This window comes from Paroedura picta, chromosome 13, assembly GCF_049243985.1.
Source record: "Paroedura picta isolate Pp20150507F chromosome 13, Ppicta_v3.0, whole genome shotgun sequence".
NCBI classification, from domain to species: Eukaryota; Metazoa; Chordata; class Lepidosauria; order Squamata; family Gekkonidae; genus Paroedura; species Paroedura picta.
In genome coordinates, this window is record NC_135381.1 from 6703538 (window position 1) to 7848674 (window position 1145137).

Here is a 1145137-nt window from a genome sequence, read left to right on the forward strand (position 1 = left end):
GGCTGATCCTGCGTAGAGCAGGGGGTTGGACTAGATGGCCTGTATGGACCCTTCCAACTCTATGATTCTATGATTCCATGACTCACAGCTGGACTCTTAACCAGGGGTAGTCAAACTGCGGCCCTCCAGATGTCCATGGACTACAATTCTCAGGAGCCCCTGCCAGCAAATGCTGGCAGGGGCTCCTGGGAAATGTAGTCCATGGACATCTGGAGGGCCGCAGTTTGACTACCCCGGCCTGCTGTTCCAATTCTCGACACATTTCTTGTGCATGCCAGCCTATTCTGCACACATTGGATAATGCAATTTCAATGCAATTTGGAAGTAGTTGTTCCTGTTTCGCACAGGGAAATCCAGCCTCCAAAGCACATTGAAAGGATATTATCCAACAGGTGCGGAATGTGTTGGAAATAGCTTCAGAGTGGGCCTGGAGGCAGGAAACTGCAATGCTACCAGCTCTTCAAGGAATTCTGGGTCAAGGGTCAAGGACTGTGTTTGGGCTGCTTCATGACCCACACCACCACGTAGCCCAAAGGTAGCTGCTCAAGGGTAGGGTGATGACAGCACCCAGGTGCAGATTAAATTCCAGACAGGTGCAGCCTAGGTGTGAAGCCTCGTCTCACCTATCCAAACTCATTGGATCATCAACTCTTCAGCAATTAATGTACCGCTGCAGAGGCCCGAACTCCCATTCTGGGCTAACGCCTGGCCTTTTTCTTACAGTGGCACTTTTATCCGCCTAGATAAATTCAGGATTCAAATTCCATTTTGAAGCATCTCAGACTTCATAAGGACGGAAGGAGGGCACAGATTTATGCCTGCCTTCAGAGGTTTTTAGTGTGCAGCTCAGAACCAATGGGCCTTAATAAAACAGTGACTTATGGAGTCGATGGCTTCGAGCAACGGCAAAGACTTAGCGGCAATCACTGAGCCAGATCCTACACCAGGACACACGCGCACACACAACCCTCTCCTACAGCCTGTGCACATAGCGAGGCAAGCCCAGTTCTCCCTGGATAACGGCAACGGAGGGATTATTGCAACCTGCCATTCTGAACAGGAACTTGGAACTGCTGACCCAAAAGGATCCAAACCACAATGGAACTTCCGGACATACTTGCATACTTGAGGACAGAGCCCACAGACATGGGTTTTAACTACGTGTAGAATGGGACCTGCTAGATATCTAGAGGGAAGGTTTTTTTCCACTCAGAGTAGTTTAAGAGTAGAGTCGGGGGCCTAAGGAAGTGGTGAGCTCTCCCTCACTGAAAGTCTTCAAGCATCTGCTGGACAGATTCTTATCCTGTGGATGCTTTACGCGGATCCTGCACTGAGCAGGGGGTTGGACTTGATGGCCTGGATGGCCCCTTCCATCTGTATGAGTCTGTGACTCCATTTAACATGATTAGTTTGTGCTGGAGATGCAGACATAGGAAGCATCGACCAACCAGGGAGCATGTCGCTGGGAACATCAGCATGTTCAAGGCTGGCTGACAAGGGGGAGATCCCAGGAATTAAAACAGAGACCTGCATGGCCCTTCCAAATGATTAAAATGGCCACCGCCTTTGGAGAACCCTAGGAAAGCTCTGCCCAGCATCCGACAGCCATATCGGCATGAGTCCAGGACAAAAGCCAAGGTGTCCCATCCAAAGCTACCCTGAACAGATGTCTACTCCAGTGACCAAATGAAGTTTTCCCAGTCCAGAAGCAAGACGTTTTGATACAAGTGCAAGAGCGGATGATGATCGATATGCCGTCAATGACGTTCCTCCAAGGAAACAAAAGGCAGCTCCTCTCACAAAACACACACATACGCATGCCCACTTCCACAAACTCCAGCACGGTCTCTCCCACCACTTTTCTCTAGCCTGATCATGTTTATTACAGGAAAACAAACGATGTAGAATTGCTGAGCTCCAGCTATTCCTTAGTGAGAACTTGGTAGAGTGTTTATTTATTTACTAGGAGAAAAGCCTGTTTTCAAAACAGGCTGTAGAATGGCGGAGGGAGGGAGGAAAGGTTCCCACAGAGAAGGGCAGGCCAGCCAATAAAGTGGGCCACTTGGGCCGGCAGGACAGAGCACAGTAGGGCATGATGGAATACCCTACTCTCCTGGCAACCAGGAATCCAGGAAGTGCGGTGCTCCCAGATGGCCTCTTCTGCTCTTCCAGCTTACCACCGGCCAGCACTTCCTCCTTGTACCAAGTGCTGGAAAGTAGCACAGGAGAAGAGAAGGAGAGGGGTGGGGAAGAGCCTCTGATTAGCCCTCAGTGGAGGAGTGCCCTTTCCCTATTGGGGGCATGTGCCCCCATGAGGGCCAATCAAAGGCTCAACATGTCACTTCCAATTATATAGATCAGCCTTTCTCAATTGTTTTACCATTGAGAAACCCCTGAAGCATTCCTCAGGCTTTGAGAAGCCCCAGAAGTGGTGTGATGGTGCAGCATATGGTTGGGAAGCAGAGCTGTGTACACACCCACCCAGGCCCCTCCCATTCCCATCCCCTCCAGTCCCATCATTGGCCATTTTGAGAGGGGAGAGGGTTGACATGACCACATATGGCTATATCACTCAAAAATCATTTAACAAATTTAAAAAAAATTAAAAATTAATTAACTCCCACCAGGAAACCCTTCGAGGGATGTCAAGAAACCCAAGGTTTTCACAAATCCCTGGCTGAGATCATCTGATGTAGAGAGGTAATTTAATTTGCCCCTGATAAAGCAGGCTCAAGGCAGTTCACAACCATTGTGAAAACACCAGCATTAAACTACAAAAAAATAAAATACAATAAAACACAATAAAGTTTAAATAACGTTTCACCTCCTGCTTACTGTAGCCATCCAGTAAACTACACACCAAGATCAGTCACATGATGTGGTTCTGAATGCTGGGAGGGGAAAAAACTCTATAAATGCTAATTATCATTATCATTCTGTGCCAGGCGACTTAGATCTTACAGTTTTTCATGTTTCTCAAGGGCTGCGAGAGAGAATCTTTACATGGCTCAGGGTGGTAGTTTCTTATTTGAACTACACAGTCATTAACTTCTCTCCCCATCTCTACCGCATTTTCTAAGCCCGCTGAAACCATCCAGATAGTTCGGCATTAGCAATATGCAAATGAATCCCCCCCCAAAAATCTAGTTCATTTAGTCTAGATAATATCTGGGGTGGGCTGCAGGGGGGGGGATACTGGGGGGAGGGGGAGCCTGACAGCAACAACCGTTCCCTTTCGTGTCAATCACGGCTCCTTGGCTTTGCTGCCATGGTTACCGCTTTGTTAATTTCGTCTCTATTTAAAAGAAAACAATAACAAAACACCTCTGAAATGTTTGAAGTGCTGAAATGTCATCTTGGCGGCATAAGAAGAGAAAGATGAATGCCTGTCTTCCTTGTGAAATAAAATTCCAGTCTAGGTAACTAAGTGGAAGTGGAGGGAGGGGAAGGATTTCTACTGACATATAATGTTGATGTCTGTTTGCCACTACCCGCCCCAGCCCCCCCACTTTCTAACACAAAATAATTCATAAGAAGGCACTGGGTCCAAAAAAATGCATGGAAGCTGATCGTAGGTCAATCCAAGTCGTGAAACTCCTCACTGCAGAAGCAGTCCCCCCCCCCCCGCTCCCCAAGATCATAAAGATGACAAATGGATGGATCTTCCAACACAAGAGCACTGTATGCTTTGTTACCAGGTGCTGGAGGGGAAATAAATTAATAATTCCCTTCACAAAACCCAGGTTTTATGGCCAGGCATCAGAACAAATGACAAGTCCTTGTATACATTGTAAAAAAAGGGTCAGACTTGGACCAAGGAAATTGTCATAAAAGCTCCTGATTGAGCATTATATTGTCGCTCGGCCGTTTCCACACTGGTGATTTCATTCAGATTGGCCTTTTTAAAGTGGTGACCTTTTTGTTTCCATGCTAAGATCCGTCTTTCTGGGCACGGACCCGAATTGCCCTCTCACTTACCCTATAGCAAGGAAACCCCTGGTTACAGTAAGTTCACCTTTGAAGGCAGAATCTAACTTGCAGCTGCCCACTGGGGCAATTCTTGCATTCAGGTTTTCCCCCCGCGGTTGCCATTTTGTGTCGCTTGTGCATGCCTCTGTGGTAATGTTTAAGATACGGCTCCCAACGAACATTGACTTGGGCCTACTCATGGTGTTGCATTTTGCTTTGTTGCCTGACCTTTTCACACTGCGTGCCCTCTTTGCTGTCTAGTCAAACACCACACAGACCACCTGTGCAATCTTTCACACAGGACTGTTAAGAAGATAAAATGGAATGATTTGGCACACCAGATCACCCTGTGCTCCTGGGAAGGCTTACGAGATGCAAAAGAAGAAGTCAAAGATGCCCCCGCCCCCCAAAAGCCTCGCTGTTGTAAAACAGTGCTTTCTAATAGCTGCAATTGGTTCACCAGCTTTCTTTCTCAGGTCACTTTCCAATGGGCTTCTTACCAGGGCTTAGCTGCCAAAGTGCGGTGTCGTCTCTGTTCCTTTCAAACATGTCCAACCCATTTTCCTTCTGTGCGTTCCCTGCTGTTTTTTCCCCCTGTGGTTTTCCAAATGACTTTTAGTCTGATGTTTCTGTTTGATGAGACTTATCTGTGGCGGACTGCCCAGATGGTTCCCTTACATGGCATTGACTCTGCAAATACGAGCTCACTTTGCAAGATGCAACTTTGCAAATCTCAGGTCACCGTGACAAATTAGCTGTGCGCAGGGGCCAGTTGGCCTCTACCAGCTAGACTAGGGCTTCATTGGCACATTCCTTTTAAGGGCTGGCTCAGCTGCTGGCTGTAGCGATCCATGCTTTTCTGAGTTTGGGGTTGGACTGCCATCTGTGTCGGGGTGCCCTTGAAAACCTGGGAGCCTGCATCTTGTTGAATGCAGCATCCTGAATCTTGGCAGGAGCAGGGCTATGACTGCTTCCGCACTAGCAATATCGTTCAGTTTGCATTTTAAAGGGTCTTCTGTTTCGTCACTGAAATCTTCTGGTGCAGACCTGAATTGACCCTCACTTGCCACACAGCAAAGGAATCCCTAGAAAAACTGGTTTCATCATTTCAAGTGGGGTCTAACAGGGTCTATTTGGGGGGAGTTCAGCTTGGAAATGCATGCAATTGGGTTTTTCACCATTTTGAGTTGTTTGGGCACACCCCTTCCCTCTTCGATATACTCTCTCCCTCCCTCCCCACTCCCTTCCTTCCCCCCCCAACCCTCGGTTCCAAAAAATCTGCCTTTTTTTTTTAAGGATGATCATGTTATAACGCCATTTCTAAGTTTTAAAAAAGAGGTCTTCCATGGCAGCATTATAACGTTATAACCCAAGGGTTTTGGGGGGGGGGAATTACATTCAGGACTCTTTGGGAGAAGACAGGAAGACAATCAAGGGTGCAGAATGGTGGGATTAAGAAGCACAATGAAAACAAAGGTGTAAGCAGGCACCATTTTGCAAAAAAAAAAAACACGTTTTTGAAAAGGGGAAGGGAGCACAGCATGATGGGAAGCTGCCTCCCTCAGACTCAAGGGCAGAACGCTTATCTCAGATTTCAGCCTGGGAAATGAAGGGGGAAAGCTCAAATGGGGAAAGGCTGGAGTCGACCTGAAGCATCCAAAATAAAGCTAAAAAAAGGTATGTCTCCTAATGCAGAAATAGTCTATGAGGATATATCTTAGAAAAGTTCCATTGGCTCATGAATTGGACTTGGTTCATTTCCAAGTCCAATTCAAGGAATTGGTTATGTCTTTTATATCCCTTCACAGCCTCCTCATATCTAAAGGTCCATCTGTTCCCGCGTGACCCCACACCCTGTATCAGCCATGGCCTTCCTCTTGCCACTGCCTGGCATCGACCAGAGCCCGTATCTCTTCTGGTGTAGCTCCCACACCATCTTCAGAAACCTTCAGGAAGTACTGCAAGGCCCTTTCATTGCTTTTAATGGAGTGTAGCTTGCAGGCATTTTGTTGGGTGGGGAGGGGTTATTTGGAGTTTTTATTTCATTGGACTTAAATTGCCGTGTTTTAACTGTTGTGCCTTGGAAGCCTGCCGAAACCTCAATGAAAGAAAAAAAGAATCTGTCCAATGGCTTAATCAAATAATATTCAAATTGTAAGAGTCTCTGTTATCTCATTATTATAATATGCACCTGGACTTGGCCAAAACGGTGTCTAGATGATTTTTTGGCTGAGTCCAGGTGGAAATTATAATAAAGAGATAACAGAGACTCTTACAATTTGAATATTATTTGATTAAGCCATTGGACAGATTCTTTCCCCCCCCCCCTTTTGTTGTGGTTTTGGGATCGTCCACTTTCTTCTTGCAGGAACCCAAATGAAGACAGGATATAAACGTTTTCAAAAAACAATATGAGAAAACGGATCAGGCTCATCACCGGGTTAAATCTAGCATAGGGAATGCATATCTCAAAAACTGTTTTGAGACACCCTTACAGCTGCTAGCAGCGTGTAACCGGAGACCCTTCACCATGAATATCAACCACCTGAAGTGTGGTTTGAGATTTTCTGTAGAATGCCTCCTTGACAGATAACCATGGCGTGATCCTTACAAGGCTTTTAAAAGACAAACCCTTTCAGAGGGTCTTTATGTGTTTTAGTATGTCTGCTGCTAAATTCCGGGGTTCCTGCTATGATGCTCACCCCCCACACACACTTTTTACTGGGCTAAGAGCACGTCAGTTTTTAAATTGCTGCTGTTGTTTTTTCGCTGCCGTTTTCAATGGTGATGGTTCTATATTGATTGGTTTATTCGGCCTTTATTGTACGCCGTGAGTTATATTGTTTTGAAAACATCACTCGGATGCAACAGGATGAAAACAACGGCTGAGAACCACCATGGGCCTCTAAAAATTCCTTCGGCTTCACCTGTTCGCTTGGAAAATATCTAGAGAGCCTAGGGAGGGTGACTCAATGGGAAAGGGCTCACCATGGAGTCTGGGCTCAAAACAGGGTTGACAAACCTCCAGGTGGGGTCTGGAGATTGGGATGCCAGCCTACAGGTGGGACCTGGAGATCCTCTGGAATGATAGCTCATCTTCAGGTGACAGATCAGTTCCCCTAGAGAAAATAGCTGCTTCGGAGGGTGGACTCCATAGCATCATCACACTCCACTGAGGCCTCTCCCTGCCCCAAATCCTGGCCACTCCAGCTCCACCCCTGAAAGTCTCCAGTTATTCCCCAGTCCTGAGCTGGCAACCCTGCCCAGAAATCTGGACAAGTGATCTCCAGACTACAGCCATCAGTTCCACTGGAGAAAACAACGGCTTTCGAGTATGTTCTCCACGGTATTGTACCTCACTCCCAAGTCTTCAGGGATTTCCCACCCCGTCCTCCAAACTTGCTGTTTCCTCCAGGGGAACTGATCTCTGTGGCCTGCAGATCATTTCGGGAAGGGCTCCAGCTTAAGGTCATCCTAGAGCAGCCTCTCTCAACTTTTTTACTATTGAGAAACTCCTGAAACGTTTCTCAGCCTTCGAGAAACCCCAGAAATGCTATGATCGTGCAGAATATGGTTGGGGAGCAGAGCTGGGGACACACCCATCCAGTGCCCCTCCCCTTCCCACCCCCTCCAGGCCCATCATTGGCCATAGGGGGGGCAGGTCGACATGACCATAAATAGTCCTATCACCCAATAAATGTTTTCAATTATATTGCAATATATATATATATTAAAAATTATCTCCCACCCATTTGCTGGCAGGGGCTCATGGGAATTGTAGGCCATGGACATCTGGAGATCTGGAGGACCACAAGTTGACTACCCCTGCGAGCTCCTAGGAAAGATGACACCTGCGATCAGTAGTCCTTGGAGGTTGGCGGACAGGCCTGGCGGAGTCAGCCTGACAGCCAGCAGAAACCTCCTAGTGCTTGTAAGGCTGAGTCAGGCGGAGAGTGTGGAACGAAGGGACCAGGTGTCATTTTAATATTTTGACAAGGGAGCCCGAATGCCTGAGGCCAGCCCCGGCTGATTGCACACGAGCATGCTTCACCAAAAAAGAAAAAAAGACAGCGAGAAAAGGAAAGGAAGCCAGCAGCACAAGCCCCCGGGGAAGTTGACATGATTCATTTTGTAATAGCGCCGTGGCGGTCCCTCAAAACAACAGGCTCCCTGGGTTTCGCAAGCCAAGAATTACAGGCCTGGGAGTGCTCCATGGCCGCCGAGCTGCAGGAATCTGCGTGAGGCCAGAGTGGGAGTCTCCACCCCAAAGAGGATGTTTTCGAGAGAAGCAAGAGGAAAGGCGAAGAGAAGTGCCCACAAGCGAGAACAGGAGCAGGCCGGGGGGGGGGGGGGGGGGCTGAAGTAGGAGAACCACTTGTCCCCAAATTGTTACTTACAGGCACCCCAGGAGTGGGGATATGGGCCCCCCTGCCACCTACGTGGCCCGGAACAGGCGTCACCCGCTGGGGCAGAGACCCGGCGAGAGCCCGAGGCCAAACTAATTATTGTGATTTGCTCATCTTTTGTAATTAATCGAGGGAAAGCTTAAGGCCGTTAGCCGCTTTCAAGAAAGTAAATCTGAAGGGCCAATTAATTAAAAACAGCAGTGTTTAATGAGGACCTTTCGCTCCTCTCGTGTTGATTGTTATATTTGTCGGGGAAAGTTACATTTCCCACCGTCTGTCAAGATCTCATCTGAGCTTATACAACAGAGCTCCCAAAAGCCAGGGCACTTTAACCGCTTGACGCGGGAACAAAAAGCGTTCTGTCGCACAGCAATTTGTGCGGATTATAACAGAATGAACGGTGCCCGCGTAACCCTGGTTCGACAATCTGTCAGAGGTGGCGGATGGGTTCGGGAGGGAAAGGATCGGATCAGAACGGCGATCCTGCTGGCAGAGATAACATCTCGTCGAACATGACCTCAGAGATGGAGGTTCAAGAACTTCACTGTGCCACCTTCCTCCGAGATGGAAGCATCTTGGAAACAATCACTCTCAAATAGGAGGTCATTCTGCTTCCCTGAGTCTAGGGCTGCTACCTCTGGTTTGAAAAATACCTGGGGATTTTTGGGGGGTTGGAGCTTGGAGTGGGTGAGATTTGGGGCAGGGAGAGACTTCATTGGAGTATAAGGCTGTGGAGTCCTCCCTCCAAAGCAGCCGTTTTCTCCAGGGGATCAGACCTTGGCTATAGGGCTACCAGTTTTGGGGTGGTAAATACCTGGAAACTTTGGGGGTAAATCTGAGAGTGGGTGGGATTTGGAGTGGGGAAGGACCTCAATGGAGTCGAATGCTATGATTTCCCCATAGAGTTTTGCCCAGATTCCTAGAGTGTTGCATTGACCTCACACCCACAACGTGACATCACTTCCAGTATTCACAGGAAGTTATGACACATGGCAAGCACGGTGCCAGTTTTCCACATCCAGCACACACAAACACAAATTCACAGCCTGCTGGTAGCCAGCCATCAGCTGGCAAACCTACTGGGAAGGCAAAAGAAATAGGTGAATTATTTTTACTTAATAAAAGTAGCATTTATTAGCCGTTGCTACAAACATACACATAAACCAAGTTCATTCCAAAGGCCTGGAAGCGGTCAGCACGTCTCAGAAGCATTCACAATATTTCAAGGATTAGACATGACACTGGGGAGAAAAACAGACGAGGTGCACAGCCCCTCGCTCCTTTGCCTGTCTCCATCCCTGCCACAGCAACAAAAAGAAACTTTCTCTTTGCAAAGGGCTCGTTAGACAGGGGAGAGGCCTCATGTGGGGCATCTCATTAACCGCAAAGACAGATCCCATAATCCTCCAGCATTATTTCCTGCCAGGGATTATGGAATTTGTCTTTGCCAGTTAATGAGAAACCCTGCAGGAGGCATCTAACAGGCCACTGGCTCTGCTCTCCCACCATGCTGCACACAGACAGACTCTGTGCAACGGTAAGGTTTTGCTTGGACCTAGCACGGGTACGCTGATGCACGGCAGGGGGTGGAAGCAAACCCCATTTTGAGAGTGACGGAAAAGGATGAGACTGCTGTTCAAAATGGGGTACGTTTTTTTAAACATGGGGGGAGTCATGTTATAAAACTAAGCTTGCTAGGTCCATCAGCACTGCTGGCGAAGGATGTGGGGCACCTTCCAGGAGCGGGGAGGAATGCCACAGTATGCTACCATCACCCGGAATTGACAATGGCACGTCAGGGATTGACACTCTGGCTCTGGGGCAAAGCTCTATGGTAGAATTGGCTTCTAAAACTATCTATAAGAACATAAGGAGAGCCCTGCTGGATCAGACCAGGGTCCACCTAGCCCAGCTGCCTCTCTCACACAATGGCCAACGAGTTCCTCTGGAGGTCCCACAACAGACCATAGAGGCTTTCCCTGATGTTGCCTCCTGGCCATGGGATTCAGAGGATTAGTACCTCTGAAGGTGGAGGTTTCCCTTTAGTCACCGAAGGGGGCAACTACCGATAGGCCAATCCTCTATTAATCTACCTAATCCTCTTTTAGAGCTGTCTACAGCTGTGGTCATCACTACATCCTCTAACAACAAATTCCACTTTTAAATTACTTGCTGTGTAAAGAAGTATTTCCTTTTGGATAACCCAGGTAAGTCCAATCCTGTCAGGTCCTGGCTAGTATTTGGATGGGAGACCTTCAAGGATTTGGGTGGCAAGGAACATTAGGGGGCATGGCACAGAGGCAGGAAATGACAAACCACCTCCAAACATCCCTGGCTAGTATTTGGATGGAAGACCTCCAAGGATTTAGGTGGCAGTTCCTCCAAGGAACACTAGGGGACATGACAGGGAGGCAAGGAACAGCAAACCACCTCTGAGTATCTCCTGCCTACCTGCAAGACACTCCTCAGATCTCCTGGCTAATAATCCTTTTGTCTGTCCTTTTGTGTGTTCCTAGTCCTCAAAGATGCGCATATGTACGTACAAGTTGATTAAACATATAACATTCTTGGAAGGTGGAGCTGCTGCAGCCATGGCTTCCCCCCATTCTTCCGTCCTTTTGGAATACACAGCAACGTGCTTTGCACGTACCTGGCTTCGTCTTCGTCTCCTAGCATCCCACAGTGGCCAGTCCCAAAGGGCTCCCTTTCTACCTGCCCTTTCCTGCTTTAATACAAGCAGTCGACATGTCAATCCTAACCCTCCATCTGTTCCTAACTTGGCCCAGATCTCACATGTTGAATTTTTAAAGAATAAAAATGAACATCACACAGCTCTAGGGAGCTCCATGTCCAACCTGCGCTCTCTGGTGGAGAGTAGATCTTAATTGCATGCCTAAACACACCCTTTTTTCTGCACCAGCAGTCCCTTGGTTGAGAGAGGATAAAGGCAGCTGTCAGAAGCCTCCATCTTTCTAATCCAGATTATCTAAAGCCTGCCCCATTCCAATTTGGAAGCGCAATGAATGATGCAATTTATTCATTCCTTCCAGGCAATAACATTAAAAAAAAAACCCAGCCCTGATGCAAAGTAGATAAACAGAGGTTTTCATCTCTCTCGTTATTAAACAATAAAACAGGCAGACCAGAGCTAAATAATAAAGCAGACCAAATCTCTCTCCTCCCTGCAAAGCTAACTTGAAAATCTGCTCTTGATTTTCGTTTTGTTTGGTTTTTTTCTTCTTCCAGTGGGGAAAGGGGAGGGAGCATGATATTATTTTCCAAGAAGTTTGGTTCATTAATCAAACATGAAGGCACCCGAGACAGCTTCCCAAAGCAAATGAGTTTGCAAATTTGTCTGCTCAGTTGGAAGCGGAAGAGGCAAGTCAGACTGACGGGGAGGGGGGGGAGTAAGGCAGGGTTGCCGATTCCCCCATACCCACTGCGTGCACACTCTCGTGACTTTTTTAAACTGAAGCCATGGCTCATTTTTTTAGAACAAAACTGTTAAGGAGTAATCGTCCGTCTCACAAGACAAGGTTTGTCACACAAACCGTGGGCCTTTAGCCGTCATGGCAGGAGAAAGTGAGAACGTACACAACGTGAACTTGTGTCACCAGCGATGGGTCCTAAATTGCTTTCACACTAATGAGATTAGAGGGGGAAACATCCGTGCCATGACACCGCAAGCCGTTTTCAGGGTGGCCTGCTCCTTAACGTTGTGGTTTTGGAGGGGTAAGGAATATGAGGACCGCTCAAGCACGCCCTCTAGAGCTGACCACAAAGCGTCAGGGAGAGAGCTCTAATAATAACTCTTCCCACATTTCAGCAAGATGCTCTGCTGAACACAGCCTTTGTCAACTCTTCTACCATTGAGAAACCCCATAAACATTCTTCAGGCTTTGAGAAATCCCAGAAGTGACATGATATGATTGGGAAGCAAAGCTGTGGACACACCCACCCGGGGCCCCTCCCCTTCCCACCCCCTCCACCCATTCAGGAAACCTTTCCAGGGCTCTCAAGAAACCCCAGCGTTTCACGAAACCCCAGCTGAAAAAGCCTGGTTTGATGGGATGCTTTTTAAAATCAATGTTATCGTTTAAAAACATTTTCTTGCATAGGCCAAGCTCCCTTACTCGCTTACACAGTGAAGATTGCTTTATTGAATTTTTATAAAAATTTCTACTACTGCTTTATTGTGCTTAAAGATGCTGCTGAAGTAATTTTCTTTGGAATCTGCACAGCCAATCAAAAGCCCTGGCACCAGGAAAGGTGGGGGTGGGCACCGTGGCTCCCACAGGCACCATTTGGGGACCCCTGATCTACACAATGCTGAGCATTCTGTTTTGTCTGCAATATATGTTTATGTCGCTACAGACATATCTCCCACTCGTGTCCCCAGGGTCTTAAAAGAGTCATGTGTTTTCCATGCCTCCCCATTCTTTTGTGAACCTATCAGAATCCTCCATCTCGACATACTGTGGCTCCCCCAAGCAGCCATGGACCTCTTCAAGTCCCAGTTCCCTTCCAGAATGGGCTCTGCATTGAATCCACATCTGTTCCTGCTCCTTCAGCCAGTGCCCAGTACGGGAGACCAGTGTGAGACCACACTCCCTACAGGATTTATGACAGCTGCTAGGGTCACCAGGTTGGTCTCCCCCTGACCACCGGGGGGGGGGAGGGATGGTGGGTCAGGTTGTAAGAACTGGAATAGGAAACTCCTGTAGGTTTGGGATTGGGGCCTGGGGAAAGCAGGGACCTCAGTGGGGTACGAGTTGTAGATTCTACCCTCCAAAGCATCCATTTTCTCCAGGGGAATGGATCTCTGCAGTCAGGAGATGACCTGCAATTCCGGGGGGATCCTCTGGCCCTACCTGAAGGCTCACATCCCTAAAGCCTACTACTCTGTGAGTAAAACGCACAGGCAGCAGTGGCCGTTGTCGCTTTTTAATTGTCTCGTAATGATCCCAAACGCTCCGTGCAGCATTATTGTCGACGGCTGGGTCTTTGATACCACAAGCACCCGACCGGGAGCTGCTCGACAGCACAGTCGCAGCCTCGTCCCCAGCAATTCCTTCAACTCTTTGCACATGAAGATAAGTGCCAGACGATGAGTGCCAGACTGAGCCATCATGCACGCTTGATATACAATGGAGAATACTTTGAGTAGTCGTCCCCGGGGCACTTCAGTCTTCACCGCGCGATGAAGCACAATGAGACATGTGAAAAGCCTTGGCAATCGTTTTATGTCTGATTGGTGCCTCCATGAATACCAGTTGTCAGTAATTCTTTCTGTATGTGGATGGCTGAGAAAACTCCGGCGACCCTTAATACATTCAAGAGGTTAACCCTTCATCTGCTCAGACATCTGGTGGTCTGTTCTGAGCAGACAGAGAAATTAGGAGGATCGTGGCAGCCCGGTCCTTCTCGGCTTTTGTCGAGGTCTACTCTGTTTTTAAAAGTCCACCGTCTGGTATAATCTAGTTAAGAGCCAGAGGTATACCTAGTTAAGAGCTTCTGTTTTGCGTGTATCCCAAATGTCAGTTCAGAAACTCCAGGCTGCTATAGAACTCTGAAACTTGGTTAGTGTCCACAGCTGGGTGGAGCAGGCTGTAAACATGCATGTTTTCTATGTTGTGGCTCCCGCCTTCTGGAACGGCCTGCCTGAGGGGTCAGAAAGGCTCCCACATTCCTGGCTCTTAATAAACTGTGCAGAATTAAATTATTCAAGCTAGATAGTTTCGGATGGGTAGCCATGCTGGTCTGGAGCAGCAGAATAAAGTTTGCATCCAGTGGAACCTTGAAGACTGACAAGAGTTCTATCCAATATAACAACTTTTGTGTGCATGCACACCTCTTCGGATATGATTTAAATTGTTCAAGAGTGATTCTCAAAAGGGATCGTGAGACCATAAATGGAATTCTGAGGATGTGCTCTGGGGGAAATAAAATTTAATTCAAATTTTCCTTATTTGGTAAATCATGAATCACCCAAATCACTGATTTAGTACATCGATTTGAGATTGGCCAAACTTGAACCGATTCGGCAGGATCAGCTGCTTGGCTGCTCTGGAGGTATTTAAAGGGGCCAAGATCCCTTTAAATGCCTCCAGGCGGCCCTTTCTGCACAGCCCAGGATGTATGGGATGGACAGCAGACAAGCTTGTGGTCTGATGAGCTGGCCCCAGCAGGGTCAGGGAGATTGGGCATGGGGCTGACACCCCCACTCCCCATCCCAGCCTGCAACCAGCCCCAGCAGTCATTTGGCACCTTTTTAAAATGGTGTCTAATGGGGAGAAAGACCCTGCCAAACAGCTGATCCTGAAGGTCAGCTGTTTGGTAGGGTCTTTCCAATAAGCCGAATCGAGCCCTAATGGCTTCCGGTATCTCTAATTTGGCCCATTAGAACAAATGGGGATTGTAATTTGGCTCAGATAAACACGAAAAACACCCCAGACAAGCATTGATTCGAGTTTTTTCAGGCTTATCCGAGCCAAATTACACATCGCTAATTCTGAGCATCTGCCCCGACTACAGTGGCGTGGGGTTTAGAATTTTCTGATGAGAACTATATAGACCCAAGTTCAAATTCTCCATTTTCCCATGCCAAGAACCGGAGCCATTCATCCTGTCTCAATCCAACTGAATTGGCAGAGTGGTTGTGCTTATAAAATGATTGAGCCAAACCTTAAGGCCTGCGGATAATAGAATTCCAGGGAAGGAGGCACCACTCCAGCCGTTCCAATTAATTCCTCAACTCCATCACCAGTGCCCATTTAATTAATCTGGTGTTTACATTTCAATATTATGAGAAGATCTGGAAGATTCATTAAAGGACAGGCACAAGGATAAAGATGAAGTGATATGTAACTCTGTCTTTCCACACGTCACTGTTCTTGGCTGAGGGAGAACAAGGGAGCTGCCAGGCTAAATTCCTGGATGGGTTCAGAAAGAGCTCATCAGAAATCAAGATGAGTTTTCCTAGCTGAATCTACAAGGTGTGAGGTTATTCCGAATTCTGCCTCTACTGGAGGACTTGGTTGAGAACGCATCAAGAAGCAAATGGCTGTTCGGGATTTGCAAGGGTGATCTTTCAAAAGGCCTTGCTTGAGTTTTTCATTCTTAAAAAAATGTTTTCTTAAAATGAATTGTTCTCTAGAAAGTCCGAAGTGACAGGGAAGTTGTCGAGTATGTGGTGAAGTGGAACTGCAGAACCGGAACTGCAATTCCAACAGCATAAATCTTTAAAGCTATTGCTTTGCATACAGGAACCATCCTGCCACTAGATTGTTTGAACGGTCCAATTAATTTCAACGTGGGGACTCGCCAACTTTTCAAACCAGTTCCTCTAGCTGCCCCTTTAATATCAGTCTGAATGAGCTGACTTGCTGGGAGGGTGGTATAAAAATCAAATAATTAATAGTAATAATAATAATGACTGCAGATACCAGGCAACGTTATTTACCTCCATGCCATGAAAAGTTACAGCTGTTTCCACAGTTTAGAACAGGTGTTCTTCTCCTGGTCAAGCAGTAAGAACCCTTCTGTGACTGTTTCCGCAATAGTGATATCACCTACATATGTATTTTTTTAAGGGTTGATGTTTTTGTGCGTTTCCAGACTAAAATTCTTCAGGCGCAGACCCAAATTTCCCCCCACTTGCCCCAATAGCAATGGAATCCTCAGAAAACCTGGTTACATCTTTAAAGTGGGGCCTAATTCAGGACAGGCCAATGAAAAAATGTGTGCAATTGAGGGGTTCCTCTGCGCCCATGTTTGAGAACACACCATTCCCCGTCCTCCCTCCCTCCTCCCTCTCTTCCCCTCCCTTCTTCTATTCCAAACATCTGCCTTAAAAAAAATTTTTTAAGGGTGATATGCATGCTCTGTTAGTAACAGAGCAAGCACTTCACCCATGGAGCATGCGTGCAGACCGCAAGCCGCATAAGTGAGAAGGTCCCCATAGATATTAGGGCACTGCACTTTTATGTCCTGTCAAGGTTCGAGTAACAAAGAGGATGATTGTGAGGACTACAACCCCACTTTCCTTCATCGGTGATGATTCCCCAAACAAAGGGAAGATTCTGTGTAATTGGGGCTGACTCATAGAATCATGGAATAATAGAGTTGGAAGGGACCTCATGGGTCATCTAGTCCAACCCGCTTTGTGCTTATCAGTATTATGTGATTTTTTTATAGTTGTATATAGTGAGCCACTGATGAACACTGTGTTAGTGCTATTGGGTTTCATGAACAGTGCAAGTAACAGTGCCAGTTGTGCTCTACTACGGCCCCCACAGATCCTTAAGCTGGCTCTGGTGCCATGGGCCTCACAAATCCTTAAACCAGGTTTGCCTTTGTCATGGCTTTAGGGCCCTGAACCGCTAATTGAGGCAGGACTTGAACTTGCTTTCCCCAATCTTTTGACAGATAGAACAAACTGTCATTTATTGCTTTCATTCTTGAGAATCTACATACAGACATGACTTCTAGCAAGGCCTGGCTGGCTCTCCAGGGCCCATCATAACTAACTCAATTGCAGATCTCTCTCTCTTTCTGTGTGTGTGTGTGTGTTTCTCAATCTTGCCCAGAACATTTGGAAATTATTACAGTCCACTTGCTCTGTAATTATAAAAACCTGAAATTACTTTGAAGCTTTGGCGACGCAAGAGGAATGCTGCAATTATAACGCCGATCCGTTTGCAACCTAATTATCTGTGGGTGTCATATGCTTCTATTTGTGCATAAATGGGATCCGTTTAAGGGCGAGACATGACCAAACGCATACCTACGGGCTTCGCTGTTAATATCCTGGCCTCTAAAAGCCATCTTTCATAAACTAAGAAAACAATAATCATATGTTACAAGCTGCTTTAACATTTACTTTCTAGAAAATCTCCTTTGAGCCAGCCCAAAGGGGAAGTCGCAGGGTGTGGGCAGGGTTTGTGGGGAGGGGTTCCTTTGCCCACAGCCAGTCTGGGGAGAGGGCAAAGATAACCTCTGCACCCCTCCCCCTTTAGCCCTTAGCTAGGCTTTTTGTCTATTCCCAACACTCCACTGAGGACTCTCCCTTCCCAAAATCCCACCCATTCCCAGCTCTACCCCCAAAGTCCCCAGGTATTTTTCCACCCAGAGCTGGCAACCCTACCCCTCATCCCTTTTCAAAACAGCCATGGGGGTGGGGGGCACAGAAAAGCAGTAGTCTAGTGCAAATTAGAGAATGGGATAAGACAAACACACATGCCTTCAAGTACCTTTATCGGCATGCTCAAAATAAAACTGCATAGTACATAATACCAATTATTGCCAAATACCATATATAAACAAGTATACAGGATAAAACTTAAGAAGTTTATCCAATTAAAATGTATAAGAGTGATATATAATCAATGTCTCAGTCAACATATCTGAATCTTTCTCCTGTAAACAGCAGCTAAGTATTTCGCAACATGCTGTGTTATTTTGGGGATCTTATCGGCTAATGAATACCGTGTCATATCTACAGTTACATCCCTTGGGCATGCAAAATGAGCCCAATTAGGTGTGATTGCCGTTTGAAGCATACCAGGCAAATTAATCACATATGGGTGATAATTTCTGGTTCACCAACATGGCAGGCACATATCCTTTGCCCTATGTTGTTTTGGTATCTCCCTTTAATCACAGTTGATGGGAAAACATTCATCCTGGCCTTCATGAATGCATGGCGATGAAGTTGGTCTAATAGATTTGAGAAATATTGGGCCATAGAGTTCTGAGTAAAAGACAGACCAAAGAAATGGAGAGAGCATACTCAATTCATCCCTAGGATAAGGCCTTTTTTGGCTGCTCTAAGCAATTGCCATGTTATAAGCTAGCTCAGACTGGTCTGGCAGGATTCCTATGAAATTACTGGATAAATGGGATATTATTAATAACAAGTAGGAAAGCCTGTTTTAAAAATGGGCCATAGAAAGGCAGAGGGAAGGTGGAAGGGTTTCCATAGAACAGGGCGGACCTGTTGGCGAGGTGGGCTGCCTGGGTCAGCATGGTGGAGTGTGGTTAGATCCCCCCCCCCAGCTCTCCTGGGGGCCAGGAGGCCAGGAAGTGTGGCACAGCTGCAGTAAAGTATTTCCAGCTCCCCAGCTTACCTCCTGCTGATTCTTCCTTCTTATGGTAAGTGCCAGAAGTGGCATGGTAGAGAAGGGCAGGGAAGAGTCTCCGACTGGCCCTCTGTGGGGGCTTACTGTCACCTTCCTGGTGAAAGGTTCCCAACTGAGGGCCAATCAGAGGCTCAGCACCTCATCTGAAGGACTGTGATGTCTTTATAGGTTATGATGATGCTGATTCCAGGGTGTAGTTGTTGCTTTGCAACTTTCATAGCTTTTCCAAATAATGCCTGCTCATACTGTGTATTTGTGATACATTATTACAGTACCATAAATAAGAATATTATGGAATTTTGTGGTGACACTGATAAAAATTCCAGTTTCTGGCATAACTTCTCCCTGAGAAAGCTTCAAGGCTTGAGCTACAGCAAATAAAATTTGTATCAAAAGCAATATATTTCTTCTGTAGTGTGCAGAACAATCTAATTAACAACGGAGGGCCTGAATACCAGGCTACATTAAGAGTCATCAAGAATAAGCTGTTATAATTTCCTGCATGGTTTCTCCCTGGCCAGTATGCAACTACACTTTCCATAATAGTGAAATTTGGCAGAAATATGAAAGGTAATATCAACACCGCTCTTTGTGACATAAAAATAGTGTGTAACATGTAATACGGCACATAAATTATGAACATTAAAATTAGGTAAAAATTGCATTTAAATGCATTAACAGAAACCGACTTTGAAAGCCATCGGGGAGTGGGGGGGGGGGCTCACAAGGGCTCCATACAAAAACAAGTGTATCAGAACATCCTCACATTGCTAATCTAGGTCCCACAAATAGGAGCTGCAGGGTGGTGGTGGTGGTGGTGGTGGTGGTGGTGGTGGTGGAACCCTTGAAAGTGTTGCATGCATCATGATATCCCTGAAAAACTTGAAAGTGACAATGTTCACTATGCAATGCTCTAAGACTTCTTCAAATCTATGGTAAAAGAAGGAAAGCAGCAAGACAGCCACAGCTCTGGCTTTTGGGCAAACCTCTATGGTAGAATTTGCTTCAAACCATAGAGTTGTGCCCCAAAACCAGAACATCATATTAACCTGACAACCCCAATATGCCAAAGTCACTGCTGGGTGATGTCAGGAGTGTTGCTTGTAAAAAAAGACATTCTTCCAGGTTCAGATGACCCAAGCTGCTATCCTGGCCTCAACCAAACGCCTGGTGGAAGAACTCCGTCTTACAGTCCCTGCAGAACTGAATCAGCTCCATCATGGCCCTGAGTTCCTTCAAGAGTTTATTCCAATAAGTGGGGGCCAGGACTGAAAAAGCCCTGGCCCTGGTCGAGGCCAGGCGGACTTCCCCCTCAGAGGACAGGAAGCAGAAAAGAATTTTTAAAACTTGCAGGAAACAAGTCAGGAACACCAGTTTGAATTAGCTATTGCTGTGATCCGCTCTGTTCTCTTTGAACCAGAGGCCGACTGTAAACAACCTTTAGCAAATCTGCTTCTCCGGTTACATTTGAATTCTTTGTGTTCCCCGAGAGAGACTTAGAAAATGGGTGTGCTGCATTTCTTTGACAATGTACACCACTTGAGAAAGAATAAAAGTTAGTAATTGTTCCCTGGATGATACTGTTCTTTTAAAAAAAACTTAATTAAAACCCTTTAGTTAAGTCCCCCCCCACCTCCTCCTCCCTGCCACCACCACCTCCCTCTCTTCCCCCATCTTTTCACTGCTCCCTGTAAAGAACATGTTCCTTTCAGAGTGGGAAGATTAAACACACTTTCATGTTATCCAGAACAAATTAAAAATTAAACAAAGCCATTTAGTTGCTTTTGAAATATGCCTTTTGTGTTTCCACACTTTCTGTTGCTTGTCATTTGAATTGGAAAGCAAACAGATGTCCCAGTGTGCTTGAAGGCACATTGTGGAAAGACTGTTAAAAATAGCTTCAAAATAATCCTCGGATCTAAACAATATTGTCGCAGGTAGCAAAGGAGCGGAACAGAAGAACAATCTGTCGGCCAGCTTTCAGCGGTCCCCCCCTCCTCCCTCCTCTCCCCCCCCCCAAGCACAATGTTGTTATGCAAAGTCAGAGATTACAACTAGTTTGCACAACTGTTTATCTTGGATAGCTCATTTCAAAAACGCCTGTTAGCGCTGACTTTGAACCAGAAAGGGATAAGAGCATCGCAGCAAATACAACCTAAGCTGCTAAGGATTAGGAAAGGCATACAGATAACACCGCAATAGCAGACTCCACGTTACCTGGCTGGTATTTTGCCATGCTACTGGGTTTCAGCAGTGCTCTGCGTCTGAATTGCTGGACTATGCAGGGCCTGTAAAATGTCTGATTCAAAAGGTTATGAAGGGGGCATCAGGGGAGATGTGTATACTGCCTGATATTTTTTTTTCGAATTCTCTTCTCATGTGTCCTGATTGGCTCGACTGGAGACTTCCTGCTCCTTTGAGAATACCTCATCCCTGCTTGCCTCGGAACGAACTGACAGAATGGTTGTGATAATTCTCTTGTGTCTATAAATTAGATCCACACGCAAGCAAGACAAGACACTACGTTTGTGGCGAAACAAGAAAGGTCGGCCTTTATTGCAGGAGGAAAGGCACTAGCCCAAATTTAAAAATGTAGTTGTGTTCTTTTATTCGCTGGATCACGGCCGCATCCCTATATATTCTTTCTCGGACTGCATTAAACGTACAACTGCATTGATCCTATGTAGCATTTGCGTTTCATTACACAGCAAGTAGGTATGTTAGATAATATTCATAAAGCGTTATAAATACCATGAAGCATGTGCTGTTTTCTATGTCTTAGTTATCTCTTCCAGTTTTAAAGCTAAATCTATAACGCTGGTTTCAACTAGTTCAAACAAAGCAACAGATATTCTGGAATCCTGATTGACTCCACTGGAAAGTGAAAGGAGTTGCAACTTGTCATCTATATTATTTTTCTATCAGGATGAAGAGAATAGATCAACTGTTAGGACTAAAAATCTCTCTCTCCTCTTTCTATGCAAAGTTGTTTCTCTTCATAATAAAGCTTTCATTCTCTTTAAGCAACCTAGTGTTCTAGATCTCTTTGCATATTTAAACTCTGCCAATGTGCAGAACTCTATTCAGTTCAACCAGAATTGGCACAAAGGGTGACATGGGAGGGCCAAGAGTCAGCAAAGGGACCCATGACTTCAAGGACATTTGATTCATCTACTCTCACCAGAAATAAGAGACCACCACAGAGACGTTAAAAGGGTTACAGACGCCTTGGGACATTTCGTGCTTTAAGAAGATATGCAAAATGTGGGGCATGAGTCTTTATTAGTGCCAACTGAAAGCCAGTGTGGTATAATGGTTACAGAACACCCATGGATGCCCAGGTTCAAATTCTTAAACTCGTCCCTGGCAGTTTTCTGGGTGCTCCTACAATAACAGTCCTAATCTGATGCTATTATGGTAGGAAGGAAGGAAGGAAGGAAGGAAGGAAGGAAGGAAGGAAGGAAGGAAGGAAGGAAGGAAGGAAGGAAGGAAGGGTTTTGCAGGCCATTTCTTATTTAAGGTATAAGCTTTCGTGTCCATGCACACTTCCTCAGATACGTGCTTGCATGCGAAAGCTTACACCTTAAATAAAACTTTGTTGGTCTTAAAGGTGTCCCTGGACTCAAACGTTGGCCTGCTGCTACAGACCTACACGACGACACACTTGAATCCATTTATTATTAGTTTGTCATTCAGTGCTCAGGGTTGTTGATTATGCTCTTGGGGATTTCCTTACACACACACATACACACACACACACGCCCCTTGACCTTCTCGAGAAAATAATAAGCAACCGTTTGACTCCTTTGACGGAGTGCCCAGCATGATAAACAAAGCATCAGGAGATAAAGATTTCAGCAGTGTTCTTTTTCCCAGTTGCTTGCTCAGAAAGGGGGAAAAACTGCCTATCAGCAGTCTCCAAGACGGAAGCTCTGATTGAAATAGCCAAGGCTCAGCAAGTTCCTGCAAGCAATACCCACAACAGTTGTTCCTCGCCACATATTTATTTTGGACACAACATTTCTCATCAAAAGGCTTTTCCCTCCCTCCTTGCCAGGAACAAAGTGTTAATGAAACAGAGCCAGGCTGCGCTCCCCTAGGCAATGCACATCCCAGGGAAGCCAAAAGTCCTCCTTAGCGCATGGGACCACAAGAGCCCTCCTATCTGGGGCTGGGAGGGGGGGGGGGGTCCACGAACCTTCAGTTACCCTTGAAAGTTGCAATATACTTCTCTGCAGGGTTTTCATTAGAGCTGCATGTATCCAACCACACAGTTTTGCATTTTCTGTTGTGAATGGGGGACGGTGGTGGTTGTGTTCTTAATGGTGGGCATCAAAGTAAAGAGGCAGCATGGCTTTGAACAAGAACAGAGTTTCGTAAGTCTAGTTCTTCCTCTGCCTGGAGTGACAGTGCGTACAGCTTCCTTTCTCCCTGTTCCCATCTCTACAGCAAACCCTGGAGTGGACTACAGAAGTCTGGAACACTAGTCTGGATCAAAGGAACAGAGCCACGTCGATTTTCACTGATTCCCCATTCAGTATCACGAAGGGGAGGAGGGTTCTTATATACCGCTTTTCTCTACTTGAAGAAGTCTGAAATCAGCTTACATTCACCTTCCCTTTCCTCTCCCCACAACAGATGCCCTGTGAGGGAGGTGAGGCTGAGAGAAGAAGAAGAAGAAGAAGAAGAAGAAGAAGAAGAAGAAGAAGAAGAAGAAGAAGAAGAAGAAGAAGAAGAAGAGTTGGTTCTTATATGCCACTTCTCTCTACCTGAAGGTGTCTCAAAGTGGCTTACATTCACCTTCCCTTTCCTCTCCCCACAACAGACCCCTGTGAGGGAGGGGAGGCTGACAGAGACCTGATATTACTGAAGAAGAAGAATTGGTTCTTATATGCCACTTTTCTATACCTGAAAGAGTCTCAAAGCGGCTTCCAATCTCCTTCCCTTCCTCTCCCCACAATAGACACCCTGCGAGGTGGGTGAGGCTGAGAGTCCTGATATCACTGCTCGGTCTGAACAATTTTATCAGTGCCATGGCAAGCCCAAGGTCACCAAACTGGCTGCAGAATCGAACCCGGCAAGCCAGATAAGAAGTCCGCAATCCTAACCACTGCACCAAGCTGACCCCAATATATATACACAAGCCACACAATAGATCTTATCACCACTGTGAACTATTGGTCACTATTTTACTTTAAACTGACTGGATCCAGCAGAAGGGATCTAGCTGCACATGAGCTAATTGCAGTGCAGTCTTAACGATTCTGCCTCAGACCTCAAGCTCAGTCCTCGAAAGCGCTGCAGACACAACCGAATTATACCCCACTGAGTACCCTCCCCTCCACAAACAGCACACTTTTCACGCTGCATCCACCAGGTAGGGAGTTAGCAACTCTACAACAAGAACTTCAGCATCATGCGCTGTTTGGCCCTTAATATGGAGCCTTAGACAAACAGATGAAGGAATAAGGTATGCATTGTTGTGTATTTCAGAATAGAGTGGGCAGAGAACACCCCTGCCTGTGACTTCATTGCCTTGAAGGCACACATAAACCTGATCCTCGGGATCAGTGTTCTTGAAAGGAAGGAGTGTTACTTGTTAGCTTGGAGCAGCAAAAATGCCTTTAGTCGGCCCTGTATCTCTCTTTGCAACAACACCAGAGGCTTAAGTGAAAGGAAAGTAAAAAATCCCTTCTGGGAAGGGGAGGCGAGGCTTCCCTCCCTTCCATACTCTCATCCCGGTAAGCAGAACCCACCAAGCCTTGTTCTTATTATGGATTTATACTAATCCACCTATTGAATTATTTATATAGGAAATCCTTGAAGCACCTGTATAGCCGCTATCTGATGAACCGAGCCTTTCAAGGGCTGACATCCATGTCAGTTTAATCAGTGGGAATACATTATTATCTCGGCTTGGCAAGGAGCAGAGGCCAACCGTGGGGAAAGGCAAATATATTACGCGACCACGCCGTTACAAATAGAAGAAAAGCAAATTCGGTGAACGCGAGGCCTGGAGTCAAAGGCTGGGCTTATTTCAAATCGATGAGCAAGGTTCAAAAACCGAATCTTTACGCCAACAGCCATGTTGCTCTCCTGCCTCCCGATTCCCCCAACCCTAATTTAAATTTAATCCTGCTACAAACAGCACAGGGTTGCATTTGTGGTTACTCCTGTCACAAACCTCCGGGTTTCTCACCCCCTCTCCATCACCCCTCTGTAATAGCTAGAAGCCATGGGAGAGCAAGAGAGAGTTCTGGAGAGACCTTGCCATGGTAGAATTCCTCACTTCTCCAGCACTCCTGCTGAGATCTCCCCCTGAGATTTGCTGGTAGAATCTGAATACATGAGAGAGCAGAGCAGCAGGCTGCTTAAAATAATTAAATCGTTTTATTGTGAAGAGAAACCAATGTTGTATAGGAAAGGAGGAGAGGGAGATCTAAGTCTAACTGTTCTAACTGTTGTCTGCAGTCATTTTGCTGCTCAACCGCTGTTCTACAGGCAAGCAGGGAGGAAGTATACTCAAAGGAGCCAGAAGTTTCCTGCTGGGTCAATCAGGAAACAGGAGGAAATAATTTGAAAATTATCAGGAAGATCCTGATCGCACCATATCTCCTCTGATGCCCTCTGCAGGATACCTTAAAGAAAACCTGATGGTCTAGACCAGGGGTAGTCAAACTGCGGCCCTCCAGATGTCCACGGACTACAATTCCCACGAGCCCCTGCCAGCGAATGCATTCGCTGGCAGGGGCTCATGGGAATTGTAGTCCGTGGACATCTGGAGGGCCGCAGTTTGACTACCCCTGGTCTAGACTCAGTCTGTTCTGATACCAAGTAAAACTTGATTCGCGAACTTCCCTTCTACAAACAGAAATCTGTCCATAAGAATAATGTTTGAGCCCAGAGTCTGGTACAAGTTCTCATGTGCATGCACACCTCATCAGATGTCTACAGGAGTCATTACAGCACCCCTGAACAGCTCTCCTCCCTCATTGGCTTTGCACCTGACCTCAGACATTTCATTTAACTCTTCCCTTTCCAGTTAGCTTCTCCCCAGAAGTTAGAATAGCCTATCCATCCTTGGGGGAAGAGGTTTTTTTCTGCAGCCCACCGAAACTCTGTTAGACAGCCCTGCAAGGTTGTATATCAGTGAGTTTAGTGCTCTAAGCAACGGATATGAAACCCCATCAATCTTGACTTCACGTGATATGCCAGATCACTGGCTCTGAGCTCTGACTGTTCCCAGCCATCAACAGCAGGGTTCACACAGATATATATGTTTCCCTAAGGGCTAGTGGTGGATTTTGTTTGCAACAACTCCTACCTCCATTTCATACTCACAGCCACCCTGTGAGATGAGGCAGAGTAGGAGACACTGACGAGCCCAAGGTCACCCAATGAGCATTGTGGCTGAGAGGGGAATTTACACCCCAATTTCCCAGCTCTAATCCAACACTAGAACCATTCCATCACACAAATGTGCCACACCATCCTCCAACTTATATCCCCGTTTGTCCCAGGACTGCGTGTGACTGGAATATCTGTAGCCCATTTCCCTTTATTATTTCAGCTCACTGCTTTATCGGGTTCTTTATCTCTTACTTTCCTTTCCACGTTTTTTTCATGATCCTTGCAACCTATTCTGTCTGACCGTGTCTCCTGGGTTCCCATCTCCAGCCACCCCACTCAGCCTCCCAGACCTCTACCTCTCTCCCTTATCAGCCCTCCCGGACCTCTCCTCATTAGCTCTCAAAAGCAGACATTTCAATCCTGATCCTGAGCTCTTTTGAACATTTTCTTCTCAGCAGCTGCACTGACCATTTATATCAGGGGTAGTCAAACTGCGGCCCTCCAGATGTCCATGGACTACAATTCCCAGGAGCCCCCTGCCAGCGTTCGCTGGCAGGGGGCTCCTGGGAATTGTAGTCCATGGACATCTGGAGGGCCGCAGTTTGACTACCCCTGATTTATATTATGCAGCTTACCCTTCTCCGTCCCCCCAAAGCAGGAATGCTTGTGAATTCTCCGTGACACCTCAATTAATGGCTCAGAAGGAATGGATCCAACAGATAAAAGCGCACACACAATTTCGAAAAGCTTATTGTTGTAACGGGCAACAATAATTCAATAACAACAAAATAATAATTGGACAAAGGTACAGGTGCTTCCTTACCGTGGTTTGGAGCATTTTCTTCTTCCCCTCCAGTTAATAAAAAATCACTTCTTGTCATACTTTTCTTCTACAGGTCTGGTTCCTTCCCCTGTTATAAAAGAATATCCTGTCACTCACTCATCCAACATTATATTTATTATTGATTGACCTTTACCCTGCATTTCCGCCATATACACCTCTCAAGATGACTTAGAATATCCATCCGAATGAAAAGAAGTGAGCGACACACAGTCAAAAGCTTCATCCGTACCTCTCCCCAGGCCCAAAGGTCTCCCTTCCGTTGTGGCGTTTGAGTTTTTCCCTCCTTCAAAGAGTGTTGACTACACATGGAAAACACATACCCTCTTTGCTGAAATAGGTTGCCAAGTTTATGCTCAGCAGGCAGGTGAGTCTCTTCTCTGTAGGAGCTTTGCACAGGCACAAAGGAGGGATGGCTGAGAAGAAGGAAATGCACAGTGACAATCCACTTTCAATCCACTTCAATGATAATTTGCAAGCTTACCTTGCCATTTCACACAGTTGCAAAATGAAAGAGGATTGAAAGTGCATTATTCAGCATTTGTGAAAGGCTGAAATATAAGCACCTACAGTTACTGTTTTTAAAGGCAGGAGACAAAGGTAGGGTTCCCAGTCTCCAGCTGAGGCCTAGGGATCCCAAGGTTTGGCACTATTCCCCCACTGCAGGGGTTTAAGAAATCAGGGGGAATCCTCCCTCGAAACAGACATAGAGCCTGAAAAAGGCAACTTTTTTACTTCACTTGGGACATTGGTGACCTTAGGGAACCAGTGGACACACTGGTCATTGGGCATAACTCTATGGTAAGAAGTTAATTCTATCATAGAGTTGTGCCCCAAAAGTAGAGTGTCTCTCCTGATGTCACCAATATCAGTTCCGGGTGACATAAAAACATATGTTTTAAAGGCATTAATATAAATTAATGCATCCGACAGATGGGGGAATTGAGCCTCCAGCTATGAGTAATAATGGGAAGGGGGTACCAGTGTTTAGTACAAAAACTTGGCATGTCAAAGCATGTCCCTGTTTTTGTTTGTGAAATAGAGAAGGATACAGTATGCCCAGCAAAGCTACAAAATTAGGGTTAGCGGATGTCCTCTTTTTCATGTCCATCCTCTTTCGGGCTCTTTTAAAACAAAAAACCCTGATGAGAATGTCTTGTGTTTGGCTTAGAAGGTTAGCAATATTCCTAGCTAGTGGCAATTATCACAGTTTAAATAGTAGAGGGATTTAAAATGAGATTGGGGGTACTGACCAATTGTTAGACGTAGTCAGTAAGGAAATACATCCTATTTCCTGCTTTTCAAAATACGGGAACCCTATGTAGAATAAAATCGGCCTGAGGAGGAACGGTGAGCCGTTCAGACAATCACATTCCAATTGGATCATCCTGAGGTAACCGTCAAAGTGTTACCTCAGGGTGAAACTTCCCAGTGCGCAGGCCACTAATTTCCATATTTCTACCTATGGAATATGAATAATGATATTAATGGAACGGCTACTGAAAGAAAGGGAACGGGCCAATTAAATCCTTATTATCTTCTTCCCGGGGCAATAATCTTCCGTTCTGAGCCGAGCATGGCAAACCACAAAAGGGGGAAGGGAGAGAAAATGGCTACCGATAAACGCTTTCCCGCCAACACAACAGTCGCATATGGCCATAAACCTGAGCATAATTTATTTTTATTTGGCCTGTGAAATACTTTGGAGAATGCGCGCCTCATAAATGCCTCATAAAGTCTGACAGGAACTAAGCCTCCCACTGCTTTTGTGACCAATATATAAACATAAGACCAGCTCTTTCAGCCCCCTTTTAATGTGTGTTTTATGAGAGGAGGAAGCCAGAGATTCAGAAGAAGACAGCCGGTTCCTGGACTGGCCGGCTAGCTGGCTGGCTGGGCTGAGGCCTATGTCAATTTTTGTGTGTGTGTTCCTTTCTGAGGTAAACTTTCTCAATAAACCTCTCCTTTCATCGCAAACTAATGCTGCCAACCGTCTGGGGGGGAACCCTGTCCTGTCCAAATACAGAAGCATTCGAGACTGCTCACCAGAGCACTAATTTCGATGAGATGGTAGCATTTCCTAGACTAGCACGGATCTGATCTCAAGGGTGAAAGAACATGACACAGTGTGTGAGTCTAAACCAGGGGTAGTCAAACTGCGGCCCTCCAGATGTCCATGGACTACAATTCCCAGGAGCCCCTGCCAGCATTTGCTGGCAGGGGCTCCTGGGAACTGTAGTCCATGGACATCTGGAGGGCCGCAGTTTGACTACCCCTGGTCTAAACCCCCCGCTTCAGTGCTTAATAAGTCTACGGGTTCAGTAGATACAGGCTCAAAGTTCTTTGAAAAGTCAGCTCTATTACTGTATCGAAACACCAACCAAAATACTGAACAACAACAAAGGGGAAACAAAGACTTATATACAATCCAGTGGGCCCACCAACAGCTCTGATTGGTCCTTAGTGTTGCCCTATGATTGGTCCATAGCATCCAGGATTTAGCGCCTGTGATTTTTACAAGCCTTCGTTTGCATGGAGATTTACATTGGCACAGAGTTACCAATGTCCAGTTGGGGCCTGGAGATCTCCAGGAATCACAACTGATCTCCAGATGACAGTACCCCTGGAGAAAAAATGGCCGCTTTGGAAGGCGGAGTTTGTGGTATTAAACCCCACTGAGGTCCCACTAGTTTCAAGCCCCTCCCTCCCCCAAATTCACTCCCCAATCTCCAGGAATTTTGGAATGCAGATTGGAAAAACTCGCCATGAAGAAGAAGAAGAAGAAGAAGAAGAAGAGTTGGTTCTTATATGCCACTTTTCTCTACCCGAAGGAGGCTCAAAGCGGCTTACATTTGCCTTCCCATTCCTCTCCCCACAACAGACACCCTGTGAGGTGGGTGAGGCTGAGAGAGCCCTGATATCACTGCTCGGTCAGAACAGTTTTATCAGTGCAGTGGCGAGCCCAAGGTCACCTGGCTACATGTGGGGGAGTGCAGAATCGAAACCGGCATGCCAGATTGGAAGTCCGCACTCCAAACCACTACACCAAACTGGCTCTCACACCAAACTGGCACAAGAGAGTTCAGTTCAGACGTTGCCCCACCTGGGGACGGTAGGCAGAGCTGCTAGCGTCTATGCAGCTGCCAGGGTTGCCAATTCCAGGTGGATCCCAGAGCCCACCCGGAATTAGGACTGATCTCTAAACTACATAGATCAGTCCCCCCTAATGGCTACTTTGTATGGGGAACTCTGGCATTATAATCCCTTGAGCTCTCTCCCCTCACTAACCCTCACTAACCCTCACTGACCTGTTGGTAATCCTAAATAACATGGAGCAGCAATAATGTGAGGGAGGGAGGACTAAGAGGTCAAATCGATCCTTTCCCCACCTCTCTCATCATTTTTTTGCTGCTTAGCCCTCAGCTGTTAGCGATGTCCTGTTTTCTGACTCTGTACACAGAACGCCTGAGGAATGAACTCTTGGGGAATGAAAGCCAAGACTATTTCATTTCAGTAATTTGGCCAATATACTAGAAGCAAAAGTGAGGTAATCAACCAACTGCCGGATCAGGAAGAGACTGAACGGCCCCTGTTAATTGGGCCACATCCTGTTTTCGGTCTGGACCGTGAACTAACTTAACCTTTGGAGGCTTTGGATCCCATTTTATGTACCAGGTGATGGTTGTCTGATAGACCGGATTTCCAGCAGACGAGAGCCATTCGGCAAGACCCAAAAGCACAGTCATGGGAACATTCAAGGTCAAAATGGACCAGGGAAGGGCAAGAGGGAGAGAAGCTGCAGAGGGGGGAACAAGGAGACCGTGGAGGGATTTCGGCATGAGATTTTCCATTTAAAAATCTATATACAGTAGCAAATATGGACCATACTGGATTGGCATTATATTCCATCAGTTTCCCCAGTGATGGTTGCCAACCACAAGGTGATGGCTGGAGATCTCTTGGCAGCAGAAGTCAGTTCACCTTGAGAAAATGGCTGCTCTGAAGATGGAGTCTATGTGGATGCCCATAGACTACAGTTCCCATGAACCTCTGCCAGCACATGTATTCTTCCATGGACATCTGGAAAGCCATAGTTTGTCCACATTATACCCCTTGGAGTCTAGGGCCTTATACCCCCACCATTATACCTCCTTGAAGTCCCTCCCTGACCCCAAATCTCCAGGTGATTCTCATCCTAGAGTTGGCCAGCCTACAAATTAACGGCCTCCAGAACATCTTATTGTCTATTGATGCCTTGCTCAGGGATTGCAAACTGAGGGCTTCCATTATGGAGCCAATCCATCTAAATTACCTGATCTTATTTGCAAAACAGCACTGGTGTTTCAGAGAACCATCTGTTTTTTAGTTCTGGGAGAAACAAAACTGAGGTGAGAAAAATCTGTAAAAAAAAAAAACCTGTAAAACCTGCAAAAAAATACAGCCCCTTTGTTTTTGTCTTAAGCAAAGGAATTTGTTCCTCTGGTGTTCATGAACCCACAGAATATTACAATATTAAACCCAGTGAATATTAGAGGAGTCATTCAGTAAAGCCAGGAGCAATGATGAGTGGATCCTGAGTGAACCAGCACATTTCTTAGTGGGAAGCAGGATTTATAGAGCTCAGGAGTCTCACTTCAGGTATTAAACTCAAAAATAGGGAAGAACCAACAGCTGCCCAGTTCTAATAAGGAAACATATCAGGGAGCCTTGCCCATTCAGCCAGCGTAGTGTAATGGCTAAGAGCGGCAGCTTCTAATCTGGTGAGCTGGATTTGATTGCCCGTTCTTCTCCATGCAGCCAGCAGGGTGACCTTGAGCTCAGTCACAGTCCTGATAGTGCTGTTCTCACAGAGCAGTCCTGTCAGAGTTGTCTCAGCCTCACCTTCCTCACAGGGTGTCAGCTGCTTTGAGACTCCTTCAGGCAGTGAAAAGCAAGGTATAAAAAACAACTTTTCTATCCTAAATGTGTAGCTGTATGCGGCGGCAGCTTGACAGTGAAGTGGGAACGCTCTGTCCATGGTCAGAAGTATTTTTCTTTATTATTGTTTCTCACATTCCATCTCTCAGCTGTGGAACAGAAAGCGGATTCCACAGCTGAGGCCTAACATTATTTAAGAAGCCAAAGGTAACAAAGCAATTTCAACGGGCAATGACTTTTGGCAGACCTGAGTGGCACTGGGTGTTGTTGTTTTTTTTTTTAATGCTCAGTGCCATTGGATTTCGACAATGTGAGAATATGAGAATGAAACAGATTTCTCCATCTGTCCTTTTCTAATATATATATATATATATATATAAGCCTGGTAGAAAACTTCCATCTGAATTTGTTTTGCATTGTAGTGACATTTCTCTCTGCAGTTCGCCTGGCACACATCCAAGAAAAGTTGATGGATTTATTTTTAGCTTCCCTTTAATCTTCGCTGAGCATGATGGCAGATTGCATCCCATCTTGGTTTTTCCTAAACCTGGTGGTAAGTTATGCTACTGGGGATATATATATATATATACACGATGCCTTTAGATTGATTGCCACACTGGAATAATATGGAGATGTTCTTAACAGCTAACCCACTCCAGCTATAGGAAATCTGATCATATGCATTTCATTCACAATGTCGCATGTAAGCGGGAGATGCATTTGTCACCGGGTAATACATTCAGAATTAACAAGAAGAACTTGTCAAGTTTTGGCTGCAACCACTAAAGCAAAAAGCCTGCAGCAAAATAAACTGTCAGATCTGACTCCGTTAAGAAGGATTAAACCTATTCTGGAAGGTGGAACAGTACAAAATAGCTTTTAAGCTTTCTCCTTAACACTGGAAAGGTTTTGAAACGAAAATTCAGACAATGGTGAATATCACAAAACCTCCCCACCACCACCTCCCTGCCCAAGTCAACTGTCCAATCTGGGCAAGTGGGACTGGCGGCACATTGGACTGTGCCAAAAGAAACCGCACAACACACACTACAAGAATGCAAAACATTCAGCAATCACAGGTCAGAGGTTTGGCAGTCAGTCAAGATAAGAAATTATGTGCGTGTAAAAACCGTGTATTCCCCAATCTTCCAGCAATCACAGAATATCAGATGATTGACAAATCACAGAATATCATGTGAAATTTAATCAAATATAAATCCACGATAAAAATAAATTAATAAAAACATATTAATTACTTCAAAAGAATTTTCGGTTAAACATCCGGAAGAAGTTCCTGACAGTTAGAGCAGTTCCTCAGTGGAACAGGCTTCCTCGGGAAGTGGTGGGATCTCCTTTTTTGGAAGTTTTTAAGCAGAGGCTAGAGAGTCACCTGACAGAAACACTAATTTTATGAACTTAGGCAGCTTGTGGGTGGGTGGGCAGGAAGGTATGTGCCCGTGTTTGTCTCTTGTGGTCCTTCCTGGCCTACACAGAGAATTGCTGATTGCCACTGGGGGGTGGTAGGTGAATCCCCTCCAGGCCAGGCTGGATTCTGGAGATTTCTGATGGTGGGGGGATCACTTGGGCATGAAATTGGGGTCAGTGTGGATGGGCAAGTAGTTATGAGTTCCTGCATTGTGCAGGGGGTTGGACTAGATTAATCTGGAGGTCCCCTTCCAACTCTGTGATTCTATTATATTAAAGCCAGAAAAGGGCACACACACTCAATAAAACTGCTGGGTGAGTAAACAGGACTTCATTTAATTCTTTTTTACCTCACTTTTCTCCTCAATGTGGACCCAAAGTGGGGTTGGCAGATTTTAATATGCAAAGAGGAGTAATTTTAAAAATCGTTAAACATTTATTGGCTTACATAATCATATGTGCTCATGACCCTATGTGGTCATGTCAGCGTCCCCCACAAAAGGCTAATGGGGGGAGGAGGAGAAGGAGAAGAAGAAAAGAAGAAGAAGAATTGGTTCTTATATGCCCGGTAGGGGCCCCGCATGAGCGTGTCCACAGCTCTGCTTCCCAACCATATTCTGCACAATCGCACCACTTCTGGGGTTTCTCATGCGAGAAACAGCCCTCCAGTATACTCTTTCCTTGTTTGCAAAAGAGACCATTATCCAGCCAAAATTATACATATTGGTTTTAATTTTCATTCTCTTGGTCGAAATCAATGGGACTTAAGCATTTGCAACGGTGGCCACATTGTGCTCGCAGTTCTTCCAACGCTGGGAACACGTTAACAACACATTCTGGACGAACCACTTAAAGCTGGCGAGGGATGAAGATTCATCATGTATTCAACCGCAACAAAAAGGAAAACGAGACAGACGAGAAGAAAGGCGTTCTGTTCTCAGCTTTTGCAATGAGCCGTGTTAGATCAACAATGGCACAAGAACAAAAGGATCCATTTTCTACAAGTTCCCGCTCCAATTAGGCATTTGAAGAAGCAGGGCTTGTGTCGTTTTTATCTTGCCCTTGTAACGTAATAATTGTATTTCGCATCTCGGTGAGAAAAAGAGGGGGAGGAAAGGAAAGGAAACCTGCCAGAGGACATTATCTGGCCCCGGGTCGTACATCAGAGGTGATAACATCATTCTTCATGTCAAGAGGGATGATCAAGGTCTTCCTGTTTTATCCGCAATTAGCCAGGGAAGAAAAGCCACAGCCCCGGCTGCCTTTGGCAGGTAGCCATCCCTTCTATGGGTACTGCTGTCCCTGTCATGGGAGAGAGAAAAGCAAGCATGACTCACCAAGGGGATATGGGACTGAGCTCTGCATGTGTACCCAAAAGGCTCCTGGCTTAGTTTTTCCCAAGGGCACTAAGCCCCTGACCGCGTGGTATGGCTTGCTAATCTCTGATGCTCTCCCTGCAGTATATACAAGTAACCCAAGAGGTATCCATAGTATAATGGGCTCTTCTGCAGCCAATCCAGAAATAAAGCCCCTGGAGCAAAAAGTATCCCATACTTCCTATAAGGATCTTGGAGCAGAACCCGCAGTTCTCCCATTGACATGACATGTGTCTCTTCTTCTGCCTTATGGAAAGGAGGGTCTTGGTGTCCAATGATCAAACCCAAGTTGTTGACTCTAAAGCAGCTTTCGTCCCTGTATTCGGTTTGGTGTAGTGGTTAGGAGTGCGGACTTCTAATCTGGCATGCCAGGTTCGATTCTGCGCTCCCCCACATGCAGCCAGCTGGGTGACCTTGGGCTCGCCACGGCACTGATAAAATTGTTCTGACCGAGCAGGAATATCAGGGCTCTCTCAGCCTCACCCACCCCACAGGGTGTCTGTTGTGGGGAGAGGAATGGGAAGGCGACTGTAAGTCGCTTTGAGCCTCCTTCGGGTAGGGGAAAGCAGCATATAAGAACCAACTCTTATTCTTCTTCTTCTTCTATTCCAGGTTCTCTCAACCAGGGTTTTCATGAATCTCTGGGGTTTCTTGACAGCCCTGAAAAGGTTTCCCAAATGGGTGGGAGTCAATTTTTGAAATATAATTTTTGAATTTGTGAAACATTTATTGCATGCTATGACCATAGTTGGTCATCCGAACCCACCCACCCCTCCCAGAATGGCCAATGAAGGGCCTGGAGGAGGTGGGGAGGGGAGGGGTCCCAGTTGGGTGTGTCTACAGCTCTGCTTCCCAACCATATTCAGCATGATCGTGACACCTCTAGGGTTTCTCAAAGCTTGAAGAATAATTCATGGGTTCCTCAATGATTTAAAAAAAATACACGATATCCGATAGCCACCTGCATCACCCCAGTCTGAGACCACTGTCTTCAATGGAGTAATTCTACATAGAATTATACAGCTAATAAACCATCAAGAAAAATGTATACGGCAGGGATTCCAGAATGCAAACTCTCTAAGGACTCTGACCCAGATGACCTTGGCTGGCCTGATCTTGTCAAATCTCAGAAGTTAAGCAAGGTCAGCCATGGCTAGTAGTCAAATGAGAGACCACCAAGAAAGTCCAGGATCTCAACGCAGACAGAGAATGGCAAACTACCTCTGTTCACCTCTTGCCTTGGAAACCGCCCATGGTCACCATAACCCACCTGTGACTTGGGGCCACTTTCCGCCACAAGGACCCAACAGATCCAGCTCATCCTGCTAATTTGGGAGCAAAATCCTGCAAGCCAGGAGACGTTGAATGGATTCCCTCCAGTAGATTTTTGCCTCTCCCTTTCCCTTGCAGCCACAGCCTTGCTTCAGCTGCCGTGAAACGAATCTCTAATCATGACACATCACCCAAGGCAGCGGCTCAGGGTCACCGGGGAAAATCACAGCTCCCAAGAGAGGGGAAAAATACATTTCACTTGGCTCAGCGGGCATGACTCAGGGAATTTAATGATTAAACTAATCGTTGCCTTTGTGGTGGCAGGCCACACAAAGAAGCCGCCAAATGGTTCTAACATCCCTGACACATCAGAGCCTTTATGTGGGAGGCTGCAAGGTGCTCTCCTTCATCTACCAAAGATTTCTCACTCTTGTGGAGCTTCCAAAAATTGCATTTCTAACATTTCACCTAGGGCAAAGGTGAGTCAACGAGTCACCTTTACCCTTCTCCCATCACACGAGTCAAACGTTTGATCTGGGTTTTTTTCTGCAAAAGCAGATTTGGTCGGGAAAATAATTCTCCCGGGGTAAAAATAAACACACTGCTGGCGTTCCGGAACCCCAAATCTGATAAATGCTGCAGCGTGTGAAAATGACAGTCCCTGCTCTTTTATGGGGAACAGTCTGTGCTGCCAAACCCTCGATCCTTTCCTTGTGTTCTTACGGGGATGAGATCTGCAAGCCCCGAGAAGCAGAAGCAAATTATCCTATAGAGAAACAGCAGGCTATAAAAATCACATTCCAGTCTGAGCTCGCAATACCCAATTGTCTTGTTTCCTAAAGCAGATCCAGATGTTCTTCCACTTGCACAGCAGACTCCCCAGGGTCGTGACAAACACCCAGGGCTTGTATCCTGACCACGGTGGCGATCCCAGAGAGATATTTGCAGCACAGGGGTACTTCTCAGGGGATGGTTCATACCAAATGAGAGATAGCTAACTACTTTTAGCTTGGTGAAGTGGTTAAGAGTGGCGGCTTCTAATCCGGCAAGCCAAATTTGATTTCCTGCCTCTCCTCATGCAGCCAGTGGGATGACCTTGGGCTGGTCACAGTCCTGTTAGAGCTGTCCCCATAGACTAGAGCCATCCTGTTCGAGCTCTCTCAGCCACCCCTCCATTGCAGGGTTTCGTGGGGAGAGGAAGGGAAGGCAATTGTCAGCTGCTTTGAGTCTCTTATGGGTAGTGAAAAGTGGGGTGTAAACCCCAGCTGTTCTTCTTTTGGAGCGAGCTAAAAAGAGTGTCCCCAGAGATGAGTTAAAATTAGTCCAGAGCAACTTTTTGTGACTTGGATTGCCCAGGCTAACCTGATATCATCAGGTATTAGAAGCTAAGCAGGGTTGGCCCTGGTTGGTCCCTGCATGGGACACCACCAATGAAGTCCACTTTTGCTCCACAGAGGCAGACAACCGCAAAACCACCTCTGGACCTCTGTCTCCCATAGAATCATAGAGTTGTAAGGGACCTCATGGGTCATCTAGTCCAACCCCCTGCACTAAGGGGACACTCACATTCCTATCACTCATCCATTGTAACCTGCCACCCCCTTGAGCCTTCACAGAAGCTCCCCATGGGGTTTCCATAATTTGGTTATGGCTTGATGGCACTTTCTACCACCACCAGCCCTGGCAAAACCTGGGGATTTCTCTACTGCAGGATTTCTCAACCAGGGTTTTGTAAAGAACGGCTCATCTGGAGGCTCTCCTGGAATCACCGCCTGGTACAAAATGATTCTGAATTACACTTCTTTGGACCTTCTCTTGAAGTCCCTGAACACAGGAGCATCCCATGACTTCCCTTTCTAACCGCTTCTCAGCTGGCCACCTGGTATTTATTTAAAAGAAGCCTTCCTTGTTTATTTACTTAATCAAGGCAAAGGCAAGATGCAACATGATTGCAATGAACAATTAATTAAATACACTACAACACTCTAATAAAATCCTGCTTGTGTGCTGACGCATGTAGTGCCCAATTTTCTTATGGTCACATAACGCCTTCTTGATTGCAAATCCTCCTTGGACAGCAACCCTACCGCTCTCTGAATTACCAGCTTTCCCAGTTTCCCTTCACGAGCCATTCTGCTGGGGCTGCAGCCAGTGGAGTTTGCGCTGACAATCCGCACAGCATTAGCAAGCATAACTCTCCAGAGTTCAGAGTACAAACCCCAGGCAGCTGCTAAGCTTATTTTAAACAAAAGCTTAATAACTCTATCACCTTTTATTTAAAAACTTCACCTAGCTGCCTCGATTAATAAAGGCATTCTCCCCTCTCCTCCGTTAATGTTATTGATTACTTCTCTGTAATGAGAATGGATAGGATTTCAATTTTGGCATGTTAACCTGATTGCTGGAATAATTCAATGTGGATGAAAACATCACCCAGTGTCAATTATGTTACGGCTTGTTAAGAAATGTTGACTTTGAAAATGCTTCAAGGGAATAGGAAGCTCTAGCAGAGATGGTTTCAAAGGTATACTTGACTTTCTATCATTAGATTTTTTTTTACATTTAAGAATGGTGAAGCTGTTAAAATATTTATACACAAATATTGTGACATTCTTATCATCTGCCTCATGACAATGTCTTTATCACTATCCTCTCCAGTTTCTCTGTAGGAACTAACTCTTCCCCCTGACTTTCAGCTCCGCCCTGAGTCCCTGACTACACCTGTTCAAAGAGACCCTATTCCAAATTTTGGCTGGCTGCATAACCTTTATCCAGAATGTCACCAGTCTCTTAATTCTGCTCCAGCCAAGAAGCCAATTTGAAAGTCAATATTCCAATGGAGTCTTTTCATTCTTTTGAGAGAATTTGGCAAACGATATAGTCATAATTCCTATTTAATAACTGTAGCAAACTTTAGCCAAAAAAAAGGAACAGTGTGTGAAAAGCCCTATTATGTCAAGAGTGAAGAATGAGTCCCCTTTCTATGTTATTAAATTATTACCGGAGTTGGATCCTCTAAAATGTCATTAAACCATTTATTCCTACACCAAAGATCGCTGTATTATTGGGACGTCGTGATGTAGCCAATTCAATTATAAATCTACAATGGGAGAGTGAATAGGCTTGCCTTTTAAAACAACGTGGATTAAAATGCCTATGAAATCTGCAAAAGAAAAATGCACACAGGTCCAAATTCCATGTTCAGCTAATGTTTTCTAGGCATGCCTATAAAGAAATGGAATTAGCCAGAATTTTTTAAAAAATGAATAATTAATGCGTACTATTTCCCTTATGCCTTTGTTCATTTTCCTACTCCTTAAGGTTATGAGCACTTCCCGAAATGAAGAGGCCATGCCTAATACAGGCTTTGTCTCATTTTATTTTTAACGCACCTTGCTTATGATGGCAGATCGGTCATCTGGGGTCAGCGTGGTCGGGCGATGGTTGGGGCACTGTTTTCAAAGAGGGCCCACTACCGACCTCTAGTGGCTAGGGCAAGGAGTTCTAAAACCAGCCTCAGACAGAGGAGGACTTAGTAAAGCATAACATAGAGAGTTTCAGAGGTAAAAGGCCGAGGGGAGTCGCAGGGCATGTCCTCCAAAAGCCCAGCCACCATGCACCGGTAGAGTTCTACTGCTTTCTCTGCTGCAGGAACCACAGGAATGGACAGAACACAGGAGCAGCACGAACTTATATACAGTTATACTTATATACAGGAACTTATATGCCAGCCCACCAAGAGCCCTGATTGGTCCTTAATGGTTCCCATTGGTCCATAAACCTTCAGCCAAGTCAGCCTCTGGTAGGATGAATTATAGTCCTTCATTTGCATGAGTCCCTGTAGCACCATACTGATTATAGACATAAGAATAATGATAACAATCATAAAGAAGTAGTAGTAGTAGTAGTAGTAGTAGTAGTAGTAGTAGTAGTAGTAGTAGTAGTAGTAGTAGTAGTAGTAGTAGTAGTAGTAGTAGTATTGTATGCAGCCCTTATGGTTAGAGTGGATGAGTGATAGGGTTGTGAATGTCCTGCATAGTGCAAGGGGTTATAGAATCATAGAATCATAGAGTTGGAAGGGGTCATACAGGCCATCTAGTCCAACCCCCTGCTCAACGCAGGATCAGCTCAAACTAGATTGGACTAGGGTTGGACTAGATGGCCCATGAGGTCCCTTCCAACTCTATTATTCTATGATTCTGTTTTAAATCCCACAGGGCCCTCATCGCATTAGGTAGAGCATTCCACCATGCCAGGCCCAGGGCCAAAAACGTTCTGATCCTGGTGGAATGTCCTACTTCCAGACAGCACCTGGTGATTTCCCAAAATTACAACCGATCTCCGTATTCCGTAGAAAATGGCTCCTTTGGCGGGTGAACTGTATGGTATTACACCCCACTGACGTCCCTCCCCTCTTCAGGCTCTGATGCCAAATCTCCAGGAATTCCCCAACCTGGAGCTGGCAACTGTAGTCAATTCAGCAGTGAAGTCATTAAGGTCAGCAGAGGTCAGGGGTGTTTCAAATCACTGTCGGAGAGGTTTGTGCCTGCCTCTTTTCCCTGATTCGCCACCAGTACCATACGCAGTGGGTTAACGTTGTTTACCTCCTGCTTAACATTCTCCTCTTCACCCCCCTACCCCCCCCCACAAACACACAATATTCCATCTCCTTTTCTTTTTGAAACCCTCCTAAAAGTCATCTTGTTTTGCTGCTGCCGTTGCACGAGATTTTAAATGTATGACCTGTAAGGAGAGGGAAATTTATTTGGGAAACGGTGCGGCAGATCCGACAAGGAGTTTGTGATATACGGGACTTTGATAAATGAGGCGTGTGTTGTTGTTGGTTTTTTTCCCCCACGGTGAAAAAATATCTTTAGCAATTTATTGCGTGAGCCTGTCGTTCGATCGAGATGGCCCAGAAACTTCACATGTACTTTATTCAAGAGTCCTTCAGAGGTGAGTAAAGGACGGGTTTTGAGATAAAGTCGGAGCGCTACTTATTTCATCAGTTGGCGTCTTTGGGCATTATCGGCTCTCCTTTTCCAAAGGGCAGGGCACAGAACCTTCCGAGTCAAATTGGGGGGGGGAGAAGGTATTTGCCCTGGACAGGTCTTCACCTCCCATTCTTCCCATCCCACTTGCTGTGTAATGAGGAGATGAGCAGCAAGAGGAGAAGAAGGCCAGCTCAGGTATCCTCCATCCTTTACGTTCACATTCATCATACGTACATAAGTGCCGTGAAGCTCCAAATTATCTACGGCAACCACAAAAAGGGGGGCTTCCAAGGCAAGGTTGAAGCTAGGGTTGCAATCTCTGGGTTAGGAAAGGCCTGGAGGCTTTGGGGGAGGAGCTGGGAGTGGGCAATATAAGGCCTCAGAGGACTATAATGTTATGGCATTCACCCTCCAAAGCAGCCATTTTCTCCAGGGGAACTGCTCTCTGTCCACCAGAGACGAGCTATAATTTCAAGGGATTCCCCAGAGCCTCTCAAGGAGATACAAAAGTGGTTGGCCATGGCCTTCCTCTGCAGAACCTTATTTGGTGGCCTCCCATCCAAGTAACGACCCTCCTTAAGCTTCCAAGATCTGGTGAGAATAGGCTGTACCGCATTGCCTTCCCTCCCCACATCCATTATACCAGGCGTAGTCAAACTGCGTCCCTCCAGATGTCCATGGACTACAATTCCCATGAGCCCCTGCCAGCAAGTGCTCTTCCGCCAGGCGTTTGTCTGAGGCCAGGAGGTGGCCCTGGGGATTAAGACTGGCCTGACTCGACAGGCCCCCAGTGACATCACCCCAATTTTCCATCAGCCGTCTTTCGTCCACCCACCGGGCTCGTGCTGGATATAAATTTAAATTGTGTATCGCCATAAATTGCCGAGTTTTAGAATGTTATTTTAATGGGATCTTATTGGGGGGGGGGGTTATTGTACGGATTGCATATTGCAACTGTAAACTGCCCACGAGCCAGCCAGTAATACAAATCCAATTATGAATGAATGAATGAATGAATGAATGAATGAATGAATGAATGAATGAATGAATGAATGAATGAATGAATGAATGACAAAAGAGTACCGCCAACAGCCCAGGCAGGGGTTCTCCATATTGACAGAACTTCTCTCGATATGCACAAATTGTTACTTCCTACATTGAAACAGAAACATCTGAGGAGAAAGGGTGTAGAAAGGCTGAGTGTGCCATTTGCCCTTCAGGGAGCACGAGGGAAGGAAAAAAAAAACAAGACTGGAAAATTGGCTTCTTCAAGACCCTAAGAGTTTAGCATGTTTAAGAAGGAGGGATTGGGCTGAGCGGGGGAAATCTCAAGTTGTTTATCCCCACACCCTCGAACCTGTAAATATTTAAGCTGCCGCTCATACGACGTAATCCTTCCCGCTGCAAATCTAAGGTAAGGCAGAGGAGACGGCTTGGGGAGTTAAATCAAAATGTCTCAGCAGTGCTGCTAAATCATAAGCAATTTCGGCTCCCCCCCCTGTTCCTTGCATGTCGGAGCTTTTTGGATCTGTTCCATAACCATGCAGAGGCTCGCAACAAAATCAGCGGTAATCTTCAACAGAGCACATGGTCACCCAAATCTCCTCCGTGGCCGTGCAGTAGGGTGGCGAATGAAGTATTTTTAAACTGTCTAGACGTCAAATTGAAGAGGAGGAGAGGCTGAGCGAGCATTTGTAGCTCTTTTAAGCACGGATGTCTAGTTGATTTTACGCTTCTCGGTGCCTGGCAGAGGAGAGCGCTGGATGTTACAGGGAAAGGTCTGTCAGATGATTCTTTCTCAAGCTGCGTTGTTCACTAGCAGGCTTTAGCTGGGAAATCGGCACATTTGAGTGCCCGGGACCACTTAAAACCACTCCAGCGTCCTAAGTGCCAATTCCAGAGCATGGGCATGACTGAACTGAAGCCCTCTTCTACATTTCGCATTTGGTGGGGAAGTTCTCAAGAAGATCTCCCTCAGGCCAGGAGCCTCCCCTTGCGTCTACAGGGCAAGATGCAGATTAGCAAAATAAATAAATAAATAAGGATACAAACTTGTTTCCGGCACAATAGGGCTCCTATCTCATTCCTCTTGGAGCTATCTTCTACCCCAACAGAACTGCCGGCATCAGCCTGAATATTATTCATTGGGCAGCTGGCTTGATTGGAAGCCACTTTGAGACACATGAGGCCTGCCAGATGACCTTGGGCCAGTCCCATGATTTCTCTCAGATCTCTCTCTAAGCCCCACCTACCTCACAGGATGTCAATTGTGAGAAGAGGAAGGGAAGGCAATTGGAAGCCACTCTGAGACTCCTCTGGAAAGTACAAAGCAGGGTACAAAAACAGCCAGCTCTTTTTCGTCTCTCCGAACCTCGCCCTGCCCAGGCTCTGCTATCGACTCCAAGAATTTCCCAAGCCAGAACAACACCAATGAGGCAAAAAGGCAGGCCGTGAACTTTGTAAACAGAATAATAAAACCCAGAGCGGTGAATTCCCCAAGCTCCTGGAGTGTGGATTTCTCCTTCCCCGTTTGAAATTTCGCTCACATGCGCCACTGCAAGGACCGGGCTATCTCCTTGCTAAATCTTGTTATACAAGCTCCCCCCCCCTCCATTTTTCCCCCTTGCTGTAATATTATTGTTGCAGATCTATGCGTCGAGCGGCCCCCCCACTCTCCCCGGTGGGCGTGAATGAAGAATGTATTCATTACTATTCAATACAAACGCGAAGCAACGGAGGAAGCAAGAGGGAGACCCCAAGGGTCACAAGGAAATCATTTGCTTGGCTGCTACTCACCCTCCAGCCCTTTATTACATTTGCAGGCATTGTGGGGGGGGGTCTTCTTTTCCCCCTCTCTAAGCGCTAAGTCCCTTTCCTCCCACACAGCTTGGTTTTGGCTTCAGATTGCCTCGGCTATAGGCTGCGGAACTGGTGTGAATGGAACAACTCCTGTAATAGTAGGGGGAGGAAGAAGGTGAACGGAGCCGGTAGGGGGGGGGGGGGAATGCCATAATGTCATTGATTTGAGCTGAGGATTTCAATAAGGAAGGCAGCGAGTGCTCAGAGCGGGAGCTTATCTACAACTCTGGAGTCCACTGAGGTCTTGCGTTGCCATTTCGCTGCAGCTGCAGCTTGCAAAGGGACTGTGATGGCTTTTAGTTGGAAAATACCTGGACACTTTGGGGAAGGAGCTGGGAGTGGGTGAGATTTGGGGAGGGGAGGGTCCTCAGTGGAGTAGAATACTATGGAGTCCACCCTGCAAATGGCAGCCATTTTCTCCAGGGGAACTGATCTCTGTTGCCTGGAGATGAGCTATAATTCCAGAGGAGCACCAGGGCCCATCTGTCAAGGTTACCAGGCCTGGGCTGGCAAGTGGCCGGAGGCTTCCCAGGAATATGGAGAGGCTCCAAAGGGGATAAAGAGGCAGAAATGGGATGACACAACACTGCAGCATCGTTTCTGGCCAAAAATGGGAAGTGACATCACAACATAATTTCCGCTTTGGGGCCATCATGGTGCATGCAGCCAGGGATCCCATTCCTGCCCCCTACTTCCCTTCCACTGCTCACCATTGCTCTGAGTGGCAGCAGGAGAAAAGGGGCCACAACACTTCCCATTCAAAAAAGGAAATGACATGGGGCAGCTGCTCTAGTAATTATTGAAAGCTCTATGGTTTAACCACAGAGTTTCTGATGGTTCCTATAGCTACTTTAAGGGGGGGGGGCACTGTTATGTATGTGGTTCTGTTAACAATTCTACTGAGGACCGAGCCTGAGGTTCGAGGTAGGATCAATGCAGGCAATGTAACTGACCAATGTGCTTCTAGATCCCCATTCCAAGATCCAATCAGTTTAAAGAGAGACTGACCAATGGCACACACTAGCGAGAAGATCCATTATTCATGAGTGTATATAAGCTGGGGTTTCTGAAGGGTTTATTGGTTCAATTGTGCCTCTTGGGACGCCATGCTGAGATCCTAATACAGAGCCGATTGAACTCCCACAGTGCCTGGCTTCCTTCAAACTGATTTAACAGCCACTTCCAATAAAAAAGGAAATGACATGAGGCAGCTATAGGAATTTCTGGAAACTCTATGGTTTTACCATAGAGTTTCCAGAAATTCTTAGAGCTGCCTCATGTCACTTCCTTTTTTTATGGTTTCACCATAAAGTTTCTGATAGTTCCTATAGCTACCTTTATCAATTACATTGTTGGTGGGGGTGTTAACCAGAAGTGACATGGCCTCACAGGCATGCGATCTGCCTTCCCAACTTGAATCTGCATTACAGGCAGCCATTTTAGGTAGTCAAGTGAGACTGCCTAGCATTGATTGGAGCTCACACTTTTTTCCATAACAGCTCCCATCTTATACAGCAGGCTCCTTTAGGATTTGTTGGGAGGGCACTATCTTAATGGGGTGTGGGGTACTTGCAAGTTCAAAGGGAGTGGAGGGTCATTTGAGGACTTAATTATATATTGCACATTTTAGAGTTGCATTTGTACGCTTCCCTGGGCCTGGGCAGATGGAGTAGAGTATCTTAATTCATAAATAATAAAGAGGCATTAGTGTACTCCGGGAGCTCCTGGGCCAATTGTAAAAGAGGCTAAAGAACACAGTCTTTGTGTGGCCTGTATACTATTTGGTCACTCACAGAGAAACAGGGAGCCCATCCCATGGATCCTTTCCGTGGTAGGCTCTGCCACAGCATGGTCCACGGCCATTGCCCAGCGATGCCCTGATGCCACCCATGGCTTTGTGGGAATGGAGTCACGGGAAACAACAATCGATTGGAACAGTAGGTGTGAAAATCATCTGGTCCGGCAGCTGGCACGGGAACATCCAAATCGATCCGTTAGAACTAATAAGTCAAATGTCACCCAACCCGGCAAGTCAGAAACAGATGAGGAGGGGAGGGGGGTGTAGGGAGGGAGAGAAAGAAAGAAAGAGAGAAGGAAGGGGAGCGAATGGAAACCCAGGAATTGTTGCTAACAAATAACTCTTCCTGTACTATCTTTAAATCAAAGCGGCAGGGACCACTTACGCTTTCTTCTTAATGAAATAGCTGCCATCTATTACGCCAAGGAGGGAATTTGTCAATGCAGCTTACCAAATTACAACCCCATAATTCTGGAAACATTAAGCACCTAGGCGCAAGACGCAATGATTTAGCATGGAAACTCTGGCTCCAAAGAAGCCAATCGGAGCCCTGCCAGGAATTTCAATGAATTCTTTCTTTTTTAACCTCCTTGATTGCTCAAGGCTCTGCTGCCAGCTGCGGGGCCCGCCAGCTCTTTAAATTTAGCACGACCCTCATTGTATTCGAGGCTTTTCTTAAGGCCTTCGCTTCTAAAATCAAACCGACACAGTTCTCTCCGAGAAGAATGCCTTTGGCTTCTTTCTCCCACCGGACTTCGGTACAGACCGGACTCTAGTTTGCACCCAGAGCTGCCTGATCCAATTAAGCCTGCAACATGTCCTGTCTTCAAGACTATGGCCAGCTGCACATTTAGGGTCTTTCTGCCATGACCTGAACAATCCTCTCTCTCTCTCTGTTATGTATGTGGACAGATGGGTGCTAATATGAACCACCATGCAAATGAAGGCTTATAAGGGAACCAATCACAGAGTCTAAAGCATGGACTCTATGGACCAATCAGATGGCTATGTTAAGGGCCAATCAGTGCTATGAAGGTTCGAGGGGGTGGCAGGTTACAGTGGAGGAGCGATAGGGTTGTGAGTGTCCTGCATAGTGCAGGGGGTTGGACTAGATGACCCAGGAGGTCCCTTCCAGTTCTATGATTCTTGGTGGGCCACTGTATTGTATGTAATTTTATGCTTTTCCCTTTGTTCATGTTCCCAAACAACTCAAAATGGCAAATGCAGGAAAAAACCTGACTGAACGCATTTCTGCATTTGGCAGCCCCAAAATAGACTCCATTAGTCCTCACTTTAAAAACTGAAAGCCGGTTTTCGGGGGATTCCTTGGCCACAGGGGAATTTGGGTTTGTGCCCAAAGAGGTGAATTTCAGTGCGGAAATGAACAAAAAATCTCGACCCCTTAAAAATGCCAATCCGAATGATCTCCCTAGTGCGGAGACAGTCCAAGAGGATAAATACTTCTGGCTCTCCCAACCCAGTGGCACGGATGTTTACTTTCCATATCACTGGGAAACGCTATTTTGCCCAGGAAATACCAGCCCTCCTTATGGAAAGTTCTGAATGCTTAAAAAGCCAGATCGGATGCATGTTTATTCAGAGCAAAGTGCTGGAGGAAGGAGCCTGAAAGACCCCATGGATGCACACTGGGATCCTGATGTTTATTTTAATTCCTATTTTTTAAAAAAAATACAATTCTGGATCTCTCTCTCTCCAAACCAATTTTGCTCAAGGCAGCGTTCCAAAATTTTAAAAAGCAGTGCAGCAAAAGCTAGCAGCACAGTCTAGCCTAAAACGTCAGCGACACAGCAGTGCAAGGAAGGATAAGGACTTCAGAGGGGTACTGGGCCATCGAGTCCACCCTCCAAGGCAGGGGTAGTCAAACCGCAGCCCTCCAGATGTCCGTGGACTACAATTCCCAGGAGCCCCTGCCAGCATTCGCTGGCAGGGGCTCCTGGGAATTGTAGTCCACGGACATCTGGAGGGCCGCAGTTTGACTACCCCTGCTCCAAGCGATCCAATTCTTCCAGCGGGACTGGTCCCACCCGGAAGTTGGCGTCCCTAATCAGAAGCGAACAGACCTGGTAAGGCGGGTTGCCTGAGGTCAGCAGCAAATAGCAACCTTGCTGCCATCTGGGGGAGTTTCCAACCCATCTCCAAAGGCACCCCCACATCTTGCAAAGAAAAGAACGGTCCTTTGGAACGCAGACACATGGGAGGGGTAGCGTCGAAGACTGATTGGCTGGAGGCCGCCCAATGACAGTGGGACTTGCAGCCAGATCTAAATCAATCCATCCCTTTCTGTCTTTCATACTCATACAGGCAGATTGGAAGGTGTCACCCAGACACCCTCTCTCCACCACCACCACTGCAGGTCTCTGAGGGTCCCTGCGGAGAGGAAGAAGATCTGGCTTTTGTCAGTCGTCTCCAGCATGGGATGGTGGTGTGGTTAAGAGCGATAAACTCTGATCTGGTGAACCGGGTTTGATTCGCCGCTCCTCCTCCATATGAACCTGCTGGGTGACCTTGGGCCAGGCACGGTTCTGTCAGGACTTGCTCAAACCCACCGGCCTCCCAAGGTGCCTGTTGTGGGGAGAGGAAGGGAAGGAGATTGGAAGCCGCTTTGAGGCACATGAGGCCTTGCTGGGTGACTAGTCCCAGTTCTCTCAGAGCTCTCAGCCTCACCTGTCTCACAGGATGTCTGTTGTGAGGAGAGGAAGGGAAGGTGATTGTAAGGTACTCTGAGGCACATGAGGCCTGCTGGGTGACCTTGAGCCAGTCCCAGTTCTGTCAGAGCTCTCTCAGCCCCACCTGCCTCCCAAGGTGACTGTTATGGGGAGGGGAAGGCAATATGGCTATAAACCACTTTGTGCCTCCTTAGGGTAGGGGAAAGTGGGGTATAAAAACCAACTCTTTTTCTTCTACTGCTGCTATGCTTTTAACATCCACCTAAGAAATTATTAGAGAGACATTCCCCTCTCCCCCACTCCTGGCAAAGAGATTAAAAAACGATTGGGCAGGTTTGGCCTCCCTAACTTCTTCGTGTCGGATATGATCTTAAAGGCACAAGAGCAGAGTCTGGAACAAAACATTGGCAATATGGCCGAGAGGTTGAATTGGATGACCCGCTGGCTCTGATCCAATTATTTGAGACAGAGAAAAATGATGAGACGCCATACAAGGAGCAGTCCTCTTAGAGCCCCTCTTCCCGAAATTTGCACACTGATCTGCAGACCATCAGCTGACCACGTTGCCTCTTTAGGAGACGGCAGGAAGCTATTAAAGTTTAAAATGCAATCAAGTCTACGGCAGAGAGGTCATTTCCCTCTCTCCAACTCGACCGAAGCCCTGGATTAAAACCCCAAAAACAGGGCAGGGGCGGGGGGAGGGAACTATACTGCTACCTTAAGAAACATCCAATCGTTTGCCGGATAATTACCGCTGGAACCAGAAGGAGAGTGAATGAATGAAACACACAAAGCGTCCTCTTCCAAACGCCGGGCATTCTGACATTCTTTCGACCGCCGATCAGATGACCGCAGATTTGGACGCGGTCCTTGTTTTTTCTGAACTCCAGCCCGTCCAGCACAGAAGTTAGGGAAATGCAGGGCATCGTCAAAAGTCGTGCTGTTTGGGGGTCGAGTGTTTTAGTTGGCCCCGGCTCACCCTCCTCCAGCAAGTTCCTCCAACTGCAGAGGGCCGTAATGCCAAATAAATAAATAAATAGATTGCCGTTTGAAAGAAAGGCCCTATTTACGGAGACTGCGGCCGCCATTCCAATCCAAACAGGCTAATTGAATTTGAGGAGATGTATGCCCTAATAAGCGTTTCTAAATTCGGCACCGCTTCGCTCCGGACTTGGCTGGACTCTGCCGGCGAACAGTGTGAGCTGGCTGATGTTTACACTCCGGCTTCCCCAGGCCTCATGCAGCTGCCTCTCGCTTTCCCCGTATCAATGCCCTTGAGAGGAGGCTCCAGCAAGTACTAAAAAAGTATGGGAATGTTCCAGATGGCTCGTCGCTCTCTTCCTCAGAGAGTATAGTCTTTGGACCCCGCCTCCCGAGGGCCTGACCTGCTGAACCCCTGGACCAGTCCTCAGCTGCTCATGAGGTTTTAAACCTTAATCCTGTATTCAGGAGGGGAGGTTTTATAAGTCCAAAGATGGACGCACAGTTGTACGGACAGATGATGGATGGATGGATGGATGGATGGATGGATGGATGGATGGATGGATGGATGGATGGATGGATGGATGGATGGATGGATAGATGGATGGATAGATGGATAGATGGATAGATAGGTAGAAAATGCTTCTAACGTGACCACATAGGTCATCTAGGTAGGGTTTCATTAAACCCTGGGGTTTCATGAAAGCCCTGGAAGGGTTTCCCAAATGGGTGGGAGTTCATTAATTAATTTCCCCCCCCCCAAATTTGTTAAACGGTTATTCTGATATGACCATATATGGTCATGTCAATCCACCCATTCCCTCCCAAAATGGCCAATGACGGGCCTGGAGGGGGTAGGAAGAGGAGGGGCCCTGTGTGGGCGTGTCCACAGCTCTGCTTCCCAACCATATTCAACACGATCGTGCCCCTTCTCGGGTTTCTTAAAGCCTGAAGAATGTTTCAGGGGATTCTCAACAGTTAAAAAATTGAGAAAGGCTGAAGTAGGCCAATGGAACCCAATCTCCACAACAGAACCCTGAACAACATGGCTCCTAACTGAACCAGAGCTAAATACCACATGTCATTGGGAGAAGCAATTTGCTTTTTCTTGACCGGAAACAGGCAAAGCCAGAACAGTGACTCACACGCTCGTGCCTACAAACACAAGTGATTTTTTTGCCCTCTGCATCTCTGAATTGATCATGAATGAATGATCCAATAACATCCAATCCAGGAACGCTACAGAATTATCCTCCGTCTCCAGTGGTTTCTAATTGGAAAGAAGTGAGATCACAGCAGGATATTGTTCCAAGACGCAGCAGGAAGGTTCATCTGTCCCACCAAAGAGTCTTCTCCTTGAAAACGAGTCAAATACGTGATCTCGTTTTCGCTTTCACATCTAGAATAAAGAATATTCTTTGTTTGCATGTTTCGGGAGCTTCATCTGCTTAGCCTGGAGAGGAGACGACTGAAAAGGGATCTGATCGCCATCTTCAAGTATTTAAAAGGCTGCCATGGAGAGGATGGAGCAGAGTTGTTCTCTCTTGCCCCAGAGGGACGGACCAGAACCAATGGGATTAAATGAATTCAAAAGAAATTCCAACTAAACATCCGGAAGAAGCTCCTGACAGTTAGACCAGTTCCTCAGTGGAACAGGCTTCCTCGGGAGGTGGTGGGTTCGCCATCTTTGGAATTTTTTAAGCAGAGGCTGGATAGCCATCTGACAGAGAGGCTGATTCTGTGAAGGCTCAAGGGGGTGGCAGGTGACAATGGATGAGCAATAGGGTTGTGAGTGTCCTGCACAGTGCAGGGGGTTGGACTAGATGAGCCAGGAGGTCCCTTCCAACTCTGTCATTCTATGATTCTACGTAACTGTTTCGTTAGCTTTCTTCTCATTTGTGACAATCACAGTATTTGATCCTTGATCATGAAAACATTACAAAACCCCCGGTGGATCAGGCCAGTGCTCCGTTGAGCCCGGCATGGAAACATGAATAGAAGGCCGGTTCTCTGGATATTTGATCCAAGGAGATGAAGATCCAACAGGCAGCCCAAAAAATTACAGCGCTCTCCTGAAAAATCAGGCTGGGTACATTCATTCCTAGGAAAGAGCTCTTCTGCATAGCTGGTGGTCTTATAACTAAAAAATTTTTCCCCAAACTCACTGGATCTTTGTTCTGGTTTTGATGTCTGCAAAACAGAGATGACAGTCAAGAAACTTATCCCTTGGCAACTGAACCACGCACCCGAAATGCAAAGCCGGTTGGGGAAGGGGAGGGGACCGGTTAGCGACCAGTTCAAACCCCCGACTCCTTATTTAGTATATATTTCTTCTTTCAAGTCATGCACCAGACCCCGGCCAAGACCTTCCGCTCGCCTCCACAAAAGCAGGGAAGAAGCAAAAGCGAATCAAAGCCGGAAGCACACGGGCGTTTGGTGCGCCAAAGTGGGTCAAGCGCATGCCGCACCTCGGCTCCGAGCAGTATTAAGCCGATAAATTCCAACGAGCAAGAGCTCTTGTAGATTTTTTAAATCTTCCAAAAAAAAAGAGAGGAAAAGCTCCTCTACCTCGCCTCTCTTGTACAAGAGAGAGCTTATTAGAACTGGGTCACCTTCCAGTGCAGAAAACAGCAGATTGCAAATTGGCCAGTCGTTGAATTCTTTCAAAAAAAGGGCATTTGCTTGAGACCGTTTGGAGGAAAAAAGCTCATTCTCTCGCGCTCTGGTGTGCCTTCTCTTCCCGGCATGGTGGTCGAAAGAGTCAAAGCCTCGAGAGCTGCAAAACAAACTGGAGAAGGGGGGGGGAATGTTGTTGCAGACGTCTAACCTCATGCATAATAATGCAAATCCTTGGCATTTACAGAGCACATTCAAGTGCTTCGAGGGCTTCGCATCCATTATTTTCAATCGTCCTTCTGCAAGGGTGACCGGGGTAATATCTCCCCGTTGCATCCGGGCAGCGGAAGGGCAAACCGCATGGCCTGGCATCTCTCTGATGGCTTCGTTCGGCGTGAACTTCGACCTGGAAAAGCAGGCCCAAGGGAAGCCCTGATGCAGCAGAAAGGGGTCGCTTGAACCCTGTCCCCCGGGGCCATCTCTTCAATGGGAATCACAGGCACTGGCCGCAAATCTGTTTGTGATTCCCGCAGGGAAAAGAGACAAGATCTGCGTAACCTGGAGATCAGGCAGAGTTGTCGGAGAAGCCCACCTCCCAGCCCCGGCCCAAGGGGAGGTTGAATCAAATAAAAGGAGTCAATCAGTGCTAGGACCCAGCGTCCTCAAAAGTCGAGATAAAACGGTTTTTAAACTCAACTTCTTGCTGTGCTGAATATCATATTTTAGACAATGGTGTCAGTTAAACAGAAGGTTTACTGATTGGGCTACGGCAGTCATTCTCAACCTGGGGGTGGTCGAACGACCCTTTCACAGGGGTCGCGGCAGGGCAAGCCGCTTGGCCAGGGGAGCGCCATGGCTGAGCCGCAGAAGAAAAGTTGGGTTATATGCCCTGCCTTTCACTACCAGAAGGAGTCTCAAAGAGGCTTCCAATCACCTTCCCTTCCTCTCCTCACAACAGGCACCCTGGGAGGCAGGTGAGGCTGAGAGAGCTCTGAGAGAACTGCACCTGGCCCAAGGTCACCCAGCTGCCTGCGTGCAGAGGAGCGGGGAACCAAACCGGGTTCTCCAGATCAGAGGTTGCCACTCTTAACCATGACGCCACCCTGGCTTCTAGGCGGTTTAGATTTTGCACGGGGGGTAGGGGTAGGGGTAGAGGGTGGGTGGGCTCTTACTTTAGAGAAGAGCCAGGAGTCGCTTAGCAAGGCCTCCGGTGCAGGAACTCTGGTCCTGCCGCTTTCCTTCCCTCTGCTTTTCTGTGCCTTGCACCCACCCACTCACACACACACACCCTGCCTTGTACGGGAGGGGGAAAGGGAAAGAAAGGCATGGGGGAGGTGCTGCCGGGTAGGCGGGTGGGAGGAAGGCCTGCTCCGCAGACGGTGAACAGACAGAACCTGGCAGCTGGCAGTGGCACCCGGCGGGGGGTCCGGTGTCTGACAACATCTGAGGGGAAGGTGCCTGACAGGCCCCGACAGAAGCCAGATTAGTTATGCAGGCCCCAGCGCCTCTGAGCCATTGTCTGGGCGAGGGGAGGGGAGGGAAAGGCCGAGGGGAAGGACAGTTCAAAGGTGAAAGGCGCAGCAGGCCGCGGGCTTTGTGAGCGGCGGGCTCAGAATAGCAGCAGAGCAGGGGACCGGGGACAGAATTCATTCAAAGGCAGGATTCATTCAAAGGCAGCCAAGCCTTTTCAGAAAGAGGCAATGGAAGGAGACTTGTCGGCAGGAGACGCTTTCGAGCACCCCTTCCAAATCACCGGCGAGGCCTGGCAGCAAGGACGGCGGGAGGGTGGCCAGCTCTGGATTGGGAAAATGCAGGGAGGCTTTGGGGGTGGAGCCAAGAGTGGGCGGGGCTTGGGCGGGGAGGGACCTCAGTGGACAATAACGTTATGGAGTCCTCCCGCCAGAGCAGCCATTTTCCACAGGGGAACTGATCTCTTTAGTCTGGAGATTATATTTATATAGTATATTTATATGAGAGATGATTCCAGGAGATCCCCATTCCTTCCCGTGGACTGGCACCCCTAGGTGGCTGACATCCCTCTCCCAGTTATTCGCCCACCCACCCAAACTGTCAATGCTTAGTTTGCAAGTGCCGGGGGTGAGGGGGGCAGAGACCTCACTTTTGGGCCAGTATCATTCCAGTAGGAGCTGCTGGGTGGATTATTCACCAGCCCAGTGTAGTGGTTAAGGGCGCGGACTTCTAATCTGGCAAGCCGGGTTTGATTCCCTGCTCCTCCACATGCAGCCAACTGGGTGACCTTGGGCTCAACACAGCCCTGATAAAGATGTTCTGACCGAGCAGGAATATCAGCGCTCTCTCAGCCTTATCCACCCCACAGGGTGTCTGTTGTGGGGAGAGGAAAGGGAAGGAGATTGTAAGATGCTTTGAGACTCCTTCTGGTAGAGAAAAGCAGCATAGAAGAACCAACCATAAAAGGAGTTTTAAAAGGGATATTCCTGGGTGTTCCTCCCCTGCCCCTTCCTGGAAGTCTAGTGGGAATTGCCCCTCCTCACTCCGGCATGCATAGAAACTCCGGTTGTCCTTGCATGCTTTGCGAATCCCCTGCGAATCCGGGGAGGCCTGTCAGCGCACAGCCCGTACCCAGGAACGGAGAGACTGGTAAGGGCTGATGTCTAGCAGGGAAATGCATTATACATCCGCTGCCATGGGGAATCCACTGAGAAGGCTGCAAAACGCCGGCGGTGGGAAGCTGTTAAAGAATATATTGCAACGATTACTATTATTATCGGGGAGTAGCTAGGCATTGAGATACCCGGTGGGGGCGGAGGGGGAGGGAAACGATGGCACTTAAGGATAATAGAGCCTTTGCCAGGAGCCGGTTCTCGAGGACAGCTGGAGCCGGATGACGGGCATCAGCAGTTCTCGCTTGGTTTATTCAGAAACAAAGCCTTGGTTGGCTGGAGCAGAAGCCATTGCCTCACTGTTTTGCAATTTGATCAGCAAATGGTCCCAGACCCACTCTAGCCGCTTCTTCCACTATGGCCCGCAAAGGATGCTATGACCTGGCGAACAAAACGTGCTTAGGATCCCCAAGCCCAAAGAGGTTAAACTGGCCTCCACTGAGACCAAGGCCTTTTCAGCTCTGGCCCCGGCCTCACGGAACATTCTCCCTTGATAGGCTAGGACCCCGCAGGACCTTGAACAGTTCCACAGGGCTTGCAAGACACAACTGTCCTAACAGGACTATGGTCAAGGCCTAGAAATTACATCAGCCACCTGCTGGGCCCCCTGGGATTCTCAATATAGTTCATTCGTTCATTCATTCATTCATTCATTCATTCCTTAGCATTACAACATATAAGGTACAGTAGGTTAGTCTGAGAGGGAGACTGGCCCAAGGTCAACCAGTGGGTTTCCCTGTGTAGCCCGAAGTCCTGTGCCTAGGCAATGTTGCAACAGACAGAATCTCTAAGCCAGGGGTAGTCAAACTGCGGCCCTCCAGATGTCCATGGACTACAATTCCCAGGAGCCCCCTGCCAGCATTCGCTGGCAGGGGGCTCCTGGGAATTGTAGTCCATGGACATCTGGAGGGCCGCAGTTTGACTACCCCTGCTCTAAGCGATCCTGTTTTGTGTCGACAAGTAGCTTCAACATGAGAGAAACATGACCTTTCAAAACAGCTGACCCACAGAGTGCCTGGAGTACAATAAAGACCGCCTTTTACGGGAAATCAGGACAACTCGCAGCACTGACAGCCATAAAGCTGTGGTAAGGAGGGTTCGCAGGAGGTGGAGGCCCCATCCGATTCCCACCGATATCCGCCAAAAGTTTCCCGTCAACTTAAACGAGCCTTGGACAGCACCCAAAGCACACTTCCTAGTCTCCCATCCCCGTCAACACACAGAGAAGCAGCAAGACAGAGTTGTTAATTCATGGGTGATGATCACATTCTTCTTTCAATGCGTCCATGCACATTTGGAAACGGTCTTTAGTGTGCCTCTGTGCTTTCCATTGACCTGCAGTTGCCGATATCCAGGACCGATTTTGCGCTTACTTTGTTTATTCCGTTGTGGATCCTGCTGAATTCATATCAATTAGAACTCGGGTCTTCCTCTATCTGCCCCCTCCCCATTGATCGGGGATGCTCAGAATGGGGGGGGGGACCAAGTGCAGCAGGAGCCTTTTTCTTTCTTTTCTTGAAGGGTGGGGGGAGAGGATTGGAGACAGCAGAGGAAGGGGAACAAATCCAGGAGGCAAATCTCTGCCGAGAGAAGTTAGGGCTTCCCCTTTATGGAAGCCTTTGAACTGATGCCCTGGCCAATCAGGTCTTTTCTACAGCTCAGCAGCAAGTTGGAGGCTCAGCGGCAAGTTAGGATTGGTGGTTGGACATCCAATTAATTGTGCAGGTCAAAATGATGATGATTCAGAAGACATGATTACCACAGCATTGGTTTTATTACCTCTGTCTCCTCTTCCATAGAATCATAGAGTTGGAAGGGGACTCCTGGGTCATCTAGTCCAACCCCCTGCACTATGCAGGAGACTCCCAACCCTCTCGCTCATCCACTGTCACCTGCCACCCCCTTGAACCTTCACAGAATCAGCCTCTCTGTCCGATGGCTCTCCAGCCTCTGCTTAAAAATCTCCAAAGATGGAGAACCCACCACCTCCTGAGGAAGCCTGTTCCACTGAGAAACCGCTCTAACTGTCAGGAACTTGTTCTGGAGGTTTAGACAGAATTTCCTTTGCATTAATTGCATCCCACTGGTTCTGGTCCGTCCGTCTGGGGCAAGAGAGAATTTTTAAAGAAAACACCCACCCTTCTCTTGGGCACATCCTCTGCATATTTATGGAGCTGCTTCCTGCCGCAGCCATTTCGTGGCTGCACCCAGCACTCGGTGTCAGGAATGTAAAGGTGAGCTCAGGGTCCAGATGGATGGGGACCCCTGCAGAGAAAACTATCATGTCTGAGAGACGGATTCTAGACCAGCGTACTTCCTGAGTCGCTTGTTTTCTGAGTGAGAGAATCAAGCGGGCTCCCCCACCCACAGCCTCAGGCCGAAGGGCCCAGCAGTCACAGGTTCCCCACTTCCATGAGCGCTAGGCTCAGGACAAGAGATTCTTTTTCTCTCTTAAAAGCACTCACCCGTCTAATGCTGTCGGCTGTGACATGTGTTTTTAAAGTGGCGGCTTATGAAGAAACCGCAACGCCCAGCCCCTTTGCTGTCATTTATAGAAGCAGAACCGAGTCCGTCTTGAAGTCATAAGGGGGAGAGGGGGAAATCCCTGGGCTGCAAAGACATTTCCCAGCCTCGACACTTTGTGAAAACTAAGCAGACATCCTATGAAAACAGCTGTCATTTGCATCACACGCAGAGGAATGGGCAATAAAAAGGAAATTATGGAGTGAGAACACAGCACTCCTCCGCCCCGAAAGCACAAGAAAGGTTTTTTGGGGGTCAAGCATCTCCTCCTGATTCACATCCTCAACCCACTCCAGACCTAGGCCATGGGAGTATATTGGCACACCACTACAATGCATCAACCTCTCCATGACAGGATGGAAATCATCACACAGCTCCAGTATTTAAATAAACAAATCTCAAGATTCCAGACATGCTGCCTTGCTCTATTTTGCCTGCAGGTCTCCAAACGGCCTGCTTTCCAGAAATCTGTTATCTGGATTGTGGATACAGAATTACCTTGGTGTCGCCCTCCTCCATGAAAACTTCCCTGCAAGTAAAAAGGTAGCATCTCAGGGCAAAATTATCATCCTGGCTTGCTCCTTACCATGCTAGTTTTCCGCTTGCAGAGAGATTTATATACAGGGGAACCTAAAAAAATGTGAACCACCAACAAGATCCTACTATATCATATGGTTGCCTTCTCTAGCTCCATTTCTGCAGTATATGCTTCCTTTTTTTTACCCGCGAGTCGAATCCCCAAGCGATTCTTCGAGTCTGCGCCACTCATTCCACTGTACGGCTGCCCCACGCTTTCCACATTTGCTTCAAAATGGAGGCAGCCTTCTGCCATGCTCTTTGCCACTTACATTTTTGTCTTTTGCTCAGGCACAGTGAACGCAGGGAGGAGAATAGGCTCTCTGGCCCATAGGAGCATTCGAGCAAGCCATGAACTGCTCTATCCCGTCCGTGGAGCAGAAACCCCCCTGGCTCCCCTAAGGCCTGTCCTCTCGTGGAAAGGGCCCATGAGGCTGTTCTCTGTTTTTCAAGCTGGGGGGGAGGGGCTTTCGGGGAGCTCCGTTGCTGTTTGCTATGCAAATGTTGGAGTTAATTGCGCCAAAATGAGAAACATATTACTTAAATCAGGGTGCTCTTCAGATGGGTACCGGTGCACGCGCGTGTGAGAGACTTCGCCAGATGTTGCTTTATGACTGCCGTTTAATACCTAACCATCTGCTTCCTTCCTTATTCCGTCATGGTATTTGTATTCTCACTGGGATATTTTTTTTTCTTTAATGATGCGCTGCCTTTTATCTCTCTTAGCCCTTAATGTGTTGGAAAAGCAAAAGTATAAGCCGGAAGAGAGGGGAGGAGCGGCGATCTTCCAAGCGTTGCTACCCATTTGTCTGGAGACGAGGAACGAGAGTCGCTCGTGAAGAAAACAAATCAGCAAAGACACCCCGCCGGTAAGGCAATCCAGATTACAGAGATCGGTTCCCCTGGAAAAGATGGCTGCTTCGGAGGGTGGACCCGATGGCCTCATGCCAAACTGAGGTCCCTGTCCTCCCCAAAACTCACCTTACCCAAATCCTAGGAAGGCCAGCCTCCAGGTGGAACCTGAAGGGCCCTCAGAGTTACAACTCGTCTCCAGACTATAGACATCATTTCCCTAGGAGAAAAGGACTGCTCCGGAAGATGGATTCTCTGGCTTTGTACCCCTGCTTGGTGCAGTGGTTAGGAGTGTGGACTTCTCATCTGGCAAGCTGGGCTTGATTCCCCGCTCCTCCTCCACATGCAACCAGCTGGGTGAACTTGGTCTTGCCATGGCACTGATCAAGCTGCACTGATGGAGCAGGAATATCAGAGCTCTCTCAACCTCACCTCCCTCACAGGGTGTTTGTTGTGGGGAGAGGAAGGGGAAGGCAAATGTAAGATGCTTTGAGACTCCTAGTAGAGAAAGGGGTGGTGGTGGTGGTGGTTCTTCTTCTCCTATTGTTATTATTATTATTATTATTATTATTATTATTATTATTATTATTGAGGTCCTGTCTTCTTCTCCTATTATTATTATTATTATTATTATTATTATTATTATTATTATTATTATTATTATTGAGGTCCTCATCCTCTCCAGCCTCCATCCAGAAGTTTCCTAACCTGGATCTAACAAGCCCTACCCCCCCATCCCCACCAATGACTGCCAGCCCTACCTGGGAGTTCCCTACTCAATACTTCATTCCCAGATGCGTTCAAACCCAATTTGTATGGGGACTGCGGCATGCAAGAAGAGGGTGGGGACTTGAAACCTAAACATGCCCCATGAATTGCCTGCATATTTGTACCCTAGGTTTTGGTAACCCATCAGGACATGCCCTTTTCCAAAAGATCCCAGAATCTAACAGGATAAAAGTTCTTGGATCTTGGATCCTGGAGAGACGTGTCAATTTTGATCCTTAAGCACAGAGGTCTGGGTGTTCCCCCTTGTTCTTCCCAACCGCGATTGGCCAAGCCTGCCTGGGATCTGATGGCCCAGAAGGGGGAGATTTGAAGCCGGTCTCGCCGAGATCCAAGACCTTCCTGCTTACCCACCAGCTTCCGTGCCGTGATCGGCACAGAAAACGGCATCTGCTTCCGCTTAGCGTTAATTCACTTAGTTTGCTTGCCTAACTAAGTTGAACTGCTCCTTTGATTAGTTCCATTTCAAAGCAAACTTTAATCAAACAGCCGAAGTAAACAGAATCAAATTGAACTAATTGAGGCAAATGGAGTCAAATTAGGCCCTCGTTAAACGAGTTTGGGCGAGTAAGGATTGGGCGCGACGGTTGGCAACGGGTCCAACTTCGGCACTGAACGCTAGAAAGGAACGGGCCCAGTAGAATCCAACCTTCATGCTGCACTTGGAGGTCACCAAGTGGAGTTTTGTCTGGGATGGGCATAGCGTGGTCAACTCTGGGTTGGGGGGAAAAACCTGGAGACCTGAGGGGTGGAGCCTGCAGGGGGCGGGGTTTGGGGAGGGGAGGGGCATCTACCCCATCCCGTTTGTTCAACCGTCTAAACATGCCTCCCAAAGCCCAACGTTCCAACAGATGTTTACCTCTGGGGGAAATATCCAGGCAGTATATTGCAACCTGCCAAGTTTCCCCTACTGGGAGGTACCTGAGCTCAGCAATACACAGAGTTGGAAGAGACCACCAAGGGCCATCCAGTCCAGCCCTCCACCATCTCAGGGACTTAAAAACCACACGCTCATGACAGGTGCTCTTCTAATCCCCTCCTAAAAACGTCCAATGAAAGAGACTCCAGGTTGAGCATATTCCATCAACACAGCCCTTGCTGACTCTGCTTTCAGAAAATGCTTTCTAGAAACCTCCTTTTGCATAATTTGAACCCAGTGCTCCTGGGCCTCGTCTCTAAAGCTGAAGTAAACAAGTTGGCCCCCTCTTCAACATGTCTCCCTTTTACGTAGTTAATTGCAGTGATTCCATCACCCCTTTCCACCTCTCATCATAAGGCACGAATTCCAGCCATCCCAGTCGCCCTTCCCTGAGCATGCTCCCACTTGTCAAAATCCTTCTCGAACTGCGGCACCCAAAACTGAAGCCGATATTCCAAATGTGGTTTCACCAGTGCGGAATAGAGTGGTGTCCAAACTTCCCTTGCTCCAGGTGCCACCTGGGAGTTAAGGTAACAAAAGAAGCAGGAATATACAATGTAGAAAGCTCATATAAAGAAGGAATTGTACTGAATTAATGACAATAAAAAGCAAGGCAAAATATTGTTAAGTACTTTTCTTGGTTGCTTGTAGAATATATATTGGGAATAAAACTGGGGGCGGGGGGAACCTTCCTCAGTTCAAATCAAGCAAATCTATCCATAAACAAAATTAACATATTTATATGTGCATAAAACCTGGTGTTTCTTTCACAAGAGGACTCACCATTAGATCTTCTTTATGGTTCTAAAGTGAAGAGGAACTAAAGAGCCTGTTGATGCGGGTGAAGGAGGAGAGTGCAAAAGTTGGCTTGAAACTCAACATCAAGAAAACGAAGATCATGGCAGCCGGCCCTCTCAATTCCTGGCAAATAGATGGGGAAGAAATGGAGATAGTGACAGATTTTATTTTCCTCGGCTCCAAGATCACTGCAGATGGGGACTGCAGCAGAGAAATTAAAAGACGCTTGCTCCTAGGGAGGAAAGCTATGGCAAATCTAGACAGCATCCTAAAAAGCAGAGACATCACCCTACCAACAAAAGTGCGTTTAGTCAAGGCTATGGTATTCCCAGTTGCAATGTATGGCTGCGAAAGTTGGACCATAAGGAAGGCCGAGCGTCAAAGAATTGAGGCTTTTGAACTCTGGTGCTGGAGAAGACTCTTGCGAGTCCCTTGGACTGCAAGGCGAACAAACCGGTCAGTCCTAGAGGAGATCAGCCCTGACTGCTCTTTAGAAGGCCAGATCCTGAAGATGAAACTCAAATACTTTGGCCACCTCATGAGAAGGAAGGACTCCCTGGAGAAGAACCTAATGCTGGGAGTGATCGAGGGCAAAAGAAGAAGGGGACGACAGAGAATGAGGTGGATGGATGGAGTCACTGAAGCAGTAGGTCCAAACTTAAAAGGACTCCAGGGAATGGTAGAGGACAGGAAGGCCTGGAGGATGGGGTCCATGGGGTCGCGATGGGTCGGACACGACTTCGCACATAACAACAACATGGTTCTTTATTGGTGAGCATGTTCTTACTTCTGCAGTTTATTTCTTATTTTTATATCTTAAATTTCCTACGTATATATAATGTAATGCAACGCATTGCATATGTTAATTTTGGTTACTGCTAGAATTGTTTGACTTGAATTGAGGACGTTTTGTTTTTCCAAAAATGTATTTGATATATTCTACACGCCATTTCATCTTGGAACATAAATACTTCATTGGCCCCGAAAAACGTTTAGCCCACAATTGTTGGCCTTACTATGGATTGTACTTTACACAGTAAAGTACTTTACACAAGTTGACAAGCCAAACATGTCCCGCACAGATTTCCCACCACCACCACCACCCCGGCGCAGCTGGCATCTTTCCTTCAGTTTGGCTTCTCATCACTGGCGAGTTGAAAGAAACAAATTAACTTCCCATTGATTAGAAACCTGCCTGGCAAGGAATCCTCCAGAACGGCCACTGAAGTGAAAGAGCGGCTTCTCTCTCTACAGCCTTTCCAAGCTGACTTAGGAGCTTTTAGCCCAGGCAACCCCCCTTATCGAGCGTGTTAATTACAGAAATCAACAGCCAAGAAAAAAAAAATCTATTAATTAATTGCCTCCGTACCTGCTACAAGGCACCTGGCAGGAAACAAGAGAGAATGGTTACCGTGTGAGTAGCAACTTCTAGCTTCGAGGGCTTTATTTTTTAAAAGGGGGATTAGACACAGCTCTCCCGGTGGCTACCAGTCATGAAAGGCAGATGAAACCTCCACGTTCGGAGACAATGCACCTCCGGTTGCCAGATGCTGGGCGAGGGTTGCCAGCTTTGGGGTGGGAAAGGTCTGGAGAACTGGGGGCGGAGCCTGAAGATTGCAGGGGCGGGACCGCAGCAGGATAGAGTCCGATCTGCAAATGAGCTGTTTTCTCTAAGGAAACAGCTTTCTTTTGTCTGAAGGCCGATTGTAATTCTGAGAGCTCTCCAGTGATTAACTGGAGAGGTTGGCCACCCTATGGCAGGGGTAGTCAACCTGTGGTCCTCCAGATGTCCATGGACTACAATTCCCATGAGCCCCTGCCAGCAAATGCTGGCAGGGGCTCATGGCAATTGTAGTCCATGAACATCTGGAGGACCACAGGTTGACCACCCCTGCTTGGACCATTTAGAATTTTTCTGTCTCTTTTAGGGAAAGGAGGATGCTCCCCACCCCAAGCTTTAGCAACCTGCTGAAGTGCATGAAAACTCTCATCCCCGAGTCTCGCTTATTGTAAATATTACAGCCACTCCATTGTAAACAGCAGCAAGAGCTGGTGGGAACCCATTCATCAAAATAAGCCACGGGGGAGAGGGGGGGGAGGTCCTCGGCTGGGCTTGTTTAACTAGTGCGGCGGCTTCTCCCCACGTAGCCCGTTTCCAAATCACACAATTTATTGCCTCGCCTGGATTTGCAAAGGCCCGCGCCCCGTTCCTCTGGGGCTGCTTGAGCGTCCCGTTAATCAAAGCACAATACCAGCCCGGATCATATTTACAGCCTGGCAGGCAATTAGTCAATAATAAATTTTTTTAAGGCATCAGGGAAGACAAATTGGTCATGTTGGCCTCTGAATCAGTGGGGCTCATAGACTCCCCCCCCCCAAAAAAAAAGATGTATCAGTAACCAGTGGAGAGGATAAATATTTATAAACGGGACGTGTCGTCCGTAACATGATAAAGCGTCTTCCGTCGCCGTGTAAAGAAAATGTTTTTTTAAGTTGGCTCGTGGTATTCACCATCTAATTGATGCTGGAGGGGGGGGTGGCGTTGGTCTCCAAGAAGGGTTTTTGCCACTAGATTAGCCGTGCTGAGATGTCGGGAGAACTTTAAGTTCTGATAGATCTTGGAAAGAGTGCAGGTAATCGATGGCAAAAATAATCCTCTGGGAGCCCAAAATAATTATGAAGAGGGTCTCCTCTAGGACGGTCTTCTCCAACCTTTCTACCATTAAGAGACCGCCTGGAACATACTTCAGGTTTCAAGAAACCCCGGAAGTGATGACAGCAGGCCACACCTCCCTGTCACGTCCCAGGAAGTCACATGTCACCACAGTGTCTCACAGTGGCCAAGACCCAGGTGCTTTCAGAAGGTCTAGTGGGGCCAGAACTAGAGGAGCCCTCCCTCAGCTGCTCCCCAAACACCAAGAAGACAAACAAAAGATGTCAGAGGGGCCACGTCGGGTCAGGCCAATGGCCCATCCAGTCCAACATTCTGTGTCGCACAACAGACAAAGCCCAGGTGCCTTCAGGAGGTCCACCAGTGGGGTCAGGTCTCCGGAACCCCTCCCACTGCTACCTCCAAGCACCAAGAGAGAGCATCACTGCCCCAGAGATAAAAACGTAAGGGAAGCCATGTTGGATCAGGCCAATGGCTCATCCAATCCAGCACTCTGCCACACAATGGATTTGAACAGTGTGACCCAAGGCAGGCAATTTGGGAAACTGCTTTCAGCTAATCTTTTTCAGGATCCTGACCGTAGGCAGTTTAACTTGGTTTCGCCCAGACATGGAGCACAACCCAGCTTAAAACTCTGGAACATTCTGAGTCTCAGGGATCGAGCCTGAGAACGTCTACCCAGATGCACTCACATAAAAAAAAAAACACACACAGCGAGTCACACAGCACTGAAAAGGAAGCCTTCTTATTCGAAAAGGTTATTAGGGCGCTTGGGAAACAGCTGAAGGCCCAGATGTAGAAATGATTGTTCCATTAAAGATTTCTCAGCAGAAGATAGCTGTTGAATAAACCAATCCTGAGATTCAGAAGGGCATCTGAAGGAGCCGAATTCCTCAAGGCAAGGCATGCAACAGCCAAAGTTTTATTTGTAGTAGCAGAACAAAATTGCAAACAGCTGGTGGATCGCTGGAAGATTCTTTTGTTTTTATTTTTTTGTTTCTGATGGAATGATATTGCCTTTTTAAAAAACCAGAGAGAGAGAGAGAGAGAAGCTCTCTTCAAGTATCTGAAAGGCTGTCACTTGGAGGAGGGCTGTGAACAGTTCCTGTTGGCAGCAGAGAGGACCCGCAGTAAGGGGTTTAAACTACGTGCAGAATAATATTGGCTAGATAACAGGGGGGAAATTCACAGTCAGAGTAGTTCAGCAGTGGAAGGGGCTGCCTAAGGAGGTGGGGAGCTCCCCCTCACTGGCAGTCTTCAAGAATCAGCTGGACAGATCCTTATCCTGGATGCTTGAGGCTGATCCTACAATGAGCAAGGGGTTGGACCAGATAGCCTGTCTGGCCCTTTCTGACTCTATGATTCCATGTCTGTCATCTAGAAATGAGCTGTAATTCCAGAAATTCTCAAGGTCCCACCTAGGGAAACTAGCATTTCAGGGGCAATAGTTTTCTCCGTGGAGTTCCGGTTTCCCATGGGCAGGCAGACAAATTTAAACAAATCACCATTTCTCCCCCACCCGATGGGTGATGTTCTGTTGGATTGCTTTACAGTGGAGTTTCTAGGTTTAGGTATTGGGTGGAGATATCTTTGAGTTACAACTGACTTTCTGACAATAGAGAGCAGTTCCCCGGGAGAAAATAGGGACTTTGGAAGGGGGACAGTATGACATCACTCCCTGAGGCCGTCCCTTTCCTCCCAGGTGGAATGAGCTCCGGGAAGAGCTAAGGGCCCTTCTGGAATGAATGCCGTTCCACAGGGCCTGCAAGATGGAGCTTTTCCGCCAGGCTTTTGTCTTGAGGCCAGGCTAAAGGGAGATCTCGGGTCCCTCCTTTCTTACTCTCCGATTACATCCCTACACATCCTCTTGGGTCACTGAAAACGACATCATATGCACGATACAAGGCTAGACCTAGAGCATTTTGACCCCTCGGAGGTCTCAATCTGAACGCACATGTAATAAAGCAAAGAATATCTTCGATACCAGCAACATTGTGCAGCGATTTGAATGTTGGCAACTCAAGTGACTGTAAATAAACTTAAGGTATATAAATGTTTTCTGCCCTAACAGTGTCAGAATTGTGCACCTCTAACACAATCCCCTCGCTGGAATACAAATCCTAGCCTTCTCTTTAGATGGATCTAAACATTTCATCATATCCCACCAGCACCGCCATGCTATGGCTACAAATTTCCCACCAACAGCCCTCTGTTCCTGCTGCCCCTCAGAGAGGCAGAGAGAGGATAATAACCCCCCCCCCAAAAAAAACACTGATGTGCCAATAGCAGCAAGACATTATTTCTGGAAGAAACCAGGAAATTATGTCAGTCCGCTCTAGGAACCACCGCATATGGTTTTACCATAGAGTTTTCAGCCATTCCTAGAGAGGCATGACGACACTTCAAGAGAAAACCAGGTGCCCCGCCCACCTACCCCAGACTCCCAGATTGCCAGGCCTTGCCTAAAACCCGTACCTGACTATAATGAGCCAACATGCTAATTTCCCAACCGGCTTTTGTGTCGTCTTTAAACTCCATCTGTAAGGATTCGGGGAAGACTGTTTCTTGTTTCAAGCCGACTGGCAAAAGCGATCTGCGTGGAACAGATGGAAGCAAATCAAAAAAGCTTATCGGGATGCAGGAAAGGGAAAAGGCAACGCTTAATACATTTGCAAAATGCCAGAGATACGTTACCAGGCAGCTTGCCTGCAGTATTTGCAAAGCAGAGCTAGGTCAGTAATTTCCTTTTGTTAGGAGCAAGCCAACGTGGTTTGCTGCCAATATTTCCTTTCTCCGGTTTCGTCTTTCACGAGCCAGACTACACAGGCCCACAGAACAAGGTCCTTTATTGAGTTGAGCAAGGGCTAATGGACGTAGGCCCCAATCCTGTGCTGGCGGTGGATAGTGCCAGAACATCCACACCCACCGATACACACACACACACAAACACACACGAGATGCCCTGTCCCCCAGCCACCAATCAGCTGGGCGGTGCAGGGAGGGAGACTTCCCAGTAGAAAAAAGAAAGCTCAGGCATCACACAAGAAGTGACATCATCATACCAGCAGCTTCCAGGCGACACTCTAGTATTTGAGCAAAAACTCCATGGTAGAAGCTAGTTTCACCAGAGAGTTTTCGCTCAAATATTAGAACAGCCTTTTCAACCTTTTGATCATGGAGGAGCCCCTGAAATAATTTATCAGAGTACAAGAAGCCCCGGAAGTGGTGTCAACAGGCCACGCCCTTCAGAAGTGACATCACTACCTGCGTCCTTAGCCCTCCTTTCGCTCCCCCCACCACCACCTTTACTACTACTATGGTGGCTCTACCTCATATAGACCGGAAAGTAGAGTAGAGAAGACAGCTCAGACTGCCCAATACCATGCCACTTCAGAGCTCCCACAGACCCCCAGGGATCTACGGAATCCTGTTTGGGAATCCCTGTATAAGAACATCACCTGGAAGTTGCTGGTGTGATGATGTCACTTCCTGTATGACATCAGCAGTATGGCCTGGGCCTTTCACTGTCTCCTACTGTCCCCTGCTGGTGGAGGAACCTGGCAACACAAAGCATGGAGTCACCTGCACCTTGGAGGTAGTTATGCATCCTATTGGCTAAGGTGGGGGGTCATGACTCGTGACATTCCCACCTCCAAGTACACATCCGTAATGCATGCAGATGGTGACTTCCGAATGCAGATCTCTCTTGCCAGATCCTGCCTGCTGATGCATCGGTTTGACAACTTGCAGCACCAAGATGTTTTCACTCTCTACATAAACAGGTGCAGAAAATATATTTAAAAAAAAAGATGCAGCTTCCTGGATTGTGTGGGCGTTTTGAATGGACAATCAAAGCCAAAAGGAACCTAGCAAAAGTAAAAAAGAAAAGAAAACCCACACAGACACCCAAATCCTCTTTGGTCGCTCTGTTGAACAGGGCATCTGGAGGTTGGCAAACCTAAGGGTTGCCAGTGAAAGGCCCCTGGGCCACTTAAAACAGGGAAACTCCTCTTTTTTGTCTGCCAAACACTGCCCTGTACCCGGTTGCTGGCTCACACCATTTATTTATTTACGTCAGTGGCTCTCAACCTGGGGGTCGAACGACCCTTCCACAGGGGTCGCGGCAGGGCAAGCAGCTTGGGGGGGATGCTGCCATGGTTGCCACTCCTCCTGAAGTCACCTGCTAATTTATATATAATTATAACCAATTTATATACAATCATGAGCAATGGATCTTCACGCCATTGGCCAGTTTCAGTTTAATGTCTGTGAAAGAACCCTTGCATAATTTTATGGTTGGAGGTCACCACAACAGGAGGAACGGTATTAAAGGATCGCGGCATTAGGAGGGTGGAGAACCACTGATTTACATCCTTCATTTACACTTCATTTTTCTCCCCAAGGGGGACTCGAAGTACTTCACAACATTCTCCATTTGATTTTCCCAGCATCCCCGCAGGGTTAGTTTGGCGCAGAGCGCGTCTGCTGTGAAGTCAGCCAGCGAGTTTCCATGGCAAAGTGGGGCTTTGAACTTTCATTGATCTTCAGGTGACAGATTTCAGTTCCCCTGGCGAAAACGGTAGCCTTGAAAGGTGAAGTCTGTGACCCTAACAGCCCCTCCCTTCCCTCCCCAAACCCTATTCTTTTCTGTGTTATGTATGTGGAGTGAACAGCACTACGGCTGCCGCCTGGTATGCAAATGAGGGAATTGGAAAGCCACCAATCACTGACGGTACTTTAACCAAACTTACAGACCAATGGGAAGCCTGGGTTTCTGACCAATCAGGCACTTTGAGCAATGTGTACATGTCAATTTCAATCGATAACGTTATCGGCACATAACCAAAGTGTGTAGAAGTTGAGGTTGTTCAGGGATTCACTCGTTGGTATTGTTCGTGTGTTGGCTGTTAGTTCAAATAGAGGGAGCTGGTTTCGAAGGACGACTGAATCTGTATTCCCCGAACTTGCAGACTCAACACTCAACCTCCACCCCCTCCCCGAAATCTAAAGGTATTTCCAAACCTGGAGGGGACACCGCAACTGCAGGGAGAGGACTAGTGAATTAACTCACAGAGGGGATTGGAACTGGGAGTCCCCGATTCCCGGACCTCTACTATCAGCTCGGAACACTTTATCATCTGTTCAGAGCTCCTTTCAACGTTGGCTTGACGTTAACTATGGATCTTGTCTGGCCATTGCTGTTCCCTTCCACACGCCTCCTCCAAATGCAAGAGAACACAGGCGGCAGCCCAGCCGCCAACACACAGCTGCCGTGTTTGTCTCTGAAAAGCAAACCGAATAGTCCCCGCCGCTACGTTCGATCTCTGTCTCCAAGTTATTAGGGAGCTTAATTAAAACGAATGGACTTTTTCGGTATTCAGGGCTCATGGCGCATTAATTCAGAGGCACGCGGAAGAGAGGAGAAGGGAGAGGAGGAAGGGAAAGCCAAGGACGGTGCTGCTGTGATGTTCTTTGGGTGGGGGAGGTCCCTTGCCTCCTCTGTGTTCCATAAAGGACAAGGCTGGTTCTTGGCCTACTGGGATGCATTTGTAAAGATTAAAAGAGGCACTCTCTTTCCTTGCCTTCGTGTAGCTCCAGGTTATTATCCCACGACTTAACACCAGAGGGAGAGGGGAGGCTAAGTTAAATCAGGGCCACAATGGAGCTCTCCCCCCAAGGCAGGAGGCCCTGATGAATTTCCACAGCCCACTCCAAAGGATATAAGCAGGCTCCCAGTAGCCCAAAGGAGGTTAATTGTGAGGAGAGCTGGTCTTTATACCTGGTTTTTCACTACCTGAAGGAGTCTCAAAGTGGCTTACAACCCACAATAGACGTCCTGTTAGGTAGGTGAGGCTGAGAGAGCTCTGAGAAAGTCTGCTCTGTGAGAACAGCTTGAACAGGACTCTGACTAGCCCAAGGTCACCCAGCTGGCTGCATGTGGAGGAGCAGGGAATCAACCCGGTTTGCCCGATTAGAAGCCACCACTCCCAACCGCTACACCAAGCTGGCCAAGATTCTACAGTTTTGAGCAGAGTATTCAGTTTTGAATGCTGAGGAAATTCTATGTCCCTTCCACTCTGGCCTGCAGCTCACCCATTTCCATCTTTGGTTCTTTCTCTCTAGCCTTCTGGATTCTACATAGCTACTCTCACCCCCACAACCTGGTAGTTTCAAACTGTATTGCACTAGGCCATAGGCCATTGCAAAATCGGACAACAATAAAATTGTTCAAAACAAACAGAGATCTGTCACAGTTATCACCTAACCAGAATAAAAAAATTACACTTAACCCATACATTCTGCTCAGTAGCTCCTTAGAAAGCCCACAGCATTTGACACAAGGCCAGATCGAATTTTTCTTGCGGCCAAAGCAAAGGTGGCAACAAATGGGTCTGTATCTGAAAGCAAATACCTTAATTTATCATGAGCTGAAGAAAATGCCCCTGGAATAATTTTATTTAGAAATTTCCTCCTTGGATCTGTGTAAAGTGGACATTCCAATAGATAGTGTGGCAGATCTCCAACTGCTGGGTTCTCACAGATACAGAGATGTTGTAAAAGAGGAATTTGAGCATATCTCCCAGTCAGAACAGACTGGTCATTTCTCCAGGGTACACCACTTAGATCTGCAATGGCTCCCAAGACCTTCCCTTGCTCGGAACAGCCAGGATTGAGGATTGGCCCATGTCCACCCTTAGCCCAGAGGTCCATTCAAAAGAACCCTTTGGACCGGTTTAGAACCCTGTCTGGAGTTCAGGGTGGCCTCCATGACCACAGAAATTGGCCTCCCCGTGTGTAGGCACACGAGAACACACAAAACCTCTTAAGCTCTTTCCTACCACCCGAGTAGCCAAGCTTGTTTGGCCCTCCCCATAAACAAAGGGATCGGCAATAAAGGACCATGAAAAATGGGGTTAATTATGGAAATGCTGACCCTTATATGCAGGCAGCTCACCCGTGGGCTGCTCCAATACATCACAAAATTAAGAGGGCTCCGATTTAGTGACACGCCGCAGCAAATAATAAATAATAAATAAAAAATCCATCAAGCTAAATTGCGTCGACCGTAATGTGCTCCTGACATAACGGAGATTAATTTGGCTAATCCATCATGGGCTGGCTGCGCATTCCCCGGACAACGCGCAGTAAATCGGTAAGCCCTGTGTCATTGAGGGGGACGACTCTTAAAAGAATGGCCAAATGTAAGGCCCAAATGCACATGGCTTCCCCAGCTGCCTAATGTACATAACATAAATTGGATTTGAAAGCACCGTTCTGTGGCAGATATGGCGGCCATTAGTCATTGGCCACGCTTATATTTGAAAGCACCTGACAGGAGGTCTGACCTGAGACTTTGTTGAAGGACTCATGGGGAAAGCTCTGTTGAGGGTCGAGTCTGAGGAGTACAAGGTTTCGGAGGGGAGGTACTCCAATGGCATAGAGTCCATCTTCCAAAATGGCCGTCTTCTCTGAGTGAACTGATCTCTGCTCCATGGAGATCAGTTGTGTTCCCAGAAGATCTCCAGCCCCCACCTGGAGGTTAAACAAGAAGGAAGGCACGCAGTCTGAAAAATAGCAAATACAAAAACAGAATGCAACACCATGTAGGCAAATTTGTTTATGTTAAGAGCTGTAAAACACCACAAATATACATTGAGTAGTGATGTGTAACATTTTCCAAACTACACTAGACATAGTTAATATAAAACCAATTGACTTCTCCTTACAAAAATAGGTGCTGCAATTGTAGATACGGAATAGTGCCCAAAATATAAAAGGGCAAAGACCGAATTCCGGAAAAAGTCCATTTTGATTACTCTTCTTCAGTTTGCCTTGCCGTTATCATCTTAAAGTGAAGTAGTTCTTCTTCTTCTTCATGTTTTATTGTTATTAATATGAATTAATTTTAAATTGTATACAGGGATTGCATGCCTACCATCAAAATACAATCCCTCCCAAGTTCCCAAAGATAGGGCAGATTCAAAATCCCAGAATTAATAAAGAAATCAAGCCCTTCGCCCTTCTCCATCCACAATGTGTTTTGGGGCCTGGGGAATGCAGCACAGCAAGGCATGCTCTTTCTCTCCCCCCCCTCCCTTTTTCTGTGTGTGGCTTTGCCATCCACGGTGGGGTGGGGGGGTGGGGAGGTTGTTTAAATAGCTGTGAAAAGCCGCGGTGTGTGTTTTGCTCAGAGATATATTACACTTGATTAGGCAATGCGCTGGAGCGCGAATGCTACAACGGGAGACCGGCCGACGTGCTTAACTAGCAGTTTCAGCCAGCTCGGCGGTATCAGGAGGTCAAGGGAAAGATTAACTGTATCTGACTGCCATGTCAAAACACTCAATTGGAGCATTTATAAAGGCTCCCAAACTAGTTGCCGCAGACAAGCGTGGTGGATTTATGTCCCCCTAAACGCGGCTCCCAAAAAAGAGAGAGCAAGGAGGAAGCCGTGGCGGCTGGCCTGACCTCGTTTGCTTGATGCCCGGCCCAAAAGGCAAAGAGGGGAGGTTTTTCCTGTCCGCCTTCAGCAGCAAATTGGAGGCAGAAAGAGAGAGGGAGAGAGAAAAAGAAGTTGGTTTTATACCCCACTTTCCGCTGCCAGAAGGAGTCCCAAAGCGGCTTCCAATCGCCTTCCCTTCCTCTCCCCACAACAGGCACGCTGGGAGGGAGGTGGGGCTGAGAGAGGCCTGATATTACTGCTTCATGCGTTCACATCCATGCACCCTGGCAGCTGATCATTCAAACACATGATAGAATCATAGAATCATAGAGTTGGAAGGGGCCATACAGGCCATCTAGTCCAACCCCCTGCTCAACGCAGGATCAGCCCCAAGCATCCTAAAGCATCCACGAAAAGTGTGTATCCAACCTTTGCTTGAAGACTGACAGTGAGGGGGAGCTCACCACCTCCTTAGGCAGCCTATTCCACTGCTGAACTACTCTGACTGTGAATTTTTTTCCTGATATCTAGCCTATATCGTTGTAGTTTAATCCCATTACTGCGTGTCCTTTCCTCTGCAGCCCACGGAAACAGCATCCTGCCCTCCTCCAAGTGACAACCTTTCAAATACTTAAAGAGGGCTATCATGTCCCCTCTCAACCTCCTTTTCTCCAGGCTGAACATTCCCAAGACCCTCAACCTATCCTCATAGGGCTTGGTCCCTTGGCCCCAGATCATCCTCGTCGCTCTCCTCTGTACCCTTTCAAGTTTATCTGCGTCCTTCTGTAGGGGTTTGCAGCCCACCCGAGGGTCCTCAAACCCTGGACCGAAGAGCACTGAACTAGCACAACATTAACTATTCTAGCCAGCAGCTGCAGTCTGGGCTATTGGACAAAGAAAGATCTTTGTTGACATCTGCTGCCTACAGTCCTTTAATTGGAACTGCCAGAAAGGGACCCAGGGACCCTTTTGTACAAGACCTGTGCTCTGCAATTGAGCTTGAGAAGTCAGGGAGATTCCCAAGTGAGGAAATGCCAAAAATAACAGCTCTGGATGGACGCCGGAATCAAACTGGTCAAGTGACACAAGGTCATAAGGCTGCCTGCTGTGAAGCCTTAGAACAGGAAAGCAGATTGGAAGTGGGCTCTGTCCAGGGTGGTAGTCTAGCAGGTGAAGGATGAGGAGGAGCAGCATGGAAGGAGTTCACAGCATGAATCTGGGCAACCAACGACACCAGGGGTGGCCAAAACTGTGGCTCTCCAGATGTCCGTGGACTACAGTCACCATGATAACTGGAGAGCCACAGTTTGGCCACCCCTGGTCTAAACAATCTGAGCTTCCAGGCCAGAGCTAAAGACCTTATGGGATCAAGAAGAAGTAGGTGGTTTCCTTGAAATAAAGGTCTTGTGGCGCAGAGTGGTAAGGCAGTTGTCTGAAAGCTCTGCCCATGAGGCTGGGAGTTCAATCCCAGCAGCCGGCTCATGGTTGACTCAGCCTTCCATCCTTCCGAGGTGGGTAAAATGAGTACCCAGCTTGCTGGGGGGTAAATGGTAATGACTGGGGAAGGCACTGGCAAACCACCCCATATTGAGTCTGCCATGAAAACGCTAGAGGGCGTGACCCCAAGGGTCAGAAATGACCCGGTGCTTGCACAGGGAATACCTTTACCTTTTTATGGCTTTCTTATAGCCTCTACGAGTGACTGGAGTTCCCAAAGATGGTCTCCTATCTCAATAGTTTTTCTAAAAGTAGCTCCCGATTCTGTTAGTAACCCGATTCTGCCAATCAGAAAAACAGCAGGACCAAGCCACCTCCAGAAATTAGGGGACTGTGCAAATGTGGGGAGACTCCCAGGTATGCAGGGGGAAAAAATATAACTTTGCAAAACAAAAAAAAGAGATATAGTTCTCTAAAAGGGCCTGATAAGGACTAAATATTCCCCCAAGAGTCATGGAATATTGAGAGTCAACGATAAGGGGAAGAAAAGGGAGAGATTATTTGCCCTACCCAAGCCATGGGAGAATTTACAGAATATTATGGACAGAGATAATTCAGGGAGTATGATTTTCACAGTTTTCTTCTTCTCTCTCACACACACACACATGCACATACACACACTTCAGTTCTTCATGGGGCATTAAGTATTACTATTTATTCCATGTACATAAAGGGTTCTAATCTCACACCAAAGCGTAAAAAGACTCACATTTCCCTCCCCCACAATAGTTATTCTAGATCTGACGAAGCCTGACTCACCATCCTGAACAGACCTATATAATTATGTCATGAAGAGTCCTTTAGGGAACAGACACTTCTGCACAGGAACCAGATACTTTACAGGATAGAACAATACAGGCTCCGGGGAGGTGACTTCCAAAGATACGTGTGTTTTAAAAACAGCATTTAGTCCCCTTCTAACTTTCCGGTTTCCTTTTCAAAAGGTAATTGCGATGCATTCAGGGTGCCAAACCATTCCGGTGAAATCTCTGACTTGTGCAGCCTAGGGATGATGATGCCAAAGCAACCAACAGCTGAAATCCAATTACAGCTGAATATTCTGAACCCCATTTCCATTGGTAATTTGTTAGTCTTTTTAAACATGCAAAGTGATCGCTCTCTCTGTCTCTGTCTGTCTGTCTGTCTGTCTGTCTGTCTCGTGCAGGCTCCAAGCTCACGGTGGACAATTTTGAATTAAAATTCTACAGAGAATAAACTCCTGTGGTTCTTTTAATTCACTGGAAACAGAGCATTCCAGTTCCAATCAGAGAATCTCTCTCTCTCTCTCAGACACACACCCCCAACCCCCTGCAAGGCTTGTCATTCTCCGGCTGCATCTGTAATTCTCACAAACAATAACCAATCAACTGGAGATCCCTCCCTTGTCACTCAAAACTCTCATTATTGCACAAGCCGGCCGCTTGACATAAGCTGCAAAGACATCCGAAGCCTAAAAACGCTCCCAGTCTCTCTCGGAATCCTTGTTATTGATTGAACAAAAAATGTAATAGAGACATACCCTCCTCGCAGAGACAGTCAGCTAATGTAACGCCTCACAAGGCTGTCGTTCAGAATGGCTTTGACGGAAGGTCACAATGATGAGGAGAGCAGAGTGTATAGCAGTTTGGGTTCTTTGTTCCGGGGAGGGTTTAAAGCCCAGATCCCTAGCCGTCGAGCACTTGCCGTGGCAAAATGTTTCAGGCTGTCATGCTAGGGTGCATGGACATGGGCAAAATGTGCACATAGACACACCTGGCTGATAACTTGGGCAAGCAGAAATTAAGCCATGTGGCAGTGCGTACAGCTGGTGAGCAGAGGCGGAGGTGAAGAAGAAGAAGAAGAAGAAGAAGAAGAAGAAGAAGAAGAAGAAGAAGAAGAAGAAGAAGAAGAAGAAGAAGAAGAAGAAGAAGAAGAAGAAGAAGAAGAAGAAGAAGAAGAAGAAGAAGAAGAAGAAGAAGAAGATTTTTCACTACCCAAAGGAGTTTCAACATGACTTGCAATCGCCTTCCCTTTCCTCTCCCCACAACAGACACTCTGTGAGGTAAGTGAGGCTGAGAAAGCTCTGTGACCAGCCCAAGGTCACCCAGCTGGCTGTATGTGGAAGAGAGGAGAATCAGGCCCAGTTATCCAGATTAGAGGCTGACGCTCTCAACCACTGCACCAAGCTGGCTCTCAAGAGACATCTATGTAAAAATGGTTGAAATATGACAGAATCCTCTAATTTCTCCTCTCCTCTCCACCCCGCCCCCCCCCACCAATCAGTCAAGAGTTTGGTTATCAATGACAATACTAGGAAAGCTCGAAAGCTCACACCTTGAATAAATCTTTGTTGGGCTGAAAAGTGCTAGTAGACTCCATTTTTGTTGTGCTACTTCAGACCAACAGAGCTCCCCACTTGAATCTATCATACTAGGACATTAGTCTAGTGCCACCTGATTTCTGAAACTAAGAAGGGTTTGCCCTGCCTAGGACTTGGATGGGAGACCACCAATGAATACCAAGATCACAACCCAGAGGCAGACAGTGGCAAACAACCCTCAACGTCTCTTATCTTGAAAACCCTACAGCCCTTGATGGTCCTGGATGGGTTTCCTGAATGAGTGGAAGTGAATTTTTAAATATAGTTCTCAATATTTGTTAAACATTTAAAGGGTGATGTAATCAGGTATGGTCACGTCAACCTGCTCCCAAAATGGCCAATGATGGGCCTGGAGGGGTGGGAAAGAGAGGGGCATGTATACAGAAATGTTTCCCATTCATATTGGCAGTCTTCAAGCAAAGGTTGGATACACACTTTTCGTGGATGCGTTAGGATGCTTAGGGCTGATCCTGCATTGAGCAGGGGGTTGGACTAGATGGCCTGTATGGCCCCTTCCAACTCTATGATTCTATGATTCATATTCTGCATGACTGCACCACATCTGGGGTTTTGGGAGGTTCTCAATGGTAAAAATGTCGAGAAAGGCTGCCCTACAGGGTCATTGTAAGGCAGTTCCTCCCCAAAAAGCCCTCCAAACATTACGTCTACCTTCATTGCAAGCCCAAATCAATCAGTAGAGCTTCTAGGATGGCCAGCTAATGGCAAAGGAACAACAGAACTCCCGGCCTTCTGGGCCCGCAGAACCCTGGTCAAGATCTACCGGAACAAGAGAGGCAGCGGGAGGGGGAGAAAGCCATGACGAGAAATGAGAACGTTTTGGAATTACAGTCAACGTTGATAAACTCTCTGCCAATTGCACTAATTTAAAGCAAATTGGAAACAGCTGAGATCTGAGAGCGGCAGCTTTTAAAACCATGGATTCCTAACAGCAGGCAATCATTCTCAAGGTAAAATTCGCTGTCTCCGAGAGGACAGGAACGGAGGCCTCCTTTTTCCGCAGCCCCCTTATGTTCCCCACCCCTAGGGCTCCATCCGGACGGAATGCCAGGGATCTGGCCCTTTGTAATGGGGTAGCCGACCACTCTCCCCTTCTAAGAATAGGGGAATGTTCTCCCCTTTCATAACGAGGCCAACGGGATGCTGCCGGGGACAGTGAAAACACAAGCTGCTCTCCAGTAGAGCACGGGGAGAGGGGGAGCGAGAACGAGCAGCGGGGCCACGGTTCGCTTCCCAATGTAATCACTCAAGTTCAAACACACAGCTGCGATGAATGGCAAACGTCCAAGTCGTAATGCAGGAGAAAGCGGAACCCGTATTTGAAGAGGCTGTCCCCTGGAGGAAGAGGGTAACGGAGTGCGGGAGGGGAGCGGAAAAGCGTGAAGTCAGCAGCCTTCAGGCAGCGTGGGGATGGCGGAAAGAAAAGGCACCGGAGACGCGGAACAGCCAAATCTACCTCTTTGTCTCGGAGGGCAAGCACGCCCTTATGCCGCGGAAGGGCTGCAAAAGGATTCGTTGCAGGGTGCGGGATTCAGTTCCCCAGGCTTGCTTGGAGTTTAATAGACATAAGATCCTAGTCCTTATGACCATGAAAGCATATTTAGAGTGTTTTTGTCCTGCCCTTCCTACAAGCAGGTTGGGGTGGCATCGATTGTTCTCCGTTTCATCTTTGCAGCATCTCTAAGAACTGAGTTAGGTGGAAGCGGAGTGCCGGGCCCAGGGCCAGCCAGCATGATTTGTTTGCAGAGGGAAGATCTGAACCCAGGCCTCCCAGATTTTACCCCAACATACTCATCGTTATACCATGCTAGCTCTTAAAGGGTGGATGCAATCCCGGCTGTTTCAATGTCTCAGTTTGCTCCTGCCTGTATCTCTACTTGAAATAAATCTTCATTTCCATCAATCCATTCCATAATAATATAAGCCTAACGTATCGTAAAGGATTAGTGCCCACCAACAGAGCACATCATAGGCAATACTTTTGCGCTGTTTCAAATTTCTGCAATCGTAGTCCAAGGACATTGCTTGTTGGATGTTTCGTCCTATAGACAACATTGATTTACACTGCATAGTCCACTGAGAGTCCTATTGGGCCTTGCAAGTGTCATCCCTTCTGTGAGAGGCCAGTTAGGTGCAGAGTAGACTCTTTCCAACAAAGAAGGGGAGATTTTATTCCTAATGATGATGAGATCTTAATGCTGATTATTGGCTAATCAATATATTGGAGAGGGGACATGCTTTGTCCTTAGGGGTAAGGGTGTGAAAGGGCAGAGTAGGTCAGAGGTAGAGAGATGAGCTAGTTCTGTTACCTAAAACAGGTTTGTCTCCAGAATTTTGGATGAGGGAATTAACGAATTCTAAGAGACCTAAGCGAGAGGAGTAACAAGTGGAATCTCCGCCAATATTTATTGGTGGGTACTGGCCAGAAAATTCAGAGATCAAATCTGAAATAAAGTTAAACGATCCTTATTGAAAAATAAATTAAAAAACATAACGCACTTTCACTGAGTTTAAACTAACACAAGCATCCAAGAAGAAAGGATGGGGTTGAGATGGTGTGACAGGGAATATAAGGATTTGCGTCAAAGAAGAAGTAATGGTTATATTCCACAATGGGAAGAAGTCCAAAAGAGAGACAACCAGATATCCTGCATGCTGTTGGGTGTTTGATTTGGATTCAAGAATGACACACAGATAACGCTATGGCCAAGTGTGTTTGCTTAAACGCCCAATTTCATGCCTGGAGGCTAAGCCCAGCAAGCTAGCCTCTAAACCAAACGGGTTTATGTGTTTGCCAGGGTGTAACAAAGAAATGGAGGCCAGATGATGGTTCTGCAAAGTCCTGCTAAGTTCATGCTTTGAAAACCGGAACCCTTCAGAAGCCCCTGTTCTCCTCCACTCAGTCCCTGAGAAAGATGCTCAGCAAAGTCACATGTGGATATTTCAGAGTTCCTGGCGCCGCTTCCGACAATGTAAATAGACAGAAGCGCCCAAGAGAAGAAGCAAAGCAGACTTTGCTCCCGCAGTGTTCAAACAAACAGTTCAGCATTTAAGGGCATACACACTCCTTTGTAAAGACGAATCTGTTATTGTGTAAAGAGCTAAACAGCGTGAAGGGCCGCTGTTGAAGCATGCTGTTGGGGAGAACGGGATAGAGCCGAGAGGCTGGATGAAAGCTCTCCTGGACTCTTCCTGGAGCTCAGATCTACATAACCATTAAGCTCCGTCAAGTCACGGCTGATGCAGAATCACTGAACCATAGAGTTGGAAAGGGCCACACAGTCCACCTAGACCAACCCCCTGCTCAATACAGGATCAGCCTCAAGCATCCATAGAATCACTGAACCATAGAGTTGGAAAGGGTCACACAGTCCACCTAGTCCAATCCCCTGCTCAGTGTCGGATCAGCCTCAAGCATCACCAACAAGCATTCAGCCAGCCACTGCTTGAACACTGCCAGTGAGCCTCAGAGGTCCCTGCTAGATTAGACAAAGCTCCATGGGTCCCCATCTCCAGAACCCCATGTTGGTGATGGTACTCATTGGTACTAAGATCTAGCTCCTTTTAGGGGACTCTCCCAAGTCCTGAACCTCATGCACCCTCCCTGGTCAGCCAGAGAAAGAGAGAGAGGCTGATCCTGCACTGCACAGGGGTCTGGACTAGATGGTCTGTAGCCCCTTCTAACTCTATGGTTCATACTCCCCAAATCAGAGTTTATATCCCCCCAATCACTCAACAGCTCACACCCTGAAACCCTTCTTGCCCCAAAACCCCCCGATCACAGACTAGACCAGCTCCCCTCTGAACCAGGGATTCCCAACCAGGAGTCCGTGGACTCCTGGGGTTCCACAGGAGCTCTGAAGTGGCATGGTATGGGGGAGCCCAGGCTGTCTTCTCAGCTCCTATTCTTCTTTCCAGACTACACGAGCCAGAGCCACCATACCAGTAGTAAAGGCATGGGGAGAGAGCAAAAAGAGAGCCAAGGGTGTGTGAGTAGTGACATCACTTCTGGGGGTGTGGCCAGCTGACATCACTTCTGAGGCTCCTCAGAAGCCTGAAAAATGATTTCAGGAGCTCCTCCAAGGTCAAAAGGTTGAAAAAGGCTGCTCTGAACTATCATCATCCCATGGGCTTAGAATGCCAGACTGTCTTCCTCCAGAGGACGTTTCGACTTTGACGTGCTTCCTGGCACAAGAGCATCAGCGTTGAGCAGAGCATCTAATTCGACAGTCTCATCCTCACTGGAGGGGGCGGATTCCCTGTGCCTTTTCTACAAGGCTTTCATCTTCCATGGCATTTTTTTTCCCGGGGCCCAACTTGACAATCTCGTTTTCAATAGCTATAAATATTTTAATCAAAAACGCCGGCAAGATTTTGGCTCCTGCCCTCCTCCGCAGCAAGGAGCAGAGCGCCCAAAATCTCGGAAGCGAGGAGGCTAAAACGCCGCCCCTGCACATGCGCGCGCACTCACTCACAACATGTTTGGACACAAGGAGCATCGCTTCCACTCTCTGATAGACTTGTGAAATCTGATTCCCTTGAGGCAAACCTTCGTTTTGACAGACAAGTGGGGGGAGAGAATTATACTCCACTCTGCAGATCGTATTACGGGGGGAAAAATATTTTAAAGCTATCAGCCGAAGACATGCCTTCCTTTATACTGAACACACAGCAAACATCAGCCCGAAAGACAGAGACATAAAAGGCATATCAAAAACAACTTTTCAGAATTTTGGCAGCTGCTCCAGATAAACCTGGCCACGAGTCCCTGGAACAGCAGTCACGAAGTACGAGTAGGATTAACTCTGATGCTCAGGATCCTGCACAGGAAGGCTCTGGGGAAACTGAGTCAGCCGACATTTCCCAGAATGCCTTGCTTGTAATCGGCCTACACAATTCGGTCAGGCATGGTGGTGAGGGGTGGATGATGTAAGCTGGAGAGCCAGTAAGGTCTCATGATGTCAGACCACACCTGGGCAGGCCTGGAGTCAAAGGTGAGGATGAAATGGAGTCTGGGGAAAGGGAGGGGCTGCCGCTTCATGGAAGCGCATCTGCCTTACGTGCTGCAGGTCCCAGGTTCGAACCCCAGTCTCTCCCTTGTACAAGATCAGAGAGGAGTTGACATGGAAGTCCTCTACACTACAGGAAGTCACAGAAAGCTAGAACTGGTTTACCACTAACCTTGACTCTGTAGAAGGAAACTTCATGGGTTTATGGGTTTTCAGAGGAGTTGTCAAAATCCAGGTGGGGTTGGGGATCTCCCAGAATTACAGCTGATCTTAGGGATGCCAGTACCCAGGTAGGATCTGGGGATCCCCCAGTTTTACAACTCATCTCTAGGCAGCAGAGATCAGTTCCCCTCGAGAAAATTGCTAGTTTGGTGGGTGGGCACCACTGACGTCCCTCCTCCCCCTAAATACCACCCACTCCTGACTCCACCTCCAAAGTCTCCAGGTATTTCCAGACCCAGAACTGGCAACCCTAGCTGATCTCCAGATGACGGAGAACAGTTTCATTGGAGAAAAAGAATGGTTCAGAAGGGGTGCCTCCCTTCCCCAAATTACCATTTCCCAGGCCCCAATCCCAAATCTCCATGAGTTTTCCAACTTGGAGATGGCGAGTCTAGTTTTCAAACACATACACCATCCTGAACTGTGCACATACACCATCCTGAACTGTGCACATACACCATCCTGAACACATACACCATCCTGAACTTTTGCCCTTCCTGAATGCCAGTTTTGCATCTCTGAATGACAGTGCTCTGAATCACATCTCAACTTGAACCTCTTAAGATACTGGAGAGAAAGCTATGGCTCTCCAGATATCCACGGACTACAATTCCCATGAACCCAGCATGGCAGAGACTCATGGGAATTGTAGTTGCTATATATGTGGACAGTTTTGTGCAAGCATGAACCAATATGCAAATGAAAGTTGCTAAAAGGAACGAATCAGAGACTCTTAATCTCAGACATTATGGGCTAATTAGAGAAATAACTGGACCAATTAGGGAGCTACGTCAAGGGCCAGTCAGGGCTCTTGGTGGGCTCTTCAAACTGTATATAAGCCCTGGTATGCATGCATGCAAAGGAAACCCCATTCTCCTATAAAGGTTGAAGAAGAAGACTTGGTTCTTATATGCCGCTTTTCTCTCCCCAAAGAAGTCTCAAAGCAGCTTACATTCGCCTTCCCTTTGCTCTCCCCACAACAGACACCCTGTGAGGTGGGTGAGGCTGAGAGAGCCCTGATATGCCTGCTCGGACGGAACACTTTTATCAGGGCTGTGACAAGTCCAAGGTCACCCAGCTGGCTGCATGTGGGGGAGTGCAGAATCAAAGCCAGCTCGCCAGATAAGAAGTCTGCACTCCTAACCATTACACCAAACTGGCTCTGTAAACCTGTTGGCAGCCTTACGTTCAACACATTTGGAGCAGGTTCCTGGAGGATCCACACTTGAATTTCCTCTTGCTCTGTTGGAGGAGACTGTTCAACCCCCCCCCCCACACACACACACACACACGCACACACACAGAGGAAGGGTATTAAACGGCATCCAAAGAGTTTCATTGTGAAAGCCCATTAGGAACCATTGATCAGCTGCTCGGCGGAACAAGCCCAGTGACAATAGGGAAGCGGGGCAGCATTGTTAGGCTAATGGAATAAATAGTTTGGCACTTCTCCCCCAGCTCGAGAGGCCCAGCTCCGCACTGGGGAATAGATAGAAAGCTCTGAGCAGCATAGATCCATAATTGATGCTCGCTGCCATAATAAATACAATTTAATGGCTAAGCTTCAGATGGTTTGGAATAACAGCGCGCTACGCTAAATCCCGTCGAGAGGCAATGAAGAAGCACTTGATCTCGGGTACCGCAACAGAGAACGGGGGGAAGTATCCTCTTGTCCCTGAGAGGTGGAACCGTTGGAGGACTGGGAGAAGAACTTCTAACGTGCCCATTGCTCTTAGGAGTGTCCCTTGATCATTTTCAGGAGGGAGCACTGTAGACGAGAGCTCTCCTTAGGGCACGGGTAGGCAAACTGTGGCCCTCCGGATGTCCATGGACATCTGGAGGGCCACAGTTTGCGCACCCCTGCCTTAGGGGGTGGGTGGAAGGTGCCATCAAGTCATAACTGACTTATAGCGACCCCTGGTGGGGATTTCAAGGCAAGGGCCATTCAGAGATGGTTTGTCCTTGCCTGCCTCCACCTCACAACACTGGTAGTCTTTGGTGGTCTCCCATCCAACCCTGCTTGGCTTCTGAGATCTGGAAGAATCAGGTGAACCTGGGCTATCTCTTGGGGAGAATACGGGGCAGTCCTGGTTGCCCTCTCTATGTCACAGAGCCAGACAAGGACAGTCAAAAATATCAAGAGAACTGGAGGACCTTCCCTGAGAGGCCCTCCAAATTTAGAGATGGTAGGATCTGAATCTGGGACTCTTGACACTGAACTAGAGCAACAGCTTAAAGATATTGTGCAAAAACGAGGCCATTCCAATATCCCAGCCTTTTTTTGACCATCAAGAAACCCCTGAAACGTTCTTCAGGCTTTGAGAAACCCCAGAAGTGGCTCGATCATGCGGAATACGGTTGGGAAGCAGAGCTGTGGACATGCCCACCTAGAGCCCCTTCCCACCCGCTCCAAGCCCATCACTGGCTATTGGAGGAGGGGCAGGTCAACATGACCATATATCATCCAATAAAAGTTTAACAAGTTTAAGACATATATTAAAAATTAATGAACTCCCACCCATTCTGGAAACCCTTCCAGGACCATCAAGAAACCCCTGGGTTTTATGAAACCCCGCTTGAGAAAGCCTGCAATAGCCCCTTGGAAGAACTGTTATTTACCCTTTCTCCCTAATACAGACCAAAGAAGCTACGTTGTTCTCCTCTCACCAGAGAGCCACCACTGTATCATAGTTTAAGAGCAGTAGACTCTAATCCAGAAAAAGGAGCTTGATTCCCCACTCTGTGGCAGAGTCCATGAAAGCTCACACCTTGAGTAAAACATGTGTAAAACACCTTGAGTAAAACTTGAGTAACACACCTTGAGTAAATCTTGAGTAAAACACCTTGAGTAAATCTTGAGTAAAAAACCTTGAGTAAAACTTTGTTGGTCTTAAAAGTGCCACTGGACTCAAACTTTGTTTTAATAAGACCACGGTTTTTGTTGTTGTTTTGTAGCTTTGCTTTATTGTGGGGAGGGATGATTTGCCATTATTTTCATTGCATACAATTGAGGCTCGACTGTGTATTCAGGTGATGAGAAATCATTTCCTATAACTCTGGCATTTGTCCTGCGAGTTATGCCAAAGTGCTCTAGGGACCTTCCCCTCTTGAATAAAACCCTTTGTTTTGTCACAACATCGACATGGCCACGTTTAGCGACCAAGAGTTTCCAAGACCGACTGTTGGCCTGGCTGAGTGGCACTCCGACGCATATCTCTGGCTGAACATGCATGTGTGTGCACGCAAGAGTGAGAGAAAGGAAAGACATCTCGGGAGGTGAATGGAGGACTGACTGTATAGTATCGTATTGCAACATGAAACTCCCAGACTGTCCTTGGAGACAGGCTATAAATCTGTTCACAAAGAAGGAACTGAAAGAGAGAGTCTTTGTTACAAAGGAAATAAGGTTTTCAGCTTTCATAAAAGATAACTCTGTGGGCTTCATCCGGCCACATCCACCAAATGTGAAGTCCATCAGGGAGCCCACAAGAAGCACATTGTTTAAAATCAGGATGGAAAGACCTCTGAGTCTTTGGAGGCGGGTGGGTTGACTTAAAAATAAATGAGTTTACAGGAGGTATCTGTACAGTGTACATGAATGCATTCAAAGCAAAGTACATGCATATGTTTCATTATGGCAAGCCAAAGAAAAAGGAGAGGAGGAGGAAGACGAGTTGAGTCTTATACACCGCTTTTCTCTCTTGAAGGAGTCTCAAAGCTGCTTACATTCATCTTCCCTTTCTTCTCCCCACAACAGACACCCCGTGAGGTGAGGCTCAGAGAGCCCTGATATTCCTGCTCGATCGGAACAGCTTTATCAGTGCCATGGCGAGCCCAAGGTCACCCAGCTGGCTACTTGTGGAGGAGCGCAGAATCAAACCCAGCTCGCCACATTAGAAGTCCAAACTCCTAACCACTACACCAAGCTGAAATGCCTTCGGTTGTGAAAAGCGGGGTACAAAAACCAACTCTTATTCTGCTTCTAATCCACCTTGAGTTTGTAGGTCTTATTCTATGGCAATGGGAATGAACACCTGGTTTACCTTTTGATCTTGAACCTGTTTAGGAGAACCTGTTTTGGGCTGGCTCTGCCCCCTGATTCATAGAACTTAAAAAAAAATACATCAATTTGGTTGTGCTAATGTAACGAATCTGCCAAAGCCACCTAAATCCATGCCCATGATGCAACTCTCTTTTTTTGTTGGCTTAGCATGGAATGCCCCAGAAAGCACATAGTTGATCATGCTGAGGGATTATCATGAGCAAACAGGGAATGTCACAGCCTACAGCTGCCTGGCCTAGAGATCGTTTCCCATGGATTAGGAAGTGAGCAGCAGAGAACGACAAAACGCACCGCTGGGAAAAGGGGAAGCGGACAGGAAATGAGACGACAAACACGGTCTGACCCGGGCGTCCGCTGCTTGCTAAGAGGCAAGTGTTTCGAAGTGCGCTGCGCCAAACACCGGATCAGGAACACTAAGCATGTGATGGCGATTATCACCAGCATGCAGAGCTGATTAGGCATGAAAGCCCGCATGCGTGTTGCTTGGGAACGTCCAACAAGATCCACATCAGGAAGGAAGGACAGGGAGAGGAAGATCCCTGAGTTGATCTCTCTACATCGTAGCATTGGAGAGCTTCTCCACCCGCCAGCAGACAAACAAAAAGGCAAGCCAGTAATGATATTGAAGGACACAAGAGCCTCCGGGGAGGAGGGCGGCATATGAATGAATGAATGAATGAATGAATGAATGAATGAATGAATGAATGAATGAATGAATGAATGAATGAATGAATGAATGAAGGCTATCCAGGGAGAACCAGGGGAAGGGTCAGTCCAAGAGGGCTTAATTTGAAATTAAGTCATTTGTATCTTTAGCTCAGATGAAGCTATTAGGGGAGAAGGTGGCAGGGAAAGTCTTGTTGGGTAAATTTAAAGCAGCAGCTAAATCCCTCCCCAGTTAGGCCTGCCAACTCCAAATCCAAAAAAATAGCTGGAGATTTGAGAGTAGAGCTTGGGTGAGTGAGATGTAGGGAGGGGAGGGTCCGTTTCTCAGCATGTTCCCACTTGTCCCTACCTCTCTTGAACTGCAGTGCCCAGAAAAGAGGGAAGCCTAGCTCCCTCTTTTGACTTTCCCAGAGGGTCGCCAGCTCCAGGTTGGAAATAGCTAGAGATGTTGGGATGGCACCTAAGAGGGGTGGGGGGGGGGGTTGATGTTATGATCCTGCACCCAATGGCATAATTTACTTGTGGAACTCCCAGCCACAGGCTGCAGCAATAGACGCCCCCCTCTTATGGCTTGAAAAGGAGATTCAAAGAAGTCTGAAGTCTACCAGTTCTCAAAAGGCTGTGTGGACGTAAAGGGCAGTTCCTGGGAGCAGCAGAATATTCGGGAGGCCTGACATCCATCCATGTCCCCTCTTGGGTGGCCCTCTTGCTGGAGGCATCTCGCTGGCCTCGCCAAGAAACTAGCCACAAGCTGCTTCCCCAAATGGATTACGGGTTAGATCCCGCAGGACTCTGCAAAGGCTGCCTCTGAAAATTCCCGCGGAAGCGGGTTTTCGCGCACGAAATCTCATTTCAAAATTTTCACAAGCCCGATTCCCTTCTAATCATCACTCTTCCCCCCAGCTCAAGCTGCTGGCTGAACCAGGCGTAGGCCAGACTGTGCTCCCCCGCCCCCGTCGGTTAGCAAACCTACAAATCCAACAGAGTTATTGCAAAGGGGAAAAATTAATTCGTCAGCTCTCCCGGGTCCCTCCCCGGAGCTAGCCATTCAAATCTCCCCTTAAGGCATCTGAGGATGTGAACAACCAGACCATAATGCCCGTGGATTTGGAGGAAAGCGCCACAAGCTCCGTCTCCCGTGGAAAACAAAAAGAGAGGGGGGGAAAGGAATCGGAAGCAAACCCCTTCGAATTGCGATTTCAAACGGCCCCGAGTTTACACACACTCCATCCTCTCAATCTGCTCTTTCATCCTAGCTTGATACAAGTTAAATACACTTAAGTCCTTTCTGCTTTTCCCGCCGCCAAGCTCTTAGCACAGAGTTCAATTACTCGGCTGGCATTTGAAGCCTGCAGCTAAGGAGAAGAGAGGAGCAGAAAAAGAGAGAGGAAGAAAGGGAAGGGAAAACCCAATCGCTTTTGCAATCAGGGCTTTGCCCTTCCCGGGCCTCCTTTCCCTGTAGCGCTGAATCACATTAAGGCAGCTTTCATAGATTACAAGGAAATCAACAAGGACAGGCAGGTACGTCAGCCTTAGCGATGGGGGAGGCTTGCAAGCGATCGCTCATCGGAGATCTCCCCCGGGCTGCAGTTTCAGGGTGGATTTCTATTTGTTCCAGCCCTTTCTTAGACAGCCAGCATGGGATAATGGTGAAGAGCAGGGGGCTCTAATATAGAGAACTGGGTTTGATTTCCCACGCCTCCCCATGCAGCAAGCAGGGTGACCTTGGGCTAGGCACAGTTCCTCTCAGAGCTCTCTCAGCCTCACCTACCACTTTTGCAGGGGGACGCAGGGAAAGCAATGCCAAACCAATCAGAGCCCCTTTGAGGCACATGAGGCCTACTGGGTGACCTTGGGCCAGTCACAGTTCTCTTGCAGCTCTCTCAGCCTTACCAAGGTGTCTGTTGTGGAGAGAGGAAGGGAAGGTGATTGTAAGGCACTTTAAAACTCCTTCAGGTAGTAAAAAGCAGAGTGCAAAAACCAGCTGTTGTTCAAAAGGGAGAGTCATCTGAGTCAGGGGTAGTCAACCTGTGGTCCTCCAGATGTCCAGGGACTACAATCCCCATGAGCCCCTGCCAGCATTTGCTGGCAGGGACTCATGGGAATTGTAGTCCATGGACATCTGGAGGACCACAGGTTGACTACCCCTGATCTGGGTCATGGATCTTAACAACTGTCAATACCGCAGTGGGCCTTTTGTCTAGATGCCTGTCGGGCCTAAAAGAGTAATCTCTCTTTTTTTCTCCAGATCGCTGGTTGGGAATCCCGGGTGTAAAGCCATAAAGCACACCCTGTGGAGCAATTTTTCTCTTGGCCACCTGAGACCAACCGTCATTCCAGGAGATCTTCAGGCCCCACCTGGAAAGTAGCAACTAGCAACCCTCAACGGCATTGAGGAGGGGGGACTGGCAGATGCAAGATGCTTTAAGGGCCTTCCCCTCCTCTCAACCCTTTCCTAAAAGCCGCACCCCTTCTGCCCCTGCAGTCCCGTTACCTCTTTATACACAGGACTGGGACCAGGTGTGCTGCCAGCTCTTCTCTCCAGCAACTGCGGTTTTTAGGGCTTTAAATAAAAAAACTCAACCACCTTCCAAAAAGCACAAAGAAAGAGAGATGATATTTATCTCGTTTTAACAAGTGCCCTTGAACATCCACCCCTTTAATTTAGAAGGGAGGTAAGCAGGACGTGTTGGGGTGGGGGCTGTCAGACCCATAAATTCTCCCTGACTCCTCCTTTGAAGCAAACAGTTCTCTGCATTGGGCGGGGGCGCTGGATGACAACTGGAGGGCTTTTATCCGAAAGAAAGGCGTTTACTGATGGGAGACTTTCTTCTTGAACGCCTCAAGGGGAAGGGGAAACAGCCACTCCGTACCGAAAAAAGGCAGGACGACATTGCCTGGGGAAATACTCAGAAAACTATATGAGCATAATCATCATAAATAATAATAATTATTATTATTTTAATACACGGCTCCCGGAACGCAGCCGTTCCCAACATTCAACCACAATATCACCGCTGATGAAAGACGCAGTTGTCGGGCTGATGTGTTCATTATGGTTCCCACCCCACCTCCGTAGAAAGACAAGAAACGGCATAAGACAAAATTTGACACCCACTTATCTTGTGTTACAGAACATTTACCGAAAAGATGTCTTGGCGGAAAACCTGTTCTGTTACAAGCAGGCCCAAATGTTTATCATAATGACAGACTGGGGATTCGGGAAGAGAGACGGCACGGTGAAGCATCTGTGCCACCTAAGGATGCCAACTTTGGATGGGGAAATTCCGGGAGATTTGGGGAGGGGGGAGTTCTAGGTGCCAGCAGAGTTTAAAGACGCAAAGGAGTAAAGTTTGAGCAGCTGAAAGGAAAGAAAGAGTTTTATCGAGAAGAGGAACGGACTTCGTAAGAGAAGAGAGAGGGAGCGAATCCTAACTGTCTAACTGACTAACTGTTCTTCCAGAGGAATTGGGGAGGAAGTGTGCTCACAGGAGCAGGAAGTCTCCAAGTGAGCCAATCAGCACACAGAAGGCGATTATTTGAAAGCATCAGGAAGTTCCTGATCTAAATATGCCCAATACACCTCTCCACCGATGCCCCCTCTAGGATGTCCTTTATATACTGTTGAATCAGGCACCCTACAGGTCATGCATATCCCAGCCCTAAGAAAGGAGGACGCTCAGTGAGGGGCTGGATTCCACATTGCTCACCCTCCAAAGCTGCCATTCCCTACAGGGGACCCAATCTCCGTAGAACACTGGCAAACACTGGCAGGGGCTCATGGGAATTGTAGTCCATCAACATCTGGAGAGCCACAGTTTGACTACCCCTGCTTTGGGGGGTAGACTGCCTGGCAATGTACCCCAATAAGGTCCCTGCCCTCCCCAGGATCCAGATCCAAATCTGTACTAGTTTTCCAACCTGGAACAGGCCACCCTATCCCCCCCATTCCCTGCTGGTGGCCAGGGGGACCCCCGAGTGAGTTACTTCGCCTCGCCTGAAAGAAAGGCCAGCCCCTGATAAGGAGGACGTGGGGGCAAGCCCAGCAGACTCACCTATCCTCCTCAAGTTGCACGAACGCTAAGAGCCGAGCAAACAAACCCCCGGCATCCGTGACAACAGATAATGCAATTATGCGCGTCTCGCCTTTGTTTCTCCCCTTCTATTGTCAGGAGGATGTCCTCCACGAGCCAACCTCTCAATCACAGCACCGACTTAGGAGAGATCAAAACTATCAGCCAGCTACCAGCTGCATCTTTATTACCGCTGTTAAGGCAAACAATTGCAAAAACGGAGCAGCCAGAGTGCTTGGGAAAAATGATTGAAAAGCAGCATTTTCCTCTGACGTGATTATCTTCCGCGTCTTCTATCCAGGGGTTATTTTGCACACACAAAACACTCCGCCCCCTCCAGCACCAACACGACGCAAATGCATCATCCATTGCCTGGCGTACAAGATCTGGGATGGATCTTACATCTTTCGCAACAGCTGGGATGTTTTAGGACAGAATAGCCTAGCTTTAGAATCCTAGAATCATAGAGTTGGAAAGGACCTCATGGGTCATCTAGTCCCACCCCCTGCACCATGCAGGGCACTCACAACCCTATCACTCATCCACTGTCACCTGCCACCCCCTTGAACCTTCACAGAATCAGCCTCTCCGTCAGTGGCTGTTTAAAAATCTCCAAAGATGGAGAACCCACCACCTCCCGAGGAAGCCTGTTCCACTGAGAAACCGCTCTCACTGTCAGGAACTTCTTCCGGATGTTGAGACGGAATTTCTTTTGCATTAATTTCATCCCATTGGTTCTGGTATGTCCCTCCGGGGCAAGAGAGAACCACTCTGCTCCATCTTCTATAATGGCACCCTTTTAAATACTTTTAAATACTTTATACCAGCCTTGCCCAACTCAAGGTCAAAGGATCAAGGACATGGGTTCCTGGTCCTGCCAAATGGAAATGCCCTGGGAACAGCAAAGCTCCACAAATCCCCGGCAAACAAGTGAGCTTGCATTGCCTTCTGAAGGTCTCTAAGGAGTAGCGCGGCCAGCTCTGGTTTGGGGAACACCTGGAGACTTTGAGGGTGGAGCCGGGAGTGGGCGGGATTTGGGGCAAGGAGAGAATATAATGGTATGGAGTCCACCCTCCAAGATGGCCATTTTCTCCAGAGGAACTAATTTCTGTTGCCTGGACATAAGCTGTAATTCCAGGGGATCCCCAGGTCCCACCTGGAAGCTGGCATCCCTATCAGGAGCCCATTTCACAGTGGAAAAGGTCTGGGTTCTGGTGAATGTCACATGAGTCACCCTAAGTGCTGAGCTAGAAAAAGAAGAGCTGGTTTTTATACCTTGCTTTTCTCGTCCACAAGGAGTCTTAAAGCAGCTTACCATCACCTTCCTTCCTCTTCCCACAACAGCCACCCTGTGAGGTGGGGGAGGCTTACAGGGCCCTGAGAGAACTGTGACGGGCCCAAGGTCACAGAGCCAGCTGCATGTGGAGGAGAAGCGGGAATCAAATCTGGTTCTCCAAATTAGGATCTGCCGCTCTTCACCACTGCACTGAGATGGCTTTCCCAGGGACAAATGCCCTCCCAGCAAGACTACTGAACTGGTCCCCTCCTCTCTCTTCTTGGAGACACACGTGGAAGCATCAGCAGAGTCCTCCTTCTCTGGAGTCTACCTCAAAGGGAAAGGAGCAGAGAGCTGCACCTCCCCAGAAAGCCCAGTTAAAGAACTTTGACCCTGCCAGAGAAGCCAGATGTACAGACATTCTCAAAGCGGGGATTCTTGTGGCAGAAGGATGAATTTAGGGTATGTCATTGTGTTCTCAGAAGATTTGCTCTGCAAGATGAGATCTGGAGCCCAGAGTTTCCTGGTCTAAGCCCCAGACTTTATTCAGTAGAATAAATCCACCTTTCAACTTTTTTACCATTGAGAAACCCCTGAAACTTTGAGAACCCCCAGGCTTTGAGAACCAGGCTTTGAGAACCCCCAAAAGTGGCGCAATCCTGCAGAATATGACTGGGAAGCAGAGCTGTGGACACGCCCACCCATGGCCCCTCCCCTTCCCACCCCTCCAGGCCCATCATTAGCTAATTTGGGAGGGGCTCCCAAATTGACTCCCACCAATTCAGGACACCCTTCTAGGGCTTGCCAAGAAACCCCAGGATTTCATGGCTGAGGAAGCCTGTGTTAGAATCATGGGTGCTTTCAGTAGCACAGAATGCCCAAACCGAATTATGTAAATTCTTCATAAGCATTTCAAAGGGCCTGGAACACAATAGCAAAGAACAAAACCCCAACCGATTGTCTTGCGAGAAGGGTGGGAGCAGCCAAGAGCCGACATTTGAGAAGCGACAATAGCAAAGTAACAATGAAACCTGTCGTTTGTTTTGGCAGTTCTTAAACTGCAGGGTTGCTACCACAAGACTCAAACACCGGTTCTCTCTGCTGGTAAGCAAAGTTATGATAAGTCTGCACCTGGGCTGGGCCACGTCGGGTAGTAGTTAGGAACCTGACGGAATGCTTTGTGTGAAGATAGAAATCTAGCGTGTCAGGGAAAAAGTGGCTAGGCCTGCCTTCTCCCTGACATGCTAGTTTTCTATCTGCGGGGAGTCTGAATGGAGGAACATTCTAGAATGAGAGCCTTATTTTCCAGGCTGAAGTGGTATAGTGCACACAACAGGTTTACCCACCTGGTCTGCTTCAAAAACTATATATAAAATAAAGATGATTGCTTTAAAAAATGTAAATAATTTCTAGACAGTTAATTGCAGCTGCTATAACACCTGGCAAATTCTCTGTTGGAAGCAGGTAACAAGGAGGTGTTTTGTGAACTGTCCCATATTTTGTGAACATCCTGCTGAACCAACGTGAAAACAGGCCTTGAATGTTTTCGTGCGTTGGACAGGAATGCTTTCAAATGAGTGAGACATTTGGGGTCAATTGTGGGTCGGGCCAGACTAACGGCCACTATGTTTAAGAAGCCACGTTGGGGAACGAGAAGGAGAATCACTTCAGCGACCCAAAAGCAGAATAGCTTGTGCTTGTTCTGCCATTGGTGAAGAGCATTCCTGTCCAACACACGAAAGTATCCGGAGGTGGTTTGCCAGCATCCAACAGAATACTTGCATCATCTGAGGCTGAGATGGGAGGCAACCTGAAAAACAGCCTTCTCGGTAGTGGCCCCCCATGATCAGGGAAATCTGTCTGTCTCCCTCTGCTGCAGTCTTCCACCAGTGGTGAATGACTTGGTGTTCCCGCACTAACTCTTCTTAGCTCTCCTCTCTGTTTGGGTCATTTCGGTGCGTGTGCAATAATCCATTCTATTTGCTTTAGACGTTTTATATTTTTATTTATTTATTTCCACTTCTAACCCCGCCACTCCCGGCACATGCTAGCTCTTGATGGCTTACAATGCAAACCCCAAAAAGGAAACCGAAACCCAACCTGAATAGAAGTCAGGGTCAGGAATGCAAAAGCTGAGCTGCAAAACAGTATTTAAAAAATCTTTAAAAATATTTATTAAACAAAGTGCACCAATAATAGATTAAAAGCAAAGTAAAAACAACACGTATCTAACTGCACATGACAGAATAAGACCAAATGCATTTTGACCCCCAAGGGTCTTCTTGATAGCTTACAACATTTTAAAATGCAGATTACAGTATCAAACAGCCTTAAAACTACAAACCAACATAAATCATGAAAACAATGTATATGTATTTTTAACACTCGTGTTATAGCTGAAAACTTTGGGGCTTTGGAGATCCTGAGATGCGGGGAAAGGCAACAGTAAATAGAGAGCCAGGTTTGTGTAGGGGGTAAAAGTGGCAGACTATAATCTGGAGAGCTGGGCTGATTCCTCCTGTACTCAACATGTTGGGTGACCACAGGTTGGTCCCAGTTCTCTTAGAGCTCTCTCAGACCCACCTACCTTGCAGGGTGCTTGTTGTGGGGAGAGGGCCCTTTGAGACACATGTGGCCTAACTGGGGGACTTTGGGCTAGTCACAGTTCTCTCAGAGCTCCCCCAACCCCACCCATCTCACAGGGTGCCTGTTATAGGAAGAGAAAGGGAAGGTGATTGTGAGCCCTTTGAGACACATGTGGCCTAATGGACGACTTGGGCTAGTCACAGTTCTCTCAGAGCTCTCTCAGCAGCACCCCCCCCCCCACAGGGTGCCTGTTTTGGGGAGAGGAAGGGAAGGCGATTTTCAGCAGCTTTGAGACAGAACAGCCATTTTCTCCAGGGGAACTGATCTCTGTCGCCTGGAGATGAGCTATAATTCCAGGGGATCCCCAGGGCCCACCTGAGGCCTGGCATCCCTCCAAGAAGGCCCCGTTCAGAGTTCTTCTCTGCATAGTTGCATCTCAGGGGAGGAATGAAGCAGGCCCTGGGGGAAGATTCTTCTTTGCCCACAGCTCCTTGGCCCAGTTGTGGATTTTCAGAAGGAGCTGCAGCTTCCCCCCCCCCCCTTCCGCAGTGTAAAAAGGAGCCATACGCAATGACACCCCTTTTGCATGTCTGGTTCAGGATCCTCTTCCTACAGATGCCCCTTCAGCTGGAGAGGCTCTCTCTCCCCGCCCCCCCCCCCCACCATAACCACCACTGCTTAGCAAATCCACACAGTCATTTCCATACTGTTAAGGAAACGTTCCCTAACAAAGCAATGAATGGGTGGATGCAAATCCCGCCTCTGTTAGCAAAATCAGGCTATCCATAGGAAATGTGGCTGTTGTTATTTGTACCAGAGGGCCGCCTCCTCGCCACCAAACACACACACACACCCCTGTCAAGTTTTAACTATCGGGTTGTTTCCATAATTAAATATTTATCTTGCCTTTTTCTGGAGTGTCATGGAAACATTGGCTAACAATCCCCAGGAAATGCAGAACACCATGGATCACACACATACAAACACCCAACTTTTCTGTTTGGATTAAAGGCTGCTCTGGATCGGGAAGGAGAGGGAGATGCCCTCCCCTTGACACATCCTCAAACAAGCAGAAAGCAAAAAGAGAAGAAGATTTTGTGTGTACATATACATGCAACAGGACTGCAAATTGGAAACCAAGAAAAGAATTGCAAGTCTTGTTTATTATCCAGCCCAGGCTTTCTCAACCAAGGTTTCATGAGACCCGGGTGTTACTTGATGGCCCTGGATGGGTTTCCTGAACAGGTGGGAGTTAATTTTTAATATATTTTTTAAAATGTGTTAAATATTAATCAGGTGATATGACCATATATGATCATATCATAGAATCATAGAGTTGGAAGGGGCCAGACAGGCCATCTAGTCCAACCCCCTGCTCAACGCAGGATCAGCCCTAAGCTCGTCCCACCTCCCAAATGACCAGTGATGGGCCTGGAGGGGGTGGGAAAGGGAGGGACCTGGGTGGGCGTGTCCATAGCTCTGCTTCCCAACCATATTCTGCATGATCGACCCACTTCTGGGGTTTCTCAGAGCCTCAAGATTGTCTCAGGGGTTTCCCAATGGTAAAAAAAAAAAAGTTGAGAAAGGCTGATCCAATCCTTGGAAAACCGAAGGAAGAATTCTCAATAATGCCACCCAACAAAACAGCCACTTTATCTTTGGGGAACCGGTCTCTGACACCTAAAGAGAAACTGTAATTCCAGGAGATCCTCAGCTCATCCCTGGAGGTTGGACACCACAGCTTGAAGAGAAAATAATCACATTTTGAGCTAATGTTCTTCATCTCTGATTTCTTTTTTCTTCCAGAACTGGCTCCTAAAGCAACTCCTGGGAAGGAAGGAAGGAAGGAAGGAAGGAAGGAAGGAGTATCTGTATATATGTATAAGTATATACATGTGTATATGTATATGCATACGTATACATACATACACACACACACCCCCCATGAAAATTCAACACAAAATGTTTCCTGGAAAGGAGATATTCAGCTAAGCCTCTTCCAGGCATGCCTACAACATTCCCCCCCAGGTTCGGAAACCAGAAGCAGAAGAGACCTCTTTGCAAAACTGTGCTCCAGGTGCAATCAAAGTGTGACACCCCCCCCCCACACACACACACACACACAGAGATGGCAGATGGGATCATTACTAAGTCAGCACGGACTCGTTCCAGTTTTCTTTTACCGGAAAGATTTGTATGAGTCTTTACAAAAGATACGGAGTATTTACCGATCTCTTTTCACCCAGATGTCTGACACGGACGACTCTGTAACTCAAATCCCGACAAGGTACGAACATTTCCAGAAAGCTTCCTGGGCCGAGTGAACCAGTAAAAGGAAATCTCCCCTTAAAAACCAGACCGCCATTAGTTTAATATCTCTCATTCCTCATTTGCCTCAAAATTCCATTATCTCCAATATGGGGAAGCAATAGATGTGAAAGCAGGATAAAGCAGATAATGGCTTTTCCCTGTTTCGGGAACAAATCGATACCACAAGTGGAATAAATGATGCAAAGAACGAGACAACCTCATTGACGTATTGCGTGCTCTTTCTCCCGGTTTCTGAGATTTCACCCGTTTCAAGCCATGACGAGGGGTTTGGTGGGAAACCGACTTTTTTTGTTTTTAAAGCACCAAAACCAGCTTGGTGCAGTGAGACCTTTCTCAACTTTTTTACTGTGGAGAACCCGTGAAGCATTCTTCAGGTTTCGAGCAACCCCAGAAGTGGCACGATCGAGCAGGATACGGTTGGGAAACAGAGCTGAGGACACGCCCACCTGGGGCCCCTCCCCTTCCTGCCCCCTCATTGGCCATTTTGAGAGGAGGCAAGTCTGCATGACCATATAATCCCGGCTCTGTCTCACTTTAAGCCCTTGGGAAGTTATTTGGACCAGGCAGAGGGGCATCTTGTGACATTTTTACTGGAAGACAGGATTAAGTCCATTTCGAGCGCTGTAGCAAAATATTGCTTTTTAATCTATAAGAAAAAGGAAAGGTTTAGCTAATCATATTTGCCCATTTTAATAGCATGTTGTACTCTTGTGGCGCAGAGTGGTAAGGCAGCAAACATGCAGTCTGAAGCTCTGCCCATGAGGCTGGGAGTTCGATCCCAGCAGCCGGGTCAGGGTTGACTCAGCCTTCCATCCTTCCGAGGTCGGTAAAATGAGTACCCAGCTTGCTGGGGGGTAAACGGTCATGACTGGGGAAGGCACTGCCAAACCACCCCGTATTGAGTCTGCCATGAAAACGCTAGAGGGCGTCACCCCAAGGGTCAGACATGACTTGGTGCTTGCACAGGGGATACCTTTACTTTACTCATTTATGTCATCACTGTTTGTTCTGTATTTGGTGGTCAATTGTGTATGTGTGTGTATATATATATATCAGGCCCCACCCCCAAAGTCTCCAGGTTTTCCGCAACCCTGAGCTGGCAACCCCATGGAGGTTGGCATCTCTAAAAAAAAATCTTGGGTTTTAGGCTGCAAAAGCCTAAACAGACCATTTGGGGCAGGGGTAGTCAAACTGTGGCCCTCCAAATGTCCATGGACTACAATTCCCATGAGCCCCTGCCAGCTGGCAGTGGCTCATGGGAATTGTAGTCCATGGACATCTGGTGGGCTGCTGTTTGACTACCCCAGACTTGGGGTGAGACGGCAGCATTTCAGGTGAGATTCTTGTGTTTGTTTTAGCATGCACACAGACTGTCAGGTGTCTGCCCTGCCCTCTGGCTTGCTTGTGGGGCAATCCTGTTGATCCGGCTGAAGAGCCGCTGATAGGAACAGATTAACGGCAGCTTCTCTCAAGGGATCCTGTTGCTAACCTGATATTTCTTAACCAAATGACAAGGCGGCAGCAACGGGGCTGGCCAGCTCCAGCGGGAAGCTCAGCCGGGCTTTTCCTGACAACTGCATCGACGGACCGACAGGCCATCTGCTGAAGCCAGCTGAAATTGGACGGCAGGACGGCCTAGAAATGCAGGATGAGTCTTCAAATATTTAACCATCTTCAAGTATTTAAAAGGCTGCCATGTAGAGGATGGAGCAGAGTGGTTCTCTCTTGCCCCGGAGGGACGGACCAGAATGAATGGGATGAAATTAATTCAAGAGAAATTCCGTCTAAACATCCGGAAGAAGTTCCTGACAGTCAGAGCGGTTTCTCAGTGGAACAGGCTTCCTCGGGAGGTGGTGGGTTCTCCATCTTCGGAAATTTTTAGGCAGAGGCTAGATAGTCGTTTGACAGACAGGCTGATTTTATGAAATTAGGCAGATGGTGAGTGGGTGGACAGGAAGGGATGTGCCAGTCTTTGCCTCTTGTGGCCCTTTCCTTGCTCACCCAGGGAATTGCTGATCGCCACTGCGGGATGGTAGTTGAATTTGCTCCAGGCCAGGCTGGATTCTGGAGATTTTTTTGAGGGGAGATCATTTGGGAATGAAATTGGGGTCAAACTGCGTGGGCAGGTAGTTGTGAGTTCCTGCACTGTGCAGGGGGTTGGACTAGATGACCATGGAGGTCCCTTCCAACTCTTTGATTCCATAAAATAACCCCTCCTCACCACAAGACTTCCACTCGGCAACTAGACATTATTTGGGATCGTGTCAGTTTGCACAAGCAGGTGGCTTGAACGAGACAGACTGTTCACCCCACGCCAAAACTACCTAGGAATCAACTATGCACTAAACCTTAAATGTGGGGTTGAGCTGCGGGGCCTGGTGGCTGCCTCTCATCTCCAGTTCTCTCACACACCCTTTTCATGTCCTCCCATTTTTCCCCTCAGCCCGACTCGCACTGACCTGGTGAATGGGTTGGCAAGGATCTGGAGATTTTGACAGCGTATCCTAAGGAGACATCGCCTGGAGGTTGAAAGTCCTACTAAAAAGCATCTGGGTCAACAAAGGCCAACACCCAACCTGTCAAATTCAATGTTTTGGCCACAGATTTCCTCCATCGAATTGGGGATCGGACCAGATGGCTTGTACAGCTCTCTTCCGGCTTCAAGATCCTATCGCTACAAACGTGGCTGAGTTTGTCCTTGAGAATTAGGGACCAAGAGTAATTTTTCATTCAAATGAAGTACCTTCACTTCTTAGACGTGAGAATAATCACAGGATAATCCACAGAAACACCCGCAGAGGGATGTCATGGTTAAAAGGTCAGCCTGGGATGGGAGAAAAACGAGTTCAAATTCCCTACTCTGACATTTCTTTAGATAAACTGACCTCACAGGACAAAACAGCGGAGGGAGGGCAGATGTCATCCATCATGGAGCAAGAGAGAGTTATAAAAGCCACTTGTGATCAAACAGGAAGTCAAAATGTCTTTGGTTAGGGTCATCATGTTTACCGGCTTCCAAAAAGAAACCAACAGAAATGGCAAAAAGGGTTTTCCCTGGCTAAACAACCTTCAATACGAGATTTTCACCGCCAGGTCCCCAGCGACATGCACAGCCTAATAATACACCTCCTGTCTTCGAATAACCCCTAAGGCGATTTGTTTCCAGCAGAAAACCTATTGCCTCTTTTAAACAAAGATCCCAATGAATAAAAGAAGCCGGCTTTCCTAACCTCAAGGGCATTCTTGCATTTTTTATCAGCATTTCTCGCGTGAACGTGACGTTTAAACCGGAAGCAAAGAGAGGAAAATGAAAACCCGGAGGACGTTGAACCAAAGTCAAACCCCTTGTTTCCGCAAAACAGATCCCTCCCGTTACTGTTGCCACAAAGGAGATCTTGGCTGGGAAAAGGGCATGAACCAAAAAATGTAAAGAGGGAAATGTGGCTGGCGCATGCCTCCTGTGGGTAGGTCAGCAAAACAGATGATTGGTGGCACCTTTGGAATAAACTCTGCTTGTTGTTCACGAAGACATGAAAATGGCAGAGTTTAATTTCGACTCTTGCTGAATCTAATTGGTAGCTCTTTAATCCACATCCTGTTTGCACCTGTTCCTGTACTCAACACCTATCTCCTTTCTCCGATTTTCTCCTCGAAATCGTAGAATTTAACTGCATGCTCATAAGAAAAATTGGATAGCTGATATTCCCCGGTTTTTTGATGTGGAACATCTACTGGCGCGGTCCCTCCAATGGAAGTCAATGGACAGTTGAATTCCGAATTAAGTTTAAAGTTTAGGTAATCACCTTTAAGACCATATGCAGTCTGGGCCCAGTGTATCCGAGAGACCGCCTCCCTGCCTATATCCCCAAAAGAGCCTTATGCTCTGCCACCTCCAACTGGCTGCGGATCCCCGGCCCTGAAGAAGCACACTGGACCACAACAAGGGCCAGGGCCTTTTCGGTCCTGGCCCCCAGCTGGTGGAATGAGCTCCCTAAAGAGATCAGGGACCTACCCAAACTTCCACAATCCCGCAGGGCCTGCAAAAAGGAGCACTTCCACCAGGCATTCGTATGAGGCCGACTGACACAAAACATCTACGGTTCCCTCCCAGACTGAGAGGTCGAATATACCCAGGGATTATTGTTATCGTTCTGTTGAAATGCTGTTCTGGTTGGCATGTTATATCATGATTGTTATCCGTTATACTGTTATATGTTCTGTGTAAATGTTCTACAACAGGGGTCGTCAACCTGTGGTCCTCCAGATGTCCATGGATTACAATTCCCATGAGCCCCTGTCAGCATTTGCTGGCAGGGGCTCATGGGAATTGTAGTCCACGGTCATCTGGAGGACCACAGGTTGACGACCCCTGTTCTACAATGTCTTATGTAAACCATCAACAATTTGAGCACCGCCATCCCTGCAAGCCCCAAATCTGTTTGTGGACCGCTCATAGCTTTCATGCTGATCCTCCCATAGCTTTTATCTCTCCCCCCACCCCACCCCCCACACCATCCTTCTAATTTCCCGTGCCTTGGAGTATATTTGCTCTTATCACAAAGCTTAGAGTATCGTTTAGATTGCAATATTTGCCAGCTGCCACAAAGACAGACCACACACACACGCAAACACACTGATGTTTCCATAATGTTTTGAGATGCTGATGAGGATTTTAACATTAAGATTCACAGCAGCAGGTCATGGCTGTGCGGATCTAGACAGCCGGGGTGGAGTTTTCTGGAGGAAAAGAGGGGGCGGGGGAGGGGCTAGAATCATCATCAACAGGGATATAAATAGCTCCGTTTGCTTCTCCTTTGGCAGGATCCTTCTAATCACAGAAAAAAAGATTAAAGACACCAGAGCTGTGATCTGCCTTCACTCACGATCACATGCCCCAAATCTTTTAAAAAAAAACAAATTCAAAGAGGAAAATATTCACATCACTCCTTCGGAGTGGCCTAAATGTGCCGTCTTCTCTTCAACCTGTGCTGACGTTTAGATCAGCCTCTCTCAAGTCATTCAGTAACCTCTGATACATTTTTCAGGCTTGGAGAAACCCCAGAAGTGGCAGGATCTCGCTGAATATGGTCGTGAAGCAGAGCTGTGGACACGCCCAACTGGGCCCCTCCCCTTCCCACCCCCTCCAGGCCCATCACTGGCCGTTTTGGGAGGACTGGGCAGATCAACATGACCATCTGTGGTCATATCACCCAATAAACGTTTAAAATATATATTTTTTCAAATTTAGTTTTGCATTTCTTGCATTCTGCAAGGGGTTGGACTAGATGATCCTGGAGGTCCCCTTCCAACTCTGTGATTCTATGATTCTAACTCCCACCTATTCAGGAAACCCTTTGAGGGTCATCAAAAAACCCTGGTTGAGAAAGCCTAGTTCTGACCGAGCTGGAATATCAGGGCTCTCTCAGCCTCACCCACCTCACAGGGTTTCTGTTGTGGGGAGAGGAAAGGGAAGGCAACTCTAAGCCGCTTTGAGACTCCTTCTGGTAGAGAAAAGCGGCATATAAGGACCAACTCTTATTCTTCCAGATCAGTTCCCTTGGAAAAAATGACCGCTTTGGAGACAGGCCTTAATTGCATTCTACTCCTCTGAGGGAATACGATACTATAAAAGTCCTCCTTCTAAAGCAGCCATCTTCTCCAAGGGAGCTGATCCCTCTCATCTGAAGATCAGGATGTTGCAATCCCAGGAGATCTCCAGCCAACACCTGGTGGTTGGAAACCACAGAATAAGTTGGCAGCCCCTCCCCCACCCCCACGCCTCAAGCAAGGTCTCCGGGAGCCTCATTAGCTGTCCTAAAGGGTGTGCCACGCTGTGAGATACAAAGGGGCCATAAAGATCCAGCGTCCAGTCCCCTGGTTTTACCACAAGTGACATTTAAGCAACCACCTGGGTAAAATTCTCAATGGGAAAACTGACAAAGCTTACCATTTCAAAAAGGTCAGACCTCCTGTTTGCGGGCTGGATGGATGAGGCTGACCTTCAGATTTAAAAAAATGGAGCCGTTTCGACAGCCTCCGGGGTCCCAATAGCCTGTGAGTGCAGACAAGATTGCTGGCTTACGGTATGTGGATTCGGCAGAAGCACGAGGGATCGGCGCTTCACCAAATCTTCACGGCATCTTGGCTTTTCCTCCGTTAAATAAAATACACTTCCCTTCCTGGTTATTATTGCGTGTTTTCCGGACACTGCTTACATACCAAAGGTGGGAAGGAGATACCCGTAACCATGAAGTCAAGGCTGTTACCAGGTTTTAAGGGACCCCAGACAGACAGTCCTCAGGGGTCCCCTCTTCTGCCTGCCATGATGCCCTCCTTCCCCCCCACCGACACACCTTCCCCCTGCTTGTGTGGCCTTCCCTTGCCGACTCCCTAGCAGAGATGTCTGTCTCGAGTCCAAGTGAGCAAGGGAGACTATCATCATGCCCAATAAAATATGCACGGTACTTCCGATGACGTGCCAGCCTTCTGATTAGCCCTAGTAAATAATAGAAATGAAATTACATTTGTTTGCTCTCTAGCTCCTGGTCCCTTCCTCTCAGCCCCACAGAAAGAGAGATCTTGTCCCCAATTTTGACCAGCAGCACAGGTAAGGAAGAACACTTCCAAATTCCACCGAATTCTTCACACAGCTCCTCTGTCCCCCGAAGGGATGTTCATGACTGTCCCATTTCATGCTGGCATTAAGTTGGAGGGAGGGAGGGGAGGGAGGGAAGGAGGGAGGGAGGGGGTAACCAATCTCCCCGAAGAACGAACGCTAAAAGCAAAAAGCCATATCAACCGGGATGGAAGAATTACGGAGGCTCTTTGTCTTATCCTTGGAGGATCCCGAGTGCTCCGTTGCAAGCCCAGCGTAGCAATCAAGGAGAGGAGAGGGAGCCATTACCATAATGCACAATAGTATTGGAGAGAGCTTTTGAAGTTTCAACAGAGATGCCATAATTAAGGGGAAACAATCAAGGCTCGCTGCTTGCCATCTCAGGCGTAGACGAAGACATCCCTCGCCAGCTTCTTCCTAGCGGGGGAATGAACGCATGGAGCACTAGTCAAAACCCGGCTGCAGGATCCTTTTGGCTAGCCGGAGGGCGGGAGGAGGGGGACCACAACCAACATCAGCGATTCCCAAACTTTCCCATGCCCACCTTCTGAAGCTGAGGCTCAAGAGGGTGGCAGGTGACAGGGGATGAGCGATAGGGATGTGAGTGTCCTGCATAGTGCAGCGGGTTGGACTAGATGACCCAGGAGGTCCCGTCCAACTCTAGGATTCTATGATTCTTCTATGATCCTGAGCAGGGTTGTCCCTGGTCAGCGCTGGGATGGGAGACCACCAAGAAAGTCCAGGAGTTTTACTCCCCAGAGGTGGGCAATGGCAAGCCGCCTTGGAACGGCTCTTGCTAGGAAAATACAACCACAGCAGGAAGAGTCAGGCTGATCCCCCCCCCCCCACACACACACACACAAACAACGGTCCATGTAGCTGCCATTCAAACGGAGAACTTCCATGTCCAGTAAGAATTTTTTTTTAAGCAGGTTGGGTGTTCCCAGGGTACAGACTGGCTTATCTAAGGCCCACCAAGTGGGGACAATTATTTTTGTTTTTAAGCAGAGCCCTTTTTCCGAGATCATCACTCATCCTCTTAAGCACTAAGTGGTAGAGGAAAACTGCACTTAAAACCAGCAACAGCCGCCAGGACTGTTTCCCCGACAATCAGGAAATGCCATCTTGGGCTGTAGCAGCAGAAGCATCACAAGAAAATCACAAGTTGTCGCAGCCCCATTGTATAGCGCACTGGTCAGACCGCACCTGGAGTCCTCTGTGCAGTTCTGGAGGCCTCGGTTCAAAAAGGAAGGGGGCAAAAGGGAGAGGGGGCCGAGGAGAAGCCTATGCTTGTTTATTGTTCATTATTTTTATGTGGGGGGGTCCCCATCTTCCTGGCCACCCTGTTCAGTCACGTTAGATCAGGGATTCTCAACCTGGGGGCCAAACAACCCTTTCACAGGGGGTGCAGCAGGGCAAGTAGCTTGGCTGGGGGGGCGCCATCCACACAACAGCCTTGCAGGGTAGATCAAGATAGAGCGTTTGTCTGGAGCAGCAGAAAAGGGCAAGGTGGGACAAGAGGCAGAACTGAACTGAGAAACCCCAGGGGAAAACCCAATTTATATACCATCATGAACAATGGAACTTCATGACACTGGTCAGTTTCAGTTTCATATCTGAGAAAGAACCCTTGCATCATTTTAGGGTCACCACAACAGGAGGAACTGCATGAAATGATCGTTGGATGTGAGGGTGATCTGGCTGCGACATCTGTCACCCCACTGATCACCAGGGTTGATTCGGCTGATCTGGCTGGCTAGGTGGGTGTCCCCTCCCTGCCTCACCATGTGCGTCCCTCCTGAAGCTGCATGCTCGGTGGGAGAGGACGACCTATCCCAGATAGGAGCATTAAAGGGTCGCGGCATTAGGAAGCTTGAGAACCACTGCGTTAGATCCTGGGCATATTCAGAAGTGGTAACATCCTAGACCAGGAGTGTCCAAACGGTGGGTCTCCAGATGCCCACGGACTACAATTACCACCAGCCCCTGCCAGCACCACGCTCGTGGCAACTGTAGACCACGGACATCCGGAGAGCCACCGTTAGGCCACCCCTGTCCTAAGCGAACCGCGGCTTGCGGGGATTTCCGTGCTGTCTGGTTTTGCAGAGCTGGGTTTTCTTCCGCCTCCTTCAGCTTCAAAGGAAACACTGGAAGCCTTCCTTGGGTCAGAGGGATAACATCAATTATTTCCTCGCGAAATCCCGTTGTCTCTCCGCGTGAAGCAATCTGACAGTTACTACCATTAACACAAAGCGCACTTCCCCCGTAATAGCAGATGCCTTGTAACTGACAAAAGACATCATTTTCAGTTTAAGTGCAACGGAGCATTTGGGGGTGGGGGGGCGGCGGGCGGGACGGAAATGGGAAGAAAGAGATGCATCTAAGCATGGGAGAAAATGACGCTCTCCAGTTCTGCAGAGAGACGCAGCGTGTCGATTTGATCTTGTCGAGGCGGCAAACAACGGCGTTCGATAATCTAACGACGGCGGAAGCGACCGGTTGGGCAGGGAATTGTCCAGAGGGGATAAGGGCTGGCGACTCTGCACGGTGCTTGCAGCTAAATGCCGGATGCCCCAGAAAGGGGGGGGGGGAATCAAAATCTCCAACAGCGCAGGGATGAATTGGGAGGCTAAAGCAGGCCTGGAGGAAGCTGTGCCGGGTGGTTTCTTGGTTGCTGGAGGGATCGCTTAGCTGGGCCCTGGAGCTGAACAATGAATGGAAGCTAGCACGGCACTAGGGTGGCTAGATCTGGGTTGGGAAATAAGTGGATATTTTGGGGGCAGAGCCTGTGGAGGGCAGGCTTTGGGAAGGGGAAAGACCCCAATGGGGTACAATGCCATAGTGCACCGACTTCCAAAGCAGCCATGTTCTCCAGATGATCTCTGTGGAGCCGGCTTTCTCAACCACGGTTTTGTGAATGGGTGGGAGTTAATTTTATATAGTTTACATTTCTTAAACATTTATCGGGTGATATGGCCCTATACGGTCATGTCAACCCGCCCGGCTCCCCAAATGGCCAACGATGGGCTTGGAGGGGGTGGGAAGGGGAGGAGTTCCAGATGGGTGTCCACAGCTCTGCTTCTCAACCGTATTCTGCATGATCGAGCCACTTCTGGGGTTTCTCAAAGCTTGAAGAGGTTTCTCAATGGTAAAAAAGTCGAGACAGGCTGCTGTGAAGGAATTGGTTGGCCACTGTGGTTGACAGGATGCAGGACTATATGGATTATTGGCCTGACCCGGCAGGGCTCTTCTGGTGTTCTTAGGAAGGCCTCGCCCTCTACGCCCTGTTGTTCACCCTCCAGAGGAACCGCTTGGCCTCTGCGTGAGACAGGATATTGGCCTGATCCTGCAGGGTCCTTCTGATGTTCTTAAAAGGAAGTCAATTGCTCCTCTGTTTGCAAGGCCTGAGCAAGGCTGTTTGTGACAGGACCTCTGGGAAGCTGTTAATTCATTGTGTCACCATAAGTCAGAAGCAAATAGTCGACACATAAAGAACACATTCCAGCTGACCCCCCCCCCTCCCCCATGGCTTGCATGTCTCACTGCAACGTCTCATTACAGGCATTGCAAAAGTGCTTGACAAGCTCCAGATCTGTCTCCTTGCAAGGAAGCAGGCCCTGTAGGAGTGGAGCCCGGTATTTCCCTCAATTTGGGATGATGGGGAACAGAGACAGAAACAGAGACAGGTGCGCGGTCTGAGGACCTGTGCTTGCACACAAAAGCTCACACCTAGAATAAAACTTGGTTGGCCTAAAAGGTGCCATTGGACTCAAATTTTGTTCAGTCGCACAGCTAACGCTCCTTAAAAGCAACAACAGCTTGAACAGGGGTGGCCAAACTGGCTTTCCAGGTGTCCATGGACTACAATTACCATGTTCCCCCTGCTGGCATGCATCATGGTTACTGAAGTCCATGGATATCTGGAGAGGCCCAGTTTGGCCACCCCTGAACTAGAAAAGTCAGGAGAATTGAGGCGTGAGCAGATATAGATCCCTGGGAGAAACACACACAAAACGCACCTCACAGGCTGGCCAAAAGCTTCAAATTCGGAGATCTGATACTGTTTTAGCATGATCCACATTGGGCTCAGAGCAGAGAAGAATGCTCCCTTGGATCTGGTCCCAGATTTCTGAATACAAAGTCAGCGCCTTGAGGCAAGAGCTGTTCTGGTCTATCCACTACAAAGCTTTTGTTTTGACTGGCAGCCACAGAGAATGACATCATGTTGTCATTGTAGGGGAGCAGGAAAGGGAGAGAAGGGGGAGGATACAGGTTGGTTCAATTGGCCAGGGGAAGTCGGAGTGAGGTGGAGTGTTGTGTTGGGGCGGGGTGTGTGTGTGTGGAATCAATGCTAACTGCAATCGATTCACTTTCAAGTATTTCTCAATAGCTTTTTATTCAACCGAGAGCGCTTTGGAGAGAAATTCTCTAACTGAATTTTTAAAGACGCCTTAAATCTCTTGGCAGGAGGCTATATTTTTAATCGGCCTGCAGAACAAGGAAAGGGCCGGGCCAGGCAAACCCCAGAGGTCCAAAAAAACAAACAAAAAACCTTTAATGTGATACAGCTGGTGGTTTTGTAGAGCGTTTGGGCTTTCCTCGGGGATATATTTTAGCATTCTGTGCTAGTAAGTTAGTTGAGGAGAGCTGTTCCGACTTAGTGTAGTGGTTAGGAGCGCGGACTTCTAATCTGACATGCCAGGTTTGATTCTGCGCTCCACCACATGCAGCCAGCTGGGTGACCTTGGGCTCGCCACGGCACTGATAAAACTGTTCTGACCGAGCAAAAAACCCTGGTTGAGAAAGCCTAGTTCTGACCGAGCTGGAATATCAGGGCTCTCTCAGCCTCACCCACCCCACAGGGTGTCTGTTGTGGGGAGAGGAATGGGAAGGTGACTGTAAGCCGCTTTGAGCCTCCTTCAGGTAGAGAAAAGCGGCCTATAAGAACCAACTCCTCCTCTTCTTCTTTATTCTCAACATCGTGCTCTGGCCACAATGCAGGACACAGAAGTGGAAGACCAGGGGTTGAATCCCCACCCTACCAGATAGCTTCCCAGATGACCTTGGCCCAATCCCACTCTTTAACCTACCTCCCAAAGACAAAACGGGGAAGGAAGAATCCCACATGCTACCCTGAGCCTCTCGGAGGAAACGCAAGATTAAAAAAAATGGTCTCGATAGATTTTCAACACTTGCGACTAGAGCAACTTGAACTCAAGGATCTCCAACATGGTGCCCTCAGCTGCCACGGCACTCACCTTTCCTGGTGCCCCCACTTGCTTTTGGAAAGTAAATGGGGCATTTGCCCAGAAGGACTTCTGACTCGGCACATCAAAAGGCATCCCGTTACACCGAGCTTCAGCTTGAAATGTCAAAAAGTCGCTATTTGTTATATACAACCTCATTCAGTGACATTTTGTGGTTGGCTCAGTTTTCCGTGGCGGCCATTTTGTGACTGTGCCCATCGCCCAGTGTCAGAATTCCAAAGGTGCTCAACAGGGGTAATCAAACTGCGGCTCTCCAGATGTCCATGGACTACAATTCCCAGAAGCCCCTGCCAGCATTCGCTGGCAGGGGCTTCTGGGAATTGTAGTCCATGGACATCTGGAGGGCCGCAGTTTGATTACCCCTGAGCTAGAATCACCGACTTACAAAAGATCCTGCCACTGACCGGAGATTTTCTGCCTACCGGAAGTCACCTCAAGGACTAGCTTTTGTTTCCTGGTTTGGAGGCCATGAAGCAGCCAGTAACTCTAGCGGGTTACTCTCCCAAAGTTTGTTTCTCTTCATAACTAAAACTATCATATTCTTTTAAGCAGCTGGGAGCCCTGCCCTCTAGCATATTTAAACTCAGCCGACACAATCCTTGGCAGCACAAGTTGAAAAGATTTGGCGTAGGTGGTGTGAAAAACCTCCAACTGAGACGCTGGAAAGCCGCTGCCAGCCTGAGTAAACAATACTCACTTGGGCAGAACGATGGTCTGACTCAGTGTAAGGCGGTTTCCATATGCATGACCCCCCCAAACCTTGCCCCTGAGGGTCAGTGGTGTCCCAGAACCACCATGAGAGTTAAATCACAGGGGCTGCCGGGAGGGGAGGGGACAAAATTGCCTTCTTGGAAGTACCTCGTACAAGCAGGAAGAGAAACTTGTGCTGTGTATTAAAACAGGTGTAGCAACTTCGGGTGGTTACAACCCAGTTCAAATGAGAGATGCACAGGGAATCTGGTTGCCTTGCCAGCATCTTATTTAAATTCGGCCTGTTTATTCTTTTGTTTTTTGTGTGTTGCCATGACCCACCGTGAGCTCCAGAATTCAATAAGGGCTTCGAAACCATTTAAGAATTACTAAACGGACTGGAGAGAAAACCGCCGGTATCATAGCACCGTTACAGAAATCAACTGCGCGCCTCTACCGAGAATAACGTGTATGATTCCCATCTTCTCCCGCTCTCCAAAAAAAAATGATATTGTAGTGTTTGAGAAGGTACCAAAAAGGGCAAATACAACGTTGAAAGGGCCGGGAAGCATTCTTCCTGCGACAAAAGGTCTAAAAAGCTGAGGGGAAAGGGGGGCGGCCGACGAACAACCTGATAGAGATCTATGAAATCACAAACGGCGTGGAGGGAGCAAATAAGAGAAATTTTCGCTTTTCTGGCAACTCAAGGGCATTCAGCAAAATTGATTGGCAGCAGAAGGCTCGGGACGGACAAAGAGAAATCCTTGCTACACACAATGCATACTTAACGTATCGAATCCATTACCCTTAAGAGGCAACAAGCCCCCTTGGCTTAGATTGTGCCCAAAGGCGGAGGGGGGGGGATTAAGCAAAATCATGGCAGATCAGTCCCCATCAAGGGTTGAGTGCAGTCTCCATATTTAGGGGGGAATGCTTCTGATTGCTAAATCTCTGGAAACATCCTGTTGAGGGCAGCTATACCCCTGTGGTTATTTCTTGCATTTATGTCCCACTTTCCACCATGGGACTCATTGGGGCACACATGGGAGCCTAAGAATGCCAGTTCTTAGTTGGGAAATGCTTGGGAGATTTGGGGGATGGAGCCTGGGAGGGTACAGAGGAGAGCGAGGAAGATGATCTGGGGCCAAGGGACCAAGCCCTATGAAGATAGGTTGAGGGACTTGGGAATGTTCAGCCTGGAGAAAAGGAGGTTGAGAGGGGACATGATAGCCCTCTTTAAGTATTTGAAAGGTTGTCACTTGGAGGAGGGCAGGATGCTGTTCCCGTTGGCTGCAGAGGAAAGGACACGCAGTAATGGGTTTAAACTTCAAGTACAACGATACAGGCTAGATATCAGGAAAATAATTTTCACAGTCAGAGTAGTTCAGCAGTGGAATAGGCTGCCTAAGGAGGTGGTGAGCTCCCCCTCACTGGCAGTCTTCAAGCAAAGGTTGGATACACACTTTTCTTGGATGCTTTAGGATGCTTTGGGCTGATCCTGCGTTGAGCAGGGGGTTGGACTAGATGGCCTGTATGGCCCCTTCCAACCCTATGATTCTATGATTTCAATTGGCATAATGCCAAATCTTCCCAAGCAGCCATTTTCTCCAGCTGAACTGACTTCTGTCACCAGGAGCTCAGTCATAAGCCTGAGGGATCTCCAGCCACTACCTGGAGGTTGGCAGCCTTAGGGGGCCCAAGAAGGGCTCCTAGACTGAGAACCAACTTGGTGTCGCGGTTCAGAGCGGAGTCCTCTAATCTGGATTTGACTCACTGCTCCTCCTCCACGTGAAGCCAGCTGGGTGACCTTCAGACAGACTGGCTTAGGGCTGGTGTGGGCCACTCCTGTATGGGGTCGCCATATTGTGGGTCCCTTTAGAACAGGCTTTCTCACCCAGGGTTTTGTGAAATCTTGGGGGTTCTTGACGGCCCTGGAAAGGATTCTGAACGGGTGGGAGTTAATTCACTTTTTATATATGTCTTCGATTTGTTCAAACGTTTATCAGGTGATATGACCAACTATGGCCAGGTCAACCTGCCCCCCCCTCTCCCAAATCGGCCAATGATGGACCTGGGGTGGGTGGGAAGGGGCGGGGCCCAGGATGGGCGTGTCCACAGCTCTGCTTCTCAACCACATTCTGCATCATCACACCACTTCTGGAGTTTCTGGAAACCTGAAGAACATTTCAAGGGTTTCTCGATGGTAAAAAAAAAAGTAGAGAATGCCTGTTGTAGAGTTTTAGCTGCAAGGTCCCAGCAAGACACCTGACCCAAGCCCTATACACTTTCAGGGGGGCTCTGGGGGCTTTAGGAATACCATGGGATAAAGTACCCATTGAAATCACAGGACTCTCTGCTCCTCGGTATGACCCACGGATAGAATGAAGAGGACCGCACCCAGCGCAAGTCTTGGGGGGGGGGGGGGGCTCTGATTTACCATAAGCTGTTTCTCCTTTTCATACCCATGCCCTGCCGCCCCCATGAATTCTGTTGCGTACCAGCAAGCCGACAGTCACGCCGCAGAGTAAACTGCAGTTATCTCGCGAAATGATCCTTTAATGTTCTTTTATTTCCCCATTTCTTTCTTCTGCCGAAAGAAAATTGATTCCTTGGTTTTTATACACCGCGCTTTTCATTGGGCTGTGATTATGAACCAAACGGAATCCGGTCGCATTGATTCCCTCGGCTGGGCGGTTTATAATCTCCCCCTGTTTATGAGATATACGAAGTCCTCTAAAACGCTCGGTGTCAAATTAAAAGAGAGAGAGAGAGAAAAGACAGCCCACATTCTTTGGTTTCCCCAAACTCATTCGAAGCTGCCTTCTCTTGCTTGTATAAACCCATCCGGCGTCCAATCAGATTCATTATGTCTCGGGAAAGCTTTTTGTTTTATGGATGCAGAAAATTATCTTATCCAGCCCATTAAACTTTAGCAGTTGCTGATATCGGATGTTTTAATTCAAGGGAAGGCCTTTGCGGGAGTCTGCAAAGATGACAGATCCAACTAAGCCTTGTCTCAGCTGTCCTAGCCCTGGGTCCAGGATCGTAAATACCAGTTCCTCATGAGGAATGCACAAAAAAAGGGAGGGGCTGTTTTGGGTTTGAACTGCCCCCACCCCACCCTGACAAACACCTGATCTGCAGAGAGAATTCAAAGCAATAGTTAAAACAAGTCTACTGAGGACCAAGCTTGAGGTCCCAGCGTGGGCAATGCGCTGCTGGATGACCAACTCAGGATCCAGTCAGTTTAAAGCAAAACTGACCAATAGCACGCACCGGTGGGAAGATCTATTGCCCCTGTTTGTATCTATGCTGGGGCTCTTGAGGCCATTTCCCAATTCGGTTCTGCCTCTTGTCCCACCATGCTGAGATCCTATTAAAGAGCTAATTGAACGCCCAGTGTGCCTGGCTTCTGTGTGAACCCACAGATATAACAAAAACGATTAAGCTGTTTGTGATTCAGGGCCCATAACAAGATGGGGAGTCTTAGTCTGGGTAAAAACTAAGGGAGAAAAACCTGAATCAGTATTATTTTTTTGAGTTTTTAGAAGAACAGCTGGTGGTTTTTGTACCCTACATCTTACTACCTGAAGGAGTCTCAAAGAGGCTTATAATTACCTGCCCTTCCTCTCCCCGCAACAGACACCCTGAGAGATAGGTGGGGCTGAGAGAGCTCTAAGAGAACTGGCACTGGCCCAAGGCTGCCCAGCAGGCCTCATGTATCTTAGAGGGGCTTACAACTGCCTACCCCTCCTCTTCCTATCACAGACACTCTGTGAGGTAGATGGGACTAGAAAGCTCTGAGAGAACTGTAACGAGGAGAGCGTTTTTTTGTTTGCACACTGCTCTTTACTACCCAGCAGCTTGCAATCATCTTCCCTTTCTCTCCCCACAACAGACACCCTGGGAGGTAGGTGAGGCTGAGAGAGCTCTAAGAGAACTGGGACTGGCCCAAGGTCACCCAGCAGGCTGCACGCGGAGGAGCAGGGAATCGAACCCAATTCTCCAGATTAGAGTCCGCCACTATTAACCACTTCCCCAAGCTGAATTAAGGATCCCAATATTTCGATACCGAAGCCCTGACCCAAATATCCCCCCACCCACATCGACACAGTTTTAATCTTAAAACAATGGGAGAGTCAGTCATCGCCCCCGTGCATTTTCACAGCACCCAGAAACACCCCCTAATACTTCCGCTCTGCAGGTCACTCTACCGGCCAGTCAAACTACTTAGTGCCTGCCTTCAGGACAGCAAAGCCTTTACAGCTTTGAATATTTCTTACCACCAGCAAGCCACACAGAGTCCCCCCTTCCTGCTCTGCTTCCCTTGAAAACAACCGCTCTGAAGTTATAGAGTTCCGCTAGGTGACAGATCTGGTTCACGCTGATTACAAACAAGTTATATCGCTCCCATTTATTAAAAGCATTTATATCCTGCCTCCCCGGGCCCCCCGGAGGACGGGTGAAATAAAAACCGAACGGAATCTCTCGCGGGCCTCACCCCAAAGTTTTGCTAAGCCCTGTCAGGGACTTTTAAAAAGTCGTTTGGCGAAGATAAACTCCTTACACCCGAGCTCCTTCCGCCAGCCATTTATCTTGGCTGACTGCTATAATCTTCCGGCTGCTGCTATCTCGCCTTTGTTCAGATCCTTTTGCAAGGCAATTTTGCAATTCCAGGCCAAGCCGAGCAGAGTAATCCATTAACCTGAAGGGGAACCTTCTCCTTTGGAAGAGGCCTCTTCGTGGTCCAGCAAGGTTCCCAGGTTGCATTTTTATCCTGAAGCTGCTAACAGCAATGAAAAGGCTGTATAAACCGGAGCGGGGTCACCTTGGCAAGGTCAGGTGGGGGTGTGCAAGGGCCTCTAGGTGCTCCCCCCCCAGGGGTAGTCAACCTGTGGTCCTCCAGATGTCCATGGACTACAATTGTAGTCCATGGACATCTGGAGGACCACAGGTTGACTACCCCTGCTCCCCGCCCCCAGGAGTCTCAGTAATGGCAGAAGGAAATGGGGCGAAAGAGTTCAAGCAAACCTGGATCCAGGTGGTCTGCCTGTTCTCAACACCAAGAAGAAGAGTTGTCGGTAGCATCTGCTCAGACTGCCAGTGGCCCTCCAGGGTCCCAGGCAGAGACACTCACATTCCCTGTTACCTGGTCCTTTCCACCGGAGATGCTGGGGATAGAACCTGGGACCTTCTGCATGCCCTACCGTTGAACCACCGCCCCTCTCAGGCTTTCCCCCTCGGCGCGGTTTCCCAGCACGTAGGTTGCCAGCAGCTACTTCATGCAGTTACGGGGCTGTTCTACTTGCCATTTTGGCAGTGGGAGATTTTTGTTTCCTTTCCCCGTGGTAATGAATGCTCTGAGAAGCTAGAAGATTTGGGGGTATGGTTTTAGATGACAGAGAACCTAGCAGGAAGTCACGGGCGTTTGAAGCCCAGGTGGCAAAAACAAAATCTCTACTCCTGCCAGTAAGGCAGCAACGAAAGCACACAGCGTCTTGCATACCCGTTTATTCTGCAGGAGCGCTCCTCTTAGGAAGCCATCCCGGTGGCCTTACTCAGAAGTAAGCACCCCGTTACAAGGTAAGTGTCTGGGGGGATGCACACTTAAGTGTTTAAGGAAGAACCTGCTCTGGATAAGCCAGGGAAGCCCCATCCCACCAGATCTCAGTGGCTAAGCAGGGCTGATTCTGGGTAGCATTTAGATCAGGGGTAGTCAAACTGCGGCCCTCCAGATGTCCATGGACTACAATTCCCAGGAGCCCCTGCCAGCATTCGCTGGCAGGGGCTCCTGGGAATTGTAGTCCATGGACATCTGGAGGGCCGCAGTTTGACTACCCCCGATTTAGATGGTAGACGTCCATGGATTTGGGTGGCACTTCCTCCAAGGACCACTGTCATAAGGAGGCAGGCAATGGGAAACCAGAATTGTAGTCCATGGACATCTGGAGGACCACAGGTTGACTACCCCTGCGCTAAAGCACGAAGCTCGCAAGCCTACCTTGCAAGGTTGTCGTGACTAAATCGGAGGATCCAAACGTTCGTGGCCCTGTTCTCTTTTGGAGGAAGAGCAAGACACTCCGTGAAAGCACACATTGGCATGGTTACTTGGCAAGTTCCACGCTAAACCCCTTGGATAAATAACCATCACTCCAAAGCTAAAGTCTGCTGCCTGGAGGATTATGCTGTTCTTTCAAGAGAACAGAGGAAAGAGGCCGGGTTTTAAGTAACACCTTTATTTGTATAACACGGCTCTGGCTAGACCGCAGGGAACAAGCAGGCAGTCGAAGAAAGGCGGTTACAACCAGTACGGGATTGGCGACTGCAAAATGGAAGCCAAAATGGCAGTAAAGTCGCGGCAATCTACCCCCCCCCCACACACACACATACACACCCCCCCCAAAAAAAGATAAAAGGATCTGAGGAAGGACTGTTGAGAAGGTTAGACAATTGTGGGGGACAGTTTCATATGGCTACATGGCTGAGTTTATGAAAGGAAGAAGAAGGAGAGCTGGGTTTTTGTGCCCCTTTTTCCTAACTGAAGGAGTCTCAAAGCGGCTTAGGGTTGCCTCCCCTTCCCCTCCACAACCCTAACCTAGTGAGTAGGTGAAGCTGAGAAAGCTCTGAGAGAACTGTGACTGGCCCAAGGTCACTCAGCTGGCTGCACCTGGAGGAGGAGTGGGGACCTGCAGAGCATAAAGGTTGGGGAACTTGTATGAATATCTCAATGGTGCAAACTCTGCTTCCCCAGGATGGTTTTCAGTCGGGGAGGTAGCATGGCAGGCAACTTAACAACCTCTCTGATCCAAGTGGATGACCCTGCTTGGCCTGAAAATTAAGAACGACCGGGAGGACTGTCTGAAGAATTCAAAAAAAAGGCCCGTCTCCAAAGGACAACACTGTGAACATTACCAAAAGGAAATCAAAAGCCAGAAAACTTATGAATAGGATAGTGAACATCATGCAAAAAGCAATGAAAGCCCAATATTAAAAAAAGAACAGTAAAATACAATCGACCAATCTATGCACAGTGAACAGAATGGCCTTCAGAGAGATATATATATCCATCCTTCCGAGGTTGGTAAAATGAGTACCCAGCTTGCTTGCTGGGGGGTAAGCTGTAATGACTGGGGAAGGCACTGGCAAACCACCCCGTATTGAGTCTGCCAAGAAAACGCTAGAGGGCGTCACCCCAAGGGTCAGACAGGGGATACCTTTACCTTTACCTATACCTATACATGAAGACATACCACCTGCTTATTCTGCCATAACACTACAAAGCCCATTGCGTCTGCACTGTCCGGAGCCCCAAATCACTCCGGACCTAAACGAGGTAGGGGATATTCTCCCACAACCCGATTGGGCCCGGCAGCTTCAGAGGTAAAGACAACCACCACCTTGGGAACACGATTAATCAAAAGACGGCTCAGAGAGGCACTGAACAAATAAATAGCATTTTCTGGTGCATTTTGGAGCCTGGCGCCCTCCCTCCACCTGTCCTGAACAACGGCAGGTGTGGAAACAGGAGGTGGCAGATTTGTATCTCACCTGCACCGTCCCCTCCCGCCATCGCCTCCAGAATGCTTCCCTGCATCTCCGGCTGCCTCTTGGCAGGCAAATCCCCATCTTGCGGCCCTAACCCTCCGCCCTTTGAGTGCCAGGAAATTCTCTGCACCTGCCAGGGGACTAGCCCAGGGCTGACCTCTGCTTGAGTGTAACAAAGCACACTCGAGCTCCGCAGAGACAAGACGGAGTGCCATTTCACCTTGATTAATATGTGCATAATGCAGTGCAAAACACGATAAGAGCACTTAAAAACACACACAAATATTTGTTGAAGCTCTGATGCCTTAAAGGACAAACTACAATCTTCTCCCCATGCCGCACAGCGATGATAATAAGAAGGGACGGTAGTGGGAAGTGGTGTCCAATCAAACTTTCCCCCAGACTCAAGAGGGCTTGTTAGGGACCGCATGGGAATGTCGACAGATCTCTCCAGCAGAGAGAAGGCCTCGGACTTCCGACACCTTGCAAAAGCAGCGGCCGTGATTCTTTCTCCTGCTTGCCTCTGAGCGTTTTGGCCTCTGCTACGGGTTCTCCAGCCGTTGCTGTTTGTCAAACCATGTAGAACACCCTTAAATGCACCCCGGAGGGCAGCCCGGACAGCCTCCCCCCGAAAAAGCCCACAGGCTAAAAAGGCATCCTTCCCACTACACCCAAAATTAAACTGCAGCACAGAACGTCTACGGCAGTCACGAAACAGGATGGCTTGTCCTCTGCGGCGGTGGAGAACATCCAGGATTGTGGCAGAGAGATTGCCTGCCTGGCCCACCATCTGCCTTCTCTGCCGCTGATCTATCACTCACCCCGAATCATAATATGATGAACACCACAGCGTGCAAAAACGCTCGAGGCTGAGGGAAAGCAAGCGTGGCCAGCTCCACAGGCCCCGAGCACCAAAGCACCAAGAGCACGTGCCCTTTCAGGACCCTATTTATCAAGGTGCCAATCTCCAGGTGGTAGCTGGAGATCATCTGGGAGGCCACAGAGCTCCATTCCCCTGGGGAAAAGGGTCGTTTCAGAAGGTGGAGCCATTTTGGTGTGTGGTTAGGAGCACCGACTTCTAATTAGGTGAGCTGAGTTTGATTCCCCGCTCCACCACATGGAGCCAGCTGGGTGACCTTGGGCTCCTCATAGCCCTGATCAAGCTGTTCTGACCGAGCAGTGATATCAGGGCTCTCTCAGCCTCATTTCCCTCACAGGGTGTCTGTTGTGGGGAGAGAAAAGGGAAGGAGATTGGAAGCTGCTTTGAGACTCTTTCGGGTAGAGAAGAGCAGCATGTAAGAACCAACTCTTCTTATTGTACCAAAACCATCAGTTAACTCCCAACCTGGAGCTGGCAACTGTACATATTTTTATGAAAAGACAGCATATAAAAGGTTTAAATCAGGGTTTCTCAGTTCAGTTCTGTCTCTTGTCCCACCATGCCGATCTTGCTATTTTCCACTGCTCCAGACAGACGAACCCTCAATCTCTATCTACCCTGGAAGGCCAATTTGGTACCCCCTTGGAGAGAAGGGCCCTGCTGCGACCCCTTTGAAAGGGTCGTTCGACCCCCAGGTTGAGAAGCACTGGCTTAAATAAAATCCTAGAGTGGGAAGGGGCTACACAGCCCATCCAGTCCAACCCCCTGCTCAGTGCAGGATCAGCCTCAAGCATCCAGGGAAACTCTCTGCATAAAGTTAAAAGGCATCATTTAGATGTTAGATCTGCAGAAGTTCATATCTTGCAGTTCCCCCCCCTCCCCTAACAGGTTAGGCTGGCGGAATCCAGCGACACATGAGAGCTTTCAAAGAGAGATTTTTTAATTTATTTCCAAAAGCACCAAAGTGTCTTCCGACAGCGTAAAAATCAACATGTTTATTAAACTGGTTCCACTTGGTAGTATCACAAGACTTTATCTTGTTTACAGATTAGGTTTGCCCAGTATGGGTTGATAAATTTCTGAAGGGGGGGGGTCTGTAGCTTGGGGGTTGAGGGGTTAAGAAAAGGAACCTCAGCAGGGGTAATGCCATAACCCCCCCCCCCCAAAAAAAAAACATCAATTTTCTTCAGGGGATTTCACTCTGGAGATCAGCTTTAATACCAGGGGAACCTCCAAGCTTTATTTGGGGGCTGGGAACCCTGCTGTGGATGGCTATAGGGAGGCCAGCCTCCAGATGAGACCTGGGGATCCCCCAGAATTCAAAGAAAAGAGCTGGGGGTTTTGTACCCCACTTTCTACGATCCAAAAATCTCAAAGTGGCTTATAACCACCTACCCTGAGACAGATGAGGCTGAGAAAATCGGGACTGGCCCCAGGTCACCCAACTGGCTGCCTGTACCCCAAAACAGCTAATCGTCACCTTCCCTCCTTCTCCCCACAACAGACACCCTGTGAGGTGGGGGAGGCTGAGGGGTGCAGCAGGGAGGCGTGGCCAGCTGAAATCAATTCCGGGGTCCCTTAAAGTCTGCAAATATATTTCAGGGGCTCCTCCACGGCCCGAAGGCTGAAAGAGGCCTGTCAAAGCACATGGCAGAGCCGGAATTGCTGCGGGAGAAAGATTCACAGCACATTTCACAACGGAGAAGAAGAGAGCACTGCCTCATTCTTCCCAGTCAGGGAAGAAGCAGGGCCGGAGACTTGAGCAAGGAACCGGAGGCTCGGTTTTGAGACTCAAGACCTGCGAAGGGCAGAAAACCAGCATACACATCCAAGATTAGTTAACTGTGCTTGAGAGCACATCCCAGCCCCACCCCTGATGTAGGACCCTGAACAGGTTTATGGGCTGGGGGGGTCTCATAATCGCCACTCCAACGAAAACTAGTCTGCCCCTCCATAGCGATAACATGGTGAAACCGGCCCAATTATTGCTGGTCTGTATTCCAAACAGGTGCTGAACGTACAAAAGGCTTCTGCAAGGAGATTCTCCGGCCTCAAGACTTCGGCTCCAAGATCCGTTTCATCGCCCCCCTCCTCCTGTTCAGGACCTTTCCAGCTCAAGCCTTACAAATCTCGGGGTCTTTTGATTTTCTCTTTAAAGCTTTCAAGCCAAAGGACTTCAAAAGGCGCACACACATGCAAAAACCCTCCCGCTCATCAACGAGAGTCCAGCCAAGCCCATGAGCAGATAAAATGACCGGCCTCTCTGTAGCCTACAATTACCAAAGGAAGTGGTTAGAGTTTCAGCCGTCTCCCTGGTTTAATTGGGCCAGAAATGATTATAGGATTTGTAGCCGAGCGGAGGACACCCGCGCATGTGTGATTTTTTGGCTGGCCTCGCATCGAGGCCAACCTGCGCCGTGCCACTGAGAGGGCAGGACTTCGGATTTGAATTAAATTATGTCAACAGAAACAGGCACGCCCACCCCAAGGGTGGCTTCGAGGGGCAACGGAATTCGGGACGTAAGCTTTGAAATAGCTTCTCCTGGGTCCTCAGCTCCGTTTGGAGCGATAAAATTTCTTCTCCGGTGCAGAGGTTTAAGAAAAGGAACTGCACTGAGAGGACGATAGCTCAGTGGGAGGGACGGCAGGGTGGTATAGCCCAACCCCATAAGATCTCAGAGCCTTTAAAGCCCCCTGCTGGGATTCACAATAATTTGGAGGTGATTCAAGAGCACTTACATGTATCCAGACTTCAGCAGAGCTAGCTTCACACACCCCACTCCCAAGGGTAATCCTTGGTGTTTCCAGTTTGGCGCAGGGGTTAAGAGTGGCAGCTTCTGATCTGGAGAGCTGGGCTTTAATTCCCCACTCCTCCACATGCAGCCAGCTGGGTGACCTTGGGCTAGTCACAGTCCTGTTAGAGCTCACAGAGCAGTTCTGTCAGAGCTCTCTCAGGCCCACCTACCACACAGGTCGGTGTCTGCTGTGGGGAGAGGAAGGGAAGGTAATTGCAAGCCTCTTTGAAATTTGCTTGGATAGTGAGAAGCAGGGCATAAAAGCCAGCTTGTCTTGGGATCAAAGAGGGCTTAATAGCTAAGAAAGAGGTGTTGTAGCAGCTGAAGGCAATCTGGAAACCTCTATTCCACCAGGTGGATTCAATCCACTTAGAGCTCAGTTTAAGTAGATCCCCCTAGTTTAGTCAGTTCATTACTTTACTCCAATAAGCATCCAATTCTTTCTTTTTAAGTGTTCATTTCTCACATTTCAAGACCAGAGTCCCTTATTTCATTCTTGAATAACCTTTCTCTGATAAACCCCAAACATGTTACACAGACTTCATTCAGCCACAAAGCTTGTCCACCAAACACTCCAAAGTAACCCCATTTTGCTCCATGTAACTCAATAACACTCCATTTTATGGAAAACAATTTAACAGTCCAGTAGAATCACGCCAAACATCCACCAGCATTATACCTCTCATTGAGGCCAGCCAGATACTCTCCAAAAAAGCCACCAAATCAGGTTCAGAGACTACAACAACCACTTGCTATTAACCCCCACCAAATTAAAGATAGACTGCCTTTGAGCATGGAGGCTCATTTAGCCATGTCTCGTAAATCTTAATATTACAAAACAAGATGGTATAAAACCTGCACCACAGCCAAAAGGCCACTTACCTTGTTATCTAGCCCACCTACACCTCTAACTATGCCTCACTCAAGGTTGTACAGCTAATTGTAAAGCCCTGCCCCTTTTACCCAGCATCCCTTGTGTCCCACCCCCTAACAGATAAAAGGGCAGAAACCAGAGCTTGCTCCTTAACATTTCTCATTGGCTTGGAAGAGAGGAAGGGTGTAGCTCTGCGTTGGGAGCTGCTGTTCCCACTTGGTTTACCTGCAGAATGCTAAGGTTGGTCCTTCTCCCTTCACCAGCTCAATTTGTACTGTAAGTAAAGGATTCTCAGCCATGTCAGTAGTTATGGCCTCAGAACCAAGTTACTCAGTGCTGACCTGGAATGTGTGTCTTGGGAAATGCAGAATATGCAAGGACCCTGTTACAGGTTTATAACACAAAGATTTTGCAGATGGTTGTGTTTCTTTCTTTTCAGGGAGCTGGAAGTTCTCTTTCAGTGCAGTCTTTTTCTCCAGTTGTTACGCCCAAGATTGTAGCTTCAAGTTAGGGTGGTTGGCTCTAGGTCAGGAAATGCCTAGAGCAGGGGTAGTCAAACTGCGGCCCTCCAGATGTCCATGGACTACAATTCCCAGGAGCCCCCTGCCAGCGAATGCTGGCAGGGGCTCCTGGGAATTGTAGTCCATGGACATCTGGAGGGCCGCAGTTTGACTACCCCTGGCCTAGAGGCTTTGGAGGTCTCTTCCACAGTTGTTTTCTCAAGGGGGGTGGAAGGAAGAGGAACCCAGAGCAAGCAGGTACCATCTCTTTCCCCACCAAGTGTGAAGTGGTAGGGCCACCGATTGCCTCTAGGTGGTGGCTAGAGAATTACGTGGGACTTTAGCTGCTCTTCAGGTGACTCTGTTGGAGTAGAAAGGGATGAGGAAAAGCAGAGCCCCCCCCCAAAAAAAACATTCATTTGCTTAGAACCAATGTTGGGAGAGGTTCTCTGGTTGTGGAATTTATTGGATGACTTTGGGCCAACCATTCTTTCTTCTTAGAAAGCCCCGCCTTACAGGGCTGTTGTGAGAATTGGAGGAGGGAAGAACTCATGAGTCTGAGAGGGCTAATTGGATGCATCACACGAGTGATGGGGGTTGATAGAGGGTAGTCCTCCTTAAGCCCTGGAGACCAACTACTGATGCTCTTAGAGCCAGTTTGGTGTCGTGGTTAAGAGCGGGGGCCTCTAATCCAGAAATCCAGGTCTGATTCCCCCCTCCTCCATATGCGGCTTGATGGGTGAACCTTGGGCCAATCCCAGTTCTCCCAGAGCTCTCAGCCTCACCCACCTCATAAAGGGAGAAAAGATTATTGTAGGTTGCTTTGAGAGGCCTGAGGCCTGCTGGGTGACCTTTGGCTAATCACAGTTCTCCCAGAGCTCCCTCAGCCCCACCTATCTTACAGGGTGTCTGTTGTGGGGTGAGGGAGGGGAAGGTGATTGTAAACTGCACTGAGACACATGATGCTGAGGGACCTTAGGCTAATTGTTTCTCTCAGAGATCCCTCATCCTTCATATGAAGCTTGATGGGTGAACCTTGGGCCATTCTCAGTTCTCCCAGAGCTCTCAGCCTCACCCACCTCGTAAAGGGAGAAAAGATTATTGTAGGTTGCTTTGAGAGGCCTGGGGCCTGCTGGGTGACCTTCGGCTAATCACAGTTCTCCCAGCAGCTATCCCAGCCCCACCACCTTCACAGGGTGTCTGTTGTGGGGAGAGGGAGGGAAGGTCATGTTTGTTGGTTGACCTTAGGTTCTCTCAGAGATCTGTTGCACTAATCACAGTTCTCCCAGAGCTCTCTCACCACCACCTACCCCCCAGGACGACTGCTGCAGGGAGAGAAGGGTGTTTTGACGACTCCTTCTGGCCGTCCAAAGCAGGGCACGACCCCTCCAGCTTGGGGGGCAGAGTAGCTGGGGCTTCCCAGTGGGAAATGTTCCTGGCGAGGTCTCTGCCCCTGAAACTTCCAATTTGCCTTTGAACCGAGGGGGGAAACCCAGTGACGGCCGGAGCAGCTTGAGTGGAAGGGGGCAGGCGAGCCCCCCTCTTCGCCCCCTCCCCCCGTGCCCGGCAGAGGCGGCAGCAGGTGGTGGTGGGGGGAGGGCTGTATCCCCCCTCCCCCCCTCCCGCTTTGCAGCCCTCTTTCTTCCCCTCCCCTCCCTTTGTTGCAAAGGGAGCTGCCCTTCCCCCCGCCTGGCTGTGCAACCTGCCGGACGCGCGTCGGGAGCCCTTTGCAGACGACCGGGGTCAGGCGGGCGCGCGAGCTGGGAGGGAGGGGAGGGGAGGGGGGGGCGGTCGGCTCGGGGCCTGCGCCGGGGAATGACGCGCAGCTGGCAGCAGCCCTGCTCATGCGCGGCCGGCCGGGCGGTGCTAAAAGCCTGAGCGGCGAGTCCCGGCTCGGGAGCGCGAGCGAGCGCGAGCCGGAGAGGGAGGGAGGGAGCGAGCGAGCGAGAGAATGGGGCGGCAGCCGGGCAGGCGGGGCGGCCGCAGCAGCAGCAGAACCAGCAGCCGGAGCAGCAGCAGCAGCAGCGCCGCTTGAGCCGCCCCCATCGCCGGGCCCGGGGCCGCTGCTGGGGGGCGGGGGCGGGGGCGGCGGGCGGGGAAAGTTGGGCGCCGGCGGGCCCGGCAGCGGCGAGACGACGACGAGGAGGAGGAGAAGGAGGAGGACGACGCCGCCGCCGGAGGAGAGGAGCCCCGGAGCCGAAGGGGGGCGGCGGCGGCGCGCAGGGGCGAGCGAGCGAGCGATTCTCTGGCCTGCCCCCCGTCCTTCCCCCCGCCTGCCTGCCTTTGCAACAAAGTTGCCGCGTGGAATTCTCCGGGAAATCCGCCGCCTGCCCTCGCCGCTCGGCAGGATTCGAACCCGGGGCGGGGCGCTGCTTGCCCCGGGGCGGGAGGGGGGAGAGGAGGAGGAGGAGGAGGCGGCGGCGGGGGGGGGGGGAGGGCTCGTCGAAGAGAAGCAGCCGCCGCTGCCGCTGCCGCTTCGGTTTCTCCCCATCGGGGCTGCTGCTGGATTAAATTCGCCTCCTTTGCACGCTGGATTCGACTTCCCCTTGGATCTGTCTCTCCGGTTTTTAATTTTCTGGGGGGTTTTTTGCACGGAGGGGTGATTTTTTCAATTTGATTTTTCTCTTTCTGGCCTGGAGGGGTGTGGGTCGGTGTGTTTTTTGGGGGGCGGGCGGGGGCCGCTGGAGCTGTCGGGACCCGAACTCGTGATTTTTTTTGATCTTTTTTCTTTTTTTTGCTTTGGGGGGGCTTAAAATTTTTTTTTTTAATAATTATTTTTTTAAACATCTCGGCGTGCGACTCGGAAGGGAGGGGAAGCTTCGTCAAGGTCATTCCGTGGATTTGCCATTTCTTCTGGATCGCGTCTTCCCTCCCCCCCTCTCCCTTCCCCACCGGCCAGCTCTTTCTCTCTCCGTAGCCCTTGGATTATATTGAGCTTCATCTGGATCCGGCCTGTCTAGAGCAAGTGGTTTTTTTTTTCCCCCTCTTTTTCTTCTTTTTTCCCCCCAGAAGACACCCCCTTGAAACCTTTGGAAGGGGCGGATTCTTTGGGGGGGGAGGTGGGTTGGGGGGTGGGCAGAGAGGAGAGGAGAGGAGAGCTTGGTTTTTGGAAATGGATGGGAAAATCAGACAGAGCCGGAAATCCAGGTCCCAGAGGGACCGCGTCCGGAGAAGGGATCCCAATGGCAGAGACCGCCCCAATCAAAGTCCTTCTTCGGCCTCCGAACGGGAGCCCAGCCCGGGCAAGGAGAATACCAGCCAAAACTGCCCCCATCCCAAAAGCCAGGCGGTGGCGGCCAGGAATGCCAGACCTCCGCGGCGGCGCCGGAGAGAATCCAGCTCCCAAGAAGAGGATTTAATTGATGGGTTTGCCATCGCCAGCTTCAGCAGCATAGAAGCTTTGGAGGTAAGACCCCCCCCCCCAATGTGGGCTGGCGGGCTTGGCTGGGGGTGGGGGAGAGCAGACCTCCGGCTGGCATGAAGGAGGTCAGGGGAATCCGGCCCCCTCTCCCTGGCTTGTCAATGTCTGTTCACTTCTGGCACATGAGCCATGTGTGCCCAGCCTGGAGGAATGGGGGAAAAAAAGAAAAAAAGAAAGGGTGTGGGCGCATGTGTGTGTGCATGCATGCGCCCTCGCATGGGGCCAAAACCCTGACAGGCTCTGGAGTGGGCTTGTGAAGGCCGGGGGGGGGGGCACTGGGGAAGGGTTTTAAATCCCGTTCCTTTCCCTTTGGGGGGATCGAGCCCTCCCCCACCCCGTTCACATGGTTCGGGGCCAAGTTCCACAGTTTGTTTTTTTAGGGTTTCGGATTTTGTTGGCGAGTCTGCGAGGAAAGATGTCGAAGTTCTGGTTTTGTTTAAGGCTCCGTGCTCTATGTTGGAAGCACTGGGTGGGGGGGGGGAGAGTCCCTTTTGCATTGTTGCGGCGCTGTGGCCCACGAAGCTCTGGAGAAGAGCCCCTGTGGTGCTCTGCAGGGGGCGTGGATTGCTGGAGTGTTGTACTTTGGACAGCGTCTGGCTGGAGCTGATGCTTGGGCATTGGGTGATTGGGCCCAAGCCTTGCGGGAAAAGGGGGCTCCCCTCCCTCTGGTTTGTGAGTCGTCTCCCTTGTCCTGAAGAAGCACTTAGTCTGGGGTTGGCTATGCAAATGTTTTCGGTGTTAATAAGTTGGTCCAAAAATACACCCCCCTGGTCTGGTTTATTGAAAATGCTGTTTGCACTGCAAACACAACTTGTTTTGTCTGAGCGTAGCTGAGCAGGGCAGGAAATTTAATGTTTTCGGAGGGAGGCAATGACAAGCCAGGGGGATTTTGTGTGGCTTCTGAATTTTTGTTTTTGTGTGTGATATGATGGGAAAGTTTGAGGAGCAGATAAGGGACTTTCTGGTAAGTGTTTTCAATCTTGAGTTTCTTAGTCATGTCGCGCCTACTGTTGTGTGCTAATTTTGAAAAGGACCTGCGTTTACTTGCCTCCGTGCCTTTCTGGATTCTAGGTCTCGCAAGCCAAATGTATACTATTGGAGGTCATTCTGCCTCTTTAAAGTTTATGTAACTCTTGCCAGCGGTTAAAAAACACACACACACTGAAAGATGCAAGCTGATCTTTGCAACTGAAGGGGTTGAAGAGCCAGCTTGTTCATCTCCATTATGACTTCTGGTTTTCTGGCAGATCAGTTTCATAATGAACCATTTTTTGGAGAACCTTTTCTGCTATGACTTTCTGCAGAAGGTTATCTGTCCAGCGGAACTCCCTTCTCTGTTGTCTGTGGGCTTGCTTTGAAATGAGAAGTTGTTGAAACGTCTGTGAAAGAAGGAAATGTGAATTTGGCGTCTACTATGCCCGGGCTTGGCTGGGCAAAAGGTGCTTTCCAGAGGGATGTTAACTTCGATTGTACGTTGGTTGGTCAAGGCTTGGCCAGTGTCCCTGGAGAAAGACTTGGTGGTGCTGTGAAACCCTCAAGTTGACCGGTCTATGTTTTGGGGCCTTGCGGCCATTTCTGTGGCATCTGTGACTTTCTCCTGCTTGTGGTCTTTTAGCGTGGTTTGTTTGCCCTTTAATAGGAGGGTTATCCATGTATCTTGGGCAGGCACGGAAGAGCCAATTAGACCAATGAGCCTTCAGAATTGCCATGGGGGGGAGGGTAAGTCTGACATTGGGGGACATGATGCATCTGAGATGGTCAGTAACTCTCCTGAGTGCCCAGTCTCCCATGGGGGCAGCTCTGGAAACTTGTACAGCTGCGAGAGGCAGAAATAGGAAATGTGGTCGGTGCATGGATTGCCATTAAATCTAGCTGAAGCAGCTAGAGGATGGTATACAAACTAGCTGCAAGGGATTTCCTTGCTGGTGATTCCCTCTTGTTCCCTGAATTGCAGCAGGGTGCTCAGGTAACCCTGTTCTCTCCCCCTCCCCATCCCCATTCTGTCCTTGCTTGTGTGTATGGCAATGAAGTAGCTGTTCACCTGGGGAGAGCAGAATTTTTTTCCAGCTGATCAAGCTTTTGAAAACCTAGTCTTTGTGTCTGGTGTCTTCTCTCCAGGTGGCTTATGTGGACCACAAATGATTAAAATGCACAGGCAAGTGGGCTGGGTTCTCTTCTTAAAACCTCCAGGCCAGGTATTTTTTTCTGGCTAGAAATCTTTCAGGTGGCTGTGGTTGGGAGGCAAACAGAAGGAATCTTGTGGAAGTGGTGTAGATCAGGGGTAGTCAACCTGTGGTCCTGCAGATGTCAATGGACTACAATTCCCATGTGATCCTGCCAGCATTTGCTGGCACGGGCTCATGGGAATTGTAGTCTGTGGACATCTGCAGGACCTCAGGTTTGACTACTCCTGGTGTAGATCTTAATCACACATCCATTCTTGCATTCTTGAGAACGCTACTCGATCTGCTGTGTCGTTAAAAGGATGGTCAAAGCGGGAATGTTCCTACATGAGGAAGAGCTGTTTTTTTATACCCTGCTTTTCATCACCCTTGGGAGTCCCAGAGGGGAGCTTGCAAACACCTTTCCCTTCCTCTCCCATCACAGACACCCTATAAGGTAGTTGGGATGGGGAGAGCTTTAGGAGAACTGTGACTAGCCCAAGGACGCCCAACTGGCTGCACGTGGCGGAGGAGCGGGGAATCAAACCTGGCTGTCCAGATTAGAGGCAGCTGCTCTTAACCACCACACCACTCAACAACACACACACACTGACTTTTAATGATGTGAAAATAATTACAAAACGTAAAATAAGACAGATGAGAATACTCTTTGGGCTAAAGTCTTCAGCGATCTCCTGACTAAATGTAATGGTTATTCTCATAATTGCAATGTACACTTTCAGGACCCTGATATAATTGCTCCAGTGGCTAAATTTTGGCACATCACTCAGTTCTGCTGCCCTAGCCCACAGAAACTGAATGGTTCTGTTCTCCAAATTTCATGTCCTCACCATGTAGTGAAATCAAAACAGAAGGTCGGAAAGTGGAGTCAATACAACATAAAGAATAATGCTTTCTGGGAGAGCCCAGTACATTTTACGTGTTTTATCCTTGCAGCAGTTCTGAAAATAGGGGCCAGGTTATGCCCATTTTAGGAAGGGGGGAAGCAAGGAGGCTGAGATATCGTGGGTTACCTAAAACGACCTAGTTAAATGACCGATGGAGAGATGACAACCAAGGATTGAGCCAGTTCCTCTAATTTGGCTGCTTTCAGCTGCAATGTTGTTCAAACGTAGTTGTCTTCTGTGTCTACATCAGCCTTTTTCAACTATTTCACCACTGGGAAATCCCTGAAACATTCTTCAGGCTTTGGGAAACCCCAGAAATGACACGAGCGGAGAATACGGTTGGGAAGCAGATCTGTGGACACGCCCACCTGGAGCCCCTCCCCTTCCCATCTCCTCCAGGCCCATCATTGGCCACTTGGGGAGAAGGGGTGGCTAGACATGGCCATATATGGTCACATCACCCAATAAATGCTTAACAAACATAAACAATATTAACTCCCAACCATTTGGGAAACTCTTCCTGGGCCTTCATGAAACCCTGGCTGAGAAAGTCCGGTTTAGACGCATAATTGTTTGCTGCTATTCAAAGATGCGAGCATGATAGCTGTGTGCAGTAGAGTGCATACTTCTCAGCAATGTGCTAACGCAACCTGTGAGGCACGAAGCCCGGCACATCTTGCTCGACGTGAAGCCGGTCTCACCAGAGGCTGGATAAAGGAGCCAGTTTGGCATAGTGGTTAAGAGTGGTGACCTCCAAATGCAACAGCTGGGTTTGATTTCTCCATTCCTCCACGTGCCACCAGCTGGGTGACCTTGGGCCAGTCCCAGTTCTCTCAGAGCTCTCCCTGCCCCACCTACCTCCCCGGGTGCCTGTTGTGGGGAGAGGAAGGGAAGGCGATGGTCAGCTGCTTTGAGACTCCTTCAGGTAGTGAAATATGGGATATAAAAACCCACTCTACTTCTAAATCTCCCGTTTACCCGTTCGGCCTAGAATTGAGGGAAAGGAGCAGTCCGCAACCCTAGAATCCTCCCCTAGCATCCGCCACAACCGAATACAGTAACCGGCAGTGAGCTGTGCGTTGGGGAGTGGGCTCCGGCCCTCGGAAGCCACAGCAAGGTGTGTGTGGAGCCGCGGAGAAAAGACACGGAGGCCTGCAGTCTCTTTTATCAATATTCAGGAGAGCACGCTTGGCTCCAGCGTTCTCCACTCTAATTGGCTCATCAGAATAAACGGGATAAGCAGAATTCTCTTGTTCCCCTTTCATGCGCGCGGAGAGGTTCTGTTCTCCAAATTTGAGGGGATTTGGGGAGCCGTCGGAGGAGGTTTGTTTGTGTAGGTGTGCGTCTCGTGTGTGTGTGTGTTATTTCCCCCCCCCCCCTTTAAAGACCTGGAAACTACATGAGTTTGCCCTAACAAAGCCAGGCAAAAACACCATGTGTTTTTGTAGGGTTTTTCCTGTACAAAGGGAGAGGGGGGGGGCAGCTTTTGAGGCCTGGAATTGCCATTGAAACTCGGGAGGCTGCCATTAGCCAAGGGGATAACCAAGACTGTCAATTTATTTTAAAAAGAGGTACACATAAATTAGCTGCGCGACGCATATTGTGGCTTATAGTCATTAATAAATATGAAGGAGGCTGGGGAAAGCGTCCGTTTTTAATAGAGATACAGCTCCACAGGGGCTTCCTTGCCAAAGAAAAGGAGCATTTGGGTACAAAGAATAGTATGGGAGGAGCTAGTTTTTATACCCCACTTTTCTTAAGGTGGCTTACAATCCCCTTCTTCTTCCCTCAACAAGCACCTTCCGAGGAAGGTGGGGCTGAGAGAGCACTGAGGGAACTGACTGGCCCAAGGTCCCCCAGCAGACTTCATATGAAGTGGATAATCAAACCAGATTCTCCAGGTTAGAGGGGTACAGTTCCCCTCACCACCTCAGTAGAGTCTGGCCTGACGTGGTTAGGAGCATCAGTTTGATTCCCCACTCTTCCTCCACATGCAGCCAGCTGGGGTGACCTTGGGCTTGTCACAGCACTGATAAAGCTGTTCTGACCGAGCAGGAATATCAGAGCTCTCTCAGCCTCAACTCCCTCACAGAGTGTCTGTTGTTGGGGAGATAATAAAATCAGAGTCCAATTGCTCCTTTAAGATCAACAAAGATTTATTCAAGTCGTGAGTTTTCGAGTGCAAGCACTCAGGAAGGCAAATGTAAACCGCTTTGAGACTCCTTTGGGTAGAGAAAAGCAGCATATAAAACCAAACTCTTCTTCTTTTCCCCACCCCCTTCCCTAGCATGAGAACCTGTTTTCCCCCTGGACTTTGTAGATATTAAAAAGTGAACATATGTGTTGCACTCTGTTACAATCTGGTTGGTCTTGCCCTTGTTTTAAAGTTTGCTTTTATAAGTCATGATGATGATGGAGAAAGCAGAGTGGTTAAACTGTTGTGGAAGATTTTGCTTGAAAAACATCGGGGCCTGAAATTTGGGAGCAGTGCCCTATTTTCGCCGTTCTATTTTTTCTTTTTTTCTTTTTTTGAGTAACCACATCAACCTCAGTGTCCTTGTCAGTGCAGTGTTCCCTGTGTGCGTATTTTTCATGCAGTGTTAAAATTAGGGAATTTGGATTTCTGAAGAATCACACAGCTTTGTGAGCCTGCAGTACTTTGTAAAACAAGGCGAGTTTGCTTTAGTTTCAGTGGGGCTTTGTTCTGTGTCATGGAAAATTACTGGCAATTTAAGAGACTTTATATGCATAAGACAGGGGTAGTCAAACTGCGGCCCTCCAGATGTCCATGGACTACAATTCCCAGGAGCCCCTGCCAGCATTCGCTGGCAGGGACTCCTGGGAATTGTAGTCCGTGGACATCTGGAGGGCCACAGTGACTACCCCTACTATATACCCCAGAAAAAGTTGTAGAGGAGGCGGAGTGGTGCTGTATGTCCATCTTTAAGACCTCTTGGAGGACTGGAGATGTGCCAGAAGGCTGTAGGAGAGCAAATGTAATCCCAATCTTCAAAAAAGATAACCCAGAAGTTACAGGCCAGTGAGTCTGACCTCTGTCACGGGGAAGATAATGCAGCAGATTTTAAAGAGGGTGATCTGCAAACATTTGAAGGGCAATTTTTTGCTCCGCAGACATCAGCATGGATTTGTCTCCAGCAGGTTCTGCCAGACCAGCCTGGTTTCCTTCTTTGACTGAGTGATAGGCTTACTAGATTGTGGGAACTTAGTGGATTTCAGAAAGGCTTTTGACAAGGTTCCTCATGATGTTCGGATGGGTAAACTGGAGGACCTCTTTATGCTTCTGCTTCCAGTCCGTGTGAACTGACGCTCACAAAGATAAGCTGAATATTTTATTGAAACAATGTGTGTGATGTTTTCAAACCAGGGCACAGAAAGGCCTGATTCGGAGCGTATTCCTCCAACCAAATGGACACTGTGCTTTACACGCTCCCTCCAACTAGACGAGCTTGCATTTAAGGCAAAATAATCCGGGAGACAAACCTTTTCTTAGGCTACCGGAGCAGCGGGCTTGGCAGCCGTGTGGGAAAATCCGTCCCGCAGTGCCTCTGCGGTGCAACCACAACCTTCGCTGGCCGATGAACACAAATAGCCGAGGGTCGTCTTCTGGATCCTCACAACCAGCATGGCAACAGCGCTCATAACAAATTCTGGGCACAAGCTCTGCTTGCTTGTGGTGCGCTCCCCACCCCCCATGTGTAAAAATAGCACTAAAAGGAAGATTTGTCAGCATGGTAATTAATTGGCCGCAGGCGAAGAATAGTTGGTTGAGAGTTGGGGGGGGAGGAGTGAGTTTAGCATTATGCAGCGTTCCCTTTGGCTGTCGTCTCAGCACAATTTAGCAAAACTTGAGTTGGCCTCTGTTGCACAATTGCCGGTGTAGAAAGCTGCGGATCGAAAGCGGCGGAAGGCACAGTTGAGTCAAAACTGGTTTACGGTGGTCCCATAAGGGTCTTCCTGTTGAGAAACCTTTGAAACATTCTGCAGGTTAACAGAAGAAGAAGAAGAGTTGGTTCTTATATGCCGCTTTTCCCTACCCGAAGGAGGCTCAAAGCGGCTTAGAGTCGCCTTCCCTTTCCTCTCCCCACAGCAGACACCCTGTGAGGTGGGTGAGGCTGAGAGAGCGCTGATATCACTGCCCGGTCAGAACAGCTTTATCAGTGCTGTGACAAGCCCAAGGTCACCCAGCTGGCTGCTTGTTGGGGAGCGCAGAATCGAACCCGGCATGCCAGATTAGAAGTCCGCATTCCTAACCACTACACCAAACTGGCTCTCAGAACCCCCAGAAGTGGCACAGTGGTGCAGGGGCATAGCTGTGGACACACCCACCCGGGGCCCTTCCCCTTCCCCTCTCCAGGCCCATCATTGGCCACTTTGGGAGGGGTGGGTGGGTCAGCATGACCACGTATGGTCCTATCATCTGATAAACGTTTTAACACATTTAAAAGATATCTTAAAAACTTAACTCCCATTGATTTGTGAAACCCTTCCAGGGCCATATAGAGGAACCATTTCACAAAACCCTGGTTTGGAAAGCCCATTGTAGAGTTTTCAAGGCAAGAGGCGTTCATTGCCTGCCTCTTCATACAGTCCCTGAACTTCCTTGGTGGTCTTCCATCCAAGGACGAACAAGAGCTGACCCTGCTTTGCTTCCAAAGACCTGATGGAGTCAGGGTCTGGCCCTTGATGTTTCCAGGGTGCTTTGGTGCCAGGCGAGGTTTCTCACTTGGCGAAGTCTTTTCCTCTGCTCCCAGTGGCCACGTGAGCTGCAAATCCCCACTGCAGCCTGCAGGGCCTTGCAGATGTGGGTGCAACGCCTTGGGGAAGAGTCTGTACCAGAACACCGAGGGTGGTATTGCTGGTTCCTTGGGGCCCTGGGGGTTTGGCCTTTAAACAATTCTGTGGAAGCTCGTGGGAATTAATGCCGATTGGGAGCCGGTGAGTAAGAATCTGAAACATTGCACTGCAGCCTCGACTGCATGCAAGTCTTCCTGTTTTTTTTTTTTTTAAATAAGATTGGAGTCTGGATATTGTCATGGGAGGGTGGAGGAAGGGCAGGTGACCATGGAGTGGGTCTGCAATGTGATGCAGCAGCACTGGAGAGAGATTGACGTCTGCTCTGTAAGAACAGCACTATCAGGACTGTGACTGGCCCAAGGTCACCCGGCTTGGCTGCATGTCAGGGAGTGGGGAATCAAACCCGGCTCGCCAGATTAGAAGCCACCGCTCTTAACCACTGCATGATGCTGGCTTTCCAAAGAGGAACCCCTCTAAATAATTTTTCAGGCTTCAGGGAACCTGAGCTCTCATGGTGCGCATTTTTGGAAGTGATGTCAGCACCCTGCCACACCCCCAGGAAGTGACATGTTGCTAGAAGTGACATCATGACCCACATTAACGGGCATGCTCAAGGAGGGCTGGGAGGGAGTTCTAGGTGAGAGTAGGTGGGCAAGCTCTGTTCCCGCCCAGGCACAGAAACTGCAAGGGAACCCAATGGAACTGGCCAGTCCATTAATGCAGAAGGGGTAGGGGCTACGGGACCCTCTCTGGAGCTCCCATGGACCTCTGGCTTAGAATCCCTGTTCCGAGGTCTGCTAGCTGAGGCACACCTTCCTCTCCCCTTTTCTCTGGATTAAAATTAGAGGCACGCTTCCGAAAAGGTCCTCAATTTAGAGTCTGCCCGTCCTTTGTCCTCCTGCATGAGTCACCGATCTGGTCCTGCTTTCTGATTGGAAGCAGTCCAAAGCAGAGCAGGCCTTTGTGCCTAGATACAAGCGGCAGCTTTCTCTGGGTAATTGTGGCGCGGCAGTAGCTGAGCAAATCCAAATTGGAGTCTTGGAGCAGCAGCGAGATTTCAAGGCTATCAACTTTCAAAGTTTCCTTTGATTGCTGAGGGGAGCATTAACTGGGGCTCTCCAGATGTCCATGAACTACGATTCCCCGGAACCCCTGCCAGCATGCTGGCTCATGGGAGACCAACAGTTTGGCCACCCTTGCTCAAAAGCTTACCCCAAGGAAATCGGGTTGGTCTTTAAGGAGCTGCTGGGCTCAAGTTCATTTGTTTATTATTTATTTATATTTGTATACCGCCCTTTCCGGAGGCTCAGCGGAATACAAGAAACAATCCGTCACATAGAGATGACCATATATGTAAGCTGTAGCTCTTCCACTGCAAACAACCACTGCTATCTGCCTGGAACTGAACCTTCCAGTCATACTTTGTGTCGAGTTGCTTGCAGAAACGACCGGCCAGTCCGGAGCAGTGAGTCATTCAGAGCAGCGGCAAGCGGCCTCCTCTGTTGGGCACAACATCTCTGGCTCCCTGTTAAGCCCTTATTTATTGCTTGCTGTACGCTTGCCGTTCTCTCATGGTGCGCAGTTTTGGAATTACTGGGCTAAGCCCGTCTCCAAATAGCTTCATAAGCAAGCTGGGGGGTGGGGGGGTGGGGGGAGTGTGTTTGCTTGGTGAGCAGCTTTGGCGTGCATTGTGCAGATATGCACTTCGGCTCCAGCACTAAAGACAAGAGTCATCGCACCACTTAATCTAAGCGCTGTCTGTTTTTTCAAGCAGTGCTCAAGCAGCTGAGCGTGGAAACTCTGAGCAAACCTTCGCTAACTTTTAGAATAAAGGCCCCTTTCTCGTTCCTTAAACTTGGCTCGAACTAGGTGGCTTTGTGCTGTTTTGTCGTTGGGGGGCAGGGAATGGTTACAGGAAGCCTTTTTTTTTTAAAGGTGGTTCCGTTGAATATCCAGATTTTCCATTTGCCCGGTTTTAATGACAAACCCATCCGGCAAATACGCCCCCTCCGCTCTTGCAGTTTAATATATAATTCACTCAAGGTGACCTCTGTGGCAGAATGTGTTTTCTGTTCTCCTTGAACATTAGAAAGCCAATACACCACGCCCCCCCCCTCCACCTGCTTACTCTCTACATTCAATTTAAATTTCATTTATTTTCGGGACACTGCTTTCCCTATTTCCGGGGCTGAGGGTGGGCTGGGCTTGCTGATGTCTTAAGCCTGCCTTTCTCAACATTGAGAAACCCCTGAAGAGGCATGATTGTGCGGAATATGACTGGGAAGCAGAGCTGTGGACACGCCCACCTGGGACCCCGCCCCTTCCCACCCCCTCCAGGCCCATCATTGGCCATTTTGGGAGGGGAGGGTCGATATGACCATATATGACCACCTGGGAAGGGAAAGCTGTAAAAACAAAGTTGTATTATTATTATTAATCGGTCATATCGCCTGGTAAATGTTTAACAAATTTAAGCAATATATAAAAAAAGATTAATCCCCTCCCATTTGGGAAACCCTCCCAGGGCCATCAAGAAACCCTGGTTGAGAAAGGCTGGATTAAGCAGTAGAGATCTTGTGAGCTTATACAAGCCAGCTCATGCGCATAAGAGGCAGCATTCCGCACATATATTTTGCACCTTGCAATGCTCTTTAGTAGCGTCTCCATAACAGTTCAGAATCTGAAGGCATTTTTCTCTCGGTGGGTTTGTGTGTGTATATATGCATGTATAAAAAGTTCTGCGAAGCTGTAAGCTTAAGCCAAAGTAGGAGTCTCTTCCAGATGTCTCAGGACTCCGTGGCTTTTGGAGTAAGAGCGGGGGTTGGCATCTGGGTTAGACACCCTGTGGGTGGGCCCGCACTTCCGAGTACCGTATCTCCCCCTGCAAAGGTTGCAAACCTGAAGTGGGGGGCTGGAGGTCTCCCACCTTTACACGTGATTTGGAGACTAGAGACCCCTGGAGAAAACGGTGTCCTATTCCACTGAGCTTAGGCGAGCCAGGGAAATTTCTCTGCCCAGCATCCCTTAATCGGCATTTGCTCCATGCAAGGGAGGTGTTGGATATGATTACTCAGCCTTTACAAGGATGATCAGAGAAACCTTGAGGTAGTAGAGCTTGTTCGTCATCCCCTCTTCTACAGTCCCACTAAGGCTGATTTAACTCATTCTCATCTTGCAGAGGCAGTCAACCTGTTGTCCTCCAGATGTTCATGGACTACAATTCCCATGAGCCCCTGCCAGCAGGGGCTCATGGGAATTGTAGTCCATGAAGATCTGGAGGACCACAGGTTGACTACCCCTGATCAAGGGCATTCCTTTCATTGGGGATACTCTGTTTTATTTGGGTGGATAGTTTCATATGTGGCAGATGCCCAGCAAGGCCACGGTCGAAAGTTCAAATGTTGTGCCTGTGTGTGTGTGTTTTTTTTAGTGGATGGAAGCCCTCTTACCAGGGAAGATTTTAAGGATTCTGTTAACAGGCTGCAAAGTCTCTAGAAGGGCAGAGACCCCTTTTTTCAAATCCTTTTGTCAAATCGGTGGTAATCCTTCACTCCACAGCACTGCCAGGATTTGCGCATGTGCGCAGGGGATGCTTTTTTCCGTGCCTGGTCCAGCTCATCCTCTCCCTGCCCTTTTGGCTGCTGGGGTGGGGGATGGGGGGCAAGAGAGGTCTTGTGCATCTGTAATGCTGGCTGTCACATGCTAGAAGATGGAAGCAAGGCGACCAGACTGCCTTGCCTATAAGGGTGCTCCATATTCTGCAATGTGTATTTGTTATTTTTTATCCGGAGGATAAAATTTGTTATCTGGAGGGCCACAGGTTGACCACCCCTGCATTAGGGGCAGCAAGGGAAAGGTAGCGGCAGACCCCTTCTGGAGCTGCCACGGTCTGGAAACACGCAAGCAACTGATAATGGGCCTCATTCACAGACCCTCGCAGGGGTAGTCAAACCGCGGCCCTCCAGATGTCCATGGACTACAATTCCCAGGAGCCCTTGCCAGCATTCGCCAGCGAATGCTGGCAAGGGCTTCTGGGAATTGTAGTCCATGGACATCTGGAGGGCCGCAGTTTGTGACTACCCCTATCTTGAGAGATGGGCCAAGTCCTTCCCATCTATCTTGGGATCCTTTATCAAAACAACCCTCGGGCAGAACTAGTTGGTTTAACCGTCTTGGCAGTCTCCAGCCTTGCAGGGGGGTGGGGGAGCGAGGAGTAAGCTTAGCGCAAATCTAATTATACAGGAGTTGGTAATGAGTAAGGATCAAGGCTAGCGTTGCCTGTATTGGGAATCCATACCTCATCAGCAAGCCCCATTCCTGCAGTTGGAACGCAGCGAATATCAATGGACATTGTTCCGTGAGAGCAAGCCATTGAGCCGTTGTGATTTTTGCCCCGTAATGAAGTGTAGCAGTTCTGCGGGAAGAGTGGCGCTTGGTATAGATTGCATCGGTGGCGGGCAGCTGTCAGGGTGTGTGTTAATTACCACTGTGTAGGGGAAGGTGGCGGTGACCTGCGGATCCGTTTCCTTGCAATTCCCCGTTCCGCTGCAGGCCTGTCTCGGCTGCGTTAATGACTGCCAGGGGTTGGGCGGAAGTGGGTGAAAATGTGCATGAAGCTGCCTCCTGTGTAATCAGTCCCTTGGTCCAGCAAGATCAGTGTTGTCTGCTCATACTAGCAGCAGGTCTCCGGGGTCTTTCTCATCACCTCCTACCTGATATTTTCAACTGGAGATGCCGGGGATTGAACCGGGGACCTTCTGCGTGCCAAGGAAAGGGGCCCTAGCGTCCCTCTCCAGCCCCAAATCAAATAGACCAGAAAACCCTCTCCACCAGCTGATGTTTTTAAATGAGCGAGAATGAAACTGAAGCTGACAGACAAACCCAAAGGCGGGTCCCATCTTTGGAGGGGATGAGAATAAAGGGGAATCCAGTCTTAAAACAGTTTCAGGTGGTTAAAATCTAATTTAAATGGCAGTAGTTATGTATATAGCACATGATGCTTCTATACATTGCAGAACGTAGGGATACGATCTGAGATTGTTATTCCGTCCTTCCTCAAAAGAATTATGGCGATACCCGAGGCTGCTGCTTGAACGTTGTCAACATAACAACCCTGCAAGGTAGGCTCAGTGGAGCCTGATTGGCCTGCGGTCATCCAGTGCCATTTGTAGCGGAATGGGGAAGTTGGTCTTGGCTCTCTGCAGTCGTAGTCCAGCAATTTGTCCACTGCCCAAAGTCTCCTATACGTACTGATTCCTTACAATCTCCCGGACTCTTCAATTCTGTCACCCTTGAATGTGACTGAATAATAAAATCAGGGTGGGGGAGATACGTAGACTGGAGCACCCTTCCCTGTCGCGAGTGAGGGGAAGACCCACATCATGGGTGGCCCACTTCTCACAGGCATGGATCCCGGAGAAGGAGCTGCGCACGAACACACACAGCTGCATCGCATGATACCTGCACACCCCGCAGGCTTTTTGGCAAGGTGCAAGCCTTCCCACCCACACGGCCAAGCCTTCAAAATGACAGGCGTTTTGCCTGTTTTGTTTGCTTTCAATCAGGCCTAGCCATTCTCCCCATAGGTGGATTTCTGGGGAATCGACAAGGTGTCCTAGCGCATTACTAAAAAGTAGTAATGGAGGTAAAGGATGCCATGGAATGCTGTCAAACATTTTCAGGGAAGTGTATGGGAGAAGAGAAAGGTCATGTCAGGTCCTGGCTGGCCGGCTATCATAATGGAGTTGAGCATTTCTAATTGGCTGCTCCCATCCTGCCTCTTTGGCATAAGAGTTGGCCTTCAGTGGCGTTCCCCTGGCGAGGGTTGGCTTGGCTGTCCAGTTGGCTTTCTGTAGCTGGTCAAGGGCAAATGAAGATTTGGCCAGCCTGCTCTTGTAATGAGGTTTTGCAGAGGTGATGCACCCTGCCCCACATGAACTTAGCACTTTGCAAGCCAGCCAGGTGCCGGGGAGCCCCTTCAAGCTGCTTGTGGTTTTATCCTGCTTCATCCGAGAGCATTTTGGATTGCTTATTTCCAAGCGAAAACAGGCATCAGCCAGTGCATCCGGTAGGCACAGTGGCACGCACAGGTGCTGCATTGGGGGGATTGCTGCTTTAGACACAACGCATTCCGAGAAAGCATTGAGCCTCTGCATGGGATTAATTAGGAAAATTTCACAGTGGCTCTGTGCGGTTGTAAGGAGGAGGGATGCTTTTAGTCATAGTTAATAGGTCCTTGGCTGCACTGGGCTCCAGAAAAAAGGAGCAGTTTGGGAGGACGATAGAGCACGGCAAAGAGGGCGGCTTCATGATGTTGCGTTAGAATTGTGTGTTCAAAAGTCTGTTTTTTTAATGATTATTTTGGTGCTCAGGTGCCCAAGTACGAACCTATATCCATCCCATTAAGTCTGAAGGTTGCAAGGGTCTAGAATTAGACTCTCAAAAAGAAAATATTTCAGGGGCTGGGGGAAGATTTGGGAGAGTTTTGTGATGCCCAAAGCCACAGTATCTGCTGTGGTGGGAATGAGAGACTCAAGTTCAAATCCCCTGCTTGGTCTGGAAACTCATTTGGTGAATGCAGAGCATTTATTCTGTCTAGCCAGACTCACAAAATTGTTGAGAGGAAAAGGGAGGGAGGGAACCCTGACAGCTGTCTCCCAAACTGTTTGGAGGAATATGAAATGGAATAACGCTGGGTTCTATGTTCCACTTTTCACTACCTCTGGCTTTCTCATCCAGGGGCTTGTGAAACCCTGGGGTTTCTTGATGGCCCTGGAAGGGTTTCCCAAATAGGTGGGAGTGAATTAATTTTTAGTTTATTTTTAAAATTTGTTAAACCTTATTGGGTGATACGGCCATGTACGGTCATGTCGATCCACCACCCCTTCCCAAAATGGCCAATGACGGGCCTGTAGGTGGTGGGAAGGGGAGGGGCCCTGTGTGGGCATGTACCCAGTTCTGTTTCCCAACCATATTCTGCATGATCGACCCACTTCTGAGGTTTGTCTAAGCCAGAAGATAGTTTCAGGGGTTTCTCAATGGTAAAAAAGGTTGAGAATGGCTGTTCTACCTTCAGGTGTCTCAAAGCTGCTATTCCTTCCTCTCCCTGCAGCAGGGACCTTCATGGCACCGCCCGGAAACATTAGAGCTTGTAGGCTTACCCGAGGGCTAACATCTGAAGCAGACCCCTGGAATGGAATTGCCTCTGTCCCTTGGCTTCCTTTGCTACCAAACTCCTTTTAATAGGAAACAGATGACACGGCTTTTCCGCACAGCCCGTCGAAGGACACGGCCACGGTGACACTGCTTCTTTCGGCTTATAGAGCTGTCCGTTAAGCAGTGGGAGTTCTATCCTTGCTCTTTTTCCTATTTCTTCCCCCTTCCCTTAATGCTGAGCTAAAATAGGCCTCAATTTCTTCAGCTGTCAGTGCGCTTTAGTGTCCCTAAGTACTGGCTAATGTGTTATCTTGTGACTTAGGGCAGGGGTAGTCAACCTGTGGTCCTCCAGAGGTTCATGAACTACAATTCCCATGAGCTCCTGTTTGCTGACAGGGGCTCATGGGAATTGTAGCCCATGAACCTCTGGAGGACCACAGGTTGACTACCCCTGACTTAGGGAACCGGGGCTGATGTTTTCATGGGAGCATTTGTTGGGGAAGGCCAGTGTCCCGAAATAGCGCCCTTTGCTGGACCACATGCTCACCTTAGTCGCTGCAGGAAGGGGGAGTTGGAGAGATGCTCCAGAGTGAGCCGGAGGGAGGGCTTATGGGATCCGTCAAACCCCGGTATAAAATAATTATGGTGTTTTGACAGCTTGTTAATAACTTGCAGCCATTGGAAGGAAATATAATAGCAGCGTCGCGGATTTTTCTCGTCGGAAGCCTGGCGTTTCTGTCAGATTTGTAAAATTAAATAAAGGATGTGAAATCCATTAAAATGGGGGGTGGGTGGGGGATGCTGTGTCTCCGTCGTGATGGGCCACTTAATTAAAGAGAGAGAGAGAGAGGGCAAAATTGTTTGGTTTCGATTTAGGTTGGCGGAGTTTCGTTTTGGCACCGCTCTGGACGGGTTCCCGAAGCTGTTGAGCCTTTGGATTTAATCTTGGGGGTAACTCGGTAGGTTCTCTGGACCGCCTGGTGGAGACTCTACCATTTCTGTCCCCTGATGTACAGTATAGCTTGAATTGGCACCTATGTTATTTGTGGTGACTGTAGTCCATGGACATCTAGAGAGCAACGGGGGTAGTCCATGGACATCTACAGCAGAGGTAGTCAACCTGTGGTCCTCCAGATGTTCATGGACTACAATTCCCATGAGCCCCTGCTTGCTGGCAGGGGCTCATGGGAATTGTAGTCCATGAACATCTGGAGGACCACAGGTTTGACTACCCCTGCTCTACAGAAATGGGCTAATAACTCTCTTACAAGTTGTCTCGTGGCTGTGAAAGCCGTTGTTCGAGAACTTAACTAGAAGGGAGTTGACAGAAATCTTAGGAGACCTTACTTTGTACCCAGTTCATCCCCTGTCCTTGGCCAATGTGATTAGGCACCTGCCATGGGATAACAGGGGCGACGGAATGATGTTGCACAGGTTATCCTGCTGCAAGGCGCACGCGTCTCCCACGCTTCACCATTCATGTACGCAATGGCAGGTTTGCAGTGGCTAATTACAGCCGTTACTTTTCAGGGGAGTTAAAAGATTTTGTGACGGGTAGCAGCTGGAAGCCAAATACAACCATTCTTCTCCTAATAATTATTAGGAGCAAGGAGATGAGCTTGATTTCTTTCTTTTTTTTTCTTTCCCCCCCCCGAATGCTCTAATTGCTATTGAAGCTTTGAACTGGGTTGCAGCAGAGGGGAGTTCGATTTGAAGACGTCCTGTGTGCAGAGCATAGGATGCTAAACTGCGTTGTTCTAATAATCACCACCACCTGGAGGTTAGGGGAAATAGATTGGCCGCACAGTAGTGAAACTCGAGGAAATCCTGTGAGAGGCGAACAACAGGGTAGAATGTAGATTGTAGCAGGATTTATTCTGACCCAAAAGTCTTTACAGCAATACCTCAAGAAGAACAAGAGCTGGTTTTTGTACCCCGCTTTCCTCTACCAGGAGTCTCAAAGCAGCCCTGATATTACTGAAGAAGAAGAGTTGGTTCTTAGATGCTGCTTTTCTCTATCCAAAGAGGTCTCAAAGCGGCTTCCGTTCACCTTCCCTTCCTCTCCCCACAACAGGCACCCTGTGAGGTAGGTGGGGTTGAGAGAGCCCTGATAGTAATGCTCTACAAGAACAGCACCATCAGGGCTGTGACAAGCCCAAGGTCACCCAGCAGGCTGCATCTGGAGGAGCGGGGAATCGAACCTAGTTCTCAAGATTAGAAGCTGCCACTCTTAACCAAGTGGGATCAGACTGGTAAATCCTCCCAAAATAAGCCTTGAATCGCTACCAATTCAAGCTATTTTCCGGAAATATCCCTTTCTTCAGAAAACCTAGAAGTTATCAACTTCGCAACAGCTCAGCTTTTGGAACAAAGGCGTAGCCGTTGCTTCGGCTGTGCTCCAAACCCTGAAAAGTTCAAGGTGAAAGCCCCGTTCAGTTCGGTTTAATTTAGCGTGGCTTTTCGCTGGGATATCTCCGGCCTAGGTAGGCTTGTTGCGGGAAGCCTGATAAAGGTTCGCGCATGCTTTGGAAATCATTGTTAAAAGCACACGGCTTATCTTGCGTCCCCTAACCTTTTGAATCAGGGGAAGCAGAACTTGAAATCTCCCTGTCACAGGCGGCAAACCCCGGGGGGGGGGGAGAGGAAAGGTTTTCAAAGGCCTGATACTTCCGGGCCTTATCTCTGGGGCCAGAGCTTGACATGAGCCGGTGAAGAGACAAGAGGAGGAGGAAAGATTCTTGCGAATATCATAGGGATGTCTGTTAGGTGGCGCGAGCCAAGGTTTAAGCTTTACACGAGGCGCGGACGCCTCTCCGGACTTGCCGTGACGTAGTCTGAATTTAGCCAAACCCGGACGAAATTGCCCCACCCAGATATTAACCCCCCCGGCCTATCAAACCCAAATAAACTTTAAGAATTCATTCCGAGCCACCGGAAAGCTGCCCAGAGCTATTGTAATGGGTGGCGTACCGTGGTCCTGTTCCATTAATAGCGGAACATTCATCGGCTGCAGCGTGTTTCATGGCCCAGAAGGGAACGCTGCCATTAGCAGAACAGAAAAAGAAGATCTGAGTCTGGTTGCGTTCTGATTCCTTAAGCGCGCTGGAGCAGAAGGGCCCAGCGATCCTCCGCATGCAAATTCCGCCCTCTTTTAAGCACACCATCACAGACTCTGCTTAGCTTGAAGCTAGTTCCACATGGCCTGTAAGACAGAGTTCTTCAGCCAAGCCTTTGGTTGAGACAAGCGCAGCTCCTACAGGGAGCAGTTCTTACTGAGCTTTCCCCTACATGCTTATATTATGTGTATTCCTGTATGTATCCGATCCCCTCTATTTCCAGAACTGGGAATTCACCTCCTTTCCCCATACGCTCTCTAACTTATCCACTCTGGGACCATTGAAAGGGAGTCAATTGTTGATTTTATGGAGGAACGTATAGTCTTATCTATTTTACAAGTTTAGATTATTTTATTCCGCTTTGCAGGTTTTTTGTAAGCCCTTATCTTGCCAGCCGCCCCATGACTTCGTGAGCGGTGGGATGTAAATTAAATAATAAACAAGTGCAAGATTTGAAGTGAAGCTGCAACCCCAGGTTTGGCTAGCAAATAACCGTGGTGTGGGTATAGGTTGGATGCTAAAAGCAAACCGCAGTTTGTCCTTGGATGGATGATCTAGGCAGGAATATTCCTGAAGACTCAGGAGCTCAGTGGGGCGGAGTTCACCCTTGGATTCAACCATTTTTTCCCCAGGGGAACTGTATTCTGCAGATATCTGTAAATCTGAGACCTCTCCATTGCCTCGCCTGGAGATTGGCAAGCTAAGCCCTAGTTTGGAATACTTTAGATCTGAGGGGCACCGTAATAGTGCTGGAAAGTACCACTTCTGGCGACCCCCTAAGGTTTTCAAGGGAAGCAATGCTATGGGGTGGCCTGCTTCTATGTAATGACCCTGGCCTTCCTCGGAGGGCTCCTATCCCAATGGCAACCGGGGGCAACCCTGCTTAGCTTCCAAGATCGGACAAGGTTGGACTAGCCTGGGCTATCTAGGTTGGAGCCATTGGCATAACATCACACTGTAATGATGCTGAAAATCCGGTGGAGAAGAAAATACAGCCTTCCCTTAGATCAGGGGTGGCCAAACTGTGGCTCTCCAGATGTCCGTGGACTACAATTCCCACAATCCCTTGCCAGCGTTGGGAGGGGCTCATGGGAATTGTAGTCCACGGGCATCTAGAGAGCCACAGTTTGGCTACCCCTACCTTAGAGATTTGGGTAAGACTAGGGGAGGAGGGGTGTGTGATCCTGTAATATGACCTCAGTCCAAAGTGGCTCTGTGCAGAGACAGGTTTTAGAATATCCTCTGTTGCCAAACTCGTCCCCTTTCTTTTCTGTGCATTAGCAGATCCTTTGTCCCATCTTTGGCTCCTGAGAGATGCCTTGTTGGTTTAGACAGGGAGGGGAGGCAAGCGGCGAGGCAGATCCTGTCTGCCGGAGCTTGAAAGTTCCTGCACTCTCCATTTCTCTGCTCGGCAATTCCCCAGTCCCCCCTAATAGAGATGTAGACATTGTCAGCAGCGGGAGAGGAGGTGAAATCTTCCCCTCACAACTGCTTATTTGGGTCAACCACTGCTCATGTGCGGGTGTTTCTTCTGGCAGGTTCTCTCTTGCTCTGTCAAGAGCACTATAATTAACCCTCTGCAATCCCCGACGTGTTTTGTGCTAGATTTTTGGGAGGGTGGGGAGGGAATGTGGTAAAGGGGGGTGGGGGAAGAGCATTAAAACCATGTTTGTAAGGTGCTCGGAATTGTGTATCCACGGCAGTTTTGAAAGGCTTTTTCGAGCGGCTCCATTTTAACAAGATAGCGGGATAGATCCGTGCAAATTAAAAACAGTGTGTTCCTCTCCCCGCCCATTGTTGCATATTTCTGACTGGCTGTGTTTTGAGTATGCAGTTGACAGTATTATTGCCTTGTGGAAGAATTTTCTGATGCTTTTTATTCGAGTGGGAACTCCGCAACATTTCCAAGGCCATCTGCAGAAGACATTTGTCAAATCAGGCAGCCGAGGACAGCAGCGATAGCACCTTGCCCATGTTCTGGAGGAGGTTAGCAGAGCCCTTTATTTTGCCTCCGTGAAACCGTTCAGTTGCTCTGTGTGAGGTTTGCACCGTCCATGAGCAATTCCATGCTGGTAAAAACATCCTGGGAAAAGAAGAGTAGTGTTTTAGACCCCGCTTTTCATTGCCCAGAGGAGTCTCAAAGCAGCTTACAATCTCCTTCCCTTCCTCTCCCCACAACAGACACCCTGTGAGGTAGGTGGGGCTGAGAGAGCTCTGAGAGAACTGCCCTGTGAGAACACGATCAGGGCTGTGACCAGCCCAAGGTCACCCAGCTGGATACATGTGGAGGAGTGGAGAATCAAACCCGGCTCCGCCAGATTAGAAGCTGCTGCTTTTAGCCATGAGGCCCAACGTACCAGAGTGGTGTGCAAGGTACACAGAAGGAAAGGGAGCCACACAGTTGCATAGAAGATGCATGGCAGTTTCCAAGCAAGGATGCCTGGCAAAGCAGCCTCAGCTCCTCCTCTCAAGGGGTTAATATGCATTATGTCTAATTGGTTCCACCTCGCAGGTGTCCCAAGGCGAGCTTGGAAGGAGCAGGGCTCTTATCATCTTCAAGGCCTAAGCAAGGAAGGAGATAATTGGCTCTGTGTGAGAACCAGAGGGCCGCAGGGAGGGAGGGAGGGGGAGACTTAGAGCAGTGAGGCAATTTTCCAGTGGGCTCTTACTGGGATGGATTCTGTTTAGTGCAGGGTCGTCCTAAGTCTACAACTGGCCTACGAATTTGAAGACTGGAGGCTGGCTTGCATTTGGAGGGAATAAAGCTAGTCTATACCTTATCAGTTGCTCTCAGGAGAGCCAGCTTGCTGCGGTGGTTAAGAGTGGCGACTTCTAATCTGGCGAGCTGGGTTTGATTCCCTGCTTCTCCACATGCAACCTGCTGGGTGACCTTGGGCTAGTCACGATCCTGATAGTGCTTTTCTGACTGAGCTGCAATATCAGGGCTCTCTCAACATCACCTACCTTGCAGGGTGTCTGTTTTGGGGAGGGGAGGGGATTGTCAGCCACTTTGAGTCTTCTTCGGGCAGTGAGCAATCAGGTATAAAAACCAGCTCTTCTTCTTCACCCATCCATCCGGGTTGTAGAGGGGCCTGCAGTTGCGAGAAAAGCATGATTGTGCCATCTAACGCAACCTTCAAAGTAAGCTAGCTGTTACTATTTTCTGAGTCGCTTGGTTTTAGAATATTCTGCTGTGGCTAATAAATATATTGACAAATTGTCGTTTCTAAATGTCTTCCAATAAGCTATATTTTTACATGAGTTTATTTTCACACGCCTGCTCTGAGAACCCATGAAATTCATGCTACAAAGGAGGCTGAGGATGTGTAGAGCTGGCGGGCGCCAATCTAGCGCTCTTGATAAACAGGCGATTGTAGCAGCGTTTGCAGACGCGATACGTAGACAGTGATTTGGATTACAGATCCGAGCTCCTGGAAGTTTGATCCTTGCCCATGGTGGCGAGTCAGAGCTTTGTTTTAAATGCTGCATGTGCACTTTTGTGCACAGGTCCGGGGGGGGGGGGAGAGAAACCTGTTTTGCCGTGAATTCATCCCTTCTGCAGACAGCTGCTGACCTCATCAGCCTGTGCTGCTGGATGTGATGTGCAGTCAAATGGGCTGCCGCGAGAGATTACCACATCTGGGCAGAATGCATTTTTAATCCAAGTGTATCTGTGCCAAATCCCATCTCTGGAGAGGCAGCTGCATTCATTGGGGGTGACACCAACAAGGACACGAGGAAGCGGAGCAGCTGGGGAATGGCCAAGTTGAAGGGGGGCTTAGAAATGGCCAAGGGCTTTAATTCGACGGGAGGCTTTGCTCCAGAACCTTTTTATATGACTTGCCTGCCCTTTCCCAGGAAGCTGTGGACGAAGGTCTCTCGCACATTTGTACGCACCCCATTAGCGTCAACGAAGCTAACAGTCTCACTGCGTTGTATGCACATTTGGCAAAACGAGAGATGGAGTGTTGTTTAGGGGGATATGCGGAGTGCCTGAAACTTGGAGTAATCGTACCCATCCCCTAGTGCAGGGGTGGCCACGCTGTTCTTCGACAGATGTCCGTGGACTACAATTACCATGAGCCCCTGCCAACATATGCTGTTGTGGGGGGGGGTCCACTAGTACAAGACCTGGCTTTAACATCTGACAATGAGGCACTTCTCTTCAGCCGGGTCTCAGAGCAGCTGCTGAATGGAAACTGGTTTATCGTGCCTATTCAGAGCTCGCCTATTTAAATCTCGATGGCAAAAGCTCAAATTACAAGAGTACAGAACCTTCCCTGCTTCTAGCGATTCTGGAGGAGGGACTGATGTTTCTGAGAAGAATCCCCATTTCCTAGAACAGATTTTTCCCCCCAACAGTTTGACTACCCAGTAACTCCTGAACAATTTTGCAGGCTGAAAGGGAACCTTGAAGTGATGTCACTCTGAGCTGCACGCCCAAAGTCTCCCCAAGTGTTTCCCAATCCTATGCTGCCAATCCTATGCACAAATGATATTCATGTGGACCCATATCTTGATTGTAAAAAGCTGTATAGAATGCTATGATGATTTTGCCCATCCGCACAGGATTTCCCGAGATCTTCTTTCTGGCTTTCCCTTTTATTCTTTGTTTTCTCTCTGGTTGTCCCTTCCAGTTGCCTGAATGTATTTAGATATATGACAACACCGCCTGGGGAACTGAGGGGAAGGATTAAAATCCTTCCTTTATCTTGTTTTGAAAATGGCTGATGGAAGTTCCAAATAACCAACTCCTTATCTTTGAGGGCAAATGGGCAGGTTAGATCAGGTGTAAGTCATATGAGGTGAGCAGGCAACAGGAATGAAGTGGTTCGGTACAAAATAATTACCAGATAATTTGTCACAAATGTATGGAAGAGGGTAAGCAGAAGGTGCCAGGATTGTGGGTAGAATTATCGAACCATGACGATGGATTTTTGAAGGCTCCACTGACTTTTAAAATAAAACAGCACAAGAAAGGTTTGGACGTCAAGCTGAAACACTTCCAGTCATGAATATCACTTCAAGACTAGGAGAGGAGCAGGCAAGGGAGCAGGCAACAATATGGTTTCTGTAATACATCACACTGACTTTTCAGTGACCAGGGAAGTTAGCGATTTCACCAACTGGGAAAAGGCAGATCTAACGAGGATTATTGATTTACATATTGAGAGCAGATTTATGACTCGTATTGAGGCGAGGAACAAGAGGCAAGACTTGTATCCTTTTCCCCCAATAGCACAGATTAGAAATACAATATCGAAGATCCAAAGGGATTGTGACATATTGAGAGCTGACAGCGCATCAACATTTGTTAAACCTTAACAGCCTCTTTCATTTTTATTTTTTTTTAAATAATCGTAACCTTGATTGAGGCTTAGAGATGATAAATGTAAGGAAAGCTGGAGGTTGAGATTTGTTGAATTCTGTATCACTTGATTGATCAGCAGAGATAGAGCGGGGCCAACAATAGAAATAAAGGGAATTCTTACACTGCCGTCGGTAGGTATATGCTTGAAAGGATTAAAAAGGTAGGCTATTACGTCAGGGGATAAACGTTGAATGAATTTTTTTTAAATATATTAAAAAATTAACTCCCACCCCTCCAGGAAAACCCCTCCAGGGCCATCAAGAAGAAACCCCCGGGTTTCACAGAACCCTGCTTGAGAAAGCTAGTTAGAGGGTTTTCAAGGTTTACCGTTGTTCAGAGGTTGACCTTCACCTTTCTTTTGTGTTGCAGCGCCAGTAATTCCTTGGTCGTCTCCCATCCAAATGCTAACCAGGCCCACCCTGGTTAGTAGCTGAGATCTGATGAGATTTAGCTAGCCCTGGGCTCTTCAGCTCAGAGTAGGTATGGAGTACTGGGGAAAGGCTGCATTGCAGGAACAAAGTCATCTTTACCAAGTGTAGAATTCATCCTGAATTCTATTGCATGTCCAGTCATCACCTCTAGGACTTCAAGGTACGGATCGCAGGAGATCTGGCTTTCTAGCAGCGTCGTTTTCTGTGCCTCGGTTGCCGTGTCTTGCTCTATACCCAACATTCAACATGGACGTTGCAGGCCTTTCTGTTCGCATTCTTGGCTTCTTAGCTAATTCTCTGCTTCTCTTTTTGAGGGTTTCCTCTGAAGCTTCATCTTGGACATTTGCGCGGGGGATTAGAGCAGGGGTAGTCAACCTGTGGTCCTCTAGATGTTCATGGACTACAATTCTCATGAGCCCTGCCAGCATTTTCTGTCAGGGGCTCATGGGAATTGTAGTCCATGAACATCTGGAGGACCACAGGTTGACTACCCCTGGGTTAGAGTATCTCCTCTTTTTTGTTTTGTTCTTTACCTGTCAACTATATCTTGAGTCATTTGCAAAGTTTATGTTGATTTTTCTGCACCAACTGTGTGTAATCAACATTATGTAATGCGTTACATTGCAATAATACACTTCAGCGATACTTTTCTCACACTTTTCTCCCCCCCCCCCCGGCCGTTAACAAAGATGTGGATTTTCTTGCTCATTACGGCTGCTAAATAAATCCGGTCTCACCCCCGATTACAGGTGTTAAATAGCTTAGCATAAACAGTCTCGGTAGTCTTCTCGATGAGTTTTGCATTTTGCATGGTGTCACTTCACCTGGACAGCCGGACCCTGTTTTTTTCAGGGTGGTGGCTGTCAAAATGGGGCCTGATTGATGGTGGCCCCTCTCAAGGCAAGAGATGAACAGGGCATAGCAGCCCTGGACGTCTTTGGTGGTCTCCATCTAAGTACTTAGCAGGGCTGACCCTTTTTAGCTTCCAAAGTAACCACAATTCCATGCCTAGATGATGCCCCACTCCCCCCAAAACCCAGAGAATCCCTGGCTAGTCTGGCTGGCGTCAGACCCCCATTTTGACATAAAGCTCTCTGGGTGACTTGGAGGAGAAGAAGAAGCGAAAAAAGAGTTGGCTCTTATATGCCGCTTGTTCTGCCTTACCCTGTCCTACCTCGCAGTGGGGATAAAACGGGGGAGAGGGAACCAGGTGTGTGATCCCGAGCTCATTCAAAGGACAGGATTAAAGTCAAATGAACAATTGTCTTCTGAGCACCATTCATAGTACCATTAATTTTTGTTTTTTGCTTTGCAAAGCCATTAAGTTAAGAACAGGTGCGAGATTGGAGGGAGGAGGGTGCATATTCATGGGAAACCTCCCGCCCCCAGGTAAAAGCTGAATGGTACAACTCAGTGCTTAGATCTATTTCATCTTTGCTTCCTCCCCCCTAGGGAGAAACCGGGAGTTGTGCATAAATAAATCAGTTTGTTCCACATGAAGCATTCTCCAAGGCTTTTTGTCAAGCATCAGCACGGAAGGTGGAGATGGAATTTATTTGAAAGGTTTTGACCGTTCCGTCAAAGAAACTGCGCACAAGGGCAATTTAGGGCGGCTTATTAAGACACAAGAGCCACTTGTGGCGCAGAATGGTAAGGCAGCAGACATGCAGTCTGAAAGCTCTGCCCATGAGGCTGGGAGTTCGATCCCAGCAGCCGGCTCAAGGTTGACTCAGCCTTCCATCCTTCCGAGGTCAGTAAAATGAGTACCCAGCTTGCTGTTGGGGGGTAAACGGTAATGACTGGGGAAGGCAATGGCAAACCACCCCGTATTGAGTCTGCCATGAAAACGCTAGAGGGCGTCACCCTCTGCCATGAAAACGCTAGAGGAGTCTCAAAGCGTCTTAAAATTGCCTTCTCTTGCTCTCCCCCCATGACATCTGTGAGGTGTATGGGGCTGAGAGAGCCCTGAGAGAACTGGCACTGGCCCAAGGTCACCCAGTAGGCCTCACATGTCTCAAATCAGCTTACAACCACCTTCCCCTTCCTCTCCCCACAACAGACACCCTGTGAGGTGGGTGGGGCTGAGAGAGCCCTGAGAGAACTGGCACTGGCCCAAGGTCACCCAGTGGGCCTCACATGTCTCAAATCAGCTTACAACCACCTTCCCCTTCCTCTCCCCACAACAGACACCCTGTGAGGTGGGTGGGGCTGAGAGAGCCCTGAGAGAACTGTAATTTGTCCAAGGTCATGCAGCAGGGCTTCACTTGGAGGAGGCCACCGCACCAGGCCGGCTCATGATGCCCACCTACCCTTCAGGGCTGTCGTGAAGACAACCGTTCTTGCACATGCAGTGTTTTGAAAACACCGTGGAGGTGCCGAGTTACATTCTCAGCCCGCAGATCAGATTTGAACACAGTCCTGTCACTTGCTGTGATTTGAGTCCTCGCGACGCTCTCTGCGTACGCTTTACATTTTAAACGCAAACTCCGGCTGGGTTTTTTTTTTTGTCTGTACGTCATGCTGTGAACATTTGAGGAAGTGGAGATGTTAGCCTTAAGTAGGGGGGAATCGAGTTTGAAATATGCTCGCTAGCAGCTGGTCTTTTCCCTCCCTCCCTCCCTCCCCCTCCCCTTCTTCAGCTACTTCATGTGGTTAACCATGTAAACATATTTTCCTGGCGATGGGGCAGCATAAAACACGCTTTGTTTTGAGCAGCTCAGCTGCAGTTCGCTGGAAAAGAAGTCAGATAAAAGCAAGGATAAGCTGGAGCTAATATTACAGCGGCACAAAGAATGAAACATGCGGCTTGTTTTGAAGGGCTCACTTAAATGTGCGTTTGAACGAAAAGGGCAGAGTCGTGGCGTTTTTTCTCATCATTCCAGGGAATTCTTGCCTTAGTTCAGGTGTTATTTCTTATTTTTTATAATTACATTTATATACCACCGCTCTCAAATGTCTTGCGGCGGTTTACAATCAATAAAATACATTAAAAAACCCGCAAACCCCTTAAAGTAACACAACAATCAGCCACCTCACATTTCACCTCTACGAAGCAGGTAGATCAACCAAATTGAGTCCAACGGCAGCTTTAAGACCCACAATTTATTCATGGTGTGAGCTTTCGCGCGCATGCACACTAGTGTGCATGCACATGAAAGTTCACGCCGTGAATAAATCTTGGGTGTTCTTAAAGCTGTCATTGGACTCCAAATATGGTTGTGCTACTTTCAGACACGGCTATCCTCTTGAAAACACGTAGATGTTTGCTTGGCGGTGCTAAATCGAGTCATCCTTTCACAGGAAGATAAACAACGCCAGGTGGTGTATGCAAGTTCTTGCACGGGTATCTGTTGTTTCCTGTTGCAAAAACCACCCCTAACGGGAGCAAAGAATCTTAAGAGGAGATGGCAGCATCTGATTCCCAAGCTTTTGGAAATTAGGGAATTAGGTGGCCAAACTTCTGTTTACAGGCGTGCATTGGGAGATGATGGATCTGGCATTCATCGGGTCCCAACCTTGTTGGAACATGCAAGGCCTGTAGGGTGCAGGATTCAACAATATCCTACCGAGGGCATTGGAGATGCGTTTCTAGTGTGCTTAGATTAGGAACTTCTTAGTGTTTTTCGAGGAATCGACTCCTGTGTACACGCCCACCTGGGACCCCTCCCCTTCCCACACCCTCCAGGCCAATCACTGATCATTGAGAGGCGGGACCACATGACCATCTATGGTGATAGCGCCCAATAAACGTTGAACCAATTTTAAAAATGTATTAAAGATTCATTAACGTCTGCCCATCCGCGAAACCCTTCCAAGGCCATCAAGAAACCCCATGGTTTCACAAATCTCTAGTTGAAGAAGCCTGGGTTAAGGGAACAACAGGCCCAAGATCTCATCCAGCCAACTTCATGGCTGGCCCAAGATTTGGAATTGGGGAGACTGGAATTCAGTCTGTCACCCTAACCACTGCACTACCGTATCTTGATGCCGTCTCTCACTGCCCCGCAGTCTTCTTGACTCCTAGGCTGACTTTATTTTTGCAAACCAGGCACGCTCTGCAAACCTGCTTGCACAATCGAGGGCAGAGTATGGGCATTCAGGGTTGGCGCCATTCAGGCAGAAACCTGCAGGCTCCTGACAGCAAAAATATAAAAAATTTGCACACTCTGTCTGTCTCTCTCTCTCAGTGCCAAGATACTTTCCCCCAGCGAGTTCTCTGAAAGAGCCCTCCGGTCCCTGAGCACTGTTTTCCTGAAGTCATCCCATCCGGGCTCGTAGCCAGAGGCATTCACTGGCGGGGCCAGGGTGTTCAGCGTGGAGGGGAGAAGGGCAACGAAGGCCGACGTGAAGAGGCATGAAAATTACAGGCTGTTTTAGCGCGTTCAGTGGTTAAGGAGGTTTCATTTGCTGAAGAGCTGCTGGTCGGGTCAGCCCCGGTGCCTTTGCATTCATGGGTCAGGAGAGCAGCAAAGAGGAAAAGGGGTTCCTTTCCTTTAGTTTATTTCTATTTGAGTTATCGATGGTCCACCTTTCTCTCCGGGACTCAAGGCAGATTACGGAGAAGGAACCAAGGCAAGCAACAAGATTGCACAGGCAATAAAGGATTCTGTAGGGTTTGGGTTGCAGATCCAGCCAGAAGGCTATAGAAAACGCGAACTAAATTAAGCCTTGTGGTTAAAGAAAAGCTGCCGGAATAAGCCCGGGTGGCTCGATTTCATCAGAGTATGGGAGCTGAGAAGGGTCAATCCATGGTTGATAGTCGGATGGAAGAGCACCAAGGAAGTTGGTGTGCAAGGGAAGGCTGTGGCCAACCACCTCTGTTAGTGGCTGTGATCTCCCGGATTGTGCTGCCTGGTGGTGGTGGTGGTGGTGGGGGGGGGAGCTCTCATTAATTCTTCAGCAGTAGAGCAAAGATGGCAGAAGAACAGAGCTTGATGTTGACAACTTTCTCTTTTTCAACTTGTGTGTCTGGGGGATTTTGCTGATTCTAGGCAGTAAGGTCACGTGGACTTTTGTGCTGCACGGGAAGAAGGAGTGGGCTTGACTATTATTATTATTATTATTATTATTATTATTATTATTATTATTATTATTAAATTTATATCCTGCTTCCCCCTGGAGGCTCGAGGCGGGTCACATAAAACCAATCCCCTAAAAACAGCAATGAGAACAATAAAGCATAGTACATTAATCACAACAAGGCAAGACAAGAATGGCGGCCAGGTTCATGCAAACTAACTCAATTTCCATAACCCCACTAAAAGGAAGAAAAGGGGGGGCACACGCAAATGCCACATTTGTGACTAAACAGGATCCAAGTCCGTTCTATGATATTATTTCAGCAGCATATCAGAAATCTTTTTAGTTCCTCCTGGTCTTGAAGCTTGTTTTCCCCTGGAGCTTGTACTAGTCTCGGAAAGTCATGTTTTCAGGCCATATGTGTGTTGGGAAGAAGCACTTTGCATAGGCTCAGAGGCACACTGGAGCCTGAGATTTAGCAAGGGTTCTGCAACCTACAGGACTACAAAAAGGGGGGCAGCTCGTGGCCGTGAAAATTGGCCTATGTCTTAGGTACTGGATTCTCCGTTTTGATCATGACCCTGATATTTCTTGCCTTTCTTCCCCCTTCCCTCCCCTCCCCTTTCCTCGATCAATGTTCAAAGTAGCTCTCCATATCGTGGCATTCATCACGGTCGTCACGGCACAAGAGAGGCTCACACAAAGCGGCCTTTCTTGTCACATGAGATTTGAGCAGAAATGACAGCCGGGTAGGAGCCGTTCAGACAGCAGAGCGGGGAGGGAAGGTGGTATAGTTCTCACCCTGGTGCAGGGAGGGTTCGTGCAGCTCTGTGGGTCACGAAAACCCCTCCTGGGTGAAACCCAGACCTGACCTGTAGAAGCGCTAGTACAGGTCTAGGCCTTGCATAGAGAAAGCTTTGGACAAAAGGAGGGGGAATGGGGGCCGCTGGAAACCTGTGTGGTTCTTTTTGAACACCACAGCCCCCAGAGCAATCTTGTTCCATTGCTCCAAAATAAGGTGCCCCTGCCCTCCATGGTTTCCAACAGAGGGGAAAGGGGACATTTAAGCTTCAAAGGGAATGTGGTCCCTTTAAAATTTAAATGCCTTTTGATAGCCCTTGCGACAGCAGGAGTGAACGCCTAAGGCATTTAAAGAGCTCGCAGTCGCTTTAAATGCCTTCTCCGAGCTGAGACCTCACTGTGAAGGTTAAAATCCCACCCTGCCATGGAAGCTTGCAGGGGCCAGTCTCTGTGGTTCATTGTTTACGTTTTGATTTATCTCCCGCCTCCTCTCGGCCAGGTTGTCCTAACCTACCTTGCAGATCTGCTAAAACGTCAGAGGAGAGAACCGTGTTATAAGCTGGTTTGGGTGCCCGCGGGGGAGTGAAGCAGGATACACCTAGCTGAATAAATAAAAACGAAGGTGTGCGTGCTCTGTTTGCCATCTGGCCGTGCGGTCCAGATGGTAGCATTCATCCTGGGCTAGCCGGCTTGCCTGGGCAACGTGATACGGTGCGACGAGCTTTTCTAAAACAATGCCTTGGCAAGGATAAGTGTTTATCTGCCACTTTCAATGTACACTTCACGTACGATATCTTGTAATCTTTTCAACAGGCCTGTAAAGTCCGCTAATATTGTTTACCTATTGCAGGCGGGGAGGGCGGGGGGAGGGGGTGGATCGCCACACAGAGAATACCTGGCCGACCTGGGATGTTAAGCTGGAGATTTCCACGGAGGACGGCTTGGTCTCTGCATCTTTGTGCAGTTCCAGGTTCCAGTCTTGTATTAGAGTGATTTTTAAAATATATATATACCTTTTCATGCATCCTCCTCGGCCGTGACCCTTTAGCCCCTGTGGCTAGAGCATCAGGAGGAAAGAAAACCCGGGGGAGGGGGGAGAAGTGAGTTGCAAGAGGAGGAGGACTAGAGAAATGTTGCAACGTTCTAAGAACAATGGAATTACAAAATTAACACTGGGAGGGAGGACCTAGTAAAACTGGAGCAACAGTCCGAAAGATAAGGAACAAAAACAAATTTAAAACAGCATCAAGAAGGAACAAGCATAGCGGTGTTTTGTCGGTACTGAAAGAACAAACTGGACTCCAGTTGAAGGACGGTTGAAGAAGAGTTGTTTTTTAAACCCCACTCTTCACTACCCCAAGAAGTCCAAAAGCGGTTTACAACCACCTTCTGCTCCTCTCCCCACAAGACGACACCCAACAAGGTAGATGGGCCGGAGAGAGCCCTGAGAGAACTGCTCCACAAAAGCAGCTCTGATAGAACTATGGCCCAAAGTCACCCAGCTCACTGCCTGTGGAGGAGCGGGGAATCCCAACCCAGTTCTCCTGATTAGAGGCCGGCACCCTTGAGATAGGAAGGTGTCAGTCCTGGTTTTCTGTTCACTGCTTGCCCACCCTGGGCGTGTCAATTATTAACTAGTCTTCGTGACTGTGGCACGTTAAACGCGCCTGGGACGGCTCCTGTTTATAGAGAGAGACATGGGCGTGTATCCGTGCACAGATGGCCAGTGCTGTCCTCTAAAGGGTGCCCATAAATAATGAAGCCGGCCAGAGCAGGCTGGCGCTGGTTGAGTAGCGAGGCTTGCACGATCTGCCGCTCGAGTGGGTAACACTATCGGCCAGGCGTTCTGCGCCAGCTGACTCCAACAGGGCCTGCACTGTACTAATGGCTGCTTGCAGCAGGCCCAGAGAATGGGGGGCATTGTTCTCGCGGGCAGGAGGCAGCCTCGGCGTAGAGTCAGGTGGAGCTCTTCCGCAGGGGGGGTTGCATAAAGGCGTCCGGAATAGCCCTGCTGGACTGCTTTTTAAAAGTCTTCGGAGAAATCTTTTATCCGTTCCCCGCCTCTCTGTGTTTAACAAGCAAAGAAGGACAGTTGCAGCTCCAAGAACCGGGTCTTTCAGATCTGTCACCTGGAAATCTCAGGTGTCATAGAATCCTAGAGTTGGAAGGGGCCGGTCAGGCCATCTTGTCCCACCCCTTGCTCAATGCAGGATCAGCCTAAAGCAGCCAGGAGAAGGATCTGTCCAGCCACTGCTTACAGAATCATAGAATCCTAGAGCTGGAAGGGGCCAGACAGGCCATCTTGCCCCCCCCCCCGCTCAATGCAGGATCAGCCTATTGTTATTTAAGGTATAAGCTTTCGCGTGCATGCGTGTTGTATCTGAGGAAGTGTGCGTGCACATGAATAAAAATTGAATAAAAATTTGTTGGTCTTAAAGGTGCCCCTGGACGCTGTATTTGTTCTACATAAAAGGGGGACATATTGAAGTGGGACCCAACTTGCATGCTTCACCTTTAGAGACGAGGGTTTAGGAGCACTGGGTTCAAATGACGGGAAAGCAGGTTCCTCAGATGTTACATTTTCTGATGGTCTTACTGTTCATTGATACAACCTGCTGCATCGGAGGGTGGTGGAATGTCCTTTGTTGGAAGTTTTCAGGAGGAGATTAGGTGAGCACCTGTGATGTGATTTTTAAGGCCTCGAGAAGGTGGGGGGCTGGACTGGATGGCCCTTGGTCGTCTCTTCCAGCTCTTTGTGATTCCAGTTGCCAGCTGGGAGCATCCAAGGTGGAGGTTGCTTTTGTTTTAAAATGCAAACCAGCATAGCGTTTTAACATCCGGCAGTTTGGAATAAATTTCCCCACAGAGCTTAGGGGAGCATATCTTGAGGTCGCCTGTGGGTGACCTAGTTGCACCGCACTGGAGAGCTGGCTTTCGCCACATGTGTGTTTGGAGTTTGGGGGATGGGAGAAGGCAGCCGGGAGACCATCCACCGAATCGGCCTGAACATCTGTCCGTCCTTTTGTGGCTTATTCGGCATTTCGAGTTCTCCCCCGCAGCGTCAAAAACAGTCTCCCCGCCTTCTTTTTGCAAGGGGACCAATTGTAGGGGAGGAGAAGAGCAATAAGTCCACACATTTGCACCGTTAGAGATCGCAGGTTGGAAGACGAATCCATTAGAGCAGGGGTAGCCAACCTGTGGTCCTGCAGATGTCCATGGACTACAATTCCCATGAGCCCCTGCCAGCATTTGTAGTCCAGGGAATTGTAGTCCATGGACATCTGGGGGGCCACAGGTTGACTACCCCTGCATTAGAGTGATTGCTTCCTTGAGCTGGCTGGATATAGGTTCCCTTTAAAGAGGAGAAAATAAGCGAGGGCGGGCTCAGCTAATATTTCTGTCATCTGGCAGGGCGAGGCAGAGTGCGCTATGAATCTGCAGAATTGGCTGCAATGCCTGGAGGGGGCAGGAAGGAAACTGCAGGGACTCGGTCGTAGCCTTGCAGCCGCGTTGAGCCGATGATGAAAACTTCAAAAACCTGGCCATTAAAACCGGCTCCCCTGCCTTTCCTTGGTAACGGCTGTGCTTCTCTTCGAAGCGTGCATCTACACGAAAGATTATACCCAGCATACGCGGTCAGAGTCCTGCCTACTGCAGGGGACTGTCTGCTGGCCTATACTCCCGGAAGAGCAACACGCTCTGTCCGATCCAACAAACTGGAGGAACCCTGGCCCCAAAGAAATCTGCCTGGCTTCAACCAGAGCCTTTTCATCCGTGGCCCCAACCTGGTGGAATGGGCTCGCCAATGAGATCAAGGCCCTGTTGAGACTCAAAACAGTTCCGTAGGTCCTGCCAAACCACCCATACTAATTTTTGTCACTGTATCAGAGGGCCATGCATTCCATGAACTAAACCATTGCTTGCTCCATGATTCCACTGGATGCTCCCAGTATTACGGGGGACGTAGAAGAAGAGTTGGTTATTATACCTTGCTTTTCATGAGCTCTTGACGGAATTGCTCTGGGAGAACAGCGCTTAACAGGACTGTGACTAGCCCAAGGTCATCCCGCTGGCTGCCTGTGGAGGAGCGGGGAATCCAGCCCAGTTCTCCAGATTACGGGCCACCTCTCTCTTAACCACTGTACCATGCTGGCTTTGCATCATGATACATGATGCAAACCTTTCTGATTTGTTTTCTAAATTTTTTCCCCAAAGCCGAATGCTTCAGTTTTCACTTGTCAAGCCCCTTGTGTAGCGTTGATTGTCCTTTCCCACATCTTCCCGGCTCTCCCGTCCACCCCTTCCACGATGCATTCGAACCAGAATTTTTTCCAGTGAGAATTGCTGCTGCAGACCTTCCGGGGTGTCGACGCTCACGACGCTGTTTTCTGCCTTTCTCTTCTCGCGCTGACCGGTTTCTTGCCATTTCTTCTCCTCCTCCCCGCTTTATAAACTTGTTGTGATGCTACTTAACATGCATGGTTTATTTTTAGAGCCAACCATGTCAGGCAGATTTGTACTAATTGTTGCCAGTGACACGTTTTAGCTCCTCCGGCACCGTCAGGGAAAGACAATATCGGATGATTGTGGCTGTGCAGAGACTAAAGATGGTTTTAATTAAACAATCGCGGCGTTGCGTCCCGCACGGGCGAGGCCCTTCCCTTTGCCGTTTTCGCCTGCAGCCCACACCCCTCTCGGATCGCAGGTGTTCTGCGACAAATCGAATCGGCCGCTGTGCTGTCCTTTTTATTTATTGCCGCCGAACGCCTAAAAGAACGGGGCCGAAAACAATCTCAGCCGTCCTCATTAAAAGGAGACGACGACACGCTTCTAGCCCCGACGTTCTGATGAGTGTTCAGTCTCAATTTGTGTGGGTTCGGGGCATTTCCCGCCTCCCCCCCCCTTCCCGCTGTTGTTCGCTTCTTAAAAATTTGTTCCAGTTGGTTAGGCTGAATGGTTGTGTTGGTTGTACAAGAATTGCTTCCCTTTCCGTCCCCCCCTGCCCTCCCCAGTGCTTGGAGGCTTTGATTGACTCTGGAACAATAGGAACTGCAGCTTCGAAGGAGCCGGTCTACACGGGCGGATAGTGTCTGACAGGGACCCAAATTGCCACTCTGCAGTGACAGTGGCTCTGCTGCGCCCACATGCTAGCTCCGCTCTCACTCTGTTGCCCCTCTGCTTTGGCCCTTGTGCCTACCTCGTAGGGTGGTTGTGAAATGGAGATAAAGAAGTAGATGGAGCAAGCGGTTTTTGGAGAACGGCAGGATAAAAATGGGAAGGGAAGAATTGAGTGCCGCTGTCTCAAATGTTTTAATAATTGAGAAACCCCGGAGACATTCTTCAGGCATTGAGAAATCCCAGAAGTGGCACAATCGTGCAGACTGTGGTTGGGAAGCTGTGGACACGCCCCCCCCCCAGAGCCCCTCCCTTTCCCACCTCCTCCCGGCCCATCATTGGGCATTTGGGGAGGGGTGGGTGGGTCGGCACGACTGCAAATGTAAATGTGTTGTTTAGAACCATTGTTGTATTGTTATTGTTGTAGATCGACTATGTTGTATGTTGACTCATTCCATTTATACCCCTGTGATGTTGTATGTAAACCACCCTGAGCCATGTGGAAGGGCGGTATAGAAATCAATTAAATAAATAAAATAAATATCACCCGAGGAATGTTTGAAAAGGATATTAAAAATTAATTAACTCGCACCCACTCAGGAAACCCTTCCAGGGCTGGTTGAAAAAGCCTGCCTTAGGTAGAATAAGAAACCCAAAGATTCAGACTGAGCAGACTTCGAACCTGCAAAGATCTAGATAACCTGGAAGGCTGCAGTGCCTGTGGAAGGCTTTAAGGGAATGCAGCCTCCCTCCCTTAACCACTCTGTTTGCTGAAGTCGTCTTGGGTGATGAAATATCAGCCAGGCCTTACAGGTGCTGGAAACGCATCTTCTGCCTTTCTCAGAATCTTTGCACAGAGTTGCTGCGGATTGGACTTTGACTGGTTAAAGTGATTTTCTGAAACATGCGGCAAAACTGCAAATCCCAAATCCCGGCAGAGTAGCGGGTGGACTACCTGTAAGGATCTGCCTGGCTGCCAGCCACCTGCCATGATCAGGCTGATAATCAGCTGTTAATATCCCTTGTCGTTTTGTGTATGGTCGCCTGTCAGTGGGGAGCCGAGCTGGGAAAGATAAACTGATTGCAATGGTTTGTATTGCTTTGCATTGCTCCCTTGCTTGTGCCCGTTTTCTCTTGGGAGCATGGAACCGGGGGGGGGGGGGGGAAGGGACTTTGGATGTTATCTGTGAGGCTGGCTTGGAGCCCGCCTTGCAAGAATGATATCATGTGCATCTGGGCGCAGGACCAGTTTACACCCTTGCCCCCGGGAGCAGGGAGAACCCGCCAGTTGTCAGCATGGGGTAGGGGGTTGGGATTATATTGATCAGTGCATTGCCTGTCATGCTAGTTTCAGCAAGAATCAGGGGCTTAGTATGGTTAAACTGCTTTCACATGTTAGTGCCAAGTGTGCTTGTTGAGGAAGTCGATGGGGATCAGACACTATTCCTGGGTCTCTCTCGAGATGGACAGATTTAGGGCAGGCTGTAGGAAAAACCCTGTTTGCTTCTAGCTTGAACGTCTCAGTGCTGGAGCACGTAAAACTTAATACACCTGTCTCCCATCAAGCCATTTGCTGTGTTCTATCCAAGATGCACACTGTCTTGTTTGGGCTGCCCCTGAGCTTTGGCCATTTGTGAGCCTGCTTCAGACTGGAAATAATAATTTGCTACACTTGGATCCACACGTGATGTCTTTCCCTCATTGCTAACTTCTAATCAGGTTGCATTTAGTCCCAGCTCTCTCCACCAGGGTTTCTTGATGGGGCTGGCAGGGGCTCATGGGAATTGTAGTCCACGGACATCTGGAGAGCCGCAGTTTGGCCACCCCTGCCCTAGAGTCAGAGCTCATCTCCAGACTAAAGAGATCATTTCCCTGGAGAAAAGGGCTGCTTTGGAGGGTGGACTCCATGGCATTCTACCCCATTATAGAATCATAGAGTTGGAAGGAGCCATAGAGGCCATCGAGTCCAACCCCCTGCTCAACGCAGGATCAGCCCAAAGCATCCAAGAAAAGTGTGTATCCAACCTTTGCTTGAAGACTGCCAGTGAGATTATGGTCCCTCCCTGCCTGAAATCCCGCCCACTCCTGGCTCCACCCCCAACGTCTCTAGGTATTTTTGTGCCCTATTTCCTCCCCATCCTGCCACAGACTAGCCGTGTGTCATTCCTCGGGTTACCCCAGGAGAGAGAAGCATTTTGCGGGGATCAGTGGGCTCCTGTGGAAAGGGGGTGGAAGACTGTCCATTGCAGCACTGGAAAACTGAGTCTGCACCCAACCCATACAGTGGAAGGCTTGCTCTTGAACCCAGGTTTTTCTAGATCACAGCATCTCTTGCAATGGAATTTGTAGAGTCCACGTAGTTTGTCTTGCAATATTTCTATTCCCTTTGGGGAGCAGGGTCATGCATAGCTCAGCAGCAGAGCATCTGCTCGGGACGTAGAAGGTTCCCAGTTCAACCCCTGGCGTTGCCAATCAGAAGGATCCAGGAGTCAGCCACATGAAAGGCCTCTGCCTGAGACCCTGGAAAGCTGCTGCCAGCCTGAGTGGGCGATATCAACTGTGGGGTCTGATTCAGAATAAGGCAGCGGCATGGATACCCCTGGGCTGCCTTTTGAGTTTATTTCCTGCATTCTAGTCTTCTCCTTCCCCAGTTTGCTCCTCCTCCCTTCTGCACAAGCAAGTCAGAACAAAACAGCACATTGTGGATGAATAAATAGCAGCCCCATACTTTTTTATGTGAAGGTGCCTGCTTCTCTCCCCCTTTCTTTTCACATCTAACCTTTCGAACAGGCGGGGAGGCCCATTCAAACACAAGTCTCGCTTTTAAATTTGCGAGCCTCCACGGGATCCACAGAGCATTTGTATAGCAGCCGTGCTTGGGGAAACGGCGTGTTTCCGAAGAGCCAATGAGAGAAATTCGTGGGGGTATATTAAAATTGCCCTTTGTGGAAGAGCTGTGCTTTTGATTCCCTCTCACCTTTTTCTTTTTGTCTTTAGCTAGCTGGGAGAGATGTGTTTTGCTCGCAAGGTGCAGAGCAGAAGTGTTTGGATAGCCCAGTTTTACCTGGATTTTCCACGCTGAATAAATTAATCGCTGCGGGCAGGGGCTCATGGGAATTGTAGTCCACATTCATGTGGAGAGCCGCAGTCTGGCCACACCTCTGTTTTAGTCCAGCATTCCGGCCACGTTCTCTGGCACAGACAGATCTAGTTAGTTTTAGGCATTTATTAATGATTTTATTTGATTTAATACCACCCTGCTCAGCAGTAGCCATCTCGGGGCAAAATTATCTTGATCACAGTCTACTTCCCTTGTGACATTTGCAGCGTTGGGGACGACAAAGATCCCAGGGAACGCCTCCTTGCTTCCCCTGCCCTTTCTGCAGCGCCGCATACGGGAGCCGGGCCATGTTTTTTGGCCACACAGTCGCTTTGCGGCTCCAGTGTGGATCGAAAGGGCTTCCTTTCGATGAAGCCGAGGGAGCTGGCGTGGAGGAACGGGATGGCCGCCGACCGCACTTCGGCCCTGTGCAGATTGCAGCCAGAACCCTTGGAAGGAAGCAGTCAGACCAAAACAAAACAAGACGGCATCCGCCAGAAGCAGGAGGAGGATGACGAGAAGCCCCGACGTGCAGCCGGAGAAGCCGGCCGTGTTTGTGTTTTTGGCAGGAGGTGCCGAAAGGAAGCTGTTCCCAGTTAATGTTCTCAATAGCGGGACACAACCAGGCTCATGTTACAGCTCTGAGTCAATCACGGGGTGTGAATGGCTCCTCTTGACGCCCTTCTTTTCCCCCTGTCGACTTTTGGCAGCCTCGTCCTCGATGCTCAATCCAGGCCGGCCAACTCGCGATACGTGAAAGGACTGCTAAGAGCCCGGAGGAGAACGGGGATCCAAAGTGCGCTCTTTGTCCAACGCAAATTTTCGTCTCGCCGAGCGTCTGTTTGCGGCTTATATCTTTATACAGATTTCGCTGTGTTCATATTTGGCTAAGGGCTAAGTGGGCGGAGAGTAGGCGGGGCCAGTCCGGGTGAGGGGCCAATCGGAAGGCGCAAAGCCCCGAGACGGCCCGTCACCAGGACAGACAGCAGTTCTAGCCAATCGGGTGAGGGTACAATCTAGGCCCTCACCAGCACAGGCCAGAAAGGCTTCAAGGCCCTCACCAGGACAGGACAGCATTTGCCTTCCTTTGAACTTTCATATTTTGAACGTCTTTCTTTGTCTACAGTTTCAGCATTAAATTACTTAGCAGAAACACTGAGGGGCCTCATGTCCACCTCGAAAATGACTTTCAGTGCTTGAGAGGTGCTGTTAACATCCTCCTTAAATAGTAATTTATGAGAATTATCCAATGTGTTGTGCTTCTTTTAGTATGTATTGTTTCGGATACAGCTCTCAAGTTTGCCTTGCTTTTCCTTGTTGTCCGACGTTCCCAGTTTGCATCCATTTCATTGTCTGTTTTGGCGATATGGCTCGGCGATAGCCCTTGTGCTTTTCACACGAGACGTTGGCCATAAAGGGCCTTGCGCATAGAATCCGCCAAAGCAGGCCCCCGTGTTCTCTGCATCGGGCATAGACACGGAACCGTCTCTTCCCGGCTTGTGCCGTGCGCTGTGACCTCACGAGCGTTTCCTGCAGCCCGACTCCAGGATGTCTGTTCTGCTGTCGAAGGCAAGCCAACAAAATGGGAGCCCTATTAGATTACGTTTCTGCGTGCCCCGCTTATAATTTTATACGCGTGTCACAGCAGCCTGATAAATGTTAATTAACGTCCGCACTTAGCTGTTATGTTGAGCCCTCCCGTCACGTGGTCCCTCCGCAGTGGCCACGGCAGAGATGCCAAGCCGGCGGTTGGGCGGGGTTAATTGCTGAAGACAGCCTGGCCACGGCTGTATTCGGCACCGCTGGTTTCGTGGGCTGCCTTTAATTAAAAAGCAAAACAAGCTTTGGGATTCTTTCCTGATTGCGAGCCCCTTGTAAGAGATGGCTTCCCCGTTACTCTTCTGGGATTGACAGGCAAGGCTCGAGCAATAAGAGGGAGGGGATTCCTTATTTGGAAAAATCATGAATGCATACCCTGCTTTTGGGTGACCCTCAAAGCAGCTGTTCTGTCCCTAGCTTGGTGGGTAGGCTATGGGAGTCTCCAACAAGTGGCTATGAATAGCCAGGATAGGAATGTGAAAATACATAAAGCAGGTTTTATTCAGTAAGTTTTCACTAAACTGCTTAGTTCAGGAGGGGTCTGTGGGAACACTGAAGGGACTTCGCAGCCTTTCCCTCCTGCCTTAATGCAGTGGTCCCCAACCTTTTTGAGGCTGGGGACCGGCAGGGCAACTGCCCGCCCACACATTCTGAAGCTGCTGTTTTCATCAGGAAGTTGAGCAGGGTTGGCCCTGGAAGCTCAGGGATGGGAGACCACCAAGAAAGTCCAGAGGCAGGGAATGGGAAGCCACCTGGGAACATCTCCTGCTTGGAAAACACAGCCGTAAGATGCTGCCTCTCTACTGCCCCAACATTCCTTTAACGCTGGGACAGGCAGGCTCTACAATCTCCTTCCCTTCCTCTCCCCACAGCAGACACCCTGTGAGGTAGGCAAGGCTTAGAAAACGGTGCCTGGCCCTAGGCTACCCAGCCGGCTGCATGTGAAGGAGGAGTGAGGGAATCAAACCCCGCTCTCCAGATTAGAGTCCGCTGCTCTGAAGCGCCTCCCCCAGAAGAATGGCATTTGGTCCAAGAGAGCTTTTCCTCCCGTGTTGATCTGCAGGCTGCACTGGATGGGCCCCAAGCCTGTTTCGTGCCTCGGTGTCCCCTCCTTTAAACCCGCAGGCACAAAAACATCAGCCTCTGTTCCCGGAGGAGCCTCTGGATTGTAAACTGTGGCGCAGGGGCAGGCAATGCATTCAGCGCTAACCGCCTCTTGGGAAATCAGTCATGAGCTCGAGGACTGCAGTTAATTGCGCCTTACGCATGTCACCGCAATGTGCATTTCATTTTCCTTAACCTCGTGAGTGCCAGACTAAAGTGGAAGGAGGGAGGGAGAATTCTAAGAATTCTGCTCTAAGATATCTGGCCCCGTAATATTGTTAGCACTCAGTTACCCTTGGCGAAGAACAATGCATCTTGGCCCATGTCCCTGTATAGAATGAGAATTCCAAGAACAAATTTGGGCTTGTTTTGCATTCCTTCAGACTCTCTCTTGCCTGTTGCCCTGCGATGTTAAACACAGGCTGGCCCAAAGGTGTGCGTGGGCATGGCTTTTCTTGTGTGTTTTGGAGGCCCTGTGTCTTGTAGGGCCAATGACATCCACAAAGCAAGCTAGGTTGTGTTCAAGGGGCAGGGGCAGCATGCGAAGGCAGCACAATCTAGCCTCATCTTGTCAGGTCTCAGAAGCTAAGCTGGAAGGGAGACGACCAAGGAATTCTGTGATGGTTCAAGGGAGTGTCCTGCATAGTGCAGGGGGTTGGACTAGATGACCCATGATGTCCCTTCCAACTCTATGATTCTATGATTCTCCCTCTGCTTCTCCTTTGCCTTGAAAATCAGCTGACTGGGTGTCATCATTGATTGATTGACCATTGATTGATTGATTGATTGATTGTTTAATACGGTCATTGACCAGCATCGGGCGTCACCATAAATCAGCTGCAACTTGATTGTGCTTTATACAAACACACACACACACACACAAAAACACCTAACACATTTTCTCTCTCTCTTTCTCTCCCTCTCTGTTTCATCCTGTTTATTGCATTGATGTAATTTGTGTCATTTACATTGAGGCTCAGACCTGGATACATTTAGGTAGCTCAGTTTGATTGAGCCTGTTAAATACCCCTGTAAAGAACTGTGTACCCCTAAGGGGTTCAAGACTGAACCCTCAGAAAAATATCAAGAGGGGTATGACGGTTTGGAAGAATGACCACTTTGCCCCCCCCCCAAAGTTATAGGATTGTAATGGGTCATAGTGGGAGAGAACTATAAATAGTCAGCGCTTTAAAAAAAAATCTGTTAGTATTAATGAGGACTAGAAATTCCTTTTTTGTTTTGTTTTGAAAACAGAGATTCCTTTAGCAGGGCCTCTTACTTTCATTTATTTATTTACAATTTGATATACTGCCATTCTCAGAAATTCTGGCTCATGGCGGTTTACAACATGTATAATGAAACAGTAAAATCATCACAGTTCATAAAAACAGCAACCCAATAAAACATCCCAATATTGCACAAATCCCAAGATGGCGGCAACAAATTAATTCACCAAGACCTCTAATGAGAATGAGTCAGATGTTGGACCCCACCTGGAAACCCTTCTGAATGAGATTGTTCTTAGAGGTGATCTGTCTCTGGAGGCCAAGCCCTACACAGGTATGAATTTCCTTCTGCGTTTTGAAGGATCATGTCCTGGTAGGGCCATTTGACGCAAACAAAGCCAGCTTGGGAGTGATGCTTGTCACATTCAGAGGGCAGGCTTGAGACAAAACAAGCCACTGATACCTACCGGTGATGTCCTGTTAATTACCGCCTAATTACTTTTTATGCGCTTGGTGCTCTCGGCAAGTCTTGTAAGGAGATTATTGGAATTGATGTCCTGTTGGTTTTGCCTCTTCTCCCTGGTTAAAGGTTTCCATGGTGATTGGCAGAGCGGTGCTTCCAAACGCTACAGATGTCGGTGTGTGGCAGTCTAAGCAGTATTTGGGGGGCGAGGGAGAGGACACCGGAAACTTAATTAAGAAACGCAGGCACATTGTGGTTCTGCAGGTTTCCTCTTCAGATGCAATTAAGAAACCCCAAAACCCTGACATTCTTCTGTGCATGCACTTCAGGAGATAATCAGGAGAGTGTCTATCTCTGTCTTTCAAAGCAAAATCATAGATCAAACTGTGCATTTTGACCTTGGGAGCATTTGCATAGTGCAGGAGTGGCCAAACTGTGGCTCTCCCAGTGTCTATACACTACAATTCCCAACAGCCCCTGCAATTCCCATGTGGTGATGGGGCTCATGGTAATTGCAGTCCATGAATATCTGGAGAGCCATGCCAACCCCGTGAAAATAAATAAAACAGTAAGGGCTGGTGGGGAGGAGTTAGGGCAGGACCCGTCAGGAGCCGCGAAGCCCGGCTTGCCAGAGGACTCCCCGCGCCGAAGGACAAGCACCCTTACCACTCTGTGAGTCCTCATGGCCGCCTCCCCTCGCCCTCGCTCCTTTCCCGCCCCCCAAAAATGCTACACGCACACACACACACAGCCCTTCGGGACTACTCTCCCTCGCCCCCAAGGCCCCTTCCTGCGTACCACACAGACACACTCCCACCCACGCATCAAGCAATCAACCCCCCCTTGCTCCTCAGACCCCTCCCTGCCACGCCGCCACGCCACCAGACACGACCGACACATTACCCATCCCGCGCCGCGACCGTCCTCGCCCTTCCCATCCTCATCCCAACCCTCCCTTTACCCCTCCGATCACTGATCACCACTTACCCCGTGCCTCCTTACCTTTCCTCCACCACGCATGCGCGCCCTGCCTCTGTTTTCCCTCTCCCTGTCGCCCGCACCGCACCCCCAACACCCCCGGCCACCACAGCAGGTATGGATCCCCCCCGCAAACCCCAAGCGCCCGTACGCGCACACCTGCCCACTGCCGGACCGACCCGTCCCCACCCAGCACACTCCACCCACCCCTGCCTAGCGCTGCTGGACCCCCTCCCCGACCCTCTACTCCCTTGCCCATTTTTACAAATGGGCTTTATTTCTAGTTAATAATAATAATAATAATGTTGCATAAGTCAGACGTGACTTGACAGCTCATAATGCACACGTCACAAATACAGATGTGGCATTTTGATTCCCAGGAGTTGCTCTGGAACCCTTGTCTGGCTGAGAAATGGGGCAGAAATGTGTCAACATTTCAGTTCTCATCACGTGGCTCTGTTAACTTTCCAGCACTCCAATCTCTCCCCCTCTCCTGGGCCTTTTGAAGGCACGGTGTATCAGAATCTGCGCATGCCAGGTAGTCAGGCCTGCGTAACCCGCGCTGTGTGCCCCTGACAGCAACCCTGGAGCTGAGCTTGGCAGAGTACAGTGCCTGTTGAAGGTGCCAGCCAGGAATAATTCAGGCTTGGCCCGGCGCTGCCCTCCATGCCTTTGATTTATCCCCTGGCAGCCTCAGGTCTGTCTTTTGAGTGGCCGCTCTTGCTGAAAGCAGAAGGCTTAGAGAGGGCATTCGTCTGGGCATTCGTCAAAGAATGTCTGAGCCTGTTCCATTTTTCTTCCTTCTCCACCATGCCACCGGTTCTTTTCTTCTTTTTTTATGATCCTTTCCCCCAGAAGCCACCCGAGAGCTGGAAGTATGAAATATAACAACATTTACATTCTCCGCGAAAGCGCCAAATTGAGATACATCGGCCCTCCTGCTAGAGAGAGCCGGGTGGCATTTGTCTTGTTCCCACAGGTGAGGGGTGGGCGGCAAAGAGCCTGCCACGGCGCCAAAAATACATCGCTTCTCGTCAAAAGCAAAGTTTGGGAGACAAAAGGTGAAATGCATGCAAAGTTTGGAACAATGCTCATTAAGGAAAAGCAGAGGATTTGCACGGAGCGGGGAACAGTGTTGACGTTTTTCTCGTCTCGCGTACGCTAGGAACAACGGGCTGGTATCTGGTTTTAATTGTTTGTAACAAGAGCTGCGGCAGCTTCATGTGGAACTGCTCCTTTAGTAGTATTAATTCAAAACAGGGAAATGTGCGGCTTTCTGCATGAGCATTTTTCAACCGTTAAGACTTTGGTGGCGGCCGATTAGGAGCTAGCAGAGTACTTGGAATATGGATTAATATTTATCCTTCCCTCAACCCTAAGAGACTGATTTCTGTCAGAACGCCTGCTTGCCTTAGAATCATAGTCAGAAGAGGCTGTAGAGGCCATCTAGTCCAACCCTCCCACTCAGTGCGGAATCAATCAACTGTGTCTCTCCAGATGACCATGGACTACAATCCCTGCTGGGAGGGACGTGTGGCAATTGTAATTTGGCCATCCTTGACAATGGTTTGTCCAGCCGGTGCTTGAAGACCACCAGTGACGGAGGGGCTCACCCCTTCCTAAGGCGGGGAGTTCCACCGCTGAATGACTTTGACCAGGGGTAGTCAAACTGCAGCCCTCCAGATGTCCATGGACTACAATTCCCATGAGCCCCTGCCAGCAACGCTCGTGGGAATTGTAGTCCATGGACATCTGGAGGGCCGCAGTTTGACTACCCCTGACTTTGACTATAAATATATATACATATATATATATATATTAAATTCATATCTAGCTGGTATATTTCAGCTGTTATTATTTATTTCATTTATTTATTTTTAGATTTCTATACCGCTGTTCTGGAACAGTCTTGTGTCCGTTTCCAACATCAGTGAATACAATAAAACCCATAAAACATCCCATAAAAACAATTACAAATTATCACAGACATATGGAGAATCAGTCCTATAGGCACCCTAACCCTCTCTCAGCCCAAGGGCCAGTTCTCTTATAGTACAGTAGGAGCGAGGGCCAGATCTAATCAACATGGAGGGGGATCCTCGTATGGAAACACCCAGGTGCTGCCCTGGCCTCAACCATACACCTGGCAGAAGAGCTCCATCTTGCAGGCCCTGTGGAAAGCTGGCAATGCCGACAGGGCCCTCAGCTCTTCCGGGAGCTCATTCCACGCGTGGCATGTGTGTGTCACCTCGCCAGGAGATCCTAGGATTGTCTGGCTGCCAGTCAAGAGACTTTTGGAGGTGGGTTTGCCATTGCCTGCCTCCACGTCATGCCCTTCATGCTCCTTGGAGGTCTCCCATCCAAATACTAGTCAGAGTCAACCCTACTCAGCTTATGAGGTCTGACGAGATTGGACTGGCCTCAGCCATCTGGGTCAGGACCACAGCCAATTTGCGGTGACCTCTTATGGCGTCTTGAAAGCAAGAGATGTTCAGAGGTGACTGGCTATTGCCTGCCTCTGCGTCATGTTCCTAGTGTTCCCTGCAGGTTTCCCATCCAAGTACTAGCCAAGCCCAGCCTTACTTAGAACAGGCTTGCCTGGGAGATCAGGCAAGAGGTGAAGTGAAAGATGTCAGCGTAAAATCCTGGAGAGCTTCTTTGGAAATTTTTAAGCAGAGGCTTAAAAAGCAGGTTCAAGGGGGTGGCAGGTGACAGTGGATGAGCGAGAGGGTTGTGAGTGTCCTGCATTGTGCAGGGGGTTGGACTACATGACCCAGGAGGTCCCTTCCAATTTGATGACTCTATGATTCTGTCTGGGGAATGGTAGAGGACAGGAAGGCCTGGAGGATCATTGTCCATGGGGTCGCGATGGGTCGGACACGACTTCACACCTAACAGCAACAAATGATTCTGTCAGTCTGAGTAGACAGCACTGTTCTTGATGGACCAATGATTCGGAAAAAGTTAGCTTCGGGTACTTGTGTGTACCTTCCATGGAGGTAGAGCAAGATGGGACACTGGGTTAGTCTGTCTGTAGCCGTAGAAATGCGCCAGAGCCCAGCAGCACCAGAAAGACTAACCTAAGGAACTGCAGTAGTTGAATGCAGAATGCCAATAGACTAAGGCTCGGCTTTCCAACCAAGGTTCGTCGTTGCTGCTTTAACATAATTCAGGCTGGTTCTGAGTCCCTGCAGTGCCCAAATATGCTAACCATTGTTCGTTGGCAGCACCATCCTTTGTGGCCATCCAGCCTCTGGGCCGCTGCTGTAAAGGCAGTAACTTTCCGTTTGCATGCCAAAAAGGGGGGTGAGAAGCAAGACGTTTTGTGTGTTCTTGCATGCCCCACAAAAGCATCTCCTCGGCTTTCAAATTGCATTCTTTAAATCCTGCTTCTCACCAAGCAGCTTGGGGCAGGATTTCTTCTCCCCTTTCACCAGGCAAAGCACTCCTAATTCCCAGCAGAAACACAGATGTCTGGAAGCCAAGGAAGCCCTATAACCCCCTCCATCCCCAACCAACACGGCCAACAAATGCTCCGACAGCTACGCCTGGAACAAAAACATTACTTTAGCGGCCCATGGAATTCAAGATGGCTCCCCCCGGCTGAAGGATCGCTTTGCCAGAGGCCCACGCTGAGACGCAGTGGCCTGAAACAGAACACAGGCAGCTATTTTTCAAACGCTAGAGATAGAAGGAAGCTTTTAGCCACTCAGACCTACTAATCATTGCTGTTTCCCCCTGCTGCCACCACCTCCAAGTAGCGTCAATTGATGGGAGAGAGCCGGGTACCGTCAAGATTCACAGATTTATTTTTCGGCAGTTTCTTAGAAAGGACAGCAGATGGCTAATTTGGCATACTGATGGGGACCTGTGGCACCTCTCCAGTAGGCCCCTACTGAAGTTAGGCATGGCAACTCTCTCTTTCTCATTCATTCATTCATTCATTCATTCATTCATTCATTCATTCATTCATTCATTCATTCATTCATTCATTCATTCATTCATTCATTCATTCATTCATTCATTCATTGAATTTATAAGCCATCCCTCCTGAGCCTGTCATCTCGGGTTGGTGGACAAAATTGTGGAAAACACAACATATATCACAATTAACATCAAGGCCTTGTTAGGCTTGGAAAACCGGCAAGAGGTTACCTCTATATTCTTGGATTCTCTGTGCCTGCGAATGGCATGTTTTCCCATGATGGCTTCCTGTTCACCGGCTGATGCTCGAGATCATTAACCTGTTGATTTGTTAAACCAATAGCAGAGCTGTTAATATGTAGGAATTTTTGCGCCACAGGATAAGTAAGCGGGCTTGTTAATGTCTGAACATTCAACTGATCACTTCTGATCGTTTAAAAGATGGTTTTATTAGCCAGTCTGCAGCTCTTAATTGAGTGAATTTATAGGCTTCCTCTCCAGAGACCCTCCTCGGGGCCATTGGAAAGGTAAAAGTCAAACAATGCTAAAATCATAAAAATGATCAAAATGACGCCAAGGAATATGCAAGCATCATTAAAGCAACACCCCAATATTCGGTTGCATTTAAATAGTATTTCAGAAATAGCCCCTCTCCCATACAAGACATAGATCATAAAAGAAGTCTAGAGAAGCCAGCGTAGTGTCTGGGTTAAGAGCGGCAGCTTCTGATCTGGCGAGCTGGGTTTGATTCCCCGCTCCTCCACATGCAGCCAGCTGGGTGACCTTGGGCTCATCACAGTCCTGATAAGGGCTGTTCTCGCCGAGCAGTTTCTCTCAGAGCTTCTCCCAGTCCCACCTCCCTCACAGGGTGTCTGCTGTGGGGAGAGGAAGGGAAGGAGATTATCAGCCGCTTTGAGATTCCTTCAAGCAGTGAAAAGCGGGGTATAAGAACCAACTCTTGGGTTTGAGCCCAATAGCACCAACAAGATTTTGGGGGTGCAAGCTTCGGAGAGTCATGACAAAGGGAGATTCTGAAGATGACACCTTGAACATCTTGCCTCTGAGGTGCTAATGAAACGTGTCCAGGTGTGAAACGTTGGCTCCAGAAATGCCACTGTACCTCATGAGGACTGCTCTGGATCAGGTTGGAAAGCCTGTAGTAGAAATTTCCAGGAGTGCGTCGGTTATGCCCTGTGGTCACGCCACTGTCGTGTGCTCAGAGAGACCGCCTGCTTGCCCGTTGCTAGGGTCATCGAGTTCGGAGCGCTTTCAATGAAATCTCTGTCCCGAAAGCCCCTGAACTCATTCCAAAGCTCATTTCCGACTTCGTCAGGAAATAGCTTTGCCGCCTTACTGCAAAATAATCCGGAAGAAAGGCTGACGGAAGCATGGACGGAGCTGCCGGTGTGGAAGAAGGCATGGAGGGTTGGAGGCATCTCGTTATTCGGATATCCTTGCAGCTGGATTTCGGCAACTTATTTGATTTGGAAAGGCTGCTTTCTCCAGAATGGATAGGATAAGTCAGGGAGCACGTTCTCTGCCACAACAAACCTTTGGTGGTGCACACCATCGTGAGTTGTTCGCCATGCGTGACTTCATGCTTTAGAAAGGAGCGGCATTTGAGAATCTAGCCTCGATTGTGTCTTGCTACCTGGTCGTGGTCTAGTTCAGGGGTGCCCGTACGGTGGCTCTCTGGATGGCCGGGGACTGCAATTCCCATGAGCCCCTGCAGTTCGGCCACCCTTTTTCCAGTCAGTGCCTTTCACCTACACAGCTCCTGGCAGTCTAGGGATCCCTAAGGTCTTTCCGTTGCTTGTCCCCCTTTTTTAAAAAACGGAGCAACACATGCTGGATTTCACGCCACGCAGCAAAAATTATTCATTGCGCAAAGTGCTCTAATTATATTTATTCACACTTTTCGGATTTGCATATTATTTTCAGACTCCTGTAACATTGGAGCAAGCGATACATTCTTGCTTGGCAGAGGGGAAAAGAGGGAGAGGGTGGGGAGCGGGCAACGAAGGAACAGAACTAGAGCAGCACTGTGTGTGAACGTGATCGTGGGGTACTCGCGGGCCATGAGCTACGCATGAGCAATGCAGTGGGGGGGGGGAGGCGAACGCAGTCTTGGTTGTCACATCAAAATCACAAGATGTCCTAGTCTTGCTATAGACCGCATTGGTCAGACCCCACCTGGAGTGCTGTGTGCAGTTCTGGAGGCCTCACTTCAGAAAGGATGTGGACAAAAATGGAGAGGGGCAGAGGAGAGCGACGAGGATGATCCGGGGCCTGGAGACCAAGCCTTGTGAGGAAAGACTGAAGGACCTGGGAATGTTCATCCTGGAGAAGGGGAGGTTGAGAGAGGACAGGATGGCTCTCTTGAAGTATCTGAAAGGTGGTCACTTAGACCAGTGGTCCCCAACCTTTTTATCACCGGGGACCACTGAACGCTTGACAATTTTACTGAGGCCCAGTGGGGGGGGGGTAGTTTACTCCTCTACTCTCAACCACTGCCCTAACGCTCTCTGATCGCTATGGTAATGTCTAAACATCCCTTCAAAATAAGATACAGACTCGCCACAACAATGAACATAAGGAACATTTTATTTTCATGGAAATTTTAACTCATGACAATGACAAATCAATGGGAACCGTGAGCTTGTTTCTCTGCAACGAGATAGTCCCATCTGGGAGTGATGGGAGACAATGACACCCGAAGTGTGTTGTAAAGGGCTGGGGGGGATGAAGTAAAGGGCCAGTGGGAGGGGAGAAGGCATCCTTCGGGGCCCACCTCCAATTAGTCAACGGACCACTTGTGGTCCGCAGCCCACAGGTTGGGGATCGCTAACTTAGAGGAGGGCAAGGAAAGGTTCTTGTTGGCAGCAGAGGAGAGGACTCACAGTAATGGCCTTTAATTATATGTAGCGCGATATCGTCTGCATAGCAGGAAAAAGTTTCTTGGCAGCCCAAGTAGTTCAGCAGTGGAATAGGCTGCCCATGGAGGCGGTGATTTCCTCCTCACTGGCAGTCTTTAAGCAGTGGCTGCGTAGAAACATACTTGGATGCCTTAAGCCAGCCTTCTTCAACCTTTTGACCATGGAGGAACCCCTGAAATATTTTTTCAGGCTTTGGAGAATCCTGAAAGCGTTGACGTACCCCTTCAGAGAACTGGTGGAGCCAGAGATGCGGGAGCCAGTCAATAGATCAATCGATCATTAACAGTTTCTGTTGTAGAGAAAGATACTGTAGAGCAGGGATCCTCAACCTGTGGTCCTCCAGATGTTCATGGACTGCAATTCCCATGAGCCCCTGCCAGCAAATGCTGGCAGGGGCTCATGGGAATTGTAGTCCATGAACATCTGGAGGACCACAGGTTGAGGATTCCTGCTGTAGAGCAATGGGGGAGTGGGCTCCAGAGACGTCTACTAATGTCAGCGGCCCCCTGAATCTCTGGGAGAGGCTCCGTAACCCCTGGGGAGCTCTCACATAACCCCTGGGTTTCCTGGAGCCCTGGCTGGGAATTCCTGCTTTAGGCTGGCCCTGCCTTTAATGATGTGTTTATCGTCAAGCACGTTATAGCTTAGTTGCTGCCCGAACTATTTCTATGTAAACAAAAAAATCTTGAACTTATTTGGGTATATGTCTAGTTTACGAGTGTTTGTTTAATCCTCCCCAAAAGCCCTCGCACTTTTTTGAGTTTTGCGTTTGGAACGGAGCGGTTATTTTCACGAAAAAAAGAGGGAAAAAAATGCTTCTTATGAATAGCTTTTAGTAGCGCTACCCCCATTTTGGATGTGATAAACCTTCCCGTCAGGAGCATTTGCTTAATTCTAAAAGAGAGAACGTTTCCTAGGAATTCATGTTGTGTCTCTCCCACAAATGTTACCTTTTATTTTTCCCTGCTGGAAAAATGTGCCAGAGGCATCCTTGGAAGAAGACAGAAGAAACATTCCTATCCCCCCCCTCCTCCCTGAATTGTCACACCCCTGTCCAGAGATCAACAAACTGCAGCTGGGTGCAAACTGTGTTTACACCAGACACAAACCCCAGTTGACAATACAGGCTTCGTTACCACCAGGAAATCCCAGCTTGAGCCGTCTGCATCTCAGCTCTGCAACTAACAGGCTTTGGCAGGGCCATGTTTTATTTTGATGCTTGACTGCGTCGTAAAAAGCCTGGGCGAGGCAAGAGGAAAAGCAGGACAGGACGGAGGGAAGAGGCGAGGGCGTTGGCTGGGAGCAGGAGGGGTGCCGCAGCAGAGAATTGGAGGGGGAGGGAGAACCCCCCAGGAAAGACCATGACCTTTTGACAAGAGGAGCATGAGAAGGCCTTGAGAGTTAGCAACTCTGGCTTGTATCTGCCTTGACCTTAAACCAGGGAATGAATTATTCGGTGTGTCTTGGGGAAAGGAACACTTTCCACTCTCTTGCTTGTATTAGCCTGTTCTCTCTCTCTCTCCCCCCAACGCCCCACTTCAGCCTTCTAGTAGGAAGAGGTTTGCTTTTAGGAAGAGCCAAATTGCCGCTATCCAATTGTGTGTGCGCGCGTGTGTTGTGTATGTGTAAAGTGCCGTCAACTCGCAATTAGCCTCTCAAAAAACACTTTTTGATTACTGCTGTGTAGGAGGATTTATATTAAATCCTGCCTTGAGAATAAACACATGAGCTCTCTAATGGGAGGAGGGTAAACTTCTAGAGCAGGGGTAGTCAAACTGCGGCCCTCCAGATGTCCATGGACTCCAATTCTCAGGAGCCCCTGCCAGCATTCGCTGGCAGGGGCTCCTGGGAATTGTAGTCCACGGACATCTGGAGGGCCGCAGTTTGACTACCCCTGTTCTAGAGTAGGGGTGGACAAACAGTGGCTCTCCCAATGGCCATGGACTACATTTCCCATGAGCCCCTGCCAGTGCCTGGCTTGCCTCAGCACTGTTGCAGTATTTACTCTCAGCGAGTCGACAAAGTTGTTAAGTGTGGCTGCCTCTACAGGCCTACCTGGTGACGCCAGGGACCGAAACTGGGGTTGGAAGGATGAAAGTTCGTGCCCCACCCCTGAGCCCTGTGTATGCTAAGCGTCATGAAGTCGCTGCCAATTTGTGGCGATTCGATGAAGTAACGCCCTCCAAAATGCCCTATTGTTAATAGTCTTGCTCATGCAGACTGAGGGCTGTGGCTTCCTTGATTATAGAAGCATAGAGTTGGAAGGGACCTCGAGGGTCATCTAGTCCACCCCCTGCAAAATGCAGGAACTCACGACTACCTCTCTATGCACAGTGACCCCAATTTCATGCCTAAGTGATCACCTCCACCCAAAATCTCCAGAATCCAGCCTGGCCTGGAGGGAATTCACCCATCATCCTACAGTCCCGATCAGCGATTCCCTGGGTATGCAAGTTAGGACCACAAGAGGCAAACACTGGCACATCCCTTCCTGCCCACCCACCCACAACCGGGTTTGATTCCCCCCCCTCCTCCACATGAAACCAGCTGGGTGACCTTGGGCCAGTCACAGCCCTGATAGTGCTGTTCTCACCGAGCAGTCCTGGTCAAAGCTCTCTCACTCCCACCTCCCTCACAGGGTGACTGTTGTGGGGAGAGGAAGGCAAGGCGATTGTCAGCTGCTTGGAGGCTGATTCGGGCGGTGAAAAGCGGGGTTTAAAAGCCAACTCTTCTTCTTGATCTGATCTGGAACCTGACAATCCGTCCTCTTGGCAGCCCACAGCATCCATACACCTCTCTTCCAACTCCTCATTTCAAATAAATCGACTTTCTTCCTGACCGCTTCAAGCCCTATCCCTCCCTTTTCCTTAGAATATGAGCAGATTTTTTTCCCTTTCCCCCCCCGGAAGCGAATTCTTTTGTCCCTGCAGCCTTGAAACTGTTGTTCTTTCTCCCTCCTTTCCCACCGGCTCTGGCTTTGCTTCTTGGAACACTTTGATGCTTTCCCCTTTATTAATGGTAACAGCAGCCTGGGAGAGATTTCAGCAGGAAGGAAGGAATGCTTAGCTTATGTCAAGCGGCCGGGCCATTGCACGTTCTGTTTTCATTCGGGCTTTTCAAAGTAAACACGAGCTAAGTTTTTGGAGAGTAACCACAGAAACCGGGAGCTCCTCGCTGGGCTCTAATCTAATCTGTATTAGCTTCCCTGTGTTTGCCTTGTGGTCAGTGTAATTTTTCACATTTGCCTTGATCTGCTTCCTACAGTCTCGGGGACTTGAAAATGTCTCCCGTTTTCCCTTCGTTTTGCCAAGAGAGGAGGGCAAGAGGAGGGACGGGGCTAGACGTGGGGGTCACAGAGCGAAGAGTGTTCTTTCGCCCGACACCGTCATTGCCAAGCTGTTTGTGAAGGCAGGCCAAGCAGAGGCAGAAATAAGCCTGAGAACCTCTTCTGCATTTCCGTTTCAGGATGTTTTTCCCCTGTAGGGTTCCAAGTGGGGCTGTGGCTCAGTGGCAGAGCATTAGCCTTTGCATGCGGAAAGTCCCCGGTTCAATCCTGGGCGTCTCCAGCTTTTAAAGTATCAGGTAGAAAATGATACATCCTCTGAAGAGTGCTTTGGTCTAGTCCCGGGGTAGTCAAACTGCGGCCCTCCAGATGTCCATGGACTACAATTCCCATGAGCCCCTGCCAGCAGGGGCTCATGGGGATTGTAGTCCATGGACATCTGGAGGGCTGCAGTTTGACTATCCCTGCTCTAGTCATTCCAACCATCTTGGCGGTCCCTGGCCCCAAGGAGGGACGTGTGGCCTCAACTAGGGCCAGGGCATTTTCCATCCTGGCCCACTGCTGGTGGAATGCACTCCAGGCCCTGCTAGAAGTAGCACAGTTCCGCAAGGCCTGTAGGACAGAGCTCTTCCGCCAGGCTTTTAGTTGGGGTTATTGACATGACATGGAACTTCTACATTTCTCTGGCCCCACCCACTTACCATCGCTTATCATCAGTGATCGTCATTACAAGATGCCCCAAACCTTACCCTGGCCGGAGAGTATGCAGGAAACACCTGAATAGGTCACCTAGCTGGCTGCACATGGAGGAGCAGGGAATCAAACCCAGCTCACCGGATTAGAAACCCCTGAAACAATTCTTGAGGCTTCAACAGACCCCAGAAGTGCTACGATGATGTAGAATTTGGTTTGGAAGTAGAGCTGTGGACACGATCACCAGGGGCCCCTCCCCCTCCCTGGCCCATCACTGGCCATTTTGCAAGGGCAGGGGGAGGGAGGGGGTCAGCAGGACCATATATGGTCATATCACTTGGTAAATGTTTGAGAAATTTAAAAAATGTATTAAAATTTATTAACTCCCACCTATTCGGGAAACCCTTCCAGATTAAGAAAGCCTGGGGAGAGATCTTCAGCAAAAGAATTCTAATCGGTGCGTGTGTTAGCCACCACCTGCTTATGCAAGGTTAGGAAATTAGCCTCTGCTGCTTACTGCTATTAAGGCTCAGTTTTGATAACTTTTAAAAGCACAGCTATTAAAACTAATTGGCTGATCCACCACTCTGAATGCTGCTGCTGTTTTTAATAGGTTTTTCTTTTCACTCCTCCAGAAGGTCAGGTGGCCACTACGGAAAGCGCGTGAGCAGCTTGTAAAGAAAGACAAGTCCTTCGTTTTTATTAGTGGTTGCGTTTTTGTTGTCGGCGGTGGCCAGGCCAACACATCCACCTGCTGGGTGAAACTTAGGCAGATTGTGGGTGGGCGGGCTACAGAGAATGTGTTGATGGTTGGTTCTTGTGGCTCTTTCTCAGGGAAATACCTAGCCTCTCAAGGTAGATTTCTTCCTGGCCAAACTTGACAGAGATTTTGGTTTGGGGGGGGGGGCGACTGCTGCTTTGCGACTCTTTAGGGCAGTGAGAAGCGGGGTATAAAAACCAACTCTTCTTCTTCTCTCTCCTTAGAACTTTAAATCTCTCTGCCCCTGGGTACTGGTGCACCCAGAGGTGTTTCTTGGCACCCACTTCCTCCTTTCTCCAAGTAGGGAGGCCGTCCTGGCTGTTCCTCGTGAGGTCTTTCACAAGAGCTTTTCTGTCCGCAGGGAACCGCTGCGTGAAGCCAGCTGACTTAATTTGTTTTGTGCACAGCTTCTTAGCATGGTGTAGTGTAAACTTGCTCTTTTGCTGGCCTTTGAAAATCTTCTTTCAGGATGTAGGTAACTGCATCTGGCTGACTGTATTTCTCCCAGAGTTGACTCCTTCTTCTTGTTTGCAAATTCGCTAAGGATGGGGAAGTACAGTGATAGTGGAACTTTTCAGGCCTAGGAGGACTGGCTTAACCCTGGATCACCCACTTGGTGAGCAGGATCGAGTTTCCCATGCCTGTCCCGAGCGCAGGACGATGCTGAGCGAGTGACAGCATCGCTGACGTTCCTTTTCTTTCTTTTTCTACTTTAAACCGACAAGCATAACCTTCACGTCCGGGACTTTGCAGCGCAGTAAATGCTTTCCCTATCGACTCGGAGCCTTTCCGCATTTGCCTATGCCGTTCACGTCGTGCTTGCAACGGATCACTTACCGCGGTGCAGCGGCATTTACTGAAGCGAACAAAAAGAGAGCATCGCCGCGCTAAAAATAAAAATGCTTTTTGCTAAGTTCGACTGCAAGGAAAACAAACCCGACTCCGGCATGTTAAGTGGCTGCTTTTGCTTCTTGCCAAAATTAGAAACTCTTGGCTTTTTTTTTTGTTGGCTGGTGGGGGACGACGACGACAAGGTTTTCTTCCCACCTTCTGCCTTGTAAGCTCTTATTATTACAACCGTTTCATTTCTCAGTTCTCGAAGAGCCGTGTCTTCCACCTTGTCAGCCTCCAGCCGTAAGCTTGTCCCCAGGAGCTGAGAGACAGATAGGCTTGACGCAAGACAGGGAAGGGCTGTAATAGTCCTCCTCCAAAAACCGAGGTGTGAAAGAAACTGGGCTGATCACTCCTGCTTTACAGAGCCTAGATGGGACTGCTCCGTGTCACTCATTGGCCGGCTGGCTTTCTTCATTTGAAGATGCGATCCAAAGAGTCCTGATTGTGCCAAGTTCTAAGTACTCAAACAGCTTGATCTATATCAGGGGTGGCCAAGCTGTGAATCTCCAGATGTCTATGAAATACAGTTCCCATGAGCCCCTCCCATCACCAAGGACTACAATGTGCATGAGCCCCTGCCAGCATGCTCCTGGGTATTGTAGTTTTGAACTGGCTCGTGGGTCCCACCCTTGGACTCCATCGCTCAATTCAAGTTTCTGTGGCTGGGTTAGCCCCAGCTGTCTTCCTTCCCCAATCCCAACCTGGGTGGCTCAGGCTAACCTGATCTCATCAGATCTTGGAAGCAAAGCCAGGTGGACCCTGCCTAGTATTTGGATGGGAGTCCACCAAGAAACACCAGGGCCGTTTGCGCAGACGTGGGCCACGACAAGCCCTCCTTGTCTCTCCTCTTCCTTCAAAAGCCCGGCCGACTTGCTGGAAATTAGCAGCAAAAGAGAGTCTCTCTTGCCATAATTTTCACGGGGGAAGACGGAATGGGATCCTGAGCAGGCTTCTGACTAGCAGCAAAACATCACCGCCGAACGAAACAGAACGAGCGGGGTTTTAAAACAGCGTGGCGATGTTAATTCCCAGTTTGAACCTTTAATGCCTTCTTTGAACCTCTCCAAGGTGTCCCCCTCCCTCCGCACTCCTTCCCTATGGCTTTGAGTGGCTAAAGGAGGGTAATTATCGGAGGCAGCCCTTCCCGGTTATCGCAATAAAGTGCCTGCCTGCTCTTGTGCTAAAACACCTGCATTGTAGCTCTTCGGTGCCAGAATTACATATTTGGCAGGGCTCCCTGACCAGGGACTCTTCAAGATAGAGGCTGGTATCTTATTGCTGTCACGGGCTTCCCGCAGGGAAGAAATATAATCGTCGGGGGTTTCCCCCCCTTCACACACACACACACCTCTCTCTCTCTTCAGCCCAGAGAACAATAAAACAATCTCCATCTACCCCATAGGCTAAGACGAAAGCGGTTGACTTACCCTTAGGTAGCCAAGAGCCTTTCCTCTTGGTATGGAAAGGAACCAGGGTGGAATCAGATTGCAAAGAGAAGTGTGACTGTGCTTCTCCGGCCCTTTCTTCTCTCGATACACGAACCCTTCAGTAATTGATTTTTTAAAAACAAAGCAAACCTCTTTCCCCCCTCCTTGCTCTTATCCTGGTGCTCTGAAGCCACCAGAGGAAAGGACGGGGAGAGGCTAGAGTCATTATGGTCCCCCCCCTCATTTGTCCGCCCAAATCCGCTTGAAAATACGAAAATCTCAAAGGTACTGAAGATTTTGCTTCAACACCTGTTAAGCTACACGGGGTGGGGGGGTGTGGGGCAGAGAATCTGCATAAGGAAGTCCTCTTTCTCCCAACCAGATGATTAAGACGAAACATATGACAAAGTCAGGAATTTGACCGGCCACCCATTTATTTGCCTGCTTGATCTGTCAAAGTTGTGAACAGCCGATGAGGATGTCCGTGCTTGATAACCAGGGCTCACCAAATGGCTTTTAATGTAAGAAGGAGTGCCTGCTTAATTAACGTCACGTGGTCCAAAATTATATATAATAGGGTGTCTCCCCCTGTTTTTTTTTTTTTTTGTAAGAAAGCAAAGCTGTCTTGAAATCTGGACTTTGTTGTGTGTGTTAAAAATGCTTTTGTTTTAAAAAGGAAATATTTTGTGTTAGTAGCCAGGTTGCTGTGTTGGATGGGCAGGGGACTCCCAATAGAGGCAGTGTAAAACCTTTAATTAGAAGTTGCTTTTTATATCCCACTTTTCTCTACCCAAAAGCAGCTTACAATCGCCTTCCCTTCCTCTGCCCACAACCCTGTGAGATGGAGCGGGGAGCAAAGAGAGCAGATTAGAGGCCACCACTCTTAGCCTCTACACCAGGGGTAGTCAAACTGCGGCCCTCCAGATGTCCATGGACCACAATTCCCAGGAGCCCCTGCCAGCATTCGCTGGCAGGGGCTCCTGGGAATTGTAGTCCATGGACATCTGGAAGGCCGCAGTTTGACTACCCCTGCTGTACACCAAGCCGGCTCTCGAGGGCTGCTGTGAGGATAGATGGGCGATCGGAATTCCTTTGTGCCCTGGACAGCAGAAGGAAAACAGAAGTTCCAAGTTTTGCTTGCAGTACGCCCAGGGTTCTGGGAAGCCGAGGGAACCCAGGTAGAGCCTGGCTGCTCGAAATGCAAATATCCTCCTTGCGCTGACGAGTGTCCTGTCAGCGCCGCCCCGCTTATCAGCTGCAGCACATGTTCCAGCCGGGCCTTCCGTGCTTCACCTGGCGCTCTGTTATTTGAAACATTGTTCCACCAAAGGCAGGTGGGTCCTGCAGTGCTGTGGGCCTTTGGGGTTTTCTGGGGTGTAATATTCTCCCCGGCTAAGGCAGCAGCTTTGCAAGGTTATTGTGAGCTTCGTAGTGGGTCACAAAGCAAGTGTAGTTTTGGTCTCTCTGCTGGGATTTGTCTCACGCTCTGGACTCTGGGCTTCCAGATGCCTTGAAGTTACTAATTAACTGGAGCAGGGATTAGTCTCACAGGAGCCAAGGCAGCAATCAGTGCTGTGCTCAGTATATGGGCAGCTCCGGTGGAGTCCAGCTGGCTAAAGCCCCTTTTTGTTTAGATATATATATACATCCCCCAACTTGCCTCCCTAGTGGCTCCCCAAAGCCGCTTGCATCATTCTCCTCGCCTCCGTTTTATCCTCACAACACCCCTGTGAGGTGGGCTAGACTGAGAATAATACACGAAAGGCCTGAAGTTACCCGGTGCAGTGGAGGCTCGAGCCCAGGTCTCCCAGAAGCAGATCCAGCATTCTAACAACTGCATCATACTTATGTATGCTCAGCGGTGCCTGCATTTTGCACCTCTGCATGTAATTCAGTATGAGGCTGAGAGCAGCAGTTGCTGCAGCTGAAGAGCACGTTTCTGCTGCTCTCCTCGGATGCAGCCTCGTCATTCATGTCATTCATGTAAGAAGATCGTAGTCTGACGAAGGGTGCTTGCACTCGAAAGCTCGCGCCTTGAATAAATCTTTGTTGGTCTTAAAGGTGCTACTGGCCTCCGATTTTATTGTGCTAGTTCAGACCAGCACGGCTACTCATTTGAATCTGTCATTTTTTTATTGTCTTTCTTGACCGTAATTCCCTCACCGAATGCTTCAGCCAGGGCCAGATGGCAGCGGGGTTGATTATTTGCAAATGCATGACCTGAAACAAAGCCATGCAGCCCACTTAAGATTGCTGGGAGGTATCGAAAATTGCTTTCCCACAATGGTTTGTAGATGTTTGCTCGTATTGCTAATATGGAATGTTGTGTCATTTAGGTTCCTAGATCAATTCCCTTCTCTGTGGGAATCTGGAAGGGAGGAGTGTGGCATCAAAGGAGCATATAGTAATGATTATATTTTTATTTTTATATTCCGCCCTTCCCAGGTCAGCTCAGGGCGGGGCAGATCAGATTTAAATCAAGGGGACGCTCAGTCGCTGTAAGAGCAAACTGGTAGACTGGTGGTTCTCAACTTTCCTAATGCCGTGACTCTTTAATACAGCTCCTCATGTTGTGGTGACCCCCAACCATAACATTATGCAAGGGTTCTTTCCCAGAAATTAAACCGAAACTGGCCAATGGTGTGAAGATCCATGGTTCAGGATTGTATATAAATGTTTTTTTTTCCCATGTGTTTCGGCGTCTTCAGCTCTGCCTCTTGTCCCACCATGCCGATCTCGTCTCCAGACAGACGAACGCTCTTTCTCGATCTACCCCGCAAGGTTGTTGTGTGGATGGTGCTCCCCCCCCACCGGCCAAGCTGCTTGCCCTGCTGCAACCCCCGTGAAAGGGTCATTCAACCAAAAGGTTGAGAACCACTGTGGTAGACCGACGAGGGCCGCATCTAATGGGCCGCTCGGAAAAATGGTGAGCAGAAGTAAGTCGATAACTTCATGCGCCAAGCGGCTGGTGTAAGGACTAGTTGGGCCTGTGCCACTGACGAGCCCTCCTTAGCAATCCGGTTAAGAAGGATTCCTGTTTGCCAAGTTATAATTACTTTTATCGCTCCATGCTCGGTTTACTGCGGCACAGTTAGTCATTTTATTGGTACCGCATAGTAATAACGTTTAGTGAGCGATATAAAAAATTCTGCAGCGGTAGGCACCTTTACTCAAATGATTTAGCAGCAAGGGGGGGGGAGGGGGCTCGGATACTAGGCAAAAGTTTAGAGCGATTGGAATTCAGGCTTGGAGGTGCATCCTTAAATGCAGCTCTCTAGGAAAGCCGGAAAACAGCAACGGGGCATTCCAAACCTCCTGCCCCACCGTCACTTTTCAGCTACGGATTTGGAGGAGCAAATCGCTACAGCCAAGAGTATCCCGACTGGCCCCAGAACAGATGACGAAAATGGCAGTCAGGGGGTACCCGGAGAGGGAGGGGGAGCTTCCTAAGTATGCCCAGAAAGTAGCTTTGTAAATTAACCAGAAGGAGGGGGGGGGGAAATCCTTCAGGGCCTTTGCATGGAATGAAGATGCTCCAGGTAGGATGAAATGTCGAGAGCAATGAAAGGGGCAAAGGAAGGGCCATCTATGGAGGCCTTAGCCTGTTTGTGCTCCTCGAGCTTAGAACAGGGGGGAAGACGGATTTGGAAAGGTGGGGTGTCCGTGTGGCCCCCGATGCCACAATTCCATGGGGGGAGAGATTCTCCAGGCAGCGTGGGATACTGGTTGAGAGCAGGGGCTTCTGATCTGGAGAGCAAAGTTTGATCACCCCGCTTCTTCACAGGCAGCCAACAAATATTTCTTATTCCTCTCCTGGGTACTGGAGAATCCTGCAGGGTGCTTGTCTGCAAAAAGGTCCCAAATGAGAAGGCTGGTGGGGCTACCAGCTACAGCAGTATTTTAAAAGAGAGGTCTGGTTTTTACTCTGGTGCTGCAAGGTATTCCAGGGCAGGGGTAGTCAACCTGTGGTCCTCCAGATGTCCCTGGACTACAATTCCCACGAGCCCCTGCCAGCATTTGCTGGCAGGGGCTCCTGGGAATTGTAGTCCAGGGACATCTGGAGGACCACAGGTTGACTTACCCCTGTTCTAGGGGACCATGGGAGCTCTCCAACCTCCAGCCAGTGTGATTAAGTCACGCTGCTCATAATGCTTCAAGCCACCCCCCCTGCCTTGCAAGGAAAGGGGGGGGGGAAGGTACAGCTCCTTCCGGTTGCTGATGAATGTTTATGCAAAGGACACCCGGCTTCCTGCCGGCGGGGGGGGGGGGGGAGCTGACAGGCAGGAGAGGCAGACAAATTGGAACAAGGCATTTCAAACACGCCACTCCAGAGCTGTTTAAATCATCCTCGTTCGAACTGTGAATTTATTACAATGCACACCTCCTCGGGGGGACAGAGATCTGAAAGGGCTGTTTGTAAACATGGAAGACAATAAGCGTTCTCCCGCCGTGCCATGGTGATGGGAAATCTCCTGCACAAGCCGCACGCAAGCCCTGGCACACCTGTGGCCAGACAGCCGCCGTCCGGCCGGAGACTGGAGCGCTGAACAAAAATGAGCCCGTCCTCTGAAAAACAGGATGACGTCTTCCCTTTCTTCCCCCAGAGGACGGTTGCAGCAGTTCCGAAAGCCACAGCGTGCTTTGCTTTCCGTGCGAGGGCCTTAATTATTTAGGGAGCGTTTAAATAACAGCAAGCAAAACAGCAACAGACGTCGGTCAGCGGTAGGCGAGGTAATTGCGGCCTCTTAAAATACAGCTCGCGCCTGTGCTAAAGAACCCTTTGGAGAAGTGGGCATCTCTCCACTCAAGGTGCCGAGTCAAATCCAGGGGCTTTTCGGAGTCCTTATCGCACAGTAGTTAATCCCCCTCTGCCGTTGACCGGAGAAGGAGCCTGCGGCCTTCCAGGGAGAGGCTGCGTATCCCGTTACCCGGCCCTCCGGGGTCCCGTGTGAAATCCGAGAAGGGAACCGCACCGTGGCCATGGCCCAGCCGGGGCGCTGCCTCTGTTCCAGGGTCCGGGGCCAGCCTGCACCTGGCAGCACATTGAGATAAGCACGCTTGAGAGCTTTCCGAAATGGACGGCATCGATCGGAGGGAGAACGGTTCATATGAAATGGGAATCTAAACATAGTTCCGGAGGCCGGCTTGTCCTTAAAAGACTCCTAGCTCTTCTCTGCAAGCAGGGACTCCCGTAGTTCAGCCAGCTGTCCGCTTGAAAGGGTTAATGCGGAATTTGGGGCTCTAAAAAAAGAAGAGGGCCTCACTCGCAGGAAGCAGGAAGCAGGGAAACATCGGCTGGGGTTTGGGGGGGGGGGAATGGTGGTTTGAGGACTGGACGTCACCCCTGACGCCTCCTGCTGCTGAGGGGGCCTGGAGGCCATGTTGCCGCTGACAACAGGATGAGAAGCGATCCTGTCCCTTGGGGGATGGCCGTAAGCCCAAGTTGGCCGAGGACGCAAGTCTTCTGTGAAAGATGCGGACGAGAATATGAGATTTTAAATGGCTCTTGGGCAGGAATAGCAAGGCATAGCAAAGCAGAGGGAGGTGGAGATTCTGGGCTTAGAAGGAAGATGGATGGCCAATAAGGAAATAAATAGAACAGAGAGAGGCAGGGAAGAGGCTTTAAAGATACATGGGAGAGGCTTAGTCCATGGAAAGCTGTCACCAAGAATCATAAAGAGAAGCTAAGTGAGCCACTGATGGACAGCAGCAGCAGGAGGAAAGTTGGGTTTTATACCCTGCTTTTCACTGCCCGGAGGAGTCTCAATGCAGCTTACAATTGCCTTCCCTTCCTCTCCCCACAACAGGCACCCTGTGAGGTAGATGAGGTTGAGAGAGGTCTGACAGAACTGCTCGGTCAGAATAGAGCACTATCAGGGCTGTGATTGGCCCAAGGTCACCCATTTGGCTGCAGGTGGAGGAGCGGGGAATCAAACCCGGATCACCATATTAGAAGTCCACTCCTAACCACGACACCAAGATGGTCCCACTCGTTGCAGTCTATTTTAAAGCCTCACCTTAAAACAGGCTTTCTCAACCAGGGTTTCAAGAAACCCTGGGGTTTCTTGACAGCTCTGGAAGAGTTTCCCAATTGGGTGGGAGTTAATTGTGCACGATCGTGCCACTTCTGGGGTTCCTTGAAGCCTGAAGAATGTTTCAGGGGTTTCTCAGAGGTAGAAAAGGTGAGAAAAACAATCATGCCAGCTGTGTAGGCAAAACATTTAAGAGCATCTCAGGGTTTTTTTGGTGGTGGTGGGGTTTTATATAAGGGAGCCCAGATAGTGTTTAACCAAAGTTGTCCTGTTAGCTAGTGTGAAGCCTGATGAAGGGAGGAGGGACTTGATACCAATAGCCGGGCAAATAAGCAGACTTGACCCCCCCCCCCTCCAAAGCTATCTGGCAGGAGAGCGGTCCATTTGGATTCCCACATCACCCTTGGCAACTTTGGCCGTTTTGACAGGCATCATTCCAGCCAGGAAAACTTAATTATGGAGACTGAAGAGTGAGGCGCTGTAAAGTCAGGTATAAAAAGATACTGCGCGGACATAAAAAGATGTTATTTCAAATATAACATCGTGAAAGCTAAGAGAATGGGATCTGCATGAAACCCTGCCAAGATTTGCTGGGTAGGCAATAATTCACTCCTGTGTGTGTTTTACTTATGTTTCTTTAACCACCTCTTTAATATCCGTGTTTCTACAGCATCAGTAGCTACTGGGTGCCATTTTGACTAGCTGGGAGAAGACGGGGTATAAATGTAATAAATAAGACCAATAAAAATAGGGGGATTGGATGTGGAACACATCTTATGTCGCGCTCAGGGCTGGAGTGTTATGGAAGTTGTAAACAATATTATGTAGATCCATCCTGCTCCCTCCCCGAGCACAGCATAAGAGGCAGAGAGGTGTCGAACAGTGGTGGCAGAAGTGGAGGCCGCTGTGGAGGTGGTGGGCATGGCGAAGGAGGAGGCTGAGTGAGCAGGGCTCACCTCTGGGCCTGGTCAACCACCACCCTGCTCATCCCTCATCCACCCGCACTCCTGATGGGTGATGGAGGTGGCGGGGGAGGAAACAGTACTCAGCTCAACATTTGCCTTACCCAATATGCGTACAAACATCCTTTATCGGATGCCTACAATGCTGTCCCCAGTTGGGGTCCATGTGCAAAGAGAATACATGCACAGTTGTGAGAGCCGGGGGCCGGATTGCCCAAGACTCTCCAGAAGGAGCCACCGAAACTGTGACCCGAGACTCGCTACAGCTGAGTCTTAAAAGCTTCTCAGATCTTGAGGCTAGCTTCAAGGTGGAGGAGGCGGGAGAGGGCAAAGTGTTGTGTGTCCACATCTGCTCTCTGTTAGTTCTTTTGGTTTAATTTAAACTGCAGGCATGCTAATTGCTGCTTGGCCTATGAGAACAGCCTCCATCAAGCAAACCTTACAAATCACGGGACAGGAGGTTCCATGTAAATATTAGGAATATTAGAAATATTAGGACTTTTCTGCCGGCGAGGGGGGTTTGTCAAAAGCTGCCTCGAAAAGTGGTAGAGTCTCCTTTGTTAAGTGTTTCAGAGGAGACTGGATGAGCACCTGTCTGGAGGGTGTGATTTTGTGCTGACTCGGTTGCGTGGAATATTTTCCTGCCAAGATCAAACCTTACAAAGTGGCCGAGCGGGGACATTCCAAGCACTCTACGAGCGGAGTGGCTGTCGAGGGGAGGGTGTCATAAATTTCAAAATGGCAGCATGGACGCAGTGTCGGAGGTGTACGAGTCAGCTGTGCAGGGCTTCAAAAATGGTTGGGACTTGGTGCTTTTCTTGGAGACCCGGAAGACGAGCCCGTTGTTTTGGTGCTATCAATTTGCTGGCTCCTATTGGTCCCTTGGATCAACACCCTCTCTCTCCGACATGTGGGTTTATTGCCATCCCAGTCTGCATTGCAGTGCTGTGCCAGGAACATAAAAGATTGGTGTGACCCTGGGTGATGAATTTCTTCACTTCCCCCCCCCCACACACACACTTGAAACAATTGGACACTGTCTTGTTTCCCATTTCCCCCCCCCCTCTTTCCCCCAGCTGATAATGGGCTTTGTTTCGATGTTTGGATTCCTGTTTCGAAAGCACTTTTGGCCGATGAACGTGCCGTCCTGCTGTTTGGCAGCTCTGAAAACACTAACGTAATGTAGGGTACTCGTAAAAACTCTTTAGATGAAGAAGATAGAAATGCCGCTGCGTTCTTTCTAACCATGGTGGGCTGTAGGATAAAACGTGGGGAGGGAAAAAGGCCACCCTCCTGAACATTGCTTTAGTTAGGATGCTTTGGCTTGATCCTGCGTTGAACAGGGGGTTGGACTAGATGGCCTGTATGGACCCTTCCAACTCTATGATTCTAGGATTCTAACATGCCTGCCAAGATGCTCTCTGGGAATCAAGGCGTCCTTAGGTCAGTACCCCCGTCTCCAGTGGCTGGGCCACGCGGCCGAGGAGGCAGAGTAACCAGCCCAAATCCTTAAATTATCCAGGCACCCATTATAAATTGAAGTGCCTGCAGGGAAGTTATGCCGCTGCAGTCTATTAAACCCTGATGGTTGAGGGTTTTCTTTCCCCCTCCCCTCCCCTTCCTCCCCCTCTACCTCCCCCCTCCTCTTTTCCCCCCAAGAGAGAGAAACCTGTTAAACTAGAAACGGCTTGGCTTTCACCTCCCTGAATTCTTCGGCGTCTACCTCACAGTGTTTTTAAACAATGCCGAATGTGGCGAGAGACTGATGCTATTAACAGTGCGCGGGGATGCATTGGCAGATTGACAATCCCGATACCTCCTTCCTCTTCCCTTTCATTCTCTCTCCCCCTTTCTTTTTGGCCACCGTTGGACTCCGCCACTTCCCCCCATTCTTCATGAAAGGGCAAGGAAGGAGAAGCAGCATCTGCGAGTAACAATACACCATTCTGAGGGGTTTTTTTTTTCCTATTGTGCCAAGCGTTTCTGTGCGCTCCTTGTAAAAAAAAAAATGTTCCGCGGCCTTATTCGTTAGCCCCAGCCATTCCATTCCGAGGCGACATTGTTTTGCCAGGACCAGTTTTCTGGGTTTGTTGGACCCGTGGAATAGGAGGAAGCCTGGCACTCGTGACAACAAAGAATCCTACGATCACAGATTTGGAAGGGGCCACACAGGCCATCTAGTCCAACCCCCTGCTCAATGCAGGATCAGCCTCAAGCATCCATAGAATCCTAGAATCATAGAGTTGGAAGGGGCCACACAGGCCATCTAGTCCAACCCCCTGCTCAATGCAGGATCAGCCTCAAGCATCCATAGAATCCTAGAATCATAGAGTTGGAAGGGGCCACACAGGCCATCTAGTCCAACCCCCTGCTCAATGCAGGATCAGCCTCAAGCATCCATAGAATCCTAGAATCATAGAGTTCGAAGGGGCCACACAGGCCATCTAGTCCAACCCCCTGCTCAATGCAGGATCAGCCTCAAGCATCCCTAGAATCCTAGAATCATAGAGTTGGAAGGGCCACACAGGCCATCTAGTCCAACCCCCTGCTCAATGCAGGATCAGCCTCAAGCATCCATAGAATCCTAGAATCATAGAGTTGGAAGGGACCACACAGGCCATCTAGTCCAACCCCCTGCTCAATGCAGGATCAGCCTCAAGCATCCCTAGAATCCTAGAATCATAGAGTTGGAAGGGCCACACAGGCCATCTAGTCCAACCCCCTGCTCAATGCAGGATCAGCCTCAAGCATCCCTAGAATCCTAGAGTCATAGAGTTGGAAGGGGCCACACAGGCTATCTAGTCCAACCCCCTGCTCAATGCAGGCATAGCCTGGATCGTCCATAGAATCATAGAGTTGGAAGGGGCCAAACAAGCCATCTTGTCCAACCCCCTGCTCAATGCAGGATCAGCCTCAAGCATCCCTAGAATCCTAGAATCATAGAGTTGGAAGGGGCCACACAGGCCATCTAGTCCAACCCCCTGCTCAATGCAGGATCAGCCTCAAGCATCCATAGAATCCTAGAATCATAGAGTTGGAAGGGGCCACACAGGCCATCTAGTCCAACCCCCTGCTCAATGCAGGATCAGCCTCAAGCATCCATAGAATCCTAGAATCATAGAGTTGGAAGGGACCACACAGGCCATCTAGTCCAACCCCCTGCTCAATGCAGGATCAGCCTCAAGCATCCCTAGAATCCTAGAATCATAGAGTTGGAAGGGCCACACAGGCCATCTAGTCCAACCCCCTGCTCAATGCAGGATCAGCCTCAAGCATCCCTAGAATCCTAGAGTCATAGAGTTGGAAGGGGCCACACAGGCTATCTAGTCCAACCCCCTGCTCAATGCAGGCATAGCCTGGATCGTCCATAGAATCATAGAGTTGGAAGGGGCCAAACAAGCCATCTTGTCCAACCCCCTGCTCAATGCAGGATCAGCCTCAAGCATCCCTAGAATCCTAGATGTTGCCTCTGTTTCAAACAGAAGAAGGGAGAGGTTGTCTCTCCATTTTGCTAAGGCCGGAATGTATATAATGTCTCCACAGCAAAGCTGGAGGGAATGCCACTAGGTTAATGATGAATTGTCCCTCGGTCAAGCAGCCGTCATTCAATGCCTCCCCTTCAGTATCCCTTGCAGGTAGCATTTGGGTGCTGCGTGTATCGGTTTGGAGCCGAGCAACGTATCTTCTGCCTTCCTCCCTTTCCAACTCCCCCAACCCCCCCCCTCGTTTTGAGCACCCGCACATGATGTCGTGTCTGCCCACAAGTGCCCATCAAGAGCTCTTGCGGCAAACCACAGAACTTTTTAGTTTGTCGAGGGGCTTAACAACCAGGATTGATGTGTGAGAACGGAGCATGTTCAAGTATTTAGCGCTGCAACCAGAGACCGAGAGAGAGCCCTTGTGCCTCCTCGTCCAACAGAAACAGAGCGCGAGTCAAGAAAACAAACACCGCCGTACTTGGAGGTCATTGGAGCCTGGGTGGAGAGCTTGAAGTGTAGCCTGCTGGCGTTCCTGTTCACTCCACTCTTGACAGAACCGTTCTTTAGAGCGTCTTTAGAGCGTCGAATCCTCTGCAGGGACCGCAGGCCAATTGGCAGGTGATTTGGAGGTATTACCAGCGTGGAAGAGCCATTCCTTCGAGCTACTTGTTTTCCAAGGAGATTCTTTGCTGTGATCAAGCAGCTGGAACTGTGGTTATAAAAGCTGGCCATCTGGTTGGTGTATAACCACGGCCAGCCTGATCTCATCAGACCTTGGAAGCTAAGCAGGGTCGGGCCTGGTTAGTGTTTGGATGGGAGACCGATATGGACGTCCAAGGTTGCCGCATGGTGATAGGCCATGGCAATTCACCCCTGAATGCCTCCTGCCTTTGGACCACAACTCCCTTTAGTCCTAACGCTGTGACCCTTTAATGCATTTCCTCATGTTGTGGTGACCCCCAACCAGAAAGTGATGCAAGTGTTCTTTCACAGAAATTAAACTCAAACTTACCAATGACGTCAAGATTCATAGTTCATGATTGTATAAAAATTGGCTTTTTCCCCGGGGTTTCTCAGTTCAGTTCTGCCTCTTGTCCCACCATACCGATCTCCACTGCTCCAGACAGACAAATGCTGTCAGATCTACCCCACAAGGCTATTGTGTAGATCTATCCCGCAAGGCTGTTGTGTAAATTTAAAAAAATAGATTTAATATGCTCCCACCCATTCGGGAAACCTTTCCAGGGCAACCAAGAAACCCCAGGGTCTCATAAAACCCTGGATGAGTAAGCCTGACCCACACATACATACAAGCTTGGTGCTCATATCCTTTAAGAAAAAGCTGAGAAAGAGAGAGACAGACAATGGGGCTATAGAGCTACTCACTGGACAACCAGGCCCTACATCTTTTGCCCTTGCTAAATCTCTCACTGTTGCTTCCTTGTAACTTAATATTTGTGAAACAGCACAGAGTGGGAACCAATAAGATCCCAAGGTGACTTTTTTGCTAATGGCCCATTAAGCACTTAGGCCTCGGGTAAGACATTCAAGGAGAGGTCAGTGAGAGTCTCTCTCTCCCCCCCTCCCCCCCCTAACTGAGCTTGTCTCCGAAGGGCAAATGTCGCCTGTCCAGGCTGGAATTCTCTAAACAAACATAGGGAGGTATCCCAGGAGCAAGAGGAAGGGGGGTTGTTTTCCACTGCAAATACAGTCAGCAGCAGCATACGAATCCTGTGGCAAAGCGTGTAAATGGCCTCCTTCCTCATCCTTTACATGCATAGAGCACTCAGTGTCCTGTACTGATTTAGGGGGACATGGGTTCAAATCTCTACTGTGTCAAGAAGTCTACCGGGTGGTCTTGGAATAATCACTCTCTCTTAGTCCAACTGTCTTCTCAGGTGAGTTGTGAGAATAAAACAAGGAAGGATTATTGCAGGATCAACTTGACAGGTGAAGGGAGCCTATTCTTTTCCAGTATATGAAAATTTGACTTTGTGGTCATCCGGAGCTGATTCTCCTTTGCCACTGGGAGCTGGGCAACCAATTGTTCACATGCCTGGGCCAATTTGTCATTATCCCTGGCCTGCGTGAGGTATGCTTGACCTCGGCCAAGGCCTTTTCAGTCCTGGCTCCTACCTAGTGGAATGAGCTCCCGGAAGAGCTGTGGGCCCTGACAGAACTAACTCAGTTCCGCAGGGCCTGTAAGATACAGCTCTTCTGCTAGGCTTTTGGTTGAATTAGGGCCAAGAAGATCTTACTGGCCCTCTCCTCCAAGCACCTATCTTCAGGCATTAGGTCGGGATGGGCCCTGGAGCCAGAAATTTTGGAGGGTGGGTTGCCCTTAGATGTTTGTTTTGGACTGTTGCTTTAGTCCATTTCATCGTACTGTAAAGGTAAAGGTAAAGGTATCCCCTGTGCAAGCACCGAGTCATGTCTGACCCTTGGGGTGACGCCCTCTAGTGTTTTCTTGGCAGACTCAATACGGGGTGGTTTGCCAGTGCCTTCCCCAGTCATTACCGTTTACCCCCCAGCAAGCTGGGTACTCATTTTACCGACCTCGGAAGGATGGAAGGCTGAGTCAACTTTGAGCCGGCTGCTGGGATCGAACTCCCAGCCTCATGGGCAGAGCTTTCAGACTGCATGTCTGCTGCATTACCACTCTGCGTCACAAGAGGCTCTTCATCGTACTGTATTTTACTTCTAAACCGTCGCAAGTCGGCTGGCCCAAGACTAGCGGTTAATAAATGTAAGAAATGAAAAATAAATAATTTAATTTTTTTTTTGAAGAAACGGCAGAGAAGGCACTTCACAGGGCTGTTTGGTTGGCACCTCGGCTGGGAGATTAAGGGTGGCGCGCAGTGAAATCGCCCAACATTTTTCTCTTCTGCCATCCTACATTTCCAGCTGGGCAGAGCTTCCTTATTCGTAACAGCGATTTTTCCGATCCTTATTGCTCCCTATTCTTCCCTCGCCCTGCAAGGCGTGCTAGAAAAATGAGGATATTCTTTTGTGTCCCTTGGCAGAGAGGTGCTATTAAGGTAACTATACCCTTTCTTTGCTCCCAGCCTCAGTGGAATCCCTAATTAGCTCCCACTTCATAATAAGCTCCTCGTGGCGCTGATGACTCACAGGCACCATCTTTTTCTTGCCTTTGAACATCTCCCTGAGCCCAGGAGGGGAGCGGCAGTGTGAATGTCACAGGCTTTGCTCTGAAATGCCGCTGGCTGAGTGGCAGCGAGTCTCCTTTTGGGTCCCTTTCTAATGGAGCTTCTTTGTACACACTTGAGAATATGAACTCCCCACCCGCTCCACCTCAGTGTGGGCTGGAATTTCCGCCTGTCTAGAGATCCACCTTATAAACAATAATAACTATGTCCAGAAACCCTCAAGAGGTCACAGCGGAGTTGATGGTCATTCACTTCCTACAACTGTTAGGGAAATTTCTGAAGCTGACCGATTTCTTCTTTGTTTGGAGTTCATCATAGGCTTACTGCTTAAGCTGCTTTTTTATTATAGTAGAAGAAGAGAGAAGAGGGTTTTTTATATACCCCTCTTTTCACTACCTGAAGGAGTCTCAAAGCAGCTTACGATCACCTTCCCTTCCTGTCCCCAAAACAGGCACCCTGTGAGGTGGGTGAGGCTGAGAGAACTCAGAGAGAACTGTGGGTGGCCCAAGGTCAACCAGCAGGCCTCATGTACCTTAAAGTGCTTTCCAATTGCCTTCCTTTCCTCTCAATGTTTTTAACTTTTATTATAGGGACATAATTATAATTTTAAAAATTGGATTTTATTCTAAAAAGTTTTTTTTTTTTTTTGCAGCTCAACTTTTCGGTTCCTATCTACCCTTTCTCTCCCCACAACAGGAACCCTTTGGGGTAGACGAGGCTGAGTGAGTGAGACGGGCCCAAGTTCACCCAGCAGGCCCCATGCATCTCAAAGAGGCTTATAATCGCCTTCCCTTCCTCTCCCCACAGCAGATACCCTGAGAGAGCACTGAGAGAACTACGACTGGCTGCATGTGAAGGATCGGGCAATCGTACCCCGTTCTCCAGATTAGAGGCTGCCGCTTTTTAACCACTACACCAGGGGTAGTCAAACTGCGGCCCTCCAGATGTCCATGGACTACAATTCCCAGGAGCCCTTGCCAGCATTCGCCAGCGAATGCTGGCAAGGGCTCCTGGGAATTGTAGTCCATGGGCATCTGGAGGGCCGCAGTTTGACTACCCCTGCACTACACCAATCTGGCTCTCAATAAGTGATGTTCATAATCTGGAGATCACCCGTTATTCTGGCAGATTCTTTCCCCTTCCCCCCCCCCCCCTCCAAATCTGGTAACCCTCTTTCTAGAGTCAAAGCTCACTTCGTCAAACTCTCAAAAGCGTCTACCCCAAAAATCTCGTTGGTCTCTCAACGTGCTCGGGAGCTGGAATCTGAACTTTTTCACCGCAAACCAACACGGCAGCTCTCTGGAATTAAAAACAAAGCAGTATAAAACCGGATCCTAAAACCAGTGAAAATATTTTTGTAAAAATGCAGAGGCAGCCGTTAAAATAGAGGGCAGGGGGAGGGAAACGTTGAGGGAAAGCCAGCCGAAATGTTGCATTATGCACAGAAACCATTTCTTGCACATATAAATGGAGAGATCAGGCGTGCGCATATTTTTGTTTTCCAACTGGCTTCGCTCAGGCATCGTCTGCGAAGCCACAGCTTGCAAATATAGTTAGAAGCAGGTTTGCAACCTGTGGTTTGGGCGAGATGCGGTTAACCAAAAGAATGTCAAAGATGTCATGTTAGTTCTCAGACTGCAAGGCGAGAGGCCTGGGGCGGGGGGGGGGGGGGGATGTGTCTCAGAGCCAACCCGCAGATCTGGCTCGGTGGAGATAACATTCGAGTTGTTCTAAGGCCAGGGGAGGGGAGGGAGGGTTGGGTTTCAGCCAGAGAGACCTGGGGCTGAATCCAGACTCTGTTCTCAGCTCACATGAGGCACTTTTGTCAGAGGGGAAGAGCATTCTGGCCTTCCCGACTTCAGCACCGTGATCTCCCAAGGAAGAGGGACAAGGGAACTTTCGGAGTAACGTCATTTCAGGTGAGCAGTCATGTTGGTCAGCTCGAGTCCAGTAGCATAGGCGTAGTCAACCTGTGGTCCTCCAGATGTTCATGGACTACAATTCCCATGAGCCCCTGCCAGCATTTGCTGGCAGGGGCTCATGGGAATTGTAGTCCATGAACATCTGGAGGACCACAGGTTTGACTACCCCTGAAAGATAAAGAAGGGCATAAACTTTTGAGAGTCAACATTCCCTTTGTCAGAAGAGCATAAGAAGCAAATATGTGGTCAGCAGCAGTAGAAGAAGAACTCCTAGAATCCTAGAGTGGGATGGGGCCATCCAGGCCATCTAGTCCAACCCCTGCTCAATGCAAGATCAGCCTAAAAGCATCCAGGAGAAGGATCTGTCTAGCCGCTGCTTGAAGACGGCCAGGGAGGGGGAGCTCACCGCCTCCTGAGGCAGTCCATTCCACGTCTGAACTACTCTGACTGGGAACATTTTTTCCCCTGATGCCTAGCTGGCATCATTCTACACAGAGTTTAAACCCATTACTGCAGGCCCTCTCCTCTGCTGCCAGCAGGAACCTTTCCCTGCCCTCCTGCGAGTGGCAGCCTTTCAGATACTTCAGGGGAGCAATCTTGACCTCCCCTTCTCCAGGCTGAACATCCCCAAGTCCCCAGACCCCGGATCATCCTCACCGCTCTCCTCTGCCCCCTCTCCATTTTGTCCACATCCTTTTTGAAGTGAAGCCTCTAGAATTGCACACAGGATTCCAGATGCAGGCTCCTCAGCTGCAGGGAGGCTGTGCATGTATTAAGCATTGAAGAGAAGTGTGTGTTTCTCAGACAGCCAGTGTGCTTTCTGCAGACTTTCAGGAGCCAACGTGAGAAATTTGCATCTGGCAGTTCTGATTTTCCTGGCAAATCGGAATTGCCTTTTAAAGGAATACACATGACCCTTGCTGTTCATATATGCATAGAAATGTGCCAGAAAAAGTAAGATGGGAAGCATTTCATTTACGGGAGAGTTCCTTTTATTGTAAAAAGGAAGTTGATCATCGGTTATGCTAAGGAATTTCGGAAACCTCTTTCTTGAAACTGGCACAGAGTTTGCCTGCAGGCGTGACTCAACCTTTTGTCTGAGTTAAGTAAACTAGAAGCTGTCTTGGGCATTTTAAATTGTCCATCCATCCATCCATTTATATACCACCCTCCCTTGCAGCTCAGGGCGGTTTACCTAGAACATGGGAATAAGTACGACACAACACAGCAACGTCAAGTGAATACAACAATAGTGACAGTGATCTCACAACAGTTCGCACAACTTTTTCATACAGTCCCATAGGTTACTTGAGTTGGGTTCTGTTCACAGGGAGGGGAGTTTCTGGGGGTCCCAGTAGAAGATGGTTTTTCAGTCAACCTCAGCCAATTGCCTGGTGGAAGAGCTCCGTTTTGCAGGCCCTGCGGAACTGCGATAGATTTTCTTCTTCCTGCTTCCACCATTGAATCATAGCTGACTTCTGGACACCCTTTATGGGGGTTTTGAGGCAAGAGACATTCCATGGTGGTTGGCCATTGCCTGGCTCTGCACCGTGACCCTGGTATTCCTTGGTGTCTCCCATCCAGATAATATGTGGAATGGACCCCGCTTAGCTTCTAGGTTCTGACAGAGATCTATGCAGTACAAGGCTAAAAATCTTGAGTTGACCTCATGGGAGCATAGAAATGCTGGTGAGAAAAAGATCTGAAAAATCTAATTTTCTTCCTCTGCCTCTTTCATTTTGTACCATCCCACCTGGTTAAGAAAATCCGAAAGCTTGCACATGGTTTGCCTCATTTTGGTGGTTTCTAATCAAGCAAAACTACACAAACTAGGGTTTGCTTTTATCTGCATGCCTTAAATACATAACCTTAAAACCATCCTGAATTGCTTGCCATCCTAAGCTAGGCCTCCGTTTTAAGTTCTGCATTGTATTTTGTATTGATGATTTGTCTCAATTTGTTAAAAGCAGAGAATCATAACACGGGGATTGTGAACTTCGGACAAGCTGCTGTGTGTTTGGAACTGGGAAATGAGTGAGTGACCAGCAGTGACCCTTCACTGTCCCTCTGGTTCTTGAGGAAACCAGATTGACTTGCTTGACAGGACAGGACACACCACAATGTAGAGATTGTGCTGTGTCTCCTCCCCATTTCTGCTGCTATTTTTAGCCCTGGTGTGGAGTTACAGACCTGGGCTTACGGCTTTCTTGCATGTAACACCTGTGAAGGATTTCTCTCTTTTAATTCTCTAAAGACGGCTTTAATACAATACTTTCCCATGCTCATGCCGTCAGTTCCGTATCGCAGGCACAATTTTTCCCTTAGAGAAAGATGAAATTGCGGTTGTAAGAATAATATGCGGGGTGGGAAGCGAACGTCCAATTTTTGATGGTGCAAAACTGGAGACGCTGGAGATTATGATGTATGAAATGTCACAAGAGCTTCAAAGATATTGGACCGGAGTTGCTAATATGGGCAGGGGGCTTTCTTCTTGAAGGCTCCTTTTTTGTTGTTGTTGCTGTCAAGTTACCACTAACTGGGTTTCCAAGGCAGGAAACAAACAGAAACGGTTTGCTTTTGCTTGGCTCTGTGTCAAACACGGACGCCTTGTCTCCTTTCCAGACTAGGACGGACCTCGCTCAGCTTCAGAGCCAGCTCGGTGTAGTGGTTAAGAGTGGCGGCCCTTGATCTGGTTAGCCGAGTTTGATTCCCCGCCCCTCCTCCACATGCAGCCAGCTGGGTGACCTAGGGTTAGTCACAGTCCTGTTAGAGCTGTTCTCACAGAGCAGTCGCTCTCAGAGCACACACACAAAAAGAGAAGAATGGTTCCATTACCTCGCAATGGAGAGGAGGAGAGCAAAGGAGCATTGCGCCAGCTCAGGTGAGCTCAGATGAGCCACTGGGCCAGCTTTGCAACTGCTGGGTGGGATCTGCAGGAGCCCTTTAAAGCCGCCGTGCTCCCTGTTTGGTTGGCTCGCCATCCCGTTCCTCGCCTGTAATTGAGCAGATGTCTGTTAATCTCTGCGAGACGTTACCTTGCAGGGTTTATCAAGTACAAGGCAGAGGACAGATGTTTGATGAAAGCGTTGAAATATTTAACTAGGATGTTGCTGTGCATTTTCTTCCCCCGCCCCCTCCCCAGCCCCCCCCCCCCGCCCGGCTTCTCTCTCACCCACCCCCCTTCCTGCCTTCAGTCAAGATTGCTTGTGGTGCTTATTACCAGATTTGCATCTACTTAACACAGGCAGGTGGCTTCAGACGCAAATAAACTTGCTGTTTGACTTGCGAGGCTTGTTCACATGTGGGAAGGGTGCGGGAAGGAGGCTGAGGGGATGGAAAAAAACGAGAGGCCTTTGCAAATGAGGTTGGCACGGAGATCAGACGACCGTGGAAGTCGTTTAGCATATTGTTCCGTGGCGCTTCTTGAATACAGCTCACGGCAGAACGCCCCTGCCTGTGCTTTGAAAGATGTATGCTCCTCTGTGATGAGAACCGGCCCTTATGTGCTGGCGTCACACCCAGCTGCGGTACCTTAGAACAGGGGTGGGCAAACTGTGGCCCTCCAGATGTCCACGGACTACAATTCCCAGGAGCCCCTGCCAGCAGTTTGCCAACCCCTGCCTTAGAATATATGAGCATAGGAAGCTGCCTTCTACTGAATCAGACATGTGATCAATCAAGGCCAGTGTTGCCTACTCAGACGGCAGCTGCTCTCCAAGGTCTCAGGCAGCGGTCGTTCACATCATCTCCTGCAGGGGTAGTCAAACTGCGGCCCTCCAGATGTCCATGGACTACAATTCCCAGGAGACCCCTGCCAGCGAATGCTGGCAGGGGGCTCCTGGGAATTGTAGTCCATGGACATCTGGAGGGCCGCAGTTTGACTACCCCTGATCTACTGCCTGGTCCTTGTAACTGGAGATGCCGAGGATTGAACCTGGGACCTTCTGCATGTAAAGCAGATGCTCTGCCACTGAGCTACACCAGCTCCCCATGTCCCTCCAGTCTCTCTGTTTGCTCCAGAGGTACCTCTTAGGAAAGGATGGGCTAGTGGTGAGTTAATAGCTTTCCAGTGTTTGGTGTGGTTAAAGTAGGCACCGGTTTAGATGAAGCTGTTTGGTCCCCCCCCTTTGGGAGCCTGTGGGCAACTTTGGAATTCTGGCCCAGCCACAAAATGGCTGCCATGGGAGTCACAAAATGGCTGCCACAGCTTACCTTCAGTGAAGCTCCCTATTTTTTGTTGGCAGCTCCTTCTAAAGCATCATTTAAAAACAATCAGCTCAGCCAATAACATCTCCAAAGAATAAACAGAAACCTCGCAGGGCAAAAGACCTACTTGGCCCTGCCCCCCCCCTCTCTCCTAAAATTTCATGGTGGGTTCAGGAAATAAGAAGTTTGGGTTTTTATACCACTCTTTCCTCTACCCGAAGGAGAGCAGCTTGCAATCGCCTTCCCTTCCTCTCCCCACAAAAGACACCCTGTGGAGGTGGGGGCTGAGAGAGCTTTAAGAGAACGGCTCTGTGAGAACAGCACTATTAGGGCTGTGATGAGCCCAAGGTCACCCAGCTGGCTGCATGTGGATGAGCGGGGAATCAAACCCAGCTTGTCAGATTAGAAACCACCGCTCTTAACCACTATCCCACCAAGGTTTCAGCGATCCAGAGTTTACTTGTATTAACAGTGTCTTTCCATTGTCTTGGATAGAAAGATTTCTTCTCAACTCCTGTAATTGGCTGTGTCCGTCTAGCTGTGTGTTCTCCTCTCTGGCTGGGAGCAGCTCTCCAAGATCTTAGGAGGAGAAAGTTCTTTCTCAACACCTGCTATCTGAAATCATTTATCTGGAGATGCCAGGGAATAAACCCAGTATATCCTGCATGCAAAACAGGTGCTGTACCACAAAGCTACCACCACATCAGGAACAGGATTTTTAAAAAAGCCCAAACAATGACGTGTGGTTGAAAGACAACCTGCACCGCCTATTCCACAGGGGTGGCCAAACTGTGGCTCTCCAGAGGCCCATAAACTACAATTCCCATGAGCCCTTGCCAGTGCTGGCACGGGTTCAGGGGAATTGTAGTCTAAGGACCTCTGGAGAGCCACAAAGATTTATTCAAGGTGTGAACTTTCGAGGCAAGCACTTGAAAGCTCATGCCTTGAATAAATCTTTGTTGGTTTTAAAGGTGCTACTGGACTCTGATTTTTTTTATAATGCAAGCTGTACAATGTGTTAACGCATTGGAGGGGTTGTCCATTGGGTTTTCCCAATGGGGAGCCACCTCCTCTTATGAAAAGGCTCAGAGCTTGCTCTGATTGAGTGTTTTGAGGCTAGAAATTCTTGCCTTGAATCTCCCCCAACTCTGAAGATCCTATAAAATAAATGCCTCTTGGTGTGAAATGTTTCATGTTCTGCTGTGTGCACACAAAAAAAGTGTGTGTGGGGGAGAGAATGATTCCTAATTAATGCTTAATAAGGATTAATACCAGCAAAGTAATTAAAATGAGCTCTGAAAGCATTTCTGTCCCTTTGGTGGTGCCAACTTAATGGACCATTGTTTTCGGTCTGTTAGCTGTGCCCTTCAGCTGTGCTCCGTAAAATGCGCTAAAGCCATTAAAAAAAAAAATTGGGAATCCAGCTTTAGGATTAGTATTAAATATGTCGAGATTTAAATTCTTTGAAATTTCCACATCGCCTATTATTTGCCTGGCCCTCCCCGAGCACTGACTAGTAAAAAGTAATGTGGGGAATTATGGGAAATGGGGCAACTTCCTTTTCCATCTTGCTTGACAAGCAAAAGGATGAAACATTGTTCTCTCTCTCTATTTTCCTGCCTGGATATGTGCCCTTTTAGTAATGGGAACTTGCCCGCACTATTCTGCTAGAACACTTGAGTAATGGGGCAATTGATATGTCAGAGGGAACTACTTGTCTTGAGGCTGGGGCTTGAAAGGTAACATGTGTGCACATGCATCTTGGAAGTACTTGGAACACTGAACACGTTTCCACTGAACCAGATGTTCTTGTTTTTTTTTAATCCCCACTGCTCCCAAAACAGGGGCTGGTGTCTTATGTGCACTGGTAGAAAGAATGCCCGCCAGAGCCTTTAGCATTTGATTAGTGTTTTTGTTCTTTAAGACCGAAAAGAGCATGGCTGTTCTATAAATATGATTAGAGCATGGCCCTAAGCAGTTTGGTGTATGGGTTAGGAGCGCCAGCTTCTAATCTGGCAAGCCGGGTTTGATTCTCCGCTCTTCCACATGCAGCCAGCTGGGTGACCTTGGGCTCCCCACAGCACTGATAGAGCTGTTCTGACTGAGCAGTGATATCAGGGCTCTCTCAGCCTCACCCACCTCACAGGGTGTCTGTTGTGGGGACAGGAAAGGGAAGGCAAATGTAAGCCACTTTGAGACCCCTTCGGGTAGAGAAAAGCAGCATGTAACAACCAACTTTTCTTCTTCTTGAGTAATATCAAGGCGCTCTCAGCCTCACCTACCTCACAGGGTGTCTGTTGTGGGGAGAGGAAAGGGATGGTGATTGGAAGCTGCTTTGAGACTCCTTCGGGTAGAGAAAAGTGGCATATAAGAACCAACCCTCCTCCTTCTTCTTTCCCCTTTCTGCTACCCTTCAGAGGTGGCTATTCTGCAATCTGTTTTCTGCAACCAATTTGTACCAACCCCATCAAAGGGGTTCCCAAGGCAAGAGATGAGCAGAGATGGTCTCCCACCCTTGGTGGTCTTTCACCCAAATACTGGCCAAGGCTGGCCCTGCTAAGCCTCCCAGCGTTAGTGAGATCAGCTGGCCAGGGCCATCCCAATAACAGCTTCTAAATCTTCCAGTCCATCTGGTGTGTAGGAAGGTTCAAGCTATCCCAATTGTGACGCCTGGATGAGTTTCAGACGGAATCATCCTTGGAACAGTTTCTTAAATCTCCGGAGAACAACGTTTGAGTTCAGGAGCACCTTTAAGACCAACAAATCACAGGATAACTATACGGCTGCATTTAAATCAAGGACCAGATAATCATGTAAACTGCACAAATTAAGGAGACCTCAGAAGAACTTGCAAAGGAAATAAGGATGGCAGAAGAGGTGAGGAGGGAAGGCCAAGGTCGTCTATAATTGATTTTAAATTAGTCCCGCTGCTCTTCCCCGGGGAGATGTACGTACTGACCTCCTAGTCCTCATTTAGATTTATGTTTATGCAACAGTCCTGGTCCTGAAGAGTTTGTGCTTCGCTTGCAAGGACTCCCAACTGGGTTTCAGTGCTATGAAGCCCCTGTGGCTGCTCGACCTTGGAGGAGAAAGCTAAAGGAAAGAGCAGAACTCTTTACATTACGCTGGGCAACTGCTAACTAGGAGTAACATGCCAAATGTCAGGCATTACGGCTTGGGTTGCTTTAAACAATTTTTTAAAAAATGACACCTTTTTGCCTCTTGCATGGTTTGCAGATCTGTATCTTTCCCTGTGCATTTTTCTACCTGTAAATTGCTCTGGCGTTATTCATGCCCATTAAGTAGGATGCTGCACCCCTGATCTTCGGCCCCATAACTGGGGGACTGATTTTTATCCCATGAACCAGTGTGGTGTCATGATTAAGAGCAGCGGCTTCTAGTCTGGAGACCCGGGTTTGATTCCCCCACTCCCCCTCCACGTGCAGCCAGTTGGGTGACCTTGGGCCAGTCACAGTTCTGTTAGTGCTTCTCTCATAGAGCAGTTCTCTCAGAGCTCTCGCACCCCACATAACCATCACAGGTTGTCCGTTGTGGGAAGAGGAAGGGAAGGCGGTTGCAAGTCTGTGGACCCCTACAGGTCTGCAGGAGCTCTGTGGGATCCCCCCTTCCTTTATGAACTCAGCCACTTCCCTTGCTCCCCCTCCCAAGTAGGGGAGCAGAGCCTGCACAACTACCTCCCCACACCTTAAACTGTGGCCTATCTCCCCTCCCCCCTCTGACCTCCTTGAGCCTGTCTGTTAACATGGATGGTGATGTCACTTCTGGGGGTGTGGCCAGCTGACATCACTTCCGGGACTCCCCGAAACCTGAAAAATTATTTCAGGGGCTCCTCCATAGTCAGAAGTTTGGAAAGGCTGTGCTATACCACGCCACTTTCCCTCGTAGAAGGATGTGGCAGTCACCTTGAAACCACTAGCATTTTCAAAAGAGCTTGCATTCATCAGCATGCCCACTTGCTCACAGAGTTTACAAGGGCTAGTGAATCCTTGGTTGCTAAATTCAGGTTTTCAGGCTGCTACTTTTCTGCCGTGGGGCACATCTAAACCACAGCCGCTGGTAAAACAAAATGAGATTAGTTCAAACGTGTTGTCAAACCACAGTGAGGGAAACTACCATTGCAGGCAATCGTTGTGACTCTGGTTTGTCCAGTTGCACGTTATGTCCAACCATATTCAGCACTTACTCGAGGTTCACAAGCCCTTTTGGAAGCCACGGAGGGCAAGCCAGACCACAAACCACGGCTTCCAAGTGGTGTTATAAACCAGGGTTAGAGCTGCATATGGTTTTAACGTGATATTTGACTCGACAAACCGGAGTTACAACTCTTACCTGCCTCCAGCTTCGACAGGGATGCAGCAGAGCTGTCTAAACAGAAAACAATAGCTAACAAACAGAAACAAATCTGAGCCGTAGTTGCTCGTTTTGGGAGGTCAAACCGCGGCTTGCCTTCTGAAGTACACTGTGACATTCTGGCTTGTTTGAATTGAATCTTACTGCCTCATCTCTGCAAACACAAATATTTCCCTAGGCACCATTTGAAAGAGGGAATGCAACCTGAGAACAACTGCTGCAGTCGTCTCCCCCTCCCATTCCCCTCCCCCCAAATAAAAGCTCCGTTGTTTGCAATCTGGCTCCCTTCCCTGCTTTTGAATTCCCCAACTCTCTTTGAATGACCTCATGAGGTCAAGGAAGGACAGGGGAGTGGAATTAAAATGCCAACCGCTGAAAGGAACACTTGACGGAACGGCTGTTTTGCTTCTGTAAGCGGCTTCTGAGTCCACCTGGGAATGCGTAGCCTGTTAATGGGAAATCTGGCCCTTGCAGTTAAAGATGAGAGATGGGGGAGAGTATGCTGGAATCCTTTGCCAGGAGAAGCTTTGAGTATCCCAAATGTAACCCTTAGGAACCAGACAGATTGTCTATCAGCGAAAATATGCCGGCAGAATACTGAGGACAAAGAGATCAGAAGAGAAGCTAGGTTAGCGATGAATCCAAGAGTGACAAAGACATCTGTTCTCCGTCCTTTCCAAGTCTTGTCCTAATGATCCCCTTTCCCTACGGTTAACAGAAGGAACCTGGTATCGCACTAACTCAGAGAGTGAGATTGGGTATGCAGGCAGTTCCTCCATCTCAGCAGAACTGTCTTGCGTCAGTTGTCTCAAGGTGGCTGATTTTCTGCATTACTCGGAAAGAATTTGTAGGTGGTGAACCAGTGGGGTGAGATGCATGGACCTCAGAGATGCGGGTTTAAGTCTTGGCTGAGGTGTCCAGTTCACGGAGTGGATTTGTCCAATTATGTGTATGTGGGGTCTTGCAAACCGAGGGCCATGATTCCCTTGATTGAGTCAACCCATCTTTTGTTGGGCGTTTTTCTAGCATTATTGACTTTTCCAGAGAACCTTGTCTTCTCATAATGGGACCAAAGTACGATAAATAGACCAGGCTTCCTTGACCAGGGTTTTGCAAAAACCTGCGGTTTCTTGACAGCCCTGTAATAAAAGGGTTTCCTGAGTACGTGGAAGTGAATTAATTTTTTTAAACAGTTTTCAAATTTGTTCAAAGTTTATCGGGTGATATGACCCTATATGGCCATGTTGACCGACCCGCGTCTCCCAAAATGGCCAGTGATGGGCCTGGTGGGGTGAAAAGGGCAGGTGCTCTGGGTGGGCGTGTCCACAGCTCTGCTTCCCACGCATATTCAGCACAATCGTACCACTTCTGGGGTTTCTCGAAGCCTGAAGACTGTTCCAGGGGTTTCTCAATGGTTTAAAAAGTTGAGAAAGGCTAGTTTAGACATTAGCTCTGCTCAGGTCTATGGGCAGTTAAGCAGGATACCTTCACCCTGTCTTATTGAAAAGGGTTGGATGAAGAATTTAGCTGAACAACAACTGATTCCCTACATTTTCACCGTGTTGTGCTTTCCTTCGTTTTCACTGTGTGGGTGTTGTCCTGTTAAATACAGAAACTGTAAGAGTCACTTAAAGAAGGGAATAAATGGGGCTAAATTATATTCTTGATGTTCCATTCATCATTAAGGCTCCATTATTGCTTATTTCGCATTTCCACGTATCTTGGGTTTCTAGCCACTCGGGAAACCTAGCTTGGGTTTGCTTCCACCTTTATTGTTTGTTGGGGTTACCGTCAGTCTTGATTTGTTCCGGCTTTTTCTCGCGTGTGCTTCTCCGTTTGCACTTGCCTTTCCATCGTCTCTCTCTCGTTATTGTTATCGCTCATAAACCTCACCTCCCGCCTAGCCCTCGACACCTGGTATCTGATGCCGCAGTCTGTATCCCGTCATACCGAGAGCTAAAAGGATGTTGAAAAATCCAGGGGTGCCTTTTTATAACCATGTAATGGAATCTCAGCATATTTTAATTTCTGTGTGACTGGCACTGTAGGATGTACTGAGTCAGCTCAAAGGGTGGCGTCGTATCAACGGATGCGTGTCTTTTTTTAGAGAGGAAAAAAAAATCTCAACTTGCGTCCTCCCCGCTTCTTCCAAGACGCTTGTAATCGCTGCGGATCAGAGTGGTGTCTAGTCCCTTCAGGCAGTTTGATGTCAGAGACAAGGGAAAGCAAAAAAAAAAAAAAAAAAATTAAAAAGAATGCCTCGTGAGCACATGTAAGAGAAGTGGATGAATCATCCGAGGCATCGTCCTTTGAAGACTTTAAGCCTTAGTAATGTGGAGCTGGAGGAATAATTCGTGAGCCTGCGGAGTCTTAAGTCTCTCTCGCTGCTGTCTGAAACAGAGAGTCCTAATGGATGACGCATCGTTTCAAGTGGCCAAAATTGGCAGAACGTGAGGCCAGGTAGCAGGCCACCAGGACCTTTTCCAGTTTGAGCTCTAGAGAGGCCATTCGGGTAGCTGGTCATTTTGGCACCGGTTCAGTTTAACTGTTTTGGACACAGAAGTTGAATTTGTACTCCGCGTCTTGGGAATCAGGAGCCGGGCTTGCAAGCTGCTGGAATCCTGCTGGGTAATAGAGAGAGTACCGATTCATTTTGGGATGGAACGACAACAGAAATCGCTGCCTGTTGAACCAGCACACAAAACCCAGCACAGCAGGGAGAAAGGTGCTGTGCTGCGCTGATATTCTTGTTGGGGATTTTCTTTTTTAAAGAGAGCAAACAAAATACGATCCTGTCAAAGGGTCCAAACCTGAACTCCGTGGGTTCCCAGAGCTGGTATGCCCAAAAAAAGCACTCCTTGTGAAAACAGACAAAGTTTATTTGAATAATTTTCAGAAATAATTATGTCCCAAGGCAATGTACAACTCGAATATCGTACGGCAACGAAAACAAGAGAATCTAGCTGAAGAGAAGAGCTGTCTTCTTGTTCCCAGGTTTTTACTCATCAGAGGAGTTTCAGAGCAGCTGGCAATCTCCTCCCCTTCCTCTCCCTGCTACAGAGAACCTGTGAGCTAGGTGGGGCCGAGAGAGCTCTGAAAGAACTGTGACAGGCCCAAGGTCACCCAGCTGGCTTCATATGGAGGCTGCCAGTCTTCGCCACTATGCCCAGCAGCCTTTATCTAACAGCTGTAGCTCAAGCGTGCTCTACATTACAGTCCATTGCAAACTCAACATATCATCATCCAGGTCTTTGGTCCATCAGAATCAAAACTAGTTGGGTCCATCCCCAGCTCCAGACTTTTCGCTCAGTTATATCTGTGGCCAACCAGGTTATGGCAACCAACCAGGATGTATTCTCACCAGAACTTTCTGGAAGAATTACGCCATCATTCCCAATTCTCCCCCTCCCATGTGGGCTGCAGGTTCTCCTGAAGAGCTAATGACCCCATTCCTAACTCTTGCCTTGAAGAGGATAAGGGCCAAGTAGGCAGAGCGGCCTGGTTAACAACATCCTCAAGATAGAATAAGGCTGTTGCTATATTCATAAACTCTTGGGAGGAATTAGAATCATAGACTCATAGAGTTGGAGGGGACCTCCTGGGTCATCTAGTCCAACCCCCTGCACTATGCAGGACACTCACATCCCAATCGCTCACCCACTGTAACCTGCCACCCCCTTGAGCCTTCACAGAATCAGCCTCTCTGTCAGATGGCTATCCAGCCTCTGTTTAAAAATCTCCAAAGATGGAGAACCCACCACCTCCTGAGGAAGCCTGTGGTGTATTAGGAGGATTTTGCCTCGCAGGTCCCCACCTGAGCTTTGAATTGATACAAGCCAAGGGGTTGCTCACCTGTTTTTGAGCCTGCAAGTGTGTACATCTGATATTCTGACACAAATCTTACGGGTGCAACCTCAAAAATGCCTGCTAGTGAACTGGTGCCATGCGTTACCTAAAACAGAGCCAGAAAAAAATGGCGGTATAACTTTAGTCACACAGTGGTGTGATGGAAGCTGCTGCCAAAGCAACATTTCAGAAAATCTGCACAGCCAATCAGAAGCCTTGTCCGTAGACTCCATGTTGGGGACCATGGATAGAGGCTATCAACTTATTAATCAACATCCTCATTTTGCTGCCTGTCTCAGTAACAACATGGGGAAAGGAAAGATGGGGAAAGTGTAGCCCAGGTTGGTTGGCATAAGGAAGTCATTGACTTGCAAGCAGTTGGCTTTCAGGGTTTAATCTCCTGCAGCATGTAGAATTCTGGACCAGTCAAGGCGTGAGAAATCTACGATAAAACAAGGGGAAGATGAATCAACCAAGAACCTGCTAAAAACTTATGCCTCTGTTGGTCTTAAAGGTGACTCTGGACTCCATCTTTGACCTGCTGCTTCAGACCGACCAACATGGCTCCCCACCTGAATCTGTTAATAGTGATGTCCAAGTGCATGAAGCTGCACTCCTTTTATGGGAGTTTGTACATGAATTTGTACTTATGTGTTGGTGCTTGGCTGTTGTGGCCGTTTCTTGCAAGCCCAGGGAAATGGCGATCGCCACTTTGGGATTGGGAAGCAAATTTCTTCCAGGCCAGACTGGCCAGGGATTCTGGCTTTCTGCAGGAGGGCATCCTCTGGGTGTGGAATTGGGGTTACTGTGGGTGGGCAGGTAGTTGTGGATTTCTAGATGACCCTTCCAACTCTATGATTCTGTTATTGGAGGAATGCAGTGTGGCTGGTTTCCGCATATCTCGCCCCCAAAGAGAGAAAGATGTGAATCCATCCGATACCTGGATGTTAACATTCTCCAGCCACTTTCCCATCACGTTATGAGGAGTGACTCAGGCAGAATCTCCCGAGGCCCCCGACAATGTTGTTGCCCGGGAGCAACAAAGCAAAATATTAAAATTCCCCTCTGTATGTCGCTTGCACGCTCTCTTGTCTGTCCCTGGCCTCCCCCTTTCAAAATGAATTTCGTGGTTGCCCCTGGCAACCTCCAAGGCCTAGCCGCCTGGTTTCCACGCGGGCTGCGATGCTGAGTGCGGCTGGTTGGCCTTTCCCTCTCTCTCCTCTTTAGATCAACACCTCTTATCCTCTCCCGTTTGTGTGTGCATGCGCCTCTTCCTCCTGAACCGTGCAATTTTTCTTTCTTGGCGTGAAATACACAGTTGGCGTCTCTGCAGCATCTAAGCTCAGGCCGGGTCGAGAGAGGCTGGCTGTCAGTTCCAATTTGGAGCGAGAAGTCTTTTGATTTAGTTTGGTTACTACAGGCGCAAAGATTGGCCAGGCCTTGCCTGTAGCCGGCCCTCCTGCATACTTGCTGGGTTGTGTTTAGAGTTGTCGGAGCCGGCTTCAATATTAAACACAGCATCTGTGTTTTGTTGAACCTCTGGTTGCCAAGAAGGCTCGTAAACCGTCTTGCCAGCTAACCTAGGGAAATGGTCAGAGCTAATAATTACCTCTTTTTTTTTTTTTTTTTTTAAGACATAAAGCCCCTTTCTCTCTCTTTCTCTCTCCAGACAAGTGGCTATGGTTTAGGATGTTTATAGGGAATTTAAGCTCTGGTTTGGAGGGGGAACCCTTTTCTTTTCTTTACTGCAGCCAGTAATTTCATAATTAGCTCTTAAAATTATAGAGTAGTAAAAGTCTGAGCGTCATTAAAGATCAGAAAGACCAGAGCATCTGTCTTGCATTTTGACTGCTCAAAGTTCTTGTTCTTTCTGCCTCCCCTTTGGGGGGAAAAATTAAAAAGAGAGAAAGAGAGAGAGAGCAAAACAATGTGTTTTGAATTTATGAAATTCCCCCTCCCCAATATTTTTTCTCTGTCATGTTAATACGGCTACTAATCTAACCATAATTCTTTGTAAATCCTCTGGGGGGAAAGTTTATTTGGCTGAGTGTTATCCTACGGTGGATATTTTATCCTCTAAAGCAGGGGTAGTCAAACTGCGGCCCTCCAGATGTCCATGGACTACAATTCCCAGGAGCCCCCTGCCAGCATTCGCTGGCAGGGGGCTCCTGGGAATTATAGTCCATGGACATCTGGAGGGCCGCAGTTTGACTACCCCTGCTCTAAAGCATTGGTCCCCAACCCCTGGTCCGGGGACAGGTACCAGTCAGTGGATCAGTCAGTACCGGGCCACAGCTCTTCCTCGTCCTCCTCCCTGGCTGCTGCCTCGGGGGCTGCCCTGCCACTCTACCGCCGGCTCACCTTTGGTGTTCTCTGGCGGCCACCATGGCTGGGGCTCCCCCTCGGCATAGCACTGCACAGCTGCTGCTGGCAGCACCTCCCAGTGGGCAGCGGGAAGTCAGGGGTGCCGGCGGGAAAGCAAGTGGAGCAGGGGCTCAGCGACGTTCCTCGGCAAAAGACTACCCCCCCCCTCAGGGCCTCAGTAAAACTGTCAAGCGTTGACTGCTCCCCGGTGATAAAAAGGTTGGGGATCACTGCTCTAAAGATTAAAAAACAACTTTTGAGCACCTTTATATGCTCCAAACCATTTTAAAAAAGGGGTCTAGTTGTGCAGCTTCATGTGCAGCTACCAGTGATGGTATTTCACTGTTATTGTGCATCAAAAACCACATTGGGAGGCTCATTCTAGTCAAGACTTGCAGCCCGGATCAAGTTCAAGGTTTTGTTTTTGACCTTTAAATCCCACCATGGTCTGGGACCTACACTTCTGAGGGACTGCCTGTCGCCTTATGCCCTCCGCAGATCCGTGCTTGGTCCGTTTGATAAGTTTTGGGCTGAAAATTTGCATCACGTTGGGCTAGCTCAGTGGGTGCTAAAAGTCCATGTTTAGCTGGTAGCTCCCGTGCAATCCCCTTCCGGGTCTCTCCAGCTCTGCCACTCACAGCAATGTGCAGTGAAAGTTACGTAAGCAGGATTTTTGCTCCTGGCCATTGACTCTATTAAAACCTCGCAAATCCTTGACCTCTCTCTGAAATGTGGAGCACTTTTTCTGGCCTGCCTCTCTGAGAGGGGGTGGGGGGAGAGAGAGAGCGAGAGAGAGAGCATACAGAGACGTGCACCAGATGTTCTCCATCTTGTGCAGCTCGGTCTAGCGGGCCCCAAAAGCCAGGCAGAAACATATATTAGCGTTAATTATTAATGATTATAATCTCACCACGGTTATTAGTAGTATTTATTATTTACTTACAGCTGCTCTGCCCTTTCTCTCGCTCTCTCGCAAGCTATACCGATTTGGCTGGGGGCACTCTGCGAAAACTCAATGCAGTAATAAGCGTTATGAATGAAAGGAGCTCTGAGACGTAAATAAAAGGACGGCTCGCTCAGCGGAAGGACGCGTGCACACAAGAAGGGAGGGAATTCGAAAACCAGGCTAGGATTTTGTGCTTCTGACGCTGGCGACCGGTTCTGCCTTCCGGAGCGATTGTTCAGAGGGCCGCCGGGAGGTGGCTGATGTAATCATTCTAACAGATCCAAGATGGCGGCCACTATGGCTCTCCATCTTCCGCAGCGTAACGTGGTCTTCAGTATTGTATTCTGAAGTTTGGCTTTCATTGTGGGTGGAGGAGCAGTCCTGTTTAGATCCCTTATGGCTGAGCAAATGGGCTTGGGAGTATGGGGGCGATGGTTTGTGAAGTCTCTGAATGCAGGATTCTTGGTGATTGTGGCCTCTGTGTACCATGGCCAGCGAGAAAAGGCAGCAGTAAAAAGTATGTGGGTGCTACAGCCAAGTACAGTCAGGGAAACTGTCCTGACTCATCGGGTTACCAATCAGGAATCCTGACTGACGGAATATTGTTCTTCTGACCATCAGGATTTCCCGTAGGTAACCAGATGACAAAGACGTTTACATGGTTTGTTTTGCCTTCATTTTATCCTCACAACAACCCTGTAAGGTAGGTTAGGGAGAGAGAGTGTGGCTGACCCAAGGGTCCCCCAGCAAGCTTCTGTGGCAGAGTGGAACTCCCAGATCCTGGTTTGAAACACGACAGGAATCTGTGGACGAGCTGCTATCGAACAGTACAAGCAGCCTAGCGATGTCTACTGAGCAGCTGCTAAAAATATATTCATTTCTTAAAGGTACAGGTGCCACTTCTATTATTGTGTGTGTGTGTTTTAACTTCCAGCATTTTTAAAAAAGACTTGAGCTCCTTCTAAATGGGAGATGCCAGCAGCTGAAGCAGGGAGCGTCTGCATGCCAGGCACGTGCTGTTCCACCAAGCTGTGTCCCCGGTGAACCATCCGTATAACATGCAGTTTTGCAGAGTGAAATGAGCAGGGAGAAGCCAGGCCCCTGGTTTCAGAAAGCAAAGAATTTAAATAAGTGCCCTTTGGTGGTGTTAGACTTTCAATCAGGGTGAAGGAAAGCAGACTGACTTAGATGGCAGCAAAATTGTTCAGGTAGAGCAGGGATTCCCAACCAGGGCTCCGTGGACCCATAGGGGTCACACCATGAGAAGACACCTAGGAGAAGTTGAAGGCAGCCAGAAGAGGAGGAGACCCACCTTGAGATGGACTGACTCCGTCAAGGAAACTACGGTCCCCGGTTTGCAAGACCTGAGCAAGACCTAAGATGAGATATCTTAGGTAAAGGTAAAGGTATCCCCTGTGCAAGCACCAGGTCATGTCTGACCCTTGGGGTGACACCCTTTAGCGTTTTCATGGCAGACTCAATACGGGGTGGTTTGCCATTCCCTTCCCCAGTCATTACTGTTTACCCCCCAGCAAGCTGGGTACTCATTTTACCGACCTCGGAAGGATGGAAGGCTGAGTCGACCTTGAGCCGGCTGCTGGGATTGAACTCCCAGCCTCATGGGCAGACAGCTTCAGACAGCATTTCTGCTGCCTTACCACTCTGCGCCACAAGAGGCTCTTTTAAGAGATGAGATGTCTTTAAGGATGTTAATTCATAGGGTCTCTGTGAGTCCTTAATGACCTGACCGCACTTAACACACACACATATTTTTAACAGTTCATTCCTTGCTGGAGCCCAGGCAGTGAATGACTAAAAGAGACAGACTGTAGAGAGAGACCGGCTTACCGAGGAGTAATGGGTTACAGACATTGTGGTTTGTTTCCTCTCTGGCGTTGTCAGCTTCCTTCCCACCCTCTTGTGTGTGTCCTTCCCTCAGGCATCAGCTTTTCCCCTGGCCTGCTGTGATGTCTAGACATCAGGACTTCAAAGTCTCCGGCACTTCCCTACTTCAGAGCCAGCTGTAACATGTCCGTCCACTACAGCCTAGCTCTGGGAGGAAAAGCCGTGGTTGCATACAGGGAAGAGTCCTGTGCTCAGGCGCTGCATCTCTGGCAATGGATTGAAAGCTGGGGACGGAAATTCAGAATGGCCACACTGCCTGTGGTTTGTGTGTCATGGTTTCATGGCTTTATCTCACTGTTGTTGCAATCCAGTCATGGGTTTCCTTTTGGGAATGCAGATGTAACGGGGATCGCCGTATCAGAGCTTCTTGAAGGGTTACTGAATAATAATAATCTCTGAAGAAGTGAGTAGTGGCTCAGGAAAGCACATGCCCTGCCATAAATTTTAGATTCTGCTCGGTAGCCATGGTGGTCTGAAGTATCAGAACAAAATTTGAGTCCAGTGGCACCTTTAAGACCAACTAAGTTCTGTTCAATGTGTGAGTTTTTCATGTGCAATAAATCTTGTTAGTCTTCAAGGTGCTGGTGGACACTTTGCTCTTTGCTGCTGAATAATTTCTCATCAGTGTTTGAAAACATTCCCCCCCCCCTCATATTGATTGGAAGATGCAGGTTTCTCAATACCTTTGGATGTTTCTACAGTTGTGTCCATACGAGATTGACAAGGAACTAAATATAAGTAAATGTTTCACTGTTTGGCTTATTTGTTATTTTTAGTTGCCTAATATAGTGGTTAGAGCAGGGGTCCCCAGCTGGGGGCTCGTAAAAAAGTGGGCAGGACCATGTAGAGACTCTGCCCAGCAAGGTTTCTGATTCACTATTGGACATTCAATTAGCTGTCCAGATGTTTTAATCTTTATGGCAAAGACCCTAGAGCAGGGTTAGTCAAACTGCGGCCCTCCAGATGTCCATGAACTACAATTCCCAGAAGCCCCTGCCAGCATTCGCAGTTTGACTCCCCCTGCCCTAGAGAGAGGGATAAATTCATAGATCATCATTATGAAAGCCAGTTGCAGGCAATTTCCCCTCTGCTCCTCAATTTCTCAAAGGCTGAGGACTGAAGCCCAAGAGTGGAGCTTGGTCACTGCAAGCAGGAAAATGGAAAAATTGTGCCGGGAAGGTTTTATGCAACTCAACATCATGCATCCCTTCATGAATGCAAGTAAATGTTGCAGCTATTCTGTTCTGTTCCGAGTATGTTCTTTCCATTTCTGGCCTGAAAGTTTGGACACTGGATTTGTCCTTGTGTGGTCAGTTCCTACTGTTATGATGGTCAGTTCTTAGTCTGACGAAGAGTGCTTGCGCTCGAAAGCTCACGCCTTGAATAAATCTTTGTTGGTCTTAAAGGTGCTACTGGACTCTGATTTTATTCAGCTAAGCTGTCTGTGATCTTGAGAGATCCAGTCGGCGATCTCTAGAAATGAATTCAATTATTGAACTGTCCACCTGCTACATTATTTGAGACACAATCTCTGTATCACATCGTACATCACCTGGATTTCATTCAATTTCCCTCCAGTTTAACTACTGAATGAATGAAAATAAACAATCTGTAGCATAAGTATCCATTGAAAAGGTGAGGGCAAACTGCTCTTTCCTGTTTGATCCCTTTGTTTGTGAGTGCAGATTGTAGTTGAAACGTTTTACAAAGTCAATAATGAAGGCTGCCTTCTTTACTTAACTGGAAGCGGCAAAGTAAATTCTTACTGGAAATGATAAGGGGTAGCTCTAGGAATCCCCGGAAACACAGTAGTTTCACCATAGAGTTTCTGGCAATTCCTAGAGCTACCCTTTGATTTTTCTGGTAAAGGATGGATTAAAAAAAATATTTTCCCTTCATGTTGCCCCCCCCCCCCAGCGGTCCATCCCATTATAATTCCCATCATGGGATCTTGAGGACTGGCTTAGTGAGGATATCCCCCGTTAATGAACTGGAAGAGAAGGTTTCGGGGAAGCCATAAAAGAAACAGGAAAAGCTGTGCCACTGGGGAGGGGAGCATGCCAGCCCCCTGAGCTAGGATGTGAAATTATTTCCCTTCTGCAGCTGGCTGAAGGCTACAAGCCCTGCATTGTGGGCCTCTGGTTTCACCCATCAGCGGCTCTCTCGGCAGCTGTCATAATGTTATTCTATTCAACAGCCTCTTTTGTTTTGTTAGGAAATTATTTCAAACATTTCAGCTCTGATCCTTTGAGGAGGAATTAAAGTTTTGGCAGCTGGGCTGCGTTTCCCTTCTCCATCTCTCTCTCTCTCTCCTCCTCCTCCTCCTCCTCCCCCCCCCCCTAAATCCTCCACATTAGCTAGGCCTTAATTACTTTCTACATCCTGAGGCCTCCTCAGCCCCGGAGAGGAACAGGCCCGAGGCCTCCTCGCTTTCTCTCCCCGGCTGTTGAGTGATGTGCTAAGTAAATGGAAATGATAATGCTCTTTGACAAAGCAGCTGTAATAGACTTTCTGGGTGTGAGTGAAGGAGGTTTTAATTAGAACTGAAGGTCATTCCGGCTGAGGGAGATGGTTCAAAAGCCAATGCCGTTTGACGCGAAGCCCCAGTTCTGCAAAGCAGGGGGTTTGGGTCCAGATCCGGGAGATAATTGCTAATGAGGTGCACGCATGGGGGTGGGGGGAGGGTGGGAGATGTGATTTCAGCTTGCAGTGATTCAGTGGCGGGGCGGAAACCAGCAATTTAAACTGAGGGGATCGGAAGGAAGACGTCACTGCACGGCAGTTTCACCGCCTCCGTCCTGGGAGTCCTTCCCCTCGGCTGGAATTTAGCAGCGGGTTTAAGTGCTTTAGCCGTGCGTCGGGCAGAGATGGAAGCGTTCCACGTCCCCTGAAAGCCGTACGTTAGCTCACAAGCAGAGTGATGGTGGTGCGCTTGCCAAGGACAGCCCTTACAAATGGTCGCACCGCACCGCCACCCCCGGGGAAGATGCTGCCTTCCACCATCTTGCTTTTCAGGCTCCAGAATGGGAAGGGAGGGGTCCCGATGTTTCTGCATTTGCACTCTGAAACAATGCTCTCCAGCTTCCCTTTGTTACGATCCTGACATGCCTCCCTGGCCTATCTTTGATAGCCCCTCTTTTGTACGTCCCTTCCGTCTGCTGACCCCGCTCCTCCATTTCCTCCTTACTTTTTACTTCCACCTGCCAAATCTCTAAGCCTACCCCCCCTTCCCTGGCCCTGTCCTTGGGTTTCCCCTCATTGCAGGGTGGGGTGGGCCCACTCTGCTTTTCTGCTTCACGGTCCATGCCCCTGATCCCAGCTGCAGCCTGATGGGTCAGCCTCCCGCCATGGCTTTGTTGGGGCTGCTTCCGTGGCTGTCCCGTGCCTCCTCGTGTCACTCCCCAAAGCGGGTCGCTGCATGGCTCCTCAGCAGCTACTGGTCTTGTTGCAGTGTGGTTCCAACCATCAGACCTGCCACTTCCTCCAGACAGCTCCGTGCCGACCCTTGGAGGCCTGGGTAAGTCTACGAGCCCAGTGCTGTGGGTGGACCTGGTCAGGGGCTGTTGGGGTGGTGGTCGAGGTGTGGGTTGGGCCAAGTCTGGGGCCGTTGGGTTTGGTGGTCAAGGTGTGGGTTGGGTTGAGTCTGGGGTCATTGAGGATGGCAGTCAAGCTGTGGGATGGGCTAAGTCTGTGGCCGTTGGGGTTGGCAGTTGAGATGTGGGGTGGCAACCCCAGACATAGATAGTGCTTGCCCCCTGTGCTTTGAAGTTTTGTATGCAAAAATTAGATTATGCGTCATATATTTTGTGCCATTTTCGCCCCGCTATCTGCAATTTTTCGTTGTGTCCACAGGTATGTATACATTCGTGAGTGCTAAATGAGAAAGCACATCAAGTATCTGATGATCCCAGGAAAAAACTTATATCACAATAAATCTCACGGAAGTGTCCCACTTCCTTTTTTTTAATTTGCCTGTAATTTTTTCTCTCTCTGTTCATAGATCCTTATGCATAACTTCTGTTGTACTCCTCTTCTCCTTCTCCTCAAAATGCACTGCCCCTCCAAAGAGACTTCTGTGGTTGGCATCTTCAGTCTCTTGACCCTCCTCCCCAAAACAAGACATCTTGATCAATCTTTCACTTCTTTGTCAGACGAGCCCCATACCTATCAGACACCTGCCTATTTAGGTACACAAACTAGCATTCTGCTGTTGCTAACTGAAAGATGTTGTAATGGTAAATACTGGTAGCAAGAAATGAGCAAATACCGAGTACTTCTTTTCTGCGTCCAAGGGTAGAAAGCGATTTGTCTCTGGTTATTAACATCGTCCGCAGTTACGTGCAGTTAGTCATCATGGATATATTTGTCACAGGTGGTGTCTTTTTTTCCTTTTTGCTGAATTCGGTATCCTGCAGGTGCAGCCGCTGCTTTATCACTCCTTAAGAACTGCTAAGACATATCCTCCAACTGTACTGATTTAATTTAACGGGTGCAGTACCTATTTTTCTCACTTTGTGGACTAGGTGCTGATATGTCCTGAACGTCTCTGAAAAGTGTGGCATACGTGCTAGTCGGTGTCCATTTGGCTGGTATTACGTTAGCCGACCTGCTTTGAAACCGGCTGTCTCCGTTCTAGTGCCTGCTAATTTTAAGTTTCTGAAGATGCTGGTAATGCACAGGAGGTCTCGGAAGGCAAGCAGTAAACCTGCTGGAGTTGGTAAATATAGAAGTAGATTGAGGGGCTGGTTCACGTGGATGGCCGACTACATTTATTGCTGAAAGCCAGGATTTTTCGTGGAACCCTAGGGTTTCTTGATGGCCTTGGAAGGGTTTCCCAAATGGGTGAGAGTTAATTACATTTTTATATATTTTTAAAATTTCTTAAATATTTACCAGGCGATATGACCATATATGGTCATGTAAACTTGACCCCCCCCAAAATGGCCAATCATGGGGTGGGGAGGGGCCCCAGGTGGGCGTGTCCACAGCTATGCTTCTCGTCCATATTCTGCATGATCGCATCACTTCTGGGGTTTCTCAAAACCTGCAGAATGTTTCAGGGGTTTCTTAATGGTAAAGAAGTTGAGAAAGGCTGCTGTAAGCTGTAGTCTATTCATTGATATGCACGGAAGAAAATGTTTAGAATGTTTTAGAAACACAGAAGGTTTGCAAAGAAGGAGGAGAAGCTTGAAGTCTGATGCACATGGTCGGCCATCTGGAAACCAACCCATGGATTGCGAGGATAGCATAGATATGCATGTGGTGTGCATCAGGTGTGCATTTGATTTGTATCTGCAGAGGCCATACCAGCTTGCCTATGGATCTGAGAGTCTGGGTGCTGTAATGTTTAGAAAATTGGACCTCTACCTGGTTTCAAGTCTTTACTTGGCCACCAAGCTCACTGGATGACCTTGGTCCAGTCTTTCTTACCTCACAAGGCTGTTGTGAAGAGAAAAATAGAGAAGGTGATATACAGGGAGACCGCACTGAAATTCCTGGGAGAAAGATGGGTTAAAAATGTGAGATTACATATACTTTATTTATACATTTAATGGTTCTGTATTATCTTCAAGGCAAGCTGCCTTGAGTACATCTCCAGAGAGATGGCATGGAAATTTCCTAAACTCATCCTAATTCTATAAACTGATTTCTGTCCCTTCCTTTGAGGAGTCCTATATTGGAAAATAAGACCGGTTTTCATTCATATTGTCTCCTAACTCACCTCCAGGAGTGCAGAACTCCCACGAGAAAGATGCAACTCTTTTTTCTTTTTCTCTTTTTTGTGGGGGACAGACATAACTAATCCACAGAAATTTTTAATGCTGCTTGGGAGATCTCAGTTGTGTACGAAATGAGGCTATTGCCCTAAAACTGACTGGAGCTAAACCAAGCTGTAAGATGAGTAAACAGGGTTTTAAAATTGTCAGATGATGGAGAGGACAAGCATAGGACGTGCTTCTTAGGTCTGTAGGGAAATTATTATCCCCTCCATGATTCAATGATGAATCACTCAAACTACCAGGTTAGTATGTAAGAACTCCAGTCAACACATGACTAAGAGGTATCTGAATATAACCCAGCCTTTCTCAACATTTTTACTGATGAGAAACCCCTGAAACTTTCTTCAGGCTTCGAGAAACCCCAGAACTGGTAAGATTGGGTTGAATGTGATTTGGAAGCCTACCTGTGCCCACACCTACTCGGGGCCCCTTCCCATCCCCTCCAGGCCAATCATTGGCCATTTTGGGAGGGGGATGGTTCAACATGATGCTGTATATCTGTCATATCACTGCACAAATGTTTAACAAATTTTTAAAACATACTAAAAATTAATTCCAAGCCCTTCAGGAAACCCTTCCTGGGCTTTCAAGAAACCCCTGGTTGAGAAAGCCTGATATAACCCTTAGTGCACTTTTGAACATTTTGCCTGATTCCATTTCCTGAGCTACTTCAAAAAATGTTGATGGGTTCCTCACCTGTAGAAAACAGGACACTTTCTCTCCACCATTCCGGCTCGGCAGCCCTGCAGCCCTAAATATGTACACAGCACTTATTAGAGGTCCAATTTTAGAAGAAGAGTTGGTTCTAATATGTTGCTTTTCTCTACCTGAAGGATTCTCAAAGTGGCTGACAATCACCTTCCCTTTCCTCTCCCAACAACAGACCCCCTGAGAGGGAGGTGAGGCTGAGAGAGCCCTGATATTACTGAAGAAGAAGAAGAGTTGGTTCTTAGATGCTGCTTTTCTCTACCCGAAGGAGCCTCAAAGCGGCTTATAATCACCTTACCTTTCCTCTCCCCACAACAGACACCCTGTGAGGGAGGGGAGGCCGAGAGAGCCCTGAGATTACTGCTTAGTCAGAACAGCTTGATCAGTGCTGTGGGGAGCCCAAGGTCAGCCAGCTGGCTGCATGTGGGGCAGCACAAAATCAAACCTGGCTCGCCAGATTACAAGTCCACACTGCTAACCTTTACACCAAGTTTGCTCCTGCCAGAACAGCTTTTAAATGTCTGCTGGTAGGTATAAACCCTACTTGGGCACCCGAGTATAATCTCTGTAGGCTTGCCCTAATGTTTGGATGGCTCTTCATGGCCGGTGCTTAATTGCGTTTACCAACCTCAAAAAAACAAAACACACCTCTTGATGTACTGGGTAAAAAGAGAAATCCTGGCAGCTTGACAAAGTCATGAAACTATTTAATCCTTGCTTGGAGCTATAATAGGCAGCTAGGCAGCTATTTATTTAACACCATACCACTGTGACTACATCACTGGTGTTATTAATTTGTGGGACCAAAAGATCTCAGTGCGTACTCCCAACATCTGACCATAGTTCCATTGAGCTAGAATGCAAACCGGGAAAGTATGAAATTGAGGATGATGATGATGATGAAGCACCAATCCTGTCCCTGTCCTTTCAGAAATAAAAGACCTGAAGAGAGAACAAAAGAGAGGCAAGTTAGGACATATACCTTTATGGTAGATTAGTGGTATGGCCATTGGCACAGATGTCCTTAAAAGGGTATTAGACAGATTCATAGAGGATAGAGTGACAGCCTCTAATCTGGAGAACTGAGATTGATCTCCCCACTCCTTCACACAAAGCTTTTTGGGTGACCTTGGGCCAGTCACAGTTCTCTCAGAACTCACTCAGCCCCTACCAACTTCACAAAGTGCCTGTTGTGGGGAGAGGAAAGGAGGGTGATTGTAAGCTACTTTGAGACTCCTTTGGGTAGGGAAAAGTGGAGTCAGAACTCCTTTGTCCATCTGGCAGCCTCCATATTGCACCATTGCGGTCTATTATCAAAAAGCCTCTAGGCATTGTGCATGTGTGAATGGAATACACATTATTGTGTCAAGGCGTTACGGGGCCACCTGACTTGCTCTGCTCTCTAGAAGGAGGAGGTTGGAGGAGAAAGAATTAAACGCAGGTCTGAAGCAATGTTATAGATACCGTCTCTCCCCCTCCTTGGTCAGCAGAGAAAATGGAAAATTTGATCCATTTGGAAATAGAAAATATAGTCACAAGACATCAGTGGGCCCATAATTTCTTGGAAAGTGTGTGCGCGCATGTGGAAAAAGTTATTCTACTGGCAGAATTTGAATGGCTACTAATGCTGTCGAACTATCCATCTGCAGCCTGGAGGTCATTTCCCTTGAGTACGTAAGAAGAGCCAATCCTTATCAGACTGCCGCGGAGGGTGGGCAGAGAGACCCCGGTCTCCACTTGTGGTTACCTCTAGAAGTGAAGATTCTTCCCTTTAGTCCCCATGGGTCAGTCAACAACTATCCTGCATGGGTCTGTCTAGCCCCCTTTTAAAGCCATCCCTGCTAGCATCCCGTTGATTTACACTGGTTTCCCAATTTTTAACCTCAGTTGCATTCTGGTTGATTCAGAGTAGAAGAAGAGAAGAGAACGTGGAATCTGGCGGTTGTGTCTTCCCCCCCAGAGTAGAAGAAGAGAAGAGAACGTGGAATCTGGCGGTTGTGTCTTCCCCCCCAGACGGTTCCCTCTTTTCTTCTGTCAGTCTGTCTCGCTCCCTTTCCATCTCGGTGCTCTCTTTTGTTTCAAATTAGCGCTGCAATTAAAGTCTGGATCCTGCTGGCAGCTAACCAGTAATTACTGTACAATGAAAGGGAGAAACATCTGTCAAAGCTAGGATGAGATAACAGCTGTAATTGATTGCCACATCACGGAGCCTGACCACCAACAGATGGCCGGGGCCAGTTTTTTTAATAAGCCCATGCGGCAACAGTCGTGGGGTCCTCTCCGTGCCTCGTTGTAGGTGGCTGTGTGTGAATGACACCTGTTCCACAGTTGCCGCCTGAAGGCCAGGCCTGCACTTCCTTTATCTCATTCGGTCATTTCCTCTGCTCTCTCCCTCGAGTCCGATTGTGTGCATTGTGCCCTTTCAAGAAGGGCAGACAGGGTCTCAAAACGGGTCTCAGTGGGAATCGGTAACACAGAGCACGGTTGGTTGCTGGAGAGGAGAGGGCCTCCCAAGATGGATCTTCTCAACAGGCAAGGTCAAATTCATGGCTGGCAGGGGAAAGTGGCGTTGCCTTCCCAAAGAATTTTTGGGGTTGTAGTTGCAAGGAAATCTGTTTTCATAGTTTCAATGGCAGCACTTGCCTTTTCTGTTGTGGCCCCCACATTGTGGATCAGCCCACCTGAGGAGGTCAGGAAAGCTCCTACCCTTGTGGCTTTCCACGGAGGATGCAAGAGCCCGCTTGGTGTAGTGGTTAGGAGTGCAGACTTCTAATATGGCGAGCTGGATTTGATTCTGCGCTTCCCCACATGCAGCCGGCTGGGTGATCTTGGGCTTGCCACAGCACTGATAACGCTGTTATGATCGAGCAGTAATGTCAGAGCTCCCTCAGCCTCACGTACCTTACAAGGTGATTGTTGTGGGGAGAGGAAAGGGAAGGCGACTGTAAGCCGCTTTGAGCCTCCTTCGGGTAGAAAAAAGCGGCATACAAGGACCAACTCTTCTTCAATAATATCTTCCGCATAGGGTGTCAGTTGTGGGGAGAGGAAAGGGAAGGCGATTGTAAGCCTCTTTGAGACTCCTTCGGGTAAAGAAAAGCAGCATATAAGAACCATCTCTTCTTCTTCTGAAATCTGGGTCTTGGGTTTCCACCTGATTACCTGCATATTAACTGTTCTTGTCAGCCTCTTCCCTGGGTGGGTTCAGAACAATTTAACACTGTCTAGAATTGTACTGTAGGGCTCAGTTAGCCTGCAGAAAGTGGTGTTAGTTTCCAGTGGGGATTCTTTAATTGCCCCTTTGTGCAAGAGAGGGAGAAAGGAGCCAGATGGATAAGCCCAGCCACAAGCCATGTAGGTGCATACCTTAATAGATGGCTTATATTGCCATTAGAAAGAGCCTCTTGTGGCGCAGAGTGGTAAGGCAGCCGTCTGAAAGCTTTGCCCATAAGGCTGGGAGTTCAATCCCAGCAGCCGGCTCAAGGTTGACTCAGCCTTCCATCCTTCCGAGGTCAGTAAAATGAGTACCCAGCTTGCTGGGGGGTAAATGGTCATGACTGGGGAAGGCACTGGCAAACCACCCCGTATTGAGTCTGCCATGAAAACGCTAGAGGGCGTCACCCCAAGGGTCAGACATGACTCGGTGCTTGCACAGGGGATACCTTTATTGCCATTACAACATAATCATTGTGAAATGTCGGTCTTGATTCTAGGGGCCTGGTGAAAGGAGCTGAAGTATGGGGCTCATCCTAGCAAAATGCAAATAAGGCCATTGACCAAAAGCAAATTTAGGAACGGGCAGCTGAAAATTAGGACTGTCATGGATAAATTGGAGAGAGCTGGTACATGTGCAGTGCTATTGAAGAGTTCTGCGTGTTTTCCACAGAAGGTAACTGGTGCGCCCGTCTTGCCGCAGGGATTTTCTACCCGCTTAATCAGCCGTGGAGAGAACTTGTGTCGTTTTTAACTGCTGAGGAGCAAACAACAGTTTTGCAATTTGCTACAGTCGGGGGTTGTATCGTATTGTGTTCCTTTCCTGGCTGTGTTCTTGTCACTCTAAAAGAGTTACTCCCAAACTGTCGCAGGTCCTGATTTCGCTAGGGATGAACGGCAAAAGCCCTATCCCATTGACTTAAAACAGCAGGTGGAAAGCTAATGCCGTCTTACATTGATAATGGTACAGAACGATGACAAGATATGAAAGTCCCGTAAAGGTACTTCAAATGGATGTGGAATTGATCTTGCTTTCATGGTTGATATTGGTGCCGGTTTGAGTAGATTTGCAATCCCCGTTCCCTCCAAGTAGTTCAGGGTGGCATACAGTGCCCTCAACTCCATCTTGATCCTCTCGGTAACTGGGTTACCATAAGCTGAGGTCAAGGAAGTGGCCCAAGGTCACCTGGCCAATGACTGCATGCGAGACTGAACTTAAGTCTCTGAGATCCCCAGAAGTGACACGTGGCCCCTTTCTTTCCCTCTAATCTACCCACCCAGAGTAAAAAAAGAAAAGAGACACCCCGCCCAATCCTAGGAGGTCTCACCACATTGGACTCTAGCCGCCACCAACAGGTCAACCAAAATAAAGCACAGCTGGCAAAGGTTTGTATGGTCAGGCACGGTAGTCTACCTGTGGTCCTCCAGATGTCCATGGACTACAATTCCCATGAGCCCCTGCCAGTTTTTGCTGGCAGGGGCTCATGGGAATGGTTATCCATGAACATCTGGAGGACCACAGGTTGACTACCCCTGTGGTCAGGGACAATCTCCTTCCAGCCCTCTGTACGGCCATCATTGGCCATTTTGGGAGGGGTGAGGTCAATCTGCCCTAATAAGGTAAAAAACACCCCAGTTCCTTTTAGAGCTCTTTTAATTTTTTTAAATTAAATCCTCTTCAACCGGCGTGACTCCTCCAGGGCTCTGGCATAACCCTGAGATTATGAGTAAGCCTGGTTGGGAAACACTGATCTAGAGACCACCCCCCCCCCTTTTATTTTGTTTTCCTTAGCACAGTCAGCTCCGTGCCTTGACCCTATTGCAGGCAGCTCCCCTGGATCCCATGTAAAACAGCAGCCTACTCTCAAGCTGTGCGCAATCCGTCATTAATTTAGTTAATAAATCACAGCATAAGAACAAGAGTCTTGGAAGATTAACATCTACAATCAATTGGGAATTACAACAGCGGCTCTCATAGCACAAGTTGATCGTTAAGTCCTAGAAAATTTATTGCCTTACCCAAAAAGAAAAGGAGGGGGAAAAAAAAGGAAAGCTCATCAAAGATGGGGGGAGAGGAGAAAGGAAATCTGTTAACTTTATAGATTGTCGGCTTAGCATTATTGGATATCCAGACCTTTTGAGAAGAGGGTATTTTGGGGGGAGCAAGAGGTTAACTAATGTTAGTTATCATACTCTGAACTCGCTCTTTATTACCAGGCATGATGGATGTTTTCCTTTGGCGGGCTGTTATTTTTGCTTGTGAATCCTGTTAAGGAAATGCAGAGTTGCTCTGATTTCTTTCTTCCCCGTGACTTTCGAAATCCTTTTAGCCTGTCAACGGGGATGTTAAACTTGTCATACGGCTATACGGGAAAGACATATCCCTGCAGATAGAATAAATTGCCTTTGGCAGATAGGCTGTGCCAGAGATGCTCACGGGCTATTAATATGTATTGCCAAAAGGGCCGTCTGTACTTTCTGCTGTAGCGTGCTCAGGGGTTCAGCCCCTTCTCCATTTTCTAATCCTGAGGACAGAACTCGGCCACCATCGTGTGTTACTAATGGGCTGCAGGTAGAGGGGTCATAAGACGGAGGTAGAAGACATGGTCCATTTAGAATAGGAGTGACCAAACAGTGGCCCTCCAAATGTCCATGGACTACAATAGTAATTGTAGTTCATGGACATCTGGAGAGCCAGCTTGGCCAGCCCTTATTTAGAAGGCTCTCTGGTGGAGAGCTGGGAAAGCCATCTACCTGAGACCCTAAAGAAGAGATGCCAGTTGCTCTAGAAACAGGGGTAGTCAACCTGTGGTCCTCTAGATGTCCATGGACTACAATTCCCATGAGCCCCTGCAAACACTGGCAGGGGCTCATGAGAATTGTAGTCCATGAACATCTGGTGGACCACAGGTTGACTTCCCCTGCTCTAGAAGATACTAGACTGGGTAGACCAGTGCCCTTGATAGTCTATGGCAGCTTCATGCGGTGGTCAGGTCTTTTGACTCACATACAACCTTGAGAACATATTTTTTGATGGAAATGGTTCAGGTAGCTATTGAGAAAGACTCAGAAAAACTGCTGGTACTTGGGGCAGCCCATGCAAGGCTAGATGGATTGTTGTGCCATTGAGTCGTAGATGGTTTTAAGGTGACTGTGGGATTTTCCAAGGCTAGAGATGCTCGGTGGTTGACCATTGCCTGGATCAGGGCCTCTTCTCCTTTCCCCTTTCCTCTGTGAGGGGTCCCTCTGCCTCCAGTCTGGCTGCTCCCACCACGTCTCTCTTGGAACACACGAATCCTTAAACCACTCCTGGTCTTAGATGTAGGACTTCTTGTTATACATAGACACATCATGTCTCCACCCCCCCACCCCCCGTACAGTGTTGTTCTACTATTGCGGAGTGCTTCAGCACCAATTGTGGTGCAAATGACTCCCGAGGGAGCAAAAACAAACATCCAGAATCCAGGACTATTTGTCCTCCTTTCGCCTTTCATTGTTACTTGTGATTTCCACCTGGCCTTGGATGTTATTTTGTCCCTCTTCCTTTAAGGGAAGGCTCCCGCCACCTTCCCCTCCTTAGCAAGAGAATAAACAAGGTTTGGAAGGCTGCGAGCCAGGGGAGGGAGGCTGCAGATCGCAAATTAGAAGATTGCGCTTTTTTTAGCAGGGTCTGAATCCTGGCTCAGCGGAGGCTGAGGGCAAACACGGCGGGCGTGTTGGCATCTGGGGAGCGTGCCAGTTCTGTGCTATTCATCCCGCCTACCTGCCATGCAGCTTTTCAGGCAATTGGGGGTGGCGGGAGGAAAGTAATATCCAGTGGCAGAGAATGGTGCCCGTCTTGGAGATGCAAAATAGACGCTGTCAATCACCGACAAGCAATTTACGTTCCTCTGAATCGGGCGGCTTCAGTCACAATCGGGATTCTTATAGCTTCCCTTGGCAGCCAGATCTCCAGCGAGGTCCCTTCCAAGGAGGCAGTGAAGAGTGACAAGCCAAGCCACCAACTCCACCTCCTGCCAGGTGGTCCCTTGGCAAAGTGCATTCGACAAGGTCACAGCTCTCTCCGCTAACACACTCCGGCCACGGGGTGGGGGTGGGAGGACGCCTCTCTTGGCTCTTCCATGCTATCTACTAAAAAAGGGAAAGGAGAAGGATCTACCGGGCGGCTCTGTGTCCTCTTGCCGAGCAGAAGGAAAGGGGAAATGCAAGTGGGTTCTGAGGACGTGCAGCAGCCTCGGAGAAGGAAGGAAAGCCGAGAAGCTGGCTAAAACCAACAGCTTTCTTCACCTCTCTCCCGGGTTGACAGATCACATGTCATTTGGGCATGCATGTCCTGTTGCACGGGTTGGGAAGAGGGTGTCGCTGCTGTCACAACTTGGAGAGCCACAAAAGTCATGTAGTAGTTAGAAGCACCAGTTCCTATGTTTATGCCCAGCCAGGAATTCAGATTTAAGGGGTAGGGGTAGCCATGTTGGTCTGAAACAGCAGAACGAAGTTTGGGTCCAGGGGCTCCTTTAAGACCAACAAAGTTTATTCTGAGTATCAGCTGTTATTAGAAGCATAGGGTTGGAAGGTACCTCCAGGGTCATCCAGTCCAACCCCCTGCACAATGCAGGAACTCACAACTACCTGCCTTTCCACAGTAACCCCAATTTCATTCCCAAGTGATCCTTCCACCAAAAATCTCCAGAATCCAGCCTGGCCTGGAGGAAATTTGCCTGCCATCCCACAGTGATAAGAAGGGCCACAAGAGACAAACACTGGCACATGCCTTCCTGCCCATCCACGTACAATCTGCCTATGTCCACAGAATCAGCATTTCTGTGAGGTGACTATTTAGTCTCTGCTTAAAAACTTGCAAAGAAGGAGAACCCACCACCTTCCAAGGAAGCCTGTTCCACTGAAGAACCACTCTATCTGTCAGGAACTTCTTCCCGAAGTTTAGCTGAAAATTCTTTTGAATTAATTCCAATCCATTGGTTCTGGTCTGACCCTCTGGGGCAATAGAAAACAACTCTGCTCCATCTTCTATATGACAGCTTCTCAAGTATTTGAAGATGGTTATCCTATCACTTCTTGGTCATCTTCTCTCCGGGTTAAACAGACCAAGCTCCCTCAATGTTTCCTTACTTGTATGCTCATTTTCAGCTGTTCACAGATCTTACCAAATAACTTCCATCCATTCTTAGCTGGACTTATAAAAATTTCTATATGAGATCTTAAGGAAGAGCTGTAGAGATGGGCCACTGATCTTGACTGCCTACGACAACTTAATAAGCTCTCCTGGTGCATCTGAAGAAACGCTTATTGCTTGACCTAATTTTTTTTTGGGTTGCCCATTCCTTATGCTCTTTTTGATAGCCTTAATGTCAACTTGTATTGGTTTTTCCAGTGTTCCTTTCTGTCCATAAGCTCACTGCGTTTGAATGTGGATGTTCCGTCGAGCCACTGTGGCCACTGGTAAATTTAAGTGGCTCAGCAAAGTCTCATGCTGCCAGATATCTAAAGTTAAACAGGGCTAGTATTTGGATGGGAGACCTCCAAGGATTGGGGTGGTAGTTCCTCCATTGAACACTAGGGGTGATGGCGCAGAGGCCGGAAATGGCCAACCACCTCTGAACACATACATAAATAATGTGTGTGTGTTTATTTATTTATTTATTTATTTATTTGGTGGATTTATAGCCTGCCGCTCTTGAAACTGGCTTGCAGTGGGTAACAGCAACAATCCAACAATAAAACCCCATTAAAACCTCAATCGACATTATTACAAACCCAAACAGACGGCAAAACTCCATATGGGGCAAAACCTTACGAGGACGGTATAGGGAGAGACCAACCTGTGGCAAGATGTCCAACGCCAATATCAAGGGGGACCCATACCCCCTGCTCTAGCACGGGCCCCGACCATATCCGTATAGCGTGCCTCAAACAGTTTACAGAAAATACAATTAAAAACACAGAGTATATTAAAAAGAAAACCCTTACAAACTGTTCACCATCATATCAACAAAGCTCGTCAACATAGCACAAAACTGCAAATCCCGCAGGGAGCTAAAGCACACAACGGAGCGGCTTCAGCAATAAGACTAATTGACAGGGCTGTCTGCAAACACAACAGTGTTAGCAAAAGCATAAAGGTGTTAGCGGGGAGTAAATAAAATTTGTTTTCATTGGCTGTCTGCAGCTAAGAGGCCATCGACAAAGGCAGCCCTGGCTCTGATGAGCTTTGCAGGATGGGCCCACACGGAGCATAGCTTTAGAGACCTGTTCTTGCGGGAGGTTTGTGACTGGTTAGGCGATTGATCCTTGAAACATTGTGAGGGGCACCATTGGTGGCGAGGTAGGAAGCGCTATCATGTGGGAGGGAAGAAGTCCAAGAGAGACCTGCAAAGCCATTCCCACTTAGAATCCTAAAATTGGAAGGGATCTCCAGAGTCATCTAGTCCAGGGGTAGTCAACCTGTGGTCCTCCAGATGTTCATGGACTACAATTCCCATGAGCCCCCTGCCAGCACCGCTGGCAGGGGCTCATGGGAATTGTAGTCCATGAACATCTGGAGGACCACAGGTTGACTACCCCTGATCTAGTCCAACCCCCTGCAGAATGCAGGACATTCACAACTCCCTGCCCACCCACAGTGACGCCAATTCCATGCCCAGATGACACCCCGTCCCCCATTAGAATCCCTGGCGAGTCTCACCTGGAAGGAATTTGCTTCCTGATCCCAAAGTGGCGATTGGCATTTCCCTGGGCATACAAGAAAGGGCCACAAGAGCCAAGCACCAACACAATCCCTTCTGCCCACCCACTCACAATTCACAGAATCAGCATTTTTGTCAGGTGGCTATGTAGCCGGGCAGATGTTCTCTCCCAGGACTCAACTTTTGAGCAACACGCCGACCCACTTGGTTCTCTCCCAGGGTTAATGTCCCCGGTCCCTGGCATTTATATGCATGCCGGAGCCAGCACACTTGACATGGAGAGGGCCCTTTGTGCTCCCGGCTCCCATGTGAGGGGCAGGTCAGCAAGCGAGCGGGCCTTGAAAAAGCGGCCCTTGTTGTCTCCCGTCTCTCTGATCCCTCGAATAAAGCCGGCATGCGAGAGGCAGCAGGGCACAGCGAAAGCCTCTTAAATGTCACAGTAATGTCAGCAGCGCAGGGAGCCAAGTTGCTTCCGCCGAGCAGGAAGCTCTGGAATATTTATAGCAACTGAACTGGTTAAAAATACATTGGCCCGCGGGGCGGTTCGGCCTCTCAGAACCCTCCTCCGGCTTCTGAGTTCTCTCCTCCCCATCCATCCCTCCCCCCGCCTCCGTTGAGCTTCTTTAGAATTGGGGGTGGGGGAGGAAGGGAAAGAGGGAGGGATTCTTAGGGACCTATTTGGCCGAGATGAAAAGCCGCCTGCAAACCCTCCTCTCGGCAGCCTCCCGCTCAAATTGTACAATTTGATCTCCCGCTAAGTGCCGGAGAAAGAGAACGAATTGGAAATGAGAGACTTCAGGATGCCGTTGGTAATCTTGGGCTCGGTGGACGGCCGGCAAGCTGGTTTTGTTGTTGTTGTTGTCGAACGTAGGCAGCTGCGCGCAGAACCAGGCTGTCAGTCCGCCTTGCTTGTATCGCCGACTCTGACTGGCAGCAGCTTTCCTGGGGCTTGGGCTGAGAGAGACCTTTCCCCAATACCTGCTGCCCAAGGATCAAAGGCTTTCTGATCCCATCAGATCTATGAAGGAAAGTGGGTCAGCCTTGGCTAGCACTTGGAAGGTTGACCTCCAAGGAACACGCAGGGGGGCAGGCGATTTCAAACCACCTCCAGAGTCTCTTGCCTGGCTGCCAGACATTTTTAGGATTGCCTAAATGACACATGTGCCGTATGATAAATAACGACAACAACAATGATAATAACGTGCAGAGTTTTTCCAGTCTAAGTTTGGTGAGATCGGTGTCACAAACCGGGGGCCAGTCTGCTCAACCAGAAGAGACCCCCTCGTAGGAAACTGCTCCAGACACATATGATTGAGAGCCAGTTTGGTGTCGTGGTTAGGAGTGCGGACTTCTAATCTGGCATGCCAGGTTTGATTCTGCACTCCACCACATGCAGCCAGCTGGGTGACCTTGGGCTTGTCACAGCACTGATAAAGCTGTTCTGACTCAGCAGTGATATCAGGGCTCTCTCGGCCTCACCCACCTCACAGGGTGTCTGTTGTGGGGAGAGGAATGGGAAGGCAAATGTAAGCCACTTTGAGCCTCCTTCGGGTAGGGAAAAGCGGCATATAAGAACCAATTCTTCTTCTTCTTCTTGATGCTAAGAGATCAGTCTCTATTGAAGAGATCCATGGGGTGAAACAGGACAGAACATGTCAAATGCAGGAGATATTGACAGAGACAAGCATAGGTAGCCCCCATAGTGGTATGTATAGGGAGGCAGTTTAGGCAGGAAGAGGGTTTCCCATAGGAAAGACTATTGATCTAAAAAGGCCCAAACAACTAGAGACACCTGCCCTGCCCTGCCTGTTGTTCCCGGCAGTAAATTTCTATCCCCTACCAGACAGACTAAGTACACGGGTAGATAAGAGCGAGTTCTGGGGTGTGTGGGGGGGAGAGGGCCTTTCTGGGCCATAAAACCTGGCGAAAGAGGCAAGGGAGGTTTCAGAAAAATGTCAGGAATTCTGTCAGGGAAAGGGGGTTGATTCTCAGTAAAACTCTAGCTCACCTCTCCCATTCACAGCAGGAGGGTGGATATGACAGTCAGTCAGCTTAGACCAGGCTTTCTCAACCAGGGCTCCATAAAACCCTGGGATTTTTTTTGACAGCCCTGGAAGGATTTTCTGAAAATGTAGGAGGTAATTAATTTTTTAAAACTTGTTAAACATTTATCAGGCGATATGACCATATGAGGTCATGTTGACCCACCCCCCAATAGCCAATGATGGGCCAGAAGGGGAAGGGGAGGGGCCTCGGGTGGGCTCTGCTTCCCAACCATATTCTGCATGATCGGGCCGCTTCTGGGGGTTCTCGAAGCCTGAAGAATGTTTCAGGGGTTTCTCAACTGTACTAAAGTTGAGAAAGGCTGCCGTAGAGTCAGACAATTCAGCAGCGACCAGCAAAAACAGGAGCAGGCCAGAATGGTGTTAGATTCTACTCCGTAATCCCCGATCACTCTGCGTCCATGCCTTAATCCTGGGGAATCGCTGGTGTTCCACCGCTCTTTTTGATAGCTAAGGTTTCACCCATCCATAAGGGAGAGAATGTCAACACCCTGAACAGACTGACAGCTTTACCTGGCACAGACTCCATTGGCTTGAGCGGCAGCCTGAATTTCCCATCACTGTGTCATGACTGGAGCCAGAGTAGCTTGGCCTCTCCTGCTTCTGCATAAGCAAGGCCACCTTGCATGTTCATCTCTGTCCCAGCCCAATCTCGAGAGTGGAAGAGCTACTGTCAAGGCATCTTCCTTAGCATATGCACCAGCTATGACCATCAGGCGTAAGATGCCTCCCCCCCCTTCGGACCACCAAGAAGGAAGATTCACAGTAAATGAAACAAATCTTCTCTTTCCCCCCTCCCCAAGGGTTGCCAACCCACAGAAGGTGCAAAACTGAAGCAAGATAGGGCCTGACCCAGGACCCACCCACCAAGAGATGGGAGCCATAGATTTAAGGGTGTCCAAGGGCGCATAATGGCACTGAGGGATGAAATGGCAAACCTAGCAGAAAATACTAATTTCTGCAAGGTATACCTCTCTCTTCCCCTCTCTACTCAATAACTGGAAAAAAAACAGCCAAAGAGAGTCAGTGCTTATAGGGTCTGCTTTTGAAAAACACAGTAAATCCTCAACTGCAAATGAAAGAAAATTAGTTGCCAGCCTAGCACTGCAGAACTCTTAAAGGCACAGCGAATTCCTCTGCCTTAAAAGTCACTCAAGAATGAATAGCTAGCCTCTTTGCTATTCCATTATATGGAGCAGGGGCCTCATCTGGCGACTAGCCAGAACTTTTGCATGGGGGGGGGGGAGGGAAGCAAAATGGCTACTGGGAAACCATCCATCTCCCATCTTGTCCTCCCACCTGCTTAACCAGTGGAGCAACAGTGCAGGGAGCAATCTAGCCGCTGCTTTCTTCTGCTGCAAGGTTGCTCAAAGGCAGTGGTTCCCAACCCTTTAATGCAGTTCCTCCTGTTGTGGTGACCCCCAACCCTAAAATTCTGCAAGGGTTCTTTCACAGAAATTAAACCGAAACTGACCAATGGCATGAAGATCCATTGTTCATGACTGTATATAATTTGGCTTTTTTCTGGGGCTTCTCGGTTCAGTTCTGCCTCTTGTCCCACCATGCCGATCTCGCTCTTTCCACTGCTCCAGACTGATGAACGTTCTATCTCGATCTACCCCGCAAGGCTGTTGTGTGGATGACCCCCCCCCCAACCAAGCTGCTTGCTCTGCAGCAACTCCTGTGAAAGGGTCTTTTGACCCCCAAAGTGGTCCCGACCCCCAGCTTGAGAACCACTGCTCTAAAGAGATATTGTGAAGCCTGGGGCCCACCAGTCCCTTTATTGTTTTTTATATCATCATCATCATCATCCTTTGATTTATTGCCCAACATTCCCAGTGACTCATGGCGGGTTACATCAGTCTGAATAAAACCCCATTAAAACCCCAGACATAAAAACATCACAGTCCGATGAACATAATATAAAAACGGCAGAAAAAAATCCAAAAACCTATCCCTTCTCCCAAAGCTAACTCATAAGGGAGATGGGGAGAGGGGGCCGATGAAACCATAGCCGCCTCACACCCACTATCCTGGTGGGGGGCCAGCAGATCTTTCTCGCCGCGCCGGCCTCAACCATAGACCTGGTGGGTAATCCATGTCACCTCCCAAGAATTTTGTGTTGTGCCAAGTCATTTCAATTTCGTTCCTCGGTTTTAGAGTTTGGTTCCGGGACGGTAAGAAATGTTTCAGTCCCAGGGTGAAAGGTTTGGAGAAGGCTGTCAAAGAAGTTCGGGACAACTTGCAGGGATCCTAGCACCACCGTTTATTAAGGAGGGGGGCACTGCACTTGGTCCTACTTTTTTCTGGTTTTGCCATCAAATCACAGCTGATTTGTGATGATCCCGTGGCGTTCGGGGCAAGAGACATTCAGAGGTGGCTTCGCATTGCTTCCCTCTGCATAATTCCTTGGAGGTCTCCCATCCAAGTGCACATGAGGGTCAGCCCTGCTTAGCTTCTCGAATCTAGTGAGATCAGGGTAGCCTGGCCCAGCCAGGTCAGCGTTCTGCATTCCCACTCTACAGATAATGAAAAGCACGAACGGATCGTGTGCCGAACAGGACTTGATAGATTTTCGGTGGCTCTAAAAGCCAGTCCGGAATTTTAGGAGCCACACTCATATTTCAGCTGGCAGGGCTAAGTAGAACCTTTTTTAAAAAAATCACCAAAACAAACAAACAAAAAACACAGTGCAATTTCTAGGTGCCACGGTGACCTGGAGCTTGGGATTTGTCAAGCTCTGCTGTAACAGGCTTAACTATTCCAAGCGTCACTTAGGTGCATCCATGCGTCTTCCAAAATTTTAGGAACCAGACTCATGTTTTAGCCAACAGGGTTACGTAAGACCATTTTAAAAAATTGCAATGCATTCTCTAGGTGCCACGGCGACCAGGAGCCTGGGATTTGGCTAGCTGTGCTGCGATGGGCTTAACTATTCCAGGTATAGCTTGGGTTCATGCATGCATCCCCTGCAGGGACACGGGTGCTGAGCTAATTTTGCAAAGGCCCTCTGGGCTGAAAGCTCAGGCAAGGCAGCCTAGGAGGCAAGATCCTCCCAAAGCAGCAGCAGCAGTCGCAGCTGCCAAGACCCAAGCACGGCGGCCACTAAATCATTTAGAGCCGGGCCGCAGCCAAAGGCCGTTCCAGCTCGGCCTTTTGTTGCTGTCACTCAGCAGGCCTCTGGCTGGAAGCCAGGGCTGCAGGCAGCCATTGTGTGGGCTGAAATGCACATCTGCAGTGGAAGGCGAGCGCTCCTGTCAGCCGCCTGAATGAAACTTTTGTGGAGTGGGTGTTTGTGGGGTGTGCGGGTTTTTCCAATTTAAAAAGGGCCTTTGAAAGGGGGTGACGGGAGGACTGTGAGCTATTTTTGCACTGCAAACAGGAGACTTGGGTTTCAGTTCACGTTCTGCATCTTGATGGCTCTTGGATTTCATCCCCCCCCCCTCCCCACCAATGGATTTGGTAGCCTCCTTTCTTCAGAGATTAGGGAAGAGGGCGTTTGGAAGGGTTTGTGTAGCTGAGACGGAGTGTGCATTAGGAGTGTCATGGTGTGCTGTCCTTGGGGATCCCAGGCCTCCTGCTAGAGTGGGGAGGGGGCCTTGGACCCTGGCGGGGAGAATTGGGGCGGTGAAAAGGCGCTTCCATCACTTCCGATTTAAACCGGAAGCTATTTGGGACACGGTGGCATTCTGCAAAAAATGCGAAACCTGTGCTCTTTCTAGTCAAAAGAGCCAGCTGGTGTAATGGTTAAAGTTCTAATCTGGCAAGGTGGCTTTGATTTCCCTGCACCTCCACATGCAGCCAGCTGGGGGACCCTGGCCAAGTCACAGCCCTGATAAGGGCTGTTCTGACCAAGCAATCCTGTTTGCTGTGCTTTCACCATCCGAGATAAGAACGTTTTAGGAGAACGTATTTCTCAGGTTTGGGAGTTGCATAAGCAGCTGCTAAAGATTTCGTCTCAACTCAAAAACCTTGAGCTGTTCCTCGCCCCACCACCACTCCCAGTTTAATATATCATAGAATCATAGAGTTGGAAGGGGCCACACAGGCCATCTAGTCCAACAGTTTGTGTTTGGACTGAAGGCCACCAAGGAAGTTCAGAGTTGCTATGCAGAGGAAGGCAAGGGCAGGCTACCTCTATGAGTCTCTTGCCTTGACATCCCAATGGGGTGAGCCCTGAACTGGCTGCCAGTTTGAAGGCACTTTTCACACTGTATGTTGCCGTGAATATCTTAGAACAGAGGTCGCCAAACTGTGACTCTCCAGATGTCCATGAATGCTGGCAGGGGCTCATGGGAATTGCAGTCCACAGACACCTGGAGAACCCCAGAAATGGCACAATGTTGCAGAATATGTTTGGGAAGCAGAGCTGTGGTCAGACCCACCTGTACCCCTCCCCTTCCTATGCCCACCAGGCCCATCATTGGCCATTTTGGGAGGGGATGTTGGGTCGATAAGACCAATATGGTCATATCACCAGATAAATGTTCAACAAATGTACAAAATATATTTAAAAATTAATTAACTCACTCCCATTCAGGAAACCCTTCCAGGGCCGTCAAGAAACTCCAAGGTTTCACGAAACCCTGGTTGAAAAAGCTTGAACTCAGCTGAAGAATCTCTTCCACAAAGAATCTGCCTGTTTTGACCTTCAATGATCATTGCTGTTGATTGTGACCGCTATCTGCCGTTTTGAGAGTCAGTCTTCCGCTCCTGTTGTTAAGCTGCTTTTCGCTGCGTGCGGTGTAGAATGAAGAAAACCCAGATTCGGATCCTGACAGGGAGCTCACTGCGTGGCTTAGGGACGGACGCAAATGCTTTCGGCTTAATCTACCTGGCAGGGCAGTTGTGAGGGTAAAATGGAGGGAGAGACACATGCACTGCTCTGAGCTCCTTGCAAGAAGAGTGAGGCAAAAATGTGACTGATTAAAACAGTTTAAACAAATTTGGAATAATTAGTGGACAAATTACTTCAAATTTCTGTTAACGAGCCCCTGAGGTGTCCTTGCAGTGTAAATGCTTCAACAGCGGCCATAGTTTAAATTTTTCAACAGTTTGGGAATGGGAGACCCCCATCTCGGCATGGGTGTTGGTCACAGCCGACCTTTTCCTTCCCTACCTTAAATGGGATCAATTATCCAATTTAATCTCCCTTGAATAATGGCCTGCAGGCAGATTCCACCAATATTTGGTGCCTGGTTTCTCTAATATTAACTCATAAAATACTCTTGGTTCGCCACCTTCAATTACCTTGCATCTGGCATACATTCCACACTGCTTTTTAAAAATTATCCAGCTTGTCTTGCCCTGCAGTTTTTAAATCATACTTTTCATGACCCATACACTATTTCACATAAAATCTATTGCCTGTAACTCAGTTCCTTGTTTTTTATTGGATTCTGTCTCTTCTCTGAACCAGAAATGTTTAAGCTGAAGAAGAGGAGGAGGAGTTGGTTTTTAGATACTGCTTTTCTCTACCTGAAGGAGTCTCAAAGCTGCTTACAATCGCCTTCCCTTTCCTCTCCCTACAGCAGACACCCTGTGAGGTGGGTGAGGCTGAGAGAGCCCTGATATTACTGCTTGGTCAGAACAGCTTTATCAGTGCTGCAGTGAGCCCAAGGTCACCCAGCTGGCTGCAAGTGGGGGAGCGTGGAATCAAACCTGGCTGACCTGGGTGACCCACAGCACTGATAAAGCTGTTCTGACCCAGCAGTAATATCAGGGTTCTCTCAGCCTCACTCACCTCACAGGGTGTCTGTTGTGGAGAGAGGAATGGGAAGGTGAATGTAAGCCGCTTTGAGACTCCTCCGGGTAGAGAAAAGCGGCATATATGAATCAACACTTCTTCTTCTTCCTTCTCCTCCTCCTCCTCCTCCTCCTCCTCCACCACCACCACCACCACCACCACCACCACCTCTGGGTTTGCATTGGTCTGAAATGTCAGTTCGTATAGTCCTATTGTTCAGTTGAACCCACATGAGTCTGGCTCCACAAGATGTCAAGGAATTGCTGGCTTTTTTCCTCTTTTTTTCCAGGCTTTGGCATGTAAACAGAAGGGCTCCCTGTGCCCAAATTGCCATTGAGTGACTGCAAATAGACTGCAAATAGAATGAAGCTGCCTGTATAAAAGTGTTTAAAGATCACCCTGACCTTGTAAATCTTGTTTTTCCTCATCCTCCTGCAAGTGCAGATTTGGAGCAATGCAAGCAGAGAACAGCATTTAAAAAAAGATTTTTTTAAAAAAATAGCCCCTACACTAATTTGTGACTAGTAACTCCAGTAAGCCACGTCTGCGTGTGTGCAACTCTGATGCCGAATTTGATTTAGCCTGCATTACGGCACAAGATAGGCATTTAGCTGCCTTATCTTGCAGCATTATGAAGATGACATTAAGTAAAATATCTAAATGTCACGAGGGATCCCAGCAGCAGCCGCTACCGCCGCCATTTGCTTTACAGGATATTATGCACATTAAGGAGGCAAACCGTATTTTGGGAATTACCGCCGGTTGGAGGTGGAATAAATCTTTGCATCTGACGGATTGAATGTCAGGGATCGGCGTGCTGCAACAAGAACCCTGTGATGTTTCTTCAGGCTCACGTCAGCTTAAATGACAAAGATAAAGGTTTGCATTGGGAAACTCGAAAATTACAAGATTCCTCCCCCCCCCCCATTTTTTAACCTGGCACATTAAAAAGCAAAGGCAAAAAAAAGGGAGAGGTCCGCGGCTCAGTCATGCAGCTTCTACTTTGCAGTCAGAAGATCCGGCATCTCCGGTTAGAAGATGTGGCAGCTGGAAATGTTATAGAATCATCAAATCCTAGAGTCAGAAGGCGACGTAGAGGCCATCTAGTCCAACCACTTAGGATCAATCTAAAGCAGGGGTAGTCAAACTGCGGCCCTCCAGATGTCCATGGACTACAATTCCCAGAAGCCCCTGCCAGCGAATGCTGGCAGGGGCTTCTGGGAATTGTAGTCCATGGACATCTGGAGGGCCGCAGTTTGACTACCCCTGATCTTAAAGCATCCAGGAAAGGTATCTGTCCAGCTGCTGCTTGGTGTAGTGGTTCAGGGCAGTGGCTTCTAATCTGGTGAGCTGGCCCAGTGGTTTGCACCGGAAACCGAGCCACGTCCTCCAACCTCCTGCTTGCCCCCGTGGCAAGCCCTCATGGCCCGCCGCCACCCCTAGCAACACGCTGGCCCCGACACCACCATCCATGTACACCTGCGCCCACCCACCCACCACACCACCCCGCCCCACCACCTTTGTTGTATGGAGGTTGCCGCCAGGCCGAGAGACCTCTCCGCACCTCCAGTGGCCTGACTCTGCCCCTCTCCTCCCCCAGCACCCGCTGCATTTTCATTGCAGTGGGCTTGGATGCTAACGATAACAAGAAGAAGAACAACAAGAAGAAGAACAACAAGAAGAAGAATCTTGTCATCTGGAGATCAGTTGTAATTCTGGGAGAGCTCCAGGTACAACCCTACTTGCCTTCTTTAAAACAGCCAGTGGGGCAGCCTGTTTGGAAAGTTCTACCCCTCCTGCAGTTCTCCTGGCATCTTCACGGCTGGTATCTCAGTACCAGGCAAAGACTCTCTGGTTTGGTTGATTGTTCCGTCGATTTGGACCTGTTTTTGTCCCACTCTGTGATGCTTTTTTCTTTGTGTTCTGGCTTCTTCTTGGGTCGGATCTCCGGGCCTTCTGCCAACCAGATGCCATCCATCTTGTTTTTTATGGAGAGTTGTTAGCTGTCCTAAATTTTCCAGTGTGGGGAACTGGGCATTTGAAATGGCTTTAATAGCAGCGGCGGTATTCCATAAAGGAGCGACAGGTCAGAGAAGGGGAGTCCAGCCTAGGTCCTGAGAATCTTCCAGGGTGAATCCTGGCCAAGCCAGCCACTCTGCGAGATCCAGAGAAAAGCCAACGATGAAGAGGAGGCCACCGCCGAGATCTGGTTCTGTTCCCGACTTGTTGGCTTAGTGTCCGATATACCGCCAGGCGTGGAGTCCCTGTAACCTAGCCAGCTCCCACTTGATTAATGTGTTACATTGAACAGGCCTTTAAAGACCTCATAAAAATGGTAACAGAGAGCATGGACATCTCATCATTGTCCCTCTGATCCGAGCCAGAAACATGTGCTTTTCCCTTTCCTGTCCTTTCTTTCTCTTTCTTTTTCCCTTTTTTCTTTTTTAAAGACGACTCCATAACCCCAATCCCTTCGTTCCAAAGAATTATGTTGTTAATATTTCTTAACACTTTAGTTACTTGTGAACAAAAAATTATTACCAATTAAAAAGAGCTAACCATTTTATTTATTTATGTTGTAAACTGCCCTGAGACCTATTTGGAGAAGGGTGGTCTAAAAATTAAATAATAATAATAATAATAATAATAATAATAATAATAATAATAATAATAATAATAATAATAATAATAATTTATTGCCACCTCCGTTTCCTGTACGTTTTGTGTAATTCCAGTGGTTCCCAACCTTCCTAATGCTGTAACCCTTTAATACAATTCCTCATCTTGTGGTGACCCCCCAACCATAAAATTATGCAAGGGTTCTTTCACAGAAATTAAACCGAAACTGACCACTGGCGTGAAGATCCATTGTTCAGGATTGTATATAAATTGTTTTTTTTTCCCTGGGGTTTCTCAGTTCAGTTCTGCCTCTTGTCCCACCATGCCGATCTCGCTCTTTTCCGCTTTCCAGACAGACGAACGCTCTATCTCGATCTACCCCACAAGGCTGTTGTGTGGATGGCACTCTCCTCCCCGGCCAAGCTGCTTGCCTTGCCGCGACCCCAAAGGGGTCCTGGCCCCCAGGTTGAGAACCACTGCCTTAATAGATTATTTCCCCCCCTCTGTAGTGAATGAATAACAAGGCTATTTTTATAGGTCAATCTTGGCAATGCACATTGGGCGTTCATGCCTGTCGGTTCACTGCATCAAGGCACGGATACCGGTGCTGTGAAATTTGGGGTGGTGGGTAGCAAAATCTGAAGACCCAGAAGCCCTGATCCTGCAGCTGAAATTTCCTTGGTGGTACTGTGTCCTGTCCTGTCCTTCCCTTCCCTCTCCCCAGGTGCTGGTTCACATTGCAAAAAAAAACCCCTGCGCCCCATTGAGCAAGCTAGACAGCTTCCACTCAGACATAACGATTTCCACCCCCCTCCTTTAAGCGGAATGAAGGCTCTGTAATAATGAATTCGGGAGGAAGTCCAATGAAATCCACAGCCACAGGCACTTAGCGGGCCGTGCCTGGGCTCTCAGCGAGACGGAATTTACAAGTCACCCTGGGAACGAAAACAATGGAAGCGGCGTCCTTCGAAGATGCAGGGGGAAGATTATAAAAACGGGAGCCTTTGCCAAGGAAGAGGCAGGCGGGCGTCTTGCAAATGTACAAATGGCGCTTTTATTGGGACTAATTGCAAACCCTTTTGTCTGATACCTCCCGATCGGTGTCGAGTGCCTTCCTGTCTGCCGGCCGCTTGTTCCGGATATGGCTCTTGTCGTTTTATGTATCTTCCCCCCCCTCCCAATCTCTTTGTAGACAGGCCCAGCGATCTGTCCGCCCCTGCCGATTCTGAGGGGTGATATATAAAAATGCCAAGCGTCACAGCAGTTGTGGTGACTGGTGTGCATCGGAGGAAAAGGGGGTTCTAGGAGGGGTTCTAGCATCGGAGGAAAAGGGGGTTCTAGGAGGGGGTTCTAGCATCGGAGGAAAAGGGGGTTCTAGGAGGGGGTTCTAGCATCGGAGGAAAAGGGGGTTCTAGGAGGGGTTCTAGCATCGGAGGAAAAGGGGGTTCTAGGAGGGGGTTCTAGCATCGGAGGAAAAGGGGTTCTAGGAGGGGATTCTAGCATCGGAGGAAAAGGGGGTTCTAGCATGCTCAGTGCATGGAGGTACATGGCACCACCCTTCCTGGGGATAACTGTACCAGGGATGGCTGGGTCACATGAGTCAGTGGTCTTTGCTTTCTCTGCAGCAGGGTTGTGGGTCCCCCACTCTTGCTCATTTTGGCTTCCCATTTGCTGGGTACCATCATCTGGAATGTTGGCCGTCTCCCAGGTACCAGCGTCTGGAAGTCCGCAGCTCTCTCCTCCCCAAAATGGTATAGTCCAAGAGTGGCCAAACCGTGGCTCTCCCAATATCCATAGACTACAATTCCCATGAGCCCCAGCCAGCTGGGAAGTACAAGACCATCAAGAGAGCCAGTTCGGTGTATTAAGCTCCCTGGATCCAGAGTGTGCAGGGCCTTAGAAGCCTGAACGATCGTTTTAATTTAAGTCCGGAAATGAGTGAGTTCTTTTCACCACAGTTCTTTAAACCTTGGTCAAATGTGATCCATACAGCCAATGCCTGCTTTACTGGGATAATTATCGCTGCAGGGGATTCTTTTTTAACCCCCCCCCCCCCCGGCTGTTTTTCCTCCGAATAAGACGTTTGTGCACCCTAAAGCAGCAAGTTAGCAATATCCCCGAAAATGCCATTCACGCAACCCTGATAGCTCAAAGCCATCTTGACTGCATCAAAAGTTGGCCACAGAAGAAAGAGATGTGGCTTTCTGCTCTTACAGCAACACAGCCTGGGACCAGTTTCAGATGTCTCCCCCCCCCTCCCTATAATAACAATAATTCATATAAAATTCCCTTAAAAACGGACTGAAAACATCAAAGTGGAGCCAGAGCTGGCAGCCAAGGTACATCCAGAGATTTCACTTAAAACGTTCACAATCTAAATGCCATATATGTTTTTTTTTTGCTGTGAGGCAAAGATGGCTCCCCTACATATTTGTCCTCATCTCAGAGTAAGAGCACAAAATGAGGCTATCACGCAGTGTAGGGGCTAGAGAGGCAGACTCCAATCTGGAGAACTGTGATTGACTCCCCACTCCCTCCACATGAAGCCAGCGGGGTGGTTTTGGGCTAGTCACAGTTGCAGAGCTGTTCTCTGAGAGCTCTCTCTGCCCCACCTGCCTCACGGGTTGGCTGCTGTGGGAAGAGGAAGGGAAGGCAGTTGTGAGCCGCTTTGTGACTCCTTCATGTAGTGAAAAGCAGGGTTTAATACCCAGCTCTTTTTCTCTTTCCAGCAGCAGGCAGCTAGGTACTGGGAAAACCCACAAGTAGTAGCATGGGGGTCAAAGTCTGTGGTTACCGTCACTCCTGGCAACTAGAGTGCATTTATATTCTGCCTCTGAATGTGGCCGTTCCTTTTAGGTACTGCAACTCATAACCAAGGATTGGCTGGAGAACTACTCCCTTTTATATCAGCTCGTTGCCGTTCCATGCTTTATTGGCGGCGTGCTTATATCCTCTGAAGCAGGGGTAGTCAACCTGTGGTCCTCCAGATGTCCATGGACTACAATTCCCATGAGCCCCTGCCAGCAAATGCTGGCAGGGGCTCATGGGAATTGTAGTCCATGGACATCTGGAGGACCACAGGTTGACTACCCCTGCTCTGAAGAACCTGCTTCCACTGTCGGTCATCCAGCTAGTTCTAGGAGCCAGCGTGCTATAGTGGTTAAAAATGGCAGCTGCTAATCGGGCAAGCTTGGTTCGATTCCCCGCTCCTCCACATGCAGGCATCTGGGCAACCTTGGGCTTATCACAGTCTTGACAGTGCTGTTCTGACTGAGCAGTCCTGTCGGAGCTCTCCTCCCCCCTCAACTACCTTACAAGGTGTCTGTTGTGGAGAGAGGAAGGGAAGGCGATCGGCAGCCGCTTTGAGACTCCTTCGGGCAGGGAAAAGCGGCAGGGGCTCCTGGGAATTGTAGTCCATGGACATCTGGAGGGCCGCAATTTGACTACCCCTGGTCTAGGGTCATGTCGACCTACCCTCCCACCCCTCCCAAATTGGCCAATGATGGGCCTGGAGGGATCGGGAAGAGGAGGGGCTTTGCAACTATATTCTGCTTGATTGCGCCACTTCTGGGGCTTCTCAAAGCCTTGAGAATGTTTCAGAGGTTTCTCAACAGCCAAGAGGGCTGCCTTATGGCCAGATGGGGGGCACCGTGCTAGCATTAAAGGGTAGCTGTGTGCTGGACGGTGACCGGCCATCCGTAGCTTTGGGCTTCTTTGAAGAAAGAATCTGCATCTAATTTAAACCCAGCTGTCGACTAGGGTGGCTGCGGTGTTTGATTTTAACAAAGATAATGGCCTGCAGGACCCGCTATTGTTTAAGGGCGCGCGCGTGTGTTAAAGTTAAATAATATCCTCTGGTTTTATGAGGTTGTTACGTTAAGAACTTGCTTCTATTAAGCCCTGGACCTTCTATGAAACTGTTGGATGCGCTCCAAGCCTTTTAATATGAGACCTGCATTTGGGGGCAAATCAAAGCACGCATGCCGTTTGCTGAACGCACCGTTGCCTCCACACAAATAATGATAATCACCCAGATATTTTTTAATCAGAAAGGACTGGCCTCGGATACGTTATTGCATTCTTCAGAACAGGCCTGCTCACATCAATCGACAGGCTACCTACGAGAGCGATTAGGGTTTCCCTGGGCTGGCAAAGTGTAACCGAGTCCCTTTTCTTTCTGATTTAGCTGGGGCTGAAGCCCAAAGCCAGTGTGATGTGACTCAGCCTGGAGAAAGGGAGGTTGAGAGGGGACATGATAGCCCTCTTTAAGTATTTGAAAGGTTGTCATTTGGAGGAGGGCAGGATGCTGTTCCCGTTGGCTGCAGAGGAGAGGACACGCAGTAATGGGTTTAAACTACAAGTACAATGATATAGGCTAGATATCAGGCTGTGATGATTTGAGCCCACCAAAAAACAAGAGGATGGACCAAAATATTTCAAAATACCAACTAAGGACTAAGCAACCAATCTGTGTAGACGGACAGTGTAATACAGCTGATGCTTTTGATGAAAGCTCAAAGTCAGAATCTGGAGAATTATCAGAACTTGTCAGAATTTAGTGACATGAAAATAAAGTTGTGATGATTCGAACCCAGGACTCTTCTGGCCCTCTTGCCACTACCACAGATAGGCTGCCAAATTCATGACGAGCGCCTTTCCTGTGTGCTCTTGCATATGAACATACAAAGGCCTTTGCAGGACTGAGGCTTGTGGAGAAACGGTAACCTTCTAAGAACCATATTTTAGAGACATGTTGTGCACGCACGGGCCCCATAACCTCTGCGCAAGGCATCTACCCTTCCCCGCCGCACAGCTGATTGCCGCTGCTTTTCAGCATTTGCTGTCAAACGCCACTTTGCGGCTTCCATTATCGGCACTGCTTTCCCCAAGCAATTAGAATGATGAAAACACCTTGCCGATGAGCTAGCGCTAATTAAAGGCAGAGCAGAACACAGCCATTCTTTGCTAAATGCGATCAGCCATTCGGCGCGTCGGCGCTGATGTACAAGGCTGCCGTTCCTCCGAACAAGCGCCGTGCCACGATGTCGTGCTTTGAAGCAACGATGCTAGAAGCTTGGAACAAGTGTGCGTGGGGAGCTGGCAGGTGGGGGTGGGGTTGGGGGAGCGGAGCATAAACAGCCTTTTCAGGAATTAATGATCGTGAGACCCCCCAGACGAGGCCTCTGCTAATGACAAGGTATTACGGCACAGGTTAATGGAAACCAAATACCAATTTAACATTGTGAACCTTGAGCAAATTGAGTTCAGCACATCAGAAGCCCTTGAAGAGATACTCTGAACTAAGAGGATGGGTGTGTGTGTGTGCTGGAACCATTAATACAAGATGGCAGGAGAAAATAATGGCTTTTAATAAGTTCCTTGTGATCTGTTTGGAGGATATGAATGAATAGTTGTAAGGATTTCTACACACACACACCATTGATGCATGTCTTGGGGCGGGGGATGCGTTCCCTCCAAGAAATCCTTCACGATAGGAGGGAGCAGGGAATCGATTTTCAGCACATTACTGATGGAGCCTTGCTCCTCACTCTTGGTCCTTTGTATTTCAGATATTTATAAGCCGCTTCTTCTAAAAGAGGTCTCATGTGGCATTTACGGCATAAAAATGTAGCACGTATTTTTTTAAAGTGTAATTCAACATACATACCGTTAATCATGGCCACCTCATGAGAAGGAAGGACTCCCTGGAGAAGAGCCTAATGCTGGGAACGACTGAGGGCAAAAGAAGAAGGGGACGACAGAGAATGAGGTGGCTGGATGGAGTCCCTGAAGCAGTCGGTGTGAGCTTAAATGGACTCTGGGGAATGGTAGAGGACAGGAAGGCCTGGAGGATCACCGTCCATGGGGTCGTGATGGGTCGGACATGACTTCTCACCTAACAATGAAAACAACCGTTAAATGTGACTAAAGATTCAATAGGGTGTCCTAGAATGTGAGGGGAATTACCAGGAAAGAGAGGTAGGCCCAAGCAACGTGGAGATTTCACTTACGGTGCGCACAGGAAGTAACATAATCAAGCTGTGATTGCCTGGTGATGCTCTGGTATTTGGACAAAAACTCCATGATGAAAATGGCTTCTACCAGAGAGCTTTTCCCCCAGATACTACAGCACCACTTGGATATCCTCTGTGGGTTGACATCACTTCCTGTCATGCTGGAAATGATGTCATCATATCTCCAGCACCAGGGCTTTCCTTTATCTCCTGGTAAGTCCCTGTGCTGGTCAGCTGATTGGCATCGAGAGAGAGGAGCCTGGTGGCAGGGGACCCCAGCGTCCACCAAGGGAGCCAGCAACCCTAAAACCCTAGTGTGTTGGTTCCCAGCAAGCCTGAACTCAGGCAGCATAATAAGAATGTTAAGTACCAGAGAAACTGAGGATATTGAAAATACATTGTTTGGTCCAAGCTGCCAGAGCAAGCTCAGCTTGCAGTACACATTTGCAAAAGGTAATGCAGTGATTGGCTGGCTGAAGCAGGCTTTTATTCCAATTACCGTATATACCCACATATAAGCCGAGGAGGGCCTTTTCAGTGTGAAAAAATGTGCTGGCTTATACGCGAGTATATAGGGTAATTCGTTCCTCTCAAAATTTCGCTTGTCTGAGCATCAGGTTGGAATCTCCTTCTCCGGCATGTTTTGGACAAGGCTTGTCTGGCAAAAGCTTTGTTTGCTCAAGTGGATCCACTTTTCTCCATTCCTCCCGGAGATATCTCTTTCTCTCACACCGGAGAACATACTGGCACACAAATAAGCTGAATGGAACTTCAAACTTGAGGAGCGGCAAAGTCCTTTTAAAACAAGGGAGTTCTCTGTTTTGTTCTTCAAAATGGTGCTTAGGAAACAAAGGAAAGGGCCTGGGGGCGGGGCTCTGAATAAAGTCGGTTGTTGGTGTCCTCTCCATTTTCAGGGAATATAAAAGCATCTGTTACAAGGATGGGATGTTTTAGTTGGTGGAACAAAGGCAGCTTGAGTTCTTGCTTCCTTAGATCAAAACCTTGCCTGCTTAGGGATGGACCCTTTGTTTACCCTTTGACTAAGCAAACCCTTCTCCAGCTATAATCTAAAGGTGACCAAACTGTGGCTCTCCAGATGTCCATGGACTACAATTACCATGAGCCGCTGCCAGCGTGTAAGCAGGGAGGTAATGGGAATTGTAGTCCGGGGACATCTGGAGATCCAGTTTGGATACCCCTACAGAAATTCGATCATGATAACATCATCTGTTCAGTTGTGTCCGACCCTCGGCGATTCTACAGGAAAATCTCCGCCATGCACCCCTGTCTCTAACTGCTTCTTTTAGTTGGTTCATGGTCATCCCTGTATCAGCTTTGATCGATCTGTTTTATTATTTTATTTTGTGTATTAGTGTGTATTGGGGGGTTTATGGATTTTATTCTATGGTTTTATTGGGGGTTTTATGCTGTAACTCGCCTTGAGCCTCCGGGGAGAGGCAAGTAACAAGTCTAATAATAAAACCAGAGTCCAGTAGCACCTTTAAGACCAACAAAGATTTATTCAAGGCGTGAGCTTTCGAGTGCAAGCACTCTTGGCCAGACTGTGATCTTCTTACATGACAGGGAATATATAGCAAAAATCAATTCTGTTACATCAGTAGACTGTGTCACCACCAAATACAGCCAATCCCCTAGGGCAGGGGTAGTCAACCTGTGGTCCTCCAGATGTTCATGGACTATAATTCCCATGAGCCCCTGCCAGCGTTTGGAGGACCACATCTGGAGGACCACAGGTTGACTACCCCTGCCCTAGGGGATTAGAGATAAATACAGGTGGGGTCACCTCTCTCAATATGTCCCCCAGATGTAGATCTAGTGATCTTCTTCTTCTTCTTCTGCTGCTGCTTATAAGCACATGCTTATTTGCATTTGGGGAAATTCATCAATGAGATTTGCTCTGTGGTTATCGGTGTTTTGCACACTGTTGTTGAATGGTCTTGTGGTCTTTAGACTCGGTCAAAATGTCCGGGCTCAGCCTTCGACAAGATGACCAACTGTTTATTTGTTTATTATTTATTTTTGCAACTGCATCTGGCATGGTGCTCCAATGCTTTTAATTTCCACCTCCCTGGTGTGCAAGAAGAAAACAATTCACGCGGCAATGACAGGTGAGAGGCTCTGTGCATTTGACTGAGCGCAAAACTCGGTTACATAAATCTTCTGCTTTTTCCATTGACCTGGAAGTGTCCGTTGGTGTTCCCGCTAATTGAGGTAATTATGAAATAGAAAAGGGCTGGGAGTGGGAATGGAAATGCATCGCCCGGTACTCTTCGAGCCGTTTGCTTTGTCAAGGGGGAGAAGGAAAAAAAAGGATTGCTCATTTGCAACGTTAACTCAGCCAAATTAGCAGCAATTTAAGCTCTCTTAATTTTCTGGGAAATAATTTGCAGTAGGGGAAAAAAATGCGCGGCGCTCTTAATAATAAAAAATACTAAAAGACGACCATTACGGCATGCCTACCAAGAGAGTCACCCGCTCTGATCCAACTTTTCAGGCTTCATTAATCAGGAATGCAGAGATGACCTTGTCTGTCTGGCTATGTCTGTCCCTACTGTAGAGGTGCCAACCTCCAGGTAACACCTGGAGATCTTCCCCTATTACAAGGATGGCCAAACTATGGCTCCCCGGAGGGATATGGGCTACAGTTCCTATGAACTTATGCCAACTGGCCATGCTGGCAGGGGCCCGTGTTAATCATAGTCCATGGGTGTCTGGAGCAGGGGTAGTCAAACTGCGACCCTCCAGATGTCCATGGACTACAATTCCCAGGAGCCCTTGCCAGCATTCGCCAGCGAATGCTGGCAAGGGGTCCTGGGAATTGTAGTCCATGGACATCTGGAGGGCCGCAGTTTGACTACCCCTGGTCTGGAGAGTCACAATTGAGCCACCCGTGCCCTATTACAACCAGACCATGAAGATCAATTCCTTTAGAGAATATGGCTGCTCTGGAGGGTGGACTTGAGCAGGCAACCCTATCCAACTGCTCTTGTGTCTCAAGGGACAGTCCCTGTTGGCTAACTGCTCTTAAGTTTTGTTGCAGTGAGTTTGTAGAGATGGTAATGGGGGGCGGGGAGGGGGCGGGACTGAAGTGCGCCTTGACTTGTACTCCGGCTTACACAGGCTCCTGCGTTCGGACTATGGAGACAAGTCATGACTAGGGGCACAAGCTGTACACTTGGTAGCTACTCTTGTGCAAGACTGCGGCTGGGTCCAGTGCGCCATCTGACTCAGCATTGTCACTTCGGATATCTGTGATGAGTGTCTAAAGCAGCCTCTCTCAACTTTTTGACCATTGAGAACCCCCTGAAACATTCCTCAGGCTTTGAGAAACCCTGGAAGTGAAGTGATGGTGCAGAATATGGTTGGGAAGCCCCTCCCTCTCCCTATCATTGGCCCTTTTAGGAGGGGAGGGTGGGAACATGACCGTATATGGTCATTTCTCCTGGTAAACATTTAATAAAATTTAAATATATATTAAAATTTATTAACTTTCCGGGCCATCAAGAGAAAGCCTGTTCTAAAGGAAAATATGATGGACAGGAATTTAGCAGCTGATAAGGTTATATTCCGATCACTGTCGAGCACCATCAGGAATGTTTATTAGACAATAAACGCAATAAAACAGGTAAAATCTAGGTAAAAACCGTGAAAGGCCTCATAAATTGGTATGTCATTCTTGCGCAGGGGCCTTGCGAATTTTCCCTGCCCTTTTCCAATTTTAGTTATAGGTGCTGCCAAAGCAGCTGTAATACTCTTCCACGGACAGCATCCACACAGCCTGCTATCTAAATTATCGAGTGGCGAAGCAAAACACGGGGCGTGCAAAATTGCTGCCTTGAAATTGTGCTATGAATTCCCTTCCCTTTAGCCTCACTCATAATCATGCTGTCTTGGACTGGGGTAGCCCATTCAGCACGGCCCGTATCCTACACTGGAGGCGGGTCAGGCGCCATTGTTTAATCCTTTGCTTGGAGGTCCAAAGCGCCCGAAGGCTTGCTCCGTTCCAATCCGTGCAATGGTACGATTCTTGTTTTGCACCGTGCCGGAGACACGTCAGTAACAACTTGAGTCAAATCGCTGGCTCTGTTTCCAGATGATATCCCCATGCCCCTCCTGAGGGCTGGGTTACATAAAGCAGGGGTAGTCAACCTGTGGTCCTCCAGATGTCCATGGACTGCAATTCCCATGTGCCCCTGCCAGCAAATGCTGGCAGGGGCTCATGGGAATTGTAGTCCATGGACATCTGGAGGACCACAGGTTGACTACCCCTGGCATAAGGCACCTGGCCAGGAAGTGTCTTCCCCATTGCTCAGAAGTAACTGGCCCCTGTTAGTAGCCTTGATGTGTTCTTTACGGCAAATGCTGCATACCAGCTGCTCGGGAGCAGTTCTCTATCTGTACACTTGGCTTTTGAACAAGTACTGATTTTCTACGGGTCACCACATCCTTGGGGAGATAAAACTCCATTCTGGAATGAAAACAACGTCGAACATGTGTGACTGTGGAACATAAGTCTTGCGTAGGCGCCCACCGAATGTCACAGGTCTCTGGAGCTGGAGGTTAGTTTGAGGTCCGAATTAACCTTTAAGCCAGGGTTTCAAGAAAACCCTGGGGTTTCTTGATAGCTGTGGATGGGTTTCCTGAATGGGTGGGCGGTGTACATGCACAGTTTACCAGTGACAAGCAATTAAAACAGCAAATGAAACAGTAAACAGATAAGAGTTCAGAAAATGTAAAACCTATTAACAAATTAGCAGCATCTAACGCAGCCTTTTTCAGCCTTTTTACAGTTCTGCAATTCTTGAAACATTCTTCAAGCCCTGAGAAACTCCAGAAATTAGGTCAGCAGGCCACACTATCCTGACAAATACCGCCTCCCCGGAAGTCACAGGTCACCAGAAATGACATCACCCAGATACTCCCACCGGATGTGACATCACACTCCCCTCCCCTTCCAGCGCCAGTAACAGCCCAGCAGACTACTCTGGGCAGGGAACACAACTGGGGCAGGTGTGTGCCACTCAGTTGCCCCGTGATCCCCTCCAATGCGGTTAAGTTGAGGTACTTACCACTGTGGACTCCAGTTATTTCTACGTACAACGAGCCTCGGCCAGCAAGGACTTTATGACCGGGACCTCTCCTCTTTCAACCTCTTCCAGGCCCATCAGTGGCCATTTTGGGAGTGGGGGGGGGGATACATGTTGACATAATCATATTTGGTCATATCATCCAGTAATATTTTAAAAAATTATAAGCCCAAGGGGCTGGTTAACTGGGCAGGACTCCCCCCGTCCATGTCCCCCCTCCCCAAGACAGTGGTATGGGGCTGTGTGCACTGTGGTCGGGTATAGGTAGGGCGGGAAGGATGGTTTTAGATGGGGTTTTGCTGCAGTTATAGGGTTGTATATCTTTGCAATTGTATTTTATGTGGTTTTGTAAATTTTTGTAAACCTCCACAAGCTGGCAGGGTCCAAGAGTGGCGGTCAAGTAAATGCAACTATAAAAAATTTTTTAAATTAAAATATTGAAAATTAATTAAGTTTCACCTAATTGGGAAAACCCCAGAGTTGGACGGAACCTATGTTGAGAAGGCCTGCTCTGTACAGATGCCTGTGAATGCATGTACGCCAGTACTGAAGCACCATGTGCTCAGCTGTCTGCCATTGCAAAAAACCATATCTGCCAAGGTGTATTTTCAGCTCTTGATGAGATGAGTAGGGCTGTTGTGGGTTTTGTTTTTCTTTCTTTCTCCTAGCATATCTTGAACCGAAAGAGCAAACATCCTTGTTGCTGTTGAAGTGAGTCTCTTACAGGCTTGGTGAAGGAAATGTGCTTCATCAGATCCATTGGTCCTGTGCGACATCGCTGTGAATTGGGGCGCCGCTGAAAAGGTGGCCTTTCAGCCCACGCCGTGCCTTCCCAGTCGGAGGCAATTACCTTTGAAATAAAATTTCCGTCGAGTGTGGAGAGGGTGGGCCCATCCTTCCCTTTGCGGTGGCTCCCTTTGAACACACGTCATGCTAGTTAGACCATAATAATTGCTTCTCCCTTATCGGAAGGCGGAGGAGTAATAGCCGCGCTGCCCGGCAAAGGGAAATTTAGAATATCTGGCAGCAAACGGCACCAGCGTAGCCCCACATTGTGACGATACGGTACACTGACTGCGGTAGACTTCCTGTTCTTTTTCCGTGGTGGCTGTTCTCTTTGGGTGGGCTCCCTGCTAGGTCTGTAGGATTGCCAGCCTCCAGGTCCTCTCCTGGAACTGACTCCGATTGACCTGCATACCACACCAATTGCTTGCTTGTTTATTTAAAACAGTGATTCCTCTTCTCCTGGTGGGCTGCGTGCCATTATACCTGACTAAGGTCCCTAATCTCCATGAAACCCCTCTTTCTCAGGCTGTACTGTCAAATCTCCGGGTCTTTCAGGTTGAGACAAGTGCAACTACTAAATGCATTGCACAATATACACCTAATGGGCTGCTCCTACACCAGCTTTTTCCAAGCTTTTGACCTTGGAGGAGTCTAGTAATGGGCCTGGAGGGGTTGGAAGGGGAGGGGCCCCAGGTGGGCGTGTCTATAACTCTGCTTCCCAACCATATTCTGCATGAATGCATCACTTCTGGGGGGTTCCTCGAAGCCTGACGAATATTTCAGGGGGTTCTCAACTGTAAAAAAAGTTGAGAGAGGCTGTTTTAGAGGCATTGATTGATAGACTGCAGGCAGGATAGCCCATAATAATGAGGCATCATCACCAGCAAGTTAAAAACATTTTTGGGGAAGCGATATTGGAAATGTTGTTCCTCCTCCTCCTCCCCCAAACCAAGCAGCCTCTGGGGCAATGTCTGGACAAGAATTAGGATTCTGGTCACCTTCTGCATCTCTCTTCTTCTACCCCCTTGGCTTCTCCAGATTTAAAATGGAGTTCTAACACTTCTGTGTTTTTTTTTAAGTGTGTGTTAATTTCCTCTATTCTTTTAACGATGACAAAAGAGTCGTTCATGGGTGTCCAGAGATTTTGTTCTAAATGATGTATTATTTATTCAGTGGGTAATGGCTCCTTTGTCAATATGTCTTCTGAAGATTCCCCCCCTTCCTTGCACGTTTTCCTTTATAGTCACACACCACAACTATTTAGAATGTGCATTACAGAGTGCATGTGTATTTAGAGACTTGTGTATGTTTTTGTTAATGGGCAATTCATCTTTTTTTTTCCGCTGTGTATTTAGGGACACTTAAATCTGTGGATTACTCTGCTGTTGAACGTTTGCATTAGCTCTGAAAGCAATATAAAGATTTTATTATCTTTGAGGGCGGGTGGGGGAATGCGCTTGTGGCGTGGGGGGGGTGTTGTTGCTCAGGCTGCTTTGTATTGAGAACTCTGATCATCTTCCCGCTGCAGGGAGGCACAATCGGACCACTGAAATGTAGCCCCCCCCCAATCAGCCTGAGCTCATGACTTACTAATAGCAACATGCTTTTTAATGCTCGCTGCCTCTTAGTAAACAGGACGGAAGAGGCGGAAAGCAAAGAAAAAGCACATTGCTATTAGCAGGTCATGAGCTCAGGCTAATTGCTGGGGACACTGCGCAAGACGGCAAGATGAAACTCAGAAAAACCCAATTTGGTGTTTGCATCCAGGATAGGGCGCTCCTGCAGCTGTCCTTCCTTCCTTCCTTCCTTTCTTCCTTCCTTCCTTCCTTCCTTCCTTCAAAGAGTGGCTACAGTGGATCAAAACTGCATCATTTAGCAGGTGTGAAAGTGTCAGAGCAGTGTGTGCGTTATGTGCTATCAAGTAATTTCTGATTAATGGCAACCCTAGGAATTAATGATCTCCAAAACGTACTGCCGTTAACAGCCATGTTCTGGTCTTGCAGGCTGAAGGCTGTGGCTCCCTTTATTGAGTGTAGCCATCTAACATCGAGTCTTCCTCTTTTCCTGCTGCCTAGGCACATTAAAAGTTCCTGGTGAGGGTATTGGACAACTGTGGGGAGGGGGGGGGGGCGTTGAGATCCAGTGTGGCGTAGTGATTAGGAGCAGCAGACTCTAATCTGGATAACCGGGTTTGAGTCCTCCACTCTTTCACCCAGGCCTACTGGGTGTCCTTGGGTGAGTCCCAGTTCCCTCAGAGCTCTCTCAGCCCACCTGCCTCACAACAGGCCTGGGTGCCCCACCCGCTAACTGTGTGTGAGCCAGGTATGCCTGTGCTTGTATTTGAAGAGAGACCATTATCAGTGGCTATTCCTCTGGAACTAAATTTTTAGCTATCCAGCTGTGTCCATCAAACCAGGGAAAGCTTCCTTAGGCAGTGACAGTGCAAAATGAAAACGTAAGGAGCCTCAGGCATAGTTCTGTATTTTTTTTTTCCAGTGAAAGGAAAATCTTGAGAATGGGAACTCCCCATTACTCTGCAAACCCGGCATCCTCTTTTGCATTTCAGGTCCTTACCAGTATAAGAGGTGGCGGCTCCATTCTTGGTATGCAGCTGGGCTTGCCCGAGTAGAATGATAGCGTTTTTCGTCGTCAGAGCTGCTGTCATTTGAGAAGTGCTGGAAGATGTCAGCATCAGGACGTGCCAGTCTATTAAGACTTAATTTCCAGCCTTCTGTTTTAGTCAACCTTTGCTTGGAAACATCCCGATGTTGTACGCCTGCTCTGGGAAGCTTGTGTGTGTGTGTCAGGGCACACACAAGCATATTGTTCTGAGTGAGGTTGGATGATAGGCAGAATCAGAATCATACGGTGCTGGAAGAGACCACAGAAGGCCAGCCAGGCCAACCCCCCAGCACAGAGTCCTAGATTCATAGAGTTGGAAGGGGCCAGGCAGGCCATCTAGTCCAACCCCCTGCTCAACGCAGGATCCGCCTAAAGCATCTGTAGAATCCTAGAATCCTAGAGTTGGAAGGGGCCAGACAGGCCATCTAGTCCAACCCCCTGGTCCATGCAGGATCAGCCTAAAGCATCCAGGATAAGTATCTGTCCAGCCTACTTAAAAAAATCTGTCAAACGTTTATCAGATGATATGATAATCAACAGTCATGTCAACCTGCCCCCTCTCCCAAAATGGCCATTGATGGGCTGGGAGGGGGTGGGAAAGGGAGCAGCCCTGGGTAGGCACGTTCACAGCTATGCTTCTCAACATTACAAATTTAGAGTCCCGTGGCACCTTTAAGACCAGCAAAGTTTGATTCAAGGTCTGAGCTTTTGTGTGAATGTACACTTCCTCAGATACAACAACAACAACAAGTGATCCCAGCAATATTCTGCATGATTGCACAATTTCTGGGGCTTCTCTGAAGAATGTTTCAGAGGTTTCTCAAGGGTATAAAAGTTGAGGAAGGCTGCCCAAGGAGTAAAAACTGCAGGAAAAACGATGCACATTTACCACTGGGTCCTTCCAACTCTGCAGCTGCCTCCCTTGGTGCAATGTGGGAGCAGACAGTGACTACCGCAGACTGCTTAATAAATTGATAGTTTGGCCTGTTCAGAACCGACATGAATGACTGCTAAGTAATCTTAGCCAGAGGTAATTTGAGCAAGGGTGGGTGGGGGGGGGGGGAGAAGCAGCACCAAGTAGTAAAGGGAAATGGTAAACTGCCCCTTGGCTATGCTGTTCCAGCTACAAGAGCCCTGGTGTCCCTTGTTAGCAATTTGTACGGGGGGTGCGAAGCTTTCTCATCACTGTGTCCGGGGGAGGGCTTTGCTACGGTTTTCAATTATGGGCGCATGAGACCATTAGTGAGAAACTCCTCCAGCAGCAGGTAATGGCAATCAAAAATCCTGCACCCATGGCAGCTTCCAGGGTCAAGGCATTTGATAAATTTCCAGGGTCAAGGCATCTGATAAAGTATGATAAATAAATTTCTTGTAGAACTGTGATAAATAATTGGCTTCAGCAAAACAGGCTGAAAAACACTTCTTGCTCCCCTTAAATCCCGTGCTTTGTTTATTTTGCACAGGCAGTAAGGGTGGCTTTCAGAAATGCTGCGAGCCACCAGGTCAACAGTGTGATATCCCCTGCTGGATCAAGCCCCAAATTCTTCTAGTTCAGCCTTCTGCTTGCAGGTCCCAGGTTCAATCCCCCCCCCCGACACGCCCAGTTGAAAGGATCAGGTAGCAGGTGATGCAAGAGACCTTTGCCTAAGATTCTAGACCAGGCTTTCTCAACTTTTTTTTACCATTGAGAAACCCTTGAAACATTATTCAGGCTTCAAGAAACCCCAGAATTGGTGCAATTGTGCAGAGCAGGGGTAGTCAAACTGCGGCCCTCCAGATGTCCGTGGACTGCAATTCCCAGGAGCCCCTGCCAGCGTTCGCTGGCAGGGGCTCCTGGGAATTGTAGTCCACGGACATCTGGAGGGCCGCAGTTTGACTACCCCTGGTGCAGAGTATGGTTGGGAAGCAGAGCTGTGGACACACCCAGCCGAGGCCCCTCCCCGTTTTACAGGCCCTGCGGAATGCTGAAAGCTCCCGCAGGGCCCGTAGCTCTTCCAGGAGCTCATTCCACCAATGTATTTGTGCGCTCCGACTAAATGCTCCCGGGAAACTGAAAAGCCAGTTACGAAGGCCTGTTGCTCCCCCTCTCACGTCTGAAGTATGGTGATGCTATCTGCCTCAAGTACATTGCCTTCTGATGCCTCTGGAGCGGCATGCTCTGTCCACGTTTCCCTTCTTCCCGCTAGGAAGTTCTGCTGCCCCTGTTCAAAATGGCTGCCCGCTGGCCAAGAAGGGCAACACAGATCAGATCATTTGCATGGCATTTCCTTCCTTTCACTTAGAGGCCAGATGTGCTGGTCGGGGGCCTGGTACGAACACGGCCAGCTTCCTTTACCGATGGCTCTGTGTGTTGGCTTCGTTTCTTATCCTGACAGGCCTTTTGTGCTCCAGGGCATGTGTAAGAAGAATTAAATGCAACCTGTCAGAGTCCTCTGCAGGTTAAGGGACGAGAGATAGTGGAAAGGGATTAAGGATTAAAGGGTGACGGCTGGAGCAGCTACACATGCGCACGAGCGCACATGTACACAGGCATGCTTCTCTTCTGCAGGTCTCTTCTGCAGCGGGCTCCTGCCGGCTCATATTTATGAGGTGTTGCCTGGGATGATGGCAGAGGCTTTTTGAGATTTGTGTGTGTGTCTGAGCAGAGGCAGATGGTGAGGGCTGGGGAAACCAGAAGTCTTTGATTTGCCAGGTTCCAAAGAGAGTTTGTGCACAAGGAGTAGATGCAATTTGTTTCTCAAAGGTTCTCGCTAAAAGCACGGTTCCCATTTTGAGAGGTGATACTTTTCCGGTGTGTATGGCCTCTGGCTAGTTCGAGTCATATGCAGAGCTAGCAAAGTTGGTGAAGCGAAGGCACTCAGAACCAGATGGCTCGGAGGGAAGAGTGTTTGCTTGGCATGCAGAAGGTCCCCGGTTCAATCCCTGGCATTTCCGGGACCGGGTAGTCAGCGATGCAAAAGAGCTCTGCAGAGACAATGTTGACCTGGGCAGGCCAAGGGTCTGATTTGATATAAGGCAGCTTCGCGTGTGCTTTGAGCAGAAGGCTGGTCGCTCACTGAGAGCGTCTGGTTTATTGAAATCAGTAATCAGAGTTCTCTTTTTAAAATGAAAAGTTGAGAGAGGGGAGAGGGTGGGTCAGAGGGGATCAGCATCAGTTCTGGGAAAGCAGTTATATTCGAGCCTGGTAGCACTTGGGAGACCAATGTGAGTCTCAGGGTATAAGTTGGGCTGGGCAAACTGTGGCTCTCCAGATGGACAACAGTTCCCATGAGCCCCTGCCAGCATGGCCAACTGGCAGGGGCTCGTGGGAATTGTAGTCAGTGGACATCTGGAGAGCCGCAGGTTGGTTACCCCGGGATAAGCTTTTGAGAGTAAAATGTGGTTAAGAGGGGCGGCCTCCAATCTGGAGAACCTGGGTGCAAGCTGGGTGACCTTGGGACATTCACAGTTCACTTGCAGAGCAGTTCTCTCACAGCTCTCTCAGCCCCACCTACCTCAAAGGCTGTCCTTTGGGACTCCATAGGGTAGTCAAAAGTAGAGTCTTTTCCTCCTCCTTCTATAAAATAATAATTGTAATAGCGTAGGGAACAGAAAAAGGCTTTGTGTGTTTCTCCCTGCCTCCTGTCCAGATGTTGCTCCTGGCAAATTGGATGTATTTTCCTAAACCTGATTCCTTTATCCTCCCCAACTTTAATCTTTGCTTTGAAACCTGCTCCGTGTGTGTTTCGGAGAAAGTATTTGCCAAAATAATCAGGAGGTAGGAGGACTGGAGACACCTTCACACCTCACAGCAGCTGGACAGAGGCATGTGCGGTTGAGGCCCGAGGCTTGCCGCATTGGAGCTGTAATGAGTTCCTTCATTTCTTGTTTGAATGTGTCAAAAGTCACCTTCCCTTTCTGGCCATTTTCTCATCCTGTTGCAAAGTTTGCTGCTGTCCGAGAATCTCGGTTGGTAGGCACGTAACAAACCACAGTTTGCTCCCACCCTGAGTCAGGCAAACGGAAATACTCATGTGCACAGCGTATGATTAGAGTATGGAATTCACTGCCAGAAGATGTAGTAATGGCCACTGGCTTTAAAAGGGGGTTAGGCAGATTCATGGAGGATGGGTCTATCAGAGGCCACTAGCCATGGTGAGTTAAGGGAACCTGCCTGGAGAGAGGCAATCAACCTCTGAATCCCAGTGCCAGGAGGCAAGATCAGAAGAAGCCCTTGGCCTCCATGCCCTGTTGTTGGCCCTCCAGGAGAACTGGTTAGCCACGGTGTGAGACGGGATGCTGGACTAGATGGACCCCTGGTCTGATCCAGCAGGGCTCTTCTTATGTTCTTAGGAAGGTTTCAGCCTCTATGCCCTGTTGTTGGCCCTCCAGAGGAACTGGTTGGCCATTGTGTGAGACAGGATGCTGGACTAGATGGACCCCAGGCCTGATCCAGCAGGGCTCTTCTTATGTTCTTATGAAGGCTTCGGACTTTATGACCTGTTAATGGCCATCCAGATGAATTGGATGGCCACTCTGTGAGACAGGATGCTGGACTAGATGGACCACTAGTGTGATCCAGCAGGGCTTTCCCCCTGTTCTTTTGAAGACCTGAGCTTCTATTCCCTGTTCTCCAGAGGAACTGGATGGCCATTGTGTGAGACAGGATGCTGGACTAGATGGACCCCTGGTCTGACCCAGCAGGGCTCTTCTTATGTTCTTATGAAGGCTTCGGACTTTATGCCCTGTTAATGGCCATCCAGATGAATTGGATGGCCACTCTGTGAGACAGGATGCTGGACTAGATGGACCACTGGTCTGATCCAGCAGGGCTCTTTTTATGATTAAGCCTTCACCATCAAGTGGCTTCCTTCCTTCCTTCCTTCCTTCCTTCCTTCCTTCCTTCCTTCCTTCCTTCCTTCCTTCCTTCCTTCCTTCCTTCCTTCCTTCCTTCCTTCCTTCCTTCCTTCCTTCCTTCCTTCCTTCCTTCCTTCCTTCCTTCCTTCCTTCCTTCCTTCCTTCCTTGCCTGCCTGCCTGCCTGCCTGCCTGCCTAACCTTTGTCCTCGTTCTGGTTTTGCACACAAGGGAAGGCAAGAGAGCTCAAGGCCATGGACTTCCAGGCTGATCGTCACCATGATTAAACCAGACTTCTTGATGCAGTGTTAGAGCCTGTGAGCAGGAGCAGCCTTCCCCAGAGCTTGTGTGCCCAGGGGTGGGGTGGGGGAGCCCCACAGGCGGCTCCTGAATCGGAGCGCGAAGTAAACCCAGGCCCGCATTGGCAAGGTGCTGCTCTTTTCAAAGCGCCCTGGCTCGTTCTGCCACTTAATTTAGCAAGGGGAGCTGGTCTTGCCGAGCCACGCTTGGCGGGTAGGGGTGAGCTGCAAGGCTTTCTAGCAGAGCGGGATCAATACGGACAAAGGCTGATTAAGACTCTACAAGTAGCGGGGCCTGCCTGGCACATTCCTTCAACTCTCCCGCAGATCCCATTTGGGGCGCATTGTTCCCTTCTGCTCTTAGATTATCTTTAATGTTAAAGGAATCCAATTCCATCATGTTAAGATTAGGTTGTCCTGCTGGGCAGAGCGTGAGCGCCAGATGCCGACCGCTTCAAAGGCACGGGAACAATTCTGCCGGTTTGGTTTAGCTTTCCAGGGGCTTTATTAGAAAAGGCTGTGTGGTTCAATCAACGTAGGCCAGGCATGACTAATAGGTTTCTTTTTCTTTTCTTTTTTTAAAGCAGTGTAGTAGTGGATTGGATGGAGAGGCAGGCGGCAACTGGGAGGGTCCCGGGTTCAAATCCTCACGCTCTCAGCCTCTCCCTCTCCCGTAGCATTGCTGTGAGAATGAAACGGGTTGCGAGGAGAACCACAGCCTGCCTCTCCCTGGGCTCTCTCTGGAAGAAGGATGATTTCGTCTGCGCGGGTAACGGGCCTCATTGCATGAACTGGGCAACCTGATTAAAATGCGGCAAGCTTAACATGACTGGCTGGGCGGCCAAAGTGTGGCTCTCCGGATGCCCATGGACTTCAATTCCCATGAGCCCCTGCCAGCAGGGGCTCATGGGAATTGTAGTCCATGGAGAGCCACAATTTTCAGGTCAACTAGTGAGCTAACCCTAAGCAGGGTCGGTACTTTGGACTGGGGGGGGGGGAGAGGGACCAAGGAGGACTACTTCTCACTCGTGTTGAAAGCTGGGGCTGTGACTTGACAGCGCTGTATTACACACACACACACTCACTCACACACTCACAAACACACTTATTACTTGGCCGTGCATATGTCCAATAGAGTCGAATTGGGTTTCCTCTTTGCAGCCCCATCAGTATTTTCAAAAGGGTGCGTCACCGTGTTTTGCCCTGGCAGCTGTCTGTAAATGGGCCGTGTTCCCGTCCATCGGTCCTGCCCTCCTAAATGCACCGCCGTGAGCCTCTAGCTCCGTAGTAGAGCACTGCGTTTCAGACAGAAGGCCCTAGATTCAGGCAGGGGCTATGCCTGCCTGGAGAGAGCCTCTTCCCAAGCATTGCACGAGCCGTCGTAGCTGGTGTCGAGCGAGATGGCCCAGCGGTCACGGTGCTGCAGTGGTTTGAGGATCGCCAGGCAAAGTGTGATTAAAACATTATCCTAGTAGCAGGGAAATTCACATGTCCCACCAGCTGGACCTGTTGCAGCCTGAAACATCGCATGTACTTCCTGAATTATCCCATCAGACCTTCCCGGGGAAGGGAACCTCCGTCGCCAAAGGACACATCCGCTGCTCTTGATCAATGGGTACATCCAGCAGGTTGGGCCTGTCCACGGCTTTCCTGAATGAAGCCCTGCCTGCTTTCCCACTTGATCGGCAGAGGGTGGGATGTGACTTCCACTTTACACAGGCCAGTCACTAAGGTTGGAGCAAGGCACATTTGCGCCTGTGTGTAAAGAACCGGCAAGTCACAGGGAATTTATGGCGACCAGCACAGGGGTTTTGAGGCGAGAGATGTTCAGAAGTGATTTCCCCGTGGCTGCCTGAGCCCTCGAATTCCTTGGTGGTCTCTCCTCCAAATATTCAAAAGGGCCGACCCTGTTCGGCTTCCACGATCTGACGGGATTGGGCCGGCCGGAGCTGTCTAGGTCACGGCCCACAGGGCCTTTGGGTGGCTATTTTTATTGCATGCCCCCAAGAGCTCGCTGCGGTTGAAAATACTTTTTGGAAGATCCCTCTTCCCCTCCCCATTCTGTCACAGGCTGTGGAATTTCACAAGCCAGCCGTCTGTCGGCAAGGAGGGGGATTGTCACCATATGTGTTCCCTGCGATTTGTCACCACCAGCTCTGGGTTCGCTGGGGCTGTGACAGACAGGCTCATCAGTGACTGACGGGGACAGAGCGAATGAGCGAGCCCAGTGACGGCCTGGGAAACGTTGAATTCACATTGAGAAAGCTGGCTGCCTCTGCCTCTGCCTCCTTTTCTCAGCCTGCACAGGCCTCGCCGAAAGCTCTTCTCCCAGGGGCCGGGTCAGGAGACAAATCAGCGAGAGCAATGCTTTAATTTTTCAATTAAAACCGCAGCATATGGTCCAAGCATCCCTGTTTTATCAAGGGTAGGAACCAGGAAATGCAGGCTGTTCCTGACAAATCACTCGGTTTTGTCTCTTGTTGGTGGCTGTCACTAAAATTGGTTACCAGAAGAAGAGCCCTTTTGGATCGGGCCATTGGTCCATCTAGTCCAGCATCCTGTCTGACACAGTGGCCAGCCAGTTCTTCTGGAGGGCCAAAGTTGGGCATAGAGGCCGAAGTCTTCCTAAGAACATCAGAAGAGTCCTGCAGGATCTGACCCATAATCCGTCTAGTCCAGCATCTCACCACACACGGTGGCCAACCAGTTCTTCCAGAGGCCCAACAACAGGGCACAGAGGCCAAGGCCTTCCTCTGAAGTTGCCTCCTGGATCTGTGATTCAAGGTTGACTGCCTCTGAAAGTGGAGGTTCCCCTCAGTCACCATGGCTTGTTGCCATTGATAGACTTCTCTCCCATGCATCTATCTAATTCCCTTTTAAAGCTGTTTATTCCCGTGGCTATTGCTACATCCTCTAGCAGCAAATCCTGCATGTTGATCACTCTCTGTTCTTTTAAAACTCATGTTTCCACAAAGCACCTGAACACATAAAGCCGCCTTATACTGAATGGTCTATCAAAATCAGTATTGTCTGCTCTGACTAGCAGGGTCTCAGGAAAAAGTTTTCACATCACCTCCTGCCCGATCATTTAACTGGAGGTGCCGGGGATTGAACCTGGGACCTCGTGCACGCCAAGCAGATGGCCTTGCCACTGAGCCTCTGCCCCTCCCTAGCTTTATGTGAATAACGTATGTGGTCCTTTCTTAAGCTAACTCCCTCTCCTAAGGATTGTGCGTTGGTGTGAAAAGCCAGAGGCTACCAGACGAGCAAAAGAAAGTGTATAAAAATTACAGGATAGACATACAAACGTGGGTTATCATGCGGGCATTTTTAAGTGCAAAAGCACAAGATACAATGAAATAAAAATACGTTTAAAATAATTTGAGTATTAAGATTTTAGGGTATGTCGTCGGTGAAGCCCTGACCTGGTTGGCCCAATCTTGTAGGTCTCACGAGCTAAGCAGGGTCAGCACGGGTTAGGATTTGGATGGGAGACCACCAAGAAACTCCAAGAAATTTGCTAGGCTGAGGCAGACCACCTCCGGACCTCTTCCCGTGAAAACCCAATGGGTCACCGTAAGTCAGCTGCAACTTGATGGCACCTTCTAGCCATCATGGGAGAGAGTGAACCGTCCCTGTATATATCGGGGTGGGCAAACTGTGGCCCTCCAGAGGTCTATGGACTACAATTCCCATGAGTTCCCATGGGCTCATGGGAACTGTAGTCCATTGACCTCTGGAGGGCCACAGTTTGCCCACCCCTGCTGTATGTGGTACATGAAGAAGCAGAGATGACACTGTAGCTGTCGGATACAAGGCAGCTTTTTGATATGGTTAGCTCAAGATGGTGCAAAATGCGTCGTTCCGATTTTTGGTGCTACGTTCTAAACCCACCGATTTCCCTGGGTTTGGGCGGCAGTAACTCTAAATGAGATTGCATGGTTCGTAAGAGCAGAACACTCGTTCTCCCAGGTTCAGCTTTCTCCCCAGAGCCCTCTCAAAGGGAAATCTCAGGAGCGGGCAGGTACAGCATCTCTGGAGTCATTGCATATACATGAACTGGAAGGCGCCATGCAGGGCCCTGCCGCTTCGCATGCCACGGCCGCTGAGATATATTTCGAACTGTTGATAACCTATTGTCGGGCAATTATTTTTTACTGTCATATCTTTAACCAAACCGCCAAGGCTTTTAAATCTATAGATGGCAGGCAATTGCACGGTGAACGGATACAGAAAGTGGCCTGGAAGCTTTAGCACGGGGTAACAGTGTGCACGATTTTATCAGGCACTGCGCAGTGGTCCTGAGATTTCTGGGGTTACTGCCGAGTCCCTGGTTTTGTCTGTGAAACGCTGGAGGATGTACTCTTCAATATGCCCACCTGTGGCTCTTTCCCCTTGCCCCATGTTTCAGGAAAGAAGGCAAAGCTCTTGCCCAGCTGGATTTATGGTCCAGCCAGAGGAAGATGTAAGCTTTGAGCCTTTCTGAGAAGGAGGCCTCATAGCAGGGATGGATGGAAGTAAGCGTGGCTGTTTTGGTTGATCGTAATTGTGAATGTGGCTGTGAGCTGTGAACCGGATTCCACAGCCGTACCTCTGTATAGCAACCCTAGAATGCCTTGTTGGTTGCTTATCCAGGGTTGATATTGCATAGCTTTTGGGATCTCATGAGATTGGGATTGTCTGGGCTGAACTGCAGTGTCTTGTTTTGCTAGTGGGATGTTTCCCGAAATTTGCAAGAAGTTAACAATGCCATCTGAAGCACACTTTCTTGAAAGTAAGCAGATCCTAAGGATATCTGCTTAGGATTTTCCAGCAATGTAGGAAATTCCATGTGAGAAATCTGACATGGAAGTCTGCCACACAATGATCACATACAGGATTTGAATTTTCTGCAGAAGAAGTCTCCGGCAGCATGCACGTTAAGTAGACACGCACAAAGCCAGGTGTGGGGTTTGCACCTGTTCAGTTGTCGTGGCCTTTTCTCTGACCTCACCTGGATAGTCCAGGCTAGTCTGATCTTAGCAGATCTAGGAACCAAAGCCGACCCAGCCCTGGTTAGTATTTGGCTGGGAGACCACCAAGGAAGTCAGTTCTCTCAGAGCTCTCTCAGCCCCACCTCCCTCGCAGGGCGTTTATTGGGGGAAGAGGAAGGGAAGGCGATTGTAAGCTGCTTTGAGACTCCTTTGAAATCAGTAAAAAGCGGGGTACAAAAAAAAAACAGCACAAAATCCTGAAGTCTGCCCTTTAGCTTTCTCCAAATTGAGCCTTGAAGTCGGCGCAGAGCCGACTTCAAAATGCACCAGGAGATCCTGGAAGAGAAGAGCATGACAACGAGCATCTCCCTTTGACCACATAGACACGGGCAGTTCATTAGAAACCCAGCTCAGACCTGTTCAGAGCTCTCAGGTGGCTATAAGGCTGAAAGCGTCAAACAAACAGCAGGGTCGGTCCCTCTATCCCCGAGGCTTCTCTCAGTATAATGCCATCTCGGGCTCCTTTGTGAGGTTTCAGTTGTTTGCAAAGTGCTCATCCCCCTGACGGGAAAATCATGGCCTGTGTCAGATTGCTTTATTTCGATATTGCTTTTTCTTTGTAAAAACCCCCCCCCAAAACCAATAAAAAATCCAAGCCATGAACAATGCAGTCCAGTGCCACCGGAGAAATACCAGGCAGAGCCCTCACACTTGAAAAGAGAAGGCAATCCGCATTCCCAGCATGTCTCTTTTGGTTGCGTGAATTGATTCTTAGCTTTGCTTTGAGGAGTAAGGGAAGGAAATTTTAATTTTTCATGATGGATTCTTTTATTCTTTTACCAGGGGCCAAGCCCGTTGCATTGAGGAATGCAACGGACGCTAGATTATGGGGGTGGGCTGGAAGAACTCTGTGGATGGCTTCTCCCTCCCCCCAGGACCTGAGAAGGGTGCAGGTTGGAGGCCCCCAGGCAGGGAACTCACCAGCAGGGGCAGTCCACATGCAGCAGGGATCTGCAGGCGCTGAGCCTTGGAGGAAGGTGGAAGGAGGTGGTCAAGGGTTGGGGGCGGAAGGCTGGCTGCTGGACAGACAGGCAAACTGGCTGGAGGAAGAGGCACTCAGGGGTGGGTGTTAAGAGGAATGGGAAGGCGACTGTAAGCCACTTTGAGCCTCCTTCGGGTAGGGAAAAGCGGCATATAAGAACCAACTCTTCTTCTCTTCTTCTTCTTAAGCTCCTCTTCCTAGGCCTTAACAGAAATATTAAGTAGAACACATGGTGACTGTAAGCAGGTACAGTTATCATTGCACTGACTTGTGTTGGTTTGTCTATCTAGCGATCTGTGTGCATTTTCTCCCAGAAGTGTCTAACCGTGGGTTGAGCCCGAGCAATCTTGTCCCTTTAGCCTTTTTGGCAATGTGCTTTTAGTGCAGCATGCATACAAAGGCTGAGGCCTGCTCTTTACCTGCAGTCTGAGACAAGGACTGCTTCATCCAAAATTAATCTTGCCCTGGCTGAAGGTGAGGCTTGGAGCTCAAGACAGCATTGGAGAGAATTTGGAAAATTCATTGGTGACAAAAGATACCAGCATACCAAGCCATGGCCAGATTGCTGCCTGATGGATGGGCCATTTTCAAAAATTACAAGTCCGATTATCAGTTCTCCTCTGATGCAGTACTCTATTTGACTTAGTTTTCAAAATCATCTTAATCAATTTATAAAATTCTCCCTGGCTCTGTTTCTACAAATTGCCCCATTGTCTAAAACAGCCTCTTGTGAAGAGCCTCTTGTGGCGCAGAGTGGTAAGGCAGCCGCCTGAAAGCTTTGCTCATGAGGTTGGGAGTTCGATCCCAGCAGCCGGCTCAAGGTTGACTCAGCCTTCCATCCTTCCGAGGTCGGTAAAATGAGTACCCAGCTTGCTGGGGGGTAAACGGTCATGACTGGGGAAGGCACTGGCAAACCACCCCGTATTGAGTCTGCCATGAAAACGCTAGAGGGCGTCACCCCAAGGGTCAGACATGACTCGGTGCTTGCACAGGGGATACCTTTACCTTTACCTTTACCTAAAACAGCCTTTCTCGACTTTTTTACTGTGGAGAAACCCCTGAAACATTCTGCAGGCTTCGAGAAACCCCAGAAGTTGCTCGATGGTACAGAGTATGGTTGGGAAGCAGAGCTGGATACACACCCACCTGGGGTCTCTCCCCTTCCCACCCCCTCCAGACCCATCATTGGCCATTCTGGGACAGGGGGGCAGGTCAACATGACCATACATCTTCATATCTCTCAAAATATGTTGAACAAATATATATATATATATATATATATATATATATATATATATATATATATATATATATATATATATATATATATATATATATATATATATATATATATATATATATATATTAAATATATATATATATATATTAAAAATGAATTAACTCCCACTCATTTGGGAAACCCAGAGTTGTCAGGAAACCTTAGTTGAGAAAGCCTGGTCTAAAATAACAAATGGGGGGGGGATCCTGTCAAAAATGGCAGGGTGGGAGAAATTATCTCCTCCTTTCTATTAAGCCATCAGTCATCAGAATCAAATGCAGACAGGCTTAGCTGTCTCTTTCCCTCTTGACAACTAAGATCTGGTGGTTAATCTTTTCTGTGTATAAAGAAGCAATATTCACACTTGCCATTGCTTAGGCGGGTTTAATTTCTGAGTCCCACTCCCAGATTCCCTTCCTGTTTACTGGACACATCCAGATTACCAGCCTACAGTGGATGAGCGATACGGTTGTGAGTGTCCTGCTTAGTGCAGGGGGTTGGACTAGATGACCCAGGAGGTCCCTTCCAACTATATTATTCTATGATTCTGTGTCTTGTGCTGCTTTGAATAGGAGAGTGGAGCTAATGGGCTTTCTTGTAGGGGTGTATATTATAGGTCCACAGAATTTAACAGCAGAGGCTGGCTCAAGCTACGCCGCTTATTGCTAAGAGGACTCTCCCTGCCTTATCTGACTTTGTCATAACTGAAGGAGCTTGGATATCCGAGCTACCCTGCGGGGAAATGTCAGTGTCAAGACCTTCATGGGCAAATGACCAACATCAGAGAAGACTGTAATTCCTTTTTAGGAGACCCGTTGTTATCCTCCGCCCTGTTCTTCTTCCCTGCGGTACTTAATGCAGCTTATTATAAGTAGGTTCATGAGTGCCAGTTGGCAGGATGGGTGGTAGAGTTTGCCAGCTTTTCCTGTCAAAATACTAGCATCTTGAATGGAGGCAGGGAAGGAAGAGCCTGGGAGGTAAATGCCGAAGCGGAGTCAGAACAGAGGAAGTTTTGAGGGTTGGAATCCGGTGGGCAAAATCTTGACCCAATTTAGCAAGTCTGAGTGGGTTTCACTGGCCATTTCGGCCTTCGGCACTGACAAAACCAATCAAAACCTTGGCAAAACCTTTGTGTGAGTTGAGATCATCAACTTTTTAAAGTCCCTGTCTTTAGAAACAGGTATTTTGAGTTATTCCTTGACTGTGGGTTTTCCTCCCCAAGGTGACCTGATTTCACCTTGGAATACATGAAGCTGCCTTATACTGAATTATGTATTTATTTATTTAGATTTCTATACCGCCCTTCCCTACGGCTCTGGGTGGTTTACATTTAACGTTGTGGAATGCTTACATGGAATATTATAACTTTGCAATAAATAACAATCATAACATAAGGTGGCATAACATAATCATAACATAACATGACAACTGGAACTGTATTATTAACAGAACAACAATTACAAACCCTGGGCAGGTCAGATGGGTCAGTCATGGAAGGGCATCCTGGGGTGGGGGTGGGGGGACCAGCAGATGTTTGAGTCGGTCGGACTGAAGCAGACGCCTGGCGGAGGAGCTCCCTTTTGCAGGCCCTGCGGAATTGTGGAAGTTTGGCCAGGTCCCTGATCTCTTTAGGGAGCTCCTTCCACCAGGTGGGGGCCAGGACCGAGAAGTCTCGGGCCCTTGTTGAGATCCGATGTGCTACTTTGGGGCCAGGGATCTGCAGCCAGTTAGGAGGTGGCAGAGCATAAGGCTCTTTTGGGGGTATAGGCAGGGAGGCGGTCTCTCAGATACACTTACATTCAGATACGGCTTACATTCACCTTCCTTTTCCTCTCCCCACAACAGACACCCTGTGGGGTAGGTGAGGCTGAGAGAGCCCGGATATCACTGCCAGGTCAGAACAGTTTTATCAGTGCCGTGGCGAGCCCAAGGTCACCCAGCTGGCTGCCTGTGGGGGAGCGCAGAATCGAACCCGGCATGCCAGATTAGAACTCTGCACTCTTAACCACTACACCAAACTGGCTCTACCACTGAACCCCAACCCACTCCCTTGGTCATCTACTCGCTTGTACATCCAGTGCCTTATTTAATAATGATAACTTAATTTTTATAGCCTACCCCTGATCCTTCGGCTCGGGCCAGGCTCATGTTTTCATTATCTTCCGCATCATACCTGGTTTAGTCAGTAGTTGTTTTACTGTCTGATGTCCTTCTCATTGCTTTGGCTCGAGCCAAGCATTTTCTCTCCTGGCCTAATGCAATGATAAAAGCTTGCAGGTCTCTTACCATCATAGCAGGCCGTTAACGTGTTACTAGGGATTTGGGGGAGGGGGGGACAGGACTAAGTAGCAGGAAATGCCTTTTGATTTAGAATTTTATCACGTTGCCTCCAGCAGCTCCCCATTGTCTTCCTGTAAAAGGCCAGACTGACTTTTATTTCTAAAGTTGGCCTTGCTTTTTTTTTTTTTTTTTTTAAAAAGCCTTTTAAAAGCCTAGCTTTCGCTGCAGATAAAGAGGAGACTCTACTTTGAACTTCACAGCAGAGGGTACTATTTGTGCATGATCGCTCGATGTTTACATGGCCCTTGGCCAGTCGTTCAGAGAGACCCTCTGATTTTATCCCCTCCTCCTCTCTCTTTCTCTCTCTGCATTTCAAGCAACCCCTGTAAACTTCCCTTGTTCAAACAGATTCTTTAATCTCACTGCATTTGACCCTGACCCGGAGCCTCTTTCTTCCCCTCTCTTGTTTGCTTGCAAGAGTGTATTATTTTTATATTTATTTCATATATACATATAGTTTCGAGCGGAGCTCCCTTTCACAGGTTTACAATTGTAATAATCAAATGGCTGCTCCCGGGAGCCTGCTTGAAGTGGCCTGCTCCTTGTGTGTAAAGTGATTAAGATCCACAAAATTAGAAGCAGGGGGTCCTGTGGGGAACCTGCGCTTTGAAATACTCAACCCCGCTCCCCCCGCCAGTTAGGGAGGGGAGGGATGCATTTCCCAGATAAGGCCCACTTAGTTGCTTGGCAACAGGTTCAGCCGGAGATGGAGACGGGCCTTGCTGGGCCCACGTGTGGAGATTTGCCTCCGCCTGTCAGTCTGGAGAGGACTAAAGTTGGTGGAGTTTTTTTGTCTTTGGCAACTCCTGGAGATTTGAGGATGGAGCCTGGGGAGGGCAGGGACCTCAATGGGGCACAATGCCTTCGGGTCCAGCCTACAAAGCAGGGGTAGTCAAACTGCGGCATTCGCTGGCAGGGGCTTCTGGGAATTGTAGTCCATGGACATCTGGAGGGCTGCAATTTGACTACCCTTGCTCCAAAGCATCCATTTTCTCCAGAGGAACCTGACCCCTGTAGTCTGGAGACGTACTTTCTGTGTTCAGTTTTGGGCACCCCAGTTGAAGAGGGATGTAGACAAGCTGGAGCTTGTCCAGAGGAGGGCGACAAAGATGGTGAGGGGTTTGGAGACCAAGATGTAGGAGGAAAGGTTGGGGAGAGCTTGGTCTGCTTAGCCTGGAGAGGAGACGACTGAGAGGGATCTGATAGCCATCTTCAAGTATTTAAAAGGGTGCCATGGAGAGGATGGAGCAGAATTGTTCGCTCTTGCCCTGGAGGGACGGACGATATTTTAGCCATTGGCTCAGCCCAAAAGCCCACATCAACTTAAACAAATGTCCCTTGAGGTATTTTGAAATTTAAAATTAACAAAATAGTTTATTTAACAGAGGGGGAAAGTCAGGTGAAACCAGGGTTGAAATTTCACTAGGGATAAGTCTTAAGTAAAGAAAGTGCATGCACAAACTTCAATTCCGCTGTTTTTCTTAAGCTATTCAAAGTTACGTAAAATCTTCATGTTGTTCCCGAGTTCCCTGCAAACACTTCAGCACACTATACATGCCTAGGGTGGTTCAGTCGGGAAAGGGAAAGAAAAATGGAGGAAAAATCTTCCCTCTGAGGGAGGGAAGTGGATGGGGCCGTCGTACAATCGCTCCCATTATAGAAAGGAGGCACGGGACTTAGGATTTGATTGCACCTGCTTCCCTGCTGTCTTTCTCCACAGTCAGTTACTGCCCTGTCAGCTAAGCCTGCCCAAGCTTGTATTTCACGTTCTTGAGTAACTGAATCACATTCCGATTCAGCATATGTCTGAGTGTTTTGCTTAATTTAATCTCCTTTAGGCCTTTTACAGCCAAGCTGGAGAAAAAAAAGACTTTGCCTGTTGCTCCATCTGTAACAAAACAAAATGCCACACGCGCCAGTCCCGGCGGGAGTTTTCAAGAAAGAAACGGTTGGATGGGCGAGCTCTGGTTAGAGTTGCTGGACATGGCCTAGCAACCAAGTGGAAATTGGCAGTGGGGACAACTGTGACTCTCCAGATGTCCATGGACTACAGTTACCATGAACTCCTGCCAGCTGGCAGGGGCTTATGGTAATTGTAGCCTCTGGACAACTGAAGAGCCACAGATTGGCCATCCCTCCTCTAGGCAAATAAAGTGTATACTTTGTTTCCTCCCATCCAATACATTTCCAATAGCCTGTCCAAAATATCTCAGGGTGGTGGTGGTGGTTTTTGAGATAGAGATAAAGGGGGACAAGATTCCTAAGCGAAAATAGCACTAGGAATGGAGGGGCAATGAATGACTAGCCCGATATCATCCAATAAGGCTTCATGACTGAGCAGTGAATTTCTTTCTTTGACGGGCTCACCTCACCTCTAGTCTGATGCCAGAGTCCCTGGTCCCACCTGCTGAGGTGGCACCAGTGGCGGTCTTATACAGCAGGGTTCTGATTTACCAAAGAAGATTGTTTGATATGGCAGCTGTCAACAAATTGTTTTCCCTCCCCTCCCATTGGCAGCCATCACCAAAGTGTTTTATTTTCTTTCACACCTCTTTCCCAGTGTGTGGCCTTGCCTCTGGTGGCAGCCATTTTGCGCTTCGCCCCCACCTCTCGTGGCAGCCATTTTGTGACTGCGCCCGCCGTTCTGTGTCAGAATTCCAAAGGTGCCTACAAGGTCAAAAAGGCCGTGGACCCCTGCTCTAACTGCTGTATCATGCTGGTTTCCACCTAATTAAAGAGAGTAATTTTGAGCAGACTTCCCTGTCTATACGTTAAGCATTTATGAAGCACTTTGGCAAAATTGGGACTGAGAGCTGTACAGGGCGCCAGCTGGTGTGATGCTAATGAGACACAGTTGTCATCTTGAGAAGAGACTCTTGTAAATCATCAGTGATTCAGGGCGAAGGGGGGTGGAAAGATAAGAGCATCCATGCCAGAGCTTTGCTCATCAGGACGAATAACCTCCGCTTGTTTTCCTTGGAAATGGCGGGTCCCTGTTTAGGAAAGAGCGTTTTCCCCCTCTCCCTCCCTGGTGTGCGAATAAAGGGTGTTTAGGAGCAGCATAAGTGTAAATAGAACTTAATAGACGGTTTGGGTTACTGGGTGCAGGGGTGCCAGAGCTGTCTTGCACGGCACTGCAGTCTTAATGAGGGAGCATGACCCCGCTCTCTGCCCTTCTTTGGATGTGGAAATGACAGCTGGAAGCTGGAAGACAGACATGCGGTTTCAAATCATCTAGCGCCAAGTGCATGTCTGGAAGCAAATAGCTACGCGCTAGTGACCTGAGGTGTTTTCTTACTGAGCGGCCCTCCATTAGGGATGATACAGAATTCCTAATCTCTCCCGCACCTCCAATACCCAGTTGGGCCTTGTTCCTCCTCATACTCTTTATTTCTGCATCTTCTTTGGACTGGTGGTGGGGATGAAAGAGATTTATCAAAACGGGGTCAAAGAAAGTGTACACAGAACTTGTCTTGCTCTCCCATTGGGGACAGAAGAAGAAGAGTTGGTTCTTATATGCTGCTTTTCTCTACCCAAAGGACTCTCAAAGCAGCACACATTCACCTATCCTTTCCTCTCCCTACCACAGAGCCCCTGCAAGGGAGGTGAGGCTGAGAGAGCCCTGATATTACTGAAGAAGGAAAAGAAGAAGAAGAAGAGTTGGTTCTTATATGCTGCTTTTCCCTACCCGAAGGAGGCTCAAAGCAGTCGCCTTCCCATTCCTCCCCCCACAACAGACACCCTGTGGGGTGGGTGAGGCTGAGAGAGCACTGATATCACTGCCCGGTCAGAACAGTTTTATCAGTGCCGTGGCGAGCCCAAGGTCACCCAGCTGGTTGCATGTGGGGGAGCGCAGAATCGAACCTGGCATGCCAGATTACAAGTCCGCACTCCTAACCACTACACCAAACTGGCTCTCAAAAGAGTTGGTTCTTATATGTCGCTTTTCTCTACCCGAAGGAGTCTCAAAACAGCTTACATTTGCCTTCCCTTTCCTCTCCCCACAACAGACACCCTGTGAGGTGGGTGAGGCTGAGAGAGCCCTGATATTACTGAAGAAGGAAAAGAGTTGGTTCTTATATTTCACTTTTCTCTACCCGAAGGAGTCTCAAAACAGCTTACATTCACCTTCCCATCCTCTCCCCACAACAGACACCCTGTGAGGTGGGTGAGGCTGAGAGAGCCCTGATGTTCCTGCTCGGTCAGAACAGCTTTCTCAGTGCTGTGGTGAGCCCAAGGTCATCCAGCTGGTTGCATTTGGGGGAGAAGTGGGGAATCAAACCTGGCTCACCTGGTTAAAAGTCCACGCTCCTAGCCACTACACCAAGGCAGTGCTGCCTTAAAAAATTAAATAATGGAAGCCAGTAGTGGGGGATTAGGAAAATTCATGGAGGAAGAGTCTTATCTAAAGGTGGCTTCCGCACCCAGAGTCAGTAAACCTCTGAATACTAGTGCCAGGAAGGCAACCTCTGTGCCTTGTATGTTCATTCTCCAGGGGAGTGTGCAGGCTGCTCTGCAGAACTGGATTTAGATGAACTGCTGGTCTCATCCACCAGGGCACTTCTTCTGTTTACGTTCACTGTTTTCTGTTTCTTCACGCTGGGAAGACTGTTGGAGGGTGCCATGGTGCCGACGTGGCCCTTGGTCTATGGATAGCACCAGCTATGGGGCACGCAGTGGCAGCTGCCCCTAGATTGAGCATGAATACAGGCTGAGTGGGAAGGGGAAGGTATTGCCCTGGACCTTTTCCAATAGCAGTCATTACCAGGTGGCTCTGATATGTAGCAGCCTCCCCCCACATACACAGAACACATCAGTGCAGTGTTTTTGGCAGGTCTCCAACAATGCCAGCTCCTAACTCCAGGCCTGTGAGCCTGTAAATTCTTAAAGTGCAAGAGACTCGGTTGTTTCTGCCTCTCTTCTGTGATCTGGCTTTTTGTCTTGGCGTCCCCCATTTGTTTTCTCTCCACCGTCACTCAACCCATGGTTCCTGGTGGATAAATCAAGGACAGCATTGCCTGAGTGCTAGCGATGCTTCTCCCTCTCCCTCACCGTCATGCTAAACTGTGTGGCCCTTTCCGTCAAGGCACATGGTCTCTATTCTAGGCCAGGGAACAATCAGGGCAATGGAACAGCCTTCGTTCCGAGGAGGTTTTGACTCCATGCCCATACGCAATGTGTTCTTGGGGGAATGCTTGCATTTCGCAGTTGTGTTTTAAAAGCAAGAGGCTAAAGAGCAATGGAGTCAAGCCGGCCTCCTACAGGATAATAAGTTGTCCCAGCATTTATGCCTTTAAGTTGAGCAACGCCGAAGCTTATCGTTTTTAAGGGCATAATAAGGTATAGAATTCATAACTGAATAACTTGGTGTAATACGCATTTCAAGAAAAAGTGCCCACATTTAGTCCTGAATTGCTGGTTTATGGCCAAAGCAAGTGACTCGTTGGATACAACTCGTTGTGCGATGTCTCCTGGCTCTTGACTCTAACAGGAACTGTCTTCACCATAGAGTTAGTGAGACAGATAGGAACAATGACCACTCATCTTTTGATCTCACTGAACTGTCCCTAGAGGGTCATTTCCTGTTTCCTGAGTCTTCACTCTCTTCTCCTCTATTCCTGCAAGTCAGCATCTCTCACCATTCAGCCTCCCTAGTAAATAGTTTACAACCTTGGAGAATGTGCTTTTCTTTGCTTGTTGTTTTCTGACCACATGTACTCAGCACGCTTTGCATATCAGCCATAATTGGTATGCTGCTAACTTTCAGGATATTAAGGCTTTACCACGTCTTGTTGTTGTTGTTATGTGCGAAGTCGTGTCCGACCCATCACGACCCCATGGACAATCATCCTCCAGACCTTCCTGTCCTCTACCATTCCCCGGAGTCCATTTAAGTTTGCACCTACTGCTTCAGTGACTCCATCCATCCACCTCATTCTCTGTCACCCCCTTCTTCTTTTGCCCTCGATTGCTCCCAGCATTAGGCTCTTCTCCAGGGAGTCCTTCCTTCTCATGAGGTGGCCAAAGTATTTGAGTTTCATCTTCAGGATCTGGCCTTACCACGTCTACCAGAATTTAATATCCTTCATGACTGTTGTCCGTGGAATGACTCTCTTGAGCATACATGCTGTGGTGCACAGTGGGAGGTAGTTGCATGGAAATTGTTTGTATGGTGTTAACTCGTGGTGCTTCCAAACTCTGTTTTCTACTTAACCTGGTGATGGCAATATTTGGATTCTAGATCAAAGCTAGACTGAACTCTCCCTAGAAGCTAAAATGACTAAGCTGAGGCTATCATACTTTGGTCACATTATAAGAAGACAAGAGCTGCAGGAAAAGACCATAGAGCTAGGGAAAGTTGTAGGCAGGAGGGGAAAAAGGCCCAATATGAGATGGGTTGACTCAACCATTCCAAAGTATGATAGTCCTCCATTGGCAAAGCCTGAGCAAGGCTGCTAACAAGAGGATGGAGGTCATTAGAAATCAGAGGCTGTCTGAGACAAAGGTCTGCTTAGAGGGTCACTCGAGATGAACCTGGGACCTTATGCATGCAGCTAGGGTTCCCAACCTCTGATTGGTTCTTGGAAATCTGGGATTATAGCTCATCTCCAGTCCCCCAGGAGAAAATGTCTGCTTTAGAAGCTGGACTTCATGAGTGGTGGTGGAACTGGGAGAGAAAAGGTCACACACAGGACCTTTTGGTCTATTGTAGGGGTGGCCAAACTGTGGCTTGCCAGTTGTCCATGGATTACAATTCCCATGAGGCTCAGCCAGCACCTGCTAGCGGGGGCCCATGGGAATTGTAGCCCATGGACTCTGAAGAACCACAGTTTGTCCATCACTTGCTTCTTTTTTTCTTTCTGCCAATAGAAGAGCAAGCAAGATTCAAGTCCGACAACAACTTAGAGACCAACAAGACTCCCAGGCTATAACTTTCAAGAGTTGGTCCCTTCAGTAGCTTTGCCTCCCAAAGGCATGTACCCCGGAAATTGTTAAGGTGCTACTGGGCTTGAATTCTGCTCTTCTGCTGCAGGCCAAACATGGCCACCTCACCCAAAGCCATAGGCCTCCCTTTCTTCAATGTAGATTATAAGAAAGTGGTCAGCCTTGGGAATCAGCACTGGACTCTGATTTTGTTTTGTTGTGCTGCTTCAGACCAACACTCACGGGAATCTAGCCTTGGGAATGTTCAGCCAGGAGAAGAGGAGGTTGATAGGGGTGATGATTGCTGTCTTTAAGTATTTGAAAGGTTGTCATTTGGAGGAGGGTAGGGAGCAGTTCCTGTTGGCAGCAGAGCATAGGACCTGCAGCGGTGGGTTTAAACTAAAGGACCTGCAGCGGTGGGTTTAAACTAGAGAGCCAGTTTGGTGAGAGAGCCAGTTTGGTGTAGTGGTTAGGAGTGCGGACTTCTAATCTGGCATGCTGGGTTCGATTCTGCGCTCCCCCACATGCAACCAGCTGGGTGACCTTGGGCTCGCCATGGCACTGATAAAACTGTTCTGACCGGGCAGTGATATCAGGGCTCTCTCAGCCTCACCCACCCCACAGGGTGTCTGTTGTGGGGAGAGGAATGGGAAGGCGACTGTAAGCCGCTTTGAGCCTCCTTCGGGTAGGGAAAAGCGGCATATAAGAACCAACTCTTCTTCTTCTTCTTCTTCTACCTGAAGAAGGATATTGGCCAGATATCAGGAAAAAAAATTTCCACAGTCACAGTGGCTGAGCAGTGAAATCGACTGCCTAAGGAGGTGGTGAGCTCCCCCTCACTGGCAGCCTTCAAGCAGCAGCTGGACAGCTACTTCTCTTGGATGCTTTAGGCCTGGGGTAGTCAAACTGCGGCCCTGCAGATGTCCATGGACTACAATTCCCATGAGCCCCTGCCAGCGAACTCTGGCAGCGGCTCACGTGAATTGTAGTCCATGGACCTCTGGAGGACCGCAATTTGACTACCCCTGCATTGAGCAGATGGCCTAAGTGGCCCCTTCCAAAAATATTAATCCATAAGTGCATCATTTGGATGGGTTGTACGGCTCAAGTCGACTCTGGCCTTTCTTGCTTGGCAAAATGCCATTGTGATAATTGGGCTGAGTGAGGGTTTCGACACCCAAAATGTATTCACACCCTCTGTAACCTGGGCAGTCTGGTCTCTAAGCCCAGATGTAGTTCTCGACAAGAACTACATCCAAACCATCCTTTTAACCAGGGGTAGTCAAACTGCGGCCCTCCCGATGTCTATGGACTACAATTCCCAGAAGCCCCTGCCAGCGAATGCTGGCAGGGGCTCCTGGGAATTGTAGTCCATGGACATCGGGAGGGCCGCAGTTTGACTACCCCTGCTTTTAACTATCTGTTGTGTGCCTGTCTACCTACCCATCCATCTTGTCAAAGGATAAGCTGTCTCGGCCTTATGGTACCGGCTTGAATGAATTCCGTCTCCTCTTTTCTGCCTCCCCCCTCTCCTCCCACTGCAACATCCCTTGCAGACTGCAAAACCCGGTCCCAGGTTGGTCTGGCTGTACGCTTCATTTCACCTACCTGGAAACGGTGCCCCGGCTTCCCTTCAATCATTTCAGCTCCCTTGCCTCCTGACACGCTTTCCGCTGACAGTAATTCTGCGTGCGCTCGCTGGGCGTTTACTGCCATCACCAGAGGAAATACTGATGGCTTAAAGCAGGATCATTTCCTTTCTGACGGACAGCGAGCGCCGGTGGGAGTCTTAATAGCCGTGCGGGAGCGCCTGTCAGGGAGGCAGCGCAGGAGATGTGAGCGATCACCCTGCAGTGAAGCACTTGCAAGCAGAGAGCGCCTGGTGGGAGGCCGAGCAAGTGGGGAGAGGGGGGAGGAAAAGGAGGGGAGCAGCCGCCGATTCGCCTTACAAGAAATTCCTCCCTGGAGGAAACTGGGGAAATATACCTGGGGAATCATAAAATCATAGAATCATAGAGTTGGAAGGGACCTCCTGGGTCATCTAGTCCAACCCCCTGCACTATGCAGGACACTCACAACCCTCTCGCTCATCCACTGTAACCTGCCTCCCCCTTGAATCTTTACAGAATCAACCTCTCCATCAGATGGCTCTCCAGCCTTTGTTTAAAAATCTCCAAAGGTGCAGAACCCACCACCTCCCGAGGAAGCCTGTTCCACTGAGAAACCGCTCTAACTATCAGGAACCTCTTCCTGATGGCCGGGGTTGTACAGGCAGGGGAATGACACGGCAGAACCTGGAGACTTGGAGGGCAGAGTGTGGGGAGGGGCTTGAGGAGGGGAGGGTGTAATGTCGTAGAGCAGGGGTAGTCAACCTGTGGTCCTCCAGAAGTTCATGGACTACAATTCCTATGAGCCCCTGCCAGAAAACCCTGGCAAGGGTTCATGGGAATTGTAGTCCATGAACATCTGGAGGACCACAGGTTGACTACCCCTGCTGTAGAGGTCACTCTCCAGACGTTCTTAGCCACCTGTTCTCATTCTGGGGGATCTTCGGTCCCCATCTGGGGATCGGCAACCATCTCCAGATTCCTTCCCAGTGCTGAAAAACAGGGCCATGCAGCTGGAAAGCTAGGGTGTGGCAGACAGAGCCGAAACATTGCCTTTTTCATATCTGACCTCGTCCAGTAGCACTGCCTGTCCCTTCCAAGTTTGGGATTAACCCACTCCACACCCCCACCCAACACCCCCCCCGCCCCACACACAGAGAGATGTTTGCATTATTTCAGAATTGCAAGCGTCCAGCATCTTTAAACATCTTAACCCTCTCAAGGCCATCGACTTATCACGCTGCAGGTCATCTGATTCCTGAGCCAGACATTTGACAGGGTCAGAGCAAGTGTCAGGCAGTTCTGAAAAGCGAGCTGCTCTGGAATATGTCAGACCACTGCTTTGCAAACGTTAAGGCCAAGGCTGTGTGTTTTGAAAGGGGGGGGGGGACAAATGGCAGCGTCTGGGGATGGAATTGTTCAGGCCAAGGTTAAACCCCGGGAAGGCTTCTCTTGCAATTGGGCTGTAATTGATATTGATTACAGTAGCTCAAGTTTCGGGTCAGAGTTGGTGAGCTTTCTGACTGAGGGGGCTCTCTTTTTAGAAGTTTAATTGTTCCGTCTAGGAGTTTAATCAGGCTGAGCCATGATTAATTCCTGAAGCTGGGCTTAATTCTGCCTGAAAGATTTGCTCTTTTGAACTAGAGCAGGGATTCCCAACCCGGGGGACTGTGGACCCCTGGGAGACCTTGGGAGCTCTGAAGGGTGTTCATAGTAGCTCTGAAGTAGCGTGGTATCAGGAGTGGGGTGGGGGGTCCAGACTCTCTTCTTGGCTCCTGGTCTTTTTCTGGCCTATGCACGGGGAGAGCGCAAAAGGAAGGCTAAGGCTAAGTAGCGATGTCACTTCTGGGTATGTGGCACAGGGAGCGGCCAGCTGACATCACTTCTGGGGCTCCTCAAAGTCTGAGAAATTATTTCAAGGGCTCCTCTGTGGTCAAAAGGTTGAAAAAGGTTGATCTAGAGGCTGTCCCTCACCCCAGTCTCATGGCCAGTGTATATATGCATGATCAATAATCTGGAAAAGGCCGATGTAGGTACTCCACATCATCTGTCCATCTTGCCTTAATGGATTTGGGGCCACAATTTGGGCACTTAGGTTTTTTTTTTTAACTCTCTCACCAATTGCATTCCCCTGATTGCCAAGAAATGTTTATTTCAGCTGCTTTTAAAAATAATACGGCACTTTAAAAGAATAGGTACAGTTCTGGAGGTGACCCTATAAGCCAGTTCTCGGTACAAATCTCGCCGCACGGAGGCAGTACCTTGCACAGGGGACCAGTCCACTAATTAAAATTGGAAGAGGAAATAGCACAGAGCAGTCGTCAGGGCAATTGATCCTGGCTCACAGTTTTGTTTTGTTTTGTTTTTCTGCCTGGCCTTTTAGGTTTCCATGGGCTCGGCAGTAAACGAAAATGCTTTTTCTGAACTAACAGCAGACTCGAGACAAATGGCTTTCTGTGGCAGCCTCTCGTTTGCAGAACGACTTGAATAGAGATGTCGCTGCAGAAAGGCTAACTGATCATTTACTGCACTGCTGTCCACAGTGTCTGCATCATTTTACAATTCACATCATCTTTGCCCTCTTGATATCCCAGGAGAACGTCGCGGCTAATACCGTTACTCCCTTTTTGTGGATAGGAATTGTAGGCTGCATCTGCACATCTTTTTCGTTCCTGCCGCCGCCTTACGTTTGAAGAGAGTGCGTAGGCTGCGGTGTGGTGCTCTTGGAATGGGGTTTGTGTGTGTGTGCTGAGTTCGAATGCTCGCTCGGTCATGAAGCTCTCATTGGGCATCCACAGGTAAATCCCCATCTTAAAGCCTAAGTTTCTTTGCAAAAATAAAGACAGGATACAGTGCAAGAGCGGGATATCTGGGGGAACTTTCTTTCCCATATGAACCTGCCAACGTTGACTTAGGGGCAGGGTCTTCTCTGTACTGGCACCTTTGTCCATTTCAGAGATGTTCACTCGCCACCCAAGTTTGAGGTGGCATGTTCAAGCAGTTTTCTTTATTCGAGGGCCTAGGGATGGAAGGACAATAATGTCGCTTCTGTAACCAGCTTGGGCGATATTATAATCATCTTCTTTACCCAAAGAGACATTAACATGTGGAATTGACTGCCGCAGGAACTGGTGATGGCTCCAAGCATAGGCAGCTTCAAAAGGGGATTGGCTAGCCCAGGGGTAGTCAAACTGCGGCCCTCCAGATGTCCATGGACTACAATTCCCAGAAGCCCCTGCCAGCGAATGCTGGCAGGGGCTCCTGGGAATTGTAGTCCATGGACATCTGGAGGGCCGCAGTTTGACTACCCCTGGGCTAGACCCACGGAACAGGGGTCCATTGGCTAGACCACTGGGATAGTGCTCAGGGGTGGGGGATGGAAGGCAGTTGGATGGCTGCTGGACAGACAGGTAAGCCAGTTGGAGGAGGAGGCACTCAGGTGTGGGACAGCCAACCTGAGTGGGTGTTAACTTATGCCCTGAGACAGGCTCCTCCTCTAAGGCCTTGCCAGAAATATATGTGGAACAGATCTTATTATTTTATTATTGATCTAAGATAATTCTTTTAGCTCACCGGGGTATTGGCATATTGGCTGGGGGGAATGCTCTGACTTTGATGCAAGAGCTCTTAGCTTCTAACAATAGAGTTTTGCCCCCAAACAAGAGAGGCATCTGCTGACGTGCCAACTTCCAGGTGATGTCAGCATGTCATGTTAATCTGTAACGTTCTTCTGGTTTTCGGGGGTTGCAGCGGGGGAAAGAGGTGTGTCCTAAAACTGGGGGACCCCCAACCAGACCAAGGCATCTGGCAACCTTAGGAATACCTCTGAGACAGATGAAAATGTGATGCTGAATCCAGCCCACTGATCTTAGAGGCCATGGACTGAAGTAACTCCGCATAGGACTCACTTTGTTCTGCCACTTTGTTCTGCATAGGACTTCGTATCATCCACTTGTGAAGCTTGATAGCACGTTAGCTCACCTTGGTTTTGCCTGCATGGTGCGGTATGCCAGGCATGAGTCAGGGTGTGCTTGTGGTCAGTAGATAGGAAGCAGGTGTGGCTGCAGCCCAGGGGCAAAGAGTATGTCAGAGATCCTCAGTTCGAGCCTGGACATCCCCAGTCAAGGATCTTGGATAGCAGCTGTTAGGGAAGAGCTTTTTAATCCTGGGGGGCTCCTTCGACTCGGAAGAGACTGTACTGCATCAGGCTATTGCAATGCTAATTAAGTCGTGCATTCCGCTCTGGTCTCCTTTCTTCCCCAACTGCTTTGCTTTCCCTTGTTTTTTCTTAAATCTACGGTGGGAGCAGTGGTGCGTCACTGTGGCCGTGATGTTTCCGTTCATCTTTAATTATATTTCAGTGGCTAGTGGCAAAGTGTTAATTTTTCATAGGGTTTGTTATTTTGTCCTTGAAGGGCTGCTTGTTATCAGAATTTATGATGAAGAATTAAGGAAGTTAATAAGGGCTCGCAGATGACCTCGGGGGCGGTGGCAGTTCTCTGTTTCAGAAGCGGAAGTAATGACCGAGGGCCCGTCGTGGTCCGTTAAGAGCTACCATGGATCTTGCTAGCAAAGCAGGTTGAATGCTGAATTGCTACTGTCAGGGAATAGGAAACATTTTGGTGTTTGGCTTTATTATGCTCAAGCTGAAGCCAAGATCAGCCCCCCCCCCCCAAGAGTTGGGTGTTATATCCTGCTTTTCTCTCCCATAAGGAGTCTCAAAATCACCTTCCCTTCCTCTCCACCGTCACCTTCCCTTCCTCTCCACACAGAAGACACCCTGTGAGGGAGATGGGGCTGAGAGAGCCCTGTGAGAGCAGCACTATCAAGGCTGTGACTAGCCCAAGATCGCCCAACTGGCTGCATGTGGTGGAGCGGGGAATCAAACCCAGGCTCGCTAGATTAGAAGCCGCTGCTTTTAACCACTACACCACACTGGGACTAATATTGAACTTTGGGTTGCCAGCCTCCAGATCAAGAGAACTGTATATTTAAAATAGGAGCTATAAGCTGCTAACTGGGAATCACAGGCGCATGATGTAGCGCATCTTGGAAGAGCTGCAGCTAGCCCTGAATGGAGGGTTTATGGCTGCAGTTTTTTGCCTCCGTCGCAGAGTCTGCGAGATTTACTTTCCTTCACGGCAAGCAAATGGCACTAATCACATACAATGGAGAGAGTAAATGGGTGGCATTTTAAGACACTGCTTGCTTATGTGTGTGTGTGTGTGTGTGTGTGTATCTGTCCAGCAGCTGCTTGAAGACGGGGAACTAGAGCATTGTTTGTGTGTATGTGTGTGTGTAAGCTTACTGTTTTGATTCTGCACTTTTTAAAATAAGTTCTGGGTTTTTTTCCTCTTCTGATTTTTTTTCTTTCTTTCCCCACCGCAGAAGGACATGTCATTGAAGCCTCAGGAACGGAAGGAAAAATGGGAGAGACATCCAGGGAAGAAGCCTCGAGAATCGGAAAATTGCATGTCAGCTGCGCCCAGTGAAAATGGCCATAATAAGGATGCCGGGAGCTCAGGGAGAGAGACGGATCTAGGCAAGGAGAGGGTGAAGAAGAAAATCCTCCTGAAAGTCCACAAGCAGGTAGGGCCGAGACTTTCCTGCTGGTTTTGCTCTGGTCTCTATCAAGGTGTGTGTGGGTTTTTTTTGCTTCAGCTTGGATGAGTCAAAGAGCAATGATTTTTTTGATGCATCAAATTTGGAGAAGTTTGTGGCAGAGCCACTTTACTTTGAGTGATGGAACCAGTTTGGTCCTTACCGGCTGATCTTCCCTCTTTGAATTTTTTGTCCGTGTGTCAAAAGGTATTTGAAACTTGGTACGTCTTGATCGTCTTCAGTGGTTTGATGTTTCATGGGTGAGAAGGCAGGCATGTGGCTTTCTAATCCCTAAGTTCTCAGCATTCTGATAATGCTGAATCATTCTCCGTGGACCAGTCAGATGGTAGATCGTTACCAGGGCAACAAAGCAGATTCAAACCGAGGGATGGAGATCAGAAGAGCGGATAAGATCATAGAGTGAAAGGTCTAACAGAGGGTGCTGTGGTGCTAGAATTACCTGGGACTCCCCATGCTGTATAATGTGAGAAGCAGCCATGGAGGATCCAGTTGGCATGTATTCATTCTTGCGCCCAGACTAGCATTAGCCACAGATGTGTGTAGACAGAACTGGTTAGCTTGACTAGTGGGATTTGGTGTGCCTGTTAGGCTCCTTGGGTATGAAGAACACTGTGGATGGCTACAAGTTCAAAACAATCAATGAGACCATGGCTTCTAGTGGTAAGTGGGAGGACCCTTAAAACGCATAGAGGACTGCTACAACCAATGGTCTGATTGATACATGAAAGCTATAAGATAACGTGGAAAGATGCATTTTGAAATCATTACTCGGCGATTGCAAATAAGCATCGGGAGCCACTGAGGGACATGGTCCCCCCGAAAACCAGCGACAATCCGGCCCTTGTTCTGTCTCTCACTGCAATTTAATGACGAAGAACTTTTTGAACCGTCCGCCGCAGCTTCCTTCTCCTTCAATCCTGCCCGCGGCTGACGGGTCTTCTTGTCCTGCTTGAGGTCCCTTGGTTCTAGCAGGCTACCTTCAAAAGTTAGGTGCGCAGCAAGGGACCTCAGCTGCCAAAGACGCTGAAACAGTGCTCTTTTTCCTCACTCTGTACATGGCAAATTCTGCAATTAAGCACCCTCTGATCTGACTCTCCGTTTTGCCGCAGTTGACAATACAGAAGGATATCTAGCTCTAAGTGCTGGGAGCATGCGCGCTGGGCGAGCGAGTTGGCAAACCTAGCCTTAGTATGCTTTCCATGTTTCACCTCTTCCTGCATGTTGCCAGGTGGCGAATTTAGGACCCTGGCATGTGTGCAAGAGAGTGAGGGAGGGGCGGAGTGGGTTAGGAAATGCAAGAAGCATAAAGATCTGGGCTCCCCCCGCCCTGCACACAAACACTTCCTTTCTCTGGCAGCCTCCTCTAGCATGCAAAGCTTGACGAGGCATTAACAAACCCCAGCTACAGCTCCAGTCTGGCAGCCAAGCAGAATAGGGACAGCCCCCAGCCGGCTTCGCTTGAACTAACATGTTTGTTCAAAGCTAAGGAGGTGAAAAGGGAGAAGCATTGGAGGGGTGGGGGGGACAACGGCAGGCCATTTATCACTTACAGCTGCTCTTCTGGGATGTCAGGGGGGGGGGAAACGCTCTGCTCAGTCATCAGCTCGATGGCTCAGTGGTTGTAGCAGTGTTTGTCTAGCTATCAGCCAACACTTCCTCTCTCCACTGGTGCTGATGGAGAAACCGCTGTGAACCCGCAGCGAACGGGCTGGCATTAGGAATGAGCCAATGCTCAAGTGTTTTGCTGCTTCTGGGTATTCAGTTCTTTACTTTTCAGAGTTAGTTTGCGTTGTGCAGGGTTGGGTTTGGAAACCAATGAATCCAGAACATACTTATTCTGTTTGAGTCTGACAATTAAGGGATCTTTGACCGCTACTGGTGGTCTCAACTCTAAATGTTCTTCTGCAAACCAACTCGGGTCACCAGGTCTGAGTTAGGAAATCCCTGGAGACTTTGGGGACGGAGTTGGAAGTGGGTGGGTTGGGGGCAGAGAAGGACCTCAGTGGACCTCAGCTATAATCCCAGGGGATCTCCCAGGTCCCACCTGGGGACTGGCATCCCTGCTTCCTAGGACTGCCAGCTCTGGGTTGGGAAACACCTGATGACTTTGGAGATGGAGCTGAGAGTAGACGGGATTTGGGGCATGGAGGGGCCTCAGTGGAGTCTAATGCTATGGGGTCCACCCTCCAAAACAGCCATTTTCTCCAGGGGAACTGATCTCTGTTGCCTGGAGATGAGCTATACTCCTAGGGAATCCCCGGGTCCCACCTGGGAACTGGGATGCCTAAAACCCACACAGCTACCCTGTCTGTCTGTCTGTCTGTCTGTCTGTCTGTCTATCTATCTATCTAATCTATCTATTCTTTAAACTTATTACCCGCCACTCCTGAACCATTTCGTGATGGGTCACAATCTGTCCATATAAAAACCCAGTAAACCCCTATTAAAATAAATGTGGACACACATATGCATACAGTAAAGCCGCAAGGGAGTGGCGGGCTATAAATCTAATTATTAATAATAATAATAATAATAATAATAATAATAATAATAATAATAATAATAATAAAAACAGACTCCTAGAAAATCATGGCGGTCTTCAACCCCACTAAGCTTTCCCCCACCCCCAAATCTGTATTGTGAAGTGAGAAGAGGGAACATAGCACCAGTGGGCAGGGGGCGGTATCAGATCTTCCTCACCATGTAGGCCTCAACCATAAACCTGGTGGAAGAGCTCCGTTTTGAAGGCCCTGCAGAATGTCGGAAGCCCCCGCACGGCCCCAGCTCTTCCGGGAGCTCATTCCACCAGATGGGTGCCAGGACCAAAAAGACCCTGGCCCTGGTTGAGGTTAATTGTGCCATTTATGACACAATGCCCAAAAACTTAGCGAAAATGCAAATAAAAGCGCATACAGCTACACGGTTAAGTTGCCTGTACAATACCTACTGGATCTCACAATAAATTCCGTACCGTTCCATGAACATTTTGGGTCATTGGTTACAGGTAGGCCCTTCTTGGGTGCTGGGTCCTTGGCCACTGCTCACATGTGTTGACTCTAGAGGCCAGCTAGCGTGAGGCTTTGAAGTTTCCACTTATAAAAACGGGAAGGTCCTCGTCGTCCGTCTGTCCCCCCCCCCCCCACACACACACACCATTCTAAGAAGCTGGGCGGTTGAGCCTGGTAATTGCTTGGCCGGCATTGCCTGTTTGTTCACTCAAGCCAGGCTGCGGCTCTCTTCACTGTAATTTTCCAATAAGCCTTGGAATAATGCGGCTGAAATCTATTAGGAGCATTCTGTTCTTTCCATTCATAAATTCTCCATCCCTGCCGTCCATGCTGCGCGTGGTACCCAGACCCCAGAACTGTAAATAGAAGAGCTATTTGTAGAAATAGTAGAAATCCCCTATTGGTGGGATTCTAGTTTGAAAATAGATGCAGAAAGACTATCAGGATCTCGTAGTATTTATTAATCAGTAAACCCGATCCGAGACTCTTCTCGTGGTTAATTAGTTTTGCAAGTCAATATCTGGAAGATGCAGGGAAGTATTTGGAAGATCCCAGGATCTTGCGGCACACTTGAGATTCTGAGCGATCACCCAACACTGCCTGGGGGTTTGCAACCCTCTCTTTCCAACCTTCAGGACTAGAACCTTTATTTTTTTAATGCTGAAAGTTGAGATTTGAGGCAAATAAATTCTACACCTACAAACCGACTATGCTTTCTTTGTTCTGCAGCAGAATTGTGGCTTATAGGGTCCCATAAATAATTACCTTACCCACCCCTCCTCGCCCACTTACACACGTTCTTATGAATACAGAGTTGCTTTTCTGTAGGCTGCAGTTTATGTTCATCAGCTGCATCCTGCAAAAACAGAAGTCTGTATTTAAAAGAACTCCTGTACTGGTTTAAAAGACGCCAGCTGCTGAAGGTGAAAAACCGAGAGATCTCCCATTCTGTAGGTTGAGCTGTCGAATGTGAAGCCGATGCTTGCATTTTTCAGGACTAGGGTAATAAATAATGCAAAGCCTTGAGGCCATTTCAGGTACAATTCAGACCGAAGGAATGTGGTGGCTCTGGAACCTTCTCAAGCGACTTTAGAGTAGTCGTACACTCTCTGTCTAGCGTACCTCGCAGGGATGTTGTGAGGATAAAATGGAGGAAAGGAGAACCATGTAAGTTGCTTTGAGTAGCCTTAGGGGAGAAAGACTGGAGGCATAAATGAAACGATAGCAGCCAAATTTTGCTATGGCTTCATGTGCCAAGAGCTCTCTCTCTTTCTCTCTCTCTCTCTCACACACACGCACGCACGCGCACACACACACTCCTTTTTATATATAAAACATGAAGGGCACTTCCCACAATGTGCCTGCCCTTGGATTAGACCGGGGGGGGGTAAGCCCCTCCTCCTCAGCTCCCACAGCCAATTGGGGATGGCATGCTGCCGATGTCATGCCTGCCTCAGCCCCATCACTCACAGGGCCCTTCAGGCCTCTGCTGTGCACGGCAGGGCCCCCATCTGCACTCAGCCCCCCCCCACCACTAAGGGCAGGGCGGAAGTGTGACCACAGCCCCCGTGTTCCCACCCTGCCACAGACCGCTCCCTCAGCCCTGCCCACCTACTGCCACAACTCCAGGGGCCAGGAACTGCCATTCTGATTCCATTTTGCCCCCTTCTCACTGGCAGACTCCATTTTTGTTTACAAGTAGATACTCCTCACTCTACTTCCTTTCAATTGGGCGGGAGAACTCGTGTGTAATTGCCCGAGGTACCCCCTCCCCATCTCTCTGGTCTTGGGACAAATGAATTGCCTATATTTTTCTTTCCTATCGGTGGGTGGGATTTTTATTTTATTTTATTATTAATTTATTTATGATTGGATTTATAGGGCTGCTCTTTATTAGGGCTGCTCTCAGAAAACTGGCTCGCAGCGGTTTACAGTTTCGCAACACAGATCCATAACATAATGATCATTAAACATCCTCCACTAAAACCCCATTCAAACAATATTCTAAAATTCGTACACAATTGATGGCAATATATAATTTAGTAAAAAAAGGCATCCCACACGGGCCCACTGGGTGGTCCAAAAACGGGCAGATGTAATAGTTGGGGTGGTGTCCCAGGGGGAAAACATGGATCCTCTCCCCCTCTTCCCTCTCATCTTCAGAATTATCATCATTGTGGATTTCTCATCTCACTTGGCAGTGGGAAATTGGCCCTGAGATGTCTTTTTTTTTCGGGCAGCAGTTCGGTGTTTTCTCTTGGTCAGCCACAAAATGCCTTTCCCTCTTTCTCAGTCTCCCCGCTAATGGAAAGCTGACACAAGCAGGGTGTGTGCCTTTGTGAGTTCCGCCTTAAATTTGCCACTCAAATGCAGCCTAGAAGTTAGTTGTGGGTTGGATGAGTGAGGAATTCCGCCGTGTCTGTGCCAGTTTTGTTCTAGGATCTTGCCCTGTTTTTAATTGGGTTTTATTGGGGGTTTTATTGAACACCTTGTAACTCGCCATGAGCCGGTCTCAGGAGTGGCGGCAAATAAATGTAGTAGTAGTAGTAGTAGTAGTAGTAGTAGTAGTAGTAGTAGTAGTAGTAGTAGTAGTAGTAATAATATTATAATGTAACACCTACACACATAATAAAATCAGAGTCCAGTAGCACCTTTAAGACCAACAGAGATTAATTCAAGGCATGGGTTTTTGAGTGCAAGCACTCTTCCTCAGAGGCTCACTTGAAAGCTCACGCCTTGAATACATTTTTGTTGGTCTTAAAGGTGCTACTGGACTCTGATTTTATTATGTGTGCTACTTCAGACCAACATGGCTACCCCCTTGAATCTGCGTACACAAAGAGAGAGAGAGAGAGAGAGAGAGACATACCAGGTGCATTTTTTAAGGGTTGTCTTGTTTTTATCCTTTTATCGTAAACTGCTGCGAGTCTTTGAGACCAGCGGTATATAAATAAAATAAATAAATAAATCTGGGTTCTCTACACTGAGGCTTAACATCTAGACTAGGGGTAGTCAAACTCCAGATGTCCATGGACTACAATTCCCATGAGTGAACGCTGGCAGGGGCTCATGGGAATTTTAGTCCATAGACATCTGGAGGGCCGCAGTGACTACCCCTGATCTAAACCCTCTGGGGCAGGAGGAAAGCTGGAAGAAGAACAGCGGCGCACGCTGCAAGATTTCTGCTACACGTCCCCAGAAGTTGAAAAGAGGGATGGACAAGGGACAGTCATTTCCCAAGGACAGGCACCAGGCCGCCCGTGGTTAATGGGGACCGTTGGAGCACATATGGCTTCATTGTCAGTCTTGAGCCGAGCCCGGAAGCCGCCGTGCTCCTCAGTCACAGATGGCCGTCTCCTCTTCTCCCCTAGTAATCTGCAAGCAAAGAGATTTCACAGCTGCCTAAGAAACCACTGGGGAGCCCGGGCGCAAAGTGTCGAAATGGGCAATACAGTATTTAGTCATTAGGGCTGCTCATCTGAAGAACTAAAATAAGGCTCATTTCAATCAATAGCAATCTGTTTGCGCTGTCAGGAACTAATTTAAAAATCTGCTTTAAGTCCCGGTTAGGCATTTTGGTGCCGAAAGCTGAATGCAAAGCGCGGGGGAATCGGCAGGCGCGGCGCAGCCGTGGCGGCGGGGAAGGAGGGACAAAAAGCACCCCCTACGGGAGCCCTGCTAATTTAACAGAATCCGTCCTGATGTGTTAAAGCTTCTTAGATTCAGCCTGTCCTATGGCTCCACCGTACGCCCGCCCAGAAGGGCAGGGAAGGAAAGCAGAACCAGAGATATTTGGCCTGCTAATTAGTGAATCCTAAAGCAAGGCGTGGGACACCAAAGTGTTCCAGAACTGGTTGCCCCAGAGAGCAAGGGGGCTGTTCTTCTCCATGCCGATGCCCTTCCCTAGTGTTCATCAGGCCTTGTGCAATCCCCTTCCTTATGTCTGGGAGAAGGAAGAGCAGCACGGTTGCTAAGCAACCCCTTCATCGGGGCCTGCTGACGCCTGAGGTTAGAAGACTAAGTGGTGTTGTGCAGTCTCCAAAATTTCATAGGCGGGAACAGGAACGCTCTTGGAACCACCCCACCCCCTCTTCTCATGCCCCAAGTGTTACATCTTTACAAAGGTTTTGTTCCATTGTCGCTATGCTGTCTGTGTTTACTTGGCAACACCTGTCCTCCGCCAGGTTTAATAGCCAGGAGGGTGGTTGTCTAGGTAGCTTAGAGCAACCTTTCTCAGCGTTTTTGAGAAACCCCTGAAACGTTCTTCAGGTTTTGAGAAACCCCAAATCATGCAGAATATGCTTGGGAAGCAGAGGCCCCTCCCCTTCCCACCCCCTCCAGGCCCATCATTGGCCATTTTGGGAGGGAGGGGCAGATTGACATGACCATATATGGTCATATCATGTGATAATTTTAAATATATATATATTAAAAATTAATTAACTCTCAGCTGTTCAGGAAACATTTCCAGGGCCATCAAGAAACCCCAGGGTTTTGGAGGAGGTTATTGTAACTGAGAGCCAGCTTGGCATAGTGGTTAAGAGCAGCAGCCTACAGTCTGGAGAACCATGTTTGATTCCCCCACTCCTCCACATGCTACCAGCTGTGTGACTGGACCAGTAGCAGTTCTCCTAGAGCTCTCTCAGCCCCATCAACCTTAAAGGGTGCCTGTTGTGGGGAAAGGAAGGGAAGGTGACTGTAAGCCGCTTTGAGACATATGAGGCCTTCTGGATGACCTTGGGCTAGTCACAGTTCTCTCAGAGCTCTTTCAGTCCCACCCAGCTCGCAGGGTGTTTGTCCTGGGAAGGTGATTGACAGCTGCTTTGAGACTCTTTCATGTAGTTAAATGCGGGGTACCAAAAAGCAGCTCCTAATTGCAGATAAAGGCCAGGCCTGAGTATTGATTTCCCAGAGGCCTGGCCAGCCCAAGACAAGAAATCCAATTCCACATGGTATGCTTAGAAGTTAAAACTCTGCAAAAACGCTCAAAGCCCTTCTGCAGAACTGAGTTCCAGAAACCGCAGTTTCTGTGGCTTTCCGTTTTCTCCAGCTGGGAGCTGCTGATTCTTTTTTTCCTCTTGAAGTGAGAGAGATGGGACAATTTCACGCACCTGTGAAATGCAATTGCCTCCTGCAGCTGTTCCGCCGCAAAGACAACCCATCTGAAAATTGAGCTGTGTGTGGGGGGGGGAACTGTGTGTGTTGCTGAAGTAGAGAAGAAGAGGAGGGGGATGGAATGTTCCTTGTAAATCCGGGAAACAGCGTCAAGACCCAATGTGAAGAAATACGAACAGGGGTGGGGCAAGAGACATGCCCTTTGCTGTGCGTGAGTTGTACCGACTGCATCTGCATGCAAAGCCCAATGGGAAAGAGACAGTCTAGGAATATAATAATAATAATAATAATAATAATAATAATAATAATAATAATAATAATAATAATAATAATAAATGCTCTGACATTCAGCCTGCCAACAACATACTTGCAAGATAGGTAGGTTTCGGGTGAAACTGAGTGACTATCCAGAGGTGCTCTTGGTCCATGATGGTATGAGACGTATCTTTTTATGTTCCTCCCCACCCGCAAGCACAGATCAAGCCAGTATATGTGGGGGGCGTCCCTCCATCCTCACAGTCATCTTGTTTGGGTGGGCTGAGACATGGCCGGGGATGGGGGATGACTTCCACACGGTTCCCAGCAGGATTTGAACCCAGGTCTCCAGGTCCCTCTGTGCTATTTGCTTTCTCAGTTTGCCATTGAGCGCTAAGAAAATAAAGACCAGATTCAAAGGCAACGAAGCATCAGTCCATTTCTTTTCTCCGGTTCTTTTTGGAGGGAAGAGGAAAATAAGGTAGACTTGATTCGAACACAGTTTGTGGTTCAGCTTTCTCTCCAGCAGGGGCCCAAATTGGCTTCTGTCATTGTCCTCTCCTCAGTTTTTTAATTCTGTCGGGGGGCAGAATTGATGGAGTCTTCCTTGCTCTGGATCACGGGTGGCCAAGCTGTGGCTCCTCACATGTCCGTGGACTACAATTACCATGAGCCCCTGCCATGCAGGGGCTCATGGTAATTGTAGTTCACCGACATCTGGAGAGCTGCAGCTTGGCCCCTGTTGTTCTAGATCACGAAACATTTGAGAACAAACCTTTTAGATTACCAAATGAATTCTAGCCTTTGTGTTTGCGTGTACCAAACGTTCCCTTCGGCATTCAGTTCCCCGTTATCCCCCCTCCCTGCATACACACACCCATGTTCTTTTATGGTCCAGTTAAAAAGAAAAAAGAAAAGAATTCTTTACCCCAAATCCATCAAGATGGATTCAGGTGCGTAGCCATGTTGACCTGAAGTAGCGGAACAAAAGTTGATCCTCCATCAGCTTCATAAAAGGCAACATGATTTGCTGTGCCCCCCCCTTACACTGCATCTATTTAAAAGCCCAAGCTCCCTTTTAATAAACCTCCCCTGCAGAACACTGTTAACTCCTGCGTCTGCTCATTAACTGATCAATAAGTCTCAAACAGGCCACGGTTGGTTAAATACAGCCTCAGCCCTGGAGCAGATTGCGAGGGAACAAAGCCGGCCTCTCTTTCTCCCCCCCCCCCCCGCCCTCCTCCTTAGAGCAGCTCCCAGTCTTGGAGGGAACGGATCTCATTACGACGGCCGCTTTGAAATGAAGAGGCAGAAAATTTTGTTGCTAACAACTTTTATGGCATCAGGCTCCATAAAAAGGTTGTTGTTGGTCATTGCTTACATTGTTATAAAAGAAGAACTAAATGGTTTGTAATTTAGGGAAGCAGATTTAATTACATGAAGTAATTTACAGAAAGCCGTAATTGTATCCCTGTCTCTCTCCTTCTCTTGCGTTTAATTGGCAAGGCCAGTATGCATGTCCCTCTAGGCTTCCCCACCACCACTGTATTCAAATGCCTTGGGGGGGGGGGAGGACACAAACCAGCAACCCTACACAGTTCTGTTGTACAGATGTTGTGTCCCATGGCACCTTGAAGGGCAACACCTTGAAGGAGCCTGATTCTACCTTTCCAACTGGTTATATTCATCTATACTGAGGTTGATGCCTGGAGTATGCGGTAAGATCTTTTTAGGATGTTCAGCATACCGCCATTTTGTATTTTTAGGTGCTGGAGTTGTTCGAATGGGATATTTTAAACTGAGCTTGCTGTATTATTCTCATTTTGTGAACCACCTCGAGCCAGTTTCTGGCGGTATAAAAATGCAATAATTAATAAATAAATAAAACCAAGTTTTATTTGAAGTATGAGCTTTCGTGTTGTGTTCACTTTCATCTTGGATGTTAAGGAATTTAGAATAGGTTAACGGTTAATGCGGACTGGTTGGCTAGGAAGGTATTGGCGTTCTGTTATAATGGGCCTTTTCTCTGGAGAAAATGTAAACAAAGGAACCCGGCCACAATTGTGAGTTTCTGTTGCTGCTGCACACCATCCTGGGTAGGGTTTCTGTGGTTTTCTCAACTCTCACTAGGAGATAGAGAATCCTTTCTTGGCGTTTAGGAACAAGAAATGCAAAATATACTTAGTAATATATAGTTATAATAAAACAGTGTCACTCAGTTTTGTTCATAACATGGAATTAATTCTAAAAACATTACCTATAAACACCGCTATACAAGATGTTTGTGTAGGAGCAGAGCCATCAAGCGGTCTGTTAACAATTATTTCATCCAGTTTAGATTGAAAAGTGGACAATGCATCGTTAATCAAAAAGCGATATGTAGAGACTTTAGGACAGACCAAAATAATATGAGGAAGTAGGTCTGGCACCTTACACCCATGAAGATACAACTCATTGCTTATAGGGATTTGGTTAAACCTCCCTAAGAAAACATTAGAAGGAAATGAGTTTAGCTGAGCCAGTGTGAACGCTTTCCTTTCTAAATAAGATTCTATGGTGACGAGGGAGGGAGGTATATCTTTATACAGTGGGGTAATATTCCATGCAGAGCCTCTTGTGGCGCAGAGTGGTAAAGCAGCCGTCTGAAAGCTTTGCCCATGAGGCTGGGAGTTCAATCCCAGCAACCGGCTCATGGTTGACTCAGCCTTCCATCCTTCCGAGGTCGGTAAAATGAGTACCCAGCTTGCTGGGGGGTAAACGGTAATGACTGGGGAAGGCACTGGCAAACCACCCCGTATTGAGTCTGCCATGAAAACGCTAGACGGCGTCACCCCAAGGGTCAGACCTGACTCGGTGCTTGCACAGGGGATACCTTTACCTTTACCTTTAATATTCCATGCACATGGGGAACTTGATAAAAAGGAATTCTCTCTCTAGGAGCTGCCGACATGCAAGAGTTGATGGACTTGACATAGCTACATCCAGTCTCTGTCCTGAGAAGGGAAGGGATTGAGCAGGACTTCATACGTTATTTAACATCTATATGCGTCCCCTGGCTCAGCTGGTACGGAGTTATGGGCTTGGGTGTCACCAGTACGCTGATGATACCCAGCTCTATCTCTTGATGGATGGCCGGCCAGATCTCCCCCCAGAAAAATTCGCCAGTTGTTTGGAAGCAGTGGCTGGATGGATCAGGAAGAGCCGCCTGAGACTCAACCCCTCTAAGACGGAGGTCCTTTGGCTAGGCCGAAGGGAGCAGGAACAGGAAGCGCGTCTTCCCTGCCTGGACGGGGTACAATTGTCATCTGTGCCCCAAGCCAGGAATTTGGGAGTGATTCTGGATGCCTCACTTTCCATGGAGGCCCAGGTCACTAAGGTAGCCCGGACGGCGTTTCTCCATCTACGCCAAGCTCGGCTACTAGCGCCCTACCTGCCCCCGGAACACCTGGCCACTGTGATCCATGCAACGGTTACTTCTAGATTAGACTTCTGTAACTCGCTCTACGCGGGCCTACCCTTGTCTCTAACCCGGAAGTTACAGCTGGTACAGAATGCAGCTGCACGGGTCCTCACTAAATCATCTTGGAGGTCCCATGTTCAGCCTCTGCTGAAGCAGCTGCACTGGTTGCCAGTTTGTTTCCGGATCAGGTTCAAGGTTTTGGTACTAACCTTTAAGACTATACGCGGCTTGGGTCCTGCATACTTGAGGGACCGCCTATCTCCTTATGCCCCCCGCAGGGCACTTCGCTCTGCGGGTAAGAATCTGCTGATGATCCCAGGACCCCGGGAGGCACGCCTGGCCTCGACAAGGGCCAGGGCCTTTTCGGTCCTGGCCCCTACCTGGTGGAATGAGCTCCCTGAAGAGCTGCGGGCCCTGTCGGAGCTCTCTGAGTTCCGCAGAGCCTGCAAAACGGAGCTCTTCCGCCAGGCGTTTGTCTAAGGCCGGGTGATGGCCCGGGGCTAAGATCGGACCCCTCTCCCCGGAGGGGGGAGGCCAGTACTAAACTGACCTGGTTCCCCAGAGTGTTCCATCCTATGCCCAATTATCCTCCGTTCCCTTCTGCTCATCCAGTGGGCCTGTACGGGAATAGTTTTAATCGCCATCATTGTGACTTAGTCATTGTTTTAATGGGGTTTTAATGGGGAATTTTAATGGTTAATATATTGTATTGTATTAAAATGTTGTGAACCGCCGCGAGCCGGTTTCCGAGAGCGGCGGTCATACAAAAAAGAAAAAAAAAAAAAAAATTGGTGGAACAATGTGGATGTTAACGCAGGCTGATGAATAAGTCTTGTAAAACACAAAGCTCCACTGGGTGTATTCTGCAAAGGTATCCACCAAAAAACCATACATGCTGTGCAATCAGGCAAATTGAGTATGCTTGCATCCTGAATTGTTCGTGTAAGTGAGGGTGCTTTAGCGGTCCACAAATCCTGAAGACCAGACTGCATGCTGAAAAATCCTATTCCGTTTTGGAAGTTTTGCATACATTTGCTCCCGGTCTCTGAGACCGGTCTTCACAGCCATGAGGACTGGAAACTCACTGTAAAGAGCCCTGGGTTTCTCTCTGCCGAATTCTCTTTCCAGTCAAAATAATGTGACAGTTCTGCACAGATGCACATCGTCTTACCTATAAGACGCTGTTGCATGTGTAGGGGCTTAGTGGATCAGGCTTTGACGGAGCCAGATCAACCGCAAAGATTATGATGAAAGATAAAAGAGATTTCATCTTTCCAAGGGGGACTCACTGGTAATGGCACAAAAAAAGGTTGAAATGAACCAATGTAGCTTCTTCTTCGGTAAGCTGCCTGTATGATAGCTTCAGATGGTTTAGTCTATAGCAGTAGGATAAAACAGTGACAATTTAAAAACTATCAAAATGTATTCCAGCTTAAAGTTTTGTGTATTCCCCATTACCATGTATGGGCGGGAAAGTTGGACAATGGAGAAAGCTGGCAAGATGAAAGTTGATTCATTTGAAATGTGGTGTTACAGGAGAGTTACAGAGGCTGTGGAGAGCCCTGAGTTGGCTCTGCTGGGCGGGCAGTATAAAAAATATCAATCAAATAAATATATAAAAAGACAAATCAGTGGCTTGTAGACTGAATGAAGCCTGAATTCTCCCTACACACTAAAATGACTAAACTTGAGGTGTAATGGACAGTAAATGGTTAATGCTTTCACCTGGTTGAGGGACAGAGGATTCAAAGGGAGTCCTGTGACTTTAGAGCAGGGGTAGTCAAACTGCGGCCCTCCAGATGTCCATGGACTACAATTCCCAGGAGCCCCTGCCAGCATTCGCTGGCAGGGGCTCCTGGGAATTGTAGTCCATGGACATCTGGAGGGCCGCAGTTTGACTACCCCTGCTTTAGAGTGGCAGTTAGGAATGGCTGTTGACAGTGAAGGGGAGTTAAGCAGAGGGAGAGGATCAAGAGGGATCCTACATTAAGGAAGTGGGACAAATGGCCCTTTCCTGAGAGAAATAGCTCTGAGTAATGGGGTGTGATCCCTATTAAATCCGAGGGAAATAACTCCTATTGACTAGTTTTGATCCCTATCAAGTGGTTAAGAAGGAATATTTGAACTTGTGTGAATGCTTCTTCCTTCACCGATATCTTTGAGACGAAGAAGCTTATGCTTGTTTATTTAAGCAGAATGGCCAAGAAAGCCCTCTCTTCCATTTTAAAGACCTGTCTGTATAACTAGGCAGCTATTTTTTTGTGAAAAACCACTGTTTATATTTATACAAAGTTACCTCATTCCTTTTGCCTGTTCCCCTCTTAAGTCCTCAACCTGACACCTACCTAGCCTTTTCACCACACAAGTGAAATGAACAGTTAGTTTTGAATTACCATTACCTTCTCATGTACCATTATTAGACAAAGAAAAAAGAAGGATTTTGGTTATTCCCTCCGTTCCCTAGGCTGGGTCAGCATGTATCTTCATACATTTAAGCAAGTGGGACAGGCGGAGAAACAAAGAAGAAAGAAAAGGGGCCGCTCAGCCAAGAAGAGAAAATGAACGAAAGGGGGAATTGTAATATGCAACTATTGTACTTTGATCACCTTATCAGACAGAAGTGACTGGAAAAGACAAAAATGTTAGGAAAAGTGGAAGGCAGCAGGAAAAGATGAGATGGATTAAGTCAGCAGAGGAAGCCACTGCCTTCGGTTTGCAAGGCCTGAGCAAGGCTGTTAATGACAGGATGGACGTTAATTCTGAGGGCTACCATAAATCAGAAGCAACGATGACCCAACACACATGCATAGGTTTTTGTGATTCAAAGTTCACTTCATCGGAGACATAGGAGTGCACCATTCCACCAAGTTTATGCTTGTGTGTATCTGATGACGTGAGCTGTCATTTGCAAATGCTTAGGCTGGAATGAAGTTTGTTCCTCTTCGACCATTTATACACTGGAGGTTTCATGCCGGGCTGCAGGCTGGAGTTTTAGTCATGGCAGGTTGCCCCACCTCTTCCTGCACCCACCTGGGGGAGCATTTGGCCCGGTACACCTCATCCGCCCCTGATTTGTGTTCTTGCATGGAAACTGGGGCAGTGATGTTCCCAGTGCATAAAACGGTCTTCAGGGCACCACCGGACTTCCTTTTAGAATGTCTCAGGTGCAATTGAGTGACAGGACCCTCGTTTTGCATGCAGAAGGAGCAGGTCCAGTCTCTGGAACCCTCAATGAAGGCTCTGAAGTGTTGAGAAAGATCTTTTTCTGTCTGAAATGCTGGAAAGCTGCTGCAGAGTCAATGGAGACTGTATTCACCTACGTAGACCTGTGATCTGCCTCAGTTGTTAGGCAAGCGTCAAATGTTCACACAAACTCCTGCCTGGGAACTGAACTGAGCTCTTTGAAAGATCTCCGGGAGCATAAGCGCAATGGATAAATCGATATTAAATAGGGATTATTCTGTATTCTCTGCTCCCTGGCGAAGTTTAAAGAACTGCAGTTCCACAGGGTAGCTCAAGTTATGGAGCACAATCGCTGAATCGTCTCTTGAGGACGGGAAGCCATCGGGAGGACTATGCGCCGTTGCGGTATTAACCTCGGGCGTTCAGAAGCTTTATGTCAGCGACAACCACAAATTATGGGATAGGATTAAAAATAATGATAGTGCTCCGGGAGAAGAAAAAGAAGAGCCTGAGGTTTCTTTCTCCTCTTATCCTTCTGAGCCTTTTTCTGCTTGCACTCAGCTGTGCAGCAGCTACAAGAGAGTATTAGGAGCCAGAATTCTATAGCTGTTGAAATGCCACGCATCCATCCACCGCAGTCCTTAACGCAAGATGCTGTACAAACTGTTGTAGCTCATGTGGGATTGTGTACTTGGAGGAGGAAACATACGGCCTTTGTATTGTTGCCCCCTTCCTTCCTTGAGAATTGGCTTGGTGTAGTGGTTAAGAGTGACGGCCTTTGATCTGGAGAACTGGGTTTGATTCCCGGCTCTTCCTTGACATGCACCCAGCTGGGTGACCTTGAGCCAGGCACAGTTCTCTCAGAGCTCTCTCATCCCCACATGCCTCACAAGGTGCCCAGTCCATGCTTTCTTCCTCTTTTTGTTTGCAAAGAAGACAAGGGCCTGGAATCCAAGCAAAAGTCAGGAGGGCTTTGTGGTGTCGCTCTTCCGTATTTGTTCCGCAAGAGGGTCTCTGCAGAGGAGGAAGTCTGTAACTCAAGGCTAGAAAGGGGCCTGGAGAACAAATGTGAAATGTGTGTTTTTTCTGTATGCTAAAATTCTAAGAACCTCTTTCCTCCTCTTAGACTGTTTATGCCAGGGGTAGCCAAACTGCGGCCCTCGAGATGTCCACGGACTACAATTCCCAGAAGCCCCTGCCAGCGAATGCTGGCAGGGGCTTCTGGGAATTGTAGTTCGTGGACATCTGGAGGGCCGCAGTTTGACTATCCCTGGTTTACACACTGGAGGTTTCATGCCAGGCTGCAGGCTGGAATTTTAGTCGTGGCAGGTTGCCCCACCTCTTCCTGCACCCACATGGGAGAGCATTTGGACATGTGTACCTCATCCACCCCCAATTTGTGCTCCTGCATGGGAGCTGGGGCAGTGAAGTTCCCAGTGCGTAAACGGTCTTAGATAGGATGCATTGGGTTTTATTTTCAGTTCTAAAGAGGAACAACGGTTTTAGATAGGATGCATTGGGTTTTATTTTCAGTTCTAAAGAGGAACAAATAAGAGAAATTTGCTTCTATTATTTATAGGAGCAGTATTTGCTTCCACTTTTTAAGATTTAAGGAAGACATAAGGCTTTATTTGACAAGATTAATTTCTGTTGGCGGAATGCATTGCATAGGGAGGCTGTGAAAATTTAAAGGGCTTTTTTTTTTTAGTGTGGTGTTTAGTTTTCTTTTAAGACAAGTGACCCAAGGAAAATGGGTTACTTGATGCTGAGTATACAATACTTCTTATTAACAGCTCCTTGACAGGAACAATGCAGAATGGCTAATATCAACATATCCCATCTTTGGACTTGGGTCATGGGGACCCTTGCTTTGATCCAAGGTGACTAATGACAAAAATTGTTAACCCAAAGCTTTCCTTTGTCCTGTCAAGTCAAAGAAACAGCGTAATTAATGGAGACATTACATTAATTAGTTTACACCCAGGCCTGGCAGGTAAAGCTTCAAGTTACAGAAAATTCCTCTGGGGACAAAGCAATAAATTACATTTGTTATCTTTGGTAGTATAAATATAAAGCGTGAAGACCTGTCTGCATTCCCAGTGCCTTGTGGGTGACTGACGCTGTTTCTCATCAGTTAATATATTTTTCAAGGGCAAAAAAAGTGACTTTCTTTCTCATATGTCTTCAGGAACTTCAAAACGGAGAGTGTCAAAAGTCTGAGAACTGTCCAGTCATAATAAAACACAGGTTTTCATCTTAGCAGCACCTATTTCAAGGGTCCAGACATTATGTGCTGTCCCGACAGGATGATAAATTATCTGCACATAGCAAGTGCATACATGAGATGATTGGGGAGAAGGTAAATAGTACCTGTCCTTTAAGAGGGGGTTCTAGTTTGTAGAACTTGTAGGACATATGCGTGTCTTAGGGGACCGGCATAAGTAGTCTTCCTTCTGGGTTGTTCCTTCTGGGTTCTATCCATGTTTTTAGATAGAGGTTAGGCTAGGTGATTTTGATTGACCCCCAGCTCACCCAGCGAGCTTCAGGACTGGGTGGGTGACGAGTCAAACACAGGCCTCCCAATATTAGTCTGACCCGCTTGCCGATGTACCAGGCTGGTCCCAGTTATCATTTTGCTGTGGCTGCTTTGAAGTTTTCCTTCAGGGAGTGTTGACTTTCAATTCCAGGGTCAGGTGAGGGCCCTTAATAAAGGCTGGCAGCTTGTCTCTGCCACTACAGCAATAGGTGATTTATTTATTGTCTCTGGTTGTCAACTTTCCAAAATAATTGGCAGCTGATTCGGGGAGACCACTAGTTACCCTCCCTGGTCCCAAGCTAGCAGCCGTTCTCAGCCAAGGAAAGGGGTTGTCCTTGCTTGCCTTCTCCCTAGCATTTCGTTTTTCCACCCTACACTGTGTTCTCTCGCAAATAAACATCAAATATATTTTTATGCCAAATGCGTAATTCCACTGCATGCGTCGTACCTGCTCCCTGTTTACTCAAATCGTTCAAACGAGACCGAAGTACAGGTAATAGGGGCGGCGGGTGGGTGGGGAGAGACAGACAGCAAGGCAGACGCTTCCGACAGCTGATGTTCTCCAGTCAAGCACAGCGAATAAAAGATACTGTTCAGACACCGCCTGCCCGCCCAGCAACAACCGGGGACCTCTTTCAGATGGATCAAGGGACTCGTTCGACCTGAGGCTTGCCTGTAAGAGATCATTGTTATAGGCACATTGTGATGGCAAATGCAATAGCGCTTGCATTGTCCGGGAGAGAGACAGAGAAATAAAAGAATGAAAAAGTCACGTGCATCATTTTATGGTGGGAACTCAAATGACTGTCTGCTGACCTGGGGTCAGGTGGAATGACTTTCAAGCCCCAAAGCAAAGCCCCAAAGCAGAGGAGATTTGGGAGAGGCCGTACTGGAACCGTGGGCAGAATGATCTCCAGGAATTATTTGTTGAGAAGGGAGGCGGGGGACTCTGAAGATGTCCTAGCAAACTGTTATAGGGGCACAGAATCAAGCTAGGGTTTCCACAGCGCCCCTGGCCATCAGCATGGGATGGGAGGTAGCGTTGCCAGATGCAGGTTGTGAAATTCCTGGAGATTTTAGGAGTTCTGAGTGATGTCACCTATGGTGACATGTGACTTCCAGGGGCGTGGCAGGGAGATGTGAGCTGCTGACATCTTTTCTGAGGTTCCCTAAAGATTTCGGGGATTTTTCAATGGTAAAAAGGTCGAGAAAGGCCCTACCAGGTATTAAACCTGGTGCCTTCAGCGTGCAACTCGTGTGCTTTACCGTTCGGTTATCTGGGCAAGAAAGACGTGCACACGGTATGCGATCGACAAGGCATTTTTGAGATTTCAGTACGAAGTTGCATTACACCAAGCCAGCCCAAAGGTCATTGTAGCTCAGTGTGATCTGTGCTGACAGACTGTGGCTCTCCAGGGTCTTGGGCAGAGAGGGGTCATCCCCGACATTTGCTGCTAAGATCCTTTAACGGAAGACGGTGGGAACGAAAAGTCAGGTCATTCTTTCATCGGGCTGCCGCTTTACCCCGAGAGACAGCTTGATAACATCTGAAGCATGCCAAGGTCTGGGTTTTAAAAAAATCTAAAATGAAATACTCCTGGTTTTAGTTACTGCCTCTCCAAACGGGGAAACGTTTGGCGGGAAATATCCCAAGCATATAATTTGTGGTATTCCCTCTTTAGCAACTAGCTCTCCGGAAGCTGCAGGCCTATTTCTCCCCCCCCCCCCCTCTTGCCTCTAGTCACGGAAAAGCCCCGATTATCTCCCTGCTTTAGAAATAGCTTTGCATGGCCAGGCGGTTCAGATGTTCAAAATGAGGGCATAAAGCCGTTTTGCTATTAAGCGAGGGAAAGCTATTTTGATAAGGGACGTGCTTTTCGGTGGTTCTGCGCATTATGCTCCAGCCTGGCGGAGATTTGTGCTTTCTGGGAAGCCTTTAAAAACCAGTGGCTTTCTCATAATGTCCTCCCAAGAGAGGCACATAGAGATGCCAGGGCGGGGGAAGTGTTTCCATGATTCCTCCCTGTCAGTGCCTCCAGCCAGAAGGCAGGGTGCCAAGATATCAATAGACAATGCTGGACGAAAAAAATAGTCTTCTTACTAAGCGAGCACAAAAGAAGCAAGAACTGGGGGACCAAGGCCTATGAGGAGGCTGGAGAAGAGGGGGTTGAGAGGGGACAGGATGGCTCTCTTGAAGTATTCAAAAGGTTGTCAGAGGAGGGCAGGGAGCCTGGTTGAGGCCAGGCATGCTTCCCTGGGGCCAGGAACGACCAGTAAGTTGTCACCCATAGAGCATAAGGCCCAGTGGGGGGAATAGGGCGATAGGTGGTCCCTTAGGTATGTGGGTCGCAGACTACGCAGGGCCTTAAATATTAAAATCAGAAACTTGAACTGGAGGTGGGCTGGGACATAGACATGTTGCTGCACATTAGGTGGTTCTCCCTATTTGGGGGGTAAGTTCCCTCCCCCCCCCAAAAAAAATAAGTGGGGAGGTGTGGTCTGCCAGCAACGGACTCCTGCCTCCACCAGAAGGTCTCACAACCTTATTCCTGGCTCAGCCTCTGATATTTCTGGTTGAACCAGAAGCAGGAGACATGAAAGACCTTTACCTAGGACCGTGGAGAGCTGCCTCCCAGTCAGAGTAGACAATATGGAATTTGATAAGCTAATGGTATGGCTCAGTAGACAGTAGCTTCAGCTTTACAGATAGCAAAGAGGACAAGTCACAATGCTGTATGAGCCAAATGGATGCAGATGGTCTGCCACTGATGAGCTATGGGTGCTATGAGGATATCCAGGTGAAAAAGTTAACAAAAGTTAGCTTCTTCTCTTGCTGCCTCGCAGCCAGTTCAGCAAATACAGAGGCGTCAGCCGCATGCTTGTGAAGACTTCTCCACCAAACTTGAAATATCATAGAGGACCACAAATTAGCATCCCAGCCTGTCTGTCTAGGGCTGGGCTTCAGACACTCTATTATATGTCTGCGTAGTCAAATGTGGAGTTGTTGGGGGGGGGGCGGTTTGCCACTACAGACGAGAAGAACCAATCCCAACAGGCTGGACTGCATGTTGCTTTTGGTTTATTGCAGGCCTGTTGGTCTCGATCAAGCAAACAAGAAGAGATTTTGTGGTTTATGTGGATTGCTATTTAAATTTTAAATGCGTGCCAACCATCCAAGAGTGCCAGGTGGCAGGGTCAGGGTCCCAGGTTAGCTGTATATTAGACTGATAACAGCCAGCATTACCCCATAATTACTTACATGCCACAACCATGAAGGCTTAGATCAGCCATTCTCAACTTTTTTACCATTGAGAACCACCTGAAATATTCTCCAGGCTTCAGGAAACCCCAGAATTTGGTGCAGTCATGTAGAATATGGCTGGGAAGCAGAGCTGGGGACATGCTCACCCAGGACCCATCCCCTCCCCACCCCCCGCCATGCCCATTATTGCTCATTTTCGGACGGGGGGTGATCATATATGGTCATATCACCTGATAAATATTTAACATTTAATACACACACACACACATATTAAAATTCCCACTTAGGGCTGCCAAGGGAACTCCAGGGTTTCATGAAATCCTGGTTGAGAAAGCCCAGCTCAGGTTTAGCTAGAAAATGGGATAATTATAATGCAACCCCCTGAAAGCTCACTAATGAGTCTAGCTCTAAATTTTTTTAGTCTGGTTCCTAGAGCCAATGCAAATGTATCCGAGCCAACAAAAACGTACACACATGGATGCTGTTTTGTGAAAGCGTTTGGGGGGAGGGACATGTGTGTGTGTGTACTTCATTACCAAAGCAACCACGCAGAGCTCTGTGATATGTCATACGTCGGTGTGCCTGGGGCCATGCTTCTGAGCATCTGTTGGCATCAGTCAGATCCTGCTACGGGTGAGCGGGGCATACCCCTTCCTGCAAAGATGCAGAAGCAGCAATCCAGTGCCTCGTGATCAAATGCCAACGTTGCCCCCCCCCCTCCAGCCCCCCAGGTTCCTTTACAAGTATCATCGAGCTTTGACAGTAGCAATCGAATTGCTCGGCTGGGTTTCAAGCAGCCTCCCTGGCATTAGCCACCAAAAGCTTTCTCGGGCCTTTTTTTGCACGCGGTGTTTTCATGCCTGTCCGCCGTCACCTTGCGTGAACTGCCAATCCAGCCTACTCAGCCGTCCTGGAAATTCTGCAGAGAGCCGTTTAAAAAAAAAAAACCCAGCTCTTGCAAAATATCTAAGTAACCAATTCCCCGCTTCTCGTGTTCACGTTCTCCTGCGTCTTTGATGCCTTTCAAAGCTGGTTCTGTGCCACTGAATGATAAATGGCAATTACTGAGATGTCAGTTCATCATGTCCTAGCAATTGCCTAATTTGTAATGTTCTCATGGCAGCCCCTTTTCTAATGAGCTAATGCGTTTCCACTGCTGCACTCTGTCTTGTTGGATCCACATAATCTAGGCCCACAAAGATGTTAACCAGTAACTAAACGATCGTAACCCGCTGGCAAATGCCACCTACACTGAAGAAGAAGAAGAGTTGGTTTTTATACCCCACTTCTGACCCCCTAAAGGAGTCTCAAAGCGGCTTACCATTGCCTTCCCCTCCTCTCCCCACAACAGACGCCTTGTTGAGTTAATTGGGGCTGAGAGAGCTCTGACAAACCTGCTCTGTGAGAACAGTTCTAACAGGACTGTGACTAGCCCAAGGTCACTCAAGTGGCGGCATGTGGTAGAAAAGTTGAGAAAGCCCATTTTCCCAACTGAAAAAAATGCTGGTTGACATTTCTGATGATTGTCAGATTGATTGATGATAAGCCGGGAAGGTTTTCTTTACAGCCCGCACACTGGTAGTTAGGAGTCCTTTGTTAGAAAGTGATGCTCACCAGGTCCCACCATAAGCAATAAATATGCACAGGAGCACCCTGCTTTTGATTGTTTTAACACTCACTGGCATAAATGTATGCTTGGTTGACACTTGGATAACCGGCATATGATCATAGATGGTCATATTGACCCACCCACCCCTCCCCAAATGGCCACTGATATGCCTGGAGGGGGTGGGAAGGGGAAGGGCCCCAGGTGGGCGTGGCCACATCTCTGCTTCCCAACCATATTCTGCATGATCGGGCCAGTTCTGGGGCTTTCTCAAAGCCTGAAGAATGTTTCAGGGGTTTCTCCACACTAAAAAGGTTGAGAAAGTCTGGCCTAGATGAACTCTTCAATTTTAAGTGACGAACACTGAAACAGTCAGTCCGGACACCTGTGCCTGTGTAAAGGTATTCCTAGGCTTGCACCCCCTTTTTTTTGAACGAGAGTCTCTGTCTTAATAAGAGCCAAGTCCGGACGGGGAAAGAGACATGCAAACAGGATACTCTGTGCCAATAACAATAAAAACTCAGACTCTGTGGGTGGCTCCTGGAACAGCAGAAAATATGTCACCTCTATAAAATGTAAATCCACAAACCAGGAAGTTTTCTTTTAATTTGCGCCTGTGATGCAAAGGCATGGATCAGGCATGGCAAGCCACAGTTTGCTGTGACGTAAACAAAGCTTGAAGGAGATTTAGGCATGCTCTACCCTTTCCTGTTTCCTGAGAACCATCATGGTGTAGTGGTTAGGAGTGCGGACTTCTAATCTGGTGAGCTGGGTTGGATTTCTCGCTCCTCCACATGCAGCCAGCTGGGTGACCTTGGGCTGGCCACAGCCCTGATAGTGCTGTTCGAGCAATCCCGTCAGAGAAATTCCAAAAGAGAAAATATTTCACAGGGCCCTCCCCATGGGATCTCCCTAAGGAATCTACACAACTTCCATGAAAACAGCTTCAGAGTGCAACCATAGTTTCCAGTTTTTCTTTTGGAAAAACTTGTGTGTGTGTGGGGGGGGGGGGAATCCTGGGAGCAGAGTTTTTTCTCCAGTTCCCCTCCTCTGTTCTTTCTCTGGGTCTGTGAGCAGGGCTCTCTCCTCCCTGAAACACTTGGCTTTGTTTTCACACATTTCACTTTAGAAACATTTGGCCTCTTTCCCTTCTTGCTCCCTGACCCTGCTAAAAGCTTGAAAATAAAAACTGGTCGTTAAAGGTGAAAGTTTAAAATAAACTGGAGCTGTCCGGGGATATTGCTAATAAATTTTACATTAGAACATTTCAAGGTTTACGTTTCTGGCACAAGGTTTAAATAACCACATCACCATGGATAAGTTTTCCGAACCTCTTTCCCATCTCAACTGAGCCACTCTGAGCTTTATTTTCTCTCTCTCTTTTTTTGGCCAGAGGTGAACTCAAAAATGCATGCATTCTTCACTTGGCAACTCCTCTATCAAGTGATGATTTGTGCCTGAGACAGCTGCCCTAGATCCAGCGTCAGGCGGAGCATCCAAATCAACCTGTCCTGATCTCAGACGCTATTTTTCAGCAGAGGCAGCTGAAAAGCTGGGCTGTGAGTCATGCAGCGGACAAGGCCTGGCGTGATAAATGTGCTTCAGCCCCCAGGCTACCAGTTTCTGATCACGACTCAGGCTCTGCCACTTGGGAAGAGAGGACAAAGGAACTGGATGGGAGAGGGCTCTTTCCATCTTTAACAATTAGGCATATTGAGTAGTCATGCTTTAATTCCATGATTGCCGTCTTTAAGTATTTGAAAGGTTGTCCCTGAGAGGTGGGTGGGAGTGGTTCTTGTTGGCAGCAGAGGAGAAGACCTGCAGTAATGGCTGTGAACTATGTGGATATTGGATAGATATCAGGGGGTGAAATTTTGCCTAAGGAGGTGGTGAGCTCCCCCTCACTGGCAGTCTTCAAGCAGTGGTTGGACAGAGATTTATCCTTGATGCTTTTGGCTGATCCCGCATTGAGCAGGGGGTGGGACTAGATGGCCTGTCTGGCCCCCTCCAACTCTAGGACTCTATGAATCAGAGATTCTATAATCAATCTCTCTGTCCATCCATCCATATATCTCTATCTACCCACCCATCATCTACCTAAGGAGGTGGTGAGCTCCCCCTCATTGGCAGTCTTCAAGCAGCGGCTGGACAGATGTTTCTCCTGGATGCTTGAGGCTCATCCAGCATTGAGCAGGGGGTTGGACTAGATGGCCTGTATGGCCACTTCCAGCTCTATGGTTCCATGAGTCTTTGTTTCCATTTCAGAAGCCTGTGTGACAGTTCCATGAGCCACAAGAACTGTTCTGGCCCCCAGTTACTCCCCCCTCCCCCAATCCAAAGTACTTAGAAGAATGCCGATCTCCATAGGAAACGCCTCGCTTCTCTTAAGACCCTCAGGGAAGGCATACTTCCCATTATAGCCATTAGTCTTGCTAAATTAATAGAAATCCCATGTTCCAGAGGCAATGAAGCTGTGAAATTGCTCCTGGGGTCAACAGAGAAGGAGGGGCTTTGGGCCTTGCCGGTGGTCTGTAGGTGAACACGGTGGAAAGGAGGATGCTAGGATAGGTTTAAAAATAAGCTGCTGCTAGGATCTAAGCGCCTGTATTATCTGAAATTAGATTGGATATAGGACATAGGATAAAGCTTTCTGTTTTGGAGACGAAGAAGAGTTGGTTTTTATACCCAGCTTTCTCATTACCCAACAGAGTCTCACGGCGGATTACAGTCGCCTTCCCATCCTCTCCCCATAACAGATGCTGGCAGGGGCTCATGGGAATTGTAGTCCATGGACATCTGGAGGACCACAGGTTGACTACCTCTGCCATAGAGTTTGTAAAACAGAGCTCTTCCACCAGGTCTGTGGTTGAGGCCAGTAAACTATTCAACCTCAACATCAGATTGGCCTCCCTCCTGTATCTGACCCCACCCAGGGTTCTGGTTTCTACACCGATGGGTGGAATTTTTAGAACTAATTTTAGAATTGTTCAACAATGATTTTAATGTATTGTTGAATGTATCTTGTTCGTTCCCCTGAGTTTGCTTGAGCCGAGTGGGCGGTCTATAAATCTAAAGAAAGAAAGAAACTCAGTAGTTATTTAGGCAGGGGTATTGCATAATTCTGCCCTGACTTAGATCTCCCGGAATGTCCTGATCTCATCAGATCTCGAAAGCTGAGCAAGGTCAAGCCTTGTCAGTATTTCGACAGGAGACAGGTGAGGAAGTTATAGTTTTAATTCTGTTATAATTCTAGTGTTAATATTATTATTGTTATGAAAAACTAATTTCTGTGTACAGTTTTCTATGTCTTATTTAAACCGCCCTGAGCCTCAGGGGAGGGCGGTATATAAATATAAAAATAAATACATAAAATAAATAAATAAGACCAGGGTTGGTACACAGAGGCAGCCAAGGGCAAATCACCTGTGAACATCGCCTGCCTCAAAAACCGCACGAGGTTGCTCTACGTTCTTGCTACTTGGCAGTCCGAAAAAAGAGCTCATATTCTTGCAGTTGTTGTAACGTGCTTTGAATTCATGGTTTTGGAAGAGAAATTAGGGTGTCAGTTATACAAATTAGATGTGTCTTCAGAGCATGGCTGTCGATTCACTTGTGAATCGCAGGTGGTTAATGTCTGGGGAGTTTAAAATATTTTTTGTCATTTGCCAATTGTAGCAGCTCTACAAATATTTAGGATGGCCGGAAAATGGGAGCTGAAAGAGAGAGTTGACTTTTATAAGTGTCCCCGTGTTTTTCTGGGTAGCATCAGCACGCTCTTATCCTGCATTCTGCTCTCAGATGACCAATTTAAACTGGCAATATCACCTTGATCAGGGCCCTGAGGACAACACGGTGACATTCCCCCCACCCTTTTGGTCTTGTCATCATTTCCCTGTCCCTTCTGCACAAAACAATGTCACATGTATTGAATTTTCTTCTTGCATTGGTCTCTGAAACTTCCCTTGCATGAATTCATTCTTGCATTTGCGGCTCCCGATGACCTTGGTGGATCAATGAGCCTTAAGGGCAAAGCTGTCTTCGGTGCCTTCCAATTTGCAAGAATAACATATCTCCTAAAAGGTACAAGGGTGCGGAGGTCACACGGTAACCGAGGCCGTTTCTTGCGTTTTTACGACTGCACTGTCCCTCCCGTGTCAATATCGGAGCGCATGCCAACCTGCAGAGATTTCCCTGGGACAAGAGCAAACAACCCAGGCCTGCTTGGCCACGCTCCACGCCTCCCTTGCAATCGCTCTGTGTTATCTGCATTGGCTTAACTAAATATTTGTGGCACGGAAAGCAAGCCGGCAAAGGCCCGCGGAGCCACGAGAGCAGCAAAATGGAAGTGGGTGTTTGCGGAAAAGCAAGAAGCTCTACGACAGAAAGGAACACAACTGTGGGCCCTTGTTCGCCTGGAGGGATCTCACGGAAAGGAAAACCTAGCTAAGCTCCCCCAGGAGGGAGAAGCGTATGAAGAATAACTCCTGTGGGAAGGAAGCTCAAGGCAGAACACGTTCCTTTGAATAAAGCATCTTGCTCAGACATCTGAAGAGAAGTAATGCTTTTTTTTTTTAAGGCAACAGTAAATTTGTTTGGCAAAGGGCGAAGGAAGCATTTCAGCACAGCTGAATAGGAACTCAGCAAAGATGTCTGTGTATTGGATGCAGTCGGCTTTTCCACGGACAAAAACCGGAGGCGGGTTTGTGTCTCTGACCACCAGAACACCCATGCCGGAGATCACGTGGGAGAGGAGCTGCAGTAAGGAGGGGAATTAGGTGAGATTAGGTCGAAGAGTGGCTATACCCAACCAAATATGTTTTACTTGCCCAAGTGAAAAGGGGCCTCAGAGGGTAGGGTTTTCAGGCAGAGGCTGAAGGGTTGGGGACGGGAAAATGGGAACAAGAGCATGTGACATTGCTTGTGTCATTTCTGGGTACAACCCAGCGGGTAGTTCTAGGAACCATTAGAAACTCTATGGTTTTACCATAATGTTTCTGGAAACTCTTACAGCTTACTCGTCATCCGTTTCAGGTTGCACGTGTGACGGCTCTGTTAGAAGTTCCGGACAGAGCAGTACCTCAGTGGAACAGGCTTCCTCAAGAGGTGGTGCATCCTCCTTCTATGGAGGTTTTGAAGCAGAGGCAAGATAGCCATCTGACAGGAATGCCGATTCTGTGGACTTAGGCAGATTGTGAGTGGGTGAGCAGAAGGGATTGTGTTGGTGCTTGGCTCAGGTGGCCCTTTCTTGCATGCCCAGGGAAATGCCAATCACCCCTTTGGGGTCAGGAGGTACATTTCTTCCAGGCCAGACTGGCCAGGGATTCTGTTTTTGTGGAGGAGGGGGGCATCATCTGGGCATGGAATTTGGGTCACTATGGGTGGGCAGGTAATTGTGAATTTTCTGCATTTTGCAGGGGGTTGGACTGGATGACCCTGGAAGTCCCTTCCAACTCTGATTTTCTGATGATTCTACCCGGGAGAGATGTACCAGCACAGGGAATGCTAGTGGGCTTTTTTCAAAAACTGTCCTCTCAGCGGGAGGCCTATCAACCCTCTCACATAGTGATTTTGATAGTTCCGTTCCCGCAGGTTTTTCTGCGTTCCTAATACTACCATAAGTGGGGGGACAGGAGTCTTGTGATGCCTTTAAAGATAGATGCCTTTATCGTGGCATAAGCTCTCCTCGACTAGAGCGCATGCTATACAAACTGTGCTATGCAGAGGGGGAGAAAGGCAGCTATCCGTTGCAGTTAACAGGGTCAATAGGCCATGAAATGCAAGCAGCACTGGGTTTGATATTTCATGTAAAATTTAGATGTATTCAAGGAAAGCTCAGTGACCGTTCATGATAAGTGTCACTAGGGATAAGAACCTCCCTAGTTCGGCTCAGCCGATTAATACCTGTAGTAGATGAGAAATGCTTGGTCTTTACTCAAGCCTTGGGAAAAGCAGTCGTATTTCTTGATAAATGCTAATGCTCCGTCTCAGTCTCCCTTTGAAGTTATTATGCGGAAGAATAGCGACTTATAGGTCAGCCACAGTCCTGGGAGACCGAAACATTCTCTCACTGATTTCTCAACGCTGTCCTTTTGTAATGTCACATTTATGCCCATTTGTTCTTTCGCATGGAGGCTCGCCTGCAATTTGCTGGTAGTTCCCGTACTGTTGCAGGCCTGAAGCCATAGATATTTGAAGATGCATGCTTTACACATGAAAGCATATACCACGCTGTCTCAACCAGGGTTTCGTGAAACCCTGGGTTTTCTTGATGGCCCTGGAAGGATTTCCAGAATAGGTGGGAGTTAATTCATATATGTATGATGATGTCGTCAGTTCAGTCATGTCCGACCCTCTGCGATTCTATAAGAAAGTTTTCTCCATTCGTCTCTGTCAATGACTGGGTCCTTCAGTTGGTTCATGGTCATCCCTGTATCGGCTTTGATCGTGTCGTGGCGACCACGTTTCCTTTTGCCGCTGACCATGCTGAGCATTAATTATTTTTCTAACGAGTTTGATCACATGATATGTCCAAAGTAAGTGGGCTTTAGCTGTAATATCTTCCCTTCTAATGACATAGTTGGTTTGCTCCTCTCTAAAACTATCTTGTTGGTAACTATAACTGTCCATGGTATTCGCAGCATTCATCTCCAACACCATAATTCGAAAGCATCTATTCTCCTCCTGTTTTCCTTCTTCAGAGTCCAGCTTTCGCATCCATAGCTTGTTATGGGGAAGACAACAGTGTTGACTAGCTGGCACTTTGTATTCAGGCTGATATCCTTACTCTTTCTTATTTGTTTCATGCCTAACATTGCATTCCGGCCCAGTGTTATGGTCATGTCGACCTGCCCGTCCTCCCAAAATAGCCAATGATGGAGGTGGGAAGGGGAGGGGCTTTGGGTAGGCGTGTCCACAGTTGTGCTTCCCAACTTCATTCTGCCCAATTGCGCCACTTCTGGGGTTTCCCGAAGCCTGAGGAATGTTTCCGAGGTTTCTCAGTGGTAAAAAAGTTGAGAAAGGCCAGCTTATACCCAGAATTAAACCTCGTTGTCCTTCAAGGTGCCACTCAGAGTTTGTTCTGTTGCTGGAAAGGCCACTCTAGCTCAGTCAGGTTCTGTTTGGAACAAGACTTCTGCCAGGGAGCAGGCTCCACTATTGCGCTGCTGTTTTAAACGACAGATGTCTGTACAGGAGACTCTATTTAAGGTGTAATTACCCAGAACTTTTCCCTCCCTGGCAAGACAGCATTACCTCTGCTGTTTCATGCACAGGTCAACTTAAAAACAAACAAATCCTCCGCTGTTTAAAAAATAGCAGCTGTGTAGGGCTTCCCAGTTCATCCCTGGTGCATTAGCAGCCTTATCTTAAGGCAGCTGGAGGATGATGGAATTCCAGTTATGGAGCAGGGTCCCCAGAGAGGCTTGCCTGGAACATGTCTCTCCAGCTTTTGCTGCCAGGTCAGGACCTTTCTATTCTCCCAGGCCTTTAACTTTTAATTTTTAATGCTTAATGCAGGCCTGATTGCTGGAGGAAGGATACTTAGCTGTAGTAGCTGCTGTCCTGTGATGCTTATGTGATACTGAGCATGTTTCTACAGATAGAAATCTGTGTTGATCATCTCTAAATATAAAAGATAGAGATCTGTCCTCAAGGAGAAGAGTTGGTTTTTGTACCCTGTTTTTCATTCCCCGAAGGAGTCTCAAAACAACGTACAATCGCCATCTCTTCCTCTCCCCACAGTGAGGTAGGTGGGGCTGAGAGAGCTCTGACAGAACTGTTCTGTGAGAGCAGCTCTAACAGGGACTGTGATTAGCCCAGGGTCACTCAGATGGCGACATTTGGTGGAGGAGCGGGGAATCAAACCCAGCCCGCCAGGTTAGAGATCGTGGCTCTTAACCACTGCGCCACGCTGGCTCTGAGTACAACCAGTGGAAGTGACAGTGGATATTTCTGTAACAGGTCTGTAAAACTGAGTTGTTCTGCCAGGCCTATGGTTGACGCTAGGGCACCTTCCGTTGCTGGCCCCCTGGTCTACCCCACTACCCTAACACACATACCCCACTCCCAGCTGTCTTTCAATAGACTCCTTGGTTCTCTTTTAAATTTGGGATTTTTCTAGTTTTTAATAATTGTTTTGATTTGTTTGGTTTATTGTTGTTAGCTCCCCTGAGCCCATTGGAAAGTGGGATGGGCAGCCTATGAATCAAATTTATAAAAATAAATATAAATATAGGCACAGATCAATATAACTACTGTCTAGTTCAGCCTTTTTCAATCTTTTGACTGTGGGGGAATCATTATGGCTCTGGCCACTGTGTGACAGCAGGTTGGGCTGGGTGCGCCATTGGCCTGATCCAACATGGCTTCTCTTATGTTCTTAAAAGCAGAGGTCCACTTGTGGCTATTAGCCACAAGGTATTGATGGCACACTCTGTCTGGGGCAGTGGTGGTCTGTATTCTTGGTGCTTGGGGTGGGCAACAGTGAGAAGCTTCTGGATTCTGGCCCAGCTGGTGGATTTCCTAATAGCTCTGCCCACTGTGTGACAGAGGGTTAGGCTGGGTGGGCCATTGGCCTGATCCAACATGGCTTCTCTTATGCTCTTAATATCAGGAAAATGCACCATCTTTAGGTCCTGCCTGCTTTAAGGAGCAGAACTGACCACTCAGGTCGGCTTCTTTGGGCAATTCCAGGCCAGTTGCTGGTTTGGCCAAGGGGATCGCAATGCTGTAAGAACTGCCTTTCTTGTTTGGGCATAAGCTTTTATAGATAGCAGCCCGCTTCATCAGGTGGTAGGAACTGAACAGGGGGGAAAACGCTAAAAGAAAATGAGGAAACAGCAATGACGTGTGAGGTATGTGTAAATATATATGTACACCCACGGCTTAAGCAGAAAGGAAATTAATAAAGATGAGGCCTGAAGATAGCAAATAATGCATCTGGATTGTAAGGCCCAGGAAACTACGCATCCGTGTTTGCTAGAGCGTCAAAGCATGCAGCTGTATTGTGCAAAGACGTTTTGGGGTAGACGTGGCAATGATGAAACCTCGGGCTCCCACTGACTGAGCTGGTGTGGTTTGGAATGATCATGAAATTCTCTAACATTTTGGGAGAGAGTAAAAGTGAAAGGTCACTTTTGCCTTGGAGGGGGCAACCTCCCACTCTTAGTTGCTCTAAGAAGAAAAATTAAGGAGATTTTATAAATATTGGTCATCAAATCACAGAGTGTCCCACACTGTTGTTTTTAAATGGGGGGTTCTTCTTTTTAATTAAAGCAGATGAAATTCTCATTTGGTTGGTGCTTAATGCAGATTATGTTTTAGACCTGTTTATATCCACCTTGTTCCTCCACAAGTTATACTAAATCATAGTAAACCTCTTTCAATCCAGTGGGGTTTAACAAACTGGGTTAAAAGGGGGCTTTTTCAAATTTACTTTTAGTTCTGCATAGTTATCCTTCTTAGAATCCCCTCGGCTGCATTTTTAACCCCTTGTTTCTTTTAATTAGATAGAAATCAGATGTTTAATTATTGGAATTCAATGGGAACTTCTTTTACACAAATGCCAACTGAAACAGGGGGTACCTACCAACCTCTTTAAAAAATGAGTGTTACTTCTGTCTAGTTTATTGGAGGTATGCCATTGGAAATCTCCCGCTTCAAATTTTGCCCTCAATGTGAAGTACTCCATGGGTGAGCTACAGTAAGAGGTACGGCTATTCCCAGCCTTCATTCCTATTTTAAATATATAGTGAGTTGATAATTTTGGCTGCCTTTATATTGTTGCGGTTAGGATTGGCAGGACGCGAAGTGCTTTGAGTACCTGGGGAGGAAATGTATTGTGTAAATACAGAGGAGTGTTCATGATTATTATGGGAAAAAGGCTGTGGCTCTGTGCTTCGCTTGTGGGAAATGTAAGATTAGATTTCTGAGTGGGGGAAAACATTTCCTGGCTAGTGAATTTGGAGAGCCCGTACCAGTCAGAGTAGACACTGGCGAGCTAGACAGGACAAAGCTCTTACCTGTTCCACATAATATATTTCTGGAAAGGCCTTGGAGGAGGAGCGTGTCTCATGGCTTAAGTGCCACTCAGCACAACACTCACTCAGGGCAGGAGTCCCGCCCCTGAGTGCCTCCTCCTCCAACCGGCTTGCCTGTCTGTCCAGTGGCCAGCCAATCGCCTACCGTCCCTCACCCCTGACCACCCCTTCCTCTTCCACTTCCCTCCGAGGCTCGGCGGCTGCAGATCCCTGTCACGTGAGAGCTGCCCCTGATGGTGAGTTCCATAACAGCTGCCTGCAGCCTTTCCAGGTCCTGGGGAACGGGGAGGCCATCCGCAGAGTTCTTCCACTCCCCCCCAATCTAGCGCCTGTTGATTTCCTGAATGTAACAGGCTTGGCCCCTAGTATTCTAGATAAGTCTTATTCGGACTTATTCCAAACAGGAGTTCATAGGGATTGGGGGGAGGAACTGTGACACATGCTTTTACGTTCAAAATCTCCCAGGTTCAGTGTCTGGAATCTTTAGTTAAAGCATCTCAGGTCATGGATGTTATTTCTCTCCCCAAGGCTGCCTGCAAAGTGAAATTAGCAGCAAACATTTTGGCTGACCCCAGGGTCAAGGGAGATATCCTGGTTGGTATTTTACTGTGCTGTCCATTGGAATGAGTTGAGGTTACATCAGCTGGATAGGCCTACCTTTCATCGTCTGCTTCAGTCAACTGTGACATTATGGCCCTGAGATGTGTGTCCGCAGCCAGTGCAGACTCATTGATTAAAAGAAAAGAAAGCAGACTTTCAGGGTAGGATCCCGCCATTCTTTGTGTGGCCCTTAAATCAACTGGAAAACTAGGACATTTTTTCAATAGCAATTCTCAGAATTCTCAGAATTTGGGTGGCATTTCGGTTGCACCTTATTCATCAGAGCAGATGGTGTTTTGTTTGCATTGTGCTGAACAACTAGGGAGGGTAAGCATCTCATTTGCTACTGAAGCAACGCATGCGGCGTGTGTGTGTGTGTGAGTGTGTGTGTGTGTGTGAGAGAGAGCACAGGATATTGCTAGGTCAGCCATATTAAGACAGGCTGTATGTAAGCTACCAGAGATGCCCAGTTTGGCCAAGTCTCTCTGTGTGTAATGGAGCCTTTGCTTCAAAATGTATGTGGCCAAGAGTAGAGGTCATAAAATCATAGAGTTGGAAGGGAACTCCAGGGTCATCTAGTCCAATCCCCTACAGATTGCAGGAAATTCACAACTACTTGCCCACCCACAGTGACCCCAATTCCATGCCCAGATGAGTCCCCACCAAAAAAAAACCCAACAGAACCATTGGCCATTCTGGCCTGGAGGAAATTTGCCTCCTGACCACAAAGTGGCGATTGGCATTTCCCTCGGCATACAAGAAAGGGCCACAGGACTCTACCCCTTCTACCCACCCCCTTACAGTCTGCCAGAATTCCTGGAGTCAGCATTTCTGTGTGGTGGTTCTCTACCTTTTGCTTAAAAACTTCCAAGGAAGGAGAATCCACCACCTCCCGAGGAAGCCTGTTCCACTGAGGAACCGCCCTAACTGTCAGGAACTTCTTCCGGAGGTTTAGTCGAAAACCTGTACAACGTGCCACCTGTTTCCCTTGGGGCAGCATTTCTGATCCCTGAGTTAACCGCCATTTAGTAGTCTGAATCTGAGCGCTGGCTAGACAGGTCTTCGAATCCTGGCTTGAGCTCATACGCTTGCCCAAGTCCTGGCCCGTAGCATTGAACAGCCCACGACCTCTGCTTAGGTCCCCATTCCTCTTCCTAATGAAAAGATAGGGCCGCATAAGCAGCAAGGGGTCATCCCCTCAGAAGGCCGTCCCCCCCCCCCCCTTGTTATCCGGCAGGTGATTCCCCCGGGCCCGCAGAATTGCTCGGCGATTTCTCTGCCAAAGACGACTGATGAGTTTAATATGCAGGTGCGCGGCGGTCATGCCTTTTGCGGCGGGAGAAGACTTAGCACTTTAATCGCGGTTTGTTCTCTCTCAAGCTCTGCAGCCCAGCGTCTCTTTGTCGCCGGAATAGCTTCCCCGGTCCTTTGATGTTAGTCAAATGTTAACAAATCATTGAAGCTGGAAATAAGAAGGGAGAACCCAGAAGGTAAAGTGAGATACCACCCTGCCTTGCTTCCCGTTTTGCTTTGTGGGTTTCTTTTCTTTTTTTTCTTTTCCCCTTCTTCTCCTGAAAGCAACAAAAAATAAAAAAGGGGGAAAGAGTGACATCAACCCCACCGCAGGCATGAATTAAAGATGAGAACTTAATAAAACTCGGATAGGCAGGGAGGAGAACCGAAAGCCATAACGTCTTCATTCCTGAGTCGACAGCTCCACCTCTGTTTTGGTTAAGTTTTTCTCGCCGGTCTTAAATATATAAGAATAATGGTGTTGTCTGCGAATCAAAAGTGCCCTCTGCTGGGTAGCTCTGGCATGAAATGATATTCCCAGGAAGCGTTTCCAGTGGACGGCCGAAGCCGGAGGTGTCTCAATGAAAGAGGTTGTCCAAGGTCCTTCCAGCGGGTGGTCTTTGCCCCAGAGATGGATCCCTGCCCTCAGAACTGGTATAGCCAGAGCTCAGTAGAGAATTGATGCTGTTCAATTGATTCATTGGGGTTTTTTTGTTAAACTATTATACCCTGTACTCTCACAGCTGTGAAAGCCACTCCCCCCCCCCCAATTGCTCCCTTTTATTTCTTTTGCTCTTGTCTATCAGGCATCCCTGTCTGTGACCTTCCCTCTTCCAACTCCAGTGCCCTAGGGCAGGGGTAGTCAACCTGCGGTCCTCCAGATGGCCATGGACTACAATTCCCATGAGCCCCTGCCAGCGTTTGCTGGCAGGGGCTCATGGGAATTGTAGTCCATGGACATCTGGAGGGCTGCAGGTTGACTACCCCTGCCCTAGGCCCTCAAAAAGTCTCCTGCTCCCTGAAGTGAATCATTCATTACGTTTAAGCACAAAAATGAGTTGGCTGCTTTACTGCCCCCATCCCCCTAAGAATTTAAATCGGATTTGATCCTGACTCCAGCATCATAAATTAAGATGGGCATTTTCTAGGGCTAGATTTAATGCCACTGTTGCCTCAGTGGTTTTACAGGGTAGATTTCCCCGTACCGCCATGCTCCTGAGACATTGTCTCTGTTCGGATACTGTTGAGACAATCGCCTAATTATTATTCTACAGTAAATTTATCATCTCTCAAATAATTGTCATTAATAATCTATACCACATTGCTAGACTTTCTGCGTACTGTGGTATTTTCTCTGCTGGAATTCACTGGTCAGTGGACCACAAATAAATAAATCATTAGATAATTAACTACATTTTCATTCTGCGCTTCCTCAAAGGAGCTCAAGGCTCCTCCCACCTTCCTTTTTCTTCCTGCTTCAATTTTAGCCTCACAAGAACCTCGTGAGGTGAAGTGCAGGAGAAAGCATGTCCAGGTGTAACTTCTTCAGGGTGGCCTAGACACAACGAGCGAATTTGAACACTGGGTCTTCTAGTACTCAGTCTGACACAAATGCCCCCGTTTTTTCCACTCTGGATGCTCCCATTGCAAGGGTCCCGAAGATTTTTGAGCCTACAGACACCACTGGAATGCTGACACCAGGCAGTGGGCATGGTCACAAAATGGCTACCTCTGGAGACGGGGCCAGTCACAAAATGGTTGACACGGGAGGTGGAGCCAATCACAAAATGGTTGCCACGGAAGGCAGAGCCAACCTCAAAACATTAGGGAACAAGTTGACATGTCATGACAGCAGTAACTCTTTTATGTTTCAAATAGAAGCTCCATTTAACGGGTCGACTTGTAATCGGCACAGACAGTCAGAGGCTTTGCTGGGCCAAGGGACCCCCGGCCTTTCCCGCTTTCTAAAAGCACTTAGCAGGTGCCCTGATGCACCCTGCCCTAATGCATGGAACAGCCTTCCAGAATGCCTGCACAAGGCCACTTCTCCCAGTTCAGTTCCCTCTTCAAAATAATAAGAAAAAGAATTTGAAAAGCCACATGTCTGAGGAGGCTTCTGCCAAAAATCCCCTTTTCTTCCCCAAACAAACCTAAATGTTTACTCTTGCCCCATTCCCCTCCTTTTGCCTTGCTTCCTTTATGTAGATCTTTTGTTTGGTCACGTACATCTCCAGGTGAATTCAAGAAGCGTTGAGCCAAATGTTGAAGGGATTTCATTTTGTGAAATCCAACCAGATAATAGTCTTGAGAAACTCTTTCCAGACTACCATTAGGAGATAGTGGTCGGGAGAGGGACATGAAACAAAACCCATCTACCAAATGTCTGTACATTCCACATGTCACTGTGTTGGCCCTGTGATTTAGAATAAAAGAGCCCTGCTGGATAAGATCAATGGTTTCACAAGAAACATGGAACAGTGCCCAAGGAATCCAAAGGGGTCCCAGGTACTCAGGTGCTCAGACATTCAAGGGGTCATGACACAGTGGCAGGCAATGGCAACCTTTGTTCTGTTGCTTCAGACCAACATGGCTTCTGGCCTGTATGTACAGTGAGATAAGAACCCAATGTCTCTGTTAAACCCTGGAGTTTCCATGGTCCTGAATGTTGTAAGAACCAGTCTGTTTCTGAGCTTCTTGCCAGAGAACTCATTTGAAGCTGGATCTGCCCTCTCCTAGTTTGCCCCTTTGCCACTATGCTATACCACGCCGAATCTCCAAATTGTGAACCTTAACACACGCCATCTGGGTGATGATTGCATCTCTCACTTTAAAAAGGCCATGCCAAATATATATGCGCGTGTTTGTATGCAGCTTCTGCAAATATTAAGACAATGAAACCCGACCTATTTGGCTCTGCTATTACCGTGGAAGTCTTGCAGTCGCTGTGCAGGTTTGGGGCAGAGGTCAAACAAATTACAACTTCCTCTTTGCACTGCTGTCTGCTTTCTTGGCAACTTGTGTGCATATATCTTCTTTTTCCCCAAAAAAAACTTCAGCCAGTCCAAGCCTGATCAGAATGGTGCTCACCGGAAAGTTTTGAGATCACTGAAGAAGGCTGGAGAAATCTGCCCTCCCGTTTTGGGAGAGGGAGCCCACAAGAGAGGCGGTCTGGAATTGGCACCGCTCACTCGCTCATAGCTCGCCTGTTTTCTATTTTGCAAAATTGTTTGCCTTTTCCTCATGGAATCAAGTTTGCTTTAAAAAAAAATAATCAGCGCTAGAGTCTTTTTTTTATGGCTTGTTTTTGTTGAAAGAATGTAATTTTGTTGAAACATGCCTCGTTCTTTTCATCCCCAGAAAAGTTCCATGGGGAGGGGGGGGGGAGTTAGAGGATGCCAAATGAATGAAGCTTTTGTTTACATTCACTAGCACATTTCAGCTCCAACAAGAAAACACGTTGGCAGGAACAGGGAGGGAATGGAGGCATGACAAAAGAATGCCTGGCCCGTCTGAATGAATTAAGCTCAAGGGGACTTAATTAACTTGATCCAGGGTTCCAAAGTTGCTGTGCAACCAACTTGCAGAGTTCCCGCAACTCACTGGCTCATCGTATCCACCATTTGCACAGCAGTGGTTGTATTCAGAAGTCACAATCAAGGGAGGAAAAAGAAAGCACCGTTCATCGCTGAATGGAGCTGCAGCTGCTAGGGATTTTTTTTTTTTTTGGTCTATGCACTGTTCTTGGTGTGCAGAAGGCGAAGTTGGGTGGTATGGCTGAACAAACCAGGGCTTCTGCCTTCAAATGTTGCAACAGGCCACAGTTAACGCAAACTACAGTTAATAAAGCAGGTGTAAACCATGGTTTAAAATCACAGTTCAGCACACACCAACGAAACGTGAGCATCGTGCATTCAGATACAGTACTGAATAAGAGTTAAATCAGATGATAGTTTATCAGATGGTCAGACCACTATGCCTTGAAGGCCTGGCTCCTTTTGCCACCTGCTCCCTGTATAGGCAGAGGGAGCATTCTAAACCTGCCCGCGGAGACTAATGGATCTGGCTGGATTCCTGAATGCTCTGTGGGACCCAATGCCTCCCGGCATCCCATTTGCAGACTTGGTCAATGACTGGCAATTCGGGGTGGTCAGCCACCATCAATGAGATAGCTCAAATATCATTATAGAATCATAGAATGATGGAAAGGACCTCCTGGGTCATCTAGTCTAGCGATCCCCAACCTGTGGGCCGCAGACCACATGTGGTCCGTCGACTAATTGGAGGTGGGCCCCGAAAGACGCCTTCTCGCCCCCCCCCCCCCCGGCCCTTTACAACACACTTCGGGTGTCCTTGTCTCTCATCACTCCCAGATGGGACTATCTCATTGCAGAGAAACAAGCTCAGGGTTCCCACTGATTTGTCATTGTCATGAGTTAAAATTTCCATGAAAATAAAATGTTCCTTATGTTCATTGTTGTGGCGTGTCTGTATCTTATTTTGAAGGGATGTTTAAACATTACCATAGCGACCAGAGTCAGAGAGCGTTAGGGTAGTGGTTGAGAGTAGAGGAGTAAACTACCCCCCCACACACCGGGCCTCAGTAAAATTGTCAAGCGTTGAGAGGTCCCCGGTGATAAAAAGGTTGGGGACCACTGATCTAGTGCAACCCCCTGCACTATGCAGGACACTCACAATCCTATTGCTCATCCACTGTAACCTGCCACCCCCTTGAACCTTCACAGAATCAGCCTCTCTGTCAGAGAGATATAGAGGCAGCAATGGCAGCCTACCTCTGAACATCCCTGGCTCGTGTTTGGATGGGAGACCCCCAAGGATTTGGGTGGTAGTTCCTCCAAGGAACACCAGGGGTCATGACATGGAGGCAGGCAATGGCAGCTCAACTCTGAATGTCCCTGGGTAGTATTTGGGTGAGAGAGATCCAAGTATTTGGGTGGGAGTTCCTCCGAGGGACCCAAAAGGTCATGACATGGAGGCAGGCAATGGCCAACCCAACTCTGAACGTCCCTGGCTAGTGTTCGGGTGGGAGACCTCCAAGTATTTGGATGGTCGTTCCTCCAAGGAACACCAGGGGTCATGACACGGATGCAGGCAAAGGCGAACCACCTCTGAACGCCCCTTGCCTGGCTGCCAGACAATCCTCACATCTCCTGGCTACACTACACACATGTCATCATATGATAAATAAATGCAGTGCAGGAATGAGACTGAGGAGACTCAGCTACGAAGCTTACTGGATGGCTTCAGGTTGGTCGTTCTATTTCATCCTAGCTTACCTTTCAGGTTTCAAACGAGGATAAAGTCAAATCAGATGACGTACCTTGCCCTGAACTACTTAGATGACAAGAGAGATTCCAAAGTCAATGATAATTTACATCTTGCAGTTCTTAAACGGGAGCTGTCAAGGAGTACAAAACGAGCTGTAGGGAACGCCTAGCTTGATTGTAGTATCACTTTGGTCTACAAAATCTTGTTCTGCGGCACTTGCCCGCAAGTGTAATGAGGAGGAGATCCCAGGCAATGTAACATGCTCGAGATCAAAGAAGACAAAACTATTTCGGATCCAGAAACTTGAATAAGTACCTGTAAAACTAAGTCTTAATTGGAGTGCAGGCATGTCTACCCCGCCCCAATCCCCTGTAGAACAAAAACAGGGTTTAAACTTTAAAAGATGCCTGATCTGGACCCATTCCAGAAGTTAAATCGGCCTAGTCCTGGCCAAGATCTTGAATGTCTGAGCCAGATGTGAAGATTGTCTGTCAGCTGAGGCAAGGGGCGTTCAGAGGGGGTTGGCCAGGGTCTGCCTCCATTTCATGACCCCTGGTGGTCCTTGGAGGAACCCCACCAAAATCCTTGGAGATCTCCCATCCAAATACTCGCCAAGGGCGCCTGCCACTGTGTCATGACCCCTTGAATGTCTGAACACCTGCTCCATGTCCCTTGTGGAACAGGTAGAAGGCACATTTGGGAAATGAAGCAAACCTCTTATCTTTATGCGCTCAGGAATGCCTCCCTCCTCTCCCCATCCCCCTGCTCCAGTTCATGAACCGACTTAGCGCCGCTGAAGTTTCCTTGCTTTGATTCCAAAGTATCAGGAGAAACCCATATAATCAAGTGTCTAATCTCCTGCCGATTGAGCTGGCGGGGTTTGCTAATGTTCAAAGATTAACAGCCTTCGGATTTTGCAAAGTGCCTGTGCTCGAGGGTGCCGAAGCTTTTCTTCCCGGAGACCCGCAGCATGTTAGTGAAGTGTTTAAGCGCATCTTCAGAGGCAGGATTCTCCTTGTCAAGACTACTTAACGGGCAGTTAAAACAAGTCACTTAAACCCTTCTGCGGCGGCTGTTTGTGGAAGAGAGTCTGGCTTTCTGGCAAGCAAGCTATTAATATGCTAAGCCAGACCTGCGCTCTCCGACTTAATTCCGATGCAAATAACTTATTTTAAAATCAGCCCCGCGCCAAGGCATCGGAAGGGGATCATTCCTGAAGGAGATTCTCCTGCTGTTAGAATAACCTCATTTCGGATGCTGCCCCCACCCCCGCCCCCAGACACCAGCGGTTCGTGGTTCGTGCACTTCTGTTAATGGGCCTGGCTGCCAAGTGGATGCCCACTTGCAGTTTAATGAGCAGCTAAATGCAGGTGATGGGGCTTGAGAACCCTGGCTGGCATTTCTACCAGGATGCAATCCTTAGGCAGCCTTGGCTACTTGAGCAGAGCTTGCCGCTGTTCCTGCTGTCTTTACAAAACCCGCCTTTAAAAGAACCCTCAGGAGGCACGGTTAAAAACACCTAGGCCCTGCTCCCCTTAGGCACCGCCTCCCCCCTTCCGTGTTTCATTTGTGCATTCAGAGATGAACTTTGTGTACTTCTCGATTGGCCTCAAGGAAACCACCGCAAACAACTCCCTATTGTGAGCCCTTTTGGTAGCAGCTTGTGGAAGCACTTGAGCTTGTGTTTCAAATGGGCAGAAGAGTAAAGTATAGGGTCGGGAAATACCTGGAGATTTGCAGAGGCAGGGTTAGGGGAGGGGAAGGCCCCCAGCAGGGTATATTGCTTATAGACTAGCTTTTCTCAACTTTTTTACCGTCGAGAAACCCTGGAAACATTCTTCAGGCTTTGAGAAACCACAAAAGTGGCACAATCATGGAGAATATGGTTGGAAAGCATAGCTGTAGACACGCCCACCTGGGGCCCCTCCCTTTCCCACTCTTTCCATTGGGCATTTGGGAGGGGCGGGTCAACATGACCATATATGGTCATATCACCCGATAATTCTTTAACACATGTTGAAAATATATTAAAAAATTAGCTCCCACTCATTCTGGAACCCCATTCAGGGCCGTCAAGAAACCCCAGGGTTTCACGCCACTGTGGCTGAGAAAGTCTGCTATAGAAGAACATGCCTGTCAAAGCAGTTCCAAAGGAACTGATCTTAGTTGTCCAGAGATCAATTGTAATAGTTGGAGATTTCCAGGGGCCATTTTAAGACTGGCAGCCCTGATTATACCCCTTTGTTTCTTTGTTTTTTAAATTTTATTTCATAAATAACAGAACAATCAACATAAACGCCCCACCAAAAACAAAAATCACTCCAACACAACTCTGTAGCTTCATGAAAATTTTGAATCTAGTAAACAGTGTCCATTTCATCTATTACATTTCAACTGTTCATCATAATTCCAAGTCTCACATTACAACACTAGTTCACATACCTTACAGTCTGGAAATTTCCTTAAGTAATTTGCCAAATCAAGCCAAATTGTATTGAAATATTCAATCTTTTTCTCCCCTTGAATTACTGTAATGTTATTTGTTAACTTATCTAACATCATAAACTGCCTAATTTTCTTTCGCTAATTATCTAATGAGATTTTATCTGCATTTTTCCAGTTAGTGGCAATTATCATCCTGGCAGCTACAATCAGAAAGTTCACCAATATTTTCTGCTTACATCGAGCATTTTTATCGAGAAATAAATTGAGGAGAACCAACTGGACTGAAGGTTCCAACTTCACTTTTATAATTTTGCTAATTTCCCAAAAAAAATTCTCCCAGAATTTCATTATTTCTGGACATTCCCACCACATATGAATAAAAGTTCCCTCTTTTCCACAGCCTCCCCAACATTTTTTATCCCCAGATTTCTTCATCTGAGTATACCCCTTTGTAATCCACTCTGAGCCCATTTGGAGAATGGCGAGGTAAAAATCAAATGAATGAATGAGTGAGTGAGTGAGTGAGTGAGTGAGTGAGTGAGTGAGTGAGTGAATGAATGAATGAATGAATGAATGAATGAATCCGCTTCCAATGTACTTTGCTACTGTATTTTACTGGGTGGTAACTTGCAAACGGTCACTGAAGTAACTTCAGCTCTGTAAAGTCCAGATCCAGGGGGGCAGGAGTGGCCTTGCAGCTATGGATGATGGATCGATTCCTGAAGAATCCTTTCGGCCAAGACTGTGGCACAAAGTCTTCTGCCATTGATCTCTGAAACCGAGTCAGTCCAAACCTGGATTTCACTTAGATGGGCAGGGCAGAGGTGCTCCCACACACAGAAACCCAGGACCCTGCCATCAGCTGAACCATAACAGTGGTCTGTCAACATCCATGTGACTTACCTTGACTGGTAGCTGCTCCTGGGGTTTCTGCTATAGTCTTTCCTATGATATCCTCCCTGACCTTTTAGCGGTTGATATCAGAGATCGAACCTGCGCATGCATGTGCATACCACTCTTTCCTAGTAAAAGACGGGTGTTGGGAATGGTATTCGTTGGTAGGATTCGAGATCCATACGTTTGCACACGCTCATGCCACCCGGCCGTCTTGCGCTCTTTAAAATCAGGATGAAATCTGGCCATTAGCAGCTGGGAGTCAAAGCATTTGTTCACTTCAGCTGTTGGAGAGTAGCTCATCCATCTATTAATACCAGGGTGGGGGAGAGAAGAGACAAGCACAATTTTGGCCATCTGCTTCATGTATTGTCTTCTACCAAATGCTACTTACAAGCTATTACAATGTCTAACTAAGGGACAGGGAATTTCCCCCCCTCCCTTGTAAAAGCCAAATTCTCTCTCTCTCTCTCTCTCTCTCTCTCTCTCTCTCTCTCTCTCTCTCTCTCCCTTGCATTCTGTGGCTTTTTATTTTAATATGCTTTTAATTTAAACAAAAAGTAATGGCTTTCGGATTGGATCCAATTATGCGTGCTGTTTTTGAAAACAGACCAAATGAGATTATTTGTGTTCGGGCTTTGGGTTTTCAATATCTGCCGGATCATTTCCCTTCCTCTCGTCAGTCTCCGGATTTTCAAAAACAGCTAACGAACTTGCAGCAGGGGTAAAAAAAAAAAAAAGGTCTCGGAAATGGATTTCGCACTGAATGGTTAATCAATGAATAATTTATTCCTCAACAGCCAGCTTGTGTCTCAGGCAGCACAAATCTAAATGAAATTGGGAGCTGCGCTCGGCATAAGGATGCCAGCCAGGTGAGACCCAAGGATCCCTTGGAATTACAGCTCATCTCCAGGTAATGGAGAGCAGTTCTCCTGGACAGAAAGGCCACTTTGGAGTCTGTCGAACTGTACTCAAAAGCTAAGCAGGGTTGGTACACTAAGGAATCTGGGGTTGGTACACAGAGTCAGGTAATGTCCAACCTCCTCCTCCTCCTTGAAAACCCTACAGGGCTGCCGTAAGTTGCTTGAGATCTGTCCTCACCCACCACCACCACCACCACGGTTTCAAGATCAAGGAGAACTTGGTGATAATGAATGCAGAAATGTAACCAGAATTCCATTAGAATGACTTCTGAGTGCGGAAAAAAAGAAGAGAAGAGTTAAGGTTATTTTTTGGAGCTAGTGTGTTGGAGCACGTGGCTAAGCATAACAGATAAAGTTTGAAGGGGGAAAGGACTGCCTTTTCGGTCTGGATTTACTCTAGCTGATCAGTTCATCTGTGAGGGTTGGGAAATGATTATTGTATGGCATGTGTGTAATGCATCCAGGAGCTCCTGAGATCGGCAGCCAGTTAAGAAACATTGAAGGCAGCTTGCCATTGTCTGCCCCTGCGTCACGACCCTGATATTCCTTGGAGGTCGCCCTTCGAGGTATTAGCCAGGGCCGACCCTGCTTAGCCTTCGAGATCTGACGAGATCGGGCCAGGTTAGGCCCACAGCTGACTTACGACAACCTCTTTATAGGGTTTTCAAGGCAAGAGACGCTGGGAGGTGGTTTGCCCCTGCCTGCCCCTGCGTCAAGACCCTGGTATTCCTTGGAATCTGCCCTTCCAAGTGTTAGCCAGGACCGACCCTGCTTAGTTTCCGAGATTTGATGGGATCAGTGCTGCCTTGGGCTACCCAGGTCAGGTGGTAGCCAGAGATTTGTGCTCTCCGTTTAATCTGTGGCTCCAAAGTGGAGGAGCTGCTTTTCTTCCAAGGGGTAAGCCATCGTCATAAGATCTGCCATCAGGCCCTGTATGCAGTTTACGGTGATTGTACGGGCATGAGCAGGAGAAAGGAACAAGACCAGAAGTCTGTTATTCTCTCTCTATTCTCTCTGTAAACTGAGAAATGAGATGTTGGATATTTAGGGGCAGGTATATCCAGTCAATAGTACACTTGAGTCGCTTTATTCACCTCTCTGTGGGCATGTGCTTTTCTTCTTCAATCTGCACATTAATGCAAGAGAGGTCTAACAGATGTGGATCAGAGAGCCCTAGGTTCAAATCCTCATTCAGTAAGAAGGGACCCATCATGGTCTTTTGGCATAACCTGCTTCAGAGTGAAACACACCCTCTTATTTGTTTGTTTGTTTCTTTGTTTATTAGGTTTTTATACCACCCTCCCGTACGGCTCAGGGCGGTTCACAGAAAACACTGCAGGGGTAGTACATAGAACAGTCTGAATGCAAATGCAGTCGTAAATAACATGTCAACAATAAGCTAACAGAGGCTTCAAGCAGAAGGACAACTCAAACAGAACGACAACCCCCAGGGAGGTCAGGCTGCTTCGGGATATGGAGGGGGGTGTCTGGGACCAGCCGATGTTATTGGGTTTGTCAGACTCAAGCGAATGCCTGGTGGAGGAGCTCCCTTTTGCAGGGCCTGCGGAATTGTGGGAGTTCGGGCATTTAAAATGCTGCCATGAAGGAGGGCAGGACACAAATACGATAAGGACCCAACGTCAATACATCAGGTCTCTAGTATCGCTAGTTGGGTAAATCCAGAGGATAGGTTGTTTTTTTGTGTGTATGTGTGGGTTTTTGTTTGTTTGTTGTTTTTTGCAAGGGCGGTATCCCCCTGTCTATCTTCCCATGCCACCCTCTCAACATCTTAGCTCTTTTTTTTTTTTTTTTAAAGGAAGACCCGTTCTTCACCACTTGGCTCTTGCTGGAATGCCTTCTTTCCCGAGTTCAGTCAACTTAAATTAAATCTCCTTAATTCCTGAGATCTAACACAATCTAACATGATCCAATGTGTGGCTGCAGGCTTAGGATAGGAGGATTTATTTCGGCAATCCCCTTCTGTTATGCTTGAGCTCTTACCACCCACCATTTGACAGTAGTTGCAGGGGGTTTCTCCACACAAGCTGTAACAGTGATTAATAAAACCGCACATTAGCGGTTTGAATACGAGACACAGGTACCGGGTTAGGATCTCCCTCCTTCCCCGCTTTCCCTTTCAGTTGCCTCTTTTGTTAGCCCAGCTTTGGTACCTTTGGGTTTAATCCCACGGATGGGTGCAGCGTATTCACCTGTGGCGACACGTCCAAGCGATCAACGTGAAGACCTCAATTTTTGACTGCCTCGTGAAAAACACACAGCGATTATCCCGAGAGATGTCATAACTAAATCTTTCAAACGCAGGTTTTTAAAGTTCGGTGCCAAGATGACTAAAGACGGGTGCTGTTTGAACAGGAGGGTGTAGACATGCACAACATTTATCCTGAAAAGTGCACAAGAAATACGGTGGCAGGGAGAAGGGGGAGTTCCTAAAGAGATGCTAAACTGGGCTCTTCCACCAGGCTTTCGGTCGAGGCTAATGGGAAACCACACCCCCAACTTTGAGCCCCCAGGAGCCCCTCCCGCCACCAGCAAATTGCACCCAATCGGAAAACAGTATAGGGCGATTCCTGACCTGGCAACACACTCTCCGAAAATTCATACCACAGTTATGCATTTAATGGTTGTACAGTTAAAGTTATAAGGCTGAAATCTTAGAATTCTCTGTATTGTTCTATGAATTCATGGTAAACCACCCTGAGCTGCAAGGGAGGCGGTATAAAAAAGTAATAAAATATGAATGAATGAATGAATGAATGAATGAATGAATGAATGAATGAATGAATGATAGCATCTAGCTCCAAGGACTCCAGTGTGGCTCTCTGGTGTGCATTCGGATGCACATGTTGAGGGTCGTTTTATCATTATTTAGTGTATTAGTAGGAGGATATCCACCAGGAAGGAGAGCCAGCTTGGTGTAGTGGTTAGGAGCGCTGACTTCTTGGGTGAGCCTAGTGTGATTCTCCACTCCCCCACATGCAGCCAGCTGGGTGACCTTGGGCTCGCCACCACACTGATAAAACTGTTCCGATTGAGCAGTAATATCAGGGCTGTCTCAGCCTCACCTCCCTCACAGGGTGTCCATTGTGGGGAGAGAAAAGGGAAGGCAAATGTAAGCCGCTTTGAGACTCCTTCTGGTAGAGAAAAGCAGCATATAAAACCAACTCTTCTTCTTGTTGGTGGTGGTGCTAGAAAGCACTGTCAGGTCACAGCTGACTTAGGGTTTGCAAAACAAGAGGCTTTCAGAAGTCCTTTACCATTGCTTGCCTCTGTTAGCAACGCTGGAATTCCTTAGTGCCTCCCATCCAAATTATAACTGGGACCAATCCTACTTAGCTTCCGAGGTCTGCTGAGAGAAAGCTAGCCTGGGCCAACCAGGTCAGGGGCTGTACAAGTTCCCTATACAGAAATCAGTAGAAATGTATTTCTGATAAAGAAATGCCTTTTAGGGTGTTGATTCTCCAACATCTGAAGGAAACCATTGGATTGGCATGTCAATGTTTTTTGTTTTTTTTATCATTGTGATGTGAAGTTTTCCAGTTGTCAGACGGAGTCGATGGGCATGTATATGTTCTAGCATACATCCAGAAGACAGTAAATATTGAGGTTTTCCAGCCATTCATAAAATGTTAGGCTAAACAGGTAATGTTCAAAATGTTTCCGCCTTCCGTTTGATATTCAGCAAACGCTCTTGATTGACAGGTGGCTGAAATGAGGACATTTAGCTGACTTTGACATTTATATGTAGCATTTCCCTCTAGGCCTCCTGCAATCTTAAGAGTCGCCAGCAAATGTCAACGTTCGCCATCATCTTCTGTGGACCTCTAAAAACGTACACATCCACTGCCCGCGATATCAATAGCAGAGCCAATAAAGAATTCAATAAACCTTGTTTTATTTCTGAGCTCAGGAGACCAAAATTCTAAAAACGAATTCCAAAACGGACTTCTTCTCCTCTGACTTCTCTTGAAGAGTTGCTGATTCTGTGAAGGTTCAAGGGGGTGGCAGGTTACAGGGGCTGAGTGATAGGGTGGTGAGTGGCCTGCATAGTGCAGGGGGTTGGATTAGATGACCCAAGAGGTCGCTTCCAACTCTATGATCCTATGACTCTATGATCAAAAACAAGATTGTATTGTTAGCAGATATCACTGAACAAAGTTCTGAGCCTTGGGCGTTTCCTAATCAGACCAGTTTGCTGCCAAATTACAGTGGCTGGCATATTCTGAATCTGGCCGGTTAATGTTCCACCAGAGGTGATAAGATAAAGCCGTGGAAATGACCCTGAATTTTTACCTTTTTATCGCTTATCGGCCTCCTTGAGAGTTATGGCTTCGTGTTGACTAACCTGACGTATCATTAAATAATTTATGTTCTCACAAGCTATTCAGTATCACGGCAATTCTTGTTTGATAGACAGTTTGAGCTTTTCATAACAGGTCAGAAGGTGCATTTGTGGACATTATTTGTTGTATCTAGAAAGCCTAAAGACAATAATGGCTTCTCCTTTCCGATACTGAGGAGAATTGCCGCATTATAAAATACCGAAGTTATCTGCCCTTTGCATTGACTTATTTTTTTTCCCTTTCAATCATCGTACGTGCTGTGCTCCGGGTTCACTTTGATAACTAAGGTCGCCAGCTTCCAGCTGGCAGCTGAAGATCTCCTGGAATTGCAGCTGATCTCCTGGAAACAAATCAAGTCACCAGAAGAAAATGGCCACTTTGGAAGGTGGACTCCGTGGTATTATGCCCCATGGAAGTCCCTCCCCTTCCTAAATTCCACCCTCTTCAGGCTCCACCCCCAAAACGTCCAGTTTTTTTCAAACTCAGAGCTGACAACCTTGTTGATGACATGATCAGCCTATGTTTTTGAACATGGATCTTGTTTTTTTCATACACGTGTTCTTAAATATTTGATAGATTTCAGTTCCTTTCAAAATGTCTGCTTCAGCCCTCTGTCTTGTAAGGAAACCAGCATGTACCAAAATCAGGCTTTCTCATCCAGGGTTTTGTGAAACCCTGGGGTTTCCTGGTGGCCCTGGAAGGGTTTTCTGAATGGGTAATTAATTTTTTAAAAAAATTGTTAAATATTTATCAGGTGCTATGACCATATATGGTCATGTCGACTCACTCCTCCCTCCCCAAATGGCCAGTGATGGGCCAGGAGGGGGTGGGAAGGGGGTCCCCTGAGTGAGCATTTTATTTATGTATCATATTTATATACTGCCCTCCCCTGAGGCTCAGGGCGGTTTATATGGAGCTGGAGAAAAAAACGGTACAAATAACATGATTAATTGAACAAATGTGAAACAGTCCTGACAGGAGAACAGTAACATAATGGAACAAACGTGGTGAGAACATCCAATTTTAACTGTAAAATACTGACAGCCCTGTAGGATGGTCATATCAGTGGTGGTTCTCATGGGAAGGGGCCTCAGGGGCCAACGGGAAGTGATTGAATTCAGGTCGACCTCAACCAAAAGCCTGGCGGAAGAGCTCCGTTTTGCAGGCCCTGCAGAACTGTTTAAGCTCCGCTGGTTCCCAACCATATTCTGCATGATCGCACCATTTCTGAGGTTTCTTGAAGCCTGAAGAACGTTTCAGTGGTTTCCCAATGGTAAAAAAAAAAAGTAGAGAAAGGCTGCTATAAGGGAGTACATCCACTATGCAGTCTTGTCCACACCTAAAAGAGCAAGTGACATCTAAAAGAGCAAGCTGTTTTTAACTGTGTGAACCACTCCCTGGCTGTCCCCGGTTTATTGTGAGAAGCTTTAACAAACCCCAGCCCACAGTGCAGCACTAAGCAGAGGTACACCCTTCCAAGTAAGTTGAGGTCAATGAGCCTAGAGTGTTTAAACTGCTATAGATTCAACTTGCTATTGGGCAGGCCATTTATAGCAAAGGCATTGAACGGGTTAGCCAGGCTATCCCGAAGCCTGGCTTCGGTTGGGGAATTTGCATTTTCAGAACGCAAGCTGAGATCGCATGGTGGTTTCTGTGCATAAGAAGCTGGCCTGCGAGGGCAAAACCTAGACCAGGATACAGCCGACGCACTCTTTTCACGTGGTCAGGGAGGGGTATGTGGGTTTTTAACATGAGTAATATTCAGAATCTTTCATGCTCGGCATGGTCAGCGGCAAAAAGAAATGTGGTCGCCAAAGGATCCGCTGGCTCGACACGATCAAAGCCGATACAGGGATGACCATGAACCAACTGAAAGAAGCGGCCAGAGACAGAAACGTATGGCAAAAACTTTCCTATAGAATCGCCGGACACAACTGAAAGGATAATATCATCATCAATATTTAAATGCCCTGACCCAGATAGCTCAGGCTATCCTGATCTTGTCAGACCTTGGAAGCAAAGTTAGAATATCGAGAAATACTGATATTTTAGGGGTCCAATATAATCCAATATGCATTAACCCAATTTTTTCCCTTGCACATGTAGCAATATTGCCCCTCCCTTTGGGCATTGTTTCTGTATCTGTAAAAACACCAGTTGTGACCATTCCTGTCTCCCACGGGTGTTGTGACCAAAGCCACGTTAAAGATCATCACCTCAAATGTATTTCAGTAGCTCATTACTAGCACAATAAACCTGGGGTACCAAATCATTGGATAAGTTATTTTGGCCTCCGAATTTAAATGAACTAGTTAACATGCTAGTTCCCCAAGGAAAGATTAAGCTTCTTCTAAGATGCAGCTGCCGCTTGATCCCCTAGGAGTAAGATGCAAACGGCATTTCTAGATCTCTTGGGAATTGCACACTTAACTGACCAAGAAATCCTGCCTGTTGCCAAATATTACAACCAATGCGAGTCATTGGTTGGGCTGTAACGACAGAAGTGCCAAATCCATATCATGACGAATTTTAAGATTTTTGAAATGGGGCAAGCTGTGACCATGCTGTCTGCAGAGCAAGTCATTCTGTTGGAAAAGTATACTGATGTACTCTGCTACAGTGCCCAAGAAAAGGAGAGAACCCATGGCTCAGTGGAAGAACACTGATTTTGCTTGCAGAAGGTTCTGTGTTCCGTGTCTGGGTGGTTTTTATCGTGCAACTTGATTATTTATTTATTTGTTATTTATTTATTAATTATATATTTGTATGCCGCCGCTCCCGGCCTGCCGTCTCTCAGAGGCTAACAAAAATAAAACATACAATACAATCATATAAAAATACAGAAATACAATCTAGAAACCCTCAGAGTCCTAGCCCCCATCCCTTACCCAACCCCACCAGACAGTACCAGGTCCCAAACCCAAATCTCCCAGGAGTGATGTCACAGTGAGAATCCCAGAGAAGGGGCAATCGGACCTTTCATCAGCCTGACTTCAACCAAAGGCCTGGCAGAAGAGTTCTGTCTTGTAGGTCCTGCAGAACTGCATTAGTCCTGGCAAGGTCCTCAGCTCTTCTGGAACCTCATTCCACCAGGCAGGGGCCTGAGCCAAGAAGGCCCTGCCTCTGGCCCGGTGAACTTCTCATGGACCAGGGATCACCAACTGAAGACCCCAGCAGGGAGGGCGGGCATAGGTAGACAGACGGTCCCTCAAGTACATTGCATATGGCCTTAAAGCCTGGAACCAGCCCCTTGAACCTGATCTGGTACTCAACTGGGCACCAATTAAGCTGCCTCAGCACCAGTTGGATGTGGGCCTTCCACGGTGTTCTTCTGAGAGCCCATATTATACTGTTTTACTTAGCATGTCACTTCTAGCAAATCTCTGGAGAGATCGCATATAAATATTTATAATATAATAAAGAATAAAGCGCTTATTGATATCAGAGAAGAAGCCATCCCCAAACTAAGATATATGTAATAAAGTTGCATAGAATGTACAGTTTGCATCTCTAGTATTGGGTATATTCGTCATTTTGTTTGTAGAAAACCAAGACAGCTATACTTTTGAATTGTATGAATATATCTAGTCCTAGCATTTTATAGGCTGAATTATAAGAAATGCATTTTATGTTTTTAATTAAGCAGTAAATCAGGTTTAAATTTGGAAAGAATTGTATTCTCATTCCCCCCCCACCCCCCACCCCCCAAAAATGGTGACGGACAGGGATTTCCCCCCCCCCCTTATTTCTGGAAATTTTACCTGTTGAAATAGAAGCTCTTCTCATGATTTGTCCCTTTACTAGGAAAAGCCTGGCTCGGTAATTGCTAAATTTTTGCATGGCAGGTTGTTTCTTAGAGGGATCATCGTGTCTCCCTTTCCCGTCCTCCTAGGGTGGGGAAAACTCCATTTACCGCAGTAAAACCAGAATTAAGACAAAAACTCTATAGACTGTCAAAGCACGTTGTGTTTCCTTTGTGCCAATAAAAACCACATTTTTACGGCTTGATTATCATGCAAGGTTTGTGTTTATGGCTTTGCCGAGTTACAATCCTTTTTATTAAAGTTAAATTTAACTTGGCCAGATAGCAACAGCAAACAAAGTTATACTGTGCGCATAACGATGACACAGGTTTCTGTGCAAATATTTAGAGAGAGTCGAAACTACTAAAAAACATATGCTGCAAACCTCTCCGCTCTGGCAGAAGCGGGGTGGGTTTGAATCCATGCCAGCCAGCCAAGAAAAATATATCTTAGATTGGTTTCCTTCCACATTCAGATCCATTATGTACGGCGGCCGTCGCAATGGACACAGTCCGCCCTTTTGTACACGGTCCCCCCCCCCCGGATTTCAGCGTGTACCCATGCCAGCCAGGGTGGAAAGATTCCGCTGCATTTCTCCGGGGTGGCAGGGTGGGCGGTTACTTCCACAAGGGTGGGAATGCGTGACAATGCAAAACCACCTTTGTGGAAGGTTAAAAAAACACCCCATTTGGCTCCGCAGCACTGTGAAGCCAAACGGGACATTTTCTGTCCCTGCTGGGACACCGTAGGCACAGGCCTGGCCCTGCATGGCTGCCGATATTTTAATTTGCTAGCCACCGTGGGGGCCCTTCCAAGGGCAGAGAAGTATGCCTGCAGTGGTGTAAAAGAAGTAAATGAAAGAAATGAATGAGGCAGGCTAGTTCTGTCTGATATTCATATCTGCTTCCTTTGGTTCAGAGAGTCTAGCCAGGGTTTTGGAGAATAGGACCATAACATTATTGAGGTGGGCAACAGAACTCAGGATGGGATGAACACAAAAAGGCCCGTTTTCCGGAGTTCTGTGAAACAGCTCCCCTCCCTGATCGATTCCTTGGGCAAAAGTCCATCCTTATTTCCATTGCTGTCTCCTTATTTGGGGTTATCTTGGTGGCAGAGTAGTATCCCCTCGGCAGCCCCAAATGACATCCCTCGTGACCTTGTGGCAGGCCAAGGATTGTGGGTCTGCTAACAAAATGTGCTTTTGTTTGCATGCGCATGGTGCATTTAAAAATTAGTCACAAATAGCCAAAAAGGAACAAAAAGGAAGGTGACTTCACATACATATTTTGGGATGGGACACGCCCCTGAGCGATCTGAGGTTCAGAGGATCTTCCTCCAACCGGAAGGGAAGCAGGGGACGTGGCCGTAGTTAGCTGCGAAAACCCAGCTGGGAAACCTTTCAAGGCAGTCTCACTCGTGCCCTTAATTGAAGCCAAACAAGCCGCAGGTGGAGAAGGGGCGACAGAAGCTCGCGGCAAGGTGTGTGCACCGTTTTTATTCCTCCGTGCAGCGCTTTTGATGTGATAAGTGGTATTGCTCCATTGGTAGGTCTACAGGGGGCAATTGCCTCTGATAAATACGCGCTTGTGGCCTGCTATAAATGTGAACTGTGACAGTTCATGACAGGTAGATTGGGTGCTCTGAACGGCAAGTGCCTCCACTCAGGGTGGCTTCCAGCGAATGTGGCATGCTCTGCCTTTCTGTAATTGTGGTGGAGAGCAGTGCCTCAAAAGCACCAGACTGAAGTGTGCATCAGAGAGTTCTTTCCCTTTGGCGTGCGGCGTCCCAGTCTGAGGCGTGTTTGCACATGACCTGCCTCTGTCAACAGTCACTGTGTGTGAGCCTTCATTAGAGAAGGGAATTCATCCCCATTTTGTGATGTTCAGCCATGGCCTATTCAAGCGTGGAACATCTGACAATGCGCCGGATCGCAGCACCCTGTGGCATATTTTAATTAGGGGATTAGAGCCTTAGAAACTGGCATTGCTCAGCAAAATGAAAGAGCGAGGAAAAAACGAGGATGCCGGGGGCCCCCACAAAGGAGCCAGCATTTTGCTCCTGGGCCGAAAGTAAAGCGTTCCCTGCAACCAGCAAAATCCATCGTTGCATAAGCAGTCGTCCATTAGAACAGCGGTTCTCAACCTTCCTAACGCCGCAACCATTTAATACAGTTCCTCCTGTTGAGGTGACCCCCAAGCATAAAATTAGGCAAGGGTTCTTTCACAGAAATTAAACCGAAGCTGACCAATGGCCTGAAGATCCATTTTTCATGACTGTATATAAATCGTTTTTTCCCCCCCTGGGGTTTCTCGGTTCAATTCTGCCTCTTGTCCCACCATGCCGATCTCGCTCTTTTCTGCTGCTCCAGACAGACGAACGCTCTATCTCTGGCCAAGCTGCCCTGCCGCGACCCCTCTGAAAGGGTTGTTCAACCCCCAAAGGAGTCCCGACCCCCAGGTTGAGAACCACTGCATTAGAAGATCCATCTGTCCTTCACAAGGGTCCCACTTTGTTGGGGGTTTTGCAGCCATAGGCTATGTCAGGCTTCGTCAGCCAGGGTTTCATGAAACCTGACGTTTCTTAACAGCCCTGAAAGGGTGAGTATTAATTAATTTTTAATATATTTTAAAAATCTGCTAAACATTTATCAGGTGAGATGACCACATATGGTCATGTTGACCACCCCCTTCCCAAAATGACCAATGACAGGCCTGGAAGGGGGGTGGAAAGGGGAGGGGCCCTTGTTGGGCGGGTCCACAGCTCTGCTCCCCAACCATATTCCGCACAGCCTTCTCCAAGCCTGGAGAATGTTACAGGGGCTTGTCTACGGTAAAAAAAAAGTCGAGAAAGGCTGGGCTACACGATCACGAGGCCTTGCACTTCCCACAGCTGTAATTTGTTCCCCATCACTGTATAAAAAGAATCAATGCTTTGTATTAGTGGATGTTGACTTTATAGGAAAAGTACACAACAGTCATTAAAAGGAAACACAATGCTGTTCTGTGAGGTGGTGAAATCCATATCGGGAGAAAGAACCCAAGATGGGTTCAGATGTAAATTACACACACTCGTTGGGAAGGAAAAATGGAGATTGCTCAGCAGATGCTTATGGAACTTGCTTTGATGACTGAGTGTTTGCAAAACCCGGTATTTGAGCTCTGTAATCTTTCCTGAAATTCGAGATACATTTTTTGGTGATTAAAACCACGGAGACATCCTATTATTTTTTATAAGCACATTAACTCTTGTAATTTATACAGATTAGTTTGCATTTCCAGTGCCAGCCGCACACATCATGATTTATTAAGGGAAACAGTTTTCCACATCTGGTTCCGTTTCTTGATTCATTAAATTTTGATTGAAGCTAAAGAAGAAGAAGAAGAAAAGCCTTGCAGGAAAATCCCGTAACACTCTTGTCAGTTGAAGTGATTGCTTTTCTGTTGTTTGTGTCTGTTTGCAATTCTGCCCCTTTGTCTAAATTAAAAACCCTACCAATCGCATTCCATGAGTTCTCATTTTGAACTCAAGCTTTGGGTAGAAAAAAGTGGAATATAAGAACCAACTCTTCTTCTTCTTCTTCTTCTTCTTCTTCTTCTTCTTCAGTAATATCAGAGCTCTCTCAGCCTCACCTCCCTCACAGGGTGTCTGTTGTGGGGAGACAAAGAGAACGCGAATATAAGCCGCTTTGAAACTCCTTTGGGTGGAAAAAAGCGGCATATAAGAAACAACTTTTCCTCTTCTTACCAGTTAGTCAACCATGGGCAAGAGGGATCCATGGATTATAGTATAGAAATTCTGGCACAAGAATCAAAAGTCTGCCACATCTGTGCATTCCTGATTCTGGAGGGGGGCACGGGAGTTCTGTGATGTGAACAGTGTATGAAAACTAAGTACTATTGGCCCAAGTTGCAAAATGGTTCTCTGGCTACCCCAAGGGGGATGCTAACAAGCAGTGCCAAAGCAATTAATCTTCTTCATTGCGCTGTGCCGAGTTCCACCTCTGGTATTCAAGATGTCCTCTGTTGCTTCCCCCAAGATTTCAGATTGACTTTTATAGCCATAAACACGGCAGTTAACCAACAAACTAATATTCTCAAGATGCCAGCATAATTCCCTGATTCCTTGTTTGCAGAAATACGGAGTATATAACAGTAAGTGTACTTTCAAACTTAACAGAACAGAGTTCTCCTTCCTTCCTTGTAGATGGATTCAGGTGTTGGTCTGAAGCAACAGAAGAGAATTTCAGTCCAGGGACATCTTTAAGACCAGCACAATTTAATTCCGGGTATCAGCTTTTGGGTGTATGCACAATTCTTCAGAAACAGTGAAACGAGACTTCCTCAAGCACTGCATATAAGTAGGGTATACGTGTGTGTGTGGCAGGGGACAATTGCTAAGAAGGGCTAATACCACGAATTAAACATTCTTGGCCTTAAAGGTGCCACCGGACTCGAACTTTGTTCTCAACTCGCCCTGGGTCTGCCTGTCTTTCTGTCACTGGCTTCACCATTCCTGCCTGGTGTCTCTCCCCTTAAATCCCACTCAATTATGTGGTAGATCTGTTTAATTCCATTGGATCATCTCTCTCTGGTGCTAAAGCAGGGCGCCTGGATAAAGTAGTTCTCAATCAGGTGGCTTCAGGGATTCCATTTTAACCTGTATACCTTGAGACCCACCATCTGATTTGTACTCACCAAGGTGGAAAGTTTACTTGCCTCCCCGTGTTTTTATTTCCTGGGGTTTTTCTGATTTTGTTTTTGTTTTGCTGAAGGGGGATTTGAAGGATCTCTGGGCACATCCATGCCCTCAAGAGCTGCTTCTGACGATGACTCCAAAGTGACATTGGGGGGGGGACAAAGCTGCCGTTTGGGATTAAGGAAGGTAATCATGGCTTTATTGAGACTTCCAGGGAAGGAGCCCAAAAGACACCTGTTCATCAGCCCATTCTGCACACATAGGATAATGCGCTTTTAATGTCCTTTTGCAGCTGGATTTTCTTGTGCGGAACAGGAAAATCTACTTCTAAAGAGCATTGAAAGTATTTTATCTTACGTGTGCAGAACGGGCCCTGGTCTAAAAGACAGCTGGAAGTTCAGAGAGATTCTGGCAGTGATAGAAGGGGGCCAGTTGCATGTTTGCGAGGGGGAGAGGAAGGAGCAATGGGATTTTACAGTCCAAAGTGGAAAGAATGTTAACATATGTTCTCAGCATATAAAAATGCTTTCAGCATACTGGAGGTTTAATTGCTGAAATTACCTGGTCAGGAGTCCTTATCAGCTGCTCTTCTACCGATTGTTTGGGTAAGATAAGTGCTGAAGGGTGATAAATCCATGATAAGGTTCTGCCAAGTGCAGCAACTGTTTGAAAAGCTCTTCCACTTCCTGGGCGTTGACTCATTCCTGAAGGAGCCGAACCTTGGCTGGATCTCCCTTTTGTCTCTCTGTCCTGCTCGAATGCTTTGCCTCCTGCCCTTCATGTAAGTCTTGAGTCTTCTCGATTGACCTTCTTGGAATATACTTGTAGAATTTGCCCGGCGATACTTCCTCCTCGTTGAGGGTTCCCTGTTCATGAGAGTAATGCAAGACTGTGAAGTATGTTTAGATGACTTTGGTTAGTGATTGGGGTAGGGGAGGTGTAAAGCGAGGCTCTTCTGTTTCTCATTCCGTATGTGGCCAGTCCTGTCTCTCCCCCTCCCCAATTCTCCTCAAGCCTGCTTGCTAGCACTGGTGGTGATGTCACTTCCAGAGGGGCGTGGCAGGGAGGTGTGGCCAGCTGACATCAATTCCAGGGCTCCTTGAAGCCTGAAGAATTATTTCAAGGGCTCCCCCATGGTCAAAAGGCTGAAAAAGGCTTGCCCATGAGGCTGGGAGTTCAATCCCAGCAGCCGGCTCAAGGTTGACTCAGCCTTCCATCCTTCCGAGGTCGGTAAAATGAGTACCCAGCTTGCTGCTGGGGGGGGGGGGGGTAAACGGTAATGACTGGGGAAGGCACTGGCAAATTACCCCGTATTGAGTCTGCCATGAAAACGCTAGAGGGCCTCACCCCAAGGGTCAGACATGACCCGGTGCTTGCACAGGGGATACCTTTACCTTTATCTTTACCTTTACCTAAGGCATGAGTCTCAGGGAAAAGAGAGCATTCCTGCTTAGAGTTGCCTTCGCCATCCTCATAATGTCAGCAGATTATGGCACAATGACTGGAAGCTGGATTTGAGCTCAGACTGCAGACTGAATCCTTAGCAAGGAAAAGATTCCGCCTTCACATCCGGGACTGTCTGCCTCTCGAGAGTATTTATCCCCTTGCTGTGGTGTGTACATGATTGGGTTTGTATTTTGCAGTGAGCAAAGGCTTTCCTGTAGAAACGGTATTGCGCTAATACCTGTGAAGAGGCTCTTTTAAATAGGTCTTTGGGTTTTGTAGAACCCTCCAGCCTTCTAAATAATCACAGCCCTCAAAGACTTTGCACTTAAATAACACCTTTAATCCAGGGATCATTGAGAGCTTTACAGATGTTCAGGGTGGAATGTTTGCCAAGGGCAAAAAGAAACCCAACCAGAAAGGTGTAATGCCTCCCACGCACAAATACTCCCTTCCCTGCTTGGGCACCGAGAGCTAAGCATGCCTCATTTCGAAGGGCTCCCAAGTGAAGAAAGACCAGCCCGGACTGAACAGCGCTCCACTGGCCAGGATTCAAACTCTAGGCCGATATGTTTGGAGAGTGTTTTTAAGGCCAGCTCTCTGAGCCTGATACGGACTTGTCATGTTGTTTCTGGCACCTGTGATTCCAATTTGGGTTGCCAACCTCCAGGTTGGACGGGGAGGGGTCCCTTACCACTGATCCCCAGGTTGCAGTTTTTCTGGAGAAAGTGGCCGCTTTGGAGGGTGAACTCTTGGCATTATACCCTGCTGAGGTCCTTCCCTTCCCCAAAAAGAAGAGTTGGTTTTAATATGCTGCTGAATCTCAAAGCGGCTTACAATCTTCGTTTTCCTCTCCCCAGAATCTGCCTTTTCCTCTCCCCTGTGGGGTAGGTGAGGCTGAGAGAGCCCTAGTATTACTGCTCAGACAGAACAGCTTTAACGTGGCCATGACAGGCCATAGTCACCCAACCAGTTACATGTGGGGGAGCAGGGAATCAAACCCAGCTCGCCAGATTAGAAGCCTCCACTCTTAACCACTGCACCAAGCTGGCTCCACCCCCAAATCACCAGGAATTTCCCAACCAACAATTGACAACGCTATAATACAATCTCATTTTCTTGGATGCTTTAGGATGCTTTGGGCTGATCCTGTGTTGAGCAGGGGGTTGGACTAGATGGCCTGTATGTCCCCTTCCAACTCTATGATTCTATGATTCTATAATTGCCATGAAAGCAGTTTCTGTTGGAGGGGGGGAATACAACACTGTGCTTTCAACCCATGGCATGGGGTTGCATTCGGACATCTTGACATGGGGTTGCATTTAGACATCTTTACCCAAAACCCAGAGCGTCAACCCCCCTCCCCAATGTCCCAGCATATCAGCGTCACTTTTGGGTGATGGAAGCATGTTGAGGCATTCTTCCCAGTCCCGGTGCGGATGGTAGTGGGGAGTACGGGGCAGGAGGATTTTGCGGAGGATTTCACCCCACTTTCTGAAAGTCCCCCAGCCCCAGCGGGGGCCCGGCATCCCTACCTCAGGCCCGGCCCCACATAGTCCCAGGGATGTCAGAGGGAAAGCTGCATCTTTCCTTGTTGTTTCCAGCCAGCTTTCGGTGAAGCTCCATAACTTGGCCCCTCCTTGTGATCTCCGGGGATCGGAGCGGTCTTGGCCTCCGTAACAAAGGCCTGGCTCCCAGCATTGCAGACTCCGCGCAAGCCATGCCGGTTTGTTTAGATTGTGCCGAGGAGGAGCTGCTCCTTTGGTTTCCCTCTCCCCACCACCCGCCGCCCCCTTTCCACTAAGGAGACCAGGCTACCACACACAGCTGGTGTTTCTAATCAATCACAGATGTGTACTGGGATCTCTCCCATCTCCTGCAACATTTAAATGGAGATGAATGGGGCTTAATCAGCTATAAATAACAGCGCACCATGCCTGTGGATCACTAACCTTCTGCACAGCTCCCCCGGGACCAGGGTTAGGCTTAATTACTTCAGCTGACTGCAAACAACAAAATAATCAGCCGCTGGATATACGGTGCCAGAGGAGAAGAGGGGGACAGGGATAGGAAGCAAACCGACAACCAAAGAGAGCGATCCGGGCAAGCATCTGGGATCGAGGTTGCCCATCCCACCGCTGAATGGGGAGTTTTTCCAAAATCGGAAAGGCACCCTGTTAAGAGACTGGGACGAGGGTCAGCCACCCTTGCAGCCCCTCTGATGCTGCTTCCAGCTTCTCCTCTAGGGTTGGCGACCAGCGGGGGGAGAGGAGGACTTACCGGGAGCAGCATGGTGGCTCACCTGACATACAGCCACCTTTCTACCTCACTTGCCCCATGACCTGAAGTGACATCATCGCATTCAGGACGTCAGGGCAACACTTTGGCATTTGGGCAAAAAAAAAAAAATTGGCTTCTGCCTTAGAGTTTTGTCCAAATACCAGAGAGTTGCCCCAACATCCCATGTGTGATGATGTCACTTCTGGGTTACATGGGTACTGACATGGATGCATCACTGCGGGTTGGCTGCCTCTCTGTCTTTGGGAGGGGTAAGTTCCCCCTGCTGGCCAGCTGATGGGAGGCAGGGAGGTGGAGAGTGTTAGCAGAGGACTCCTGCCTCTACTGGGGGGTGTATGTGTCTGGCAGTCCTAGAATCATAGAGTTGGAAGGGACCTCCAGGGTCATCTAGTCCAACCCCCTGCAGAATACAGGAAACTTCTCATCTTCTTTTCCAGTAGGGCCTGGATTTGGGCCAGGCATTCTATTCTGTATGCTGGGTAAAGCCCACTTCTCATTTAACCACATTTATTTATTTATGTACTTGATGTTTATATGCTTCATGGCACGGAGCGGTGGCAAATCCCAGCCCCATGGCACATATGTCTGTATAATATATACATTCATGAATGCACATTTCTTCCATATATCATCACCATCATCATCCAATTTGGTTTCTGTACCGCCCTCCCAGCAAAGCTGGCTCAGAGCGGCCTACAGCAGGGGTAGTCAGCCTGTGGTCCTCCAGATGTTCATGGACTACAATTCCTCATGGGAATTGTAGTCCACGAACATCTGGAGGACCACAGGTTGACTAGCCCTGGCCTACAGCACTGAAATATCCAACAGGACAATTTAAATCGATGGGTTAGATTGAGATTAAATCAGAATAAAAAAAAAACACATGTTAAGTCAAAACAGTACAAAAACCAGCACCCGCAATACTTTTTTTTTTTCCAGTGGCACTTTTCAGACCGACAAAGTTTAATTATGGGTAGGAGCTTTTGTGTGTGTGCCTAGGAAAGCTTATACCCAGAATTAAACTGTGTTGATCTAAAAAGCTGATGCCTTGAATAAATCATTGTTGGTCTTAAAGGTGCTATCGGACTCAATTTTTGTTATAATGTTTTGCTTGTCTTTTTCCCCCAAACACCTCCGTTGCTTACGTAACCCCTGGTTTGCAAACTGGTTTGCCCTGCTGTAGAAAGGCCGGCACTGCCCTCTCATAGCCTGCAACCCGGGAGAAACATCTTCGGCCCACAAAGCTGCAGAAAGGGTAGGACTCTGTTGTTCGTTCTGGCAGTTTGATTGCTCGCCGGAGTCCATGGCCTCTGTCAGGAAGCATTTAACTCACACAATGCTCTGCCTGTTCTCTTTCACGCTAAGCCAGCCAGGCACAGACGGATACAAAATGCCCGTTCAGACTTCTTCCCCCCCACCTCTTTTTTCCCCTCCTCGCTGTGGTTTGTGGTGTGTTGGTGCCACTTAGTGGGTGGAGAACTGAACTGAAGTTTCCTTAAAGCCAAGCGAAGTTAGAACAGCATCTTCTGGCTGGTGTGGGCACCTCCTTTACGCTTGGCGATTGCTATTCACAAAATCCTCCACCACCACTCCCCCAAGGCACAATTCAGTGACATTTGGCAAGGGAGGTCACATTATTTACAGAGAGGCGCTGTGCTCTTGCTGACCCGGATGAGCAGAGCAGTCCAGCCCAAGTTCGAGATTAATGTCAACTCTCGTCTCACCGGTTGTCCACGGCCTGTGAGGAAAATAAGAATACGAACTTTGTTCATTAAACAAGCTGAAGCTGTTGTATTTTTCTTATTGACGAGCAACTGCCTTATTGCAACTGCATCTTATTTCAAGACATGGACAGAACTCCAAGGTCTGGAGGGCAAAGACTGTTAATCTTTTGAGAAGTCCTTTTTAATTTGCTAAGTATTGTTGACTGTCCAATGAAATGTTCCGAGAGAATTCCAGTGCTGTTTGGCCAGTTGGCTTGAATTGTGCATGCAAATGGAAAGCCGCCGTTCCAAGAAGCCAAGCGGGCTCAAACCCTGGCCAGGTCTTGAGAACTGACAGTCTTCCTCAGTTTTGAATTCCAGGAGGCTTTTCGGTCTTGTTACCCACAGACTTAAGTTTTCTCCAAGCCCCATTGACTCCCTTCCTAGTCTTGTGATTGGCCAAAAACTCTGTAAGCTTTTCCTAGGACAAAATAGCACCCGGATGGCAATGGTCTGGCTGCCTCCAAATAAGAATAGTCTTATGAGCCCACCTGCTTTTTGTTTGTTTGTCTTGCCCTCCTCATACAGAGGCAGGTGGGGAAATGACCACACAGCATAACAGTTTTCCCCATACTATTACTATGCTGCATAGCAGCCCTCATTGCAGGATCCAAGGAAGATGCAAAACGAGCAATTGATCTGTAGCCCCCTCACGTCTTGATGTGCATTTCTCATTATGTTTAGAGTCATATTGTGTATTTTCCCATTTATCCATTACAATGCTTGTTTATATTTTTCTTGGCCTGTTTGGTCCTGTTGCACGCATGTGCGCACACATGTACACACACGAACGCACTGCCCAATCTTTCTTCAATATAGAACCAACTCTGGGTGCATTCTTTTTGCTTACAAGAATAATAAGAAAAGTATTATAAATACAAAACATTAAGAAAAGTGAGAAATGAGTCCAAAAATCTGCTTTGAGCTCTGGAGACACAACAATACTCAATGGCGCCAAAGCCATTTCTCAATACAAAAGCAAACAAACAACACCCCCGCCCATAACAATATTAGTGAAACGGTTCTGCCATATAGTTTCTGCGGGTACCGTGGCATTCCAGTATCTCAGAAAGGATATCCATTCTTTTTTCTGGCTCGTACAGCGAATGTTGCCTGTGAAGTCGTTGTGAGGAATACTAATTTTGGTGGCTACCGCTATCTTGGAAATGCTTTGATGAAGGCGAAAGCTTCACAGGTTGTCACATGGACCTCTTCACTCTAGTTCTGGAGGCCTCACTTCAAGAAGGACGTCGATAAAATTGAAAAGGGTACAGAGGAGAGCGACGAAGATGATCTGGGGCCAAGGGACCAAGCCCTATGAAGATAGGTTGAGGGACTTGGGAATGTTCAGCCTGGAGAAAAGGAGGTTGAGAGGGGACATGATAGCCCTCTTTAAGTATTTGAAAGGTTGTCACTTGGAGGAGGGCAGGATGCTGTTTCTGCTGGCTGCAGAGGAGAGGACACACAGTAATGGGTTTAAACTTCAAGTACAACGATATAGGCTAGATATCAGGAAAAAGTTTCTCACAGTCAGAGAAGTTCAGCAGTGGAATAGGCTGCCTAGGGAGGTGGTGAGCTCCCCTTCACTGGAAGTCTTCAAGCAAAGGTTGGATACACACTTTTCTTGGATGCTTTAGGATGCTTAGGGCTAATCCTGCATTGAGCGGGGGGTTGGACTAGATGGCCTGTATGGCCCCTTCCAACTCTATGATTCTATGATTCTATTCGGCTCAGCGAAACGGTATAGGAGTCCGTGAAATTGTTGCAGAGGCATCGCACCGGTACGGAACTCAAGAGTTCTACAGCATGGGGAAACTGGCCAAGGATATTGGTGCAAAGTCAAGGAGGTGTGACTTCTTGGCCAAGCATATTGGAGCAGCATCTTGAAGGTAGCTTGGTAGAAGATGTTCATGGACTACAAGTTCCATGAGCACCATGCTGGCAGGGGAAAGTGTTATCAAGTCACAGCTAACTCATTATGACCCAGTAGAGTTTACAAAGCAATCAGTTGTTTGTCATTGCATACCAACTCTAGAATTTTTTGGTGGTCTCCCATTCAAGTACCAACCAGGCCAGATCTTCACTTCTGAGATCTGACAAGATCAGGCTAGCCTGGGCTATCCCAGTCAGGACAAATTTCCACCCAATTGCAGCTGAATTACAGAGACCCTGTACAGCCGGGTTGGCTGAAGTGTGACTCTCCAAGTGTTCATGGACAACAGTTCCCATGAGCCCCAGGGACTTATGGGAATTATAGTCCATGAACATCTGGGGTGCAACACTTTGACCACCCCTGCTGTAGAGTTTTCTAGACAGGTGATGGACAGAGGTGGTTTGTCCTTGCCTGCTTCTGGATACCAACCCTGGATCTCCTAGGTGGTCTCCCTTCCAAATCCTAACCAAGGCCAACCCTCCTTAGCTTCTGAGATCAGATGAGGTTGGGCTAGCCTGGGCCATCCACGTAAGGGCTTGAGAGATTACCTGTCACAGGTGTGAAAGCACATGCGAAATGGAGAAGAGCTACTTCCTGTGCTCTTCCGACACTTCTCCGGGGCCATATTTTCTGTGTGTTTTCAACACCACAGGGGCATTTTTTTAAGATGCCGCATTAGACTTGAGGATCACCCACACTGAGAAAGTGAGGATGTGTTGTTGCAGGAAGATGTGAGCAACCGTAAGGTTTCCCCCCCCCCCCAGCAGAGGTATGCGTAATCCATTGCTTGCGGCACACTGGTGTGAATTCTTCGGTAGGAAGATAAAATCCACACACAGCCTGCCTACACAGCTAGGGGAATCTGTAGCGAAAGCAGTCTTGAAGCCCCGTACCTTAAGCTTTAAAACCAATCGTCTTGGCCTATAAGCCCCACGCAGCTCTGCTTCGAACCCTCGCATCAGGTCCGGTCCTAAATCTTTACGATCCAGGGAGCACCCCCCCCCCACCCGTGCAGCATCCGCCTGCCATGAAGAGCTCTAGCTGGGTCGAGTGGAAAATGTGGTCCCACGCAGAGCCTTCGACAGTCCTGAGGGCTTGTTCTGTTTTCCACATCATCTTTGTCATCTGTTAGAGTCCTCAACAACAATGCGTCTCCATATTTTTGGGAACGGCAGAGCTGACAGGTCCTCTTTCCCCAGACATTTTCCAGCTCGCAAACATCATTTCCTTATAAAAGCTACGGGAGACCTTATTTCTTTTTCTTTCTTTAAAAAAAAAAATCCCACATGTTCCTGACTTGCGCTCACACCAGAGGGCACTGCATGGCATGTTGTAACATAATAAATAACCTCTTAACCTGCTTAGTGCTTTATGCTCAGTGGCGTGTTTTACAGCGTTACCTGGAGTCCTTGAACGCCGGTTCCCATGGCAACCCGATATAGCGTTTTTATTCTTTATTACTATCACTGTTTTATTGCTGCCTTGTTCAAATGTGCTGTCATCTTTATTTTGCTTCAGTGCTATCCTTTTGTGCCGGCGCGGGTGTGAGTGTGTGTCAGAGCGCGCGAGAGAGAACTACAAATCTGTTTCTAGAAATTATTTTAAAGGTAAGAAGGTGATCTGTCATCGCTGGATTAACTCTCGGTGGAAGCATTGGCATAAATTGGGGGCGGGGGGGAGGGAAAGGGAACCCCACACGCAGAACGAAACTGGCAGCCCAAATATGGATTAAGACAGGCGGTTAAATTACTGCTCAATGCTGCAAAGATCCAAAGGAGAATGAATGTGGGGAGTGAGCAATAGCTGATTTTATGGATGGAGGACAGGAAAAAGCCCACGCGCGCATGCACGCACACACACACACACACACACGGTCCCTTTCATATTTTGAGCTCAGAGCAGTGATCCAGGGGATTATTGTTACCGGTGTAAATTATATTTGGATCTAACTCTTAAATTCCAAGGAAAGCTGGGAAATCAATAACGGAGAGGATTAGGTTGTCGTTTGAATAAGCAGTGGGCAGAAAGCAATTCAATGCGCCGTTCAAACCGCCAATGTTTGCGCAAACATGGCAGACTTGGGCTCTTTCTGGCTGTGGTTGGGTGGTGGCGTTTGCATACATGAAAAGTCTGCAGCGTCCACCCTGGGAAGGAATTAGTGTGACCCCATGGGAACTGTTCTTCCAAAACTAAGTGGCTACATGTGTTAGAGCAGACATGTGTCAGATGCTGGCGGATAATTAGACTTCGGAATGTTCTGCGCCATTCCAGCGGTCTTGGCGACGTTAGCTTCCCCTCTAAGATATCCTCTGCCCTTCAGCGGTACATACTCCCGTTAGTTTTGTGTTTTCCCCTAACATAGCTTGCGAAAACTAGTTGCCCCAGATATGGGTTTATCGTTTACTTCCATGCGTTACATATTTGTTGCAGCAAACGTACATAGAATTATAGAATCCTAGAGTTGGAAGGGGCCGTCCAGGCCATCTAATCGAACCTCCTGCTCAATGCAGGATCAGCCTCAAGCATCCAAGAAGCATCTGTCCAGCCTCTGCTTGAAGCCCACCAGTGAGGGGGAGCTCACCACCTCCTTAGGCAGCCCATTCCACTGCTGAACTAGAATCATAGAATCCTAGAGTTGGAAGGGGTCATGCAGGCCATCTAGTCCCACCCCCTGCTCAATGCAGGATCAGCCTCAAGCATCCAGGAGAAGTACCTGTCCAGCCTCTGCTTGAAGACTGCCAGAAGCACGGCCCTTTTTTCGTCCCTGCAGGGAGGTAACTTTGACCCAGTTCAATGAAAAATACAGCCATACAGCTCATGATGGGGAAATAGCCTGTGTTCCAGGCAGGGTTGCTAGTACTCATCTAGCCAATGGCAAAGAATGGCTCAGAGTAGCCAAATCCAGCTTGGGAAACTCCTGGAGATTTAGGGATGGAGCCTTGGGAGGACAGGGACTCCAGTGGGTACAATGCCCTAGAGTCCACCCTCCAGAACATCCATTGTCTCCAGGGAAACTATCTCTGTTATCTGGAAATGAACTGTAATTTTGTGGAATCCCCAGGTACGGATACCAGTCCCCAAGTGGGACTGGAGGAATCCCCTGGTTTTACAGCTCATCTCCAGGCGACAGAGATGAGTTCCCCTGGAGAAAATGGCTGCTATGTAGGGTGGACACTATAACATTATACTCCATTGGGGTCCCTCCCTGCCCCAAATCCCACCCATTCCCAGCTCCACCCCCAAATTTTCCAGGTATTCCCCAACCCAGAGTTAGGAACACTGTTCATTCATTCATTCATTCATTCATTCATTCATTCATTCATTCATTCATTCATCGCCCTCCCCTAAGGCTCAGGGCAATTCACATGGAACGAAAACAAGAACAATACATCAAACTCAGCGACTATATCAAATGAAAGGCACCAGTAATGACACCAATAAACAGAGAAAATATCAGTCTAACAGAGTTAATAATCTAATAGACCCATGGTTAGTCAGTTCCGGCATCTGGTTTCAAGGGAAGGAGGTTCAGGGGCCCAGTAGGTGTTGTTTAGCTTCGATGGATCTCAACCAAATGCCTGACAGAGGAGCTCCCTTTTGCAGGCCCCCGCAGGCCCCTTGCGTTGGGCTTGGGCTTCTGCTACAGGGCAGCGTTTCCCTACCTGGGCAGGGTGGCATGAATAGCAATAGGAACCCTATAACGTTAGTGTCAGAAGGTCACTGTTTTGCTCTGTAATGGAGCAGCTAGATTCAAGAGCCGTCATGCCTTAGGGACCAGCAAGATTTTAGGGGTAGGCGATTTCTGGAGTCAAAGCTCTGACTGTCTGATTAGACACAGGGAGTTTTACTTCTCCAAAGCTGATATCCCTGTACTCCTGCACTCAAATCTAGCTGGTCTTCTCCCATTGGACCGGAAGTTTCCATTGCAAATCAACCATATAGGCATGACTCAGAACTGGAGACTGTAGAAGATGTGCTATTCAGATGTCCATTTCAAATGCCAGCTAGAGCTCGTCTTATCTCCCCTTTGCTCAGTAAAACTGGTGCTACTTCAGAAAAAGGGACACTTCAGCTCCGCCTGTCGCAAGGGAAAGAGCCCACTTTCCGTCAGGTTGCTAAATTTGGGGCCTTTGCATACAGAGCACGCCCAAAGATAGTTAGAGGTCAAAAATGGGATTCCATCCTTTACAACGGACTCCAATGTATCAATACGGTTTTCACCCTTTTAAAAATGTTTTTTTATTATTATTTTATTTTAAATAATCTCTGCATGTAAATTACGTTCTGGCTAAACGCTGCATTAAATAAATCCTGAAATTCAGCACCCAGGCCATTTGAGGCATCTTGGAAGAGGGCCTAAAACGGAAGGAGTGGTTTGTATGAAGGCTGATAGATGTGAAGGGGTGTGCTTTTTTGGGGGGGAGGGGGGACTGGAAATTCAGCCACCAAATATGTCATAGTAAGTGAAACAGATCAGGGTATACCTGCCCTTCAAGTGACAGTACACCATAGCATCTTAGGATGTCATATGACAACAGGCCCTCTGTATATCACAGCCTGACAGGTTGATACGAAACACAGGCCCACCCATGACTTGCTGTCAAGGGGAACAAAAAGTCAGACAGTGGGCTCACAGTCCTCTGTATTTCGGGACACGTGGGTCACGTTACCCAGGGGCACATGCCAAAGATTAGCATATGCAAACGAGACCAGATGGGGAGGGTTGGTTGCCTGCGTTTTTCCTTCTGGGAGAGCTGGCAGTTGTCGATTGGATTCTGCAGAAGCCGATGCGGGGGTAGGAAGAGAACCACCAATCTGAAGTTCACCATAATTAAAATGCTAGCTGCGAACTCGTTCCGAGGCAAGCCGCCGCGGGAAGGGGCTGCGTCGCCAGGTGTGTCGTTGAAAGATAACCGCTTGTTGTTGTTGTTGTCATTGTTGCTGCGGTTTCCCCCCCCCCCCCTCCTCATGACGGTGTGGCGCGATTTCCAGAATGAATGCTTTCCAAGTGCTGAGTGCTCCTGAGAACGACAGAGCAGAGCATTCACCAAAGGCGCTGTGATCTCGCGCTCGTGGAAGCTGGCTGGCAAGCCCCAGATAACACATATCTGTCGAGCCACATGTTAACACTAATATGGATTTCGGTGTGTCTCCTGGACTCATGCGCTCTCTGGTGTTTCCTGGATTCCGAGCGCCCCCGTGGCTGTCAAAATATTCCTTCCTTCTTGCGTCGTTGTCTCCCCTTCATCCCTCCCCGCCTGCTGACTGCTACTGTTCGCCAAAACACAGCAATAACATCTAAGTACCCCTTCATCAGAGGGAGGACTCGGGGGTCAAGGCTGCCTTCTTGAGGGTGATTCGTCATATCCAGGGGAACAGAGAGGCATCATCTGGAAAGGTATAAATCATCTAGGACAGCCGCATCGGATTTTTTACGGCCCGCTTTTAAAATCGTTCATTACATCTTGTGCCAGGGGCTAGGAGGGAAGCGGCAGCCTTCTTCCGAAGCAGCAAAGCAGATAATTCACTCAAATGTCTTGGTGGATAGTTGTGCCCTTGGAGCCAGGGCAGTGGTGGGTTGCTTGACTCCGTGCATGCTGCAATTCAGCAAGAAGACGTGCAGAGTTCTGCATCTGGGTCACAAAAACAAGAAGCATGCAGAGTGGATGGGAGATACACTCCCTGGATGCTTTAGGCTGATCTTGCATTGAGCAGGGGGTTGGACTACACGGCCCCTTCCAGCTCTATGGTTCTGTTATTCTAGGATTCTGGGTATCATTAGGCATGAGCGAGATTTTGGGGTGTTTGCGGACTGTAAGCGAAATATGAGCAGCAGTCAAAGTGATGCAGCAGTAAAGAAGGGGAATGCAGTCTTGAGCTGAATCAGCAGAGGCATCATATCAAGATGTCATAGTCCTGCGGGATAATGTTTTGATCGCGTCTACCCCCCACCTTCGTTGTTGGCCCGGTTTCCTTTCTCCGCTGACCGATCCTAGCATAATTGCTTTCTTCATTGAGTCGGGTCACATGATACGGCCAAAATGAGCGGGCTATTCTGCGCCGTGTCTGGCACTCGGACCAGTACACCAGACCGCTGTCCTTACGTTCTACCTAAGAAAAGCTGTGCTGGATCAGACCCATTTTCCATCCAGTCCTGCATTCCGTTTCACACGTCAGCCAAACCGACGTCACTGTTCACTCATTAGGGAGAAGTGTTGCAGTGCACAGTCTTCGACTAAATTCGTCCTGACAGGTTCTTTTTGCATATGCTACCCCCCCCCAAAAAAAAAGAGGTGTTTTCCAGCGAAGCATATGCAAATGAGTTGTGTCAAAACAGACATTTCGATAATTACTTTGGGACGCACATGTTTTATAAAAAAAATGTCCAGAGTAGCTATTGTATAGTGCAGGGGTAGTCAAACTGTGGCCCTCCAGATGTCCATGGACTTCAATTCCCAGGAGCCCCCTGCCAGCATTTGCTGGCAGGGGGCTCCTGGGAATTGTAGTCCATGGACATCTGGAGGGCCGCAGTTTGACTACCCCTGGTATAGTGAGTAGTGAGAATCTGGCTGTAAGAATAAAGCTTGAGCTGACAAGGAGTTTGCTCCATCTGTTGACGCCTGACTCCGCTTCTGTTGATGCTGCGCCCCAGACAGCCGAACCATCTGCAAGTTGCGATCTGGGAGAGACAACACAAACATTGAGAGGACCAGAACTGTGCCTACTGATCAGGGCTGGCGTCAAGGGCAGGGTCAGATGGGGCACTCACCAACCATGGAGAGCTGCTGTTGGGCCTCGTAATTAAGGCACACTGGGTCATCTTGACCAAGTCACCATATCTTTTTCTAACCCATATCTCAGGGTTCTTCTGTGATATTTAGATCCTGTCTGTCTTCCTTAGAGGCACTCCAAGTGGGAAAGGGGCCTGGTTATGCTCTCTTACCCAGGGCCTACAAAGATCTGGAACTGGCCCTGCCACCGGTTTATGCCCTTATGCGCTTTTGGTATAACTAGTCCCTGAAATTATCTCCATCACGTGGGGAATCCACTGGAATAGCGGGAGATCTCCAGCTGCCACCTGGAGCTTGGCAACTCTTCCTAGGCTGCTTACCCGATCTCCCTCGAGACCATCTGCAGAACTGCCAAGATGTCTCTATTCTGGAATGCTTGTTTTGTTTTGCTGATTGAATGCCGAGCAAGGCTTGATGCAATCTTGTACTTCGATCTTCTACATTTTTAAAATGCTAGTTTGCAGCCCTGGGTGGGATTTGGCCAGATTTGTTCTCCATCAAGTCGCAGCTGATGCCCAGTGACAGGGCTTTTGAGGCTATAGGCATTCAGAAGTGGTTTGCCATTCCCTGCCTCTATGTGGCAACCCTGGTCTTCTTTTGGTGGTCTCCCATCCAGGTATTAGCCAGGGCTCACCCTGTTTAGCTTAGCTGTCAAGGCAAGCGACATTCAGAAGTGGTTTGAACTCCCTTCCTCCACGGGGCACCCCTGGACTTCCTTGGTGGTCTCCCATATAAACATTAACCAGGGCTGACCCTGCTTAGCTTCTTAAATCTAACGAGATCAAGCTAGCCTGAACTATCCAGGTCAAGGCCTGTTCAGAATGGCATTTATAAAACAAGGAAGACTCCATGCATGGGTCTCTTGCCTTAAGCCTGGATTTGTCCTATATAATTTCATTAGCTTTTTGTCGTACTTAATGTTGATGGCTTTTCTTTTCTTCTGAATTTTCTATTCCTCAACCCCGCTGCTTGTTGTTGTTGTTTTATGGTTGCGTGGGGGATATCTTCTGCTTGTTGTTTGATAGTGCTGCTTTTTCGGATTGTTCTTTCAGGCACGTTAACGTTTTCAACACTTCTAGCCCTCGGTATTTTTCTTGTAATGTACTCGGCCTTGCTGAGTAATGTTATAATGGGCTGGTGAGACGCAGGCTTCCTAAAGAAATAAAATTTGATGACCCATGATGCAAAGTAAAGCCAAGGAGATTCTGGCCAAATATGCGCACATTGTGGAGGAAAGGAAGAAAGGAAGGGTTCCCAGATGAGCGTGCTTTGGGGCCAGGCTGCACATTCCCCAAGGAGCAGGCTGGCAATTAAACGAAGGACTCGTAACCAGATCAGGTTTGGTGGCAGAAACTACTGTCAGGGTATAGCTAACTTGTGGTTAATCTGTGGGGTTTTCAAAGCCAATGCCTGTCTCTGAATCATAACCTTGGTCTTCTTTGGAGGCCTTCCATCCAAATACTAGTCTGCTTAACTTCCAAGATGTGATGAGATTGGGTGAGCCTGGGCAATCCAGTTCTGGTCAGCTCAGGTTGAGCAGAATCTATCTTGCCTTAGGGCTCCATCTGAGAGCCAGCTTGGTTTAGTGGTTAGGACCGCCGACTTCTAATCTGGCGAGCTGGGTTAGATTCCCCACTCCTTCACATGCAGCCAGCTAAGTGACCTTGGGCCACCCACAGCACTGATAAAGCAGTAATATCAGGACTCTCTCAGCCGTACCTACCTCACAGGGTGCCTGTTGAGGGGAGAGGAAAGGGAAGGTGAATGTAAGCTACTTTGAGACTCCTTTGGGTAGAGAAAAGAGTCATATAAGAACCAATTCTTTCTTCTTCTTCTTCGTCTTCGTCTTCGTCGTCTTCTTCTTCTTCTTCTTCTTCTTCTTCTTCTTCTTCTTCTTCTTCTTCTTCTTCTTCAGGCTGCCTAAGGAGGTGGTGAGCTCCCCCTCACTGGCAGTCTTCAAGCAAAGGTTGGATACACACTTTTCTTGGATGCTTTAGGATGCTTTGGGCTGATCCTGCGTTGAGCAGGGGGTTGGACTAGATGGCCTGTATGGCCCCTTCCAACTCTATGATTCTATGATTCTTCTTCTTCTTCTTCTTCTTCTTCTTCTTCACAGTGTGCACTTCATGCCTTAGTCCTCTGCTCCATTTTCCTAGCTGTCTTAACCTTATGCAATAGTACTTTTCTCCAGCTTTGAAATGGACCTCCCAGTCCGGAAGGAGCATGTCATTAAGGTTGAGGTCTTGACGTTGGCTCCGTATTCCTGTAGCAGCCTGCTGCAGTCATTAGAGCCCCATCTGCCTATTTTATTCTGCTGCAGAATTTTCAGATCCTCACTTGCCTTCACCAAAGGCGTGCAGACTCTTCCTAATCTTCACAAAATGGATCCCAGATGGGACGGGTTTTTTAAAAAAAAAATAACTTCAAGGTATTTAGTCGAATCCATGCTGCTTTAAAATGACTTCATGCCTTTAAAAAAAAATGAGGACAGGGAGAAAGCAAGGGGAGGGAAGGCGGTTGGTGCTATCGTGAAATCACTGAGGAACTGGTGTCGCTGCTTCTCATGAAAAATTATTGGGATTGCTTTGGAATTCGCCATAGGGTTGCCGTTCTCCTTAGATCTTTCCTAGCTTTCATTTAGCTCTGGAGGGCTCTTGAGGGAGCTATCAAAGGAAGCAACAGGCAGACAATAAGAATCGAGTCCTTCAGAAAGGAGATTGCGGAGGAAAGGCAAGCAGCGTCTGCGGTGACATCATGCTTTTGGACCCTCCTCCAAGCGCGGATCACGCTTAAGACAAGAGATGAAATACTGTCCAGGAGGTTTTCGTGGCAGGAAGAGTCTTCAGACTTCAGAAGAATCTTTTAATTACAGACAGAGTGATTCGTTCAGGCCTCCACATCTGCATTTCATTAAAATATGAAATCCTTCGCCTATTGAAGGTATCTCTGCTTTCTGTCCTCTCTTGGCACGACCGGAGCCGTATTTCAGGGTCGGAGCGGCTGCGAGCCAACCTTCTGGGAGTCGTGGGCTGCTTGTTTAACCCTGCCTGCCCAGGTGTCACTTCTACTAGATACCTGTCTTTCCCCAGCAGTCATCTGGAAGCGCTTGTTAACAGACAGGGAGAAATCTCCTTCACTGTTCCATTGGCCAGCTGTACGTATAACCCTAACAGTTGAGAAGCTGCCTGGTCCTTGTGTAGAAGAAGACATATAGGACCTGCTTAACTACAACCCTATTCCATCCTGTCCTGGGGTGTGCCTATGTAAAACCCCTCACATTTTATCCTCCCCGCAAGGACAAGTTATAGGCCCATATACCCCAGTTTCTCCGCCCCCATTACAGCCACTTTCCCTCCAAATCTTGCTGGTTTTCTCTTCCCACGGTTTGTGGCTCCTTTCTTCCATTTGCAGCTGCTCCGCTGGGTGTCGGGATGCCAGTCTGTAGGTTGGACCTGAGGATCCCCTGGAATTACCACTCATCTCCAGGTAACAGGCTAAACAAAGTTGGGGACCCTTGTTTTAAATGGTCGCTTTATGAACAAACAAAATTGGCATATCAAGAATGGAGAGATTTATGACTCAAATGTCGTCTCAGCTAGAAAGGACACTTACTGGATGGCCTAAGCTAAGATGCTATAGGTTCATTCATGTGCAAAATGAGGAGTGAGCATGTTCAGGAAGGGAAAGCCATGTTGAGAGCAGTTGAGTGTCAAAGAGAAAGCGGGAGGGTGGAAATCTCTCTGCTCAAGCCCCTGAAAGAAGTCCATGGACCACAATTCCCATGAGCCTCTGCCAGCTCATGGGAATTGTAATCCATGGACATCTGGAGAGACACGGTTTGGCCATCCCTGCTTTGCAGAATGTGTGTGGGGGAATTTGGGATGATCTCCATATTGCCCAGGCCCTCTGGGGTCCCCAGTTTGATGATGATGGTGATGATAATTAATAAAAAGGATGAAAGGACCTAGCAGATCTAATCTCAGCAAGCCTCACCATGCTAAGTAGATGCAAATGCAGCTTAATGTCTGTAGCCCCGTAATGAGGAGGACGAGGAGTTTGTTTTCCCATGTTCTTTCCCTGTGGAAATTTTCTTGGTTGGATTTACTTTAGAAAGCGGAACGAAGCCTGCTACAAGGTCATAATTATGAGGAAATATCTTTAAAGAAAAAAAAAAACACAATCCTCATTATACCTTTAAACTTTTTTTTATTTTTAGAAAGAGAGCAAGCGGAATGTTAACAACAAATTAGAGCCAATTAGGTGTGTTCAGTTCTCATACATCAGTTATGATTAGCTCTGGGGCCTCTTCCGCTCACTGCCTCGTTCCAAGATGCATTAGGCCTGTCAGATGCAAATTGAGGCCATCCGAGAGCCCCGTCAGAGGGATAGTGGTACAAACCCCTGAGCCTTTTCCTCCCAGCGCTCCCCTGGCCAAAGGCTACTTGTTCCTCGGCCGGCTTTCACGGACCAGCAGCTGCGAGGTTAAATTCTTAATGTGTCAGCTGGCTTTTAAGGTTCGAAGAGATACCGTGGCCCAAACTAACACTGCTTCCAAGTTCTGCGTGAATTTTGATGTAGTAGCCCATTGGCAGAGCAATGCCTAGTCCCATCAGATCTTGGAAGCTATGCAGGGTCACCCCTGGCTGGTCAGTTTTTGGAAGGGAGACCATCAGAGAACTCCAGGGTCGTGTCGCAGAGGCAGGGAATGGCAAAGGACCTCTGAATGTCTCCTGACAACTCCACGGGAACACCGTTAGTCAGCTGCGACTTGATGGCCAAGCAAAAAACAAAAAGACGGCCGTGATAGAAGGAAGGTTGGATGGAGGTCTTGGTGTAGTTTCCAGATCCAAATCTGAGTGAGACTTTTGGTCATGGTTTGAGCAGTTCCTGAGTGAAACAGGTTTCCTCGGGAGGTGGGAGGTTCGCTTTCTTTGGAAGTTTAAAGCAGCGGCTAGAGAGCCATTTCCCTGTTCGATGCTTCCCATAATTTCGGCCACAAATCATGCCCATGGGGGGGGGGGTTACTTGAAGAGTGTGGAAACGATTCTCTTAATTTACGCAGCCTTCCTTCGGGTGCATGTATCTCGTCATCTGCCCCTAGAACAGGGGTAGTCAAATTGCAGCCCTCCAGACGTCCATGGACTATAATTCCCATGAGCCCCTGCCAGCAAACGCTGGCAGGGGCTCATGGGAATTGTAGTCCATGGACATCTGGAGGGCCGCAGTTTGACTACCCGTGCCCTTGAATCATATGAAAACAGCATTCTGAATCCGAATAAATGATAAGTACGAGGGAGGGGGTTGGCACAGGGCCCTGCCGCGAGCTTTTAAATCAGATCCAAGCGAAAGAGACTATATTAGCCAAAGGAAGCACAGACACACACAAAAAAAATCAATATCTCTCCCTGACCCACTTAAACTGATTTGAGCGCCCACAAAAGAGGTTGAGCTACTAATTGCGCCAATTTAGAAAACGATTTAGCAAAGTTAGTTATTAGATCAATTGTTTTCTGGGTCTGAATTAGCGTCTGTTGGGCCTCTGAAGGAGCCAGCCATCGGCTCCGAAGTCCTCTCCTCTGCCATCTGCCTACTGACACGAGTGAGGCTTCCGGAGAATCACTGAGAGATCTTCTAGCCTCACATCAGGTTTCTCCCGAAGGGATTTGTTTGTTTGTTTTAAACCTTTATTCCTTGCAGAGCTCTAGGTGGCTACTAGCATCGATAAAAGACGTAGGATAAAATAGAATCCTAGACTCCTAGAGTTGGAAGGGGCCATACAGGCCATCTAGTCCAACCCCCTGCTCAACGCAGGATCAGCCCAAAGCATCCTAAAGCATCCAAGAAAAGTGTGTATCCAGCCTTTGCTTGAAGACTGCCAGTGAAATACGCTAAAAACATAACCAAAATCTAAAACCACAACTCAGGACTGTTAATCAGTTGAACCAGATGCAGTCCTGATAAAACAATTTCCAGCCACCTCCTCGAAATTGAAAATGAGGGGGCCAGACACACCTCCCTGGGAAAGTTTCCATTGTCATGGGGCTGCCTAGAGTTGCCTGGAGATTTTGGAGGTGGATCCTTAGGAGGGCAGGATTTGAGGAGCCGAGGGACTTTAATGAGAGCCAGCTTGGTGTCGTGGTTAAGAGTGGCGGCTTCTAATCTGGCGAGCCGGGTTTGATTCCCGCTCTTCCACAACCTGGGTGACTTTGGGCTAATCAAAGATCTGTTAAGAACTGTTCTCACAGAGCAGATTCTCTCAGAACTCTCTCAGCCTCACCTACCTTACAGGGTGTGGGGAGAGAAAGGGAAGACAATTGGATGCCACTTTGAGACTCCTTCAGGCAGTGAAAAGCAGGGTATAAAAATCAATTCTTTTTGCTGATTTTACGAACTTAGATTGTGAGTGGGTGGGCAGGAAGGGATGTGCCAGGGTTTGTCTCTTGTGGCCTTTCCTTGCATACCCATGGAATTGCTGTGGGATGGTAGGAGAATTTCCTCCAGGCCAGGCTGGATTCTGGAGATTTTTAGTGGAGGGATCACTTGGGCATGAAAATGGGGTCACTATGCTTAGGCAGGTAGTTGTGAGTTCCTGCATTGTGCAGGGGGGTTGACTAGATGACCCTGGAGGTCTCTTCCAACTCTATGATTCTTTGATTCTTCTTCTTCGTCTTGCCATGCTTATAGGCTTCCCGTAATCTTCTGTTTGGCTCCCAGTGAGGTTCTTTTCAAGTCCTTAGGACAGGGGTAGTCAAACTGCGGCCCTCCAGATGTCCATGGACTACAATTCCCATGAGCCCCTACCCCTGCCTTAGCAGAGATACAATATTTTGCTTGTGAATGTGAGGCAGGGGCAGGCGGGTTCTTTGTCATGGCCTCTGGCACGACCTTAACCAAGTCAATTTAATTTCCCTCATCCATTAAGCGGGAGCCACATGCACTTCCTCCAGAGGGTGTTGCAAGGCCGTAATGCACCTAACAAATTCACCCTGCCTTACAAATCACCAGCTGCAGCAAAAACACACGGAGGGGACTTGAACCCCGAAGACAGCATCCCTGGCCAAAATCAATGCTTTGTTTATGAATGAACCAAGATATTTGTCAGACTGCCTGGCAGTTAGGTTTTCAAGAGCATGCACATTTCCCACTAAGGAAATAATATTTTTTTGTGTAAGGCTCCTATTCTCTGTGGGTTGCTAATATCCCTGGAGGGCTAAATGACCCCGTTCTCAGGCTCTTTCGGAGGCAATACATTTCTCTTGCTTTCTGCATCTGTGGGATTTTCCCTCCTTGCTCTGCAGTGCTAACTACGCTCCCCTAACTACAATTAAAATGTTGACACCTGGTTTAGCTGTGTAGATTAGGATTTGATTTTCTGTAATTATATGTTATCGCTCGCATTCAGCAGCAATTTTACCTTCTGTACAGTATGATAACACTTATTAATTCAATAAAAAGAAATCAATTCACAGGCAGTTTCAAAAATGTAACACCTTGGTAACTTAGCAGCTACCCAATTGGATTAAGCCTCCGACTCTGCGTCTTGTCATTTAATCAGTAATGGGTGATTACAAAAGAGGATACGCGTCAGATGTTAATTAAGAATAACACAGTACGGGACTAGAAGGTTAACAGTGCCTGTTTTGTTATGATGCCGTGCCGAATACAGCTAATATTTGACTTTGCACTTAAGGGTTATTTACAGTGAGACAGAACGATAAGGACATTTATTCTGTCTCTTTGTTCCAACCAGATGTACCGCATTCTCGTTTAATGCCATGGTACATATTGGCCGCTAATGGACCAGGAACACAATGCGAGGTTTTGTGATGTGGGGCGGAGGCTGACGTTTTATTTGGGAACTCAGGGCAGTTTATCACTCAAAATGTCACTGTGGATGAATTTCCCAGGGTTTCCCACCTCTTTACTCTGCCTCCTTGCCATTCCGAAGCACATTTTCTTTAGCACCTTGCATGAGCACGTCCAGCATTTAGAGCAGCCCTCCTCAACTTTTTTACTCTTGAGCAAACTCTGAAACATTTCACAGGCTTTGAGAAACCTCAGGAGTGACCCAATTGTGCTGAATAGGGTTGGGAAGCAGAGCTGTGGAAACGCCCACCAGAGGCCCCTCCCCTTCCCACCCCCTCCAGGCCCATCATTGGTCATTTGGAGAGGGGGGAATGGGACAACATGACCATATATGGTCATATCATCTGATAAATAGTTGACAAATTTAAAGCCTATATAATAATTAATTAACACCCAGGGCCATCAAGAAACCCCAGGGTTTCACGACACCCTACTTGAGAAAGCCCTATCTAAAACATCATGACCTGACTCATCAATCAGAAGCACTATAAAGTATTTGGGGCTTAACGAATCAGTTGTTCCATACCCTACCAAACAATCATTTTTCCCCCAAAAGAGTTTTTAGTCATTTCCAAAGGATACTCCCCTAGTGGATGGATAATGAGGAAGAAGAAGAAGAAGAAGAAGAAGAAGAAGAAGAAGAATTGGTTCTTATATGCCAGTTTTCTCTACACGAAGGAGGTTCAAAGCGGCTTACAGACGCCTTCCCTTCCTCTCCCCACAACAGACAACCTGTGAGGGAGGTGAGGCTGAGAGAGCCCTGATATCACTGCTCAGTCAGAACAGCTCTATCAGTGTTGTGGTGAGCCCAAGGTCATGCAGCTGGTTGCATGTGGAGAAAGAGTGACTCATCAGATTAGAAGACCACACTCCTAAGCACTACACCAAACTGGCTCTACCATGTTGGGGGCAATCACCAAAAAGAGTTTGGACCTGGTGGGCGTTTGTTTAGAATCTATCTGCTGTGAGTTCCAGAAAAGAGCCTCATTAGCAGACATCATAGAGCTCTAGGTATTGTACACAGTGGAGATCATCTGAGCCAAGGATTTAAAAGTCAAAACTAAGACCTTCTTCTCGGAAACGGATAGGTGCAATAGTTGAAGCTTTGGCATCTTATTCTTTCTTTTGCACTTCTCCATCTCATCCCCAATTTGTGTAGCACATGGCTCGAGCAGTGGGAACAACTCACTTGCATGTGCGATTTTCTCTCTTCAGGGGACCGTTGACTGCACATCTCTCCTTTCTTCCAGCTTCAAGCCTGCAGACATCCAACTGTGAAAACGGTTTACAATGTCAGGGGAGAAGCCGTGCATGTCGTTCTACCCTTAGTCCCCAGCGCCTCCATCCAGGGACATTGTAGTGGTTAAGGAACTCCCATTAGGATCTCTCAAAGATGTGGATTCAGAACCCCAAGTGGCCATAAAGTTCACAAGGGTGACTTTGAGCCACTGAGCCTAACATACTTCCTAGGATTGTTCTGAGCGTATAACAGGCAAGAGGAAACCACTGCTCTGAGAGCACTGGAGGAAAAGGGAAATTACAATGTGTTAGATAGCCTTGGGCAAACCATTCTAGCATGGCCTCAGGCCTACATCTGCAACAATAATTTACGGTTGCCTTACCGAGCTGTTACATGAGTCACTCAGAGAATACAGGGAAAGTTCTTGAGACACATAAATGTGCTGTAGAAACACCCTAAGTGATGTGAGGCACGGAAGGACCCAAACCAATCTGTCAAAGGGAAGGCTCTTTGAGAGCCTTCCCCTAATTCTGGACGTTCGGGGACTAGTTGTCTGCTCCAGAGAGCCTGAAAATTGTTCTCCCTTGCTATGATTTGACAGTAGTAATTCTGAAAGACAGTACAGGGACTTGGATCTCCCTGGGTGACCAAAGGGGATGGCGGCAGCCATCTTGTCAGTGTTGTTCTAACTGTGAAAAGAGGGGCAGAGGGAATAGCGGTCTGGGTAGCCATGATAGGTCACCCTCACTCACAGGAGTCAGCCAGCTGGCTGACTCCCTTCCTAAGGTTCAGGCTTCACAATAAAATCGGCACCTGCTTGGCAGGGAAAGGCTTCAAGAGAGCATGTGTTTGGGCAGGGTGGGCGCATAGGCTGAGGCATGAATGTCCTCTTGGAAAAAAAACTCCTGTAGGCAGCTGGGCTTTGCATTTCCAGAAGACGCATGAGATAGCAACGCAATGACACGTACTTGGAACGCACGCTGAGGTTCATTGCCACTTCTCTCCTCTCCCCCCCCCCCCTCCGGTAAGCGAAACTGTGAACATTTTTTTGTGAAGTCTGTGCCGTGATTAAAATTGAGCCGGGCCACCCAATAAAGCTGCTTTCAGGATCTCGCTCCAGCTGCTCGAAGGCTGCCAGTTGGCCATCCCTCTTGGCTTAGCATGCTCCAGGATAAGCCCTGGCCTTGGAATCAGGGTCCAGGAAGCCCACCCGAGGAGCCCTGGCTGAGATTAATGAGAGGAACGGAGAATTTGCTGAGCACTTGGCGTGGCCAAGAGAAAGCGCTGCAGGGACAGCAGACACGGCTGTAGACAAAGCTCATTACATTCATCGGCATCTCTCGAACGAAAGCCGCTGTCCATTTGAAAGGCTGAAAATAAAAGGGGAGACAGCTGCAAAGCCATTCCAGAGAGGCCGTAAACTTTGGTTAGGCAGTGCCTGCTCGGCTCCGCCAGCTCATTGGTCAGCCGGCTCATAACCGTTCGTCTCGGAAGCATCTAAACTCTTGCAAGCTTTAGGGCACAGTCTATTCATTTAACAGGACGCGTATTCATTAAATCGTATTAAACAGCCCCGCAGTTTGATGCGTGTGTCTCTTAGAGCTAGTGGATTTTGTTCAAATGAGGACAAATTTCAGCATCTAGATAATTTTCGTTTGTCACGCCGTTATCTTTTACGGCCGGCTCCAAATGGAGATGTATATCCAAGAGCGGCTCAAACATCTAGCCCTGGCATTTTGCTGTGCTGGCAGCAGGAGCAAAGCCAATCCGGTGTGCGGGGGTGTGCGGTTACAGTTGTGAAATTTCGGCAAGGAATAAGCTTTGGCTCGAAGAGGAGCAGTGGCGGGAGGGATGAGCAGGTAACAGGCGAGAGTTAAGGGGTAGATTCCTGTTTTTTTGTGTCCTGCCTTTCTCACAGGGACTTAAGACAGAAGGGAATGTATTTTTCCACATTCTTACTTTGACGGTGGAGGGGGATTGTGATTGTTCAAAGGTGGAATGGCTTGTGCTGTGCTTGTTCTCTGTGTACCTGTGAACGGCAGACAAATGATTTATCATGGTTTCTCTGCGTCCCTCCATTGGAACGGGCAGCACATTCAGTTTCCGGGGCACAAGTCCGTATCCCTGTGTACATACTCCTCTTTGAAAGAGGTCTTGTCACGTTTGGCCCCCACCTCTTGTGCATTCTGTGGCAGGGACTGTTAACCTAGGCTGAATCTGCATGGAGCTTTCATTCCAATCCCAGGTCGATCCAGTCCCTGCTGATTTAAATTTCCCCTCTGCAACAAGTATGTTTGATCCGGAGTGACCCTACCTTTCCCCCGCGATATCCTGGAGTGGATATAACACTCGATATTTGAAAAATTGGCATGAGTAAAGCTGCAGCTCTCTGCTTCCCCAGAACTAACTTGATGCCTGGAGCCTCCAACGCTGTAGAAAAGCCTTGATTGTCCAGGGCATCAGTTCAAATGCTTCCTCATTCCCAGGTTGCAAGGCTTCCCTTAAAGGGAAAGCCCTACCTTCTCTCTGCAGAAGCTCCAGAAGCAATTTCCCTCAGCAGAGATTTACTCCTTGAATGTATTCCTCCTCCTCTGCTGTCTCCAATCCTCCCCCTCTTCAAGAAAAGATAGATAAAGGTTCCTGCTGCACTTGCTCTCCCCCCCCCATTCTAAGCTTCCCTAATCATGTGCAAAACATTTTTCTGTTTTAATAAGGGGGGGGGGTGATAGAGGAAGACCCAAGTTCAAATTGATCTGAATTCATTAGGATCCACAATGGAAAAAACAAAGTAAGTGCAGAATCAGCCCTAGGGACCAATCTCATCTCAATGAAATGTTAAAGTCAATGTGAATTTCTTCTTTGGGAGAAGCATCTGATGTTCTTATGAAGGCCTCTGCCCTGTTGTTGGCCCAAGGAACTGGTTGACCACTGTGTGAGACAGGATGCTGAACTATATGGACCCCTTGCCTGACCCAGCAGGGCACTTCTGAGGTTCACATAAAGGCCTCAGCCTCTCTGCCCTGTTGTTGGCCCTCCAGAGGAACTGCTTGGCCACTGTGTGAGACCGAGGCTGGACTAGATGGACCTCTGGTCTGATCCAGCAGTCCTTATGAAGGCCTTGGCCTCTATGCCCTGTTGTTGGACATCCAGAGGAACAGGTTGGCCACCGTGTGAGACAGGATGCTGAACTAGATGGTCCTGTGGTCTGTTCCAGCAGGGCTCTTCTGATGGTCTTACGTTCCTAGGATCAGATCCCCCTGAATAGATGCACATTCCTGCCACATAGAATTGCATGAAACGCAGAGAAAAATTTTCCTAGATTCCTGCAGACCCCTAATGCTGACTCCCCACTCAAGGAAGGAAGTGCATTCATGTATCTGTGGATGCACACATGTGTCTGGAGCATGCACCAATCTGCAAGTGGGTAGATGTCCCCACTGTCATTGAATCAGAGACTCCCTACATCGCCTCCAATTCACTTTCCCAAGTCTGGCATCCGTCCAGGCTACCATTCTCTCCGCAGCGTGCATGCAACCACCAGATAAGGGAGATCTCTGTGTAGCAATAAATAACACATGGCCGCTGACATTAATTCAAGTAGACTGACTGTCAGGTTCATGATTTGTTATGTGGCGACTGGACTTTCTTTACATAAAATGACTGGTGACTGTATCTGTGAGAGGGTGCGTGTACGTGTTTGGTGGAACTCGGATAGCTCTTTCTGGGCCACAGCGTCCGATCGCGTTAGCAAGAAGCAGCAGTCCTTAGAAGCAGACCCGCCATAAACTCTCTGAAACCATAAGCATGTTTGCCTGGATTGAGGGGGATTAACGTGTTTGGGCTGTTCTGATCAGGTCAAGAACAATTTTTTTGTCATTGTTGGTAAAGCTATGCAGCTTTAAGCTGGCCTCTAGCAGAGGAGGAAAACCTATTAGCAAACTCTAGCTTATTGTGCATTTCTTTCCTGGGTGTCGTATCCTGCGGGAGATGGGTTATAAGCTCATAAAATAAATAAAATGCCTTCATAATATGAACCAACTGCTCAGGAATTTGGATAACTAGATGGTTAGCAGTGTGGTTCCATAGGGGTGTTTGGTTTGATCGGCAAGTTAAAAGACGGAGAAGGAGGGATTATGTTTAAATGTTTCTGTGGGGTGGGGGGAGTGTGTCGTTGCAGCTAATTACTCTGTCCCTTTTCTAATTGTTTTGTTCTTCCCACCCCCACCTCCATTCCAGATCTCTGGTAGGGTAATTTAGTCATCTCAGTATTCGACACCCTCCTGACCACTTCATTTTGTTGCACATCAAGACTAGACCTAATGTAGCCTAATAAGATCTTCTTCAGGTACCTCCTGTCTTCCGATGAGTTACATCCAGGCATGGACCACCCTGCTTATAGAACTCCTTTCCCAGTGACACTCAACTTGGTCCTTCTCCACTGGCCTCTTTCGACATGGGGTGCAAACTGGCTTAGCTGCCCCTCCTTCAAACTGATCGGTTTGTACATCATTCTCTGATCTTTATTTGAATTGTAATCAGACAGTATTAGTGTGTTCACCGTTAGAGGATTTTTTTTGAGTCAGTGGTAGGGATGCCAGCTTCAAGGTGGGACCCGGGGATCCCCTGGAATTGCAGCTCAGCTCTGGACTACAAGAGCAAAGTAGATGCTTTGGAGGCTGGATTCTACGGCATTGCACCATAGTGAGGTTCCTGCTTTCCCCGTACTCCACCCGCAAATCTCCAGGAGTTTCCTAATTTAGAGCTGGCCACCCTACCCCCCCTCCCCATTCCCCACTGGTGGTCAGGGGTGTCCTGGTAACCCTAGTTGGTGGTGAAGGTGAAGTTTGAAGCAGAGACTTCCAGTTAGCTACTGTATTGCACCAGCTCCTCTGTATGCTGTTGTTGTATCACTTTGGTTATTTGTACTTTGTAAATTGATTTAGTTGTTGTTTAGCCAGGCCCATCACAAACCAACTCTGGTTTGTGTTTGATGTCTGAATTGAGCCATTGCATTGCAGTCTCTCTTGCGGAGCCTTAGATGCTGCTTGACTGAGCTTGAGAGAGGATGTTTATGAACATTCCTAACTGCTCATGGAACAAAGCATCCAGAAAGGAAAACTTGCCACGTTGGTTGAGATTTAAATCCACAAACCGGCTCCAGGGTCAAGATTAGTTCTGATTACCACTATGGCACTTAGAGGGGTTTGGTTTTTTTTTCGGGGGGGGGGTGCAGTCCTCTTCTCTGGTCCCAGAAAATCAACAGGTGTTGACTGGATACTTTCGAGCACCTTTTTCTTTTAGGTGAAAGGGCTACACACTTGATTTTGAAAACATTACTAACATTCTCATGCATTTCTGTGCTTTTTCTACCCTTTGATGGGGTCATGACACACATACATATTGCTTGGTTCATGTGGGTATTGATCTGAAGCAGCAGAGCAAAGTTTAAGACCAACAGAGTCTTTGAAGACGTGTGCATGCATTCAAAAGCTTACACCTTGATTAAAACTTTTTTGGTCTTAAAGGTACCCCTGGACTCTTTGCTTGATTTCCTTAGATTCCGTTTTCGGAAAAGTCTATTTTCCTGCAGAGCGCCTAGAATATAACTGGTGCTTTTTGCTAACAAGCAGTGATACATGGTGAGCTATTGGATCCTTGATAACCATTCTAGATTTTGCTGTCCCAGAAGATTGATCAAGTTCCTGGCAGGCCTGACTGTGTCAATGAAACTCCTTGGGCTTAGTGAGCATGCTCAGTATCAAACTCTTTTAGCGAAACAAAAGAAATGATGGTGACAATGAACCATAAATTCAACTCTCCCTTTAACATATCTCCTCCAGCCATTCTTATATATATGAAGCTTAAAGCACATTTCCAAATCAGCTCAAAGGCACGTCCAAATTGTCACCCGCCATAAGCTACCCTCTCCTACAAATGACCTTTCGAGAGTCTCAGCATTCTCAAACAGATTTGGAAGGATACAATATAGATCTTAAAATGCACTGTTGATTTAGTTTAAGCTGCAATATTATTAATGACAGATAAAGCCAGAAACCGGCACTCCTGCTCCAAGGTCGTGAATTCTTTGCTCGAGGTCGTTTGTATATTCAGCAGCAAATCACGGATGCTGACGTGAGCTTGGTGCCTCTCCTTCATGCTACCAGCCTTTTGCTTGAGGTTGCATACGTGGTATGCCTACATGGGGCAGGGATTCTCAACCAGGGGTCTGTAGACCCTTGGGGGACCGCAGGAGCTCTTGAGGGGGTCCTTGGGAACTCCAGAGCGGATCTGTGGCCTTAGCCCTCCTGCCTTAATGGGCTTGATCTCAAGCCATTTCCATTGCTCCTCTGCCCCCAGCGGGAGTGAATTCTGTTGTGGTTTCTGCCCCTGGGAGTGGAATGGAGTTGGCATGCCTATTCCCTCTTTAAACCACTTCTGGCCATTAATTATTTTTAGTCTCTGCCTGCTCAGCCCTCCTCAAGCCTACCTGTTAGCATAAGTGGTAATATTTATTATTTATTTATTCATTTTTGTATTTATATACCGCCGCATTCCATTCGGACTCACAACGGTTCACAGTAAAATTATAAAAACCATTATGACCCCATTAAAATCCATTAAAATTAATATTAACATTAAGCATTAAAAGATGGCGATACAGAGTTCTAACCCGAAAATTTAAAACGGAAATCGCATTCTGTGTAGACGGCAGGGACTGAATCGATCTGGGGTTGGAATAAAAGCTCCGTGCAGTTTACACCCTGCCTTTTTGCATGTGGCTGCAAAACATTCTTTATTGTGTTTTTTCCCCCTTTTTCCCAAGTGTTTCTCTTTTTATGGTTTCTCAAAAGCAAAGAGGGCAAGAACGCAATGCGTATTTGAAAAGTGATCCTCGGTAAAGCGAGAATTTCCAAAGGTGGCATGTTTCTCTTCTAAACACAATTGAGCCTTGCACAGAACTGTGAAGGAGCAGAACGCTTTAATTATGGCCTAAATCCACTTCTTTAGCCATGGGGCTCACATGATTAGCAGTGGGGAGAAAGCAGGCATCTGGAGAGACAGTGCCGCATGGCGTTTTCCCATACGTGAAATCTCATACGATGCAAATTATTAAATGGCAAACCTCGGGAGGAAGATTGTAATGAAAAATTTAGCACTCCCTCATCAAGGCTGATGGTAATTTACCCTCTGACTATATATCTGAAAGGGAAAGAAAGGGCTTGCATGTGTAATCCCGGTTGAATTCAACAGTCGGAAGGAAGTGGTTATTGTTTCGTTCGCTTGAGGATGAGGAACAGCCTGGCTTTAATATTCGCCTAAGTCACCTTCTTAAAGCTGCCATTCTTGCTTTTCAAAATAACTAATTGTAAGGATGTTGTTGTTGTTGTTGTTTCCCGCCACTCCCAAAGCAGCTCGTGGCGGGTTACAGTAATCCTTCATAAACCCCATTAAAACCTTTCTCTGTTGGGTCAATACCACCTGTCAGTCATAACATGACCAGTCTCTAAGAGAAAAGGCAAAAGCTTTCCTGAACAGAAGACCTTTAATTTGATTCCTGAAAAACGACATGAGCCTCTTTAGGAGGGACCTCCACAGTTATGTGGCTCCTGTGGAAAAGGACCTTGCTCCAAGTGCTCCAAGTTGAATCTCAGGTGTTCAGAATGCTCCTCGGAGAGGTGATGGTGCTCTGCAAGGCACCGTTAGCTATTTTGCAGTGCTAATATTAGCTTGTGCTTAAAAAACAACAACAACTAACTAACTTGCTTTCCTCTGTCAGGCTTCTGCCATATTCCCTTACAAACCCTTCCACCTCCTCAGGTGCTGTGATTCGAAAGTATAACCCCGCAGATTTTCCTAGGGACATATTAACAGGGTAGGTCAACTAAAATGATACTTAAAGGTAGCCTGATGTGAATCGAGGCACTCACTGTATGATTATGCGTGATTAGCAAGGAGCTGCATTGTGCAGAGTGGTTATTATAATTAAATTTTTTTCAGTTCCACCAGAAACCTGTGAAATGGCAATTGTCATCATGGGAAAAGTAAACACTTTTGGTGTTTCGGAATAGCGTGTCAGAGGGCAGTCGCCACGTCCCCTCCCTCTGCCTCCTTGCCATTTCTTTCTCCGAGCAGAACGCCATCTCCACTCACCAATGTAAAATTGGCAGGATTTTCTCTCTCTCTCTCTCTCTTTTTTTGCAATCACGCCTCCATTTCTCTTGAGTCAGTTCTCAAATCCAGATTTAACAGCTGATGACATGTCGCACCAGCGCCGGCGCCGGCTGTGCAAAGATCTGATTAATAATTTGAGCTGCAAATCTTCTTACAAGCTCCACATGGAGCCTAAATCGTCCATCAGAGGCACCCTTTCTTCCTAGGCAATTCCAGCGTGGTTTCCACTGTACTGCTCCACATTTAATTTCCCAGCAAGCAGATAACTCTCTCTGTGTGTCGGTGGGGGGAAATTTGAAATGCACACCTGGAAGGCAGGACAGATGGTTGAATGCTAATTTTTGAATGGTAGGGACCGGAGGTGGGAAGGAATTCGACCTAATAAAAGGCACATGAGTTGCTCTGAGAGTTGCATTGTGTGCTGAGGGTCCCAGGTTTAGTCTGTGGTGTCTCCAGTTAAAAGCTCAGAAGCTACAGTTGTCAGGAAAAACAAAATTCTCTGCCTCAAACCTGGAGAGAACCAGTCAAGAGTAGGCAGAACTGAATTAGATGGACTGGTGGTCTGATCTGGTGTAATGTAAATTTGGTAATGTACTGGGGAAGGCACTGGCAAACCACCCTGTATTGAGTCTGCCATGAAAACGCTAGAGGGTGTCACCCCAAGGATCAGACATGACCCGGTGCTTGCACAGGGGATACCTTTACGTTTACATATGATGAATCTAACCAGGCCACAATCACTTACCAAACAGCACTTGTTTATCTGTAAAGTTATCTCTTGAAATGAGTTAGCTCACCAATGAGAAATGCCTGAAACATTCTTCGGGCTTCAAGAAACCCCAGAAGTGGTGCAATTGTGCAGAATACAATTGGGATACGGCCATCCAGGGCCCCTCCCCTTCCCACCCCCTCCAGGCCCATCATTGGCCATTTGTGGAGGGGGAGGCAGGTCGACATGACCATACGTGGTCCTATCACCCGATAAATGTTTAACAACTTAAAATAAATAAATTACAAATTGATTAACTCCTACCTATCCTGGAAACCCTTCCAGGGCCATCAGGAATGCCCAGGGTTTCACGAAATCCTGGTTGAGAAAACCTGGCTTAGATTAATGTAACTGTTTAGGATGGGGCCATAAAAGTCAAAAACAGTGTTTAGGAGTACTGTGTATGTAAAGTGTTATTAAGTCACAGCCAACTCATGGCGACCCCAGGAAGTGAACGTTCAAAGCAAGTGGAGATAGCTTGCCATTGCCTGGATCTGCAGACTTCTCCTTTGTGGCCTCCCTTCCAACTACCAACCCTGCTTAAACGTCAAAGATCCAGTGAGATCTGGCTCTACAATAACGTTTTCCTTCCCTCAGAAATATCTAAAGGTAAAGGTATCCCCTGTGCAAGCACCGAGTCATGTCTGACCCTTGGGGTGACGCCCTCTAGCGTTTTCATGGCAGACTCAATACGGGGTGGTTTGCCAGTGCCTTCCCCAGTCATGACCGTTTACCCCCCAGCAGCAACCCCCGACCTCGGAAGGATGGAAGGCTGAGTCAACCTTGAGCCGGCTGCTGGGATCGAACTCCCAACCTCATGAGCAAAGCTTTCAGGCGGCTGCCTTACCACTCTGCGCCACAAGAGGCTCTCAGAAATATCTAGGTATCCCATAAAGATTTGTGATGAGCGGGCAGTCGGGGTGTCCTGTTTTGAATCACTTTAAATGCCCATTGTTCCTCATAAGTAGCCTCTCGTGTAGCGTGTGGCAGTAAATCTTTACAAAGTATAAAATGTATTCGGTGCTTCAGAGTCCGTAGCAGTGGTTTTCTAGCTGCGTGGCCTGGGATTTTTTGAATATAAAAAGACCAGAAATAGTAGACAAGACTTACTCATCACTTGCCAATCTTCTTTAGCGTTTGACACGCACGGCTTGATGGTGGGTCTCAGTAGGCCTGGCTGGAAGTCCCTGTTCCCTAAACCAGGTCTCAGAATCTTGTGTAACACATGGATTTATTCCATGGCAGACACTCAAGGATTCTTTAGCAAGCAAGTCAGCATCCAAAGGGGTCCCTGAAGGCAGTGAATCTGAAAACCATTGGCTGGAGGGGAAGAAGGAAGTGGGCCTGTGAACAGAACAGAGAGGACTCATGGTGTGACCCAGCTGGAATGCTTTAGGAATAGGCATCTAGGCCAGCCTTTCTCTTTACCATCGAGAACCCCCCGAAACATTCTTCAGGCTTCAAGAAACCCCCACAAGTGGCGCAATCATGCGGAATATGGTTGGGACACAGAGCTGTGGACACGCCCACCCGGGGCCCCTCCCCTTCCATGACCCTACATGGTTATATCACCAGATAAATGTTTAACAGATTAAATAAACCTTGGTTGATCTTAAACTTTGTCGGATGCCAACTTTGTTCTGCTTCTCCAGACCAACTTTATTCTGCTTCTCCAGACCAAGGCAGCTACCCACCCGAATACGAATCTAGTCCGCCTGTCCTCCATGGTTTCAAAGGTGAAATGAATAGAAACAGGAAGATAAGGGCAATAATATATGGTTTCTCGAAGCTTTGCGATAATGTTTTCGTGTGTCTGATTTTTTTTTTGAGCTACTGCATTCCAAACTTCTGCAGAAGGCTTCAAGTAGTCAAAAGCTTTTAAATACAGATGGTGGGAGAATTCCCAGTGGAAAACAGGCTTCTATTTCAAACTTCAACTCACCCCCCCCCCCTTCCCTTTTCTAGTTCGTGGCAGGCTTTGACAGATCAGAAGAAATTTTCACAGCTTGAGGCAGCTGGATTCTTCTTTGGCATGAACGAAAACATCTGGCCCCCAAAACAGTGCCTTTTACCAAAGGGCCAAAAAACATGCGCACACATCTGTTGTGCTAACATATTTCCTTGTAAACTCAGATGTTAATTGCTTTGTTTTGCAGAAGTAACACAGTTTGCTCGCTGAGGCAGGCTGTTTCCCTTCGCCCCCGTACTAATAGGTTTCCTTTAGCACTGATATTGCTTTGATTTGCAAATTCGCAGGTATAATGTGGGAGTAGCTTAATATGTATTTAAAAAGTGTTAGCCGGGAAGTGAGTGTGTGATTCCATTACGCTTGCTAGCCATGCGCCCTCTATGTCTGGCACAGTAATATTCAGCTGAAGTTAAGCTGTGCGTAGCAGCATCAGAGCTGTGCACGAAAGCTGGGTTACCACCAGTGATTACGGCTGGCTTTCTCAACCAGGGTCTCTTGATAGCCCTGGAAGGGTTTCCCGAACGGGTGGGAGTGAATTAATTCAATTTTTAAAAATTGTTATACATGTATCGGGTGATATGACCAAATATGGTCATGTCGGCCCCTCCCCTAATAGCCAGTGATGGGCCTAGAGGGGGTGGGAAGGGGAGGGGCTTTGGGTGGGCTCTGCTTCCCAACCGTATTCTGCACAGTCATACCACTTCTGGGGTTTCTTGAAGCCTGAAGAATGTTTCAGGGGTTTCTCCATAGTAAAAAAAAAGTTGAGAAAGGCTGGCTTAAGGTAAAGCACGTGTCCATGTAAGTGACAAGCCCAAGGATGGCTCAGAACAGAAGGGGCAGTGAGAGCTGGGTCTCCCGAAGAACATAGTTTGCTATTTCTGCCCTGGTAGGGCTCTGAGACGGGAAGTAAATCCTGCGCAGAGGGGAAAAGCTGGGGAAGCTAGAAAACTAGACAGAAATCTAGTAGGAGGTTAAACTCCTCCGTCTGTCTGCTTATCCAGGGCTTATATGACTCCCTTTTCACTTCCTACTTCTATATTAAATTGGCACAACCTGACTTGGGTCTCACTATGTCAAGCCCCTAGCAGTCTGTTTGGTATGTCTGCCCTCACCCTCTGAATCCAAATTCTAGACAGTTTGTCCTGCTTTATTATTATTATTATAAATAAATTATTATAAATAAGGCATACTCTCTTTTTTGGCCTGCCTATCTCCGCTCATCCAGCACGGTTAACAACAGCTTCTAGGTTGTTATAGTTTTAGGTAACAACCAGCTTCTAGTGTTATAGTTTTTCTAGGGCAACACCTTCCCTTGATACATGAAAGCAAGCATTAAAATTAGGGCTCTCCAACATGGCAGGTGTGGGTACCAGCACGACTCGTGTTAGCATAGTCACCCTCCTCTGGGAGGGGCCTGGGAAAACCCCATGAAAGCAGGGCAACGTAAACTAGACTGGTATCCAACGTAGAACGTATACGGTTGTGCTTCCAACAAGCGTGACTAATGTCAGTGAACCAGAAATGAGCAATGGGTTTAAACTACATGTAGAACGATATCGACTAGCTATCAAGAAAGAATTTTCACAGTCAGAGTAGTTCAGCAGTGGAATCGACTGCCTAAGGAGGTGGTGAGCTCCCCCTCACTGGTGGCCTTCAAGCAGCGGCTGGACAGATAATTATCCTGGATGCTCGAGGCTGATCCTGCGTTGAGCAGGGGGTTGGACTAGATGGCCTGTATGACCCCTTCCAACTCTAGGATTCTATGATTCTGTGAGTGCATCTGCCAGAGAGAAATGTCCAGAATCTGTCGACCTCATCCTGCTTTGTGGATCGGTGTGAAGACAGGCAAGCTAAATTTTTTTTAAATGCATTGATTACTGAGAAGAGTTCCTGGGGTGCCTAACAATAAAACAGCAGCTGCCCTTTGCACCCTCTAATTTTTAAGATAGCTGGTGCAGCCGCATTAGCACTCTCCCAATGGCCCAGAGGTGCCCAGTGGCCTGTGTCACTGCAGCTATCTCACTCATGCTTGGAAGGGGAGGAATGGAAGTGGCTGGCTTCCTAACTTGTGGCCATTTAGGCTACAGACCCCCTCTGGATCTCCCACGGAACCCTTGGGGGTCTGTGGACCCCTGGTTGGGAATCCCCACAATAGAGCGACAGCTCCTAGTGTTATAGGTTTTTGGGTTGTTTTTTTTTAAGATTAGGACGAATTCATGGAGGTTGTGATTACCTGTGATGACTGAAATGAGTCGCCATGTTCAGAGGTGGTGTCTTTGAGGTCTCATTGTCTATAGCCCTTTCTCTGGGTTCCCCGTTTTTCTGATTGAGTGCTGAAAGAAAGCAGGGAGGGACAGACCATGAGAAGCTCCTCCCATCTTGACAGGCTATTTGTTGGGCACCATCTTCATCATGGGTGTATTCCTAAAATTTTCCTTCCGGAAAGGTCTTAGCAAAGAGGGGCACTTTTGCATAACGGCCTGATGAATATTCAACCTTGAATATTCAGTTTGGCAGGGCTGCGTGAACGGCGGAAGAGAAAAGCCTTCCCTTCTTCCACGTCTACCCCAGCATTGAACCTTCTCAGCTCTGTTTATTCCCCGACTCTGGGAGCGATTGCGCTGATCGTTTTTTCTGTATTAAGTGACAAACAACAATTCCGCAGGGCCCCATGTTTGTCCTTATCACAGCGCCGACTTCAGAAAAAAATGTGTTTCCTATTCCTTAGACATGATTGTTAATCACCAAGCAAAACACGGGGCGATAATTAACAGAAATAATTGTCACCCTTTTTAGCTATTCAGGGCAGAACATTATCAAGCGGCTTCACCTAAAATACTGGGGCCTTAATTATCCGTGTAGTTCGGAGGGCAGGGGGATAGGGATTTCTCCTTGGGATGCTGAAGAATAAACAGGATGGGGTTTCCGGAGAAATAGCCTTTGCTTCTTCCAAGTTTAGCCAGCTTATTGTGATAGCCCAAACACATGGATGGCAAAGGTGAAGGAGAATCTGTTGCCTTTCCCTTGAAATCAGAGGAATAACCACTCAAAGGACTGGGCCAGGTTTAGTGAGGTCATAGAATGTGGAGGCATTAGAATTAACTACACCACTGCCAGGTGGAGAATTACATTTTTGGAATGGTCACCCCAAGGATATAAACTCGAAAACTCTGACACCACTAGCCAAGAGAGGAGGGTGAAAGCTTACTACCTGGTGTGCATATGAAGGAACATTCAGAGCTGAAATCTACCTCTTGTCCTGTTCCCAGCATTGCATATGCAAATGGAGATTTAGGGGGTAGTCCTTGGGGAGGATGGAGTGTGGAATCACTTCTGGTGACGCAGTTGGAATTTCCCCTCATCTCTGTGGTGAAGACCATAGAGACTAGGGGAAATTCATAGAGTATCATTTGTGGAGGCTCTTTTTTTCTGGGGGGTGGGGGTGGTTGGGGAGTTCTCTGTAATGCTCCATTCTCACAATAGTGTAATTTTTAGTTCTTCCCTCTTTTATCATTAGATCAACCCACTTAATATGGTGATTCTCTTCTTTCCTGTCATGTCACACCTGACTTACGGTAACACAGTGAGGTTTCAAGGCTAGAGGTGTTCAGAGTTGGTTTGCTGTTGCCTACCTTCACTTCACAGCCCTGGCATTCCTTGGTGGTCCCCCATCCAAATACTAACCAGGATTGACCCTGCTTAGCTTCTGAGATCTGATGGGATCGGACTAGCCTAGGCCATCCAGATTAGAGCATTCCCTTTCTAGATGGGTTTAATTGATTTGTTGCCGTGGGTAGATACACAAGTGGCTTAGAAACATAAAGTACTTCTCTGTGGAATATTTATAGCCACAAAAAGAAGATTGGTGGTAACTCTGTGGCAGAGTACCTGCTTGTCAAGAGTCCTAGGTTCATCCTTGGCTTCTACTCTTTAGCCTTCTCCAGTAACAAAGATTAGGAAGGACTTTTCTCTGCACAAGACTAAGATGGTCCAGTGGTCTGATGAGGAAATACTGAAAAGGCTGAGCTCTTTGTGTTCATCACAGAGCCAATGTGCGTGTGTATTTAAAAACTTGACTATAATTTAACAAGGAAGTACAGAGTGTGTGCTGAGAATGGCATTTTATGGAGCCAGCCCGCTGGTAGAAGGGGAAACCTTTCGGCATTCACAGTTTCTTACAGCTAACATTGAATGGCAAGAGTAAGGCCGCAGAGGATGAAATGCTCTAAATTCCAAGTTCATTAGCATTTCTCGGTGCCACAGATACATAAATTATGCTAGAGAATGTTAGAGGGTGATGCGATAGAAGTGGTTGGCTAACCGCGCAGATGTAATTTTTGTTAAGGCATGATATAATTTAAAGCACTGTACAATTTATTGCACAATTCTATATATAAATGGCTCATCGGAAAATAGCACACGGGCCTGCTTTCGCTCATTGACGCATCGATTTCGAACTACCGCAAGTATACATTTAAGAAATGCCTCCGTGGTTTGTAATTCAGTGTCCTATTTTAGTCTGGTTTCCATCTAATTCTCTAAATGCACCTCTTAGTGGTTGCGCGGCCATTTTAGTCCCGAAGGTTTACAAAATGGGTAAGTTAGCCATGCATCAGGTCAAGCCTCTATGGCAGGGGTAGTCAAACTGCAGCCCTCCAGATGTCCATGGAATACAATTCCCAGGAGCCCCCTGCCAGCGAATGCTGGCAGGGGGCTCCTGGGAATTGTAGTCCATGGACATCTGGAGGGCCGCAGTTTGACTACCCCTGCTCTATGGAGTGTAGCCAATTTGCGCACCATAAATAAAGATGGGTGTCATAACCCAGAGGCGTGACAGTGATTCCTAAGACTTGGGGGTCTCTTAGACTCTCAACCTGGCAGATGCAAAGCTTGAGGGAAGAACCAATGAAAAGAGCAGAGGGCGCCATCTTTCAATGTCACCACAGTGAAGAACTCCAAAATATGGCTGTTGAGAAAGCATGCCCTAATGCCTCACCCACCCTAGCCGGAAATGTGCAACTGGCTTATACGCTGGAATGGCTGAACACGAAGCTAGGAAAGAATGAAAGATCTGACCGTTGTCCTCATGGAATAGAACCTGGGTCAATTAGCTGAGCTGCTCCAAATTCCTTTTTGGCTTTGGCGGAGGCCCGATTTATCATGTATTTCACCAAGCAGGGGAAGAGGAGAATAAGAGACTTTGCATTTGGCCATTTCCTTCCCTGCTCATCTCAGGCTTGCTAGACCTGGGCTAAGCTCAGTCTACCTAAATTGTCTCCAGCTGTGCTCTGCTCCGCTTGGTCCCTAGCCTCCCAGAAGCCCCACCGGAGGAAGTAAGAGCTGGCAACTTGAGCCCTTCAACCCGGTGTGTTTTCTGATCTGGCCAAGTCGTTTGCAAAGGCTCTGCGTAGACCCCTTTTTGTGAAGCCCCTCGTGTCCTCTCAACCTTGCAAACTACCCGTGACGCTTCTCGATAAACGTTAAAGATTCCAGATTTCCTTGGTAGAACTCTTTTCCAGATTCCCTCTCTCTTTCTCTCTGTGTGGTACCCTCACGTACGTGCTCTCTTGATTCATGACTACTAGCTTTTGATGAATGTCTATTCATTGCATCGAGGAAACACATCAGTAAATTGAAGGATCGCTTTTCGTGGTTGGGCTCTGTAACATTATGAGATATCTCATGCTGCATTTGGACAATTTAATATGTATATTAAATTTACTGTTGCTTTGAGGATCCCAGCTGTTTGATATTAGCCTTTAATAGATGGTATCTTTATGCGTAGATGACAGCAACATTAAAGCTGTCGGTTCTCATCTCTTCCCTCTGTGAAGTCGAAAAAGCCATTGTGTAAACATGGCCTAGCTTACTCTATTAGCCTAACACTTTTTGCCAAATTCAACTTTGGTCTATCAGTGATTGGAGTTTGATCCTCACCGCTTCCTTTTCGATACTTATTTTTTCGCCTTTTATGGAATTAGGGCTCTACATTGCCCTTGTAAAAATTGGGGAGATTTTTGCATAGATTCTGGAATTGTTGGTCCACATTTGTTTCCTAGAAGAGAGTTCTTAGGGTTGTAGTGGATAGGTCAGGTAAAAAATGTCCACACTCTGTGTGCAGCAGCAGTGAAAAAGGCAAAATCCTGTTCCAGAGTTTATTAAGAAAGAGACTGAAAGGAGAGCTGTGGTCCAGCCTCCTGAGCCAAATGCCTGGTGGAGGAGCTCCCTTTTGCAGGCCCTGCAGAACTGTTTTAATTCCATTAGGGCTTGATCTCTTCCAGGAGCTCATTCCACCAGGTGGGGGCCAGGACAGGGAAGGCTCTGGCCCTGGTTGAGGTCAAGCGAGCTTCCTTGGGGTCAGGGATCACTAGCCAGGTGATGGAACGTAATGCTCTTTGAGGAGCATAGGAGAAAAGGCAGTCCCTGTGAGGTCGGTGATGCTGAGAGAGCCCTGAAATAACTACTTGGTCAGAACAGTGCTGTGGCAAGCCCAAGGTCACCCAGCTGGCTGCATGCGGTGGAGGAGCAGGGAATCAGATCTGGCTCACCAGATTAGAAGTCCGTACTCATAACCAAGCTGGCTCTAAACAAAATTCTGCTGTACTCTGAGATGATGCTACTAGCCAGTATCTACGTGCAAACATTTCCTATAACCACCTGGAACGGACGTTTTGCAAGAACGTCTACTATGTCTCCCTTTTCCAGCTGAAAAAACCTTTACATATAGTCCCTGCTTAGAATTGCAGGCCCTGCCTTTTCAGTGAATGTTTTTTAAAAAAAAGAGAGTCCTCTATCCATCATAAAATCTTCAAACTGTAACGTTGCCGTTTCTTTTCTTTTTTAATGCCACATATCCTTATTGGGGCGGGTGGGGGGAACGCACCCTTAATTCAAAGGGAATGTTGCCCTGTGAGCCAGAACTCAATAAAACGTATGGGGGAGAACATTGTGGAAAAGGGCAAGCAAAGAAAATCAAATTGTAGTGTGTGAAACGATTTAAGGAGGGGCCTGGGGAATACATAATCTCCAAACTGCCAAGTTAGAGCACGTATAAAATACACAAACAAGCCCGAGATTTTTCCCAGCTGATCTCATTATGGGGTATGCTTGGGATAGATAAATTCTGTTAGAATGCATTAGGGCTGGATTCTCAAGGAAACAAGTCAGATGTAATACGTTTAGCTGATTCCATCTTGTTTTGATACATCGGCTCCCCCACCAGCACCCTGCCACCCTTCTCAAGACTCAAAGAAATGCATTTATAAAGCCAAATGGCTTGCTTAGCCTCAAGCTTTTTAAAAGTAGAGGGCCTCTCCCTGAGTTCTACCTGATTTGGGAAAGATCAGGTGCTTGTAATTTCTGAATGCTCTTGCTGGAGTCTGTGGCATTTGGCACCTCACCACCACTTGTCCAATAAGGCTCTGAATCAATTTCAGATACGGGACTGACAGCTTTACCTGCACAGTGTCGTTTCCCCTTCTGCACAGTGTCGTTTCCCCTTCGTTCCTAGAACTTTTAAATGAGTTTTGTCAGTTGTAATGATTTGATCCAGGGCCTGTTTGCGAGTGTTTTAAATCTCCTAATTGTAGAAAAGGAAGGAACCAGTAGCAGGGTGGTCTGGGAAGAAAAAGTGAATGAAATAAGCCCTGTCCTTGGAACTTTCCGTGACTGTATAAGAAAACTGTAATAAGTAGCCACATGAGTAGTTAAAGTTAGCCATGATAATTCACAATTTTGCCTAGAGATATCTGATTTGCCATTTGGAGAGTCAGCTTGGTGTAGGGCAGGGGTAGTCAAACTGTGGCCCTCCAGTTGTCTATAGACTACAATTCCCATGAGCCTCTGCTGGCAAATGCTGGCAGGGGCTCATTGGAATTGTAGTCCATGGACATCTGGAAGGCCGCAGTTTGACTACACCTGATGTAGAGGATAGGAGCACCATCTTCTAATCTGGCGAGCTGGGTTTGATTCCCTGCTCCTCTTCCACATGCAGCCAGCTGGGTGACCTTGGGCTCACCATGGCCACAATAAAGCTATTTTGACTGCGTAGTAATATCAGGGCTGTCTCAGCCTCACCTCCCTCATGGGGTGTCTGTTATGGAGAGAGGAAGGGAAGGCGATTGTAAGCTGCTTTGAGACTCATTCTGGTAGAGAAAAGTGGCATATAAGAACCAACTCCTTTTCTTCACTTGGTGCAAATTTGATAGTAGTCTAAATGTTTGGTATGATCCATTAGGGCTCTGTGTGTGTTCTTATGGATGCATTGTACCACATTTTAGGCCTATAGGAACATGCAAAGTAGTCTTGCATAAAGTCAGATGGTGCGGTCAGGTCTGCTTGGGTACTGCACACTAGGCAAACGATCCCGGAACGGCCAGACCAGGCCCTGGTTTATCAAGCCCTCACCTCTGATGCTAAGAGGTTTGGGACTTTTAGAAGGACAGCTTGAAATACAAGGCCATCAGCCTGTTCACTCTCTGAATTTGAATTTATTATTGAATAAATTCTGCCCAGGTTGCCCAATTATGCTGATGCTGGGACCAATAAAATGTGATCTTGGTATCTTATGGAGGAGCCGCTGATGTTGGTCTCAATTTTTAATGAGTACTTTATTGCCCAATGTCCAGGTTTTTATCGTAAATCTTATCATTGCTAGCTGTCCCGAGGCGTTGTGAGATGGAATATAAATTAAATAATAATAAAATATAAACAGATAAAATAAAGGTTATTATTATTAGCTGTTCTCTTACACTAGTCATGGTGGACCGTTCTATGCAACGGATCAACGGTAGATTGTTTTACACTCTGAAACGCCAATAATTTAGGGCAACGACTGTGGAGAAGACCCTCTGCTTTCCAACAACTGAATCTTCATGGAGTTCCAATTGGGAGACTTTTCTCTCTTGGGGAGTGAGGGCCAAGAACCAAACTCACAAAGATTTTTTGAAGAAACAAACAAAACCAGATGGCTGTTGCTTTTGAAAGAGCTTTCTTTAAACCATATATATGTGTGTGTGTGTGTGTTTGTGTGTGTGTGTGTTGGGGGGTTAAGGGGGGGGAATCCCACACAGCCTGCTGTAGCAGCTGTAGCTTCAGATCGCGTGGAAAATGAAGGCAGATGATTCAATTTGGCCTGTGCCCCGAGTACATTTCCAAATGCTTCTGTGTGCACGCAAGATAATGAACAAATATATTGAGATGGCACAAGATCAGTCCAAGTTTTGCCGCTGCGCAAGCTGCACAGTTCCCAGTAGGAACGGGCTAGCTTCGGTAGGTTAATGGGGGTGAGGGTCGCCAAGCCCAGCACCTTTCAAAACAACTTAAGAAAAGAATTTGTCTCCTTTTGCCCGGAGCTCCCCGTGGCAAGCAAAGGGAGCGTTTGATAAATCGAAGTGTATTTATTAATAATGTGCGTCAGGCGACGTGTCGGTGCTTTGGAATTGGGGGCAACCACATTTTTTTTTAAAAGCCAGCCTTGTGATGACATGGGGCCTGGGTTGGGTGGGGAGGGCCTTAAGTCAACAGAGTGGGTCCTCTATGATTAAATGTGCTGGGGAGCCTGGCTGGGGGAGGTTGTTGTATAGTGGACAAGGAGGTCTGGATATTTGGACAAAGACGCTTTTCCATCTCCCGGCATTTCCCGTCCCTTGCGATCTGTTCCTTTCCAAGACATAAAAGAAGCCAGGGAAAACAACAACAGAAAGCCATGGCTGAGAGAGCAAAGCGAAGCTGCATTCTGTAATGAAAGCCGAAGTTATTGCTGGAATGAGTTATGATATTTAATCACGTTCCATGATGTCCAACGGCGTGTGGTTCATAATTCTTGGCTGGGACCGTGCCTTGGGATTGCCCGTGAGCACCTGGAGCCTGTAAACTTGTTGGAGTCATTCATGCCTTGTTGGTTCTTCCCCCCACCCCCCCCCCACCCCGGTTTTCCTAGGAACTCTGCTCTGACTCTCTCCACTATGTTAGGCTCTGCGCAACAATTTAAAGCAATCAGGTTTGTGTGTTCTACATAAGGGTGTGTTCGCATGTTCAGAGAATGCGCATGTGTTGCTGCTCCAGTCAGGTTAACCGTAAGGCCTGGGGATCTTCTTGGTGTAGCGGTTAGGAGCGTCAGCTTCTATTCTGGAGAACCGGCTTTGATTCCCCGCTCCTCCACATGCAGCCAGCTGGGTGACCTCGGGCTAGTCACAGTCCTGTTACAGAGGTGAGCAGTTTTCTCAGAGCTCTCTCAGCCCCACCTACCTCACAGGGGGTCCATTGTGGGGAGAGGAAAGGAAGGTGATTGTAAGCCACTTTGGGACGCAGAGTATAAAAACCAGCTCTGCTTCTTCTTGCAAATAAGAGCCTATTGAGATAATCCAACGGCTTTTGTTCAGTTGGGTTTTTTTTTTTACATTCTACCCTCTCCTTTTCATAAGATCTGATCCGTGGTAATTTTTCTGATTTTTGAATGCAAATGCCAAATACCCTGTTGGAGGAAGCTGAGGCTGATGTAGTTGAAGGAAGCCCCCTTTTTTGAACTTGCTGCCCCAACCCCTTTTTTTTTTTTTTTGTTTCCGTCATTATATTTGGTTGAAATGTGATAAGTGAATTTTGTAAAACGTTTCAAATAAAAATGGGGGAAAAAAGAGCCTGCTGACTCTATCACTGTGATGCAAGCCATATTTAGAGGTCACAATGCCCGTATTTTAAAAGAAAGGTTATTTTGAGTTTATAATGTTCTAGCCATGCAACATTATATATTTGGGTTGAATAGTTCTTGAAGGATCGTAGCAACCTATATAGCTCAGTAGGTTATAAAAGCCAACAGTAACAAGCTCAGACCACACACATGGGAAGAAAGTAATTGGCCAATGCCACACAGGTATTACCACACATTTCTCCAATGAGAGATCAGTACTGTTGCCTTAGGCATACAATACTGGTATGACCAAGCAGCTGGGATTTTAGCAGTTGCCAGTTTCTTATTAGTTCCCTGGCATGCCCAGCCCTAAAGAACTTTCATCATAGGGCCAACTTTCCATTCTCTTCCATTTGACTACCCTGTTCAACTAGAACGTGAAATTATCTCTTATATCAAGATTATTGAAAGGTAGTTGGCATGGTATAGCATGATCTTGTCAGGTCTCGGAAGCTAGGCAGGGTCAGTAGTTGGAAGGGAGACCTCCAAGGAAGATTCTGCAGAGGAAGAAGAAGAGTTGGTTCTTATATGCCACTTTTCTCTACCCAAAGGAGTCTCCAAGTGGCTTACGGTCACCTTTCCTTTCCCTACAATGGACACCCTGTGGGTTAGGGGAGGCTGAGAGAACCCTGCTCGGTCAGAACAGCTTTATCAGTGCTGTGGCGAGCCCAAGGTCACCCAGCTGGCTGCATGTGGGGGAGCGGGGAATCAAACCCGGTTCGCCAGATTAGAAGTCCGCACTCCTAACCAGTACACCAAGGTGGCCATTGCAAAATACCATGGCTTCTCACTTGTCTTGAAAGCCCCCTGCTAGAGTCGCCATATATTGGCTGCCACTTGACGACGCCTTACATCACATAGTGCTTTACAGAACTAGACGGACAAAGAACAAGATGCCCTTGTCTCAAAATGTCTGTCTCTGTTTTGATAGTGGAGACCCCAGAGGCAGTAGAACCCTGTGGAAGGCAACTGGGGAGCAAATGCAGTTATGCATACGTCATTTCACTTGCTGGGAAGAAAGGAGGATTAAACCAACTTTGAGATGTGTGCGGGATGTGTGTGTGCAAGCAATAAAACATAATCACTCTTAATTCCTTCACCACATTGACTTCTACTGTGGTGCCATTGCAGTACCCCAAGTAGGGCTGCACATCTCCGCTTTATGTAGCTAGGTAAACACTAAGGTTCCCGCATGAAAAGTGGGAAGCGGCCCTTATTGCTTCCTTTGCCCTGTCATGTACTTGTACAGCATTTCTGAGCCTGGAACCCTTCTGACATTAAAATGATGGTCAGAGCAACCATTCTCCCTGAGGAACCGTATAGCCCCCAACATATTTGAAGGGGGCTACGGACTGAAAAATGTGAGAAGGGGAGCCCAAAGGGTTTATGGGGCCCTGGTAACTGAACTGCTGAAATGCCCGTTTTGTCACATATGATGTCATTAATTGCTAGAAAGTCTGGCTATTTTCAAGGGAAAGAAAAATAAATCATATCATCTGTTCCTTTGTGTGCGTGCTTAAATCAGTACATTCAAGAAAAGAAATGAACGCTCGTGCTTCTCTTGGTGGAATGTCTCAGAAATCTGTCTTGCGTATATCTAAGGCAAGGTATGTCGAGTACAATTCGCTCACTCTTAAGCTTAGGCCTTTTTGAGCCCAGCTCATTGCGCAAGTGGCCAGCCTGCTGACGGGAGCCCTAGAAGGGTGTGGCCTAAAAGGGTATGGCCAAAAAAGGTTGGGAATGGCTGGCCTAGAGCAACGAGTCGGATTTCGTTTCTCAGCAAGATCCATCGAGCAACGGGGCATCTCCGGGAAATGAGCTTCCCGGTTGGTGCAGATCAAACCAAGGATGCCCCTGAAACCAAAGCATCCCATTTAGCAAAACAACTTGTCCTCCTAGTTCAGTCCTGCATGTGTCTCATTAAGGTAATTACCAATGAATTAAGGCAGGTTGGCTCGGTGCTCTGGCAGCGGGGGTGTGGGCTCCCCCGCTGGCAGGCAGCAGGTGTAAATGAACAAGATCTGTCGAAAAGGCTGATGACCCTCTTAATTCACAGCAGCAAACAGGGGACAGAGGTACTGAAGCAAGTTTTAATAATTGATATTTACTCTGAAAGGTTAATGGCAGCAGTGATGCTTCTAATTTGCTTGCCCACGCAAGACCTTGTTAGGTCAGATCCTCTCCATTGGCTTTGCGGGGAAGGGGGAGCACATTTTACCTTTTTAAGAGGAAAACTTTGTGAAGAAAGGAAGATGCTCAGAATGTTTATCACTGCCCTGATGGCAGCACCCTTCCCGCACAAGTCTTTAAGTATCTGATTTAATAAAGCATGGTCCTGGGATATTGTTATTGTTAGATCGCATACAATGCTGCCAGTAACAGTAAGCTGGTCTTGGCCTGGTCAGTCCCTGGCTGGGAGATCTTCTAGGAACCGCAGGTACATCTCCATTGTGGAAGAAGGATGAAAAGCTAGGGATTTTAGGTTTCTGGAGAGCAAGACCACCATTTATCCTTTGAAACTCTAACCCAGTCTGGGATCCGGGTACTTCAAGGACCACCTTGCCTTGCATGAGTAGCTACTTACTCATACACTACTAAGGTCTAGTTTCAGGGAATCACCATTTCTCAGCCTCAGCTTGCAATATGGTGACAATACTTTTGGTTGCAAGCCTCCAGGCGAGGTCTCCTGGAATGATAGCATTATCTGGGCATGGAATTGGGGTTACCGGGGTGGGCAGGTAGTTGTGAATGTCCTGAATTCTGCGGGGGTTGGGCTAGATGACCCTGTAGGTCCCTTTCAAGTCTGTGATTCCATGATTCTATCTCTAGGTGATCAGTTTTCCTGGAGGAAATGGCAACTTTATGGCATTATACCCCATTGTGGTCCTGGCCTTAATTAAAGCTTTCCCAGCCTCCACCCACATCCCCCACCCCAAATCTCCAGGTATTTCACAGGGTGGGGAAGTGGAAATCTGGACCATGCCATTGTAGATGGGGATGAGATTTTATTAGCCAATAGAAAACTAGGCCTGCAGAGGAGCTGGTGACAAGTTGAACATATTTTGTTTGTTTTTAGATTTCTATACCGCCGGTCTCGTGGCGGGTTCCAACGTCAGTTAATATAATAAAACCCATAAAACATCCCATAAAAACAATTACAAGTTATACAGAAAGAGGTTCAGTTCCAGGGGTGCCATCATCCAGGATGGTCCTGGAGACCTCCCGGAATTGCAACTGGTCTTCAGATAACAGCTGGAGAAAATGCCTGCTTCAGAGGGTGGACACTACAGCATTGTACCCCATCGAAGCCCCTCCCTTCCCAAAACCCTGTTTCTCCTAAGTTCCCCCCCCCAAAAAAAATCTACAGGGTTTTCCGAATCCAGAGTTGGCAAGCCTGTGCAGCTACGCGGCGGTTTGAAGCATGCAGTCTCCTCCAAGTTATTCTGAGACAGTTTTTAGTCATGACTCCTGGAAGGAAAATGCAACCCACTCACCTGCTTTTTAATATATTTATTTTTTACTAATAGCAAAAAAAAAAAAAAATCTCAAAAAAACCCTTTCCCAAATAAAAGTGACGCCTCCCGTTCTCCGCAGATGAAGGCACCCCCGAACCGAAGCACCCGAAACAGCGAAGACGACAGCCTCCGAGAGGCCACGAGTTCCCAGCGGAGCAGCTCCAGGGACCGCCTCAGCGATGTGAGTACCGCCGAGGAGCCGGTGGCGTTTCGTAGCAGCAATTTCATAAATCTCGCTGAACAAATGTTGGCACCCAGAGGTCACCGTGTAATAACTTTTTTTTCCCCTCCCAATGTCATGATTGAGTGTTATGGCGTAAGTGGCAGAGCTCCCTCGCAAACACTATAATCACAGCGCAAATAATATGATAAGTGAAAGATCAGAGACGGAGACAACAAAATGGAATTGTTATTCCTGAGTGGGGGGGAAGGTGGCGCGAGGCGGTTTCTCGGAAGAGAAAAGTTATGAGGGGGTGTGTTGTGTGAGGTATTTCTGTGTGTGGGGGGGTGCCATTTTTTAAAAATTAGCCGCTGTGTCGTTAATACCAGATTGTGCGGACAGGCTCCCCTTTTTGAACGGCGCCTCCTCTGAGGAGAAATTGGCGGTGAGGAGGGAAGAGTGAGGAGAACGCCTTTCTCCCAGGAAAGCCGAGCGCTGATTTTTGAGTGAAATGTTATGATAAAACAAAAGCGAGCGTCCCTGTAGTGGGTAAACACACAAAATGGGCTTCTTTCTTTCATTTCTCCCCCCTCCTTGAATCGCCAAGAAATCAATGGAAGTGCTGAGATAATTTTATGTGAAGGCTTTTTTGTGTTAGCAATTAGCATTTCGCCTTCATTAAAACATGATTTTTTGCTAATTAGGACCTTTCCCGTTAGGAGAGATTTAAATGACGAACAATAATCAAACACTGGCACCAGGCATGTCTGAAATATTAAATTTAACATTTCAGTGGCGAGCCGCAGTTACGTCCCGGAGAGAGTGGGTATTCATGTTGAGTTCTATTAATGCGAAATATGCTTCATAACTAAAACCTGTCACAGGGAAAGAGGCTCACGCCAGCCAAATTCAATTGGACAGTTAATTTAGCTTTAAAATTGAAAACACTACCTCTGCTTCAGGATGCAAAAAAAGAAAAAAAAAAGGGGGGGGGGCTTTGATAAGCATAATGTATTTGCTATTAAAGCTTTCAGTGTTCATTCTCCCAAAGAAGAAGGAGGTGAGGGGAGGGAGGGAGGGGAGGGAGGGAGGGGAGGAAATAGCTCCCACAAATGTGTTTAAAAGCTGAAAGTATTTATTAAAAATGTCAGCAGAAAAGTGCTTTTGGCAGATTAAAGCGGGATTCGGCTTGACAGCTCTGACAGGGAAATGTGACTGTGGTGTGTGCGTGTGTGTCTTGTGGGGTGGGGGAGAATTGGCTCTACATGTTTTGAGTGTGACTGGGGCCGCTATAAACAGCCTGTGTGGTTGGAAGAAATGGGACGGGGGAATAGGCCATGTGCCAATGATCTGCTTTCAGGGTTTCCCTGCCCCTCTCCCCCCTCCAAAAAAAAAAAAAATCAATGCACCAGGAGAATCAAGCAGAGAATGGGAAGATGAAGTCCTTTGGGGTAAATATATTTTGGCTGTTTTTTGGGGGGAATAAAAAACAAACAAACCCTAGATGTTCCCCTGCATTTTAATCAGTATACTTTTCACTTCCTTCCTCTTGGTTCATCTTGCTCAGAGTTGCCCGATCGGGCAGAGACCTCTCCCTACACTGGCTGTCTGAGATCCTTTATAACTGTGGATGCCAGCCATTGAATCTGCCACTTCCTGAATGTCAGGCAGGAGCTCTACCACAGAGCCATAGTATTTGTAAAGTATGGGAAGGATCAAAGCGTCTTTCTATTGACTCCAATCATCCATCTGTCAAGCATTACGTTTTGTGCTCCGAACAGCAATGGATCTCCAGGGTATCAATCAGTCAAAGATCTTTCTCTCAACACTTGCTACCTGAAACTCTTTCAAAGAATCATAGAATCATAGAGTTGGAAGGGCCCTCCTGGGTCGTCTGGTCAAGTGGAGATGCCAAAATTGAGACCTTCTCCATGGTTAAAACATATGTCCTGTCATTGTAGATATGCTAAGGGAGGAAGACTTTCTTGGATAACTGATGGCCACTACCCATCTTGACACACTGGCATAACCAACAACAAACAGTTCCCCTTGCTCAGTGTTTCCCAGTCTGTCAGTCAGGATCCAGAAGTGGTTTGCGAGGCCTCTAAAAGTGGCACATGAGCCTTCCCTGCCCTTCCCCAGAGCTCTCTTCTGTATTTTGGAAACCCAGATCTGACCTTGGAAATAGTATGTTCTCTGTCATGCAGCATCTGCTGCTCTTTCTTCACTGTGTGTACAAGTTGACCAAGGAGAACGTGTCCTGATGGCTGCTAGAGTGAGTTTCTTAGACAGGAGGGATTAGAGGGAGTCATGTAGAAGGGGAGGATGGTCAGAGGCTGGGATGTAACCTCCATATGCAAAGATTGTGTCTGTTGGAATGCCACTTGCTTGGGGTTCATAGTGGTGACAGCTGGGCCCTTTGTGTGAGGTTTCTCAAACACAGCTGGTTAGCCCCTGAGGGAAATGGAATGCTAATCTATATGGCTCCCAAGGTCATAGTTTGCCTAGCACACCCAAAAAAAAAACAACCATGGGCCAGCTTTTGGGTGGGTCACCGCCCCAAGCAAATTTGAACTTGTGGGTCAATGTACCAAAATGAGAGCCAGTTTGGTGTAGTGGTTAGGAGTGCGGATTTATAATCTGGTGAGCCGGGTTTGATTCCCCGCTCCTCCACATGCAGCCAGATGGGTGACCTTGGGCTTGCCACAGCACTGAAAATGTTCTGACCGAGGAATAATATCAGGGCTCTCTCAGCCTCACCTCCCTCACAGGGCATCTGTTGTGGGTAGAGGAAAGGGAAGGCCAATGTAAGCCGCTTTGAGACTCCTTTGGGTAGAGAAAAGCTGCATATAAGAACCAACTCTTCTTCTTTTTCTTCTTCTTCTTCTTCTCCTTCTTCTCCTTTTTCTTCTTCTTCAAAAACATCAGGAACTACAGTGCTAGTTGGCTACCTTTTGTTATAGGGAATGGTCTCTGCTCCAGACAGACGAATGCTCTATCTCGATCTACCCCGCAAGGCTGTTGCGTATATGGCACCCTCGCGGCCAAGCTGCTTGCCCTGTCACAACCCCTGTGAAAGGGTCGTTCGACCCCCAAAGGCGTCCCGACCCCCAGGTTAAGAACCACTGCTCTAGCAGAAACGGAAATTTTCCACAAGGGCCGCTTTGGGTGTCCATTGGAAGGAATGGCGAGATATAAATGAAGCAAACAAGTAAATAAACTGTTTAGAATCATAGAATCATAGAGTTGAAAGGGACCTCCTGGGTCATCTAGTCCACCCCCCTGCACTATGCAGGACACTCACCACCCTATCGCTCATCCACTGTCACCTGCCACCCCCTTGAGCCTACAAAGGACAGATGTTTGCTGCAGTTAGGCTTAGGATGAGAATCTCTGCGTTGGTGTCTGGGTGTCAGGGTCGTTTTTGAAAAAGGCGCAGAAAGCATTTTGTGAGGACAGCCAGCTTATCTTTTGCTTGCAGTGTCCAAGCGAGATGCCGTTTTAAAAATTCATTACGAAGCTTGTACCCCTGACACATGCTGCCTGGCTATTGCAAAAAGCAGCAGCCACTTCTCCAAAATAAGCTCTCCCCCCACCCCGGTTACCCAGTTAGGCTTGGGTATTAAGAGTGAATTAAGAAGCAAACCAACCGTTCCTTTGCCTATCTGATCATTGTGATCAAAATGAAATAGGGGGAGGTTTGGGGGGTGGTCCCGAGAGGGAAACAGGGTGTTCTGTTTTGCCTTCCCCCCCCCACCCACCCCCATCACCACTCCTTGTTCCATAATTGTCCTAATCTTTTCTGATGTCCTGCACAGTGTAAAAAATCCACACAGAGCCTCATATAATGGCTTTTTAAAAAAGGGTTTATCTTTTTCTTGACCCGTCAGCTTAAGAACTGCCTGCGTTTTTTAATGGATTTTCCCCGTCACTAAATTGAATGGATCGTTCCTCATTATCATTTAAATAGGACCCTCATTCCCCACAAACACTGAACATTTGAATGTGGTGGTTGGAGCTCTGTTAATTTGAAATGTATGGAAGCGGGGGGGGGGGGAGAGTAGGGGGGGGCGGGGGCGGAGGGGGGGTTGAGCAGGAGAGGAAGGTGTCCGGGTGGAGTGCGGAATCGCTGGATGTAATTGTCATGGATTCTCAATTTTGTCGCCCCCAAGATGGGAAAATAGACTAATAATGGTCTCCCGGCTCCGGTAGAATAGCTGCCCTAGTTAGCTGAAGCTAACACTCTAATTGTCATGGGGGCATCTAGATGAATGAGGATGTATGCAGGGCACAGCAAGGGCTAAATTGAGTGATATACTAAGGCAAAGAGCAAATTGGCAATTATGGGCCCTGCCGAAAAAGGTTGGCAGGTGTGTGGCCGTTCTCCTGAGCCCTGAGGGGGGAATTGGAAATATAAAATATCAACCATAAATACCAGCTGATTAGGAAATATGTTGTGAAGAGGGGCTGGCCACTTCCGAGATTTTTTATTTTTAAGCGGTGGGGGTGGGTTGATTTAATGTCCAAAGAAATAATTACGTCAGCTTCTAGCGAGTCAATTTTAGGGCCTTTTCTCTCCCTTCATTCAGGCGCTCTTCCTGCTGGTTGAACAAAGTGGCTTTTAAAATGTTATCTGGGGGGAGGAAGAGGGGGGAAATCTTATCTGGAGGGGGCAGAAAGCGCAGGTGACAAAGGCCACTGGGAAGAAATATTAACGGATTAGTGTTCAGCCCGTTTTATGGCACAGATGGAAATCCTCTTTGGCAGTGCCTGGATACAAGAGAAGCATCCCTAAGTTACTCATGAGAAGACCACATCTGTAACTGCTGCTTTATCAGGCACCTGGCTGTCCTTTACTCATTATCCTGCTGTTGATACTCTGTTTGCAGGGGCGGACAAACTATGGCTGTTCAGATGTCCATGGACTACAATTCCCAGTGCTGGCAGGGGCTCATGGGAACTATAGTCCATGGACATCCAGAGAGCCGCAGTTTGACCATCCCTGCATCTATTGCTTGCTTCTAGAGCATGTCAAAGAAAGATGGATCGCTTGCACTTCACAGTGTAAGCACCAGCACCAGAAAGCTTTGGCTCGGGGAATTTCTAAAGGTTTGAGGGGAGAGCAGAGATCTGATTGCCATAGTGTCAGTCACCCAAAGCTACCATTTCCAGGAGAGCAGCTCATTGTAGTTTGGAGATCCACTTGGAAACTGGCCATTCTAACTGGGGTCACAGGATGGAACATGTCCCCGGTACCCAAAACCTAACTTCCTATGGAAATCTGAAGTGTCATAGCTTAGCTCCTTCTCAGTGTTCACCATAAGAACCCACCGAAATCTGCTGCATTACAGTAAGAATCCATCGAATCTGATATCCTGTTTCCAAAAGAGACTCACCATATCATCTAAGAAACCTATAATGAGAGCAACAAACATCTAACCTCCTTTGTCACATGCACACACAATCCAAATGAGGCTCACCTAACTTTTGTGGCACACTAATCTCTGGACAAGAGTGGGCAAATATTTCCAAGATGGCAGGACCAATAGGCTGGTCATCTACCGAAGGAGCTAGAGAATGATTATAGGAACAGCTACCTCTGCCTTGAGAAAAAAGCCAGCAGGAAAAGAGTTCTGGAAAATTCAAATATTGGATGTTTTGGATGATCTGTAGGGGTGAGGGAGTATTATATGGCTTTAGTTTCTGGGTCTGGCCCTGTTCTGATAATGCCAATCACAGCAGTGATTTATTTATTTATTTGGAGATTTAGATACCGCCCCACTCAGTAATACCATCTCGGGGCTGTTTACACAATATTAAATTCAATCAAACCAATACATTTAACATATATAAAATTAAGAGAATTGAAAACAGTTTAAAAACCACAACTGAAGGTTTAAGCAACCTGAAAAATTGCAGAGGCAAACATGGCCTTCCTAGATCTCAGTAGGGCGCCATTCATACCAATGGTTTATCATGTGGCGCTGCCTTCATGCTGGCACAGATGGCTGAGAGCCAAACAAAACCATTTGGGCACCTGAGACGGACAGTCCAAGCGGTGCTTTTTTCAGTGGAATAAATACTTGTTTCTCTTTAATGCTGCTCATGATTAGCTCCCTACACAGTTTTTTTTGGGGGGAGGGGGGAGGAGTTGCTGCCAGAATAATACTTCTGGATACTACCCGGCAGTGACAGTGGGCAACTCTAGGAATCTCTAGAAACTCGATGGCTTTACCATTGAGTTTCCAGCAATTCCCAGAGATTCCCATTGTGACTTCCAGATTGTACCTGGAAGTGATATTTCCAGTGTCACATGTCTCCCACGTGTCCCTGCCCTCAAGTCTGCTTATGAAAGCTATTCCTTAGCTTTCTTCTGGGTAGTCCTCTCTGAATCTGCCTCTACAATTGTCCCCCTGCATGCAGGTTCTGTCTCATGTTTCTTGCCGTTTTCTCGGTTTTGATCATTTTATTCCCAGCATCTGAGGTAAATGCCTCTGTGATTTGTTTCCCCTATCTCTATCTTCCTTTGAGTGTCATATTTGGAAGAAACAACACTGTCTGTTCCTCTTCGGTATTGTGTCTTTTGGTGGGTGGATGTTGATTTTTGTACATTGTTTTTGGAAAAAAAAACATTTATTGACTCTATTTCTTATTAGCCACCTCAGGGATTGTGTGACTGAAAGGCAAGGTACAAATTTCATAAATTGATGTGTTGTTTTCTTTTTCTTTTTAAAGGAAAGGCTTAGAGGAAGCTATTTCTTCCCCTAGAAGATTGTAGTTCAGACTTGAGTGAGGAACACGGAAGTAGGGGGAAAGATGTTCAAAGTGAGACTGTGAGGAAGAAACGGGTTGTGAGGGGAGACAGGAAAGAAAATTAAAATCAAGATCCCTTCTCACATGACCTTATTAGGCACAACCTAGCACGTTTCTATGAGATGTTGTGCTCTTTTAGAAGTATAAAAACACAAATGTGAAAATACATTTGCAGACAAGCTTATTGGCTCATTGGGAGCTGTAATTAGCTGAAAACATATGAGGCTCCCTTGGCTGTATCACTGGTCCAGCCAGCATAGTATTGTGTGGCTGGCAGTGACATTCCAAGTTCCTAGGCAGAATCAGGTCTTTCCTGACACTTGCTAGGAAAAGGTAACTGGAGATTAGAGTCATTGACTGAACCTTGTCTTTGCTTCATGCAAAGCAGATAACTGCTAGATCACAGCTCCTCCTCAAGGTCCTTGGGTTTTAGGATTGCCCGTTCTGAGCTGGGAAATACCTGGAGATCTGGGGAGTAGAACCTAATGAGAGTGGGGGGGTTTGCAGAAGGATTTTAATGCCATAGAGCAGGGATTCCCAACCAAGGTTCCACGGACCCCCAGTGGTCCATGGGGGCTCCAAATAGGATCCATAGCCTTTCCCTTCCTCCCTTAATGGACTCATAGAATCGTAGAGTTGGAAGGGACCTCCTGGGTCATCTAGTCCAACCCCCTGCACTGTGCAGGACACTCACAACCCTATCGCTCATCCACTATAACCTGCCACCCCCTTGATCCTTCACAGAATCAGCCTCTCCGTCAGATGGCTATCCAGCCTCTGTTTAAAAATTTCCAAAGTTGAAGAACCCACCACATCCCAAGGAAGCCTGTTCCACTGAGGAACCGCTCTAACTGTCAGGAACTGCTGGATGTTTAGACGGAATTTCTTTTGAGTTAATTTCATCCCACTGGTTCTGGTCCATCCCTCTGAGGCAAGAGAGAACAACTCTGCTCCATCCTCTACATGGCAGCCTTTTAAATACTTGAAGATGGTGATCAGATCTCCTCTCCAGGCTAAACAGACCAAGCTCCCCCAACCTTTCCTTATACATCTTGGTCTCAAAACCCCTCACCATCCTTGTTGCCCTCCTTTGGACGCGCTCCAATTTGTCTACAAGCGTGAGTGAGTTCTCTGATGGTTTCTGTGCCTGGGAGGTGATGAGCCTTCCTGCCTACTCCTGCCTTAAACCTCTTCCTGTCTCTCCCCCCCACTCAGTCCTCCTTGAGCCTGCCTGTTAACGTGGGTGATGATGTCACTAACAGTGACACGCCACTTCAGGGGGGTCATGCCATTAAGGTGTGCCTACCTGACATCACTTCCAGGGCTCCTTGAGGCCTGAAAAATTATTTCAGGGGCTTGTCGATGGTCAAACGGTTGAAAAGGACTGCCTTCCAAAGCAGCCATTTTATCCAGGTAAAGTGATTTCTGTTGCCTGGAAGTCAGTTGTCACAATGGGAGAACTTCAGCAATAACCGGGAGGCTGGCCACTCTGTTGGGGCTGCAGCTCTTGGTGGGATACACCCAGGGCATGCTGCCAATGTATATCTGAAAAGGCCTAGAGGTGAAAAGGCTTTAGAGGCAGCCATAAGAGGCAGACAGAGCAGGCAAAAGTGACTGATGGAAAGGAGACCCTTAGGAGTAAGCTGTTTTAGTGTCGCTTCTTAATCCCTACAAGCCTTGACTAGATGTCATCATGCTTGGAGGGCAGAGATGGAAGATAAATATACTTTGACATTAACTTTATGCTGAATGATGGGGTCGTCAGCAACTCGGTTTACAAGGGTATATTCACATGGGAGTCTACTTGCTCCTGGTTTCAGCTTTCTAGTTGTGTTCAGAAATGCAGTAAACTTGGACGTTCCACTGTCTTTTCTCCTCTTTTAATTTTTTCCTTGTTTTGAACGTTTAGCTTTTTGTCTTTACAATTTCAATAAAAATATAATTCTTTAAAAAAAATGCAGGAAGCAAGAATTCTCTCTACCCCAGCCCTAAGTCCACCGTGTTGTAGAGAGTTTTGACCGTTCCACATAATAGTAAAGTGGATTCTTTGCAAGGTAGCTTTCAGGTTTTCCATTTGGAAGGTGAATCGTTATGCTTGTAAAAAGCAACCCATGTTTCTCAGCATGGTTTCTGAGTGAGGGTGGGGGCATGACGTCTACCTTTAAAAAAATCCATAAGTAGTACATCCCCAGTTGGGGCCAGGAAATCCAGTTTTGAGCTTCTCCAGTACAGAAGGAAAGAATTAGGAAAATCCCAACGTCCTTGCATCACTCGGAAGTGATGTCAGGATGTGAGGGAGGTGGGATATTTTTTTCTTTCAAAACTCTATGTTAAGAAGCTAATTCTACAATAGAGTTTTGCCCACAAAGCAGAATGTCGCCCCCAACATCTGCTACTTGCTACGTCACTTCCCAGTGACACAGGGATATCATGTTTACTTCCTGGTTCTTTCCTCCCCACTCCCAGTGAGTTCCCCCCATTCCCCACCAGCTAGTCCTACAGGCCTGGTAACCCTAGTCTTATAAGACACTTTCTGTTGGGGATGCATGTGTTCCTGCTACCTTTGCTCCCCGAAATTATTCAAGCGAGCACCCAAAAGGCAGAACAACATGTTATATGAAACAAGTCTGCCACAGAAAATAGTAGCCCTGTTTCCAATTGTAAAATTCCTGCCATCTGTGATACAGCATATCTCACTCCCCTTTGATTGTCTGCCAGTCATGGGTACTGAAAAACACTCATCTCCATGACATCATGATACCATGAAAGCTGCACTGCACATTACAAATGCAGAGAATGTGACACGGGCCTGCCGTTTTTTGGCAGTAACCTTGTGTTTCTTAAAGCTTGCAATTTCCTTCTAAAGAGACCGCCCTAAAGAATTTACAGTTGATGACAATGGATAAAAGGGGCAGAAGTAATTTCCCCAAAGCTTCACAAGAGATCAGTGCTACAGATTGAACCTGAACGGGGGCCTGAAGATTTCTTCTGTCGGCCCCTCCTTTTACCTACCGGATCTGATCGCCCTCCTGCTTTTTTCTTTTGCTTTCTCTCTGGTGGCGGCATGCAAAAACACCTATTGCATCTTATTTCCAACGAAATAACTCGTGATAGTAGCTCATAAAACATCCACTTTGAAACCCCTGCAGTCCAAGTTGAGCTCTGCCAGCATGTTTTCCCCCCCTCCAAATTACAAGCAGAGAGAGTTTCTTTTAGGAATTGAGGAGAGATTAAAAAAAAATAAAACCAACAAAATTACAGACTGGAGGGATATCTCAAGGGCCTTAGTAATGGGATAATGAAGCCTTTTAACTTTTTACGTCAGTGGTTCAAATTCAGCCCAGGTTGGTAAAATTACCAAAAGGCATCTAATGGCCTGTCTGAATACCTACATGAAAAGAATTGTTGGTTCCTTTATGGAGAGATGTCTGTAGTACTGAAGGCGCCAGCCCATCACAGTCTGCGGTAATTGGTACCTTCCCTAGCAGGGAAGCCAAGAACCCTTTTGGTAATAGAGGCTGAAGCAGTGCTTTGCCCCTTAACTGTTTATTTTCCAAATCCTGGCAGATACGTCAATTCTGGGGCTTAAGGCTTTAGAACTATGGCTTGTGGGGTAAGAGGCAAATTCCAATTAGTCCTGAGACCCTTGTCTGAGTACCACGGCTGACTGGAATTTGCTAAAGATAAGAGGATTCTATCCTGACTTGGATAGTCCAGGCTAGCCTCATATTATCATAGAGAGAGAGAGAGAGAGCACAATCTCCTTTACAGTGTGATGGGAAGGATGGAAGACTTCATAAGCCGTTCACCAAACCATGATTGTGTCGGTTAAAAACAAGCCACTATTTGTCACTGCAAACGAAGCTAAATTGGCAGTATCACGACAGGCCCAGTGAGACCTAGGAATGCTTTCACCCACCTTGCAGGGTATCTGTTGCAGAGAGAGGAAAAAGAAGGGGATTGTACACTACTTTGAGTCTCCTGGTAGAGAAAAACGGTATATAAGAACCAACTCCTCCTCCTCCTCCTCCTTCTTCTGGGCAAGTGGGTAGTGGTGGTTTAATCGTGTACAGAAATGGCTCTCAGTCTTTTCGATAACCATTCTCAGATACTGGAGGTCTTGCCGGTAGCAATAAAATAATTGCTGTGGTCCAGAAAGGAATATGACCAGTGTTTTTGACAAGAGTGTCCAAGTCTCCGTTCATTCATTCCTGAAATGGCCTGCTTTTCTTGTATCCTAGTTACATGTTCCCCAGTAATGTTTGTAAGGAAGGGAGAGGCTGTGGCTCAACGGTAGATCCTCTGCTTTGCATGCAGGCAGTCCCCGGCTCAATCCCCGGCATCTCCACTTATTAAAGGATCAGGTAGTAGGTGATGGGAAAGATCTCTGTTTGAGACCCTGGAGTGCTTCTGCCAGTCAGACTTAGATGAAACTGATCAGGCCAGATTGATTTTCCGACTGGGCATGAGGCTGCTTCGTGCGGTCAGTCTAAAGAGGGACTGTGAGAGGGCTTGTACCTCCGTACTAAAGCACCTACTTGCGAAAGGGCCTCAGGTAGCAGGTGTCAGGAAAGGCCTTCCTTTGCCTGAAGAGGAGCTGCCAGTCAGAGGAGAGCCCTGAGCTAATGGCTAGACTCCCTGGAAGGCATATTCTGAAGTTCATACAACGTACCTGGAAGAAGGGCAGTGAAGCTCAGTAGAGGAGCTTTGAGCATGTAGAACCCCCAGTTTGATGTGGAGCATCTCTAGTGAAAGGTACTCCGGTTCTGGGAAAGACCTTTCTCCACCAGAGACCTCTGAGAGCAGCTACCAGCCAGAGCAGGCAATACTGAGCAAGATGGACATCCAAGTTCCTTAACACATCAAAGCATTGTAGCGCTAGCATGGGAAGAAACATTCCCTTTGAATAATTGGGACTTCTTTCCCAGTGTTGTGGACCCAGATCATAGATAAGGGTAGGGAAGGCAATAATTCAACATTGCAGCCTCGACCTCACACGAGGGCGGTCCCAGGTTCAATGCCCGGCATATGGAGTTAAAAGGGGCAAGTAGGAAGTGAGGGGGAAAATCTCAAGGAAAAATAGGAGAAAGAACTGAACCCCTCCTCTCCCCAGCTGAATCCAGGGCTGTGTGAAATAGGCTCACACATATTAAATAAAGTGACCCTTATGGGATCGCAATCCAACTGTTATAAAAAGGTACAGGTAAAGGTATCCCCTGTGCAAGCACCGAGTCATGTCTGACCCTTGGGGTGACGCCCTCTAGCGTTTTCATGGCAGACTCAATACGGGGTGGTTTGCCAGTGCCTTCCCCAGTCATTACCGTTTACCCCCCAGCAAGCCGGGTACTCATTTTACCGACCTCGGAAGGATGGAAGGCTGAGTCAACCTTGAGCCGGCTGCTGGGATCGAACCCCCAGCCTCATGGGCAAAGCTTTCAGATGGCTGCCTTACCACTCTGCGCCACAAGAGGCCCAACTGTTATACCGGGCAATAAATATAATAACCGATAAGAGCTCCCCCAAAACAATGTGAAGTGAAAATAACATTCATTCATTCATTCATTCATTCATTCATTCAATATACTGCCCTCCCCTGAGGCTTAGGACAGTTTACATAGTATGTAGAAACTATACAGGAAACAATCCATAACATATAAATAACCATAACATTAATACTATTAACTGATAATTGTAACAGTGGTAACAATACAACAGTACAAACAGGTCCAGGAGCAGAACGCATTGATGGATTTCTGGGAGGGAGGGAGTTGATCAAACTTTACTGCAGGGGTAGTCAAACTGCGGCCCTCCAGATGTCCATGGACTACAATTCCCATGAGCCCCTGCCAGCACACACTGGAAGGGGCTCCTGGGAATTGTAGTCCATGGACATGCCGCAGTTTGACTACCCCTGCTTTACTATGTCCTCATATTGTGTCTGCATTGTTAATCTGCTGTGTTTCTTTTTGTATCTCTCCAGTTTGTTTTTCATAGAAATTGTTATTCGGTCATTACTTTCACTTCACATTGTTTCAGGGGAGCTACGTCGGTTGCTATATTTACCGCCTGATGTAACCGTCATAGTGTGATCCCGTAAATATTTCTACCTATGGTCACATTACTTAATGCGCGTTACCCATTTTGCACAGCCCTTTTTGAAACCTTTCACATCACCTGGAGGTTGGCAACCCTAAATTGAGCTGACTTGGCTGGAACTTACTTTTGGGAATACGCATGAATTTCTGAAGCTCGGCTCACTGCTCCATCGGTCCCAGTACTGTCAGCCGGCTTTGACCGGCAAAGGTCCTTGGGGGGGTCCAGAACAGAAAAGGAATAAAAGGTATGGCTTAAAACCAAGCAAGGTTTGTGCCTGGAGACTTTATAAGCCCTTTTAAGCCACCTGAGTTCCTACACAGAGCAACTGTTCCTTTACTGTTCAGAGCAAGAGATATCACTGCAACAAAACTTTGAGTTTCCTTTTTGCTGCCGACAAGTCCTGCGATTGCTTCTGTTCTCATGCGGTGGGAAGTTGCGCTGGCTCTGCTTTGAAGAACACATTCAAGTTTGCACAAAGGCCCACGTGAAAATTGCTGCCCTTATTCATATAGGTTTTGTGTTTTGTGAGTGTTGGAATACCCACACCAGGAGGTGGGGTGGGGTGGGGTAGATACCTCCTGTCACCTTTGAGATTTTTTTTTTTTACCTTACTTGTGCCTCTCTCTTCCGGTTACTGATCTGTGTAGAAGGAATCACTCCACAAAACTGGAGAGCTCTCTTTCTTCTGCCCCGGGCAATGAATGGAAGGCAGCCATTTTCTGGAGATGGCTCCTTGTTTGTGCGATGGGCTAATGCCACAGCGAAGGTTTAACGGTTGTATCACAGCAGCATTACAGCAACCCCAATCTACAACTGACAGTTATAGACCTCCAGTTGGGCCCTGAGGATCCCCTGGAATTACATCTTATCTCCAGGCTAGAGAGAGCTGGTCTTCTGAAGACATTTGATGTTTTGGAGGGTGAACTCTGTGTCGTTCTACCCCACGGTTGTCTTGGTCCTTTTCAGGCCCCATCCCCAGATCTTGAACTAAGGTAGCCACTTTGTGGTGGCCACTTTGTGGCTGCATGAGAACCCCAAAGGTGGTCCCCGTTCTGGAACCATGGATGCAGGCTTGGTGTGGAGCTTCTAGGCCTTGAAATGTTGGAGGGTTTCCTGGGGAAGAATGATCACTGGAATTACTGATAGGCAGCCTGAGCAGAGATAACAGGATGTTTGTTTCATAGCTGATCTAGGTTTCCAAAATCCTCACGATACTTCTTAGGCCAGAGGAACATGTGCAGCACGCTGCTTTCCCCTTCCTTTGAATGTTATTTCTTCATGTACTTGGAGTCCAGCAGGTATCAGGGCCATACACTACCTACAATGCTCCGGTTCCACATGGTCAACATGTCATCTGAATTGGGCAACATGTGTTTCGCATGCACATACCTTTGCAGTACGTGTCAGTCAGAACCCTGAAAAATCCAGAGGGTTTTGCAGCATGTGTCGGAGCTGTTGTTGGCAGTTGTTGGCATCTTGGTATGTGCAGATGTGACACCTGAAAAAGGCTCGTGTTTCAGGCGCAGCCAATCTATTCAACCTGTGTTTCCAGGTTGAGTGGCAATCAAAAGACAATAAAGAGCTCCTTGCCTTAGCGGACTCCCTCTTTAATCTCACTGGCTTGTCCTCATCAACAAGCATCTATCATGTGCCAGAGAGATTGCAGTTCCTCTTCTTTGCATGACAGGAAACCATGTCCGTTCCAACAAGGTGAATATGACAAGATCAATAAACATTTGGATCGTTGCCACACTGTCAGGCAGACTCAGGACGGAGGCAGTGGGAAACATGCATTAATGGTTGATCTGTAAATAGCCCCAGAATGGACCTTGTATGGCCATATCTCGGAGCCAACCGTTTGCTTTAATAGCTTTAAAGGGGCCCAGCCAGCAATAAACCATGTTGACGTGGTATTTCTTTTGCCATCAGTTTCCTGCTCTCTGCTAATAGTTCTACACCATAAAGTGGATACAGTAAAGACAAACAAATAAAAAATGTCTGCTTCAGGGTACTAATCTTTATAAGGGTTAACATTTTCCGGATATCTCCATCTGCTAGACGAGAAGGGAGACAAAGCCTGGGGGATGCTGAAAGTTTGGGGCTGTGAGCACAGATGCAGTTCATCCACGTGCAGGGTTTGGGCATTGTCCTCACAGAACTGCTATTTACTTTGGGTTGCAAGCAGAGGTTCACATGATGGAACATAAGAACCGTCTGAGTCAAAACAGTGGTCCTCTGGCCCAGCTTTCATGTTACCATAGTATCCCATCAGATGTTCTTGGAAGAACATCTTGCAAATGAGCCCCCAGAAGCCAAAGCCTCCCCCGTTTCTGCCTCTGCCTCCTGGAACTGATACTAAGAAGTCAACCGCGTCAGAACAGTCTAATTCGCCTTGAGTCCCAGCGTGAAGCAAATAGATAACTGGGAGGGTCTTGTTAGCCAGCATGGTGTACACTCAGTACAGTTGGTCCTACAAGGATCATAATTTGGAAAGAGCTTCAACAAAGAGATGTGCATAACTGTAGAAGCAACTGGAATGGAGTGGCCAAAATGTGGCTCTCCAGAAGTCCAAGGATGTCTGTCAACATCTGGAGAGCCACAGTTTGGCCACCGCTGAGAAGATATCAGGTCCAGTTTCTGGCTTCTTTAGTTAAAGAATATCAGGTAGCAGAGCGACAAAAGACTTTGGAGAAGAACTGTCCATCAAGAGAGACAGTACTGGATTAGGAAGTGCCTTTCTGTATTAAAGTACTTATATCTTGCCTTTTGGGGGGGGCATAGGTATGACTGTGTTGCTTTTTATATTCTAATTAGCCAGAAAAATGGTTTTGCAGAGGGTGAGAGAAAATGTCCGTTTCTTTATTTGTAGCCTGCTGGAGACTCAAAGCAGTAAAAAAATCATTTTTTGAAATAACAGTTTAAAAAAGAGAGACATTTGGATAGCCAACTGGTCGAAGCCTTCTTTTTTTCTGGACTTTTAATTTGACTAGCTCTCTTTATCACCTGCTGGAGACTCTAGGCAGATTACGAAAAATATAAGAACAATGCCATAGAACAGGGATGGCGAAACTGTGACTCTCCAGATGTTCAGAGGTTCAGATTTAAAAATATATATTGCTTTGCTAGCAGCTGATACCACAGCACCAGGATATTTTGTGGCTGGCTCCACCTCCCATAGCAGCCATTTTGTGGCTGGCTCTGCCTCCCATAGCAGCCATTTTGTGGCTGTGCCCACCACTCTGTGTCAGAATTCTGTACCCACAGGCTCAAAAATGTTGGGGACCCCTGGCTACAACAGCTGCACATGACCTCTTGTGTTCAAGGGTTTATTTTATTGTGTCTATTTCTTTAGAAAATTGTATCCCCCCCCCCCCCCGTTCAGCCTGCCTATGTCTCCAAATCAGAGATGCACATTCAGTTATCCTCATTTGTTCCTAAAGGTGCCGTAGCAACGGCCAGCACCACTTTTGCATCTTGATAAGAATTATATGGGAAGCAGCACTTTTGCTATTGCATGTAAGAGGGAAACTTCACCTCTCTCCCCCCCCCCCCCACTCCCTTTGTGGCATTATGCACAAGTTCTTCTGTTACTTACTCCAACATCCCATTCCTTCCCACAGAGTTCTGCTCAGTCGCTTTCGGGAAAAGGCTATTCGGTAAGTCACCTTGCTGCTAATTCTTCTATTTCACTTCTGTTCCTGTTTCGATTGTGGAGGCATGTGCCGCCTGTTGCGTGTTCCCAGGCACCAAGGGGAATAGTGGCCGTGAAAAACAAGCTTGGGGGGAAAAGGCCATCTTTTACTCTTTTTGGAGCTTGTGAATCAAAGTCCGTAGTCGACCTTGGCTGAGTAAAATCGCATTATTCCTCCTTTGTGTCGTTTCATTGTTGCCGACATTCAGTATCTTTAAAAGTATTTGTAAACAAGTGTGTTTCGGCATAACATGTGTCCACCTCTGACTCGAAAAACAAAGTGTTAGTGAAGCCTGTTTATCTCTGTTTATTTCGATATCAGGCTGTGTGCTCCATTTGCTTCGTGTAAATATTGGGTAGGAACACTTTCTCTCTGTGTCAAAAAGACCCCAGCTATTTGCAGTCGACTGCTGCTCCAAAAAAGAGATGTCTTTCATTCTCCGTTGTAACACAAGGCTAGCTTAGATGCTCAGATCAAGTTGGAACGTTCACGTGTTTCAAGGCAATTTCTTTTTTCCAGAGGAAGAGAATCGAGCATAACTTAGCAAAGCAGTCCTAAGCTGCCTGCCATGTAGCGTTAGACAAGCCCTATCTTTTCTGCCTAGTCCCACTGAAGCTTTAAATTAACTTCCCCGCCAGACAGAAAAAGAAAGAGAACTCTTAATCCCTCTAGCATTTCCGATCGACAATAGTTACCGTCCTTGCAAATGTTATTGCCGGTGATGTTTTTGTATTTCTTGCAACGCGAGGCGCACATTTTGTCTCCTTCTTTAGGCTGTTTATCTCGAAACATTGCTTGGTCATAAACTTCATCTGCTAAGTTTGCTTTGAAAGGTTTTTGCAGGATTTTGGCCTCTGAGAGAGCTCGCTGATTTGCGTCTCATGGGAATTTTAATATATACGGTATGCCAGGTAAGCATTCGGGCTCATCTCCTGCGTTTGAAACATCCTATTTCTTTTGTTTGCACCAATTCCAAATGTCAGCCTGTATGCAAAGCAGGGCAATTGTAAATGGTTTAGCAGCATATATATGTCTGGGTGGCTGAATCTACCTACAGTGTTAAAACTCCTTGGGCCTCGTGGCAAGGTGGGCCGCTGGAAGAAAGCGCCTCTGTTTTGCATCCCACTTGTAAGGCACGATAAATGAAAACATGACAGATGTTTATACTACAGAACAGCATGAGTCACACTCTGTTATCTGGAAGCTCTGTTTGCAAATCACTTATTTGCTTCTAGATTCAATAGCTTAATGGAAAAAGGTTAAAGGCCTTGCCACGAGCCCGGTGCTAATTAATCACGGGCCAGGCATTTTTATCCCCCCCCCCTTTCTGAGATGTTCCTTTTGATCTGTGGAGCAAATGAGCATGTAGAAATACATGAAGGCTTATCTGGAAGCGGTTGGAGCTCCAATATTGTTCATTTCATCATCTGCAAACCTCACAGTGGCTGACAGATCGCTAATGCATCAGGGCGATGCTGATTTCTCAAGACGGCTGGAAGATACCCAGCCTCACGGTAACCAGTCAGATCTGGGCCTGGTCACTGACTGCCTGGGTGGAGACCTCCGTCGACCTCTCTGTAAGCCTTCTTGACTTCCGTAATGGAAAAAAGGCAGAAGGTCTGTGTTACAAATAAATATGTGGCTTCTGCAATATAGGGTCTACTCATCTTTGAGAGAGACTAGATCGCGTGGGAAATCAGAAACCAGGGCTGATTCTGCACTTACTTTGTTAATTCCATTGTGGATCCTGCTGAATTCAAATAAATTTGAACTTAGGTCCTTCCTCTATCCCCTCCCCCTCATTGAAACAGAAAGCATTTGATTGGGGAAGCACAGGAGGGGGAGGGGGAGACAGCAGGAGCTTCTTTTTTTCTTTTCTTGAACGGGGTTGGGGGAAGAGGATTGGAGACAGCAGAGGAGCAGGAATAAATCCAAGAGGATAATCTCTGCCGAGAGAAATTAGGGCTTCTGGAGCTGCTGCTGAGAGAAGTTGGGCTCCCCTTTAAGGGAAGCCTTGCAACCTGGGAACTGACACCCTGGCCAATCAGGGCTTTTCTACAGCGTTGGAGGCTCGGCAGCAAGTTGTTTTGGGGAAAACAGACAGCCGCACACTTATTCATGCCAAGTTTTCAAATATTGAGGGTTATATCCACTCCAGGATATCGCAGGGGAAAGGTAGGGTCATTCTGGATCAATCATGCTTGTTGCAGAGGGAAAATTTAAATCGCCCAAAATCAAACGAAATCACATTCAGTGTAGATGACAGGGATTGATTGGAATAAAAGCTCCGTGCAGATTCAGCCCAGGAGACCCCCCCCCCCCGCACAAGGAAAAGAGCCAGCTGGGTGACCTTGGATCACTCATAGTTCCCCCAGAGTTCTCTCAGCCCCACCTACCTCACAGGATGTCTGCTATGGAGAAGGGAAGGGTAGATGATTGTAGGCCACTTTGAGACTCAGCAGGGTAGTAAAAACTGGGGTACCAAAAAAAAAAAAAAGGCCAGCTTCTTCTTCTTCTGGAGAGGTAGCCAAACTGTGGCTCTCCAGATGTCCATGAACTACAATTACTGTCAACCCCTGCCAGCATAATGCTGCATAGTGCTGACAGGGGCTCATGGTAATTGTAGTCCATGGACATCTGGAGAGCCACAGTTTGGCCACCCCTGCATCTATTGGAAGGGACATTTGAGGAGCTCAATGCAACTCTACCTTCATCAAAGCTGATTGGGCTTAGAGGGTAGGAAAGTTGTGCTCTGTCTCCTGGGAGAGTCAGCACATGTGTGCCGAGAGGGGTGCAGGATTGGCTTGGAACAGTGTGGTCTCAGGAATTAAAGTGTCACTTCAGACTGTAAGTCTCGAAAACACCGCCTATTCACGAGCTTTGTGTGAACGGCAAAACGGACGAGCAATTATTTTGTGACCAGTTCACCACTCAGCTGTACAGCGGGGTCCATAGAAGTACACCTTTCGCTCTTAAGCAGTTCAGCAACCAATCCGTGCCTCTTTTCTGCATGAGAAGTGGAATGCCGGCACATCTGTAGAGGTTAAGAGCTCATTCTCTATTATTTTATTGAAGCACGTATGTGGGAAAACATTGTTAACAGCTTTTTGTCAACTGCCTTGTGCACCAAGAGGCGATCAGAGGCCTCTACCTCGATGTGTGAAAAAGGGGGGAGAAATTGACTTGCCTTGTAAACCCTTGAATTGCACTAGCCTTCGAAAGATAACAGAAAACAAACCACTAGGCATTAGAGTAGAACAACATTAATGGATTAATTACATCACTGATTACTTAATTATACATTAAGATGTAGATTCTAATTGGAGCTCTCAGTGCTGAGGGCACAGCTGTACACAAAGTTTTAATATCTTAAATGCAGAGCTGATGATCCGTGCTGTCTCTGGACATCCACAGGAACAAAAGCACGCTACATGATGGGGCACTTCTATTCTATTTGAGCCCAAAGCTGTATTTTTGCAAGCAATAGCAGGAATAATCAAATGAATCTGGACCAATCCAGCAATCGGTGCCTGTGAATTGCTTGTCATTGTAAAATGTCAACCTCAACTTGGCTTCTGAACGTTTCCTGCCTGCCCATCAGTACCAGAGGTCATATCTTTTTAATCTTGTGATTCAGACTTTGCTAGGGTTGTCAGCTCTGGGTTGGGAAATACCTGGAGATTTGTAGGGGTAGGGTGGGGTTTATGGAGGGGAGGAACTTCAGCAGGATATGATGTCATAGAGTCCACCCTCCAAAGCAGCCATTTTTCCAGAGGAAGATCTTGGTCATCTGGAGATAAGTTATAATAGTGGGAGATGTCCAGGTGCCACCTAGAGTTTGGCAACCCTGACATTGCACATTGAAATTTGTAGAAGGCTGGGGTGTTGAAACTTCAGAAGAGCCCTCTCGACTTCAGCAGAACTGCCCTCACGCTATGCGGACTGGGAGTTATGACTTTAGGGAAGTTTGGATCATAAGAAAGCAAAAGTTGGACAAATTTCACAAGCCCTCTTCCACAGGAGCATGATAATTTTAAAGGGTACATGATAATTTTAAAGGGACACAGTATAAAACAGATCAGACAACTGGAGATTTACTTTTGTAGTCCACTTTCCTTGCTAAGATGGATTATGAGCCTAAAGTGAGCCGATATTTGAAAAAAGGGAGTATCAGGAACCAGTATCAATTACATGATATTATGAAGTCAGCTAGGGGTTTTTTTGTTTTTGTTTAGAAGATGCAGAGTTTGAGAAACCTATACAGGTACTCTTCCACGGTTCTACCACACAAAGGAATATTAGCTGCCATTTCATAGAATCATAGAATCATAGAGTTGGAAGGGGCCATATAGGCCATCTAGTCCAACCCCCTGCTCAACGCAGGATCAGCGCAAAGCATCCTAAAGCATCCAAGAAAAGTCTGTATCCAACCTTTGCTTGAAGACTGCCACTGAGGGGGAGCTCACCACCTCCTTAGGCAGCCTATTCCACTGCTGAACTACTATGTTGTGAATTTTCCCCCCTGATATCTAGCCTATATCGTTGTATTTGGATGATCTCGTTTCTCGCCCATATGAATGACATCTTGAAAAAAATCAGGCATGTAGATCTGTGGAGAGGGGAAGGAAAGCTTCGGTGCCCTTCCATCTCTTTGATTTTTCCTATAACTATTATTCTCTGGCTCTTGCCCACCTAGAAGAAGAAGAAGAAGAGTTGGTTCTTATATGCCGCTTTTCCCTACCCGAAGGAGGCTCAAAGCGGCTTACAGTCGCCTTCCCATTCCTCTCCCCACAACAGACACCCTGTGGGGTGGGTGAGGCTGAGAGAGCCCTGATATCACTGCTCGGTCAGAACAATTTTATCAGTGCCGTGGCGAGCCCAAGGTCACCCAGCTGGATGCATGTGGGGGAGCGCAGAATCGAACCCGGCATGCCAGATTAGAAGTCCGCACTCCTAACCACTACACCAAACTGGCTCTCCTATAGCTAATTCCTGTTCCTTTCCAGGCTGTAGCGTCCCCAGTCCCTGGCAAAAGAGCTGCAGCTAGCTGAAAATCTGGGTCTTATTCGCAATGAAGCAAAGCAAGCTGTTGTATGCAAATGTCCTCCTCTGTGTGATTTATTTGTGTTGCAGAATGTGAATTTACTTGGCACGGAATTGATTTTGATTTTATTTTGGCAGTGCACAAAGTACACATAATGGTGCACAAAGTACACATCAAACTGTATTCACAAACAGAAATGGAGAACAAGGGCAGAATTGGAAACGAGCACACCCCACCATAACAGCACGGTTCACCGTCCGTAGTGATGACAAAGGCAGGATACAGAACACAAGTCAGTCTTTTTATTCCATTGGATTAGACCACAGTGGAATAAAATGGCCAAGAAAGAACCAGGTAAAGAATGGGGTGAGATTTGTCTCAGCCAGGGCATTTAGAAACCATTCTCTTCGTTGGATGCAAGTATTCCCTTGAACCTTGAGTGTGCGGGTGATTTCTTTGACGCTTTAATAAAGACAAGGAAAACCTTTATTCTCACCAATTGGCAAAGGTGAAAGAAGACAACCTGCAATTTTCTGCAGCAATTTTAGGGAGAAAATGCTTCTTTCAGAGCTAGTCTAGAGGGAGTCCACCGTTTCATTGTATTTCCTGTTTTTATTCTAGACAGCTTTCCCTTTAACATTCAGACAAATACCAATTCAGAAAGGCAGACTCAAAGAGATGCATTTAGCTGGAATATGGTACACAGGAAATACTACGATGAAGCTGCATTCTGCTAGGGGTATGCAATTGTGTGTTATCACATGGGTGAAGATAGCCAATATGGCTGCAGGGTTGCCAGGTTGGTCAAACTAGCCGTGGGGGGGCGGGAACTTACTGGGAGCTAGAAAGGAAGAACCAGGAAGTAAACGACATGCTCCTGCAACACCCGGAAGTGATATAGCACGTTGTAGATGTTGGGAACGACACGCTGGTTTGTGGGCAAAACCTCTATGGTAGAATTCGCTTCTTACCGTATGCCCAAAACCCAGATTGTCTCACACCAATGTCCCTGCATCACTTCTGGGTGATGCAGTGACATCATGTTTACTTCCTGGCTCTTCTCTCCCCATATCCGGTAAGTTTGCCCAGTTTTTTCAGAGTGGGAGAAGCTCCAAGATTCCCCAGGCCACAAATGGCTGCAACTGTGGGACATAATAGCTACATCATCAGCCCACACTACAGTTGGCTTTTGAACATTGTAAAAACTGGGTTGCCAATCCTGTGTTGGGAAATTGCTGGAGATATGGAGGGAGTATGTGTGGAGAATTTTGGGAGGTTAACAATTCAGTGGAGAAGTGATGCCCTAGCACCCAACCTCCGATGGCGCCATTTCCTTCCAGGGAACTAATCTCGAGCCCGGAGATCAGCTGTAACTCCAGGAGGACTCTAGACCCTACCTTGAGTTTGGTAACCTAGTCCCACCCAAGGGGCTCGTGTAGGATGTAAATTATATCATATTGTATCGCCATGACGTGTATGGAATTTTAGTATTTTGTTTTAATGGGGTTTTTTAAGGGATTTGATGGGGATAATACTATATATAATTTATATGACAATACTGTAAACCTCCGTGAGCCAGTCTTGGGAGTGGCGGTAATATAAATCTCATGACAGACAGACAGACAGACAGACAGACAGATGATGGCTAAGGGGCCTGCGTGTGTGCGCCGGCTGGCACGCCCCCGCCTCCCCTCCCCTCCCCCTCCCGCGCCACAGTGCTGTCTGCTTCGGACGCCAAAGCGCCCAACCCTACTCGGTAGTCTGTCTTATGTCCTTGCTTGACCATACTCGGTTCAAGCTTATCATTGCTGAGCGACCCACAGCAATCAGATGCTTTGTTTCCAGCCTCCTCTGCACCCAAACAACCAAGACCCTGCCCCACGTGGCCTCCTGCTCCTAGGAAGGCATCCGAAGGCGATGTTTGGCTTGTATTCTGTTAAGCACCAGTCATCCATTCTTTAGAGCTGAAAGGAAGCATGATTGCTCCGAAAGTATCAGAGTGGCTCAGGCGGATAAGGTCAACGGCCTTTATGTCAAAGCTAGCTTATTATGCAAGAGAAAACAAAAGCGTACAGGAGAGCAGGGTTACTGATCAATGGATCATCTTTATAGTGTGATGGAACATGTTTCAGGGTAATGTTTGTCCATATGCGCCTGTTTTTCTCCCATCGCTGTAAACTTGACTCGCACCTGCTATTGCTTTTTGTTTGGTTTACCTTGCTGAAAGCAAATGGATGGATGGATTTGGGGGGCTTCAGGGGATTAAAGAATCCGTTCTCGTGCTTCGCCATTGCGAGCCGGAGTCCAGAAATAAAATGTGCTGAAAGGTTCAAGCCTCTTCAAATGCAGCTGTGAGCCACGGTCCGTGGTCGGGTGTGGATTGTTTTTAAGTCGCTCTTCCCTCAGTTCTCCAAGGAATGAGGATTTCCATGGTCCATGCTTGGGGCAGCTTACTTTCTTTGGCAGAGACCTATGGAACTGTTGCGCAAATGTGCAAGTAGAGCAACGGCAGGAGGAAAGAGTGGTGCCCTTACAACAGGGGTAGTCAACCTGTGGTCCTCCAGATGTTCATGGCCTACAATTCCCAGGAGCCCCTGCCAGCAAATGCTGGCAGGGGCTCGTGGGAATTGTAGTCCATGAACATCTGGAGGACCACAGGTTGACTACCGCTGCCTTACAAGACTGGAGGTCACTAGATTATCCCGAAACAGCAGGGAGAGAGCCTGTGCTCTGAGGGGCTTCAGCCAACCCCCCTCCCAATGTGGCTTTTCATCTCTGCCCTTTCTGAACACAAACTGCTGTTTCGTCCCCAACACGAGGAACATGTGCTCCTTCCCTTTATTTGTTTGTCGGTTTCTTTGTTTATATACAGCCACATTCTATTCGGACACAGTAAAATGATAAAAACCAGTATGGCCCCATTAAAACCCCATTAAAATTAACATTAACACCAAGCATTAAAAGATGGCAATACCGAGTTTTAACCCCCCACCTTCTCCCTCTGTCCACTATAGGGGGCCAGAGCTGTTCCTCGTTGGGAGTGAAGGTCCAGATGTACCAATGCGGAGGGATCCACTGATGGAAACTGTGGGACTCACCGTGGCCTCAACCATATGCCTGGTGGAAGAGCTCCATCTCACAGGCCCTGCAGAAAGCAGATAATTCTGACAGGGCTCGTAGCTCATTCCACCAGGTTGAGGCCAGGCGAATGTCCCGGGCACCCAGGACAGCCTCAGCATGTCTGGGATGTCTTACCAGTGCCAGTCCCTCCCCCCAACACATACACAATTATTCACACTGAGAAAAGATGATGTTCTTGTCACAGACCTTTGCTCTAACCAGTCACATCCCTAAGGTCAGTTCCATAGTTACAGACTGGCCAGCCATTTCACGACAATCGTATGAACCCTGCTATTCTGTGCACCCAGAGTTTCTAAGTTCATATCCATTGCTACATCCCCTTCTATGCCACGGAAAGGATTTCCTAGGGTACCGGAACCCACGTGAGGAAATAGCTGCGTGGACTGTACAGGGGGCTGTATTGAGGACTCATTCCTCCTTTTTCCACAAGGGGAGCTTTGCTGAAGAAAGGGACTGATTTCATCCGCTTGTCCCTCCTCGCTACAGCCCACTGACCTGCACAGCTGTTCCTTCACTCCTGTCCTGTAGTTCCAGTAAGCTTCCCTGGGGTCAGAAGGAGACAGAGAGGAGAGAAACATGGGGAAACTTCCAAACATGGCTGTTTGGGTATACAGCACTATGTTTGTCTTGCACAAGTTTTATTTTTATAATCGTTTCAGACCGCAGTAAGCCCAGCTTAGCTTCCAAGGCTGGAGTAGTCTGGACTATTCAGGCCAGGGCTTCCCCCGAGCAAGAGAAACATACAAAACAAAGAGGTTCGGCATATTATATCCCAAACCTAGTGCCAGACTGGGCGTTTCCCACATTATGCAAGCAAGATGCGTGGAATCATAAAGCAACCATGCTAATGCATGTCTCACGGAACGTATTTCTAGTTTATTGTTCCAGTCTTCCTCCTTCCAAATAAAACATATTCTGCTTCCCATTAAATGGCGTTCTGCTTTTAATTATCATCAGATGTCCAATAAATTTTCACTCGTCCCCAAAGTCATAAATAAGTTGGAAGGGGGTGGGAATTAACTCCCCCCCCTCCTCAATCCGTGTGTCTACATTGGTCTCTGTATCTTGCAGCTTTAGCAAAGGGTAATAGATACACAGCAGCCCTCCCTCTTTGTATACACGGCCCGACATAATTGGATGGCGTTGATTTACATAAACCCGCAGGTTCGCATGCAAATGCAGCCTGTCGGACTTTGTAATTCTCCCGAAACACCCTCAAGGTATCGCCGGCATCTGACATGCATCAAAAAAATTTTTTAACCACATGATTTTAATAGGGTGGGGGGAGCTGGAGCTCCAAAGGAACCTCATCTGCATGCTCACATATGCGCTGTCCTTAGACCAGGGGTAGTCAAACTGCGGCCCTCCAGATGTCCATGGACTACAATTCCCACGAGCCCCTGCCAGCGAATGCTGGCAGGGGCTCCTGGGAATTGTAGTCCATGGACATCTGGAGGGCCGCAGTTTGACTACCCCTGCCTTAGACAAATGCACATTTGCTCTCCCAGACTGTGATGCTCAAGTTTGCTACAGATGGAAAGAGCCAAACTCATTTTGAACTATAGCAAGCTTGGAAAGATCTCCCTTGTTCTGCCAGAAAAGGAATGTGAAGGATTTGAAGCTTCATCCCTGGAACTTGAAAGGGGAGAAGATTTCCAAGAGCTGTACCTAGGATTACCAGCTTGGTCAGATCCAACAGTGCTGTCCTCAGACACACATCTCTGCTTAGGGCAGCCTTTCTCCCCCTTTTTTACCATTGGGAAGCCCCTGAAGCATTCTTCAGGCTTGGAGAAACCCCAGAAGTGCTGTGATCATGCAGAATACGGTCGGGAAACAGAGCTGTGGACACGCCCACCTGGGGCCCCTCCCCTTCCTGCCCTCCAGGCCCATCACTAGCCATTTGGGGGGGGGGCTGATGTGACTATATATGGTCATATCACCTGATAGATGTTTAGCACATTTTTAAAAATGTATTTAAAATTAATTAACGCTTCCTGGGCGGTTACGAAACCCCATGGTTTCTGGTTGAGAAAGGCTGGCTTAGGGAGAACCTTAGAAAAATGTGCCTTCTTCCGACAACTACAATCACCAGCGTCGGGTAGCAATGCTCATGCGGATTCCCGTACATCTGTTACTTCAGGCAAGACACGTTAACAGCTGCCTCCAACCCACGCTGACCCATGGTCAAGTAGTAATGCTCAGAGATGCTCTCCGAGACGCATCTCCTTTGGAGTGTCACTTGCTCTCTTTCCTCTCTCCTGAATCTTTCTTTCGCCCCCTTTTCTAAACAAAAGCCCTTTTTCTTATTCCTTCTAGACAAAGCAGAGAAGTGCCTCTTTGCTCAGCAAGCCAGACGTGGCTTTTGATGTTGCCTCTGCGGCAAGCTCGGGCGGGGTCAGTGTTTGCTTTGTGTGTCCCTTTCGTTTCCCACTGCCCCAAAGTCCATGTTGTCAACAGGAGCTACGGCCACCCAGGCAAAGGTTGTCAGTTCCCGGTTTCTTTCCTGCCGACGACACAAAAGCAGCTGTGGCTTGTTTGTTGCGCTCCATGCTGTGGCAGACTCATCACAGGAAATTAGCATGGCGGGAGGCAGGCATGCGTGCCTGGCTCTTGAGTCCTGGCTCACCCCTGCAACCGAATCTCCCCTCCTCGTTTCACTAAATCTGGCGAGGACAGCGGTGGCTGCAATAGTGACCTTTACCCGAACTGCTGGGGTAGAACAGAGAGGGTAAACGGCATGCTAGGTGGGTCTAATGAACCGTGGCCGTAAAAGCCGGAGCTCTCTGGGGCAGGGGCCAATGCAGGCAGGGGATTTTGCGTATTATTTTGTGCGCAGCAAAGAGTAAAAGAATAGGCTTTCAGGGGGCACGTGAGCAAAGAATGCCACTCACATCCATGGACAAAGCTGATTTCTCCCAAATTTCCCAGGTCTCCTGTAGGTGTCTTGGCCGTCACCTGAGCTATTGTGCCTCATGTGGAGGAGGAAGGGAGGAGAAGCCCTTTCCCTCATTCCAGGTACCCAAGGGTTCAGCACCGGTGGGGAGAGGTTGCTCTCCATATTCAGGGATACGCTGGCAATATATTTATATCAGTTCGGTGTGGTGTAGGTAGTACACAATGGCAACTTGACTCTTTGGGGTGATGTGATGGGGAAGGTAGGTCTCCCTGAGCCATCGAGTGAGTTGCCACTGTTCTTAAAGCAAAACATCCCCAGTTTTGTTTTTAAAGGTGCAGTTAAATATGAATCGGGCTGCAGGAAGAATTGCTACCCTTTCTGCGTAGAGTCTGGCAGTCTTTGCAACAATCGGGTGACCTTGGGCTGGCCACAGCACTGATAAAGCTGTTCTGGCTGAGCAGGAATATCAGGGCTCTCTCAGCCTCCCCTCCCTCACAGGGTGTCTGTTGTGGGGAGAGGAAGGGAAGGAGATTGTAAGTTGCTTTGACACTCCTTCGGGTAGAGAAAGATGGCATATAAGAACCAACTCTTCTTCTTCAATAATATTTGGGCTCTCTCAGCCTCCCCTCCCTCACAAGGTGTCTGTTGTGGGGAGAGGAAAGGGAAGGCGATTGTAAGCTGCTTTGAGACTCCTTTGGGTCTCAAAGAAAAATGCAGCATATAAGACCCAACTCTTCTTCTTCTTCTTCTTCTTCTTCTTCTTCTTCTTCTTCTTCTTCTTCTTCCTCCTCCTCCTCCTCCTCCTCCTCCTCCTTTAAAAAGCAAATGCAAACGTTGGGGTCTCCCACCCAACCTGCAAAAAAAGTTTACCATAATTTCTTTAGCAAGAAAAGAATTATGGTTTCCTACTGCACACTGCAGATGCGTTCCTGATAGCATCAACAAGGTTTAAGCATCGTGTTAGGTAAACTGCTAACAGAGACAGGCTTGGAAGTGGGAATGAATCAATATAATTCACAATACTAAGTGAAATCTGTTTGCAGTTTAGGAAGCTGTTTAAAACAGGCGGTGAGTTTACCACAAGAGGTTGCAAACTTTATGCGCAATACCAGATCATGTGATGCATGATGGCTGGTGAGTTGCTAAGTGGCAGCCGTGGGCCATCAGAGGCCCTGATTTGGGCCAGGGCAGGAAGGTGGCTGGGATGGCAGCGAGGTCTTGCACAAGTGAGAATTAGTCCCACTGCCCTGCCGCCGGCAGCCCGGCCTTCCTGCCTCGTGCATAATCGGTCCATGGATTGCCCATTTTCCTCACCCTTCCGCAAAGCAGTTGACAGCGTGCATGGAATTCTCCCCCTCTCCATTCCTTTCATGAGAAAACAAGTTGTGGCATAAGTTTAGCTGGCTCAGGGCTACCTAACAACCTTCATGGCAGAATGGGATGAACCCAAATCCCTGTTATTTCACGAAGCAGAGTTTCCTGGCGGTACTGAGTACCTTGTTTCCCAGGAGCGCCCCTAGCTGTTGTGTTCACAGGTTTCCCAGTCACATGCCCATCTTTGCAGCCCGTCTGTATGCTAGAGGCACTATTATTCATCTTCTTTTTTTTTTTAATCCTTTAGTCGGGATTCTTTCACAGCTTTTAGAAAGGCCCGGTTTCACAGCTCACCCCCTGGCATGACAACAAATGCCCCAAGCTGCTCTGAGCTGGCTGTACAACTTTTCTGGTTTGTGCAGGCTAACGAGTGCCGTTGCTCCTTTTGATGGACATGTACCCATGTGGCCTGCTGTGGGTGGGGTTTGCAACCCCGGGGTAATTATTTTTAAGTCCAGACTCTTTCTTCATTACCATTGTGTGGTTACATGAGAGACCAAGTGGAAGGGAAAGAAACCCGAGTGTGTGATTATCTTCAAAACCCAGCTCTGCAGAAGCCAAAATGTTCTCGAGGGAAGGGTGCTGCTGAGCTATTCATTCTTGCTTTCTTCACATCTCTCACTTGCTTTTTCTCCCCCCCTCCCTTTTTTTTTTAACTGATGTGCTGAATGCCGAAGCTTTCCAGACTTCTTATAGACAGAGAAATCTTCCAAAAAATCCTGCACACGGAACAATAGCCTGGCTGGAAATCCACACCGTGTGTCACATTATCATTTATCTCTGTTGGCAGTTTTCCCGAGAAAATAGTAATCTGATTTCATCACTGTTTTGTGTGTCTCTTTTTTAGTTGGGATTTAAAGTTCAGCAGAAGATAGAACAGTCAGGGTGTTTGTTTTCCTCTCTCTGTCTGTCTCTCTCTGTCTCTCTCTCCCTCTCAAATAAGCTGTTCAGGCATGAAACAAAGTGAGCAGTTAAGTCACAAGAGAGCTGATATTTGGTACAACTCATTTCCCCCATAATAAATCATCTACTTTCCTTCCTTCTGAGCTCCCGGGTATGGCTTGCTGTTCATCCTTTTGTGGCTTAGCCAAGAGTAACAGTGTTTTGCTGCACAACGTACATATTTAAAGATGAAGATAGATAGCCGCATCTTACAGAAATCACGGCAGATTCTTCTCATGGGGGTAAGCTCTTAATTTGCCTTATCTTCATCCTTAAATCTGTTTTAGTTGGCCACTGGATGGACCTGGCCTGCTCTGTTTTGCCTTAATCTGCTTTCGTAATTTTTTTTTTTTACAAAATTTAATATACAGACATTAAAATAATGCACTTGAGAATCATAGAGTTGGAAGGTACCTCCAGGATCCTCTAGTCCAACCCTCTGCACAATGCAGGAACTCACAGCTACCTGCCCACCCACAGTGACCCCAATTTCATGCCTCAGTGATCCCCCCACCAAAAATCTCCAGAATCCAGGCTGGTCTAGAGGAAATTCACCTTTCATCCCTATAATCCAGCCTGGCCTGGAGGAAATTCACCTACTTTCTTATAAATCTATAGTAGAAAAACACAGTAAGTAGTTGTAGCCAATATTGGATCAGTGCACTTGGATAGTTACCCGTACAATGAACCATCTTTTATTCATCTGTTAAAAAAATTGGTAAATTGCTTGATTTAGCCAAGTGTGTTAACTTAATCAGGCATATCAAACCCCCCACCCCCCGTTTCTCCATCCTTTTCTTTATTTGAGACAGGCTTTCTCAACCAGGGTTTCATGAATAGGTGGGAGTTAATAGGTGGGAGTTAACTCAGGTTTTATATTTTTTAAATTTGTTAAATATTTATTGATATGATCATATGTGGTCATGGTCATGGCAAACAAATTAAACTGTTGGGGCTCCCCCCTCCAGAAGACACTCCCTTCAGATTTTGGCTGGCCAAAGTCCATAGCCCAGGCGGGACATACCTGCACCGATCAACCCCAACCTCAGCGTGCAAACCTCTGCCATCCATCATCTCTGTTATCGCTGCTCATCTCTAGATTGTAATGATCAGCTCTGCAGCCAAAACTGGCTACTTTGGAGGGTAGACTCTGAGGCAGATGCCAAACCGGGCTGGGGATTGGATGGGAGGCTGTCTATTGATAGCACAGGCATTTTCCAGCAGATATCTATTATAGCTTTAAAAAGTACATCCTTTAGACCTGACCAAAAACCACGACATTAAAAGGGTGCTTCGAGGACACGCAAGATGCTAGCTCGGTGTAATGATTAAGAGCTGGGTTTAATTCCCTGCTTCCTTACATGCAGCCAGCTGGGTGACCTTGGCCGAGTCACATTCCTATTAGAGCTGTTCTCACAGAGTAGCCCTCTCAGAGCTCTCTCAGCCCCACCTCCCTCACAGGGTGCCTGTTGTGGGGAGAGGAAGGGAAGGAGTTTATAAGCCACTTTGAGACTCCTTAGGGTAGTGAAAAGCGGGGTATAAAAACCAACCTCCTCCTCCTCCTCCTCCTCACTTTCAACTTCCTCCATCATACATAAAACGTTACATCTACCTTCACAGGCTCGCTTAATGCAGATTAGTTACTCCTTAACACCTTTTAATCAACACGCTGGACTCATAATCAGGGTGGCTGAAGGGCAGATTTCCCCAACACTCAATCAGTTCACATTCATGGTTGATGTGGGCATTCTAATCAACGTCGGTGATTATAAGAGCCAAACAGAGGGGAGGGAGGGACTATTAGTCAACGCCTGGTGAATACGTGAGGAGTCCACCCATGTGACCTTTTCCACGGAGCCCTGCAGTATCTGCACTTCCAGGCCTATCACCCCATCTGCAGCAAAAAGTGTTTTCAAGTGGAAGGAGTTTCCAATGAGTTATTAATTTCTGTAGCACTTCTGTATTGTGCGCTTATTGAAAATTCTCATCTAATTTATTCTTACGTTCCACCGTGCGAGACTTTGATATCATTATTGCAAGAGAGGAGCCATGATAATTAACGGGGATGGTTTAAGTCCAGGCAATGTGTAGTTTAACCTCCAACAAATTGCAGCAGAAATATTTCGTACACCCAGATCCTCAGGAAGATATATGCTGTCACATCTAAAACGTCAGGACAGCTTGGTGTAGTGGTTAGGAGTGTGGACTTCTAATCTGGTGAACCGGGTTTGATTCCCCGCTCCCCCACAGTCAGCCAGCTGGGTGACCTTGGGCCAGTCACAGCACCAATAAAGCTGTTATGACCAAGCAGTAATCTCAGGGCTCTCTCAGCCTTACCCACCTCACAGGGTGTCTGTTGTGAGGAGAGGAAAGGGAAGGCTATTGGAAGCCGCTCTGAGACTCCTTTGGGTTGAGAAAAGCGGCATATAAGAACCAACTTTTCTTCTTCAGTAATATCAGGGTTCTCTCAGCCTCCCCTCCCTCACAGGGTGTCTGTTGTGGGGGAGAGGAAAGGGAAGGTGATTGTAAGCTGCATTGAGACTCCTTTGGGTAGAGAAAAGCGGCATATAAGAACCAACTCTTCTTTTTCATCTCCTGAAAGTCTTAAAGAATTTTTCAGGGCTTCAAGGAGCCCCAGAATTGAGAGAGCTAATGACCCACATGCTGAACGGGAGGGTGGGGTTTCAATCCCATGAACCATCCAATATTCGTCAAAGCTCAACTTTTTCTTTCTAGACTTAGGGGAAGGCTTATTATAGTACAGTTTCAGGATGCCCCCTCCGTCTTGTGGTGAGCATTCTGTTAAAAACGGACCCCAGGGATGTCCATCATGCTCAGCAAGGGCTTGTCTGGCCATTTAATGGAGTCTCTCTTCCTGCGAACGTTTCCCCTCTGAGGTTGCGTGTGACCGTGAGAGGACTGAAACAGGAAGTTGTAATTTTGAGCTCCTTTATTATCAGCATGCGATCTGCGGTCAATCCCCTGACACAGCTTGCGGCCAGTTTCTGGTTAGCAGAGCGACGGGTTTGTGCTGATCAAGCATCAGTTCCCACCTGTTAAATCAGTTAAGCCGTGCAGTTGAGTGCAGCATTTTTTGGTTGCGCTGTGGACATCCAGCAAGAGGAAGGAGAAGCACATCTGGGTGACTCTGGGAGGCGTACTTTGGTTACCCTGGAGAGTATATGAACTCTCTTCTCAGAAAGCACTGAACAGAGGGAGATATTGCTTTTAACTTATCAAAGGTTTTGCCGGCTAGGGGTGGGAGGCAAAGGGCTCCACCTTATTTTCAGAATGGTAACTTGGCTAACTCACTGCTTCAAAACCGGCTGAGAGTCCTGGAGGCACCATAAAATCGGGCATGTTTGTTGCAATATTAAAGCACCATAGATGTTGAGTTCCTGGTGGGTGAAATATGGCCTGGAAATTGTAATAGTGCAAATGGAAAGATGTTAACCGGTATAAAATTTAGGAGACCTGTTTTGGGATCCCAGCTCTGTTATGGATCATCAAGCTTTGCCAGCCAGATTTTTCCCTAATTGGCAGACGTCAGCTTTATCCTTCTACCCACATACAAACAATGTCTCAGTGTAGGCTCTCCAACCTCATGAATTCCTGGCACAGGAAAATCACAATTCTTGTTTTATCCCAGTTGAGCCTTCAGTTTCTTGAGTTGACGTTCCTCCACTGGTATCTCTAGAAGTTAAACCTCCAAGTGGTTGCATCTTATGTATGATGCTCTTCTGATGTATATGCTGAGTGGTCCCCCTGCCCAAGGAAGATCATTTTAAGGTTAAGACTCATAGTAAATAAAGTAGTGACACCCAGGCTCCCACAGGTACATGGCTCGGCCTCCTCTCACAATGACCCACACTGCCTCAGCTGTCTGTCTGCCGCGGCACCCCACAACTGCCCCAGCCTCTTCTGGCGCACTCACTGGGGCGGACATCATGGCGGTACCCATTTCTGTCCCAGTGGCGGGGCTACAAGCATAATGTCTGTACCCATTTCTGTCCCAGGACCCGCACCAGAAGATGTGTTCCACATCACAATCCTCCGCATATCTTTGCCTTCACTGGTCTTGCCCTTTCATCATTTACCTGTCGTTCCTGAGCAGACAAATCAGGGTACTTTATTGACATGGAGCTGGACAAACTTTTGGAACAAGGTGTCCTGGAGCCTGTTCCTAATGCACTATGGGAGACCTCCATCATCACCCCCTTTAAGCCCAATGGGGACGTCCGCATGTGCGTAGACTACATGTGCATGCTTAATAAGGTGCTGCAACAGCATTCATACCCAGTGCCTTTTACCAGCCACCTTTTAGCATCTCTAGCCGGGGGCAAGGTCTTCGCCAAGTTAGACCTCATCCAAGCTTACCAACAGCTGCTGGTAAACAATACAGCTGTTGAAGCCCAAACTATCGTCTACCAACATGGTGCATTTTAGGTCAATTGGCTGCAGCTGAGCACATAAGTTTCTCACCAGGGATCTTCCAGAACTTGATGGAAAATCTCCTTATGGGTTTCCTTTGAACCCCCGGATTTAACACCAAATGTCCACCCTCTGCCCATGATGGGAGACATTGGTGTTCAAACCCATCTCTTGAGCCTCCATCCGTAGACTTACCAGCACCCCTCGTTCTGCGGCATCTTTTACAAAGTGTTTACCGATAGACTCCTTTCCGTGGCACCGCTCGCGTCTGGGGTGCACAACATGTGTTAATTTAACAAAGCAGCGCTTTGATGCTGCTTTAATTTTTTAACAACAGCTCAGAGGCAACGATGTACAGATTATATAGTGTCAGTTTCCCAATTAAAGTTTTACAGGAAAATACTCTGTTTTTTTCTGTAAGCCAATTTTGAATGCTTCCTTCCGGCGCTTGGGCAAATGAAAAGCACGCCGTTGCAAAGCGCCCATTTGAAACCTTGAAATATTTATTGAAGCTTCCCTTGCATACTGAATTAGGATTCTTCCTGCAGGCTTGTTGATGCCTTTCATATGCATATATTTTGTAATTAAATGTCTGGAAGCTTCTCGTTCGTTTGTCGGTAGCGATGGCGAGCTCTTTCCTTTTTCTTTTTTTTTAAGTAGTAATAAGGTATTTAACGCGTTCATTGTAAAGCTCCCTTGGAATCTGGACTGTGTTTGAAGTGCCTCCTGGTAAATATAAAGGCTCCCATTAATTATTGTACAAAATTATGATGGGAGGAATAATATCCTGCCTCTTTCTGGGAGTGACGCTGGGTTTACAGACACTGCGGAGACTGTCGGTCCCAAAATGCAGAATAAGCTGAATAGTAAATGTTCAAACCCTCAGCCCTAGAGAAGTCTGGAAAAGCAATGGGTTCGTAAGGTAGGTGGTTGTGGGTTTTCTGGGCTATGTGGTTTGGAAGTTTCCATTCCTGATGTTTCGCCAGTAACACTGGCTGTCCTCTTCAGAGGTAGGACATGGCAAGAGAAGGATCTCCCTATGCCAAGCTTGGTGTAGTGGTTAGGAGCCCCAACTTCTAGTCTGGCAAGCTGGGTTTGATTCCCCACTCCTCCTCCATAGGCAGCCAGCTGGGTGACCTTGGGCTCGCCACAGCACTGATAAAGCTGTTCTGACCTAGGAGTTATGGGACAAAATGGAACTACACACGACAGAAGGCCCGTCGTTATGGGACACAGTAGATTTTTGGGGCCCTTGAGTCGAAGTGTTAACAACAGCTTGAGCTGGCATTGTAGAAAGGAGGGCGAATGAGAGGAGCCAAAGCACCATTCCTTTAAACTGGTGGAGATGAGCAAACAAATTAAATTGAAATTAGCAACTGCATGCCAGTGTTTTTATTGTGGGAGGGGAGCCGTGGCGGGAGCAGCGTCCTACCTCAAATGACCCAACCATTCTCCCTATACTTTCCCTTCCGTGTCCCTGGAAGTTTTCAATCTTTTCCCCACCGCTGGGTGTACCCGGCTCTCTTGAATCTCTCCTCCTTTACTAAATGGTTGTGGAAGCCAGATCTGCGTTCTCGGTACCTGCCAGCTGACATCGCAAATATTTTCCATTGCTGAAGTACTGAGAAGAGGCCATCTGTCTCTCTTCTAAACCTGAAGTATTGTTCTGTCCTGATAGCTGGTGTTCCTCTTGATTGGCTTCTGTCGGGCCTTCAGAAATCTGTGCCTCCCCGTCTGAAGCTTGTGGTGGTGTGTTTATGCGATTCTGCTGGCGCCCTTTGTGGGAGTCTGCTCCTTTTTGCGATCAAGCGACAACCGTTGTCAGCACCTTTTTCCCCCCTCAGATATTTTCCTTAAAGTATAATGCCCTCACTAGACATGACCAAGAACTGTTTCCTTCCGAACTAAAGAAGTCTTCCCTATTTACAGGAAAATTCAGGAGAAAAATGGGAGGGGGGGGGGAAGCAGCAGCTCCTCTTTGTTGTGTCAGTACATGGAGCCATTTTGAATTAAAAACAGGAAGTGATGTCATCACACCAGGGTGGCGCCAGAATGTCCTCACCTTGGTGAGATGCCATCATTTTTGTCTTTTCTCCAGAAATGGCTGGGCCAGGCTGAATTCTGGGTGCAGAAAAGGTCTTACGGAATGTCTGCTTTGCACGCAGAAGGTCCCAAGTCCTCAGCGTCTCCAGTTAACAGGATCGAGTAGCAGGAGATGTGAAAGACCTTTAGCCAGGATCCTGCCAGTCAGAGCAGACGTGATTGACCTTGACAGACTCCGTGATCTCCCTTTTAATAAGGCAGCTTCATGTATACCGAGTCCCTCACCTTGGAAGCAGCGGAATACGCAACAGCGTGTGTTTGGCAATAAAGAAATGCCTCCCATGGGCTTATAGAAAGGGTTAAGGAGGGAGACCGTATTCCATCAAAACCCTTCTTTGTAAGGAATGGAGTGGTGTGATCACAGAAGAGGTTGTGAGAGCAGGAAAATGTGGCTTACGGTTTTCTAAACATTGTAAAAGTCAGGATTATTTTTGGCATTCTATTGATCCCCTTATTACCATTTGTTTTTATTAAACAGACATCTGTGAGTACCACTGTACTGCAAGAGCTGTCAGTGACTCAATTATGCACCCATGCTTTATAGTTTGGCTGGGAGGGGGGGAATTGCTCTGGAGGGCAGCTCAGACTGAGAACAAACATTTTCTTTAGCCATTTTGAGTTAAAGAACGGACAGAACTTGTTATTTTTTTTTTTAACAGCATGTGCTTGAAATTATTTTGGTCATTTACGGAAAGCGAGAACTCAAAAGATATCCCTCCCCTACTCAAAGCCACAGTGCTGAGTGAGTTTTTTGTGTTAATAGGCAGGGCAAGGAAATGGAAGCAAGGTTGCTGAATTTGTGAATTACCGCAGTCCTGACTGAGGGAGGGGCTGTGGCTCAGGGGAAGAGCCCGTGCTTTGTCCATAGAAGGACCCAGGTTTAATCACCGGCACTTCCACTGAAAAGTACAAGGCAGTAGGTGATGTGGAAGACCTTTGCTTTGAGGCCCTGGAGAGTCATTGCCTTGTTGTACCAACAGTATAAGGCAGTTTCACGGTGTTCTGGTGCCAGTTATACCAGTTTAAGAGTTAACATTTCTTTTCTCGCCATTTCTACCAGTGAAAGCGTTTGATTATGTGGATCAGTTCCACTAACAATGACTTTTCCCACAGCCTTGTGGTGCAGGGTGGTAAGGCAGCAGAAATGTTGTCTGAAAGCTCTGCCCATGAGGAGTTCAATCCCAGCAGCCGGCTCAAGGTTGACTCAGCCTTCCATCCTTCCGAGGTGGGTAAAATGAGTACCCAGCTTGCTGGGGGGTAACGGTAATGACTGGGGAAGGCACTGGCAGACCACCCCGTATTGAGTCTGCCATGAAAACGCTGGAGGGTGTCACCCCAGGGGTCAGACATGACCCAGTGCTTGCACAGAGGATATCTTTACCTTTTTATCCCACAGGATAAAGGTGCCTGCTGTGATGGACTCTTATCTGCATGATCTAACCCGGGCTTTCTCAACCAGGGTTTCGTGAAATTCTGGGGTTTCTTGACGGTCCTGAATGAGTGAATAGTTAACTAGTTTTTAATATATGTTTAAAGTGTGTTAAACATTTATGGGGTGATATGACCATATATGGCCATGTCGACCTGCCCCCCCCCCCAGTGGCCGATGATGGGCTTGGAGGAGGTTGGAGGAGGAAGGGCCCCGGATGGGCGTGTCCACAGCTCTGCTTCCCAACCCTATTCTGCATGGTCGCATCACTTCTGAGGTTTCTCAAAGCCTGAATAATGTTTCAGGAGTTTCTCAACGATAAAATAAATGGAGAAAGGCTGAACTAACCAACTGGCAGCTGCCAGTGACCAGTAAAAATATCCAGCTACCTTGCAATATTCCACACATGTGCCATTGTGTTGCTTTCTCTCAACCTAATGCTACCTCACAGGATCGTTGTGAGGATGAAAATGGAGAAGAGGCGAACCGTGTAACCACCATGAGCCAGCGTAATGAAGTGATCCAGAGTGTCCTACTGGGACTGAGGGCACCTAGTTTAAAATCCCCGTTTACCGCTGAACTTCTCCTGATGACCTTGAGCCACTCACAATCTCTCAGATTAATTTATCTCCCGTGGTGGTTGTAAAGATAAGACAGAGATGAAAGAAGCTTGTACACCATGCTGTGCTTGTTGGAAGGCGGATGATATAGGAAAGGAGATAAAAGGAACCTTGCTGAGGTGTGTTCTTAAGCACTGGTACCTAGTTCGTTTTCTGTTTTGTTTTGTTTTTTAAAGATTTCCTAATCTTATTCAATAGTTTTCTTAGCCTATCTGAATGAAGTAAATCTTCATTTAGACTACATACCTTTAAGCTTCAAGAATGTATTTTTCCCTTGCTTGGTATATGAAGTTCCTTGTGTATTCTCACTTCAGATGCATAGTGAAAATATATTTTTACGTTTTTGGAGACACACATACTCTGACACCGAAATTCACGAAACTGGAGCATATAATCCACTAACCCACCCCCATGAAATTAGCATACCTGTAGCTTCCCCCCCGTGCCACAAGTTTCCTGCCGTCTTCTGTAATGTTGAACAAATGAACCATTATACATGTCTAACTAGCCTGGATTCAACTTCCCATATCATATTTTTCAGTTCTGTGAATGAGACCTAGCTATATCCTGCCTGCTTTTCACGTATGCAAGCAGACTCTTGAGTAAATCTACACGGAACCTTCTGCCAAATCTCATTTATTGGGGCTGCCAGGTTTGGGTTGGGTAGTATCTGGCAATTTGGGGAGTGGAGTTTGGGAAGGGGAAAGTCCACCCTCAAAGGCAGCCATTTTCTTCAGGGGAACGTATCTCTGGGGCTCACTTGTACAAGCCAAGCCCCACCCGGAAGCTATACTTGGACCCTATATACCAAATAACCTGTGGATTCAAAGGGGTGCAGACAGCAGTAGGTGCATCCGGAAGAAATGTCCTCGACCATTGGGCAAGAAAATCTGTTCTCCCACAGTCCCGAGCAATTCTAAGCATCCAGCAAATCCTCATATGAAGTTGATTAGAAATTTCCTCTGTGAAGTAGCTGAAGAGTTTTCATAATACTAGAGACATCTGAAAGTGCCTAATGCAGTCTCCTCGGTGTAAAATATATATATGGGGGAGAGAGAGAGAGAGAGAGAGAGAGAGAGAGAGAGAGAGCAGGAAACTGCCTGCTGACGTTTTGCTCCTCGACATTTTTGATCTTCAGCTGTATTTTAATATTGTTTCCAGGTGCGGAATTATGGAAGCAAAGAAAGTTAAGCAAGGAGATTGAGCTTTAATTTAGAAAATTCTGTCTTTAATAAACTGGGTATTTCAGCTCATGCGAGGCAGCCTCTTGCACTTGGAGGTGGGGGGGGAGAACCATGCAATCCCCTCCCCCCCTCCATCTTCCCTGAGTTAAGGTGGCCCCTCTTTCTTTCCCTGCCCTCTTTTTCTCCAATTCCAAAAACATTTTTTTCCCCTTGCTGCCTTCTCCCCCTTCCCCAGGTTTGCATTAGAGCCCTCGTCGCTAGTCCAGTCATCTTTTGATGGTTTAAAACTATAATAGCCTGTGTCGTCTGCCCTTGTAGATGGCGGGGTTATGCCTCATCTTTTCTTCCCTTCTCGCTCTCCCCTCCCGTGAAAACCCTTTCCCACAATGCAGCTGGGAGCCACTTGCAGGTGTTCCTGCCGCTCTGCCCTCTCGCATACACTGCAAATTAGTAACAGAAGCTAATGGCCCAGCATGGGGCCATCAAAGGACTGACAATTCCAGCTTTTCCAAAGGGCCCTTTATGTCAAAGCCCCCCATGAGACCTGTCCAGCTGAAAAGGCTATTTGTCTGCCCCTGTGTGAGGGCCGGCTGCTGCAGAGAGGACTACCGCCGGCCTCATGCAGAGGCCCTGGCTGTTGCCGCTAGCAACAGATAGACATCGCTGTTAACCACAGTGGCACCCCCCCCCCTCCAACGCATCAATCATGGAGCCCCCCAAATAAAGGCCCGAGGCCTTTGGCCCCTCCACTCGGGCTGTTTCTAAATAATTTCCAGTGGCTGAACATGCTATGGTGTAGGCTGGGTAATTCAGTCCAGAAAACTTAATTTTAATGGGTGGAGGGGAAGGGAAACGCTTTGATTCTTTTCTTTTTAAAAAAAAAGGGGGGGCTGTTTTTGTTCAAATAGATGCAAGTTTCAAAAGGAGGAGTTTAGCTGATGAAAGGGGTGCCGTGAAAAGTTCAGGGCAAGAATAATAAATTGAAAAGTTCAATGGTTAAATGCGGCATATGCCCCAGTGGGTCAGAGAAACGCCCCGAGCTTAGTATCTGCTGTTTTTGTGCCCCCCCATTAAAAAAAAAACACTATATAATCTCCGCCTCCTTTCTCAGAAACCTTAACCCTGCCTAAGGATTCTAGTTATTCCTGAATTTCTATTAATTTAAATAGAAATTAATCTCCCTAATATATAAAAATAACATCTCCACCCCATCTTTATTAAGAAGATTTACAACCAGATATTGAATTAGAATTTTTAATATTGGGTGCTTAATATGCGGTTCCATCACATCGTATTTGTAAATGAATAACTAAATAACTTTGACAGTAGCAAATTTTCTCCTTGGCACAGCTAATTTCTCATCCTGTCTTAATGTTCTGCAGCGTGGCCTTGAGAAATTGCAATACCCGGGGCCCTGGTGGTTGTGGATTTTGCTCTTCCAAGCCACTAATCCTTCAGAGGAGAGATGGCTGGATGCAATTCAGCTATATTGCAGATGGGAGCAGTATGGGAATGGCAGTATCTTTTGATCATTAACTCTTATCCTCTGAGTATCGTTATTTACAGACTGTGTACCCCGATCATGTTGCCAAAAAGCACAAATCCCATTCACTTCCACAAGAGAAATGCCCTGCCCAGTGACCAGGATGACCCTTCTCCTAGAAGAAGGGCTTATCTCTACATTAGGAGGGAAGCAAGTTGTATTGTCAACAGTAAACAGGAGCCAGTCACCATTCTGTGCATTTGAACACACATCTAGAGCCCAAGGAACGGTTAAATTACCTCTCGTGCCACTATTCCTGCTTGCCAAGGTGGCTTAGAATGGGATTCTGAAGCCTCTTCTCTCAGATCTACATCAGTGCATTTTGCACATGTAATTATGAATCACGTTGAGGTACTCTCAAGACGACTGAATAAATAAGCCTTTAGGTCACCTGGCTAGACCCACATTCCCTCGCCATCAGAAATCTGATGCACAGCTCCAGGGTTCAGAGCCTACTTGGTGGTGGCATCCGGAACGTGAAACACCCTCTTTTCCATGAGGCTCACTTGCCTGCCCTCCTCGTTTTCAGGAAGCAAATGCAGACAAGTTTATTCCATACAGCGTTGGGATTTCATTGGTTTGGCAGCTCAGGGGCAGTTTGTATGTTCGATTCGCCCCTCCTATAGTTGCAGGTATTATTGCGGTTCAGTTTTGTGATTTCATGCTGAAAATTTGTTTTATGGGGAAGAAATCCAGGCGCCTGCATTTGAATACCACCGAAGATTGAAATTTGATTTAGGGCCTCTGCCGCTGGAAAGCCTTCAATCATTCTCTCTGCACGAGAGAGAAGGGGAGAGCATGCCACCACAGCACTGCTGTCTTCTCATATTTTCATGAACAGCATCTGAAGCTCTCATTTGCAGTTGCCACTATCTTGTCTCATATGGTTTGGGAAAGAATTCTGCCAGGGCGCTTGTTACTGCCTACAATGGGACAAGGGGCTTGAAAAGCTCTTTGTTTCAGGCTCATGTGAAGGACCAAGTCAGTGGATTAGGCAGGGCTTTCAATGTTCACTGAATTCAAAATCTGGTCCTAGTTGAATATTAGTCGCTGCTCAAAAGTTGAGCCTAACTGTGCAGAAGGCATCTTGTATGAAATGCCATGCATTAAGTTTCTGACAGGAGGAATAGATCTCGTCCCTCCCCTTTTTTCGTTAGAAGGACAGACTGGAACTGGGTCATCTTTGGCCCAATGCTGAGTCTTCAGTCTGCTCCCCTATAAAACTGTGGTCTGTTTGTTGCCTTATAGAATCATAGAACCATAGAGTTGGAAGGGACGTCCTGGGTCATCTAGTCCAACCCCCTACGCTATGCAGGACACTTACATCCCAATCACTCATCCACTGTAACCTGCCACCCCCTTGAGCCTTCACAGAATCAGCCATCTGATGTATGGCTCTCCAGCCTCTGTTCGAAAATTTCCAAAGATGGAGAACCCACCACTTCCTAAGGAAACCTGTTCCACTGAGAAACTGCTCTGTTAGGAACTTCTGGATGTTTAGACGGAATTTCTTTTGAATTAATTTCATCCCATTGGTTTTGGTCCACCCCTCATATTCCTAATGACTCCAGTGGAGTAGCCATGTTAGTCTATTGCAGCCTTTCTCGACTTTTTTTACAATTGAGAAGCCCTTGAAACATTCTTCAGGCTTTGGGAAACCCTGGAAATGGCACCATTGTGCAGAATAGTGTTGGGAAGCAGAGCTGTGGACAGGCCCACCCGGGGCTCCTTCCCTCCCCAACCCCTCCAGGCCCATCATTGGCCATTTCAGGAGGGGGGGGGAGGAAACAGGTTGACATGACCATATATGGTCATATCACTCAATAAACGTTTAACAGATTTTAAAAATATATTAACTCCCACCCATTCAGGAAACCCATCCAGGGCCGTCAAGAAACCTCAGGGTTTCATGAAACCCTGGTTGAAAAACCCTGGTTATTTGAGCAAAGCAAGACAGAAATCCAGTGGCACCTTGAAGACTCACAGCATTTATTCTGGGATGAGATTTCCTGAGACAGAGCTCACTTCTTCAGATACAATAGGAGAAATAAACCCTTTCACTTCAGTTTTGCAGCAGGCTACAGAAAGCGAGGGGTTGAGCAGAGAGAGTCCTACTGTAATAATAAAGACAGATTTTCTAGGGGCGGACTTGAACAGCTTGGGTCGTTTAATGGACGATAGGAGAGGTCAAGGGTCTGGCCTCTGTGTCATGCAGTGAAGATAAACAAGAGTGCGGTCAAATAGGGCAGGGGTAGTCAACCTGTGGTCCTCCAGATGTTCATGGACTACAATTCCCATGAGCCCCTGCCAGCAACTGCTGGCAGGGGCTCATGGGAATTGTAGTCCATGAACATCTGGAGGACCATAGGTTGACTACCCCTGAAGTAGGGGAAGTAAACTCATTCCTGAGCCCCAGTGTACAGTGCTGCGTTTTGAATACTGTTAGGTGCGTTTCATACAACAAGATCATGGTTAGCTTGTACAAACCTCCAGTCTACGGTCTGGGATGATCGTGCAACACAAAGGTGCTCTTAGCTCTCCCTTCCTCTGCTTTCCCTGAAGCTTCACAAATCCCATAAGGAAATAATGCGGGAAATGACAGAGGAGGTTGAGTTAAATAACCCAGAGAGATCTCATCTTCTCTGGAACTAACTTTATATCCACATTCATTATGTGAATTGGCTAGCGAAACTGTTTCCCGTGATAAATTGGAAGACCGCATAGGTTGTACAGGATCAGTTCAATTTTCGGTAATGGTATACAATCATCGAGATGGTTATGTTCAGCGCATGGTGCGGTCCTTCATTTAGAGAAGTTTGAATGCATAAAGCCCTCCAAGAAGCATTCCCATAACAAATTTTCTTATTTTAGGCAGCACCACGGCGCATAAGATTACCCCCATTCCTTATCTTATCTTTTCTTTTTTTCCCCCCCTTTATGTTTTTAATAACTCTACTACACCTACCTTTCCACTAGCCTATTGCTTGATTGGGGTTGAAATGATAACGCAAGGAAGGGATTTACGAGAGATAGATGGTCACACTTGGTTTGGACCATTATCAATCAATGCTAAAAGAAAGAAAGAAAGTGAAATATTATTGTGTCATATTTACATGCAGGGATGAGTAGTTGCAACCAGAAACAGGGTTGAAGCCTACCTCAGTCCAAATAATTTCCCGATACTGGTGTTCCTGAATAATTAGCGTGGGTGTCCCAGGAACTCCAACCTCCAAGCAGAAGCCAGATTTTACTTAACAGGTGTAGTAGCATTGTTACACCTGTCGTTCCAATTCAAAATAGTGTTTGATTCATAGAGGTGATATGGCCAGTATCTGCTACATGATTTTGTTGGCTTGGCCACAGGGAAGTGATCACATAGTAGTCCCTGTGTAAAATCCGGTCTTCTGCAATCCGGAAATAATCATGCAAAATCATTCCCCATAAAGTCCAGCTCTCACATCCAAAGTTGTTTCTCTCTCTGTGTGTATTTCTATGTTCCCTAGGGGTCCGCAAGAAAGTTCACGCTTACTTTTAGTATCCACTATCCACATAATGGCGGGTAACTCCAGAGTACAAATCCCAGGAATTATATTACAGTCTTGTTATACAAGACGGGAAACTACGGCTCTTGTTTAGATTATGTCCTTGATCAGAAGATATGTTAAGCCACGATTAATGTGATTTCATGATATCAGGTATTCAAGTACCAGTGCTTCATTAGGGCCCATCAATGGAATTTGGAAGCATAGTTGGTTTATTAACCACTGCTAATTTTAAATGTGGTTTCATTCATTCATTCATTCATTCATTCATTCATTCATTCATTCATTCATTCATTCATTGACTTTGCTTCTCGCCGCTATCGGAAACCATCTCATGGTGGATTACAGTCATAAAACCCCCACATAAAAGTAAAACAATCTAAAAACCTACAATAACCGGCAATAAGCTAAAAACCCTGACCTCCAAGCCCACCCTCCACCCAGCATCTCAGGATTCTGGGTGCCTGCTGTGTGGATGTAGCTAAATATGGAGGAGCCCTTAGATCTTCCTTACTCTGGCATCAACCAAAGACCTTGCAGAATGTGTTAATGCAACATGTGATGTGTTAATTCAAATATCCTGGCTTGTTCCCAACACCGTCCTCCCGAGCAATGAAACCAGCATTTGTCAAAGCAAACTAGGGTTTGAGTGATCCATCCAGAAACTGAATCCTGGTTTCAAAAACGAACCATGGTTGAAATAAACCATAGTTTTACATTATGTCCGAACTGAGACATGGTGTCACATAGTGCTAGATATGAAATAGCGTGCAAGATCTGAGCAAAAGGATATATCCCTGCAGAAGGATGGGGGTGGGGGGGGGGGAGAGAGAATAAAGCTTTTCTGGTGTGTGCATATATATATATCTGGGATTTCCTGAAGCCTGAAGAATGTTTCAGGGGTATCTCAATGGTAAAAAATTTAAGACAGGCAGGTATATGCTATGTACAATTTCTTTCATTGAAGACTTCTTTCTACAAAACCAACCCACCTCTGTGCAACTTCACGAACCTGTTCTGTGCTAGAGTGAACTTGCTTTCCGTTCCCTCTACCACTTCCTGCCTTGCAGTCAGCTAGGTTTCTGAGAGTCTTCCAAGACGTTGTTCGTTGTAGCTAGCCCTTTACGAGAGGACACCATTGCAGATGCTTATCCGTCCGAGACAGTCACGTTAACCTTCAATTTAAAATGCAGCTTCTGTGACCAAAAACGGCTTTGAACTTCAGGTTGATCTGGCGGCATCGCATGTTAAAATTCAGGATAAATTGCAACATTTGGAAGCCACGGACCATTGATTAAAGAGTTGCTTCTCATAAAACCACTCGTTAATGTTCTGTGCTCTGTTCGCGGCTTGCCAAAAAGTTTGCCGCCGTTCGCCTCCTTCCCGCGCGCCCCGACCCCCTTGCTCTTCTTCTCCACCGTCAAAACTTGCCCGCAAGAAGGAGTGGGCAAAGGCAGCTCTCCTGGGGCCCCCTCAAACTTACCCAGCACTGGCTCATCTTTTGATCCCTCCTCATGACTTTATTTCATTATCCCTTAAGTATAAGGAGGAAAGTTAATGACATCATAAAACCCAGAACTCTATAAAAGATGTTTCTGCTGATTTACGGCCAATGTACTAGAAGCATGTCATATAACTGCCCATTAAAGATGGTGAGCTGCTCTCCTGCCTGCAGCTTTTCCTTATCACCAGCCTTTTATTTATGACCAGATTATAGGGGGTGGGTGTGCACCATAAATCATAGAGCTTATTTTTACAGGGCATATAATTAACCCTTTAATTATTGCATTAAGCCTAAGTGGTGTGACTTCTTTCTTTGGGTTCTCGAGGATTTCTTTTTTTGGTAACTATCTAAGGCTTCTTCTTTTTTTTTTGTCTCCCCTTACAAACTTTATTAATCCACCGTCTGCCCGTTATCGATCGTTACTAGTCGGAGAGCAGATACGCACTGCGGTGATTGAGGAAAGGAATGCATCGTTGTGGAAATAGCCAAAGCTAAATTGAAAGAAAGCAAATAGGTCATAAAATGGCCTTCCTGAAAGGGAGTGGTGGGAAATGAAGGGTGATGTGAGCCTGGTGGCAGAGGAAAAGCTCACTCAGCCTTTGAACTAGGATGGTTCAGCCTCTCAGTGGCCCCACCTAGGAAGTTTACAGGGACCCCACACAATCACAAATTTGAACTACCAATATTGCTGCTATTCTTCAGTGCCTTGGCCCCCGGAATTTCATCTCCCACCCAGCAGCCCTTCCAGACCAAGCTGGATTCTGGAGATTTTGGGTGGAGGGATCACTTGGGCATGAAATTGGGGTCCCTGTGGGTGAGCAGGTAGTTGTAAGTTCCTGCATTGTACAGGGGGTTGGACTAGATGGCCTTGGAGGTCCCTTCCAACTCCATGATTTTTCCAACTCTATGAAATTTCAGCAAAACTGTGACAAAGAGCTTATCCACCATGCTATGTGTGAAGAACAGAAACGTTTCATTTTGTGTCCTGAAAAGAAAAGATAAAACAATGCTAATGCTTTTCACCATTCTCTTGAATTTTGGATTATATATTTAAATTCCCACATCTGTAAGCTGCACTGTGCCTCCAACTAGAAAGCTCTTTCCTTTGGGTGATGCCAGCTGTGGAGTGGGACCATGAGGGAGTCAGCGTGTGGCAGAAATTGCCTGCACCCGTTCTGCTGCATTTAAATACAGATATCATTTGCAATGAAGAAGACATAATGTAAGGATGGAGAGGGGAAACGTTGCTTCTCCTCTGTGCTACCCTTGTACAGCAGGGCCGAAAGAAATGGGTGAAGAAGAATCTCATTTTCCCAGCCCAAAATGTGCTGGGAAAACATGACATCCCTGCACCAAAAATTACATTCTTGAGAAAAGACAGTCTAGGCTACAACTGATCATTTAGAATGCTAAAATGTCATTGTCTTCAGCTAGAGTATTCGGTAGTTCTGCAGAGGTCAGGAGTTGTGCAAAATTAAAATCACAACCAAAGCCGGTGTTCTCTCCACGGCCAATTTAACTGTCCTGCACAGTGATTTTACCTCTGGCATCGATTGCTTTCTCTGAGAGTAAAGAGAAGCATTTGATAGCGGGTTCAGTGTGTTATCCTCACCCATGAATTTTGAATTTCATCATGCAATATTGACAGCAAGCCATAGGAAAGCTATCACGGAACAAAAGTTGTCATAAATTGATAACAGATCATCTTGCTTTAATCCAGCCCAGGAAAAAGCGGCTCATGGATTCTCAAGGTTTCCCCCCTCCCTTCCCTCCCTCTTTTTCTTTCCTTGGCACATGGACAGACAAATATATATATATATATATATATGACCGAGACACGTCTGTAGCTGCTTTGGAGCTCTGTTTTCCCTTTGTGTATGATGAAACAGGAAAGGGTCCAAACAGGGAAGTTATAAAGAAAAATAATAGAGGAAGGAAGCTATGAATGAGCCTCCAGCTCTTTGCTGTTTGTCGTGATTTATGAAGCTCATGAAACTGTTCCTCTCCCCCCCCCTTGACAATAGCAGCTCTGGCATTGGGAGGAAGAGCACGGGGGGGGGGGGGAAGTGGCTTCACACGCAAAGTGGATCAGGATGGCTGGACTCCGCCCAATTGACCATAGCCAATTCCCTGAAGTTTGCAGATTACAAGAGAATGTGCAAGAGGTTGTATAACCAACAGGTATTTCAATGGGAGACCATCCAGGAAGACTAAGAGGAAAGCAATGTCAAATCACGTCTTCCAACTTCTGGCCTTGAAAAACCCCCTTGAGGGGGAACTTCACGGGGCCGAAATGAGTGAGTTGTGACTTGGCGGCACACTTTGTACCTTTCTCTGTGTTCTGTGTCTTTTCATCCCTGCAGATCCCCCAGCTCTCAGCATTTCCTTTTTGAGTTCAAAGGCATCTGACAAGAGCTCAGAAAGGATCCCCGTTCATGGGCACCTGCCTGCGACACTTCATAGAATCTATAAGACCAAACTGGTTAACTACTTCATACAGGGCAGATCAGGGGTAGTCAAACTGCGGCCCTCCAGATGTCCATGGACTACAATTCCCAGGAGCCCCCTGCCAGCCATGGAATTGTAGTCCATGGACATCTGGAGGGCCGCAGTTTGACTACCCCTGGGGCAGATGCACCCTGTGGGTCGTTGCTGGCCAGCCACTGCTGCCTGTCCCCCTGCCTCCCCAAATATAAGTTCCTGGAACAAGTTGTTATCCTTACTATCTATCTAAACAGCTGTTGGAAAACAGAGAGGATATGCCACTTTCTTCTAAGGCAGAAAGCAAAATGTAAATCTTAAACCTTGCAGACTGCAAACCTTTTAAAATTCCGTAAGAAAGGATGCAGTAATTCTGGCTTCCAAACCAAAGCTATCTGTGCATTTAATGTTAAGCTTTCGTGGCTGCAAGACATTTATCTAGCATGTGAAAATGGGGAAGAGAAGAAAAGAATGGGAGACAGTCTGCAATAATACAAGATTCTCTGTTTATAATGTAGGAATTTCCCAATTAATTCCATACCTGGAATAAAAGATGCCCTCCAGCCAACCATCTGCTCAAATTTAAACTGGAAGATAATAGATTTGGAAGAGAGGACTGTAATTATTTGCTAGGTAATTCAGATTAATTTACAAAGAAAAGTGTTAATACCAATCACATATTACCCCTTTGGGCCAAATGAAAATTGCATTACAGCAAAAAGGGATAACATGTAAATTATGGGTAGCACAACAGCTTATAAGCTGATTGGACATTCTAGTTGTCTTAAGACATTAATGAATTAATAAGATTACAGTGTCTTTTGGACAACTTGAATATAATTCTCCACTTTTCATTCTTAAAAAAAAATAGAATCATAGAGTTGGAAGGGGCCTCCAGAGTCAACAAGTCCAAACCTCTGCAGAATGCAGGAAATTCACAGCTACCTGCCCACCCACAGTGACCTCAGTTCCATGCCCAGATGATGCCCCCCCTCAAAAAAACCCCCTAGAATCACTGGCCAGTCCAGCCTGGAAGAAATTTGTCTTCTGATCCCAAAGTGTTTCCCTGGGCATGCAAGAAAGGGCCACAAGAGCAAACCATTGACACAATCCCTTTGCCCACCCACTCACAATCTGCCTAAATTGAACCAAACATATATAGATTAGCTAGATCTATCATATCTCTAATAGCCACTTATGACTGTGAAAGTTGGCCTGTCAACCTCCGTCTTACAGGCCCTGCGGAACTCAGAGAGCTCCATCAGGGCCCTCAGCTCCAGGGACATCCAGCCCCCCTGGTTGGGAATCTGCATTAGGAGACAACCCAGAATGCTCGTTTGGCCCAGAGAGGAAATAGTTGTCTTTCTAAACCGGGCAGACGCTCCTCCTTGAGAAGGATTAAAGCTTATCCTTGGAAGTGTTTGTACTAACAAATTATTCAGGAGTGAAGGCTATGAACTTCTCGCTCAGGGAGAGGTCATGTTTCTGTTTCCTCCTCCCAGTTCTGTCATTCATGGCCCCTCTGTGAGAAATGTACAGGAAGAGCTTGTCAGACCGGAGCCATCTCGAGCATGTTCTCCAGAGTGGTGGACACAACATATATTTCTAAATAAAATAACTTGCTTCGGTGTCCAGAGTATCAGACTCTCACGTTGCAGGGTTATAACATTTCCGTTGAGCGAAGCTATCCAAGGGACTTGGGAAAATGTGCAGTGTATGTTTCTGTGACACAATATGTCTGAACTCTTTCCCTTGCAGGATAAATTATGACCCAGTGTGATGACTTAGCCTTTGGCAAAATGTTGTTACAGACATTTATAACACTATCAGTGTATAAATGCCTTGACATGCGAGGTCCAGGACTAGCCTGATCTCATCAGATTTGGGAAGCCAAGCAGGGATGGGAGACCACCAGGGTCTAGGATGGTCTACACTGTTTGTGGTGGGGGGTACACAGAGACAGGCAATTGCAAACCAACTCTGGATGTGCCTTGCCATGAAAATCCTATGGGGGTCTCCATTAGTTAGCTGTCTCTTGATGACACACACACACACACAGACACACACACCAGTGTATATGCAGCACTTTAGTCAGCAGAGGAACAAGCTCCCTGTTCCAGGGATAGATTCCAGGATGGTGGTGGTGTCTACAATCCAAGAAGAAGAAGAAGAAGAAGAAGAAGAAGAGGAAGAGGAGCAGGAGGAGGAGGAGGAGCAGGAGGAGGAGGAGGAGGAGCAGCAGCAGCAGCAGCAGCAGCAGCAGCAGCAGCAGCAGCAGCAGCTCCTGGGAATTGTAGTCCATGAACATCTGGAGGGCCGCAGTTTGACTACCCCTGGGCTAGAGGGTATAGTTCAGGGGCATAACTGCATAAAATCTCCTGCACCCAAGATAATATAGAATCATGTGGCACCCTAAAACAGAAGCTTCCGTAGTCCACATGCATTGTACGGTCAGTGTTGCATGCCATGAGTGCTGGGCCAGGCTCTGAATGCAGGTGGCCCTGCTAGTCAGGTATCTCAGGTAGCTCGAATGCATTTTTTTAAACAAGGAAAGCTTTCATAATGCACCTAAGCAGTTTCCTGCAGTTCTCTTGCTAGCCACATCTTTCAGTACATTAACCTTCGCGGCTGTAAGTGGATACCTGAGTAGTTTACTTCGCCGATGGCACATACAGCAGGCGGGAGAGAATTTAATATTGGCACCAGTCAAATAACTCTGAGGTTCACCTTCATGTGGTTGATGACCCATTCCTCTCCCTCGGATTTTTACAAGGGCTAACGCCGTTTGCAGCCATCCGGTCGTTTCCCGAGCGTGTAGGTTGGCTGAACACCGGTCACCTGAACGTGGGTAAGAAGCTTCTAATCCCCTGCAAATGTCCCTTTTAATATAATAATGAAGACTTTCAAACTCGCAGTACGTTAAATCACAGCTGCTCGGTGCGGTGTACGCATCAGGTTTCGAAATTCCCCCCGTTAAAATCCGAATGGCTTTTTTGCATAGAGGATTATTACATTTCATTGCAACGCCTCCGCAATCTGCTTTTGGTAAATATCTGTCCTTGAATATTCAGCAGGAATGACATTACCGGGAGGTTCTGTAAAGCTTTTAGCAAATGTCTGTTTGAAAACATTTGCTAAAGATTAAAGTAAGTTAATGGTCGTTTACAAGGATATGCTTGAGTTTCTTCCATAAAGGTGATATGGCTTTGTATCATCCCGAGAAGCAGGGTAATATTAAGGTCAGTGACAGCCGTGACCAGAGATAATTTGGATGTGGATAGACGGATGGCTTTTCATCCCACATTACCTTTGTGTAGCTAGGTCTGAACAAATCCATTCCATGCTTATTCGCTGCATGCAATGACCCATTCAGTATTCTTCCGACAATGCAAAATGCATGTTTTAATGCACAATTCAGCATGGTTAAGAGCGGCATATTCTAATCTGGAGAACTGGGTTGAAAACGCTAGAGGGCCAGACATGACCCGGTGCTTGCACAGGGGGATACCTTTACCTTTGCCTTTATGACCATATATGGTCATGCCGACTCAGCTACCCTTTCCCAAAATGGCCAATGACGGGCCTGGAGGGGTGAGGAGGGGAGGGGTCTCAGGTGGGCGTGTCCACAGCTCTGCTTCCCAACCATACTCTGCACGATGGTGCCACTAATGGGGTTTCTCAAAAGTAAAAATGATGAGAAAGTCTGGTTTATAGCCTTGCTGAGGCTTAAGTCGATTTTAAAAAGGGAAATATACTGCTGAGTCGCAGCTGATTCATGGCATCCCCATGAAGTTCCAGCTCATGAGGTTTTTAAGGCAAGAGATGAGCAGACATGGTCTGGCATTGCCTTCGGCTGCATAGCAGCCCTTGTTGTCTTGGGTGGTCTCCCATTCAAGTATTAGCCAGGATTGACCCTGCTTGTATTCCAGCCTCTAATTAGATCAGGTTAGGCTGGGCTATTTCATTTTTCTAAAGTGGATTACAGAATAGAAGAACGCTAACAGTTCTAATTCCTTCCTGGGAAAGCCCTTCAGCAGGTTTCTTGTTTTGTACATTCTGGGGAGGGATCGGAGCCTGGGAGTCCTCCTGACCTCTTCAGGCAGCCTGTTCCACAAGATGGGAGAATGCCTGCGAACCTTTATAGCACAAATAACAAAGTAACATCAGCCATAACGGGCAGGTGAAGAAACGGAAGATGGGATCCACCCATTCTGTGCTCATTTGCTATTAATCTTTGGTCTTCAGCAGTGTTAGACACATATAAGAACCAACTCTTCTTCTTCTTCTTCTTCTTCTTCTTCTTCTTCTTCTTCTTCTTCTTCTTCATTGTGTCGCAGAAAAGAATAGGCATGATCTGACTTAAATCTGTGCTTAACTATTTACGAGAGAGACAGAAACAGAGAGAGAGGAAGAGAGAGGGAGGTCCTCCATGGATTACAATTACCATGAGCCCTTGGCTCATGGACATCAGGAGAGCCACGGTTTGACCACCCCTGACTTAGAATAACAGTGACATTGAAGTCCTGAACAGGTGCGTTTCTGCAAATAGGTATGCTCAGCAACTGCCCGTTACCATTTTGACGCGTGCTCAGGGATTAGATGATGGTAAAACAGCCAAGTTAGTTTCAAATGAGGGGCGGGAGGGAATGACTTCTGTGATGCTCTAGTTAAAAATCCAAAGATTTAATTGTTAGTGAGCAGACAATTGCCTAGACGTTGTTTAGATAACTTCCTTCGAAACTAATTAGACATATGTTCTTTGTCCCCATCGCGGCATCGCTGGCAACGTGACCATTGTTTCGTTTCCTTATTACTCCCCTTGTGTCGTCGGAAAGCAGTTCGAGAAAAGATGGGGAACAGACTCGACTGGGCGATGTGCAATCCAAGTACTGCATACCGTGATCCTTGATTAAATGTTCAGGTAGTCATTAGAGTGCATCTTGCAGCCTTCTGGAACGGCGTTATTCGGAGACAAAATGTAATTCCTTCCCCCCCCCCCCCCAGTTTGTATAGTTTTTCATTAAGAGGCCCATAGTTTCGTTGAGAGTTTATCCAGAAAGGTGTTGCTTGGTTTCTCTTTCATCAGCTCATTTTAATTACTCACACCGTCGGCTTAGTTAAGTCAAAGCATCCGTAACATTACTAGTGAAATTATCATTGAGGGAGGGGGGTGAATGTGAGCACCGTCCTTTTTTCGAAGCAGGGTTGGTTAACAAATGCAACTGTGTGTAGACAGGAGTGGTCAAATTGCAGCTCTCCAGATGCCCATGGACTACAATTACCATGAGCATGGTGCTGGCAGGGGCTCATGGTAATTGTAGTCTATGAACATATGGAGAGCTTCAGTGTGGTTTATATGCATTCCATTATGTTGCTGTTTAATCAGGCATCCGGGTCCCATGATCCAGTGTGAATTTGTGTGAGTCCACAGAAGAAAGGGGAGTGATAAACGTATTTTGTATTTTCAGAGAGTAGCTGGGTGTAGAATACAACATCTGGATTTGAAACCAGTAGCACCATACAGACCAATAAGATTTTCAGTGTATGAACTTTTTTGAGTCTAAGCTCCCAAAGTAGGAATGGAGATACCCAAACCCTCAGGAGATGCCTTCAGGGAGATACCTGAGCTTCCTGTCTTCTGATTTGTTGGCCTCCAAAGGGCTAAAGAACTTGTATCTAGCTATAGTACATATTCTGATTCATCTATAATTCCTAAAACATAACAGGTGTGTACCAAATCAACGGGAAAGGGACAAAAAGAATGCATGCACAGTTCCATTCTGCAACCCGGATCAGTACAACACAGAGAGAATTCTGAAGCTTCGGAAGTTGAAACCTCATTTGAAGCCAATGGTCAGATTCTTCTATCAATGGAAATTGGATACCCCTGGTTGTTGCATGCGGGAAAATGTAAAGCAGCATCCTTCCAACCATGGTCGAGAAAGCCTGATCTAAACCAACACATGCAAATATCTCACTTTATAAAGTCCTCTGCAAATGCTCCATTGTAGGAAGCACAAGTCCCACCTTCTTCCCCTCTATACAGACCATTGATCCTTGCAATTTCCTACTTATATTCTAGTGGAATGCTCTGTTGAAGGAGATCAGGGCCCTCCAGGACTTTAACCAGTTCCGGAGGGCCTGCAAAACAGAGTTGTTCTGCCAGGCCAATGTTGTGAGGTCAGATATAAACATCAAGATACTGGCCTTCCTGCTGGAGAACCCATTCACCAACATAAGGCCCCTCCAAGCTCTGACCAACATCAGAAAGGTGCCATTCAATGTTAGGAGGAGGAGAAGGTTTTGGCTGACTAGGTTACAAGGGAGAAAGGGGCAGAGGAGTACTGGGCCCCTCTTCTGTCCACCCTCAAACTTCTGTTAATTCCGTTGGTGCAAGCAATTGTACGGCAGTCGAAGGCTTCAGGGCACAACCCAGCCGAGATCAGCATTTTTATCTTCCGTCTCTTTCAGCAGAAAAGTAAAGAATGTGCTTAACTCTCCAGTTAAATGAGATTTCAAAGGAGTTGGCTTTGGCTAGATTGTGCCCTGAAGGTTTGACCCTTATGTGGATAGAATGAGCATAGACTTTAGTGGAGGCTCCAGGTTCCAGCCCCTGTTCAGCCATCAAGGTGACCTTGGGCCATTCTTCGCCTAACCCATCTTGCAAGGTGGCTAAGATAAAACAGGACCCCGCGTGCACCACTCTAAGCCTGACGGCAGAATAAATATTTAACAGAGAACTGGTATGTGGCTGTGCACTTAGAGCAAGACCAATTTCTTTTAGCCTTCCCAGGTGGCTCGGGGGAGATCTGGAAACACACTGAAATAATTTTCACAAGAGGAAAGGTCCCCTGTTCAGGCAACCAAGTGATCCAATATGAAACGGAGGCTTGTGGCCACTGACCTTCTTCTCTCTGTGCGTCATCACATCCATCTGGTCTGCTGTACAGAGCATACACACATGCAGGGTTTTTTGCACACAGAGACTTTCTTTTTGCAGTCTATACTCTTGCTATTTTCTGTGTTTGATCAGGTCCAAAAACAGATTTTATCTGCCTGCTTGCCTGCCTGCTTGCTATAATACTTTGGTCACATTATGAATAGAAAAGAGTCACTAGAAAAGACAATACAGCTAGGAAAAGCTGAATACTGCAGGAAAAGAGGAAGATCCAACCTGAGATGGACTCAATCAAGGAAACGATGACTTTCAGTTTGCAAGTCCTGAGCAAGGCTGTTAATGATAGGATGTTTTAGAGATCATTCATTCATAGGGTCACCATAAGTCAGAAGTGACTTGACAGCACTTAACACATCCATCTGTCCATCCATCCCATAGCCAGCTCGCGGTAGCTCACAACCCTAAAAACCAGTACAATCCATAAAAACGATTCCAATAAAACATAGATTTACAATAAACAACATGGCATCATTTGCTTATACTAAGAACTTAGTATAAGATCTTAGTCTCCAGCCTCGTATGTCCTTTTTTGTAACAGGGGGGTTGCCATTATATAGAGGAGGGGCTGTTGAATGGTAACTGCATCCTGGTCTCAACCGAATGCCTGGCGGAAGAGCTCCGTCTTGCAGGCCCTGTGGAACTGAGATGGTTCCGTCAGGGCCCTTAGCTCTTCCGGGAGCTCATTCCATCAGATAGGGGCCAGGACCGAAAAGGCGCTGGCTGTAGTTGAGGCCAGGTGGGCTTCCCTTAGTCCAGGGACCCCCAACCTGTCAGTATTTGATGAGTGAAGAGCTCTCTGGGTGGGAGGGGCATAGGCAGATGGGCATTCCCTCAGGTTAAGGTGAGTTAAGGCCCAGGTTAAGGGGAGCGCCTCCTAGCTCTGCAATTACAGCACATGATCTAATGGTAGAAGGTCCCAAGTTCATTCTCCAATGACTCTAGTCTGCCCAAGTCAGGGGGGGGGGACAACCTGAGATCCTCAAGCCTTGCCCGCTAGTCAGCGCTGGGAAAGGTGCCCCAGTCGTTCGACACAATGCAGGGCAGTGTCTTGAGGCATCCTCGTTGATCCGCTTCCCAAGCAGACTGGGAAAGGTCATCTTGGGGTGAGGAAAATAAGTGTGCGAATTATCCCTGAGGCGATAATCACAGGACTTGGACGTTGCCCACGTTATTTGTCTAAATGGTTTTGCATTAGTGTGTCCGATGCCAGGGAAATGGACTGCCTGACCTAATGCGCCACTGGAGGGGTTTACAGTGGGGATAGCTCTTCTCACCCTGGATCAGAAGTGTAGGCTGCTAATTGTGCATTTAGCGTTGTTCTTTTTTCTCCCCAGGAAAAAAAAAAGGAATATGTATGTAAACAGTGCTGAGAGTCTGTCCAAATCGTTCCCTGCAGCTTGTGTGTTTTGAACTTCTGAGTGTTTTCCTCCTTCCCAGACTGACAGTTAAAATGTTGCTGTTAAAGCAATAAACAGAATTTTCAGTTTGCTTGTCAAAACAAGAGAGCACTTTTGCCGGGAAGGAGTCGAAAGGCGTGCCTGACAACAGGAAGCACCTTTCAGAAGAACATCTTCATTATACAATCAGCTCCCAGCGTAATCACTTCGTCCAGGAACGGTGTGTATCATTTCCCCATAACACTTTATTGTAAGTGGACATTAAATGAATGCTAAACGGCGATGGGATCCCTGCAGGAATTACTTGTAAACTCCGAGATGAATGCCCCAAGTAGTCAGTGCGTTTTAACGCGAGGCAGACGGAGAGGAAAGCTGGAAGGAGAGACCGAATCACGGCTTGTAGGCTGCAGGCACGAACACCCAAAGGTGCGCATAACGAACGGGACCGTCAGTCCCGTCGAAATCAGAATTGTCGGCTCAGATTGGCTGCAGCTCTGCAGGGTCTCGGGCAAAGGTCTTTTCAGTTCTCCTGCAACCTGGTCCGTTCAATTGGGGACTGAACCCTTCCCCAAGCAGATGCCACTGAGCCATTGCCCCTCCACATTTTCTAGGGAGCTGCAAACTTGCAGTTAATAGCAAACCTCCCCTTGGTGGTGCGTGCTCTAGGGCAGGGATCCTCAACCTGTGGTCCTCCAGATGTTCATGGACTACAATTCCCATGAGCCCCTGCCTGCAAACGCTGGCAGGGGCTCATGGGAATTGTAGTCCATGAACATCTGGAGGACCACAGGTTGAGTACCCCTGCTCTAGGGGCCAGTGGAGACATGGTGTGATGCAGGGATTATAAGGGTCAGACTAGTAGCCCAGGGATCTTGTTTCAAATTCCCACGCATGCTGTAGAAGCTCACTGGGTGAACTTGGGCCGGTCACACTCTCAGCCTAACCTACCTCGCAGGATTGTTGTAAGGATGAAATGGAGGAGAGGAGAACGACGTGAGTCGCTTTCGGTCCCCACTGGGGAGAAAGACCATGTAGAAATGAATTAAATAGATAAACACAGTCATTGCCTTGGTTGTAAGGCACTGATGTGCTGAACTGTTTTGATTTGTGACTGCTAGTGGTGTTCAGTTATTTTTTAAATTTTATTTTATTATTAAACTTATACCCGAACTTCTCTACCCGAAGGAGTCTCAAAGCGGCTTACAGTCGCCTTCCTTTTCCTCTCCCCAAAACAGACACCCTGTGGGGTGGGTGAGGCTGAGAGAGCCTTGATATTCCTGCTCCGTCAGAACAGCTTTATCAGTGCCGTAAGCCCAAGGTCACCCAGCTGGCTGCATGTGTGGGAACGGGGACCCAAACCTGGCTCACCCGATTAGAAGTCAGCGCTCCTAACCACTACACCATGCTTTATTGGGGCTCTGATTCCACAGCTTCTTCCCGGTGAGCTTAAGAAAAAATATGGTGCCCTTCAGCAGCCCTTTGCCGGGGAAATCACACCCCCATAATTGGACGAGTCTTTGAGGTTGCCGCAGAGCTGTAATGGAGTTAACCACCTGGAACAAAATGGAAGAGGCTGTCAAGGCGGCAACATTGTCTGTGCAGGTGTGAGACGGGAGGCCTTTGTGCGAGAGACGGACAGCTTGGATGGAATTTGTCTTGTGTCTTCCACACAAGTCTGTGCAGAGGATTGATGGATGACTCTCTTCACCCTCCCCTTTTCTCTTCTCGCCTGGGCCGGGAGTCTTTCTGCATCTAGGCAAGATTCGAGCAGCCCCTGCATTCATGAATAAATTATGCAGAGATGCCTGTCACCCATGCATCACCAACTCTCCTCAGAAGACAATAGAAAGTCCCCACTTCTGTAGCGTGCGGTCAATGTGAGCATTAACCTAAGGAGCACGTAGTGTCAACATTCTTGCGTTGGGAGAAGGAAGCCGCTCCCTTAGCAGCCGCAAAGGGCAGCCAACTCTTCTTTGTGCTATTGAGATTTGCAGCTGTGAGATTTCTAAGTTCGACAGCGGTTTAATCGATTAGCGAAGGAACGCTTAAAATCACATTTCAACGGTACAAAACGGTGTGTGTGTGTGTGTGTGTGTGTGTATGTCAGGGTTTGGAATGACAACTTCAGAGCCCTGGCATCTTAGCAGCCTCACAATGTCCCTTTTGCTTCTTCTACTCTGGATCTAGATCACATTATGATTTTTATCTGCTTCTTAGTTGCATCCTCACATGCCCTTTTGTTTTGACAGCGGGAGGTAAATATTTAGTAAGTCGATAAGAGAAGGCAAGGCAAAAAAAAACAAAACATTCTTGGGATTCTGAAATGTGATTAACTGCCTGACAGTAATGTTCCACCTGATTTGTATGCCACATTTTGCTGAGTCCCCATGATGGTCAGAGGCTGTTGCAGGGTTTTTGCATCAGAGTTTCCTGGATTTTCTTCAGCTGTTCCATAGCTGAGCCCCATAGATCGATCGATCTATCTATCTATCTATCTATCTATCTATCTATCTATCTATCTATCTATCTATCTATCTATCTATCTATCTATCTATCTATCCATCTATCCATCCATCCATCCATCCATCCATCCATCCATCCATCCATCCATCCATCCATCCATCCATCCATCCATCCATCCATCCATCCATCCATCCATCCATCCATCCATCCGCCACAACTTTCACAAGCCACGCTGTTCCTACAAATTATATCTAGTTTTGCTTTCTAGGTAGAAGAAAGAACAGGCCCTTTGGACTGGTGTCTTTTCTAGTAATGCATAGGTACAACAGCAATCCAAAAACTTTCTACAGCTCTGAGAAGGATGCTACTCCACCTTCTTTGACAGGGAACTTGATACCACCACTACCACCTCCAGCACCAAACAAAAACTCCAGAAGCTTCTGTCCATTCTAGGCACAGCTTCAGCTTATCAAGAACGGTCTCTGCATTTGCTGGTGCGTTGCTGATGGGAACTGGAGCCATCCCCCCCCCCTCTTGATTCATACAGATGACAAAAAGAACCCAATTTGCCCCTCCATGGAAACCTCCAGTCCTCCCACTCCCCCCAAAAAAATAATAGAAACACACCCACATACTCCCAGGCCTGGAAGCACGACAAGGAAGAGACTCCCTTGCAGCTCAGGGCAATTTACATGGAACATGAAGTTATAAAAGTCATGAAAATTGGTACAATGAAGGTTCAGTAACCCCATCAATGGATAACTAATAACAGCAATAACAAGAGCATCACTAACAACTGATAATTGAACTGACTATAACTCAGCTGGTTGTGAATGCAGGTTGTCCCCCATGATGTTCCAGATGGGCATATCTGAGGAGGGGCTTGGGGGGCCCAGTAATTGTTGCTGTTGTCAATTCAATTGGCCTCTACCTGATGGCTGGTGGAAGAGCTCTCTCTTGCAGGCCCTGCGGAACTGTGCTAGCTCTGTCCGGGCCCTGGTTCCCTCTGGCGCTGGATTTAAGCTGTTGTCCTTTGGAATCCTGGAATTCCTTCTCCCTAGCTCTCTTGTTTGTTTATTTGGAGGGTATTTGAAAAAGGAAGCATTGACACTCAAAAGCTAAAACCTGTCCAGTTTCTAAGGTGCTGCTAGGTTGGAATCTTGTTGTACAAATGAGCATGGCTTCTACTGAGTCTGACCATTGGTCCACCTGTGACTAGAGGTGCCCTGGTACTGAACCTCGTCCTCAGAATTTAAAAAAAAAACATACTTAACACCAGGACCTTATGAATGCTACGCACACGCCCTGCCACTGAACTGTAGCCTCTCCACACCACACTCTGTATCACATGATATTTTGGAAGCATAACTTCAGGACATTCCTGTTCAACAGACAACATGACCATCTAGGAGCCAGACACCGTAGCTCCTAGGAACTCCCAGCGGATCGACAGCTGCTCGGACTTGCACAAAGGCCCACAGTTCTCCATCAATGAAAACTTCATTTCAGTTTATAGAAGGGTTGACGTGTGTCTCCCCCCCCCATAGCTTTCCCTAAACATCCTTCTTTCAGAGGATGGCTGCCTTTGGTTTTTACATTCCAGATGTTGAGTGGTCCATTCTTGACAAAGGTTGCCCAATTGTTAAAAGCAGGCAAGTTTTATGAGCCAGCCCCACTCCCCTTGGTGTCTTCTGCCATGGATTTCCTTTAATTTCTGCAAGCCTGAACCGTTATTAAGCCAACGGTGCCACCAGAAAATATATGCCTATAAGAGGCAGAGAGAGAAAATCCTTGAAAGGATTGGAATCAGCAGCAGGCTTTTTGGGTTGTCTTTTTTTTAAATGACGCGCTAATAAATGCAACTGGTTGCAAAACTGTCAACTAGTAGCAGTTAATGTGTCCCTTTGAGCAGATTGTATGCTCCTCTGGGCAGTGACCTGCCATCTTGTTCTCTGTTAATTGCCGTGCATGTTGATAAAATTTTGTGGAGATTTCCTGGAGAAACTTCTCATTCACCACCAGAGTAGACTGTCACACCAGTTAAGATTTCCGAGTTCGGTTGAGAAATCCAGGGGGGAAAAACATAACTTCCAAAATGCAGACAGTACTTTTCACTTCTCCTTAGAAACTGCAGATGAGACTATCTTCCTATTTGCCTCTTTATTTAAAACATTCCTACCCCTGAATGTTATGGCATTAATGAACAATGAGCCCTTATGGGTCCTTATGAGCAATGAGTCCTTATGGGACATCACCCCCTTTCTTAACCAGCCCCTACCGTGTTGTCAGATCTGTTTGCTTGCCAAGCAGCCAAAGGACCACCATGTTTAACAGGTCTGAAATTAGAATAATAGGCACAATATGCAACAACGTTCTCCCAATGAATTCCCCCTTTTATATTTCTGGTAAGGGCTTGGACAAGGAGCATGTCTCACGGCTTGTGCCACTCAGCGCTTAACACTCACCCACCCCTGAGCACCCCCTCCTCCAACTGGCTTGCCTGTCTGCCCAGCAGCCAACCAGTCACCTTCCATCCCCCACCCCTGACCACCCCCTCCTCTTTCTACTTCCCTCTGAGGTTCGGAGGCTGTACATCCCTGCCATATGAAAGCTGCCCATGCCGGTGAGTTCCTGCAGCCTTTCCAGGTCCTGGGGAGAGGGGGAGCCTGTCAGCAGAGTTCTTCCACCCCACCCCTTATCCTTGCACCCGTTGTATTCCTGAATGCAACAGTCTTGGCCCCTAGTTAATAATAATTTGCAGCGTGCTCTTTCAATACTCAGGGCAGGTAACATCCGTAAAAACAAAAGACAATATAAAAATTTTAAAACAGAACATACAGTCAGCCCCTCTCAAAATACCCAGGCAGAGGTCCTGTAGACAGGGGACCTCTAGATCAGTGGTCCCCAACCTTTTTATCACCGGGGACCACTCAACACTTGACAATTTTATTGAGGCCCGGTGGGGGGGGGAGGTAGTTTACTCCTCTACTCTCAACCACTGCCCTAACGCTCTCTGATCGCTATGGTAATGTCTAAACATCCCTTCAAAATAAGATACAGACACGCCACAACAATGAACATAAGGAACATTTTATTTTCATGGAAATTTTAACTCATGACAATTACAAATCAATGGGAACCCTGAGCTTGTTTCTCTGCAACGAGATAGTCCCATCTGGGAGTGATGGGAGACAAGGACACCCGAAGTGTGTTGTAAAGGGCCGGGGGGGGGGATGAAGAGGGCCATCTTGCAGGCCCTCCGGAACTGATTAAGGTCTCGCAGGACCCTGATCTCTTTCCAGAGCTTGTCCCACCAAGCTGCAACCCGGGCCAATTTCACCTCTCCTGGGCTGGGAACCCTGATCTGATCATAGCGCTCACGGGGGATTATAAAGGAATTTGGATGTTAAGGGATTTGGTAGGACTCGTTGCAAAGCATTGGATCTTCTATCTGCAGTCATAGTTTAAAGCTGAACCGCATCTATAACCCCTCCATCTGCAAATTGTCCTGTTTTTCCCCAGAGGTGCATTGAAATTTTGAATAACATTTCTTATAAAAAGTGACAACACTTGCGGCAGTCACCCTCCACCCACCCACCCCCCGCAGTTAATTCTGCTTGGAGCAGTTTTGTTTATACAAGAAGCCATCTCCCCCAGACCCCAAACGGTTTCACGTATTTGTCATTTCGACCTGTTTAGCAGTTTTGTTTTGTTTTTCAAAAGGCACATAACTTAAATGCGGTTTAATTCCCCCCCCCCCAAGATTTATTCACAGTCAATTTCCAATTATTACTTTGCTCTTTAACGGCTTCACCCGGAAAGCTGGAAGGTTTTTCCCCCCTAGTAGATCATCCAGTGTTCTCTGGCACTATAAAATGAATTTAAAAGTAATTTTCTTAATTTGGTTTCTCGCAACAAAATAAATGAAAGATCCATCTCTAGCCAATGCTTGGGGGACTTGGTTCCCTCCCCCCCCCCTTTATTAAAGAGAAATGATCATCCATAAAGTAAGAATGTGGCTGGGGACAAATATTAACGAGTAAAAAGACTTATCTGCCATAACATCGTCGAGATGCTTCAACAAGCACCGTTTCCCCACTGGCCTCCATTTCTGTGTTGTGCTTGTAGCTAGAGGCATGGAGGGTTCTCTTTTCTCGTTAGAGAAGAATTAAGCAAGGGATCAGCATGGCCAAGTTTACACATTTCAGCCAAGAGTTATCTAAGGCCATAGAATCCAGGGACTCTGTGCTTTCTCTTGGGCAGGTTGCTAGGTCTCGTTCGTAGGGAGCCACCCGCAGAACACCCTGGAAATTCAAGATTTAAGATTTTAAGTCATTGGCATGCAGTGTCAAGATCTTTTGGAGAGGGGAAGTCTGCGGTGTTTAGCACAGGTCTGAATGCTTCCCCCCCCCCCCTTCCTTGTGGATACTTCTTACGTATATCGAGAGCTTCAGTGAGAACTGATAATGGATTTCCCCACATTTTGTTTGGAGAGAAAGTGACTGGATGCTACTGGTCTCCTGTGTGTTTCACAGGTGTTTAGAAGAGAGAATTTTAGCTGGTTCAGTTTCTCTCTCCTATATAACAAGGAGTATTTTCTAGAACATCCTTTTCTGTGAAGCCCCCCAAATAATAAAGGTACATAGTCAGGGGCGGTTGATCCATGTAGCAAATAAATAAAATAGTAGATGTAGCACATGCACCAGGGGCCCTGTGCAGTACTTCCCCCCTCCATGGATCAAGGGCATAGCCTTTTTCCTTCCCCCTTTTCCCTCTTTAAGGACACTCGGAGTGACACCCCTTTCCAATGTGGAGGGCCTCTTTGCCCCCAATTCAGCTGCTCCCACTGCAATTGTACTCTGTTAGGGCCCTGCGAATATTTAAACGGGCTCTGGTGCTACGGGCCCCACAAATCCTTAAATCACCCCTGTACATTGTGTTTGTGTGTGTGTGCGCGCGTGTGCACGCACGAATGCTCGAGTGTGTATGTTTGTGTACATATCCACTTTCAGTTAGTCAGAAAGAGGACTGGGGTGATCTCTGAGACCATTTACTCACTGGATGTCTCATGCCGGGCTGCAGGGAGGTTCACCTGGCGTCAACCAGGACCAGGGCCTTTCCGGTCATGGCCACGACCTGGTGGAATGAGCTCCCAAGAGAGCTGAGGGCCCTAACGGACCTTTCTCAGATCCGCAGGGCCTGCAAAATGGAGCTCTTCCACCAGATCTTTAGTTGAGGGCAGGGCAACTAAAATCTGGGCCCCTCCCTGAGCCAGCCAGGTCATTAGGCTGCACCTGCTGTGGTCCCCCTGGGGCATTAGTTAAGAAGCCTGTTGAGCTAAGAGAGGGAGCTTTTTAAAATGCTGGCAAGGGAGAGTTTTATCTGATTTTGATTCTTTCACGGGTGTTTTCTTGTGGGGTATCGATGTTACCTGCCAGGAGCTGCTGTGTGGGAGTGGCAAGATACAAATCAAATCAAATAAATAAATGCCTCTCTGTGAAGGCAGTTTGAGTTTTTAGTTAAGTTGTGCATGGATGTATATACACACATACATACTCTCATGCTATTTAGGAAAGACCCAGAACCAGAATTTCTCCAATGGTAGATCCAGAATTCACAGCAGAGGTTTGGAGGTCCAGACCATTGAGCCTTCCACTCCATTCATCTTTGTTGCCATTCCCCTTCTGCCGGTCCGTCTACTGCCACTTTTCCTATCCTGTCCCCACCATAGGCATCATTTTTAATCCTTGGTGCAGGGGTAGTCAAACTGCGGCCCTCCAGATGTCCGTGGACTACAATTCCCAGGAGCCCCTGCCTTAGTGTGTGTACATACGACTGCAGAGGTGAAGGATTGAGTCTGTCCATATCAAAATGGGCTATGTACCACGTATTCGGGAGGGGGGGGGGAGTCAAGAGATTGGTGCAGCTGGTACATGGTGGGCTCTTTTTGCCTTGTGCCCCGTGAGCATCCTTATTGCCAACCTCCAATTTCACTCAATACGTTGTCTCTCTTTCCTCTTGCGTTTATTACTGTTGGGCTATATGGGCTATATATTTCTGTACTGGAGAAATACTTCTGAGAGCCAGTTTGGTGTAGTGGTTAGGAGTGCGGACTTCTAATCCGGCATGCCGGGTTCGATTCTGCGCTCCCCCACGTGCAGCCAGCTGGGTGACCTTGGGCTCGCCACGGCACTGATAAAGCTGTTCTGACAGAGCAGTGATATCAGGGCTCTCTCAGCCTCACCCACCCCACAGGGTGTCTGTTGTGGGGAGAGGAAAGGGAAGGCGACCGTAAGCCGCTTTGAGCCTCCTTCGGGTAGGGAAAAGCGGCATATAAGAACCAACTCTTCTTCTTCTTCTTCTTCTTCTTCTTCTTCTGCAGTGAGGTCCCATTTTGCCGTGAGACCTTGCCATGCCTTTGGTACAGGAATGGCCTACTTAGCTCAACACTGCCATTGGGCTGCTGTGTATTGCAACAGGGCCGGGTTCAAGACTGCCTTCTCAGTTCATTGGATGGAAGGCCACCACGCCACCGTCATGATGCTTGACCTTGACTGAAATTGAGGCCACATCCAGAACTGTTCTGCAAAGATTGTACTGCACGTGCTTCTTCTTTCCCCATCTCACTCTCCCGCCTACCCGCCAAGCACCTTGAGGCAGTTTCCGTTTTCTCTGGCATTTGTAAGATGATGTCACCAAGATGGCAGCCGGGGCATTCAGGCTGACTCCTCCTCCCACTTGGGCAAGGGTGTGATTTGTAAACAGCTAATAGGTTGGCATGGCCTAAATTAGCCGCAAATTGACAATTGAATTGTAAATCATACTCCCAAAAATGGCCCTAGTAATTAACAAGATATTTCCATAAAGACATAATTGCCATTTTTCCTCTGCACTGGGTTATGCTTCCCCTTTATCCTTCACAAAGCTCTACCCTTCCCCCGCTCCGCTTCCTCTTCTACCAGAGCAAATATTATTGTTTTTAATCTTTGTGATTTTTCAAGCTGCTCCGTGTTATAGATGGGGGGGGGAGTTGCGTGTGAAGGGGGAGAATGAATGATTGGATTCAGCCCCCTCCATTCCTCTCCTCCTGCCTGCCGTTTTCCTTTCCTACAAGGGGTCGAACAACCTTTTCCGTAGGGGAGCGTTTGGCTTCTTTTGTTTTTACTTAAAAGATAGCATCTTAACATCTCCGCTTTGTTCCCGCAGACCTCAAGGCCTTCCTGGATTTTTGTCACTTGCAATCAATGCCTTGTGCTTGGTTCTCTCCCCTCCCCCCCCCCCACGTCTCTCCAAGCTTTCTGATCTCTCCCTCCCCTTCCCCTCCAACCCGGTGAAATAATAGCACTGATGAGTCCTTATCTTTTTGTCAGACTCCTGCCAGCGTGGGAGACAAATTGATTTATGTCCGTAGCATCCTTTCCCTCGATAGTGTCATAATTTACCACTAAATATTGCTTTGACACAATAGTTTTGTAACAAATGCCTAATGCATATTGTGCTACTCCACCACCCCCCGCCACCCCCAACCTCAAATCGGTTTTTGAATTAATGGAGTGAGACTCCCTCAATTCCAAGGGATCTCGTGCCCGTCGCCTGTGCAGAGTGTTGCAGAATACCAATCTGCTCCTCCTCGCTTCCTTTGCTTAGTGTCACCTTGACGCCCAGAGGACTCCCTCTCCAACCCACTCTTGGAAAACGCATCCAAGGGTCTCTCCCTCTCCCCCCACAAAACACGTTCTCCCACGTCCTTCCCTGCGTTGTCAAATTAGACAATACTTCACTCTTCCACGAGAAGCCGATGCTTTTACTCACAAAGGCCCGACTTGATTTATTAGATAAAGAAAAGCGTCGTGCAAAATAATGGAAGGCAGTTAGTTATCTTTTTGTTCCTTTGGCTGTCCCTGCAACTGCTTTTTACTGGAAGGATGTAGTTGGCTCTTTCTTCATTATTATCCGATTGAGCTATAGGAAACGCGAAAATTCTTTATGGCATTTTATTTAATTTTTTAATCCTGATCAATATTTGCTTTTTTTAAAACCTGCAGTCGGGTAGATTTACAGTTTATTTTCCCACCACTCTTATCCCCTCCATTCCCTTCTTTGCTGTTTTGGGCTGAGAGCCTTCCTACATAGAAATAGTATAACAAACCATTCACTTAACAATCGTATCCACGGGGGTTTATGGCAGCGGAGTTGCAAAACTGTACTTTTTTCCACTTTATGCAGATATAGAGAAGCAGAAGTGAAAACATGGGAGAATTTCGGGGCCAGACTGCTTTGGGGACAAGTTTGTAGTACAAAAATGTTACTGTTTTGTGCCAATTTGGGGGCATCATGGCTTCTCCCAAAGAATCCTGGGATTGTAGCAGAACAAGGGTGCCGAAAATTCTGTAGTAGAGATTTCTTCTCCACTCCCAGCACACATATACACTCTCACCCCCCCCCCCCATATTGTGGGTGAGGAAGTATGCGCGTGCACAAAATCACATGCCTTGGATAAAAATTTGTTGGTCTTAAAACTTCCACTGGACTCTAAATTTGTTCAGCTGACTGACATGGCGACCCACCGGAATCACACCCCCATTGTCCTGGAACTGCAATCCCAGAGGTTCCTAGGGAAGAAGGAATGACAATTCAGCCCGTTTCAACTGCACAGATGTGCCATTTGAGATTTACAGTTTCTAAAGTAGATGGAAGCCTGGGATTGACGTTTATTTGAAAGCTGTGACAGAATTATCTGTGTCCCCCTATTTATATTGACAGTGGAGCGAACATCCCTTCGTTAAAATCGCAAATTTGCGAGGAGCTCATGAACCCGCAAAATAGGCGTCTTCTTTTTTGAATAACCCTCAAAGCCATCCTAAACTGTATCGCGGGCATGTTGCGTTGGTGCGCTGCTTTCCCATGGCTGTTGCCACCTACCCATACTTTGCCCCCCCAAAAGAAAAGGAGAAGCTTTCCTTGGTTACTTTAAGCCTGCTGGAGCTTTCAAATACTTTCAAATATTTCAAGAGGGCAATCAGGTCCCCTGTCAGCCTCCTCTTCTCCAGGCTGAACACCCCCAAGTCCCTCAGCCTTTCCTCACAGGGCTTGGTCCCCAGGCCCTATGAAGACAGTCCCCATCTCCTTAGAAGTTGCAAAACAAGCCACCGTAAGGCTGCCTCAACTCCTGCCAGATGGCTTCCTCTTGTGAGACTTCAGCGGCCATTTTGGTTGTCCTGACTACCGTCAACCAAGAAATGGCGGCGGCATTCTCATCAGAAGGAAGACTCTTACAAGAGCGCCAGAACTAGCGCGAAGAGTTTATGCCACTGTTTCTAAAGAGATCCAGGAGAGAAAGAAACATTATTTCTTCCAGCTCTTGAGCACCGGCAGCAGGCAGGATGGGAGGTTACCTCCTCCCAGTATCTCCACGTGAGACAACCACCTGAGGTCATCTCATTATCGAGCCGAGTCTCCTGTAACTGACAGTTTCACAAGATGTCTGAACTGGGCCTATTTCTTCCTTTCTCTCAGTATACTCATGTGTGGATTCTTTTGCACAGATAATTCTTTTTCTCGCCTTGGTCTATTTTGGAAGGGAAGGGAGGAGGTTGTCCTCCCAATATCTTGCCAAGTCTTCTGATCACAGCTTAGGGACTGGACGGAAATAATAAAAGGAACTGCAAAAACTAACAGAATGAAAAGCTGCCTGGAGTGTATTATGCAGCTTCTGTGCTCAAAGGGTTTTATTGTTACATTGTGCTCAGACTTGGGTGTCAATCAAAAAAAGAAGGGGGGGGGAAACCCTTTTTCTCCAGGGGAAAGATCCTCTGATTCAAATGCAGAAGCAGAAGGATGTCTCTTCAAAGTTACAAAGGGCTCTCGAAGAAGGGAACAGTGGGCAAATCCTTAACAAACCATCGCGATTTCCAGCCACAAAAATCTTTTGTCAGATCTCCAAATATTTGCAGACGCCAGGCGGAGGTGCTCCTTTTGCAGGACTAAATTAAAGATGAGCGACCTGTGGGTGAGTGGATGGAAAACACAAATCATTAGAACCACATTGATGTTCCTCAACCGGTAAGGGAGATTGACATAATGCGGAGTCGCCTCTGGATGCCTTGTGTTCAATGCAGCAGTACCTCAAACGGAAACGGATATCATTTATCTTTGAATTTGCTAACGCCAGAAGTCCTGGGATGGCGTCTCTGGAGCAACACTACAGAGGAGAGGGCTTTTCATCCTTGCAATGGCTTTCCTTCTTTCCCCCTTATCACCCCCCCACCAGAAAATAGTTTTCCCAGTACTAAATTAATAAGTAGAAAAACTGTGCAGATCTTCCACAGGGTTCCTCCGAAGGAAGAGGAACAGAGGCTAACGGCAAGATTCTTTTTTAAAAAGATGTCCAGTTTTGTGCAGTCGGAGTTGTCCTTTCAAAGTCTACAACAGGGGTAGTCAAACTGCGGCCCTCCAGATGTCCATGGACTACAATTCCCACGAGCCCCTGCCAGCATTCGCTGGCAGGGGCTCGTGGGAATTGTAGTCCATGGACATCTGGAGGGCCGCAGTTTGACTACCCCTGGTCTACAAGGTAACTGTGATACTTTGTTAAATGCAAGAAGGAATGGAATAAGTCTTTTTTTTTTTAATGCCTCAATGGGGAAGCTCTTGGAGGAGATGGAATAAGCACCTGAATCGTTTTGCAAGCGCCTCTCCAAGATGCTCAGACTTTGTCGTTGTCTCCAAAGGGAAAAGGTTCCACAATCTAGAAAACAGGGCCAGTATTTTTCTTCACGTTCAACAGACATATCAAAATACGTCTGAACATAGAAAGCCGACACTCCAGAGAAGAGACCAAAGCTGACATCTTTTCGAGGGGTCTGATTGGCTGATTTGACAGGGAGCTCTCATGTGGCTGTGTTTGGATGCTGTGACACAGTTTACTAATGTAACAAGATTAATTTTTGCTTATATATTCCTACTGTTATGATGGTCAGTTCTTAGTCTGACGAAGAGTGCTTGGACTCGGAAGCTCACGCCTTGAATAAACCTTTGTTGGTCTTAAAGGTGCCACTGGACTCTGATTTTAGCTTTTTGGCTTGAGAGGCTGCCTTTCTGTGTGCAGGAGGTTTTCGAATTCAAGGGCGGCATTCAGAAGCATAATTCCCTGCCTGATATCTAAATTGGCACGGGTCTATTCCACCCCCCACCCCACCCCGAAACAGTCTCTTAATGTATTTACATGAATCGTTGTCTCTCTCTCCCCGTCTTGCAAAAATCATAGAATCAATTTACTATAGATAGCGTTTAAGTAACGAGTATTGAGCCAACTTCTGCCACTGCTGTCTGTACTCTGAGAAATCCCTTCTTAAATTGGTTTAAAATTGCAGCATTTAGAGAGAGAGAGAAGGAGAGGGAGAGAGAAAAAGGGAGGAAAATAGCCCAAAGTTATCAGCATTATCTCTTCAATCTCGAGAATCCTAGTGTCTTATCACTCAGGGAGTTGTTGAGCGATTCGCCACTTTTTTTTTTTGTCTCACTACAAGGCGAAACAAAACAGCTGGGTGCCTTTGTGAGGAGCCTTCATTATAATGCCAAAGTAATTAAGAGGTGCTCTTAAATGATAACTTTGCTGTGCTTTTAGATGCTCCCTAGGTGGTGATGCCCGCTCAAGGAGGCATCTCTCTCTCTCTCTCTCTCAATGTTGTTGACGGCGTGGGCTAATTGCTACCCTACGAATCATGATGAGAAGAAAGCTAGAATGGAAACTGCCCAACAGATAAATGGGCATCTAGAGGCACCCATTAGTGGTATGACGGCACACGTTGTGGCTGACCCTGCGAGTTGTAGCAGGCTAGAATCTGGGAAGATGAACGGACTCCGGGGAATGGCAGAGGGCAGGAAGGCCTGGAGGATCATTGTCCATGGGGTCGCGATGGGTCGGACACGACTTCGCAACTAACAACAACAACAAGAAGAATCTGGGATAGCCAGGTTCTGATCCCCACTCTGCCATGAATAGAGCTGTCAACTCCAGGCTCGAAGATCCCTGAAGACTTGAGGGCACAGGTTTTGAGAGGGAGACAGGGGAGGGAGTTTAACAATGTACAATACTAGACAGTCCCGCTCCAAAGCAGACTTTTCCCCCATGAGGACTGGCCATGACCCAGTCATTCTTGCCCTACCTAACCTGGTGAAGATAAAATGGAGGGGAGGGGAGAGAATGATATATAACGCAGTGACCAAACTGTTGCTCGCCAATGTCCATGGACTACAATGACCATGAGCCCCAGCCATTGTTGGCAGAGGCTCATGGTCATTGTAGTCCATGGTTATCTGGAGAACCACATTTTGGGCACCCCTGAACTACATCTTCCCGAGCCCCTGTCAGACAAATGGAACAGAAAGCAACTGTTTGAATGATTCAAACATTGAGAATCAGTCAGGATTGTCAGAAGCTGTCCTGGGTGTTGAACTAGGATGGCTGCGTCTTATCACAGTTGGACCCCTGTTGTTTTGTTCCTATAAACTGTCTTTCCAGAACCTCCGGATCTGAAAATAAAAGTGTTGCATTCTCTTAACCAGGTTGTAGACATGTAGGGGGGCTCCTTTTCATCTTCTGAACATCTGCACATGGAGCTCTGTTTCAGTGGTCTACCATGCTTTTTCCAAAGTCAGCTAAAGGAAGGAATGCCTTGACCTGGACAGCCCAGGCTAGCCCAATCTCATCAGAGTGTGAGTGTCCTGCCTTGTGCAGGGGGTTGGACTAGATGACCCATGAGGTCCCTTCCAACTCTATGATTCTATCATTCCGTTCTATGATTCTATGATTCAATTCTCAGAAGCTAAGTAGAGTTGTCCTTGGATGGGAGACCTCCATGAAATAGCCGTGTTGTGACACAGAGGCGGGCAATGGCCAACCACCTCTGGATGTCTCATGCCTTGAAAACCTTAAGGGGTTGTCATAATTCAGTTGTGATTTTATGGCAGAAAGAAAAAAAGAATACATCAGCAGGGATATGCTTTTCCTTCTACCATTGAGCTCAAAGTTGACATAACTACATTATTTGCATTCTCTATTACCTTTATGGCATTTTTTTTGGTTTTCCCCATTTTGGTATTTAATATATTAACCTTCACAACAAAGGATATTTTTTTAAGTCTTCCGTTTAGTTATTTTTCTCCTCTGCCCCTCACTAAATAGTCCAAAGGAGGCCCCCGTCAGTGACCAGCCTCCACTTGCAGAGCACGCACAGAGACAAAAATCTTAAAATATTTATGCCGTGGACCTTGGACGCGTTAATATTTTCAGCGGAGAGACACTGACACTTGAAGTGTAATACAGCCAAGTGCACCATCTAATAAGGCTGTATAATTTTGATATAACAGCCCCGCTCTGTTGTACTATTAAAGCTTTAAAATATTAATGCTCGTTAATGGTGTCACTCAGCCATTTTATATGATTAGTTTTAAGCCTCTCTTGGGTAGGCAAGAAGGGGAATTTTTAATGAAATGTTCCCTGCTCATCTGACCTGCTGTATTACTGCATGAATGCCACTTTTATGAGTCAGGTTTATGACGTTCATTACTCTGCTCCTTGAGCCACTTCATGGCTGCTGTAATTTTTAAAGGAGAGATAAAAAAAAAAAATCAGTCAGTCCTTCTCCTTGCAGTCAGAGAAGCACTGCATTGCCTAGCTTTGACCTTTAAGCTGTCATGCATGGATTAATCACATTTCTGCTGGAAATTGTTTTAGACTTAATACTAGCCAGGGCCTGATTAGCTTACTTGCTTTACTGGCCAGGCCTTAACAAGGTTTGTCAGTGACTGGTCCCCAAGAAAGAAGTCTCCATTTCTGCTTTGTCAATATCTCTTTGTCTGTTTGTCTCTCTCTCTGAATCATAGAGTTGGAAGGGACATCCAGGGTCATCTAGTCTAGCCTGCTGCAGATTCCAGGAAATGCACATCTACCTGCCGACCCACAGTGTATATTTTAATGTTTATCACACCAAACACACTCCAACTATCACAGGCTTTCTCGACTAGGGTTTCAAAGAACCCTTGGCTTTCTTGAAGACTTTGGATGAGCTTCCTGAATGCATGGGAGAATTAATTTTTATGTGTATATATATTAAAAAATTGTTAAACTTTTATCAGGTGATATGGCCATGTATGGTCATGTTGACCCACCTACCCCTCCAAAAATGGCCAATGGTGGGCCTGGAGGGGGTGGGAAGAAGAGAGGCGTGTCTGCCGCTATGCTCCCCAACCATATTGAGCAAGATCGCCATTTCTAGGGCATTTCAGCAAAAGCAGTTTATGGATAAAGCACAACGGAGAGCATGATAATTCTTGCTGAAACTGATATGTTAGACGCATACAGATTGATATGTTTCCCAGTCGTCCCACCCTCAATGACACACGAAAACGTCTCGATTTGGAAAAGCCGGGTTGACCCGACCATATATGGTCAGATTTCCTGATAAATGTTTAACAATTTTTTTTTAAATGCATAAAGATTAATTAACTCAGTAAACCCTTCCAGAGCCATTAAGAAATCTTGGGGTTTCACGAAACCCTGATTGGGGAAGCTTGCGCCAAATAGATGCACAAGGCAATTTAGCACCAGAGCAATCTGTATCAACCATTGTGCGCTTGTCCTGTGCACGGCCATTTTGTCTTGGGTCTGTGTTTATGCTCCAGCACAGTTTTCCCTGTAAATCACTGTGGGTTCACGGAGTTCATGTGCTTGTCTATATTTACTCTTTCTTTTTTAAAAAAAAAAAATGCATAGAACCTTTTATCTAAAAGCACCTAAACGGAATATTTCCTTGCCCAGACTTCAGCGACCCAGTTCAAAGATTGTGAAGGAGCAGCTTTTAAAAGACAATATTTTTTTTTAAAACCTCCAATAAAGAACAAATGTCATGAATGGAAGTTATGGGACAGTCACAAGTGGTGCCATGCTTACTGAAACAAAGAAATAAAGAGAACTGAAGTGAACTTGGAAGGAAATGGAGTGAACTTGCTGTAGAAGCAATTGTGTGTCACTGAGACAGTAGAGGTTTCTTCCTCCAGAAGTTAGTTGGTTGTTTTTTTTAATTGCAAGAAGAATAGCATTTCCAAGTGGAGCAAGTGGTTGAACTGCAGTACATTGGTGCAATGTATCTCAACTGCACAACAGAGGAGACGATCTGTACAGAGCTCTCTTGTAATGGTGCTTTTATTAAGCTTTTGACCTTTTGATCAGTAACTCTCACGGGAATATTGCAGGTAGGTTAAACCTGCAGAGTTTGGCAGAGGTGGGATCTTTCTTGGTTTGGCCATCTCTTTTATTTTTCCCCCTTTAAGTACTTAGAGCAGAGGGCGAAATTGGTTTGGAGCAAACGGATAAGAGAGCAGAACACAAGAAACGCTTTCAAAGAAATGTGTCCATGTTCTTCCAAGTGTGCTTTGAACATGTGCATTTGGAGCAAGTTCACATTAAAAAGCCATGTCTACAGTTGTCACAAGAGCCTCTTGTGGCGCAGAGTGGTAAGGCAGCCGTCTGAAAGCTCTGCCCATGAGGCTGGGAGTTCGATCCCAGCAGCCGGCTCAAGGTTGACTCAGCCTTCCATCCTTCCGAGGTCGGTAAAATGAGTACCCAGCTGGCTGGGGGGTAAACGGTCATGACTGGGGAAGGCACTGGCAAACCACCCCGTATTGAGTCTGCCATGAAAACGCTGGAGGGCGTCACCCCAAGGGTCAGACATGACTCGGTGCTTGCACAGGGGACACCTTTACCTTTACCTTACAGTTGTCACATCTAGCTGGGGATGACTTTTAAAAAATGCATATGGTCTTATGAGCCTCAATGACTGCTATAAAAATTAACGCGGGCCTGTATACGAGACACATGCACCAAATCTCTTCCCCTGTTCTTCCGCTGAAAGAAATTCGGCACAATGCCCAAGGAAAAGGCTCCGTCAATGGGTTTCAAACATCAAATCCCCTTTGCATCGTCTTCCAAGGGCATTCTGGAGCTGTCTCTCAGCTTATGTGGACTGATGAGCAGTCCTGTTCAGTCTTGTGTTTTCCAAAGAGGGAACACAGATTAGGATATACCCAACAGCCCTCTTCGTCTGCACGTTCTGTAAAAGATTGGGAGTGGTTGTCAGGTTGCCTTTCACAGAACTTTGTTGCCACTGCTGATGTTCTCACCGAGGAACTCTTGGGAAGCTTCTGAGGAATGCTACCTTGGAATCTACTTTTCACGTCCCCGCGGACATCTCAATGAAACGGGCTTGGCATTTATGGATAAAGCACAACAGGGCTCATGATACTTCTCACTGAAGCTGATTTGTTAAGCGCATACAGATTGATATGTTTCCCAGTCGTCCCACCCCCAATGAAAACACAAAAACATCTCGATTTGGAAAAGGCGGGCTCACTGCATTCTCAGGAGGACAAACAGTCCTTTCGTTGCACCCAGGTGCAACTTTCGGCTCTTTTCCCAAGGCCGAGCCTGCAGAAAACACTCTATTTTCCTCTGTCTCCAGGCATCATCCTTTCATCAGAACTCTAGCCATTAGTCCATACATAAAGGTCAAAGGCAACACAGAATGTGAAGCAACACAGGTGAGCAAAAACAATATATCCTTCTGAGGCTAGAGAAGCCTTTTTCACCCGTTTGAATGTGGAGGAGCACCTGAAATAAATTTTCAGACTTAAAGGACCACGCCCACTGGAAGTGACATCATCACCTGCACCCTTCACCCTCCTTTCACTCCCTCCTCCTGCCTTTATTACTACTATAGCGGCTCTGCCTCATGTAGGCCAGAAAGAAGGGCAGGAGCTAAGAAGACAAGCCAGATCCTCCATACCATGCCCAACTAACTCCCCCCTTTAATATTTACACCCATGGCCTACCCACTAAGCCCTTCTAGTAGAGGCAGCCAGTTCCCTAGCATGTGGCCAAGTCCATTAAGGCAGGAGATGGAAGGCTTAGATCCCCTCCAAAGCTCCTGTGGACCCCAGTGGGTTTACAGTTCCCGGTTGGGAATCCCTAGACTAGAACACTGAACTGAACATCTCTAAAGTCTGGTAACTGACCACACTATGATATAGTTCTTTGGATTTTGTGGGTCGGGACAACTCTCCTTCCTGCCCTCCCTCCTTCCAGCAGGTCTACGTGGCATTCCCCAAAGAGACCGTAACTAACTAGGCAGCTCTACTCTTCCGTCTGCACTCATTAAGGGGATTACCTGTCCATTTCGGCAGACCATCCTGTGATGCCCGGATTAGGAAGAGTAATTGTAATGATCCGTAATTGGGGGCAGGGGGGAGCAAGTCCTTTCCTTTTCCAGATTTCATTTGAACAGTGTGACATTTTAGAAGGCACTTTTTAAAGAGATGGATGCGAGGCAGGAGTTAATTGAGAATTAGATTGATTTGTGTCGTAACTGGTCAGAGCCTCTGAGTCTCTGCACCGGTAAATGCTTGTTTAAGATGAGGAGATGGTAGTATTGTTGTTGTTAACCGTATTACATAGTGTGGTCAAAGTTAGTCCACATGCATTACTTTAGCACAGGCTGTCTCAACCAGGGTTTCGTGAAACCCTTGAGTTTTCTTTGTGGCCCCGGAAGGCTTTCCTCAACGGGTGGGAGTTAGTTAATTTTCTATCTACTTTTAAAATTTGTTAAATATTTATTCCATGATATGACTAGATATGGTCATGGTACCCCTCCCCAAATGGCCAGTGATGGGTCTGGAGGGGAAGGGGAGGGGCCCTGGGTGGGCGTGTCCACTGCTTCCCAGCCATATTCTGCATGATCGCAGCACTTCTAGGGTTTCTCGAAGCCTGACGAATGTTTCAGGGGTAAAGTACTTGAGAAAGGCTGCCCCGGCAACAGGTAGATCAGTACCGTTTCCTCGGATTACAAGCCATGGCGATGCCTGAACGTGGTCCAAGAGCCTTGCAGAGATTTGGCCCTCCCTTTTAATGAACCAATTTGGAAGTAATGGGTTGGACTTCCCAGGAAGATTTTAAATTAAATGTATTAACTGGACACCATCACAGTCCCTATTCCTTAGCGATTTGGCAGCCCTTCTATATCACAGCAGACCGTGAGCATGAGGTCAACGTGAAGTCCAGCATGGCCTGCTTCCTAGTGAGTTTATTGTATTTCAACAGGTGGTCTTTCTGTTGCAACGTGAATAGGTTTGGTCAAAATGAGGACAGTGGATGTCATTTGTGTTTGGAACACTATCTCTGAGAGCTGCCTGCCTGGTTTGGTTCTCCATCTCGAGATTATCCTCAGAGTTTTGGTCAAGGGAAGGGGCAAATGTATGTCTGACTATAATGCTTTCGGGGTACAGGATTCCCTCCCACATCGATTCCATGAAGTCTGCGGTTTTGTTTTGTTTTTTAACTTTTCCCCATCCACTGAACTGTGTTCCCACCTTGGCTTATAGAGTAGCCTACCCTCCACAGTGCCCTATCCCCCCCCCCTTTTTGATGCAAGATACTGGCACCCTGTGCTCTCCGTAAAAAAATATTTCCAAGTCTCCTATAAATGAGGTATGTATCTTACAGGTGCTCACGCTAATTTCTGTCCTGTATCTTTGTTCTCTCTCTTCGTGCCCCATGCACCAGTTTCCTCCATCTTGTCTTGGAGAGTCTTCCAGAAGTAGCCTTTCAACACTATGTTCCTTCCTAAAGATAAGGAAAAGCAAGCTTGGTGTAGTGGTTAGGAGTGAGGACTTCTAATCTGGCGAGCCGGGTTTGATTCCCTGCTCCCCCACATGCAGCCAGCTGGGTGACCTTGGGCTAGTCACAGCCCTGATAAAGCTGTTCTGACTGAGCAGTAATCTCAGGGCTCTCTCAGCCTCACCTCCCTCACAGAGTGTCTGTTGTGGGGAGAGGAAAAGGAATGTGAATATCAGCTGCTTTGTGACTCTAGGTAGAGAAAAGCAGCATATAAGGACCAAGTGTTCTTCTTCTTCTTCTTCTTCACCTACTTCAAGAGGTGTCTGTTTTGGGGAGAGGAAGATGATTCTAAGTTGCTTTGAGACTCCTTCGGGGAGAGAAAAGCGGCATATAAGCACTAACTGTTCTTCTTCTTTTTAGCGCAAGTGGTGCTATCACTCTGGGTTGTCTGAGAACAGTCTCTCGTAAAGAAGGCAGGGGCGAGAAAACAATCTAGAAACGCCGGTGCTCAGGCAGCAATCTGTGGGTAGGAACAGCCGTGCATATAAGCGTGCATAAGTGTTTCTATTTTAATGTCTGAGAGGCGGAAGAGTCTATATTTATTATATCGCAGCCTCGCATTCAACCGGGAGGCCACACTTACCTGTCACCCTCAGTTTGTGATGGCCCTATTGTAAGCTTATCAAGTCTCTCGATTTTCGAGGTTCGTCTCCTGGAAACCGACCTTTGTTGCACTCAGAAAGGTTCCTGCGGTGACTTCCTCTCCACTTCAACAGCTGCAGCTTTATCCTGACTTTACCTGCTGCCAAGGTAGCCCCGAAAGCCTCGTGGGTCGAAGGTCACCGAGGCTTGATCTGATTAGTGTGGCCTCACGGCACCTTTCTTTCACGTAGGGGAAGGAAGAAAAGCAGAGGCGAAGCAAGTTCAAATAGCACAGCACGCCTTTACTCATTCCGCTCAAGGCTTGTCGTTCGCCGTCTCTTTTCAGAAGGGAGGTCACATATGGTCATTTGTACGCGAAAACAAAACAGAATCCGATCTCAGTTTTAAGATACAAGCAGGGGTGGCATCCAACAGGTGAAATTGTACCTCTGTTGAAAAGGATTGGAAGGTCTCTGGCCCCCTGCAGTTTTAAGCACACCGAACAAAGGAGGCTCAGTTTACTAAGTGCGATGTCCCAACAGGAAGTGACTTGGGAGCCTAGCCAATGGGCTGCAACTTCCTGCTTGGCTGTGCTCATTTTTTAGATCCATACGCATGCAAGACCCAAAAAAGTTGCAACAGATTTATGGCAAGTGAGACCAAGAGATGGTTTGTCCTTGCAGGGTCGCCTATCCAAAGGCAAAGCTGTCTAGCTCCCAAGGATCTGATGAGATGGGGCTATACAAGGCTTTCTCAACCAGGTTTTTGTGAAACCCTGGGGTTTCCTGGCAGCCCTGGAAGGGTTTCCCAAAAGGGTGGTAGTTAAATGTTTAACAAATTTTAAAAATCTATTAAAAAGTTATTTATTCCCACCCCTTCAGGAAACCCTTCCAGGGCTATCAAGAAACCCCAGGGTTTCACTAAACCTTGGTTGAGAAAGCTTGTCATAGGCTTTTGTTTGGGCGTTTGTAGAACGGCCCTGCCAGCTCTTTCCCTCGTTTTTAGGGGCTTCTTCATAAGATTGAAGGTTGCACGTCCTTTTACATTTTACCATTAGCTTTGGAATCTCATAAGGCTGGCTGTGTCCTGTCCCTACATGATGGTTCAGATAGGAAAACGGTTTGATGCAAAGGGAATCAGATTCCCAACTTTTACAGGCAGGGTGGAGGAGAGGTTACCAAATGTTGCTTTTTGCTCAAGAGAAGGGTAAAGTTCAAAGGAAGCTGCTCAACAGATTTTTTTTTATGGTTAGTTTTAACTGGTAAATTATTCTCTGTCCAAGGCCTAGTTTTCCAAGGGCGTCCCTGAATGTGCAAGGTATCTCAAGGTCAAAAATGTAAGCATTCTACAACTTTTTTGTCTTTGTTTCCACCTCCATTAATCTATGTGCTGTTGCAGATAGTTGGACTTGCACCAGGGACGGCTGCGTTTGATCCCTAGTGGTCCATGAAACTCATGTGGGTGACTTTGGGGTATTTTGCTCTCTCTCTCTCTCGTTCTCTCTCTGCCCAGCCTACTGCAACAACATCCTTGTTGTTTCAAGGATGAATATAGGGTGACCCCAACACCATCTCCCATGAGCTTTTCGAAGAAGAGGAGGATACTAAGGTGATAAATAAACCTGCAGGCAGTAACCTAGAAATCTAATTGGAATGGTTTTCTGAGTGCTCACGATACCCTCTCAAGGAAACACTATACATTCCGGCACTTTTTATGTGCTTTGAGTTTCCCGGCTCTCTTCTATGTTTCATTGAAAACGACAACGCTAAATTACACCATCTGAATAGATCACCTTCTCTCTGCATACCTGTGACAAGAGCCTGCCCTTTATTTCCATGCTGCTCACTGCGCCTCGAAACATGCCCGAACCTTCGATGAAATTTCCCACTGTCAGAGACTTCCGATTACATTTCTGCTCCCACTCCACCCCAAAAGTCAAATGCGCTCATCAATAGTGAGTAGTCTCGTTTCCATGCAATTTGCCGTGGTTACTTCTGTTAAATATACATTGTGCATTATGGGACTTTGTAGGCAATGCTGCTCCACGCTTACTATGTGAGCCCCTTGGTGCGCTTTGGTACCCAGACGCTATGGTAGCGGGTCCCAATCAGCACGTTGCTGATTAACTCCAGAGATAGCATCAAAGTTTGTAATTATTTGGTTCAGAATACGGATTTATCCGGTACCTGACACTCAGGTGGATTACCAACTGAACATTGTTTCACTGAGGGTTATTCGTCGGCTTGGAATGCAAACTGAATATTCAGCTGGTTTGTCTCACAGAAACGGTGGTTGATTGCTGTGAAAGGCTGTATAAACCTAGTAGGCAACCAATTTATCGGCATTTGACCAAAATTCGGTATTATTGGATGCCTTACACTTGAAATTTACATGAAATACTCTTTAAAAGTTTTATTGACTGCCACGAACAAAGAGATTATCTGATTCGGGGACTCTGTGGGCCCAGTTCTTTATTTAAACCTAAACTTTTTTGTTATACTTTTTAATTTATTTAATATTTAATGTACAGTATTTGCTGGCGTATAAGACTACTTTCCCCCCCTGAAAAACATGCCTCCAAGTGGGGGGGTCGTCCTATACGCCGGGTGCACTTCAGTTGGGATAGACATAGCTGCTCATAGTGGCCCATAATACTGTAATGTAATGTAACAAACTCTATATTTTGAGTGGAAATGTTGGGGGGTCGTCTTATACGCCCAGCTGTCTTATACGCCGGCAAATATGGTATACCATGTATCCTCTTCCCACAGGGCACTTGGGGTGGCTTGCAACATTTAAAATGCAAAAAGTACAAATACAAATCCTGTGATAAGTATGGGACAATTAAATCAATTAAAATATCAACATGACATCTAACAACTCTAAAGAATTAGAGCAGCTAGCTTTCTCTCCAGTTCATAACACTAACCAAAAGATGCAAGAAACAAAGAATTACAGCAACAGGGTTTGCTGAAATTCTCAAAATCTGCTTGTGCCAGAACATATATTTTTGTGTGTTCCCTATTTTAGTCAATACTTGAAGAAAAATTGGGTTTTATATCCTGCATTCACTGCCCAAAGGAGTCTCAAAGTGGCTTATGATCGCCTTCCCTTCCTCTCCCCACAACAGGAATGCTGTGAGGTAGGTGAGGCTGAGAGAGCTCTGGCAGGTCTGCTTGGTCAGAACAGCACTGTCAGGACTGTAATGAGGCCAAGGTCATCCAGCTGGCTGCATGTGGAGGAGCAGGGAATCAAACCTGTCTCATCACAACACTGGCTCCCTTCTAGGTCTAAAACCCTCAGTTTGTCCTAAAAGTATTTATTATTTGAGTATAAGAGGAATGGTGAATTGACTATTGTGAGACATCACAGTTTGAAACCTTGAAAACTATAACATTTCAGTATGAGTATCCCATCTCAGGTTCTGTTTACACTGGTCATTTATCTAGGGATAAATAGGACTTCCATTCAGCCCTTGGAGAATCCCTGCTGTTACGATGGATTTCCAATCAACCAAGATCAGTTCCCTTGGAGAAACTGGCTGCTTTTGAGGGTGGACTTTGTGATATTGTCACCTTCTGAGGTCCCCATACTTCCCACCCACCCACCCACCCCAGCTCCCAACCCAGAGCCGGCAATCCTGTTTCAGGAAACACGGCCGAGAATCAGCGCTGTCCTTAGATACAGTTGCATAGCAGACGCTCACCATTCCCTGGTCCATGACACAATTGGACTCATTCATGGTCTATGGTCGGATCATACAGTAAAGTCTCCTGTCTGTTTTATTGCTACCCTGCCATTATTGTTACTGTTACAGCTCTGAAATGTTTTTGGAAACATTGTTGTCTCGCTACAGTTTTGGGAAACATTTGGCAGAGTCAAAGTCTAAATAAATGTGATAAGAGACTTTTTATCTTCTTATATTTAATTAAGCCACTGAACAGATTCTGTCTCTCCTTTGTCGCTACAGGGAGGCATCAGAGCCCTGCTTCCCTGGCACAAGCAGATCACTTCCGGTCATGTGACCCCTTTTGAGAAGCCTGCCCTGCTATACAGCAAAGGGGGGGGATCACAAAAGGTGTCAGGTGCCTTTGCAAGAAGACTGACTCCAGTTAGCTATGCGGAAGGGAAGCTTTGTTAAACCGAGCTCTTAGTACTTGAAAAGTGAAGATCAATATCAGGCATAATTGGTACAATCATCGCTGCTAGACCCCAGAAGGGTAATGAATGCACACCATTAAAAGCCTGTTTTGTCTAACTAAATGCAACATCCTGTCTATGGGGCTCTTTGAAGACTTGATCTATCTGCAGCTTCCTTTTCTTAAAAAAAGAAAGAAACCCAAAGAAGAAAAGAAACCTAGTTAGAAACTACACCTCAGTGATTAAGATGCATAGCTCAGTTTTAAAAACAAACCCTAACCCAGGACGGTTCAAAACGAGTTCTTCGTCTCCCGGTCATGTGATCAGAGCAGAACGGAATGAGGAGCAGCCAATCCCAGCCGCCTCCTTCCGTCCCCCCCCCCTTTTATTTCCAGTACAACAAGCTTTAGGACTTCCTCCCAAAGCACTTGTTTAATTACAGCTTCAGGAACATAAAGCCTGTTATTATTTTAATGGAAGGAGCTGGGAGTGAAATAAAAACCCGAGCTAGGCCCATGTCTTTTTCTGGCAACTTGTAATTTGGCGGATGGGGAATGGAAGGGGGGGGGAGGGAGAGAAACACCTGTTCAGTGGGGGATCCTTATCATTATGTTTTTTAGATTTCTCCATTAATTTATTTTACAATCTTCAGACAGAGAACCAGATGGGAAGTAGCGGCACTTGGGGCTTCTCTCCTCAGGAGGTAGAGTAAATATATAGATCTTTTACGGCAGAGAGATGTAAATGCGGCTATTTACCTCCTGGTATGCCATAAAGCGTGTCCATTCCAAGCCCAAAATGTCAACATCCAAAATGAGCCACATATGCGCTGGGAAATCTCCGAACATCCATGAAGGAAGTGTCTGCGATTCCCCCTTCTTCTTCTTCTTTTTTCTCCGGAGCTCTTTGCATCTCAAACCCCTAAAGCTCTCTGCCATATCCAGCATCGCTCGGTCTCCCGGGGAGAAGCTCAGAGTGCCAATATTTTCCATCTGGATGCCATTTTTTCTTATCGTTAAGCATCCATTTCCTGTGCCAGGCATATGCTTGGTATGTTTGCTAAGGCTACCGGTTACACTGTCTAGGTTTTGCTATGTTTGTGTGTACCGGGGGGGCGGGGCTGGACCCCAACTGCAGTAACTTAATTGCTTATTACATCTATTATTATTATTATTATTATTATTATTATTATTATTATTATTATTATTATTATTATTATTAAATTTATTCCCCACCACTCTCGAGGCCAGCTTGTGGCGGGTTACAAACGTCCAGTAAAAAAATCCCATTAAAACCCCCATTAAAATGAACACAAAATCACACTGAAACATGGCAAAATACCCCCCCCCCCATCCCAGCCTCTGGAGGGGAAGGAAGGAGGGTCAGATAACACAGGTTGCTGCTTACCACCAGGGGGGCCCCATCAATCTTCTTCCCCCCCCCCGCTTCAACCATAGACCTGGCGGAAGAGCTCTATTTTTCAGGCTCTACAGAATGCCGAGAGCGACACTTCTGTTCCTCTGTTGAGCTTAGGGCTGCATACATTTGGTTAGTGATCTGCTATTGCACACCAGGTTTGCAGCGTTATCATTACAATACTGGAAGCTGCAGTTGAAAAACCAGGGTGTAAACACGTTACCCTAGATAAGACAACTGTAGATCTCTGTAGTTAGACAGCAGGCAGATAGACACTATATGGTATATAGATATAGGTATAGATATATAGATATTCTAGTTATTATTTCTTAGCTGTCAAGTCACAGTAGGGTTATGGCAATCCTGTAGGATCTTTAAGGCAAGAATGGAGGACAGAGGGACTCAGCAGGAGAAAGAGAAAGCCTAGGTCTTGTCACAGGTGTTGCACTAGAAGTGACATCATCATGCTGCGACATTGCCGTGATCCTCTGATATATATTCTGTGACAAAATTGGGTTCTACCGTAGTGTTCCCCCCCAAATATCTGAACATTGCCCCTATGTCGCTGGCATGGTAGCATCACTTCATGTTTGATGAGGCACAGGGTCTGGCACCAGGTGACCCCCACCTCCACCAAGGGGTCTGACAACCCTAAGCAAGAGACATTCATAGAATCATAGAATCATAGAGTTGGAAGGGGCCTCATGGGTCATCTAGTCCTCATTCAGAGATGGTTTGCTATAACCAGCCTCTGAATACCAATCCCGGCCTTCCTTGGTGGTCTCTCATCCAAGTAACTAGGGCTGACCTTGCTCAGCTTCCCTGATCTCTGTGATATTCAAAAGTGTCCATTTTTATTTGAGCCTAATTATCCCTTCTCAGCAAGCCTTTCCTGTCTGTTGCTATTAAAGTTTTCCTTCTGTTTTCTTTCTAAAAGCACATTCTAGATTTAGGGACGGAAAGGCATTTTTGTTGTTTTTTGCCCACAAAGAGAGGGGGAGTGTTCCTGTTTTGCTGTGCAGGATTTGCCAAATACCTGAGGCCTTATCCTCATAGCAGGGAGAGCAGTACAAAAATTCCCTCTCCCAGCTGACCAGAAGCCAACGTGTGCGAAGATGGGGACTGCACAAAATCCCAAATGTCACCCTTTGGCCCTGACAGCTCTGAATGCTTTCTTAAATCTGTAGTTCTAGTTATTCAGCACTTCTTCAATGTGTCTACCCATCCATCTATTTATTGCATTTATATACTGCCCTCCCCTGAGGCTCAGGGCGGTTTACACAGAGCAATACAGAGAAATTAGTAGCCATGGTAATAGTAATAACAGTAATAACAATAGAACAAATTGTACAGTTGAACAATAGAACAGTAATTAAAACAGCAATTCACACTGAAGCATCCTGATGGACTCCTGGCTGGTCAGATTCTTGCAGAGATTCATGGGAGCGGGGCTCGAGGGCCAGTGGGAGGCGTTGGTTCAAGTTGGCCTCAATAAACGTTTGGTGGAAGAGCTCCCTGTAGAACTGCTCTAGTTCCTTTAGGGCCCTGCTCTCTTCTGGGAGCTCATTCCACCAGTTGGGGGCCAGGACGGAGAGGACTCTGACCCTGATTGAGGTCAAGCGAGCTTCCTTGGGGCCAGGGATCACTAGCCAGTTAGAGGTAATGGGAGCGTAAGGCTCTTTGAGGAGTGTAGGCAGAAACTTTGTGTGTAACCAAGTTACTTATGTCTGGTAGACAAACCAGGATTTGCTGCATAAACTGAGGTTCATTTTGATGGCCAAACATGGCCTTAAGCTGTCGTTTTAATCACAGTATAAAGAGAGGAAACCCCATTAGACAATGCAGAGATTTACTTCTAAGTAGCCGTGCCTAGGAGTGTTCCCTTAGAAGAGACTTCAAAAAGGTGACCCAGGACATGAGACATCAAATGCAGAACTTTCTGGCCCATGCCTGATATCTAATCCAAACTCCATATACCGACCATTCGTAGAGAACTCAGTAACTACTTGTGCCTGCACAAAACTTCAGAAGCAAGGGAGTTAAGCTTTTGGCAGGCGACAATATATGGCTAGTGAATCACACATTGTTCATAAACTGACATGGCTGCTGTGTTTTTTAGAAATTATAGTATTAATGGTTTTCATTATCCCATGCATTCAAGATTCTGGCTTTTCTTCACAACCTAAGTGAATAATGCAGTGAGGTTTATTAATATTTCCTAAATTGCATGAGAGGGGGGGGGGAACTGAGCTCCGGTAATGATATTTAAATGCTTCCCTCTCCTTCTTAAAAACCCTATTTTGGTTCCAGATGTCGGTGCTGTTTTTATTCAGCCTGCAAACAGTCCCCCTCAATCCTTCCACATTATAATGGAAAAACCTGATGTATATAGCTGAAGTAGTTTCCCAGAATACTTTGGTTTTGTCTGTGATACAGAGTAGATCAAAGGCATAGACTTTTGGTGAGACTCTTCACCAACTGATATTTATGCTCCAAGGTACTCTTGGACTCATGAAACTGGGGACAAAGAGAAACGTTTATGCTTATTAAATAAGTTGCATGGGGAGGACGGTGTCAGAAGTGACTTGTTTTAACATGCTTTAAACATGTTAAATGTACGTTTATAATCAGTGTTAATCCTGTTATCAATAAGTTACAAATTTAGACAGTAGTTTAGAAACTTGCCTTTTGCATTGTTTCTTTAATTTTGCATGGCTTATATGGATGTTTTTTGGGGAAAAGCAACTGTATAGCCTGAAGTTCAAGAATTCCTGAGCTAGCCGGGTCATCAGGCTGCCTTGGTGGTTGCCCTCCAGAGGTAATTTTTAAGAAGCCTGTCGAGCTGGGGCTGGAGTTTTTGTCACCTTCTGGGCTATGTTTTAATGAATTTTTAGGGCGTTGTTATGATTGGTGTATGGGATTTTATGATGAGGGACTATTGTCACCCATCACAAGCCACACTGTGGGAGTGGGTGGGTTACAAATTGCACTATGAATGAATGAACGAACGAAATTCAGTCATTTTTCTTGGATCACAAATGGATCACTTCTCTGGTTCCTACTTAATTCTCGAATGTTATTGGCCTTCAAAGAGCAGAGCAGCAGCTGCCTTTTATCCTATTAGAAGCCCCTTCCCAGAAAACTTTCTAGGATATCCTCAAGAATTTTCCTTGATTGGCTGATTCAAGGAATAGTGTCTTCTTGGTAGCTGCCCCTTCATTATGGAACCGAGTTCCTAGAGAGGCTGCCTGCACGTTGAGCTGTTGCAGTATGGGTAAGTCTGTTTTTAGGGAGTGTTTTCCCTATGTAGCATATCACTGAAATCTGTTTCTGTCTGTTTGGAGACAGCTGTATTTTATTTATTTCCCCATGTTATTTCATGACCCCCTGAGAACTCAACCTGTGTGACAATTAACATATGCTAAACGCATAAATATATAATCCCTAAAATCTATCCGAAAGCTTCAAATCCAAAACAATTCTCTCTTTTTTTAAAAATGGAGATCAGCAGTGAGGTCAACCACAAAACTAGCCATTTAAGCTTTTATGTATTATATTCAAAGCCCATCATAATTTTTCGGTAACATTTTAGTTGACAGCTGCTTTGGAAGCCTCTTGAAGACAACGATATGTGTTTTGAAAAAAATAAATTGAATAAGCATCAGCACACAATGCCGGAAGGACTGTTAATTGATCTTTTACTCAGCCTAAAACTGGACCCTGTTACTTAAGGATGCTGGTAATTTTGTCTTGCTTTTGCAATTTGTCATCCTATTAGGCCAAATTAGATTCAGGCCTTTTTTTATTCTCCCTTCCCCAAACATCTGGCTCTGTGGTCATGCAAGTCTCTGCGGGGGAAATTCCATTGAAGATAAGGCCAGCATAAGTCATCAGTGAATCACCCTTTGAAATCTGCTTTTGAAAAATCACACAGACTTCAGTTGACCACACGCGCAAAATAAATCCTCCTTCCCCCAGAAACGGAGAAATTAATTCAAACTTCTGTGTGATGGGGGGGGGGGGGAAGCTCCTCCTCAAAAATCAGCCAATCCCTCACATCCAGACCTGATTCAAATGGAGTGGCCATCAGGAGTCTGTTGGAACATATGCAAGCAGAGTCCTCATTTAATGTGGTCTTTTCCTTTTCTCCTGACACAAGATATTGAACAGCATTGTTTTTAAACTTGAGACACCCATCGGAGGCAAACAGGCGAGAGCTGTCCCTAGGCACTTTGCTTGTAATGAGTGTAAATTCAGTGTTTTCAGAATAGATATTTCTGTCAGGAGCCAGCTTGGTGTGGTGGTTAAGATCGGCGGCCGGGTTTGATTTCTCGCTCCCCCATATGCAGCCTGCTGGGTGACCTTGGGCTCGCCACAGCACTGATAAAACTGTTCTGACCGAGCAGGAATATCAGGGCTCTCTCAGCCCCACCTCCCTCACAGGGTGTCTGTTGTGGGGAGAGGAAAGGGAAGGTGAGTGTAAGCCGCTTTGAGACTCCTTCACGTAGAGAAAAGTGGCACACAAGAACCAACTCTTCATATATATATATATATTGAGAGAGAAAGAGAACACTGCATCACCCTAAATTGTTGTTAAAAACCAGCATCTTCTAAGCTTTCCTGCTGACCTAAGCGTCATTTATCCTTCAGAGAAGCTGCAAAGGGAGATTACAACAGGAGACAGCTAAACTAGCATTCATTAACAAGTTCAAGACAATGGACTGGTAACAGCAACCAGTGGAAGTAGGAGGATAAGTATGGACAGGGCAACACAGACCTAACTGATCAGACCTAACTGGTCTGCCCCCTCTCTCTGGCTCACCACTGGGGTGAGCGACGATCTAACGCAGGGGTAGTCAACCTGTGGTCCTCCAGATGTCCATGGACTACAATTCCCATGAACCCCTGCCAGCAAATGCTGGCAGGGGCTCATGGGAAATGTAGTCCATGGACATCTGGAGGACCACAGGTTGACTACCCCTGATGTAACGGACATGAGGCAGACCCTGCTTCGACCCTAAACCATTGGACCATTCCCAGACAGAGCATCCAGATCAAAAGTTGCTCCAGAAGGAAATCACAGATCAGTCGTTCCCTTATTGTCCTGCGGAGTCCGCTTCAGCGGAGAGGCCGTCTATCAATTCAACGAAATAAGCAAATTTTAAAAATTCTAAATATAGTAATACGTGTCGGCTCAGTGATTCCCTGGTTCCCCCATTCTTCTCCATTCAGTGGCCAGTGAAGAAGCTGTAGGTTTCGCTGATTCAGGGGCTTGGGGGACTGAATGATTCCTCCTGACAACACGGCTGTCCGACACATTCCCAAGCCCAGAGGCATTTCCCTCTGAGAACACGCCGTCATCTACGTGAAAGTAGTGCAGATCAGGACACAGCCTGAGATCATGTAATTAGAAAAGTTAAAGGACTGATTTCAGAGGTTTATTTCTAAACCAAATGTTTTCAGCCCTGTCACTTCCACTTACACCTATGAAAGATTACACAGCACAGCCCAGTTAATCCTGAGAGAGCAAACCTTCCTTTTAAGTTGAGAAAGAACAATTAGAAAAGGAAGGCATTGTGGTGTGGTTTTTTTCTTTTTGTTTGTTTTGTTTTATTTAAACGGGGAAATGTTGGCTTTTCCCCGCAGGCCATAATTCCATAATGGCTTGCTCAGTTTCCTTTGCGTTTTAACATTGTGCAACGTTGCAGGCAGGGTTGTCCGCTTGTTTCGGATTTTGCGCCGGCAACAAACGGAGCAGGTCAGCAGAACTGGGCCGGCAACACCCGCCTTTGCCAGGCTGGTTCTGAGTCACTTGGGTCGCACAAAGCCCTCGCTGGCTCAGGGGGTGGGTGGGAAGGGCATTCCCAGAAAGAACCACCCAAAAAGCCACTGCAATCACCATAGAGATAGCAACATGGAGGGAACTTTGCTCTCTTAATTATGTTGTATAGCAAGCAGGGAGAAGGGGATTGCAACTGATCTGGTAATGCTAGCAGGATGTATTCAGACCTGCTTGAAGAAGGTGGCTGTCTAGCTGTGTGTGTGTGTCAAGTACCATCAAGTCGCACCTAACTGATGGTGACTCCATAGGATTTTCAAGGCCATAGATCAGAATACTCCTGTATAAACCAACGGTGCAGCCTCACTTGGAATACTGTACACAGTTCTGGTCATTATGCCTCCAAAGAAATGGAAGAAGAAGAAGAGTTGGTTCTTATATGCTGCTTTTCCCTACCCGAAGGAGGCTCAAAGTGGCTTACAGTCGCCTTCCCATTTCTGTCCCCACAACAGACACCCCGTGGGGTGGGTGAGGCTGAGAGAGCCCTGATATTCCTGCTCGGTCAGAACAGTTTTATCAGTGCCGTGGCGAGCCCAAAGTCACCCATCTGGTTGCATGTGGGGGACCACAGAATTGAACCCAGCATGCCAGATTAGAAGTCCGCACTCCTAACCACTACACCAAACTGGCTCTCAGATCCCAAAAAAGATCCCATAGAGAAAAGTGCAGAAAGGGACAACTTAAATGATTAGGATCTCTGGCCCAAAAGAGGTGAGATTGGCCTCAACCAGTATTTTTTTTACCACTGTGTGATAGAGTAGACGGGCTCCCTCCTCTGCTAGTTTTATCGTTCGGATGAAAGCTCTCTTTTCCTGTCTGAAACAGTACAGCAAAGCCACGTCTTCATGCCATGGTAATACGTGCCTAATCTAAGCATTGCAAAACTATGCCTTCTTAGGAGTTAAGCCCCAGCGAACTCGGTGGAATTTGTGAGTATAGGGTTAAGTCACGTAAGTGTTGGAACAGATTCTTACAAACCGACTGCAGCTTCTCTGATTCTGGTTCAAACCAGGCCAGTGTTCCTGGGTGTTTTGCCACTGCGCTGTTCTGTATACGACGTAGTTCTCTAGCTTGATGGAGGACTTAGTAAATCAAAGTGAATGTATGATAGTTTCTGTAATGGTAAATCATGCTGGCTGGGTTGTTACCTAAGTGGCATAAAGCACAGTGATTTGTATGGGGTTGTCAGCTCTGCTTTTGGATCGAGCGTTTATGACTCTCTGTATAGTATATGTAGGTAAATAGGCATGCTGCCTCATCTGGTCAGCTTGGGGTCCCAGAGGCATAGATTGCGACCGAAAGTTGCAAACATAAAGCTTCAACAGTAACTTTCTTCTGAGGTTTTTTTTTTAATGGCTTCAAAGATAGCATTTATTTACTGTTTACACCAAGTTACAAGAGACTCCTGCTACACTTGGCTCCCCTCCCCACGCTGAGCTTTCCCTATCGAGTACAGAACACTTTCTGTACTCGAACACTTTCTGTACTCAATTGGGGGGGGATAGAGGAAGACTTGAGTTCCAATCGATCTGAATTCAGCAGGATCCACAACGGAAAAAACAAAGTAAGTGCAGAATCAGCCCTGGTTTGACCTGCCCCTTAGGACAACAAAACCTGGTCCTTCACTCTGTCTCCCTACCCAGCTCACAGTCAGTGTGTGCACTAGAATTTTCCATCATGTTGCAGGGGATTGTGGGATGCACTCTTCTCATGCGCTAGCCTGGGAGGTAGGAAGTATAACCAAGGAGGGGCATCAATCAGCGACTGCCTCTGAATTTGTGGATTGGCCCTTGATCCCCAGCAAGCAGAAGGATCCTGTTCTCATCAACCACCAGCTATCCCCTCTCTTCTCTTGGCCCATCAGGTAGCAGAAAGGAGCTTGTGTATAGCCCCCGCCCTCCCCTCCCCGTGCTTCCAGATACAAAATCTGGATGTGTTGCATACTTCTCCAAATAAGAAAAAAAAAATTGTGTGTGTGTGTGTGGGGGGGGGGGCACAGAACTGTATTCTCAGTCTTGAAATCACCGTTCCTTTGTAATGCCGACACAGAATGTCTCCCAAGGTAGTTGTTACTGAAGACCCCTGCCGAGATCTGATTAGAGCCAGATGAAGCCGCAGCCCCCCAAACACAGTCCCTTTGTTAGAGAAAACAAAGGCTTTGGTAATTGGATTCACATTGAGGGAGGCACTTAAAAACAGCAAAGTAACAAGAAAAATCTGCCAGGTTATGTCATAACTGCCCGGGTGGGTGTTTTGTTGATCTAAAAGAGCATGACCAAAGCAGGCCTTTCTCTTTTTCTTTCTGCCTTTTTATTATTATTATTATTAGCTTGGTCTGATATATTGAAATGGGAAATCTCACAGACACCCACCAAAACAACTTTCCAGTTGTATAATATATTATACATCCTGCAGGGCGTGTGTTAGACATTAAAGATAATGAGATAGCGAAGAGGTCACGGTGACTTTGAAAGAGCAATAAACTCAAAAGCTGGGGTTTTGTATCTGTTTGAGAAATGGAAGCTACATACCATCTTATTGTTCCTGTTTCATGTTCCCTTCCCCTGGTTAACCACCATTCCCGTTTTGTCCCGGTTTTTGCATTTGGGAAGAAATGCCTGGTGAAAATGAGATATGCTCAACTCTCCCTTGAGCATTCTTTCTCAACTAGGGTTTCATGAAACCCTAGAGTTTCTTGATGGCCATGAAAGGGTTTCTCGAATGGGTGGGAGTTAATACATTTTATAATATATTTTTAAAATTCGTTAATCGTTATTTATCAGGTGATACAACCGTATACGGTCATATCAGACTCCACCCACCCCAAATGGCCAATGATGGGCCAGGAGGGGGCAGGAAGGGGAGGGGCCCCAGGTTGGCGTGTCCACAGCTCTGCTTCCCAACCATATTCTGTCTCTTTCTCTCTCTCTCTCTCTCTCTGAATCATAGAAACATAGAGTCAGAAGGGATCTCCAGGGTCATCTTGTCCAACCTCCTGCAGACTTCAGGAAATGCACAGCTACCTGCCCACTACAGTGTATATTTTTATATTCATCACACCAAACACACTCCAACTATCGCAGGCTTTCTCAACTAGGGTTTCATGAAACCTCGGGCTTTCTTGAAGGCCTTGGATGAGCTTCCTGAATGCGTGGGGGTTAATGTGTGTGTGTGTGTGTGTGTGTGTGTGTGTGTGTGTGTGTGTGGGTGTGTGTATCAGGTGATATGGGCATATATGATGATGTTGACCCATTTACCCCTCCAAAAATGGTCAGTGGTGTGCCTGGAGGAGGTGGGAAGATGAGCGGTGTGTCTACCACTATGCTCCCCAACCATAGTGAGCACGATCGCACCATTTCTAGGGTTTCTCGAGGCCTGAGGAATGTTTCAGGGGTTTCTCAGTGGTTAAAAAGTTGAGTAAGGCTGCTCTAGAACATATAAAGTGAATAAAGTACAGCATGAGTCCTGAGTAGGATTGCAAAACAGGTTCTCACCTTCAGATTGTAGCTGGGGAGCTCTTGCTATTATAACTGCTCTCCAGGCAAAAACGAACAGTTCTCTTGAAGAAAATGACTTCTTTGGAAAGTGGATAATTTGAGATTATACTGTATAAAAGCCCGTCCCCAAACCCTGCCCTTCTCCAGCTCCGCCCCAAAATATCCAGGTATTTCCCAACCCAGAGCAGGCAACCCTAGTTGTCACCTCCGGGTTGGGAAATGTTTGGCAGATGGTAGTGTTGTTACCTTTCAAACGAGATATTGGGAGGCGCCTTTGTCCAGCTGGGCGTGGGCAGCCGGTTTGCATTGTCCTGCCAGCATTTCAGTGGAAACGCTCCCTTCTGTTAAGATAAACATGAAGATCAAAAGAGAGCTGGAACTTTTCGCCCTTAAGCATTGGGATAGGGCGGGCTGGGGCGGCTTGCCATTTCTCCTGCTCAGCGGATTCCAAAGCCCACGAGAGGTTGTTTGTGCTAGCACAGGGAACGGGGAAAGGTGTGTCATAAAGGGGGGCTGGTGGCAAGGCAGTTGAGCATGACACACGGAAATGTTAGAGGCCTATTACGTGTAGGCCAGGTCAAGCTAAGGAGCCATGCTTTGAGAAAGAATCACAAACTTGAAGCTGTCTTGTACTGAATGAGAACAGCAAATATATTTATACTTATACTTATACTTATACTTATACTTATACTTATATGCTCATTCTTCTTCTTAACCAGTGTGATGTAGTGGCTAAGAGCAGCGGCTTCTAATCTGTCGTGCTTGGTTTGATTCCCCGCTCCTCCACATGTAGCCAGCTGGGGGATCCTGGCCTCATCACCACCCCATAGTGCTGTTCTGACCGAGCCATTCTGTCTGAGTTCTCTCGGCCTCGCCTAACTCACAGGGAAGCCTGGATTTTAAGCTGCCTTGAGACTCCTTTGGCCAGTGTAAAAAGTGGGTATAAAAAACCAACTCTGCTTCTTTCGTAATAATAAGGAATGTTGCTTGCTTGTGAAAAGAGTACTTCCGCCAGCAGAAAGGTGCTCTGGATCCCATCCGGTCCAGTTGTATGTTGATTGCAAAGGTGAGGTGTGTGATTTCAGGTGGCAGAACTGGGGCTGCTGGTGTTCTCCAGAGCTGCCAGGTTTGGACATCAGAAACTCCTGTCCCTTGTGGCAGAGCCCAGCGGCTTCTCAGTAGGTCCCAGGAACAGCCCACCCCAAAATGAAGTACAACAGGGGACACCAGTGGCCTTGTCCCTTGTTTACTTGACCACGGGCCAGAAAGCAAACAAATGCCAGCCCCCTCCAACCAGTTTGCAACCCTGCTGGCAGAATAGACAAATCCCTGATTAAAATGTTTTAGAGTCTGTGTTTCTCTCTTTTTTTTGTGGCATTTTTTCCTCGTCAGCCTTTGGAACAATAGCCATGGAACCGCTTCCCGGTGCAGCGATCAGACCATTCACCTAGGCATTGTTCCCTACGCGGGAGAGCCGCGGCGCTTCGCGGCTGCCTCGCAACCAGCTTCCCGCGTTGGCGACTCTGGGGCACCGTCCAAAGGCGCCAGATGTGCAAAAAGCCGGCAGCCGCTCCTCCCGCTGCCCACGGGCGAGCCCGGGCTTACGACAACAGGCGCACCATGCTTTGATTGCTTGTCTAAAACTAAAATTCAATTATTCAGTGCAGGCAGGCTTTGCCTGTGACACAGAGGGTTAGGAATTAATGTTAACACTGTTTCTGGTTAAGACTTTTTGTGTTGATAAATAATTCATGAGGCAGTTAGCTCTTTTGAGTCCGACAACACAAGAATATATTAATACAGTAGACTCAGCTAAAGGTCAGCCCTGAACAGGGAAGCATTGGAGCCATCTTTTATTCATTTCCTGACACAGGCTCATTAATTATTACCGCATCTGAAGGTCTGCAACGGGGAACGCGCTAATGAGAAAAAGGATATCGGGTTTGATATCTGACACCCACTCTTTCGAAATGACTTTAGGAAACGGGAGGGGCGAGGGAGAATGCGGACTGGCTAGGCCAGGGAGAGCACAGAGCAGCGTGGAACCAATGGGAAGAGGGAAGGGCGGACGTTGGTAGAAAGAGGTATCAGAGAAGGGTGGGAGTGGTGTCGTAGCTGATGGCCTGTAGCTTAAACCCGGGGTTAGGCTTGGAATGGGAAGGGTTCGAATCCCTGCTTAAGGCAGCTGGGCTTCCTGATTGAGGTAGACCCAAGGGTGACCAAACTGCAGCTCTCCAGATGCCCACGGACTACAATTCCCATGTGCCCCTGTCATATGTACTCTGTGGGCATCTGAAGAGCCACAGGTTGGCCATCCTGATGTAGATCCAGCAGAGAATGCTCAATCTCCAGGCTCCACTCTGTAAGAAACAAGGAAAGAGGAGCGGGGAAATGGCCTCCACAGGGACACTCTAGGAATTTCCCCCAGCCCAGTGGTCTTTCTCATAGAGGTCAGGGGAATTTGCTAGAAGTGACATCACCTTTCATCCAAACTCCACCCTTTCCAGGTACCCCCCTATGCCTAGCCGACTTCTTTGGTTTGTTGTGAGCCTAAAGTTGGTTAACGGCCCCTACCCTGTGCCAGTAGGGGCTCATGGGTACGGTAGTCCATGGACATCTGGAGAGCCACAGTTCGACCAGCCAATTCTTCCATGTTAGATTTGATTCCTGTTTGCTGTGTATCAGCTTTTTAAGGCGTGGAGAAGAATAGTGGGTGTTTTCACCCTTGGAGCTAGGGTGAGCCATCTTCCTTTTGCCACTGTCTTCCTTTTGCCGCCAGAAGCTGTGAGCGGTGGGGAAAAGGGCTGCCCCAAACCCTCACCCCTCAGGATTTGTAGCTCAGCCGCCATGTGGCATTACCGATCTCCAGGTGGGACAGGAGGTGTCATGGAATCACAAGCACTCTCCAGGCTACAGAGATCAGTTCCTGCAGAGGAAATGGCAGCTTTACGGGGTGGACTCTTATGGTGCCACATCCCCACTAAGTTCCCACCAGTCCCCAGTCTCCACCCTTCCCAGGGACCATCCCTTTAATCCCCAGGAAGTTCCCAAGACATTCGCAACCCCTACCCCCCAGGGTGGGGAGGTTGTACGGTCCTCATCACAAAACAGATCTAATCTGCCCATCAATTCCGTCTCATAAAGCTGAAGTTAATTAAACAGTTCAACTGACTTTTCAGATCCCTTTAAGCGAAGGACAGCCTGTGGTGGTGATTCACCTCCGTGTACAGAAGTCGGCGTGTGTTTTCACTGATATGTTTTCTTTGGTTCATCTTTTGTAATCCTTCCCTGCCCCTAGCTAAAATCCCCAGATTCCTTTTCCATTGTGTCTGAATTTGACACATGGTTTTTGTAAAAAGGGAGAAAGAGCAAGAGAGAGAAGAAGAAAAACTCATGTTTATGAGATACGGTTTTGGCCATTTTGTCACTTGGTTGGGTCGCCTGGGGGTGGGGCGAGGGGATTCATAATTTGTAAGGTCACATTCCATTTACCTTGTCAGACTTGGAATACAGATGTGAAGAAGGATTACAGATGACTCTAAATGGGGACAGGTCTAGCTCTGTATTACTATTATCTGTCTCTCTGCCTTCCTCCCATCCCCAACCCCAAAGAAAAAACTGCATTTTTTGCAGAAGCATTGTGGTATATTCATCTGGAAAAAAAACCCGAATAGTTAAAAAGAAAGGCTTCTATTCTGCTGTCAAAGAATGTAGAAGTGACTCGGTTTTATTTACTTGTTAATTTGATTTACAATCCGTAACATCATTGAATGGTCTAGGGAGAATTATGTTCACTACTGAAACATGCAATTAAGGTTGTTTTTAAAGCTGAATAACCTAAACTCTTATCAGATATGCACACAAAACCTGTGCTTAAAAAGAATCCATCGCTTTTTACACCTAAACTTCCCAAAAGTTGTGCTATTGTAATAATTCAATGGCCTTGGTGCTCCTCCCTGAACCACTGGTAGTATGAATTTTGGACAGTACATATAGCTCCTCCTGCATCGGCCCTGCCTGTTATACCTGAAACTAGGGGGTGGTGGGGGATTCTGTCAAGTTAAAACTCATTTCTGCATTGTGGATTCATTTTGATAGGACCTGCAGTAATAGGGTCCTTCTTAGTTGTCACTTAGTAGAGGGCAGGGAAAGATTCCTGTTGGCAGCAGAGGAGAAGACCCGCAGTAAACGACATGGAGAATGATATCAACTAGGTATCGGGGGGGGGGGGGGGGAGAAATTTCCCAGTCAAAGCAGTTCAGCAGTGTAATGGGAGGTGGGGAAGTCCCCTTCATTGATGGTCTTCAAGCAGTGGACAGATGCTTGAGGCTGATCCTGCCTTGAGCAGGGGTTGGACTAGATGGCCTGGATGGTCCCTTTCCACTCTAGGATTCTTTTACTTTCTCAATTGGGCTAAATCTGCCAGTAGGCCTGTATTTAGTTCATTCATGCCCCATCTTTCTCTTCAAAGGGGACGCGGCTTACACTGTTCTCCTTTCCTCCATTTTATCTTGGCAACATCCCTGTGGCATAGTTTAGCCTGAGAGTTTGCAGCTGGACCAAGGCCCCCCAATGAGCTTCCGTGGCAGAGTGGTGGTTCAAACCTGGATTTCCAAAAATGCACTCTAGCTCTCTAACCACTGCACCATGTTGGCTTTAAACCCTGGACCATTCTGATGATATCTTCTATGCCAGGGGTAGTCAAACTGTGGCCCTCCAGATGTCCATGAACTACAATTCCCATGAGCCCCCTGCCAGCATTCGCTGGCAGGGGGCTCCTGGGAATTGTACTCCATGGATATCTGGAGGGCCGCAATTTGACTACCCCTGTTCTATGCCTTTCAGAGCCTCACCAAACCAAACAGGCTCCAGCATAGCAACCCTTGCATCTGGCATCCATCGAAGAAGCTTTTGCCCACAAAAAATTAAAAATTAATCCTCGCCGTTGTATAGCTTTTGGTCTTTCCCCCTCCCATGTCTTACTATCGTAGTAAAACTGCAGGGTACTCCCAGGGACCAAGGCCTAGGAGGAAAGGCTGAGTGACTTGGAAATGTTCAGCCTGAGAAGAGGAGGCTGAGAGGGGACATGGTTGCTGTCTTAAGTATTTGTAAGGTTGTCACTTGGAGGAGTGCAGGGAGCGGTTCCTGTTGGCAGGATACGGCCTGCAGTAATGGCTTTCAGCAACATGCAGAACAGTACGGACTAGATATCGGGGGAGAGGGAGATAATTTCATAGTCACATTAGTTTAGCGGTGGAATCGGCTGTCTAAGGAGATGGTCAGATCCTTCTCACTTGCAGTTTTTAGGCTGATACTGCACTGAGCAAGAGGATGGACTAGATGGCCTGTGTGGCCCCTTCCAATGATTCTAGGATTCTACAGATGCTTTAGGCTGATCCTGCATTGAGCAGGGGGTTGGACTAGATGGCCTGTGTGGCCCCTTCCAACTCTATGATTCTAGGATTCTACAGATGCTTTAGGCTGATCCTGCATTGAGCAGGGGGTTGGACTAGATGGCCTGTGTAGCCCCTTCCAACTCTATGATTCTAGGAATCTACAGATGCTTTAGGCTGATCCTGCATTGAGCAGGGGGTTGGACTAGATGGCCTGTCTGGCCCCTTCCAACTCTATGATTCTAGGATTCTACAGATGCTTTGGGCTGATCCTGCGTAGAGCAGGGGGTTGGACTAGATGGCCTGTGTAGGCCTTTCCAACTCTATGATTCTAGGATTCTACAGATGCTTTGGGCTGATCCTGCATTGAGCAGGGGGGTTGGACTAGATGGCCTGTGTGGCCCTTTCCAACTCTGTGATTCTATGAGTCATGCTGTTTTGTGAATCAGCTCTCTTTGGAGCCACGTGGTCCACCATTCCTATTCTTCTCATCAAGATAACCCTAAGACCGGCCTTAAGCTTGCTGATCAGAGAGACTGGCAATAAACATCAGGGGGCTTCTCCAGAGTCCAAATGATGGACAATGCTGGTGCCTGGCCTCTATATTTGGTTCCCTCAGAGGGACCCGAAGTGAAATGGGGGGTCCATTGACACTCTGGGCCCGGCTGGGAATTAGGATGCTAGCAGCAAGCAGGAGCAGATGGTCCAAATGAGACATTTCAAGGATTAATGACAGTCTGCCATTCTCCAGAGCATGCGAACCTCTGTGCAGCTCTTTATTTTTTCCAGGGAATGATGAATGTTGTACAGCTGCATTAAAACAGCTGGATATTTCAACAGGCCATCCAATATGCCCTCTTTTGGGGGCCTACCATCCTTCCTCTTGATGGTCATTCAGATGCAGGAAAAACTAGGTGACTTATCTGACTTTGGCTTCCTTAAATTAATCGATCTCTTTAAAAGCAGGCGCCGAGGTTTGGGATGATGGAGGGGGCGGCTGCGAAAATATTAGCATGTAGCCGAACATCTCTGGAAATGTAGTGTTTGCTACAGCTGTGTATAAATTTGTTTAATGGGTCTCTTAACTCTCCATCAGACTCATAAAGGCAGCCACTGTACAGGCTATTAGGCTGCAGTAACTTAATTGCTCGTTAATTGGGTAATTAGTGCTTTGTTTTGCTTTAAAGCCTAAACACTCATAAAAAGTGAATTAGCTGAGTAAACAAGAATGGAATTTTCATGATATGCAGTCCAGGTTATTGCACATAATTAATCAACCTTTTATTATAATTTCTTTTTTCCCCCTCCTCTCTCTACCCTCCCCCCCCCCTTAGTAGCTGCATCAGGTAGGTAGGTAGGTTGGAGAGGAGCGATACAAATTGAAATAAACCTGAACAGACCTCCGGAGAATACTAAGTGTTTACTTATGCTCGAACATTTCAAAATAAGTAAACTCATTTTGCAGTCTTTGCCCAATCCTCAGCCCCTCTAGACCAGCAAATGAGTTCGGGTGATGGGCTTGTTGCCGCAGAAGCCCTTGCATTGCACAGGTGTTGCAAGGCATTTTGGGTAACTGGCCCAGCAGAGAGACAGGGGTTGCTTGGCTGGGTGGGGTCTGGAGTTGTCTTGGAATTTCAACCCATCTCCAGACATCAAAAATCTACTCCTCTAGAGCAGGGTTGGCCAAACTGTGGCTCTTCAGATGTCCATGGGCTACAATTCTCATGAGCCCCTGGGCAGGGACTCATGGGAAGTGCAGTCCATGGACATCTGGAGAGCCACCGTTTGGTCACCCCTGCCCTGCAGTGGAAAAGAAGACTGGGGTTCCTGTGCAGAGCAAGGCAACGCCAAGCCACTTTTGCTAGCCTCTTGCCCAGGACGCCCTGTGGATGAGGTTGCCATGAGTCCATTTATCACCTTCTTCCTCCTTGTGCTCCTCGATGGCTATTTCCAGCTTCAGACTGGATTCAGCACTAGCAGGCTGATTCTCATTTATCTAATAAATTGATTGCTATCCTACTTTGGTCTCCAATGCAATTTACTACAGAGCCCATATCCAGCCAGTACTGAGGTAGTTGCGCTGGTTGCCAGTTGCATTCCGGATCCACTTCAGAGTTCTGGGGTTTGACCTTTAAGGTTGTCTGCGGTCTGGGTCCAGAGCATCTGGGGGTCCATTTGTCTGCCTATGCCCCTCAAAGAGCACCTGAGAGAGTTTGCTCTTCAAACACCCATAGGTTGGTGTTCCCTAGCCCAAAGGAAGTCCACCTGGCCTCTTGCACGGAGGTGAGCGTGGATACGTGAGGCTTTTCCCTAGAAAGTAGAAAGAATGGGAAGGGGTGGGGAAATCACCAAATACTTCTCCTGGAGAATTTTGGAAAATAGGGGAAAGCTTGGTCTTTCAGTACTGCCAACGCCCAGCCCTTCCCAAGTAAAATAATTTCTGGATGAAGAATGTTAGTTATGACTCCAGCTCTTCTGCTTATATATGATATAAATATTTTGATTTTATACATCTAATGGTGGCTTTCTCAACCTGAGTTTTGTGAAACCCTGGGGTTTCTTGACAGCCCTAGGCGGGTTTCCTGAATCAGTGGGAGCTAATTCATTTTTAATATATTTTTCTAATTTGTTCAACATTTATCAGGTGATATGACCTTCTATGGTCATGTTGAATGCCCACCCCCCTCAAATGACCAATTATTGGCCTGGAGGGGATGGGAAGGGGAGGGGCCCCAGGTGGGCGTGTACACAGCTATGCTTCCAGCCATGTTCTGCCTGATTGTGCCATTTCTGGGGGGGATTTTAAGACTGAAGAATATTTCAGGGGGTCTTCAATAGTAAAAAAGTCGAGAAAGGCTGGTCTAATGAGTGAAAATAGTTTCCTACTCAGGGATAATTTTAAAAAACCTAAAACAAATGTGCAAGAAAAGCTCTTGAGGGTGAACTCGATGAAACTGCTTGAGCTTGGACCAGCAAATTTTGACCTCCGGCCAGTGACCTTTTCCTGTCCTTCATCCAATATGAATTTTTTAAAAAGAGAAAGAAATTCAGCAGCAAACATCCTCAACTCTGTTTGAGTAGCTCTAATTTACATAACTTAGGTAGGCGTAAAAGATGAGGAATGACCTTTTCAACATGACTTCAGATATTAAAACGATCTTACAATCTTATTATCATGAGAACATTTCGCAGAGTATTAAGCTCAATAAATTACCTTTTCCCCAAGCTGATAGCCCTCGATCCCTCAGGGCCGGCTGCAGCGACGATGTTGGTTCACGGCCTTCTTATTTTAGCTGAATTGCTTAATTGGTATGTGTTCTACATCCCAGATTGAGTATTTGGAGCACAAATGAAGGTTGGAACCTTTGTGCTAGTTATCGACGGAAGGGAAATTGATTCATGCTTAGGAGCACGGTTGGGAGACAGTTCGCGGTTCTCCTTCGCAAGGCAAGATCCTTCCAGGGATGGAGTGCCCCCTCTGAATTTCTTCTAAAAGACTATTCTGATTGTGCAGCTTTTTCTTCCGTTTAGATGGTCAGTCCTCCTATCCTTCAGCTAATGAGATGAAAATTAACCTCCTGGTGACCTCTGTGCTGCATTCCCCCACCCCAGGCTGAAGTGCAAGCAAAGAAGCTCTCTAGATCCCTTCTGCCATCATTGAGTCCAATAGTTGGATTAACCGAGACTTGAAGAATTCCAGGGAGGGAAGGCAGCATCGTACAGCCTGATCACATGAGATCTTTGAAGTTAAACGGATGAGTGATCGCCAAGGAAGGCTCTGCAGAAGAAGGCAGTGGCAAACCACCTTGCCTTGAAAGTCCCTTACTGAGGTTGTTGCAAGCAGGTTTGGTTCTTGGCAGGGATACCACCAAGGAAGGTTCTCCAGAGGAAGCCCGTGGGGAAACACCTCTGATTCTCACTTGCCTTGAAAGCCCCTTGCTAGGGTTGCAGTAAGCAGGGTCGGTTCTTAGCAGAGAGACCACCAAGGAAGGCTCTGCAGAGGTAGACCAAGGCAAACCACCTCTGCTTTTTGGTTGCCTTGAAAACCCCTTGTTGGAGTCACCATAAACCTGTTGTGACTTGACTTCCAAACACCAGCGCCATTTTAAAGAATTTCCTCTGCTAGCTGCAGACAATCAATTAGTTGGCGGGTGCCAGCAGGAGGCTAGGCTGCATCTGCTCCTGCTTCATGTCTAAGGGTGACCCTTCAGCATGCGATCTTTGTGAACCAGCTCTGGGCTTGGAGGAGGCACTAAAGGCCATTTGAAACCAAATAGCAGCATGATAATAATAAGCCAGACAACTTAGGCAGGTACATGAAGGGAAATAGGAGCAAGGACCAAGGAAGAAGGTGCCGCATTTCAGCGGGAAGCTTCAGCACTCAAGCATGGGACGTGCTGGTTGCCCTGCAGGAGCCCATTGTCTACCTTGGGAGTAGGCCTATTAGGTCGGTGGGCTTACTCAGACACAGGCACTTCAGTGCCGAGCAACAAAGCAATTCATTGAACATGAAGCCGTAGGCAGAACTGCTAGGCCTTAAATGCTTGCTTAAGCCACATCCCAAGACACACCATTGGCTGTTAATGCACGCTTGCAATTCGTTCATAACAACCCTCAAATGATTGGTTACTTTGATCATATCGGCAAATCACAACAGAGGGCCTAGAATCCAGGCCGATGCCTCAAGCTCACATCCTTATAACACCCAAGGACTGTCCCCAGATGTAACTAGGCCCATCCGAAATAACCATGTCTGGGATGCCAGTATCTCTACTGGACCTCATTTACAACCAAGAGCGAGCCAGTGTGGTGTAGCAGGTAGGGGTTGGCACTGGGAAACCCAGTTTTCAAATCCCTGCTGAGCCATGGGACATGCTGGATGACCTTGAGTGCCCCCCCACACACACACATACAGGCACTCATACACAGATGCACACACACAGATGGATGGCAACCTCAAAGGGTTGTTGTAAGGATAAAACAGAGGTGGAAAGAATGAGGTGGACTGCCCTCACTGCCTGGCTTAGAGGAAGGACAAACATTCTGAAAATTACGGAACTCTGAAAGCTCCGTAAAGCCTGAAAAACTCCCAACAGTTCTGGAGAGCCGTCATTCCTCCAGGCTTTCAGATGAGACCGATGACGGGAGACCCCCAACAGCTGGTCCCCCACCAGGCAACCTAATACTCAGCATGTCCCTGACCATTACTGTTATCTCTTCTCAACTGTTTGTGACTACCCAAATGTTGTCTTTGCTATTTCTTTTCCCTCGTTCATACCATTCCCAAGACTTCAATTTATCTTCCCACTCCCCACGGGTGCTCGGTACACCGCCCTGGGGCATCACAGTGAGTGGCGGTACATAAATCGCATGAATCCTCCATATCAATCAATACAAATATGCAAAATAACTGGAACGTGAACCGGTCTTATCATGTTGCCTCCTGATTCCGACCTTTCTTCCTGCCCGGGTCTCTGTCCCCCTCTCTATCCCGTCCCCTTCCCAGTTCCTGCTCTGATCTTCTCAACCCATTCCCAGTCGAACAAGCAGACCCTGGGCCCTTTGAACTGGCGTCGTCCTGGGCTCCTCGGTTGCCTCCCCTAATCTCCGAGAAGGACTGATTCCATTAGCTGCCTTTTTGGGACCTATTAATGTTAACCCCAGCTGCCTTTTCCAGCTGGCAATCTGGCTGGTTTGATGTGTCTCCAGCCACACGTCTGCAGCCAGCCGGCTCAGGAGCCAAAGCGAGGCACATTGAAATAATGGTGTGGCTGACGTTTGCCACCTGGAAAAGTTAACTGGGATTGACTTCAGCAGTTACCTAAGAAAGCCTAAGGTGGCTGTGTTAATTGGTCTTAAGTAAATAAAACGGAGAGGGGGTTTTGTTTTGTTTTTTTGTCTTTCCGTCAGTCTTGGAAGTCGCTAAGAGCTCTGCAGGTGGAAACAGGATGGAAATGCAGGATTTACACCCAAGGCGACTTCTCCCTCCCATAAAAGCTGTCAGCCAGGCCTCAGAGGTGGGGGAGGGTGACGCAGCCTTGTAGTAAGCGTTTCCCCGTATGGAAAATATAACGGTAAAGAGCCGAGGAAGAAAGAAATGTGAACAGTGCCCTCGGGCAGGAGGAAAGCGCTGATTCTAGGCCATGAGCTCGTCTTCTTAGGGTAGCACTGTTTTAATAGAAGCCGTGCGGAGCTACTAAAGGGAAGGCATGCACCGGCTTGCAAAATAAAACAGCAAATTCTGTTAGCTGGGCCGAGGATGTTAATTGTTTGCCACAATGTTTGGGGAACCTTACACTTGCCTTTAGGTCAGTGGGGCATAGAGGTGGTGCTTTCCAGGGGTAGTCAAACTGCGGCCCTCCAGATGTCCATGGACTATAATTCCCAGGAGCCCCCTGCCAGCAAATGCTGGCAGGGGGCTCCTGGGAATTGTAGTCCATGGACATCTGGAGGGCCGCAGTTTGACTACCCCAAGGCTAGAGGCAAAAGAACAAGCACTACAATGCCACTTTTAGAATTTGCATATTGTCTTCATTAGGACACCACCCCTACACACAGCCCATTTCTTTTAAATTTCAGCATCCCAGATGTGGGCTGTTAATTTCCTAAACAAAAAAATAATGTTTTGTTTTTTTTTAAAAGCATTGCAAATTGTGGGGAAGTCTAGTGAGCTCTTAAGAGATCGCTGGGAAATTTGCGTGTGGTGGAAATCTCTGATCCGGTGCGATCCGTCAGCCTTGTCTAGACTAGGAATTATTGGTGCGCTATTGGATCTTATTATCTCGGGATGAAGCAATTATGCAGAGGCATATGGTGGCATTACTTTTATTAAACGCCCAACACGCTTTTGGCTGTGTATATCTAACAGAAGACAATATGCAGCCCCCAGATCATGCAGCGCTGGTTCACTACTACAAGCAAGTAGGAGCAGCCCTGCTCATCCAAAGTCTTACTTCCAGCACCGGCTCAATAGATACGCCTGGGAAGTGTAAAAACAGAACAAAGAAGCTAAAACCTTGCAGAGCTGTTGTGCCCAGCTAGCAGTCAGTGTTTACAGACACATTGTTCCTAAACACAGAGGTTCTACTGTAGGTATGGTGGCATCACGGTTCTTTCAGGGTATGGCTCTGCACACATGGGGGAGAAAAAGCTACTCAGTCCTCTGGTCTCCGCATTGAGCCACCTCATGGCCTTTAAAAGAGCTTCTCCTCTTAACAGGCTAGTGCAGGGGTAGTCAAACTGCGGCCCTCCAGATGTCCATGGACTACAATTCCCAGGAGCCCCTGCTGGCAGGGTCTCATGGGTGTTGTAGTCCATGGACACCTGGTGGGCCGCAGTTTGACTGCCCCTGCAATACAATCAGCCTAGTGGTCCCTGGCTCCAGAGAAATCTGGCTAGCCTCCTGTCTGGCAGAATGGGCTCCCAGAAAACATGAGGGCACACGCCAGCAGGGGCTCATGGGTATTGTAGTCCAGTGAGATCTGGAGAGCCACAGTTTGGCCACCCAAATGATGACATGTGTTTCTTTCCCGTTTCAAAGTACATTTCTGCCACCATGAGAAGTAGAAAATTACTTTTTGGAAAAAAAAACAAAAATTGAATTTCTTATCGCGGGATGTTTTAAAAAAATGCTAGAGTCTGGTTGCGTGCTATGAACAAACTACGGCGTCCCTGGCCTAGTTCGGGTGATGCGACAGGGCATAAATCCAACAGGAAACTGACAGTCAGTAAACTGAATGTGTCATTGTGTTCTTGTGGATTTCTGTGTGCTTTTCGTTGAAGCGAGTGAATAAGAACAGCCCACAGCCCTGCACTTGTTGCATCTGGCATAACCGTTCTGTGTGCAGGAGGGCCGTTGCTGTTGTGTTTGCTAATACCGCTGGTTTTAAAGCCATCAAACCTAATCAAAACAAAAACTGACATTTGTCAGACAGCTTGTTCTTTTAAAAAGGTGGAAGGATAAGGAATTAAGCTGGGGGGGGGGAAGGGGCCTTAACTATCAAGAGACGGGCCTGTACTCGTTTTTGGCAGCTCTGCAAACCGAAGCATTGGGTTTTGGCCTCTGCGTCACCCTGAAGTCAAAAATTCAGAAAAGGCATACAATATATGTGTAAAAGAAAAAAAGAGTGCATTGCTTGGGATTTCTTCTTTTTTCCCAGTTTTCTTCTTTCTTTTTTTTTTTTAACCACCATCTGAGATACAAATTTGTGGAGAGGGAACACAGTTTGGCCTTTCCTTCCGACTGAAATATAATATATCCATGTAGTCAAAATTATGCTGTCGCTCCCTCAAAAATCAATGGCCTTATCATAATGCAACTGAGCATGTAATTTGCCCTTTGGATATGAAAACTGACATAAAAGACAACTGGATGTGGCACGAAAAGGTCAGTGACTGACAAGTTGTCTAGGAATCATGTCTTCATTCAACAGTGAAATATGCATCTGTCCTTCAGCTCTTTTCCATAGTTCCCCTGCTGTAGCCAAGGATCCCTGAATGCTTAGGGTGGTGGTTTATAGCCGGCCTTCTGATCAGTTGTTCTCCAAGACAGCCTGCGATAGACAATATACTTCTATGTGCTCTTGGGCCTCTAGCGGGTGGTTGAGGCCAGCATGGTTCTCCTCTTGCTCTGTGTGATTGGCCGTTGAGATACTTCCTGCCTGGAAGAGGGAGTACCAAGTGGCCTGCACTTTCTCATTCTCTGACAGATGACAGGGTCAAAAATGGTGTTCCCTGGCAGCGATTGAGGGCAAAAGAAGAAGGCATGTAAAATAGTCTTATTTCAAAGGGTATTTGGTAGAGCAGGGGTAGTCAAACTGCGGCCCTCCAGATGTCCATGGACCACAATTCTCAGAAGCCCCTGCCAGCGAATGCTGGCAGGAGCTTCTGGGAATTGTAGTCCATGGACATCTGGAGGGCCACAGTTTGATTACCCCTGTGGTAGAGGGTAAATTGGCTTGGAAGAGACCAGGCTGGGTTGTGATTGCCTTGTTGATCACTGACTACATTGTACACATTTGCAACTTGGCACTCGTTGCCCTAGACTCAAAGGGGGAAATAAATATTTTTAGAAAGTCCTTCTCCTGCCCTGACACCGCACCCCCCAGCGCAGGAGTACCTGCGGCATCTTCTTAAGGTTAAAGGCCGAGAGACCCCAATCAGAGTCATCCACTGTACTATAGTCGTTTGGCCTCTGTGGGTCCCTTTAAGTTGTTTGGAGAAAAATGCAAGTCGTTAACGCTTTCCTAAAATAAATCGGGCAAGAAGAACACTTCTTCCTCGCTGAAAGTTCAAGATGCCAAAATCCTAAAAGCCACTCGAGAGCATCAAAAGCAAATGCATTACACTGCCAGGCTATTACTTCCTATTTAATTAATAGAGATCCCCTAACGTAGAAGACGCGTCCTGTAGCGAAGAAGAATAAGGAACTAGGATTCGGCGTAACTCAGTTCAGTTACGTCGGTGCCATTAAGACACTGTTAGAGCTGCTTAGCCCAGCTCCCTGTGGCTCATTTTATCCTTCCTGTCAAAGAAGAAAAGATCAAGGTTTTATCCCATGCGTGTTGCCACAGAGCTGGCCTTCAATTGACACCTCAGAACGGACCTGAGATTTGGCCATGGACGATTCCAAGGGCAATCCAATTTGTTATCAAGGCGTTCGGCGTGGTCATGTTCGCGGGAAAAGGAGGAGAACCCCCTAATGAGAAGATTGTCCGGCTTCTATCTTCAAGAGGCTTTGTTTTCACGTTGAAGCAAAGGGAAATTAAATCGAGAAAATATCAGAAATGTATGTCTGGCAGTTTTCTTTCATGGGTTATTATTGTTTTCTTGAAAGGGACCGTCTGAGCGTCACGCTACTGAGAAAGATCACGATTGGGTGCCTCATAACAGACTTGCACGAATTTCCAGAAATAGATATGCGCCGATCTTTTGGACCTATACTGACAACCTCATTCCAAGTGGCTGTTAACTGCAGGGAGTATCTGTGCTGCAGTCTGGTATTCATAACCGAGAACGACGAGAACCCACTCTGTTCCTTTCGCCATGGTAAAAGCATCATATCATATCGATTCCAGTTAAAGATACGCTCTCTAAACATCCACCATGATTTTGAATATGATAGTTTACAGTTGTAGCAAAAGGATCTTATGTTTTGCAGCCTTCAAATTGAACAAGCGACTTCACAAAGGAAGAAAGATCCAGGGCCAGAGGCTAATTATTTGATAAGGGCAGGGGTAGTCAAACTGCGGCCCTCCAGATGTCCGTGGACTACAATTCCCAGGAGCCCCTGCCAGCATTCGCTGGCAGGGGCTCCTGGGAATTGTAGTCCACGGACATCTGGAGGGCCGCAGTTTGACTACCCCTGGATAAGGGCATATAAGAGAGAAGGGAAGAACAGGAAGTGGATGTTGCGGGAAAGGAATCAGTAGCTTACAAAGCAGATTAATGGAGTTTACTTTGGGTGGAGGTGCTGTCAAGTGACAGCCGACTCATGGCAATCCCATGGGGTTTTCAAGGCCAGGGACCTTCAGAGGTAGTTCGCCTGCCCCCACGTTACAATCCTGCTATCCCTTGGCAGTCTGCTACCCAAATAATCTGCTTCTGGTATTTGACCAGGTCAGAGTAACATTTGTGAATGCCTTTTAATCTCAAAGAATAATGAACTCTCACCCACTCAGGAATTCCTTCCAGGGCCGTCACAAAACTCTGGTGGAGAAAGCCTGACCTAACTACTCAACTGGGTTTTTAATGACTACTCTGGTCACAGCAGCCTGAAACTTTGCCTGAGTTGTACTTCCAAGTCAGCTGAGCCATCTGCATGCTTTAATTGCATCAATATGTTGGCTGTTTAGGAGACCTTTAATCAGTAGGTTCTCTGATAGAGAGCTAGTTTGGTGTAGTGGTTAGGAGCGTGGACTTCTAATCTGGCATGCCGGGTTTGATTCTGCACTCCGCAACATGCAACCAGCTGGGTGACCTTGGGCTCACTACGGCACTGATAAAGCTGTTCTGATCGAGCAGTGATATCAGGGCTCTCTCAGCCTCACCCACCCCACAGGGTGTCTGTTGTGGGGAGAGGAATAGGAAGGCGACTGTAAGCCGCTTTGAGCCTCCTTCGGTTGGGAAAAGCAGCATATAATAACCAACTCTTCTTCTTCTTCATAGTTCCACTGCTAGAAGGGTTTTCCTATTTCTTCCTTTCTTTTGCTCTGAAGTTATGGGAAAGAAGTAACACTTTGTTGCATTTTTAGACTCTCGAAGAAGCTTGGATTTTACAAAAGGCTAGAAGAAATGAATTGAAATTTGGAGTATATGTATACACATTACTTCCTGGCATTTTTTTTTCCTTACGGAAGCGGCTCCAAATGTAGGCTTGTGACCTAGGAAGCACGGCAACTGGAAATCAAAAGATTAGTGTTAATGCAGTTTGGAAAGGATCAAAAGATTAGTTTTAATGCAGTTTGGAAATCCCAAGAACATTGTTCTAAGTTGCAAGTCTTTTGATCAATGGAAAGTAAGAACTGCTATTTTTTTTTAAAAAAAATACACTAGCTTGAGCAGGGAAAGGCGGCTCATCTTCTTTATGTGAAAATTCTCCATGGGCCTTTATTTGCTGGTTAAGATCAGACCTAGATAGGGCAGGGGTAGACCTGTCACAGAAGAAGAAGAAGATAGGGTTGCCCGATCCAAGTAGGGAAACTCTTGTCGATTTGAGGATGGATCCTGGGAAGGAAAGGTCCTCAGAGGGATATGAGGCCATAGAGTTCATCCTCCAAAGCATCCATTTTCTCCAGAGTAACTGATCTCTGGACTGTGGATATAAGCTGTAATTCCAGGGGGTCCCCAGGCACCACCTGGAGGCTGGCAACCCTAGCTACCAGCCAGCAACCCTGGGGCATCTCGCGCTGTTTCCCTGGTCTGCTGTTTTTTCTCAAACCATCTGCTCCTGCAAACACTGCTCTTCAAGCTGAGATGAGTAGGGAGTGTGATAATTGCTGTAGCCTTTCTCAACTTTTTTACCATTGAGAAACCCCTGAAACATACTTCAGCCTTCAAGAAACCCCAGAAGTGACATGATCGTGCACAGTATGGTTGGGCATCATAGCTGTGCACACACCCACCCAGGGCCCCTCCCCTTCCCGCTCCCTCCAGGCCCATCATTGGCCAGTTTGGGAAGAGTGGGTGGGTCAACATGACCATCTATGGCAGGGGTAGTCAAACTGCGGCCCTCCAGATGTCCATGGACTACAATTCCCAGGAGCCCCCTGCCAGCATTCGCTGGCAGGGGGCTCCTGGGAATTGTAGTCCATGGACATCTGGAGGGCCGCAGTTTGACTACCCCTGATCTATGGTCATGTCACCTAAACAATGTTTAATTTAAAAATATATATATATATTACAAGGGCCTCTTGTGGCGCAGAGTGGTAAGGCAGCCGTCTGAAAGCTTTGCCCATGAGGCTGGGAGTTCAATCCCAGCAGCTGGCTCAAGGTTGACTCAGCCTTCCATCCTTCCGAGGTCGGTAAAATGAGTACCCAGCTTGCTGGGGGGTAAATGATCATGACTGGGGAAGGCACTGGCAAACCACCCCGTATTGAGTCTGCCATGAAAACGCTGGAGGGCGTCACCCCAAGGGTCGGACATGACTCGGTGCTTGCACAGGGGATACCTTTACCTTTACCTTTATATATTACAAATTAAGTAACTCCCACCCATTTGGGAAACCCTTCCAAAGCTGTAAAGAAACCCAGGGTTTCCCCACACCTGGTTACAAAAGCCCGATTTACTGCTTTCTTCCAGTAGTTTTTCAGCAACCTGGATTGGCAGCTCGAGACATGGGCTGCAGTTCAGTGGAAAGAGTGCCTGCTTCCTATTTCGAAGGTCCCTGGTTCAATCCACAGTCACTGCTAGTTCAAAGGTCCATGATGCGCACAACTTATGAGCCCAGTAAAATCGTCCCCTCTTTATATATGCCTTTGGGAAAATATAAGCGACCTATAAATAAAAATTATCACTGGTGATAATTACAGCTCCACACAGGTAGAATTTGGTTATTTATATCTATGGAGCCTAGTTTAATCATTCAGACCTTTCTCTGTGATTTCCTTTGGAAAAAAATCAGAGACTCCTTTTTAAAAAAGGAAATCACATCTTATTTGTTTACGAGGCATTTGCATGCTATCAATTTGATTAATCAACATCGAAGAGCCTTTGATGAGGCCCCATGTATAATTTAAAGGCTCTGCTTTAACGCTGAGCCTACCTTTTAAGAATCTTGTTTACCTAATTCCAGCCCTTAATCCCTATGCATCGATCACATGGAATTTTCCAGCCTAAAATCTTCTTTGCATTTGCTTTTCACCTTCAAATTGTGGTTCCCCAAGGTCCTTTGTAGAGAACTATAAATTGCAGATAGACCTTCTTTTTCTTCTTTTTTTTTAATTCGCGCTTAATATCTTGCGCAGTTAGTGAACCCTCAGGAATTGGTGTGTGCCCCCTCCCCATTATAACCAGGGCGGTAATAAAGTGGGGGATTTGCAGAAACCCTATAAATGTGTGTGCAAGGGTAAATTCTATTTAGGCTACTACTGGGGAGAGGAGCATGAATGTACAATTATGAGAAGGATGTCCCTGAAGAGAGATTTCAATCCATTGCTATAGTCTAAATCCTCTATCTTCTGCTGCACAAGGTAATTCAGGCAAAGAGGAGAGATTTTTTTTTTCCTAAAGAGATTATATTACCCGTCTCCTCTGTTGATGGATTTTATTGCTCAGGTTCACTGAGAGTTTTATTATTGCATTACTTAATCTGTTTTTGAGGTTTCTGAAACATTTTAAATATAATAATGAGCTGAGCTCTGTGCCGTCTGTTCGGGTCCTTTCTAGCTGTTATAAACATAGAGTCTGTGACACTCTTAAACCTGCCCCCAGTGTGAGAAAAAATGTCACGGCTCTAGAGCTTATATCTGTTTAGTGTGTTTTTATCCCACCCTTCCTTCAGGACATACATACAGTGGCCAACCTAGATCTCCCTTTCTCTGTTTAGATCCTCACAACAATCTTCTGAGGTAGGCTACACTAAGAGGGAATGACTGTTGAGTTATTCCAGTTATATGTATAGCTCGTTGGAGGAATTTGAACCTAAGCTTCCCAGATCTTCGTCCCGCACTCAGTATGCCAGGGGTCCCCAGACTTTTTGAGCCAGTGGGCACTTTTGGAATTTAATAAGTTTAATATACAAAGAGATGTGAAGTACCAGCTACTTAAAGAATACATAGCTTTATTGAGGATTGAAGCAGCTTTGTGAAGAGAGAGAGGAGAGAAAGAGACCTAGCAGCCAGCTCCGCAGCCTCTAATGTGGAGAACTTTGCACATGCAGCCAGTTGGGTGATGTCCCCAAACTTGGAACAATTGTACTTATTTACCTCTGTGCCATGATGGAAAGTAGGATGATATGGATATTGGGGAGGTTTGGCAAACATATATTGATGGCAGGCTTTCTCAACCAGGGTTTTGTAAGACCCTGGGGTTACCTGACAGCCCTGGAAGTGTTTCCTGAATGGGTGGGAGTGAATTAATTTAAATATATATTTATTCAATTTGTGAAACATTTATCAGGTGATAGGACCCTAAATGGTCATGTTGACCCACCCCTACCCAAAATGGCCAACAAGGGACTGAGAGAGTGGGAAGGAGAGGAACCCCAGGTGGGCGTGTCCACAGCTCTGCTTCCCAACCATATTCTGCGCAATCACACCACTTCCGGTGTTTTTCAAAGCCTGAAGAACACGTCAGGGGTTTCTCAATGATAAAAATGTTGCGAAAGGCTGATCTATGGGGGGCAAAACAAGGACTGGGTGATGGACACTGGGCGGGTTTGACCTCCTACGCAGTTTCCCTGCCTGTTGTCTCTAAGACCAAATAACCAGCCGGGTTCTAGCACCCAGCTGCAATCTGCTCTGCTGTTTCCAGTCACTCCCTTCATGCGGCGAGCGAGTAGGAAGCTGGATCTCGGTTCTCATGATAGCGAAAGCGCCGGGCCACATCACAGGTGCAGGTGCTCAGCATATCCTCTCCCCTCAACCAGTTTGGTGTAGTGGTTAGGAGTGCAGACATCTAATCTGGCATGCCGGGTTCGATTCTGCGCTCCCCCACATGCAGCCAGCTGGGTGACCTTGGGCTCGCCACGGCACTGATAAAGCTGTTCTGACCAAGCAGGAACATCAGGGCTCTCTCAGCCTCACCCACCTCACTGGGTGTCTGTTGTGGGGAGAGGAAAGGGAAGGCGAATGGAAGCTGCTTTGAGACTACGGGTAGAGAAAAGCTGCATATAAGATCCAACTCTTCTCCTCCTCCTCCTCCTCCTCCTCCTCCTCCTCCTCTCTTCTTCTTCTTCTTCTTCTCCTCCTCCTCCTCCTCCTCTCTTCTTCTTCTTCTTCTTCTCCTCCTCCTCCTCCTCCTCTCTTCTTCTTCTTCTTCTTCTTCTTCTTCTTCTTCTTCTTCTTCTTCTTCTTCTTCTTCTTCTTCTTCTTCTCCTCCTCCTCCTCCTCTCTTCTTCTTCTTCTTCTTCTTCTTCTTCTTCTTCTTCTTCTTCTTCTTCTTCTTCTTCTTCTCCTCCTCCTCCTCTCTTCTTCTCCTCCTCCTCTCTTCTTCTTCTTCTTCTCCTCCTCCTCCTCCTTCTCCTCCTCCTCTTCCTCCTCCTCCTCTCTTCTCCTCCTCCTCCTCCTCCTCCTCTTCTTCTTCTTCTTCCTTGTGACAGGCAACAAATGCCAACCATGCCAAGTTGCGCAACATCTGTGAAATTCGGATGGGCACCATTTATAGAGCATCCGGATCACTAGGTGGACTCTCCTCCCCTTCTGTTGTAACCAAACTGAGACGTAAAAAAAACTCTATGTGTGTGTTTAGATATTAAGGCAATTTAAACCTATTTGTGCTAAACGAGTGATTCATCATATTAAGTATGTCCCTAACCTTTAAATAAATGCTCTTTAACCTTTTCCCCTTCTGTCTTCAGCCTTACGGTTTTCTAAGGCTCCGTGCTCCAGTGCGGTCTGCTCTTTAATCGGTTCTTAGCCAGATTGTTCAACGTGGGACTGTTGTGCTGAGAATTCATGGCTTCTTCCACGCACCGTTTTCTTGTAAACAGTTTGTTTTTAATCACCGTGCCAACAAGAGGAGGCTACACAGAAGGCCTCATGTTACCTGTTTGGAAAGGGAATAAGCAGTGGAAACAAAGGCTTTTGAGGGACAGAATTAAATACGATTTAATATGGCACAATGGCAGTTTTTCGAATCAGAATACCTTTACTGGCATAATGAATCGGTGGAGCAAAAAGCATCAACATTAACATTTTTATGCAGTTACAGAGCTCTTGGAATAACCAACAGGATCAAGGCAACTGTCATGATAGATGTAGGATCTGTCTGTCTAACACAATCTTTATCGGATATTTCCCAACTACTCAATGACTACTACTTAGTTTCTTCAAATGGTCAGCTAGCAAGAGTCGATAACAGACGAATTTGAGGCATACTAATAATATGTGGGTTGGTGTATCTGGGGCTTTGCACCCAGTTCTTAATTTTTTTTAATTTTTCTGACAACCAGCTGGTGTTCCACAAAATTTGAAAGTGCCATTTTTAAATCAACCCTTGTAAGCACTAGACTTGTGCAAAGCAGTACAGCAAGAGAAGAACTGCTATCACTAAACCAGACGGAGAGGTGGCTTATAGTGTGGGGAGGGGAAATATTATTAAAGTGAGCATTGATCAATAATAAAGAGGGGGGGGGGAAGCACCAGCAAGACAAACGGTTGTAATGTAAGTAGGGTCCTGTAATGGGACACTGTGGTGGTGGTATGATTTGGAAAGAGTTGTCCTTGTGGATCAGGGATTAATAACTTCCCGGGCCGTGGCTCAATCATAGGCCATCTGCTTTGCATGCAGAAGGTCACAAGTTCAATCCCCGGCCTCTTCCTTTGAAAGGATCAGATTGCAGGTGTTGTAGAGAGCTTCCACCTGAGACCCTGGAGACCTGCTGTTGCCAGTAAACTAAGGCAGCGTTGACCCCGATCAACCAGTGGCTTCATCTTGGAAGGAAAATTTGCTTCTGCTCGTTTTTCGGCTCACCACATCTGCTGCATTTATTTATTCACAATATTTACGAGCCCCCTTTCAGTGTTTGCGGGCCTGTGGTAGCATATGCATGGTTTTGTCCCCAATGATAAGGTCCTAGGTGCTGGTGTGCCACTTGGATAGTAATGGTGATTTGCTCTTTGTGTGCATGTGGTTGTGTGTGTAAGTAAGGGAATTCCCAGTTTACCCTCAAAGTAGCTCTCTGTACAGCAGGGGTAGTCAAACTGCGGCCCTCCAGATGTCCATGGACTACAATTCCCAGGAGCCCCCTGCCAGCATTCGCTGGCAGGGGGCTCCTGGGAATTGTAGTCCATGAACATCTGGAGGGCCGCAGTTTGACTACCCCTGCTGTACAGTATGTATGGGCATACAAGCCCGTCATTCCCCTTCTGTAACAACCCTGTTACGATCGCTGTTTCTACAGGTATGCAAAACGACACACACACACACCTTGTTTCAAGCCAAGTTTTTCATTCACAGTTGGCTCAGATGGAGTTTATTTCTGGCCCTTTTGCTCCCTCTCCAAACACTTAAGCCAACTGCCTCACTCGTTAGGAAGCCGGCCAAGCTACGGGAACGCAAATGGCTTCCATTTTGCCCGCCCGCATCACAAGGAGCTTATGATATTGTCCGTCGTCACCAGCTTGCAGCTGAGGTCACTCTGTATGGAGTCCCCACTGGGGAAGGCGAGCAGAAGGGCATTTCCATACCTTTTTTGAATGGATAAGCGTGGACATCCAGGGCAGCCGGCGCGGAAGATTCTAGCTTGTTGAAAGATGAGTGTGAGGAAGATCTGGTTGAGAAGGGCGTGCTTCAGCTCTGAACAGGCTGCCTCAGTAGTGCGAGAACCGAAAGCGTGTGGTTAGCTGAGAGCATCTCGGTGGTTACAGCTGCAGAAAATAGCTTGATTTGCGCACTGAAGAGAAACATGTTGAGGTTAACTGCACTTGCTTTTACCTTGTCATTAACCCCAAGATAAGGAGTTAGTGAAACCAGTCAGACTGTGCACTTTTCTCTTAGCTTTCTTCCCACCTCCATCTCTCGCTTGAGCACATGGGCTCCTGAACTAAGCAAGGACACTTCAGAATCAAAGGCTAGATTTGGTGGGCCTGATGTGAGAAGCGTGTGCACATGGAGGGGAGGGGGGTCAGGTTCTTTTAAGCTTATGTGTAATGTGCAAAAATCCACAAGTAGTTTATGTTGGCTGGGTTTTTCAAATTAACCAAGTGCCACCGTCACTTAATGTTGAGCATAAAAATAAGTCACAGCTAGCGAATGCGCCCCCCAGGGGTTAGAATTCTGGCAAGGACTGAGAAGTTGCCGGAAATGCCAATAATTGAGCTCCTGCCTCAATAAATGTCCTTTTTCATCAGCCACAAAATGCCATTGGCCCTGCTTCACAACCACTCCCGTATCTTCCTGTCCCCGGCCCCTCCTGCCCTTGTTTTATTTATTGATTTTATTTATTTACTGGATTTTTCCACCCGCCACTATCGAAAGTTGTCTCGCGGCCAGTAACAATTAGAAGATAAAAACCCACAATATATTAAACATTAAAAAACATTAATCATTAGTTAAAATCGCATACTCTGGTCGCAAGAACATTTTTTTAAAAGCCAGCCCCTCAGATCTTCCCACGTCCATCCCCCCTCACCCAGCTCCTCATGGCTCAGACTCCCAGGGGTGCCGATTGACCTTAAATATCATTCTGGACGTAATTCTTAGTTGTTAATTGTGGAAGGGCCCCCTCAGTCTCCCGCACTCTGGCCTGAACCAAAGACCTGGCGGAAGACCTCCGTTTTGCAGGCCCTGCAGAACCACGAAAGTTCCTCGGGTCTCTCAGCTCTTCCGGGAGCTCATTCCACCAGGTCGGGGCCAGGACTGATGAGCTGTAATTCCAGGGGATCCTCAGGTCCCACCTGGAGGTTGGCCTCCCTATTCAGAGGGTTGCCATGCTGGTCTGCTGTAGAACAGGTAGATCCGAGTCCAGCCCCACCTTAAAAAACCAACACGATTTCGGTCGGGGGTGTCAGCTACTGAGAGTCAAAGCTGCCTTCATCCGATACGAGCGAGAATGGAGATCAGTGCATCTTTACATCCCAGTCAGAAGACGGGAGGGGGCGTTTTAAAGAAGGAACTCAGGATGCAAATGCAGCTTGTGCATCATAGAATCATAGCGTTGGAAGGGGCCATACAGGCCATCTATCAAGAAGCCAATGTCCTAGAGAGGGTTACATCACCCATTTGGGGAGTGCCCTCTAAAATCTGTGGAGGGTGCTTTTGGAGACCCCCTACTGCAAACGGAGCAACAGGCTGGTGCCGTAGCCAAGTGCACCTCCCGACCGCTACATCTGGCTGAAAGACTTGGCCCTCATCTTTGGACTCGGCTTCCCTGGCCCCCACGGTCCTTCTCTTGCCAAGGCTTGCATGCTCGGTCCAAATTGTGTGCACCTACCACCGATGTTTAAGGCTAAACACTGGGAGACCGCTATTAAAGCTAATGTGTAGTCTGGATATTGCTTGGGGGAAAAAACCGTGATTGATTTAGGAAATAAACTTCATAAGAAGAACGTTTCTTCCTTTCTGTCGTCGGTAATCTGGCCTCTTTGCTCTGTTAAGCTTTGTAGTCCAGAGAATGCTTTGGGTAGGAAATGTGATGGGGGCATAGAGGGGGGGTCCCCAGAGGGCTCTGAAATGGCCCCCGGGCATCGCGTTTGACAGCTCTCTTGCTCACCTATCGTGGGGGATCACCTCAGCCGGGCCTCACTGTGCACGTGAGGAGAATGCCTATTATAAGGGCACCCGAATTCTCACCTCCTCTTCCAAGATGGGCTCGGACCAACCCACCTCGCAGGCAAAGGAGCTCCTGCCAGGACTGGAGCTGCAGGCGATTTGCAGGGGGTGACAAAACCAGGACTGAGATCCCCGTCCAGCTGAGGCCTACAGAATGCCCATGGCTTCTCCCACCGCCTTGACAGGCATCTTTTGGGAACAAACGTTGCTCTGTAACCTTCCTCTGGACCTCCGGAGCTTGAAATCTTTGACAAGAAAAAAAACAAAACCCGAAGTGCAGCACCGGGGGTCTCTCCCCTGCTCATGAATTTTTCATTTCTTTGTTTGAAAAATGCTCCACTTAAAAAAAAAAGGCCCTCTTGTTATCTCTCCTGTAAAGCACAGTAATTAACATTCATATTGTTTGAGAGAAAGGGGGGGGGACCCTGTCTTGTTTTTGTCGAAGCTTAATTGCTTTGTTGATTTTTATCTAGTGGATTTGCGTGCGTGTGTGAGTGTGCCTGTGTGCATGTCCCCTCACCTCTGTGTTTGTGAGCTCCACCTCCAAGCACTCTTCTCTCCCCTCTCTCACTTTTCTCCTGGGTGATTTAAGTGTCTGATTTAAGGAGGGCAGCAGCTGAGGGGGAACAAAATTCACTGGTGAGATTTTGCTGGCACGTAGCAGCTTCTGGAAACCCGCCTGGTCCTAGGGATGCCAACCTCCAGGGGCGGCTGGAATTCTCCTGGCATCACAGCTCATCTCCAGTTGACATAGAATTTAGGGATGGCCAAACTGTGACTCCTCGGGTGTTCATGGACTACAATTCCCATGGACCCCTGTGCCCATTGGCCATGCTGCTAGAGGCTCATGGGAATAGTAGTCCATGAACATCTGGGGGGGTCACAGCTGGGCCATCCCCGACAATAAATCGTGTACTGTGGAGAGCAGATTCTTTGCACTGTGGATCTCCAAGCTCATTTTTTGAAGAAATAGTGATGTCTCTTAAAATATGGCACATCACAGGAAAGGGCTGAATTATTTACTAGGCTCTATTATATGTATGGCGCCTAGTTAAGTAATTCAGACCTTTTCTGTGATTTCCTGTATTTTACCAAATTCTACCTATGTGAAGTTGTAATTATCACCAGTGCTAATTTTTATTTACTTCTATTTTCTTAAAGGCATAACTTAAAGGGGGAAATGTTTTACTATAGAAGAAGAAGAGCTGAGTTTTTCTGTATCCCGTTTTTACTACCCGAAGGAATTTCAAAGCAGCTTCCAATCATCTGCTATTTCTCTCCCCACAACAAACAGCCTGTGAGGTAGGTGAGGCTGAGAGAGCTCTGAGAGAACTGCTCGGCAAGAACAGCTCTGACAGGATTGGGACTAGCCCTAGATCTCCCAGCTGATTGCATGTGGTGGAGTGGGGACCCCTCCCCCCAATACCACACCTCTTCAGAGCTCACTAACCCTAACCCTTCAAACCTTCCACAGACCCCCCCCCCACACACACACAGGGGTCTACGGACCCCTGGTTGGGAATCCCTGCAGTACAGGATTCAAAAATTCTGACAAGGAAATAGTTTGATGGCCATCTCCCCCCCCCCCATTATTTTTTTAATCTTAGTAAACTTTTCCGCAGCTCTAATAATTAGTTGATTCATCAAAGAATATCAGAGCAGACATCTTTAATAGCATGCCTTGAACCTACTTCTTGGTGGAAATGAATATGCTGATTATCTTCATCATGTTCGTCTCTCCAGCAATCCACGGAGGAGGGAAACAATTGGAATTCTGACAAGTCGCTATTCATTTGCTTTAACAAAAAGTGAGTGAGTGAGAGGGAGAGAGAGAGAGAGAGAGGGAGAGAGAGAGGGAGAAATGCTCATCAACACTAATGTTAAAGATTTGGAAAGGGAAAATATTAATAGAATATTTTGGTTTTGTGTAGAATGGGCATTAGGGGAAAGAAATGCGGATCCCTGCAAAGGAACTGCCCTAATCTTTAAAGCAGGATTTTAGTGTGTGTTTTTTTAACTATCAAGAGAACAAAGAATAACTTTCACATGTATTTACTTGAAATACACATTTTACATTGATAGGGAATGTTCGGAAAGACCTGGGCTAATCTTCTTTTTAAATAAAATGAACTCAGAAGAAAAAGAAGAAATGTACATATTGCTAAGATTTGTCACTTAGACAGGGGTAGTCAACCTGTGGTCCTCCAGATGTCCATGGACTACAATTCCCATGAGCCCCTGCCAGCCTTTGCTGGCAGGGGCTCATGGGAATTGTAGTCCATGGACATCTGGAGGACCACAGGTTGATTACCCCTGACTTAGAGGAAGGCAGAGAAACGTTCCTGTTGGCTGCGGAAGACAGGACTCCCCCCACCCCACTTGAGGCATGTGTGCTCAATGCAGCAACAGAGGTATGAGCAGCACTCCTACCTTTGCTGGGAGATGTTACTGCCCACATGTGCTATTTGCCAACCTGGGACTTGTGGCCAAGTTCACCACCACTGCCATTCCTGTAGCTGCAGTGAAGGCCAATGTCGTGGACCTAGAAAATCTGGCTTGCATGCCACAATGGTGACTTCGGCCGTAGGTTGGTCTGTCACTGCCCCTGCCATTAGGAATAGGAATATTAATAACTTCCCATCACAGCACTGAGGAACACTGACACAAATGTTATATATTGCTTTTGTACCGCGGTGCCAGCTTGATGTAGCAGTTAAGCGTGGTGGCTTCTAATCTGGCGAGCCGGGTTTGATTCCCCGCTCCTCCTCCACACACAGCCAGCTGGGTGACCTTGGGCTCACCACAGCCCTGATGAAGCTGTTCTCACTGAGCAGTAATCTCAGGGCTCTCTCAGCCTCACCCACCTCACAGAGTGTCTGTTGTGGGGAGAGGAAAGGGAAAGCGAATGTAAGCCGCTTTGAGACTTCGGGTAGAGAAAAGCAGCACATAAGAACCAACTCTTCTTCTTCTTCTTCTTCTTCTTCTTCTTCTTCTTCTTCTTCTTCTTCTTCTTCTTCTTCTTCAGTAGTATTAGGGCTCTCTCAGCCCCACCTGCCTCGCAGGGTGTCTGTTGTAGGGAGAGGAAGGGAAGGAGATTGTCAGCCTCTTTGAGATTCCTTTGGGCAGTGGAAAACGGGGCATAAAAACTAACTCTTCTTCTATAGAACATTTTGATAATGAATGCCTTCCTGGATATTTGGTTCATCGTGGTGCACATTGGCAGTGGGCATGCTCTTCCGCCTCCATCCTGTGCTCATGAGACAAGACCCCTGAGATGCAGGGTTTCATTCCCTTTCAGTCACAAGGCAATTCAGATTTTGACGCCTCCCGTTTGTCACCCCGTGTAGAGTTTCCCCCACTGGGGTGGCATCAAGCCTGTCAAGCTGGTACGCCGTTCTTGTTGATTGACAGCGTCATTCTGAAGGTCGTTTCGCTCAACATATTCAAACCAAGACAGATGTGGCTCTTCTCTTCTCCCCCCCCCCATCCCGTCCTTAGTCTGATTAATTGCCTCATTCAATTTCAACTCTATTGCAGTTAAACATTAATTCAGTAGGACTTAATAATGTATTCATTTATGATCTTGCTTGTGCATTAATGACAATGATTTGCTATTTTTTTTAATTATACAGATTCATGCAGTGCGTATTTTACATCCACTTACTTGGGGGAGGGGAGGGCACCACGCACTCTGTTTTTTCTATGCCAGATAAAATAATACTCCAAGAGATGCTTGAAAGGCTTAGCAAAAAAATATTTCCTGCTAAATATTTGAATAGAAGCTTGCAGAGCTATGGATATTTCGATCTGAGAAGAAAGCTGTAGGTAAAAGGTTTTGTCAAATCTGCCTTCCTGTCCTGAGATGGTTCTGCCCTTGTCCTCTTTTCAAAGGTCCAATACGGGGGGAAGGGGGAGGAATTGCTCCCTACTACGGAAGTATCTGTTTATTTTTAGTGTTAATAATTAGATTGCTTATTTTATTTTAGCTGTCTTCTTCTTAATTTCCTTGCCGTTGATCTGGCGTTATAGGCCGTGTGGATCTCATGCCCCATTTTTTCGGCCCTCTGATTTAACCCCTGTGAAGTTTGCAGGGACAAATTGTTCAGGGCTTCCATAAAACCACAAGGAAAGGGGGAGCAACAGCGCCGGGGCAAAATGCATGCTTTCAGGATCCAGAAGATCCCAGGTTCAAATCTCAGGGACCCCAGTTAAAAGGGTGCATGCTAACGCCCTCAACATTGCTGACTGAACTAGGAGATGTTGGTAAACCGGAGTTTGTCTGTTCATAGCAAATTTAAGTCATGTTCTGCAGATATTGCAGCACTGCAATCGTTGGATGATATCAGGGGGGATGTATGGCTGAGAGAAGATGCATTTGGCTTCTCGGGCGTGCCTTCGTGAATCATTTTTGCAAAAGCTTCGTGCGCATCCTGTGCAGGTCTCCTGCCTATCTGAATTGCAGAAAAGCCAAAGGAAGTGGTTGTGGAGCGAACGTAGCACATTAGCAGACCCACCCAGAGGAGGCAAGTCAGGGTGAGATTTCCCCTGTGCTATATTACCCCTGTGTAGAAAGCAGCCTAATGCCCCAGCCTAGCCTGATCTCATCAGCTCTTGGAAACTATTCAACAGGCCTACCGTATTTTACCAAACAAAAAAGAGGACATGTTTCCCGATGGTTCAAAGTCAGGGCCGCCCACCCTTGCAACGCTGCCCCCCCCCCCCAACACTTCAAATCCTCTCGAGGAAAGAGATTTTGGCAGATGCAGCTTTTCAAACCCCAACAGCCCCATGACCCAAAAAAACGGCACAATCCAAATTCCCATCTATCTGCAAGCATTAAAAGCGCAGGGGCTCTTGGCCATGAAAGGGTGGCTGGCCCTTGGATTTGCACAGCTCTTGGGCTCACAGCAACAAGGTCTGCACCCAGAAATTGCCTCCTTGCCTATGTTTCCTCGCCTGGGCAGGTCTGCAACAGGGAGCCGGCACGTTTATGGTTGTCCTGTGTTGCCGTTAATACCGCACACGGGTTCCTGCTAGCATAATTACTTAGTGTAGCTTGAAAGGTCTGATCACCTACAGCTAAAATGACACTTTAATGGGGATTACAGTTTTCCAGCTCAAGTGTTCGGCGGCTTTAATTAAGCAGGGAAAGGCCAGATTGGTAGCAGAGACAACGTCTCTCTGCTGGAGAGCATTTTGGTTCTGTCTTGAACTGTCTGTCTGTCTGTCAGGATTGATGCACTGAATCTTTACAGCTGGCTTCTTTCACAAGATGCAAGTTGCCTTTATGTATTGTTTGCACCAGCTTCTCTCTGCCTCTGTCTCTGTCTGTCTCACTCTCTCTCTCTCTCCATCTTCTCCTTTTCCTTTGTTTGCCCTCTGTTCCTGCCCCGGCAGCGTTTTTCCCCTTTAGATCTTTAAATTAGGGCCAGCCCCCAATTAGAGAAATCATAGTCACTTAATCACAAGGTATTTGACTGATTAATTGATTTGTATACATTTATGTATGAATCAAAGTTGAGGGGAAAGGTGCGCTTTATTTTTGGACTGTGGATGGGCGTTTTCTAGCAGGAACTATCTTGGAAGAGGTGTTTCAACCTAAGGGAGACATGGCTCAGACATAAGGTTGGCAGATCTAGGTTGGGGAATACCTGGAGATCTGGGGGTGGAGCCTGAAGAGGAGGGACTTCAGTGGGGTATGATGCTGTGGGGGGTGGAGCCTGAAGAGGAGGGACTTCAGTGGGGTATGACGCTGTGGGGGGTGGAGCCTGAAGAGGAGGGACTTCAATGGGGTATGACGCTGTAGGATCCACCTTCCAAAGTGGCCATTTTCTCCAGGTGGATTCATCTCCGTCTTCTGGAGATCAGTTGTATTAGTGGGAGATCTCCAGTCACCAGTTTAAGATTGACAACCCTATTCAGACATAATGGCAAACTACGGTTTCACTGCTACATGAGCAAACCTGGACGGCGATTGGGGCTTACATGATCCTTCCTCCCCTTAGGTAAGGTGATCGGATTACTTTTTGGGAGGGAATGTATTTGGAAGAGAAGACCCTGTAGAGGAAAGCCACCAACCACCTCTGCTTCTTACTTGCCTCAAAAGCCCCTCATCCTGCAACATGATGGCCCTTGATGCGTACACAATTAAGGTGTTTTGTTTCTCTTCTGTAACGAGGAATGATTTGCTTCCAAATTGAACCACAGACATATGGAATGTGCTTCCCATTAAGAGAAACATGATTTCGACCATTACATATGCTTGATTTGCAATCCTGGTTTGCATTGCAATACAAACCGTAGTTGCCAGCTCAGATGTATTAGCAAACTTTGGCTTGCCAACAACCAAGTATTGACTAACTAGCTCACAATATGTAAGCAGAGGAGGGGAAATGGGGGCTTGAAGTTATGTCACCTAGTGCCACATTCTCTTGACATTATGCCACAACCATGTTTATGACAGAATGGGCCTCTTCGGAGACAGCACTTGCTGTTTTCAGAAAATTTATAAAATAACATTTTTGAACAGTGTTCCCCAGCTGCTCTGGAGAATTCTTCTAATAGATTAAAAGGGTTTTTTTTAATTGATTGGTACAGCTCATTAATCAAAATTTACAGCCAGCTTCTCCTTGCTCTTTCCCTTCCCCAGTGGCTCAGATGCTGTTTTGACAGCATCTGATGTATATTCTGGGAAATGTAGCCCCAGGGAATCTTATATCCTAATGCTAGCAGCATCAGCTATCCCAATCATAAATTATGGGGTCGGGGTTGTCGACTCTGGCTCGGGAAGTTCCTAAAGATTTGAAGGTGGAGCCTGGGATGAGTAAGGTTTAGGAAGGGAAGGGAGCTCAAGGAGGATGTGGCACCATAGAGTCCACTCTCCAGAACGGCCATTTCCTCTGGATCTCTGTAGGCCAGAGATCAGTTGTAATCCTGAGAGGACTCCAGGCCCCACATTGTGATCGGTAGTCCTGTGTGGGTTCAGGAGGGAGCTTTTGGAGAATCATGGAGAAGTCCCAGGGATTATGTTTGATTCCCTTCCCTCTCCCCAAGAATTTTCCAGTGTTGCTCATAACTGGCTAGGCCCTTTCTGATTCCAGCCATGGATTTAGCCCATAGCTAGTTGTAGAAAACACCTTGAATTACATGAATGCACCAGGAGAAGAACTTTCTATATTGACCCATCTGATGTCAGAGAAGTGTGTTGGGCCTTGACCAGGGCTAGGGCCTATTCGGGCCCCGCTCCAGCCTGGTGGAATGAGTTGCCATCAGAGATATGGGCCCTTATTGAGCTTCCAAACGGCCTGTAAGTCAACACTCTTCCACCAGGGGTTTGGTTGAGGCCCAGGGTTGCACTTTTATAATCTAGAGCCCCCTCGCTGCCTGAACCCTGCCCCCCCCCCCCCGGCTTCTGCCTGAGTTGCTTCTCTGCCATCCTTAACCAAGACAATTATTTTAACTTTATTATCAATTTAATATCTGGCCTGGACAATAGTTTATATGTTGAGGTGATTTGCAGAGTTTTCAATAGAAAATTTAAGGTATTAATGTTTTTATGGTCAAAGTTTTCTGTGTCGTAAGCCACCCTGAGGCCTTTTGGGAGAGCGGCGGCCGAGAAATATGAATGAATGAATGAATGAATGAATGAATGAATGAATGAATGAATGAATGAATGCAATGCAATGCAATGCAATGCAATGCAATGCAATGCAATGTTACTGTTTTCATCTCCTTGGGTTTTCCCAACTACTTTTTAACTCCGGTTTTTCCTTAATTTTTATTTATCCTCTTTAAAATTAAAGAGTTTCTCATTGCCTCTTGGGTGCCCTAATCTACGGGCAGCGTGCTTAAGTCTTGGCACATTTTTATTTACTGATTTGGATTGCGTTGGGGCACAAACCGAACTAATCTAGAAATTCTAATTAGTACTTTACATCTTCAAAGCTCTGTACAAACACTAGCTAATCTTATATTAATCACACTGAATTTTATACCGACTTGCATACTCTCTGTTGTGCGCCATGCATTACAACCTTTCACATTCAAGACCAAAGCTCTTGAAACACTGCGATAGTCCTTTGAAAATGAAAAGATCAATAAGATATCCTTGTCCTCTCTCTCTTTCGCAGTTGTTTTGTTTCCCCAAGTTCTTTAACCGACTGTGGCTCTAAAGTGGTGCTTTTCTTCTTGCTTTCTGTTCTCCTGGCTCTTTCTGCCAGTGAAGCTTACTTCTGAATGTTCTGGCCTCCACACTGGGGCATGTCAGGGATGCCTCCCCAGCAACTGGACATGCTTCTTTACAAGGGCTCTTTCAGAATCTGAAGTTGCCCACTGATTGTAAAAGAAGCTGATTTCAAACTTTCTACATTGGTGGAACTCTTTCCATATCAATTTACCTTCTCGGGGGGGAGAGGAACCCTGTATGTTTTCCTTGTGACCCCCACACATGGCAAAAGTTTCTGAGCATATCCAAAAGTCTTAAGTCGGTCTTCCTGCTCAACAGTTTCTAGGCCGCCTGGCTGCCAGTGTACCCAGAATTTATTCACTTATGGGTTTTCTAGGCGGCCCCTGTCTACAAGCAGGCTCAGAGTGGCCCACATCATATATTTCACAGGCAACACATTATAGAATCACAGTTAAAACAATAATAAAACTTTACAACGGTCCCTTTCTTGCCTATTTATTACTCAACCCACATTTCATCTTGAGTATTCAGTTTCGTGGTGGGAATAACCCAGAGGTGAATGGAGGGATGCTCATAGATTTTATTGGCTATATTGGCAGGTAGCTTGTCCTGGCCTCAACCAAACCCTTAGTACTCTGCAGGCCCTGCGGAACTTGGGTAGTTCCATCAAGGCTTGGGTCTCAACTGGCAGCTCATTCCACCAGGTTGGGGCCACGGCCGAAAAGACCCCGGGCCCTGGTTAAGGCCAGGTGCACTATAGACCATGTAGACATATAAGTCTCACAGTGCTCACTATGTATTGTTGAGTCCAAAGACCGGATGACAAGGACCTGAAGACAGCTCGGCAGAGATTGTTCTGCAAGGTTCAGGTAGGTAGCAATGTTGGTCTGAAGCAGCAGAACCAAATTTGAGCGCAAAGGCACGTTTAAGACCAACAAGGTTTTATTCAATGGGGAGCTTTCGTGTCCATGCACCTTTGGACTCACATTTGCTCCTGTGATGTGGACACTGCACCAGCCATAAAATTAGGCTCATTGCCTCCTTGTATCCCTTGGAGGATGGATGTGCCATCAGACGTTAACATCACGGCCTGGAGAACCTGCTTTACTGACCTATCTTTGAAAGTTTCTTTGACCATCCAACCTGATTAAGAGCTCTGGTGAGCTTGGAAGCTTGTACAATGTTTTGTGTCTGTTTGGTTGGTCCTCATAAAAAGAGTTTCCTGGATTTCGTTCTTGTAATGGGATCGTGCTAGCTACACCTTGCTTTGGGGGCAGGGGGACGGAAAGGGGCTGTCGCTCGGTCTGTGAGCCTAGAGTTTGGCCCCAACAGGACTCTTGTGCGGGAGGGGGGGTATACATAGTCTATAATAATGCTCTCCAGATTTATCCTATTTTTCAGACTTGACTTGGGAAATGTTCACCCAAAATGTTGACCACCAGCGTTCTAAATGGTCTGAAATGAAGCCTCAAGTGAATCTTGTCCAATTATACCCGTACTTCAAAGAAAGCTTATTACATCCAATGCTTTGTGAGACATATGTCACAGTATGGCTGAACTATATGGAATTTCTTTTCCTTTTTGTGCCTTTGCCCTGGAGGCACTTTTGCAGTTGGCACATGTTATGACAAGCCCTCCAACTACTCTTTCAAATTCAGGGGAATTTAAAATTGCGTTTGCAGGCTCAAGTGCGGGGGGGATCACCGTTGGACAGGAACATCATAGCCGTAACAGTGGGCTCTTGATTCCAGATGACGTCCCATAGCATACAAGTAATACCGTGCACAGGTGCCGAATCCTTGCTCTGTAGATCCCTAGCAAATTACCTGGAATGCACTGGAAGCTAATCGGATTGCATTGTTCCCCCAACTTCAGGCCTGTTATCAATTCACTTGTGTGGTCCCTTACTACCGAGGTATCTGTCACTGCAGGGTTTAACTTGGGAAATTGCAGCAAGCCTGTTCTGAGATGCTTTATGCAAGGGAGACTTTGTGCGGCTCCCGGTTGCTGGAAGAGTTTGACGCAGGATCGCCTTGTTTTCCCTTCAGGCGGCTGTAACTGTATTCATCTGGGATTTTCTTCTCGCCTCTGCCGCCGATATATCGGACGGGCTTTCATTTCAACTGACAAGGCAAAAGGAATATCTGGTCCCTTTCCCTGCTTTCATAATGTAGTCTCCTTTTCTAATAACATCAAACACTCTGATTTCACCGTTAAAGGCAAATTAAGTTCTCCTGTATATCAAATTAGCTCTCTGAGGGTGGCATCGGCTGAGTTTCTTTTATGTTTAAGTCCTAGTTCTCTAATCTGTTTCTAATTCATTCTGTTCAGCAATTTTGCATTTCTGTTTTAGTGGGAGCAATGCTGATTAATTCCTTCTCATGACATCTATAGCGGCATCCTAGATTAAACCTGCTCTGATACAGAGCCTATCATTAAGCATTAAATATTCTTGCAAGGCTACTTTAATTTGATTTAACATCAGTGGATCATTTAATACAGACTCATTAATTCTCCATCTTGCGGCAAGGCCACATTCTGGCGACGCTTTTAATCACAAGATTATTACGGCACGATTCGGGAGGGATACGTTGCCTATATCTTGTGCCGTTGGAAACATTACCGAAGGTCAAGTTGCCAAGGAAACAAGATGGAGAAAATACGACTAATTCCCGACAATATTACATATTGCTTACGTTATAATGCTCATGTTTTTCTCCTCTGGAGAGGATCCCCGTTTATAGGAAGGCTTGTCGAAATGACCCTTAAAATGTTTTCAGAAACCACTTGTCCCTTTCGTCATCCGTTGCCTATGCTCACAGTAAATCTCTTATTCTCCCCTTAATCATTCATTTAGTAGAAAGAATGGGTTCCTCAGAGAGGCGTACCATGGAAGCCTTGATTCTTCTGTTCCTGTCTCCTTCCACCCCAAACCCCTATCAGCAGCATAAAGGTGCTTCTGAAAGATCATAATGGAGAATTGAAGGGACCATTTTTCATGCCTCAGCCAACCACTTTAAAAGGCTGAGGTTTTCCCTAGCATGTAAATCTTGATTTCTTCACTGTAACAGCCCCTTTCAGCTGTTACGTTTTGTGCTCCTATCTCATGCGCTTGGTGAGCATCTTACCTGCCACCTTCCTAGTATGGATGATCACCATTATGTGAAAATAAATGCCCAGGTACATACCAGCAAGAAACCTGGTATGTGATGGCATGCGCTGAAGCTAGAAAATATGTGCATGGCTCTATAAATGGGAAAGGAGTGATTGTACCCCTCAAAAGACCTGCACACTTTCCTCATATATGTGCTGTGGTGGGAAGTGCTGTCAGGTTACAGCCCGTAGGGCAGGGTGGCCAAAGTGTGGTTCTCCAGATGTCCATGGACTGCAATTCCCAGGAGCATGTTGGTTGCAGTGGCTCATGGGAATTGTAGTCCTTGGACATCTGGAGAGCCACACTTTGCCCATAGGATTTTCAAGGCAAAAGATGAACAGAGGTAGTTTGCCCTTGCCTGCCTCTTTGTAGTGACTCTGGCTCGATCCCATCTCTGGATACTGTTTGGATAGGGATGGGAATTCCTCCAAGTAACACTAGGGGTCAAGACACAGAGGCAGGCAATGGCAAGTCATAGCCTAGGAATTTAAAGGCAAGAGACAAACATCCATGGTTTCCCATTGCTTGCTTCTGCGTAGCCACTCTGGATTTCCTTCGTGTTCTCCCAAGTACTTGGCCCTGCTTAGTTTATGAAATCTCATGTCAGACTAGCCTGGGTCATCCAGGTCAGGGACAGACTGGGCCTTAATAACTGCATAACAACTTTGCTACCAGCCATAAAAAAGAAACTCAACTCTCCCTGCTTGTAAAGTGTGGTCTAGGCATTTGTACTGGGTGAATAACTAAATAAATCTTGTTGCTGTTGTTAAGGCTGGGGCCCTTTGCGATTGTGCTTGGAAAAAGGTTTAGCACAGGCTGAAACTGAGAGTCTACAGAGCATCAGATGGGAATTTCTCCTCTGTTGACTGGGCCAAGGACAAAACTCCCGTCTCCTGGTATGCATGACTTGACTTGCCAGGTATTCTCTGAAGCTGGGCTCCATTTGGAGATCCCAACTCCTAGCCATCCATTCCCCGGTAATGATGAGCCATGCTGAAATTATAAGTATACCCACCTTAGTAGAAGTATATAAGATAGCTGTCCTTCTTCAAGAATCGCCCACACTCATCCTACCACTCTAAACAGAAATGTTAAGGATTTGACGTTGAGGGGAAAGCTGCTTGTAAACAACAACAACAACAACATAATCTACTATATGAAAGGCAAGCTGTATTGGTGATGACTCACTTCTTAAAGCAGTTAGCTGCCAGGAGCAGGCACAAGACATGGTGTTCTCCAATGCGCCAGTGTCTTTTCTATATGAAATTAGCAGGTTGGAGGACACTGCTCCTCATGCCCACTCCCCTCACTTGGACACTCCCCAACTTTTCTAGAGATGCTACACCAGGGGTAGTCAAACTGTGGCCCTCTAGATGTCAGTGGACTACAATTCCCATGAGCCCCTGCCAGCATTCGCTGTCAGGGGCTCATGGGAGTTGTAGTCCATGGACATCTGGAGGGCCGCAGTTTGACTACCCCTGTGCTACGCCTTGTGCCTGCTCCCTCCCTCCTTTTTCACACATGCCAAACCCCCTTTGTGTGTGAGACGCCAAATGTCACCTGCTCAAGCCAAAGCTCTCCCCGCTTCACGACAGTCCATGACGCCTGCTCACCTCACCTTTTCTAGAGCCCATTGTGTTTTTCCCCACTACAGGTTTTATTATTAGTTTGCAATAAGAAAACAGGAAAGATGAGAGAGCAAAAGGAGAAGAGGTGTGTTTTCAGCTGCAGTGTAAACAATTTGCAAGAAAGCAGGGGGGCAGATAGGAGAAAATGAGTTTGAAATTCTTTTGTTGGTGGCTGTTGGGATTCGGCGACATTAAAGTCAGGACTGGGTTGCGTCTAAGCTATGTCGAGTCTCAAATTAGCACAAAACTGCAAATACAGAGGGATATGGGGTCGCACGTGCATGTTCCACTTGACGTCGGCAGCTTCAAAAGGTTGTTTGCATTTCTGAAATGAGCCTTCACAGATCAAAGGCCCTGTAGAGAACTCTCCTCTCCCATCACTTCATAACTCCTCTAGGTGAGTAGGGAGAATTATTTAGATTTATACCCTGGTCTGTTTCCTGGGTTGGCAGCACTCTCCACCCACCCAAATGCAAACTTTTCAGTTGGTTTCTCGAGTGTAGTAAGTAGTTTGAAGAATAAAAGAGACTCCAATGAAGTAAAAATGACACATGGCAGGCATGCCATCCAAAACCACAGTTGGGGGTGGTGTTTCGGGAGTTATATTGATCAGTGTATTGCCTATCAACTCAGTTTCAGCAAGAATAATCATGAGCTTCGTATTGGTACCTCAATAAACTGCTTTAGCTGCTAAGGCCAATGTGTTCCATGAGAAAGTAGACAGGGGTCTGACACTTGCACCATTTTCCTCTCCTCCGTTTTATCCTCACAACAGCCCTGTTGTTCGGCTGTGAGTGTTTGAGTGACCCAACATCACCCAGCAAGCTCTCTTGGCATGAGTGGGGATTTGAACCTGGATTTTCCAGATTGTAGTCCAACACTTTAACTGCTACATCATGCTGGCTCTCTTATGAAGGAGGGAAGCTTCTACACCAGCAATTTCTTGGACCCCTCAGCCCATTCTGCACATATTAGATAACGCACTGTCAATATACTTTTGCAGCTGGATTTTCCTGTGCAGAACAAGAAAATCTACTTCTAAAGTGCATTGAAAGTGCACTATCTTGCGCATGCAGAACGGGCCCCAGTGTCTTTTACCCCATCGACTGTACACAAGGGAGTCAGGTGGGATGGCGACTGTATAACTTTGTGCCTGATGTTGATGGCCTCACACTGGTAACCTTAGCACCTTGCTTTCATGTCCCATATAATGAATACAACCCTGCCAATCAAGACACTCTGTTTTATATCACTTATTACTAAATTGAAAATGGTGTTTTACTACAGCAATAAAGGACTGGTGCGGCACGAGGTACATTTTTATACAACTCTATGAACTTTGTCATTGAAAACATTATAGCCTTGAATTTGAGAGCACAGTGGAAGGCTATATAATTTGATTACCTATATTAATCAACTAGAGTACAACATATAAAACCAGTAATGCATAAGTCTGACTGGAGCCAGATAACCCTCTTGTGCATCTTAGAAAGATTTATTTTCGGTAATATAATTCATTTGACATGAAAGTATCATAATTGCTGTTGCTAGGATAGGTTTTTCTTTTTTTTTTCTCTTTTGGTTAGGAAAAAGAATGGTCATGGTTTCGAGAGCAGCTTGTTCTTTTAAGTCTCCGAGAATGAAAAATGGCGGTGGAAGGGATGGGGAAATGGACTTGTTGTTGTAATTGTGACAGTTTTTCATTAAGCATCTGAGCTAACAAATTGGTCCACCTTGAATTATATTTCTGCTGCATGAGCCCAAAATATCGGCTCATGTTGGAGGGGGGAGGGAAAAAAAAATTGTAAAAGGCATTGGGATTTAATAGATGGATTTACTTCACAGTTATTACCCCGGAACCATTAAGGCCGAATAACAACCATGCCTGCAAACAGGAGTAGGTGTGGGTTTTCCTATTGCGTGGTAGCTTCTGCTTCCCGCAGCTTTACTTCTCAAAAGGCAGACATTATAGCCTCTGAACCAAAGGCTGACTATCCTTTCCTCTTTGTCCTTTTCTGATGTCATGCTGTCTGGTTTATAGAATTCCACCCACCATCCTCCTCTAGCAAGTTTACTCACTTACATCGATTATGCACGGGGTGGAAAGGCTGGGCTGGTGGCGACATGGCAGCGGGGTAATCCCGGCTTATGCATGACATGGCCATCTTATCATCCTCAACCCGCTTTAGGGCCTCCGCTGGCCCTTTTTTGCTGTGGCTGCCATTGGAGGTTAGGCCAGTGCATACAGGAAGAGGCAGGACTTCCAGGCCCGGCTCCTCCCTTGCTATGGTGACTGGGTGGGACCAAATATGCCCCATTCGGCTCTGTGGTGGGACACATTTCACCACGAAGCTGATCTGTTGTACTACCACTAGCATGCATAATCAGCCTTAGACATGCATTTGACACTCTGAAAAGACAACTGGGGTAAAAAAAAACCCTGGTAGGTAAGTGGAAGGAAGGGAGGAAGGAAGGAAGGAAGGAAGGAAGGAAGGAAGGAAGGAAGGAAGGAAGGAAGGAAGGGAGGGAGGGAGGGAGGGAGGGAGGGAGATGGATGGATGGATGGATGGATGGATGGATGGATGGAAGGAAGAGGAAGGAAGGAAGGAAGGAAGGAAGGAAGGAAGGAAGGAAGGAAGGAAGGAAGGAAGGAAGGAAGGAAGGAAGGAAGGAAGGAAGGAATATGTGGCAGGCTGAATGACTAGCGATGGGTAGGAAGTTTTCCATAATGGAACTTCCTACAGTATATTTCATACATACCACATTACTGTAATTGAGATATGTTTATGGGGAGAGAATTCTATGTTTTCTGGAAAGGAGAGGAGAGCCAGTTTTAATAATAAGGATAATATTAAATGCATTCCAAAGCACTTTTAATTGCAGAGACTTCCAGTTTCCTGTCGGAAAATGATGGCTCTGTGTCGAGGAAAGACAGCCATGCATGTTCAGCGCTGCATCAATATGTTAATTAAGTCCCCAAAGAGGGCCACCTGATATGGCCCTACAAAACGCTTAAATGGATTCTGGGCAGAGCAGTACCGGCACAAAACCCTTGTTGCCTCTTAGCATTCATGGGTTTTAAGCGGCTGTGACGCAGCTCTCACATTCGCCCCTCACACTGACTTGATGAGAATCGAGTTAAACAGAGACACGAAAATTGATATTGACCACAAATTGGACGTTCCTTAGCAGGCAGCTGAATTTCAGGCTCCGGGACAAAGCGGGACAATCAGGGAGAGCCGAAAACAATTTCACACCTGGGACGGGAAATCTAAATGAGTTGCCATTATTCACTTAGTGCTCCTCTGACTGGTAGACCATTTGGGACTGGTGTGGATCCTTGAAAGATGTCAGCGTTGGCCAAGGGAGCCATAACTCTCATAATTAAAAAAAAACCCACCTTCCTGGGAATTCCATGCTAAGGAATGTTAGAACATGGTAGGCCGGTCCCCTGTATTGACTCAGTGTGTCTCTTGGGGGAATGGGGGCAAGAGAATAAGAGGAAAATGGCCAAGTGTTCACTGGTGCCCCCAACTTCATACTAAGGATTTGCTTCATTTCATTCTACATTTTAGTCATTGACTTAAATTTCCCAGGAGCAGTGCATGGCTCATGAACCACAGTCTGACCATCTCTCTCTCACACACTCCCTCTCTTTCCCTTTGTTCACTCATCCGTCTATCCATTATTTAGTCTGCAGACTTGGAGGAAGGAGGGTTGGCAAAACCCACCTTCCTTTAGTGTTGCGTGAGCCTTAGATTTTCAGTGTTTTTTCAGTATGGCCCCCCCCCTTTCCTTCCACACTTCATTTTTACCAATATTCTTCTGTTAAAAACTCCCGAGGGTACAGGAACATCCACCTGCATGCCCTATAATAAATCAAAAGCTGGCACTGATCTTGTCAAGAAGAAATGGCCTTCCTGGGGGTGGGGTGGGGAGAGATGACTCTGCATAGAGAAGTTGGACGGGTGGCTTTTATATCTCCTTCATGGAGAGATGCATCCCATGGGACAGACCACATGAAATGTCTGAGGAATGGCAGCTCTCTGGATCTGTGCTAAGCTTTTATACACACACACACACACACACACACACAACGTTCCATATTATATCTTGGCCTACCCAAGGATTCCATACATGCATGCCCCCTTTTTTCTGAAACGTGGATTATTCCATTCCTCTGTATATGCATCAGTGAGAAAAAATTGCAGGGCCTTTTTGCTGGGGTGGATTTGGAGGTTACTGTGACTGTTGCAGATTTTTTTCCCCATACATTATAGAGCAAGGGTAGTCAAACTGCGGCCCTCCAGATGTCCATGGACTACAATTCCCAGGAGCCCCTGCCAGCGAATGCAGTCCATGGACATCTGGAGGGCCGCAGTTTGACTAGCCGTTATAGAGAGTGGGACATGATTTAAAAATCATAATTGTACCTGGTTTATGCACATTCTAATCTAGCACGACTCAAGACGGATAGGTTAAATGAGTAGTGGCAGTTGTGTGTGCGTGTGCATGCATGTGTGCGCACACATATATTCTTTGGAATGAATATAAATATATATATTTATATATATTTATATATTCCAAAGACACCTTTAAAAACACACACACACAGAGAAGATCTGCTTGTCAAATTGCGGCAATGATTTTCCAATGGCTGGCTTCCTTCCTTTCTCTCTTCATCTCCCCGCCCTGGTCTCCCTCCCTCCCCCCCTCCCTCCCCCAAGTCGTTCAGCCTCCTAATATTTCTGCCTGAACTCTTTCGCGACAGAAGCAAATGAAAATTACACCGTGGTTTTTAGGTTTCTGTTCCCCGATTTCTCCTTGTCATGTCACGAACTTCTCTGGAGCAGTGAAATGGCAGCCCGTCTCCCAGAGAGATCCAGACAGATTTCCAAAGTTGTCTTGTTAACAGCTTGTCAGGAACCTACATATCAGTCTCGCTGAGTTCATATCATGCAAAGAGAGAGAGAAGTTGCAGGAAATTATGATTTTTACAGGTTCTGACATTTTTCTAAGGAAATGGAATGCTCAAGGCTGTTCTTTCTCAACCACTCACACACACACACACACACACACACACACACACACACACACACACCTCACTCCCGCCTGCCTCCCTTAGCAGGCTGTGCTGTTTGGGGGTAATAGTCTGCCTTTGCAGCAACCGAACATCAGAGTAACATTCAGTTTTTCTCCCTTTAAACATGTTCTTTGAATTATTTAAGGTGTTTTGATGTAGGCTAGAATTTGTAACAAAATCCTCCAGCTTTTATCCTAACAAAAAAAAAATCAAAAAGGTTGGATTCTGCCCCCCCTCCCAGTTGCTTTTCTCTTCTTCCCTCTCTCCCCCCCCTGCCCCAAGCTCCTTTCCCCCCTCTCATTTTTCTCCCTCCTCTTTCTACTTTTAATAGATCCTAGGTTGGGGCGTCGAGGGACTTCCTTTTATGTTGTACGGCATGAAATGACTTAGTCAGGGCCTTCCTGATTAATTTATGAAGACTAAGGAAGAGAGGAGTAAGGGGGGGACGGTGGGGGGGGGCTGGGGGAATCAAGGAGCCCCGGGGGAATTGACCCTAAGCTGTAGCAAATGAACTCGGTTTTGTGGAATGAAAAGATACTTTTAAATAGTATTTTTAAAGTATTGGCTCCTTGACCCACTGAGGTAACTTAGCCTAACAGGAGGCAGCAGCTGGGAGTGGGGGGTGGACAGGGGGGGGGTATCCAGCATGGCAAATCTGGCCAAAGAGGGAAATTGTGGGCCTTTTTTAATGTTTAAAAAAAACAAAACAATGCAGAAAGGAGAATTAATGTGCTCCGTGTGGGGCAGGGAGCTCTAACGCCTTTCTTCCTCGCCCTCTCCGATGTACACAAAAACACTAGCTTCTCTCTGCTTTCGCATGACAGCTGTTGGTCACTTAACAAAATGTCCTCCTCAACAGGGGCTCCCCTCAGACCACGCCGGCCCGCGCCAATCTGACGACGCATCATTGCCTCTCCAAATTAGTTATAGCGCTCTGGGCGATCGGTTGCCACCGCTAATGCTCTTGCTCTGTGCTCCTCTCCCCCTCTCCCCGCCACACACAATCTCCCACGCAGAGTGAGCAGGGCGGTGTGGTATAACCTGCCTTTCTCAGCCAAATGCCGAGCAGAAGAGGCAAGGGGGCTTGGGAGAAACGAGGGGAGAGAAATTTCTGCCCTGGGGCTCAGTCTGTTTCTTACAGCTTTACGCTCCCCTCCCTGCCCCACTCCCCGCTTAGCATTTGGAAGCCTGAGCTGGTCTAGCCGTGGGGAGGCCCCTGGATTCATTTCATCAAGCTGTCCAAGAGCTAGTGGAGCTAAGAGGACTCTCTCCTGCCTGGGGCAAGTTCAAGTCAACATTCGATTTCCTCTTTTCTTCCTTTGTGTCTCTCCCTTCCCTCCTCCTCCCCGCCCCCCGCTGCCCACCTCTTGGCCCGTTTCCGTGCTGCTCCCCGAGCAGTGGCGGCTCCACGGTTTCTCGCCAGCAGGAAAACGGCTTCAGGGACCTTATAAAGGACACGGTGGCAAAATTGCTGCAATAAATCAGTTACCCCCATCGACACTTGGCGGCTTCTTAATGTTTTGGCAGTTTCTGTCTTGTGTAAGCCTCCAGCCCCATTAGCGGCCTTTCTGTCAACTTGGCTCATGATGAAGCGCCCTCCTTCCATCTTCTTAAGCGACCCTGCTGTGGTGCCAGAGGAGGGAAGGAAGGGGCGCATCCCGCCCAAATAACAACGCTTATACCTTTTGTGTTTATTTGAGGGTGTTATCGAAAGGGTAGGCCGAGCCGACTCTCTTGTCCTTAGTTCGGTAGTGTCTCCTGAACGGAACGAGATTTATGTATTTCCTTTATGAGCTGCTGAAGGTAACAGACAGAGGGACAGCCGGCATCAGTCCGCTTATGGCAGAAATAAACAGGAATCAAGCCGAATTTTACAGTCTCACAAAACTTTATTCCAGTCCAAGCTTTCATGGAATAGATCCTGCTTCTGCAGAGGAGAAAGCATGTGCTGAAATAATAGTCTGCCCTCTAACTATCTCTTCCTGGCATTTAACCCCCCCCCCCCCAAATATGTAGTGGTCGAGGAAATTCTGTTTTACTGTATCCGAAGAAGTGTGTTTTACAGGAAAAGGTAAAGGTATCCCCTGTGCAAGCACCGAGTCATGTCTGACCCTTGGGGTGACGCCCTCTAGCGTTTTCTTGGCAGACTCAATACGGGGTGGTTTGCCAGTGCCTTCCCCAGTCATGACCGTTTACCCCCCAGCAAGCTGGGTACTCATTTTACCAACCTCGGAAGGATGGAAGGCTGAGTCAACCTTGAGCCGGCTGCTGGGATTGAACTCCCAGCCTCATGGGCAAAGCTGTCAGACGGCTGCCTTACCACTCTGCGCCACAAGAGGCTCATTGTTTTACAGGAAACATACACCTAAAACTTGTCCGATCTTAAAGGTATCTCTGGACTTCAGCTTTGTTCTGCTGCTTCAGACCAACAGGACTTGCCCACCTAAATCTATCTTCTTGTTAGAACAAAGCCTGTGATCCCCAGGAGCTCTCCCAGGTCCTGTAAATCCAGTTTTCTGCTTCCATAATATCCATTAGCTGTTGCTTCCTACTACACGGCCCCAGGGAAGCGCGGCTGGCCTCAACAAGGGCTGGGGCCTTTTCAGTCCTGGCCCCGACCTGGTGGAATAAGCTCCCAGGTGAGCTGTGGGCCCTGCGGGAACTTTTGGCATTCCGCAAGGCCTGCAAAATGGAGCTCTTCTGCCAGGTCTATGGTTGAGGCTGGGGTCGGTGAGGAAGACTGATGTGAGTGTGAGTAGTAAATTGGTGTGAGTAGTAAATTAAATCATCTTTATCTCCTTCCTCGCCCCTCCAGTAGTAGGGATGGGTAGGGGGGATTTCTGCCATGTTCTGTGATTTTATGTCTTTTAATGGGTTTTATCGGACATTGTAACCCACCACAAGCCGGCTTCGGAAATGGCGGGAAATGAGGAAGCCATACTTTTGCTTGAAGGGAGCAGCAATTTATAGCCAGGGTAAGTGTCGGTCAACCCTGAGTCTTGGCATTTCTAGATTTAAGCATTACACACTAGGTCTGATAGTGTGTGCATATATGAACACGTGCGTGTGTTGACCATTTTAGGTAAACAAATCATGTACCTTATTGACCCTCCCTTCCATTTACCGGTTTTGTCTTCTCTCATGTTCCGCCTGATTAACCTATAGGCTTTCTTTTATCAGTTTAACCAAACCTGCCTTATTAATCAAACCTGCTGCAGCTGTTGCAAAACTACACCATACCCGGTCAGGTAAAGGCAAACCACCTCTGTACGCCTCTCCCCTTGAAATCCCTGTGGGGTCTCCATAAGTCAGCTGTGACTTGACAGCCCTTCATGCTCACGCCTTGCAAAACAGCCGGTCGTTGCATCACCCCTGTTATCGGTATGGCAAACAGGCGATCAGTTTTCTGCGAACCTGACCAAAGTTCATGACCTTTAAGAAGAGGAGGGAGACATATTTACCGGGAGGCTCTTGAGTTGCAGGGAAACAAAATGAATAATGAAGCAAATCCTTGGGTTGTGACCTATGACCCATGGACTTGTGCTGCTGCAGTGCACCAGGCTGGACAACTTGGTCCATCTTGCTTAGTAGTGAATGACCAGCCATGCCTCTCCAGGATCTCAGCAGAGAAAGGTGTTTACCAACACTTGTAAACTATGGCCCAAGGACATTCTCTGCCACTGAGGCACAATCCTCCTCCAACACTTAAAACAATTTGAGTATAATTTAATTTCTGGGTCCTGAAGACGGGGTACACTTACTTCCCTGTTGTTCCATAACCATAAGGCTGCCACAGAAAGGGCCCTTTCTTGTATCCCCACGGAAATAATCTCTTGCATTGGTGGGATGGTCAGGACGGCATCTCCCTGGCATCTTAATTAGGACAAGATGGGCCTTCAGATATCCTGGTCCCAAGCAATGTAGTGCTTTAAACCAGGGGTAGTCAACCTGTGGTCCTCCAGAGGTCCATGGACTACAATTCCCATGAGCCCCTGCCAGCATTTGCTGGCAGGGGTTCATGGGAATTGTAGTCCATGGACCTCTGGAGGACCACAGGTTGACTACCCCTGATTTAAATGACCAAAACACACACACACACACCTTGAATTGGGCAAAAGAGCAGAGCAATAACTAGTTTAATTGCTGTAGTACTGGGGACATATGCTACTAGCAGCCGGCCATGATCAGGAGTCTAGCCTCCGCATTCTACACTAGCTGCAGCTTCCAAACACTCTTCAAAGGTATCCGGAGAATCTCTGTCTTGTCAGAAATAAGTTTCAGCTGGCTCACTCTCATCCAGCGCATTACTGACTCCTATTACCAGTTCAGAACACCAACAGTGTCCTCAGAATCAGGCGGAAAAGAAGGGAAGGGTTGGGTATTGTCCACATATTGATGACATTGCAGCCCAGCCTCCTGATGACTTCTCCCATTGGCTTCAAATAGACGTTCAATAGCATAGGGGGGATAAGATGGAGCCTTTAGGGTGACCAGGTCTCCCCTGAACACCTACCGGCAGGGGGATGCGGGGTTAGGATTGCTAGATCCAGGCTGGGAAAGTCATGAAGATTTGGGGATGGAGCCTGGGATAACAGGAACCTCAGTGGGGTACAGGGCCACAGTGTCTCCCTAGCATTCATTTTCTTCAGGGGAGCTGATCTCTGTAGACTGAAGATGTGCTGAAATTCCAGGAGATCCCCAGCTTTGACCCGGAGGCTGGCGTCCTTACATCCCTTTAAACGCAGTTGCCTGTATATCTCATAGGTCAGATCAATATGGTTTTAAAAATTAGAGACATCGAATTATTAGAAAAAGCACAGTGAGAAAAGCCACCACATTTTATTAAGTTCAAACCTGGCAGTGTTTTCCTGTTTAGCCTTTTCGATTCGATTTCTTACGCTGGTCACTTTTTGAACATTTTCCCTTCAGAGACTTATTTTCATTGAATTAAATATTTTTGCCAGTCTATAGCACAACTCTCGGAGGTTAAAATTCATACATACCCAAACAGAACAAGGGAACCTGAAAGGCACTTCTGGCCCATTTAACCGTGTTCTTTAACCCAGTTAAGGTCCACAGTTGGGTATGCTATGGATCTCTATCTCCTAGCAGGATTAGGCGTGTTTTCCTTAGAAAGCAATGCAGATGAAACCAAATCCACAAAGTTTTGTTTGCTTGGGATTTTTCTCCCCCCACCCCCCCAAACTTGCATTCCCCTAGCAAGATTCAGGCTTAAACCTGTCACTGCCCCCAAACTGTTTTACAAAAAACAAACAAAAAACCCAAGCAACCCAAAAAGTGGGGCAATTAGAGTTTGCTTTGCAAACATTCTTGGTGGAATTAAGAAGCAATTGGCACAACTGTAGCCAGTAATCCCTTTACAAGGCTTTATGAACACAACACAATAGGCTGTTTACAGATTTACTTATAGACCAGGAGTGTTAACAGGCCTGTAGGAAAATTCAGGTAATTGAGGCTTTTGTCTTTCAATGAGCCCCCATAGCTGTCAACGGGTTGCCATTCCTGGCATTTCTTTAGCTGTGTATTTTGACAAGGGCTTTTGTCCCATTGACAACAGCTGCGTGGGAGGTGAAGATGTGGAGAGCTTTTTAAAAAAAAATCTCTTCCCCCCCTCTTTAAATTCCTCCATGGCTGACATTCTGTAGGGAAAGGCTGTGTGTGCTAACTTGTTGTATGGCTTAAGCCTCAGCCTGTGGCCTTTTTCTTGTACTTAAAAAAAACCCACACATTTTTGATGATATTCCTTCTGTGCTTTTAGGCTTGCATTTAGACCTAGGCATATTCCTTCTCTCCTTTAGAGAAAAGAGTATTTATGTGTTCATAATTTCTCCAGTTTGGGATGAAAGTTTCTATGCCATTAGATTGAAAATTACCTGCTTCACACAATGAAAATCCACGAAGGCTGCATTGGTAGGCCGCCATAAAACCAAAGGGTAGCTTGATCAGACTGAGTGAGTTAGGATGCTTGAATACAGCAGGTCCAGGAAACCAAGGTTTGCTATTTGATACCAAACTAGCCTCTTGTGGCGCAGAGCGGTAAGGCAGCAGAGATGCAGTCTGAAAGCTCTGCCCATGAGGCTGGGAGTTCAATCCTAGCAGACGGCTCAAGGTTGACTCAGCCTTCCATCCTTCCGAGGTCGGTAAAATGAGTACCCAGCTTGCTGGGGGGTAAACGGTAATGACTGGGGAAGGGAATGGCAAACCACCCCGTATTGAGTCTGCCATGAAAACGCTAGAGGGCGTCACCCCAAGGGTCAGACATGACCCGGTACTTGCATAGGGGATTACCTTTACCTTAGGGGTCCAAACCAAGGATTATAGCTGACTCGCTAACCAGAGTTAGTACTAATCGTGGTTTCTTGTGAGGTCTGAGTTCACAGTGGTAGTTGTCAGGCTGTTTGTATTCCCAGTTCTCTGAAAGCCCAAAAAAAAGGTACGGATCGGTACCTACTGCAAGGGAGCAACAGGCCTGTGATATCTGATGACAATCCATTGAATTTTACAACTTGTACACGGACTGTGTCTTTACACATTATGGTTTGTCTAATTAAAACTTGGGTGTTTAATTCTCCTCCTATATAAATCAGAACAGTGCTGAAAAAAGCCCATGCTCCTGAAGAATTCACAGGAGTCCTATTTAAATAGGCTGATCCTGCATCGAGCAGGTGGTTGGACTAGATGGTCTGGGCGGCCCTTTCTAACTCTGTGATTCTACAATTCAATAAAAGTTAGAAAGAACATTTATGGCACCCTCAAAATGTCTGCAAGCTGGTTTGTCCATTGTAAATGTCTATGAAAGCAGAGAACGATCTGTTAACATTCCCTTAATCAGGAATTCATAACCGGAATGGTATGGAAGGGGGATCTCGAAAGGATTATGGGCTTCCCTGATTTCAGTGGGGCTGGAAAGAAAACCAGAGGAAATCCAGGGTTAATTGCTTCATTTTTCTCGTATGATGCAAACAACGCAGGAATGCGCTACTTAATCCAGGACTGGGTTTGGTACTAGTTTGAGATATAATAAATGCACTTAGAGAGCGCTGCATTTCCACCTTCTTTTAACCCTGCCTAATTTTGTCTGTATTTAGGGGTCCATGCAATGTAATCCTGACTAGTGTCTTAATATTTATTCAGGTTCAAGGGGTGAGCTGGTTGGGCTGAAGCAGCAGAACAATGACCCACAAAATGTATTCAAGGTATAAGCTTTCACATGCGAGAATGCTTGCAAAACAAAGTCTATACCAGGGGCAGTCAACCTGTGGTCCTCCAGATGTCCATGGACTACAATTCCCATGAGCCCCTGCCAGCGTTTGCTGGCAGGGGGCTCATGGGAATTGTAGTCCATGGACATCTGGAGGACCACAGGTTGACTACCCCTGGTCTACACCTTGAATAATACTTGGTGGGTCTTAAAGGTGCAACTGGACTCAAACTTTGTCCTTAATATTTATTAGTGCATTTACTTGTACATTTACATAATAATATTTTTACAGTGCCTTGCTACTAACAGTATAACTAAAAAGGCTTCTTTTTATGCGTATGCCTGTAACATTATTAACTTTACACTGTGTGAAAAGTAGATTTCAGTAATCCTTTAGTGTCAGGTGGGTAAGGCGTGTTGGTCTGCAGTAACTTCCAGTAGAATCTTTAAAGACGAATATCCCGAGTATAAACTCAAATCATGTTCCAGTAATCCTTTTGTAGATTTCCACTTACTTCTAACCATTACTTAGAACAGGCTTCTCAACCAGGGTTTCATGAAACCCTGGGGTTTCTTGATGGCACTGGAAGGGTTTCCTGAATCGGTGGGAATTAATTATTTTTTTTAAATGTGTTAAACATTTATTGAGTGATATGACCATTTATGGTCATGTTGACCAGCCCCACCCTCCCAAAATGGCCAATGATGGGCCTGGAGGGGGAGGGGAGGGGCCCCGGGTGGGTGTGTCCACAGCTCTGCTTCCCAACCATATTCTGCACAATCACACCTGGAGCTTCTCAAAGCCTGAAGAATATTTCATGGGTTTCTCAATGGTAAAAAAATTGAGAAAGGCTGGCTTTTTTGGGGGGGGGGAGGTGGTATTTGTTTAATTTTTTTGCCTAGAAGTAAATGTAACATGGTGATTTAAGGAGCCTCCTAGAGCAAAAGGTAAATAATGTGTTTCATCTTGACACTACTTGACATTCCTTTGCACATTCAACAATTAAACCCATTTTTTTTTCAAATGCAGCATGCCATCCATTGCACATGTTTGGATTTCAGAGCTTAATGGATTGGCACTGAAGACCCAATATCTACGGAATTGTGTGTTTGTGTGTGTGTGTGTGGGGGGGGTGGATCAAAGCACATGGAAGAACCAGATATAGATGCAGATACATCATCACGTTATAAAAATATAAGAAAACTCCACCCAGTCCTTGTGAAACCCAGAGCTGACAAACACACCCATTGACTGTTTATAACCAGCACGGTGAACAGTCAAGGTGGTTTACAGTCTCCTCCTAAGCAGAGTTACACCCTGTTAATCTCTGCAACTTTAGTAAACTTAGACGGGTGTAACTGTATTTCAAAGTGAGTTGTCATGAACTGCTTGTTTTACACGAATAATCCTTTGTCTTTTAATTGAGCCATACCAGTTGAGAACAGTTACTAAATAATTATGTTGCATAATAATCGTTTGCAACTACTGATGAAAAGGAGCAAATGAAGAGGCTTTAAAAATACCCCCCCAAAAATCTGTCATAAAATAATTTAGGGCTAATATATAGATATATCATGAGCTGGCAGAGCTTTAGTTAATTTTGTATACCTCTTTAAGCAACAGAGCACCTAGTCTGCAGCCCGATTTTATTATTTATGCAAAAATGGTCTCGGTAAAGTTGTACCTGTTAGACATCTTGGTGTACTAGTTAGGAGTGCGAGCCGGATTTGATTCTGTGCTGCCCCACATGCAGCCAGCTGGGTGACCTTGGGCTCGTCAGAGCACTGATAAAACTGTTCTGGCCAAGCAGGAATATCAGGGCTCTCTCAGCCTCCCCTCCCTCGCAGGGTGTCTGTTGTGGGGAGAGGAAAGGGATGGCGGCTGTAAGCTGCTTTGAGACTCCTTCGGGTAGAGAAAAGCGTCATATAAGAACAAACTCTTCTTCCTCAGTAATGTCAGGGCTCTCTCAGCCTCACCTCCCTCGCAGGGTGTCTTTTCTGGGGAGAGGAAAGGGAAGGCGAATGTAAGCCGCTTTGAGACTCCTTCGGGTAGAGAAAAGCGGCATATAAGAACCAACTCTTCTTCTTAACGGATTTGTACACTTACTGTATGGCTGTAGTTCTGGGAGGCCAAACTTATTCACATGCTTTGGGCTTTTTAATATATTTACTGCTATATATTTAAATAATGGCAGCACTTTTAAGAATTTGGCATCAATGCCCCATTTCTGTCACCCTCTAATGGAGCAGCAAAACAGAATGTCAGCACCCAGAACCAAAGGAAAGAAATCACACTGGCGTAGCTGCCCTGCCTACCCGTGATTCATTTTTCCAATCGGTTTCAGTTACATTTCATGAAGGAAGATTAGATAACTGTACATTGAAATAGATGGGAAAGGAATTCACATAAACATACTCTTTATTGGCAGGCTTTCTCAACCAGGGCATCAGGTTTTTGATGGTCTTGGTAGGGTTTCCTAAATGGGTGGGAGTTAATTAATTTTTAAATATATTTTTAAAATGTGTTAAACATTTATCCGATGATATGACCATATATGGTCATGGTGACCTGCCCCCCCCACCTCAGATGGCCAATGATGGGCCTGGAAGGGGAAGGGGAGGGGCCCCAGGTGGGCGTGTCCACAGCTCTGCTTCCCAATCATATTCTGCAACATCATGCCACTTCTGGGGGTTTCTTGAAGGCTCAAGAATATTTCAGGGGTTTCTAAAGGGTAAAACAGTAGAGAACGGCTGTTTTAGGCCCTCAGTCTTGCATCGCAACTCAGGAGTAATAACATTTACCTATTGCTTTGAACCCTTGAAAACTCTGTGTAAATGCTGCTATTATTGGGGAAAATGAGTGGTCTTTGAGTTCATGTAGGTTAAAAGGGACGTTTGAAATAGTCTTTGAGGCAAGAATCAATGTAGATGTCAAAGATCTGTTCCTGGTCCCAGCGGTTGATGGCACAATCCAAAGTTAGCTAATGCATATCTTCTGTCTAAAATAATGCAGCTAGAGGAGAAGCTGTCAGTGGGCAACTGACACAATCTGCTGTAATATATACCATGGAGAAGATAAGATTCTCTGTTTAATGCAGAGCCTCCTGCTGTTTGGAGGTCATTTTCAGCCCATGCAGAATGGCCCTGATAGTCTCTTTTCTTTTCTTTTCACGTTTTGCAATGGTAATGCTTTCTTATCTCCAACTGGTGAGGTCCATGCATCCCTAAACAATCCAAGGTGTCATTATCCTGCCGTATGCTCAGCAGAAAACAGAACCGCTTCATTTTCAGAGTCAGCAAGCGTGTTCATTGTAATGCTACTTAAGTGCATGTATTTTTCTCTTCTCTTCCTCCATGGTCATGATCATTTCCCCGCAAAAACCTTATCACAGTTTGGTGATGTAAGATTTTTAACCATGTGAGAGCAACTGAATCTACAAATTAAAAGATCTGTAGCTCTTTCCCAAAGAAGAGTTGTTTTTATACCCCGCTTTTGATTGTCTGTCTCAAAGCGGCTTACAATCACGTTCCCTTCCTCTCCCCACAACAGACATCCTGTGAGGTAGGTGAGGCTGAGGGAGCTCTGACAGGACTCCTCAATCAGAACAGCACTGTCAGGGCTGTGACAAGCCCAAGGTCACCCAGCTGGCTGCATGTGGAGGAGCGGGGAATCAAACCCGGTTCGCCAGATTAGAAGCGACTGCTCTAAATGGTAAACATGATGTTTCTTACCTGTTGATGTGTGCCACACACAATATGCATATTGCCCATCAACACAGACTTGAGATAAGATAGGTTGCTTTCCCTTCGTTTCTTTACAGCAGCTTTCCATATGTTTCCTTTTACAGAAGCCCTGCTGATTGTTCTTCAGAGAGGCTTGTTCTTCAGTGTGCCGGAGTGCTGAGTGAGGTTTTGAGATATATAAATAGGGCCGTATTTTTCCAGCTTTTTTCACGCCCCCGTTTCTCTTTTTTGTCTCCCATCTGCAGTGCGACAGCGAGAGTGAAATTGACGATAAGGTAAGAGCAAATATCCCTTTTGTTGTTCTCGTTTTAATCTTCTGGCCTCCCAGAATCTTGGACATGCCTTTAACCTGCAAAGTAAGAAAACATCCAAGAAAAAAATATCCTTAGTAATTTGTATGTGCTTTTGTGTCCAGTTTTATACATATATCATTAATATCTCTAACCAAAATGCCTTGGATCAGCTACTCAAGAGGTCTTTCCCCATGGGCATACACACACACACAAACACACACACAACAGGGCTTGCTGCTGCTGGCACAAAGCCCTTTCTTCATTAATATGCTCTGATCCAAGGAGTTCTCAAGTTCTATATTAGCACCACTATCATCTTGTTTTGGCGAGAGACTTCCTTCAGGAGCTGCTTGAAAGCCAATATTTTATTTATAATGACTTTTGAACATGTCAGTTCTGTAATGGGTTTAGAAGATGGACAACCAGGAACTTGTCTTTGCGGATGATGCTGTTACTGTCAGGGTAGATTTTGGCTTTGCACATACATATTTATCACACAGCAATGATTTTCCTGACCTTTTTGCGTGATACCTACATTAGTCATTGAGAGATTACAGTCAAGAGGTTTCTAAGGGAAAAAGAGAGATGTATGGGTGAGCATTCTTGTTTTAACCCAGTGACCCCCCCCCCACACTGACCTTGCAAACCCTTTACCTATGGAATAGGCAAGCTTAATTAACACCACTTAACTGAGCTCCCACTGCTGGGAACGGGACCTCTGAATATTATGTCTCAAGGTGGTGCCTCTTAGCTTATGCATAACCTCAGAGTTCCACAGCGATCTCTCTGCGGCTGTACCTACTCCTGAAGTCGTCTTCTTGGGCTGGCGGACCATGGGCCACATTTTTTAAAAGAGAAACATAAGACAACCCAGGGTCACCACTGCCTCAGGCTTGGTACTAATCCCAGTACGTTATTTTTCCCAGTAGCTTTCCCCTTCAATATCAAGAAAACCATGTGACTTGTTAGTGCAAGAGAATTGCAGCTAGGGGTGCCAGACCCCCGCTGGGGCTGAGGGAATCCCGGTTGTGGTGTTACTCGCCCTGCTTTGGGGGTTTCAGAAAGCAGGGGGATATCTCCCCTAAAACTTGCTGCTTTCATGGTGATCCTCACCCCCCCCCCCGATCTCCCCTCCTCACTTCCTGGGGCCAGGAATAAACCTAACGTCACCTGGAATGCTGGGGTCATTGGGGGGGGGGGTGACACTCGGGGTTTGGGGCAAAACCCTGTGGTTTGAGGCCAATTTTTACCATAGAGTTTCCCCAAAAGCCAGAGCCTGATGTCTCTGACAAGCCAACGTCACTCTGAAATGCCAACATGGGTGACAACAGAATCCCGGACGCTCTTCTTGGTTTGGGTAGGTGCAGAGGGGAGCTCCCGGAGAGTGTCTCCTCCCCTTCCGACTGCACAGTGGCATATGGCAGCCCCAGTTGCAACTGATCATGTACTCAACACAGATTGTGAGGGGCTCGTGATGAGCTTGTACACAACCAGTAATTTCTACTGTGCTGGCAACAGCAAAGCAGGATCTGGACAAAACCTGAGGCTCCCCCAGGGGAGTAAACAGACCCAGAGCAATTCAAGCCCACGGCCTTTCCAATTGAGGTTAGCCTCCTTTGTCTTCCCTGGATTCAGCTATCCCTTTTCCTGCATGGGTTAGAAAGTGTAAAAGAATAGAATTGAGACTCATCAATGTATGAATTATGTGATCCTCCTACCAGATCCATGATCTCTCCCAATGGCAGTGTGGAAAGCACAATAGGGGCAAGCTGGAAGCTTGCAAAGTTCAGGGGACAATTTCGGGGGGAAGGGACGGGAGGCAGAACACTGTGTGGCATCTGGCATTTCCCCACCAGGCAGCAGCCACAGCATCCCCGCTGTCTTTCATAGAATCATAGAATCATAGAATCATAGAGTTGGAAAGGACCTCCTGGGTCATCAACCCTCTGTACTATGCAGGACACTCACATCCCTATTACTCATCCTCTGTCACCTGCCTCCCCCTTGAACCTTCACAAAACCAGCCTCTCCGTCAGATGGCTATCCAGCCTCTGTTTAAACATCTCCAAAGATGGAGAGCCCACCACCACCACCTTTCCTCGGAGGTCATCCAGAAGGGTTTGATTGTTGATTCAATCGCCATCTCCCAAGCAGTCCATATTCTCTTTTCCCTTTAATTTTTGGAAACATTTTATGTAGATCTTCGTGGGCAACCAGGAGCCCGGAGTTCTCCAGGCTCCCAAGATTCTTTGAGACTTTATGTTTTGATTGGGTGTAAATCCCAATGAAATAACTATTAAGTGAAATAACTATTAAAAACTGTTTATTTCAGGGGAGAGGCTTATGCCCAGTGGCCTCTGACTATGGCTCCCTGTATTTCTAGCCGCTGGCATTGCAGAGGCAATTTAGAATAACGCAACGGCCAAAGGTCTGCAAAGGCCCGTGGTGCCAAACAGATTTTTCCGCCGCAACGTTTGCTCATGTTAAACAGTCCTGAATGTCTAGCCAAATATTGATGTCTCAGGGTTGTGAAATAGCAGTAATAAGAGGCCGTGGAACGTTTACGCATGTCCAAATTTAGATATGGGTCATCCTTTGGCTTTGAGATTTATAAAAGCAATTTTGCTTGATCTGTGCTGAAACCACAGGAGGTAAAAATACCACAAACATAGGAAAGTACCCAGAAAGCCTACCCTAATAAAACAGATTTTTTTCTCCCCCACATCTGTTCAAAATCAGAAAAATATGCTTTGCCTTTCATCCTTTCTATGTCCTTTCTCAAAAGGCTTATTAAATGTTGAAACACGTCCCAAAGGAAACCACCAATGTGTTTTGATGCACAAGCTACGAGCCAGAGCAGTGGATTAAGTAACGGTATTCTGTGGAGTGGTGCGTGCTGATATTTGCTTGGCCTCCATGACCAGCGGGGTTGGGGGGTGGTAAGGATTGCAACTTTTGTTGGCTGAAGCAAGAAAAGGAGGAGGAGCTGGGATTTACCTGGCTGCAAGCAAGGCCACTCTGCCCTCATCAAGACCTCTAGCAGCTTGTGCCAGTGCAAATCCGTGGCATTGTTTCTTTAGCGATCTTGCCAAAATCTGCTTTTCCGGTTGCCGAAAATTTGGGTTACTTGCCTAGCCTTGTAATGCTTGGGTGTGGTACAAATTATTCTTCTGGGACATTCTCCTGTAGCTCAGAATGTAAAATTAAATAACAACAACAACAACCATGATAAAATGAGATTATTCTCATGTGCATAATATACTTTCATTTAAACTTAGTTATTGCGTGAGTCATGGGCACAGTGGCCCACTCATATGGATCTGGGCAAATATCTAAGAGTGATTTTTTAAGACCTGTGGGCAAGAACTGAGAATATTTAAGATGCACAAACCTCCTTGCCATTACTGGGAAATTTCTCAGACCAGACTTTTTTTTTAGGGGGGGGGGGAAGGGGGAAAGCTAATTAATGTCTGTCATTTCCCCCCTTCTACAGTTTATTTTTTTAACTTTTTGTCTTGTTGTGATGAGGGAACAAATGCTTCTCCCACAGGCCTCAGTCTCATGCAGGGGTAGTCAAACTGCGGCCCTCCAGATGTCCATGGACTACAATTCCCAGGAGCCCCCTGCCAGCGAACGCTGGCAGGGGGGCTCCTGGGAATTGTAGTCCATGGACATCTGGAGGGCCGCAGTTTGACTACCCCTGGTCTAATGCGTTTTCACCCATCTCAGTTATCGGCAAATCCCCTTATGGTCTCCCAAGCCAGTGTGCCTAAAGGTAAAGGTAAAGGTATCCCCTGTGCAAGCACCAAGTCATGTCTGACCCTTGGGGTGACGCCCTCTAGCGTTTTCATGGCAGACTCAATACGGGGTGGTTTGCCAGTGCCTTCCCCAGTCATTACCGTTTACCCCCCAGCAAGCTGGGTACTCATTTTACCGACCTCGGAAGGATGGAAGGCTGAGTCGACCTTGAGCCGGCTGCTGGGATTGAACTCCCAGCCTCATGGGCAAAGCTTTCAGATGGCTGCCTTACCACTCTGCACCACAAGAGGCTCCAGTGTGCCTACTAAACCCCATCAAGCCACTTACAACTTTGGCCAATAAAAATTGAGTCCAATAGCACCTTTAAGACTATTGGACTATTGGACTCAATTTTTGTTGTGCTACTTCGGACCAGCAAGGCTACCCACTTGAATCTATCTTTGGGCAATGTAGTGCTATTTAGAATCGAACCCTCTGTTCTCAGGATCGGATAACAAACTCAGCGTGCCTTGTCACTTGTGGGGATGCCCCCACCCCCCATTGGGTAGAGATGGATGGGGCTCACAACAAGTCGCTTTTAATTACTTCTTTCCACAACTGGGGAAGTGTCTGCCATTAATCACTAACCTTGACATTTTTATTGCCCCGATGTTTTCGTGAACGACAATTGAACCCAAAGGACTGATTTGCTTTTCTAGCGAAGAGTTATCCTACTGCATATTTGGACTTATGATGCTTGTTTACTAATTTGCGACTAATTTACTTTCTCTTCGTATCTGTACTCTTACGATCCCTGTTCTATCGTCTGAGGAAGGGTGCCTGCCCACGAAAGTTCACACCTTGAATAAATTTTTGTATGGCTTAAAGTTGCCTTTGGGCTCAAATTTTGTTGAACTTGGGGCAACGCTCTGAATTGGTGATCTCCACAACTGCCTATGGTTGACAGCCTTCCTCAGGTCTTGCAGATTGAGAGCCCTATGAAGATAGGTTGAGGGACTTGGGAATGTTCAGCCTGGAGAAAAGGAGGTTGAGAGGGGACATGATAGCCCTCTTTAAGTATTTGAAAGGTTGTCACTTGGAGGAGGGCAGGATGCTGTTTCTGCTGGCTGCAGAGGAAAGGACACGCAGTAATGGGTTTAAACTTCAAGTACAACGATATAGGCTAGATATCAGGAAAAAGTTTTTCACAGTCAGAGTAGTTCAGCAGTGGAATAGGCTGCCTAAGGAGGTGGTGAACGCCCCCTCACTGGAAATCTTCAAGCAAAGGTTGGATACACACTTTTCTTGGATGCATTGAGCAGGGGGTTGGACTAGATGGCCTGTATGGCCCCTTCCAACTCTATGATTCTATGATTCTATGATTCTATGATTCTGTCATTGCTTTATCAAGTCACCCAATCCGATGCATGAACTCTTTCCTCTTAGTTGCTGCTTGGCCTTCGTGGCCCCAAAAAGCAGCTTTTGCTGCCTTGCGTGGGTGGCCGACCTCCAGCATGATTAAAGTGGTTCAGCGAAACGTTTTTTCTTTTTCTTTCACGTCTCTATATGCAGTTCCATGCAGTGTATGTTTCAGGTTCCTACCTGGCCCAATCTAAATTCACGATAACTGAACATTGTGATCCGCGGCGAACAAGGTAGAACTCAATTCCCCCATATTATTTCTGACACGGAATCACAGTATTTTCTAGCACTTGCCCAATCAAAGGAGGCAAAAAAAGCAATCATTTAGAAAAAAAACTACTTAAAAGATCTGCCAGTCAGTGCTCAGATGAAGTTGTAAGTGACATGTAGTTTTAGTATACAGCCGTGCTATTAATGATTATCTTAAATTACAGCGGGTAGACCCAGCTAGCTGCGACTGACATTTGTTAGATTAGGTTTGACTTCACCTTGTAGTGAAGAAATTGAAATCTGAACAACATTGATTAGCTTTCAGAATGTAGGATCTGAGGTTACCTTCAGAGGAGGCATTTGGTTGGGTAACCTGACTGTCCTTCTCAGGGAAAGAAAAGATATGCTATCATTCTGCACAGATTATACAAATATTGAAGGCAGCAGAGGCGCTGCGGTGCTTCATTTCAGCTTACCAAGACCCAAAAAGCATTTGCAGTGACCACGTGAGCCGAAACAGTTTTAATCAAGAAACGACAAAGATATTTTTCCAGAACGACAATGTTTACAACTGGTTGCAAAGTAATTGGCTTAAAATAAAATACTTATTAATGATTAAAAAATAAGCCACCGTTTTTGAGCTTGTTTTCTGCTGGAAGCCTTCCTCCAAGAATCCTTTCGACGTAACAGAACCAGGGTCTTTTCTGCACACAATAGATAATGCACTTTCAATGCACTTTAGAAATAGACTTTCCTGTTCTCCACAGGAAAATCCAGCTGCCAAAGCACGTTGAACATGCATTATGCTACGTGTGCGGAATAGGCCCAGGCTGGATCTCAAACTGGCTGCAAAAGGCTCAAGTAGGTCTCCCAAGTATAACAAGGCAACCAGGAAGGTTGTTAGTTCATTCCTGCTTCTTCTAGTCACCTTTTTAAATCGGTGTGTCATTGATCCCCAAGCAAGTGTCATTTTTAGGTGCCATATTTCTCTCAAACTTTGTTTCTGTGGTTGTGGAGAAAGACGACTGCCAGGTGTTTCAAAGCACAGAGAATGCAGAAAAGGAGCGTTTGAATACTGCCAGAGTCCTCGCACCGTTTGGTACCCTCCCGACTGTGTTGGGATGGGGATTTTGTTGCTTACTTTTTTTGCATGGAGAAGGGGAGGAAGATGAGGTCAACAGACTTATGGTGACGTTAGGCCGTCGTTCATGCTGCACAGCTACGGCGGTGGTGTAACTCTGACGGCCCATAAACATTGCCACTGAAAATATATACTTCTTTTACTAGCTACAACAGCATTAACAGATAGCAATTACCCTTCATTTTCAGGAACTATAAAGTCTCCATTAATTCAAGATTTATGTAGTTATAGCATTTAGCACAGGAATAACACCACAGAGAATTGGTTTATACACATGTAATGAGAGAGCTTATGGCATACTTTAGTGAACATTAACATAATAGAGTAATATAAACCATCAACAGTTCCTCTTATTGTCTCTTACCTGCTTTAGCGTTCCGATGAAAAGTAGCGAGCAGCTTGGTAATGCGGCTCGTTAAATGGCATTCCGCAAAAAAAGCCAAGAGTCAAGTTGCGTAAAATGAGGGAATGAGTAATTCCTCCTTGTTGTTATTCCAAAATGTTGCTCAGAGTACTTTTTGGCTAATAACAATGTTAGGAACCATATTAACTATAAAACGCGGGGTGGGGGTGGGGATACACGGATTACCTTCTTTCACTGTAATTCCAATGTTCATGTTCTTTCATTCTTGGGCTCCCAACTGCTGCGAGTGAAATTATGGGTTGTCAGTTTAATTGTATGGACTTCGAGCCTAACCGAGCTCTACAAATCAAGGGTTAGATATCAGGCGTTTCTTCATTTGCTAAATAAGACATGCAGAAGGGGAGGGGAGGGGTGCAAATGACATTGCATTTCTAAGTTAATTAAATGTTTGCTGCGTATTTATGCTGTGTGGTTTAAGTTTGTGCTCTAAAAATGGCAGAAGAAAGCAGAAGAGAAGTTACACTGGGTTTTTCACAGGGCCTTTCCTCACAGTCTTTTGGTCGAGAACACATGTTGAGTTAGACCAGGCTTTCTCCACGAGTGTTTTGTGAAACCCTGGGGTTTCTTGACGGCCCCGGAAGGGTTTCTTGAATGGATGGGAGTTAATTAATTTTGAGTACATTTTTTAAATTTATTAAACATTATCAGGTGATATGACCATATATGGTCATGTTGTGCCGCCCACCCACCCTTGACTCAAAATGGCCAACGATGGACCTGGAGTGAGTAGGAAGTAGAGGGGCCCCAGGTGGGCATGTCTACAGCTCTGCTTCCCAACCATACTCTGTACCATCACATCACTTCTGGAGTTCCCCAAAGCCTGAAGAATGTTTCAGGAGTTCCTTAACAGTAGAAAAGTTGAGAAAGGCTGAGTTAGACACTGGAGATCTGATCTCCCAATGTTTGAGTCTTGAAAGCAACAAGAGTCATGGTGTTATAGGACAGGGGGGGCTAGTCCTTTTTCCTCATGAGATACCCTAACAGAAATTGTCATTGTCCCTATACCTCACTCTGTGGGGAAAAAGGTGGAAATTCATTTTCAACAGTGGCATGGTATATAATATCTATATCGGCACAATCCCCCCCCCAAGGAGCTCTGAACCATATGAATATTTATTACCTTATCAAATTAATATTTAATTTAATTAATTAATATTAAATTATTAAATTATTATTGTTATTATTTTGTTCTCTCAGCCACGCTGTGAGGTAAATTAGGAAAAGAGAGAGGGAGACTGACAGACAAACTATCCATTACCTGTTAGATCCCCATCAACTCTCCCACTGAACACACTTGGCATAGCAGCAAAAGAGGTTCATTGAGATAACAATGCGAAGCTCATGATTATTCTTGCTGAAACTAATTTGAGAGGCAGTACATGGATTATTATAGCCCCAAGTTCCCATCCCCAGCTAGCATAAACCCTCACCAAATGCAGTAGGTAGAACTCCCCTTTTTCTCAAGGAAAAGGCTGCCTCAGCTGGTCCCACGGAAAGCTCATGGAGTACTCAGGAGCACATAACATCATTCATACCTCAGCAAGCTCAAAGTCTAAACTCAGCCCTCAAATCCCTTTCCCACCAGATCTCCAGGAAGAAATTCAATAATTACATTACACAATCTGTGCAAACAAAGCAAAGCAGATAAAGGCTTACAAGTAGACACAATTTCAACCTCCCATAGGTGGTTACATCCTCCTCCCCCCCTCTTCCACTAACAGGGGATGGTTGAGGATATGTTGACTCTTCATTGACAGCATTCATTGACAGTTGATCATGATAGGGCACTGACGGACATCCATATCCTGACATTATCAAGAGGCAGTGTTTATCTGAATATCAGTTGCTGAGACAAGAACTTAAGAAGGCCAAAGCCCTGCTTTGTAGGCCTTTTTTAGGCATCAAGTAGGCCACCGTGGGAAACAGGAGTTTGGACTAGACGTACCTTTGGTCTAATCTGGGACGGCTCATCTTACAGGTATGTGTTTTTATGATCAGATGGCGTTCCAGTTATTCTAGCTCAGACTGAAGTAGGCACTTTGTGGGCCTCTGCTTCTTCCAAGCACTTGGATGGTCTCTCTCACTTCTGCTCAAATGTGTGTTTTGGTTTTAGCGCCTTTATGGCCACACAAAAGGGAGAAATTGCACACGGTTAAGGTATGTGATCCTCCTGAATGCAGCAGACTTGCTGTCTCCTCAAGCTTAGAAAGCTGAGAATCCGGAGATGTGAGCTGAAGGAAGGAACAACAAGACACAACAAAAGTTAGAAAAGCTGACAACTCTTTAATGCCTGGATAAAGGTGGTTCGTTTAACAGAGGGAGGCCTTGGTTTGACAAAGGCGGCCATGTAACATCATTGAAAACAGATCTGCTTTCTGGAGTGCATGTTCACAATAATAATGTTTAGAATAGCATCAGAGGCCAAAACCTTTTTTTTAAAAAAAAGACTGTAAACAAGATGAACCATGTTACCATAATTTCTGGGAATTGATCATTTGCGATCTGGAGATGGGCTGGCTTGGGCAGTGTGCGGCCGGGGGGGGGGCAAACGCCAACACAACCACGGTGGTCTCCTTTGAAGTCAAGCTGCACTTCCAGGGCAGAGCATATGTTTGGCACCTCTGAGCCCTCCATTCCTTGGCATCTCCTGTTAACGGCTCTAGGGAAAGGGAAGCCGAGAAAGGATCGGGCAGGAAATTTGGTCTGACTTGTTCTGTGAGGCAGCCACGTTCTTTTTTTAATTATTTCTGCAGTGTGAGTCGAAACTGGCTCGCAGTGGTGGCCTTTCGTGGGCCAAAGTTTCCCGCAGTGTGTCCAGCTGTATCGATTTTAAGACATGTCTATATATGGGTCTAAGGAAGCATCTCTCCAGAAATGAGGACAAACGAGCTCTTCAATTATGGACAAGATTGCTTTTTCCCTCCCACCCTCTCCTTCCCTCCATCTCTCCCTCCCACTCCCACACAGTAACTTATGAAAGATGTAGTATCATTATGTTTGGGATTGGGAGAGGCCATGGCTCAGGAGGAGAGCCTTTGCTTTGAACACAGAATCTCCCAGGTTCTATCCTGGGCATCTCCAGTTCAAAAATGCCCAGGTAGTGGGTGAGGTAGAAGACCTCTGCCAGAAACCCTGGGGATCTGCTACTAGTCTACCAGCTTCTCTCAACTTCTCTCCCTATACCCCCAGAAGAGCTCTACTTCCAACTGGCTGCAGATCCCTGGCCCTCAGGAGGCACGTCGGATCTCAACAAGGGCCAGGGCCTTTTCAGTCCTGGCCCTTACCTGGTGGAATGAGCTCCCCGAAGAGATGAGGGCCCTGATGGAACTTCCACAATTCCGCAGGGCCTGCAAAAAGGAGCTCTTCCACCAGGCATTTGCTTGAGGCCGACTGACCCATAACATCTATAGGTCCTCCCCCCCCCCCCCAGACTGAGAGGTCAAACCTACCAAGGGAGTATCAAAGTTATTGTTGTTGAAATACAGTTCTAGTTGGTATGTTATTGTTGCTATAGTGTTATATTGTTATATTGATACTGATACTGCTCCATGTAAATGTTCCAGAAGGTTTTCTGTAAACTACCCAGAAACGTAGGGAAGGGCGGTATGGAAATCTAAACAAACAAACAAACAAATAAATAAAACTTTTATACCACTGAAAAGCCCCTGAAACATTCTTCAGGCTTCACGAAACCCCAGAAGTGGTGCGATCGTGCAGAATATGGGTGGGAAGCAGAGCTATGGACACGCCCACTTGGGACCCCTCACCTAAGGTTTCATAGCCAGTAACGTAATGTCTATGTCAACAAGGCCAACATCTGCAGCCAAGCTCGGTGGGGTGGTTAAGAATGGTGGCTTCTAATCTGGCGAGTCAGGTTTGATTCCCCGCTCCTCCACATGTAGCCAGCTGGATGACCTTGGGCCAGTTACAGCCCTGATAGAGCAGTAATATCGCACAGAGCAATAATATCAGGGCTCTCTCAGTCCCACCTCCCTCACAGGGTGTCTGTTGAGGGGAGAGGAAAGCGATGGCGAATATAAGCCGCTTTGAGACTCCTTTGGGCAGTGAAAAGGGGGGTATAAAAATCCGTTCTTCCTCATCTTCAAAAAGGAATGAAGCAGCATTAGGTTTAAGTGCCTTCATTTTAATTTGGAATTAAGTTGGATCTTGGGAATTAAATAATAGACCGCCTGCCGATGTCCCCAGTAAGAGGTTGGCAGGGGAATGAAACATTACAGTGGTGTACATGTGTTTGGTTTTTACCGGAACAATTCACCACGTAGCCGTTCTCTGTTACCTACGTGTCACTATTATTTCGCTATGGCCAGAAGAGGACCCATTGCATCAGCCGTCAGATCAATAACCCATCATTGTTTCTGTTTTAATGCCTCTAAATACACATGCACATGATGAAGAGGAGCTTGCCCTTGGATCAATAAAAGGATTTGGACCGAGGATGGTGGAGGAGGAGGAAGCCGATGTTTATGCGGCAGGCCCAAGTTACCATAATCTCCCCTGTCAGTCCTTGTGCCCACTACCAGATGCAGCGATACACACGCATAATGTGTGGGGGCCATCAGAGGCCCCCAGGCCAGGCCAGGTCCAGGCAGGCCTCCCCCCTCCCATTGTTGGTATCCCTGTAGGGACACAAAATGTCCCAATGCCCTGTTCGGCTTCGCAGCACTGTGGAGCCAAACAGGGTGTTTCTACACCCCCTCGCTGTACAAAGGCAGAATTTGCAGGAAGCCCTGTGCATGCAACTTTGCTGCTAAATCCCACCCAACTACACTGTTCAAACTTCACACATTGCAGAAATGGCCTCTTTCCTTCCTGAACGAAGTTAAGCAAAGGGAGGACTCAAACTCTCAGTTCTCCCATCAACAAAATTGGGGTCCACGGGCACCTTTAAGACCACCAAGGCGTGAGCTGTCATGTGCATGCACACTCCCTCAGACAATGGAACAGGGATCATAAGAGTACAGATATAAGGGGAAAGTGAGTAGCAGATTAGTAAACAGCATCGCGTCGACATCCACAAATATGCAGCATGGCAGTTCCTTGCTAGGAAAGCAAAATAGGCCTTTGGGTTCAGTTGTTGTTCACAAAAACATCGGGGGAATAAAACTGTTAAAGTTAACTTTTCCCAGTTGTGAAAAGAAGTAATTAAAAGAGTCTTGTTGCTAAAAAAAGAATTACCATGCTGCATATTTGTGGATTTCGACATGATGCCGTTTACTAATTTGCGATTCATTTACTCTCTTTTTATCTGTACTCTTAAGATCCCTGTTCTATCGTCTGAGGAAGGGTGCCTGCACACGAAAGCTCACACCTTGAATAAATCTTTGTTCATCTTAAAGTTACCGCTGGACTCAGATTTTGTCCTGCTGCTTCAAACAAACACAGCGACCCACCCAACTCTATCTTTCCATAAACATTTAAGCTTTGCATGCTTAAACAGAGCCACCATGCTCATTCAGAGGTGACCACGATTATTTCTGCCATTTAACAGGCTGTGCGGGCAAATGCCGAGTCTTCCGGGCTGATTTTTGAAGGGAAAAGGGGGTCTTTTTAGCTTTCCTCCAGCATCCGCTGACTGCTTTAAAAGTTCATCTCCCTGGGCTTCCACTATACCTGTGTCAAAACGAGTTGGAGGCCTTTTGCCTAAATCTCTGGCAGCAGCTGACTTAATTTGTGGCTTACTGCTCCTGACAGTTTATTGGGGAAGCAAAAGCGTGCCTTCATCTCCAATAATAAACAGCCCACCCACAGATACTTTGACAGAGTTAATGGTTTTTATACAAAAATGGACAGACTTAATGTTTCGGCTGTAGCAATCATCAGTTCTGATCTCCTTAATGAAATTAGATTAAGTGCACCTGGGAAAATGCTGAGACGGCACATTGCCTTCATCACCTCCTTTAATTTAAAACCAATTTGCGGGGAAAATATTCTCTGAAGCCGAGGGATGCAGCAGGAGAGAAAGGGAGAGGGGGGAAAGGGGGGGAGGGTTAAAAATCTATCTGGATAGCTGTTGGCACTTTTAATTCGTTTCCCTACTGACAATGTGAAATATTAGCAGCCTTAAGAACAGAGTCTCAAGAACAGAGAGTTTAAAGACTTACTCACTAACCCTTCCGCCTTTTGTAAGAAGGAACAAAATGCCTTTAAATACACAACCAAGGACGCGGCCCTTCTGTCTGTGTACTATTTTCTCATAGCAACTTACAAAGGGTATCCATCAATGTTAATTTCCCTGGGCCATTTCCCTCTTTCCTGGCTGGTTTTAGAGCCACTCTGCTAGGGCAGGCATCGGAGATGGAGGACGTATATCCCTTGGATGCTCATGACCCTTCTGCAAGCTCATTCTGGGTACTTTCCCTTCTCCCTTTCACTTTAACATGGTGTGAGGACTGAAAACTTCCTCATCTGACCTAAACCACAGTGAGAATTGGACAAAACAACAAACTGTGGTTTGGTTCTGGCCTACAAGGTGGGATTCTAAGCCAATACCGAAGTGATTTTGATCTATGTGTCTGTCTGTCTCTCTGAGACAACACTGTATGGTTAGTGTGAAGCTGGAAAGTCTCTGATCTATGCCCTAGGTGAGGAAAGGAGGGAAGAGTGAAGCCTGCAAGGCTAAAGACTCTTTGTTATCACAAATTGGGTTTGAGCGTGTTTAGTAATCTTTGAGCGCAGTTGCACACTACCAAGCTTGTATTCTAAGGCCCTCCGGCCCCATTGGTAGATTCTGAAATTCCATTTTGGAAACCCATCATTTCCTTTGCTAAGATGAAGACATGTTGATGGTCATTTCTTCAGGTTATCCAAAGTAAAGGGTCATAGCAGCACCATACAAACTATAACATCACATTTTGCCTTCGCTTTGACACTTTAGAAATAGGGAAGGGTCCAGATTGCATCTCACGGGTGGCAGTAGTTGTAGCATCACGTCTGTGTCTCCACTTCTGTGGCTCCCTTTTTTTTATCACCATCTTGATTATGAGTTCTGCTGGCCAACGTGGGCCTCTCCACTCTCGTGTAATGTTTGTTAATTAGTTCATAAACATCAAGGATGTAAGAATGAGCTGCCCTGAAGCTTCATTTATTGACCTCCTATTTCCTTTTTGAGTAGCAGTTGGCATCAATACTCCTTTCCTTTATGGCCCAGAATAATGGCTGTGTAATTAGCACAGTGGTAATGCAAGTCATAGTGTAAGTGGAAGAAGTCAATGGCATTCTATTGAAGCTGTAACTTGGACACAGAGAGGGAGCGCTTATAAAAGTGTGTTAGCTCTCCCAGCCAAAGCACTTGTGTTTTTGTTACCATTTACAAGCATTCGTAGAATCATAGAGTTGGAAGGGGTCTGCAGGGTCATCTAGTCCAACCCCCTGCTTAATGCAGGTATTCATTACCTGCCCACCCACAGGGGTTTGAGCTCGGAGAGGGAGGGTCTGGGAAGGACGGATCGCCACATGGTTCAGTACCATAGAAGCCACCCAAAGTACCCATTTTCTCCAGGTCAGCTGTTTTCTATAGTGGGTTGGGAACCTAACCATAGCATTCACAACAAATTAGGGACACTGAATAGGGCCTGCTTTTAGTATATGACGCAAAAAGAGAAGTTTGTAGAGGGATCAAATGTGTACTGCTAGCTTTCCTAGAAGACTGTCTGGTACAGACTAAAATGCTTTCAGTCGTGCATTTCTGGTGCCGTTAGGAGAAGCCTTAGATTCATACGTAGGGATTTGCTGGTCCACTACAGATGAAGGGCCCAGAACAACCTTTCTAAACTTTTTTACAGTTTTGCAAAACTGTAGATTGGTTTGACTATTGCTTAATCTTTAAGAAAGAGTCTGATATCAACGCTGTTATTGAGTTAATTCCTGTTCTAGATGAGTTTGGGGTATATTATGGGGCAACACTGAGAATCAGCTGGTGGAATCAGATCAGAGTCCAGTCGCACTTCAGAGCAACACGGCTACCCATTTGAATCAATCAGCAGGTCCGTCAAGCAAAATGAATGAAATGAATGCATGCCTTAAAAGTAAATCTTTGAATACTCCACACAAGCCTTTCTTATTTTATTTTTACCGTTGAGAAACCCCCGAAACCTTCTTCAAGCTTTGAAAAACCCCAAAAGTGACTCCATTGTGCAGAATATGGTTGGGAAGCAGAGCTGTGGACACGCCCACCCAGGGTCTCTCCCCTCACCACCCCCTACATTGGTCATTTTGATCCTATCTGGTCTTATCTCCTGATAAATGTTTAACAAATCTTGAATATATAAAAACAAATAATTAACTCCCACCTATTTTGGAAACCCTCCCAGCATCGGCAAGAGACCCCAGGGTTTCACGAAACCCTGGTTGAGAAAGCCTGGCCCAGAAGTCCTGGTATATTTGATTTTTTACTCTCCCAGTGCTCAGCTATCCCATTTCCATCTGCGTGCCCAGCGAGTCAGACAATCTTTGAATGTGGCCATTCTTACATTCCCGGGTAAGTAACAGGAATTCTCTGTATTTAGTATTTTTCAGCATTTAAGCAAAGCTTGTCTTTTTTTTTTTTTTAACGGGGGAAATGTAAAAAAAAAACACACAGTTCGTTGCAAAAGAATCTTATGTCAAAGCAGGTCAGCTCTGAGGTCTACTTAAGTTGACAGTATCCTTTTAGAAAAAAGTGTTTGCATTACCTTTTCACAATCAAGCTATCCAAAAATCCCCCTTAAGAATAACAAGTTTGACTGAATTTACTGGGCTGCATAACGTCCGCGGTTCTCCATGAGTTATGCCGTGCTGCCCAGACCCTAGAGAAAGCCAAGTAAAATGCTGGGTTGCTTTCAGAGTGAGTTTTGCTTGGACTCTTCAGGCTGACATGTTGTTCTACAGAAAATCACACACAGAGACCTTGTATGTAGCAAGTTTAAAAAAACACACACACACACACCCCAGCAAACAAGTCATCCAGGCTGCGGAGCATCAGAAATACTTGCCGGTCCCACATCCTGATTTATTTGACAGGCCCAGTAATAAAATAACTGTTTGTCTAACTCTTCCTGATTAGTCTGAAGCATTCTGCCAAGACTAAGAGGGCTGACTAGTCAGGAAACCGCTGCTATTTTGGCTTTTTGAAGCCCCCGTGATATTTGAAAACTTTAGAAAAAAATATTATTAAGTTTGGCATTTCAGGAATAATTCACCACTGTGATGTGGACATTTTCCACACCACCAACAAAGTCTATTACAGACAGATATATACTCCCCCCCCAAAAAAAAAGTCGGGGTGGGGAAATAAAGACAAGTAGGGGGGAGGGAAATATGCTCCATATTGCTTGCAGATGTATCCTGTAAAAATAATTGTTTTTCACTGGATTTTAATGTTTCTTCAACTTTGTAAACATAATGCCTAAGTGGTTTTATTCAATAAACGTGACCCGTGCCGTAATTGCTTGCATATTGGCAGCCTTTCTTAAATGAGGAGCAGATTTGGACTCAGCCTCTTCCTAGCGCTGAAGTCGCTTCGGTTACAGCCTTTGGGGTAAGCAGGGGATTGCAAAAGGAGCTCACGTCTTTCAAACGGAGAAGAGATCGCATTGGGGCTCCAGAAACGAGGACAAATGATATCTTCAATTACGGACAAGATTGCTTTTTCTCTCCCACCCTCTCCTTCCCTCCATCCCTCCCTTCCCACACCTACACAGTCACCCCCACACAGCAACTTACAAAAGATTTAGTGTCATCATGCTTATCATCATGGCTCAGTAGGAGAGCCTCTGTTCTGAACGCAGAATCTCTTAGGTTCTATCCCGGGCATCTCCAGTTCAAAAATGACCAGGTAGTGGGTGTGGTAGAAGACCTCTGCCAGAAACCCTGGGGACCTGCTACTAGTCTGAGTAGACCAGCTTCTCTCAACTTTGTTACCACTGAGAAACCCCTGAAACATTCTTCAGGCTTCACGAAACTGCAGAAGTGGTGCAATCGTACAAAATATGGTTGGGAAGAATAGTGGAGGACATGCCCACTTGGTGGCCCTTCCTCTTCCCACCCCCTCCAGGCCCATTACTGGCCAATTGGGGGTGGGCGACAAGTTGACATGACCATATATGGTCATAGATAAAGGTAAAGGTATCCCCTGTGCAAGCACCAAGAGAGAGAGAGGGGGAAGGAAGGAAGGAAGGAAGGAAGGAAGGAAGGAAGGAAGAAAGAAAGAAAGAAAGAAAGAAAGAAAGAAAGAAAGAAAGAAAGAAAGAAAGAAAGAAAGAAAGAAAGAAAGAAAGAAAGAAAGAAAGAAAGAAAGAAAGAAAGAAAGAAACTGAGGCCTTAAAGCTCAGTTGGAACATCACATGAGGAAAAACAAAGGCCAGAGGACTGGCAACCTAACCCTTATTAGATATTGCACGCTGAGCAAAAGATGACTTGCAAAGCAGGGTGGAGGGGATGGTTTAGAGCAAGGGAAAAGAAAAAAAAGAGGTCCTATAAAATTGAAGTTCAAAAACAAACAAACAGAAAACACATGGATGCTCATTCCTGCACGGGATGCATTCGGTGCGGCTCTCAGTAGACGGATTAAACCTAAACGTATTACAGATTGCCTTGGCGAGCGCTCAGGAGTGCTGTGGGAGGGCAGGTTGCCCGCCATTTTCTTTGCCCTCTTTGTTCATCAGAGCTGGATTGTGAAATGTCGGAAGCCCTCAGGAACAGCTGGAATTGGAGGCCCTTGGCTGCACTCCCAAAAACCAGTCTGGTGAGCTGGGCAGCACTGTTCTTTTACAACCAGGAGAGCCAGCATGGCAATGTGGTAAAGAGCGGTGGCCTCTAGTCTGGACAGCCAGGCTTGATTCCCCAGTCCTCCACATGCAGCCAGCTGTATGACCTTGGGCTAGTCACAGTTCTCTTAGAATTGTTCTCACAGAGCAGTTCTGTCAGAGCTCTCTCAGGCCTCCCTACCTCACAGGGTGTCTGTGGTGGAGAGAGGAAGGGAAAGCTGATTGTAAGCCACTCCGGGACTCCTTCAGAGAGTGAAAAGTGCGATATATATATATATATAAAAAAACAGCTCTAGGGCAGGGGTGGCCAAACTGGGACTCTCCAGACATCCCTGGACTACAGTTCCCAGTATGCTGGCAGAGGCTCATGGGAATTGTAGTCCAGGGACCTCTGGAGAGCCACAGTTTGGCCAACCCTGCACATAGGGCAGATGCTCTTGGGGTGGGCATCTGCCTCAGTGGTAGAGCAACTGCTGGGTATGCAGAAAACCCAAGGTTCACCCCCTATCGTTTTCAGTTGGATTTGAGCCCAGTAGCACTGTAGAGACCAATAAGATTTTCAAGGCTCTGAGAGTCTAGGTTCCCTTCCTCAGACGTAATGAAGGAAGCAATGGCTCTTGGAAGTCTATAGCCCAGTCTTGTTGGCCCTTGCAATGCTGTGGACCCAAATCTAACTCTTCTCTTGCCAACCAACACGGTTGAAACGACCTGGTTAAAAGGCCTGAGACCCTAGCTACCCGTTAGAGTAGACCAGCCTTTCTCAACTCTTTTACCATTGAGAAACCCTTGAAGCATTCTTCAGAATTTGAGAAACTCCAGAACTTACACGGCTGGGAAGCATAGCTGTGTACATGCCCACTCGGGCGCATCATTGGCCATTTTGAGGGGGGGGGGTGACAGGACCACACGTGGTCCTATCACCCGATAAATGTTTTACAAACTTTAAACATGTATTAAAATTAAATTAACTCCCATCCATTCAGGAAACCCTTCCAGGGCCATCAAGAAACTCCAGGGCTTCACAAAGGCCCCGTTGAGAACGTCTGATCTAGGCTGTAAGCATTCTGGGGCAGAAATGAACCTTTTCGACAACGTGGCAGAGCCCCCTCTATTACTAACAACAGGTCAAGCGAAAAGCACCAGAGCAGAAGCAGGGCAGGATGGGCCAGAGCCAGCGTTCCAACAACGTAATTAAACGTTAAGGAATTGAAGCTAGAAAAGAGCAGATGACGTTTTGGGACTTGACCTCCGCTTGACTGTCCATCCTGCAGATTCATCTATGGCTGAACCGTGATTCGAGCCCTGGGATTTGGAGCCCGAAGCCACGCCTGTGAGATCGAGCATGAAAGGATTGCGGCTGGGAGCTTTAACGCTGGTGTCGTTGCACCGCTGGGTTATAAGTCCCTTGGATATTATTCCCTGACCTACCATTAAGACTCACCAGCCAGCCCAAACCAAGTTTTGCAGCTGTTTTCACACATCATTTAAAACATCCACAGAAACGCACGCCTGGTGACCTTTATTACACACACGGGGGTTGCCAAACTCATTGAACTGATTGGATGCTGGAGATTCCTGGCCCCATCGGCTGCCTTTGTTTTAGTTTAACGGCTACTGCGGGGATTAATTTGAGCCAGGGCTGAGTCCCTCCTAGAACCTGTTCTTCATGCCAGGAACAGCCGCAGGGCAAGCATATACAAGCATTCTTTTAAGCGGAAGACTCCTTCTTGAATATGAGATAAAATCTCGATTCTGCTGGTAACTCTCTCTCTCCCTCTCCCCCTCCCTCCCTCCCTCTTTCCCTTTCTCTTTCTTCCTCCCTCTCTCCCCCTCCCTCCCTCTCTCTCTCCCTCTCTCACTCCCTATCCCTCCTTCTCCCTCCCTCTCCTCCTCCCTCCCTCTCTCCCCCTCCCTCCCTCCCTCCCTCCCTCCCTCCCTCCTTCCCGCTCTCTCTCTCCATCTCTCTCCCTCCCTCCCTCCCTCCCTCCCTCTAATCCTCTTGGGCACTGTGGCTCTTGCTGCTTGAAACCTAAACTGAAATATTACACTGGAACCATAGAATGACTTGGTAAGGATAAATCCTCCTTTCCCTTCAGGTCAGCCTGGACCAAGGGAACGTAACAAATCGCCCAGCTATATTTACGCATAGCAGAAATCCTTTTGCTTTGGCTTACAGCAGCCCTTTTCAACCTTTTGACAGTGGAAGAGCCCTTGAAATAAATGTTCATGCTTCGAGGACCCCCGGAAGTGATGTTAGCCAGCCTCGCCTCCCTGTCACACACCCTGGAAGTGACATCACTGTCCGTACCCTTCGCCCTCCTTTTGCTCCCCCTCACCTTGACTACTACTATGGCAATTCTGCCTCATGCCAGCTTGAAAGAATGCCATGAGCTGAGAGGACATCCCAGCCCCTCCCCGACTCTCAACTGACTCTTCCCCCCCCCCTTTGATTTTTACTCCCACAGCCTGCCCACCGAGCCCTCTTAAGTGGAGGCAGCCAATTCCCTAGTTCGTGGCAGGTCCAGCAAAGTAGGAGGGGAAAGGCCACAGAGACCCTCCAGTGCACACAAGGACAGAGGGGGGGAACAGGCGGAGATGCCATAAACTTTGTGTTTAGATCTTCCATGTGTGCTAGGCTCATCCGTAAGCCTAGTGGAAGAGCTCCGTCTTGCAGACTCTGCGGAAGTGTACTAGTTCCATCAGTGCACTGATGTTCTCCAGGAGCTCGTTCCACCATGCAGGTCTAGTGCCGAAAAGGCCCTGGCCTTCATCACGGCCAGCCACACTTCTTTCTTGTGCACAAGCCAAACGATAAATAAACAAATAAAATCAGACAGGCATCCCAACAGCTTTGCAAACCCCATGCATCAAGGAAGGGATTTGCAGATGCCAGAATGTCAGAATAACAGTTTAATCACCTCTGCTGTACTCTACCACTGCCCTGGGGCAGGAGGCTAGAAGAGCGTTGCTCCGAGGAGAGGGCCCATCCAGCTTTATGACCAGCCTTGGAAAGTACCGCTTTCTTCCAAAGCTGAACATTTACATAAGCAGAGCTTTTAAATCCCAGGTAGAGCTCTTGTCACAACCAAGCTTATGCCTTTGATCCTACGGGCCTGGAACTGCCAATCCGTAGAAGGAAATCCCTACAGAGCCCAGATGCTTAGATTCTCTTTATTACCATAATACACGAGGACATCAATATCATGAATACGTTGATCCTCACAACCTCCTTGGAAATTGGGACGAGCAAAGTACGGCAAGGTGCCTAGAGAACTTGAAATGTGAGATCTCCGAAATTCTGAAAGCGTAGCTCTCCGCCAATACAGTCCAAGCATCCAAGTAAGCTAGTGCAGGAGTAGTCAACCTGTGGTCCTCCAGATGTTCATGGACTACCATTCCCATGAGCCCCTGCCAGCAAACGCTGGCAGGGGCTCATGGGAATGGTAGTCCATGAACATCTGGAGGACCACAGGTTGACTACCCCTGAGCTAGTGGAACCCAACTTAGTGGGACAGAGCTGATGAGGCTCAATGGTATTTCTCAGGAACCTCTCAGCTTGTCAACTGGGAAGGGCCTCTGCTTCGCTCCTTGACTCAAAGTCCCAGGGCAGGTTTGGCAGGCAAAGTGCCTTTGATCCTCATCACCTCCGCTTTGATTCTCATCACCTCCGGTCAAAGAACAGCCACTGCTAGAAAGGTCTTCCACACACACACACACACCTGAGAACCTAGAATACCACTGGCAGGCAAGCAGATAATAATAAACCAATTATTTTGCTTGGTATCAGGGAACACAATGTGTTGGTATTATGTTTCTTCAATCAATGTGTGAGGCTGGGGTATAGATTGCCTCAGATGTTCATCAATGGTTGAGTTTAACAACTCTACACAGTTGCGCGTAAACGGTAATGACTGGGGAAGGCACTGGCAAACCACCCCGTATTGAGTCGGCCATGAAAACGCTGGAGGGCATCACCCCAAGGGTCAGACATGACTCGGTGCTTGCACAGGGGATACCTTTACCTTTTACCTATATATACCTATATAACGCCTATGTCAGCCTTTCTCAACTTTTTTATTGTTGAGAGATCCCTGAAACATTCCTGAGGCTTTGAGGAACCCCAGAAGTGGTATGATCGTGCAGAAAGTGGTTGGGAAACAGTGCTGTGGACACGCCCAGCCGGGGCCCCTCCCTTTTCCGCCCTCTCCAGGCCCATCATTGGTCACTTTGGGAGGGGTGGGTGGATCAACATGACCATATGTGGCCATATCACCTGACAAATGTTTAGCAAATTTTTAAATGCTTAAATTACAGAGTCGTATGGAAGGGCGGTATAAAAATCGAAATAAATAAACAAACATATAAAAATTAATTAACTCCCATCGATTCAGGAAACCGTGAAATGAAGGACTAACCCCCCCAACACACACACACACACACACACACACACTATTATCTCATGTTTTAAAAAAGGCCGTCTTATATTCACATTCAAAAAACAGGTTAAGTAATATTTTTTGGTGTGTGTAATTTTTTTTAAGGGAACCTGCTAGGTCATCTTCAGGGTTGTCTTCCTTTCGTATTGCTACAATAGTCAATTTAGAGGTTGTGATTTGCAGTAATCTCTGTACACAAGTACAGGGCTAGAAATTATAGGAAGGAGTTTTGTGTGTGTGTGGAGAGAAAGAGAGACTGAGGGGGGGTGATAGCTGTCTCCCCATTTGGGAGCAGGGGCAGATGCACAGAATAAAGTCAAACTACTAATTGGTTTACTTAACAACAACAACAACAACAACATAATAATGATGATGATGATGATAATAAAATATCTGGGTGGAGAGGTAACACTGAGTGAAGACTTTTGAGAGTATAGGTTCCCTTCTTCAGGTGTGACAAGCTAGCCTGATGTCATCAAATCCAGAAGAAGAGTTGGTTTATTTTACCCCGTTTTTCACTATCCAAAGGGGTCACAAAGCAGCTTACAATCTCCTTCCCTTACTTTTCCCACAATAGACACCCTATGAGGTGGGTGAGGCTGAGAGAGCCATGAGATTACTGAGGAAGAAGAAGAGTTGGTTCTTATATGCCGCTTTCCTCTACCAAAAGGAGTCCCAAAGCAGCTTCCAATCGCCTTCCCTTTCCTCTCCCCGTAGCAGACACCCTGTGAGGTGGGTGAGGCTGAGAGAGCTTCTGACAGAACTGCTTGGTCAGAACAGCACAATCAGGGCTGTGACTAGCCCAAGGTCACCCAGCTGGCTGCCTGTGGAGGAGTGGTGAGTCAAACCCAGCTTGCCAACTTAGAGGCTGCTGCTCTTATCCACGACGCCAAGATGGCTCTTGGAAGTTAAGCTGGGTTGGCCATGGTTAGCTTTGGACAGGAGACCACTAAGAAGTGCAGGATCAGGACACAGGGAGCGACAAAGCACTTCTGAAAGCCCCGTGCCTTGAAAACCTGACAGGGGCACCAAAAATTGGCTGCAACTTGATGGCAAAACACACACGCACACACACACACACACACACACTCCAATAAATATGGGCAAGGAAAGAAATCCCTTTAAGACACAATGCTAAAATAGGGCTTTTCAAAGTAGGTCCTTTGTGCGGGAAGCTCCCCCCTCCCCAGTACACACAGTCATTCTCTGACAAGTGTGCCATAAATTATTCACGATCAAACTTGTAAACCACTTGAGGTTTGGGGGGGGGGAAATCCGGCAAGGTGTTAGTAAGCGGAAACCACAGTGCAGGGATGCTATAAAATGTGCGGCCAAAGAGTTGGGGCGGGATGCTTTTGCTCACAAGCCCCAGATCTTTTTTTCAGGGACGAAAAGTGTGAACGTTCATAAACGAACGCCACCGCCTTTAGGATCGACTGCACAGGTTTCGCCAAAGGGCCCTCACACTCACACACACACACCTGTGCAAGAGTTATCACAAAAAGCCTTTCATGGAACAAGGTTAATTCCCCACCCCCTTCAAAAGCCCTGCTTCGATTTCAAAATAAGTAAAAACAAATGTTCTGTCACAAAAAAGCTCCCCTGATGGATACGGCCACTCTCCTTGCAGCGCTGGTTCCAGCTTTCGAAGACAAAGGTCAGGATCGGCCAGTGAGGTCACTGTGCTCCGTTTGAAATTTGGCATGCAAGTGGACATGGCATCCGCAAGACAGAGGCTAAAGGGGCCAAATCAGACGGATCACGTTCTTTGTTTCTACGGCATCACACTCCAACCCTGTTGTAAGCGGGTAGGATGGCACCAACCAAATGTGTATGGAAGAGGAAGTTCTGTCCAGATCTATATATCTGTTAAGAGACGCTGAGCTCATTTCAGCCATCCAGGCCATCTAGTCCAGCTCTCTGCTCAACGCAAGACCAGCCTAAAGCATCCAGGAGGTATCTGTCCCACTGCTGCTTGAAGATGGCTAATGAGGGGGAGCTCCCCACCTCCTTGGGAAGCCCATTCCACTGCTGAACTGGACTCCTAGAATCCTAGAGGGGGAAGGAGCCATCCCGGCCATCTAGTCCAACCCCCTGTTCAATGTAGGATCAGCCTCAAGCATCCGGGGAAATTATCTGTCCATCTGCTCCTTGAAGATGGCCAGTGAGGGAGAGCTCCCCACCTCCTTAGGTGGCTGGACTACCCTAACTGTGGACATTTCCCCCCTGATATCTAGCCAATATCATTCTGCACATAGTTAAAAGCCATTACTGCAGGTCCTTTCCTCTGCTGCCAACAGGAACCTTTCCCTGCCTTCCCCCAAGTGACAACCTTTCAAATACTTCAAGCTAGCCATCATGTTCCCTCTCAGCCTCTTCTTCTCCAGACTGAATGGCTGGGAACTGAGTTTCTAGTGGGAAGGTCACAAGCACATGTGAATCTCACCATGGGCCCTTGGGTGCCTCAAGGAAAGGTGTGATTTATGTAGGCTCTTAGCCTTGGCCCCTCAATAGCTGTTGACTTAGTAGATTTGGAAGAGCGTCACTCTGTTTAAGAGTGCACTATAGGGGAGTTAAGATCAGTCTCTGTCTTCCCCCAGAACAGTTCTGCTGTAGCGAACATAAAACAAAAATGTATAGGCCCACATGTGCAACTCTGTGCTCCTTGGGCGAAAATATAGCCTGTATCGAGGATAAGACCTGAGCCACTGTAGCTTAAAAAAAATAATAATAATTTCATCACGTATATCATTTCTCACTCTTGCATGACCCACACACACTCCGCCCCCCCTCCAAAAAAAAAACCTTCTGCACAATAACATAGGGATCCCTTTCTCCCTCACTTCTGATCTCCCATTTCCCACTCTCTGGGACAACAAGCATCTTCCCCCCCCCCACACACACACACACACCCCAAACTTCAAAGCGATGACGGTAACATAGCAAGGCTCTCCTGACATACATTTTCATTCGTCCGTGAGCGGCACGCTAACAAAATCCTTCGTACTGAAGTCTCCTTTTCAGAGGGGTAGGCTAAGTAATGAAAATCGTATTTCAAGCCCACTTCTTGTATGACAGCGGTGTCATAGACTGGGTTTTCCTGCAAGGTGTTCGCATAAAGATACGTCTCCCAACATGGAATGATTAGTGACGGGGGGGAATGACATAAAGAAGACCTGGCACCTCTTGTTCACGGAATCTTCGGGACCGAGCCTCCTTTGAAAGGTACTTGAAAAGAGGAGGTGAGAGAGAGAAATCTATTGCCCCCACCTGTCTTTGAGATAGCAGGTAAATCTGTCTAAAGCTGAGTTTCACACGTTTAATTGAAAACAGAAGGGGAGAGGCCACGGGGGAAGATTAGTCAATTGATCGATCGATTATTTATGACCAGGTAGGCGTCCTGTTGGTATCCTGTTTTATTTTGGATGCCTGTTGAGTGACTGTGGTAGCCATATCTGTGTGTGTTTTTAAGTCTATTGGGTAGCCATGTTAGTCTGAAGCAATAGAGCAATAGGGTTGTGAGTGTCCTGCATAATGCAAGGGGGTTGGACTAGATGACCCAGGAGGTCCCTTCCAACTCTAGGATTCTATGATTCCACCTTCCCCTGACCCCAAGTATTTCATATCCTCACAATAGTGACATGTCTAAAGTGTAGCAGGAAAAGGATTAGTCACTTTAAAGCTGTGTGTTCTAGCGCAAGAAATTTTACCTTGGAGCAAAAAAGAAAAGAAAAGAAAAGAAAGAAAAAAAGATTTACAATCCAGCCATAAACCATTTAGAATAACAGTGAGGGGCTAAGGATCCCTTGTAGACCCATAACAAAATTGCACTAATGTTAGCCACTACCGTACCTGGGTAATCCATAAAGGTAACACAGCAGTTACAAAGCCCGACTGTGCTAACCAATAAAAATGAAATAATCTGAAACCCGGGAGAAACTCTGGGACTTTTATAACGTGAAGCTCGGGGACTCTCACAGCCAGGTGTGTCTGTTTCTATAACGCGTTTGTTTCTTGGCGGTGCCGTTGAGCGTTGCAAGAACAGGCGCCTATTGTCCGAGGCTGTAATTTCTGTCACGTCACTTCGAAATTCCTCCTTCACGTGGTTGCGCCCGAGTTGCCGCATGGGGCAGATGTACTGGAAGGAAAAGCTGCCTCTTGGCCTGGCTCCAGGCGTGAAACTCTTTTACGTCTTGAAAAGCTCCCAAGCTGCAAAACTGGGGCCTACGGTCATAAAGAAAAAGAGTCTATAAAAAGAGAAAGCTGTTTTGTGGTCGTTGGGCAATGCCACCTCCTAGCAAGCGGGAGGCCGGATGAATTCTCCAAAGAAAGGCTGATACACAGGATGAAAAATGGATCATGTTCAAGTGGATGAGCATCACCACCATAGAATCCTAGAGCTGGAAGGGACCTCCAGGGTCATCTAGTCCAACCCCCTGCAAAGTGTAGGAAACTCGCAACTACCTGGCCACCCACAGTGACCCCATTCCCATGCCCAGATGATGCCCCCCGCCCAAACCGGAATCCCTGGCCAGTCTGGCCTGGAGGAAATTCATCTCCCAACCCCAAAGTGGGGATCAGCATTACCCTGGGCTAAAAGAACGAGAACTTTTAAAAATGTTTATTGTATTTTGAAACATAGAGTGAGAAAAATAGTTGATCATGCAATGTATCTCTCAGGGGTAGTCAAACTGCGGCCCTCCAGATGTCCATTCGCTGGCAGGAGCTCCTGGGAATTGTAGTCCATGGACATCTGGAGGGCCACAGTTTGACTACCCCACATCCTCACACAAAAAAGGGGGAAAGATGGAATGAAAGAAAGGATGCTTTAGGATGCTTAGGGCTGATCCTGCGTAAAGCAGGGGGTTGGACTAGATGGCCTGAATGGCCCCTTCCCACTCTATGATTCTATGATTCTATGAAAGATGAACGAGAAAGGAAAATAGATCAGCATTAAAACTACTCATTCAGATATTCTTAATAACAGTTCCAACAGCCATAAAATTCCTGAGGTCTTCTATTCGCCAAGTTAGCCATTCTCCAATCTTACCCAGCCCTATGTCCGCTTTGAGTATGTCTTGCTGCTTCCATCTTTTGCCACTCAAAATCTTGCTGCTGCGGTAGCATCCAAAAAGAATTCCCTTGCACGTACAGGTAGATTAGCAGGGAAGTGGCTTGACAACATATATTTTGAATACAGGAGAAACTTCATGCTTGATGTTTTTCCCCCCGTGAATTAGAACTTTCAAAGTGGCGATTTGCCTGTGGATATCTCAAAATGAAGAGCCTCTTGTGGCGCAGAGTGGTAAGGCAGCCGTCTGAAAGCTTTGCCCATGAGGCTGGGAGTTCGATCCCAGCAGCTGGCTCAAGGTTGACTCAGCCTTCCATCCTTCCGAGGTCGGTAAAATGAGTACCCAGCTTGCTGCTGGGGGGTAAACGGTAATGACTGGGGAAGGCACTGGCAAACCACCCCGTATTGAGTCTGCCATGAAAACGCTAGAGGGCGTCACCCCAAGGGTCAGACATGACTCGGTGCTTGCACAGGGGATACCTTTACCTTTATCTCAAAATGGCCGAAGGCAGGCCTGGCTTGAAATGATTCAAGTGGGTCGCCGTGTTGGTCTGAAGTAGCCCAACAAAAGCAGAGTCCAAAAGCACCTTTAAGACCAACAAAGATTGATTCAAGGCGTGAGCTTTCGAGTGCAGGCCCTTTTCCTAAAACAAATGAACTACCATAATAGCAGTGGAAATATAAAGCAAAAGCAAATTCAGTTAAATTAGTAAACTCTGTCACGACCTCCAAATTCAGCCGTATGATAATTCTTTGCCAAAACATGAAACATCAGACTCCAACCTCGGTAAGCTTCTTGGCTGCAGGATACATTTCCATGTCCTGGTCTCCTAGCAGGCGCACTTTACAGGAGGAAGACAGAGACAGTTCTGGCTGCTGTGGGGGTTTGCTGGCCACTTGTTTATTAGCCACCCTGCTGTGCAAAAGGATGGAAGAAACGGACGTTCCAACCCCAAGCTTGATTGTTACCAGCTTTAGCAATGGGCCTGTTAGTTCGTTTTGTCCTGAAGTATCAGGAAACAAATTTTCACAGTCAGAGTAGTTCAGCAGTGGAATAGGCTGCCTAAGGAGGTGGTGAGCTCCCCCTCCCTGGCCGTCTTCAAGCAAAGGTTGGATACACACTTTTCTTGGATGCTTTAGGATGCTTAGGGCTGATCCTGCGTTGAGCAGGGGGTTGGACTAGATGGCCTGTATGGCCCCTTCCAACTCTATGATTCTATGAAGTAATGGAACATTGTTAAAATGTTTATAAGGGGGGGGAAGAGTAAAAGTCAAGAAGATTTGGCACACATGCAAGCATTTTTAAAAGTTATATCTCTTTTTTAAAAACATGCCCTTTTTTAGAGCCTTGTGTGCGGACAATTTTAGATGCATAATTTGTTTTTCTGTTGGCAATGCAGACGCTTCTGTTACTCCCCATCCCTGCAAAGAGGAATCCTATGTGAAAGCAGGACTTTCTCTGCCACCTACCAAGCCAAGATACTAAATGACAGTTTGGTACAAGAAGATTGGCCATTGATGACCAAGAGGATTAAACAATAGAGGACAACAGATCTCTGAGGGGACAGTAGCCCTGATAGGTAGATGGAGTGCCCATATTCAGAGGCAGTCTGTCTGTGGCTTTTGTGAGGGTCTGTGCCTGAAACATCATGTCTGATCTCTGTTGGAACCAATGTGGTGAATCGAATGAACCGCTGGACAAACCCAGTAGGTCTTCTCTTCGGTTCTTAACTACTGTTTGGGAGCAAACAACAAAACGAGATTCCAGCTTCTAGGGAATCATTTTTTGTTCTTTCAGTTGGTTGGGGATTTTTTGCACATGTAACTGATGGCCAACATGTCCTTCCAAAAAGGTCCTGGCCCAGGCTGAGGCCAGATGAATGTTCTGGGGGCCCAGGACCACCAGTAAATTCATACCCGCAGAGTGAAGAGCCCTGTGAGGGGGCATAAGCTTAATGGCTGTTCCACGGGGGGGTGGAGGGAGAACACCCTTCAATTCAAACGGTTGTTAAAAAGGGAGCTTGAAAATTCTGCAGAACTAGTGTTACTAGACCTCCCTTTCTGAGCTGGCGTCTAGTGGCTGCAGAGTTCAGCTTCTGTGATGCACGTCTTGATGCACATTCTGTTAGAACTGTGCTGTTCTGTCGCTGTGATTTCTGACTATTCAGATCCAGCCAACGTGCTTGGCACAGAATTGCAAACAGATGAGCAAAGATCTAAACTCGAATTCTTTCCCGTGCCTTGTTATGGGCCTGTCTGTCCTACCTCCCGCCCGCCATCTGAACTGCAGACCAGACTTCCGCGAGCGCGTTTGGACCCGTTTCCATGGCCCCTTTAAATGCTAATCTTCCCCTTTTGCTGGGGCTTGCCCAGATCCTGCCAGTGGGTTCCCATCTTTGCAATTAGCTCACTTAAAGTGACGCCACTAGTGTGCTAAAGACACTTAAAATTAGACCCAGAAGTTAGGCAGTTAATCTGTAAAGCTCAATAAAGTCCCTTGTTTCATCCAAGGGTTGTCAGAAAATTCGTTCCACATCTGTACAGAGAAAGAGGGGGGGGAGTGAAGTGAGGTGTAAACTGCCAAAAACCATTTTAATGATGGCTGGAGAAAAAAGCAGCCAGATGGCAGGCTCTGCCGTGGCTGCGGTTGGTATTTAACTGCTTTTTTATTGGAAAAATATGGGGTGAAAAATTGTGTGGGACTCATTAGGCAGCCTGCTGCGATTCTGATCAGCTTGCCAATCTGTTCTGCGTGGCAGAGATCCAAACATCCATAAATTTCGAGCAGCAGCTTATAATCTAGGACTTGGAGCTTGTTAAATCTTCCCTTTCTCTTCCCATTTTGGAACACCGTTTGGGGTTTTTTTTGTGTGTCCCCGGTTTTGTTGTAAATTTGGTAGATGTGCTTTAAAAAAAAAAAAAAAACCCTCCCGAACTCAAGCTGGGTTGCAGACAAAAAAAAAAAACCCAGACGCTAGAGATAGAAAGCAAGTAAACAGGAAAGACAAGATACTGAAGACCCCACTGAGATCCATGTGTCTCTCCATCTCCGGCAAAGATGCTTTCCATAGCATATGTGATAGTGTTTGATTTTTTTGCATATTAAAAGCCAATTTCTACATTGATGTGTTTGTGTGTCCCCCTCCCAGATAGCTTTTGGGAATATTCCCGTAGATCCGCACGCATAAAGAGCTATTTGCCAGCATGGGTCATACCCTCAATTTGTTCAAGGATGATCCTTCTGCGAGATGGATGCTGGATTTTCTACGATTCAGCTCGCGAGATCCGTTTTAGAGCAGGTTGCATGGATGACACATTCCAGTCGAATGTGTTCACATTTTCTGTATCCCTGGGAATTGTTCCAGGAGCCGTTGGAGAGATTGGAGAGGGGGGGGGGGATGTTATATCAGAAACAGCCTCGCTGGAAGTTAAAGTGGGAACCTTCTGAAAGGCAGCGCTGTTATCTTTTGCTCGAGCAGTAGAAACCCACCGCCAGCCACCTCTTCATCTTCGGCAACAGCCAGAGCGAGGTTGTAAGACAAGAGGGTTATTTTAAAAGGCCCCACACTGTTTACCTTTTTCTGCTGAAACAATCCCGGAGCGAATGAGATGCAGATTTCTGAATATCATTGCTGGGAGCGAAGTGTTATGATCACAGAGTGACGGGTGCTCCAGGGAGCCCGCAAACTGCAGGCAGAGTTTTAATTTTCCATCCTAATCGCAACATATCCTAAGAGGAAACGTAAAGCTTCCTTTCTCTTAATATTTGCATATTAAAGAAATCAGTTTCAGACAAGGGCGGGGGGGGGATTTAAAGAAGCCACGTTGACATGTTTCCAAGAAACACAGACAGAAAGCTAGTGGTCGGCCTCCTCCTTTAAAAAAAAAAGAAGAAGAAGATGGAAAATATGCTGTCCAGATTTCTCTTGTGAGAGAATAAGCATTGGTTTTGAAAGCTTTATGGAAACCAGAGGCCTGCTTTAGACTATACACTTTCATTTTCCGTCTTGTGATGCAGACCCACGTTGGAACTGCGTAAGTGCAGGCCAGCCTCGGAAGACGTTCAAAGCTAAACTCCTAAAGTGGTGCTCTTGCCCCTCTGAACCACGCATGCACCTGGTTTCCCACCAAGCACACCATGCATCCTGCGGGCAGAGCACCCCCACCCTCAGTTCCTTTTTCACCACCGTGACAGGAAGGCGTGTTCCACTGATGCGACAAGAAAATCGACTTTCCCTTCTTTCTGTAGAGACTGTACATGGCTTCTAAGGCCATTTTTAAGAAGTGCTCACATGGTGTTAAAATGCCACATGTTGATGAACATGAAAAGTGCCTCCTTTGCTTGGGTGAGGCCCACAATGAGGGCCTTCCCTTTTGCCAGAAATTCATACTGTAGTCTAGTTTGGACCGTTCTTCCTGTCTTAAGGCAGTATTGTGGGGAAAGGCTTTATCAGTGGGACTGCCTAAGCCTGCCTCTGAGGCAGCTCCGTCAGTATAGGGATGCATCCCAATGTGACGTGACACTAATTATCCCAGTTCTTCTCGGTCTGGTTCCATATCACTAAGGACAAGTGGGTCCATTCCATAGCACCAGGTTACCAGTTGGCATTTCGCTTTATCCAAGATTGTCGTTTCAGTTCAGAGGCTCTGCACAATGATTTCCCAGAGTTAGTTGAGGGTGGGTTCCACCTGTTTTTTTTTCTCTCTCGATTCTTATTCATTCAAAACTGGGATAAAGGATCCTGGCCAATCTTAGAAGTTTGAATAGATGTTTATTTGTTTCTAAATTCCGTGTGGTATCTTTGCCCTCCGTGATTGAGTTTGTCACTAAAAGGGGATTGGTTTGCAGTTCTAGATCTTAAGAATGCATATTTCCACATTCCAATTAACCCCCAGGATGGAAGGTACCTTTGGTTCCATCATGGTTCTCGTATCTTTCAATATTCAGTACAACCCTTTGGCCTGGCCACAGGACAAGGTGCTGCCATCTCTTAAGTGCTGCCATCTCTTCCCTCCCAGGGGGTATATCCAGTTTTCATCTCAACATACCCTCCTGCCCATCCTTTCCCCCTTTTCCTATAAATTATGTTAAAAGGAACTTGTGCTGGAGAGAATGAGCCTTTAACGTCGACCTCACTGCCTTGTTCGGGTTGCATGCCTGCCTCTTTATATCAGACACCGGTAGCCACAAGGGGCAACCTGTATCTTCACAAAAGCTTAGCTTGCTGGATTTCACACACTATTGAACGCTGGTACCAGCCGGTACATAATCTACAAATTCCTCAGCTGAGAGCACACTCCACCAGGTCTTTCACTGACCCACATGCCTTCGCCAAGGGAATCCTGCTCTCTGAACTTTGTCAAGAGGCGATATGAGCCCAACCCCAAATCTTTGTGAAGCATGAATTGCACAGTAGAGGTGCTCTGCCTGCCCCCCAGCATAACATGGAGTATTTCTCCAGTTTATCCCACCCTCTCCAGGCCCGTTATTGTCCATTTTGGGAGGGGGGGGTCAACATAACCATATGTGGCCATATCACCTGATAAATGTTTAACAAATTTTAAACATATAATAAAAATTAATTAATTCTCACCCTTTGGGAAACCCTTCCAGGGCCACCAAGAAACCCCAGGGCTTCACAGAACCGTGGTTGAGAAAGGCTACTCTACCAAAAGCCAATCTGAGTCCTGCTCCTGTCATTCCCTCTTGGCAAGAGATTTTGCAGAGACTGTCAAGTTTGCCTTTCTTTATACGGGACAACAAATGCACTCTTGGTGTGTGACTATGTCTGTGGCCTATTTTAAAACAGCACACTTGCAGCCTGGCTCCTGGCTTGCCCTTTGGCACACTCTGCTTTCTTTACAAGCCATGGCAGGACCGTGAACCTTCCCTCCCTCCCTCCCTCCATCGCTCCTTCCTTTGTCAATTGCCTTCCGTGTGGATAGCCATGAAAACAGTCTTAGCACAGCTTGTCTAGGAACAAGTTCCATGAGAACGTTGGCTGCTCCCCAGGAAAGTGTTAGCGTGGCCCACCTGTCATTCTCGGCAGGACGCGTTGAGAAGAGCAGGATGGCAGCCAAGCTAGTTCTTTTGGGTTTTTTTTAAAAAGGGGAGGTCGAAGGCTGAATCTTGAGTCCTTTAACTTGTTGCATAGGTAGGGAAGTGGAAGTCTTCCAGGTCTTTGGCCTTGGCCGGTACCAAACTGGAAACGCCCTCCATCTGATGTGCAAAGACATTATCTCTTCTGCATATGTGACTAGCATTTCTGTGAGTCCAGGCAGTGGTGAGTTGTAGGCCTAAACCATGTATTATGGCTTCTATTTACTTCATTTGTAGTGCGCCTCTCTCACTGAGGCTCACGGCGGATCGCACAATTAAAAACAAAGAAATACGAACAGCATAAGAAGAAGAGTTTGGTTTTATACCCCACTTTTCACTATCCAAAGAAGCCTCTAAGCAGCTTACAATCACCTTCCCTTCCTCTCCCCATGGTAGACACCCAATGAGGAAGGTGTGACTCACCCAAGGTCTGGCTGCATGCAGAGGAGCGGGGAGTCAAACCCGGTTTTCCAGATTAGAGGAAGACCTTCACCGTGCCCTTCCCTTCCTGTCTGCTTCTCATGCTTATAGATCCTTCTGACTGGGTATTTTTCCTCTTGCTGTTTGTCTAAAGCAGGCTTTCTTGACCAGGCTTTTGGGAAATCCTGGGATTTCTTGAAGAGTTTCCTGAACGAGAAGGAGTTAATAAATTTTTATATTTTTTTAAATTGTTAAACGTTTATTGGGTGATATGACCACATATGGTCATGTTGACCCACCCACCCCTCCCAAAATGGCCAATGATGGGTCTGGAGGGGGTGGGAAGGGGAGGGGCTTCAGGTGCGTGTGTCCACAGCTATGCTTTCAAACAATATTCTGCATGATTGCACCACTTCTGGGGTTTCTCAAAGCCTGAAGAATGCTTCAGGGTGTTGTCAATGGTAAAAAAGTTGAGAAAGGCTAGTCTAAAGGACTACTACAACTCGATGACATATTTTTCACCATCTCTTTTACTGATCTATTGACAGCTTGTTCTCTTATACAGTATTTGAGGCCTGTTCCTAAGAAATGGAATGCTCGGATGAGAAGGAATTCTGCATTGAGCAATTTGAAAATTTATTTACCAGAAAGATCAGTGCGGATTATAGAAGGCGGAAGGTGGCTGGGGGTAATTCAGGGTGGAGAAAGGGAGCAAACAAGATGTGTCTTTCAAGATGGACCTCCCACCCTCCACCCCAATGACTACAGCATCTGAATCCTTTCTTAAATTGGTTTAAGATTCTGTCACCGTAGATCAGAATTCCAGTGTTTCGCTCTTCTCCTTTTTCTTTCTTCTGCCTTGCTCTTGCTTCCCACTCCACACCCACACCTGCCACCCCCTCCCCAGATTCTTCATCATCCCGGTCGAAGAAATGGTCTGTGCAGGATGGGGTGGGAAGCAGTCAGGGACATTGCCAGGGGAGGGGGGAGAGGAATAAAAGACACAGCATGTTGTGTCATTAAAAAGTGCCGCGAATTACCCAGGAGCCGCCCCATCTGTTTTCTACGGGCATCCCAGGAGAACTTGGCGATTATGAAGGAATTCTCGGAGGCCATTACTGGGAAGAGGAAAAAAGGCTTGCTGCAGACAGCTTAATGGACTAATTTGTAACTGTGAGAGCAGGAGAAATGAGTTGTTGGCCGCATTTTAATTTGACAGCAAGTGGCAGAACGAATGCTAAATGTGATGAGTGAGCAGGCACGGTGGTTTCCCCAGTGCACTTTGCTCGGCCCTCTTTGGCTTTCCCGAGGGGTCTGTCACTATTATTTTTCTCTCCTGCACCAGCTTGGAGAGAGGAGGGGAGGAAAGGAGGTGGCAGAGGAGTGTGTGATCAAGTCAACAGGACTCGAGGTGTAATTTTTTATACAGATGTCGTACAAGGGAGGCGGAGGAAACGTTTGCGCCTTTGACACCTTGTATGTGTCGGGTGTACATGCAGATGGGTACCTCTCCACCTGCAGCTCATGCATGCGGCGCACTTTATACTGAGCAACTGGTGCTCTCTCACAATTGCAGGGACCGCCCTGGCCCTCGAACCAACATCACAGTTTCCAAGGCTGGCTTCTCACTTGGTGGTTTGTCCTGAGGACAGATGTTTCTTGCCTTCTGCAGTTTTCACAATGAAATTAGTATATATATATATTTAAAAGGACATTAAAAAAATTGACTTTCCCACAAGAGGTTGAAGAGTCTCCAACAGATTAGCATCCGCAGAGTGAAGAACCCTGCAGGGGGCATGAGGAGATAGGCAGTCCCACAGATATGGTGGGCCCAGACCACGGATGGCCTTAAAGAAGAAGGTAACATTTCTATGTTTCATCTACTGTCAAGATGATGATCTGCTTAAAACAGTTTAACAGCAGAGTGCAACCGCACTTCTCTTCTGCTTCTCAAAACCTAGATATCTTCTGTCAGTCCTGAGGATGCCCAAACCAACCTGTTATCTGCTTAGTCTTCTCCATCACTGTGCAGTTTCTCTTCCTACCGACTGAGGGAAGGATTGCCTGAATTCTTACAAAGTCCTATTTATACATGAGTTGAGGTTCATTGAATGTGTGAAGCAGGGATCAAGATCAGGATGGCTGGCCTCCATGGATATGTTTAGCATCAGACCTTAACACCGCCTTGCATATGACTGAGGACTCTGCCTTTCCAAATCACGCAGGTGAGCCAAATGAGTAGAGTTCTGCTTAGAAGTTAAACAAATGTTATTAGTGTCTCCCCTCTAACCTAGCTGTTATCTGAACAGGGCTGTAGAATCATAGGATAATAGAGTTGGAAGGGACCTCCTGGGTCATCTTGTCTAACCCCCTGCACTTTGCAGGACACTCACAAACCTATCGGTCATCCACTGTAACCTGCCGCCCCCTTGAACCTTCACAGAATCAGCCTCTCTGTCAAATGGCTATCCAGCCTCTGTTTAAAAATTTCCAAAGACGGAGTTTGATTGCTTAATCTTCAGGGAAGAGTCTGATATCAACTCTGTTGTCATCAGATCCTTTGAGTCAATTGCTGTTCTGGATGAGTTTGGGGTATATTATGGGGCAACACTAAGTATCAGCAGGTCAGCCAAGCAAAATGAGTGAAATTAATACATGCCTTAAAAATATTTTTTTAATACTCTTTTTTTCTTAATTTTTTCACTGTTGAGAATCCCCAGAAACATCTTTCAGGCTTCGAGAAACCCCAGAAGTGGCTCCATTGTGCAGAATATGGTTGGGAAGCAGAGCTGTGGACACGCCCACCCTTGGCCCTTCCCCTTCCCACCCCCTCCAAACCCATCACTGACCATTTTGGGAGGGGGGTCAACGTGATCCTATATGATCATATCACCTGATACACGTTTAACAAATTTTGAATATATATATACAAATTAATTAATTCCCACCCATTTGGGAAACCCTTCCAGGGTTGCCAAGAACCCCCAAGATTTCACGAAACCCTGATTGAAAAAGCCAGCTCGATATTGTTTAGGTTTCTGGAGCAGAATAACAGGTACCTGTATAGTCCTGATCATCCTACAGACATATGATGGCTGGCAAGTCACATGACTTTACTTAGGCTGCTTGGGCTGTGGTGTAATGGGGCTTAGAGGGAATCTTTGACTGGAGGCCCATTGACAGATTCCCAGAGGTTCCTCATTAATGTTTTTTGAAAGGGTTTTCCAGAAGCAGAAAGTTTAAAACCAATTGGGCTTGCTTACACCCCGGTCCTATAGATATTCACATAGTACAGGCCACAATGCATCACCAAAAATATGGGATAAGCCGATCCACTCTGCTGTGGGCTGACTGCCCTTTCTCTATATAAGATTGTTATTAAGAATTGAGTGTGCAAGACTGGCTTTTGGAGCCAGTCTCAGTAGACGCTATGAAGGTGGAATCACACGCTCCCCCACTTCAGCCTTGGTTCCCTGTGATTTTCCCAAAACGTAAGTTTTGCCAGCTGTGTGTACAATGATGCTAATTAGAGAGTCAGCACACGAAACATTTGAATTTAGGAAAAACAAAACGAGGGCAATAGTTTGCACACATTTTGCCGTGATTTAATTTGCAGCAGGCGATTGTTTCTTCCACCATCTACAACAAACAAACATACAGGGAGTCTCAAGACACGTCATTCTTTAAAAGTAGCTGTTTTAGGATTGAATGATGAGAAAATATCCACCTTCCTTGCAAAAGAGAACTGTTTTTATTAAAGAAATTTAAAAGAAGTTCTGCTCTTGAAAGGAGGATGGCATTTTCTTCTGAATCTAATGAGTCTGTCTAATGACTGCAAAGAAAACCCCAATACTCATTCTCTTTCTTACATGTGTCTTCTTCCTGGAATGCTCTTGATAGGCAACGCAATTTGATAAGAATACATTTCACGTTCCGTGTGTTGGCTGGATAAAAGTGTATCCCTATTTCCCGGGCTTTTAAAAAGGCAAGTGATATGCTTTCACACTCAGCTCATGTTCACAATAGGATTATCCAAAATACTTAAGGGAAATTTGGGTGCTCGGAAGAGGGGCAATGACAGTACAGCACATCTTGGACTGCGCTGCTTCGTAATTCAACATTTGTTGTTGTTAGGTGTGAAGTCAAGTCCAACCCATTGCGACCCCATGGACAATGATCCTACAGGCCTTCCTGTCCTCTACCATTCCCCGGAGTCCATTTAAGTTTGCACCGACTGCTTCAGTGACTCCATCCAGCCACCTCATTCTCTGTCGTCCCCTTCTTCTTTTGCCCTCGATCGCTACCAGCATTAGGCTCTTCTCCAGGGAGTCCTTCCTTCTCATGAGGTGGCCAAAGTATTTGAGTTTCATCTTCAACATTAGGAAGCTCCTTGACCGCTAAAAGGATTTTCTGGGCAAGGAAAACAGACACATCTGGCTAGGATGGCCAATCTGCAGGTGGCCCCCGGAGCTCTCCTGATATTGTCAACAGATGACCCGGATCAGTTCCCCTGGAGAAAATGGACATTTTGGAGGGGGGATTCGATGTCATTATACCCTGCTGAGGTGCATCCCCACCCAAGGCTCCACGCTTCAAATCTCCAGGTGTTTCCCTAACTGGAGCTGGCAACCCTGCATCTGACAGGAAACTGGACTAGAGGAACTCGTCTCCCTGACGTGTTGGCATTCCAGAAGAAAAAAGGAAATCATGAGGCACATTGATGTAGTGGTCTTCTCTCTATTTATAAGTGAAAAAGGTTATAACATAAAGTCTAAATCAGGGGTAGTCAACCTGTGGTCCTCCAGGTGTTCATGGACTACAATTCCCAGGAGTCCCTGCCAGAGTTTGCTGGCAGGGGCTCATGGGAATAGTAATCCATGAACATCTGGAGGACCACAGGTTGACTACCCCTGGTCTAAATGGTCAAACATAAAGAGTCAACCGAAACGGGATCCTAGGTTAAGTAACCCGCTTTCTGTTCTATCATTGTCAGTGGTTGCTCTGCAGAGTGAATAGACGAGTAGAAAATATATACATGTAAAATTTCCAAAAAACATAGTTCATAATTTTACAAAGCTGCAGCATAACGTACCTTCCAATATACTGTTGTAATAGTGATTGTAGTATCACATTGGCAAAATGCTCGTAATAGTCTGGGGATTTCATAAAGTGCCCATGAGGGCTACCTTCAGTTAGTATTTATAGAGAAGCTGGCAGTTACAGGGGTAGTCAGTTATTTAAGGCGGCCAGATTTCCGCCATGTTGGGATTGTCATGTCTTTTAACGAGGTTTTTTTAATGGGGTTTTATGAGACTTGTAACCCGTCACGAGCCGGATTTGGAAGTGGCGGGGAATAAATCAAAACATAATAATAATAATAATAATAATAATAATAATAATAATAATAATAATAATAATATATCCAATCCCAAATCTCTCCCTTGCCATCTTTCCTTATTCGACGAGACAAAGGAGCCAAATCCCAACGTTTCCCAGAAAGCATAATACGAAGGCCATTCTCCCTCTGCACGCACACACACACACACACACACACACCACATACACAAAGGAAACCCCCCTCCATCCTTCACCACATCCAATCCCTGCATGCATCGTTCTTCTGCTTATGACAGATATTCGGTAGCATCGTGAAGATGTTATGCCGACTGCCGGGCGACGATGCCCACGTAAACCTGAGGCCGAGGGTGCCGAGCAATTGGGCTCCGGCGATTCAGGGCTCCCCCTGTCCGCTTTCAATCCTGAGCCAAGCAGCATCTGTCCCCCCCTCCCTCCCCGGTGCCTTTCTGCTTCCCTGCAGCTCCGCTTGTCAAGGCGGTGAGGCCCCCACTGCTGTTTCTGCTGCCTTTCTTCCCCCTGCTCTCTCTTTACCTTCCAGCTCGCTGCGTCTGTTCCTGGGGGCCCCGGGAGGCTTTAACAAGCACTAGATTGTTAGTGACAGTCAGACACTTTAACACTTAAAGTAGAAGGTTTGATTTAATCGCAAGGCTGTCATTTATTGTTTGTCTGCTGTGTTCCGCTGGGGCGCCCGCTGATCAACTGCTTGCTCCCAGGAGTGCTCTCCCCCCCCCCTTTCTTTCTTTCTTCCTTCTTTTTTTTTTTTGTTATGTCTAAATCCTCAATACAAATTGCAGGGCTTCTGCATCTCCCAGTGGGCCCCATTACCGCCTGTGGGGCATTAAGGATCATTAATAGTGCTGTCAGCTAGCTAGCCAGTTGGTTAGCTTCTCATAAATAGGAAATTAATCCATCTACTTCATTAATAATGCCGAGTGTAGCTGTTTTGTTGCACTCGATGTACCGGAGGGCCCCCGCACACTCCTGTAATGTGAAAAGACAGGCCTCCAAATTAGCATCGAATGTCTGATTCTGGAGTATAGGCTGGGTTACTTAGGGGGATTTGCGGGGGGGGGGGCTGAACCCCCAAACAACCTCGGACCATCCTTCAGCAATAGAAGGAAAACTGAAAAGAAAGGGTTGGGGAGAGAACTTGGACATTGTGGTTTTAGTGTCGAGCAGAGTTCTGACCTGGATCCTGCGAGCCGGCCTGATCTTGGCAGCTCCATTAACGTGGCCCTGGTTGTCCTTTGGACAGGAGACCACCAAAGGCCCTCAGGGTTCCTACGCAGAGAAAGATAATGACAAGCCACCTCTGAAGACCTCTTGCCTGGAAAACCCTACAAGTTGGCCGCGAGTCATCTATGGCTTGACAGCAAAAGAGGCAGAGCTCTGTTGAGAAGCAATTGAGAGTCAGTAAAAGTTCAAGAATTGCAGGTAGCCTTACCCAGGAAGAATGGCTGTGTTGTTGTAATGAGGGCTGCGAGACACATTCGCCCTGCCTTTCACACCCTGGTTTCCTAAGTATAACCCTTAAGGGATTATTAGGGCTTTGAAAGAGGTACCCTGGCCGGCTGGCTGTGATTCTGTGAAATTTAATTTTTTTTAAGTGCTGTTATTTGGTTCTAAATTATTGCTGCTGTACGCTGCCCAGAGAGCATATATATTTTTTAAAAATAAAATGTTGCGTATCAAAGGAGGATGGAGAAATGCTTTAGATGAGAAGCAGGAAGGGGCTGTATTCCTGTGCTGCAAACCACCCTTGGTTTGCAAGGAGCAGAAGCCAAAGTCCTTCTTGGTTGCTCCTCCACCCACCCTTTGGCACAAGTGCCAGATTTGTAAACCAGAAAGTCTTTGTTTATTATGGCATTCAAGCTGAACACTTCAGTAGATGGTGGTTTGCTTCTTGCATAGAAAAAAATGGTTCTCAACTATAGCTGAATCCTGGTTTGCAAGCAAAATACAAACTGCGGTTGGTTAACCGATTTGAAGGTCTGACTTCTCATGTCACAATAAACAGAGGCTTGTGACAACTGAATGTCAGGAAAGCCTGGTGCAACATGTAGTGCCTTTTTATCCGGTTCAACTGAAGTGCCACATATGGCCATTCCTTGGAAAGCATGATTTGGCTTTCCAAGGAATGGCCGTGCTCTGTTTCCATCCAGGATAGATTAGTGTAGTGAGCTTTACATGGGGCCATCTTTGTAAACTGTCTGATCACTTAAACTGATCTTCCTAAACTCTGCTCTCTGTGTAGCCTGCAGCGATAAGGGACCTGGGTTGCCACCAGAAACAAGTATTTCTTAGCAGCGTCACTTTACCTTTGGAATGCCCTCTCCCTTGAGTCTCACCTGGTAATTACTGTACCATCTTCTATGCACAATTCCAACACAATTACTTCAACTGAAGCATTCCTTAGTTTTTCATGGCTTGCTACTGCCTGAGCAGGCGGGAAGGTAGCATGATGTAGCCTGATCTTGTCAGATCAGGTGGATGAGAAACCACCAAGAAAGACTCTGCAGAGGCAGGCAATGGCAAACCCCCTCTGGTTTCCACTTGTCTTGAAAGCCCCATGTTGGGGTCTCTATAAGTTGCTTACAACTTGATGACACTTGTGGACCTAAGGCCGAGGGCTGTTTTATAAGAATCTATTATTACACTACTTTTATCCTAATTGACATTGTGTTTAGGCTGCGTTATATCCCTAGTAGGTTCCTCGTCGGTTTTAGCTCTGGTTTTAATATTGATAATATTTATGTTTGTGTGATTTTATGATGTCGTTGTGGTACTGTTTTCACCATGAGCGGGTCCTGATCCCAAGCAGAGGGGGAAAGTGTGGCTGCTTTTTATGTAAAACAAAATAACGCATCTCATCACAACATTACAGGTCAAAGGAACCACAGTCGTAAGCTGGGTAACATGTGGGGCTTAACGCTTATGGGGAAAAGAGGTTGCAAAATCAATGGGGAACAAGCTGTTAGGGCTTTCAGTTAAATTAACCTTCTTCCCTCTAATAAAATGTTTTGGGACTTAGGACTTGGAGAAACCCTTTAATTGCGAGCTGCGGGAAGGGACTTCTCTGGCGTGCTGAAATGGTTAGATTAAAGCTCTGACCTATCTCCCCGATCCATTAAAAGACCAAGGCTGCTGTAAACAATTTATGGTGTTCTTAAATGAAACCAGATAATCCTGACTGATTTGTAGCCATTCCCTTATTGCCTTCCCAAATTTTGCTTTGTCATTTCTGGTGAGATGGGGGTAGGGGTGGGAATGCAGAGGAAACTAGACACATTCATACATGTAGAAGGTTCTGACCTTGTATTTGTGTGTGCCCATGAGTCTCTGTTCTGCATTCATGGACTCTACATAGACCAGGCTTTCTCGACTTTTCTAAGATTGAGAAACCCCTGAAACATTCTCCAGGCTTTGAGAAACACCAGAAGTGGCAAGATTATGCAGCATATGGTTGGGAAGCAGAGCTGTGGACACGCCCACCTGGATCTCCTCTCCCTTCTCACCCCTCCAAGGCCCATCATTGGCCATTTTGGGAGGGGGGGGGCGGGTCGACATTACCATATATGGTCGTATCAACAACTCCCACCCATTTGAAAAGGCCTTCCAGAGTCAGCAAGAAACCCCAGGGTCTCATGAAACCCTGGTTGAGAAAGCCTGATTTAGACCATTGGCTGAGCCCTTGTGGAAGCGGGATTTCTCTACGTTCTGTGGAAAAGAGCTACGGATCTTTGATTTGTAGATCCAATTGCTCTTGCATGGTTAAAAATCATACATCACCAGGTTTACAAAACCCCGGCTGAGAAAGCCCGTGTACCTAAGTTCAAACTAATTTATGGAGGTGGTGCATTCATGAATTTTGCCGTCCTGTCTGTCAACTTTTCAGCTTACCTTTCTGTTAGGGCACCTTTCTGTTAGAGCTTACACAGTTCTCCTAATCCTCCTTTTTATCTCCGCAACCAGCCTGTGTGTGAGAGAGAGTGATCATCTCACTCGCCCAGCAAGCTTCGTGTCTGAGTGGGAATTTGAATCCAGGGTTTTTCGGCTCCTAGGCCAACACCCTAAACACGACACAAGACTCCGTCCATATATTTGGGAGAAACCCACGACCGATGGCCGCACTGCTGTCCACCTGGGTGCAACAAAACGGCGTTCCACGCAGTCTGTAGACACAGCGGGCGTCCCCATTTCCCCTACTCCCACGGAGGAGAAAACATTAGCAGGAGGGGGAGTACCCATTGCTGAATAATTCCTCTGTTGGTAAGAACTGGCTTTTAAAAATGGGGTATAAAACACACCGTTAATGATTTTACAATCACTCAGCAAATCACACCGCCAAAGCTCGAGGAGAACAACTCTCTGCATTAGTGTCAAAATTGATGTTTAGTCATGTGCAACCAAGATGAAATTGGAAGTGGAAGGAAGCCAGGGCGGTCGCTGGGAAAGAGAAAGGAGGAAGCCGGCTGGCGGGGGGGGGGGGGGCGACGGCGACGGCGCAATCTCTCTCTTTCTGTGTCTCTATCTTCCTCTCTTGTTTTACAAATGTTGCTCTCTCTCCCTGGGGATGATGAAAAGGTTCATTTCCACATCCATCTCTCCGTGCAGATTTTTAGCGGGCTGCACATGCAGCACGGAAACATAATCCTCCTTGTCTGTTTGGCCGCTTGATGGTTTCAGATGCCGTCTGTGACAATAATGGGGGGGGGAGTGCTTTGCTGTGGTTACTCTCGCCTGCCCACCCATTTGGGTTGACATTGGCGCTTATTTAGGGCTTTCATGCTGCACCCCCTGAGCAGAGGCCAAGCGCCCCGGATTGCAAGGGCAACCCTTATCTCAGGGGTGGCCAAACTGTGGCTCTCCAGATGTCCTTGGACTACAGTTACCATGAGCCTCTGGGCTCATGGTAACTGTAGTCCTAGGACATCTGGAGTGCCACAGTTTGGCTACCCCTGCCTTATCTGGTGGGGGACATGTGGAGACTGCATTCCTCCGCCCCTCCCCAAGGCATCAGGGATGTGATTTGGAAAGTGCTATAGGAGGCCGAAGTTGTGCGCCGTGTGAACCTGCGGGGGCGATTCTTTGCTTCTCATTGACACAGAAGAAGAAGAGCCAGGTTGGTTGTGTCCTGCTTCTTACTACCTGAAGATGTCTCAAACTGGTTTACAATCGCCTTCCCTTCCTCTCCCCACAACAGGTATCTTCTCAGGCAGGGGAGGCTGAGAGCATTCTGAGAGGACCGTGGCTGGTCCACTCTGTGTCTGTGGGTGAGTGAGGGAGGAGAGAGGGGAATACAACTTTTGGTTCTTGCAGTACAATCGTAAGAACACTTTCCTGGAAGCCAGCCCCTCTGCACAGAGTAGGGTTACCAGCTTTGAGTTGGGGAATTCCTGGTGATATTTGAGATGGAGCTAGGGGAGATTGGGGTTTGAGGAGGGACTTCGACAGTATATAATTACATATAGCCTGCTTCCCAAGCAGGAATGTCATCTGGAGACCAGTTGGCGCTTGGGGGCAGGGACAACAGGGAGAGGGTTTCTGAAGTTCTGGCCCAATTGGTGGACCTTCTGATTGCACCTGAGATTTGGCACTGAGCGGACTGGATGGGCCCTTGGCCTGATCCAACATGGCTTCTCTTGTGTTCTATGATGCTCTGTTTTCTTGGTGCTTGGAAGACAACAACGGGAGGGCTTCTGGAGCTCTGGGCCTTCTGGTGGGCCTCCTGATGTCACCTGGGGTTTGGCCACTGTGTGACGCAGAGTGTTGGCCCGGAGGCCTGATCCATCACAGCGTTTCATATATTCTTATGTTGTAAGGGATTTCCAGTTTGGGGGCCTGCAACCTGCATAGAATTGCTTTTCCCATATTCTTGTGATCATGTTGACGTGTTTTCTAGTGTCTGTAGATTCTGCCTAAATTTCAATGGTCACAAGGACCCCCTGAAAGCATTCCTGTCCCCTAGCAGTAGCATTTCCAGGAACATTTTAAGTTGCTGTGGGAGGGAGAAATTGATCCCTCGCTAGGTGGGATCCAAGTCCAGGTTGCCCACTCTGGTTTAGGAAATAACCTGGTCATTTGAGGGGGAAGGCCTACGGCGGGCAGGGTTTGGGGAATGGAGGGATCTCAGCAGGCTCCAATGCCACAGAGTCCACCCTCCAGGGGAACTGATCTGTCGTCTGGAGAGCGATTGTAACGGCAGTAGATCTCCAGGCCGTACCTGGACGTTGGCAAGCCTTTATTCTATTTGTGTTCTCATGTGTGGTTTAGCGCAAGGTATATCTAAAGACATATCTCATTAGCTGTTTCGGTGCTTTGCCGAAACGTCAACTATAACTAGCTTACTGGAGTTTTCTTCTTGCAAAAGGCTTACAGTCTCCCTCCCCCCCCCCCCCCAATATCCTCACTGGACGTCTGGTTCTTAAAATAACTCCTGTGCCTCGCCCTCCCCACTGAAGGAACAGCGGGTGGAATGACAGCAGCGAGTCCTCTTCATACTTGTTCTCCTGCTCCCCACGGGGCGTTCGGTTCCCCCGACGCAGACGCTCACCGCCGTGAACCCTGCCTTAAGCTCTTGACTGACAGTTGTCGGAAGAAGCCGGGGGTTCAATTTCTCGCGCTTTCTCGGTCAATGCGAGCCCTTCTGGCTTATTTATGACTCTGAGCTAACAGGTTCCAGAGGGAGGCCTAGTCAGTTGTTCTCTTCCAGAAGGCGGTGGCTATGACACGGGATCTCGAGGGGATAGAGGAGCGAGTGATTAAAGCAGAGCAGCAGCGGGATGGGAGGACGGACAGTTCTATCAGCATGCAGCACTCCTGGGGGTGGCGGAGAGGAGTAAAATAAGCCCTCCCCAGGGAGCTGTTCTTCCTGCACGCAAGTGCTGAACACCGAATGTCCTGATGTCGTCGTCGGCTCGGAAAACCTGCAGGAATTGATTTGTGCGGCGCGGTTTCCCCCTCCCCGTGTTTAATGTCTCTCCAGTCGATTAATAATTATTAAGCAACGCTGCAAGAGCGGTGGTCTTTGGAAACTCACCTTTTTGGTTTCTGGAAAATGAATTCCTGCGGGCAGAGAGGATGACGGCTCCCGGGGAGGGAGGCCGGAGCGTTTGTGCAATAAAGGCTTGGGAAAGTAAACGGAGATTGCGGTCCGCCCCCGGATAGGATATTGCTTTATCAATATCATTCTGTCAGTAAGCAGTGAACAAACAGGGGCCTTTCCAGATTTACTAACTAATCATAGAAAAGTGTTGACAGGGCTTAAAGGATTGAGTGACCGGGCCTAGTAACTCATTTTGAGCATCTTTGCTTGGTGTGTTGGATTTACTTTGTGGGGAGGGGAAGACCAAGCGACATTCCGTGTTTCCCACACGCACACTCCCACCTTTATCTATTGCTTTTGCATGAGGCCTCTGATTTCAATAGGGAGTTGTCTTAGAGTTCAGCCAGCAATCTTTTAGGGGCATAGTAAGCCAGCAAACCCCAAAGCCCTCCAAGCACAGGAAGCCAGAGTGCTGTAGTAGTTGGAGTATCAGTCTAGGGCCCAAGATTCACACGTTTGATAATGCACTTTCAGTGTGCTTTTGCAGCTGGATTTTTCTGTGCAGAACAGGAAAATCTGCTTCTAAAGGGCATTGAAAGCCCATTATCCAGTGTGTGCGGAATGGGTCTAGGACTGGAGAGACACCAGTTCGAATCCACGCTCGTTTCATGGGGTGACCTTGAACCAATCACATTCTCCTCCATATGCACAGGACCCTTCATCTAGCCAATAATTCACACTCGGCCCATTTGAAATCCCAGAGCCAGGTGGCAATCTCAGGGGAAGACTTTGTCCACTATGCCTTATTGCTGGCAATTCAAAGGAACTTTTGGGCCACTGTGTGAGACAGGATGCTGGGCTAGATGGACCACTGACCTGATCCAGCAGAGCTCTTCAGATGTTCTTAGGAAGGCCTCAGCCTCTCTGCCTAGTTGTTGGCCCTCCAGAGGAACTGGTTGGCCCTCCAGAGGTCTGATCCAGCAGGGCTCCTCTCATGTTCTTACGATGTCTTGTAAATGCCTGGGACCTCAGAACGTTCTTTTCAACCTAGCCTATAGTCCGCATCAGGTAAAACTCCCTCATCTCACATACATTAATGTCTCTTTATTGAAGTCAATACCAATTTACACCATCTGGCCCTGTTCTGTTTGTTTGACTGTTTGATGTCTGGTTTTGCTTTAACCGTCAAGATAAAATGACTAGATTTGAAACGCTTCCCTCCCTCGCTCCCCGGTAATTTCTGTCACGAATTCCTCTATTTTCGCTCCTTGCTCCCCTGCTGGCAGCTGCCATCTGTAGCAACATTCCCCCTGCCAGAAAGATTGGCAAGCAAGTCCCTCTTGTGCCCGCATCAGCTCTCCCTCGCTGACAGGGATGGGTGCGTGAAGAGCTGAACTCCTCTCTGCTTTCCCCACTCCTTCCTCCTGTGCGTTCACACTCTCGCAGGCAATATGTTATCTTCAACAGGGCGGCTTGCCGGTGGCTGGGAAAACATTGCCGGCTGTACTGCAACACACGCCCACAAAGCCTGCTCTGATAGAAGTCGAGGAAGGATGGGAGCGTCCCGAGCCTCGTGTCCCATGGACCAAAGAAAACAAAATGGCGGCAGTGGTCTCCGTTATACTGGTCATAAAGAACGGAGGGCCTAAATGTACAGCAAGCGTTGGAGTCCTTTACAAGGCCCAGTTTTTTTTTTAAGTTCTCCTTGCCAGCTTGGTGTAGTGGTTAGAAGTGCGGACTTCTAATCTGGCGAGCTGGGTTTTCTTCTGCGCTCCCCCACATGCAACCAGCTGGGTGACCTTGGGCTTGCCATAGCTGTTGTAATATCAGGGCTCTCTCAGCCTCACCCACCTCACAGGGTGTCTGTTGTGGGGAGAGGAAAGGGAAGCTGCTTTGAGACGCCTTCGGGTAGAGAAAAGCGGCATATGAGAACCAACTCTTCTTCTTTGTGTCTTTCTTCCCTCTCCTGTTCTAGTGGAGCTCTCCCGCTATTGCGATTGATCTCTAGTCGACCAAGATCAGTTTTCTTGGGGGTGGGGTCTGGAAATGGCTGCTTTGGAGAGTAGACTCTGTGGTATTATACCCCGATGAGGTCCCGTCCCGTCCCTTCCCAAGCCCCACCCTCCTCAGGCAATCCTCGCTATAACTGGAAGGGCTTTTAACATGGCTTAAGCTGCAAGCATATTCTTGAGAAGGGGGTTAAATGGGGCATTTGGTATCACTGTGATAAACCACCTTGGCCGTGGGCTACATGGCCTACTCTTATCAGATCTCAAAAGCTAAGCAGGGCGGTCCCTGCTTTGCAGAGGGAGGCAATGGCAAAGCAGCTCTGTCGGTTTTCTTGAAAACCCTTCGGGTCGCCGTACCTGCAGCTTGGCGGCATTTCCCACCACCTTGAGCCAAAGTGGCAGGATATCAATCGTTCACTAGATAAAGAACTACATACCTACCATGTCGTCAAGGCTGTATCTGGAGCGCAGATCTGGACTGGACGTCATTCATTATCTTAAGAGTGTTTCCCCCTCCAACATGAGAATCTCTGGCATGCTGCACACGTAAACGACATGGCTGATGGTTACGACCACAGAATTGCTGCCGGGAGCACCCAGCAGCTGTGATCACAACAGCAGCTCCTGCAGGGCTGCTGGCAGGTACGAACCAGCCCTCGGGGAGCGTACACCCTAGCATGGCTTCCGCAGTCTCGCACCGTGAGTCTCTCCTGTTCGGGGCAGACAGTGCTCTGACAAAGGGAGCGCCCCTTTCTTTTAGGAGCAGAGCCAGAACTGGCTTTCTTACGACAAGGTATTAGCCTGCAGGGAAGGCACTGAGAGAAAGAGAATCAATTTGTAAATGAAAACGTTTAATCACTTGTCAGTCGGAGGGCGTCGTCCCAATGGAGAAGTAAAGATGTCTCCTTCTTACCTTTGAGGATTAGCCGAATCTGTTAGGGAGCAATTGGGCACTCAGAAATCCAAGTGGACGGGCAGAAAGTGTGATTTCGAGGAACAAAAATGACCGGAAGATGAAGAATTTTTGAAATCCCGCCCCCTCCGGCCAAGTCGGCCTGGTTTTGCTCTGCATGCTCAGATGCGCTGATATAGTTCATTTGGCTGAGGCATCCAATGAGGCTCATGAGCACTAGTTTCAGGGCGACAAAAGGAAACGCTACTTTACAAGAGAGTGATCAATATGTGGGATTCGCTGCCAGAGGGTGTAGTGGTGGCCACAGGAATACACAGCTTTAAAATGGGATCCGAAAGAGCGAATGCTGGCAGGGGCTCATGGGAATTGTAGTCCATGGACATCTGGGGGAGCCATGGTTTGGCCACCCATGTTCTATGACAGGGGTAGTCATACTGTGGACCTCCAGATGTCCATGAACTACAATTCCCATGAGCCCCTGCCAGCGAATGCTGGCAGGGGCTCATGGGAATTGTAGTTCATGGACATCTGGAGGGCCGCAGTTTGACTACCCCTGCTAGATTCATGGAGGATAAGTCCACCAATGGCTACTAGCCATGGTGACTGTGGGGAACCTCCACATGCAGAAGCACTCATCCTCTGAAACCCAGAGCAGGGAGGCAATATTAGGGGAAGGCCTCGGCCTCCATGCCCTATTGTCGGCCCTCCAGAGGGGCTGATTGGTCAATCGGTGAGGTCTGATCCAGCAGGGCTCTTCTTATGTTCTTGAATGCATCAAATTTCCCTTGGCTGGTAGGTCCAGGACTAAATTCTTCTGTGTTCAGAATTCTCACTTTAGCTCTCAATGTGCATCTTGCCTATTATAAAAAGCTATTGTTTCTTCCTAATCCGATTGTACAAGGGGGGGGGGGGAGGACAGAAAAAACTCTAGGAAAGGAAACCTTAAGCTAATTACACCTAAGAGCAAGTAGATACCTTTGGAACCACTGATCCCTTTTTGTACTGGCATTTGAAGGATGATCTGTGAATATTTGCACATGTTTCTAATCGAAAAAGCTTTTTTTAAAAAAAGCGTATTCCCACATAAAGTCATATGATTGATACGTTTGTGCTTAATATAAACCAGTCGTCTGTTCTTTTTAACTTGAAAGGATCACAGAGAGGGAGAACCATTTGGGATTTTCTGAAGGACAACGGTCCCCGACTGCATTTAGCCTTGTACTAGGGTTGCCATTCCCAGGTGTGGATGAGCTGGGTTTGCTTCCATGCTCCCCCACATGCAGCCAGCTGGGTGACCTTGGGCTTGCCACAGCACTGAGAAAGCTGTTCTGACTGAGCAGTGATATCAGGGCTCTCTCAGCCTCACCCACCTCACAGGGTGTCTGTTGTGGGGAGAGGAAAGGGAAGGAGATTGTAAGCCACTTTGAGACTCCTTTGGGGAGAGAAAAGCAGCAGAACCAACTCTTCTTCAGTCCACCCTCCAAAGCAGCCATTTTCTCTAGGGTAGGGGTAGTCAATCTGTGGTCCTCCAAATGTCCATGGCCTACAGTTCCCATGAGCCCCTGCCAGCGTTTGCTGGCAGGGGCTCATGGGAATTGTAGTCCATGAATATCTGGAGGACCACAGGTTGACTACCCCTGCTCTAGGGGATCCGATTTCTGTATTGTGGAGATCAGTTGCAGTTCACACTTCTTTGGGCCCAGGGATCACAAGACTGTTGACGTACTCAGATAGGTGGTCCTTAAGATACCCTGGGCCCAGATCACATGTGGCGCTAAAGGTTAATGCCAGCACCTTAAACCTGATCTGGAATTCAACTGGGTGCCAGTGCAGCTGCTGGGTGTTACGTGGATTCAAGTGGGTAATCATGTTGGTCTGAAGTAGCACAACAAAATTTGATTCCAAGAGCACCTTTAAGACCAACAAAGATGGTTTCAAGGCGTGAGCTTTTGTGTGCAGGCACACTTCCACAGACAAAGAAATGTGGGTCTTCCACGGTGTTCAAGAGAGGACAGAATGCAGCTGCATTCTGGACCAGTTGCCGTTTCTGGAGCAGGGATAAGGGAAGGCCCACGTAAAGCAAGTTACAGGCCGTGATGTTCCCTCACAGCTGTACTCCACAACATGTCGTTTAACCCGGCTCCCCCCAAGCACCTCAGGTGAATGGAGCATCCCTCATTTCACGTAGTATTTACGGCTTCCCCCCTAACCCCCCTGTTTCCCAGAAAGCACCTGGGGAGGGACGGGGTAGTGTCAAAAGCCCGAGAGCCTCTTTCTTTCTCTTTCTCCGCTCTCTGACTCCCAGCTGTCAAAGAGCCTTGAGGAGGCATTCAAATGAGAGACACATGGATGTTTATAATTCACAGTTTTGCCGTTGTTGTCACCAGAGATTTGTGCTTCCTGCTTGCTGGGGTGCGGGTGGGGGTGGGGGTGGGGGGAGGAAGGATAAAATTGGTACCATAACGCGGGCCAGACACAACTCGTTTGAAAGATAGGCCTCCAATTATTTACTTAAGGAAATAGTGGGAGATTTATTAATAACCTCTGGCGACTTAAATAGCTCTAGTGATTTCCATGTGTGACCCAAGGCCTCTTCCTTCCCGGGCTGATTAGACAAGGCCCTCCCCCACCCCTCACAAGAAAAGACCTGGTTGGGTTTTTCTTTTCTTTTTTTAAGGGTTCTGCTAGTTAACTCCCCGATCGCAAGGCGTAGGAAAAACAATATCTGCCAGGTCCAGGTTTAATCTTACCTTCTGATTTCAGAGGAAGGCATTAAACAGGAGGGTTGAAAAAAATGCAATAAAATCAACCTGGGAAACTAATAAGGCACCCTACATTTTTTTTTAAGCGAGCGAAAAGGCAGATTGTTTTTAATCAAATGTATCGCAGCTTTGGCGATACGGACTCCAACACTACTATGCCTTGTGCAAGCACCGGGTCATGTCTGACCCTAAGATCCACTTAAATACAAAGACCCGCTTTCTTCATTTATCTCCCACCCAGTGGGGACCTACCGTAGCTTACACATGTTCTATTCTCCACCAGTTTATCCGCACAACAATCCTATGAGGTAGGAAAGGCTGAGACAGACAAACAGACAGACAGACTGAGCCAAGGTCACCCAATGGGCTTCCACTTGGATTTCCCAGATCCTAGTCCGACACTCTACTAATGAGGAGGTAAGCTGGGCTGGCTGAGTGGAAGAGCCTTTGCTTGGTATGCAGAAGGTCCCAGGTTCAATCCCTGACATCTCCAGTTTGCTTATTTTATTTATTCATTCCATTTATATACTGCCCCTCACTGCGACATCATGAGGCGGTGTACGTAGAACCAGTAAAGTTGGAAATGTACCTCAAACTATTCTTTAATAGTGTAAAAACAGATCACATCTCACAGTCAATGCACCAACATCAACATGGTAATTTGGAAACATTGAAACAGTGACTACGGTGATTTGGAGCGGAGGAGACCATGAACTTGGAGAATGGGCTGGAAGAATTGCCTGACTTAGACAGACCTGGCTGCAGGGAGGTCTCCTATTGTTGGTATTCACCCAAAGGCCTGGCGGAAGAGCTCAGGTTGGCAGGCCGTACAGAAGTGTTGTCGTTGGGGAGCTCATTCCACCTGGTTGGGGCCACCATTGAAAAGGCCCTGGCTATTGTCGAGGCCATGCAGATTTCTTTGGGACCAGGGATCACCAATCCGTTTGAGCGGATAGAGCGTGTTGCTCTTCAGGGGATAGTTAAAAGCAGGGGTAGTCAAACTGCGGCCCTCCAGATGTCCATGGACTACAATTCCCAGGAGCCCCTGCCAGCAAATGCTGGCAGGGGGCTCCTGGGAATTGTAGTCCATGGACATCTGGAGGGCCGCAGTTTGACTACCCCTGGTTAAAAGGATCAGGTAGTAGGTGGTGTGAAAGACCACAGCCTGGGATCCTGGAGAGCTGCTGCCAGTCTGAGCAGGCAATACTGATTGACCCTTGGTCTGATTCCATTGAAGACAGCTTCCTGTGTTTTCTTGTGTTCCTACCTGTGTGAATTTACTTTCCTACCACTTAATGCTTTTCTGTTTATCTGTGTTTCAATCATGCACATTTGCGTGGATCAGTTTCATCTAAAATGTGTGATTTTGGCGGCGGTGGGAGAGGGGGGAATGTCTGAAGCCATGCTATTTGATGGTTAAAATAATCACAGTCAGCTTTGGGAGAACAGCTGCATCAAAGCAGAACTCCTAGGCAGAGCCTGGCTCCTCTGATCAATGGGTAGAACATAATTGCATTTAAATGAATGTTTATTCCAATAAGAAGAGAAGAAAGAGCTGTTCTTTGTACCCGGCTTTTCACTGCCCGAAGAAGTCTCAAAGGGGCTTACGATCACCTCTTCCTCTCCCCACAACAGACACTCTGACCAATTATGCATGGGAGGGAAAAGCTGGGTGAGCACTTGCATGGCAGCAGGGCAGAGTCCTGCTTACGCATGATGTCAATGCCGACCCAGCACTCTCCTGGCCCTGGCCGACTTTAGGGCCTCCGATGCCCTGTGTTAAGGGAACACTGATTTTTCAGCATTATACATTGAACCGCTATGTTTATTTGACTTGCTGTATGTTTTTCTGCAATTCGATAGAAAGATCCTCCCTCCATATAATGCCTGAATAATTATCATTTTCGACTCCTTTTCGGCTCCCTTCATCTGCCAGGGATTCCCTGCCTAATGCGAAATGGTTTTGCCAGCCGTAGCCTAAACAAGGGAACTGGGCAAGTCCAACACTTCCTGTGGGGGCCTACCTCATTTCCGCATCCTTAGTTGTTGTGTCTCCCAGCTAGTCTTTGCCAGACGCTGTATATGTCGGAAATGTTTTAGCAGGGATAAGGATCTTTCGGAGGGAAAACAAGTGGTACGAATGGAGGTGGGGATGGCATATTTGATCACTGTAAGACTCAAAACTTTGGGGGAAAGGTGCAGCTAGCGGTCACCTCTTTGGGACCTCACCGTGCTCTCTGCCATCCCTTCCCTCTTGCCGCTTGCTTTTCTAGCAGCTAAAAGAGATCAGGTGCCCCAGGTCTGCAACTAATGCCTTGGAGTAGAGTGATAGTTCTCACCTAAGGTTGGCATCTCTGATTTCTGGAGATTCAGGATTGGAGTCTGGAGAGGGAAGGTATAATTCCGTAGCACCCCCCCCCCCCAATAAAAACATCCATGTTCTCCAGAGGAACTGATTTCCGTGATCTGGAGACCAATTGCAATTCTAGGAGATCTCAAGAATGCACCCAGAGATTTTCAGCCCTGTTCTCACCACGGCAGGCCAGCAGATCAAGCATTGTGCAGTGGCAGGGATTCCCAACAAAGGGTCTGTGGGTCCCTGGGGGGGGGGGTCCTTGGTAGCTCTGAAGGGGTGTGGTATGGGCAGGTCTGGACTGTCTTCTCAGCTTCTTCTCTTCTTTCTGGCTTACATGAGGCAAAGCCCCCATAGCAGTAGTAAAGGCAGTGGGAGGGAGCAAAAGAACAGCTAAGGGTGGGGTGGGGGGCAAAGCAGATTACATAGGTCTCTTCTTCCTCCTGTCAAGGAAGAGTGTTCCCACCAAGAGCAGTGGACCTCAGAATTGTCCCTCTTCTAGGGATGCCAGCCTGCCAATGGGACCTGGGGATCCCCCGGTTTTACAGCTCATCTCCAGGCAACAGAGATCAGTTCCCCTGGAGAAAATGGCAGCTTTGTAGGGTGGACTCCGTAGCGTTCTACTCCATTATGGTCCCTCCCTGCCCGAAATCTCACCCAATCTCTCCTGGCTCCACCCCCAAAGACTCCTACCCCAGAGCTGGCCACCCTACTTGCTTTGTTCATCAGCATTGCTTAGAATGCTTGTCAGGTGCTTGGTCCTTTTTTCATTTTGTACGCTGCTAGCATCTCCGTGGCCTCTTTCCAGATTGATTATTGGAGTCTGGGTCTCAGTTGCTTCCCTTGATATGTGCAGCTGTTCCAACTACTTCCATAGCAAGCCGAAACCGACTAAAGCAGAGCTGTAATTAACGGCACTAGGAAAGAGAGATAATTTACTTCGTTCTTCGCGTCCTCTTGCTCCTCGTAGGCCGGCACAGCCCATAGAGATGTGTGTAGAAGTCATTATTCGTTGGCCAAGAAAGCCACTCAGCATAAATTGTTGATGCAATAACAAGAGTTATCCCCGTAGGGTGGATCGAATGCCAGACGACTGACCCCAGGCCAGCGATTCCTGGTTCTGGGAAGAATTTGGGGGTTAGGTTTTTGGCTCCGTTCTAAGCAGGGATGGCTTCCGTCATGGGCTTCAGCTGCTCGGTACTTATGCAAGTCTGTCCTGAGCGTCTCAGGAGGAGCCGGGGCTAAAGCCTGGTCCCTTGCAGATTATGGGGGTGAGCAAATGACTCCCGCAGAAGTGTACGCAGGATTGAGGCTTTCAGGGAAAATGCAGATTCCAGCAGGTAGCCGTGTTGGTCTGAAGCAGCAGAACAAATCTAGAGTTCAGGGGCACTTTTAAGACCAACCAAGTTTGGTTCAAGGTATGAGCTTTGCTTCCTCAGATACAATGTCTACAAGAAAAACAAAGTACAAAATACAAAGCACATCTACGCGCATCCGTTTGGAGGTCATACACTAAGCAGGAGCATCTCTGAGAGAGAGCGCAGTATAGCCAAGAGTGCTGAATTAACTGTATCTTTAGAATCCTGAATCTGAGCAATAAACCCCTCTAATAGGCTGGGTGCTCCTCCTGCTACCCAGTAGGCTGCTTCTCAGGGCTGGTTCAGATACCATAATCTCCTTCATGCCAAGCATCCTGTTTTATATGGGCCACGTTGAAGAAACCAAGGCTGTTTCTCTTACAACCTTACTGACCGCTGTTGCTCGTTGGCATCAGTCTTTGGGAGATTTAAAAAAACAAAACTGGGCAGAGTCTCCATGGGCTTTTTTATCCACCCCCAGTCTGAATAAATCCCTTCCATCTACACTGAATTTGATTTCCATTTTGATTTTGGGCGCTTTAAATTTTCCCTCTGCAACATGCAGGATAGAGCTGCAGTGACCCTACATTTCCCCCACGATATCCAGGAGCGGAGATAACATGGTATAATTGATCAAGCCACTGAGGTAGAGAAGCAGTCTGTCCCTGATTGGCTGGGCGCCAGTTCAAAGACTTCCTGGTTCCTGCTTGCAAAACTTTCCTTCCAAGATTTTTTTTCTTGCCCTCCTTTCGGAATCTGTTTTAAAGTGACTGCGCTCCAGAAGCCCACACTTCTCTCAGCAAAGATTTGCCTTGTTCTGTGAGAGACTGCTGCTGGCTCTGCTCGGCTCCCTCTTCCTCATTGCTCCCCCCCCCCCACCGACTTGAAACAGAAAGTGTTCTACACTTAATTGGGGAAGCTCAGAGGGGGGAAGGGGGGGGGAAGTCCAGCCAACATTCTCTTTTGACTGCCGGTGGAGAAGAAATGGTTCTTATATGCCGCTTTTCTCTACCCGAAGGAGTCTCAAAGTGGCTTACATTCGCTTTCCCTTTCCTCTCTCCACAACAAACACCCTGTGAGGGAGGTGAGGCTGAGAGAGCCCTGATGTTACTAAAGAAGAGGAAGAGTTGGTTCTTATATGCCACTTTTCTCTACCCATCAGTTGGATCAGCACTGAGCTCCCAGAATGATTTTGGTTAGGCTCAAGAGGATTGGCTCTTGGACGGGGGGTTACGGTTGCCAGCTATGGGATGGGAAATATCGAGACGTTTGTGGGTGAAGCCAGCAGTGGGTTGGATTTGGGGAGGGGCGGAACCTCGTAGAACGCTATGAATTCCCGCCTCCAAAGCAGCCATTTTCTCCAAGGAGACCGATCTCTTTAGTCTGGAGATGAGCTGCAGTTCCAGGGGATGCCCAGATCCTACCTGGGAACCGGCATCCCTGACAGGGGCAGGTATAGTATGACAGAAATGATTGAATTTACTTCTGTAACAGGCCAGAGCCATACTGAAATGCTCAAACAACAACAGCAACCGCCATACTGTTATTAATAAGAACGTTCTAAAATAGCAAATGCAAGAATCTCATTATCTGTGATTTTTTAAAAGTCTTTAACTATATTCCTCTTCTGCCTCATTAATACGGCACTGCTAGCTTTATAGAATTGTTGCTTTTCTAATGAATATATGGTTCTCCCCTAGTGTTCCAATTAGCAGATGCCTTTAAATTGGACTCCCCCCTCCTTTTTAAGTAAGAAGGGGGGGGGTGTTCTTATTTGTATGTGTAGTTTCCTGTTTTTTTCCCCCTAAGCATCAAAGAGAATTTTTTCCTCCAAGCTTCAGAGGTTATTTCTAGATAAGGGACTTCTCGCCTTCACTGGGTGCATAAAACATTTCTTGGGGAGTTAAATGAGGGGGAAAGCTAACTCTGCTTTGCACACACAAACAAGATTGACCAGAGAGGTACACAATTGAGGATTAGTTAGATTTGAAACCAGCAGGAGTTTCAGCATCGGTCTGTAAGGTCCTAACTCTTCTGTTGCAGACCAACACAGCTGCCCTCTGAAACAAATTGATTCCCCGCTCCTCCACATGCAGCCAGCTGGATGACCTTGGGCTAGTCACAGTTCTAGAGGTCTCTCAGCCCCACCGGCCTCACAAGCTGCCAGTTGTGGGGAGAGGAAGGGAAGGAGACTGTAAGCCACTTTGAGACTCCTTTGGGTAGAGAAAACCAGAATATAAAAACCAGCTCTTCTTTTTCTAGCTTGTACTCTTGATTGCCAAGGGAGATGCCTGAGACACCTTTAACATCAAAGGGTCTGTGTACCCAACTCCTTTGTGGTTTACTTCAGTTTACTAGATTGTTAGACTGCCCTCCCAGTGAGCTGGCTCGGGGCAGTGTACAAATATTACAAAATACAGCAGACAAAAACTACAATTTAACATTATTAATTTAAATACATAGTGACCGGTTGAAAACAGACTTCTATGAAATCTCTGTTATGGGTGTTGAAATTCTCCCAGAAATTCAAGACGGTTTGGATGTGGGTCAGTACCTAGATCAGGGATTCTCAACCAGGGATCCGTGGACCCCTGGGGATCTGCAGGAACTTTGGAGGGGGGGTCTGTGGCCTGTCCTCTCCTGCCTTAGTGGACTCGGCCACAAGCTAGGGAACCAGCTATTTCTGTTGCTCCCTCTCCCCGCTCATGAGCATGAGTGAGTTCTCTTGTTGTTTCTGCCCCTGGGAGGGAGTGGAGCCAGCATGTCTACTCCCATCTTAAACTGCCTCCTGTTTCTCCCCTCCTCAGCCCTCCTCAAGCTTGCCTGTTAACATGGATGGTGATGTCACTTCTGGTGACATGACACTTCCGGGGCATGTGGCAAGGAGGCATGGCCAGCTGACATCACTTCCAGAGCTCCTCGGAGCCTGGGAATTGATTTCAGGGGCTCCTTGGTGGTCGAAAGGTTGGAAAAGGCTGATCTAGATAGATGTAAGGTGCATTGAGACTCCTTTGGGTAGTCAACAGTGGGGTACAAAAGAAACAGCTCTTCTCTTCCTTGTTATCTTCCTTGAGTCCAAGGAGAGAGAGATGTCTTAAAGGGTAAAATAGCAGACTCTTGACCAGCAGAACTTAAGATTCACCCGGAAGCTGCTCTGCCCCCATAATCATCAACCCATGCAAGTTCCCTACGTGTATCAAATCCACAATGGTTGGCTGTCCATTGTAGGGAGAAATCACCATTCTGTGCAGTCTTTGTTGACAAGCATGGCTCTCTTTGTGAACGGACCCTGAGTCCTTTGTCCTTTGACGAAGGGGCTGAAAACGGTGACTTGGTATTGGAAGCCTAGTTCGGCATGTGCCTCTCCCCCACCCCCACCCCCAAGCTCTTGCAGTAAAGATGACAACCCCTGGGAAAGTCTGTGTGTGTGCGTGTGTGTGTTGCTTTGTTCTAAGGGCCTCTGTGATACAGGAATGCCTTCCCCTCACCCCAGGAAAGTCAATTAGTGCTGTACTTAAGTTGCAGCCTCTGTGAAATGGACCAGTAAAGTGAAAGAGGCTGTGAAATTAACCAGCCAAGCCAGGGCTGGGTGAAATGAGTCAGCTAAGTAGCCCAAAACTGTAATTACGGACAGTTACAATAAGCACCTCTTGCCCCTCCCCTTTTGAATTAATGCCATTAGGCGGGAAGCGCAGCAAGGTTGGGGGAAAGTAGTGTTTGTGTGAGAGAGGGGGTGGTCTGCCCAAATCCAGCCATTAGCATTAGCTTCCTTTTACCTCCGTTTTGGAGCGCTCGCCTTCCAGAGCGAATGCTTCGTACGACAGGGCTGCCCCCATAACCCTTTCGAGGCGCCGAAAACACAAAGCAAAGGGATCCGTGAAAGACCCCGCTTTGGAGCCCCAGCCTGTCCATGCATTTTAAAATGCACCGCCCACCTGGCCGCGGTTTGAAGCCGCTTTTGGTAAATCAGAATTTTCAGGAACATCGTTTGGAACTCTCTGGTATGAGAGCTCCTCTGTGGAGAGAAGGGAGGAGGGGTTAGAGTTCAACTCCCTCCAAACTAGGGATGCCAGCCTCCAGGTGGGACCTGGGGATCCCCTGGAGGTATAGCCCATCTCCAGACTTACGAGCTCAGTTCCCCCGGAGAAAATGGCTGCTTTGGAGCAGTGGTCCCCAACCATTTTATCACCGAGGACCACTCAACGCCGGGGACCACTCAACGCCTTTTACTGAGGCCCTGTGAGGGGGGGGTAGTTTACTCCTCTACTCTCAACCACTGCCCTAACGCTCTCTGATCGCTATGGTAATGTTTAAACATCCCTTCAGAATAAGATACAGACACGCCACAACCATGAAGTGTGTTGTAAAGGGCTGGGGGGGATGAAGTAAAGGGACAGGGGGGGGGAGAAGGCGTCCTTCGGGGCCCACCTCCAATTAGTCGAAGGACCACATGTGGTCCGCGGCCCACAGGTTGGGGGTCGCTACTTTGGAGGGTTGACTCTGTAGCATTACACTCCACTGACGTTCCTCCCCGCCCCAAATCTCACCCGCGTCAGCTCTACCCCAAAGTCTCCCAAGTATTTCCCAACTCGGAGCTTGGGGGCAACCCTACTCCACACTAAGTCCCCGTTTGCTATTAAAAACAGACCACGCCCCGCCCTGTCTGTCTTTTAATGGGCTTGGGGCAACGCGCCGTAGAAACGCAGGGAGCCACCCCTGCTTCTTATTTGTCCCGTAATTGTTAAAACCAATTTTGCCTCCAGGAAATGTTTCCCATGAGGAATGAAATTAACTAGGATTTATGTTCCGGGGTGGGTCCACAAGCTGCGAGGAGGCGGGACAGGCCTCACCTCCCTCCCTGCAACCAAGTCCGGTCCTCCAGAGATAAAGCGTCTTACTGTTTTTCTGTTTTATCTCTAGAGGGGGAATACATAATCAGCGTTCCTGCAAAGGGAGCTTGAGGGGGTTGAGGTGGGACAGAACACACACCGTTTGTTTTTTCAAGTTACAAACTGGATGCACCTAAACATACGAACGAGAGGTCTCCCCAGGGCGTCCGCAAGAAAGAAGCATTGTAACTCTGCCTACAGGTAAAAGGGTCAGTTGAGATCCATTCAGTTTGGGAGGCTTTTGTTATCGACTAGATTTGCTTAGAGCCGGATGATATTTTCCTGCTCAGTCTAAACAACCAAGCTGTTGTTCCCGAAGAGAATTCTGGTCTAGCAGGGAAGACGGCACATTCTTCTGCCGAGAACAGCCCTGTCACTCCCCCCATGCTGACCCCCATGTCTCCCACATCCATCCCCCCCCCGCCGCCTAACGATGACAAATGGAGTTATAATATTGGTTGTTGAACCATAAGCAGCAGATAAATGTGCTTCTGAGAACTACCATTAAGCCCCTAAATGGATTATATATATTTGGTTTAGAAACCTAATATTTAATATTAGTATACTCTCCAGCGGTTGGCTTTATTTCTCTTGATAATCTATTCCCACTTCATTTCCTTTTAGATTCCCGAGCTCATTAAATCTTTCACGTTGCGAGTTATTTTCTGTTCTAAACAAAATATAAGACGCACCATCACCTTTTCCTTTTTTATTATTATTATTTTTGGAAGCATCTTTAAAAAAAAAAAAATTCTCTCCCTTTTTGCTCCCAAACTGAGAAGAGCAAAGAGGGGAGCAGAGAGAAGAACATTCTTTTAAATGATGAATTCCGAGGCTGCTTTACGAGTCAGCTGGAATTGCTAACCATATGGGGGACTGTAAAAGCTTGTGAAAGGCAGCACAGTAAATGATGCTTGAAATGGCATTTGTTGTATGCGACATCAGATGCTTACAAGGTATCTTTATGTACGTGTTCTTGGTCAGGGCGAGGTTTAAACGGCATGTGATGGTGCGAGACCCCATTTGTTTAAATGGCTAGAGCGCTGGGTTGGGCCCGGAGGGAGAAGAAGAGGAGTAGGTTTTTACATCCCGCTTTCCTCTACCCTACAGAGTCTCCAAGTGTCTTACAATCAGTCGTCTTCCCTTCTGCTAATCCAGCCTTTCTCAACCAGGGTTTCATGAAACCCTATGGGTTTCTTGATGGCCCAGGAAGGGTTTCTGGAATGGGTGGGAGTTAATTAATTTATATATTTAATTTAATTTAATTATTTTATTTATATACCCCCTCCCCGAAGGCTCAGAGTGGTTTACATGAAATGGGTACAATACACTTATACATATGCATATGCATACGCATACACATACACATATACATATACAAATACATGGGCCTCTTGTGGCGCAGAGTGGTAAGCGGCAGAAATGCTGTCTGAAGCTGTCTGTCCATGAGGTTGGGAGTTCAATCCCAGCAGCCGGCTCAAGATTGACTCAGCCTTCCTGGGGAAGGCGCTGGCAAACCGCCCCGTATTGAGTCTGCCATGAAAATGCTGGAGGGCGTCACCCCAAGGGTCAGACATGACCTGATGCTTGCACAGGGAATACCTTTACCTTTATACATATACATATACATATACAATTTGTTAAACATTTATTGGGTGCTATGACCATATACAGTCATGTCGACCCACTCAACCCCCTCCCAAAATAGCCAACAAAGGAGGGGGTGGGAAGGGGGGGGGCCCCGGATGGGCGTGTCCACAGCTCTGCTTCCCAACCATAAGCTGCACGATTGCGCCATTTCTGGGGTTTCTCGATGCCTGAAGAGTTCCAGGGGTTTCTCAAGGGTCAAAAAATTGAGAATGACTGCTCTAATCACAACAGGCACTTTGTGAGGTGGGTGGGACAGTTCGGAGGGAACTGGGACTGGCCCCAGCTGGCTTCAGGAGGAAGAGTTCGGAATCAAACCCGGTTCCCCAGATGACAGTCTGCTGCTCTTAAGCACTCTCCACCTCTCTTGAGTGACCTTCGTCCGGTCACTCTTGTTCCTGCAGGAGTGTACAGGCTTTCAGGTTCCACAAGATTCCAGGTATGGAGCTAGAGTTCTTTGGCACTCCAAACTCTGGTCCAACGATGCCTCACCGCTTTACCCATTCAGCTTCTCATTCCCATTTGCAGTTGGCGGCTTTTGCGCCTCCCGTACATCTTGGCGGCCTCAGCGGTCATTTTCTTCAATAGGACGCCCTCGGCCTGCTTCCAGGGCCTGCCGCCTCTGTTTCTAAAGTCCCAAATTTTATGGGCCTCCCTCCGCTTCCTCCACCCCCTCCCGTCAGCGTCGTTTTGGGGAGGGCAGCGCCCTTGAGTGCACCCCGCGGCAAGAGGATGCGTTATTGCGACAAGTCTATTTTAAGCCGATTTCCATCAGGTTTATTACACCCCGTGAATTCATTACGCTTCTGCTCACCTGTGTGCGTCGGGAGGCGTGTGACGGAGTTATCACCTTGCTCGTCACGGGGCAGGAATGGATGGCTGAGTGGCTCCGTTTTAAGACCTAATGGCCTCTTATTTAATACAGTTTTATCTTCATCCTCCCTTAGCAATCATCGCCTTAAAAAATATAATCTCCATTATATCCATTTGGGTTTCTCCGCTGCAGAACAAATCAATGCCTCTGCTCTGACAGTTCTGAGATGGTTTAAGTGTGTTGGAAATCTGAGGAATCAATTGCACCCAGGTGCACAGAGGAGAGGCGGGTAGAGTGGGGGTCTCGTTCCCCCTGGAGGGAAATGGCTGGAGAGATTGGCTCTCGTTCTCATGACACAGCGGCTTTGTTTCAATCTCGGTCCCTTCGGAAATATCGCCGGGAGCGCTAAATCTTCCATGCCTGACTGCCGAGAGCGGGAGACCCGTACCAAGTTACATTTCACTTTGGACTGACAGGTGGAAAGTCATAATCATGTCCCGTTCCTCGGCGATGAGGGATGACTGTTCGAGACGTAAAATGGCCACTGTCGATGAGCGAGACGTGCCGGCACATCGGACGAAAACAGCACCCTTGGCAAGGAGCACCCTTCCTTTCCTTCTTTCGGGACTTGATCCGAAGAAGGGCTTTTCACCAGCAGGAGGAGGGAAAGAATGTGAATTTACACACAGAGGAGGGGGAAAACCCATTGGGGGAGCCCCTAAAGGATGCAGAACTCTCTCAATGGTCCGTTTTCTTCCAGGCCACGGACCAGGGATCCTAGTTTTTTTTGAAAGGGCATCATCTGGGAATTGGGTCACTGTGGGTAGACAGATAGTCTTGAGTTTCCTACATTCTGCAGGAGATTGGACTAGATGACCCCAGAGGCCCCTTCCAAATCTAGGTTTCCATGATTCTTCTGCTGGGATTTTCCTGGGTATGTCCAGTGATGTTCTCAATCATGCACCTTATCCAGAGGTTTAGTTATGGCTACAGCACTATATTTTTTGACGAGTAAATGAATGCTTGGAGATCTGTTATGGCGCCCTATTTGGGGCAGGGAAGAAAGGACCCAGCCATCAGGTCTGGTGGATGACGGAGGGCCGGTCATCGTCCATCAACCTAACCAATCTAACGGGATGATATAGGGGGAATGAGGTGTGCCTCCCTGAACCCCCCCCCCCCCAAAAGAAGGTCAGAGAAAAGGATGGTGATAAATGTGACATGAAAGGGACCCGCTCCTTCCGGAAACATCTGGACGAGGACCTTTGCGCCTTATTTGAATGCCAAGTTGGAGCCCGGTCCTTGAGTGTAGATTCTGAACATAGTTGATTCAAGCTTGTAGTTAAAATTAGCTTTCTTAGGCTAAAATTTTTATTTGGTACTGCATTGGACCGATTTCGTTTTTATTTATTAGCAGTCCAAATTGGAGTTTTTAAATTTTGGGTGATTTTAGAATTGTGTTTTTGTTTTCCAATATTGCTTCTACTGTGTTGTTTTTGATAATTTTATTCATAGTCCACCTTTCCAGGAGTGGTTTAAGGATTCACGGGGCCCGTAGCGCTAAAGACAATTTAAGGATTCCAGGGGACTTAGCAGAGAGCCATTGCAGCGGGAGCAGCCAGACTGTGGGCCGAGGGGCTTCCCACAGTGGAAAAGGGTGTCACTCTAAATGTCCTTAAAAAGGGGAAGAAAGGGGAAGAGAGATGCTGTGGCCCTGATCCATGAAGGCACAAGGCCCCTAGGACATAATACATGAGCTACATGGATAAACTGGCCCTGCACCTTTCTCACAGGAACACAAGAAAAATCACACATAGTGAATTGGTATAGTCAACAAAATGGGACATTCAGTAACCCAGTAATTCTATGAAGTTCCCCAAGGGAGAAAGGCAGCAAATACATGTTTTAAATAGATCAATCCAGTGGGATATACTGTTTGCTTGAGCAAGCAGCCATGTGGCACCTTGACTCCACGCAGAAGCTACTCATCTGCAAGAGATTCAGACTAACAAGGGTAAACCCCGCACAAGAAATATTGTCTGCAAGTAGGTGACACCGTTTGTGGTTCCATAAGCTCATCACTGGTTGTTGTGAAAAAGCAAAACACCCAACAGTAACAGTAAGTAAAAGGGAGAAATGTTTGTATACCTAGACAATGGGAATGCCAGGGGAAAAAAGCAACAGGGCAAGAGGCAATACTGAAGATGCAAATTAACCACTCTTTTGGGTCTTCTTGGAGTTCAGGAGCTGGAATTAGAGCCAGCTTGGTGTAGTGGTTAGGAGTGTGGACTTCTAATCTGGCAAGCTGGGTTCAATTCTGCGCTCCCCCACATGCAACTAGCTGAGTGACCTTGGGCTTGCCATAGCACTGATAAAGGTGTTCTGGCCCAGCAGTAATATCAGAGCTCTCACAGGGTGTCTGTGGTGGGGAGAGGAAAGGGAAAGTGACTGTAAGCCGCTTTGAGACTCCTTTGGGTAGAGAAAAGCAGCATATAAGAACCAACTCTTCTTCTTCTTCTTCTTCTTCTTCTTCTTCTTCTTCTTCTTCTTCTTCTTCTTCTTCTTCTTCTTCTTCTTCTTCTTCTTCTTCTTCTTCTTCTTCTTCTTCTGCATTGCCCATGGGAGCTGTGGTGCTTACCACTGCCTTTGCTGGTGCCCACTTCATTCTTCCTCAAAGCTTATCCAAAATAAAGAGTCAGTCATGACTTTCTTCCACCCCATCAGAGCAGAAGATGATTTAGAACAGGCCAGGAGACTCAAATGTGTGTCTACAGGGAGCAATAGAGAAATGACTGTCTTCCTTACAGAAAGATGTTTGGCTTGGTATCTCCCAACATTTCTCCCACCATAAGCAACCATTTTGTTGTTGGCCGTGCCCACCACAGCAGCCATTTTGTGGGGATTTCCCCCAACCCATTCTCCAAAGTCCAAACACCCACAGCCTCAATGAGGTTGGGGACCTCTGGGCTAAGCGACAGGTGTGTGCTTCCTCGCACTGCCTTTCAACCCAAGTAACTGAAAACTGAGCCGCCAGAGTCCCAGATAGGTGATTCAAATCATCCTCCCTCCCCATACCCTGTAACCTTACCCTGCCCATGGGTTAATACGTTATTTGCAAACGTTCCTTTGTGTGTGTGCGCGTGTGTGCATATATGGATGTGCGGAATGTTGCGGCGTGCAGAATATTCCCAAGCGATGCACCTGAGCCGTCTTCTGTATACCTGCCATTTCCATCCATCGAACCCCACCGTTCCTGGTAAACAACTTCCTTTCCCTGGCTGAGAAGAAAATGATCAAAGATATCTTGATACCATCTTCCTTCATTAGGTGTGCCTTCCCCCCGCCCTTTGCTCATTCAAGCCGCAGTCTCTCAAAAGACGGCCTCAGAGGCAAACGCTGTAAGGGGATACGTCCGTTTCCCTTTTAACCGAGAGTCTCAATCTCGCGGCGCTCTCCTTTCCGTGAAGAGGCAGCCGGCTTCTAATCAGGTTTCGCTCCTTTGTTGTAGCTATTGATCCTCAGCACTGTAAGATGCAAATAGCCAGGCCTGGCAGGATTCAGGGTGTTTTATCATCAATGGAGAGTAATTATGCTTGGCTGCACCAATATTGGATTGTAAAGCCCCAGGATAATGTGCAAGGTAAAGACATTTAGAAGGCAGCCCACCTTGGGGATTTGTGTAAATGTGATGGATAGAGTGAGAGAAGGATGGCTGAATTACAGCCCTGGGGGGGGCCGACAGACACATGAAGCGGGGAGGGAGGGAGGGAGGAGGAAAGGAGGGTAGCCTTGGCGATAGGGGGGGATGGTGGAGAGAAAAGACAGAGCCACTGGTGATTCCGAGACCCAACATGGACGCAAGCCTATAGTTTTCCGCTACTGTCTGGTCTTTGCCATGGGTCCATTGACTCGAGAAAGGAAACACGCGTGCTGAACATCGGTCTTGGATCCGGTCAACTCTTTGGCCTGTTAGCTGTATGTAATTGGCTGGGAAGCCATGAGCAAGTAATCCTGGGTGCATGTGAGAGGAGGTGGGTCATACCCTCATGTCTTTTTGGAAGGGGCTATTGGAATTGGGAGGTATGCAAGTGCAGAAGAACTGAGTCGCCAATACTCAAGAGCAGGGGTAGTCAAACTGCGGCCCTCCAGATGTCCATGGACTACAATTCCCAGGAGCCCCCTGCCAGCGAATGCTGGCAGGGAGCTCCTGGGAATTGTAGTCCATGGACATCTGGAGGGCCGCAGTTTGACTACCCCTGCTCAAGAGTGTTTGGATAAATATTGAGAGAAGAAGTGACCCCATTACTGAAGAGTTATTGCCTATGTGATCTCCTGTACCTGTAATACTGGTGATGTTATATGATGTTATATTAAGACCACAATTGCAACCACTGAAGAAGCACTAGAAAGCGGGATTGAATACCTGGGACCCCGTTCTGGTTGCAAAATTATTTAGGATTTAATAAATCTCAAGAAGACACAACCTTTTGCCTATTGGTTTCGTTGGCTTTGGGTGTATTTCTACAAGAAACCAACGGTGTTTCTTCATTTGGGCAGTATTAAGTAGCAGGGACCTCTGTGCTGGAAGAAGCTGTGTGTGGATGCATCTTAATGTGGGTCCTGGGTTGGCTGCCCCACAAGGATACGGAAGTTTTTTACTCAAATGCTCGAGGGATCCCTCTAATCCTCATTCTGTCATCTGTGCCCAGTTGAAATCCTAGTGTAGAGAATTTAGCAACGTAGTGGGCATTTTGTTTTAGCCACCAAGCACCACAGGCTATCTGTGGACTCTGTGCTCTGTTTCCTAGGCGTCCCTTGATCTTTCCTTTTCTTACTCCAATTTCCCCTTCTATATACTTCTGTGGTTTTTGTAAAGTTAGAGTTTGGTCGTCAGTGATTTAAGTTGGGAGATTTAGAACATAAGTGAAGCTCTGCTGGATCAGGCCCATCCAGTCCAACACACCTAATGTCACACAGTGGCCAAAACCCAGGTGCCATCAGGAGGTCCGCTCCAGAAGCCCTCCCACTGTGGTCCCCCAAGCACCAAGAATGCACTGCGTCTCTGTCTCAGCATAAGAACCTAAGAGAAACCATGTTGGATCAGACCAATGGCCCATCCAGTCCAACACTCTGAGTTGCACAGTGGCCAAAACCCAGGTGGCATCAGGAGATCCACCCGGGGGGCCAGAACTCCAGAAGCCCTCCCACTGTGCCCCCCCCAAGCACCAAGAACACAGGCCACCACTGCCCCATCTAGACCTTGTGGCTAAGAGCCACTGATGGACCTCTTCTCCATAGGTTTATTCCTGCTTGAAGCTGTCCATACTTGTAACCATCCTCCACTTCCTGTGGCAGTGAATTCCACATGTTAGTTGGACACCATTTCCCCACAACTGATCTAACCATCACATTTTAATCTCACCTTTCCCCGATAGGAGAGAACAAAGCAGGACCTTCCACCCTATCTTCACAACAACCTTGTGAGGAAGGTTAGGCTCAGGGATTGTGTCTGACCCGAAATCACCCCACTTTGCTCCGAAGCTGAGTGAGGCAGGTCTGGCACACTGACCATTACGCCCCACCCCACGGCTGTATCTTTGAGTGACCTATTTTACATTTGTGATGTTGAAATATTTATTATTATATAAGAACACGCACCAGGCATCTCCATATTTTTGCCATGTTTGCTTAAGGAAAGCAAGATATCGTCGGCTCCTTTTAGCCCCACGTTTAATGAACTAGAAGAAAAAAGCGCAGAAGAATGTGACTCAGAAGACAGTGGCTTTGGGGGATCAATCTAGAGTGCTCGGCATCTTGCAGGAGAGACCTTCTTAATGGATAAATAGCAGTCTTTCATATTGACATAAGAATCACGCTAACCTTTGCAGAATCTGGTGCAGGAAGGAGCTAAGCTATCTTAGCGGCGGGGGGAAAATGTATCTCTCCGCGGAGATTCTGCGTTATTTCACTAATCCCCCGGCTCTGATCACTGCGGACCCATAAGTAGGCTCAGGGAGGAGAAAATCTCCTTTCCTGGTGGTTATTCATGCCGTGCCAATCTCCTACCTGTCAGAAAGAAAAAGATGTGCCATTTTCCTTTCCCGCCTCTATGAAATTTTGGAGATGGGTTGTAGCGAAAAGGGATTTCCTGGTGTGACAATTGTGACGGGCAGTTCCCAAGGAATGCCTGTCTTTATGCACACTCCTGAATTTCTGAAACAGAAATTCATCCTAACCTTTTCCCTTTCTGCTACAGTCTACATGCTGTCAATCAGATGTGTGTTTTTTAAAGGGATGGTATTAAGATGAGCCAAATTTCTTGGTACAAAATACCTGCTATTTAGGGTCTGCCTGTATGCCAGGAGTGGCCAAACTGTAGCTCTGCAGATGTCCATGGACTACAGTTACCACAAATTTGCAGATGACACCAAATTGGGAGGAGTAGTGAACATCAAGACGATAATACCCCATCGCGTAACATTTCTGGGGAAGATGGTAGGAAGGGCTGTCACAAATCAATTGATAGCATTCCTGGAAGATGCTTTGGTTCTAGACCCATCTCAGTCAGGTTTCCAGACTGGCCATGGGGTAGAGACAGTGCTAGTCACCCTGAAGGATGACCTCCGTTGCCAGTTGGACCGAGGCAGCTTGGTGCTGCTGATATTACTAGACCTCTCAGCAGTGTTCGACAGTCGACCACGAGCTCTTAGCTCTCAATGGCTGATCACCTTCCTCCGGGGTCACGGACAGGGGGTTGCAATAGGAGAGAGAACATCAAACCACCAACAGCTTACTTGCGGAGTCCCACAAGGAGCGGTCCTCTCTCCTATTTTATTCAACATCTTCATGCACCCTCTTGCACAACTGGTACGGAAGTTTGGGCTGGGTTGTAATCAATATGCAGATGACACTCAGCTCTTCCTCCTGATGGATGGCTGCCCTGATTCTCCCCCACAAATATTAGCCAGCTGCCTGGAAGCAGTGACAAGAGGGCTCAAGCAGAGTCGTCTGAAGCTCAATCCTTCAAAGACAGAGGTCTGTGGCTGGGTAGGAAGGGTCCACGCGAGGAAGCACATCTGCCCACTGTGGATGGTGTGCAGCTCTCAGTGGCTCACTCTACCAGGAACCTAGGCGTGTTCTTGAATGCTGCCTTCACAATGGAAGCCGAGGTCGCAAAAATAGCGCGGCTGGCGTTCTATCACCTCCGTCATGCCACCGTGGGTTTTCCAGCTGTAAGGAATCTCGAGCAGTTGGGTTGGGAAAGTTACTACTAGGCGGGGTAAACTGTGCTGAGCAAGAATGACCAATGGTCTGAACCAGAAGAAGAAGAGATTTTTTTTTAAACCCCGCATTTCACTCCCTGAAAGAGTCCCCAAGTGACTTATAAGCAGCTTTCCCTTCTTCTCCCCGTAACAGGCACTCTCAGTGGGGGTGAGAGAGCTCTGTGAGAACTGCTGTGCGAAAACAGCCCTAAGAGAACTGTGACTGAGCCAAGTCCACCAGACTGGCTGCATTTGGAGGAGTGGGGAATCAAACTCGGTTCTCCAGCTTAGAAGCTGCCGCTTTTAACCACTGCACCCACCTGGCTCCCAACTTCTGGGAAGACCAGGGACTCTGCTTGGTACATTCCCTGCCTCTCTGGTCTAATCATCCCACGCAACAAATGTTAGAAGAAAGTGCTTTCTCTTTCTAAGACCCTGGTAAGCTGCTACCAGTCAGAGCAGAGTGCTGAACTAGGTGACCAAGGAGGCAAATTCAGCAGCTGCTCTTCTCTGTCAAATTCACAGAAGGCCCTAGGATCGTTTAACAAACTTGCCGTCTTATCGCCAAAAATGCAGTAGGTTGTTTCTGAAAACCGTAAGACCCTTAGGCAGCCCCCGAAAATCAGCAACCGAAGGAAACCTCGTCCTGCCCCATGCCCGTACGAACAGATACAGATAAATCTAGCTATCTGGTGCCTTCCAGGTCTAAACTTAGATTCTATTCCTATCAGTCCACTAATCCAACTTGATTCCAAATATTTGATGTGTGCAGGCAATCAAGACTCCACCCGTGCCCATCTTGCAAATGTAAAACACATGCGCGTAATTGTATTTGCTGTACCCTGCACCAAAGTAGTTATTTTTTTTTATTGGGAAAATTGTTAGATTTGATGGCAGTATGTAATTAGTAGCTTGCCAGCCCTAATTATAGGCCTGTGCTCCAGAAGAAGTGATGTAGCGCTCAGATGCGTATGCTATGGTGTACCACGAAACAGGGGACTGGAAGCAAGCCACGCTGCTGGATCATCAGATATTTGACATGGCGGGGGGGGGGGGGGTTTGGCTGCTCTAGTTTATGTGGTGTCGGGAGTGGAAAGTGAGTGTTCAGGACTGCACACCAGAAGGCTTTCTTTGTTAAGTGAACCACAATCGTAACCACAAATTATAGTTTCACACACTGTAGATTTGAAGCCTAGGCTCGCGCTACGTAAACAGACGTTTCTTTGTGTTTTCACAAAATATACACAAAAGGAATGTGTGTGCGTTTCTGTGTCTGGAAGCCAAAGGGGCCGTTTGCGAAAAGTGGGAGCCAGTTCGGTGCTGTTTGGCGCAGTTCACGGGCGGGCGTGTGCGTCGTTTTTGTTTTAAAACGTCACGTCCAGGAGCCGGGGAAAGTTCTAGAAGCAACAACGTTTGCACACCGTTGCCGTGTCGTTGTGACCCGGAGGGCGACGCTTCGCAAAGCTTTCGCTCCTGGTTGGAAAACGGTTGTGCAGCGGAAACGTTTTGTAAAGCGTGTGATAAAACGTTTGTGCAGTGGAGCTGTGATTGGCTCAAGGAACAGAGAACGTTTATGCACTGGTCTGTTATTTCACTATTTTTCCACCCCCCTCAAACCACTCGCTGTCTCTTGTCGCTTGGCCCACATAATGGGTTGGATCTAGAGTAAATGGGCAATTTCTACCAATTCTACCTTCCAGCCCTCCGGGTCCGCCCTCCCCTGGGAGCAGCATTTTGTGGAGATCAACAGGCTGCAGTGAGTAAAGGGAGTCAGGAAAATTACATCCCGCCAATAGGAACCGTAGCCCGGATCCAACCCACTGCCACTCCTCAAGTCCCTTTAACTAGCTCTCCAACTTTTTCTGCACCCTGCGCAAACTCCTGGGCCTTCCCTCCTGTGTACTTCCATGGATACACTTGTCCATTTTATTTATACCCTCATTTCTTTAACAAATCTTTCCATTTGACAACTGTAGCATCCTCAACTGGCCACAACTGCTCAGAAATGGTTAATTCTGCCATGCTTCTTTGTATCTCTGTATCTTGTCATGGAATCAGTTTAGTCTGTCATCTGATAAGCTCTCTCTCTCTCAAGGTAACCTTTCCCATTTTTGCCCCCAGTTCTTTGGTGATACCCTGCCCTTCGATCTGGTCTGACACCGGTTCTCAGTTGTCCTTCTCAGTGTTACTTGGTGAACAGCCTGAGGTGCTGCATCCCAGGCACTGTTTCCTTCATTCCACTCTTCTCCGGCATTTGTTTTGGTTCGCAGGGAACTGTTATGTCTTTCATCTTGTAGAGCCTGGTTCCTGAAAACTAGACCTAGAGGCGGGCAGGGGCAGGGGGGTACTGATATAAGCTCGCCTTTGCTATTGTTCCTTAGTCTTTGCAACTTACTGATCAGGTTTGTTCGAATTTTCCAATAAATTGATCTTTGTCCCAAGTCAAGGTCTGTTATTGTGCCAATCGGTAGAAACCTCACAAACAGGTATGCCGCGTTCCATTTTGCCCTGCATCCATGGTGCTACCTCTCTAACACACAAATGCTCTCTCTGGCTGAACTTGTGCTTCTGTTCATTTTCATGCTTTTTGAGCCTAGCCTCCCTCCATCCTTGCTTCTCCGCTTCCCTGTGCTGTGACCAAAGACTTAAAAAAAAATACCGTGAATGTCCCATTATCACAAGCGTCCTTTGGGGCCTATCTGGAGTCACTGATGTGAACGCCACATGTACCCATGACACTGCTTGCATGCCGAATCAGACCATTGGTCCATCGAGGTCCCTATTGACTACTCAGACTGGCAGCAGCTCTTCAGAATCTCGAGCAAAGGTCTTTCATAGCACCCACTGCCTGGTCCTTTAAACTGGAGATGCCGGGGCTTGAACCTGAGAACTTCTCCATGCCAAGCTGATGCTCTACCACTGAGCCACGGTCCCCTCCTCTAACATACCTAGTAAGCTGGGGTGGCTTGGAAAGGTTTTAACAAATATGGAGGGTTCTAGAGCAGGGGTAGTCAAACTGCAGCCCTCCAGATGTCCATGGACTACAATTCCCAGGAGCCCCCTGCCAGCGAATGCTGGCAGGGGGCTCCTGGGAATTGTAGTCCATGGACATCTGGAGGGCCGCAGTTTGACTACCCCTGTTCTAGAGCATCTGCTTTGTATGCAAAAGGTCCCAGGTTCAGTCCCCAGGCTTTCCAATCAGGGGGTTTGAGCAGAAGGTGATGCGAAAGACCTCCTTATGAATCTAGAAAGTTATCGCCAGTCACAGTCCTCAACTTTTACGACCCATTTGGAATTCTGACACAGTATGGTAGGCCTAGCCACAAAATGGCTGCCGTCGGAGGGTGAGCCAGCTACAAAATGGCTGCCGCAGGAGGGTGAGCCAGCCACAAAATGGCTGCCACAGTTTACCTTCAGTCACACAGTGAAAAACCTTGTACCGTGGTAGCAGGTGCTGCCAAAGCCGTGTTGTTAAAAATCTGCGAGGCCAGTCAGTTTGCCAGTGGCCAACCAGGAGCCTTGCTGGGCGATGGCCCCACCTGCTCCTCTCATTTCCTAAAAAAAAGTGGGCAAGCACCAGGAAAGGGTTTGGCGAACGCCATGCTGGCCACATGCACCACACTGGGGACTCCAGCACAGACCTTGGCAGACCAGTGGTGTTGTTTGGCACAAGGCTTGTGTGCTCGTGTGACAGTGTGTGGCCGAGCAGACTTGTCACCCGCTGGGTGCCGTTGCGAAGAATCCGGCGCAAGCAGTCGCGTGCTTTGTAGTGCCTTGGCCTTGCAAACGGTTAACAGATTTTATGCAGCATAAGCAACTGTTGCCATTGTTTTAGTAAGCCCGTAGAATACAAGTGTGAAGGGCATTGTACATTGAAATGATTTCTGGAGAAAATGCGAGCTGGAGCCATAGGGTTCTGCAGAATGAAACATGTCGTTAAAAATCTCTTTATGGTGGGTAGAGGGAAATTGACTGCTTAACATGAGAGGTGCACCGTGGTTGCACCCAAGGACTTTTTCTCCAAGATTGCCTTCTATTACCTTGCAGATCATTAGCGTACCCAGCATGGTTTTGAAATACATCATTTTGGCAGCGGCTGGAAGCTGAGGATGGCTTTCTGTTAATATCTTGCCTTTAGTAATACATATTTCCTCATGCAGAGTGCTAACGTGAAATGCAATTTTTATTACGCCAGACTTAAAAAATAAAGAGGCTTTGATGTTTTGCGTTATATATGTCGTTCATGCCTCTCACTGTCATCTCTGAGCTATAGGTTCTGAGACTCTTAAATGGCTTTGGGCTCCAGCTACTGTAAATATTCCCAGGGGGTGTAATACACATCCATCCAGCCTGCCCAGGGCTTATGCACACACAAATACATGCACACATACGTGTTCTGAGAGCTAGGCTGATTCTGCACTTACTTTGTTTATTACGTCGTGGATCCTGCTGAATTCAGATTGATTTGAACTTGTGTTTTCCTCTATCCCCCCCCCCAATTGAAACAGAAAGTGTTTTGTACGTGATTAAGGAAAGTGGGGGAGAGTATTGGAGACAGCAGAGGAGGGGGAATAAATCCAAGAGGCAAATCTCTGCCGAGATTAGTTGGAGCTTCTGGTGAGAGAAGTTAGGGCTTCCCCTTTAAGGGAAGCCTTGCAACCTGGGAATGAGGAAGCCTTTGAACTAACGCCCTGGCCAGTCAGGGCTTTTCTACAGCGTTGGAGGCTCAAGGCAGCAAGTTAGTTTGGGAAAAGAAGAGAGCTGCACCTTTACTCATGCCAATTTTTAAAGTATCGAGGGTTATATCCACGCCAGGATATCGCGGAGGAAAGTTCACTTCAGATCAATCATGCTTGTTGCAGAGGGAAAATTTTAATTCCTCCGAATCAAAATGGAAATCACATTCAGTATAGATGGCAGGGACTGAATCGACCTGGGATTGGAATAAAAGCTCCATGCAGATTCAGCCCTGGTCTTGGATCTGGGAAATGCAGGTTCTAATCCGCACTGAGCTGTGGAAGATTCCTGGGCCACTCTCATGCCGTCAGCCTAACCCACCTCCAAGGGGTTGTTGTGAGGATGAATCTGTAGATGGAGAAATGATGTAAGCTGCTTACAATTTCACCAACAATCCCTCTGACCCTATTCCTGGTCATAAAAAGGGCTGTCCCAAACAAGGTGGAGAAAATGTTGCGACGGCACGCAAGCAAAGCATCGGAAGCAGCCTGGAACGGTGTAACTTCAGTGGAGCTGATCCAAAAATCTCCCCCTTTCGTGTGACCAGCTCAGCTAGCAAAACGCCCACGCCAAATAAAACACACCGTCAGGCCTCCGCTTTGGATGCAGCCTCTGAACAATCGTGCCCTGATGTTTCCTTCTACACCGAAGACAAACAAAGCATCATTCACGCTTGACTTTTCAGACACCGATAGCGCATCCGTTGCAATATAATTTACACAGTCGGATAGGCAGACGGGGATTGGGAAGTGCATTAGCCAGGTGGCCGCCTGCTAGAGCAGGGATTTACACAGAGGCGATGGGCAATCTTGCAGGGGCTGGCTGACTCAGGTGACCACTAATAGCGGGTGGTCCTAAGTACGGGTTTAGCTCTGCTAGAATGGGCTTCCCGCTGAAGTGGCAGCTCCAGCAGCATCTAGCTCCCCCTCCGTCGTTCAGAGAGAGCAGGGTGGAAACTTCCTTCTCCAGCCTGCTCGCAGATTGTACTGATGAAATCAAAACCTTGGTACAAATAATCTTTCCAAAGGGCCCTCTGAGGGTCAGAACACACAAAGCTGCTGCTGCTTGGAGCAGCACTTTAGAACAGTTCCTCCTGGCCATTCCTCTGGAGCCGGCCTCAGCGTAGCACAAGACTCCTCTCCCCCTACCACCACCGGCCAACCAGTATGTGTGGCTCTGCGACGGCAGGAGGTTTCTCCGTGCATTACTTGCTGTAATGCACGGAGAAGGTTGCCATGGAGAATTCCGGGGCTGCTCGTCTGTGAATCAACCCAGAAGAAGTCTCCGGGTTGAAAACCTCCAGCTGAGGCCGGGAGATGTCACACAATCGCGGCTTGTTTCCAGACAGAGACCAGCTCCCTTGGATAGGACGGCTGCACTGGAGGTTGGATTCTGTTGTTCCCCGCGGAGGTCCTTCCCCCTCACCAAATCTAGTCCTCACCAGGCCCCACCCCCAAATCAAAAAAGGGGGTAGTGTTACAAAAAAACAATAAACCTAACCGACCAGTAGTTTGGACCCAGAAGTTTAATGGGGCGGGCTTGTTGTTGTTGGGTTATTTTGTGGACACCTAAACTTTTGGGTCGTATCCACTCCCAAATCTCCAAGTATTTCCCAACCCTTTAATGCAGTTCCTCCTGTTGTGGTGACCTCCAACCATAAAATGATGCAAGGGTTCCTTCACATAAATTAAACCGAAACTGACCAATGGCGTGAAGATCCATGGTTCATGATTGGATATAAATTGGTTTTTTTCCGGAGTTTCTCAGTTCAGTTCTGCCTCTTGTCCCACCATGCCGATCTCGCTCTTTTCCACTGCTCCAGACAGATGAACGCTCTATCTCGATCTACCCTGCAAGCTGCTCTCCCTGCCACAACCCCGTGAAAGGTTTGTTCGACCCCCAAAGGGGTTGAGAACCGCTGCTCTATCCCCTCCTGTCTTCTCTCAGGATCCTCTTCTCAACCACCGTCAAAGCTCACTTAAATGTATCCTTCCAATGTTTCTGCCAAACAGAAGGGAAATGGTTGCGTGTCTTCCAAGTTCATAATTAGATAATAAAAGGAAGCTGCGTTTTACTTGGATATTGCCGCTGAAATAAGAAACGTAGACGTGTGATCATCAAGAAACCATAGTTAGACTGCATGATTCCCCTGCACATGATCAGGTTTCTAAACTCTGCTCTCTATGCCATGGGAGATAAGTTCAATAGCAACTAGAGCAGCCTTTCTTAATTTTTTTACCCTTGAGAAACCCCCTGAAACATTCCTCAGGCTTCAAGAAACCCCAGAAGTGATGCAATTGTGCTGAATATGGGAGGGGAAAAGAGCTGTGGACACACCCACCCAGGGCCCCTCCCCTTCCCACCCCCTCCAGGCCCATCGTTGGCCATTTTGGGGAAGGTCAAGTTGACAAAGGAAAGAAAGAGAGTTCTGAGTTGGGGAGGGCAGAGGGTGGAACCTGCAAACGAAGAGTGAAATGACAAAGGAATGAAATCTAACGCTTCAGAAACAACAGTACACCAGGATCTGTATTATAAATACTTGGTAAACATTTAACAAATATTAACATATGTGAACATACGCGTCATCTGTGGTTAGAAGACTTTATGCCATAGATGATGCGTATGCTCACTTCTGTAATTGGATTTTGCCATATGCTACCTCTCTCTCGTTGCTGATCTGACTTCCTATTTGAAAAGAGCACTTTCCGTTTTCATCTAATGAGGAGAGCAATCCCCAATGTGATCTGCCGACTGTGGCGGGACGTCCCACCGCTTCATCCCCTTGTCTGTGCAAAGGGAATCCTGCCATTCATTCATTCATTCATTCATTCATTCATTCATTCATTCATTCATTCTCCTCCTTCACCTTATGCCAGAATTGTTTAAAGCAGGGGTAGTCAACCTGTGGTCCTCCAGATGTTCATGGACTACAATTCCCGTGAGCCCCTGCCAGCGTTTGCTGGCAGAGGCTCATGGGAATTGTAGTCCGTGAGCATCTGGAGGATTACAGGTTGACTACCCCTGCTTTAAAGTACCCTCTAAGTCATTTCACTGCACACATTGGAATCCCCCCATTGATCTATTTGTCGGTCGGTTTGCTTGGGGGGTTTTATGCTGTTTTTCTCCCCAAGAGGGACCCCAAGCTACTTTGAGAAAACCGCCACGATATAATTTAATGGCCAGCTTAATCAACAACCCAAGCAGATAAATGTTTATTTGATCTAAACATCCAGAAGAACATCCTGACAGTGAGAGTTGTTCCTCAGTGGGACAGGCTCCCTCGGGAGGTGGTGGGTTCTCCCTCTTTGGAAATCTTTAAACATAGGCTGGAGAGCCATCTGACTGATTCTGGAGAGGCTGATTCTGTGAAGGTTCAAGGGGGTGGCAGGCTACAGGGGATAAGCGAGAGGGTTGTGAGTGTCCTGCATTGTGCGTGGACAATCAGAGCTCATGTGGCCAATAGGCCTATGCAGATGAGCTGGATCTCTTCTCCTCCCACCCAGCCACCCATTCCCCCATGACCATCCATACCACTGACAGCCGAGGTTACGAAGAGTAAAAATAAACGTCTGTTTCCTATCACGGTAGCGAAAAACGTCAAGTGGGATAAGGGCCTTCTTTTTAAAAAGACAAGGTTTTCTGGAAATAAATGTGTAATTGTTTAGTCGAGAACAGAGTTCACGTTTATTCATGAAGGAAAGCGGCCCTGGGCAGAAGTAATCAAGCTACAGATACCCACCTCCGATATTTTTATACAGTCTAATTGAAGCCATCGGAGGAGAAGCCCGGAGCCTTGAGGCCATCTCCAAATGCATGTTACTGGAGAATGTATACACACATATGTACAGAGAAGGGAGCAATTCCCATCATTTCAGTTCTCTGTTCTTCCTTAACGTTTCCCCAGCTGGCTGCACAGTTGGAGACAAGTTAGACCTGAAGGGATGCCAGGTTCTGGTTTTCATCTCAGATATATAAATAAATATAAGAGCCTCTTGTGACGCAGAGTGGTAGGGCAGCAGACGTGCAGTCTGAAAGCTCTGCCCATGAGGCTGGGAGTTCGATCCCAGCGGCCGGCTCAAGGTTGACTCAGGCTTCCATCCTTCCGAGGTCGGTAAAATGAGTACCTAGCTTGCTGGGGGGTAAACGGTAATGACTGGGGAAGGCACTGGCAAAGGTGAAGGAGGTGGGGACCCTAGGGGGAAGTGACCATGTCCTCATAGAATTCCTTTTGAGATGGGGAGCCAAGGAAGCTTGTAGCCAGACGCGGATGTTGGATTTTCATAGGGCAAACTTTAATAAACTCAGAGACATGATGAGTGTCATACCATGGACGAGAATGCTGGAAGGGAAGGGAGCATGTGAAGGGTGGGCGCTACTCAAACAAGAGCTATTGCATGCTCAATCAATGACTATTCCAGAAATACGAAAACACTGCAGGAGCTCTAAGAAGCCTATTTGGATGAACAGAGAACTTCAAGAGGAACTAAGAAAGAAAAGGAAAATGTTCAGGAAATGGAGGGAAGGACAGAGCTCTAAAGAAGAGTACCTACAGGTTACTAGGCACTGTAGATCAATCATCAGAAAGGCCAAAGCTGAGAGTGAGCTAAGATTGGCCAGGGAAGCCCATTGTAACAAGAAAAGATTTTTCAGTTACGTGAGGAGCAAACGTAAAGTAAAGGAGGCAATAGGCCCGCTGTTGGGTGCGGATGGACAAACTCTAACGAAAGATGCAGAGAAAGCAGAAAGGCTTAGTGCCTATTTTACATCTGTTTTTTCCCACAGGTCTAAGTGTTTAGGCACATCTAGAGATGGCTGTAGCCAAAGGATAGTGTCTGGGTGGCAGGTTAACATGGATAGAGAGGTGGTCGAGAGGCATTTAGCTGCACTGGATGAGTTCAAATCCCCTGGTCCAGATGAAATGCACCCGAGAGTACTCAAAGAACTTTCCAGAGAACTTGCACAACCCTTGTCCATCATCTTCGGAACCTCTTTAAGGACTGGAGATGTCCCGGAGGACTGGAAAAGAGCAAACGTTATTCCGATCTTCAAAAAAGGGAGGAAGGATGACCCGGGAAACTACAGACCAGTGAGTCTGACCTCTGTTGTGGGGAAGATAATGGAGCAGATATTAAAGGGAGCGATCTGCAAACATCTGGAGGACAATTTGGTGATCCAAGGAAGTCAGCATGGATTTGTCTCCAACAGGTCCTGCCAGACCAACCTAGTTTCCTTTTTTGACCAAGTAACAGGTTTGCTGGATCGGGGAAATTTGGTTGATGTCATTTACTTGGATTTTAGTAAAGCTTTTGACAAGGTTCCCCATGATGTTCTGATGGATAAGTTGAAGGACTGCAATCTGGATTTTCAGATCGTTAGGTGGATAGGGAATTGGTTAGAGAACCGCACTCAAAGAGTTGTTGTCAATGGTGTTTCATCAGACTGGAGAGAGGTGAGTAGCGGGGTACCTCAGGGTTCGGTGCTCGGCCCGGTACTTTTTAACATATTTATTAATGATCTAGATGAGGGGGTGGAGGGACTACTCATCAAGTTTGCAGATGACACCAAATTGGGAGGACTGGCAAATACTCCGGAAGATAGAGACAGAGTTCAACGAGATCTGAACACAATGGAAAAATGGGCAAATGAGAACAAGATGCAATTTAATAAAGATAAGTGTAAAGTTCTGCATCTGGGTCAGAAAAATGAAAAGCATGCCTACTGGATGGGGGATACACTTCTAGGTAGCACTGTGTGTGAACGAGACCTTGGGGTACTTGTGGATTGTAAACTAAACATGAGCAGGCAGTGTGATGCAGCGGTAAAAAAGGCAAATGCCATTTTGGGCTGTATCAACAGAGGCATCACATCAAAATCACAAGATGTCATAGTCCCATTGTATACGGCACTGGTCAGACCACACCTGGAGTACTGTGTGCAGTTCTGGAGGCCTCACTTCAAGAAGGACATCGATAAAATTGAAAGGGTACAGAGGAGAGCGACGAAGATGATCTGGGGCCAAGGGACCAAGCCCTATGAAGATAGGGTGAGGGACTTGGGAATGTTCAGCCTGGAGAAAAGGAGGTTGAGAGGGGACATGATAGCCCTCTTTAAGTATTTGAAAGGTTGTCACTTGGAGGAGGGCAGGATGCTGTTTCTGCTGGCTGCAGAGGAAAGGACACGCAGTAATGGGTTTAAACTTCAAGTACAACGATATAGGCTAGATATCAGGAAAAAGTTTTTCTCAGTCAGAGTCGTTCAGCAGTGGAATAGGCTGCCTAAGGAGGTGGTGAGTGCCCCCTCACTGGAAGTCTTCAAGCAAAGGTTGGATACACACTTTTCTTGGATGCTTTAGGATGCTTAGGGCTAATCCTGCATTGAGCAGGGGGTTGGACTAGATGGCCTGTATGGCCCCTTCCAACTCTATGATTCTATGATTCTATGATTCTATGATTCAAACCACCCCGCATTGAGTCTGCCATGAAAACACTAGAGGGCATCACCCCAAGGGTCAGACATGACCCGGTGCTCGTGCAGGGAATACCTTTACCTTTTACCTTTATATAAATAAATAGATAAATTTCTGTGATTAAATGTTTCTCCATCCTGTTGCCAGTGGCCTGGGCTTGCAAGCAACTTGAAAGCTGTCGTTTCTGCCCCTTCCTTTTTTGTTGTTGTTTCTTTGTTTGAGCTCTCCTGTAAGGGCTGTGTTTAAAGGGATTATTTTAATGTGAGGAATTGTCTTCTGGGAAAAGGGTTTTCAGCTTAAAAGGAATGCCGGATTTGTAATTGATGGATGTCACTCTGTTCCGAAGACTGCATAAGTGGAGACAGGTCTTTCTCTTGGGGAGAAAGGTGCAAGATGACCGGGCATTTATTCCCCCCTATAGCACCTGAACCCGTCCAGTTTGTAGATGTGAATGCCTGCTTACAGGGAAGTATGTCTCCCTGTTTAGGGTGGGCCTCTGAGTCAACTTGCTTAAGATCATGTAGTTCAGGGGTAGTCAACCTGTGGTTCTCCAGATGTCCATGGACTACAATTCCCATGAGCCCCTGCCAGCAAACGCTGGCAGGGGCTCATGGGAATTGTAGTCCATGGACATCTGGAGGACCACAGGTTGACAACCCCTGATGTAGTTGATTTGATACAGGGATGGCTGTCGTGTGGCTTGAGCGCCATGTGAAACTCATGTTTAGTACGAGAAAGTGAACACAAGAGCCACATAGCGTTACATGTTCCATAGGGAAACAAGACAACTTGGAGAATTTTATTGAGATTCGTTTTTCTTGATATCGATATATTGCTCTATTTTCCTTGCATGTTTTAATTATGTTGCTCATCACCCTGAGCTGTCCTTCGGGAGGGTGGTATAAGAATGTTGCTGTCGTCAATGTTGTTATTATTTAATCTATGGTTAAGGAAAGAAGGGATGAGCATGGGACACAGTGCCTGAGAATACACCTTAAATTCCTTGGCTTTGTGAAGCCTTTGATAGGAATAAGACAGCTCTTTGCCAGAGCACCAGGAAGATCTGGGCCCCCTCCTAGACCATCCTACGGGCAGCTTGAGATCTGTTTCCCTATGCCCACCCCCGGAGTTGGTATTAGGGGGGTATTTTAGTTGTTTTTATAGGGCTGCATATGCCTTGGATGTTGGATATTGGGTAGGATATTGTTGTCTGTATATTTTTAGGGGTATTTTATTGGGAATTTTTATCTGCTGTAACCCGCCATGAGTCACTCCGGGAGTGGTGGGCTAAAAATCAAAATATAAATGGATGGATGGATGGATGGATGGATGGATGGATGGATGGATGGATGGATGGATGGATGAATGAATGAATGAATCAATGAATGAATATATGGTGGTCCTGACAAAGGGACGTCCTGAACTACAATTAATCCTTTGGCGTCCAGCCTCTGAGCTTCTCACTTCCGCACAGGGTGGCCAGCTGCAAGATGGGACGTTGAACTTAAAGGAGAGGGTTTTGTTGCGTGCTCTCTGGTACAAAAAAATAACAACAAAAGCACTCTCAGTTGACTTGGACTCCAACGTTGAGTCTCTCCCACCCTGATGGGTGACCACCCCGCGTGAAGGCAAGAGGTTAAGCAAACACCACCCAGTTTCGCCATCTGGACTTGTGCATTCCAAGGGAGACTGGAGTGTGCAAAATAGGTCTCCTGGGGGGGGGGCAACCTCTCTGTACACTTGCCTTTATGGGAATGTGGTGTGTTGGTTTTGGGACCCTAGGGTCTGTCTCCCATTTCCTCTTTCTCATTTGTAAAAGCGACAGCTGAGGGGAAAGAGCAAAGTCTTTTCCGATGGCAGCACCAATAAACCTATTGAGGTGCAGAAGTGTAAAGTCTCTGTTTAAAGTTTAAGGGGTCTTGCTCAGAATGTCCCCTTTCGGCCAGTCTTTGGGGATATTCTGGCTTAGAAGTCATGTTATGAATGAGGAAATTCGCCCTATCTTGATAAAGTACTATATCTTCAACAAGGTTTTGTTTTCTGTCTTTAATAACAAACCATCGGCTGACTTAAATGCTTATTGTTACTTTAGCTGCCTGTCGGTTTGGATGGATTTAACGTGGGGAAAATGAGAACTTTTTTGAGAGTTTTTCAAGGAAAACAGCTTGAAAACAGTAGCTCCTGTCTTCCAACAGTCAGGTCGCAAAAGAAGAGTTCTCAGAGGAGGGAAAACTGTTCCACTTTGGGGAAAGATTTTAGATGTACGCTTAGGTCCACTAAGGCAAGTGAATAGGACTTAAACATTTAACTGTTTTGGTCTCTTGATTTCAAGGGCTCTGAAGCACACTGCTCTTACAAGTACAGAAGTGTTCACTACCACTGGTTTATTGACATCCCATCCATCTGCCCTCCCAAGAGGCTTCTCCCTGAAGGAATATAAATGAATAAGCCTATAGGTAAATCTGGGGAGGGGCTGTGGCTCATTGGCAGAGTACCTGCCTGGCTTGCAGGAGGTCTCAGGTTCAATCCCTGGTATCTCCGGCTAAAAAATCTGGCAGTAGGTGATGTGAAAAATCTCTTCTTGAGATCCTGGAGAGCCACTGCTGGTCAGAGGAGACTATATAGACCAGTGGTCTGATTTAAGACAAGATAGCTGTATGGCCCAGGTGAGCTTCATCTTGTCTGATCTCAGAAGCTAAGCAGGGGTTGGCTCTGGTTAACACTTGGATGGGAGACCAAGAGTGGGTTAATACTTGGGTTGCTACACAGAAGCAAAGAGTGGCCAACCACCTTCATTCGGCTCTCGCCTTGAAAACCCTCCCTGGTGGCCCAACGTCAGATGTGACTTCTTGCACATTCCATTATATTGTGTGCCCCTAAGAACCATCTAGGAACACTTCTGGTAAGGACACCCATGTGTGAAATCCCCGTTCATCTCAAAAGTTCACTAGATGGCCTTCAACGAGCCACTGTTCCTTAGCATTGTCTACCTCAGGGTAGTCAACCTGTGGTCCTCCAGATGTTCATGGACTACAATTCCCATGAGCCCCTGCCAGCAACTGCTGGCAGGGGCTCATGGGAATTGTAGTCCATGAGCATCTGGAGGACCACAGGTTGACTACCCCCTGGTCTACCTTACAGGGTTCGGTCTGTTATTTTTGTCTCCATTACATTTTTAACACAGCCTTCCCCCAGGATCTGAGGCCGTAGACCTGGTTCTTCTGTCCATTTTATCTTCGGGACAACCCTGTGAGGTGGATTAAGGCTGTGAGAGAGAGTAACTGGCCCAGGTGAGCTTTGTGATTGAGTGGAAATTTGAACCCAAGTCTCCCAGTCCGGTACTTCAACCACGTTAGAAAAGCCCCAGTAGACTGTCATAGGGCAGGCTTTCTCAGCCAAGGTTTCATGAATGGGTGCGAGTTGATTCATTTTTACCTATATTTAAAGCGTGTTAAATATTTATCAGGCGATGTAACCACACAGGGTCATTTCAACCCGCCCCCACAAATGGCCAATGATAGACTGGAGAGGGTGGGAAGGGGAGGGGCCTCGGGTGGGCGTGTCCACAGCTCTGCTTCCCAACCATATTCTGCAAGATCACACCACTAATGGGGTTTCTTGAAGCCTGAAGAATTTTCCAAAGGTTTCTCAACAATAAAAAAAAAAAATTCAGAAAGGCTGTTGTAGGGATAAATACGCTAGAGCAGGGGTAGTCAACCTGTGGTCCTCCAGATGTTCATGGACTACAATTCCCATGAGTCCCTGCCAGCAAACGCTGGCAGGGGCTTATGGGGATTGTAGTCCATGGACATCTGGAGGACCACAGGTTGACTACCCCTGCACTAGAGTCATGAAACCTTTTGTGACCAAAAAATGCTATAAGGATGATGAGTCATAGCACCTTAGGTTTCAGCTTCTTCTAGAAGCAAATATAATTCAAAAAAAAAATTCCTAAGCCGCTGATTTTCCATCTTCATGAGCTTGTTTCGGAAAAGCTGCATGCTCCTTGTGGTAGGCTTTCTCCTGCCATCTGTGGTAATTTACTCCATTTAAGAACAAGCAAGAGCCTTCTTTCGCCCCCTGCCCCCCCCCATCCCTAACAAGAGATTTATATTTTAAAAATTCCAAAAGGAACGAGGCTTCCCTGGTGTCCTTCCCAGACAATCTTCAGATGTTTGTTTTTTTAAAACGCCCGCTCATCTGGATGTCATTTGTAATACCACTTCACTTCCTCCTCTTCCTCCTCCTCTTATCACTACAGTTTCCTGTAAAACTCATTTTGAATGTGTAGATCCTGGCCACTTTTGCTGCCTCTGCGTCAGAGCGATCTATTTAGCAGGCCTCTCGTAGGACCGTAAAAAGAGACTCCGGGGTCACGCTGTGTGTGCTCTTGTAAATTTATCCCAAATTAACCCTGATTGGCATCCTGCCCTCCCACTGTAAAGAGACAGATGTGGACGCTCTCCCAACATCTGCAGTTTCATGAGCAGCCCAACCTATAAATTCAGAAACCTCAGTGACCTGGACTGGGGAAAGGGTTTCAGACAGTTTTAAGGCCTGGTTACAGTTGGGGAACCTGACAGCGATTATGAACTGCAGTGGAACCCTGGTGGCTCAAGAGAAAACAGGGTCTGGGGGTCAGTGTCCTGGTCGAGGGGCCTCCTTGCAGCCAGGGTTCGAGCATTATGCATCCGAGGCCGGCACAAATTTGCAACGTGCCTCTCACCCGTATCTCCGATTCCATCACGCACATGCAGTCTCATGAGTCATAAAAGGAAAACATCTGTTTTTGAAATGTCATCAGCAGTGGGTTTGAGGCCCTGTCTAGTGGTCCACTGATAAAGCAGATCTTCCCCCACGATTTCGGCCTTTGGCTTGGAGATGCTCTATTTGGTAACAGGTGTTCCCCAAACAATATCGCTGCAATTTTCATTTCTAGCATGCCAGTGTCTTGTAACATGCAATGTTCTGCTTACCTCCATTCTTGAAAGTATATTATTATTATTATTATTATTATTATTATTATTATTATTATTATTATTAACTTATTCTTCAGATTTTTATATCCCCCCCCCCCCACACACACACACACTTGGTGTCTTGAGGCAGTGTACACGAAGCCTAGAACTTGAAAATATACACCGTAACATTAATAACATTTGTCAAGGATTGAAAGAGGAAATGTAACTGATGTAATGATAACAGTCAAAAGAGAACGGTCCAAGCGGTGGGGACATTTGGCTGTTGGTGTTTGCAGTTTCCTGGCAGTTTGGACAGATCTAGAGCCTCAGCGTTGGTCTCGTCCAAAAGCCTGGCAGAAAAGTTTTGCGGGCCCTACAAGCTGTTTAAGTTCCTGTAGGGCAGCCTTTTTCAACCTTTCTACCATTGAGAAATCCCATTCTTCAGGCTTCAAGAAACCCTGGAGGTGGCATTACCATGCAGAATATGGTTGGGAAGCAGAGCCGTGGACACGCCCACCTGGGGCCCCACCCCTTCCAGGCCCATCATTGGTCATTTTGGGAGGGTGGGTGAGTCAACATGACCATATATGGTCATACCAATTGGCTTCTGGATCAGGTTCATGGTTTTGGTTCTGACCTGAAAGGCCATCTGTGGCCTAGGTCCTGCATATCCAAGAGACCACTTATGTCCTCATGTACCCCACGGGGCTCTTTGCTACCCTACCCCTGCCCTCATCCCACCCGTGGCCAACGGGGACCAGGAAACTCTGGCCAGACCACAAAGAGAAGCCTCCCACTGGTGAACTTTGTCCACCACACCTGATCAGGGTGACAGATGTCCAAAGATCTCCCTCGCTTCCAACTTGGACCCTGTCCAAGATAGATTCAAGCAGGTCGCTGCCTTGGTCTGAAGTAGCACAATGAAGTCCATGTCCAGCACCTTAAAAACCAACAAAGATTTATCCAAGGCGTGAGCTTTCGTGTGCACGTCGGAGGAAGCGTGCCTGCACACGAATGCTGCTGCCCTGAGTAAACCTCTGTTGGTCTTCAAGGAGCCACTGGACGCGAATCTCACGTTCCAAAGGAAATTGCACCTGACAGGGGTGGCCAAACTAGGACTCTCCAGGTGACCATGGACTCCAGTTCCCATGAGACCCTGCCAGCATCGTGTGCACAGTGGAGGGAGTGTGCCTGCATAGGACAGCTCCTGCCTTGAATAAATCTTGGTTGGTTTTTAAGGTGCCCCTGGACCCAAATCTCACAATCCAAAGAGAATGGCACCCGACACAGGTGGCCAAACCCGCGGCTCTCCAGGTATCCACTGTGCTGGCAGGGGCTCATGGGAATTGTAGTCCATGGACACCTGGAGAGCCCCAGTTTGGCCACCCGTGGCCTTCTATCTCAAGCCTGGCTGGGGGTCCCGCCTTCTATCTCAAGCCTGGCACCCACCCCCTCTCCCCACCCCCTCCCTCGCCACGTGTATTCGCCCTGCAGTAGCCAAACGCTTCGCTCCCCGTCCCGAGAACCCATCTGGCTTCGCCTCGGGCGCCTCCCCGGGAGAGGGGGGCGCCTTGCTTTTGAGCAGCGCGCGCGCGCGTGTGTGTTGGGGGGGGGGGGCAGGCGGGGAGATCGGCTTCTCGAGGCTGGATTAGTCTCGCCTGGCCTCTCCGTCTCTCGCGCTCCCCGCGCGCTCCCTCTTAGTGTGCCGCCGCCGCCGCTTGCGCGCAGAGCAGTGCTGCTGAGCAGAGCCGAGCCGGAGCCGCGGCGGGCTCGTTGCAGAACGAGAGAGCTGCTTTGCAGGCGCCGCCGCTGCTTCGTCCATGGTGGGCCACGATGGCTCCCGACACTTGAGCGCCCAGGAGCCGAGGGTGACGGAGAGCGGCGCGCCGAGGGCGAGGGCTCCTCCGACGGTGCTGCCAGGAGGGCAGCTGTGACCGCGCTCGGCTCCGCTCCGCCCGGGGTGGCGGGAGGGGCTCCCGGGCTGGTCTCGCCCACCCCTGCCCGCCCGCCGCCCGGCTCGCGGATGCCCGTCGGGGCGCGCCGTCTGGAGCAGGACCCGGAGCTCCGCGCCGTCTCGTGAGCTGGGCCGGGCGTGGACGGAGGACGCGGCGGAGGGACCCCTTGCGCTGGACGCCGCCGACCGCCGCTCGAGACAGGCAGAGAGCGAGAGAAACTTGGCGGGCTCCCGGCGCCTGCCTGCCTGCCTGCCTGCCGGCCACGAGGATTTTATTTGCAGGCGCCTCCGCCGCCCATCGGGGCTTCCTTCCTTCCTTTCTTTCTTTCTTTCTCGCCGCCGCGCCTGCCCGGAGCGTGGACGACGAGGCCGCCCCTTCGCTCGCCTCGCCTCGCCTCCCCTCGGGCCGCCTGGGCCGTGGATGTTTCTTTGTGGCCGCCGCCGCCGCTTCCTGCTCCTGCTGCCGCCGCGGCCGAGCGACCCTCGCCGGCCTATGGATTAAAGCCCCGCGCCGCCGGACTGGCCTCCGGCTCGCCTCGCCTTGTGGATTATCTCGCCGTCGCCCCCGGGAAGTTGGCGGCCGCCTGGGCAGCGCCGGGGCCGGGGGGTGAGTGCCGGGCCGGCCCCAGGGACCGGGAGGGAGGGAGGGGAGGGAGGAAGGAGCCGGGCCGCCGCGCTTCGCTGCTTCGCGCCGGGATCGGAGCCTCTCGCGGGCCTCGAAGGGCGCAGCTGGACGGCTCCCTTCCCCCAGAGAGAGCCTGGACGGCTTGCAAGGAAGGAAGGAAGGAAGGGAAATGGAGAGAAAAAGGAAGGCAGGCAGGCAGGGGAAGGGTGTGTTGGGGCCGTCGTGTTTTTCTCCCGTCTCCCGGCGGGAGGATGAAGCTTTCCTCCTGGCCTGAACTGGACGACAGTGGCCGGTTTCCCGGGCGCCTTTGCCTCCCTTCCCCTCCGCCACACCGCTGCTGATTGTTATTCCTTACTGTTAATTCCTATCATTGCACTCGCGATTTGTTCCTGCGTCTTCCGTCCCCCGGCCGCTTCCTTTTTGCGGGGGGGGGGGGGACCTGGGACGGGAGGGGGAGGAATGTGTGGGCGGGAGGGGGGAGGTTTGGGGCGAAGGCATTCCACAGTGGGACGATGCTGCTGGTTTCCTACTCCTTTGGATGGGCTGGGTTGGGGGGAACCGGCATAAGAGCCCCTGAGAAGGGGTTAAGAACGATATAAAACAGGCCGCTTTCTTTCTTTCTTTTTTGGCAGGAGAGAGAGGAGAATCTGTTTTGGAGAGGAATCCCCCCCCCTCTTTTTTTTCTTTATTTTCTCCCCCCCCCCATTCTTTTCTTTCTTTATTTTCTTCCCTTTTTCGTTTCCTTCTCCTCGATGGAACCCATTTGGTCTCCCCACCCCTGCATGCACAGGCACTGGAGGTGCACGGAGAGAAAATACAAAACAGCAAATCCTTGCCATCGTGGACAGAAAGCAGCAGGGTTGTGCTTTCCAGATGAAGCAGACAGCTACAACTGGGAGAATTGGGAAGAGGGAGGGGGCACGGTGCGACTCTTGGTGTCCCACAAAAGCAGGCGGTATGAATGGCTTAAAAAAAAATCACTGGGAAGCAGGTCTGGCTGTCTTCCAGCACCACTGAACTTCCAAGTATTTTTTTCTTGGAAACAGCTGATTATTAATATTATTAATATATATTAATCCACTCCCATTGAACTCTCTGGGGGTGTAGTGGTGGGCACAGCTATTCCCTTGAGGCCCTGCCATACGGAACATTTCTCCCCTCTATCCAATTAGAACCAAAGCACCCAGATTTAAGCCCCCCTTTTAGCCCCAAAGTCAACAAGATGATCAACAAGATGAAGTCGGCTTTCCGAATAAGCACTGAGGGTGCTTAGCGATGGAGGCCCTGACCCGGCGCCTTGGCAGAACTTTATTTGGCCGTCAAGCCGCATGGCTTTGCTTCTAAATAAGACCTCTTTGGACCGGGAGGCTTCCTTTGCAGGAGAGAGGGTGATTGCAGTGTTGGGTAGACCAGAAGCCTTTAGGGTCTGGCTCCTTTTCGCTCCTTCCCTCAGAGGATGGCCAGAGGGAAATCACCCAGAGGAGAGATTTTTGCAGAACAACTTTGAAAGCGGCGGTGCCTGCAAGAAATAAGAAAGCAAAACCTGGGGGGTTTTGTCCCACTAGCCCAGGGATAGTCAAACTGCGGCCCTCCAGATGCCCGTGGACTACAATTCCCATGAGGCCCTGCCAGCATTTGCTGGCAGAGGCTCATGGGAATTGTAGTCCACGGGCATCTGGAGGGCCGCAGTTTGACTACCCCTGCACCCGCCGATTGGGAGCACACCAACGTTCCTGGCCTCAGACCCCAGACACATAAACACACATTGCCTTATAATTTACAGAGCTGTGTTCCGTTGAGCCTGAGGGCTAACCACAGTCCCAAGCAAATGAATTGACTTCTTGTTAAGATATAGTGAAGAAAGAGACTGTATAGGAACAATAAAGGCCTTCAACTTCTCCACACCAGCCGCCGATCCGGTTGTGCAATGCGCTCCTTTAAAAAAAAAAAAAATCCGTCTCTCTTTTTTAAAAAAAACAACAACACTTTTTGTACCCGAGCATATACTTGCGGTTTGGAAAGACAGTTCTCTCTTTTGCGATTTCTTGGCGGATGTGGGCTCCTCAGACTGATACATACGTTGACTAATCTAGGCATGACAGTAATGCACATGCACAAGATTGAAAGAGGTTTTAATTTGTCCCAGCTTAACGTTAACTGGAACACCAATTAAGTGGAGCGTGAGATGTTTAACTGAGTAAAATATCTGGGAATTCTCTTGTTGAATTTCATTCTCCACGCACACACACACACACACACACACACTCTGCCTTTCTTCATCCTACGAGGGGTAATCAGCTAGAAATGGTCTTTAGGGAGCTTTCGAGTTTAACAGAGTGTCATTTGGCCTAACCAATTTGCCAAAAGCAATCCGGAGCTGCGTTTGCAAAATTGTCCTTCCAAGCTTGCGTTGCGTGTATGGAGGACCTTACTCCCCCCCCCCCCGGGTGCATTTAACTTGAAAGTCATATTTAATCCAATTAAAAATTCCAGTCCGGTTCCTTTAAAGTGGTTAATTTGGGGGTGTGAAAGGAGTATCGTCAATTGCCGGGCAAGGTGGAAGTATTTCAGGTGGTGGCCTTAAAAAAGCCACAGAAGCAGATGTAGAAAGAGAAAGGATTTTGAAATCAGGCTTGGCTGTGTCTCCAGGGTGAATGTCGTACAGGGAAACAGCCAAGTCATGCAGAATGGTGTGCCTGTGTATAGCCCCCAATTTATATTTCTTTCATCTGCGATTAGCTTGCCGAATATGTCGCTCCAGTGCTGATGTGTACAGCGGGAGATAAAGCATTTGTTGTCCCTACTGATTGCTTGGGGGTCCTGGAAGCTGCCTTAATGCACAAATCCCCGGGCACAATACACACTGGAATTATTCTGTGCCTTTATCCGCTCTTAGGAGAATGTCCGCCTCGGCTGGAAAAGACTGTTAAAATATTACACAGTCATGGAACCTGCTTGTTCTCGTTTCAGAGGAGTTAAACCTCTGGTCATCCTTGCTCTGAAATTTACTCCAGCGGTTTTATGTTTATGTATAAAAATCCAATTTTCTCCGCATAGACTTAGGAGATGAAAAAGGGTTCTTCGGGGCCTGCAGGATTTGGTGCCTTACAAATCCCGCAGTCTTCCCACCCACTCACCCGTCCACAGTCAGATTCTCTAATATCATTTCACTAAGATCCAGAAACTGCCATCTGTTTCGCTACAGTGTCTAGTTTTCTTTTCTCGCTATATAAAAGAGGCCGTCGGTATGAATTTCTATTTATGCAAGACGATAGCCCTGTCGGTTTGATTATAAAAGGCGTGTTTTGTCTGCAGAGAGGAGTACCAGGAAGTTTGTGATCTGTTTTTCATGAATTCGCGTCCATGTAAATCTGACTTCCCCTTTATTCCGCTGTAACCTCAAGCTTTTCCTGATTCTTGAGTAGGCACAATTGCTCACGGGTCCTTAATCCGTGCATATTGGGTTTTGATCGCTCAGCACCAGGGTGGGAAAGAGAAACCTCTCTGGAGCTGTCAGTCATGCGGGACAAAACTTCAGCTTAACCTATAAGAGCCTGGCATGAAATCTGCAGTTTGCTTGGCTCAGGTGCATGTAGGGTGGGCTGCACGGGGAATGCGAAACTGAATTATGCCACGGCATAGAGACATTTGATTTACCTTTGCTGCGGAAGAACGTCAGAGGTGAGCTGTCGGGAGCGATGCAGGGAAGTACGTTGGCTAAAGTTATGAGTTGGGAGCCAGTAGGTTCCCTGTTCAAATCTGGCCTTTCATCTGGGTATGTAGCCATGCTCTTTTATTTGATTTTGATTTGATTTCTTTCAGGATGGGGAAAGGGAGATGTGATTTTTCCCATCCTTGAGAAACCTGAACCTTTCCATCCTTGTAGTGCTTCCAAACTGCTTTTGCATCTGTTTCCTCAGCTTCCATTGCACCATTATCCCTTTGCGGTAGATGCACAAAACCAGCACATGGTTCCTGCTTCACTGTTCCTGTACTTGCGTTACATCTGGATGTCCCCTTGAAAGGCTTAGACAGAAGTAGCTGTGTTGATTTTACAGAGATTTTTTTTTTTAATGATGTGGAAGGCCCCACCACATTTTCTGTGCATGGAAACTGACTGCACTGTCTCCTGCAGAGCAGGCCAGGTGAATGCTTTAGGATGCTTTGGGCTGATCCTGCGTTGAGCAGGGGTTGGACTAGATGGCCTGTATGGCCCCTTCCAATTCTATGATTCTATTCTATTCTAATACCGGGGCCATGTGCAGAAATAACCTTGAAAGCTCCCAGCGCATTGCCTGTTAGCAGGTTGCCTTTTCATCTACACCCAACCTGCTCCATGCACCTATCAAAGCTGATTGTCGTCCTTAGAAGCTCAGAATTGCACCGCCAGCTTGTCAGTCTTTAAAATGCTACAAAACTCACATTTTTTTCGTGCTCCAGACTGATAACAGCTAGCCCTCTAGAATTCATCAGTGCTGCAGTTTTTTTCCCAAGAGGTTAAGAGCAGCTTGTGAACATATGGATGCATGAAAGAGGTCTATGCTGAATCGTACGACCAGTCCATCTATCCCAATAACATATTTACTCAAACCGGCTACCGTTGTCTGTGATCTGAAGCATGGTCAGCTTTGTTAGCGCTGTTGCCAGAGGCCCTCCAGCCAGAAATGCCATGGATTACATGTGGGGTTCTGTGTGTGTGCGCACACGCATATTCATTCAGGTCACCGGCTCTGTATGCGGCAGCCTTGTTGTAACACAGCTCCACGGGTGGCTCATGCCCTTTAATCCTCATAGATGCATATTTGAATTTATGTATGTAGAATTCTTACAGCGGTGAACTTAAGTCAACCTGCTATAAGCATGGCCCTATAGCAATCCTGAGAGAATGTGCTTCATTGTGCACTTAGCAGCACTGCTTCAGTCCCCAGTAGATAAAGAGATAAGCTGATAGATGGTTTCGTGGTCCTTCAGTGATTGGAGGGGACCTATGAACCAGGCATTGAATGTAGCAGGCCTATCCGGAAACGGCTTTCCAACCTGATCAATTACCAGGAGACGGTACCGAGGAGCATGATCTCTCGAAAGAGAAAGGAAGACTTGCCCGTACCCACGATCTCTTGGGAGAATTATCTACGCCATATAATAAGAATCATTGTGTCGAAACATCTGTGCTGCTGAATTTACATCTCTGGCATCGGCACACAAGATGTAACGGTGGGGTCGGCAGGGGAGGCTGATGAGGAATATGCTGTTCATGTGGGATCATGTCTTGCCTTGCCAGAGGTTTAGTAATTTATTGCAGGGTTTTTGTTGTTGTTGTTGTTGTTGTTGTTGTCTTTTGCACAAGACCTCTCGAAAGATGGCAGAATAACAAAGAAACAAAACCTTAAATCTCCGCTAGGCTTTGATGCCAGAGATAAAAACATTAGAGGCTTATGACTTGGTCTTCGTTTAGATATTTCCCGCAGCTGTAGCCAAATGGAAGGCAAATCCCTCGTGTTGCCCATGGCTAACATGATAGATCTTATCCTTATTGGGGCAAACACGTTTTTATCTTTTAAGCGTATGGTTTAATCCCTAAGTATGCTTATGCAACTTGTTGAGTATCATCAACGCTCACTCGCCACCAGTCTGTGGATTCACTCGGCAATTTAGCATGGAGATTAATAGAGCATTTGAGACCTGTTCCCCCCCCCAAAAAAAAAAAACACAACAACAACCCTCAGTGACACTTTTATGAAAGAGTCTCATATTTTTTGAACCCACGCTTCCTCCATCTACAAATGTTTTGCTTTGGCTTCCATCAGGGCCTTGTAGACTCTTTGGCGGAAGCCGAAAACTGTCACTACTCAATTGCCTTGGTTTCCACTAACAGCAGATATGAAGATAGTCCAGCCAGCAGATTAATTCGAGTTGTAACGATTGCAGCTAATGAGAAAATGCTTTTCTCTGAATGGCGATACGTTTACCGACAGGCTTTTGGAAGTCTGGTCGCCCAAGGAGGAGCTGGGAAGTGTCAGTGGGATTTATTTTCTTTTTAAACTCTCCCCAGCAGAAATAAACTTTCTGAAACGTTGTCTTTAAATGCTCTCCACCACATCTTGACCTGTTCATACCCAAATGGAGCATAGCGACCTCTGGTGGCGGTTTTGGTAACAACGGCTTCTGAGGGTCGCTACGTTCTCCCCCCCCCCTCCGACGACATACTAATCTTGCTGTTGACTTATCTCACTTATTCAGCCAATCACATTGTCGCAATTGTTTTTCAATAATTTGTATGCCATCTTGTGGCTACTGAAGTACATGACAATATCTCGAGCGTGCACAGTTCAAGAACCACCAAACTGTGAGAGGCTCGACGGATGTGGGGTCACGTTGACTCCTAAACGCCGGTGCTGCAGCCTTTTGAGACCCGTCTAGCGGGCCAGTCGGCATGGACCTGTGCTGCTGCCAGTCACCGATAATAAACGTAAAGTTAGCATTCACCAGGCATTTGTCCCGACGTCTTGTGGGCGGCTGTGACGCTTATGGTTTAGGCAGAAGGAAGTTTGGACTTGAGCTAGTCCATAGGAAAAGTGTCAGGAAGTAGACTGGTGACGTTAGAATTCAAGAGGGTGAATGAGAGCTTCTCAGCCAGCGTGGTATAATGGCTAAGAGTGGTGGCCTCTAATCTGGAGAGCTAGGCTTGATCCCCTGCTCCTCCACATGCAGCCAGTTGGGTGACCTAGGGTTAGCACGGCCTTTTTCAACTTTTTTTTTACTCTTGAGAAACCCCTGAAATATTCTTCAGGCTTCGAGAAACCTCAAAAGTGGTGCAATCGTGCAGAATATGGTTGAGAAGCAGAGCTGTGGACATGCCCATCCAAGGCCCCTCCCCTTCCCACCCCCTCCAAGCCCACCATTGGCCATTTTGGGAAGGGGAGGAGCAGGTCGACATGACCGTATATGGTCATAACCCCGATAAATGTTTTAACACAATTGAAAAATATATTTTAAAATTAATTAACTCGCACCCATTTGGGAAACTCTTTCAAGGCCGCCAGGAAACCCCAGGGTTTCACAAAACCCTGGTTGAGAAAGCCTGGGATAGTCGTAGTTCTCGCAGAGCTGTTCTCACAGAGTAGTTCTCTTAGAACTCTTTCAGGCCTACTTGTCTCATAGGGTGCCTGTTGTGGGGGTTTGTAAACTGTTTTGGGACTATTTCGGATAGTGTAAAGCCAGCTCTTCTCTCTGTGTCTGGGCTGCAAGATGCGCTACTGGCCTCAAAGTAAGATGTAGCCATCGTGCATAAATCCAACAACTGTTCTTAAACCGAAAATGGAATTAGGAAGAAAGAAAGTTCTAGTAGAAGGTGCTTTTTGCCCACATTATGCATGATTCCCATTTCTGGAGGACAATGCTAAGCCACAGGATGTTTCTCAGGACAAGGTCGGATGGCCTGCAATTCAATTTAAAAACCTGCTCATCTGCTGGTTTGTTATTTTGTAGATAACTGTCAGGTGTCCTTTCGGCTGGGCGCAAATCTTTACAAAAATTAATAAAACGAATGTAAGGAGTTTTGTTTATCCTTGGCCCCAGACACTGAAGCCTTGATTGAAAATACACGATGCGGGAAAGGGAAGATGGTTCTTCAGATCCTAAAGCAGCGTAATGGCGCATGAACATGTGAATCTGCCTCATTCTGGACCAGACCTTTGGTCCGCCAAAATCGGTTTTGCCAACTCAGACTGGCAGCGGCTCTCCAGGGCCTTTGCGGTATGTTAGTAGGCTTACAGCATGCCGCTCTTCCATGGCAAGACGCCAAGTACCATGTGGCTCTGACTTCCGCTTTCGCACAAAACGCACCACCAGGAGATAACTTGGACACGCACAAAGGGGCTGCAGAGCAAGACGGTTTTGGAAGTGGTTTTGAGCACACGGTTTATCGCAGAGAGCGTGTGTTTCAAACCACTTCCGCTCCACTTTTGAAAGTCTTCGTCCTTGGTTGTGCCGGGTGTGTGTGTGGAAACAAACCGATGACAGATCTCTGTACTTAAGCAACGCGGTAGAAACTGTGGTCAGCCTGTGTCAACACTCAGCTCCTTAGAACTAGCCTTTCTAAGCGATAAGTCTTTGACTTAGGTTGTTCCACCAGTTTTTAATGGTGTTCCTTATTGACATTTCTAGAGTGCCCTACGGTTGGTAACATAGCTCTCCCCGCCCTTAAAACTCTGAGGCACTTTCCCCGTTTTTTTCTGTCAGAATTGATGGTTACCTCAGTAGCCTGATGTTGCAGTCCTGTGACCTCTAAAGGTAAAGGTATCCCTGTGCAAGCACCGGGTCATGTCTGACCCTTGGGGTGACGCCCTCTAGCGTTTTCATGGCAGACTCAATACGGGGTGGTTTGCCAGTGCCTTCTCCAGTCATTACCGTTTACCCCCCAGCAAGCTGGGTACTCATTTTACCGACCTCGGAAGGATGGAAGGCTGAATCAACCTTGAGCTGGCTGCTGGGATTGAACTCCCAGTCTCATGGGCAGAGCTTTCAGACTGCATGTCTGCTGCCTTACCACTCTGCGCCACAAAAGGCTCTGTCATGACCTCTAGGCCTCTGCAAATACCACAGGGTTTACTTCAGAGCAGCTGTGGTTGGGTTGCACATCAGCAGGTTTGGATTTAAGAAGAAGAAGAAGAAGAGTTGGTTCTTATATGCCACTTTTCCCTACCCGAAGGAGGCTCAAAGCGGCTTACAGTCGCCTTTCCTTTCCTCTCCCCACAACAGACACCCTGGGAAGGAAGTGAGGCTGAGAGAGCCCTGATATCACTGTTCGGTCAGAACAGTTTTATCAGTGCCGTGGCGAGCCCAGGGTCACCCAGCTGGTTGCATGTGGGGGAGCGCAGAATCGAACCCGGCATGCCAGATTAGAAGTCCGCACACCTAACCACTACACCAAACTGGCTCTCTTAGGGGGCAGGAGCCAGGTTTTGTGGAGGAACTGGGATGTGCCTTGGCCGCCTGAGTGGGGAAAATACATAAGAGCGTTTTAAAAAATAACTTTCAGTTTAAGGATTCTAGAAAAGAAACACCTATCACCTCTGGAGCGGAATTTGCAAGGTTGGTCAGTCAGGATTCCCAAAGCGAAAACTGCCTTGGGAACCTTCTGTGGGCTCAAAATTTATTTATTTATTTATTTATTTATTTACTTATTTACTTATTTACTTATTTACTTACTTACTTACATCGTTTAAACAAAACACTGGAGATAACTGTTGTAGATTTAAAAAAATGAGCACTAGACATCAGAATTAAAAAAAAAAACACTGGAAGAGCTGAGCTGTTTTTTGTACCCTGCTTTTCACTGCCTGAAGGAGTTTTAAAGCGGCTTCCAATCGCCTATCCGTCCTTCCCCCTAAAACAGACACCCTGTGAGGTAGGTGATGCTGAGAGAACTCTTGAGAGAACTGGGACTGGCCCAAGGTCATCTGGCAGGCCTCCTGTGTCTCAGAATGGGTCAATTTCCTATGATGGTGGTAGAAAGACTTGTCAAGTTCCAGCCGAATCACAGCAACCCGGTAGGTTTTTCAAGGCATGAGGTGTCCAGATTTCACTTGTGTAGCCATCCTGGACTAACCTTGCTGTAGCCATCCTGGACTAACCTTCTGAGATGGGCTAGCTTGTATCCAGCTCAGGGCACTCTGTAGATCAGGGGTAGTCAAACTGCAGCCCTCCAGATGTCCATGGACTACAATTCCCAGGAGCCCCCTGCCAGCGTTCGCTGGCAGGGGGCTCCTGGGAATTGTAGTCCATGGACATCTGGAGGGCCGCAGTTTGACTACCCCTGCTGTAGATTATTGAAATAGAAAGCTCACAAAATGTCAGGGAATCTAGAAGAACTCAGTGACATATTAATTGATTTATCATTTGATTATTTGATTTGTCGACCGTCGTTCCCGGACCGAGCTGGCTTGTGACGGTTTATGATAAAACCCCGGTAAAACATCTATAAAATGTCAAAATCCCCTATTCTAGTCCCTCCCAACTGACTAGACCAACATGGGTCAAAATGGCCCTCCCCTACACACACCGCCTACTGGCCTCTAATAATATTTCAGTACGTTGAGACCATCTCCGTGGAACCCACAAGTTTACAAGGATTCCATAGCTGGCATATGTACCTAAGCGCTGTCAAGTCCAAACTGATTTATAATGAGTCCAGGAAAGGGCAAATGAGAAGCCACATTGGTTTGCCATCGCTCTCCTCTCCACGATCTTCGTTGGCGGTCTTCCATCCAAGTACCGACCCTCCGCCAAGCTTCTGAGATCTGACAAAATGAGGCTATATCACGCCGTCTTCTCACAGCTAGCATAAACGATATTTGTTATCGTCACAAATTAACGGACCTTTGCTTTTGGAAATTCTTTGCGGTCTTTGTTTTCCCTCGACTTGACCAGCCAAAACAATTTGGTCGTCAGCATAAAATAGTGCCCGTTCTCATGAAGACAGACCATTTTCTCCTGTAGGCTGTGCTCTTTGTCCTAATTCCATATCTACCAATCCAGAAGTATACTCATGCCAGGTGAATGCGCGTCGGAATTCTTCTGATCATGTTTCTTATCCAGTCGCTCACCTGAGTTTTGGGGTTCAGCTCAGAAAGGCTCAAACAAGAAGCCAGCCGGGAAGAAAACTGCCCTGGCGCACTAGACTCTCACCACCCTGTTGACTTCCGACTACGCGTACTCGACGGTAGCTTTTTAAAGGGTTGTCTGAAGGTTGCTAACATCAGAGCTTTGCAGTGGAGGGAGGGATTATTTATTCTTCAGCTCAAAGCATTTTTTAGCCTGCCTTCCAGTCGAGGGAATTCCGAGGCAGCTTTCAGCTATAAAGACCAACATAAATAGCAAAATAACATCAAATAAAACATGCTAACGCCATTAAAATAACAGTGACAAAGCAGCTAAAGCAGCAGCTGTACACACAAATGTTCATTGACAAGACTGGGCAAATAAAACTGTTTTAACTTGGCTCCTAAAACTCAGTAGAGTAGGTTTCTCTACGGACAGCACCCAATGCTGGCTGACCATTTCAGGGGGCTCTTTCTCGTCCCCACCTGCATAACTTCTGTGGATGGAGGTAGCCACAGAAGGACTTTTGGCAGTTCATACTGGAAAATCAGGTAGTCCTTTGGTTATTTTGATCTTGGTCACAGTAGGTTTTGGAACATGCTGGAGGTCCTTCTGGCCCTTTCTTCCAGGCCCAGGGAAATGTCGATCGCAATTTTGGGATTGGGAGGTGAAGTTCCTCCAGGCCGTACTGGCCAGGGATTCTGGATTTTTTGGGGGGGGATCATCTGGGCATGGAATTGGGGTCACCGTGGTTGGGCAGGTAGTTGTGAATTTCCTGCACTCTGCAGGGGGTTGGACTAGATGACCCAGGAGGTCCCTTCCAGCTATGATTCGATGATTCTAAGGCTGTTCTAATTTTGGTAAGATATTTTCCAAACGGCGATTCCCTTTCAGTAACCTTGCCTTCTGTATTCAGCAGGGGCTGAAGACCTGTCACGGTAGACATTGGTGGGCTAGACAGAACCAAGACTGAGGAGGAGGTTTTCTTAAAGGTCTCAGGACATATTTGACAAAAGGAAGGTGTGGCTCTTGAAAGATGACCCCCCCCCCAAAAAAAACGTTGGTTTCTAAGATGCTACTGGATTCGAATTTAGCTCTTTGTAAATGACTGTAAATAGATGTTTTTTTGTTTACCTTTGAATTGCAAGCATGTTAAAAGCAAACAGTCTACCCTACTTTATAATCTGTACAGGAACTACAGTGCAGATAGTGTACAGATGGTGCCGACGTTGTAGAAGAGGCCACGGCACACACCCTGTCTCAGATTTCTCATGAGATTCCTGAGGGCTTGAACCCTGCCAAATTATTAATTTTGTCACAAGGAAGAAACTGATTTGGAAACAGAGTAAAAGAGGACAAGGCCCACTTGTTAGTGTTAGGCTCCGTTTCTGTTTGGGAGGGGAAATCGAATTCCCCTCTGGATGCGGCGGTATCTTTTGAGCTCTTGACGGGCGAATGTCGAAGAGAAGCGGAAACCTGTCGTGTGTTTAACCTGCTATTCTCTCTCAAGTTGTCGGCAAGAGCGCTCAGATTGTTTCTTTTGTGCCATTAAGAGACCTCTAAGTGGATCCTCAGTCCAGAGCTCTCCGTCATGAAGCAGATTGTGAGTGTGTGTGTGTGTGTGTAAGTGTGTGTGTTTGCCGAATGATTGGAATCCTCCAAAATTACCTCTCCGAACACACGCCTCCTTTAGAACTGTACGATTGGCTCCCAAACAGGGTGCGCGGTAATCCTTTTATGTTGCTGCTTCTGCGGAGATTACGCAGCAAGAAATAATTAGGAGATTAATTTTCACCTGTCACTGCCAATAATAGATAACCTTGATACCGTGACAGGGCCTGGATTGTTGGGGAATGGAAAATGGTTTAGCCCTGCAGTTTGGTGGCAGGGGGAGGCTGAAAGGGTGGGGAGAGAAGGCCATTTTTGCTTGCCTGTCTCAAACTGCGGACGCCTTTATGTAATATTAGGGGACCTTAGTATTATCTTTAGTATTATGCTGTTTGGCTCTTGTGGCCCTTTCCTGCATGCCCAGGGAAATGCCGGACTAGCCAGGGATTCTGGTTTTTGGGGGGAGGGCATCACCAGGGCATGGAATTGGGGTCAATGTGGGGGCAGTTAGTTGTGAAATTCCCTGCATTCTGCAGGGGGTTGGACTAGATGACCCTGGAGGTCCCTTCCAACTCTATGATTCTTAGCGTGGTAGAGGGGAAGCATCTATAAGCACCTTGAAAATACCAAGCCATTGCTGTTTCTTGTATTATTTTGCTGCTGCACTTTGCCATGCCTATTCTGGGAGCACATCGGCATCTCTGACCCCTTGATCTTAAAATGTGTGTTGAAAACTATTGGGATTCCCTCCCCCAGGTAAATATAGGTAAGGCCAAGGCACCAGGGAGCAAATTGTTTCCATCAAATCTGCTGATATCCCCATCGAGCTATTTTTATTAAATGTGAAGGCCTACTCAGTGTGCATATCAGGGCTGGACAAAGTTGCAACTCTCCAGATGTCCATGGACTACAATTCAGCATGATGCTGGCAGGGGTTCATAGGAACTGTAGTCCATGGACATCTGGAGAACCACAGCTAGCCCACCCTTGGTGTTTGCAAAGCAAAATTGTGTGTATGCTGTACATAGAAGTTGTTAGCAAGTACACCTGAATGCATGGATGATCTATATTTTTAAAGGCATATGTCAGGTAGTACTCATGCTATCTTCCACTAATGGACAGCTGAAAGCGTGACACAAATCTCAAATTTATTCAAATCCTGGAGCCATAGTTTCAGGTGCCAAGTGAATCCAGGTTGGCTCTTTTCTTACAGAGGCATGTTCATACAGGATGTGTACAAGTTCACTGTAATGCAGCCTTCCTCAACTTTTTTACCCTTGAGATATCCCCGAACCATTCTTTAAGCTTCAAGAAACCCCAGAAGGGGCGTGATCATCTAGAACGTGGTTGGGAAGCATAGTTGTATACACGGCCACCCAGGGCCCCTCCCCTTCCCACCTCTCCAGGCCCCTCATTGGCCATTTTGGGAGAGAGGGTAAACATGGTCACATATGGTCATATCACCCAATAAATGTTAAAATAAATTTAGAAAATGCATGAAGAATTGATGGACTACCATCCATTTCGGAAACCCTCTCAGGGTCGTGAAGAAATCCCAGGGTTCCATGAAACCCTGGTTGAGAAAGCCTGCCGTAATGTGTGCGTATTCTTTGCATATTCAGCCTTCTCCTGGCCTGTTCAGGATCTCTGGTGGGAGGGGGGGGGGTGCAGACTGTCGCTGCCACCCAAGGCCAGCAAAATCGGCAGATTTAAACTCCAGTGATAAGAAGGGCTTCTCCGGGCAGAACTGGATTTACCTTCCTCCACAGAGCACCAGGTTCCTAGATGGTGCTTTAGGCATAACAGGCACTTCCTGTTCTACATTCTGAATTGCGTAATTCGATGCCTGGAAGGATCCCGATGCAATCCTCAAGCAAAGTGGGAATCATGGCACTTTAATGGTTGAAAAATCTGATTAAAACGGGCTGCTGGGGAATCAACCTTGTATTTCTTTTTCCAAAGCGTCCTGTAGGCTGCACGTACAGCCGGTGGGGCTCCTGGGAGTTGCTGCGCATTGTGCAAAACAAAATAGCAATGCAACCCATTGAGAGACTCACTGCCCCAGTATAGTCCAAGCGATGTCCCTTAAATTTAACGTAGCCTGCATGAAGAAACCAGAAACAGCCATACATGGTAGGACGGGGTGGGGGTGGGGAGGGGTGCCGCCTCTGGCTCCCCCCCCCCTCCACGCCAGTCCAGCCTTTTAGCTGTCGTGCCAACTCTTTTCTTTCGTATTCCCCATGGAGATCCCCTTTGCTGCCCGGCTCCCTGCCACAAGAGGAAGACTCTCTAATCAGACACGAGCTTGGCGGTGAGAGAAGCATCTCCTCCGTCCCCTTTCCCTTTCTGTGATTCCATTGTCCCTGTCTGACTCGAGGCTTGCTCACCGCCAGAGAAGGGGAGGGGGGGGGATGTCTAATGAAGACAGCTTTATTAGACAAAGTGCAGCTTTAAGCCTCCTCTCCCCCCACCGTCAAACGCATCGGAGGGGGCGGGGAGTCTCCAAAAGTGTACTCCGCTGGGGGGGGATTTCCCGAGAAGCTTTATTCTCGCCCCTTTCAAAAATTAATTGCCTTCTCGGCCCAGGTAGGCTTAAAGCACATCCCGAAATCTGAAGCCCTTGAGCGAGAGGAAGGTGATTTTTTTAAAAAATAAAATAAATAAAGAGCCCTCCTCTCTCGGCCCCCCTCGTTCTGCCTCTTTTGTGGTGAGGTTTAGATCGACAATCTGTTGCAAATGTAATGGGAAACCAGCCTGCAGAAAATGCTATTATTCATATCATACCGTAGCTCATTTATTTTATCTGCAATTGCAACGATAAGGCCAGCTGCTTGGCAGGGCCGATAAGCAAGGGAAATATCTTAGAGCTATTTGTAAAAGTTAAAGCAGATCTTGGTACAGGGAGATAGCGGGATGGGGAGGGGAGGGGGAGGCACCCCCCCCAAACAAGCTTTTTGGCAGGTTGCTGAGCTGGGAGCTAATAAAGATTTTAACGGGGAGGCCTCATTAGGATTAGGCGGAAGATCTATTATCTCGGATTTACACAACACCAGTGGTGAAGCAACTTGGGTCCCCCCCCCCAGCCCCTTTCCTTTCTGCGTTCACTAAATAGCTGCTGCTCTTGAATGGAAAATCTTTTCAAATTCAATTGGACTCTCTCGCTGCCTGGAGCCCTTGCCAGATGTTTGCAGAGCAAAGATAGAGGGGCAGCTTTTGCAGTGCCCTGTGTGGTTGGGGTGCCCGTCTCTTGGAATGGGAATGGGAAGGCGACTGTAAACCGCTTTGAGCCTCCTTCGGGTAGGGAAAAGCGGCATATAAGAACCAAATCTTCTTCTTCTTGGAATTGCAGCAGGTCTCCAAATTTCAGAGCTCTGGAAGGTGAATGCTGTGACATCGTTCCCCATTGAAACCCCTCCTCTCCCCAAGCCCCAGACTCCCTTCCCCCAAATCTTCAGGTATTTCCCAACCCAGAGCTGGTAGGCGTGTTGCAAGGGGAGGCTTAGGATGTGGCACATAAGAAGGGCCCTGCTGGATGAGACCCATACTCCATCTAGTCCAGCAACCTAAGAACTTAAGAAGAGCCCTGCTGGATCAGACCATCTAGTCAGCATCCTGTCTTGCACAGTGGCCAACCAGTTCCTCTGGATGTCCCACAACAGGACATAGAGGCTGAGACCTTCCTGTAACGTTGCCTCCTGGCTCTGGGATTCGGAGGATTAGTGCCTCTAAATGGGGAGGTTCTCCTTGGCCACCATGTCTTAGTAGCTATTGATAGACTTATCCTTCACAGATCTGTCTAATCCTCTCCTGAAGTTGCTTATTTCGGTGTTCATCGCCACAACCTCTGGCAATGGATCCCACATTTTGTTGCTCTCTGTGTCAAGTAGGGGTTCCTTTTGTCTGTCCTGAACCTACGGCCCAGCAGTTCCATTGGATTGTCCTTGAGTTCCAGTCTTTTGGGAGAGGGAGAACAAATTGTCAGCTCTTTCCACCCCATGCATAATTTCATGAACCTCTGTCATCTTGCCCCCTAGTCATCATTTCTCTCAGCAGCTAGTGCTGATTCTGTATCCTATTATTTGTTGTACTTAGGTGGGTTGTCGGCCTGTAGTAGAAGAGCAAGAAGTGAATCCAGTAGCACCTTGAAGACCCACCACGTTTTTCAGGGTAGATGCTCCCAAGAGTCAGAACCCCCTTTTGCATCTGGTGGAGGGAGCTTTGACTCTTAAGAAAGCTTACGTCCTAGAAATCGACTCCAATCCTTTTATTCCGGCAATGGGCTTCTTGCACTGTTGCTTCTTCAGTTTTGCCGGTTGTATTCTGGGCAGCACCGAGCTTAGCAGAAGTTGTCAGACTGAATCAAAATCCTTATGCATGCCCCTTACGACCTGTACCAGCAGAGAAGCAACAAATGCATTAGTAGCTGAATTGGGTCACCTTATTAAGTCTTGGAGCCAGTCATGAGCTTTGACCGCAATTTTGAGCTTGCATTCTTGGAGGGAATTTCTGAAGAAGTCGGTGGCCAAAAATCAGCTTGAACCGGCGGCTTTTTTGAATTACACTTTTTTTGTATTTTCTAGCCGTTGTTGCTTATTGATCTGAAACGATTGTAATGTGTACTATTTTGAAGCAGAGCTGTTTGAGAAGAGACTCTCAATCATTGCCACGGTGTTAGTCGCCCAGTAACTGCTGGGCTGTTTGTATTTTTCTTACATTTCTCGAGCAAGTGCCTTCGAAATTGTCTAGGACGGTTGACCGATAAGGTCCTTTAAAAGAGCACTCTTAGATTCTCTTGTGCTTCATGGCCCACTTCTTCATTGGGGAATGTGGTTCAGCTTCCACCCCCTCCATCCCTCATTGGGTGACATAGTAGCTGCTCCGGAGAAATTGCTGTTGTAGCTTTAGAGGCAACGCTGGGAAAATATGGAACGTATTTTTAGCATTTGTTTGCCCACAATGCAGCACCTGCAGAAGGAAAAAAAGAGCAGGTACGGGCAGAGCAGACTTCTCTTTTAAAAACTACAAATAAAAGATTGTCAAATGTAGGCTTCCAAACCTGCGATTTTGCCCAGGTAGCTCAAATGAAGGCGTTCTTAATACAGGTAGACTTAGAAATCCTATTAGCTTTGCTTGTACTGATCTGGTGCATGTTTTATCAATGGGGGCCTGGCGGGTCGTTTTCCCTCTAGCCAAATGCTTTATGATTTAACTTCAGTCCTGCCCACTCCCATGAGATCTCCTCCCCTCCCCCCAATCTGGCGTGTGTGTGTGTGTGTGTGTGTGGGGAAGGACAGGGCCATCAAGCTGCATCCAACGTATGGTGCCCCTGCAGGGTCATCAGGACAAGAGATGTTCAGAGATAGTTTGCCATTGCTTTCCTCTGCATGGCCACCTTGGACTCGCCCAAGCACCAACCAGTGCAAATCCTGCTTGGACTCTAAGATCTGAGGAAATCGGAGGAGCCTGAGCCATCCCGGGTCAGGAGAGTTTTCTGACATGGTCTCAACACGTCTTGTGTCAACTTGTGACATAGAAGGCATCTGGGCACCTATCTTTCACCCAGTTTGGTTGCTTCCCTGGAGCAACCAACTTTAAGCAGTGCATCTCAGCTTCAAACCACAGCGAAATTGCCACCACGGTCCCAGCAAGGTTAAAAAGAAAGGTTTCTGCTGAAAGTGTTTGATTATGAACGAGACTTTTTGTTTTGTCTGTAGAACTCAGCGAACCTGGAGCTGCCTCGTGTCAGGAGTGCCTTGGTAGCAGGCAAGGTATGAGAACAAGTCTCTCCAATCTGGGTACCGGGGAGGGGGACGCCGATGGTTCAGCTTGCGGTTTTCTCTGCTGAGCGGCTCTCTCCTTTCTGCTTCCGCCTTCTCCCTCTTGTGCATTCTTCTCCTCAATGGGCATGCGCCTGCTTGGATCGCTCCTTCCCTGTGAGTTCACACACCTCCCTCGCTCCCTTCCTCCCCGCTAGGGACGTTTTGGCAGTCAAAACCCAAAATGGCGCGCGTTCAGAAACGGCGATTGCATCCGGCTAGCCAATTTTTTGCAAACGGGGCGTAGGGTTTGTAGAAGGAAAAATAAATGAGCGTAGTAATTAGCATGAATTAATGACACACGTATGCTTTGCAGACTCTCAAGGGTTTTTTGGGTGTTGCTTTTTAAGTAGTCGCAAGGAGAGGAGGGTGCCATGTTACCCATAGACCTGTCCAATTGTGTCAACTTGGCGCATGCCGAGCCGTTTCATGCAGACCAGGCCTAAGAGAGTGGAGGCCGGGTTGCGAGGCAGACTTTGAGCCAAGGGTACCAGCAAGCAATAGCTGGCCGAAGGCGCCATCAAGAAGGCACAAATTGTTCCAATTTTCAGCTGCTCTTCGTCAGGTGCTTCTGTAGGTGAAGCAAGTGCGGAGCGTCCACAGGAAAACAAATCACGGCTGAGCCAGGATACCACATTGGCACATAACACAAAAAGCATTGTAAGCCGAACTGTGAGTTAATAAAGATAGATCCAAGTGCGAAGCCACATTGGTCTGAAGCAGCAGGACAGAATTTGAGTCCAGCGACACCTTTAAGACCAAGAAAGTTTTATTCAAGGTATGAGCTTTTGTGTGCATGCACTCTTCTTCCGGCAGCCAAACAGGGATCATCAGAGTGCGGATATAAGGACAGAGTAAATTAGCAGGAAATTAGTAAACAGCATCTGAAGATATCCCTGGTTTGATATATTCAAGTTAACTACAGCTGGGGCAGTGGCTTGGGGTTGGCTCAGTTGGCTCTGGTTAATGAAATTAAATTGCGGGTCTGCCTTATGTCTGAACTGACTCAGTGTGTAGATCAGAATGCTTCACTCTGTAGCTTTAAGTAGGTCTGTGTGGATTCTACACAGTTTGCTATTCAAGGGAAGACCAATTGCAGTATTTTGACACTTGTCTTTATTGCGTGTTTTTTTTGGCAGGCGGGGGGGACGTGTGATGATATAGTTTATGGTTACGCACAAAGGCTTGGATATATTTATTTGATTTGATTTCTGTACCACCCTTTGTTTGCTCACCCCCGGGCTCAACCCAGACGGTGGGGCTGTGGCTCAGTGACAGAGCACCTGCTTGGCATGCAGAAGGTCCCAGGTTCAATCTCCAGAAGCTCCAGTTAAAAGGATGAGGCAGTAGGTGACCCAAAAGACCTATGTCTGTGACCCTGGAGAACCTTTGCCAGTCTGAGAAGACAATACTGACCTTGATGGACCAAGATTTGATTCAGTGTAAAGTAGTTTCAGGCATGATGTCAAAGGGAAACATGGATGTCAGAACTTAGGAGGAGAAAGTGTGAGGGGGCAAGAATATATTTGGAAAGGCTAATGTGATCATCACACATGGCCTGCATCCAGATCTCTACTACAGGACCTTGGGGAAGTCACTGTGTCTTAGCCGTGTTGTTGTGAGATTCAGCGGAAAAGAGAGGAGAATCAAGTATGTTGCCTTGAGATACGCAGTGGACAGACAGACGGGATAAAAATGTGATAAGAAGACAAGCTTAGGCCTTTGTTGAAGCACCCTCTTGGAAGAGTCGTTTTTCTCTGGTGGTGGAAAGTGCAGCCACGTTGCAGCTAATCTTCAAGGTCAGACACATAGAAGTGGTTTGCCATTCTCTGCTTCTTTATAACAACCTCAGACTTCACCGGTGGTCTCCCCTCCAAATCCTCACCAGGGCTGACCCTGCTTAGCTTCTGAGATCTGGCAAGATCAGGCTGGCCTGGGCCATTCAGGTCAGGGTTATTTTTCCTTTGTCGTAATGTTTTGTTTCTTTTTTTTTTATCAAGAAGCCATTGTTGATTATAATTTACCCATGCCTCATTTTCCTGCCCAGGAGTGTCGACATGCATGCCTAGCGGCAATAAGGTATCACAGTCAGTAAAGAGGGGGCAATGCAGAAGATAAGGATGAGAGGATCGGAAGACATAGCAACGTATAATCTCACCTGCAGCATGCACTTGGCTGCATCCTTGATCCAGAGTCAAAGGTGCATGTTATTGAAGAACGGTCGCCCAGCCGGTGCGAGAAAATTAAACCCGCCAAAAACAATAAAACAAAAGGAGATTCTTTTTTCCTTCTGCTTTTAGACAATAACATAGGAGGGTCACCATTTCAGCCGACAGCAGCTCTAGGTCTTATGTTACAGTCACATGTTCTGGGTCAGCGGCGGGGCAAAACCTCAACACGGTTACGGATGATCGTAACTGGGTTAGGATAATTATTTCCCTTTATCTTCTTGCTGTGGGCTTCTGATAAATGGAATTCTGGGCTGGAAGGAACATATTTCCCCCCCCCCCCGACCTGCTTATTAATACAGGCTTACCCCATTCACACTAGGGGCAGGGCTCTAAAACCGCTCCGTAGCAAGCATTGTGCTGGGTTTGACCAGCAGAACAGCATTGTGCCTCTTTTGGTGTTGTCCGTCTTTGGCCAAGCTCAGGAGCTGCAAAACTTCCGGTGAGAAGCCCTTGTAGGCAATTCTCTCACCTACAACTTTTTATATAAACATCTGCTTGTCACATCTAAGCTTCTAAAGCAGGGGTAGTCAAACTGCGGCCCTCCAGATGTCCATGGACTACAATTCCCATGAGCCCCTGCCAGCATTTGCTGGCAGGGGCTCATGGGAATTGTAGTCCATGGATATTTGGAGGGCCGCAGTTTGATTACCCCTGTTCTAAATCTTCTAAAACAGCTTTTTCCAACATGTTGACCATGGTGGGACCCCTGAAATATTTTCCAGACTTCAAGAAACCATGAAAGTGGTAACATGTCCCTTCAAAGAAGTGGGCGTGGAAGTAAGATACGGGAGCCAGCCAATCGATCAATCGATCATTTACCGTTTCCATTGTGGAAGAAGAAACTGGGCCTCTAGAGGAGCAGGGGAAGTGGCCTCCAGTGACGTCTAGTGATATCAGTGGCCATCCTTCTGGGAAAGGCCCTGTAACCCCTCTGGAGCTGTCCCGGAACCCCGGAACCCTGGCTGGGAATTCTTGTTCTGAAAGATTAACTAATGTGTAAAAGAGGACTTGAGAAAGGACGACATTTTCTCTGTCTTTCTCTCTGTCTCCCCCTCTCTCTCTCCCCGGACATCTTATGTACCCTCAGGAAAGAGCGAGTTCATAATCTTAGGGTTCCATTTCAGCACAACATTACTAGCGTGAGTAGCAGGCTCCGAATATCACTCATTCCTGTCTCCCCTCTAAAAAGCAATTATCTGTGAACGCGGCCACTGATTAGATCTTGAAACGAATGCCTAGAATCCACAGATCTGTCTGCGCACATGGACTCTAGAGTGAGCGCACACGCAGATTCTCTTATTTCCTCTTCCCACAACGATGGAGCATTCAAGTCAGGCCGTCAATTTGTTTACAGTTGTAATAATTGAGAGAAATAATGTGGTGTTGTTGGGTTTTTTTATCGAAAAGCACTCTGATTTGCAGTGACAGGTAGGACAAAAGCTTCTTGGCATATATATTGATTGATTTACTTCATTTATCCCTTGCCCCTCTACCCAGTAGAGCCCCAGAGCGGATTCCTCTCATCTATAGCATTTCATGACCCCAAGAGTGTGTCACTGTCCTGAGGTCACCCAGCGAGGCTCCATGGCCAATGGGAGATTTGAGCCTGGATCTCCCAAGGATCTCCCGCCTTGCGATTTTATACATGGTGCAGTGGAGTGACATTCAGGCTGTGATTCTTGAAGACCCCATGCCTCTGTTTTTAATCTGTGGATATTTGACCTGTCCTATGTTTAACACATAGCTTTGTTTTTAAGCAGACAGGAGCAAACTGTTAACTTTTGCTGGCCTTCCATAATAAACACTGTTTTTTGTTTTGTCCTATATGGCGCCGGGGCCCTTTAAAGTGTATTTGAGCTGCCGATGAAATACGACTGCCAGCACTTCCTTTTATAACAGCTTGCTCGTCTCCCAGAAATTATGCCATAATGAGGTTTGGTTTATATATTTTACCCGTCTCCTCATTAAAGTGCTATCTTTTCGGAAGAGGCGCTTTGTGCGTTGAAATATTGCGCGGTTAAAACGGAGGCAGGTTTATAAGGATTTAATGTACTGGGGAGCCAAGGTTTTGCAGCTTTATGGCAAAGATGTTGTAACAAAAGACTTTATGGGTAGGGTGTGCTATATTTTACCCAGGCAGTTTCTCGGGGAAAGGTCTTAAGCGAAAGCCTTGCTGGTCAAGGAGAAAAATCTCTGGAGAACAGATTCACCTCCGTTCGGACTTTGCTGCTAGTAAACGTGTTCATCTTCATGCTGCTGTTTGCACTTTCCATTCTTACGTGCTGGCTTGGTTGCCCACAATATTTTGTTTACTTATTTATTATATTTGTTGACCTCCACTCCCAGTCTGGCCAGCTCATGGCAGTTTCCAACAACTTTAAAGTACAAAACCCTAATACTCCCAACCTTAGCCCACCCAAGCCTCTTCCTTCCTGTCCACTCAGTGGACCCCCACCAGCCATAAGGAAGACGGGTGCTCAGAGAAGGAACCCAATTTATGTTCCTCATCCCAGCTTCAACTAAACGCCTGGTGGAAGAGCTCCATTTTGCAGGCCCTGTGGAACTGTGATAGTTCCCAAAGGGCCTTTAGGTCTTCTAGGAGAGCTAATGAAGGGGTTGCTACATTGAAAGCAAGTGTATAATCCAGACCCTCGCTTGGGTTTCTTTCACCACAATGAAGGACTGAGACTGGTACCTAGAATGGAACTTTATTATATTTTGCCGTATTTTCAGGTCTTTCTTCTTGCTCACCTTGTGGATCTGATTGGAAGTCTTCATTGGATGTCCTCCAGTGGAGCTGGAGGGGGATCTCAGTTGTAATGCCTGGGGAACTCCAGGCCCCACGTCTAGGGAGGCTGGGAACCGTATTCCTTCTCTTCTTTTTGTCGGACGTGCAGATTTCTTCGTTGAGTGAACTGTTTTGTAAGGAGGAGCTGTGTTGTACGGGGGCACCCCCTACCCTTGGAGTAGTGGCGGTGGATAGTGCCACTAAGTCATAGCCAACCCTGTCAGGTTTCCAAGGCAAGGGACGTTCAGAGGCAGTTTGCCACTGTCTGCCTCTGTGTCGCAAGCCTGGACTTCTTTGGGGGTCTCCAGTCCAAATACTGACCGGGGCCTGCCCTGCTTAGCTTCTGAGATCTGCTGATATGGGGCTAGCCTGCGCCATCCAGGTCAGGGCAAAGTGGTATAGCCGCAGGCACTACGTTTTATCTCCTTTAGTGAGAATTATAGGACAAATTGGAATGAGAAAAGAATGGAAGGAGAGCCTCCAGGGTACATGTCAAAATTTAGACAGAGGCTAGAAACGGTAGTGGCAACAGCACAGCTCCTCTAGGAGACATCAAAGACTTTTTGAGCAGGGCGTTCTCTGACAGTTGTTTTAACGTTGTTGACAAACCACCTGCCTTGTTAATTAACTCCTGTCGGGAGAATGTGTATGACTAGCAGTACAACTGCTCTGGCTTTGGGGAACGCTAGGGCTGGAAATTCCCCTGGTGGAGTTACATCTATTAGTGTTAAGGTTTGCAAAACGGGTGGGCTGCAGCCAGTGCCTTTAATTATCACCAAATTGTCCTTCCTCTCTTTCTCTCTGTTCGAGGCTTTTTCCAGGGCTTATTAGAAGCTGTAGACTAAAATTAGCAGGAAAGTTATCATTTCGCATAAGGAGGAAGAGCCAGTGGGAGGTAAGCTGGAAGGCCTCCTGGCCACGAGGAGTGCGGGAGCTCCCCAGCCTCCTGGCCAACCCGCCCGGCTCTCCGGATCCCTTCTGCCTCCCGCCCCTCTGCCTTTCTGCAGCTCATTTTGAAAACGGGCTTTCATTCTTGGAATGAAACAATTCACAGTCCTTCTTTTTTTATTTATTCGTTTACATTACTTATGGTCTGACTTTCTCACAGGGACTCCGGGCGGATTACGCAGAGTGAGCCAGCGTTGGCTTTTAATTGGATTAATTTTTATTTCTTTGCATAATCATTTACAATGTGCCTTTCTCACTTGGATTCAAGGCGAATTATACAGAGTGAGTCAATGCAGTCGACAGGATGGGACATTCATTAAGGAATGCAGTAGGATTAGGGTTGTGAAACCAACCAGAAATCTCCAAGCCAAACTGAAGCCAAGCATAAGTCTTTAACATGACACATAACTGATGCAAAATTCCATAGGAGGATCCTAGTGGCAGCAAGCCTAAACACTGTAGTTGAGACTGCAGTCCTTAATCACTTATCCAAGTAATTATGAATCATTTAGTATAGGGCATTTAAGTCCCAAAGACCTGAGGCCAAGGCTTGGTTTAAGCATGATGTTGCCATGGCTCCACTATAAAACTTGGTGTGAGTTCAGTGCTGCCTTTAAAGTGTCCTGCAAAACTGTCCAAAGCAGATATGCATTCTTAGTTCCCCCTCCGGAGCTCTGTAGCCCGTTATGGGCATAGGGCTGCCATGCAACTAAGCATGTTATAGCTGTTTTGTGTGGGTTATAACACAATTTAAACAAGACACTGAAATGCTGCGGGGTCACACCAGTAACTTGTTTTAATCAAATCTTACGTACCATATTAAAAGATAGAGGCATGTATTTGCAGGTGAATTGGGACCTTGTTCCATAGTTCCAGGGCTACAGCTGAGAAGACCTTAGAGGAGGACATTTAGAGCAGTTCCTGAAGAAGAGTTGGTTTTCATACCCCACTCTTCACTACCCGAAGGAGTCTCAAAGCAGCTTTCCCTTCCTCTCCTGACAACAGGCATCGTGTGAAGTAGGTTGGATTGAGAGAGCTCTGAGAGAACTGCTCTTTGAGAACGCCACTATCAGGACTGAAGCCCAGCTCGCCAGATTAGAAGCTGCCACTCCTAACCCAATGGGGATCCAAAGTGGTTTATAATATTCTCCCCATCTCAATCGTCCAACAACCCTGCCGGATAGACCAGGTTGAGAGTGTGTGACTGTCCCAAAGTCATCCAATAATCTGCTGTGCCAGAGTGGCGATTTGAATCCGGGTCTCTCAGACCCTGGTCCAACAGCATACTTACATGGGCCCACTAATGGAAATCAGCGGCAGTCTTACAGAGCACTCATGCACAAAAATGGGTCCTTTTTATGATGCACTTCTCGGTACATATATTTTCCGGCCAAGAAAACAGGAGTAGGGATCAGCTTCCCCTTCTTGATCTCCCGCAGATAATTGGCTGTTCCTGCCACAAGAGGGTCCGCCTTTGATGTGAGACAAGGCCGGGTTGAACATGTCCTTGGTCCCTCTTTGAAATTCTTAGTCCAGTACCGCCTTTGCTGAATTTGCTCCCCACCCCACATCACAGTAACGAAGGCCACAGGGTCTCCTGTTTTGAAAGCCATGAGCCGTGCGCTGTGGCTAGCACACCAGAAGACAGTATTTGTGGCTTTTCTCTGCAATGAAAAAAACACACACACATAAATAACGGGTTTCATTATAAGATGCTTCTATAAGGGAGGAAAGCATATGGGCCTCGTTAATGAAGAATTACCGTGCTCTGCCTCGTTTTTTCCTTCGTTCTTTCCCACTCAGAGAAAGAGAGAGAGAGGGAGGGAGGGAGGGAGGGAGACGGTAAGCACGCCAACCTGCCAGCCTCGGGCTCTCTAAATTGGTAATGGTATCTGGAAGGCATCCAGACCATTGTAAATATGAACTTTTGTCAATATTCCCCAAGCTTCTGCAGACTCTGGGGTGGGCTTTATTAACTGAAGGTCACTCCATTATATTCCTCCCTCTCTGGAGACCTTTGATTCTTTTTTTTCTGAAAAGGACAGCCGTCCAAGGCCTCAGAAGCCAGCTTTCTCTTGAATGGTGCCGGCGCTGATAAGCTTAAGGCGCATATTTTATCCGCCCTCGGCTGCTCGGCGAAGACAAATGGCGTTTTATAATTCCTGGTTCATCGTCGCCGCTCCGTGCGGTCCCTTCACGGGTAGTGCGCACGCGTGCAGGCCAGCCGCCGGAAGATTTTGAGTTAGCTTAGTAACAGAGCAGGAGGAGCCCCTCCCAATTGGAGATGTCGGGGCTGCTTTTCCCGCCCAATTTTCACACGATCCAGGGAGATGCTCCACGCATTCTCTCAGCTCTCTCTTTGCCACCGCCTCGAGAAAAACGTCCTTTGTTAGCTGTTTCACTTCCTCATCGGCAGTATTTGACTTGAAGCAAAGGCTCATGGGAACTGTAGTACATCAACATTGGGGAAGCCACAGTTTGGCCACCCCTGAGCTAAGATGACCCGGCCCTTGGAGAAAAGCACACTATTGCGACATGTGAAATATGCCAGCCGTTCACCTCAAAGGCCTGCGCGGACTGCGCCTCCCTGCTCATGGCAGCCCTGTAGGGAAAGGCTTTAACTGCCTCAGTCACCCTGTCGGCCAAAACATCATGGTGGAACAACTGGCCCCCAAATAGATAGCAGACGGCATTTCCTACCGTCTTGTCTATTGCTTCCATTCAGTCGGTTCCAACAGCGGATCTGAAGTGCTGACGCCCCAGATCTTCTGAACGGGCCCTAACCAGGGCCTTTTTGGAACCGCCACCAAAGAGGCCCAAACTGAAATCAAAGCACGAGGCCCAACGATCTGTCTCTACAGGTCCGATTTGTTCAGAGTCAAGGGGGTCACTTTCCAAGGAACATAAAGAACCAGTTCTGAGATCTACAACTGAAAAGAGTGGGCACATAACCCCACATGCTCCTTCTCCCAGGCTTTGCTCCCCAGCACAGTCTACATCTGTATGTGATCTGATGGCTCAGGAAGGTGCCCCTTTGGAAAAAGTTTTAAATTTCAAGTAATCTCGTTCCTCAGAAGCAGTGGTAGCTCTCTTAAGGTCACAGGGATGTTCTATCTTCTCTTATTTGGATGACTGGTTATTTACTGCCCCTCCTGAATTCAACAAGCAGAGATTGGGTTGATGATTGATTGATTGATTGATTGATTGGACATATTGCCTGCCACTCTTATAACTGGCTTGTGGCTGGTTACAGTTTGTCCATGTTAAAAGCCCCATTAAAAACCCATTAAAACCATTCTGGACATTCATCCTAATACAAAACAGACTCCTAAACATTAAAAAAAAACATGACGGTCTACAACCCACTAACCCCCCCCCCTCCCAAAATATAGTACAGGAGTGAAAGGAGGGAGTGCAGATCATATAGTGAGTGCTTATGCTCTTAACATTGGGTTGCCCATCAGATCTTCCTCTTCACGCCAGCCTCAACCATAGACCTGGTGGAAGAGCTCCGTTTTGCAGGCCCTGCAGAACGCTGAAAGTGTTAATGGGAGAAAATCCAACCTAGTTCCCTCTCAGCAACCATCCTTCATTGGTGTTTGGCTAGATTCCACGCAGCTAGAGTTTTCTTGCCAAGAGACAGAGCATTTTCTGTAAAAAGATCTAGCTAACCGTTTGATCTCAAATAGGTTTCATGAAGCTATAAGCATTCGGAGACTCTTAGACCTAACGGCCTCAACTACCTTTGTGATCCCATTTGTTTGGCTCAGGATGAGACCTGTGCAGAACGGATTCATGCAAATGTTTAACTGACCTCACCATGTCAGAGAAGAACTGTTCCCCAGGGTTAGCCACCAGGCAGTCAGGTACAGCTACCCCACCTCTGGGTGGGAAGTGCTCTGTACACTCAATAGGTCTGGAACCTGAGGGAAAAGGGCAGATATGTCCCTTGATCTATGTAACAGGACTTGGAACCAAATCTATCTCAGCCGGAAGGATGCAGTGGGTGTTGTTTTTGTCCAACTTGGCTACTACTCTCCGTACCAGAGGAATGGGAGGGAAGGTGTAAAATAAGGTCTGATTCTAAGGTTAAACCTTATGGCAAATGTCTACTGTCAGGAAGCCCCATGGAGATGTACTACTTGTGTATGGATCATTTACATGTGGGTTCCCCCAATCTGCTTAGTAAATCTGATATGATGTTTTCTGGCCCAGCAATGTGGATGAGTTCATAACAGGTTTATAATTGCTGATTCCCATATGGCGGCATTCTCCTGGCGTAAAAGAAAGGGAAGCTTGCTTGTTGATATAAAACATAGCAGTGGTATTTCTCTTGGGATCTGGACTGCCTACCCTTGAAGAAGAACAGAAAAGTAGTTAAGGCTAAAACAAAATAGCTCTTAGTTCCAAGAGATTAATGCACAATCCTCTTTCAGCCTCTAGCCATGTGTCTCTAGCATCCCTATCACCCCACTCTAAAGGGAGGCAATTGTTGTTATAGTGACCTGTGAGGAAAGGAACCCAAATAGAACACCAGGTAGCAGGTTAGCTTCATTGGTCTACCATCATAAATGCCTTAAAACCATTCTTGAGATGGAGAAATGTGGGGTCTGAGAATGGACAGTGTCATTCTATTAAATACTTGCAGACCTTCGAACAGGCTGTCCTCATAAATTTAGGTGTCTCACCCTGTGGTTATGGGACAGCCATTTGTGGTCTGGGCCTGGCGTAACTGAAGGACCACCACTCAGAATATGTCCCCTGAGGAGCATTACGCTCAGCCGGTTCCAACAGGCTCGTGGTCCCTGGTCCGGCCTCAGTGCAGACTACCCATTTATAAAGTTTAGTGATCAAAGAGTTTTAAGACCCAGTGTCCATTTTTTACCTGAAGTGTTTTCTAGATTCCACTTGAGTCAGGCTACTTCACTCCCACCCTTTCCCCACAGCCATTGATTGAAAGTAAGCTACAGCAGCCATTTTGTGGCTAGCTCTGCCTTCTGTGGCAGCCATTTTGTTGCAGCCAATTAGGGGCTGCACCCGCCATGCTGTGTTGGAACTCCAAAGGTGCCCACCTGCGTAGAAAGGTTGGGGAACCCTGCCCTCGAGTTCTCTCTCCAAAGCTGCCCTTCCCTCTGGAGGAAATCCCCCTACCCATCCACCATTAAGGTGAGAGCCCCATGCAAGCTGCTTAAACAGCCCAAACATCCCAACTTCTGAATGAAATGTCCTCTGTTAACAGACTGGAAACATGAAAAGTATTTATCCTCTTTGCAGAATTGGTGCAAAGGGAGGAAAATATCTGCTGCCTGCAAGCAAAGCGGAAACAAAAATGGTTCCCATGAGATCACAGTCAGATAAGTTTACCAGGGTGGAGGCTACATGCGTGAAGATATGCTTAAACCAAGGATTGAACAAGGAACTGGTGGAGGAAAGGGACCGGGGCTGTTAGAGATGGGGAAATGTTTTCTTTGTTGTAGAACTCATTCGCTTGGTATGTGGGTGATTTGCCCTAAGAGCTGGCTACGCTGATCTCAGGAACGTGGGTGTGGTAATTTGGGGGAACCGTGAGGCTGGGGGCTACACCACCCCTTTCAGCAATGCCCATTCCTCCAAGCCAGGCTTCTTCAACCAGGGTTTCGTGAATCTCTGGGGTTTCTTGATGGTCCTTGAAGGGTTTCCCAAATGGGTGGTAGTTAGATTTTTATATATTTTCTAAATTGGTTAAACATTTATCGGGTGATGACATATGGCCACGTTAACCTCCCTCTCCTCCCAAAATGACCAGTGATGGGCCTGGAGGGGGTGGGGAGGGGAGGGGCCGCTTCCCAACCATAATGTGCACCATCTTGCCACTTCTGAAGTTTCTCGAAGCCTGCAGAAGATCTCAGGGGTGTCACAGTGGTAAAAATGTTGGGAAAGGCTGATCTGAGCTAACTATTTTTCAAATAACAGATCTAGCCATTGAAAGAAGAATGCTGCCTTTTGTAGTAGAAGAAATGTTTGTTGTTGTTGTTGCTGCTGCTGCTGTTTAATTTATAGTCCACCCCTCCCTGCGAGGAGGCTCGGAGAGGCTTAGGTTTGCAGCATATCAATAGAGAAAACATCAATAAAACATCATTAAAACATTACAATTAAAAACTGGGACATCGCCCTTCCAATATTGCAGTATTTCAGCTGATTTTCCTGTGTTTCATTGTTCCAACCTTGTGGCCGGGAGGTCTTTTTAGTGGAGGTTCCAAATGGTTGAAAAAGGCTGTCTTGGAGTGGTTTCTTTGGGTTCTTGCTTGTTTCGTTTCCCTATTGATTTGGGGGCCAGGTTGGTGTCTCTTTTATCCGGGGAGGAAATGCAAAACTCTTTTGTGTTTGCTTGATTGGAAACATTTTAAGAGGCTGGTTTTCTTAAAGAGCGAAGTAACGAGGAGAGAAAAGGGAGTCTGAAATTGGATCTACAACTTCATGAAAAAAGAGGAGTGTCTCTTAAAGTCAAATCATGCATGGTAATACCCGCTATTGTTCTCAGGGCTGTACTCTTTGTGTTGTTTAATTGACTGCAAACAAAGAATCCCATAACCAGTGCAAAAGGGGGGAAAAAACAATAATCAGGGCATTTTAAAGACAAAACCCGGAAAAGCACCTGCAAAATCCCTCACATGGGTGTGCCTCTGAATCAGTGGTTTGTGGATTGTCTAAACAAGCTTAAACAGCTGGTGCGTTGGTTTACAGCAGGGGTAGTTAAACTGTGGCCCTCCAGATGTCCATGGACTACAATTCCCATGAGCCCCTGCCAGCGAATGCATTCGCTGGCAGGGGCTCATGGGAATTGTAGTCCATGGACATCTGGAGGGCCACAGTTTGACTTCCCCTGGTTGAGAGAGAGAGAGACAGAGAGACAGAGAGACAGAGAGACAGAGAGACAGAGACCGCACATGGCGGTTCTTCAGAGAGGTCTGAGGAAGGTATGGCTTCTTGTCCTCAGAAAGGGATTGAACAGCTCGTAGAATCAAAGTGGGATAGTTGAGAAAGGTTGGTGAGCTTTGATTTGCTGTTTACGTTTACATCCCGCCCACCGTCCCTTCAAGGAGCTCCGGGAAGTTCCATTAAGGAACTGGCCAGAGACAGAATCCCCATTAGACATCCTTGTGTAACTCTCTGTGTTTGCGTAGGTATCCTGCATTAATAGCAGCACATTGGTAGGTTGGTCTACCAATATCGAGCTAAGAGTCTGAGGTTCCGCTGGAATTACAACTGTTCTCCTGGCAACAGATCAGTTCCCCTGGAAGAAATTTCAGCTTCAGAGAGTAGACTCTATTGCAGGGGTAGTCAAACTGTGGCCCTCCAGATGTCCATGGACTACAATTCCCAGGAGCCCCTGCCAGCGTTCGCTGGCAGGGGCTCCTGGGAATTGTAGTGCATGGACATCTGGAGGGCCGCAGTTTGACTACCCCTGCTCTATTGCAACACATCCCTGCTGTCTGTCTGTCTGTCTGTCTGTCTATCTATCAATCTATCTCTATCTGGATTTTTATACCGCCCATTCTTTAAGGCTCTGGGCGGTTTACATGGAACACTGCACAAATTTGCATAGAACATTATAACAATCTATAACATTATACAATTTTCAATAGAACATCACAATCTATCAGAAACAATTACAACACAACATGAATAACAATGCAGCTCCCTTCCCTTTCCCAGAGTGCCAGGAATTTCTCAGGAGGGAGCTAGCAATCCTGAGGTCGGACACACTACGTGGATAAATGAAAGTTCATTGGGGGGGTGGGGGTTGTACTACTTGTTTTTGTGGTTGACTTCATAGGGAGAGCGTCAGTGCGGAGTTTCCTAGGAGTTTGTACAAAAGCACCCGCTGGATGCAGAAATCGTGTTAAACCGTGGTTTATAAATCATGGTTTGATAAAACTGTCAGAATTTAGAGGGGGCCAATGAACTCGAGTTCATTAGTTGGTGCCAAACCAGGATTTCAAAGCAGGGTTTGTAGCTGGTTTGGTAACTACTTTTGTGCTAATTGTGATTTGTTGTGACATCTGAATTCACCAGCCATAGTTTTTGGGTGGTTCTTTTTTTTTTTCTTTTTTTTGCCAAACCACCACCATTTGCAGTTATTTGACCACAGCGATGGAAGTTGTTTGGAAGAAGACAAGAGGAGAGAAGTAGGTTTCAAGGTTTACACATGAACTGGAATCTGTTATAGACTAACCACGGTTCGTCATAAAACCACCCTTTAAATAGACCACATATTCTAGCCTATTAAAACTTTAAAAATACCTTCAATATTATAAATGAAATACCCCAAGAATACCTTGTCAAATCAAATCCAGCTTTTCATATTCCAAATTAAAAACACACGTAGTAATTCCTTACAATTTTCTTTTGTAAAGGTGGCCTTTGATAGGAAGTGAATGTCGCCAAAATAAATAAACCCTTCAGCTTGGTACAATTCTTACTTTCCAGTTTTTGTCCAACGTTAATCTTGCTGCAGCCAGTCTACTAAATCTTGTAATCATACGAGAGAAACTATTTGTACATAATTCATCAAAAATGTCAGATTTCTTTGGAATAACGAGGTCAGCAGAAAACCTTTACTCGTATAGCTAATGAGCAGAGAGCCATTCCCGAAATACACGCTTCGTAGCCAGCAGCTTTCACCCCATTCTCATTATTGGATAATGTTTGAGAAGCAAGCAGTTAAATTTTCGTACCCAGAGCTGGAGATCATCCTTTTTAAAAACCCTAGACAGCCAAATCCTAAAGCGGGGAGTGGAACCATCACCCTCTGGGCGTTCTTTACAAGGGCCGTGTCCTAAGGGCATTCCTTAATGAGCCCTCTCATTCTGTTCCAGCTCGGAAAGGAAGACGATAGTGGCGGAAGATTTGCCTTTCTCCTCTGAGCAATTTTAATCTCGATCCATTCATGACCATCTCCAAGGATTAGGAAAACAAAAAGCCTGGAGTTTGTTCCTCCCCTCGCCCATCAAATGTGGCTTTTCTTCTTGGACAAGACCAGCTGGCATTCCCAGCCCCCGGCCCCCTTTTCTTGCTGTATAACACAAGTGGGGCAGGAATGGTGCTCTCTTGTATTACATGGCCTGACACGAGTGTTCTTTGGCTGGCTGGAGCTATTGAGGAAGTTGGCCCACCTCCTTATGCTGGCCGGGGCCATCTTGTTATCCAGCCCAGCTGTGTTTTGATCTTGGAGAGCTGTTTGAAGATTAAATTGAGACATCTTTTGTTACTATTAAGTGCAGTAATTAAATCTTCTCAGTGTTAATTTAAGTGTGGAAAACGTTGGCCCATGGGTGTCTGAGGTTGCCATTAGCCAGCTGTGCTGCTTTCCAGCCTTCGGTGGGCGAGGGAAGTTGAAGAGGCTCTCCAAAGAAACGTTCAGAGACTTCCCCACCCTCTGTTCTGGCTTCCTTTTCCCCTCCTTTTCACGCATCGCTTTCTTCCAAGGCTTTCAGTTCCTTGGAGACGGGCTGTGGTGGCTCAGTGGAAGAGTGACCACTTGACATGCAGGTTCAATCCCTGGCACCTCCACTTGAAAGGGCCAGGGAGGCTGGTAGGAAGTGAGGAGAAATACCTGAGAGGTGCTTCCAGTTTGTAGAGCAGAAAGTACAGACTCTGATGAACCAAGAGTCTTTTAGGGCAGCTTCATGTATTCCTGTGAGAAGACATTAGCTCAGCTATTTATTTATTTATTTGATTTTTATACTGCCCTTCCATATGGCTCAGGGCGGTTTACAGATAACATGGGGGATACATGGAACGAACTAACGTATGACATAGTCAGATACAACTACAATAGTCTAACAGTGGTTCTAAATAAGACAATTTCATTGACCTTAAAAACAACAACAGTAACTTAGCTAAGGCCCCTAGAGAAGTCAGACTGGTTCAGGCCGTGGAGGGGATGTTTGAGGGGGACCTGTGGCCGACCTCAGGCAAATGCCTGGTGGAGGAGCTCCCTTTTGCAGGCCCCGCGGAATTGTGGGAGTTTCCCCCTCACCTAGTCCTAACCAGTAGAGGAAATAGCAGTTCTTCTTTTTCTGCTAGCAGTTAAATGGCTATTTTCACCTCTTTCCCCCTTCTCCTTCCGGGAATATTTCACCAGCCAGAATTATTTGAGTAGCAGTCTGGAGTCTGCACGGCCCTCCTGGGAGTGCCCCCTGGGTCTGGAGAACCCCCGAGCCTCTCACTTTTATGATGAATCGACAGGGATAAGAAAGCTTTAATCTGGCCTAAATCTTGCCTGCTGGGTAACATTTAGAAGCCAAAATGGCGCCGTGTGCTTGTGGAGATGGAAGAGTTCTGAGAAGATGGCCTCCCCCGCCTTCTGTTAGGATAATTACTTTTGAGTTTCACAGCAGGTGATGAGGCCAGAGGGGAAAGATGCAAGATAGGAAAGCAAGAAGCTCTCTGCTTTGCTCTGAGTCTCTGCCAAGCGCGGCCATCTGATGAGAAAGTGTTGGTGAGCAAAGCCAGGTGGGAGTGTTGGCTGCACTTCTGCCAGCACTGAACGGCCCACGTTGGGTTTTAGAATGTGGGTCTCTTGAAACAGCCACCCATGGGTGTGTGCTCACGGTGTTGTCACACCGCTGACTTGTTTGCATCTCTTGCGGTTTTGAAGCATTACAAAGTTCAGCAACTCTGCCCTTTTCATGTGGGCTCAGCAACCAAACAGAAATACTCTTTGAAGGCGTACAGCACTGCTTGCCAAGGAAAGGAAGATCTGAATGCAGCCACAAGAAATAGACTCCATCTTAACCAAATAGAGGTGGGTTAGCGTGTCTTTGTTGCATTATGGCTTCCATCTCTACATTTGTTCTTGTACTCGGACATCTCCAGGTATCTGGTTGCAGCTACAAATGCTATTGTGTTTTGCTTGGGTGTAGGTCCTTTTGCAGTGAAGCAATGCTGTTAGAAACAACACCATTTTGCTTTCCCTCCTCAACATTTGTGATAAAATGTGGTTTGCTGACCAAGGTCGTTTGTCTGCCCATAGATGATAGACTGACATATATTGTGTCTAGGAATCCCAGAACAATCTCGTACATGCAAAGGACGAAGAAGCAGCACTGCATGGCAAATGAGAGTCAAAGACCTTCCTTTTCAGTGAAATCCCACAGGTTACATTTAGACAATTGCAATAAATTGTGGTTTGCTTAAACTGTGATTTCTGTAACAAACCCCAGTTAGCCTGCCAGACCTAAACAAACGCTGGTTTGTCTATTTGTCTAGTTTCTGGTCTTCTGTGCTGCCTCTCAGCAGGGAAGAGAAAATCCAAATACTGCCATCTCTGTTTCCAGAGATCCCTGAGTGGAGCACTACTCCCCAAATGCTGGTTTGTGAGTTTAAATGTTACAACAAATTGGTACAAACTCTGGTGAAAAGTCAGTTACACATTCAAGTTTGAAAGCTCCCATTTGGTCTAGAGCAGCTGTCCCCAACCCTTGGTCCGGGACAGGTACTGGTCCGTGGATCAGTCAGTACCGGGCCGCGGCTCCTCCTCATCCTCCTTCCTGGCTGCTGCCTTAGGGGCTGCCCTGCCACTCTGCCGCCAGCTCAGGTGGGGCTCCCCCTCGGCATGGCACTGCACAGATGCTGCTGGCAGTGCCCCCCCCCAGTGGGCGGCAGGAAGTCAGGGGCGCCAGCGGGAAAGGAAGTGGAGCAGGGGCTCAGGTGGCGGCGGTGACATCCCTCGACAAAAGACTAGCCCCCCCGAGCCTCAGTAAAACCGTCAAGCGTTGACCGGTCCCTAGTAATAAAAAGGTTCAGGACCTGGTCTAGGTGCATTAAGGAGCTAAACAAAGGACCAGTCGAAGTGAAAAGCCACTTCTGCAGCTGGGAGAACATTTGAACCAATTCATAGAGCACCATGGGCATCATAATGTCTTGTCTTTTCGAGCACTGATCCAGTGCTCATCTATTTGGTCTCTGACATTTTGTAGTTGGCTGTGCTATTTTTGTGGTTATGTCCACCATCCTCTGTCAAAAATCCAAAGGTGCCCACAGGTTAAAAAGTTTGGGGGCCCTTGTACTAGAAGCTACAAGAAGTTAATTCACAACCTGGTGAGTTCTGTACTTTGCTTTGTAATCATTCTCCAGTCCCGAAACAAGGTGTGATGTCATCACTGACTGCCATGCAGTTAGGAGGAAATATTTCCTGGGTAGAGATGAGGAAATAACATGTCAGTGAAAATATTGACCTCAAGCCACAAGAACACACAGGCAAGATAACAAAAACACCCCCAAAACAACAGTTTGTGTGTGTGTGTGTGTGTGTGTGTATACACACACACACACAATAATACAATAAATTGTAAATCAAGAATTATGAGTCCTGTTTAATAGCCAATCCTTGGAAAGCCAAAGGAGAAATTCTCACTAATGCATGCTGAACAGGATTCCGGTACAAACAAAGCCTGTTTCATTATATTCTTCAGTAGCATTAGTAAAATATCAGGATATAATTTCTCAGCGGCTTCTGGCTCACAGCGACTTGCGACTCACCTCTTAGCTGAGCGACTGCTGGAGGTATTCTTCTTGTGTCTCCTGATCCTCCATGTAGTTCAAAACGGTGATCCACGTGTAAATTTTCACACACTCACACCACGAGCGGACACATCACCCTTGTAGAACGGGAAGCGGCCGAGATCCGGAGCGTTGCGTATGGCATGTCCCCCAATCTCTGCTCTGTGCCTTCCTGATGTTTTCATCCCCAATAAAAAGCCGCCACCAGCAGATGTGTCGAGAAAGGCAAAGCCCGTTTCCCTCCCTGCCTCCCCCTTCTTTAAAAATTGAACATGCAAGCAGCCGCACCGCTGCTCAGACTAATGGTGCCTGCCATATTGCAAGGATGCCGTCATTAGTTGGTCCAATTCATGTGTGCCGGAGGTAGGCGGGCGCTCTAAACACAGGGGAGGCAGGAGAGAAGGGGAGGCCGGGCTGGCGGAGGAAGGCGGGGGAGCAATTCGGCGATACAGTGACAATACGGCATAAGGTAGTCACTCTGGAAAACTTTCTCCTTCATTAGCAGGGGATCTGTTGAGTTTCTGCTCACATTAGGGTAATTAACACTAGTACAGATTGTTGAACATCTGTGCAGTTTAACTATATGGCTGGCTCCCAGGCCTTTAACGGGGTTGCATGCAGCCAAATGCAAAGCAGCGCATAGAGCCCACGCACTATTCGTTTCCCCCAAAATGAGTATTTCTGGGTAAAAGCTGACGTTGCAGCGCGACACGTATGAATCCCCTCCGCCCCGTTCTCCGGTCCCTTGCCAAATTGGCTAACGATCTGAGATTAGTGTTAATCAATGCATTTTTAGGGGAAAAAAAGTTTTGTTAGCAGTCCTGAAGTGGAAGCACCTCGTTTTCCTTTATTTTTATGATTATTTTTCCGAACCAGCATGGATGTTTCTGTTCGGTTTGCTTTTAATGTTCAGCAAGGGGAGGGGGGAAATCACTGGAAGCAACTCCTCTCGGAGCCACTGGAAAAGCTTTTGGCTCGCTGGGACGCGTCTGTTTTATGAAGCTGACAGCAACCCAGCAGATTTTAATTTTTTCCCTCATCTCGTCGGGGCCTAAAGGGCAGCCTCGTGCTGTGCCAGCATACACCGGGAATTGTTCATTTAGGTCAGCAGTATAAATGGCTGGCCGTCGAGTGTGTCTGCAGGATAGCTTAGACTCCTGAACTTTCCAAAGAGGGAGCTGGATCCCGGTGAAATTCTGCAACAGCAGAATTTAACTCTCCTGCCTTCCCTTGTCATAGCAGCCCAGTGATCTCCCCAAACTGGTACTCCTGGGAGATTGGGGGCCCTGAAGAAAAACCTGAGGCAGGGTCTGTGGTGGGAAGGGAAAACTGGTGAGAGCCGCGGGCTTAGTGTCCATCCAGTACTCTCTGTATTACGGCTGAAATAGGTGATGTGGTTTTGAATCTGCTTGTATCCTTCCCAGTCCAACTTCTCCTTACAAGGAGAGGTTGGTAGGGATGTGCAATTCGATTTGATCTGGCTGAAAAGTAATCAAATCAGCTTTTATTAGAACACAGATGGGCCGAATCCAGGCCGAATTATCATTTCCCAATAAGTTTAAATGGCTAAATCAACCTTGCTCGAATCGCCAAATTACAATTTGGTGCAATTCGGGGACTCAAGCAAGTGACCATTTACACGTTAAAGGGAAAGAGAAAGGAGGGAAAGTCCCCCCCCCCCTTTAAGTGATTTATTTATTAGATTTCTATACTGCTTTCCCAGCAAGCCGGCTCATGTCTTTCCGGGGCTCTGTGGGGATGGGAGTTTGAGGCAAAGGCGGCCAACTTGCAGCGTGTTGAATAAAGAGAGTTCAAAAGAACCAGGGGGTCCAATTCTAGGGCACCCAAAAAGGATACTGCACCCAATCTCCATTATTTCCCATGATGATGAGAAAAAAACAGAATGTGGGAAGTAGACAAGAAGAATCGGGCAAGAAAAAAAGGAATGATCCAAAGGGTGGGCCATTAGGAAGGCTGGCCAGTCACCCAGTTTTGGGTGCTTCACAGCTGACTTTGGCCTCCAGACAGCACAGCAAGACTGCCACTGCAGCTAATGCTTTGGTTATTAATTTGAGAGATCCCACGAGGTGGTCATGGGATTGAGAAGTCAGGCCTGCAGAAAGGACAGAGGGCGAAAACTGCCTCCTTTCTCCTTGTGCATTCAAATCAGATTTGCTCGAGGGGCTGAAGAAGAAATGTAGATTTTGTGATTTATTCAAATTCCCCTTGAGGACAATTCCTCTAACCGTCTTGGAGTTTGACAGCATACCCGGAGAGGGAGTTTGAAATATCCTTGCTCTGTTCATGCCACTCGGCTGTCATAGTGCCAGAGAGGTGAAAAGCCATGTCTGGAAGGCTTGAGAGAGACAGCAAGGTCCGTTCTCATGTAGAGAGCGGCATGCAAGACATGGGTAACTGAGCAAATCAAATATGACATTAGGGAGCCGTGGGCAACAGCTGTATCCGGGCTTGACAGGAGTCAATACCCCACTGTGAGCCCCCTCTGCTCCAGGTCATTTGCAACTGTTCAGAATATCTGAGTGTTTCAGAGAAAATAATTTTTGGCGCCATATTAGTATCTAGAGCTGTCAGAAGTCCCCAATTTCAACATCCCTCTAGAATATAACAAATACGTATTTGTCACAAAACCTTGGATTAGTGGCGGTGGTGGAAAGGCTCATCAAGTCACAGGTGATTTATGGCAGCCCCACGTGGTTTTCAAGACAAGGGACCACCACCTCTGCAGAGCATCCCTGGACTTCCTTGGTGGTCTTCCATCTACATGCTAACCAAGGTTGACTCAGCTTAGTTTCAAAGATCTGGCGAGATCAGCCTAGCCTAGGCCAACCCCGGTCAGGGTTAGATCGTTGGATTAAAGCAGTGATGGAAATTGCAGTTGGGTTGCAGCTGAATTATTTTGTCCCTGTAGGGCAGCCTTTTTTTCAACCTTTTGATTGTGGTGTAGCCCCTGCAATAAATTTTCAAGTTTAAGGACCCCGAAAGTGACGTTAGCTGGCCATGACTCCCTGTTATGCCCCGTGGAAGTGACGTGTCACCAGGAGTGGGAGTGCATCACTACCCAAATTTTTTGCCCTCCTTTAATTCCTCCCTACAAACCTTTACTACTACTATGGCTGCTCTGCCTAATGTTTGTTTGAAATAATGGCAGGAGCTGAGAAGACAGCCCAGACCCCCCATAGCACAACACAACCAACTCTTCCCTCCTTTGATTTGTACAACCACTGCCTACCCACTGAGCCCTCTAGGTGGGGCAGCCAGTTCTGTAGCTTGTGGCCAAGTCCATTAAGGGAGAAGGGGAAAGGCCACGGACGCCTCCAGAGCTCCCAGGCACCCCCGGGGTGCTCCTAGTTGGGAATACCTGCTATCAGGTTTTCAGGGCAAGAGACAATTCAGAGGTAGTTTTTCATTCCCTGACTCTGTGTAACAACCCTGGAATCTCTTGGAGGTGTAAATCAAAGTATTAATCGGGGCTTGTTAAGTTTCCAAGATATTGGGCTAGTCTGGGTCATCCAGGTCAGGGTTCATCAGTCAGATTCCTGTTTGTTAATTGGCAAGTCTATCAGTGCCTTAAGATTGACTTGTGAAGATGACATCCAAGAGGAGCAAACTGTCCTTAAGGGACATTCTTCCCCTAACTCAAAATTAAGTCATCTTGTAGGAAGTGGAGACCAAGCCAGGTCTCATCTGGACCTGCAGAGATGATGTCGCATAGAATTAGACGCAGATGGGATCAGAAAAGACTTCCAAGTCATACCTAGCCAGCGGCTACCTCCCCTATCCAGTCTCACAAGCCACAGCATAGCAGGTAAGATTAATTCTGGCCAAAATGTTATATACTTGAAGCACCAATTTGTTGATGGAGTCAAGCAAGCAGGCCAAGAGCAGCAACACGGGGAAAGAGAGACACAGGAACACTCGCGTTCCATCTCTTAGTCATCTGGGATCCTATGTTCCCAAGTACAGGCTTTCAGGAGAAGCTGAAATCCCAGAGGTTATGAGCTGAACTGGCAATTCTGTCAGCACGGGAGGTTTGATTTGAGGAGATTGCTTCATAAAGGATGCCAGGGGGGGGGGGCTGGTGTGGAAAAGGAGGTTCTATTTGAGGGAGCACCATGACATCATGTTTTAAAGGAAAAGAATTAGTCAAAAAAACAAACAAACCCACAGCCCTGAAAAAATGCTACAAGAAGCTCCTAGCGCCACATTGAGAAGGGGAGTGAGCTGTATGGAGCATGTTGATTGACAAAGGAAGATGCAGAGCTGAAAAAACGAAGCCAGCGGTATTAGCTGGCTCCGTCAGCTCACGTTGCCAGCCAGCACGGTTTGCGTTCTCCTGTTGGGGACTTGGAAGCTGTCACGGAACAGTTTATATTCCAGCTTGCTCCGGCCTTGAATTATGCATGCCCAATTTATCATGCCCCCAGCTGAAAAACTAATTGTGTCCCTGGGATATATTTACTAGAAATTGTAGTTTGTTGTGTTGGGTTCCCCAGGGTGTCCAGGAGAGCAGATGAGTTGGAAGTTGCCGCTTGGTTCCCCCCGCCCCCCTAACACACACACACACACACACACACACACACACACACAAACAACATGGCTCTTGGCTCTCTGAATGAGCCCAGGGGCTGCTGATAGACATTTCTTCGGGTTTGTTTTGTTTCTAATGCTTCCTTGCGGAGGGCCATCTATCCCCCCCTTGTCTTTCTTAACGCTGCATCAGACATCAGCAGCAGGCATGTAGCTTTCCAGCAGTTTGAAATATTAAAAAAAAAATCTTAGGAACATAACCGAAAGGAAGGGATTTTCGCTAGGAGAAAACAGCCTGCTGTGTCTTGAAATGTGGAGCACTGCCTTCTCTAATGTCTTCTTCCTCCTTCCTTCCTTCCTTCTTTTTTTTTTAGTTGAAAGGGCTGCCCTCCCTTGAAATTATGAACCTCTCTTAATCTCTGTCATTCGAATGATGAATGGGAGACAGGATTTATTTCCTCGCCGAAATGCTGTCCTCCGGGATTGGAGTGGGGGGGACAGCCATGGGGCTGCGGGCTTCAAAACTCATCGCCGTCGCCTGCTCAGCGACCGGCAAAAGAGCACCGAGTGCTCTAAACCATCGGTTCTAGGAGAGAGAATGTCATCAGTCAAAATCAAAAGCGGCTCCTTAAAATATGCTGATTAAATTAATAGCTGCTTCGCTCTGTCCTCCAGGTTTTGAAGGGGGGAAGGCTTTAGGGTGTTAATGAAAGAGGCGTCTCCATGGCAGGTGCTTCTTTCTGGCAAGGCCAGAGCAAAAGCATGGTGGCTATCTACAGGGCCACATCACAGGGCCCTGCAAGTCTCCCATCCGTGAGCACTTACTGCAGACGCTCCTTTCCTCTATCTGTCTTTACCATGGATGGTCCCTGTTTTCTAGTCTCTCTTTGCCTTTTGAAGACGTGCTCTTGAACTTACATCAGTATGAATGGCTAGTATTGATGTGGCTCCCTCTTCTTGTTAAATGGGTTAAATCTTTGGGGGAAGGGACATCTCTCACTTCTAAGTCACAGGCTATAGTGGATGAACACTATAGTTCCCCTGGAGAAAATGGCTGCTTTGGTAGGCAGATTCTATGGCATTGTACCCTGGGTGCTTTAGGTGTTTTGGTAGATCGATTCGGTGGCATTGTACTCTGTTGATGCCCCTTCCCTCCCCAGGCTCCACTCCCCTAATCTCCAGGTATTTCCCCACCCAGAGTGGGCAAGCCTGTCGTGTAGTACTCAGCCTGTCATTTTACAGCACTGCACTCGCCGAGCTGTATTTTGGACATGAACGTTGTTTTGCAGTGATATTTTCAGCCAAAAAGAATTCTCACTCCCTCCAGCTTTAGAATCAGTGGAGGGTAGGTCACCACAGAATAAAGGAATACAAAACACATATTATTAACGATGTTTAATGGTCAAAACGATGAGGCTGATGGAAGTTTTCTTTGGAAGTGAGAATAAGGGACTTACATGCACTTCCGTCTTTTCATCTGTTGCGGAGTATGGTTTTACCCTCTTAGTCAGGGGTAGTCAAACTGCGGCCCTCCAGATGTCCATGGACTACAATTCCCAGGAGCCCCTGCCAGCATTCGCTGGCAGGGGCTCCTGGGAAATGTAGTCCATGGACATCTGGAGGGCCGCAGTTTGACTACCCCTGCTCTTAGTGAAGGGACGGGTCCACTCAAATGCACCCGCAGCAGTATTTATTTTGAGGGAGTCAGCACAGCAAGAGAGGAAATGTCTTTGTGGAACGTGAGTGGCTGTTATCCAAGATGGCCACCCTCAACGTTACATGTATAGCAGAAAGGGCAGGATTTGAAGACTCCCAATGAATACGCCTGATCTAAAACCCCATGATTACTAAAAGAATAAGAGTTAATGAAGTGGTATGGCTATCTACATAAATGTCTTCTCCCTCACGTGTCTCCTTTTCGGCATCCAATTAGAGTTTACCGCAACACACAAGTCCCCGGCCTGCACGAATACCTTGATAAGGCCCCTTTGCAGTAATTCATAGGGAACTATTTTAATGCCAAGTACATTACAGCTAGAATTCTGGCGAGGGAGGAAGGAGAGAACCGTTCGGGGATGGCAGAAGAGAGGGTATTAGCACCACAGAGCTCTTAAGTAATAAAAAATAAATTAATTATTAAGCTGTTTTCACAAGCGGCAAACACTTAACGGGGGTGAAAGCAGCACGGAGGCAAGAGTGAGCTGACGTCTTTTATATGCCTTTTGGGAAACTCCGCGGCTCCAGCTGGGCTGGAGCAGTTTGCAAAGTTCCGTGTGGCGGTTTCTAATTGGGCGGTGCTTGCCCGAGTCAGGGGATGCGCAGCTCCGAGATGGAGGAGGGTGGGAAGATAACGTATTATTTGCTTGCAAAGTGAATTGGAAGCAGGGGTCATGTCCCCGTAGAGTTAGAATATTCTGAGGGTACGTAAGGGGAGGGAAATTAATAACATTTCCTCCTCCTTTAGCCCCTGTTGCTAGATGGAGTGAGGTGCTGTTTGGTTTCCCAATGTATTTCAAGAAAGATTCCACAGAAATGACACATGGTAATGCATTTTTGGAGCCTTAAGCTACGCATTCATTCCCTGCATTTTTTTGGTTGTTTTCCCAAATATATCCATTTAATATGGAAGGGGGGTTATTTTGTCTGCCCTGATTGTTGGTGTGTAAAGTACTGGTTGATCTTGGAGTTTACCTAACCCTTTAGGCCAGGGGTAGTCAAACTGCGGCCCTCCAGATGTCCATGGACTACAATTCCCAGGAGCCCCTGCCAGCATTCGCTGGCAGGGGCTCCTGGGAATTGTAGTCCATGGACATCTGGAGGGCCGCAGTTTGACTACCCCTGCTTTAGGCATTCCAGTGCTTGATGGTGTACTTGGCAGCTGGATCGTGTGATCTTACATCTTTGAGATGTTTCTTGGGTGTCGTGTTACTTTATGATGTGTAATGTTGTGTGAGCCTTGCAGGGAACTTTGACACTGAAACATCAAGAGCATCATTGGCTCATGATACCTGTGAGAAGTGTTGTTCTGTCTTCCTGCCACCAACAATGCCATCTCCTAGTCTACTTAGCACGGAATAAATATTCTTACTTTCCTCTTTTAATTGCTCTTTCATTCATGCCTGACATTTACATGCCATCCTTCCTCCTGGAAGCTCAAAGTAGCATAACCTGTGAGGTAAGTTAGGTCGAGAGCAGATAATTGGCCGACCATCATAAGAACATAAGAGAAGCCATGTTGGATCATGCCACTATCCCATCTGGTCCAAAAGTCTGGGTCATAGTGGCGAAAAACCAGATGCTGTCAGGAGGTCCACCAACACGATCCTCACTCCAAGAAGCCCTTCCACTGTGTTCCCCAAGCATTAGAATATCGAGTATCACAACCCTAGATATAGGGTTCCATCTGTACCTTGTGGCTAACAGCCAATGATACACCTTTGTAGGGTTATCCTCTCCCCTCTTGAACCTTTTTGTCCTTGTAGCCACTACCACTTTCTGCAGTGACTTCCATATGTTAATTACTGTTTGGGTGAAGAAGCACTTACTTTTATCTGTTCTTAACTTACTGCTGGTTAATTTAATTGAGAGCCCAGAAGTTCTTTTATTGTGAGAAAGAGAGAAAAGTACTTCTTTGGTGTAGTGTTTAGGAGCGCAGACTTCTGATCTGGCAAGCCAGGTTTGATTCCTTGCTCCCCCACATGCAGCCAGCTGGGTGACCTTGGGCTTGCCACAGCACTGAGAAAGCTGTCCTGACCGAGCAGTAACATTAGGACTCTCTCAGTCTCACCTCCCTCACAGGGTGTCTGTTGTGGGGAGAGGGGAACGAAAGCGGCTTTCATCTCCCTAGATAACTTAGCGTCTTCTACAACTTTCGCCACTTCGCTGCTTACTCCCAACTCCAAACCATCAATGAACAAATTAAAAAGCACCGGACCGAGTACCAAGCCCTGTGGTACCCCACTGCTTACCCCCTTCCACTGTGAAAACTGCCAATTTATTCTTACTCTCCGTTTCCTGTTAATTAACCAGTTTTTAATCCACAAGAGGACTTGTCCTTTTATCCCATGACTGCTGAGTTTACTTAGGAGCCTTTGATGAGGAACTTTATCAAGAGCTTTCGGGAAGTCCAGGTAGAAGAAGAAGAAGAAGAAGAAGAAGAAGAGTTGGTTCTTATATGCCGCTTTTCACTGCCCAAAGGAGTCTCAGAGCGGCTTACAATCACCTTCCCTTCCTCTCCCCACAACAGACACCCTGTGAGGTGGGTGAGGCTGAGAGAGCCCTGATATTCCTGCTCGGTCAGAACAGTTTTATCAGTGCTGTAGCAAGCCCAAGGTCACCCAGCTGGTTGCATGTAGGGGAGCAAGGAATCAAACCTGGCACGCCAGATTAGAAGTCCGCACTCCTAACCACTACACCAAACTGGTAAAGAGGAATATTGGGTCACCCTTGTCCACAAGTTTGTTCACCCCTCAAAAACCAGATCCATGCTGATTCTTTCTCAATCGCTTCCGTTCATTGATATGCCTACTAATTCTGTCTTTAATAATGAATTCCACCAACTTACCGGGTATCTATATTAGACTGAAACTCTTGCGGATCTCCTGGACCTAAGCCTGGCTGTTCAGCCTGCGACTTGTCTGAGAAAGAGAAAACGGATGGTGACGACAGCATAAGAAACGGTTCTGAGAATTGTTCACTTGTTCGGCAGCAGTCCGGGTAGTCAGGAAGAAAGAGGGAGACGGGAGGGCGGATTCAAATTGCACTTTCCCTGTGATAGCGTTTTCAGTTGTAGCCAGATAGGCGTCTGTGGATACTTTTGCCCTTTCATTATTCAGGAACGAGACACATTAGCGAGTCCAAGTTAGCACTCCCTTGCTAGTGGTTCTATTGGCTTGCTAATGATCTTCCTCGGCTTTAAATATCTACAAATGAGTATTCACAAGAGCTCGGATTTGGGGGTGGGCCAGATGGATCGCAGACATCCCGGGGAAACCACCCAAGCTGTACCTTCAATTTCCTTTTTGCATACCAAGGAAACAACTGCCGTTTCATTCCAGGAGAGCAAACACACCAACTTTGGGGACAGCCCCTCTCCTTTGCCCTCATCGGGTTTCTGAGAGGCTCTCTTTCCCCCTTCCCACCCTCCGGAAAGTACCAGTCTCGCCTCGTCTGTTGTGGGTGGCCCTATAAGCTAGAGTTCTTCCACTGTTTCTCCTCTGGGTTTCCTTATAGTTTTGCCTCCTAGTCTTCTGGCGTACGCCTTTTCACAATGGCGGAAAAAAGCCAGAGTGATATTTTGTTGAGGCACTGGTCAGAGCAGCAACAGGGCGAGGCGTAGGTGAACCTTGGAGGGGAAACCTAGGCCTGCAGAAATGAATATTTTTTAAAAGCCTCAAGTTTTGCATGCAAGAGGTTAAAATAAAGCAGAGGCTCAAGGAATTACGAGGATTTGGCAGCATGATAAAGCATGCCGTGTCCCTCTGCCTTTCTTGACTTCCCCAGGCAGCAAATCCTTCTGCTCCATCAGCCGTCAAGCTGGTCCCCTCTTCTCCTGGGCGAAACCTTTCTCCGTTTTGTTATCTTTGCACTGTTGCTGCAGTAAGCTTCCCCACACAAAGGAATGGGGCTTCCTTGCCTGTGGAGGGGTGCCAGAGAGTCATCCCAGTCCCGCTTTGGGCATTTTGCTACTTGGCACATGAAATCCAAATGACACTGCCACATATTAAGGTTGGCAGTCTCCAGGCAGGGCCTAGAGATCTCCCACCAGGTGACCATGACCAGTTTCCTTGTAGAAAAGGGCTTCTTTGCATGGTGAACTCTATGGCATTAGGCCCAACTGAATTCCCTTCCTCCCCCAAACTCCACCCTCCTGGATTCTACCTCTCAAATCTCCATGTATTTGCCAACCCAAAGCTGGCAACCCTATCACATAAATACATCCCCCCTTTAACAGGAGTCCTAGACTGCTGGAGAGGCTTCCTTTATCATGTTCCTTTTTGAACCACTCGGGGTTTGTGGTTTTTCCATGCTCCCAATCCTTACAGTGGTCCTTGCGCTGGAGGATTTATTTCTGAATTGGATCCATGGGTTTGATTCCTTCGCTGTTGCCTTTGACGGGTTCGAGAATTGACTATGTGAAGTGGGCCACCTCTGGAGACAGAAAGCCCCTGCAAAATGCTAGGAATTTCTCTGCTCCTGAGCACTAGCAGTCAATTTGACTTCTTCCCTCCAAATATTGTATCCTATCTCACGTCTGCCAGTGCAGTATAGTGGTTAAGTGCGGCAGACTCCAAACTGGAGAACCAGGTTCAATTCTCCACTCCCCCAGAGGAAGCCTGCTGGGTGGCCTTGGGCCAGGCCCAGTTCTCTTAGAACAGTTCTTGCAGAGCAATTCTTTCAGAGCTCTCTCAACTTCACCTACCTCACAGGGTACCTGTTGTGGGGAGAGGAAAGGAAAGGTGGTTGTAAGCCACTTTGAGGCTCCTTAAGGTGGAGAAAAGCGGGGTATGAAAACCAACTCCTCTTATTGTTCCACTCAGGCTTCTGAGCATTCTTTTGATGCTAGCCACATGTGCAAATCTTGTTCCGTATCCATGGGGACTAGAAACATGATACTTTTTTTTAAAGGAAAGCCTAAATTCTCAGGAGATACAGACTCATAAATGTATGGAATTCCCTGAAAAGGGAGGCTGTAATGCACCTAAGTGCCTTTTCGTGAAACTTTTTCCAGTCTTAGACTTCTTTGTCTGGCGGCAGCTGGGGAATTCTCCAAGGCAGCCATATTGGTAGCATCAGAGCAGGCAGATGCCTGTCGCGTCTTGGGAAACTTCTCCGCGCTTTATGCACTGACATATTTTTCTTCTCACAATAAGTGGCTGAAGGTGGGAAATAACAGGAAGCGTCCCTCAGACAGCCAGCTGCCTAAACATTTTGGCGAGTGAGAAACGCTTCTGTTCGGGGTGAGGAGATGGTCCCCCTCGTCCCCTAGGCACAGAGCCGAAAATTATGAGGGGGCGAGGGCAAAACCTTACTTCTTTCCCTCCGTCGTTTGAAAGAGAGAGAAAAAAATAAACAAAGCCGAGGGGAAACCAATCCGGTTAAGTCGATCACCCCTCTCTTAGGAGGCCTGTGGAGGAATTCGGAAAGGAAGTCGCCGGTGCCAGGGTAATCCTCGACCCCTCCAAAGAGCCCCTAAAAAAACCCTGCCATCTGACATCTCTAAGCGCCAGTATTCCGAGGCAGCTGTACGCTTTTCCTTTTGCCGGGAGTCTCTTTGTCTCTCCCCGTTGCAAGCAGCCGCAATCCTGGTTGCCCCCAAGCTTCAAACAAGGGCTTCACGCTGTCCTTCCAATCTGCCTTTATGCAGTGGAGTGTGGAGGCTTCTAATTACGAGGCCGAGATGCGCGGCGGGTGGGGAGGCGTGCTGAGCCCCGCAGCCGCGCACCTGATTATCCATCGCCGAGGTCGTTAGAAGGGTTACTCCTGAGTTTTAAGCCTGCTCCGCAAGACCCCTAATTATACGCCGCTCTGCAAGTTGCATTAAAAAGAGAGAGAAGAAATTGTTGGGAAGACAAAGGACAGAATAACATTTCCTCTTGCGTCTCTGCCTCTTCTTCCCCCCCCCCTCCCCGCCCCACGACACATATGCACGGCCACCTCTTCCTGCTGGGCCCGGTGCCACCGTTCACGCTCGGATTGCTACGAGCTCTGATCAAGCCATTGAAAGATGCTGTGGGGACATCCCGAGCTCCCCGGGACGGGAGGGGAGCAGAAGAGGAAGCCGAAGGAAAATGGCTCTCCCCCGCATCCCTCCCAGCTAGACAGCCTAGTGCTGCTGGCTGGAGGAGCTGCCCCACTGAGTGGAATTAGAGAAAAGATTAAGCGTCCTTTATTGTTTTGCTTCACTTCCTGGGGTGCGGCCTAATGTAGTTCTGGGCAACGGCTCCCTCCCGCCGCCATCTCGCAACAAAAAACCCCCCCAGAACCATTCTCCATCAACCTTCAACCACAGCTCCAGGACGCCTGAATGGCTACAGATAACACATTCAAAGAGCAATATCCTTTCCCGGTGGCAGTCTGGTGCTTTCAATTTTAATCTCCCTTGATAGTTTAAAGGGGGAAAAAAATGACAAAAAATTAAGCCTCGAATTTGAGTGACGCATAGGTTCTGCCATTCACTGAGCCGCTTCTGAAGGCACCGTTCTTCCTTACACCAGGGGTAGTCAACCTGTGGTCCTCCAGATGTTCGTGGACTACAATTCCCATGAGCCCCTGCCAGCATTTGCTGGCAGGGGCTTATGGGAATTGTAGTCCACAAACATCTGGAGGACCACAGGTTGACTACCCCTGCCTTACACGTATTCAGATTAATACTGACCACAGTTGCTAGGTGGAGACACTTGCCGTAGGCGTTTCGGAGGGCAGGTGTTTTCGGTCTGCCGTAGAACATAGAAATATGTGCAGGGCTTCAGCTAAAGTGATTCTAAGAGCCGTAATTTCTTGCATCCGTGGAAAGAGTCCATTCCTTGGTGCTTCCTCACTCAGTTAAGAACCTATGTTAGAATCGGCTTGACTGCCAGAACGCAAGTTACTGTAGCTGCAACCCCACACCCATGTCCCACGATTTCTTCCAACTTTGTCAGCCCTGGAAGATGACCTTGTATCTTCACTCGGCCAATCGAGCTCCCTGGATTCAAGCCATGGTAACATGAAGGTTGTGCTGTTGTGATGCACTCTTTGTGGGTCTACCTGGGGACTCCAGAACAAAGTCCAGTTGATCTATTGTGCATTGCTTATTTGTTTAGGACATTATAGGTCACCTCTCTGCTCAATGTGGCTTACAAGCCACGAAAACACAAACATTAAAAACAAAGCCATTCAAATGCAAGCATTAAAAGGCAGGCCAAAAGCCACTAAAACACACTTGTTCGAAAAAAGACTCATCAAAACACAATCAATAAAAATTAGCCAGTGGCACTAAAGCAAGCCAGGGTGGATCAACAGTTTAAAATACGCACCTCGAGTATAATGTAGATAAGTTGGTCCCAAAGCCAAAAGTTTTAAAGATTTTTTTTTAAAAACCCTTATTAAAAGCTTGATAAAAAGGAAAATTTTATCCTGATGCCTAAGTAAAGGAGGTGCCCGGTGAGTCTCTTAGGGTGGTTGTTCCAAAGGCAAGGCAGAAAAAAAAACTGGTTAGATCCAACCCATTAATTGTCATCATTCTGAGTATGATTGTTTGCTCTTCCTAAGTTGAAGGGGTCAAGGTACTCCTTCTAGAATAGATTCACAGTCTTTAGTTGCTTCTGAATCGGTGGCTCCAACTGGGTGCTTTGGTATGCCTTTCAGCCATCCTCTTTGACTACAATTCTTGGCTTTGAACCTCAGAGCATGCTGCTGGCGTGGGCTCATGGGTATTGTAGTCCATAGACATCTGGAGAACCACAGTTTGGCCACCCCTGGGCCTACATTGATATACTTGAATAGAAGAAAGCTACAGTAATGAACGTCACCTGAGAACAGATAATAGTGAGACATCACCAAGATAAAGCATAAGCAAGTTTACGAGATGGGGTGGTGCAGGACCCGACACAGACACTGGTGACATATGAAAAATATATGCCTTAACACCCTTGCAGCTTACACATCACAGTTGTTAATTCCTCCTGAGGCCACTTTGCATCAGTGCATTTCGACATAATACATCGCAGCAGCTCTAGGCAAATTCCACCACAAAAGTTGAAGTGGCAGTGAGCATTTCAGTTTACACTGCGGCACTGCACGAATGCTGGGAAATTTTCTGAAATCACACATGGGCAAGCAGAAGGCGAGGGGTGATGGAGGAGCATAGGAGGCAGCGCAGGAATGAGGCCATGATATGCATCATCATCCGTCTTGAATTTAAATTTCAAATTTTTGACTTCCGTATCTGCCCCAGCTCACATTTCTCTATTCTGCAATTTTCGAGGGGGCGGAGAAGTTGTTTCATTTTCAGGATTTTAAAAAACCGGCGGGTCTGTGCATGTAAAATACAGTTTGATTTTTTGGTGTTAAAAATAACAGGAAGTATCTTTCTAGATGCCTTCATTTTGTTTTGTGTTTCTGCAGCGGGATGGTCCTTGAGCATTTTTAAATTAGATTTTAGAATTTTACCAGCCATGCTTTTCTTGAATCTTGTTTTGCTCCCTCTGCTGTTTATACCTTCTCATGGTCAGTATGTAAGGCAGAGTTGAAGCCTGATTTTCCAGGCCAAGTGCAGGGCTTCCAGGATTAAAGATCAGGACTGTTTCTATAGAAGTCACAGGAGCTTGTGGGAATGGGTTACAAAAAGGTAACAAACATCATTAACCTGAAGCATTTCCTAAGGCCACAGTGCTGTTGTATAACCAAAGGCCATTTCTTTGGCCTTTAATCTCTCTTTCATACTCGGGTTGTAGCTAGTTTATCTTTGCCATGGACTTGGTTGGCTCATTGCTAATATCTTCTACTATCTGATATTTACCAATATTTAACTCTTCAGGTTCTTAGAGTTGAATCTAGTGACTTCACTCTTTTATGACTTCCTCAGACAATGACCTAGTGGAAGAAACGTCACATTCAGAAGCGGTAAACCTCTGAATCCCAGAGCCAACATGAAGGGAAGGCTTCGACTGCTATGCCCTGTTGTTGGACCTCCAGAAGAACTGCTTGGCCACTGTGTGAGACAGGATGCTGGACTCGACAGACCACTGGTCTGATCCAGCAGGGCTCTTCTGATGTTCTTATGAAGGCCTCAGCCTCTATACCCTGTTGTTGGACCTCCAGAGGTACTGATTGGCCACTGTGTAGGACAGGATGCTGGACTAGATGGACCACTGGTCTGATCCAGCACAGCTCTTCTTATGTTCTTAGGAGACATGGCATCCCACTTGGCAGAAGGGAGTTGCTGGATCCAGTCCTTTGAAATTGTCTGATTTAGACATTGTCACATTGAACCAGGGGATGAATTACTAATGGACACAAGAAGAAAGTTCTGCACTCTCCTGTGTCAGAGTATTCTTGTCTTTCTTACAATATCCAAGAGCAGGCCATGCCCACCTTCCATCTAACCCAGGCTGACACAGAACTTAGGTCCCAGAGATGTACAATAATCCCGTAGTGCTAGTGGCAGCACCAAATAGTCATGGGCATGTTACCTCATAAAAATCCAACCAGGAAACAATGACACAAGAAGTTGGAAGAAATTGCTTAGTACGTCCCCGTCTCCCCTAAGAAAGTGAAAGTTTTGGTGGCATTTCCATTTAGTTCTCTGATCAGAACAGCCTTCTTCAACTTTTTTACCATTGAGAAACCCCTGAAACTTTTGTCAACTTTCAAGAAACCCCAGAAGTGCACAATCATGCAGAATATTGTTGGGAAGCATAGCTGTGTGTGCCAACCCAGAGTCTCTCCCCTTCCCAGCCCCTCATCATTGGCCATTTTGGGAGAGGATGGGTTCGTCGAGATGACATTATATGGTCATATAACCCAATAAATCTCTTAACAAATTGTAAAGGTAGGAGTAGGGGTAGGGGGGGTTTCTCCGCCATGTTGTTGGGTTGTTGATTTATTGTATTGGTATTTTTCTGTCCCTTTTAATGGGGTTTTAACAGGGGTTTTAACTGGACATCCGTAAGCCGCTAGAAGCCTGCTTGGAAGTGGCGAGTAATAAATTAAATAATACTACTAATAATTAATAATATTTAATAAAGATATATAGAAATCTCTCACCCATTTGGGAAACCATTCCAGGGCCGTCAAGGATTCCCAGGGTTTCATGAAACCCTGGCTGAGAAAGCGTGGGTTAGAGAATAAAGCTCTAAAGGGATGATTTCCTTTCCTCTCAGTTCCTCTCCCTCATTCCCCCCCACCACCACCACCAGTATTGATTGATTAGTCAAGATAAATATTTTTTTCCTCCCTTTTACACAAAGGGAGGCACTTAATTGAGTTAATTATCTGGTTTAATTGCCTGCGTAACTAGGACGGTATAAAGCCGATCCTTCAGATTGACAGGGCTTCTTTCTCAATTCCTTTTATCTAGCGTTTTTTTACACTGATGGTGTTTCGGAGTACCCTAGCAAACACCGAAGTCGGGTGGGCGTGTAGTTCCAGAAGCCATCCCAGCCTGCTTATATGATATAAAGACATTGTCCTTTTGCTTCCTAGAGAGCAGGATTTGGGTTTTTTTTTTTACGTGGAGATGTAATCTATAACTATAAGGACCAAGGTGGAGTCTTTCAACCCCTTTGGGGGTTTTTTTTGTTAATGAAAGCATACCGTGGAAGAAGGAACGGCATTAAAAACATGGTGTCCATCTCTGCCTCCCCCCCCAGGGCTCCCCACCTTCCTTCTGCTGTCTCAGGTTTCTTTATAGACGTATGTAAATCTATGTAAATCTATACCAGAAAAGGGGAGGGTTGGGTTTCCCCGCCACGCATGTATAATGCATTTGTTAAACACACAATCGTTAATCAACTTTGTGGGAAGGGAAGACAAGGGATTGATGACCGAGGTGCGTATGCGATTGTGTGCTCAAATCTGAATTTATTAAGGCGACACGGTGCTGTCAAAAGGAACTCGAGGTTCCCTCGGGGGGATAAACGTCAGGATAAGGAACAAGCAGAAAAAAATTAAAAGGAAAGAAAGGAGACCTGCTTCCTTAAGGAAAGCCATCTGGCCTTGTGTTGAATTGACTGCACATAAAACCCACACACATGCACACAGTACAGACTCAAACTTCCAGTTCGCTTAATGTAGTCCCTATTACATGTTGGGAGGGGGACAGATACATATTTATAGAGATAAAAGAAAATGGAAACCAGCTCTAGGCTGCACACTCAGAAAAATCAAGCCATTTCACGCACTTAGCATGGTGTGTGCACTGAAGTGAAGTGAACGTTGGTTTTCTTAGGGGAGAGAATGGGGACAGTTTTCTGCTATTTCTCCCACAGAGCCTTCATAATGACCTTTGTAAAAATGACCCCCCCCCCCAAGACAGCCCAGATAAATTCAGTTCCAAACCCATGCATCAAGTCACAATTCAGTAGACCCTGAGGGAGTAGTCGTCATCCTTGACCTTTTCATCTTATCTGTTATTTATTTACATTTATATCACACCTTTTTTGCCTTCACAAGTGTTGCCGCTGCAGCAAACAATTTAAAACTGACATGATAAAATGATGTCATAAACTCCTTATGAGAGCCAGTGTGATGTTGTGGTTAAGAGCGGCAAACGGTAATCTGGAGAACTCTGTTTGACTCCACACTCTTACATCTTTAAAACAACTTTATAAAGAGTTTTTGAAAGAGTTAATATATATATTAGACTGAGAGGGGTGGTCTAGAAATCCAAGTAATAAATAAAAACACCCAAAGCATGAAAATATTTAAAATCTACATGATAATAACCCCATTTTAGAACCAATACAATCAATAGTCACCAATACACATCATTAAAACAATTAAAAAACAGAATATGGAGGAGTGGGGAATCAAATCCCATTTTTCATATTAGAGTTCATTGCTTTCAACCACTACCCCAAACCGGCTCTCCAGGCATTTCATCTCGATATCCGGGATTTCGTAATATTTGTTTATTTAAATACCCACTTTCCTCAGCAAGGGACACAAAGCTGCTCACAACAGTATGGGCGGGAGGGGTGAATTGTCTAACAAATCACTTCAAAGTCAATCTTACAGAGTTTTTGAGGCAAGAGGTGGCATGCCATTGCCCACCTCCGTGTAACAACCGTGGTACTCCTGGTGGTCCCCCATGGAAATGCTGACCTGGGCCAACCCTATTGGGCATCCAAAATCTCATGTGACCAGGGTAGCCTGAGTGAAAGAAAATAAACCAAACCAATGAAACAGCGGTATGTCATGTGGTGGTGAGGCTCCAGTAGCTGGCTCCTTCCACTGTAAGCTTCAAGCCACGCCCAGACTCTAGAGCAGGGGTAGTCAAACTGCGGCTCTCCAGAAGTCCATGGACTACAATTCCCAGGAGCCCCTGCCAGCATTCGCTGGCAGGGGCTCCTGGGAATTGTAGTCCATGGACATCTGGAGGGCTGCAGTTTGACTACCCCTGCTTTAGAGTACCTGCAGGGAAAGGAAGACAAGCTTAGTCCGGAGGGAATGTAAATGTTGCTGTCGTACCGCCATTGACCTCTTCCTCACCGCCCTCCATGTTTTTCCCGTAAAGCGTTGAAAAGGCGCCTTCGGAAACGTAAATGTTGCGTCTAGGTGTCCGATCATCCGGGAGTCGGGCAGCGCCATGGTGTCTGATTGCCTTTTCCTTCAGCTTGATTTCTCCTCTTCCCTCTGCGTTTGTAGCTTTTACTCTCAGATGCATGGCAAGTAGCCTTGAGTTGAGCAGAAAGGTGGCTTTGACTCACTGGGTAGAAAATTGTCCCTGTTCCTACTGGTTTAGCTATTCCCAAGATGCTGAGACTGGGCTTGTTCAGCGGTTGGAGTGCTTAAGAAACAATCAGTGTGCGTGTGAGAGAGCGAGAGAGAGAGAGAGAGAGGCACAAGAGCTGGAATAGCTTAACCTAGCAGGCAAGTGACTTTGGAAGAGAAATGAGAGTGTATAAAGCCAGTGCAAAAAAAAGAGAGAGAGAAGAATCCTATTTTCCGCCCTCTGCCCAGGACCCAAGAACAGATGGGTTGGCTACATGGTGCCAGATTCATCAAGGTATATCTGGCATTATTTTTGAAAGGCCGGTGATCAATTTTGACTTTCACTTGACGATGGCTGGGATCCCAGAGGGAGCAATGAATGATCGAGGTCATTAGCCAAGCTTTCCTTTACTCCACAGCCATTATTCGTAGTTTGTATCCTTGTCGTTGCGATTGTTAACCGCAGAGATATTGCGCTCTGGCCCCTGTGAATCTGGTTTCTTTGCTTCAGAATAAAAATAAAGATGGGGGGGGGCTGCAGTTAGAAATGGAGCAGACATGTCCAGTGGGCTTGGGATTCGATTCTAGGACTGTCCTGTAGACACACTGGGGCCGATTCCGCATAGGCAGAAAAGGCCGAGAGGGAGCTCATATGAAAGCAGGGCTAATCCCTGCTTTCACATGATGCCAGTGTGGGCACAACCCCTTCCCAGGCCCACCCTAGATTGGGCCCTCGTTTGCCCCGCTCAAAGGGAACATGTAAGAATCCACCTTCCTACAAAATATCCCCCGCTATCCCACCGTGTGGCAGAACCTGTCCACCGCTGCTGCACTTCCTGGGGGGACACATTTCAGTGGGGGACCAAGTGCCCCACTGAAGGTGTCCCCCATAGGGACACAGAAAGCTTCAGAGCATTGGCAGCCGCCATGGAGAATTGTCCTGGATAATTTTGGGGCAAGTGACTCCAAGGCAAGATATCAGTGAAAGTGAATTTCTGGCCTTCTGTGACTTCCTCCTCCACAACTGATGCTGTCGAAATTCCGTCTTGTGTTGATTTGACGTCTTCCAGTCAACCACAAATCATGGCCATACAATCCGATCTTCTCCGTGCGTGCTTTTGAAATTAATTAGGCTTGTCCGACTCTGACCATTTTTAGGGCATCGTGTTTTTGAATGGATGAGTTATTGCTGGCTTTCTCAAGCGGGGTTTCATGACATTGCACCCGTGTGGAATCAGCCCCAGTGCTGGACCTGGAATCATGACCATATATGGTGCCAACATGCCATATGTGGTGCCATATATGGTGCCAACATGCCACCACCCTCCTCCAAAAAATGACCAATGATGGGCCTGGAAGGGGTGGGAAGGGGATGGGCCCCAGGTGGGTGTATACCCAGCTCTGCTTCCCAACCACATTCAGTGTGGTCAGAGGAGGGACTGGCTGCCCTGCGCTCTTAAACAACTGCTTGAAACATGCCACTCAGATCACTTTCTCCTAGTAAGCCAGCATCAGTGGCAAAAATAGGAATGGCAGTGATACTCACCTCTTATGCCATCAACCTGCTTGCAGCTTTACAAGCCCATAAGAGGATAGTCCTGCCCAGAGGGAGTTGCCAGCAGCGTAAGGTGGCAGGGTTGGAACTCTGGGAGCATGAAAATAGCTGCTTCCAAGATAGATGCATCTCGAGAGCGCCTCGTAATGATAATCTTTCTCATCCGTTCAGTCTCTGTAAAGGGCATGATGCGTGCGCACACTTGGAAAGACAATCACAGGATGGTTTCTGTGTGATAAAAAGCGCACGATGCAAAGGGAAAAGATAGGGAAAATACGGGGACTGAAATGGGAGCTTGGAATGGGAAGGGTATTTTACGGCACGCGGTTGGAGACCCAGAACGGTCTAACCACGGTTTGTTTACCCATGCAGATTTTTGTAAAGATACGTTTTGTGTTGCCTGTCCATGAAATTGATTAAATGTAATTGCAATTAATTGCAGCACGATATTGTTGAACTCATCGATTAGCAAGCGTGGTTAAGTTTTGATAAACAAGCCAGCAAGAGAGAAAAAGAGAAGGCCAAGATGGCTTGTTTTGGCGGGTGTTTAAAAAAAAAAAAAAAACAGCCAGCTCAGCCACATTTTCCATACAGAAAATGAAAGACTGTTAAGGATGTTATGTTGAAAAATAGCTCTTTTAAGTCCAGGATTAAGAGGTTAAGATCAGTGATCAGTGATAAAAGGGAAATAGGGGTTTCCAATCTCCCAGCAACCTATGTGCCATCATTTTTCACGTGCTCTCACAACAGGAGAAAGCGGTCATCACATTGGTGACATTCTAGGAGTTTCCCCCCTGCCCTGGTGGACACCCCTCCAACTACTAACCCACCCTGCTTAGCTTCTTAAACCTGAATAGACAAAAGAAGAAGCCCTGCTCTAATGCCCAAGTCTGTGAAAGCCATTGGCAGTTTTGCGCAGCGAGCAGCCACAGTCGGCCGGGTGGGTATGGGGGGAGAGAAGGGTTGTGTTTGAGACCTGGTTTGGCCTCCCCCTTCCTCTCCCTATTAATGCTTTAAACAGCATTATGTGTTTAGCAGGTATTTGCTTAAGCGCTGTGCTTGGAAGCCCTGCCTGAAGGGAAAGGAAGGGAGAGGCCAAGCAGAGGCCCTGGCCTGGAAATGAGGAGGGAGCGATGCTCTCTCTCTCTCTCTCTCTCTCTCTCTCTCTCTCTCTCTCTCCTGGCATGCAAATCAGCATCGGTGTTATTCAATACACCGCGCGGCACGGAGGCCAGCCAGGACTCCCTCGCACCTGGTATTAAATCAGCAGAAAGCCTTCTACCTTCTGTTGCTGGGAGTTATGCTCTTTAGAGCCGGGTTCGACAGTTGTTATTGCAATTTTGTTGTGCTCTTTTGATTTACAGCTGTTTTTACGACCATTGAGACAGCCACAAATCGAGAAAATCTCATAAAACAGAGAGTAAACGTCTCCTTCCAGAGCCCAGGCAGAAATTTTTGGCATCCGCGGTTATTCCATAGAGCAGGATGTGTAAACAATATTGTGTCCCCCGAGTGGTTGATATCAGTACAGTTAAGTGGTAACAGCTTGAAAAATGCATTTCTCGTATATTAGCGGTAAAACTCGAAATGGGCCCCCGGGCTAAAATAAATTGGTGACATTTTGTAGCAGAAGGGGGAAGGGGGGGGGGAGAGAGAAGGGCAGGAATTGGAAATGCATGGAGTCCCAGCTTTGTAGCAGCGGGATGGGAGCCAGGAGTCAAATTCATTTGCATTCTTTCAGCGCCAGAATAAATGGGTCCACCACAGTTTTTTGTCGTTACTGTTTTGAAGCATCCTCGGTAATTGGCTGACAGATGACAGGGTTTCCTTGGAGGGCAAAGCCCAAAAGTACTTTCAAAAGGTGTGCATCGAGGAAGTGTGTAGGACGTCACGAGTGACATTTAGGAGAATGTTAGAAGAGCCCTGCTGGATTGGACCAGCGAACCGTCTGCTCCAGTGTTTTGCTTCATCTAGTGCAGGGGTAGTCAACCTGTGGTCCTCCAGATGTTCATGGACTACAATTCTCATGAGCCCCTGCCAGCATTTGCTGGCAGGGGCTCATGGGAAATGTAGTCCATGAACTTCTGGAGGACCACAGGTTGACTACCCCTGATCTAGTGGACATGACCCCTTCGAAGCCTACTAACAGGATAGGGATGCCAGCCTCCAGATGGGACCTAGGGACCCTTCAGAACTATAGGTCATCCCCAGGCTACAGGGATCAGATCCACTGGAGAAAATGGCTGCTTCGGAGGGTGGATTCCATAGCATTAGACTCCACTGAGGTCCCTCCCCCTCCCAAATCCCGCCCACTCCTGGCTCCACCCCCAAATTCTTCAGAGCTGGCAACCCTACAGCAGGACCTGAAGGCCCTCACTCATAACTGGGCACTCAGAAATGCATGGGAGCTTCATTTAGTCTTCATGGCTAAATAGCCACAAATTGGTCTGTCTTGCATGGGTTCGTCTGAACCTCTTTGAGTCCATCTGATCGAGCCTAACAAACAGTAGAAAGTTAATTTTGTGCTGTCGATACGGTCCTGAAATATTTTTTGCATTCCTCCTCTAGTAATACTCCACGAAGTCCGTTTTAGACTCAGGTGTTCACTGGGGATAGGAGGCATAGATAGGAGGCATAGATCGCCGGCATTGACACTGCAGCAGTACTGAAAGAGCTACATTGGGTGTCACCTTGTTTCTGGACACAATTCCAAGCGTGGCTTCTAAAACACTGAGATCTGGATACTTAAGGGACCACCTGCTCCATATGAACCTGCTTTTCATTTCAGATTAGCTTCACTTTTAGAGATGTGGGTTACTTTTGGAGGACGGGGCCTTTTCTGCTGTGGCATCTCACCCCTGAAATTCCACCCCGAGCCATTCACTAGCTTTCACGCTTTTCCCAGGCATTTGCAGACTTAATACTGGCTTTTTGCCCCTGCTGCAGACTTTCTGGTTTCCACTCAAGCCTCAGGAACCAAGGGTGGGAAGTGCAGTGTCAAGAGCTGGATTGGAGTATGGTTACTTCTGGCCCCAACGTTCACCACCACCCAGCCAGTGCTCTCAGGAGGCTTGATGGGCCCAGACACAACCCAGTACAGTGAAACATCGCTCAGCTTGCAAAATGTAAATCCCCTACCTAAGGGCCAGCTGCCGCAGCTCCTGAGAACTCTAAAGCCGCCTTTCTCAACCTTTCTACCGGCGAGAAGCCCCTGAAACATTCTTAAGGCTTTGAGACATCCCAGAAGTGACACAATTGTGCAGAATTTGGTTGGGAACCACAGCTGTGGACACGGCCACCCAGGGACCCTCCTGGCCCATCACTGGCCATTTTCGGAGAGGGGTGACAGTTTGACATGACCATATATGGCCACATCAGCCAATGAACATTTAACAAATTTGTTAAAATCTATTAAAGTTTAATTAACTCCCACCCATTTGGGAAACCCTCCCAGGGCCGTCAAGAAACGAACGGCAGGCTTTCACGAAATTGCTGAGCTTGACTCTAGCTGTTCTCCAGCAAACCAAAACAGCTGCCCTCCGCAACTTCTCGTCAAAGGTCTGCTGCTCTGGGAAAGTGATGGAAAGAGTTCCTCCGCTTGGCATGTTCCTGGAAGTCTTGGAACGAAACACGAGCAGCAGGAAGATCGGTTTTAATGGCTCGCACCCTGCAGCTCCTGCTTCCAGTTACAGCCGAGAACTTGAAGAAGCCGAAAAGGGAACAGCATGTGCCTCGTCCTTGCCAGCGCCAGTCGATGCCTCGGCAGAGATGTGATAGTTCTTTGGAAGCACGGGCGTGGAGAGTGCGCGCTAGGTTCGTGGAACTCAGGTGCTTTGTGTGTTTCCAAGAATGCGGCGTTCAGCGGTCAAGTGCAGATAAGAGCCGCTCCCCTCTTCATGCCAAGTCAAACATGCAGAGACTGATTTAGTGGACTCAAAGGACAGATGAGTCATCTGCCAAGCCGCCAACCTGGGTAGGCAGAGCAGGGCTTGGACAATCCTGTCCAGAACTGGCTTGGTTATAAAACCAGAGCCTTGGTATTTTAATTGTGTGGACACCGGGTATGGAACATGCTCCTCTTAGCTCCACAATGAAGCACCATAAATTGTTATTGTTAGGTGCGAAGTCTTGTCCAACCCATCGCAACCCCATGGACCATGATCCTCCAGGCCTTCCTGTCCTCTACCATTCCCCAGAGTCCATTGAAGCTCACACTGACTCCATCCAGCCACCTCATTCTCTGTCCTCCCCTTCTTCTTTTGCCCTCGATTGCTCCCAGCATTAGGCTCTTCTCCAGGGAGTCCTTCCTTCTCATGAGGTGGCCAAAGTATTTGAGTTTCATCTTCAGGATCTGATCTTCTAGGGAGCATGAGGCTCCATAACGGAGTACAATGAACTGCAAGGCAGAACATTTTCATCATCATCATCATCATCATAGTTTGGAACAAGGAAGTGATAGGCTGAATTGTAGCCGGAGTTGGGTGGGGGGCAGCAGCTTTAGGTTCAGGAGGTCCCCGCTGCGGTTTACCTTTTTTTTATATACAGCTGTCGCATTTTTCTTGCTTTGCCCTCCAGCCTCTTCTCTCAACCCATCTGCTTAACTCCAGCAAACACTCCCCCCACCCACCATATCTCTGATGTCTCTGCTCTCTTCAGGGTCCCTTCCCTTGCTGTCCCTCATTCATTCGTAAGGCATCTCCAGCCTCGGGAGAGATTTGTCTCTCCTCTCTGGCAGCCGCTCACAGCGATAGAGGCCCCCTCGGACTGGCGCTCTCTGATTAATCAGGCCTAGGGCAGCCTCGATAGGGTGTTAATTTGTAAACTCTGCGGACAAGCAGCCCGGTGATAAGCTTCACCAGCTGCTGCACGTCTGCCTGCCATCGGGGATGGAGCAGATAAGGCTCCGGCCTGGGAGACAGCCAAAAATATTTGGAATTGATGATGGAGTTGAAACGAGCAAGCGGGGAGGGAATGAAATCAAAACCGAAATGTACTGAAGAGCGCGCCTTTTCTTGCTTTGCCCGGAATGGAAAACGCGGACCCTCCCGGGAAGGTTTGCCGACGTCTCAACTTCAACAAGAATGACTCGGTTGTCCTTGAAGACAGCCTTCCAAGAAAGGGGCGCATGGTGTCACACAGTGGAGACCAATTAGTTCTGTCCAGCAGGCCTGACTTCACAGCTAGAATGCCCCTTGGAAGTTGCAAACAGCGGGGGGAAAGGAGAAGCAGAAGACAGGAGAATCTGTGGCACTGGTTGTTCCAGAGGCCCTCTTGGGAAGGTTCAGATCTCTTGGCAAGGAAGACCTTCTGTGCATGTTTGAGGGGAAGAATGAAGCAGTGTGGTGTTTCCCCTCCCCGGTTTGTTGTACTGCTTGGACAGGTTCTGAGTCATCCTGAGAATCCATTCACCTCATAACCACACGGTTCTTGCCACAGTGCTGTAAAAGAAGTTATGGGAGGCCTTCTGCTATACGACGTCAGCCTTTTTGAAGCTTTTTAACGTTGAGGAACCCCTGAAGCATTCTTCAGGTTTCGAGAAGCCCCAGAACCTGGGAAGCAGAGTTGTGTACATGCCCATCTGGGGCTCCTTCCCTTCCCACCCCCTCCATGCTCATCATTGGCCATGGGGGGTGAATCATCTAATAAATGTTTAACAGATTTTAAAAGTATATGAACAATTAACTACCAGGGACATCAAGGAACCCTGGGGTTTCACGAAACTCTGGTTGAGAAAGCCTGCTCTACGCATGTGACCTATTTTTTCAAAAGGTGTTTGTAGACTTATTTGTTAGTTTGTCCACTTTTGGCTGGCAAAATACACCTTCGGAAACTCTGAAGTGTTTGTAATGTGTTTTACATTCTAAAACTCGGTTAGGGCATAGTCAGGTATTGAGCTGATCTGTGTGATATTGTTAATCATTAGGATTACAAGGTATGTACATGAAGCACCGCGATTACCCAAAAGCACTGTATAAATGTTAAGTATTATTGTGAGATTAATATTTTAGTGCTTTAGGCACAACTAATATTTCAGAGCTTAGAATGACAGCAACGGTGAGTTCTCAGATTTTCTGGCACTCGAATATGAAAAGATGCTTTCTGGGTCGCTAGGAAAAGGAAACGGGATATTTCAGAGATATTCCAATCGTTGTTTGGCAAAGCTCACTCGAAAGCATCTGCTTCTCCGGGCTTGATCACAGCTATGGCATGAACCTTCTTGTGACGTAAAACTAATCTTCCCATTTTCTGCAATCAGATGTTAGAGGGTGCATCAGGAATGGAAGACCAAGACTAATTGCTTCCACAAAAGAGAACTAATCAATATGGAAGCAAATTCAATCCTTTTAAATACTACTTTGCAAACCAGAACAAAGTAAATGCTACTATGATGGCTCAGAAGTAACGAATTCACGAGTTCCTGTGTTAATGATAAACCAAGATGGCTCTTAAATTTTAATTAATTATTTTTATCCATTATATCCCACCCTTCTCATCCAAGACGTTAAAAACATAAAAGTTACCATTGCAATAGTCCCCAGAACTCCCATCAGACCAATAACAGCACTGAAGCCGCTATCAAATTAAAATCTATCTATTGATCTATCGATCTATCTATCTAAATTAACTCCTACCCATTTCAGAAACCCTTCCAGGGCCATCAAGAAATGGCAGGGTTTCACGAAACCCTGACTGAGAAAGCCCGACCTGGTAAAAAGCATCTTGGACCTTTGATGAAACACCACCAAAAATGGTGCAAGGTGGGCCTCCGGGAGAAAGGAATACCAAAAACTGTAGTGCTGTCATCCTGAACTCCCTTTTCTTCAAAACTGCAGGGCAGACCCTCTGGCCATTCAACAACTTGTAAAGATGCTCATGTTCCAACAAGCAAAATGGGAGGAAGGGAAGATGTGGTTCTAAGTCGATCTAAGTAGCCAATAGATGGATCTGTTGTGGCCAATATGGTGTCGTGGTTAAGAGCGGCAGACTCTAATCTGGAGAACTGGGTTTGGTTCTCCAGTTGTGAAGCTGTAAAAGGTACCTGATGGGCTAATTTTGGGACTCCTAAAAATATAATTGCAGGAAAGGAGAGTTCTGTAAAACATAATGTGCCATGAGACCACCGAGCCCCTCTTTCTTGTCCCTTCTTCCCTTTGATCATGTGTGCGTGCACAAACATTTGCATTCAGCATCTCAGAGCATTAATTGGAACAGGAGCTCTGTGTTTTGTCTCCATCCCTTCTTAAGTCAGTTTGAGGAATGGGCTCCATGCGCATTCACCATTTAGGACTGCCTCTGCTGTGTGCTCCAATCTCTGCATCCTCGAAATGTCCCTTGTTTGTTTGTTCTAAAGACGTTGAGATAACAGTTGTATGACCTTCACCCGTGTGTTTTTCTGTGGCAAGCAAATGACACTTGAGCATTGTGAAACCACAGAGAGCTCATGAGTCAGTCCCCCGCCACTGAAAAGAAAAGAATTTAAAAAAAAACAAATTTGCTAGAAACTCAATGTGAATTTGCCTAGCAAGAAATTTATTGTTTCTTTTTCCAATTGGCTGGATGAAAAAAAATACATCATGAACGGTAAGGAGTAATGTTGTGTGAATATTTCTAATGCGTATGTAATGTCTGCGTGCGGGTGCATAAAATAGTGGTATGTATTTATGCATATAAATCTTATGGACAGCACATTTCTAGTCATGCAGCATGCATATAATATTAAATAATGCTGCCTCCCACCCCCACCCCCTTTTGCCAAAGCTGAACTAAACTGTTTCACTTACTTGAGAGAGAGAGAAAGTCAAATTCTTAGAAACTCCCGATGCTGGGGACACAATTATTTAAAAAATGGCTTTCCCCCCTTTCTCTTGAGGGTCTGAAACCTGGCTTTCCATTCTTACACCATTTTGCTTTATGAACCCTCTACCCCAGCGGTACCCAACCTTTTTGTGGTTGAGGACTGCCTCCGGGGGTGGGGGAGAGCCGGCGATCCGGGCGCCGCACACGCGTGGCAGCTGTGTGCAAATGTGCATGCGTAGAGTTGCCGCGCATGCGCCTTTGCGCCAGCAGGGTGCAAACGCGCATGTGCGGCAGCTCCGCGCATGCGCATTTGCGTCCGCCAGCATGCCGGTGGCCTCGCCTGCCTCTTCTCCCCCTCTTGCAGCGAGAAGCTAGCTGGGCCATGAGCGAAGCAGCCTGGCGAGCTTCTCGCTCCGGGGGGGGGGGGAGGTAGGCGTGGCCGCCGGCAGCCTGGTACCGAGGACTGGGGATTGACGACCACTGCTCTACCCCTATGCTGCTGTTAGTCCATCATTTCCCATTTGGGTTCATATCACTCAATAAATGTTTAACACATTTAAAAAATATATTAAAAATTACTTAACTCCCACCCATTCTGGAAACCCTTCTAGGGCTGTTGAGAAACCCCAGGACTTCATGGAAGCCTGAATTATAGGAATACGTTTGAGCAGTGCTGTTTCTAGTGTTCTTCCAGGGCTAGCGTTAGATTCGCACCCAAGTCCCCAGATCCTTATTCGAAAACCTGGGAGAGGTGAGTCTTGCCTACCAAAGAGATGGGCTACCAGTCAAAGAGCATGAAAAGTTGAATACGTTTCAACAGAGGGCGAAGCCCTTCAGGTTCAAGACATACCACTTTAATCCTTTATTATTATTTTTTAATTGAAGGGCAAGACAATCAAACTTTGCAGCTCTGGCAGCTCTTTGATCATTCTACATCTATCATCTGTTATTGGTGTGCTCAGCCAGTATCAAAGGATCAGCAGAAACAAGCTTCAAATACTATTACAGGAGAAACACAGTTGTCCAAACCTTTTATTAAGTGGAATTAGCATGTATCTCCTCTGCTGCTGCGATGCTGTGTTTTCAGATATAAAAGGCACTTCTGTTTGTCAGAGAATCAAAGAGAGGGTCCTAAAGGACCAAGAGACCATCAAGTGGAATCCCATGCCTCAAGCCAGGGTATCAGTTGACTGCCTAAGGAGGGGTGAGCCCCCCTTCACTGGCAGTCTTCAAGCAGTGTCTGGATAGATACTTATCCTGGAGGCTGGAGGCTGATCCTGCATTGAGCAGGGGGTTGGACTAGATGGCCTGTTTGGCCCCTTCCCACTCTAGGATTCTATGAGTCTAGTTCAGCAGTGAAATGGGCTGCCTTAGGAGGGCGGGATCTCCCCTTCACTGGCAGTCTTCAAGCAGCAGCTGGACTTCTCCTGGATGCTTTAGGCTTATCCTGCACTGAGCAGGGGGTTGGACTTGGTGGCCTGTCATTCCCCTTCCCAACTCTAGGATTATATCCTTTAGTCCTCCACAGATCAGCGAGACCAGAGAGTTCCAAGACAGTCAGAGAGCGCCTTATCATGGGGCTGTAAGAGCAGCAAGCTAGATCAGACTCGAGCTCCATGGAGTGTGGCGTCCCTTTTCATACAGTGGCCAACCACATGCACACAGAGGGCTGACAAGCATGTCCACCTCTCTCCCTGTTGTTATTTCCCAATAGTGGCACCAGCCAGGCATTCACGGAAACTGCATGAATATAAAGGAGCTAAGCCAGCAAACACTTCTATGGAAACGAGAAACCTGAACCAGCAAGGATAGATCTATGCCCCCCCCCCCCTGGGATCTGGGACCTGAAGTGAACATCATCAGGACCTCCTCTCCACCCGCCAGTAGCGGGAGGGAAGTTGAGTTTACTGATTTCCGCCATGTCGGTAATGTTTTGTGTCTTTTAATGGGGTTTTAATGGGGATTTTAAGACACTGTATCTGGGTACTCTGTCAGGGGTAGTCAACCTGTGGTCCTCCAGATGTCCATGGACTACAATTCCCATGAGCCCCTGCCAGCATTTGCTGGCAGGGGCTCATGGGAATTGTAGTCCATGGACATCTGGAGGACCACAGGTTGACTACTCCTGCTCTATGTAGCTTTCCTTCCATTGTCTTCCTTGTGCATATTGCCACTTGAAACCTCAACAGGACCCTGCAGAGACACTTGAGCCACAGAAGAAGAAGAAAGAACGAGGGAATACTCTGTACCCCCTCGCGCCAATCTCTTGTCTTCATTAGGCGTGATTTGCAGATTTGTACAAAGGGGATTTGTGGCTAGGCAAGTAGGATTTGGGTGCTCCGTAAATAGCTAAGAGAGGAAAGAAACCCAAAGTTCCCCTGCAGGTATGGCGATCACAGGAGGCACCCAAAATGAATTGCTTGGCAGTGTCCCCCTGGCCCTTTTTTCCCTTTCCTCCTTCTCCCCTCTCCCCCAGCTCTTCATCTTTTGCCAAGTCCTGTCTGGCAGGCCATTACAATGATAAATGCAGATAGTTGGCAAGCCCGGCAGTTGGGAGTTTATTCTAGCATGCCAAGCCCTGTTTGGCATTCCCCGTCAGCGCCAGCGTTTCCACTCTTAGTCAGCTTGACAGAAACATGAGGTGTGATTTTTATGTCTGCATCCATCCTGCGTGGAACGTGGAGAGAGATGATGGGGTTGGGGGAAGCTAGAGAAGAATGGACATGTTTGAAATTATGTGTATGTGTATTGTATGTGTGTGTGTATACACACACACACACACACACACACACATCCTAGGACTTTGGACATTTTTAAAGCTGGAGAGCCCTCTGACGGAGAAGTTGATTCTGTGGAGGTTCAAGGGGGTGGCAGGTGACAGTAGATGAGCAATTGGGATGTGAGTGTCCTGCATAATTGGACTAGATGACCCATGAGGTCCCTTCCAACTCTATGATTCTATGACTTGTCTGAGATTGGAATGACAGCAGCCTGCTACCTTTCCTGCTGTATTTTTCAGGGCAATAATCGTCATCATCGTCTGCCTCGCCCCCTCCCCCCGGTTCTCACCCTATTTGCAGCCCTTTAATTTATAAAACGTTTCCTGGAGTTCTTTGAAGAGCACTTTCTGTTCCTTCTGGGTCCAAAGCAAACGCTTATTTATCCAGCCAATGAGGGAATTTGGCTGGAGGATATCAAGGTGAAACGATAACAGAGCCAAGAGAGCCAAGCAAAGGGTTGCAGCCATGTCCACACTGGTGGTTAATTCAGATCAGCGTGCTTTGGCTCCGGTTCTTGTTTGTGGAAGTGAAAGCAAGGCGGTGCAGGAGTATGTCTGAACTGTTGTCCCATGCAGACATTACCAGAGCTGATCTTTGTTTCATTCATTCATTCATTCATTCATTCATTCATTCATTCATTCATTCATTCATTCATTCATTCATTCATTCATTCATTCAGCTTGTATACCGCCCCTCACTGTGATGTCTTGGGTTGGTCTACATAGAACTGAGAGAACAAGAAAATACATTAAACATTTGCAACCGTTTGAAACAAAGAGAGGCAACCGTCATAAGTGGCCAATGAATATCATGTAATGGTAACAGGATATAATAGGGACGTTTTGGGTGTCAGAGTTTGCTGGCAATTGAGTTGTTTATGGGAGTTCTCGATGTTGGTCTTATCCAAAAGCCTGGTGAAAGAGCTCTGTTTTGCAGACCCTACAGAACTGTGTCAGTTCCGATACGGTCTTGATCTCTTTGGGGAGCTTGTTCCACCAGGTTGTGGCCACGGAAGAGAAAGTTCTGGCCTGGTTTGAGGCCAGGTGGATTTCTTTAGGGCCAGGGACCCCGGATTGTTAGAGTGGAGGTAGCAAGATGCTCCTTGGGGAGTATAGGCACAAATCCCACACAGTTTCTCACAAAGTCATCTCTGTTCACCAAGGAGAAAAGGTAGAGCAGAGGGAATGGTTCCACTGGTTACCCGTGTACAGCAGAAGTCAAACATGCGCTCTTGAATTTGGACAGAAGGAAGTTCAGTTCTTCTGGACAGCCTCTGTGAGACTCCCTAGTGCTGTCATTTGGCTGTGTTAGTGTAAATGTAGCCATACAGTCACTCTAACTTGACCCTGGCCATACACCAAATTCTTTCTAAAGCTTTTTTCATGAAATACAAAGCCCCAGACCCAACCACACGAGGCAGCAGGGAAGAAAGGATGGAGTCAAAGAAAGAGGAAAGTCACTTTATGGGCATTTGAATGGAACCAACGGAGAAATCGTTGCACTTGGTAATTGAGAGCGACATCTTTTCATGGGTCAAGGGCTTTAACACTCACCACAAAAATCGTTCTACATTTACCGAGGGCTGAAATTTCACAACCACTCAATCGGTAACTGAACACCTTTTCATGTCACCAAAGCCCACTTGGGACTTAATTTGAACTTTGGGATTTGTCTTCAGTGCCAGATGTCAGCCTTAGGATACATAAGATGGGCAACGGCAGCACCTCTGCGCATGTATGGTATGCCTTTTGTTTTCCCATTAGCAGGAATGGATAAATACATTTATATTCCCAGGATAAATACATTTATATTGCTTCTGTTTGGGAAGGGGGTGTTCCTTTGAAATAGATGGGTGTCGTGAGCTGAACTGGATTGCCCAGGCTAGTCTGAACTCGTCAGATCTTAGAAGTTAAGCAGGGTCGGCCCTGGTGAGTGCTTGAATGGGAGACCACCAAAAGAAATCCAGGGTTGTGGACAGGAGGCAAGAAACGGCAAATGACCTGTGAATACCTCCTGGCTTGAAAACCATACGGCAGCTTTCTTGAATTTTACAGTTGAGAAACCCCTGAAACGTTCTTCAGGCTTCGAGAAACCCCAGAAGTGGTGCGATCATACAGAATATAATTTGGAAACATAGCTGTATACCCACCCATCTGGGGCTCCTCCCCTTCCCACCCCCTTCAGGCCTATCATTGGCCATTTGGGGGGGGGGGGGCTGACATAACCCTATCTGGTCATATCACATGGTAAGTGTTAAACAGATTTTAAAATATATATCCCCCACCCATTCGGGAAACTCTTCCAGGGCTGTCAAGAAACCCCGGGGTTTCACGAAACTCTGGTTCAGAAAACCTGGCCGATGGGGACACCATTATTCCGTGGTGACTTGATGACAAAAAAAGAAAAGTTAGCTGGAAAATATTGGTCCCTACTTCCAAGTGTTCTTAAGAGTGAAGCAGCCAGTGAGAGAAGTTACGTGTGTGGGGAAGAGGTGAGGAATTTCGTTCTGCACCTGAATATGAAATTCCTCTAGGAAAGCTACCTAAATCAGCCATAGCAAGCCCCTCCTCCCCACACACACACACATTCTTGTTCCAGTGGGGACAGTCTCGGGACCCTTTTTCCGCTTACTTTCCCCCCACGGTGGCTCTGAAGCTGAGTTGCATTTCTTCCTTTACCCAGCAGGCCTTTATACCAGGGGTAGTCAAACTGCGGCCCTCCAGATGTCCATGGACTACAATTCCCAGAAGCCCCTGCCAGCATTCGCTGGCAGGGGCTTCTGGGAATTGTAGTCCATGGACATCTGGAGGGCCGCAGTTTGACTACCCCTGCTTTATACCGTCCGAGAACCGCTGCCTTCGCCCTCTCCCTTAACTTGGATCCGATTGACTCAGGTCACAACCCGACGCTCTCACCAGTGTGCTGGCAGAGGTTGTGTGTGCGCTGACATAAAAGTCCCCCCCCAGCATGCCAAGCCGATTGAGAAAATTGGACTCCTCCGTCGTGCACCGGGTCAGCCAGAGGCGACAGTCTGCCTCCGGTTTTGCCAAAAGCTGACGGAAAGAGACGAAACGTTAAAAAACAAGAAGCACCAAAGGGGTCATAACATGATCCGGCCATTTATATGTAAATTCCAGTATAGGTTAATGTTTTAATGGGAGAAATTAAGATGGAAAATTGCACAAAGCTGCCAAAACAAACCTAGAAGGACTTACTCAGTAATTGCTGTCTTTTGACATCCACTTGGCATCTGCCGGCAAAGATCTGTCTACACAAAAGGATCCAAACCTCCCTCCCCTCGCAGCTTTCTTTGAAAGGGTCTCCCTTCAAAAATATTTACATACATGGTAATTGCCTGCTAGAAACAGATCTGGGTGGGAGAGGAGAGAACAAACCAATCTGTTTTGCCTCTTGGGCTGCGGGCTTTTCTGATGATTATCTGTCATGTTCTTTCTCAGAGCAAGAGTCCAAAAGCTCAGCAAATGGCTGCCAGTTAAGTCAAATCAGTGCCAAGCAGGAGAGGAATGCAGCGTCTAGAGAGCTAGTTGGACAGGTTGTGGGGCATGAACTTGGTTGAGGCTGGCTGGGTGCTTTCTTTTGAAACCCATGCGGTTCTGTGTTCCCAGGAACTTTCTAGAGAGTTTTGTTCCAGAAAATTTACGTCTCCGGTACTTCGAGTTCTCCTGATGCTTCCCAATCCAGTTGCATTAGTGGCTCGAAGGCCGTTTTGTAGCCAACTTTAACGTCAGTGTTGCCGTTTCCGTTGCAGAGTGCATTTTCGCATGGCGCACCTCGTCACCTCGGTGGGAACAGTTGGTTTGAAATTTCCCACACGGAAAGATTATAAAATTATTCACATTTGCCGCGGGGATAGCTCTGCGTCGGAGGGAGGCGTTTTCTACCTCGTTTTGTCGTATGGTTCGAAGGCAGGGCATTGTGGCACAGCGTCTTTGGAATTGTGGCACAGCGCACTGGGAATGTGGCTGCCTCAGGACGGGAGCCAGCCACAAAATGGCTGCCGCGGTTTACTTCCCATCCAATTCGTTACACAAGCCATGGTTTAAAGAAACTGCAGTTTATTATTACATCTGAGACCTTTAAGGCTTCTTTTTTTGGGGGGTCTATCGTACAGAATAACACAAAGTGTGCAAAGCCTACACTTCCGCTCAGCCTCAGTTCCCCCTTTTGCCAAACGGGGACAGGTGACCTGCTTCCCTTGAATGTGCACGATCAGGACGGAAAACAACTTTTCCCATCGATCCCACAGCCGTCACACGATGGCGATGCAAGAATACTGCCCCAGTTCCGGAATAGGAAAAGAAAATTAAACCTTAACGGTATAAAGGAAATGAATGCCGGCAGCAGGGTGTGAAAATACGGCAAGCCAAGTGTTTACGCAAGCCCTTATGAGCTACGGTAGCTGCAGAGAAACTTTGGGCTGACATGTTTGATTGAAAATAAACAAGGATGCACAGAGGTGCGGTGTAAAGTCCTTTTTGGCTTGTGCTTAATAGGCACAGCTGAAAGCGTTTCCCTCTCCGGACCCCATCAGATTAGCTGAAGGGAGCATTCATAGCTAGCCGCAAAGGCCTCCGTGTGTTTATCCTCATGTGTGTGCGTGTTTTTTAAAGTGCACGTTATTTATGCGCCTGCTGGAGGAAGAGGGAACAGAGGGGAGAACTGAAGCATTCCCCCCCCCCCCTTGGCCTTCTCCTGAGTGGCAGCAGAAGCGGAATCATAAAAGCGTGGCTAATGGAGGGAAAGGCTTCAGCAGTGCCTGGGGAAGAGAGAAAGGGGGGAAGGCAAAGGCCCTCAGCCCTGAGGCTGTGGCAACAGACTCTCTTTTAGGTCAGACATCCTGTGATTCCCCAGAGCGTGTCTTGTCTGGGGCGCTTGTCCCAGGATTGGAGCTCCTTCCTTCCTTCCTTCCTTCCTTCCTTCCTTCCTTCCTTCCTTCCTTCCTTCCTTCCTTCCTTCCTTCCTTCCTTCCTTCCTTCCTTTCCTTCCTTCCTTCCTTTCCTTCCTTCCTTCCTTCCTTCCTCCTTCCTTCCTTCCCTTCCTTCCTTCCTCCTTCCTTCCTCCTTCCTTCCTCCTTCCTTCCATCCTTCCATCCTTCCTTCCTTCCTTCCTTCCTTCCTTTCTTTCTTTCTTTCTTTCTTTCTTTCTTTCTTTCTTTCTTTCTTTCTTTCTTTCTTTCTTTCTTTCTTTCTTTCTTTCTTTCTTTCTTTCGGGGAGCCTGTTCCCTGTTTATCCCAGATTTTCATACTGTTGCACTCTTCCTTCCCTCGCCCACCTTATTATTCCATCTCTTCGCTTAAAGCAGGGGTAGTCAACCTGTGGTCCTCCAGATGTCCATGGACTACAATTCCCATGAGCCCCTGCCAACTGGTAGTCCATGGCCATCTGGAGGACCACAGGTTGACTACCCCTGCTTTAACGTATGTGTGATTTTGCCATGGTGAACAAGTGCCACATGCTGGGGACACCATCGGACTCAAGTGGACAGCTACCTTCCCCTCAGTATCCGCTAACTGAAACAGGAGACCCGGGACACCCGAAGGACTAGCAGCATTGATTCCAGAAAAAAGTTTGAGTCCAGTGGCACCTTTAATGCCAACAAAGTTTTATTCCGGGTCTGAGCTTTCGTGTGCACGCATGCTTCTTCCGATACAGTGCCACCATACCTGATGACGTGGGCCTACCCACGAAAGTTCAGACTGGAATAAAACTTTGTTGGTCTTAAAGTCAAAATTTGTTCTGCTGCTTCGGACCAACACCCACTGGAGTCTGTCAGCATTAATTCCAGTTTTGTGGTCCTGACCTGACCTGGATGCCCAGAATAGCCCCAATCTTGGCTGATGGATTGGAGACCATCAAGGCAGGTTGCCGCACAGAGGCAGGCAATGGCCAGCCACTTCTGCTCCTCTCTTGCCTTGAAAACCCTCTGGGGTCACCAGAATTAGGCTTTGCCATAACAGCACTTTGCATGCTTTTGAGAGCCTGAGACTCCTGTTTCAAACTGGGTTCAAGATCCCAGTGAGTGAGGAAGCTCACTGGGTGATCTTAGGCCCAACATTTTCAGTAAGCGTAGCCTACCTTACAGTGTTGTTGTAAGAGAACAGTGGAGGAGAGAAGAAACGTGAGCACCCCATGGAAGATAGGGAGGACAAAAAAAATATAAGGCATTAATAATATTGTGGGGTGGGGTGGGCTGTTAGAACGTTTGAAGTTATTCCGTGCCTTGGGTATTCCTGGTCCAGGTTGTTATGGTTACCACGATCACCATTGTGTGCATGCACATACAGGTTTGAAAAAACAAAGCTCGCGGTTGAAGGCAATGATTGAATCCAATCCCCTGTCATGAAACAAGGCCCTTAATCCGATGCATCAACTCCCCCTCCACTGCTGCCCTGAACTCACATCCATAATTCAGATTTTAGTGCGCTACAAGCACAGAGTGGGAATAAACAAACCGAAGCGCTTCAAAGGCGTCTGCATGCCAAGTAGTTCCAGATGACTCAAGCATGTGACTCATGCCACAAGGTGGACAAAAACCCTTCAGTCATTAGCCGGGTTGACTTATGGGAGATGGCCGTCGTTGGAGTCGGAACAGAAATCAGTTTAATACCCATCTGCTGCGTTGCTTCGTTTCCTGACACTGGGAAGTCCCAAACGGCCATATTTAGGCGAGGAAAACAGATTTGGGAAGGGGAAGGTTCTGAACGAAAAAGCAGGGGAAAGATTGTCTGCTCTTCTCCCCCTTCAGCTTCCTTGATTCAAAACGTCCCGTCCCCATCGTCAGAGCGTCTTTTCCAGGGCTAAAAGAGGGCTGGCTCATCATAAATAAGTATTTTATTTCTCTATTTTATTTTCTGCATTTATTATAAGTATATAAGGAGTGGCTAAGCCAGAGTGAGCTACCGTTTTTTAGTTTTCTTACCTAGAGAGAATCTTCTCTTATGTGTTTTTGAGCCCTACACAAAGATAACCTTGCTTATGCAGAGCTGTAACTAGTTCAGTCTGTGCCCGAGGCAAGAATGGAAAATTGTTGGGCCCCCCTCTGCTTTATCCCTGGTCAAGGTGGCTGGGGCCAGCTCAGTCTCCTCACCTCTGAGAAGGGAAGCAGGGTCAGTCCGCGCCAGCATTCGGATGGGAAACCACCAAGGGATTTCAAAGTCCTTATGCAGAAGAAGTCACCAAATTGTCCTCCAGATGAAGTCACCAAATTGTCCTCACTGGCAGTCTTCAAGCAAAGGTTGGATACACACTTTTCTTGGATGCTTTAGGATGCTCTGGGCTGATCCTGCATTGAGCAGGGGGTTGGACTAGATGGCCTGTGTGGCCCATTCCAACTCTATGATTCTATGATTCTAAGAAGTCAATGGCAGACCCACCTCTGTTTCGCTCCTGCCTTGATAACCCCATACAGTCTCCGTCATTTGATTGCCGCTCAAGGGCTGTTGACACACACATCCGTCCGCACTCAGTGATTGCCATTTTAAAAGTTAAGTACATTAAAAAAAAACAAGAGTAATAATAACACTTTGGCCACAACACACTTTTTCTGCCCCCCTTTAGCTGTGAGCACCTGAGGCCTTGCTCACCTTGCCCTTGTTACAGCCTCCGTCCTGATGTGTCTTTGATGCGCAAAGAGACTCCTGGTGGTTTGCGTGCGTGGCGGATTGGTGAAGGCCAAGGATGTATTAGTGAGGATGCATGTGGCTTGTGCTCAAACAGCATCGTGGTGCACAGACTTGTGTTGTCTTCCCCAGAACATACAGGGAAGGGGTGTCATTTTCAGCTCCACTTGACTGTTGACCTAGTCCAGGCTTTACCCTGGGATTTCTTGATGGCCCAGACCTTCCAGCGTTGTGCAGGGCCTGCAAAGAGGACCTCTTCTGCGAGGTCTGTGGTTGAGGCTGGGGCAGTGGGGGAAGATCAGTGGGGGCCCCCCCGGTATCAAACTGCAACTTTGATTACTTCGTCTCTCCTGCCTCCTCCTCCTCCTAGAGGTAGGGGTAGGGGTTTGGGATGGGAGGGGTTCTTTGCCATGTTGTTGGGTTGTTGGCCTCTTTTATTTGTATTTTTCATCCATTTTAATCGGCTTTTAATGGGGGTTTTAACTGGACATCTGTAACCCACCACAAACCTACTTGGGAGTTGCGGGTAATAAATTTAACAACAACAACAGGATTTCCCCAAGGGGTGGAAGTTAATTTTTAATGTTTTTACATTTGTTAAACTTTTATTAGGTGATATAATCATACGTGGTCACGCTGACCCCAAAATGGCCAGTGTTGGGCCTGGAACGGGCGGGCCGTGTCCACAGCTGTGCTTCCCAACCATATTCTTCACGATCGTGCCACTTTCGGGATTTCTGAAGACCTGCAAACTGTTTCTCCATGTTAAAAGAATAGTTGAGAAAGCCTGCCTTAGTCACTATTGTCGTCCTCGTTTTTTAGGTTGGGCAAAAGGGAAAGAGAAGAACGGCTGGCCCACAGGGGTCGGCGGCCTCTCCTTGCTATTGGTTTTGGAGGACTGTGGTTAAATTGTTAATCTGTCAGAGGCTGCACCTTACAGCTGCCCCCTGTTAACTCAGATCAGGAGAAAATGAGCCAGGGACTGTATTATCCCTGAGTGTTCCTGTCCTTCGGGACCAGAGGCTATGCTTCATAGTTCACGGTTTCCAGCTTGCTTTATTAAAGCAAACACTGCCTTGCCTTCTCTTACCTGTCGGGGAGAGCTGAGAAACCCGTGACGTGCAGACTCATTCCTTGGCTGTGTGTTTGCCTAGGGACCAGTAGGATCAAGGGGGAGCTTGACATGTCCATGGAGTCAAGGGGGGGAAAGGACTATAAAACTGGATCCAGCGCAGCCTTTGTCAACTTTTTTTACCATTGAGAAACCCCCGAAACGTTCTCCAGGCTTCAAGAAACCCCAGAAGTAGCACGGTCGTGTGGAATATGGTGGGGAAACACTGTTGTATGTGCATCCGTGTGGAGCCCCTCCCCTTCCTACCTCCTCCAGGGCCATCATTGGCCATTTCAGGGAGGGGAAGTTGGGTCAACATGACCATATATGGTCATATCACCTAAAACATTTAAATTTTTTTAAAAAAAATATATATAAAGACGTAATTATCTCCCACCCTTCCAGGGCCATCAAGCAACCTCCGGGTTTCACGAAACCCTGATTCAGCTCATAATATTTCCAAATTCAGTTTGGAGCCTAGGCCCCTGCTCAAGTTTGCTCTCCAGGAATCAAAAGAAAGCAAGATCAAAACTGAACACAGACTACTGAAAGAAGTTAGATGCTCTGAGAAACAAGCTCAAAAGGGGGAGAAGGAGGAGGAGGCAGTTCCAACCCCGCAAAGCCCTTTTAAAAATGCTAGATTTTTTCTTTAAAGTTCCGTGCCGATTGACTGGAGGGAGGTGGTGTTGAAGGCAGCTGTTAAACAATTTCACAATATTTTGTGTCTTTCACTCTCGTGCTTTCTTTCCCAAGAGGAGAAAATCCTGTAGATTAGAAAATAGAAAAGAATCCAGCAAGGAGCAAGGGGGGAGAAGGCGAAGAAGGGTTTTTTTGGGGGGAAGGGGGGGGGTTGCTTTCCTTTTAACAATAGTGACGGGCTTTAGTAAAACATATCTTCCTCCGGCTCTGATATATCTAACGCGGGATGAAAGAAAGGAGCAGTCAAGGGGAAAAGACAGGCACCAAATATACAAGCAGGAGTGGAAGTGTCTTTCTCCTCTCAGCCTCTGGCGGGACTTGTCTGCCCGCATCAGCCAGTGATGGGGAAAAACTATCCTCGTGCAAACAGCAGAAGACTAGAGGGGTACACAAAGCCCTTCCTTATGATACAGCTCCAGGTAGTTGGCAGAGGAAGGAGAAGGGGGGGGGGCTCAGTGCCAGAAAGCAGAAAGCTTTGTCCTGTAGGCAGATTCAGCCTGAGACGGAACGAAGCTGAAGGCGGAAAATGCAGAATTCTTTTCTCTTCCTGCTGGAACTAAAATCTGTTCCACTATATATTTCTGGTAAGGGCTTGGAAGAGGAGCATGTCTCACGGCTTAAGTGCCACTCAGGGCAGCTGTCCCGCCCCTGAATGCCTCCTCCTCCAACCGCCTTGCCTATCTGTCCAGCAGCCAGCCAATTGCCTTCCGTCCCCCACCCGACCACCCCCTCCTCCTTCCACTTCCCTCTGAGGCTTGGAGGCTGCAGATCCCTGCTGCGTGATAGCTGCCCCTGCCAGTGAGTTCCCTAACAGCTTCCTGTAGCCTTTCCAGGTCCTGGGGAGAGGGGGAGGCCGTCTGCAGAGTTCTTCCACTCCACCCCCCTAATCTAGCACCTGTTGTATTCCTGAATGCAATGGGCTTGGTCCGTGGACTCCCAAGGGTCTGCGAGTGCCCCGGAGGGGGTCCGTGGCCTTTTCCATCTCGCCTTAATGGACTCAGCGACAAGCATGGGAATCAGCCATTTCCATTGCCCCCCCCCCCCAAGTGTGAGTGAGGTCTCCTGGTTTCTGTGACTGGGAGGGGGAGGAGCCTGCACATCGCCTCCTGCTCTAACCTGCCTCCTGTCTCTTCCCCCTGTGTCCTCCCCGAGGTGGAAGGGAGCCTGCAAGCAGTACTGCCTCTTGGTAGCCACATAATAAGAGGGCAAGTGGCTGTGGAAACAGCAGATTTTGTCACTGAATTGCATTTATTTAGGGTGAGCAAACATCTGCTGGAGCTTGGTGCCTGGCATTAGGATGGGATTATGTTTCCAGTCCATCTGGCATCGGAAGATATTTATGCATGAACCCAAAATAAGGAAAGCCCTGTGGTGTTAGTCAGGCTCTTCCTTTGAGCGGTCCTATAATTCAGCTGCATTTGTGCTCCTTGATTTGTCAGTAAAGAAGCAGCATATTTCTTGCGGTGTATGCGTGTGCGTGCATGTTGAGCTTGTTTTGTTGTTTTACAGTGCAAGGGGGGGGGAATGCTTTTCATGTTCTATTGGATATGCTAGCTGGCATCGCAGGATTGGCACTCGGCAAATAAATAACCAAAGGCTAGCCTGAGAATGATGCCTGCCCTCCTCCAGCAAAGGGTGATTTAAGCATGATAACCCAAAGCAGAATTGCAGCCTGCATGAGACGCGGCGTCTCTCAAAGGGTTTCCGGGGTTGTTTTGCTCAATGACCACAGGCAACCTTTGTGGAAAGCGTACAGCTCAAAATGTCCTTATTTATCACGCCGGTTCTGACTCTTCATCTGCCTGGTTGGGCTTTCCTTTTTCCCATCTTTGTTTTTAAAGGCAGCTGAGTTCAGTAAGCTCAACCTCTTGTCACTCAGGAGTACTTCTGATAGAGCAGGGACGGCCAAACTGTAGCTCTCCAGATGTCCACGGGCTACAATTCCCAGTGCTGGCAGGGAGTCATGGGAATTGTAGTCCATGAACATCTGGAGAGCCACAGTGCTGGCAGGGGCTCCAGGGAATTGTAGTCCATGGACATCTAGAGCAGGGGTAGTCAACCTGTGGTCCTCCAGATGTTCATGGACTACAATTCCCTGGAGCCCCTGCCAGCATTTGCTGGCAGGGGCTCATGGGAATTGTAGTCCATTAATATCTGGAGGACCACAGGTTGACTACCCCTGTTCTAGAGGGCCGCAGTTTGAGTACCCCTGGTCTAGAGAGCCACAGATTGGCCATCCTGTGATAGAGGGTCGTCTTCTTCACTGCCCAAAAGGCCTTTGGAGCCAGCTGGGGAAAAACTCCCATTGATTCACCACGATCAATGGCTGATCCTGCATTGAGCAGGGGGTTGGACTAGATGGCCTCTATGGTCCCTTCCAACTCTATGATTCTATGATCCCTTTGGGTCAGGCACCACGTTTGTCACACATCTGGTTATTTCCCCCTCCAGGGTTTATTTCTGCCTCCTAAATCTCTTGCGATGAAATATGTACTGCTGCCATACAATTCATAAGGTGCTTTGCAACGCTCGCTTCCCGAGGAGCAACAGGAGAAAATCGATATCGTTGGAAAGAAAATCAACTTAGCTGAGCCATGAGTTGAATTATTATTATTATCATCATCAGTTTTGCAATGCTGAGCAACTCATGTGGTATAGCACTGTGCATCCATGCTTTTCCTGCCTAGGTTCTCCTTCACAACGGAGCTCGCTCTCCCTCTTTTCTTTTAGAAATGTCTGTGTTTCAGGGAAACCTCATTACCTTCATAGAGTTGCTAGGTAAACAGGAGACTTCCCTATATGCCCCTTCTGCTAGTCTGCAGAGTCATTTGCAGTAGTCCTCCTTGGTTGTGCATTGTGAGGTTATCCTGTTTTATTGGGCAGGAAAGGGAGCTTGAATTGATTTAAATAGGGGGGGGGGCAGGCTTTATTTACATGGATTTCTCCATCCTCCAGCACATGTTGTTATCATCCTGGCTAAAACCCAATGACCCCGATTACCGTGAAGCTGTTTACAAGGTTTAGGTTAATTGGATTTCTTAACTACTTCCCAGGGCAGAACTACAGCATGGACAGAGTTCAAAAAAACCAGAATGCAGCCTGGATATAAACAGGAGGGAAGCGGCTTTACTTAATAATCGGCTAAGCGCAAAGCGGGGCACGGGTGGGATGTGCGGCTCGGTACAAAATAAGTCTTCTTTTGCGCCTGCCACGTCTTAGCAAGACCCAGCCGGCCGGTCCATCCGACCCCTTCCGCCTATTCGGTAAGGATCCGTTTCAAAACGAGAGGTTCTGGAAATGGCTGTGGCTTCACCTCATCGTTTGCGCTTTCTTGGGGAAGGATCATGAATAAACTAGCTCATGCAGTGCATGGCTGCCTGTACAGACAGGGAGGAGGTATGCTGGGGGCCCTGTTTTCATATGCATCCACCCTATGGACTCGGTTGCCTTTTCAATGGGGCAACATCGCACCCTCCAGGTGTGCCCCGTAACTGCAGCCTTTTCTGCCTTAAAACGGATTTGTTTTTGTCACTGCCATTTCGAGATCCTGGTTTTCCGTTTCAGACTTGGTAACCTTCTCCCATCTGCTTGTTTTCAGGCTTCCGAAGGGTCGGAGAAGCTCTTCTCGCCTGCAGGAACGAAAGGTAGGCGATCTAAAGACCCATTAAGACTTTCTCTGGCGTTTTGTGGCTGGCGGTTGTTTTTCATCTGAAGGCATGCGGGGAGGAACGAGGCTATGAGGCGCACCGTCCATCAGCCACCCAGCAGCAGGGCCTCTTGGGCAGGGTTGCGAGATCCAGTTTGGGAAGGAACCTGGAGATTTTGGGGGTGGGACCTGGGGAGGGGGGACCTCATCAGAATACAATGCCGCTATAGTCCAATCTCCAAAGCAGCCGTTTTCTCCAGGGGTCTTGATCTCTCTAGTCTAGAGATCTATGGGGAGCACTCCAGGGCTCACCTGGAGGTTGGCAATCCTACTTTAGAAGGAACTGGGCATCCAGTTATCAGACACCAAGTTTCTCTGCTTGTGTCTTTGATACTTTTAAATGCTTAATAAGCTAATTACAGTGCATCAGGTGACCGACACCTGGCAGGAAACGGAGGAGGTATTCTGTTGACGGTGTGATGTCATTTCCTGCACGAACTCGGAAGTGATGTCGTACCATTCTGGGATTCCCCAGAAACTCTATTGTTTTACCATATACCGTGCTAAATTTGAAAACCTGGCAACTCCATCTGTTTTTTACTTACAAAATACCTTTAATAAAATCGCAGCCATATGAAGCCGCTCCAGTGGGCAAATCCCAGGTACCATCTTGAGCCAATGTGATGCCGTTTGGCCATAACCATCGGGTTGCTAACCTCCAGGTGATGGCTGGAGACCTCCCGCTGTTACAACTGCTTTCCAAGTTGATCCAGCTCATACGCTGACCAATGGGGCAATCTCCCTAAATGCTAATATCTAAAGTTTCCGTCCACTCAGTTGCAGCTGGGGAGAGTTCAGAAAGCTCTGTCACATCTCCCTGGAAAGCACGACAGTCACATTCCTGTGACAGACAGCCAGTAGTTTGGCAGGCTGCACCACAATCGCTTTCAGGTCCTGGTATTTCTGCCCCATTTAACAGCAACCTTGCACAGCAGCCAAAGCCGCTTTGGTGGGTGGACCCGATGGCATTTGTACCGCACTGAAGTCCCTCCCCTAACTCCGCCTTCTTCAGCCTCCACCCCTAAATCTTCGCAACCCTACGCAGCTGTCAAACAGAGGCGCTGAAAAGAGCCTTGAGCCGACACTGTCCTCTCCCCTCTTCGGCCTCATTCCCTGCGAGGAAATCATAATTCAGTATGAAAGTATCGTCTGAGGTGGTGATGAATTGCCGTTTGTTGGCACGAGGCTCTTGTTTGTCTCGCTGCAGACGTTTCTTCCTGGTGCAAAGGGAGGGAGGGAGGGAGGCCTTCATGCCGAGGCCCTCCGCAAGGCATCCTCCCCGCAAATAAATCAATGAACAAACAAGAAAAGGCTGTTTGTTTTGGCGCCCGACTTTCTCACACATGGTGTGTTCAGACAGTCTCTCTTTCACATTTCCTTTCCCCCCCCCCCCTGCCCACCTCTTTCACTATCTGAAAGACAAGCCTTTTACCTCTGGGCAGATGGGAAAGAAGGCAGGGTGAATTAGGAGCTCCAAAACGCTCGTAAGTCAAGGTATGGAGGAAGCCTCTGCAGAACTCAGCCTCTTATCCCTTTAGTACTCGGGTGGGATCTTAGAAACACTTACGGCAGGGCTGCTTTCTTATCGAGAGCTCTCTACCGAGTACATCAGGGGTGGGGCGGGGCGGGGGGAAATCTCTGTCAAATACTGTTGGACCACATGCAGGTGGCGCGATAAAGCGTGGTCTGTTTAAACCTCGGTTTGTGCAACCAGCTCCGCTAGATGTAATAAATCATAACAAACTGCAGTTAGTTAACAAACCAGCTACAAATGCTAGTAGACCATCTGTACTGTTGCAAGACCGTCTGCAATTTCGCACGGCACAGTGCAAGGTGGGGTAGGCACAGCGTCTCAGGATATTTTTTGTAAAATGTGGCCTTGCATACGGTAAGCTCCTTGCAGGGAGTGACAAAGGTGGGTGTAAGAACTGCCAGAAACTCTGTGGTGAAACCATAGAGTTTCCAGCGATTCCTAGAAATTTGTTTTAGTCATCTCTGGAAACTCTGCGGTGAAGGTCTTGTATCCCCTTCCTAACTAAGAGGACTTGGAAGTCCCATTCATCCCCATCATTGGCCTTTCCTCTTCCTTAAAGAAATGGATATGAAGCAATATAGAAAAGTTCTTTGGGCATCTTACTTTAATACTTTCCGCCTTACCACTGAGAAAAGGGACCTTGTCCCCAAATGATAAGTATTCCTTACAGCACACATGCTGTGGGCACTGGGGAATGTAGAGTTGGCGCCTTAGTGCCCTGTTTTCAGTATTCAACATGGATCTCCTACCCTTAGAGAACATAGTCAAAACACTTTAAATGTTTTTGACACCTCAGTGTTCCCATATGTCTGTTCAGCTAAACATCCGGAAGAAGTTCCTGACATTTAGGATGGTTCCTCAGTGGAACAGGCTTCCTCAGGAGGTGGTAGGTTGTCCTTCCTTGCAAGTTTTTAAGCAGAGACTAGAGAATCATCTGACAGAAATGCTGACTCTGTGAATTTAGACAGATTGTGAGAGGGTGAAAGGATGTGCCAGTCTTTGTTTCTTGTGGCCCTTCCTTGCATACTCAGGGAATTGCTAATTGCCACTGTGGGATGGTAGGTGAATTTCCTCCAGGTCAGGCTGGATTATAGGGATGGAAGGTGAATTTCCTCAAGACCAGCCTGGATTCTGGAGATTTTTGGTGGGGGGATCACTTGGGCATGAAATTGGGGTCACTGTGGGCAGGCAGGTAGTTGTGAGTGTCCTGCATTGGACAGGGGGTTGTGCTAGATGACCCTGGAGGTACCTTCCAACTCTATGATTCTATGAATCTTATACTGCTATTTTGTATCTCCGAGAGTAATCCTAAGCATGCCTACTCAGAATCCAATTCGGATCTATCCAGTGGACTTGACTTCCAAGGAAGATTTTTTTAAAGGATTGCACTGCGCTTGTATCTGCTCATTTCACAGGCTCCCAAATAGTTCCACCCTTGGCCATATTACTCAAGAGTGTCATTAATATAAAATATTATTTAACTATGTGGAGCCTGTATTTCTAGCATGCAACACTAACATTTTTCGCTGTTTGACTGTAATAAATTCTCTTTTCAACAAGCTGCAGTTAATTTGGGCTGGGAATATTGCAGATAGTAGCCCTGAAACCAGAACTGGACCTTGGAATATAAATTTCCGAGGCGTTGATGGCTTTCATTTGTGTCTTTAGGAATCAGTGTTCCTCTGAGATATCTTAAGCTAGCTTCTGAACATTATCATTTTGGTGTTTGATTTCAAGAAGGTTGAATTGTCACTGCTTCTTCCTGAAGGGCTGTAGCTCTGTGGGGCAGCTAAGGTCTGCCCCACACAAGACTGCTGGACTCATAACTCATAGCTCCTACTGGTTTGAAATCGAGTTGTTAGCTTGTACGGTGGTGGGAAATGCCATCAAACTACAGCCAACTTGGCCAACCTTGCAGCGTTTTCAAGGCGAGAGACGAACAGAGTTCCTTGGTGATCTCCCACCCAAGTCCTCACCAGGGCCCACCCTGCTTCACTGGTGAGATTTGGCAAGCCTGGGCTATCCAGATAGGGACATCGTCTCTGGATGACTGAATATCCCTAATGCTGAAGGGTTTTCTCATTTTTCCAGCACACCCCATAGAATCATAGATTTGGAATGGGCCATACAGGCCATCTAGTCGAACCTCCTGCAGGATCAGCTTGAAGCATCCAGGATAATATCTGTCCAGCCGTTGCTTGAAGACTGCCAGTGAGGGGGAGCTCCCCACCTCCTTAGGCAGCCCATTCCACTGCTGAACTAGACTCATAGAATTCTAGAGTGGCAAGGGACCCTATAGGTCATCTAGTCCAACCCTTGCTTATAGACTTGGAAAGGATCTCGCTCCTGACAAGTCCAGGCACTCCACTTTCACAACACACTCTTCAGGAAGAAAAAGGTGACCTGCTAGGTAATGTCTCCAGCCTTTGACAAGGCAGAACGATGGTTTCCCAGCAGGCAGGCTTTAATTGTCAACTCCCCCAGTGGGCGAAGCGCTTTCAGCCCATTTGAAGTCTCCCTACCTTTTCATTGTATTGTCTTTCATTTTGGCCTCTTGACCACAGAAGAGCGCCTTGGGCCAGGAAAGAGAGAGTCCTTGTTAAGAACGGACCGGGAGCTTTCGGCTGCTGCGTACGATCCAAAAAGGAGACCTTGTTCTTTGGAAAACCGAGGCTGCATAATTTTGTTGCCTTAAGGACATGGAGTCTTTCCCTGCTTCCCCCCACCCCACCCCACCCCCTTCCCCTTCCCCTTTCCTTTCCTGCTGTGCTAAGCTGTCATAGTAAATCATCCTAAAAAACGAGAAATGCAAAACCTCCCGAGATGGGGCATGCTGTTTCAGAACGGATACCTTATTATTTCAAGAAGGGCCGGGGGCGTGGGAGGGTTTAGAAATGGAGGGTTACTTCACCTGGATCTCGGCAGGCTCTCCGTGAAGTGGAAACTTAACACTGCCGAAGCGGCTCTCGATGTATACAGTAGACGGCGGCCTTATGCTCTCTCTGGGGAACTGAACTCGGCATAAAAGGACTGGGAGTTCTCCTCCTGCTGCTGCCTGTAGTTTGACCCCGCGCGAGGTATTTTGCTTCTGTGTTGCCGATTTCCTCTCCCGTTTCTCCCTAACAAACTCCGAATCCATCATCTAGAGCAGGGGTAGTCAACCTGTGGTCCTCCAGATGTCCACGGACTACAATTCCCATGAGCTGCTGCCAGCGTTTATTTTGACTCTAGTAGGCTGGTGAAACCAGAATTCAGGTTGTATGTAGATCATCACCCATAACCCGATTTGTCTTGATAAATGCTGGGTTTTAGTGGCTTTTCTTTGCAATGTAGAAGAGCGAATGCTGGCAGGGGGCTCTTGGGAATTGTAGTCCACGGACATCTGGAGGGCCGCAGTTTGACTACCCCTGCCATAGGGTTTTCAAGGTAGCAGCGTAGCAGCCCCGTTCTTCTGTGGTGGTCTCCCACCCATCGGCTAAGGAGATCTAGCCAGCTTAAGACATCCAGGTCATGCCCCATAGGGCCCCCCAAAGAGCATTAAGGTCAACTAGTCAGAACCTACTTAGAGTCCCTGGTCCCAAAGAAGTAAAACTGGTTTCATCCACAACCAGGACTTTTTCGGCTCTGGCTTCAGCCTGGTGGGATGCTCTGCCAGAGATCAGGGCCCTCTGAGGCCTTAACCTGTTCTGGAGGGTCTGCAAGACAGAGCTCTCCCGCCAGGCCTATGATTGAAGCCAGGAAATAAGGCTAACTAATTCTGGCCTCCCTCCCTCCCTCCTTGAAAACTCCCTCCTTGAAAACATCTAGAAACCCATCCATCAAAGCAGGAAAAACTTTTGCGCACTATGGCAACCTCGGGATAATTTTAACTTAACATACGTGGCTTTTAAAGTTTTTAGAACCTAAATCATCTAATATTCAGTGTATTAACTAGTTTATGTCATGATTTATTGTTACCTACCCTGGGCCACACAAGGAAAGGCATCATAATTATAAAATTACTACTACTACTACTACTACTACTACTACTACTACTACTACTACTACTACATGTCAGCCTTTCTCAACTTTTTTACCATTGAGAAACCCCTGAAACATTCTTCAGGCTTTGAGAAACCCCAGAAGTGGTTGTGATCATGCACAATAAGATTGGAAAGCAGAGCTGTGGACACGCCTACCAGGGGATCCTCCCATTCCCACCCCCTCCAGGTCCATTTTAGAGGAGGGGTCGAAATGACCACATATGGTCCTATCACCTGATTAATGTTTAACAAATTTTTTAACTCCCACCCCTTCAGGAAACCCTTCCAGTAAGCCCCTTCGCAAAACCCTGGTTGAGAAAGCCCATTATGCATAGCAGCAGAGTGTTCGACCTCAGTTTTGCCCCCCTGGTTATCAGAGGATCCTACTCCGAGGAAAGCAGCTGCCCCAGAGAGGAAATCCCTTTGCACTGTAATATCGTGCCAATACCAAAGATTCTTACACCCATTGGCCATCACATCGCAACACCTTGTCCCGTTTGCTCTGCCCAGGCACAGGATCCACGCCCCTCTGTGTCATGGACCCACGGGGAATTCATAGCCGACCAGGGAGGTCAATTTTCAATCAGCACTGTTTGTCTCACGTCAGTAGAGTTCAAACTCACCTGGTCGTGAAATGTCGTCGGGAGGGCAGCCGATGGAGAGGAACAATTTATGGCTTTAATATCAACAACAATCTAGTGTTGTCAAAGACAAGTCGGCCAGCCCTAACCTCTTTGCGACATAACCCAGATGCCCCCAGTTTGGTTTTTCACTGCCGAGGCAGCCTGCACAGAGCTTCATAGTCATATCGGGGCGAGAAGTCGACTTGTAAACATTTCTAAGCTCTTTTGCTGGGCGGTGGTCTGTTATTTTAAGGTTATTGGGGCACGCCGCTCTGTTTCTGTCGCTGGGGCGAGAATAAATAGAAGCAATACTGCGGGAGATAAAATGTATTTAATTATTTATTTGAGCATTACAGACTGAAATTGCTTTTTGATTTAAAAGCGTCCAAGCCCAGGCGGTGTTTTTTGGAGTTGCAAGAAGCACGCATGCATCTTTCCAATTACCCAGGGTATCATAAATGTCTCTGCTCGACTGCCATTCCTTCGTGAAATTGGTTCATTTCCTTAAAATATTTTTACATGTTAAATGCGAGCGCTGTGAAAGATCCCTGCACACAAGGCCTTCCAGAGCGAAACTCCTTCCATATCACACGACACTTGCCCGCCCGACTTTAAAACATAAATATACTCTTGCTTGTATAAATGTTGTAGAAAGAATGATTTGCTTTCTTTAATTATATAGTATATATATATACGGTAGTGGTGGGGAGGGAGACCTGTAGCGAGGAGGGAAAATAAGCCAACGTACACTGTTCTGCCTCAACAGACAAGTTTTAAATTCTCCGTTTGTGTGAAAGTCAATTAGAAGAGGCTATCCGGTTATGGGCCAAGGCATTTTAATAAATAATTCCAACCGTCTACTAATAACAGTTTACATTACCTTGAGCTAAAAGGATTTTAAAAATTAAAAAATAAATAATAAAATGAATTAACTTCCCACCCTTTCTGCGGCTTGTTTACTTTTCCTTTCTTCATAAGCGTTTGCGTCTAAACCCAGGTTCCCTTTTGGCTCCCAAGTTTAGATTTAGTAGTGGTGTACCCCAGGTGAGTTTCACAACAGGTTTCCTGTGATGTTTTATTGGGAGAGAGAAAAATTATATCAAATGATCTCTGATTTAACTAGTTTAGGGGCACGTCCCACCTGAATTTAAGCAGTTCTGCAGCCTGTCCAACAAGAAATAAGTGGGACCTGAGAGCACGTAATATTGGCTAGAGCTGTACTTCTTATGAATTCTGTCTAGATCAGTGTTCCCCAATCTGTGGGTTGGGACCCAAAACGGGTTGCTCAACCTTAAAAGTAGGTGGTGGGCCAGCCCACCTCCCCAATAGCTGCGCCTGCCTTTTCCGTTGCTGTCTTTTGCAGTTTGGAAAACAAGATCACAAACCATGAACTTCCACGTCACACATTAGTTGGTATTTTTTCTTCACCACGGTTGTGCTTGTCTTTGTCCTGCACTTCTCGTCACCCCCCCCCCCCGGCTGGAGCAGCAATTTGGTGTAAATATGCTAAGCCGCTGGCAGGGGCTCATGGGAATTGTAGTCCATGGACATCTGGAGGGCCGCCGTTTGACTACCCCTGTGCTTAAGCAGTCTGGAAACAGACAGAGAAGGTTGTCAGATGTTGTTTTGTACCATGGCCATGATTCCTGAGTTCCCACTTCAAGGTTTTTCAAGGCTTCCAGTTCAGTCTTTCATCCCTATTCGAGGCCACCGTTTCCAGGACGGATGTCTTCCCAAGCACCGAGATTTGACTTTCACGCTGAACACGTTGTGCATGTTTACCCACTCACCTGCAAAAGCCTTCATAACCCCAAATGGAACAAAACCTCTGGTTCTGTGTTCCCTGTTTTCGTTTGCATCCTTGCACCCCTGCCCTGCACACACACTTCTGAGAATCAATATGTCAACTTATCAATATTAATCTGTCTTGATGACTTGTATAATAACCCATCAGGGATTCCTGCAGGCAGCCACAGTACTCCCAACCCCCCACCCCGGCATGCTTAGCGCAGGTCGCTGGCTTAATAGAGGCCAGATCCGCGATCGACGAGTAATCTGACAAGCCAGCAGGGGAAGGCTTTGAGGGTACCTGAGTGAGAAGGGGTAGGGGGGCTGCCGGAGCCGACCCCCTCCCCCAGGTCATCTTGCGCTTCCTTCTGCTCAATCAATGCAAGTGATCAATGAGACGGCAGCGCGCTCCGTAATTGCAAACGGGGCCCCGTTTCCCTTTTGCGAGCAAGCCCTGTTCTGTCTACAGTCCTCTGCAAATCGATGATGCCTCCCCCAGCCGCTGCCCCCGCCCCCCCTCCACTCATGGCAATGATGTCAGTTCAACCAGGAAGAACAGTATTAACAAGCTGCTGCTTCAGACCCCTGCAGACTGATGCACAGTCCCTCCCCTCCCCCCCCCAAATAAAAAAAACCCTCTTCTCCAGTCTAGGAATCATGGGGCGCCTGGTTGATGAGCAGGAAGCGTGCTCTCCCGATCAATCTGTGCGGGCGAGCGGTAATAGTTCATTCGCCACAGCAATCCCAGAGTTGACATGCGGTATGTTTCAGTAATTGATTTTTATATTAGCTTCATTTTGAGATGTGTAAATCCCTATATTGCTCACAGCGGCCCGTCCTGTCCTATCCGGAGCGAATGAGGCAGGATCGCGGGGGCATCCTTCATGCCCTGACAGGCCGTGCCATTTCATTTTGGGGCGTGTAATTCATCCGAGAAACGCGCACCCGTGCTTGCACACAGACGGAACGGTCCTTTTACTTCTCGGGCTGGCAAAACATTTAAGACTGTGCCTTTTTGCCAGGCAGGTGGCTCCTGAGGAAGGACAGGTGTTTCGGGAGAGCACTTCCATCCCTGACTCATAAGTTACTGGCTTGGCTCCTTGGCTGCTGCCCTTTTGTTGGAGCCCTTGTGTTTCTCATAACGTTTGGATTAGCAGGAAGAAGAAGAGTTTGTTTTTATACTCCGCTTTCCTTGGCCAAGGAGCCTCAATGTGGTGTAGTGGTTAGGAGCGCGGAATTCTAATCTAGTGAGTTTGAGTCCCCGCTCCTCCACAAGTAGCCAGCTGGGTGACCTTGGGATGGCCACAGCACTGATAAAGCTGTTATGACCGAGCAGGAACATCAGGGCTCTCTCAGCCTCACAGGGTCTCTGTTGTGGGGAGAGGAAAGGGAAGGCGAATGGAAGCCGTTTTGAGACTCCTTTGGGTAGAGAAAAGCAGCATATAAGAACCAACTCTTCTTCTTCTTCTTCTTCTTCTTCTTCTTCTTCTTCTTCTTCTTCTTCTTCTTCTTCTTCTTCTTCTTCTTCTTCTTCTTCTTCTTCTTCTTCTTCTTCTTCTTCTTCCAGTAGCCTTCCCTTCCGTTCCCCACAGCTGACACCCTGTCAGGTAGGGGAGGCTGAGAGAACTCTGAAAGAACTGTGATTGGCCCGGGGTCCCCCAGCAGGCCTCCTTTGTCTCAAAGCACTATACAGTCATCACCTTCCCTTCCACTCCCCACAGCAGACACCCTGTGAGGGAGGTGAGTCTGAAAGAGCTCTGAGAGAACTGTGTTGGATTGTGTGTCCACTTTGCGGGCAAGAGAATCTGTGTCCCCACCAGGGTCCATTTGCCGCAGAGCTTAAGAACCAAATCTCCGCATCTCCCAAAACGTGCAGACCGGCCTTCGGGTTTGGGGTTTGGATCCAAACCTTCTGCAGCAAACAGTGGCTTGGCCAAGGGAGCGCCCTCTCCTCCTACCCCCTCGTTTCCTGTTTCTCTGCCCAGCGTGCCACCCAGGTATCTCAGCAGAGAGCAGCTGTTTGCAGAGTCTGCCCCCGTTGCTGCTGGCGAGAGCTGCCTCCACACGCCCCCGCCAGGCCTCCGATCACAGTGTGTTAATTTTAAACCAACCGAGCTGGGAGTTGTCATTCTGGAGGGGTTTCCCGTCAAACAGCGTTAGGCAGGCTAGGCTACCGGACAGGCTAGGATATGGATTTGATTTCTGCTCAGATAACATTTTCTCTCTCTCTCTTCCATTTTTTAACAAATAAGATCTGTCAGGCTTGGCGGGGGGGGGGGGTTTCCTCTGAAGCACTGACGGGCACCTTTGCCCACGAAGACTTTGGGGCTGCTGGCGAAGTTGTGGATTTGTTGCTTAGGGAGACAATTTTTCCTGGTTTTGTTCCCTTGATCGGTACGGCTGCCTTGCTTCTCCCTGCGGAAGGGCGAAATGCATATCTTGAAGTTGCTATTTCAGGAATCGCAGAAGCGGTCCCGTTCGCCCGGCCCCTCACCTCTACGTAGCTCTTACTAAGAAGGCCCTGCACCTTAATAAGAAGCTCGTTTTTGTGCTTTCCCCCCTCCTCCCCGTGCAAAAAGCGGTAGTTCAGAAGGCGTCCATTATATCGCTCTGATTTTCTCTAAAACACACTGTAGGCCGGTAGAGAACACATACTTTTTAGCTAGACCAGAGTGTGTGGAGCGGGGAGGGAGGGAGGGAGAGCGCCTGCTTCCCGCCCCCCCCCCCTCTATTCCTACCCCTGCTGCAAATTCACAAGCTAGCTATTAAATAATTAACGTGCCCAATGGGACAGGAGGAATCAAAAGCTGTTGTGTTCCAAAGTTTTCTCTGGCTCCAAAAGGCACGGTTCACTGTGTATTCTGGCACCTCGGAGCAGGATTTCATGCCCCCCCCCCCCCCAGTTCCCCTGTTATTATCCCCTATGTGCGCTGGACCGGGAAGTGGCGTTCCCAGCCCAGCAGGGGAGGGAGGGGGGGAAGACTGTTATTTCAGACCAGGAACTGGGGAAAGGAACAGCCTGTTGCCTGATTGATGTTTGTTTTTCATGGACAGACACCAAACGTTCATTAGAGCAACGGAAGGTTTGAGGGGTGGAGGGGGGGGGGAGGCTGAGCCGCCGGAGCTCTTAAGGAGCCATTGTGCCCACATGCCCCCCCCCTTTTCCGACTCCCGTGAATGTCTTGGCTGTGCTGCTTGGGCTCTGGCGACTTAAATAAAATATACACACCTTGGAGAAATTTCAGGACGGGCTTTGCTCGGGGACGCAGCGGGGACGCAAAGGAAGAGGAAAAAGACGATCCAGGGAAATTTCGCAGTGATTAATTTCACATGTGCGCTCCCCGGTTGTTGCCCTATTGGGTTTCAGGCAGGAGCATGGGAGGCGGGCCGTGTGCACGCTTAATAGCGCTCTTTGGCTCCCATGGCTTCCGCTAGGCCTGTCCACGCTGGAGCCTCGTTTCAGGGTGGGTTTCCCAGGACGGTGCCCATGGGCACCACGTTGCTTGCTGAGACTTTCTCTTCCGTTTGGCGCCTAGCAAGATTTTTATTTTTACAGTGGGTAGGGCCTGGCGGGAGAGGCATATACCACCCTGTGGCTGCTGGCTTTTAAAATAAGCTCCCTGGATACTCATTCCTCAACTCCTCTGCGCATTTTGGCTGCGTTCAGAGTAGCGGTGTAAGTGCGGTCAAGTCACAGCTGATTTATGGCAACCCCAGCAGGGGGCTTATAAAGCATAGGGAGGAGCAGAGGGGGTTTGCCGTCCCCTTCCTCTGCAGAGTCTTCCTTGGTGGTCACCTTTCCAAGGACCAGCTGTGCTTAGTTTCCAGGATGGGACAAGATCCAGCAATGCCATCCTGCCTTCCCTCCCTCAGAGTAGCGGTCGGTGTGAAGAAGACTTCCTGGCCTTAACCAGATCATAGGCCTGACTGGCCTGTGAGCTTCCTGACGACCACCATTCTTTTATTCACTGCCATGAATGAATTGCCTCCTGGTAGAAAAGGAAATATCATTGAGGAGGTGTGTTGCCACGTAGATTAGTGGGAAGGGAAACTTGAACCCATTCCAGGTCGTATTTGCTGGCCTACCTTCACAGGAAGACATAACACTTCCTTTTGACATTTTGACCAAACAACACCCAAAACACCCTGTCGCAGCCCCGTCATCAGCGTCCATTAATGTTTAGTTACATTCTGATAAGCTTGAATTTTAACATTTCCTCTTGAAACTGGATCTGTGTGTTTTTACAAGGACGTGGCCATTAATATTTACAAGTGGAAACATCTGGTGGCTGGAGGATGAATGAGGGAGCCTCTGAAACATTCATGAAAAGGATTCGATATACTGCGGGATCTCCCTCACAACTAGGGGTAGGGGTTGTATTGACTAGTTGCAGGGGAATCCACGGATGCCGTGTTTATTTCTATTGTGCTAGATTTATACACCCCGGCTTTCCGACTTTGGGCACGAAGCAGCTTGTGCCATTCCCTCCTCCTCCGTTTTACCCACACAATGACCCTGTGAGGTCGGTTAGGCGGAGAGGGGGTGACAGGCCCAAGGCCACCCAGCAAGCTTCCAAGACAGAGTGGGGATGCTCACCTGTGTCTCCCAAATCCTAGCCTGGCACCTTTACTACTACTCCATGCTGGCTGTCTGACTCTCTAGCCTGGGCCACCATATGCACAAGTCTCTGGGAGTTGTATCGCTGCATAACTATTTTCCTTCATTGGAAACAATGGACAATGGGGCACCTTCTTTGGGTGCCCATAGAACTGAACCCCTTGGTCCCATCTATTTGAAACTTGGAGGTTCTTTTGAGGAGAGGCTCCAGCAGCGACACTGCAAATTTGGTGCCTCTACATCAAACACCCCCCCCCCCCGCCAGACCATGAATAAACTTGAGACTAGATTTGCTATTGATTCAGTGTCCTCATAGGGTATAATGGAGCTGAAAACATTCCGTATCTCCAAATATTTGAGGGGAGGGTTCAGCATTGACTATATAGGGTTTTTGGGGGGGGGGGCTTACTAAACTGGATGCACATGCCTAGTTGCTATTGGACACTTGTTTTTGTTTTACTGTGTTGAGCGATAGCCGTGGTTCTCAACCTTCCAAATGCCACGACCCTTTGATACAGTTCCTCCTGTTGTAGTGACCCCCAACCATAAAATTAGGCAAGGGTTCTTTCACAGAAATTAAACCGAAACTGACCAATGGCGTGAAGATCCATGGTTCATGATTGTATATAAATGGTTTTTCTTCCCAGAGTTCCTCAGTTCAGTTCTGCCTCTTGTCCCACTATGCCGATCTCGCTCTTTTCTACTGCTCCAGACAGACGAATGCTCTGTCTCGATCTACCCCGCAAGGCTGTTGTGTGGATGGCACACACACACCCCGGCCAAGCTGCTTGCCCTTCCGCAACCCCTGTGAAAGGGTCATTCGACCCCCAAAGGGGTCCCGGCCCCCAGGTTGAGAAAGGCCCGTGCCCGAATCGAGGCTCCAGGAACCTCCCTTGGCCCAGGGACCTCCAGAGATTCACACCCGCCGAACAAAGTGTCCTGTGGGGGGCATAAGGAGGTAGGCGGTCCCTCTTTTCTGGTAAGCTTTATTATAAACGAAACAGTTTCTTCCCTTTTCAACCTCTTCTATTCTTTTTAGCCCAAACGCTCCTCCTCTTCTTTTTTCTTTTGTTTTGTTTTTTTCAGGGAAGGAGAAAAAAAGAAAAAGAGCTTTTTTTCTTTGCTTGTGGAACACATCACGCTAATTTCCAAAGTCCAATTATAATTTCCTTCTTTACTTATTAGAGCGTTTTTCTCCCCCTCTCATCTGCTTAATGAAATTTAAGAAACAAGACATCCAAACGCTCGGTAATTTGAAGAGCATTGTTCATGCCTTGGGCGTTTTTTATGCTCTACAAGGGAAGAAACAAAACAGCTTCTTTTAAAAGCCCACCTCCCCCGGGGCACGGCTGGTTCTTCCTCTTCCCTCGTGAATCCCCAAAGCAGAAAAAAAATAAAAATAAAAACCATGCTGATACGGTGCGCTGCGTCTTCTGACTCGCTCTCCACAAACCAAGGTGGGATTTCTTTTTAAAGTTGTCTCCAGTGACTCGAGAAGGTGTGAGAGATTTTTTTTGTTGTTGTTAAAGGAGATGGAGGGGGGGGGGAGAGAAAAGAACGGTGTGTGAGCCTTTATTAAACACCGGGGAAGTAATCCGAGATGCGAGGTACATCTGCTGCTTCGGTGTGTGGTTCAGAATATCTCCCAGAACAGGGGATCGAGAGCTGCAGGCCTGGAAAAGGCAAGGAGGCAGCTGATATAAGCCTCTGCTTGCATAGTTACGGTCAACTTTTATTAACTGCTCAGCTCCCTTTGGGTTCTGGGGGACTCCGTTCCCCACCTTCTCCTGCAGAGCCAGAAGCCCTGAGGCTCCTAAGACCCCCTTTCTTGTGGCCTCTTCTTACTGCTTTGGGAGAAGGAGAAGGGGGAAACGTCAGGATGAGCTCTTCTCCCCGTCCCACACCCTGCTTTCCAGAAGCAGAGAAGCACCTCAAGTGGAATGAAGCATAAAACGCAGCATCCGCAGCCAGGCCGGCTTAATTGCAGTGCGCAACAGCATGTACAGAACCCAGCTGATGCAGAGCGGCTCAAGAGGGCGGGTAGGAGGGGATGGAAAAATATATGTAGGTATAACAGAGCTGTTCAAGAGGCTTCTTCTACAAAGGCAATAGGGTTACACTATAACTCAGTGGTTTCAGTCCTGGCCCCGACCTGGTGGAATGAGCTCCCGGGAAAGCTGTGGGCCCTAATGGAACTTTCCCAGTTCCGCAGGGCTTATGAAATGGAGCTCTTCCGCCAGGTCTATGGGTGAGGCCAGGCGATTAGATCTGGCCAATTAGATCTCTCCCCTCGCCCACTGCAGAGTAGATTGGCACTCCCCTATGTGGTCGTCCCCCCCAAGACAAGGTGGGAGTTGTTCACACTGGGTGGTGGGAGGGTTTGCTTCCATCACTTGGAGGTTTTTTAATGGGGATTTTAATGAGTTGTCAGATACGAGAGTGGCAGGTTATAAGTGCAATAATAAATAAAATAAATAAATAATACATTTTGTATATCATTACACTGAATTAGGTCAGGCTTCTATTTATTATTTATTTATTAGATTTGTTTTCCCGCCACTCCCATGCTGGCTGGTCCGTGGCCGATAGAAGTTAGCAACCAGAGAACAGTTCTGATGTTCATGGGGACATAATGCGGGAGAAACTGTCTGATCTGATAGGTGGGATCGAGGGCATATCAGCTGAACTGGAACTGAGCTCAGAAACAAACTGGCAGCCAACATAGCTGTTCTAAAATTGGCAAGACGTATTCCCCTGGGATTGTCCTCGGGGGGGGGGGATAATCAGGCGACCTCATTCTGAACTTATTGCCGTTCATGGGCTGGCTGTGAAGGCGGCCCCAGATAGACCGTGTTGCAGTAGCTGTACCACGCAGGACGATCGCTGGTAGTCCTCCCCCTTTGACCGGCCTACAGCTGGTGGGATTTTGTCTCCTGCTACTGCATTCCCAGAGCTGCGTTGTTGGATGGTCCCTTGGTTGAGAGGGCCCGTCTGCAAATGGAAAGGAAAATAGACATACCAGGCATACAGGGCAGCAAGCATCGTAGCATTTAAAGCCCAGCACACAATCTCAGGTGTCCCAGTGGAAGGGTTACCCTCCTGTTTGGGGTTCTGTTCTTGTTTTCCTTTCAGGGCCGAGGTGAAAAACTCTCGGGCGTTTGGGAATGTTTAAAGCAGAAATATAATTTGTCGGCTCATGCGGCGAACAGCTGATCCTACTTACAACTTACACTTAAGAGCACACCATCCGCATTACACCGAAATTATCGTCTCGAGACTCCTCCGGGAGCCCAAAACAACTGGTTTTTCCGGCATATTCCTTTCATCCAAAATAAATAAATAGGCATCAATTTACTTGAAAAGTGCATGCGGTGATTATAGTTTAGCCAGGAACCTCTTATTTACCGTGCACGCTAATGTACTGTTATTTTTCTCGGTTTACCAGTTGGGAACGCAGTTAGCGCGGCCAGAGCGACCACCTACTTATACTTCAGACCCTGTCATTTGGGGACGGGGAAGAGAATTGTTTGTTGTTGCTGCTGGAACTGCTGCTGGCAAATTTGGGAGAGCGGCTGAAGAGCGCTCAGTCTAGTGGTTTGTGTGAAAAATGAGATGGAAATAAGTCAGATGTGTAATGGCTGCTGAGCGCCACCGCAGGAACGCCAGACAAAGTTTCCGCCTGACCCCGATCCAAAACAAATATCAACAAAGTGAACAAATCGCTTGGCTTAGAATCATAGAATCATAGAGTTGGAAGGGGCCATACAGGCCATCTAGTCCAACCCCCTGCTCAACGCAGGCCATCTAGCCCAACCCCCTGCTCAACGCAGGATCAGCCCAAAGCATCCTAAAGCATCCAAGTAAAGTGTGTATCCAACCTTTGCTTGAAGTCTTCCAGTGAGGGGGAGCTTACCACCTCCTTAGGCAGCCTATTCCACTGCTGAACTACTCTGTCTGTGAAATTTTTATTTACTGATATCTAGCCTTTTGTTGGGACTTTGCCACTCTCACAGCATTTCTCTGCTTTCTTACCATTGCGATCCCCCCCTGGGAACGTTCTTCAGGCTTGGAGACATTGCAAAAGTGGCGCTATTGTGGAGAACATGGTTGGGGAACATAGCTGTGTACATGCCCACCTGGGGCTCCGCCTCTTCCCACCCCCTTCAGGCCCATCATTGGCCATTGGGGGGCTGGTCTACATTACTATATATAGTCTCATCACCTGATCAACATTCTAATCTGGTGAACCGGGTGTGATTCCACGCTCCCCCACATGCAGCCAGCTGGGTGACCTTGGGCTCAACATGGCAGTGATAAAGCTGTTCTGACTGGGCAGTGATATCAGCGCTCTCTCAACCTCACCCACCTCACAGGGTGTCTGTTGTGGGGAGAGGAAAGCCGCTTTGAGCCTCTTTTGGGTAGAGAAAAGTAGCATATAGTACCAACTCTTCTTCTTCTTCTTCTTCTTCTTCTTCTTCTTCTTCTTCTTCTTCTTCTCATCATCATCATCATCATCATCATCATAGTCTTTATTACGGTGCTAGACCAGTAATCAAATTACAGTGTACATAAAGTATTCATTGGTGATTAAAATGGTATAAAATTTAAAACATTCCAGCTAAAAGAATCAACAAAATTCCGTTTTAAAATTCACAAACATTATCTCAAGCAATTGAGACTATCTCTATATCTATCTAAGTTTAAAAATAAAAGAGAAATGTTACAGCGTAGGGCATGGTGCAAGAGTGCATTCTCTTGCAATACCAGAAAGGTTGCTCCAGTTCATTCCCTGCTCATTCTTGAACACCGTGTAGAGGTTCTTGTTAGAGCCACTGTCGGCCAAGACAAGGAATAGAAGCCTAATAAATAATAATAATAATACAGGCGTGTTTCTGAACCCCCCTTCCCCTGTCTAACGCTGGGTGCCATATATTTAGCGTTTGCAGAAGATGCACGTAAATATTCTTCCCTACGAAAAAACACACCCTTGTCTGTCTGGACTAAATGTTTCAAGAAATGTTTTCCTTCGATGCACCGGTGAGAATACAGGTTGGCTTGCTTTTTAAATCTAGGAAGTACACATTCTTAATTGAACCTACATGCTACCAAGCCTGAGCATACCACATCATTACTGTGGGGACACATTTTAAAGCAGGGTTAGTCAAACTGCGGCCCTTCAGATGTCCATGGACTACAATTCCCATGAGCCCCTGCCAGCAACATCTGAAGGCCCGCAGTTTGACCACCCCTGCTTTAAAGGGAGAATGCGTTTCTTCTAGGACTGAGTCGCAAAAGACCCTTTTCGGTCCTTTTTTTTTTTTTTTAAACCAAGATAGCCTGATTTCCCCATCAGCTCATCTGTATTCGGGCCTCCTAAGTGAATTAAGACATCATGGCAAGGAACTTCTGCCACTATCTTCCCAGTGCATCGGGGTTTTTTTTGATCGAATATTTGGTTGCCATAGGAACCAGCGGCAAGAGGCGCGCGCACCATTCAGCACATTGCCTTATGAATAACAACTTGCAGCTTTCCCTTTGAGTGTTTTAAGTAGTAGCCGTCAAGGGTGTTTAGAAAATGCTGCCGGGAAGCCCAGGTCTGCTGGCAGGATTCCTCCAACCCACTTTCTTAACAATGGCAACAAACAGAGGAGACGCCAGCGCCGCCTTGAACTTTCAAATCCAGAATCTGCAGATATTTTGATTGCATCAAGATGTCCTTGACTGTGTGTGTGTGTGTGTGTGTGTGTGTGTGTGTGAGAAATGCAGGTCATGCTCACGAGCTGTAGCCAGAGGCCGTGCCCATCCTATAGAGTTCTTTCTGTCTTACCTTTCCTGAAACTCTGAAACAGAAGCAGATCTATGGTCTGCTTTTTCTAATGCAGGCTTTCTCATTCAGGGTTCATGGATACCGTGGACCAGCCTTCTCAGCCATGGCTTCATGAAACTCTATTTCCTGATAGCCCTGGAAGGGTTTTCCGAATGGGTGGGAGTTAATTAATTGTTTATCTATTTTTTTAAAAAAATTGGTAAAGATTTATCGGGTGATGTGACCATATATGGACATGTCGACCTGCACCGCCTCCCCCAAATGGCCAATGATGGTCCTAGAGGGGATGAGAAGGGGAGGGACCCTGGGTGGGCGTGGCCACAGCTATGCTTCCTAGCCATGCTCTGCATGATCACGCCACTTCTGAGTTTACTTGAAGCCTGAAGAGAAATTTGAGAAAGGCAGTTCTAAAGGATGTGTTTTGATTTTTAGGTATCCCATATTAGTTATTTAGCAGGCCCAATAGCCCAGTCTGGCTGAGGTGGGTCAGCCAGACCCCTTGCATGGGAGACCACCAAGGAAAAATCTGGGTTGCTACACAGAAGAAGGCCATTGCAAATCTGCCTGAAAACCTACCGATGGATGGCCAGGAGTCAGTTGCAACTGAGCAGCACGTAATTACTTTTTATTTATGTCACAAACACATCGATGCATGTAAAAAAGAAGCTCTCAGATTACAAAAGCAGAGTGTAAGGAAGTTGGCCGCTTCCTTTGGGGCTTGACAGCTGCTGCAGTGGGCACCTTGGAAACTGAGAGTTATGCCAGGATTCCCTCCCTGCTGAGATAGGCTCTTTCTGGCTGATTGGGGGCACCTGTAAAGAAAAACTGCTGACAGGGAAGGAGAGGAAGACGAGCACCTACACCTGAGGCCTATTAGCAGAGCACCTACACCTGAGGCCTATTAGCAGGGCGTTAGAAAAGGGAATCCCTTCTTTTCTGTGGTGACAGCCTCCCGGAAAGCAGCAGACACAAGGCCCTCTAGGAATTCAGCCTGCCAGTATCCTTATTCCATATTGGAGTTAGTAAGTTTTTATTGTAACAGAGGAGTGCTCTCTTTCTTGTGTATTTTCTTCTCTCTTTTTTTGCCTGACATTGAGTGAGCCCTTCCTCACTGGGGGTCTTCAAGCAGTGGCTGGACAGATCCTTCCCCTGGATGCTTGAGGCTGATCCTGCACTGAGCAGGGGGTTGGACTAGATGGTCTTCATGGCCCCTTCCAACTCTAGGATTCTATAATGTTATTTCTTCTGAATAAATTTTGTGAAGTTTGTTGGAAGGCTGTGCCTGAGACTATTTAAATTATTATTATTGTCAAGAGGTGCGTCAGAGAGGTAAGAGGACCCTGAAATGGAAAGGATATGATATCCTCCTTTAAGAAAAATAAATAAAATCGGGCCTCCCAGTCCATACCCAGAGCATGCTAGCATCAGCTATTGTCTAAGACAGTGGTCCCCAACCTGCGGGCCGCAGCCCGGTGCCGGGCCGCAAAGGCCATGGCGCCGGGCCGCAGCTCCCTCCCCCACCCCCCCACAGTAAAAAAATTCCCAGACCGCAAGCTTGAGGCCCGGGACGCTTCTTACTGCGGGAGGGCGGGGAGAGGAAATCAGGGCCGCGCCCGCGCATCACGAATGACTACCCCTGCAATAAACATTCACCAAATTTTAAAAATGTATAAAAAATTAACTCCCACCCATCCAGGAAGCCCTTCCGGAGCTGTCAAGCAACCCCAGGTTTTCACGAAAGCTTGGTTGAAAAAGCCTCCTCCAGGAGCAGAACTTTGAAATGACCGACCCAAGAGAGCCACCGCCACTCAGATGAAATGAAGTCCTCAGTGAGTTGGGCCAGCAGTTCAATTACGTATAAGGCGGCTTCCTATCTGCCAGGCACAGGATATTAATTGAACTAACACACCGAATAAAGAAAACACAGTTTCCGCGGCTTGTTGTTGAATACAGGACAAAATTGGTTGGGTTTTTGTTTTAGCCGTTCATTTTCAGCACTGGAAAAGAACGAGGGGATTGAGTTGAGCCGTTATACAGTGGCCGCTTTCAGCTCGAAGGTGATGTTACCCAGCTGAGTAAACATGCCTTTCTCATTTTCTGGAAGAAATGTCAAGATCTGTAATGAGACCAGGGGTGGTTATTTGGGTTTTTTTTTAATACAATTCAAATAAACATCCAACCTACAAGGAAACTCAATTTGTCTAAGATGGCAAGAGATTGTAAAGGGTGTGACCCCCCTATATTATTTATTTATACAATCCTGCTACATCAGTGAAAGCTTCGGGAATGGTAATATTTTAAATTCAAGGTCCATTAAGCTGTCTTCTCCTTCCCCCGTCCCTGCATCTTGGCAGAGCAAGTTTCCCCTCACCAAAATCCTTGGCATGCCGACATAAATCACTGGACGGTCATCGCCATCTTGCGTTGTGTGACATTATGCCAGCCTACCCTATCCCACTTACTAATTTGCCGGCGCACTGAGTTGTAGAAACTGGCTGAGAGTCAATAAAAGCTCGATTTTCCCTGTTATAAAAGAGTCAGCAGAAGGTTTCTCTTTTGTGTTCTGTCCAAGGACATCCATGTTTGTAATTTTGCAGAGTTGTGGCCTAGAGAAGGCAGTTCTAAATGCACAGAGAAGATTAGGGCAGGATTGTAATACTGAAGCCAAGGAATTAGGAGAAAGGAGTGTAAGGTTATCCATACACCGATTGCAGCCTGGCTAGATTGTTGTAACGTGGTTTATGTGGGGCTGCCCTTGAAGATTATTCAGAAACTTCATCGGGAGTTCAGAATGTAGTTTGAAAGACCGGCAGAGTTTCTTGGGGATTTGTTGTAGTGGCACAGAAGTGACTTCTGCACTGCCAATTTGGCTCCAGTTCAAAGTGCTGGTTCTTCCTGAAATCCTTGAATTTGACTGGGCCTGTGATACCCTAAGTATCACCTGGAAGGGGCTCACAGGAATTGTTGTCCATGGACATTTGGAGAGCCACAGTTTGGTCTGCCTTGGTCTATAATCTGTTATCTCTCCCCATCTTCTCCAGGAGGATAGTTTCCGAGGGTGGCCTTGTTTGTCCATGGTAGCTTCGATTACCTTACAGCAGGGGTAGTCAGCCTGTGGTCCTCCAGATGTCCAAGGATTACAATTCCCATGAGCCCCTGCCAGCATTTGCTGGCAGGGGCTCATGGGAATTGTAGTCCATGGACCATCTGGAGGACCACAGGTTGACTACCCCTGCCTTACAGTACCCCACCATCGGGAGAAGAAGGGCTGGTTTTCAGGAGAACAAAGGTTAGATCCAAGTCCAGGAGCACCATGGCCACCAAGGAACGCTCTGACAAATGCAAGAAAGAGAGCTTTGACTCTGAAAGGCTTATTATACCCTGAGAATCTTGTTGGTCTCCCAAGTTTTCCTGCCGTGTTCCAGCCTCGCTCTTCTTCTCCAGATATCCGATGGGAGGGGGACTGCATGGTAAGATGCCCCTCCATACTCGAGGCATCAAGATTCCCCTGAGCATATGTGCATGCTGTGGTAATTTATTTCTTGTTAAAGGTCAGCCGTGGCCTGATTTATACACGCAAGGAAATGAGACGGGGAGTACTATGTTAAAACATGGAGGCAGTCGAATGGATTGCACCACGTGAGATCCCAGGCGCAGGGACGTATTTTGGAACGTCTGCAGGCAGAAAAACAGTGCAGTGTGCAAGAACTTTCCTCTTCATCTACCAGCTGTGCATGTGCAGGGTGGTTTGTGTGCGAAGGAAGATTCAAAACTGGAATCTATGACTGACACCCGGGCAGACTGTGGTTCTGCAGCGTCTGTGCTCTACAGCAGGGGTAGTCAACCTGTGGCCCTCCAGATGTCCATGGACTACAATTCCCATGATCCCCAGCTGGCAGGGGCTCATGGGAATTGTAGTCCATGGACATCTGGAGGACCACAGGTTGACTACCCTTGCTCTACAGCCTTCGCCTTCTGCCTGTGTTGGACTCTGAGCGATGCTTATGATCGAGTGTGAATGCAGAACCAGGGCCCCGTAATATGTCTAGACAGGTTGTTTGGGGAGGAAACAGGAGTGGTTTAAGGATTTGCAGGGCCCTAGCAGAGTACAATTGCAGCGGGAACAGCCAGACTGGGCCACCCACACACACAGTGGAATGGAGTCCCCTACAGTGGAACAGGGTGTCACACTTGAGTGTCCTTAAAGAAAGAAAAGGGAGCAGCAGAGAGGCCATGGCCCTGATCCAGGGGGGAAGGCTCCAGGCAGGGCCTGTAACATGTGCCACATGGATCAACCGGCCCTGGGAGGAGGAGATTATGTGCAGTTGATTATGTCGCTTTGTCTGGGTTCTGGGCCAGCACAACAGCTGTTGCAGCATTTTGGACCATTGGGAAATGTAGTTCTTCGCTCGCCTGCAAGGGAAACCTGGCAGGGCACCAAGGAAGAAGACGGTTGCTTCCACTGCGATGCTAGGAAGCAGGTTAATAGCCATGTACTCCAATTGCAGTCAATCAATTAAGAGATAAATGTTATGCAGTGAAAGGCTTGGGAGGCAAAACTCTGTCACCAGAGCTGTTCATTACTAGGAGTTTTATCTGGCCGACTCTTATTAGCAACTCGGTAGACATTAAAGGTCCTGCGGCCACTTTTCGAAAGCTCTAATGGAAAGACGGGGTCTTAATCCTGTGGTCCAGGCCATAAATATATATATCATTCAGCCAGCATTCAGGCTCAATTCTTCTGGAGAATTTTCTTTTTTCAATGGCATGTCTGTCAACACAGATTTTGCATAGAGAAGTTAAGGTGGGGCTGTGGCTTAGCTGTAGAGCATTTACTTCTCTGTCAGACTGTCCCAGGGCCAATCTCCAGGTAAAAGGAACAGGTGATATGAAGGACCACCACCTGAGCCCCTGGAAAGCCACCGGCAGTGAGAGTAGGCATGACCAATCTTGATCGATCATTTGTCTGATTCCATACAAGGCAGCTTCGTGACTTCACATACCAGGTGTCAGGCGAAGTGCACGATTTTTGGGAAAAAAACAAAAGGATACCAACTAGGTATCCATCAGGACATCGAAGCGTTATCCTGAGATTCTGCCACGGTTCCCTCCCAGCTAGGGAAAGAACCCAGAAGATAAGATGATCAAAGATTATCGAAAAATGCTTACAACATGAAATCGTACGGTAGTAAAGCGTGCAGAAGATCTCGGGTCCCATCTCCTCCCATCCAGTTAAACAAACAGCAGGTGTTAGGAAAGCTCACCGTGTGTTTGAAGACACGGCCAAGATTTCCAAACAGTGAGTGTTGAACAGTGCAAGTGTGGTGGAGGGGAAAGAACGTCCTGTCTTGATTGGCAAGACGCCACTAGGGTGAGGAAACGTTGCCACCCATTTGGAACGCAGCACCTTTAAGGAGCTGCCATAGATGTTGCAGCTGATCAGCTGCATCTCCAGGGGAAGTTTGGGAGTGGACACCAGGAATGTCAGCAGGCAAAATGGCTCCTGGCTTCCAGCAGAGGCTGTTCTCCTCGTCAGAAACCAGGAGACATGCACTGGCCGTAAAAGCACTGGGAAGGAAGTCCATGAGAAAGCTCCTAGCTACCCACTCCAAGCCTGGAACAAGCGAGAAGACCTGGGATGGTCTCCTCAAACCTGTCTCTTTTCTTCGTTGTCCAGCTTTTACACCCATGCATAGTAATGAGGAATTACAATGGTGGAAAGCCCACAAAGAGAATGAGGAATCAGCGTGACACTCTTTGTTGCACAAAGCTGGCTGCCAATGGCTTAAACTCATCTTGATTAGCTTCATGGCAGAGGACCATCACCACTTAATTGGCTGCCAATAGCTTTCCTAATTAAATGTGATAGATGGAACACAGGCGTTTGCTGGAAAGGATGAGCCAATCAGAGGCTGGCAGACAGGTAAGAAAGCCTACTCAAATGTAACCATCGCCTATAAAGAGCTCTGGAAATAATCGGCAAGGTAACCCTTTGCGTCTTATGTGTGCATGCCATTTTGCAGCATTCCTACATGGAAAGCACTTCTATATACCAGGTGTCATGCAAACTGGCACGTGCACCATCATGTGTGGACCACTGAGCACAGATTAAATTTTTCCACAGCCACTGTCAAGGCGTGCCTCCTCCACGTGCAGCCAGCTGGGTGACCTTGGGCTCACCACAGCACTGATAAAGCTGATTGAGCAGTAATACCAGGCCTCTCTCAGCCTCACCTCCCTCACAGGGTGTCTGCTGTGGGGAGAGGAAAGGGAAGGCGAACGTAAGCCGCTTTGAGACTCCTTCTGGTAGAGAAAAGAGGCATACAAGAACCAATTCTTCTTCTTCCTAGTTACGCAGGGGAAGGAGGAGCTGAGAAAACTGAAAACCTCCCAGAGCTGCAAAGAAATGGGCGGTATAGAAATCTAAATAAATAAATAAATAAATTAGGAGGGCTTATCTCTCATAAGGAAGGGGAATGAATGCTGGGATGAATGCAAGGGATGGCAAAATACACATACGGTGAACATGGCAACTTTAAGGCCGACCAAGTTTAATTCTGGGTGTAAGTTGTCCTGTAGCTCTTCCTGAGATACCATGAGTGATAAAGCCACTGTTAGAAGTGCCCTCATTGGTCAGTGCAAAAACGTCCCCCCCCACCCCCCAGCCCAGGGCCGACCGTTTTCCGCACTAGCTCACACGCGGAAAACGCTCCTCTCCCACAGCAGTTTTTCAAACCTAGTTTCATTTTGTTTTCCTAAAAGGCACAAGGGTTAAATTGGCTACCTACATTTACTTGCAGCAAACTGGTAATTGGTTTGTTGATAGTCGCTTGAAAGCCGGAGAGCAGTTTGTTGTTTTCGTTCTGGGAGAGGAGTCGGCAAAGGCCTCTTTTTAAGGGTGCATTTAGACGACAAGTGGGCGAGATCTGTGTGATTTTTACGGTTAAAAAAGCAACTGTCGGGGGACTTCCCCTTCCCGGTTTAGAGAAGGACCAGTGCAGAGAGAGGGAGCGTCACTCTTTCCTCAGTGCCCATCTCCCTGCTGTGTGCCAGAGGAAAGGTAGGTAAATATAATACAAGGATTGGCTATAAGGATAAAATGGCAGGAATGAACCTGTTTATGCTGCTCAGGGCCCCTTGGGAGCCAGAAACGAATAAAAATGTGATCCATGGTGCCTGTCATTTTCCCCTTACAGGTACTAAAAGCAGCTTGGGGGACCCAATTTGTCCTGGAAAATCAGTATGTAGGAAGTTAAGGAGTATCGCACTCTCCTTTTCATAGCGCCAACGTCCCTCCCCCCCCCCAGCTGCTTTTTAACCTTAAAAAATGCCAGCCAATCGGATCCCATGCTCTCCACTTCGCCTTTAATTGTGCCCCGAGGTACATCTCTCCATACCTTCCGATCACAGGACACGTACAATGGAAAAAGCCGCCCTGTTATAGGAATGGTTGCACTCTTTATTGAAAATCTGGATCTGAAGTAGTTCTGGCACCGTATTAAAGAAAAAAGTGGTGGTGATGGGGGGGGGGGGGAAGATTCTTCAGTTGAAACAGGATTGCTGCCGTGGCCCGGCCTTGGTATTAAGACCGCTTGGCAGATCCGTTCAGCGTAGCAATAAGAAGAGGATTTGGCATTTAACCTCTTGAAATTAAACCAGGTGTTAACATCAATAGCTCCATCTTATTGGAGCTTTACTGGAATAACAAATTGCGAAATTGCTGTACTTGTGTCTCCGGGATGACCTTGAGCAGGGGTAGTCAAACTGCGGCCCTCCAGATGTCCATGGACTACAATTCCCAGGAGCCCCTGCCAGCGAATGCTGGCAGGGGCTCCTGGGAATTGTAGTCCATGGACATCTGGAGGGCCGCAGTTTGACTACCCCTGACCTTGAGAGATGGAGGATGGGGTGTATTTTGTGTCCTCCCATGTTGGAATTAGCTGTTCCTCGAGTCTTGTGACGAAAATTGTTCTTGCTCTTCTTCATGCACGTGTACACAGAAAGGTAAATGCGTCCCTCTTCTCTCTCCCCCCCTCCCAAGTAAGGGAAGCACATGTATCACTCCTTGTGCAGCCTGGGGGGAAATAAATTTGTGAACTAGCTGTACGGAGATCTCTCCCGAACTCAGATCCACATGCTATTATGAATTCCAGACAGCACGTATCCGGCTGTTTATGAGTGATACCTATGTGGTAAGTTGCATCTTATGGTTTGCGTGTGAATCTTTACATGTTATCCTAGAAAAGGCACAAAGAAGATGAGCCAGTCTCGGAAGGGCAGTCTAGAAATGTAATAAATATAATATAACACAGAATCAGATGACAAAATTATAACTAACCTGGGTCGATCTAGTCCAGCATCCTGTCTCCCACAATGGCCAACCAGTTCCTCCTGAGGGCCAACAACTGGGCAATAGAGGCCAAGGCTTTCATAAGAGCCCTGCTGGATCAGTCCAGTGGTCCATCCAATTCAGCATCCTATCTCACACTGTGGTCAACCAGTTCCTCAGGGCATAGAGGCCAAGGTCTGATGTTGCCTCCTGGCACTGGGATTCAGAGGCTGGTCCCCTCTGAAAGCCCTCTTAATCTTATTACAGTCCACCTTTCTCTCTGGGACTCAAGGCGCATCACACAACCAATCCATCAATCATTAATAAACCTTTAATGGCATAGTCTGCCAAAGGAGTAACAGTGGACAGAATAAAATAGCATGTTAGGAAGAAGGAGTTAAAATTAAATACAATCAATAAACAGGGGTTATCCAGTTTGGTGGTGGCAAAGGACTTTGCATAGGAATCCAGCTACAGCTGCTGTGTCTTCTAGAAGGAAGCCCACCTGAGCTGCTTCAGTGAAGCCCCATCTTCAGTTACACCACGGCCTGAGAGAGTGTACCCAGGCAACTGCATGGATGGGACAGCAGAGCAGTAAATGTGCTGCCGTTGTGGGTTGATTAGTTTGACGGGAACAAGAGCGCTCAGGACAGGGAACATTTTAATACCTTTCTCTCGACCAGGCCATCAGGAAAGAATTTAGATGTGCTAACATGAAGCAGCGCCTATGATGTGGGTTTCATCAGAGTGGAGCAGGCTTTCTCAACCTCTTTACTACTGAGAATCCCCTGAAACATCCTTCAAGCTTTGAGAAACCCCAGAAGTGGTGTGACCATGCAGAATATGGTTGGGAAGCAGAGCTGTGGACACGCCCATCTGGGGCCCCTCCCCTTCCCACCCCGTCCAGGCCCCTCATTGGCCATATATGGTCATATCACCCATAAAAAAATTAACAAATTTAATATATATATAATTTTCTCCCACCATTCAGGAGACCCCCCCAGGGCCATCATGAAACCATAGGGTTTCACAAAACCCTAGTTGAGAAAGCCTGGCGTGGAAAAATAGAAAGACAGGGACCTCGATGTAGGTTGAATAGCACAAGACAGTGGCTAATAGGATCTTGGGGCATCCGCAATCATTTCTTGGTGGTTGAATAAATCAGTACAGTCAACAGGGTGGGACATCCCATAGACATAGCAACAGGATTTGTAATGATCTTGGGAACTCACCTGAGGCGAAGCACAGCACAAATGTTAATATGACAAATTCTAAAAGAAGATTTCACAACCCTAATTGGTATCTTAACATGGGCAGGTCCTGGCCAAGATGTTCTAGAGCACAAATGGGTTTAGATGTTGAACCAGATGCTCCTGCCGCTGGTGTCAAGTAGTCCTCCATTGTTATCCCATATCACATGTCCTTGGCAGCATGGTGTAGTGGGCCAGTGTTGGTGTAGTGGGGATGAGCAGTGGCCTCTGATCTGGGTGTGGTTCCCCACCACTCTGCATGCAGCCAGCTGGATGACCTTGGGCCGGTCACAGTTCTCAGAGCTCTCTCAGCCCCACCTACCGCTCAGGGTGTCTGTTGTGGGGAGATCAGGGAAGGCAATTGTGAGACTCCTTTGAGTAATGAAAAGTGGGGTATAAACACTGACGTTTCTTCACATTTACATCAATGTTCTGAAATGGCATCCATCAGGCAGTTCCCCTCCACTTCTCCTACCAAGGCTCATATATCACGTAGGAGCAACTTTTGGCATCAACTGAGGACCTCCTATGAATTGTGACCCTATACGTTGGGTTTTGGTTGGCAACTGAGATCATCTGTTCAGAATCTGGGCTGTTTTAGCAGGTGAATCAGTCAGGGGCAGGTTAACAGGACCACCTCTTCCCCTGTGCCCCCCCCCCAAGAGTATTAAGACTGAGTCGTCATGATCTGCTTGGGCTTTTTCAGCCCTGCTCTTGGCCTGGTGGGATGCTTTTCCTGGAGAGATCAGGGCCCTTTGGGACTTCAGACAGTAAAACAGGGCTGTCCCACCAAGCGTACGGCTGAGACCAGGAAATAATGCCAAACAGATGCTAGCCTCTATCTGAGAACCCATCACACGAAACTATTTTGATCAAACAAGCAGCTTTTAAGTCAATTTTAAAACTTAACCCTAAATTTATAACTGATCAATGTTTTATATGTCAATCCTGGATTGGCAGTTTTTAAACCTGTTGTTACCCACCCTGATCCAACCGGGAAAGGACAGGCTATGGAAATATAATCAATTGATGATTCTTGGATGCTTTAGGATGCTTAGGGCTGATCCTGTGTTGAGCAGGGGGTTGGACTAGATGGCCTGTGTGGCCCCTTCCAACTCTATGATTCTATGATTGGAAAATCCAAGACACGCAATGGTCCGTTTGGAATAATGCTACCTCACCTTGCACATAGACACACCTCTCGAGGAAACGAACCCTCCCCTCTCCAGGTGAGCAAGCGGGCATGCACACAGACGCACCTACCTGGAGGACAGATGGTCGCGTTTGTTTGCCGCCGATGTGTGAGTGGTTCTGATTGCGACTGAAGAATGTCTGCCTTGAGGTTCTCCCAGTGAACCGGCTGTTCGGTTAGACCAGGGGTAGTCAAACTGCGGCCCTCCAGATGTCCATGCACTACAATGCCAGCGAATGCTGGCAGGGGCTCATGGGGATTGTAGTCCATGGACATCTGGAGGGCCGCGGTTTGACTACCTCTGTGTTAGACGGAGCAGTGATCGCTCTTGAAGGCTTGCGCCGTATTGATCCATTGGTGCAGGTTCAATTTCGGCGCAAAGAATTGTGTTTGGGATTTAATTGGGGTGATTAATAACTCGCAGCAGCCGGGGGGGAATCAGTATGGATTTCAAATCCCCCCCCCAAAAAAAAACCCCCAGCATGTTTCCCTCCTGCAGTGCGGTAGCCGTCCGCTTCTTCTTTGAGCAGAGTTGCCTAATTAAAAAACCACAAGATCACTTGATCTGCAGCGAGCCTGGATTCTTTGTTTACTCCCAGTTATCGAAAGAGCGCCTAGACCCCGGCGGTCTCCAAGTAACGTTCTGCTCGCCGCGCATCGGACCCTCTGCGATGAACCCCCCCTCCCCCCCCCAAAAAAAGCACTTGCATTTTTATGACGATTATTTTTTGCAGTCAGGCAGAAGATTGCCTCTTGCGTCATCGCTGGTGAGCCGGTGGGCGTCCGCCTTAAGAGCGGGGCTGAAGGGATTTCGCCGTGCCGCGTTTGATCCAGCGTTATAGCCTGAGATTAAAAGCCGGCGTGAAACTTCCAATCTCATTACAGAACCAGCATCCGCCGTAGGTAGTCCGGGTTGAAAACCTTGTTTCGGCTTTGCCTTGGAAAGCCGCCAGCAGCGGCCGCGCTATGGAAATGCGGCGTGACTTGCTTTTCCGTGGATTTGCACAGCAAGCAAATCTTTTTATTCTTTGGCCCCGATCCCTTCCGTTCAGGGCCTTGTTTCCATTTATCTCCCCCCTTCCCCCTAGCTTTGCCGTGTCATCATGCGTGCTTTCCAGCTAACAAACCTAGAATGCAGCAGGGCAGGTTCCAGGAATCAAGCTGTCCTGTTAAAGAACCACAAAGCACCAGCAGGCCTTTCCCAGAGCTTTGGCCTTTATCCTGGCAGGGTCCCGCTCAGCTAAGAAATTCTTGCTCTTTGCGTTGGCCGTTCTCCCAATCCATGCTGGCTTCCTTAGGAAAACTGAGTGTGTTTTTTTCCCCTGCAGGGCTTTGACTTTGTATAAATATTTCTCTAGGAGACTTTTCCTCATAGCTACTTGATAATAGAATGACCGTGCATACTTAACATGCGCACACCTTGCTTCAAAGGTGAAATTCGTGAGGAAATGGGATTACATTGTGGCAGACCATAATTCCAGGGCCATCCAAAGCTCTCTGCTGAACTATTGCTAATGCTGAGACTGCAGGCGCGGTACATGGAGCACCATGTTCTCTTTGAGTAGATTGGTTAGAAAGGAATGCTCCGTTCAGTGCCTTGGTATGTTTCTGCAGCGATCTCCAAGCCACATGCCTCTGCGTGGCTCCATTTACACTGTTCCCCGATGTACGCATCTGGATCCTAAATCACAGAAGGGTAATTCCAGCATTGACTTTTTGAGACCTAAACAGATTGGTTTTTCTGGCCATATGAACCTGCCTGTATATTGAGTTTTTCCTTGGAAGCAGAGTCTCCATTTGGTTTTTTATAAACTAGCACAAGGAGGTATACCAGGACTGTGGAAGTTGGTAAGATCCAGTTGACTCCCTCTTCTCTCTCCTTCAGAAGCAGAGTAGAACCTGTGCTTTCCCAGGGCTTTTGTGTGCGTGGCAACCAAATTCTGTTTTTGCCTGTTCGAATTGTTTCATTTCTGATATTTTATGCTGTGCTTATGGTTGATTCTTGAATAATAACGATAGACTTTCGTGTGTGTGCGTGTGTGTGTGTGTGTGTGTTTGCGCGGTGTTGGTTCTCTATTTGTTGTTCCACCGGATGGAAAGGCATAATGTAAATATTTAGAAACGGGGGTTGAAAACCAAGGGTGGGAAATTCAGGCATGCTTTATGCTGTCTAGTTTTCACTGGGCAAAGAATCACAGAATTTGAAGGGGCCATACAGGCCATCTAGTCCAGCCCCCTGCTCAACGCAGGATCAGCCCAAATAGTTCTCAGTCTCTCCCTCAAAGGGGTGATGAAGGATCCATAGAGTTTCTGACCTACGGTCTCTCAAAATTATCACTGATAGCCACGCAACCAAGATAGTTCTCCTGGAGAAAATGACTGCTGGGGAAGATTGACTCCATGGGATTGTACACTGCCAGGGTCCCAAACTGAGGGACCACTTGTCGGCTTGTGTCCCCCGTAGGGCCCTTCGCTCTGCGAGTACTAATTTGCTGGTGGTCCCTGGCCCCAGAGAGGTATGCTTGGCCTTGATCCAGGCTGGGGCCCCAACCTGGTGGAACGAGCTCCCCGGAGAGCTGAAGGCCCTGACAAAGCTATTGAAGATCCCCAGGGCCTGCAAAACGGAGCTCTTCCACCAGGTCTTTGGATGAGGCCAGGTCTCTTAAGAGCACTGGGCCCCCCCCTCAGGTGATGTTATGTCATCAGACGACCCTCCTGACAACTGTGGGGAGGACTGGAGGGGTTTTCTGCCACCTGAACTGTTTGGTTTTAAGATGGTGGTTTTATGGGGTTTTATTGAGTGTTATCATGTAATCCGCCTTGAGTCTAAGGAGGAAGGCAGACTAGAAAGCTAATAAATAAATAAATAAATAAAGCTAAGCTTCACCCTACAGATCTCTGGGAATTTTCCATTCCAGAGCTGGCAGCCTAAGCTTAAAATCGAATTGCATCAAAACCCGGGTATCTCTGAAGAAGAGACAAAAGATGCACCCAGGAGGACATATTTCCACGGTCCGAGCCTCCAGCTTCCTCTCCTCCCCTTTTTTGCCACCGTTGCTTTCTTCTCCAAGCTGAAGGCTTGTTACAGCGCACAGCAATCTAGCAGGTTAAATGACTTGGGCAACACAGTTTATTAAAACTGGCAAGTGCTCGCTCCAGTTCTTTTCCTGATAGTCAAGGCTGTCGGAGAGAATAATTGACAGTGGCAGCTGTTCTGAGGCTGTTTTAGATTGTTGCGAGAACTATTTGACTTGACAGACAGGCCCGTGCAAATGAACTGAAGTGATAGAGGCTGAATCCGTGGCTGGTTGCACAAGGAGCTTTCCTGTCGGAAGGGCGCGAGCCAGGAAACGTTTGCTGAGGCCTAGGTTCGGGTTTGGCGATGCTGGGAAACGGAAGGGACTTTAAAATGTGGATCTTGCTGCAAGACGACGTAGTGATGCCCCTTGAGCATTTCCCCCCATGAAGTCGCACTCGACTTATGGTTATTTCATATGGTAGAGAAATTCAGAGGTGGTTTGCTGTGGCCTTCTACACATCATAACTCTGGACTTCCTTGGTGGTCTCCCTTTCCGGTGATTAGCTGGGCCAACCCTGCTTAGCTTCTGAGATCTGATTAGATCAGGCCAGCCTGGACCAGACTGCCATAGAATAAAGCAGGGGTAGTCAAACTGCGGCCCTCCAGATGTCCATGGACTACAATTCCCAGGAGCCCCCTTCCAGCGTTCGCTGGCAGGGGGCTCCTGGGAATTGTAGTCCATGGACATCTGGAGGGCCGCAGTTTGACTACCCCTGGAATAAAGCCTGAGTCCAGTGGTGTGTTGAAGATCAACAAAGTTTCATTCTGAGTTCAAACTTTTGTGTGCACACGCACTTCTTGCACACGTACTTCTTATGGCTACGGTAGTATTCTGGATGGAGGAAAACGTTGGTTGGTAAGCAACTTGTTTTAGTTAAAGGTATTGAAGTGCAAAAGCCTATTGCTCTCCAAAGTAAATGTAGGAAACCCAAGTTAATTGATTCTTGGAAGGGGCAAGACATTAATTAATCTTCCTTTCGTAGAGCTGCGTCAGTCTGAGCGGTTGGTTGAAGAGCAGGAGCCAAGCTGTGTGTGCTAATTGTCCTCAATTACATGGCACTCGTCAGCTTGTCAGCAATTTGTGTCAATGTTTTTAATATGCTTAAGGCCACATTCACATGACCAGTTTCTGCTGTTTAACAGCATCATAAAGCACTTTAACTCTTGTCCCATCGACACTGAAATTGGAGTTAAGAAGGATATAGGGTGCTGGTGGCCAGTTCCTCCATTACAGAGCCATTCACCAGGTTTCTGTAGAACCTTTCACCATTTTGGTTTTGAACATAACTTCCCCCTCCATCATGTGACCACAGTTCCAGGTCCCTCCTGGCCAATGGTGGGGTGGGGTGGGGTGGGGGAGAAGGATTACTAGCTCCAGGTTGGGGAACTCTTGGAGATTTGGGGGTGGAGCCTGGGTAGGACAGGCTTCGAGAAACCCCAGAAGTGGCACGATCATACAGAATATGGTTGAGAAGCAGAGCTGAGGACACGCCCACCCAGTAACCCTCCCCTTCCTACTCACTTCTGGCCCATCACTGGCCATTTTGGGATATGGGTGGGTGGGTTGACATTGTCATATCATCCGATAAATGTTTAACAATTTTTTAAAAATATATAAAAAATTAATTCCCACCCATTCAGGGAACCCTTCCAGGGACATCAGGAGATGCCAGCGTTTCATGAAACCATGGCTGAGAAAGCCTGGTCCACAGTATCCATGAAAATCTACTGCAGCGGTGGCTGAACTGTGGTTCTGCAGGTGGCAGGAACTCATGGGAATTGTAGTCCATGGACACCTGAAGAGCCACAGTTTGGGCACCAATGCTCTCCTGCAACACCACATTTCAAATGAGTCTTCTGTCAGCTTTCTTCAATGTCCAGCTTTCACGCCTATACATAGTGATGGGGAATACCGTGGCATAAAAATCTAATAAATAAGTAAATAATCTTGCTCTTGGCCACCAGCAACGTGTTCTTACACTTGAGCATCTTTCCTAGATGATAAATGCAGGAGTCAGACAAACACCTCTCAAGTTATTCAGTATCATTTCTGAGAAAGGCCATGTTTGGTATTTAAAAAAACCATGCTCCCTGGGAAAGGCTATATATTGTAGTATATAGTATATATTGTAGTATATAGTAACAAAGGAAGGGATCTTGGTTTTTGGACAGCAAACCCAATGGCGATTGGAGGGTTAAAACACCTGCTCCCTTCTCTGCATGGTTCTGAGGCATACCAAGGCTGCATTTTATGCACCGGAACCCTAGCGACATGGTTGTTCATGATGGGACAATTTGGAGGTTATTAATTCACAGAGTTGCCATAAATCAGGAACAGCTTGTTGGCACATAACACACGCTTTCTTGCTTTCTTTCTGAATTTGTATCCCACCTCTCATGACAGTGTCACCTCAAAGTGGCTTACGGCATAAAACCATAAAACAAGATAGCTCATAAAACCAACATGAAACATTTTTCAAATACAATTAAAGATGGCGGTCTAAGTCAACCATAAGCTCTCCCACACCAACTCAGCTAATCCCAACTGGGACCAACAATATGGTCCTAATGACATTGAGGTAATGCAAGCAGCAGGTCCCCAGTTGTACGTTCAACACGCATTTTATGCGCATGGACGCAATTTTCACCACACTGCAGAAAAAGCGGCAGCCGGTCCAAACGGCACACCTTTCTTTTTTCTTAAAGGGCCGACAGGATTTAGTGCTTTCCCATCTTCCCTTTTTTGTATCTCAATGAGCAACAGCCACGCAAGCCAACGAGACCGGGCCACCGGTCTGGAAACAGATTTTGCCCTGAGTGCCGTTTGCATAGCCCAGCAAGCGCTTGTTGAAGTCCTCCGAGCAGCCTGTGCGGATTTTAATCCCTCGCACTTGAGCAACGCTTAATCAGCTTGGATGCAAATTCCTCTAACAAAACAGGTTCAATTTGTGTCCGTGACTTTTTATTCTTTTGGCACTGTGTTTAAGCCAGCCACTCGGTGGGATTCCTCTCTTCTGGGTGCCGCCAGAGAGAACGGCTGGAGGGAGGCACTCTTTAAAGTTCAGAGCAGATTTCAAATAGCCAGGTTGGTTTTCCCATCAGCAGCCCTCAGCGGTCTTCCTTTAGACTGAGCTAAGCTCTTGAAGAATTTGCTTTCTGCTGAGAAAGTCAGCGTCACGGGCAAGCGAGTGGCCGTCCTTCCAAAGTCCGTGGAAGCTTAAATCAGAGTTACTGAATGTCCTTGCAAACCTGCATAATCCTTTTTGTGCGCTTTAAGTTAGGGCCGTAGGTTTTTAGGCACTTACAAAAATTAAATGCACACTTTTAGCTCAGCCAGGTTGAGTCAAGAATCTTGCCTTTACAGCACGTTCCCTGAAGCGTGTCGGAGATGTTCTCGTGAGCGCATGAATGGACCTGGGCTGATTCAGGCCCACATTTATGCACGCCCTTTGGGGCCGAGAGTTGGATTGAGAACGGCCACTTCCGGTTGATAATTGCAAGGAGGGTAATTCGGAGAAGGAGCTAGTATTTGAAGGAATTTACACCTATGGATGTGTGTGAGTCTCTGTATTTTTATTTTACTTTTTGCCGTCAAATCGCATCTGACTTATGGTGACCCCTGGTGGGGTTTTGAAGGCAAGAGACATTCAGAGGCGGTGTCCCTCTGCCTGCCTCTACGCCAGGGGTAGTCAACCTGTAGTCCTCCAGATGTCCATGGACTACGATTCCCATGAGCCCCTGCCAGCAAAAGCTGGCAGGGGCTCATGGGAATCGTAGTCCATGGACATCTGGAGGACCACAGGTTGACTACCCCTGCTCTACGTCGCAACCCTGATATGCTTTGGTGGTCTCCCATCCAAATACTTAGCTCATGAGATCTGGCAAGACCTGGCTAGCCAGGTCACGGCATGTGTGGGTGTGCATGCATGTGCACGCATGTGCCCCTCTGTGCCCCATTCCTGCTCCAAGGAGTGCAGAGTGCCATCCAGGTAATTCACATGTCCCGATCTGCTTGCTTTGATCCACAGACCTGCAGATCATTCTGCTCAGCTCCCACAGATTTTGAACAATTCTGAGGAGAGTGACTTCGCCTCCTATCCGGAGCTCAGTTGAGCCCGTAGGGTGCCTGGCTCTTGCTCCAATCCTTTTTACCTTTCGGTTCTGCTGCCTTCTGAATGCAGCTCCGCTGCTATTTCAGCCGTATCCTGGAAGCAGTACAGGAAAGCACATCCTGTGAATTATGAGAGCAGAACGCTCTTTTCAAGGCTGTCGCCCAGGAGAAATTCACATTCATTTGGTAGATCAACTGGCCTTGGACGCCATTGTTCTCACGTTTGCAAAGCTTAGAGTTATAGCTCTTCTCTGCCTCGCTAGAATGTCGCAAGGACAGATCCATTAACAGTTTACGAGTGCTTAGATGTCTCAATAAAAGGAGGCCGGATGGCGGAAGGGTTTGTGATGGATACCTCAAGGGCACCGAAGTGCTTCTGCCACGAGATGCCCCTGCCCTTTGTTCAAGGAAGGGTTCGGTCCTTCTACCGGCTTATCCTTTATGTCGCCATTCAAGCTTTTGATATCCGAGCAGCGTATTTAATAGAAAGTATTCCAGGGGTCGGTTTTGATTAACAACAAAGAACACGGACTTACTGCAAAGAGGCAGACTTGCGCCCGGTTTGAGGCGGGGAGGAGAAGGCAAACTCCGGCGTCGCCTTCGGTGTTGCACAACTTGAAACACAAATCACTGTAAATGTCAGAGAGCCCTGCGAAGGGGAAGAGGCACGCCGAGGCCGAGTTCAGCTTTAATTAAGGTTGAAATATTGGAGCTGACTGTTGAGTCTTAGGCAAATTGGCTCAGCCTGTTATCATGAAGCATGAAAATTAACTACTCTAGAACTCGGTAAAAATAAACACGTTTCTGTCATTGGAATGTTCCAGCAGGAGGGGTGGTGAATCTCATGGTTGTTTATGGCGGGGCAGAGGTCAACGGCGTGGAGTTTTGTGCGGCCACATGAGAGGAGGGTGGGCCTTCCGCTTCTGTTTTGGAAAGCCCGGAGGAAATCAGGCACGGTGTGTAGAAAGCATCAGAAAATGAGAGATGGCAAAACGAGGGAACAAAACGCAAACATTTGTATTGTTTTCTGTAATGACACCCATTTATGAAAAAAATGTCACTGGCAGTAACAGTTGCCATGTTGGTCTCGGTCCGCACAAGGGAAATCAGCCAAAACTTATACAAGGGGCGACACAATTTTAAAAATATAGTACCAGTATTTATTGATCATGGCTCTGGCAGGAGCTCATGGGAATTGTAGTCCATGGACACTTGGAGAGCCACCGTTTGGCCACCCGTGGTCTAGAACATAGTTGGGGTTTTTTTTACATGAAATTTTTTTTTAATTCTAGAAAAGGATTTAAAATTGACAAAACTAATAATTTTAAAAAGTAAAAAAGAAGTTCCCGATTTTCTCTGTGGCGAATGTAAGTTACAAAGTTATGTCTTACTCCAGGAGTGGCCAAACCACGGTTCCCCAGGGGTCCATGGACTACAATTCCCATGAGCCCCTACCAGCATGGCCAGTTGGCAGGGGCTTATGGGAATTGTAGTCCACAAACATCTGGACAACTACCGTTTGACCACCCCTACTCTATGGTTACAAAAGTTATCCATAGTTCTGTCTTACTCTGTGGTCCTAAAAATGATCATAGAATCGCTGTATGAATTCCAAGTCCTTTTTATTGTTAGGGGAGCTTTACTGATTTTAGAAGCCATATTGATTGCTACGTAAAACAAAAGCCTCAGCCCTCCCCTTCCCAGAAGGAAGCCAGTGAAGGATAGCGCCAGCAGAGGCACATGGCCAATACTCTTTAAGTATTTGAAAGGTTGTCATTTGGAGGAGGGCAGGATGCTGTTCCCGTTGGCTGCAGAGGAGAGGACACGCACTAATGGGTTTAAACTTCAAGTACAACGATATAGGCTAGATATCAGGAAGAAAATTTTCACAGTCAGAGTAGTTCAGCAGTGGAATAGGCTGCCTAAGGAGGTGGTGAGCTCCCCCTCACTGGCAGTCTTCAAGCAAAGGTTGGATACACACTTTTCTTGGACGCTTTAGGATGCTTAGGGCTGGTCCTGCGTTGAGCAGGGGGTTGGACTAGATGGCCTGCATGGCCTCTTCCAACTCTATGATTCTATGATGCTATGAGTGCTGTGGGGTGAACAGGCCAGCTGACAGCCTGCTGCCCTGAGGCCGCTCTCAGCAACGTGCCGTGCCCGGAGGCGATGGAATCAATAACACCGCATAAGTCTAGTCAGGTGTTGCTAGCATGCAGGTTCTCTTTCTTTTGGATAGGCCGCGGATTTGTTTTAATCGCCTTCCTCAACATGAGGGATCTGGGAGTCTGATAAGTCTTTGCGTGCGATTCATCTGCCCTGCCCCTCCTCTGTACCATAGTAACTTTTCGCAGGAAGAATACATACGTCACGTTTGGTGGATTTTGCCGTACGCGCAGGGCCTTTTGGAACACTCGTGGAACATTGTGCATTGAGCAGAAGGAAGAGGACACTTCCTTCAAATCCCTCGAAATGAGAGAAGCTGTCTGCACGGGTGCAATGTACCAGATTCCATTGGCTACCTGTTATTCGACTGCCCCAAATTTCAGATGTTCCATCATTATCTGGGGGGTTTTATGGGAAAACTGAAGTATCTGTGTATCGATGATCTGTGCATCGCGGGCGCGGCTCGGTGCGTGGACGTGGCCCGCGCGGGCGCGGTCCCCACGGGCTCGGCCCGATGCCCTGCCGGTCCTCAGCCTCATAAAGGTTGGGGACCACTGCCTTAAAGAATGTGAGACATCATGAGAAGCATACCTTTTGCGAAGAATGTATATTTTACGAGCACTATGAGTCACCCACTTTCAATGGATCGTGGCTCATACTGTCTACATCAGGGGTAGTCAAACTGCGGCCCTCCAGATGTCCATGGACTACAATTCCCAGGAGCCCCCTGCCAGCGTTCGCTGGCAGGGGGCTCCTGGGAATTGTAGTCCATGGACATCTGGAGGGCCGCAGTTTTGACTACCCCTGGTCTACCTGTTTGTAGGTTTCTAGGTGGCCACCGTGTGGACAGAATGCTAGAATTCCTCGGTTGGCATTGAGCGGCAGATCCAGGTGGAGTCTGCAGGAGAAGTTCAATTTAAGTGATTTTGTGCAGTCCTGACCCATAACTCCGAGGTCTATAACTTGGAGAAGGCCCATCAGCGGAATTAAGGAGGATTTGAACCAGGCTCCTGCTGGATACCTTAGCTTAAGAAAGGATAGAGGAGGCTTTATTAAAGTGAAGAAGAAACAGTCTCATGAATTCAGTGTCATCTTAATATCTTTGTTGGGGGGAGAAGCTATCTATAAACAAATAGGTGCGTCCCGGTCAATAACTTCGAATCCTCCCCACCTAGTCGCGTGCAAAGCAAACGGGGGTGTTTTGCTCCATCGACGTGTCTCTCTCTTTCTCGTTCTTGAAGGTCCCGCCTCGAATGACAAGGCCGAAGTGAAAGCAGCAAGCACCCCAAAGGTTTCCGGGCTGGAGCGCAGCCAGGAACTGAGCACTGACGTGCCCTTTGTGCTACCGATCCACAGCCCCCAGCCGCCCGCCGCTGTCGTGACTTCCAACTCCTCTGCGCCCACGTCGAGTGCCCGGGCGAGCCCGCTGTTGAAGAAAGAGCTGCTGATCACACCACCAGCGCCCCCGAGGCTCACCCCCCAGCCCCAGCCTCGGCCCCAGTCGCAACCTCAGCCTCGGCCCCAGTCTCACCCGCAGCTGCTGCCTGAGCTTCGGACGCAACCTCAGAGCCACATCCCCCCGCCTCTCAATTACCAAGTGCACCACCAGGTGGCCCACAACGGACTCAATAACATCAGGTGCGTTTATTCGGTACCCATGTAGCCCCATAGTTCTGGGGCCCTCAAGACAGCGCCCAGGGGCCCTGACGGCCGCTCACGCTGTTCCTGGTGCCCGCCAAGTATGTTTGAAAAGTAGGTGGGGCCAGATGGGGTATGTGCCCAGCAAGCAGGGCTGTTGACTGACTATTGGCTGTGTAGACCAGGGGTAGTCAAACTGCGGCCCTCCAGATGTCCATGGACTGCAATTCCCAGAAGCCTCTGCCAGCGAATGCTGGCAGGGGCTCCTGGGAATTGTAGTCCATGGACATCTGGAGGGCCGCAGTTTGACTACCCCTGGTGTAGACTGTTGCTTGGGTGGCAGATGCCCCCACAAAATGAGGGTCTTCACAGTGTGATGCAAACCGTTTTGTGGCAGCCATTTTGTGGCTGGTTCTTCCTTCTGCAGGACCCCATTTTGTGGCCGGTTCTACCTCATTTTGTGGCCATGCCTACCACAGTGTCCAAATTCCAATGGTCCCAGCACCCTGAAAAAGGCTGGGTAACCCCGCCGTAAGGGATATTGTAGTTTGAATCCGTTGCGGTTTTTCTAGCAACAAAACAGAGGCTTCCGCCTAAGATGTTAGAGAAGCAAGCAGTCCGCAGTTTGGGGGCTGTTTCAGTCCTGTATAATCCTATCCCTTTAAATGAAGGCAGTGGGGGTAGCAAGCTCCGCCCTCATCGCACGTTCTGTGGCGAGTGTGCATTCATGTTTTTGCGTAAATGACAGGTTATAGATAAAAGGAAAGACCGCCGGTAGTTTTGGAAGAAGCACTTGTCGTGTTGAAGGAACACCTGCTAATTAACAAATCGATTGTTGAGCAAAAAGCAGTAACTTAGCCTAGAATGGCCTAAGGGGCTTGCATCAGACTGCTTGAATAGACGAAAATGCCTGGGGACACAGTACGGGGTCTGTGGAAGAACCAGGACCAAATCCCCATTCTACCATGGAAGCTTCCTGGGTGACCTTGGGAGGAAATGGGGGGAACAGAGTTGTAAGCTGCTTTGTGTCCCAACTGGGGAGACCAGTGGCATATAAGTATAAAAATAAATGTTGGGTGTGGGATACATTTGCAAACAACTCGGGAATTTGCCGGAACACTACTGCCTTTTAGTCCGCTTTCTAATGACGCTTTCCCCCGTCTTTCCCCTCCCCTCTTTTTTTTCACAGCAGAAGCAGCAGCGCCAGCAGTGCCACAAGCATTAGCCTCCCCAAACATCTCCCACTCTCCCCCCAGATCCCTCCCCATCACTCCTCCGGTCCAGCTCTGCCCCTCTCTATCTCTAACCTTGCTGCCTCGCATTTCCCTCTCAGATCGCAGTCCCAACACCAGCACCATCCGGCCATGTTCGCCACCCCTCCTACGCTGCCACCTCCTCCAGCATTACCCACCAACAGCCTTGTGATCCCAGGTCACCCCGCAGGTAGGTCCCATTCACCTCTCTCCGGCTTTTTCGCAAACTACGTCCGTGAGGAGAGGCAAAGTCTAATGCAAGCTATCTGCCCCCGGGGGGTGGGGGGGGGAAGTCTTTCGAAAGCATCAAGAATATCATTTCAGTGTGAAGCCATGTTAGTCCACAAGGGAAGAGCAGGATTTGAGTCTAGGAGTGTCTCGGAAACCAACAAGGTTTGGGAGGTGATAAGCTTTTGAGAGTCAAAGCTCCCTTCATCAGGTACAAGTCGGTATGCAGATCCGAGTCTTTATATCTCTTTTTATATTTTACAAGCATTCTGTTCAACACCCCTCCCCATCCTGACTGCTATATAAAGTTGCCATTCCTACTCGTATCTGAGTGAGGCCTTCTGAATCAGACCTGCAATGAAAGCATTATAATGCTTTACTCGGGTGCATGTGTGTGTCTGTCCATTGCCCCCCTTTTGCACGCTGAAAAGTTGAAGGCAGCAAGAAAAATGGAAGACCCCCCCCCCCAAGAGGTGGCTTGACCCCATCAAGAAGCCATGGGCCTCAGTTTGCAAGACCTGAACATGGCTGTTAACAGGAGAACATTTTGGGGGGCAGGAATTCATAGGGTTATTGTAACCCTGTTTTTCTCAACACTTTTTACCATTGGAAAACCTGCTGAAACATTCTTCAAGCTTCAAGAAACCCCAGAAGTGGTGCGATCATACAGAATATAATTTGGAAACATAGCTGTATACCCACCCATCTGGGGCTCCTCCCCTTCCCACCCCCTCCAGGCCTATCATTGGCCATTTTGGGAGGAGGGGGAGAGGAAACAGCTCGACAGGACCATATATGGTCATATCACCTGATAAATGTCAAAACAAATGGAAAAATATACTCCCACCCATTTAGGAAACCCTTTCAGGGCTGTCAAGAAACCTGGGCTGAAAAACCCTGCCATAACCCAGCCCACATATCGTCGGCTCGCTTTTGTATGTGTCCATGCCCTTAGACCTTATAGAGGAGGTTGCAGGAAGAGCCTACCGATCCCGCTTTAAAAAAACACAACAAAATTACAGGAACCTTTCTCCCCCGGGGCTCAGTTCAACATATTTTACCAACATATTGACCAACATTTGCATTATCTGTACAGCAGACAAGCTCCGGCAGTCTCCCCCCTAAATCCAGCAGAAGGCCACGGGCTTGAAAAGGTGTTAACTGGTTTAGGGCTGCCCTGTCCTGCACCCTTGTATGGCTTTCCCATTAGCCTACAGCTGCTCCTGCAGCAGCTGGAGTCTCCTGTGCCTTTTGCCCACAGGGGCCCCCTTTTGATCTGGCATTTGACTCTGTAACTCACCCGGCGGGGATTAAAGCGGACGTACATTTGCACCAACCATCCCCCCCCCCCCCCCGTTTCCTACCAAAGCCTCCCTAACAAGTCCGAAAGGAAAAGATCTCAAACTGTTGAAAGCGGAGCTTGCATTCTGTTTTGCTGCTTTCATCGCCCCCTGCACTCGCTCTTTTAAAAAAAAGACCCTTGCCTTAAGAAGAAAGGAGAAAGATGGTGGCCAAAAGAGAGATTAAAAATTGGGTCCGGCTGAATTTCTGTAGTTCCCAGATAAGGGGAAGGCCTGTCGTCAAAAGATCCATCGCCTTGAGGATACATTCCATCGTCCAAAGTTTTCAGAGACTGGTGCCGATGGGACATCAGCTTGCGTACGGGGTGACTTGCTTGTTCCTGTGTGCAAAGCAAGCCCCACAGAGACACATCCATTTGGGGTGGGATGGGGTGGGGGTGGCACTTTCTTGAAGCCGCAATAATGGAGGGAGAATCACCTGTCTTAACCCTGTCTCCCCTGGGACAGCAGTGCAGAAATTCGATTTATTTATTTTATTTATTATATTTATATGCCGCCCACGCCGAAGGCTCAGGGCGGTTTGCATCAAGCAGGAACGATACAGATAACTCCGTTTATAGTATTACGATAATAACAATAAACAACAGCATGGAGCAATAGGACACTGAGGGAAATGATAAGTCATCGCGGACTGATAGCCCAGTGGGATGGGTGGGTCTGCAGTGATAGTCATAGGAGGGAGGCTTGGGGGGAACCATAGTGGGAAGTGGTGGTTCGGGTAGACCTCAACCAAATGCCTGCTGGTGGAGCTCCCTTTTGCAAGGTTTAGTTACACAGACGACTCCTGCTGTAAACATAATGTCTTAGAATCATAGAATGATATAGTTGGAAAGGACCTCCTGGGTCATCTAGTCCAACCCCCCCCCACAATATGCAGGGCACTCACAACCCTATCGCTCATCCACTGTCACCTGCCACCCCCTTGAACCTTCACAGAATCAGCCTCTCCGTCAGATGGCTATCCAGCCTCTGTTTTAAAATTTTCAAAGATGGAGAACCCACCACCTCCTGAGGAAGCCTATTCCACTCAGAAACCACCCTAACTGTCAGGAACTTCTTTTGGATGTTTAGACAGAATTTCTTTGGCATTACTTTTATCCCATTGGTTCTGGTCCGTCTTCCTAGTGGCCATATGTTTCAAACATAGCCCCTTACGTCAAGCAGGTTACATAGGCACCATGGATTGTCATCTTTGCTTGGTTCATCACCATCTCGTTAGCAACACGAGTGTTTCATACTTGCGTGAAGGCTACGATCCAAAGTTCCACCTCAGATGTTCCCTAGGCCAGCTTTCATTTGGCCTATGTCACTAAGGGAATATCAACGCAATGTGACTATAGTCATTCATGACTACTTCTTTTGAGCCTGGCCAATAAACCATCTTATAGAGCAGGAAGATATTAATCTTCACGAAGGGTACAGATCCCGGTTGTATTTGGGTGTGTAGATCCAGTGGGTTTGTTCTGTATTTGCCAGACTCCGAGTGGTTACACTGATGAGATAAAACCGGAACAGAAAGCTGCACCATTAGAATTTCTTCATGTCTTTGGAAGGTGGACTCTGTAGCATCACACCCCATTGAAGTCCTTCCTCTTTCCCTACCCCTGCCCTTCTCAGTCTCCACCTCCCAAATCTCCAGGTATTTCCCAACTTGGACATTGCAACCATACTTTGTTCTTCTGTGACCATTGCCCAAGATTTACATTTTAGGCACACTAAAGGCTGATCTTCAGCACGCCTCCCAGATCAGTAGGACATCAAGAACTTATCCAAACATAGATATTTGTGGGCGAGATAATATCTCCCTGTTGTGCTGGACGTGCTCCTGCAGAGAAGAGGCCTTGAAACAGGAACGCATTCACGCATGCGATTTCCCTTTCCCCTCCACATGTGTCGTGGAGATTACAATACCATGTCTGTTGGGCCAGATTGGAGCCATATGTGTCTGTTCCAAAGTGTAAATCTAGAGGGTGCAATCTCTAGATCAGAGGCTCGGGCTGCAAGCTGCAAAAGTAGACTTGTGTCAAGCAGAAGGCACTGCTCTGTTGACACAATGACAAAAAGCCATTCTCCTGTCTGTACCAGGTTTCATCCTGCTGGCCAAGGGTACACGCCCCTCCCCCAAAACTTGAGGCCCCTAGATCCCCCCCCCTCAGAATTTGTGCCCCAGAATGCACAGGGCAGGCTGTGGTTGAGAAGCAGAGCATCTGCTTTACATATAGAAGTTCCCAGATCCAATTCCCAGCAGGTAATGGGAAAGATCTCCGCCTGACACCCTGGGGACCTCTCCCGGTCAAAGAAGACAACACGAACCTTGATGTTCCAATGGTATAATTCCGTAACATGTACAAAGGAAGGGAATCTTCTGTTCAAACCTCACCTCTCCCATGAACTTACCCCATACTCTTCTTCATAGTCTTCCCTCCCCTCTACCAACACTATGAAGATAACAAGTGGCCTTTGAAGGTTGCGTTAAGCCAGCTCCTTTCAACCTTTTGACATGGAGGAACCCATGAAGGGCGGTATAAAAATATAAATAAATAAATGCCATATTCTTCAGGCTTCAAGGAACCCCGGAAGTGGTGACTTGCCCTTTCAGAGAAGTGGGTGCGGAGTAAGATGCGGGAGCCAGCCTATCAGTCGATCGATCATTGACCGTTTCCGTTGTGGAGAACGAGACCAGGCCTGTAGAGCAACAGGGGACGGGGGCTCCAGTGACATCTAATGATGTCAGCGGCCGTCCGAACTTCTGAGAAAGGCCGCGGAACCCCAGAACCCTAGTTGGAAATCCCTGCATTAGGGAATAGAACAAGATAATATAGCTTTGAAGCACTGAACTCTAAACAATGACCCAGTGTATACACTGACAGGGATATCCTCTGCAGGGTTCCTCCAGTCTAAGCCCATTGAAACCAGTGGCCATGGACTGGAGTAACTCTGCCCAGGGTTACCCTGTAAATGCCCCGTTCCTGCTACTCCTTTCCGCCCAACGCTCACGCGCCATAGCTCTGTGGACGTTCCGTACATGAGCTGCCTCCCTTCTGTGAACTGGAGAGTGTTGCTTGTGCATATGAGAATTGCCACTGAGCGGGCGGATCGTTCCCCTTCATAGCAAATGATGAGGCATTCCCCCAGCATGCACTGGCCGCACGTCAGCATCTGCTTGCGCGCCTGAGCATCTTCTCTCCCCCCACCCTCCTGCCCCGCAGGGCGGCAAGCACATGTCAGGCGAGATAAAAGCCGGCCCCTCTTGGCTGCCATCCTGCATTTTTGTTAGAATCTCTTTTTAAGTGCTTTGCTACTGCTGCTTTTGTGGCCCTCCCTCCCCCCACTACACTTGCCTTTTTGTTCTCTTCCCCCCCCCCCCCCGATAAAGATGAAGCCCGCGTGTCACGGTGAAGTCTGCAGTCAGCTGTGGATCCACCCGGGCTGACTTCGAGTCTTTTAAAGAAACCAGATACTGAATAACTTGCAGCTGCCAAACCCCCCCCCCCCTTTTCTTTTTTTTAAATCCATTACTGTTCTCCCTCCTCCCCGCTGCCTCTCACGGGGAAAACACAAAGCGGATTATCTCGACGTTAGCAGAAGTGTCCGGTTCCTAGAGTCCGGCCGGAGGGTCCTCCCGTTCACTTGGACATTTGTCATTTGACAAATGAGAGTGATGGTGGGGAGGATGGGGACCAAAAGTACGGGCTGGCATCGCAGGCCTCTTTGCTCAACTCTGCCCCCAAGCAAGCATAAAATACTGGGAGAGGGATAAATAACTCTGGATGTTTAGAAACGTTTCTGCCTTTTAGAGTGCTATTGGGGTTTTGGGGTTCTGGGGGGGGGTTTGCTTCACTTAAAGGCAGTGAAAAACTGTTGTAAATAAAGAGAGCTTGATTAGAGGTGCTAAACTCTCTTGTTACCCATGCCCAGCTCTCACCCCTATTTCTCTGATCTGCCCCAATAAAGATAAAGGTATCCCCCGTACAAGCTGGTGGGTCATGTCTGACCCTTGGGGTGACGCCCTCCAGCGTTTTCATGGCAGACTCAATACGGGGTGGTTTGCCAGTGCCTTCCCCAGTCATGACCGTTTACCCCCCAGCAGCAAGCTGGGTACTCATTTCCCCGACCTCGGAAGGATGGAAGGCTGAGTCAACCTTGAGTCGGCTGCTGGGATTGAACTCCCAGCCTCATGGGCAGACAGCTTCAGACAGCATTTCTGCCGCTTACCACTCTGCGCCACAAGAGGCCCCAATACCAGAAGTTAATTTGGGAGACAAAAGTAGCTAAGGGAGAAATTAGCAGTGGGCACAGGGAGCCAGCCAGCCTCCCTCCCTCCCTCTTTCTTCCTCCCTCCCTCCTTCCCTCCTTTTCTTTTCCTTCCTCCCTCCCTTGGTCCCTCCCTCTTTCTCCTTTCCTTCCTCCCTCCCTTGCTCCCTCCCTCCCTCCTTCCCTCCTTCTCTTTTCCTTCCTTCCTTCCTTCCTTCCTTCCTTCCTTCCTTCCTTCCTTCCTTCCTTCCTCCCTTCCTTCCTCCCTTCCTTCTTTCTTTCCTTCCTTCCTTCCTTCCTTCCTCCCTCCCTTGCTCCCTCCCTCCCTCCCTCCTTCCCTCCTTCTCTTTTCCTTCCTTCCTTCCTTCCTTCTCTAAAGCTGCCGCATCTGAATTGTAACAAATAAATAGCTTATTTTATGGCGTGCCCCAAGGGGGGAAGTGGGGGAAATACTAGCCAATAAGTCTATGCGCTGAAGAGCCTTCCCCCCCCCCCCTCAAAACTCCATCCTAACCTACAATTATTTCTGTTTGTTATTAGTGTGCTAAATAATCTTGGAGAGGGCGTTCCTTTTCGGGCAACAGCAGCTGCTTCTGGAAGCTTAGGGAAAAGCTCCCATGGATTAGATGTTTAATGCAAACCACAAGTGTATTCTAGCCTGCCAGATATACCACGTTTCAGAGAGAAGCCCATTAACCCTCCTGTACCCATTTCTTTCCACACAGAAGAGTTTTCTATTCCTGTTCTACCCTCCCCACCCCTATCAATGTAATCCTGAAAACTGTCTTTAATTGTTTTGGGAACTAAGAAGAAGGACTGCAAGCTCCCTGAACCATGAAGGATTATTTTTTGGGTTAGGATCTCTTTCTTTTTTTTGCAGGGGGGGAATATACAGGCAAGAAGAATCCATCGATAGCTACTGACCAAAATGAAAGAGTAGGATTGTGCGGTCCTCTTCTATGACTGTGTTCTCAGGAAGAGGGTTGTTTTAAAATAACAGTCTTCTTAGCTTGTTTTAACAGAAGAAAGAAGAAACAGTGAGGCCACAGTCCCTATTAAAGAACAGAGGGCCCTCCTCCTAACTCCTAAAAGTACTTGCAAGAATTGTTTCCCAAATAGAATCCCCACGATCCATTTTCCCCTTCTAAAAACAGGACAAACGATCCCGTTCTTGGAAGACATTGATCCCCATGGCAGTTGCTTCTGTCATAGACGGGGGGTGGGGACAGGGACAGAATGTAAAAAGGTTGCTAGGGAATAAGAGAAAAAACGCTGAAAGCAGTCTTTGTAAATTATCATGCTAACGTCATTAAATGCAGTTCCTAAGGGGGGGGGGGACGGGGAACGGTTTTCCATGCAGGAAGCAGAATGTGTGAACAGTCAAAATCACTTGGCTCTCAGTCCTGATCTGTGACACTAAGGCCCACTCTGCACATGATGGATAATGCACTTCCGATGCATTTTAGATTATCCTGTTCTGCACACGAAAATCCAGCTGCGAAAGCACATTGAAAGTGCATTATGCTATGTGTGCAGATTAGGCCCAGGTTGCCAATTCCAAACTGGACTGTCTGGGGATTTGTGGGCGGAGCCTCAAGAGTTTGGGGGGGAGGTAGTTCAGCTGGAATGGGATACCCACCCTCTAAGACTGCCATTTCCTCAAGGGGAATTGATCTCTGTAGGCTGCAGATCAGATGTCATTTCAGGCGAACACCAGGCCCGACCTAGAGGATAGACAAGAGGGAAAAAATCCACTGTGTAAAGACAACACAATAAAAATATGTACAATATGGAGAAAGGCTTTATCCAGCGCTTTGAAAGAACAAACCAACCATAGTAATGCTACAAAGATATTAAGAAGTTATAGGAATGCCACTGGAAATTCCAAATCGCTTCCTCGTTTGGATTTGGAATTTCGAGTAGCGTATTGTTCACATTCTTATTGTGTTGCCTTCACACAGTGGGTTTTTTTTTCTTGTGTAACCGACCTAGAGGTTGGCAATTCTAGGAGCTACTTGAAAAGTATATATCTGTGGTGGGTGAGGGTTGGGAGCATCCCTCTGGAATGTTTAGGAATTGCTTAGTTGTGCTATTCCTTGTACGCTTCCACCAGTCCTTGACTTCACCGCTCTGATTCAAACAAAATGAGCCACCGTCTGGAAGACTGAAAGGTTTTATTTTTTAAAAGAAGTAATGCTTTTATTGATAAGGTGTTGTTCCCATTGGCTTTTTCAAAACCGGGTGGTTGAGCTATCTCCCAAATTACAATATACCACCCCACCCACCCACCCCCGTCCTTATATACGAAGCGCAGAAGAAATGCCTCTAAATGTAAAGCATGCAGTGTTGGTGGGTTGGAAAGAAAGAACAGTGAAGAAGTGGTCGGGTTTTGTGAATCCCGAGGGGACCTTTGAAAAAAAAAGAAATCGTACCTTCACTGTTCTTGGGCTGGGAGGAGGGAGCCGGGAGGGGGGACGTCTTGTTGATAACGCCCCAGTATGTTTTCTGCTGTGATGACTCATGGTGTTCTCTCTTGCCTTTAGATACCAGCCTGTTGATATCATTCAACCAACCAATCATGTATTGCCAGCCTCATTCGGGGATTCTGATTGGTACTTTGTCACAGGCATCTCTCTTACCTCCACCAATGAGTCCTCACGTAGAAAACCACCACAGCATGACCTGCCGAAACAGGGAATGCCAGGTGAATATCTTGACTCTTTTCTTTCCTCCTGCGTCTTTGTGGAACTCACCGGCCGTCGTGCCCTTGTGTCTCTTCTCCCTCCACCCTCCCCCTTCTCCCGTTCTCTCTCCCTCTTCCAGGTCGCGAGCTGCTCAGGCAAGAGCTGAACAACCGGTTTTTGGTTCAGAGTTCGGACAGGGCCGGTGGTCCTCTCGGCCCGGTGCCGCCGCTGAGGGCAGAATTCCACCAGCACCAGCACACCCACCAGCACACCCACCAGCACACATTCACCCCCTTTCCACCCAGCCTAGCCCCGATGCCGCCCACCGCACCTCCCCTGGTGCGTACCCCTGCCCGAAATGTGAGGATAAGTAGACTGCCGGGGGCAAAGAAAGCCTTGCCGCCCCTTACCCACTTCAAGACGGGCGCTCAGAATTGGTCATCTTCCCTGTGTTAGATAAAGCATCCTGTTTTGAAAGGACAGTTATTTGAAGTATAAGCCAGGGGTAGTCAAACTGTGGCCCTCCAGATGCCCATGGACTACAGTTCCCATGAGCCCCTGCCAGCGAACGCTGGCAGGGGCTCATGGGAACTGTAGTCCATGGGCATCTGGAGGGCCGCAGTTTCACTACCCTTGGTACAACCAAATGCAGTGGCGCCCCTTTGGGGGTTATGTTTCTTTTTAAATGCAGTGCAAGATTTCCTAAGATCCTCTTCCCCAAACCCTATCTCAATGTTAATTTTCTCAAGGTCTGTTTCCAGAAGGGGAAAAAAAAAAAGTATTGTGTGAATGTTAAACGCTCCTTCGTTGTTGTCCTCTTATATGTTTTGAAAAGCTGACGTGGCATGTTTCTGACTAATAATTTTAATGGGGGGGGGGAAAGTTGAAATTTTACGGCTTTCTCTCACACAAAATCTGTACACAAAGAAATGGCCCAGGCGTTACAAGTTTCCCGTAGCCTATGTCGTTACTCACTCGCCCCCAACGTTGCCGTAATGTTTTGCCTGCTCCGCTCTGTTTTAAATATTTCCAGTCCTTTACCGTTCGGTGCAATGCCCTCACCCGGTCCCGGTTTTTGTGAATGTCAATATTTGACTGGGCAGTCTAAGAACCGAAAGATGTTTATCTGTTTTTTTATCACCGACCACGGTCTAAAGTTTAATGTTTGCATACAACACGAGTGAGGGACCTTCTTCAGGCTGGCGGGTAGGTTCACGTTGTTTGTGCATAACCCCCCCACTCACCCATGGCAGAAAGCTCCACCCACTCGAATCAAAACGTCATAGCATGTCATTGCTTTAGCCAAAGGGGGACTCATTGGAGGGAGTATCAAACCCGTAGCATGGGCCACATCTTGCCAAAAAAGCTGTACGTTTTTTTCCATGCCTCTTTGTCTTTCAAGATTTATCATGATGACGTTATGTGTGGTTTACCCCCGTTTGCTGCCGTTATCAAGTTCTGATCTCGGAAAATTCTTCCAAGTACGTTTTTTTCGTCCTGGCAAGGCAATGTGTATCTTTTTTTTTCTTTTTTGGTAGACTGCATGAAGCTTTTCCTCCTTTCGGAAAAAGGGAGAGAAACGCGTTCTCCTTTTCTCTTGCAGCCGACATTCCAAAACAGCATTTTGGGGCAAACTCATGGGAAATGACATTTTTCGCTTTTCGTTCCTGCTGCTGATGGCTTGACGAAATTGTTCGTTTTTCTAATCCGCTTAGCTGCAGAACAATGAGAGCAGTAACTGCCACCACCCCCCATCCCTACCCAGGTGTTTGAGCACCGTGCAAATACTTTCCTTTCATTTCTCCCCCCTCCCCTCCTTTTGCTGTGTAAAGCAATCTCAGACCTTTTCCTTGAAGGCCTGGCATGTAGTTTAAGAATCTTGATATCTGATCTCGAAAAGCTCCTTTCCTACCCACCCACACCCTGTTGATGTCAGGCGTAAAGGGTGAAAACGGCTTTGCTCTGCCCTCCTTTGTTACGTTTAAGCTCCCTGTCTCCTTAGATTTCACTAGATAGGCTTGCGTTACAGGTCCAAACCGAAATCGAAAAACAAAAGCTATAGATTACCTCCAGCACAAAAATGGCGTGTGAGCTTCTGAGCTTCCGAGAATTCTTAACCAGCTTGATTGGGGGTGGGGGGGAGGGAGGATTTCAGGTCCTGACCTGGAGACCTCTTGTCTGTATCCGGGGTTAAAAGGCCAGGCAGATTTGGATAGATAAAGCCCTTCTGGGTAGAGTTGGGATCAGGTTGCACCTTTTGGGCTTTCTGGGAAGGAGGAGGGAGAATGCCAGCCTCCGAATAAAAATATAAAAAGATCAAATGTCTCTCTGACACCAGACAGAACACATGGATCCCTTAAAAAGGCTGGGAGCGGAGGGGAAACGTGGTAGGCGGTGGGGCTTATTAATCGGAATGCTGGAGCGGGTGGCGTTGAAACTGCCAGCTGCATGTGTTTTAGTAATTTATGGTATTTACACTGGAGGGTACATGACTCCCGTAATAACTGTAATTAACACAATTGCAAATCTGCTCTCCTGTATGGAGGAAGAGCATACAACAACAGCTGGCTTGCCAAATGAGTGGCATTTCAAAGGGGTCATTGCTCACTATTCTCCTCCCCCCCCCACAAATACATCTCCCTATTGCTTAAAGTGGAATGCATGCATTCTTCAAAGGGCATAGTAACAGTACCAATGGGACTCAGGTGAGACACATGGCAGGGGAGTTAAAAGCCACACTGTGCTCCAACAAGCAATGCAAGGGAGGTGAAATTCCAGGACAAAACATGAGGAAGATGTAAGGGTTTATGTATTCGTATAGCAAGGTTACCCTTATCTCGATGATCGAGGGTAGCCTGATCTCATCAGTTCTCAACAGCTAAGCAAGGTGAGCCCTAGTTAGAATTTGGATGAATGACCACCAAGGAATATCAGGGTTTCAACACAGAGGCTGGGAATAGCAAACCATCTCTGTTTGTCTCTCTCCTTTTTTACTGTTGAGAAAACCCTGAAACATTTCTTCAGGCTTTGAGAAACCCCAGAAGCGGCATGATCGTGCAGGATATGGTTGGGAAGCAGAGCTGTGGACACACCTCCCCGAGGTGCCTCCCCTTCCCACCCCCTCCAGGCCAATCATTGGCCATTTTAGAAGAGGTGGGATCGACATGACCATATATGGTCGTATCACCCAATAACGGTTTAACACATTTTTAAAATATATACAAAATTAATTAACACCCACCCATTCAGGCAAACCCTTGAAGGATGGACAAGAAACCCCAGGGTTGCATAAACCCCCAGTTTAGAAAGCCTTCCCCATGTGGTTGAGCGTATGTCGGTTGCAACTTGATGACCAAAACAAATATCAAGGATCCCCAATATTTCATTTTTATGCCTTTTTGAGTGAAGCTGGGCTGAAATCGAATAGTAAAAATGGGATGGGGAGTGGCAATCAGAGAAGGGTCAGGGTAGGATAAAATGTCACTGAAACCAGGGCAATTCTGTGGGGAGACGGTTGGACATGGGCCTGGACCGGAACCGGTGGGTTCAGTGACAGATTTACGAGACGCATTTTGAGCGAGACTCTCAGATCCTGTTGAAATGGGAATGCCGTCGACATAACCTGCAGAATTGTTCTGGCCCAAAGTAGCCCAAGATAGTACAAGAACGAGTGATAGGCAAAGGAAAATGAAGACTACCATTGCGTCCCACAGGAACCAAATGAAGTTGGCTATTCCAGCTCATGAAGCTTTTAGGTCAACCTAAGATTCTTTTTGGAATTATCGTGATAATAATCAAAGGAAAAACTTTGGTGGTGGGGAAATGTTCCCCTAGGTGTCCATCTGCAAATCTACAGGTTTCAGAAGCCAATGATGTATGGAAAATATGCAGGTGCTCTTCAAACACACCCTGTGTATCATGTCTGGTGAAAACATGCTTCCATTGTGCTTAAGCTGCATTCCATATCTATAATGAAGCAAACTCATTTCTGTCTTGTTTCTCTTTTTTTTTACAGTTCGACAAATATGCTCCCAAGCTCGATAATCCTTATTTTCGACATTCCAACGTGAGTGCTTTTGCAGGTCTTCGGGGTTTGTTTGTTTGTTTGCTAAGGTAGGGTTGTTCTAGACTTGAGCTTGCCCATGTTTTCCTTGAGTCACTCAGTGCAGCAGGTTTCTCTAAGTTTATTCCCCAGTCCTTGAATTCCCCCCCCCCTTTTATTTTTCTTCTCAATCTGTCATAACTTTTTGAAACAATGAAATTATAAACCTCTTTTCTATGGTCCACATTTTTTTAGCTTTTCCTTCGTATGTTCAGCACTTTCTTCTTCCTTTGTTGCTTTTTAAAAAAATGTAGCGATAAACTCATGTTGGGGCTATACCTCTTCTATCGGCAATGATTGAATGCCTTCCCCGTAAACAAAACATCCTGCTACCCCGCATATAGAAACTGAGCCTATCAGGAGGGAGGCCAAGCTGTTTTCTTGACATTTTGTTCCCTATTTATAGGGAGATCTTTTTTGTATGAAGGAGCCATGCCTCACCACTTGTGGCCTGCAGTAGGTTCAACCATGACATTGGTTTCCCATCTCAGTTTTACCACCTCAGTGAGTGCTCAGTCTGAAACCCCAGAAGTGGCGCGATTGTGCAGTATATGGTTGGGAAGCATAGATGTGTAAACGCCCACCCAGAACTCCTCCCCTCTCCACCCCCTCCAGTTCCAACATTGGCCATTTTGGGAGGGGGCGGGTCACATGACCATATATGGTCATAGAATCATGGAATCATAGAGTTGGAAGGGGCCATACAGGCCATCTAGTCCAACCCCCTGCTCAACGCAGGATCAGTCCTAACCATCCTTAACCTAACACAATCATATCACCCAATACTTTTGTTTAACAAATTTTAAAAATATATTTAAATAATTACTCCCCACCCATCCAGGAACCCCTTCCAAGGCTGTCAAGAAACCCCAGAGATTCACGAAACCCCAGTTGAGAAGGCCTGCTGTAGAGTCTTCTCTATTTGCCCCATCTTCTCTCAGAGTAGGAAACTAGCTTGTAGATCTAAATAGCCTCTCGTTGGAACCAGCGCAAACGCCTTCTCACCTCTAAAGCTCAAACACAACCGCATTGACAAGAAGCCACAAAAGCATTTCCACACATACAAAACATTTTAATGGGCATTGATATAAACCGACGGAGCTGTGTTGGTGTCAGAAATCGGGGCGATTTGGAGAATCGATAAAGGCACACCTTTGGGCTAGGGGTGGTTTTAGGGGAGCTGTTTTATCACGGCCGGGAGACAGAAGCTTTGGAGGGAGCGGGACCCCTCCTGCCCGTCTTCCTCCTAAAAGACAGTGCCAGAATCCGAGCGAGGCAGCATCGCCCTTGCAGCGCTTTGCCTGATGGCGCGCTTATCACCTTTCATTCTCCCGCGGCTCCTTTTATCAGCGGCCGCATCAGACGCGGCATTCTGGGACCGCAGACTGTGGAAAATTAAAAGCGTGTGCTGATAATAGTGGACTTCATGGCTGGCAACTGTGATAATTACCTTGTAACTGGGAGGCAGATAAAGATTAGAGATGCCAAGCGGGCTGCTTTCACACTCGCTAAAAGTGACATGTTTTGCAGAAGGGCCTTAATAGCAGCACTGGAGAATTATCGCAGAGGCTAATTTCCTCCCCTCTTGTGAAATGGAGGCATTTCAAGTTGTGGTCCAGAAAACGTTTGGTCTGACACAGGCCTAGAAAATCTGCAATGGATGGGCCTTTGGTAGGAAGGACTCTTCCTTGAGGCCTGGTAAACCTGCTCTTGAAGATAGAGCACAGTCTGACTTAGGCTTTGTCCTCCTCAGTGCGAGCAAGGCTGAAGCCCTGGCCCCAGTTGAGTCCAATGTGGCCTCTTTGGAGCTGGAGAGCAGATTTTGCTCATGAGATCTTAAGCCTCTTGGGGGGGATGAAATGGAGGAGGTGGTCTCACAGGTATGAAGGTCTCAGACCGTTTACGGGAGCCTTTCTCAACTTTTTCACTGTTGAGAAACTTCCGAAACATTCTTCAGACTTTCAGAAACCCCAGAAGTGGTGCCATCGTGCAGAATATGACCGAGAAGCATACGTGTGTACATGCCCACCCACCCAGAGTCCCTCCCCTTCTCACCCCCTCCAGGCCCATCACTGGCCATTTTGGAAGAGGGGGCGGGTCAACATGGCCATATGGTCACATTACCTGGTAAAAGTTTAGCAAATTTTAAAAATATATTAAAAATTAATTCCCACCTGGCTCAGGGGTTCCTATCACAGTGCCACCAGCCTAACTGCGGTGTGTTCCTGGGCTATATCAGGTTTATCTTGGGACACTGTTGTAGTAAGGAATGTCCTATCATCAGACTCAAACAACAGTCACTGTGGCCCTGTCTTTAAATGCCTCTTGCCGGCAGTGAGATTCCAAGGAATTATCTTGCAGCCAGTCAGCAGCAAGGTTTGAAAATGTATTCACACCCTGCATTTCACATTCAGTTCAGCGCTGTCTGGGCTGCGGATAGATTGCTCTTTCAAACTGCACTTTCCTTGGCACCAAAATAGGCTTCACACAGCTGACAACCGCAGACAGCCTGTACTTTCCACAGAACATCCCCTTTTGAGAGGGACCAATCCAAACAGCTGTGAATTAAATTTAGGAGAATGGCAGCAATGGGCTGTGTCACTCTGAAATGAACCCCTGGATTTTTTCTTGTTTAAAAAAAAAAGTTGTTAAATATATCATGAGATTTCATCTGGCTTCCTAGTCTTGTTCTTCTTTTTTTCCAAAGCAAAAGTCTTGAAATTTAATTTCTGTTGTTCTGCTGTTTCTTCTTTTTAATTAAAAGTTCGTACAGTTGGAGCAGACTTTGCTCACACATTTATTATTTATCTCTAACTAAGGACTCCCTCCCCCTTCTCTCTTTCTTCCCCTCCTCTAGTTCTTTCCAAGTTACCCTCCAGCCATGCCCGGAATGCCGCCGATGCTTCCGCATTCAGGTCCCTTCGGGTCTCTTCAAGGAGCCTTTCAGCCGAAGGTACAGATTTATTATGGCCTCCTTCAGTTCTCTGTTCCTCCTCGAGAATAGAAGGATTGGAATGCATGAACACCATGTCGAAATGAGATATATCCACTCTCTAGGAGGATTCCTGGGCCTAGTCTGCACACAAGAGATAATGCACTTTCAGTGCACTTTAGAAGTAGATTTTCCTGTTCCGCGAAAGCACATTGAAAGTGCATTATCTATTGTATCTATTGTATGTAGACTAGGCCCTGGTTCAAATCTCGCCTCTGCTATGAATTTAATGAGTGGCTTTAGGGCAAAACACTTTCTCTCAGGCCTGGTCCAGAGAGGAGCTGGAATGAAGCAGCAAGATCCCTGAGGTGGTAGAATGGGTCAGACCAGATTCCTGGGGGAGAGAACCAGGTTTTTATAATGCTATGCGTAGGAAAACTTTCTGAAGGTGGGGCTTGTTTGTTTTTTGGTGAGTACATGGGGCGGAGTGATGGTCTAGGCCAGGAGTCTCCAACCTTTCAGAGCCTGTGGGAACCTTTGGATACAGTGTGGTGGGTGCATTCTGCAGGGGGTTGGACGAGATGACCATGAAGGTCACTTCCAATTCTATGAGTCTGCGATTCTCACAATGCTGACCTAACTTAGGGGGTCACTGAAAGGATCCTGCATGGGAAGATATGCAGAAATGCCAAGTGCCTTCCTATCATAAGCAAGCGAAGCCTTTTTTAAAGAAAAAAAAAATCCACCTCCTTGAAGATAATGAGTGCTTCTCAGAGGACCTAATTAGATGTTAGAGGGGGAATGTGTAGCTGTCACTAGTCCCCAGCTCCCCAGGAACAGCTAGTAAAGAAACGTTTTATGGGACATGGCATTTTCTCTACCCCCTTAGACGTTGGGGAAAATACTGTATGTAATCAAGTACATTTTTAAATCGGACATTAAGGTGGAAAAGTGAGGTTGACGTTAATGATTATCCCTCTCCCGGTTAATATCTATTTACAGCCTTTATAAGAACATCCCAAGAGCCCTGGTGGATGAGACCAGGGGTCCATCTAGTCCAGTATCCTTTCTCTGTCACTGTGGCCGGCCAGTTCCTCTGGAGGGCCAGCAACAGAGCATAGAGGCTGAGGCCTTCCTAAGAAGAGCCCTGCTGGATCAGACCAGGGGTCCATCTAGTCCAGCATCCTGTCTCACACAGTGGCCAACCATGTCCTCTGGTGGGCCAACAACAGGGTAGAGAGCTTGAGACCTTCCTCTAATGTTGCCTCCTGCCTCTGGGATTCAGCGGTTGACTGCCCCTAGATGCAGAGGTTCCCTTAAGTCACCACAGCTAGTAGCCACTGATGGAGCTATCCTCTGTAAAACCTATCTCATCCCCTTTTAAAGCTGTCCGTGCCTAATTCCACATTTTAATCACTCTCTGTAAAAAGAACTATTTCCTTTGAAATGCACATCAGTAAATAGCAACTAGCCATGGGTCCTGAGCTTGTACCATTGATAAAGCATTGGGGTGGACATATCGAAAACAGTTTTTCTTTTCCCACCACGCCTGTGCAGTGAAACCTCTGGACCAGGGGTAGTCAAATTGCGGCCCTCCAGATGTCCATGGACTACAATTCCCAGGAGATTGCCAGCGAATGCTGGCAGGGGCTCCTGGGAATTGTAGTCCACGGACATCTGGAGGGCCGCAGTTTGACTACCCCTGCTCTGGACAGTGGTAAAGCAAAGTCCAGGGGACAGCTGCAGGGAAGCTGACAGCCAGAAATCGCACCATCCGTGATACTGGCCAGCTAAGCGGCTGCCTCTGCTTGCCATCAGCTCTTCTCCTATTGCTCTCTAACTGGGCATGAGAAAACAAAATACAGTTTTATTTCTCCCGTGTTTTTTGTGAACTCCAACTGAATTCGAGGAGTCTGATTGGCTGGTTTAGCAAAGAATTATCATATGGCTGTATTTGGATGCTGTGACGCAGTTTAGTAATGTAAGAGGATTAACTTTTGCTTATATATTCCCACTGTCGTGATGGTCAGTTCATAGTCTGAGGAAGAGTGCTTGCACTCGAAAGCTCACACCTTGAATAAATCTTTGTTGGTCTTAAAGGTACAGTCTTTACCATCAAACATTTATTACAGCAGAAATGCACTATACGAGGGTAGAATCGAGATTTGTTAAGCTATCAGGTCAGGGAATTTCTGCATCTAACTGTCCTGCCATTCTGGACTCCCTTCCTCCCGTACACAGAGTAATTTGCAAAATGTACTAATACATTCAGTCAGTTTTAGAAGGGAAGAGGAAAAACAATCCATAATACACAGACAGTTATTGATTACATCCTTAGAAACATGAAGCTGGGCCTTGTTTTGATAAAGCCACGTTCCTAAGCGATGAGGTCGTATGGATGTCCTGTCATTTCTGTAGACGCATCTTCGTGCAGAGATAAGAAAGCACATTCTGCAGAAAAGGCAGCCTTGCTATACGTTACGCCTTGCGGAACCATGGAGCACTGCGGCTTTTTGCTTCAAGTGGTCATTTTGTTCTTTCAAGCTCGTCTGCGGAACGGTGTCAGTGCTAGGGTGCTGTGGTGACTTCAGATAATCCAGATAATCTGACAAAGGGACGCTTGACTCTCATAAGCATAAAGCCCGAAAACCTTGTGGGCCTCTTAAGATGCTACTGGACTTGAGTCTACCTCTTCTGCTGCAGACCAAGATGGCTAGAACTATCAGATAATCCAGTATCCGGAAGGAAGGAGCATGGCTGAAAGAGCGCATGTATCAGTTGGTGGAAAGTGCTGTCAAGTCTTGGCCAATTTACGATTCTTGATGGGGCTCTCAAGGCAAGACATGTTTAGAGGTGGTTCGCCATTGCTTGCCTCTGCATACAGAGCATGGAGTTCCTTGGTGGTCTCCCATCCAAGTACGAACCAGGACTTCTGAGATCTGACAATATCGGGCTAGTCTGGCCCATCCAGGTCAAAGCACAAGTCCCTTAGAACCCAATTAGCTTGGAACACTGCTCTAAATATAGCGATTAATTCACGTAGCCTTTCTGAGATAGCTTCCAAGAAGCTTGTCTTTTGCTTTTCCCCCACATTACTTTGGATCATTGATAGGCAGCCGATTGTACGACTGTTCTCCCCCATCTCCATCTGCTCTCTACCGGTGAACACTTATGTGCAAAAGAGTGACCCGGCCACTTCACCGCACTCTGCTGCTGCCCTGCGGCGAGAGACAGGTTTTGAATGAGCACCAAAAGGCAGGGGCCTTGAAAGCATTAAATCCTTGACAAAAGTCCAGGGCTAATCAGCTTCTGCATCTCCCAAGGATAGTTCCCCCTCGACTGCAATCAGCGATCGCTCGGCCCAGCATGGAGCCAGTTCTGTGCCTCGTCTTTTCCATGAAGGTTTTCAAAGGGACAAACTTCCTTGTGATTTTTTTAGGGGTCCACCCCCTACCTGCTTACAGCGGGTAAAACAGCACAAGGAACTAGCCCAACTTTGCCCCCCTCCACGGTACACGTGAGCGTGCCCCGTAGAGAAACCTCTTCCTGCATTTTGCAGCTTCGTACCGTTCGACTTTGCGGAATCAGAAGCGTAGCCGATGCAGCTAAATTTTCTATAAGTCGCAGCAGTCGTGATTCACCTCCTCGGAAGGAAGATCAGGCTGGAGTCTCTGCAGCAGGCCAAAACCCGGCACAAATCATCCAGCCCTTTCCTTCTCCTCAAACTTCCCTCTCCCTCCCGCGTGGCCCTGCGAAGACCTAGATCATCGTGACAGAAGCGTTCTCAGTGGCCGGCCGTGGCATCATGAATCCTTTGCCCTCTGCAGCAGAGAGTTTGTTTTCCTTTCCCTCCCCACTTCTCATGTCACTTCCCCGAGGCCTGGCGTGTAAATCCCCAGCACATGAATCCAACCTGACTGCAGACTTCTCCCGCTCCGTTCCCAAAGGCCATTTCTCATGAGCTAGGAACTCGGAAAAGGTCAAAAGTATTCAATTTACTTTGCCAAAGGAAGCTTTTCCATCTGTCTTGGGGGGGTGAGGGGGAGAGACAGAAGGACCAAAGGGCACTCTATCACTCATGCCGTTAATGTGATGTGACCTTAAAACGCAGGCCTCTCTGCCCGTCAGCCCGCCAAAGAGCCCGGACAGCCCTTCCCCTTGCACTCGGAGCAGGGAAAAGATTTTGTTTGGTTCCCTCCCACCCCTCAGCCTCTTGAAACCACCCTTGACCTGGCATACCTAAACGGCAAGAGGATCTTAGTGGGCTGCTCTGGAGCCTTCCCCGCTTGAAACCTGACAGGCGCTTGGCTCGAGCCCGGCAGTTAAATGTCTCGCTGGGGAATTAAAGCTAAACTTTCTGTACTCGTCTCGGAGAACAACAGGTGCCCTGTCATGGGAAGGGAAAGAGTGATCGCTGGCACCGTGCCCCGCCTCGTCCAGCGAGAGAGAGAATGGATGCCAGAGGCTGATGTAAAAGGGGGGTAAAGTCTCACAACCGTAGACTCCAGGCTGAGTTAACTGGGGGGTTAATTGCCAAAGGATAGCACTTCCTCTCAAACGGAACCATAAGGGGATTCTCTCCTGGGAAACACCTTTCATGGGTTTCATCAGGCATGGGCTCAAGAGAGCACTGACTCTTGAAAGGAAGATCTCTTTCTCTGTCTGCCGCGCATGTCTTCCTTTCCCATCCGACCTGTGTTCGTAGCATCTCTCCGTTACCTCTGTTGGGATCTACTAATCTAACATTTAGATGTACCATGAGTGTCCTGTGAGAAAGCTCTCACTTTTAGCTAGAACTGTGTAAAAATGGGCGGGGGAGCACTGCAATGTGGCTCATGTTTGGTTGTGTTTTCTCGTAGACTTCAAATCCAATTGACGTGGCAAGCAGGCCTGGCACAGTGCACCACACTCTCCTGCAAAAGACACCAGGGGTAGGTATAGAAGTGCCAACTACTGTCTGGTTGATTAACAGTGCTGAAGTTTTGGCCATTATAAAATCAGATTTTAAGTCCTAGAATCACAGAAGGGACCATACAGGCCCTTAAGTCCAACCCCTACTCTGTGCAGCCTAAAGCATCCCTGTCTAGTGTTCGTCCAGCCGCTGCTTAAAGACTGTCCCATGTTCGTAACAAAGTGCATCTTTGCTGCAAAAAGAGACATGATTTTTGGTTCTGCCTTCAGTTCCCAGGATGTCTCTTTTTCAGAAGCCTTGGTATTAAGGGTGGGTCAATGTAAACATTGTGTTTAGCTATTTTATTTAGCTATTTTTTGATTCTGTTTTATCAGTGTAGATCAGCCTTTCTCAACTTTTTTACCACTGAGAAATCCCTGAAAGCTTCAGGCTTTGAGAAATGCCAGAAATGGCGCAATCATGCAGAATATGGTGGGGAAGCAGAGCTGTGGACACGCCCACCCACGGCTCCTCCCCTTCTCACAGCCTCCAGGCCCATCATTGGCCATGGGCGGGGAGGGGGCGCTTGACATGACCATATATAGTCATGTCACGTGATAAATGTTTATCAATTTAATTTAAATACATTAAAATTGATTAAGTCCCACCCATTCAGGAAACCCTTCCTTGAGAAAGGCTGATCCAGACTAATGGTAGACTGGTTCTCTGATTCAGCATGAGGCTCCTTTGTTTGTTCCAACGACAATCGGAAGCGCCTGTCTTCCCAAGTGACTCTCTCCTTGTTGGGTTCAGTTCCGTGTCACCCCTTCCCTTGAATGACATTCCTTTTTTTTGAGAGGAGGCTGATCTCCTTTTTTTCATTTTCCTTAGGTGTCTGACCCATATCGGCCTCCAGTACGAGTAAGTAAGGTTTGTCAGGGCTTTTACTTTTTTTAATATTCTTGTGCTTTTGGAAATGTAAAAGCATATTATGAAAGACTGTGTTGGCTCTCTTTAAAAAAAAAAAACTGGATGTGGTTTAAAGTGTACTCAGTAGACTATTCCTGCTTCGGCTTTGCAAGGTGGCCCAAATTCAGCGCCAGGAAAAGCTGGGTTCTGCGGCCTGCAGGCCTTATGCAAACCGATCACTTCGTTAGTTGAACAACTCAACACAATGCCTTTTATCCTGCACAATTTACTCTGTAATATTTATGAGGGGAAGGAACACGGAGCGGTGTAGAGCACTGGATCCTTTATCTGGAATTAACGGATGTATAATGAATTGATTTTTTTGTACCTTCAGCCATTGCTTACAAAAGCGCTTAACTCAGGGGTCCCCCAGAATGGTGTGCTTGTGAGGACTCTGGTGCTCGCCAAACGTTTTCACCAAGTGAGCAGGGCTCACTTCTGATTGGCCATCGGCAATCTGATTGGCAGTGCAGATCTTTCTTGCCTTGGCAATGCAGCACAAGGGGCTTCACTGGGTGACTGAAGGGAATCAGTGGCAGCCATTTTGTATCTGGCTCTGCCTCTTAAGGGAGCCATTTTGTGGCTAGACCCGCCATCTCATGTCAAAACTTCAGTGATGCTCACAGGCTCAAAAAGGTTGGGGACGAGGGATACGGGCTTCGGCTCGGCCGCCTCAGAGATCACCGGAGCATCCTAAATCATTTACGCGCCCATGAGAAACATAATGGTTTATATTTGATGAGGACCACGTAGCCCATGATTTGTGACAAAAGATTATAGAACGTCTCTTCCCTCCAGAAATCTTTTTTTTATTTTAAATCTCTGTTTCTGAATAGTAAACACAAATCGACAAGTTTAACTTCCAGCACGCTCAGACAGCTGATCCTGTTTCTTGAGCTGTCTGTCGGTGGCAATTTTGTAGATTGCTAGTATTTTAAACTCCAACCTTCCTCCCCCTTCTTCCTTTTCTTAAAAATCCATCAAATCGCAGAAGCCTGGCAAGTGGTGTGCCGTCCACGTCCAGATCGCCTGGCAGATCTACCACCACCAGCAGAAGATAAAGGTAAATGGACACCTTTCTCTGGAAGGAAGAACCCTTTTCCGACTTTCGACAGGCTATAATCCCCCCTATGCTCCTCCCCGCCCCGAATACCAGACAAGAAGTAGCTTCCCATGCCGTTTGTTTGCGTTTGTAAGGTGGCATTCATGAAAGCCTTTCTCTGTCTTTTGACATCTCCCTGCGGAAGCGTTGCATGGCTGCGCTCGCCTCGTGGGGGAAAAAACACCCCAAAACCAAGTGGAAAAGTCGTTAAATATGGAAAGATCCATAGCAAGGCTGGGGAGGCTTTGGGGGGAGGGCGGGGGCGTACGAAGCACGCGTGTTTAATATCATTTCCCTTCTGCACTAGTACCTCCTGTGGAATATGGAGTGTTATCCTGTTCAGAGTGAAATGAGCAGTACGGTGAAGGACATTTTACAAAACATAGAGCAGGCGAGTAGAATGACAGTCCTTGTGTCAGAGGTGCTTTTTGGGGGGGATTTGGCTGCTGTATGATGTGGCGGGGAGGGGTGGAGGGGGACCGTGGAATCGGAAAGGTAAGACGTGTAGGAACAGCAGGTTGCCCCCTTGGTCGAAAACCTTTAGAACCCTGAGGGTTTCCAGAGGCCTCAGTCCTCGAGCCACTCTGGCCTTGAAGGATCTCAATGACTTTCAGAGCCGCCGTTTCCACACCTCTTTTACTGGAGAAATGCCATTTGGGGGGATTCTACAAGGAGAGCCCGAACTGGGTGCGGCTTTACGTTCCATGACGAGATCCCAACACTTACAACTAGAATGTATTTATTTATGGAATTATTGGACTTATTGATTTCTGCTCTCAGGACAGCTACGTCATGGTGGTTCGCAACAAGATAATAAAACCACAATATCAACAGCCACTAAAAACCTCCCTCCACCGCCCAGGATAACCCCATTCAGCTCAACCCTGTTAACCTGGCCCCAAGCCTCATGGTTGGTGTTAAAGTGTTCAGATATTTAGATGTTTGGAAGTTTGTTACAGATATGCATTAGTGCAATTCTCGGCCATGGTAGGTTCAATCTTAAGAGATCCCGTTATCGGTGGTCGATATATTGGGGCCCAGAGGAAAATAGGGGAAGTCTGCTGGTAGATGGCGTTCTCAGCTGGGGAAGGAGAATTAAATAACAACTCTGTCATGAAGACCACCTGAGTTTCAGAACTTTTGATTTAGCAACTTTAGGTTCAGCAGCACCTGCAGATTCAAATCCCCGACACTCTGCTGTCAACTGATATCTGTTCAACTGCTGCTCAACGATTCAAAGCCATGTTGGACTGCAGACGAGTGGGAGAATGCTAGGTCCCTTTGAGAGCTCCTTGTTTTGCAGCTAGCATGCACAAATTGGGCCGAACTGTAGCCGCTGCTTTTGCACGCCTTCTTTCACCATGAAGCAGTCAGCACAACCGCCATCGATGAATATTCAAGGCCGCAACCGAGTTAACTAGGGTCCTGCAAAAATCAGAAAGCCGGATCCATCCCCGTGGCCCACTGATTGGCAAGGCTCTCGCTGCCTTTTACAGAATGCTCTCACGGTCTTGTTTGGTGAGCGTATTGCTGCTTTTGAGCAGAAACTTCAAAAACGCACACCCATCGGTAGAAACGAATCAGGCCAGAGATGACTCGGTCTGGCTCTTCAAAGGCAGGGCTTTCCATACTCATGGAAGGCAGAACTGGTTAAGGCGCACTCGTTTTTACGGACAGTCTTGACCCAAGGGAACATGCTAGCCAGCAGCGATGACCAGCTCAGTGCTTTGCCAGGTTGAGGCACCAGATATAGCCAGGCAGGCACCAATGCTGGGAAGGAACATTATCTTAAGACTCTCTAGTAGTAGTTGTATTATTAGTTTCACTCTGTGTAAGATGGAACATGATAATTGACACCATACCGTTTCGTTTGACATTGTGGATGGAACTAGGCGTTACGGGAGGTGTCCAGCAATTGCCGAAAGTGACTGCCCCGTGCTCTCCACTTCCTATACTCTCTCCCCATTAGTTTCCTTTTCGAATGACATCATGTTGTGGTGTAGTTGAGGTTTCCCTCCCTGGCAAGCAGCAACAACTGAAGGGGAACAAGGGCAGGGGAACCCAGAGTGCTACAATTTTGCATCATGTCTTGCGACACCTCTTGGGAGGGAGACACGCAGGGTTGCTAATCCCGGCGGCTCCCACAACCGCTCGATCTGCCCCTCCTCCTGTAGTTGTGGAACGTTGCCTGGATTTCTATAGGCCATTTGCAGCTGTCACTCATTGGGAAGAAAATACAATACTTCTGCATGACCTGGTGAAGATCTTCCGGACCAGTGGCCACTCTGCTTCCCGCGCACTTTATTGTAGACTAGGGTTGCCAGGCAGGCACTGACAACGAGCAAGAAGGGCTTACTGGCAGGGGGGCCCTCACCAGCAACATAATGACCTTGCCAGTGATGCCCTGACATCACTTCCTGGCATACAGGAAGTTATATCAGCATATCAGTATGCAGCCAATGATCCGCCTTATTTCCTGCCTACCCACCCCTACCATCCCGCCAGCAGCCATGTTGTAGTCTAGTTCTGCATTTGACACTCAGAACATGTTAAAAGGAATGGAATTCGGGCCCGTGAAGCACTTTTCCATGTCCGTGGCGGAAGGGAATCCTGTCCTGTCTTCCTTTTCGGTTCATCCCCCTCCCCAAAGGGTTAGTCTCTACAAGCCTCCGTCGCTTGCTCCCTCTGAGCCGAAATAGGCGAGCACCCGAATCCATCATCCCTCTCTTCTCAAGGCCCGGGTTCTGTCTGCAGCTCCTCGCCTGTGGAAGTGTGTTTTTTGTGTGTCTGTTTGTGTTTGTGAGGCAGGACTGTAGACTGTTTGAGGGGGTATCTCCACCCAGCATAGTTTGGCATAGCACATTGCACCCTCCCACCAAGTTAACGCCATAGGGCTAAGGGATCCCTTCAGGACTCGTTCCCGTGGAGGAGGCCGAGCAGCTGAGAAGCTGCAGAGCGAACACGCCTGGCGGAGAGGCGCCTGTCAGAGCGCGACTTGTTGGAGGTGGGCCGCAGGCGTTGCACTCCCCGGCCGTGCTTGAGCCCTTTGCTCGGAGCCCTCTCCCCCTTCCCCTCTCCGAGGAAAGAATGACTAAATGTATAATCAGAGTGTGTGTTTTTTTGTATCCTTTGACAGCAAATGCAGCTGGATCCCCACAAGTTAGAAATCGGAGGAAAACTTGACCTGTTCAGCCGACCTCCCGCCCCTGGAGTGTTCCCAGGGTTCCATTATCCTCAGGATCTTGCGCGGCCTCTGTTTTCCACCACAGGTGAGGAGAAGGATTGTGTGTCTTTGATAATAATAATAATAATAATAATAATAATAATAATAATAATAATGATAATGATAATGATAATAGTAACAGCAATGGGCACAAGCACGGGTCAAAACTTAACTCCTCCCCAACTACGCTGCAAAATTCGGCAAGGACGAACACGTGTTTGGCAAGGTTTGCTTCGTCCTTGATCTATGGGATATAGAAAGTATGAAGGTTCTGGAGGGCTAAAAAGCCTCTGAGAGCCTTGTCCTGTGGAGCCAGAGAGAAATCACAGCACAAAACTACTGGGAGGATTAACTAGAGCCATTTGTGACACCTTCCCCTTCCCTCCATTGAAGTTTATAGGGAAATAACTCACGGAGCAGCGTGCAGGCTGCAAGCGAAATCGGACAAGGAGTTGGATTCTGATGCTTTCTGGCCCCAGGCCTTCATGTATTACAGCAAGTTAATTATCTGGTGCATTGGGAACATGCGCAGATCCAAGCTGTCCATGAGAACATCTCCCACTTTCCCTATTCTGTTTAAGCCCAGGGCACTCTCCCCTTCCTGATTTGTATTCCACGCGTAGCCCAAGAGAACGTTATCTCACATCCCAGCTGGACTAGGAGGCCGTCTCAAACTCCCTGGTGTCTCGGTCCTTTAGCACGGGGGTGGTCAACCTGTGGTCCTCCAGATGTTCATGGACTACAATTCCCATGAGCCCCTGCCAGCGTTTGCAGCCCAGAGGTTTTGCAGCCCAGCTTTGTGCAGTGGCTAAGAGGAGCGACCTCTAATCTGGAGAACTGGGTTTGATTCCCTGCTCTTCCTCCACATGCAGCCGGCTGGGTGACCTTGGTCCAGTCACAGTTCTGTCAGAGCTCTCTCAGCCTCGCCTGCCTCACAGGGTGTCTGATGTGAAGAGTGGAAAGGTAGACGATTGCCAGCTGCTATGAGACTCCTTCGGGTTTTAAAAAGCGGAGTGCTAAAAACAGCTCCTCTACTTTTCAGTCCCGACCCACGGATTGAGAAACCGAACTCTGTTCTTGTCTTATGTTTTGTGGTTCATAAACAAATGTCTCTGTCCCTTGGGCTGATAGAGAATCATGATCTCCAATTTGGGCCTTGCTGCCGGATATTTTTATGACGCCCCCTTATTTGTTCACATGAATTCCATGGATTCGCTTGAGAAGCCTGAGGGTTTTTCGGTCTTGAAAAACAGATCTGCAGGCCTCACAAGGTCCAGCGTTAGGACAAGCGAGGTTTTCCCCTATGCCTGGGATGGCCAGTGAAGGCCCTCGCGCTGGCTAAAGAGATTTATTAAAGGAGCCAAATTAATAGAAGCCTTTCATTTCGCACACACAAACACACATCCAGATAAATAACCCTGTTGCAACTCATCTGTGAGTATATTAATCACAGGAGTCATTGAACACTAAATCTCAATAAAAGTGGGCTATCAGGGAAGAGCAGGGTGAACAAACATGCAGCTGTTATGTGGAGATGAATAAATCTTTTCCTTTACAGTATCGGAGGGCCCCTCTCCTCACCTTATCGAAGCCCAAGTAGACTTGGTATGAATCATGGGTTCTGCCACTTTGCCTTGTTACTGCGAAAGACGTAAGGCCCGCCTGTCTCTGGGATGGATGATCGGCTCCCCGGCAAACATATTTAATAACTTCCTGACAGCCCACATCCGCTGTCCCCGGCTTTCTGCGGAGGATTTCTCCCTTCCGTCTCTCTTCCCTTCCTTTTCTGTTCTATTATCAGCCCCACGTAGTCAAGTTTGTAAGCCGTCTCCTTGGAAGAAACCCCCCATCCATTATACACCTTCTGAAATCCTAAAGGATTAGGGAGACGACAGCCTCCATCCATCTCGAGGCAGCCAAGCAAGTTGCGGTGTTTATAGATAACGCCGGGTCCCCTTAGCTGCGGCGTCTTGACTCTCTAAAGTTTCCCGGATTCGTTTTCTGGTTGCTTGGAGCTGGTTCGCTCAATCGCTTTCCGATCATCGCACGGTGCGGTCCGCTTCGGAGGGTCGGCTAGTGTGTTTTCAGAACGCATTCCCTGACGTCAAGGGATTTCTCGGTTGGCAAAATCATGAGGTTAAAGTTTCCACCGAGCAGAGAGGCATGGGAGTTCTGGGGTTATCTGCTGGGGCGGGAAGCAGAGGAGAGAGAGAAGCAAGATCCTGGGCCACATGGTTACTACCATGATATCTCAAATAATACCAGCATAGTATCAGAGGGAGGGGAAATTTCCCAGTCAGAATAGTTAAGTAGTGCAATCAGCTGACCAAGGAAGTGGTGAGCTCCCCGTCGCTTGAGGTCTTCAAGCAGCGGCTGGACAGAAACTTTTCCTGGGTGCTTGAGGCTGATCCTGCACTGAGTAGGGGGTGGGACTAGATGGCCTGGATGGCCCCTTCCAACTCTAGGATCCTATGATTCTACGTTGACGATGTAGTACCAATATTGGTCAGATATCAAACCAAATGACGTTTAGCGATGTCACCAGCCCTTGGTTAACTTGGGTGATTGTTGCTATTTTGATAGGATCCTTCTGTCACTCACTTCTTCCCCCCTTCTTCAACACTCCGTTTTTCCCCTCCCAAAACCTGGAGCAATTCACTGAACATCTGAACCTCATTTCCATCTTTGGGTTGCGTTGGCCGGCAATCTCTTACAGAATTTAAAACGTGTCCATCCAGATTACTAGATACATCCCCGTGTAGCACTTTAGCACACAGCTGTGTTGTTTGGAAGAGTCCTCCTTCGACAAATTGTCACCCTTAACCGGTGATGCTGTTGTCGATGGCGTTGGGAGGACACGGACATCCATATTTCAGGTGGAAGTGACCCAAACAAACACGAGTTAGGAGGAGATAGGTAAGACTGGAAAAGCTGCAGGGAAACAGATAATGCCCAAGGATAATCTGGATTATCAACCCCAGTGGATCATTTATCATTTGTCCATCCCCGGCTTTTTCACTTGAATATCAGATTCTGCCCGTTGCTGATAAAGAACGCTAGTTTGACTAGCCTCAGCATGAGCTGATAGCCTGCTTTATCCCACATGGCCAATGAACCCGAGCGTCCTTAGAGATGAGGAGTCACAGAGAGGAAAACCAAACTCAGTGCTTTGGTTCCAAAAAAAGGAGATTGGAAAAGAATGTGTGGCCATCTCCTGCTTCAGAGCTGTCTTTGCTTTTCCGCTAAGGCCTAGGCCAGGGGGAGTCAAACTGCGGCCCTCCAGAGGTCCATGTACTACAATTCCCATGAGCCCCTGCCAGCGAATGCTGGCAGGGGCTCATGGGAATTGTAGTACATGGACCTGTGGAAGGCCGCAGTTTGACTCCCCCTGGCCTAGGCTATGATCCTGTTTATTTCATGGCCTCGCACAACATGAAAAATTAAGGACAGGTGTATCCTAAAGGTGACAACAAACTGGCAGCTTTTGGAAGCAAGGCTCTGCCCCAAGATCGGTCTTGTGGCCCTTTTGTAAAGTGTGTTTGAAAGACTTTCCGGTGAGCGCCTTATGTGTTTCATTCAGGTGGCTTGATCTCAGGAGGTTTGAGGGGGGTTTCCTGTCCCACATTTGCTGTGTTTGCCTTACGTCTTTGTGACAGTACTTAGGGGTACTGAAAGGAGTTCTAGTAGGCAGGCTGAACCAGGGCCTGGGTGAGAAAACAGACGTGCAAAGAACACTGACTCCCTTTTGTCCACTGATGGGTCTCTGAACTGAGAGACATTTGCTTGCTCTGAACATCTGTACCCCACTTTCTCCCTTTATGGAGAATTCACGACAATGTGAAAATCAAGACACACAAGGAAAGAGAACCAGCCAGGTAACAGTAAAACCATATTAGCAAAAAAACAACAACAACAACAACAACAACACACAGTATGGTTTTAGAGGGTAGCTACTTCAGAACTATGTTGAGGCACTTCAGAACTCTTTCTCAGTACTCTACTTAAAATATTTTTTTTTTGTAACCTGCTTTTCACTACCCGAAGGCATCTCAAAGTGGCTGACAATCGCTTGTCCTTCTCCCCACAGCAGACACCTTGGGAGATAGGTGGGGCTGAGAGAGCTATGGGACAACCATGACAGGCCCAAGGTCATCAAGCAGGCCTCATGACTCTCAAAGCGTCCCGTGTGTCTCAAATTGCCTTCCCCTCCTCTCCCCACAAAAGACATCTTGTGAGGTAGGAGGGATGAGAGAGTTCTGAGGGAACTGTGACTGGCCCAAGGTCCTCCAGCTGGCTGCATGTGGAGGAGCAGGGAACCATAGGTTATAGGGAATTCTGTCTCTTCCCTGTTTCACCAGCCCAAAACCTGGTTGGGTCTAACCCTTTGCCTCCCACACAGCAGATAAATATTCCCCAGAGGATGTCTTCCTTCATGTACATTGAAAATACAATGTTTTTCCCCCTCTCCTGCGTCCCCAGGTTCTGCCCATCCCGCCACCACGCCGTTTGGACCCTCGCCTCACCATAGCAGTTTCCTGCCTACGAGCCACCTGGCAGGTAGGTGTAAGTAAACCCTACCTTTCACATTTATCAATCTGTTTAATATCGTGAATGTTCTGGTTTGCAGTGGCTCGACGGTGCTCCGAAACCCTGAAAGATTTGAGGAGCGTGCAGGGGCCTCACCCCGCCTAGGGATTGCTAAGCAACCGTCCGCAGACGCCTCCTGCGCAAGACGATCAGACAGAAACAATCCTCCTTAATTGCCATAATGTTAAGGCCATCTATTCCCTAAGCAGGCTCTGGCGCCTTTTGTCTCAGAGCGCTTGTTAGCCGCCTTTGGAGAATCTGCCAGTCTTCCCGAGAACCCCACAATAGCGACGTCTGTCATCCAAAACACAAACGCTGGGACAGAGGGCCCATTCGGACGGCAGAATCCCCTCTAATCTCCCCTTGTGTCGTGCCAGACGGCCTCGGCAGGGCTCAGGTTCAAGGAGCAGAAGAAAAGGGGCCTTGTTCCATCCGTGCAGAGGTGGTGTCCGAGTGACCTTTCTCCGGCTATGTACCCGTTTCCCAGCCTGAACGTTGGCTTCCGCCGGGCGGGAGGCAAACAAACCGAAAGCGTTTAAAAATCACCCCGAACAAAGGCAGGAATTCTCACGGTGTGTTCTCCAGACAATGCCGAGGTGGCTGATTGTTCATCGGGGTGGGCGACGGGTGGTTCCCCACCTGTGTTTTCTTACAGCCTCTGAACAAAGCGGGAGAGGCCATGGGTCAGTGGCGGGACATTGGCTTGGCGTGCTGAAGATCCCAGGCTCAATCCCCACTGTGCTCAGTTCAAAGGGTCAGGGGGCAGGTGATGTGAAGGACCTCTGACTGGGATCTTAGCCAACCGCTGCCAGTCTGAGTAGGCCAGGGGGTGGGCAAACTGGGGCTCTCCAGATGTCTATGGACTACAAGTCCCATGAGCCCCTGCCAGTGCTGGAGAAGACAATACACCCGGGGAGTAGACAACAATGACCTCGATGGACCGAGAGTCTCATCCAGTGTAAGGCGGCTTCACGTGTTAACGTTTGTGTTAAAAGGTAAGCATTTTGTCTTACCGCATCAGACTAAACGTCCAGACGGGACAGATTATTTATTTAGGTATTCGTACCCCACACTTCTTGCCAACGGGAACTCACATCATTCTCCGATCCTCCATTTTATCTTCAAATAATAAACCTGTGAACAGGGATTCCGGTCACCAAGGGGGAGCTGGGGGACCCCCCCCCCCCTGTTTTACAGCGCATCTCTAGGCGACAGAGATCAGTTCTCCTGGAGAAAATGGCCACTTTGCGGGGTGGACTCCGTAACGTTATTCTCCACCGAGGTCCCTCCCTGTTCCAAACTCCGCCCACCCCAAGCTCCACCCCCAAGTCTACAGGTATCTCCCAAACCAGATCTGGCAACCCTGTGAAACAGGTTAGGCTGAGAGAAAGTGACCGGCCCAAGGTCTCCCAGGAGGATCCTTGGCAGAACGGGGATGTGAACCTGGCTTTCCCAGATCCTATTTAGGATATTCCTGTGCCGCCTCTTCAGAGTCCTGCTCGAGGTGGCTCACCATTAAAACTGCATCACAATATTAAAAAAGAAGGCCCCACACTGGTTGCCGTGGCCCTTGCAAGCCCTAGGCATGGGAACTGTGTCCCCAACACCTGGTCACTGTAATTGAACCACCTCTGTATGGGGAAGTTCCCAGTCTCTCTAGGGTTGCCAGCTCCCTGAGGAACTCCTGTTTTGGTGTGGCTCCCCCCTCCCTACCTTCGGAGTTTGAGAAACTGGGCGAACTCCCTCCCCCCCAAAGAACAGCCAATCCTTGCCTGCCCTTTGCGCTCCCTTCCTCTCCCCTCACTGGCACCAGGAAGAGCTTCCAGCATGCTGACATAACCCAGAAGTGACATTGCAGAGCTGGGGCTGTCGAGGGCAGATGCTCTGGTTTGGGAGCAAAACTCTATGGTAAATTAGCTTAATTTCCCTAAAGTTTTCTCAAAAGCCAGAATGTTATCTCCTGACATCTCCGGGGTTGGGTTAGTATGGGGCTCCTGCAGCCAGGGTTGGGTTATCAGCACATCTGGGCGCTCCCAGACCGTGGCCCCCCGCCCCCGGGGCACTGCAAAGGTGACTAGCAATTCTAACTCTCTCACTTTCCTCCTCACAAAGCCAGCTTACTCCCTTGATAGGAGCAGCAATAGATCTGGTGGACGCCAATGAAGGAATTTGGTTCACGCTTAGTGCATGCTTCGATCATTGCTTTAATGACTGAGTGAGATTTGAACACAGGGCAGCCAGTGTTTTCTAACAGGGCCAAACAGGTCCCTGTTGCAGACGCTCAGACTTGTCCAGCCATTTAGGGTCGTCCTTCGTTGGTTCTAACTGCCACAGACGGCTCCTTCTCCCCGGAGTCTGCTTACTCCCACAGGGCTCCTTTGTTATTCCATCCTGCCATTTTGCAGCTGTGTCAGATTTTTGCTTCAGATCTGGGCCTATGCAGTGTGACTTAACACGCAGTCCCAAAGGGGGGGGGGGGTGATCAGTATATCAAAGGGCATTTCATGGCCCCCTGAGGTTTCTGCAGAGGCTGTAGCTTCTCCTGCCTGTTTGCCATGCAAAGATTTGGGGGGGGGGGGGGAGAGAATCACGTCAGAAATCGGTTTACGGTTTTCTGTTCCGCTGCCATTCCCGGCGGATCGTGTTTCGGCTCAGTAGCTGTGCCTGTCCTTTTGGCTCTCCGGGCTGTTAAACGTCCAGGTTTCCCTCTCGCTTTGGCACGCCTGGAGCTTAGCCCCAGCACCTGTTTTATGGAGTAAAGTGTTCAAAATCCCTTTTCCATTTTTAACATGCTGGGAATTTTGTGCGCAAAGAACCTTGCAATGAGAAGGATCAGCTTAAAGTCTGGCCTAATCCTACTTGGATTCAGACTATTTATATTGAAGAAGAAAAAAAAAAGGAAAAGGGGGCGGGAGGGAAGGAGAGCGAAGGGGGAGGGTTGGAGGGGGCTCATTTCGTTCTCCTTCATTCTTGGCTCGACGCCGCCGGCTAAAACCCTGTTTGCCTTTCCAGATCCATTTAGCAGGTCAAGCACCTTCAGCGGCCTTGGGAACTTAGGCAGCAATGCCTTTGGAGGATTAGGCAGTCATACTCTGAGTAAGTACTGGCTGGGTCACGGCAGACAAACCTCCGTTCTGGAGAAACCCCACGCTCACATTGAGAGCAGCTGCTGGTGGTTTTATTTAAACTTGAAAACAAAACGCCAAAAAAACTCTCTAATTCCTAACCTCCATCCTCCTTTTTGGGGAAAAACAAAACACTGCACCTAAGCGTTCCAGGTCTCTGTGGCGGGAGCTTTTCTGAGGGTTACTCTTCCTCCTTCCCCCACTGCGGGGCGGGCCGTGGCTCGGTGGCAGAGTCTCTGCTTGGCATGCAGGGGAGAAGCAAGGAAACGGGACACGGCTGCATGAGGAGGCCACCAAGGGCCCGATGCATCCTTTGTGCACTTCACTTGAAGTCTGGTTCCTGAGAGAGAAACAGAGGGGGTAAGGGTTTTCCCTTACCCAAATCCATGTGCAAGGCACTTTAAACAGCTCAAGGATGTAACGGAGACTGGGGCTTTGGCTTGACTGCAGGCGCAGCCCGAGCCACTGAAGAAAGATTCCTGAAAACAAAATAAATCCGGAGTTTGTTCTGGCTGGGCTCCAGAGAACAGGAAAAGTTTTGAGAGTTTTTGTTTTTTCATCAACTTAGTAGCCTCCTCACGCAGGCGTTCCCTGTTTCCTTGCTTACTGCTGACCTGTGTTGCTGCCTTGTATTTGGCACACAGAAGATCGCAGGTTCAACCCCCAGCACCTCCGGCTGAAAGGACCAGGTAGTAAGTAGGTGATGAGAAAGACCCTTCTGGCTGGTACCCGGTGGAACCGCCGCTGGTCTGAGGAGGCGCTACTGACGATGACGGACCGACGGTTCTGATTCAGTACAAGGCATCTTCCCCTCCCTTGTTGAGAGATGGCCCACTTAACATCTTAGTTCCTTTTCCGTCCCTTTGGTCTTCTTCTCGGGACTGATTCCGAAAGGTGTGAGGTTGTGCTCTATGAATCTAAAAATGTAATATTGGAACTGTACATGGTTTGTCTTGACAAGAAGCCTCGGTAATGTCCACCAAAGGATTCCCAGTCTGGTTGACTTGAATAATATCAATTCACTTGGTGGGTGGGGAGAGCAGAGAGATGAATTTCATCCCCCCTGACTTGCTCTGTGGTGTTGTTCATGACAACCTGGTAGCTCCAGGACCAGATGTTTCAGTCCTGGGAATTGCACTGTCGGTCGTAACCTCCCAGTTTTGCATTAGAGCCACTGGCTGGGTTAGAACCCAGATGTAGGATGTTACAGCTCTTAAGTCTCCAAGATGCAAGCCAACCCCTTCCCAACAAACTCTATGCAGTTAGAAGAAAGCACAGTAAAAAAATCTCCACAATGGCTTCACAAAAACCTCCACAATCGCACATCAAGGTGAGCCCAAGTTATTTGAGTTCCTGTGGTCCAGATTTATGTATCCCTGACCACCGTTGTGCCTCACAAGAGGGCCTTCCAAAAACGTAAATGGAAGGCACCATCACGCAATGAGATTTGCAAAGTCTCGTTGAAAGGACTTGTTGACTTGGGCCAACCTTTCAGGGAGAACAGCCTGCTGGGCGGGGGACTCCTTATGTTTGGACCAGGCTTTAAAAAGACAACTTGCTAACCCTTCATAAACAAAGTTGGGGGTGATAAAAGGAACCATCATCACATGCACATCTCTGGGACAGCAGAACCACACAAACTGTCACCAGGGAATGTCACTCTGCATACTGTCACGTAATCACCAAAAGGGGCTGTTGGATTCAGTTCTATCTCACAGGCCTAGCAAAGTAGCCCTTTTTCCAAACCAAAGTGACCCAACTGTATTGGCAAGCCAGAGGCCAGGGGAGCGAATTGCTACATTCAGGCTTAGTCCGTTCACCCCAAAAATCAAAGACTTCAATCACCGCTTCCCACAGCAGGTGGCTGATTGTTTTAAACTAGCCACTTTCTCTTTGTTCATGTCCGTGGTGGGGAGTGATAACAGTGCCAGTTTAACCACAGATGTCACAGTGGGGGGAACTGGGTGATTTGGGAGTCGGCTCTTATCTTCAGAGCGAACGGCCTCATTACTTCCACAAAGTCACTCAGATCTGGAGTTAGCTTTTTTCTTCTTCCCGGGACTTGAAACGGCGGCCATTTTATTCCCCGGTTATCAGAGCTCTCCTGCTATTAGCGTTTTTTAAGTGTCTTCCCCCCCTTCCCCGCTTCCAGCCTTGAAAGGAAAGCTGTGCTGGTAATTGGCTCTTTTTTGCTGAACCGATGTGGGCCAGTACCACTTTCGTTCAAAGGGGAGGGGACAGCGAATGAACCAGGCCTTTCCCTTTTGTTCCCGATTCCAGGCCACAACAGCATCTTCGCCCACAAAGAGGGGCCGAACGTCCAGAGCTTTAACAATCCACACGAGCCGTGGAACAGACTCCACCGGACTCCGCCGTCGTTCCCGACCCCCCCTCAGTGGCCCAAACCCAGCGACTCCGAACGGAGCTCCTCGGTGACAAATCACGACAGAGACCGGGAGTCAGAAAAGAGGGAACTTCCCACAAGCAAAGAGGACAGAGACAAAGAGAGGTGAGTGTGAAGGATTTCATGCTTCAGGGAAAGTCATGTGGTATCTTTAGAGCAGAGGTGGGCAAAGTGTGGCTCTCCAGATGTCCGTGGACTACAATTCCCATGTGCTGACAGAGGCTCATGGGAATTGTAGTCCATGGACATCTGGATTGCCACACTTTGCCCACCCCTTAGACCAGTGGTTCTCAACCTGGGGGTCAGGACCCCTTTGGGGGTCGAACAACCCTTTCATGGATCGCGGCAGGGCAAGCAGCTTGGCTGGGGGGGCGCCATCCACACAACAGCCTTGCAGGGTAGATCAAGATAGAGCATTTGTCTGTCTGAAACAGCGGAACAGAGCGAGATCGGCATGGTGGGACAAGATGCAGAATTGAACTGAGAAACCCTGGGGGGAAAAAACATTTATATACAATCCTGAACAATGGATCTTCACGCCATTGGTCAGTTTCGGTTTGATTTCTGTGAAAGAACCCTTGCATAATTTTACGGTTGAGGGTCACCACAACATGAAGAACTGTCTTTAAGGGTCGCGGCATTAGGAAGGTTGGGAACCGCTGCCTTAGACTGAGAGTGTTTATAAATCATTAGTACGATTCTCTTATTGCAAGCATTACTTGGTTAAGCTATTCTACAAAGCATAAAGCCACCCTGAGACTGTTTTCTTGAGAGGGGCAGCCTAAAAACCCAATAAATAAATATATAAAATTGGGCCAAGTGTCCTATTTCAGGCGCAGTTTTCTTTTTTCACATTATGGTTCTTTCAGGCATTTGGCATTCATTGTTCTCGGTCATTCCAACAGGCTTCTAAAGACGCTGGCTTTTCTATGGAAAAGAACCAGCCGTTTCCTCTACTTACAACAAGGGCATTGCTGACAATGTGTAACTAGACCTGTCATAAGTTGGGAGCACGCTAACCATATGATAATCTTTTCCTCCAGGGATCTTTTGGATAAAAACAGGCATTCCAACAGATCCTCACCAGCTTCGGCTCCTGTGACCCACCAGATCAGCAACCTCATCCGTAGCAACAGCCTGACCTCCAGCGATCCCACCCGACAAGTAGGACTCGGTGACAGAGAAAGATCTAAAGAACCAGAGAGAGACATTCCTGACCGGCTGAGGGACCCTCCTCCGATCGTGGAGCACAAGATCAAAGAAAGCCGCTCTCCGGTGAAAGAACCACCAAGCCATGACAAGAGAACCTCAGAGGACAACGCAAAGCCCGTCATTCAGTCTGTATCTCCCTACAGCAAACCTGCACTGAGCGAGAGCTTGAAACTCAGCAATCTCATGAACAAGGACATTGAAAGAAAGCCAGAGCTTCCAACTGACCTGCAGAAGATAAAGAACGACATCAAGGTCAAAGAGGAGCGCAAGGAGGACGGGGACGTGTTGGTTGTGAGCTCAGAACCTTCACAGCATTCCAGAACTGTCGAGCACCCACCCCCACCTTCCCTGCACGGGCTACCATTGCCCCATACTATGGCCGCCACAATGCCTATCTCCATGGGCAGCGTCCATCAGATGAACAACATGAATGTCCTGGACCGAAGCAGAATGATGACCCCATTAATGGGCATGAATCCCTTGACGGGCAGGGAGAGGCTGCCCCACCATGGATTTTCTTGGGACCCAGTGAGGGACCCGCTACGAGACGCCTATCGGAGCCTAGACCTGCATCGTCGGATGGACTTCCAGCTCCGAGCAGATCCCATCCACAGGTTCCCCACCACGTCCGGCTTCTACGACCACGAGCGTTCTTACCGAGACAGAGAGCCCCACGACTATAACCACGAGAACCTTCTCGAAGCGCGGCGGGAGCAGGAGAGGCTCCGACAAGTGGAGGAGAGGGAGCGGTTGCACTTACGGGAAGAACTGGAGCGGGCCAGGATGCAGCACTTGCACCCGTCTCCGATGGAAAGTCACTTGGCCCACGTGCCGTCCTTCATGCCACATCTTGGCGGGATGCATTACCCCAGACTCAGCCCCTCCGCAGCCATGCACAACGGGATCCTAAACAGAAACCCTCCTACAGCAGCTTTGAGTGCCCCGCCCCCTTTGGTACCGGCCAGTAGTACAAGACCTTCCTCTCCCCGCCGGACTACTCCACTTACAAACTCAGAATCAAGAGACTATTCTCCTTCTAGGAACCCCAAAGAAGTTGAGGCGCGATAATCCCTAACACACAGGATGAATTTTAAAACTCGCCTGTAAATATAGGAGGAGGGGAGGAAAAAAATACCTTTAAAAATGCACTGCTGTAAACCTTTTTTTTTTAAAAAAAAAGACTGTAAAATTTGTAGAAATTAAGCACAGTTCCATAAATAATTTGGGGGTGGGATGGGGGAAGGGTCATAGGCTACAAACCTGCCAACCAGTTGGTTGTTGAAAATGGAAATTTAATATATAGGTCTTGATTTTTTTGTTTGTTTTGTTTTGTTGGGTTTTTCTTTCTTCTCTCTCTTTTTTTTTTCCCGCATCTGTACCGAGTTAAATTACCAAGTTTGTACATTTTTTCCCAAATGTGAGAAATGTTTTTAATGAATTTGTATTTTTTTTAATTTTCTGCTCTTTATTCACTTAAAGAAAAGCATTTGTTTTGAGTTTCAGTTTAATGGCCTCAGATCCTTAAGTAAATCAAAAAGTCACCCAGGGTTTCTCAGAAGTATTATTTATGGAAATACTGCAGTTTCTTACAGTCCACTGTGAGGTTCCCGAATTGAGGCCGGTCACTACTCTTCCTTGGTACTTTGGAACTGAAGTTACAGATATATATTAAAATAATAATAATAATAATAATAATGTACAAAACCTATGTTTGTTTTTTGCCTTATATTATGAAGAAATGAGAATTTTTTTGACTTCTTGTTTTAAATGACAAAAAAAAAAAAGAAAACCCTATGTAAATATTCTGTTAATATAAATGTACACCAATATTGAATTCTTAACATAGGTAGACTTTATAAAAAATGGTTTCTAGAACCACTCTTCTGGTTATTTGTTAATATTATTCCGACACATCCTTGTCACTTCTTGAGAAAAAAAAATCTATATATTAAAAAAACCCCAAGAGCAGATTGTGGCATACGGCTTTCCCCTAAGCAGACAGGTGCTGGAGGATGGGTGGGCAGGAGGGGAAGGAAAACAGATACAGCCCCCCCCCACACACACACAAAACTGAACAAAAAACCTATTTGGAAAGAAAATGGCAGTAGTTTGGATGGAGAAAGAAAAGGGACCTCCTGTGTGATTAAGCAAGCAAACCTGAGAAAGGGGACAGTGCCTTCAGTTGGGTTCCTTCGTACAGTCCAAAAAGGAGAAGGACAGCATGTAGATTAACTGTCATTGCATACATGGAACTGATACCACTCCGTATCTGTTCCCATTCTCCCCGCCCCAGGTCTTTCATCCAGGTGGGCAGGCAGACACCCCCATCGGCTCAATTCTCCCTCCTCCTCTTAAAAAACATATACAGGTATAATAAGAGGGACGGGGGGAGGGGATGTCAAGTGGTTAATTAAACAAGATATATCACATCCTCCATCATTTCCAAATGCTCATTCCCGGCCAATGTATGTTTCAGGGGAAACGCTGCCTTGAACTGGGATTCGTTCGTTTATCTTTGGCCGTCTTAAATCTGATATCTGTTTTTCCTTTTGGGATGTAAATCTCCCAGCTGCCACAAGCCACCTGATGGTGCACCAAACCCGCTGGATAGTCTGCAGCCGCCAGCTCTCCCCCCCCCCCCCAAACAGCAGACAGGTAGAACTGACAGAGGAACCATGCGTGTAGAATTGGGGGGTCCCCTGCATTCATGTACAAGAGAGCAGCCTCCTTTCATCTGTGTATCGTCCCCAGCTTGAGAGGTATCTATGTATTGACATTCTGTACCATCCTTCTTTTTTCCCCTCCGGCATTCATGTTTTTACATTATTCTGGGTTTCTGCTCTCCAGTTAACTTAAACATCTGCTAATATTTTCTTTCTTTGGATTTCTGTATTTCTTTCCCTTTCTCTACAACCCCCCCTCTCCCCCCCCCCCACATTCCCTGTAATTTTAAACATTTGGTTTCTTTGTAGATCATTGGAGATAAATACAGCATTGATTTTGGATGAAAAAGGTAGTTAAGTGTTTGTGTGTCAGATCTGGCCACAGCCTGGGAGGGAGAGGGGGGAGAGTAAATGGTTTATTGATAAACGTGCTCAGCCTGTTAACGGTGATAAAATCTTTGGCAAATTCGGAAGGCCCATGCACCGTTAAATAGCCAGGGGGCTCAGTCAGAGGGGACTCTTTGTTGTGAGCTACATATAGTTCAAGCCTGTGAAACAACAGAAAAGAAGGGAAAACCAAAAAGAGGTGAGAACCAAAGAGGCTCAGGGTATAAGAAGTATTAAAAATACATAGCCAGTGTGGTGTATTGGTTAAGAGCAGCAGCTTCTAACCTGGTGAACTGGGTGTGCTTTCCTGGTCCTCTGCACACAGCCAGCTGGGTGACCTTGGGCCAGCTGCAGTCCTGATAGTGCTGTTCTCACAGGGCCATCCTGTCAAAGCTCTCACAGCCTCACCTGCTTCTCGGGGTGTCTGTTCTGGGGAGAGGAAGGGGAAGCCGCCTTGAGAACTCTTTGGGCAGTGAAAAGTGGGGTAGAAAAACCAATTATTCTAAACAAACAATTCATTAAACAGAGCTCAAGAAACATAAAGATATTATTTAAAAACCATTAAAAGGGAACACAAATTTTTCCTATAAGTCACAAACATATCCATTGAACAGGTACACTGTAAGTAGGTTCAAGCTTTTTGTACTTCTGAAGCAGGCCTAAAGATTAAGCACCAGAGATTTGTAATTCAGCTCGGGGAGAAAGGTATTCAATAGAGGGAGCAATGACTCAACTAGGATGGCTTGGCCTAGGCCAATCTCAGCAGCTATCAGAAACTAAACAGGATCAGCCCTGGTTAATACATGGATGAGAGACCACCAAGAGATTCCAGGGTTGTTATACAGAGGGAGGCCATCGCCTACAACCTCTGAATGCCACCATTAGTGCCTCAACAGGGAACAATTATGCGAAAATAAAAATGGAGGAAATAGATGTATTAGAATACCATCTGCAGCAAATGTTACAGATTTGGGTGGGGGAGCATGGCACCTGGATGGAAAGAACAATGTGTTTTCCCTTTTGCTACGGATAGCAGAATCTCATTTGAGGGATCCATTAAAAATTGATAACCAGACATAGTTGCGGATTTTAGATGTTCACATAAATGATCTTTATTGCCCACCCCACACTCACTTCAAAACATGCCGCGCCCAAGGCTGAGGTACCTGCATGGCATCAGTATTGAAAGCCTTCGCTGCAGTTTAAGCTCTGTGAAATCCTGCGGCTCTACTTCAGGGGTAATCAAACTGCGGCCCTCCAGATGTCCATGGACTACAATTCCCATGAACCCCTGCCACCATTTGCTGGCAGGGGCTCATGGGGATTGTAGTCCATGGACATCTGGAGGGCCGCAGTTTGACTGCCCCTGCTCTACATACTAGACTAGTTCGTTCAGATTAAAACCATCACCGGGGGAGGGGGGTCCCCTCTCCCCATGCCTGGAACTCACTTTATATAGGTGGGGTCTGCCACATATCATCACCCACCCAGGGAGTTCATTTCTTTCATCTGTAAGAAAACTAGAGTCAGGATAGGACATGGTAGCGTGCTCTTTTCACATTTGGACCAGCAAGGAAGGAGACCAGTCGGTGCGGCAGATTTATCCACGCCTCTAATGGAAAAAGACAACCACAGGGCGTGTCTGCCCTCCCTGCCACAATTACGATTTTGCTACTTTACGATTTTGACATTATAACTGAGCTTCCTCTAGCGCACTGCAAAAAAACGTTAGCTGGGCTGCAGAGAGGCCAAGTAAAAGATATAATTTTGCCAGGATTCAGGGAGCAGGGTTTGGGCTTTGATCCAAGTTGCACGGATTGAGAAGGTCTTCTAAGCATCCCTGGAAACTCCACATCGTGAATCTCGCCATAAAACCTTGATATGGGCTCTGCTCATGGGAATGGAAGTCTGAAAAAGTCAAACGGGTCACGGCTGTGACTTTGTGGTAGGGTCCTTCCGTCGCATGCGGGAAATCCCAGATTGGAGCTCCAGGACCGCCACTTAAAAGGATCCAATAGTATGTCCTGTTGGAAGACTTCTATCCAAGGCCATGGAAAAATGCTATCAGTCAGAATAGACAACTGTGCCCTTGACAGACCAACAGATTCGATATAAGGCAATTACCTGTGTGTCTTACCTGTTTAAGTCACTCCCTTTTCATTTGACCAGTAGATTTCCCTTCTTGCATCTGAGTTGCTCCTACAGAAAGGAAGAACGAGAAGATTTTCTAGAAAATTATGACACTACCAGAGGTTTTAATGCAATTTAAGACAGTATTCCTAAAGCACATAAGCAGAAGCCAGTTCATCTCACAATTTGGAAACGGACTGAAAAAATGAGTCTGTAAAGATGCATACTTCAATGGACATGCTTTTGCCTTTAAGGGGAGACTTTCGAGGCAGGGGGGGAAGGGGATTATAGCCTCTTAAATTTGCACTGATGAATGCACAGCTACTGAAATTTCCCCTTCTGTACAAAGGCCAAGGAATCTGATTGGCTTAGCTTGGATGACTGTGCAGGCTGCAGGTTGTTTCATTATGGCCCCAGGGCTGCAGGCATTCCTTCCTTCCCACCTTTCCTTCCTTCCCACCCAAACCCAAGCTGCTGCCGGATGACTGGCTGGAGGGTTGTGGGGTGGGGTGGGAAAATACAGGGATGCAACGCCAGCTGTGGTGCCACATCACTTCTGGCTAAAAAACCCTGAATTAACAGGGTTAAATAAAAAAAAACCCTGAATTAACAGCTAGGAAACTGGTAAAACTACAAAATTTCTGATAATTCCTAGAGCTACCATGTGTGGCACCCATTTTGTGGCTGATGCCTCTTCCTGGGGTAGCCATTTTGTGGTGGGACCCGCTGCCCTGTGTTAGAATTCCAAATGTGCCTGCAGCCTACATTTTTTATGCCACTATTTGAAGCTGTGATGGACGAGGGCAAGGCGAGGTATCCTTTCCCAGGTGTGGGGGGGAAATGAGAGCCCTGTAATGGCCAGCAACTAAAACAGCCACTTTGAGGATAATGTGTCTGTGTTTATTTATTTAATGTATTTATTTATTGTATTTATAGCCTGCTGCTCTCAAAAATCGGCTCACAGCAGGTCACATGCAAAAAACTCCATACGGTAAAATTAAATGCAGTAAAATTCAATAAACACCCCCCCCCCATTAAAACCCAATCACAAAACACAAAAATGGCAAAAATCAGCTCTTCGCCCGGACATGAACTTTGCTTCTGCAGTACCCTCTCTCAATATAGAATGAACCAAATGCATCACGCAGGGTCTCCCCCCGCCCCCGCCCCCCCAGACAGGATTTTGGCAGGCCAAGCAGTTCTCCCCTGGCATCTGCACCAGTTTGGCCTGAGCCGTCCTGAAGGAAATCAGAGAACGTCAGAAGCCGTTGCCCTAACTGACGTCCCAGCCCTGTAAAGCTGCCACAATCAATATTGTATCAGGAATACACCGTTTCTAGTAACTCTCAGTATTGCAGGGGAAACAGGGCAGGGGGGATGACAAGATGAAATTACAGACTTCCATTTCAGAACATAATGGGAAATCCAAACAGTGGTCGGAGACCTTAACTGAAGAGGCTGGGGGCGGAAGCAGAAAGGGAAGCATTCTGGCAAACCAGCAGTTTTAAGAAAAAGGAGTTTCCGTCTGTGCCTTCTGACACCCCCTGTGGGAAGTGCACGGATACGTAATCTGGGATGATGGCAGAGTCATCGCCCGTGCTTGAGAAGCAAGGGCCATCGCCTCCTGAAAGACTCTTCTGTTCCATTGGGCTCCTCAGAAAATTGTAATGCCACCTTTTTCTTTCTTGTGCTTTAAGTCCCAAACCAAAACTACCATTTCCTGTCAAGGAAGTTAGTTTTCACAGGAGCAGGGTCGCCAGCCCCACATCTGCAAATCCTAAGAGGTTTCGTGGGGCAGAGCCTGAAGATAAGGAATTGTTGTAGGCACTGTGATGTCACTTCCATGTAGTCACCCAGAAGTGATGTCACAGCCTCCAACGTGCTCTAGACACCCCCCAAATCTCAAGAGGAGTTGGGTTTTTGTACCCTGCTTTTTATTACCTGAAGAAGACCCAAAGCGGCTGAAAATTGCCTTCCCTTTCTCTCTCCCTGTGAGGTAGGTGGGGCTGAGAGCTCTGAAAGAACTGTGATGGGTCTAAGTGCAATAACCTATTGGTTTCAAAACACAACAGAAGGACAAGGGGAGACACCTGATGCGGGACCTTCAGGCAGCAGTTTACTCTGGGGCCAGCAAGCACAGAGGATCAGCCGGCGGAAAACTGTCTGCTACGCTCCAAAGAGATCAGATGATGCAGGAGTAGCAAAGGTGGAGGGGACAAATGGCAGGCGGAACTCAGTCCCCTTCCCTTCCTCTCCCCAAAACAGATATCTTGTGAGGCAGTTGGGGTTGCGAGCTCTAAGAGAACTGTGATGGTTTTTGTAGTCAGAAAGAAAAAAAATGAGGAAATGGTGTCAAAGACTAAGAGCTCCTAGAACATCATCCAGAGTGACCTAGCAGCCAATGAGAGATTGCCCTTCCACCCAGATGTGATGTCACTTCAGGGTGACGCTCTAGGAAATTCACCCAACTTCTATAGCAAAGACCACAGAGATCGGGAGAATTTAGCATGGAGAAAGTGATGCCCCTCCCCACAAAATTCCAAGTCCTTTGCAGAAGCAGGGCCGAAAAATCTCTCCATAGATTCAGGGGCCAGTTTACTCCCATGGCTCCAAGCGATGACCCTTAAGAGCTTTGCTAGATAAACGGTTGTTCTTCCGGAAAGGAAGCAGAGGTCCCCTCTTCTTCCCCTCCTCCCCCTTTCCTGGGCATAAACCATTCAACGCCGGATCACGTTGTTGCCCTGTGACCATCGTCCTCCTCTTTTGACTGGCTGAAAGGCTCGATCTTTTGGAGCACCTGCGGGAGATGACAGGGACAGCTTGGCTTTGCCCAGCAGTCCCTGGGAACTGTGTCGCCGTGGTGGCGAGCGACCGGCTTCCTGACAAGCGTCACAAGGATTAGGAGTCAAGCAAGCTCCTTGAGAACACGCTCTCAGCTCGGCTGTCAACACCCTGCCTTTATGTATATGATTCCCTCTCCCTTTTTTTAAAAAAGCCAAGACAAGGAACAGTTACTGGAGGCAGCGGCCAATAAAAACCCATAGTGCTCGCTGCGTGGAGAAAGGGGGGGAGAGACATAATGGAAAGAGGCATGCTTTGGGGAGGGAATTGCCTGCCAAACCCTATTTCAGGCCAGTGCATTGCCTCTGAGGCCTTGTTAACTAGATATCGATGGGCAGCGTGGGAGGGGAGAGCCTCGTTTTATGGTCAGAGAGCCACTAGGTGTCACAGGAAGGGGGATACACCATTCAGGGAGTTGGCTCCTCCTCCCCCAGCCACGCTGTTATAAACAACCCAGTTGTCTCATCTCCCTTTCACGTTTTTTCCCCTCTCGAGACTGCTGCCATTTTAAGGCCTTCTGAACAGCTGAGACGGCTATGCCCCGTCTCCCCCCCCCACACACACACCGGCCGCTGTTAAACCATAGAGTTTGGGTGAATCCTAGAGCATTGTGCTGACCTAAAGTCGTCATGGTGCTGGTGTGCGACCAATCAGGAGCCTGTTCTCACTGCTGCCCCGCCCACAATCCCTCAATGGCCAGCAGTAGGGGAGGTTAACATAAAACAGAAATAATACAGATAATTTTGTTTAACAATAATGCAGCAAGAACAACAGGCAACATAGTAGAACAAGACAACAGAAATAATACAGATATGTTTGTTTAACAATAATGCAGCAATAACAGCAAACAACATAGTAGAACAATGCAAAAATATGGAGAACAGTAAATTAACACATACCGGTAGCCCAGTGGGATGGGCAGAATTGTAGTGTGGGCCATAGGAGGGAGGCTGGGGGGCGGGGGGCGTGGGAAGTGGTGGTTCAGGTCGACCTCAACGAAATACCTGGCGGAGGAGCTCCCTTTTGCAGGCCCTGCGGAAGTTCCGTCAGGGCCCTGATCTCCTCTGGGAGCTCGTTCCACCAGGTGGGGGCTAGGATGGAGAAAGCTCTGGCCCTGGTTGAGGTCAAGCGAACTTCCCAGAACAGTCAGAGGGCTAGAACTAATTCTCTCTATCCTCTTTCTATACAAAGCAGTCTCTCTCCAGAATAAAACGATTGTGCTCTTTTAAGCAGCCGGGTGCCTTGCCCCTCGTTGCAAATTTAAACTCTGCCAACGCTTTTTACTGATTGGTAGGCTGGATAGAATAACGTGTCCCAACTTTTCCTTATACCTCCACCATCAGACGGGTTGGAACTTTGTTTTTTTTTGTTTGTGGTTTTTTTTTTTAATGTATGCTAAAAATTGAGGGAGGTGTTCTGGAATATCCCGCACAGACATAAATTAAAAACACCCAAAGCTATTTATACATAGCCTCAGTTAAATCCGATCCTCAGATTTAAAAAACCCAACGGCTTTTATGCATAGCGTCCGATAAAACCCAATCCTATGCAGACACAAGTGCCTGTATAGAAGCCTTTGGGTGTTTTTAATTTAAATTGTATTATTAATAAATACTGGTATTCATTTTCATAATTACATTACGTTTTAGAAACTTCGTGATGCAACCCCATTAGGCCTTAGGCCTGGCTTTCTCAACCAGGGTTTCTTGAAACTCTGGAAGGTTTTCCTAAATGGGTGGGAGTTAATTCATTTATTGTACATTTTAAAAATTTGTTAAACATTTATTGGATGATACGATCACACAGTCATGTCAACGTGCCCACCCCTCCCAAAATAGCCAATGATGAGCCTGGAAGGGGTGTGAAGGGGAGGGGCCCCAGGTGGGCGTGTCCATAGCTCTGCTTCCCAGCCAAATTCTGCACGATCGCGCCACTTCTGGGGTTTCATGAAACCCTGGTTGAGAATGCTGTTTCACACTACCTTATGTACCCACCAGAATACGTGGGATTTTTTTTTAAGGTTCTCCAGCAAATGTACAATCACTTGCACACACACATGCAAACATGTACACAACGTAGCATCCCACGGGGTTAGTCAGCCTTGTGGGCACACCATATCTGATTCTTGCTTCAAAGGTAGATGTTGTCCACCTTTCTGGCCTGAAAGAAAAACCCAAAATTGTGCCCTGGGTTTCACTTATTTACTTAAACACCCCACACCCACCCCAGTCGGACAAGATGTTGTTTGTTCCTGCAACCTTTCTTGCATGGCCCTCTCCTGCACAAAAGATTCCCGCCCCCGCCGTCCCCCATTCTCACTAATGAATGGGTTCAGGGGCCTGCCAAACAGGAGAATGGCCAAAACCAACAAATTAAAAGTTTATGGTCCTGTGGCCTCATTGACAATGAGATAATAGAGAAAAGGTTTGTTTGGGGAAGGCAGAAGGAGAGAAAGTGATGGCCATTGCATAAAAGAACACCGAGACCTTTAGTTGTATTGGAGGCCCCCAAGGACCCCTTGGCCCATTCACGCCTTTGGTTATCTTGGACTCCCCAGCTGTCCACTCCAAGTGGGCAGATCCTCCACCTCTTCCAAAGACCAGCTGTGAGGGAAGGAGGGAGGGAGGACGCTGGAAGGGGCCACTGGACTTCTGCTTCAGAGAGCCAGCGTGGTACAGTGGTTAGGAGGATGGCCTCTAATCTGGAGAACCAGGTTTGATTCCCCACTCCTGTTCCATGTGAGGACAGCTGGGTGACCTTGGGCCAGTTACAGGAAGGAGAGGCGATCGTAAACCATTTTGAGATACATGAGGCCTACTACTGCGAGGCACCTTGGACTGTCACAGTTCTCTCAGAGCTCTCAGCCTTACCTACCTCACAAGGCATCTGTTGTAGGGAGAGGAAGGGAAGGGGATTAAGTTCAGCCAGACACTTGTCCCCTCCACCTTTGCTACTCCTGCAAAGGGACAGATTCATCTGATCTCTCTCCCTTCTTTGGAGCAGACCAGAGAGTTTTCCGCCGGCAGTTTCTCTGTGCTCGCTGGCCCCCGGAGTCAACAGCTGCCTGAAGGTCCCTCATCAGATGTTTCCCCTCGTCCCTGTGTGGTGTTTTGTTTTCAAACCAGAAGGTTATCGCGTTTTAAACAAATGAAAACATTTCAGCACAGAGTGTGCTGGGAGATGTTTCGGGAGGTCATCTCCCAGAGCGGCGAACTCATTAGTCATGTCTATGGCGGGAGAAGAAAGAGCTGGCTGCCCCCCTCCCCTCTTGCCCCTTGCTTCTCCCCTAATTAAAATTAAAGCATTTCCTAGCCAAAAAGTCAGCCCCGGGTTCATTCGTCTCCATTCTCCTCTGTTTGGATAAGCCCCGCTCCAGTGTGCCGAGGGTGTTATGTACACAAACTTTAAAGTCTTTAACAGTCATGCAGTTGTTATGACGAGTGGGGCTTGCTCTAAAAAGTGCCTCTCTGGCAGCGGAGCTGGATTTGAAGCGGAGACACCGCTCAGAAGGGATTAGGGATTGGAAAGCATGCAGCTAAACAAGGGGATGGACCTTAACCGCGTCCAATGCTGTACAGCAGGGGTGGGCAAACTGTGACCCCCCCAGATAGCCATGGACTACAATCCCCATGAGCCCCTGCCAGCAAATGCTGGCAGGGGCTCATGGGGATTGTAGTCCATGGCCCTCTGGAGGGCCACAGTTTGCCCACCCCTGCCATAGAGCAAGGGTGCCCAGATGGTGGCTCTCCAGAGGTGCACAGACTACAATTCCCATGAGCTCCTGCCAGCACGTGCAGATGTTTTGCTGGCGAGATCTCCAGGTGCCCCCAGGAAGGTGGCCATTGCTAGGGAAGGGTCTGAAACACTCAGGATTCACCCAGCTGCGTCTTGGTTGCACGTCTTCAGCTTGGCGTCTTTGTCAAAGTCAGCGCAGTAAAGTCATGGGTAACAGTGGCGGATTCTAATCCGGAGAACAGGGTTTGTTGGTGTCTGCTGTGGGGAGGGGAAAGGGAAGGCAATTGGAAGTCGCTTTGAGACTCCTTCAGGTAGAGAAAAGGGGCATATAAGAACCAACTCCTCTTCTTCAGTAATCTCAGGGCTCTCTCGGGTATTCCCACCCTCCTTACTTGACAGATAGACAGGATGGACGGATATTGGATGGATGGATGGATGGATGGATGGATGGATGGATGGATGGATGGATGGATGGATGGAAACACAATCCAGGTAAACTCTTTTGGACCAACCAACATGGCATAAAACTATGTGCAAGCTTTCAAGTTCAGCCAAACTCTTCATCAGGACAGAAATTCCAATAATAACAAAGGAAGGAGGGAGTTGCGCATTTGCAAATACCCTGGCCTGGATCACTCAGGCTAACCTGATCTTGGAAGCCAAGTACTTGGGTCGAAGACCACCAGGGACGTCTTGGGTTGCTACACAGGGGCAGGCAGTGGGAAACCCCCCGAGCATCTCTTGTCTTCAGAATCCCATGAGGGGGGGTTCCACATCAGCTGTGACCTGGCCGCGTTTTCCACCCCCATGTTTCCAAATAACTCTTTACAGCCAGGACAGCTGAGCTCAGCGCTCAAAAGCACACATTCAGAAAGAAAGAAGAGATTGGCAGGGATGCCGGAGCCCTGTTTGCATGAGAAACTGCAAATGAGAAACCTCAGCAGGTGCTGAATCGAGCCAGATCTGGATCTCCACGCCCCACCTCTGCCTGCAACCAACGCAAATGCTAAAAAGTCCAGAGGGTGGAAGATCTCTCTAGCTGTGATGTGCAATGCTTATCCGAAAACCATCAGGGGGTTGGATTGAGAAGATCTCAGGGATTAATGCTATTATAATAAAGTGAAGAGACAGAGAGGGGGTGGGAACCAGAAACCTTGTTTACAATCCAGTCCATTGCGCTCCCAGCCACAAGCCATCACCACTCCCTCACTAATCCTGCCTGAAGGTTGCCAAAAAAGAAAAAAAAAAGGGGGGGGGAGGCAGAAACTTTGAAGCCTGCTTTGAACACATTAAAAAAAAACAGCTTATCTTATCTGCAATTGCCTGGACAGGATAAGCCGGTCTTATCTTATCGCTGCCTATATTGATGTCAAGGTCTAAAAGAGCTTGGAGCTGTTAGGCTACACCCGATCAACGCGGATAAAGAGGCCCTGCTCCACTTTCAACAACATCTTCCCTTCTGCCCAAGACTGACGCCGCAGGAGAAGTCAGAAGTATTTACCCAGGCACAGGAAACGCGGGATTTTAACCTGGGCTTGTTTCCTTGTCTACTTTAGGATTGTACTTATGTAGCAACCCAGCAAACGTTGCAGAACTTAGCATGCAACTGAACAAATGAAGCAAATTCACGTACATTTGCGATGTGCTTTCTGCTCGTCACACGTGAGGCCGACGGGTGGCCGGGGGAAGCGGTGGGAGCACCCAGTCCAGATACAAGTGGGCAAAGTAGGAGCAACAACTGCTTCCTTTCAAATGACTACCACTAGAAGCAGGTGGGGCTGAGAGAGCTCTGAGAGAACTGTGACTGGCCCAAGGTCACCCAGCAGGCTTATGTGTCTCACTGTGGCTGACAATCGCCTTCCCTTCCTCCCCCCCTAACAGGCACCCTGTGAAGCAGGTTGGGCTGAGAGAGCACCGACAGAACTGTGACTGGCTCAAGGTCATCAAGTGGGGCTTATGTGTCTCACTGTGGCTGACAATCGCCTTCCCTTCCTCCCCCCCTAACAGACACCCTGTGAAGCAGGTGGGGCTGAGAGAGCCCCGACAGAACTGTGACTGGCTCAAGGTCATCAAGTGGGGCTTATGTGTCTCAAAGTGGCTGACCATCAGCTTACCTTCCTCTCCCCACAACAGACACCCTGTGAGGTAGGTGGGCCTGAGAGAGCTCTGAGAGAATTATAATTGGTTCAAGGTCACCCGGCAGGCCTCCTGTGTCTCAAAGCGGCTGACGAACGCCTTCCCTTCCTATCCCAATAACAGACAACCCGTGAAGTAGGCAGGGCCGAGAGAACCCTGAGAGAACTGTCACTGGCCCAAGGTCGCCCGTCTGGCTGCATTTGGAGGAGTGGGGAATCAAGCCCGCTTCTCCAGATTATAGGCTGCCGCTCTTAACTTCCAAGCCACGCTGCCTCGCTAGGGAATCCATGTGCTATTAACCACTAGTACCCACATGACAGCTCACACTGGCAGGAGCCCTCGGCCACCGCCAGAAGAACAAGCGAGCGTGCAGTGCGTGCATCTGCGGCAGATGTACCACAGCATGATCCCGCGATACAGAAGTCCCGGGCGGTCTAGAGACGGAAGATATGGCTTCTCCGTTGAATGTTATGGAGCACAGGCTGCCCCCCCCCCAACCGCTTCAACGGATGAGCATTCCCACCCTCCCGCGTTCCCACACGTTACACAGGGTGCAAATTCCACCTTCAAGCAAGCCGGGACAAGCGCAGAGGGTGGGTGCATACCTCCGCTTTGATGGGTGCTATAAAAATGGAAGCGCCGAGGAGCCGGCCGTTCTGCTGAACTGGTGCTTTTAAAAGATTCTAATTGCCAACTTTCATCTTTTTACCAGCATAAATAATAGATGTGCCGCCCCACCCCCACGCATTCTCCTTTCACCGCTGCATTATTAAAGCAATAAAGCAATTTCAAAGGTGTGGTTATCAGGAGCTAATAGCACCTCCAGGGGTTTCTTTAGGCCACAGAAGGCTCCTAAATCTTGCTTTAAAAAAACAACAACGCAGAAACAGGCCTTTCCTTCCTCTGTCATCTCCCGTTACTTAATTTCGGAAAACGCATGCCCGCCTGCGTCTCCCCATGGCCACGTCTTGCTTGGCACACACGGAGGACGAAAGCACGACAACCCCATAGACATCACTTAATCAGAGGGGCACCAGGTGGATGCTTCCCCATTCTTTTTCTGCTCCCCCCCCCCCAAACCCAAAGGAAATCCACCTTTTAAGGTCTTTGAGTCCTATGGCTGCTTCAGAGGGCGGAAGAACCGTGAGCCAGCCAAGAACTGAAACCCCCTCCTTGCCTGGACACCACATTCATTGGGGCGTCATAACTCCCTGGCCCAAGGGGTTGGATCCGTCCGGCCCAGGCTGGCACAAAGGGTTGGATTCATCCAGCTTCTCCTCTGGTGAAAAAGAGGAGGAGGAGACCTTTCCGAGCACCTTAAAATGCCTTGCTGGGGCTCATGGGACCTGTGTCGACGAGGAGGAGAGCTAGGCTAGGCCCAGTGGAAGAGCTGACCCAGTTCCGACCCGACCCGAGCGAGATCGACAGGACCAGGCCGGAACACGGAGAGCGAGGTGGCCGCCGTGCACCCGGCGGCCCTTCTGCCGTCTCATCATAAGTGGCGGGAAGACAGGCGGATCATTCACGGAGAGCGGGGGGGAAGGTGACTTTGAAAGAATTGCCGGCTTGCCGGGGAGCATCACTGGGCGAGATTTTTAAATCTGTGTTGACAGGGATAGCAGGCCGAGAAGACAGGCGTTGTGCCTGCCGTGGTGACGCAGGGGGGAGCCCGCTTCCCCCCACGCCCGCCTGACAATCTCCATCACCCTGGTGCGCCATCACTGGGAATGATATTTGCGGCAGCGCTCGCTGGGAGGTTAACACGGAAGCTGTTTCGTGCACAGAGCGGCCAGCGCACACATACAACGGAAGAAGAGCTGGTGTTTTTTTTTAACCCTGCTCTTCACTGCCCGAAAGAGTCCCAAACGGCTTACGAGCAGTGTTCTCTTCCTCACCCCACAACAGTGAGGTAAGTGGAGCTGAGAAAGCTCTGAGAGAACTGCTCTGCAAGTACAGCTCTAGGAGAACTATGACCGGCCCAAGGCCATCCAGTAGGCCTTGTGTGTCTCAAAGCAGTTAGCACGTACCTTCCCTTTTGCTCCACACAACAGACACCCTGTGAGGTAGGTGGGTCTGAAAGCTCTGAGAGAATTGCTTTGTAAGAACAGCTCTGAGAAAACTGTGACCGGCCCGAGGTCGCCCAGGGGGCCTCATGTGTTTCAAATCACCTGACAATTGCCTTCCCTTTCTCTCCCAACTACAGATACCCTGTGAAGTAGGTGGGGCTGAGAGCTCTGATAGAATTGCTCTGCAAGAACAGCTCTAAGGGAACTGTGACTGGCCTAAGGTCCCCCATCTGGCTGCATGTGGAGGAGAAGTGAGGAATTAAACCCAGTTCTCCTGATTAGAGGCCACTAGTCTTAGCCTCAGGGGATACCTTTACTTTTAGTCTTAGCCTCTACCCCACACTGGCTCTCTTAACTCTTCCAGGGAACTCCAACAGATCTTCACTGAAGCTAATTGTGCGCCAGCGAACGTCTCCCTTATCTTCCATCTCTCGCTCAGTTTTGGAGCAGACCGGCTTCCCAGATTCCTCGGGTCATCCCTTCCTGCCTCTTATCAGAGCAATGATGGATGAGGAGATTTGCCAGAAGTTCTAGATGGCCCTGGTGGTGCAACCCACATTGCATGCGTGGAATGCAAGGGTGGGAGGGGACAGAGACATCAGAGCAGCACACCTGCTTCTGGGATGTACCGCTCCAGAGGGCAGGCACAGTTCCTCTGTCTGAACGTTCCTCTGCGTGAGGGGGAGGGAATACCTCTATGTGGAAAACTAGCACCTCAGGGGAAAGGTTTCTGATTAGCCTTCGCCCCTGCCTTGTAGCTTTCTACATGCAGGGATTTTTATTCTTGGAGGGGAGAATTTCACGATTAGCAAAGCAAATGAAGGATCGTCCCAGGAACGACAAATCCAAATCTGCCAGTGGCCAGGTAGTTGTGAATTTCTTACGTTCTGCAGGAGGTTGGACTAGATCAGAGGTAATCAACCTGTGTGTCCTCCAGATGTTCATAGACTACAATTCCCATGAGCCCCTGCCAGCATTTGCTGGCAGGGGCTCATGGGAATCATAGTCCATGAACATCTGGAGGACCACAGGTTGACTACCCCTGGACTAGATGAACCCAGGGCAAAGAGAAATGTCCCATAGAAGCACAACACGGATGCCGAGGCCTTTCTCCAGAGTTATTTTCAAACCACGTTTCAGTGCTGGGGTGGGGGCGGTAAAGCCAGGAGGCTGATGAAATCTGCCGATTAGAGTAAATTGGGAGATGATGAACACACCGGAGAAAGAACACCTTGGAGGCCGAAGGAGCTATACATTAGAGCAGGAGCAGAATTAGATTCAAGTTGGAGGGGAATAAGATTGCAAGCTACTTCGGCGGAGGGGAGGGGAATTCACAGTCCAGATGTTCAGCGAGTAGATGGAATCTGGAGCTCAGGAATGTTAAAAGAAGGGAGGCTGGAGGTGTGAGAGGCACATATGTTTGCCAGGTAACGAGCAAGGGAAAAATCGGTCTTGAGAAGCAGAGAGGGGGAACGCACGAGCCGTACAATCCGGGTGCAAGACCCTCACCTTCAGGCTCTCTTCGGGGTCCGTCCTTGGTGCTAAAACAGCAGAGCATGGAGAGGTGCCATGCGCGATCACCCTGTCACTCAGCAAAAGCGCATTATAGGCAAGGGTGGGGGCACCAGCCCTTCCGGCAAAAACAAAGAGAGGAAATATTGAGGGTGGTAGACAGTGACTTAGGGCGACTCCGTGGCGATTTCAAGTCAAGAGATGGGCAGGTATCAGCGACACAGTGGAAAGGCACATCACGAGCTGCTTTTGCATGTCCAATGCATGAGGAAGAGGAGCTGGAGAACCAGTGTGCTGTAGTGGTTAGAAACAGTGGCCTCTAATCTGGAGAACGGGGTTCGATTCCCCACTCCTTCTCCACATGCAGCCGGCGGGGTGACCTTGGGCTGGTTACAGTTCTCTCAGAGCTCTTGCAGCCTCACCTACCTCGCAGGATGTCTGTTGGGGGAAAGGAAGGGAAGGCGATTGGCAGCCATTATGAGATACATGAGGCATGCTGGGAGACCTTGGGCTGGTCCCAGTTCTCTCCAAACTCTCTCGGCCCCACCTGCATCACAAGTTGCCTGCTGTATGATGCTTTGAGACACATGAGGCCTACCGGGTGACACTGGGCCGGTCACAGTCCTGATAGTGCTGTTCTCACAGAGCAGTTGTCTCAGAGCTCTCTCAGCCTCACCTGCCTCACAAGATGCCTGTTTGGGGGAGAGGAAGGGAAGGCAATTAAAAGCTGCTTTGAGCCTCCTTCAGGAAGGGGAAAAGCAGGGTACAAAAACCCATCCATCCTGAGTTTAAAGGGTAGCCGGGATTCCCTTGCAGAATCTTTGCTCAACCTCTTCTTTCCGGCCTGTTGTTCTTGGACAAGTGACTCATGCTCTCTAGGTTATCAACGGACAAATTGTGAGATTTTATCCCACCCTTCCTCCAAGGAGCTCAAGATGGCATCCATGATTCTTCCCTCCAGCTTCTGAGGACAGACGCTATAACATCACATTCCCTTTGAGCTCCTTTCCCAGTCCCAAATCCTCCAGAATTTCCCAAACAACCCAATCCTACCCCTACTATAACTGAGGGGTTGTTAGTAAGAACAGGGTGGCGTTTGAGATAGCATCAGCCACACTGGTACACCCAAGAAAACCTGGAAGTGACCTAGGGTGGCTCTAGGAGGTACTGGAAAGCTCAGTGGTATAAAAGCATAGAATTTCCAGCAATTCCTAGAGCTACCCTATGTCACTTCCAGGTTATCTCCATAAGTGAAGTCTTGGTACAGACAACGTGGCCACTGGTTTTAGGTCCTGGCAGCCCTACTCCTAAGGCAGCCTGGCCCGGAACGAAAAAGTACTTTGGTTTTCGGTCGCAGTCTAGACACGGAGCCACCCTAGGCAGCTACTACAGGCTCCTATTAATTCTGAAAACTCTGCACTTTCACTTCAGCCGGTTGCTCAAGTCCCCGGCAGGCTTTCTCTGCGTCCTTTTGTGCTCATTTCAGATGTTGTTAGCACATGTCCTGTCCGGTTGTCGGTTCAGAGGCTGTGGCTTTATTCCGCAGACAATCGGGGGAAATCCAATTTGAAAAGAACGGCAAAAATCGGCAGTGGTTAGAAAGGTGTGATAATGAAAGCCACTGGAGAGAGTGGGACGAAGGTTTTTCTCTCTCTTTTTTTACTCCCTCCCTCCCCCCCCTTCCACATTTTATCTGCAAAACAGCCTGAGGGCCTTACAAAGCGTTTACAAGAGCACGGTGGGAAAGATTGGGAGGAGAGGGGGAGGCTGGCGATAACAGCAGCAAGCACAAAGAGATGAACGGAAATCGCCAAGTTATCTGTTTGTGCCAAACCTTCAACAGGAAAGGGGGGGGGCAGAGGACCCGCTGTATCCAAAGGCCAACAGTGCCATCTGGTGGCAAAATGATATAAAGCGGCAGATAAAGACTTGGCTGGCAACAACTTTATTTCCCTGGCGCCACCTTGCAGATGTAAGCCTTGCTCCTGGGTGTTTTCTGCATCCTACAAAGTTTGCTCCAACATGGGAACGGTGCCAGCAAAAGGAAATATTCCTGCACACGCTTAATGGATCCATGGAACTCACTGCCACAGGACGTAGCAGAACTAGCCAGAACCAGCATGTGATAGTAATTTAGTGGTAAAAGTATCCAAGTAGGAACTGGGAGACACAAGTTCAAGACCCCTGTTTGCCACGGAAGCTTTCTGGGAGTGCTCGAGCCAGTCACATGCTCTCAACCTCGCCTACCTTACAGGGCTGTGGTGAGGATAAACTGGAGAAGAGAACAATGTGAGCTACTTTAGGCGCCTACTCGGAATAGTAGGTGGAGACAGATGGGGCCAGCAACTAGTCTCCTTTAATTATTTCTTTACACAACTGTGAAAATGTCTGCCATTAATTACTAGCGTGGACAGTTTTATTTCTCCAGAGTTTTTGTGAACTACAACTGAACTCAAAAGGACTGATCAGCTGCTTTAGCAAAGAATTATCATATGGCTTAATTTGGATACTATGACACAGTTTACTAATTTGTTGCAATTTGCTTTTGCCCTATATCTCTACAGTTATGGTGGTTGTTCATTGAGTCTGAGGAACAGGGCATGCACTCGAAAGCTCAGACCTTGAATACATCTTTGTTGGTCTTAAAGGTGCTATTGCACTGTATTTTTGTTGTGATACTTCACACCAACATGGCTACCTACCTGAATCTATTCAGAATAGAGGTGGAGATCGACAAATTCATAGAGGAGAAATCTCTCAATGGCTAAAAGCTATGACGACTGAATTATGGTCACAAGCGGCGGACCTCTGAAAATATATGGGTTGCAGATAGGATGGCAAAACTTTGCAAGCCAAGCAGAAACTAGCTACAAGAGGCTTGCAATGCTTTTTCTTTGTAACTACACTTTAAGCTTTTGTACTCTCCTCCAATAAGCAGACTGAAGCAGATGAATAGGATATATTTTATGTAAATAACTATGCAGTAAAGATTCCCCCTTTTAAACCTCAAAGTGCTGTGAGTCTGGATCTGTGCCTAATCCACAAAGACACTGATAACTGCAGACTTTACCGCTGTAATTTTCTGGAGGGACCTAGGGCCTAGCTTAGTCCAAAAGTCCCAACACTTAGCTCCTGAGTTCGGACGCGATCAGCCTATATTGTGGCCTCCTGGAGGAAGCTACATTTGATGTTTTGTTCTTTCTCAGCAAGGAGACGCAGCGACGGAAGGAAAGCTTCTGCCAACGGAGTACCGCTCACTGCTCAATTGATCGAGGCATGGAGAAAACTACCGAGAACAAAACACAGGCAATCTTGAGACATGGCAGGGAAGAGTCAGAAGGAACAGGCTAGATCGGGAACACCTGCTGGCTCAGCAACCCACAAACTGGCACGGGGAGAAGCCTGCCACGCCCAAAGAGCTACTTTCAGGACCCGCCCATCCCGCAGGGTCCAAAGGTGATGCAAGGCCCGCTGATGTTATCTGCCTGCAAACAGCTTGTCAGAGCTTTGCCATTACGCACCTGACAAGACGTAGGAATCTGGATCCAAAAGGCATAATCCGCTGTGGCTCGGCTCTTAATTGCTTGTGTTTACACAGTCTCTTTCGAGCTCTGGGGAACAATAGGGCGACGCCCGTTCCGTACCCCCGTGGCTCAGAGCCTTTTCCTCTGTGCCAAGGCAGGGGGTGGATTACTGAGCAAATTCTTGGCTCGTGAAGCTGTTATACGGTGGCATGCATAGGGTGTTTAAATCGTCTTTGAAAGATCGCTAGGGAAGAATTGGGGTGTTCACCTTTGGTTTTGGACCGTTTCCAACGCTACAAATAAGAACCGGGCCAAAACGTCCACCAGCTTGCGGGGTGGGGGTGGAGAAATAATACCATCGCTTGGGGGCTTTTTTTCCAAGCACGATGTCTCAAGCTCTTACCATGAGAACTCACACATTAGGGGGGGGGGAAGGATGTATTATGTTGGGACTTGTTTATCCAGGTGGATTGTTCTAATCTGAGGGCCAGGGTTCACAAATTCTTTATTGGGGGGGAGGGAATTCATGCAATTTATGAAACTTAACATGGGGGCTCTGCTTGGATCAGCCTTTCTCTACTTTCTTACCATTGAGAACCCCCCCCCCAAAAAAAACCCCATACATTTTTCAGGCCTTGAGAAATCTCATAAGTGGCGCGATTGTGCGGAATATGGTTGGGAAGCAAGGCTGTGGACATGCCCCACCCCCTCCAAGATCCTCAGTGGCACTTTGGGGAGGGGACAGGTTGACATGACCATATAGGATTACATCACCCGATAAATGTTTAACACTTTAAAATATAGAAGAAAATTAATTCACTTACCCATTCGGGACATTTTTCCAGGGGGTTCAAGAAAAAAACCTGGAAGATCTTCCCCAGCCACAGATTCTCACGTACCACTGTCATGTCCTGTTCACAGTTTCCTTGAAGCAGAACCAGTAGGGTTGCCATTTCTGGGTTCGGAGAGACCTGGAGATTTTGGGGGTGGAGCTGGGAGTGGGCTGGATTTGGGGCAGGGAAGGAATTCAATGAAGTATAATACTTATTATCCACCCTCCAGAGCAGCCATTTTCTCCAGTGAAGAGGTGGCGGCTTTCTTTAAAGTCATTTTAAACCTTAACCTTGGATTCTATTTTGATTTGAACAATTTATGCTACTTATTTCATTTATTTGTATGTTAAGGCTGTAATTTCCAAACACAACCTGACTCACCCGGGGCCTCTAGGGAAGGGCGGAAACACAAGAGTAAACATAAATAAACAAAACAAAATAAACCTCAAGTTCCCATTTTGAAGGATGAGAAGAGCCAGAGTCCCCAGTCTTTCTAAGCCAGCAAACAGGATGGTGGGTGCAATCACAAAATGGTTGCCTCAGGAAGAGGTGCCAGCAACAAAATGGTTGCCTCAGGAGGGAGAGCCAGCAACAAAATGGCTGCCTCAGGAGGGGGAGCCAGCAACAAAATGGCTGCCTCAGGAAGGGGAGCCGGCAACAAAATGGCTGCCTCAGGAAGGGGAGCCGGCAACAAAATGGCTGCCTCAGGAAGGGGAGCCAGCAACAAAATGGTTGCCTCAGGAAGGGGAACGGCAACAAAATGGCTGCCTCAGGAAGGGGAGCCAACAACAAAATGGCTGCCAGAATAGGCAGAGCCAACCAAACAATGTCAGGAAGCAAGAGGCCATAACTCTAACAGTAACTCATCATCATTAATGGCAGAAGCTGTTCTTGACAAAATACCCTTTAAAATAAACATATCGTTCTTAAAAATTGCAGACAATTAGCTTATCTGTAGTCACGTACTGAGGATGCTTGTGCTGTGGTGGCAGTGGAGGCTGAAGTAACTTAAAGATCCACCTAGCCAATCAGATTGCCAATGGCCAATCAGAAGCCCTGACTGGGAAAAGCCCCGCCTTCCCCTCTACTTTCTAAAAACTACTTGGCAGGTACCAGGAAAGGTGCTGGTGGGTGCCATAGTGAACATCCCCAAACCCAGAGCTGGCAACCCCCTCCCCTCAGAGGGGCCAACAACAGGTCTTAAAGGCTAAAGCGTGCCCTCTGATGTTGCCTCCTGGCTCTGGGAATCAGAGGATTAGTGCCTCTGAAGGTGGAGGTTCCACCTTGGCCAGTAGTCATTAACAGACCTGATCCCCATGAATCTTTCTCTTCCCCCTTTTAAAGCCATCTATGCCTGAGGCCATCACTACAAGGAAGCAAATTGGACAGATGTTCTCTCCCACCATCACCCCGATGTGTCCCCTTTTTCTTTGTTGCCATATAACCAAAGCAAAATCACTGCGTCCCTCCAACACTCACAGCTTAATTTTGACCCTCTGCAATGAATCCAGGTTTATTAACAAGGCTGCTGCCTCGACGGAGCTAATGCCCAGCTATTTCCAGAACAGAAGCCAATATCGGTTGGTCTCTTCTGTATCTCTCCACGTCCCTCCTCGCCCTAAACAAAGACAGCTTTAAGCGGGATCTGATCCCTGTGAACTCTATCTATTTTGGCTGCCAGTCAGCAAAGGCGGAAAATGAATGAGACGCCTGAGAAAAGCCAGGGTGGGCTCCTGGGCAGAGGAGGGGAGGAGGAGAAATCAGCGGTTAAGCGAACCTGACTTTTTATCTCCCCGCGTCTTCCTGCTGGCACTCCATTAGGGTGGGTGACATCAAATATCCCCGGAGGTCCAAATCCAATTTGAAATCAAATGGAAAAGACCAGCCGGGGAAGGACAAGGACGAATTGGTTCTGCCACGAGAAAAATTAGCGCCGAAACAAGTTTATCTCCAACCAATCTCCTAAAATAACTGCCCTGCGGTTTTAATCAGGGGGGGTCATCCTGATCCGATTGTGAGGCTTAGAGGGGATTCCAAGGCTGACTCGCAGACGGCCGCATATCCCACCCACAAAACGGTGGCCAGAAAAGTTCTTCTCCCTAAGCTCCGGGCTGTATTTAGAAGGGAGACAGGCCGCCCCTCGACGCCTGTGCCTCGCCTTCGCAGGGACAGCTGCGACTCCGATTAACAGAGCGTTCTCAAGAAGGTCCCTGTCTCCCTTCCTCTACTTGCAAAGACTTGCAGGCTTCAAGTGTGCTCCCCTTCACCCACATTGGAAACCATAAGCGTCCCATACCCACAGCCATTAGGGGAAATAAATATAGAAACTAAAGTCTCTGTTCCAAAGAGGTGGTTGAAGGCAGAGGATGCATTTAAAGGCATTATCTGGGTCTGCTGTGTGTATTTCCCCTCCCCTCAATAAGAGCCTATCTGATTGCAGAGCTCAGTAAAGCCACATTGATTAGCAGTAACATAAGCTAGGCAATGCACTTGGCTGCCGTTCAGTTAACTGCAACGAAGCTGAATCCGGCGTCGAAAGGCTGCCAGTTCCTTAACTGATGTGGAAAGAGTTGCTAAGCCCGGTGGCAAGGAATGCGCCTGAGAATTTAAGAGTTAGATCACAGAATAGGCGATCGCTGCGTTCTACGTACACGTTGTCGGAGAGAATCCACAACCATGAAACGTAGTCTGATAAAGATAGGGAGGATGGGAAAGTTTGGAAAAAGGTAACAGTATCACGTGGGCATTCGAGGGCGGGGGGGGGAGAACCCTCTGCCGTCTGGGAACCAGGGTGCAGGAAAAGTTATTCATGTTGGTGCAACATAAATTTGCAATCATTCCCATTCTCATTTTTAAGGGTCTTCCAGATGGCAAGCATAGAGTCTTTTTCTATCAGGCCCCAAAGCAACCGTTTCGCTCCCTTCCTCTTCATTGCTGGTGCTGGCCAGACATGAAGAAGAGATCTTGGGGGCGTGGGAGGGGTGTTGAAAACTTGCTTGTGGGATTTCCTGAGGTTCCTGATGGGCCGCATCGAAGGTTTCCACGCTACTGCTCCCTTTCAGCTTCCCTTGGGGATTCTCAATGCGCCCGTGATTTGAGCGATTTCTCTGAGCGTGGGAGAGGTGGGCCCATCGAGCATCTACCCCTTCACAGGAGGCTGTTTTCAAGGTCGAGGTTCCGACGTCCCTCCCTCTTCCGCCCTGCTCCAGCTTCCCCAGAGCTTTGCAGAACTCGGTATTCTTTGTGATTAAATGTGGAAAAAGAGCCTGCATCAACCGATATTTTCCGATTTTCAATTTTCTCTCGGGCCTCCTGGGGTTTTAATATGAAATCTTGCCGCACATTGTTAGCGGAAGCCCACACGGCAGCTTGAATTATGGCCGGTTTTCTTTTAATGCGCACAGCAGGTTGTTGTTGTTTTTCTTACTAGATTGGGGGGGGGGGGGAATGCTGCTGAGGCCATCCCCAGGGGCTAATGGGCCCAGTTTCCCATGAGCAAAATGAGAGAATTGGGGGGGGGGGAGAAATCCAGACAAAGAAACTGGAATGGACCGCTTGGTTTTGTTCTAATTTTTAATGAGCTGATGCCTGCTAGAGACGACTGATTCTCCAATCGAAAACGAAGGCTAGGCTTGGAAGTTATCGCGGTGTGAAAAGGACAACTTGGGGATTGAAAAGGAACAGAAAATCGGAGACAGGGAGAGAAGGGAGCTTACCCCAAAGTAAAAGAAGAAATTTTGGGTTTTATACCCTGCTGTTGCGTATGAGAACTTACAAGAGATTTTCTCGACTTTTTTACCGTTGAGAAACCCCCTGAAACGGTCTTTAGGCTTCGAGAAACCCCAGGAGTGGTGCCATCATGCAGAATACGGTTGGGAAGCAGAGCTGTGGACACGCCCACTCGGGGCCTCTCCCCTTCCTGCCCCCTCCTGGCCCATCATTGGACATTTTGGGAGGAAGTGGATGGGTCAACATATATGGTCATATAGGGTCATATCACCCTATAAATGTTTAATCAGTTTTAAATATATATCAAAATGAATTAACTCCCAGTCATTTGTGACACCCTTCCAGGGCGGTCAAGAAACCCTGGTTGAGAAAACCTGATCTACAACATCTCCTACAAAGACGGCCTCGGGAACAACCAGGGAAGCCCTCTTGAGGATCGTGAAACTATTGCCACAAACTGCTCCTCTGGCTTCCGCTAGCTGCCACAATCTGGGGGTGGGGGGTGGGGGGGACACAGGTAGCATGAATTGTACATTGCACGGGAGATGGCGCATGCAGAAATTCCAAGAGAACTAATTTTGCAAGCACATTCTTCCCCAGCTTCGATAAGTGCAGTCCATCAAGTGCTAGTAAGCCTTCCTCAAGAAAGCCTATCCCATGGTCCCAGAAATCTCTCCTGCCGGCACCAACTACGTAGCCACTGATTCACCTCCATTATCTTCCTCTCCCGACGCATTCCTCTTCCCTTGACAGGCAAGATTGAAGAGAATACCACTTGTGCCCCCATTTGCTTGAGCTTCCTCCCCAGATCTTGATAGTGTTTTTTAATAGGAGCAATGGTATTCATGGACATGTCATTCGTTCCCACATCCTGTCCCTTTGACATCATTTGGCCCTGCAGTAATTACCAGGTGATGCAATTTACTTCCATGCCACAAAAAGAGCCAATTGCCTATTCCTGCACAGGTTAAGTCTCTATTAAAGGAACGGGACAAGTCTCTATTAAAGGAACAGGACTGCAGGAGCAAGCATGATGGTTTCCCAGCCGTTTTCATTCCATCTTCATAGCATCTGGGACTAAACAGAAGTCTCTGTTAAAAAACAAAACAAAAAACACGCTTAGCGATAAAGCATACATACTTTAGCAATAAAGCCAGGGGTAGTCAAACTGCGACCCTCCAGATGTCAGTGGACTACAATTCCCAGGAGCCCCTGCCAGCGAATGCTGGCAGGGGCTCCTGGGAATTGTAGTCCATGGACATCTGGAGGGCCACAGTTTGACTACCCCTGGATAAAGCATTTATACAGCGCTTTCACCATCCTTCCCACCAATGAGCTTGCGGTATATCTTGCATATAAATGGTTATTTAAAATATTTAAAGCCCACACTCCAGGCAAGGACTGCTAGAGATATTCTTTCCAATTCCCTATAATTAAAACAATAAAACACGCCAGCCACCCAATAACAATGGAGAAGACCAGCAGTAAAACAACAGGGGGAGCGTTGAGGTACTTTGAGGAGAGGTGCTACACCAAGGACCAATAATAAAGCATTATCATTTTGACACAAAACAACAGGAGGCAGAATTGACTGTCAATGGATGGAAATGGAACGCAAGAAAAGTCAGAAATCAACTATTTTGTTTGCTCTATGGGAATGGCTACCGGTGCCAGAACAGAGAAGGACTTAGTGCTAGCATACATGAGAACATAAGAAAAGTCCTACTGGATCAGACCAATGGTCCATCGAATCCAGCCTCCTGTCTCGCACTGTGGCCAGCCAGTTCCTCTGGAGCAGTAGTCCTCAACCTTCCTAATGCCGTGACCCTTTAAGACATTTTCTCATGTTGTGGTGACCCCCAACCATAAAATTAGGCAAGGGTTCTTTCACAGAAATTAAACCGAAACTGATCACTGGCGTGAAGATCCATTGTTCATGACTGTATATAAATCGTTTTTTCCCCCCAAGGGTTTCTCAGTTCAGTTCTGCCTCTTGTCCCGCCAAGCTGCACCCCCACACGGAGTGCTTCGTGGGAGAGCGCGCTGCGCTGGAGGCGCTGCTGGAGCTGCTTGCCCTGCGGCAACCCCTGTGAAAGGGTTGTTTGACCCCCAAAGGGGTTTCAGCCCCCAGGTTGAGAACCACTGCTCTGGAGGGACAACAAGAGCCACAGAAGCCGAGGCCTTCCCCTCATATTGCCTCCTAGCTCTGGGATACAGAGGCTTAGTGCCTCTGAATGTGGAGGTTCCCCTCAGTCACCATGACCAGTAGCCATTGATACTTATTCTCCATGAATCTATCTGTGTGTGTGTGTATGGATGGTTAAAACTTTTCCTAGCACCTAGGAACTGACACAATCTACGTTAGTGGACCAAAGAACTTGGCTTATGTTTCCAAACATAGCGCCCCTCTGGCGCCTATGAAGGAGCTTGCAATCTGCGATGCATAACCGGAAGTGTCTAACACTCTTTGTGTGAGTTCTGCCTCCAGCTGAGAGAGTAAAGCGCCCTGGATCACCCTACCTCTATGGCAGAGCAGGGGAGCCACAAAGAGTTAGAAAAAGTGACCCACAGATAAACTTCCGGTAACCAAGAGGAAGTCGGCTACCCCGGTCATGGGTTCTAAACGTAGGAATGGCGGCTGCCGCTCTAGTCCCTGCCTTTTCTATGGTGAAACCCACCATATCGACTATTGGAAAAGCTGGGAAGCCGGAGCTGCCCGTAATATGTCTCCGAGTGTTCCTCGGCGCGGTTGGCAGCGCAGCCCCTCCGACCTTAAATATTAATTGTGGAAAGCCTATGCCGACTTCCACAACAGACGCCGCCAGACCTTTCTCCCTAGAAATCAAGGCCTAAAACGACAACTACCCACTTCCGCAAAGACCTACCGGAAGTGACGCAAAATGAGGGAAACAAAATCATTACTATCCCCGCATAAACCTTCTAACGCAATTTCAACGCTATGCTTTCTCCAAAAGCTTTTAATTTTCCCTGCTTTAAAAAAAAAAATCCCGAAACTGTCACTAATTTACCACGGAAGACCCACTTCCGGCAACAAACACAACGCGCCCGCTTCCATAAAGACGGCGAGGGAAAGAGCGACGGCTTCCCTCAGAAATTCCCCCCCCCCGCAAAATGGCGACATTCGGAAGGACACCACCGGAAGCAGCTGTCACGCGCCGCTCTAGCCGTTCGCCTTCGCTGCCCGCGCTGGCCTCCTGGGCTCGGCCTTTCCCCTCCCTCTCCCGACGCTAGCCAATGGCTGCGCCGGAAAGGCCGGCCGGCCCCGCCCAGGCCCTGATCAGCTGATGGCTGGCAAGGTCTGTTGACAGGAGTCGCCTCCGCGGCAGGAATCGGGCGTAAGAGGAGGCGGGTGGGGTGGGGGAGGGGAAGGGAGCCGGGTGGGGGAGGGGGCGGAAGAGGCTCCCCCCTTCCCCTCCCTGGAGGGGCTCGCCACAGGCCTGCACTGGGGGGGGGGGCAGAGGAAGGGGCGCCTGGCCTTGCTATGGGGCGCGGGGCGAGAGCAGCCCCGCCTGGGGAGCCTCCCTCTGACTCTCCAGACCTTCCGGGGAAGCTGGGTGCGAAGCAAGGGGGAGGTATTGGGCAGCTGCTCTTAAAACTCCCCCCCTCCCCATTCAAAGAGATCCCCAGCCTGGAGGGCTAAAAGGGGAGGTGGAGAAGCCAGGAGGGGAGCTGCAAGGAGGGTGTGTGGATGGTCATGGCGGTGGGGAGAGATAGTGGGGAGAAGTTGGGAAGCCAAAGGAGGGGGGCGAAGGCAATATGCAATTGTACCCATTGATGAGTAAAGTGGGGGGGAAGGATGCAGGTATTCGGGCCCTGGGGGTGGGGTGGGATTGTTCGCAAGGGAATCCCCCCAGAATGGTAGTGGGAAGAGACTGGCGGCTCCTGGAACGGAAATCAAAAGAAGGTGTGAGGATAGAATATTTTTTACCCTAGGTATTAAGGGATTGTTCTGTGTGTGTCGTGAGTCGCCCTGAGCCAAACGGGGAAGGGCAGCATACAAGAGTCGAGGGGATGATCACAGTTAAATGAAAATGGCTAGGGTAAGGGGATGGAAATGAGAATGGTGTTAACAATAGGGAGGGATTGCAAAGTGGTTTGTTTGGGGTGGGGTCCCCTGCATTGCAGTTGCTTAAACACTTCTGGAAGGTTCTGGGGAACTTGGTGAGATTTAAGTTCTGAGCAAGGCCTTTAAGGAACTTGCTTAGATTCGCCTTCTGAGTGAGGTGCAAAGGAACTTGTTTAGATTCAACTTCTGAGTGAATGGTTCCTGCACTGCGCTGTAAATTACATCCTCCCCGCCCCCCAATTGTGGGTGCTTCTGTGTCCTCACTTCCTTCTCCCGCTTTGTTCCCCTTCTCAGATGTAAATCCAAATGGAGCAGTTGGGAATCAGAAGCCAAACAGAGCTGTTAAGACAGCAACAGCCTTGGGGGAAGCTGATCCGGTTAGGGGCTGGAGAAGCAGAGCCTCATGTCTTGCTGCAGAAGAAGGAGTGGACGATTGGAAGGAAAAAAGGTGAGGTGGGAAAGATTTGAGCAGTTGTCATGGACAGACCTGTGGACAAAGTTCAGCAAAAGGTGGTGTTTCAACTAGTCCTCTTTCTGCAGTTTTCCACACTAGCAAAGAATGAGGGAAAGCAAATTCTGGAATGTGTTTAGCAATCTGGAATTTGCTGTGTTTCTGGGCTCTTGTCGTTCTAATATCACAGGACACAGTGCCTGCCCTTTATATTTCAAGGTAATAGGAAAAACTTTCAGGAGGATATTTTAATATATGCAGTGGGACTGTGGAATACAGCACTGTGTATATTATGTGTTGTCTGTTTGATGCACGTACTGTATTGCGCTCCCTTTTACTTACCGTACATAACATCCATTTTCTCTGCTACTTATTCCTAATTAATACACTTGGCTTGGTTTAAAATTTCAGTAATCTTACTCATTACTTATGAGAGGTATCATCCTGTTGATTGTACTGTGCATTTTGAGCCTGGGTGACAAAGTGGACTATATATAAATCAAATGCTAGTAAAAATTAAAACACTAAAATTAGTAAAAAGCATCCCAAGAAAGTACATTTAGCAGCAATCAAGCTGGAATTAATTTTCACTTAAAAAAAAACACACCATAAAATATAGTTATGTAGTAGCTATCAGGTACATGCTGAGATGAAACTTCCACAGTTCCGATGTAAGAATATTTTGATAGCAAGCTGTTTTTGCTGTTGAGAACCCTCTGAAACGTCCTTCAGGTTTCCAGAGACCCCAGAAGTGGAACAATCATGCAGAATATGGCTGAGAAGCAGAGCTGTGTACACACCCACCCAGGGCGCCTCCCCGTCCCACCCCCTCCAGGACCACCATTGGCCACTTGGGGGTACAGTCAACATGATCAAAGATCTCCACAAATTAATTAACTCACCATTTGGGAAAACCCTTCCAGGGCCATCAAGAAACCCCAGGGTTTCACGAACCCCTGGCTGAGAAAGCCTGCCCTTTCAGATACTGCAGGTGTAAAACAAGCCAAAAACCTTCAGGGGGATAGTGATTCATGTATGCTTACATTTGTTCCATAGGTTGCGACTTATCCTTTCCTGGCAACAAACTGGTGTCTGGCGATCACTGCAAAATCACAGTGGATGAAGAATCTGGTCAAGTGTCCCTGGAGGATACCAGGTCAGCTTTGTTTGAACTCTTCCTGTTTCCTGTTACGTTTTGTTGGAGGAAAATGTTCATGAAATGGAAATCCTTTACTACTTGTCGGACTCCAGGGTGTTCTTTTTGCGTACCAAAAACAGATTTGTTGCCTTAGCTTCCCCTTTGAAGCCTGGGACCTGTAGTTTTGTGAGAGCCTTCTTGCAAAGGATACGTTAAATCCTTCTGCTATGGTGTAGTGTGCAGGCTAGGTCAGCAGGGAAACTACAGCAGTTGTGCTGAATTTTAAGATGCCAATGGTTGGGGGCTTTGAGGGGTGGGGAGTTCTTATTCTTCCCCTTTGCGTCTGTCACTTCCAGTGTTCTGAGTTGTTCCAGTGTTTTGTTCACACAGCCAGGCTTGGCATACCTGCAGCCCCTGTTAGGAAGGCCTCAGCTTCCTTATCTCTTTTAAAAACCAATAAGTTTTCCGCAAACCTGGTGACCCCGTTTTATCGTTCTAGTTGCTTGCACAACGGTACCAGCGGTGCGCTAGGTAACCCCCAGAATCTCCCAGAATCATAACGGATCTCCAGCACAGCCTTTCTCAACCTTTTGACCACAGAGGAGCCCCTGAAATAATGTTTTGGCCTTCAAGGAGCCCCCGGCAGTGATGTCAGCTGGCCACGCCTCCCTTCAACGCCCCCAGAAATTACATGTCACCAGAAGTGACATCACCACCTGCGTTAACAGGCAGTCTTGAGGAGGACTGAGTGGGGGGAAGAGGCAGGACGTGGTTTACAGCAGGAGTAGGCATGCAGGCACCGCCCCCTTCCAGGTATGGAAGCCCAAGTAAACTCATGCTCAAGAGGGGGCAGGGGGAGCAATGGAAGGGTCCGGTTCCTTAGATTGTGGCCAAGTCCATTAAGACAGGAGGGGAAATGCCACAGGCTCCCTCCAGAGCTCCTCTGGCCCCTGGTTGGGAACCCCTGCTTCAGACGGTAGTTCAGTCCCCCTGCAGTAACTGACCTCTGGGGGGAGAGGGGGACTCTCTTACCCCCTGCTGAGGTTGTTCCCCTCCACAGACTCCATCTTCAAATCTTCAAAAATTTTCCAACCCAGAACTGGCAACCCTGGGGTATATACTGGTGGCCCACAAGGGAACAAGAAAAGGAAGAACAATTTTGAAATTTCACACATGCACCCCTAAAATGTAATGCTTTTTAATGAGGTTAAGGGGTTTTAGATGGGATTTTACTGATGTAGGGTTTTATCCTGTAACCTGCCATGAGCTGGCGTGCTGAAAGTGGCAGGTAATGAATTTTATACACCCTTTGGGTTGCAGCTGGCTGTTTCTTCACTTTTGCCCGTTTATCTATCAGCTGCTTTCCCGGACTCCTCAAGCAGGCCTTTTGGTTTTTGCTTAGTTCTGTTCTCTTGGTTAACTTAGTCATTTTCTGTGTATCCCTGGAGCTTCTCTCCCGCCCCCCAAATCTGTGAGCAGCCTGCCTTTGATGCTGCTGTGACTGATGAGTGAGTCAGACAATCTGTTCCTAGAGACTGTAACGATACAAAACAAAGCAGCCCGTCCCAGGAATGGGCTGTTCTGCTCTGTTCCGGCACCACATAAAGCCAGACGACCATCTGTCGATGAGAAGCATTTATCTCTAGCTTTTGGCGAAGTCCAAGGTGACCGATGGTGTTTTAAAACCATAGCTATGGCGAAAGTAATTTCAAAAAGGTGTACAGTAAAAAGAGGGGAGCCTTTAACATTGGGGAGCTAATGGAACAAGAGAACAACATGAGGTGGCTATTCTTAGCGGAAGGTTTACAGGGCGGTTTCACTTTCACTGTTTCAGACTGTGGTTGGGGAATTCCGTCTTAACCTCCATGCTCATGTTAAGACTAGTATTTTTATCTGTGGTTGAAAACTTGGCTTTCAGTCTCAGGATTTTAAAAGCGGGAGCAATGCATTTCACCCATGCAGCCAATTCCTTTAAACATCATCTTGTCTATGCAGGATTTCTTGTGTTCTGCCACTGTAACTTTTAAATTTTACCTTTATTTTAATACATTTTTATACCACCCTCCTTTGCGGCTTACAGCGGTTTACAATACGGATCACAACCACTGTAACAACCACTGGTATAGTACAAAGAAATTGAACTTAACATGCGTTAGCATTCTGGACACTATTATACTACATTGCATTCAGAAATACAATGGGTGCTAGATTGGGGTGGGGTGGAAGAACTCTGTAAGCTGTAAAATGACATACTACTGCTAGTTCCTAGCTTTTGTTTAAAAAAGGTAAATCTTTAGCCTTTTTGTTACACAGTTATAAGGAGAAATGCACCAGAACCTGTCCACTTAAAACTCTACAATGAAAAGGGATCGAGCAGGCTATCTCAGCCAGGGTTTCATGAAAGCCTGGGGTTTCTTGACAGCCTTGGAAGGGTTTCCCAAATGTGTGGGAGTTAATTATTATTTTTAATATAGTTTAATGTGTTAAACATTTATCAGGTGATATGACCATATATGGTCATGTTGACCTGAAACCCCCTCTCCTCTCAAAATGGGCAGTGATGGACCTGGATGGCATGGGAAGGAGGGGGGGCCCGGTGGGGGCGTGTCCGGAGCTATATTTTCCAACCATATTCTACACAAGCAAAGGGTTTCTTGGGTTGCTTGAAGCCTGAAGAATGTTACAAGCGTTTCTCAATTGTAAGAAGATTGAGAAAGGCTGGGCTAGCGTGGGTTTTTTTTTAAGCTAGTAAAACCTGTTCATTGTTGCAATATTTTGTTGTTAACATGATAACGATAACACTATAACAGAGGACCATGGATTCCTTGATTGAGTCAGCCCATTTCATATTGGGTCTTCCTCTGCCTTCTCCTTTTCATGTCTCTGATGCCTTTTCCAGTGACTCATTTCTTATATGACCAAAGCGTGATGTTTTCAGTTCAGTCCCTTTAGTTTCTAGGGGGAGTCCAGGCTTGATTTGATCTGGAACTCACTTATTTGTCTCTTTGGCAGTCTGCAGTATCTATGAAGCTAGATTTATATCCACCAGGTGGCAGCCGTGGCTTTTTTTTCGGGTGGGGGGCTGAAACATTTAGCAATCGGGCTTTCTTTGGCCTTAGTAGCTGAAGTGCTAGTAAGTAGATATACCTCCCTTTAGGTTGACAGGTCAAATATTGTGAAATATTTTGTAATGGTGACATAACAGCCATTCTAGGAGGCAAAGCAGTTACGGTTTGTTCTATGGTAAAGTGAGCCTGAGAGTCATAACCCTTAAATGGCAGCTGGGGACGCCACCCTCTTTGCTTCCAAAGTCTTGTTTTGTCTTTTAATAATCACATGTTCTTGTTTCTTTTAGCATTTTCTTCCTCTTCTTTCTCAGCTAATCAGGAGGATGTCTTTTTTTTTAATTCCCTCCATACCTTTTGCAGCACAAATGGAACAGTGATTAACAAGCAGAAAGTGGTGAAGAAGCAGAGCTGTCCTTTGCAGAATGGGGACGTGATCTATGTCGTTTACAGGAAAAATGAGCCAGAAAACAGTAAGGGCCTGCTGCTTCTTCACAGGGTCTTGAATGTGGGGTGGGGAGTATTGACCGTTCCTTCTAGAACAGTCTTTCTCAACCCGGGGGTTGGGACCCCTTTGGGGGTCGAACGACCCTTTCACAGGGGTCAAAGCCGGGCAAGCAACTTGGCTGGGGGGGGGGCGCCATCCACACAACAGCCTTGCAGGGTAAATAGAGAGAGAACGTTTGTCTGTCTGGGGCAGCGGAAAAGAGTGAGATTGGCATGGTGGGACAAGAGGCAGAACTGAACTGAGAAACCCTGGGGAAAACCAATTTATATACCATCATGAACCATGGATCTTCACACCATTGGTCAGTTTCAGTTTAATTTCTGTGAAAGAACACTTGCATAATTGTATGCTTGGGGGTCACCACAACAGGAGGAACTGCATTAAAGGGTCGCGGCATTAGGAAGGTTGAGAACCCCTGTTGTAGAATGAAATGGACCGCTCCTGGTAAAGGCTTTTGAGCAGCCAGGTTTTGGGAAGACCTTTTTTATGCCCTGTATCTTGGAAAACTGTTAGATGGGGCAAATAGACTTTCAAACGGTATTAGGACAATATGACCATTTGAGGGAGGGGATGTAGCTCAGTGGCCAAGCGTCTGCTCATCATGCAGAGGCTCCAGCTAAAAGGATCAGTGACGGGTGATGCAAAAGCCCTCTGCTGAGACCCTAGAGAAACATGGGCGGTTTGAGCGGATGATCCTGACTGTGGCAAAACAAGGGTCTGATTCAGCAGAAGGCAGCTTCACGTTTGTCCCCACAAAAGAAGCTGTTGCATCTCCTGGAAAATGTCCCCCGCAGGCAGCCAACCAATTTCATCCGCCATCTCTCCTTTCAGACGTTGCTTATCTCTACAAATCCTTGAGCGCAGAACCGGACCCAGCGCACGAGCCAGGGGGTGAGTAAAGCTACTTGTTTCCAAGCCCAGCAGTGATGGGGGAGAGAGGAGCGGTTCGGATTGGCGTCATCCTTTTCAAGACCGCTGGGCTTTGCGGGAGCCCGCTTCCTCACCATCTTGATCAGTGGCGGTAGCTCGCCATGCAGCCGAAGGCCTTTACACTCCTTCCTCCTCCGCCCCAGAAGCCGACTTTGAAAGCACGTGCCATGCGACCAAAGATACCTCAAGTACCGGACCAAGCAGCGATGGGACCTCAACGGCATCGCCACCGTCAGCTACCCAGCCGCGCTATGATGAACCACAGCCATCCACTTCGACCTCCGACCTCTTTAACGCTGCTTCTACCTCTCCCTCTGAATTCGTGTCTGCTGGGCAGGATAACCCCTCGACATCTGGTATACGTCTAATCCGCTGGGCCCTAACGTTTCATGATCGTTAGCTGTCGGGGTTGCGGCTCAGCGGAGCAACTGCTTCGCATGCCGAAGGTCGCAGGTTCAATACCGGTGTCGCCAACTAAATGGATCAAGTGTGGAAGACTCCTGAGACACTGGAGAGACCTCGTGGCCTGATAGTATAAAGCCGCTTTATATGTTCATTTGACATTTCCTTATTCCTAAAGCCCAACCTGTTCTAGAATGGGAGTAAGGGTCTTGACTCATACCACAGGAAGAACCATTGTTTCTGGTTCCCTTTTCACCCCAAGTAGTAGGGCCTCTGAGAACCATCCCGGCCATCTCTTTCATGCTAAAAGAGGATTAAATAAAAATGACTTGTGACTTAATTTGCTCTTCCGTGCCACAAAACTCTGCATTGTCTCATGTTTCTTTTTTTTTTTTCAGGGTCTTGCGTCTTTGCTCCCATGCCTGCACTGCCTGCCCCAGAACCGTGTTGTCCAAAAGAATCTCTTGTACACAAGCAGCCAAATGTAAATGCTGAACCCTCCGACGTTCCTTCAGCGGTCAAAGAGCAAACGGCTTTGCCATTGCTCGAGCTTAAGAGGATGGATGAAGAGGAGGTCTCCAAACCTGCTCGGAAGAAATTAAAAGGAGGTTAGTAAACAAAGATTTGGGGTGGGAGAGCTGCAGCCAAAGGTTTTGTCTTATTTGTCCTTCTTAGTCAGCACCTCCTACCAGCTTCACAAAGCTCTCCCCACCCTCCAACCCAGATCATTTATTTCCCATTAAATAGCTCCTGCCTCTGTGGTCCATCAGTTTCCCCATCCCTTGGTCCTATAAAAGTTTCCTTAACTTAAGTTTTCCTTAACTTTTTCTATTGCCTGTTTGTCCTCGCTTCTGGCATCCCACCTCCCAAGCTCCACCATTCCCTGGCATCCCACAACCCAAGTTTATATATTTTATTTATTTAGATTCAGATTAATCCACCGCCACTCCCAAACCAAGTCCAGCTCATGAGAGTTTACAATAAAAGAATAAAACCCCCATAAAACAAGAACAACAGTCATCAGTTTCCTTGGCCCCAGACAGAGCAATGGATGTTCTTGAGATGGACCAATCCCACACACTAACTTGTGAACGTGCTCTGATCTTTGCAGACATTTTGCTCAGTGGAAGAGGTTAACTTGTCTGCCCTTTAGTGTTCTAGTTTTAATGTGCTGTAATCCTGGGGCATGTAGAACTACAGGCTATCTCCAGGCCAGGAGGTCCCAATGGAGCATTTGGCTAAAAAGAGTTGGCCATGATTTAATAATATCTTTCCAGGCTAATAGGCAGCATTTGCAAGCCGTAAGCATGCAAGAGAGAGGATTTGGTTCTCGACAGAATCCTAATAATTAAAGTTAGAAATATTAACGAGAGAGAATCTTTAAAACAGGGGTAGTCAACCTGTGGTCCTCCAGATGTCCATGGACCACAATTCCCATGAGCCCCTGCCAGCGTTTGCTGGTAGGGGCTCATGGGAATTGTACTCCATGGACATCTGGAGGACCACAGGTTGACTACCCCTGCTTTAAAACACACGGGTAATTTTTGTGAGAACTGGATAAAAAGAAAGGAAAAAAGGTATTGCTTGGTTTTTTGTACCCTGCATTTGAGTAGCTGAAGGAGTCTGAAAGAAGCTTACGATTGCCTTCTCTTCCTCTCCCCACAATGCAATACCCCCTGTGAGAGAGGTGGGGGATGAAGGAGCTCTAAGAGAACTGTGGCTGGTTCAAGGTCACCCAGCAGTCTTCATGCAGACGAGGCGGGAACCCAGCCTGGGTCTTCAGATCAGAGGCCGTCCACTCTTCACCACCAAGTTGGCTCTCGCCATGCCAAGCTGGAGAGCTTTGCAGTGTGGTACTGTGCACAATCCTCTGGCCATTGGAGGCCAGTTCCTCCTCAGGCTCCCAGGCTGTGACCATACGGCTGCTTCTAGCATGGTTGCTCAGTGGAGGTGAAACTGATTCCACCCGCCCATCCCGGCCCCTCGAAAGGCTGCGGCTCCAGGGAGAGCTGCATGAGAGATCTTCTCGCAGCCTCCATTCCGCACAAGACTGACAGCGGGCCTCTCGGCGGTCGAGCGCTAACATGCCGGAGCTTCGTTGTTGCCTTTGTGGTGCGGACAGCTTTACCAATGCTGCGATTGTGACATACCTCCTTCCCCTGCAGATGGCGATGCCCCCTCCTGTCTTCAGGTGACTGCCCCCGATCCACGTGCAATTAAAACTGGGCCCGAGGACCCCAAGTCGGCCACCGTGAAGCCGGACAAAATGGAAGAAACGCTCACTTGTATAATCTGCCAGGAACTGCTGCACGACTGCGTCAGGTGCAAAAGTCTACACGCTGGGGGGGGGGGGCGAATCTTGTATGGCGCCGATTTGGGGCATCAGACTGATTCTAGGCAAGTTTAACCAGGAGGGCAGAGAGAAACGGACCAGCAGCTCTTATTTTTTTCTCTTATGCTGCTGCTGCCCCAAACCCTCCAAGAGAAAACTAGTTGGGGAAGAAAAGGTGCTTCACGGGCCGCGGGGGAGTCCAGGATGGGACCTAAGGCATCAGAAAACCCATACAGGGCCCCTGTGTTCTAGAAATCTGACTCCATATATCAGAATTGGGGGTTTAAAAATGGGAGCTGGTAGATTGGAGCCAGACCAACCAGCGGGGTCCCTCTCGTAGGCTAATGCCAATAGATGTGGGCTTTAACTTACTTCAGCCCCTTGTGGAGTTGGGTGCATGGTAGCCAGTTTCTAATTCTAGACTGTCGGACCAGGATGACGGACGCTCCAGAAGCAAATCCTGTGATTCGTTCAGGGGCCAACAGCAAACTTTCAGCTGGGAAAGACCGTGGTCCTTCTCATTATATTTAGCGTGCGCACGAAATTGCTCCATTCAGCTCCGTTCATTTTTACCCTTGAGTGTTCTTGGTGTGCTACTCTTGCAGGAAAAATCTGCATCAAACATGGTTGGTTCCAAACATGGGGTGGGGGCTTCTCTGCCCCCCATATGAGTGCTGAGTAGCAATGCTGTAGTGGTAGCAGCAGCTATGACCAGCAGATTCCCCTTGTCCAAGCCTAGACTTCGGACCTAGCACTGCTAAGCCTCTGCCCTTCTTCCTTCTCACTGTAGTTCTTCCAGCCTCTAGACCAGATATATAACCCTGTCTTACCTTGGCTCCTGCCACCCGTGTAATTCCAGATCCCCGTGCTTCAGCACCCACTGCCAACTTGGTCCCACCGCTTTCATCTCTGCCACTTGGCCCTCCTCTCCCCCCTCCCCCAGTGGGGTGGCTCCAGAGCCTCTATTGTGCTCATGGTTCCCCGAGCAACTGAACGTTCTGAGTCGGCATCCCACCTCAGCCAATCCGTGCTGGAGGCTTCATAAGCACAATAGAACATGGAGTCCCAGCATGGTGGAGGAGTCAGAGCGTAGGGCTAGGAGCTGGGTGACCCCTGTTCCAATCAGTGGTCATCCATGAAGCTTCCTGGCTGAACTCAGGCCATTCACTGATCCTCTCAGCCTAATTCACCTTGCAGGGTTTTTCTGTGGGGACAATGGAGGGGGCCCCAGATAGCCCAGGCTAGTCCAATCTCATCAGAGCTTGGAAGCAATTAAGTGCAGTTCTTGGAGGCCTTGCGTCAAAGAGGATGTGGGCAAAAGGAGAAGGTGACGAGGAGAGTGACAAGGCTGATCTGGGGGCCTGGGGACCAAGCCCTGTGAGGAAAGGCTGAGGGACTTTGGAGAAGTTCAGCCAGGAGAAGAGGAGGTTGAGAGGGGACAGGATGGCTCTCTTGAAGTATCGGAAAGGTTGTCAGAGCAGGGATAGTCAACCTGTGGTCCTCCAGATGTTCATGGACTACAATTCCCATGAGCCCCTGCCAGTGTGCTGGCAGGGGCTCATGGGAATTGTAGTCCATGAACATCTGGAGGACCACAGGTTGACTACCCCTTTTGCTGGCAGGGGCTCATGGGAATTGTCGTCCATAAACATCTGGAGGACCACAGGTTGGCTATCCCTGCAATAAGGCATCTTCACGTGTCCATGTCTCGTTTCTTTCCCCACCCTTCCTCTCCAGCTTGCAACCTTGCATGCACACCTTCTGTGCCGCTTGCTACTCAGGGTGGATGGAACGCTCTTCTCTCTGTCCGACGTGCCGCTGCCCGGTGGAGCGCATTTGTAAAAACCATATTCTGAACAACTTGGTGGAAGCGTATCTCATCCAGCACCCAGGCAAGTGGAAAACCAGCCAATTGGAGGGGTGGGGTGGGGTGGGGGGACTATCGCATGTGTGAAACAATCCAGGAAGGGAATCGTGCCTTACTACCGTTCTGCACTAAGGTTGGGACATGCAGAACAGAGTCGCATATAACAAATATAAATGGTTGCTAGACAGGGCATAGCCACAGAACTTGTGGGGTTCCTTGATAGCGAGGTTATATGAGACAAGCGTGGTAGAGCTCTGGACAGTAATATGTGCAGTCTGGAATCTCCCTCAAGTTGTTTGAGCCAGTATATGGTATAATGGTTGCAGTGTCACTCTTGGGCAGTGGTGGTAAACCTATGCCACGTGTGCCAGACATTCAGAGCCCTTGCCATGAGCCCCTGCCAGCATTGTAGTCCACGGAGATCTGGAGAGCCACAGTTTGGCCCCCTGGTCTAAATGAAACACATATAAATGAGGAACTGGAATCTGGCTGTTGGGAGTCCTCTGTTACGGACCCACCAACTTCCCAAATGCCTTATATTGCACGTATTCCAACCAAATTAAATTGATTGCAAGTCTCTTTAGAAGAAGAGCTGTGGATATACAGCAGAGCGCTTATTCTGCATGCCGTCTCCAGCGCAAATATTTTGGCTAGCAAACCTGCTTCTTTGGGACCCTGGGGATCCACTGCCAGTCAGTTCTAAGTTAGGGGGTTCAATGGTCTGACTTTGCATGCGGGGAAAGAAGAACATGTATGCTTCCCTTGAGACAATTTGAAGGAAGGCGGGCTGGAAACGCGTCCAAAATTATTGATGGCTGTTGTCTTTTTAGACAAGTGCCGCAATGAAGAGGATGTGCGAAGCATGGATGCCCGGAACAAAATCACTCAAGACATGCTCCAGCCCAAAGTGAGGAGGTCCTTCTCAGACGAAGAAGGAAGTTCCGAAGATCTCCTGGAACTCTCAGATGTCGATAGCGAATCCTCGGATATTAGGTGAGGAGGCAACTCAAATCTGGGGATTTGAACCGGGGCCTTTCAGATCCTAGTCCAGAACTTTTGACCATTAAACCACCCTAGCCCTTCCTGAAATTTGCTCTTCCACGCCCCGTGCACAGACATCCTGAAAGCTTTGTTGGAAATGGGATGCTAAACTAGGTAGTCTGGGCCAGCTGGGCTCTTGTGTTACGGAAGTCAACAGACTGATATCTGATTGGATTCTGTCAGGATTGTAGAATCTCTGTCATAAATTAGCCTGAGTTCCTCCATGTCAGTTATACTGCTTAATTGAACCTGGCGCCTGCTAGCCCCGGCCTTGTAGTTTGTAGCAATAAAATAGAATAGTGATGTTATTCTAACCTTATCTTGTTATGGGCACACAGGGTTGTTGTCAATTCTCTCAAGGATGGGAGTTTGGAATCCTGTTGTTGTTTCACATATGTCTTTCCTCACTAACCCCCCTCCTTGGGAACTGTCAAGTTTTGGGCGGGAGAAATGTATTGATAAGCTGAGGCAAATCTGGCTTCGAGTCAGATTTGACTTTCAGTCCAATGCGTATAGTGCTAATCAATAAAACTATTTTCTTTTGATTAAGTTTTGTTGTGAGTTTCCTGTGCGTCTGACATCAAGTCAAATCTCACAACTCCTTTCACCTGCAAAATGCAGGGCGAGGGACATACTTTTTCTGAGCAGGGAGAGGGCCTGGATTGGGACCTCTCCCAGGGCGAGGGCGCGAGTGCCGGCCCGCACAGCTCGGGCATGATGCGGGCAATCTCGGGGACGACCCCGGGGCCCGAGGAATTTTTGGAACGACACGTCACCCAGCGCAGGCGATTGTCAAAATACGACCGCCCTACTGGGGATGAGAGGTGGCTGGAGCACCTGGGACTGCCTAGCTACGCGCTGGAGCCTGTGGGTGAGACACAGGACTTGCAGTACAAGCTGGACAGGGTGACTAACTGGCTGCAGGATCTTTCGGGTCGGTTGGATCCGGAGGAGAAGCGCCGAACGCAACGCCTGCTGAAGGAAGTGCGCGGTGGCGGTGCGCACGATACCAGCCTGCGAAGAGTGAGTGGTGGGCTTGCACTGCAGGAACACGGCATGGCGGACACGCAAGCGGCAGCGGATGCTGAGGCGTTGGCCAGGGCCAGGGCGCAGCTGGAAATCGAGGCAGAGGCAGAGGCTCGAGCGAGAGCACAGCGAGAACAAGAAGGCGAGGACGAGGAGCGAGAGGACGAAGGCGGCGCGGGCGGCGATGGAGCCGGAGGGGACGGCGCGGCCGGAGGCGAGGATGCAGCGGCGGCGGCAGCTGCAGCGGCGGCGGCGGACGTTGCGGGAGCCGAGGCGGCGGCGGCAGCAGCGGCGCGCGAAGCGGCGCGAGCGGCAGCGCGAGCAGCGGAGGCGGCCCGGGCGGCGGAACGAGCAAGAGTGGCGGCGGGGAGAGGACGAGGCATCGGCCGCGGTGCAAGACCCCCAGCACCGGCACCGGCGCCGGCGGATTGGGGCCCGGGGCGCCTACCGGCCCACCTCCGGGGTGTGGAGATGCGGAGCACCTATAAATTCAAGGCTAAGTTTTCCGGAGACCCCTCCGATTTTCCCACGTTTCTGGTGCACCTCCAGGCCTACATGATGGAAATGGGGTTCACTTTCCAGGACGACGCTGAGAAAGTGCGTTTCGTGGGCCAAGCCCTAGAAGGCAAAGCAGCCAAGTGGTTTGTGGACTTGTACCGCTATCACCCCCAAGCCATCCGTGACTACAACCATTTCATGAGAGCCCTGCGCCAGATGTACGTGGAACCGTTCGAGCGAGAGACCGCGGAGAAGAAACTCAGGGCTCACCGGCAAGGGAAGTTGTCCGTGGTCGAGTACGCCAGGGAGTTTAAAGAGCTGGCTTCATCGGTGCCGGACTGGACGGAGCCCCAACGCGTGCTGTCGTTTGTGGGGGGCCTCAATCCTACTCTGGCAGACAAATGCCTCCTCCTGGAAGACCCGCTTACAGTCGAAGGATGGGTCCAATTGGCTGGGGAGATGGAAAATCGTTTGGAGCGAGCTTCGATGGTACAGGTCCTGGCAGGCAAAACCGTGGCGAAAACTTCCACCCCGGCGAAAACCAAGCCCCGAGCCAAGTTGGAGCCGTCTGAGCGCACACGGCGCATGGAAAAGGGGCTGTGCTTGGGTTGTGGCCAAGCGGGGCACTTTCTCGCAAACTGCCCCACAAAAGCAACAGCGACCCCGAGGACCGTGAGCAGCGCCCCACCGAAAGCCCAGCCCGCCAAGAAAACCACTCCAAAGAAAAGTGCCAAGTCTCTCCTGGTGCCAGCGGCTGCCGTGCCAGCAGTGGACGACTCGGAGGAGGGAAGCGGGCTGGAGGACGAGGACCAAGCCGAGGAGCAGTCGGGAAACGAGGACGGTCTGCTGTAAAGGCGCCCCGCCAGCAGGCCGCCAAAAGGGGCAAACGCGTGGTGAGTGATTCCCCCTTGCTACTCCTACCTGCCAAGCTCTCCAACCCCAAGTCGGGGAAGACAGTGGGAGTCCGGTGTATCGTGGACTCAGGGTGCACCCAATCCCTAGTGAGCCCGGCACTGGCCGAGACTTTGGGGGTGGGAAAGGTGCCGCTGAGGGAACCCTTGCCAATCACCCAGTTAGATGGGAAGTGTGCCCCCGGAGGGGAGGCCACGGCGAAAACGCGCCCAATGGACTTGGACATAAAAAAACATTGGGAGCAAATCCAGCCTTTGGTAGCCCCTCACTCTGCCTTCCCTTGTGTGTTAGGGTTGGATTGGCTGAAGGAACATGACCCCCTAGTGAAATGGAAAGAAGGGACTGTGGACTTTACCTCTCCCGCCTGCGAGCAGCACGCTCGACCGCGGGATTCCCCACTTGCGGGGGTGGTGGCCGCTTTGGGATCGGGGGGGGCAGCGCTCCCTCCTGAATATCGGGACTTTGCTGATGTGTTCGCGGAGGTAGAGTGCAACCAACTGCCCCCCCACCGTAAAACTGACTGTGCCATTGAATTAAAGAAAGGGGAACCACTCCCCAAAGCCAAACTTTATTCCATGAGCCCCCGGGAAATGGCGGAGCTTAGGGAATTTTTGGATAAGAACTTGGCGAGGGGTTTTATTAGACCGGCCACTTCTTCTTTGGCGGCCCCGGTCCTCTTTGTAAAGAAAAAGGACGGTTCGCTACGTTTGTGTACTGACTACCGTGGGTTGAACGCGGTCTCCACCTGCAATGCCTACCCGCTCCCCCTGATAAAAGACTTGTTGGGCCACTTGGGGAAGGCACGAATTTTTACGAAATTGGATTTGAGGGAAGCCTATTACCGAGTGCGGATCAAGAAGGGGCACGAATATCTAACGGCTTTTAACACCCCCCTGGGGCAATTTGAGTACACCGTAATGCCGTTCGGCCTCGCCGGCGCTCCGGGCGTGTTCATGAATATGATTAATGAAATTATGCATGATTTATTGTACCAAGGGGTGTTGGTTTACATTGATGATATTCTTGTATATTCTGAGAATGTTGAGAGTCATGCTGATCTGGTACGCGAAGTGCTCAACCGCTTGCGGAAGCACCAATTGTTTGCTAAACTGTCTAAATGTGAGTTCCACCGCGATGCGGTGGAGTTTCTGGGGTTCCGTGTCTCCCAAGCAGGAATTGAGATGGACCCTGGCAAGGTGCGCGACTTGCTGGCTTGGGAACCTCCCCGCACCAGGAGGCAACTGCAAAGCTTCTTAGGATTCGCTAATTTTTACAGGACTTTCATCCCCAATTTTGCCAAAGTGGTGTTGCCCCTCACTGACTTGTTGAAAACCAAACAAGGGGGTAAAACGGCGAGCCGCCCGGGGGCGCCCCTTCTGTGGACTCCCCCCTGTCAAGACGCATTCGACAAACTAAAGTTGTTGTTTACGTCCGAACCAGTACTGGCCCATGCTGACCCTTCCAAGCAATTTACCGTACAAGTAGACTCCTCGGACGTAGCAATGGGGGCCGTGATCCTCCAAGAGGGGGAGGACGGAAAATTACACCCGCTGGCCTATCTGTCAAAGAAATTCTCGGGGGCAGAGCGAAATTGGGCAATTTGGGAAAAAGAGGCGGCTGCAGTAAAATTGGCCCTGTCCACCTGGAGGCATTGGCTAGAAGGGTCCACGATCCCATTTGTAGTCTGGACGGATCATAAAAATCTTCAGGCACTCAAGCAGCCCCGATCGCTTTCCGCCAAGCAAATGAGATGGGCAGAGTTTTTCGCCCGTTTCAACTTCTCCCTAAAGCATCTGCCGGGTAAAATGAACTTTTTGGCAGATGCATTATCACGCCTGCCCCAGTACAACAGCAAACGAGACCCATTGGTGGACACCGTTTTCACCCCCGCCCAACTAGGGATGGCCGCCGTGACGCGCAGCCACGCGAAGACTGATACGCCCATCCCAGGGGGTTGGGTCCAGAAGGAGGTGTCACAAGATCCGGAGTTTGGCTCCCTCCGCCCTGATCTGACTGAGAAGGGGGGGCTCTTTTTTAAGGGCGAGAGACTCTTTGTTCCTGTTGCGGCCAGGGGAAAAGTTTTGAAACTTTGCCACGACGCAAAAACTGCTGGACACTTTGGTTTTGTGAAAACTCTGCACCTAGTCAGGAGACAGTATTGGTGGCCGTCCCTGCGCAAAGATGTGGAGAAATATGTGCAGGGATGCCCTATTTGTATTGCCTCAAAACCGGTTGGAGGCAAGAAGAAGGGGCTATTGCAACCACAGCCCACCCCCTCTCGTCCATGGACAGATGTCACTATGGACTTTATTACGGACCTCCCTCCCAGCCACGGGAACACCGTTATATGGGTGGTAGTGGATGCTTTTTCAAAACAGGCTCACTTCATTCCCTGCACGGGAGTGCCTTCAGCACCAAAATTGGCTTCTCTTTTCATTGAACACGTGGTACGTCTGCACGGGATCCCGACACGTGTCCTGACGGATCGGGGCCCCCAGTTCGTTTCTAAGTTTTGGAGGGAACTCCTGAGACTTTTGGGGGTGGAGCAAGCCCTTACTTCGGGCTATCACCCTGAATCAAATGGCCAGACCGAAAGGGTAAACCAAATCCTGGAACAGTACTTGCGTTGTTTCATCAATCACCAGCAGGACAATTGGGTCTCTTTATTACCGATGGCTGAATTTGCCTACAACAATGGGGTTCATGCTTCAACTGGGGTATCACCTTTCAAAGTAGTGTATGGGACTGATTTAGCAACAGCCCCCACCTGGGAACTCAGCTCCACTGAGACTCCTGACATAAATAAATGGGCATCCACCATCAGTACAGGTTGGCCAGAAATTGTTGCTAGCCTCAAGGAGGCAAAACAAGCCTATAAAGCTCAAGCGGATAAGAAAAGGGTACCCGCACCTGATTGGAAAGTGGGAGACCTGGCCTATTTGTCTACTAAGAACCTGAGGTGCCAGCAGAAATCCAAGAAACTTGGCCCTAAATACGTGGGGCCATTTAAAGTGATAAAACTGATTAATACTGTGACTGTTGAGCTAGCTTTACCAAAGACTTATAGGAATGTGCATCCGGTTTTTCATTCCAGCCTGCTGCGGAGAGCTCCGGTCCCAGACGAGTGGCACCCTCCTCCAGACCAGCCTGTGCCAATTTACATCGACAAAGACACCCACTATGAAGTCAACCAAATTTTAGACTCTCGTTTGCACAAGGGTCGCCTTCAATATCTGGTCGATTGGAAAGATTTCCCCTCGGGGGACAAAGAGTGGGTGGAGGCAGGGAATGTGAAGGCACCCCGCCTTCTCCGGGCTTTCCATCGAGCATTTCCTGATTGTCCTCGCCCGGTAGATGCCGGCTAGATGGGGGAGTGAAGTTAGTTTTAATGCGGAGGGATGTCAGGATTGTAGAATCTCTGTCATAAATTAGCCTGAGTTCCTCCATGTCAGTTATACTGCTTAATTGAACCTGGCGCCTGCTAGCCCCGGCCTTGTAGTTTGTAGCAATAAAATAGAATAGTGATGTTATTCTAACCTTATCTTGTTATGGGCACACAGGGTTGTTGTCAATTCTCTCAAGGATGGGAGTTTGGAATCCTGTTGTTGTTTCACATATGTCTTTCCTCACTAACCCCCCTCCTTGGGAACTGTCAAGTTTTGGGCGGGAGAAATGTATTGATAAGCTGAGGCAAATCTGGCTTCGAGTCAGATTTGACTTTCAGTCCAATGCGTATAGTGCTAATCAATAAAACTATTTTCTTTTGATTAAGTTTTGTTGTGAGTTTCCTGTGCGTCTGACAGATTCCCTCCGGTTTTCCTGCGTTGATTCCCACCCCCTAACAACGCCCCTCTTTTTCAGCCAGCCGTATATCACGTGCAGACAGTGTCCTGGATCTCGCCGGCCTCCCGCTCAGCCCCTTCTCCCCACGGGCCAAGAAGGAGAAATGGAAGCAGTGCCGTCGTTGGGGGATGCCCCGTCTACCTCGGCCAACTTTCCAGCAGGTCAGTGCGACAAGCCGCGGGGTCGAGGGCTGTAATTGACACTGTAGACCAGGGGTAGTCAAACTGCGGCCCTCCAGATGTCCATGGACTACAAGTGAGCGAATGCTGGCAGGGGCTCCTGGGAATTGTAGTCCATGGACATCTGGAGGGCCGCAATTTGACTACCCCTGCCGTAGACATTCCCTCTGCCAAGATTGCTGCTATTTCAGTGGGACCCTGCCAGTTTTTTTCAAGTCGTTTGTGAGGAACAATCACTGTTTGAAGAAAATGCTCAAGAGAATCTATCCAATTACTATGAAGCGTTTTGCGGACACTTTGAGAAATAAAATATTTTCGGCCTCACGCAGGATTGTTCATTAATTTCCCTTTGACGTATTGCAAAAGGCTGCTCTGAAATGGTTTGGAAAAAGGATCTAAGGGTGTTCTCCGCTCCCTGCCCGTCTCTTGTCCTGTTGCACCTTTTCTGTTTTTCTCCTTGCTTATTTATTTGCTTTGTTTTCCATTGCTCTCCCTGAAACCCAGCTGTCCAGGAGTACGTGTGTCCTTCTCAAGGAAGTCACGTGATCTGTACATGCTGTTTCCAGCCCATGCCGGATCGCAGAGCAGAGCGCGAGCAGAATCCACATATCGCCCCCCAGCAATGTAAGCCAGCAACTCACTACATGGCTTTGATGCAGATTTCCATCAATCCTCCCTCCCTCTCTCCCTCCCTCCCTCTCTCTCCCTCTCTTACTTCCATCCCATGTAAAAAAGACTGACTTCTCATTGAGGTAAGAAATCCAGATCTGGCTGCATATCCCTTCTTCCCATCAATTCACACGCCATGTAAGCTATGTGTAGAACAATACCAGCTAAGTATTGGGGGAGGGGTGTGTTCAGGGTCAGAGTAGTTCAGCAGTGGAATGGGCTGCCTAAGGAGATGGTGAGCTCCCCCTCACTGGTGGTCTTCAAGCAGCAGCTGGACAGATCCTTCTCCTGGATGCTTTCAGCTGATTCTGCATTGAGCAGGGGGTTGAACTACATGGCCTCTTGCAACTCTATGGTTCTGTGATCTGGTGAATCTATAACCACCCTATCTATCCATTGACCCATCATCTGTCTAAGAAAGTGGCGAGCTCCCCCTCGTTGGCAGTCTCCAAACAGCAACTGGGCAGATACTCATCCTGGGTGCTTGAAGCTGATCCTGCATTGAGCAGGAGGTTGGACTAGATGGCCTCTCTTGCAAATTCTGACTCTATGATTCTATGGTTCTGTACTCCATATGCTCAATAACTTACGCCGCCATCATTTTTTTTTATCATGTGTTTGCAGGCACCGTCTGTCTTCAACCCTTTTGTCACTTGTACTGGGGCTGCGCTCGAGTGGCATGTTTCGGCTGCTTGGCACCATTCTGTGGTAGGACGGCAGGATCGTTTCTTTCCACCAAACGAAAACCAGCTACAAAATCAGGCCCAGCATTCTGTTTGCCCAGTTGCAAAACAGTTGCATCTAGGAAATCCACAAAGATGAAATTTGCAACAGCTGCATCCTGCCCATGCTCCCCAGCCGCCTGATATGAAGAGGCATACTGTCTCTGCTACTGGCGGGAGTAGATACCCATCATGATTGGTCACCCTTGATGGCCCAGTCCTCCTTGAATTTGTCCACCCCCCTTCTAAAACCTTCCATTTTGTCCGTCATGACCACATCATGCTCTCCCCCGGGCTTCTTCTTGAACATGGTTGACCTCCTTCTCCTCCACCCCCCCTTTTTTAGGAATGGGTAGGAAGGGGATCTTATTATTGTGCTGCCATGTTGTGACATTTTAAAGTCTTTTAATGGGGTTTTTAAGACACTGTAACCCGCCACGAGTCATTTGGGAGTGGCGGGAAATAAATCGAAATCATCATCATCATCATCATGCGGCAGAGAGTTCCACAGTTCAGCAGTGGGCTCTGTGAAAAAGCAATTCCTTGTCTGTCCCGAGTCTAAGAAACAGCACTCGGATACGTTGCAGCCAAAATAATCATTTTCCTTTCCTTTTTTTTTTTTAAATAGAAATAAATCTTGGTGACAAGTGCCTAGACGGTGTCCTTAACAACAATCATTATGAATCAGATATTTTAAAGGTATGTTTTCTTTTTGTTTGAAATGCCCCCATCCCAGCAGTGCTAGAATCTTCTGAAGTCAGGGAGCTTTTTGATTTTGGAAAATCCCACAAAACGGGCTTCTGAAAATGGAATCCCTTCCCGTTTCAGCAAATTATTCTGTCGGGCGGCACAACAGCAGAAGGCAAAGCCGTTCTCCTGCTCCGAGCGAGGGCAGGAAGTATTATTGCCCTCCTTCTGAATTGGCTCCATGACAATTACGATGTTGATAGCAACATCTGATTGGTTGAGATGGCCTCAAGTGTATCTTTATCCAGGGCCAAAGGATCTGAACAGCACCGCAGAATTTGTGCGTTTTCTTTTGGCCCTATTTGGTCTCTGCCAGTCGGAGGCCTGCATAAATTTAACGTCTTGTTGATTTGCCGGCTGTTCGGATTTTTCAAGTTTCTAGTTCTTACAACAGCAAGATGGTATCTGGGGTGGTAGGCTGAAAAAGCACACCCTGGCTGCTTAGGCATTGTTGATGACTGTAATGATGCCCGCCATAGCTCTGTACCTCCCATAGGTTCTAGCTTCCTGGTGCTGTAAAACTGGCCTCTCACTGTTCCCTTTTTTCTTCGTCATTTACATCCGAGCATGCGGAGCATGGTAGAGAGAGAGATTTATTCTGCCTCATAAAAACAATGAGTTTATTTGAGATGAGTGCCTCCTAGGACAACACCCTTGTGACCACAACTTTTCCCCATTCTAGGATTACCTGGCATCCAGGAATTTGACATGGAAAAACATGTTGAATGAAAGTCTCCTAGCTCTTCAAAGAGGAGTTTTTGTATTGTCAGGTGAACTTCTTTTCTTTCTAACTTGGCTTTCTAGACTGTGATTCTTTACCCAGCCCGGAATAAGTTTAATTGCTACTTTTTAGCATAGGCCTGCCCCTCACGGGGACCATCTTTCCATGCATTGTATTGGGATCCTGAGCATTTCCTTGGGGGAATAGTTAGAACACGAAGATTCTTTGGGTGCTACAAGAATATATAGTTGTGACTACCTTGCTTTGAAGAAGTATTTGGCTCCTTGGATGTTCATTTGCTGCTCCTAAAATGCAAGCCCTGATTTTTTCCCCTCCAGATTACCGAATTACGGGAGAAACGGTGCTCTGTTATTGTTGCGGCCTCCGCAGCTTCCGTGAGCTGGCTTATCAGTACAGGCGGAATATTCCTGTTTCCGAATTGCCAGGTATGGAAAAACCATAATTCAGCAGAAGAAATAATTATATGGTCATGGATAACGCTTGCTGTGGAGAGAAGCTTGTCCTAGTAGAGATGACTTGTACAATAAATGCATTGCTATATCTTAACTGGCTGGCCCCAGTGTGGATGATTAAAACAATCCAGTGGGGCCATTCAGAGACAGGGTTAGGACTGGATCTCTCTCTTCAGATTTGCAGAAAAACGAATTTCTAAGGGTGGAAATTCATTCAAACCAGTAATGATCACATTGCTTTTGGTTGAAAAGAAAACAGATCTTATTGGTCCTCACTGATGCAGAGGGTAGACTGAAACCGCAAATCCAGAAGGGAAATACAAGGAAAATGATGATTCTCCTCCTCCCGCCCCCATCTCCCGTAACGCTTAGAGTAATAGTTTCTACGTTCTTAGAGGGTAGTAGTTCTTGTGTATGTTGGTTGTAGCATTCAGAATTCTATACCAAGGCTCTGTCCTGCTTGCAGCTTGGCATGATCCAGCATGATCTAAGTATCTACAATTGTAAAGTCTCATTTGGGCCTCAGGCTCACCGTCAGCCTCTTTTGTAGCCATCCACATGGCTAAATTGCCCACTCTTTTGTTAGAACAGCTAACGCTGGTTTTAGCAACACATTTCCCGTTCCCCATCTTTCTTTGCTTTCTGTTAACCTTGTGGGGCATGTCACCTACGTTTGTCTTCCCTTCCAGTGGCTGTGACGTCCCGTCCGGATTGCTACTGGGGGCGCAACTGCCGGACTCAGGTCAAAGCACACCATGCCATGTGAGTTGTTCGCTCCTGCCCCACCACCATCTTTCAGTGACACTCCCCCCCCCCCAGGCCTGCATCCCAGACAGCAGCGGATTCTCAGCATGGACAGGTGGAGGGAACCAAAGGACTGGCAGCACTGACGGAGTTGGGCGTGCCCCCAGCATGTGTGGCCCAGCAGAATTTTCTTCCCCCATCTTATAGTATATTTAATTTCTACTGGCTTGCTGACTCAGGGTTTCATGAAGCTGTGGGGTTTCTTGATGGCCCTGGAAGGGTTTCCTGAATGGATGGGACTTAATTAATTTAACAGATGTTTAACAAATCAGGTGAGATGACCATATATTGTCATGTCGGCCTGCCCTTCCCCTCTCAAAATGCCCCATGATGGGTCTGGAAGGGCTGGAAAGAGTAGGGATCCCAGGTGGGCATATCCACAGCTCTGCTTCCCAACCATATTCTGCACAATTGCAGCACTTCTGAGGCTTCTGGATGCCCGAAGAACGTTCCGGGGGGCGGCAGGGGGTTTCGAATGGCAAAAAAGTTGAGAAAGGCTGACCTAAACATTTCCCTAGTTTCCCAACTATGAAACTGAGCAATGCTCGTGCTACAAGTTCGCTTCAAGTGGCCTCCCGTTGCAACCCTTTTAACTCCGTTCCCTTTTTTTGTTGTTGTGCTTTCTTTGTTTGTTTCAGGAAATTTAATCACATCTGCGAACAGACCCGATTCAAAAACTGAAGGTGGCTTGGGGGACACCGAACCGGACCCAGTTCTTTCGACCTGCTAGAAGGGAGGGGAGAGGAAAAGAAGGGGAAATTAAACTTGAGATGCTGACCCCGCGGTAATTGTTCCATTGCGCCCTCGTAGCTGGGAATCAGTAACCCTTGACTGTCAGGCCCTCTGGTGTGATAGCCTTCATTTGTAAAGTTTTTCAGGGTGGGTGTTTTCTTCCCCTTGTGAAATGGCAACAAACGAACAATTTATTATTGCAACCGCCATTGCCTCCTCCCCCCCCCCCCCCCCCGGTTTCTTCGCATCGTCACACAACAGGACCTCTGGATCAAAGGACAAATCCCAGCATTGGGCAATTAAGGGTTTTCTGGTTAACACCACATGGTTCAGTACATTAAACCAGATGGAGTGTTAGCGCTGCCCAGCGTCCCATCTAAAGCGAGCTTCCCAACGGTGGGGTGCGTGAAAGCATTGCAATACAGCGTGGAAGGACTTTGTCCAACCATCCCGCTAAACGCGTATCCACACCGGACCTAGCAGGTGTTACGCAGAACTCTTTGGGCAGTTAAAACTCATGGGCAGTGTCTCTAACGGGATTGGTTGCACAGTAGCTGTCTTCCACCAGTCAGCACGGCTCACAGCAGCCATCGGTAGGTAGGTTGTGGCAGTTACCTACGGCGTTGCAATGAAAGCTGCCCAGCCGTTTCTTGGACATGCCCATTTGAGGGTGTCGGTAGCCATGCCGTCAGGATGTACTTTTCCCCCTCCTCTGTTGTGTGGTAGGATAAACTGGGAACTATTTTTCCTCTTGTTGTTGGTTTGCTTTAAAATCTCCAGTGTCGTCATAGCAGCATGCTTTCGTTTCCCCCTCTTTGATCGGTTTGCTCATGGGCTTCAAGGGTGGTCTCCCCCCACTGGCATCCACTTTGTTTACTGCTATTCATTGTAGTTGGAACACTTCCGCCCGGACCCCTTCCGTGGAGTTTCTGGCCCATTATGGACTACATTTATCAAAAAAGCCATTAAGGGGAAATTGCAGCCATCTCTTTAGAGCTCTTTAGTGTTTTTAGTTCTTCCCCGTTACTCACCGCCCAGTTATCCTTAACCAGAATGACCCTTTGCGCGCATTTAACTAGAATTTCCGGTTGCGTCCATTGTACCGGATCGTGGCCCACTCTCAGTCTGCCTGCATTAACTTCGCTTCCTTTCAGTCAACAGCGCGTCAGCAGATGGCTCGGTTTCTCTGGGCTGCTCCTGCTGTAGGCAAGGGATGGTGTTTAGCCATGTGGGGGGGGGGGAGGTAAACCCCTTTATTTATGGCTTGGGGAGGGCGGTTGGTTTTTCATAGATTTTAGGATTCACTAACACAAATAACTTGCTCTACCAAATAGGGATAGGCTTTGTAATTATCTGTGCATGCAAACATTTCTGCTTTTCTTTTTAGCTGTCCAAATTGCGACGAGGACAAAAACAAACAAAAAAAACACCCCACCCCTGAGATGGATTGTGGGGTAGGGGGGATTCAGGGACGAAGAGGGGGATGCAGCACAACTTGTTTTTTTCTCCCCCCCCCCTGCTTCTTTTGGAATGACGACGCAAATTCGCAATACGATTGTTCCATAATATGGTGAAATGATTCTTCTTGAGAGATATATTTTTACAGAAAAAGCTACTTCAAAAAAGCAACATGCTGGTAGGGTTAAATGCCTACAACCAACCCACTAAATCCCTGTCTTCCTTTGCAACAATCATGGATGCAATTTCTGCCCTTGCAGGTGTGTGCTTCATCCTCTTGTCATGTCCCTGAGACCTCAGAGCAGAGCCCTGGCCAAGCTCCCATCACCTGAAGGGAGTGTGGGCTTCCTTCAACACAGAATAATTTTTTCCATCCTAGCACTAGCTGCTACTTCCTGCTTCTTCCCTGTCTGCCCCTTCAGGGTTCAGGTCACCAGACTGCTCTGAACACCCCAGGCCCTTCCCCTTTGTCCTTTCTCTTGGTGCCTCTCCACCTACCACAGCCTGGGAAGTCGTGTGGGTGATCCACCCCCCTTTCCTGTGCTGTCAAGGAGTCTTTGCAAACCATAACATTGGGTTGGATCTGTTCCATCCAATTCAGGATTCCAAGTGCCGACACAGCGAGCAGAAAACAAACTGTAGTTTGCGACTGGAATGTAATGACCAACTTAGGTTTGCTGCAAAAGTCTCTAATGGTGTCCTCTAGGAGTTTAAGCGCTCGTTTATATAGCAGCCTCCAGCTGGAGCCGTAATGCCTTATGTTGATGTCACTTGTCCCTTCCAGTGTTGTCTGACCCACCTAAGGCAGCTGTAAGAGTCACTCTGCTGAGGTACCTGCGGAGGATGCACTAAGCTGTCCTGTTAAAACTCATGGGACTTTGGCTGGGAGTCATGTGGGGTTATTAATCCTTGCTTAGATTGCTTTTTTAAAAGAAAAGATGACCCAGGGAGGGCTCTGAAACACATTCCCTTGCCTTTAACGTAGGAAGCAACCTGCAAAAAGCAAACCAACAGACTAATCCAGGATCCCGTGCCCATTCTAGTACACTTCCAAGGGTTTATATCGGGCTGGCCAAACTGTGGCTCTCCAGCATGCTGGCAGGGGCTCATGGGAACTGTAGTCTGTGGACCCCTGGACAGTTTGGCCTCCCCTGGTCTATACTATGAGGTTGGGTGTACCAAACATGCTCCTTCCCTCCTCCCTTCACACAGTACCACTCTTGCCCACCAAAGCCAGTGGGTTTGGTCCGTTCCCTCCAGTCCAGGATTCCAAGTCTCAGCACGGAAGGCAGACAACAAACTGCAGTTTGCAGCTGGGGCATCATGCCAAACCTATCGGTGGACCAGTGGCATGAACAGTGTGTGGTGTGGAGAGGGAATGTGCACATAAGACAGCATCATGCGCTTTCTCTGCAGGGCTATGCAATCGGCAGCGGCATTTCAGGGGATCAGAAGCCACTTAACGCCCAACAGGAACAGAATTCTGTTCAAGGAGGCCAAGTGATGAGTTTTCTCCATCCGTAAATTGAGGCGTTCCTCAATAGTGCTTTCAGTTCGATGCCTGCGGGCCGATCCAAAAGCTCATGAGGTAGAGCGGCAGGCAAACAAGTAACGTATGTGTGTATATCTCATTAGCCAAACTGTTACACACAAGAGTCCCTGTATCATTTTGACACATGGAGCAGAGAGGGACGATTTCCACAAGTCTAGCTGTAGATCTTTCCCTGGCTTGAATAGCTTCACCTTGGATATAGCAACTTGCCTGTTTCGATATTTACCGTTTTTAAAACTAACAGGTAAAGCAGTACAGGTCAGACTAGTCTTCCTGAAGAGCTGGGTCATTGGGCACAGGTGGTGTTTTTGTTTGTAGACATTCCCAGAAAGCATACCCTGCCACAGCCCAACTCCTCCCACTGATCTACGTAAGCCGGCCCAAACTCGTTGGATTGGGAGGGTATCCCAAGTGCAATTAGGAGCAGTAGCAACTTGCACTAAGTCGAGTCACTTTTGTGAGCCCAGGGAATCATGGGACAGTTACTCAGTTGCATGGGCGGCAGCTGTGTGTGCTTGGGTGTGGTTTTGAAGGGAAGGGGAAACGTACGCATTTCTTAACCTTTTAAAGACTTGGCAGCAAATCCGGGTCCGAGTTTACCCTACAAAACCACACATGAAGAGGCGGCTTCCTTCTGCTTCCGGCCTCTGTGTTGTCTGGAAAGCTTATTCGGGATAATTCTCGTGTTTCGTAAGCAGGAACTGCATATTAGTTTGATTCTAGCCCTGCGAAATTCTATCGCTCCAAGTTCCCAGGTCTTTGGAAACAGCTTGCACATGCACAGTTAATTGCATCCTCTCGGGCTGATCTCACCCGGCCCAGGCTGTGCATGTAAGCAGATGTTTAGCACATGTGGCAAAATGGGGCCTCCACGCTCACTGCATCCAGAGGCGCACTCTGCGTCTCCTGTTGCTTTCCGCCCCCCCCCCCCATTTTGGGCAGACTTCCAGCCATGACTTGTGACGTGGTCAGAGGGCAGACTAAATTTACGAGCAGAGCAACTCCGAAACCAAAATACCAATCCAGCTTCCCTTGCAGTCTGTTAATGCTGGATACATCTGTGTGTGCGTTGTGGGCCTTCCCCCCTCAATTCCCATGTTACGAGGAAACCATCAAATGTACCACACATCAAAACTACCTGTACACCGGAGAGCAGTGGATTTCCCTTTGACATGGCCCTCTGTCTTTATAAAGATTAAAATCTACTTTTCTATGCATTAGGAGCTCAAAAGTAGTGCAATGAAAGGAACGTGGTTTCTCCCCCTCGTTTTGTGTATGTTGTACTTTTTTTTAAAACAAAAGAGTGAAAGTATTAATTTACCAATGGTGGGACTGAATTAAACCTTGACCTTTAATATGCTCTTTAAGTGATGAAGAGGACTGTTTGTTCATGGGTATTACATACTCTTATATGTGTTTAGTCTTTTCTTTTTTTTTATTGTTATTATTTGGATGTACGGTTTGGCCAAGTGAAAATTTAGTTGACGTGGTAACTTCATAAAGCTATACTTGGATGTGGTGTTCTTGAAAAACCAAGCAGATGTAAATGATTACGGCGTCTTTTTCACCTTACAAAAGAGAAACACGTGGAAGGCCGTGGCCCGTTTTAGTTCTGAAAGCCAGGGAGGGTTACGTTGCTGGTAAAGGCTTAGTCATATTCTCTGGGAACTTTTCTTCTGTAAAGAAGGTAACACATCTGTTCTTCCAGCTCTTTTGAGGCAACTTCAAGGATTAAAAAGTTTACTTACGGAAACTGCTCTGGGTTTTCTTTTTTCTTCCCTTCCCCCCACCCCCTCTGTGATGTTTGAACAGTTCTGTGTCATTAATGCGCACCCAGGCTCTGCATGTGGAATATATTTGTGCAATTTAAGCAACCGCGCCTAATGTATCCTTTGCCTCTTGGTTTTAATTTATAATTTGAGTGACGGGAGATGCTGTTGTTGTTCCCTCTACCCAAGGTTAGGACTCTCACACCCCATAACATCAAGATGTATGTGGATAGGTAAGGGAGTGACTCCGTTAAAGGTTCTTGGTAGCAAACTCCAAAGGGAAAGCCAAGTTAGAGTGTGCAAAAAAAAAAAAAAACTAAACAGAAAACCAACAGTGTTTTTCAGGTTCGGATAAATCAAAACCCCCAAAATATCCAACTCCTGGTAATACCAGTATCGTATTCAAATTTGGTAAATATTCAGGAAACCTTCCCGCCCCCCCTGTGGCTCCATTATACTCTATAGGCAGGTTAGTCAATCTGTGGCCGTCCAGATGTTCATGGACTACAATTCCCATGAGCCCCTGCCAGCGTAAGCAAGCCACAAATTCAAAGGAAGACACACATGCACACTGGAGGAAGGCAATTATTACAGGAGACTCTGGCGGCCTGACTTACACCAAGCATTTGCGCAATTCCTCACTTGCATGTCTGTCATACCCCACAGTTCTGCCGTCTGATGTTTTATTGGGACGTCTTGTCTCTTTCCAAATGGGGCAACGTGATGCGTTCACAAGTGGAGTCGGTCGCACTTGTACTACATATAAAAAGGATTCCTAGAGTTCATGAAAGCATCCCTCTGCCGTCTCCCATAAAACCAATATAGATGCTGGTAGATTCCCCTAGGGAGGCAAGAAATAGTGGTTTTGTAAATTAAGAGGGGTGTGTGAAACACACATGGGTAGACTCCAGGAGACACGGCTTCCTGAGAACAGCTGATGGGGAAATGGCCTGGCTGAAATGCTTGAAGAGAGATTTAAGTGGGAATGGCCAAACCTGGGGGTTTAGCTCTGGTTCCTACTCAGCGTGGGACTTTTGGCCATTGGCCTAAGTAGATTCACAAGACTGAGGAGAGAGGAACCTTGTGAACTGCCCTTGGCTCTTTGGAGCAGCCTTTCTCGACCGTTTTACCATTGAGAAACCCCAGAAGTGGCACAATCATGCGGAATAGAGTTGGGAAGCATAGCTGTGGACACATCCACCCTTCCCAACCTCCCCTCCCCAGCCTCTCTAGGCCTTTCATTTGATGGGTCAACATGACCATATATGAGGCTTTCTGAGCCAGGGTTTATTGAAACCTTGGGATTTCCTGATGGCCCGCCCCCTCCCAAACTGGCCAATGACAGGCCTGGAGGGAGTGGGAAGGTGAGAGGTCCCAGGTGGGCGTGTCCACTGCTCTGCTTCCCGACCGCATTCTGCACAATCGTACCACTTCTGGGATTTCTCGAAGCCTGATAAATGTTTCAGGGATTTTTCAATGTTAAAAAAGTTGGGAAAGGCTGCCATATATGGTCATATCACCTTATAAATGTTTAACAGATTTTTAAAAATATATATATAAATTTAACTCCCACTCATTCAGGAAACCCTTCCGGGGCTTTCACAAAGCCCTTGCTGAGAAAGCCCAATCACACACAGGTTTAACTTCCTGCAAGCCTTTAAACAGGTAGATGTCAATATATACAGGTAATTGCTATTCTGGTCTCAGAAGCCAGAGGGTGAAACTAATTGTACTGTCTGCAGGCGCTCTGCTGCTCTGTATAACTTCTCAATTGTATAAAGAACAACTTGTGTAATACGAGGAAACAGATGGAAGTCTTCTGCCAGGTTGGTTGTAGGAACTGGCCCAGTGTGTATATATAGGCCTCAGTACATCCAGTCTCAAAAATACTAACTCAATAGGGGTAAAATTATAACGGCTGATACTTTTCTTCTTCCCACCTGCAATTTCTTAGTGAGCTTCCCAGATGGATTGTTTTTTAATCTTTAATAATGTTTTTTTTTCCCCCAAAGTGAAATTCACAATACAGCACATCTCACTTTTGTCTCTGCCATGCGCAGTGGATGAAAACTCGGTACAAACTTCATACAATGGGGACGGGGGAGGAATAACTCACAAGGAGGGGGGCAGAAACACCCTTGATTTCTCTTAGACAGCTTATTGTGGAGCTATCAGCATTTACCCATTTTCATTCCACACACACGGATCTGCAAACACAAGCAAAAACAAAAAAAAATATCTGGAGCGGATGGGTTGGGTCTGCTGCCTTAACAGGTGCCCCCCAGCCACATGAAGGGATGCTAATCCACAAAAATGGATGTCCAGTTCTAAGGCACTCTAAACTCTTCTCGTTCTTCCCTTGTTCCAGCTGGGCCCGGTGGACGTGCTTCAGTCCACCGGAGACCCTCCACAACTGCCATCGCCACCCTGAGCAGCAGATGGGAAACTTAAAAATGTCGGCAGCTGAAACCATAAATTAGCCTGGGCATAGTCAAGGCTAAGCCTTTCAGGAGCCAGACTGAAAGACTCCCACGTCCTGCAAACATGAAAACTGGATGCTGGATAGATCGGAAGGGCAGAAAAGTTTTATTTTGGGAGGGATTCCATTCCTGGCAGCTGTTTTGCAATAGATACGTGGAGGTTTTCCTGAAATAGCTGTCACGGCCAAATGCAGCCGTGCCGTTCCCAAGAAAGGAGGGTTTTGAGCAAGGGTTAACTAACTATGCATTTCTCAACAAGGCCAGTAAGAAACAAAACATTTGGGGGAGGGGGGGGGAAAAGCATCAAATGCAATGGTTTTCCTTTGATTAAAAGCAAAAATGTAGAATCAAAATCATCTGTAATCAACATGATTTTAGCAGCAAGGGCTTTCCTGTGCCGTCTGCGTGGATGATGGCAGAGAAGCGTTACTTAGCAGCGGAAGAGAAATGACTAAATGGAGCGTGGTTATTTACTGGAAGGCAGGAACTGAGTCTGATTATTGCAAGTCGTTTTTTTTTAAGCCGATCCAAGGAACCGAATTTTAGGCACGTGCCTAAAATAATCCCCAGCAGCCATTTACGACGGTTGCTTCTACACGGCAAATCTAAACTTAGCTGTTATCGGTCCCCTCTCGAAAAAATGCAGGCTATCATGGAAAGAATTCATTTCAAGAGGGTCAAGGCATTTGGGACGGAGTTAGCCGAGAATGGCTGGGGGCTGCCACACTGAGTCCGTAACTGCACAATGCCCTCTTCCTGGTACAGCCCCTCTAATCGGGTCAACGTGACATGGACTGAGAGTTGTATGTTCCCCTTCTGGGTCCGATTTGGATCAGGACTGCAGTGTGGGGAGGAAGTGGCTTCAGATTTCCTCTGGCCTCATTCTCCCGACCCAAAACTGCCTTGGAGAACCTCTGTTGGTTCTGTTGGGGAAATGCGCCACGCATGGTACTAATAACAGCTCCCCAAAGCAATTTATGGCCAGGAAGCCAGCACAGGGGAGAAGATTCAAATCATTTCTCCCCTGTCCCCATCCTGGTCCAAATGTGTCCCCACCAGTTAATTCATAGTTGGCATCACTCAACGTGACCCAGAGACATACCTGGGACAAGCAGATGGTGCAGTGGGGTTCTGAGAATCCACGCCTGCAGAACCAGTGAAATGTTGGAAGGCCAGTTAGTACAGAAGGCAAAACATAGCTAGCATCAGACTGTTGCTTGTCTAGTCACTCAAAACTATACTATAAAAAGGCAGCAAGCTGTGCCTCTGCTGAAAAGGCCTTGAAGCTCACACGGTGTTTTATTTTGCCAGAAGACAAGAAGGGAGACGTGAGTGTTTTTGACAGCCTTGTTAGAGAGAGCTGCTTGGTTTTGCCAATCCATCATGAAGGGCTTATTCATCTAGGCAAGCACATTTGCTGCGTACCTGCAGGCAACAGCAAATACAGCCAGGCATAGAATTGCATGGCTATGGGCCAAAAGCACTGCAACCAATCAAGATTTCTGGCCCAAACCTATCTCCACTTCCCACGCAGCCATGCTCACTGTCGGTAAACAGCAGTGGCAAGCCGGTCAAATTGTGCAACTGTGTTTACTGCTGCAGTCAACATGCCTGTTCTGCTAGGAACACCTTTAAATGCAGCAAACACAGTTTGGGCAACTTGTAGCTCTTGTTCCTTTTAGCTGTCTGTGACAATGCTCTGGCGTCTCCCCAAACTGGTTTATTTCTGTCTCTTGCATGAAGATGACCAAACAGCCAAGAAAGCTCGAGTGGATTTGTTCAAATCGGTTGCATTGGTCAGCAAGTCCGCTGACGGGCCATGTCTGGGCAGAGAAGCGGAGCAGCTCTCTGCAAGATGGGAAACTATCCTCTCTTAATAGGGCCTGCCCCGCTCCTCTGGCAAAGTTAATAGCCTAAAGGCACAATTTTCTGCAGGCCCATTCCGCACACGCTGGATAATGCACATTCAATGCACTTTAGAAGTAGATTATCCTATTCTGCACTTGAAAATCCAGCTGCAAAAGCACATTGAAAGTGCATTATCCTATGTGTGCAGAATGGGCCCAGGAGAGGAAATTCAAGGACTCCCTTTGAAGGGAGCACTTTCTTTTCCTACATGCTTGCCAGACTTCTCTCTCTTTTAATCTTGTCTTAAACAGGAAGAAGGCAGGCAGCTCTTGGCAAGACCCAGGGCCATTTCGCACAGAGCTCAAAGTTGCTATTTGGTTGCCGTTTGTGAAAGCGCTACTTCAAGTAGCGAAATGTAACTAGCCGTGCCCGTAACGCACAGCTGCGGTTTTTGCGGAATTTGGCACTTTCACTTCTCGCCACTTTCGTAACCCACAGGCTTCCGGTTCTCCGTCTTATCGCTACAAAGGAGGTCCCTTTTTAGCGCTTCTGGCCTCCCGTGCCCGTCAATCAAACTGCAGGCACACCTTTGACCTCGACCCTAAAGCCGAACTTGTCGGGGTTCCCTTTTTTTTTAAAAAACCCAGGAAACCCCGTAGCAACGCGTTATCGTCCAATCATTGGCGCCCTTGGAACGTGTTTTCTATTGTTTTCTAGGAACCAGATGCATTGACATGTTTGATTGGTTAATCCCCGCCCACAGTACACGCCCACAGGTTACCTGCTTATATGCACCTGGGCAGACACGCGGTCGGCCTCACTCTTTTGTTTGCGTAGCCTACTGCCCGCAGCACAGGTCAACGTTGCAATGGAGAGGCTTATTTTTCAATTGCTGGCTTACATGCTCGCGGTGGTCCAGCGCATGAATACCGCCTTGTCGCGTCGGACGTATGCTATCGCGGAGTACCGAGAACGGGTGGCCGGAACGCTGACCAGCAGCAGAAGACGTTCTGTAAGGGTAACCATGGCGGCCAAGAAACGCTGGCAAGCTCTGGCAGAGGTCCGGTTCCCCCCCCGGTTCTGGGTGGACGAACGATCCTCTGACTGGTGGGAGAATTTTGTGTGGACTCGCTGGGATGATGACCACTGGATTGCCAACTTCAGGATGTCGAGGGGGACATTTTTTGAACTCGTGGAGGCTCTACGTGGACGCATGGAGAGGCAAGTCACTGGCATGCGGCGCCCCGTTCCAGTTGAAAAAAGGGTGGCTGCCGCATTGTGGTACTTGGCCACCCCTCAGTACTTCCGGACAGTAGCCCAGCAATTCGGACTCGGAGTCACTACGGTTGGCGATATCCTTAAGGAGTTCTGCCTCGCCATGGAGGCGGAATTGTTCAGCAAAGTCGTGTGCCTCGGAGACCGGCTTGGAGCGGTGAGTGTCATTCCATCCCCTTTGCCCTTTAAATTTTTTTTCTTGTTTGACAGGTCAGCAACGAAGACGCGATACACCCCACGCTGACATGCCATGGCTTATATTCTTTTCTTTCCCTTATTCCAGAGTATGGACGGGTTTGCCAGGCTTGGATTCCCGCATTGTTTTGCGGCCGTCGATGGAAGCCACATCCCTATCCGTGCCCCCGGGGGAAGCATAAAAGAGTACGGGAACAGGAAGGACTTTTGCTCTGTTCTCCTGCAAGGAACAGTGGACTTCTCCGGCCGGTTTATCGATGCCGAGGTGGGGTGGAGTGGCAGGAGGCATGATGCCCTTGTTTTCAGGGAATCCAACCTCAGGAAAGCCATGGACGAAGGGGTCTTTGTTCCAGGAAACCCCACCGCCACCATTGAGGGCGTGCGTGTGCCGGCGTTGGTCCTCGGGGACGGAGCCTACCCATTACGACGCTGGCTCATGACTCCCTACAAGCGGCCAAGGACGGACGTGCAGAGCCACTACAACCTCAGTCACTCCCGGGCAAGGAATGTAGTGGAGCGTGCCTTTGGACGTTTGAAGTCACGGTTCCGTTGTTTAATGTCACGACTCCATGTACATATTGACAATGTGACTCCGCTGATAATCGCATGTGTGATTTTGCACAACATATGCGAGGACAAGGGACATAACATCCCCTTCCCTGAGGACGAACCTGAACCTGTAGTCCTTCAGGATACACAGGACATCCCTGAAGCAAGGAGAAAAAGGATATATGCTGAGGGGTGCAAGGTTCGGGACGCCATAGCCACCCACATCTACAGAAACAGGAGGCGTGTTTAATTGTTTTTCCTACTCTGTTGTTGAATAAAGTTTTGTGTTCTTTGTTTAACCTTGTCTTGTGCGGTTTGTGTACTTTGCCAGCAAAAAAACGGGGATTCTCTGGTCCAAAAGCACTTTGACAGCCCTAAATGCTAACTCCCCACTGAAATTGACAAACACAATACGGAAGCGCTGAATGGGGAAAGTTCGGGGAGGCGGGTAGCCAGGAAGTATTGGCGACCCCTGTCAAACCGGAGGATCAATCCACTCATGTTCCAAGGAATAATTTTATTGGTGGGCAGCTTTGATACATTTAAAAAACGGGGTGGTCGATCGGAGCAACGCACGTTCGTTCCCTAACCGTCATTCCGAAGATGCCGAAGCCACGGAAGGGCTCCTTCTGGCAGCGCGCCGAGGCTGAGGCACTTCTGGAGCTGGTGCTACAATCAAAAAGTGTTGGCCGCCTAATGGCCAGCACCCATTGCCACACCAAGGGTGCCTACCTGGTGTTGGCTTCAAAGCTGAGGGAGAGGGGCTATGTCCGGACCTGGGAGCAGGTCCGGACAAAATTCAAGCGCCTTAAGCTGGACTTCCTAAACAGTCTGGAACAGTGGGGGGGGATCCCGCAGCCAAGTGGGAGGACGGTCTTCCACGACCAGATGGTGAAAATATGGGAGAAGGCTGGGAAGCCCCCCCTGGACATGAGGAGGCATATGGGTGAGTGCTGCCCTCGTTGTGTTTTGCCCTTAAACATGCATGGAATGACTAGCTGCCTCTTTCCCCTACTGTCCCCAATGAAATTCGAGAAAGTATTTAGATGCTGTCAACCCCCTCAGACTTAGCCAGCCAGTACTGTAGAACCACTTTGGTTATGCGCTTAGACTCTAACTGTGGTGTGTCCACCAGCTGTGTTTCATCTCTGTTTTGTGTGCTTTTAATTATGATTTGTCTTTTTCTTTGCCCAGCCACACAATCACCATCCAAGCTGGCAACAGCACCTGAGCGTGAGGAGGGGGAGGAAGAGGGACCTTCCACCTCGGGACAGGCTGCAGGTGAGAGTTTTATGTCTGTGAGGGAGACCCATGTGTGTGTACCCACACGGAGCCATATGGGAGCCTGATGTGATGCTTCCTTTTGGAGTGTGATCAAATTCTTTGTTTGATTTCTATAGCTGAAACTGTGGAGGCAAGGCTGCGTGCCATGGAGGCCAGAGTTACTTCCCTGGAGGCTCAAGTGGCGGAGCTGAAAGGGGAGATTGAGCAGCACAGGCAACAGAGGGAGGCGGAAGAGCGTAGGTTATGTTCCCCACTGCCCAACTCTTCTCACACTGTGGCTAAGGCCACTTAAAAGTGTATGCATGTAAACTAAAGAAATTTGAAAATATGTGTGGTACTAATGTGTACTTTTTCTCCCTCCCCACAGTTAAGAAGAAGGAGGACGAAGAGCTCTTCCGGCGCAAAGTTAGGGGGACCGTGGGACGGCTGTGCAGGAGAGTTAGGGCGATGGAAGGGGCTGGGGAGGGGAGCGGTGGGACCTGAGTTTTGTTTCCTGTTTGTGTTTTGGGGTAGGGGTTGGGGGGGGGGGCTCCAAGTTTCATTCCCCAATGTTTTTCCCCTGTTAAATGTATACTTTTGTTAAAAAAAATTGGTTTTCCAGGGGGGTGGGGGGTGGTGGTGCTGGTGGGGCTCCAAGTTTCATTCCCTAATGTTTTTCCCCTGTTAAAATGTTTTTTAAAATAAAATGTTATTGCAAATTTTATAACAAGACTCCAGTGTGACTTCTTAAACTCGCACATATTTAACCCCACACCACACTCCTAAAACTCCTTGAACTAACACCCCTCCAACCTCCAACCCACACAGCAGTACCACAATATACACAATCACTAGAGAGGCCGCTTTCAGCCTTGCAGATTCTACAGTAGGGTACACAGAGACAGAGTCAAAAATATAAACTTTATTCAACAAACAACAAAACACAGATAACATGAAATAGAAAAAGTGGGCAAAACTAGGAGGGGGAGTACTTGTCTGCTGGTTTTATTTTTCTCTTTCCGAGAATAGTCCTCCTTCTTGTTTGGGTGGAGGCATTCTGAGAGGGAGTCGGTGGGGTGGGTGCTGGAAGTGGTGGTGTTGGTGTGGGTGGTGGTGGGGGGGCGATTTGTGGAGGGTAGGCCCTTTCCATGACCGCTACAGCCCTCTCCATGAGTCTCCTTATCAGACGCACCTCCTCCACGCCTTCGCGTAGGATTTGGTTTGTCTCTCTAAGGACTGCCCTCAATTTTCTCCCCTCCTGGGCAATGAGTGTGAGCATGGCTTGGTCAGCGGCCGCGGCACGCCGTGACTCCTCATAGCAGTGCTCAAGGAGCCTCTCTCCCACGCTTGTCAAGACGGAGACGCGCCTCAGCCTGCCGCGTTCCCTCGTAAGCCTCTCCTCTGCTGGGAGCGCACCTCTAGGTGGTGGGCTGCCTGGAGCCAGGGGTGGTTCCTCCTCCTCATCTGAAAGAACCTCTGTTGGCAAAAAATGAGAAACAAAACTGTTAGTAACATCCAAAAAGTCAAAACACACCATGGTGGACATGGTGTTCTTTTTTGTCCCCGTGTTTTCCTGCCAAGAATTTAAACAATCCCCGGCGAGCACATGGCTATTGTTTGTTTGCCCATGGTGTGCTTTTACTTTTGCCTACTTGCACAGCAGGACTCTCAACAATTAAAAGGGAGCACATGGTTAGTGCCTAGCGACATTGTCCTGCAGCTATGGCTCGAAAGGAACAGGTCATGCACGCTCACCATCTTGAATCTGTATCCGCCTGCGCCGGGCAGGAGGTCCAAGCACCCTAGGCTGTTCCTCCTCCTGTGTTCCGGGTATGAAATCTGCAAAAAAAGGAAAAAAAACAGATCTAGGACCAAAGGGTGGCAAAGCCAGCTTCAAAGCCTACACCAGCAACGCAGAGGGACTCTCTTCTTTCTCTTAGCAGTGCTGCTGCCCTGCACAAACAGAAAAGCACAAAGCAGTTAAAACAGCCCCCCCCCCTATTTTTACTAATACCTACCAATGTTAGTTGATGCCCCCGAATCACTATCCACGTCAGGTGCTGCTGGAGACTCTAGGGGCCCCGTCCCTGGCAACTGTGTCTCTGTGGACAAGAGCAGAAAATAGTGAAAAACGAGCAAGCATACACCATGAACCACAAAGCAAGCTCCCAAAGTTGTGAGCCAAAGTACTGCAGAAGGCCTATGGGCGAGGCATGCTGCAAATATTTTGGGGCTGTTGGTTAAACATGACCGTTTCAAATACTAACCACATCAAGCACTCCACAGCCAACCATCTTAATAAATCTTTTAAAAATTAAAATTAAATTATAAAATTAAAACCGTTTCAAATAGTAACCACAGCAAGCACTCCACAGCCTACCTTCTTTTAAAATCTTTTAAAAATTAAATTATAAAATTATAAAATTAAAACCGTTTCAAATAGTAACCACAGCAAGCACTCCACAGCCTACCTTCTTTTAAAATCTTTTAAAAATTAAATTATAAAATTATAAAATTAAAACCGTTTCAAATAGTAACCACAGCAAGCTCTCCACAGCCTACCGTATTATGCGTTGCAACGAACACACGAGAAAACGATGCCCAAACGTCAGAACACACATTTGCTTAAAAGGAAATATAAAATAAAAAGAAAATCACTTACCGGAGGCAAGGGGCGTTTGCTCAGGAGCCTCCTCTGGCTCCCCAGGAACGATGGCGATCAGGTCCAGCGTTACCGATTCCGCGGCTCGTTGCTGGACGGGGGGTGGAGGGCGAAAGCTGGAGGAGGTTCCCTCGCCGGGATCCTCCTCAGCGGGTGGTTCCTCGACCGGGGCAGCCGGCTTCCGAACCACCTTAAGGCTCCGGCCGACGCGCTTCGGCCTGCCGGATCCTTCCCCGTCCCCGTACAGCTGGCGCTGCTCCTCGAAGTAGGGGCAGGTCACCTTTTCGTTGCCGGAACCCTTGTTATGGTTCACGGCTCTCATGTACTCTGCCCTCATTGTCTTGGTCTTCGACCGGCATTCAAGGCCGGTCCTGTTGTGGCCCAGGGCGCGCATCTTAATAGCCACTTGTTCAAAAACCTCCCTATTCCTGTGGGAGGACTGGAACGCGTCCTGGATTTTCTCCTCCGAGAAAATCCCGATCAGGTCCCTGATCTCCGCGTCCCTCCAAGTTGGGCCACGGCCGGTTGCAGGGACGGACGAGGCTTGAGAAGACGATTCCATGTTGCTTTTGCTAGTAGCTGAGCAAAATGGTGGTGGGAGGTGCAGGGTGCAACGGATCATATACCTTCCCGCACACAAAGACAAAGGGACTAGCCGGCTCCTGATTGGTGGAGGGCAGCAGGGGACACGCACATTGGCCACATCAGGTCACATGTCACGTTCAAAACTCCTCGCGCGGGAACAGGATCTGCTCCTAATGGCCAGATTGGCGCCCTTGTTGTTTGACTTAACGCATGCGCGTATTCGTTTACACGCGAGAAGAGCAGTTTGAACATGCAGCGGGAGCCATTTTAGGAAAATGTCCGCCATTACACAAACGCATGCCGGTGTTCAACCGAGAGCAAGTGCGGCAGTACTCGGCAGTTCCCCAATAATATTCACCAGCCACAGCATAAATCAACCAAACATGACATGTAACTGGCGTACGTTCGTTGGCACGCTCAGAGGAATGTTTTTTAAAATGAACGGGGGACGGCGACTCCGCTTGCCGGAGGTCTAGCCGCCAATGGAAGGGGTTGTCCGCACCCAAGCACAAGCACGCACCGGGAACCACACAAAGACCCACTACACATAAGCCGCCCCTCATGATATCACCTCGAATCATGTCTATTGAACCCCTGTAAGCTAAGCAGGAGACTGCGAGCGGCGACCGTTCGTTGGCACGCTCAGAGGAAAATTTTTTAAAATGAACGGGGGACGGCAACTCCGCTTGCCGGAGGTCTAGCCGCCAATGGAAGGGGTTGTCCGCACCCAAGCACAAGCACGCACTGGGAACCACACAAAGACCCACTACACATAAGCCGCCCCTCATGAAATCACCACGAATCACGTCTATTGAACCCCTCTAAGCTAAGCAGGAGACTGCGAGCGGCGAATGTTCGTTGGCACGCTCAGAGGAAAATTTTTTAAAATGCTCCCTGTACGTTGACTCCGCTAGGACTGGCCGATGGTAGACGGGGTTTTAAGCTTTGGGCAAATTTTGGGAACGTGACGGTGTGTGCCACTGTGCTTGTGAAAAACTCTTGTGGTGTCCGGGCAGAATTTCCGAAAGTGATCGTGCTTGAAAGCCAGTCGCTGTCCCGTTGCCTCGTAGATCCCCGCTCGCTCGGAGAAAAAAAAAATGGCGAACAGTTCGCCGGAAGTTTGGAGGACAGGCTCGGGAGGAGGGACTTTGAAGAACCCGCAACAATGGTAACGCACAGGTCTTTAGCGCTACTGTTGCAGATTGGTTGCAGGAGTGTATCGCTATCCGGAGGGTGAATCCAGTTTTCTGGATTCCCCTAGAAGCGCTACAACGAAGCGCTTTTTGCGGGTCGGTTTCAGGATTGTTGCAGATTGTTTACGACGTCGTGCGTTATGGCAAATTAGTAGCGTTTTCAATCAGCAACCATTGTGCTATTTTTAAGCCGTGGGAAATGCCCCCCAGACAGTGAAAGGAACTCATTTCTTTACAGGGAGGTCCTCTACTCCAAGAAAACCCGGTCACTCATAGCAGCGTAAATGCGGTCTGTAAACTCTCACCTACTCTACGTCTCTATGCTATGAAGATCAACCAGGGATTATGCCTCCTTTGTATTTGTAATAGCCTCCAACCCTTCGATGCTTCCTTTCCCCGTTACTTCTTTTCCCCTTTACACACATCTTTACATTCTGTCCGTCACCACCTCCGTTTACGGAATTGTGCGAGTGTCCCCCAAGAGGGAGAGAATTTGGTTGATCCGTCGCAAAGTACTGTGTTAAAAATCAAGACGAGCCCTTCTGCCGGCAGCCCTGACCACGGTCTTCCTGCTAGGGCCATTCGAAGAGGTGGTACCACCTGGGTCCAAACCCCACTGTAAGAAAGCCTGGATTCTTCATCACAGGAGCCAGCTGAGTGGCCTTTTGGAGTTCTGACGTATAAATCTGACGTATAAATCTGTACGCAGCAGATCTCGCCCCCCGTCGCTCAGTAGGACAAATGGTCATGTGAAAGGGCCCACGCATTCCAATGATCAATGGCCATCACAAGAGTCCCGGCTGCCTAAACCTCCTTCCAACCTTGATGCGCAGAGCGGCTTCCGTCGATTGTCGAAAAGCCAACAAAACCCACATTATTGTCTTTATTGCTTCCAGTTTGTGCAAGTTCGAAACATTCCCTGTCAGTTTGGATACTGCGTTTGGAAGAGTTATTGAACCGAAGCCTGGCACAATGTGTGAGCAGCTAAGGCATCGAATGTCTGAGGAGCGTCTTTGGGTTCCGTAACCGGCCTGTAGTTGTTCTGTTCCTTATACGCTTTGCAGCCCTTGGAGGGGTCTTTGTACAAGCCGGGGTACTCCCCCCAAAGATCGAATTCTGTCCTGGTGCGGGGAGACTCGGCAAAACCTTGTCCTTGCGCAGCGGTGCCCACCGGCTGCTTGTCCATCACGGCCCTCCCCTCCAGATTGTGCACGACAGCATTTGGCTCGGGTAAAGCATCCGCACATGGATGGACGTGCTCGGCTAAAACCAGCGGCTGCTGGTCGTCCCCTTCTTCGGAAATCACAAAGACGGCTTTGGGTTTGTCCATTTCCGAGGAGAGCTCCTTGGATTTCGAACCGTTGCTTCTGAGTTGGATGGCGCCTTCCAGAGGCTCTTTCAGTCCCTGGCTTTGGCCATTGCTTGGAGACCTGACATTCGAAGGCTTGGTGGGATCAGATGTCCTCGGACGGTTATAGTCGGGAGAGCTTGTCAAGAATCCGAAATATGGGTTTCCAAACCGGGATCTCTTCAAGTTGCAGCTGCTCAGCTTGCGCTGCTTTTGTGCCGAATGAGTCAACGGGTAGGATGCGGTGCTGGCCGACGAGTCTGAGTAAGCCATCTCCGACAAGCCCTCGATCTCTGCCGCGGATGTGATTTTCCTTGCAGCTGCAGTTGGATGTCTTGCAGATGTAGAGAAACCCTGGCAGGAACAATCATAGCATTAAAAAGTGATCGCGAAAGGCAGGCCGAAGTTTCTCGGGGCACGTGTAATGAAATGGGGGTTCTTTTATATCATTTGCTTGCATGTCCTACTTCGTTTCCTTTCCTACAGCCTCAAGAGAACTGGGCAAGTCACCCCCAGTCCTGTCAGAACTCCCTCAGCCCCACCTCCCTCACAGGGTGTCTGTTGTGGGGAGAGGAAAGGGAAGGCGAACGTAAGCTGCTTTGAGACTCCTTCGGGGAGAGAAAAGCGGCATATAAGAACCGACTCTTCTTCTTAATATCAGGGCTCTCTCAGCCTCACCTCCCTCACAGGATGTCTGTTGTGGGGAGAGGAATGGGAAGGTGAATGTAAGCCACTTTGAGACTCCTTCGGGGAAAGAAAAGTGGCATTTAAGAACCAACTCTTCTTCTTCAGTAATATCAGGGCTCTCTCAGCCTCACCTCCCTCACAGGGTGTCTGTTGTGGGGAGAGGAAAGGAAGGCAATTATAAGCCACTTCAGGAAGTAAAAAGCAGGGTATGAAAACCAACTCTTCTTCTTCTCCCCACCACAGACACCCTGTGAGATAGGTGGGGCTGAGAGAGCCCTGATATTACTGCTCGGTCAGAACAACACTATCAGGGCTGTGATGAGCCCAAGGTGACCCAGCTGGCTACATGTAAAGGAGCAGGGAATCAAACCCAGTTTTTCCAGATTAGAGGCCGCCGCTCTTAACCACGACACCAAGCTTTCTCTCACCATCAGGGCCAAACTCTAGCAAATTTGCAGCAGGCTCCCTTTATGGAACACCCTTAGACCTCCCAGAAACACTTACACCACTGTTCACCAGTTTTGTGAATGGGCTGTTGGTTGTCCAGCTGCACCATTTCTTCTGTAGCTGAGGTAAGGGAGCCAGCAAATCCTGAAATGCTCGTGCGCTCCACGTCCGCTGTCTGGGGCAGTGGCTCTCGGTCTGAGCCAGCCTTTTCTCCGTAGCGCCTGCACCCCGGTCGGGTTGATCCGTCGTCCGCCAGTCAGAAACAGAGCCGGGACTTGTGATGCTTCTCTTTAGGCTCTTGTCCTAAGGGGAACATCATGATGTGTTATCATTTAAATTATCGTTTAGCTTTATTTGCAAAATGAAAATACAGCAGGGGTCGCATGGTGCCTTCGTTCAATCGGGGCCCATTCTGCACACATTAGTTAATGCAGTTTCAATGCACTTTAGAAGTAGATTTTCCTGTTCTACACAGGGAAATCCAGCTGCAAAAGTACACTGAAAGTGCATTATCCTACACTTGCGGAATGGGCCCGGGTTGCAAGGATCACTTTCAATATAGTCTTCTCCTGGGGAGAAATATTTTATGTTTTCTGATACAGAATTATCTTTCTCCTTCTGTGTTTTCTTTAGATTTCCCATTGGTCAAAAATAATATTGCAGAAATTACAAAAGCAAGCAATACATCATGCAGTAATGGTCAAACAAATAACATATTTGAGAAATCAATTGGTTACAAAATTCAAAATGCAAAATGCTGAATATAAATGTATCCCAGTAAACATAATTTTTATTGCACCTTATGGACAGTGTTTCAAAAATTATTTAATGTAATGAAGGGGGTGTTGAGAAGAAATATGTCTTTATTCTTTGTCTATGCTATATAATTATGAAGAAGAAGACCCTTTCAACTCTGTGATTGTAAGAGTTGATTTTTATATTCCTCACCTCCCTCACAGGGTGTCTGTTGTGGGGAGAAGAAAGGGAAGGCAATTATAATCTGTTTTGAGACTCCTTCTGGTAGAGAAAAGAGGCATATAAAAACTAACTCTTCTATATAATATTATTTCCTTTTCTGTGCACTCCCTATATTCTCTGTCTTCTAAAAACGGATGCATGGACAGATGAAGAGAAACTGCATCGTATGTTTTAGAACTATCTGCTCACATGAACAATCTCTAAAACAAGGTTTCCCTACCAAGGTACCATACGGCAGGGGTAGTCAACCTGTGGTCGTCCAGATGTTCATGGACTACAATTCCCCTGTGCCGCTGCCATGGAATTGTAGTCCATGAGCATCTGGAGGACCACAGGTTGACTACCCCTGCCATACAGTACCACGAAGGCACCTCAACAGTACAGCATTGTGGGGTTTTTCAGAATGGCAGCTGGGCACAGCCCTCCTACTCTATGCCTGTTTATTTATTTTATTTTTGAAAATTCTACCCTTATTTGAATAGGTTGGCCTGCCCCCTCCCAAAGTGGCCAATGATGGGCCTGGGGTGGATGGGAAGGGGAGGGGCAATGGTTACAGAAACCTTTGGCAGCCAAGGCTCCTATCACTTCCGGGGGAGCACAGCAGGGAGGTATGGCCAGCTGACATCACTTCCTGTACCTCGAAGCCTGAAAAAGATTTCCGCGGTGCCCCCACAGTCAAAAGCAAAGGATGGCAAAACCGACTTGTGGGAGACTCCCCTCAACCTCACTAGCAATGGATCAGGTTTCCTGCTAGATATATCTTTTTTAAAAAGCCTCCTTCCCTTCCCAGAGCTCAGATTCAGTCTCCCTAGGAGGCCTGGAGCTTCTCAGTAAAAGGATTTAGATAATCTTTTTTGCAAATCCGCTTACAGTTTCACGTTGTCTAGACAAGCACTTCAAGCGAGGGTGAGCCTGGGATCTTTGTTTACTGTCAAAGCTCAACATTTCACACCTCCATAAACATCGGAGTAATGTTCTGGATCCTGCCAAAAACACCCCTACAGCTACCTAGTCGAAAACAACTCATTATTTGCTCGGGGCTGACCTATTTCTGGACTGGGAGCAATGTCTTTATTAAAAACTCTGCCACCGGGACATTTTTGGATAAGTCTGGAGGTCACTGATATACATGGTGAAGAATGGCATGCTTAAATTCGTCCAGACTTTGCATGGGGTTCTGGTCCACATAATTAAACGGAAGCAGATCGCCTGAAGAACTCCTTCGGGTAGAAAAAAGTGGCATATAAGAACCAACTTTTCTTCTTCTTCAGTAATATCAGGGCTCTCTCAGCCCCACTGCCCTCACAGGGTGTCTGTTGTGGGGAGAGGAAAGGGAAGGCAATTGTAAGCCACTTTGAGACTCCTGGTAGAGAAAGTGGCATATAAGAACCAGCTCTTCTTCTTCATTTGGGGGACCTCTGGTTTAGGATGTCAGACTAGGTTCTGGGGCACCAGATTCAAATCCCCATTTTGCCATGGAATCTGGCTGGGTGACCTTAGCACAACCGACTTAGAATCATAGAATTGGAAGGGATCTCCAGGGCCATTTAATCCAACCCCCTGCAGGACGATTAACAGTAAAATAGTTCTGAGGATAAAATTGAGGAAGGGAGAGAAAATGAGGTTTGCGAACACTAGGGATGCCAGCCTTAAGATGGCACCTGATGATTCTCCAGAATTACAACTTATCTCCAGAAGGCAGAGATCAGTTCACCTGGAGAAAATGGATGTTCCAGGTGGCTCTATAGCTTTGTACTCCATTGAGGTCCCTCTCTCCAGGTGCCGCCCCCAAATCTCCAAGAGTTTCTCAACCTGGTTCTAGCAACCTTGCCCCTCCCATTCCCCACTGGTCCTCAGGGTGGACCTGACAACCCTATGCAAGTACAAATGTCTAATAAAATAACATTTGTAGAAAAAATAAAAAAGCAGCAAAAGAGAAATCTGACTGAAACCATTCATACACTAAGCCAGGGGTAATCAAACTGCGGCCCTCCAGATGTCCATGGACTACAATTCCCAGGAGCCCCTGCCAGCATTCGCTGGCAGGGGCTCCTGGGAATTGTAGTCCATGGACATCTGGAGGGCCGCAGTTTGATTACCCCTGCACTAAGCACACGTTGGTCTCCTCTACCTGGATTCTGTAAGAAGTAAAACTCAAGCCACCCGCTCCAGGGCCGGCAGAAATGATGAACACTTCATCGCTTCCAGACTCCGTGGTCGCTGCCGACATGGACGAGGGCCCATCTGGGTCGGTTTGCGGCGGGGAACGTTCGCTGCTGCCGTCGCAGGAAGTGACTGGAAAACATTCGGAAACATTTTGCTTATTGCCAGAAAAGTGAGGAGTGGAGGGAGACTTCGATATAGCGCAAAATCTGACTAGAACAATTTCCCCTAGATGTTGTCAGCAATGCCCTTGACTAAAAGGTGCCTTGATCTGGGTGGCCAGAACTAACCCAGTCCTAAAAGATCTTGGAAGCTAAAGAGGGATGGCCCTGGTCAATATTTGAAGGGAGCCCAGCAAGGAATACCGGGTGGTGACAGGGAGGCACCCAATGGCTGAATATCTCTTGCTTGAAAGCCTCACGTGAACTCCATTAGTCAGCCATGACTTGATGGCCCAAAAAACCCCAAAACCAACCCTAGGTGTTAAGATTGTTCCAGGACTACATCGTTTCAAAATGTCAGTGGAAGACTCCAGGATGGACTATCCCCTCCCCCCCCCCACACACACACACCAGGTTTTTTTAGCCAGGGTTTTGTGAAACCCTGTGAAGAAGAAGAGGAGGTTCTTATATGGCGCTTTTCTCTACCAGAAGGAGTCTCAAAGCGGCTTACAATCACCTTTCCTCTCCCCTGTCGTAATGGGTGGGAGAAGTGTCCTTCGATTCTCTGAAGTGATACAGTCCAGGAAAATGTATACTACATGATTTTTAAAAAACGTACACACATACACCGAAAGCTCTGCAACATTGAATTGGGTCAAAAGTAAGGCTGCCAAACTCCCGGTAGGGCCTGGAAATCACCCAGAATTGGAGCTGGACTCCAGGTGGCAGAGATCATTTCCCCTGAAGAAAAGGGCTGCTTTGGATGCTGGATTACACGACATTATACCCCACAAAGGCCCTGCCCCTTCCCAGGCTCTACTCCCAAAATCTCCAAATATTTCCCAACCCAGATTTGCCAACTTCAGTCAGAGTTTTGTGGGGAGGGGGGATTTGTTTAGACCTTTGCTGAATGGGGGCAGAGGAGTGGGTTATATATTTATTATCTGCCATCGCGATATTGTGTTTTAATTACGTTTTAATGGGTTTTTACGGGATTTTATTGTACTTATGAATTTTTGTAAACCTCCGCGAAACATTTGAGAGTGGCGGTATCTAAATCTAAATCTAAATCTAAATCTAAATCTAAATCTAAATCTAAATCTAAATCTAAATCTAAATCTAAATCTAAATCTAAATCTAAATCTAAATCTAAATCTAAATCTAAATCAAATTTTGCCAACATCCAGTGCCAGTTGTTATTGTGATTTTCGGAAAGTACGGAAACCCCAATTAAACGGGTCTGTAGGTAGGGAAGTTCCAGCCGTGAAACTGAAGTTTTACACTGACAACTGGTAGCGAGGAAGGCCACAATCCAACAAACACTTTCCGGGGAGTATGTTCCATTGCACAGGATTCCCAACTCCAGGTTGGGAAATTTGTGGAGATTTGGGTGTGGAGCCTTGAGAGGGCAAAGTCTGGGGAACTCCGAGCACAACGCCATGGATTTCACCCTCCAAAGCAGCCATTTTCTCCAGGAGAACTGTTCTCCACCATCTAAAGATCTGCCGTGATTCCAGGAACTATCCAGTCCCCACCTGGAGGTTGGCACCCCTACCTGCTGAATCAAATCGGCCTCGCTTCTGAGGAGGCCTGCTTAGGATCCGCTCCTTTAATCCCTCAACCAAGATAAAGTATGAAAATCCCCAGAGCAATAAGGGGGAAAAACAAGGACAGCACGGCCAACATAAAAACAAACATGAATCCAATGCTGCAAACATTCACCCTTTACAGATACAGCAGTGAGAAAATGGCAGGCGTGCATGGCCACTCATGGATGCGCTAAAGATCATCTCCATGACCGGATTAACTCGAACAGTTGACCTGCTAACCTGGGTATGTCTGTTTCTGTTGGCAGCACTGGGCTGCCAAAGAAAACAAATTTACTCTACTAACAGCTAGAAGAGTAAAGGCCTCTTTGTAAAATCTCAAAGTCCAAGTTTCAACACATGCAGAAATCATCTCCAGCATCTCGGGGCCAGGGGGTGGGGTAGGGGGTAACGGTTAAAGGCCGACGTCCGCTGCTTACCGGCTGCGTTTCCCCCAACAGAGTGGTTGTTGTTTTCGTTCTCTTGGCTTGGCATGACCAAGCGGAGCTCATTGATATCAATGCCGGCATTCTGGATCCCGTTCTACAACTCAAAACATGACCCCGTCAACAGATTCAGGTAGCCAGGAACAAGAATCCAAAAGAGAGAGAGAAACACACGAACCTACGCAAATCAGCAAAGGTTACAGACTATCCAGCACTAACCTCCTGGTCACAACGCACATCCAGAGAATTCCTTTTGGGGCACAGCTGCTGTCTGAGGGAGAAAGAGGCGAGAGGAAGGGAAAAAAACAAGTCAGTGTAAAATTTTAACAACTCCTCTGTGGGAGTCGAGACTTGATGCGTTTTTAAAGAGGCAAAGGAAACTCGTTGTACATTTTTTTTTAATTTAAAAAGAGCCCTGATGGATCGGTCCGCAGTGGTTTGTTAGGCTTAGCATCCTTTTTCATATAGTAGCTAACCAGTTATCCTGGCGGGCTAACAAACAGGGTGCAGAGGCCAAGGCCTTTCCTGACATGAGGTTACCCAGCCTTTTTTAACCTTCTGTGGAGAAACCCCTAAAATATTTTTCAGGCTTCAGGGACACCCGGAAGGGGTGACAGGAAAGTAGGCACGGAAGTAAGATGCGGAAGCCAGTCAATCAATCAATCAATCAATCAATCAATCAATCAATCAATCAATCAATCATTTGCTGTCATTGTGGAGAACGAGATGAGGCCTGTAGAGCAACAGGGGAAGTGGGCTCCAGGAATGTCTAGTGATGTCAACGGCCATCCAAACTTCTGGGAAAGGCCACGGAACCCCTTTGGAGCTCTCGCATAACCCCAGGATCCCCCGGACGCCTAGCTGAGAATCCCTGCATTACCCCCTAGCACTGGTGTCCCTTGCTATTTCTGCACATGAATGTTCACCTTTTGTCACCATGGCTAGTAGATATTGCTGGACTTAATCTCCACGACTCAATCTAACCTGCTTTTAAAACCTACTGCATTAGTGGTTTATCTATTATTGCTGGTAATGTAACTTTGTGCCGGGCTTTTACGGTTTTTGTGTCTGTCGTTCGCTATGACTTTGAGTCAATGCAATGAAAGTGTTTTCCGAAGATGCACTTCCGAAGACTTATTTGAGGCACAGGTTAACTCAGGATCCAAGGACCCTTTCAATGGAACTCAGTCGCATTTTTTTGGCTGCTCCTCCCCAGCCAGTTAAAAACATACCAAGCTGCATCAAGCAAGATTCTGTAAGGATGGCATATATAGCTGCCCAATAAATCTTAACAATTTCTGTGACGGGTGCAGGGGGGAGGCCAGGATCCCCCTCTTATAGTGGCGGGAAGGTTGTCAATACACAGGAGTGAGTGATGCAGTCAGAAAGAACCCCTTGGCAGGTCAGACATTCCGTTTGGCGTTTTTACAGTTTCCCTCCCAGCTTTGCTGGGCCCGATTAAAACTAACAAGGTAGACAAGCCTCTTGTTCTTGGGGGCTTGGGAAAGAGGAGGGGGGAAATAACTCCCTCCGCTGACTCAGGCCCAGCCTTCTGGCCAAAAGGAATTAGAATTATTGGCCAACCAACAACCGAAGCTTTCATTCCTCTCCCAAACCAGTAAACAAAGACGACAGTGTGGCAAAAGCTTGGAGTTTCCCCAGCGAACCCTCTGCAGCTGAAGGGAACGAGGCCTGGGCAGACACTGGACAATTATCCCACCACCGGTGACCCCCCATTAGTTAGAAGGGATGTGAGGCGCCAAAATCTGGCCTGCGCCATTTGGCTGCTCGTGGGGTGTGGGAGAGCTGCTACTTTTAGCCAGGCAGCGGCAGATTGATTGATTTATTTATTTATTTATTTATTTATTTTTAAAAATACAACAATAGGAAGAGGAGCGAGGTAGGCAGAGGGTGGCCAAGACATGTTCTGACTTGCTCCGGGCTTCCAAGGACAGGCCTGAAGAGTGGAAGGAGGATGGCAGGACAAATCCAGGATGATTCCAAGGTCATTAGCTCCTTTGGTGGACCAAAGGCTGCCCTCTTCTGGGTCAGCTAATTTGGGACATCGCATTGAGAAAACAGATTAGAAAGGATGTGAGTACAGAGTCAATTGGCCGGGGGGGGGGGGGGGATGACTAATTACAGCTATTACAGCTTAAAGGTTTACCCTGTCAGTTTTCCCTCTCACTGCTCATATATTGGGAGTCCAAATGCAAAGGAGGGGGAAGCTTCCCATATGTGCACGGCTTGGTCGAAAGGATTTCAGGGTTGCCTGTAAAGGAAGCTGCACTAGCCCTCAGTCCCACTTTCTAAGCAAATGTTAAGGCTCTGTCACCCGATTGTCCGTGCAATTAAAAAGAGCGTTTGCTGGCAGGAGCTCATGGGAATTGTAGTCCATGAACATCTGGAGGACCACAGGTTGACTACCCCTGCTCCAGGGAATGGTTTTAGGGAAGACAGTTTAAGCCCCCTCTCCATTGTGCTCTGTGACCCCAATCCAAACTGGCCCCACATGCACTTCCAATCAGGCTCCTAGAAATGGGAGACTATATTGGATGGGCAACATTTTCTTTTTCTTCAAGGAGTCTGTGTACATCTGGTTTCTTTCACACTGAGGAGAAAATGATTTGCCAGATGATTATCCTCAAGAGAAGCATGCATCCGGCCCACTCAATCATTCAGCACACTGAGAGATTATTGTTAAGTGATTTCTAAACCGTGGTGTGATATCATAGACTCTGATAGGATTTACGGGCTAGAATTACCACTTATCTGGTAGCTAAGGTTTGGCAAGATACATAAAGTTCTGCAAAGGATTGGAAGAATGAGACTGTAAACATTTCCCTTAACTTAGGCCTAGGGCAGGTTTCTTGACAGCACTGGAAAGGTTTCCTGAATGGGTGGGAGTTAATTTCTTATATATTTTTTTAAAAAATTGTTAAACGTTTATCAAGTGATATGACCATATATGATCATGTCAACCTCCCCCTGAATGGCCAATAATGACCCTGGAGGGGGGAGAGGCAAGGGGCCCCAGGTAGGCATGTACACAGCTCTGCTTCCCAACCATATTCTGCATGATTCCACCATTTCTGGGATTTCTCAAAGCTTGAAGAATGTTTCAAGGGTTTCTCAATGGTTGGCCTGGGGTTACCAACTCCATGTTGGGAAATTCTCAGAGATATATAGTGGAGTTCTAGAGAAGGGAGGAAGCTCAGCAGAGAGATGACACCATAGCAGTCACCTTCCAGAGCTGCCTATCCTAGGCCAAAAGCAGACACATCAAAGAGTTGTCCAGGAAAACCAATTAATGGACAACGACAGTACCAACCTGCAAGCAATACAGAGTGTGGACAACAAAACAAGCGCAAAGAAAAGAATCCCTGTCACGATGACCAGCATCATGATATTCTCTCTCCCTTCCGTCGAATCACTCATGGCAACAGATTCTGTATCATTCTTGTACTCGAACAGCATCGCAAAGCCTCGCCCACGATCGGTGGTCGTGATCAGCTCCACAATGACCTCCACCATCTTCAGAGAAGACCCAAAAGCCATGTCCTTGTTCAACGGTGAATTTGTGCCACAGAAGCGGGAAGAAAAAGTTATGAGGTCAGTGACATACAAGACATCATGGGGACACACGTCAGCTGAAGACTGTTGGGTAGAGGGCGTGTCTGTTGGCAACGCCGTTTCTGAAAGGGTCATCTCTCCTCCAGAAGATACCTCCTTTAAGTGCTTATTCTGGCCTTCACCATCCTCTCTTTTCTCTCTAGCAGTGAGGTGCACAAGCAAGATTTTATTCTTTGGGTCTTCATTGCCCTCTTGCCCAGCCCTGTTTTGCCCTAGCAAAGTAAGATTGTCGCCTTCCATTAAAGATTGTCCATTAGGCTGAGTACTGACCAACTCTTTGGATTCTTCTGTTTGCTGGAATGGTTTGGACTCATGTTTTGGAGAGGCCGTCTCCGGAGACCTATCAAGGAGACTATCGGAACCCATGATGTGAGACTCCTGAAGAAAGGGTCCCTTAGGAGGGAATGACGTGGGAAAGCCCAGGTTTTCCTCTGTAGGAGCAACCTCCTTATTTGTATTCTTCGAAGGAGACGGGGGAGGAGGAGGAGGAAGGAAACTATCCCAGTCATTTTGGTTCTTGCTTGTGCTTTCGAAGACGTCAAAGTCAAAAATTTCGAGCGTCAGGTACGTACGAGCCGGAATGAAAAACTGCCAGATGCAGTGCATGCCTGACGAGTAACTGTTTGGGAAGCCAGGTGATAAAATAAGACCCCTTTCCAATGAGTTGAACTCTGCGCCACAAGAATAATAGACCTGAAATACAAACAGAACAACAAAACCAGGCCTCAGTTTCTTCGAATTAAAGCATTGTATAACTTCTTTCACACAACCAATTTATGCATTTCCAGGTGTTCCCCTCACCTGTCTACAACACATTTCTGGTCAACAGTTTGTTCACATCCTTTGCTACTGTCAAAATTACTGTCCAAGGTTTTGAACCATGGCTTGCTGGCACACAGCCATATTCCTTAAAGCATAACTCCATCCATTAGAAATCTTAGGCCCGGACTAGACATGCAGCAGAATAAGAGGTAATTACGTGGCACAGTGCTGAGGTGGTAGAACGCCTGGCGGTGCTTCAGATTACAGGTGGGGGATTCTGTTTTTCAAAGTTCTCCACCACTAACAATTCCCTTCAAGTGGAAAATTAGCACAGCATGCAAAAGGGCAGAACGACCACATTTCTCCCTGACCGGCTAATTTTGATTTGCTGGGAGTTTTGATATGGATGAGCATTAAAAACCTGATTTTTCCTAACCTCAGTCTGGACTGGTACAGTCCATGTCAGAATTCCATGGCAGCCTAAAATCCAGTTGGGCCTCCCCTTCCCCTTTTTCCCTCTCCCTCCCTCCCTCTCCCTCACTTCTTATTTCCATACTATTCTCTCTTTCCCCCTTTAAGGCGGATTCCGCACAGCGGGGGGCTTATAGGGGTGTTATTTTGCAGAAAGGTGGTATTGTGTGGTTTCAGTGAAAGTCTACAATTGTTTGGCTCATGTATGATTATTGCCACAATTCTATAGGTATCACATTGGCAAATTTGAAATGACCACTTTACATGGAGAGCTCTATGCCAATGTGATACCTATAAAACTGTAGCAATAACCATACATGAGCCAAACAATAGTAAATTTTCACCGTTACTGAGGAGGTAACCACTGAGGAAGGTTTCCCTTTGAAAACAGGTATTGTACCTGGAAACTCATTTTGGTTACTTCTTGGCTACTTCCGCTTAGTGGTGCATTAAATAAATTAACAAAGACAATTGGATTTGGAAAAGGAATTGTATTATGCAGCTTGTGGATTCTTTTCTATTCAGTTTTGACCTCCAGAGGAACCACGGTTCTATTTGGAACTCCAGAAGGTGGCAAAATTGACACTCTGTGGGAACACACACTGCCACCACATGGTTGTAGCACAGGGCTGCAGCTGGGAGAACCAGGATGCCTAGCTCCCCCTTTCACGCCTGAGGCCTCACCTCTGCGTCTCCCACGGACCCAGCGCCCAACATAATCCAATAAGTGTCACGGCAGAGCAAGAATCAGAACCCAAGTCTCCCTGTCCTTGACTGGCATTTCAACCACTGTGAATAGCCGACTTGTCTAGAATTTGCTAGTCTGAGTGGATGGAAATATTTCTGCAAAGAGAGAGAACTAGCTTCATTTCAGGGTGGCCGATATGCTTACTTTCCGGTCAATAGCAAAGCTTGGATCGCAGGGGATAATAAATCGTTCCAAAACCATCGATATAACTCTTGCCTTAGTTTGTGAAAGGTAATTCCCACCTCTCTTCCCAACCAGGCTTCGCAAAGAGAACAGTTATAAATTTACAAAGCTCCCTCGACCTTAGGTGGGCACCATTCACTCACTGGCATTAATTGGGGAGGAAAGGGGATTTATTTTAAACACTAACAAGGATTAAGTCATTTTTAGTCTGTTTAAACACAAAAAATGGATCTTGGCAGGACAACAGAGAGATCTCGCAGAGCCTGTGTGTAGGCACAGATGTCAAAATACTCTAGATTCCTTCGCCCCAGCAGCCCCTCTTTGGCTGACGGAAATTAAAGTCTTTGAACAACGACATAAATTATTTAAGAAAAATCTCTCTCTCTCTCTCGGCCTTTCTCTCTCCCACACACCCAGAAGCAGTTTATGACCAAAGCCCAAGGATTATTTCTCTGGGCCTGGTATGGTTTTTAAAGTCTTTTAATGGGTATTTTAATGAGGATAGGACTGTTGTGAACCGCCACGAGCCTGCGGGGAGTGGCGGGAAATAAATCCAAATAATAATAATAATAATAATAATAATAATAATAATAATAATAATAATAATAATAATGAACTCCTAATGGGATCCACTCTCCAATTCCATCATGGCCTCTCTGCCCTGCTTCTTGGCCCCCCCAGTTAAGGTTGCCAGGTAATGGGCAGAATTACTGGGAGATGCAGGGAGGCCAATTCAACATACAGCGACCTGTCCACATCTCTGCCCATGTGATCTGGAAGTGACATCATCACGTCCAGGATGTCAGGGCAACGGTCTGGTATTTGGGCAAAAACTCTATGATAAATTTGGCTTCTACCATAGAGCTACCAAACCATTGCCCTAATACGATGATGTCACTTCCAGGTCATGTGGGTAGCTCCGGATTGTGAAATAACTGGAGATCTGGGGGAAGAGCCTGGGCAGGGCAGAGTTTGGAGAGGGACCTCAGCATAAAGTCCACCCTCCAAGGCAGCAATTTCTCCAGGGAAAATTATCTCTGTAGACTGGAGATCTTTTGTAATTCCTGGAGATCTCTTGGCTCTTTCTGGGGGTTAGCAGCACTACCTTTGGAGGAATACAAGAAGACATAAACATACAATATTAGTATAGTTTTTGAAGAGAAGTATGTAAGACACGCTTTGCTGGGCAAGACACACTGTGCAACAGGATGCTGGATTAGATGGACATCTGGACCGCCAGAGTGTCCAACCTCCAATGCAGTGTTCTAAAACACGTTTTTAAAAACAACACAACTAAACCTTTGCCCGGGCAAAAGCAGAAAGTCTACCCAGTTGCCCGTTATATTCGTTTGATATTCTGCTGGAGGGTGGTTTGGCCGTAGCAAATGTAGACCTGCCATGACAGGAGAGGGAGTGAAAGAGCCAACGAACACTGCTCTTTTCTCACAAAAAATATATCCGAAAGGTCACCTCAGCAGTCAATAATTTATTCATTATAGCTAGAAAGGCTGAGGCGACCGGCAAATTGACTAGACAAAGAGGAAGGAAATGAAGGGCAGATCTGAAAGCTTCCTGTTCTTTCTTCCTTCCTTCCTTTCTTCTTCTTTTTGATGTTCTAAAACCCAAAAGAGAGTTTCTCTGGAGAAAAGACAGGAGGGATTCATTTACAATCGACGACAGAAAAGCTTTGAGGAAAAACCGATTCCAACGGATTCGACTGACCTGTTATGGCGGCTGCGTTTTGTCAATCAGACCCAGATGTGAGGTCTAGGGAGCCTGTTACAGAATTTTGATGAAGGTAGCTTGAGGCCACCTCCAGTGTTTCCTTTCCTGACCTGCATTTTGAAAACATATGTGGAGAGGCTCTCTCTGGTTGGAACGGTCCCAGAAGCTTTGCTGGTGGATGTAACACTCATGGCTGTTCCCACATGCAATGCTCATCGCCTGGTGACAAGGTTTTTTTTTTTTTAAAAAAATTAAGAACAGCCATCAGAGATCTGGCATTACAGGCAGAGCAATCCCATATGCTCTGGATTTGTCTCGGAAAACAATATCATTTTAAGTGCCTCAATTTGTTCTGGATGTATAAGATTACAAAAATTCAATGAAGCAGAGCCAAATACTTGACAACTAACGTTTTGGGGATGCAAGGGGGCTTGGTGTTGTGTGTGTGTGTGTGTGTGGGGGGGAGATTTCCAAACTCCCCACAAAGGGCCTACCTCTTCATTGGGGTTTGTTGCCCCAGTTGTACCATTCATAATTTGCCATTCAATGCAAACTGGGCAGAGTCTATGGCTGATCATTTGGCGAAGGAGCCTTGGAAGTCTTCAAGCTGGAATTCTTCTGCATTGCCATCAAACTCTGACTTTTTCTTTTGCCTGTCGCTCAGGATCCTAAACCATGGTATAATCCCCATTTGGAATCGTGATTTTTAGGCAAGAGAACAAAGCAGAGCTCGGCTTTTAGGCTAACTCAGAACAAAATAGCATTCTATGTTTTGTTTGGGACTGCAGATACCTTTAATTTCCAAGCAGCTTAATAAGGGTACCAGTTCCAGGTAAAGAAATACCTGGAGATTTTGGGAGTGGAGCCTGGGGATGGCAGAATTAGGCAAATGGAAGGGACTTCACTGGGGTATAATGCCACAGAGTCTGCCTTCTAAAAATGCCATCTTTGTCACCTCAAGATCAATTGTAATCCAAGGAGACCTCCAGCCACCATTTGGAGGTTAAGATAGCAAGGTGGAAATACACATGGAAGGATGATTACAAGCAGGGGTGGTGGAAGTGTGACTCAATAAATCTTACTGCTATCAGAGAAATTCTTATGTTCCTACTAGAGGTTAACATGAAGCATGAAGAGAAGTTCCTGTCTTCAGAGTCTTTAATATCATCAGATTAGATTCCCAGGTAGTCTAGTTCCATTATGAAACTTTTTCAGCTCAACAGAAGAATTCCTATGTTCCAACTAGAGGTTAACATGAAGAGAAGTTCTTGTCTTCCGAGTCTTTAATGTCATCAGACTAGCTTCCTAGGTAGTGTCTAATTTCATTGTGAAACTTCTTCAGCTTTGTAGTAATTGCATGAGACCAAAACATTCAAACAGAAACAGAGACTGGAAACAGAACAGAGACTTTGTGCTCTACTTGACTTTTGGGGGAATCTAGTCTAGTGACATTAAAGACTGAGGGCAAGAACTTCTCTTCGTGCCTAATGTTAACCTCTGGTAGGAATATAGAAATTCCTCTGTTAACGGTAAGATTTATCGAGCCATCTGGAAGATGGTAACCCTAGGGAAGAAAGACAGTTCTGTGTTCCTGAAAGGACATGCCATGCACTATTGCCCAGTTTGCATTTACTGACAAATTTTGGATTACTGGGAAAGAAGGCAGGAATTTGGGTGCATAATAAGAGAGAGAAGGGCATAGCGGTGTGGAGGATCCAGAACATAACATCTAAACTGACTCAGTTGATCTTCTTTTCTGGGACTTACTGATTTCTGTTCTGCATTTATGCACTGTTTTTTTTTTCTACCAAGGCATTCAAGACAGTTTACAACTTAAAACATTTAAAATGCAATCTGAAAGATGCAAAAAAGCACTCCCAGAAATGACAAAAGGACTGAATTTCCTTCGTGGACATTGGTGGTCCTCTTCGTCAGACGTCGAGTGCTTGCACTTGAAAGCTCACACCTTGAATAAATCTTTGTTAGTCTTAAAGGTGCTACGGGACTCTGATTTTATTGTGCTACTTCAGACCAACACAGCTACTCATTTGAATCTATTGTTGTTGTTATTCTTATACTGCCCTTCCTAGCGGCTCAGGGCTGTGATTGCTGTAAGTCAGCAGCGATTTGACAGCACTTTACGCCCGTACGTCTTTCTACAAAATGGAAGATCTTGCTGCGATTTTGACCCAACTCTCTTTGGCTTGCGGTATAGGGCATTATAGCATGAAATTGCTCACGCAACGCTCTCCTGTTTTTTGTTGTTGATTCCAACATGGGGCGCCATAGAAATAGCAATCGAAGAGTCTGCAAAGCAGACTTCGCTCGCACGCTGGACAAGATGTTGAAATTGTTCAAGACCGAAATAAGAAGCAGATTGTGCGGGCGCATGTGGAGGGGGGGGAGCCACTGTACAAAGGCTGGAGTGCTTTTCTTGTTCTTCCGAGTGGTCTCCCGAGAGTCGATATTTATTTGGTGAGTCTCCCCAAGACGGTTTCAGGAAGAGCACAGAGCATGTGGTAGAAGGGTGAGCTCATGCTATAATTATGCCCCCTGTTGAAGCCTAAACACGCCACAGCTGTGAACCTCTTGAGGAGACAACAGATGGTATCCTGCCACTCTCACTCTTCTTTTACACCTCAGCTACTCTGGGTAGATAGTTGGGCTGCCACCTGGCCAGGAAAGAGGCATCAACAGGTATCCTTTGCCAAAGCAGTCCCTAATGATCCTGTGCCGTTCACAGCTGCTGTGTGGCTAAGTCTAGGAAACTATTCCTTTGAGCCGCTTGACAGAATTGCATTAGGTGTGTATGCCGGGGCTGAATTGAAGGCGGGGGGAATCAGATTTGCAATTCTCTAGCACGAGTACGGTGCGAGCTTCAATGGACTCCGCGGAATGGGAGAGGACAGGAAGGCCTGGAGGATCATTGCCCATGGGGTCGCGACGGGTCGGACACGACTTCGCAACTAGCGACGACAACAAGCACAAGGACTTGGGACTGGTCCAAAGGCAGAGTATAATATTTAAAATAAATATATTTGTTAAAGTTTGTAGGGGGGAAAGTTTAGGGAGGAAGCAGAGACGTAGGAGCCGATGGTTTTAAGGCTTCTGAAAAATCAGGATTTGAGAAGGGAAGAGAAATATAAAATGCAGGGTCACTTTTGTTCGGCCGTCAGGCTGTCAGAAATGGCAAAACCTGAGGTTAGCTGTTGTATATGATATTAAGAGGCTTTCGTGGCCATTAGGCATTAGCAACCGGTTTTCCAACTCTGTATTTAATAATTAAAACGGTGCAGCAAGACGCCTATAATTACAGCGTGGTTGCAGTCAAGCCCTGAAGGCCGCACTGCAGGGGGAGGCCAAACTGTGGGTCTCCAACCATCCATGGACTACAATTACCATGAGCCCCTGCCAGCAGGGGCTCATGGTAATTGTAGTCCATGGGTGTCCGGGGACCCACAGTTTGGCCAGCCCTCCCCTAATGGTTATACAGATTGATGTCCCCGATGGCCAGAGGAGACAACACTGAGACGAGGCAACAAGGGAAGGGAGGCATGTCTGATGGTGCTTGAACCATCATCATACCAGTACTAAATAGTCAGTGCTTGAAGGGCTGATCCTGCGTTGAGCAGGGGGTTGGACTAGGTGGCCTGTATGGCCCCTTCCAACTCTATGATTCTATGAAGGACCATCTGCTCTATGAACCACGAACTAATATGGTAGATCCTATCCCTGTTCTCCCTCTCTATTGGGTAAAAGTCAAAGGTTAGTCCAGTCAAACGAGACTTCCGCCAATGTACATGGCTCTTCTTCTGACGGAAAGCTACTTGGGGTAGCGTTGGATCCACCCCATTGTCCTCTTCAGAGGTCCAACTTGATCCCCTTCCAATAAGTGAAATGGGACTGTTTCCAATGAAGAAAACTCCTTCTCCTTGAGCATCACACTCCAAATTAGGCCTAGGCAACCAGTTTCCGGCAGGATACTCCCAGAACTTACCTGTACAAAAGCCATGCGGGGATGGGGATGTGAACTTTGTATAGTATGAATCAGGCTATGTTGACAAAATTTCAGGGGTCACAAGGACAGCATATGAAAGCAACAAGGAATTTGAAAGGGAGTATTTATACATTCGAACTTTATTCTAATCTCATAATAAATAAAATAAACCCCAGAAAGCCCTCCAGCGGCAGGAGGCAAAATGGTGGTTCTCCGCTGCCACACAGCCATGACAGCTACGTGGAGAATTGTCTCAAGTAGTGTAGAGCTACAACTGCTTCAAATACACTAATATGAAGAAGAAGGCGAGGAAGAAGAGGATAATAATACGAAATAATTGTTTTTTTAACCTGCCCTTTCAGAATTGCTCAGGGCAGGTTACAGCATTCATAAAAACACCACACGAAATAGGTTAAAAATATTATTAATCTAAATTTAATCGCCCCCAGGCAATTAGGAGTTGGTCTTTGTTTCTCCCAGTGGGTAAGGCCAGTATTTATTGGTGGCTGCTATTTTGGGCCCCCAACCTTAAGCCTGGTGGTACTGAGGCAAGGGGAGGGGAAGGAATCAAATTTGGCAGCCGGCCATATAAGTGAATTTGGAAAGTGGTCCAGGAGCCTTTCCTCCTGCAAATCAAGAATTCTAGGACAAGAGTAAAGCTGTCCAGCAAACAGGAAGGAATACAGGTGAACAGGGCAAGCTATTGATTGTTTCTTCTGCCAAACAAAGGGAACATTTCACCTTCGATTCACGCTGCAACTCTTTCCTCCAGAAAGTTAAATAAAACCGTTCAAACCAGACAAACCTCTGAAGGGGGGAACTACACTGCGCTGGCAAGTCTCTTTCAAGCCTCATAACCCCTGTGTGACACTTGGTAGTTTTTCAAAGGCAAATCTGATCCTGGTCTTCCCTCTCTCTGTCCCAGAGAAAGATGAAAACAGCTTAAAACGGGGCTTTGTTTTTCCATGGTTCAAAGACGTTCTCCTTTTATGCAGGCCCTAGGATATGCCACATGTCAGGCGTCTGGGCTGTAAAACACCATATGGAATCAAAAACGTTCCATGTGCACATACCCAGTTTAGTCAGAGTCTAGATCTCTCCAAATGCCTTCAAGATTTTTCTTGGACACTCGCCCCCCCCCCTCCTACTTCTCTCCCTATTAATCCTGGTAAATGGTCCACTTTTCTGAGCACTAAGTAATCCAGGGACAGTACTGGAGTGGGGGGGGGGGATATTGCTTTCCTTTTGATGAGATTTACAGCATCACTGCCCAATCACTTTCAGTCACAGTGGAGATAGTAGCAGACAGCAAAACTTTGGATTCCCTGACAGTAGAACCACTTTGCCTATGAGCCAGCTTCATGTAGTGGTTAAGAGCGGCAGCCTCTGTTCTGGGCTGATTCTGCACTTACTTTTTCCAAACGTAAATCTTGCCGGGGTCGATTTGAACCCGTATCTACAGCCTTTCTTTTCCCCTATTTTAAGTACGCTGCCCTTCTGCATTTGCATTGTCCCAATTTTCTGTCTCCTTTCTGCTTGATGGGGAGTGGGCCGGGTGAAGATCCAGCAAGCAAAGGGCTGGAGAGTGCTTTATTTCCTGCCTGTTGACTCCCAACGATACAGCCAGAGGAAGCTGGGGAAGGGGCAAATGGAGCACAAGGCTGCTTGTTTATCTTTCTTTTCCTGCAGAGCGGGGTGGGGGTAGGGAGGTGAGGCAGCAGCCTCACAGAGAACAAGGAGGGGAAAGTAAATCCAAGAGGCAAATCTCTGCTCATAGAAATATGGCCTTTTGGAGCACAGTCACTTTAAAACAGATACCAAAATGAGGGCAAAAATAAGTCTTGCAAGGGAATGGCAACCAGGAACTAGACAGTCTTTGAACTGATGCCCTGACCAATCAGCGACAGACTGATTCTCTACATCAGCATCGGAGACATGGGGCAGGAAGTTAATCTAGCCAAATGCAGATATCTATACTTAATACTTATATCCGCTCTTGGATATCACGGGGGAAAGTAGTGTCACCACAGATCAATCATAGATGTTGCAGAGGGAAAATTTAAAGCGCTAAATATCAGAATTGAAATCGAATAATGTATAGATTAATTTCTTTAATTCTGGGTCACCAGAGATACAAAGCCAAGGACAGATTCACCCCTGGAGAGCCAGGTTTGCTTCCCCACTCCTCCTCCACGTGCAGTGAGCTAGGTAACCTTGGGTGCTGGTCACAGTCCTGTTAGGGTTGTCTCAGCCTCACCTACCACCCAGGGTTGTGGGAAGAGGAAAGGAAGGCAATTGGAAGCCGCTTCGAGACTGTGGGGTAGTGAAAAGTAGGGTATAAAACCCAACTCTTCTCCTTCATGAAAACGATGGCTAATGAACAAAATGTCTCTATAAAACATGGTTCTCAAGTTCCCCCTAGTTGTAGAAATGCAAATGAAGAGGTGGGGTTATGCTAATAGGACCAGATGCATTGGCTGCCCACTATGGCCTTTGGGTGAATGACCTGCAACCTGTAGGACCTATCTTGGCACAGATTGGCAACACTGTGGTCACCTCTGGCAGCTTGAGCTTCCATGCGCCGGGTGTCTCCCGATGCACCTCTGTTTTCTCAACACAACTCACTGTTGACTCAAACTGGTGGGAAACAACAAACAGTTCTTAGAAACACCATTGCTGTGTAGTTGCTCCAGGCTGTATTTTCCTTCCAGGAGACAGAATGCAACGTGCTATCATGCCTGGCACATAGTTTTGCAATATACAGGCCCAATATAACCACTTGCCTTCATGACAGCCAATTTCCTCATTAAACTAGTTATATACCAGGAAATGAATGAGGACTTGTTCAAACGCAGCCAGCTTTCTTGTTCATCTGCTCCCGGTTCTCAGTAGCTGAAGTCAGAGTTTCTCTCCAGGGAATAGTTACATCCCGGCATTCATGATATTCTGGCTCGCCTGTGATGGCAGAGTGAGGCTGTACCTTCTTAGATAGAGTCATGGAGGATGAATCTATCAGTGGCCACTAGGCCATAGTGACTGAGAGGAACCTCCACGTTCAGAGGCACAAAGCCTCTCAATCCCATAGTCAGGTAGCAACATCAGGGGAAGGCCTAAACTTCTATGCCCTGTGGTTGGCCACTGTGTGAGGCAGGATGCTGGACTAGATGGACCACTGGTCTGATCCAGCAGGGCTCTTCTGGTGTTCTTATGAAGTCATCAGCCTCTCTGCCCTGTTGCCCCCCCCCCCCCCCCCGAAAGGAACTGGCTGAATGCTGTGTGAGATGGGATGCTGGACTAGATGGACCTCTAATCTGATCCAACAGGGTTCTTCTGGTGTTCTTCTAAGGCCTTGGACTCTATTTCCTGTTGTTAGCCCTCCAGAGGAACTGGTTGGTCACTGTGTGAGAGGATGCTAGACTAGATGGTGTGATCCAATAGGGTTGTTCTTATGTTTGTGACCTGACTCCGAGACCACCAGACAGCTACAAGTGGATGTAACATTTGAATAGGACACACACAGAGAACACACAGGTGAAGCTGTCTTTGACTGAATCAGATCATCTTTAAGGTTTATTTTGTCAGACTAGCAGCAGTTCTCCATGGTCTCAAGTGGACGTCTTTCACATCCCCAATTACCTGGTCCTTTCAACTGGACATGCCAGGGATTGAACCTGGGACTTCCTGCATGCAAAGCTCTACCATGGAGCCAAAGACCCCTCTGAAAAAAAATGAGAGCCAGTGCAGTGTAGTGATCAGAATTACAGACTCATAGAGTTGGAGGGGACCTCCATTGTTATCTTGTCCAACCCTCTGAAAAACATAGCAAATTCATAACTACCTGCCCCCCACAGTGGCCCTAGTCCCATGCCCAGATTATGCCCTTCTGCCCACCTACTTACAATCAACCTAAAATGGTTGGTTGCTGTCCAAAACAGGAGCCGGACTAGAAAGACCACCATTGCTGGCATTCAGAGGTATGCTGCTTCCGAATATGAAGGCTGTATTAGCTATCATATTGGAAAGATTCTTATGTTTTTTTTCATAGAATCATAGAGTTGGAAGGGGCCATACAGGCCATCTAGTCCAACCCCCTGCTCAATGCAGGATCAATATCCCAATAGCATTTACTGGGGCTACAGAACACAGTTAATCAAGCCTCCAGCCCTGCTTCCCGCCCGTTTTAATTGTGATGGAATTTATTGGCTACCAACCGGGCTTCAGCGGAGACATACCAGAGCACCTATTTGGCGGCTCAGCCTGCATCGTTTACTGTACGGATTCCGCTTGCATTATTTGGTTGGTTGGTCTGGCAAGGGACCTTCGTCCCGCGAGCTGTCATTCCAGCTCCGCTGCCAGCCGCTCCGCGGACTTAATAGCCGAAATGTCATAGACTTCATTCATCAGGCGGCATTCTTTCCTAATTGAGGGCCTTCGTTTGGATTTTTTAATACTTCACTGAGCTCGGGAGTGATCCTGGCCTTCGTGTAAAAAACAAAAGGAAACATTTCCCATTTGCTTCCAGAGCAGAACCAATTACATTTCCTCTCCCCGTTCTTCTAGGGAGAGAAGCAAAAAACCAAATAACCACAATGGCCCAGCAGTGAACTTCATGGCAGAACTCTTGGGGATTAAGGAGAACCATTCTTGGTTGTCATCGGGAAGAAACAAAGCGATTTCTAGCAAAGGAGGGTGTTGTGTCTGTGGGCATTTGGAGACCAGGAGCTCGAGAGCAGAAACTGAGATCCGAAATCCTTGTGAGCGTTTCGCTGGTTCCTGGGTCACAGCCAATCAGTGAATGGAGTTAAGGACCATTCACAGCCTCCTTTAAGGGTCAACTGCACGTTTTGGCGGGAGCCACAAATGTGGATATAAGTTCCCCAGTTCTGGTTGTTGCTCAGTATTTCTGGTTGCATAAAGTTACTGGTGGCTTGGAGCCCAGTGTCTTACTGAACCCACGGATTTAATAGAGGGGACTTCTTGGGAGTAATTCTGCCAGCTGCATGTTATTCTGGCTGATTTTCTGTTTCTTTTTCTGTTTTCGGGTGTTTAAGCCTAGGTGGTGGCCAGAGGTAACCTTACTACAGAGTTTTCCCAGCGATTCCTAGAGCTACCCTTGGCCACTCCCAGAGAGCTTGAGAAATCGCCAAGAACTCTATGGTCAGAACTTCGTAAAAGTAGACGAGGACTTGTTTGTCTTTTTAAAAATTTCTCCTTAGGATGATTGCACCCCCCCTCCCCGCTTAAGTCCAGTTTTTGTCCGCTGATCAGATGAATGTCTGCAGGGAAAGGCAGCAGTTACCTTCATCTCCCACTGAATGAATGAATGAATGAATGAATGAATGAATGAATGAATGAATGAATGAATGAATGAATGAGCGAACACGGCAGGACAGGTAAAATATCTGCGATTTTATTTTATTCTGCCATCTGAGCTACTTGTTTATGGCCCTCCATGGAGCACAGCCTTCAGCAGAGATTAACAGTTCAGTTTAGGGCTGAAGCCAGGAATCCCCAACCCCATGGCCTTTCCCAGAAGTTTGGATGGCCACCGACATCACTTCATGTATACCCCACTCTTCTCTATTTTTTGCTAAACAATATTAAAAGTCACATAGGTCGTCCGATCAGAACTTGCCCATGCCATTTCAGGTAACTTTAGTTGACAAATTAAACGCAGTCTTAAAATTCCACCACGTCCCACCATGGATTTTAACTTACCGACCCTTCTCCTGGAACTTCATCATAACTTCTTGTTCAGAAATCCAAAACCCTTAATTTTGTAAATTAGCTAGCTAGCAGCAGGGTGAGAACCATTTTCCTATGACTGGTCTTCTCCAGAACTGGCCAATGAGAACATGTTAAGTCACGGCTTTCCAAAAACAAAACAAGAAATGTAAACCACAGAACAGAACCCAAACGGCTTCCAAAGGTCAGAACGCAGAGCCGCCTCCAACACACGAGAATCGTAAGTTCCAGATTTAAATTCCAAGACTGAACAAATCATTTGCACGACATCTGAAAGTCATCTCGTTTTTCGCCTACGTCACTGAGCTCTGATGCAGTTTGCCAATTTCATCCAAACTGTTGATTTAATCGGCTGTTAATTATTCCGCTGATAAAACAGCACTCAAGCAGCATTACTCATTTGACTCTAGCAACCGTTCATTTATCACTGGGATCTTTGCTGTTTGTCTGTACCATTCCGCTGCTGGTTTCCTTACTGCAAACATGCTGGTAGCAAGCACAATTCTAAGCCAAATTAAAACTCTACTAAAGCTCTAATCATATAGACATAAGCACCATCGAACTCATTGGGGGCTTCCCTCTGAGTAAACATGTGCAGGATTAGGCCATAATCTCCTGTAGTCTCCAGAGCTCATTAAGTCAGGCAGCCCAATCTTATCTGTGTTTACTCAAAACCAAGTGAGACAGAAAGCAGATTCTCTAAGGGGAATACAGTCGTCAAAAAGTGCTTTATCTCTTGTATACAGCGGGTGACACAAATTTTCCCTCCTTCTTCCAGTTTTAATCTAACAGAAACCTTCCATGGTAGACACATAGAGCTGGAAGCCTCTGCAAGGATCACCTTTTTGAGGGGTAGCCCAATGGTGCCTCTCCATATGTTCATGGACTACAATTCCCATGAGCCCCTGCAAGCATGGCCAATTGGCAGGGGCTCGTGGGAACTGTTGTCCATGGGCATCTGGAGCGCCACAGTTTGGCCAACCCTGACCTAGTCCAACCCAATGTCCGACGCAAGGAATTCACCACTGCTTCCACCAAACAACCCCTGCTCTATGCTCAGAGGAAGAAAACCTTCCAGGTTCCCTGGGCCAATCGGGCCTGGAGGAAAATTCCTTCCTGATCTCAAAGTGGTGGCTGGCACTGCCCTGGGGATGTTAGAAAGGGCCATGACCGGCCCAAATCCACAGATGATGATGATGATGATGATATTTATAGCCCGCCACTCCCTTGCTTGCGGCTCATGGCGGGTAACAATATCACCCCCATTAAAACCCCATAAAAACAATAACAACATTGCCAATATTGCCGGCATGGCAAGAACGGCAGCTCAACTCCCCCCCCCTCCCCCCTCCCCCCTCCCCCCTCCCCCCTCCCCCCTCCCCCCTCCCCCCTCCCAGATTGCTGTCATCTACTGTCCATCTACAGTATGTAAGCTGTCCATCTACCTTCTGCTGAAAAACCTCCAAAGGTGGAGAGCCCACCAACTCCCGAGGAAGCCTGTTCCACTGAGGAACTGCTCTGCCCGGAAGTAAGCAGGGATCCAATCCCAATATCCTACCTTGCCCATGGCACTACACCAGCTCTCCGGGAAGAGTCACACAACTCTCCTGGACAGTCCGTGGTCGCCTTTAACAAACCGGAGTGAAACAGGTGTTCCCATGATGCATCTTGGGCTGCCATCTTTTCTCCTGTTGCTGCTCCTGGCCGACCGACAATAGCAAAACCAAGGCACCAAAGCTCAGCCTCCCCCTTTCTCCCCCGAAAAGATTCACCTTCGTGCTATCTCTACCCGTTAGCCTGGGAAACAGCTGTAGCTGCTAATTAGTATAATTGGGACTGTAACAAGAAGGGGAGGAAATCACACACAATAGTCTAATGGTTTATGAAATTAAGCCTGATGGGGAGAAAACAGAGGGGATTTCCTGCCCACCCCCCCTCTCCCATGACACAGGACCTCTGGGGTCACCCAATGGGCGGTAGAACGCAGGATAGCCAAAACAAACTCTACCCCACACATCATGCATTTGTCCCGGTGGGATAGCTGGGTTAGTCTGTTGTGGCAAATTAATGCAAGAGTCGGGGAGCCTTTAAGGAGCTACCTGACTCTGGTACAATTAGCTTCTGGGACTCATGGCCACCAGATTGGATGGGCATCATTTTAGGCCCTTCTCAAATCAGGCTAGGCAAACTTTACTGACCAGCTGCACCTGGATTTTACTTTTAGCACTGGAAAATCCAGTTGTAAACGGTTACTAAAGTGCATTATGGAGTCATTACACATACACACGCACAAGCACACACACACACACACACACGTTGAATAATGCACTTTCCCTGTGCTTTTGCAGCTGCTTTTCCTGAGCTAACAGGAAAATCTCCTTCGTAAGTGCATTGAAAGTGCAGGATGCTATGTGTGCAGAGTGGGAAATGTTTTGTAGGCTTCTAAACAGGCATCTGATCCGGCAGGATTCTTCTTGCTTTCTTAAGAAACCTTAATTCAGCAGTTTGGCACTTTCAGCCTGCCCCAAAACTTTTACTGCGTGCATGACATGTGCCTCTCACAGTCTCTAAAACACTGAGGGCTGCCCGCTCAGGATGGGAAACACCTGGAGATTTTGGGGGCAGAGCCCGAGGGCGGGGCAGGGTTTGGGGGCATAACACCATAGACCCCACCTTTCAAAGCAGCCTTTTCCTCCAGTTAAGCTGATGTCCATTTCCAGGAGTTCACTGGTCATAGCGGGAGATCCTCCAGCTGCCCCCTGGAGGTTGGCAGCCCTGAAAAGGCTTCAACATAGGGCAAGATGCTCTCGGCTGGAGAGACATCCCAGTTTGTAAGAGGGCTGAACTTGATCTGTAAGAGGCATCTCCCCCGCTCGCCCGCCGGCCCACGCACAAGTTAAACAGGTCCGTCAGGTTTTCGGAAGGACAGAGAAACCTGCCGGACCCGCTTGGCCAGACCCAAAAGAAGGGCTGAGGCCGGTTTCAGAACCGTCCTCCTCCGCCGATGAGTCGCAGGACTCAACAGCCGCCTTCGTCTCCCTCTCCGGTGCCTCCCCCGTCCATCCGGCTCCGGCCCCGACTCCTGCGAGGCGCGTCAGAGGCGAGCCAACACTTCGCAACTTAATGCAAAGGCGGCCGGGGGTGGGAGGTGGGGAGCGCAGACAGGAGAGATCAAACGTGCAAAGGCAGGCTCCAAAGCAAAATTTGCATTTTTTTTTAAAAAAAGGATAAACACCCTCCTCCTCCCCCCCTAAAAACAAATAAAAGGCCAGCTTCAATGGGGAAGCTGTTTTTTTTCTCTCTCTCTCCTCCAAACCCCCCCCCCTAGCAAATTGCAAACACCCCCTCTCTGCGTGACATGAAAGGCTGCTCGCCGCCTTCTCCCCCCCCCAAACATATGGGTGCAATTTGCAAATCCAAGCCTTTCTCCGGAGCCGCCCCCCCCCCCTCAATCCTCCTCCCCTGGAAAAACAACCACAGCCTGGCAAGTCCGGGCACGCCAAAGCAACCCCCTCCTCGTTTCCCGATTGCCCGCGTGCCAGGCAGGTACGGCCGCCCCCGCCCGGGAGCTGGCCTGGAGGGTCTCCCGGGGAGGCGGAAACCCAGGCGCGGAGGGGGAGCGCGCCGCCTCGCTTACCTTCCCTTCTGCCCCCCAGAAGCAGAGCGCCGCTGTCAACAGATGGAGGCAGCCAGGTCTCCTGGCCAACGGGAGAGTTTTGGCCATGCTCGGCTGGGCGGGGGTGTGGGGAGATGTTGTCCTTGCTGCTGCTGCTGCTGCTGCTGCTTCTTCGCCTCCCGGACTGTCCCCTCTCCCCCCCCAGCCCACCCCCTTGGCTGTTTTTGTGCGATGGCAGAGAGGGGGAGAAGGCGGCTGTGCCAATACCTTCCTCGCCCGGGTCTGGTCCTCCTCTCCTTCGCCTCCTTTTTCCTCTCCCTTCCCCACCTCCTCCTCCTCCTCCTCCTGCTCCTGTTCCACTCCCTCCCTCCTCCTCCTCCTCCTCCTGCTGCTCTCTGTCCCCCCCTCCGTGGATCACCTGCTACGGAGGGGATGGGGATGGAGGAGAAGCAGCGGCAGTGGGGGCGGGAGGGGTGGAGGGGCTTGGTGGTCCATCATGCATTCCAACCTGCCGCCCCCAGGGAGAGAAGAGCTGGGTTTGGGGGTACCCCGCTTCCCACGACCCGGAGGAGGTTCAAAGGAGCTTGCAATCGCCTGCCCTTCCTCTCCCTGCCACAGACGCACTGTAAGGCTGAGAGAGTTCTGAGAGAACTGGGATGGCTCAAGGTCACCCAGCTACCTGCCTGTGGAGGAGTGGGGAATGGAACCCGGCTCTCCAGATTAAAGGCTGCTGCTCTTAAGCAGTCTGCTAAGCCAGCTGTCAGAAAGTCTGTGCTGTCTGCCAAGTAGAAGAAGAAAACCTGGGGTTCTGTACCTTGCTTTTTGCTACCGAAACTGGACTCACCTGGTCGGGCTCCTGGTAAGGTTACCGAAACACAAATGGTTTCACGTGGGTAGCCCTATTGGTCTGCAGTAGAAGAAAAAGAGCTGGGTTTGGGTTTTTTTTTTTTATTCTGCTTTTTACTACCTGAAGGAGTCTCAAAGCGACTTACAATCACCTTCCCTTCCTTCTCCCCATAACAGACACCCTGTGTGGTAGGTAGGGCTGAGAGAGCTCAGACAGAACTTCTCAGTGAGAATGGCTCTAAGAGAACTGTGACTAGCCCAAGGTCACCCAGCTGACTGCATGTAGAGGAGTGAGGAATCAAACCTGGTTTGTCAGGTTAGAAGCCACCATGCTTAACTACGTAAGCCAAGCTTTCCCTTCCTCTCCGCACAACAGGCACCCTGAAAGGTAGGCTAATCACTACCCCACAGTGGCTCTCTTATTTCTGCCACAGAAGGTATAGTCTAGGGCAGGAGTAGTTGACCTGTAGTTCTCCAGATGTTCATAGACTGCAATTCCCATGAGCCCCTGCCAGCAAACGCTGGCAGGGGCTCATGGGAATTGTAGTCCATGGACATCTGGAGGACCACAGGTTGACCACCTCTGGTCTAGGGGAGAAACCAATGCAATTTGGGACTGGCTTGTTTGTTTTGGAGCTATTTGGACTAGGAGCCCCTTAAAGACCAACCAGACTCCCAGGGTCAAAGCTTTCAAGCATCAAAGCTCCCTTGGGCAGGTTCAAGTAGGAAGGAAAATCTCAGGTCTTCACATCTACTTGCATCCAACAACGAGAGCTTTGACTCTCCAAAGCTTGCAGGGGCTCATGGGAATTGTAGTTCATGGATATCTGGAGAGCCACAGTTTGGCCACCCCTAAGAGGCTCAAGGTTTAAGTCCCCACTGTGTCCTGGAAACTTGCCGGATAACTTCAGGCAAGTTACGTGCTGTCAGCCTTGCCTACCTCGCAGGGTTATTGTGAAGAGCAGAGAGCAACCTACGCCGTTTTGGGTCCCCAGTGAGGAAAATGGCAGTGATAGAGGATAACATCAAAACACACACACACAAACAGTTTGTGTGTACTTAGATATACACAATAATATGTAAATTAACATTTTTTTAGTTCTGTTTGTTATCCAGTCCCTGGAAGCCAAAGGAAAATATAATGCATGCATTATAGAGAATTTTTCCTTTGGCATCCAAGGACTGAACAGCAAACAGGACTCATAATTTTTGATTTACACATTATTGTGTTATTGTGTATATATATATATATATATATATATATATATATATATATATATATATATATATCTATGCACACACAAACTGTTGTCCCCCCCCCTGTTATCTTGTTTGTTTGCTCCTGTTGTTCAAGGAGTGGTATAAAGGAAGCACATAAATTAGCCTTGCAAAGTAGCTCCGTATTAATATAACTACAAATGCGGGAAGTATGAGACAAGTGGAAAATATCTCGGAATCTCCCTGTGCATTGAGAGAGGGAGCCTATAAACTCTCTGGGAGGCTGATTTCTCCTTCCCCACAGCCTTTAATTGAATCTCAGCTGCTCACAACTTTTCTTGCCTCCTGGAGCGTACTCAGGCCGCGACAATCCCATTTTGCGCGTGCTTGTTTTTCTTTTGGTAAGTTGACAAAGTAATTTCCCCCTTTCTCACCTTGGGGAGGCCTTCAAGTGTGCAGAGACCGATACCTTTTCTGTGGCTGGCTTGGTTTTGCAGTTTTCTTTGTCTGCCCGGAAGCCAGACACTTTAGATGCAGTGATGTAATTGTGTGGCGACGGGGAAGCGAGGACAGACACGGTGAGTAAGAATGACTTGGATGCAGCTACCGTTTTGGGGACGTATGACATTGAGCCCAGGCTGGCATTGCTGAACCACTGGTTCACCCCAGCTCTCCTTAGGACAGCAATGAAGAATGAGACAAAATGCAACTTTTCTACCTGTGGGTGCCCAAGCCAACAATCATTCTTGGCGAACTCAATCTATCAATCCAACTGACTGCTAGTTTTTGATGATCTGCATCTTTGCTGCTTTTCACCCTAGAATGATGGAATTAATACGGACTTTGTGCTTTGTGATGTGGGTCCCCGTCCCTACTCTCCTGGATGCCCACCAAATGTTTTGAGAAAGTGGGTGGGGCTTTTGCCAAGCAAGGCTTCTGATTGGTCACTGGAGATCTGATTGGCATAAGGCTCTTGGTTGCGTGATTGAAGTCAAGCTGCAGCAGCCATCTTGTGGCTGCCTGCACCATACCCTACTGCAGGGGTCGTCAACCTGTGGTCCTCCAGATGTCCATGGACTACAATTCCCATGAGCCCCTGCCAGCTGGCAGGGGCTCATGGGAATTGTAGTCCATGGGCATCTGGAGGACCACAGGTTGACTACCCGTGCCCTACTGTGTCTGAATTCCAAAGTTGCCTGCAGGCTCAAGAAGGTTGGGGACAATAGATAATGCACTTTCAATGCACTTTCGAAGTAGATTTTCCGGTTCCGCACAGGAAAATCCAGCTGCCAAAGCCCATTGAAAGTGCATTATCCTGTGTGTGCAGACTAGGCCCAGATCAGACCACTGAGCCTTCAAGGTCATTATCGCCAACCCATACTGGCTGTGGCTCCCCAGGGTCTCAGGTAAAGGTCTGTCACATCACCAGGAGCCTTTTAGCAGGAGATGCCAGGGATTGATCTTGGGACCTTTTGCATGCTAAGCAGATGCTGTACCTCTGAGCCACAAGCCCCTCTCTCCCATGGTCGCAGTTTGTGTGAGCGTCTCACAAGCTAGGAGGCAGTTATCTTCCCACCTCCGCATGGCTTTGCTTGTCAGGCCACACTGTTATTAGCTCTGAAACAAAAAGGATGGACATTTTCTTTTGTTATTTTAGGCCTAATAACAGTGACTGCTTCCAGATGGAGCGGAAACCGCTTCTGCGTACCCTTTTTCCGTGCTGCCTGCTTTGTTCTAGTCCCTATCTGCAACTCTTTGGCATAACTGAGCATTAGGCGTGCATGTTTTTTTTGAGGGGTGGAACACCCTGCAATGGCCCCCTGTAAAGGGCTTTCTTTTCTTTTCCCCAGTCCCACAATGTGACTCAGTAAGGAGTCTCTTTAAAGGGAATAATGGTAGGCAGAGGTACTGTGAAGCTTAGCCGCACAAGGTGGAATTTAGCTCCATGTACTCATTTACACATACAGTCTTTGCTCGTGGTTTATGAAGAGAGTTTTGACTCTCAAGAGCTTGTATCTAGAAGCACTTTTTGACCTGCAAGGTGCTACTGGACTCTAATCCAAGCCATGTACCCCCAAGCACTCACACCCTTCCACCTGCCTAAATGCCTCTCCCCTGCCCAGATGTCTCCTTCTCATCTGATCACGAGCCCTCCCACCACCCCTGTTCACAGCTGCCTTAGACTTTTCTCTTGTGGCACTGGGCTATGCATGCAGCAGGAAGCACAGGTGGTGTAGCATTAGTAAGGGAGTGGGCCAGGGGGTGTCGGCCGCAGTGGGCCCTCTCTAAAACATTGGGCCCTGGTGGCTGCTCATCTGAGGTGATGCCAGGCTTGTTCCTATGGGGCATGTCTGAACCAGGCCACTGGCTGTCACGTCTGCAGAAAATGCTTAAATGACCCCCTCAATGAGATATTCCCAGTAGAGTTTGCTTTCAAGGGCTGCTGTTTTTTTGTTTTTTTTAATATCTTATTGTAGTTTGGCTAAGTGTTCCTGCTGCCTTGCTCAGCAAACGGTTTCCGCCTGCCCCGTAATCTGCCCTTTGAAAAAAGCAAAATCTTCCGATGTGCCACTTTCTTGCCTGCTGCCGTCAAATCCCACTGTGATTATGAACATTAGGACAAGTTAAGCTCGGGGAAAACATCTTTCTGATGAGGCGTTCAAAAGGATAAAAGGGAGAGGGGAAATGCTCACCAAGTTTTGAACCTGGGAAGTCCTAATCTGACAGAAGTAACGACTCAGTCTCAAAGTTCTCACTGGGGATTACATTTTGAGGAGGTAAAGCCGAGAGAGGAGAGTCTCATCAGACAAGCAAATAACAGCATCGAGGGTGGGGGGAAAAGCCCTGCAGAGCCGAGAGCAAAAAATGGCATAATAGGAGAAAGTGGGGAGGCTGAAGTATGTTTTTTTTTAAAAGGGATTTTAAAGCCCTGTTAGCTGGATTCTTTTCCAGAGGTCATCTGAGTACAGCCACCCCTAATCCTTTCAAGAAAATGCCAATTCGGCTGCTGTTCCAAAAGGGAGGATTTGCAAGCAACCGTGGATCCAATCCATGTTGTTTGTCCCCTTGATTAAGCTGCCTTCAGACCCAGGTTCACCTCTGTTCTCAGCAGTCATTCCTCCCTCCGCCCAGCTCCCCTCTGCTGCTTCTCGTGTTGCCAAGTATCCAAGGGGCTGTAAATCAAGGTCTTCAGCACCTATTCTTTGGAGCGAGGAGTTTTCCCGGCAGACAGTTTGGCACAGAAGATGCCACCCGTTCAACAGTCCCAACGAGAAATGTGTTTGGTTCTGAATCAGCAGTTAAACAAATAAAGACAAATACAAAATTGGTCTGCATCTGGCTTCCGTCACCCTCAAAATAGGGTTGCCAACTCCAGGTTGGAAAATATTTGGAGGTTTGGGGGGGTCTGTTTGGGAAGGGGAGGGACCTCAGTGGGACGTCGCAGAGAGCAGTGGTGGCCAAACTGTGGCTCTCCAGATATCCATGGACTTCAGTTACCACGGGCTCATGATAATTTTAGTCCATGGACATCTGGAGAGCTACAGTTTGGTCACCCCTGCCATTGAGTCCACTTTCCAAGGAGATCTTCCGCCACCACCTAGGTAGGGATGTCATTCCCCTTAAATTACAGCTCATTTCCAGACTAAAGAGATCAGTTCCCCTGGAGAAAATGACTCCATAGCTTTATACTCCATTGAGTCCCCTCCCTGCCCCAAATCTCAGCCACTCCTGGCTCAACCTCCAAAGTCTCTGGGTATTTCTCAACCCAGACCAGGCAACCCTTATCCAGCAGTGAGGTGAACATAAGACAGTTCTAGCCAAATCAGACTACTTGTCCATCTGTTCCAGCATCCTGTCTCACACAGTGGCTACCCAGTTGGCCTAGAGAGGCCGCAAATGCTCAACAAACAAGGCGTAGACCTCTAGGCCAGTATCTCCCCATTTCCTGCCACTACTTAACAAACGAGGGAAAGGGAATGAAGGGTGCTCCTTGGTGTTGTGCTGACATGTGACATCACTTCCAGTGAAAAACAGGAAGTGACATCATTGCATGGGCAACACTCTAGGATTCATCCCAAACTCTAGTTTTTGTTCAGATGGCTGTCCCTCTCATATTGTCCGCAAGTATAGAGGCTGTTTTGCTGAAGCGTCCTCCGAGGACTGGAATTTAGGGCTTTGAAAACAAAGGTTCCCTTCTGTCACTGTAGCTAGTAGCAACTGATGGACCTGTCCTCTTTTGTTTTCTCTTAAAGTCATCAGTGCTCCCTGGCTGTCACTACATCAGTGACTCCCACAACTTAAATACTTGTGGACTAAAAAAGAAATTCATTTTGTCCATCCTAAACCTATTTCCCATTAACTTGATCATGTGCCCAACTTCTATTACTATAAGAGAAGGAGAAAAAACTTTATTCACTTTCTCCACCTCGTGCATAATTTTACAATTTTACAAATTTCAGGACCCCCCATCCCCCTTTTTTTTTTGGAATTTTCCACTTACTGTGTTCCCCAGTTTTTGTTTGTTTGTTGTATTCTCACCTGGAGGTTGGCAAAAGGCGCTATGGCACAATAAAATGGCCTGTTTCTTAACAAAATACATGTGTCATCATTCCTCAGCCCAATCTTGTTTTGGTCCGATTCAATTTATCTGGAGGGTTCTCAAAATTCCCAAAGACAGGGTGGACTATAAAACCCATAAAATAAATAAATAAAATTAACCCACACGTATTAGAAGCTCTCTGCTAATCTTTATATTCTCTCCATAGCTCTAAAAATCTCTGCTGTCTAATCGCTTGATTGAAAATGACTGGCTAATCCTCTTGACCACGTGGAAAGAAAGGGCATTAAAATACAGCGGGGGTAAACCCTATGTGTTGTGTTGTCTCATCCTTTTACGGTGGCAATCCTCCTTGTCATAGATACAAGAAAATACCTCCCACAGTCATCCAGCTAAGAGGTGAGCCACAAGCCACTGCGATCCAGGTGCCACTGAGAGCTCATGTGCTGGTTAATGCTGCTGTTGTACCGGAAACCAGTTCAGCATGCCTTATAGATAATTTCTCCTTTGGCTTCCAAGGACTGGATAATAAACAGGACTCACAATGTTTGATTCATGTATTATTATATAATTGTGTATATTTTTGTACATGCAAACCGTTTTTGTTTTGTTTTTTGGCTGTTATCTTCTTTGGGTGCTCCTGTTGTTTGAAGACACCTATTAAGTCTGCGGGTTTGGTAGACACAGATATAGCTCTTCGAAAACAGACAGCTCTTGATTACCTCTGAACGCCAACTAGAAACACTGAATGGAGACCAGAGACACCAAAAACACACAAATGTATATACAGTTTGGACAGCCTGCCAAAATACCGGATTGGTCCTTATCACAGGCTCCTCATTGGTCCATGAGTCCCTCCAGTAAGTAAGAGTCTGTGATTGGTTCATTTTTGATTCCTCATTTGAATAGTGTTCAGGATTAGCACTGTTTAGATCACATACATAACAAGGCCCGTCTGGAGGTTGGCAGCTCTAGTCAGATTTGGATCAGATTCATGAATGGAAGGCCTGAACAAAATGAAAACAGACCATGTTTTCTGACTAGGCTACATCCGCCTTGGAAGAAAGGAGAGATGTAGGACAATAAACAAAGTGCTAAAGTGGGGTTGGGTAATATCTCCACCTCTTCCGTCCCCGTTGATAAGCTAGCCAACAATTTATAGTGATAAGAGTGTCAGCTTAAGATGTGAGAGACACGGGTTTTAATCCCCACTTTGCCACAGAAGCGAACCCCGGGCCGGTCTCTCTGGCTCGCCTATTTTCCGGGGCTGTTGATGGGAGAACCCTTGTGTCAGTTATTTCTGACATTTTCAATGGGGGAAAAAACAGTACCAGTGAAAGATTTGATCTGTCAAATGTAACAGGTACATGACTACAGTGAAAGTTGAAATATATTTAAGGACATCCGAGCACATGCTGGAACGCCGCTGAGCAAAGATGCTGGATAAATAGCACTAGAGTCGAGTCAAATAGGACAAGTGAGGAGAAGAATGCATCTGCTTGTCATATTTGACAAACGGATTTACTGTTTCACCTCCCAGACAATGGGCCAAACTGGATCTGTCAGGAGGGGTATCTTAATTCCCCAAGTGGCAGGGTGAACGATTCAGGTAGACAGTGTGAGACCTCGGGGAGGAGAAGTGTCAGATTTCCCACCCACACCATTTTCCTGAGCAAAAACAACCCAGGGAGAGGAGTTATTTTCCCCTTTGGGGAGCTGCATGTGCAGTATTCGGATTTCGTTTTGGCGTTTTGTCCTTTATGAACGTTGTATTCTGAGGCACATGGTGCCATTTTAAAGCACCTTTGACCTATGTACGGTTGCCAGCTCTGAATTGGGAAATACCTGGAGACTTTGGGGGTAGAGCCAAGAGAGGGCAGGATTGAGGGCAAGGAGGGAACTCCGTTGAGTTGAATGCTACGGAGTCCACCCTTCACTGTAGCCATTTTCTCCAGGGAAATGGATCTCTGTTGCCTGGAGATAAGCTGTAAAACAGGGAGATCCCTGGACCTAAGACAGGTTTGTATTTAAATGAAAAATGTAGGACCCCATTAGAGCATTCATATGCAATTCCATTCTGCCTTGCCTCACAAGACCAGGAGATTCAAGTGAAATCCCTTGTCAATCTTTACAGAAGTGAAACACAGTTGATGAAAACAGGAATAGCTAAATAGGGTCTGGTAGTAAGAAGAGAGAATCAGAGGAAAACTCTGCCCCCTCTTTAAAAAATAATCGATTTAAGGGCACCTCTATTTTTCAGAATGTGGTTTTTTTTAGGGGAGGGGGAAGGAGTGGGAGAGGGAAGTAGACTTCAGTCTCATTCACTTCACTGAAAGGGAGAGAGGTCTTACTCATTCTGACACATGCTTTCTCAGAGCCTTGTGCTTCATTCTTGTTACTGGAATTAACGGGGCTAAAAAGTGTGTAATTATGGTCAGATTGTCTCTAGAAGGCAATTCTGAGGCACATGAAGAATGAACTTAGTCCACAGCTGCTGGTGTGGAAAGGTCGCCACCTACTGGCTCCTTCAGGAGCGTACAAGATTTCTGTCCACATCTGGCTGGACATGAAAATGTTTTTCAACTCAGTTCAGAGGAAACAGTGCCTACAGTTTTTAGCCATTAGGATAAAAAGTCCAGTTTTAATTTTCTTTTTAAATATGCTTCTTATTAGAAGAATTTGTGCTGTACCTAAAATTATTTAGGGTACTTCTACCTTGTTTTTTCTACATTCTTTGATAGTTCCACACCAGTTGCTTAGTAGGGAATTAATATTTTTCATTCAGTTTTAACAGGTGGAAGTCTAAGGGTGTTACACTGTTTTCCTTCCTTCCTTCCTTCCTTCCTTCCTTCCTTCCTTCCTTCCTTCCTTCCTTCCTTCCTTCCTTCCTTCCTTCCTTCCTTTTTCTCTCTCTCCATTTTCCTTCCTTCCTTCCTTCCTTCCTTCCTTCCTTCCTTCCTTCCTTCCTTCAACATCAGCTACAAAGGACTTCAAATCTGGCATGCCGGGCTCGTTACTGCACTCCCCCACATGCAGCCAGCTGGGTGACCTTGGGCTCGCCACAGCACTGATAAAACCGTCCTGACTGAGCAGGAATATCAGGGCTCTCTGAGCCTCACCCACCTCACAGGGTGTCTGTTGTGGGAAGAGGAAAGGAAAGGCGACTGTAAGCCGCTTTGAACCTCCTTTGGGTAGAGAAAAGTGGCATATAAGAACCAACTCTTCTTCTACTAGTTTCTATTCAGGAGAACATTCAGAGCAGAGGAAAGCGACAAGGATGATCCAAGAAAGGCTGAGAGACTGGGGAATGTTCAGCCTGGAGAAGATTGAGATGGGACATGATTTTGAAGCATGTGAAAGGTTATTCACGTGATTATTATAAATGATTAGATATTTCCACAACTTGTCCAGTTAGGAATAACCTTATCCATTTATTGTTCTCCCAAAGAGCCAAATTAATTTTAGCACAGAAGAAAGTTATCTGGGGAACAGAGTATTAAGAAGAAGAGTTGGCTTTCATACCCTGGTTTTCTCTACCAGGAATCTCAAAGCAGCTTACAATCTCTTTCCCTTCCTGACCCCACAACAGGCACCCTGTGAGGCTGTTGGGGCTGAGAGAGCCCTGAGAGAACAGCTCTGTGAGCACTCTCAGGACTGTGATTAGCCCAAGATCACCCAGCTGGCTGCATGTGGAGGAGCGGGGAATCACCCTGCTCACATCACCCTGCTCACCAAATTAGAAACTATCTCTCTTAACCACTACACCCACTGAAGTATCCTTGTAAAGTGAGGGTGGTATATAAATAGAATATAATAAATAAAATATCCTCTACAAATCTCTAATGTAGGCTGTCCCCCCCCCCCCCCAAAAAAAAAAAAAAAAGTTCTTTGCCAGCTTCCTTCATTATCCAACTCTCACACCCATCCACAATACGGGGTGATACTGTCATGAATACTTTTCTGTAAATCTTCCAATGCCGCAGCTCAGCAATGAAGCCATCCGCCAGTACAGCCAACCCTGGCTGGGGAGGAGCCGCACGCTGACGTCAGAAAACAAACCAGCGCCTTCCCACCCGGACGGTCCGTCCCGATAAACCTTCCCCCAACGGGGAAACACACGCCCCCTTACATCGTTCCGCTCACCTATCAATATTCCACTCCCCCCTTCCCTCCGTCCAGGGGAGGGGTGACCTTTGAGGTGGGGAAAGAAAACCCCCTGGTACGCTAACCCTCCCGGATACCCCCTGGGCCAAACCGGTGAGGCGTTTCCGGGGGAAGGCAAAAGGCGTTGCACCGCCTGCCTGTGGCGGAGGGAGCAGTCCCGGTAGCGCCACGTCTCGGGCAGGAGGGAGGGAAAGAAAGACGGACGGACGGAGGGAGACTCGGGCAGGTCAGTGGGAGAAGGGAAGGGGCCCTGCTGGGCGAAGGTGGAGGGCGCTGGGTTGGGGAATGTGGGGGGCGCCTGGCAGACGGAGGGCAGCGGCTTGGGCTGTTTGGGGGGCGGCCGGCTAAGTTAGGGAGCGGCGGGAGGGAGTATGCCGGGGCTTGCTAACATTATTCTTCATGTGTGTCATTTCCTTTTAATTCAGAGTCCAGTAGCACCTTTAAGACCAGCAAAGATTTATTCAGGGCGTGAGGGAAAGGGTGCTTGCACTCGAAAGCTCACGCCTTGAATAAATCTTTGGTGGTCTTAAAGGTGCCACTGGACTCTGAATTTGTTGTGCTGCTTCAGACCAACACGGCGACCCCACTTGCATATTTCCTTTTATGTTAGTTTCCCTTCTGCTAATGCTGAGAATCTCCCCCCACAACAAGAAGGAGAACAACAACAAATTATAGCCTGCCTTTCCCGGCTGGCTCAGGGCGGATAACAACAGGCATGGACAAACTGTAAAGTGACATTAGTAAGAAGAAGAAGCATTGGGCTTTTTAGACCCCACTTTTTGCTCCCCGAAGGAGTCCTGAAGGAGTCCTTACAATCACCTCCCTTCCTTTCCCTGCAACAGACACCCTGTGAGGTAGGTGAGGCTGAGAGAGCTCTGACAGGACAGCTGACAGGATAAGAACAGCTCCAGCAGAACTGTGACTTGCCTAAGGTCAGCTTTCGCCTTTTGAGCCAGCCTTTGGCCCCCTAGAACCCCATCCCTTCACTTTCTGCAAACATAAACATAACCTGGTCTCCCTTTACAAAATACTATTGAAGTCATCTTTGCATGTGTCCCTCTTCTGACTTCAGTAACTCACTCAGTTCACAAAACATGCACAGAAGTTTCCCCTGATGCTCAGTCTTCTTACTGCTAAAATTCAGGCTCCCCTCCACACATATGCCTTGGTCCAAATCCAATCTCAGATCTTCGCTGTTACCTGTGTGTGAGGTGAAAAAGATGAGTCTTAGGGATTAGTATTGAGGAAGCCCTTGCCACTTGAAAATACGGGGGGGGGGGGGATCCTGTTCCCTGGAGAGATTTTAAATGCCGTTTCCTGTGCACTGAATATTGCCAGACTTCAGATTGGGGGCTGGAGGTCTGCTGGAACTATAGCTGGTCCCCAGACTACATAAATCATTTATTTACTATTTATGTACTCAAAACATTTATTCCATTTTTCCTGGCTGCTTTGGGGGGGGGGGACTGCTTTGCATCATATCCTACCAAGGTCCTAAACCTTATTGTCCCTGACTCCACACACAAAACTCCAGGTATTTCTGAACCTGGAGGTATTTCTGAACTTGTTACATCCGGACTGGGCTTTGTCTTGTCCTCACTGAAGGCTATATGTTTTTGCGCATTACTAATCTTTATAGTTAGAAGTATATATAACATATACATGATATAAATGCCTCCACACCCCTCCAGAACTCACAACATTTCTGAGAGGTAGATTAAATTGTGAGATATTAACAGGTTCAGAATCCTCCAGTGAACATTTTTGTGGCTGAGGAGGAAGGGTTCAACCCAGACCACTCTGGTTAAAGTTCAACCATTGTGCCTCACTGGTTCTAAAATCAGTTTGAGAAGTGCAGAAGAAAAGATGCAACATGCTTATGGTTGTTCAAGCTCTCAGATTTCCTTCAAAGTGTTTCTTTCTCTTTAAAGATCAGCTAGATTTGAGTTGTGTTAGATCTTCCAGCTGTTTTCTTCTTACTTGTGTTACTGTTCCAGTGTCCTGTTGGTCCCTGAGGTGTTGCTTAATGATACGATTATATGTTTCTGTTCTGCTTTTTTTCACTCTACCTGTGTTTCTCTGCCAAGTGCTGCTTTGTTTGCAAAGAATGATGATAAAAGTCCTCTTGCCCTCTCCCTTCGTTGAACCAATGATAGCTTTTAACATTTTCTTTTTAGAATTTTTATTTTGTAAGCCACACCTGGCAGGTTCCGGGAGAGGTTGTGTTATCTTTAAAAATCTGCTAAATAAATAAAATGACTCTTGGGGTATACAGGTTTTGAATTCCTATACTTTACGACTTGTGTATCTTGGATGCCAAAATAGTACTTTATTAACTTCCAGCATGGATTTTTGAGTTCTGCATAGTATGGCTATTATGAGCTGGTCCCCTCCTCCACTCCTCTTAAATCAACATTTTAAAAAAGGTTTGGGTTTTTTAAGAGGATAAGGCTTTTCTAAAAAACACAATCCAGAAACATTTATTTACAATAGCATTCCTTACTATGTTTGCCTACTTAAATATAGGATATGTAATTGCCAGGCAATTGGTTCTTTCTAGGGCTGGTAGGAACACTTAACTTGAACATATCTGCATCTTAAGAATGTCTGAATCAAGTGACACCTTTAAGACCAACAAAGTTTAATTCTGGGTATAAACTCCAAATTCAACTTTCTTGTTCTTAGAGGTACCTCTAGACTCACTTTATTCTGCTGCTTCTTGTGACTCATGGTTTGCATGCACTGTAAGGGGCAGTTGGAGTGACTTTGTGTGGAGATTATTCTTTAATTGTAGAACCAATGTGCCAATCTGCAATTGGTATAGAGTCACTAGGAGAACTGGTATATAGCAGAGTGGTTAAGAGGGAATGAGCTGTGAGGTCCTTGTTTCAACTTTCACATCTGCCACAAACTAGCAAACTACCCTTTCTGCAGTGCCAGTGCTGAGCCGCCTTACAGGGCTGTTGTAAGGTTTAATGACATTCTCCGAGTATGCTGTGTTTATGGATTCACTCAGGCCTTGCAAACTGAGAGCTTCCTAAACTGAGTCAGTTCATCCCATGTTGAGGTCTTTCAACTTTTCCTAGCCTTATTGTCTTTTCCAGTGACTCTTATCTTCTCATAACGTGACTCAAGTGTGATATTCTTAGATTAGTCATTTTAGCTTCCAGGGATCTATATGTACCGGTTTTAGTTTAGTATTTTGTTAGTTTATTTTAGCTTATTCAGTACTTCTTTGCTTCGGTCTGCGTGCACAACACAATGATAAACTCCTATAACAGAGCACATTTATTGATAGGTTGTATACAGCCCTTCCTCCAAGGAGCTCAGGGTGGCATTCATGAGCTCCTCCCCCAATTTTGTTTTCCCCACTGTGTGAGGGGGTTAGACTGGGAGACAGAGGCAGACCCACAGCCATATTGTTAGTACTTGGATAGAAGACCACCCTGGAGGTCCAGGGTAGCCATGCAGAGGCATGTAATGGTGTCAGGACCTCCATTGAGCTCCCAATAAGCTAACCCGTTGCTTACAAGAAGTTTCTTTAAGAGAAATGACGAACTGAAGCAAGGGGTTTCCTTGCTGAAATTGAAAAGCAACTTTACAAGCCTCCCTTTATGCATCCCCTGTGAACCATTCCCCCCCCCCCCCCCCAGTTTGAAACTTGGCACAGAACACAACATACCAGGGCCTGCGGTTCCCCAAACTCAAATTTCCATGCAAAAGCACACATAACAGCCAGGACGCCAGAAGCATTCCCAACAAAACCCACCAGCCAAGTGATGTCAAGACAAAGCTCTCTCAATAGATATAATGAGAAAGAGGCCTCCTTTTTTTATAAGGTGCTGGTAAAACCAGCCATTATTGAAATTTACATAGAGCAGAGAAAAGAGAGAATAAGAAAAAAATACATAGAACATAGAATATAATCCATTATGCCTTGCCATCTTCTAATACATTCCTTAACTACCTAGATAGTCGATATAATAGCTCCAGAGTTCCTGGAATTCATCTGCAGAGCGATTGTTCATTAGGTTTGTAAGCTTCTCCATTGTGGCCAACTCTCCCAATTTCTCAAGCCAATCCGCAACTTTGGGTGTGCCCTGTTGTTTCCACCTCCTAGCCACCACCAGTTGTGCTGCTGTTGTTGCCTGAAAGAGGCCTCCTAATCTAAAACGAACACCTACACAATTAAAACAAGGCAAAAAAAAAACAGGTCAATGGAACATCACATGGCAAGATTGTGAGAACAATAAACAGGTGAGCAGGGCCATGACAAATGGCCAATCACCTCTGAACATCCTTCTTGCCTAGAAAACCCTACGGCAGGGGTGGCCAAATTACGGCTCTCCAGATGTCCATGGACCATAGTTCCTATGAGCTGGGAGGGAGGGGCTCATGGGAATTGTAGTCCATGGACATCTGGAGGGCCACTTACCCCTATCAGCTGTTCTGGGAGTTGACACCAATGAAGCCACAGCTCAATCAACACCTGGTGACCCCAGTGTTTTACAACCATGGATATTCCGACCTACATATGGCCACCCTTTCATTTGCCTAGGCCCCTCCTGGCTTCTGATTTCTTGGCCATGGTACGACGATTGTCAGTCTGGCATTTCTATATGGTAGATAATGATCCCTCTCTAAAACAGCTTCTAAAAATAAATGTCTCTAATTTCTAGAAAGAGGTGCGTCTTGGTAATTACTTTCTCTCCCCCCCTTCAGGCCCACAGAACGCTTCAATAACCTGTTGGAATGTCTGAGCTGCCTGCGGGCTGCAATGAACTGAGCTGCCTGCTCTGAAACAACAGATGAAAGAGGGTTAGCGGTGCGTTCCTTCGCCCCCAATGGAGAGAAAACGGACTGGATAATTCACTCGGACGGGAGCTGCTCGGCTGACGAGAGCGTTCCCAGCGTCTCTGCCATGGACTCGTCGGTTCTCCTGCTGGAGAAGCCAGCCAGCAACGGAGCCCCCTGTGGTTCCGAACAGCTTGTGGACCTCGAGGCCAAGTTGGATTTGCCCGCAAGAGGAGAAGGCGCAGAGAGTAAGCAGTTTCTTCTGACTAGATGTTTTTAGAGATGTGAAAAGAACTTTGCTTTAAAACAGGGGTAGTCAAACTGCGGCCCTCCAGATGTCCATGGACTACAATTCCCAGGAGCCCCTGCCAGCGAATGCTGGCAGGGGCTCAGGGGAATTGTAGTCCATGGACATCTGGAGGGCCGCAGTTTGACTACCCCTACTTTAAAAGGTTTGCAGAGTTGCATCATATATCACCCCCCGTGGCCAGTCAGGTGCCCCTGGAAGGACCATAAACCAGGGTGCAGAGCCCAAAACCTCCCAGCAACTGGTATATTTCTTCTAGACATGGAAGTTCTATTTAATCATCATATCATGGACCGGTCCCCTGCTGATTTGCCTGCCCCTCCCTTTAATGCCATTTTAGCAATTGGCTTAAATCTTGCTCCGTACATTTTAGACATTATTTTTGTCTCTCCCGAATCTGCCGTCAGATATGTTCCTGGCACTTTGGAGCTGCCCTCATTCTGAGCACGCCATTTTTGTTCCTAATGTGCCTTAGCAAGCTACATCCGTAGAATCTTTTACAGCAAAAGGCCTCAGATGTGTCTTTGAGCCACAGTGGGGCAATCTAGGCAGATACTTACTTTCATGCCTTAGGTCTAGGAAAGCAACGGCGTTGGTTTATTATTCATCTGTTGTTGACTTTGTAGCTGATGTTGAATTTGTGAACAGTACTATCAGGACTGTGACTAGCCCAAGGTCACTCAGCTGTGGAGGAGAGGGGAATCCAACCCGGCTTTCCAGATTAGAGGCTGCCGCTCTCAACCACTACACCACGCACTTCCCCCCCCCCCAGCCCCAAGCCTTGACATCTCCTGCTGTGCCATTCACCCATCCAATGTCGAACACTGTGTTAACGTAGAGCAATGCAATATTGTCTTTTTGTTCCCTCCCAGCTGCTTGCACAAATGACAGCCGGGTGTCAACTGAAGAAGAGAGTCCGGCACCAAGCAATGAGAGGAGCCCTTTCCAGAATGGACCGGCGTCTTGCTTTCCCGATCTCCCTGCGTCTGCCGAACTTGCCCGCGGTCCCCGTGCGGGAGACCCCTCTCCAGGTGTGCCTGGTTTCAATGCCAACCTAAAGTCGTCTCGGGGAGCTAGTGCTGAGGGCGTAGTTCTTAGGAAAGAAGCGCTGCAGTCCCTCAAACTAAGCCTTCCCATGCAAGAAACGGAATTGTGTAAGCATCTCTCCGTGGCAGAGCCCCTGCTTTCTCTTGCGCCATAAGAACAAAAGCTTTCTCTATTTCTTTCTCCGGGGGGATGGGGGGGGGAGGCATCGCTGCAGGACCCCTCTCCAAATATGGCTTCACGCTTAGATTGACAGTGAACGGTGCTCTGTAGCCTCTGAAGCATGCGACTCTGCAGAAGTTAACAGTACTTTGCTAACCAGGGCAGGTTGGACAGATGCTGCTGTTCCTTTCGCTTGTTTCTCCCCTCCTCCCGTCTTTTCTTTTTTAACAATTCTGTTAAAAACTAGGGATTTAAAAATGTTGGGTTGGTGTATATGTTGATCTGGAGAGAGATCTGTGTAACCTCTCCTTCCCCGACTTTCACATTCTTGAGAGCCGCCTTTGTGTGCAGTCCTAGTGAGCAACTGGAGATAGTTTGTGCACCGAGCTTGGCTTAAAGGCCTTGCTCTTCCTATGCTCCTTTTGGAGTCTGCTGCAGTCTGCAGACAGGAGGGCTAGTTTATCATGCCCAACAGCACCTTTTTCTCTCTGTCTCCCCTTTTATTTTAGTCTGGTTTAATACCCAGCCTGGTTAAGAATTTTGGAGAGCTAGAAAGCACCCCCCCCCCTCACATTTCATTATGTTATTGTCGGCCCTTTTGAATATCCCCTCCCCCCTTGTAGAATAACATGGCCGCCTGCCAGTTCTGTTGGCTTGGAGTTGTTATTATAGGCCTGAGTTCTATTCTCTTGAAAAAGTCAGAGTTTATTTTTGGTGAGTGCAAACTTGGCTTGTTCTTGGGCTCACACGCTCCCTACCTCCTCTCCTCACGCACAGAAGCGTCCGCTGAAGAAAGAAGTCTTTGGTTTAACACCAGTGTTCTCCAGTGGTCAAATTTGTCTCATTTTTAGGAACTAGGATTCAGGAACTAACTGTGGTCCTAGAATGCTGGCTACTGGGAAAGGAAGCGGTTAGGGTGCCTAGATTTGGGTGTCCCAGCAATTTGATCTGACCAGGAAGTCTTCCATCACGGCGGTGCCCATGACGAGAGCCGAAAGGAGGGAAACGGGAGAAACAAAGCAAGCTTGTGCTCCCGGCAAACAAGCTCTGATTTGTTTGCAACCTCTGAATGCAGCTGACTGTGTGCAAACTGCTGAAGAACATTTTGTTTAGCGCAGCATACCTGGGAGAACAAGCTATGTCAGGTTTAGCCCTGGCGTGGTACTCCCTTCTAATCCTTGTCGTGCCCAGCCAGGACGGAGGCCTGCTTATTTATTTGCCTGTCCACAGAGCCTGCTCAAGGTCCCCTAAAAATTAAAGCCTAAAATATAACACCGTTAAAAAAATTCAGTCAATGTATCCCATGATTATCCTTCCTATGTGCTAACCTAAGCAGTTGACTGGGGTTCTTGAAGCAGGCGGTGCCCGTAACACGGAGGGTGTTCTTACATGTTTCTAGGAAGTGCCACGACCCTAAAGCTTTGGAGTAAGTGAACAATGCTTTGAATAGCAATGCTTACACAACGGGGCTTGGGGTTTTTCTTGCCTGACGCAGCACCTCCTTCCGCTGTGTGTTTGTACGTGCACCTTGCAAATAATGCATGCTTTACTTTAATGCATGGATACTGGGGGAGGCATCACCCCTCTCAGTCCTCCGGGACGTGGATCCACCTGGCTAGGATGCGCTGAGCCAACAGCCAGGAAATCTGCCTTAGAATCTTGCTCCCGGCTGGACTTTGTGGGTGACTTGTTGACATCTCTGTCTGTCTTCCTCCACCCGTCAAATTGCCCTAACATTCTGCCTCCCAAGGGGGTGGGTATAAAGATGAAAAAAGGATCTTATTAACACTTTCAGATTTGCATATAAAACAGTGGCCTGTTGACTGGTGAATCTGCTCGGTTAGAAATGAATCGATATGCTTCATACTGCTGGCTGTCAGCAGTCTGGTGGAGATACCGGTGCCTTTGGGCTGCTGCAGCCAACCTCGGAGAAAGCTCCAAGTTAGATTTGGCCAGCCTGCAGCGTAGCTGATCTTCCTTTCTAACTCAAGCAGCTCGATTAAACCAATGGCCATCTCATCCATCTCTAGCCTTTGTTCTCTTTTTCTGCCTCCTCCCTAACTTCTCGTTCTTTCGCAGTAAAAATAACCATTATTGCATGATACTATGCTGAGCGGTGTGATGGGCACGTTGAGAATCCATCCGCATAACCAATGTTTTCACGATGCAGGTTCCGCCGATTCTTCTCTCCCGCTGGAGAGGGAAGAGCAAATAAGGCTTCAGGCGAGGAGACGCCTTGAAGAGCAGCTGAAGCAGTACCGCGTGAAAAGGCACCAGGAGAGAGTAAGGAACTTGGGGGCGGGTTCCTGGTTTTGCTTTTTTTAAAACTGTGGATGTATTCTATTAAGTTGAGTGGGAGGCTTTGTGGACTTAAGTCTCTGACAGAGGGGGTGTTTTCAATGGCAGGGCATCCCCTTTACACGCGGAAGGCCATAGTTTCAGTAACAACATCTCCATTTAACGGCTCTTAGGTAGCACCTGTTGGGTGTGGCCTTTCTCTGCCTTAGAATCATCGACTTGGAAGGGATTTCCAGGGTCATCAACCTCCTGCAGAATTCAGAAAATTCACAGCTACCTGCCCACCCACAGTGACCCCAATTTCATTCCCGGATGATGCCCCCCCTCCCCCCATCAAGATTCCCCGGTCAGTCTGGCCCGGAAGTAATTCACCTCCCAATCCCAAAGTCACGCTCAGCATTTCCCTGGGCATGCAAGAAAGGGCCGCAAGAGCCCAGTCCCTTCAGCCCACCCACTCACAATCTGCTTAAGATCGAAGGCAGTGTACCAGTGGCTTGAACTGGCATACGGTGGCTTTGCCGAGATGGTGCTCTTCAGCCCTTGCATGGACAGGAGCCTTAGAAGCTGTGCAGACCACATGACTCAAGCATATGCACTGCGAAATCTCAGACAGAAACTGATAGGAGGGAAGCAGACAGGAAGTACAGGATGGAGTTCTGCATGCAGATCTGATAGGCTTGCAGCTCTTCAGACATATACCGTGTCCCTTCTGTGCAACAGAAGCCAAAGATAGGACCACACTCTGTACAATTTGGATCAACTGCCGTCTCCACTTTTTCTTGATCAGCAGTTTTGATTTGTTCCATTCTAGCCACAGGGTCAGAGCTTGCTGAATTCAGGGGGGATGCCTGATTTATTAGTGGAATGGTATTCATTTAATGATCTACAAGGTCTTTCAGAAACCTCTGATGGGTCTCGTTTATTTTACGGAACTGAATCGTTTTCAGCATCCCAAGGTCTCTGAATTAACGCAAAGCCTGTCTTTTCCTTCCAACAAGAAGTAAAAGCTTCCATTTACTGTTAAAAGTTCTCATTCCAAAAAAGGAAAGCATCTCCTTTCTTCAGCAGCTTTAAAAAGGCCCCTTTGTCGCATTTCATGATAGTCTAGAACAGTGGTCCCCAACCTTTTTTAGGCTGGGGACCGGCAGGGCAACTGCCCCGCCTGCGCATCGCGCATGCGCCATGCACGGCCGAAAGTGCATGCGCGGCTGAAAGTGCGGCCCGCAGGTTGGGGACCACTGGTCTAGAAAATGTGGCTGTTACCCGTTAAAAGCCTCGGCAATTAATTGATGGGCAGTGCTGTCCAGTGCAGAGTTACTATGTTAAAATTAGCAGCCTTCGACTGGAGTAAGCCTACATAATATGCCACTGCAAAAGAGAGATAATTGGTTCCCAATCTAACTGTTGAATGATCTAGAATTGTATTCTCTTATATTCCGCTCTGCTCTAGAAGCAATCTAAAACTCGTCCCTCCAGCACCCTCGATCCTGAGCTGATGTTAAACCCAGAGATCTTGCCAAGGGCCAGCACCATAGCGATGACGAAAGAATATTCCTTCTTGCCGACCAGCGTCCCGCGGGGGCCTAAGCTGGGAAGCCTGGGCTTCCCGGTGCAGTCTAAAGAGAGGAAAAGTTCCAAATCTTCCCGGTCCAGCAAGATCCGATCCCTGGCTGACTACAGAACTGACAACACTGAGGACAATGCTGGCGGGACCGTCCAATCCACCAATTTCTCAAGTGCTTCTCTCAAGCAAAACCAAAACAGCCTGACTTCAGTTGTCTCCGAGATCAGGCTGACCCCCGACCCGGACGACCGCCTGGAGATTTCCTCCTTGGCGGAAGACAGCGTGTCGGAAATCGACGGCAGCGATATCGGCATGAGACTGGATGGCAACGAGAGCGACAGCTCCACCTATAGCAGTGTCTCCAGTAGGGGCCTGCACAACACTTTACTCAACACGGAAAGGAAACAGGCTGCTTCCTTCACTGTGAACGGCCAGGAGATTCCTTTGGACGCTGTGGGACAGTTCCCTTCCATCCGGGAAGTGCTGCAGGCAGTGGCAACGGAGGGACACAGCCAGGATCAGGAGCTGAACGGGGAGGGGAGGAGTCGGAGAGACAGCATTTCCAGCAGGTAAGAACTTCTGCGATGACTCTAATATTGTGGTCATAGAAGCATAGAATAACAGAGTTGGAAGGGACCTCCTGGGTCATCTAGTCCAACCCCCTGCACTGTGCAGGACACTCACAACCCTATCGCTCATCCACTGTAACCTCCCACCTCTTGAATCTTCACAGAATCAGCCTCTCCATCAGATGGCTATCTAGCCTCTGTTTAAACATTTCCAAAGATGGAGAACCCAGCACCTGCCGAGGAAACCTGTTCCACTCAGAAACCACTCTTATTGTCAGGAACTTCTTCCGGATATTTCTTTTGAATTAATTAATCAGCCTCAAACATCCATAGAATCATAGAGTTGGCAGGGGCCATACAGGCCATTTAGTCCAACCCCCTGCTCAATGCAGGATCCGCCTCAAGCATCCATATCAGTCTGTGCTGGAAATATACCATGAGCTGGTGATGGATATTTTGCTTTTGTTAATATGCACGCAGTGTACTGATGTAACACAACATATGCACTGAAACATGTGCAACCCTGTGTTTTGTCTCTCCCCAGTATATCAATGGAAAGCTCTATCATGGGCACGCACGATGAAATGTTGCAGATCCTCAAAGAGAAGATGAGGCTGGAAGGCCAACTGGAAGCACTGTCATTGGAAGCCAGTGAGGTACGAACTTGTGTGTTTTAAAGCACTGAGGTTGGTTGGTTGATTGATTGATTGATAGATATACCTCCCCTTTTGGTTACCCATTTTTACAGTCTAAAAAACTCAGTAAACCAATAGTACATAAGGTAAAACCAGATTAAAACTATATGAACTACAACTCAACACTTTTGCATCAATTTTAGTTATTAAAGTGAAGTTGTAGCCAGCAGATATTAACAAATGAGGAAAAGGGGGCGGGGAGAAAAAGGAGGGTGGGAGGGGGCAGGAGGGAGGCCTGACATTGTTACAGTTGTTATCTAGCTCCTTATCTATCTAGCTGGCCTCAAACAAACCCTGCGGAACTCTGCTAGTTCCGACAGGGCCCTGATCTCACTCGGGAGCTCCTTCCACCAGTTTATTAAATGATCTTATACAAAACTTAAAATTCTGAATCCAGGACTGACAGAACTGAGCAGCCATCCATCTGCCTTGTGCATATTTATCTTACCTTCCTCTTTGTTTTTCTTTCCACTCTTATGCTTCATTTCATCATTAATTTTCCCCCCAGTGACAAGTAGCCAACGTTCCTCAATTATTTCCACTGCCTGTGAAAGGACTTCTGCGGAAACTATCCAAGACCCGTAGGAAGAAAAAGAGCCTTTGGTTCCCGCACTATTCCTTTACTGATTCCTGCGTAGATTTATAAAACATTTACAACCGAGAAATAATTTCCACTATCCTTGACGATGAAGTTGTCTTTTCATTGTAAACACTTCTGCCATTCTAGCTCATTAGGCTTTAGATCAGAAGTCTCCAACCCCCGGTCCGCAGCCTGGTACTGGGCCGTTAAGGCCATGGTAGCGGGCCGCCAGCGGCCGCGCCTGCCTTCCCCTCCCCCCGCAGCGAGAGGGGGGGAAGAAGCAGGCGTGGCCACTGGCATGCCAGTGACACAAAGGCGCACGCATGGAGCCACCGCGCATGCGTGTTTGCGCCCCCTGCTGGAGAAAACGTGCACGTGCGGCAACTGCGCGTGCACGTTTATGTGCAGCTGCTGTGGCCGGGCCGCCGGCTCTCTCCCACCCTCGGAGGCGGTCCCCGACTACAAGAAGGTTGGGGACTGCTGCTTTAGATAATTTATTTAATTTATTTAGGGATTTATATACCGGCGCTGTCAGACATGCCATCTCAGGGCGGTTTACAGACTCTAAAAGCTCAATAAAACCAATATACCACAGTAAAAAAAACAAATTAAAATTCCAGGAGGAATTTGAAGAAGGAACATCTGATCTGAAATATCTAAACCTCCTTGGATTTTTCATGTTCTTGGGAACTGTCATTAAAAAAAAAAAAACATGTTTTTTTTCCAGGCTCTTAAAGAGAAGACAGAATTACAGACCCAGCTTGCTGCTTTGAACATGAAGCTTCAGGCCCAGATGGAATTCAGTCACAGCAGCCAACAGAAACAGGACTCCCTGAACTCGGAGGTGTCCACCTTGAAGCAGTCTTGCTGGGATCTGGAGCGGGCCATGGCAGAGCTGCAGACCGCCTTGGAGGCCAAGAATGCCAGCCTGGCTGCTTCTAATAACGATTTGCGGGTGGCAGAAGAACAGTACCAAAGGCTCATGGGGAAGGTAGAGGACATGCAGAAAAGTGTCCTTAGCAAGGATAGTGCAGGTGGGTATTTGCATCTGTCTGGTCAGTATTTTTGATGCTGTCTTTTCCTGCCACGCAACTGTTGAATTAGTTCATGGCATAATCACAGTGATCACAAAAAGAATAAAGCATAATAGCAGAAAACAGTACTAAAACCATGGCATGACATTAATTAAAAACACTTACTGAAAACTACAGGAGCAGCCATAGAGAAATTTAATTCCAGTGGAATCTTGCCATGTTCAGGCTAAATATATAAGCAATCTTGAGACTTTTAGAGATTTCATTCTGGACATCCAAATCACATTTACTTTATGGGATATGATTCTTAGATTAATTATTGAAATCAAATATTCTTTTACTCTCCAACCGTATGATAATTCCCTTATGTTATTGACTCCAGGGAAATGTGATCACTGTGTGAAAGGGAAAGGTGTTTGTAAGCTGCTTTGAGTCTCATTCAGGTAGTGAAAGGGAGGTATAAAAAAAGCTCTTCTTAAAATTGGTGGGAGCTAAGAGAACCTGCCCAATTTCAAAGGTAGTGGATGAATTTTTGCTGCAAAAATGGGTCCTTTGCTGTTAGAAACAATAGCTTACAACAAACTGTGGTTTGTAAGCAGGAGTCAAACAAACTGCAGTTTAAGGTTGGAGGACTACAGTGTGTATTCACATGCAAAAAAATATATGTTAATCTCTTCATTCAGGAATCAAATGTGAACTTTTCAGGGAGAGTTCATGCTTTTATAAGGCACATGATTGGCTCATCCTTGCCACCCATAGCTTAGTTTATCCTGACCCCACCCCTTTAATTTTTCCCTTCCTGGGCACTTTAGTTCATGACCTCCGACAGCAGCTTTCGTCTTTGCAAAGCCAGCTCCAGCAGGTACAGTTGGACCGCACGACGTTGACCAACAAGCTGAAATCGTCCCAAGCAGAGATCGCTTCGCTGCAGAAGGTTCGGCAGTGGTACCAGCAGCAGCTGGCGGTGGCCCAAGAGGCAAGGGTTAGATTGCAGAGCGAGATGGCAAACATACAGGTCAGTACAATTTCCATCTTCTTCCTACTGTTGTGTAAACTGCAGTGCTGCAGACTTTACAGAAGGCTGGCAGGGGCTCATGGGAATTGTAGTCTATGAACATCTGGAGGACCACAGGTTGACTACCCCTGAACTAGACCATAGATTTACATCAGAAAAAGGGCCGTTTGTAATTCTCTCCCTCAAAATGAGGGACAATGGATGATCAGCCAAATAGTTTTCAGTACCCTCTTCTCTCTTTTCTTATTACTGCTAGAAGGCACCTAGGATGCTTAAATTGTAACTACTTTGGGTTTTTTTTTGTCTCTCTCAGGTTGGGCAGATGACCCAAGTAGGTCTGCTTGAACACCTTAAGCTAGAGAATGTAACACTCTCCCATCAGCTAACGGAGACTCAACACAGATCCATCAAAGAGAAGGAACGGATAGCCTCACAGCTGCAAAACATTGAGGTGAGGCTCACAAGGATGCTCATGAGGATGCAGGTGTTTTCCAAAATTTATGGGAATCGGTCCCCATTAAAGGAATAATAATTCTACATATTTGTTTAGAAATAAAGGTCCCTTTGCCCATTTTGTTGTGTTTTGTTGAGGGCCTGTGGCTCACCAGCAAAGCAGCCACTTAGCATGCGGAATGTCCCAGGTTGAATCCATGACATTAAGCCTCTGAATCCCAGAGCCAGGAGGCAACATCAGGGGAAGGACGCGGCCTCTCTGCCCTGCCGTTGGCCCTCCAGAGGAACTGACTGGATGCTGAACTAGATGGACCTCTGGTGTGATCCAGCAGGGCTCTTTTTAGGTTCTGATTTCATCTTGTGTTTATTAGCATCTTTGTTGCAAATTTTCACACAGCAGAGCTCACGGATTCTTTTTTTCAAACAGGCTGACATGTTAGACCAAGAAGCAGCCTTTCTGCAAATCCAGGAGGCCAAGACCATGGTGGAAGAGGACTTGCAGAAAAAACTGGAGGAGTTCGAGGAGGAGAAAGAACAGCTCCGAAAAATGGCAGATTCTGCAGTGACGTTGGAGCAGGATCTGGAGCAGGTGGATATGACTGGAAGGTCCTAGGGGCTCTTTGAAAGACAACTTTGTACCCAGAGCTTTGCTTCATCCATTAACATATTTGCATTTTAGGTTTATTTTATTTAATACATTTGTTTACCCCCCTCCCCTGAGGGGGGTGGGGAACATGCAGACCAAGGAACGTGCACCTCACTGCTGCCACCACTGTCCTTGCATAGGAATCAGAGGAGTTAGCCTTTTTCACGTTTCCTCTGCCCCCTTAAAAACAAATTGTAATTAATTGGTGATGATGAAACTGCTCATTTCCTTAACTGGAAACAAAAGTTGATAGGTGTCACGCCGGTTTCTGTGCTCCAAGCACCTGTAGGAAAGCTTTTTGAATTCAAAGAAGGAATTACAATGTGCCTCCCACTTGAAGATTGTTCTAGAACAGGGTTTCCCAACCACAGTATCACATGGCCCCTCAGTGGTACCCACATGGCACCATGGTTTCTTTTCAAAATCATGGCGGGGGAGAGCCCTCCCCCCCTGTGCTTGCTGTTTCCAGCCCTGAGCGAAGAGGAAAGAAAAGGTTTTTTAAATTAAAAAAAAATTACCTTTTTTTGGGCAGGTTGACCCTCCCTCTTCCAAAGTGGCCAATGATGGACATGGTGGGAAGGGGAGGACCCCTGGCCATTTAAACTTTTGCCGGCCGAGACTCTGCTCACTTTTAGGGTGGGGAGGGACACAGCAGGGAGGCATGGCCAGCTGACATCTCTTCCTGGTGTACCTAGAATCATAGAGTTGGAAGGGACCTCCTGGGTCATGTAGTCCAACCCCCTGCACTGTACTGGACACTCACAACCCTCTCGCTCATCCACTGTAAACTGCCACCCCCTTGAACCTTCACAGAAACTCAAAGCCTCAGATATATTTTGGTGGTACCTTGACAGCCAAAATGCTGATAAAGGCTCTTCTGGGGCAATCCCAGGAAAGGTGTTTCTTCTTCTCCAGGCCCAATTGCAGGTCATGGTGCTTGGGGCCCATCCCTGCCTTTAGATCTCAATTTCCCATAGTGTCTGAAGACACAGGGAGAGCATCCTAACAGATTTTGCCCCATTTAGGTGAGGACCACATTGCATCAGCGAGATCTCCAGCTGGAAGCTCTGCAGCAGGAGCAGCTGGACCTCATGAAGCAGCTGACTTCCACTCAAGAGACGCTGCAGACCCGCGAGGAGTCCTTGAGTGACCTCCAGACCCGGTACGACGACGTGGAGGCCAGGCTGGCTGAACTGCAGGGGGAGGCGACCGCCAAGGACGAGACCATTCAGTTTCTGCAGAACGAGAAGATCGTCCTGGAGGTCGCCCTGCAAGTAGCCAAAGCAGGGAAAGAAGGTCTCAACGAAGGAGTCAAGCATTTGGGAGAAGGCGCCGAGGCAGCATCGGACACCTTGGAGCAACTGAAGCAGGAACTAGCCGTAAAATCTAGTCAGGTAATAACATACTCCCCCCCCCACTCAGCCTTCTCTTTTCTAACACATATAACCCAGTCAAATAACCCAATGGTCAAATAAAGCTATATGCACACATATAATAAGGTAAAGGTATCCCCTGTGCAAGCACCGGGCCATGTCTGACCCTTGGGGTGACGCCCTCCAGCGTTTTCTTGGCAGACTCAATACGGGGTGGTTTGCCAGTGCCTTACCCAGTCATTACACATATAATAATAGAGTATTAAACCACGGTGTACACATGAGGATGCACTCTCAGGATGGAATCTTGGCCCTAGACAGAATGATTTTTGATTGTGAGGTCCCCGTGTGAAATTATTATTGTTCTGTATTGTTGGGAGCTTCATGTTCTGTGATTCTTATGCCACCAGCCCGGTCTCATTGTAATACTGTATTATTATAACTCTTCTTCTTCTTCACTAGGTGGAGAATCTGCAACAGGAAAGCACAAGTCTTAAGAAGCAAGTGCAGAAGGTGAAAGAGCAGTTCCTTCAGCAAAAGGTGCGTGTGCATGTCCGTTTCTAAAATCCATCCATTTCAAAGTAATGTTTCAATTGTGCCTCTTCCTGCACTCTGGCAGGCAGCACATTGTCGTAGGGTGTTTGGTAGAGCACCAGGCTACGGTCTAGGAGAGCCAGGTTCGAATCTCCAGCTTGTGCCACCAAAGCTTGCTGGGGGACCCCCACGCTCTAGCCTGCCTCTCATTTATTTTTCCATTTGCATGCCAGCCTTTCCTGGGGGCTCAGGGCGGCTCACAGCCATCATAAATCTAACAATAAAATCAAGTTTTAATTCCTAAAATATGGTGAATTCCAAATCTCACCATTTCAGAAGGGCTGCTTCCTTCTCTCACAAGAAGGACACATCAAGTGCATCCTTAGCAGTTGGTAGGTGGGTATTGACTTATGATTTGGGTGCTTTAGGTAGGGAGACCAGGGTTTTTGATGGTGTTTCTTGGCCTCGGCTGTAGGCCTAGTAGAACAGCGCCTTCTTACAGACCCTGTGGAGCTGTCTAAGGTCCTGCAGGGCCCTGATTTCATTGGACAAGGTGTTTCCACCAGGCTGAAAAGGCCCCAGCCTCGGTTGAGGCCCGTTGAACTTATTTTTAAATGAGTATCTGAAAACTCTTGTTTCCCATCTAGGTGATGGTGGAAGCCTACCGCAGAGACGCCAGCTCGAAGGATCAGCTGATCAGCGAGCTGAAAGCTACGAAGAAGAGGCTGGACTCCGAAACGAAGGAACTGAAACGGGAGCTCCTGCAGCTTCAGGGACAGAAGAACTCCACGGAGGTGGCGAAATCGAGGCTGGAGAAGGAAGTGGCTCAGGTTCGGCAGCAGATGGAGGAATTGGAGAGCCACCTGCAAGCAGCGCAGAGGGAACGAGAGGACATGGAGGCCCAGCTGCAGGTGCGGAGGAACTCTAGCCCTTCTTTTTGGCTTTCAAGATGACCACATCCATCTCTGTTCAAGCTTAATAGGGAACCAACGTTGGCTTATTTTCACCATGGCTAGTTTCTGAGACCAGGATTGAACTCACAGACAATCGTTTGCATCCTGCTGTCTCTCCGAGTGCTGGTTTTATTGGTCAAAGAGAGGGATAACAAGAGGTGGCGGAAGCCCAGAGAGGCTTTTCTTTTGAGCCACTCTGGCCCTCTTTCTCTATTGCCCGAGGAAGGCAGTGCTGGGGAACAAGCCAAAGTTACCGCGTTCATCATTATTGTGTGTCGTTAAATCGCAGCCAGCTCATGCAGCCCCAGGACCATGGGGTTTTCAGGGCAAGAGATGAGCAAAAGCGATTTGCCATTGACTTCCTCTGCATTAACTTGTCTTCCTTTGTAGTCTCCCATCCAAATACTAAGCATGGTAGACCTTGCTTAGAAGAAGAAGAGTTGGTTTTTCTACTTCACTTTTCACTACCAGGAGTCTCAAAATGGCTTACAATCACCTTCCCTTTCTCTCCCCACAACAGACACCACATGAGGTAGGTGGGGCTGAGAGAGCCCTGATAGGACTGCTCTGTGAGAATAGCGCTATCAGGACTGTGACTGGCCCAAGGTCATCCAGCTGGCTGTATGTGGAAGAGCGGGGAATCAAACCCAGCTCGTCAGGTTACAAGTTGCCACTCTTAACTACTATACCTCACTTAGTTGAGCTCACACTGGTCAAAGCTATTTGGTGTGTTCATAGGTCACTCAAACCCAAATCATGGTGTCACATCCTGGTCTCAAGACGCCCTAATTTACAATAATTTGTGGACTGGCCCACATTTCGCTTTTTTACACTTGCCACAGGTGCTTTATTAAACCATATATGGATAGGATCTCATCATATTTCAGAAGCTAAGGAGAATCAACCTTCATTCATTCATTCATTCATTCATTCATTCATTCATTCATTCATTCATTCATTGTATTTATATACCGCCCTCCCCTGACGCTCAATACTTGGTTAGTATTTGGGCAGAAGTCCACCAAGCAGTACCAAGGTCACGATGCAAATGCAGGCAGTGGCAAATCACCTTTGAATGCGTCTTGCCATAAGTCAGCTGTGACTTACGGCAAAAGAAGTCGTCTGAAACAAACCGTTGTCTTAGTCTGTCTGTTGGAATAACTGCGTCACTTGGAGTGGCTGAATGGCTTTTGGGCCAGAAATACAGAGCACTTAGTATCTGGAATGCACAGATGCATGAATGTTTTAACATACAGTATTTGCTGGTGTAAAAGACTACTTTTCCCCCCTGAAAAACATGCCTCCAAGTGGGGGGGTCGTCCTATACGCCGGGTGCACTTCAGTTGGGACAGACATAGCTGCCCATAGTGGCCCATAGTACTGTAATGTAATGTCACAAACTCTATATTTTGAGTGGAAATGTTGGGGGTCGTCTTATACGCCCAGTCGTCTTATACGCCGGCAAATACAGTATTTACAGGACGATGGAGGAGAGGGGCATGGACATTGGGTACTTTCACGTATGCCCTTGCAATCCGCTCCAGCGCACCTTGCACCTGGATTTTGCAGTGTGGAATCGCAACAGCCACTTGCAAATGGCGGCTGAAGTGGATTGAAGCGGCATTCGTTAGCGTGTGTGAAAGCGCTGGCTCTGTGGGCCGTTTCATAGGAGCTTCTTATTTGCCGACCGTACCTCGGCTGCCGGACCTGAGCCCTTTGGAGTCTGAAACGTGCCACTCACGCTTCGCTTTCGCTTTTCAGTCGTTACAGTTTGATCGTGAGCAAATGGCTGCTCTCACCCAGATGAACGAGGCGCTGAAGCAACAGGTAGAGGAAATGCAACAGGAAGCCAAAACGTGAGTGTGACAAGAGCGTCCGGTCAAGCCGCACGGAATCATTTGGACCACTTCGACAAGCCTGTTGCACCCAATTGCCTCGTTCCCCTGAGTTTCTTGTACCTGTATCATTGAGCATGCCCTAACCTAGATCTTTGCTGTCCAGGCATTAAGAGGGATTATGTCTGGGATTCAATCAGGCTTCCTCAACCAGGGTTTTGTTTCCTCAATTGGGGTTTCTTAATGGCCCTGGAAGGGTTTCAAGAATGGGTGAGAGTTAATTTTTTTGATATTTTAAAAAATTGTTAAACATTTATTGGGTGATATGACCATATATAGTCATGCTGACCCACCCACCTTGGCCGACGATGGCCTGGGAGGGGGTGGGAAGGGGAGGGGAGGGGCCCCAGATGGGCGTGTCCACAGCTCTGCTTCCCAACCCTATTCTGTAAGATCGCCCCATTTCTGAGATTCCTTGAAGCTGAAGGAATGTTTCAGGAGTTTCTCAGTGGTAAAAAAGTTGAGAAATGCTGACTTAGACTAAAACATGAAAGAAGGATCTGGTTTTCTCATGTCAAGTAGCATGACCAAGGTCGGAAAGAAGAGTTGCAAGGTCAGATTTCTTCCCCATGGGAAGCACTGCCTCTGGAGCCATGTAGATATTATTGCTATCTCATGCCATCCCCAAATCGGCTTTCTCAAAGGGTTAGCTAAATGTATTGCACCAAGTATATCATGCAATCAGTACCTGCACAGTAACCACCCGCTGCTATTTTTGGCAGTCTTTAGTACAATTGCTTATTTTATTCCCACTGTAGTCTTCAGTGAGGTTTTGGCCTGTCTGTTCTGTATTAAGGAAAGTCATGAATGCAAAAAGCTACTTCAGACTGAAACAGGCACTAGGTCCATCATGGCCCTCATAGTCTACTCAAAAGCAACTCCTCTGGCTCTCGAGCAGAGGTCTTTCACATCACCCGCTTCCTGATCCTTTTAAACTGGACATGCTGGGGCTTGAACCTGCGACCTTCTGCACGCTAAGCAGATGCTCTGCCGCTGAGCCATGGGCCTCTCCCCAAAGCCAATTGAGTCATTTTGAAATGGAAGGCACAGATCAACAAACATCCTTGCTCATTTTGAGAGCCACACTGCTGTCCATGCATGTTGTCAGAGACAGATGGTCAGTTGGTGCAGTCCTGAGCTCTCTTCCGAGTAGCTTCCTTAGGCAAGTGCGCCTAAATTACATGGCTTTAGCAGTGCCTTTAGAAAACCAGGCCAGATTTGATTCTCACAATACGTTTGTCACTGTTTGTTGTGACATTTAATTATTCGCCTGCATAATGCGGTTTGCGTTTGTTATCCCTTTTTTGTTTTTCATCCCAATTAGTATAAAAAGACAGTGGGATTAGTAAGTCTTTGGGAATGTTGCCAGCATTCTGCTCGTAAAGCCCTTCGTTGTGCGGTACATGCTGTGTGCCGTGGATGCACTGCTGATATTAAGGCCAAATTAACTTGAATTCAAATGCTAATATTCATGCCTTCTGAGCTCTTGCCCAGATTTAAGCAGGGGGGGGTTAGGGGGGAGAGGAGAAGCTCCATTTTAGCAAACTGGAGGCAAAGTATGGGAGATGTTTCAGGAGATAGATTTCGGGCACCATTAAAGGGGCAGACTAGGGGAAGAGGGAGTAATACGCAGATCTGACACACAGTGTCTAGAGAAGCTCTTTGATGCCCCATGTTAAATAGCTAGGAAAGAGGGTGTTTGCCACTCGGCTTTCTCGGTCATGGCATCCAAATTACTCTGTACTGGATCCAGAGTTTGCAGGAGGACACCTTCCATGAACAGAAGATTCCTACATAAGTAGGGTTAAAGGTCACCGAGAACAATACACTTAGCATTTCTATTGCTCTTCCAGGGATATGAAGGGTGTAAGAAATGCATGATGCAAACAGACAGAAGGTTCAGGTATGACACAGGAGTTTGGAATGAGAACAGCAATTTTGATTCGGGGAAAGATGCCTAGGGAAGGAGCATTACGCTCAAAGTTGGTGAGATAATTTGCACGAACAGTGCAAGAATCTGACACACAACTGTGGGTTCAGCTGCAACTGCTGGAACCCCTGCTCCACTAAATAATATGGAATTGCCCAGATTCATGCCTTCACTCAGATTATGAAGGACCGCAGCAAAGGACAAGGAATAGGTTTGGATGGATTTCCTGGTATTAGCTTTTATGTGCAACTCTTCCCTGTACAGCAGGGGTAGTCAAACTGCGGCCCTTCAGATGTCCATGGACTACAATTCCCAGGAGCCCCTGCCAGCGAATGCTGGCAGGGGCTCCTGGGAATTGGAGTCCATGGACATCTGGAGGGCCGCAGTTTGACTACCCCTACTGTACACCATCGATGTCCCAGAGAAGAAATTTAATGAGTCTTCTGGTTTTGTTCTAAAATCAGGGCCATTACTGAGCAGAAGCAAAAAATGAAGCGACTGGGGTCTGATCTAACCACGGCCCAGAAGGAGATGAAAGTCAAGCACAAAGCCTATGAGAATGCGGTTGGGATCCTGAGTCGGCGGCTGCAGGAAGCCCTCACTGCAAAGGAAGCATCGGAGGCAGAGCTGAGCAAACTGAAGGCGCAGATCACCGACGGAGAACATGGCCAGGCAAGCCAGGTAGGCCAATGTCCCGTAGTTTGCAGTACTTGAAGCAGAGGCATATCTTGGTGGCTCTCTGTGGCCTTGAAATCTTCTGCCCAGCAGAGCTTTTTTATTGGTTTGGGACGTTGTTCTAGATTGAACTGAATGTAACGGATTAACAGGTCCCTTTCTACGTTTTGGCCCCAGATCATCCTCAGCTGCCTAGATAACATATATCTAGAGTTAAATTCAAATGAGTAGCCGTGTCGGTCTGAAGTAGCACAATAAAATCAGCGTCTAGTAGCACCTTTAAGGCCAACAAAGATTTATTCAAGTCGTGAGCTTTTGAGTGCAAGCACTATTAAAGGTAGAATTGGGGGAATGGGTTTGAGTTGGGTTAGAACTGTTTTTCCGCCATATTCTATTTTACTTCATTTTCCTTGATTGTAAATTATGTCCATGGTTTTAAGGGGAAGTTTTACTGGGGTTTTATACAGACTTTGTAACCCGCCACAAGCCAGCTGGGAGTGGTGGGTAAGAAATTGAATAAATAATAATAAATAAATAATCTCCATCAACTAATTATACGATTGCTCGGCCAGCATGAATTTGCAAGTGGCAAAGTAAGGTATGCCACGAATACTGGTCAGTCTTTCTTCAGCAAAGCAAATGTTCTTCCGGGTTCTTGTTCTGACGAGGTTTTGTCGATCTTGGCCTGCAGGAGAGGATTCAGGCTCTGGAGGTGGAATTACAAGCTCTCAGCCACAGCAAAATGGTGCTCGAAAAGGAGCTGCAGGAAGTAATCAACATCACCAGCCAGGAGCTGGAAGAATACAGAGAAAAAGTCCTCGAACTTGAAGATGAGGTAACGATTCTTTGCCCCTTTCGGAAATGAACAAAAACATTTGAGTATCTCCTGTTACTACCTACAGGCGTATCATGATCCTTCCAAGTTTTGCCGGTCTAGCATGCCTAGAAGATGATTTAGACCAGCGTTCCCCACAAGTGCCATGGGGCCCACCATGCTTTTCAGAAAGTGGATGGGTCCATTATAAGTGTGTGTGGGAGGGGCTTGTTATTGGCTGCCCTCATTCAAATTACAGGGTTTTCCACTGGAAGATCAGGACTGGTAAGGAGCTGGGCTTTCCTTAGTTAATCTCTGGTTCCATTTCCCCTCCAGGCTTTCCTTCTTCCCAGGCGGTATAAGGAGGGGGGTATTCCATTTGAGTTTGGTTCCTGTGGCATCCATTTTGGGCTTGGCTCTGCCTCTTGAGGCAGAGACTGGTATGGTGTTTATTTACCCCCCTCAAAGTTCCAAAGTTGCCCACAGAGGCTCAGAAAGTTTGGGGACTTCTGGGGTAGACTTTTCTTCCCTATCTCCTCTTTCGTCCATCGGCTGTAAGTAATGCATGCATATCTGGGAGCATTGGGCTAATAGCCTTCAAAGTAAGGTCGGTATTGAAATAAAATCTTAGGGTTGGAAATTTTCCTGCCACCTGAAATTCCCACCCATTCCCCCTTGCTGCTGCAGACACCCCACCTGTCATCCACGGTCCCCTAGCCCCTAGAAGCAGCATTCCACAGAGATCAGTTCGTTATCCTGGGAAGAAACGCAGGGAAATTCCACTGGTGGAAAATTGAGACTGGATCCAACCCTTAGAAATCCGTGGTGCAAAAGTTCACAATTTCCGTTCTTCCCAAGTTGTTCATTATCCAGTGACATTTTGTACGATTGTTCAGCTTCAAGAATCAAGGGGCTTCCGGAGGAAGATTAAGCGTCTGGAAGAAATGAACAAGAAGCTGTCCCTTGAACTCGAGCACGAACGGGGGAAACTTACCGGCCTTGGCCAGTCCAATGCCGCCCTGCGGGAACACAATCGCATCCTCGAAGCGGCGCTGGCCAAGCGAGAGGCGGATCTGGTGCAACTTAATCTTCAGGTACTCGTGCCATTTCCATTCGCTCAGCAATCTAGGATTACTCTTGTGCCCGGCGGCACGTTTTTATCCAATGGGACTTTTCACTTATAAGAATTTTTATTTTTATAAAGATAGACAGAGAAGATGAGCCTCTTGTGGCGCAGGGTGGTAAGGCAGCAGACATGCAGTCTGAAGCTCTGCCCATGAGGCTGGGGGTTCGATCCCAGCAGCCGGCTCAAGGTTGACTCAACCTTCCATCCTTCCGAGGTCAGTAAAATGAGTGCCCAGCTTGCTGGGGGGTAAACGGTAATGACTGGGGAAGGGAATGGCAAACCACCCCGTATTGAGTCTGCCATGAAAACGCTAGAGGGCGTCACCCCAAGGGTCAGACATTACCTGGTGCTTGCACAGGGGATACCTTTACATTTACCTTTTTGGACAGAAAAGAAGAATAGATTTTGGTTACAATATATCCCCATCCCTCGAACTCCCAACACACTGTAACGCATGGTCTGGTTTTATCCCGCTGATCTTTGAGTCTTCTGGATGTCCCAGGTGCAAGCCGTCCTGAAGCGCAAAGAGGAAGAAGATCAGCAGATGAAGCAGCTCGTCCAAGCCTTGCAGACGGCCCTTGAAAAAGAGAAGACGAAAGTGAACGACCTCAAAGAACAGGTACGGGCCTGGGCAAGGGCTTTCATCACGAGCGTGAAAGGCAACCTGAGCTTCTAGGTTAAAAAATAGAACAACCTTGGCGGGATATGCAGGTCTGGCAAAATGGCACCAAGTTGCAGCCACCCTACAGCAACCTCATAGATCAGGGGTAGTCAAACTGCGGCCCTCCAGATGTCCATGGATTACAATTCCCATGAGCCCCTGCCAGCATTCGCTGGCAGGGGCTCATGGGAATTGTAGTCCATGGACATCTGGAGGGCCGCAGTTTGACTACCCCTGTCATAGATCATGGGTGGCCAAACCATGGGCTCCCCAGTTGCCCATGGACTACAATTCCCACGAGTCCTTGCCAGTAGGTGGACAACAGGGGGCCTTCCATTTTTCAAAAATATTGCCTTCTGTCCCGTTTAGGAATAGTTGGTAAGGAAGTTTGATCTCTCTATTGGTCACAATGTATGTGTTGTGTGTATGTTAAGTCCCGTCAAGTCTCTTTGGACTTCTAGTGGCCCTGTGAATTAACATTCTCCAAACGTCCTGTTGTGAACAGCCTCACTCAGGTCTTGCAGACAGAGAGCTATGGCTTCCTGGATTGACTCAGTCCACTTAATGTCGGATCTTCCTCTTTTCCTACCGCCTTCAACTTCCCCTGGCCTTTGTGTCTTTTCCAGGGGCTGTCGCCTTCTCATAACGTGGCCAAAATACAATTAGTCACGTTAGCTTCTAGGGAAGAGTCCAGATTTGATTTGATCGACTGATTTGTCTCATGGATAACTTGCCTAAAACACTGACGAGCTGGAATAGGGTAGTTACAATCACGCCGTTTCCCTGTTGTAGGTTGCAGCAGCCAAAGCGGAGGCAGCCCACAACCGCCGTCATTACAAAGCAGCTGCCCTTGAGCTTGGCGAGGTGAAGCGAGAGCTGCAGGCCAAAGAAGCACTCATCCTGGCTCTTCAGGCCGAAGTGGACAAGCTCCAGTGAGTATCCCGACCAACCCGGAAGCGCCGCGTTTACCAGAAGGGCGGTAGCTGGAAGTTTAGTGAAACTGCAAGACTGCTTTTACATATTCCAGGAAAAACAGGTGCGCCTGGCTTGGTTTTAGGGCCTTGAGGAGCTGTCGCTTTGAAGCCAGCTCTGAATGCATCCCTGCCGCCTGCCAATTACTATGTACCTGTCTGCTGCCATTGGGGTTCTGCTGCTTTGTGGTTCTTTGGTCTCCTAATTCCTAGGTGATCTTTGGCTCTCCCTCTCCTGCCCCAGCACCATTCCTAGCACAAGCGCATCTTGTTTGACATTGTAATGAAATCTCTCTTTCAGGGGTGGCCAAGCTTCGGCTCTCCAGATGTCCATGGACTACAATTCCCATGAGCCCCTGCCAGCATTGTGCTGGCAAGGGCTCGTGGGAATTGTAGTCCATGGACATCTGGAGAACCACAGTTTGGCCACCTCTAGTCGTTACTTATACCCCAGCCATCCTCCTGAAGTTGCTTAGAAAAGTTTTCCATTTGCAGGAAATGCCCTTCTTTAATATGTGAATGATCAGCATTTCCTATGGCATTTCAGGGAGAATTTGGTAGCTTCCTGGAATATTAGTTAACGTGAGGAAATGGTAAAGCTTGGGACACATCTTACCACTGAAAAATAAGCCTGATGTTCCCAGCTAATGTAGAACATACCAGCGTGGTGTCGTGATCAAATGATAACAAACCTGAGCAGACAGAGAGCAGTTCCAATCACTTACCAGGCAGTCGAAGAGATCCACAGTCAGGCCCATTCTGCACCCATAGGATAATGCACTTTCAGTGTGCTTTGGCAGCTGGATTATCCTGTGCAGAACAGGAAAATCTACTTCTAAAGTGCATTATCTATTGTGTGCAGAATGGGCCTCATTTCCCATGCCAGTGATCAGCACTAAACTTCCTGGTCCAATCAGATTGTGCCGTCCAAATGGACCAGCCATGGGCTTAAGGAATGAGTCAGGTCCTCTTTTGGGAGCTGGAGGCAGCGTGTTGGAAACTGGGGCTTGGTGCCACTGTTTTGAGTCTCCCTCGTCATTCTAGGGCCGACGATGGGAAGCATTCCGAAGAAGTGTCCCAGTTCCAGCAGGAATTGGCGGAAGCCCGGTCCCAACTTCAGCTCCTGCGGAAGCAGCTGGACGAACAGCTCAGCAAGCAGCCTGTAGAAAACCAAGAGGTGACAAGCTTTAATGTGGCCCATTCACTGCTCTCCACTGCAGAACGTGATTTGCTGTCAAGTATAGCTAAGGGAAGCATTTAATACATGAACACATGAAGCGGCTGTCTACTGAATCAGACCTTGTCCATCAAAGTCAGTATTGTCGACTCAGACTGGCAGCGGCTCTCCAGGGTCTCAGGTTGAGGTCTTTCCCATGACCTCCTACCTGATCCTTTTAACTGGATGCTGAGGACTGAACCTGGGGCCTTCTGCATGCCAAGCAGGTGCTCTGCCAGTGAGCCACGGCCCCTCCCCTTTAGTTCACCCTTCCATTTACACAAGGAACTGTTTTGCCGTGCCAGCAAGCTGATGCTAAAATCTGCACTCCCTTGGGACACCTGTAGATGTCACTGTTAACAGCAGTTGCTGCCGCTTGGTGATATGAAACTGTTTCCCCTATCTGCTGGTTTTCCCTGTTTTGCAGCAGTTGGGGCTGTGCTCAGGTGATTGGTTGCCAGTTGGCCGTGTCCTGGGCTATGTGGCTGGCAGTGTAGTCCCACCTTCATCTTGGATCCAGATTAAAAGGGCAATATCTGTTAATTCTGCCTTCCTGCTGTAGACACACGCATACACACACCCATCCTCATGTTTTTCTTCAAAGATATCTGTTCCCCAAGAGCAGAATTTCACAGAGGTCAGCCAGCTTCTGTGGAAGTTCCATTCTGCCAGCGGAAATTTTAGTCTGGATTCAACCCAATGTATTTCCGATGGGAAAGAACATTCCTAAAGTGAAACAAAGGAGTTGCTTGGGGTTTTTTTCATGTTATCGGTTCATTTGCTTTGGGATTAGCATTTTGGGGGATTGCCCAATCTGTCTACATGATCATTGTACCTCCTTAGCTATTGTATGCTTCCTGTAAGGAATTTTGCCATGCGATGATAAAAAAAAATTAATCCAGCACTTATTTGAAAGCACCGTTGCATTGCAAAATGTTGTAAAATCTTGAAGGGTTCCCTGCCGTTGCTTTTGTGCACAGGCTATAGTGCCAAACCAGCGTCTCTGAGCTCCTGCAGAGGTGGGGCAGGTACCTGCATGTCAGCGCTAGAATTCAATGTCTGGAGAGCAACATCCTCTATTTCTTTTGCATTCTTGCACAAACCCATTGGCTGTAAAAATTTCATTGGCCTCAGTGGAACCTGCTCTGCGCAGGTGTGAAATTTTGAATTGGGCTTTAATGGACTTTTCTGACTCGTAGGTTGAAGACCTGAAATGGGAGGTCGATCAGAAGGAGAGGGAAATCCAGGCCCTGAAGCAGCAGCTGGACCTGACGGAGCAACGCGACCACAAAGAGTTAGAAGGTGTCCAATTGGTGCTGCAGGTATTGAATCTGACCGCTCCCAGAAGAACCGATCTGGTTGGCTATAATCAGGGAGAAGCTTCACTAAAGAAGCTTTTTGTTTAGGGTTAGTAAGTGTCTGAAGACACTGGAGAGCGCTTAAGTCAGCTACAGTGAAGCAAATGGTAGTCTCTGGCCCCAAAGGACATCTGACTTTGACCAGGGTGGAATGACCTCCCAGAGGACACCAGGGCCCTGACAGAGCTGTGTCTGCTCCACAAGGCCTGCAAGATGGAGCTTTTCCGCCAGGCTTATTGTTGAGGCCAGTACAGATAATGCACGAAGAACCTCTCTGGGCCTCCCCTGTTCCTCGCTCGCTGCTCATTTCTCTTTCGTCCTTGACCACAAGGAGCAGTACTTCATGACAGCTGGCTGGCTTAATTCATTTATAGCTGATCCAAATGATTTAAATAGTTTATTGATAGGTAATTGCATTGATGATTTTAACTGTATTACATATTAACCAGCCCGAGATGACTGGTTCGATAGAGCAGTCTATAAATATTAATAATAAATAAAATAGGTCACTCTTAGCTTAAGCCTTTTTTAGCCTGCCTCATTGCACTGCACCACAAATGGCAGTGTAAACCGCCCTGAGCCGCAGGAGAGGGTGTTATATAAATGTAATAAATTAAACAACTGGACAGCCTACTCGAGGAGACCCTGGAAGCTGAGAAGAGCTCCTAGAAGGGCCATGGCCAAGGAAAGGTTGAGAAAGAGCAGTTGTGTTACACGTTCTCCCCGTTTCCCCTGGACTTCAAATTCTGGATCAGAGACAGAGGGCTTCAAGGGAGTTCGTTTCTTTCCTAGAATATCAAGACCGAGCTGGAGGTGGTTCGCGACGACCTGTCCTTAACCCAGAAGGATAAATTCACACTCCAGGCAAAAGTGACTGAGCTGAAGAACAGCATGAAGACGCTGCTCCAACAGAACCAGCAGCTGAAGCTGGACTTGAAACATGGGAAGATGAAGAAGGTATGACGCTAAGGGAAAGGAGCTGGTTTCTCCTAGAACCCAATGTATTGGCCCCTTAAGGTCAAACGATTCATAGTGGCCAAAGCTCTTGAGGAATAGAACCCTCTTATCCTCAGTTGGTACATCGGACACGCGCCTGTAGGAGGAAATGGTAGTTGTTGGGGGTCACACTGCTGTTAGCAATGTTTCGTTTCTCAAAATGTGTGTTTGGGTGGGGACGTAAACCCGCCACCAGATTTTGCACATTTCATGAAGCTGGTTCTGTGTTGCAAAAGCCATAAGAGATGTGTTGATCTTCAAGTCTTTTGCTGCCACCATTTTCATTTCTGGAAGTTTGCTAACATAAGGTTGGCCATGACATGTTTAATTAGGTCTGTGAATTTCTGTGTTTTTGGGGCCATTAAGCCTGAAGTATGATTTCTAAACCAGGCTTTGTTATTTAAACGTGGGAAAGGAGATGAACTCGGAGTTCAAACGCCAGTTCTGCTCAGACAACAAGTGAAACAAAAGATTAAAAGTTAGCTCAGGAGCTGCTTCCCAAAGTCAAGTGGCCAGTGAACAATAGGTCTTTTTGATCTTCTGGCATTAGCCATGACCTGCGAAGCATTTAGTTGTTGCCTGATAGAACAGTTGCCTGAGCAACCTGCCTATTGCCCAGGAGTTTGCATTCTGGTCTTTCTCCCTTGAGGGTTCTGGGCTCAGCCTTCCTTTTCATCTCTGGCAGTTTCAGACAGGTGCTGGGAAAATGGGTCCACATTTGCTTCTTTTTACGATGTCCTCAAGGTACAGATGGTATCTCAGCCAGAGATCCCTTTAACTTGCTTGGGCAGGCTTCGAATTGTCTCTTCTCATCTCCTGGAGCAATAGTTCCCCCGCTTTCTGAAGTGAGACGCACTGCTCCTTCTCTACTTCCCTCCTGGCCTCATGACCCACTCTTGGGTCCGGACCAGCAGTCAGAGAACGGTTGGCCTAGAACAACGCATCCCAACCGCATCAGGAACCACAAATGGGGCGTGAAGCTTCTGAAAATGGGTTGCAGGCCCGTCTTTCCTAATGGCCACCCCTTCCCTTTCCATTGCTCTCTTTTGTACTTTGGAAACCAAGACCTAGCCCTGCAAACAGGCCATTCCGTAGTTGGTTGTTTTTTCTTCACTGCATATACTAAAGTGTCCTCATAGCCACTAGAGTCAGAATCCTAGGAGAGGATTAGAGAGAATGAGAGGCTGTTCAGAGGCTGGGTTGTAACCTCCACATGCAAAGGCAGTATACTTTGGAATACACTTTTTGTGGGTTTCTTAGTGGGGGCAGCTGTGCCGTTGCCGCTGTGCTTGTTGGCTGAACTAGGTGGGCGCCATCACAGTTTGCCTAGGGCCCAAAAACCCCCATGGGCCAGTAAATTTGGTCTTGTGGCTCACCATGCCAAAAAGGTTGGGAATCAGCCCTGCTCCCATAGTCCTTGGCCAGAAAGATGCTGCACACAATCGGCTGCTTCTTCCTCTAGAGCAGGGGTAGTCAAACTGCGGCCCTCCAGATGTCCATGGACTACAATTCCCAGGAGCCCCCTGCCAGCATTTGCTGGCAGGGGGCTCCTGGGAATTGTAGTCCATGGACATCTGGAGGGCCGCAGTTTGACTACCCCTGCTCTAGACGCAGCATTCTGTTTCAGCACAGCTTTCTGTAGTCCAGGGGTGGCCAAACCATGGCCCTCCAGTTGTCCATGCACTACAATTCCCACGAAGCCTTGCCTGCACACTGGCAGGGGATCGTGGGAATTGTAGTCCATGGACATCTGGACCACATCTGGAGAGCCATAGTTTGGCAATCCCTGCTTAGTCTCCTATATCCCAGGTCATAGGTTGGCCAGGTCATTGCAGAGGGCTGCCAACAATCCACAAGTTGTATCCCCTTCTTCTGTGGATGTTTAAGCACCCTTTAGGAATATATACACTGGGGGCCTGTGAGGAATATTGCAGGGGTGGGTGGGGGCCCTTTTTAAAACTCTATCCCTCCAAATATTCTTCTCCAGTGCTTACGGGGCTCCCGCCGTTCGTTTCCCCTTTAATTGACTCTCAGCAACTCTCTGCTTCCTGCTGGAGCCTGCTCAGTCCTCAGGCCGTTCCCCCCCCCCCCGTTTGATTAATTTGCAGAGTCATATTTTCCTGCATGCCCAGCGAATTCCCTAAGCAGAGATGTCGAGATTGTCTGTCGCATCACCCATATAGGCTCCAGCCGGTTTTCCACTCTATATAGTTTCGAGGGAGTGAACCCTTGCTAATTCACGGTTCCTTTCCAGCTCTCCAAAGAGCCTTCAATTACAGCATCCTTGACGTTGCTGAAGCACAGCAGCTGATGGGCTGAGCTTACGAAACTTGCCAATAACTAGCCTTAGGCAAGATCATTCTCTCTCTCTCTCTGTCCGCCCTCCATGTGTAATGCAGGGGTGAGATATCTTGCCACAGAGTTTGCAACAGGGTAGCTGAAATGCTTTGAATAGTCATCCTTCTCGTTCTTTGCTAGTCCAAATGGACTTTCTCAATTTTCTGCTATCATCTTGATTTGAACTTTTCCTGGTAAGAAACCTGGCTTCAGACAGTCTAGTTTCCACTCGGCAAAGGTGCTTTGTGCTGAGTCGTGCTGCTGGTCAATATTGGTCAGTATTGACTGCTTTGGTTGCCAGGGTTTCAGGCAGAAGACGTTCACATCGCCCGTGACGCAATCCTTTTAACTAGGGATGCCGGGGACTGAACCTTGTTGAAACAACTTAATCGGTCATCAGTCTGCTTCTGGATCAGGCTCAATGTACTGGTGTTGACCTTTCAGGTTTTACGCGGCTAGGGCCTTACTTACCTACAGGACTGCCTACCTCCTTATGCCCCCCGCAGGGCACTCCGCTCTGTGGGTATGAATCTGCTGAGGGTCCCAGGCCCTTGGGAGGCATGCTTGGCCTTGACCAAGACCAGGGCCTTTTTGGTCCTGGCCCCTACCTGGTGGGATGAGCTCCCGTATGAGCTGCAGGCCCAGATGGGACTCTCTAAATTCTGCAGGGCCTGCAAAACGGAACTCTTCCGCCAGACGTTTGGTTGAGGCCGGTTGAGGGGGCCCCCGGGGTATGAGATCTCGTCCCCGCCCCCAAGTTTGGATGCAGCATTACTGCTCTGGTGGCTGCCACCCTCATTTTTGACCATCAGCCACTGGTTCCTATCTGGACCAATGCTGGAGGGCCAAAGCATAGGAGTTTTTAATCCTGAATTGTATACCGCCGTTTTTATGCTAGAGTTTTCAGACGTTAATACTGGGGCGTTTTATGGGAGATTTGTTTTTGTGTTTTCTCTATTACTTTGTGAACTGCCGCAAGCCAGTTTCCTGGGAGTGGCGGTCTATAAATCTAATAAATAAATGAATAAACCTGCGACCTTCGGCATGCAAGGCAGAGGCTCTGCTGTTGAGCCCTCTCGAACGTGAACGTGGAGGAAGGGTCATTTTATTTGCGGAGAAAATGTGTCTCCTTGGGATCGCTGGCCACTAAGAAAGTGCTTATTTCTGATGTGGTTTCCTTTCCCTTTCATAGAGGAAGGAGCTGAAGGGAGAGGCAAATTCTTCAACCCCCGTGACGCCAGTGAAGATCCCCGACTGCCCTGTCCCTGCGGCGTTGCTGGAAGAGCTGTTGAAGCCCCCAACAGCTGTGAGCAAAGAGCCTTTAAAGAACCTCAACAGCTGCCTCCGACAACTCAAGTGAGTAGATCTCGTGTAATTGCGCATCCCTGACATTTAGCACAGGGTTTCATGAAACCCCGGCGTTTCTTGACGGGCCAGGAAGGGTTTCTCGAATGGGTGGGAGTGAGTTAATTTTTTATATATTTTTAAGATTGTTAAACATTTATCGGGGGATAGGACCACATATGGTCCTGTCGACCTGCCCCCCCTCCCAAAACAGCCAGTGATGGGCCTGGAGGGGGTGGGAAGGGGAGGGGCCCTGGGTTGGCAGGTACACAGCTATGCTTCCCAACCATATTATGTACGATCGCGTCACTTCTGGGGTTTCTCAAATCCTGAAGAATATTTCAGGGGTTTTTCAACCTGCCACAGGGCGGCCCTGGAAACTCCTAAAAGGGCCATGACCCCCCAAAAAAGACTGAGAATGGCTGATCTAGAAAACCGAAGAAGAAGAGGAGGAGTTGGGTTTTATTAGCCTATTTTTCACTACGAGGAGTCTCCAAGTGGCTTACAATCACCATTCCTTCCCTCTCCTCACAGCAAACACCCTGTGAGGTAGGTGGGGCTGGGAGAGCTCTGAGAGAACACCTCTTATCAGGACTGTAACTAGCCCAAGGTCACCCAGCTGGCTGCATGTAGAGGATAGGGGAAGCAAACCCGGCTCACCAGGTTAGAAGCTTGCCACTCTTAACCACTACACCACGCTGGCAAATAGCGCTTTGGACTCAGATGGGAAGTTTACAGATGGGAAGCTGCCACGTCTGATTGCATCTGTCCTTCACTCGTATCGATCATCTGACTGACGGCTTCCCTCTCCATCGTCATCCCCTCCCTACTTTGCTTTCCAAAGGCAGGAGATGGACAGTCTTCAGCGCCAGATGGAGGAGCACACGATCACGGTTCACGAATCCATGTCTTCATGGACACAGATCGAAGGGCAGCTAACAGGCCTCACGACGGCCTCCCCTGCCTCTCTACCAGGCAGCCAGGAACTTCCCAACAGCGAGGGAAAGATGCAAAATCACGATGCTGGTGGGGAAGAAGAGTTGACGCAGTGACCTCGGCCCTCCTCGCTTCCCTGGAGACCTGTTCTAAGTATGTAAAAAAAAAAAAAATCTTTTATCAACTCATTTGTGGGGGTTTTTAGAACAGACTTTTCGAATTCTCCATATTTCTTTTTTTGTTTTTAATAAGAGAGACATGAAAATAAGCAAAACATTATTTGAAGGCAGGACTCCATCCATCTTTCTTTAAACCCATCTCATCTGAGAGGGCGTCATAATTTGGTAGGGAGAGTCCTGGGCACCAAGAGGCCTCCAAGAGAAATATTTTCTCCTTCTCCCTGCCGCCCTCAGTTGAGACACGGACCGAGGCAGAATTGGGCCACGATGGCCATTTTTCAGATGTTGCACCAACGCTTGTTAGGAGTGCGCACTAACCGAGATCTTCCCGATAGCAAATGTGCCGGTTGGTTTGCATGTGCCAAAGAGATTTGCACTTGCAAAATAAGCACATTGTACCATTCAGACAGGATGGCTACTTTTCATGCCTCTCTTGAACTGGCAAATGTCTTCAGTCATGACTCAGTCTGGTACGGATTTCGGAATGTGAGCCAGCTTGCCGCACCTGGTGACTTGGGACGTTTCATTGCATTCTTCTGTCGGGAGAGACCCTTGATTCGTTGCGTTCTCTATAGCACACGATCCATAGGAAGCATATCTTCTCTGTAACCATGAAACTCAAAGCCTCGCAGTATGAAGTAGCCCCATTGCATCAACTGGGTCTGCTTCGAAGTAAACGGATTGTGTGTCCACAACCAAAAGCCAGTAGGGAGCTTTGTTTTACTTTGGCAGATTGATTTGCACTTTTTGGGGGGTACAGGGTAGGGGATTGCACAGAAGACACCTCCAGTGATGGGGTCCGTATAAATACTTAACCCTGTTCTGTCCTGGAGTATCTGTTATAAGGGGCTTATGTATTATAGGTCACAAACGGCCAGCGTTTGAGTTTTTATTGCTGTTTTTTAAATGTAATTACATCTTTAAGTTGGGTGTTTGGAAAATATTGTATATAAAGGGCTCAGGAAAGCCAGCCCAAAAACCAGAGCTTTTTAGCAGTGTAATTAATTCACTTCTAAAATCTTTCCAAGAGGAATGTTATATATTGCCTACAAACCTCTGTTTGTTAGCTTTAACTCCTCCCCTCCTTCCTTCTAATCCCTGATTAGGAGCTTGGTGCTCATGTAACTTTCTCTGCGGACATACCTGCTGATCTAAGATGCCTTAGACTTTTCTTCCATCCCTGCCCCACAATGGACGATGCAGAGACTTGCTTCCATCTCACTAGATTTCAAAGCAGACAGACCCAGCTTTGTATTTTGAAGAGCGCTCCAGGTGTGCTAGAGAAAATTCATATAGAGGTCGAATAGATATGAAAGTCTAGGCCGTAGTGTGCAGTTCACCGAGCCGTTAACTTTCGGATCACTCCTCATCAACATCCAAAGCAACCGTAGGCATGTTGGGCTATGGAGATGAGGGAACTGGGCACACAGCTGCGGTTTTCAGCAGCAGCTCTGTGTATGTTACAGTGGCCAGTTCCAGCTTTACAATAAGGCAGATCTATTTATGGCAGATCAGAACTAGAGGATTAAGGATTTCTGCCCCTGGAGGCAACATGATCTGCAGATTTGTTTTTAATCACATTTCTCAAAGGCAGGAACATTTTTATGTGGCGGGGGGAGGATAATGTTTGCTTTACAGTGCCATCCTAAGCAAAGTCGCATTGTTCTAAGCCCACTAACTCCACTTAGGATGGCACTGTTAACACGAGAGTGCGTCAGATGATCCAGCTCACATAACCCCCAGCAATGGCATTGTAGTTTTGTTGTAGAGTTGGTCCAACTCTAACTTTCTTTCAATGACAGGGAACTCTGTATGTACCTAGACACAGTGTTTTTTCCCATTTTGCTTTTTAAAAACTGACTGATTGGCCAGCTTATTTTTTTTTTTTTACTTGCATTTGAAACATGTTTGCTGTTGAAAATGACTGATTTTTTTTTAAGTCCAATAAGACATTTTACTTTTTGCATATAATATATGAAGGAAAAAATACTCACCTAAATGTAAAGGTTTGTTTGTTTTGTTGCATTGGTGGGGAAGGATGTATCTGAACACCACGTAAGCTATTTTGTAGGACTAATCAACTTCTCAAGAAGGAAGGAAACAGCCAAAAGCTTTATTGACTGATCCAGATACACTGAAGGTTTCAACTACTAAAGTCTATTTTACTGAGTAAATAGTAAAGTATACTTTCTTTCTTCTTTTTTTTTTTTGCTGCTGTCCTCCACTTTCTAGAAGTTTATGTAACTGTTAACTTAAAAAAGGAAAAAATATTTAGTGTTTAAACACCAAAGTTAATACTATGTAATGGTTTAATAATGGTTTAATATATATCCAGCACCAGATGAAGTTTTCAGTGCTTCTCAGTACACTGTACTATTTACAAGAAAGGACCTTGTGTGAGTGTGTGTAGTTCCAGATAAGGTTTTCATTTTGCTTCTTAGTACACTGTATTACTTACAAGAAAGGACCTTGTGTTTGTGTAGGTACACAAGATTCCCAACTATATATAGTTGGGAACCTTGTGTACCCATAAAGCAGGGGTAGCCAAACTGTAGCTCTCCAGATATCCATGGACTACAATTCCCATGAACCCCTGCCTGCACACTGGTGGGTGATCATGGGAATTGTAGTCCATAGACATCTGGAGACCCACCGTTTGGCCACCCCTGCCATAAAGGATTTTTTAGCATCAAGAAGCCAAAACAACATTTGCAGTTGCTAAACAACCATATGTTTCCAGAACACGGAATTAATTATCTGAATTAGTTCTGCTGAATCAGTTCAACCAGTTTTTCAAGGTTTCGCCGATTTCTGGCCAGCTTGCTAAAAGAAGCCAGGCTGTATATTTATAAAGCAGTGTAGCCTTAAGCCCATGTTTTCCTTCTTGGAGTGAAAAAAGCAAATTAAGTTGTATTTTAGCTGAAGGAAATCAGAGCTCTCCTTTTTATCTACCCAACCCGAAGACTTCCCTTTACTTGACCGCATTCTTTCCCCCTCCCCAGTTAGTTAACATCGGCCATCTTTTCTGGTTTGACTGTTGAGGAAGCAAGACTGTTGAGGAGGCTTTGAGAAATCAGAGGAGTAATACCTCACACATTCTGCAAATGTATTGAATTTTTTTTTGGAAGCCGTTTCCCATGTCCGTTGATCCTTGGTGGTGAATATTTCCCAATTGCCTTTCTAATGGAAAAAAAGAGATGGGGGATGGATGAGAAAAATGTGCTATTTGTGTATTACAAAGGGGTTAAAAAGAAAGCAGACTTCAGTGTTGGTTTGTGAGGTTTGGCAAAGTTGTTTGAGAGCGTTTGTCAACTGTTTGATAGTGTTGGATTAAAAAAACCCAATTTCGCCAGATGTTTTATAAGTTGCGCATCCCGTATTCAGTACGTTGTATGTTAACTTGAGTGTCTTCCAGGCTGTTGCTTTCTGGTTGCTCGATTCTTTCTTTCTCGGGCATACGGTTGGACACACCCTAGGCCAGCGGTTCTCAACCGCTCTGAGTTGGCGACCCCAACTGCGGTGGCGGGGTCGGTGTGCGTGCACGCGCGGGAAGTGTGTATGTGTGCATGCACATGCAGGTGCATAGCGATCAGGCAGCATGGAGACAGCCATTGCCATGGCTCCTCCTCTGCCGGCCACCATCCGCTGCCACTACCTGCCTTCTCCGCAGCGGCAACCAACCAGGGCCAACCAACCAGGCCCCAGAAGGGGCCAGGCAACCCAAAATGGGGTCCCAATCCACAGGTTGAGAGCCACTGCCCTAGACAAGGGGTAGTCAACCTGTGGTCCTCCAGATGTCCATGGAGTACAATTCCCATGAGCCCCTGCCAGCGGTTGCTGGCAGGAGCTCATGGGAATTGTACTCCATGGACATCTGGAGGACCACAGGTTGACTACCCCTGCCCTAGACAAAGGCAATATTATTGCTTTATCTTCCTTTGATGATCCGGAAAAAGGAAATTTCATATTTGAGGAAAGCAGGGTAGATTCCAAACTGACATCTGCACGCCGATAGATTATGTAACATTGGTATAATCTACGTAGAATCTGAGACCGTGGAAAGGAGCATTAAAGCTAGATACTCTTTTCTAAACCAAAAGATGTCAATTTGTCTTTCGGTGTGACAGGCAAAAAGGGAGTTGTTGCTTTAATGTAGAGTGTGAATGCTCTACCACATACTTTGTAATAAAACAGTATATTTTATGGATGCATTATTTCCCCCCCTAAACCTGCCCCCCAATCCACACACACACATGGTCTTGCCCTAAATAGATCTCTGTTAATTTCTTGGGAGTAACTTCTGAATGTTATCATGCAAAATATTGCCTTTTTGTCCATATCTTCAACCAACTGCTGAGTCAGATTGTATCAGTAAGCGGGAGAATAAATCACCTCTGTAACAATTTTAATTGGGATACCCAGCTGTGCGGGAATCGTTAAAGTTGTGTTTGACTCTGGATTAATGATTGTGACCTTTAAAAACGCATGTTAATTTAAAAAGGATTAAGATGTGCATAAACATTCTTGGAAGGTTTTGTGCAATAAACTATTTTTCATAAATGGTTGCCTGTTTGTTTGTTTTTTTTGTTTGCTTTTCATGCTGCATTTGAGTTGGTAGCTCAAGCCAAAGGGAAACTGTGAGAGATAGCAATACAGTCAAGATGAAGTCTAAACAAAGCAAATCTGTATGGGAACAACAAAAGATCAAGAAGGCAGCTGAGATGTGAAGGCTCATTTAAGAAAAGAACTATGATTTGTTCTAGCCTGCTGAAGTCCCTCTGCTTCCCAAGCCCCTGTCCCCCTATGCCCCTCAAATCTCAGGAATTTCAGGATCCAGAGTTGGCAGCTCTATTCCCTCTTGGAAAATGGGCCCAAGTGTTAAGTATGGCAGCACCCCTGCCTTACAGACAGACACACTGTCTTCTAAAACCAGTGGCACCCCTAAATAGTCTAGGCTTAAACCAAAACCATGACCGTGCTAAAGCCTGCTCAGGCCAAGTCAGACTTCATCTTTGAAATCTTTGAAATGTTGGCTTGGACAGTACCATTCAGGAGCACAAGTAAAGAACCACATTTTTAAATATGCTTGTGTCTCCAAAACTCCCTGCAAATGGAAAGCTAGCAAAGAAAGTTAGGATGAATTAAACGTATTTATTTCTCTTGCTGGGCTTAAAGAAATATTTTTGTTAGGTCTAAAATGTTTTGTGCAAATGCACAACACGAAATAGCAATGTAAGGCATGCATTCCTTCTGGATGAGTGGCATTGGCTTGGACAATATTGCTCAGGGCTTGGACAATATTGCTCAGGGGTACAAGTGAAGAATCGCGTTTTTAAACGCACTTGTATCTCCAAAACTCCCTGCAAGCAGAAGGCTAGCAAAGAAAGAATGAACTATCCTTTTTTTCTTGCTGGGTTTAAAAATATATATATTCGAGGAGTCTCCCGGGAGTTACAGGATTCAAAAATATCTCCCACCCAACCTTGCAGCCTGAAATGGTGGACTTCATTGCACTCCCCGCTCTCCCGCAGGGTTACACTATGTCTGATGTAAACCGCTTGCAATCCCTGTTAAGGGAGGTTTTGTATATAGGCAGTTGAGTGAGGCTCCAGTGGGGGGATCACATGTTGGTCCCCTTTTTTAAAAAACAAATCCACCATCAGAAAGCCCGTTTAGTGGGCACAGCACCGGATAAGAAGTGTCAGCTTTGCTCGGTGGGTGTCCTGCTGGGAGGCAGCGCTCCCCTCCTCGCCGAAAAGGGGGAAATATCCAAAAGTGCCACCCCTTCAGCCGGCAGTGGTACAGTCCACTCCTCCGCTGTGTGCGCCAACCCATCCAAAGGCTGCCTCGTTGCAAAACAAAAAGCCACGTGGCAGATTGCGATACACCAGCGCTCCCACAAAGAAAAAAAGGGAAGGGTCGCATGCAGGAGCCACTTCCGGATCCCGTTCGAACACTGCTATCTGCGGGGCGAGAGTGGACCGGGTTCTTATTCCCCGCTCCCCCAGTCTCCAGGCTGCTTTGTCCTCGTTCCTTGCGTCGCCTTGTTCTGCGTATTCAACGAGGAACCAGAAATGCTACTACGAATTCATGGCGTGCTCTTCCCCTCCCTTGGACTTTTCTCTTGGGGCGTTACCGCGGCAACCAGAGAACCTTCGAACCTTTTTTCGTTTTCCCATCGGACACTGCGAGCTCCTAACCCCCACAGACTCCTTTCCTCTTTGGGAAAGAAGGCGTGGCCTCATGGGCGGCCGCTGTCAAAACGCCTGTCCCGGCGTTCCATTTCCCATCATACACCGCGGCACGGGAAAAAAATCCAGTGACGTTCCTCGCTGCTATTGGATAGCGTGTCGCTTAGCTACGGAGCGCTCCTCTCTTCTTTTTGTTTGTTTGCTAAATTCCTGTCAGAGTAGCGGAGAGGAGGAAGAGGTTTTGGGGAAGGAATGGCGGGGAGGGGGTGATTTTGCTAACAGTTCGTTTTGCTTCAGTCAGGCACTAGAATAGACAGGCTCAGATTTAGCGGGACGGGGGGGGGCTGGTTCTAGTCGGCGGCGCGCGCGGATGTTCAGTCAGGCGGCCGCTATTAAAGCGGCCCTTGAAACTGTACGAAATTAATAATCAACAAATCGGGGGGGTTGGTAAAGAGAATATTCTCCCCCCTCGCTGATTTCCAGACAGGCAGTGAAGTAGACAACGCGGGGCGTGGCCCTGGCTGCTGAGGCGACCCCGGCGGTGGTAGCGGGGTCCTCTGGTGCGAAGTGGGCGAGAGAGGGGAGCTGCGCATGCGTGATCGCGCGCGCGAGGGAGGGGGCCCGTCGCGACGGAAGCCGGGAGGCCGCCTCTGAGGTACTGGTCCCGTCCCTAAAGGGCGTTCGGGGCGGTCCGCGCGCGCGCAGGCAGACGGTCGGTCCGGCCGGCCGGGTTGGGCTCGGCTGGGCCGGAGTCATGGAGCGGTGGATGTCGGCGGCGCTGGCGGGGTGGTCGGGCTGGCGCTGGCCGGGGCGGGCGGGCTGGCCGGGCTGGGAGGTGCTGACGGCGTGCGCGGTGATCGGCGCCCTGGGCTTGCTGCTGCGCTGGTGGGACAGGAGAGCCGGCCGCCGCCGCCGCCGAGGCCCGGACGCGGGAGCAGCAGCAGCAGCACGGGCCGGCCCGCCCGGCGCCACTCCTGCGCCTGAGGAGAAGCCCAGCCGCCAAGGTGAGCGAGGGGGAACAAAGACCACCTCCCTCGGGCCAGCACGCGGCCCCCTTCTGGGTCAAGCCTTTCCTCTAAAGGGGGGAAATATCGCATATATGTGTTTGTGTGTGTGTTTATTTATTAGATTTTTATACCGCTCTTCCCTGCGGCTCAGGGCCGTTTTCATATAACATCACGAGGGGATACATGGAACGAACTATGATATAACATATGCGAGATTTTATTTAGACATACAGATTTGTGTGTGTGTGTGTGTGTGTGTGTGTGGTGTTTTCACAACGGCCCTGTGAGGTAGGACAGGGAACGAGAACGACGGCCTCCAAGCCCGAGGCTGCTGGCAGAATGGAGTCTTGATAGACCCGAGCTAACACCAAACATGTCCCTTTGATTGGGAATTTCAAATGGGTAGTTGGTATTAGGCTTGCTGCGATTTTTTTTAAAAAAAGAATTCAGATGGTGTTTTGCAGCACCTTAACACGTTTTTTAAATTCTAGGAGTGTCTGTGAGGTGCCAGATGTTGTGCACTGCGGGGTATGGGTGATGCAAGAATCGGAGCAGCATTATTTTCTGTTTAAAAGCAGGGGGAGGGAGCACTTCGAATCAGGAGATCCGGTGAAATGGACATTTCTGTGCAAAAGTTTATGCATGGTAGAATAAAACGTGCTCGTCTTTAAGGTGTAGCAAATGCCAGTTTGGGGGTTGATGGGTTTGCTGGAGCATGCTGACAGGGCGTCCCACGGCTAGGAGGCCTAGTCGGGTTTGCAAATGTTCTGCAAGAGTAGCATTATTAGTATGTTGCTGCACGAAAAAAGGCATATTGTGAAACTTTAAAGACTATGCTTTATTTACAGACTGTCATTGCGTTGATTTCCGACTTCCAGGTATCTTTTGCTTTTAAGGGAAGAGCTTATCAGTTACAGCAAACCATGATAAATGCTTCAAAACATAAACTTGTAGTGCCTCAGAAGCTAACAGAAAGATGGTGGCAGAAGTTTCTGTGTGTAGGCTCAACCTCACATAAGCTTCTGTCACAATAAATCTATTTAGAATTTTAGTACTTACCAAGACACTCGTTCTGATTGCTATCTTACGATCTGAGGCTCTTATGCTTAGAGCTGTTGAGAGAATGATGTTGCACTTGTTCTTAAAGTGCAAACAGGCTTCTATAGCATCCCTGGAAATGCTAGCTCAGTGTTAAATCCCCTCCTTGCTTACCATGCTTATTTCTTCTTTTTTAAAAAGCTTCTCCTTATGTCAGATGAAACCTCAACCCAAATGATAGCAGTTTTGGAGACCTGGGGGGAAGGGAGCAGTTAGTCAGATGAACTGCCTTTAAGCTCAGGTCACTGCATGCTATTTGGACAGTCACATATGAGGAAACAATGGAGAATAACTTCCCACTGAATTTAGAACCTTGTGCTCCAACTGTAGAAGATATCTGCTGCTGGGGTGTGCCCCATACTGGATGTGATCTTATGTGTTATTGTAACAATTTCATGCAATCTAGATAGTTGTTCTGTGCCTGTCTACTTAGTAGCAAGCATCGCAGAGTTACCCCCTTAGCAAAGTTGCTTAGGTTGTCAGTCCTAAACACTTTATTGGACTCAAATTAATAACAGTATGACCTCTGCTACTGACCCATATGCACTGCAGAGGATGGAGGTGCATTTTAGGACCCCCTCAGATTCAGGTAGGGGTTCAGACTTAAAGGAAAATGAGCCATAAGAATGCTTGGAAGATTTCCCACAGAGCAGTAAAATGGTGGCGTAGCATCGTGTTCTAAAAACAGAGGTAATTGGTTGGATTGTAGTATGTATCTGGTATATTTCTATTCTATTTATATATTCCGTCTCTGGAATTTTATATTCTATTTATATTCCAGTTATTTCCATCTTTTTTCAGATGCTCCGGTCTGTTCCCCCCCCCCATATATCCTTTTATGGTTGGTTGATTGCTTCTGATTTGTTCTATTTTTAAGTAGGGAAGGAGAAGTAGCTGCTCAAGCTTCTTGCCAGATGCTTCATGACTAAGATTTGAAATGACGCTCCGTAGGCTTGCTGCTAACATTAGATGCTGTGCTAAATGGAGAGAGTTGAGGGTATTGTTGGACTTATCTGATCTTTTATGCCCCTATAAATACCATAAAGTGTTCTGCCTGCAGCATGCTCAGTTTCCTTGCTTATCCAAGGAAGACTCTTATCTTTTTATCCTCAAAGCCAAGTTCCTTAATGCACTGTGCTAACCAATGCAGTCTTCAGAAGTATTGAAATCCACGAACCTCGTGTTGAATAGCTTGGCCCTGTCTGCTTTTTAGCTAGGGGAAGATTCCAGGTATGGAAGGTTCCAAGTTTGGAATGATAGATCTAGTTATACGGGTTTTGAAAACAAGTTCTAGTTCTGTGCAGTTTTGGGAAATAATTACGTGGAGCGTTTTATGGGACCTAGTATTTTATTCCAGAATGGCAAGCCTGTCAGTCTGTTACCGTCACAGCGAAAAAGAGAACTGGGCTACTTTAAAGCGTTACCATGTTTATTGTGTGGTATGAGGACTTATTGGCCACACCTCATGAAAACTATCACAGTGAATTTGGTAGCTTGTAAGCTGCTACAAGACTGTCTTGCTTTGCCTTTTGGATAGGTGCAGAATGGAACTATTAGGGATTTTTAAAAAATCTGTGCCTCTTAAATATCTTTCAACATAAAATTCCCAGTGGGTCTTTTAACTGCGAAGAAAAGAACATTGGTTCTATCCTTTTCTTTGTTCAAGCGAACCCCAGGAAGCATTTTGATAGTTTATCATCATCATGTATCATAATTGGGATGTGAATAAGAAGCTAAACAGATTTTCCCCTGAGCTTTTGAGATCATGTCATTTGTATAGGGCAGCCTTTCTCAACTTTTCTACCGTTGAGAAACCCCTGAAACATTCTTCAGGCTTCAAGAAACCCTAGAGGTGGCAGGATGGTGCAGAATATGGTTAGGAAGCAGAGCTGAGGATATGCCCACCTGGGACCCCTCCCCTTCTCATCTCCTCCAGGCTATTTGCGGGATCGACCTGACTATATATCGGGTCATATCATCCGACTAATGTTTAACACATTTTAAAAATATATTCAAATTTTAAAAATATATAAAAACACATAAAAAAATAAGTAAGTCCCACCCATTCAGGAAATCCTCTCAGGGTCATCAAAAAAAAAAAACCCATGCTTTCACGAAACCCTGGTTGAGAAACATTTTGGTTCTTATTGCCCTGGAATAAAAATAAATTAATTAACTCAGTTCAACAAATATTAATTTGTCTGCTCCATTAATACCTAATGCTGATGGTTACTAGTCTGATGGTTGGCCTTGTTGATAATTAACAGTCATACATTTTCAGGCAAGTTTTACCACTTGTTGTTACTGGCAAAGTCGTGTCTGACCCATCAGGACCCCATGGACAATGATCCTCCAGGCCTTCCTGTCCTCTACCACTCCCCGGAGTCCATTTAAGCTTGCACCAACTGTTTCAGTGACTCCATCCAGCCATCTCATTCTCTGTCGTCCCCTTCTTCTTTTGCCCACAGTCGCTCCCAGCATTAGACTCTTCTCCAGGGTGTCCTTCCTTCTCATGAGGTGGCCAAAGTATTTGAGTTTCATCTTCAGGATCTGGCCTTCTAAAGAGCAGTCAGGGCTGATCACTACAGATTACGTTTAAATCTAGTTGTACAGCATTCTTACCTGATATAAGATTAAATTGTACATATATTATTAATCCTTTATGCCAATTGAAGGTGACTGGCTGACTGACTGATATTATTCATCCAATGTTTTGTTTGCAGAGTTGCTGGTGCTCTGAAATGCCAAAAAAAATGATTATTATGTTTACGGCACTCCCACGAAGCCCCTGATCCATACTTTTAAGCCTATTTTCTGTTCAGAAAACAAGTCTCATTTTCCCTGTGGCATGAGAGGGTGCAATAGAGGGAATTGTAATATGACTCCTAGAGATGGTGCTCCATGACTGGTCTTAAGTTTGCTGACTCTCCTATAGAAGAAATTAGCAAAGGCTGTTAATGCAAGGGGACTGAGTCCTGTCTTGTTCACCAGCCTCATGAGAGTGCCTGTCTTGCATATATGAAATCCCTATTAAAATTGTTTCGTCCCGTTGGCACCTTTGATGCAAGGCCTCTTGCTTGCTTCACGTGTGGCTTTCCTGAAGGTATTTATTGTTTTAAAGTATATCCTGCACTGTGCAGCACTGTCTTCGCTTACAATTAAAAGCACAAATCAGAATTAACAATAGAGTAGCAATTAAGACTACAACAAGGAACTAAAAGAACATAAAATCAAGAGTAACGTAAAGGCGGATGATGCAGATTGAAAATGGGGACGGAAAGTGCTGTGGCATCTCAGTGCTTGCTTTTAAAACGGCGCAAGTTCTCATTCTCATTCACGAAGAAAATACAGAACTTGGTGACCCAAAGCAGCAGCTCGCAGGGACCTTGTTTCTTGTCACGCATGACCCGTCTCTGTCTTTAAATACAGGATAAACAGGCACAGTGAGGCCTTCCATAAGGAGCTCCATATCCTGGCAGCTGATTTTTTTCCCCCTCATGACTTGCAGGTAACAAAAGGTATCCTCAAGGGTTGCTCTCAGCAGTGCTGTCTTTATGCCTGGCTTAATAAGGCGCTTAAGCAGCCGGGAAAGAGCCTGCAGCACCTGTGCAGACCTGTAAGTTCTTAAGATGGCAGCAGAACTTCCTAGAGAAGCATGCTCCAGCACAGTGCTCCAAAGGGTCTTGTTTTGGAGGTATTTCAGTCTTCTTTCTGTTTTTGGAGGGGCTTAAGGCTTGCCCACTTAGTTGTCCCCTCATTCTTAAGTATCTGCCCTGGCATAAGACCCAATAGCTCTTTTTTAAGGACATTCTTTAATAGTTGTAAAATACAGTGTTGAGGGGGGCATGGTAGATGATTCACTTGGCTTTTTCCCTCCCCCTCGGTTCTAGGGGTAATAACAATGGATAACATATTGTCACGGCTGAAGCAGCTAACTCCCGATGAGCTGAGAGAAGAGATCGTCAAGGCAGGACAGAAATGTGGGCCCATCACGCTAACCACACGGTCAGTTTTTGAAAAAAGATTGGCCCAATCTCTGTGGGAAGAGCAAGGCGAGGCAACGGTTTCAAACGGTGTACCCGGAAGCGTGACAGCTGACGGCAGCCAGTTAGAAGCCAGCAAACCTCCAGTGAATCAAAACGGCCATGTAAGCTCTTCTGAAGATGCTGATTTCGGGTACAGCGTGGGTTTGAACCCTCCAGAAGAAGAGGCCCTAATGCACAAGGTGGCTCCTGGATTCGTCGGTGCCGTGGCAGGAATCAATTCTCCAGCATGTTCACAGACTCCTTCTAAGGACCCTCAGCAGTACTATGGAGTGTGTCCAGTTTACGATGATATATTGGCGAGAAATGGTAATGTATTTTTTGTTTCTGACAATATTAACACTGTTAAGGTATAAGGAGAGCGCCCCCACTAAAAGTAAATCTGAGCAGCTATGGAGACACGCTTGATAATCTTTCTGATGAATTTCTGTGCTGTCGATATAATTTGTTCTTTATCTCAAAATTTAAAATTTATGACTTATTTTTTAAATAGTGTACATTGACGATTTGGTCGGTAAGTGACATTAATGACCTGGCACAAGCAGTTCTCTTTGTAACTGAACTAGAAAGTCATTGTGACATAGTGGTTAGAGAGTTGGGCTACGATCTGGGAAATCCAGTTCCAAATCCCTTCTCTGCCATGGGAGCTTGTTTGGTGACCGTGGGCTGTCATATACTCTCAGGGTTGTTGGAAGACAAAATGGAGGAGAGAACAATTTAAACAGGCTTGTGTTCCCATTGGGTAGAAATGAAGTAGGTACATAAAGGGGTCAGATAACTCTTTCCCCACTGTATCCCTCTGTGTCTGGTTCTTAAGAAAGGAGATCAGCCACTGAAAGGCTGTCCCCCTAATCTCCATCCAGGCGAGGCAGTGGGCTCACAACTCGTGGTGGACCACATCAAATGCAGCTGACAAATCTAAACGCATGAGAATAGCCGAACCGCCCCAGTCCGGCTGGTACCAGGGATCATCTGTCAGATGCATAAGTACAGTATAATTCATAATAAGCATAGTATAATGCATAATAACATCAAATGAAACAACATTAATAACAGGTTTTTCCCCTCAGATGTCTGGCCTGTGTGCAGCTGCAGGTTGTTAGAATTAACTGAGAATGGACACTTGACAATGGCCATTTTTCTGTGTGCTGACACAATAAAGTTTCTTGAGGATCAGTGCTTATTTTTAGAGCAGATGGCGTGGGCAGTTCTTGTACTAAAAATACCGATTTCTATATTTGGTATGGCCATGCAACAGAGCACGGGTGGCCAAAATGGCTCTCCAGATGTCCACGGACTACAATGACCATGAGCCCCTGCCAGCATGGCAGGGGCACATGGTAATTGTAGTCCATGGACATCTGGAGAGCCACAGTTTGGCCAACCCCTGCATGAGGCTGCACTACATAAAAAGCAAACCTGTGGCAGTGGGCCAAAGTAGAGAGGATATTTATCTTGCATTCCCGATTCCCTTCTGCCAGTGTGCATCTGATCCATTAGGCTGAAGAAATGAGTAGTAACTAGATGAGATTTAGTGCTGTGCTTCAGCCATTGATGCACTATTGAGGTTATCCTGAGTAATATAACCGTGGAATCATTTGGACGGGAACGCTTCAGAGGTTTGCCTTTCGTTGCCGTGTGCTTGTTTTCCTGCTGATGGGAAAAGAACAAGGAGTTGCATCATAGCCTTCATGAGGATCTTTCCTATCAAGTTATAGTTTTCTTTATCAAAGGACCAGTGCCATGCTTTGTCTGGGGAAGTGCGCATGCACACGGAAACACATGCCTTGAATAAATCTTTGTGGGTCTTAAGGGTGCCTTTGGACGCAAATGTTGTGGTGCTGTCCAGTTTTTGCACTCCTTGCCCTCTTTCTAGCAAATGCAGAAGCTAGGCGAAGGATGGACGCTCCCCAACAGCAATTTTGTATGGGAAGGATCATCACCAGCCTCTCCATCTGAGGTATTGCTTCTGTGCAGAAGGTGGAGACAATCTCCTTTTCTCAATTTAAGTCCCTAGATAGCTAATTGAAATATGCAGAAGGAGGCCTGCTCAAACTCTTTATGGATGACAGGTCAAAGGTGATTTCCAATGCAGTGGCAACATTTTGCTTCTTAGCGTTTAGAAAACGAAAAGCTTCATTTAAACCAAATGGGTAATTTCACTGTTGCTGCATTTTTATACTCCATCATCGGTGTATCCATTTTTATCTGATGGATGAGAATAATCATATAATCAAATGTATTTTGTTTGCTGAGTTTTGACCGTAATAATAACTCGCATCTTCTGTAAATCTATCTAGCAGAAGACCCTGAAAAATTTGCAAGGAGATGTGACAGGACAATAAATCCAAACTAGCCGTTGTTAGTGCTTCTTAATTTCAGCCTCTTCCCTGAAAGCAAGCCAGGCAAAAAGGTGGTTTGCGTATCTTCTTTTGCAGATGGCCACAGTGCTAGGTAGTCTGTCTGAGCTTGGAAGCGAAGCAAAGCTTCCAAGGCCGAATCTGTTGAACTTGTGTGACCTTGGCGACCGTAGTCATGGAGAGAAATTAATTAGATTCTGTTGTTTTCTGTTCCAGAAAGAGTGCATGTGTACGAGGATAAAAAAGAAGCCCTGCAAGCTGTTAAAATGATAAAAGGCTCACGATTTAAGGCTTTCTCAAACAGAGAAGATGCAGAGAAATTTGCTAAAGGAATATGTGATTATTTCCCCTCTCCGACCAAGTCCTCTTTATCTTTGTCTCCGGTGAAAGTTTGCTCAGTTTTTAACAGAGGTAAGTGGAAGCTTAAATACGGTCCAATTCTGAAGCCTTTAAAATAATTTTTCGGCTTGAGACTGTTGTAATGACATGAATCCCTATGTAATTGAAAAGACCTGAAATATCCATGGTTTTTAAATTAGTTCTAGTTAAAGTATCTGATCTGCTTCTTTCTGTATTTTTTGAAGAAAATATGGTAGATTTTGTATTTTATGTGTACATGGTAAGGGGTCTGGAAGAGACTTGGAAATTTCAGCCCTGATTCTCCCCCTCCAAGATTTTCCAATCTTTTAGAGTTTTGAGGAGGCAGGTTTTTTTTTCTCCTTCTTTCTTTTCTCTTAACTTGCAGTCAGTGGTTCTCAACAGTCCATTCCTTCAAATCTTTCCCAGTTCTCAACACACAGGTTTTTGCAAGCATTTGTAATTTTCATTAACTGAGTCTTATTTTCTGGCATTCCTGTCTGGTGGGATGAGCTCCCAGAAGAGCTGATGGCCCTGACGGAACTAGTTCAGTTCCGCAGCGCCTGCAAAACAGAGCTCTTCCGCCAGGTCTATGGTTGAGGCCGGGGGCTGTGAGGAAGATGGGTCTGGGGTCCCTCCCTGGTGTTAGGCATTAGTTAGGCCATTACTGTCTTGGCCCCTCTTTCCACCCCTCATTAGAGGTTGGTTGGAGGTTGGATGATTGAGGAATTCCACCATGTTTGTGCCAGGTTTGTTCTATGATCTTGTCCTGTTTTTAATGGGGTTTTATTGGGGGTTTTATTGGACACTTTGTAACCCGCCACGAGCCAGTCTCTGGAGTGGCGGGAAATAAATTAAATAATATATATTGAGGGGAATCCAGTCCTCTCCTAAGGTTCCTTTCTCCAGCTGATAGAGACTTCCTCCAAATGAAGTGGAAGGAGAGCAGTAGGACATGGATAAGATCCACCCCCATTAAAAGACTTGGCAGCTTCCTTCTTTAGCTGGGCTCCATCAGCAATAAAATGCATTTTTAAACATTTTGATAGATGGATTATGCTCTCCCGAGATGGAAACAGTTAGCAAAGAGAGAGCCAACAGTTTTAAAAGTCCCCGAACGCAGGATCTCACTGCCAAACTTCGGAAAGCCGTTGAGAAAGGAGACGAGACTGCATTCTTGGAGCTTATCTGGAGTAATCCTCGCTATCTCATTGGTTCCGGGGACAACCCGACAATTGTCCAGGTAAAGCTGTTGTCCATCTTGCTTTTGCCAAAGCGCAAATACAGATCTGCATTTTCATACTGTTCTGCATAAAGAATTTAAAAAAGAAATACAGATAAAAATGATCAGGCAAAATTTACACTTTAGAAGACTTTTGGGTGCAGCTCTCTCAGACTTGCAAAAATGCTGTAAACCCCAGGCTTAATCATCTAGATTTGAAAACAACCTAAATTAAAAGGTGGCCTTTAAGTCAGGGAAACAAAATGTTGTTTTCCAAGTGATTCTGATTTGCAGTCGAAGTAGCATGAATCCATCCAAGTGTTTTGGTCATTTTTTTTTTTACTTCCTTAGTGAGAACTGGTTTGTTATGAAATTTTGGAGCTGAAAATAAGGAAATGATCTGTCATGCTGTTTGTCACAAATGGCTTTGGGATGCTTTTTGTGATTCAGAAATAAAATATGTCTGTCTGCTATGGACCGGGTGATAAACCTTTACTGAAGTGACCCTCCATCCCAGTGACTAGTGATAGAACAGGTATTATTAAGTGGAGCACCAAGACCAGGGAACTGACCTTGGCTCGTTTTTGAGTGGCACGATAGTGATGGCCTGTTATTGTACAGTGTACAGACCAAAAACCAAACTTCTAATATAGAGCTGTTAAGTAGAACAAAATGTTTTCTAATTGGTAAAGCTAGTGATCTTAAACCTCAAAACCTTAACACAGCAGTTCATTATGTGACTATGTAAACTTTAAAACAAGTTCCAGTTTTGATACATTTGTGCAGTTTTGATACATTCAGATTTAAAATGAAGACTCCTGTATTTTGTTGCTAAGCAAGGAACAGATTGTTAGACTTCATGTATCTTGAATCTCTTTCTCTCTCTCTCTCTCTCTTTCAGGAAGGCTGCCGATACAATGTCATGCATGTGGCAGCCAAGGAAAATCAGCCTGGTATTTGCCGGTTGCTGTTGGACACTTTGGAAAATCCCGAATTTATGAGGATGATGTATCCAGATGATGATATGATCATGTTGCAGAAGCGTATCAGATACATTGTTGACCTCTATCTTAATACACCAGATAAAATGGTTAATTTTTATTTAAGTGTTTTATCTCTATAGCTCACCCTTTTCTCCGCAGTTGTTAGCAGCCAGACCCCTCCCCATATAACCGGTAGTTTCCCTTCAACTATGTTTACGTCCACCCAACTAGTACTCTGCTTTGCAATGGCATCGTGACACTGGAAACATAGATGTACCAGCAATATCTTCACTCAGGAACAGGCTGGATTTCCTTGGTGAAATCCTCAGTTTCCTTACCTTATCTCTGTATTATGATTTTTGCTGCATTGTCTGGGGAAGTGTTGCATACACACGAAAGCTCACACCTTGAATAAAACTGTGGTTCTTACAGGTGCCTTTGGACTCACATATAGTTTCCTTACTCTTTGACTCCCCACTGCTTCCCAGATCTGTATCTACATTCCACTCCTCAACCCTAACCTCTTATTAAAGGGGAGTCAAGGCACCATTTGCCTTTTATATAGCCTGGTTTATATAGCCTGGTTTAGAGCCCTGCCTTTGATCACCTTCCTGGGAAAGCTAGTCCCTGGAGCCAGAGGCAATAAAGATTGCTATCTCTGCCCTGAGAAACCTCTTGTGTTCCACTCCACTCTGGATACAATCAAATTTATTTCCCACTACTCATTCAAAATGCCCATTTATCTAGGGCTTACTGTGACCACCCTTTGTCTTTAAACACAAATCTGGCTATTTAAATAGATACTGAAAGCTGCTCAGCATGCCTGCATCTCCCAGACACTTCATTTGCACCCAAAAGTAGTAGCTGCTTTTGCTGATTCTTGTACTATAACTTTTCCCAAAATCATATCTTCCAACCTGCATCTCTCTCTCACTCTCTGTTTCCCCCCCCCCCTCTTTTCTTGTGCGAGTGTGTTTGGCTTAAACATAGATTCTAGTGGATGGCCATGTTGGTCTGAAGTAGCACAACAAAATCTGAGTCCAGTGGCACCTAAGACCAACACACGAAAGCTCACGCCTTGAATTAATCTTTGTTGGTCTTAAAGGTGCTACTGGATTCAAATTATGTTTAGCTTAAACAGGCTGAAAAGGGAAATGGCTGAGCTGCTAGTTATTACAACACTTAAAACAATGCCTAAATTCCGCCCCCAGGATTCAATTGGGATATTTGCTTCTTATCCCACTACACTTGCTAACCTCGTAAGTGGAACTCACTGCTGTATAATACTCTTTGGTTATGTTCCTCCTCCCCTTTTCTCTTTCCACCTCTGTTTTATTTATTTTATATATTTTATTACATTTGTATACCGCCCTCCCCGGAGGCTCCAGGCGGTTCACATGGAACATAAAGGCCCCAGGTCAGCTAGTAAACTTCCATTGCAGAATGCAGATTCAAACCTTGGTTTCCCAGATGCTAGTCTGACGAACCATCACACCTGGCAGGATGTCCCTTCTTTCAATGTGAATCAGAAATTTTCAGTTAGACATGTGAGATTACAAAAAAAAAAAAAACCGCTAAAGGAAGAACTTCCACGTATAATTTATTTGATAATAGTTTGACTTCTGAGATTCTAGCTGGTTCAGTCATTTACTTCCACCTGGGGGGGGGGGGGAACCTCCAGAGCATTAAAACCATGGCATGTTTTTTTCCCTTGTAGGGTTTTGACACGCCATTGCATTTTGCGTGCAAGTTTGGGAACCCAGATGTGGTTAGCGTGCTAACATCACATCCAGATATTGAAAAGCACTCAAAGAACAAATACGAACAAACGGCAGCAGACGTAAGTCGTTCTTACTGAATTTCATGTAGAAAAATCAACTACATCTAAGGAAATAACCAATTGGTTGCAGTTTCAAAAGTTTCTCATGTAACGTGTGTAATCTGTAGATAAGGGGGGGCAAAGTGTGGCTTTCCAGATATCCATGGACTACAGAACATCAGTGGATGGGTGGAGCCATAAATAGCTAGGTAGACAGGTGTTAACTTTGGCCCCAACCAAAAGCCTGGTGGAAGAACTCCATCTTACAGGCCCTGTGAAATTTTGGCAGGGCCCTGCTGTGCTCCGGGAGCTCATTCCACTAGGTAGGGGCCGGGACAGAAAAACGTCCTAACCGTGGTTGAGGCCAGACGTGCAGAAGAGAATGTGTTTTCTGTTCCCTCCACCAGAAGCATAGAAGAACACAAAGCAGCTTCTGTTAACTAATCTCTTACCTATTTTCCTACAGGTAATTTGTGAGAGGAGCAAAAATAAATCTGTGGATCTGAAAGAGAAAATCAGGGAATATTTGAAAGGTTTGTATTCAGAACATTGTTCTTGTAATTGGTTTTAGGGTTTGGGCAGGGGGATTGGCAAACTCTGCCAAAGCAATTTCAAACTGTTTTCTGCTTTAAAAAGTTCGTATTACATGATGCCCTGGTATGAGTTGTTCTGGGAACTTAGGGGAGTATGTTGTCGATGCCTGTTTGAATAGGGCCTTAAGGCGATCCGGTATCAGACTCATTACTTTTATGCATACATTGTGGTTTTAAAATGTCCTGTTAGAAATTTTTGAGCCAATGGATAGAAACAGCATTTAATTCTGTAAAGGTAAAGGTATCCCCTGTGCAAGCACCGAGTCATGTTTGACCCTTGGGGTGACGCCCTCTAGCGTTTTCATGGCAGACTCAATGCGGGGTGGTTTGCCAGTGCCTTCCCCAGTCATTACCGTTTATCCCCCAGCAAACTGGGTACTCATTTTACCAACCTCGGAAGGATGGAAGGCTGAGTCCCAGCCTCATGGGCAAAGCTTTCAGACGGCTGCCTTACCACTCTGTGCCACAAGAGGCTCTTTAACTCTGTTAACCCACCCTTAACACCATGTACGTTTCCTTGTGACTTAGGTCAGTATTATGTGCCCCTCTTCCGAGCGGAAGATAATGCCTCGGCACCTGTGATTGGAGCACCTTGGTCACCTGACCAGACAGACGATCGCCCTCGAGTTTCTCTACCCAGATACGTTGGCAGCCCTAAAGACCCCGTGTTAACAGTCAGGGCTTACGTTGGCCCAATGAGCCCTTCCAAGGTAACCCAAAGATGCTAAGTTCTTCCGTCTCTGTGTTTGGAAAGCAAGAATTTGTTTTAAAAGGTTATTGTGAAATTGGATACAACTCCGACTTCTCTTGCCTGGCCTGGAACAATTGACTTCCGAACACAGATTGTCTTGAGGTTTTCTCTAATTAAAAAAAAAATTGTTGTTGTTAGTTGTGAAGTCGTGGCCAACCCATCGCGACCCCATCGACAATGATCCTCCAGGCCTTCCTGTCCTCTACCATTCCCCGGAGTCCATTTAAATTTGCACCGACTGCTTCACTGACTCCATCCAGCCACCTCATTCTCTGCCGTCCCCTTCTTCTTTTGCCCTCGATCGCTCCCAGCATTAGGCTCTTCTCCAGGGAGTCCTTCCTTCTCATGAGGTGGCCAAAGTATTTGAGTTTCATCTTCAGGATCTGGCCTTCTAAGGAGCAGTCTGGGCTGATCTCTAGGACTGACCGGTTTGTTTGCCTTGCAGTCCAAGGGACTCCAGTTATTTTTTTTTTAAATAGTTGGAACTAGATATTTCTGGAGCTCCAGAACAGAGGCTTCATTTCCGATTTCGAGAAGAGACAGGATTTGGCGACAGCTCCTAGTCGTCGTGTTGCATAAATGTTTGCCGGTTTGTTTTAAAGGCAGAAGACTTCCGCAGGCTCTGGAAGACTCCACCGCGCGAGAGAGCAGGATTCTTTCACAATCTGAGAAAATCTGACCTGGAAAGAGGGGTTGAAAGAGTCGGCAGGTATTATATCGCCCTACAGCATGACACAATAGAGCAGTAGGCAATGTGTTGAATGTGCATGCGCCCTTCCCCTCACGCTGGGCATGGAATTCGGGGCAGGTAGCTGTGAACGATCTGCATTCTGCAGGGGGTTGGACTAGATGACCCTGGAGGTCCCTTCCTACCCTATGATTCTATTGCAGGGGTAGTCAAACTGCGGCCCTCCAGATGTTCATGGACTACAATTCCCAGGAGCCCCCTGCCAGCGAATGCTGGCAGGGGCTCCTGGGAACTGTAGTCCATGGACATCTGGAGGGCCGCAGTTTGACTACCCCTGTTCTATTGCATGTGTTTTTATACACGTGGATTTAAATGTAAAGCAGCACTACTGGAGGATTATGATAAAGTAACAGGGCAACCTGCCGTACGGTTCTTCAAGCTCTCCCTGTGGGCCGCATGGGAAAGAGTAAAAATCAGTTGTGACCTGTGGGAGCAATGGAGAGGATGCTGTGCTCTGCTAATGAATAGGGAGAAGTAAAAGAGGTCAGTTCCTCTTTTAAGGGGCTTGACTATCTCTGTCATGTCACTCCTCTCTCTTTATTTGGCAGTGTCATGCCACCTTCAGTATAAGTTCCACTCAAGGCTTTCTTCCTTTCCCTTCCTGCTATCTTATCCCCACTCCCTTCCTGTTACATGTGTGCCTCCTTCACTGAGATCCAGCGTGGTGGTTTGGTGATTAAGAGTGGCGGTTTCTAATCTGGCCAGGCAGGTTTGATTTCCTGCTCCGCCACATGCAGCCAGCTGGGACCTTGGGCTCCCCACAGCCCTGAGAGTGCTGCTCTCAAAGAGGAAGGGAAGGTGATTGTGAACCACTCTCCTTCTGGTAGGGAAAAGCGGGAGATAAAAACCAGCCCTTCTGCTTGCCCTCTGTATTTGATAAGCCAGTCTCTCCCTTGTCTTCAGAGTCAAAAGTTTTTTTTTCTGAACTGCCATTGCTGTACCTTGTTGCCTTTTGCTGCCACAACCCTCTTGGTATGCTGTGTCATTCTAAGGGTTAAATAAATGTTGCTGCTAAGCTTGCGGATTTGGTGCATGCACCTTTAATCCTACCCAGCTGCCTTTTAAAATAATGTTATACACTTCTTCAAAAACAGTTCCATCCCATCTCAAGCTCTCATAGAACATATACACAAGCCGTTTACCTTGAGAGCCTGTTTGTATGTTTTATACGGGAGGAGGATGGGAGACTGTGGCTCTCCAGAGGTCCATGGGCTACAATTCTCATGAGCCCCTGCCAGCATGCAGTGGCTCATGGGAATTGTAGTCCATGGACCTCTGGAGAATCACAGTTTGGCCCCCTGTTTTATACCATATGCATGATCAGTCTCTAATTTCCTATAAAAGTTATCTTTGGGGAAGGGATTTAAAGGCCCTATTTTAACCCACACACTTATTGGTTTTGTCAGCAGGGTGCCAGAAGTCCTACCAAATAATTTTATGTGAGAATTGTGTAAAAATTAAGCCGTGCCTGTGGTGAACGCTTGTAATTGTGCTGGGGAAAAAAATGACAATGCCCAGTCTTTGTGCTGGCTTATTTTCTTTGCAAAAAAAAGTATGTTCAGTAACTTTTGTCTTGTTGGATGTTTTCATAAATGATTCGTTCTATCTTATTTATTGCAGGGAGTTAGCTCATGAACTGGGGTTCCCGTGGGTTGAATACTGGGAATTTCTGGGCTGTTTTGTTGATCTGTCTTCCCAGGAGGGGTTGCGAATGCTAGAAGAATACCTGAATCAACGGGCAATGAGCGATAAAGCTCAACAGGAAACGGGGGAGAATGAAACCCACAACAGGCACAAAATCACACAACTTTCTGGTAAAGCAAAATGTCTTTTAGAAATCTCTTGAGGTTTGGGACAAGGCTGACGCTCGATAGGCATGTAGGCTACTTTTTAGGACCCGCAAGCCATTCCACAACTCGTTTTGTTTCTTCCTCTCCCGCCTAGACCTAAGGGAGGCGTATGTAACTTCCCCTCCTCCATTTTTTCTTTCCAACCAAAGAAGATGAGGCTGAGAGCAAGGATCAATGCCTTGAGTGAGTCGCTCGTAGCAAGAATTCTGTCCTTGCAGCACCTGCAAAGACAAAGGCTTTTCTCGTGGCCTAAGCAATCTAGGAGCCAAAGTCCAGTCTGCATGAAATCATAAACCAGTTCCTCCCCACTTGGTCAAGTCCAACAGAGCACTCAGTGGCAAGCACAACTTCGTCAGAGCTGGGAAACAGGCTTTCAGACACCCAATTTTCGTGTAAATGTAAATCAGCGTTTCATGGAAATGCTGATCGCCACTTTTGGGGCCAGGAGGCAAATTTCCTCCAGGCCTGACTGACCAGGTTTTTTTTTGGGGGGGGGGGGGCACCATCTGGATATAGCATTGGGGTCATTCTGGGAGGGCAGGCAGTTGTGAATTTCCTGCATTCTGCAGGGGGTTGGACTAGATGACCCAGGAGGTCCCTTCCAACTCTATGATTCTATGAATTTACCTATTGAGGGAAGGATGCCTGCTTCCTAGAAAGCCACATACAGTTCTTGCTCATGCTTTTATCCATTCAAGCTCTGGGGCCAAAAGCATATGAGGTCTGGCACAGCTAATAATCCACAATGCATTTTCCTGGGAAATGAGGGGCCTGAAGTAGGGATAGAAGCTATACCTGACACACACCCCATCTGAGATAGCAAGCAAGAAGAGTAAGTAGCAGTGTACAGTGTACACTTAAGCTGCCTTAACCCTCAGGGAGAGATGAGGTATAAATGAATGCTACTCTCTCTTTTTTGCCTGCCTTTTGTTCCAAGCTATTGGGAAAAGGGTGGGTACATAAATAATATTAAAAATAATATAGGGTGGAATAGTGGCTGAAGCAGAGATTCCCAAGCACAGGGGTCCACAGGAACTCTGAAAGGGGTCCCCACACTGTCATGGAAGCTTGCTGGGTGTCCTTGACACACGCTCAGCCTAGCCTACCTCACAGGGTAGAGAGCCAGTTTGGTGTAGTGGTTAGGAGTGTGGACTTCTAATTTGGCATGCTGGGTTCGATTCTGCACTCCCCCACATGGGTGACCTTGGGCTCGCCACAGCACTGATAAAACTGTTCTGACCGAGCAGTGATATCAGGGCTTTCTCAGCCTCACCCACCTCACAGGGTGTCTGTTGTGGGGAGAGGAAAGGGAAGGCGACTATAAACCGCTTTGAGCCTCCTTCGGGTAGAGAAAAGCGGCATATAAGTCTTCTCCTTCTCCTCCTCCTTCTTCTTCTGTTGTTGTGTGGGTAAAACGGAGAAGAGAACAACGTAAACTGCTTTGGATCCCCATTGGGGCCAAAGGCAGGATATAAAGTAAGCAAAATCAGTGGCATCCTGTATTTGGTTCAAGTACCATGCATTGGCCAACTCTTACATAGAACAGCCGGCAAAGCCAGGGCAAGTTACCTTATCGCTTTAGCCTAGGGGCCTTTTGGGAAAAAATACAGAATACGAAGATTAAGCTAAGATCCACCTCAGATAGGCCGTCAACCGCCCACCTCCTCTGGTTGTGTTTTCTAGGTAAAAGCAAAAAAAGCTGCAATTCCATTTCCGTTGGAGCTTTTTTAGAGGACGACGACATGAGCTTGGAAGAAGTTAAGAACCGGCAGAACGCCGCTCGGAATTACAGCCGCGCGAACGCATCCAGCGAACCAACCATCAGTGACGTTGGTAGTTCAGAGGTGGACATCCTCTCTATCGCACATACTGGAGGCATAATACCGATGGCGGAGGTCTCCAATGGGCATTATGAGAACGGGGGTCCAACTAGTAAAAACGGGTGCTGTAGCCCTCTGGCGAGCGATAGGACAGCAAGCGCCCACAGGAGGCATTCCAGTCGAGGGGAAGAGTGCTTCCCGTCTCCCGTCTCTAACCTGCTGGAAGCCTTTGATAAACTGGCCTGTCAGAAACACGCCGCAGAAGACGAAGACGAGGGGGAAATGAGCCAGGCCCCTTCAGGAAGCGAGAACGAGAGAGTTCAGAAGGAAAGTTCGAGACAGCTCAGGAAACCCAGGGACCAGCTTACTAAGACGGGCATGGCTGCTGGGAAGACAGAGGGTACAAAAATAAGGACAGAAGAGAACATGCCACTTGGTGGAAGACCGGCAGCAGAGGTGGACGTCTGGAGCAGAGAGACGAAGCAAGTTAGCAGCGCTGAGCTGCAGTCCGAGGTGACTCCAGGATGTCTCTCGGAGACCTCACCCGAGAGAGACAAGAAGCTATTTCTCTTAGGGTAAGGCGAAGCAAATGAGGCCCTTCTTTTGTGTGCCCCATAGAGTATCTTGTCTGTCCAGGTTGGGTTCCATCCAGGGGTATGCTCATCTAAATGTTTAGTGTCACATTCTATGGTATTGGAATCGCAGGTTTTAACTTGAGTATTGCGGGGAGGGGGGGGACCGTGCATATGTAAGATTCAGTTCTGAAGTATTTGCTGTGGATGCAGCTTTATCCACCTTGGCTGGCCAGGCGCTATGAGCCAGCTTTGTGTAGTGGTTAGGAGTGCAGACTTATTGAGGACTGATCTGGCAAGGAGGGTTTGATTCTCCGCTCTGCCACATGCAGCCAGCAGAGTGACCTTGAGCTCGCCACAGCACTGATAAAGCTATTCTGATCGAGCAGTATTATCAGGGTTCTCCCAGCCTCACCCATCTCGCAGGGTGTCTGTTCTGGGGAGAGGAAAGGGAATACGACTGTAAGCCGCTTTGAGTCTCCTTCAGGTAGAGAAAAGCGGCATATAAGAACCAACTCTTCTATTTTTCATCCCAGTTACCTGCCTCAACCTAGTCACCTTAGAAATGATCTGTCACGTACTCTTTATCCATTGATCTCCTCTTTTAACCGTGGGTCAGCCAAAAAATCAGATTATGCCTTAATAAACTAGACTAAGGTGAGCTATGAACACACTTATTTAAAAATGCTGCAGAAGTGGGCTGTGAGCTTCTGCCAGAGTGGTTTTCCTAACCGAGTTCTCCTTCTGTTCAGTGAGAAGCCATCCAAATTGGACAACGATGTGTTAACAGCGCTAAACGGAGTAGAGATTGACTCACAAAAGCATCCTGCAATCTATAAGTGGTCTACATCTGTACAGTCCTGCTCACCTTCTGACCGGCAAAGGTACGCTCACATTTATTGGTGCAGATTGGTCAGCCGGGGTTTGCCTTTTTGCACTGTATGGGCACGACTTGCCTTAAGGTTTGATCACCTTGTGTGTTTTTTGTTTTTGTCCTCCCCAGTTGGTCAAGCCCAACCGTCAAAGGTTGTTTCAAGAGGCAAACAGTTGGAAGCCCGTCTGGTGGCCCACCATATTGTAGCCCAGGAAAGAACTCACTGGGATTTATTAGCCCTGGCAAATACGGCTCGGCCGCTGCGGGTTTTTCCCCAGAATTTCTGAGCCCCGGACGGTACAGCCCAGCCTACGTGAACCACGTTCTGTTATCTAAACTGCATCATTTTCCAGGGACGCCGACTCATTAGCACTCTTTTTAAAATAATAATAACTAAAGTTTTTTTCCTTTTTCTAAACTGAAGGTAAAATTAAGATGTGGAAACACTGACGGGGTGTGTTTTTGTCCTTCTTGGAGGAAGGGGGCTGTTCACAGCAAGCATCTTCATTCCATTTTTAAGAGATTAGTAACAGTTGCGTGTCAGTGAAGAGGGGTGTCTCCTTTTGAAAAGTAGGACTAAAACATTCCAGTAAAGGAACCCTGGCTTATAAGGGGTGGCCTTTGCATAGAACAAGAAATGCTTGCCACCAAGGCTGCTTCACTCTAGCTTCTCCATGTCCTTAAGCTGTTCATAGTGCCCGGTGCAGACTGCAAAACACTCACGATACCAAGATGTGTCCTAAGATTAGTCTTCCAGTGGAGGCGAGAGAGAACAGCTCTCCCGGCTGCTTGAAAACTGAACTGTTCATCAGTGTCAATAAGGCAGCAAATTTATGAACGACTCTTTAATTAAAATTAGTATTGGCTCAAAAAGCAGCAGGGGATCATTAAAGGCCCTATGCTGAAACTTTACGAAAGACCCGGTGTTAGAAATTAATGGGAACGTTCAGCTACGTCTTTGGATAGATTCTTCTGCCTCGCCGCCTGTTCCTTTGTCACGGGCGGGCACCACAGTTCCTACGCATCATCGACATGAGCAATAACATGACAAAAGTCTCCAAATGTTCCAGTGTGGTCTCACTTCTTAACACATTATGGGAACCACAAGCCCATTGGAACTATCGTGCTTTGAAATGTCTAGCTGATAACAGAAAGGTCCCACTAAAATATATTTCATAATTTATCTGGGGATTCAAAGAGCGAGCCATTTTAGGAAGGAACCTAGATCTGATTTGTTTTTTTGTTGTTGTTGTATTGATGAGCCTTTCTAGCAGCGTAATGCTGCAATTGTCCCTCAGTTTACCCCTTGTCATGATCCATATGTATGTTACCTAGAGTATATGTAGCAAGAGGTACTTTTTCCACCCTAGTGCTTGAAGAGAAATAAGAGGAGCAGGGAGGCTATCGCCAGCTAGCTGTGACTAGTTTGGGTGGTCTTTCTAGAACGACCATTTTCTATACTGTTCCTAACTCTTGCCAGTTTTGGTACCGAACTCCAGAACCGCAGTTAATGCTCTTCCAATTTTATTAGTGCCTTTTGTAACATATTTTTATTATGTTGTTTAATAAGAAGTGCTGTTCCCCTATGTAAGCACTTCAGTTAATTTTAACTTACCCACACCCTTGGGCAGTGTTTTAAAGCTTTTTTTTTGGAAATTGTTCAGAGAGGCTGGAAACAGCTTTTTGTTACATAGCATATTTATTTTAAGTCATAGGTTGGATAGCTGACCTACATGTAAACTAACGAGTATATCTGCAGTTAGGGTGACCCTTTATTATGTATCACTTCCTAGTTTTCCATAATTGGATATTCAACACATGGTACAAACTGTTTTAGTTTTATTTAGTTTTGTTCCAGATTTGCCTCTGAATTAAGTCTCACACTTGGCCCGTAAGTAGCAAGTTTTGTAGTCTACATAGCAAGAAGCTACTTTTGAGAGATCGATATACAACTTTTAAGGGTTGAGGATTTCATCTCTGCAATAGCGTGGAAAGGAAGGTTCCAGGGGAAAGGCAGCATTGCCAAGATTAGAATTCAGTTTCTAAAAGTTCCTCAGTGTGGAATCTCAGCTAAGAAACCCAAACTTGACTTGGGAAAACGATTCGGTATCTCTGACAGAGCTGAAAACAAACCTGACCAGAATGCTCTTATCTAGCTATGCACTAAAGGGTCCTCTTAGAACTCCGTCAACAAATTGAAAATGTTTGCTTAGAAGCATCATCAGAACTTTGATCAAACAAACTTAAAAAGCCAACAGTGTTTTGTTTTCTTCTTCGCCCTTGTGATACGTATGCATTTTTTTGTATTTCAGTGTGTACTGCTGGAACACAAACTCTGTAACACTTGTGTGGTGATGGGGAGGGGTCCAAAGGATTAGTGTTAGAGTAATATTCATGTGACTAGAATTTACATTGGAGTCTTTTTTTTCCCCATCAATGTTGTTACCTGACTTTTTAACTACCTTAATTAAATTGGCTTATTTAATAACACTGTTAACAGAGTGAGATTCTATGTAGTTCAGTCCTGATAGAGGCTCTGTTCTTTGTACCTTCAGCTACTACTGCAATACTCTTTGGGGGGCGGGGAGATAAGTAGGACCTGCTTTGCTCTTACTTACAGGATCAGGACTGTCCACTTGTTCCATCTTCCCCAGAGTCCTAAAAATCATTAATAGCTAGATCACCAGAACATTATAATCTATCAACATTGTATTCATTCTTGCAAACTGCCAGCTTTACTCTTCCAAATTCCCAGCCATTTGCTTTCAGGAATGCAACTCGGCAGTGGAAAAGGACTAGCTGGTATACAACACTGTGGGAGGGGATGTTGCAGACAGATAGGGCATCAGAACCCCTTCGTTCATTTCAATAATAGATTTTCTGTTATCCAAAACCAGCAAAGCATGTTTTTTTTTTCCAGGAAAGGATAATACCAACCTAAAGTCTTCAGTTTTTAAAAAACTGATAGAACACATGGAGCTGCCTTCTACTAATTCAGAACATTGGTCCTTCAGGTCAGGTCTTGTCTACTCAGACCGGCAGCTGCTCTCCACAATCTTAAGTAGAAGTTCTTCCCTTCTCTCATTCCCTGGTCCTTCCAGCTGGAACTGCCTGTGCATGCTAAGCAGATGCTCTACATCTGAGGTGTAGCCTCTTTCCCAGGGTTGGTGCTGCCCCTAGCATGTAGAGGAGGACTACGGGTTGACAACCCCTGCTTTAGAAGACTCACCCAATTCCCCTCATCTGCAGTGGAGGAAGAATTCCAATTTTACAGTACTGATGAAAGGACAAGAAAGTCCAAAAATAACAGTCATGGGAGACTGCAGCTTCAATTCTTAAAACAAACATTCTTTTATTGTTTCTTAGGCATTTTACAAAGTTAATAACTTTTAAAAAATTTCTTGCATTGATCAAAGACAGACTACCACCACATTTCAGAAGTACAACAATCCTCCCCCCTCCCCTGTTCTGGGCCACAATTCCAAGCGCACATTAAGCTGTTAGGCGAGGAGTTTCCCCAAGATCTGTTTCGCCTGCCTCAGGAGTATTCTGGGTTGTGCTGTTTAGGGGGAAGAGGTTCACCCAATCCCTTTCTAGCGTAATACAATAGCACCAAGTGGTCTCTGATGTGCTCGCTCTAACCTCCGGTGTAAGGTGATGGAACGATTCAAGTAGTCAGCCCTGGTCATTCTTAACGGCACAGGACTTGGACACAGCCCAGTGGGAGCTTTCAGCCTAACTCTAAGGGAGTGCATGTTAAGGTCAAACCACTCACCTATTGAAAAGATCATCTCAGTTGTGCAGATGAGCGAGAAAAGAGCTGTGACGTTTTGTCTTTGATCACCTTCACCCAGAATATTGCCAAACAGTGAGCCCATTTTCCCAGATACCATTTTGTTTTTTGTGAAGAGGTGCAGGGGAGAGAAGACGCCACTGCCCAGAATTCTCAAGGCCTTTCCTTTCGGAATATTCTTACCAGATGCTACTCACAGATTCAGAATGGAGAGCAACAACCAACAAGTCCTAAAGCTATCGAAAGTTCAGCTACTCTTGGAAATACCACCACTCCCCCCCCTCCCAGAGGTCCAGCTGTAGGAGAGTCACTTAAGATGCCACAAACAGTTTCTAATTTACTGATAAACTGCTAAGCAGGTCGATTTCTGTCTCTGACTCCTCATTCCATTTTAAATGACAGTGCACTGGCTCCATTCACTTCAATGGGACAGGAGAGGTCAGCAAGCCACACAGAAGATGCACAGCGGCGCTTGGTGGAATGTGCCGGTAGAGTCATGTCTCCATGTGCACCCTCTTCCATGGGGGGGGGGGGTTGTCTTTCTGCTGCCACAGGAAGTGAGGCCAGGGGTAGTTTTTTGTTAAGCAGTTTTGAAACACGATATCCGACTGAGCCACATCTGCACACGTGCACGGAGAGTCTCTGGTTAGCTCCGGAAAGACCACCACGGTACTTGCTCAGGTGCGTGTGATCTTCTCCGGAGGCATGAACCCTGTGTCCCCGAGCGTTCGCAAAGCCACTCGGCCGCTAGGACGGATCACCAAGTGAGTGATGCTGCCGTTGTTGAGGGACATCCGAAGCCAGCCTTCAGGAGGAAACTGTAATGCTCTACATACACATAAAAGAGGGGAAGGCTGTTACATACATGGGAGTTTGGCATTGTCTGTCCGTTTGCAATGGCAGCACAGTTCCATGACAGCACAGTTGTGTGGTTTGGCTGTGCTGCACAAGTGAACGGGAACAAGTGCGTTCTGCAAAACGTGTTGTGAAGTTATAAGGGAAAAGCCCATTTTGGAGCTAGAACAGCCTTTCTTGATTTTTTTTTACTCTTGAGAAACCCCCTGAATATTCTTCAGGTTTCAAGAAACCTCAGAAGTGGTCCAATTGTGCAAAACATGGTTGGGAAGCAAAGCTGTGTGCACGCCCACCCGGGGCTCCTCCCCTTCCCACCCCCTCCAGGTGCATCACTGGCCATTTTGGGAGGGGTAGGTAGGTCAACGTGGCCATATCACCTGATAAAGGTTTAACAGATTAAAAAAATATTTTAAAAAGTTAACTCCCACTCATTTTGGAAACCAGGACTGTCAAGAAACCCCAGAGTTTCATAAAACCCTGGCTGTGAAAGCCTGAGCTAGGAGGTTACTGAGCTTGCATGATGAACAATTAGTCCGTACCCTTTTTTCCACAGTTTAACATGAAATGTTCTAAATAAATTTATTCCGAGTCCACGAGGCCAGCAGGCACCAACTGGATGGACCATTCAAGAAAGTACCCTGCTAATAACCACCTGTGCTTGGGCCAACAATTGCGAATACCAGCAAGCGAGAGCAAGGGAGGAAAAGCTTTATGCTCGCCTGCTTTTCCGTTTCGAACGTAAAAATTAATTTAGTATGGAAGCACTGTTATTTTAAAATCTCTACTCAGAAACAGAGATTAGAATAAGTGCTTAAAGTTAATCCCCACAATCATATGCTGCCTGGGCAGCTGTTCGTGCAATACTGGGCACTCATCCTCGCCAAATACCTTAGACCTGCAAAATGCACCCGACTGCCCAGCGTTAATTGACGGCTGTGTGGTTCCCTAACCCAACTGAAGAGCCGCTCATGCCGCACCCCCCCCCCCCAGCAGATTATTTCAGTCCCGTAATTACCTGCAGACGATGTAGCGGATGACATTGGCGTGACAGACGAAGATTTCGTAGCTATCCTCCTCCTGCCTCACGTCAGCCCTGTGAATGTAGTTTCGAAATGCCGCTTCAATGCGAGCCCCGTCTTCATAATACTGCTGAGGGCAGATGGAAATGGGTATTCTTTGTTAAAGAATGTTCTCTGCATCTTCACCTTTCAAGGTTAGAATCAGTTGCAGAAAAAGCATTCTGCCTTTTCCAGTCAAACCCTACTGGCCACACTATCAGAATCAGAATTCATTTTAATACAGCATTCAGCCAGAACGTAAATTATTAATAAAATAAAAACATTTTTAAAAGTGTGAAAACCGTATTGATACATTGAAGTCCGTTGTAAAGGATGGAATCCCATTTTTGACCACAAACTATATTTGGCCGTGCTCTGTATGCAAAGGCCCCAAATTTAGCAACCTGACAGAAAGTGGGCTCTTTCCTTCAACACAGGTGGAGCTGAAGTTTCCCTTTTTCTGAAGTAGCAGGAGTAAAAGGGAGATAAGACGAACTCTAGCTGGAGTATGGAATCGACATCTGAATAGCACATCTTCTACAGTCTCCAACTCTCCAGAATTACAGGGGCAGATTGTTTCAGCTCTAGAGATTTTCTTATATTGACCCTCTAAAATTGCAGCTGGGAAAGCTGACCATCTCACCAATGTGAATATCCTGTGATTTTTTATTTCCAGGTAAGAAAGTTATTCAGCTGAGGAAAATATCTCCAACTTGGAGGTGCCAAATAATCTTGGTCATGAAAGTTCCATTTGTCTCCCTATAGCCTTAATCCTTTGTTTGATGGCTGATTTTGCTTGATCTATTCCCATCTCTAGTAGCCTCAAAAAAGAAGAGTTGGTTCTTATATGATGCTTTTCTCTACCCAAAGGAGTCTCAAAGTGGCTTACAGTCGCCTTCCCTTTCCTCTCCCCATAACAGACACCCTGTGAGAGAGTCCTGATATTACTGCTCGGTCAGAACAGCTTTATCAGGGCTGTGGGGAGCCCAAGGTCACCCAGCTGGCTACATGTGGGGAAGTGGGGAATCAAACCCGGCTTGCCAAGATGCAACTGAAGAAAAAGCAGTGCTACAGGAACACGTGTTCTGCGGAACAGCCCAAGACTGAGAAGATCTGTTTTATCTATTTTGAACAACTGCACAAGTTTACAAGACTCTTGTAGTAAGGAGTCACCCAGAATTCTTACCACAGCTTCTGGCTTCCAATGAGAGATGGGAGGGTTTGGCTCGATAGGAGATCCCTCACACAGCAGGTCAGTGCTCATTTTCTTCACCCCTGAGGAGCAAAACATACATGGGTTGCAAAGCAAGCCTCCGCACACAGGTGTACATTGCAACTGTCACAAGATTTCTTCAGCCTCTCTTTAGGTGCCACCTCTAAACCACAAAGGCCGTTGCAGTAGTTGGCACAGTCCACAGATGGCATCCTCTACTACCCTATCTAAGCTTATCATGCCACTTTTCCATTCTGCCCTCCTCGAGCGTCCCACACCTCACTTTATTTTTCATTTGTTATACCCTGGCATTCTTGGCCTTAAGGCCACAAAGCTGCTTTTCAGTGCCCAGTAAGTCCTTGGACCACACTCCACTCCCTGAGCCCTTTCAACTGCTCCTGTAGTTTGAGCCTTCACACGTTGCCCTTATCTAGTTGGCAGGTGGCTTCATCACATGTGCATTTCTGACCGTCACTAACATCTATTCCCGGAGGCCCACAGTTCCTCCACAGCAAACCTACGTTGCAGCTCCGAACCTTTCTAGTCAAACCTGCAGGGCACCTTGCAGTCAGTGCCCGAGATAACATTATATTCCAGTAGGCCACTGGACTTCAAGCCTCAGACAGCTGGCCCTTGCTTGCGTCCCCACTACTGAGGGTGCTGTATCTTTGTTGGCCTTTGCCCCTGAAAGTTACACCTAATTTGCACGTTTCTAACAGACTCATGCCAGCCGTATGTCATGGAACCTTCAGAACCCATCCTCTGAGCATCTCTGCCACCGGGGAGCTCCATCCTCTGACCCTCTTACTGCTCAAAGGAAGCGGTGCATTTTTAGAAGAGATCTGCCATAGGAGATCACTAACTCACTATCAACTTCTCTCAGTTTGTGGACATCAATCTCAGAGGTGGCTGGCGTTCCGACACTGGGGCCAATGTGACGTTTACAAGAGGAAATGTCCAAAAAGGACTGACTTTCAAACAACCTGCAACGTGGCAAGTGGCCAGCCCTGACTGTCTTGTTAGCTACTCCACTATTCTAGTTACAGGAGTCACCAGAGTTGCAAAGCTGCCATCCCTCACCGTATGTCAGGTCAGCGTGGAAACAAATCAAGTTACGGCTCCTTGGCTCCTTGGCTCAAGCCCAGGCAAGTTACAAATCAAGTTACGGCTCCTTGGCTCAAGCTCACGCACAAGCAGTAGTTATGTGTTCCAGACAGAGGATAAACCAAACAAACAGTAGTTAACTGTCCCAGACTGAGTATGCTATCAATTAGGACAAAACCATAAAAAAGCATACCTGGGGCAGGGGGGAGTGTCCAAAAAGTAAACTAAAGACAACGTTTAGAAAATAAGAATACAGACCAGCAGCCTTCTTCATTTTCAGTTCATCTTTTTGGCCTTTGAAAAGTTTGTCACGCACAGGCTGGGACTTCAGTGCACAAAAGGGCTCTTGTGCCTTGCAATGTGCATGAGGGAAAAACTCAATTCCAAGGCCCCTGCCCCAAGAAGCATAATTGCACAGGAGCTCCATCCAGCAGAACTAGCTGCTACGTTCCTTCCATTTGCAGCTCTTCACACCCAACCCACCGGGTTCAGAGTGCGGCTGGCTGAACACCACGCAAGCTGTTTAGCAGGAATTCGACCCCAAGACTCGCAGACGGGAACTGCTCACCTGGAAGATGCTTGCTGATGATGTTGGTTGTTTCCGATGCTCTGGTCATAGAGGAGTGCACAATTTTATCAAATTTCAGCCCCAAACTCGCTAGCCTTTTCCCCGTCAGCTCGGCTTGCTCACGGCCTAAGGAGTAGAATTATGTATGAGGGGCTGATATACACATGAAATACACATTTACCTTAGCTAGCATATGAAGTGATATATGAATTTGATATATTTATGGAATGCAATATAAACGTCTTCATTTTTTACAAGCAGAATTACAAATAACCCAACACTGGAGAGAAGGAGAGCTACCTAGGCACACTTCAAAAAAAAAAAAAAAGCTATTAACTTCACACTTCAAAAAATGGTGAAAAAATGAATGCTGTACGCTTTAAGTAAAACCTTGCCTTAAGAAGCATTGTATTCAATCAGAAAGAAAAATGGTCCATACAAGTTGTGTGCTTTTTTAATTAGAGAGAGGGAGAAACTGCTTTTTTCCAGGGTTTTTTCCCCCCAGGCAGATTATGAAAGCTAAGCAGGGCTGGTTCTTGGAAGGGAGACTACCAAAGGGGAATGTGCAGACGAAGGCCATGGCCAACCACCTCTGCTTCTCATTGGCCTTGAAAGCCCCTTGCTGGGGTCGCTGTAAGTCAACTGCAGCTTTACACATGCACTGAACGGTTTTTATACCCGCAGTGGATTTAGTGTTCGGATTATTTCATTAGTATTTCATGAGCCACTCCGGAGAGGTTGCCTAGAATCATCTTTATCTTTATATACAATAAACCACAAATAAAGTATCTGGGCATACGGAGTGCAAGTGATTGCTCCCGGAGTAGCAATTTACGTGGCTAGTCTACGATCACGTCTTAAAATCTACGTAACAAGACTGTTACAGCATAGTCACGGCTTTTTCGTTTTCCAACACAGATTCAAAGAAGGTTGTAACAGATTCAGCCTGACAATCAACGTCATGATCTCCCCAGGACGAGGCGTGCAAAATCCAGCGCAGCGCCATACCCAACTGAGTCAGGGTTCTGTCTTTATCCCCTTGCCCATCCAAATTGTACTGAGAGTGGCGGATGAGGAAGATGTGCCTGGTCGCTTTAGTTCTGTAGTGGTCGAGGCGGGACGAGAGCTCTTGCTCCCCGGTTTCTTCGTTTTTCTTCTTCAAGTTGATAAGAGCCACCGGTTCTCTCCTGAAAGCAATTTCAAGAGTTATTGCTTTGTGTCAACGACAGGTTCCTGCAACAGGGTACATGAGCATCAGTTTGGACGACACCCACCTTCCCCATCAGGCAATGCCTCCTTTAAAAAGCTCAAATGTTGCTGACCACCAAGACCAGGCTTGCTCACAACATTCCCGAAAGAATTGGGCATGTATCATTTGAAGTAGGAGATGTGTATAAATCCCCCCCCCCTTCCAACAACAGCTGAGAACCTACAGCGGCATGCCAGAGAGGAATAACCAGGCTACCAAGTATAACCAGATGCTGCCACACAACTGGTTTGTAATAAGACTATCACTTCTATTCACACTTCCCAAGACGAGCCAGGACCGCAGCCCATTAGAACATTCAAAGCCTGAAGGATTTTGCTCCTATTTAGTTGTGCAGATAATCTGAACACACACCTCCACAGAAGAGTTTAATAAAAACAAAAAGCTGCATTTCTCATTTAAATAGGTTAATTACAAAACCTCAAAGAAACCACACTTTCATCTGCTTAAACAATTGTCCTTAAATCCTAAATTAAAAGAGCTGTAAAGATAAGATCTATTACTGTGGATTCAAGGATCCACAGCAAAGGCAGCATAAAATGTTAAGAAAGAGATCATGTTTGCCAGGTTATCCCAGCAGAATTATTCATTAAGGACAAGGGCATTTAATTAACCCAAAATTTAAGGTGTACCTCAATGTAAATTGCCTTGGATTTCAACTGAATGAATCTTCTTCCTACTGGAGAAGATTAGCACACTGCTCAATTTCCATTCTCCATGCCAGGCAGAATAGCACTTCAACAAATATGGCCAAAACATAAGCAACAGCTCTGGGGCAGTTCCCAGTTCATTAGGCCTCATTCACCCTACATTTCAGCCCCTAAGCAAGGAAGGGCACATTCCAGAGAGCAACCATGTTCCTTCACATCAGCAAACTGACAGAAAAGTGCAGTGGAATAGCTGTATTCCTAATATTTATATCATTTGTTTGCTACATCCATGCAAGCTGCCCCCTGACTGAATGTCTGTAGCCTAAACCGCAGACACTCACTATACATATGCTGTTTCAGGCATTCCCAAGGGGAGACTTTTTAATCAATAGCAGATACTAAATTTAAAAACTCAATTACCCACCAACATGGAACTCCACGTAGCACACACAGATCTGCCATCCAGGCAGAAATGGGCCTCTCAAATAATCTACAGCCTGATTCATTTGTTAGTGCCCACACCCTTCCATGGGGAAAGGGGGAGTTTCCTTGAAAGCCACCTTTTGAGCAACAAGAAGAGTTGGCTCTTATATGCCGCTTTGAGCCTCCTTTGGGTAGTCCCTTTCCTCTCCCCACAACAGACACCCTGTGAGGTGGGTGAGGCTGAGACAGCCCTGATATCACTGCTTGGTCAGAACAGCTTTATCAGGACTGTGGCAAGCTCAAGGTCACCCACCCAGTTGGCTGCATGTGGAGGAGCGGAGAATCAAAACTGGCCCGCCAGATTAGAAGTCTGCACCAGGCCGGCTCTTGGTTACAAGGTGGAGCTTGAAAGCATCCTGGGATCCCTCAAGTAACGACCTCCTTCACCAGAGACACATATCTCCATCTTTCAACCATATCCTGATACCACACACCAACCAGGAAATTAGATACATGTTGTCTTAGAGTTTTGGACTTACGACTGGAAAGGCCTGGGTTCAAATCCCCACTCTGCCACAAAGTGTACACAGAGACTTGCGCCAGTCACAACCTCTTAGGGTAGTTGTGCAGACGGGGGGGGGGGGGGGGGGAATCTAAGCCCTTTGCAGGAAGAGCTGGGATTTTAAAAATGTAAAGGCAGATGTTTTCAGGCACTGCAGAGCTGTGAGATAAACGGGAATACAAGTCTAACAACTCATATCAAGGATCATATTCACAGGCATCCTGCTTTAATTATTCAAAGTGCAAAGCCGACCACACAGTGCTGCCGTGAGAAAAGCCGATGCAGATTAGAATCCACATTTCAGTGATATGAGCTGCTGGAGAGGATTAACCTGATTGTTAGCAAAACAAGGTAATCATAGCACTATTTAACAGAGTCTGACATTAGGTGATCTTGAATGCACACGAAAAAGAGTGTCCAAAACACAGAAAAGGAACATGTACCAAAGTTTTTCATACCTCTTCAAACACTCCACAATCATTGAAATAGTCTGGCATCATAAAAGGCTGAAGGCAAAATTTCTGTTAATCCACGTGCAAACATATCCATGTAATTTATCAACTAAAATTTCTTTACCTGGCTGTGTGACAGCCATAGCCCAATCCAGAATGAGTCAACAACTCCTCAAAGTGGATAAATAACCCCAAAAACAACAGATTTTAAAAAAAAAGAAAAGTTGTGCTCTAAAAACTCTGGTTAATGTCAAATATGTGAATCCTACACATACAGCGCGCCCTTAACTGCTGTACCCTTATAAATCCATGCAAGTCAACCGGTTTAGAAGGGTGCAACTCTGCTCAGACTCAAATCTGAAATTTGCTGCCAGTCTCCATGGCTACAAGCCATGGTGACTGAGTGGAACCTCCACATTGAGAGGCACGGAGCCTCTGAATCCCAGAGCAGGGAGGCAATATCAGGCCTCAGCCTCCATACCCTGTTGGTTGGCTGTCCACAGGAACTGATTGGTGAAGCGGCATGCTGGACTAGATGGACCATGGGTCTGACCCAGCAGGGTTTTTCTTGAGTTCTTAATCCAATGAAATATATCTTTGAAGTGATGCAGTGAGTACAACCAACACAGACTGAATACTGAATACAAGCACAGGTAGCCCATCACAGACAATGAGATGCAACCTCTTACCTGCCACCCTGTATATTACAGAACAGGGATAGTCAAACTGCGGCCCTCCAGATGTCCAGCATGCTGGCAGGGGCTCATGGGAATTGTAGTCCATGGACATCTGGAGGGCCGCAGTTTGACTACCCCTGTTATAGAGGATCACTCACTGCATGCTTCTGGATCCCCATGTGCACTGTTTTCATTCTGATTAAGGACCTGAGCTCTGCCATTTGTTACGTTCACAACCTACGTACAATTATTCTCTCTAAACAAAACAAGCTGACCAATCTTGCCAGTGGCCACTACACATTTCTGGCTTCTTAGTCATGTCTAAATGATACACATTAGGGGTAGTCAAACAGTGAATGCTGGCAGGGGCTCATGGGAATTGTAGTCCATGGACATCTGGAGGGCTGCAGTTTGACTACCCCTGATACACACACACACATGCTACAAGGCAAGCTACAGAAGAGTTTTGTGGTCCCAGTGTTATTTGACACACTGTAATAAAAATATTGCAATAAAAAAGAGGCAGATTGCTGAGTAAGGTACCATTTTACACCGCTAGCTGCTTCACATTTCAAAAGCAAGACTGAGAAAAGGGAGTGAAACAACACACTACAGAAAGAAGCGAAAGAGAAACCAGTAATGTCGGGGAAGAAAGAAAAATGCCTCCATCTTGTAGCCCTTGAGGCAATGATTTAAAAGCCTTTTAGAACACACTCAAAACATATTTCCCCTCCAGAAGAAGTTAGGGACATATGAATAGTCTTGTTTTGACTACATTTTATGAATGGCTTTACTAGACCATCTAATCCAGCATCCTGCTTCACACAACAGCCATCTAGATGCCCTATTTATTTCTTGTATTTATTTATATACCAGCTTCCTTTGCAGCTCAGGGCAGTATCCCGCAAGGCCAACCGTCAGGGGCATTAAAATGAAGGCTTTTTTTTAATGAATGGGTGCAAAGATTGCCCACAAAGGCGTTCCCTTTGAGTCATCCTGACTAGTTACTGAAAGACATTTACAACCGGTTTGTCAAAAGGTGAATTACATCTGCAGGGCACGTTTTTTAAGTAGCCATCAATCCCTTCAAAACCTCCTTGAAAGGTGCACTGGTCCCCAAGCCAGGTTGCAAAGTGTAGGAGGGGGGGAGATATAAATAAAAATGTATTATCATCACTCGTTTGCCTGCCTTTTAGGCTGGTGGATGGCTCGTAGGCCTTGGCAAGGCAGTTTTAAAAGGGCTGGCACACTTCTGCAGACTACAGACTCAGGCAAGGCCACTAAGCCACGCCAAAGAAGAAATGTCCAGCGCACGTGGCCCGCTCGCCCCACGCCTCGCTGGAAGCCGCTTCCGCTTTGCCCGCCAGGCTGTTCACACGTGCTCATCCCTAAAAAGACCAGCCATTGTATTGATTGCTACAATAAATATGATCCCAAATATCACCCTTCCTTTTCGCCCCATATCCTAATACTCGGGGCGGGGGGGTGTTTGCTGGCATCACAATAAAACCACGTGCAAAATGACACGTGACTACACGCAGCCAAAACATCCTAAATGAAAAACCACCGGGGGTTCGACTAGATGACCCCGGAGATCCCTTCCAACTCTGACGATTCCATACAAACCCCTCCCCAAAACCCCATCGCGACGCACGCGCTGCGCATCCCCAAAACGCAGCCCCCTCCCGGCCGACGCGTGTCACCTCGAGCACGTGTGAAGCGGCCCGGCCGGCGCCCTCCTTCCCTACCTGTCCCAGTTGTGGTCCCAGTAGCCGCAGCCGTTGCTGCTCCTCTCCAGCCAGCCGGGGGCGGCGGGGCACGAGGCGGCCGGCGACGGCAGCAGCAGCAAGCCCGGCGGGGAAGGCGGGGGCGGGCCGGGCTCGGGCGCGTCCCCGCCGGCCTTGCTGACCAGCTGCGGCGGCTGCTTGCCGACGGCGACCGCCGAGAAGAGGACGGAGCCGCCCGCCAGCCCGCAGGCGGCGGCGGTGAGCGCCACGGCGCGCCGGAACGCCATGAAGGCAGGCGGGCGGGCAGCCGGGCGGGAAGGCAGGCGGGCGGCGAAGGCGCTGTGAGGTCTCCTCGGCCGGCCTCGTCACGCCCCCTCGCAGCGCCGCCCAGGTGAGCAGGCCTCGCCCGCCTTCCTTGGACGGAGCGCGGCGCGGGACAAGAGGCCTCCGAGGGCGGCGGGAGGGAAACGCGCGCACCTCCCTCAGCGGCCTCGACGGTTGCTAAGGCGGCCGGCGCCTGGGTGGGAAGTACCTGGAGGGGGCGGGGCTAGGGGAGGGGCTCCCGTGCCCTAAGCTCCGCCTTCCTCCAGGGGCGGCGTTTCCCTCCAGGTGGGCTGGAGGTCGGCGGGCCTCGCCGCTCCCCAGACGCCTCCCTGGAGGTTGCAACCAAGACGATGCAAATGGCGCCCAGAAGGGTGCAAGAGGAAGAGGAGACTGCTGAATATTTATCTATTTATTTATTTGTTAGATTTTTATACCACTCTCCCATGTGGCTCAGGGCGGTTTGCATTACAACGTTGTGGGGTGTGACATGGGATGACCTAAGCATAGAACATGGTCAAAATAACGTTAACAATAATCCATATACAATACAATACCTTTATTGGCATAAAGCAGATAAGCAGGATATACAAAGTTAGTCAGGATACGTCAGACAGTTTAAATTTAAAAACTGAAGACAGAAATTCAGCCGTAATAAAAGTGACGTCGGCATCCTTATCACTCAATCCAGCAGTGGTTTGAATTAACATGATATCAATGAGTCCAATTTCAATATCGTCAATAATGTCAGTATCCAATTTCATCCGAAGGGTCCCTATTTTAGAGAGCCAGGCCAAAACAAGGTCCAGGTTTATTCCTGTATTCATCAGGAACCTTTTCCACCAGTAGCTTGCTCCTGTGCATCAATCATTCACACTTTTAGTTCATATTTGAGCAAATGTTGCGTAGCACCATCCCATCCTTTAAATACCTTCTGCACTCAAATGTTCATGAATATTTCTTACATTTGGAAATAAAGGTTATGGGGTGTATGGAATCAGAGTTGGAAGGAACCTCCAGGGTCATGTAGTCCAACCCCCGGCCCGATGCAGGAACTCACAACTACCTGAACGCCCATAGTGACCCCAATTTCATGCCCAAGTGAATTAGTATAGTGAATATGTTGAATGACATATTGTATCTGAGGAAGTGTGCTTGCACATGAAAGCTCATACCTTGAATAAAAATGTGTTGGTCTTAAAGGTGCCACTGGAATCTAAATTCATTTTGGGTAAGAACTGTGGCTCAGTGGTAGATTGCATCTCTTAGCTTGCCCTAGGTTTGATTCTCAACATCCCCAGCTGAAAGCTAGAAGGTGAGGTAGAAGACCTTAGACTAGCGATCCCCAACCTGTGGTCCTTCAACAAATTGGAGGTGGGCCCCGAAGGACGCCTTCTCCCCCCCCCACCGGCCCTTTACTTCATCCCCCCCAGCCCTTTACAACACACTTTGTGTGTCATTGTCTCCCATCACTCCCAGATGGGAGACAATAACAGAGAAACATCATTGCAGAGAAACAAGCTCAGGGTTCCCATTGATTTGTCATTGTCATGAGTTAAAATTTCCATGAAAATAAAATGTTCCTTATGTTCATTGTTGTGGCGTGTCTGTATCTTCTTTTGAAGGGATGTTTAAACATTACCATAGCGATCAGAGAGCGCTAGGGCAGTGGTTGAGAGTAGAGGAGTAAACTACACCCCCACCGGGCCTCAGTAAAAGGCGTTGAGTGGTCCCCGGTGATAAAAAGGTTGGGGACCACTGCCTTAGACCCCCAAGAAACTACTACCAAGATAAGTGACCTTTAGATTGTATATTTTATCTACGGGGTTAATACAGTATTGAGTCAATAGCTTCTAAATGATAGAAAAGAATGAAGGAGTTAGTTTTGAAACCCTGCTTTTCACTGCCCAAAGGAGTCTCAAAGCGGCTTCCAATTGTCTTCCCTTCCTCTCCCACGATAGACAGACACCCTGTGAGGTAGGTAGGTGGGGCTGAAAGAGCTCTGGCAGAACTGCTTTGTAAAAACAACTCTATGAGAACCCTAACAAGCCCAAAGTCACCCAGCTGGCTGCATGTGGAGGACTGGAGAATCAAAACCCACCTCTCCAGATTACAGTCTTAATTTAAACTTGAATTAATTGATTGTTTTATGTGTTTTCCAACTATGTTTTACAGCACCCCAAGCCCATGACAAGAGACAGGCGGTATAAAAAAAAAATCCAGTGAATAATAATACTGGTAGAAACCTTCATATAAAAACCCAATAAATAACAATGTATACACCTTCATATAAAAACCCAATAAATAACAATGTATATACCTTCATATAAAAACCCAATAAATAATAAAGGTATCGGCCTTCGTGTAGAAACCCAATAAATATTAATAAAGGTATCAGCCTTCATATAAAAACCCAATCATAAATAATAATAAAGGTATCAACCTTCATATAAAAACCCAATAAATAATAATAAAGGTATCAACCTTTGTTTAAAATCCCAATAAATAATAATAAAGATATCAGCCTTCCTATAAAAACCCAATAATAAATACTAATAAAGGTATCGACTTTTGTATAAAAACCCAATAAATAATAATAGAGATATCAGCCTTCGCATTAAAAAAACAATACATAATAAAGGTATGCCTTAGTATAAAAACCCAATAATAAATAATAAAGGTAGATCTAGGTGGGTAGCCACAGTGGTCTAAAGCAGGGGTAGTCAAACTGCGGCCCTCCAGATGTCCATGGACTGCAATTCCCATGAGCCCCTGCCAGCTAATGCTGGCAGGGGCTCATGGGAATTGTAGTCCATGGACATCTGTCTAAAGCAACAGAACAAAATGTGCGTCCAGAGGCACCTTGAAGACCCACCCAGTTGAGATTTGGCCTGCTTGCCCCCAATGGTGCCTGCACAGGAAAGCTCACCCCTTGACCCAAACTGGGAGGGCCTTCAAGGGGCCTCTGGACTCCCATTTTGTTCTAACAATAAAGGCATCACGAAGCCTTCGTAGAAGACCCCAATGAGTCACAGGAAAGGCCTGAGGTCTCATCATTCATTGGGGCCTTTTGCTGCAACGTTTCCTCAGAGGGGGCCGTTCAAGCCCTGAGGAGAGCGCGGCGGGAGGCCTTGGGGAAGCGGCCGGGAAAAGGCGGCCAGCAAGGCCGGGCCTGTCCCTCCCTCCCAAGGCAGGCGGCTCCTCCTCCTCTTCCCCCTCCTCCTCCTGCTCCATGGCGGGCCGCGGGCTGCTGCTGAGGCGGCTCCTGGGCCGGGCTGCGTGGCCACCCGAGGCCGAGGCCGGGGCCCGGCGAGGCCTGGGCGGGGAGTCTGCGGCGGCGGCGTCGCCGCGCTTGGGCCTGGCCTACACCTGCAAGGTGTGCGGGCGGCGGGCGGCGCAGACGGTGTCCCGGGCGGCCTACGAGCGCGGCGTGGTCATCGCCACCTGCCCGGGCTGCCGCAGCCGCCACCTCATCGCCGACCACCTGGGCTGGTTCGCCCACCTGGGCGGCCACCGGGACGTCGAGGAGATCCTGGCCGCCAGGGGGGAGGCCGTGCGGCGGGTCGCCGCCGGCGAGGCCCTGGAAATCTTCGCTGAGGAGGCGGACGCCGCCCGGGCCACGCCGGACCAGCCCTCGGGAGGAGGAGAAGCTTTGGGGCCGGGGAAAGAAGGGACCGAGTGACGCCGGATTCCTTCGCCTCTGGACTGGGAACCTGAAGAGACTCTGTGCAAACCTGCTCCCTTCCAGCCTGGCAGACTTTTTTCGACTTTTGGCCTCATAAAGGCCCTTTTCCTTTGGGAGTTATGGGTGGACATGTGATGAAACAACCCCCTGCTACGCAAAAGTGCGTTTGACTCTATGCCTGATAAAGGACTTTTTCTTTTTGGAGCTATGGGGGGAAATGTGATAGAAATAACCCCTGTTATTCAAAAGTGAATTTGACTCTATGCCTGATAAAGGACTTTTTCTTTTTGGAGCTATGGGGGGAAATGTGATAGAAATAACCCCTGTTATTCAAAAGTGAATTTGACTCTATGCCTGATAAAGGACTTTTTCCTTTGGGAGTTATGGGGGGAAATGTGATGAAAATAACCCCCTCTTACTCAAAAGTGCATTTGACTCTATACCCAGAGAATTGTTGTGGGGCAAGCAGGAAAATCTTGGAATTGATCAATGGTCAGTCCCCCAAAACCTCCATACAAATACCACCTGCCAAGTCAACTGGATAATGATCATGATCCCTTTATTGACATAAGACAAGTGAGAGACAGATGCAACCACACAAAGTGAATAAAACATTGATTTAAAATCTCTTGGACCAAGCTCTATAAACAGTCAAGTCGAATGGACAACTTGGGGCCATGTGAGGCCTGGAATCTTAGTGTCTAAAGGAGTCAAACAAGGTGGTGTTTTGGCCCCTCATCTCCTCAGTCTGTTTCTGATTTGTGGCAAAGTGTTCCGTTGATAAATGGTCATTCCCCCCCAAATTAGGCAAGCTTGCCTCTCTTTTGTTGTTATTTGCAGACGCTGTGTTTTTCTCGTGTTCCAGAGTTGGGTCTCCAAAGGTATCTGGAAGAATGTTCTCAATGTTGTCAGTGTATTAGGCCATTAGCTTTTCCAAATCCAAACTGCCAGTATTTTCAAAGTGGTGGCATCCATTGAAATGGAATATTGGTTGGGAAAAGAGAGAGATTTTAGCCTGGTACCTAAAACAGAGTTGAGTGCCTGGTGAACCTCGAAAGAGAAGATGTGGTGCCACCACAGAAAAAGGCCCTGTCTATAGTCACTACCAGTCTCACAGACTTTAACTGATGGGCTGGAAGATTCAGTATAAGGCAATTTTTTTTTTTTTGCATGTGTGTCAGTATTTCATCTGCAGTGGTTGATTAGTGATGGCCTAGCATTAAGGCCTGATGAACCACCTCAAGCCCACCGTGGGAGAATGGTGGTATAAAAATCAAGTCAATAATAATTTTTGGGTGAACCAGTCCACAGAGAAAGTAGAGGACTACTTGAGAGAAGAAAGAATAATAACCATAAGAATAGAAGAACGATCAAATATTACGTCAAATGGGAAGCCATAAGAGGTCATCTCTCTATGAGAAGTTTGGATGTTTTGCGAAAAGGCAAATCCAAGGTATGCCATTGTATGTCAGCAATGTCCTTATGTCATTTGTATTTGCCAAACTAGGCCATCTCTAGGCAAGAGAAGAATGAATGGACAAGAATCAGACATTATAGAAATGGAAGGCGGGAGAGGGATCATCTTCCCTGTAATTTGCCATATGCTAGAAAAAACGATTTCAAGGGCAAACTCCAATATGAATTCATATGTTTATCTGCCACTATCAGATTCATGAACAGCATTCAGATTGCTTTGCTGATTCATCACCAACTGGGAGTGGTCCTTACCTACCTAAATAGGATCTCTTTTTTTGATTGCACCTCATTTTCATTTGAACTCTGAATCATGTCATTCACCACTCTTAGATTTCATGGCTCATCTTGCATGCACACCTTTTTATTCTGTTTGAATTGGACTGTGGGCTCTGGAAATGTGTTAGGCCTTTAAGGTGCCTCAAGGCCCTCTTGTCATTCTGCGTACGGATAGATGGGCACAGGGGTAGTCAACCTGTGGTCCTCCAGATTTCCATGGACTACAATTCCCATGAGCTCCTGCCAGTGTTTGCTTGCAGGGGCTCATGGGAATTGTAGTCCATGGACATCTGGAGGACCACAGGTTGACTACCCCTGTATGGGCACACTAAAATGCAAGAGTATGAACTCACATGGCATCTCATAAACCTCTCAAATTGTCACAATTTTGTTATCTTATTGATAGGCCTAAGACTGCAAAGTCTTTGGTGCTGGTCCCAGTTCAAATCTCATCTCTGCTAAGAACACTCTAGATAATAGAATCATAGACTTGGAAAGGATCTCCAGGATCATCTAGTCCAACCCTCTGCTGATTGCAGACTTCACAACCACCTGCTCACTACAGTGACTTCAATTCCATGCCTAGATGATGCCCTCTCCCTCCACAGACCAGAATCTCTGGCCAGTTTGGCCTGGAAGAAATTTGTCTTCTGATCCCAAAGAGGCTGTAGACATCTCCAGGGCTTGAAAGAGCCACAAGAACCAAGCACTGACATAACCCCTCCTGCCCACATGCTTACACAATGCTCATAACCAAGTTGCCATGCCTCACCCTCACCACCCTTGCTCTATAATATGCAGATAAAAATACTGGTCCACCTTAAAGGGATGTCAGAAGGATTGGTAGTAGCAAGTGCAATCAAGTGCAAGTAGATTTTAGGGGAACCTATAGGGTTTTCAAGGCAATAAGTGTTCACGTTGGCGGGATCTGAATTTGCAAAGATGAGCAAAGCACCAGGATGCATAAAAAATAAAATAGTTTGGATTGTGAAGAGAAACCACTATGCATAGAAAGAGGAGAGAAGAGAGGCCTGTTTAGCTAACGGTTGTCTGCAATCATTCTGTCTGTTGCAGAGACAAACACGGAGGACATGTGGTCAAAGGAGCAGGAAGTCTCGCGTTGAGCCAGTCAGGGCACTGGAGGTAATTTGAAAAAACGAAAACAAAAACAGGAAGTTCCTGACCTAACTATGCTAAATACACATAGCCTCTGACGCCCCCTGCAGGACACTCTTTGTATTCCACTCAGTCATGCACACTGTAGATCTAGCATATTCCAACAATTCAGAGGCGGTTTCCTATTGGCTGCCTCTACAAAGCAACCCTGAGTTTCCTGGGTGTTCTCCCACCCAATCACTAACCAGGTCGAACCCTGCTTAGCTTTGGAGATCTGAGGAGATCGGCATTCCCTGGGCTCAGAAGGTCCTCCACACCAGCATAACATTGGTGCAATGCCCTGGACACCGAAGTTACTATGCTGACGCCAGGCATCTTCTTTAAAAGTACCTGAGACAATGGGGTGTTATTTTGTAATCAAGATCAAACGGCTGGAGAACTACAGTCTGTGGGGATGCGTGTTCTTCTTCCCGTTTTCTTCTGTTGCCAGGGTTACAAGGCCACAAACAGCAAAAAAACAGAATGATGGAGTGAGGAACCGCATCCATGCGATGTGTCTGTTAACTGTCAACAGAGGCAGGGGGGAAGACAAGGTGAAGGCTGTACAGTTAGCGACAAACATTGTGAGCAGAATGATGTTGCTGGATCCAGGCAGGCGTTCTTCATACTAGAGATTAGGGAGCCTGGGTTTATCTAGCTTCCCCTGCTGGAGTCCTTCCTCTTGTTTTCTCATTTTTAAAAAGGACAACACTGACCTCTAGAGGTCACATATTTGCCAGGAACCAAAGTACTGGTTGCAAAATAAAAAGCTCAATACCAACAAAAAAGCTCAAAACCAACAAAGATTTAGTCTTAAAGGTGCTAATGGACTCTGATTTTATTGTGCTACTTCAGACCAACACGGCTACTCATTTGAAAATAAAAAGCTGTAAATGATGGTATTCCTGATTTCTCTGTGTGGGTTGAGGACGGTCAAATTGCTTCCAATCTATGACAGTCCTATGAATTAACAATGTCTACAATGTTCTGTCATTAACAGCCTTGCTCAGGTCTTGCAGACCAAAGGCCACGGCTTCCTTGATTGAGTCGATCGCTGGCAGTCCTCAAGCAGCGGCTGGACTGATCCTTATCCTGGATGCTTTAGGCTGATCCCGCATTAAGCAGAGTTTTGAACGAGATGGCCTATGTGGCCCCTTCCAACTCAATGACTATGATCCATCTTGTGTGGGAGTCTTCCTCTTTTCCTGCTGCCTTCAAGCTATTCCTCGTCAGCAGAAATCAATTTGATTTTGAAGCTGGAGGAGACAGTGAACCAGAATTCCTCACATCCCATATTGGAAAAGAAGGAGCATGTAAACGCCCAAAAGCACCCATGTTAAATCACAGCACAACCAAGCAGGAGGTGTACGGAGCTTTGGAGATGTAGCGCATCTTTGAAGTCTAGCATAAGTTTTTGTAGACCAAACCCCGCTTGATCAAATGAGGTTATAGAAGAAGAAAGGGGTAGGGTCACGAAATTCAGAAAGGGCAGGATGAGCTGTACTTGGGTGGCATTCGAATACAATCAGGAAAATGGTGATAGACTCACACTCTCTAGTTTTGCTAAGCTGATTAATACCAGAAGCAATGGACGGTTCTCAGTGTCTTCCTTATTAAGTTCTTGGGAGATGGGATTCAATTTCTCAAATTCTAACGCAGCAGTTTCATTCTGGAGCAAAACAAGCTGCCTTCTATGGAATCAAAAGTCAGTATTACTTTCTCAGACTGGCAGTGGCTCTCCAGGTCTCGGGTGGAGGTCTTTCACATTGGAAACTGCCAGATCCTTTGACTAGAGATGCTGGGGATTGAACCTGGGACCTCCTGCATACGAAGCAGATGTTCTGCCCACTGAGCCATGGTCCCTCCTTATGGTCTCCCTTTGAACTTCTTGTGCAAGAGAATGGTGACTTTCTGCTCAGCAGCTGTGAAAGCCACAGCCAGATTTGAGAACTCGTCCTCTGCTCTCACACTGACAGAATTCTCCGGAAGTACACCGGGGTCACATTAGGAAGTTTCAATGACCCATGGCCGAGTAGATCCCGCGGGTAGCAAAACCCTGAGTTAAGCCTCCCAATTAAGCTGTGATGAATGCAACTCTTTATTCAAAACCACACCGGTTGAATTGGACTTTCAATGGACTTCCTAAACAGCCAGTATACAAAAGTAATAAAGATACATTTTAAAGTAAGATCCATTTCTGTAGTCGAAACCATCTTCTGGTCTACCCCAGTTCTCTAGGAGATTGGAATAAAAGCTCTGTGCAGATTCAGCCCATATGTCCGTGGACTACAATCCCCAGCACCATGTTGGCAGGGGCTCCTGGGAACTGTAGTCCATGGACATCCGGAGAACCACAGTTTGGCCTCTCCTGGTGTAGAAGCTCAGCCTTGCTTCCAGATGTGCTCAGGGGCAAACCCAATGAGATATGCACAGGCATCCACCCACTCAGACAGGAAGTGTTAAACCTCCTCTGCCCTTGAACAGCCCCGATTTCATTCTCCTGACAGCAAAGGCCGCTTCGTTTGGCCTACAGTCACGGGGAAAAGGCTTTCTCCAGAGGCATTTCGTCTGTGCTGGAGCAAGTTCTCTCGTGGGAGGCTGAGAAGCTTCTTAACATCAAGCCTAAAACGTTGCAAAGCTGCCTTAGGGATTTAGGAAGATGTCCAAACAACATTGCAAATGCTGCGTGGAAATTAAAAACATTCAAATGGTTTAAAGAGGTGTCATAAAACTCTGTCCACACTTAAGTGCTCGGAACCCCTTGGCTCTTTCCTCTCCCTCCCTCCCTCTCTCCAGTGCAAGAGCAAGCTAATCCCTGACCTTTCCCAACTATTTGAGCTTTGGCTGTAATCAAATGCATTAAGGGTATTTAAAAAAAACACACACACTTGCTTTCAGAAAAGCCATTCCGTTTCTCCCCCGGACTGCCTTAAAACGTTGGGGCAGGCCCGAGGAACGCCGCCAAGAGATAATCCCCGTTGCACAAAATCATCCCAACCTTTCCTAACGGGTTCCTTTCCAACTCTAAAAGGTTTAGCATGAATATTTTGTATAAATGCTTACATTTCAATACAAATGGCAAGCCCATCTGTTCTGCAGAATCTCAGACAGGGTATAATTGGAGCGCTCATTAAAAATAGATCCATCAGGGCATGTGAAATCATTTACAGTAATGGCAATTTAGGAAGGTCCTTGTCCAAATATATATTTTTAAATCTGACATTGATTGGCGCCTAGCAGAAACTAGAGCATATTGTATGTTATGCAAACATATTGTCGGGGAGGGGAATTGACAGTGTGTGGCGTATGCTTGGGGGAGGGCTATGCAGAAATTAAGACAACAGACCCTGATAAATAATAGTCTGTTGGTTCTGTTTTTAATTATCACTTTGACATATGTAGCCATTTTCCAGCTATTGAATCAAACTAGATTTAGTTTGCAGTTGCCTAAATCCACGGTGGCCATAAGGGAATGCCTATAAAATGCTATGGGCTGCTTGGCATACACACTCTGTCCGTGGCCCTCCACGTCATTCTCCCAAATGTGTTGACAGTGAGAAGGACCAGCCAAAGACCGTACATAAAGATGGCGCCATCTGTGCTCAGTCGTGTGATGGGCAGCTTACCGATCGTTTTCGTTGTACACAAGAGTCACTAACATTATCTAGCGTAGGAGAACCTAGTTTGAATCCTACCAGTTAAGACTCTTTAAACCAGGGGTGACCCAGTTGTGGCTCTGGATGTCCATGGACAACAATTCCCAGGAGCCCCTCCCTCACACTGGCAGGGGCTCATGGGAATTGTGGTCCGTGGACATCTGGAGAGCCACAGTTTGGCCACCCCTGCTATAAACAATCTTGTGGGCATGTTTGTAACGTGTAGTGAAGGCACTGACAACCTATGGTGATCCCATGGGGCTTGCAAAGGAAGTGCATGAGCAGGGCTAGTTTGCCATTACCTTCCTCTGCAATGTTGGGTCTCCCATCCATGTATTGATACTGCTTAGCTTCCAAAATTCCATTCCCCATCCTAATAGATGGGTTGACAGCACATTGAATCTATCCTTTCTCCAGGAAATCTGAAGTGGGGAACATCACCCTCTCCCCTTTCACAACAGTCCTGTGAGGCAGGTTCACCCCCACGTCTCCAGTTAATATATACCTGGTAGGAGGGGCCAGGGAAAGACCCTTCTCTTCCCAAAACCTTGGAGAGTGGCTGGCAATCAGAGGAGGTAATACTGAGGTAGAATAGAAGAAGAGTTGGTTCTTATATGCTGCTTTTTTCTACCCAAAGGAGTCTCCAAGCAGAGAGAGCCCTGATATTCCTGCTCTGTCATAACAGCTTTAACTGTGGTGTGGAGAGCCCAAGGTCACCCACCTGGCTGCATGTGGGGGAGCAGGGAATTGAACCCGACTTGCTAGATTAGAAGTCCGCACTCCTAACCACTACACCAAGCTGGTATAATTGATATGTTGGTGTAATTCAGGGGTAGTCAACCTGTGGTCCTCCAGATGTTCATGGACTACAATTCCCACGAGCCCCTGCCAGCAAACGCTGGCAGGGGCTCGTGGGAATTGTAGTCCATGAACATCTGGAGGACCACAGGTTGACTACCCCTGGTGTAATTGATACATTGACGCTAAGGCAGCCTTGTTTCAGTCCCAACTTGTTTTTCATCAGAACGATTTATTTATTTATTTATTTATTTAGTAGTTTATATACCCCCCTCAGTTGCCCGTCTGGTGGCGTACATAGTCCAAAAAACTCCATAAAACAATGCTTCACAAAGATTTAAAAAGCGGGTTAAAATTATATAAAACCACTATTTAACACCTTTGCATCAGTTTTAATTACTGAAGTCAAGTTGTGGCCAGAAAGATGCTATTAACTTATTGGGAGGGGCCGGTGAGGAAAGGAGGGCAGAGGGGGCAGGAGGGAAGCTGGGTATTTGCTATAGCTGCTATCTAGCTGGCCTCAAACTCCGCTCCATCTTGCAGGCCCTGCGGAACTCGGTTACTTCAGGCAAGGCCCTGATCTCACTCCGGGTGCTCATTCCACCAAGCAGGAGCCATGCCTGAAAAGACCCTGTCTCTGGTTGAGGCCAGCCGTATTTCCTTGGGGGCAGGGATCCTCTGCTGGTTGGTATTTCTCATTCGAAGAGCTCTCTGGGGAACGTATTCTGAGAGGCGGTCCCTCAGATATTGAGGACCCAGACTCTAAGATTTGCAAACAAAATATTAAAAACAGGGAACTTACCTTTCTCACGTCCTGTTGAGTTGAGCCCCACATACAATGGTATTTATGATTTGTGTACAGCTTAAAACACTTCTTCAAATAGCCTTCAATCTGCGCAGAGCATGGGGACAGCATTCAATATGGTGGCTGGTGCAGTGAGCCGTGCTCAAAATATGCTGTTTCGTTTGGACCACTTATATGCCAGGGACATGATAGGCAAGGGATGTGTCATCTAATAGCCACATTTCAAGCATATTTCCTTTGCAGGTCAATGTTTTCCCTGTCGTGTGGATTGGATATACAGCTGAGAGGGGAAGGGAGCAGGGAGAGCTGTGGAAACCCAGTGTGAGATTGCAAAACATTTACAATAAATTGAGAGCCATTTTGAGCATTCTATAATTGCTGAATGTTCAGGGGTGCACCTCCTAATTTAAATGGAGGAGTCCTCTCCCATCACTAGTTAAAATAGACAATTCAGCTTCATAGGCCTCTGGCTTGTCCTAGTATGAAGAAGAGGAGAGCTGTGTTTATACTCCACTTTTCACTACCAGAAGGAGTCTCAAGTTGGATTACAATTGCTTTCCTTTCTTCTCCCCACAAGTGACACCTTGTGAGGTACGTGGGGGGCTGAGAGAGCTCTGAGAGAACTGTGACTGGCCCAAGGTCACCTTGCTGGCTGCATATGGAGGAGTGGGGAATCAAACCTGGCTTTCCAGATTAGAAACCACCGCTGTTTAACCACTCTACCACACTGGCTACACCGCAATGCTGTCCCTGCTATCCTATACCAGATCTCAATGATCTCTGCGGGGCAACTGCGTGCCACGTTTCCAGAACCTCTAGCGTGGCTGCCTGAATGCGAAAAATGCTGCCCATTGACCCCATAAAACACCACAACTCCAAAAGCTGAAAAATATATACATATGTAATTGAGAGCCACAGAAATGAGAATTACAGACGGAGCTCCACAAAGCCTTCACAGATACATTCCAAAAAATTCAAGGTAGAACAGGTAAAATACAGACTGTTTAGATATCTCAACACAAGGTTCTCGAATCGTGCACTTAAGAGCCAGATTGCCTCCAGTCTGCTCGTCCGTGACCGTTGTCTCTCTCTGCCTCTAGAATCACATGTAGACCGACTCCGTCAAACATTGCCACGGCTGCCACTCGGTCCCTCCTGCGGGCCTGTGTGCTCATCGTCACCTGGCGAGGCTCCCTTAGAGTCCCAATAGAACAATAATCCCGGGCAAATATTTACACAACTCTGGGCTTGATTTTTCAGCAAGCCATCTTTGCTGCATATCAGATTTTTCAACATTAAAGCATACATCTGCATAGTTTTTTTAATTTTATTTTTTTTACAGTCGAGGTTACCTACCGAAAGAAAGAGTATTTAATGTCACTGTGTTTATATATATATATAAATATATATACACACACACACAAAGAAATAAAGGCCTTGGGAGTCTCTTTGATACCTCTGAAGACGTCTCTGAAACCTGATCTGCCATTCCCACGAAAATATACATCCCCAAGGGAATTCTCTGTTTGCCCTCCTGTAACTCTGCAAAAAGCCCTTTTATCTTCCCTGCTAGCTTTTTTTTTTTCAGCCTACCTGGGCAAATCATAGCGTTGAGCCCAAGCAAAAAAAAAAAAAAAAGTGTATCTGAATCATTCCCCTCCATCGCTCATTCAGACAAAGAAGTAAGAGATTAAGGCTTCAAGTTAAAAGGAAAACAAAACAAAAAGGAAATCCAACTCTCCTGCCGTTTTTGTGGCAAATAGAAAAGGCATGTAGTGCCGCGAACGACAACTGTTCATCCTCTCCCCCCCCCCTTCCAGTACAGTGACTTCAAAGATATAAAACTGCAGCTCGCCCTAAGATGATGTCCGTGGTGTCGCTAAGACGAAACGACAACCCAGGCTGGGTGAGTAATGCAGAAACAACAACTGTTTCTTTAAACAGTACGAATTCACAATGAAATGTTAACGGTGAAACGCTGGAACGGGAGTGTGATCTTTTCAAACAAAAAAGAGATAAAACAGATTAATGGGCCATGGATCTGTCCTTCATTATGACTGGGGCAGGGCCTTGTTTTAATGTGGAGGGGGGTGGGAGGGGGAGCCATAGTGGTAACAAGGTCTGGACCCATCTGTTGTCATTTTTTGTGATTCCCCAAAAGACTGGCATCTCATCCACCTGAGCAGAAACCAAGGCCCAAACAGGACCTGGGGGTGGGGACTGGGTAGGAGCTCTGGCAGCTTGAACTAGATGGGGTGCCTCTTTAACCCTTTAGACCCGGTTTGCAAAGGTAGCAATTCGCCATTTCTTGGACTGCACGGGAAGGCTGACATGATCCTCTGCTGTGTCTCCCAGCCCTTGAATGTAGAAAGTCAGGCTGTTTGGGTCTCCTGTGTCAGTTTTCTCATGAAGGAGCATTGAGGCAATCAAGCTCATAATGCACATCCTGAAATGATTCGGTGATACAGTCCAGTTAAAGGAGAGAGCCAAACAGGCGTACCCTTCAGTGTAGGCACTTTGAGAGGAGAGATCTGCATTCAAATTGCCACCCTGTTGCAGGCCAGTTACTAGCACTCCCCCAAATCTTTCCCATCAGGGTGTTGTGAGGAAATAATGAGGGGTGGTACAGTGTGAAGAAGAAATAATTGGTTTTTATACCCTATTTTTCACTGCTCTACCGTACAAAGTCTCAAAGTGGCTTACAATCACCTTCCCTTCCTCTCCCCACAAAAAGCACCTGAGAGAGCCTTGAGAGAACTGTGACTGGCCCAAGGTCACCCAGCTGGCTGCAGGCAGAGGAGACGGGAACCAAATGTGGTTCTCCAGATCCACCACTCTTAACCATTATGTCAAACTGGCCCAAATCATGGTGATGAAAAGGGAACCTCCATATTCTGAGTCTGTAAACATCTGAATACCAGGGCCAGGGAGGAACATTGGGGAAGGACTTGGGGTATGTTTTGTACCCTGGCTTCACTTTTGTTGGCAGTGTCAAGAGATGACTGTATTGTTATGTCCCCAAAGTACTTACAGTTGGTTTTCTGTAATCCAAAATGGTATTTTGTGTGTGTAAAACAACTCTAGAAACCAATGCATTTTAATATTGGCTTTTGTACTTTGGAAAGGTATCTAATGACCTTTTCTGATAACTTGGGGTAGAAAAATTCCCCAATAACAAAAACATTAGAAACTATGAATTTTAGATATTTTTAGATGTTTCCCTTTAAAATTCACGAACGTTAATGCTAACTGGGGGCAAGCATAGTTTTTACTCTTTCAGATTTTCAAATAGTTTAGCATTGTAAATTAAACATATTGGTGAGTTACTCAAGTTCTGGAAATTGTAGTGTTGTCAAACGCAATAATCTTTCCCACTGTGTTATTGTTGGAGCTTTTCTGCCCAACACAACAACTTTTGGCCCTGGGGTATGACCATCCCCTAGAATATATGTTTAAAATATTTTTGTTTTTGTTTTTTTACCTAGAATTAAAATCCGCGGGTGAATCTCTTTAAACCAATTGTTTTCTCTTGCTTCTTCCAACTGGAACAAGATGGTACAGTGAGAGCCAACTCACCTTTGTCAGAACTAAGCCCTTTGGATTGTTAAATCAGCAGCGATTACCTATCATGACATGCATTGTATGCACCACGAGATGCATCAAAATGAGCCAGTGTGCCAGGTTATGCTTTTGATGTCGGCCTGCTGCCAGCCTTAACCCATGTGCTGTGCAGGATCAAGAACTCAGGTTCCAGTCCACAGCTAGATGACAGACAATCCAGAGATTCTTGACCTATATCCTTAAATTTACTACTGCCTGTCTATCTCCTTACTTCCTTCTGGGGGTGGGACTCCCAGAGGTCCCACCCCCTTCTACAACCCTCCCGATTCTACAGCTCATTACAAGCGGGCGCCTCCGGTTTGCTCTCTGGCAAGCCCATTTTATGTCCGTGTGCTTGCATTAACATTCTGCTGAAATGGAATGGCTTTACTTTCAAGTTAATGTATTTAGAATCAGGGCATTAGCGAGACAGTGGGTCTGAACCGGCTGCATCTTGCCGTTTGTCGTTATGGTAATCTCGAGATGTCAACTTCCAGGAAGATTTGAATAATTTACTGCCGTCTCCAATCCAGTTGGGTTATTATAAATGCAAACCTCAAAGAGAACCAAAAAAAAAAAAAAATCTAGGTCTATCATAAGCCTATTAATATGAAATGAATCCTTATCCCAGAGGAGCCTTGCATCTAGATTTAACAAGCTACTGCCTGCATTTGATGTCTGCATGGATCCCTCTTTCATCGTAACCCTAATGATATGCAACCCCGGGGCATTCACTTACATAATCATTTTCTTGTTACTTCCTCCCTTGCATGAGAGGTAATTCGCCCTGGCAGTAAATGGTTTGAAATAGTGGGTTCCCCACACACCCACAACCCTCCATACAAATAAAGTTGGGGTTTTACAGAATTCATGAGTCTGAGAAAGTATTTTACAGATTGTGATTCTCTTCTTTTTCCCTTCCTGGCGGAAGCCATAACTCAAAGCTTTAGCCTTTTATGTTTGGAGCCTCAGAATATATAACGGTATCAAATTCAGGGCCCAATAATCATTTCTCTGGGCCTGTAATACCCCACTTCCCAACAATGCTGTCTCCTACATATAATCTCAGGAGAAGTGAAATTGACCAGCTCCAGGGCCTTTTCAGTCCTGGCCCCAGCCTGGTGGAATGAGCTCCCAGGAAAAATCAGGGCCCTGCAGGACCTCAATCTGTTCCACAGGGCCTTTGAGGTGGAGCTGTTCCACTGGGTTTATGGTCAAGGGCTACAATACCCAACGAAATAGCTGGCCTCACCACCAGGAGGAGGAGAAGCCAGAAGGTCAGCTCCCTACTAGAGGACTAGTGCATGTGGGAATTTTAGAGAGGGTATTTGTGCATGGTAATTGTTTTCGAGTTTTAAATTGTATATTGATTTTGCTGAGGTGACCTGCCCTGCACGTTCAAAAGGGTGGGAAAAAATTAAATATATATATATATATTATTAACACAAAAAGGGTTAAAAGTATTTTATTTCCAAAAGGACAAAAAATGACCACATGCAGATAACGGGTTTGCAACCCAGACCGGATCGATCTCATCCGTCAGCAAAAGCCAGGGATGCTCATAGGAGGCTGGCACCAGGCTAGAAACTTTGAGACTAAAAGGGGTAACTACATTGGTCTCACGGCTCTGGAGGTGTCCCATCTGTCTTTTCCTGACCAGAGTTGTTGTAAGCCCGCTAACAAGCTGGATTTCCATCCAACTGGAAGCACGGGATCAGGGGAAAGGGTAGATCAGCCCTGCCCCTGAACTACTGGGGCCATGTGCCCCCTGAATTGAGCAGAAGTCTCCACCACTTACATCAGGATAAGCTCTGAACAGAGCCAGCTCGGTGGAGTGGTTAAGAGCGGCAGCTTCTAATCTGGCCAGCCGGGTTTGATTCCCTGCTCCTCCACATGCAGCCAGCTGGGTGACCTTGGGCTCATTAAAGTTCTGATAAGAGCTGTTCTCACTGAGCAGTCCTGTGAGAGCTCTCTCAGCCTCACCCACCTCACAGGGTGTCTGTTGCGGGGAGAGAAAAGGGGAGGTGATTGTAAGCCGCTTTGAAATTCTTTCTGGTAGAGAAAAACAGCATCTTCTTCTAGCTCACATTACGTCATTTTAAGCTCCTGGGTAAAGGGCCGTGATCATTCAAGCAAAGCCATGCAAAATAGATCCTCTAGGCCAGGCTCTCTCAACCAGGATTTTGGGAAACCCTGGGGTTTCTTGATGGCTGTGGGTTTCCCAAATGGAGGGGAGTTAATTTTCTATATTTATCAGGTGATATGACCATATGTGGTCATGTCGACCTCCCCTCCTGCCCCCCCAAAATGGCCAATGATCAGTCTGGAGAGGGTGGGAAGTGGAGGGGCCACAGGTGGGCGTGTCCACAGCTCTGCTTCCCAACCACATTCTGCACGATTGCGCCACTTCTGGGGTTTCTTGAAGCCTGAAGAACATTTCAGAGGTCTCTCAACGGTAAATACACTGAGAAAAGCTGCTTTAGCCTGATCCTGCATTGAGCAAGGGGCTGGACTAGATGGCCTGTATGGCCCCTTCCAACTCTTTTGATTTTTTTCTGTGCACTGCTAGTCTGATCCACATCTCGATTAATCTGCAATACCTGGAAGCCAAACAACAAACCTGCTAAAATCTCAATTATATTTCCCCTTAGATTGCATTGGGGAAACCCAGACCCTGGCTGTGGTTTTAATATGGAAGTAAAGGCCAATTCAGTCTCCGGCCTGGGAATACAGCACATGTGGTCAGGCCGTGGATGTGTGCGTTCCTAAGCATGATGTAACTATCACAATATAGGCACATGTATGAGCATCCGTTTCTGCACTCTTCTGGATTCCCAGTATCGTTGGAGGATGGGAACTTGCATGCCAAAAAGCCATGCCTTCCTTTTTGGCACGCGAGCAGATACTTTCCCCGAGCAAAGCATTCGGACAAAGCCCTTGCGCTTGCCTTCAGCCGCAGCAATAATTCACAAGAACACTCCTGCAGTCGGAAATTGCCACAAGGGAAAGGATCCTACAATTACAGTCTTTAATTCCCAACCCCGCACAAGCATGCAGCCTCCGCACACATAATATAGTCAGTATGATGGCACACCAGGACAAGTTGAAATGGGAAAACTGTGGGTGTTCCGTGATGGTTCTTAACCACTAGGGCAGCCTTTCTCAACTTTTTTGCCACTGGGAAACCCCTTCAGGCTTCAAGAAAACCTAGAAGTGGTGCGATCCTACAGAATGTGGTTGGGAAGCATAACTGTGGCCACGCCCACCCAGGGCCCCTCCCCTTCCTACCCCCTCCAGGCCCATCATTGAACATTTTGTAAGTGAGAGCAGGTCAGCATAACCATATATGGTCCTATCACCCGATAAATATTTAACCAATTTTAAAAATACATTATAAATTAGTTAACTCCGACCCCATTCGGGAAACCGGGCCATCCAGAAACCTGAGCGTTTCACGAACCCCTGGTTGAGAAAGCCTGCACTGGGGTGTAAAATATTACATGTTTCCCATGAAACATCTCACAGAGATCTCTGTGCCCGCTCCTAGAACGCTTATGGCTTTTTTCTTTAGGATCTTTTGGCCGCTTTCTAATTCGTTAACATTGGCTGGAAACCTCAAACGTTTACGCTTCTTTTTCTAAGCGCCCGGGGGGAAGCATCAATGGGGAGACGTGAAGAAAGGAAAGAGTTCTGCCCTTCTAAACCCACCACCTTCAAGAAACGGGCAAGGGTACCACTTTGCTTAAGACTGTCCCTGCTAAGAGCTTGTATCGATAGACACATCCTGCAGTCTGGACTGGACCTCACAGCCACTTCTCTTACCAGAACAAAGATCACTGGAAGCTTTGCTGATCCATTCAGAGAGCTAACAGGGTTACACTTGTTTCATTAGGACCGACCAAAGCAACACAAATGGGTGAGGACAAGTTCCCAGTTGCACAGAGTTCTTCTTCCGGCTGCGGCTGAATACTGAGCCTGACGGAAGGTTGCTCAACGCATGGCAATATCTGGGTTGGCTGGAGACTGTTTGGACCTCATTTTCCTTGCAGCAAGCGTGCAAAGGAAGCAATGCAGCCTGCCAAAACTTTTTAAAGTTGATGCCAGCTCTGTGGCCTGGAAAGGAATCAGCGGCCGGCGTCAAGCGGTCTTTCTATCTGGATTTGGAAGTGCTGCAATAAAACACGCGCTCAACCCCTGAAAATCAGAGCGGCCTGGATTAGAGCCGAAATGAAACCCCGCAAGAATTCCGCAATCGGAACCGCAGCTTTGAAAGTCCTGGACTTACTCAAATTGTGCTTTCAGAGCTGAACGCCAAGGGAAGCTTCTATTTACAGCAAAATGCAAATCTTAGCTCTGGTTGGTGGCTTTTAATGTAATGATGGGCTTATCAGGTTCCCGGATTTATTTATTTTTTACACATTGCGTTTCTTTCCAATTCCAAAATCCAGCAGCATCCACGACTGAGAAAATGGTGGGGGGAAATAATACTGCTTCGGAATAGAAACCGCTCAAATGTCTTCAAGCAACTTTTCCCCGTTTTCAAATCAGCTCTACTCCAGCGGAGCCCTAGGTGTCCTGAACACCCGCAATGGAAAATACAAGCCTGTTTGCAAAAGTTTTCAAAAACTCACTGGGCATCAGGCAGGCGACACATTTGTAACTCTTACAGGCCTGTGCTTGGATGACAGTCGCACACAATCAGTCACACACACACATACACGCACAGAGCACATTTCAACAGACCACCGTAACCTTGTGCTGAGATGATACACACTGCAAGAGTGTGAGACAAGACACCGTATGAAAGCCCATCTACAGAAGCACACACCAGGGAGAGTGAGGACGCCTGTTCACCGTAATGGAATACCAGTTGAATATTTGGGGGTTTCTTTTCTCTGAACAGAACTGGCTTAAAAAAGAATAAACCCAGGAGGAATGGAAGTTGCTTCTTTGTGTGACAGCTCTTGTACACAAAAGACAAACTCATACGGACACAGGATTTAATGCAAGGTGGCGAAGGATAACGGGATCCCTCCATACGGCTTTCTCCTCTTCCCTTGGTCAGAAGACACTCGCGAAAAGACAGCATGATGGTCTAAAGCAGGGGTAGTCAAACTGCGGCCCTCCAGTTGTCCATGGACTACAATTCCCAGGAGCCCCTGCCAGCGAATGCTGGCAGGGGCTCCTGGGAATTGTAGTCCATGGACATCTGGAGGGCCGCAGTTTGACTACCGCTGGTCTAAGGATTAATGGACCCCTTTAAGTGAAGGAGAACATGGATGATGTTGCTTGGGCCCTGCTCTTGCACACAACGGCACAGAAACCCATGCGTGTGCGCATGTACGAGGGTTCCTTGATCCCGAGAACTTTCTCCATTCATTCCAACGGAGGAAACAGATGGGCACGCCTTGAAATGTGGTGCAGAGAAAGAGGGCAGAGACAAATTTGCCACCCTTTTTCATAATACTGAAACTTGGGGAGAACTTAATGGGCAGAAGATAAGACATCACTGATTCCTATAATGCATGATTGATTTGTGGGATTCGCCACCACCACACGGCATGATGGCCTCTAGCTCAGATGGTTCTACAAGTGCCTCAGAGGCAATTGTGGAAGAGAGATTTAGCAAAGGCTTGGCCGTAAATCTCTACATGGGATCACCATGTTCGGGGCAAGGTACCTCCAGTTGGCCAAGGTTGCTTGGCCAACTGCAGAGAAGGACTGCTCCTTGTGGGCTTTTTGAAAACATCTGGCCAGCCACCATGGGAAACAGGATGCTGGACTAGATAAATGTTTGGTCTGATCATCAGGGCTCTTCTTACGTGCATCTGGATGCCCACCTGAATCTGTTTCCTCCTGCAAAATGAATGGACAGCCATTGTTATTTGCTGCATTAGGCGGCAGCAGCATCCTTCAAGAAATCTAGTGCTCGTAATTTATAGGATGGGGGGGGGGAGCTATTTAACTCTGTCATTCTATCATATCGTTTGCCATCAAACTCAGAGGGAAGGGAAAGGGAGAACCACTGAGCCTATTCAAGCTGTTCTTTTAGATCACAGTACAACATCGAAAGGACAGGATTTGGTGGACAAGACAAACGCACAATGGCTTTTCCCGTTCTCTTCCACAAAAGCGAGAGCCACCTCTGACCCGCGGCGCCGCGTATCCGTCGATTGGTCCAGCTAGTTCCCAACTGCCTGTCGGAGAGATTTTTCCAATGAGCTGTACAAAGTTTCATTTCTTCACAAATAAGGCTGCAGCTGGTTTTTGGCCAAAAAAGAGAGTTTAAAAAAAAAAGGAGGGTTTTTTTTTCAACTTTCAAAAACAAAAACCGACTAACCCCCATGAAACGAAACAGAAAAGACACCATCAGCTGCTCCTCCTCTTCTTCTTGTTGGCGTTATTATCTGAGTTTTCACAGTGCACCCAGCTGCACGGCTGGCTTTGTGAATGGCTCTTTGTTTCACAAATTCCATTTTTTTTCTATACTGAAATTTCGTAGGTTGTTCCACCCACTCCAGACACTTTCTTAACGTTTGAATGCCTAGCCGGACTGACTGGAGGGCCCTGGGGGCTTGGCGTTGACCCTAGTCGACACTCTACCCTTGAAATCCCTTTAGGCTGTCCGTTAATTTTACTGTGAGGTGTCTTCAACTGGATGTCCTCCCTGCATCGGAAGGAAAAGAAGCAGGTGGAGAGTTAGCAGACGGAAAAGTTCCCTACAAGCATTCTGGAAGCTGTTTTTGTTCTGATTCTGCAAAGAACATTCTTTAGGGCAGGGGTAGTCAACCTGTGGTCCTCTAGATGTTCGTGGACAAACGCTGGCAGGGGCTCATGGGAATTGTAGTCCTTGGACATCTGGAGGACCACAGGTTGACTACCCCTGCTTTAGGGCGTTTCTTGAAGGTGTTTCCCACATGGGGATGAGCCTGTGTGTCTTCCCCATCTCTGAGACAGTACAGTGGCAATGGGATTCCATGGGGCAGGAATCTCCTACATCCCCCCCCCCGACCCAATTTCTATTGTACAAATACTTTGTATTTATGTGTCCATTACCTTCACCAATTTCCCTCCCTTGCCTTTGTTGCTGTGCGTGCCGAATAAGGCTCGCTTGATATTCCTGCCTCCAGCAAGAATTCGGCTGCCATTTTTGGTTGCCTTGACAACAAGCAACCAGTAAAGGTGGCTGAAATCTCACCAGAGGAAGGCATATTGTGGGAATTTGGGAAAGCCCTGGAGGGTTATGGATTCCACGTTGGGAAATTCCTGGAGGCTTGGGAGGCTTGAGGCCTGAAGGAAGTCCACCGAAAGCAGTCATTTCCTGACAGTAAGAAAATTTCAGCTTCAGATGGGTGGCTGGACTCAAAATGTTTTATTTTTCTTATTATTACTGTATTTATCACCTGCCCTGTCTCTTTGGATCCAGGGATGGGTTTTGCTGCTTCTTTTCCCATATCATGTGTGATGGGTAATTTCCACCAATTCTCCTTTCTACACTCAAACTGTGAAAGATTTTGGGTTTTTTTTTAATGTTGGGGTTTTAGAAATTTTTTTAGAAAAATACTTGTGTGTTGGGTACTCATTTGGCAACAGTTAGGTAATGTCTATATTTTCTTGTGTGATATACCGCTTGACGTAATTATTTAGATGGTCTCCGCCGTGCTAAACCACCCCCTAACCCCAAAAATAGCCCCTCTAACAAAAGAAAATTCCAGCTATGGGCCTGTTCCATGATCACACTCACCTGGGCCATTCAGGTTAAGGCAACCTTTTGTATTACTTATCCTTAAAGCTTAGGTCCCTAGTTTTATTTTCCAAACTTTGGGCCACCCCCTCCATCCTGCCAGCCACTTCTTCCTGTTTGATTAACAATAGCCACTTAATCAATCTAATTACATCCCAGAATGCATTCTGGAATGCAGGTCTTGTAACACGCTAAAATGTTTTAAAAGGAAACGTCATAATCAAATTTTTCCAGTAGCAAAATTACATTTCCTTTTCACTGCAAGACGTACGATGCACGTTCGAATGAACTCAGCAATTTTAGCTAAAGGTATCTTGAGACATTACTGGGACCAGTTGGAAGCAGCAGCCCTTCTCCCTGTTTCTTGCAGCTTGTAGGGGAATAGAGGTTCATTCCCATTGAGCTCCTTATTATAAACAGCAACACCTGTTTTAGAAACAGCAACACCCACCTGTGTCATCAATTCGGTTAGCATTAAGCAAAAAAGTCAGCTGCACCCTGGTGGTTAATCGTGGTAAAGGTAAAGGTAAAGGTATCCCCTGTGCAAGCACCGAGTCATGTCTGACCCTTGGGGTGACGCCCTCTAGCGTTTTCATGGCAGACTCAATACGGGGTGGTTTGCCAGTGCCTTCCCCAGTCATGACCGTTTACCCCCCCAGCAGCAAGCTGGGTACTCATTTTACCGACCTCGGAAGGATGGAAGGCTGAGTCAACCTTGAGCCGGCTGCTGGGATTGAACTCCCAACCTCATGGGCAAAGTTTTCAGGCGGCTGCCTTACCACTCTGCGCCACAAGAGGCTCTTTCCACAAGAGGCTCTTTTAATCGTGGTACAGCACACAAAATACAAGACCGCATGGCCCTATTCCATGCTTCCTAGATGATGGATTGCGACCTACGAAAGAGTTTCCAAGGGCTTTCTCAAGTGCATGGCCAGGGGGCCAGCAGCGAATGCCCTGTGCACAAGGAAAATGGTTATAGAGATCTCAGAGATTCTAAATGATGGTTGGCAACCCTAAATACAGTAGCTAGTGGGCAAGGCTGTGGAACTCATGGCCACCAGATGGCAGCGATAGTCATCAGCCTGGTCAGCTTTCCAAGCAGGTTAAAAAAGAGCCAACAGGCCCATTGATGTCTCTTAATGCTCAGAGGCAGCATTGTGGCATCCACAGGCATCCACAGGTCATCTCATTGTCCTTGTGAACCACTTTTAAGTTTCTCAGGGGCATGTGGTTGATGTCTGCGGGAAACAAGGTGCTCACCTAACTAGATCTTTCACCTACTCCAGGAAGGCTCTACTGCTGTATGGTTTTGGAGTCTATGAGAAAGAAGTGCTCAGGCATGTACGCACTGTGAGTTTACATAATTGCATTTCTCCTGCAGTAGGGTAGGAACAAATGACTTTTAATGACTTTCCCCTACTATTTACGGGAAATGGGCTTCGAAATCCCTGGAAATCAATTTGAATGCTATTTTTCAGTTTTCCAAAATTTAATAATACTTCTGCAAAAATTTAAAAAACCCTGAACACTAGAAGAAAAATATCTCTGCTAAGAAGGAAAGGAAGAACGCTAGCACAGTTTAAAGAAGAAATGCTGTAAGAAGACTGTGCGTACCTTGGAGTCCCCATGGGTTGTGCCTCTGTTATATCCACAGCATTAACAAACGAGACAGCTTTCGGGCCGTAGGAAGGCGACCTGGGTATCCCGCTGGGGGATGATGGGACTTGGTGGCCAGGAGACTTGAAGGAGCCATTGCTCACCCTCCCCTGCAACGCTTGGTGGGCTTGGACATTGTTATTAGCTAGGTCCGCCTGGAGGGAAGGCGTGGAAGTCCGTGACGTTCTGGTCATTGCACTGGAGAGGGAAGTAACTGAGGCCTGCAGGACAGGGTTCCTCGCGCTAAAACCGCTTGCCGTCATCAGATTGTCTCTAGAACCGTATCGCAGGACGATGCTACGAGGGTCTTCCGAGAGCATGCTGACCTGCTGGAGGCTGTAAGAGCTAGGGGTGTCGTACACCCCCGAGTCTGCAAACACGGAGTCTGGGTGAGAGAGGAGGAGCTTTTCCCTCTCCTCCATTTCCTTCCTCTCCTGAATGGACGCCATGATGGTTTTCGACAGGTTGTCGTAGCGGACCGGCGAGGGGTCGCGCGGGTGAGAAGCCGGGCTGCCCAGCACGGGGCTGAAGCTCTGCGGGGGTGGGCGCTGAAGCTCTCTGCCCCGCAGGTGGCACATTTTGGCAGACAAATATGGCGAGTGGTACCCGATGGAGCCCACGGCGGAATGAGCTATGCACCTCCTCCCCGAAGGGGACATGGGGTTGAGCAAGCTGTCGTAAGACAAGCTCCCGTTCCTGTTGGACAAAGAATTGGGGGAAAAGATGCTCTTGTAAGGGGTGGAGGCCGGCCCTTCCGACTTCAGCGGGTGGAGGGGCACTTTGTCGATCCCTCGCCGGCTGGCGGATTTTAGGCTCAATGACCTCGAATTGACGGCAAAGGAGTCTATCTGGAGCGGAGAAGACTGGTAGGTCTTGTGCAGGGAGCTCTTCCGGTAGCTGGAGATGTCAACGCTCGGTTCCGACTGGTAATCTAGGCTGCTGTCGTTCTCTTCCATGACGGACGTTTGCTTGTGGCCGTCCTGTATGGAGATCTGGAAAACAGGCATGTTAAGAGACAGATAAGGTGACAGGGCCAGAGCGAGGGAGGTGGAATCCAGCCCATAATACTATTCGAACTCTTTGCAAAATGGGACCATTCCTCCCTTTTTTTGCAGTCAATGTATATTTGGACTCCGTTATGAAATATTGCATGCAAGTTGTATCAAAGGAGTCTTTTTCAACCTTTTGACTGTGGAAGAGCCTCCCAAATATTGTTCAGGTTTTGAGGAACCCCAGAAATGGACCGGAAGGGTGGCCGAGTGCATTAAGACAGGATCCAGCCTTTCTTAGCTTTTTTACCGTTGCAAACCCCCTGAAACATTCTTCAGTTGTCAAGAAACCCCGGAAGTGGCAGGATTGTGCAGAATATGGTTGGGAAGCAGAGCTGTGGACACGCCCACCCGGGGTCCTTCACCCTTCCCACCTACCCCTAGGCCCATCATGGGCTTTTTTTAGATAGGGGAGGCAGGTTAACATGACCATACAGGGTCATATCACCCGATAAACGTTTTAACAATTTTAAAAAATATATAAAAAAATAATTAACACCCACCCATTCAGGAAACCCTCCCAGAGCAGTCAAGAAAAAACTCCTAGGGTTTCAGGAAACCCTGGTTGAGAAAGCCTGATCTAGGGGAAAGGCCAAGGAGCCCCTGGGGAGCTTTCACAGAGCCCCAGGGCTCCAGGAAGCCATGGTTGGGAATCCCTGTGTCAAATTACACTTGAGCTGTGGGCTCTTCTCAATTCCTGTGTGTGCATTGCCCAGTTAAACTCAAGGTCTACAGCATGCACAGACAGGGGCTTCAGCTGCATATCATCAACCTGTACCAGATTATCAACCTAAAACAGTCCCAGGTGTTCTTGGAGAAACCCAAATGTCCTCTGGAATATCCATAGGTTTCCTCCAAAGGCCCAACAGTACCACCCTGGGGCTGTGCAGGCAAGAAGGCCAAAGCCCCTTCTCAATAGTTGCCACATTCCTGATCCTCACTGGCTACCTAAAGGCCCTTTCTACACATGACCCTGCTGCATATTTAGTCCTCTCTTTCACCCCCTCAGCTCTGCGGACTGTTCAAAACCAGCTGAAGCAGGCACAAAACGATTGTCTTCTGAACGAGAGGCACACTCTCTATTTGTCAGGTATTTGTCAGGTAATAAGGTGAAGCTCTCGAGGTAATCTTTTTCCCGCTGAGGGCAGCCTGGTGCCGAAATAGCACACTCCGAGCCTCCTTTCAAGAGCGTTCGGTCGGGTGACAGGTGCCCAAAGAAAGATGGATGAGCCATGACGGGGAAGAGTCCATGTTTAAAAAAAGCAACTTCCTGAAGCAGGATTTTTAAACAGGCACCTGCCTCCGTTCTGAAAGCTTAAAGGGCTTAGGCTCGGAGCCTCTATATGATTTCCACATGCTCTTCCTTCGTAGGTAGTGGAGACAGTCCTGTGCTATGACAGCCAGCTTGGTGTAGTGGTTAGGAGTGTGGATTTCTAATCTGGTGTTCCAGGTTTGATTCCCCACTCCTCAACATGCAGCCAGCTGGGTGACCTTGGGCTCGCCACAGTACTGATAAAGCTGTTCTGACCAAGCAGGGCTCTCACAGGGTGTCTGTTGTGGGGAGAGGAAAGGGAAGGTGACTGTAAGCAGCTTTGAGTCTCCTTCGGGTAGAGAAAAGCAGCATATAAGAACCAACTCTTCTTCTTCTTCTTCTTCTTCAGTAATAACAGGGCTCTCTCAGCCTCCCCTCCCGCATAGGGTGTCTGTTGTGGGGAGAGGAAAGGGAAGGTGATTGTAAGCTGCTTGGAGACTCCTTCGGGTAGAGAAAAGTGGCATATAAGAACCAACTCTTCTTCTATGGAGAAAGTATTCCCCAGGGGCTAGGTGTTTTGTAGCTCATGGAAATACATCGATTGTGTATTAAGTGGAAATGCCCAGAGAACATAGGCTGTCAGCGGAGAACTGTCTTCGTGACGGATGAAGGAAGCGTGAGTGGAAGGAAAGTACTGGATCCAAAGCAAAGGGTTTTCTCTATGGAAGAAAAAGATCCTCTAGCCCAGGCTTTCTCAACTAGGGGTTTGTGAAACCCTAGGGGTTTCTTGGCAACCCTGGAGGGGTTTCCCAAATGGGTGGGAGTTAATTATTCCTATAATTTTAAAATTTGTTAAACATTTATCAGGTGATAGGACCATATATGGTCATGTTGAACTACTCCCCCCCCAATGGCCAATGATCAGCCTGGAAGGGGTGGGAAGGGGAGGAGCCTTGGGTGGGCGTGGCCACAGCTCTGCTTCCTGACCGTATTCTGCAACATCACACCACTTCTGGGGTTTCTTGAAGCCTGAAGACTGTTTTAGGGGTTTATCAATGGTCAAAAAATTGAGAAAGGTTGCTATAGCTAATCAGAAATAAGAGGCAAATTAAATGAGATAGTGGCCACAGGTCCAACATGCCCCTTCCCTGCTGTTTTGGCACATGATCCTGTGCAGTGTGGGGAACAAGAGCAGCTGGAGCCAAAACACACCGTGCCCCATATGGATTGGGACCTCATGGCAATTTTTAAAGAACAAGAGAAATTAACTTGAGTTGGAACAGTTATGAACAGTGTTCCTGCTTGTTCGCTGGTGCATCTCTTAGCCCCACCTCTACTTTCCTTGACGAGGGAGAAACTCCCGTTTCAGTGTTTTTTCCTGGTGAACATTGTTCCCAAGGAACTGTCAAGACTTTTTAATAGATTGGTGTATATCACGGACAGCCGCCCTTTGTTTCCAGCTGGTTCCCTGATATGGTGGAAAACAATTTTGCCACGTGCCTCTCGACACGGCCTAAACTTCAAGGAGGGTTTCATCGCAAAAGAAGAACTCACCTGTAAGATGGTCCGTGGAGGCTTATGAGGTCCTGTCCTCTTAACAATAACCCCTCTCTAAGATGCTTGAGTTTGCAGCCACTTTACACCCACTTTTCATTATAATATATATTTATTATGATGGTTAAGTAAAGCCACACATTTCATGAAACAATTCCTCCCCACACCCCCCATTAAACTGCACAATTAAAACAAAATTAACAACGGGCAAGAGCGATCCATATCGTATTTCCAGAAACCAACACGCAAGCCGGATGTCTCAAATACAGAACTTACTTCGACGAGCAGGGAAACGCACTAGAAGGATTTTATGCAGTATTTCGGGCCTTCCATGAGCAAGAATTTCTGTTTTGGGGTGTGCTTCTTTCACGGAAGCTTTTTTTGGGGGGAGGGGAATGGCATGGACCCAATTCCTCCTCTTGAAAGCAAGCCACACACTCTATCGCTAAGATCTCTAAACTCCTGCGGGGCGTCCATGTTATTCAGTTGCAGCCAGATCAACAGAGAGTCTTGTGGCACCTTGAACACTCACGGATTTCTCGTGGAATAAGCTTTCACAAGTTTTCACTTTGTTAGCCACTTCCTCAGAGCACGAGCAGGAGAAGAAGGGAGAGTTAGGTTTGCATTGATTAGCCATGCAGTTCCTGGGAATTAATCCCCAAGAATGGCCAAGAAGAAATCTTCCACGCTTATCCATCTCAAGGATTATGCCGAAAGTATTTTTAGCCTTGCTTCTGTTGCAATTCAAGGCCGCTTACAAACTAATTAAAGCAATGCAGTAAACTGCTAAGAACATCTAAACAATAAACATGTAATTTGTTTCAAAGCACCAGAGACATTAATCCACTCTGATTTACAATATGACCCAGGCACTAAAATTTATCCGTTATCAAAACACTTTGACTTTAGTTACACACTATCTCCTTATAGAAAGTCATCTTGAGGGCACCAAGTCCAGTTTCACTCAATTGTGAAACCCATGTCCGGGCCGTAACACATTAGCCAACAAGTGTGGCTTATGTGCTTAAATGCTGCACTGCAGAAAATAGAAAAATAATCTCTGCTCCCAGAAAGAGAGAAGATCTGGTTTTTGGACCCTGCTTTTTACTACCTGAAGTCTCAAAGTGCCTCCCTTTCCTCTCCCCATAACAGACACCCTGTGAGGTAGGTGGGTCTGAGAGAGCTCTGAGAGAACCAGGACTCGTCCAAGGTCACCTGGCTGGCTGCATGTGAAGGAGTGGGGAATCAAACCTGGTTCTCCAGATTAGAAGCAGCCACTCTTAACCACTTCACCAAGATGAGCCTCCCTTCTCCTGTAATCTAGTTTTCTGCTTGACAAGCTACTTTTCCATGCACGTGTCAAGCCTTCCCTCCCGACATTTACACTGCAATCCTAAGGGGAATTACACCCTTCTAAGGCTATTGGCTTAGAAGGATGTCTCTCTATTTAGGGTTGAACGGTAGAAAACAACAAGAGTTCAGGAGCCCCCTGAAGACAAACAACACTTGTGGCAGAGGCTCATGGTAACTGTAGTCCATGGGCTTCTGGAGAGCCCTGGCTTGGTCCCCCCTGATCTAATAGCAGTCCATGGCAGGTTATGGAAGATGAAGCATTTCCAACAGTCTCACCTGTTCAGATGCCCCATGGTAATGTACTTTAGGATTGTTACTGAAAGCTGGGCGATATTTGTACATCGCTGGTGTGGGAGGGCTGATCAGCTTGGGCGAAAGGCTGCTCTCTGTGGAAAGACAAAAAGGAAAGAAACTGAAGCATATATATGTGCAAGAGTGCACAGCAGAAGCCCCCACCCTTGCTGAGTTAAAGGGCACATTTGGAATGGGCCTACCATGGGGGATTGTCTCCTTGCTTTGAGGAAGAGATGCAGAGCCAGGGACGTAAGAAGTAAAACAAGGTAAAGCAAGGGCGCATGGTGAAGAAGAAGAAGAGCTGGTTCTTATATGCCACTTTTCTCACGAGTCAAGCCCCATTACCTTCGCTGCTCCCCAGTTCGCTGTATTTGCTGGAATCTCCTTTGGGTGGGAGAGGCGGCTGGATATCCAGGCTTTTCTCATCTAGCCCTTCCAGGCTAACTTTAGACTGGAAAAAATAACACACACACACAAACACACAAAAGCATAGTATAATTCCAAGGTCCAAAGGGCACTGGGCGTCTAACGTAAGACAACAGAAGTCACGCCAGACCCTTCAAACGAAGGGAAGGGTTCTGACTTCTCATTGCGCACGACTAAATGTTATCTACTGAACAATATTCCGGAATGACTTCCCAGCGTGGATGCGTCTGAAAATATTCAGGCATGCACACAACCGGCTCAAAGATGTTCTCGTCAGCTGATGCGTGTTCGATCTGGTTCAAGGGATTGCTCCGCATGTCCCTGAACACCGGAGGCCTCCTGACTCCTTTTCAAGTGGGTCGCTGGATCTCTGTGGTCTAGACCAGGGGTAGTCAACCTGTGGTCCTCCAGATGTTCATGGACTACAATTCCCACGAGCCCCTGCCAGCAAACGCTGGCAGGGGCTCGTGGGAATTGTAGTCCATGAACATCTGGAGGATCACAGGTTGACTACCCCTGGTCTAGAAAACCTTCTTCTCTGCTTAGGATTGCCCTGTAATTCACACCTGGGTCTCTGCTCCATGTGGATGGGAGGAATCCCCACTTTTAAAATCTTGAAATGGAACAAATGCAGTAAGGCTGAATGTACTGATACAGATGCATGGAAATGTAATTAATGCATTAAATGTTATTACTATCAATGCATAAAGACTTTATGCATATTAATTGTTTCCTTTGCATATTTTATCCCTTTTATTACACTTAGAATCATGGCGGTTGAAAGTAGTTGCTTCCCTCCTCTTCCCAAGGCTTGCTCAGTGTAAGGAGCGGGGAATGGTACTGAACAAGTGAAGTACTCAGAGATTAGGTAACGTGGAATGGGTCTGGCAAATGCACGGCTGCAGCCTTGTTTTAAAATTCCACACGTGGGGATTCGTAGCTGGAATCTGATACCTGAAGGAGAGGGGGCAGGGGTGGCCCTGCAAAAAGCCCCAGTCCTACCCTCTAATCATGCAGTCCTAAGCAGAGTTATACTCTTCAGTGCCCATTGGAGTGAATGAGCTTAGAAGGATGTAGCCCTGCTTAGAATAGCGCTCTTTGTGTGTGCAGCTTGCCCCCCAAACACTTCCCAAACCGGAAGAATGCCACACTTCCATCAGCACTTGGGGGGACGCTCTGGTTTGGGGGCAAACCTTTATAGTCAGAAGCTAATTCTACCATAGAGTTTTGCCCAAAAGCCAGAGTGTCACACCCCCAACGTCACACACTGAGTTCCTGGATAGTGCTCCCCATCCCCTACCTGGCCCTAGAGGACAGTGAGTGAGTCTTCTTGGCCACTGGAGAACTGACGGGCTTTGCGGATTTCTAAAACTTGCCACCACAGTACAAAAATCTTCCCTGTGTGTGTGACCAGAAATGCTCTACCTTGCTCCGGTTGAGGTTGGCTTGAATGCCGTTGTCGCTTATCTTGACCGTAATCTGCCGCTCGCTTAAATCTGGTCTCAGAAAGGGGGGTTTCACGTTGACCGGCTGTTTCTTCTTTGGGTCAACGATGTACCTGAGAAATTAATTAAACATTTCTTCTAAAAAAACAACAAGAAAACTTTTGGCAATCAGGCAAAAGGGAGAAGAAAAAAATCCAACTCAGGCTTTATTCGCGTGGTGGAAAGAAGGATTTCTAAATAGCTTGGGAAGTGTCATTTCACCGAGATTTTGAATGGGAGAACTGGGTCGAGACCACAATGGCAATTCCTGTAAATTACTCCTTCCCATGTCAATTCTTAGGTTTCCCTCTTACCCAAGAGCAGCCTTTTCTGGAGATCAGTGGGCTGCCATGGGAGGGGGGAGGCTGAAAGTTTCCCTTCTGCCATTGGAAGATTTAATCTGGATCCAGCCAATGGCCATGATCCATGGGGGTGGTTTCTCCCACACATGTTTCACTGGCATTAATGAGATTTCCCAGTCATGTCACATGAGGCTTCTGCAAGAGAACTTCCCCACCAATTGTGTTCAGGGATGACAAAGCCAGGGAGCTTGAAGGTTCACGCTTGCGTCTGAAGAAGCCGCTTGCCTTTGAAACTCACAGAGCTCTTTAGCAGGACCTTTCTCCTTTGATTTCAAAAAGCACTAATAAAATTAAATAGCTGCCATCATTCCAAAAAGTGTGCAGGACTGGGGAATCTACTGGCCTGAACCACTATGCCATGCTGGCCAATAGCAACTCAGCCTTGTGGGAGGCAGTTCTAGACGCAGGTACAGCAAGTTACCCTTCTGCAGCATCTCCTCTCGCAAACATCTTTGTGACGCACGTGTCCGAGCGCGAGTGAAATTGCAAATCCACGCAGCGGGTGCGGTGCAAAAGAACCTTTGCGTCTGAACTGCTGCACTGCTGCATGTGAATTTACACTTTCTGTGCGGATTCCAAGCCTCTCCGCATCAGTGTGAGTGTGCGTGCAGCACGTATTCCAAATCATGTAGCCCCCTCTTCAGTTACTGTCAAGTGGGGAAATCGTGCCTGTTTCATTATATTGAAAACCATCAGGGAGATTGTAAACCGCCACTGCCTTCTATCCATTATGATGCTAAGGAGCAAAAAGTCAGCTTCAAGGACTTCAGTTTTGTTCTGACAGTGAATAGAGCCTTGCAGGAAGGCAGACTGGTGTAGCAGGAGAATCTCCGAGACCAGGAGAATAATTGCTTTGAAGATTACAGCTGATAGGGATCTGCCTGGATACTGAATTTCATCCGAGAAGCAATTCCTAGCGAGCAAAATCAATTAAAAGGGGGCTGCGGAGGAAATGTACTTGAGCAGACGAGAGCTTGGCCTGATTTATGCAGACAGGAGAAGAGGGTTGCCAGACCCCCTGGTGGAGGCAAAGGTCCCCTGCTCCCCCAGCTGCCAATCAGCTGGCCAGTAACCAGGCTTAACCGAAGAAAGAAGGCCCAGGTCACATTGCCCCCATCGCACAGGAAGTGATGTCACCATGCCAGCGATTTCTGGTCGACACGCTGGTATTTGGGCAAAAACTCTATGGTAGAAACCAGCTGTGGCACAGACAACGTGGCCTACATCTTCCGGTTTCTACTGGCAAGTTCCCCTCCATCCACTATGGTAAAATGTTATGCCTTATTTGAAGTGATTTTGCCGTACACCGTTCCTGCTGGTCTGTTGATGCTACAAAATAATATATGAGGCAGCTGATGCATCAGTGGCAGAATTTGAACCCCGGTCCCTCCAGTCCGAGGTGCCTAGGAAGCAATAGGCCCCGGACCCCCGGGACCCTGCTCAGGTTAATAACTAGCTTTTATACTCCTCTCCTCCTCGTTTACCTGGGTGCCAGAGGGCTGCAGAGAACATGTTCCACGTTACCGCAGCATCCTCGAGTGAAAGGATTCACTCCTCCACGGAATTTGCCCGTCACCTGCAATTATAATAATCACAGTGCTTCGAACAGGCAAGAAAAGCATCAATTAGTTCATCGACATCATAGCTGCTGATCTCTCGTCTTTGGTATCGAAAAAGCCCTGCCAGGGAAAATCAAAAGTCCATCTACTCCTTTTCAACAAAGGCTACCCAAACGCTTCTCAGGAAGCCTTCAAGTGGGACACGAAGAAGAACAGGTGTTGTTTTTTAATACCTCACTTTTCACTGCCCAAAGGAGCCCCAAAGCAGTTTACAAACACCTTTCCCTTCCTCTCCCTGCAACGGAAACCCTGGGAGGTAGGTGGGGCTGAGACAAGACTGCTCTGCGAGGACAGCTCTGAGAGAACTGTGACTGGCCCAAGGTCACCCAGCTGGCTGCAGGTGGAGGAGCGGGGAATCAAACCTGGTTCTCCAGATTAGAGTCCGCCGCTCTTAACCACGACACCACCCTGGCAGCCACCTCTGACCTTCTCTAAAAGGGTATCGTTGTCTCTCTTACACCCACCCGCCCCAATATCTCTGCAAAAAACATTGAGACACAAACATACATGAAGTTGCCCCTTACTGTTGGGCCACTGGCCCATCTCAGAAAAAAGTCTTCAATACTTGCTAATCTGGACCAGCATATGACTCTGCCTTATACTGAATCAGACCATTGATCTATCACAGTATTGTCTATTCACTCTGGCAGTGGCTCCCCAGCAGAGGTCTTTTACATCACCTACTTCCTGGTCCTTTTACATGGACATGCCGGGGATTGAACCGGGGACCTTCCGCCTGTCATGTAGAGGCTCTACCACAGAGCCCCTTTGGACTGCTGATACCAGGAACAGAGCCGGGAGCTTTCAGCATCAAAGACCTGTGCTGTATCCTGGAGCCACGCCCCCGGTGTTTAAATGTTTTAAATTACCTCCTTACCTGTTCGTTGGTGGTGCGTCCTCGGGCCACTAAAACAATATGGAAGCCAGTGAGGCCGATGACTGGAATAAAGAACAAGCCAGCCACACACATGACAGCCATGCTGGGTCCCCAACGTTAAGGAAATTCTAGCATTGAAATGAGGATACAAAGGACCAGAAGAGAAGGAAAAACACTTGGGAGCTTTTCAGGATTCGTCCTGGAGGATTTTAACACTTTCTGTTTCAGGGGGGATATGATGGCACTGTACTAAACCAAGAAGCTCCAGAATTTTACCTAAATTGTTGACATCAAAAGTATGACTGTTCATGACAGAGGTTTAAGACTGTTTTATGGTGCTGGTGCTCCACCCCAACCACACAAGCTCCCAAGTATGTCGCCTTAACCTTGAGTAGGGTTGCTAGTCCCAACAACCAGCAATCATGGGCCAAGGACATGGGGGGTAATCACTTAACCAAAGAGTTTCCTGTGATTCCTAGAGAGGTATGGCTCCTCTTCCTGGTTTTCTCCATAAATTATGTCCCACCACTGCTGATGGCATTTTTTAGAAGTTCTTCTGCTGGCATCAGGGGTCAGCATCCTTGGGCTGCTGTCCAACCTAGAGCCTTGGGAGGGTCCATCACCAGTCCCTCACTCACCAGAGCAGAGCAGCAGCATCCACAGAGCACTCTCCAACCCCATCCAGACAAGGGAGAAGTAATGAGAGCTTGGAAGAAGTTGCTGCTTCTTTCTCAGTGACTCTTTCTCCGGTGGTGACTTCAACTGTTCTTGGCGGCCATCACTGGTCCATTGCCAGGCAAGTGACAAGGACAGTAAGTGGCCACCAAGTGCTGCCTCTGAATGAACAAGGAAGGGACAACTGGGATGAATGACAATGCTTGGGATTTGACAGATGAAGGGTTGTCTGGAGATCTCCAGGGGTTGTCTGGAGACCTCCAGGGGTTGTCTGGAGACCCCCTAAGTTGCAGAGATTTCACAAAACCCTGGTTGAGAAAGTCTGATCCAGTCAGTGAAACAAGTATCAATCTGAGAATCTCAACTCTGCACGGTATTTGGAAAGTAAGTTAAGTTTACATATCTCAGCATTTTGAAGAAAAGCTTCAAAACACAGCCTTTGCTGGAATAATACATCATGAAAGCCATGTTCTCTGCAGACAGCATTGAGAAAGCCTCTACAGATGCATTTTCCAGGGGCGATGTCTTTCTTCCTTCCTCTTGTACACTGGAACAGCACACTGCCACGTGAGCTCCCATCTGCCATCTGAGAGTATAATGAGAAGTAGCAACAGGAGATCTGTGGATTGTTTCCCTGCTGTTCTGTAAACTGCAAAGAGCTGCTGGGGAGGTGTGGAGGGAGGGTTTGGATCAGGGATGCAGGCGGCATTGGGATTAACTCTCCCGTGGCGAGCTGCCTCCGCCACATTCACACGCAAGGAGAATCCAGGTGCCTGTATATTTCCCTTCCTGCAAGACAGAGAGCAGCACCAGTCCCTCGGTGCTCTTCAAAGCTGCTGTCTGGGGCCACAAATCAACATTTTCATAAACCGCAGAAGACATGATCCATGGGCGTTTCACATCAGGAATGGTTTGGCCCTAAAAAGGAAGCCTATGTTTGTGCTGGGAGCGAGTGACAGGAGAAAGGAGAACTAGACATGGATCGAAGAGCTAGGGCTGCAGAGAGGATAAGAGAATAATGCCGAGAATACAACTAGCTTATGCAACTCCCAATGTGGTCCATACATCCAGTGCTTCCGAGGCAGCTGTGAACATCCCGTGTCGAAAGAAGGATACGTAATGGCCGTGTGCACTGCCCCCAGTTTTTCCGCATGGTTTAAAACGAAGATGAGCCCAAAGGTGAACACTCCGACCATGTGGGCGCTTAAGGACAGCAGGAAGAGGAAAAAATATCGGTAATTCCTCCGTCCTATGCAGTTGTTAACCCAAGGGCAATGATGGTCAAAATCCTTGTAAAAAGACAAGAGAGAGAGAGAGAGAGGTATAAACATTAGGATGCTTAGGGCTGATCCTGCGTTGAGCAGGGGGTTGGACTAGATGGCCTGTATGGCCCCTTCCAACTCTATGATTCTATGATTCTATGATTCTATGATAAACATCCCAAAGAAGTACCTTGATCCAAATGTTATAACCAATATTTAGACAAAGGTTAGAATCAAAATAATTTAGTTCAGCTTTTTTCATTTTTTTTAATCATTGAGAAACCCCTGAAACATTGAGAAACCCCAACAATCGTGCAGAAGATGGTTGGAAGCCTAGCTACGTAAGTGGCCACCCCCTCCAGGCCCATCAGTCCATATTGGGAGGTAGTCTGACGAAACCATATACAGCCATATCACCTGAAAAATATAAAATATAACTCTCACCCATTCAGAAAACCCTCCCAGGGCCACCAAGAAACCCTAGGATTTCACAAAACCCTGGTTGAGAAGGCCTGATCAAGTCATAGAATCACAGAATCATAGAGTTGGAAGGGGCCATACAGGCCATCTAGTCCAACCCCCTGCTCAACGCAGGATCAGCCCAAAGTCAGTGAAACAGGTATCATTCTGAGAATCTCAACTCTGCACAGTATTTGGAAAGTAAGTTAAGTTTACAGATCTCAGCATTTTGAAGAAAAGCTTAAAAACAGCCTCTGCTGTAATAATGGAGCTCTCCCTGGCTTCCAGTTATCGATTTTAAATTCAGCACTGTGCTTCTTTAATCCTCCCCCCAATCTGACTTTTTTCCCTTAGAAAAAATCACTAACATTATCTGTTTATTTCATTGATTTCCTTGGGATCGTAATGCTGAGGGGCAGCACATCGATGTGCCCAATGTTATATTTTCTCTAATTTTTCAGTCATCCATTTTACCTCCGTCACCCTTATTACGGCAATAAAGTAAATCCTCAAAGTCTGTGAAACTACAAATTGCGCTAAGAGGGCTTTGTGTGACAGAGAGCACTGGAGAAGGGAGGGGGCAGAGTTTTAGCTCCCCTCGCCTAATCATCATCATCTTATATAATACCGTGATGGCACTTCTGATGACATGCAGGCCCACTGATTGGCCTTGGGTAGTGTAGGCTCCTCCCCTTCAAGAGCCACTCAGAGGAGCTGTGGGGCCATCAGGAAATACTGGAGGCCTCTAATTGGCCCTCACTAGGGTGGCTCTCCCATATTGAGGGCCAATTATAGCCTCTTCCTGGTCCCCCTGTGCTGCAGCCTATGCGCCAGCTGCCAGCTTCCGGCCTGCTTTTAAAGTGGGCTTAATGCCTAATAGTCTATTTAAAAAAAATCAGTGCAGCCTCATGAGACAGGTGAATAAATGCGTACCGACCCCACCCTCCAAATCACCTGAATTCTCAGAGCCAAATCAAATGTAATCTGTTTGTCATCAAATGCACGGCTGGATTTAGGCTGGGCTTGTGTTGTGCACAGAATGGTTGTGTGAATTAGTCCTTAAATCAGCCTTGATTGTTTACTATTGTCTGGCAACAAAAGGCCGCACTTTACAGCCTAAGCAATTGTGAAGATTTAGAACTACAATGCGAATGAAAGGGCTGAACAACGGCCCTCAGCGAACCGAGAGCTGCTAAATGGAAAACCAATCATAAGTGCTTCATTGTGACCCAGTATCCAGGTAGACGCGCAAAAGGTACAGAGGATTTTCACACACACACACACAAAAGGAATACAAAGAAATCAATGGAGCCCTTGGTTTGAGGACACAGCTTATTGATTCAAGAGATCTTAATGGCTGTGCTTTGTCTCCCCTGTAAGCAATCATAGCTTTATAATGTACTAAGGCTGTCTATTATAGCCAATCAGGGATCTAGTTTAATAATGTCTCAAGGCCACCTGTTGTAGCTAATCAGGGATATGGCCTGATAATGTGACAAGGCCATCTGTTATTGCCAATCAGTTCAATAATATGGCAATGCTGTCTCTTGTAACCAATCAGGGACATGGTTTAATAATGTGGCAGTTCTGTCTGTTCTAGCCAGTCAGGGATAGCAAGACATGTAACTTTTGTTTTGTGCATTCAAAAATTGAGGGAATTAAGGGAAACTTAGAGACAAGAAGAACATGGGAAACAGTTTTATACAAGGCAAACCATTAGCTGACTTCTACTAGTTAACTTATACAAGTCCAACTTTTTGTTGACATTTCCCACCAGCCTCTGTCCTAGGTCCACTTTGTTTTCAATGGGAGACCTTCAAGGATCTGGGCAGCAGTTCCTCCGAGAAGCACTAAGGATCAAGATGTGAAATCAGGCAATGGCAAATCACTTCCGAACACCCCTTGCCTGGATACCAGACGATCTTCAGATCTTCTGGCTATACTACATGCACTATACAATAAATACATTAAATAAATTTGTTTTAAATATATTCTCCGGAACCAAAGCAGTGGCATGTGTTCCAGCACTGTCCAGGGCTCATTCCTGGTAGGAAAGTTGGACGCCGGGCCCATAATGGTGAGGTAGAGATCTTTTAAGTGTGAAGAATTCCTTCCTTTGTTTACTGGAAGTTCCTTTCCAAACTTGATTGAATCGCCCTTCATAATGCCTTTAGGTACTTAATCCATCCTTTACAATAATGGAGGCTAAAAATGTCCTCTGCTTCATAACCTCCTTTCTTCATTTATGGTATCTAATGCTTTAAATGGGCCGGGAAGGGGGGGGGGTTCCCAGTTCTGTAATCCTATTCCTGATATATTGGGTTTTTTTTTTTAAGTTGGATGTCTGTAATCCAGTTCTGTAATCCTATTCCTGATATATTGGGGGTTTTTTTTGAAGTTGGATGTCTAATTGAATTGTTTTCCATATTTTGTATTCTACATTGATTCTCAGTGATACAGGAAGCTTTAAATTACTACTAATAATAATAATAAGCCTTTAAAAATCCCATAACAATGAAAATGAGGTTCTGAGATAGACAGATATACTATTTTCCTGAATCCAGTGCGCAGCTGTGAACATAGCATAATTCTTTCTCAAGGTCATATCAGGATCCCAAGCCTGCTACTCAAGCCTTGCTCAATGTAAGATCAGACAAGCGGTCTTGCGCCTGAGAAAAAGGGAGCCCCTGTAGGGTATGCAGTCCTGCCGAGGACTGAGGCAGGATCGAGATTTGGAGCCACTGATTGGCTCGTGGATAGCTGGCTTTCCTGTGGGAGCCAGTGGATTCATACAAAGTAGCTGCAGCCTGACTGGTCGGCTCACGGCAGGATCCTCCGGGGATCCAATCAGATATCGCGTGGCCAATCACCCGCAGTTGTAGGCCGATCCTTTGTTCTAAAACTGTATATAATGTAGGGTTGTTGGGGGGATTTTCAGTGAAGCCTTGGTGCCACTTGTGTCTTCACCAAGAATAATATCTAATAATGCATGAATAATGCATGAATGCAGCTGAAATATAGCAGACGCATACTAGGCTATTCACCCGCCTAAATACAGTTAGTTATTTGGCCCACATCCAACCCAAGTAGTCGCACCATCTGGCACCGGCCAGAAACATCAATAAGGGCACTTTGGTGTGTGGTGGGGCTCACGTTCTTACCTCCACGCAGTTGTCACAGACACTGCAGTGGGAGCAGCGGGGAGGGCGATAGAAGTGGCAAGTGGCACACCATTTCATCCGTACTTGGATCCCTTTGATCTCCACGTTCTTGTACAGTGGAGCTCGGAAATCGTCGTCTTTATCCTCATCTTCATCAGCTGCTCAAGAGCACACAGAAACAGGAGGAAAAAACAACAACACCAGGATAAATAGTTGACAGCAAACTGTCCCTATAAAGGAACGATGCAGCATAACCCAGTTCTGTGCCCCACTGATTTCCAGTAAAGCCAGGCAAGAGACACTGGACTGTTGACCAGAAGAGGAGGATGGGCGGATGGGAGGGAGAGGGAACTGTTCTATTGGCAGGGGCCCTGCAGACCCAATGGAGCAAAAATAACCAAAAGACCCAGGAGGTCTCTTCCAACTGTTATTCTAGGATTCTAAGTGGAAAGGGGAAAGGTGTAACCTATGCAGATGTTGCAATGGCCCTCTCTAGCTTTACAGATTTCAATGTGGCTGTGGCTCAGGGGAAGATAGCTCTGCTTTGCATGCAGAAGGTCCCAGGTTCAATCCCTGGCTTCTTCAGTTTAAAAGGACCAGCCACTAGGTGATGTGAAAGACCTCTTCCGGAGACTTTGGAGAGCTGATGCCAACATGGTCATATTTTTAGAAGAAGGGCCATGACTCAGTGGCAGAGCATCTGTTTGACGTGTAGAAGAACCCAGGTTCAGCCTCCAGCATCTCCAGTTAAAAGACCTCCACTTAAGGCCCCGGAGAGCCACTGCCCGTCTAAGTAGATTATACAGATCCTGATGAACCAAGGGTGTGATTCAGCACACAACAGCTTCAGGGGTGATCATATGTTTAATAGTAGACCCAGTTTTACAAGGGGGATGCTCTCCACACATCTAGTCTACACAATAGGGGCTTACTCCTGGGAAAATATTCTTAGGATTCTGCTGTTAATTGCCTAAAACGCATACTGGTAAGATTCGTTGAATTGGGAATTTCATCATTATTATTTGTTCAGTCTTGTTTTCATCCTTTCCCACATCCCACCTCCATTTACCTCGTGGAAAAACCCCTGGGTCCATGAAGGTCGCCATGCTGAAGTTTGCAAGGACAAAAAGAAAAACGAGCCCATTGTACAGAGGGATGGCTGGGGAGACAGCTCTGGTTAACCAGGGGCACCTGCATAGAGACACAAGAGAAAGAGTTGGATTTTATACCCCGCTTTTCCCCAAAGGAGGCTCAAAGCAGCTTACAATCACCTTCCCTTCCTCTCCCCACAACAGGCACCCTGTGAGGTGGGGGGGGGGAGATTTGAGATCACCCTGATATTACTGCTCTGTTAGAACAGCACTATCAGTGCTGTGACTAGTCGAAGGTCACCCAGCTGGCTGCATGTGGAGGAGAGGGGAATCAAACCCGGCTTGCCAGATTACAAGCCGTGACTCTTAACAACTACACCATGCTGGCTCAAGAAAGGTGCGTCCTGCTCCCTGTTTAGTCTGAGAAAGGAAGGAAGCCATCTTGTTCACTGCCCCTACCGATGAAACTTGGGAGACCACCACGAACAAGCAACCCAGGCACTTAGCAATATTTCTAGGACGTTCAAAGAAAGGCCTGCTGGATCAGACCAAGGATCCATGTGACCCAGTAGGATCTGCGAAAACCACAAGCCGGTCATGAACAGCCCTCTCTGCTCTTACCTCGCAGCTACTTGTGTTCAGACACGGAGTGCTGAACATGGAGTTTCCATTTAGCTTTCACTGCCTATCTTGTATAGATCTGTCTAATCTCTTTTAGGCAGGAGTAAGTCACAGGTATGTCAGTCAGGTAAGTAAGGCAGGTACGTCGCAGATACATAAGGCAGGTATGTAAGGCCAATATGGCGCAGGTACACCGCAGGTACGTAAGGTGGGTACATAAGTCAGGTACATCACAGATACATAAGGCAGGTACGTAAGGCAGGTCTGTTGACTCGTTTTCTCTCATCAGTGCTACATGATTTATCAGGCCAGATAACCTGACATTCAAATCATGGTGTCCCTGTCTGCCTGGAACCCAAGCTACAGTTTAAAAACAACCAATGGAGATGCAACATCCAAATTCAGGCATTCCTTCACTGGACATTTCTAAGCAAAGGCTTTTTTGGCCTACAGTCCACCAGCCAAGAGGGCCTACAAACGAATGACAAACTAACCATGAAAACAATGAGTGTCAGTTCATTTACAGGCAATTAGCTATCCAGGGAGAAATGAATCAGGGACCTGGCAGTGCTAAATGGTCATCCCCACCATTTCATACTGGAAGGAAACCCATATGCATAAACAATTCTGTCTGTTTATCGCAGCCACATATTTTAACAAGTCCATCGAAGTTTAAATAAAGGACACGGTGAATCACCAAATGCATTAGCCAGAGTTTCTGGTCTCCACCCTTTATCTGTTCCTTGTATAATTTGTTTTGGGGAATTTTTTTGACAGGGTATCAAATACACTGTGGAGGGAAAATAGATGCCGAAAAAACTTTTAAGAGATGCAGTTGCACAAATGAAACTGCCAGATTAAAATAGCAAAAGTATTAAACGTATTCATTTCAATCTCTTGTATACCGTTCCTCTTTAGGATTGCCAAACCCCTCTTGGCTTACAGTGAGAAGTAGGGTGGGGACTTAACAGGATGTCACCGGTGTCACATAGGAAATGATGTCATCAAGGCAGTGACTTCCACTGGAATTTGGCCAAAAGCTCTATGGTAAAACCAGATTCTACCATAGAGTTTTTGCCCAGAAGTCACTGGTGTGATGTCATCACTTCCTGTGCCATGCCAGCAACATGGCTTGGGCCTTCCTCTTCCTGCTGTAAGACCTCCCACTGGCCAGCTGATCAGACCTGGAGGGGCAGAACCTGGCAGCAGGGATCTTCACCTCCCCTAGAAGGTCTGGCTCAGTGGTAGAATATCTGCTCTGCATGTGGAAGGTTCCAAGTTCAAACCCTGGCATCTTCAGATTGCAGGTGATGTGGAAGAACTCTGCATGAGATTCTGGAGAGTTCCTGCCAATACGGTTGCCAGCACAGCCATACAGCTTTCTCAGGTGGGGCTTTGGGGAGGAGCGATGTGGGAAGGTTGTGACACCACTTCTAGATGCAACACCACTTCTTAGTCTCTATGGTATTGGGGAAATTTCCGGATCATTGCTGTGCAAGCCCTTTTCCCGCCATTCTTTCTTCCACTCCTCTGTTTCTTGAACATGGAGGATTGGGGCCAAGAGGGGGGCCTTGCACAGGCAGGTAAATGGGCACCATCAGCGTATATAGTACAGAAAGGTCAGGGGTTATTATAGCAGCTAGCCAAGATGACCTCAATGATGATTTAACAAAGTCTTTCTCAACTTCTTTACCGATGAGAAACCGCTGAAACCTTTGTCAGGCTTTGAGAAACACCAGAAGTGGCACCATCATGCAGAATACGGTTGGGAAGCAGAGATGTGGACACGCCCCCTTGGGGCTCCGCCCCTTCCCACCCCTCCAAGCCCATCATTGGTCATTTGGGGAGGGGAGGGGAGGGTGGGTCGACACGACCATATATGGTCATATCGCACGATAAATATTTAACAAAATTTTAAAATGTATTAAAAATTATTAACTCTCACCCATTTAGGAAACCCTTTCAGGGTGGTCATGAAACCCTGGTTGAAAAAGCCTGACTTAACAACTAAAAAGGTGATTCCCCCCCATTCTCCCCCCCCCGCATTTTTTTTTTTGCGGTAACTGCCTGGATAAACCAATTTGATAGACAAGACAACAATGGATATGCTTGCATAATTAGTATGCATTGTTGTAACATGCAATTTCCATTTGCATAACAATTTGCAAATTCACTTGGGGAACTGGAATATGGGAATCCTACCTTAAGCATAAATGTTATCCCCTTCCCTCCATAGCCTGTGGGACTCAGTTTGTTCCCAGCGTATCCAGCCAAGTATGAGATGTGTCACAGGCACACGCCATCCTTTTCACAGGTGGAAGGTGCCTTTTGCTGGAGCCAGAATGTTGCCAACCCCTGCCTCGGGCCATGACAATATACAAAGAATGAAAGGAAATCCATCTGTAAAACCGGCTGTTTTGTTAATGAATCATCGTGGCGTCAACAACATTAATGAGTCTTTCTCAACAACCCTGCTTCCCCACCAAGAAGAAATCAAAAGTCCTTGGAAGACCAGCCAACAGAAGAAAGGACAGAGGAAAAAGGGGGATTTCAAGCCTACTTTTCTAGAAACATGTTCCGTTTTCCGGAATTATGGCTGTTTTGCAAGAGTTGCATACCGCTGCAAACTAGCATGAGAGGGGCGATTTATGACGCAACCAATCAGTTATCCTTCTGACTGGGATAAAAAGGACTAAAATCTACATTTCTGATGTACTGAAGAAGAAGAAGAAGAAGAAGAAGAAGAAGAAGAAGAAGAAGAAGAAGAAGAAGAAGAAGAAGAAGAAGAAGAAGAAGAAGAAGAGTTGGTTCTTATATGCCGCTTTTCCCTACCCGAAGGAGGCTCAAAGCGGCTTACAGTCGCCTTCCCATTCCTCTCCCCACAACAGACACCCTGTGGGGTGGGTGAGGCTGAGAGAGCGCTGATATTACTGCCCGGTCAGAACAGTTTTTATCAGTGCCGTGACGAGCCCAAGGTTACCCAGCTGGTTGCATGTGGGGGAGCGCAGAATCGAACCCGGCATGCCAGATTAGAAGTCCGCACTCCTAACCACTACACCAAACTGGCTCTCAACTGGGTCTCACAAAGCAAGCGCTGACTCTCAAAAGCTTCTTCCCTGAAACTCATGTTGGTCTCCAAGGTGATTCTGGACTTGGATCCAGTGCTGACTAGATGTGCCACTCCTTCCTGGTTACTGGTGAGGGATGGGTGGGGGGGGCATAGGGTAGTCATAGGTTGGGAAACTCTTGTCAATAAGGCTGTCTTAAGTCTTCTCCCACCATATTTACTCCCAAGAGGAAATTTTGCACCCTGTCCTAGGGGATGCCAGCCTCCAGGTAGGTAGAGCCACGAGAGGCAAAAATAGCTGAATTTATTTCAAATAATAAAAGATCAAGGCAGGACAGCCTGAAGGATCATTGTCCATGGGGTCGCAATGGGTCGGACACAACTTCGCACCTAACAACAACAACAATAAAGGATCTTATTTCCAAAGGCAGAGCGAACAAAATCAGATAACTTATGATTTGGATTCATTTATTATTCCAAATAAGATCACTTATTATTTGAAATAAATTCAGCAATTTTCACCTCTCATGGCGTGCAATCGTTTTCTACCTATCCCACTTGGGCTGTTCATTTCGAGCCTCCAGGTGGGATCTGGGGATCCCCCAGAATGGCAGTTCATCTCTAGGCAACAGTGATCCATTCCCCTGGAGAAAAGGGATGTTCAGAAGGGGGACTCTATGACCTCATACCCCACTATGACCTCTCCTCCCCAAACCCCACCCCCTCCATGCTCCACCCCCAAAGTCTCCTGGTTTTTCCCAACTCAGAGATGGCAATCGTGTTTCTTCTACCCCCTCTACCCATTTGGTTTAATATTTAACATGAACTCCAAAGCCTATTCAAGGAGGTGGCAGGTGACAGTGGATGAGCGATAGGGTTGTGAGTGTCCTGCGTAGTGCAGGGGGTTGGACTAGATGACCCAGGAGGTCCCTTCCAACTCTATGCTTCTATGATTCTCCATCTCTTCTATGATTCTATGATTCTGTTCTCTTTTTCTGTGTGTCCTATGAGCCAGTCCTTATTAAGGTGTGTTGATAATATTTGTTTTATTGAAAGACATGACACCTGGCTAGGTTGCCTCAAAGGGAGCGTCGCAATTATATTTTAACTGTGCCACAAACACAATTCTGCCTCTCTATCCTTTAGGTTCTATGCCTGCGAAACAGCCTCATAATGAAGAACCTGCTGAACTTGAGGATGCGTTAGGGAGATAAATCTAATTAATGCAAAGCATAAAGCACTCCGGAGTGTAACTCGCGGTCTCGATTCCTTTTGAAGTTTCCCCTGCATGTAAACACATTACCCCATTTAGAGCCAATTGCCTTAGAAAATGACAACAGAGGGGAAAATATCGTGAGTCACAAAACAAAACGCGTAAAAACAATAGGAAAGCCGCTTAATCTTTTGCTGCCACATTTTGTAAGGTTTTGTGTGTGTGTGTGTGTATGGAAAGAGCAATTCCACAATTAACGCCTACCTTTGTACTGCTCAGGAAGCACACTCGGTACGTGGAACCAATTTGGCTTTCAAACGGGAAGTCAGAGCTCCAATTCGGTTCTGTCTGGGCTGAACTCCAGGTCCACTTGAAAACCCACTGGGGCTTTTGGCTTTGAATGGAAAGTGCCCCGTATTGACCCAGCTAATTACCCTGTTGTGAACGCGGTACCAAAGAAATTTCTGGCTTGGCGGTAATCACTGTAATTAACAGCAAAGTGGTTGACCCTAGGGATGCCAGCCTCCTGGTGGGACCTGGGGATCCCCTGGGATTACAGCTCATCTCCAGGCAAGAGGCATCAGTAATTCAGGAGAACGTGGACTCTATGTCTGCTATGGAGATCCTGGTCCTTCCCAGAGTCCACTCCCAAATCTCCAGGAGTTTCCCAGTCTGAAGCTGGCAACCCTACCACCCCCACCCCCTGCCAGTGGGCAGGAGGGACCTGGAGACCCTAGCTGACCCCTCACCCAGATCAGTTACAAAAGCCGCAAAACCAGACCACCTGCAGACAAGGTAGGGGGGGTCTCTATGTATTCAGATCCCCCCCCCAGGTACGCATGCAATTGTGCAAATGACTAATCACAAGGAATGGAGGGATGCCGAGGAAGAGGCTCGATGAGAACTCAATATGCCCCAAGAGCATAGAATGTTGAGAGCCACTGCTGTGTCTGTGGCAAACCGGCTGCAATAGAAGGCGGTTTGTTTCCTGTGAGTTATAATGCTGCAAAATGGCCAGAAAGCATCTACTGGTTACATGGCCACCTGCTCTGCCCTGCCCCTCCATCCTGTGGAAACTTAAAAGGAAGCTGCCTCCAGGGAGAGGGGGAGTAGGAAGGAAGGGCTGGCTGTTGCCACCTGCTGCACTCCCCCCTGCCCATTAGTCTGTGGGTGGCTGGAGGACTTGTTGTTGCCAAACCTGGTTTTAACTGTTTGTGCTGTTGGTTTTCTGACACTGTGAACCACACCGAAGAAAAAAGGTTAAACATTCCCAAATAAACGGACACCGTGTAGACAGATGCTACAGGAACAGCGGTCCTTGCCCAAAGGTTTCCAGCATTGTTGGCCACACAAGAGTTGGTTTTTATATCTTGCTTTTCACTGCCCAAAAGAGTCTCGAAGTGGCTTCCAATCGCCTTCCCTTCCTCTCCCCACAACAGGCACCCTGTGAGTTAGGTGGAGCTGAGAGAGCTCTGACAGAACTGCTGTGTGAGAACAGCTCTATCAGAGCTGTGACTGGTCCAAGGTCACCCAGCCGGCTGCATGCGGAGGAGCAGGAAATCAAACCCAGCTCACCAGATTGAAAGCTACCACTTTTTCCCCACTACACCAAGTATTTTGGTTGCTCTTCAAAGTCCTAAAGAGCCCGGAGCCTCATAAGTTACTGCTCTACAGGGTTGTTGCTATTTGTTTCTGTAAAGATATAGGCTAAAGCTTTCTATACAGAGGCTCTGCAGCCTTGAACAGACTCATGAAAGCTCATATTGAAATAAGTGTATTTAATCTTCCAAGGTGCCACTGGATTCTTGTTTTTTCTCTCTACAGAGGCCATCTTAATGGAGGTGTCTTTGAAATGATATGGTCAGGGGACATTATGGGAGTCAGCATTTAGCCATTATTCCTCCATAACATTGTATTTCACCCTTCCCCCGAACAGCTCAAGACAGCCAATATGATTCTCCATTTGCCCCTCACAACAACCCTGCGAGGAAGGCTATACTCAAGGGCATCCAGGGAACCAGAAGCTTATTGAGACTTTCCCGGTGGCATGAATGGCCACTCTGCCAGAACGGCTCTGCTTTCCATTCATATTTTCCTGATCTCATTTCCTCTTTGCGGTCCCGAGAACGGCTTGTTTTAAAAATCGATCTCTCAAACGCTTTCCCAGACAGGCACAAACGGAACCAAAAAGCAGCAATTAAAGCGTTCAAACCCCCGGCAACGTTTTGGAGTTCATGCTCTCCGTTCCCTGATATAAACCAGCATTTTAAACAAGCATCTCTTCAGCTGCAGTCTCAGAATGTTTCCAAAATGGAGGGGGGGGAAGAGACTGTAGGAAATTTTGAAACGCCGGTGCAACCAGGAGGTGGTGGGGGCTTCCCAACTGTGTCATGCTCCTCCTAAAACCAGGACATCAATAGCACTTTGCCACATATTACGCAGGCTAATGCTTCAGTACTGTTCAAAGACGGGTCACCACAAACCAGGTCTGGAAAAAGTCAGGAGGGCGACATAGGCAAATGGTATTTTGGGCTGTATCAAATGGAGTATCGTGTCCGGATCATGGGAGGTGATGGTACTGCTTTACTCTGCTCCGGTTCGCCCTCACTTGGAGTCCTGTGTTCAGTTTTGGGCACCCCAGTTGAAGAGGGATGTAGGCATACTGGAGCGTGTCCAGAGGAGGGCAACAAAGATGGTGAGGGGTTTGGAGACCAAGACGTAGGAGGAAAGGTTGGGGGAGCTTGGTCTGTTTAGCCTGGAGAGGAGACGACTGAGAGGGGATCTGATAGCCATCTTCAAGTATTTAAAAGGCTGCCATGGAGAGGATGGAGCAGAGTTGTTCGCTCTTGCCCCGGAGGGACAGACCAGAACAAATGGGATGAAATTAATGCAAAAGAAGTTCCGTCTCAACATCCGGAAGAAGTTCCTGACAGTCAGAGCGGTTTCTCAGTGGAACAGGCTTCCTTGGGAGGTGGTGGGTTCTCCATCTTTGGAGATTTTTAAACAGAGGCTGGATAGCCATCTGACGGAGAGGCTGATTCTGTGAAGGCTCAAGGGGGTGGCAGGTGACAGTGGATGAGTGACAGGGTTGTGAGTGTCCTGCATGTTGCAGGGGGTTGGCCTAGATGACCCAGGAGGTCCCTTCCAGCTCTATGATTCTATGACAGAAAACACTGAACTGCAACATTCCGCCAGTGAAGTCATCTGAATTCTCCAGAACAAATTTATGACAATCCCAGATTTTAAAAGGCATGGAGGACAGCCTAGGTGACTTTGGACGAGCAACATAATCCTTTCCCCACACCCCAAACGCCATCCCGCCATGCATATTCCTTTACTGATTCCGCACACCGCCAACATCCTGCCACGTCCTGCCAGTTTAGAAGTTATATATATGCAATATTTTAGGGCTAATGTTTTTTTTGGGGGGGGGAGGGGAGTTGAATAAGGAATACGAATGAATACCCAGAGTGGTATTCAAACCACAGAAACAGCCATAATTAAAACACAGCGCAAGACAACAATTAAAAATTTATTCAGTGGCACCTGCCAAAGATTCACACGCTTAATGGAAAAGAAATCCACCAGGAAGGTTACCCAGGACTCCCTCCAAAGTCTTGACCCACTTCATACGTAGGGGGTCCCATTTTAGTCCTTGGCATCGCCTCCCGACTGGATTACTGCCACTCACACTATGCAGGCCTTCCGTTATCCCCGCTCCGGAAATGACAATCGGTTCAAAATGCAGCTGCTCCAGTTCTCTCCCAAACACCACGGAGAACCCATATTACCCCGATCCTCTAGCACAGGGGTAGTCAAACTGCAGCCCTCCAGATGTCCATGGACTACAATTCCCATGAGCCCCTGCCAGCGAATGCTGGCAGGGGCTCATGGGAACTGTAGTCCATTGACATCTGGAGGGCCGCAGTTTAACTACCCCTGCTCTAGCAACTGCACTGGCTACCAACTAAATACCGGATGAGGTTTAAGGTGGCGGTGCTCACCTTCAAGGCCATACGTAGCCATATGTTTGGTGTATTTTCCTGTTTCTGTGTTCTATGTACACCGCCCCGAAACGTCACAGTGAGGGGTAGTGTATAAGCCGAATGAATATAAAGAAACAAACAAATCTCCAGTTTTAAAAGCATAAGGTAGAAGATGTTGTGAAATACACCAGATAGACACTGCCAGTCGAAGTAGATGACCCTGACTGTCCATGATAAGGTTGTTAGCTGTTGGCAGGGGCACATGGTAATTGTAATCCATGGACATCCAGAGAGCCACAGGTTGGCCACCCCTGTTCCAAGCCGCATCAAGCTGAAAACACCCACATCCTGCTCATCTCCGCCAACCTACGGCAGGAACTGTCCCGGGCTCAGTCAAGTGTCATGGAATCACAGACATTTATTTATGACTCGATGATTTACAGACCGCCCCTTTCAGCAGGCATTCATACACAGATTTTTAAAAGATCCAAGAAATTAAAAGCTACCAAACCCCATCCTCCACCCCACCCTGGTGACCACAGCAAGGGGCTTCTAAGCACTGACCCCCAAGATGGGCCGAGATCGGGCCATGCCGCCCCACCTTCCCTCCCAGCCCTCTGTTGCTAGAGATGATTTCTTCCTTTTTTCCTGAAAGAGCAAATTAGGTTGTGTAAGTCTCTTCTAGGAAAACCTGGCCAGGCGCCCATGCTCTGAGGTTCAAATCCATCTAGCCGACTTAAACTTGTTTAATTATTCAAATCGAGTGCGCCGGGTAGAAAGTCTCTGAGGTTTAATAAGATCTGATGAGTTGCAGTGAGTTTTCCATTACAACCTGGATGGGTTCCAAAACCAAGAGATGTACTCTTGGTAGATCAGAGAAAGGCAAATTGATTTTTTTTTTGTAAAGAGAGAGAGAGGCTTGACACAAAAGCACCCTACGTAGGGAGCCTGATTAGTCTTCCACACCACGGACACTAAACAATGCCTCTGAATCCAAAGCGTTGTAGCACTGTTTCTAAAAAAGGCTCATCCTACCAGAGGCAGAAAAGTCATCGTCTACTAAGGCACACTATACAAGTGCATTGCCGAACCATTTAATTTGGGCATAGAAATTAAGATTGCCGACCTCAGGCTGTGAAAACCTCGCAGTCTTGTATAGGTTTAGGAGTTGTTACTCTGCAATTAAACTATGAAGAAACTCCTCATTGGGATATGAATATTGTCTGTTGTGAGGAGAGGAAAGGGAAGGCGATTGTAAGCCGCTTTGAGACTCCCTTCTGGTAGAGAAAAGCGGCATATAAGAACCATCTCTTCTTCTTCTTCTTCTTTAGTAATATCAGGGCTCTTCCTGCCTCCCTTCCCAGGGTGTCTGTTGTGGGGAGAGGAAAGGGAAGGCGATTGTAAGCCGCTTTGAGACTCCCTTCTGGTAGAGAAAAGCGGCATATAAGGACCAGCTCTTCTTCTCTTTCCTAAACTGAAGTCTCTTCAACCTTTCCTCATAGAGAAGGTGCTCCAAAGCCTTCATCACATTGGTTGACCTCTTCTGAAATGGCTGCTAATCCCTAGAAATCACTCCATAGGTATGACTGGCAATCCACCTTCCTTTCTTTGTCCATTATGCCCTCGAGGAGCTGAGCAAATCTCCACCGCTGATGTGCCCCTACAACCAATCGATACCAGTTCAATAACAATCTCTCCCATCTTTTATAGCTCCCGTTGGTCTGGGAGACATTGAGCATGTACTCCAATATTAATAAGGACTCCTTATCTTAAATCGGGCAGAGGGGAAAAGAAACCAAGCTAAGATGTCTGCTTGGGATGGAGGGAAAGGGCAGGGAAAGACATTCTAGAGGGAAGCAATTCGAACTCCGCATGCTGCTGATCACATTGAAATCAAAAGCCTCCAGAGATCGGATGACCTTGCCGAGCCTGTCCCAAAAGAGGTTAACAAAGCTAGGCTAATCGCATTTCCTTTTGCTGTCTCGGCCCATCTTGCCAAATTACTGTTCTCCCCCCCCCCACTCCTTTCCCCATCCAGATTTTTCAACAACAAAGCCAAATAAGCACCACGTCCAATCTTAACATTTTTACAAGGCGGAATGCCAGCGACAACAAAAAGGCATGCAAATACCCCTGAAGGTCCAAAAGATTAGTAAAGTGACGGTTGAGTCTATTGGCGCCTTTACGACCAATGGAGTTTTATTTAAGGTATGAGCTTTTGTGCACAAGGCCTAGGGATGCCAGCCTCCAGGTGGGAACTGGGAACCCCCTGATTTTACAGCTCATCTCCAGACTAAAGAGATCAGTTCCCCTGGAGAAAATGGCTGCTTTGGGGAGGGGGGACTCCAGAACATTATACTCCACTGAGGTCTCTCCATGCCCGAAATACTTCCACTCTCGGCTTCACCCCCAAAGTCTCTTGAAAATTTCCCAACCCATCTCTGGCAACCCAAGCATAAGCACACTTCTGTAGATCTCAGAATCTTTAGATATAAGACGTGTGTTTGAACATGTAAGCTTATACCCAGAATGAAACTTTCTTGGTCATAAAGGTGTCACTGGACTCAAATTTTGTTTAATCTATCTTACAACCTTCAAGGGTGTTTGTTGCTGCTAGCATTCTGTCTCATAAAAATGTCAAGATTGCACTTTGGCCTCCTTAAAGAAAAAAATTCTATTCTAGTATCCGAAGAAGCGTGCTTCCGCACGACAGCTTGTTTTATTTTATTGATTTATTGTCACGTTTCTACGCTGCCCTTCCCCGAGGTTCTCAGGGCGGCTTAGGACACTGATCCAAACAACCGAGCAATTAAAACCCCATTAAAACATTACAGCCAAAGTTACGAACAAGATAGTTTTAGAGAGGAGCAAACCAACTATGTCATTAGAAAGCAAGATATTACGGCTAAAGCCCACTTACTTTGGGCACATCATGCGATCAAACTCGCTAGAAAAATCATTAATGCTCCGCATGGTCAGCAGCAAAAGGAAACGTGGTCGCCAAAGGATCCACTGGCTCGACACGATCAACGCCGACACAGGGATGACCACAAACCAACTAAAAGAAGCGGTCAGAGACAGGGGCGCATGGAGAAGACTTTCCTATAGAATTGTCAAGGGTTGGACACGACTGAACGGATGACATCGTCATCATCAAAACATTAAATTAGCATTAAAATGGATCTAGCTTGAAACCCAGGAGTTCACCACCTTCCCTCCAGAGGGGGAATAAAGCATTGATATGGAATTAGCTAAACAGTGACCAGATTATTATTGCCTCTATACTAAATCTGGAATAAAACCTTTTTGGTCTTAAATGCGCCACTGGACTCAAACTTTGTCCTGCCGCTTCAGATCAACACGGTAGCCTGCCCGAATCTATCTAAAGATCGGTACGTTGGCCACCCTGGCCCAAAACTATTTGTTCAGTGCTACTAACACACACAAAACCCCCCACAAAGTAAATGTTTGCAGAAGGGGAGGGAGGGGGGAGAAACAGGTCTTTGCCCCGAGGAGCTTACAATCTATATTTCCAGAACAGCTTAAGCCAACTTGGGTGGATTGAAAAAACAGAGAAAAGGCAACAAAACCAGGGAGAAGCAACATAAAATGCGAAACAGCCTTTTAAAGAACCCCGTCTTGTTCCACGTGTTCTCAGCCGCTGCTCACAAGCCCTTGCTCTGGCTAAAGGCCTATATTGCACCATTGTAGTAACTTGCTGGAATTAGAATCCCCCCCCCATATAAACAGTATGCAAGGAGTATTAATAAACAGGAGAATGGCAGGAGGTTGGGGGTGGGGAAGCAAATCGTCAAGCCTCGCACAGAATGGGTCTTTGTTGGAAAAGCCATTCCAGTTTATTACCTGCACCTTTTGCTTCTAGCACTGCGTGGGGGAGGCAGCTAGGCCCGACAGAAGCCGCATTCCCTGCAAGGCCCAGAGGAAATAATTAAACGTCACAGTAGCAAGGGCTGCACAATGCTTCGATTCACAGTAAAACAAAAGGCTGACTGAGCAGCCCACAGAAGGGGCAGCGTGAATTCCTGCTGGCGGACGAGCCCCGAGCTCGAGCCGGGCTTTCTCACGAAGCTGGGCCTGCCCCGTTTCAGGCGCATGAATGGGAGAACCAAGGCTGTCTTGATCACACGCAGAAAGCCCAATGACCCTTTGGCCAAGTCTGCGCCTTGTGTATTTTAGCATCGATGCGCTGGTTAGCTCCAGAAACCTGGAACGAAGGACATTCGTTTTCTTTCTCTGTTTTTCTTCTTCTTTTTTTCTTAAATTGGAAGCTTCCCCCTACTTAGTATGACTGTATTCTTGAAGTTATGCCCTCCTAATTTCTATAGTGTTTTCAGTGTTTGACATGCTCCGTGTGTAATAATATATGTGTTACTGGTAGCCTTTATGGGTGTTTTCTTGCATTCTGGCAATTTCCCCCAAGGGAACTGATCTCTCTAGTCTGGAGATGAGCTGTAATTCCAGGGGAAGCCCAAGTCCCACCTGGGGGCTGCATCCCTAACACAGGGGTCCCGTGGGTTGCCAGCTCTGGGTTGGAAAACACCTGGAGATTTTAGGGGAGGAGCCTGGGGAAGCTGGGGGTGGGGGAAAGGAGGGTCCTCAGAAGAATATGTCACAGAGGCCACCCTACAAAGCTGCCGTTTTCTCCAGGGGAACTGATCTTGGCCTTCTACAGATCAACCGTAATAGCGGAAAATCTCTAGGTGGCAGCTGGAGGTTGGCAACTGTACGGACCCCTCCATCCTCAGAGCTAGTTCAGCCCTTAGTCTGCAGCTTCGGATGAGCAGATGCAATCTGTCTCTGCACAGGGAGGCTGCAGACATTATCTACCTGCAGGGTAGTTTCAGAGGAAGGATTTTGCCACAGCCCATGGTGTGGACGAGAGGGGGAAATAGCCACGCTGTACGCATCTGCACCATGACCGTTTGGCACATCCCTGCGTTGGCACTATGAACGACCAGGGGAAACGTTGGCATCGCTGTTTTAACGTCCCAGTGCAGAACAATCAGATGCACCGGAGATGGCATCTCACAAAAGGGTTTATCTGCACGGCACGTCTCCCTTAAGCTCCCTGCTGGCCGGCTGCTGTTTCTCTGCTCGGCTTTAGCAAAAGACGCGCACAGCCGCCTTGTCACAATGTCACTTCGGTTCATGTTTATTATGCATGCAGCATGTCTCCTTCGCGATGGATGCTGGTCCGCCAAAAAGAGACCCAATATGCTCTTCCCCATATCTTCCAACCCCCCCCCCCATCCCGTCCCATCCCGTATCGGTCCTCCACACTCTCACATCACTCCCAAAATGCAAATGCTAATTGTGGCTTTCTGCACTCTGTTTCCTGTCACAGTTCCTGCCACCAATCTGACTGCTGCTGCAATCTAACATTGCCGCGAGGTGAAAAGCTCTAAGAGAACTGCTCAGCGAGAACAGCTCTAAGAGAACTGTGACAAGCCCACGGTCACCCATCTGGATGCATGTGGAGGAGAAGTGGGGAACCAAACCCGGTTCTCCAAGTCAGAATCCACCGCTCTGAGCCGCTACCCCACGCTGGCTCCCAGAAAATTAACCTTTTTTGAAAGAAAGAACGCCTTCTGAACACAACTGCTGCATACATGGGCTGAACAAAAAGGAATCACAGCAGAACACATGTCTGCTTCCAGCAACATCCCACCCAGGCAGCTGACGCTCCAACCCAGACAGCAAAGGGCAGCTCAGCACCTACCAGTGCATTGTGGTTAAACAACATGCACGAACCGTAAGGATTTTTTTACAAATATGTCACGCAGAGCACTGTGCACCAGGAAGCTGCAGAGATGCAACTGGCTACCCAGAGAGAACAAATCCGCTTGCTTGCAAACCCCAGCAGCCTGCCCAGGGTCCACCTTCTCTGTTATCTGACTGCATTTTCACCGGGGCTTGGAATTGCCTCCACGGCACGGAGAGCCAGCCGCACATGCTCTGTTTTCGGCTGCGGTCGGTCACGGTGCCATGTCAAAGAGCCTGGCTGGACGTTGCAGGATGCAGACTGCGTGAGTTCACCGCAGGGTCTTGCTCCTACAGCATCACGACGAGTTCCCTAGGGTGACTTGGGAACAAGCCCACAGCTTCAGACCAAGACTGCTGTGTGGGAGAAGGAAGAATTCCTGCAGCCTCCACCGGGGCTGTTTTTGGGTGGCTGTGGCCCAGGGCCACAGGGGTGCGGGTGGGAGTGTTATTTGATCAGCATGCGTACTGAATGCTTGCACATGTTGATTGTATACCGAAAAATTAACACTGACCCCCCCGCCCATCTCAAGAGCCCTGGGCTGTTTCAGCTGCCAAAAGCACCCCACAGCAGAGAAGGCAAGAATTTCTCCTTCTCCTATGAAGCAGTCCTGTGCTAATGTGGTTTAAGGATCTGTGAGGCCTGTAGCCCCAGATCCAGTTTAAGGATTTGCAAGGCCCTAATAGAGTACTGCAGAGGGAGCAGCCAGATGGGGGGGGGGGGAGGAGAGTGCCTCCCATAGTGGAAAGGGGTGTCACTCTGGGTGACCTTCATGAGAGCAAAGGGGGGAAAAGACAGGCCACGGCCCTGATCCATGGGGGGGGGGGGGGGGAGGCGCTGTGAGGGAAACAGAGGGCTCATGATACATGGATAATCCAGCCCTGGTTCTTTGTGATTTAGGCCTTGCTGTGCATTTACTCGTCAGATGAGATCAGAGAATCTGTAAATGGCTTAAATAATACTTGAAAAATAACAGGAAGTTATTTGGGGGGCTCCATTTAGCCAAATGCACAGCCCCTAACGAGCACAAATATAATAACCAGCACAATACAGGCAGGACTATAAGGTAAATCAGAAATACATACAGGCTTGAGGGAGTTTGGAAGGGGTGAGGCGAACAGGTTGGCAATACATTGGGCCTCAATAAGAGCCAGGACATTTTCCATCTAGGCCCCTACCTGGTAGAATGAACTCCCAGAACATACCCAAGCCCTGTCGGGAGTCAGGACTAGCATAGTTCCATAAAGGTAAAGGTATCCCCTGTGCAAGCACCGGGTCGTGTCTGACCCTTGGGGTGACGCCCTCTAGCATTTTCATGGCAGACTCAATACGGGGTGGTTTGCCAGTGCCTTCCCCAGTCATTACCGTTTACCCCCCAGCAAGCTGGGTACTCATTTTACCGACCTCGGAAGGATGGAAGGCTGAGTCAACCTTGAACTCCCAGCCTCATGGGCAGAGCTTTCAGACTGCATGTCTGCTGCCTTACCACTCTGCGCCACAAGAGGCTCTTTGCATAGTTCCATAGGGTTCGTAAAATGGAGCTTTTCTTCCAGGCTTTTAGCTGGGACCCAAGCTAAGCAACATCTACCTGTTTTACTCGCCCGCCCATCCACCTACTAGCTACCTATGGATGAGAGGCCACTGTTGATTTTGACCTGTTTGAGCCAATGACTTTCAAAATTAATTTTAAGCTTGCTTTTCATTCCTTTTAACTTCTGTATTTAAGCTTTTATGCGGTACACCGCCCTGAGCTGGTCTCCTGGAGAGGGTGATATAGAAATGGAATAAATAAATCACTAACTCACAGCAGCATCGTGGAATCTCTCCCCGGAGATCTATTTGCAATTTTGGACAGATAATTTTAGAAGCAAGCAGGTTCTTGCTTCTGAAGCCCACCCGATGGGAAGGCAACCATCCTGTCTCCCTTCCTGCAGGAGGACGGCCCCCTCCCCAAAGCCCAGCTAATCCCCAATACCAGGCTGTCCACATGCAAGGATCATGCCAAAGCTAGGCAAAAGCATCAGGTTTAAGTTCCACTTGTTTGCATAGAAGCATAGGCCATGAGGGAACAATGATCCTTGTGCACGCGCCAAGTTTTTGTGACCATGTTCCAGACACAGTCAGCCAAAACAACAGCTACGTTTACAGAACAGAATTATAGCAGAGCCACTAAAAATTCAGTTTATTATAGGGAGCTTCAATTAAATTATCTCCTCTGCGAGAGGGAACAAGAGGTTTCACACACTTTGTTTTGATTTTCCCAGCTGCCAGAACACAAAGTTTCAGTCTGATGTCACATTTCAGTGTCAGCCAAGATCTTGAAAGTACAGCGTTTGTGTCCCTGAATTAGCCATGAAACCTGCTGGGGAATTCTAGGAATCAATGGAAACTCTATGATAAAACGATGGACTTGGTAGCAATTCCTAGAGCGACTGTACGGCATTTCCTCCCTGCTCCCCCAGAAGTGACGTAGCAACACAGCTGATGTCCCTGTTTGTTAGTTTTCATTTTCCCCAAAGCTAGGATCCAACACCTGTTGTGTTAAGTCCCACGATCCATTTTACAATCTTTACCAGCAGGCCCAAAGAGTCTGCTCAACTTGCTGTTTCTCACAACCTTATTGTTCTCTCTGCTCTGAATCGAGCCTTGTGAGACAGGTGGAGTCCAGACTGCGTTTTTTTTTCTTTTCTTACAAGGCATGTTTCAAGGCCAACAAAGTCCCAGAACAATAAGGTGTTCAGATTCATGCTGCTGTTAAAAACACGATAAAAAAACGACTCAGAAAGCAAAGCTCATAAAGTGCATTTGGAAAGCTAATGTGAAGAATTTCCCAAGATGTATCAAAACATCTTCAAGGGTATTGCTCAAACAAACCTGTGTAACCTTCAAGGAGCACAGAGAAGCTGTGTCTCATGGCACCATCCTAAGCAGAAGTACATAGCAAGATCCCTGCTGTATCCCTGTGGCCAAAGGGTCAACAACAGGGCATAGAGGCTAAGGCAGGGGTAGGCAAACTGCGGCCCTCCAGATGTCCATGGACTACAATTCCCATGAGCCCCTGCCAGCGAATGCTGGGCTAAGGCCTCCTCAGTATTACCTCCTGGCCCTAATATTCAGAATGTGCTTCTGAATGTGGAGACTGGCTTTGGTCACTCTGGCCAGTAGACAACTCCTGCTACCTTGGACCTTCTCCATGCCCCTGACTCACATCCCCTGCCTCATGGGGAAATGCCTGGTCCACCTCTTGTGAAACAAGCCCAACAACTAGCCAATCAAAAGCAAGAGTGTGATAACCTGGCCCTTTTCAGACACGGGTCTGAACTTCCAGATTTTCTAATTGCAGGGAGAATTCCACAAGGGTACCGGTGTAGACAAGCATTCCACAGAATACACTTGGTGTGGTGGTTAGGATCACGGACTTCTAATCTTGTGAGCTGGTTTTGATTCCCTGATACCCCACATACAACCAGCTGGGTGACCTTGGGCTCGCCAGGGCACTGAGAAAGCTGTACTGACCGAGCAGTAAGCCGCTTTGAGAGTCCGTCAGGTAGAGAAAAGTGGCATATAAGAACCAACTCTTCTTCTTCAGTAATATCAGGGCTCTCTCAGCCTCACCCACCTCACAGGGTGTCTGCTGTGGGTGAGGAAAGGGAAGGCGAATCTAAGCAACTTTGAGACACCTTCTGGTAGAGAAAAGCGGCATATAAGAACCAACTCTTCTTCTTCTTCTTCTTCGGGTATTTATTTATTTATTTATTTATTTTATATACCACCCTCCCCGAAGTCTCAAGGCAGTTTACACAGGAATGCTACAGATAACTCAGTTTGTACTGTGGTGATAACAGTAACAACAATGTAGTGATAACAGTAAACAGCATGTGGAACAGTAGAATACTAGAGAACATTAATCAACTCCTACTGAAGGCCCAGTGGGTTGGGCAGGTTTGTAATGACTGTCAACGGAGGGAGGCTTGGGGGGCCAATGGGAAGTGGTAGTTCAGGTGGACCTCAACCAAATGCCTGATGGAGGAGCTTCCTTTTGCAGGCCCTGCGGAACTGTTCAAGTTCCGTCAGGGCCCTGATCTCCTCTGGGAGTTCGTCCCACCAGGTAGAGGCCAGGATGGAGAAAGCTCTGGCCCTGGCTGAGGTCAAGCTGGCTTCCTTGGGGCCAGGGACCACCAGTAGGTTGGAGGCTCTTTGCAGGTGGATGCAATCCCTCAGGTATACAGGGATACATAGGTCGAGCTGAGCCTGCCCTGGACCTCGTCCCTTCTTGGTCACCTGTTGTATGGAAAGGGTTACAGTGGGCACGTAACGGATTTAGGGGAGGGAAGCATCGATTTGCTACAGCAGTTTGCCCTTTCTTTCAGCACATCCCAGGTGACGTGTCAATAGCAACCCATTTTCCACGGCAAGGTATCCAGCCCCGAATTGCTTTCCAATAAGGACGCCCTGTCGTAAACCATTTTTCTTTCAAAGGACTCGCTGGCTTTCATTATTGACTGACACCATTAAGCCAACAGGACCGTAGGATTCCTGTCGATTCAGCAAACCGCGTTTGGATGAAACTTTTGAACCCGTTCGCATTCCCCTCTCTTCCGCCTAAAAGTCCCCGAACCAACACAGCAGTGAGTAGCAGCGATTCAAAACAAATCATCCGGAAGCTCTCCCTACTCCGGATAAGACAATCGTAAACGCAGAAATGAATTATTAAAACAAGGTAGCTCAGAAGGAAATCATTGCAGTTGATTACCCCCCCCCCTTTATTGAGCATATAATTCATGTCTCTGAAGAAACAGGCTTAATCCACAAAGGTTTATGCTGGAATCAAAACTTGCTCGTCATTCAAAGCATTCAAAGATTTGTATTAACTCTCACAAAAAAGGTTATGGATAGGGACTAACTATCGTGAAAATTAGAGTATCACCAAGTAAGTAATACAAAACGGACGGATGATCTGAGGCCTGGGGACCAAGCCCTCTGAGGAAAGGCTGGGGGACTTGGGAATGTTCAGCCTGGAGAAGAGGAGGTTGAGCAGGGACAGGATGGCTCTCTTGAAGTATCTGAAAGGTGGTCTCTTGGAGGAGGGCACAGAAAGGTTTCTGCAGGCAGCAGAGGAGAAGACCTGCAGTAATAGGTTTAAACTAGTGTAGAATGGTAGATATCAAGGGGGAAATTTCCCAATCAGCGTAGTGCAGCAGTGGAATATTTTGAATCTTCCATACTCACTGCTAGTGCTCTTCGCTCTCTAGGGATGCCAGCCTCCAGGCAGGGCCTGGGGATCCCCCAAGAATTACAGCTCATCTCCAGCTAACAGAGACCAGCTCCCCTGGAGAAAGTGGCCACAGAAGGTGAACTGTATGGCGTTCTACCCCCATTGAAGTCCCACCTCCCCAAACCCCACCCTCTGCAGGCTGCACCCTAAAGCTCCCAGGCTTCCAACCCGGAGCTGACAACCCTATCATTTGCCATTTTATCCACTCCTCTCCTCTTTGACACTTTGCATATTCCTTGGCAAAGTCTCTTTTCTCTTGTTGGGTTCTTGGGAGACTGTACTGGCTGTCCATCCAGCCAAACGTCTGTTCGACGGAGCCGAGGACAGCCCTTCCGGGGGTTTGCGGGGTGGGGTGGGGTGGAGAGCAGCTCAGCCATGCCGGTCAAGTCCCGTTGAATGAACGTAACTCAAAGGGAAAATCTACAAGGGGAAAACTTAACTGGGTGATTCCGCACAATGGTGTGTTTTCCTGGCTGCTGCGGCTGGCAGCGGGCCTCCCCCCTAAGGGCTGGGTGGAAACCCTCTTCTGTCTCTGGCAACACGTCCGTCGTTTCATTAACAAAAGGTCCCGAGGTACGAATGACGGCAGCACAGGCCTTCACATCACACGAAACGGCGAGCTGGGCCAAACTGACTGGTGCGGAATATCTTGGTGCTCGCAGGATGAGTGGGACCCCCTGAACGGGAAGCGACAGGCGAGGACCCAGAAGCAAGTAGCCCCCAACTTTACTAGAATAAAGTGATTTGCTATTGTTCATAATGTGGCCAGAAAACAAACCGGGAGCCAACGTGGGTGGCCCAATACTTGGAAGGATACGGACCCCACAAGTCGGTCTTGTCCACGTTCTATTCTGCGCCAATCGGAATTACTGGCTAGAGATCGGGGAAAGAATTTTCCTTGTTCAGCCGAGGAGAAAGGGTGTCACTTAGGGGAGGGCAGGGAAAGGTTCCTGTTGGCAGCAGAGGAGAGGACAGGCAGTAATGGCTTTAAACTACAGGGAGAACGATACCAGCCAGATATCAGGAAGAAAATGTTTCCCAGTCAAGAGTAATTCAGCTGTGGAATCAACTGCCTAAGGAGGTAATGAACCCTTATCCCCCTCACTGGTGGTCTTCAAGCAGTGGCTGGACATAAACTTGTCCTCAATGCTCAAGGCTGATCCTGCATTGAGCAGGAGGTTGGACTAGATGGCCTCTATGGTCCCTTCCAACTCTAGCATTCTATGATTCTATAAACAGTGGCAGGACAGATACTTCTCCTGGATGTTTTAGGCTGATCCAGCATTGAGCAGGGGGTGGGACAAGATGGCCTGTCTGGCCCCTTCCGACGCTAGGATTGTCTGAGTCTGAATAGACTCAGTACCACCTCTCAGCTGAGCTCCCCCCTCCCCTTCTTAAATTCTGCCCTCCCCAAGCTCCACCTTGAAATTTCCAACAATTTCCTGACCGAGAGTTGGTATATTCTGTTTCAGATGTTCCCCCAGGCCAGTTCTGCACCAGCCCCTCGACAAGAGGGGCCTGCTCCCTGCCTCAGCCAATTTTGCTAAAATTATCCAGCGGCCTCAAGGGCAGGGCAGGCCTTCCCCAAAATCCTAGCTGGAAATAAGTAAGTGTCAAGATGTCTTTACACATTCTAAGTTTGGCCTGGATCTTGTGGATAGGGATTTGTTTGGTGGGATGTGTGTGTGTCTTTAGCACGTATCTAAATAAATAAATGAGTCAGTGTCGTACTGTGCCGTATTACAAACTGGAAGGTCAAGGTTCAGACTGCCCCGAAGTTCACCGGTGACTGCGGGCCATTCACACTCTCCTAATCCTACCTCAGGGAATCGTTGTGAGGCTAAAGAGAGGCTAGGCCAGGGGTGGCCAAACGGTGGCTCTCCAGATGTTCATGGACTACAGTTCCCATGAGCCCCTGACAGCATGTTCACTTGCCTTGAGAGCTCCTTGCTAGGGTTGCTGGAAGCAGGGTTGGTTCTTAGAAGAGAGACCACCAAGGAAAGCTCTGCAGAGGAAGGCCATGGCAAACCACTTCTGCTTCTCATTTGCCTGGAAAGCCCCTTGCTGTGGGGTCGCTGTAAGTAGGGTTGGAGACCACCAAGGAAGACTCTGCAGAGGAAGGCCGTGGTAAGCCACTTCTGCTTCTCACTTGCCTAGAAAGCCCCTTGCTCGGGTTGCTGGGAGCAGGGTTGGTTCTTAGAAGAGCAACCACCAGGGGAGACTCTGCAGATGAAGGCCATGGCAAACCATTCTGCTTCTCATTTGGCTGGAAAGCCCCTTGATGTGGGGTCGCTGTAAGTAGGGTTGGAGACCACCAAAGAAGCCTCTGCAGAGGAAGACCATGGTAAGCCACCTCTGCTTCTCACTTGCCTAGAAAGCTGGGAGCAGGGTTGGTTCTTAGAAGAGCGACCACCAAGGAAGACTCTGCAGAGGAAAGCAACGGCAATCCACTTTTGCTTCTCTCTTGCCTTGAGAGCCCCTTGGTGACTTGATGGCATGACACTTTACACACACAGTAGGGAAGGAAAGGCAGGCGCCAGCTACTGCAGTGTCCACATTAGGTTAAACATCTCAATCTGTTTTCATTTTTCTTTCTGTGTATTTCTGTAGCCTGCACATTCTACGAGGCTGCTCTTCATAGGCTGCAAATTTACAGGCCTAATTTTTTAAAAAATAAACTGACTTACAGTCCAAACCGAAGAAGAAACCAATGGTTTAGAACAGGGGTAGTCAAACTGCGGCCCTCCAGATGTCCATGGACTACAATTCCCAGGAGCCCCTGCCAGCGAACGCTGGCAGGGGCTCCTGGGAATTGTAGTCCATGGAAATCTGGAGGGCCGCAGTTTGACTACCCCTGGTTTAGAAGGTCGTCACTGTGTTTAAGATTGTACTGTGTGTTTAGTTTTTGAAGCCAGGAGGAGCACGGCACACTAAATAAATCCTGACCTATCTGAACAAGCACCAGTCGGTCAAAATGTGCGCCTCCAGCCACCCATGCCGGGCCTGACATATGTTCATGTCCTTTCCTCCTACTCTCCAGCATTGTTTCAAATAACCACATGATTGTTAGGAAATGCCCCCCATTTAGGAGTCTTCTTTTCCACCAATGGCCCTCTGCCGAATAGCGATCTTGGCCTCGAGCGATGGAAAAATGAAAAACGGGTCTGTTTCCTGCCCTGAACTCTGAAACATCTGCGATTTTTAGCGTTTATGTCAGCCGCTGTTGTCTGTGGTCCCCCTGAAGAAAATTAGAGGGGGTAGATTCGTCTCACTGTTCAGGAGAAAGAGGCAGATGTAAAAATTATAGGGTGGAAAAGAAGGAAACGTAAACGGTCATTAAAAGGGAAGGACGTACCACTCCCCTAACACATCATAACTCCCCTCCTGAAATCCCCCTCTGCAGCGGGAAGATTGTGTACCGCATAGCGTTCGCGGGTGTGTATGTGTGTGTGTGTGTGCTAACCTCGCCTGCAGCCTTCAGCGCTTCGGCAGGGTGAAATGACTGGAGCGTGCCACAAAATAATCCCGGCCATATGCTCATTTTGGGTATGAAACCATGGCTGGTTTTCACTGAATTAAATGCATCATAAAAGCCGCACACTTCTGCCAAGATCGGTAGATCTCAACCTGGTCATAGCCCAGCCAGTTTCTCTAAGTAGGGGGACTAACCTTCAGGTGAAGCCTAGAAATTTCCTGCTTTTACAATGATCAGTTCCCCTGGAGAAAATGGCTGCTTTGAAGGGTGGACTTTATTTCAGGGCACCCTTCCCGAAATCCAGCCCTACCCAGGCTCCACCCCTCAAATCTCCAGGTATTTCCCAACCTGGAGCTGGCAACCTGATTTCCAGGGGAAAACACAGCGATGTGTAGTGTTGTTAACTTGGGGAACTCACTGCCTCAGGATGCAGCAAAGGACGCTGCCTTGTACCTGCGGCAGAATGAGATGGCAGAATCATGAGGGGTTAAAACAGACTATAGCACTTCAGATGTTTTAATGTTCCCCCAACATCAAAAACTCCCAGCAATTTAAAATCAGCTGTTTGAAGCTGGGGAAACTACACAGGACAGAAGGTTTATGCTTCCCCTTCACTTGCCAGGGAACATCCCAATCAGTATACGGGATCATATGTTCCTCCACCTTTAAAACAAAAATGAGTGTGAGTTTTGGCTGCAATCCTAAATGCCGAGAACAATAGGACATAATAAGGTTCAGGTTGCACATCGCATTTCGTCATCTTACGGAAGCACCTGGTGTCTTGGAGAATGCCCCGCAAGTCAACTGGCAGAGGGCATGTGTGTACCCACAGGTTGAACACTAGCCACATGACTGTTGTGAGTGCTCCCACAGATAAAAATGCAGGTACAGCCATATATATGCACTATGCAAAATTGATACTGGAATAGGCATACAATGCCAAAATTTCCAATCTTGTCTCACGTAGAGGTCTTTCACATCACCTCCTGCTTGGTCCTTTTAACTGGAGATACCGGGGATTGAACCTGAGACCTTCTGCACGCCAAACAGATGCTCTGCCACTGTGGCACAGCCCCTCCCTGGCTTCCTGGTCTCCTTTCCTGGATATTGGAAACATATTTTCTTTTCATTTGAATGGATTCCACCAAAGGTCTGTTAAGGATGCTTGCGAACTTCTCTGCTACCAACCAAATTTCTCTGCCAAATAGGTGGTGCCACCCTTGTATTTCTTTCTCCATTTTTCACTTTGCCTCCTCCAAACTGATTACAGTATTATAAAGGCTTGGATTAGCTCACTGCCAGTGGGAGTGAGGGGGGGGGGAGCCATGACCACCCATGGCTTTAAAAGGGGATGGGACAGATTCACAGGGGAGGGAATCCACCAATGGCTCCTAGTCACGGTTAGTAAAGGGAACCTCATCACTATGTAAAGACAACGAGGGTGAGTACTAGGGGAACTCTCTGGGGTTGATGCCCCCACTAAGAAAGTCCTACTCTGAATAATAGAATAAGAAGGCTGATCAACTATACCCTAACACAGGCTTTCTCAACTGGGGTTTCATGAAACCCTGGGGTTTCTTGACAGCCCTGGAAGGGTTTCCCGAGTGGGTGGGAGTTAATTAATTACCTTTTAATATGGAGCGATATGACCATATATGGTCATGTTTACCTACCTCCCCCCAATGGCCAATGATGGGCATGTCCACAGCCCTGCTTCCCAACCATATTCTGCACGATCGCACCACTTCTGGGGTCTAGGGATCTAGCGAAGCCCCACCCGGGAATCCCCTGAATTACAACTCATCTCCAGTCTACGGAGATCAGTTCTCTTGGAGAAAATACATACTTTGGAAGGGTGCTTTGTAGCCATGGGGAATCCAGGCACCCTCATGAGATCTGAACCTACAGATGGAATAACCATAGGCAGAGCGGTGTGGAGCTGGAAGATCCTGGTTCCTGTGCATCAAAGTACACGAGAAAGGAAGCCCTGTTGGATCAGTACCAAGGCCCAGAAGCATGACACACAGTCCAAAACCTCCGCCTATTGCTGCCTTCCTGCAATCCGTATGCAGGGGTATACTGCCTATGCACATGGAGGCTTTATTTAGCGCTCATTGCGAAAAATCCCCAGCTGACAGTCTTTAAAGATACCCATGGTTTAAGGAGTAGTCCTAACTTGACTTCTGCAATGCTCTGTTTTGTTAAGGACAAGCTGCCGTCCTGGTGCTAAACCGATCTGACAACCGTGACCTCAATGTGCCAGCAAAATGCCAAGGGATGCCTCGGAAGGCAGGCAAAAAGAGACTGTGACACTGGAATGCTGGGGCGGTCTTCATTACGGCAAAACCTTACACAAAGCAAAACGCTGGGCGGGAGGCTGATTTTGAGGAACTCATCCCCAAGCAAGTTGCCCCAGTTAGCCTGAAACCCTACAGGAAGAATTCCATGGCCGATCCGGTTTGTCATTCTTAGAAACAGGATTTCTTCATGAAACCTCTTGGCCCGCTGGAGGTTGCCAGGTTCATTGGATGGGTGGGCTGGACAAGATTAAAAGTGACACCCTGTAAACAGAGTGACATCCTTCTAAGACCAGTGAGGTCCCTGGACTGAGAAGAGGGATGCCAACCTTCAGGTGGGGCATCGAACCCAGCTTGCCGGATTAGAAGTCTGCACTCCTAACCACTACACCAAGCTGCCTCACAACCTGGCCTCAACCAAATACCTGGTGGGAAAGCTCTGTTTTATAGTCCCTGCAGAACCAGGTTAGTTCCGTCAGGGCCCTCAGCTCCTCGGAGAGCTCATTTCACGAGGCAGGGGCCAGGGCTGAAAAGTCTTGCTAGAGGCAGACTACCTTGACTACGCATCCTGCTCAAAGGCATGCTACTAGGCAGGAGTTTCCTTTCAAAATAGCGCAAGAGATGAAATTGGGTGGGCAAAAAAGGATTCCAAGAAGAACATAAGAGGTGTCCTGCTGGATCTGACCAGTACTCCATCTAGTTTGGCATCAGATTGTCCACAGAAGACAGCTGGTTTCCTTGGAGGGTCTACAAGCAGGTCATGGCGGCCAAAACCTTCCCCCAGAACGGTGTTTCCTCCCAGTGGCATCCCCCCCCCCCGAGAAATCCTCAAATCTCAAAAGGGAAAACAGGTGGGATGTAAAAGTAATAAATGAAGTTTGTGGATATAGGTCCTAAGAAATCTTCCCTATTTTGTATCACTGTGGGGACTGGAAAATAAGATACCATATTTCTGTGTGCCTTTCGGAGTTGCCAGAACCAGCAATATTTGGACAAACTCTACTCTTTCCCCTCTTTCAGATTTCAAAAGGAAATCAGGTATGACTCTTCCTGCTGACAGAAGACCTTACCCCCCCTAAATGGTAGGGGAAACATGTTCTAGTTTAGGCTCTCTGCATTTAGCTGCTTCAGTGCTACGCACAATTTATATCTCTGCAACGCTCGCTCCTTCCTGTCCCCCCTGTTCGGTCCCCAAGGGTTCTCCACAGAGCTCTGGCCAATCCTAAGGCATCCGACATCAGAACAGGCAGGTTTCAGATGTTGGGTCTCTCCCTGGCAAGCTCAAAGGAGCCGTTGTCGACCTGACTCAGCTTTCCAAGCTCCTAAGCATGGGACTGACTCAGCATTTCCAAAGGGGGGATCAGACAGAAGGAGGAGGAGAGGGGATAATTAGCCAGACGGTAGCAGCCTGCTTCCATCTTCTACCCAAGTTCCCATCCCTTCAGCAGAATCCCACAAATCACCATTGCGGGTGGCTCTCAGTTCACGCTGTTCAAAAAGCGGGGTGTGTTGCAGAAGGGAGGGTCATTTTCTCTTCCTGGTCTCCTGTTCCTCCTCTCTTTGATGCATACACAGGCACACACGGACACGCTAATGCAGGGGTAGTCAAACTGCGGCCCTCCAGATGTCCGTGGACTACAATTCCCAGGAGCCCCTGCCAGCATTCGCTGGCAGGGGCTCCTGGGAATTGTAGTCCACGGACATCTGGAGGGCCGCAGTGTGACTACCCCTGCGCTAATGCCTTGGTCACGTTTGCGCTGCACCGTTAACGAAGAAGTACAAATCCGCCCTTGGGAAGGCAGCTGATAGGCAATCTATCGATACAGCCCATGAGCTCATTCTTTGCAATGGTACCCTCTCAAAAACTACACACGCATCACACTAAACACCAATTGTAGGGACAGAAGCTTTGCGAGGCAAAGTACCTGCACTGGGTACATGAAAGGCCGAATTCACTCCCCACCACTTCATGCTCAAAGATTTTTTAAGTATTGGAAAGGTTGTCACTTGGAGGAGGGCAGGATGCTGTTTCTGTTGGCTGCAGAGGAGAGGACACGCAGTAATGGGTTTAAACTTCAAGTACAACGATATAGGCTGGATATGAGGAAAAAAATTTTCACAGTCAGAGTAGTTCAGCAGTGGAATAGGCTGCCTAAGGAGGTGGTGAGCTCCCCCTCATTGGCAGTCCTCAAGCAAAGGTTGGATACACACTTTTCTTGGATGCTTTAGGATGCTTTGGGCTGATCCTGCGTTGAACAGGGGATTGGACTAGATGGCCTGTATGGCCCCTTCCAACCCTATGATTCTCAGATATTGTGGGGCTTCGTTACAGGGCTGCCGGCCTCACAACTGATTCCCAGAGTACAAAGATACCTCGTTTCTCCATTATTTACTTATTTAAAACAGTTATTCTACTTTTGCTGGAGAAAATGGCCACTCTACAAAAAAAAAACCCCAAGATCATAACGATTGTGCGGGACCAAATAGGGACCCACAAAGAGAAAAACCGCACAAAACCGCAAGGAAGGGCGAGAAATTAGCAATCCATGTAGCTACGCTAAAACATTCGCAAAAATACCCCCATTTCCCCTCCATTTTAGTGGCACAAGAGGTTCTCCTCTTTCAGAGGACTCCTCCCTCATACAAATTGCAGCCCTGTGCAAAGGGTGGTGGAGCTGCAGCCAACTTTGCACAAGCAAGCACACACACACACTGCCAACAATCACAGCTCTCAACGGCAGTGCCAATGGGTTCTATCTACCCTGCATCCCGGACCCCTGAGCCATTCCCCCGCATTATGAGATCCTGTGATTCCTTTTTTTCACATTGGCCAATAATACCGTGGTGAATCCCCTAGTGTTTGGCCATATGGAAAATAGGGCTTTGCAGCTGCGTGCCAGTTTTGCTTAAAAAGCCTGATGATTTTAAACTTCAGGGGTTCCCCCCTTTGCCTACGTCCTTTCTGTCCCCTTTCCTTCAACAAACAAATGGTAAAAAGTATGCACAAAGCCTGAACCCCAAGGATTTCAATGGCAGGCGCTTGCTGGATGTTACTATATGGCTGCATTAGGGCAATTGTGTAAATCAGCCTTTTTCCTGTTCTGCACAGGAAAACCCAGCTGCAAAAGCACACTGAAAGTGCATTATCCTACATGTGCGGAATGGGTTGAGAAAGCCTGGTGTAAATTAAAAAACAACTATCACGAGTGATGTTCCACCCTGATTTAGAAAAATACATTTTAAAAAATTGTATCTGCAGAATAACTACTGCGGAGGTAAAAGAACGGTCCCTAAGGCAGCCACAAAATCTGAGGTCAAGATTTGATGCTTACTGCTCTGAAAATCTGCAGTAAGATGTATGTGCGGAATGGACTATCACCTCTAGTAAAGTCATTTAGGGAAGTATTACCCCAACCCTGATTTAGCTTTCCTGGGTATTCTTGAAGAAACCTTGGATACTAAGCCATGCAAGGCACTGATTCATTTCTTTTATGGTCGTAGCATGACAAGTTATTGCTCAGTTCTGGAAAACGAAGTACGATGTCCAGATGTCGTGCACAGAATTGTAGAAACCTGCCTCTGTGAAGAAATTAATTCACCAGTTAAGGCTACCAGGGGATTAACTGATCCAGAAGGTTGTTTTTTAATGTAACATCTGGCATTCCCTCAACTACATTCATCCAGGCTCAGTCTCTTCCCTTCCCCCAACACGAAAGCAATAGGGTTGGGACAGAAGTCACTGCTTTTAAGTGACATTATTGGATGGATTGCTGAAGCCTTTCAAGGCCAGAGTCAACCAGCTGTTGCAGGATTTGGGGGTTTTGTCGCCATGGTCAGGTGGTTTTAAACCCTGGCACATCACCAGTAACTTTGGGGATGGGGATGACAGATTCCCATCATGCCGTGTCCTACCTCTGAAGAGGCCAGCCATGGCTATTGGCAAAACATCAAGGGCTAAAACTACCAGATTACAGTCACACAGCCCGGAAAACCCACAACAAGCAATCCCTGGATGGTTTCTTTGCTTTTGCTCTTTGGTCGGTTTTATTATACCAGCATACAGCCGCTCACTTGCCTTTTGAATGATTTCCCTTTACCTGGATATTTTGATGTTTGCATAAAACTTTCCAAGTTTTATTACCATGATGAAATGAGGACGGTGTAGTGGTTAGCACATTCAACTAAAACCCGGGAAGCTCAGGTTCAAAAAAATTTTCAGCTAAACATCCGGATAAAGTTCCTGACAATTAGAGTGGTTCCTCAGTGGAACAGGCTTCCTCGGGAGGTGGTGGGTTTTTTATTTATTTTAGATTTATTTAGATTTTAGGGTTCTCCTTCCTTGGAAGTTTTTAAGCAGAGGCTAGAGAGTCATCTGACAGAAGGGCTGATTTTATGAAAGGCAGATGGTGAGTGGGTGGGCAGGAAGGGATGTGCCAGTGTTTGTCTCTTGTGGCCCTTCCTTGCAGACCCAGGGAATTGCTGATCAACACTGGGGAATGGTAGGTGAATTTACACCAAGTCAGTCTGGAGTTTGGAGATTTTCAGTGCAGGGATCACTTGGGCATGAAATTGGGGTCACTGTACACAGGTAGGTAGTTGTGAGTTCCTGCATTGTACCAGGGGTTGGACTAGATGACCCCGGCGGCCCCTTCCAACTTGATGATTCTATGATTCTATGAAATCTCTGCTCAGCCTTAAAGCTGCCTGTATTCTCAAAGTATTCTCAAAGCCTTCTGCATGCAAGAGGAATGCCTCTTCCACGGCAGCTGCTGTTGCCCAAAGATTTTAAAACTCATGTTGGCAATAATCAACAGATTAATGAAGCGCCCAATTAGACAGGAGCACCAATTTAAAACAACAAAACAATTTTCAGTCACGCAGTCTTTTACGTCACCTGCGTCATGATCCCAGAGATGTTGGGGGTTGAAACGGGGACCGTCTACCTGCAAAGCCGATGCTCTGTCACTAACCCCCAGCCCCACCCTGTATCTCAAAGGCTCACAGAGACACCCAGAACTGGCTTTGAAAATGGCAATTCCACGGCAGGCAGTTCTCAGGTGTAGCAGCCCACTTCCCTATGATATGTAGCCATGGTTGCCTTCAATGAATATCTTTGCACCTGCAAGCAATTGCATCAGGCAAAGAATCCCAGGTGCAAATCATTGAGAGTAATTTCTTATGGAGGGGGGGGGTACCCTTGCTTTAAAGAGTGCAGCATTTTAAAGCAATTCCAGCTGCTGGAACTGCAGAGAGATTTGGTTTTATTAGGGCGCCTGGGAATTGCTGCACCGTTTATCTTCCCTTCAGACATTCCAGATAGCTGCACTTCGTACGTACGGTGTAGCACAGACCGGTTAAGAAGTGCCGGGGATGCTAAGCAAAGACATGCACACTGCCCTTCCCAGTATGTTCCCATGTGACTTCACGCTTAATGCTCACTGTGTCCTCCTGGTCCGGACCGAAACTGCAGCTGAGCAATGGAGGTTAAAGAGAGGAATCAACTAGGAAGAAGAAGAGTTGGAGTCTCAAAGCGGCCTACAGTCGCCTTCTCTTCCTCTCCCCGCAGCAGACGCCCTGTGAAGTGGGTGAGGCGGAGAGAGCTCTGACAGAACTGCTCTGTGAGAACAGTTCTAACAGAGCTGTGACTAACCCAAGGTCACCCGGCTGGCAGCATGCGGAGGAGGAGTAGGGAATCAAACCCAGCTCTGTAGATTCACGTTCGCCACTCTTAACCACTCCACCAAGCTGGCAATGGCAACTAAGCAAAACCTCTGCTCTGTGTTTACTGTATGGAGAGAGCAAGCTCCATAACATCCCTCCGGGGCAGGGATTCCCAGTCAGGGGTCCACGGACCACTGGGGATCTGCAGGAGCTCTGGAGGGGGTCCACCGCTTTCCCTTCCTGCCTTCCTGCTGGAGAAAATGGCTGCTTTGGAGGTTGGACAGTCCCTCCCCTTCCCAACTGTACACTCTCCAAGCTCCACCCCCAGATCTCCAGGCATTTCCCAGGTGGGACCTGGCAAGCCAATTACTGCAGAGCGGTGGCACCCAAGGGTGCCTTCTTACTGCATAGTGCAAGATTCAGTGACTTAGAAGCCAACAGGACGTCCAGAGTATAATCCAGCCTTTCTCAACTTTTTTACTGTTGAGAAACCCATGAAACATTCTTCAGGCTTCAGGAAAACCCGGAAGTGGCACAGTCATGCAGAATATAGTTGGGAAGCAGGGCTGTGCACCCACACACACACACACACACACACACACACACACCCCTCCAGGCCCGTTATTGGCTTGTGGGGGCTGGTTGACATGACCAAACACACAGTCATACCACCTGATCAATGTATAACAAATTTAAAAAATAGATTCAAAGTTAATTAACTCCCACCCATTCGGGAAACCCTTCCAGGGCTGTCAAGAAACCCCGGGTTGAGGAAGGCTGGTGTAATCTTTTGAGAGTCAAATCTCGCTTTGTCACCTGTAAGATGCTGGTAGAATGTCACAAGCAGAGTCCTAGGTGGGTGCTGGCAGACAGAGAAGTCTTTGGCTCTCTTGTCACAAGTCTTTTCCGAGAAGAAACCGCCTATTGTGCTTCGGGCTTCTCAACATGGCGCTCTGCCCGGCCTTCGCTTCAGGACACGTGTTGGCCTTGCTTGCTGCTGCAACCTCATTCTTCTCAGACCATCAATGAAAACAACCCAGACCTTTTCATTTTTTTGTTTTGTTTTACACAAACTAACTGCAATGCCCCCAGCACACTTTCCTCCACTTGGGGTAGTCAAACTGCGGCCCTCCAGATGTTCATGGACTACAATTCCCACGAGCCCCTGCCAGCGTTTGCTGGCAGGGGCTCATGGGGATTGTAGTCCATGGACATCTGGAGGGCCGCAGTTTGACTACCCCTCCGCTTAGACAGAAAACAGCATGATATGCAGTGTGACACAATCACTGGCCTGAGTGCCTACTATATATTCACCAAGAGGTGGTTTTCCATACAGGCTCAAATTAAAGCCTCTGAAGGCCAAAAATAACTTCTGTGCAGGAAAATATATGTGCATCCGTGTACGAAATATGGTGCACAGTGTTTTTTTTGGGTTTTTTTTTTTGAACAGCTGCTCCCACACCTCTCAAAGTAAAACGTGCGCACAACATTCAAGTCATCACAATTCAAGCACAACTTCCAGCTGAGTTCTCTGTAGTTTTCCCAGGTCCACTGATGCTGCCAGTGGGGAATGGGGAGCACTTCCAGAAGCAAGACAGCATGCTGACATCACCCAGAAGTGACATCAGTATGTCGGAGACGGGGGGAGGGGGGGGACAATGCTGTGGCTTTGGGGCAAAACTCGGAATTGATCTGCTTTGTTGCTTTTCTCTACCTGAAGGAGTCTCAAAGCAGCTTACATTCGCCTTCCCTTTCCTCTCCCCACAACAGACACCCTGTGGGGTGGGTGAGGCTGAGAGAGCCCTGATATCACTGCCCGGTCAGAACAATTTTATCAGTGCTGTGTTGAGCCAAGGTCACCCAGCTGGCTGCATGTGGGGGAGTGCAGAATCGAACCCGGCTCGCCAGATTAGAAGTCTGCACTCCTTACCACTACACCAAGCTGGCTCTCTTGGTCTCTTAGTCATCTGGAGACCTCCAAGCACCATATGGAGGCTGGCAGTCCTACCCACAACAGAGATCCAATTCTAAATGAGACGCTCCCCCCCCCCCGAGGTACATGACAACAACCTAAATGCTGCCATTTATGAGACCAGCATGTTCTTCAGACCATCACAGGTGACACCAGAAAGCAATGGGAGATGAGGATTTCAGAAAAACCTCTTTCACACACACACACACACACACACACACACACACACAAAAGAGACCGGCATTTACACCCCTTAATTTCTCACCCTAAAAAGAACTGCTGTGAAGAATGTGTTCAGACTTCGCCCATGCTACTAGGACTTGGAAAGCAACGGCAACAGCTGTTACTCACGAAGAGCCAACTCATGGCACCGTAGATCAAACTGCAATCCTTGGGAGCAGAAGACTATTTATGCTAGCCTCTTAATTGAATGTTCTTCTGCCAGCCAAGACATTCCAGGCTTTGCTATGCAAATAATGTCAGCTAATTTGCAGTTAAGCACCCTAGTTGGAAACATATTTATAAATATCTTTCTCGGCTAAGGGGGGGAAAAAGCCGAGCAGAAGGTGGGCTGCTAACGGTATGATATAAACACAATGGGCGACCAACGAAACCAGCACCCACTCTCACGAGAGGCTGACCTGGGCTTCTGATTTGACAGCTTCATTTCGAGAACTCACCGAGAACACGGTAGCCTGTGGTTTCAGGCAGACTCAACAGGGTGTATTTATCGTTATTCGTCGAGAAGAATTGTACCCTGCTTCTCCACTGCAGGCTTCCAAACCAAAGGCATTCAGTCACAATGGGTTATAAATTTTAAAAATACAGTAAATTACTAACGTACAAATGAAATCAATGCACTGTAACCACCATAAAAGCCAGATCACAGCAACTGAACAACATTGAATAGACATTTATTCATTAAAACCAGTTACAGATTTCCATTCTTGGCTTCTCAGGGCCATTTAGAGACATCCATTTAGCCAATCAGGGACCAGGACAATCCCAGGAAAGGCGTAATTCCACACAACATTGGGTTGAAAAGTCAATTTTTTTCCTAACAAAACTACAGACCAAGTGCATTCTCAGTCAACTGTGTGATTACCCAAAGTCGGCCTTGAACAAGGGAGAAAGGCTGTCACTTGGAGGAGGGCAGAGAATGGTTCAAGGTTGGCAGTAGAGAAGAGGACCCTCAGTAATTGCTTTAGATTACGTGTAAAACAAAACCAGGTAAATATCAGGAAGAAAAAATTTCACAGAGTATTTCAGCAGGGAATGGGCTGCCTAAGGAGGTGGTGAACTCCCCATCACTGGCAGTCTTCAAGCAGCGGCTGGACAGATATTGACCATAGATGCTTGAGGCCAATCTTGCATTGAGCAAGGGGTTGGACTAGATGGCCTGTATGGGCCCTTCCAACTCTAGGATTCTAAAAAATGGACTAGCATTTGGGGAAAAGGTGAAAAGGTTCCCTCTGGCCCCATCCGTCATGATTTAATTTCACTCCCTGAGTTATCTTTTTTTTCCCCTAAACTCGGATGGGGGGGAGGCCAGGCCGTGTCATCAAGCTAACTTATAGTGGCCCGGTAGGATGTAATAACAACGACGTTATTTTTATAACCTGCCCTTCCCATATGTCTCAGGGAGGGTGACAATGACACCCCAAAATATACAAAATCATAGACTTTACATCAGGGATAGTCACCCTGTGGTCCTCTAGATGTCCATGGACTACGTTCTATGAAAAATTTTGTTGCTCCATATAGACCAAATTTTTAATCAAGAACCCCCCTGGTCAATGGTGTCCCGCTTTACCAATGTTAAAATCTGGTCACCTTACTATAGATTGTGATACTGCCCCTTTTATGAATACACAGGCCAAGGCATTTTCCTATACACAGATTTGTAAGAGCCATCTTGCCCCATGTCTTTGAAAAGGTTATTTTTTATTCCGCAATACAACGGCTCCACAGAGCTACAAACACCGTTTATTTCCAAACAGAAACGCTCTTGACTTCTACTCTATAAAACAGACACTCGAGCGCTTTCTGTCTGAAACGGTAATCTTTCAGACCCTGGCGATTTGACAGGATTAGCTATGCTTCTTGCCTTATCTAGCAATTGCCTGCCAAGGGATTAAAATGGCCTGGTTTTGCAGAAGACGCATGCAAAAATGTGATACTACAGACACCTCTTTTTTTTTCCCCTTTTCTAATTGAGCTGTGGAGAAGCGCTAAGGAGGACTCACACTGGGCCACAGAGTCTTGCTGGTTCAGGCGGCTTACTCTGAATTGGCTTTGGAAAAAAACCTCTGAATTGGCTTTTTACAAAACTCTAAATTGGCTCCAAAGAGAGAGTCCATCTCAAAGGCAGTAGTTTGCTTGCTAATTGCTATGTGTCTTTGAAAGTCTTACTCAGGACAAACTGGGAAGACTTAATGGCTCCAGAAAAGGACATTGCCTTCCCCTTGTTCAACCTACCTGAGCCAGGCCTGTCTCTTTGCCAACTGAATTGCTCAGGCCTGGGGAGTAGCCCTCAGAAGAAGAAGAGTTGGTTATTATATGCTGCTTTTCTCTACCAGAAGGAGCCTCAAAGCGGTTTATAGTCGCCTTTCCTTTCCTCTCCCTGCAACAGACATTCTGTGAGGGAAGTGAGGCTTAGAGAGCTCTGAGAGAACTGCTCTATGAGAACAGCTTTATGTATGTCGAGCCCAAGGTCACCCAGCTGGCTGCATGTGGAGGAGGAGCAGGGAGTCAAACCCAGCTCGCCAGATTAGAAGTCAGCGTTCCTAACCACTACACCATGCTGTCTCAGGAAGACAACGCAAAAGGCTATTAGGGGAATTCCATCTCCATAATCAGAAATGCTGCTTTAAGGAACATGGATGTTTTGCACATTGAGCTTACACTGGCACGGTGCCAACCCATGCATCATGCATTGGACAGCACATTTTTAATTAAGTGCAGGGCCTACATTCTATACACATTTTTTAAGACTCAAGCGTATTTTTGAAACATGTATCGTGATTGTTTGGTGTATCTAAATTACCTCCAAACTCCCCCAAGGATCACACCCTATTGCCCTTTCCACGCATCCATCAAAGTGTTTTTGCTTGTTCCTGCCCGCCTTCCCAGAGGCTCAGGGTGATGTGCTTTATGCTTCCCATCATTTTGGCCTCGCAACTCCACGAAGGAGGTTAGGTGGACACAGAGTTTCACACATAGAGTCACCCAATTTGGAAGTGTTTCGGTGATTTGAAATGCATCTGTTTGTTTTTAAAGATCCTGAAGATGGGGGAAAAAATCCAAGGGGCTAGAAATTTTTGAAAGAATAACGGGAGTCCGCCGAATCTCATCAAAAAAGGCTTTTGCCCACGTTAGCAGTTCCCAACCTGCCTGAGACAGTCTCCGATTCGGTCGTCCGATATCACATTATTTTCTCATCATATTTTTCCGCGCTTCATTACGTCGCTCCCTTTTGCTCTCCTCTTCTGCTTCTGCAATCAACCTTTCTTCCTTCCCTCCTCTCTCGTGCTTAGCAGGGGTACAGCTGGTGGCAGCCCTAAGGGATGCATTGCCCCATCAGGAGCAGAGGTTTGCTCCCCCTAAGAATGTTGTGAAAATAAGGGCTCCTGAACCTTTGAATGTAAAGAACAAGAACCATGTTTGAAGAGATTCTGGGTTTTAGAAAAAGGAATAAGCAGATAGTCCTCCAAAATTATCATGCCGTGATATGTGGCATGGTCTGGGATGTCTTCTCAGGTCCTACTCTTATTTCTGGCCTACATGAAGCAGAGCTGCTGTATTAACAGTAAAGGCAGGAGGAAGGAGTAAAAGGAAGGCTAAGGGTTCAGACAATGATGTCACTTCCGGGGGTGTGGCCAGTTGACATCCGGGACTCCTCAAAGTCTGAAAAATTATTTCAAGGGTTCCTCCATAGTCAAAAGGTTGAAAAAGGCTGACCTAGTGTCACTGAGTTTATCCGTCTCTCTCTCTCTCTCTCTCACAAACGCACACACACGCATGGATTTTTAGGATCCAATGCCTAGAATTCCAACCACAGCACCAGATGTGCACACCTGAACTCTCAGGATCATAGACATTCCGCCAGCACTACTGCATCATTAACAACAACAAAACAAGACAGGAAAAGACGTCTTCCTGAGCACACAAATTTTGGAGGTTCCCTGGTCTGAAATCCCAACTGGTGGTGAGAAGAGCCGTCCAACCACATCTGACTTATGCCCCCCCCCCATAGGCCTTTCAAGGTAAGAGATATTCAACGGTGGTTTTCCCATCGCCTGCCTGTTGTGGGCCTGTTGTGAGTGTCCTGCACAGGGCAGGGAGTCGGACTAGATGACCCAGGAGGCCCCATACGACTCTATGATTCTCTGCTTTCCAGGTCGGGACACAATCACAAATGCATGCTTGCATTTCAACTCAGCTGGTAACAACCTAAGCCTCTTACAGCTGCTCTGGTCTGCTGCGGATAACAAGGACAATAGAATTAGGCTTAACAGGCCCAAACCAGTGGGCCAGATGACGGGCTTCTCAGCGAGAGCGTCATTATCGGCGGTCACTGCCACTCTGTGGAATTCATGCAGTTTGGATAGCAAGCAGAAAACCCACCCATGGCCGGGATTTGCACCCCAGGCGTGGGGGAGGAACACCCAAAGATGCCATGGAAAACAGATTTATGTTGTTGGGAATTGTCCCAGTGCCTTCAACATCAGCGTGGTCTTAACAAGATGCAAAATCTAGCCTGACAAACGTGCAGTGTGTGTGTCAGGGGGAGGGGGAGAGGTTTGCTCCTGCCACACTGCTCCTCCCTCGGTTGACTCTATTCCTTTCTCCCTGTTGTCCTTAGGTCTGAATTGCCGCCCAGAATGCCTCTGTGATGCAGCTTCTCTCCCTTCCAATCTGTCCTCAAGAAAACATCTTTCTTCCAAAGCATTTGGCACCGTCTCTTGTTTCCCCCCCCCCCCCCGTACTGGAACCCAGGATGTGTAAAGGTGTAAATCAGGGGTAGTCAAACTGCGGCCCTCCAGATGTCCATGGACTACAATTCCCAGGAGCCCCCTGCCAGCGAATGCTGGCAGGGGGCTCCTGGGAATTGTAGTCCATGGACATCTGGAGGGCCGCAGTTTGACTACCCCTGGTGTAAATGAAACGCAGGTTCTTCCCTGATTTACCACACACACACACGCCTGCACCTTCTTCCCGTTTCTTCAGTGAAAACCAGCCTGGTATATGGTGGTGAAGAGCAATGGCTTCTCATCTGGAGAACAGGGTTCAATTTCCCACTCCTCCTCCATATACAGACAGTTGGGGCCAGTCCCAGTTCTCTTAGAGCTCTCTCAGCCTCAACTACCTCACAGGGTGTCTTCTCCCATCATCTTATTTTTGTTTTCTGTAACGTGCCTGGTCCTTTTTGGTCCTCTGGAAATAAATTCTCTCTGTCCCTACAAAAGGAACCTTAAGTCAGCCAAGCTGCCTATGCTTTCCTAGAATCTTAGCACAGAAATAAGCCTTGGATAAAGTGGATTATGGGGAATCAACCCACGACTGGCAAACAGTGCACCCCTGCTCATGCGCAAAAGCCATAGCGGAACAAACTGTAATCAAGCCACAGTTCCTAGAATGAACCCGACTCTGCAGCACTCTTGTGATGCTTTTGATGCTCCGTATCTTGTCAGTTCTCATTCAGAGCCTCACTCAGTCAGAGCCTCCTTCTGGGTTTTAGCAGGGGCTGGCTGATGGTGCGCGCATGTGCCTTAAAGAGCTGGGTGCCTTGATGTGTAAACGGAGGAGAAGCAACAGAAGACTGGTTAGACGAGGAAGCTATGTGGGGGTCGCAAATGCCCATGAAATTGCAGTTAGGGGTTACGTACATAAGAAGATGCGCTATGCTGAGTCCGTGGCCCTTGGTCCATCTGGCGGGTGCCATGGTTGGTTGGTTTTTCGTTTTTAATTTGCGGGGGGAGCGGGAAGCAGGGTCTGCCTGCAGTCAGAAGGGATTGCAAAGGGGCGGCCATTTTTGTCTGGCATAGCAACGCAGTTTCATGTTTAACAGCACTTATGTCAATAGGAGCTCTCGTGAGTCAGATTCCCTTTTCTCTATTGGAGGCTGTGAGATCTGACTCACAAAAGCTTAAACAGAAATAAATGTTGCTAGTCCTTAAAGGGCCACTGGACTAGACTTGACAGCTCTGAGTTGTGATATACCTGGAGATCTAGGGGGTGGCCACCCTACACCGGAGTATTCTCCTTCTGCTGCATATGAACACCAACGCAGGATCCAAACAGAGTAGAACAGAAACAGATAGAACCATAGAATTGGAAGGGGTGAGAGAGGCCATCGAGTCCAATCCCACCCCCGCTGCTGAATGCAGGATCAGCCTAAAGCAGGGGTAGTCAAACTGCGGCCCTCCAGATGTCCATGGACCACAATTCCCAGAAGCCCCTGCCAGCGAATGCTGGCAGGGGCTTCTGGGAATTGTAGTCCATGGACATCTGGAGGGCCGCAGTTTGACTACCCCTGGCCTAAAGCATCCAGGATAAGTATCTGTCCACTTGCTGCTTGAAGACTGCCAGTGAGGGGGAGCTCCCCACCTCCTGAGGCAGTTAAATATTCTTCCACTATGCACTATTCTAATAATTCACTTCCTGGATCTTCCTGTGCAGATAGAGAAATCTAAGAAATGAAGGATTGTGACTAATGAGAATCCCCCCCTCCCCAAATGGCCAATGATGAGCCTGGAGGGGGCGGGAAGGGGGGCGGGAGGGTATACGCAGCTCTGCTTCCCAACCATGTTCTGCAGGATCGCGCCACTTCTGGGGTTTCTCAAAGCCTTAGGAATATTTCAGGGGTTTCTCAATGGTGGAAAAGGCTGAGAAAGGCTGCCCTCTGGGGTGGCCGCATAATTTTGGCCTCGCAGCCCCATGAAGGAGGTTAGGTGGACACAGAGTTTCACACATGCCTGATGTGAATGGATGGTGCCCTTCGATGGTACCCCCCCCCCCAAAATTTCTTCAGAGAAAAAAGAAGGAAGGAGCACTTAACACAGAAGTGGAATTGTTTCCAGGGAAAGAGGGAAATTGACTGAATTGATCAGCTGACCGACAAAGGTCAGCTCGCTTCCCCTTCGTTCTCTGCTTACATGTTTTAAACCAGGGGTAGTCAAACTGCGTCCCTCCAGATGTCCATGGACTACAATTCCCATGAGCACCTGCCAGCGTTCGCTGGCAGGGGCTCATGGGAATTGTAGTCCATGGACATCTGGAGGGACGCAGTTTGACTACCCCTGGTTTAAACAAAGCCAGTACTACCAAGCCACCTCACGCTTCCAGCGCTCCCTCGCCAAATGGAAAATGAACGCGGCCGCACCGCCCCCAGAACATCTCTCTGCGCAAGGCAGTGGGGAGACGTAAACAGTGCTTCCCTTGTTTACTCAAACCGCGCTCGAGGCTCTCCATTGTGCACTGCCACAGGCCAGCATGCGTCCCATAAGCAGACACCAAGATATTTTCAGCCCCCACACCAAAGGGCGATTCATGGGGAACCTTCGTCAAGCGCAGAATCCTGGCAGGACGCAAAATGCCAGCACCCACTCTCCTGCAGTGAAAATCCCTCACTGGTGGTTCAGAGAAACTTCTGGACCGATTTAATTCCGTTAATAAAATTAAGGGGATTCTGACCGGCTTGGGCTCTGTAGCGCTGTGGTGCCCGTGGTTGTTCCAGCAGACAGGGCCGGGAGTTGTAGTAATTAGCCGGATTAATCCAGTAACCCCAGGTTAACGGGTTGGAATTAGCGCTCAAGCTGTCCCTTAACAAAAACATTCTTAGTCCCAGTACAGGATTAGGGGCGGATCTCAGCACTGCGCAACAGGCAGATTGGAGTCCTGTGGCGAGGATGGATATTTAGAAGTCAGAGTCACTCTGGTTTTCCCACTTCATGTTTTGGCTCCTCGTAAAAGCGACTTGTATTGACTACAAGTTTAACACTCCACAGAGAAGAACTGAGTCAGTTTGGTGTAGTGGTTAGGAGTGCGGACTTCTAATCTGGCGAGCCAGGTTCTGACCGGGCAGTGATATCAGGGCTCTCTCAGCCTCACCCACCTCACAAGGGTGTCTGTTGTGGGGAGAGGAAAGGGAAGGCGACTGTAAGCCGCTTTGAGACTCCTTGATTGGGGTTGTGTGTGTACCCAGGCCTTTCCCCCATGCAACTGGGAAATGTGGGGGGAAAGGAATAGCAGTTGTGATTGTGAACGGCCGTATGTATGCAGACTCTCTACAGGCTCTCCACTGAAATGAATACTGAAGCGGGTCACGGCTCAGAGTTCACGAAAACATATAATAGTCGCTTTCTTCCGGAGACATGATGTCAGCCCTGCAAAATGACCACTGCGGTTTCTGTCACGCCCGTTGCTAAAAAGACGGCGCTTTAATAAATTCATTCCGGCTTCAGCAGAGCATCGGTAAGGTCAAATGGATATTGCCGGGGGCTATAATCATCATCAGCCATTCCCAGCCATTGCCAAGCGCCAACCGTCTCATCAGCAACTGCTGGATACGCCTCTCTGAACTCACGGCTAAAGCTGATCAAGTCCTACACTCGGGGTCCTCTCTGGTCGAGAAACCTCCAGCTGAGTTCTGCGCCCTGCAGGGCTAGGAAGAAGCCAAGGGACAGATGTTTCAGTTGACCTGCCTGGAAGGTCAGCGTGGTGTACAAGCTTGAGATCTTTTGATCGGGGAGACCCAGGTTCAAATCCCTGCTCTGCAACAAGGCTTATTGGGAGACCGGAGGACAATCCTGCAGTCTGACTCATCTTAAAGGGTTGTTATGACCAGTTATGCATGGCAGCAGCCATGCCGGGTTGCTGCCAGGTCCTTACGCCGGGGTGGCATGCCCTGCTGCTTCCTGTGTATGCACAGGGGAGGGAATCACCTGGCGTACACAGGCTGCCCCGCTGTAGTGCGGGAGCATGAACAACGTTGGGGCTGGAAAAGCCCAGTGTGCTGTGCAACGGCAGCAGGGGGGGCTGGGGGGCAGGGGGCCCCCGTTGGGGATGGGGGAATACCCCATCCAGCTCCATGGCTCTGTAGAGTTGACAGGGGCCTGTGGTGTCCCCTCTGATTATGCACGGGCCTGACACTGGAGAGTCATAGATGGCATCCACAGTATCGCAGGGAATGCGGAAATTCACGCATTTGCATACTGTGGGCTATCTGGGGTGCTGCACCGGGCCAGGATTGGGATGGTGGCAGCGCCATGCATAATTGGGGATTAGCCCCACTGCCCTGCTGCTGACACTCCAGGCTAACCGCCCTGTGAATCATCTGTCTATGAGAATATAAAGGTTACGTGTCTCATGTAAGGCCCATCATTGGCCACTTTGGGAGAGGGGAGTTGGGGGGCTGACATGACCATATATGGTCCTATCACCTGATTAATGTTCAATAATTTTAAAATTATGTATATAAAAATAATTCCCTCCCAATCATTCAGGAAACCCTTCCAGGGTCAAGAAACCCCAGGGTTTCACGAATTCCTGGTTGAGAAAGCTTGCTCTATGGTATTGTATGCCACTGAATTTCCTCCAGTCCCCAAACTCTGCCCTCCCCGGTCTCTACCCCCAAATCTCCAGGAATTTTCCAACCTGGCGAATGGCAACTCTAATGCCACTCTGAGTGTCTTGTTGGAAAGGAAGCGAAAATATAATTAAAAGGAGGTCTGAAAAGAGCTGGACATCATCCAGCAGTGAGCCTAGATTAAATGCCGCCGGGGGTCCTTAAGGGATTAGGATTTTTATGTGGGGTTTTAAGCATTGTAACCCGCCACGAGCCAGCCAGTCTGGGTGTGGCGGGTAACAAATGGGAACAAAAGTAAAATAAATAAAGACATACATTTGCAAAATGTTTGTTTTTGTAACGGAGCAGGAATCGGAGGGATCCAACGGGGCCTTCCTGTGTGTCACCCGTAAGAAGGCCAAGTGGACTGAGCCATCGCTTACTCACGTCTGACTCACGTCCAGGCACCGGATCCAAACCCTGCCTGCAATATGATTTTCATCAAAGAAGAACTCGCTTGTGGGGGCACTTCCATGAGCAACGTTTCCAAGATGGAAAAAAGCGGGACGCTGTTTTTTGGGTTCAGTGTCACATGTGGAGTCCCAGCTCCAACCACCGATATAAATCTCTTGCTAGCACTCCTCTTGTTCTCTTATCTGAGATGTTACGGAGATGAATCACACTAAGTTTCCAGAAAGGGCAGTTTGCAGAACTGGGTGGAGACAGTGGGTGCAGGGGCTTTATTTATGAGAGCCAGTTTGGTGTAGTGGTTAGGAGTGCGGACTTCTAATCTGGCATGCCAGGTTCGATTCTGCGCTCCCCCACATGCAGCCAGCTGGGTGACCTTGGGCTCGCCACAGCACTGATAAAACTGTTCTGACCGAGCAGTGATATCAGGGCTCTCTCGGCCTCACCCACCCCACAGGGTGTCTGTTGTGGGGAGAGGAATGGGAAGGCGACTGTAAGCCGCTTTGAGCCTCCTTCGGGTAGGGAAAAGCGGCATATAAGAACCAACTCATCTTCTTCTTCTTCTTAGGGGTGGAGCCAGCGGAGGGCGGATTGGGAGGGGAGGGGCTTAAATGGAGTATAATCCCACATCTACCTTCCAAACCAGCCATCTTCTTTCTGTAGCCTGGAGATCAATTGTAATAGCAGATCTCCAGCCCCTGCAACCCTAGGCACAGCTCTCCTTAGAAGTCTTAAATCTTCTGGTCATCCTTTCCTCTGATTAAATGAGAGAGAGAGAGAGAGAGAGAGAGAGAGAGAGAGAGAGAGAGAGAGAGAGAGAGAGAGAGAGAGAGAGAGAGAGAGAGAGGGCCATTTTCCAGGGCATGCTGCATTCAATAGCTCTCCTCACAGCCTAATGGACCCATTTAACATTGTTATTTATACGAATGTTCAGCATCTACATTTCCACTTCTTCCCCGTCTTCTACACACACGCAAACACAAGTGATGAACGGAAATTCCTCCGAGCATTTGGGGCGTGGGGGTGGTTTAAAAACCACTCGCTTTCCTTGCCAATTGCAGAAATGCAGGATGAGACAAATGGGAAAGAGGTTCTCGCTAGGCCGAAAGGCAGTCTAGTGATGGGCCGGGCACGGTTACTAGAGCAAGGGTGGCTTAACTGCTGCTTTCTACCAGGCATATTGTTGGGGCCCAAGAACATCTGGATGACTGGCAGGGGCTCATGGGAATTGTAGTCCATGGACATCTGGAGAGACACAATCTGGCCATCCCTGCAGAGTCTGCCCTCTGAAATAGCTATTTCTTCCAGGTGAACCGATCCCTGAAACTAACTTGCAATCCTGGCAGAACTCCAGGTCCTGCCTTGAGATTGGCAACCATAACGAGTACCTCAGAGGGAGAGCTTAATTAGCGGACTGTTCTCCTCCCAGGAAGACCGGAGGAGGGGGGGGGCGGACTTTCCAAGAACTGCGATATCTGGGTCAAGTCTTTTTTCGACTGAAAGACAGACTTGGGTCAAAAATTCCAGGACGGTTCCCGTAGAGGAAGAAACTGCATCATACGAAATCCACGCTGCAATTGAGGTTTGCAAACCACACGTTCTGGCCACTGATGCAGTGCTGTCCCTGCAGTTATTTCCTCTTTGCCTAGCCAAGTCATCCTCTCAATCTTATTTCTTTATATCATGTTGTCTACCCCCCACCCCTGCCAGGAGGGCTGAAAACAGCTGACTTTTTTCTCATCTCCTCCACTTTATCTTCTCTGTGGACTTAGGCAGATTGTAAGTCGGTGAGCAGAAGGGAGACTGTTGGGTGCTTGGCTCAGGTGGCCCTTTCTTGCAAGCCCAGGGAAAAGCCAATTGGCACTTGGAGATCAGAAAGCTAATTTCTTCCAGGTCAGATTGGCCAGGGATTCTGGTTTTGGGAGAGGGGGCATCATCTGGGCATGATGCCACTGTGGGTGGGCAGTTATTTATTTATTTATTTATTTATTTATTTATAATTTGATCTCTAGACCGCCACTCCCAGCAAACTACCTTGCGGCAGTTTACGATAGATAGATAGATAGATAGATAGATAGATAGATAGATAGATAGATAGATAGATAGATAGATAGATAGATAGATAGATAGATAGATAGATAGATAGATAGATAGATAGATAGATAGATAGATAGATAGATAGATAGATAGATAGATAGATAGATAGATAGATAGATAGATAGATAGATAGATAGATAGATAGATAGATAGATAGATAGATAGATAGATAGATAGATAGATACATACATACATACATACATACATACATACATACATACATACATACATACATACATACATACATACATACATACATACATACATACATACATACATACATACATACATACATACATACATACATACATACATACATACATACATACATACATACATACATACAAAAACATGGTAACATAAAATCTTACAACAATAAAATCCCAAAATCTTACCCCAATAAAATACACCTAACAAGGAAATACAATAAAACAAGATGGCGGTACAACTAAAAGATCTCCCCGGCCTCCAACACAGTCAGCTTGGTGGGCTGCAGTGGCTATGGGTATGGACTACAACACGGTGATCCTATATGGTCTAATACCCAAGAACTGGGGGGAGGTTTGAAATTCCCCGGTACACATTGCGCCCAGCCTCAACCAAACGCTTGGTGGAAGAGCTCCGTTTTGCAGGCCCTGTGGAACCTCAAGAGCCCCGACAGGGCCTGCAGCTCTTCAGAGAGCTCATCCCACCAGGTAGGGGCCAGGCCCAAAAAGGCCCTGGCCTCGGTCGAGGTTAGGTGCGCTTCCGGGACCATCAGCAGATTCATATCCGTAAAGCGAATTTCTAGCATTCTGCAAGGGGTTGGGCTAGATGACCCTGGAGTTCCCTTCCAACTCTATCATTCTCTTAACGACCCTGTGAAGTAGATTAGGATGAGAACGTCTGACCGGTCGAAGATCACCCAGCGAGCTTCCATGGCACGGCGCAGATTCAAACTGGGGACTGCCAGAGCAGAGTCCAACGCCCTAATTACTACATTGAACAGAATCTATACCATTTTAAAGGCCTTAGGGCAGGCTAGCTACGAATAAAACCGGCTTCCTTCTTTATGTGTCTCCGCAAGTATATTTCACAGCACTAAGAGTTGCATCTGTCGTGTGCAGTTTGCTCGGGTTTATTTCTTTTAAGTCAAGCCGGCAGGTTTTGTTCCAGACTTCGGGGGGAGTTACATAATCCTGGGCTGTGACTCATTTAAGCTCAGAGAGATGCAAAAAATAGATTGAACGTTTAGGAGGGGTATAAGTTGGACGCTACTGGGAGCCCGCCTGGCTTTGAAAGCGATATGCGTGGTAACGGGCTAATTTTATGATGAATATCGCCTCCTTTATTAATAGCAGAAATTCCATCATGATTTCAGACCTCAGGCTTCCGGCTAGCGAAAGAAGGCGAGCACAACTATTTTAAGAGTCGTTTTCCAAAGCGACAATGGTACATTTTTAGGCTCGCCGCTGGAGTTAGATGCTTTGGCGTTCCTAAAGAAAATAATATTTAAAAACTCTGCCACCATGATTTATTTCATTCAAAATAGGTGTACCTCACTTTCCTGGTGGCAAAGGAACTTTGAAGCAGCCACCAATGCACATTTTACAATACATTCAGAACATATCACCACGTAATCTATTAGATTACATTTATAATCTGTAGAACTTTCAGTGTTCAACTCCCAAAACGTATATTATTTTGGTATAACCCTATCTTGTAAAGTTGAGCGAAATTTGAAATGGGCACCTACTCATTCTCTTAGCCTCTACGCTACACTGAACAAGCCCTTGGAAGTTGTGTTTATGAATCAAATAAATTAACAACTGAAGCTTCTGTTCACATATATTAATATATTTATGCTTCTTTGTCTTTTTTTGGGGGGGGGAGATTGCATACCTGGGAATTAAACGCAAACAGCTATTATCCCAAAATGACCACATTAAAAACATCAATTTGACTTTCGACACTCGAGTTGAAGCAACGCACAGTTCCGTTTCGGCTCGGAGTGTGTGTTGTACGATTTGGATTTTGGATTGTTCTTTTGTGCAAGAAAATTGTGATATTTGTCGGCCGGAACGTTCTTGGGGCGAGTGGCTTGTCTTTAAATGCATCCAACAGATTTGCAGTCCTTTTAGAACGTGGCCTTTATCTTAAATTACTTTCTGTACATTTGTGCATCCGATCGCTTTAAATCATAACGCCGCAATAAGCCGCAGCAGGACTTGTTTTGAAAACACAAATACCAACAGATGGATGAAAAGGAAAAAGGAGAGAACACACACACACACAGAGCCTCTACAGTCCCGCAGTATTTGTAGCTGCCCACTTTACGATGCTATAGGTTGACTCATTGTCAGAAGTGATGCCGTAAAAAAAACAATAAAGTGCTCTTATTAAGAAGAGCTGATTTTTAATATCCCGCTTTTCACTATCCCAAGGAGTCTCAAAGCAGCTTACAAACACCTTTCCCTTCCTTTCCTCACAACAGTACCCTGTGAGGTAGTTGCAGCTGAGAGAGCTCCAAGAGAACTGCTCTGTGAGAACAGCTCTAAGACAACTGGGACTGGCCCAAGGTCACCCAGCGGCTTTATGTGGAGGAGCGAGGAATCAATCGTCAGGACTGAGGTTGGCCCTGCTCATAATGAAAACACACCCATGCCTTCACATCAGAAGGTTACTTACGAAGCGTCCCCTGATACGCGTAGCACAATGATGCATATTCATAACACTTATGACATAGCATCATCATATAGATCATATATAAAATACACAGTGCAGCATTCCCAACAAGTCCGAACTCTCCCCAGAATGTCCAAACTGAGGCTATTGTGCTGGGTCACGTTATCAGTAGAAAAGACAATAAAACTAGAAATCTTTTGTTTCCTTATGCCCCTCGCAGGGCTCTTCACTCTGCAGGTAGGAATCTGCTGGTTGTCCCTGGAAGGCACACCTGGCCTCAACCAGATCCAGGGTTTTTTCATGTCCTGGCCCCAACCTGCTGGAATGAGCTCCCAGAAGAGCTGAGGGCCCTGACGGAGCTGTCAAAGTTTTACAGGGTCTGCAAAATGGAATTATTCTGCCAGGCATTTGGTTGAGGCCAGGCCAGGAAGATCTGGTCCCTCTCTGTATGGGCCCCTATGTAGACCCTATACATAGAGGCATGTGACTTGGTCTTCTGTGCGTGAGTACCGCTCACGAGGGCAGTGGTAGATCATTGTGGATTATTGTGGACCATTGTCATCGGCTGTAGATGGGTGGAGGGGAGGGAAATAGACTAGATTTTGCCACCAATGTTTCTGTTTTATGGTTTTGTTGTAAACTGCCATGAGCTGGCACAGCTTGGGAGTGGCGGCTGATAAATACAAGCATAAATGAATAAAAATAAAACTGGAGGGAGAGGAGGAATGGAAGTGGCCAAGCCCTTTAAAGGCAGGAGATGAAAGGCCCCGGATTCTCTCCAAAATTTCTGCAGATGCCTGGTTGGGAATCCCTGTTGCATCTTCTCCAGAGGTTCAGTGGGATATCAACAGATAGGCTCCTGCCACAGCCTTGCTTAGTACTTGCCAAAACACAAGGCAGAAAGCAAGGAAACAAACACGTCAAGTTAAAAATAAAGTTCTCCAGGGTTGTCTAATCAAAGAAGCCCCATTTGAATCGAGTATCTGTTACGAGCAACATGCTTTTTTCCCTTTTTGAGCCCTGGCCAAAGGCACTATATTCTGGAATGAGAGCCAACGCGATGATCTTACTTGAGAACGAGAGCACGAGAAAAGAATAGCAGAGAGCCTTGGCATGATTCATTGCCCATCCCGATGTATTTATATATATATATAGGAAGCTATTTCCAGAAGGCTGGCAAAAACACAGCAAAAGCAGGACTGCTCGGGAGGGTATTTATCAAAGGAAACATTCCACTTCCTTTCGAGCAAACGAAACATAAGGGCCGAGCGAAAGTCAATCTGCGGCCGATCCCGAACATGAATCGGAGGAGACAGTTTAAAAATCCATCGCAGACCGACTGGCTCTTGCCAGCTCTTCTTAGCTAAAGATGAGTCTCTTCAAGGCTACGATGCTGTACGATGACAACTGGAGGAGCAAACTCAATTCTTTTTGGCATATTTCATTGATGACATTGCTTTTCCTTCAATGCAACACAAATAGTAGAAGAAGAAGAAGAAGAGTTGGTTCTTATATGCCGCTTTTCCCTACCCGAAGGAGGCTCAAAGCGGCTTACAGTCGCCTTCCCATTCCTCTCCCCACAATGGACACCCTGTGGGGTGGGTGAGGCTGAGAGAGCCCTGATATCACTGCTCGGTCAGAACAGCTTTATCAGTGCCGTGGCGAGCCCAAGGTCACCCAGCTGGTTGCATGTGGGGGAGCGCAGAATCGAACCTGGCATGCCAGATTAGAAGTCCGCACTCCTAACCACACTCCTAACCACTACACCAAACTGGCTCTACACCAAACTGGCTCTCACTACACCAAACTGACAGTCAGTCTCTGTAGAGGGTTGAATAAATATGGAGGCAGAGTGGGAGGGGGGGAATCGAGACGTTCTTAGCTCTGCAGCGACCAGGTGGAATTCACAGATAATGCTGCACAAATTTGGAGTTTAACTAGGCCTGGTGCCGTTTGCTCGTAATTTCAACCTTTCCCGTTTTTGTAAAAGAAAAGCAACAAGCTGAGGAATGGGCTGGGAAGTGATACTTGGTAGGTTGTGATCCCCCAAAAGTGGAGAGGGGAAGGGAGGGTTAATATCCCTATCCCAACACGCTGTGCTTCTGATCCAGTCTGGGGACACTGTACAACTAGAAATTATGTTCTGAGCACTGACCCCTTCAGAGCACATCGGTCTACCAGATCTACCAAAAGCCAGCTTAGTGTAGTGGTTAGGACTTCTAATCTGGCGAGCCGGGTTTGGTTCCCCGCTCCCCCACATGCAGCCATCTGGGTGACCTTGGGCTTGCCACAGTCCTGATAAAGCTGTTCTGACTGAGCAGAAATATCAGGGCTCTCTCAGCCTCACCCACCTCACAGGGGGTCTGTTGTGGGGAGAGGAAAGGGAAGGCAACTGGAAGCCGCTTTGAGACTCTTCAGGTATAGAAAAGCAGCATATAAGAACCAGCTTCTTCTTCTTCAGTAATCTCAGGGCTCTCTCAGCCTCACCTCCCTCCCAGGGTGTCTCTTGTGGGGAAAGGAAGGGAAGCCAAATGTAAGCCGCTTTGAGACTCCTTCAGCAAGAGAAAAGCGGCAGGTAAGAACCAACTTTTCTTCTTCTGAATATGTGAACTGGCCCACTACAAGGTGATACTTATATGCCCCCTTTAGATATCACAACTAAGTAAGGATATGATAGAGGTTGGTAAAATTATCCAAGAGTTTAAAAGAGGATTAGATAGACAGGACTATCAGAGGCAACTAATTATGATGACTAAAGGAAACCTCCACATTCACAGACAGTCAATCTCTGGATCCCAGAACCAGGAAGCAACATCAGGGGAAGGCCTCAGCCTCTCTGCCCTGTTGTCGGTCCTGCAGAGGAACTGGTCGGCCACTGTGTGAGGTGGGATGCTGGACTAGACGGCTTGCAGGTCTGATCCAGCAGGGCTCTTCTGATGCGCTTCTGGCTTGCCATCCTATTTATGCTTTCTTCTCTCCTCAAGGCCATTCTCCAGAGCCTGACCCAAGGTGTATTTGTTGTTTTGCAAACGGCTCAGACGATCTGCACTTCTGTTACTCCCTGTGGGTAAACAATATTCCGTTGCCTAATGATCCCATGGGGCGGGGGGGGGGGAGAGAAAGCAAATCACTGAAGTGCAATGGAAACAGAACAACCGACGAAGCCTTAAAAGAGCATCTCGCCCTTTTTTGCCTTTGAACTTCAAGCAAGGTCAAGCGAACATTCGGTCAGCATAATTCTTGCAGAGAGAATGTTAACAATCCGCTGGAGCAGTAAAGCATCTATTCACACAGTTTGCCAGGGTTCTGCCATGAATCAGGACTCTCTTGTAAGGCTTTTCTGTTTGTTTCTTTTGCTCCGTTTTTCCGACTCTGTCTCTTTCACAATCCTGCCCTCTACATCGAGAAGATGGTTTCAGTGGGTGGCCACTTTGGTTTGCTGTAGAAGACCTACATTTCAACTCAGTAACAAAGACCAACAAGATTTTCAGGGTATGAGTTTTCAAGAGCCAAAGGTTTTGGGCAGATGCAAGTATCTGACCAAGGAAGATGCAAGACACAAGTCTTGTCAGTGACAAAGAGAGCTTTGACTCTTGAAAACTCAATCACAGGAGTAAAACACTCCCTTTGCCAAATATTTGTGTTCTGCTTCTCACAGTGTTGCATTCCAAAGCCCACCCTGTTTTTAAAAGCAGTGTAACACGATTATGGCCTACACAAAGACAAATGCTAGTTTGTATTTATTTTACTTGAGCTAAGTTGAGCTGATGCTCCTTTGCAGTTCTATCTTATTATTACTGCTATTATCATGTTGGAGTTATTATTGCTGTATTGTTATTGCTGTTGTCACATGTGTTTCCTTATGCTATCTGTACCTGTTTCCTGTTCCCTGTAAGCCGCCCTGAGCCTTCGGGGGAGGGTGGTATATAAATATACATAAATAAAATAAATAAATTTATTTATATTCTAACTGATATACCGCCACTCTCAAAGACTTGCGGCGGTTTACAGTAAAAGAATAAAACAACCCGTAAAATCCCCAGACATAAAAGATGGCCATCAAAAATTAACCCCCCATCTCCTCCCCTGTCCAGCATGCAGTCTGGAGCTCTTTCATTAGGAGCGAGGGTCCTGATCTAATTTGTGCATACGTATTTTTTTTAATGGAAAATATTTGAGTCCCTCTCTTAGTGGAGCCTCTCGCATTCAAGACCCGCTTCTATTTGTAAAAAGCATTTTTTTTCGTGGATGGGTGCTGTTCCTAGCCATTTAGTACGGAATTGCCATGATTCATTCATTTAGTTCTTAATGGAGAATCCCAACGGTGGCATTGATTATAAGTTATTTTCTAGTGTTTTTTCCACCTCCAGTCTTTTTTTTCCGTATCAAAATTAGGCCAATTTTTCTAACTTAAAAATGTCACTGCACAGCCAGGTTCCTAGCATGGACAATTAAATACTCCTCTCATTTTTCAGAGCTACTGTTCCTTTAAATTGCCCTCCTCCAGAGCACATGGTCTCTTGGACAGTGGCCCTTTTTTTGCTGTCTAAGAGACCATGTGTCCCATTTGACTTTGTGCGGTTATGTGTAATTTATGAATGAGCTGAGGCTTCTGATTGGCTATTTGAGATCTGATTGCTTGTGCATTAAAAAAAAACACAAGCATTGTTTTGACAGCAGGTGCCACCACAACACATAGATCTTCACTATATTTATTTTATTATTTATGTATGACTGAAAGTAAGCCGCAGCAGCCATTTTGTTGCTGGCTCCGCCTCCTGCTGCAGGCATTTTGTGGCTGCGCCCATCATGTTGCGCTGGGATTCCAAAAACGTCCACGGGATCAAAAAGGTTGGGGACCCCTGCTCTAGGATGACAGGGAGGAACTGTGTGAGTGATACCCGCCTTCTGAGGTAGGTGGGATCTGTTAAACCCAGAAAAAGAATGGGAGTTAGTGTGAGACTGCAAGCATCAGACTATTGGAAATAGGGAACTCTCTTCACCCGGCTGCAGTCCTTAGAAATTTGGAGCTGGGAAATCAGGTGCTGTGAATCTGCTAGTCTGTAGGCTTGTCTCTGCAGCTCCCACTGCAATATCCGCTCAACTGCCAGCCTCGACGATTTATTACAGTGAGAGCAATAATTCTCCAGCCTACTAGGTTCACACGCACAGGCAACTGATTCTGTAAGGCGGAGGAGCCCTTGAAGCAATGCTTCCAGGCTTTGAAGAGCCTTGGAAGTGGCATTACCTGGCCACATCTCCCTGCCAAGTCCCCGGGAAGTGACCTCACTGTTCAAATGAACAGGCAGGCTCAAGCAGGACTTGAGGGCAGAGAGATAGGAGGTGGTTTAAAGCAGGAGTAGGCAGGTGGGCTCACCACCTCCCAAATGCAGAAACCATGGGTGTAGAATGCGTCCTGCACGTTAGGAAGCAGCTAGCCGGCTGTGCTTATATAAGCAACAACCAATCTAGAAATGGGGTCTGGAGAAATACTATTAATGCCATTCTGAATATAAGCTAAGGTGACCAGATTGTCTCACTTTTGGAGGGACATCTAGGGGTACCTGGCAAATTGTACTTATGTTGAAATTAAAAATATATATATTGCAATACTATTTTTGCGTTCTATGCAACTTTTTGTTGCTCCCTATAGACCAAAGTTTTAATCAAGAACCCCCTCGGTCAATGGTGTCCCGCTTTACCAATGTTAAAGTCACCTTAAGTCACCTTAAAGCAGGGGTAGTCAACCTGTGGTCCTCCAGATGTTCATGGACTACAATCCCCATGAGCTCCTGCCAGCAAATGCTGGCAGGGGCTCATGGGAATTGTAGTCCATGCGCATCTGGAGGACCACAGGTTGACTACCCCTGCCTTAAAGCATAAGCGGAAACATGCTGTTAAAGAGTTGCTGACGGAGACATTGAAAACGGGCCTGACATCTTGTTATTAGAACCTTCCAAAGCCTTTTTTTAATGAACAGAACAGTTGATCCCGTGTTCACAAATACCGACACAAGTATGATAATATAGTTAGATCCTAGCGTTCTTTTTTTCTGGACAGCTCGTCCAGGACCAGAAGATAGGTGTAGAGCGTTGGGGCTTATTAGTCAGTAATTCCATCTAGAAAACATAACATAATTACAGGTAGGTTTCAAATAATAGGTTTCAAATTAAAAAAAGAACAGGAATTGCAGGGTTGTTGGCTTTTTAATTTTTAAATCCTCATTTGGCCAGAAAGGACTTCAGACCATACTTTATTGCTTTTAGGAGAGCAACCTGATGCGGAGGGGGTAGTTATTGGGACCGGAGATCGGCCTTGTCAGACCTAATTGTATCTCAGTGCACATGAGCCCTGTACACACATCAGGCTGAGCGGAGCACTTAGCGAAAAATCTGTCAGAGCTTTATGATTCACCCTTCACCAAAAATAAAAAAGGAAAAAGTAACACTGCCATTTGATCGTGTTAATGTAAAGGTCTGCAGAGACAACCTCTCCCCGAGGTTACAGGGAATGTCTTCATAAATACTGATGTCAGGACAAGAATTCAACACGTGAACCTCTCAGCTTTCGGGAAAAGAAAGGATGGACCTCAGCGTTCATTGGGGGGCAGGATCAAGTGACTCGCCCTTGTGAAATCCGGCTTGAAAGTGGGTCTCGGAAGCTAAAGGGGAATTCTGAAGCCCAAGGTTAAAATCGTCTGAGTTGACAGTATTGCTAGAATGCACATCAGGACTCACGTGAACACTAAGCATCGTGCCATGCGCAGCCCACCAAGTTCACGTTCTGGCTGCTGTTGCCAATTTCTGGTTGGAAAATCCCTGGAGGTTTGGGGGAAGGAACAGCAACGAATTTTCTCTGGGGGAATTGATGTCTGGAGTCTAGAGCAGGGGTAGTCAAACTGCGGCCCTCCAGATGTCCATGGACTACAATTCCCAGGAGCCCCTGCCAGCATTCGCTGGCAGGGGCTCCTGGGAATTGCAGTCCATGGACATCTGGAGGGCCGCAGTTTGACGACCCCTGCTCTAGAGGACAGTTGCAATTCCAAGAGATATCCAGGTACCACTGGAGGCTGACTCTCCTACTGCAGAGGTACGCTGTGATCAGCTGGTGGCCCGCTGCCAGAGAGAGCCATCTTTCAAGGGAAGCTTTAACTTTAAAAAGGAATTGCCTTCTGGACTTTTGGACGGGTTGACGGAAGGCTATTTCAGAATAAAGGATAAAAGGTAAAGGTAAAAGTGTCCCCTGTGCAAGCACCGAGTCATGTCTGATCCTTGGGGTGACGCCCTCTAGCGTTTTCATGGCAGACTCAATACGGGGTGGTTTGCCAGTGCCTTCCCCAGTCATGACCGTTTACCCCCCAGCAGCAAGCTGGGTACTCATTTTATCAACCTCGGAAGGATGGAAGGCTGAGTCAACCTTGAGCTGGCTGCTAGGATCGAACTCCCAACCTCATGGGCAGAGCTTTCAGGCAGCTGCCTTACCACTCTGCGCCACAAGAGGCTCTTTAAAGGATATAAAGGATAGCACGGGGCAGAAAACAGGAGCGATGAAGAAGCTAGCAAAGTGAGGACAAACCACCTGTACAGAGGTGGGAGGAGACCAGGGAGGAACCATCAGGGCTCAGTCCACAGGCTGATCAGATCTCTGCAGAGGAGTGAAGACGGGGAGGGCACAGTTCTCATGCCAGGGCCAAAGAATTGGCCCCTGTTTTCTTCGTTCACAAGTACATCTGCTCTCCCTCTGAGCTGGACTGACCCACGGCGCCTCGCTATGTTATTAACACCAATTGTTTTGCTGTCCATTTTGCGAGTCAGTTCGGGAAAAAAAATCTTAACACCACCTTTGATCACGCCAAAGGTGTAACTTCGTATAGGATCTAGCCCTGTAATCAAAGGCCTCGCTCCGTCTCTCACACGCCGGGGACAAAACCCAGCTTTCTCTCTGCTTCATGTGCGAAATGGTTTTACAGTGACCTGTCAACACCGAGGTTCTTTCTCTCCGCCTCAAGGGGCCCCGAAGTTTACGTTCTGAAATCCCTGTTATCACACACCTATGAACAGTAAAGCGCTAGAAAAAGAGAAATAACGGCACAGTTCTCTGTCCAGAGGAAGCCGAAAGAAATGTGACACATTGGAATCTGTGATCCGATGGTCCCGGAGGTTTTTTTCTTTTTAAAAAAGCTAACAGCTGCTGTGGAGAGTCCCGATTCAGACCAAGGCCACAGTGTGAGAGGGAAAAAGTATTTTTACCTCTCCATCATTTTGGTTCATTAAAACCAACGTACACCACTGTCGCGCATTGTTCTTAGCTACAGAAGGGGAGGTGGTGAAGAAACACCAGTTAAAGAGGGGGGTTTTCCCCCTCTCCTTTCCACAGTTGTAAGCAGTATTCGTTATTAATTCATGATATTATACATAATTGGAAGAACTAAGCCCCTCCCCGCATCTAAACTAAGGGGTCACAGAGCAACAGGGTTGATAGGTCTCACACTAAGTAGGGTGTGTGGAGGGTGAACTGTCCATTATATAACGAAGAATCCTCGGGTCTTTTAAGTTGCTCAGAATAGTTCATGAGGAGGCAACTCCAAAGAACATTGGTGAGCATACATGCTCCACCTTCAATCTGTACACCGTACCAAGGGGTTTATTTGTTCCAAGGTGTCCATATCATTCAATCCCAGCCACTAGAGCAGCCTTTCTCAACTTTTTTAGCACTGAGAAACCCTTGAAACATTCTTCAGGCTTTGAGAAACCCCAGAAGTGGCACAAATGTGCAGAATGTGGTTGGGAAGCAGAGCTGTGGACATGCCTACCAGACAACCCTCGCCTTCCTACCCCCATCGCTGGCCATTTTGGGAGGGTGGGGGTGTTGACATGACCATACATGGTTATAAAAAGGTAAAGGTATCCCCTGTGCAAGCACTGAGTCATGTCTGACCCTTGGGGTGACGCCCTCCAGCATTTTCATGGCAGACTCAATACGGGGTGGTTTGCCAGTGCCTTCCCCAGTCATTACCGTTTACCCCCCAGAAAGCTGGGTACTCATTTTACCAACCTCAGAAGGATGGAAGGCTGAGTCAACCTTGAGCCGGCTGCTGGGATTGAACTCCCAGCCTCATGGGCAAAGCTTTCAGACTGCTGCCTTACCACTCTGCGCCACAAGAGGCTCTTATACATGGTCATATCACTCAATAAATGTTTAACAAAATAAAAAATATATTTAAAATTAATGGACTCCCACCCATTCGGGATACCCTTCCAGGGCCGTCAAGAAACCCCAGGGTTTCATGAAATCCAGGTTGAGAAAGCCTGCACTTCAGTTTGCTCTTAACTATGATCTTCCCCAGCCCCATATAAAAATCTCTCTTAATAATATTCTTTTCCTCACAAAACTTTTTTGTTTTTGTTTTCTGCTTAAATTTTAATGCCAGGATTCACGTGGCAGTCCAATGAATTCTGGGCCAATTCAGCTTCAAACACGATGCCTGAAACACATCTTGGGGCTGTCCTTGACCAATAAAGAGCACTCAGAAGATCCAGTGAAGGACCTCCCAATGTATTTTCTAGTTTGGCCAAGAGCCATGGAGCTGGGTTTGAATCTTACCTCTGCGATAGCCTAACACAGACAAGCCACCCCCTCAGACTCCGCCTCCCTACCCACCACATGAGTATCATAACAAACAACCTACCTTACAGGGTAGGTGTAAGGACGATAAGAAGAGATTGCAGTGGAAGTCTTCAGGTACACTCAAGAGCTGTACATGAATGCTAAATATTACTCTTATCCTTTTGAACCTGCCATCCGTCAGCTCTGGGGGAAAACTCAAAAGACACCCAGACTGCCTTTTCGAGCAGTCAAGGTAAACCTTCCAACCTTTCAAATAAATGGCTTCTATTTATAAGTGTGTGTGTGTGTGGGGGGGGGAGAGAAATGTCCAGTATACTTTGACCTGCATAGTTCAGCATTCCATTGAAAATCTCTTTGACTGCGGTACAAGGACGCCAAGAGCCCAGGCAGCTCGCAGGGAGCTAATTGTGGGCCCCGTTTCGCTCTGTTTGGTCAGCTATTTTGGTTTGCTGGAGATTCTTAAGACTGAGTTTGTTGGGAAGAATGAGGAGAGAATTTGCTGGCAGCCCAGGTCAAGCATATTAAGTGGGTAGTAGCTACAGCCAGCATCAGGAATAGCTCTCCTAAGTTTAGTCATCTCAATTTTTGACAAACGAAGGACATGATTAGCACTCAAACACCACCCAGGCATTTGTCATTACACAACCAAGGGATTTTCAGCGCAAGAATGTTGTTTGGTGCCATCAACAAGATCCCCCGGGTGTGTGTTGGTGGTCTTTACAGCGTTACTTACCATTGCCAGAAGAAGAGTTGGGTTTTTGTGCCTTGGAGGAGTCTCAAAGAGGCTTACTATCGCCTTCCCTTCTTCTCCCCACAACAGACACCCTGTGAGGCAGGTGGGGCGGAGAGCTCCGAAAGAACGCTGATTGGCCCAAGGTCACACAGCAGGCCTCATGCATCTCGAAGTGGCTTCCAATCGCCTTCCCTTCCTCTCCACACAACAGACACCCTGTGAGGTAGGTGGGGCTGAGAGAGTTCTGAGAGAACCGTGCCTGGCCCAAGGTCACCCAGCAGGCCTCACGTGATGACGGAAAAAATCTAATCTCCCAATTAGAGGATACTGCTGTCAGGCAACTTAACTTGAATCCTAGAAGGGAAATGTTTTTGCAAGCTATGAGGCACACACAAGAATTGCGGGTGGAACATACCATCAGTTCCCAGCTGGTTTACGCTGACCCCACCGGGCTTTTAAGGAAAGGGAGAACCGAAGATGGTTTGCTATTGCCTGCCTCTGTGGAGCAATCCTGGATTTCCCTAGTGGTCCGACATCCAAGGCCACCCCTCCTTAGCATCTGAGATTTGATCAGAATAGACTAGCCTGAACTATTCAAATCAGGGTACAAAGTCATCAAGACTAAACAGGGGTGTACCACCAAGCAAGGACAGTGAACACGGAAAGCCGCCATGGAGAGATTTCATAGAATCATAGAATAATAGAGTTGGAAGTGACCTCCTGGGTCATCTAGTCCAACCCGCTGCACTATGCAGGACACTCACATCCCTATCGCTCATCTACTGTAACCTGCCGCCCCCTTGAACCTTCACAGAATCAGCCTCTCCATCAGATGGCTCTCCAGCCTCTGTCTAGCCTCTATTGCCAATTCTGTCTGGCAGCAGCATTCAGCTCTTTCACACCCCACCGCCGACCTGATTCCTTCCAAGTGGAGGTACCAGGGATTGAAATGGGGTTTTCTGCATCAAATGCAAATACTCTGTCCCTGAGCCCTAGTCCCAATTGAACCATGGGGGATCTCTAGTTATCCAAGGCCCTGCTCAGAGCTGCGTTGCCAAGCACGCATTTCCTGCCATTCGTCAAGGTATAGCAACCACAAACTCTGAAAAACGGATCTTTTTCCCCCAACCAAAAAGAATGCTGGCCTTCCTGGAATGCCCTGTTTTGTGTCAGATTTGGCAACCGCTGAACAAATCTGCAGAAAACAGATCGAAGGTGATATCGGTCATTGTGGCGGTGGTTGACCCCTGCTCACATTAACTGCGGGCTGATGTTTTTTAAAAAATCAAATGGCCATCACAGAAAGTAATTTGAAAGCCTATATTCAGCTTGGCCACTCCCTGCTGTGTAATTTTAATAAACATACCCTACAGCCTTGAACTCATAACCTGTCAGAGCTACGCCCTGTGCTAAAAGTCTGGCTGAAACCACTTGCTCTGATCATTCACTGCAGAGAGGGCTCTTAGAAACCAACCAGCCAATGCGTTTTCTCTTAGGCCTCAAACACCGCAATCCTTTTCTTGAGCCTGTTTCTTCCGCTAATAGTGGCTTATCCTTTGCATGCGTCTGGTCAGAGCCAAAGCCAGGGGTAGCCAAATGCTGGCAGGGGCTTATGGGAATTGTAGTCCGTGGACATCTGGAGGGCCGCAGTTTGACAACCCCAGGCCAAAGCACAAAGTGTGTGCCGGTCTCTGGAAGTTCTAACAACCCAACAAAGAGTCAAGGAAAAGATTCCTGCCCCATCTGTGAGTCAACACAAACACGTTGTACGACAAATGAGTTTGTCACCTGTTGGGAGAGGAAACTTCTGTCTGCCTACACGAGGCAGGGGCATGCGCTAATGCATACGCAGACGTGATTGGGGACATCTGTGCATTTATTTACTTGAGACCGTTTTTACACCCCGCTTTTCAGCAGGACCATCGAGGCAACTGGGGGCAGAACGGGTTTGAAAAGCAGAAAGGCCCCGTAGTAAGGACCATAAGGTACTACAGTGTAGGACTCCAAAAATAATTGTCAAACAGTCGTGACAACCAGGATCCACTACAAGAAATCGGAATTAAACCAGCCCAGTGTAAATGCACAGTAAAAAGGGTCATTTCTAACCAGTCTTCGAAAATCCTGAAAGCAAGGGGGAAGAAGCAAATGCTAACATTGGGATGTTTCCTCCAAGGATGTACACATACCTCTATGTGATATATGATATAGAGCCAAGGGGTGGCCAAACTGGCTCTGCAGATGTCCATGGTCCATGCACTACAATTCCCATGAGCCCCTGCTAGCACGTGCTGGCAGGGCCTCACAGGCCCTGTAGCCCATGGATATCTGGCAAGCCACAATTTGGCCACCCCTGGCACGCCACCTAACTTCCCATTAAGGGCTTACTCCCACAAAATAATTGGCCCTTCCATTTTTCTAACTGCAGCTACTCCCCAAAGGAACAAATGACCTCGAAAACCTGGGATCAGATTTCCCCAATAGGCAATTTCACTCCAAAATAGAACATTGATTTCTACCACACTCACCAAGGCTCCTCAAGCTTTCTAAGAAAGCTTCTCCACGGCTCTGTGTTGAGATTATCTTTCCCTGTCAATGTTAGGTTGGCTTTAACACGAAGTGGCTTCTGCACTGTGTTTGAACAACCATTTTTAATTAAACCCTCGTCTTCCAGCAGACCAAATTAGACCATTCCGCTCCAAAGCAATCCATTTGAGGGAGTGTAACAGTGAGGCTTGTAAAGACATTAGTGGCCTCAATCTTCAGCACAGTAAGACATCTTACAGAAATGTACTGTTTGTCTGTTTTGTGTGTTCGCACCTTAAGACTGACAACTCCCACTTGGGAATTCTGGAAGTTTTAGGTGCGGCGGGGGTTGGGGGGGAATCTCAGAGGGAGGGGGGTCAACCCAGATGTAAGGCCGGAGAATCCATCCTCCAAAAGTTGTCATTTCCTCCAAGAGAACCGATTGCTGTAATCTGGCTAACGCTGGCAGGGGCTCATGGGAATTGTAGTCCATGGACATCTGGAGGATCACAGGTTGACTACCCCTGTTCTAGGGCAGAGGCCCACAAGGAAATTTCTCTGTAAATGACACCACTCTGCAACCCGGATGTGTTGTCAAAACTAAATTTTGGGCTGAGTTTGTGATTTACACCAATATCATTGTGGAATATCAGAATACATCCATGTTTAGATTTCACAGAATCCCAGGCAGAGTAAGCGGGGGAAGTTTTGTTTGGAGACAAATGTTGTATCGGTAAAGATCGGCTTGTTTTTCCCTTGAGCAGTTATTCTTCTTCTTGAAATAATCATTCCATTTCCTTTGAGTTACTGTTAAACATGAAGGACGCTTCTTCTGCAGCTGACAGGCTTTCCTTCTTTTCTTCTCGATTGGGAAAATCGCAATAACCAACATCGATTCCGCCACTGAGGTAAATTTTGTTCATAACACACTTCTTTTTGCTACAAAAGTAATAGATTGAGACACTGACTCTGTCTCGAACACGTAAGTAGATAGAAGCAGAGGCAATGACTGACTGAGGTTCTGTTAACTGCCTCCAACCGACACTAACCGACACTAACTGACAAAACGCAAGTCAGGATTCTCCCAGCATGCACTGCTCCTCTCACCAATATATAATGTGCCTGTATGCAAGGATGCAAAAAAACCCAATAGTGTGTTTGTTTTTTGGCCATCAAGTCACAGCTGATTTGTCATGACCCCCAGGGGTGCCAAACTGTGGCTCTCCAGGTGTCCACGGACAACAATTCCCATGAGCCCCTGCCTGGTAGGTTTTCAAGGCAAGGAACTTTCAGAGACGGTTTATCATTGCCTGCCTCTCAGTAGCCATTCGGGAATGCCTTGATGGTCTCCCATCCACTGGCTTAGCCAGTATAGTATACCATGATGGGTGGCCATTTCAAATCTAGAACAGGGATAGTCAACCTGTGGTCCTCCAGATGTCCATGGACAACAGTTCCCATGAGCCCCTGCCAGCGTTTGCTCATGGGAATTGTAGTCCATGAACATCTGGAGGACCACAAGCTGACTACCCCTGATCTAGAAGGTCTAGGTTCCAGTTCCCATTCTACCAAGGAAACTCATGTGATGATCTATTTATGCTCCCAGCCTAACCTAAAATGCGTGGGGTTGTTGTTGTGGAGGCAGAAACAGAGGATGGGAGAACAACATTAGAAGCTGTTTGAGGTTATAAATATCTAGATAAAATGCAAACAAGGAGCCCAAAGTTCCCCTCCAGTATGCAGAAGTAGTCATTAAGTTCTTGAAACCCGAGTCTTAAAACTGCAAAGTTTCAGACAGAGACTGTTAACTCCACTTGTCACGCCGTCGAATCTGATAAAGCACTCCCGGGCGGCAAGCCCCTTGTGCATCTGCAGACTTTAATTCCAAGGTAATATGCAAACACAGTGTGAGATCTGCAGGCTAAACAGAAGACAGCAGGTTGCCTAGAGATAGCCCTGTTACGTACCACTGAGAGAAAGACAGAGCATACTTTATGTAAGGTTTGACCATCTTTAGTCAGCTGTTTCCACAGCAAAAGACCAGTCCCCTAAGCAAGGATTTTTTAAAATAAAGTCATAAACAGGATTTAAGCACATGTAGGAACAAGCATGCAGATGAATAACAAGTGACCGAGATGAAGCCCACTGCACTTTGGGGATTGGAGCTCTAAATATATAATTTGGCCCTCAAGAATAGTTACAGGATATCCAAGATAGATCCAGACTGTGGTGCTAAGAGTTGGGGTAGGAGTGCCCCGTCCCACTGGGCATTGGGTTGGGGGAGGAGGGGTCAGGTAGCCAGAAACTCCTGGAGATTTGAGGATGGAGCCTGGGGAGGACAGGACCTCAATGGGGTACAATGCCACAAAGCCCACCCCTCCAAAGCATGCATATTCACCAGGGGAACCGATCTCTGTAGTCTGGAGATGAGCTGTAATTCCAGGGGATCCCCAGGTCCTGTTTGGAGGCTAGAATCCCTAGTTGGGGAGGGTGGCAGCTTCGAAAAATAACTAGCTAACCAGCATGGTTGCACTAGGCTCCTGAAGACTCCAGGTTCGAATCCCTGCCCTGCCACGGAAGCTTCCTGAGTGACTTGGGTCCAAACAACTGCGCCAGGAGTTTCCTTGTACATTTCTCACTTACCGAGAGACCCTGTGTGTGTCCTTTCCTAAGCAAGAGCTCAAACCACCAGTATTTGGGCTGCAGAATCTTTAAGGATTATTCGCCAACATGTCAATTATCCGTATTGTTAAGTTATGGAGTTTCAGCTGGGCAAACAGACTTTTTCGTAGGGTCGATCTCCAGCTAGAATGTGGACATTCTTGGCCTCTTTGATGATTAAAGGTTGTTTTCCCATGGAGCACGGGGCAGTATAACTCCCCTTCAGGCAGCTACAAAGGCACTGTTGACGTTTTCAAGTAAGCCATGACTTAAGAGAGGAAAGAACGCATTTCAACTGTCAGGCGGGCCAGAATGCGAGATTTATTGTACTTCTGAAAAATGCAAGCTTGTTATTTTAAAAACAAAAGTCATCTTTCGCCACAGTGGAAAGATCAACACCGCTCTTTCTTGGTACAAGAGAAAGTTATGTTTTATAATAGGAAGGAATATTATATTTCACTGAACTCCCAAGTTGTCAAGTCTCTCCCCGTGTTTAGAAACACCTTGGCACGGTTTCAGAGTTCTTAAGAGGAAGGGGAAGAAAATGTGCTTTTGAAAATCATATTTGTCTGTTCTCGGGCTCATTCCCACAACCTTCAATCATATTTATCTGCTCTGGGGCTCATTCTTACAGCCATCATTTCCCTGGACTGAGAAGCTTGAGATGTAGGATTTGGACTAGCTTTGGGGAGACTTGGGTTCAAATCCCACCATGACCATGAAACTTACCAGCTGTGCCAATCATTTTCTTTTCTGATCCTTCCCTACCTACCTAGAAAAATTGTTTGGAGCATGAAACAGGGAAGGGATGAACCCTGACATGCTTTACAAGAAGGGCGGGATAAAAATGTTCATTATTTCTTAAACATGACACCAGAGGTGCTCATGTACACAACCAAGTCTCCCTTGACCTGTGTATTCAAGTAAATTGTTACTTTAAATTCACCAGCCTGGCTACTCAGTTAGTTTTCTGTGGTCTTTCCCAGCCTTGCTTCTGGAGTCCTTTAACTAGAGTAGATTGTTATTGCTCCTAATTATGAATAACTTGTGCAACTCAGAGTATTCAAAAGCATGGCACAACCAACCTGAAAATAAAATATAAAAAACTCATACAATCATTGAAATGCTTTAAAAAACCACCACATATTTCCAGTTTACATGAAAATTCTACCCATTTCTGCCCAAATGTAAAAATCAGCTAAAACAACCAGGTCCTCACTTTGAGGGCAATCCAAATATTTTCTCCCTGTGCACTGGTGCTATTGTGATGTGGGAACAGCAGGTACAAGGTGAAATAACCCTACAATTATTTAGAAAAATCTGTCTTCGAGAAACAGGACAAACAGTGGCACAATCCAAAACCTTACCTAGCTCCCGCCTGTCCTTAGGCCTAGCTCTTCCCATGTCCTACAGAACTGGCTTCTGCCTGTAAATAGTGTGTTATCTTGCTGAATCACATTGCTGCAAAATTGATATAAGGATGCCATAAATTACATAGCTGAAAAATGCAGTTAATATACAATGATCAGTGTCCGGTGACCAAGCCTCGGTGTATGTAATACAATGGCCAACAATGACCAAGCCACAAATTTTCTTTTACCTAACATCCTGAATGTTATTTGAGCAGACAACTCCAATATAAACACATGCTTAAATATGTAAGTATATCCCAGTTGACAGGCAGGCATCAGTCCTATTCCTTGGGTCTCATAAGGATGCAAGGTCAGCCCTGCTGGATCAGACCCTGATGTTCTGCTAGTCCAGCATCTTATCCCTGTGGCCAATCAGATGCCCCTGGATATCTATAAGCATGTCCCTTTTGTTCCCTTCAAAAGAGGTTTTGTGCAGGACACTGTCTCTGAACATGGAGGTTCCATTTCGCCATCATGTCTCCTCAACTAAAATGGATTTATGCTATTCCCTTCCCTGGGAGAAGAAATGCCTGCTCAGCTTGGAGGCTTCAGTTATCAATGCTTCTGGCTCTTACAGGGCAGGACAGCTCTAAGAATCCTGCCCTGGAACATCAGAACTGAGACCGCCAAATAAGTCAGTTTATCTTGGTGCCTTGTTCAAGCTGGGCACATATAGATCCCCTATAATTTGATGGAAGATGCGGCTTCAGGAATTGGGGGCGACGAATTCTTTCCGTCGCTGGCGTTTCCCAGGCCTCATGCGCCAAAGCACAGGCGGCATTATTCGAGAACAGTTTTCACAGAATAACCATCCAAGGGCACTCCACGGAACCAGACAACGCAACCAACATCTCCCCAGCCAACATCCCCTTTTAGCATTAAGGAAAGATCACTCCAAGGACCATCGACTCATGCTGGGAGCAAAGACACATAGATTTATTTGCAGCCAAGACAAGCCAGTGGGGTATTTGATAACGCACACCTCTAGATACCGCCTACAACACCCCGAACTCACCTTTCAAAAACTGAGATGGGTGGATAATATGCAAAGATTCAACCCTTCCCTTCCCCCCCCAAAAAAAAATCCATCCCAAATCATTACCATCTCCACGTACTCTCTTAAGTATTCCCTAGGAGATTTTCAAGAGCCAGAAGTGGTTGGAAGGCTGAGAATCAAATAAGTTATTCCACCTGGAGAGACCTTCCTTCCCTCCACCCCTGCATGCAGGACGGGGGTTGACCGAATAGGTTTAGGACAAACCTGCCCGCCAAATCGGCCCAAATAGGGTCAGAACCAGAAAAGCGGAAGGTTCGATGAACCTCAGACCAAGGCGACGGCCCTGGGGATACCAAGGGGATCATTTCAGCTTCTCTGCAGAGGAAAGCTTCCCCTCCCCCCCCCAACCCACCCAAAAAGCGTTGTTCAAAGAGCCCAAGGTGGGGCGGGTGCATCTCAGAGTTTCCCCAACACCAATCCAGCCAATTTTTTCTCCGTCTCAACAAAACCGTCCCTTCCTTTCCAGAGGAGGAGGCCGATTCTCTCTGGCGGGCAGGATCCGGCCCCCTCGCCCCATCCGGAGGCCCAACTGCACCAAAGCCACGGCATCGCCCAGCATCTTGCGCCCTCCCATCCAGGCCGACACCTCCCTGCACATTTTATTTCCCCCCTTTTTTTCTTGGCGCACAAGAAGCAAAGGCGGGAGGGGGGGAGGGTTGAGTCAGACGCAGGGCTTCCCAGCGGGCACTGCCCAAGTCGGATTTGGCCACGCCATGGTGCCACCTCGATGGGCAAGGAGAGGAGGAGGAGGAAGGGGGGGAGGAAGCAGCCCCCCTCCATCAAAACACCCAAACACACAGAGAGCATCTCTCAGCATCTGCAAAGCCTGCGACCCCGAGAAGAAGCAGCTGCAGAGCATCCCCCCCAAAAAAGCCCCCTCCAAAACAAAAAGGGGCCTCCCAGATCCCTCCCAGCCCCCCCCCTTCCCTTCGTGGCCTCCTCCATGGCAACAGCCCCCCCCCCCCCGCCGACTCACGTGAAGACGAAGAACAAAGTGGTGGATCCGACCAGCAAGGCGGCGGCGGTGGAGACCGGGATGTACTTGGTGGGTTTAAACCTTTTCCCGATGCTGTTGGGCATCCTGTGCTTTACACATCCCTACCCGCCGCGATCCCCCAAAAGAGTCCCGCCGGGCTCCCCCCCCTACCCCTGCGCCGCGATCTGCGGCGATCCCGCCCGCGCCGAGCCGGAGCACCCGAGAGCGAGGCAGCCGCCGGCGCCGGGAAGGGCTGCAGGCAGAGGAGGCAGCGGCAGAGAGCGGCAGGGAGCGCGGCAGGGGAGGGGGGCGGGGGGCAGGAGGGAGGGGGCGGCCAGCGGGACCCAGACAGCCCGGCGGGGAGGGGGAGAGCCGGCGAACAGCTGACCTCTCCCGCACAGGAAATCCCACCCCACGGCCGGCCCACTCGGCTGATGTCAGGCGGTCCTTAAGGTAGAACTGCGGAGAGGGAGGGAGGCAAAGGAGGGGGGGGTGAAAGAGACGCGCATCAAGCCGGAGCAGGCGTCACGTGGTGCTCCTTCTCCCCCCCCCCCACCACCCACAGATCCCCCCCCCCAAATCTGGCCCAAGCTGGGAAGGAGTTTGCGCCTGCGGAAGTTTGGGGAGCCCCGTCCTGCGGGCTCGGATCTGGGGAGGGATCGAGTTTTCCTGCTAGGGGCCGTTTCTGCACTGGAGGTGTCATGCCGGGCTGCAGGCTGGAGTTTTAGTCGTGGCAGGTTGCCCCACTTCTTCCTGCACCCACCTGGGGGAGCATTTGGACTGGTGCACCTCATCTGCCCCCATTTGTGCTGCTGCATGGGAGCTGGGGCAGTGAATGGTCCCAGGGTGTAAATGATCAAGAAGATACAAGGGCCCACTGCGCAGACATTGGACAAGGCACATTCCCCAGGGGGCTTTGGCAGCTGGACTTTCCTGGGCGGAACGGGGTCCTCTGTGCATGGAAAGCGTATGGTGTGCGGAATGGGTCTAGGGCGGAGAGGGAGAAGGTGGGCGAGGGAAGGGCCGGTGCGACCTCTAGGCCCGTTGGATGCACACGGGGTAATTTACTTTCAGTGGGCTTGGACAGTAGATTGTCCTGCCTTGCATGGGAAAATCCGGCCGCAAGGGCGTTATCCTGCAGGTGTGGAATGAGCCTGGATCGCTCGTTGCTGGCCCCAGATGGTTCTTGCGTGTCTGCTTGGCCAAAGGGGGATTCTAACTCAGAGCCTGGTCTACTGCTTTGCTGGCCTAGGGTCTGAGTTAGAATCCCCCTTTGGCCAAGCAGATGCCCAAGGATGGTTAAGTTAGGGAAAGAACTGAGACAAAGTATGGGGCCTATGACTAGACTAGGCACCTGCTTTCTCTGCATTGATTCTTTCCCAAATGGTTCTTGTACATCTCTGGCAGAATGGAGATTCGATCTCAGAATCTACGCTGGGAGCGTTAGATTAGGATCTGAATTAGACTCCGCCATGGAAGATGCTGGCTGGCTGAGTTTGGGCCAGTTATTCTCTGTCTGAACCACTCTCACCCTGGAAACCACAGGGTCAAGATCGGGAGGGGCGGGGAGAGGACTGGCCGTTCCCAGTTTAAAGTTCTATTGTCGAGCGGCTAGCTTGGTCCAGATTACAGATTGGATCTAAGATCCCAAACAAAGCAGAGTGAAACTGGAATCAGCAGACTTAGAAGGGTTAGATCATTAATTATGGAGAGACATTCATGTGGGTGCCGTGTTGGTCCAAAGCAGCAGAACAAATGTTAAGTCCAACCAACCAAGCGTGAGCTTTCGTGGGCATGCATGTGTCTTCAGACAATGTATTGGAAACCACCAGACTACAAATATAAGGAGACATTAGGAGGAACCCAGTAAACATCATCATGGAATTATCCAACAAATATGCACCTTTCGTCTAAGTCAGGGGTAGTCAACATGTGGTCCTCCAGACGTCCATGGTCTACAATTCCCATGAGCCCCTGCCAGCTGGCAGGGGCTCATGGGAATTGTAGACCATGGACATCTGGAGGACCACAGGTTGACTACCCCTGACTAAGTAGCTTGTATCCAGTTCCTTGTCTTCCCATCTTCACAACAACCTTGTGAGGTAGGATAGGGTGATACTTCTCCAGTCACCCAAGGCATTTCATGGTCTCAGGAAGGACTTAAAACTCCCCAATTCTAGGCCAACCGTTCTACCAACTGCTTGTGAAGATACACAAAACTAGTTTGAGTGTCAGACTAGGAAGGAGTCCTGTGGTTGTGCCTAGCTTAGACCTAACCAGCCAGTTAATTTATTAACACGATCAAAATAGATGAGAGAGAGAGAGAGGATCCATGACTAGGTCTTGAGGCGTGTTTAATTTGGCGGCCAAACAGCTAGGCAGGGTATAGGTGTGGCTGACTCTAATGTGACTAAGAACTGCCCAGGGGAATGAATTTCTAGAAGGAACAAAGGCTATAGGTCAGGGAGGCAGAGGACAAGGTGATCCAGGACTATTTGTATTACAGCGTGTTTTGTTTTCCCAGTCACATTTTTAGAACTGGGATGCCCTGACCTGCATGTGTCAGTACACCACTGGTAGAAATTACAAGCTAAATGAGGACTGCCTGCATTGGAAGAATGCAATAACATTCCTCCTCAGAATTTTCTCCTGTCTCTTTAATGAGCTTCCTCCCAAGAAAGCCTTCTTAGCAAAGCCAGGCTTGAGATGCCCCTAAGGCAGGGGTGGGCAACTGTGGCCCTCCAGATGTTCATGGACTACCATTCCCATGAGCCCCTGCCAGCAAATGCAGGGCCACAGTTGCCCACCCCTGCCCTAAGGGAAGACTGGTGTTTAAAAATATCGGAATTCCCTGAAGAGGCCAGATTGATGGCGATTATTAGAGATGAAAATTTGGGCAAACGTTAACGACCTGGAAGTCATTCTGGGTTTATGTGAAAACCATGTCAGGACCTTAAATTGGATAATTTGCATATTTATGAAGCTTCATGGTAACCATAGAGGATCTTTATCGGCAAGGGCTTGTTTGAAAGTCTATTTTAATCTGATTGTGTAGGTTTTGCTTGTTGGATTTTGAATATAAAGATTATAAATGGGGGAAAAAAGAAAGCATTCTTAGAACTGCACTGGGAAAACTGGTTCTTCTCAAATGAAAAGAGCTGGGTTTTTGTACCCCATTTTTTACTACCCAAAGGAGGCCCAAAGCAGCTTACAATCGACTTCCCCCTTCCTATCCCCACAACAGACACCAGGTGAAGTAGGTGAGGCTGAGAGAGCTCTGAGAGAACAGTGACTGGCCTAAGGCCACCCCAGCTGGCTGCATGTAGAGTTACTCTCCATATTAGAGGCTACTGCTCTTAACTACACCACCATACTGGCTGGTAGTAGCTCGAGGGAAGAGCCTTAACAAGTGCTATTCTAAGTAAGAGTTACACTCTTGTCAGTCTTTCTCAACTTTTTTACCATTGAGAAACCCAAAATATTCATCAGAATGGTGCAATCGTGCAGATCATGGTTGGGAAGTATAGTTGTGTACATACTCACCTGCCCTCGGTATAGAAGTATGATAAATAAATAAATTATTGGCTGTTTTGGGAGGGGGAATGGCAGGTCAACATGACCATATGTGGTCTTATCACCTGATGTTTTATTTTAAAAAAATATATGTAAAGATTAACTCTCAACCATTCAGGAAACTCTTTCAGGGCTTTCATACCTTGCTCTTAAGTCCGTTGCTGTAAATGGGTTTAGAAAGCAAACAGCCTTACAAAAACACTGCAATTCACTCTTATTTAACCCGACTGGGATGGTGTGTGTAGATCACGTTCTTCCTCGCCACCATGCAACCGAAAGAATCATACCTCCCTGACTCCCAGAGCTGTCAAAATTGTTTTGCTCCTTTCACACGAAGAACCAAGCTATACATGTAAGCCAAGACCAGTGTATGTCATTTTGATGTCGTTAAACATTGTGCCACCAAGAAAGCTTGATTTTAGAACACACATCGCACCTGCCGGTAGACCGAATAAAGGAAGATCTGTAATGTTGACATCAATATATTTTCTGTAGTTTGTTAGCATCAGATTAGTCTGAGAGATCCAGGTCCAAGCCTCCACTCTGCCATCCTGGGTGACTGCAGGGCGGTCATACACTCAGCCTAACCTACCTCGCAGGACTGGGGAGAGCTGCTTTGGGCCTCCGTGGGGAGAAAAGTGGGGTATGATAAAGTGAATAATCTTAGGCAAGCTATTTTTGCTTGTACTTTCTCATTTCTTGCACCACACACGAAATCCCAGGTTGACGCTGTGTATGAGCTTTTCTAGAATAATCCCCTTTGTCGCAGAATGGGCAATTTTGTACTCTCCAGCAGTCCCTTACTACTGCAGTGACATATATCACATCACACTCCCAACAATCAATTGCTAATGACCAGGGACAGTCCCTCTTCAGCTATTCATCTCTGGTAAATGATTGCCCTGCTTCTTGCTGGTGGGCATTAATATGCATGCGCATGACCACATCCGAACAGCAGAGTAGGCTTTCTCCACATATGGAGGTGCCGAAGTACGTATTTACATGCCAGTAACAATGTAGGACAAATATTTTTGCATTTTTATTTTCAGCTGAACCCCCATCCCCTCCCCCCCCAAAAATTCAACACTAGTTATCTACCTGTCTGCCTTTTAGATCTCCTTTCTGTGAAGCTGAGTGGAACACATTTTTTGTGTGTGGAACTTTTATGCCACTTATCTGCTCAAAGTGGGTTACAAGTAAAAACACAAATGGTAAATTAACAAACCAGGGACATAAGAACATCATAAAGGTATCCATAATACAGACCTCAGACTGAAAAATACCTAAAAAGATAAAAACCTCTAGATTTAAAGCTAGCCTTTGAAACAGTGCCATATTAGGTTGTTCCTGCTCAAGTTCTAGGTAACAAATTATATTGATTGGGTTATGAAATGTTGTAAGTTTTCTGGACTTGGACAGGCCTCAGTGTTACCATTACCCTGGGAATTTAAGTAATTAAACATGGTAATAGAAAAGATTTTTTTTAAGTCTTTTTGAATTATTTACCATAACCATCTCTGTAGTTTTCTTCTTCGTAAATCCTGGCATGAACAAAATTTGATGTTCTTCTTTAAAGCACCCACATTTTTGTATACAAACCAGACCCAAGTTGCATTTGCTTGAAAGTAAGCCAGACACGAATGCCTCGGTTGAAAACTGAAGAATTCCTGCATTCCATTTGTAAAGTACCCCTGCATGGCTTGTCTCTCCAGCCTTTGCCTTGCAGACGTAATTGCAATGAGGCCACAAGGCTGGACTGCTTCAGAGCAGTGGGATTACTCGGCAACAAGAGTCGATGAACCTTTGCACAGAACAGGAATTTTTTTAGAAATTCATCAATTTTAACAATGCAATCTATTTCAGTTCTCAGCTAATCTGGCACCTAAAATGTTGAAAGCTTATTGCTACTGGACTTGCTTTGTCACAAGAGCTCGGAAGTTGAGTTGGGTTGCTACTATGCAGAAGGAAAACCACCTTGAAAACCTCATGTAGTTGAACTTCATGAGGTCACTATGAGTTGGTTACAACTCAAAAGCACTCTTACCCTTTAATTACTTAGTATTAGTTCTGTTGAAATGTCAATTATTGGCATTTGCAGTACATTCAAAGGTTCACATTTACAAAGGGCAAACAAAATGATCGTTACATTTAGGTGGACCACTTGGGTAAAACTCTTCGTTTACTTCTTTGGTGCTCATCTCCTCTCCATTTTATCCTCATGGCGACAACCCTGTGAGATACAGAGTATGACTTGCCCAAATACAACGCCCTTAAACCCTTACACCAGTGGGCTGTCCAGATATATAGCGCAGGGACCATTTGAATTTTTAGCATGCATTTTAAGAAGCAGAATGTTATAACTAAGGAAATTGCTTCAGGTTGTCTGTAAAGAGACTACTTATTGTACATTGTCCCTGGAGACACAATTCACTCATACTTACAATGGGCACTTACAGCAATACCAATAATGCAGATGCACTAGAGAGGAAAAATTACTGCTTTAGTTTGTAGTACCTGAATTCCAAGTATGATAAACACCAATTTTAAAAGGATCCTGAATACCAAATTGCATCTCATTGAATATGCACAAATTCTTTTAAGTGAATATTCATGAAGAACTACTCCAAATATGGTTAGCAGTATGGCTTTGGACGAATTCTGAAACAAACCTCTATTCGAAAAAGCCAGGATATTGAGCATACACTATTGACAGACCAGCTTCAATATGGATATGCTCTTATTTTTATAAAACAAGACCCAGAACTCTTCCAACTGTTTAATGCAGCATGACACCTCTCCTTTCCTCATTCTACACATACAAAATGCTCCATGTGCAACAAATGAACCCTCATCGGCTTCAGAGCAATGCATCCAAAGTGTGAGGAACAGGCATGAGCAATCAAGGGTGCAGGTTGGAGGATTCAACATAGGGGCAGTAGGCAAATATACCCGGAGACTTGCTTTTAAGGCTTGAAGGACTGATGAAGACGAGAGAGGATTTATCTGGCTGTTCCTCCGTTCCCTGCAAAAACCGACTTCTCTTTTCAAGAACTAAATTAAGTCGACAAGAATGATTAAGTTTAATTTATTTTGAATTAGTTTGGTGAGCATCACCTCTCCCTTTAACAACGTAAGAATTCACTTGTGGTGGCTTTTCACAAGAGGGTATCTGAAGAGAGACCGAGAAGACCCTTTAACCTTCAAATACACTGATACCAAATACACGGGCAAAAGTCTCTTAAAGGGAAGAATGGTTGAGGTATTTCCCCTGTTCTAATAAGAAAGGTCCAGAGATATTCGATCTGTGGATGTCTGAAGGGTGAAACGTCAAACATTGCACAGCAAATACTGCATCGCTAACAGTATGCGCTAGGATTTTTGAAAAGAACAGGGGGGTAAATTAAATGAGCACACCTCAAAATAGAATACAGTTATTTCAAGCGGAAAAGCAAAGATTTACATATCTGGCCACTCCAGGTTTTAATGACAAGGGAAAAACAAATCTCAGCATTAAAAGTATCTTGGTTTCAGTCATTACAGCTTTCAGACACAACAAGAAACATTTTTATTACTTGCACCTTTCCTATGGGTAAGAATCGGTGGTACCACATTTCATCTAAAGATATGCACTCAAAAAATAGAAACCCAAAACGTAAGAACTGCAGTCACACATCTGAAGCATATAGAAAAACTCATTTCTGTCCTCTGATAACCATTTTTTTTCCAAAGCTTTATTCACTCTCTTGGATGACTATAAATAAGTGTTTCCACTATGGAAAAGAAAGTTTAGCACAGTACATTTTCATGACTGGGGAATGGATTTTTTTTTTTTCTGAAGACCTCTTCAAAAAGGGCAAAAGCTTAGAAAAAAACTTCGAATGTTGGAATACAGTTCTTTTATAAAGTCCCTTGTAAAAATTAAAAAAAAAAGTTAAGAAAAAGAAAATACAAGGCCCAAGATGATTTATTGCTTTCCGTCAGTTTCCTCCTTCGCTTCTTTCTTCTCCGGTTCTTTGCTCTCCTCCTTTACAGAAAGTTCTTCTAATTTCTCAGCGACTTTATCGGCACTATCTTTTTTGTCTGCTCCTGCTAAAAAGAGGTTTCAAGATACCAGGAAAGAATGTTATAAAAACGCCAAACGTTTTCTTTCTGCAAACGGTAATGTGCTGATGCTAGAGCAGCAGAGTACAAGGTCCAAGTCTCTGCTCAGCTGTCACTTATGCAATAGCCCTAGGCAAGTCTACACATTCCTGCCCGGCCTACTTCTCTGGGTTGGTGTGATAAAATATAATAAGCACCCATTCATTCCTTAGAGCAGGAATTCCTAACCAGGGGTCCGCGGGAGCTCCGGAAGGAGTCCACAGCCATTCCTGTCCTGCCTTAATGGACTTTGCCACAAGCAAGGGAATCACAAGCTTTCATTGCTCCCCCTCCTGAGCTTGAGTAAGTTTTCTTTGTGGTTTCTATGCCTCGGAGGGAGTGCAGCCTGCATGCCAACACCTGCTTTAAACCTCCTTTTCTCTTCCATTAGTCCTTCTCAAGCCTGCCTTTTAATGTGGGTGGTGATGTCACTTCTGGTGTGTTTCAGGGAGGCGTGGCCAGCTGACATCACTTCCAGGGCTCCTTGAAACCTGAAAAATTATTTCAGGGGCTCCTCCACAGTCAAAAGGTTGCAAAAGGCTGCCTTAGAAAACCAGTTGGGGAGGGGTGGCTGAACTGTGGCTGTCCAGATGTCCATGGACTACAATGCCCACGAGCCCCTGCTGACATCTGAAGAGCCACAGTTTGGCCACCCTTGCAGTAGGGTCTATATGTAGCGAGAGGTATGAGTTACATAAATATTTATTGTGTCGGGTACAAGGAAGGAATGGGCAGCTTTTCCCCTCAATAATGTACAGTTGAAATTGGAGGGGCCGAGCTGAGAGCATCACTACTGTGCTGAGGCTGCCTCTTCGCAGCACTGGATATTGTGCAACAGTCTCAGTGCAGCAATCATTTACAATGGGACCAACGAGAAGCTGATTGCTAGAGTGGATACGGCCTCTGCTTTATTAGCTCAGACCCTCACTGCAGGCACCATATGGCTGCCACCCATCATGTGTTTCCTTTGTCTGCTTGCTCTGGAACTTTCAGTAATGCACCAACTTTGGCCAATGGGCCTTCCAGCCGCTAAACACCTCACTTCACAACTGAAATACAAACACTGGGCTGGAAACAACCAGCTTTCCCACTGTTTAAAAAAGGGCAATGAGGGTCCTTGTTTGACCCACAGAAACACTGTGCTGGAACGGCTTGGACAAAAGCCATGTGGGAAGGGAGCTGTAGGAAGGAGGAGAATTGTGTAAGATCCCACCTTCTGTGACTGTGAATGCAGGGAAAGTTGGATTTTGATCCAGTCATTTAAAAAAGTTTCAGAAATGACAGCTACGAGTGATTTAATTTCACTATGCAGCCGTGATTTCACTGTGGGAAGAGTGGTGTGGAGCCAAGAGCCTTTTCAGAACGCCCCATTGTATTAATACCCACCTATGGCATGATGAAATGGGTTGTTTTATAGGTAGCGTTGTCCTGAAACAGATTACTTTGCAAAAGCAACTTAGCAATACAAACTTATTAAAGAAGTGCACCTAATATTAGAAATGTGCCAAGATCAATTGAAACAGCCTTTCACAGGTAGAGGTGTTCACAATATCCTGGACCATTGCTCTAGCAGGCCTAAAAAGCACCTCGACTGAATATTGCAGTCAAGCACAGAGTGAGCCTGCTGATAGTTATCAACCACTTCCTATGTGTCAGCTGCAAGCACTGCACATGCTACAGTTATTTAAGAGGAAGTCTCAACCACTGAACAGCGTATGTGAAATTTTAATAGGTAGCCTGAAAGAGACTCATTTATTTAGATTTAGATTCTTATACTGCCACTCATGATGGGCCATCTCATGGCACTTCACAATACAAACCAATAAAAATACAAAAGCCCATATTAAAAAACAGCAGGTGAAAATCTGTAGGCTTTGGTTTACTTTCTGCAATGCATCACTTTGGACACAAGTTTTGCCTGCCTGTAATTTGTTTCATATGGAGATAATTCCTAGGAGGCTGAAAATTGGGCAGCCAGGTACACTCAAATAAAAGACAAAATGTGTACCTTTTGGACACGGATGATCTGCAAAGTAGGAGAAAGAAGCTAATGGGTTATGGTGGGCAAGGAACCAGCGCATGAAAAGATTCAAAAGCCTTGCTCCACGAACACTGCTGTGGGGAAAGCTTCTAATCCTTTACGATATATGCATTGTTCATGAACAGTCATTTGGACTCAGTACTGAATGCAGCGTACCATCACCCGAATGAGAAGGCAAGATTAATTCCTTACCTTTCTTTAACTTCTTATCGACTTCATTCCTACATTCTTCAAATTTCACCTTGAATTTTTGTGCATCTGTTTAAAAAGCGAGAGTCAAATACAGTGCATTGGATGTGGTCCAAGGATTCCCAACTAGGAGTCTCTGGGAGCTCTGAAGTGGAATGGCACAGGGGGCTCTGGCCTGTCTTCTCAGCTCCTACTCTGCAATGAGGCAGAACTGCCATGGGTGGGGGGAGAGAGCAAAAGGACAGCTAAGGGTTTGAATAGCGATGCCACTGCCAGGGGACATGGCCAGCTGACATCACATCTGGGGCTCCTAGAAATCTGAGTAATTATTTCAGGGGCTCCTCCACAGTCAAAAGGTTGAAAAAGGCTGATCTAGTCACTTGTAGTATTTGTTTCAAGTATTGCCTTGGTAAATAAGTGTCTACAAAAAGTGAATGGCAATCTTCAACTGAACGGCATCTTCCAGGATGTTCAACTTAATAAGCAAGCAATGGTTAGTATCAATTGCAATTTCCTATATAAGTCCAGCAGTCACTTGTGCCTAGGGTTAGCTGTATCAGCTGTGGAATGCTGAGAGGAATTAACTGAGACCCTGCCATTACACTTCCACCCATCTCCTTTCAGGCATGGAGGGAAATTTCTGGTGTCATCTTCTTTGAAAAGGGCCGATAGGCTGTATAGAATTATCTCCTCTGTCCCCAGGCCTGAGAACTACATTCCAAATTATACTATTTGTTATGTTGCATTACAATCTACTTTTCTGATCTTCTATTGCTCCAAATAAAACACAGGGGGTGTATGGCACTTCTTGGCTATTGTTGAGATTACAGGTGCAATGGCTGAATGACGGATTCTGCAACGTTGGCATAAACGGCCACAGGAGGTCACTGTTGTTCAATGGTCAGTAGTCAGAAGCAGGCCACAATTCATTGATCAGAAAAAGCATATTTTTATAAATTTCAAGTACTCCTGGCCTATAATGGGTTGCCTCTCTTGTTCTGCATCATGTTTGCTGCTGCACGGATAGAACTTGAAACCCCTAACGAGCGTCAAGCAAAAACGCTAATTGTGAGATTTTGTTTAATCTTCTGTGACATTACCTCCTTTTCTGCTCATTAGCCTCTCTTTTGCAAAAACCTTTATCAGGGTCCCGCCTTCCCTGGAGGGTGCCTAGCAGGGAACACTACAGTCATTTTGTATTTTGGGTGCCTGCATCATAAGTGAACATCTTGTGTAGTATTTTGTCCTGCGCCAACAGAGGCCTAGCTAGTTGTTGCGTGCGGGCTGTCAAGATTCAGAAGAGCATTCAGGAGCATGTGGCCCATCCTTAGCATGAGCCTTTTGTGAGTGAGGAGAGTAAACTGGACACAGGCCTTAATACATTCCTAAATTTCTTTTTTTGCTTCTCTCCTACTGGGGGCCCATCGTAATTTTTTAGCCCTATTCCTTCAACCTTGGCTAGTTTCTAGAAGTCGGTAGTTTGGGATGTGATGTGCTTTTGGTACTAGAGTCAGCCTTGTTTGTCAAGGTGTCTGCTATTAAGGGTTGGCCTGTTTTGTAACAGAAAACAATCACTAGAAGAATAAAATGCAAGACAGAACAGAGCCTTCACCCACACACTGTGACAATAAACAGCTTTGTAACTTACTTTCTGCATTTAAAAACCGAATGGCCAGAAGTTCGGGTTTGGGGCTCTCATCTGCAAAGTCAGCATGTGTATTCCACACCCATGCCCTGTCACTCCCAGCATTCGGCTTCAGCTCCATCAAAGGCGTAACTAGAGGAAAAGCAGGGAAATAAAACTAACTAGACACAGGTTGGAACAGCAGATATTTACCGTGCTAGTAACTTTACAAGATTATTAGCATTAAGGTTCTAATCCTGAATTATGAAAAAAACACATAGACAACTAACTATCCATGCATGTCTGCACCCTAAAAAATTGTTACTATTTGTAGTACCAGTGTTCTTTGACCAGCTGCTCCACAATTCAGACTGTATTAATCCATGTTACCATTTTTGTTTCAGGTCAGAAATGCTATGTAAGTGACAGACAGGTTCCCAGAAAAACCTAAGCATGCCTCTCCCCCACACCCTGAAAAGCAAAGGATGGTTACTCGCTCCCTCATTTGTGGTTAACATAGCCTTTCTGCTTGGGGCGCAGGGTGACCTGGGCTGATAAGCAGAAACCGACACCTGTAGGGCTTCTAAAACCTTTTGACCCCTTTTGGGCTGCAGCTGTGTTAAAAACACATAAGCCAGTTTATCATACTCTCCAAGCCTAACATACATTGGCTTCTTCAAAGGTCATGTATATCTATTTTACTGTACAGAAAAACAAATTAATTTAAAAGGTACACTGCCCTAGGACAGTGTACCAAATCACATACTGTAATGATTTGCACAGATTTTTAAGGTTTTATCTCTCCTCATCAAGAGGCGAACGGTCCCCTTCTCTTTGTGCTTCAGCAGTTTTACATCACCGGTGCCTCGCTCTTTCCATTCGGGAAGATCGTTTTCGGATGCAAACCGGAATAGTTTTGCACGCCTTCAGGAGGGGGGGAAAAGCCATGAATTAGTTACCATGTGGAACTTCAACTTAGAAATCATGCTTAAGGAGGGCTTTCAGCCTGACTACAATGCGCTAACACCCCATGTCATGTTTCTCTACTAGAGTACATGAATTTTAGTCCCAAATCTTTATTAAGGATGGCCGTAGCAAACTCCTCCGTTTATGATGGATGCATTCAAGTGATGTAGTAAACTAATGCTGACAACATTTTCATGTCTAGGCACTATTTTATTTACTATTACCCTGGGTTCAGCTTAGCCTCAGAAGGGTGACTAATAAATGCCAATTTTCTATGCTGCCTTTAACAAACCATGGTCTTATTGAAGTTTAAACCTATATCGGCCACTGTAGCAATCCCAGCTTCTGACAGCTAAGAAACACGCTCACTCTAAATCAAAGCCATGGGGCACATTTTACTTTTACACCTGGAAAGATTTGCTTTCAAGATGTTTAGGAGTACGGGTACGGCCAACCTTAACTTTAAAATAATTAATTTGTTAAAAGTACTATTAAAAGCACTTATATTTTACTGACAGCACTAATGTGAAGGACGTGCCTGAGAGATGCACAAGGCATTGAAGTCACATGGTTGATGAACACAATCCTGGAAGTAGAATGCTAGCATTCTGCAGTGTTACACTGAAGTTTCAAGAAGAAAAAACAAAAATCTAACTGGCATTTTAAAAACTGGAAATTATCGGACTGAAGTATTTATAATGAGCAAAGCCCAGCAATAAAATATGCAACATTTGAAAGCATATTTTTGGACTCCTTGACTGATTCTTTCAGCTTATGTTCACAATACCCATAAGACAAAACATAATTATCCATCCCTGGTAAGAAAAGAGGACACAGCCCAGAGCAGTAATTCATGCAGATATACCAAAGGCCTGAATTACTTCTCTGGGTTGTCTCCTCTCTTCTTTTCCACGCTGATATACCAGAGGCAGGAAATCCCATCAAATCTCTGCATTATGGGTAGTTGAATGATCCAACCACACCAAATATCGGAGAGAAGCAGAATTACCTACCCTCATCTTAGAAAGAGATAATGCCAGAACAGTGAATCCAACAGAGACAAGTTGAACAGCCTCATCTATCAGTTAATACTTTCAGGATTCCTTACAGCACACTATATTAGGGTTCTCTGCCAAAATGGAGTCTGGGACTAACATGCCACCGTCATTCTACTTACATCTTAAAGAGTTCTTCCTCATCTTCTTCCAGAGTTTTGATCTCTTGCTCAGGAAGGGAAACTATGGGCTCAAACTGGGGGTCATGGTTAGAATCATCTACGTTGTCAGTTGCTGAGTCATGCTCCTCATAGGCATCCTGTGGAAAGAGGATGTTTATTTTATTTGAAACACTTGCCACATTTCTACCTTGCTGAACTCGGGGAAGCTTACAACATTAATAGAACTGTAAAAATACATTGAAGACCACCATTTAAAATCTCCAGTTAAGACTGCCAATAAAGAAACTAAATGAGTAAGCAGTCTTAATTAACCAATCTTCAACTGTCTCCTTTAGACTGAAAGCAAAAGGTAGTCAGGTGAAACTGCTGGGAAGGTTGTTCCATAATTTCGAGGCTGCCACCAAAAAGGCCCTCTCTCATGTGCACACTTTGATCACTGGTGATCTTAATTCAGACACTTAAGTCACGTAGAACTTGAAAAGGACAAATTCAACATCCTGAATTTAGCTTCAGAACAGATCAGTAACCAGGGTCATTACTGTATTCTTGGATTCACATGCCCTGGGGAGCTGGCCATGACCAGTGATCTAGTTGGACCATTCTGCCTTATTCACTGTTTCCAAACACTCCTTAAGGGTAGCGCCAAATGGAGTTCAATCCAATAGTAACTAAGGCACTGATCACTGTGGCTTGATGTGATTGAACTAGTAACGGACACAGCAGATGCATCAGCCCAAAGCTGTGCAAAAGTACTTAAGTTATTTAACTTCTATACTGCCATCCTGGTGAGCTGGCTCAGGGTATGTTCAATGTGAACACAATACACAAATTAAAATTAAATAAAGCCACTGCAGCCACCCGATTTTCTAAGGTGACTGCTGTATTAAGCAGCACCCCCAAGCGGAGAACCTGGCTTTTCTAGGGCAATTAAACTGCTGATATGCTCTTCCAAATATTCGAAAGGTCCTTTATATTTTCAACACAACAGAACATTTTAGAATGGTCACAACTGAATTGCACAACTTCTCTGAGATGTATTATGAGGACCGTTTATTGAGTAGTAAATTGATTAATCCTACTTCTGTATTCTATTCCAGAATCCATTATTTTACTATTCAATATTCTTAGACTGTACACTGTTTGCTCATTCATGAATTTATAATGCTTGCATATCTTAGCTGTGATGAAGGGCAGATCCCAGGACCAAGGAAGCATCTACTCCATGGATTCCCAAATAGGGTCCCCAGGGATCCCTGCCTTTTACCAGAAGTTCGGATGGCTGCTGACATCACTAGAGCCAGTTTCCTGTAGTGGTTAGGAGTGCAGACTTCTAATCTGGTGAGCCAGGTTCGATTCTGCGTTCCTCCACATGCAGCCATCTGGGTGACCTTGGGATGGTCACAGCACTGATAAAGCTGTTCTGACCAAGCAGTAATATCAGGGCTCTCTCAGCCTCACCCACCTCACAGGGTGTCTATTGTAGGGAAAGGAAAGGCGATTGTAAGCTGCTTTGAGACTCCTTCAGGTAGAGAAAAGCGGCATAGAAGAACCAACCCTTCTTCTTCTTCTAGATGTCACTGGAACCCACTCCCCGTTGCTCTACAGGCCTAGCCTCTTTTCCCGGCTTGTGTCAGGTTATATAGAACATAATATACAGCTTTGATTATAACCACCACACATACACATTACTGTATAGATCAGCGGTTCTCAGCCTGCGGGTTGTGACTCCGGGGTAGGGGTCGATCGATCCTTTTCCCAGGGGTTGCTGAGGCCGTGGCTGCCGCACCACCACAGTGCTGCCACAGCAGCCCAAAGGGGGTTGCAGCATTAGGAAGGTTAAGAACCACTGGTATAGATGCTTCTGAAATATTTCAACGCAGTATTTTTAACATAAAAGCAATCCTGCCAAATGAAAGGGTCTATCTCTGTTGTCAAGCACAGAAGGCAACAGCTCCCAAATAAGAATGCTGAATCATATAGCATAATGATTCTAAGCAGATTCCAGGACAAAACAGAAATAAGAAGCTGAGTTTTGCTTGGGCTAAGCTGGGAGGGGAGAGGGGGGGGGGACATGGACACTGGTACCAGAACTTGCAATAAATCCAGATACCAACTTTGCTGCCACATACACCTAGATAATACTCGGATACACTCAGGCTTATTCTAAGGCTCATCTTCTAGCACTGTATGTGCTATTAAATAGCAGCTATGCCCTGCCATTCTCTACATAGGGTAAACAGGGCAAAGGATCAATAAACACAAATCTGACATCAGGAACCACAAGTCTGAGAAATCTGTAGAACACTCCAGTTCTTTCAATATAGTCAATGGGTGACCACAAACTTGCTGTTTTAATAAAAAGAAACTTCAAGAACAGATCGGAAAGGTTTAATTGCTGTTGCAACTTATTACAACACACAAAACAGTGGCATTCCCAGGACTCAACCAGGATATTTGCTTATCTTCCCACAATAGATGCTAAATTCATTCAGCCCTTAGATCTACATTTCTAAGAATCCTCTATATAAGGGCCATACATTCTTTTTATTTTGTCTATTATTTGGGGTAATAGATTTGAATACTAGATAGTAATTTGACATAATATACAGGACAACACAATGCAATGTGAAATGGTAGATTTATATTTCTCTGGTCTGGGGACAGGGTAAAGAACTCTAAATAGCCAATCATTCTGATTCAAAGAAAAAGATAATGTACAGGAAATGGGTAGAGCGCAATGACCAAGTCTCAATTCCTCTCAGCATTCCACAATTAAGAATGCATCTGTCTCTTATTCTCCAATCTTGACATATTTATTTCCTTTGCTCTGCTCCCTCCCATACAAATGGTAACCTTATAAGCTCAACTTGTTATATTTGTTTTATTCCTTTGGTCCTATATGTGATGGTTGAAGAAATTCAGTTTCACGTCTGAATAAAATACCTTGAATAAAACTTTGCCAGCCTTGAAGTTGCCATTAGACTGCAACTTCTGCTGCTTCAGACCAACGAGACAAACCACCTGAATCTGCCTTAGAAATTATTACATCTAGCAATAAAGAATACTGTTGAGGTGAAAATGAAACAGATGATGAGCCAAGAGACCAGGACCAGGCCTATGACTTTCCAGGACATGAATGAACTTAACACGTGGGGCTGGCTGCTTCTTCGCATCCTGAACAGCAGGGGGAGATTTTGGGAATAGGGAGAACACACATACACACACAAAAGGTAGTGTCTGTGTCCCCTTAACAACAGATACAGCAAAAGCTTTCACAGAACACACCCTGCATTGTCACATACAACAGTTTCCATCTAGCCACAAGGCCTATAGTTATGCCTCAATAAATCTTTCTGGTCTGGCTGTGTGTGTAAGTGTGCATACTTTGTCAGGTTACTTCCCTGGGGAGGGAAAAAAAGCATTAATTTTCTTCTTCAATACATGCACTGAATTTTTAAATTTTTAATTGCACAAGGATAGCAGGTAAATGAGTTAACCCAAGGCAACACCCCCCAGGCACATATATCTCCTATCAAGGCCAGCAGCCCAACCCAACCCCAAATATCATGCAAGATCATAAATTCTCCTGAGTGGTTCATCTTAACATTAACTTAACATTCAATTTCCACATGGAAATAAACCTTTGTGCATTTCTTATAATAATAATAATCATATAAGTACAAATGTTATGTAGATTACTGTTTAATTATGATCTTATGATGCTGATGATTCTTGGGTATCAAGGCAGTCCCAATTTTACTTTGTATTTCATTATCTCAGCATTTATTGTACTGAGGCCCATGATTCAAGAGGATAGCCTGAAGTAAGCCAACATTTTGAGTCCAACAGCGCCTTTAAGCCCAACTAAGATTTATTCAAGGCCTGAGCTTCGGAGAAGCACGCATGCATATCTGAGTAAGTATGCAAGCCCACAAAACCTCGCGCCTCGAATAAACTCAATTTCGTTGTGCTCCTCAAAATGGTGTTGCAAACCACAGGAGGCTGCCGCACTAAACATACATACACATACAGCCCACCACCCCCTCCCCAAAATAAACGCCGCCGGGGATTCCCTGCCCGAACTTTCCAGATAAATCCCCGCGTCAACTCTAGGCTCTTCCTAACCTCCCGCCCCATTCAAAAAAGAAAATTAAAAAGATGTAACCCCCCCCTCCATTTTAAAAAAGCAGATTTTAACGCCCCCCCCCAAACAGGGCACGTGCTTTACTGCAAACCCAAGCCAACTTCCGGGGGGCGGTGCAGAGAGACGGACCCCCCCTCCCCCCAAAAAAACCCCAAACCCGTGAGGGAGCCCCACATCCCAAGAGCAGCCGCCGCACACGTTGCCCCCGCGTGGCCGAGGCGGCCTCCCTCCTTAGCCCCGTCGGAGAGCCCCCGGCGCCTGCCTCCCGCGGGAAGCCCTGAGGCGCGCCCGATCGGCCCGCGCGCCCCTCCCGCCTGCAGCTCGCCTCGGCCTTGCTCGGGCCTGGCCCGCTCCCGCTCGCCTCACCTTCGTCTCGGCCATGGCGCCGCGCAGCAAGAGATGGCGGCGGCGGCGGCGCTGCTAGCGAGCGAGCGAGGGGGGGGGTCGGGATGGTGGTGCTGGTGGGGCGGCTGGGCCCAGCTCCCGCCTCTTCCTCCTCCTAGTCCTCGTCGTCGCCGCCGCTTCCTCCTCTCCCTCCTCCGACTGGACGCTGCGACCTCCGACTCGCCGCCGCCTCCTTCTTCTTCTTCTCCTCCTTCTTCTTCGCCGCCTCGCGCTCGCCGCCCCCGCCCCCTTTTACCTCATTCCCGCAGCCCGCGCCGTTGCTGCGAGGCATGATGGGAAAGGAGGCGCCTTTCTCGCGCGCGCTCTCTCTCTCTCTCTCCCCCCTCCCTCGCGCCCGAGCCCGCCTCGCGCCTTCTCTCCCGCCCGGGAGGTAGGGAGGAGGAGGAGGAGGAGGCGGGGGAAAGTAGCGGGCAGGGGTCGGTGGTGCATGTGCCCTTCTTCGTCAGATACCGAATAATTGAAATGGTGCAAGCCCGGACTATGTGCAAACACGGGGGGGGGGTCCACACTTCGCTTCCCACCCCCCTCCGCCCAATTTAATCCGCAGCAACTCTGAAAACGGTAGATGATCAGAGGATGTTTTCATATGTGGTGTAGAAAAGTTTAGCATTGGGGAAATGAAGCACTGGGGGGAAATCTGTGCTGAGGTTTTTTTTTTTCTTCTGACAATTCCACATTGCTGGATGCTATTTATTTTTTTGTGCTCTATACTGAAACAGCTACCGGTCTGGGATGATGAGTTTCTGGCACAAGAAAGAAGATCTACAATATTTATTTGTTTGTTTGTTCATATCCGTATACCGCGCTCTCCCCGAAGGCTCAGCGTGGTTTACACAAAAGAAGAAGAGAAGAGTTGGTTCTTATATGCCGCTTTTCCCTACCCGAAGGAGGCTCAAAGCGGCTTACAGTCACCTTCCCATTCCTCTGAAACTATACACAGAGCCATACATATAATAACTATAACATTCATATTATTAACTGACATATAACCGGTAATAGTATAACATATACAATAATAAATCAAACAGGTCCAGGGATCTTAGTGGGTTTCTGGAGGGGAGGGAGGGGCCCTGTAGATGTTGCTTGGTTGTGCCTGGCCTTACAGTTTAATCTTACAGTTACACCCATCAAAGTCAAGGGGTTTAGGAAGGTGATTGACGGTGTTTGCATTATAGATTTCAGTCTAATAGGACCATAAAGACCAACAAGCGTTGAAGGGTACAAACTTTCCAGAGTCAAAGCTCCCTCCATCATTCACAGTAGCAGAAGTGGAGATCTATGTTTAGGATTGTGCTGTTACTGGAGCATAAGAGGGACACTTAATAATTCCGAAACAGAAATTCTATTCGGGTAGCATTTGGGGTTATTCCAATGAAGTTTCTTAGGGTTAGACCACTTGTCAATTGCAACACAAAGCAAGCAAAAAAAAGAGAAAAGACTGCGTTCGCAACCAGGGCACCCGAAAGGCTCCCCAAATTTTCATTCTGATACCAGCTATTGTGAACCTCTTTGACCCACTTCCTTCAGATGCAGTTTTGTTGCCTGAGCTGTCATTGATTTTAGGAGAAAGGCCTTAAAAATCCTTGTGAGCAAAACTATAAAATAGCCCAAATAATACATAACGCCTTCCCCTGCTTGCAAGAACATAATTCGCGACACTGTTGGGTTGCCATCTCTGGGTTCGGAAGGAGTTTTCTCAGATCTGAAAGGAGGGGAGGGAGGGAGGGCATCATGTCGTCAAATCCGTCTCCCCGGTCGGTCATTTTCTCCGAGTGAATCGGAACAAAGGTTGTAAACGACTGAGCAATGAACAAATGATTTAGGCCTTAGGGAGAGACGATTCCGAGGGGATCTCCCGACCCCACCGGGAGGTTGGCAAGTCGACACGCCCGCCTTCCCAGCCTGCACTTCGGGCCGTTCCCGGGTTTTTCCCATCAGCCATCGCGCCGGGGCCGGGCAAAGCACCCGACATTGGTCGCTTAAAATGGCGCTGGGGGGGGGGGGGGAGAGAGAAGCAGCGCCCGAGAGTGGTGAAGGCAACGGATAACTACTTTTTAAACACTAGATTTTTTTTTTAATGAGACGAGCGTGAGTGAGCCTGGCCGTTTTAAAAACGAGTTTTGGTTCAAAGCCCCCAAAAGCCAAATAGAAAGTAACGTCTTTCCGGCCGTCGCGCCATGACGTCACAGGCGGCGCGACTTCCTCTTCCTCCCCCTGGCGTGTTGCTGCCTGCCGGGCCTTCCGCGCGGAGGGGAGGTGAGGCGCCCTTCCGAAAGGGGAGCGTGGTGCGGGGCTGAGGCTCACGCCTTCGCGGGGCATGGTTTTTTACTCCGGGAGATCCGCAGTGAGCCCCTGGTTAGCGTTGACAGGTCTCCCCTGGCCACCCGCGAGGGATGGGGGACTAGGTGGCTTGAGCCAGGTTAAGAAACTCCTGGGGATTTGGAAAGGAGAAGAAGACTTGTGTTTATACCCCGCTTTTCACTTCCCTTCCTCTCCCAACAACAGACGCCCTGTGAGGTAGGTGGGGCTGAGAGAGCTCTGAGAGAACTGTTGTGTGAGGACAGCTCTAACAGGACTTCTCTGACTGTGTGTGGAGGAGTGGGGAATGAAAATACTAGCAGAAAATTCTAGACTGCTGCAAAGAGCCAGCTTGGTGTAGTGGTTAGGCTTGCCAATTTCTAACTTGGTGAGCTGGATTCCCTGCTCCCCCACATGCAGCCAGCTGGGTGACCTTGGGCCTGCCACACTGATAAAGCTGTTCTGACTGAGTAGTAATAACAGAGCACTCAGCCTCACCTCCCTCACAGGGTGTCTGTTGTGGGGAGAGGAAAGGGATGGCGAATGTAAGCTGCTTTGAGCCTCCTTCAGATAGAAAAAGTGGCATATAAGAACCAATTTTTATTCTTCTTAACCCCTGCACCACACTGAGGATGGACCCCAAGGACAGGGACCTCAGTGGGGTACAATGCCATGGAGTCAGAGCCTCAATTTTCTCCAGAGGAATTGATTTCTGTAGTCTATACAGAAGGTATAATCCTAGGAGATCCCCAAGTCCCACCTGGAGTCGGGCATCTCTACACTGGCCACAAAAAATAAAATGGGAATTTTTCTATGCTCTCTTCCACAATGCATCAGATTGTGCATCTGTTTTGTGTCATTTTGGTTGACTGTACTAAAAAGAATCAGGTGGATTTTGCACTGTGGCTTTTGCCCAGCACAAGCAAGGCTGCCTATATCTGCAAATCCCCCCCACCCCAATATCTGAAGAAATGGGCTATAATCCCTGGAAAAGATATGTTGGAATAAAATGTTAGTGTTCAAATGATCACATGACTCCATTTTACATTAGCTGTGACGGGCTAAAAACAGTTATTCCTTTCTCAGGCCATCTACTCCAATCCATTGAGTGTAAAAGGGCTTAGGTATGCATAGGCTTGCACTTGACAAGGAAGTCTACTGGTAGAGATTGTGTCATCAAATAGGGACCCGCAAACTAAACTTTGAAGATTAAGATCAAAGTTTGAGTCTGGTGGCACCTTTAAGTCCAATAAAGTTTTGTTCAAGGGATACCTTGAATACCATACTTATACTGAGAATAAAACCTTGCTGGTCTTAAAGATGCCTACAAACTTAACTTTGTTCTGTTGCTTCAGACCAATACTGCTACCCACCTGAATCTCTTTGAATATTCACATCGACTCATATTGTGGTTGTTTCTAGGCACATGAATTCATATAAATAAAGTTCATTACCCTTGCATTCATGTCAAAAGATAATCTGATTTCCTTGGAGTAAAGGAAAGGCTAAATCTTGCCACTTTATTAAGATTCTTTTCCATAAGCGGGAGAGGGAGAGAGGACTCTATAAGACTATATTTAGCTGATGCTGTTGAGTGAAGCTGAAGAAAAATTGTCTTTTCTGTTAAATGGATGGAAGTCCAGTTCTGAGATTGTGGAATAGGCTGCCTAAGGAGGTGGCGAGCTCCCCCTCACTGGCAGTCTTTAAGCAAAGGTTGGATACACACTTTTCTTGGATGCTTTAGGATGCTTAGGGCTGATCCTGCATTGAGCAGGGGGTTGGACTAGATGGCCCGCGTGGCCCCTTCCAACTCTATGATTCCATGATTCTCCCCTTTTTGTCGATCTGGCAAAAAGAGACAGTGATTGCATGAGCTCATTTACAAAACAAAGACAGTTAATTCTATCAATTTTTCTTTCCAGAATATTTCAAATTATGGAAGAAAACAATGTCAGCCCCTTAGCTTGTGAGCAAAAGACAATCCCTTTGATCAAAACAGAAAGCCTGACTGAGAAGGAAGCTAAGGAAGATGCTGAGGAAAGTAACAAAAAGAATACATTGGATACTGTGAACATGTACAGGTACATTAAAGATGACCTGTTTACGTCGGAGATTTACAAAGTAGAAATTCAGAATCTCCCCAAGTACATTGGCTTTAATGAAGTGAAGAAATTTCTCGCCAAATACGGACTTAACCCTCACAAGATAAAACTGCTGGGGAAACAAACTTTTGCTTTCGTCACCTTTAAGAGCAAGGAAGAAAGAGACAAAGCCATGAAGGTCCTTCACGGAGTCCTGTGGAAGAACCGGAACTTGAGCGTCAGGCTTGCAAAACCAAAGGCTGATCCCATCATGAAGAAGAGGAGAAGGGAGGAGGAAGGGGAGGAGGTAAAAGAGCAGACGGCAGCCAAGTGCCCCTCTTTGGCACAAGATGGCAGGGAGGAGCCTCTTAGTAAACAGATAGCGGATGTAGTGACTCCTTTGTGGAATGTACCGTATGAGGAACAGCTTGTAAAGAAGCAGCAAGAATTTGAGCAAGTGCTGCTGAAATTGACACGGTAAGACTGTGGGGTTGATATGAGAAGAATTTAGTCCAGGGGTAGTCAAACTGCGGCCCTCCAGATGTCCATGGACTACAATTCCCAGGAGCCCCCCTTCCAGCATTCGCTGGCAGGGGGCTCCTGGGAATTGTAGTCCATGGACATCTGGAGGGCCGCAGTTTGACTACCGCTGAAGTCAGTCTTCACCAGGCTTTTGAGGTGTTGGCAAAATGGAGTCTGCAAACTTTAAACCAGCAGATTCTGATTAAGGCCACAATCCTAGCCCCCCTCCCCAACAGAAGTCCTACCGGTCTTGATAGGGCTGACTTCTGACAAAACATGCTCATTATCATACTGGTTTAGCTTATCAAAAACAAGAACAAAAACATCAGTTTCTTCCTCTGTAGCTAAGGGCACTATGACCCTGGGGCTGAATTGTAACCAGAATGTGCTGGCACCTATAAGGCTGCTAGCTGATGGATTATATGTAAAGGTGTACTTGTCCTGGTGACACGTTGATTTGTGTCATACTGGGTTCCTGCATCCCAGGTTCTCAATAAAAATCCAGGCAGGCCACAGTAGTAAGTCTTAAGTTTGTTGTTTTATAAAGCACCCCCCATTATAAAGTTCAATCTTTCAGCATGCTACTGATATAATGAACAAATGGGAAGGGGAATCATGCTTCAGGTTACTTTGTCTTGTTGCATAGGAATGGGGAACTTGAGCTGACTCTTGCGAGTATCGATCGAATGGTTGCACGATGGGAAACCTTGTCATTCTTCTTTTGGTATTGGGCTGCTAGATTTCAATCCAAAAGAGGGGTGGGTGTTAGCTTTAGAAAGTCAAAGCTCCCTTCATCAGATTCTAGAGCTTTGGCTCGAAATACCCCCAAAATTGTGTTGATGTATAATGGTAGAGGACAGGAAGGCCTGGAGGATCGTTGTCCATGGGGTCGCGATAGGTCGGACATGACTTTACACCTAACAACAACAACAACATAAGGTGCTACTCGATTAGAACATTGCAGTTCTACTCAAGATCTGCCCTCCAAAACTATCTAATTGGCTTCGTACTGTTGTTCTTTTTGCCAGTGGTTATTTTGTCTGAAGTCTCTTTTGTCTAAAGTCTCTGGTAAGGCCTTGGAGGAGGAGCATGTCTCATGGCTTAAGTGTCACTCAGCGCTTAACACCCACTCAGTGTGGCTGTCCCGCCCCTAAGTGCCTCCTCCTCCAACCAGCTTGCAGCCAGCCAATCACATTCCATCCCCCACCTCCTTCCACTTCCTTCTGAGGCTCGGAGGCTGCAGATCCCTGCCGTGTGAGAGCTGCCCCTGCCGGTGAGTTCCCTCACAGCCTCCTGCAGCCTTTCCAGGTGCTGTGGGGGAGGGGGAGGCAGTCCGCAGAGTTCTTCCACCCCACTTTCCTAATCTAGCGCCCGTTTTATAAACAAATACAATTGTTTTTCCTTCTCCAGGGAAATTGGAAACAATAACAGAGCTCTGCTGCCCTGGCTTTTCATGCAGAAGGAGAAGTACAGCGGTCTGTGTTGTTGCCTTGAAGGGATCAAAGCGTCACCCTTACAGGTTGGTCACAAAATTGTTGAATGAAAGGTGATATTACATCTAATAACATCTAATACCATGAGTACTTAAGGTAATAATGTTCTGTGTGAATAAAAATGAGGGGCATCCCTTCATTAATTTCTATGTATGGATGTACTTCTATATTGTTGGCAGCAGATCCCTACTTGTTTCCTGATCAGTGGCCACCTGACCATTTTTCCTTGGTCCACACGTAGGGCTGGTAATCAAGAAACTAAGGCAAGTCCCTGAGCTGCTGGTAGTCCCTCAGGGAATGGTGACCAGGGAGAATAAACTCGGGAGTATCTCTGTACTTCCCCCCCCTCCCCCCAGACCTGTGAAGCTGCCACCTGGGCCTCAACTCCCCACAACTGGCGTTGCTCAGGTCTCCTGAATAATCTCTTTAACACTGCTAAAACCAGATTTTTAAAAACGAAACTCACACCATTTTAACTAACCCCTCATTGCAAAGATAGACAAAAAAAAAAAATCTCGGAATAGTTGTTCTGCCATACAATTTGGTCCCATCAGATAGAGTAGACGTGAGCCTGACATGCTAATAGACAGGCTTTTTCACGACAGGTGTTTCAGGTTGGAAGTGGCGAACGAAATTCTCAAGGAGTGCCCTATATTTTCTCATCTTTTGCTTTTAGACTGAATATCGGAACAAGTGTGAATTTTTGATTGGCCTGGGCCCCAACCTGGAAGATAAAAGCGTGGGCTTCCGCCTGGGCAAATACAAAGGCGGGACGTGTGCAGTCGTGGAGCCCTTTGAGACTGTTCACATTCCTGCAGTTGCCAAAAAGGTAGTGAAGGCTTTTCGGGATTACATCAGGTGAGGCTCCATGAGAAATCGCATAAGTTGATAATTGACTGGTTTTAGTTTTGTGTTGTTAGATTGCACATTCCCTTCCACAGGACCCTTAGCTATGGTTGGTACAGGCTTTTGTTCCAGTGTTTTTTTCCCAAACACTCTAGTACACTTTCTTAGAGTATTCTCTCTTTTGGTTTTCAGAAGGCTCATACACTCTTTCTGGTACCCAAACCCCTTCTCTTGAAATACCAGTACTCGTCTTGCGTTATTAACTGACTCTTAAGGCAGTTTCTAACGACTCCAGACCAGGGATCTCTGCACTCTTCAGAGCTAGCTCCCTATTTGACTGGGTAAGGAAAATCTCCTCTCACAAGATGATCTACCCCCTTTCTTTGTCCTGAATGGGAGTCTCCATCTAATTAGTCACTCATCCTTCCCATCTTTCCCCAGCTCTCCTGTCAGTGTTAAACTGCCCTCAGTCAGGGCTGTACTTGATTCTTCTGAGCTAGGGCTGAAATCAGGCTCAACTCGGTCAAGGCAGAAATCTCACTCTCTCCTTAGCAAGCAGCTCTCTCAAGACTTCCTCTGCTCAGCTAATGCTAACCAGTCCTTGGAGCAGATTCAAGGCTCTCTGTTTCTGTAAAGAATTCACCCTTCACAGTTTTTAATTGTTGTATAGCATTTCTAAAGTTTTGAAAAGTGCAGTTCATCACAGTTGCATCTTAGCAGAAACACCGCTGTGCATGTGTGTTAAATTCAGATTTGGTAACAGAGGCTTTGAACGTTGCAGGTCTACACCTTATAGCGTCTACAGCCCAGAAACCTACGATGGACACTGGAAACAGCTGACGGTTCGCACCAGCCGGAATGGCCACATCATGGCGATTGTTCATTTCAATCCTCAGGTACTGAATAGATTTTTCATATTAAGGGACGGTCATAATTGCATGGCTACAATAAAGAGTACAGTTCCAGATCTGTTGATGGTTCAGTTGCTTTTGCTGGAGGGGTTGCAGCTACAATGCATAGTTTTCAGGGGTGGGGTTGCCCTTGGGATGCACAGAAGCTTACCTGTAGAGGGTGTGCTCTTAGGCACAAGTCTGCATCTGCCAGGGGTGACCAAACTATGGCTCTCCAGATGCCCATAGGCTGCAATGACCATGAGCATGGGCTGTCAGGGGCTCATGGTAGTTGTAGTCCATGGACATCTGGAGAGCCACAGTGTGGCCACCCCTGGCATATGCTGTTATCCTTCACTGCGCTGTAGCAGCAACTGCTTCCCAGGCTGGAAGGAGGTCCAGCGGCTGCAGCCTCTTTTTTACCCTTGTTTTATTTCTGGAATATCTAGAAACTAAATAAAGAAGAGCTGGCGGAACTACACAGCTCTTTGGCAAAGCACTTCACAGAAGGCACGGGCAAGGACAGTGGGATCACGTCTCTGTACTTTGTGGAGGAAGGGCAGAGGTAAGCACTGCATCTCACGCAGCGTTTTCAGGGGCTGTAAGGCACGGACAGCAATTCGGGGGGATTTTCTTGTGCCAAAGTCACCTTTGAAGCCCTGTACGACTTGTGCGATCTGCCAAATGGCCATCAGATCCTGTAACTATTCAAAGTTCTACATCGCCATGTGCAAACTGAGTACTGATTAGGCCTGTAGGGAATGTGACCCTTGCGGGATCTGACCACAGCCCCCCATAGACTCTAGCCAAACAGTAAGTTACTGGATGCAAAAATAGTAAACTCAGGAACTTTGTAACAATGGCTGTTGCTGCTCTTGGCAAATTTATTTCTAAGAGCATTAAGCTCGATTGCTGATGGAAATATACATCTCTCCTGTTTCCAGTGCAAACATAGCTAGATGTATTTTTTTTCTCCCTGCCTGCTTTGTTTCTGAAGCTCCCTCTGAGTAGCTTGAAATGTTACTAGCACGGCCTGCTCACTACCCGATGGAAAAGCTGTCGGAATGCCTGCTGTCACGCCCTGTGCCCAGCAGAGGCTGTGGCTTGTATTGAAACACGAAACAAACGGGAGGGATTGTGTTGGAGACATGTATGTTTTTTTCCTGTGGCTTTTCTGATTTATTTGGCTCTCTGTGGTCTTCCATCCAAATGCTGCTACGAGATTAAATGCTAATTCCCTCCCCTCTCCCTTCCAGAAAATCTCCTAATCGTGAAGATTTGCCCCTGGAGCACATCGCTGGCAACAAGTACATCTTTGAAAATCTTCTCGGGCTAAAGTTCCGGATTTCTCCCCACGCCTTTTTCCAAGTAAATGAGAATGCTTTGTACTGTTTGTTCACTAGCAGCTGTGAGCTTCTCAACATCAGAGTGCCGTGGAAGCGGAGAAGTACCTGCTGCATTCTGCTCTCATGCGCCCTCCCCCCCCAAAGAAAGACGTGCAGAGTTTCCGAGTTTGGGAGGAAGCATCTGAAATGTAGTGAGGCAAGAGTGGCTGAAGATACCCAGTACAGGTTAACTTCTGAACGCCCATTTAAGGAGGCATTTTTTAACATGGTGCTCCCAAATGGCTGAAGGACACAAACATCCTCTCGAGGTGAAATGGTGTGAGCCTGTCCTTTCCTGCCACCCTTTCCTGCCACTCTAGCTGGCTGCATGTGGAGGAAGAGCAGGGAATGAAACCCAGCAAGCCAGTTTAGAAGTCACCACTCCTAACCACTGCACCAAGCAGGCTCAGAGGCCCCAAGAAGAGTGTTCAACCAGGACAAAAAAGCCCTGGCCCTGGTCTTAATTTTTCAAGCGTCTGAAAATATTCAGTCTTGGACAGTGATATTGCTTGTGATAGGAGTGTTTGGAAGGGGTCATATTTTAAAAAATTTTATACATCTAGGTTGTATATTTATTGCTTCTTAGTAGTTCTGGGCCGATTTTAGCACGAAAGGGCCATTTGTATTTCAAAACATGATTTGTGAGTGTTCTGATTTGCTTGAACGCTGTGTTTACGTGTTCGGAACGTGTAGGTCAATACCCAGGCCGCTGAAGTTCTTTATTCTACTATTCAAGACTGGGCCCAGGTCAGCCAAGATACCACTGTGCTTGATGTCTGCTGCGGAACAGGATCGATCGGCATTTCCCTTGCCAAGGTGAGTCCAATGCAGGTGATAATTGATCCGGTAAACCTATTGGCTGATTCCAAATTGCATGAAAAGGGGGTCCAGCCTAAATTTTTCCCCGCCTCATCTCCTGACTGCCCATTATTGCTTTGTTCTAACAGAAAGCGAAGAAAGTGATCGGGATTGAGCTTTGTCAAGAAGCCGTGGAAGACGCCAGGGCGAATGCGCAGCTTAACGGTTGGTACAAGAAAACGTTCATCAGGCTGATCTCTCATACCTCAGCCAAAGGGCAGATTTTAAGGCGTTGACAATTAATTTATGAAATAAGGATTCTCTTCAAGGTCTTCTGTCAAAATCTTGAAGTGTTTTTTCCCCTAGGACCGCAATCTTTAATCCATTAAATCTTTGGGGCAGTGGAAGTTTGGTTTGTTACAAAATGTGTGGCTTTCTCAATTTGATTCCATTTCATACACAATTTGTGGCTTGACAGGCTTTCTCAACCAGGGTTTCTTTACTGCCCTGGAAGGGTTCCTGAATGGGTGGGAGTTAATTGATTTTTTGATACATTTTTTTAATTTGTTAAACATTTATCGGGTGATACGGCCGTATACAGTGATGTTGGCCTGCCCCGTCCCTCCCAAAATGGTCAATGATGGGTCTAGAGGAGGTGGGAAGGAGAGGTGCCCCAGGTGGGTGTGCACATAAGTTCTTCCTCCATCATCTATCTATCACTCTATATATAATAACAGCAAATTGAATACAGGTGAACTCTGATACGAATGCCAGCAATTACCTGTATGCAGTGAGAATCCTGGTTCATGTTTAATTTGAAGGAGGGTTCTGATTCTTATGGTGCCAAAGAAATATGGAAATCCGAAGGCTTGTTTCTTAGCGCACATGACTCAGAGGCTTTTGTTAACATATCGAAAATTGTGAAACAAAGGAGGAAGCCAGCACTAGCTAGAATCGGTACAAGCCCTGCCTTCAAGCAGCAGTTGTCTTGGAGATTCATGATTAGCTGCTACCAGTGAAGGCTGCCTGCCTGCCTGCCAATTTAAATTCTGAGCTGCGTCAGGGAAGGAGCACGTTACAAGCACTTGATTAAACGCAATGGATTTGTGCCCTGGAGTCTATGAACCAGTGTTCCCCCCCAGCACTTGAAGGCAATTATCTTGAAACTGCATCTGTTTCTATGATACCGTCATATTTAGGAAAACAGTGCCTTTTAAATATACATAGTACATTTACATCCTGCCTGCCTTTGATGCAGGGGAGTGTTCATCAAGTTCCCAGGTAATCTCCTATCAAAGCTGGGATCAAACCAAGACTTGATTAGCCTCACCTAGGGCCATTGCATTGCATAGTGAAGACCTGCGCTTCAGGAGCTCCAGCCAGGATTTCTCAGTGCTCCTGCCTTCAGAAGCTGAATCTACCGATCGTCTTGCAAAACAAGCATTCCATGCTTTGCTGAATATAAGAAATACTTCTGTTTTTTTATTGGGGGGGGGGTGAAAAGTTTGTTCTTGGCCGCGAAGGATTTCCAGGAAAGCCTTCTCAGTATCCTTCCACCTGGGCAACAGGGTACCGACCGGTAGCAGCGTTTGCAGCTAGTGATGCTTCCTTGTTTATGCCGAAAGACTAGTAGAAATCCTTTTTTTCCCCTTCCCGCCCAGAGCTGAACAACGTTGAATTGCACAGCGGAAAGGCTGAGGATCTCGTTCCTTCCCTGGTCAGCTCATTGGCGCTGCAAGACTGTATCACCATTGTGGATCCCCCACGAGCAGGGCTGCGTGAGTTGAGTCTTTGTTTTCACCCCCCGAGAGAAAACATGCTTAAAGCACAGTGACAGATTAGAGCTGCTTAATTCAGGCACTGCTGTGGTATCTAACTACCACTTCTGTTCAAATACCCTTTTCTAGATTCCAAAGTGATCCTCGCCATCCGAAAAGCGCAACACTTGAAAAAGCTCATCTACGTGTCCTGCAATCCTCGAGCTGCCATGAACAACTTTGTGGAGTAAGTGCACAATTGGGGTTGAATTTCCATCCAAGTCCACTGTTCTACCCAGATTAAGACAGTTAAATCTTGTCTGTCTTTTGGGTTTGGTTAAGTGGCAGCAACAGGCCTTGAAGGAACCCGAGAATCAAGGCCCAAGAAAGAATCTGCAAATCATCATGGCGAAGCACTAATACTGTGTTTTGTTTTCCCCGGCAGTCTTTGTCGCGCTCCCTCCAATCGCGTCAAGGGAAGCCCTTTCCGTCCGGTCAGAGCTGTGGCCGTGGACCTCTTCCCTCAAACAATGCACTGCGAACTGCTCCTCTACTTTGAACGGATCGAACATTCTAATGAGAAACCTGCTGAAGCATCAATAGATGCAGAAATTCCAGCTATGAAACCGGAAGCAGGAGCGTCTCAGGATGAGCACAATACGGACTTAATGGGAGAATCTTCCAGCTGATGACTGGAAAAGGCTTGCTCGTTAGCATGGTTAACTATTTTCTTTCTGTATCGCTTTGCCATCTTCCAAAATGTTGCTTCCCTGAGGAGTATCTGGGCAAGCAGTTAATCTGCGGAACTGTGAAACGGTAGCCGTGCTCTATTGGAGAAGGGTGGTACCTAATCTTCCGGAAGTCCAAGGAGCCTGGCAGAGGATCAGTTAGCACATATTTGTGTATATTTACTAATGGCTGGGCAGGGCATTTGCCAAAGTGATTTTTATTTCTGAGGGTGCCAAATCTGAAGGACCACTGAGGAGACTTACATTGTGGAGCTAGACTCTGGCAAATAAATACACTATCCACTCCCATGCCCCTGCTGTGTTTTCTAGGTCTTAGAAGAAACCATTTAAACTTTCCCAACCTTGCTTTGAGCTGTGCAGGATCATTTTGGAAGTCCAAACGCAAAGAGCACAGTATCTTATTACCGGCACAAAGTGAAGCAGAGGGTTTGTTTCTTAAGTAGGATAGAGAAAATATTCATAAGCTTTAAAGTTCTGTATGAATAGTGTGCATATTTGGGGAGATGGCCTTTCTGGAGGTGGTAGTTGTCCTAATTAGCAGTCCATGCTTATGACTGGTTTTAGACCAAAAAGAACAATGTTATCTTCCTGGGTCAAGTCCTCGGCCATGGGGTAAGTAATTGGCTCCTCTCATGGCAGGAAGAGAGTGAAAGGAAACCGGATTTCTAAGATGGCTCACACTTACTCCTGCCCAATAGTTAGAGCTTTGCTAGCTGTTTTTTAACATCATGCTGCAGCTGCACGAGGACAAGCCATTCCTCCTTTATCATCACCCTGTGCTTTTCAGGCACACCTCCTTAGATTCATAGAGTTGGAAAGGGCCAGACAAGCCATCAAGTCCAGCTGCTGCTTGACTGCAAGTTTTCCCACTGGGCATCGTTTGCTGCCTCCTTTCCTCCCAGTCTGTCAGCAACCAGATCTAGAGCAGGGGTAGTCAACCTGTGGTCCTCCAGGTGTCCATGGACTACAATTCCCATGAGCCCCTGCCAGTGTTTGGGAATTGTAGTCCATGGACATCTGGAGGATCACAGGTTGACTACCCCTGTCCTAGAGGGCTCCTGGGCAGCAGGCAGGCTCTGTGGTATGGATGCAGGGTCCTGCCACACACGTGCTGTGAATTCCACATGGAGGTGGGCGGGACAGAGGAATAAGCTCAAAAATCTGGGCTGCTGGATTAACGGGCTTCTCACTGCAAATCACATACTGATGGAGGGTGACAGCGTTTGTCCCTTAAAAAAAAAAAGACCTGTAATACCAGTCCAGAAACACATATGTCATATCAAACTTTATTGCTCAAAACTAATAGGTTCCCCGCCCCCCCCAGACACCACATGTACTCCAGAGACCTAGAACAGGTTTCATGAGAGGCTTCCTAGTTGCGCCAACTGAGCACTGGCATCAAGCAGCTGCACTCGACATACAATTTGCACGGCAACCAGTAACACGGAGTTGATCACTAAAAGTTGTACCGAAGGGCTCATTTGGAACCATTCCCATTCAAACTTTACATTCCTGGAGTCCTTGACAAAAACCCAAGAATTAGACCAGCGTGAGGCATAATTGTGGTTAGGAAGAAAGGCTCTGCGTGTGCAACGAAAATCTCCAGGATTCAGAATAGATCAGGCCTAATGATGCATATTTCAAGGCAGGTTTCCAAATGTAAACAGGTAGCATCTGATCGGCCTGCTTCCGTAACTTTCTATCCTCCGTCCTTAAACATTCAGAAGTACCAATTTCATCCTTCAACATCACACCTTGTCAAGAATGCAAGTCAACAGAAAAAACAAAAGCATATCCAAGGCAATACTCTTGTACTAACAATATATATTCAGTTTTAATGCAATATATTGATTTATACTTAGGTAACAACTGTTAAGCTTTGGGAAAGGTCTTTGACAAACATTCCCCCCATACCTTATATTAGTGTTTTAATAGTATCAAGAGGCCATTGGCTCAAAGGTAAGACTTTAATGGTTACAGTTGTTAACAATATGGATTTAAATATTAATATATATGAATGACATACTGATGTCATTAATTTCTAGGAAATACTGTAGGATTTTTCCACACTATCACTGTTATCTCCAATATAAGATTGTTGTAATATGTGTATTTGCAATAATTCATTGTTTCATCGGACTTATGATTAATATGGTATGGGCATTAATTTGTACATTTTGAATGTAGGACTCAGCCACTGAGAAAAAGATACTGAAAACGGACATTATCTAGAATACCGTTATGGTTGATTTTTTGTATATAACAATTGTATTAAAATTGAACATTTATTGTTAGCACAAGAATATTGCCTTGGAGAGGTTTTGTTTTTCTGACCTTCCTTTTTTCGGGCTGTTACCTTATTAAGAACGCAAGTCAAAGCAAAAGACCTACTCCCATCCACGAGAAACACAGGGACCTTATGACAGAGAAGAGGAAACAGGGCCAAGAAATAGTTTTTTAGGTATTCGAGATTAACTAGAGAAAGACCACACACGTTACAATAGATACATACTTTTTTTCAAATATGTCTTGAATGACACTGCATAAGGATTCATGCGGAAGCAGAAGTTAATGCAACCCTCTACCCTCTACAGTAGCAGCTTGTGCTTATGTGCAAATGCAAGACAGTTACACACTTCAAACAATAGTAAACGTCAGAGTACAGGAATACTTTCAGTGACGACAGCAGTTACATTGTCCCAGGAGTTATTGCGCTTTATCTGAACATCTCGCCCCAAAGAGGCTGCAGAACATCAAGTGAATACCCTTGGTTGTCAAAGAATGCATAATTGGAACAAGCCTTTGGTTCACAATGACATGTCTTATTTTTTCTGGTTTTAACAGCAGCGGTCACCTTCGTAGGGAGTCTAATGCGGGCAAGCTGAGGTAAGACTACAGCAAGACAGTCAAGTCGGCAAAACTCTGCAAAACAGTATTTCTAGAATGAGGCAGCCACAGAAAAACAGGCAGGCAAACCTGCAAAACATCCCTAAAAGTTTCCCCCCCACGCCAGGCACGATGCAAACCTGACTGAAAGAAAGCCAGACTGCTGCTCTTCAGTATTGCATTGGCACGGCCTGGATTTCAGAACAGCGACTAGCAGAAGCTGTCGTTGCATGCTGCCACTGCATCTCGGAAGAGGTGCCCAAGGAAGGTGGCACAAAAAGGAACCCGCTATTTTGTGGGGTAAGGAAAGTGATGTTGCATATGTTAGCATTGGAGTAAAGAGATGGAAATCGCAACTGCCACAGTCCATAATCTTGCAAGCGATCTGATTACTGCCGCTAAGGATGCAATCCCAGCTGTTTGGACGGAGGTTCGCTAGCATTGTGTAAAATGCAAGGGTTTCTAAAGCTACCCCCCAAGCCTATCAGACTGGTTTTTTAAAAAACTGACACTGGTGGTGGAAGCCATTTTGTGGGTGGTAGGCTTATAATACCAGAATGCATAACCATTTAAGGGAGGAAAATCATTCCTGGGGTTCTAAACTAGGAAAAGAGTTGCTGGGCCAAGCAGTGACTCGGAGGTGTCAACGAAAGACAGCTGCAGAATTCAGTGGGAAGATACTGAAATTCTTATATCACCAGCAGCTATTAATGTTTGCCTTCCAGACTGGAAAACAACAATAGAAGCTCAAAAGGCCCCTAGGCCTAGTGGGCCTTTAAGAAGCCAGATGCAATCATTTTATACAAGAAGCATGGATTCAGCCAAGGCCTACTGGAGGCAAGATTCTTCCATGCCGCTTTCCTTTGCATTGTTGCTGCAAACAGGACCCTTTGAGAACACAAGTTCCTCCCGCAGGTGTTTTCTCATTGCCAGTTAGCTACTTGTCTTAGGAAGCTGTTCAGAAGAATGGGCTGAGAGCAGCAGCAGCAGCATGGAAAGAAAGGCCTCCCCTCCCTTCTATCCTCTGGAGTGCAAAAGTGAGCACAGGAGATATTTGTAGGATAGATTATCGGGTTGTAGAGCCTGACCCCTTCACATGTTACGCCATCAAGCGCTACCCAGCTTAAGAAAAGTTTAAAACAAAACAGAATTTGCATATTAGTGTTCTTTATTTCATCTTAATACAGCTTGTTGAGAGAAGGTTCTTTCGGTCTCTCCGATGTATCCCCAATTTACATTCTAATAGTTTCCACAGCAGAAATTACTCTGCCAGGGTTAAAAACGTTTAGTAAATTAAAAACAAAAACCTGTGACAACTCTTTAAAAGAATGCTTAAAGGTTAATCCAGTGATTATTTTTAAAGATAGGCCATGAAACCGACGATTTCTCTTTTTCTTAAGGCTCACGTACAAGCAAGAGCCTGAACTCCTGATTTGATCCAATTGGATTAAGACTATGGTACCCAGGACGGTGTTGTCCTGTCAGGGGAGCTTTAGGCTGCTTTTGAGGAGAGGTTTTTAAGAATGACTCGTCGGGAAGCAAGTCATCAAACGTTTGAGCCACACAATTCTGCAGAAGGGACTTCCGAACATCTCACCAAAGGTGTAAACCTGAAAGAACGCAGGGTGTTCTGGCGATCCCGCTCAAAGCTCCCTGAAATTAATTGTAGGGGGGAAATGAGCAGCCATGTACTCTTTTAAATCTGTGTTGTACGTAAACGAGAAAGGCTTCCTATGCTGCGTGTGTGTGTGTGTGTGTGGGAGATACCCCAGTTAAAAGGCGGCCTCCGTGCTTTTGAGTCCCCTTCTTCTTTAAGAATGTTAGAAATCTGACGCTTACCCCAATACAATAAAGCAACGCTACTGGCCTAGCTTTTCTGGAAAGAGGAACACTGCTTTTTCATTTTATCACAGCGGTTGTCCAAAAGTGTCTTATCAGTGCATGTTTTTATATGCTGAAAGGCAGCAGAGCGCTTCTGAAAAGCAGCTGACTCCACGTTCCTACAAGAGCATGTACGGTTATACTCCTATCTTACACATTCGTTTCACCATTTACAGCGACATTCTGAATTTGATACTTAAACACATCCATTCAAGACAAGCATTGGGGGGGGGGGGGAGTTGCTACAGCTTCTCCTCTGTATGTGCTGGTTTGCCCTTCTGTGCATTGGCTCAAGTGGAGATTTTTTGCTCTCTTTTAATTAAGTATCTCAGAGGTTAAAAGCTAAAAAAAAGGGGGGGAAAGAAACACCCACAAAAAAAAAAAACTCAAAAGTACTATTGCCCTGATGAAGAACAATGCATATTTGAAGCAGCTTGGACTATTACGTTATTTTGCGTTCTGAAGCAAACCCATTCTTAAATAACAGCTGAGGGAAAAAAAAAACTAGCTCTTGCCGATTGTTTATTGCTCCCCAATGGTTGACATTTCTTTTCACACGTCGACTGTGCACAGGGGCTCACTACCAGGTTGAGCAGATTCTACAATCGTCATCTTGGGCTTCTTCCGTGTTTCCTCCTAAAACAGAAGAAGCCAGCCGGGGTTATACACAGTCCTGGTCCCGAACGGGAAAGTAAGCATTTCTGATATTACTGAAGAAAAAGAAGAGTTGGCTCTTATATGCCGCTTTTCTCTACCCAAAGCGGCTTACATTCGCCTTCCCTTTCCTCTCCCCACAACAGACACCCTGTGAGGTTGGTGAGGCTGAAAGAGCCCTGATATTACTGCTTGTTCAGGACAGCTTTATCAGTGCTGTGGCAATCCCAAGGTCACCAAGCAGGCTGCATAAGGGGGAGGAGCGGGAAATCAAACCCAGCTGGCCAGATTAGAAGTCAGCACTCCTAACATTACACCAAGATGGCTTTCTAGGGGTTTTCTTCTACACAATTGTGCCATTTCGGGGGGGTTCTCAAAACCTGAAGATCATTACAGAGTAAAAAAGTTGAGAAAGGCTGCTTCTACAGAGACAGCTGGAATTGGGCACAGGTGGGCCATAATGCCAACCCGGTTAAGAAATTGCATGAAAAATGCAGGACTCTGCCTCTTGACATAATACGAGTCACCACGCCAGCAGAGAGGCAGCCAAGTGACAAAAGGCAAGACCATGTATGCTGGCAGGGGCTCATGGGAATTGTTGTCCATGGACATCTGGAGGACCACAGGTTGACTACCCCCGATCTAAGGGGATCAATCTCACTCTTGTGATCAGCCAACTAGAGGCAGCCTTTATTTCTGCCACATTTTTGTGCAACACTAAAAAGTCCAATGGATGATGTGGGCAGTCGCAGCAGTAATTTTGCAAGCAGCTGCTGCATGCTGCATGGCCCCAGCTGGATTTAAATAGCTTCAAACCACGTTTATGTAGTACAAATACATGAAACACCTAATGTAGAAGTGGGTTTCTACTGAGGTTGAGTGACATGGAATGGACAGGCTCAACATTATGTGTGCATTTCTGAGATGCTTGCAAACCTAAGCAGATTTTTTAAATAAACATTCATAGTTGGAAAAATAATGTGCAGAAGAGCAAAACAGCCATAGCACAACAAATATCTGGCCCTTAAAAGGCATCTCTCCTGCGTATAAACCTTGAAGGCAATTCCCTATACAGATGCGCCACAATGTGAGGCTCCCATGTGCTCCTCGAAGTCAAAAATAAGAACGCACTCACCCTTTCTTGCGCCAGTTTCCTCATTTCTTCCTGCAGCTTGTTCAGGATGTGTAGATTTGGCTTGTTCTTTTTGGCATACTGCTGGAGCTCTATCACACTTTTATCAGAAGTTTCCTACAACGAAAAGGAGAAAAGGAGGAGCTGCAGAGTGGTGCTTCAGTTTGAAAATGAAAAGCTTAAATGACTGACACAGTTCAGGGGAGAGCAGAGAGGCTCCCCCCACATGCAAAAACACACTGGCTGTATGTGGAGGATGCAGTATATCCATCATCTTAACAATAGTGCTTAGGGGACCTGGTTGCTGTTTTGGTGGCACCATGGAAACCCACAGCAGAAAAACAAGCATTCCCCCCCGCAAGAGCACTGATCTTCAAGGAGTGTATCACCCTTACCTGCTTCACCATCTTACTGCTCTCTCTACCGTACATGCGCAATAACGAGCCCCAGTTTTTCACGTGTGGGTGAAGCAGCTGAAGGATTTTCTGAGATGCCAACTGTTTTCCAACTCGCTTGTTTTTACCTGCATGATCACCGTGAAAACAAAGTCAGATACATCAAGACCCTGAAATCAAATCTGAAGGGACTGGTGGTGTCTGCAAGCCTGGAAAAGAAAGCTAATCCCTCCAGTCTTCACTTAGCTTCGTAAAAAGTCCTGAGTGGTTCTGAAGATGGGCCCTTCTTGGTTTGCTCATGTCTTTTCTCCCTGATCATCATCATCTGCATCTAAAGTAGTGCCTACTCTCTGCTTCCAAGCCCTCGCTTATCAGGGCAGGTAAATGTCTGGGGGGGGGGTAGCAGGATTTGAAGTGCAGATGCTGCAGTTTCAGGACCCTGCGGAAAAATGGGAGGGTGGGACCCAATGCAATGAATTTCCAGTTTTTTAATGCACATGTGTATGGGAAATTTATGTTTTCTGCATGTGCAGGTTTTTTCAGAGAACTGCAAGACGCCAACATGTGACCAGCAACTTAAATACTGGTTACAGTTTCTCAAGACTCCTAGCAATATCGCACCAGAAAGTTGCTGCTTTCTTGCCTTTCCCCCCATCACTGTAGCCTCCTATGTCCCCTGAAATGAGGTCTCAATGGGCCAAAAAGAGGTGGGCATGAGGGACAAATTGAGAATCTGCAGCTGGGCGGAGCGAAAATCGCCCTCATCTCTTTCACAAATAGAAAAGTCATTATTCTGGAGGAATTACGGTTTGTATTGACAGAGTGGTATGCCCCAGGATCCAAACTACAGCTCGTATTAGCAGTGGAAATCACATTACAGGATCAAGAATTGCAGAAGAAAAATCAATGAACACTGGATAGTAAATGACCTCTCCTCTATTCGGTAAGCTTCCTCCCCACAGAAGTCAATCGTTCAGCATCCCCCATGAAATGGTGAGTAGGACAGTCCGGCTGAGCCCTCCATCAATTTCGTATTTAGTAATTGACAGGCTGAGCAGACAAGACTTGTAAACCTATTGGTAATCCAGACAAAACTTCAGTCCTGATCTCCAGGCATTATCGAAGTCCTACCAAGAAGATTGTCACTCAGCATGAGATAAGCAACTGTACTTAAAGTCCTGATCGTCATCAAAATTACTAGTGGTCTCAGTCATGAGAAGTTTACTGTCTGGTGTTATGGAACAAAGTATAAAAGAACAGAATTCATCACTGGAAAAGTACTACACAGAAGAGAAAAATCAAACACAGCACAGCAAGTATCTGGGCCTTAAAAGGCAACTCCGCTGCGTACAAGACTTGAGGGCCGTTTACTACCCAGATGTAAACCAATGTGAGAATTTCATACTTACACCATCCACGCACTGTGTGCTTCCCACAAGTCATGACGTATTCACTCTTCTGATTTTTACCAGGAATCACTTCAAACTTAATGGATGTATCACCCATTCCATGGTTTCTTAAGGAAGATTGAATAAAGGGGGGGAGGTTCTTAGCCAAGCAACGTAACTGAACTATGTCTGATCAAATATATTGTCATAATATATGGCCAACGAAACAATGACCTTTTTCACCAAACATTTTAAGCAGCCTTCGATCGCCATACCCACAAAGACAAAAACCTGTCTCTTGCGCTGAGCAAATCTAGCCAAAAAATTTAGGCTCCTTAATATTAGGAAGTAGGGAAGGGGGGGAAGGAATCAAAGGCTGACATTGTAAGAATCCGGGCAAAACTAAGGACTATTAAGTCCCAATGAGTCCGCTGGAATAAGATTAGAATACACACAACTCCCTGATGTAAATCAACAGGATTTTAAAATGCTGAACTTTAGGATCAACTGTGCCAAAGGTAAGCATTTTTTAAAAGGTACTAATGTACCACTCCATGCACAAGAAAAATCCCGCAACATTCCAAGCTCAGTGAAGTAAACTTCCATGTCTTGGTGGTGAAGAGGCTTCGGACTTGGCTACTAATGTGGAGTGTGCTGGTGCTACAGTACAATGCAAGCAGCAGCACAGGTGAGCTCACTTTGAGGCATATTCTACTCCCATTAAGGTGATCATAGTACACTCCTCTCAAGTGTGAGCTGATGCCATTTCAACCAGGTTAGAGGCAGACGGAAGAGCCAAGGAAGCTTATTTGGGGAAGAGACCCCTCCCTCCCCACTGTAATGTACAAGCACCCTGTGATCTATAAAGCGAATAGCCTTACCTTTTAAGGCACTCATGAAGGATTTGATATGGAGACAAGAGCCCAGCTTTACTGGTCAGTTCATATACCCGTGAGTCCTCAATACTGATATGGTTAAAATACTACAACAAAAATGGATAAATTATATGTCATTTAAAGGTGGATATGAAACAAGATAGGAAGTTCAACTCTGCTTTAAACAAAGCTTAATGAGCAAAATCCTAACGCACCCTGCTTGGCCCCAAAACAATCTAAGGATTGTGCCGCATGAAACTGATGTTTTCTGGATAACTTCAGTGACTTGGGAAGTTCTGATTTCAGCTAAGTAATCGGTTTGTTCTCTCCACCACCGCTCTCTTGGTGGATCTGGGTAAGGAAGCGGTTGCAGAGAATGCTGTAAAGCAGTGGCATGGACACAGCTCGTTCTCCTAGCTTTGACATGTTTAGGAGTAAAAAAGAATCAAAGGAAAGCCTCTGCCTACTCCAGTTATAAAAGGGTTTGTATATTTTGGATTTCAGTGTGATCACCAAGATACTGTATACAGAAACATCTTGGCGTAGTAATTCAGAGCAGCAGCATCTAATCTGGCAAGCTGGGTTTGATTTCCCGCTCCTCTACATGCAGCCAGCTGGGAGACCTTGGGCTTGTCACAGCCCTGATAAGTGCTGTTCCCCCAGGGCTCTCTCCTCTGGTGGAGAGAGGGAGGGAAGGCAATTGTAAGCCACTCTGAGACTCCTTTGAGTAGTGAAAGGCTTTTTTTTATCAGGAAGCTGTTTGTTCTTTAATTTTAAGTTAAGAAATTCTAGCTAAACAGCTTTCTGATAAAAGTAGCGTTGGTTTGACAATAATTTTTTTATGGATTTGAGAATGTATACAATGGCAACTTAAGAAAAAATATGGAAGTCTTTTAAAAGTGAATTTTTCTCACTGGATTTTAAAAAATACATGAGCTAAGCCCCATTAAAAAGGCCACCCTACTTTCATTTCCTTGGGAATCAAGTCAGACTCAAAGTAATAAGAGTGTGCCACCCGTCATACCTCTAGTTCTTCACTATCTTTGGGCTTTTCCTCAGAGGTTTGCTTAACAAAGTCAGGAATGAGGATTTCCAGTGTTGCTCGGGCTGCAGAAGAAGTCATTGCAATGGTTAGGGAACTGACGTAATATGGGATTCTGCAGACCTATATTTCTCCTGCAGATGTCGATTACAGTAATTTTCAAACCATTGTTGTAGTAGAGGCCTTGTCTTGTAAGAAATCCCGCTCTCTTTCCAGAACCTGTGTACTACCACTAGGGACATGCAGCTAAATTCTTGTCCTCTGCACATACGTAAAGAGGAAATGCAAGACAGGGATGCAATGAAGAATCAGGTCTCAATGTGAAAAAAAACCCACTTCAAATTTAGAATGCAAGTTCTGTGGGACACTGGGGAGCCCATCTGTTTAAGTAAAACAGGAATGCGTGGGTATAGAGGGCTATCCTCACCAGCACTTTGCTGTGTTATGGAGCATGCAAACATTTTATCCTGGTGAGTCTAGGATACAGAAAGTCAATCAGGCTGGGAGAAACGTGATGAACAAAAAGGAGTGCAGAGAAATGGGGGACAGAATGAAACAAGATCCAATACACTCCTTGCCCAGTCACTCTGTTTTTGTAAAACCTGCTACTGTGTCCCACGGCACTAGCTTTAGTATCCTCGAGAAGAGGAGAAAGGCTCACTTACATGCTAGTTCATACTTTCCCTAGTAGGAAAGTCAATTCCCTACAGAGGGGGTCTCACTTTCTCCCAGCTAACTGAGAACTGGAAGAGAAGATCCCCTGGGTGACTGACCCTGAACATTTTATCTCAACCAAGGGAAGAAAGTGGGCGGAAATGTGTGCAAAATTACTGCATATGGCTACGTTACCAGCTTTATTCTTGGCAAGCTTTTTGCTGCTTGCAGTTCCTGCTCCATACGTCACTCCATCAATAATAACAGAGGCTCCAAAAGGCTCACTTGGATTCTCTTCAAAGAAGGGAGAAAATGGGGAAATGCAATATTTTAATGTACTGCCATCAATATTACTCAAGCGTCCAATTAACTCCATCTATGTCATTTGCCCATAATATTATGGAAGCAGGCCGCTTCTGTCACAGGGTTACAGTAGAGATTTATATATTGTGGAAGTATGTCGCTTCCATCGCAGGTTTATAGACAAGTTTGCAAAGACAGGGCAGAATACAAATCCCAGAATAAGTAAAATAAATAACCACTGCCAATCTTCAAAGCCACGTTACCGTGACAGAACTTCTTCACAAAACAGTCTGAAAACGATGTAAGACCAGTTACCGCTATCAAAAGACATATTTGGTCATTTAGTAGCCTCGATATACATTAGGGTCAACTTCCCAATGTCCTATTGCTTTTCAAGAAAGATTCGAGTGGGTAGCCGTGTTGGTCTGAAGTCGCACAACGAAAATTGAGTCTAACAGCACCTCTAAGACCAACAATGATTTATTCAAGGTGTGAGCTTTCGTGTGCAGGCACACTTCCTTGCACATGCGTCTGCACACAGAAGCTCATGACTAGAATAAATTTTCGTTGGTCTTAAAGGTGCTATTGGACTCAATTTTTGTTGTAGCTTTCAAGAACATTTACTGGCCATTAACATTTTGAACTGTGAATACTACACATTCCAGTGAGTTATGTTCTCTTAACAGACCACATTTTTGGGGAGAAAAGATTTGTGTATACTCCAGGGGCAGGGCCCACATTCCCACAGAGGTGAGCAGCCCCTGCCATGCATGCTGTGGCACACTGTTTGACTCAGCACTGGCTCTCCACTTATGGAGCAAAACCAGGTCCCTCGGTTGCTGGCAGACACTTCCAAGCATGTCCCTTCGTTCCAACTACCTTTTGTTTGCTGGGATACCAACACTGTTAATGTATTCCTGGTACTCGGGCCAGAAAAGTTCCCTATGTTCTGGAATGTGACTGTATTCTGTGAAAGAAAACATTATGCAGCACGGCCAGCTTTTCTGAAAACTGGCTCATTAAGGTAACTACTATGTCAGAGTACAATTTAGACCTTGCAGTCAACCATCTGCTCTAGAAAGAGGCTGTTCTGAACACTTACCACATTCAAAGAAATTGTAAACAGGGCGAACCTTTAGGACTCGTTGCATATATTCGTGCAGGATGCAAACTTCGGACTTCCCATTGGGATTAATAACAAATTCTAGAAAAAGACATATCAGGCATGCTGTTAAAGTGATTTTGAGGGGGCTGCTGCAAACTGCACAGCAACTTTTAACATTAGACTAAGTGTCTTATTCAAACTGAAGAGCAAAGTCTAATGCCATTGTGTACACACACTAACTACTAGGGCAGCTTCATGCTCCACTGCCAAACCTTTTCACAAATGCAAGCTCTGTCAAGAGCAACTTCTGAGAGTTCTAACTTAAAATACAAAATAGAAGAGGGCTCCACCATAAAGAGAAAGTTGGCTAGAGGTGAGTCCCTTCCTTTTAGAATGCTCTGTACTATTTTTAAAGGCAGCTGCTATTGGTGGGCAGATAATCAATTCTCCTGGCTTGGTCACAGGCTGTAATTTCAGCTATCTCCAAATCAGAAAAATTTTGCTATGCTGCTCAGATTTGGTCCTTGGGGGGGGGGGGGCATGTGGTGAGCAGCTTTCTCTGCTCTTACCAACACACAACACCATGATGAAATTTTAAAAGGGAGGCTGTCGTGTATGCAGCGGGCTTCTTGATATTATGAAATGCTTGATAGTGTGATCAAATACTCCAATGCCTAACTTCCTGTTGAAAATGGAATGGTTCATTCATAAAGCTGTAAATTTGAGTATTTTTGCTTGAACTGACTCTTAATTCAAAAACATCACAACCCTAAAAAAGCTGAAGATCGAGCTAGCATTTCGAAGTCTTGCCCTGAATGGCAAATAAATCTTGACCGTACTGTCTCAAATCTTACCTTTCTTTGTAGGTGCATCTTGTACAGACAAGGTAATCAGCTTTTGATTGGCGGGCAGAATGGGCCGCTCAGACTCCGCCTGTTTCCTCTTCATCTCACGGTTGAACTGTCGCCTCTCTGCCCAGGTTCTGAACTTTTTTACAGTTACTTGCTCAAAATCAAAACGCTTTTCAAGGTAATGCCTAAAATCTTCCAAGTCTAGAAAAATAATTACACCCAGTTGTTCCACGTGATACCAAAGAGCCACCTAATCAAGATCTTCCCTATCTATTGGAAGCCCTCCAGCCCAGACACTTGACTGTGATCCCTGCATTCCCTGAGGACCAGATTTGTGGTATATAATTTTACAACCTTCACCTTTAGGCGGCTCTGGAGAGTACACTGGTAACCACATTATTTTCCCCCTCTTACATGAACTAAAATATCTGGTGATGCCCAAGGACTTGGAGGGTACGGTAAGTCCAAAGTTCAGCACGACTTCCAATGTTTTAACACGTTTACTTGCAGTCGCTTACTTGGCACCCCTTCGGGATTCACACTGACTAAATAATTTTATACTAGAAACACGTTTTCAAAACAAGGACTTTGGTCTCCTTGTGTGGTTTGCAAATGTGAGTGAGACCCAGGACGCTCAAGTTCTCAGCACTTACCTACTGATTCGTCTTTGCACACTTCCACTTTGGCCTTAACTTGACCTAAGGCTCCTTGTGCTGCATCTCCCCCAGAGGGGTCTTTCTCCTCTAACGTCCCTGAATCAGCGCCCGTGGAGTCAGGCTCCTCTGCTTGGCACTCCGATTCTAGAGCCTTATCTGCGAGCTTTACAGGCGATACTTCACCATTGGGTGTTATGTCGTTGTTTTGTTCCCTCTCCTCGTTCTCCTTCATCTTCTTGTAATGCAAACAAGGAATGCTACTCAAAGGAGGGTCGTGTTTCTGCAAATATAAGTGTACAAGTGAAAACCTGAGCACAGCAAAACAAGTCTAGTATCTGGCAGCAGCGTTGAAAGTTTGTTGTACACACTGCCCCATCATTTAGCAACATTACAAAATCCCTGAGAATCTTTAGAATGGGAGAAAATGTTAAGTATAGCATTTGGGTCTCCACAGTTCTCAAGTGTGTTGACATTTTCAGCAATTTCTGAAAGGAAAGCACACAAAAATGAGAAGCAACCCTTGGACATACAGGGATAAAGTTTCTCCCCATACTTTACAATTCAACATCTGGATCTCAGTGAATCAGAGTTCCATCCAAGCATGGATGCAATTCATCAGATGCCCCTATAAATAAAGCTCATTTTAATGATGACAGCATCTGATGGATTATGTACCCTGTATTTTTTTTAATCTTGGTAACGCCTTTGATTGTCTTGTGCCATCATTTCTAAGAAAGCATGAAGAAGGTAACTCTGCAATCTGGGTAGCTGGGTTGTTCCGAAGCAATTGGACAATCTTGAGTCCAATAGCCCTGGACTCTAATCTAGAATTAATCTGGGAATCAAATGTTATGATTCTTATATGAAATTTTAAAAAATGCTGGATTTTAATATATGAAATCAATGATATTAATGCAAAAACTAATGTTTTCCTCTATATAACAAGCATATTACTGTTGAGGGCAGCAATACTGGAACCTTAAGATTGGTATCCACCTCTCTGAACAAATGTCAAGTTTCACAGACCAGATCCTGACCGTTTTCATGCCACTCAGACTTTCAGTTACTGTTTCTTATATGGTTCACCATTCCACATGAACTCAAGACGACACCCAAAGCTGAATGCTATAAGGCAAAATGTTCTGTGTGTATCTATGTTTTTTTGTTGGGGGGGGGTCAACCACCTATCAGGGGCCCAAACCTTTGAAGCCCAAGTCATTTGGCAAAGTCCAGCCGAGGACAACAGCAACATTCAAAACCCAAGTCTTTTTGTTTTCTCAAATTACTGAGCTTTGATCCATACCCGTATACTTCCTGTTCCCAAGAAGTAAGGTCTGGACCAGGTAACAACTCTGGATTCTCTGTGGAGATATACAGGAATGCCTGAGTTATGGAATGTCATGATCCATCCATCAGGCAAGGGCTCTGTAGGAGGGCGGCCACGGCCTAAAAGTAAAAAAAAGAAAGCCACTTGTAAAATTGGGTTTTCCCCATTTGGTTAAAAGTTGACTTTTAATAAGAGGCTCAACTTTTCAGGGGGGGGGGAGATGTAGAAAAATAAACTAAAAGGCTGCAGTCCTAAATAAATGTACCTTTAAACCAATCAGTATCGCTGACCAAGCAATATGTTACTAAAAACTAAAATCTCCCATGGTAACAGGTAGTCCTAAAATGAAGTGGATTCTACAGCTTAAAACCACTGAACAGTCCGTCCCACACTCTCATTCAAGCCATACAAAACACACCGAAGCCTCTTGACAGATTAGAAAAAGCACTTCAAGTGGCATTTATTTTTACTCTGTATCTGAAGTTAGTAGGCATTTCGCCATTCAGAGTGAAATTGTCTTTTGAACAGCAGGAAGTATGATAGCGAAACTGATGAAGTTGAAAATAAACCAAAGTACTATAAAATTTTTCATTTTCCACAATACCCAAGAGATTTCTATTTATTTCCAAAATCTGAAATGAAATATCTTCCAGATAGTGTCTGGCTCCAGCCTATTAACTGCAACAAGTACTCCACATTCCAAACGTTTATGATGCCAAACCCCTCAGTGGCGGTGACAATAAACTGCTGCTAAAAAAGCAAAGGCAAACTACAGTACACAGATGGAGGGGCCAGACGTTGGGAGGGCCTGATGCGAGTCACTTATGAAAAGGCCCACTTTAAGAATGTTTACAAACCCAAGATGTGTCTCTGCGTGAGTCTCTGAGTAAGTGCTGTCAGGTCATAGCCAACTTACAGTGATCCCTGCACGGAGCTTCCAAGGCAAGTGAGAAGCAGAGGCCATTTGCCCACTGCCACCATCTCCACACACATCACCAGAAAGAACTAATGTAAACAAACTTACTTTTAAGAACAGTTTTTATTTTGGTCATCATGGGCTGCACGGTGGTCTCCCCATCAGAATGATGGTCGCTCTCCCCTGTGTATTTCTCATCGATTCTCCTCTTCTTGGGAACACAAAGGCCCTCTTCCAGCAGAGCATCCACATCATTATCAAATTCATCCTGAAAGATACATTGTCAGACACTTGTGCCCCTACAGCCACTCCCCTTTTGTGACCGTTCTGATCAGACGAGATGGGTTCACCCACAAATGCCCAGGGAGTTACAAAATCAGGGGCCAGGTTTTCAATAAATTATTAGTGTTCTACTATTTTCATACTCATCATTTTTAAAAGCTTGCATTCCAAAGTTTTACACAGCACATCATATACTCTTAGCACTCTCTCAGGGCATCTTTTGTATGAAGGAACTCTTAAGCCACGAAATTTATACTGAAAAGTCCACTTTAAGACTCAAGTTACAAAGGCAGAAATTTTAAATAGATAAATCCTAGAGAAATTCCTGTCTTAGGTATACCTCTATACACGATTCAGAAACCAGATTTCCTTACCTCGTAAGAATAGTTCAAGTTCTCTTCATCCGCTTTGTCACTCTGGACAATCGCTTTAGACGTAAACCCTCCTTCTTCATCGATTTCCATCAAGTTGTCAGTGAAGTCTTCTAAATCATCCAGAACGGCATACTCCACTCGCTTTTCTTGATCTACATCATTCTCGTCGTCTTTTTTCTCATCGGCTTCCCCGGCTACCCGCGTAGCTTGACCGTTACTACCCCCAAAAGGACAAACATGCATATCACCATTGACATTATTAACGCCTAAGCCTGAATCTGCCTCGTAATCTTGCTCAGCTCCAGTGTACAGAACTTTCCTGTCTTTGCTTTTGCAGCTTTCCGTAAAGCTAACGCTAATTTTGACATCTTTAAGCAACTTAAGATCAGGGGTGAACTTTCTAACTGAAGGCGCATGGCGAGCAGTTCTTGGACTTTGGTCGCTGTTAGGATCTACGATAAGACGACTTTTGTAGCATGAAGATCCCTTTGTGAGCAGCTGCATTCTGCCGACAGTGGGCGTGTCCCCAGCAGGGGTCTCTGACTGTCCATCACCACCAGAGCCAACGTCCATTACCTCTGCGTCACTGGACGTTTGCAGGGGAGGTGGTGGAGGCTGTTCATTAGGCGGCAGTGGTGGGGGACAAGAATCGTTCTCCACATTCACTTCTGTTGCTGACTCTTTTGGAAGGGGGGGTGCATTTTCATAGGACTCCATCATTAAAACTTAAAAAAACAAAAACAAAACCCAAGGCTTTAAAGTATATAATCTATATTCCTAACATGCAGAAGTCCGTCAGGAAAGGTTTTTGTCATGCTCTAGTCAATATGCAACACGGATGATTCAGTTAAGCTGACTACATTGTTCTTTTCATTAATGTAGACAGCTTTCAAAATCACTGTCTCAATTACTGGAAATCACAATGCATTCAGCTTAAATAGCTGAAGTCGAAGTAGAGAGCATCTTCACTGGCCACATGCAGGTGTCCTTGTCGTCTTTCAACCTACAAAGACAAAAATGTGTTGTCACAGAGAAGCTCCAACTTTTCTATTGTCCTGTTATAAAGCAAATGCCATGGCGCAAAATTTAGAATGACACCCCTTTTACCTTTGTGTTGTTAACAAGTATCACAACCAGCAGCTATTGGTGCTTGCTGAATTCAGCTGAAGCAGGTGATGTGTAAAACGTTTTAACAAGGCCATGGCAGAAGAGCTCTTTTCCCATTCTTTACAACGGGTCACTAAATAGATTTCAAATAACTGTCACGGGCCCACAATACTGTGGAAAACAGATGGCAAATGCATAGTCCTGCTTTAGAAAGGCATTTCCATTTCTTTTCCAATTGACAGCAAAACAAATTTGACCAACCCATTGGCAAAATCCAACCCTTCTAGGCAGACATTCAAGCCTACAACAATTATTGCTACTGAAGTCTGGAATTCAGAACCTATATAAAAGGGCACTTCAATGATTCATTGCAATGGTATAATCACAACCACTCCATGCAAGCATTTCTTTGGACTTTGGACAACATGACTGTCCTGAAGGGAAAAAATGCCCACCATCCAGCGATATACCATGACTAAGAGCTCCACCTATAAACTAGATGGTTCAAGTTAAAATCCACCAACCAGGAGGTAACAACACAGCCAATTTTACAGGTTACAAAGATTACGTATGTAAGGTGCTTTGAGCAATTTAAAAGAAGAAATGCAAAAATTACGCTAATTATTCTTGACTACACACAGGGAATCTCCAGTCTGGGGTCCCTTCACTGTGTACTCACACACAAACAGATGCACAACGCAGGCAATGTTGTACGTATGAACTACATATGAACCGGAAGTAATGAAGCCTGTGTATACAATTCATCTTGCACGAAGGACTTCAATCTACTGACTGATGTGCAGCAGGTGAAATCAAGCAAACATTTTTTATGGGTCTTGCCTGGGAGATAATTCTGAAGAGTTTCTACCAAGACTCCATAAACATTTCATTACTGGTCCTATTTTTGAAGCCTATACATAAGCCAAAGATTCTTAAAGCACAATGTGTTTTAAATAAACCTGGATTCCAGTGGTCTCTGCAGTGAACATGGGGACAAATGGGGTACTTGTTGCTAACTGATTCCCAGAAGTCCCTTTTTGTAAACTTGCATTGAGGGTTTTAAGTCTACCTACCAGCAGGGAATGGAGGCATTAACTCTCCTCATCCACCCTTCAAGCCTAGCTGGAATCTGCTCAATTCAAACTTTTACCAAGCAGACCTACTACCCTAAATGTTTCATAAGAATCACAGGGGAGAAAGCACAACACATCCCTCTTTCATATGTCTCCTTCATCAAATTGCTTCATTTGAAAAAACAAAAGGTGGGAAAGAAAGGAGAGGCACAAAAATAGCCCTGTGTAGTTGGAGAAGATAAAAGGGTGAGGGTGGGGATAAGCACTTCTTCCATTTCTGCTTCCACACCTTGCTGCTGCTTGGTATAGGCAGCACAGGAGAAATACCACCTCTGGAGAAGAACCAGTGCCATTTGGGATGAAGCATGCCTTTAAAGTTGCATTTTGTCTGCTGCTCTCAGTGAGAAAGTGCATCATAATTATCAATTTCGGCAGGGGGAAGAAAGGGATATACCACAGTGATGCTCCCCATGAGAACCAGTATAGCAGAGTGATACAATAGGGCAGGGGTAGTCATATTGCGGCCCTCCAGATGTCCATGGACTACAATTCCCCCTCATCCCTGAAGTTCGGCACAAATTTGGCCTGTGACATAAAGAAGCAGCACACATACGGTCCCAAGATCCTCAGAGGAAGAATAGGATAAAATACCTGCCAGCATGCCTATGCGCACCTATCACCTTACACCTTTTTATAATGTATTTATTTAGAACATTTTAATGCTATTTCTCCAGGCATATGCCTAAGGTTGCCTTGGAAAATAAAATCAAGACATTAAGAGAGGTTTTAAAAACACAGCACTAAAAAAAACTCTGGGCCAAGTAGGCTTCCCAGACACATGCCTTTTGTGAAAATTGTGTGTACGAGCATTTCATTTGACATATCTGCTGTGGAAAAACATCAGTGCAAAACCACGAAGCATGTCTCCAAGCAGTTTTCAGTTAAAATGGTTATCTAGGATATCCACCCAAAAGAAGTGTAATTTATATAACTACAGAGAAAAGCTGCAAAATTAAGCAAGCCTTACTTGCAGTTAATATTCAGTTCTAACCATAGCTACCTATCAGGACACAAGGACCTCCAATTTCAGTTAAAACCTATTTGCAAATAAAGGCCCAAAGTTATCATGTATTTCATTTATCAGAAAGAGTTACAGTATTTCAGTATAACTTTATCTCCACTGACTTTTGCTCCCCAATTAAACTGATGCTTCTATGGGGAAACAGCTGATTTATTGTTAGATTCCAGTGGGTAGTACTTGATTATCAAGTTGCTAATTATTCTCTCAATTGAGATATATTTATTGAACCCAAGATGTTTCTCATGCAATTCATTTTCAAGTGAACAAATCCAAATTGCTGTCTTTTCCCCCTTTTATCGCTGGTATCTGTTAACCATTTTCATTTAAAATGAAACATCCTTTGTACAGGAAATCCAACCAATGTGCCAAAACCTGGAATTTATTATTTTTTTTTAGGGGGAGTACAATCTTATTCCTGTGATACAAAAAGACCAGGATTCAAATCACCATATGCCCCAGAAACTTAATGGATAACCTTGACCAGTTACACACACTCAGCCTGGCCTATCTCACAGAATTGTTGTGAGGATGAAATGGGGAAAGAGAACAATACAAGCTGCTTGGAGACTCCACTGGGGGCAAGGCAAGGTACAAATTTATTAGATATATATAATAGTTCATTCACACATAATGAACCAAAGCATAAATGCATACATTAAAAAAGGATACATGCACCTGTGCTCAGTGTGAAGTACACAGTATTATAACTAGTATAATAGAAAGAACATAAGTGGTTGTGAACATAAGGCACTGCTATAGTTGGTCCTGTCCTTATTAATGTTTACCATCTTGTTGAAAATGAAGTGAAAGGCTTCCCATGCTTGACAGCTACAGCCTGCTAGGTATCTGAACAATATAAATCATATACCCATCAGCAGCTAAGTGTGAGTTTGGGCAGGCAGGGAAAATACCGTTGAAACCACCACCACCAACAACAAAGCATTTTGTTTGCAAAGAAAAAGAAAAGGTCGAAAGGAAGGGGGGGATAAAAGGACCTTCCTTTTAAGAATAATCTAGCATTATTCAGTAGCATTTCCAATCTATGATGTGGATTGTAGAATCACTGTGGTGATCATCTGGTATTCATTAGCACCCCTGCTTACCCACCAGCAAGAATTCAGATGGCAGCAAAGTATCATCATCACAATATATATTGTGGGCTCCTGTGGGAATGAGAGCAAAGATCTTCCCAATGTGATTGTAAGAAGCCTTTTAAACTGAGATGTCAGGGACTGAATATGAGATCCTAGGCTGTGACTTAGAATTCTCACTTTGCCAAATGCATAAAATGAAAAATAAAATTGTATTGAAATTCATTATATACATTATCACAAACATATTGCCTTGGAAAGGTTCCTTGTGTTTTCTGTTTATTTTCCACTGTGAACCTTTCTTTTTTTTCATATTTCATTCTAAAATCAAGAAGGCAAACAAAATATTAACAGCCTTCTCTCAGTTTGTTCGAACAGGATCAACACTAAGACATCCTTCTCCATCAATTCTGTACTTCTTTATACTGAATCAGACCACCAGTTCATTTAGACCAGTGCTGTCTATTCTGCCTAGTGGTAACTCTTCAAGCCCCCAGTGGAGATGTCTTACTCTTTAATTGGAAAGGCCAGAAAGGCACTTAAATGTTGCAAAAAAAATTAAAATAACATTGTAGTACCTTAGGGACTTAATAGATTTTCTGTTTTATCAACCACAGAACCCTATAGGATAAGCAAACTCCAAATACTAGGAGAACTAGCTCCGATGCAATATGTTACACTACAATTAATCTAGAGAAAGGAAGCACATTAGGAACACCCAAGCACATGACACTCCCTTTTCTATTCAAACCACAAGTTCCAGCCCCAGGGCACCTAAAAACAGGTGCCTAAACTGCACCAAGAGGAACACTAACCTATTTCTAATTACACTGCGGGGCTGTATATTTCTGGGGAAGTGGCAATTTTTTTAAAAAAGTATTTTATTTGCCTTGAATAGTAAGCCAGGAAGCAAAACGGGGCAGAAAAAATAAATGAGTAAGATCTATTAAGGTTTTTAAGGTGCAAACAATACAAGAAGGATACACAGTCTAGATAGCCTACTGGGAAGGGTGGGCCATAAAACAATAATAGTTATTATACTCAAAACAAAATACAAAAACTGCGTGGGGAATAGGCTGCATAAAGAAACATACTGAATTACGCTTAAAAAAACGATCTCAAAAAACTTGTGGGAAGATTATTTAGAAGCCTTGAAAAAGGAGAAAAAACCTTAAGCCAAACAGGAACCCAGTCACCAAAAAAGGAGAAAAACCTTAACCCAAATAGGAACCCAGACACCAAAAAAAGAAAACCCTTAACCCAAACAGGAATCCAGGCACCCAAAAAGATTAACAAAAAGGGAAATGCCCGCAGACCTCTAACGTAGTTATAAAAAATCCCGTCTTTATTCATATTACATTACTATGCATATAGAAGTATGATAAATATGATAAATAAATATCGCATCTGATTTTATCTACTATATAGAAAGCCTTTGGGTGTCTTTATCTTAACAGTGTGTATATGTAATTTCAAAAAAACCCTGGAACGTATAGCTAACTACCTGCCATTTCAGAAACTTTGGGGCGCACCCTAGGGACACTGCTGGACCTCCACCGAGGTTCGAGACCTCTTAATTTCTCAGACCCGACCCAGCATCTTCCACGGTGCAGCGCTCCTCGGGTGCCCCACACGCCCTCCTAGGGAGGCCTGGGGAAAGCCGGGGGGAAGGGAAGAAGCCCTGCTTGAGGTCGGCCACCCGAGAGGCGCGGGGCCTGGGCGAGCGGGGTGGGCGCAGACCGCGCAGGCACCGTCCGGCCCGGCACCTACCTGGGCCATGCCTGGAGTGCCCCGGCAGTCGCTCCTCGACGGCTCGGCCCTGGCTGCTGGGGTTGGGGCGCTGCCCGCCACCCAGCCCCGGCTCTTCGGCCGCCTCCGCTTGGCGCCCCTCAGACCAGCCGCTCGCGCTGCGCCGCCGCCATCTTTAAACGTCTCGCCCCGATTTAAAAAAAAACACACACAACGCTCCTCTTGGCCCCGCCCACAGCTCCCGCGCGGCTCGGCCAATCAGCGGCGAGCCTCGCCTCGCGCGACTTTAATGGAGGGTTTTTGTTTTTTTAATCGAGGCGCGGCGACCAATGGAAGGAGAGAATCGCCGGAGCAAGTGACCAATAGGAGGGGGAACGGGGCGGAGCCGGAAGAGGAGGTGGTGGTCGCTAGGAGATGGTGTTTGAAGAGAGGGAGGTGGGAGGCTGAGGAGCGAGGGGAGGGGTGGTTTCCGGGTTAGGGATTCTGGGGGAGGTGGTGGGCATGATTTGTTTGCTTAAAGGTCGTTCTGCAGGGCTGTCTGGAGCAAAGCAGATTTAGAGTGCAGTGGCATCTTTAAGATCAACGCATCCAGGGGTGATCAAACTATGGCTCTCCAGATGTCCATGGACTACAATTCCCATGATGCTCTGCCAGCTGACAGGGGCTCATGGGAATTGTAGTCCGTGGACATCTGGAGAGCTACAGTTTGGCTGCCCCTGATAGACCTTTCTTAGGCTGGTGGATTGAGAAGAGTAGAACTCTTGAAGAAGGCAAAGTTGGAATCCAGGAGATTCCTGGAAGACCAACCAAGTTTTATTCATAGGATAACCTTTTGTGTCCACACACACGCTTCCTCTGATACCAGTTTAGAGTCAAGTGGCACCTGTGTTGGTCAAAGGTGCTCCTGGGCTCTAAATTTGTTCTGCTGTTTCAGACCAACACTGCAGCCCACTTGAATCTTTCTTCAGATACAAATACCTTCAATTAAACATTGTTGGTCTTCACGCTGCCTCTGAACTCACACTTTGTCTCTACAGTTCTACATCTAAAAAAGTGTGAAATGCGCACAACAGCTTATCCCTTGAATAAAACTTTGCATGTCTTCCAGGTGCCCCTGGACTCAACCTTTATTCTGTCTCTGAAGAAGTGTGCATGCACGCAAAAGCCTATCCCTCAAAACAATGAACAGAGTGACTATTATTCTTCTACACCTGGACACTACCAGACCCCTTTATACAAGTAATTCATGATTGCTATTAATATATACACAAAAAAGAATTCTGCTTGAACTTAGATTGCTCTTTATTGTTGCTCCATTGACTGTATTTGTTTATTATTATTAGCTTTATATAATGAAATGTAATCAACGTTCCACAGGGTAATGAACTCAGTGACACAATAGGTGTCTTATGCAAGCCAAGGGATACAGGGATTAGAATATGCACAATCCCTTCTCTTTCGGGAGAAGTAGGTTTTCAAAATGATTCCAATCTAATTGCTGGCCTCTGCTGGAATCAGTGCTCACCCCTCGCATGAATATGTGGCCTGGGAAATTAAGAAAGCTTTTGAATCACTGCTTTTCCAGCAACTTTTCCAGTCGATGGTCAGGATGCAAAGAGGTGGCATAACACAGCTGCTAAGGGGATGGAGCTGCCACTGAGGGCCATTCAGCTTCAACCTCTGTCTCTGCAATACAGGGAAAAAATGAACAAACCGTACAGGGTTACTGCTGGACCAAGTGTGTCAAGTGCTTTAAACCCCCCAAAGCCCCATATAAATGCTAATTGTTGTTATTATTATCAGCACCATGCACCCAAGGAGTCTTGGAGATTACTTTTTCTGAAACAGTCTTTCTCCCTTCTGTACAGCAAATTGCTTTTGAAATTGGGGGGGGGGAATAATCTGTAATATGACGCTTCACACTGGGGTGGAGGTCTGCCATAGTGTGTGTTGGAGGGAAGGGGGGAACCCAGCTACAGTAAATGTGAAATATCCAGCAGGATGCATAGAATCATAGAATCATAGAGTTGAAAGGGACCTGATGGGTCGTCTAGTCCAACCCGCTGCACTATGCAGAACACTCACATCCCAATCGCTCATCTATTTTAACCTGCCACCCCTTTGAGCCTTCAGCCTCTCTGTCAGATGGCTATCTAGCCTCTGTTTAAAAATTTCCAAAGATGGAGAACCCACCAGGAGTCCTTGGAAAAATAAACCAGAGTTTTGGAGGCAGCTTAAAGACTAATTTTATTTGAATACAAGTGTTCAAGGATTACAGTTCACTTCTTCAGAGAGCCAGTGTGGCATAGTGGTTAAGAGTGTTGGAAGACTCGAGTTTGAATCTCCACTTGTGCCATGGAAGCTTGCTGGGTAACCTGGAGCCAGTCACAGTCTCCTAAGCTATCCTAGCTAAGGAGAAGTGCAGAGTCTTACATCTGGGTCACAAAAATTAGAAACCTGCATACTGGATGAGAGATACACTCCTGGGTAGTAGTTTGTGTGAATACCTTGGGGTATTTGGGGACTGTAAGCTAAGCAGACAGTGTGATGTGGCAGTAAAGAAGGCAAATGCAGTCTTGGGTTGTATCAAGAGAGGCATCACATCCAAATCTCAAGATGACATAGTCCCATTGTATACATAGGTTAGACCCCCCACCTGTAGTAGTGTGCAGTTATGGAGGCCTCAGTTTTAAAAGGATGTGGACAAAATGGAGAGAGTGCAGAAGAGAGCGAGAAGGATGATCTGGGATCTGGGGACCAAGCCCTAGGAGGAGAGGCTGAAGGACTTGGGAATGTTTAGCCTGGAGAAGAGGAAGTTGAGAGGGGACAGAATGGCTCTCTTGAAGTATCTGAAAGGTTGTCACTCAGAGGAGGACAGGGGAAAGTTCCTGTTGGCAGCAGAGGATGGGACCTGAAGTAATGGATTTAATGATATTGGCTAGATATCACAACATTTTTTTTCACACTCTGAGTAGTTGAGTCATGGACTGCCTAAGGAGGTGGTGAGCTCCTCCTCACTGGAAGTCTTCAAGCAGCGGCTGGACAGATGCTTCTCCTGGATGCTTGAGGGTGATCCCGCATTGAGCAGGGGGTGAGACTAGATGGCCTGTATGGCCTCTTCTAACTCAATGATACCTCACAAGTTACTTGTACAGGTAAAATGATAGAGGAAAATGAAGTAAGCGACTTTGGATCCCCATAAATTCAGAAGCATCTGAAAAAGTGACCTCTACTTAGGATGGACAACTCTGGGTTGGAAAATTCCAGGGGATTCAAGAGCAAACTCTGGGGAAGGTTGGGTTTAAAAAGGAGAAGGACCCCTCTTCTGGGTATAATACCAGAAGTCCACCCTCCAAATTGTGCCATTTTTTTCTAGGGAACTCATCTGTGGATCCCTGGTTGGGAATCCCTGGGGTAGAGGAATGTACTTGTCCCATCTCCTTGAACAGGGGTAGTCAAACTGCGGCCCTCCAGATGTCCATGGACTACAATTCCCAGGAGCCCCCTGCCAGCGAATGCTGGCAGGGGGGTCATGGGAATTGTAGTCCATGGACATCTAGAGGGCTGCAGTTTTACCCCTGTCCTTGAACGTACCAACACTATTCAAAGATGGATATTTCTTTGGAGGCTCCAGTTCTCCAAGAGAGATGACGACAGAAATATCAGTGCGATCCTCAGTTGACCTCAAGAAATTACGACGCCTGTCGACTCGAGTAAGAAAGCAGAAGTTTGCTCGGTGGAAAATGACAAGGAGACTCCAGGGCCATGCCCAGGTTGATCTATTCCTGTCGAACAGAGCCGCTTACCTGGAATGGGAAATAATGAAAGGAGACAGAAGCTGTGGATTTCATGCTCGAGGGAAATTTCCAGGTCTGCGCTTGGCATTCACTCTGAGTTGGGTGTTTGGCAGCTGCGTTGCTGTGGAAGACAAGTTTTTATGAAAAGATGGTTTCATTTATTCAAAACTGTCCTACATCTGTACACACATGCAACACGTTTGGTCTAAGAATGGGGAGGCAACCCCCCCCCCTACCCTCCAAAAAAAACACCTACTTCAGGACAAGTCCATAAAGCTACCTGAGTCTTCTACCAAAAAATCCATTAAAAAGAAAAGAAACACTGAGCATAGTCAAAAACTGTGTCGGGAAATTTACAGAAATTCTAAAAAATACAGGTTACAATTCAGGCAATAGAACAGAAGAATAGAATCATAGAATCATAGAGTTGGGAGGGGCCAGACAGGCCATCTAGTCCAACCCCCTGCTCAATGCAGGATCAGCCTGAATTAACCCTTTATCTGCTGCAAATTATATACATCTATATCCAGGTTCTCCCTGTTCCCCATCTTCTAGTAATAATAATGTTTATTTTCATAGCCTGCCCTTCCCAGTTGACTCAGGGCAGGTAACAACAGGATTCAAACAATTAATTTTACATTAATAAACAACCTTTTTGAACATATAAATTACATCAATTAAATTATATTAACTATAATTCATACACCACCTTCTTAACCTTATAGAGGTTCTTATCAATTCCACATGTCCAAATGAAGGAGGAGGAGGAGGTTGGGTTCTATAACCACTTTTCACTGCCTCAAGGAGTCTCAAAGCGGCTTACAATCACCTTCCCTTCCTCTCCCCCCAGCAGGAACCCTGTGAGGTGAGGCCGAGAGAGCTCTGACAGGGCTGCTCTGTGAGAACAGTACTATCAGGGTTGTGACTAGCCCAAGGTCACTCAACTGTCTGCATGTGGAAGAGCAGAGAAACAAACTCAGCTTGTCAGATTAGAAGCCGCCCCTCTTAACCACTTAACCACTACACTACACTGGTTCTCAGTTGAACCAGTTGCACGGCTCTAAGTGCTTCCAAGGTCTTGCAAGAGACTTCCGTTTTGTTTAAAGGTTAATTTGGAAAAGTGGCAAAAATGTCCATCTGCCTCCTCAGTTTGGGACTGCCCTCCTCAGCTAGCACTAGTCCCCGTCCCTTACAACAGATAGCACTACCTGGGCAGGAAGACATTACAAGACAAGGAGGACTTCCGTCATAATGATCAGATCTTGCTCTATGGCAGGGGTGGTCAAACTGTGGCCCTCCAGATGTCCATGGACTACAATTCCCAGGAGCCCTTGCCAGCATTCGCCAGCGAATGCTGGCAAGGGCTCCTAGGAATTGTAGTCCATGGACATCTGGAGGGCCACAGTTTGACCACCCCTGCTCTATGGAACAGTCAAATATTTCCTCACGGAAGGCAACCCTCATTAATCCAAGCTGAACCGTTGGTGGTGCTATTGCACCAGAAAGAAAGAAAAAAAACGGGCTCTCCTCGCTCTGCAAAACAATAATCTTTGGGTTGTTTTTATTTAAAGATCTTCTCCTCCGAAAAATATACGGCTCCATAAAACTGGCTCAACAGTGAGAAACAAAGCCACCATTAATAGTTACAATAAGGTAGATAACTCAATTAAAAAAAATAGAGGCGGGTTTTCAAAACACCAGTTCTGCCTTCTCCTTCCACCCCACTCTTCATTAACCATGTTGTTTTGCCTTCCTTCTTTGCTTGTCAACCCAGAGACACATCCCCAGTTCTCCTGGGCTCACCCTGGGGTCTGAAGCGCTTCCCACCACATAATCCCTCTGGAGTGGGGAATTCCTGGGGATTTTCAAGAAGGAACCGGGGGAGGGTGGGATTTGGAAAGAGAGCAAGGGATGATGTCATCTCTTTCACCTTCCCAAACAGGGAGCTGTCATCTATTTCACCTTCACATGCCATTTTCTCCGGGGACCTTGTTAGATCCGGGTGGGTTCATTGACCAAGACCCATTCTGCACACATAGGATAATGAACTCTCTATGTGCTTTGGCAGCTGGGTTTTCCTGTGCAGAACAGGATAATCTACTTCTAAAGTGCATTGAAAGTGCATCATGTATTGTATGCAGAATAGGGACGCTGGGAGTTCATTTCAGCTCTTTACTGTGACCCCAACATGATCCTACAAGAAACAAAGCCGAACCAAAGAAACCCACAACCAACCCCAATTTACATAGACAAGCCCAACAATTGATCTCCCCTCCTGTGTGTGCTATTGGTCAAGTTTCACTTTAAACTGACTGGATCCTGCAGACGGGATCCAGCCCAGCCGCACATTGCTCAGTTACAGTGCAGGCTTACGACCCTGCCTCGGACCTCAAGGTTGGTCCTCGGCAGAACTAGACACAGCAGACCTGAGCTCTATAGCTGGAGATGAGTCGAAATGCTGGGAGACTTCCAGCCACCACCTGGAGATTGGCAGCCTCAGCCCAGCCTCTCCACATTGCTGGGACAGGCCTGATTTTGTTTCTGATTTTGAACCAACGTCTGATTTTTAAACAAAATTTACTCACCCCACTTTGGATCTTTGGAAGTTGCATTAAAAATCCATCCGGGTGTACTGGCAGGGTTGTCCTATTTTTTAAAATTCAGTCCGCTGTCTCTTGAGGGTCTCCAGAAGTTAAATCTCTGAAGGGGGGTGGGGACTCCTGCACCATCTTTCTCAGGTGTGCTCCAAAGGTGCTTGTGCAGTGCTCATTCTGCTATTTTATCTACAGAGGTGGTTGCGGTATATTTTGGAACTCTTGTGAAGATGTGATGGGCCAGTTGTGCTTTCTGAATGCATCTTGCATCAAAAAGAAAAATGTTGTTTGATCTTTTACGTCTGTGTAGGATACGCTCCCCCCCCCCCACCAGCCAATGAGCACAGCTATACAGCAGGCAGAGTCCGGGGGAGGGAGAGAGAAAGAGAGAGCTGGTGAGAAAATAAGGATGTGAGAAGCATATGCCTATTTTTATTTGTTGCATTTGACACCCACATTCTCTTGTAGAGAACCAATGTATGAGCCTCATAGCAAACAGATCCCCATTACAGAAACAATTTTAAATTTCCTGGCCAGGAAATTGACTTATAGAACTGGCTAGCAGCTTGAAGTAGTGGTTAAGAGTAGCACCTTCCAATCCGGCAAGCTGGCTCCTGGTATTCCCCAATGCAAAGCTGACTCAAGTTATGGTCTCTCCATCTTTGGTCTCTCCATCTTTGGGCCCTTGCAAGAGACAGAGGGGCTAGGATATGAACCTGGAATTCCACAATAAAATATCACAACTTAATTCTAGTGTCGGGACACCTTATCCAGGCCCAATGACTCGCATTACCCTTGCCTATCTGGGTGCCAATCCATACACTTCCCCCCTCCTCCTCATTTCAACTATAATTCTGAGGGCAACTAAATCTCAGTCCCTCTGTCTATGCATATCTATATATTTAACACAAGGATTTTCTGTCCTTCCCGGGAAGCTGCAGAGATGATGTTTGTTGTTTTGTTTTTCACATTTTCTATGTCGCTTCCCTTCCCTTCCCTGGTGCATCCCACTCCTTCCCATGCTAACGAAAGCCAAAAATCAATTATTGAATGCGTTCGGCGCATACTGTGAATCCACACCGTAGGAAGTTTCAGAGAGCATGCTGCTGGTGATCTCAGAGCCCTGTCTGAAGATGGCTGGTTTTCATTCGATAAAATGGAAGCTGAAAGTCGCACGCACACACACACACGCGCACCCCGTTGTGCGCCCCTTCCTTCCATTAGCAGGTGCCCCTAAAAATGGATATTCCCCTCCCGCATCAGCCATAGTGCTCCTGACTGCAGTTTACCCCCGGCCTGGCTTACAGAATTCGCGGCAGCCTCTTTTTGCTTTCCCCCCTTTATTGGATGAGAGGCTCTCTATTGCGGCTGGAGATGAAGGTCCCTTCAAGTTGAAATATTTTATTCATATGCTGGCTCGCTGGGATGGTGTGGAGATGCGAGAAGGAACTGCGGTCCCTGTATCTTATCTTGGCAACTGCGAGGAGCTTACCTGGCCTGTGAAAGGGAGAGAATGACAAGTCGAGTGGAAAAACGTCAGGAATGGCGTGAGGTTTGGTCAGGATGAGCATGATATCATGTGGACACTCCCCTTTAATCCAGGGACCTTCTATGCAAGGAATAATCCCTGACCAGAAGCAGCTTTATGTATTTACTAGGGGCTAAGCTCATTGCATTCAGGAACGCAATGGGTGCTAGATTAGGGGGTGGGGTGGAGGAACTCTGTGGACAGCCTCCCCCTCGCCCCAGGATCTGGAAAGGCTGCAGGCTGGAGGCCCCTGGGAAGGAAACGCACCGGCAGGGGCAGCTCTCACGCAGCAGGGATCTGCAGCCTCCGAGCCTCAGAGGGAAGTGGAAGGAGGAGGGGGGTGGTCAGGGGTGGGGGACGGAAGGCGATTGGCTGGCTGATGGACAGACAGGCAAGCCGGTTGGAGGAGGAGGCCCTCAGGGGCGGGACAGCCGCCCTGAGTGGGTGTTAAGCGCTGAGTGGCCCTTAAGCCACGAGACATGCTCGTTCTCCAAGCCCTTACCAGAAATATATTGTGTGGAACAGATTTAGAAGACAGATTTAGATCACTAGATACCCTGCCTTGACCAGGATGGCCCAGGCTAAATAGACCTTGTCAAATCTTGGAAACTAAGCAGGGCTAGCCCTGGTTAGTTTTTGGATGGGAGACCACCCAGGAAGTTGAGTTATTCATTTATTTATTGCTATATGTCGAGGAAGGCAATGGCAACCACCTCTGTTCATTTCTTGCCTTGAAACCCTTGTGGGGTTGCCAGAAGTTAGCTCCAACTTGGTGGCTCTTTCCACCATCATAGATACCCTACCGTAGGCTTTCTCAACCAGTGTTTCTTGATAGCCCTGGAAGGGTTTCCCAAATGGGTGGAAGTTCATTTTTTTAAAATATATTTTAAAAATTTGGTAAACATTTATCGGGGGGAGGATATGAGCATATATGGTCATGCTGACCTAGTCCCCCTCCCAAAATGTCGATTGATGGGCCTGGGAACGGAAGAGGTCCCGGAGGGGCATGTCCATAGCTCTGCTTCCCAACCAGATTCTCTACGGTCTTTTGCTGTGCTCAAGACATACATGTGCAAAGTGTAAGGAGGAAAAGCATGCTCTTCTCCCCTCTGGGCTGCATCAAAACCCTGTTTAGATGTTTAAATACTGCATGAACCTTCGGCTGTGATTCTGTAACGACTGGCACACATTCCCTTCAGGCACCCTCTCCTATGCTGTTCCTCGGTCTCCTTTCTGAAACAAATGAAAACTCTTTCATTCTGCCAGGCATCTGGGATTTAATTGGAAGCGTGCTTTTACGGCTGCTGTGCTTTTGAAATGTGCCCAATTACTTACCAAATTTCTATGCCACCTTTTAACCCAAGCCGTGTTCCAGCATAACGCAATTTGCAGATACAATACACACTAAAATGATTTAAAAGATGAGTAAAACATTATAGATAGCACCTCCGCTGGGCCAAAAGACATCAGGAAAGGGGTGTAAGGGAGAGCTCAACCTCTCCCTTCCATACCACAGACTCTGATACAACCTCCCCCCCCCCCAGTATCTGTAGACATTTAAAGAGAGGAGATAGGCATGTGCAGATATAGTCAATCCGAAAATATACTTGAAAACACCTTATCTGTATTTCTGGAGTATCTCCAGATCCAAATATACATCAGAGAATCTTTGCCAAAGCTGGCAAATCTGGCTCCAAATCTGCCCAAGGCTATTTGAGTATATCCAGAACAAGCAATTTAAACTTTAAAGCTTTCCAAGGCAGCTTTCTCCCAAGGCAAGGAGGCAGGTTTCAGAGGCAAGCAGAAATACATGTTAGGGAGATATTAGCATGTGTATTTGTGGGAATCCGTGTCTTACAGAGAATTTGGCTAAGTGCTATTGGATTTGTGCTGCCACATTGGCCTCAGGTTCTGCTGGGCTTCAGGGCATTGCCATGGGTTCTGCCGAGGTTGCAAAGGGGCATTCATTCCAGTCTCAGTGCGGTTCATCTTGTTCCAAGGACTGTCATTCCATTCTGGGAGCTGCCATTCCAGGCCCAGAACATTTCTACAAATTCCAGGGATTGTCGTTCTACTCTGTAGGCTGTCACTCCAGTTCTAGAGCACTGAATCCAGTCCCAAGTGCCTTCGTTCCACTGTGGGGGCTGCTAGGTTCATCAAAGAACTTGGGTCCAGAGAACGTTGTTTCCAATCCATTCCACGTTTTCATTGTAACTGTTGTGTGTTGTAATGTATTTCAACAGGGCCAGTGGAAGTCAACTGGCATTCTTGGCCCCCATTGTATCCAATGGGCATTCCAACACCTTCCGGTTGTCCTTAATGTCATTTGATTTATTACATACCTCCTTGTTAAATCAGTTTGGCAGGGATTCTCTGCTTCGACACTGGTGGTTAGGCTTGGCACATTGCCTCATTGCTCTGCACTGGTTCTTGGGGCTTGTTTGTTCAATCTGCTTTGACAGGCTTTTGGCCAGGGGTCACTTTCCTTGCTCTTGTGGTCTCTGGCTGTCCTTTGCCTTGGAGAAAGCATGGCATTCCCCTCCCCTACAGCAAGCAATGGAGCGATTGGGGACATTTTGTTCAGAGGTCCATAAAACTGAACCTCTTGGCCCAATTCAACTGAAATTTGGGGGTTATTTAAAGGGCAGGCACCAGCAGCTCCGTGCGAT

The 1145137-nt window shown here is 47.4% G+C and overlaps 13 protein-coding genes, 1 long non-coding RNA gene and 3 other non-coding genes across 58 annotated transcripts in view; 6 read left to right on the forward strand and 11 right to left on the reverse strand.

Annotated features, from left to right (window-relative positions):
- The window catches only part of GALNT9 (polypeptide N-acetylgalactosaminyltransferase 9), a 413877-nt gene extending 387117 nt beyond the window's left edge, over positions 1-26760 (reverse strand). Inside the window, exon 1 of the mRNA XM_077308382.1 lies at positions 26688-26760. Coding sequence (XP_077164497.1) covers positions 26688-26745 — 58 coding nt within the window. The 5' untranslated portion in view covers positions 26746-26760. The remainder of the gene's footprint in view (positions 1-26687) is intronic.
- Positions 26761-33797: 7037 nt separating this feature from the next.
- LOC143822795 (uncharacterized) lies at positions 33798-120638 on the reverse strand. The gene is made up of 3 exons (XR_013226260.1): positions 120413-120638; positions 70744-70962; positions 33798-34349 (listed from the first exon to the last, which is right to left on the reverse strand). It is a non-coding gene; the product is annotated as an uncharacterized LOC143822795 (long non-coding RNA).
- A 131-nt stretch (positions 120639-120769) lies between these two features.
- On the forward strand, positions 120770-789018 carry FBRSL1 (fibrosin like 1). Of its 27 annotated transcripts, none has more exons than XM_077309268.1 (21): positions 120770-120847; positions 285055-285255; positions 390576-390677; positions 407186-407221; positions 539098-539127; positions 645948-646001; positions 708706-708751; positions 748591-748987; positions 750177-750430; positions 758907-759127; positions 762783-762833; positions 765727-765822; positions 770661-770732; positions 771584-771622; positions 772653-772724; positions 773071-773154; positions 775900-776032; positions 780466-780549; positions 783586-783669; positions 785979-786207; positions 787146-789018. In XM_077309268.1, the coding sequence occupies exons 2-21, from the start codon at positions 285061-285063 to the stop codon at positions 788380-788382; spliced, it is 3516 nt and encodes a 1171-aa protein (XP_077165383.1). In that variant the 5' UTR covers positions 120770-120847; positions 285055-285060; the 3' UTR covers positions 788383-789018. The 27 variants fall into 27 exon arrangements, with proteins under 27 accessions (XP_077165383.1, XP_077165384.1, XP_077165363.1 ...); XM_077309269.1 differs by lacking the exon at positions 120770-120847 and adding an exon at positions 120864-120883; XM_077309248.1 differs by lacking the exon at positions 120770-120847 and adding an exon at positions 124164-124513 and having other exon boundaries at positions 750180-750430.
- TRNAV-UAC (transfer RNA valine (anticodon UAC)) lies at positions 201284-201358 on the reverse strand. Its single transcript has one exon. It is a non-coding gene; the product is annotated as a tRNA-Val (tRNA).
- On the reverse strand, positions 251513-251617 carry LOC143823278 (U6 spliceosomal RNA). Its single transcript, XR_013226441.1, has one exon. It is a non-coding gene; the product is annotated as a U6 spliceosomal RNA (small nuclear RNA).
- A 27003-nt stretch (positions 789019-816021) lies between the features above and the next one.
- CHFR (checkpoint with forkhead and ring finger domains) lies at positions 816022-844780 on the forward strand. Of its 6 annotated transcripts, none has more exons than XM_077309224.1 (18): positions 816022-816187; positions 817252-817405; positions 818465-818564; positions 821975-822084; positions 822951-823010; positions 823193-823405; positions 823850-824059; positions 825617-825773; positions 827521-827675; positions 828481-828643; positions 834989-835131; positions 835654-835773; positions 836443-836526; positions 837169-837239; positions 837970-838057; positions 838347-838454; positions 839171-839243; positions 839924-844780. In XM_077309224.1, the coding sequence occupies exons 2-18, from the start codon at positions 817264-817266 to the stop codon at positions 839964-839966; spliced, it is 2040 nt and encodes a 679-aa protein (XP_077165339.1). In that variant the 5' UTR covers positions 816022-816187; positions 817252-817263; the 3' UTR covers positions 839967-844780. The 6 variants fall into 6 exon arrangements, with proteins under 6 accessions (XP_077165339.1, XP_077165337.1, XP_077165343.1 ...); XM_077309222.1 differs by having other exon boundaries at positions 816076-816226; XM_077309226.1 differs by lacking the exon at positions 816022-816187 and adding an exon at positions 816360-816463.
- Positions 844781-853379: 8599 nt separating this feature from the next.
- Positions 853380-855896, reverse strand: LOC143822688 (uncharacterized). Its single transcript, XM_077308125.1, has 4 exons — positions 855069-855896; positions 854425-854508; positions 854162-854245; positions 853380-853882 (listed from the first exon to the last, which is right to left on the reverse strand). The coding sequence occupies exons 1-4, from the start codon at positions 855688-855690 to the stop codon at positions 853383-853385; spliced, it is 1290 nt and encodes a 429-aa protein (XP_077164240.1). The 5' UTR covers positions 855691-855896; the 3' UTR covers positions 853380-853382.
- A 321-nt stretch (positions 855897-856217) lies between these two features.
- On the reverse strand, positions 856218-885845 carry LOC143822687 (uncharacterized). Of its 2 annotated transcripts, none has more exons than XM_077308124.1 (7): positions 883485-885017; positions 867994-868988; positions 864882-864933; positions 864657-864759; positions 862438-862601; positions 859386-859631; positions 856218-858548 (listed from the first exon to the last, which is right to left on the reverse strand). In XM_077308124.1, exons 1-7 carry the CDS (start codon positions 883491-883493, stop codon positions 857796-857798), a joined length of 2322 nt encoding a protein of 773 aa, XP_077164239.1. In that variant the 5' UTR covers positions 883494-885017; the 3' UTR covers positions 856218-857795. The 2 variants fall into 2 exon arrangements, with proteins under 2 accessions (XP_077164239.1, XP_077164238.1); XM_077308123.1 differs by lacking the exon at positions 883485-885017 and adding an exon at positions 885564-885845 and having other exon boundaries at positions 856267-858548.
- A 10485-nt stretch (positions 885846-896330) lies between these two features.
- On the forward strand, positions 896331-935347 carry GOLGA3 (golgin A3). Of its 5 annotated transcripts, XR_013226167.1 has the most exons (25): positions 896332-896554; positions 901051-901370; positions 902302-902583; positions 904806-904918; positions 906384-907066; positions 907611-907722; positions 909069-909375; positions 910188-910390; positions 910704-910841; positions 911271-911432; positions 912515-912883; positions 913325-913402; positions 914044-914307; positions 916111-916205; positions 918639-918855; positions 919541-919684; positions 920560-920757; positions 921292-921408; positions 922243-922382; positions 923466-923598; positions 924837-924959; positions 925788-925952; positions 929521-929684; positions 930517-934531; positions 934676-935347. XR_013226167.1 is itself a non-coding variant. In XM_077307689.1 (24 exons), exons 2-24 carry the CDS (start codon positions 901250-901252, stop codon positions 930722-930724), a joined length of 4533 nt encoding a protein of 1510 aa, XP_077163804.1. In that variant the 5' UTR covers positions 896331-896554; positions 901051-901249; the 3' UTR covers positions 930725-935347. The 5 variants fall into 5 exon arrangements, 4 of the variants coding, with proteins under 4 accessions (XP_077163804.1, XP_077163803.1, XP_077163806.1 ...); XM_077307689.1 differs by having other exon boundaries at positions 896331-896554; positions 906387-907066; positions 930517-935347; XM_077307688.1 differs by having other exon boundaries at positions 930517-935347.
- A 1941-nt stretch (positions 935348-937288) lies between these two features.
- Positions 937289-959563, forward strand: ANKLE2 (ankyrin repeat and LEM domain containing 2). 2 transcript variants are annotated; one of them, XM_077307693.1, is made up of 13 exons: positions 937289-937633; positions 942974-943435; positions 945703-945897; positions 946893-947086; positions 947967-948155; positions 949766-949888; positions 950334-950400; positions 950989-951170; positions 951814-951920; positions 953580-953773; positions 955493-956204; positions 956954-957085; positions 957205-959563. In XM_077307693.1, the coding sequence occupies exons 2-13, from the start codon at positions 942985-942987 to the stop codon at positions 957443-957445; spliced, it is 2787 nt and encodes a 928-aa protein (XP_077163808.1). In that variant the 5' UTR covers positions 937289-937633; positions 942974-942984; the 3' UTR covers positions 957446-959563. The 2 variants fall into 2 exon arrangements, with proteins under 2 accessions (XP_077163808.1, XP_077163807.1); XM_077307692.1 differs by lacking the exon at positions 937289-937633 and adding an exon at positions 937642-937982.
- An 839-nt stretch (positions 959564-960402) lies between these two features.
- On the reverse strand, positions 960403-971928 carry PGAM5 (PGAM family member 5, mitochondrial serine/threonine protein phosphatase). 2 transcript variants are annotated; one of them, XM_077307696.1, is made up of 6 exons: positions 971446-971928; positions 966675-966853; positions 965667-965792; positions 963968-964056; positions 962739-962869; positions 960403-961696 (listed from the first exon to the last, which is right to left on the reverse strand). In XM_077307696.1, exons 1-6 carry the CDS (start codon positions 971709-971711, stop codon positions 961546-961548), a joined length of 942 nt encoding a protein of 313 aa, XP_077163811.1. In that variant the 5' UTR covers positions 971712-971928; the 3' UTR covers positions 960403-961545. The 2 variants fall into 2 exon arrangements, with proteins under 2 accessions (XP_077163811.1, XP_077163810.1); XM_077307695.1 differs by having other exon boundaries at positions 962739-962872; positions 971446-971927.
- A 2812-nt stretch (positions 971929-974740) lies between these two features.
- On the forward strand, positions 974741-976233 carry DNLZ (DNL-type zinc finger). Its single transcript, XM_077308156.1, has one exon. It carries the CDS (start codon positions 974978-974980, stop codon positions 975425-975427), a length of 450 nt encoding a protein of 149 aa, XP_077164271.1. The 5' UTR covers positions 974741-974977; the 3' UTR covers positions 975428-976233.
- A 16169-nt stretch (positions 976234-992402) lies between these two features.
- Positions 992403-1080999, reverse strand: ZDHHC8 (zDHHC palmitoyltransferase 8). 2 transcript variants are annotated; one of them, XM_077307239.1, is made up of 11 exons: positions 1080650-1080999; positions 1013493-1013614; positions 1012424-1012581; positions 1008658-1008830; positions 1006867-1006969; positions 1005855-1005946; positions 1003950-1004082; positions 1002444-1002549; positions 1002081-1002190; positions 996555-997588; positions 992403-993863 (listed from the first exon to the last, which is right to left on the reverse strand). In XM_077307239.1, exons 1-11 carry the CDS (start codon positions 1080751-1080753, stop codon positions 993680-993682), a joined length of 2319 nt encoding a protein of 772 aa, XP_077163354.1. In that variant the 5' UTR covers positions 1080754-1080999; the 3' UTR covers positions 992403-993679. The 2 variants fall into 2 exon arrangements, with proteins under 2 accessions (XP_077163354.1, XP_077163355.1); XM_077307240.1 differs by lacking the exon at positions 1080650-1080999 and adding an exon at positions 1018680-1018992.
- Positions 1081000-1087291: 6292 nt separating this feature from the next.
- Positions 1087292-1099161, reverse strand: RANBP1 (RAN binding protein 1). Its single transcript, XM_077307351.1, has 6 exons — positions 1098870-1099161; positions 1094360-1094496; positions 1092983-1093140; positions 1092241-1092369; positions 1090596-1090661; positions 1087292-1088311 (listed from the first exon to the last, which is right to left on the reverse strand). The coding sequence occupies exons 1-6, from the start codon at positions 1098882-1098884 to the stop codon at positions 1088187-1088189; spliced, it is 630 nt and encodes a 209-aa protein (XP_077163466.1). The 5' UTR covers positions 1098885-1099161; the 3' UTR covers positions 1087292-1088186.
- LOC143823288 (small nucleolar RNA SNORA77) lies at positions 1089858-1089987 on the reverse strand. Its single transcript, XR_013226450.1, has one exon. It is a non-coding gene; the product is annotated as a small nucleolar RNA SNORA77 (small nucleolar RNA).
- Positions 1099162-1100906: 1745 nt separating the features above from the next.
- On the forward strand, positions 1100907-1114030 carry TRMT2A (tRNA methyltransferase 2A). Of its 3 annotated transcripts, none has more exons than XM_077308823.1 (12): positions 1100907-1101164; positions 1103129-1103764; positions 1105220-1105328; positions 1105979-1106160; positions 1106930-1107044; positions 1107488-1107603; positions 1108295-1108406; positions 1109117-1109239; positions 1109371-1109446; positions 1110883-1110999; positions 1111129-1111225; positions 1111424-1114030. In XM_077308823.1, exons 2-12 carry the CDS (start codon positions 1103142-1103144, stop codon positions 1111665-1111667), a joined length of 1914 nt encoding a protein of 637 aa, XP_077164938.1. In that variant the 5' UTR covers positions 1100907-1101164; positions 1103129-1103141; the 3' UTR covers positions 1111668-1114030. The 3 variants fall into 3 exon arrangements, with proteins under 3 accessions (XP_077164938.1, XP_077164937.1, XP_077164939.1); XM_077308822.1 differs by lacking the exon at positions 1100907-1101164 and adding an exon at positions 1101203-1101425; XM_077308824.1 differs by lacking the exon at positions 1100907-1101164 and adding an exon at positions 1101242-1101263.
- Positions 1114031-1115763: 1733 nt separating this feature from the next.
- On the reverse strand, positions 1115764-1134757 carry DGCR8 (DGCR8 microprocessor complex subunit). The gene is made up of 14 exons (XM_077308820.1): positions 1134571-1134757; positions 1128449-1129451; positions 1127901-1128060; positions 1126853-1126995; positions 1125547-1125829; positions 1124897-1125094; positions 1124040-1124141; positions 1122830-1122928; positions 1121963-1122045; positions 1120945-1121045; positions 1120085-1120191; positions 1118676-1118803; positions 1118284-1118397; positions 1115764-1117130 (listed from the first exon to the last, which is right to left on the reverse strand). The coding sequence occupies exons 2-14, from the start codon at positions 1129166-1129168 to the stop codon at positions 1117047-1117049; spliced, it is 2322 nt and encodes a 773-aa protein (XP_077164935.1). The 5' UTR covers positions 1129169-1129451; positions 1134571-1134757; the 3' UTR covers positions 1115764-1117046.
- Between the last annotated feature and the right edge of the window lie 10380 nt (positions 1134758-1145137).

What these genes read in the sequence shown, in the direction of transcription:
- LOC143822688 (XM_077308125.1), bottom strand. Translation starts at nt 855,690, where the DNA reads ATGATCCGTTGCACCCTGCACCTCCCACCACCATTTTGCTCAGCTACT. An exon ending in GCAAACGCCCCTTGCCTCCG is followed by an intron (nt 854,509 to 855,068) that starts GTAAGTGATTTT and finishes TCTTGTCCACAG; the next exon opens with AGACACAGTTGCCAGGGACG. An exon ending in GGGGGCATCAACTAACATTG is followed by an intron (nt 854,246 to 854,424) that starts GTAGGTATTAGT and finishes CTTTTTTTGCAG; the next exon opens with ATTTCATACCCGGAACACAG.
- DNLZ (XM_077308156.1), top strand. Translation starts at nt 974,978, where the DNA reads ATGGCGGGCCGCGGGCTGCTGCTGAGGCGGCTCCTGGGCCGGGCTGCG.
- CHFR (XM_077309224.1), top strand. Translation starts at nt 817,264, where the DNA reads ATGGAGCAGTTGGGAATCAGAAGCCAAACAGAGCTGTTAAGACAGCAA. An exon ending in GACGATTGGAAGGAAAAAAG is followed by an intron (nt 817,406 to 818,464) that starts GTGAGGTGGGAA and finishes TTTGTTCCATAG; the next exon opens with GTTGCGACTTATCCTTTCCT. An exon ending in AGCGAATCCTCGGATATTAG is followed by an intron (nt 828,644 to 834,988) that starts GTGAGGAGGCAA and finishes CCTCTTTTTCAG; the next exon opens with CCAGCCGTATATCACGTGCA.
- ZDHHC8 (XM_077307239.1), bottom strand. Translation starts at nt 1,080,753, where the DNA reads ATGCCCAACAGCATCGGGAAAAGGTTTAAACCCACCAAGTACATCCCG. An exon ending in GACGCACCACCAACGAACAG is followed by an intron (nt 1,005,947 to 1,006,866) that starts GTAAGGAGGTAA and finishes TTATAATTGCAG; the next exon opens with GTGACGGGCAAATTCCGTGG. An exon ending in ACCATGGGGCATCTGAACAG is followed by an intron (nt 997,589 to 1,002,080) that starts GTGAGACTGTTG and finishes CCTGTTTTCCAG; the next exon opens with ATCTCCATACAGGACGGCCA.
- TRMT2A (XM_077308822.1), top strand. Translation starts at nt 1,101,226, where the DNA reads ATGGTTTTTTACTCCGGGAGATCCGCAGTGAGCCCCTGGTTAGCGTTG. An exon ending in TTGTTCATTTCAATCCTCAG is followed by an intron (nt 1,107,045 to 1,107,487) that starts GTACTGAATAGA and finishes TGGAATATCTAG; the next exon opens with AAACTAAATAAAGAAGAGCT. An exon ending in CTCCCCACGCCTTTTTCCAA is followed by an intron (nt 1,108,407 to 1,109,116) that starts GTAAATGAGAAT and finishes CGGAACGTGTAG; the next exon opens with GTCAATACCCAGGCCGCTGA.
- RANBP1 (XM_077307351.1), bottom strand. An exon ending in GAGGAAGAACTCTTTAAGAT is followed by an intron (nt 1,093,141 to 1,094,359) that starts GTAAGTAGAATG and finishes CCCCTCCTGAAG; the next exon opens with GCGTGCAAAACTATTCCGGT. An exon ending in AATCTGTGCAAATCATTACA is followed by an intron (nt 1,092,370 to 1,092,982) that starts GTATGTGATTTG and finishes CTTTTCCTCTAG; the next exon opens with TTACGCCTTTGATGGAGCTG.
- DGCR8 (XM_077308820.1), bottom strand. Translation starts at nt 1,129,168, where the DNA reads ATGATGGAGTCCTATGAAAATGCACCCCCCCTTCCAAAAGAGTCAGCA. An exon ending in GTGCAAAGACGAATCAGTAG is followed by an intron (nt 1,125,095 to 1,125,546) that starts GTAAGTGCTGAG and finishes TTATTTTTCTAG; the next exon opens with ACTTGGAAGATTTTAGGCAT. An exon ending in TTACAATTTCTTTGAATGTG is followed by an intron (nt 1,122,929 to 1,124,039) that starts GTAAGTGTTCAG and finishes CCTTCTTTGAAG; the next exon opens with AGAATCCAAGTGAGCCTTTT.
- FBRSL1 (XM_077309271.1), top strand. Translation starts at nt 124,220, where the DNA reads ATGGATGGGAAAATCAGACAGAGCCGGAAATCCAGGTCCCAGAGGGAC. An exon ending in AACGGACTCAATAACATCAG is followed by an intron (nt 748,988 to 750,176) that starts GTGCGTTTATTC and finishes TTTTTTTCACAG; the next exon opens with CAGAAGCAGCAGCGCCAGCA. An exon ending in CTCCAGTACGAGTAAGTAAG is followed by an intron (nt 771,623 to 772,652) that starts GTTTGTCAGGGC and finishes ATCAAATCGCAG; the next exon opens with AAGCCTGGCAAGTGGTGTGC.
- PGAM5 (XM_077307695.1), bottom strand. Translation starts at nt 971,711, where the DNA reads ATGGCGTTCCGGCGCGCCGTGGCGCTCACCGCCGCCGCCTGCGGGCTG. An exon ending in CAGAACCCTGACTCAGTTGG is followed by an intron (nt 965,793 to 966,674) that starts GTATGGCGCTGC and finishes TCTACTCCTTAG; the next exon opens with GCCGTGAGCAAGCCGAGCTG. An exon ending in CATCAGCAAGCATCTTCCAG is followed by an intron (nt 964,057 to 965,666) that starts GTGAGCAGTTCC and finishes TTTGCTCCTCAG; the next exon opens with GGGTGAAGAAAATGAGCACT.
- ANKLE2 (XM_077307692.1), top strand. Translation starts at nt 937,733, where the DNA reads ATGGAGCGGTGGATGTCGGCGGCGCTGGCGGGGTGGTCGGGCTGGCGC. An exon ending in GGAGAAGCCCAGCCGCCAAG is followed by an intron (nt 937,983 to 942,973) that starts GTGAGCGAGGGG and finishes CCTCGGTTCTAG; the next exon opens with GGGTAATAACAATGGATAAC. An exon ending in GGGGTTGAAAGAGTCGGCAG is followed by an intron (nt 951,921 to 953,579) that starts GTATTATATCGC and finishes TATTTATTGCAG; the next exon opens with GGAGTTAGCTCATGAACTGG.
- LOC143822687 (XM_077308123.1), bottom strand. Translation starts at nt 885,650, where the DNA reads ATGGCCAAAACTCTCCCGTTGGCCAGGAGACCTGGCTGCCTCCATCTG. An exon ending in TCTGGGGGGCAGAAGGGAAG is followed by an intron (nt 868,989 to 885,563) that starts GTAAGCGAGGCG and finishes TTTGTATTTCAG; the next exon opens with GTCTATTATTCTTGTGGCGC. An exon ending in TGTTGGGGGAAACGCAGCCG is followed by an intron (nt 862,602 to 864,656) that starts GTAAGCAGCGGA and finishes AATGTTTTCCAG; the next exon opens with TCACTTCCTGCGACGGCAGC.
- GOLGA3 (XM_077307688.1), top strand. Translation starts at nt 901,250, where the DNA reads ATGGACTCGTCGGTTCTCCTGCTGGAGAAGCCAGCCAGCAACGGAGCC. An exon ending in AACATGGCCAGGCAAGCCAG is followed by an intron (nt 918,856 to 919,540) that starts GTAGGCCAATGT and finishes CTTGGCCTGCAG; the next exon opens with GAGAGGATTCAGGCTCTGGA. An exon ending in TCCTCGAACTTGAAGATGAG is followed by an intron (nt 919,685 to 920,559) that starts GTAACGATTCTT and finishes ACGATTGTTCAG; the next exon opens with CTTCAAGAATCAAGGGGCTT.